The following is a 1,153,433-nucleotide window of genomic DNA, read 5'->3' as shown; positions in this document are numbered from 1 at the left end:
AGGGCCAGGATGTGCTCCACTCTCTCCTCCTCCCCCTTCATCTACTCCCATGTGCTCCTATTAGATATGTTCCTCTCCTTGAGCTGCAGTTTCAGTGCCATTCTCTGAAACAAATTCTCTGGTGGAAGGGGCAGGTGTCCACATAGTTGGGATTGGGGCAGGTCCCTCAGACCTCGACTAAACTTATTTTAAAGAGCTAAGTAAAATATGAACATATTTACTTAGGAAGTCACATCTAATTTTTCCCCTCCAAACGATGAACCTGTTGAAGAGAGGGAGCATATCTTAAGCTTCTTTTTATGTCCCATATAAAATAGTGCTAAGTCAAAACTATTCAATAAATGCTTGTGAATATAAAATAAAAGGAACATAGTTTAGCTGAGCAATCAAGCAAGATTTAATGTGTTGTATATTTTTTGTTTTTTAGGAAGGGTAAATTCAAGGCACTTCCTACTTCCTATAATTTTATCATGTATTCTCTTATATAAAAGAGGTAAGTAGAATAGTAATAATCCAAAGTAAGGGAAACTAGAATGGTGTATTTGCCATTAAAATCACACATAACTATTAAGATAGACTTGACCTTTGATCTATAATCATAAGAATATTTATAAAAGTCATAAAGACTTAAATTTGAGCTGCCCTACCCTACAATAACTAATAAGTTAATATGAACTCTCATTCAAATAACACTTTTTTAAAAAATCAGAATCTGTCAATATCAGAAAATTCAAATTCCAATTACTCAGAAAAACATAGCCTATTTATACATTAAAAAAAGCTCAGAGCCAATGGTGAATTGTGATTCTAGACTACAAGACTGATTCACAAAAGCAGTAAAGGTAACATAAGGTCAATTAAATTATTTTATTTGAGCCTCAGCTCTACCTTGGTTCTTAAATTATTTGTTTTTTAATTTTTTTAAACATTTTATTAGGGACCCATACAACTCTTATCACAATCCATACATACATCAGTTGTGTAAAGCACATCTGTACATTCTTTGCTCTCATGATTTTCAAAGCATTTGCTCTCCACTTAAGCCCTTTGCATCAGATCCTCTTTTTCCCCTCCCTCCCCGTTCCCTCCCCCCCCCCCCCCCGCCAGGTTCTTAACTTATTTGAATGAAAAACCATTACACCAAGAATGCAATCATAATTTTGGGAGGAGTCAAGATGACATACAGGTAGAATCACCCACCTAGTGTTCCTGTTGTTAGATCATAAAATTAAAGGCAAGGAGGCCAATACTGGGAGGCTAGGTGCTAAAAATAGATTCCGTGTACTAGGCTCTAGTTCAGACCTCTCCCTGTGATTTTCATCTATGAAGAAAGTCAACAACTGACTGAAATGATCTAAGGTCACTGCTTCTGCCTGCAGGCTCCACTAACACCTCACCAGGTCCAGCAGGAGGATGTCTGAGACAGCTTCCTGTACCCAAGTCCTGAGTCCTGTAGTGAGCAGTAATTTCTCCAGGAGCCAGTCTAAAAGTGGTCATAATCCCAGGCTCATGGAGTCCCTCCAAGAACTAGCCACAAAATTTACACCAGAGTTCCCCTCTCTGCTATCTTTCTTGCTTCTGCTTTGCAGCTCCCCTCCCCAGCCAGGAAGGAAGTGACTACATTGGCTACCTCCTGTCACCCTCTCTCCAGCTCCTGCCTGCAAAGTGGATAACATTAGATAATTAGACACTAATTTGCAGCAATTGAAGAACCCCTGGAATATTTACATGTGACAGAATGCAATTCCCTAGGGCACAACCTGCAGTGCTGTGCAGTACAGAGCTGAAAGTGACATAAGAGTGCAGCTTGGGGATAAATCAGATCGAGTTGACCCCAAACGCACTCCACTAATCTGGTCCCCATTCCCTTGGTGACAGAGCAGAACAGTCCCAATACCAGGGTACCCCCAAGCCCATTATAGTAAAGGGGGGGGGGTTCAAAATGTTTTCAATTCCAAGATGTGTTCCCTTATCTAACCTTGAATGTAAGCCAACAGAACTCTCTGCTATGTCCATTTCCATAGCATTAACATAACAAGAAAGCCAGAATTCTTATCCCCAGAGCACAACCTAGAATTTTAACATTAAAAAAAAACAAAACAGGAAAAGCCAACAGGTTCTGATAGCCACAACCCAAGCCCCAAACTCCACAGATAGTCTTTAAAAGGCTACAAATTGTGACCTGACAGTCCAGATCAGGCCAGTTTCCTCAGTGCAGGCCTGCCCCAACCCAGCCAAGTGGTATACCTAGAGTCCCCTACCTCAGCGCAGCCTGTAAGACCCCCCCACTGCAGCTGCCAGGAACTCAGTCACTGCCAACATAGCAGTCTGACCCACCACCACATTAGGCCACAGATAGTCCTCGAAAACACTCTTACCAGTCACATTGAGAAAGAGTCCAGGTCCCCTCAGTCTCCCAGGAACACAGTGCCCAGCTCTTCCAAAATGGCACGCAAACAGCAACATACCTCAACACCCTCAACAATAAAATAAGAAAAACATATCCCAACAGTGGAGGAAGTTGTAAACTTAACGACGCTCATAGAAGAAACATACGTTGATCTGAGACGAAAGAAATCTTCAGAATGCTGCTTGGAGTAATACATGATAGGAGGGAAGCAACACAAAATAAGGATGCAATGAGAGAGGAGAGAAAGTTCATGATAGTGAATATGAAGTCCATGCACCAAAGGGAAATACAAGAAAGAATGCATGAAGTAACAGAAGCAAAACACAAGATCACAGACCTCACCAAAATACTAGAAGAGGCAGAAAATCATACCAGCTATCTGGAGGACAATCAGGAAGACTTCAACAAATGGGAAAGACAGTCAAACAAGATAATCAAAGAGGCAGAAGAATACCTAAGAAAATGACAGAACGAAGTTAACAGCTTAATTAGTGAGGGAGTTCCAGAAAGCAAATTTCCCCATCTGAGTAAATGGAAATCAGACATTAATACAGGAAGCAGAGAAGACACCAGTTAGACTAAATCCAAGGAAGAACTCGCCAAGGCACATAATAGTTAAATTATCCAACTTTAAGGAAAAAGAGAAAATTTTAAGGGCAACAAGGCAAAAAAGGTGGTCACATACAATCAATAGTGCTTAGGCAAGAATGTGCTCAGACCTATCAGCAGACAGAATGAAGAAGAGGGGAGAGTGGAGTAACATCTTCCAGGACTAGAAAGAAAAAAATGCCAACCTGAGAATTCTCTACTCTGTCAAATTATCTATTAAGATAGACGGTAAGGAAATAGTCTTCCGGAACAATGAAAAACCCAAAGAATGCACCATAAGACACCAAATCCTGTGGTGGAAAATCCTTGCCAACTCACTGTGGTCAGAAGACCAACATCCACCAAGCAAAAGCAGACCACCATATAGCGCAACTCTGTCCAAAAGTCAATGCATTAAAAACACTAACCAAGATAACATTGCCTCAGAGGGAAAAGAAAGCAAGAATGAAGCCCACCCCCATTTAAACACAGCACACTGATATGAAGGGCGATAGGAAAACACCCAACACAAAACATATGAGATGACAGCAACGAATCCACAGATGGTGGTAATAAATCTGGATGTCAATGGCCTCGATTCATCCTTTAAAAGACAAAGGCTATCAGACTGGCTCAGAAAACATAACCATCAATCTATTGCCTACAAGAGACACATTATAAACTCACAGACAAAAATAGACTAAGAATAAAGACTGGCTAAAATGATACCAGGGAAAGGGCAACTTAAAAAAAATCAAGGGCTGCAAACCTAATCTCCAACAAAATTGACCTCAAGGCACAAACCATAACAAGAGACAAGGATAGGCACTAGATAATTCTCTAAGGGTCTATAGACCTGTAATGAATAAGCATACTAAATAGATATGCCCCTAATGAGAGACCCACAAAATTCATCAAACAAATTATTCAAAAGATGAAAAAAGAAATCAGACTCAAAAATCATAGTAGGTGATTTTAATACACTGCTCTCAGAGAAAGATAGATCCCTGGGAAAGAAGCTCCGCATAGAGTCTACCGAGCAAAACACTACAATTAGGACCTGATAGACATTTATAGAGCTCTGCAGCCAGATGCAAAAAAAAATTACATTCTTTTCAATGCACATGACTCATTTATGAAAATAGAACACATTCTTGGACACAAGTCTAGCCTCAGTAAATTCAAACTCATGGAGACAACTCAGGCATCCCTCTCCTCTCCGACCATCAAGCCATAAAGCTGGAGATCAACAAAAGGATGATCAGAAAAACAAGGGCAAGCAACTAAAGGATAAATAAAGATCTGTGACATGAAGGGGTACTGGCCCTGATCAAGAGGACCAGGACCAGACAAGTATGCCCCCTGTCCCCACTTCTTTTCAAGATTGCACTGGAAGTCATAGCTAATAACATAACACAGCGGAAGGATATTAAATGTATCTGTCTGGCAGAGTTGGTGGTGAAACTATAGTTATTTTCAGAGCACATGATTCTATACTTTGAAAATTCCAAAAGTTCCAAAACAGATGTATTGGCAGTGATAGAAGAATATGGAAGAGTGACAGGATACAAGACCAACAAAGAGAAACCTATTAGTTTGCTATATACATCAGACAAAACCATGGAAGAGGAGATTAAGAAAGCAGTGCCCTTCACAATGGCCAAGAACAAACTGAAATATCTAGATACGTCTCTAACAACAACAAAAACAAAAAAGACTTATATAAGGAAAAGTACAGAGCCCTACTACAGAAAAGCAAAAGTGACCTTGTGCTAGTTATATAATCTGCTGTCAATATGAGAGTATTGGGAGTGAAGGGGTGGAGTTTACCCTGTCAACTAGTTCGCAGCTTGATTACCTCATTAGGACCCGCTAAGAAGGTAAGTAGCTCCCTGGAGGCAGGAGACAGGCTCGCTCCCTGGGAGACATTACAGCTGACAAGACACATGGTGCTACTATAGTGCCCTGAGCTGGAGGAACCACGTGGAGACCCCTGACAGCACTGAGATGCTTACAATGCTACTGAATCCACAAGAATTCCCACCCACTAGCCTGTTATCTTCATGTGTTCAGCATCATTGCATGTGTTTTGTGAGTCTGAAGAGGATTTTACATCTTGGTATCGCACATATGGCTTACGGACTTGATCTGGACTGGGTTGAAATGTTTTCTCAATATTCAACTGCTACTGTACATAAAACTCTTCCTTGACGGGGTCTCAAGATGGCTGCCAGGAGGCTGCTTCCTGAACGACAAGATGTAGAGTGGGTTACTACCACCTGGCCTACACGAAAGTGATGCTGACTCGAATTCTGAAGATGAAGCCACTCCAGAACCGTCCAGACTTCATGTACAGGAAGTGAATGAGGAGCAGATGTCTAGAAATGCCACAGTGTCAGACTTGCCGACAGATGGGCCAAAGACTGAAGCAGAGGCAAACATAAATGCATGTGAAGAGTGTCCTTCCGGCATTTCCTTAAATATGTGGAATAAATTTCAAGAATTACAGAAAACGCATACAGAACAGAAAACCTCAACCTCAAGATTCCGGAGGAAAAGAGGAAGATGCTCCAGAAAAGGCAAACTGAAGACTGAAGAAGCATCTCAAAGTGAACAGTTTTCAAATGAAACGCAGTGGAAGGAGCTCACTCAGTACTTTGGGGTTTGATAGGTTTGATCCCCCTGTAAAAAAGAAACACGTGGACAAGTCGGGCCTGGAGAAGAGCATCGACCAGGCTGTGGAGGACTGCGATATCGAGAAGGCTGAGGACTCAGTGACCAGCTGGCTACTCGGGAGCGTGGTGTTAAAATTGCCAAAGCGATCGCCTGCCACAACTTTGTAAAAGCCAAAAAGGAAGCGGAGAATTCACAGGCAGTTCACAAAAAGTAGAAGCTGGCGTGGGGATTTGAAGCCAAGAAGAGATGGGAAACCAAGGACAACATGGGATATGTGTGACTTGCCAGAGAGCTTCCAGAGCTCCTCGATGCCCCGGAGCGATGTGCTTTTTTGTGCTGAAGAACACTGGGACGCTGGCAGAAGGGGACGGCTAAGCGTGACATTTGGGAGCGTTATTATCCAGCCTCTGAGACCTCTTTCTAAGGCGCTTGATCCCTTCTGCAGCAGAGCCTTCTGGGCCTGGCTCAAGATCACCGAGCGACTCCCTGCGAAGTGAGGGGATGACGTCGGCCCACGGTGTCGCCTCTCCTTCGCTTTCATGTCGGTGTGGGATTTGGCCACATTTCTTCTGGAACTTGACTCTTCAGGGGGGTATTTGTGTACAATGGATTGGTCCTAAGTGCTATGAAAGTGTCACCTGATCCTGCCTTTTGCCCATAACTTTAATCACCTTAGTGCGCATTATAAAGGTAATTATTGCCTCTTTCCTGGTGATGGTAGAGTTATTTCACAGTTACATAGTGAAAGCACTTTTTGTGTACTGTCAGATAAACTATTACAATAAAAAATACTGTAAGACTGCAGTATCTGAAGGACGATTTAAATTCCAAAAATAATAAATAAAGCTCTTCCTTATACACATATGAGTGTCTATGAATTTGTTTCTGTAGTCAACCCAGACTAACACAGACCTCCACAAAAGGAAGATTATCCCATGCGTGTGGATTTCAAGACTCAATATAGTGAAGATGTCAAGCTTACCCCAGGCACTATACAAATTTAATGTTATCACGATTCAAATACCAACAACCTTCTTCAAAGAATTGGGAAAAAACTGACCACCAATTGCACATGGAGAGGGACAAAGCCCAGAATTAGCAGAGGGCTTGCCTTACCTGACTTTAACACCTACAGTACAACCATGGAGGTCAAAACAGCATGGTACTAGAATAAAGACAGATATTCAGACCAATGGGAAAAAACAAACAAGCAGAAAACCCAGAAATAAAGCCATCAGCGTGTAGACACCTGATCTTCGACAAGGGCTCAAAAAGCATCAAGTGGGAGGTATATACCCTCTTTAACAATTGAGTTGGAAACAATGGATAGCCACCTGTAGAAAAATGAAACAAGATCCTTATCTCACCCCATGCACAAGAACAAGCTCAATGTGAATCACACCTGGAAGTAAAAGCCTAAACTATTAGGACCATCAATGAAGGAATCAGGGCAAACTTAAGAACCATGGAACAGGGAATACATAGTCCAACTGAAAAAGGGAAGGATAGACAAACAGGTGAAGCAGAAATTGACAAATGGGATATACTAAGGATAAAACACCTGTTTGCATGGAAAGACTTAACCAAGAGAGTAACAAGAGAACCCACAGACTGGGAGAGGAGTTTTAGAAATGACACAATAAACAAAGAGCTTCTTACTAAAATCTACAATACCCTCCTAGCCTGTAAAAGGAAGAAAATAGTTAGCCTCCTGCCAAAGAAGGAAAAGACCTGAACAGAAGTTTCACTAAGGAGGAGACCTGAATGGCTAATATGCATATGAGAACAGTTTCGGATCATTAGCCATCAGATAAATGCATATTAAAATAACTATGAGACACTACCTAACACCTTTGAGGATAGCCCACATCAGAAAATCAGAGAGCAACAAGTGTTGGAGAGTATGTGGCAAGATAGGAACTCTCTTACACGGATGGTGGTCCTGTAGATACATACAGCCACTGTGGAAAGCCTTCTGGTGATATTTTTTAAATCAAATGGAAAATCGGTTCCCTTACAACCCAGCAATCTCTCTACTGGACATATACCCAGAAGAAGTATGAAATAGTTCAGTCATTGGCGTGTCAATGTTTATTGTGATACAATTCATAATTGCAAAGAATTTGCCACAACCTAAATTTCCATTTATAAAGTGGATAAGAAAACTCTGGCACACACACAAATTGTAGAACTAAGCATCCCTAAAAAGCATTGATGATCACATGAGACACATTGTCTCAGGGGAAGAGTTGGACAAAATTATTCTAAGTGAAATTAGCCAATCACAAAAGGACCAAGTACAACAAGAGTCCCCTGAGGTACATATAATCAGCACGGGTGTTATAGAAGAAAAGACACTATTCTCACACAATACAGGTTGAAGTAGGAGAAATCAGGCAGGGGACAGATCAAACCCAAGGATGAACATGTCATGTGAACATGAAGAAAGGGAAAAGGGGTGGGGGGATACGATGGCAGTGGGATAGAAGGGCACTAATCCACCCAGGGGGCAGGATAGTGTTTATGTTTCTACAGAAATGGGAGTATGAGTGTAGACTCCACCACAGAACACCAAACCTTGAGGGGAAGGTAACCACATGGAGCAACTCAGGAACAGAGAGGTCTACAGGGCCGGGACCAATCACAGCAGTCAAACTGGCCCCCTCCCTAGAAGTATGTGCTCTAGAGGATGACACTAAGCCTACAGATTAGGGAGTAAGGCCGGCCTGCCACACTCACACAGAGGCAAACCAAGAAAGAAAAAATAGAGAGTGAGGGGTAAGACCCCATGTTGGTACCAAGCCCTGAGGATGACGTCCCTGCACAGAGCTGCTAAGGAACAAAGAAGACTGTAAGGCTGCCAAAGCTTGAGACTTGATGTCCCCTCACTGGAGCATACTGCAATAGAGGACAATACTGGGGACACACAGCGGGGAGTGAGTCCAATCTGAACCCATCACAGTGGGGTGAACCAAGAAGGGAACATAACATCAGCAATGGGAGAAAACCAAAGCTACAAAGTCCTTGAGGAGCCCCCAAAATAGACTTCAGGGTAAGAGGGCAGTTCCTGGAACCCTCCAGGACCAATGGGGAGATAGTCATAAAGGTCAGCAGACAGACCTGGAACCATGCAGCCTTTTGAGGGTATTTATTGTTGTTGTTGTTGATAGTTATTTATTTTTATTCCCCCCTTTTAATGCAATCTTTTGCTTTATTTTTGTTTTGTCTCCATTATTATTGGTTTGCCGACCTATATAAGATAGGCATGGGAAGCAAGCCCATGGAGAAAGCAACAGGACTGATGGTTCCAAAGGGACTTGGGGGGAGAAGGAGGCAGGGCAAGGAAGCAGTGAGCAAATAATGCCACAGGCAGGGGAACAGCGAGGGAATTAAAAATCAACTACGAGGAGGACATAGACATCCTGGGGTGTTGGAGCAACAGCATCCTAGCTGAGAGGAATTACTAAGAAGCAGAACAAGGGTGGGCATCATGGTAGGGAAGGAGAAGGTAAATGGAAAAAGGAAAGCTCTAGGAAGCAAAGCTATCGATAGAGATATAAACATAGGTGTGTACATTTGTAAATATATTAATTCAAAAAATAGAGATATTGACCTATGTACATAAGACAATACATTGAGGTAGTGGATGGACTTCAGGCCTCTACTGAAGCCCTCCCTAATCACAGGAACACTACATTCTAACAACCTGGCACTCTGATGCTCACCCTCCTTCCATAATCGCTGAAGACAAATGGGTGCATAAGCAAATATGGTGAAGAAAACTGATGGTGCCCGGCTATCAAACGATACAGTATCTGGGGTCTTAAAGACCTGAAGTTAAACAAGTGGCCATCTAGCAGAGAAGCAACAAGCCCATGTGAAAGAACACAGCAGCCTGTGCAATCATGAGGTGTTGACAGAATCGGGTAACAGGCATCAGAAGACCCCAAACAAACAACTGATGTATAGATTGCTATAAGAACTGTAGGAGTCCCAATAAAATCATCTTTCAATAAAAAAAGAAACTGTGAAACTTGCTCTTGAATGTAAACTAGCTAAAACAAAAAGAAAAAATTATAACTTAACAAAACCAAACAGAATATTGTGAAGAGTGGCTCAAAAAGAGAATGTAAAATATTGTAATAAAATGTGTAAAGACTTGGAGTTAATCAAAAGGGAAGAACACACCTGGCATTTCTCAAGCTGAAAGAACTGAACCTAAAATGTTCAAGTTTCGAGTTGAAATAATGAAGAAATCTGTAGGCAAAATACCAAATGACAAAGGAAGCACCAAAGGAAGGTAGACGTTACCGTTGCTCATCCCCGCCTTTAAGCACTGTTGCTGCAGTGCTTTAGGAGGCTAACGTAGAATGGTTACATAAGTCTCCATAAAACTCTGAGATGAGATCAAATGACTCCTCTTTGGATCCTGTTTGCAGTCACAACTGATAAAGAAGAAGATACAGATAATACTAGTCACCGAGTCAAAATGAATTGGTCAACCTTCAGCAATTTCGAGAAATACCATCTTTCAGGAAGTCCAAGCTGCACCTAAGGTATTGGTAGAAAACAAGGAGGGTACAGGAGTTGAAGGAATACCAATTGAGATATATCAACAAACATGCAATGTGGAAGCAATTACTCATCTATGTCAAGAAACTGGAAAGATGGCTACCAGGTCGAAAAACTAATAGACATTCATATTCATGCCAGTAACCAAAGAAAAGAAATGCAACAAAATGGGGAAATTCTTGAACAATATTCTTTAAAAAAATATTCTTAATATATAAGATGCAAGTAAAATTTTGCTGAAGATAATGCAAAGAGATGGTTACCCTAGCACATGGACTGGTAACTGCTGGGTATTCAAGAGAGATTCAGAAGAGGACATAGAATGAGTGATATCATTGCTGACATCACATGGATTTTGACTCAAAGTCCAGAATATCCAAAAGACGCTTACCTGTTTCTCATTGGAAATTCAAATGCATTCAACTGTATGGATGAGGGGTCCTCAAACTTTTTAAACAGGGGGCCAGTTCACTGTCCCTCAGACGCATTGAAGGGCCGAACTATAGTTTAAAAAAAAACAAAAAAAACTATGAACAAATTCCTACATACATTGCACATATCTTATTATGAAGTAAAAAAAAAAAAACGAGGCAAAAACACTCAGTGGGCTGGATAAATGTCCTCAGGGGGCTGCATGTGGCCCACAGGCCATAGTTTGAGGGCACCTGGTGGATCATAACAGATTATGGATAGCATTGCAAAATACAGGAATTTTAGAACACTTCACTGTGACCATGTAGAACCTGTTTGAATAGAGCAAGTAGATACTGCATGGTTTAAAATCAGCAAAAAGGTGCTTCAGGGTTATATTGTTTCACTATTTTAACCCAATTTGTATGCTGAACAAATCCTAGAAGTTAGGCTATTGTGAAAAGCACAATATCAGGCTTTGAGTAAGATGCATTTAAAACCTGCAATATGAACATGACATGACCTTGTTTGCTGAAAATAAAAAGACTTAAAGTTTTTAGGATGAAGATAAAAGATTACAGCTTTCAGTGTGTACCTTAGTATTACATCTCAGTATAAAAAAACAGAAATACTCACAGCTGGGCCAATAAGCAACATCATAATAAATTGAGAAAAGATCAAAGTTGTAAAAATTATCATTTTAATGGGATCTATGGTGAATGCCTATGGAAGCAGCAGTCAAAATCAAATGTTGCATAGGGCACACCTGCTACAGTAGACCTCTTTCAAATATTATAAAACAAAGATATAACTCAAAAAATTCTCCAGCTAAGACAGCAGTAGAGATGATTTATTGTTCACATTACATTGAGCCACAACTGAGAACAGAATTTGTCCAGAATGTCAGAGATCCCAGGCAAGGGATCACAATCACACTCAGTAGGTAAGAGCAAGGAGTGCCTGTCAGGTGTTTGCTGTGATCGAATAATGATAGAAGTTCTAGATCCATAGAGACAGAAGTTCCAGGCAGTCATGTGCAGTCAACTTGTTGCACCAGCATCCCAATCTCAGGCATCCGATGTTCCTGCTGGATCTCTGCCTCATCTTTCTTCTTTTGCACTTCAATCTGAGCATTCACTTGACCCAGGGGGGGTTATTATAAGAGAACATTAAGAAAGATGTTGCCTTAAGGACTTAGTGCTCATGACCCAATCCATGCTATTTTCAATTGCCTTATATGCATAAAAATTGGACAATGAAGAAGAATCTGTGCCTTTGAATTATAGTGTTGGGGAAGACTATTGAATGTACCATGGACTACCAGAAGAATGAAGAAATCTGTGTTGGACACAATTCAGGCAGAATACTTATTCACCATGTTGATAGCCACACTTCACCTTTCTTACATCGTATATGTTATCAGCAGGCACCAATACCTGGAGAAATACATCATGCTTGATAAAATAGAGGGTCAAGGGTCAATGAAAAAGAGGAAAAACATTAAACAACAATGAGCTGCAACAATGGTCTCGAACATAGCAACAATTGTAAAGATGACTCAGGGCTGAGAAGTCTCTTGTTCTGATGTACATAAGATTGCTCTTAGTTGGAACTGACCAGGTGGCACCTAACAATTGCACATTTATTGAAATGTCCACTTTAAAATGGTTAATTGTATGTTATGTGTTTCACTTCAATAAAAAAAATTGTAACAGGGCTTAATAGCTATCACATCTGCATCCCTCACTAAGAAATATGCCATGAAGAAGCTTGTGGGCTATTCTGAGATATTTATGTTAAGTTTTGGGAATAGAATATAACATGACCTTTTCACAATTGTTTTCTTATGACTATAGTTCCCATCTTCTTTGTAGTTCTTTTGTAACTATGACAACATCACATATCTTATTACACATTTATATATTTTCAATTTCTCTTTACAAAAATCATAATCAAAAAGAAATTTCTATCAAATGCATGCTACTTCAAGATATTCAATCTTCCCAACAATAAAAGCCTTGTTTCTTTAGAGAGCTCAGGCATAGTTGGTATTTGAATATTTAGAGACCAATGTTAGCAGAGTATTATCATTCTTCAGAAAGAACTAGCTTTTGTAGAGTTATGAGTTATCAGAATCTCTGGGCTCTGGTCCAAGTTTTTTGTTCTGTGTATTCAATAATATATTGGCCAGTCTTGAAAAGAAGTTATCATAGTTGGTAAGAAATAAAAAAGATTAGATATGATTCCTAATGAAAGAACGGGTGCCATTACCATTTTAGGCTGCAGATAGTTTATACTATTCAGACCTTCTTAATATGCCTGCTGATTAAGGACATCTTGATAAAATTCTGATCCCTTAAGGTCACTTAGGATTGCACTTTCTGCCCAAAGATGGTTCAATGGTATGATCAAGTAATGAAATTCAAATTTTTTATTTGCAAAATAAAGTGAAAGGTATATAAATTGTTATAGAAGGTCAAAATAATTTGTCTAATGGTTCCCTAAACAGTCACTGTCCTTTCTAATCTAAGGTGACACTGCTGACAATGGTGTTTTCAGTATAAAACTTCTCCACCTCAGCAAGCAACATACAGGACAGGATTGGATGGTATGGCCCGTGCAATTTCTCCTTCCATGTGTTGCTAGACTCATGCAGAGTATTAAGGATGTTAGAACCATGGGTACAAAAGGGTGTAGGTGAAGCTACACATTCTTGTTACTGCAAGAAACTAAAGGCATTAGGATGTAACAAAGGAATGGATATGATAATTTCAGGAAAAGGGAAGGAAGAGATTAGAAACAGTAGAAAGCTACCTTTCAGAAATACACGAAATTTTGAAAGTTTTGAAGTAGTTTGTTTGGATTCTATTATGGGCCTTCTCCAAAAGATTTGTTGAAATCCTAATCCTTGTACCTGTATATAGGAACCCTGAAAACTGCAAGGTTGGCAATTCAAACCTACCAGCTACTCGTGGAAAGAAAGATGAGTCAGAATCAAATTTGTAGCAGTATATTTGGTTTGGGTGTTGGGTGTTTAAATATCAACTTGTTTCTAAATACGGTTTTCTTTTGTTGTGTTAGTGATGTCATACATGTCTAGGTAGCTCCTAAACCCAATCACGACTGAGTTATAAAACGATTAGAATAGACATAGGCACACAAAGAAAGGAGACAGCCACCCTGAGAGGATCATTTACAAGCAAAGGCAATGTCAGAGCTACCAATAAGGAAAGAATCAAACAATGGAGACTGGGATTTCAACTACAACTATGAGGAGTAATAAAAAAAAGTTCTTCAAAGCTACCCACTTGTGGTATTTTTGTTACATTAGTCCTAGGTAAGTAATGGTTCAAATTCCACTATTTACTAGCTGTCTGGCCTTGGACAGTTTATGCCTCTACTTTTGCATGTATAATATTGAGAACAACAGTACCTATAGCTTAGCATTTCTATGAGGAATGAATGTAAAAAGCTCAGAAAAGTAGTCTCAAACTTTTGCATGTATCAGACTAACTTGGAGCCACTTGCTAAAAACAAAGTAATAGTTTCAACCCCCAGAGCCTCTAATTAAGTAGGCCGGGGGTAGATCCCAAGGTTGTGCATGCCACTGATCTGAGGACCATATTTTTTAAACAACTAGGTTAGAATGCAAAAAAGCTGGAGAACATGAAGAAGAATGATACATTGAAATTGGAGGAAGACTGATTAAGAAGTTGAAATATGCTGATGACACAACCTTGCTTGCTGATAGCCAAAAGAACTCGAAAATGAAGATCCAAGACTACAGCCTTTGGTATGGATTACACGTCAATGTAAAGAAAATAAAAATCCTCATAACTGAACCCATTGGCAGTATCACAATAAATGGAGAAAAGACGGGACTTGTCAAGAATTTTATTTAGTTGGATCCAAAATCAACTCTTGCAGAAGCTGTAGTCACGAAGTCAAACTATGTGTTTCGTTGTGAAATCTGCTACAAAAGACTCCTTTCAAGTATTAAAAAGAAAAGATTTCACTTTGAGAACTAAGGTGTACCTGACCCAACCCATGGTATTTTCAGTTGTCTTATATACAATGAATAAGAAAGACTGAAGAAGAATTTGTGCTTTTGACTTATGATGTTGGTGAAGAATATTGAATATCCCATGGATGGCCAGAAAAAGGAAGAAATCTGTTTTGGAACTATAGCCAGCATATTCCTTAAAGAGGAGGAAGGATACACATGTTTCACATACTTTGGTCATGCTATTAGGTGGGACCAGTCCTTGGAGAAGGTCGTTGTATTAGTCTGGGTACTTTAGAGAAACACATCCACAGAAACTCATATATAAGAGTGAGTTTTATATAAAGGTTAAGTGCACATCAAGAAAACATCCCAACCCAGTGCTGCACAAGTCCACAAGTCCAACATTAACTCATATGTCCAATACCAATCCACAAAGTCCTCCCCCATCTCACAAAACACACACTATGATGCCGACTGCAGGGGGAAACACGAATCAGTGGACGTGTAAGCATCTCAGCGCTGACAGGGGTCTCCATACAGCTGCTCCAGCACCCAGGGCTGCATCAGGATAGGTCCATGTGGCTTCTCCCCAGGGATGTCTTGCAGGAAGTAGGTCTTGCCAGCTATAGCAGGGAACTGGCTAAGGCAGCTGCACCCTGGTCTGACCATCATAAAGCAAGAGACCTGAGAACTCCAAAGGCGAGGCTCACCAAGCTATTTATCTTTCCGCCCTTCAAATAACCCCACATGTGTTTATCAGTTAGGTTGGCACAATAAACTAACTCAGTTGTCATACTTAATAAAGTTGAAGTCATGGAAAAACATGCAGACTCTTGAGGACATGCATTGACAGAGTGGTTATCGCTTCTCGGCCTTTTGGCTCAGATAGAGTGTAGCATTGCCACAGTGGATGCAAGAATGGGCTCAAAGAAAGGAAAGACTGTACGGAGAGTACAGGAACAGGCAGTGCTTCATTGTGTTGTACATAGCACCTGTTAGTCTTGGAACCAATTTGAATACACCTAAACATGGTTTAGAATGGTGTCTGGCGTCTTATAAATTAACAGTTATTGTTTGATAAAATCAGTTATAATTTATTAAGCATCTACTATGCGGTAGGTTGGATATGATAGAAATTTAACTAATTATTTCATGTGCCTTACTTTAAGTTTACGGATCACACCAGTACTCAAAGGAGATACTGTAACCAGTATCTATTTTACAGGTGAAGAAATTAGCACCTAAGAGGCTTGGGAAAATTAGCCAAGGTCACATAGCTTGTAAGTGGCAGAGATGCAAATTATTTTCCGTCTATCTGACTCCAGAGACTGCCTGTGACTTGCTCAAATCTGTTCCTGCCTTCAGTCTCAGTGGTGCCTTGACCATGCACTGGGTACCTTTGTGCTTTGTTTGATCTTCTACAGCATCTCCACCCTTATCTTCTCCAGCTAACACTTATCAGAAAGCACTTGTCCAGTATGTCACTGCTTATCACTCCCTATATCTAGAATGCTCCTTCCTCCTATCTAACACAAGAACTTCCTGATTCCTTTTTTTCCCTTAAAGGCCAGCTATGGTGTCATCTTTAGAGACCCTCCTCTAATCACTTCTTTACTCTTTAGCTCTCTCTCCTATACTTATTCCCTCATTATTTCAGGTTTTATTGTTTGTTTTCCTCTCTCTCCCTCTTTCTGCTAGTGTCTTCTGATAATGTGGTTAAGGACAAAGCACCGAATTCTATACTTATTGCAGAACCAACTCCATGGCACCTAACAACAACAGCAATGTCATAATGACACTACGTACAGCCAGGATAAAGCATGGCCCAGGCCTGTGCCAGCCTCACAATAGTTCTTAGGTTAGGTGACAGCCTCTGTGCCCATTCATCTTATTGAAGGCCTTCCTCTTTTTGTTTCCCTTCTACTTTATTAAGCATGATGTTCTTCTCAAGGCACTGCTTTCTCTTGACATGTCCAAAGTACGTGAGATAAAGTCTTGTCATCCTTGACCCCAAGAAGCATTCTAGCTTTATTTTTTCCAAGACATATTTTTTTTCCTTTGGCAGCTCACGGTACTTTCCATATTCTTTGTCAGAACTGCAATTCAAATGTATTGATTCTTTTTCAATCTTCCTTATTCAGTGTCCACTTTTCACATGCCTTGAGGCTATCGAACCTCTGTTGTGTTCTTAGGTTCCATGAAGTTGGCTCCAACCCATAGCGACATTATGCACAATAGGATGAAACACTGTCCAGTCCTGCGCCATCCTCACAATTGTTTTCCTATGCCTGAGCCCATTGATGCAGCCAATGGGTCAATCCATTTCCTTGAGAGTCGTCCTCTTTGTTGCAGCCTCTCCTCTTTACCAAACATAATGTCCTTCTCCAGGGACTAGTCTCTACTGACAAATATCCAAAGTGTGTAAGATGAAGTCTTGCTATCCTTGCCTCTAAGAAGCACTCTCACCTTACTTCCTTCAATACAGATCAGTTTGGCCTTTTAACAGTCCATGGTACTTTACATATTCTTTTCCAGCACCACAATTCAAACGCATAGTTTCTTCTTCCAACTTCTTTCTTCAATGTCCAACTTTAAGATGCATATGATGCAATGGAGACTACCATGACTTGGGTCAGGTATACCTTAGTTCTCGAAGTAACATCCTTGATTTTCAAAACTCTTAAGAGGTCTTGTGCAGCAGATTTACCTAATTCAATACATCTTTTGTTCTCTTGACTGCTGCTTCCATGAGCATTAATTGTGGATACAAGTAAAACAAAATCTTTGACAACTTCAACATTTTCTCCATTTATCATGATGTTACCAATTGAACCTCTTCTACTAACTATATAAGGGAGCTTCAAAAAGTGTGTAGAAAACTTTCATTATTTTTTAAATCCATTATTCCATAAAATGTATGAAGCCTTGTATTATGACTTTGAACAAACTCCTTAAGCTATCTGAGCCTGTCTATATTATAAATTGTTGCTATAAGAAATACTACAAGCAGTTGCCTTTAACAAACAAAATTTTATTCTTTCACTATTTAGAAGGCTAGGATTCCAAATTCAAGCACTACCTCTACGGGAAGACTGTCTCTCTGTTGGTTCTAGGGAAATGTATTTGTCTTCTTTCAACATCTGTAGTCCTGGCACTCCTTGTAGATATACATATGCTTGGCATCCATCTTCCCCTGAGTCTAAGAATTTCTTCATACAGGGATCCTGACTCAACAGGATATGCCATGTTCCTGCCACTTCTTTCTAGGTGATGCTGAGGTCCCCACTCTCTTTGATGGCTTCCTTCTCCTTTGATCTCTTATAAGGTAAAATATGATGCAGGCTACCACATCAGAGAAACTCCCCTTACATTTGATCAGGGCGATGGTCTGAGTAAAGTTGATGATTTAGGAAGGGTGATACCCTCAACCATAACCCTGCCTCATTAACAAACGTAAACTTAATCCTCTATAATGAAATCTAATACTTCCTTATTACCCACAGGAAGAAGTTAAGAATTGCAACATATCACAAAATGGAAGATAACACAATATTGAGGATTGTGGCCTACCCAAATTGACATATATATTTTGGGGGAAGTACAATTCAGTTTATAACAGGGCTGATGATATGAAGGGTCTTCATATCTCAAGTGGAAGCAATAATAGTTCTGTGTCAGTCTGGGTCGACTAGAGAAACAAATTCATACACATACTCATATGTGTATAAGAAAGAGATTTATATACAAGAGCAGTTGGATATTGAGAAAATATTCCCGCCTACTCCAGATCAAGTCCATAAGTCTGATATTAGCCCATATGTCTGATACCAGTGTATACAGTCCTCTTCAGATTCATGAAGCGCATGCAACGACTCCAAATGCAGGAAAACCACAGGCCAGTGGGTGGGAAGTCTCATGGATCCAGTGGCGGTGCAAGCATCTCAGTGCTGGCAGAGGTCTCCACATGGCTTCTCCAGGTCCAGAGCTCTTGCTGCCATAAGCATGGATCCTTGTGTTTTGTCAGTAGAGAGTCTCTCAGGGAGTCAGCAGAGAGTGTCTCCTACCTCCAAGGAGGGAATACAGTAATTTCCAGAATCCTCAGGGGGAGGTCATGCCCACATAGAGACCTTATTGGCTACACAATGATTGACAGGTTAGACTCCATCCCTTAACTCTTAATCCTCTCAAATTGCCAACAGGTTATATAACTACCACAGACCACCCCTTGTCAATTTGACACTTTACACAACTCTTTGGCCATAAATAATTTTCAAACAAATAATAATGAAATCATATCTGTCCCTAACAGGATAAAACTAAAATGCATACAATTGAAAAATATGCCATCCTTATTTAAACATAGCATTCTATAAGTGAACAAAACAAAAATATCCTATGCCTAACTATTGCAGTTAATTAACACCTACACTTAATTCTATAAGCCTTTGCATATATATTACCCCACCTACGAAAGTTTGTAAGCCACTTCATGCCCTTATCCCCCCAATTTTGGGTATCCAATGTCTATATTGCCCACTTATATCAACACAATGCTCTGAGGAGACAATGAATTTTTGACATGAAAAATCTCCATTACGGTTGGAAACTTGTGAAATCCCCATCTATAATCAAAGTCAAACCAGGACAGGCCATCCATAAAGTCTGCAACAATATGCACCAGTTCACATGCTCAAAAATCTCTTTGTCTGGTCAGCTCAATTTGGGCTGCCTTACTTAGCCTCACCAGAGTGTCCGTTGGTTGCTGAGCCTTTAGACTATGGCCCTATCACAAATTCTCAACGCACCTAGCCCCCTTGTGCTGGGTCATGAACTTCAAACCAGTCAACCCGCTCTCGTTTTCTCCTCTAGTTCCTATAAAAGAGTCCATAGGTGTCACTGGCCAGACTCAACCCATCTCTCTATTGGTGCTTTTCTTTCACTTCCACTCAACAAGCATGTCAGGTTATCACAGGCTTCCTTTAACATTCAATCCTAGAGAGGAGTTTTCTTCATGGTTCCAGATTTTTTTTCTGGCTTCTGATAAAAACCATTGGTTCAAACTTCAAATTTCAAGGGGTTCCTTTTTTTTTCCCTTCCATCTGTCAACAGGACCCTAGGCAAAAGCATCCTGAAATGCAAATATCCTGAGTACTCCAAAACACTGGGTGGAGGTAATCTCTTCAGAGCCTTCTTTGCTGGCATGTCCTAAACTCATCTAAAAATCAAATTAATGTCTCCAGGAAAGTGGGCTTACAAGTGCTCTATTTTCATACTTCCCAATAAACATTTGTATCAAAAACAAGCAGAAAAAAATCAGTGTAAATGAAGCATAATCCTATACTAAACTCAATTCTTAAAATAGTCAAGTTCAATCCTTATTTAGTTTATAGTAGTCCTTAACTACACTATTGATTCAAAATATGAGATTAGACCTCTGAGAGCATCAAACAGATCCAGGCTTTCTGTCAGCCATTTTGACATTCTGTCAATCATTTTCTCTAACCAGTATGGTCTCTGAGAAATTCAAGGGTGATTTCTACCCCTCAGTTCCAAATATACATTAACAACATTCATTTTTTGCCATTTCACACAGGAATAACCAAATACTACAACCAAACAAAATAATCATAATTTTAACTTCCCATATTATTATCAGAAAACAACCCAGCAAACTGCATGTATATATCTGACTTCTGGTTAGCCAAAGAAGAAACACTACCATGAGGCAGAAGTCAAATAACCACCCACTCTCCATCTTTATGATTTGCTTTTCCATTACCCCACTCTTGGTACCATAATGTGTCTGTCTGGGTAGACTAAAGAAACAAATTCTTGTACACATTCAAATATGTATAAGAAAGAGCTTTATATACAAGAGCAGTTGAATATTGAGAAAACATCCCCGCCCCATTCAGATCAAGACCATAAGTACAATATCAGCCCATATGTCCGATACCAAGCTATCAAGTCCTCTTCAGACTCACAAAGCACATGCAATGACTCCAAATGCAGGAAAATCACAGGGCAGTGGGTAGGAAGTCTTATGGATCCAGTGGCATTTAAAGCATCTCAGTGCTGGCAGGGGTTTCCACATGACTTCTCCAGGTCCAGGGATCTTGCTGCCATCAGCATGGATCCATGTGTCTTGTCAGTAGAGAGTCAGTAGAGAGAGAGCTTCTCCTGCCTCCAAGGAGAAAAATACAGTAATTTCCGGAATCCTCAGGGGGAAGGCTATACCCACATAGAGGCCTCATTGGCTACACAATGATTGACAGGTTAGAGTATACCCCTTCATTCTTTCAAAAATTATTTATTTATTTATAAACATTTTATTGGGAGCTCATACAAGTCTTATCGCAATCTACACTTGCATCTATTGTGTCAAGCACATTTGCACATCTGTTGCCATCATCATTCTCAAAACGTTTTCTTTCTACTGGAGCCCTTGGTATCAGCTCCTAATTTCCCCCCTCCTTCCCCCAAACTCCATCCCTCATAAACCCTTGGTAATTTATACATTACTATTTTTTCATGTCTTACACTAACCGATGTCTCCCTGTACCCACTTTTCTGTTGTACATACCCCTTGCAGGAGATTATAGTTAGATCATTGTGATCAGTTCCCCCTATTGCCCTTCCCCCCATCCCTACCCTCCCCTTGTCCTCCTGGTATGGCTACTCTCAATATTGGTCCTGAGGGGTTTTTCTGTCCTGTATTCCCTGTACATGCTATGGTCTAGCCAGATTTGTAAGGTAGACTTGGGGTCAGGACAGTGGGGGAGGAGGAAGCATTAAAAAACTAGAGTAAAGTTGTATGTTTCATTGGTCATGTAGGGCACCCTGACTGGTTCATCTACACCCCGTGACCCTTCTTTAATGGGATGTCAAGTTGTCTACAGATACGATTTGGGTCTCATCTTGGCACTCCCCCTCATTCACAACGATATGAGTTTTTTTTTCTATGTCTTCGATGCCTGATACCTGATCCTATCAACACCTCATGATTGCACCAGCTGATGTGCTTCTTTCATGTGGGCTTTGCTGATTCTCAGCTAGATGGCTGCTTGTTTATCTTCAAGCCTTTAAGACCCCAGATGCTATGTCTTTTAATAGCTGGGCATCATCAGCTTTTTTCACCACACTTGCTTATGCACCCACTTTGCCTTCAGTGATCCTATCAGGAAGGTGAGCATCTCAGAGTGCCAGATTACTAAAACAAAGTGTTCTTGTGTTGAGGGAGTACTTGAGTAGAGGCCCAATGTCCATCTGCTTCCTTATAAATATATGTATATAGATCTATTTCCCCACTGTCATATATAAATATATTTAAATATGTGCATGCCTGTATTAGATCTCTATAAATGCACCTTGCCTCCTAGTTCTTTCCTCTATTTCCTTTTACTTTCCTCTTGTCCCACTATCATTTTCAACTTTAATTTTGGTTTCAGTAATTTCTCTATACATTGCCCTTGATCAAGCCATACCAGGCCTCCTACACACTCCTCTCTATTGATTTTAGAACCCATGTTGTTCCCTTGTCCCTGGGTTTAACACCCACTTCCTTTACCCCTCCTCCCCCTCTGCCAGGTCCTCCCCTGGAACTGTCACTCCTGTTGTTTTCTCCTCCAGATTGTTTATCTCATCTATCTTATCTAAATAGACATGCAGTGATAATAATATGCACAAAAACTAGACAAAGCAAAACAAAGCTACAAAAGAAAACAAAACAACAACCAAAAAAAAGAAAAGCCTGTAAATAGTTCAAGGTCTGTTTGTTGACCTTTATAACCCCTGGCCACAAAGTCTATTTTTGGTATTCCCTGGGGACTTCATTGCTCTGCTCCCCTTACTGTTCTGTTGCACATTCTTAGTGTTTCACTTCAGTGTGGAGGGGTCAGATCAGGCACAATTCCCGCAATGTGTCCAGTGTTGTCCCCCATAGAGCTATGGGTCAGTGAGGGGCGTCATGTCTCATAGTGGGGCCAGCCTATGGTCCTCTCTGTGCATTGGCTGCCCTGAGCAAGAATTTCATCCTCAGGGCTTGGTGGGCCAGGATATGCTCCACTCTCTAGTCATTCCCCTTCATTTGCTCCTGTGTTTCCTGATCAGACATGTCCCTCTCCCTGAGCTGCAGCTTAAATGCTGTCCTCTGAAGTGAATTCTTCTGAGGGGAGAAGGGGCTATCCACATAGTCGGGATTGAGGCCTGCCCCTCAGACATCTCTGTTGGTTCCCTGCTTCATGCCTGTATGTTGCATTCACATTTTGGAGCACCCGGTTGATGTCTGGTCCCTCTTTCCCTGTGGAGATATAAACAACACCCTCTCCTTGGGTGGGTTATTGCCCTGTTCCCCCGCAACCTGTGTCTTCGCCGCCCGCCCCCCCTCTCCTTTTTAGTTGGATTCCATATATATACCTAGATTTGGTCTGCCCCAGCCATACTACCTGGACCTCACCCCAGGAATGTATGTATACAGTAACTTTTTCCCTATGCCCCTTTTACTTTTTTAAGCTTCATTCAGTGTAGTCATGTTGTACTTGTCTTTTTGTGATTGGCTTACTTTGCTTCGCATAATTTCCTCCAGTTCTTAACATGTGGCGATGTGCTTCATGCGTTCATCACTTCTTTTTAGTGATGCATTGTACTCCATTATATGTATGTACCACAGTTTTTAATCAATTCATCTGTTGATGGAAATTTGGATTGTTTCTAATTCCTTGCAATTGTGAACTGTGCCGTGATGAACACTGGGACACAGATATCTGGCCATGGTTTCTCTCTTGCCTATTCTGGGTATATGCCCAGTAGAAGGATTGTTGGGTCATAAGGAGCTCAATTTCCATCTGTTTTAAATATTGCCAAATCAATTTCCATAATGACTGTACATACCTACATGTCCACCAGCAGTGGATGAGATTTCCTATCTCCCCAAAGTCCTTCCAACACTTGTTGCTTTCTGATTTTTTGAATTGGGCTCTCTTTGGGGGGTTAGGTGGTACCTCACAGTTGCTTCAACTTGCATTTCTCTTATGGCTAAAGATCAATAACGTTTTCTCATATGTTTATTTGCCATTTGGATTTCTGCCCTTATGACACTTCTGTTCAGGTCCTTTCCCCACCTCCTCAGTGGGCAATTAGTTTGTTTTTTCTTTTTGGAAGCTAGAATAGTATTGTAGATTTTAGTAATAAGGCCTTTATCTGATGTGTCGTGGCTAAAGATGTTTTCCCAAACCCTTCACTCTTAATCCTCTCAAATTGACAACAGATTATATAACTACCATAAGTAGCTACCTCTGGATCATTCCAATGATTGAATGATTTAATGATTGAGTGGTTTATTCAAATAAGATACTTGTTGTAATGCATTGGAGATATACTGGTCTGTGAAGCTAGCTAAAAAATAAATCATTGTTAGTAGTACTCTAGTTTATCCATGTACAGGCATCTTACAAAGAAAATGTGTTTTAAAACAAACAGGCAAACAAAAAGATGTCTCTGTAATCAGTGTATGGCTACAAACAAGTTCTCTCAGTAATACACGTGTCCTAGTCTCCGAAGAGTACCTTCACATCAAAGACTCAATCAAAACAGTGCCTTCTGAGTTATTCTGCTGGGACAGTTAAATTCAAAGCAGAGAAGTTAGCTCCGAAAGTTTTGGACACTGTTTTTATTATTATTCCAAATACTGATGTATTTTCTTAAAGAACACAAGAAAATCATGAGTAATTATGAGACAATTTTTTTTAATCGAAAACTGCATTGGAGAAGAAAAGACCAGGATGTAGCACTGAGAGTTTTTTTTTTTTCATCACAACAATGGAATTGCTCATTCTTTGAGGAGAACAAGGACTGTTCTCTGAGAATTCCATTGAGAAACCTGAACCCATCCACCCTATAGCCCTTGCCTAATAAGACTTCCTGTTGTCCCCCAAATTCAAAGAACATTGCAACCGAAAGCAATTTGTGTCTCTTAAGGAAGCTAAAAACTGCCACTTGAAATGATGTAAATCAAAGACTGCAGGATTCATGCAGCAAATATTAGATGGAAACAAGCCCTTCAGAAATGTACAGACCTAGATAGAGGATGTGTCAAGAAACAATAGCTTCACATTTTGATATTTTTGTTTCATAAAGGTTTGTGTGATTTTATAGCAATTTTTTCCTTGCCCACATACAGGAAAACACTATTATTTTTTTTTTCATTTTCTCGCTATAATATAGAATCTGTACATAATGTCTTCAATATTGCATCTCAAGGTTTGAATATTTTCTTCAGTTCTTTCACCTTCAGATATGCTAAACATGTTTTTTCTTCTGACTTTCTTATTCCAGGTCTTTGCACACTTCATTATAATACTTTACTCTGTCTTCTTGAGCTGCCCTTTGAAATTTTCTGTTCAGATATTGTACTTCAAATATCTTCCATTTGTTTAGCTACTTTACCTTTGAGGGCAAATTTTACAGTTTATTCTGACATCTACTTTGATTTTTTCTTTCTTTTTTAAATGGAAGTAATCACATCAGTTTTAGAGGATTTTCTTTATTTTTAATTTTATTGGGGGTTCTTACAACTCTTGTTATAATCCATACATGAATTGTAGCAGACAGATTTGTACATATATTGCCATCGTTCTTTTCTTTTTGATATTTTAAATGAACTTTTGCTTTTCCTCATATATGATGTTCTTGATGTCATTTCTCAGCTCATCGGGTCTTCTATCAATAATGTTGCATGAGTCAATTCTGTTCTTGAGATGTTCTCAGAATTCAAGTGGGATGTATTCAGGGTTGCATTTTGGTTCTTATGCACTTGCTTTAATTTTCTTCAACTTCAATCTGAACTTACATATGAGCAATTGATGGTCTGCCCCATAGTCAGCCCTTGCCCCTTTTTGGCTGATGATACGAAGGGCCTCCATCATCTCTTCCCATAGATATAATAAATTTGACTCCTGTGTATTTCATTTGGTGAAGCTCACTTATATATTTGGTGTTCAATTTGGTTGAAAAATGAAGAAATAGTTGGTCTTGCAAAATGCTTTATTGCAATCTCCAGCTTTGTTTCTATCCTATAAAACTAAAGTGCCTTGCCAGTGTGTCAATACTGACTCATAGCAACCTTATAGCACAGGGAAGAACTGCCCCTGGGGGGTTATGAGACTTTAAGTTTTTATGAAAGTAGAAACACTTCCTTCTTAGCTAGATGGCCACTTGTTTATCTTCAAGCCTTGAAGACCCCGGATGCTATATCTTTTGATAGCCGAGCACAATCAGCTTTCTTCACCACATTTGCTTCTGCACCCATTGTGTTTTCAGCGATCATGTCGGGAAGGTGAGCAGTACAGAATGCTGGATTGTTAGAACAAAGTGTTCTTGTGTTGAGGGAGTACTTGAGTCAAGGCCCAATGCCCACCTGCAACCTTAATTGTTAACATATAGATATAAGTACATAGTTCTATTCACCTCTCATTTTGTGTGTATTCCCATATTTAGACCTCTATAAATGTCATTTGCCTCCTGGTTCTTTTCTCTAATTCCTTTTACTTTCTTTACTCTTATCCCACCATCATGGGTTTCATTCGGGTTTAGTAATTCCTCGCTGCTACATTGCCCTTGATTAAGCCCCACTAGGCATCTACGACCTTCCTTCCATTGATTTTCATTTACTTGTTATTCCTTTGTCCCTGTCCCTTCCTTTTCCCACCTCCCCTTCTCCGTTATCCCCCTGAAAACATTGGTCCCATTCTTTTCACCTCCGAATTATTTATCCCACTTATATTATCTAGATAGACATGCAGATACATTAAGAAGTGCAAAAACCAGGCAAAGCAAAATAAAACAACAAAGGAAGTCAAAACAACAAAACAATAACAACTACAAAAAGAAATATAACAATAACAAAAAGAAAGCCATTGACAAAAACAGAAAAGCCTATAAATAGTTCAAGGTCTGTTTGTTGGCCTTTATGAGTGTTTTCCAGTCGAGTCTGATGGGGTGCCACACTCTGTCTTCAAAGTCTATTTTTGGTATTTCCCGCGGGATTTCATCAGTCTGCTCCCCTCCTGCTCTGCTGCATTCCCTCAGTGCCTCGCCCCAGCATGATGGGGCCAGACCGTGCACTATGCCTGCACTGTGTCTCCAGTGCTGTCCCCCACAGCACCATGGTTCAGTAAGGGATGCCATGCCCTGTGGTGGGGCTGAATGGAAAAAGCACACCAGCCTGTGTGATCATGAGTTGTTGATGAGATCAGGTATCAGGCATTTAAGACCCAGAATAAAATCATACCCAATGTGAATGGTGGGGGGGGGGGCATGGAGTGGAGACCCAATGCCCATCTGTAGACAATTGGACATTCCTTCACAGAGGGGTCACAGGGAAAATATGAGCCAGTCAGGGTACAGTATAGCACTGGGGAAACACACAACTTTCCTCTAGTTCTTTGGTGCTTCCTCCCTCCCACTATCATGACCTCAATTCTCCCTTACAAATCAAATTAGACCAGAACATGCACACTGCTACAGATAAGAACCTGCAACACAAGGAATCCAGGATAGATATCCCCATCAGGGCCAACAATGAGAGTAGATATACCAGGAGGATTAGGGGAGGGTGCTAGAGAAAGAGGGAATCGATCACAAGGATCAATCTATAACCTCCTCCCAGGGGGACGAATAACAGAAAAGCGGGTGAGGAGTGACAAAGAACAATGTAAGATATGAAAACAATAATCTATAACTTATCAAGAGCTCATAAGGAAGGGAGGGCAGGGAAGGGAGGGGGAAGAAATGGGGAGCTGATATCAGGGGCTCAAGTGGGAAGAGAACGCTTTGAAAATGATGATGGCAGCATATGTGCAAATGTGTGCTCGACACACTGGATGAATATATGGATTGTGATAAAAGATGTTAAGAACCCCCAATAACAGTGTTTTTAAAAAGAAAACAAACTTCTTCCAAGGAACAGCTGGTGGTTTTGATCTGGTGACCTTATGCTAAGCAGTCCAACACATAACTACTACACCACCAAGGCTTCTCATTTCTTTCAGTAAGGCCATATTTTCCAACTACTATTCTTTCCTTGTTTTCTCCTCAACTTTTGTATTTTAATCACAAACAATTATTAGGAAAGGTATGTGTGAGGGTGCTAACTTATCATCAAACTTATTCCATCTGAATGCTGCGAAAATAATCTGATACATTGGACTATATGAAGAACATGGCATCAGAATTGGAGGAATGCTTACTAACAACATACAATATGCATATGAAACAATGTGGCCTGCCTAAAGCTAGGAGGAGTTGATGGACTTGTTAATGAAGATGAAGAGCCGCAGCCTTCAGTATGTATTTCAATGTAATGTCAAGTAAAATAAAATTCTCACAAACGGACCAAGGAACATCATGATAAATGAAGAAAAGTTAGAAGTTGTTAGGGATTTCATCTGACTTGGATCCACAATCAATGCTCATGGAAGCAGCTATCAAGAAATCAAAGAACATATTTCATTTGAAAAATGAAAGTGTTTAAGGGCAAGGATGTTACTTTGAGGGCTAAGGTATGTCTAACCCAAGACATAGTATGTTCAATTACTGCATATGCATGTGGAAGTTGTACCATTGTGTTAAGCAGGGTTAACTAGAGAAACAAATCCAGGAACACACATATGTGTATAAGAAAGAGCATTATATCCAAGAGCAATCATACATTAAGAAAACATCCCATCCTAGTATAGATCAAGTCCATAAGTCTGATACTAGCCCATAGATGAAAGACTAATCCATAAATTCCTCTTTAGACTCACATGGGACATGCAACGATGCCAAATGCAGGGAGATCACAGACTGATGGGTGAAAAGTCTTGTGGATGCAGTGGCAGGGCAAGCATCTCAGCGCTAGCATGACACTCCTCCAAATCTGAGTGTGTCTCAACCGCGAGAAGTAAAGAGAGAGTGTGGCCTTCCTCCAGGGAGAAAGGAAGTTGCCCAAATCCTCATGAGATGGTCATGCCCACCAGGAGGCATCATCAGGCTGTGACCTGACCTGATTGACAGGCAAAACTCCACCCATTCACTCTTAATAACATTATTTGACACAAGATTATGTAACTACCACAACCATGAATAAGGAAAGCCAAAGGACTGATGCATTTGAATTGTGGTTATGGTGAAGAATATTGAAAGTACCATGAACAGAAGAACAAACAAATATGTTTTGGGAGAAGTACAAACAAAATGATCCTTAGAAATAAGGATGGCAAGACTTCACCTCACATACTTTGGACCTGCTATCAGGAGAGACAAGTCCCTGGAAAAGAAGAATTGCAAAGTCAAAACAAAAGAGGAAGACCTTCAAAGAGATGGAGTGACACAGTGGCTACCAAGATAAAAACACTACTGCCATTGAGTCAATGCTGGCTCATAGGCATCACTTAAATGTTTGAGACTGTACCTGTTTACACGACTAGAACGTCCAGTCTTTCTCTTGTGGAGTTTCGAACTGGGTGGGTTCAAACTGCCATCCATGCAGATCACAGCCCCAAACATAACCACTACACCACCAGGGCTCCTGATAGTGGCTACAATAATAGGCTCAAATAACACAACAATTGTGACAATGGCCCAAAGGTGGGCACTGTTTCATACTGGTGTACATAGGGCCTCTGAGTTGGAACTGACTAACCAACACCTAACAACAACATCTAAAGTTCTATGTCCCAATGTATCACCTTATCATCATACTATACTAAAATAATATTTTCCTGATCTATGCCTTTTGCTATATTCTTTCCTCTGTATCCTAGACACTTTAGAATCTACAGCCTAGTTTTAAATTGTGGTCCCTACTTGAACCCCACTACTCATATTATGGCCCTCCGTTCACTGCACACAATGATCCCTTTGCTTTAACCCCAGGCCAGGTACCTACTCCAGATTTCTCAGTACAGTGTGACCCTCTGGATACTCCTTACAGGCTAAATACTCTGTATTTTCCAATGATCTCCATTAGGGATTTTAAGTGTTTGGTCTTTGAGCCAGCAGCATCAACATTACTTGGTAACTTGTTATAAATGAAAATTTTCTGGCCCTGTCCCAAACTTAATGAATCAGAAACTCTGGTTGAGCAGCTCAGCACTCTGTTTTAATAAGCCCTGGACAAAAATTTGAGAACCACTGCTTTATCACATGCCTATGCTTCATAAGTGTCCCATTTCTTAAGGGCCTACTGTCTGTTAGCTTTCCTTTTTTCACAAGGCATATTCTTTTTGAGATTTTTTTGTAGGAAAGGCTGTTCTAGAAACATCATGGTGAAATAAAGGTGATGGATGGACTCAGAGTTCACACTGAGGTTATGAGAAGGACATAGGACTCAGATATTGTATTTACTATTCTTAAATTTAAGGAGTGTTATAGAAGCTGACATTTTCTATGACTGTGCTTGTTAGAAAAATATTTTAACCAATGTTTTGTCACAATTAATAAATCATCAAAATACTAAAGGAAAACAAGCCTCTCTTCATAATAACACACACCTTCATTATCCTAAGCTGGGACAATTCTCCGTTGGTTTCAAGATATCTCTTAATCACATACTTAACTCTAATATTAAATTATATTGCTTATTTATGCATAGACACAATTTCTGACAACTGTAGAGAATTTTAACTTCTTGAGATAGTTCTAGAGGCAAATCTTTAGTGGAAAAAAAGTGGCAACAGTATAAAAATTCTCGAGACTTCTTTCCACACTTAATGTGGTCAGTGTTCTCTGATGTCTTCCGAAACCACTATCTTTGCTGATGATCAAAGGAAGAGTCTAGGCTGGAGAGGCTACACACCTTACCTTTTGGGGATACTCCAAAGAACATCGCAAAGTAAGTCAAGGACCCAAGTCCCTATGTGCACAAATTCTGAGACCCTTGTTGCATTCTGTGTTTTAGCTTTCTCTTTATATCACTCCCACCCTGCGCCACATTCCCCCCTCTATCAAATAAAGTGGTTTGGACAAGGTGACATGTAAAACCCACTTCTCCCCTGCAATTTCTGGAAGACCAGTTCAGAATTGCTGTTGTTGTTGCAAGGTGCCGTGGAGTCGATTGCAACTCCCGGAGACCGTATGGACAACAGAACAAAACACTGCCCAGTTCTGGACCAGTTTTACTGTAGTTCTTTTTTAAGCCCTTTGTCGCAGCCCCTGTGTCAATCCATCTGGAGGAGGGCCGACCTCTCTTCACTTCCCCTTCATGTTACCCAGCCAAATGTTCTTCTCCAGGGACTGGTCTCTCCTGACAACAAGTCCAAAGTACTTGAGATGAATTCTCACCATCTTTGCCTCTAAGGAACATACTTCCTGTGCTTCTTCCCAGACAAGACTGCTCTGTTAGCAGTTCATGGCACCTCCAAAAGTCTTCTCCAGGACCACAATTCAAATGCATCAATTCTTCTTCCATCTTCCTTATTCAATATCAGTACTTAGAGATACAAAATTATAATAAAACCAAGATCAGCTGTGATGGTTACAAATGTATATCAATGTGATTGGTCATGATTTTATTTTATTTTATAGTCATGATGTTAATGGTTTGGCAGGTATTATATAATCATCCTCCATTTTGTGATTAGATGTGCATAGCCAATCATCTTTGGGGTGTAGCCAGCATCCAATGGGTCACAATGTTTTGGCAAAGCTCAACCTCTCTTAATGCTGCATCCAACCTGTACTCCTCTGATTTCTAGTTCTTGGGAAGTCAAATTTGACCTGCCAGATTTTGGTTCATCAGCCCCTGAAACAAGGTGAGTCAAGAGAAGTCTCCAGCCTGATGCATAAGCTAACAATTTGGGAATTTCCAGACACACACACACAACACACACACACACACACACACACACGCAGGTTTCAAAGAGTTCATGGAAAATGGAATTTTGAAACACCCTTGAGATATTTAAATTTTATGGTGCCAACCTAGCTGATAAATACATGTGGGGTTAATTGAAGGGCGGAGAAATAAATGGCTCTGTGAGATTCATCTTTCAAGTTCTTAGGTCTCTTGCTTTGTGATGGTTGGACCAGGGTAGAGCTGCCTTACTTAGCCAGTTCCCTGCTTCAGCCGGCAAGGCTCACTTTCTGCAAGATATCCCCAAGGAGAAGCCACGTGGACCTACTCTGATGTAGCCTTGGGTGCTAGAGCAGCCGTGTGGAGACCCCTGACAGCACTGAGATGTTTACATGTTCACTCATTTTGCTTTCCTCCTGCAGTTTGCATCATAGTGTGTGTTTTGTGAGATGGAGGAGGACTTTGTGGATTGGTGTAAGACATGTGCGTTAATGTGGGACGTGTTGGCTTGGGAAACACTGGGTTGGGATGTTTTCTTGATGTGCACTTAACCTCTATATAAAACTCTCTCTAACATGTGAGTTTTTGTGGATTTGTTTCTCTAAAGTACCCAGACTAACATAACCCTTGTACATGCTTGCTTGGTTTTGCTCCTCTAGAGAACCCAGCCTCAGACATGACTTTCTTGTAAATAGAACTATAGTAATAAGCTTCCACAGAACTTACTGAGGATTCTGTAGGAACCACTGGAGATCAGTGTAGAAAGTATCAGATCAGTGGTAGAAGTATAAACTCTCTGACCCAAGTGCAGGTTAAATAAATCCTAAACCTCTTAGATCCGCCCTCTGTTAAGGACCATCTGAACTCATGCTGTTTAATTTGTAGATTCATTCCAATAGATTCCAATGATCTTTAGCTATCTAACACGCTGGGTCATCTTCTTCAAATCATATACATGAGTAGACAGAGGTTCTGAAAATAACATACTCTGAACCTATGCCTGACTTTCTAAGAAGGTTCTAGATGGGAACATCAACTCTTTCCTCATTGTTCCGGCCATTCTGTTCTAAAATCTACCTTAATCACAGAGACCTACAAGATTGGCCACTTACCACCAAATGCCATTGATGCAGGTGCCATTGAAACAAAGACTAATAATCTCTTTGTGTTCTCTAATTTGGGGATTGCAAAACATTCTTTAGGGCCTGCCAATATGTAAAGCAGATCAAGAAGATATCTATGGCTTTGTAAAATGTTTAAATAACTGTGTATGCAAAAGTGCACTTAAAATTACTAAATTAGTCCATCAGTCTTATTTTAGAATCCATTATTAAAGTATTTTTATTGTGAACCAGGTGACAGTTTACAGAGCAGATCACCATTTTACATTCAATTATACACACACACTTTGTTTCATCTCATTGATTGCAACCCTTTGAATGTATCATCACTTACCCAGCTTCCTTTCTTTGTTTCCTGTTTCCATTCTTCCTTTCTGAACCCTTCTGAACATTGTCCTTGGGTAAATGCTGCCCTTTTGATCTTACATGATTGATTATCTTAAGGTGTGCATACCTCACTAGTGTTATTGTTCTCCTTATAATTCTGCCTATTGATTGGTTTAAATTTGAGTCATGGGGGTGAGTTCAGTTTCAAATCTGAAGGATGACTAAAGATCATTGTCTTGGGGGTTCTACCCACATGGGCCCCAACAACAGTCATGGTTTCGTTTATTATTTTGAGTACTATTCCACACTTTCCCCACTCCATGCAGAACCTTTTAAAGTGCTCCTTTCAGAGCAGTTGGTTAGCGGTAGCAGGGCACTTCCTGGACCTTCTGGTATCATGGTTAAGGAGACTAATATTTACGTGATCCATTTATTCCTTGAACTATTTTTTCCATGTCTCTTTTGGTTTTCATCACCTTAGATGGGGAGAAACCAAGATTCCCCTTGGGCTGATCACTATGCATTGCACAACTTACCTTAGCTGGCCGTTCCAAAGCTTTGAAAACCCCAGTCTCTACACACTCAAGCAGGATGTCTTTGTGAACTACATTATGCCGATTGATCTCAGTGTTCCCTGAGACTGTGGTCCTGATCTCCCATACCTAGGGATTCATTCCATCAAGGTGTTTACTTAGATCTAAAAATATTTTCATAATTTTGCTTCTTTTACTTTTTATCCATTTTAATAAGCTTTTCAAAAACAATGACCAAAGTAAAAGAGCTTCTGATTCATCCCAAGAAAGGAAGTAGAAATATATTAGCATATTATTCATGAAATTCAATATTTTAAAACACAGTATTGATATTGCTGATAAAACTCTGCAAAGACATGCCAAACACTGCAATTTCCTGCCTATGGCAATGTGAATTGTTTCATTCTGTAGTGTTTTCTATTGCTACCTTAACTTCTACATGTTTGTTTTGGTATCCAGTTAAAAGTTTGATGCTTTCTGATTTTGCATGCTTGATTTTGGATCATTACCCTTGTTTTACTGTTGGTTTTCATATTTAAATTCTAAGGCTTTATTTTAAGCTAGTAAATACTAAAAGAGCTTCAAGACGAACATAAGCATCTGAGTGCCCCAGGATCTGGCAGTTAGACAAACAAATACAGTTAAGCAGATGCTTTAACAGCCAGGGGAGGCCTTAGGCAGAACAGAAGACAGAGCCTACAGGAGAGGCTGGCAGAGCCCAGAGACCATCATTTCCTAAATTGTAAGCAGCCTAATCCCCCAATGTTATGCCTCTAGCTTGGGAGTGGGGGAGGGGAGGGAGGAACTATTTCAGGCCCTCAAAGCAAGTTCTGGTAGTTTTGCTTCACTTTTGCCCAGTCCTGTGCCTGAAATGTCCCATCCCCTGGAGACTGATGTCAAGAAAACCAAATGGGGAAGCACAAATAGAACTAAAAGAAATGAAATCCCCCCAAACTAAAAACAGTTCCATGAATTTTAAAATATGGTTAACATTTGTAAAGCACCTCTTATTTTCCAGGCACAGAGCCAAGTGCTTTACACGGATTATTTAATTTAATCCCCACAATAGCCTACGAAATAGACAATATTATTTCTCCCCGTTTTATCAACAAGGAAATTCAGGCTGAGAGAAGCTACATGAGAAGGTCATAGAGTCAATAAGGTGCCCAGCCAGAATTCGTCATCAAGTTATCTGGCCCGAGAGCCCATGATCCTAACCTATACACTACAGTGACTGTACAGTGTGTGTGGACTGGAAGATGTAATTGTGGCCACTTTTGCAGGACTGCTAATGCTGGAAATTGTCCCAGCAATGCTCTGCTCAACTCAGCGACTGCATATCTCACTCCTGCCCAGGACTGTGACCTTACCAGCCACTGCCCAAATGGCGATGCCACTATCTCTTGAGCATAGCTATGCTGGGAGAGGTAATACTGCCAAGCACAACTCAGCAGATAAACACCATTACAGTCAAAAATTGGCCTGACAGGACACCAGGTGGCAAGAAATAAGGAAAGAAAAACAGCAAAGGCCTGGATGATTTGAAGAGAGCCGGAGGGTCGACGGGAAGCAGAGAATGCTTTCTACGTGTCATTTGCCAAATGAACCTAGTGAAAGTCTCATTTAAAACAATCCAGGCAACACACCAATGAGCAGGTGAAAAAGTGGCTGCTAGCAGGTGCATAAAGCCATAAAAAGAAATCCTGCTTTTCCTGCACAGTTCTATCCTAGATGACTGCTCTTGCTGATTCTATCCTACCATGCTAAGATTACTTCAGCACTTGCCCTTTGAAGCACAATTAGACTCTTCAGCAGAGTCCAGAAGCTCTGGGTGAGTGAGAGTCCTGCAGGTCGCCAAGGAAGTAGTACAAACAGAAGAAGCTTCTGGAGCCTTGAATAAAATGTGCCAAGAGTGAACACGAGGTCACATGGGAAATGGATGCTTCAGACCACCCATGGTGATAGTGACTCCCCAAGAAGGTTCATACTTCTTTGTTTTTCACATTCCCAATAATACAACAAATTATATGTTCCATAGAACACATTCCAGGAACAATTAAATTCAGTTTTGTCATGAGTGCTCTCAAAGAGGCTTCAAACAAATAGAATAAAAGTATAATGGAATTTTTCTTAAAACCCTTTTAAGATCCTTCTTTATCTTCTATGGCAGTCAGTGGCATTGTGCAGTTGTGTTTTTAATTTCCCAATTCAAGCGGTTTGGGCCTACTGGAATATTTCCCCCAAATGACTTGTTTCCCACACTCCTCAGTTCTTGGGTTTTGGAGAACATGGGCAGTGTAGCCTAATGCTCTCTCCTGGGAACCCCTAGCTTTCTGCCCTCGCCATGCATCCTGTTTTTGAGTGCCTGTTATCTGCTAGGATATAACCAAACCTGTATAAAGGGAATTAGACAAGGCCCCTCTTCTCCAAGGGAAGAGAGGAAATGTTTACCAAATTTGAATTTTCCCACATCTCAGAAAATCTGTAAAAAAAATGAGGTCACTTAATTGCAATGATCAAGTTGTAAATATTGCGGCTCTGGGTGGCATAAATGGTTACGTGCTAAACCAGAATGCTTGCCATTTAAATCCACCCAGAGGTGGCTTGGACAAACAGGCCTGGAGATCTGCTTTTGAGAGGTCACGGCTTTGAAAACTCTGTAGAATTGTTAACTCTGCTCACGAGGGCTTGCCATGGTCAGCATCGACAAAACCATCACCATCGATAGCAATATACTGGAATTTAAGCAAAAAACAATATACTTGATTTTAAGCAAAAAGGATTTTTCAGCTTGGATTTCTATCCCACACCCTGCTCTTTATGAAGCTTAGAAGTGACTTACAAGAGAATTTAAACTGGGAGCTAAACCCAAGGGGCCCACAGTGGAACTGGGCAGGAACCCAAGTCTGCTGGATGCCAGGACCTGAACCGTAAGTACTATACCCTTACTGTCCCTCCCTCCTCCTAGTTTGAGCTTCACATATTTCTTAACACAACCTTACCAGTGGAAATTATTTTGCCTTTCCATTTACCTGTTGAAAATTCAGTGTGAGGGCAGAACCGGAGTGGAAGATCAAAAGAAAGATTAAAGCTCAGAGTCCCTGGAGAGTCATGTTTCAAATCCCTCTGAGCTGCAGAAAGACAGAATTCGGCTCTTTACAAAGCACTTCCGCAGACTGAGGGTTGAAAATTCCCAGATTTTGCAAGCAGAGACACTAGGATTGAAAAGCCAGGCTGTAAGCTCCGGAGTGCAAAGTATTCTACAGCCTGTTCTCTACTTTTATTTTTAGATTCTGTTCTGTATAATAGTGGTAGCTGAGACTGCCTGCAATTCTTCTTGGAATGCCTTCTGCCCCTGTTTTCTCCCCGAAGACTGTGTTTTCAAATTCATCTAATTACTTCCCTATGCAGCTTTAAATCAAGGTGGCTTCAAAATGGAGATGACCTAGTGAGTTTAATTATTCTCTAATGTGCCTCATGTGGCAAAGGTGTGTTTACTACATAAATAACCATTCTAGAGGAAAGCAAGGGCTTTTGTTTGTTTTCGTTTTATTTTCTTTTATAAAGACAGAGCATAGACTTTATCTGGATTTTAAACTCAAGTTGCCATCATTTTCAAGTGCACTATAGTAAAATTGTTCATGCTAACTCACTCAGAATCATCTTCTCCCTTTCCCTCTTCCCCTTTTATAGAGAGAGGGACTGGGTCATATTTTTAGGGAAATTAAATCAGCTAGTCCCTTATCAACCTAGCTTACTCCAATGATTCTTTTTCCCCCTCCATGAAAATTAATGATGTGTTGATAATCGTTGGTGCTATTTATTGTAGGGTTATCTGGAATATAGCAATGCATGTTTTCAAATGAGAACAAGACACACTTATATGTAGGAAAAGAAAGCATGTCAGACTTTACCGTTTGGCTTTGCCTATTTAAAAAATTATATTTCTATTTGAGTCCTTTGGTTCAATTTTCATTTTACTTTTTTCTGTTAAAGCTGAATGCAGTACGTCATCCAAAAGATGATTCCCCGCCATTTAAATTTTGCTTCCAAATATTTTTGTTCCCCCGCCATATACAGAAATAAATCCACACCTAGGAAACTCCCCCTGTATCTTCTCTTGAGACTTTCTTGAAAGGCTTTGTATACCTGCTTCTCAAGGAAGGAGATGCAGTTGCTATGGCATGCTTTGAGACATGAGATAGCATTTAGGATCCACAAGCCTGTATTAGTCAATCTGTCCAACAAGAAACCCAAAAGAACATGGTTGAGCTACTTTACTGGTTCTTCTTTAGGAAGAGTTTCAGCATCTGCAGGGCAATGAGTACCTCTTATATGTCCTTTCTGGCCATTCTCTTGTAAGTTCCATGGAATGATTGGGAGGGATGTAACTGAGATACTTGTGGCCCACAAAGATATTGGTCAATTTTGCCATCCTGCTGGCCTTAAATCCTATGTGTTGAAGAAGGGCCTCGATACGATCAAGGAAAGGATCCAGGAGAAGAGTATGTCCTTTGGACCAGGGTCCATGTGCTGAGGGGATACTACACCCAGCAGCCACAGAGAACTGTAACACTGGAGATGAATTAAGACAGCTAGAAGTGCCATGGGCAGTGAGAAATAGACTAACCTGAGAAAGCTCTCGTGAGCTTTGAGACCTGTGACATGAGGTGGCAACAGAGCTAAGTGTCTTTAGGCAGGCTGTTCCTGGCAAAGTGAGGTCCCTGTGGTCACTTATCGATGGCGCTAAAGAGATGTAGCCCTTGCCATAACCTGGCATGAGCAAGGCCCAGTAGCAGAAGTCTGCCTGTAGGCATGGCTAAAAAGAAACTTTCCTGATAAAACAACTATACTCCGAATTGATCCCGTTGCTTCAAAGTTGATCTTGACCCTAAATTTTAAGCAGTCACTTCTCGAAAAACCCCGTCATCGTGAATTGGATCTGTGAGTTCTGTGTGGCCACTCCAACAACTCACTGATTCAGGCAAAGAAGTGGTGAATGCCACGTGCAGGTTGGGTGGTGTGGAAATCGGTTAAAATGTTGACCAATAAAGGTATGTCTGAGCTCAGCATAGAAAACATCTACACATAGCCAAGGAGGTCTGATGACATTGCATGATATCATCCCAGAGGAATATCCTCATTTTAATTGTCATTTATCCAATTGTTCATTTGTGAAACCCTCTGTAATCTACACATAGCAAAATAGAAGAAATCAAGGGAATTTTGTGGAACTGAAGATAAATGGGGATCCCCTAGAGACTCGAAGAGAACATCGAGGTTAGGAAAAGGGGAGAGCAGTAGGCCACACTCAGTCACAGTGCACTCTACTTCATGAATTGTTGGTGTCTGAGCTCCCTCTAACATCCCATGGCTCAGTCACTGTCAATCCAAACCCATCTCACTGACACTGAGTCAAGTCCGACTGCTATCTACCCCACAGACTAGAATAAAGTCGTCCCTATAGGGTTTCCAAGGCAGTAAACCTTTCCCGAAGTAGATTGTCACGTCTTTCTCCCACAGAGTGACTGGCAGGTTCAAACTTCTGATCTTTTGGTCCAGAGGCCACTGCTAACTGGACTAGTAGGATTCCTCTCCTTTACTAAGATGCCAGAAATTGATAGCCCTGACAAAGAAGACGAGGATGCCGACGGCATAGGGGTTATGTACTGGTTTGTGATCCGCAAGATCTGTATTTTTCAAACACCAGCTGCTCCATGGGAGAAAACTGGGGTTTTCTCCTCCTGTAAAGAGTTCCAGTCTCAGGAAGCCACAAAGGCAGTTGGACCCTGCCCTACAGGGACTCTATGAGTTGTCATCCATTCGATGGCCGTGACTTTGGTTTGGTTTGGGTTTTGGGAAAAGACAATAAAGGATTCTATGAGATTGAGAGTTCCCAGATAAAGAATCCTTAAAGAGCGTGGCAAAGGGAAAATGTGTTCTGCAAGTTGGAGATCTGAGCTCTAGCCCAAGGTATGTTACTGTCTCACATGGTGATGCCTGAGAGTCAATTTTGTCACCCTGAAGATGAGAAGGATGGATAGAAGACTATCACATCGTGTCCTTCAGCATTTAACTTTCATCCCGAGCACTCTGTGCTCTTGCCTCCTTTTCTCATCTTGTTCTAGCTTGAAGCAATACACTGAGCCCAGGGGAATGTTTGGTTCACTTTCTTTTCCATAAAAGGTCAGTATGCCCTTACACATATGACCTGAGCATATGTATGTCCAAATCCATCTTTATTTTCTGGGCAGTGAACCATTATCTTCGCCAAAATTATATACAAATGTGTCTTTCCTCTGGGGACCAGAATTGTAAACCATGTTAGGCCATTTTTTTCAAATTGTTTTTTTTTAATCTCTCCTTATATTTTTCCTTTAGACATCCTAAGTAATGTTCATAGCTACCCTTTCCATTTTCATGTGCTTTTAATTCAACAAGTATCAGTTGATAACTTGCCATGTTGCCACTCCTGGATTAAAGGTCACTTTGGATTGAAAAGAGGTGCATAATTTTGAAAGATACAAATGGGGAGAGATGAGATTTATATATTAAATCAATGTAGATAAGGTGACATTTGTAAGTGGGCGACATTCGAAACAATTAAATATCATACTAGATGAAGGAGGCTATATGTGGCATGTGCTATCAACAAAAAAGTGAGAGGATTATTATAATTTAAGGAAGACTTGAAAAAGATGATAGGGTTGTAATTGACCCTGGAACTATGACTTGGATCTGAATAGATGGAAAAGTTGGTAGGGTCTTTAGGGTGGGCTTGTAAGCTGATGAAAAGATAGTGTATTCGTTAAGATTTTGTTTGGTTTTATGCAAAGGAATCTTCCAAGGGCCGTGCTGCTTGAAATATGATCCCTAGATCAGTGGCATCAACATCATCTGGGAATGACTTGAAAATGAAGTATCATGGTCCCCAGACCTACTACATATGAATCTGCATTTTAACAACATCTTCAAGTAAGTCATAGGCACATTAAAGTTTGAGTAAGATTTTTTAATCGTTTTATTGGGGGTTCATACAACTCTTATCACAGTCCATACATACATCAATTGTGTAAAGCACATCTGTACATTCATTGCCTTCATCATTCTCAAAACATTTGCTCTCCACTTAAGCCCCTGGCATCAGGTCCTCATTTTTCCCCTCCCTCCTCACTCCCCCCATCCCTCATGAGCCCTTGATAATTTATAAATTATTATTTTGTCATATCTTGCCCTGTCTGATGTCTCCCTTCACCTACTTTTCTGTTGTCCATCCACCATGGAGGAGGTCATGTGTAGATCCTTGTAATCGGTTCCCTCTTTTCCAACCCACTCTCCCTCTACCCTCCTTGTATCACCACTCACACCACTGGTCCTGAAGGGATCATCTGCCCTGGATTCCCTGTGTTTCTAGTTCCTTTCTGTACCAGTGTACATCCTCTAGTCTAGCCAGACTTGCAAGGTAGAATTCAGATCATGATAGGGGGTAGGGGAGGAAGCATTTAGGAACTAGAGGAAAGTTGTATTTTTCATCGTTGCTACATCGCACCCTGACTGGCTCATATCCTTTCCCTAGACCCCTCTGCAAGGGGATCTCCAGTGGCTGACAAATGGTCTTTGGGTCTCAACTCTGCACTCCCCCCCTTCATTCACTATGATCAGATTTTTTTGTTCTGATGATGCCTTATACCTGATCCCTTCGACACCTCATGATCACACAGGTTAGTGTGCTTCTTCCATGTGGGCTTTGTTGCTTCTGACCTAGATGGCCACTTGTTTATATTCAAGCCTTTAAGACCCCACATGCTATGCCTTTTGATAGCCAGGCATCATCAGCTTTCTTCACCACATTTGCTTATGTACCCATTTGTCTTCAGCGATCATATAATGGAGATGGGCACCCCAAGATATGACTTTTTTGTTGTTGTTCTTTGAAGCCTGATAAGTGATCCTTTCGGCACTTCGTGATCACACAGGCTGGTGTGCTTCTTCCATATGGGCTTTGTTGCTTCTTAGATGGCCGCTTTTTTACCTTTAAGCTTTTAAGACCCCAGACACTATAACTTTTGATAGCCAGGAACCATCAGCTTTCTTCACCACATTTGCTTATTCACCCGCTTTGTCTTCAGAGATTGTGTCGGGAAGGTGAGCATCATAGTATGCCAATTTAATAGAAGAAAGTATTCTTGTATTGAGGGAGTACTTGAGTGGAGGCCCAGTGTCCCTCTGCTCCCTCAATACTAAACCTATAAATATATGCACATAGATCTATTCCCCGATCCTCATATATAAATTTATTTGCATATGTTCATGTCTTTATCTAGACCTCTATAAATGCCCTTTGCCTCCCAGCTCTTTCCTCTATTTCCTTTGACTTTCCTCGTGTCCCACTATCCCGCTCAGTCTCCACCAGGGTTTCAGCCATTCCTCTTAGTTACATTACCCTTGATCATGCCCAACCAGGCTTCCCACACCCTCTTCACCATCGATTTGGATCGCTTGTTGTTCCCTTTTCCCTGGGTTTATTAACACCATTACCTTTCCCCACAACTCCCCCTATCTCATGTCCCCCACAACTGTCGGTCCCATTCTTTTCTCCTCCAGATTGTTCATCCAGCCTATCTTATTTAGACAGACCTGCAGAGATAATAACATGCACCAAAACAAGACAGAGCAAAAAAAGTTTGAGTAATATTGAAACACACTGCCAGATCTTGGGCGTGTATTGGTACCAACTGTAGAGATTTTAAAATATACTGCATCTCATGCCCCTTGATCTGAAGGTAGTTTAAATGGTTGGTAGTAGTGGGGTCTGGGGAGGTTGCTTCTTAAAATATCACTAGAATGGTCCTTGGAGTTATTGAGGAATCAATTTAAATGACCAAGAACTAAGGTAGCTATAGCAAGACCTCCAGCATTTGATGAGTCTGTTCTATAGAACTCACTCACTGCCATTGAGTCAATGCTGACTCATAATGACACCTCTGTGGGTTTTTGAGATAATAGCTCCTTACAGTATAGGAAAGGACCTTCTTTCTCCTGCTTAGCAGCTAGTGATTTCAAACCGCCGACCTTGCGGATCGCAGCCGAATGCATCACCACTGCACCACCAAGGCTCCTCTTTCATAGAACAGTGCTTCTAAATGTTACCATCTACCCTCAACCAGTCAGCTATGGGCAGAAAATACAAGGAGCTCTTTGGAGCCAGGTTCATTTACAAAGAGGGCTAAATTCTGAGCAGAGTAGCTGCCCTAAAAAAGTGTCTACTGTAAGCCCCAATGCAAGAATGAGCATGGAGATTGCAGGAGTTACTCAGTGGAGATTACCATGTCAGTCTGACTAGAATAGAGGGCAACAGAGGATGCTATTTGGCATTACAAAAGTTTCTGGGTTAGGTCAACCATGAGCGTGTTCATATATAAGCTTATATTTCCTGCTTTCATTTTTTAAGACTATATTGAATTTTGTTAAAGCTCTAAAAGTACAAAGAATATAGGACGAAAAGTAAGACTCCTGTACTGCCCTAGATTATTCATCCCCCAGTCATCTCAAATTCTCTCCCAGGAGCCCCCATGCTCACTCCTTTACAGAGAACATTGTTTCTAACTCTGAGATTGATACAAGTCAATGTAATTTGGAGAGTTTCCATGCTCGTATAATTATGGAAAGATTTCTAAGGAAATAAATTATATGTATCCCTTTGAAATGGAAACTTAAGTGGATCAAATTAACATAATAATTCCACCTTACCCTCCTACCACAGGACTTTAAATTTTGCTGAGCACTTTCATATGCCTTATCTCATCGGATCTTCCTATTGATTCTGTGAACTTCTACAGAGTAGGTGCTTCCTGCTATCGAATCAATATATGAGGTTCAGAGAGGTGCTGATTTATCCCACAATCATGTTTCTTGCCGAAAAAAAGGCCTTTTTTCACACGTAGTTGAAGATTTCTTTTCAACACTTCTGGAACCCTTCTTTCTCCTCACGGAAAAAATCATACCTGAGTTACTACCAGCATAGTGCCTCCAATTTCTTTCCCCAAGGAAACATCTCCTTTGATTTTCCCAGGCACAGCTACTACAATTATCTAAACAAGCTCAGACAATGACAACAATACCTAATAGATAACTAGAATTTTCTAATTTAACAGACAGCCTCATGTCCAGCCACCTATCAATTCATTCAATAAATATTTCATCCTAATGTATTCCAGGCACTGTTCTAGACACTGAAGACAGTGGAAACATGACAGACAAGCTTCTTTTCCCCTATTCCTCTTGCGAGAGAAAGGCAGACAAGAAAACAAAGTTCACATGAATGCTGTAAAGAAAATCAAATCAAATGTTGGATAAAATGACAGAGATTAACTCAAGTAGATTGAGTAGCCAGTAAAAGTCTCTTTGAAGAGATGACTTTTGAGTTAGAAATGGAATTCTATTGTTGTGTCATTTGCTAACTGTGCAACCTGGGGCAAGTTATGGTAGTTAACATTTTTAAGTGCTAATGTATTCCTTTGTAAAACACACATAGTAACGTCCTCATAGAGCAGCTGTTCTCAACCTGTGGGTCACAACACCCTTGGGGGTCAAACCCCTCTTTCACAGGGGTTTCCTAAGACCAAGGGAAAACACATATTTCCTATGGTCTTAGGAAACAAGACACTGCTCCTCTATCCTCTCCAGGCAAGTCCGTCCACATGCGGATACACCCACAGACTAGTAGTACCCAGCGTGAAGACTGTTACCCATGCTACACCATTTATTTGTCATTAGAAGGAAATATTTCACAATATATAATGAGAAATTGTTTTTGTGATTAATCACTGTTTTAATTATGTTCAATTTGTAACAATGAAAATACATCCTGCATATCAGATATTTACATGATGATTCATAGCTAGCAAAATTACAGTGATGAAGTAACAACGAAAATAATTTTATGTTTGGGGGTCACCACAAGATGAGGAATCTGTATTAAAGGGTCACAGCATTAGGAAGTTTAAGAACCACTGTCCTAGAGTCTTTTTCTGAATTAAATGAGGTAACAGGTGCAAAGAGTTTCTCCCAAAGTTTAATGTATAGTGAGTAAGCAACTAAGAATAATGTGTGACTGTTTATGTTTTTAGTTGGCCCCTGTAAACAAATAATTCGATTGTGCAAAGTGGGCTTTATCTTGCTGTGTTATTCTTGATAGACTAGAGAAACAAATTTATAGACATTCACCAGTGCTGAGAGTGGCGATACTGGGTGGGTGGGGTAGAAAGGGGGAACCGATTACAGGGATCTACATATGGCCTCCACCGTGGGGTATGGGCAACAGGGGAGTGGGTGAAGGGAGACATTGGGCAGTGTAAGATATGACTAAATTATAAATTATCGAGGGTTCATCAGGGAGGGGGAGTGGGAAGGGAAGGGGGAAATGAGGAGCTGATGGCAGGGGCATACATGGAGAGCAAATGTTTTGAGAATGATGAGGGCAACGAATGTACACATGCGCTTCACACAATTGATGTATGTATGGATTGTGATAAGAGTTTTAGGAGCCCCCAATAAAATGATTTTTAAAAAGAAAGAGTTTTATCTACAAGAGCAATTAAATATTGAGAAAACTTCCCAGCCCAGTCCAATCAAGTCCATAGGTACGATATTAGCCCATATGTCTGATATCAATCTATAAAGTCCTCTTCAGACTCACACAATAGGTGCAATGGCACCAAAGACGGGACAATAACAGGCCAGTGGGTGGAAAGTCTTGTGGATCCAGTGGTGGTAGAAGCATTTCAGCACTGGCAGGGGTCTCCACGTGGCTCCTTCAGCTCCAGGGCTCTACATAGCTCCATGTGTCTTCTGAACAGGAATGTCTTGCAGGGACTGTGTGTGTCTCCCACCTCCATCAAGCTATTTATCTCCTTTTTGCCTCCAAATGATATCATCAAGCTGCGACCTGATTGACAGACTAAACTCCGCCCTGTCACTTAAGTCTCAAATTGACAGCAGATTATGTAACTACCACACTTGCCTTAAAAACAAAACAAAGCAAAAAAATAAGGAGCACTGGTGGCCAAGTGGTTACTCATTGGGCTATAAAAAAATGAAACTTTCTACTCCCATAGTTACAGTATCAGAAATCCAGAGGCAGTTCTACTCTGTCCTATAGGGTCACCATAAATTGGAATGGACTTAATAGCAGTGAGTTTTGATTTTTGGTTTATTTTTTTAGTTAAGGAAATAGTGATTTACAGAGGTGACATAATAGTGAATCACTCAGTATGAAACTTGAACTAAGTTATTTATTTGTACTGTAAGAGAAGTGTCTATTACTTATGTAATCCTTGAGATATTTGGGCAGAATAAGGATCAGGAGTACTGAGTCAACAAGTATTGCTACAAATTCATAGAAACCTCTATTAAATCAGAATATAATATGTGAAGCTGTGTTCCTCAACCTATCGTCTAGCCCCGTCTCTAGACTTCTGAAGATACTAACCCTTTCCCAAAGAATTATATGCTCTTAGTTTTACAACAGGACAAAATCTTTGAGGGATTGAAATTATGTTCCTTCTCAATGTTCTTTCAGTTTGGGGAACAAAAAGAAGTCTGAAGGGGCAGTATCAGGAGTTGTGGAGTGATTTGAGTATGATTTGAGGTTTATAACCCTTAAAGAATGAGCAGGTTGATTGTCCTTATTGGGGAAAAGAAATTGTGAGTACAATTTTCCTGGCCTTTTTTCTCTCCAGTGAAGTGTTCCATTTTCTTCTTCATAATAATCTCCAATAATCATCTTGTACCTTTTGAGAAAATCTATCAAGTTGACTTTTTCAGAATCCCCACCCACCCACCTGCACACCCCCATAAAAATCACCATAGCCTTTTGAGCTGACTTCTCTGGTTTGGAATTTAACTGACTGCAGATTCCATCAGAAGCCACTATTTGAATCAGATTGTATTTTATTCTCTAACAAGACCAAACCAAGTATATTATTGAGAGAACTTGTCTGTAGCCACCCACTTATCAGAGAGACATCTTCAAATGATTTTTGTTTGGAAGAAACCTCTGCATGTATAAATTGGAACCCTATGATTAACTTCTTTTCTTTACTTGTCCTTGCATTTGGGAACAAGCAAGCATTTTGTACTCCTCAAACCCGAATGGGAATTGCTATCTCATGCTCAGATTTCCAGAGGGATATGAAGTAATAATATTAAAGGTTTCTAGAAGGAAATAATCATTATGAGGGATCAGTAACACTAAATGCAGTTAGTATAAAGCAACTTCATTAGGTTAGTTCAAAGCATGCACCATAACTTGCTGCTGAATAATAAGCAACCATCCTTCATTAAAATGAATATTCTCGTGTGAGATGCTACTTTTTGCTTAGTGCAGTGCATTTTTAATCTAATAGAGTTAGAAAAAAATAATTCACATGTGCTAAAATCATTACATTTTTATATTCTACAGTGTCTGATATATAGAATCTATAAAACTTATGTTATATCAAAGCGATAGGTTGTGATGGTGCATAATAAAGTTAAACCAATATTCACAGGGATGATTCACAACCTCAAAGCAAAAGAGTAACTTCTTAGTTAAATAATCTGCTCTAGAAGGAAAACTGACATGTTTTCCCATGCCTACCAAAGAGCATGTCACGACAGCCTTGTTATGAAGAAGCTTCAAAAAGCTCCTGGAAAATATTCCGTTATCTCTTAGTTCCATTTCCACACAAACTTTTTTATGTCCCTACCATGTGGCATACTTCAGATCAGTATCTCAGGTGTGTTTTCATCCAGGTATTTTAGCAAGATGAACAGAGATCTGATTCTTAGTCTCAAGTAATGTCAGGAACCAATGGACTATTGACCCTAAATTATGCTATCTACACAAATATATCACCTGTTGTTATTCTACTTTGTCTGAACTAACATTGAATGTTATTCACGTGCCAGCCTTCATTTTAAGCATTTTACATAGATTGACTAATTTAATTCACAAAGCAATCTTTTAAGGCTAAGAACTATTATTATCTTTGCTTTAGAAACCCAAAAAGTAAGGCAACAGGAGACTAGAAGCCGTCAAGTCAGTCCTACCTTACAAAGAGCCTATGCATAGCAGAACAAAGCACTACTTGGTTATGAGTCCACCTCATAGTTCTAGTTATGTTTGCACCACTGGATCAATCCATCTCATCCAGCATCTTCCTCTTTTCTGCTGCCCCTCTACTTTACCAAGCATGATGCTCTTTTTTCAGGGACTGGTCTCTTCTGTCTAAAGTTCGTAAGATGAAATCTTGCATTTTTCACTTCTGAAAAGCATTCTAACTATACTTCTTCGAAGACTAATTTGTACTGTTGGCACCATAGTCCAAGTGCAATTCTTCTTTGGCTTTTTTTACTCAACGCCCAACAGTCACCCACATATGAGGCAATTGAAAGGGGACACAGTAGTAGTCTACTGCAGCCACTGTGTCACAGCTAAGCTAGCAACCCCGGAGCCACAGTGAGCCATGGCAGCGGCTGAACTTTGCCTCTGATGACTCCTTTTGATAGGTGCCTTGCCTTGAGGCTTCTGATTCAACCAGGCTCCCGTGAGCTTCCTCAGAGAGCATGCGGTATCCAGAGGCAACCAATGACAAGTTTGCAAACCCAAAGTCACCAGAGGTTAACAGAGAGTCACACCAATTTTCAAGGGAGTACTTTGATATATGAGCATCAAATACATACAAATATATGTACAACATATGATATGGTCTTCCTACAATGTCCAAAGGGGATACGAGACTATGGCAAAGAACTGACTTGATGGAAGCAGGCTTGTTTTGTTGTTGTTGTTTTTGACTGAGGATCCTAAGCAATACATACCTGTATATATTGTTCTTCAACAGTTTACTCTTATTTTGGAAAAGAAAATAAAAATTCTCTGCAAAACCATTCTTGATAAACAATGAAGAGAGCCAGAGTTGGTAACTATCAGTTAAAATAAACTTGGATAAACAAGTCAGGATCAGAAATTGGATGGATTGGGGTTTCCAGAATTATGACAGAATTGTCAGGGGTTGAATCTACTTTTACCCTCTATTCCAGTAAGACTGATACTTGTGATTTTCCCTTCTTCATTTAGGATAGCACATGATACCAGTGTAGGAGATATGCGGTCACTGGGAAGTCTATTGGAGAACTGACAATGAGGACCTGAGAGGATAGGCTCCTCTGGCTCTGCTCTTCACAGAATTTGTTTCATTCCACGTGGAGGACCTCAAAGCACAAGAAAGATGGGGTAGTCCATCAGAGACATCACCTTCTGGGGAATGTTCATTCAGGACAAACTCCTGTTTGGGTAAACAAATACATTACCACCCTCCCACTTCCGATATTCAAATGGTAATAAAACCTAGTTAGCTTTATATGCCATACGTTTGCTTCCATCTCACATAAAATGAACCATGTCGGGAAAGCCTCCAAACCGAGGGGTACTTGAGGAGAAAGATAGGGGTTGCCACCTTTCTGGCGTAATTTTCTGGCACTATAGTGTAATGGATAAAAGTGTTTTCAAAGCTCGGGAGTCTAATTCCTCCAGTTCAAATTTCAGTTCTTCCACTCAATACCAGGACACTACTAGTGTGTTGCCTTTCCAATGACCTCATGTGCACGGGAAAGTTGGGAATTGAATAAGGAAGGCAAAAAAAGAATCTATGCATTCAAATTATGGTGCTAGTCAAGAATATTGAAAGGACCATGGACTGCCCAAGGAACAAACATATCTTTCTTGGAGAAAATACAACCAGAATGCTCCTTAGAGGCAAGGATGGAAAGAACTTTGGGCATGTATTCAGGAGAGATGAGTCCCTGGAGAAGGACATCATGCCTGATGAAGGAAAGAGACAGTGAAAATAAGGAAGGCTCTCAGCAAGATGGATTGACACCATGGACTCAAACATAAGAACAATTATAAGGATGGCACACGACTGGGAAGTGTCTCGTTCTGTTGTTCATAGGGTCGTTAGTACTGGGAACAGACATGTGAGCACCTAACAACTATATGAGTTTGAATCACTGGCTAGATGACAGTGGCGTTGGTTTTATTGGATTTTTGTTCATTTATTTTTGTCTGGTGGGTAACCTAAAAGTTAGTACCCTCTTTCCCCGAAAATAAGACAGTGTGTTATATTAATTTTTGCTCCCAAAGATGCGCCAGGTCTTAGTTTTCCGTGAAGAAGAATACAGTACACATTTATTGTTTATTGTTTTATTCGAAGAAGCCTCACACTTCCTGTCTGCTCCGGTTGCACTGCGGCCAAAAGTGAGCTGCGTGGCAGTGCCCACCGCTACAGTCCAGAGTCCAGAGCTACGGTAGCTTCGGGGGTCTTATTTTTGGGGGGATGACTTATATTTCAGTGAGAAGCAAAACTATAAGTAGGTCTTATTTTGGGGGGATGTCTTACTTTTGGGGAAACAGGGTAGTATGAACCCATCCCCAGGCCTGGTGAAGAAAGGTGCAAATGCTCTGTTTGTAAAAGGTCACAGCCGTGATAGCCCGAAGAAACACTTCTCCTTTGTACCACCTGGGATCTCTGAGTCAGAATAGACTCAATGACAACTGGTCTGTGTGTGTATGTAAATATAATAAACCTGCTTCACTCATCTCTGACCATATGGTTTTGAAAATTGTTTGACATGAGGCTTCCAAGGACCACGTACTTCCAAGATTATGGAATATATCAATAATCATAAAGTGCTTTGAAGTGATAAAGTACTTTTATATCCTAAATCTCACAGTTGCAAAAGAATTTTTGAAAGATTTTTTTTTTTTTTTAGTTTAATTAGAATTTTTATTTGTTTTATTCTTTTTTTTTTTTTAACAATTTATTGGGGCTGATACAATTCTTTACACAGTTCATACATATACATACATCAATTGTAAATGACCACATTTACTTTTTCTTTTTAAATCATTTGATTAGGGGCTTACACAACTCTTATCACAATGCATACATACATCAATTGTGTAAAGCACATTTGTACATTCATTGCCCTCATCATTCTCAAAACATTTGCTCTCCACTTAAGCTCCTAGCATCAGCTCCTCATTTTCCCCCCTCACTCTCCACTCCCCCCTCCCTCATGAACCCTTGATAATTTATAAATTATTTTGTCATATCTTGCACTGTCCGATGTCTCCCTTCAACCACTTTTCTGTTCTCTGTCCCCCAGGGAGGGGGTCACATGTAGATCCTTGTAATTGGCTCCCCCTTTCCACCCCACTCTCTCTCGACCCTCCCGGTATCGCCACTCTCACCACGGGTCCTAAAGGGATCATCCGCCCTAGATTCCCTGTGGTTCCAGTTCCTATCTCTACCAGTGTACATCCTCTGATGTAGTCAGATTTGTAAGGTAGAATTGGGATCATGATAATGGGGGGGGGGAGCATTTGGGAACTAGAGGAGAGTTGTATATGTCATCGTTGCTACACTGCACCTTGACTGGCTTGTCTCCTCCCCATGACCCTTCTGTAAGGGGATGTCCAATTGTCTACAAATGGTCTTTGGGACTCCACTCAGCACTCCCCCTCATTCACAATGATATGATTTTTTTGTTCTGATGATGCCTGATACCTGATTCCTTTGACACCTCATGATCGCACAGGCTAGTGTGCTTCTACTATGTGGGCTTTGTTGCTTCTGAGCTAGATGGCCGCTTGTTTACCTTCAAGCTTTAAGACCCTAGATGTTATATCTTTTGATAGCTTGGCACCATCAGCTTTCTTTGCCACATTTGCTTATGCACCCATTTGTCTTCAGTGGTCATATCAGGGAGGTGAGCACACAATGATATGATTTTTTGTTTTTTGATGCCTGATAACTGATTTCTTGGCACCTCATGAGCACGCAGGTTGGTGTACTTCATCCATATGAGCTTTATTGATTCTGAGCTAGATGCTGCTTGTTTACCTTGAAGTCTTTCAGACCCCAGATGCTATACCTTTTGATAGCCGGGCACCATCAGCTTTCTTCACCACTTTGTCTTCAGCGATTGTGTCACGAAGGTGAGCATCGTGGAATTCCAGTCTAATAGAACAAAGCATTTTTGCATTGAGGGAGTACTTGAGTGGAGGCCCAATGTTCATTTGCTGCCTAAATACTAAATCTATACATATATGCACATAGATATATTTCCACATCCTCATATAAAAATATATTTACATATGTATATGTCTGTATTTAGATCTCTATAAATGCCCTTTACCTCCTAGCTCTTTCCTCTATTTCCTTTGACTTTCCTCTTGTGGCACCAAAATGCTCAGCCTTCATTTGGATTACAGTAATTCTTCCAGGTTACATTACCCTTTGTCACACCCTACCAGGTTTCCTACACCCTCCTCACCACCTATTTGCATCACTTGTTGTTCCCTTGTCCCTGGGTTTGTTAGCCCCACTTCCTTTACCCCCACTTCTGCCTCTCCCATGTACCCCGGGAACTGTTGGTCCCATTGTTTTCTCCTCCAGATTGCTCATCCAGCCTATCTTATTTAGACAGTCCTGGAGAGATAATAGCATGCACAAAAACAAGATACAGCAAAACCGTGCAACAAGATAAAACAAAACAACACCAACAAGCCAATGACACACACAAAAAACTGAATTAGAAGAAAGAAAAGCTTGCAGTTAGTTCAAGGATTGTTTTTTGGCCTTTAGGAGTGTTTTCCAGTTGACTCTGTTGGGGAGCCAAGTCCTGGCCCCGAAGTCTACTTTTGGTATTCCCTGGGGGCTTTGTTGCTCTGTTCCTCTTGCCCTTACTGTTTTGCCTTGGAGTGGCGGGATCAGATCAGGTGGAATTCACACACTGTCTCTCCAGTGTTGTCTGCTGTAGGACTACGGGTCAGTGAGGGATGTCATGTCTCATAGTGGGGCTGGCCATGTGGACTTCTCTGTGGATTGGCTCTGTGAGTGGGAACATCATTGCCAAGGGTTGGTGGGCCAGGATGTGCTCCACTCTCTCTTCCTCCCCCCTTCGTTTGCTCCCATGTGCTCTGATCAGACATGCCCCTCTCCTGGAGCTGAAGATTTAATGCTGTCCCTTGAAATAATTTCTTCTGGGAGAGGGGCAGGTGTCCATGTCGTTGGGATTGAGGCCGGTCTCTCAGACCTCTCCACTGGTTCCCTACTCCATGCCAGCATGTTGAAATGGCCACATTTTCAACATTGACATTTTAGGAGCAACATCAAGAAAGTATCATTAATAAAATCTAGCCTATTAGGTAACCTTATAACTGATTATTCTGGGTTATGCTTCTCCTTCTGCCATTGATGAGAAACAACCTTGCCAAACTATTCTTGAATTTTCCAGGAAAGGACATGAAAGGTTACATAGCCCAACTCCTTCATTAAGTGTACAGGAACCGTTTAATAATCTCCATGTGGATGAGCTGAGTTGGATTCAACTCAATGGCAATGAATTTGGGTTTGTGGCTGTTCCTTAATGGGGATGAGCATGGTTTTTCTGACTCGCTGCTACCTCTTTAGAGCCAACAAAATATTTTACCTATGTTGGATGTTCAATACCATTTGCTGTGAGTCAATAAAAACTGATAGCAACCCAATGTTTTTAATGAATGATTTCTCAAAAGTAGACCACTAGGCTTCACCTAGGAAAATTATCTGTGGTCACAGTGAATTTTTACGTAAAAGCAGTTATCCTTGTACCTCGTTTTTTGTGATGGCCAATTTAAAAGACCAGCGTACGTCTATGAAATTTTGTTTCCTGCTTGGAAAAAATGCGGCAGAGACTGTTGTGATGTTGAACACAGCTTACAAGAACAGTGTTATGAGTTAAAACTCAAGCATGTGAGTGGTTTTCCCCTTTCAAAAACAGCTGAAATGCTGATTGATGACCAACCTCATTCTGGACGTCTGTCAACTTCCTGAATGGACAAAAATGTTGACTCATAGTACATTTGGATTTGGTTTCACCAGGTCAGACTGTTAATCAAGCTTTCTACTTAGAGGATCTGAAAAGATTGCATAACAGTATGACAACAAAGGCCTGGTTTGTGGCATAGAGGGGACTGGTTTTGCCACCATGATAATGCCCCTACTCAAACAGCCATCTCAGTGAGCCAGTTTTTGGAAAAACACAGCATGCCTTTCTTGCCCCATGCAACTTCCTCACCTGACCTCTGACTTCTTTTTTTTTTCTGGGAATGAATAGGGACATGAAAGCAATTTGACCACATTGAAGAAGTGAAGAAAAAAATGAGGGAGGTTCTCTCAGCCATCCAAGCAGATGAGTTTGAAAATTTTTTCCAAGAAAGTGGGTGTTAACAAACCCAGGGACAAGGTAACAACAAGTGATCTAAAATTAATGGCAAAGAGGGTATAGGATGCCTGGTAGGGCTTGATAGAGGACAATGTAACCAAGTGGAATGACGAAACCTGAATGAGGGCCAAACATGATAGTGGGACAAAGGGAAAGTAAAAGAAAATACTGGAAAGAACTAGGAGGCAAAGGACATTTATAGCGATCTATGTACTGATATGCACATCTGTAAATAAATTTATATATAATGGTAGGGAAATATATCTACATATATATTTATAGGTTAAGTATCAAGATAACCGATGGACATTGGGCCCCAACTCAAATACCTACTCAATGCAAGAACACTTTGTTCTAATAACCTGACATTCTATGATGCTCCTCTTCCTGACACGATCACTGAAGACAAAACGGGTGCATAAGCTAATGTGGTGAAGAAAGCTGATCATGCCCAGCTATCAAAAGATATACCATCTGGGGTCTTAAAGGCTTGAGGATAAACAAGAAACCATCTAGCGGAGAGGCAACAAAGCCCACATTGAAGAAGCACACCAACCTGTGTGATCATGAGGTGTCGATGGGATCAGGTATCAGGCATCAAAGACCCAGAACAAAAAATCAAATCAATGTGAATGAGGGGGAGTGTGAAGTGGAGGCCCAAAGCCCATCTGTAGACAACTGGACATCCCCTTACAAAAGGGTGACAAGGACGAGATGAGCCAGTCTGAGTGCAGTACAGCACCGATGAAACAAAAAAACTTTCCTCTACTTCTTTAATGCTTTCTCCCCCCAACTATCATGACTCCAATTCTACCTTATAAATCTGGCTAGACCAGAGCATGTACATGGGTACAGATAAGAGCTGGAAACACAGGGAATCCAGGGCAGATAAACCCCTCAGGATCAATAATGAGATTAGCAATACAAGGAGAGTAATGGAAAGGTGGGGATAGAAAGGGGAAACTGACCACAATGATCTACATATAACCCCCTCCCAACAGAAAAGTGGGTGCAGGGAGACATCAGTCAGTGTAAGACATGAAAAATTTTTTTAATAAATTATCAAGGGTTTTGGGGGGAGGAAGGGTGGGGAGGGAAGGAAAAAATTAGGAGCTGATACAAAGAGCTCAAGTAGAAAGAAAATGGTTTGAAAATGATGATGGCAGCATATGTACACATGTGCTTGACACAATGGACATAAACATGGATTGTGATAAGAGCTGTATGAGTCCCCAATAATATGATTTTTTTAAATGTTTCCAAGAATAGAATCACAGATTTGAAAAATATATTAGGTGTAATGGGGAGTACTTTGGAGGTGATAAGGTTGTTTTGTTAAAAAAAAAAAAGTTAAATACATTGTTTTGGGAAAAAAATAGGTCCTGTTTTTCTTGGCGGGGGGGGGGGTACTCCCTTGTATAGATATTGTCCTGTGACAGAAAACAGTGCACTTCAAAATAGGCCTTGAAATGCCCTTTTTGATGATAAATGTGACACCATTCCTCTTGAGTTTGTCCTGATGGGCATAGTAAATGGTATGATTTTCCCATTCAAAATGCCGAATATTAGTCCATTTCGTCTCCCTTGTGCCTAGGATGAGGAACCCTCGTGGAACAGCGGGTGTACATTGAGCTGTGACTGCATAGTTGATAGTTGAAAAGCACCAGCAGCACCTCGGGAGAAAGATTGGGCTTTCTTTAAAAATTGCCAATCTTGGAAACCCACACAGGGTCGCTATGAGTCAGCATTGACTCGATGGAAGTGGGTCCCCCACCCCCCTGGGATATCAATCTTTATGCGTTCCATTTCATTTTTTATAAATTCAAATTTTCCTAGATTCATACTTATACATTCTAAGTCCCAATTATTGTTTATAGCTGTTTTTTCTCATTTTCCCCCTCAGCAAATATGTCTTAAAAGCTTTTTTGAATCTATGTCATTATGATTGGCTCTACTTTGAGAAGGTAGTTCTTCCTTAGTCATACATTGATTCCCTTCCAACTGGAAGGGTTCATCTTCAGGCACTGTATCTGACAAGGTTCTGCTGCTATTCATGAGGTTTTCCATGTTTGACAATGTCCTGCTACTTTTCATAAGGTTTTCAGTGACCAATTCTGCGGAAGTGGATAGCCTGTTCATTCTTCATCGTCTGATCTTAGTCTGGAAGCGCTGCAGACAGCTGTTCACATGGCTGACCCTGCTTGGATTTGAAATACCAGTGGTACTGATTCCCAAATCACATTAAGTTCCAGAGTATGACAAACTGACAGACAAGTGGTGGGAAGCCAACCTAAGGAGGGGAAAATATTAAAGAAAAAAGCTAAGACAAAGAAGACACCCAGAAAAAGAGAGGGAGCAGAAAGCTAAGAAAGGAGAAAACCTGCAGGGGGAGGACTCAGAGAAGAGAAAACTTTGGAGGATAGAATACCTAATAGGGGTCAACAACACTCTTTAGCAGCTGAGAAGCTCATAGGGAAGGAGGTAGGGAGGACTTACGGGGTGAGAGGCCAGTCTTAGATTATTTGATAGACTTTTTTCGCCAGTTTAGCCATTATTAATCTGAGGCCAGGGACCAAATCTGGACATTGTTCTCTATGCTTACATGGTGGTTGAGGTCAAAGATGCTTGTTTCTGGAAAGGAACTCTTTCATGTTCATAGAGCATCTAGGAGCAAGGTAGGTGATAATGGAATGAATTCTTGTTCACCCAAGGTGGCTGGGAATAGACTGCTTGTACAGCACTGTGCTTTCTGCTAGGCTGATGAAGCTAGAGCTCACTGGCTCTGACCTCAGGAAAAGCAGGGACTGTGAAGGGGGCAGGTGTAACTAGCTGCTGTGTGTAAAGGTAGGAACAGGCCAGTCCTGTGGTCACCAGGAGGGTGTGAGGAAAAGGAAGGATTCCACCTTTCTGATTGCTCACCCTGGTGTCTTTTTGCGCTGTCAGGCCATTGTGAGGATAGTATGCAGCCTGCAGAAAATTAAGATAGCTGCATCGTGTCAGGCTCTCCAACAATTCATCCATCTATCTCTGCTCTGGTTGCTTTTGTTTTGTTTAGTCAGTATTCAGTTCACTTCTCTATCCTTTTTTCTGAGGCTCTGGATTCCAAGATTGTCATCCATACCTGTTTCATTGGGTCTCTGATGTCTCTGTGGTAGAGAGTCTGCGTAGCATGTCTGCCTAGTCTGCTACCTTTCCTGGAGTCACCTTTTCTCAAGTTTTACAAAATACCATGTTGACTCATCTATAAAATGCACATTTATCCTTTCCTCAAAAGTTATCTATAAAGGAAATTTCATAACCTTTGAAGTAAAATATCCTAACTATTCTATAAGCAACATTTAAAAAAATGGATCTTCACTGATCAGAAATCTCCCTTACATAGATTTGCATTGTGGATCATTTTCACTGCTCTCGAGTTAATTGTGTCTTTGAAGGTCAATATTCATTTGCCCCCTTGTCATCTTTTTCTCTACCCTTAATCATCTTCTTTTTTCCTCCTTTAAAACCCCTAATTTTTCTTGTCTCATTTAAGTAGTAAAATCACCCCCAATATACAGAAGTCAATTATTAAAAGGATTTTTTAAATGTAAATGGAATTTATTTTTTTTAATCTATGTCAAATGAAAATAAACACAAAATACTTGTAAATCTTTTCTCTTTATTATAACATTATTTTTCATTGGGAAGCTGGATTTAGCATGAAGCAGTGAGTAAAGATTAGAGTTATTGCTGTTTTTGTTTTCCTCCCATTTTTCAACAATAATTTTTTTCCCGGTCCCTTACAGTCTATGCCTGACAATTTTCTAAGAGACTGCTATTTCAAATGCATTGTCGTGCCTGTTAGCTGAACTGCAAATTGTTCTCTCTCTCTCTCTCTCTCTCTCTCTCTCTCTCTCTCTCTCTCTCTCTCTCTCTCTCTCTCTCTCGTCTTCTCTCTCATGCTACTGTCTAGTACGAGTAAAAAAAGAAAGAAAATAATTTCTAATTACTGCAGTACTGAGTCTGATCAGAAACACCACAAATCTAATTGTATTTTTTATTTGAGTGGCAGAATCTCAAACCTGCTGATTGTTTTCATGATCTGCAACATAATTGATTTTTAACTAGATTCTAAGGTTTCGCTAAACAGGATTGTATGTTATGAGCAAGTTGGACAAAATGATAATGCAGCTTTCATACCTTAATAACTCATTATGGAGTGTGTTCATTTAAACAGCTTGAATGTTTCAGAAAAATTGAATTTTTAGTGTTTTTTTTAACCTGTAGTTCCTAAACCTCAACTCATTCCTATGGGGAAAAATTGCATAAAGCACAGTGTACTAGTTAACTGATTTGGCACATGCTCTATCAGTACTGAATAGTATATTGGCACATAGGCTCTTTTGAAAACATTATTGCCAATGTTTTTCTACCTCCAAAGAATAACATCACATGAAAACAACAAGAGGCATCATCCTGTGAAGCTGAAATTTTAAAAACACTCTGTCTGTGCCACTCATGCTTTCTATCCTTCTTTCTCTTTCTGCTTGATCAAAACCATGGACACAAAGATTAAAGAATCAAATAATAACAAATAATTCTATATTTATACCACAATATCATATGAGTGCAGATGGGAAAAAAAATAAGTGATCCTTTGACCACATCCATACTCCTTCTCTTGCTCCCTAGAGGTAACAACTTTATCTTTTATAGTCTTTGTTCAATTTTTTGACAGCCTTGGCCAATGCAACTACAATGAGGGTCACATATGCAATTATAAATATTCTAAAAGCAACATGTTAAAAATCAAAAAGGAAACCAAAATATTAATTTTAATAATGCAAGAGGGCTTCAAAAAGTGGACAAATTCCATTATCTTCCAATTTCAATTTTCCATAAATGTTTACAATCACCCTGTATATTCTATTTAACCCTATATGTGCAAAATATGATCATTTGACGATGTAATAAATATAATAAAAGTTTTAATTCTTTTATCATACTCCGTCTTTGAGATCCAATATGTATTTACACTTACAGAACATCTCAATTCAGACTTTTTAAAATGTCTATCCAAAATATTTACTCTAAAATTTATTTTAATCATTTTATTGGGGGCTCATACAACTTTTATCACAATCCATATATTCATCCATTGTCTCAAGCACACTTGGAAATATGTTGCTACTCTAAAATTTTTAAAAGAAAAATCACATACCATCCTTTTCCTAAACACATTTAACTGCTTTCCAATAATGCAACTGATGCTAAAATTTTAAAGTTTAATTGGTCAAAACTACAATTTTTAATTAAGTTTATCAATGATAGCAGCCTAACGTCAGCTACGAAGAAGGACATGTAAATCTGCTAAAGATCATTTGACAATGAAAATCTTATGATTAGCAGTAGAACATTATTTGATATAGTGCCAGAAAATAAGCCCATGAGGTTGGAAGGCACTCAAAATATGACTGGGTAAGAGCTGTCTCATTAAAGTAGATTTTTCCTTAATGACATGGATGAAGTAAAATTTTCAGGACCTTAATTTGCTGCTATTATGTAACTCAAACTGAGAAGAAACAGCTATAAACATTCACTAATAAATGGAACTTAGATCATATGAAATATATTATGAAATACAGTATGAAATATGAATGCAATATCAAATATAATATGAAATATATTATGAAATACAAGACATAAAATCCATGTGTGATGGTTAGGTTTTTTGCCAACTTGCTGGATCAGTATCCTCAGTAGTATGGCACCTAAGGCCTTGTAATTCTTCATGATATAACATAACAGTGTAATCAACATATACTGGAATGTACTATGAGCATCAATTTAGTTATAGGAAGATTAGACAGACTAGAATACAATTCCCATACTCAGGTCACAGTTCTCAGGGGTGTGGCCTACTTCTTATATAGAGATGCTATGGAAAAGCTTGCTTGCTGTTTACTGGATCTGGAGCCTCTATCTCTGGCTAGTGGACCTCAAGTTTTCAGACTTACGCCAATAGCTTGCCATATTGCTTCCTGATCCCAGGAGCCATCAGCTGCCTGCTATCTGATCTGCCATCTAGGCTGCTGACCTCAGATATATCCTTCTTTCCAATAAAAAGCCTGAATTGGTATCACTGGATTCATTCACCTCTGCAGTCAATAGCCTGTGGTGTTCCTACCAATCTTGGCTTCATGAGCCCTGAAGTTACTCTAGTCAGGAGACACTTCCAGATTAACATCTGACCTACATGTACTTGGTACCAGACTGGTCTTGCTTGCCTTTCCAAGTGCATGAGTCATTTTCTGGATAGAAATTATTTATTTATAAGCATAATCGGTTTGATTCTCTAGACAACCCAGTCTAAGACCTTAGGAAAATTGAAAGCTGTCAAAAATGAAATACTATTATAAAAATATTCTTTGCAATTGTAAGCTGAAATTGACTTGTATTTATAATTTTGAATTTCATTATCATACAGTCAATTATGCTGGGATTGACAAAGAGAATGGTGTCACATTCATCACTGACAATAAAATTTCAAGTTCTATCATGAAGCACAATGCCGTCAATGATAGGACATATAAGAAAGATAAGTTAGCATGATTATTATTTAAATTTATGCATCAACTACTAATGCTCAAAATGCATAAATTAAAGATTTTTATCAACTTTTGAACTCTGAAATTGATCGAACAAGCAATTAAAATGCATTGATAATTACTAGTGTTTGGAATGTAAAAGGTGGAAACAAAAGAGAAAGATCGACAGCTAGAAAATGGCCTTCATGGCAGAAACAATAATGGATATCGCATGATAGATTTTTGCCAAACCAATGGCATTAATTGCAAGGACTTTTCCCCAACAATATAAATTGTGACTATACACATAGACTGTGACAAATGGAATACACAGGAATTGGCTACATCTGTGAAAAAAGTAAAATGAAGAAGTTATATGATGAATCAGAACAATGACAGAGGTCAACTGTGGAACAGAATATCAGTTGTTCATATTCCAATTCAAGTTGAAACTAAAGAAAACTAAATTAAGTTCACCAGAGCCAAAGTACAACCTAGAGTATATCGCAGCTTATTTTAGAGACCATCTCCAGGATAGATTTGAGGCACTAAGCACTGATGGCCTAAGAGTAGAGAAGTTGTGGGATGACATCAAGGACATCCTACATGAAGAAGTCAAATGGTCAATAAAAATCAGGCAAAATAAAAACACCAAAATTTATGACCGAGAAAATTCTGAAACTTGTTCTTAAATGAAATATAGCTAAAGCAAATGGAAGAGGTTAAGAAATAAAACATCTAGATAAAAGATTTCAAAGACAACTGTGGTAGTTACATAATCTGTTGTCAATTTGAGACTTATGAGTGAAGGGGTGTAGTTTGGCCTATCAATCGGGTCACAGCTTGATGACCTCATTTGGAGGCACTGGGGAGATGGATGGCTTGCTGGAGGCAGAATACATGCTCATTCCCTAAGAGACATTACTGACAATGAGCCTGATGGAGCTACGCTGATGCAGTCAGAGTCCTGGAGCTAGAGGAGCCACATGGAGATTCACACCAGCACTGAGATACTTACACTGCCACTGGATCCATAAGACTTCTAACCCATTGGTCTGTGATCTTCCTGTATTCAGTGTCATTGCATGTGTTTCATGAGTCTGAAGAGGAATTTATAGATTGGTATCATATATATGGGTTAATATCAGACTTATGGATTTAATCTAGACTGGGCTGAGATGCTTTCTCAATATTCAATTGTTCTGGTATATAAAGCTCTTTCTTTCTTTTTTAAAAATCATTTTATTAGGGGATCTTACAACTCTTATCACAATCCATCCATCCATCCATTGTGTTTCAAGCACATTTGTACATTTGTTGCCATCATTATTCTCAAAATATTTTCTTTCTACTTGAGCCCTTGGTATAGTTTCTCATTGTTTCCCCTCCCTCCCCCTCTCATGAATCATTGATATTTTATAAATTATTATCATTTTTTCATGTCTTATGCTGTCCGATGTCTCCCTTGACGCACTTTTCGTTGTCCACCGCCCAGGGAGGAGGTTATATGTAGATCATTGTGATCAGTTCCCTCTTTTTCCCCTACCTTCCCCTTACCCTCCTGGTATCACTACTCTCATTATTGGTCCTGAGGGGTTTATCTGTCCTAGTTTCCCCGTGTTTCCAGCTCTTATCTGTACCAGTGTACATCCTCTGGTCTAGCCAGATTTGTAAGGTAGAATTGGGGTCATGATAGTGTGGGGAAGGAAGCACTGAAGAACTAGAGGAAAGTTGTATGTTTCATCAGTGCTATACCGCTTCCTGACTGACTTGTCTCCTCCCCGTGATGTCCAGTTGTGTACAGCTGGGTTTTGGGTCTCCACCCCACATTCCCCCTCATTCACATTGATTTGATTTTTTTTTGTTCTGGGTCTTTGATGCTTGATACCTGATCACATCGACACTTTATGATCACATAGGCTGATGTGCTTCTTCCATGTAGGTTTTGTTGCTTCTGAGCAAGATGGCCACTTGTTTATCTTCAAGCCTTTAAGACCCCAGATGGTATACTTTTTTCATAGTAGGGCACCATCAGCTTTCTTCACCACATTTGCTTATGTACCCACTTTGTCTTCAGCGGTTGTGTCGGGAAGGTGAGCATCCTGGAATGCCAGTTTAATAGAACATAACATTCTTGCATTGAGGGAGTACTTGAGTAGAGGCCAATGTCCATGGGCTACCTTAATACTATACCTATAAATATATGCACATAGATCTATTTCCCCATGGTCATATATAAATATGTTTACATATGTACATGCCTGTATTTAGACCTCTATAAATGCCTTTTGCCTCATAGTTCTTTCCTCTATTTCACTGGTTCTCAACCTTCCTAAGGCCGCGACCCTTTAATACAGTTCCTCGTGTTGTGGTGATACCCAACCATAAAATTATTACCGTTGCTACTTCATAACTGTAAGTTGGCTACTGTTATGAATTGGACGACCCGTGTGAAAGGGTCATTAGACCACAAAAGGGGTAGCAACCCACAGGTTAAGAACCATTGGTCTATTTCCTTTTTCTTTCCTCTTTTCTCACTATCATGTTCAGCCTTAATTTGGGTTTCAGTAATTGCTCTCAGTTACATTGCCCTTGATGAAGCTCTACCAGGCCTCCTACACCCTGCTTGCCATCGATTTGGGATCACTTGCTGTTCCCTTTTCCCTGGGTTTGTTAACTCCCACTTCCGTTTCCTCGCCCTCTCCCATGTCCCCCTGGAACCATCGTCCCATTGTTTTCTCCTCCAGATTGTTTATCCCACCTAACTTATCTAGATAGACCTGCAGAGATAATAGTATGCATTAAAAACAAGACAGAGCAAAACAAAACTAGAAAAGAAAACAAACAAAAAAAGAAAAGTCTGTAAATAGTTCAAGGTCTGTTTGTTGACCTTTAGGAGTGTTTTCTGTTTGAGTCTGTTGGGGTGCCACGACTTGGCCCCAAAGTCTATTTTTGGTATTCCCTGGAGACTTCGTTACTCTGTTCCCCTTGTTCTGTTGCACACTGTGCTAATCTGGGTACTTTGGAGAAACAAATCCACAGAAACTCATGTAAAAGAGAGAGTTTTATATAAAGGTTAAGTGCACATCAAGAAAATATCCCAACCCAGTGCTACCCAAGCCCACAAGTACAATATTAACCCATATGTCCGACACCAATCCACAAAGTCCTCCTCCATCTCACAAAACACACACTATGATGCCGACTGCAGGAGGAAAGCCAAATCAGTGAATGTGTAAGTATTTCGGAACTGGCAGGGGTTTCCACATGGCTGCTCCCGCACCCAGGGCTGCATGGGGTAGATCCATGCGGCTTCTCCTTGGGGATGTCTTGCAGGAAGTGAGCTTTGTCAGCTGAAGCAGCTGCACCCTGTTCCGACCATCAGAAAACAAGAAACCTGAGAACTCGAAAGGCGAAGCTCACCAAGCCATTTATCTTTCTGCCCTTCAATTAACCCCACATGTGTTTATCGGCCAGTTTGGCACTATAAACTAAGTACCTCTCACACCCTTAGCATTTTGCCTACTTTTGGTGGCGTGAGATCGGGCACAATTCCTGCACTGTTTCTCTAGTGTTATTCCCCCTAGGGCTATGGGTCAGTGAGGGGTGTTGCGTCTCATAGGGGCCAGACTTATGGTCCTCTCCGTGCTTTGGCTGCTCTGAGCGGAAATATCATCCTCAGGTTTGGGTGGGTCAGGATGTGTTCCACTCTATTCCTCTTCCTTCATTTGCTCCTCTGTGCTCTGATCAGACATGTCCCTTTCCTGAGCTGTAGCTTCATTGGTATCCTCTGAAGTGAATTCTGCTGTGGGGGAGGGGGGGTGTCCACATTGTTGGGATTGGGGCCGCCCCTCAGACCTCGCGGTATAAAGCCTTCTTATGTACATGAGTCTATCTGGATTTGTTTCTCTTAGTCTGCCCAGACTGACACAGCATGCACAACCACAAAATATTACAATGGAATATGCAAAGATTTGAACTTAGAAAGTCAAAGAGAATGATATACTCAGTATTTCTCAAGTTGAAAGAACTAATTTAAAAACTCAAGTCTTGAGTTATAATACTGAGGCATTCTACGGGCAAGATGTTTAACTACCTAGGAAGTATCAACGAAAAACTAGATATTCCTTTGGAATCACTGTACCAAAAAGTATTGGTTGATGGTCATTTCAGGAGGCAGCATATGATCAAGAACCAATAATATTTGAGGAGGTAGTCCAAGCTGCACTGAAAATATTTACAAAAAAATCAAGCTGAAGGAATTAATGAAATACCAGTTAAGATATTTCAACATATATAGAAGTGCATATTCATCATGCCAAGAAATAGAGAAAACGGCTAGTGGTACAATTGATTGAATAGATCCACATTGGTGGTCATTCAAAAGAAATATGATCCTAAATAATTCATATTATTAGTAAATTTCATTTTACTTAGTTCTACAATGCCCAGGGAAGTCACGGTCAAGAAATCAAACAGTGAATTTTCTTAAGCAAATCTGCTGCAAAAACCTCTTTAAATGATCAAAAAGGCCTTTTGTAAAGCTGATTGGAACCATGAAGGGTGTCCCGGAAAAGAATGGTCCTGCTGTTCCTTAGACCCTTAGGAAAAAGTGAAGGAATTTTATGGAACTAAAATCAAGCACCTGAAAAATAAGTTTGTCCAAAAGATGCTTCAAAAGGCAAGGGGGAAACTTGTCTATGAAAAAACTAAATGGTTAGGATGGGAGGGAAAGCGAGCAACTTCTATGAGCCCGGAGAACCCAAGCTGGCATTCGTTATCAAAATCGCAGGTATGATGCGAACCCAAAAGTTCGACAAGTATTGTAGCTTCTTCACCTTCACCAGAGCTTCCATAGCAACTCTGCTAGGCTTGCCAAGGCTTCAGTGAACATGCTGGAGATCATAGAACCATGCATTGCATGAGGGTACCCAAACCGGAAGTCTGAATGAACTGACCTACAAAGTTGATGATGGCAAAATCCGTGAGAAGCATAGTGCCCTGACAGATAGCACTTTGATTGCAAGATCTCTTTGTAAATATGGCATCATCTGCATGGAGGATCTGAATTTATAAGATCTATATTGTTAGGAAATGCTTCAAAGAAAAAAAACCAACCCCTGGTGGTGCTTGAAATGACTTTCTCCACAAAGTGGAATGAAGAAAAAGACCACTCATTTCGTGGAAGGTGGAGATGCTGGCAACAGAGAATACAAGATCAACAAGCTTACTAGAATGGAGAACTAATCTGTCTGCCATAATTATTTTTGCAATCTCCTTAGTTAGTAAAACAGCAAATGTTTTCTAATTGAAAATAAAGATAAAAAAGGAATATTGTCAAGTGTGATGAAGAAAGCTATCAGAATGAATAGTGACTGGAGTTTTAAAGGCTTGTCTCAAAACAAGCAGTCATCTAAGTGAGGTACCAGCTAAGTCCACTGGAAGAAGTACACCAGCCTGTGTGATACAAGCATTGTAAATAATAAAAACCAAACCCAGAGGAGGGAAGAAAAATAGAGCCTGAATTCTGAACACCCTGTTTGCAGAACGGTATGGATAACAGTGAAAAAGTTCAAAACTCATGTGCAGAGTCCCCTATGCAGATTCAGCCTCAGGTGAATCCGGTCCAACTATGATGTCAAAATGTGACACCGTGTCATTTGGCCTCCTTCTTGATCTAATGTATTATTGTTCTAGTTTTTAATATCTTCTACTTCGTTTTTGGTGGAGGCTATTCTGTTACATTGTCATTTGTTGTTGGTCCATCTGTTTGTGTTTGTTTAGATTCTGCATGTTTTTCTGTACATGAAACCTAGGACATGTAAATTTATAGAGATAACAGCCACATTAATAGTTTCAAAGGGACACTACAGGGATGTAAGCAGGAAATGGAGAGATAACAACAACTACAAGGAAGAAGAAATATCTTATCCTGGCATTGATATTGGCAATGGTTGCACAGCTATTATGAGTCTGTTTGAACGACTGGAATGCATATGTGCATTGTATGCCAGGGAAACTGTTAAAAATAAAAACATTAATGTTCTTAAAAAGGAGTGTTATCATTATGAAAACTAAGCTATGCCATGATATTTTCCATTGCCTCATAGGCATGTGGAAATTCGACGATGAATCAAGGAAAACAGAAGAATCGATACCTTTGACTGATAGTGTTGGTGAAGAACATTAAATGTCCCACGGACCTACAGAAGAATGAGCAAATCTGTCTTGGAAGTACAGCCAGAATTTTTCATAGAAGTGAGAATGGTGGAATTTCATCCCACATACTTTAGACGTATTTTCAGGAGAGACCAGTACTTGCAGAAGGGCATCAGGCTGAAGAAAGTAGAGGAGAGGGTTGGCCAAGAAAAGGAAGCCCCTCAGTGAGATGTACTGACATAGTGACTGCAACATTACGCTCAAGCATCTCAATTATGTGGAAATTGTGCAGGAGCGGACAGTGTTATTGTGTTGTGTGCAGGGATTACTATGAGTCAGAACTGGCTCAACAGCATCTAACAACAGTTCAAAGGCTCAATAGAGCCCCGGGACTAGGATTGATTGTGGGGACAAAGGCAGTCTAAATATTATGAATGTATGCTACTTTTTAATTTTCAGATATAATTGATCAACATCCCATGGTTGAAAGTAAGACAATTCTCCTTTATCATCCTCAACCACATATCCTTCCTATTTTTCCATGCTTTTCTTATAATCATATTATTTTGTTTAAGTCAATATTTATAAATAATAGTTGTATTTTAATTTCTCTTCTTATCTTTCTTAGTTAGGTTCTCTATAGGAGCAAAACCAGTGAGGAAAAAAAATCACGCACGCGCACGCGCGCGCGCATGTGTGTGTGTGTGTGTGTGTGTGTGTGTGTGTGTGTGTGTGTGTGTGTGTAGAGTGAGAGAGATTTACCTCAAGGAAATGGCTCACGCCGTTGTGGAGGACTGGCAAGTTCTGAATCTATAGTGTAGGCAGCAAACGGGAGACCTCTATTGGCTCACAGCTATCCCACCCAATCCATTGCCGTCAAGTTGATTAAGACACATGGCAACAAAATAGGCTTTCTGAGGCTGTACATCTTTACAATAACAAATGGTCTCAACGTTCTCCTTCAGAGAAGCTGGTGAATTTAAATTGCCAATTTGGGGGTTAGCTGGCCCAAGCTTACCTGATAGTGCCACCAGAGCTCCTTCACATGTGCTAGCAGGGACTCACAAATTCATAATATGCAGGTCATGTGGAGGGCTGAAGATTCCTGCAGACATAAGCTTTGATATGTGGAGGTCAGGAGGTGAGAATATTCAAGGTCAAGATCATTAGCTCAGTCACCTCATTCATTTCTCTTCTGGAATTAGACTACACCATGCAGGAAATTCCCCTTCCAACGGATTGATCAGATCATAAAGATGATTATATTTTCCTGTACTGTACTGCACTACTTTTCTCCATACTACATTATAGAACAGTGGCAAGTCCAGTATCTGGTCAAATTATTAAAAACCATATGCTAGCCAAGTTAACACATAAAATTAACCATCATGCTTTATGTGGATTTATTCTTCCCTTTGTAAAAATCTCCTCCAAATATATTTGATACATTAAATACTCTTCTAATTTATTCTCCTTTGCCAAAAAGAAATCTTTCTTAGAGCTTTTACACTGGAGTATGCCAAGACACTCCCTTCTGCCATCTTTCTGGAGATTTCCTTTTGCTCTTTTCAAAGTTGAACTTTAAATGCCCTCGCTACTTTTATGGCAAAACTCTGTCTTTCTTGATAGAAGATCTGCACTAGGATTTCCTAAACAGAGGTACATGGGTAGAAAGACATATTTTTAAAGATGTTGGAAGCCTGAAAATATTGTGTTTATTCTCCTCTCCTACTTGATGAATAGCTTGGTTACATTTTGTATTCTAGGCTGAACGTTTTCTTTTAGTGTTTTGAAGGTTTGTTCCAGTGCCTTCTAGCGTCTAGTATTATAGCTAATGATGCTTATGCTCTCCTGAGTCCAGTTCATTCTCTCGGAAAGCTTGTAGGATTTTCTCTTTGTTCCAAATATTCTGAAATTTCATAGTGATGTGCTTTACCGTTTCTTTAATGAACACTTGATTTTAGTATTTTGGGGTCTTTCCTGTTCTAATGAATTTACCAGAGAAAAAATTTCCAATTTCTAGCTTACATAACAGTGTTTTGAAAGAAGAGAGGATAAAAAAAGACTGGGGATCTCAAAATTCAACTAATATCCCTGTTTTCATGATAAGACCCAGTGTAAACTTTCACTTAATAACAAAACTTCATTACTGAAGTTATGGTTCAGGCATTAAGTTTCTCAGGAATTGCCCAATTGATTTCCTTTAGTATTATGGATTAAATTGTGCACCCCAATTATATATTGGGATCCTAATGTCAATATCTGTGGGTGTTATATTATGGGATATATTGTAATCACTTTCTATAATGCAATCTAGAACAATTTAATCAATCAGTGAGGTCATGCCAGTGTAGCGTGGATTTTAGCCCAGATCACTTCTGAGTTATATATAAAACTGTATAGACACAGAGACATGCCCTCAAACACAGAGAGATATCAGATTCTATCAATGACACTCACAGATAAATATACAAGCCCAGAAACACCAAGAATTGTCAGCTACTAGAAGTTGAAAGGAAAGTTTGTAGAGGCCCAGTGGTTAAAACACTCTGCTGCTAAGTGAGAGATCGGCTGTTCCCTGGGAGAAAGGTGTGGCAGTCTACCTTCATAGATATTGCAGCTTTGGAATCCTATGAGGAAGTTACGTTCCATTACATTGAGTAGATGGGAGTTGGAATCCACTCCACAGCAACAGGTAGAATTGAAACAGACAAGAAAGATTTCCTCTAGAGCCACATCCTGCAGTAGGAAAATAAAGTTCTGTTCTTTGAAGCCACCCAATTGTGCTATTTATGTTATAGAAGCATAAGAAACTACGACACCAAGGCACAACCTTTTTCCATCTGTGTTAGTCTAGGTAGACTAGAGAAACAAATTCATAGATGTTCATGTGTGCATAAGAAAGAGCTTTATATAAAGTGTAACTGTACATTAAGAAAACATCCCAGCCCAGTCCAGATCAAGTCCATAATTCCGATATTAGCCCATATGTCTGATAACAATCTATATAGTCCTCCTCAGACTCATAAAACACATGCAATAATGATGAATGCAGGAAGATCACAGGCCAGTGGTTTGGAAGTCTTGTGGATCTGGTGGCATTGCAGGACTCTCCATGTGACTTCTCCCGTTCCAGAGGTCTGGCTCCATCAGTCTCTCTCCATGTGTCTTCCCCACAGGGATGTCTCACAGGGAGTGAGTAGAAAGAGAGATTGTCTCTCACCTCCAAAGAAGAAATGCAGGAGTTCCTAGAATCCTCAGGAGAAAGCCATGCCCACACAGAGGCCTCATTGGCTATATCCTGATTGACAGTTTATACCCCACCTCTACACTCTTAATCCTCATACTGGCACCAGATTATGTAACTACCACAAAGGCCAGGCCCATGCAGAGTCCTCATTGCCTATGACCTGATTGACATGCTAGACTCCATCCCTTTACTCCTAATCCTCTCAAACTGACGAACAATTATATAACCACCACACCCTCTGACTGTTAGAACCCCTAAGACAGAAAACTCCAGTAATGAAACCAGATAGTACCCATAATCCTGCTAAATGACTCTCTCTAAAAGGCATAAATTTACCTTCCTTACCTTTGTCATATCATCTCATACAGAACTACCCTTGACAAGCAGAAAGAATAGAAAGTCTGAGTGAAAAAAGCTATTGCTTTTAAATAAACTGTCTGCAGAAGGTCTATGGAATTCAGACACATACTCAACCAGATGCACATCATATCATCCTTGTTAGACATTTAATTATGCCACGATGAGAAGTAGCCTTTGTAACAAATATCACATCAGAAAATTGTGTGGTTTTACACACATCACCTGTACAAGAGAACCAAAAACTTATTGCCATTGAGACAATTTTGATTCACAATGACCCTGTAGGACAGAGTAGAACGGCCCCTTTGGGTTTCCAAGAGAATAAATCTTTCTGGGAGCAGACTCGTCTCTCTCCCACAAAGCAGTTGGTGTTTTCCAACTGCCGGCTTTGTGGTTAGAAGTCCAACCTTTAACTCACCACCCCACCAGAGCTCATTCTGTACAAAATAGTGCATATAAACGGAAAAGATAAGAGCGCAAAGAAACCAGAAGTCCAGGAATGTTTCATTCCATAAATCTGGAATTCTCTATAGCCTAAGGCACAGCCCTGAATGTGCATAACATTAAAACTGTGACTGGACATATTCACCTTTGAGAAATCTTCGATCAACTTTTCTCTTGAAAGCCGTAGTGAAAATCCACTGCATGTGGTTTAGCAACATGAAGAGGGAGGGCATTGTGAATAAGCAACAGGTCATGTTTGGTCAGTTATGTGATGACAACAGTAGGAAGCACCTAACACAGAGCCTGGTGAGTATTAGCTGCTCAAGATATCAATGAGAATGGAAACAACAGACACAGGAAAGAAATGGTGATAAACGATGTTGCACTGAGGTTATTGCACTAAATGAGATGAAACAAAATGTGTATGAATTGTTCAATGAAAAATGGATGCAAACCTTCACTCAGTGGTTACATTCAATAGTAAAAATGAACTGAGAACATGTTGGCTAGTGATGTATTCATCTCATATAATCTAACTTGGACATACTATCATGCAAGCAATATAAATTATTCTACCAATTTTAATGCAGAATTCTCTGGTTGTATATAAAATATTAGCCGTTTAAAATGCAGTTTAAGAAACATCACTGGCTACTTTCTCAACTAAATAGCTAAAATAATATGCTATGTAAGGAAATATTTTGTGAAAATCAAAAGACTCCTAGTTTTACTCAAAGCAGTATATACACTATATATACACGAGTATAAGCTGATCTGAATATCAGCTGAGGCACCTAATTATAAAACAAACACTGCATTGAAAATGTGCTGAACAACTCGGCTTATACAAAAGTATTTATGGTATAACACATATTAAAACACCAAGCCCAATCCCTTACTGTCAGTAGATTCCCACTCACAGAATAGAATTGTTCCCTAGACTTTCTGAGATTAAATCTTTATGGGAGCAGATAGCCTAATCTTTCTCTCAGGGAGTGGCTGGAAAATTCAAATAGCCAACCTTGCATTTAGCAACCCATGTGCTACCAAGACTCCTTTTTGCATTTAAAGTTGTCTTAAATGAGATGTGTCATACAATGAACTGCTGCATTTCCTCCTCCCCCCACCCTCACCGCCCAATAATAATTGGGGAAAAAAAGGTTAACAAACCTATGGTGTTTTCTTCAATAATTGTCTGAGGACATATGGTGAATAATATGGTAAAGAAGAAAAGCTGTTATTTTAAATAGTATGGTACTTTTCATTCCTTCTTTAGTTAGGCTTAGAGAAAAAAATTAAAAAATCTAAATATTGAAGAGTCAGAAAGACCTTATCTCAGACGAGTCAGGCAAGGTGAATTTGCTGCCTGCAAAAAGACAAAGTGAACAAAGAGTAGCCCTCACTGAGAGATAAATGCCCTCGTCATCTTGACCTCTAGTACAACTGGGTGGCAGAGGCCAACCTGGAGGAAGGCTTTTTTGATGACAAGCTATAATGCAGAATGATATCATAAAATTAAAGATCAGTACAACTGATATCAGATTGTACATAGGCATACATTTTTTATAAAAGAGAAAACTAAAACAGAAGGCAAATGATTAAAATTCATAAATAATCTGCTTATAGACTTAAACAATCTTTTGTTTTCCTTTTTCAAAAAACAGTTCTATTGGCATATACTTAACATATCATATGATTTAATCATTCAATCATGTTAAGAAGACTTATGCAATCAAAGCCACAGTCAATTTCAGAACATTTCCCTCTTGTAGTCATTTTGGTTTTTTTTTTAATTCATCTTGTTAGGGGCTCATACAGCTCTTATCACAGTCCATTCACCCATTTTTTCAAGCACATTTGTACATCTGTTGCCATCCTCCTTTTCAAAATATTTTCTTTCTACATGAGCCCTTGCTATCAGCTCCTCATTCTTCCCACCCATCCCCCATGAACCCTTGATATATTATAAATTATTGTTATTATATCTTGTACCATCTGCTGTCTCTTGTACTCATTGTTGTTAGCTTTCCATTTCCCCCCATTCTCTTCAGCCATGCCCCTAAGTAATTATCAACCCAGTTACCAACTTTATAAATCCACCCATCCTGATTTCAGATACAGAAAATCACACAAAACACAAACAGGATGTAAACTAACAAAACCAACAACGACTAGACAAAACAAAGAAAGATCTCAATCAGAAAGCAGAAAATATTAAAAAGTGAAACAACTTAAAATGGGTAAAGAGATCTAATGATAAGGTATTACATTTCAACCCAAAGACGTCTGCAATAACTGACTTTACAATGCTCTCTTGTCTGCTAGCAAGGCTCTTCATAGTCCTTGACTATGCTCAGAGGGTATTTATGGGCAGCTTAGTCAACCTGAGGGCCCTGTAAATGGAGTTTGGGCTTCTGCTGTCATTCAGAACCTCATGCAACCCAAGTGTTCACAATTTCATCTCTTTGCTACAATCCTGGGATCACACAAGCTAGTGTGCTTCTTCCATGTGGACTTAGTTGTCACCTCACTTAGATAGCTGCTTGTTTTAAGAAAAGCCTTAAGACTTCAGACACTATTCTATTGATTAGCTGCGCACTATCTGCTTTCTTTATCACAATTAATCAAAGTTTTTTGTCATAGTAACTATTTTTTAAAAAGAGAGGATGAGAAAACTGCGCTATGTTTTCACTCTAAAATATAATAAGGCTTCAATAGGTTTGTGGAAGATTGAACTAAAAGATAATGGAATTTTCCACAAATTTTTCGAAGCTCCCTTGAGTACGGTATAGTTTGAACCTGTATTGCTTGGACTGTGTGATGGCGCCGCCACTGTGTTCAGCTGTCATCCGGAAGATCAGACTCTCGAAACTATCAGGCGCTCTGCTTGAGACTGTCGAAGACGGGCATTCTGCTCCCATAAAGAGTTATCGTCTCAGTAACTCACTGGAGCAGTTCTACTCTGTCCTATAAGGTCATTAAGAATTGGCTCATCTCTTCCCTGTGACCCCTCTGTGAGGGGATGTCCAATTGTCTACAGATGGGGATTGAGTCTCCACTCCATGCCACCCCTACCCCCACCCCTCACCCCATTCGCCTTGGGTATGGTTTTATTCTGGGTCTTAGATGCCTGATACCTGATCCCATCAACACCTCATGAACATGAAGGTTGGTGTGCTTCTCCCATGTGGGCTTTGCTGCTTCAGAGCTAGATGGCTGCTTGTTTATCTTCAAGCCTTTAAGACCCCAGATGCTATATCTTTTGATAGCTGGGCACCATCAGCTTTCTTGACCCATTTTGTCCTCAGTGATCGTTGTAGAGAAGTTGAGCATCGCAGAATGCCAGATTGTTAAAACAAAGTGTTTTTGTGTTAAAGGAGTACTTGAGTTGAGGCCCAATGTCCATATACAACCTTAATTCTTCACATATAGATATGAGTACATAGTTCTATTCCCTTCTCATTATATATATATCCATATATATATCCATGCCTGTATTTTGGTCTTTATAAATGCCCTTTGCCTCCTGGTTCTTTCCTCAATTTCCTTTTTACTTCCCTCTTGTCTCACCATGTGCCAGTCAGGGTGCAGTATAGCACTGATGAAACACATAACTTTCCTGTAGTTCTTTGTTGCTTTCTTACCCCCACTTTCATGACCTCAATTCTACCTGACAAATCAGATTAGACCAGAGCATGCACACTGCTACAGATAAGAGCCCTCAACCCAGCAACACAGGGAATCCAGGATAGATAAACTCCTCAGGGCCAACAAGGAGAGCAGAGATAGCAGGAGGATTACAGGAGGGTGGGGGGAGGAAGGGAGACTCCATCACAGGGATCAATCTAGAACCCCCTCCAAGGGAGGCGAATCACGGAAAAGTGGGTGAGGGGTGATGGAGAATTATGTAAGATATGGAAAAAATAATCTATAACTTATCAAGGGTTCGTGAGGGAGGGTGGCTAGAGGAGGGAGGGGAAAGAAATGGGGAGCTGATATCAGGGGCTTAAGGGGGAAGAGAATGCTTTGAAAATGCCGATGGTGTCATATATGCAAATGTGCTTGAATATATGGATTGTGATCAGAGATCTAAGAGCCCCCAATAAAACTTTTTTTTTTAAAGTTGTCATCCACTTGATGGCAGTGAGTTTGGTTTGGTTTACCGCCATCTGGTGGCAGCATACCTAATTAAAGAATTTGCAAAATCCTTTTCCTTTTTTTATCAATGTTTTTATGAATATTCCTTTGAAGGTCAGAACTGAAAAACTAGAAACACAAAAGACTGAAAACATTACATATACTTAGCTAGACACTTAGAGCCCTTTTGTAGTGACTTTTGTCCACCTTCCTATTGAAATAAACTAGTGTGATCCCTTTCTACCATTTCCTCTTTTTATTTATTTTCTTGGTGGCTCATTTGAGTTAATTTGGTCTTGGCACATGTGTTGGATCATATTTTTTTCAAGTATTGTGCAGGTTTCCCAGTGTTTCTGTGATAGAGGGGAGTTTATGGGTTTGTGCTTATGGCTAATGGATGCTGTGATTAACTCGTTAATGAGACAAGTAGAATCTCATTATATACAAGTTTGTCCTGATGAAAAATCTTAAGTATATGATAATTAGGCTGCACAACTAGGGCTGAACAAAATTATAAGATGGTTGAAGCTTCTCTTCTGCCCTCTGTATAGGTACTACATCTCTTCATTAGTAGCCTTTTCTCCAGAGAATTAGTTTGGTTCTCCCCTCTTTATCCAGAATATTCTGTCTTACCCACAGTTCTCCTAGTTACTCAGGACATCTCTTGCCACATTTTCCTAGCTCCTCAATCAAATTAAAACAAATCTGTACTGTATCTTATCTCAAATTCCTTGGGTTGTAAATTCAGAGGGCTTAAACCTCTCCACTGAAAAACACATATTTCATGATGTTTGTAGACATGACACAACTTCCATAACATACCAAACTTTGTATAAATCCTTGTGAAAAGACAAAAACTCTTGTCTACACTAGGAATGGTATCTGAGTGCAAAGAAATAGAAGCGGTATTATAAGGCTATCTTTGAATTAACCCTAATTTTATTTTCACAGTGAAACCTTTAAATTTTAGATTTTTAAAGTATGCTTACAATTTTTCGTCACAACTGACTATGACACATCAGTATGTCAAAACATTACAGTGCACTATTCTAGTCGACCAGTTTTTCTGAGGATGGAACATTTGCTGGTAAATTAATTAGTTAATGGGACATTTCTAGCCAAAGTCTCTAACTGCTACCAAACAACCTTTCCCTCTTTGGGTCTGGTAAGAAGATGCAGAAGATATGAAATGATTCACCTGTGAGTAATTGTGAACAGGATTCCCTAGAGTGGCATCTTGCTGTGTATAAAATGTGCCCTCTGGGAAGCAGGAGGAGGGATCTCATTACCAGCAAGAGCCAGGAGTGGAGCACTTCCTCTGGGCTCAAGTTACCTGTCCAGTGAGCCTCCTGGATACAGATGACAGCTATACCATCAGGAGCCACAGCAGAGCCAGCAACCAGAGAATGGAACACAGTAATGGACTCCCTAATCTGCAGATCGTTAAGATGAGTACTTTTGCGTAGGAGGCTTGACTGTGGAGTGGGGTGCCTCTGGGCGCTTAATAGGGGAAGTTAGACTTGCTGAAGAATGAAAGTGGAGCTGAGTGTTTGGGGCCTGAGGCTTACTGGAGTAGGGTGCCTCTGGCTACTTAATTAAGGCAGTTGAATCTGCTGGTCCATGGAGCTTGAGCTGAATATCCTGAGGCTGAGGCTCACAGCAGAGTGGTATGCCCCTTTGGACATTTATTAGCAGATCTGAAACTTTGTAGCATATCTTCATAAACAACTACTTTGAGCATTTCTCATGGGCATTTTGATTTGTTTCATTCCTTTTTTTTTTTTTTTACAAACCCTTCTGTCGAGGGCTGACTTTCAATAGATCGCAGCGAGGGAGCTGCTCTGCTACGGAAGAAACCCCGACCCAGAAGCAGGTAGTCTACGAATGGTTTAGCACCAGGCTCCCCAGGAACGTGCGGTGCGTGACGGGCGAGGGGGCGGCCGACTTTCCAGCCGCGCCCCATGTTTCATTCCTTAATAAACACTTTACCCATGAATTTTGTCTCAGTTTCTGTGTAGCCACAGAATGTGCAGTGGATATTATAATGCAAAGAAGTAAAATAGTGGATATTAATTAAGATACTGCAGAAGCAACCATGTTTTTGCCCCAAATCTAAAGTGTTTGGCACAACACCATATGGATGAAAGACCCTAATAAAATATTTAATCATGATGTTTCTTTGATTATGAAAATAAAAACCCCCATTGACTAGAAACTTAGAGAAGAATGTGATAGAAGATAGAATAGAGGAAGAGCCTTGGTCAAAGGAAATGTGACAGATTCTATTTTTTTTTTTTACATTTTATTAGGGGCTGATACAACTCTTATCACAATCCATACATATATCTACATCAATTGTATAAAGCACATCCGTACATTCTTTGCCCTAATCATTTTCAAAGCATTTGCTCTCCACTTAAGCCCTTTGCATCAGGTCCTCCTTTTTTCCCCTCGCTCCCCGCTCCCCCCTCCCCCTTCCCTCATGAGCCCTTGATAATTTATAGATTGTTATTTTGTCATATCTTGCCCTATTCGGAGTCTCCCTTTCCGGCCTTCTCTGTTGCCTGTCTCCCAGGGAGGAGGTCACATGTGGATCCTTGTAATCAGTTCCCCCTTTCCAACCCACTCACCCTCCACTCTGCCAGCATCACCCCTCACACCCCTGGTCCTGAAGTTATTGTCCACCCTGGATTCCCTGTGCCTCCAGTTCCCATATGCACCAGTGTACAATCTCTGCTCTATCCAGTCCTGCAAGGTAGAATTCAGATCATGGTAGTTGGGGGGAGGAAGCATCCAGGATCTGGGGGAAAGCGATGTTCTTCATCGGTACTACATCGCACCCTGACTGACCCATGTCCTCTCCTAAACCCCTGTGAGGGGATCTCCAGTGGCCAACAAATGGGCTTTGGTTCTCCACTCTGCACTTCCCCCTTCATTCACTATGGTATATATATATATATACTTTTTTTATGATGCCTTATACCTGGTCCCTTTGGCACCTCGTGATCGTACAGGCTGGTGTGCTTCTTCCATGTGGACTTTATTGCTTCTGAGCTAGATGGCCGCCTGTTCACTTTCAAGCCTTTAAGACCCCAGACACTATCTCTTTTGATAGCCGGACAGATTCTATTTTTTAAAGATAGCCTGATATCTCCTTTTCCACGGCATATGCTAAGAAAATGTTATTTTCACATCGATACGTAGACTCTAATCTCACTTGAATCTGAGTGGGTTTGTGATTTGCTTGCGATCAGTGATGAGGTAAAAATAATGCCATGAGATGGTGGACGCTAAGACCTAAAGTCCAGGCAACTTCTTGTTTGCTGGAGTAATCATTCAGCCACCTTGTAAGCAGTGCAACTGAGGCCGCCAGACTGTGAGAAAGTCCAAACTAGCCTATGTAAAGGTAAGTCAAAAGTACTAAGTTGTTACTAATGTTCCAGTTCATGCATGCACAGGCTTGCTACAGACAAAACCAGTTTGAGCATGCCTCTGTAATTAGTAGATGTCTACAGACAAGTTCTCTCAATAATACACATGTCTTGGTCTCATTAAGGTGCCTTTAAAAACAGAGAATACTTCCTGTACCACGTAAAGAATGATGGGTTTCCAAAACTGTAAAGCTTTATGGGAGTAGAAAACCTCCTCTTTCTGCTGAAGATCGATTGGTGGTTTCAAACTGGTGACCTTGCAGTTAGAAGACCAAGTCATAAACCACTGAGGCACCAGAGTTCCTCTTTTGTTATTTAGAGGTAGAAAATGGAACAAGAATGTTGTGGTTGTTAGGTGCCATTGACTCAGTTCTGGCTCATAGTGATCCTGTGAACAATAGATCTTAGCCCTGCAGGTCGCCATCCTTGCCTTTAAGGAGCACTCTGGACTTCTTCCAAGATAGATTTGTCTGTTCTTTTGCAAGTCCATATCTTCAGTATTCTTTGCCAGCACCATCATTCAAAAGCAGTAGATCTTCTTCATCCTTTCAAATGCAATGTCCATTTTTCACATGTTTATGAAGCAATTGAAAATAGCATGGCTTGAATCAGGCACACCTTAGTCCGCAAAGTAACTTCCTTGACTTTTAACACTTAAAAGGAACAGGAATAGTAACCTCAAAAGTCCTCAGTAGGGGAGTTAGTACGTGAACTGTGAAGCCACCTGGAAGAAGAGCAGCCCTCTACTCTGGTCTGAAAGACCTCGGAAAGTATGGCTTTCCAACAAGATAGCAAGATGGGAAAGCATAACCAATAGATGAGAGTGGTTGACACTCTCAAAAAGCTGAGAATGTAGCCACTAAAGTGGAACGTGGACATATATAAAATTTCGATATATGGATGGCTTTTGAGCGTGCACTTAATCAAAGCCCTAACCTACGACTAAACAGTTAATGCTGTGGCTCTGCTCAACACCTACCCTCTTGAAGAGATCACTATAGAGATGATTGGATAGCAGAGTGTGGTGAAGATAGTGGTTGGTGTTTAGCTATCAGTAAGCAGAGTTCTGGAGTCTTAAAAGGCTTCTCTTAAAACATGCAGCCATTTTCATGAGAGGCCAGTTTTTATTATTTTGTGCTTCTTTAAAAGAATCATTTTATTGGGGGCTTGTACGAATCTTATCACAAGCCATACATACAACAATTGTATTTTGTGCTGTTTTTGACTCAGGTGTTTTGTTTTATTTTGCTATTGTTGGTGGTTCTTTATTTGGTATGATAGTCTTTTTATGAAGTCTAGGATAGGTAAATCTATAGAGATAGTAACTAGGATAATAGTTTCTTAGGGATAAAGCAGGAGTTAGGGGGAAAGGGGGACTAATAACAATCAGTATAAACATGAAGAAATGTTCTAAAATGGAATATGGTGATGATTGTATAGATATTTTTTAGTACGTTCAAACCATTAGTTTGAATTGACTGTTTGGTATGTGAAATATATGTCAACAAACCTGAGTGGTTTGGGGTTGTTTTGTTTTGTTTTGTTTTGTGTTTACAAAAGAATGATTCACAAACAAAGACATTTGAGTGTCAAATCCTCAAACTAAAGATAGTGAGAACATGCATTATGTTCTACTGTACTATTTTTATTTATTTCTTCTTTAAAATATATCTAGCCATTTTATTCAGTGCTTTTTAATCTCCGTGCTCCCATATGTGAATCATGGTGGTAATGAGCCAGATGATGGATTTGGTCGTAAAATTGTTTTGGTTATTCAATGATCGTCAGTCTGTAATGTTGTATAATCACATGAATATACACTTAGAAAATTGAAGGGAAGGGAAGGGAAGAAAAAGAAGATCAATTTAGCTATAATGGCTTATTCTGCTCATTTACTAACTAACTTAATAGTTACTGTAAGTTCTGTTGATACACATATACCACTTACAAAAATGATTGACTTAGATAGCAAATTGACTACAGTTAATTGCTCTCCTTCTTTCTAGAATACCAGGGTATTGTACTCTATACAAGCAGAGGAAGGTAAGGATCTGTTGAAATATTCAGGATGGGATTTGTAGCTGAAAATAATACTTAAAAAATAATTCCAAGGTGACCTCACTTTAGTAAGAAAAGAACTCTTCATGGTTCTTTATAAATTATAATTACTTATTCTAACCAGGGTATTTAGAGAGAATAAGTTCATCTACTTATTTGCAGAACAACAGTGTAGTTTCAACTGATTGATTCGAAATATCTAACATAGTACATGGAAGTTGCATTATGTGTGTTCCCCCCCCCACCCCCAAAAGCCAGGTGAGATGTTTGCCAGCCTGCAAAACTCTGAAGAGGCCTCAAACAGTTCACGGGAATATGCCATCATCATTTACTTCCATTTCTCCATGAACTTTTGGAAGCTTTTTTATATATTAATTTCCAGAACATGATAGCGAAATTTGCCAAGTGGTACCCTCAAGATCTGGCAATTGATGCGGCTTCCCCAAATGTCTAACTGCCCACCCATGGTGGAGCGGAAGGAAGCCTTTGGAAAACTTGACTCACTAACAATGAAAGATTTATGAGGTTCGCAGTATGACTGAGGAATAGAAATAACGTTTGACTGTTTTTGAAGCAGTTTGAGATTTTGTCTTTGTAATGGTCCCTTTTTACAGCTTTCTGAAATACAATTGAATCGGGGCTAGGGGTGGGTGAGAGACCCCTTAAAAGTAGGCATGACTACTGTGATTGAATTCTAAGATGGTTCTGAGCTGCATAGGAATCTGAATGCAATGGTTCTACTTAAAAGTGTTTACTTCCAAAAAAGGATTAGTTTCATTTAAAATGGTACATAATTGAGAAAGTTCAGGTTTGACAACTATTATATATAAGTAATAAATGTACTCATGAACACACCCTGATGTTCTATTGGTGGCTGTTTTATTTTCATTGTTATTTTACTTATTTAGCATACTATGCAGAATAATCTGACTAGAAAAGACATGCTCTGGCTCACATGATGTAGTTACCAAATAGCTGAGCTAACCTGATTTCAACCTCAGCTTCATTTATTTCTTTAGAACATTTTTGGAAACAAGTATCTTATTCTTGAAAAACAGAAATAGGGGGAAACTGTTTACCCTCCCGACCCTCCTCTCATCAGCCAGCAATCTCTGCAGAGTTATGTTTAAATGCACTGAACTCGCTGTTTTTAGACATTCCTAATAATAGACAGTTGGTTAGTAATCTTTCACAGAAGTTTTTGATCTTCTCCAAAAGAAGCATAAGGATTAGACCCATAATCTTGTGTGTGTGTGTGTGTGTGTGTGTGTGTGTGTGTGTGTGTACTAAATCCTATGTGAAAAAGTGACTGTCACACCTATGTCTCAGATACTAATAAACACCTGCAACGGAAGGCAGGTTGAATTCCTTATTTGCCATTTCAGTTCAAATATAAATGCCAAACTCTCCCTTTGCCCTGGATGTAGTTGAATATGTTTGGTGCATGAACTGAATCGTACTTACCTTAGAAGATTAGTGCAAAGCAACAAACTAGAGAAAAAGCATTTTCCCATTCATAAGCAGAATGGCTGGGGGATGTGATAGCTTTCTACAAACATGTTAAAGTCTGTCAAGTGGAAGAGCAATTAGGAATGTGTTATACATCCTAAGGGGTGAAACCAAGATCAATGAGAGAGGCAGATTTTCAATTCTATAGAAGAGTAAAAGAGTCTAACAACCAAGGGCGTCCAAGGTTGAAATAGGTGTCCTCAGTAGGGCATGAGTTTCCCATCCCAGAATGAAAGAAAACCTAGCTCTTGAGTCAGACAGAGGTTCAAATTCCAGCTCTGTCATATACACACTGTGAATTGGGGCAATACTTAACCTCTTTAAGCTTCAATGTGCTCATACATAAAATAGGGTTAATAGTGGCTAAAATAAGAACGTTCTCACCCCACTCTGTTACTTTGCTATTCAGTGGTAGCTTGCATGTTGTCATGAAAATGAAAGCTATGCCACTAACCTTGGTGAAAGAAATGGTGCTGGAGATCACATAATGTGGGAAGCCGCAGCTCTCGCCGCCATTACAAGATGGCGCCGGGCAGTCAGGGCGGTGGCCCAGTTAAGTGGTAAACAACCACTTAGAGCATGCGCACTGCTTAGATGACATAGTCATAACTCCACCCTGGAGTATACTAATAAGGGTTCTGGCGAACGCACCAATCAATGCACAGCACGTCCCCATAGAGCGCATATAAGCAGCAGTAGTTTGGGGCTTCGGGGTCTTTTTCCGCATCTGCAAATCGAACCTGCATTAAACGCCTGTGGAAGAATCCTGTTGTGGCGCGTCCTTCTTGCTGGCGAGACTGAGCGCGCGACAACATAATACAGTTTTCCCAGATGATAGAATTCTGCAAGATTAATGGCTTAGTTATTGAGAATATGTTTTTTTAAACAGCATAATCAACAAGTATACATGTGGACCTTGCTGGATGGTCTCCGTAGGAATCAAATCAACCATGTCTGTGAAAAGAGCCAATGGACAAGTGTAATATTAGAAGATATCCTAACTTAATTATGTATAAGTTCAAATTGAAGCTGAAGGAAATAAAATCACATTCATATGGTTAAAGGATGAGTTTTCGGACATCCCATCGGATTCTAAAGACCTTCTCAAGAATAGATTTGATACGCTGAAAACACACAACAGCAATACAGAGGAGGCTATCCTACATGAAAAAGCAAAAGAGTACTAAAAAGAAAAGGACTAAAATCAATGTCTAAATAGATTCTGTAAGTTTCCCTCATGCATAGAGTCACTAAACCATATGAAAGAAATTGTTAAGTAAAAGAATTGAACGGAAGATTTCAAAGGATGGTAAGAAGATTACGTGAAATGTACAAAGACTTGGAGTTCTAAAACACATGGAAGAGCGTAATTGGTATTTCTCAGGCTGGGAGAATTGAAGTGAAAGTTAAGGTTTCAAGTTGTCATACTAAAGGGTTCTTATGGATAAAACTTGAAACAGAAAGCACCAAAAGGTGGAGGGAACACAGAGTCACTGTGCCAAAAAGAAAGACGCAACATTCACTCAGCTCAGGAGGTAGCATGTGATCAAGATCCAGTGGTATTAAAGGAAGTATTTCAAGCTGCATTGAAGTCATTGGTGAAAAGACTCCAGAGATTGATGAAATACAATTCCGATTCTTCAACATATCAAGTCAATATTGGAAACACTTAAAAGTCTATGTCAAGCAATTTTGAAGACAGCTACCTTGCCAGCAAAGTGGAAGAGATCCCAATTTGTAACCATCCCAAAGAAATACCATCAAGCAGAATACAGAAATAATTGAACAGAATATCACTGGTATCACATCCTAGTAAAAATCTGCCACAAATAATTTTAAAATTACTGTAGCCTCACATCACTGGGGAAATGTCAGAAATTCAGGTTGGACTAAGAATGTGACAGTGTATGATCCCCTAATAAAATGATTTAAAAAAATAGAAAAGAATGTGACATAGTACAAGAAAGATCACTGTTACTGCCAAGTGGATCTTCATCAAAGTTGAGATACTGAGAAAATGCTTATTTATATTTCATAAGTTACCCAGAGGCATTTGACTGCATATATCATATGCAATTGTGGACATGGCAAAGAATAGGAGGTTCAGAGCACTTTGTGGTGCTCGTGTAGGACCTATCTAGTTAACAAGAGCCAGTTCTATGGACGGAACAAGGAAAATGCTAGTCGATTCCAAATTGTGAATAGCATGCTATAGTGTTCTATCCTTTCACTTTACTTTACTTAATCTGTGTAGTAACCAAATAATCGATGAAGCTGTACTACATAAAGGAGAACATGCCATCAGAATCGGAGGAAGATTCATTAACAGCATGAGGTATATCTGATGACACGATTTTGCTTGACAAAAATGAAGGCAACTTACAACACTTACTGATGGTAAAAGACTACATGCAGCCTTCCGTATGATTACACATGAATGTAAACGAGAGGACAATCTTCACCATGTCAACAGTAAACAAATCATGAATAATGGAGAGGGAAATGAAGTTGTCCAGGATTCCATTCGACTTGCATCAATGATGGATGTCCATGGAAGCAGCAGTCACTGAGGAAGTACGCCGTGAGATCTCCGATGCCCTTAGATACGTTCAAAAGTCGAATGATGAAATAAGAAGGCAGAAGAAAAATAGGTGCACTTGAAGTTTGGTGTTAGTGAAAAAGACATCATATTTGTTTTTTTATTTCTAGTAAAGGAATCTAAATAGTCATGACAACAAATGCAACGCCTGAAATGCACTATTGTATTATAGAAGACTGTATTGGAATAGCAAGTGCAACTGAATGGGATCTGAATATGAGATAGTAGTAAGGAGCACCAGGATTCCTCGGAAGGCGGGAGTTACACAAAGGGTTAACTGAAGGTTGGAGATCCAGTCCACCCAGAAGTACCTGAGAAGGAAGGCCTGGTGATACACTTCCCAAAATTCAGCCATTGAAAACCTTATAGATCAAAGTTCTTTTCTGACATACATGAAGTCATTATGAATTATAACCAATTGATGAAAACTGGCTGTTTGTTGCTCTTATTTTGTGTTAAATAAACACACGTTCATTTCCTAATTTCAAAGGCTGTCCAGTAATTGTGTAGGAGAATGTCCTTATGGGTAGCAAAAACACACTAAACTAGTATTATGTGGAGGTGATGGGGCATCACCCACTTACGCTTAACTGGATCAGGAGAAAAAGTCATTTCTTCTCTAAGTACAACTTTTTTGTGAATTTGAGACGATTTCAGAAAATAGATGATGAACAAGAACAAGAAAGCCAAAGCCAGTTGAGTAATGGTGTCTGAGATGGCGCTCTGCAACATCTGACATGCGGGCATCAGGTGACAGTGACTGCTGTTGCTGTGACTTGAAAAGACCAGTGTATTCATTTACCCTGATGAACTGTCTTTTGTTGGGATAACTTTCCTACCTATAGCATAGATCATTATTACCAAGGGATGGAGAGTGAAAGGAGAAGACAGGAAAAATAATATCGCCCAAATAAAAACCATATGGAAGGGATGGCCCAACCCTCCAACTTTTTCTTTGAAGAGAGGTGTGATTAGGATCTTATCAGGGTTACTTAACTGCCTTCTCACCCTTATGTTCCCAGACCCACGTACCATCTCATTCAGTGTCTGGGAAGTTGCTCCACATTTTGAGGACAGCTCTATATACCAACACTTAATGATATTGACTCAACTGGCAGCTTGCTATGTGGCTGGCATGTCCATCTATTTTAAGGACCCCAACCCTGTTCCTACTCAACTGATTCTCTTTGTATTTTAAAAAAAGTGAGATCTTAGCCTAGTAGTTACACATTCAAAATCTTTTATTGGGATATGGGGTAACTATGAAAAGTAAGAAAGCCCCCTTTCTTAGCATAATGACCAGGGAGTATCAAACAGTCCAGGAGCCACAACATGAAAGTAATGTCTATCAAGTGTGCAGTTAAGCATTACCTAAATATAATAAACTGCAGGCAACGGCATCCACCCAGCAACACACGGTAAGATTACTCCCTTATCCTTTTATATTACAGTATGACAAAACCACTTTCAGGGAGAAATTGGGGCTTCTTCACAGCACTTGGGAAGTTATTACAAGCTTAGCCCTAGCCACGTGGGCTGCATTTACAAACACAGATTCTTTAAAATAAAACTACATTTAAAACTCTCCACCTTTCTACTTGACAAACAACCCATGCAGTCCATGATGACACACATCGGTTCCAGTTCCCATCCCTGTTTGGACCCTTATTTTATATCTCATACTATATTAAGAGGCTATTTCTCATACTACATTAAGAGGCTTTGGAAAGAGGTTCCCTGTGAAGGAAGAGAGAAAATACAGCACCTACTAGCTTCTTTCCCAGTTAAGGAGGAAGGAGAAGAGTAACCCACCAATTATTTCTATGAACACGGCCTTTCAAGCTTGGATTATTACACCTCCAGAGCAATATGCAGCAAAATCACTCACTCTCATTGAAACGGCTCAGATAGGAATAGCGTGGTGCTTGAAGCAACTTCCTTGTAATACAGCAAAGCACTGGCATTCCCTGTTTAACACGATTTTCCAGGATAAAACAACGACGCACTGATTGGAAAAAAGAGGGAAAAGACATCTGTAGAAACAAGATGGCATAATTGGTGCAGAGGATCAGAAGGCTGGTTGATGTAAATATGGACATGTGCCCCATTTCTCCACGAGGCCTATGTCCAGAACTGGGATTAGCCAACTACAGCCTTGGGGACAATCTAGCCTACTGCCCATTTGTGTCTTTTGTATTACATAGAAAGGAATACCTTGACCATTGTTCTGCTTGTTGCTTGTAGCTGCTTTTTGCACTCTAAGCACAGAGTCAAGGATTGGATGCACACCCACGAAGCCTAAAATAGTCATTCTCCTTTAAAGAAAAATAATGTTGACTGACCCCTGTACTATAAGCCTCTGGCACATGACATCACTCTTTTAATATTATGCTGGGTCTCTGGATACTGGCCTACTTAGAAATGTCAGCCATATCTTCCTTGCTTGTGCACTTTCTATAGGGAATCTGACCCATTTTTTATGGAAGTAAGGAGTAGTACATACAACGTCACCACTTATTCACCAGGAATGGAAGCCTAGCCTAAGTTGGGCCAGTCATATTTTCTTTCATGGGCAATGGCAATGGAAATGTGTGTAAGCTGGTCGGGGGAGAGGCTCCAAGCCGAAACAATCCTTCCTGATTACTAGGTGCCAAGAGGCCCCCAAACTGACCAGGAGTCACTCTATTAGGCATAGACTTTATTATCCGTGGTGAAAAGCTTACTTCCAGAGGGGCAGTACTGCATGTGACCCTGTGGTGGCCAACAGGGTCAGGTTTTGTTGTGCACTGCTCCCACCCAGAGCAAAACCTAAATCACTGCCATCTGGGTAACTGGCCATACCCAGTTCACGTTCTTCCCTTGTGGCTATATTCCCTGAGGTAGTTAGTTTATTGTGCCAACCTGGCCAATAAACACATGTGGGGTTAATTGAAGGACGGAGAGATAAATGGCTTTGTGAGTCCCACTTTTCTAGTTCTCGGGTCTCTTACTTTGTGATGGTCGGACCAGGGTGCAGCTGCCTTAGCCAGTTCCCTGCTTCAGCTAGCAAGGCTCACTTCCTGCAAGACATCCCTGAGGAGAAGCCACATGGACCTAACGCAATGCAGCCCTGGGTGCTGCAACAGCCGTGTGGAGACCCCTGCCAGCGCTGAGATGCTTACACATTCACTGGTTTGGCTTTCCATCTGCATTCAACATCATTGTGTGTGTTTTGTGAGATTGAGGAGGACTTTGTGGATTTGGTGTTGGACATATGGGTTAATGTTGGACTTGTGGGCTTGGGCAGCACTGGGTTGGGATGTTTTCTTGATGTGCACTTAACCTTTATATAAACTCTCTCTGATACATGAGTTTCTGTGGATTTGTTTCTCTAAAGCACCCAGACTAACACAGTCCCTAAGGCCTGGATTTGCTGCATTGCCAATTTAAGAGCTCAGATTTTCTGCTCTTGTTCAGGGTCCCAATCCCAATGGGTGCCCATTCTAACCAACTGATATAGGGATGCACTAATTGGCTAGGGGCAGTAAGAAATAACACCAATATTTGAGTAATTTCAGGAACATCTGAAATGTGTTAACTTAGAGATAGAGTAGGCTTTGATTTTACCGATGATAGCTGCAGGAATAGACTTAAGTTTTAACTCAAGCAGACAACACCCACGAATTTGGCTGACAAGTCAAGTTCAGCGAGTTTGGTTGCTGTGTTCCGTTTTTGGTTTTTTTTTTTGTGAGCTCAGCTCTGCCACAGCTGCAGCACAGCGTGTGGGGGAGGGGCAAGAGGCGCCCAGGTTAACCTAATATCATTGCCTTTGCCTTCCTGCGTACTCCACAGACAACCGGTTTTGCTTGATATTTACCCCTTGCAGGGTGCGGCAAGTGGACAGGAGCCTGCCTGGCTCCTTCTCAGAGAAAGGGTTTAATTATTTGGACCCCACCCCACGCGAAGCTGAACTTGCTCAGGGTGATCACACACACCATGCCCCCAAGAAGCCCCTCCCCCTTGGACTGTGCTGGCATGACTGCATCCTGAGAGACCCACACCCCACTGCTGGCTTAGGCTTTCTGGCCCATGACCTGGCATTGGCTATTCAGGTATGGGAGTGGGTGTCGTCGACTCCACCCATGTGCAATGCTTCCAGAGCTGCGTGAGCCTGCACTTGGGTAGCGACTTCTCCAGTGCAGAGGGGAATGCTTGGTAGCAGGGCGCACTGTGTGGCTGAGAGGGCAAGCACACAGCCTGTGTACCTTCAGGCTGGCAGTGGGGGCAGGATTGCACTCACCATGTTGCCTTTCGAACCATCCGTGGAATTTCGCGGCCCCTGAACTCCGGTGACGATCTCCATGAATCAACTTTATAGTTATTCCCCACACGCCCTTCACTATCCTCCCACTCTAAGCAGCCACCAGGGCCATCACCACTGGAGAATCTAAGGATGGGTGATAGCTAGGCAGCACCTTCCTGGTGCTGTTTACCATGACCCTGACTTCCCATTGTAAGTTTAATTTCTCTCCCAGTCACTGCACTTTCATTCACTTGGCCACAGATTCTCACCGTCTGCCTATAGCAGAATGCTCAAAAGCCAAAACCAAACTCACTGAGATCAAGCAGTGCCCACACAGAGGGACTCTAGGGGTCAGAGTAGAACTGCCCTTGTGGGTTTCCAAGAATGAAATTTGATGGAAATGTTAGATCTCTCTAGGGAAAGATATACCTTGGTCCTTGGCTCCACGCGAGAAAGAATTCACATTGAAGCCTGGTCTGTACTCCAAGTGAGGTTTATGAGAGTTAAAAGAAATTTCAGGTTTTTCAGTAAATGGAATTCAAGCAAGACAGAGTCCGTAGCACAGTTGCGGGACTGTGGCCTGGACCACCTCGCAGCCTGGCTGTGCTACATCGTGTAACAGCCGCTGGGAAAGAGAAACCCCAGAGCAAAACCTCTGGCTTTTCAGGCCCCTGTTGGGAGGTGTAGTCAACAAAACTGGTTGACCCCATTGGCTGAATCAAATTCACCTGGCTTAGATGGACCAATCCAGGTGTAACGCCCACCTAGGTTTACCATTCCTTCCTGGCCAGAAGCTGAAACCTCTGAGTATACATAACGGATGCCCCAGTCCCTATGCTAGCTAACCAACAGAAGTAGAAAGCTTCATCTTTCTCCTGAGGACTGGCTGGTAATTACTAGTGTTTATTTGGCAGGATGCTAGTTTAACTAATTCTGCAGTGGTGCAGAGCGTCATAGAAGCATGCTGCCTCGGCTTGGACTTGGTTATCACAGCTTCGACCTGCTTTTTGGATAAGTTTCTCCTTTTCACTCTCGTGAGACTGTAAGCCAAAGGCTCTACCATCCAGTCAGAGCTCTGCAGGCAGTCTGCAAAGTCTGTATTACCCATGCTTCCCATCCTAGCTGCACCTCATCCTCCATCGGCCAGAATTGTACTCAAGCTTCCATTGCTTTGACGGCTATAATACAGTCAGCACCTAGACATCTCTTCTAGATTTATTCCCTCCCCCTGCTTCCAGAATTTCTAATAAATCTTGTTGTGTTTTCAGAGCAGCCCCATACTCATACATCAGTCCGCAAACCTCCAGGGGACTGGCTAAGGCTCCAAATTTGGGGGCCTTTGACCACCTCAGGATTTTGCCTCCAGAACCCACCCACCCCCCACCCCAACCCCATGCATCCGGAGGTTTTCCTTTTCTTGCCTGACTCACCAATTGGTAGGAGACTCCACAACCAGAGACAGTACTTCTTGATTTCCAGGTGCTGAGGTTCTCAAACTTTGACCAGAAGTCACTCTGAAAGGTGCAGGCTTTATTATTCATGGGAAAAGTGACATACTCACGCGGAGGCAGTGCTGTGGATGACCCTGTGGTGGTCAGCTCTGGTGCTATGCCTTTAAATGGGTGGAGTAGCCTGGGGCAAGGTCATGGAGGGTTTGTGGGTAGTGTGAGGGGGAGGGCGGGGCGGCAGTTTGCTTATCCTATGCCTGGTACCTATGAGGTCAAAGCTAACAAAACACAGCTGGGAAAGGCAAGGATTTTTTCCTGAGAGAACAGTAAGAGAAAGCCTTGCTCTAGAACTGGCACCCTGAATTTGGATTTCTAGCCTCCTAAACTGTGGGAAAACGAGTCCTGGTGCTGTCAGATAGTCATTATACTGCAAAATGTAAGGTCCGTGTTTCAAAACCTCTGCTGCTCCTCGAGAGAAATAGGAGGCTCTCCACTCCCATAGCACTTTACAAAACCTTGCACACCCGAGATAGTGGGACCAGGAGTCAGAATGGACTCAGTGGCTGTGGGTTTCGTTTTTGCTTGTGATAAACTGAGAGAAAATAAATTTGTGTTTGTTACTGCTTCTGGCATGTTTATTCGAGCAATGCTAAAACAGTGTTTGTTGGGCTAATTATCTTACCTTCCTTTGTCATAGCATGCACACTGTGGAAAGGAAGAAGAGCTGTACCCATCTCAATTAGGTCAGTGCAGTGGTTACCTCATAATATGGGCATGTGTATGTAGAAGATACATCCAGCCCCGAGCACCAAGCCAGTGCTCGGTAAGTGATGAAAGTTATGACGGAGAAGAAAAACTGATAGGGGGAAAGGGGGAGAGATAGGTAGAAAGAACCCTTATCAAGGAAGGAAAATGCAGTTGTTGGTATAACAATAGCAGAAGCCTAAAGTTCTATCGATCTTTGTCTTTTGTAGTTCAGAAAGTAATTGGCATTCATTCCTGTCCAGCAACATTCTACCTTTGACCCTTATGACAAATTCATAAAGTTTTGCTCTTTCTTGCTTTAAACAATAGAAAGACACAGGGAAATGAAGAAGGAACTGGGTGCCAAAAACGTAGCCACTTTCTAAATATAACCATGGCTATTCATTGTGTCAAAAGGACCCAAACAGCCCCTTGGTGATCTCTCCTTTATTTTTTTTTCTCTTATTGATCTCCTCTTGCCAAAAAGATAAGCCTTCTTAGAGCCAAACTCATAACTATCTATAGAATGGAATATCAAACAGATGGCCCAGAACTGGCTCTCAGCAAAGTAAGCTAAGTATTCCAAAACCTAAACACAGCATTTCTTTTGAGAATTTTTTAAGTATTAATATTTTGTAACCTGGACCAAGACAATAAGCTACCACCTAGCCTGAAGTAGCCTGTAGGTCTACTGCATTGGAATCACTTCTAGGGAAGGAGTTGCATTTTAAAAGTAGACTTCTGGGTTCTAGCCATGATCCAAAGGGCACAGTGGTTACAATACTTCATGTCAAACTAAAAGGAAATCGTTTGAACCCACCAAGTACCTGTGAGAGAAAGATGGGGCATTCTGCTTACGTGAAACTGTATGGGGCAGCTCTACTCTGTCGAATAGGGTTGCTCTGATGCCCAATTGACTCAAAGGCACTGGGTTGAACCCTGATCCATTGAATTAGACTCTTTCTGGTGGAATCCAGGCACATGGGAGCTCATCACACTTCCATGATGATTCTTCCACTTGCTCATTGAAAATGTCATCAACAAAGATACTTTGATTTTAGATCGTGGCCTTTTAAAAATGTAACTATTTCTAGAAATGAGAATCCATTAAGATACAAGCTTAATGAGTGTTGCTTAATTTGCATGATAATATAGTAAGATGCAACCCTAATGGGTGTAAGCTAACTTGTCACCAGCTATGCAGTTACTTGGCAGGAACATTGGCTCAGTAGAAGAAGGCTTTCCTTCCATGTGGAACCTGGCTCTAAATCCTGGCCACTGAGTGAGTGCTTGCTAGTAGCTATGATGCTAAACAGGTTTCAACGGAGTTTCCAAACTAAGATGAACTAGAAAGAAAAGTCCAGCAATTTAAATGACCTCCCTATGGATCACAAAAGTCTAATCCATAACATATCATAAGCATGGTACAGGGCCAGGCATCATTTCATTCTGCTGTGTGTTGGGTTGCCAGGAGATACAGAACTGAGGAGAAGGTTATCCATCACAGTCACCGGTGGCACGGCTGAATTAGGATAGGATGATGGTATCAGGAACACACTGGTTCCTGGTAGGAATATTACAAGGCAAAATGCAAAAGAGGACACCGAAAACAGATGCGACTGTACAATTTCCCCACAAAACTCTTCTGCTTCCAAGTACCAAAGAAGCAGATGTTGAAGCTCTTGGGTGGGCAATTTCTTTCTGTCAGAAGGTGGACTTGAGCTTGGGACATAACTATCTTACAAACACGCATGCTTTTGAGGATGATGTGATATTTGCCGCAAGTGTGTGCGTAGAAGCGTGTAGTAGTGACGTTCTGGGCAGGGCTAATCTCGATCACCCTCCGCAGCCATACAGCAGGTAAGCAAGAGAGAGGGAGAGTAGGGAGTCTTATGCTCTCCTGTCAAGGCATTCCCCAGGGGCTGAAGACAGACTCCATGATGCAGAACCCAAAGGTGTCTCTTCCCTGGCTTACATGTTGACCATTAGGGGAAAATCCCTAACCTTATTATTGTTTCTGTCTTCCCCATTGCTGATGAAAGGAAAATCATTAAGTTTGTGGGGAGCAAGCTTCCTTTCTTGTTAAATGCTATAAAACCAAGCCTTGTGGGCAGCTCTGGCTGATTATCAGGATTTTCAAATTGACTCTTGTTCTCTGTAGAAGGAACTTAATTCTGTATCTAATTTTAATCTGCATCCCATGGTCAGGAGTGTTGTGTTAAAGCATTTGTTAACATTTAAAGAGGGGGAGCTGATTATATTGATCCTTCTTGTGTAAATTGGCCAAGGTGATCAATTTTAGGTTGTAAACTTTTGATGTTTAAATGCATTACCTTAATACCATTTAAGCACAGTCAATTGTCAACCCTATTAACCCATAGTGTGCAGTCTGAATTTGTATGTCACTCAATATTTCCAGCATGGTGACATGAGGACGAGGGTTTAGCACTTTGCAAGTAAAGTAGGCCTGCTCTTTCTCTTACAGGCTATTATTACCTGCGTGTGGTGCTGAAGTAGGCAGTTATGAGTATTTGGCATTGTTATGAATTGGGTTGCTGAGAATATGCTCTATCCTCCCCATCCCATCTTGACTGCAATCATTCCAGAACGGACAGATTTGTATTGCTAGCACTCAGGCAGCTAGGACACAGGTAGGAACAGATTTATAGTAGCATCTGTTGTTGCAAATCAGCAAGAAGTACACACAGAGGCAAAATGTTGTCAGTGTGAAGCTACTGACACAGAGATGGAGGCTAAGTGCCAAAATAATTTTATTGTCACTACGTCACAACAATACCACATCCATGAAACATTTCTCGGCTGTTACTTTGATCTCGTGTGATAAAATTACCAACAAACAACCCTTTTCCAAAGGATCTTCTCTGTGGGAGATAAAACTGTGAGAAAAATTCAAAATCACAAAAATAGACCATATTCATTTTCCTGATAGTGACTGAAGGACCCCTGAGACTGTGGCCCTTAAGCAACCTCTGAGGTGAAATGAAATATATAATACTATAGCTCTTCCATGTCTCTGTAACTCCCATCAAATGATTGGATGGGATTTTGAAAATAGGGTATGTGAAACACTAAATGGAGGGGATTGGTTAATTTGAGTTGCAATTCCTCTGTGTATAAGAGAGCCATTTTAGAAGCAGAGAGAATTCCTGGTACCATCGAGGATGAACACGTCAGAACTCCCTTCTTATATTGGAAGGAACACATTTGAAATCCCTTTTTACAGTGGAAGAGGCAGCAGAATCCATGTCATGCCAAGACCAGAAACCAGACAAGGAGACAGTGGCACAGAGCAAAGGAGCATCACCAAAACTATGAGACTGTGAGGCAGGGAAGTAGGCAGCCTTCTTGGCCTATGGAGGCAGAGACCAAGGAACAACGTGGTTGAGAGGCTGAAGACCAAAGAGAGAGCTTTGACTGTTGGCTGGAAGACACTGTGGACCAATGATCGTGTCCTTACTGTTTTCTCTTCCTGGCTTATGATGATTTACTAACTTCCATAATAATCCTCTATAATCACGAGTATTGTCTATGAGTTCGGTTTGATGATTGCAATGTATTATCAAACCCAGCAGAAAAGTCGGGTTCCAGGATGAACCCTTGGTGTCGAAATGGGTAAAGAAAGATTGAAGGTGTAGGTATGTGCAGTCTCTGCCTTGGAGAAGGTGGCCTTGGGCCAGTGTGGCAAAGGAATACCCTTCTCCCTGGTGCAGCGAAGGAGGTCACTGCGGCCTCCTTGCCTTTGTTGCAACTTCCAGTCTGGAACTGAATCTGCCTCCCAGCGGTTACCTTTCAGCTAAACGGCACATAGGTTGGCACAGGAAACAATAATACTAGTGAGAAATGTACTCCTCGGAACAATCGACCAAATGAAACCAACGATCAGAATGTAGGAAAAGGCCGGAAAGACAAACGGAAATGAGGAACCAAGAAGGAGGGGGAAGAATGTCTTACATTAAAGGCATTGCAACCGATGCCAGGAAATAAACTGTGTATAAACTGTTGAGTGGAAAACAAATGTACTCTTTAATTATTCACTCAAACTACAACCAAATGTAAAAGCAACAACAAAAGCAACATGGGAAGGCCTTTTTTATGCTCTTTCCTTTGCTCATTCATTCCCCTCCAAAGGAAAGAGAGGAGTCCTGGGTGAGCAGTGATAAAGCACTTGGCTTAGCAGTTCAAATTCACTTGCTGCTTCTCCGGGGAACGTGTGTGTGTGTGTGTGTGTGTGTGTGTGTGTGTGTGTGTTTATGGGTGTGTGTGTGTGTGTGTGTGTGTTTATGGGTGGGTGTGCAGATGGGGTGGGAATGGGACCCTGGTGGTGGAGTGGTTGTGCTTTGGACTGTGATCTTCATTGTCAGCAGTTAAAAATCACCAGCTGCTCTGAGAGGACTAAGCTTTCTACTTCCGTAAACCCTTACAGTCTCAGAAACCCAAAGGGAGTTGCTATGAGTCAACATTGACTCAATGGAAGTGAGGTTATTTTGTTTGTTTGTTTTAATTTTAATTTTGAGAGAGCGAGGGCTCACATAGAGATAGAAGAAGGCAAATTAAAGTCGAAACAGGTTCCATGTCCAAGGGTCAGATGCTAAGTTGGAGGCTTCTCCTGACTCACATAGCTGCAGGTGTTGATGAACCAAAAATGAGCAGGAACATCACAGGCTGTTGGCTACAGAGATGAATTAATCTAAACCTGCTGATGACGCCCAGGATCCGCAGACGATGCAAAAGGTTTTTGGCTCAAATCCTAGCAACCAGAGGTTGAATGAGTTAGATGAAGGATCCAGAACCAGCAAAATGCAAGTAAGACTTTCTACTACTTCAACTTATATTGGAAGCAGGCCACACCCCTGAAGAAATATCATTAGAACTACGATCTTAGTAAGGATCTTCTTACAACTGATTGACTGTTCACGTTTACTAGTTCTTAATTGCCAAAACACTGAGAAACCAGGCTCAGCCAAGGTGACATAAAGCCTATCTATCACAACATCTTTAGAAATGGAAAATATCTCTATACAATGAATCTTGACCCAGAGATGTACTATGCCTAATGATTTGCCCCATACAGGCATCTCATAGCTCTCTATAATATGCTTCTTGGCTGTCTTTTTGACTGTCTATTTGTCTGCGCTGAAAGAATAAAAATGTCAGTTTCACATGAACCTAAGCAAAATCCATTCAAGAAGCTAATTTTTAACCAAAATAATATATCAGACAAAATCAAAGTCACATTCATTGATGTGGATAATCAAGAGATGACTATACTGTGAAGCTTCATTATTTTGGACCCCTGTAATTCAAAATTTGTGATTAAATTTCTGCCCAGTCTGTGTTCAATTACCATTGCACTTTCTGTGAATGAATGGTTAACGAACAAAGTAATAGGGTAAACAAGATTGCAAAGGGGCATGTTTAACCTAGGAGGGATCGATCTCTTTTTAAGGGCTTTGACGCATTAATTATTTGCATGCAAATGAATTCTGGTCATTACAAATAAATCTAACCTAGTCATTGAGATGCTATAGCAGGGTTTCATCCACAGGCATTTTGTTCCCAGTTGGTGTGCTACTATGCATTATTGCAAACAAAAAACTAGATGTAGTTTTTAAAATATATAATGTAGACCCTTCACAAATTGAAACAGATTTTTCCTCCTGTTTATGGGCTGTAATCAGCAAGGTCCAAAGTTCCAGACCACCAGTCACTGTGGGAGAAAAGCCAGTAAAGAGTAAAGTCTGACAACCTTGCAGACGCAGTCCTACTCTGCAGGGGCAATCCTGTAAGGTTGCTGTAAGTTGACATCGCACTGATAGCATGGAGTTTCCTTTAGGTTGTGGTTGTCCCCTGTTTAGTCTACATCACTGAAGTTTATTTGTTTATGTGAAGATTGACTAAGAAATGCAGAGAGTGAAGCTAACCCCTTTACTGATTAGTTAAATATTCCTGTAAATAGGCCAACCTGTTCTGCTCACATACAGAAGAACATTCAGGATAATTGAAAACTAACTGAACTATTTATAAACTCATAAAGAGATCAATGAGGTACTGGTTTGATATCTAGGCTGTGATTCTAGTACTGTCATATAAACGCACAGTAAAATGAACTTAAATGTATTAAAGTTATATTTAAATTTTAACTTTGTTTTCATAGACCTGATCATTTGTTTTCCTAGACCTGATCAGTCAAATTAAAGATGGAAACAATTGGGTGCCACTGCAAACACACACACACACACACACACACACAATAGCATGTCTAATATAAAGAATAGCAACAAATATCTATAATAGTAACAGTTTTATGTTAAAGTGGATCATGTAATCAAGCTAATTGCTCAATTATTAAAGTGCCAAGAGCCTCCGAATAGACTTACTGGGGAAGCAGTATTTCTCTTTGGTTAAGAACCCATGGCAATACGGTTCAAACCTTTGCTTTCCTACCGCTAACATAAGCATTCCATACCTCCCTCTCTTCATTTGTAAAATGAGGAATATAATCCATAACTCACACAGTCACGGAGGCTTAGGAGAGTGCCTGTAAAGCATCACTATTCAGTTTTCATAATTATTAGTTATAATATGTGCTGCATTTCTGTAGTAATGTAACCAAATTCAACAATTTTAAAGAGGACAGATAGTCCCATTGGGTGTGACTTGCAACAAGCTTGAGCAATAACATTCTCTAATCATTAGCAGTTAGTCACTGCAGAGTGGGCAAACTTTAGTTAACACTACCAGAACCCCATTATGGGCTGTATGATGATGTAACTGAAAAGGTCATTGAGGCATCAATAGCACCTTCGAAATTAAGCACATCTCAAGTCTGTCCTCTGATTTGTGAGTGTGGCAACTATCCAAATTACCCACCACCTTCACTCTCCGTATGCCACAACATATTGTATACAGGTAAGAAATCCCCAGGTTTAATGCATTTCAATGATTTTTAAAGACATGCTCATAGATCACAATTTCCCAAAGGAAAAGCCACAAATAAAATCATGTGAATAGGACAAAATAGAAAAATGGGCAAAGGTCAGTATAGAGGCAGCCAGGAAAGCACATTCTTTGTGGTCTCTTGCTGAATGGCAAATCTTTCTGAAAACAGTGTTTATTCCGCCTCAGGATCTTAATCTAAGGACATTGCATAAACCATTCACCAATCTCTACATCTTCAAAAATGTGTATCACAGCATTACCTAGGAGACCAGTCCCAGGTGTAAGTAATTAAAAGAATGAGGCCAGTTCTTCTTTTCCCTCTAGTCACACAAATTAAGAGGTAAAACTTGTCGCATAAGACAGCGGAACTGGGAACTAACTACCCTTGCTGGTGTGCTTCTATATGAGTTGTTAGGTGGGTCAGAGGTGGTTGGATGATCACAAGGTGATGAAGGGATCAGGTAGCAGAGACCAAAGTTCAAAAACCATTATTGTGGGATCACCTTCCCCATATAAATTCTGAAGACAAATGTGTGCATAAGTAAGTGTGGTGAAAAAGCTGATGGTGCCCGGCTATCGAGAGATATAGCATCTGGGGTCTTAAAGGCTTGAAAGTAAACAAGCGGCCATCTAACCCAAAAGCAACAAAGCCCACATGGAAGAAGCACACCCGCATGTGTGATCACGAAGGGTCGAGGGGGCCAGGTATCAAGCACCAAATGTGGGGGCAATCATATCGTGAATGAGGGATGCGAGTGATGGGGACCCAATGCCCATCTGTAGACACCTGGACATCCCTTGCAGAGGGGTAGTGGGGAGGAGATGAGTCACTCAGGTTACAGTGTAGCATTAATGAAATTCACAAACTTCCTCTAGTTCTTAAATGTTCCCCACCCACCCCCACTATCATGATCCAAATTATACCTTGCAAACCTGGTTAGACCAGAGGATGCACAGTAGTGCAGATGGGAACTGGAAACACAGAGAATTCAGGACAGATGAACCCCTCAGGACCAGTGGTGAGAATGGCGATGCCAGGAGGGAAGGGGGGATAGAAAGGGGGAACCGATTACAAGGATCTACATATAACCTCCTCCCTAAGGAATGGGCAGCAGAAAAGTGGGTGAAGGGAAACGCTGGGCAGTGTAAGATGTGATAAAGTAATAATTTATAAATTATCATGGGTTCATGAGGGAGGGGGGTAGAAAGGGGGGAGAAAAATGAGGAGCTGATTCCAGGATCCCAAGCAGAAAGCGAGAGTTTTGAGAATGATGATGGCAACAAATGTATAAGTATGCTTTACAAAATTGATATATGTGTGGATTGTGATGAGTTGTATGAGTCCCAATAAAATGATTTTTTTTTAAAAAAGAAGTGGTTGGATAAAAGGAACCGTTAATGAAAATGTGCTGATATTTAGGCACGATTTAATATTTTAAAAAGAGACCATGAAAACAATGTTATTTCTCTTCTGATAGCACTTTCATTTACTTGCATCCCAGCAATGTTTTCTCAGGTAATAGATAAAAAGGGAAGAAGTACACGTGGTAGATAAAGTACACATGGAAAACCGGGTACTGCACATAACTGAGCATATTCAAACTACTATATGTCAACACCTTCTATCTTGTATATTATAGCCAGAGAAGGAAAGGTCGTCAAGCACAGCTCCAAAGGAGACACTGTACACCTTGCTGCTCCCAATCTTTGGCTTCTTAGGACCTCCTCATTTCATTCTCCTTAATCCCCACCTATCACCCAGTCGACACCTTTAAGTTGAGTCTGTACCCCAAACCCAAACATATCCACTGCTCTTGAGTTGATCCTCACAGAACAGAGTATACCGCCCCCAAATGATTTCCAATACTGTACATCCTTAAGGAAGCACGCTGCCACATCTTTCTCCCACAGAGAAGCTGCTGGCTTCAAACTGCCAACCTGGCCATTAGCAGCTCTGGGCTTTAAGCCCTGTGCTACAAGGACTCCCTGATATCTGGGTTTGATTCATGGGATTAATTTCTACTATTTTGGGGGCTCCAAAATGAAATATTTACAGTTCTCTGATAATTTATGTTATGCTGAGGTATGGGGAGGAGCCCTAATGGCATATGGCTACAACCCCAAAGGTCAGCAATTCAGAATCCCTAGCTTCTTCAGGGGAGAAATATAGGGCTTTCTATTCACATAAAGATGTACAGGCTCAGAAACCTACAGGAACAATTCCAACCAGTTCTATAGGGTCTCTATGAGCAGGCATCGACTCATTGGCAGTGAGTTTGGTTTCAGAGAGTTTGAGGTTTGATACATTTGTGTAGAAAATATCATAATTTAGTTTTGGTAAATAGTGAAGCCCAAGCACAGAGAATAACATCCCCGTCTGTCACTCAAAATCAACTCACTGTGGGCAACTCACTGTGTATGGAGTAATGGAGAAATTTAAGTTCTCCAATTTTGAGATGAATTAGATAACAGTAACCTCTTCTTTTATTAATGAGTTGTAGGGCTTTCTAAAATGTTAAATAGTAGTATAAACAAAATTTAGTTAAAACCATGAGTAATGGAAACTGTTTCATTGATCATTCTAAGCAACATAAATATATCAGAGAAAGCCAGTATTTTTTTCAACATTCACTACATATTTGCAATTTGGAAATAATTTGGGTTTTTTTTTGTACCTTCTGACTCGAGTTCTCATTGACTGTTGAGCTTTTTTGTATCTTCTGACTCGAGTTCTCACTGACTGCTTATTGGTTGTGTGTCCATAAGAGGAACAAGAACACTCCAGAGGTACTTGCATCTCAGAATAATCAACCATTGGAGATCAAAGGGCAGCATTTGCCCAAAGACAAAGTTCAGAAATGTTAGGAAAGAAGTAGGAATGAGAACAGAAAGCACAGATAGGAAGTGGGTTGTGATGTTGCATTGTGGGAATTGTAATCGAGGACATGAAATGAAATGTGCATGAATAGTTGAAGGGAAAACCTCTCTGTTCTGTATACTTTCACCAAATTCACAATGAAATATTTTTTCATGTCTTGCAAAATGAACTTTATATTTTAATTTTTATCTTTTAATTCTGTTTTCACAAATATTTTGACGTCCCCAGGAATGTGTGTCTTTAAACACATACATCTACATACATCCCAGTACATGTACACACACATACATATATCCAAATTTGAAGTACAGAAGAATATTTTTAAATATTAAAAGTTGTAAAGAACTATGATACAATGAATATAAACTAAAAATTATTACTGCTCACTTCAAAAATTCCAGAGAGCATTTCTCTGACCCTTCTTTCATGTCCCTCAGAGGTAATCACTGTTCTGAATCTCATGTTTTAAATTCCCTTGAAATTTTCATAGTTTTGTCCCATATTTATTTATATCCACATATAATATTTTATTGAGTTTTACACAAGTATGTTTTTCAGTGGGTATGTGTCTTGCACTGCTTTGTTTGTGGGGGGCAGGTTTCATTCAATATTAAGTGAACGATGCATATGGTTGTGTGAGTCTCAAATTATCTAATTTTCACTGCTGTATTGTATTGAAGATATACCATACATACTCAAGTATAAGCCGACCCGAATATCAGCCAAGGCACCTAATTTTGCCATAAAACCGGAATTAAAATGTGCTGAAAAACTCGGCTTATACACGAGTATAGACGATAACACAGTTTGTTGGTCCATTTCACTGTTGTTTGATTTTCAGTTGTTCAAGTTTGGGATAATATGAAGAGTAAATTTATGAAAATTCTTGTTGATATTTCCTGTCTCCTTACCTATTTATTTCCCTTTCATAATGACTGGTTTTGTTTGTTTGTTTGCCTTTTAAATGCTGAAAAGAAAAGATGTTACTTGGAGGAATAAGGCACGTTCGGCTCAAGCTGTGGTATTTTCAATTGTTTCATATGTGAAAGCTGGACACGGCATTAAAAAGAGTGAAGAAGAATCCATGCATTTGAATTATGGTGCTGGCAAAAAAAAAGTCTTAAAAGTACCATGTGTTGAAAGTCCCCCCCGCCAAAAAAATAAATAAAAAGAAAGTGCCAAAATTGGTCCTGGAAGGAGTACAACCAGAATGCTACCTAGCAGCAAGATGGCAAGACTTTGCAGCATGTACTTCGGACCTGGTTTCAGGAGCGACCAATCCCTGGGAAAGGACACCATGCTTGGGAAAGTAGAGAGGCAGCAAAAAATAGGAAGACCCTCAGCACGATGAGCTGACAGAGTAGTTGTAACAATGGGTTCAAACATAAGAACAATTGTGAGAATGGCCCAGGATCATTGTTTCATTCTGTTGCACATAGGGTGACTATGAGTCAGAACCAACTGTGTGTGTGTGTGTGTGTGTGTGTGTGTGTGTGTGTGTAGCCCCCTAGCCTTGAGTCAAAACTGATTTATAGGACAGAGGTGAACTTCCCTTTGGGTTTCTGAGGAAGGAAAATGGTATAGGAGCAAAACCACTTCAGCTTTCTACAGCAGAGCAATAGTTGGATTTGATCCGCTGACTTTGGGGTTAGTGGTCCCACTTGTAACTCGCTATGTCACCAGGGCTCCATATACATATTCATATGCATAGTGTTACTCTAACACAAATATCACAAGTGGATGGGGTTAACAAAGAGACATTTATATTCTCACTGTTCGTGATAGGTTTTCTTCCTAGTTTCCCTCTGGAGGAAAGTGTTTATGTTTTTTCAACATCTGCAGTTCCAACGTTCCTTTAAAATCCCCACCTGTCATGGCATCAATCTTCCCCTGAGCCTAGTAGGTTTTCAGCACTGGAACGACAGTCCAAAGGATTTGTCCCACTCCAGGCTTTCCATTCTTGGTAGAACAGATTTCCTCCCTTTCTGCTAGTTGCTCTCTCCTTTCATCTCTTGAAAGATAAAAGTGATGCAAGCCATAACCTAGGGAAGTTCCCCTTCCATGGGATCAGGGCTGTGACCTGTTACTTCCCACCCCAAAACCCTTATAATTGACTGGTGATCATATCACATCCCTCAAGGGGGATGATGACATCATTACCTGACTGCCAAAATACTAAGAATAATAGTCCTGCCAAGTTGACATATATTTTGAGGGGACACAATTAAAGCAGGATGAATACATCATCACATAACTATAAGCCACTAGGAATCATGGGCCATCCAAGTTGATACAACCTTAGCCATCACAGCCAAGGGCACTCTCGCCTTGCACCTTGGCCTTTGTTACTATCAGGTAAACATGGTTAATGACCAAAATAGCCAGAAATTAGATTTACTATTATTTCCATACGTGACAAATGTCAGAAACCAAGATAGTTGATAATTGAGTAGTCCATGTATTATATTTTTGTTTGGTTAAATTTGTTTTACTCTGGAACATTTTTATGTATTCTAAAAAGAAAAGTGCGCATGCTTTCCAGAATGCTCAAGTTTTCGATTTTAATTTTTAAAATATATTTTATTGTATTTTTGTTAAGGAATTTATACAACAAATCATGTTTACATTTAGCAATTTCTAGAAGTTATGATCAGTCATGTTGGTTATATTTTTTCATTCAGATAATGTGTCAACAGTCTCCTTATTTCCATTCTAGTTGCTTCTCTCCTATTAATCTGGTTCCTGCCCCAACCTCCACCCTCAACTATCTCATCTTAGTTTCAGAGTAAATGTTGACCATTTGGTCTCCTGTAGATATTTTTTCTTCTAAAGTAGCATATTGTTCACGTGTAATATTGTTTATTTTACTAGTCTACCTGTTATTTATCTGGAAGATTATATCCAGAAGTGGTTTCAGTTAAAAATGTATAGAGTATCTCAGAGTAATAATCTCAGGTTCTACTAGATTATACCCATCCCATAAATCAGTCTCCCCCAATTTGATATTTATTCTACAATGTTCCTCCTTTTCTATCTAGGAACATCTATTGTGTCCCTGGTCAAAACCAATGGTGGTAGTAGTTTGCACCATCTAGTTCTTCTGAACTCAGAATAGAAAAGGTCATGATGCAAACACCACACTGTCTGCCACTGAGTCAATTTTTACTCATAGCAACCATGTGAGGCAGAGTAAAACTGCCCTTCTGAGTTTTCAAGGCTGTAGATCTTCACGGGAGCAGAACTCCTCATCTTTCTCCTACAGAATACTTTGGTGGATACGAACTGTTGACCTTATAGTCAGCAGCCCAATGCATAACCCACCATGTTACATGCAAGTGATTAATACTGTAATCTAGGTTCTTCTTTGAATCTTTTGGCTTTCTCTTTTATCTTTTGCTCAAGCTGAGAAGATACCAATAGTTATATCTTACATGGCCACCTGCAAGCTTTTGAGACCCTAGACAATACATTCCAAACTAGGATGTTGATTATAAACTTCAGAGACTATATTTTGCCAACTGAACAAGTTGCCCCATAAGAATATATTCCTAAACCCTCAAATCCAAAAACCAATCAAGTGGGATGGTTGGTTGTGGACCTTTCCCCATGCCTGAGCCTGGGCCTGGATAAAGTAGCAGAACAGTCTTGAGCAAGGTTCGCTTCTCTACTTCATTTGAAATGTGGGGATAAATGAACATTAAATTAGATAATACATGTAAATTGCAAGCTTAGCATGGTACCTGGCACTTAAGGACATTCTCAGTGTTAGTTGCAGTTATTGTTGCTCTTATAATAGTTATCCATAACAATAGTTAATATCAGTAAATGGACCCAGTAAATCAATGAGTGTATACTTGTTATTGTATTACTTGATGTAAAACATTATGATTTTTTTTTTTTACATTTACAATAGCCGTGGTAAATTTCCTGCTTCTTTCCATAAGGTGCACAATAAGTATCTCTATCAAAATAACGTAGTCTACTCTTCGATAAAATAGTGTTTGTGAATAGGGAGAGTTTGAATAAACTTGAATTTTCCTTCATCTGCTACTGTACGCCACTTTATTATTGAACAACAATGGCCACAGCTGTGCAAGGCAAGAGGAATTTAAAAGAGCCCAATACATTTCAGATTTTCATTTTATGCACCTTGATCAAAAAAGCCTCAAGTGGCTTCTTTAGGGTGTTGCTCCACTTACTTATTTCTTACACAATCATAACAACGACCATCAATGGCCTCCAGACTTTGGACATAGCATTTAATTGCATTTTGAATTTGAATTAAACAAAAAGAGAAAGTTATTTAATTGCTAGAAATCTTTCCTCACAATAGACTTCTAAAAAGGCAAAAAAAAAGAGAGAGAGAGAAAGAAACCTGTTGCTGTCGAATTGATTCTGATTCCTGGCTACCCCTTGCACTATAGAATATACCTACTCCACAGGATTTTCTTTCGGTTAAGAGCCAATTGCAAACAACTTGAGCCACTTGGGACCCTTCATAATATACCCCACACCCCCCAACTCTCTGTCATCAAGTCATTCTGACTCATAGCGACCCTATAGAACAGACGAGAATACCTCTGTGGGTTTCTAAGACTGTAACTCTTTACAGGAGTAGAAAGCCTCAGATGAGGAGCCACTGGTGGTTGCTCACTGCTAGCCTCAGAGTTAGCAGCCCAACCCATAACCACTGTGCCTCCAGGGCCCCTTCATACTCCATAAAATAACAACAGTCAGATAAACCAGTGAGTCGACACCAAATCATTACCGCCAAATACAAACAATAAATCCCAAATGGCCTCAGATAGCTTATAAGCCACAGGACTAAAGCTGGCAACTTAAAAAATATTCTTTTTATGAAAAATAAAAGGTATCCTGTTAAGAGTTAAGGCTATGTATGAGCCCCCAATGAAATTATTTATTTTTAAAGAGTTAAGGCTAAGGGACCTCTTTCTCCCATCTCATTTTCTGTATAATAAAGCACCCTGGCAGAGCGCAGAAAAGGTACCTATATACTCAAGGACAAGCCAAAATTTTCAGCACATTTTTAATGCAGTTTTTGTGGTAAAATTAGGGACCTCGGCTGATATTCAGGTCAGCTTATACTCGAGTATATACGGTAGTCCCCCTCTTCCTCTTCTACCTCCTCATTTTGCTACCTGAACATGGACTTACATACATGATTGCTTCACTGTGTTCTTGAAGGTGATTTGTATAAAAGATTTCGGTGAATAGTTCTGTCTTCCTGGATGAAAGAGAAAGGAAAACATGATAGACACTAACCCTTTTTTTCTCTAGTTGGATTCACAGTTCCTCCAGAGCATCTCACAGAAGAACAACATGATCTTGATAGAGAAATCTGGTATATTAGGAAGGCCACGCAATTTCTGGCAGCTTCCTTGTAAACAAAATCCCAGTAATGTATTCATGATGGTATCTATTACAACTGTGGAGAAACAAAATGAAAGAAAATGTGATCTGAACAGTGACTTGGAAATCAGACATCCTTGGACTTTGCTCTCAGCCTTATTGTTAACTGCCTCCATAACCTGGGCGAGTCCCAGAAGAGCACTCCAAGGATTAATTAGCTTCTTAAAGACTTTGAGTGTGAAACTGCACTCGGTAAACATATGACAGATTGAATTCACCAGAGAAGGGAGAGCCCTGACGTTGGAGGATAGGATTGGAGCACGGTTACAGAATAATAAAATACTTCATGTGTGTTCATTCTTACTCTGGAATAATAGGAAGACAATCTTCTTAAGGGATATATAATTTTATGCAAACCCACTGGCAGAGTTCATTCTGACTCATAGTAACCCCTAAATGGGGTTTCTGCGACTGTAAATTTTTATGGGAGCAGACAGTCTCAAACATTCTCCCAGGGAGGGACTGGTGGGTTTGAGTTGCTGGCCTTAAAGTGATAAACTCAATAGCTAACCCGCAGAGTCACCGGGGAGCCTTAGGAGGGGGACGAGAAAGTTAAAAAAAAATCCGAAACTAATATTATATTGTGATCCTTAACCAGTGACTTGAGGTGGGAGGCTGAGTGAGGATGAGGGCAAACCATATGTGGTGCAAAACACGATAGCTAGGAAGGAATAAAAAAAAGCTTTCAAGAAAGGAACTAAGACACTGATCTTGGGATGTAGACAGCATTGAGATACAGCAAGAGACAAGACTAGAGAAATAGATGGAGTTGTCCTTGAGGAACTAAGTGAGGAGGTGAATAATATTAGGGCTGTACGTAGTTGGACACTATACTGTGAAGCCAATGTTACTGAGCCAAAATAAAGGAGCGGAGATGTGGAGTCATCCAAACTGCAAGAGCAATTGAAATGAGATGTAAAAATATAGTTACAGCTGCAAAATAATTAGGTAGGTCTTCATGGAAATGGATTGTGCTCTCAAAATATGTGCTGTAAATCCTTACCTGTATGCCCTGGGCTATAATCCTCTTTGGGAGTGGGTTGTCTTTGTCATGTTAATGAGGCAAGAGCTATGCGGGGTGTGTCCATTTCACTTTCTTTTGTTTTTTTTGAGAGTTAAAAGCAATTGAGAGCAGAGCTGTGGGTGAGAGGCCAAGCCACAAGAAGATTGCCCAACAGCAGAAGCTCAGAAGAGACCAGGACCTTCTTCCAGAGCTGACTGAGAAAGAAAGCCTTAGCCTAGAGCCGGCACACTGAATTTGACCTCCTAACCTGTGCGAAAATTATTTTCTATTTGTTAACTCCACCCGCTTGTGGTATTTCTGCTACGGCACCACTAGATAACTAAGACACTGGTCATACAGTGTTACTGGTCAAGTTGAGAGAGAGAAAAAAACTGACATGAGAGGTGAGCGAATGTAATATGTGGCCTGGAAAGCTGTTTCAGTTAGATATTAGAATATAAATGAGGAAGAAAGAAATGGAGCAATAACACAAAGAAAGAAGTATTGAAAATGAGATATTAAGGGTGAGGACAGAACATGACTTGGGAAGATTTGTAGTAGGATTTAGACATGCAGGCTATCCAGGTCTTCGCTAAGGAGAGTTGAGAAGCAAAACGAGAACTATTCCTACATATAGCTTGCACATTTAGCCTCGGATCACTTCACTTCCTTAGAATTTCATGTCCACATTTTCCATTTGCATCTTCAGAATGAACATGTGCACCTGCTCAGATCACTCTTATCACAGCAGCCTGTCTTCCAAGACAAGAACATTCCCGGATAAAATGTTTGAATGCTGTTATTCCCCATTATTACCTGTCAGGGCAGCAATTCCATCTAGCGAGTTTGCTGGTACTGTCATCAGTTCAGATCTTTGGGAAATCCACTTCATTCAAGTCAGCCAGTTTACTCTGGGCCTTCACATATTTGACTGAATTTTTTAAAGTTACATTCTGGTGTGTGGTGAGCTTGTCTTTGCTTATCTTTATTTTACACAAAGTTGGCCCCTAAAATGCTGGAAGAGCATTTCCTGCAACCCGGATTACAAAATTGTTGGTGAGTTAGCTAGTTACCCTCTTCTGAATTGGCCAGATAAAAGCCAGAAACTTTAATTACATAATAAAGGTTCTTCCAAATATCAAAATCCCTGTGAGAACAATCATTTGCAGTATCCAGCCTGAGATTTTGTGAACAAGATCACCAAGTACCCCACACGGGTTTAAGATCCAGACGATGATTGCTCTAGGCTGCAGTGCCAGCTCAGGTTCATGGACGTGATCATTTGCTTGCCCTGCTTTCAATCACCTTGGTTGACTGATCCACTTCTACGTAGAAGTGCATCGATTTAGAAGGAAGTTGTGTACGTATGTTGACTTCAATGTTCCTTCTTTCCTTTTTAATAATTTTAGTAGCTATTTTTAAATGAGGAGCCTTGAGGGAGTAGTGGCTACCCATTGGGCCACAGTTTGAAAGCCCGGCTGAAAGACGGGCTTTCTACTCCCATAAAAAGTTCCCAACGTGGAAACAGATAGGGCAGTTTTATCCTGCCCTCCAGCGTCGCCCTGAGTCAGAAGAGACTTATGGCAGTGAGTTTGAATGATCTTCAAATGTGTTTCCGTATTTTTGCAATTATAATATTTTCATACACACTTGACTTCAGACAGTTTTAAATGATCGTTACATCGGTGGCCATCCCTATTAATCCATGTTAAAAATTAGGAACTCGATATGTTTTAAGTAGAAGCTCTATGATCTTCAAGTGTCTAATCCTCAGTAAGGGTAGCAGCTCATGAAGGAGCCCTGGCGGCAAAGGTGTTGGGCGCTCCACTGCTAGCCAGAAGGTCAGGGGTTCAGACTAACTGAGGGAGAAAGATGTGGCACTCTGAAATATATAGCCTTGGGAATACTCTGGGCCAATTCTGGTCTGTCCTCACTGGTTGCTTCGCTCCTAGTCTGAATGGACTTGATAGCAATGGGTTACAGAGCCACTCCTCTGACTATTGAAATAACTTGCCTAATACTTTATTATTATTAATTATTATTATTATTGTCATCATTATTATTATTCCCAATAACAAGTGATGGAATTCTGAGAAGATGGTGGCATGATCATGATGCTTCCCCATAAGATCACTAATAGAATCAACTAGAATGTCATTTTCAGTTCTGAAAGAACTCTGAAATGGTAGACAGGTAGCAGCAGCAAGGAACTGCAAACTGAATCAAGTCAAGGACAAAGCATAGGAAAAGCATTTACTCCACAGTCCCTTCCCCTCCCCACTCTGGCACTGCAAGCAGCTTGCTCATGGTAGCCTGACCCTCTGCTGGTTTTGGTGTGACAAACAGATGGCAACCACAACAGCCTTAGATGATCAATGGTTCTCCTGTGCATGGCAAAGGACCCTGATGTCTGCGTCAGAAAAACAAAGAAAAAAAATCTAACTTTTCCAGTGGACTGTTTAAGAAGTATATTTTGACTGGTCTGGAAATGGCCTGAAAGATTTAATTTGCATTCTAGCCAGATGAAGAACAATACATTAAACAAAGACAAAGGGCTATCCTCCCTGCAGCTAGTGTAGCCATTGTGCACCTTCAGGTTGGTTTGGGAGTCACCATAGGAGCCCTCCACGCTGAGGAGCAAACTGTAGCCCAGAGACTGAAGTCTGCACTGTGCTGAAGGCACATTGATTAGTGAGTCCTTTATCTTTTTCAGGAAGCCTCTGAAAAACCGAAGCCTTGCTCTGACCTGAGCTAGAAAAACCATACAAAGAGAGAAAGTGTAGTAATCAACATACGCAGACTGTGTACTTGTAAGAGTTTCTTGCAGAAATTTGTGCTGTGGAAAGTACCATGTATTTGAAGGAATTGAGAAAGCTAACACCTAATATTCCAATGCTAGGTTCAACAAACAAAAGTGTTAGCCCAATCAATGCAGTTCTTAAATAGACCTTAGCAGCTTTCTTTGCAGAACATGGAAAGGCCACCTATAAATTCACATGGAAATGAAAGAGAAAAAATTCAAAATCCAGTTGTCCTCCAATTGATTTCAACTCCTGACAAGCTCTTATGTTTCAAAGCAGAACAGTGCTCCCTAGAGTTTTCCATGGCTATGTTTTCAGAAGCAGACCACAGGTGTCTCTTTCAAGGCATTTCTGAGTGGTCTCGAGTCTTTTGACTAGTAGCCTAGTGTTTAAATAGTTATACCACCCAGGGATTCCATGGAACTGCACGGGACACCAACTAGCCAAAGCTTTCTTGAAAACGAACAAAGTAGGAGGACTTACATTTCCCAATCTCAAAACATACAACAAATAAATCAATCATATATCCTCGATCCCTGCATTTGAGGTTCATGGTGGCAGACTTTTCACGGTGTGACCCAAGAAATAACAATACAGTCGATTACTTCTTTTAAAAAAAGCTAGAATACTCAAAGTAACCAGGTACTGATATAATGATAAATTTAGAGTAGTGGAATAGGATTGAGAGTCCAGAAATAAACTCAAACATCTATGGTCAGCTGGTTATTGGCACAGTTGCTAAGCTCATTCAGTGAGAGAAGAATAATCTCTATAATAAATGGTGATGGGACAACTGGACTTCCACAGCCTAAATTAATTAATTACTGGTAAATCCTAGCCAAATACCTCAAACCATATGTGAAAATCAGCTCAAAATTTACCTCAAACCATATGTGAAAATCAGCTCAAAATGTATCAAGGACCTCCATGTAAAAGTTAAAACCATAAATTTTTTAGAAGAAAATATAGGTTAATGCTTCAGGATTAATAGATTCTTAGCTATGATACCCAAACCATGCAATAAAAGAAAATATCGATTAAATGAGGCTTTGTCAAAATGCAAAGCTTTCATTTATCAAAAGACTTTATCAACAAAGTAAAAGACAATCTATAGATTGGGAGAAAATTCTGGGGCCCACATATCTAACAGGGATTGACCATCTAGAATATGGAAAGAATGCCTACAATTTTAAATAACCTAATTTTTAAATGGGTAAAGAAGAGGCCAACCAGAAAGATTTTCAACAATCTTAATCATTAGAAAATTCATATCAAAAGCACAAGGAGATGCCATTTAACCTCCAGTACACATAGGGCCACTATAAATCAGAATTGACGCAATGGCAGCCAATTTTACAGTGCTACTATGAGTCGGAATAGACAAAAATGGCAATAGGTTAAGAAGATTGTGATTAAAATGTGTTTTTAGTAATCCACAGGAGCTGGTAAGGATGTCAAGAAATTGAAATTTTTACTTTATTGTTGATAACCTTGTAAAATGGTCCAGCCACAAAAAGTTGCGGAAAAAGTGGATTTTGAAAAAATATGCCATGAATCATGCACCATCCTCTGTGTGTGTACCTGGAAGGCCACTTTGGCAGAGGGGATCTCATGTCAGCTGGGATCAGGTTCTCAAAAGAGGGGAGAGGAGGAGGATGGCTTAGTGGCTGCCATGCAAAAGTGTGACTACGACCCCCATTCTGGCAGACATTCCCATCAGAGTGATGAGGGATACCAGTGTTGAAGTGAAGGGCTGGAATGTGGAAAGGCCATTTGGTAAACATGGTATGAGAAGAAGCAGAAGACAGCTGTACCAAGAGTGTTAAGCTGTCAGCAGGCAAACTAAGTTTGACTGACTTACTACTTCAATGTCCTACTTGCTGTACTAAGATTATTTATTATTCTGGCAGACCTGTGTCCGACCTTATCAGTGAATATTATTGTGTTTTGCCTGACAACCAACTCTCGTGGTTTGTGTAAATAGTGCCCAGTCACGTAGGGATTTATTCTTTTCAAAGCAATAATCCACGTATTGAGATTAGTAGTTAGCCTACAATTGTTCAACTTCTCTTTCTCAATAGTGTTTTAAAATTATTACCATGGGCTAAGTCAATGACACTATAAACAGAAGAGCCTTATGCTCCTGCGAGACAATCAATAAGATTCTCTATTATAAAACATCTCTAAGGTGAACTGGAGGCAGATAGAAAGCATAGATTTAGGAATGTTTTGGGGGTTTGCACTTAAGCCTAGCACCAATCTAAGAATAATTAGTTCCTACAACATGAGCCTGCTCAATATTCACCCACATGAAGGAAACACAGAAGAGGTAGGTGCTATGGTAAAGTGTGGTGAAGAAATTAGATGGTTCCTGGTTGGAAAAATGTGTTTCTATGGTAACACTTGTAATGTCTTCCTCATGGTACTTTATTGTGTGACTGTACCATTATTTTTTAACTTCAATATCTTATTGCAGGGTATTTAGGTTTTCAATATTGTATCACTGAAAATAGTATCCCGGTGAACACTTTGTAGCTTTATTTGTGCAATTATTTAATTAATATTAATTATAGTCACAATTAATTAATATTAATTCTTAGATTTGAGGTATTAGGGTTAATGTAATATGAGGTAAATTATGACTATGTCTCAAAATATTAACTGAATCATTTTTAAAGTGTAGGGGGCTGTAAATTTTCTTTTCCTATCTGGTCACCACCAGGTTACACTGCTTTATTTTTCATCTAGCATCATGTAAAACTCATTAGATTAACATCTTTGGTGATCAGACCCAGAGATAAATCTAAAGGCAATGAAATAATAATAGTAAATTCTTAGAGCGATGAATGACACACAAGTGCAGCTCAAATGGAAAAAAAACGTCTTTTGATTCTGCTCTGGTGTCTATCAAATGTAGCCGCTTTTCAGGGCCTGTAGGAAATGCAGTACACATTTGACAGAGGGACCCGTTGTTAAGAAGCTACGTTATGAATGATGCTGTACGAACTACAAAATTTCTCACATATAAATGCTTACTTTTATCCACACCCTTGGTGAAATCATATTAAGGCCTATTGATTGTCCCTCTTCATCCACTTGAAATGCCAATCTATGAATGTTGTACAGATAAGAAGATTATTCAGCTGAAGTATATCATCAAAATGGCACGAATCGATATTCTTTGTATTAAGACTTTACCATAGCTAATTATGTTATGCCTCCCACATCAGAAGAACGACTTGTACTTTTTCAGTAAGGAGGATATAGGTATCCAGTTCCTCTTACTCTTTGCAATTGAAGTTTGACCTGGATCGTGTGTGCCCCATGGAGCCATGGTGAAAAAGACAAATTTCCTTACGCAGAGTACAATACTTGGTATCTTATGTTAATATGATGAATATAGACTAGGCCATTTGGATAGTGTTCCATAATTAGTGACTTGACTGGGTGACTGATATTTAGAGACATCTCATACAAGCATAAAGGGTGTAACTACCATCAATATGTACGTAGCATAGCTTCGACCATTCTTTCCAATGCTCTGTTAATATTCCTTTGAACACTAGAAAAACGTTGACCCAATATGTAGGCCGCTGTATTGGTTTCCTAGGGCTGCTGTAAAAAAAGACCACAAACTGAGTGGCTTATAAGAACAGAAACGTGTTGGTAGACGGTTCTGGAGGCTAGACATCCAACATCCAAATGACGTGTTCATTTTTTCGAAGACTTTCAGTAGAATCTGTTTTATGAAATTCTCCTAGCTTCTGTAGCTCCACTTGTTCCTTTGCTTGCAGCTGCCACATCATATGGTATCCCTTCTCTCTTTCATTGACTCTATGACTCAGCTCCTCCTCTCTCAAGGGAGAGTCATATAGGATGAGGGCCCACTGTACTCCATATGACTTTGTGTTAACCTTAGTGATAACATCAAGCAAGGTCACTTTCATAGGTACCAGAAGATAGACTTTGACATATCTTTTAGGAGACCACGATTCAATTTTTAACAAAACCCAATGTAAGTTAGACCCTATACCTCCAAATTTCCAGGGGCTTTCCCAATACTGACCTCTCTCATCGGAACCACAGAGGGTACTAGACAGACTGGGAGGAAAATATAGAACAAAATTCAAAATCATAAAAAAAGACCAGACATAGTGGTGTGTTCGCGATTGATAAAAAAACAAAACCAAAAAAACAGACTGTGACCCTCAGACATCCTTCAAGTTTGAAATAGAACCCTGTCTCGGGAATCGCCTTTCAGCCAAACAACAGACAGGCCTATAAAGTGAACAATAACACTCAGGAGTGCTGTTCCGTTGAGGGAATTGCAAGTAATGTCACAAAACAAAATTCAAATAAATTATTGAATGGGAAACTAATTTGCTCTGTAAACTTTCACCCAAAGAACACAATATAAGAAGAAGCCTTTCCAGGACTGCTTAGGAAATAGCTATCTCTATAAAGTTAAAGAAATTAGCCAGTAAGCTGCATAGCCCTTCCAAACAAACAGTCCCTTTCTGCTTCCTGGTGTGTACACGGGAGGAGGGAGTGGGAGGGTGTCAGTGTGTGCGGAGTATCGTCAATATCACCACAAGTGAGGAAGCGGTTTCTCGCCACTGCTGCTCCCTGAACTTCATCCCGAAAGCAAGTGGTGAGAAAGAATCGTATGCAATTCTAACACTGGAGCCCAAACAGTGTGAAATTGAGCTTTGAGAACAAATTAAAAAGACATTGTCATTCTATTTTGGTAATTGTAAAAAAAATAATTTTATTTCTTTTGCTATTGGATGAGGCCACTAGGATCAGGAACTGCCTTTCCAATCCCTTGCCCCTGGAGGTGTACACAAAGCTTATGAAAGTAGCTGCTAGGAGGCGTGGGTTGAGTCTTGGAAGAATACGAGCATGTGTCCTCTCTCTCTCACACGCAGATCAGTGCATGCATTGCAGGCAGCACTGATGAGAGAGGACAAGGTTTCAGATGCCCAGCTGGTCTGACCCTGACACATGCTTATGAGCATACAATCCCTTCCTCTTACTGGCAGTAAGTCCAAATAAACATGATTTCTTCACACCTTCTATTTTAGCAACGTAATTTTCAGGAGACTTCTATGGTTTTCACATTTAATGCTCTCGCTCTCGCTCTCGCTCTCGCTCTCGCTCTCGCTCTCGCTCTCGCTCTCGCTCTCGCTCTCGCTCTCGCTCTCGCTCTCGCTCTCGCTCTCGCTCTCGCTCTCGCTCTCGCTCTCGCTCTCGCTCTCGCTCTCGCTCTCGCTCTCGCTCTCGCTCTCGCTCTCGCTCTCGCTCTCGCTCTCGCTCTCGCTCTCGCTCTCGCTCTCGCTCTCGCTCTCGCTCTCGCTCTCGCTCTCGCTCTCGCTCTCGCTCTCGCTCTCGCTCTCGCTCTCGCTCTCGCTCTCGCTCTCGCTCTCGCTCTCGCTCTCGCTCTCGCTCTCGCTCTCGCTCTCGCTCTCGCTCTCGCTCTCGCTCTCGCTCTCGCTCTCGCTCTCGCTCTCGCTCTCGCTCTCGCTCTCGCTCTCGCTCTCGCTCTCGCTCTCGCTCTCGCTCTCGCTCTCGCTCTCGCTCTCGCTCTCGCTCTCGCTCTCGCTCTCGCTCTCGCTCTCGCTCTCGCTCTCGCTCTCGCTCTCGCTCTCGCTCTCGCTCTCGCTCTCGCTCTCGCTCTCGCTCTCGCTCTCGCTCTCGCTCTCGCTCTCGCTCTCGCTCTCGCTCTCGCTCTCGCTCTCGCTCTCGCTCTCGCTCTCGCTCTCGCTCTCGCTCTCGCTCTCGCTCTCGCTCTCGCTCTCGCTCTCGCTCTCGCTCTCGCTCTCGCTCTCGCTCTCGCTCTCGCTCTCGCTCTCGCTCTCGCTCTCGCTCTCGCTCTCGCTCTCGCTCTCGCTCTCGCTCTCGCTCTCGCTCTCGCTCTCGCTCTCGCTCTCGCTCTCGCTCTCGCTCTCGCTCTCGCTCTCGCTCTCGCTCTCGCTCTCGCTCTCGCTCTCGCTCTCGCTCTCGCTCTCGCTCTCGCTCTCGCTCTCGCTCTCGCTCTCGCTCTCGCTCTCGCTCTCGCTCTCGCTCTCGCTCTCGCTCTCGCTCTCGCTCTCGCTCTCGCTCTCGCTCTCGCTCTCGCTCTCGCTCTCGCTCTCGCTCTCGCTCTCGCTCTCGCTCTCGCTCTCGCTCTCGCTCTCGCTCTCGCTCTCGCTCTCGCTCTCGCTCTCGCTCTCGCTCTCGCTCTCGCTCTCGCTCTCGCTCTCGCTCTCGCTCTCGCTCTCGCTCTCGCTCTCGCTCTCGCTCTCGCTCTCGCTCTCGCTCTCGCTCTCGCTCTCGCTCTCGCTCTCGCTCTCGCTCTCGCTCTCGCTCTCGCTCTCGCTCTCGCTCTCGCTCTCGCTCTCGCTCTCGCTCTCGCTCTCGCTCTCGCTCTCGCTCTCGCTCTCGCTCTCGCTCTCGCTCTCGCTCTCGCTCTCGCTCTCGCTCTCGCTCTCGCTCTCGCTCTCGCTCTCGCTCTCGCTCTCGCTCTCGCTCTCGCTCTCGCTCTCGCTCTCGCTCTCGCTCTCGCTCTCGCTCTCGCTCTCGCTCTCGCTCTCGCTCTCGCTCTCGCTCTCGCTCTCGCTCTCGCTCTCGCTCTCGCTCTCGCTCTCGCTCTCGCTCTCGCTCTCGCTCTCGCTCTCGCTCTCGCTCTCGCTCTCGCTCTCGCTCTCGCTCTCGCTCTCGCTCTCGCTCTCGCTCTCGCTCTCGCTCTCGCTCTCGCTCTCGCTCTCGCTCTCGCTCTCGCTCTCGCTCTCGCTCTCGCTCTCGCTCTCGCTCTCGCTCTCGCTCTCGCTCTCGCTCTCGCTCTCGCTCTCGCTCTCGCTCTCGCTCTCGCTCTCGCTCTCGCTCTCGCTCTCGCTCTCGCTCTCGCTCTCGCTCTCGCTCTCGCTCTCGCTCTCGCTCTCGCTCTCGCTCTCGCTCTCGCTCTCGCTCTCGCTCTCGCTCTCGCTCTCGCTCTCGCTCTCGCTCTCGCTCTCGCTCTCGCTCTCGCTCTCGCTCTCGCTCTCGCTCTCGCTCTCGCTCTCGCTCTCGCTCTCGCTCTCGCTCTCGCTCTCGCTCTCGCTCTCGCTCTCGCTCTCGCTCTCGCTCTCGCTCTCGCTCTCGCTCTCGCTCTCGCTCTCGCTCTCGCTCTCGCTCTCGCTCTCGCTCTCGCTCTCGCTCTCGCTCTCGCTCTCGCTCTCGCTCTCGCTCTCGCTCTCGCTCTCGCTCTCGCTCTCGCTCTCGCTCTCGCTCTCGCTCTCGCTCTCGCTCTCGCTCTCGCTCTCGCTCTCGCTCTCGCTCTCGCTCTCGCTCTCGCTCTCGCTCTCGCTCTCGCTCTCGCTCTCGCTCTCGCTCTCGCTCTCGCTCTCGCTCTCGCTCTCGCTCTCGCTCTCGCTCTCGCTCTCGCTCTCGCTCTCGCTCTCGCTCTCGCTCTCGCTCTCGCTCTCGCTCTCGCTCTCGCTCTCGCTCTCGCTCTCGCTCTCGCTCTCGCTCTCGCTCTCGCTCTCGCTCTCGCTCTCGCTCTCGCTCTCGCTCTCGCTCTCGCTCTCGCTCTCGCTCTCGCTCTCGCTCTCGCTCTCGCTCTCGCTCTCGCTCTCGCTCTCGCTCTCGCTCTCGCTCTCGCTCTCGCTCTCGCTCTCGCTCTCGCTCTCGCTCTCGCTCTCGCTCTCGCTCTCGCTCTCGCTCTCGCTCTCGCTCTCGCTCTCGCTCTCGCTCTCGCTCTCGCTCTCGCTCTCGCTCTCGCTCTCGCTCTCGCTCTCGCTCTCGCTCTCGCTCTCGCTCTCGCTCTCGCTCTCGCTCTCGCTCTCGCTCTCGCTCTCGCTCTCGCTCTCGCTCTCGCTCTCGCTCTCGCTCTCGCTCTCGCTCTCGCTCTCGCTCTCGCTCTCGCTCTCGCTCTCGCTCTCGCTCTCGCTCTCGCTCTCGCTCTCGCTCTCGCTCTCGCTCTCGCTCTCGCTCTCGCTCTCGCTCTCGCTCTCGCTCTCGCTCTCGCTCTCGCTCTCGCTCTCGCTCTCGCTCTCGCTCTCGCTCTCGCTCTCGCTCTCGCTCTCGCTCTCGCTCTCGCTCTCGCTCTCGCTCTCGCTCTCGCTCTCGCTCTCGCTCTCGCTCTCGCTCTCGCTCTCGCTCTCGCTCTCGCTCTCGCTCTCGCTCTCGCTCTCGCTCTCGCTCTCGCTCTCGCTCTCGCTCTCGCTCTCGCTCTCGCTCTCGCTCTCGCTCTCGCTCTCGCTCTCGCTCTCGCTCTCGCTCTCGCTCTCGCTCTCGCTCTCGCTCTCGCTCTCGCTCTCGCTCTCGCTCTCGCTCTCGCTCTCGCTCTCGCTCTCGCTCTCGCTCTCGCTCTCGCTCTCGCTCTCGCTCTCGCTCTCGCTCTCGCTCTCGCTCTCGCTCTCGCTCTCGCTCTCGCTCTCGCTCTCGCTCTCGCTCTCGCTCTCGCTCTCGCTCTCGCTCTCGCTCTCGCTCTCGCTCTCGCTCTCGCTCTCGCTCTCGCTCTCGCTCTCGCTCTCGCTCTCGCTCTCGCTCTCGCTCTCGCTCTCGCTCTCGCTCTCGCTCTCGCTCTCGCTCTCGCTCTCGCTCTCGCTCTCGCTCTCGCTCTCGCTCTCGCTCTCGCTCTCGCTCTCGCTCTCGCTCTCGCTCTCGCTCTCGCTCTCGCTCTCGCTCTCGCTCTCGCTCTCGCTCTCGCTCTCGCTCTCGCTCTCGCTCTCGCTCTCGCTCTCGCTCTCGCTCTCGCTCTCGCTCTCGCTCTCGCTCTCGCTCTCGCTCTCGCTCTCGCTCTCGCTCTCGCTCTCGCTCTCGCTCTCGCTCTCGCTCTCGCTCTCGCTCTCGCTCTCGCTCTCGCTCTCGCTCTCGCTCTCGCTCTCGCTCTCGCTCTCGCTCTCGCTCTCGCTCTCGCTCTCGCTCTCGCTCTCGCTCTCGCTCTCGCTCTCGCTCTCGCTCTCGCTCTCGCTCTCGCTCTCGCTCTCGCTCTCGCTCTCGCTCTCGCTCTCGCTCTCGCTCTCGCTCTCGCTCTCGCTCTCGCTCTCGCTCTCGCTCTCGCTCTCGCTCTCGCTCTCGCTCTCGCTCTCGCTCTCGCTCTCGCTCTCGCTCTCGCTCTCGCTCTCGCTCTCGCTCTCGCTCTCGCTCTCGCTCTCGCTCTCGCTCTCGCTCTCGCTCTCGCTCTCGCTCTCGCTCTCGCTCTCGCTCTCGCTCTCGCTCTCGCTCTCGCTCTCGCTCTCGCTCTCGCTCTCGCTCTCGCTCTCGCTCTCGCTCTCGCTCTCGCTCTCGCTCTCGCTCTCGCTCTCGCTCTCGCTCTCGCTCTCGCTCTCGCTCTCGCTCTCGCTCTCGCTCTCGCTCTCGCTCTCGCTCTCGCTCTCGCTCTCGCTCTCGCTCTCGCTCTCGCTCTCGCTCTCGCTCTCGCTCTCGCTCTCGCTCTCGCTCTCGCTCTCGCTCTCGCTCTCGCTCTCGCTCTCGCTCTCGCTCTCGCTCTCGCTCTCGCTCTCGCTCTCGCTCTCGCTCTCGCTCTCGCTCTCGCTCTCGCTCTCGCTCTCGCTCTCGCTCTCGCTCTCGCTCTCGCTCTCGCTCTCGCTCTCGCTCTCGCTCTCGCTCTCGCTCTCGCTCTCGCTCTCGCTCTCGCTCTCGCTCTCGCTCTCGCTCTCGCTCTCGCTCTCGCTCTCGCTCTCGCTCTCGCTCTCGCTCTCGCTCTCGCTCTCGCTCTCGCTCTCGCTCTCGCTCTCGCTCTCGCTCTCGCTCTCGCTCTCGCTCTCGCTCTCGCTCTCGCTCTCGCTCTCGCTCTCGCTCTCGCTCTCGCTCTCGCTCTCGCTCTCGCTCTCGCTCTCGCTCTCGCTCTCGCTCTCGCTCTCGCTCTCGCTCTCGCTCTCGCTCTCGCTCTCGCTCTCGCTCTCGCTCTCGCTCTCGCTCTCGCTCTCGCTCTCGCTCTCGCTCTCGCTCTCGCTCTCGCTCTCGCTCTCGCTCTCGCTCTCGCTCTCGCTCTCGCTCTCGCTCTCGCTCTCGCTCTCGCTCTCGCTCTCGCTCTCGCTCTCGCTCTCGCTCTCGCTCTCGCTCTCGCTCTCGCTCTCGCTCTCGCTCTCGCTCTCGCTCTCGCTCTCGCTCTCGCTCTCGCTCTCGCTCTCGCTCTCGCTCTCGCTCTCGCTCTCGCTCTCGCTCTCGCTCTCGCTCTCGCTCTCGCTCTCGCTCTCGCTCTCGCTCTCGCTCTCGCTCTCGCTCTCGCTCTCGCTCTCGCTCTCGCTCTCGCTCTCGCTCTCGCTCTCGCTCTCGCTCTCGCTCTCGCTCTCGCTCTCGCTCTCGCTCTCGCTCTCGCTCTCGCTCTCGCTCTCGCTCTCGCTCTCGCTCTCGCTCTCGCTCTCGCTCTCGCTCTCGCTCTCGCTCTCGCTCTCGCTCTCGCTCTCGCTCTCGCTCTCGCTCTCGCTCTCGCTCTCGCTCTCGCTCTCGCTCTCGCTCTCGCTCTCGCTCTCGCTCTCGCTCTCGCTCTCGCTCTCGCTCTCGCTCTCGCTCTCGCTCTCGCTCTCGCTCTCGCTCTCGCTCTCGCTCTCGCTCTCGCTCTCGCTCTCGCTCTCGCTCTCGCTCTCGCTCTCGCTCTCGCTCTCGCTCTCGCTCTCGCTCTCGCTCTCGCTCTCGCTCTCGCTCTCGCTCTCGCTCTCGCTCTCGCTCTCGCTCTCGCTCTCGCTCTCGCTCTCGCTCTCGCTCTCGCTCTCGCTCTCGCTCTCGCTCTCGCTCTCGCTCTCGCTCTCGCTCTCGCTCTCGCTCTCGCTCTCGCTCTCGCTCTCGCTCTCGCTCTCGCTCTCGCTCTCGCTCTCGCTCTCGCTCTCGCTCTCGCTCTCGCTCTCGCTCTCGCTCTCGCTCTCGCTCTCGCTCTCGCTCTCGCTCTCGCTCTCGCTCTCGCTCTCGCTCTCGCTCTCGCTCTCGCTCTCGCTCTCGCTCTCGCTCTCGCTCTCGCTCTCGCTCTCGCTCTCGCTCTCGCTCTCGCTCTCGCTCTCGCTCTCGCTCTCGCTCTCGCTCTCGCTCTCGCTCTCGCTCTCGCTCTCGCTCTCGCTCTCGCTCTCGCTCTCGCTCTCGCTCTCGCTCTCGCTCTCGCTCTCGCTCTCGCTCTCGCTCTCGCTCTCGCTCTCGCTCTCGCTCTCGCTCTCGCTCTCGCTCTCGCTCTCGCTCTCGCTCTCGCTCTCGCTCTCGCTCTCGCTCTCGCTCTCGCTCTCGCTCTCGCTCTCGCTCTCGCTCTCGCTCTCGCTCTCGCTCTCGCTCTCGCTCTCGCTCTCGCTCTCGCTCTCGCTCTCGCTCTCGCTCTCGCTCTCGCTCTCGCTCTCGCTCTCGCTCTCGCTCTCGCTCTCGCTCTCGCTCTCGCTCTCGCTCTCGCTCTCGCTCTCGCTCTCGCTCTCGCTCTCGCTCTCGCTCTCGCTCTCGCTCTCGCTCTCGCTCTCGCTCTCGCTCTCGCTCTCGCTCTCGCTCTCGCTCTCGCTCTCGCTCTCGCTCTCGCTCTCGCTCTCGCTCTCGCTCTCGCTCTCGCTCTCGCTCTCGCTCTCGCTCTCGCTCTCGCTCTCGCTCTCGCTCTCGCTCTCGCTCTCGCTCTCGCTCTCGCTCTCGCTCTCGCTCTCGCTCTCGCTCTCGCTCTCGCTCTCGCTCTCGCTCTCGCTCTCGCTCTCGCTCTCGCTCTCGCTCTCGCTCTCGCTCTCGCTCTCGCTCTCGCTCTCGCTCTCGCTCTCGCTCTCGCTCTCGCTCTCGCTCTCGCTCTCGCTCTCGCTCTCGCTCTCGCTCTCGCTCTCGCTCTCGCTCTCGCTCTCGCTCTCGCTCTCGCTCTCGCTCTCGCTCTCGCTCTCGCTCTCGCTCTCGCTCTCGCTCTCGCTCTCGCTCTCGCTCTCGCTCTCGCTCTCGCTCTCGCTCTCGCTCTCGCTCTCGCTCTCGCTCTCGCTCTCGCTCTCGCTCTCGCTCTCGCTCTCGCTCTCGCTCTCGCTCTCGCTCTCGCTCTCGCTCTCGCTCTCGCTCTCGCTCTCGCTCTCGCTCTCGCTCTCGCTCTCGCTCTCGCTCTCGCTCTCGCTCTCGCTCTCGCTCTCGCTCTCGCTCTCGCTCTCGCTCTCGCTCTCGCTCTCGCTCTCGCTCTCGCTCTCGCTCTCGCTCTCGCTCTCGCTCTCGCTCTCGCTCTCGCTCTCGCTCTCGCTCTCGCTCTCGCTCTCGCTCTCGCTCTCGCTCTCGCTCTCGCTCTCGCTCTCGCTCTCGCTCTCGCTCTCGCTCTCGCTCTCGCTCTCGCTCTCGCTCTCGCTCTCGCTGCTTTTGAAAAGAGAAACTGAAACTGAAAACATTGCAAGGTTTCTCTAGTATATTAACCAAAGCTGAAAGTTTACTCTATGTTAAACATAAGATCTGTGATTGAATTCTCCACCCATCCCAAATGTATGGGTTAAGTGTTTCTTTATTTTGTTTCAGCCAGAAACTCTGTTAATTTTGAGTGTTTCATTTGAGATATACCTTGCCTGGGCATTTCTGAGATATCTTATTTGTAGATAAAGAAAACAGAGGGAATTGTAAGCAAGCAAATGTTTCAGGCACATAAATGGAAAATGAAAGCAAGATAGCAGAGTAATTAACACAAATGAAAATAGTTTGCATTCTTCCCTAGAATTCTTGTGGATGATAAATTGCCTTAGCTGGGAAATATATTTTCAAGTTGTAAATCTTCATCTAACTAACAACTTCCCTGCATCTTACAACAAAATTAGAGAAGAGTTATTAATAAATAGTTTTTATTTCCCTTTAGAATGATAACGCCAAATCAGCTACATGAATCTGTACCTGAAATTAAGGCCACACATTATTACTTAGTGACAATTGTCCCCACTAAAGGACATGGGTAAATATAAATAGTTAGACATTCAAGATAAAGCTCCCAACCATGCATGTTGCCAAATGGTTAAAAGATTGTTTTGAAGAGACCAATTTATCCTGAAAATCTTTATTTTATTTTTAAATATTTTAATGTATTCAAAGAGTCAGTGGATGGAAAGGGTAGAAACTAACCATGCTTCAAACTTCTTTGAAGAGTGCATTTGTCATGCCACTCTGGTATGTTTCCTGCAGAACGTTTGTGTAAGTGGACAGCTCTTTGTGTAAGTGGATGTCTCTGGTTGCCTACATGTCACAAGTGCTCCAGTCCACCGTTAAGATGGAGAAAGATAAACCAGAAAAATTGTACTTCTCTGGACAATCCATATGAGGTGCTTCTTAGTCCAAAGAATACCGCCAAACCAAACTCACTGTCATCCAGGCCATGCTGACTAATAGTGAGCCCATGCGGAGTGCTGAGGCTGTGACTATTTGAGGGAGTAGAGAGCCCAGTCCCACTCCTGCCGGAGTGGCTGATGGTTGCCAACTGCTTACTGTGAGGATCATAGCCCAATGCAGAACCACTACACCACCAAAGAACCTAGTCCAAAGGACCACTTGGAAGGAATTTGTTCAAAATCCAGGATAGCCCTCAAACATGGCCATCAGTTCCTGGCTTCTAGTCACCACCACCACCACCTCACCAACTTTTTTTTTCTTTTAAAGAAAATGCATTTCTTCAGAGTTGGACCTGCCTTCATACTCTGAGGGCTAGCTAGAACTAACCCCACAGGAATAGGCAAAGGACTGCTTTGCCCTATAACCCTCAACTCATTGCTTATCGAGTCCATTCTGATGCACAGCAATCCCATAGGACAAAGTAGAACTTCCCCTGTGAGTTTCTAGACTGTACCTCTCTACGGGAGGCGAAAGCCTCCTCTTTCTCCTGGGAAGCAGCTGGGGGTTTCCATAGCAGCCCAATGCCTACCCACAATGACACCATCGCTAAATCTTGCAATTAATTACATCAACTTTCTTTCTGTGGGGCAAGAAGCATTTGGAATCAAAGGACTTGGTACATAGGGGGGCTTCAGAAATTTCCTCAGGGAAAAATTCCATTGTCTCTTATTCTATTTTTCCATTAATATAAGGAAACCTTTGTATATCATAGGAAATATACCAAATTTTAAAATTCTTATAACTAAAGGATATTGGAAAATATAAGGGCTAAAAATTTGGGTAAATTCAGTGGATAGTATCAACTTACAGATTCTAGAAGTTCAATAAACCACAAGTTTAAAAACACAAAAGAAAATAACCAGACACTTCATGATTAATTAATCAAAAGATGAATCAGACAGAGATGCATTGGGTATATCCTCTGAGGCTTAGTCCAGTCTACCATTACATGATTTTGGCAGTCTTCTCCTGGAGATATTGACAGTTTTCTTCCATAGTCCCATGTGCAAATTGGAAGATGCTCCCTTAAATAAAATAACAAGTTCTAAACCAGAATACATAAAAAAAATACCCAGAAGAACAAACTGAGTAGAAATGCTCATTAATTTTCCCATTATCATCCCCTTTGTATCAATTCATATTGTATTTAATAAAAATTTAATCTAGCAAATTTTGGTCATAGAAGAGTGACTAATATCAGAACAAAGGCCCTCAACAAAACGCAATGGCTGCAACGAAGCAATTGTGAGGATTGCCTAGGACTGGGCAGTGTGTCATTCATTTGTACATAAAGTCACTATGAGTTGGAACCAACTCGATGGTGCCTAACAACAGCAACAACAACACATCTGTAGAAAACACTAATAAACTCAAGGCAAAAAATATTTTTATTCCTGCTATTTGAAGGAACTGGATGGGGAGGGGACACTTAGACCTTTAAAGAAGGCAATTACGGTGACTCAGGACCACGTTCATATACTTTTTCCTCCAAGACTATACTGAGTTGGAACATCATGGGGGTAGAGAGGAGTTTATAAGAAAATTGGCAAGGTCTTTCTCTCATTGGCCTTCTTGTTTATAACACTTTGCAAGTTAAATTCCGTCATTCCAGCCACCCCAGGCTCCTTGATCACAGCTTTTTGTTGTTGTTTTTTTTCCTGTAAAGTGCAAGATAATAAATTAGATTTTATGAGCTGCACACAGTATTTGTTACATAGACTTCTTTGTTCTTTTTTTTTCTTTCAAAATTTTAAACATGTAAAAACTATTTTTAGATTGAGGGCTCTACAAAAACAGGTTGGATTTCCCTCGCATGTGCTACTTCACCCACCCCTGCTCTAACACCTCAAGTCAAAAAAGAAAAGCGACTACAGCATCTAACATGTATGTATTTGGATTCCCAGGAGAGAAATGTGAGAATAGAGCTGGGGGGGGAGGGAGGGGAGGGTCAGTATTTGAAGATTTAACAGCTAAAAATTGACCTCATTTGGAGAAAACTTTTGTAAGGCTATGAAGATTTGGACAGCATTACCAACTAGTTCGACTTAATTGATAATTTTAGAACATTATACCCCAAACATGAAGAATAAATATTATTTTCAAGTGCATATATAATATTCTCACCAAGATAAACTGTATGCTTGATCATAAAATAAGATAATAATGTTACAATTTTACACCCTACATGGTATTTTCCTAATCACCATCGAAGGTGCCCTTTTAGAACAGTGGGGTGAGAACTAGCCATAAGGTCAGCAGTTCAAACTCATCAACAGCATCACTGGAGAAAGATGAGACTCTGTTTCCATAAAGATTTATAGCTTCAGAAACTCTACTTATTGGCCCTCTGTATCCAAGGTTCTGCATCCAATGATTCAACCAATTGAGGATCAAAAATTTGGGGGAAGGTGAGCGTGGGGGGTATTAAGTGGACAGAGTAATCCTTCCAAGGCTAAATGGGAGCACAAAATAAATTTAATATAGTATTTGCATTGAATAGCAATCTAGAGATGATTTCAGGTATGAGAGAGAATATGCATTGGTTATATGCAAGAACCATGCCATTATATAGGCAAAGTGGAAAAAACCAACGGGTTAATCAAGCAGCACCTCACTAAACTCTCTTTTGAGCTGCATCAATCCTGGATACAGCTGCTGTCCCTAGCCCTAACCGGACTCCGCGCCGCTCCCCGAAACCCTACGGGACTTAGCCCCTTCAAACTGTTGTACGGGCAGCCATTCTACTTCCTCAATTTCAACCTTTGCGCAGCCTCCCTTAGCCTCCTATCTGCCTTTCCTCTCCCTTCTCTGCAACCTGTTGCAAGAGAACTCCCTAAACCCCAACCGCCTCCCACCAAAAACTTCCCCTCCAACGCCTGCCCCTCCCCCACACTCCCACCTTCGCCTGTCTCCCCTTCCCCCAGCCCTCCTCCTCCCAGTTCTCTCCCTCCTCCCATTCAAACTCCTGTGGGGCCTGCCCCTCATTCCGCAGCAATTGGGCAGGGATTTAAACCCCTCCAGTTCCAACCAGCGCCTTGCTTTGCCCAGGCCCTGCCGCTGAAAGCAGCCCTGCGCGAGATAACGGAGCAAGGTCTCCAATATTGGCCTTTCTCCATCAGCAATCTGTATAACTGGGAGTCTCAGAATGCTAGGTTTTCTGAAAACCCTAATGAGGACCCCACTCCTTCCCAGTGGACAACCTCTCCTATGGGTCCTCTTTCTGTACGCCTCACCCGGAAAACCTGTCCTCACTAACCATCCCATCTTCCCCCAACAGGAAGAACAAAAAGCCGTTTTTCTTCCGTTGGTCACAGGACTATCGCTTGCCTCCTCAGCGGTAACTTTGGGACTTAGCGGAGGGGCCCTGGCACATTCAGTCCTAACCACAGAGAAGCTAGCCATGCAATTCCAACTGGCCATAAATGCCTCCGCCAAATCACTAGCTTCATTACAAAAACAAATAACCTCGCCCAAGTTGCCTTACAGAATCAACGAGCCTTAGACCTCATCACCGCTGAAAAAGGAGGCACTTGCCTTTACCTCCAAGAAGAGTGCTGTTATTACATCAACATGTCAGGATTGGTGGAAACTCGCATACACTCCCTCAACAAGCTAAGCAGTGAACTCCACTGGAACAAGTTTGTAGCAGGGGCCTCTTCCTGGTGGACATCCTCCATGTATTCTTGCCTAGCCCCAATATTAGACCCCAAGATTCTTCTTTTCATGTTACTAATAATTTCCCCTTGCTTTCTCAGATTCCTACAGACCCCTTTCAGGGAAATTACCCGTGTAGCAGTTAATCAGATGATGCTTCAGCAATACCAACCCCTGCCATCTGTGCCAAGCCTGGAGTCCCTGCATTCTGTCTCATAAACTTCCCCACTACGCCCCCATACAGCAGAAAGTAATCACCGACGACCTCGTCGCCCCCTTTCCCTATCAGACAGGGTCAGGGATGTCAGGTAAAAGCATGGACACCTCCCCCCCCCGACTGAGTTTCCCAGAGACGGGCTAGTTCTGTGAGCAGCTGCACCCTCTGAAAGCACAGACCACCCATTTCATTGCTCCTAGAACCAGAAGAGGCTGACCTGTTACAACGAGCAAACAGTCATGTACGCCCCACTGAGCAAAACCGTACCTTACATCAGTGGAAAATGCCTAACTCTCCAGAAGCTTCAACGGGGATGGGGGGGGGTATAAAAACCCCTCAAGTGCTCCCCTGGGCGTGGCTTCCACAGCTTCACTTTACTGTAGGCTGTTGAACCCGTCTGCTGGTCCCCAATAAAGCCTGCTTTTTAATCTCTCCTCAGCAAGTATGGTCCGTCTCTTCTTGTTTCGTGCCTCAGTTTACCTAAGAGGGACCATTTGGTTCCTGTAGGGCAGCTTGATCTCCACACAGCCACAGTTTGCCACCACCTGCCTCGGGGCAGGGACTGGGCCATTGCAGCTCCTCTCTGTGCCCCACACCCCCTCAGTCTTGGAGGGCTGCCCAGGGGCCTTTTCCCAACACAGCCACAGCTTGCCGCTGCCACCTCAGAGCAGGAACTAAACCCTTGCAGCTCCACTGGCTGGGATCTGGACGCAGCTACATTGTTGCTTTGCTTCCATCTCTTTACTTTATCCCCCCCTGCCCCGACCCCCACAGGTTCAGCAGCTTGTTTTTTTACTTTTTCCCCTCCTCTTTGCCTCTTAATTGGTCTCTCATACTCTACTGCTAACCTCCAGACCACTACCCTTAGCCTAGGGAATTTATGCATTCACCACACCCAGCTAGGTGAGCTCCACCTTGGGTAGCTAGATAGGCTGGGAAAGACCTGCGGACCTCCACCAGGGGATACTCTGCTCAACTTCTTACTAGGCAATTCCTGCCTGCCTGGGGGCATAAGGCAGCTCAGCCAAGACTCCTCAATGGTCCAAGCTGCAGCAGGAACCTCTGCCCAACATCCCCAACACCAAAGCAGGCAACCCTTCAGGGTCACTCCCCTGAGAGAGAAGCCGCAGGAGGATAAAGTGGTAGGTTAATTCCATAGTGAAATAAGTTATTGGCAGTTCGAAGAAGCATTCCTACAAGTCTCCCAGAGAGCGCCAGTGCTCTTCCACTCCTTGGAAAATGGCACCTGGCTCCTCTAAAACAACGCAATGCAAACAGCCGTCAGCCACAACAACCACAAATAAACAACGGGAGAAAGAAAAGGCAATGTCAGAAGATGTCCTGAACATAATCACATGCATAGAGGAAGCAGACATTAAGCTGCCACAGAAAGAAAATTTCAGAATGCTACTTGGAGTCATAGAGGATATGAGGGAAACAATACAGAAAAAGGCGGAAATGATAGAAGAGGTAAAAGCCATAAATCAAAGAGAAATACAGGAGCTTAGTGAGAAGATAACAAAAACCAGTAGCACACTCAGGGACCTCGAGAAGCGACTGGAGGAATCAGAGAAACGGATCAGTGACTTGGAAGACAGACAAGAAGACTTTAACAAATGCGAACAAAAATCTAATAAGATCATAAGAGAAACTGAAGGAAACTTAAGAGCTATGTCTGATGCTATGAAGCGGAACAACATTAGAATTATTGGCTTACCGGAGGAAGACATAACAAAGAAGTCATCTGCAACAATAGTGAGAGAATTCTTGGAGAAAAGCTTCCCCAGCTTAGTGAATGAAAACCAGGAAACCATTCAGGAGGCTGAAAGAACCCCAGCAAGACGGGATAATAGTTAAATTATTCAACTTTGAGAAAAAGGAGAAAATCATGGGAGCAGCTAGGGAAAAACAAGCAATCACATATAAAGGTTCCCAAATAAGACTATGCTCAGACCTATCAGTGGAAACTATGAAGAAGAGGTGAGAATGGAGTAACATATTCCAAAAATTGAAGGAAAACCAATACAAACCCAAGAATACTCTACTCAGACAAATTATCGATCAAGATAGATGGAGAAGTAAGAGTCTTCCCAGACAAGGAAAAACTCAAAGAATACGTTAGAAGAAACCCAGCCCTACAAAAGATCCTTGTTGACCCAGTATGGGCAGAAGAACAACACTCACCAAGCATAAATAAGAGACCACCACATAGAACAACCTCACCTAGAGGGCAAAAAATAGAAAACAGATCTAAAGATAGCATTGACTTAAAGATAGAAAGAGTTGAAAGGCTAATGAGGTAAGCTTTAAAAAAAAGGCAAAAGGGGCATAGGGAAAAAGCTATGATATACAAATATTCCTAGGGTGAGAACCAGGTAATATAGCAGGAACTAGATCAAATACATGGATACACATGGCAGACAACTAAAAAGGAGGTGAGGAAAGAAAAAAAATAAATAAGAAAATTGTAGCACCCACCGAAGGAGAGGGTATTGTTTGTGTCTCCAAAGGGAAAGAGGGACCAGACTTCAACCCATTGCTCCAAGATGTGAATGCAACATGCCGGAGTGGAGTCGGGAACCAGTGGAGAGGTCTGGGGGGCCGGCCCCAACCCCAAATACTAAGGGGACATCTGCCCCTCCCCTCTGGAGAATTTATTTCAAAGGATGACACTAAATTTACAGCTCCGGAAGAAGGAGCAGATGAAGGGGGAGGAGGAGAGAGTGGAGCACCTCATGGCCCACCAGGCCAGGAGATCGATGTTCCTAATTAGAGCAGCCAGTCCACAGAGAGAACCACATGGCCGGCTCCACTATTAGACATTACGTCCCTCAGTGACCCATAGCCCTACAGGAAACAATACCAGAGACACAGTGAGGGAATTGCACCCGATCTGATCCCGCCACACCAAGGCAAAACCTTATGGGGGTGCAACCGAACAGCAAGGGAAAGGAATGGCGAGGTCCTCAGGGAATGCTGAAGGTATACTTTGGGGCCAGGGCATGGTGCCCCAACAGAATGGATTGGAAAACACTCCTAAAGGCCAACAAACAATCCTAGAACTAGCTACAAGCTTTTCTTTCATGTGTTTCGGTTTGTTTTTTTTTTGTCATTGGTTTGATGATGTTTTGTATATTGTTGCTTGCTTGTGCTTTGTCTTGTTTCTGTGCATGTTATTATCTCTGCAGGTCTATCTAAATAAGATAGGCTAGATGAACAATTGCAGGAGAAAACAACAGGACTGACAGTTCCATGGGAATATGTGAGACAGGGAGGTGGGGGGAAAGGTAGTGGTGTTAATAAACCTAGGGACAACGGAACAACAAGTGATCCAAATCGGTGGTGAGGAGGGTGTGGGAGGCCTGGTTGGGCAAGATCAAGGGTAATATAACTAAGAGGAATTGTTGAAACCCTGGTGGGGACTGAGCATGCTATTGGGATAGGAGGGAAGTCAAAGGAAACAGAGGAAAGAGCTGGGAGGCAGAGGGCATTTATAGAGGTCTAGATAAAGACATGTACATATGCAAATATACTTATACATGAGGATGGGGAAATAGATCTATGTGCATATATTTATAAGGCTAGTATTAAGGTAGCAGTGGGACATTGGACCTCCACTCAAGAAGTCCCTCAATGCAAGAACACTTTCTTCTATTAAGTGCTCAAGTACAAGGCAAATGTTTTGAGAATGATGATGGCAACAAATGTACATATGCGCTTGACACAATGATGTATGTATGGATAATGATAAGAATTGTACGAGCCCCCAATAAAATGATTTTTTAATGTTGAAAAAAAATTGGCATTCTATGATGCTCACCTTCCCGACAACCACTGGAGACAAAGTGGATGAACAACTAAATGTGGTGAAGAAAGCTGATGGTGCCCAGCTATCAAAAGAGATAGCGTCTGGGGTCTCAAATGTTTGAAGATAAAGAAGCCGCCATCTGGCACAGAAGCAATAAAGCCCACGTGGAAGAAGCACACTAGCCTGTGTGACCATGAAGTGCTAAAGGGATTACTTATCAGGCATCAAAGAACAAAAAAAAACATATCATTTTGTGTTCAACTCCCTGATACGACCCCTGAAAACAAATGGGTGCATAAGCAAATGTGGCGAAGAAAGTTGATGGTGCCCAGCCATCAAAAGGTATAGCGTCTGGGGTCTTAAAGCCTTGAAGGTAAACAAGCGGCCATCTAGCTCAGAAGCAACAAAGCCCACATGGCAGAAGCACACCAGCCTGTGGGATCACGAGGTGTCAAGGGATCCGGTATCAGGCATCATCAGAAAAAAAAAAAAATCTTACCATAGTGAATGAGCAGGGGAGTGCGGAGTGGAGACCCAAAGCCCATTTGTAGGCCACTGGACATCCCCTTACAGAACAGTCTTGGGGAGGATACGAGAGAATCAGGGTGCGATGTAGCAACGATGAAAATAGAACTTTCCTCTTGTTCCTAAATGCTTCCTCACCCACACACACCATTGTCATGATCTGAATTCTACCTTGCAAGTCTGACTAGACCAGAGGATGTACACTGATACAGATGGGAACTGGAAACACAGGGAAGCCAGGGAGGATGAGCCCCTCATGATAAGTGGCAATACTGGGAGGGCATAGGGAGGGCGGGTTGGAAAGGGGGAATCTATTTCAAGGATCTACATGTGACTTCCTCCCTGGGGGACATATAACAGAAAAGTAGGGGAAGGGAGACATGGGACAGAGCAAGATATGACAAAATGATAATTTATAAATTATCAAGGGTTCATGAGGGAGAGGGGGGATGAGGACCTGATGCCAGGGGCTTGGGTAGAGAGCAAAAGTTTTGAGAATGATGAGGGCAATGAATGTACAAATGTGCTTTACACAATTGATGTATATATGGATTTTTATAAGAGTTGTATGAGCTCCTAATACAATGATTTTTTAAAAAAAGAAATGGAAAGTTTGTCAAAATATAGCTTAATTTATTAACGCCATAAAGCAGAGGTGGGGGTGGGGGAGCATATAATCATTTCATTAGGTATAAGGGTAAAAAGTCCAACGATAAAACCAACACACATTCTTGATAGAAATAGAGAAGACTGTGTGGTTTTAATTCACCTTTCTCCTCTTCTGTTTCCAAGCTGAGTGTTGGTCTTGAGATGACAGCCACATTCCCATATTGTGATTGTTTTCACGGATCTGGTGGCATCCAAAGGAACTGTAATGTCACTGTGGGTTATATGGAGTCGTTAACCGCAAGGCTGGTAGATCGCACCTACCTGGTGCTCCATGGGAGAAGGAAGGGGCGGTGAACTTTCGTGAAGATTTACTGTCTTGGAACCTCTATATAGCATCACTATGAGTCAGAAGTGACTTGATGGCAGTGAGTTTGGGGGCATCCTAGAGGACAGAATCGAGGGGCTTGCCTTTACTTTGCCTAACTCGGAATCTTTCCACTCTGAGATAGGTGAGAGTTTAGGGGTAATTATTGAAGAAAACATTAACTAGCAAATGTACTAATCACTGCCACTCAGGGCAATATCACTTTGGTTTCTCCAGGAGGGCCTCTATTAAATGACCTGAGTGGTAGATGCATATTTTGTCTTTTTTTTTTCTCCAGAAAACCCACTTAAAAATATTTTTAATCAAGAGGCTACTAAAAGGCTCGAGTATTGTCGTGCACACTTTCTGTAAATTCCATTCAACAATATCTTTTAATATAAAAAGTCTTTATTTTAACTTTAGAAGTCTCAAGAAATATGCATTATTTCACATATGTGGATAAAGCAAAATGTATTGCTACTATAGTTCCATTTCAGACATGCATGGGGCTATTCCTCAGAAATATATTCAAATATGTCTTGTGATTAGTGGATGCTTACAAACAAATTCTCTCAGAAATACTTGTCCTTTTCCTGTACTTGACCTTTAAAAAAAGTACTTTTTGTATCAGGAAAAATAATGTTTTGAAATAAAGACTAATAACAAAAGTTTAACATCTCCCCCAAACCATTGAAGATTTGAAACAGGTTTATAGGAATGTTGCCCCACACAAAGCGAAAAAAAAATCAAATGGTTCAAGCATTTTTTTGAATGTTAGGAACAACTCAAATATGAGCCAAGGGAAATAGAGGAAAGAGCTGGGAGGCAAAGGGCATTTATACAGGTCTAGACAAAGACATGTCATATGCAAATATATATATATAAACAGATCTATATGCCTATATTCATAGGTTTAGTATTAAGGTGACAGAAGGACATTGGGCCTCTACTCAAGTACTCCCTTAATGCAAGAATACTTTCCTCTATTAAATTGGCATTCTATGATGCTCACCTTCCCGACACAACCGCTGAAGACAAAGCGGGTGAATAAGCAAATGTGGTGAAGAAAACTGATGGTGCCCAGTTATCAAAAGGTATAGCATCTGGGGGTCTTAAAGGCTTGAGGATAAGCAAGCAGCCATCTAGCTCAGGAACAATAAAGCCCACATGGAAGAAGCACACTAGCCTGTATGATCACGTGGTTCTGAAGGGATCGGTTATCAGGCATCAAAGAACAAAAAATCATATCATTGGGTGCACACCTCCATGATACGATCGCTGAGGAAAACGGGTGCATAAGCAAATGTGACGAAGAAAGCTGATGGTGCCTGGCTATCAAAAGAGATAGTGTCTGGGGTCTTAAAGGCTTGAAGGTAAACAAGTGGCTATCTACCTCAGAAGCAACAAAGCCCACATGGAAGCACACCAGCCTGCGCGATCATGAGGTGTCAAAGCGATCAGGTATAAGGCATCATCAGAATAAAAAAATCTTACCATAGTGAATGAAGGGGGAAGTGCAGAGTGGAGACCCACAGTCCATTTGTCGTCCACTGGAGATCCCCTTGCAAAGGGGTCTAGCGGAGGAAATGAGTCAGTCAGGGTGCAATGCAGCACCGATGAAAAATACAACTTTCCTCTAGTTCCTAAATGCTTCCTTCCCCCCTCTCCTCCCCACCCCCCACTCTCATGATCCGAATTCCACTTTGCAAGTCTGGATAGAGCAGAGGATGTACACTGGTGCAGATAGGAGCTGGAGTCACAAGAAATCCAGGGTGGCTGAGGCTTTCAGGACGAGGGGTGTGAGTGGCGATTCTGGGAGCATAGAAGGAGAGTGGGTTGGAAACAGGGAATTGATTACAAGGATCTACATGTGACCTCCTCCCTGAGGGATGGACAACAGAAAAGGGGGTGAAGGGAGATGTCGGACAGGGCAAGATATGACAAAATAATAATTTATAAATTATCAAGGGCTCATGAGGGAGGGGGGTGCAGGGAGGGAGGGGGAAAAAGAGGACCTGATGCAAAGGGCTTAAGTGGAGAGCAAATGCTTTGAAAATGATGGGGGCAATGAATGTATAGATGGGCATTACACAATTGATGTATGTGTGGATTGTGGTATGAGTTGTATGAGCCCCTAATAAAACGTTTTTTAAAAAATGAGCCAAGGGAGAGAAGACCATCAGCTTCAATGAACAAAGGAATTGTGGAGGAATTTCAAAACCTTATAGGAAAACATATTCGAATTAACATTGATGCTATCATTACTGACATAGTCCAGCATTTTCAACATTAAGCAAGCTTCTTGGCTTGAGCAAGTTTTCGACTCTCTGGGCACCAAAAGCATTGTGCAAAGGGCAGTTAGCTCAAAGAGAGGTCAGCTCAGAAAGTTGTGACTACAGTTTTGATGCATTTCAAAGGGTGTCTTCACAGATATTCTCAAAGGATACAGAACAATCACAGGGGGTTATTTTGAAGCAGATTTAAGTAAATTGAAAACTGCACTATTGAGTGAAAAACCAGGAAAGTTGGGCCTCTCACAACAATATGTAACTGTTCATTTTTCAAGAATGACAAGGACTTTTCAGTGGGAATTTCATTGGGAAACTCTCCGCCCTTCACCCTACAGTCCTGATCTGGTCCTTGCAGATTTCTTTTGGTTCTTCAAACTCAAATTCAGTGGGAAAGGAATGAATGCAATTTTACCCCCTCAAGGATGCCAAAATTGCCATTTGCATACGGTGCAAACTGAAGAACACAGATTTGTTGAGCAAGGGTTAGAGAGATGGACACTGCTTTCTGAAGTGTATGGACCCAGATGGAGGTTATATCAAGAAACAAGAGCTTGTGATCTGGATCGTTTTCTTGCATAAAGTTTTCTGTGGTTTTGTAGCAATCCTTTTTTGACTTACCTTCATCTAGGCACAGAGGAGCAATCGTGTGCACAACTTCACATGGGAGAACTGCCATACTGGACCCCGGAACGTTCACCATTCATTGATGTGAGTACGGGATTAAACCATAGGGTGTTGCCATTTGCCTAAGTCAAAAGGACTACATCAATAGCAACTTCATACAGCCTCACTTAATGTAATTTGAATCCTTCTGCTGCTGTCCAGGAAGAAAAGAAAGATCGCTGTTAGATGGGGTTGGAAAGTGATGGGAGGGAGGAGAAGAGACTGATGTTGCTACATGTTGATGACTCATTCTCTGTTTCCTCTGTAGCTATCCCAAACATTCTTTTCTACTTCGTTGCCTGACAATCGAGATTAAATAAATACAGGTATCCACTAATGACTATCCATGTTAAATTCTGAAAAAAATGTGACATAATGTGATGTGAATGGTATGCAAAACCATATTAAAACAGGATGGCAACCTACTTCAAGTCATCATTTGTGCTGCTGCTGCTGCTGCTGCTGGGACTACTGAAGGCGAGTCAGGAATGGGAGTGGCAGTGGTGGCAGAAGCATGAGCAAAGTGAAAGAGAAGGGAGTGACTCTCACGCAGCCCCACACACCGTTGTCTCTGCCAGGGAAGCAGGAGCAGCCTGGGTCCCACAGCCCCTGCAGATCAGGGAAAGTTGAAAGGCACGATGGCATTCAAGGTTGGAAGAGCTTCTGCAAAGGAGTTCGTCAGAAGTAAAGAAGTATAGAATCATAACAATGTCAGGGGGAACCCAGAGGAGGAATGGATTCAAGAGTGGGAGAAGGAGAATTGGTGAGATTGGGCAAATGATAAACTGAGAGGCCATGAGACATGAAGGATTTGAAGCTGAAGCTAAACTTTTAAACCTGGGTGAATATGAGGATCAATTTCCTACTTAAAGATATCTGAAAGTGTCGAATATTTCTTCATAAGAACCATGCTGCTTTTTTTTGACATTTCTGAAGAAATGTAAGTGGATTGACACTTTAACTTTTTGAACTCTTTATAATGGAAAATTTCAAATATATAAAAAGAAGAGATTATAATATACTGAGGGCCCATGTACCCATTACCCAATTCTGACCATTATCAATATCTAAAGTTGGGTTTCTGAGGTAATGATCATACTGGTTGCCAGTGGAGTTGAATCCAACTCCTGACAACCCACGTGTGGCAGAGTAGAACTGGGCTCTGAAGGGGTTTTAATAGCTAATGTTTTCGAACTAGATCACCAGGTCTTTCCTCTGAGGTGCGTGCTCGCTGGCTGGGTTTGTCCTGCCAAACTTTCAGTTAGTACTCAAATAGTTAACCATTTATGTTGCTCAGTGACCTCAGCAACAAGAAAGCCTAAAATTAAATTCCCCAAATAGCCCAATTTTTTTTTAAAAAGGGTTTTTGACTTTGACCCTGGATGCTCCTAGATTGGTTTCCTTCCATAACCCCCTTACATTTGTACGTACAATTATGCATGTCTGTGTGCATTTCTAGGAGCTCCGATGGTGGAGTAGGTTCAGCATTGAGCTGCTAAGCAGAGGGTCAGCAGTTGAAACCCTCCAGTTGCCTCACAGGAGATAAAATGAAGCTGTCTATTCCTGTAAAGATGTAAGGACTTGGAAACCCAAAAGGGTCTATTCTACTCTGTCCTACAGTGTCGCTCAAAAGTGACCCAATGGCAGTGAGTTTTATGGTTTGGTATGCAATTCTATTTTTCTGGAGGGAGGCTAAATAACATCTGTAGGTTCTATGACAGGCCCCAACCACACCCTACCTCCCAAGAGTCTCTGCTCTTATAACAACAGAACTTTATATTTTTAAGACGTAATCTCTGGAAGTTTGGGTATAAATTAAGCATTAATCCTGATGAGTTTAGTCTGATTCTTCAATATGAAAGCACTAAGAAAATGGGACATCAAATAGATACGTTCTCATTTTGTAGCTAGAAAAGCCCGAAACATGGACTTATACCCACAGAGGATATGTCTGAATGAGTGTAAGTACTTGCAGTACAGTGAATCACTTAATATGGCTCTTGAAGCTATCATCCCCCATTTTGTGATGTACGTGAGAGCTTCAAAATGTTGGGTTTTTTAAAGAAAAATATCCTTTATCATTTGCTTCTATTTTTCTACAAACTTTCTGAAGCCCCCTCATATTTTAAATCCTCATCTTTATGTCTGTGGTTTATAGTCTCATTTTGGAGTGAGTTATCTATTATGCTAATGAGCCAGGATTATTAGGTTGGGATCTGCCTTGAGCTGACACCTTACTGTAGCCTGGGTCTCAAGCCACTACCCTCAGTTTCCTTAGGAATATAATCTGCATCCCATATATAGGATATATGATAGTCAATAAGTAATTGCTCAATGGATAAAGGAAGACACTCTATAGTCAATACTTGGTTAGGCGTCCTTCCCCTACTTCAACACATCTTGAAGCATCTCTATAGACCACTCCATAAACAACTGCTTTGAAGAATCAGCGCAAGGCTGATCTCTAAGAGATTGAGCTTAAAGATATCCCAAATATCCAACTCTTCCAAACCATATGAGCCTTGGTAGTATAGTGGATTACACATTGGGCTGTTAACTGCAAGGTCAGCAGTCAAGCCACTGGAGGAAGATGAGGCTGACTGCCACTGTAAAGATATGTAGCCTTGGGCAGTAGGCTTTTTATGTACCATGCCTTATGCTAGGCCCCAGGAACACAGCAAAACTTGCAGTCTAGTAAGGATTATAGATATCATTTAAATGGTCTTAAAAATTATGACATGGTTTCATACTTATTCAAAAATGGGCATTTGAAGATACACGGAACTATAAATATATCTTAAATCATGACTTCAATTGACAAGGACAACCTTCTCAAATGTGGCTGATGCTTCTAACTCATTGTCATCGAGTTGATTTTGTCTCATAGAGCCTATAGCACAAGATAGGACTGTCCCTGTGGGTTTCTGAGACCGTAACTCTTCATTGGAGCAGAAAGCCTTATCTTTCTCCCATGGTGCAGCTGGCGGGTTCAAACTACTGATCTTGCAGTTAACAGCCCAACACATAACCTCTACGCCACCAGGGCTTCTTGCTGATGCTTAGAGAGTGAGGAGCATCACAGGGCATGATGAAATTTGAGATATAAAATGGGCAGAGGTGAGATCCTAAGGGACATTGGAATTTTGCCTTTGATGACTATGGGAAACTTTAAAAATATTTAGTATAGGTTCAGGGAGAAGGGATAGCAAGATAGTGTGATCAAATCTGCAATTGGTAAAACTGACTGTGCTTAGGCTATAGATACCAGATTTAGGAAGGGAGTACAAGGCATGCAGAGCAACCAGTTCAATGGTTATTGTCGATGTTCAGATGAGAGATGACAGCTTATGTCAGGGTGGCTGTGATAAAGATGGAGGGAATTAGTGGATAAGGGGTAGTACCTTAGCCCACTAAACAATTTTGATGAAATTCACTGTAATAGAAAGTTTGAGCTTGGCTACACACAAACCTTCAAGTGTTGCCATTTATATGTTAAGTAAAAAAGATTTTGCTCGCAGTGTAGCTGCTCAAGCTGGAATGAAAGATCTGGGACACGCAGGAAGCCAACGAATAAGTGGTCAAGGCAGGCTCTGAGCACAGACATATGCTCAGACTGTGTATACAGGATAATAACCATTGATTAATTCTCCGAAACAGTTGATCAAGTGGTCCTATGTAGTTTTAGTCAATCAGCACGAGTTATTGGCTGCACTTGCAAAAGAAATGGGAGTACCCCACAAAATAGCCTCTTGTGGCACAAAGAATAAGCACCACCTCAGCGTGTGCAGCCCACTCGGTGAGTATATTCCAAATATTGAATAGCTACTAATGGGCCTACCACCACTTGGCTCTGTAACATAGCCACAGGCAAGTCACAGTGCGGAAATGCTAAAGAATATGTTTGAGAGGGCAATTTCTAACTCTTGGAATGGGGATGTGAGCGAAGTCAACTGCCATAGGAGTAAATAAGAGAAGTTGAATGATTCAACTAAACCAAAAGAAGTAGCAAGTTTGCTGTTTCTTGCATGAGTTCTTCTCTGTACGGTGTGTGTGTGTGTGTGTGTGTGTGTTTTCCCACTCTACAGAAGACCACCGCCATTCGGTGGATGACACAAATAGTTCCATGCTCAGTTATTAGCTGAAAGGTTGGCAGTTCCAACTTACCCAGAAGCACATAGGAAGATGTGCCTGGAGATGTAATTGTGCAAGTTCACAGCCTTGGGAAGCCTCTGGAGCAGTTCAACTCTGCACATCATGAGGATGCCGTGAGTCAAAGCCATGGCAATGAACAACAGTAGCAACAGGCCTTTACAATGGGGCTAGTTAAGACAACTGAAAAAAAAATCTGTTTTATCAGGACCTTTATATTTTGGAGTATGTATGTGCAGACTTTATCTTCCCTTACTGACTCCTATGACAATTTACTGCGCTCACATTCCAACTCCAGTAACTAGAAATTGCCCTATCACACATATTCTTTAGTATATCCATTCTGTGAATTGCTGTGGCCAATCTAATTAGTCTGGTTAATACTCCTTTGCCAACTTTCCAGAATCACTGGTCCTTTGAATGGGCTAGCTAATAATCTTACTTACCATTCCCTTTCTTAAACTTGCCAACCCACCATTCACTCACTATCTGCCATCTTTCTTGCTGTTGGTTGCTACTGAATGAACTCTTATCTCATGTCAGTCTTATGTAGAACAGAATAAAAAGTTGCCTAGCCTTGCTTTATCCTTACAATCAACAGTATCTTAAGGTACATCAGTATGGCTATTGTACCAATCTATCTCACTGAAGGGTTCCCATTCTCTCTTGGCTCCTCTCTACTACACCAAACATGATGTCCTCCTCTGGCAATGAATCCCTTCTGATGGTTTTTACTGGACAGTTTCAATACTTGATCAGTGGGCTTTTGTCCTAGTCTGTCTTAGTCTGGGAGTTCTCCTGAAACTTGTCTACCATGAGTGGTTCTTGAAATTTGAAATACCAAAGGCCTAGCTATTGTTGTTTGGTACAGTCAAGTGAGTTTCAACTCATAGTGACCCTATGTACGTAAGGATGAAATATCACCTAGTCCTGAGCCATCCTCATCATTGTTCTTATGTTTGAGCACCTTGTTGCAGCCACTGTGTCAGTCCATCACATTTAGCAAGCTTGATGTCCTTCTCCAGGAACTGATCTCTCCTGAAAACAAGTCAAAGTACTCTAAGGAGCATTGTAGCTAAACGTCTTCCAAGACATACAGCATCATAGCAACACACAAACTACATGGTACGACAAAATGTCAGTCGGGTAGTTAGCTACTGCCATCTTTATTAATGCTCATTCCCTTAGCATAAACTTTCTTACCATCCATGATCTATGGCTACAACCTGCATCAGTGGGGATCCTTGGAAAGAACACTCTTAAGCAATGGTTCTCAATTCTCATAGCACCTCAAAATCGCATAGTGGAATGTCTCACAAGTGGAGAGTCACTTTTCTACTTTAATTTAGACTCTCTAGGGGTTCTTGTTGGTTTTAGGTGCCATCCATTCATATCCATATCACAGCGTCCCGCTGTACAACAGAAAATATTGTCAAGTTCTGTACCATCTTCACAATTGTTATGTTCGAACCCACTGTTGCAGCCATCATAGCAGTGGTTCTCAATCTTTCTAATGCCGCGACCCTTTCATAACAGTTCCTCATGTTGCGGTGACCCCCAACCATAAAATTATTTTCATTGCTACTTCATAACTATAATTTTGCTACTATTATGAATCAGGCAACCCCTGTGAAAGAGTCGTTCGACACACACACACACCCCCAAAGGGGTAGCGACCCACAGATTGAGAACTGCTGCATTATGTCAATCCGTCTGATTGAGGGTCTTTCCCTTTTTTGTGAAACCTCCACTTTACGAAGCATGCTGTCCTTTTTCAGTGATTGTTCTCTCCTGATAACGGGTCCAAAGACAAAGTCTCACCACCGTCCCTTATAAGGAGCATTCTACCTGCACTCCCCCCAGGACAGGTTTGCTTATTCTTCTGGCAGTCCACGCTACTTCCAATAGTCTTCATCTACACCATAATTCAAATGGATCAATTCTCCTCCCGTCTTCCTCATTCATTGTCCAATTTTTGCATGCTTATGAGATGATCCAAAATACCAAACCTTGGACCAGGTACAATTTAGTCCTCACGGTGACATATTTGCCCTTTAGCACTCTAAAGGGATCTTTTGCAGCAGAAGTGTCAAGTATAATAATATATCATTTTAGTTCTTGTCGGGTGTTTTCCTAAGCATTGATTGTTGATCCAAGGAAAATGACATCCTTGATAATTTTAATCTTTTCTCTTTGTATCATGTTTATTTGTCCAGTTGTGAGAATTTTTAAAAATAGTTTTAATGAGATATAATTAACATATCATAACACGGTGCAATCATCACTACCATTAACTTTGGAACATTTCCTTCCTTCTTGTATCCATTGATGTTGATTCCCCATTTCCTTTCCTTTTGTGCCCCCAAGTAATTATTAATCCAGCTGCTTTCTTCATAGATCCACCATCCTAGATTCCCTATACGTAAAAGAGAGACACAAAACAAAGAGACAAGAAGCAATCAGTAACACAGATGAGACAAAACAGAAAAAGCTTAATAAAAAAGAAAGCAGAAAATATTTAAAAACCAAAATTGATTCAATATGGGTCAAACACACAACTCATCTGGTCTTTGGTCAGTACTTTTCATTGTGTCAAAACTGTTCTTGATAAGGTCAAATTTTTCCTTTTGTGGATTTGCATAAATTTTCCTCAGCTTTAACCTGAACTAGCATAGGACCAATTGGTTCCACCATCAACCCCTGGCCTTGTTTGGGTGCTGATACTGAGCTTCCCTGTCTTCTCTTCCCACAGATGTAATCAATCAATTTGATTCCTATTGACATGAATATGGCTCTTCTAGCTATAATTCATTACATGATGTATTACAAACTCTGGACACTATGCCTGTGGTGTTTCTGGGGACCAATGACTGCACCTCATTTTGAGCCGAGTTCCCTGCTACGCTATTAGACAGAATTAAGGTGAGATAAGGGAACAGACCTTAGTAGAGGGTGTGCAACGAATCGAATCACAGCTTTTGTTCCTTGAGGCTATGATCTACTGAAAGACAAAGACACCTCAAAGCCATTCTTCTAAGAGCCAACGTGGAAGCAGAGATATCCCAGAGCCGTCAGAAGAGTATATTTGAGATCTCTGTCTGAAGTGGTGGAGGTCAAGACCAGTGACACCAGTGACTGTGGCACGGGTATTATCAGACAGAGCCCAGGTTGCAGGCCAAGAGCAGAAGCCCAGCCATGGAAATCACGAGACAGAACAGAGGAGTAGCACAAAGAGTAGGAAACTTTTGAGGTCGAGTGACAAGTAGTACTAGCCACCGTTGATAAAGGTGATGTCACATTTCCAACTCATCATAACAACTCCCATGGGGGCATTGTGGTGGCTGTTAGGTGCTTTTGAGTTGATTCCAACCCATCCCAAACCTATGCACAGCAGAAGGAAAACACTGCACGATCCTATGCCATCCTCACAATTGTTCTTATGCCTGAGCCCAGGGTGCATAGCGGGTTACTTGTTGAGCCACTAGCTTCAAGGACAGCATTTCAAAACCCATATCTGCTCCATGGGCGAAGGATGAGGCTTTCTACAACTATAAAGATTTACAGGTCTAGAGACCTTTAACGGCATTTCCACCCTATCCTGTAGGGTCACTCTGAGTCAGCATCAATTCCATGGCAGTGAATTTGGATTTTTTTTTTAAGTATGTGTGCTTAGTGTTTTCCAGAATTCTTTCACTTAATCCTCTGAGGATTTCCATTGATTTCCATTAATAAACAACTGAGGCAGATCGCAGGTAAGTCACTTGCCCAAGACGAAATAACTGAATTAGAACCTGAACCCAGTTCTGATTGATTGCAAAAGTCATGCTCACTTGGTTATCATCTCTAATACGCAGGTTGTAGACTGAGAGCCAGATAAAGGGTTTCTGGCTTCTTTACTGGGTTCTCTGGTGATTGCTCTAAGGTGCTTCCTAGTGTCGAGCAGACATTCTCCTATGATTAAGGGAGGATTTAGGGCCGATATGAACTGCACTAGCTGCCTATAAAGAAAGACTTGATCTCCCTGGTGAAGCTTATGGAAATGGTTGTGATTAACAAACCCGAGGCAAAATCAAGTGTTTTGCACATCCCTTTGTTGTTGTTCTTTCAGTGCTTTGACTGCAGCTGAAGTTGCAGGCACTTCCTCTGTTTTGCTGTGATGCTGTGAAACTCACAGTAGACCTGAGATTGCCAATACTGCAGGTGAATCTGCTGGCAGCAGCCTGAGGTCCCTTGATGCCATTGTCTTCCTGACCACTGTAGCTCCCACAGTCTCCTCCCCCTCGCTAAGCAGTGCTCTCTGTTCACTAGCACAGCCAGATGCTTTTGTTCAGACCCAGAAGGAGTTGAATAAACACAAAAAGGTACCCTCTACTTCACTGCTGTTAAACTACTATAATCAAGCCAGAGTGCTCGCTAGTCACAAGAAGTTGATGGATCTGTGGCAGAGATCTAAGAAGCGGACAATAAACAAAAAAGGGTTTTGTAACAGATGGGATTCCTGTTGAGTTATTAACATGGGTATCACAGCTTCTATTTCTGCTAAATTCACCTGGAAAACTAACACAGTAGCTCTGATCCTGCTATTCAAAACAAAGCTCTATGGTGATGTAGCATAAAGGCTGCCCGTTTTACAAATCCTATTGGAATGCAGTATATTATAAATTAATCTAAGATTCTCCACAACTGATACGAAATACATGTTAGCATTCTTATTTTTAAATACAAACCCGTACTTTTAAAATAACATTGCAAATAGAATGCTTGAACCCAATACTAAAAGTAAAATTTTATTTTTATTTATTGATTTCCTTTTGGTCATGATACTTATATAGTAAAATATGTGAGAACCAGAACTTGGTAAGAAGACCTTGTTTTTCGAAGCCCGATAGGTCTTTGGTATAGTGCAGTTTTAACACTTTTCTGTGGCTTGTTTTTACTGGAAAATACTTGAGTTTTTCTTCTGTGACAGGTTTCTGCCTTGCCTAGGTGCCAGCTTTCTCAGGTTTTTACTGTAGTGTGCTTTATTTTTAATTGTGTTAACGGATATTACAATACTGATTAGCATATATCAAGAGCATTTACCATGCAATAGAATAAAAGTGACCCTTTTCTAATTGCCTATGGAAATGAGAATATAGAACAGTGCTTCTTGAACAATCACCTTGTTCCAAATGTTATTTATTTATGTCATTGAGAAAATGAGGGGGTTTCTAAAAGTTCATGGGAGAAATTCTATTAGCTTTTCTTTTTTTTTTTTCTTCTTCTACATTTTATTAGGGACTCCAACAACTCTTACCACAATCCATACATATACATACATCAATTGTACAAAGCACACCCATACACTCCCTGTCCCAATCACTCTCAAGGCATTTGCTCTTCACCTAAGCCCCTTGCATCAGGTCCTCCTTTTTTTCCCCCCCTCCCTCCCTTTTCCCCCTCCCTCATATGCCCTTGGTAATTTATACCTCGTTATTTTGTCATATCTTGCCCTATTCGGGGTCTCCCTTCCCCCCTTCTCTGCTGTCCCTCTCCCAGGGAAGAGGTCACATGTGGCTCCTTGTAATCAGTTCCCCCTTTCCAACCCACTCACCCTCCACTCTCCCAGCATCGTCCCTCACGCCCTTGGTCCTGGAGGTATCATCCACCCTGGATTCCCTGTATCTCCAACCCTCATATGTACCAGTGTACAGCCTCTGTCCTATCCAGCCCTGCGAGGTAGAATTCGGATCATGGTAGTTGGGGGGAGGAAGCATCCAGGATCTGGGGGAAAGCTGTGTTCTTCATCGATACTACCTCACACCCTAATTAACCCATCTCCTCTCCTAAGCCCCTCTATGAGGGGATCTCCATTGGCTGACACTTGGGCCTTGGGTCTCCACTCTGCACTTCCCCTTCATTTAATATAATATATATATACACATACATATATACATATACACATAAATACACATACATACACACACTTATATCTTTTTTTTTTTTTTGCATGATGCCTTATATCTGGTCCCTTGGGCACCTCGTGATCGCACTGGCCGGTGTGCTTCTTCCATGTGGGCTTATTTGTTTCTGAGCGAGATGGCCGCTTGCTCACCTTCAAGCCTTTAAGACCCCAGACACTATCTCTTTTGATAGCCGGGCACCATCAGCTTTCTTCACCACATTTGCTTATGCACCCATTTGTCTTCAGCGATCCTATCATGGAGGTGTGCAGTCAATGATATGATATTTTGTTCTTTGATGCCTGGTAACTGATCCCTTTGGGACCACTCGATCACACAGGCTGGTGTGTTCTTCCATGTGGACTTTGTTGCTTCTGAGCTAGATGGCCGCTTGTTTATCTTCAAGCCTTTAAGACCCCAGTCACTATCTCTTTTGATAGCCGGGCACCATCAGCTTTCTTCACCACATTTACTTGTTCACCCATGTTGGCTCCAGCTGTTGTGTCGGGAGAGTGAGCATCATAGAGTTCCAATTTAATAAAAGAAGGTATTCATGCATAGAGGGAGTGTTTGAGTAGAGGCCCAAGGTCCTTCCGCCACCTTAATACTTGACCTATAAATATAGACACAAAGATCTATTTCCCCAACCTCCTATATATATTTGCATGTACATGTCTTTGTCTAGACCTCCACGAATGCCCTTTGACTCCTAGCTCTTTCCTCCATCTCCCTCGACCCTCCTCCTGCCCCACTACCATGCTTCATTGCCACCTGGGCTAGAGTATACCTTTTCTCTAAGCAACCTTACCCTTGATCATTTCCCACCAGGCCTGCCACTCCCCCTTCTCTACCCTTTGGGGTCCCATGTTTTTCCCTTGTCCCTGGGTTTGTTAACACCACTTCCTTACCCCCCCTACCCCCCACCCCAAGTCCCCCCGGAACTGTCGGTCCCGTTGTTTTTCATCCAGATAGTTCATCCAGCCTGTCCTATTCAGACAGACCTGGAAATGAGAATATAGAACAGTGCTTCTTGAACAATCACCTTGTTCCAAATGTTATTTATTTATGTCATTGAGAAAATGAGGGGGTTTCTAAAAGTTCATGGGAGAAATTCTATTAGCTTTTCATTCCACTTTTTTATCACCAATTTTTGGAAGACTCATATACATAGCAAAATATAGCAATTCATCCATTTCTTACCCCTAACAATTGGTGCCATTGATTGTGTTCTTCTCGTTGGTTCAAGATACACAAATAGAGAAGGCATAAAATAGTTTAATATTGATGTCTTAGCTTCTCAGTGCTGGTATAACAGAAGCCAAAACCAAACTCGGTACTGTCAAGTAGATGGCGCCTCTTAGTAACCCTATAGGACAGGGTAGAACTGCCCCTGTGAGTTTCCGGGATGTTAACTCTTTACAGGAATAGAAAGCCCTGTATTTCTCCTGTGGAGCTGCTAGTAGTTTCAAACTGCCGAACGAGAGGATCACAGCTCAAAGGATAACCACTACACCACCAGGGCTCCTGGGAACAGAAACAAATGCATTTTTCCTTACAGTTTTAGTGGTTTAGAATTTGGAAATCATGCTCTTTTTCTGTGTCACTCCTGAGGGACAGTCCATGTCTCAGCTTCTCTAGCCTAGCATTTCTCAGGTCCTTGGTGATCTCCCAAGCATCTATCTTCTCGCCTGTGTGTCCTCGTTGTCTCTATAACTGTGGTAATTTTGTATCATTAAGAATGAATAAACTTAAGACATACCCTACATTGATATAACCTCATTAACGTAACTAAGCAAATCCTGTATCCAAATAGATTAACATCCACAGGTATAAAGGTCAAGATTTCAGCACATAGTTTTGAGAGACACCATTGTTAATGAGCAGGAAAAACCCAAGACTGAAATTAAAACAAAGACGTTTATCACAGGACAAAGGTCTCAACTGAGTGCTCCATTTCTCAGAGGCCAAGCAGGGCTGAGACATGAAAATAGTGGGAACTAACCCGGAAAAGTATTCCAATGAACTAGCTAAATTCTTCTGAGTGACCATTTCTGTAAATCATTACCGGCATGCCCAACCAAAACCAAGCTTGCTGTCATCGAATTTGATGTCAGCTCAGAGGGCTCTTACAGGGCAGGGTAGAACCGCCCCAGTTAGTTTCTGAGATTGTAACTCTTGATAGGAGTAGAAAACCCTGTCTTTTCCCCAAGGAGTGAGTGGTGATTGGCAGCCCTATACATAACCACCACACCAAAAGAACTCCCTAAGGACATGCCCATAAAAGTTATTATACAATAAGGACATGCCCAAGCAAATTCCCTAACACCTTTCTGCATATTAGTTCATCTACATTCAACCACAGTCTTCCTGAGGCTCTTCCCTGGGCTTGCTGGGACTTGTTGCAGCGTTGCTGGTTTGATGGTCAGCAAGCATTGGAGAGGTAAGAGGAAGAATTCAAATGGAGTCTGAATTTATGACAAGACTCCAAATGGAGTTAAGGCTCAGGCTGAAGACAGCAGCCGTCCACAAACCAAGTGCTTTTGGACTTTTGGCTCTTAAATACAAACCAACAATTGGCAAAGAGCCTGGCCACAGTCTGATAAAACATGAGTTTCCTTTGTCCCATCTAGAAATGCAAGCGTGGAAAGAGCAGCATCAAGTTAATCTCTCAGGAAAACCCAGATGCAAAAGCTGATGCCTTCAAAGCGGTTTCTGGTCACCGGGAGGCAGCTGGGAGGGACATGACTGTATATGTATTTGCACCAGCCAGGGAACAGAGTGCTCTAATTGCCCTGAGCATATAAATGAATATTCTTTTGCAAATCAAGTCAAGCTTTTAAAAAAACCTGTAAGTGCATAGCTGCAACTTTGCATATTTTGTCCAAATTCTGATAAGCAATTCTTTTAAGTAAGTTTGCTTCCCTTTGTGTTAAAATACGGATAAAACCCCAAATCTCAGATATAATTTAAAGAGAACATTTATTAAGTATTACATAGGACAGACACAAGACAAGGACAAATACAACTTAATCCAGATGAGGGAGACCAATGGGGCACAAGGTCATAACGGCATCCGTGGGTTTTCAGAGATGCAGGGACTTAGAAAAATCACGCAAGGGCAAAGGAAACTAACAAAGCATGATTGGCGGCAGGAACAGAAGCAAGAGTGTGACCACGATGGGAACTTGTACATTATGTTAGACAGAAGAGCTTACAAGATTGGTTTAGCACCTTCCATCAAGAACACACCCAGGCCCAGTCAAGTCCCCACAGGAGACTGCCCCTCCCTTGGTTGGCCAGGGATGGTGGTGGTAATCTACCCTCTAATACACAACTTGAGGGCAAAACATTTCACATCGCTGGTTAATAAACCCAAGCCAGAGTCACTGTCATCCAGCTGATGCCAACTCATACCGACCCTATAGAGCAGGGTAGAACTGCCCCTATGGGTTTCTGAAACTCGAACTATTTACTGAAATAGAAACTCCTGTCTTTCCCCCATCGAGGGGCAGGGAGAGGGTTCAAACTACTGACCTTGCAGTTAGCAGCCCAATACAAGAAAATTAACTCTTGGAATTTAGGTGGGGGGAACACATCTATTAAACTTGACTGTGAGCTAAATCCAAAATTCTGATAACCTTGTGAAGAAACACTTGGGCTTTTTGTTTGTTTGTTTTTGATTCAAGGTCGTCCTGGAAGCCCAGGATTGCACAAATGACCCCGGATTAATGACCACAGAATTGCTCGAAGGCCACTTTTCAATCCAGGTGAATGCACTGAAATAGGGCGGCTTGTTTGTAAGCACATTTGATTGTATTTAAAAGTGTCCTCCGGACGTGAATCTGTGTTTCCTAGAAGCATTCACCTAATTAGCTCTTTTAGCTTTGTCTCACTGAAGAAGAGAGCACTGAATGCTGGTAGGGGGAAAAAAAACCTAAAAACGTTATGTTTTGTCAACGAGGGTCAGCATAGGTACCTTTAGAGGATTCTATGACAATCAGTGTCTATTGTTGATTGCCCAGCTGTCTGGTCAACCACCGATTCTTCAACCATCTGCTTGGAAATTCTGATAGGAGAAAATGAATCTGGCAAGGCAAATATTTTTAGCATGTCTTTGCGCAGAAGCACACTCCGTCCGTGTGTGATGGTTTTCTCCTCTCGCCTGCTTTGAAAGTGGATTTCAGGAAGTGGCGGGGGAGGGGGGGAAGGAGGGGTTTAGACAGCCCTTATTTAGGGCAGAGCACACATTCAAGAAAATGGAGCTTTAATCAAAACAAAATATTAAACTACCAGTGACAATGAAATTTGCTCACAAAGCTGGGTTCATCTGCGTTTCCACTCCTATCTTTCCCTCCCACCAACCTTATTTTTTCCCTTTCTGCTGGCTTCTTAGAGCCGCAGTAAATCATGTTGTGAAATAAGATGAGTTCGAATAGCAAAAGCATTAAGATTTCACATTCTGCAGCATAACAATGAACTGCCTTATGTTAGAATTCAAGCTTGTTAGTAAGGCTCACAAATATTATCATCTCCTGTGGTGGCAATTTACAATCCATCCAGAAAAAGTGGGTTTTACTACCAGAGTTAACACCAACTATGCCTTTCAAACTACACAGGAGGGTCTTTTCACCACAGTCCTGCGCTCGCCCCAGCAGGACATTCTCTTTCTACTCGCATATGACCCGCAACTGTGTGTCAGCACGTGTGATAGACTGATGGAATGACATCCTGTTTATCATGTGATAGAAATGTAGCTCATAAAAGGAATTTCTTTTGGAGAGACAGGACTATTCCAGGGAAGAGGGCCAGTGCCCAGACATAAGCCTGCTTACTCACTTACTCACTCACTGCCATCCACTCATTTGAAAAACAAAAACTCACTACCATTGTGTGATTCAATGGTGGAGGAGGGAGGGGGAAATGAGAAGTGGATACCAAGGGCTCAAGCAGAGAGACTAACTCTTTCTGGGAGTAGAAAATCCCTTCTCTCTCCTGCAGAGCATCTAGTGGTTTTGAACTGCTGAGCTTGGGGATAGCAGCCCTACACCACCAGGGCTCCCCATTGACTCATTGCTCTTGGTGTTGTTGTTAGGTGTGTGAGTCCTGTACCATCCTCACAGTTGTTCTAATGTTTTAGTCCATAGATGCAGACACTATATAAATCCATCTTGTCAAATGCCGTCCTCTTTTTCGCTGCCCCTCTACCCTCTCTTCTACCACTTTTGGCTGGCCAAGGTATTTTCGATATTCTTCATCACCACCACAATTGCAATGCATTGATTCTTCTTCAGTCTTCTTTATTGATCCATAGGGTGTGTCCAATGTGTTCCGAGGGAAGCAATGCAACTTCTAAGGCAGGGAAGGGGAATGGAAGGCAGGCAAGTAGGAAGGCGGCATTTCCAGCTAATCATGACTGTATTCAGTAGCTAAGTAGTTGCTGCTTATCTCTGTCTTGTACTATAAGCCAGCACTACAAGTCGGAGAAAAATGGAGTTTGAGTGAGCGTGGTAATTTGATAGGAGGAAACACTGGGCAATGGTAGAAATTCTTGTGGATTGTCAAACAAAGAAACTTCCCTTGTTGAGCGCCATCCCTTATCCTGTTGCCTCCTCTCCAGTGAGGGACTCTGAGCCTTCGGAAAATCCAAACAAGCAAGATAATGTCTCCCTGCTTTAATTAGAACAAGGGAGTTTCAAGACGTGTGGGTGAGAATTCTTTAGGGATCAACTGCCGGAGCTTGAAGTAAAATGGAAAACTTTGTTGTTATTTCACATTTTCACTATTAAAGTTCCTATGACAAAACAGGCCAGAAATTTGGGTACATAGAAAAGTTTATCATTAACAAGGTAATTGTTGGGTGCCCACTCCACCCCCACCCCCAGGTGATTATGAGAATTAAATTCTAAACCTCTGAAATTCTCAAGTTGGCACATTTCAAATTCTTGTTCAGGGCTAATTGCCATGCCTACTTAGGGGGATAGATGAAGAAAAACGTCTTAAAATTGACAGATTAGAGGAGAGATAATACGCTGATTAGAAGCACGTTTGCATTTCCCTCATGCAAAAATAGTTTTCTGCTTGGGGTTTTTGATGGGGAAATGTAACCTGAGTGCTTTTAAGTAGACTTTTTTTTTCTTCCTACCTCCTCTCCAGTGAAAGACTCGGAGTCTTTGGAAAAGTCAGAGAAGAAAGAATCTACAGGACTCTGGAATGGAAGTCGATATTTTGATTTCTAACTATTGACTATGACTTGGAATGTGCCTCATATGTTGACTGTGAATTCCTTTTCTTGGAGGAATGAAACTTAAGGTGATGCAGAAATCAAAGCAAAAATGTGTCTTCATTTTTATGAAAATCTGGCAACAGGAGCAGTATTTTAGAAGTAGCTTATCATCCCAAATATTGCTAGGAGTATTTCTAAAAGAATAATTCAGAAAAAGTCCTTTTGGGGGGGTCTCATATATGTACTCACCACAGGATATCTGAGATGATGACTATCACCAGAAACTCCATCAACATGTGCACCCCTTAGTACCATGGTTTTGATAGGTAGCAGGATAGGGACAGGGTTGTCCCTCTCCATGCCTGAAGGCCCCCATAAAGGAAGTTAGAAGAGAATCAGGCAAGCCTTAGCCAGTCATAAAGACTACTGGGCATGCGCCAATTCAAGTCCCAGCCAGGTGGGCGGTACACCTGGGCGGCCCAAACTAGGGCCAGCTGGGATTAATTCAGCCAATGGGATCAACCAATACCTTCAGCCACGCCTCCCAGCCAGAGGCCTCAAATACCTTGACCGGGTTGGCCCTTCTTTGTTTTTCGACCTTCAGTTCCTGTGCTGCACCCCCTGGGCGCTGGCGCGGTCTCTCTGGCCTCAGGCTGCCACGTATGGGTGCGCAGTCCCACGAGGTTGCCGTGTGCAGTGGTGAGCCAGTACGCTTCCCATAAATAGCGTGTACTCTTTTGAGACAGTAAAACCTGAAATTTCGTCTGTCCTTTATTTTAAAAACGGACTTGTGTCACAAACCAGGCTTCAGCGTGGATTCCTACACGTGTGAAGAGAAGAACCGAGGTATTTCCCACCTGAGAAATCTTAACAGTTTGAATGAAGAGAGGCTATCTCTCATTGCCCGACTCCTGGGAACTGTGGGACTAGAACTTTGAACTTTAAAACATGCTCAAGAATCTCTTTTCTTCCTGTATTTCCCTACATTTCTTTCGCCACCCCAAAGAAGAAGTTCATAGGTGACATCAATCCCATGTCATTATCGATGAGTAGAAAGTGAAATACTCCCTTCTATGCCAGAGCCTCTCAGCTGCAACAAATCTCTGCGAATCCCGTGAGTTACTGCTGGATTTTCTCCTTCCTTTTCAGCCAAATGACCGAAAAGGATGACCTAGTGTAGACTGACTCCCACCATTGGCTTGTTTATGTGTCATCCTAACAACTCCCCCCACCACCACAACTCCACTGACGGTCTCTTAAATGCAGCAGGCAGGGTAAAACACAACGGGCCTTTTCATCTTGATCTCTCCTGTTTGACCTTGCATCAGTATTGACCTTTCCTCCTCCAAGTTCTCTTTTTCCTTGGTTTCTGTTACAACAAATTCTATTTACTGTACTTCTGCCTCTCTGAGCACCCCTTCTCAAACTTTCAAGCGTCTTTGTCCAGTCCTTAAAAGCAAATTTTCCTCAAAGCTATAACATAGGTCTTCAGCTTTTTAATTCTCCACAGCCCTCCTGGACTAGCACATATGCTAATATGCCTTCAATTCTATCTACCTTGGAGCTTAAATTCTAAAGCCCTTGGTTTGTTGAAGGCTAGGGGCTAAAATGGAAGCCACAACTCCATTTTGAGTCGTGATGGAAATTCAGACTCCATTTGAGTTCTTCCTGACTGTTAAACCAGCAACGTGACCATGGCAAATGCAGAACAGCGTTGCGAGGCAGTTTTGCCCTCAGCAAGAGGCTGTTTAAACGTAGATTAGAGATGAAGTGGTGGTGTTGGTGATGAGGGGTTTGATCTGTTGCACATAGAGTTGAAGTTCTGACGATGGAAACCCCCCACTAGATTCACAATAAGTAAATCTTTTAAGAGTAGATTTGAATTGTGGGACCTGGATGTGTCCTTAAGGATTTACAAAAAAAGCTGTGTTTTAGGGAAGAGGGGGACCTCAAATTCAAATAGTTTGACCCACTTAGTAAATCTTAAACAGGACAAAGACAAGGCAATGGAAAATCACTGAGGGTGACCTTCAATGTGAGACCATCATGTCCACGGCTTCATAGTCATGTGGCTACTTACAGAGGACATGGAACACAAAAACCTGACAGAAAATCTTGATTGGCAGCAGATCAATTCATCACAGTTACAGATGGGACAACAGAAGCAGGAAAGGTACCATGATTGGGATAGGGACACTGTTACAGCATTAGCAAAGCTTATAAGATTGGCTCAGGGCCCTCTGACTTCCTTTGTTGGGGTATGACTCATGACTATGAGGCCCTAGTACCCCAATTTCCATCAAGGGCACTGCTCAGACAAGGCCCTGGTGGTGAGGCTGCCCCTCCCTGGGCTAGGTAGGGGAATAGTAGCAAACACTTTTCACTTTACTAGTCAGTAATCAAAGAGAGCTCACTGCAGGCAAAATTTATATGGAGACTCAAAATGGAGTTACAACAATGACAGTGAACTGGTGAATAGTAGCCTTCCACAAACCTACTGCTCAAAACTTAAGCTCTAATCCATCTGTATATTAACTAGCTTTAAGTTAAAGTTGGGGGGTCTGGTGACTACCATGTAGCCAGATGATTCAAGCCCCAGAATCAAACTTTTAAACTTCTTTCTTCTTCTGTAATTGTATACATATTCCAGGGATCCTTTCCCTGCTTTTTTCTAACTGTGTCAATATGAGCTACACATGCAACTAGTGAGCTGCTAATTACAAGGTCCAAGGTTGGAACCCACAGCTGCTCCGAGGGAAAGAGGCTGCTAGTTAGTCTCTACTGCAAAATCAGCTTTCCTTCCGTAATGTTTATTACGCTTGTGTAATAACTTGTTTGGGGTTCTGCTAAACTGAAATCTTCATTGTTTGTGTTGTTCATTACTTTATGCCAGGTACCTAGCACAAGCGTGTAATACACCTTTGATGAAGGAACAATTGACCACGTGAAGGAAGTGTGGAAAAGGAGAATATTCACCTTGAGATAGGAGAGAATTAGTTATATTTTCTTTTTCTTAGAAGACTGGTTAATGGTCAATGAGAATGGTAAGATGTACTCAAATACTGTATGGGCCTTTTTAGGGAAAACTTTTTCAATCCTTAGAGAGTGACTAATCTGAATTACCGACCAGAGTAAATCTACTTTGGATCAGAGATACTAACATAACTGCTGTAACGGACAATGTGGACTACCTAAGGACCACTTGATATACAGAATTTCCCTCAGAAGCAAAGGCAGGATGAAGGTGGAAGATGTCCAGTATGAGCAGAGGAATAAGGGCATTGGTGCATTCCATGGTAACAGAGCGAGGACATGTGCTGTGGTGGAATCACAGAAAGCAATAATAAGCCCAGTAATAACTGTCAACAAAAACTGCAGATGCAAATATCAGTTCAGGAGCAATTGTAAGTCTTTGGGAAAGGGTTGGAATTTCTGGAACTGTTTGCACTATTGTGGAAGGGCAGTTTATTTTTGTGATGGAAACAGCAGGAGAATCTTTGTATTTAGGATCCTAGTTAGTGAATTCCTAATTCCGTTTCCCACACACAAATACAGTGACCATCCCTTCCACCCTTCAGTCAAGAGAGGGAAGAAGATGACAAAGCCCTTACTTACTACCTATTTTCTTTTCTCCATTGAGTTGTCATGCAGATGGCAACCCTCACCCACTCCCTTCCCACGCTCGGTTTATGGCTATAGCGAATATAAGCTTTTCAAAGTTGTAATCCACCACCTTACTCCAGATACAGTAATTCCTCTCCTGCTGCTTACTTTTTAAATTCCAAATGGGGTTTTAAAAAAAAAACCCAAACCTTCAGGTGGCAAAATAGATGCTGAAAATTGTAAAGACACAGAAGAGATATCAAAATTGGCACCTACATGTTTCTCACTGAGCAACATACTTTCCCTTTATCTGAAGATATTTGATTTTGGAGCAACAAAGTTCTAGAGAATTCAAAACGGCATATTGAGCATGTGTAATGCCATATTGTCTTCTGTACCTTTACAAAGACATGCTGAGATGTGTTCCTTTGAATGTTCACACATGTGGTTATTTGAATGTATGATTCAAAAGGAAGAGGAAAAGGAAACAGAAGGGGAAAGACCTTGAGGGGCTAGTAAGCACCACGAAGCAAAATTGATCGCCCTCAATCGTGTTCCTTCCAGGAAGCTGGCAAGCTCAACAGCGTTGCCCAGAGCAGCAGCCAAATCACCTACAAGTTAGCGGCTGGGTTCGTCATCTGTGAAGGGCTTTCCAAAAGTTTCCTACGAACTAGAAAATGAATTTAAATAAGAAACAATGCAGTGACAGCAGATCCCAGTCTTGGAGAATTGCAATGGCAGCGTTTTGAGATTCTGCTTTTAGACCCAGCTCGGGAAAAGGCTGCCTTAGTCTCAATACTGTATTATGATCTCACCCTTAATTATTAAATATATGAATGAGGTAGCTGTCTAATTTTAGAATTATAATCCATATTTCTCCTAAAAAGTACAAAATGTCATCAAAATGATCGGAAGTGGCGCTCATTTCCTACACGTTCAGATTCACCGCAGCCATGAGCTTTCAGTCGGGTGTTTGCATTCACCATCCTGCCATGCGTCTACAGCAGCGGAAATCCTACAGTAAGGGCAATCGTGATTCTTTTTACAATTTGGATTTGCATCACCTCCTCTGTGACCCGTCTGACTCTTGGTTCTTTTTCTCATCATCTCTCTTTACCAATGTAGTTCTGTGGGTATGTGCACATGTATCTGTCTCCCTCTTTCTCTCTCTCTCTCTCTCTCTCTCTCTCTCTCTCTCTCTCTCTCTCTCTCTCTCTCTCGATCTGATTTTAGTCATTTTGCCCCTCTCTCCTAGTTTTAGAATATGGGACTGTTTACCTCAGTTTTTCTCCAGCTCCATGAGCCTCCTCTTTGCTACACTCCTTGCAGCTATTTTTGCCTGGCTTTCTCCTTCACGAGTTTCCACTCAGAATTTTAGAACAGAAGGCTACTCGTCTTCTTTGTGATGCTTTCCTTGGCATGCCCTCCCTACTCTTTCCTAACCTCCTACCCACTTGACTTTCCTATCTTGTAGCCCTTTCACACTGGACTTTAATTTGAGATGAGAACAAACAGTTTGGTTGGCATGATCAGCTCTCAGAGTCAGTCACTCAAAATGTCTAATGCACTGGAGAGTGCATAAAGAATCCTCTAGATAAAAGAACTTCTACACAGACACTTCAATGGTCTGATTTTATTGGTGGCACTTAGACATATTGCTTCTAAAATGTTTGAGAGGAAAGCACTCTTGCTTCTCTCCATAGTCTTGAACAAAGGCTCTAAACCACCAGCCCATGTGAGAGCCTGAGTGACTAGTTGGGGGCAGACATAGACTTTTCCCTATCTGCACACTCCCCTACTTCCTGACATTGCACTTACATGTGAGAATGATATTCTTTGAACTTTGTTGTGTGTCAGAATCCCCTAGGGAAGTTTGTTTAAAAACAAATGCCTAGATCCTACCCCAGAATCAAACTTGAGGAGGGGGATGTTGGTATTTGTAGTTCTAACAAGATCCTCGGGGCATTCTGATGCTCAGTTAAGGTTAGAAATCAATCATTAGAGGATAATTTCTTGGGGCTAAGCATTGATCTCTGGACTTCATGTAAAGTAAAAATACTTTGAGAAGAGCAACACAGCAAGAAATGAAGAAACCCTGGTATACAAGGGGCCTTCAAAAAGTTTGTAGGAAAATGTAATTAAAAGGTAATGGAATTTTCCCATAAACTTTTTGAAGCTTTTATACATGAGTACTGGGATGGCCCACAGGAGGATGAAGGAAAGCAATAAACAGGTCTTGAGCACACACTGTGGTTTATGCACTGTGCTCAGTACTATGTGGTTCTTAAGAGAACTCTTCATTCCCAAGCCTCATGCATAGCACTCCACCCACCCATACTTATCTTCTTCCCATGGGGGCAAAGTAGAGAAGTTGCCAGATAAAACACAGGATATCCCATTACAAAGGAATGTAACTCTATCAATGAGCAATTTTTTTTGTAGTATAATATGTTTTAAACGTTTCATGGGGGCATACTTACAAAGACATACCTTGGAGATATTGTGGGTTTGATCCCAGACCACTGCAATGAAGTGAATAGCAAAATAAAGTGGGTCATACAAGCTTTTGTATTTGCCAGTGCTTATAAAAGTGAAGTTTACACTATACTATAGCCTCTTAAGTGTGTAATTACATTATGGACACATTTGAAATATTGTTAGAATTACCAAAATATTACACAGACACAAAGGAAACATATGCTATTGGAAAATGGAGTCTATAAACTAGCTCAATTCAGGGCTGTCATAATCCATCAATTTTTTAAAAAGCAGCATGAAAATATTTACTGGTTATCTGAAATTCTAATATAATTCTTTGTCCTGTATTCTTATTTGCTAAATTAGTCAGTCCTACCTATGGGAGGGAGAGTGAGTCATCCATGTAGATCTACTTTGTCACTTGTTGCTATTGATAGGACTAATATCCTAAGTTACAAGCACTGGAGAATCATCCTTTCTCTATCTATCTATCTATCTATCTATCTATCTATCTATCTATCTATCTATCTATCTATCTCTATATCTCTCTCTCTCTCTCTCTTTTGGGCAACTCAGTCTTTTCTGCAGAACCGAATTCCCCTTTAATTGTAGAGGTAGACAGAGTATAACAAGTGAGACCATTTGGCCACGTACCAAAGTAATATCCCTCAATTAAGAATTATCACTAGTAAGGCTAATATTTTGTAATGCTCATTTTCCCTACATATGTGTTTGATTTCTCCGTTCTCTTTAAAATCAAATGTTGGTTATCCCCTGCCAAAACCACAACCCAATTTACTTAACTTTGCGCATTGTCTTTGTGAAGTAGGTGTTGCAAACCTCACTTCATAGCTGAAAGTACGCGGGCACTGCAGTAGAGAATGGCAAGAGCACCATCGAAACTACTCTGAACTACTCACCGTGCAATTTGGCCTCAAGCATTTGATTGGGGCAGAGATTTTTATCCCATTAAAGTCAAACTGAATCTGTGTTTGATTAGGCTATTTATAATATACTAGCCTTAAATCATGGCAAGAGAAAAACACTTCAATGCTAATGGTGCCTTTATCCAGTTTGACAAAAGGAAAAGTGAATTATTATCCTTTAACTCTCCAACCTTATGTATGAATGCACATTTTTTTTATAAACAAGGACACTGACCAAGATAAAAGCAGCATGCCCGAGGGGGGAAAAATCCCTCTCTTCAAACATCAATTAGAAACATTTATTAGTATGCGATTGACAGTTCACATTTATTTCCAAGAAAATAGAATGAATCCTCTTTAGGCTAGAGTGTTTGAAAAGGCTGCTGGTAGGATGTAGTGCTTCAAAGTAATTGCTAAAGAAAGTGACCTTTGGAATCTAGCATTAGTCAGTTGCAGGAAGAGAAAGAACATACGCAAAGGCCTGTTCAAAACTCATCTTTAGATTTATAAAAGGAACATTTGTTTTAGCTCTAACTCTGTGAGACATAGCTATTGGCTTTCTAAATCAATTAGGGGAAGGTAGAAATAAAAGGCTACTTGAAAAATGATTGGCTGTTGCCTCAAATGTGAATCTGAATACAAGTCTTTATATCTACGTCTGAACCTTTAAGTGAGAATACCACAGTGTATGTTCAGCTAGTTTTATGCATACCTTCTGAGCTTGACCGTGTAGCATGTGATCCTAATCCCTCCTCAAATATCATGCTCCAAATAAAACAGAGACACCAAATGTCAGGCTTACCCAATGTCACTAATGGACGATAGTTGTAGGCTTAAGCCAGCCCACTTATTAAGCTAGTTCTGAACAGTGCAGAAAATATATTAGAAGCTTCAACCACACTGACCTTACTGGAAGCACGCTCAAAGTTTCAAGCCTCTCCACTGCTCCGTTCGTGTCCTGCTCACAAAAAAAGATTTCAGACGAGGGACAAAATTCAGACCAGAGTCAGAGAAAAGGTTTGACCAGAAATATTAAGTTTATTGAAGAGAACATTTTGAAAAATATTGCCAAAGGGCCCTTAGCTAGTCTAAAGGCCTGGCAAAATGCAGAGCCAGATGTTAAATTCTTCTAATGGCTGAACTCTCACCATAGGATGACTTTGGCTATTGCTTGGTCCTCTGTAGTGTACCCCCTCTTTACAGATATGTGCATGCCAGACTCCATAGTGTGCTCTTGTCTCATATCCCAGACTCAAGAGTCTACAGAGTCATTGTGGGGATCGTATGGCCATCTTGTCATCCTCCACCCAGCCTTTATGCCATCGCCAGCCAGTCTCCTTCCATTGATAAAGAATTGAGTCTCATCTGCCCCTCACCTCCCTTTGTTGGAGAGGCATGTGTGCAGAAATGTGAATCCATCTCCCCTTTGTGTTACAATTTCTGCCAGTCTTTCCATCACCACCTCTTTCCCCTTGGCCAGCTTCTGCTTACCTAACACTCATATTGTTGTTCATTGCTGTTGTGTCTGTTCCAACTCATGGTCACAGCCTGTATAACAGAACGAAATATTTCCTGGACCTTTGACAACTTGATGGATTGTTTATTCAAGCCCATTCTAGCAATCTCTGTGAATTTCAAGTGCCTTCCAACCTAAGGGACTCATCTTCCAGCATGACATCAGACAATATTTGTGGTGATCAGTGGAATTTCACTGGCTGATTTTCAAAAGCAGACCTTGAGTCCTTTCTTGCTAATCTGTCTTCGTCTATAAACTTTGCAGAAAACCTGCACGACCTCACTGGTAGTGATATTTGCCATACTGGTAGTATAGCTCCAGCATCTCAGCAACATGCAAGCTTTCATAGTACAAAATATTGGAGACAGATGGTGGAACCTTACTGAACAATACTATGGCCCACAATCCAGGGTAAAGTGTAGGCATTGGCTGTGCCCCCGGGATTGTTCCAGAGCCCCCGGAAGGTGGTGTCATTCACTTTGGAAACATTGGTCCACAGCATTTTCAGTGGCTAATTTTTCAGAAGCACCTTCCTTTTGAGGTGCCTTTGAGAATACACAAACTGCCAAAATTCCCAACACGTTCACCATATCTCACCTAGGAACTGCACCATACTAATAATTAAAAACAAACAAAAGACTCTGCCATTGCAGGTGCGGACTAAAATTAGTGCTATTGTATTAAACCCATTATCTGGCATGATCACTGGTTATCTAAGTGTTTTGTTCCAACCCACTCTTTCACATTGGACCTGTCCCCGATCAATTTCTGCCTGAAACAAGTCCAGAGCCAACATGGCTCCCTGACATTTTTTACACTGAATTTTCAATTCTTGCCTTCAGGTGGAAGTGCTGTACCGTCCTCTTTGATTAGCATTCATTTCTTCATCGTCTCGTGCAGACGTCATTCTTCCTGTGTATTGAATTCCTGTGCTACTTCTCACCAGGTGATCTCTTCCTAGTGGCGGGACTGCTGATGCTCAGGGCAGAAAGTTCGCACTCTCTCGGTTTGCGGTTGTGCGCATGTTAGTCCTCAGGAAAGAGTACAGCTCACTCCTCGTGACTTCTGCTGCTCTAGCGCTTACGCAAAGGCATGCCATTTAAACCGTAGAACACGCACAGATCCTGAGATGGCATCCACCACGGTGGGAAAAGAACTTCTTTGGATTTGCTGTGTTTTAAAGCAAAAATAAGAATATGTCCTTGGCTGAGGAAGATATTTTTCCCCCTCAATTCTTCAAATGGCTTGTGTGGGTTGGGCTTGCCTTCCCGTAGTCGCTTGGAATTCCGTCTGTAGTTTTTCTTTACCACTACATAGAAAGCATCAGCCCTGGGCAGACTGTAAAATATCTCTCGGTGGTGCCATCCACACTTCTTCCAGAGTAAGAATAACCATAGAAATAAATATTGTTTGCAGGCTTTCCCAGATACCAGCCACGGTGTTTAGTTCTGCATAACCTGATTGCATTTAAGCCTCACCTAAAATATTGAATTTTAATATGGAAGGGCATGGGCCCTATGTGGTGGTCCTCTTGCTTGCGATAGTCCATAACACATGGTAAACCTTCAAATTTGACGAATGAATAAATGAAGCAGGTGTTATTCTTAACCTTCTATTATAGACATTACGAAAATGAAGCTGGTGAAGTGACTGATAGCACAACTCTCTCTCTCAAACTCTCACTGTCATTGCCTCCTCTTTCTCCTGATGAAAAGCTGGTGGTTCCAAACTGCTGGTTGATGGGTCAGGTACCGGTCCAACGGCCTTAGGAAGAGTCTGCCTGCACTCATCGGACCAATAATTCCAGGGACCAGTGAGCCATCTGCCTGGCGCCAAACTGAACCATCAAAGCACCAACCTGCCTTGGAATTTTTATGGATGGAGGCAGCTTCCAGCTCCCTGTTTCTATCCACTCCCTGTATTGCTTTCCCTCCCCACTGACCTGCTTAAAACTCACTCTCCGCCACAGATGAGCGCAACTTCCCAGACGCCCCCCCCCCCCCCACCATGGGGGCCATGGAGGCCGCCCTGGAGTTCAGGGCTCCCATCTCCTTCTCTCCCCTTTCCTTCTCTTCTCTCCCTCCCCAGCAGTGCGGATTTTCTGACTCCCTGCTGGAGTCCCTGAATCCCTCAGGGAAGCACAGAATAAACCTCCGCCTTTTCTTCCCTCTGGCCTGGCTTCGGTTAATCTTTGTGGCGAACTTAATACTGATCACGTGGCTAGCAGCTCAACACGAAACCAGCAGGCCACAAGGGGTCCGAATGTCACAACTAGCTGATGGTAAAGCCAGGACTGAGATTTAGATCTATTTCACTCCCAAATTTATATTCCTGGCCACTATACTACAGGATCCCTGGTGGTGTAGTGGTTTCTCATATTGGGCTGCGATCTGTACAATGAGCAGTTTGAAACCACCAGCCTCTCCGCGGGGAAAAGACGGGGCTTTCTACTACTGTAAACAGCCAGTCAGGGTGCAGGGTAGCAACGATGAAACATATAACTTCCCTCTAGTTCTTAAATGCTTCCTCTCCCCACCCCACTCCTGCGCCACTATCATGATTCCAGTTCTCTACAAATCCTGCTAGACCAGAGGATGTAGACTAGTACAGATCAGAACAGGAAACACAGGGAATCCAGGACAGATGATCCATCCAGGACCAGTGGTGAGAGTGGCGATACTGGGAGAGTGGAGGGAAGGTGGGGTAGAGAAGGGGAACCGATCTCAAGGATCTACATATAACCTCCTCTCTGGGAGACAGACAACAGAGAAGTGGGTGAAGGGAGACGTCTGACAGTGTAAGATATGACAAAATAATAATTTATAAATTATCAAAGGTTCATGAGAGAGGAGGAAGCGGGGAGGGAGGGGGGAAATGAAGAGCTGATAGCAAATGTTTTGAGAATGATGAGGGCAACAAATGTAGAAATGTGCTTGATACAATGGATAGATGTATGGATTATGATAAGAGTTGAACAAGTCCCCAATAAAATGATTTTAAAAGAAAACAATGCTAATCCTGGAAACTCACAGGGCAGTTCTACCCTACCTGCAGGGTCATTGTGAGTCATTGTGAGTTCTACCCTACCTGCAGGGTCATTGTGAGTCATTGTGAGTTCTACCCTACCTGCAGGGTCATTGTGAGTCATTGTGAGTTCTACCCTACCTGCAGGGTCATTGTGAGTTTTGTATATCTATACTATCCTAGTGCCCTTGTTTTCCATGGATTCATTCCCATCCATTGTTATTCAGCATCCCCAGGACCTCCAATGGAGGATCGCAATTGGGCTAATGCAGTGGAACTGCATTAGTATGTAATCATCTCTGTAGCTAATTTATGTGAGGTAATTCCTAAATTCACATTCTCATTTGGAATGTAGTCATTTTATCTATCTATCTATCAAGGATCGTTTGTTGGCCTTTAGGAGTGTTTTCCAGTCCAGCCTGTTGGGGCACCACGACCTGGTCCCAAAGTCCACCTTCATCATTCCCTGGGGACCTTGCTGCTCCATTCCCTTGCTGTTCCGCTGCACTCGGTGTGGTGGGATCAGACGGGTGCAATTCCCACACTGTATCTCCGGTGCTGTCCCCCGCAGGGCCATGGGTCAGTGAGGGACATCATGTCTCAAAGTGGGGCTGGCCATGTGGTCCTCTCTGTGGACTGGCTGCTCTAATTGGGGTCATTGTCCTCAAGGCCTGGTGGGCCAGGATGTGCTCCACCCTCTCCTACTCCCCCTTCATCTCCTGTCATGGGAATATAGTCATTTTAAAAGGAGAATTAAAACACAACAACAACTCACTGCCAGAGAATCGATGCCAACTCATAATGACTCTATGGGACAGGGAAGAACTGTCCGTGGGAGTTCCTGAAACTTTAAGTCTTTACTGGAGCATCAAACCTTGTCTTTCTCCCAAGGCTAGTGGTTTTAAACTGCTAACCTTTCAGTTCTCAGTCCCATGAGTATCCACTACACCACCAGGTTCCCTAAAGAGATAACTGTTAGTAGGAATCCCAGGCAGTATGACAACCCCCTAAAGGAAGGTTTTTGTTTTCTTTTGTTTGGGAGTTTTTGGGGGTCCCTAACAAAGGGACTTTTCAAATCACATTAGAGGTTTCTTGTCTTTTCATTATCTTTGCAGTGGATTTTGACTTCTGGTAACCTCATGAATACATAGGAAAGCAGCTCCTTAGGGTTTGCAAGGCTGTGACATTTGAGAAGCAGTTCTTCACACCTATCCTCCAAGGCACCTCTAGCTAGGTTCCAATCAACAACCTGTCAGCTGATACTCCAAACACTTAACCATTAGCATCACCTAAAAGCTTCATCTTTGGTTAGCATGTGAGCATAGAAATGTGGTGAGTGATGTTCTTTACTCACTGCCATCCTGATGATGCTGGCTAATAGAGACCCTATAGGGGCAGGAGAGAACTGGCCCTGTGGGTGAAAAAGAATGGAACTCTTAACCAGAGTAGAAAGGCTCATCATTCGCCCTTGGAAAGGCTAGTGACTTTGAACTGCTGGCCTTAAGGATCGCAGCCCAATGCACTACCACCACACCATCGCAGCTCCTACTTAATGGTCTGGGTAAGGTAGGAAGCAATGCATTTTAGTAAGTATCACATGTGAAAGGATGTCATGCAGGGTTCTGAGCTACAAAGCCAGATCAGGCCAGGTCCCTACCCTTCCCAAGCTTACAATTTAGTTCTTGAGTTAGGGCAATTTAAGTGAAATCAATTCCATAATACATGAGCTGTCACAAGGCTGTCTGTGATTAACTTCCAAATGAATAGTGCAGTCAATGAAGGCTGAGCTCAAAGGCCTGAGACTTCAGTGAGGACTGAAAAGGCTTCATTGCTTCGTTGACATCTCAGAAAGTTGTGTCTTTGCCCCCCGGGATCTGGTCCATTCTTTTCAAAGCACTTTCTACTCAAATAGTATTTTTTTTCCAAATGGACTTCAGAATTGTTTTCTGCTCAAAACATTAGCCTGTCTCTGTGAAAAAGCAATGGAGTCACCAAAAACTAATGATTTCCCTTGTTAAGCGGGTATTTCTCTGTATATCAAAAGGGGAATCAAATGCAGCTTTTCCCAATTTTGCATATCAAAGTCACCAATTTCAAATACAGACTACTGGGCCCCATTTCAGGTCCACAGAATCATAATTCTAGAGATCCCTGTTTGTAAAAATAAAGTTTATATATGCATTTTGAAATATTGAGGGATGAAATTTGCTTCAAAACAATTCACCAGGAGGGCTGGTTGGCTGAGACACATATGACACTAGTTCAACTCTGAGTGCTTCATGTGGACGTCATTGATGAATGTCTCAGAGTTCTTTATGACATACTCTCCTAATAAAAAGATCTAATAAAACTAAACAATTTTTAAAAGCTTCCCAAGTCACTCAGATGGATTGCAAGTCATCATTGGATGGCTTTTAGACAAGATTATCACTCAAAATATTTCCAGATATGATATGCTATTATTCTAGAAAGAAGGTGACATCTGAATTAGGATAAATCAGGAATTATCTAGGGATTTGGTAGTTATTCCAGTGAAAATTTTAGATGAAACTTTCAGAGATAGAAGATTAGGAAAAAAGAAGGTTTTCACGGTGGTGGTAGTGGTAGTGAGAGTTGGGGGGTTGGGGTTGAAAAATAGAAAATGTTTCCAATCAAAGGTTACCAGTAACTAGAAAGCCCCCCCAAAATATTCCTTTTTAGCAATTAGCAACTCGAAACAAAACTCAAATTCATTGCCATCCAGTTGATGGTGACTGCCTATAAGATGGGGTAGAAGCGCGGGTAACATAGGGGTTACACATTGGGTTGCAAACTACCAGGTCAGCAGTTTGAAACCACCAGCCACTCTGTGGGAGAAAGATGAGGCTTTCTGCTCCTATAAAGACAGGGTAGAACTTTCCCTGTGAGTTTCCACGGGTGTAACTCTTTATGGGGGTAGAAAACCCCAAACTTTTCCGCGGAGCGGCTGGTGACCTGATCTTCCCGTTAGCAGCTGAACTCATACCCACTCTGCCACCAGAGCACCTCAACAATTAGTAACAACAGCATGTAGCTGACTCAGAGAGTGTTATTAGGTGACATTCCGACTCAGCCACCCTCTGCACAACAGAAGGAAACACTGCCCGGTCCTGTGCCATCCTCACAATTGCTCTTATGCTTGAGCCCATTGTTGCAGCCACTGTGTCAATCCATCTGGAAGGCCTCTTTTTCACGGCCCCTCTACTTTATGAAGAATGGTGTCCATCTCCAGGGACTGGTCTCTCTCTACTGATGAAATGTCCAAAGCATGTAAGACCAAGTCTCCCTATCTTTGCCTCTAAGGAGCACTCTGGCTGTATCTCTTTTAAGACAGACTTACTTGTCCTTTTGGAAGGCTATCGTACTTTCAATATTCTTTGCCAGCACCACAATTCAAATGCATGGCTTCGATTCTTCTTCGGTCTTCCTTATCCAATGTCCAACTTTCACATGCATATAAGGTGAATGCAGGTATCATTGCTTGTGTGAGATGCACCTTAGTCCTCAAGGTAACATCCTTACTTTTCAACAGCCTTAAGAAGTCTTGTGCAACAGATTTACCCAATTGCGATGCATCTTTTGATGTCTTGACTGATGCTTCCATGAGCATTGATTGTTGGTCGCAATCCATCCTGAAGGATGCAATCCTTGATCTTCCTCAGCAAGTGTCTCAAGATGGTCTCATTCTCAACAAGCAAGGTTGTGTCATCTGAATATTGCAGGTTTTTAATAAGTCTTCCTCCAATCCTGTGCCATATTCTTCATGGAAGCCAGTTTCTTTGATTATTTGCTCAGCATACAGTTTGAATAAGTACGGTGAGAGGATACAACCCTGATACATACTTTCTTTTCCTGAATTTTAACCATGCAGTATTGCCTTGATCTGTTTGCACAAATGCCCCTTGATCCATGAACAAGGTCCATATGAGCACCAATGAAGAGTTTTGTAGTTCCCATTCTTCCTGGGGTGATCCGTAGTTTGTCCCATTTGTCACATATTATTCATAAGGTAAATGAGAAAGGCTGAACTAGATGATCTGGGAGAAGCATTTCCTTGTCTCATAGTGTAGGATTTTAGCATGGGAGGTTTTATTCTCATTTTACAGATGCATCACAGAGATTTAAATAAGTTGAGTCAAGGTTTCTTTTAAGCTGGCTTTGTACTGAAAAGGAGCCCTGGTCGGTGCAAGCAAGTATTCCACAATGTACAAAGCAGAGGCTGATGGTTAAAATGCACTAAGAAACAACTCTGAAGGTACATCTGAATCTGCTTCAGAAAGACCACAGCCATGAAAACAATGTGGAATACAAACCTACCATGCACACATAGGGTTTCTATGAGTCTATGGTAAAAAGTGATTTGGGCAATAGTCGATTAGTTGAATGGATCAGTGTTTGGATAGTCTTAGAAAACATTTCGCCAGTCCAGAGTCTTCAAATTATAGAATATCTTACAAGGAAGCAAGGCAGTATAGAGTTTGGAAATCTGCAGTAGACTTTCAAACTTGATTAAATTTCTTTGGTGAACTTGAATAGAGTTTCTTTGTCTTTGTATGTTGTTGTTCAGTGACATCAAGTCTGTTCCAACACATGGCAACCCTGGTTACACCGAAATGCAACACTGCATAATCCTGCAGTTGTTGTCACGCCTGAGTTCGTGGTTGCAGTCACTCTGCTTGGGGGGGCTTCCTCGTTTTCACTGCTTACCAAGCATGATGTCCTTTTCTAGAGACGAGGCTCTTCTGAGAGCATGCCCAACGTATGTGAGGCTAAGTCTTGCCATCCTCCTTTCTAAGGAACTGCACTGCTTCCAAGACAAGTATTTTGGTCCTGACAGTTTACAGTACTTTCAATATTCTTTGAAAGCACCACAGGTCAAGCACATCAATTCTTCTTTGATCTTCCTTGTTCATTGTCTAACTAACTTTCACATGCACATGAGGCAATTGAAAATATGTCTTGGGTCAGGACTTTGTAAAATTAACTGCCCAAAATATATGCCTTGTGTGCTCTCCCGAGAAGTAAGGGACATGGTGGCATTGTCCCAGGACATTGTACAGGTCTGATAGAGAGGCAGATTCATCCAAAAGAGGTACATTTTAAAAGTATGCAAAGTATATTTACAGTTCTCTTTGGAAACGTTTGAGAAATCTGTTTTCTGCTTGAAAGGTGTAAACTTAAGTGTGGTCTTAGTTACGGAGTTTCCTAAATATGGGCTTTGATTAGCCACATGGTGATTTTCTTCAACTAATTCAAAGAGCAGTCCCAATTTTGTCAACCAATCATTTTATATATCTCAACCTGGAAATGTACCTGTCACATTTCCAGAATATGAATCATCTGCAGAATCATCATCAGCTTTCCACACACAAAATGGCATCGTAGAATTGATAGAACTGCCAGCAGCAAACCGACAGAATTACAGTATGTAGATTCTGAATTTACTTTTCAATTAATCGAAGACTAAGATTGTTCCGTGTGAGAGTAAGGTTGATCTTGCACATATTACTAGACTGAAAGTGCATAGACCCATGTACTCATCTTTGCCAAGCTTCCGTTTGTTCTACATTGACAACTGTACTTCAGAAGACTCTCAAAAGATGATTCACTTGACATGTTAGACACAATCAAGTTACACGCAATAGTGACAAGGTCAACTGTTTTAAAATGTAAATTCGTGGCCATCCAGTCAATTCTGACTCATTGTGATCCTATAAGACAGAGTAGAATGAACTACCCCTGTGTTTTTGAAGACTGTAACTCTTTAAGGGAGTAGAAAGCCTCATCGTTCTCGCATGAGCAACTGTTGATTTTGAACTGCTGGCCTTGTGGGTAGCAGTCCAACTTTTAACCCACTACATCATCAGGGCTCTTATCTCAGTTAATGAAAATTGTCAATAAACTAGTCACATAAACCTTCCAGAGAAATTGGCCATTGTTACAACCCGTACGCTACTCTTCTGCTGTTAGCTTAGATGGACAATTCTACCTCTGCGGCCACTCCCTTCTTTGCTGAACAAAGGACTGGCTTCTTTTGCGTCTCAGATTGAAATGCCACGAGAGCAAGGATCTGATTGCTTAGAGCCCTTATTCCAGACAAGCTGTAGGTCAGGCCACCCCATAAATACTGCCACCGTATCCACTGTATCCACCATCCATCCAATTGTCTATGGCAGATTAGTCATGTCTGCTTTTTGATTTCTCTACTCAGTTCATTGTCAGATCTCATTTGTGACCGCAGTTATGGAAAATCTTCATACATGTTTTTCATTGGGAAGTGGGTGGGAAAAGTAGGTGAAGAGTAATTATATCTAGTGGGCATTTCCAAGTAAATGTTTAGCAGATGGGGAGGTGTTTTATATAACCCTTGGATTGTATATACTGAATATAAGCTTTGAGTCTCATCAAGGAAAGAAATTCCCCAACAGCCTCCCTAATCATAAAGACATGTGCAAGTTAACAGAACATGGGCGAAGATTATCTGAGAAATGCACCAATTTGACAGGCTATTTTATTTTTATATTTTCAGATTAACCCTACTTTTGATTGGCTTTTATGCTATTTGCCAGTAAGAACTAAAAAAGGAAAATTCATAACAATACACACACAAAGGGCACACTCATTTGACACCTCATTATATTAAAATGGCTTTGCAAACCCTGCAGAAAGCTAACCAAATCATTCAGGATGTATGGGTCTTGCCAAAAGCAGCTCCGATGTTGAGGAGTATCACTGAAAACATCATTTGATATAGGACAGTTAGAATAGTCACACAATTACCCCTTCCCCCAAACAATCCAATTAGCAGGATACTTGAGCAGGTAGAGTAATTGTGAGGCCAATCACTTTATGTGCTTTCTGTCGCATACCTTTTTGCATATGGACTAAGGAAACATGATATTAGAATTATGGCCAATTGGGAAATCATTTAAATTGTCCATTTGCTCTGTAGTTTGGGTTGTCATTGACAGAAGTATTAGCATGCAATGTGTCTATCCATCTGTAGTCAGAAGATTTGGCATGACGGTTACCTGTGCTGGGAGCAACAGCAGCCTAATGACTCGATCTGGGTTTTTAAAAATCTAGGACTTCAATTATCCTCCAGCCCAAATAGTTGAAATCTTCTTATATCCATGATTTTACTGTGTGGCTCATAAGCTTCGGGACAAGTAGGTAATATATTTCTACTCCTGGACCCAAATGTGATCTGAGCTGAAGCTTTCTAGTTTGCTCATGCCAAATGCTAAATGGACGGTGCTAAGACACAACTCACATCGCGACACTAGCTCTGCATTCCCCATTATCATCACCCTCACAAGCAATATTTTTGCTACTCCTCCTCCTTAATTTCATTCTAAGAACTATAATAACGTGCATACCGGAAAGAGCAGGATAAATAGCCTCCAATTCACAACCAAGTCTCCTGCCTTTGAGTTAATTCTAACTCATATCAACCTTATACCAACATAAAACTGTGCTATACTCATATGTAATGTAGAGGGCATTTGCATGTGCAGGTATCAGCCAACATTGGTGCACAATGCTAAATAGGAACTTAATGACTTCAACAGGGATACCATCATGTCCACTTAATGCCTGGGCAGCTTCGAAGAACAAGCGAATTATTCAGGGCAAAAGGTCAATGCATAGGGGTATCGTGCTTGTCTTGTTCTCTGACTGACAATGCTTCCTCAGAATTTAAGAATTAAATACATAGTACATAAGTATTTAGTCATATTACCTTGATTGCGTTCTTCCTTCTAAGGTAGCTTGAATTCATGTCATTCACATCCTTTTATATAGAATCAGGATAGTGTTAACTTTAGCAAGAAAGGAGAAGAACAGTTTTATCAGTGTGCTCTGCTTTGGGAAGGAATAGAAGTGATTGTGTTAAGCAGAGTTCTCTAGAGAAACCAAATTTAGGATTATATAGCTTAGATAGGTAGATAGATAGATAGATAGATAGATAGATAGATAGATAGATAGATAGGTTTATACCACGAGAAGGAATCGAATAGCTACTTAGTTCACACAGCAGTATAGAGGGCTCAGTTCAACTCGCTTTCATGGAACAGTTAATATACTGGAAGTCCTCTAACTCATGTGGGCTGCAGGGGGTCCAAGGTCATGGAAGCAAACTGCAGCGTCTTCTCTCAGGCAAAGCAGGCAGAGACTGCCTCCTGGCAACAGACAGCAGCTTGGGTCAGCAACAGTCAGTAGTCCAGAGCTTAAGGAGGCAGGCCCTGCCCTGATGGGATATGGAACTCAAGCACAGCGACTGAATCCAACAGCTCAAGCTCAAGCAATGTATGCACAACAGCTTGGTGAAGTAGATCTTGAAGGATCCACAAGCTCTAGCAACATGATCCCGGGTTGGCTTGGCTCACAGGTAGTGTAGCATATAAGTTGAGACAGAGAACTAGCTAAAACCGTAGCACACTGGTCCAATCACCAGGGAACAAGAGCCTTGCAGAGCCATTTATCTCGTTGCCCTCCATTCAAGCTATGGCCTGATTACATTCTGCCCACATGTTCCTACTGGCCTAGTTGGCATGATAAACCTAACTATCACATTGATCCCATCCAAACAATTAACAATCATTAGATGCTCACTATTTGTGGTAGTTACATAATCTGTTGTCAACTTGAGACTATTAAGAGTGAAGGGGTGGAGTTTAACCTGTCAGTAAGGTTGCAGATTGATGACCTCATGTGGAGTCATGGTGGAGATAAATAGCTCACTGGAGGTGGGACAGATTCTCCCTGTGAGACATTCCTGTTGACAAGTCACATGGAGCTACACTGATGGGACCAGAGCCCTGGAGCTGAAGGAGCCATGTGAAGACCCCTGCCAATACTGAGATGCCTTCACTGTCACTGGATCCACAAGACTTTCCATCTAATGGCCTGTGGTCTTTTTGCATTCAGCATCATTGCATGACTGCGTGAATCTAAAGAGGAATTTATGGACTATTATCTGCGTATGCGGTAATATCGGATTATGGACTTGATCTTAACTGGGCTGGGATGTTTTCTCAATATATAATTGCTCTAATATATAATACTCTTTCTTATACACATATGAGTATCTGAATTTGTTTCTCTAGTCAACCCAAACTATTAAATAGCCCTAATGTCATATTGGTTATGCTTTAAGTTGTGATCCAAAAGGTCCACAGTTCAAAACTGCCAGCATCTTCACTGGAGAAAGATGATGAAACTTTCTACTTCTGTAAAGATGTACGGTATTTCAAACCCACAGGAGCAGTTCTGTCCTGTCCTATAGGGTCACTATGAGTTGGCATTGACTTGACAGCAGTGAGTGAATGAGTGAAATAGTGAACATAGAATGATGGACAAAACTAGAGATGCTTTAGGTTCTCTGGGACTTCATAACCTAGAAAAGACTAACTTTAATCAAATAATTACACTAATGACATTGTTTTTGTTTGGCAATGAGTCAACTCCAACTCCTTATATTGCAGAGTAGAACTGGCCCCTCGCGGTTCTTAGGCTGTAATCTTTATAGGGGCATATCTCCAGGTCTTCCTAATGTGGAGCAGTTGTTGAATTATAGCCATGAACCTTTGGTTAGCAATTGATCACTTAATTCTTGAGCCACCAGGGCCATGTAATTACATTAGTAAGCCCACTGCCATCTAGCCAATTCTGACTTATAGGCTGTAAATCATGACTGGAGTAGATAACATCATCATTTTCCTACAAAGCCGCTGCTTTGAACAACCAACCTTGGGGTTAGAAGTCCAACACTTACTCAGCAAAATAATTATCGGATGAGACAAGCATTCTGAGGAAAATAATAGGATTCGTTGAAAATTTTTAATAAGGGAAATGCTCTCGGGAGCAAAGAGTTAGGGATGCTTCCTTCATGAAGAGACATTATGAGACAACATCCAAAAAGTAGTGAGACTTAACTAGTGTATACATGCATGGGTATAGGGAATGGTGGAAAGCATATTCCAAATGGATAAAAACACATATGCCCAAGCTCAAGAGCAGACACAACTGTGCTCTAGGCATGGAATTGAACGAAACTTCTGTCTAAAAGTGGGAAAGTGAAGTAAGGTGAGATTGGAAAGGTAGGTAGAACCAGACCAGGCTAGGACCTGTAGGCCCTGATAAAGTATCTGACCTTTATCCTAACTAAGATTGATGTAAACCATTAGAAGATTTTATTCAGGCAATCAAGAAAATGAACTCCTGGCCAATGAAAATGAGAATAAGGAGAACTTGTGAGAGGCTAGTGCACTAACTCCAAGTAAGAAATGAGGTCTTGAACGACCAAGTCAAGAACTCTCAATTGATGTATAAATCTGTCAGGATAGACTTGGCACTTATCTAAATATGTACAGCTAGCTCTTCTCATCATTTTGAAAGAAGATTCATCATCAGCCTCCAACTTCTCTTTTTGTCAGTCTTCTGTCCAATTATCAAGGACCCCAATTTAATGGAGCTGAGTTAATACCGTGTTACTTTATTAAAAGTGGTAACACGTAAGTGATGCTAACTAATTGTTTTTAAAGAGCTATGTTGGTTAATCAAATCAAACCAAACTCGCTGCCATTAAGTTGATTCAGACTCATAGTGACCTTGTAAAATAGACAAGAATTGCCCTTGTGGGCTTCTGGCCCTGTAAGTCTTTATGAGAACAGAAAGTCTCCTCTTTTCCGGAGAAGCCAACCAGGATTCCTCTGGTCCAAAAAAGGTCCTAACTCAGAGTCCCATGTGGGTTGGAGAGTGTGGGCAGAGGGTGCGGCAATAACAAATCAAATTCTTGTGCCCTCTATCAAACCTAAATCAGGATTCTTAAATGGAGTTCAGAAAAAGGTATTCTTCACAAGTTCACTGGGTGATATGATAAACATTAATGTTTGAAAACCACTGTTTACAGAGTTAATTTGGGGGCTGATGTAGAAGAAGGCAAAATGCCTGTGATAGAAAAAAAATGAGAATTAGCCAATTCAGTTCAAGGTCAAAGTAGTGAGCTGGCTGACTTGGCTAGGGTGCGGGAACCTTGTTGAGCGCAATGGGAGATACAGTTGAGTAGGAGAAGAGGAAGAGATGGGACAGCATGCGTGAGAGTGGTCCTGGCCAATGTAAGGTCGATTGAATGAAGGAATGGCAATAATCCCAGAACATCCTCATGAGAAGTTTGTAGAGATGACAACTTGTAATTTCTCTCATATAGGAAATGAGAGGAACATTAATTCTGCCACTTAATACCATTTGTTAGTCATGTAGAGTTTGTATTTATTGAGTTTGCACTCTATAGCAAGCACTTGGTAAAGTAATTAATCCTCATAGCATCTCTATAAAATAAACTCTTTGTCTGGGTTCTCTGGAGAAGCAGTGTCAGGGAAGCTTATATACTCAAAAGCAGGCTCACTGCCATTGAGTTAATTCTGGTTCATAGCAACCCTATAGGACATAGTAGATCTAGTCCTGTGGGTTTCCAAGACTGACTCTTTACAGGAATAGAAAGTCCCTTATTTCTCCCATGGAGCAGCTTGTGGTTTCCAACTGCTGACCTTGTGTTAGCAGCCAAACGTGTAAATATCTAAATATATACTTTGAAGAGGCCTGGTGGCGTAGTGTGTTTCAATCCCCGAAACCCACAGGGGCAGTTGTACTGTATCCTATAGGGTAGCTATGAGTTGGAATCGACTTGATGGCAGTGACTTAAATTAATATGTGTGTGTATGCATACATGTGTATATAGAGAAAGGAGGAAGAGAGATTTATATCAAAGAAATGGCTCACACAATCATAGAGCCAAGAAAGTTTAAGCCCATAATTCAGAAGTCAGGCTGGAGGCTTCTCTTGCCTGTCATTCCTAAAGGGGCCCCTGTTCCCCAAATCAGCAGGTCAGATGGCAGGCTTCTGTCTGCAGAGGCAACAGAATCCAAGGTCAGCAGGTCTGTGATGACTTCTAGAATCAGCAAACGATATGTCCAAAGAACATATTGTCCAAAGAACCAGAGGTCAGACAATGAATCAGATGCAGCATCCATACCTACCAAAAACCAAGCAAAAAATTCCACAGCATTCTCTTATATTGTAAGCAGACTGTATCCCATAGAAAAATTCCTTTTAATGGATTTGATCTGAGCTGCATTCTGAGTCAGAGGGTTGCAGCCTACTCTAATCTTCTTGCAACTTATTGGCTGTTCATAGCAGAGCTGAATATGGAGGTGAATATATTGTGTTAGATCACATCCTGAATGATTACTAGGCTTTAACTTCCAACCCACCGAGAACCCTGGCCTAGCCAAGTTTACACAAAACCTTAACTATCACAGAAAGTTACAAAAATTATTCCTGTTTTGTGAGAAAACCAATTAAAGTACCCATATCTTGCTTAGGATTACAGAGCTGGTAAGTGGCTAAATCAGAAACTTAACCAACATCTGCCTATCTCTAGAGAGTTTACTTTTAATTCCAGTGCTGGGTCAAGCTCATCTAATGCATTCCCACATGGGTTGGTAGTTCTTTAAAGCAAGCACATTTGTTCATTTCAACGTAATGATCATTATTCAGGATGGATGCTGGTCCTTGGGTTTCAAGACAATTCAAGCCTCAATACGGCTTGGCTGAAACCTGGGGAAGCTCACAGTCTCATGCAGCCTTAATGTCCAGATTGATGATGGTTCACAATGAGGTCATTGTAACTAATGGAAGCAAACATCTAGCAGCCTTTAGAGCAACTTGATACAGTACTTTTATGCCTGTGACACTGATTTTTTAAAAATATGGCAATTTAATGAAAATTTTAATAAAATTCTGTCCTACTTTTCTAGGAATTTATTTTTATTTCATTATATTTTCTATATAGTCTATATTTCTATTAAATTCTACAAAAGGATGGCTAGATAGAAAGATAAAATTAACTTGATCCTTCACTCCACATGGTTTGGGTATAACAGACATGTAAACAATGAACAATACAAAGGTATACTCAAGTTTAATTTTAGGTGGGGCACTGACCAGTGGGAGCAATCTGAACATTTACTTTGACATGTCAGCCACTCCTATATGACCCTCGTGATGGCAAATTAAAGTGTGAAACCAGCTCTTTTTTTTTAGTAGACTTAGACTCTTGGAGGTCATGCATTCAATTTTGGGCAATTACTGTCAGTTTAAACATTCAAGATAAAAAAGGGAGTGCATAATTAATCAAGCTGAGGCATATGGAACTGAGCAGAAAGATCCGATGGGATGATAGAATGGGGAGAATGTGGTTTTCATTGCCACTGTTCACAGGGTCAGGTGTTAAAGAATTTTAAACATTTCCAATTTGTATTTCAGCTGAAAATGAAGTGCAATATGGGGACTGTGATGTACTAGTACACAACATGGTTTTTCAGTCATTCAACAAATATTTAAAGAGCATTTAGTATACAAAGATTAACCTGATTGAATCCCTGGCCTCTAGTGGGACACATATGGAAACAGTTATAAACATCAAATTTGATAGCCGATGAAGAGCGGCACTTCTCAATGGAGCCATGTTTCAGAATTAACATGGGAGAGGGAGAGGATATAATCTGAATGACTGTATCAACATTGCATCATGTTATCTCTTGTTATTGCTTTAGTTCGGTGCTGCTGAATTGACCCTCTGCACAACAAAACACAGGCACTGCTTAGTCCTTCACCATCCTTGAAATTGTTATCTTTGAGTCTGCCATTGCAGCCATTGTGTCAATCTGTGTCCGTCCAGATTTACAGCCTTGTAGTTCTTCTCTGTGAGTTCCAATTGACAAGCTAATACAGTGGATCAAACTAAAAAGATGTAAGCTTCAGATAATCTAGATAGGGTTTTCATGAGGTGGAATATACTCCATGGTAATGGGTATGTTCAGTTAGAGGATCCCTGGGGATATGGTGCCTGGCTCTCAGAAAGAGTAGCCTCTAGGGTCTTAAAAGCTTGTCTTAAAATAAGCAGCCATCTAAGTGAGGCATCAATGAAGTCCACGTGGAGAAAGCACGCTGTGGTAGTTACACAATTTCATGTCAACGGTGAAAGAATGAAGGGGAAGAGTCTAGCCTGCTAATCAGGTCACAGCCTTATGATCCCTCCTTGTGGGCATGGCCTTGCATGAGGATTCTGGGAACTTACTCTCTCTTGAATCTGCCATCAGAAAAGGCAGGTCTCTCTTTCTCTCACGCTCTCTCTCTCTCTCTCTCTCATACTCTCTCCTTCACATTCCTGTTCACATGCCAGTATGAGCCACGCTCATGGCAGCCAGAGCTATGAGATGCTTCCACTACCACTGGATCCACAATACTTTTCACCCACCAGCCTATGATCTTCCTGCATTTGGCATCATTGCAAGTGCTGTGTGAGTCTGAAGAAGAATTATTGAGCTAATATTGGACTTATGGGCTAATATTGAACTTATGGACTTGATCCTTGATCTGGACTGGGCAAAGATATTTTCTTAATATACAGTTACTCTTGGTTATAAAACTCTAACACACATATGTGTCAATGAAGTTCTTTCTCTAGTCAACCCCAGCTAACACACATGCCAACCCATGCAGTCTGAGGATTGTAAATGACTAAATCCAAATCCAAAGGCGGGCACAGTATCAGAGCTTAAATTGTGAACACCTGATTTATAGAAGACGATGGAAGCCTAAAACCAGTTTGCAGGGTCCTCACATGGATTAGGTCTCCGATTACTCCCGTCTGACCAGAGTCCAGGGATGTGAATGGCTGTGCGATCAGGCAGAGAGCACTGTGCGGTCAATTATGGCAGGTGTAGTAAGGTCAAAAACAAACATACAGAAAAAACCCCGTTCACTTCATCTCCCTGTTGATCCATTCTAAAGTTGTTTCAGTGTTTAATACTTTCTGATTGAGGTCTATTTTTATTGTTTCTCTAGTCATTTCTGTTAGCTTTTTATTTGTTTGCTTGCCTGTGTTTTGGATGATTATCTGTACATGAAATAAAAAATAGTCAAACCTATAGAGACAGTAACTGGATTGATCATTGCCGGGGGTTGGGAGGGGGACTGCTAATAACAATTAGTACAAGAAAACGCTGTGAAATCGATTCTGGTGATAATTGTGCAATTCTTCTTACTATGATTGAACAGTATAATCATATGCTATGTGAACAGTATACCACTAAAACTATTTAAAAATAGAAATATCTAACCATTAACACAACAACAAAAGTATCCCTGGTGGTGCAATGGTCACAGTTCTTGGCTGGTCACCAAAATGTCAGTGGTTGGAACCCACCGCTCACTCTACCTTATAAAGAGTCACCCTGTCTTGAGTTCTGGTGGCAATGTTGGGTAATCATTTGACACGAACCACAATGTTGGTGGTTCAAAACCAGTAAACTTCTTGGTGGGAGAAAGAAGAGGCTATCTATTCTTGAAACATACACCCTTGGAATCCCTGTATGTGTTGGCTATGAGTTGGATTCCTCTGAATGACATTGGCTCTGGTTTGTTTGTTTGTTGAAGCCCGTTGGTGACACTGTGTTGGGCTGCTAACTCAAGGTCTACAGTTTAAACCCGTCAGCAATTCTTTGGGCACAAAAGGAGGCTGTCTGCCCCATAAGGATTTATAGCGTGGGAAACCCTGCTTAGGCTTACTATGAGGGAGCCCTGGTGGAGTAGTAATTGCATGATGGGCTGCTAACCATAAGGGCCGAAGTTTCAAACCACCAGTTCTTTTGAGAGAGAAAAATGGGGCTTTTTACTCCTGTAGACAGTCTCAGACACTCACAAGAGCAGTTCTATCTTGTCCTATAGGGGTCGCTAGGAGTCTGTAGGAACTGGATGGCAGTGGGTTTGGGCTTCATAGTGCCACCATGATTCTGACTTAACTCCACGACCAGTGGGTTTTTGTTGGTGGTGGTTTTATCTTGTACCTTCGATAAGGACTAGAGAGGAAGAAATGAGATAATGAAGCAGGGGAAGAAGGGATTTATGATGCTGAGGTCCCTCTTCCCAGTCCTTAATGAAACACGTAGCTACCCTATTGTCTTTGGGAATTAAAAGGGTAGAGCACAATACTTCCAACAACAACAGCTGGTACGCAGACATTTGGGAAATGGTGCAAAACAAGAATCACTTGGGGCTAGAAGCCTTGGTTTTCTATCACTGTTCTTTCATCAACAGGACGTGAGAACCTTTGTATATCTTATAGATTTTTGTGAGGCTCAAAGAAGACACGAGATATATATATTTTTTCTATCATTTTATTGTGGGCTCTTACAACTCTTATAACAATTCATACAAATCTGTCAAGCACATTTGTACATATGTTGCCATCATCATTTTCAAAACATTGTCTTTCTACTTGAGCCCTTGGTATTAGTTCCTCTTTTTTCCCTCCCTCCTCTACCTCCTATCCTCATGAACCATTGATAAATTATAAATTATTGTTATTTTCATATATTGCACTGTCTGCACATTGTTCATTGCAATCAGTTTCCCCTGCTCCCCCTATCCTCATGGTATCACTACTCCCATTATTGTCCCAGAGGGGGTGACCTGTCTTGGATTCCATGGGTTAAGAGCGCTTATCTGTACCAGTGTACATGGTCCAGTCTAGCAGGATTTGTAAGGTAGAACTGGGTTCATGATAGTGGGAGGGAGGGGAGACAGGAAGCATTATAGAACTAGAGGAATTTTGTGTGTTTTGTTGGTGCTGTACTGCACCTTGACTGGCTGGTACCTTCCCTGTGACTCTTCTGTAAGGCAATGTCTAATTGTCTACAGATGGGCTGTGGGTCTCCACTTTGCCCCCACCCCCCGAGCCCCTTCCCTGTGTTCACATCAATATGGTTTTTTGTTTTGAGTCTTCTGTTACCTTTATCCGGTCAGCACCTCGTGATCACACAGGCTGGTGTACTTCTTTCATGTGGGCTTTGTTGCTTCCCTGCTAGATGGTCACTTGTTTAACTTTAATCCTTTAAGAACCCAGACACTATATCTTCTATTAACTGGGCACCATCAGCTTTCTTCACCACATTTGCTTATGCACTCATTTGTCTTCAGAGATCATGTTGGGAAGGTGAGCATCGCAGAAGGTTATTAGAACAAAGTGTTCTTGCATTGAAAGAGGGCTTACGTAGAGACTTAATGTCTTTCTGTTACCTGGATACCTAACATATAAAATATATGTACATAGACCTATATCCCTATAATTATATATTCATATATTAACATAAATGCATGCCTATATTGATATCTCTATAAATGTCTTTTGCCTCCTAGTTCTTTCCTTTATTTCCTTTTACTTTCCTCCCATTCTACTATCATGTTCGAGTTTCATTTGACTCTCAGTAATTCCTCTCGACTACATTGCACTTGATCATACCCCACTAGGCTTTCTATACCCTCCTCACCTTCAATCTTAGATCTCTTGTTCTCATGTCCCTGGGTTTGTTGGCTCCCCCCGATGAGAACATCATGGAACTGCCTTGCAAGACATGGAACTGCCTTGCAAGATGTGAACACAAGAAACTCCATTTTGAAAGAAAAAGGAAAGTATAATATAAGGCCCAGCCCGAATGTTGAGCCACTGCCTAGAACCAAGAAAATGGTCCAAAGAGCCACCCGAGAAAGTCTGGGGAACCCCGATAAGACTTGGCCAAATGCCGTAAATTTTCCAGAGTGACATCAAACTGCCAGCTGAACTGCCTGTGTAAACACGGGTAGAGACACTGAAATTTCAGAGAGCTGGGAACCAAGGAGAGACCAACTCCTGCTCTCTCCAGCTCTCCCCGGGTGAGCACACCGATGACGGCAATGCCTATTGGGACTACGATGCTGACATAATAATGAATGTAAAATGCTACCCTTATATCTTAATATTAGCCCTTATACCTTTTGACCTAATTAGACTATTAAATAGTTTGACATGTGTTTGCTGTGAATAAACCAAGCATTTGAAAATGTCCAAGTGTGTTAAGTAATCATTGATTGTGCCTCTCAGGACACCCCTTCCCTTCCCCCCACCTTGCCCTCTCCCCTGTCTCACCCCAGCCTACCCCTGTCAGTTCCATTGTTTCTCCTCGGGATTGTTTACCTTGCCTATCTTATAGAGCTAGACATGAAAAAATAAGGAAGAAAAAGAAATAGGGGAGCCTTTAAAAAGTTCCAGGTCTAATACATGAGATTTTAAAGGACTTTGTAGCCTCTTAAAGGGTGTTTACTTGTGTGTTGATTCTATTCTCCACTCCAAGGGAATCAAAAGCCCTTAATGATAAGTGAGATAATCCATGTAGAACGTTTTTAACCCCTTGGAAGAATGTTATTGTATGGAAATAGTAATAATAATGACCCACATCTACCTCTTGCTCATAATGTCTTTCTTTTAAGGATTGATACCAACTGATCACAATGCCCTCTGCTTTGCAAGTTGGGTGCTTTTCATTGTTTTTAGCTGCCAACTACTTTGCCAAAATCTAGAGACAGACACTTACATGAATGTCACATGGATACAATGATCATCACCCCCCTATTGTTTGAGGCCATATTCCAGATATCAGATCATGATGAGCTATTAGTTTCCTCTGGCCAGAGCCCTTTGGGAAACCTCAAGATTGAAATCTTTGTTGGAGCTGAGCTCACCGAGGCAAAGTATTATAGTTTTTCTGAAAGTAAAATAATGGGATGATAACTCTCCACCAGATGTCTTGGAGATGCACAGTTCCTTTTTTTTTCTAAATTTATTAGGGGCTAATACAACTCTTATCACAGTCCATACATATACATGCATCAATTGTATAAAGCACATCTGTACATTCTTTGCCCTAATCATTTTTTTCTCTTCTTTTTTGCATTTTATTAGGGACTCATACAACTCTTATCACAATCCATACATATACATACATCAATTGTATAAAGCACATCCATACATTCCCTGCCCCAATCATTCTCAAAGCATTTGCTCTCCACTTAAGCCCTTTGCATCAGGTCCTCTTTTTTTCCCCCTCCCTCCCCGCTCCCCCCTCCCTCATGTGCCCTTGGTAATTTATGCATCGTTATTTTGTCATCTCTTGCCCTATCCGGAGTCTCCCTTCCCCCCCTTCTCTGCCGTCCCTCTCCCAGGGAGGAGGTCACACGTGGATCCTTGTAATCAGTTCCCCCTTTCCAACCCATTCACCCTCCACTCTCCTAGCATCGCCCCTCACACCCTTGGTCCTGAAGGTATCATCCACCCTGGATTCCCTGTGCCTCCAGCCCTCATATGTACCAGTGTACAACCTCTGCCCTATCCAGTCCTGCAAGGTAGAATTCGGATCATGGTAGTTGGGGGGAGGAAGCATCCGGGATCTGGGGGAAAGCTGTGTCCTTCATCAGTACTACCTCACACCCTAATTAACCCATCTCCTCTCCTAAACCCCTCTATGAGGGGATCTCCATTGGTCGACACTTGGGCTTTGGGTCTCCACTCTGCACTTCCCCCTTCATTCAATATGGTATATATACACACATATATATACACACACATATATATACACATTCCACTTGTGTGGCTTAAAAAGCTGTGAATAGGCTCGGACCTGCGTCTCCCAGAAAACAAAACCTGGTCTGATCCAGTCAGTTTCATTGAGAGAGAAGGCAACCTCAAGGCAGGCAGCGTTGGGCAGAAGCACCAGGAGCAAGAAGAAATATTCACCTCACCTCACATACCACTCTTCTTCTCATTCTAGTGTTTTCGGAAAAGGAATAGGAGGGAAACCAGGACAATTTTTCGACATGACAGGAATCAACTGGACCATAATCAAGGAGTAACCAAAGTAAGCATCTGTATATCCCAGTTACCCTCACCTTCGCCCGGACTGCCCGCGTTTCAACCCATGTCTTCCTCGCTCTCATATTCCTTTGCCCCTTTCCTGAACGCCTTTCCCAGTGAAATGCTAGTTTCATGAATTTATTGGAGCTAAGAAATTAACAGCTGTTAATAGCTCTGCTCTGAACATGGGCTGTCTAGTCTTAAAGCAAAAGAGTGCAGAGAGTGGCAATTAGATATTGGAGATGGAGTGAACTGCCAAATCCTTTCCAGTGTATTAGAGGGATATTGAATGGTAGACAAGCACTTCAGGGTAGAATTTACAGTGATTCATAGGTAGAATATTGATGGTAGTTACATAGTCTTCCTTTACTCACACCAAAAAAACTCAGAGTTAGCCACTACAATTCAATATAGTAAGATTAAAGTAATTATAGTCAATTAGTGTAATCACTCCTCTGTATGCCTTCAGAGTGAAGTTTTATTATTGTTATTTGCCTATTAATCCCATTGGTACTACCAAATAAATGGAGGCTTGTACATAGAGACAAAGTTAATTTTTCAAAGATTATTCATGCTCAAAGGTTCCAATGCTTCTCATTTTAAATATCCCCATTATATGAAAGAAAGTGGCTGAGTTGTGGCAATGTGAGGCACCAGGAGCGCAGAAATGAAATATAGGAATGAAACGATGGCTAACATGTGGCTGTCTTTTCATTTCACCCGTGTATCATTATCATCTTTCTAAGTACAACAAGATCTATTCATAGCATGGCATCTGACTGACCCTGGAATTCCTCAAGGCCGGGGAACAGGGAGAGGTTTAAAAGACTTTCCTTTTCAAGCCATAGATTTTAGACTTCTGTTCGCAGAACATTCCAGCAAAGAATCACTAAGGGGTACTCCAGAAGATGTAAAGCAGCACTTCTCAAGCTTTAATGTGCACACGAATCACCCGAGCCTTCTGTTAAAATGCAGATTCTGATTTGGGAGGTCTGAGGTGGTGCCTGAGATTCTTCATTTCTAACAAGTTTACTGGAGATGCTGCTGTTGCTGGTCCAGGTAGCCTATTTTGAACAGCAAGGAATACATTAGCTAGATAACAGGGCAGGGCCTCTGTGGCTCAGGACATGGAAACTGTCAAGCCACTCAGGCTAAAAGTAGTGCAGTTCTCATGGATCACGTGAAGGCAATGGGGAAAAAAAGGCTAATGACATGCTCCTACACGAGCTACAAATATAATGGGTTTCAGGCTATACACAACAGACAGATTATTGCTTTCTAAGCGAAACCAAATCAAACTCGCTGCCATCAAGTCCATGCTGACTCTTTCTCCCTTGCGGCTGCTTTTGGTTTCGAACTGCTGACCATGTGGATCGAGCTTCAGTTAACGCATCTATAACACAGCCATAGGAGGGCCTGTGTGAGCATGGTGGTGAGGATTTTAGTGACATAAAACATTTAAACCTTAGGACAACACTTGCCACGTAGTGCTCAACTATGTGTAACTATTGTCCTGCTTCCCGTCCTGGAGTTGATGTTGTTTAAACAACACTGCACTTTAAATGTTAGGCAGTCATGGCTGGGCCTGTGCTTGGTATTCAATGTGAGTCTCCAGGCAGCTTTAATTATTTGAGACAGAAGCATTGTGAGTGATTTCTGAATTAATGAAATTGAATCCTAAACAAAAGAGTCAAAAATCATAAGAAAAACTCCCTCACCAAAGCTATGTGGATTTTTGTTCTTTGACCTTTGCCACTACTTCTGCCTACAACTGCTCTTGCTTGAGAATCACTTGAATAGAGGAAGAATGATTTAAAATTGCAAGTAGATTAGAGAAATAAACTGCCTTCGGTTTCTGCCAAAAGGAAATGTAGACTCTGGGTGGTTATCACGGAGCCCTCGTGGGGGAGTGCTTGCACGTTGAGCTGCTGCCCACACGGTCAGCAGTGGAAAAGTGCCAGGAGCTCCCGAGGAGAAAGACCCGGTTTCCTACTCCCGTAAACCGTTACAGTCTCGGAAACCCATAGTGGGTCGCTACGAGTCAGCATTGACTCCATGGCAGGGAGGCCAATTATCCAGTGTGGGGAAGAACAGGCCTGAGGGAAGGGAAAGCAAGGAGGAAGCCCTGACCAAGCATACTTTGAAGTCCATCAAATATGAATTGAGTGTCACCACGGTGTAGGCATTATCCTAAGATAAATACCGGCATTAGACCTAACCCCCATCTCTGGCACTTAGACTCTTGTAGGGAAGACATTAGAAGCACACACATACACAGTTCGGCAACCATACATACCAACCTGTAGCAAAGCTCTAGCAAGGACAGTAATTGGTTAAAGCAACGGGCGTGGCTCTTGGGAATAAAAAAGATTAAACTAGAAAGGAAGGTTGAGCCTGACTTGTAAAGGGCCATGAACGTGAAACGTACACAGTGGGTAATTGGAAGCTAAGGAGGTTTTTATGGGGGGTAGGGGTGCCATATATGTATTAAAAATCCGCATTTTTGGAAGACTAGTCTGGTATCGAGTTTAAGCAATTCAGTTTAACAAACATTTCGTGAGTATTAGGTATAGCGGCAGTGTCTGAGGTGCGCGGCTCTACAAGGATATGGAAAAAAGAAAATCTATGACATTAAAGAATGCAAAGCTTTGTCAGGGAGACAGAAACAAATATAATTATCTTTAACGCATGTTAGACAGGATTCTGGATCACTTATCTACTAATATGGAAGTGTTTCCCAGATAGACTGTGAAGTACAAACATGTAAGCTATAGAAGAGTATGTCCAAAATGCTGCCATTGGTTTAAAAGAGAGAGGAGAAGAATGTGTATTTATACATGAGTATATGCACACCTGTGTGTCTGTGTCTGTACGATTTATAATTATTCATGAAAAACTGATAACATGGATTGTCTGCAAGGAAGGGAAATAAGGTCACTGATGGAGGGAAGAGTTCTATGCATATCCTTTGGTTCCCACCAAGCTTTGAACTAAATAAATGTATTAGGTAGTCAAAAGAGTCAAAACAACATAAAACAAAGTACATGATAGTATGAGAATAGAAAAAGATGAGTATCAATTGAGACATGTGTGATACAAATCTGGATTTTTGAAGGGAAGGGTTCAATCAGTTGTAGTGAGAGATATTTCAAGCAGAGGACAGAGCTTACCTTGAACCAAAGTTTGAGGGATAGATCTGTATTTCCAATTTGACAGCCACTAGCCACATGTGTGTACAGGGACTTGAAATGTGCCAGCTGAGTGAGAATTGAGATATGCTTTAAAATGGATAGCTAATAGATGATTGATAGATAGATGGATAGATAGATAGATGGATGATAGGCAGATAGTTGATAGGTAGGTAGGTTGTTACCATAGAGTTTATTCCTACTCATGGTGGTCTTATGTCTAACAAAACAAAATACTGCCTAGTCCTGCATCACTTATGATTTCAAGTGACTGATCTCTTCTATTGACGTGGCCAAAGCAGGTGATGTCTTCTGTTATGATTCATACGGTTTTCATTAGCTAATATTTAGAAGTAATTCACCAGATCGTTCGTCTTCATCTTTCTCAGTCTGCTGTAACCCGTCTACCATAGTGATGCTGTTGACATTTGAAGTACCAGTGGCATCGCTTTTGGCATCATAGGGACGTGCAAGCCACTGCGGTAATAGGAACAAACTGACAGACAAGTAAACCCCAAACCAAAGTACTCGCCCTCAAGTCGACTCCAACTCACAGCAACCCTTAGGGACAGAGCAGAACTGCCTTTGTGGATTTCCAAGGCTGTCAATCTTCATGGGAGTAGAACGCCTCGTCTGTCTCCGACAGAGTGGTTGGCGTTTGGAATTGCTGGTCCTGAGGTAAGAAAACAGCCCCACACTGTGCCACCAGAGACAGATGGTGGAAATGTAATATACTTAAGGACTTTTGAATATGTAGCATAAATATTTAGTATAAAATAGAGTGTAACATATTTTATTAATAATTTTGTATCAATGACATTATCAAAGGATTAGATTTTGGATATAAAGGTGAATACCATAAGTCAAACCCAGCTAATTGCTGTTGAGTGGATTCTGACTCATGGCAAGCCTACATGGCTCAGAGTAGAACTGTACTTCAGAGTGTTTTTAATTACTGTGAGCTCTTACAATTAGATCGCCAGGCCTTTCTTCTGAAGCATTCTGGGTGGATTCCAACCACTAATCTTTTTTTAAAAATCATTTTATTGGGAGCTATACAATGCTTATCACAATCCGTACATACATCCATTGTATCAAGCTCATTTGCACATTTGTTGCCATCATCATTCTCAAAACATTTGATTTCCACTTGAGTCCCTGGCATCAGCTCCTCATTTTCCCCCCTCCCTCCCTGTTCCCCCATCCTTCATGAACCCTGGATAATTTATAAGTCATTATTATTCTGTCATATCTTACACTGTCCAACGTCTCCCTTCACCCACTTTTCTATTGACCAACCTCGAGAGAGGAGGTTATCCTATTTTAATTAGTTGATGAGTACTTAATTTTTAAGCCACAATGGACTTCACTTGTTGAATATTAAAATTAGCTTCTTGCATTTCTTTACTTTTCCTAAATGTGATTGGTACAGAATTTTTCATTGCATATTTAATTTCCATGAAAACTCTGGACAATGTTGACCCCAATAATAATATCATTTTCAGATACTAGCGAGTTAGTCCAATCTGGTTACAGCATAGAGGTAACAATGGAAGGAAGGTTGGGGAAAAAAGGGATAAAAAGGATGTGGACACATTGGTTATTCAGTTGAAGAGTTTATATGTAAATATTTGATTGAGTGGCAAGTCACTGCAGGGTTTTCAGGAAGCTGTGATCAAATGGCTTCTTTGGATAACAGTAGAATTACAGGCAGGAAGAATGGGGTACGGGGTTCTGGGCCTCGTCTTGGTTCTCAGAGCAGAAAGAGATACATGTAAAGAGCTCTGTGAAGGAAGACTTGATGGAGGTTGGTTACGAAATGAACGAAGCTTGTTCTTAGGGGCCTTGGAGCTGGTTCCAACTACTAGCGACCCAATGTACCTCCCAAGCAATGGAATTCCTGGTTTCCAGTCCTTTTTCTGGATCTGGTGTGAATTTCTGTCAGTTCCCTGTGGATGTGCTACTGAAACCGTTTCCTAATTCTCGTCAGCAAACTTTTGCTTACATGTGATATTAATAATACTGTTTGTGAATCGCTACATTGTGTTGGGTCACCTCCCTTTGCCAAGGGCACAAATATAGATCTCTTCCAGTCAATTGGCAAAGTAGCTATCTTCCAATATTTTTGTCATAGACTGGTGAGTGCTTCCAATGTGCATTATTGCCTGTATTCTTTCCTTCTCGGGCATCTAAAAATTGTGGGCATGTGTTTATCATTGACATGTTCTAGTGAATGCACATTGCATGAGGACAGGGGTGCTGACGATCTTTGCTCAATATTGTGATGCCGAACACAGTACTTGTCACATAGTAGATGCTGAGCAAATATTTGTGGCAGTGAATTCGAAAGTAGGGAGAGGGGAGCAGGAAGTCTGAGGAGGGGTCATCTGGAGAAATAGAGTTCTTAAAGTGACTCCTGTATGCAAGGAGAGGGGTTAACTACTATTTTTTCTTGTTGGTCCCTTCTGTTTCAAGGGAACTTTTCAAAGATGTGGTACTTGTCTGAACCCTTACAAACAGATTCACTTGACAACAGATTTCTGCCGTCTGGCAGATTCTCTGCCTGATGTCAGGGAAGCTTGCTAGAATTTGCAGGTGGAAGGACTCTGAACAAAAAAGGGGTTGCGGCCATAGTCTGCTTAGTTTCACGGTATAAGAAATCCACCTATCCTTCTTCCTTCTGAGTGGTGATGCAACTTAGTGAGAGATGCTTCCTGGGACGGAGAACGGATCTCTGGGAAATGGAAATTATGGGTTGGGATCATGGATTCCTTTCTGGTCCCAAGCCAAGCAATGAGGCCAATTCCTCCTCACGTCCACTTTCCAACAGACCGCTTTCTTAGTTAGATCTGGACAGTATCTCCTCACCCTGGCAAGCAAGAGTTTGACAACAGTGCGGCACTAGCAACCTCTCCGTGACAGGGCCATAGGCATGCACATGCTGAGGTGCTGGGACGGGCCAGGAAGGAAGAATTGGAGCATTTAAAATCCTAGAATGGAGTAAGTAGAGAAGAAACCCACAAGGTGGCACATTTGGAATTGTTAGCAGACATTCCTTTCCTACTCTAAAAAAATTTGAAAAATGTCCTGCCATCAAGTAGCTGCCAACTCCTAGTGATCCTGCAGGACAGGATAGGGGAGAACTTCCCCTGTGTTTCTAAGACTGACACTCTTTTCAGGAGTAGAAAGCCTCACCTTTCTCCGGTGGAGCAGCTGGTGGTTTCAAACTGCTGAACTTTCAGTTAGCAGCCCAACATGTAATCCATCCAGTGACCTTAGAGTTCCTGTCTTCAGTGACTTCAGAACCCACAGTCAGGCTAGGCTCCTTAGTCAGGGTAGAATAAGAGAAGCTTATGGGGATATACTGCACTTTAAAAAAGTAAAATAAATGTAATAAAAAGCAGGCAGGATAATTGTTGTGACTTATACCCCATGACATTTGATAATAACAAGGTTGGTACATTACAAATAAGTTCCACATTTACAACTCTGCCTTGATATTTACACTTATTAAATTGTTTAGGGAGGTAGTTCCTGGATGCTGGAGGCCCATATATAAAACATATTAGCATAATTGGAGTACCGCCAAATCCCTCAAGTGTACATTGCAGACACTTGTTAAAAGCTTGACCTTGGGAGGAAATAATTTCCTACTTGTCGTCAATCAGTCATCAGCTCCTGAAAGTACACTTTTAAAGTCAACTTCCTGGCATCCAGAGTTTGGGGGCTTGCCCTCAAAGCTGACCTTTAGGAGTTACCGGAGCTGGGATCAGCACTGTTCCCCACTGGGTGAGGAAATTAGCTATCATTTTCCATTACCTGCACCAAACATTTCTTTTCATTTGTTCAATTCACGGAGGGTTGACACTGCCCATTAATTCATTGAGCAATTGCTTTGTGTAAAGGGCCAGAGATGAATGAGACAGTCATTGCCATCAAGGAACCTACACTTTAGTCAAGGACACAGACAACTAACTCCAGTAGAAGGAGGAAGGAAATAAGGGCCATAATAGAGGTATGAACAAATTGCTGTGGGAACACAGATAACACAATTTATTTTAATGGAGGAAGAGGAATTAAGAAAGGCTTCACCCAGGAAGCATTGGCCCTTGAAGGATTAATAGGAGAAAAGTATGAAGTGGGGCCATGAGGCCATACCAGTCAGAGTAAGCTCTATGAGCATATAATGGCATGAAGAAATATGTACATTTAGAGATGTAATCGTATGTTTATTTATTTGTCATTGGGATGCTCCAGTAATAAATCCAGCCGAGCATGGCTGGAGGCACGGAGTAGACGAGGCTTGAAAGTTATGTTTAGGTCTGCTACTAGGACCATCGAAGGCCACATGAATTTTCTTAATTAAGGGGAATAATGAAATCTTGTGTTGGTTTTTTTTTTTTGAAGTGGGACAAGAAAGAGATTTTAAGCAACTGTCTCTGGCGGTGTGGAAGATGAATTCTGGAGTTAAGAGACTGAAATGTGAGCGCAACTTTAGTTCTAGGGGAGAGGGAGTAATGCCTGAGACTTCCAGGTTTCTGGGCTTCGCGGGGGGGACAAGGATAGCCCCAGCAATGAAACGGGAAACCGAAGTAGAAGAATACGTTTGTTGGGGAGCAACTTTTATTTGGCTTGGAATAATCGGGCAGTCCCTGGGTTAGGAGAAAAATCCCTTTGCAATTGTATGTTTAAGACAAATTTCTAAGTACATAGAAACGAGTGCATACAGGTCCTCTTTAATCCTACTTCCGTGCAAGAAAGGCGTTCTTGCGGTGCTGTCCAGTAAGCACTGGACCAGTAAGTGCAAGGCTTAAACCCACCAGGCACTGTCAGGGGAAAGATGAGGCTCCCTGGCTCTGGTCCAGATCTGAAAACCCTGCAGAAGGTGGCGACGAGTCAGAATCCACTCCGGGGCTGTCACTTTTGAGGGTGGGTTACGGCATGGAGTGGCGTCGAGGCTTTTCGATGATTTATAAGCTTCACACGCTGCAAGTGATGAGCAGCATGTTACAAGTTGAAACTATCGGCTTCTCCAGAGGAGAAAGATGAGGCTTCCTATTCTTGCAAAGGTCTGCCAGTTCTGCTTTTTGTCGCTGGCTGCTCGAGCGTCCTCCGCCATCAGCAATGGCACAGGAACCATCTGCACCAGCAAGTTCATGACCCACAGACTGCAGTCAGTGAAAACAAATGGTCATTGATGTCTTTCACCCTGGGAAAAAGCCACAGTGCCTAAGAAAACTTCGTGACCATAGCCGAAATGTGCAAGACCACACCAGATGTCATTTTGACATTTGGATTTAGTACCCATCTTAGTGGTGACAAGACTACTGGCTTGGGCATGGTAGATAGCTCCTTGGGTTATGCCAGCGGTTCTCAACCTGCGGGTCGTGACCCATTTAGAGGCCAAAGGACTCTTTCACAGGGTCACCCAATTCATAACAATATCAAAATTAGAGTTATTTAAAAAGCAACGAAAATAATTTTATGAGTGGGGGGGTCACCACAACATGAGGAAATATATTAAAGGGTCACAGCATTAGGAAGGTTGAGAACCACTGGATTATGCAAAAAAAAAAAAAAGCCTAAACACAGACTTGTAAGACATGCTCTGTATGAGAAAACAAACAAACAAACTCAGGAAAACCGTGCAAGGAACCCAAGAACAGAATGAAGAAAATCAGGGGACTTGCCATGGCCGTCATTGGTGTTGGCAAAAAGAAAGAATAAGGATTCTCCAGTGACTTGATCTGTGGTGGTTATGTGGATTTTTTCACCGGAGAATTAATAAACTAGAAAATCTTAGAAAAAATAAAAGAGATTGTCAGGGACAGTTCTACTCTGTCCCATAAGGTCACCATAAGTGAAAATTGACTTGAGGACGGTGGGTTTGAAGTTCTTTTGGACTGAGTTTCCTAAGCCAGAGACCGCCTATCCTGAGTTTTATGTGTGGAAAGGTGAGTATGGGCTTCATGTCTGTGTGATCCTAGAGTCGTCTGCTGGAAATAAATGATTGAATCAGGGAGATGGCTCAGGTCACCCTGTGAATGAGGACAACGCAAAGGAAGAAAACAAAAACGAATGCCTACGTGGAGGGCGGGCCCATATGAAGATAATCAGTAGTAAGGAGCACTGGCGAGTGTTTGGACAGGGAGAAGACAAGGAGCCCTGCTAGCACACTGGGCTGTGAGTGTCGGGAACTCACCACCCGCTCCACCCGCTCCGCAGGAGAAAGAGGAGGCGTTCTAGTCCCATAAAGACTGATAGTCTCGAAACCACGGGCGTTCCCTCTGTCCACAGGGTTGATATTAGTCGGAATCAACTCATGGCAAGTCAGTTTGATTTTGTTTCTTTTTGCAGGAGAATGCAGGGCCAAGTGTAGTTCATGGAAAATATCGGAGACATTCCGCAGGATGACTGAGGGGAGTTCATAGGTGTTTCAAGTTCTTAGTGCTACTTTAGTAGAAGTACTATAAATGGTTGCATTCAGGAATGGATTTTTTTTCCTCACACAGGTTAGGATGCTACAAGTCCCAATTCAGTTCACCAGCTATACCAAAAACCAAATCAACCAACCCAACCAACCAAACAAACAAATAAACTCACTGCCATTGAGTCGATTCTGAATCAGTGACCCTATAGGATAGGGTAGAACAGCCCCTGTGAGTTTCCAAGACTTCAACTTTTGATGGGAGTAGAAAGCACCATCGTTCTCCCCTGGAGCTACTTGTGATTTCAAACATCTGACCTTGGGCATCACAACCCAATGTGTAACCCATAAGCCACCGAAGCTCTTGCGCACAGATATAATCCAGGAAACCAAAGTCACTGGCATCACATCCATTCTGACTCCTTGCTGCCCTCTAGGACAAGGTAACACTGCCCCATGAGTTTCTGACACTGTAACTCTGTACAGGAGTAGAAAGCACCATCTGTCTCCCATGGGGCAGCTGGTGGTTTCCAATTGCTAAGGCCTAACGCGTAACTAAGGGGTTACTATTTATAATACTCGTAGGAGAAAGCCAGGGCCTTTTCTTCCCTAAAGAGTTCCAGTCCTAGAAACCCACAGGGCCAGTTCTACCCTGTCCTATGAGTCACCATGAGTCAGCATCGACTCTATGGCAGTGAACTTGGTTTTGGTTTGGTAGGAGCCCTGGTAACATAGTGGTCACATGCTGGGCTGCTTTCTTTAGCTAGGTTAGCAGTTCAAATGCAAAATATAATTGATCAGAAATTCATGAGGGTGACAGGGTAGGGGAGGGAGGGGGGAAAAAGAGGGGCAAATACCAAGGGTTCAAGTAGAAAATGTTTTGGAAATGATGGCAACATATGTAGAAATATGCTTCATCCAATTGATGTATGGAATGTTGTAAGAGCCCCCAATAAAACGATTATAAAACAAACCAACCACCAGTCGCTCTTCGGCAGAAAGGGCTTTCTACTCCCATAAAGATGTACAATTTGGAAACTCACAAGGGCAGTTCAACTCTGTCCTACAGGGTTTTTATAAATTGGCATCCACTTGATAGCAGTGAGTTTATTTTCAATACATAGTTTTAGGGGCATAATCCAAATCAATATTAAGGGTTTGCAATTAACTGGTGGTCCTGATGGAGAGAAATTCCAGGGAAGGTTGATTTGTTTGTAGATTGAGGGGAGATGAGATGATGGAATAATGGTTATGAAAATTGAGCGTTGTTGCAAAATTACAAAGCACTATTGTGTTAGTCTGGGATGACTAGGGAAACAAATCCAGAGAAATTCATAATGTGGATAAGAGAGAGCTTTATGTATAAGAGCAAATTGAATATTGAGAAAGCATCCCAGCCCAGTCCAGATCAAGTCCATAAGTTCGATATTAGCCCACATGTCTGATACCAGTCTATAAGTTCCTCTTCAGACTCACGCAGCACATGCAATGACGCTGAATGCAGGAAGATCACAGGCCGGTGGGTGGGAAGTCTTGGGGATCTAGTGGCAGTGTAAGCATCTAGGCACTGGTGGGGGTCTCCACGTAGCCTCATTAGCTCCAAGGCTTGGGCTCCATCAGTGTGTCTTCATGTGGCTCTTTGTCAGTAATGTCGCACAGGGAGTGAGCATGTGTCCCACCTCCAAGCAGTTCATCTCCTTTACACCTCCAAATGAGGTCATCAAGCTACAACCTGATTGATAGGCTAAACTCCACCCCTTCACTCTTAAGTCTCAAAATGACAATAGATTATGTAACTACCACAGCTACACAATAGGGGGGAAAAGGATAAAAAAAAAACTCCACTAAACTCAGTGCCATAGAGTTGATTGAACTCATAGTCACCCTGTATAATAGAGTAGAACTGCTCCTGTAGGGTTCTGAGATTAAATCTTTACGGGAGTAGAAAACCCAGTCTTTCTACTTTCCAGGGACACAGTCTTTTAAAGAGGCACAATTCGAATTGAGGAGTGTCAACATGCGCTTGAATAGCGACTGGTGGTTTTAACTACTCACCTTGCTAAAATTAGGAGCCCAACGTGTAACCACTATGTCAATAGGGGTCCTAATAATAAAAAATGTGAGCCTCTTCATTTTCGTGCTGAAGGGTTGGTGGTTTTGAACAGCTGGCCTTGTGGTTAGTAGCTCAATGGGTAGCCCACTGGGTCATCAGGGATTCTCCAATATAACCAAAACCCCAAACCAAATTCAATACCATTGAGTCAATACCAACTCATAGCAACCCTATAGGGCAGGGTAGAACTACTCCTGTGGGTTTCTGCAACTTTAACTATTTACGGGAGTAGAAAGCCTCCTCTGTCTCCTAAGGAGCTGCTAGTGGTTTCAAACTGCTGACTTTGCAGTTAGCAGCACAAAGTGTTATCCCTGTGCCTCGAATACTCCTTATACAATATAAAGTCCCTGCAATTTCAGGCCTTTCCCTGCGTCCCCGTCCCACTTCCCTGCAATGCTCTGGACTTAATATGCTATGTATCAGAAAAAAAGAGCTTTGATTTTTATCATATTAAATTCTGCTAAAAGATCTTAATGCAAAGCCTGCTACTTCTGCTTCTTTAAAAATTTTTTAATTAAATACTTTTATTGGGAGCTCTAACATCTCTTATCACAATCCATACATTCGTCCGGTGTGTCAAGCACATTTGCCTATCTGCTGCCATCATTTTCAAAGGATTCTCTTCCCACTTGAACTCCTGATATCAGCTCCCCATTTCTTTCCCCTCACTCTACCACTCGCCCTCCCACAAAAACCCTTGATAAGTTATAGATTACTATTTTCATATTTACGTTGTCCTCCATCACCCCTTGGTAGGGAGTTATAAGTTGATTCTTGTGATCAATTTCTCCTTTCTCCCTACCTCCTGCCCTAACCCTCCTGATATCTCTACTCTCCTTGTTGGCCAAGGGGTTTATCTCTCCTTGATTCCCTGTGTTGCATCAGGCTCTTATCTGTAGCAGTGTGCATGTTCTGGTCTAATCTGATTTGTAAGGTAGAATTGAGGTCATGACAGTGGGGGGAAAGAAGCACCAAAGAACTAGAGGAAAGTTGTGTGGTTCTTCGGTGCTATACTGCACCCTGACTAGCTCATCTCTTCCTTGTGACCCCTCTTTTAGGGGATGTCCAATTGTCTACCGATGGGCATTGAGTCTCTACTCAATACCCCCCCCCCCCATTTCACATTTAGTATGATATTGTTCTGGGTCTTCGATGCCTGATACCTGATCCCTTTGACACCTCATGATCACATAGGCTGGTGTGCTTTTTCCATGTGGGCTTTGTTGCTTCTCAGCTAGATGGCCAGTTGTTTATCTTCAAGCCTTTAAGACCCCAGATGCTATATCTTTTGATAGCCGGGCACTATCAGCTTTCTTCACGTTTCATTATGTACCCATTTTGTCTTAGCAATTCTGTCAGGAAGGTGAGCATTACAGAATGTTGGATTATTAGAACAAAGTGTTTTTGTGTTGAGGAAGTACTTGATTGGAGGCCCAATATCCATCTGCAACCTTGGAGGGTATTGTGTATATCTTCTTAGGAGAGGGAGAGAGACCAGGCTTCAGCCTGATGCACCAAGACCCTAACACAACATACCAGCATGTACGAGGGAACCAGTAGAGAGGTCTGCGGGGCTGGCCCCAATCCCAATTATGTGGACACCCCCGCCCTATGAAGAATGCACTTCAGAGGACAACACTGGGGCTACAGCTGGGGAGAGGGGTGTTTCTGATTAAAGCACATGGAAGAAACAAAAAGGGATGGTGAGGGAGGGCAGGACATCTTGGCCCATCAAGCCCCGAGGACGATATTCCTGCTCAGAGCAGACAATGCACAGATAGGACCATAGGGTCTGCCCTACCATGAGACTTGACGTCTGTCGCTAAACCATAGTGCTGTGGGGACAACACTGTAGACATAGTGCAGGAATTGTGCCCAATCTGACCCCATCACACTGGGGCAAAACACTAAGGGCATTCAACAGAGCAGAAGGGGGAGCATAATGATGAAATCCCCAGGGAATACCAAAAATAGACTTTGGAGACACACTAGGGCACCCCATCAGACTCGACTGGAAAACACTCGTAAAGGCCAACAAACAGATCTTGAACTATTTATAGGCTTTTCCATTTGTGTCAGTGGCTTTCTTCTTGTTGTTATTGTCTTGTTGGTCTTGACTTCCTTGGTTGTTTTGTTTGGCTTTGCCTGGGTTTTGCACTTACACATTAATATCTGCATGTTTATCGGGGGGGATAGGGAGATGTGGGCGTGGGAGAAAGGAAAGGGGTTGGGGAACCAACCCAGGGACAAGGGAACAACACGTGAACTAAAATCAATGGAAACAAGGGCGTAGGATGCCTTGTGGGGCTTAATCAAGGGCAATGTAGCAGCAGCGAATTATTAAACCCAAATGAAGGCCGAACATGATGGTGGGAAAAGAGGAAAGTCAAAGGAAAAAAGGGGAAAGAACAAAGAGGCAAAGGATAGTTATAAAGGTCTAAATACAGGCATGTGCATATGTAAATATATATATATAAAACGTGAGGGGAATCGGACTATGTACTTATAGCTATATGTTAAGAAATAAGGTTACTTCCTCTTCTTTACTCCCTCCATTCCAAGCACTACGGTATGTGCTTTCTAGTGCAGAACCAGAGGTAGCACCTTTTTGCTTAATTTTTGCCCAAAGTTAGGGACCTAACTTTGTACAAAGCTAAATAAAAGACTATTGCTACTAGGATTCCTGTTCACATACACATGGCTTTATTCCTAACAAAATGTGTTTAAACAGTCTCCGTGATCCATGGATGACTACAGAAAATACAGTAATATACTTGGCCCGTTCTCATTACAGTGCCTTAGAAGGGGGCAATGAAAACAGTGGCTTCCAAGGGGATTTACTGGGAAGCTCAGATTATGGTGACTTTTGGGGTGGGGGTGGGGAATTTCTGAGGGGTCATCTTGATAGAATTTCATGAAGGCTAATTATGAGGGTTGGTTGTGATGCTGTTTTAAGGAAATTGGAAACTTCATAGATGCTAAGAAACCCGGGAAGGTTGCACCAAGTAAGCTTCTTTCCCATCTCGCCTATGCACCTGCTTGTTCTTCTAGGGCTTCCAGGGCTCTCCGAGGAGAATTGTGCTGGAAACTGACTCCATCCATTCGACACTCATTCTTTGGTCCCTTCATACTTCTTTTCTCCCAAACTCAGAGAAGATAAAAAAGGGGAACACTCATTGAGTCCCTCAAGATTACCCAGCCTGTTGTTTTGATAAGGTGTAAATGGAAGAACCCTGCTGGGTAAGTGTTGGATGATGGACCATAGGCGAGGCTGTTCAAGCCCATCAGCCACTCACATGGAGAAAGATGAGGCTGTCTGCTCCCATCGATTTATAGGGTCCTATGAGTTGGAATCAAACTGATGGCACTGGATAAATAAAAGAGCATGGAGGTTGTCAGGTAAAGGTTAGAGAGATGCAAACAGTGCCTTCAGAAGTGAGTACACCTAGATGATGGATATGTGGAGAGACAAAAACTTCACATTTTGATATTTGTATTTAACAAAGATCTCTGTGTAGCAATATTTCTTGACTTACTCTTGTTTATCACAGGTCTCTAAAACCTCTTCAAAGAGAAAATTTATAGATTTAGGTAATTTGAATTTCATTCTCATTGTGATATTCTGTTTTGTAGGAAAATGGATGGGCAATAACACAGAGTGTTGGGTCAGGATAGAGCAGATTCAAAAAGCACGTCTTTGTCCAAAAAAAACCCAGCTATGCTAAGAGATCTATCAGTTTCCCATGTACTCAGCAATTGAACGCATGTTAGAGGAAGTCATATGGTTCTCTTCATACGTATAAAGGTATTTTTCATAAAGGAAACAGATTTGAACTCAGTTAGGAAGTCTAATCTACTCCCGGGAAAGTACTAAAAGTGGAGAATTTGCTATTCTTTTTGAGCATAATAAATGTTCTAATACCTAAATCAAGAACATCTTAAATGTATGTCTTAAAATATTAATCAGACATTTGAAAAAGTTCACTATTGACTAAAGCTTTCACATAAATTATACTTTATCTAAATACCTTTCTTTCCTGCCAGCATGAAACTGAAATCAGTATATTTTAATGTTCCTTCAGTCTTTGTCAGGTTTTTGAAAAGTCATTCAGTGTTTTTGACTTTGGGCATTATTAAAAGGGAAGGAAAGAAGAGAGGAGAGAGGGGAGGAGTGGACAGGAGAGGGGAAGTAGAAGCGGATGGATGGGAAGGAGAGGATAGGGAGAGAATACAAGAGAAGCAACCTGGGGAAACTTACCCTTGCCTGTATATCACACTCACTATCATATCATAAAACAACTTCTTGTGCAAGACTTACGGTTTCCTGTCTGTTGTAGGTTTTCGTGATTTGATGGTACTTGCTAATAACACTGTGTGCACCATTCAACAGTATGGAAAATAGGAAAAAACCAAGAGTCAGAACTGCAACTGTGTAATCCACGAGACTACTGAAAAGATCAGTTCTTCAATTATTCTGTTGGTAGCCCATCGACCACCCTGGTCCACAAACTTGCTTCTCCCACTTTCTGTGGCCTTCAATGCCCTATTGATTGACAGTTCTTTGGATGCCACCTCAATATGTCAATCCCTCTGACGTTTTCTCAGTTTAGGTCATCATTATTTCTCAAAACTAGTATGTATGGCAATAGCCTCCAATGAATTTTGCCATCCATGGACATGCGCCTTTCTGTCCTACACAGGGCTGCCAGCACAGTCTTCATTAAGTACTCTGTCATTTCTTTACGCAACTCCATCCGCGTTTCCCTGCCATTTATAAAACCATTCCAAGCCTGCACAACTATTACTGCCTTTTATGGACTCTAACCTGTCACCCAATTGAATTTGTCAATAGTTTTGCATCTGTACCAAGAGGTCTCACGGTGGCACCTCTGCTAATGCTTTCTTTTCCTCTTGAGAAAGATGGCAGCACCATGAGACCCGTGACCGCATGTGTCTGGCTCACTAGTACCTTCTCAGAACTTCACGTTGTATCTGGCACAAAGTAAGTGCTCATTACGTGATGACGGAATGCATAAAACCCCCACGTTTCAAAAGTACTTACTTTTTCCTTCACACGCTGCTCCCTCCGAAATACAACATTCAAGTCTGCTTCCCACCTCTCTCTTACCCAGACTGAAAGTTATTCGTATTTTTCAGAATGTCTGTCCAATTACTGGATATCAGTGTAGAATAGAGTGTGTCAGGGTAGCACTGTTTTCCATGGGTTTCCAATGGCTAATTTTTAAAGAGTCTGTCACTAGCTTTTCCTTTGGAGACCTCTCTAGGTGACTGCAAACTTCCAATCTTTCCTTAGCAGGCGAATGTTTGCCCACTTGTACCACCCAGGTACTCCAAACCGCCACGAACCTCTATACCATTCTTATGCCATTGACCACGATTTCCCACCTTTAATTACAAGTCTATGTGTACATGTCTCATCTCCCACAAGCCTGTGGAATCCCTGAGAATGGGAACTATGCGTAATTCATAATTGTGTCTGGAAGAACAGCGTCCACTGATTGGCTACCGCATGACCAGACTAGCCTGCGGTGGGGAATATTTTAGTAAAATAGAAAAGCTGAGGGTTTTACATTATTGTTGTTGTTACTGCTCCTGCTATTTGATGCCCAACAAGATAAACATTTCTTCGAGGGGGGTCAGAACAGTCCCCCCAAACCTGTCTGTAGACAGTGCGACATCCCCTCACAGAAGGGTCACAAGGAAGAGATGAGTCAAGCAGGGTGAAGCATACCACCGATGAAACACACAGTATTCTTCTGGTTCCTTGAGGTTCCCTCACGCCCCACTATCATGACCCCAACCCTACCCTTTCACTGCGGGCTAGGCTGGAGCATGTGCACAGGTACAGAGAAGAGCTCACGGCACCTGGAGTCCAGGTGAGATAGAGCCCTCAGGAAAAGGAGTGTGAGTAGTGATACCAGGAGGGTAGGGGGATGGTGGGGAGGGGAAGGGACAAAAAACATGGGGGACGGGAGACAGCGGTCAGTGTAAGATAGGAAAATAATAATGTTATAATTTATCAAGAGGGTGGGAAGGGGTAGGGTGGGTAAAAAGAGGAGCTGATACCATGGACTCAAATAAAATGTAAATGTTTAGAAAATAACGATGGCAACATATGTACTGATATGCTTGATACAATGGATGTATGGATTGTTACAAGAGCTGTAAAAGCCCCCAGTAGAACGATCTATTTTTTTTTCAAAGATAAAAACAGTTCTTGTGTTTCTGTAATAATAGTCAGATGGTGAAAATATTGGCTGGACTTCCATTAGCCAAGATCAAAGGTCATCACGGCTAGAGACAATTCTGGCTACTCTCCAAGCACTAGGAACTAGGTCATGATTCACATAATTCATGAATTTAAATTTTTCCCCCTACAATGGACACTAATTGTAATAATAGTTTATTTGTGCCTACTAAGACTTTAGACATCAAAATAAAACTAGCCTGTTAATGGGATATTTGGCCATAGTTTTCTTTTTATTATAAATCAAAACTATACAACATATTACATGAATTGAATATTTATCAACTTCCAGATTTCCACTTTTCTTTGAGCTCTTGGCATTAAGTTCAAATTCGCTTAGAGGTGAATACTTAGGTTTGGGGATTCTTTTTATCCTTAGGGGAAGGAAAAAGTCAACACACTCAATTCCTGGAGTCAACAATTCTAAGAAAGACAATGGTCTTATCATGTACTTTGAGTCATATCATTTATAGAACTTAGCTATTAGCTTGTCTACCCTTTCAAGCCAGCCCACCCATGATGATTCTTTTGAGAGGCCTCCAGAAAATAACCGTCTATATTATTATTCATTCCAGTTTTTTTCTCCCTTTGGGCATTTGAAGCCCATTTGTTTTAGTTATATACTCAAGGCATAAAAGCTTTTCTATAAAAACTGTTTTGCCGAAGACAGTAAACCATTCTTCTGACTTTTGTGTGTGGACTTTTTACCTTTGTGAATAGCCTTACATTACTCTGGGGAACAGTTCCTGAGTACTTGAAGTCAGTGCCATAATTCCCACCAGTAAGCATGTGTGGTTTTCAGTACATCCCATATATTTTGAGAAGGCCCTTAGGACTACCCTCTTGCCAAGCAGGATCTCCGACGGGCAGAATCCATTGCAATCATGGATTGTTCTCTGGGGTCAGACCTTGGCTCCGTGATACCTCATGGTTATGTGTTTCAACATGGGGCACAAGGTTACCAAGAATGTGAACTAACCACGAGGCACAGCTGCCACCATGGGGGTCTCATCAAACACACCCCCTTTGTGCAGGACCTGTGTCTTTGCACCCCGCAGTGGGCACACCATGGAGCTAGTCAAGGTTTCCAAGGACAGGCAGGTCCGTAATGTCATTAAAAAGTGAGCACAAATGTTTTGAGAATGATGAGGGCAACCTATGTTCAAATGTGCCTTCCACAATTGCTGTGTATATGGATTGTGATGAGAGTTGTGTGAGCCCGTAAAAAAAAATGATAAAAAAGTGAGAACACAAAAGTGCATCAAGAAGCTAGAAGAGCTGAGCAGCCAGATTCTGGAGCCACGAAGAAGGCAACTGTCAAGAAGGACTGAACCCCACATCCCCGTGTATAATAACCCTCCGCCCCCACCCCTTTCTCATCAGTTCCGTTGAAGCTGCTGCTTCTGGAATGATCTTACAATCCTGTTTTTGACATTTCCACTTTTTATCTTCTCAAGCTTCCTTAATATTATCACAGGCAGCACACAATTTAATGTACATCTTAACTTTATTAAGTAAGTATGCATTACACATAAATTGAAAGTCACTTTTGGTCCTGCTTAGAGACAGGTGTTTATTTTGAGGCAAAATGATAGCAGCTGTCCATGGTTGTGCTGCTACTAAACTACTTCTCCTGGGTGGCTTGATGTGGGCACAACCTCCTGCAAAACCCCTTCAGTGAGCAGGCTGTGCTGTGACTTCCCTCTCTGGCAGAGGGTCACAATGTAGACAATAAGTTCGTAAAGAGCTCCTCTGTGGCAGAGGTAGTTTTGGGCCTGCATTAGGAATCACAGAAGACATCTGGTCAAATACATAAAAAAGAGGCCAAAGAGTCACCCAGAGCTCAGAGTTAGAATCCGTTGTGTTATCAAGATAATTGTTCAGAGTGACAAAATATCAACCGAATAGTAGTATCGCCCAGTTAGCTACTTAACATCAAAGCATGCAACAACAGCTTCTGCAGGCATTAAATTTCAGAGACAGCCTCGTCTTTGGCTTGAGCACCAAGGATGCATTTCAGAAAGTAAAAAGAACATTTAAACACAATGACTAATGTAGTGGACTGAATGGCGCCCCCCCCTTTCAAAAGAATTATGTCCACATCTCAGTCCCTAGAACTTGGAATGTGACTGTGATTTGGTAAAAGGGTCTTGGTAATGTAATTAAGGATTTCAAGGTGAGGTAATCATGGACACTATAGGTGGGTTCTAATCGCCATCCCAAGAGTCCATTTAAGAAAGAAGAGGGAGATTTGACACATGAAGGAGAAAGTTATGTAAAGATATGGGAGAGACAGACAGCTTATACAAGCCAAGGAAAGCAAGCAGTCATAAAGAGATGTAAGCGGCAAAGAACAGACTCTCTCCCACAGCCTTGGAAACTCCTTGATTTGGGGCCCCTAGAAAAGTGGAGGTACACATTTCTCGTCTTTCAATCCATGCTGTTTGTGGTAAGTTGCAGCAATAGTTACAGGGATGGAACACAGATTTTGGTTGGGAAGTGTAATGCTGTTATAAACCAATACCTAGAAATGTGCACATGGTTTCAGAAGTGGATAATGGGTAAAAACTAGAATGATTTTGAGGCACATCATAGAAAAAACCCCAAACCTTTGATTACCTTAAACAGACTGCTGGTTAAGGAGGCAATTCTGGTGAGAGCGCAGGAAGAGATGATGAGCATGGTAGCTTCTATGGTCGTAGAGCCCGAAGATGGTCAGGAACAGAATGTTGGTCAAAAAAGGAACATTAGAGACACTTCTGTTGAGGACTCAGAAGTGAGTGAGCATTCTGGAAAAGCCAGAAACTGGAGGAAGGTTATCTTTGCGATGTAGTTGCAAAAAGCTTAGCTGAATTGTCTCTTACAGTTGTGAGGAAAAAAGAAATTTGTTAAGTGATAAATTTAAATATTTAACTGAGGAGACTTTTGAGCCAACTGTTGAAGTTAGGATGTGGTTTCTCTTGCTACTTAACAGTAAAAGAGGAAAGAGCTATCTGGAGAAGGGAATTGTTAAGCAAAAAGGACCTGGTAAATTGGGAAATTCTGAGCCCACCCAGATGGCAAAATAAGCTACAATTAGATTTGCTATTAGGAAAATATCCTTCAGAGGGAAGGCAAAGGGTATAGCTTGATGACCTTTGGAATACAGCAGGGTCTACACAAGAACATCTGTGAAGATTTTATGTGAATTAACGTAACACACATAAGTGGTTCAGAGGCCCCACCTATCCCAAGTTATTTTAAAAATAATGTTACACCAATAAAAATGCTTTCAGATTGAATCAGAAGTGGCAGAGACAGGACAAAATCCAAGAACTATGTAAGACTCCAAAAATGCTAGTATAAATTCTAGGCTGAGATTTTTGGAGTATAAATTCTAGGCTGAGATTTTTGGGGGTGAATATGTTTGGGTATGGCATTTTGATGACCAGAGGGAAGATTGTAATGATAAATGGTGCTCTCCCCAAAGTTATGTCCTGATCCTAAGCCAGGAATTTATGAATTTTACCTTATAAGGCAAAATATGTATGTTAAGTATCTTAAAAGGAGCAGCTCACCATGGATTGTCCAGGTAAACCCGAAATACAATCATTGTATCTTTATAAAAGAGAAGGAGGAGGCGTTTAGAGACATGCACACAGAGGGGATGAATACACAGAGAAGGAGGTGAAGTCAAAATGATTAAGAAGGCAGAGAGTGAAAATGATATGGTCACAAGTCAACGAATGCTGACATCTTCCAAGAGTTTGGAAGAGGAAAGGAGAGTAGTTGCCCCTGGATCTTCCAGAGGGAACACAACCTGGGTGACAAGTCTATGCCAAATTTTGGGTCCCCAGGATTGTGAGAGAATAAATACCCATTGTGTTAAAGCATTAAGTATGTGGTCTTTTGTTATAGCAGCCACAGGAAAGGAATGAAACTGAGTAAACATTTTAAGGGTTTTGTAGTCTCTTAAATAACATTCTGGGGGGTAAATCTGCATAAATAGTGTTTCCCACACATGGTAGTAATAAACCCAACATAAGACTTAAGTAGTATGGGGTTCTGTACTAAAAATGTCACTGTGTGCTTTTTTACTTCGTGATATTTTCCTGTAAACAAACAAACAAACCCCCAAATGACAAACTGCAACTGCTGGAGCAGGACCATTAAAAACAGGGAAACAAACCCTTACCAGAAGGAACTTCATAAAAACCTGGAAAGGTTTTCAATCTTTGTGAAAAGCATATGGGGTTAGTTTAAATATAAATATATAATTTATCAATCATAGGTCTTCATTCTTTTTCATAAAGTAGAAAACAAATCAAATTTATATCTGGAAAAGGTAAAACATGTCAGTAATTTTTACCTTTTCTGGCTTGATAGCAATGGCATGGTAAAATCCCTCAATTTTACTCAGGGTTAACATTTAAAAAAATACCATTTTCATACAGGGTGAAAGGCTACCGAAAGACTCAAGCTAGCTTGTGAAGTCAAAAATACACACATTAGGCATATATATAAGTTAAAAGAATCTAAACTTTTATTGTTTTTAAAAAAGTGTGAAATTGCTATCTCCCTTCAGTTTTTGTGCATTTTTTTCAAGATAGGATAAAACTATAACATCTCAGATATTGTTACTTTTATTGGTGTTTCTATTGTAGCAGCTTCAGAGCTTTGGGACATAAAATCTGATTAAGAAGATATTGGAGGGAAAGATAGTAGTTGAAATCATGATACATGGATGTAAAGGTACATAAGCTGGCGGTCACTTGTTTACGCTATTTTTTCAGATGGTGAATTGCCAAATGAGTCGTTTGTTCTTTCTGAATGTCTACAATGTGCCATGGGGGAGTAGAAATAGTATTTTCTATATAAGAAATATACGTATATGAAATCTTTTATAATAATTAAAATCCTTGGCATTATTCTTAAAATTGCACTCCAGAGAAGTTATCCCACATTTTATTCAAGGAATATCTTAAAATAATAGACAAGTTAAGCATAACTTCCACTGTGTCATCTATTTAAGACAAATGCAGAGTTTGGTTGCACACTGCTCCCCCACCCCCACGCCCCACTCCAATGAGGTTTGGGTGGTATCATTCTAATTTGTTAATAAAATGTGGTAAGCCTGATGGTGATTGAGGAGTTCTCTTTGCTACTAGGATCTGAAGTCATTGTAGCAAGAGATATAAATATATACACATATATACACGTACATACATCGAATTTCTAGTTTTCTTCTTCAGACCACCAAAGCGGAATTGCAAAGGGGAGTAGGGAGTTAGATAAAACAATTGACCTTTCAGACAGTTTTCTGCTGCCTCCTGCAGAGAGAATTTCTCTCTCTCTCAGTCTTCTAGAACTCGATTCCCTGCCTTCGAGGGGGTCTAGGAAGGACGAAGCAGTGAAATAGGTAATAAAACCAGAGAGGACAGGAATCACTATTTGTGTTTTAAAATTTAAATAAAGGTCATAGAATTTTCAGATTCTTCCCTAGCATAAACATTAAAATGGGATTTACGTTCACAAAAATAGCCATTATAAAGTGTTTGTATAAAGTAGATGCATATGCATAATTAGAAAATACCTCTTTAAATAAAGTTGAAATCACTTTCTGTAACTGATTCTGCTAAACTTTGGTTTATTTTTAGCAACGATAAGTGCCTGCAATATCAGGCTGTAACTCTAGATTAATGATAAATTTAATTTCAGCCAAAGCAGATGAATCCATCAGCTCTCACTTGAGATAAGATTCTAAATAACTTGACTGAGGGCAATAGAGCTGATTTCTTTCTTTTTTTAGTTCCCAAAATGGCTGTTCTGATAGTGCACACACCGTTAGTGCCTGTCCAAAATCATAGATGTGCACATTTCTATTGGTCTTTTCCGCTTGCCCACAGCCAAGGTCAGAAGCGGATATTGACTGATTCTTGCTTACTTGCCTTTTCCTTCTCTTTCCTTCTTTTGAAAGGTGGTGACCTGAAATTTGGGGCCAGTTTGTAAAATTTTGACCAACTGCAATGTTTTGGAACATTCTTTGTTCTCTTCAATGGCTTTTATTTTCATCTTGGTGACATCAGATTACATAAAACTATGAATAACAGACATCAGTACACTCAAAAGGAACACACTTTTGTTCTAATCCTGCCAGTGGTGTTCATAGTAGTATCACTGTGGGAGGAGTCTGGTAGTAGTTTGACAAACGCACAGATTTCCTCTCCGTCTCTTGAGTGTATGTTTTGTTCTTCTCAGAATGTAGAATCTTTGTGTACTTCAACATTTTTCAAACTCTTTGGCATCAAGAATCACTTAGATGCGATAGCTCCATTGTGGCGAGAGCGTGACCTTTCCAAAGGTACCCGTCTGTTATCTGTAAGACAAAGAGCACAAAAGGAAAAAAAAACAAAAATGAGTTTTAGAGCTCGCCGATTACGCAGTGTCAGGTCAAGAGATCTCCACACAGTCCTGCACAAGCACTTCAAATGAATATGTACATAAGCAACCAGGAGCCTGGATCTCAGGGGTTTACCCCATAGCAGCCAGGCTGAGTTCAACAGTTCTGCCATCGGCAACAAATGGCCTTCCGGGTAAGTGACGTCAGAGCAACAAAGGGAATGGAAGAATTCTCTCTAGCACAGTCCCCTTGGAAATAGCATGGAACAACACAAATTCTCTGGGAAAGATGTTAAATGGAAAGGCTCTAGGTAATAGTGCCTTTTGTTGGAAAGCACTTCTCTTCCCCAAGAGTGCTCAGTCTGCATGGCGGCAACCTCTAGAGGGCACCAGCATGGGCGGGTTTTTTTCCCCTGTCTTTCATTTTTTATAATGATTGCAATATTTGGCAATCAAACCATCTCCCAGTCCTTGCTTGACTGTATGATGTAAACAAATTCAATATATTATATAGTCATTATGGGAATGAAGAATGAATAGGTCCTAATCTCCCCACCACGCGCAGGAAGAATAATCCCTGGAGTGATTCTAACTGTTGGCATGAAGCTTGGAAAGCAAAGTTTCAAAGCATTGGAAGTTGCTGAAAATAGTTTTAGCTTTAATAAGAAGAAGGTTTACAGCTCTGCACTGCAATGATCACTACTATGTTATTATCACCTCTGCTTTATGCTCGGCTTAAATGCAATTGATGTGGGTGAAAATCTCTCAGGGAAAAAAAAAGCATAATACACTTATATTCTCTATTTAGAATGAGCCTAGGTCCCTAGAAATAATGACAACCACCGGCACTTACATAAATGCTAACACTTTACACTCGTTAATTGGCTAATTCACACAACATCCCCGGGAGGTAAGCCCATTTCATTCTATCCTATTATCTCTGCTTTAGTGATGAAGGTTACATAGCAAATCAATGGCATGACAAGGGATCATAATGCAAAGTTAATGCCTGAATGTCAGGCCTGCTTTGTTCAGGAGGTAGATGTTGGGGCCTCCCAAGCTACTACTCATTTCCTCCCTTCCAAAGACGTCCTGCCTGTCACACGGGAAGGATGGAGAGCACCGAGACGTGCTTAGGTTTGGCCATCGTGCCTTTCTGTAGAAGCGTCTCTTGATTGATTCCTAGTAGTGTGTGGTCAGTCCACAGAGCGATGCTCACTGACCCCCACAACCTTGGCCTCATTAACACCAAGGCATGAGCCAACCAGCCCCACTTTCCAGCCCACAGAATGCTCCAGAACGCAATGAGCTCACTGAGATGTGCGAAAGAAAGAGGCATTTCTTTTTCTACTCAGATATCTCTGAATGATGGATGATTTTGGTATCCTTTGAAAGCTACCATTAAAAAATTCATTATTTAGTTTGTGATAGCAATCACAATTTAGCTACAAATGTGAAGATAAGACTTTGCGATAAAGAGCTTATGACTTAGATCTCAACTGGTTTGCATATAAATGGGCTTAGGTTTTTAGAGACAATATTTAAAAATGAGATTATAATATACTGGCTATCACTGCATTGCTAGTATGTAAGCATGCTGGGTTAAAGCTGCCAGAAACTAGAATGTTGGGAGCATTCTGAAGGGATTGTTTTAGTGCAAATGAAGGCTGGCATCTTGGGGATCTATACACTAGAGTCACCAGCCACGGCAATTTACCTCAGGAATACCACTGTTGCCCCAGGGTCCCATTTACTGCTTACTGGATTCCTGAGAAGAACCACATCCTCCCCAGCCAGGCAGCATTAAACGATGTGATGTGAGGAATCACAGTAACCAGCAACTTTCTGGTGGCATTTCGTGTGAGAAAAGAAGCAGAGTTTTTTCCGGTGAAAATGGACTAAAGAAAGGACCGGGGAGCTTCCAGAATGCAGGATAAACACTGCTTCAGGGCCCACATCCAGCTTTTGGCACACACATGAGTATTCCACATTTGCTTCTTTCTCCCAAATTTCTTTCTCTTCCTTCCTTTTCTTTACTCTGTCCTTAATTTAATGAGAAATAATTCTGAGAAGAAGCAATTTTGTAAAGGTCACCACTGACTTTTTTTCTGTACTTACATTTCTGAAATGTCAACCTACAATCTTATTTATGAAAACATGCCATTAGAAACAATGGCCACAATAGCAGATCTGGACCTTTTGATTTATTTCTAATTCTTTGTATTTATATTAATCTTAATTAAGTTGTGACATGTATATTTATATTCGAGACTAGAAGAGATCAAGTCAGAAGTTAAACAGAAGATGGCATTTAGCATGTATACAATATATGAGTATATTACATATATAATCTTCATCTCTCAACGGTTAGAAAGCTAATGACAACTTTTCACCTTTGGATTCAGGCCTTTTTGGAGCAGCGACTGAGACCCATTGAACTCTTCAAAAGACAACTTGTATATTTCTCGTATCATGTGGTAATGCACACATATCTCCATGGCCTGGGCCTTGTACGATCATCGTATTTAAGCAACTATTCGATGTCTTTGCCATCAGTGGGGAATTTGGATGACTGTGAAGGCTTCCCATCTGGGGATACTGGCTGAGGAAGTGGGTGTCATCTGACATGATCCGAGAGCTCCACAAAACCTAACCTCATCCAAATTCTAACGAGGCTCATGCTGTCAACGCTAGTCAGACTTGTCCACTTCAGACAATGAAAATGGGAACATGACCTTCCAAAAGTGAATGCGTTACATTAAAATGTGAGTGGCTTCAGATATGATGGGGTCTTGTTCACAAGTTAGGAGACCTGGTGGGGCAGTCGGTTAAGCATTGAACTGCTGGATGAAAGGTGAACAGCAGACGCCCACCAACCATTTCCCTGGGAACGATAAGGCACTCTGCTTCAGGGAAGATGCAGAGATTTGGAAACCCTATGGTTGTGACAGTGTTGCTAGGAGTGGGACTCCACTCAGACAGTTGGTTTGGCTGTGGCATCTCGATCTAATTTTTCTGCTGTCTTTTTGGAGTCAAAGTGTGAGCGATTGGTGGACTGCTGTCTAGATTTATTTGTTGAGGACAATGAACAATGAGATATAGGAAAACATTTCTCATTGGAGGGCGAAGGATTGATTTTTAAAAATATTTTTCATTTGCGTTTTTGTGCCAATGAATGGGGTAGCATAATGTGTATCGGCACGGTGTTCCACAGGGTTACCGATGGCTACATTTTCAGAAGCAGATAACCAGGCTTGTCATTCAAGAAACATTCCAAGGTGGACTCAAACTTCCAACTTTGGGGCTAGTAGTCCTAGCCTGTTAGCTGCTGGCACCATCCAGGAACTACAAGCAGGTCATAGTTTATGCCATCTATTTGAGTCTGACTCCCGGGGGCTTTTTAGGATGAAATATTTACAACTGTACATCACCTGGTATTTTCTCTGTCAAAGTAGATGATGGGTTTAATCATTTAACCATATAACCATTACACCCTCAGGACTTCTTTTGAATCATTTTATTGGGCCTCTTACAGTTCTTATCACAATCCATATATCCATTGTGTCAAGCACATTTGTATATATGTTGCCATCATCATTATCAAGGTATTTTCTTTCTACTTGAGCCCTTGGTATAAGCTCATTTCCCCCCTCCCTTCTCCACCATCCCTCATGAAACCTTGATAATTTATGAATCATTTTTATTTTCGTATCTTACACTGACCACTGTCTCCTTTCACCCGTGTTTCTGTTGTTCATCCCCCTTGGTGGTAGGTAGTTATACATCGATCATTGTGATCTATTTCCCCTTTCTCTCCCCACCTTCCCCTACCCTCATGGTATTGCTACTCTCATTATTATTCCCGAGGAGTTCATCTGTCTTGAATTCTGTGTGTTGAGATCTCTTATGTGTACCAGGGTACATGCTCTGCTTTAGCCGGATTTGTAAGGTAGAACTGGGGTTATGATAGGTTGAGGGGAGGAAGCATTAAAGAACTAGAGGAATGTTGTATGTTTCATCACTGCTATACTGCACCCTGGCTAACTCGTCCCTTCCTTGTGACCTTTCTGTGAGGGGATGTCAAATTGTCTACAGATGGGCTTTGGCTATCCACTCTGTACCACCCAATCCTCCCCTCATTCACATCAATATGATTGCTTCCTACAAGAATGTCTACAGAGTCTCAAATATGTCTTCATGGATTAAGATGTCCCCCGAATAGATGTTATTTGCAAACACAAGGATTAAACACAGCACTAAAAATGCCAGTCCCTATGTGTATTTTCCAAATGTACTCTTGTTGGGTAAACATACACATTATCTAACGCATTCTCTTTGGTCATCAAAGGCCTGTCTTTGAAACACGCCCCATGTGAAGATGAACAAACTTTGATTCTACAGAAGCAACCCTGTTCAAGGCATAGAGTTGAAAAGTAGGACAGAATTAAGTGAAAATGTGCATCTTGTGAAAGACAAGTGGGCCAAACTGAAACAAAATTCCAATCTGTCACCAGAGGGGAATTAAAACATGTAATTTACCTTTAACATGGTTCTGCCCATTCTGAATCCCAGCTTAACCATGAAACCTGGTTCAAAAGGCAACCTGGTGTCCCTGTGGTTAAAATGCTCAGTTACTAACCACAAGATAGATGGCTGGAACGTGCTACCTGCAGTGCTGGGAAAAGACATGGTAGTCCACTTCTGTAAAGTGCCACAGTCGCGGAAACTCAATGGGGGCAGTTCAACTTTTTCCTAGGGTTGCCAGGTGTCCGAATGGACTTGACAGCAGAGGGTTCGGTTATAAGAACAAGAAACTTTATGCTTAATGTAAGCACTACTTGATTTGATTTCATTTCCACGTCTTCCTGAGTCTCGTAGTGAATGGAGAAAACCTATTATCGAATTGCTCCAGAATTCATCCATGCTATGGACAGAGCACATCATCCATGAAATCTATGACTGTCACAGCATTTCAGATCCATAACTCAATCTGCTGCATTAATTTCCTTGTGACCCAAAACTGTCTCAAATGAGATAGCAGCAGATGAATCATCACACCATCCAAAAGGTGATGGAAGGAAGAGATGAAAGAGTTAGAGCCCTTGGGAGGTAATCAGAGCATGCTTCTCCACCTTCCTCCTGCCACGCCCCTTCAATGCGGTGCCTCATGCTGTGCTGACCCCCAACCATAACATTATTTTCGTTGCTACCTCATCACTGCAATTTTGCTACTGTTGTGAATCACGCGACCCCTGTGAAAGGGTCGTGCAACCCCCAAAGGGGTCGTGACCCACAGGTTGAGAACCGCTGCTCTAGCAGCAGGCGTGTGGCACTAATGGTTTGAGACTACCTTGTACACTGTAAGATCCGGTCAAGGTGAAACAGTGAAAATTGTGATAAAAGACCATGTCCATTATCCGTCTGTCCCAGGTTAGGTTTTTATCTGCTGTCTCAAAAATGGCTGTTTTCTCCTTGGCACTTCATAGCCATGAAGAGGTAGGTATCAATGCTGATCTGACATGAAACTGGGGCCACAAGAAGGAATTGGGCCTGTACTAGTCTCTCATAGCAGGATAACAAATCTATGACCACTGGGTTACAAAACATCCCACTTTATGCTGCTACAAAGTATCCCATTTTCATGGAAATCAGTTGGCTAGCACACCAAGTAAAAAAGTCCTCTTCAATTTAGTCAGCTTTCAAAGGGAAAAAAAGCTTTGAAAAAAGGATCTTGTGGTAGATTTAGCATCTAAGGGCAGGCGTTAGAGGTCTGGATTTATAAGGAAGCCAGATAACTTTAGGCTACCAATTGAGTATTATTTGCGTTCCAAAAACTGATGGAAGAAAGATAATTTATACTAGAATATTGTACTAAACTGTCTTATATGAACATACACTCCCCCCCCGTCCTTTTATTCTCTAATTTCAAAGCTATCTTTTTCTTTGTGATTTTAGGACACAGTTTATCACTAGAAATGACCGAAAGCTGGCAGACTTGTGACTAGTCTCTTCATTGTCAGCCAATTCCTCTATTAGCTAGTTAACCGGGTTCATTCTCACCATTACGGATATATATGAACACACACATAAACACACACACACAGAGAGAGAGAGAGAGAGAGAGAGAGAGAGAGAGAGAGAGAGAGAGAGAGAGAGAGAGAGAGGAGCTCATGATAGTGAACAAGGGTACATGAGCACTGAAACAATATATGCAATTCTCCATTCGACTTTTCCATTTGAAATTATACTATAGAAGCATGATATTGAAAACATGATTTTTAATCATCACATACTATTCTAGTATACAAATATACTAGACTTTAGTTTATATTTGTCCACTGCAGGACACTGAATTTGTTCCTAATATTTTGCTCTTATAAACAGCATAGCATTGAACATTCTCATTGTTACCTAGGCCAGTCCAGAAGTAGTGTTGTTATATACAAGGGTATTCAATGGAATTCCCAGAATTACATTAATTTATATCCCAAGGGAGTGTGGTGTCTACCTTTTTTTATTCTTAGGAAATGCTTTTTAAAAAATGCACTATTATGAAAAGTAAAACAAGGCATCGGATTCTTTCTTATTTTGAAATGCTTCAAATTCTAGTGAGGTACAACTATTCATATGCTTATTATCCATTTATATTTTTCCTTGTAATGATGAATAGGTCCTTGATTATTTATATATTAGGGTCTTCTATTTTGAAGTCTACATATGATCATTATATACCAATTAAAATATTCAGTAGAAATATTTTCCTTAGTTTGGCAATTGCATATTATACACTTTATGTTGTGGGTTCACAGAAACACATGACTTTAGTTTTACGACTTTTATGTAGTTAAATCTAACACTCTTTGGCATAGTGATTTGTTTTACTGTTTTTAACCTTAGAAAGTGCTTCTCTAGCTAGGAAGATTAGAGAAACATTTAACTGTATCTTCTTGATCTGTAAGCCTTTATTATTTTTAACATTTAGCTAGTTAAATGATTTGAAATTAATTTTGTTGCAAAATTATCTGTTAAGTTTCTCCATTGTTTTCTCTCTTTTCTTTCCTCCTTTACAAAGAGGAAATAACTCCACACCACTGCCATATATTACATTATCTATCCTAGAGTCTATTTCTATTCCTCCATTAATCTAAATATTATCCTACTGCTTTGGTGCCAATCCATCCTGGTTTCTGATTTCAGCCTTACAACATACTTTAATAAGTGGGGGAACTGTTGTTTTTGTTAGGTGCCATCAAGTTCTGACGCAGAGCGACCCTATGAACAACACAGCCTGGTCCTGCGCCAGCCTCGCGATTGCTCTTATGTTTGAGCCCATTACTGCAGCCACTGTGTCCATCCATTTCATTGAAGGCCGTTCTCTTTTTTGCTGCCTCTCTACTTCACCAAGCATGAAGTCATTCTCCTGGCACAGTCCCCCCAAATCCTTGCCTTTATGGAACATTCTGGCTCTACTTCTTCCCAGATAGATTCATTTGTTCTTTTGGCAGTCCATTGTATTTTCAATATTCTTTGCCAGCACCGTAATTCAAACCCATTGATTCTTTTTTTTTGGTCTTCTTTATTAAATGTCCAACTTTCAAATGTAAGTGAGGCGAATGAAAACACCCTGGGTTTGGTGAGGATCCAATTCGTTGCTTTTCAGTACTTTAAGGAGGGCGTGTACAGCAGATCGACGCAATGAAATGTTTCCTTCGATCTCTTGACTGCTGCTTCTATGAACATTGATTATGGCTTCAAGGAGGATGAAATCCTTGACAACTTCAATATCCTGATATTATCTATTGGTCCAGTTGTGAGGAGTTTTTTTTTTTCTTTACAGGGAATTATAATCCATTATGAAGAAGCTAGTCACCGATCATTCATATTTTCATTTCTAATATGCATTTTTCGAGCCCATTTTGGAATTCTACATCATGCCCTCATCACAAAACAACCCCAAAACAACACTGTCACTAATGGGCACTGGCTGATCCTAGTAAAGATAAACTGATGTCTTCTTGTTGAGCATCACTAATGAGTAAGTACTGTCAAAGTCTCTAAGAATTCTCTTCACGTTCCTCGTTTCTTTTCCTTTGGGTGTGTGCATATTTTAAAACACCTTGATATCATGATTTGAGTGAGAGTTTATAGTGCAAAACGGTTTTTGACTCAACAGCCCATCCATATTTTGCTTTGTGACATCGATTGGAGCCCCCACAATGTAAAACCACTCTTTCTAACGGTGTTTAAAGTTTCCAATCAAGCATCCTTCTTTCCTATCTGTGTCACCATTTGCTGAGCTTTATCCCGGTGCAAATGATGTCCTCTGGACATTATCTGATTGATTGTTCTTAATGGTGCACACCTCCTTGGCGTTACCGTTCACACTATAGACCTGTCCCACATTTCCATAAATACTTAACAAGGCTTCTTTCCACTTATTCTGAGCGAACCACTTTTCTTCTAGAAACAAACATGCCCAGCACTTAAAAACAAGAGTATTACCAATTATACCGAGAGATTTAATAATCATGCTCAGAGGGCCTTATGAATCTATCTAACTCATCACAATTTGAATAATTGGAATTACATTTATAGCTTTTTTGGCTGTGGATAATGCCTACTGTTTTTTATGTTGTAAATGTTAATTCCTAATTTTTAAATTAAATACTTTCATTGGGGGCTCTTACATTCTTATCACAATCCATACATTCATCAATTGTCTCAAGCACATTTGCACATATGCTGCCTGCCATCATCATTTTCAAAGCATTTTCTTTCTACTTGAGTCTACAGATGGGCTTTGGGGCTCCACTCCGCACTCCCCCTCATTCACAATGATATGATTTTTTTTTTTGTTCTTTGATGCCTGATACCTGATCCCATCGACACCTCGTGATCACACAGGCTGGTGTGCTTCTTCCATGTGGGCTTTGTTGCTTCTCAGCTAAATGGCACCTTGCTTATCCTCAAGCCTTTAAGACCCCAGATGCTATATATTTTGATAGCCAGGTACCATCAGCTTTCTGTACCACATTTGCTTATGTACCTGCTTTTTCTTCAGTGATCATGTTGGGAAGGTGAGCATCATAGAAAGCCAGTTTAATAGAGCAAAGTGTTTTTGCATTGAGGGAGTACTTGAGTTGAGGCCCAATTTCCATCTGCTACCTTAATATTAAACCTATAAGTATATGCACAAATATCTATTTCCCCATTGTCATACATAAATATATTTACATGTGTACATGCCTGTATTTAGAACTTTATAAATTACCTTTGCCTCCTAGTTCTTTCCTCTCTTTCCTTTCACTTTCCTCTTTTCCCACTATCATGCTCAGCTTTCATTTGGGTTTCTTTAATTCCTCTCAGTTACATTGCCCTTGTTCAAGCCCTACCAGGCCTCTTACACCCGCCTCACCATCGATTTTGGACAATGTCATTGAGATGAGAATAGGGCTAGAGCTCCTTCATTGGTAAGTGGAGGTAACTGATTGGTTTCCAGACATACATTTTTGCACAGCACTCTGTGTCTCCAATTCTGTTGGAATAAAACCTTCTGATACAGTTTAGATCCTGTGGTACCTAGTAGGAACCATGTTTATAAAGCATGTTGTAAACATATGAGGAATTAAAGGGGGGGGCCAACCCAGGGACAAGTGAAAAACAAGTGAACTAAAATCTATGGAAAGAAGGGGATAGGATGTCTAGTGGCGCGTAATCAATAGAAACGTAGCAGCGAGAAATTACTACACCCGAATGCAGGCTGAACGTGATAGTGGGACAAGAGGAAAGTGAATGGAAATAGAAGAAAGAACCAGGAGGTAAAGGACATTTATAGAAGTCTAAATACAGGTATGTGCATATGTAAATATATTTATATAACGAGAGGGGAATAGATCTATGTACTTATAGCTATTTGTTAAGAATTAAGGTTGCAGATAGACATTGGGTCTCAGCTCAAGTACTCCCTCAATAAAAGTACACTTTGTTTTAATAATCTGGCATTCTGTGATGCTCACCTTCCTGACATGATTGCTGAAGACAAAATGGGTGCATAAGCAAATGTGATAAAGAAAGCTGATGGTTCCTGGCTATCAAAAGATATAACATCTGGGGTCTTAAAGGCTTGAAGATAAGCAAGCGGCCATCGAGCTGAGAAGCAACAATGTCTACAGGGAAGAAGCGCACCAGCCTGTGTGATCATGAGTTGTCGATAGGATCAGGTATCAGGCATTTAAGACCCAGAACAAAATCATACCCAATGTGAATGGGGGGAGGGGTATGGAGTGGAGACCCAAAGTCCATCTGTAGACAATTGGACATCCCCTTACAGAAGGGTCATAAAGAAGAGATGAGGCAGTCGGGGTGCAGTATAGCACAGATGAAACACACAGCTTTCCTCAAGTTCTGTAATGCTTCCTCCCCCTTACCATCATGATCTCAATTCTACCTTAAAAATCAGGCTAGACCAGAGAATGTACACTGGTACAGATAAGAGCTGGAAAAACAGGAATCCAGGACAGATAAAACCCTCAGGACCAATAAGGAGGGTAGCAATACCAGGAGGGGGAAGGGGAAGGTGGGGGTAGCAAGGGGGAACTGATTACAAGGATCATCATATAACCCCGTCCCAGGGGGACAAACCAGAAAAGTGGGTGAAGGACAAAAGAGGACAATGTAAGATATGAAAAAAATTATAAATTATTAAGGGTTCGTGCGGGAGGGAGTAAGGGAGAGGGATGTAAAAAATGAGGAGCTGATACCAAGGACTCAAATAGAAAGAATCATTTTGAGAATGATGATGGCAACAAATGTACAAACATGCTTGACACAATGGAAGGATGTATGGATTGTGATAAGAGTTGTATGCGGCCCCAATAAAATGATTTTTAAAAGAAAGAAAAAGGCCATTTTGTGTAACCTATAACCTTCCATTGCATGCAAATAAATTCATGCAAAGAAAATAGAAACCTACATTACTGTAGTAGTTCAGGTTGGCAGAAGAGATGAAAGTTATTTTAATGAGAATGATCATGGAAAGCAATAATGTTAAAGTAGTTCAGAGGCTACTGTGACTATAGACACACAACTCTCATTAACTGTAATTGGAGCTAAGCACGTGTAATGATAACAAAATAGACCCCTAAATGTCTTTCCAATTGGAAATAAGCAAATGTGTTCCAGGAAACAGCATGGTTTTGTGCAGAAGATACAGTATATTAATTGAGATGTGCAAATTATTTTCACATTGATATTGCTCAGGGTATGATATTGGGCTTTTTCTTATGCTTAAGAATATAGATCTGCTAGAGGTCATGTCTGTACAAAGAAAGCCTTTCCTTTCTCTTCTTAATGCTCAGCATTCATTATGTTATTAAAGGAAAAGTCTCAATAGTTGCAATGGATTTATTAATTCAGTAGCTTGTTATCAGCATGAAACTCTGCTGTGCTAGAGGAAAAACAAATTATATTTTTATAAAACTGCAGCAGTGAGATTAAATCACTTTTCTCTATTTCACTTTCTTCTTATCCTCCCTGCCAGGTAGTAACTCTACTCTTTATCTCTATTATGAACCACATATTTTGCAAACTATCAAATCTTGTAGTAATATAACAGTACATTATCAAACAAACTCAATTATAGTAACTTTAGGAAGATTGAAATACGTGATAAAACTAAAACCAAACAGTGCAATAATATTGCTTCAAGGCATTAAAATCTTAATCCATAATAAGCTACAAATGTAGAAAATATATAATACTTATACTTATCTATCATAAACATCATATTTTCCTAACATGCAAAGCTAACCTCTTAGGATTTTCAAACACTAGTATGTGTATAATTGATAACTTGAATATTTCATAGGGTTTCAGACAAGCATGAGTCAGAAAAAAATAAAATCAGTATATTGTTCAGTATTTCAACTGCCACAAGCCATGCTATTGATTATCTTTGGATTCAATGTCAAAGCTAGTGAATAGCATTTATTTTAATGTCCTTGAATTTGCCCATTAGCCATGTATTATGCTTGCTTCTCCACCAGAGAAGGCAATTGGGCTCTCAGGCAAATGCTCTCTATGAGGTTCAAAGTCTTATGAAAATGTCTGCATATCTGGACATATGTGGAAAGGTAGTAAATTAAAATATGAATGAACGTTAGAAAATAGATGAAGAAACTCCAAGGAAATTATCCTTAAAACTTATGTCAAAGATTAAACCAACAGAGACCAAACTTAAGTTGTAACAGAGCCTGCTCAAGGTATCTCTCCTAGTGACTTATGCATAAACAGTCTCTCCCAAACTGTCTGTTGATTAAGCAATCATGCAATCATTAGCAGTGAATCAGGAACTCATCCTTGAATTGACCTTCAGTTACACTGCTTACATGCAGGGAATGTCATCTGTCCTTAATACAACGAAAGGAATGGAAAGCCAGTCTGTCTGCCTGTCTTCTCTTTGCTTGCCTGCTTTCATCTCTCCTTGTCTTCCTTTTTACCTCAAAAATTTACTTGTGAGCTATCCACAGGGTACCACAATATAACTTATAAGTTATTAGAGGGGTAAGAATAGATGTACGAACAACTACAACATGAAACTATATGTCTCTTGTGGCGTATATTACACTCAAAGTACAATGTCATCCCAATTAGGCTTGAAAGGTCAAATTCAAAGAGACAGCTATTAATTTTTGATTAGTTAAATAAAGAGTTCTACTCCTTAATTGGTAATCATTTGATTACTGAGTTTTGCCTATCTTGATGGGTATGTGAAGCAATGACGTATATAGAGGGAGAATCAGAATTCTTAGAAATATTTAAACTTTTTTTTTCTAGGGAAAGGAAAACACATTGGGCAGATTCATAGTTATAAGAAGTGAGATACTGTTTCATAAACATGATGTTGTTGTGAACTTTAACTACCTGGGAGCATTTAGGTTGACTAGAGTAGTTCTATTTCAATCAAATTAGCAGAAATGGGCCCCCGGTGAAATTGTCCGGTGAGGTTCTTTTGTTGAAGGCAAGATGATCGGAATAGCTGATCAAGGCATAGATGGCAATGACCTAGGGCAAGAGGACTTGGCAGGAGGAAAAGAACGTGGCAGACTGTTTGGGTTGGTGCAGAATAAACTGGCTGTGAAATGGCCTTGTGGATACAGGGTCAGTTCATTACTATCAGCTGTCATCTCTGTGTTTTTCTACTCCATGTGCGGCATAGATCTCTAAGACTACAGATACTAGGCATCAGCCATTTCCCTACCTTTGATCATATGATGGACAATCCTCTGTCATTTTCTGTGGCAGTTATTTCGTGATCTGCCTGAGCTTTGTTGCTGATATGCTGACCTGGAATATCCTTACCTGTCATTTGCTTTGGTTTCTGAATCGCTCTCAGACTATACATCTACTCTTTCTGTTTCCAATATGTCCAACCTATCTCTTAAATTTAGGCTACCTCTTTCTTGCTGATGATGGAAGTTTGCGAGCAGTCAGCCCCACTAAACAGCCTAAGTAGCCCCCGGTACTGTGGGGATATGTAAGCTTGCTGTTTTCAGAGGTAAGGCAGAAATGACAGGCTTTCTCCCTATAAGATGACTCCATTTCCCAAAGGACCAGATCACGGAAATATACCACTAGCTGTGATTTTGAGGAGAGATGATAGTTAATCCAGTGTCCAGTTATGGGAGCTTATACCCAGGTGCTTCCCATTAGTGGTGTTTCCCAACCTAGTCTGTGTTTAATTAATTAGCCAGTTGTAAGACAAAGGTAATGTATATATTTAATATGAGACACTTTACCAGCTGTCAGTACCATTGTTTTAAAATATCAACTGTCCCTTGAGGTAGATGCCAGCTAGCATTGAGGACAGAGTCAAAACATGGCTTCTCAATCTCATATTAATAACTCACAAAAGTCCCTTAGGGATGTTGACACCTACTGCCCTCCATGCATGCTCTTAATGGTGGGTTGAAACTAAAGGGGAATAAAAATGACCACTAACTAGCAACTTCTTATTAAAAAAAATCTCAAATAACCTTTCCTGACTTTTCAGTCTATTGGAACAAAGCCAGTCAGAATACATTATGAGACAGATATATTACTAGAGAAAAATTTTAAGTAGCTGAGAGGTCTGGTGGAAAACCATACACAGTCTATAGGTCCATCGTGAGATCGGATTAATAAAGGATGGAAACAGCATATAGTAGGGTATTAGACAGCCATTATACATTATTCTGTAGCTCTATATGTACTCAATAGGAAGCTGACCACACGAAAGAGTGAAAAGTTATATTACATAATATCCTTAGTTTTGAAAAAAAATTAATAATTTGTAAAAGTTTGCAAGGATACATTACCAAAACCACAGTGGTTATCTCTGAATGGTTGGGCAAGGATTTTTGTCCCTTCTTTATAGTTTTTCCATTTATCTACATTATTGGCATTGAACATGATGAACTTGACAAATTAGTGGGGGAACTAGATAAGAGGTTAAATGATCAGTCTCCAGCTAATATGCTGTTCTCAACTCACAGAAAGTGCAGTCTGGTATTCAGTGCTCTCTGAATTGCTGATTATACCATCATGTAGTTTAGCAGAGAGACAATGATGGATCAGGGGTAAAATTCTCACCTTCCATGAGGGAGGTCAGCATTCAGTTCCTGGCCAAATGTGACTACCACACATCTGTCAGTGGAAACTCATGGAATAATATGATGCTGCCCAGGTTTCAGTGGAATTTCCAAACTAAAATGGGCTACGAGGAAAGGCCTGGTGACCTTTTTTTTTTTTAAGTCAATTAAAATCCTGTGAACCGCAATGGTCTCATCATGGGGATGGTGCCAAAGCGTGAAGTATTTCACTGTAGTGAGAAAAATATGACTTAATAATGGTTAACAAAAATAACAAGTATACTATAATAGGACAAAAATCAAGCAAGCAAAGCATGTGCTACTTTTTGTCCTGCTGAACTAAAGGAGAAAATGGCACATATGTATTGCTGGTCTTCAAATTCAACTCAAGACACTCCCATCGAGTAGATTCCAACTCGTGACAACGCAATAGGGCAGAGTAGAACTGCCCCTGTGTGTTTCCAAGGTGGCTAAGCTTTAAGGAAACAGAAAGCCTCATCTTTCCCCCTCATTGTGGCTGGTGGGTTCGAACGTCTGATCTTGCAGTTAGCAGCCCCATGAGTAATCTACTACTCTATCAAGGTTCCTCTGCTGGCACAGAGCATAAATAAACTTGTCAACACACACCATTATCATTTCTTATAAAGGTATTTCACATATCTAAAACTCTAAGTTTTCAAAGTTCTAGTTGTAAGATGAAAAGCTAACATCAAAGCTCTCTGAAAGGATAAGCAAAACTCAGAATGGCCAGGAGGCATGTCATTGCATCATCTGGAGAGCGTTTTACTTCCATGGTAAAATTGAGACCTCACAAAATTGCTATGTAGTATGTCACTTGGCAAATTACAAATTAAAATAGAAAACAAAAAGCATGTCCTTTGATGGTAATAGTACTGATTGATTTTCCTCAACATATGCACTCTGGGCTATTGTTCCATCATAATGTAGGTGATCCTGTGTGGAAGTAGAAAGAGGAGCTTGGGCACTCATTCTCATCACCATTTGAACCACTGAAACATGGCAATGGAGTCTGTACTCTTTGAACCTACTAATATAGACTACTAGATACATTCGGACTAACCAAGTAGGCCACACTCAAATTACAAAGATTTTATCATCAAGATCTTAATATACTTTTAAAGGGTCAGACAGCCCCATTTTGGTGACTATAACATTTCTTAGCCAGTTTTATTTACTTTTTCTTAGTGTCATCCAGTGGGTATAGAAATGTTTCCAGACTTCTTTCTATTACTCCTCTCCTTTGGAATTCCAGTTGTCTGAAAAGATTGTTCTCTAAGGTAGAAAGAGATATGTCAAGAGTCTCCAGGCTGCCCTGTATGGTATAGCTTGTAAAACTAGTCATTCATCCCCCAAACCTTAAAATGGTAGATTTACCAGGTAACTCGGTGATCTTTCATTTCACTTTCTGAATAGGTCTATTTACTAGAAAGAATAAGTCTTTGCTTCATAACCAAAGCCTGCGCTCATGTCAGACAGTTTGCTCTGTCCCCAAACTGGCCTGCAATTCCTCTTACCAGACCGTTCTTGAATACTGACTCTGTGCCTGTCACAGTGCTAGGGCACGTAGGGATGAATGAGTCGATGTCCTCTGTCTCATCATGCACTATACAGCCACAGGAATTTAAAACAAAAACAAAATTGGTACTAGTTCAATGATCTATACAGACTAATGGAACAGAATTGAGAACGCAAGTAAGTTCATCCAATTATGGAAAGCTGCTCTATTTAAGGGAGAAGCGACAGCCTTTAACAAATGGAACTGGAAAAAAGTGGATATCCATTTGCAGAAAAGTGAAACAGGGCCCACAACTTATGTTACATGAAAAATAACTCAAAATGTATCAAAGACCTAAAGGCTAAAACTATGAAGTTTGTGGAAGATATACAACATACAGACAAAGCCAAGGGTCCTAATTTTTGATAAAAATATAGGATCGACCACTACTAAAAATGCACAAACAAAAGAAGATAAGATAGATATGTGGGACCTCCTAAAAAACCAATACACATGCTCATCAGACTTTACAAAGAAAACCTACAGACTGAGGAAATTGTTCATGATATAATCTGACAAGGGTTTAACCTTTAAAATACATAGAAAATTTCCACAAAACAATAAAAAGGGAACCCAATCAAAAATGGGCAAAGATTATGAATAGACACTTGACCAACGAGGTCATTCAAGTGGTTAACAAACATGAAGAAGACATGCTTGTGATAATTGGCCCTTGTTGTTAGGCGCCCTCCAGTGGTTGTACGTGTTAGAGACCCTATGTGCAACAGAACACTGACCAGTCCTACACCATCCTCACAGTGGTTACGTTTGAACTCATTTTTGTAGGCACTCTGTCAGTCGTGCCTTTTGATGGTCTTCTTCTATTTCACTGACCTTTTATTTTACCAAGCATGGAGTTCTCAAAGTGCATATGAAGGTGACATATCTGTCCCCTTCCTTGCTTCAAAGGAACTCACTTTTCTTCCAATACAGATGTGTTCATTCTTCTGGCAATTCATGGTGTATTCACAACTTTCCTCACAAACGCCACGCTTCAAAAACACCATTTTTCCTTTTGCATTTTCCTGTTTTCACATGCATGTAAGGTGATTGAAAATACTTTGGCTTAGGTGAGGCATGGCTTAGTCCTCAAAGTAATAATATCTTGGCAGACTTTTTAAATGTCTTTTGAAATGATCTCAACACAATGTCTTTTCATTTCTCGACTACTGCTCCCATGGGTGTTGATTGTGGTTCCAAGGAAAATGAAATTCTTGACAACTTCAATCTTTTCTCCATTTATCATGATGCTTCACATTAATTCAGTTCAAAAGCATTTTCTTTGAGACACACTACAAATTGAAGGACGCAAACGTTGATGTTCATTCGTGAGTGCTTCTTCTCTTTCTGCATATCACAGGTTGTAAATGAGTCTTCCTCCAAACCCGATACAATGTTCCTTTCTCTAGAGCACACATTCTGGGATGATTTGTTCATCATACAGATTGAATAAATATGACAGAGAGATTCAACATTCACCCTCGTGATTTTAAAACATTCACTGCTCCCTTATTCTGTTAGAATGACTGTCTCTTGGTCTGTGTAAAACTTCTGCATGAGCACAATTAATGTTCTGGAATTAGTGTTCTTGATATTATTACTCATCACTTATTATGATCCTCCCACATCAATCCATTTGTAGAGTCAAAAGGAAAAATTAAAAATACAGGTAAATGTCCTCGAATATTATCTGTCCTTAGGTAAAGGTCATTTTACATCAGTAATGATAACCTTTGTCTCGTATACTTTTGAATCCAGCTTGACTTTCTGGTAGTTGCCTGACAATGTACAGGAAGCCCCAGGTTTATTCCTAAATGCCTCCTTTAATTGAATTTGTCAGTAAGTTGGAACAATTGCATAAGAGTTTTAGCTTTACTTTAGAGCAAAACCCCTGGTGGTGCTGTTGGTTAAGCATTAAATTGATAACCACAAGTGTGGAGCTTCAAACATACCCATGGTTCATAGGGGGAATGATGACGCTATCTGTTCCTGTAACAATTTACAAACTTCCACACCCTAGGAGTTGGAAATGAGATCATGGAAGTGGGTTTTTAGTGCAAGAAAAATCTAGAAGCCTTTTCTTTCTTCTTTTTTTATTAAATACTTTTATTGGGGGCTCTTGCATCTCTTTTTTTTTTTGCACAGACCCACCCACCCAACACTTTTCGGCTCTTGCATCTCTTATCACAATCTATACATTCATCCACTGTGTCGAGCATATTTGCACATGTGCCTCCATCATCATTTTCTTTCTTTTTTTAAAATCCTTTTATTAGGGCTCATACAACTCTGATCACAATCCATACATACGTCAATTTTGTAGAGCACATTTGTACATTCGTTGCCCTCATCATTCTCAAAACATTTGCTTTCCACTTGAGCTCTTGGAATTAGTTCATTTTTCCTTTTTTTCCTTCCTCCCTACTCTCCCCTCCCTCATGAATCCCTGACAATTTATAAATTATTATTATTTTATCATATCTTACAATGCCCGACATCTCCCTTGACCCACTTTTCTGTTTCCATTCCCCAGGGAGGAGGTTATATGTAGATCCTTGTAATCGGTTCCCCCTTTCTACCCCATCTTCCCTCCTCCCTCCTGGTATCACCACCCTCATCACTGGCTCTGAGGAGTTCATCTGTCCTTGATTACCTGTGTTTCCTGTTCCTATCTGCATCGCTGTACATCCTTTGGTCTAACCAGGTTTGTAAGGTAGAATTGGGATCATGATAGTGCGTGGGGGGAGAGGAAGCATTTAAGAACTAGAGAAAAGTTCTGTGTTTCATTGATGCTACACTGCACAGTGAGAGACACATCTCTTCCCCCCTACCCCTCTGCAAGGGATGTTCAGATGCCTACAGACGGGGCATTGGGTCCTCACCCCACTATCATCATTTTCAATGCATTTTCTTTCTACTTGAGCCCTTGATATCAGCTCCTTAGCTTTCCCCCTACCTCCCCCGCCTGCCCTCCCTCACGAACCCTTGATAAGTTATAGATTATTATTTTCATATCTTACATCGTCCTCTGTTGCCCTTCACCCACTTTTCTGTTGTTCATTTCCCTGGAAGGGGGTTATATGCTGATTCTTGGGATCGATTCCCCTTTTCTCCCCCCACCTTAACCTTATCCTCTTGGTATCTGTATTCTCATTGTATGGCCCTGAGGGGTTTATCTATCCTGGATTCCCTGTGTTGCAGGCTCTTATCCGTAACAGTGTGCATGTTATGATCTAATCCAATTTGTAAGGTAGAACTGAGGTCATGATGTTGGGGGTCGGGGGGGGGGGAGGAAGCACCAAAGAGCTAGAGGAAAGTTGTGTTTTTCATCGGTGCCATATTGCACCCTGATTGGCTGATCCCTTCCCTATGACCCTTCTGTGAGGGGATGTCCAATTGTCTATAGATGGGAATTGGGTCTCTACTCCATGCCCCCCTCCTCCATTCACAATGGGTATAATTTTGTTCTGGGTCTTAGATGCCTGATGCCTGATCCCATCAACCCCTCATGATCATACAGGCTGGTGTGCTTTGTCCATGTGGGCTTTGTTGCTTCTCAGTTAGATGGCCGCTTGTTGGTCTTCAAACCTTTAAGACCCCAGATGCTATGTCTTTGGATAGCTGGGCACCATCAGCTTTCTTCACCTCATTTGCTAATGCACCTGCTTTGTCTTCAGTGACCATGTCAGGAAGGTGAACATCACAGAATGTCAGATTATTAAAACAAAGTATTCTTGTGTTGAGAGAGTACTTGAGTTGAGGCCCAATGTCCATCTGCAACCTTAATTCTTAACATATAGATATGAGTACATAGTTCTATTCCCCTCTCGTTGTATACATAAGTATATATACACACACAAGGCATATATTTATATTTAAATACAGGTATATGTTTATATATAAATCCAGGCATGTTCATACATTTGTTCATATATATATATATATATATATGTATGAACATGCCTGTATTTAGGCTAGAAGCCTTCTCTATAATTTAAAGGATATACATGGATCAAGTGAAGGTGATTGTGAGGAAAAAAAGTTGTTGGGAAAAGGGGTTGGTTCAAGAATAGGGGTTCATTCAATTGTTTCAAAGTAAGGGCAAATGTACAAAACAATCGTATATAACATGAAGCTCAAAGAAGAGTAGTCAGCAAATTGGAGTGTTGCAAACGAGCAACTTGTTATATTGCTGTAACCATTCAATCATATGTAGCATAATTTTATCTGCATGTGACATCAATGATAGTGTTTGATATTCCTACATCTTGTTGGATCTCTTTTCTTTGGAATGGGCACAAAAATGGATCTCTTCCAGTCATTTGGCCAAGGAGCTGTCTTCTAAATTCATGAGTATGCACCGACAGCATTGTGTGTCTTTTTTGGGAAACATTTTAATCCATCCTGTCAGTGTTTGCAGCTTTGTTTTTAACGCCGGCTTTAGTGCAGCTTGGACTGTTTCCTATCAACACCATTGGTCTCTGACCATATTGCTACCTCTCCAAAACGGGGGAACATTGGACAGTTCTTTGTGTTATGGTCCCTCTGTGTATTTCTTTTTTCTTCTTTTGGTGTTTCCTGCATTGTTCATGCTTTTCTCCATAGAATCGTTCAATATTTCTACTCAAAGCTTGATTTCTTTCTTAAGTTCTTTCAGCTTGAAATACCCCATATGTGTTCTTTAGGTCTTTGCACAATTAATTATAATACTTTATTTTGTCTTCTTCAGTCACCCTTTGATATTTGCTCAATAACTTTTGTTCATCAAGAGCAGATTCCAGACTTCTCTGTCATTGCTTGTTTTCTTCTTTTCTGTAATTTTAGTGACCATTGGCTCTGTCCTTGATTACATCTGGTCTTTGGTCATTTTCCCATGAACTGTGTGGGCAGCCTGGACATCAAAGCACCTGTGAAAAAGCCGTCAGTAGAATCTTCGAGGTGGGAGAAATGCACTATGAAGATACAATCACTGTGGACCAACTTGCAACTGTTCATTAGCTGAAAATGGAACGGAATGTATGTGCAGAAGAGTTTTTCTGGTTTGGATTCTAGCAATAAGAAGATTAGATACCCATGTTATGTAGATTTGAATCCTAACCTTATCTTAATGGGAGCAAGACGACTTTACAAAATGATCACATTAGCACCCCATTAAAAGTACATTTGAGACTTGCTCACTACACGAGTCTTCATTCAATACGAAGTCTGATTACCCTGAGTTAGATGACACAGCCTTGGAATTATTAATACCATTTTATAGCCTCTGTAAACAACAGGTATTCTCTGCATTAGCATCAATGAGGTTAAAATGCACAACTGAATCTGAAGTAAAATCTTTGCACTATTAAATCAAGTACCATTAGACACATTAAATGAATATTAATTTTGTGTCTTATAAAAATGGTTAAGGCATAAAGAATTTATGCCTATTTTTTATTTATACATACTTTAAATAACAATCTATTACAAATATTTTTCATTCAATTACTGGGGATCCCAAAGAGTTAGTTTTCATTAAAGAGATCTGTGTGCTATTAAAAATTGAGAAGCAATGCATTGTTAGACTAATCACTATGCCTCCACTTTCCCCCTCCAAAGCATCCTTCAAGAGGCCTCTCAGAATGGTCTTTCCTAAGAAGCCTTACTCCCTAGCTCAAAAGGCTGCAGTGGAAGTAAACAAGACAAACTTGGCTCACCCATGGTTTGAGGTGGTGCAAAAAGACAAAACAACACTAAAAATAGGAGCATGCTAACTTGCACTGGATAAGTCTGCTGCTCAAGATCTCTTTAAAGCACTAAAGAGCAAGGATGGCACTTTGAAGGACTAAGGTGTGTCTAACCCAAGCCATGATACTTTCAATCGCCATATATATGTGAAAGTTGGACACTGAACAAGGAAGACTGGAGAAGACTTGGTGCCTTAAATTATGGTGCTGGTGAAGAGTATTGAAGTACCATGGACTGGAAGAAGAACAAAGAACTCTGACTTGGAGGAAGTACAGCCAGAATGCTCCTCAGAAGCAAGGAAGACTTCATCTCACATTCTTTGGACATGTGATCAGGAGAGACCAGTCCTTTGGAAAAGAAAATCACGTTTGGTAAAGTGGAAGGGCAGTGCAAAAGAGGAGAACACTCAACCAGCTGAATTACAACAGATGCTGTAAAAATGAGTTTAAGCCCTCATATGTACCAGTGTACAGTCTCTGCCCTATCCAGCCCTGCAAGGTAGAATTCGGATCATGGTAGTTGGGGGGAGGAAGCATCCAGGATCTGGGGGAAAGCTGTGTTCTTCATCGGTACTACCTCGCACCCTGATTGATCCATCTCCTCTCCTAAACCCCTCTATGAGGGGATCTGTACACTGGTACATATGAGGGCTGGAGGTACAGGGAATCCAGGGTGGATGATACCTTCAGGACCAAGGGTGTGAGGGGTGGTGCTGGGAGAGTGGAGGGTGAGTGGATTGGAAAGGGGGAACTGATTACAAGGATCCACATGTGACCTCTTCCCTGGGAGAGGGACAGCAGAGAAGGGGGGGAGGGGAGACTCCGGATAGGGCAAGATATGACAAAATAACAATGTATAAATTACCAAGGGCACATGAGGGAGGGGGGAGAGGGAAGGGAGGGGAAAAAAAGAGGACCTGATGCAAAGGGCTTAAGTGGAGAGCAAATGCTTTGAGAATGATTGGGGCAGGGAATGTGCAGATGTGCTTTATACAATTGATGTATGTATATGTATGGATTATGATAAGAGTTGTATGAGTCCCTAATAAAATGTAAAAAAAGAAAAGAGGAGAAAAAAATGATTAGGGCAAAGAATGTACAGATGTGCTTTATACAATTGATGTATGTATATGTATGGATTGTGATAATAGTTGTATGAGCCCCTAATAAATTGTTAAAAAAATGAGTTTAAGCATAACAACTGTGAAGGTGGTGCAGGACTGGGCAGTGTGTCCTTATGCTGCACTTGGGGCCAGTATGAGTCAGAACTGACTCGACTGTACATAGCACCATCAACTACTACTTTCCAGAGGACTTCTGAAGGCCCATAAATGAAAATTCACTGTGAGATAAGGCATATAAAGATAAAAGCAACAGGCTCACTTTTAAGGAAGCAGTGCAGGAAGATTCGAATACATGAGTAATGAGCATGGGTCTATACTTTATGGCACTAGGAAAGTAAAGAGGAATTTATGGATTACACACTAGCTCCCTTTTCATCCCCACAAGAGCCTCAATCTCTGTAGCCATATTACTTCCTATTTCCTACTACGAACTGCTCAGTTTAGATAGGTTTGTTTCATGCTGACTCAATGAACACACACACATATTCCAGATTATGTTGCCACCTCTGTCTTCCATCTCCCCTCTATTAAAGATGACCCAGTCCTTCAACACTCACTCACAGCTTATCTTCCTGACCACTCTAGCTTTCATTCATCTTTTTCCCCTCTGGGGTCTAAATGCACAAACACATACAGCTTGTAGCATGCGATTCAGCGTTTCATCATATCAATTTCACACTGTTCGCCATCATTTCATGTATTACCCTTCTCAGATGATACTTCCTCAATAGCAGAGAATGGGCCCCTTTTACCTCTTTATTATCCCCCTCAATACTAAGCAGTCACTCAAAACACATATTGATTCTTCCTCTGAATAAAACATTTATGAAGATGTGTAGACATGTAAATATGCCCTGCGTTCTCATATGTGCACATTAATATGGGACAATAGAAACTTTACATAATTTACCTTTTTCTGATACTTTCTTTTATTAAAGGCCTAAAATTGTGCATCTGTGAATCTGTTCTGGGGGAATAGCCTGTGTTTGTAGGGAAGAGAGGAAAGAAGAGAATCTGCTCTCTTACATGAAATGGCAGCAGCATTGCCAACTCTTGTGTTGACCTTGTATGTACAGAAGAATCTTGCGCTCACTCCCTTGGAGACTCTACCAACAAGGCTGATTCCCTGCGAAACATCCCTAAGGGGAAGCCACGTGGACCTACCCTAATGCATCCCTGAGTGCTGGAGAAGCCACTTGGAGACGTAGCGCTGAGATGTTACAACGCCACTAGATCCACAAGATTTCCCACCCACTGCCTAGTGATCCTCCTGCATTTGTCATCATTGCATGAATCGCATGAGTCTGAATAGGAGGACTTTATAGATTGGAATCAGACACATGGGCTAATATCGGACTTATGGACTTGATCTGGACTGGGCTGAGGTATTTTCTCAATATTCAATTGCTCTTGTAAATAAACCTCTTACTTATACACATATGTGTGTCTACAAATTTGTCTCTCTAGTTTACCCAAACTAACACAATCATAAATGAAATCATTGTTTTCATTCTCAAGCAATACAATGACAGTCAAATTCTAATGAAAATACCAGGTATGGTCCATGGAGCTTCTATTTATGAATGGGCCTAATCTTAATCAATGCCCCATTTTTGCTTTCAGAATTTGGTTTTCTTTCAGACCTTATTTTCTTTGACCTCTCTGTAGTTCATGTCATGGTTGACAATTTATTTCTTCCACGAAACTGTGTCCTCTTTTGGTTTGCCTATTGTTATCTGTGGTAGTTAAACTTATATGTCAGGTTGGATGGGTTGTTTGGTCAAACACATGTGTCTTTGTTCTTATATAGTAGTTAAAACTACTTGCTGTCAAGGCCATTCCAGCTCACAGCAAGCCTGCAGGACACAGAACTCCCTCCTAGGGTTCCCAAGGCTGTAAATCTTTTACAAGCGAGTCTTGCTCTTTCTCCTGTGGGATTGGCTGATGAGTCTGAATGAGTGATCTTTCCCTTAGCAGATGAACACTAACTGGCTGTCCTCAAGTAAAGTAGGTACCTTTCATAATAGAGGCGGCCTCAATCAAAAGTTGAAGACCTAAAGAGCCAAAGAGAGCATTCCCATGGTAAAGTCAGAGATTTTCCGATTGACCAATCCCTCTCCAAAATCTCCTGAGCTAATTCCTTGTGGTAAATCTCTTTAATATACTGATCTATATATCACTATAACTGGTTTTGTTTCTCTCGAGAAACTCGGGAAGGTACAACTCTGACTTCTTTTGCAAACTACCTCTTTGCCAGATCCTTCCCCGTGTCGTTGACGAGGTGGTACCCTCGCAGGGTTTCAGTCTGTGGTACGGACGTAGGACTGCTCTCAGTCGGAACGGACTTGATGGCACCTAACAACCACATCCATTTCCTTGTACCTTATATATTAGTCGTGTTCAGAGTTGGATTAGTGTCATTGTCCTGTATTACGCTCCACATGTGGGGGCTTCATAGAGAGTTTGCCAGGCCGTAAATCGTTACTGAAGGAGATAAAGGCCTTATTTTTTCTCCAACAGATGCTATCTTTTAGTCAGCAACCAAGCGCTCTGACCATGGTGTCACCACGGAGCACTTGAACCACTACGCAATCAGGACGCCTTTGGAGGATCAGCCAGACAATCAATGATTTTTGAATGTGCAAACCAGAGAGCACGTACTTCTGATTATTTACAAAGAAAGCAAACATATCAGCGTGCACTACTCATGGGGTGAATATGTGTGGATTTTAAATGGCAGTCTTTAGGGTCCCCTTTAATTGTCGTTTGGTAAGCCAGGATGGCCCTATCTGTCTTTCGTACGGTTTCAGGCTATACTGCAAATCTTTTCATTTTCCTGTGTGCTTTCAAATCTCTGGTGACAACATTTTACCGAGGGCTGTTAGTTCAGTGGTCGTTACATGGTAGTAGAATTAAATTACTCTTTACTCTTGGATCTTTTTTTTTTTTTTTAGGTCGGTCAACTTTCTTTAGATACGCTGTAGAAAAACAAACACGGTCAATTTACTACTGTAGTCCTATAGTCACACAAGAGAAAGGAAACACTGCATTACTACAGAATGCCTAAATGCTACTTTCATCTTCAATCATTAAAACCCTGTTCAATACCTTTTTATTTTACGAAGGCAAAGGGTTAAGTGACCCTCATTTCCAGTAGGGTACATCGGTCATTTAACAAGCCCACTCCCTCCTTCCATCACACACAAACACACAGCCCAGTGACTTGAGTCATCTCCTATGACTGCTTTCAGATGGTAAATGTTTGTGAGCACCTTTATTATCTTTAAGTGGTAAAACAAAACAAATTAAAAAAAACCCTCCTTGGAATACATAGCTCCCCTTTCTCCCTCCCTAGGTAGGACTGGGGCACCAACATGAACACACAGAGCTTAGTTAACACAACACAAAAAACATATTGCCAAAAAATATCCACTGCTTTCTGTGAAAACAGCAGCAACTCCCTTTGGACCAAAGCACCGAAACGGTTCCACTGAACCTTTAATGTGAATTTGCTCAATGGGACTGTGCATACAGGTGTAGAACAATGATTAGATTTGATTTCTGAATGGGCTCAGGTTCCCATTAGACCCTGACTGCTTCAATGACCCCATTATTTTGCTGCCACTGCTCCCAGAACTGATCAACTTAATAATTCTGACTAACGAAACATTTAGGACATGAATTTCTGATTGGTTTTAAACCCTATGGGACATCTAAAAGTGCTTCACGCAAAAAAAAAAAATTCACAATCCCGAAGCAATGACTATGAGCATAGCTAAGAACCTCGGAATTAGGGCAGGGTCAAGATCCATGCAGATATGCAGGACTCTCCTGAAAAGGCTTTTCTGCTTAGATTGTTCCTTGGTACCAGCTACACATTAGTAATGTCCTTCTTCCGGTAACACTTTAAACAGAAAACACTGATTTGGCGTGAGGGGGAAAGCGGAAGTGAAAATGTTTGTTCCTTGCCTTCATATATTCAGATCCTTATAATAACAAATGTCCGGAAGAGAAAGTCAATTACAGAAGACTTTTTAGATAAAGAAAAAGGGAATTCTGAAAATGGGACAACTTTAGAGGCAATGTGTAAGGAATATGGTTTTGGGGGTTATTAAGTTAGGGTCAAATTATATCTCTTAATAAATGGCTTATCACTTTGGAGTTATTGGATTTCAGCATTCACTTTGGCAGCAGTAGTAATGCTGTATAGCAAGTTGGGAAAAAGACACACTGTTTTGAAACACAAATAAAGTGATTCTGGTCAGTCACAGTTTGTAAATAACTGAGGGACTCCAGAGCAATGGCAAGAGGACCCATTATTTCCGTTTCTATTACTGACGATTACAGACTTGTATGTTTTCCTGAAAGCAAAGAAGGAGGCAGAAAAGTATTACTGGTCTCTAAAGTTTTACAGATTCTGGTTTATTTCTCATCAGTGAATACGAAAGACATTACAAAGACTTTAACCTTAAAAAAAAAAAAAGAAACGACACCAAATGCTCTACCCCCACCCCCCACCGCCGTCTCTTGCCTCCTTCTATTAATGATATGTATCGGCTGCTGAACCTGCAACAGACTTGTTTATGTCCAGTTGTATCCATCATTTTACAATCCAATCTGATTCCCCCAAAGAAAGTGAAAACCCCAACAGCTAAAGGAGGAGGAAGTCACAGGAGACTAACACAAGCTCCTGCTTTAAGGCACTCCCTGACATTGGCCTTCACTTCGTCCTTTGGCTCCAAGAACCTGATTTGACAAAGTCCCCCAAAGTCAGGCGATCCGTGTCTTTCACCTCTGCTCCCAAACTGCCTGACAGGAGTCAATCGTGGCTCTCTCACACAGCTACAAGCTTAACTATCTGAGATAAAAGTCTGAGGGGAATCTTTGGAGCGATCCCTTCCAATTGGTTGTTGAAGGGGGATGTGTAACCGTGCATTTGCCGGTCTCCTCCTCCGGTTCAATTCAGTACACGTCAGCACTTGGCAGTTGCACAGAAGTTTCAGGCCGCCACGCTCAGATGCTTGTTCCCCCTTTGTGCCACATGAAAGCGATGCATTCAGAGAGAGAAGCGAAGGCGGAAGGAGAAAAAAATTGCCTCTTTTTTTCTAGAAGAATTTCTTTAATAACAGCAGTTGGGTAAAATTCCTCTGAGCCGTGTCCTTCTCCTGCTGTTTTATATAAAGAGGCTACCATACTTGTCTTCCTAGGCTTCATCTACTGACAGACTGTCAAAAGCAAACAACTTTCCCTCTTATACTGTAATAATCATCTACTGTATTATTAATGTACCCCAAACAAATTCCTTTATTATAAAACAAAAGTGACACTCTTTGTATTTCCAATGCAAAATAATGTATTTTAAATATGGTAATCATAAAAGCAGCCTATCCATGATTACTATTTTTAGCTTAAATAAAATATCAACATTTTTTATTCATGTTTAGGTTAACATTTGCAATTCAGCTATTTGCAATATTTAAATGGAATTGGATATCTTATGAGAAAACTAAGAGAAAAAATTGAGCCAACTTTAAAATTGGTGTTGTTTTAACTGGGTAGTTAGCCTTACTGCCCACCCATTACTGTGATCACAAAATATTAAATTAAAAACTCAGACTCGATATTTGCAGGATGATTCCATATATTAGCTGTTAGCTCTTTCTCCATGGCCCCCGCCCCCAGCCACCAACTGGAGCTTACTCAATTTTAAATGTGTACTTCGTGATTATTTTGAAAGAAAAGATGCTTTTATAAAATGTGCTGTGGTTAAAGAGTTTAATGAGCTGTAACATAATTTACAAGATTCTTACACACTTAGATTATGAATTCAGTTGTGGGAAGGAAGAGGGGAGGATTTAGTTCTGTCTTTGCATCTTGATATATATATAAACCAACTACATGTAAACATGTTCACTCAGGTAGAAATGTGGATGCATGTATCTTTTATGGTCAATGATAACAAGTTAAAGGCTAGGCCTGAGGGAGTTTCTCTTCTGAGAAATAGTTTGGAAAAAAAAATCAATCAATCACTAAAGTGATCTATTGAGTCATGGGAAACAACCCTCCAATGTTCTTCCATACGCATATGTTTAGAATTTCTGGGTCTAAAAATTATATATATATAATTTATATATTTGATACATATATCCTATCTTTCCATAATCCATCCCTTCCCTGTGCTTCCATAACAATTTTTGATGAGCCATCACATCATCAACCATGATATCGGGTGGGAGGGATTTCCTCTCTCTTGGTCTGTCCTTTATCAAGAAAATGATCACACATAATCCAGAAGCCTGTTTATCCCTGGACCTTCCTTTCCTAAGACTAAATCTTTCCAAACCGTGCCACATCTCTCATCATCAATGCAATTAGAACGGACTTTTGACAGCAGATTTGTTTTCAACTAATGCAGGTCAATAAAGTAAGGTATTATAAAGTTATAAAACAAAACCGAAATATTTTTATGAAGGGCTTCCAAACATAAACAGCAATTTAGAGATATCAGTGGAACATAGAATTTTAGAGCTAGAAAGGAATGTAGGGATTATTTAAGCCCACAAACTTCATTTTACAGATGATGCCACTGAGTTTCAGAGACTAGAACTGACCACAAATAGTCTATACAACAAAACTATGAAACTGAGAGGCATAAACGAATGAATGGGATATAAAGAAACGAACTATATAATCATAATTATTCTATCCATTTTGGGATGATTATGAGGAAGCTTTTAGAAAGTATGTATTCATAAAGGAAAATTGCAGTAACGTGCTAGACCATGATAACATGATGAACCCACATAATAAGTGCACGAGAAAAGTAATTAGGGAGTAAAATGCATTTAAAACTCCTATAATTTTATAATAAGTGTCTGGTAGAGTTAGAAAAAGTTCACTGGAACCTATAATCTGCATTTTAATGGGTTTGTAAACTGGTGAGTGCACTGTTCACCAAGTCCTTAAATACAAATTTATATACGGAATTAACAAAATATATCCTAACAGGTTTCTGGGCAACATGCATTTTGGGATAGATGGATTGATCACATACATGCATATGTACTATATATACACATATTTTCAGATCTTGTGCTTATTAAGAGCATTAGAATTTTACAAAATTCTGATTGCGAAGTTAAAAAGTGCTTCTATTCCTAAATGCAAGTTAGGAAAACCAACTCCACTGCCCTCTGGTAATTTCATTTTGTCACACATTGCAGCTGGAAGGAGCTCTAAGATACATGTATCAATCAATGTGTACCATTGTTGTTTTGTCAATCTTTACCCTAATATTAATATGTGTATATATATAAAGTTTTATACACACACACATGCACACAAACATATATAGTATGTGCTTCATTATTTGAGACACTGTCGGTAGGAATTTGCTGCGAGCTGGATGTTGTGTTTTAGGTTGACTGGTAATAAACCATAATTCAAAGCCCACTGTCAGGTGAACAAGTTAAATGAGAGCCCTGTTTCATAAACTCTCTGTTTCTAATTATTCTCTAGAATCTGAATGAGCTGTGCATAGTCATTAGAGGTGTTTGGAAACTGACTAGAAAGCAATGCCCTTCTTGGTGTGCATTCTTTCTGCCACTTACTTTTGGCTATCTGTTTTAAAATGTTATAAAATGCTGTTCCTGTCACTGACTTCAACTTGGTAATTCTTATTTTTTCTGAACAATTCACTTCCTCATTCACTTTTCTTATGACTGTGAGCCCCCACCAGAGTGTTGAGCAAAAGGAGATGGATGTGTGTGCATGTGTGCTTTATGTAGAAGAATCTCATTACATTATAGCCAACATTCTTATTTATAAATCATTCTCCTTTCCTCCCAGACTTCCCCAGTTCTTCGCTTAAACAGGATATTTTCCAATTAATATTTCTAGAAGATTTATACCACCAGTCTCTCCTGCCTCTACCTTAAAATATTGGCTCTCTTCAAGGGGGCAGGGAATTTATGGTAATGGGGGAGGAACAACCCCGAAAAGGAGCGTCCTAATGATAGTGCCACTCAATGTAATCAGTGTCGTTCAATGATATGGGTACAGTTGAATTGGTATGTTTTGCTGTGCATATTTTCAACAGCAATAACAAAACATATATATTGTTATCATATGGGACACATTTTTACGTTCATAATATACTGTATATACTCGAGTATAAGCCACGTTTTTTAGCACAGTTTTAATGTAGTTTTGTGGTAAAATTAGGTGCCTCGGTGGCTATTCGGGTCGGCTTATACTCGACTATATACGGTACCATCAGTTACAAAGAAGCTAGTACAGAAATCATGTTATGTGTCAAAAAAACATTCAGTTACATTTCAGCCCGCACATGGTGTGATGAAGTCTCTTTGGGGCTTGCTGTTGGTAGGTGCCATCAAGTCGGTTTCAACTCATACAAAACTGTGCACCATCCTCACAATTGTTCTGCTTGAGTCCATTGTTGTAGCCACTGTGTCAAGATATCTTGTTGATGGCCCTCTACCAAGCCTGATGTCCTTCTCTAGGGGCTGGTCTCTCCTGACATGTCCACAATACACGAGACAAAGGCTAGGTAACCTTGCCTCTAAGGAACACGCTGGCCTTTCCTTTCTAAGACAGAGTTGTTGGTTCTTTTGGCAGTCCATGGTACTTTCAATATTCATCACCAGCACCATAGTTCAAATGCATCAACTCTTCCAGAGGCGTCCTTATTTAATGTCCAACTTTCTCATGCATATGGACAATTGCCTTGTGAGTATGGCCTACTTAGAAGAGTTGCTGAAAAGAACTGGTCTTTTTCTTGCCTCCGCTAGCTGGAATTCTGTTTTTGGCTCTGGGGCTGGCAGTTCATGGGACCTGCCATCTCTAGGAGCTGTTGAGACACCCTGCCATGTTCCTGCTGACCTTGGATCCACTCACCTCGGTACCCACTGGCCTGTGACCTTGCCACTTTGCCTTCATGTTTTTTTCAAGAGACAGCTGCTTGCTTCAATAGGAGGTTCCTGCTACCTTCTGACCCATGGTCTTGAGTTGAACTGGGCTGGGGTGCTTCCTTGATATAAATTTGTTTCTTGATATAAAGTTCTTTTGATACATATGTATGTGTCCTGGTCTTGTTTCTCTAGAAAACTCAGCCTAATGCAGATAGTCATTATTGAGATTAAGGGGTAACCAATGTGTAGCGTGCCAGATAACTTGTGACACATTAGTAGTCAGTCAGTTTATTCAGTGTGTTACATGCATATATATTTGAACCTTAGCTGTATATACCCATCACAGTATATCAACCTTGGGGAAAAAGCAACATAAACTGATAGGCAAAGGTCAAGAAAGAGTGGCTGTGTATGAAGAAGAAAGGAAGGGGACCTAAGTTAACACAAAGCCTACATGTTCTATATTTATTTAGTGGGAGGACGGAATTCAGATTGTAGAAGGATTTAAAATGAAGATTACTGAGATTTATGAGAAAAAGATTTCCTCTTTTCTCATTACAATAATAAACAATGATCAAAAGATGTCTCATCAGATTTATGGTAGATAAAGAAGGAAGCTACATCTACAATTAAGTTCTTGATTTATATATACTGGTGCAACATCACAAGTGATGAACATCAGATTCTACCACAATATATTTGCAAAGATGCATCTGTGTGTGTGTATGCGTGTGTTTTAGAGGTGTGATAGAGAATCATTTTTCATTCCATTCCTTTCAAATTAGTATGCACTTAAATAACTGTTGCAGGAAGGAAATGCAAATGAACATTAAACTACTTATATTCCTTCAAATTCTCTTCCAATATATGTTAATGTACACACATTATTATAGAAAGAATCAGTGTTTATATACTCACTTGCAATCTAATTCTTTCATTTAACATTGTTTGTGTATACATTTTCAAAAATCGTCGTGCAATGACATCCCCATCAAATAGTAACTGTTTCTCTACAGCTCCTCCAACACCTCCCTTTGTGATCAGGCATTATAAAAGATATATGTTGCTCCCTTACTGTTACATTCCTTTCCCTTTTTTTATTTGGGAAATGTGTATTCTTTCAAATGATGATTTATTACACACACACTCCATGTACATTTTCTATTTCACTCCTTTTATCCCTACATGAACTACCTTGTAAAGGAATGATCAGTGCAGTTCCCTCAAACATATTATGTTCAATAGCAACATAACCACATCTGCTGGTTATTCCACCAAATTTATTCCTAAGTGGTACAATGAAAGTTCTAAGCCTCCTTAATCCTCTTTTGCTGTCACATGGAGTTAGATGTTTCAATTCGGAAACTAAATAGTCTCTCAATTTTTTTATCTCTCTCTAACTTTTTTTTTTTTACTTAGCAATTTCACTAAGTGGCTACTTCAGTGTCGCCATAGCAATTTTAAAAATCAATCTATAAATATAATCAAAATGTAAATCTGACCCTTTAAATCTGTCACCATTTAATAAACCCTTCTCAGTAGTATGTTAATTACAAGATGATCTTCCTTTTACATAGCCTATAAGTTCTTTCCTATGGATCACAATGGGGTGGTGCAGGAATGGCCAGTGCTTATCCTCAACTCTTCCTGGAGTTACTATTAATTGGGGCTGACTAGAAAGATTATAACAACAACAACATGTATTATGCAATGTAGTCCAATTTCTCATTTGTAACCTAGTCGCATTTCCTCATTGTTCCCATCAATTTGACATTACATATTAACTGGACGACTCATTGCTTCTGAATACCTTTCCCGCTTTTCTTATCCAGTACCCTTGCTCATGTGTGTTCACTCTCCTAGGAGATTCGGGTCCCCTTTCTCTCTGTTCTACTTCAAATATCCAGGAACATTGTACAAACCATTTAAGTTCAAGTGTGATAGAATTCTTGAAGCCTTTCTGGATATCTCTCAACTGGATATGGCTTCTGTCTGCAAACCCCAAAGCAATTAAAAACTCTCTTTGACATCACATGGCATTTTCCAGGTCGGAATAAATATTTGTATATTTTATACCCTTGGAATAGCTTGTAAGCTGTTGCAGACAGGATCTGCAACTCACATCTTTCTTCTGCAAATGCCATGCACATAGTAGGTGTTCAAAACGTTTTCTCTTGAATAGAATTGTCTTCAAAGAATTTAAAAAAATTGTAAACAATGAGGAATGATCACTCATACATAGTTGGATCATTCCAGCAATTAGCATACTCATACATATGGAATTAATTTTCACTTGAATGACTTTAAAGTAATATAATTGGATGAATATTTAAAGAAAATCTGTACTCCTTTTTATGTTCAAAGTAGCCTCCCCTCCCAACTATTCCTTAGTGGCAGGAAAAGCTGTTATATTCAAGCTCATACAAATTCTTTAAAATTAAGGAGTTTTCTAAATAACTTTAATTTCAATGTTAAATTATCCTTCAGAGAACACAAATAGTCTAGGACAATTTCGATTATGCACGTTTTAGATGCTTATGAACATTCATTAACAGCATTGGGAGGGTGATGATGACAATGTAATTTAACACTGGCTTAAAAAATTATATACATGGTATGACAGCACAGTGTTGGCTATCATTGTAAATAAGTCTTTGAAAGGATCATTTAAAATTGTAACACCTAGAAAAGTAAATACCTGAAGAAGATCACAAATCTGCACATATACAAAAATAATGTTTAAACTAACTGAAGTAGTGCTTTGCAAATAGAAATTTGTAGCTTGGGATAAAAATGACAGAGATGGCATTATACGCAAATTAGATGTTGCCTAATTGTGCAGAAAGTGTGCCTGGTCATGCACATTGGGGTGAAATGCCAAGGGAGTGCAACAGGGCAGCAAGGGGAGAAAAGTAATGAAGTTCCTGAGGAATCCTGAAAATAGACTTCTGACTTCGGGGAGAGGGTGTGGTGCCTCATCAGACCTGATTGGAAAACATTCATAAGGGTCAACAGACAGACCTGGAACTACTTATCTTTTTTTTCCTTTTTCTATATGTCTCTCTATATTAGATAGGCAGGACAAACAATACCAAGGTGGTTCCAGGGGGACATGGGAGAGAAGGGGGCCAGCAAAATCAGGGATAAGGGAACAAGAGATCTAAAACTGATGGTGAGGAGGGCATACAATGTCTGGTGGATCAAATGCAGTGTATCTGAAAGGAATTACTGAGAGCTGAATGGAGAGTGAGCATGATAGTGGGACAGGAGGAAGGTGAAAGGAAATAGAGAAAAGAATTAGGATGCAAAAGCTATTTATAGAGGTATAGGCATGTATATATGTAAATAGATTAATTTATAATGATAGGGATAGAGGTCAATGTACATATATTTATATATTAAGTATTAAGATAGCAGATGGACGTTGGGCCTCTACTCAAGGCCTCCCTGAACACAAGAACACATTGTTCTAATAACCTGGCATGCTTTGATGCTCACTTTCCCAACACAATCTCCGAAGACAAAATGGGTGCCTAAGTAAATGTGGTGAAGAGAGTGGATGGTGCCTGGCTAGCAAAAAATGTAGTGCCTGGGGTCGTAAAGGCCTGAAGTTGAACAAACAGCCATCTAGCAGGGAAGCAACTAAACCCACAAGGAAGAAGCACACCAGCCTGTGTGACCACAAGATGTTGACTGGATCTGAGATCAGGTATCCAAAGATCCCAAACAAACAATGATATTGAAGTAAACGAGAGGGGTTGGAGTAGAGACCCAAAGTCCATCTGTAGAAAATTGGACATCCCCCCAAAGAAGGGTTACAAGGAAGGGACCATTCAACCAGGGTGGAGTAAAGCACCTATGAAACACACATCATTTCTCTAGTTCCTGAACTTCTCTCCCTATAACTACCATGACCCAATTCTTACCAAGAATCTGGCTAGACCAGAATACACATTGGTACATATAAGAGCTTTCAACACATGGAATCCAGAACAGATGAACCCCTCAGGAACAAAAATGGAAGTAGTGATATCATGAGGGTAGGGGTGTCATTCTGGGAGGGGATTAAATATATAGCCCCTCCCCTCAGGGGGACTAATAACAGAAAGGTGGGTGAACGGAGACAATGGCTGGTATAAGATACGTGATAACAACAACAATAATAATAATGTATAATTATTCAAGTATTCACAAGGTTGGAAGGTGAGGGAGGGAAAGGAAAAAAGAGGAGCTGATACTGAGGGCTCAAGTAGAAAGAAAACGTTTTGGAAATGTTGATGGCAACACATGTACAAGTGTGCTTAATACAATTGACTGACAGATTGTTACAAGATTTATAAGAGCACCGCCCAATAAAATGATTAATTAAAAATGTTGTTTAACTACTTATATGGACAAAAATATGTTAGAATATGCTTCAGCAAAGTGTTAGATGTCGCAGAAAATTGGTACTAGTGCTTTGCAGAGAGACACTAATGACAGTAATGCATGTAAAGAGCTAGAAGAGAATTATTTTACAAAATTTGGCAATCAGAAGAAAAACTAGTATTTCTCCATGAAGACCTAATTCTCTGTCATTTGAATTGTAAAAGTCTCCCTATATTGACGATGGTTCAAAAGGTTTCAAAAAGACCCTTTGGAAAGAAAAGGCAGTGCACCCTGTATCAAACATATTTGGCACATCCTTTGAATCCAGGGTTGTACGCATGGTTCAGTGTGCCCATAATAATAGTAAGCACTGCCATTTAAATAGTACTTAATGGTGCCATGTGCTGTCCTAAGTGACTTGAATATATTATATCAATGCTTGTGCAAACAACCCTATAGGAGAGGTATTGTGCAACCATTTCACAAAATAGGAGAGCGAGCCTCTGAGAAAGTACATAGTGTGTTCAAGACCATGCAGCCAGTAAGTGGTGGACATCCGTGTAGCTTCAAAGTCTAGAATATGAACCACCAAACCAGATGGTCTTCATATATTGAGACTGAATTTCTAGTCCCTTGCCTTGGACAGGATGGCATTTTGTACATAAACAGAGGTAAAGTCAAGAAGGAGGACCATAATAAGAAATTTTCGCATCCACAAATGTGTTACTAACTTCAACGCTAACCTTTTCAATACATTCTATTTAAATACATTAAAAAATAAAACTGTGAAGAATCCCACACTTAGCATCAACACAGGTTCAGGATTTTAGATGTTTGCTTCCTTTACATTTCTTGTGAAGCAAATATATTGTAGAAAGCGCGCCCCTGGTCATGAACGCTGAGGACTAGAAGGGTGTGAGTGCTGTAGGTTGGGTTAGTGGTTCCCCGAATAAAAAGGGGAATGGACTGATGGATTATATCAGGGCCTGCTCGCTATTTATCAGAAGGATACTCATCTAGTTGGGGCCAGGACAGTAGGTAGACTTGGGACTATTAGAATGGGCAGGACAGTCAATTCCAAGGAGATGGCAATAGGACCGAAGGCTGGGGGTGGGGAAGGGAGGGAAGGAATGGGAAAGGAACAACACATGAACTGACCTGACTAATTGTGTGTTCGTTACAACTTCTAGGTGAAGTGAGTACATACGTCATACACACACAAACATATATATGCATACACTACTTCCTCTTACGATACCTCTGCAACATGTCAAGAATACCTCTTTGTTCTGATATTCTTGGGTTTGGTAAACAGATTGACACAGACCTTATTCAAATCTGTTGTGAGTTCATGGGCTGATTGAGCATAGCCTCACTCAAGCTTTATATTTCCCAATAGAACGACCTGAATTATGTTAGCCTTTGCTGAGAGGGAATCACCTCCACTTTCTGGCCCATCACAAATGGCCTTGTCTAGCTTGATGCAGGGACATTGGTGATTCCGCAGCAGAACTCTTATTTATTTATTTTACAAATAATTTTATTGGGGGGTTCTAACAGCTCTTATAACATTCCATGCATCAATTGTTTCAAGCTTATTTACACATATATTGCCATCATCACTTTCTAAACATTCACTTTCTATTTGAGTCCTTGGTATCAGTTCCTCTCTTTTCCCTCCCTCCCACCCTCATGACTCCTTGATAAATTATAAATTATTATTATTTTCATGTCTTACACCAATCATTGTCTCTCTCTTCACCCACATTTCTGTTTTTCTCCCCCTGGGGTGGGGGATTAGGCATCCATCATTGCGATTGGTTTCCCCCTTCCTCCCCTCCTCCCTCTACCTTCTTGGTATCAATTTTGCTCTGGAGGGCTTATTCTGACCTGGAATCTGTGTGTCCTGAGCTCTTATCTGTACCAATGTACATGCTCTGGTCTAGCCAGAGCTGAAAGGTAGCACTGGGGTAATGATAGTGGGGGGCGGGGCGCCAAGGAAGCCTTAAAGAACCAGAAATATTTTGTCTTTCAGAGGTGCTTTACTGTGCCCTGGTCAACCCATTCCCTCCTTGTGACCTTCCTTTCTGTGAACGGATGCCCCACTGTCTACAGATGGGGTTTTGGTCTCTGTTCCAGCTTCCATCATTTTCAACAATGTGTTTGTTTTTTTTGTTTTGGATCATCTGATGCCTGTTACCCGATCCTGTCCACACCTCATGACCACACAGGCTGGTGTGCTTTTTCCATGTGGACTTGTTGCTTCTCTACTAGATGGCCACTTGCGTACCTTCAAGTTTTTAAGACCCCTGATGGTATATCCTTTGATAGGCACCATCAGCTTTCTTCACTACATTTTCTTTTTTTGTCTACCCGTTTTTCAGCAATTGTGTCAGAAGGGTGAGCATCACAGAATGCCAGGTTGTTAGAACAAAGCGTTCTTGCATCGAGGGAGGGTTTGATCAGAGGCTCAAATTCCGTCCACTACCTCGCTGTATTGCCACATAAATATATGTACATACGCCAGTACCTCTACTTTTAAGAATTAATATATTTACATATGCACACACCTATGTTTATACCTCTCTCCTTAGCTTTTCTTCCTAGATCTTTCTTCTGTCTCCTTTTACTTTCTTCCTGCCCCAGTGGCAGAACTCTTACATTCCTTGCAGGAGACCCAGGTTAGTTCATGGCCAATACCTCTCTCTCAAGCCCAGCTATTACCTGTCTGTCAGTGGAAGCTTGCATGTTGCTATGATGTTAAACAGGTTTCAGTGGAATGTACAGACTATGTCAAACCAGGAATCGAGGTCTGGTGATTTACTTCTAAAAAGTAAGCTAATGCAACTCTCTGGATCACCATAATCTGACCTTTTTATGTACCAGGGTCACTCTGAGTTGGGGGGCTAACCAAAACAACTACAGGAGGGAATAATAGCATCTTTTTTTTTTGAAAGCAGCATCAATCAGAATTACAGTATTTCATCACTTCTGGAGGACTCTGTTCTTATAAGAAGGAAGGCTGTAGGATGTTTTCGGTTTGAATGCCAATCTCTTTCCTGAGACCGATCAGCAGCATTTGACCTTTGCAGCGACAGCACGTTGGTGAGCAAACTGTTTCACAGCACTGCCACTGTGTAAATGCTGCCTGACTTATTTTACCTTTGCCCCCCCCCCCCAACCCCGGAATGTATTACCTTCTCTACACTGAAGCTCAGCTGCCATTTTGCGGCCCACTTCTGAGCCTCGAGAGAGCTTCCAGCAGTTTATCCCCAGCAGCTTGGCATTTCACTTTCCGTGACCTCCGAACAGCGAGTGTCGACTGCAAATGCATGCACTTCAGGTGCCTTAATGTTTTGATAGGATAAACTACTTCCTCAAAGTAACTAAAGTGAGAATGTTGAACACTCAAGGAGAAATACTAAGTGTAATAGTATCCTTCATGCCGCATTCGCCATGCAGTGATAACACGTATGTGCATGTGCATGTGTGGGCACGGGTTCAGTTTTACCCTTCCTCATGAAAAGTAGATTGTAATAAAAGCCTGGATTTAGACATGCTATTGGCAGTTCATATCTGTGAAATAATAATACTGAAGAATTAATCTGCCAAATGCCTTAAAATGTATCTACTTTCATTGCCATGAATCCTTCCACTTGGTCCCCTCTCCTCCAGCAGCTTTATAATTCTATATGCCTCTTACATATTTAAAGAGTCCAATGTTTATCATTAGTTCATTTTAATACTTTTATTTCCTCCTCTAGGAACCCTTATTAATTTTTATTAATACTTTTTCAGAATATAAGATAAAATAGCGTTCTCTAGTCATTGCAGAGATGCCTCACTTGTATGAGAGTTTATAAAAGCTAAAAATATCAATGAGCAGCATTCTAATGTTCAGATAGATATTTCAATAGAAAACAATAAAGAAAAAAATTAACTCTGTTAAGTGGCAGTTATTTTATCGCATAGAACCCATCGTCACTGACTTAATGCCTACTCATTGTGATCCCATAGGGCAGAGTAGAAATGCCTTATAGGGTTTCCCAGGAACCGTGCACCTTTATGAAAGCAGCCTGCCAGCTCCATGTCCCATCGAGTGACTTAGAACTGCTGATCCTATGGTCAGAGCGCTTAACCACTGCTTCACAAAGGTTCTTTTTATTGAAGAAATAAAAAGATCAAACCCACTGTCATTGTGTCAAATCCAACGCATGTGACCCTGTTTAGGGTCTCTGAGACTGTAAATCATTACAAGAGCAGACAAACTCATCTCGTTCCCGCAGAGCAGCTGGTGCATGAGAACCACCAAACTTTCTTGTAGCAGCGGGGTGCATAACCACCCTCATCTGCAGCCGAGACCAGCACAGACTGAACATTGACAGAATTAGATACTTTTCTTAATATCCATTTTTGTTTTTAACCTCTGTCCTGAACACAGGTTGTGATGTTATACATGAGAGCAACATGATATAATGGAAAGTGGACAGAATTTGGACTTGGGATCCTTACACTTAAATTTTGACGTTGATGGTTCGAGCCCAGAGATGGAGAGCAAGTCATTTAATTAATCCTCAGAAAAATGAGGCGAACAATCCTATTTTATAATGTTTATTTGTTTCTCAGAGGTTTCAAATAAGATATAGTTAAAGTAAAGTGGTTTATAAATGACAGCTTCCTAACTTAACCCACTGCCATAGAATGGATTCTGACTCATCGGTTCCTGAGAGTGTAAATCTTTATGGGAAGAGTCAGCCTTATCTTTCTCCCATTGAGTGGCTGATGAGTTTAAACTGTGGGCCTTCTGGTTAGCAGCCCAATGCATAACCCCCTTGCCACCAGAGCTCCTTAATATAGGGAATATATTAATGGAAGTTAACTATATATAGTTGTATTCCGTTGGTTTTATTAAATGCAAGGCTTCTATAAAGATAGACTCTTTCAAATGAGCTACCTTTTATCTTTCCTACTGTTGTTTTTCATTTTACATTGTTTTCTTGAAAGATTATTCAGGGTTGTATGATTTTATTCAAAGAAGAAAAAAAATCTCTAAGTATGTTTTCATGCCATTTAAAAACTATACAGAGAAAACAGCTATCTTGTTTTTATTTCACCATTTTCTTTTTAGTTCAGGTTCTTCAGGACAAGCCGCTCTGATGATGTTTAAAACCAAGCTATCAAATGACACTGTCATGATCTGGAAATGTCTGCACAGTCCAATGGGAAGCCTTAGCAAATGTCAGAGTACCTCTAAGGCAAAGCAGATCTTCAAGATGGATAATGATTCAAGAGTTTAGTACTGAGGATACAGCAGGGTGCTGGGGAAGGGCTTGCTTGAAGCTCAAAGGTCAAGCAGCACACGTTTAATGCCTAGTAAAGGGAAAGGTCACTCTGCATTGTGATCAGTGATGCTAAACAGGTACCCAGTGATAGTCAACTAATTTCAACTTCCATTTCAAGAGGTGTCATAATGGATATTTTCTTCCATTCTCCCTCCTTTCTGACAAATAATTACTGTGAAAAGCAAACAATGAAAACGTATCCTAGGCAGTGGCCAACTGTTCAGCAGTCAGAAGCCTAGCTGTTGCTGAGCTGCACTTAAAAGGCACTGGAAAGAGTTGCCCTGGAATCAACTCTGACTCAGGCACATACAGCTGGCTAGAACTGTACTCAGTGGGGTTTGTAAAGGCTGATAATTCGGGGAAGTAGAATACCAGGCCTTTCTCCTGAAGTGCCTCTGGATGGACTAGAATCTGTAACCTTTCGGTTAGTAGCTGACATCATTAACCAATTGCACCACCTTGGGACTCCAAAAGACAACCAGAAGGAAAGATCATTTGTAGAATTCTCTGCATATCTATTCAGAGCGCTCCTACTTATCAGATTTATCACTCACAAGTTATATGAGTGATAATGGATGATTTCCCCTTTAAAGAAAAAACAAGTACAAGAGTCAAATAAATAGATGTGTAGACCTCTGTAACAGGAATTTATCCAAATAAGCGAAGCTAAATCAAATGATACCCTATCAATCAACTATGGTGGTTGCATACTGATCGGCACTAATAAGAGGAAGGAATGAGCATGTTAACCACGACAACCATAGGAAAACACCCCAAGAAGAGAAAATTAAAGACTCCTCTCCCCATAGGCTTACATCAACACTAAGAATGTTCAGTGCATAGCAACATATAAAATACTACCCCAATGCATTCATAATATGAATGACTTGGTAGAGTAATTAACAATAAATTCTGGTGAGCATAGCAGTCCTTTCTAAGGTATAAGGAATAGTTAGAGTTGTACCTATGGGCATCAATATGGTCCCCAAAGAAACTGAAATTGAAAATGGCACATTAAGAAGAGGTCATACACTTTTTAATGTCACAGTTAAATTTGGACAATGCATTGTGCAAGTTTCACTGCCGACTGGCTACTCATGGCTAATCACACCCTTCTGGGGGCTTTAAAGGAGAGACTGTAAGCTAGTTGAGGACATCGTTCCTGCATGGGGACAGCTACAAAGTTTGTAGCCAATAAAAGTGAACTTTTTAAAATATATTCTTAAAATCATTTTATTGGGGGCCCGTACAGCTCTTATCACAATCCATACATCCATCCATTGTGTCAAGCACATTTGTACATATGTTGCCATCATCATTCTCAAAACATTTGCTTTCTACTGGAGCCCTTGGTATCAGCTCCTCATTTTCCCCCTCACTACCCGCTCCTCCCTCCCCCATGAACCCTTGATCATTTATAAATTATTATTTTGTCATCCGATGTCTCCTTTCACCCACTTCTCCACTGTCTGCCCCCCAGGGAGGAGGTTATATGTAGATCCTTGTAATCTGTTCCCCCTTTTTCCCTCACCTTCCCTCCACCATCCCGGTATCGCCACTTTCACCACTGGTCCTGAGGGGTTCATCTGTCCTGGATTCCCTCTATTTCCAGTTCCTATCCATGCCAGTGTACATCCTCCAGTGCATCCAGATTTGTAAGGTAGAATTGGGATCATGATAGTGGGGGGAAGGAGCATTCAAGAACCAGAGGAAAACTGTATATTTCATCATTGCTACACTGCACCCTGACTGGCTCTTCTCCTCCCTGCATCCCTTCTGCAAGGGGATGTCCAATTTCCCACAGAGGTGGCCATCTAGCTAAGAAGCAGCAAAGCCCACATGGAAGCACACCAGCCTACCCAGACAGAATTGCTGAAGACAACGCGGGTGCATAAGCAAATGTGGTGAAGAAAGCTGATGGTGCCCGGCTGTCAAAAGATATAGAATCTGGGATCCTATAGGCTGGAAGGAAAACAAGGGGCCATCTAACTGAGAAACAACAAAGCCCACATGGAAGAAGCACACCAGCCTGTGTGACCACGAGGTGTAGATGGGATCAGGTATAAGGCATCAAAGACAAAAAAAAAAATCATAGCATTGTGAATGAGGGGGAGTGTGGAGTGGGGACCCAGGGCCCATCTGTGAACTGACTTTAATCTACAGAATCTTTGCTATCATGAGCCTTAGAATTTAATATACAGATGGAAATATATGAGTCAGTATTAAATGAGTGACAAGAGAGGCGAAGAATTTAGAAGAGAGATGACAAGTGCCCTGTCTTTTACATGTACTACATACATGTAGTGCATCTAGTGCTATTCCTGGCATATGAGTGGCTCCAAGGAAATGTTGAGATTTCAGTATGTCACATAAAGGTGGAATTTGAACTAAGTCTTAAAAGGCAGGTGGAATTTGAATAGGATTGCTCCAATTCCTTCCTCAGCAGCATTTTCCAATTGAACCAGAGTGAAACATCTTATCACCCCGTACTAATTTATATGAGTCCACTCTTACTTAAAGCATAACCTCTTTTCCCTTAAGGTAGTATCTCTCTCTATTCTCCAGTAGGTTAAGATTAGAAACCAAGGTTGGATACCCTTTTTTCTCTCAGCATTTTGATCCACAGGTGGTGCCAACTATTAATACACTCAGTTGCTGAGATAGTTAAGGTTTTTTGTGTCAACCTGGCTGATAAACACTTGTGGAATTAATTGAAGGGTAGAAAGATAAATGGCTCGGTGAACCTTGCCTTTCTGGTTCTCGCGTCTCTTGCTTTCTGATGGTCGGACCAGGGTGTAACTGCCTTAGCCAGTTCCCTGCTTCAGCTGGTAAGGCTCACTTCCTGCAAGACATCCCTGAGGAGGAGCCACGTGGACCTGCTCCGATGCAACCCTAGTGTGGAACAGCCATGTGCAGACCCCTGCCAGCGCTGAGATGTTTACACTCTCACTGATTCGGCTTTCCTCCTGCAGTCGGCATCATTGTGTGTCCTTTGTGAGATTGAGTAGGACTTTGTAGATTGGTGTCGGGCATATGGGCTAAAGTTGGATTCATGGGCTTGGACAGCACTGGGTTGGGATGGTTATTTTCATTTTTTAGGGATGCTTTCTTAATGTTTATATGAAACACTCTCTTATGCATATGAGTTTCTGTGGATTTTTTTCCCTCTAAATGTATCCAGACTAACACAGTTGCTAACTGAAAGTTTGTAGTTTCAAGTGCACCTAGAGGCAGTTTGGACGAAGAGATTGATGATCTACATCTACAAAACCAGTCACTGAGAATCCTACGAAGCAGATTTCTACCCTGGTGCACATGGGCCTCAATGAGTCAGATCTACAGTACTGGGTGTCCAATGACTAGGATACATACTACAGCGTTCAGGCTCCTTATCTACTAGGAAAAGTTGAATTTATCCTTTAAAACTCAGCCTAATTATAAAGCTTTCCTGGGCAGCCTTCTTTCCATACCCTGTGGAGAGTTGGCTCTGTTTTCCCCTGTGTCCCCCAGCAACCCTACCATACCACCATTATCCAAACTCAACAGTGCTTACTCATCCCCACTTTAGTGACCTCCAACTAGATTTAGCTATGGAAGGACAGGATGTGCTCAATTATATCTCCCCTTGCTTGCTACTTAGCACAGAATGTGATTCACAGATGTTAAGTAATACAAACTTGTGATAAATTAAAAAGTGACTAATCATGATTTCATCAAAGTTTCCCAGGGACTAGGATTGATGTTTACCTTCTTTTAACAATGCCCTTCCCCTTAGATAATATAAGATTAATACATAAATAAGATTATGATGAGAATATTTAAAATGCTTAAGAGAACAAACTTTCCAAATCCCCTCAAGCACTTTAAAGCATCAATTTACAAACAAACAATTGATATGCTAATTACAACTTAGCCATATTTGTTCATTAAAACTTGGTCCTTAAGGACCTCTACTAAGCAATGGTTTGAATGAACGAATCTTATTAAGTCAGTTTGAGCTCCTATACATACTAAAGATAAATAAAAGCATGGTTTCTCAAAATTTATTCTGTAATTCAAATAATGTTCTCTATATCAAAATGACCTTTCCAACTTGCACGATATTCTATTAGCTACAGCTTCTCTTCCTTTTATAAAGCAAAATCTACTTGTTCTTACTGTAAAGATTTTAAAAACCCACAAGGGTATAGAAGAGGCTTTCCATGACATCTTGTTGTTTCAGGCTGGGGGGTTGACTCCACCTCACAGCCACCCCATGTGCACGGGAACCACACAGCGCCATCCTAACAATTGCAATGTCCAAGTCCATTGTGGTAGCCACTGGGTCAATCCATATCGCCGAGGGTCTTCCTCTTTTTTCATCTAACCTCCACTTCACCAAGCATGAGGTCCTTCTCTAGAAATTGGTCCCTCCTGATAACATATCCAACGTATATGACTAAGTCTTGCCAATCACATTTCTAAGGGGTATCCGGGCTAAACTTCCTCCAAGACAGATATGTTTATTCTTCCAAAATCTTTGGCAAGCAATAAAAGGCTCCCCATCATCTATTGCCAGCTTGTTTTCTCTGTCTGTGGATTCTGCCATTTCCTACAGCGAACCTTCCCAGCAGATTACAGCATCCTCCTCATCTCCCTTGGGGGATGCTATGTTTGCTCCCGCCATAAATTGCAGACATAAGTTAGGGACAAAGAAATAGATTTGGCCTTTTGTCTTTGGTTTCTGAAAATAACCTGGTAGTTATTTTCACCCTGGCGGTGTAGTGGATTATGCGTAGGGCTTCTAACTGCAAGGTGGCAGCTTGAAACCTCCAGTTATTCCATGGGAGGAAAATGAGGCTTGCTATTTCTGTAAAGATTTACAGTCTTAGAAAACCACCAGGGAAGTTCAACTCAGTTCTATAAAGTTACTATGAGTCAAAATCAACTCGATCGATGGCAATATTTTGGTTTGGTTTTGGTTTTTTAATAAGTGTTAGACTGCTAACTGGAAGGTCAGTAGTTCAAACTCACCAGCAGCTCCAGGGCAAACTTGTAGCTGTTTGCTCCCTAAAAGATGTAGTCTTGGAGACTCTTTATAGGGTCAGTAAGATTTCGAACTGACTCAATGATCATAGGTGGGTGGGTTGTTTTCTAAAACAGTCAAAATCACTGCCTTCTAGGGTATTGACTCATAGCAACCCTATAGCACGGAGCCGAACTGCTTTTGAGGGTTTTCCAAGATTGTAAACCTAAAGGGGAGCAGACAGCCTCAGCCAGTTGAGGCGCTGAAAGATTTGAACCACCAACCTTACAGTTAGCAACCCAATACTTATCCAACCAGAGCTCCTTGTAATAGCCAGCGACACTTCAACATGGGGAAAAGAATTGGGAGTTTCCAATTTACCACCTTGGCAACAGACCCCAGCAAGGGAGGGCAGAGGCATCATGAGGCTTTGGAATAAACCAAACCCACCCAAGCCCCTTCCCCCCCACACATACCTTGACTCACTGAAAGCCAATGTCCATGGAGTATGTCACATGGGCTTTAGAATATGTCAATGGTAGGGCAGAGGACCTCAGGATCTCTCAGGTGGGGTGTTAGTGGGATGTAGCTAAACAGAAGTAGTCATCCCATCTAATGGAACCTAGCTGACCTGTGGGGATCAGTTTTATAGACCACTTTTCTAGTATTTAATCCAAGATGCCAGGAAGAGGCAGGCATGGAAAAGTTCTCTATATCTACTGTGAAAACTTCCAGAAATCAAGGGAGAACGATATGTCTTGTCACTTAGATTTCCTTGTCCTTAGTTCATAGCAGAGTAAGCATAGTTTTCTATCTTTGCCTGGGCAGTTTCAAGTCGAGGGGACTTCTTGTTTGTTTTGTGTTGTCTATTCTATTTGTATGTAGTAAAAGTGACTTTCTGTGTGATAAACACATGCTCAGGCTCTGATCAAAAGTAATGGTATTCATGGAAGAATCACATATAGTGACTGGTCGCCTTTATCCAAAGGTGTCCTGGCTACTTAAGAAACTAGGAAGACCTGGTAATGTTTCACCCTAGGACTCAAACCTGGTAATCAGCTTTGGACCACTATTCTATCCTGCCTTTTATTGATTTCCTGAAGCTTCTAGACTAATGTGAGAACCAGTGCAAGGATGATCCGTAGCTTTCTCAGGTTCTTGAAATATGGGTTAGTTTCAGGATCCCACCAGAACTCATGATTTATTCAGTGTCTACGGTGTGAGAAATTCTGCAGCAGTTGCTGTTGAAAACTGTACGGAGTGAGAGCTTAAAAATGAGTTAAACATGAAGACCTTATGTAGAAAAAGAAACACTTGATGGACATTTACAAAGCTGTATATGATATCAAGAGATTAATACAATATTTAGAGAAGATGAAGAAGAGGATTTGGATTCTTTGTAACAATTCCCAGGCAGGTTAGAAGTAGGTACTATCTGTGAGGCAATCACTAGACATGGGGCTACAGATGTAATAGGCTTGTTTATAGAAAGATGTACCATTTGAGGCAAATTTCACCTCTTTTATATACTATGAAAGCAGTGAGAGATGTTAGCTGAAATACACACATTGTAGTAGTACACCAGAGGAAGGATAAAGAATATGAAAATGAAAAGGTATAGGTATGCATATATATGAATATATATGGACACATATATATGAATACACATGCACATGTGGTACAAATACATTAATATATCAAGAAATTCTTTACTGTAACTACTGCTTTATAAAACTTACTTTAATCTTCACATCAAGGCTATAATGAATGTGCTATTGGTAAGCCTACTTTACAGGTGAGAAAAATGAGGGGCAAAGAAGCATATTAGAATTCAGATGCAAATCTCCATCCTCTTGCCCTGTGGCCATATGATTTATTAGTCTTACATAAATTCGAACTGGCCCTTATGCCTTTTTATTCTTTCTTAAAACAATTTTACATTTCCAAGTTTTTGGAGGTAGGGGGGTCATGGGTACTGCTAATGACATAAAGTATTTTAAGTCAGCTAGAGAATAGAACTTTTTTAAATGGTGAAATGTATACAACTGTTGTGGAAAGCAATATATCACCACTTAAACAAATGGGAATAAAAATTTCATATGATCCAGCAATATTTCTGCTGGGTATAAAACCCAGAGATGTCAGAGACACAACACGAACAGACATATGCTGCCCCGTGTTCATGTCTACAGAGTCCACAATAGCAAGAAGCTGGAAAAAGCCTAAATGCCCATTGGTAGAAAATGTAACTCTGATATAGACAAACAATGGAATAGTAAGCATCTCCCCCCCCCAAAAAAAACCAGTGATGAAACCATGATGTACAGCATAAAGTATATGATGGACCAGAAAACCATTATGCTGAGTGAAGTTAGTCAATCACAAAAAGACAAATATTATATGAGACCACTACTATAAGGATAAACATCAAGACAAAGACGGGCACCTATTCTCAGGTCATGTGATCTTCTAATCTGGTCTCCCAAGCACGGAGGTGGTATGCCTGCCTAATGCTCATGATCCATACATTTGCACGTTTTAATAACCACCTTCACATACAAAGTCTAACCTCAACTGGGGTTGGTTTCTCATGTTGAGGGGTGAGGTTGGGGGGACAGGAAGAAGACCAATACATTCCTTCCATATAATTCCAAATCAACAGACACTCTTACAAGAGTGCTCAATGAACCTTAATGGAAATTCCATTTTGGAGGTAGAGGGGAGACATGTCAGGCTCAGAGAAGGTAGTTTCACTTCTGATGGTAGGCTGACCAGGAAGGGCATCTTGCCCATGGGAAAAAGGCTTAACAACATTTCTTATATAGACCCCCCAATGGGAGATTATGCCAGTGTTATAAATCTATTCTAGCATTTTTCACCTAGTGTGTATGTATGTACCGTATATACTCGAGCATAAGCCAACTCAAATATCAGCCAATGCACCTAATTTTACCACAAAAACTGCATTAAAAATGTGCTGGAGAAACTCGGCATACACACACACACATACACACACACAGCCCTTGATGATGACACTGGCCAAATGCTGCCGACAACTGGGATTTAAACCATCCTTTTGATTTTCACAACATCCTTCATGGGCTACACCCAAAGGATCTGATTTGGAAACTCCACTAAGCAAAACATGCTTTACCGTAAACATACTCATAGCAGATTAAAGGAACCGAAATACTCCCCTGGATTTAGAGCTGAAACACTGCAGTGTGAGAAGACAGAAACAGCTGCTATCCCAAGGTTGTGGATTTGGAAGACATTGGACTTTGGTCCAGATCTCTTGCTTTGGGTGTGTCCAATAATTGGCAACTTAACACAATATATATATACATACACATATATATGTAGTGTGCGTGTGTGTTTTTCTACTCTCTTTGCTTTTTATATGACAGGTCTTGGTCCAGCAGGCATATTTCTGCCTTGGTGAATGACTGTTACTGAAAGTTTTGCTCTATCTGTCAGTCTCATTGTTTGTGTCCAGCCACTTAAGCTTTTAATCTGTACAAGTCAATGCTTTCCTATGCATGTTGACTGTCCTTTTCTGAAGTGTTTCAAATTATATACCATTAGCTAAATTAATGATACTACTAATAGAATTACCATGTGCCCCATGGAGATTATAATATTCCACAATAAAATGATAATGGTATCTCTAAAGTGAACTAGGGACATTAATATGTGAGTCATAGATATAATCCATAGATAGGAGAATAGAATATGAATTCTCAGCTAATTATAAACCCTAATCTAAGAACAATTAGTTCTTTTGACATGGCCCTTCTAGATACATGTCTTCATAAAGAAATCACTGGAGATAAGGGTGGTGGGTGGTAGAACTAATTGAGGTGAAAAAAAAATCAGATGGCACCAAGCCATCAGAAAGAATAGCATCCGGGGCCTTAAAGGTGTGTGTTCAAACAAGCAGCCGTCTAAGGGAAGCACCAGCTAAGTCTATACGGAAGAAGCCCACCAGCCTGTGTGATGCAAGGACTGTCCACAGTAAAATCCAAGGCAACAGAAGAGAACAGTATTCAGGCTTGAATTCTGAGCACCTGTTTTGCAGAAGCCTATGAGTGACAGTGAAAGCCCCAAGTCCATTTGCAGAGTCCCCATGTGGATGTAGCCTCTGGAAAATCCCTCTGACGACAGGCCAGGGGTGTGAATGGTCTTGCTATCAGAAAGAATGCCTTGCAGAGTGGATTCATACAGAGGTAGGTAGGTGAAAATGTGACACCTTACCATTTGTTCTTTTTCTCTGCTCCTCCCCCACCCATTTTATTGGGAGCCCTCCAGATATTATAACAACCCATAGTTCAATTAGATTAAGCATGATCGTACAATTGTTGCCACCATAATTTTCAAAACATTTTTTTCCTCTTTGCACACTTCGGTATCAGCTCCCCTTCCTTTCCCCCTCCCCCACTCCCTTGTTAGCATGTTAAATATTATTATTGTTGTGGTTGTTGCTATTCCCCCCCCCCCCGTGCCCAGTATCTCACATCATCCAGTGTATCTGTTCACCTGCCATTCTGTTATTCATTCCCACAAAGTGGGGTCATATAGGTCATCATTGCTATCAGTTCCCCCTTCCCCCCTTCTCTTTCTGTACACACAGGGAATCATTGCTCCCATTACAATCCCTGAAGGGGTTTTCTATCTTGGATTTAATGCATTGAATGATCTTAATTATACACATGAACTTATGAAGGTCTAATAGGATTAACTAGGTAAAACTAAGACCAGAATAATAGGAGGACAAAATAGTATAATATGTTTTCTTTTAATCAATTTTGAATTTATTCTAGTTTTGTTATTTTCTGATTTCTTTTGGCTTGAGGGTTTCCTGTGGTTTTCAGTGTTGTTGTGGTGGGTGGTGGGGTTTTTTTTTTGGGGGGGTATGATTTTCTTTATATGAAATCCAGAAACTATAGACAGTAACTAGATTAATGGTTTCTTAGGGATGTGGCAGGGAGGTTAGGGCTGGGGCTGGGGAATAGGGAGCTAATAATAATGAGTACAAGAATGAAAAAAATGTTCTAAGTTGACTGTCATGATGATTTCATCTCTTTTTAATATGTTTAAACCACCAAATTGTAAGGCGCATGTATTACATGTCATTAAAACGTTTTTAAAAATTAAAGGTAAAATGTTAAAAGCTGTAATTTTGTTTCAGTACTGGGATACACTTCTTCTGAGGATTTCTGTTTCAGGTTTAAAAAAATGTTGCATATATAATATCCCCAGTAAAATGTCCATTGTACTTATATCTAAGGGCACCTTAAACATGGAAAGGAGCCCTAGTGGTATAGTGGTTACATGTTGGGCTGCTAACCACAAGGTTAGCAGTTCAAAACCACCAGGAGAAAAATGAGGCTTTCCAGATCTGTAAAGAGGTACAGTCTCCAAAACCCATAAGGTACAGTTCTACCTTGTCCTGTAAGACCAATATAAGTCAAAATGGACTCTATGATAATTGAGTCTGGTTTGGAGTAGACAGTAAAAGCAATAAAATTATTGTATATACTCGTGTATAAGCCGAGTTTTTCAGTACAAAAAGTGTATTGAAAAACTGGGGTTCGGCTTATACATGGGTCAGTGGTACCCAAGCGAGGTGTAACATCTCGCAGCCCACCCCCCCTAACCCCCCAGGTAACGAGATTAGCGCCAGTTACTTCTCAGGTGATTGCCTTTTCTCCACTGTTCATTCAAAGCCCCGCTGACACTGCAGGGCTTTGAATGTCTCTTTCCTCACATCTAACCAATCAGAACCGTCCTATGACATGTATCTTTAAATAAGCCTTTTAAACACCGTGTGCGAAGGATGTGGCATGAATGGATGTCATCTGGTCAAGCCCGACTAACAAAAGGAGGAAACCTCATGAAGCCTGACATAGAGTTAATAGCAAAGTGGGTTCGAGATGCATGGGAAGACATTCCAGAAGACATGGTGCGACATGCCTTCCAGAAATGCAGTATTAGTAATGCTATGGATGGCAGTGAAGACTGCGCTTTGTATGAAAATGACAGCAGTGATGGTGATGACGACGATCTCAGTGAGGACAGCGTCTATGATGACCTCACACCAGCTGAAGCTCTGCATTGGAATACGGATGATGATGAGGAATCCAGTTGTGAAGGATTTTAACTCTTTACATTTTAGCTTGGTTGCTGATTGAGCTCAGGGAATAGTACACGTAAGGTATCATTATTGATACCTTATTTTGTTTGTTGAACCTATTTTCCACTTACTGTGCTGGTTTACTAATGTTAAATGTCTTGTCCTTTTATTTATGTTTTTTATTTAAAATAAATATTTAAATACATTACCCCACTGATCTCAATTTTTAGTAATTTTATTTTCATTTGTTTTGATTATTGAAACTCACCAACAGCTTCTGCATTTTCCACCCTAGGCTTATACTCAAGTCAATCAGTTTTTGTGTTTTCCCAGGTAATAATTAGATACCTCGGCTTATACTCGGGTCGGCTTATATTCGAGTATATGTGGTAATCTTAATATGCACAAAAAAATCAAACATAGCATAGTAAAAATGTCTGGTTTATTGGCTGATTATGTGAATGATGCCCAGTTCTCTGTGATATTTAACAAGGAAAAAGTTCAGTACTGTGAAAATGATGTGCATATTTAATTGTCCTAATTAGGAGATGTTTTGAAGCAAGGTAGCTCATATTCTTGGCACACAGTAATAAGCTGGTCGTGTGTAAGGCAATTATACAATCAAAGTTAAAACACATTTCAGTGTAAGAACAGTAGTAGAGTAATAGAAACCCACATCCCTTATATAGAAATAAACATTGTAATGATTAAGAAGACAACACCTTTTTCCAGACCTAAAAAAAAAAAAGATCACTTAGAAGTTACCTTTCTTTCGTGTTGTTCAGATAGAAACAGCACATTGATTCTACATATGGAATTATGTTATCATAGAAACAAACAATTGTACTCATCGTGAGTTTTCTCTTTTGGCTAATCTTACAGGAAACAATTTAATTTTCTTGTCCATTAGAGGACCTTACCAACAAAGGTAAGAGACAAGCTACAGCACAGTAGAAAGAATTTGGGAAGAATATAGTTAATAGTGGTTTACTCTTTTTGAAGTTCTTTTTAAATTTCCTTTTATGTTTATGCTTTTGATGTTATGTCTAAGAATCCATTAAAAAACAAAGTCTATGAGTGGATACATATGGAGAGATGCATCATAAATACAGTAGGAGAATAGGGCTATACTCGTGAGAATACAAAGTTTATTTTTTTTAAATTCCTCTATCTTTAATTACTTTTTCCACCAAATTTTGAAGTCCCTTTATAGAGAGGTTTTCCAGAGTATATTTTTATATATGTGTTTCTGTGTGCTGTGTGTGTGTGTGTGTGTGTGTTTATAGTAGGACAAACAAGTGGCAAATTTATGAAAATTTCTGAGCCCTAACCTCAAGGGAATGATCATTGGGCTTAGGGGCTGAGGGTCACGACCTTGGGGAACAGCTAAGCCAATTGGCATAACATGGTTCACAAAAGCAATGTTCTGCATCCAACTGTGGTGAGTAGCGAATGAGAGCCTCTCCTCATCTAGAGCGAATAAGAGTGTGGGGGAAAACTCAGAGACATCTAAACAATTAATTCAATAAACAAATACAGTATGTGACCCTTAGGCTGTAGTTTCCTGAAACCAGAAGAACTAGGTGGTGCCTAGCTACTACTACTTATCAGTTTGAAAGGGGTTATATTAGATCATGAATAGAGCAAAAGACAGATGTAAAACAAATGCTAAAATCACACACACACACATCCAAGACTTGTCTAACAAAGACTGGTGCAACCCATGAGACAGTGATTCTCACATATTTTTTCAAACCTGGAACTGAACTCATCCCCCAAACAAACACCACCTTGCAGCCCAATAACAGAGAGGTCTATAAAGTTAACAGTAACACTTGTGAAGCCCATACTCCTTAGAACAGTTAAGCGTATGTGACCACAAAGCAGCCTATGTCCCAAAACAAAACTCAGAAGGCAGGAAAGAAAGGGGGGTGGATGTGGGGAAACCCCAAAGCGCTGCTACAGTGAAGGAATTGCAACTAATGTTTTAAAATAAAATGGTTATACGTTGTTGAATGGAAAACTAATTTTCTCTGTAAATCTATATCTAAAACATTAAAGAAACATAAAAATAAAGTTACAATCTTTTAAAAATGTGTTTATGCACATTAACTTGTTTCCACATTGACTCATGCCCTTAAAAGCTTGAAAGTCAAGTTTCAATTTGTAACTAATTGATAAGACTATTTTACAGTAAATTAAATTAAAATACTGAGCAAAACTACTTTAGCAAAGGCAGCCTATCTATAAATTGGATCATAGTAGGGTGAATAAAACCAAACACAAATCAAATCATAAAATATAATAAACTCTAGGTATTCCAAATTAGTTTCTTTACTTTGTCTATTTAAATTTAGATCAGTACTTGGGGTAATCTTTACATATCATTTGGAAAAATTATAGGTTTCTAGACCCAGTTTTAGTATACATGTAACTTTGCAAAATTCTGAATGAAGTTTCTCTTTCAAAAAACAAACATAAAAAACAAAACAGATTCAATTTATTTCAGTTGCAGGTAATTGTGTAAATGCTTGATATGTGTTAAATTCTTATAATGACAAAAATATTCCAAGAAGCAAAATAAACATTTGGGGTAATGTTGATTAATTAATCAAATCATATTCTAAAAGTCTAAGCTATATTAGTCTTTTCATGGGTAATTTTTCAAACATTCTCTTTCATAGAGATACACAGAAAATTACATATGGTAAACATATATAATTTATAATATAAATATATATATAACCATTCCAAAGAAATTAATAAAAGATTATATTTTGCTTCATCAATAAGCATTGTGAATTTTGGATTGAAGTGGATTGCATTTTATCCCTAAATCCCACATCAATGTGCATTCAATTAAATTAGATTAAAAACTGGGCCATGTCAGTTGTGGTGACATTTCTTGATAAGAAAAGAAACATGGCTCGCAGAGCACTCCTGAGATGTCATTCTTTCCAGCCAAAGGCCATTTCTGCTCGGTAAAATACATGCAAAAAAGGAGGAAGAACAAAGGACCTCAGGAGACTTAAAGAGAGTGAGTCATACTCTTGTGGTTATGCTTCATGACCATGTAATCAGGAAAGAAGAAAGGAACAAATTCTCCAGATTGAAAAAAATGATTTTTAAATTATGTATTCTCCAAAGATAATTCTGTGTATGTGTGTGTCGGACTGAGTCAGTGAGAGAAATTGGGAGAGAATACGAATACCAGAACAAAGGAATCACTAGAAAGTTGTGTTTGGGGTTCACAGAAACCCACCTACTGCCATTCAGTTGATTTTGATTCATGGAGACCCTTAGAGAGCAGGGTAGAACTGCTCATTCGATTTTCCACTTGGCTTTCCAAGACTGGAAATCTTTATGGAAGCAGAAAGTCTCATTCTCCCTTCTAGTGGCTGGTGGGTTTGGACCACTGACCCTGGCATTACCACCCCAATGTAAGCCACAACGCCATCAGGGATTCTTATCTTACACCGAGCCTTCTTACCGTTTCAGTTTTATACATGTTCCTGCTGGGGAGTGGCTTCTGCTGTCAGATGTTGAAGCATCTGTCACCACTTGAACACTTACATCAGCCTTATTTAGCCTTGATCAGTTCACCAATTTCATTGCGATGGATTTCCTCTGACCCTAGGTATTTGGGAAGTACAAATCTAAACAAAGACTTCTAAATGGGGAGACAAGTTGGAGCAAAATAAAGACCAAAGGATTTGGAACCGTCAGATCTGGGTTCATCTTCTAACTTGAACCTTTGCTATCTGTGTAATAAATTGCCTTATGTCCTCTGAAAGATGCGTTGGAATCCTAACCTGTGCGAGTAATCTCATTTGGATTAAGGTTTTCTTTGTTAGGTCTTTGAAGCTATTTCAGTGTATTTTTGACTTTATCGCTTTTTACAAAACATTTTTATTTTGTTCTAGAAGGTGTATAAATCAAACTCGTTTCATACTCAGTAATTCATATGTGGACAGTTCCAAGATCAGGGTTGCAATCTCTTCAAGATGTCAACCTTCTCCCCATTCCAATTACGGCTTCTCCATTTCCATGTGGCCGCTTCCCCTGCCCCTCCCTGACATTTTTCATTTGTTTGGCAACAAATGCTGCTGCTTTTGGTCTCAGAGACCTAAGCATGCCCGAGAGAAAAGGAGCAGAGCAGACAGAGACAGAGAAGAGCACGTGGGTCGATACAGATGACATGTGTAAATCACCAAGGAAGCAAAACTGAAAGAAACAAGGATTTCCCTTCAAATTTCACTGGAGAGCCTTTCCATAAAGCCTGCACCCTCACTTTGGAGTTTTAACCTTTTAAACTATGCGAAAATAAATCGGTTTGTTCAAGCTACTCACTAATGGTATTTCTGTTTGAGTAGCATTAGGAAACTAATATACCATATATACTTGAGTATCAGCCGACCCAAATATAAGCCGAGGCAGCTGATTTTACCACAAAAAACCTGGGAACACTTATTGACTCTACTATAAGCCTAGGGTGGGAAATGCAGCAGCTTCTGGCAAAGTTCAAAATAAAAATAGATACCAATAAAACTACATTAATTGAGGCATCAGCAGGTTGGATGTCTTTGATTATTTATTTCAAAGAAAAACAGTAAACTAGCCCTGTAAATGGAAAAGAGGGCCAATAAAACAATAAGGTATCAACAATAACTATATGTGCTGTTAGTGCGTGCGCTGCATTACTGCATATGCTGCCTCACCGCACGCACACAATGCAGCTTATATAGTTTAAGGCCTAACGCAGGGTGCTTATATTGCAGAATGTGATGACAAGACTGTTTGCATAGAGCAGCCTGTGTTCGGGCTCAGAATATACACATTGCACTGTGTACGCACTGGGTTACTGCCTGCACTGAGCTACTGCTAACCCAACACATGCAGTAACCCAGTGCACATGCAATGCAGCATGTATATTATGAGCCCGAACACAGGCTACTCTGTGGAAGCATCGTCAACGCTGTCTAGATAGGGGTTAATAAGAAAATAAAAAATCAAATATAGCAGACTAAGTACTGTCAATAAATGTATACCCAAGATCAGAGATCTACTGGTACTTGTATTTGGCAATGCTTGGACCAAGCAAGGGGGCGTGAGCAAGCACTGGTAAGACTGTAACGGCTATGTCATTGGTCACAGATCTGGAGACAATCAGGACAAGAAGAGCGGCTGTATCTGACATTCATCTGACAAGGATGCGTAGCGCCCAGGTACCAGCGCACAGAATCAGGCAGGTTGTTGCCCAGTACAGCACACGTGCAGGAGAAAAGAAGAGCGGTGATGTCAGCAGTCATCACACCATCCACAGAGGCTGCAGGTGCCCGCAAATGTGCGGGAGAGACCAGAGAACACCTGCACTGCACCAGAGAACAGGTATAAGCTGACGGGGGCTTTTTCAGTATAAAAAATGTGCCGAAAGACTAGGTTTATAAGTGAGTTTATATGGTAAGATTTATGACCCCGTGCAATTTACTCAACTTCTCTTGGCTTCAATGTCTTCTATCAAATGGGACTCATACTATGTAGCTTTTAAGATTCTTTGAAGATTAGATTAGTTGAGAGTGTGCGTTCCATTGAAAAATGCTCGTTGTGTAGAAGCAAAGGTTGGTGTTAAAGTAAATGTAAACACCATATGGGAAATCTAAAAGGAGCCCATGTGGCGCTGGGCTGTTAACCAACAAATCATCCGTTCAAAAACCACCAGCCACTTTGAGGGCTTTCTATTCTTGTAAAGCATTGCGGTCTTGGAAACCCACAGGAGCAGTTCTAGTCTGTCTGATTGGGTTGTTATGATAAAAATTAAAATATGTGAAATATAAACCTGACAGGGTTGTTGGAGTGCTTTGGTAATCTAAGGAGCAAACCGAGATGGAGCCAGACTTACTTCTAAGAAACTAAGGTTCTCAGAAGGCATGAATGGAAACCCCAAGAGCAGTCATGCAATGTAAGAGGAATGCCAGTCATGTTTTAATTTTAGTCCAAGCAAAAGCTTAGGGACTGAACTGGTCACCCTTAATTATCCACACGCAAAGATCTAGACTAGAGTTTGGGTTTTACCCTTTGACTTCTTTCTACTTTTTGATTATACTCATTACTTGTTTGGCTTGTCGATGTTGATATGCTCTTTTTTCTCTAATCCACCAAACGTGAGAAGAGAAAGTCTATTCCATTTAGTCAGATAAAACCGCCCATTTCCAAAGTAGCGTTTGAGTTATGAGCGTAACGTCACCTTTAGAGGATTTTCCCCCATGAGTATGAGAGGTAGCACCACCGATTCCTAGCTCAAGTGGGAGAGGTAAGGAGAAAGGATGAAGCATCTGTGGGTCTGCTGTTCTTTTTGCTTGTGGTTCTCAGAATTTAACATTCTTTTTCTATGAAGTATAATGAATGCCGTGAATGTGAGACACGTCGATATTCAAATGTTCACATAGACCCCCGCTGTGAAAAGAAATCATCGGCAGTTGTGTGAGCTATTGCTTCCTCTTCACTCACATTAACAGCAGAAATAGTTCGCTTCAAAGGAACTGCGATCCACTGTTTCAAAAGGGGAGCACTGAGTGACACGGGAGGTTATACAGTCAAACACAGCTAGAAAGACTCTCCATCTTATTGCCTCACTGAAGAACGGGATTGTAATCCAGGACTGCCTAGTGGACAGACATCTTTTATCAGCAGCCTTATGGCAGCTGACAGCACTGCTGGTTGATACCTGAAGTGACTTTAGTGAAGAAAGGGATTCGGGGAGGGGGGAACCACAGGCTTTTCTATGCGTGCTTTTCTGTCTCCCAACCTTTTAAAATTTCAATGTAAAGATGAAGATACACATACATGTAGTAAAATTGATTGGCATGTTGACAGACAAGTGTACAACTCACTTGTTGAACTGCATGACATGGGGATTGTATGGATTACTATTATTTTTAATTTAAATCATTTTATTGGGGGCTCTTACTGCTCTTATAACAATCCATACATCAATTGTATCAAGCACATTTGTACATATGCTGCCATCATCATTTCCAAAACATTTTCTTTCTGCTTGAGCCCTTGATATCAGCTCCTCTTTTTCCCCTCCCACTCTTGTTAACCCTTGATAATTCATAAATTATATTTATTTTCATATTTTACACTGTTCCCTGTCTCCCTCCACCCACATTTATATGTAAACTGATAAAATAAAAACAACAAATATATAGATATGTGTACCTGAAAAAAATTAAGAGCTATATTTGATGTTTTCTTTATGTTCATATCTTTAATGACAATGGACCAGTTTGTGTTTAGAGACTGAGTTGCTGCATTAATATGGATTTGTAACCAGTATCTGACAGAAGACTTTATTTGAGGCAGGGAGGAGAGGGATGCTTTTAGAAAACACAGTACTGAAACCTCATGAAAATCAATTTGTTTATTGTACTGAATTTTCCTTTGATTTCCAAAGGATCACTTTATAGACTTAACCAAATGGATTGTTCATACATTAAGTCTCATTCGAATCTGAGAAACCTCTCTGAGTGAATGAAAACAAATTTCCCCACCACCACAGAGAAAGAACTCTATCTTTCCGTTCTAACTCGGTTAAAAAAGGGAGGAAATATTAAGAAGGCAAAAGCAGTTTCTGAGTTCAATTTATTCTCTTTTCCCCATTAAGGCTAAGTTGCAAATTAGAGCTCCAATTTACCAGTGAAATATTCAAATATTTCTGCTCAATCCCTCATTGCTTCTAAATTCACTCAAAGGCAAGATTATTAATTCCTTCTGACAGAAAATAAAGATTTAATGAGCAGCTGACAACCCTTAGGAATTAAGAGGGGAAAATTAAAACAATAGTTTTGGATAAATAATATGCTTTTACACATATAAAATACATTATGCAGACTAGCAAACATAGAGTAAATGTTAGTTTAATTGTTAAATTTTAGACAAGTAGTGAATTTTATGGGAATATATATGTATATAAATAAATTTACAGAAACAAATGCCACTTCTTTATCAATTTTACTACCTATACAATATGTTTTGATAAACAACACGTTTTTTTGCATTTTAATTCAATTAAACAGTTATTTATTATACCTCTAAATACGATTAAGAGATAAAAGCAAAACAGCATTTCTACTTTCAGAGATTTCTACTTTCTAGTAGATGCTGGAGACAAGGTACAAAGACAACTGTGACACAATTGTTCTCTTATTGAGTATAATACAAGAAGACTCAAGAGAATAGCATTTTTTTTTTTGTTTTTGTCTGAGAGGGTGTTAGTGGTGTGGGGGTTCAGTAGAAAAGTCTTCAAGAAGAAGTCATATTTGGAATGAGCCTTGAGGAGTTGATAAGATTAATAAGATGAATAATACCAGAGAGATAAGAAAGGAAAGGTATAGTGAGAGAAATGGAAATCATTCATTTGGGTTGAGATTAGGGAGCTGAAAGATGGAGACAGAAATGGTCTGCTCATGGCCATTCCCCTAGGGTCTTGAATGGCTGGTGAGTCTACAGAAAAAGTGATTTTGAATTTTCTGACCAACTTAATTCTGTATACATCAGGTGAGGGGCTACTTAAATCTATCTTTCTTATTTCCATAGCAGCCATTATGCTTGAGTATATATTAGGTGTGCCAATAAACACTCAGGGGACTGAATGGATTTTAAAATTATCTTTCAGTTGATTTAATTTTTTTTTTACCATTTCTTGAGACTTCTTCTTAAACTTCCTTTACAAATAAATTGACTTTAAATTGACTTTCTAAACTGGAAACATGAAGAGAATGAGACCCCTATGATTTTGGACCACCACCAGGGTCCAGCCACTGCTGATGCTCAGATAGTCTTTACAGCCTGGTGATCCTTGAACTCAAGTGGTTAAAGTAATATCTTGTGGTATATTTTATAGAAAAACTAACTTTCAGTCAGTAAAAATGACATGGCCTAAGTGATTCTTTTTTTCTTCTTTTTTTACATTTTATTAGGGGCTCATACAACTCTTATCACAATCCATACATATACATACATCAATTGTATAAAGCACATCCATACATTCCCTGCCCCAATCATTCTCAAAGAATTTGCTCTCCACTTAAGCCCTTTGCATCAGGTCCTCTTTTTTTATCCCCTCCCTCCCCGCTCCCCCTCCCTCATGTGCCCTTGGTAATTTATACATTGTTATTTTGTCATATCTTGCCCTATCCGGAGTCTCCCTTCCCCCCTCATTCTCTGCCGTCCATCTCCCAGGGAGGAGGTCACATGTGGGTCCTTGTAATCGGTTCCCCCTTTCCAACCCACTCACCCTCCACTCTCCCAGCCTCGCCCCTCACACCCCTAGTGCTGAAGGTATCGTCCACCCTGGATTCCCTGTGCCACCAGCTCCCATATGCACCAGGGTACAACCTCTGCCCTATCCAGCCCTGCAAGGTAGAATTAGGATCATGGTAGTTGGGGGGAGGAAGCATCCAGGATCTGGGGGAAAGTTGTGTTCATCGGTACTACCTCGCACCCAGACTGACCCCGGTTTTTAGCTTTCAGATAGCCTCCATAGGGAAATAACATAAAAATAAAAGTTGGTGTGGAGAAGGGAGATGCAGAAACCCTGAGCCTTATGCATTGATTTCATTCCTGGCTACATCTTTCTTAGAGGAACTCTACAACAAACTAAAAAGAAGCTAGTGACAAATCACTTACAAATCTTATTTTGTACATGGTCATGACAATTGAATCACTTTGATTTTAGACACAATAGAATGGGTAACATACCACATCACATAATATGCATTTTAAGTATGCACACTACTGACTTACTATCAGCTTTTTGTTTCTTAATAAGACAATATGCCTTAAGTCTCAGCAATGTAATTTAAACAGGCCTAGCCAGTTTTCCCCCATCCTGTCCAGTCACAATTTCATGTGTCATTTACTATTTGTACCTCGGGGCACCAGAGGAATGACCATTAAAGGAGTTCAAAGGAGAAGGACAATTTTTGTGTACTGTGTCTGTTTAATGATGTGATAAATTTTATTTTTGGAAAAAAATCACTTTTTATTTCTAGGAAATGAAACCCTTTCAATTCTTATGTATCTTTTACCAAATGCTAATTGTTCTAATAGATGCATATATACAATTTCAGGCTGTTTATACCATGGTTACTATTATACATAAATAGTAGAGGGAAATATGAAATGTAGAAGGAAAAATATGGAACACTGAAAATTCACATTTCATCTTTTGCAGGGGCTATGCGGTATCTCTGTATCTTCCCAATCTTAACATACAAGGGGGCTTCAGAAAGTTTTTTGGGGAGAAAAAGAATGAAAAAATAATGGATATTTTCCATGAACTTTTTTTTTTTTGACAGGAGAAAAAAATTTATTGAGTCCTCAAACCTAGTTCTCCTTCTCCTGCACAGTCTTGGTTCCCCGGAACCGCCCAGTCCGTCAAGCAGCAATGAGACCCACTTTGCGACCAGCGGGGGCATCTCTGCGGATGGTTGAGGGCTTTCCAATGTGCTGGTGGTTACCACCTCCGAAGGGATGCTCCACAAGGTTCATGGCCACACCCCGCACTCGAGGCCAGCAGTTCCTCTTGGCCTTATACTTGTGATAGGCACGACCAGCCTTCAGGATGGGCTTGTCTATGCGGCCCCCACCGGCCACCACACCAACCACTGCTCTGTTGGCAGAGGAGATGACCTTCTTGGAGCCCGAGGGCAGCTTCACTCGGGTTTTCTTGGTCTCGGGTCAATGAACTTTTTGATGTGATGGTCTGTGATCTACAGGTTCAGCAGTTTGAGAAAGACAAGGTTTCTACTCCAGTAAAAAGTTATATTCTTGAAAATCCACAGGGGAAGCTCTATCTTGTCCTATAGGGTTGCTAAGTCAGTATCGACTTGATGGCAGTGAGATTTTTTTGTTTCTTTTGTTTTGTATATGTTGCAGAAATAAGCACACTTCTTGCGTTTTTGGTGAATAAGACTCATGTAAGGGATTTTTTTTATGTCATTAGCATGCAAATGAGTTTTAAGGGACTCTAACTCAGGGATTGGCCAGCTTTGCCATTCTGCTGGGTATAAAAGTGAGCCATCTCAGAAGCAGGAAAAGAGAAATCCTATTACAGAAAATCCTTCTTCAAGAAAGACAAGCCACCGGCACAGCACATGTGATATCTCTGCCTGAAGTGGTGGAGGCAGCAGAGGTAACAGAGGCCACATCACTCATACCAAAAGAGCGCAGAGGAGCTATTCTGAGACCCTGAGAGAGACAGGTAAGCTGGGCAGGGAAGGCGTAATGCTGAGTACATTTGGGTATGAGGGTAACTTGCAGAGTAGGGTGCCTTTTGGACATTTATCAGTGCTAAAGCTTAAGCATGGTAGAGGCCAAGGTACCCACATGGCTTAGAGCAGCGGTTCTCACCCTGTAGGTCGTGACCTCTTTGGGAGTCGAAGGACCCTTTCACAGGGGTTGCCCAATTCATAACAGTAGCAAAAATACAGTTATGAAGTAGCAACGAAAATAATTTTATGGCTGGGGGGTGTCACCATAACATGAGGAACTGTGTTAAGGGTCGTGGCCTTAGGAAGGTTGAGAACCACTGACTTAGAGGAAGAAGTACCTGACTGTAAGCATGGATGAGAAGAGATGCTGCTGCAAACAACAGGGCATACCCAGAATGTATTTTTATCCTGATTTGTGGAAATCTGGTAACTTTCCTAAAGAAGCCCCTCACCATGGTGAGTACTTGTCAGTTCGGTGTGGTCATGGCCATGTCCCCTAAATTCAGTGTCCCCTAATAATAGTTGGTGTCTACATAGTTTCCTATTTTCTTTAAGTGGGGTCATATATTACATATCCATTTGTGAATAACTTCTTTCACTTCACATACATTCACGCATTTATTCTTTCTTTGCTTTTTTGCTCATCTACTATAGCAATAGCCACTAGGATGGGGTCTCAAAATAGAAAAAGTTGTTACAAAATAAAGAAAGTTACATGTTTTATGCCTGCAGTTATGCATTTTAATTCATACAGATTACATATATCAAGTCAAAGACATCTAAATTCTATAATAATTTAATTCCCCCAAATGAATCAAATAAGCAAGAACTATAACCTGTCAAAAGATATGATCATATCATCTTTCCTTTTTTGAAATAACTTCAGCAAAGTTTTACTTGTGTGTGACATGAATGATATTGATCAATTATTCCCATATTATGTTGAGGCACCTTTCTTTAGAATGGGTATAAATATGAATCTCTTCCAGGTGGATGGAAAGGTAGCTGACTCCCAAAGTTTTGGGCACAGGTGAGTGAATGCTTCTCTGCTGAAGCAGTGTGTTGACAGCTTCCAACTGGTGTTTTGTCAATTCCTACTGAGTGCCCCAGTGCGTTTTTGCAATTTTAACTCTATGAGAGCAGAAAGCTCCACCTTTTTCCCTGGAGCCTGATTCTTCACTAATATCTCCAATGCAGTTTGGACTTCTTTCCATACCACTTATTCATAATCATATGCTACACCTTGAAATGGTTGAACAGCAAACAAATTTTTGGTACAGTGACTCTCTGTGTTCATTCCATCTTTTAACTCTTCCTGTATCTTTTAAGATGTTGCCCATGTAATTCTTCATAATTTCAATTTGAGGCTTGAATTTAAACATTGTTTTCACGTGAGGTACTATGAGAATGTTTTTCAAACTCCACGTCTTTGCATATTCCATCAGAATACTCTTTGTCTAGCTGCCCTTTGAGAATTTCTGCTCAGCTCTTGGACTTCATTATGTTTCCATTTGCCTCAGCTACTCTATACCTAAGAGCAAGTTTCAGAGTCTCTTCTGACATCCACTTTGATCTTTACTTTCTTTCCTGTCTTTTAATAACTGTTTGCTTTCTTCATGAATGACATTCTTGATTTTCTTCATGAATGATATCGCAGCTCATCAGGTCCTCTGTCATTACTGTTTAATGCAGCAAATCTGTTCTTGAGATGATCTCTGAATTCATGTGTGATATACTCAAATTTGCATTTTGGCTCTTATGAACTTGTGATCGTGAACCGATTACAAGGATCTCTATATAACTTCTCCCCCAGGGACAGACAACAGAAAAGTGGGTGAAGGGAGACGTTGGTCAGTGAAAGATATGACAAAAAAATAATTTATAAATTATCAAGGGTTCATGGGGAAGGGGAAGTGAGGTGGGAGGGGGAAAATGAGGAGCTGATGCCAGGGGCTTAGGTGGAGAGCAAATGTTTTGAGAATGATGATGGTAATGATTATAAAAATGTGCTTTATACAATTGATGTATGTATGGATTGTGATACGAGTTGTATCAGCCCCCTCCCAATAAAATTATTTTTTTAAAAAAAGAACTCATCAGTTTCTTCATCGCTAACTTTAATGGTTGGTTTAGAAATTTGAAGGAAAAAGTTTGTATTTAACTTGATTTCCTTGCAGACATATAGATATTATTCTATCACAGACACCACTGTACTTCAAGATAGGACTCACAATGTGCTTTTTGATGCGGAACAGTGCCATTTATCTTGATTTTGTAATTCTTGGCATAGTAAGCCATCTGATTGTATGACTCAATATGGCCATTACTAGTTTATGTCAGCTCACTAATGCCTTGGTTATTAATCTTTATGTATTCCATTTTCACTTTTGATGACTTGCATTTTTCCTATGACTTTTAATTTTTCAAAATGCGTACTTCATTTTTGACTAGTAATGGTTGCTCCTATCCCCCTACTCCCACAGTGAGTTAAGCCCAGTCATCAAATAAAGGTCTTAACAGTTTTATTCCATCTACATCATAAGGTTGCCTCTACTTTGAGGTGGCAGCCTTCTTCGGTTGTATTTTGAGTGTCTTTAACCAACCCGAGGGTCTTATTTTCTGGTACTGTATCTGCTAATATTCTGCTGCTATTCATAAGCGTTCCAGCCCTGGGAGTGTCATGGGTTACATATTGGATTTCTGAAAACAACGTCAACAGTTCAAAAACACCAGCTATGCTTGGGAAGAAAGATGAAGCCTCCTGTCCTGTAAAGGTTGACAGACTGGGAAACCCAGAGGGGCAGTTCTGCTCTGTCCTATACAGTTGCTCTGAGTTGGAATCACCTTGGTGGCAATGAGAGTTGGGGATCTCTCAGAAGTAGAGAGCCTGTTCTTTCTTCACAGTCATTTCTTAGTCTTGAAGCTCCACCAAAACCTGCTCACCTAAGGTGACTTGACTGGTAGTTGAAATACCAGTGGTATAGCTTCCAGTATCATAGCAACACACAAACCACCATAGTATGAAACACTGACAGAGGTGGACCAGAAAGGAGAGGAAGGGCAATATTTTTTTAAAGTAAGAATTTAGTTGGTCTTTTTACTCTTTGAGAATCTTGGAACTTCTGAAGAGATGACTTTAGGAAATCTTTTTTTAATCAGAATTTTAAAATCTGACTACATTTTACCAGCTATATTGCTTTGCTGTCATTATTTTACTTAGGGCAACATGTTATGTCCACTGATAGATTCATTGTTTTTGATGTTATGGTAAGCAATATATATAAATTTTTAAAATCCACTTGAATGGCTTAAAAAAACAGTGGCTTTAATTCAGTTAGCAAGGTGGGTTTATGATTTTGGTTTCCTCTTATATAAGTATATACAAATGTTTTAAAAATCAAAGTGATTTGTGTGCTATAGACACAAAAGCAAAACAAGAAATAACTGAAAACAAACATATTAAATATATTTCAAGTTAATCTGAAAAGTAGCCCCATAAAACTGTAAGCGTAGAATCTCAGTAGAAGCTTAAAACTAAGCAGAGGGGTAACTTTCGATACTGAGTTTTTTAGAGATGGATCTACTTAGATAGAAATCAACCACAAAGGAAAAGTCAATTTAGTTTATCTTCACTTTTGACTTTATTTGAGAGGGAGTTTCTAGCTAACACAGCTTCCTTTTCAATTTGTTTCAGTATAATGTGCAGCAGATACACTTGATTAATGAACTGATTAGTCACTTCTTTAATTATTTTCCAGAAGTTTGTTTTTTCCTTTATCCAACCTACAGTGAATCCTCAAAGTTGTTGCATTCTAAGTGTAGTACTCCAAAAACTTTTAAAATAAAGTTGTTTTCCTCAAGAGAGTCAACAGAAAACATTAGAACTATCTAGTTTCAAAATGGGTTCCCAAAAGTTCTCTTAAATTCGTCTTTCTCTAAAAGCTGTAAATGTTAAGCTATCACAAAGGTATTCGTTAATGAGTATTTTATACGCAGTCCAAACAGAATTACTACCACTGAACACACAGATGCACAGAAACCTAGATGGCTTTTAAAACAGAATAGTCAACACTATAGAAAACAATATTCAAGGAATTCTGTATTATATTAGTAATCCTGTGTTAATTAAGCCATATTATGTGTAGCGATGAGATCAATTAAGTGTTGAACAATTCCACCAAAGTGAAGGCTAATCTAAATATTGGATTCTACCCAATTGATTTATTTTCTATCACTGTCTAACAAATTGTCCCAACAATAGTAGCTTAAAAAAACATGTATTATCTATTTTAGTGTATATCGCGAATTTGAACATGGCTTAGGCATTATCCCAGATTCAAGACCTCTAATAAGGTTGGGGTGAAGCTGTTGGTCAGGGCTTCTGTCTCATCTGAAGGTTCCGCTGATATGATGGAGTTTGGGGGTAGGGTGAGGCATTTGAGACATAACCTGCTTCCCTTGGCTACTGGACTTGTGAGCCAAAACACAGGTAGTTTAACTATCGTCATCACATGAGCACTGGCGATCCATAAGAAGAAAAAGGAGGGACAGAAAAGGAAGGAGGAAGAGAAAGAGAAATAGAAATACAGAGCATACATAAGGTACATGTCACTGCCTGTTTCTAGCATCGTATCAAAAATGATTATCCATGAGTTTTTCTATATTCTCTTCTTAGCAGCAAACCACAGCCTGAAGTCACACTCAAAGGGTAGGGCACACATACCAGGAGGCTGGAATCATCAGAGACTATCTTGGAAGCTGTTTGTCACATCTATTGCACTATTAAAATTAAGCCAATACATATACTTAAATTAACAACCCTTATTATGTGATCACCAAAGTGGTCTCTGTCTCTTCTAATTCAATCTTTGTATAGTTGCCCAATCATTCAAATATCAAGTCCAATTTCAAAATTCTGGTTAAAAGAAACAAACAAACAAAAAGCTTTGATATCGCTACATGCATAATGATGTTCAAACGCCCTAGTCATTTGTTTCGATTTCCATAATCTTGTTTCTCACTCTAGCCATACCGGACTACTTGTAAACACTGCACATTTTCTATCTCCATGCTCCCTCTACCATCACACTCACTTTCCTCTTCCACCTATGCATTTCTAAATGTTATGGTTTAAATCCACTCATTAGGACCTAGTTCCAACACTTCGGCCTATACCCTACGAAAGTCCAATCCATCTCGACATCATATTTCCACTTAATTTTGTTTACTCTATTATATAACTATGAATTTATGTATATATGCATTGACATATGTGCCTATTTAAATGTATGTTTGTCTTCTCCAATGTTGTGAGATGCCATTGACTCAGTTCCAACTCTTAGAGACCCTATACAACAAAACAAAACGCCATCCAGTCCTGTGTCATTCTCACAATTATGGCTATCCTTGAGCCTACTGTTACAGTTTATGATATATAGGAGTAAATAAATGCATTTTAGACTTAATTCACTTTTGTGGACTTTTAAAACATATAGTACTATTGGCTCCCACATCATCTGATGACAGTCCTTGTTAATAGTGTTTTATAAGATTTCAGCATACATGATTCTTAATCAATTATTTAACCAGACACTTAAAAAGAGTGTAAGTACCCGGTTGGGCTTCTGTGGATAGTGGATAAAGGAAAACTGCTAGAGAAAAAGGAAACAAATGAGCCGATGCAGACATTCTATAAACAGTACTTCTAATGTGGAATATCAAAAAGATATTGGTAATTTAGCATACTCTGAATAAATAGCTATTTGTCATTTCATACATTGGTTATCTTCTATAGTACTATATTTATTTATGTACAGGTTATCAAAATCTCAGGATAATATTCATGCAGTTATAATGTGTCAAGCCTAATAGAATTTCTTTTATAATTAAAAGTCTGAGTCATATAGTATTTTTGTTCTAAGGAATCAGAAGTGCGAATGTGGTCAAAACTACATTCTTTGATAACTGGGGTTCTCACATATAAAAATATCAAATTGATATTCAAGGTGAAGAATGGTATATTATATCATCAGTCAACATTTGGAGAATTGTTTTTATCTTTGTTCATCAAGTGCCACATGCTGTCCTAGCTAGGAGCCCTGGTGGTGACATGGTTATGCACTGGGCTGTGATCTGCATGGTCGGCAGTTTGAAACCAAAAGTAGCTCTGCAGGAGAAATACTAGGCTTTCTGTTCCCGTACACAGTTAAAGTCTACAAAACCTACAGGGGGTCAAAATGAGTCAACATTGACTTGATGGCATTGAGCTTGGTTTGGCTTGGTCTTAGCTAAGTCTTAGTATCCATTGGTGCATTTCAAAACATACTCTATGATTCATTTTGCTCTATTTCCCTGCAATTTATCTTTTAGTAAACTCCTTGAACTTCTTAGACTTTCTGGTTATTATGAGTATTTTATGCGTATGGTGTCGGTTGTTTGCATAAATTTTCTTCACCTATATAACCACATAAGGAGTCTGGTATCATTATCAGTAATGGGCATTAGGCAGCTAACTACAAGCTTAGCTGTTCAAACCTACCCGACGTTCTTTGTGAAAAAGTTGTAGCTGTTCCCACAAAGATGTACAGCCTTATAAACAACGGGGAACCAAGTGAAGGAATCAACTCAATGGCAGTGGATTTGGCATTTTTTGGTTTTATGTACCATATACTGGGACTTCAATAGTCTTTTAATCACTTTATATTATTTCCATTTAAAAAGAATATTTATTACTTAAAATTCTGCCTAATAGCATATCAGCAAGTATCAAAATATATTAACATACTTTGTTATTTCTAAAATGTAAATCTAGATGCTAATGAATGAACATTATATAAGTGCTAAAAACATTTTTATGGTATGCAATATTTTCAAGAACTTTCTGTTGACTTTAATGATTTCTACTTCACATCTCAAATCAAATCTATTAATTTTCCCAATGCATTGAATTTTTAATAAATGAAGTTTTATCTTGAGATAGTTTTAGATTTACAATAAAATTAGCAAAGATAGAACGGAGAGTTCCCATATACCTCATGCCCAGTTTCCTTTCGTCTTACTGTCTTACATTTCTATGGTACATTTGTCACAACTAATGAGGCAAGATTATTAACTGAAGTCCATACTGCATTCAGATGTCCTTAGCTTTTACTTAATGTTCTTTTTTTAGTTGGGGGTGTGTGTGTGTCCCAGAATCCCATCCAGGATGGTTGTAAGCTGATTAATTGCTGATGGCATGATGTTAACCCGTAGTGACCCTATGTGTATGGAGGAGAAGTGCCCCCCATAGGGTTGTTAAGGCTGTGACTTTTGGAAGCAGATTGTCACCCCTGTCTTCCAAGGCACTTAAGAAATACATACATGATTTATGTAGCATTTCAGGCAGGTTAATATAACCCAAATATAATTTACAAAATCCAAATTGAGGAATGTTTTATAACTGACCTGTATTCTTCCCAACTAACAGTGCCATGCAATGTTATGGAGAACTGTTTCATCTTGAAGGAGACTAAAAAGAGGTGGGTGAACTTAAATAAGATCTTATTCTTGAGGGAAAAATATTGCACAAATAGATTTTAATGCAACAACTGACATCATTGGAAAATGGACTACTGATGAAACTCATTGCCCGATTTTGAACACTTTACTCTGTTACCTGACAATAGTCCTAGAAGGGCACAAATGTGCTTGAAAGAGTTAAAAAGCAAATCAAAACAGAAGAGGTGAATCTGCGTAAAAGGTATAAAAGTGTTTTCAGTATTATCCTTGGAACTTTTCTGTAAATTTGAAATTATTGCCAAAGAAGATATGTGAGTTTGGGGAACCAAACTAGACATATTCTTTACTGAGATAAAAATCAATCGAGTGATCACTCTGCATATGATAAGCAAAAGCAAACTTCCTAAGGCACATCTCAAGTCTAAGTAATTCACCCTGACTGAAGTCAACTGCTATGCCCTGAGGATACTCATGCGATCTACAGAAAGGCTTATCCTTCACCTCCTTTTAAAAGAATTACGTAATTTCTTAAAGTTCTGTTTTTCTATTGATGTCTAATGAGAAGAGGAAATAATGTACCAAGTTTCAGGTTGCTTCTTTGGTAAGTTAGGAATTTTTACTTCAGTTTTAATACATTATACATTCCTTAAAACCAGATCACAAGAGAAAAACAATATATAAGTATACTTGGTTGTTACTTTTCGATTTTGGATGTTTGGAGTGTACAACTAATTTCTTTCTAACTCTTGTCCATTCTTAATATATTCCTGTTGGCAGAGCCACTTCCTTTGTTCGAAATAACTCATTCTTGGGAGAGAAACCTCTTTCTAAGGATGACCACAATTCAAGGTGGTATCCAATTTAGTGACATTTTAAGATTTGGCCTAGACTAGAATTCAAAATGAAATGTAGGCGTTTTATAGTTCAACAAAGTGCCTCTACATTCATCCAGAAAAAAAGGGTTCTAAAATGTTCAAGTTAGCTTTACAGAAATATTACAGTTGTAAAATCTGAGACACCTGTAATAGTTGTGCCAGGCATAGGTTTTATTTGAGTAAGTTGTTTACCTATGCCAATATTTAAGTGTACTTCTGTGCAAAAAGATGTGGATAATAGTTGTCTTTATAGAAAAATCAATGTAACCAAATAGTCATAAAATGCAACAGTATGTACATATACATGCATTATGCAAGTAAAAATAGATCTACATTGTGCTAGATGTGAGCTAATCATCCTAAAAGTTCTGTTTAGGTAAACGATGATATTAAAAAATGCTGAATGGCCTTTTTTCCCCCAGACCAAAGCTATACATTTCACATTACTACTTGCAAATTATATTTGACATGCAATTTTAAAAATGAAGTTACACTAATCTAAAGCAATAGTGCAACAACAGGGATAAGCAATGAAGCCTTTCATAAGACAAAGTGGATTTTAAAATTCTAGAGTGTTTTAGCTACAAGTAATTAGAAATGCAATTTAGAACACTTAGAACATATTTCTTTCAATAGTTAATTACATTAGAACAGCGATTTTTCTAAATGGCGATGGACTAATAAATTGTAATAATCACTTCTCTAAAAACTGGATTGCAATGTTTTAATAAGCCATCTATATGAGCAGAGAAGACTATTTTATTTTAGCCCAGGGGAATTTAGTTCAGTATAATACTGTGTGGGTATACACGTTATTATTGCTGTCAGGTGCCACTGAGTTGGTTCCTACCCATAGCGACCCTATGCACAAGAGAAAGAAACACTGCACTGTCCTCTTCTGCCTGAGTCCATTGCTGTCGCCACTGTGTCAATCCATCCCCTCAAGCCTTCCTCGTTTTTGTTGCCCCTCTACTTTACCAATCATGATGTCCCTTGAAAGGGACTGGTCTCTCCTGGCAACATATCCAAGAATATCAAAGTGTTACCATCCTTCCTTCTAAGGGACACTCTAGAGCACTCTGGTCTTACTACTTCAAAGACAGGGTTGTCCTTTTAGCAGCCAATTCAACAAAGACCTTTCAACATTTTTCTCGAGAACCACAATTCAAATGTATCGATTCTTCTTCCATCTCCCTTCTTCAATGTCTAACTTTTACATGAATATGAGGCAAAGGAAAATACAAGGCTTAGGTCAGGTGCACATTAGTCCTCAAAGTAACATCCTACCTTTTCAACACTCTAAAGAGCTCTTGTGCAGCAGATTTACCTAGTGCAACGTATCTTTTGATTCCTTGACTGCTGCTTCCATGAGCATTTACTGTGGATCCAAGCAAGGTAGAATCGTTGACAACTTCAACCTTTTCTCTATTTGTCATGATGTTATCTATTGGTCCAGTTGTGATGACTTTGGTCTTCTTTATATTGAATTGTAATGCACACAGAAGGCTGCAATCTTTGCTCTTCATCAGCAAGTGCTTCAAGTGGCCACTTTCAACAAGGTTGTGCCACCTCCATATTGCAAGTTGTTTAGAAGCCTTCCTTGCGTCTTGATGCCCTCACCTTCTTCATTTAAGCCAGTTTTTCTGAGAATGTGTTCAACATACAGACTGAACAAGAATGGCGAGCGGATACAACATTAATGCACATCTTTTCTGATTTTAAACCATGAAGTATTCCCTTGTTCTGCTCGTACTACTGGCTCTGAACCCATGTATACGTTGCCCATGAGCATAATGAAGTGTTCCTGGATTCCCAGTCTTCTCAAGGCGATCCATAGTCTATTATGGTCCACACAGTCTAATGTCTTTGCGTAATCAATGAAACCAAAGTAAAGATTATTCTGGTATCTCTGCTTTGAGCTACGGATCCATCTGACATCAGCAATGATATTGCTTTGATCTACGTCCTCTTTTGGATATAACCTGAACCTCTGGCAGCTCCCTCTCAGTGTATTGCTGCAACCCTTTCTGGATGATCATCAGCAATATCTTATTTGCATGTGACATCAATGATATTGTTTGAGCATTCTGTTGGGTCACCAATCTTTGGAAAGGGTGCAAAATCTGGATCTCTTCCATTCAGTTGGCCAAGTAGCTGCCTTATAGATTTCCTGTTACAGACAAGTGCGTGCTGTCAGTGTTTCATCAGCGTGTTGAACTATTTCAATTGGCATTCTATCAATTCCTGGAACCTGGTTTTTGGGCGAATGCTTCAAGTGCAGCTTGAACTTCTTTCTTTAGCCCCATTGGTCCTTGCTCATATGCTTCCTCCTGAAATGGTGGACTGTCAGCTAGTTCTTTTTGGTGCAGTGACTCCGTGTATTCTTTCCATCTTCTCCTAATGCTTCCTGCATCATTTAATATTTTGTCCATAGAACCTTTCAAGATTCCAACTTTAGGCTTGAATTTTTCTCAGAGTTCTTTCAGTGTAACATATTCTGACCATGTTCTTCCCTTTCTGTTTCCTAATTCTAGGTCTTTGCACATTTCATATTTGATTTTGTTTTCTTGAGTTGCCCTTTGCAAATTTCTATGCAGTTCTTTGAGTATTTCGAAAATGTCTCAAAAAACAGGTCTTCTGTCATTAATGGTAAAGGCATCAAATCTGTTTTTGAGCTATCCTCAAAATTCATGTGGATTCATATGTACATGCATGTAACAAAATATGCAAATATATACATAATCATATTCAAAAAATTTAATGAACAGAAGGGGACACTGGAAGGCATTTTAATGGTAATGTAAAATTCAGGTAGTAGGGTTACACCTGAAGATTTCACTGGAATGCACATTACTTTAAAAAAATGGGTATGATTTGTAATGGCATGATTTGGCGCCAAGTAGTTCTCTTCATACACAAGCTCTTTCCTCTCAATATACTCGTTTTATATCAAATTCCACTACTTGAGACAAAGAAGGGAAAAGAAGAGAAGGAAAGAAAGAAGAGGGGATGTAAAATGGAAGCACAATTGGACAAGAATCTTAAAAATAAAACAAAGAAAGGGATAAGAATAAAGGCACGGTAGGTTCTGGGCCTTTATCTGTCCTCCAACACTGACAATCATCCTTCTCCTTCTGTTTACTACAAAGGTTCTGCAAGAGGCTATCGAGCTGCGTTGTTACTGATTCCCAATGGTCTCGTCTCACAATTAGCACTTGATTTGGCTTTGCCCCAGGATACTTGAAAGGTAGTTTTTAAGAAATTGTACCTCTTTCCATATAGTCAGCGTACTGGTATAAGAGGGTTTTCACAACCTTCAAGGATATGGGAACTCTAATTAGGACTAAGTGCTGTTTCCAATATTGTTATTTTCATTCATTCAACTGTATATTGATAACTTACTATGTGCTACGAGTTGGACAACTGACTGAGGGTCACCTGTTCAAACCCATCAGCTGTTCTAAGGGAGAAAGTTGAAGATATCTGCTCCTATAAAGATTTACAGCCTTGGAAACCTTATATAAGGTCACTATGTATTGGAATGGACTTCCTGGCAGGGGTTGGGTTGGGTTACTATGTGTTAGTCACTATTCTTGGTATTAGGGATATAGCGTGTTTCTGTTTTATATCATTTTCTGGATCATAAACATTTTAAGCTACTATTGTTTCTTCTTTTTCAACTCTGCATTCATAACACATTAGTTCCAATGTCTTGCAAAGTGCTTCATTAAAAAAAATCATTTTGGGGGCACTTACAGCACTTATAACATTCCATACATCAATTGTATCAAGCATATTTATACATATATTGCCACCATCATTTCCAAAACATTTTCTACTTGAGTCCTTGGTATAAGCTCCTTGTTTTTCCCCACCCTCGTGAATTTTTGATCAATTGTATATTGTTATTATTATTTCATATCTTACATTGTCCATTGTCTCCCTTCACCCACATTTCTGCTACTCATCCCCTTTGGGGGGAGGCTATATATCCAACCTTGTGATGAGTTCCCCTTTTCTCACCCTTCCCCCTCCCCACCCATCCCCGTACCCTCATGATATCACCACTCCCACTACTGTTCCCAAGGGGTTTATCTATCCAGAATTCCATATGTCGAGAGCACCCATCTACACCAATGTGTGTTCTCTGGTCTAGTCAGACTTGTAAGGTAGAACTGGTCATGGAAGTGCGGGGGAGGAAACATTCAGGAACTAGAACAGTGGTTCTCACTTGAATAATTTTCATAAACCATTCCATATTCAATCAAACATTATTATGCATCTAAAGAAATAGGACTGGAAGAGAAAAACACAAAGAAAGGATAAATAGTCCAGCAAACGATTCATATAAAATTGCTACGTTCAAGAAAATAGTGGACAAGCTAGAGAATTCCAGAGGGAATAGCAATCCAAGGATGGAAGGAAGAAAGAGGAGGGATGGAGGGAGGAAATGAAGACTAGCCAAGAATGATTTAGGAAGGAGGGAGAAATTGATAAAGACTGATGCTCCACAGAGTTCAAGAAAAGACTAAGAGTCTTCAAATGTAGTAATAAAAGGAAGGTAAGTACTGAGAAGTTATTTGGATTTTATAATAAGGAAGTTGTTGATGACTTCGGATGCAAACCGATTCAATGGACTAGTGGGTAGAGAAACAATGATAGTAATAAGGTCACTAATGTGCTGTGAGATGTGAAGGAAAGATGACTTTTAAAATGAGGTTTGGTGATGGTCTTAGTTAAAATTATGGTCCCTGAATTTATAAGTGGCATGAAACTATATACAGCTCTGGGTGTTTCTTTAGTATCACCCATTGAATTGGGTAGAAATATTGAGATCAGTTAGACTATTAGAGTATTGACAGACGTACAATGGAGCAGAGGAATTGAAATAGTAGAAAGAGAAGCATTGAGAATGGTGTGGTTACAAGGAACAGATAACCTTGTTATAGGAGAATAATAAAGATGAATAAATCTTAACCTCTACTTGACAGATAACCCAATTTAGAAGGACTTAAGGTGGTCACCTTTCGAGCAAGCAGATTGCCATCTCCTTCTGCCATGGAGTTGCTGGTGCATTTTCTGTCAGCAGTCACGACCTGGCCACTGGTGAACTGGATTTAGGAAGGAGGGAGTAAATTTGTTTCTTCATGTGAGAAACAAATGATCCTTCCCTACTCCACTTCCTACAAATGGTAGGCTGGTGATGCAGTGGCCAGGTGACCGACCACCTTGACACAATTCTACTCTACCATACTGAGTTAGAATTGACTTGATGGCAGCGAGTTTGGTTTGGGTTAGATGTAGATTATCTTAATTGGATCCAAGTGAAATGACCACAGGTTGGGTCACAATCTTTTTTTTTTTAAGTCACAACGTTTTAAGGGTTCAGTCTACCTATGGTTTGCTCCCATCCCTAGGATGTATTTCTTCAGGGGTTCCAAATGAAATCCTGGGTTTAATTACTGTCTCTTAACTACAAGGAGACTGGACGCAACTCCACTCTGCTTTGTGGCCATTTTCTACTAGACTAGTTAGGCTTTTTCATCTTTGCATAGTTTAAAAATTAGCCAATGTGTTAAAAGAAAAACAAAAACTACTGAGTACAAAGTTCACTCCTCTACTCATCCCTTCTCATCAGAATTTTGGGCCTTTAAGAATTGGCTGAATTAACAGCCCTAAATTAAAATCGTCCTATTCTCTCCAGTCCTGCGAGACATCTGAGACCTCTACTCGCTGTTCTGTGTCTTAGTGCTTGGCTTTCTTACAGGATTTCAGCCTCTCATTATACAATAAGCAAATACTCCCAAGACAATATATGATTCACTTCTCTGTAGTTTTTATTCTCAGACCTGGGCTGTCTTGGGAATGTCCAAATCCCTTTGAATAGGATGATTCTCTTTAATCTGGCTGATGTAGATGTTTTTAGTAGAACAGTGTTCTATCTTGTTACTATATCATTGCCTGAAGTAGCAATTCCTCTATGGCTAATTTCTTTGTCCAGTTCCTCATTTTTTTTAGGTTCCTTGCCAAATGACTGAGTTTAAGTATTATTGTTGTTGTTGTTATTTTTCTTTGTTAGGATCTTGGTGGTGCTGCTCAGGTTGGTGTTCAACTACTGCTAACTACCAGCCCCTCCTTAGGATAAAGAAAAGGGTGACTGCTTCCATATACATTTACAGCCTATGAAAGCCGTAGCTGTTGTAATCAACTTGATGGCAGTGGGTTTGGGTTTCAGGGACATTTGCCTGTCACTTCGTTCTCTTTCTCTATTTGCTCCATGTCATCTTTCACCTATCAGCATAGAAGTTGGTGTGAAGCCTTTCCTAATTCCAAAAAACAAACAAACAACAACAACAACAAAACGAGTTAGTTGATTTTCCTATACAGGCCTTTAGTACTCGATAGTACCTCCACATTACTACTCATCCCAACTCATTATACTTTCCTGCTTACAGACTGGAAGTTATGTGAGGGAAGAGACAGTATTTTCTTTATACTGCAAATCTTCCATATATTCCAAGCACTTTGCATGATGTGTGTCACATGGGAGATACTCAATAAATGCCTGTTGGATACGTTTGTGGACATCAACTAGTAAGCAGCAAAGAGAACTCTCTAGGTTATTGTCTTGTTCATCTCTCTTTTCCTTCTCCATAGTAACCATGCCAAATGGAGTTCTTTCTTTCCTTTCATCACTCACAGCTCAGTTAATGCTTCTGCCGAGTGTCTATCACACCTTGATAACTTGAATAAAGCCAAGCTACCCATAGTTCCTGGCACAGAGCTGCAAAACAGCAATACTCAAGCCTTGAGCAAAAACATATGACTGAGGAATAATATAAATACTGATGTCTCTCCAACTCTTCAACAAAACCTATCCCATGTAGAAAATGCAACAAGACTGAAAATTCTATTTTTGCCATCACATTTACTCAGCCTTTTACACTCAAGGCATATGATTGTTGGATTTATTGTGCCAACTAGGCCAATAGGAATATGTGGGTGGAGTCACATTTTGATTGGAGGATGACCATATTAAATAAAGATAGCTGGCATCCCATCTCCCTCTTGCTTCCTGATGATCGGACCAGAGTGCTGCTGCTTTAGCTAGTTCTCTGCCTCAACCTGTGTGCTACACTACCTGTGGGCCAAGCCAACTGTGTTGCTAGAGCTTGAGGCTTTTTGAGACCTGCTTTGCCATGCTGCCGGTCAGTACATTGTTTGAGCTGGAGGCTGGTGGATCCAGTCAGGGCCTGCTTTTCTAAGCTTCTGAGGTACTGACTGTTGTTGACCTACCCTGCACTCTGCTGCCTGAGGGCAGACTCTGCCTGCCTTGCCTGAGGGAACACTCCACTGTCTGCTTTCGTGACCTTGGACTTGCCAACCCACATGAATCGAAGGACTTCCAGTATATTCACTGTTCCATGAAAGTACGATGAACTTGGCTGAAGGGACTAATTAGCTGTTATATTTCTTCTAACTATATAAAACTATTCATATAGATATATATAATCATAAGTTTCCTGGTTTTGTTTCTCTAGAGAACTCTGCCTAACACAAGGCAGCACACTCCTACTATTTCTTCCCTCATTGGAAAATCTGTCACACACAACAGAATAAAGGTGGCAAATAAGTCAGTCCTCTCTGCTCAAGGTTTGCAGTCTACAAGCTCTTTGCCTTATCCTATCTTTATAGTATTCATCAACGTAGCCATTCTAACCTTTTTCCATTTTCCCCTTCACCTATTTGTATAAAAAGACCAGACCGAGACCTTCCCAAGCAGGTAAGAACCCTTCTCCTGTGGATGGTGGTACTTGTGAATTCCTAAATATTGTTAACTATTTTACATGTTATACTTGTAAATCAGTTGTCTCCTCCCAAAATATTCTTCCGGTACCACATCAAAGTATTGCCATTTTCCATCCTTGTTTTATTTTGAATAATAATGAAAAGCTCAAACATAGTATAATATTTCTACAAAAATAATCCTCTAACTAAAAAAAGCAGGTAAAGGTTTACAAATTTTAAAATTCAATTAAACTTTATAAAGAACACACGTCATGTACAGTCTTTAGATATGCACCTCGGTCCTGAGATTTTACACATTCTTCACTTACTTCAACATGTCCCAAAGATGGTGATACCACCACTGGTGGGTGTTAAGAATAATTGGGGAAGGGAGTGCAAAAGTAGATACCTATACTGGATTATGGCCTATAGTACAAAAGTTTTTTAATTGCCAGGGGGGTGTTGAGTAATTTTTTTTCCTGAAAAAGCGGTAGGCCAAATGAGTTTGGAAACTTATGATGTACTTTTTCATCCTCTTATAATTAAACTTGTGTTCTCAAGTAGCACCATTCACGCACAAAATATAAAATTCCTTTATTCGAAGTTATTGCCTTTATTTAATTACTAGTTTCACCAAGTGCTATTGTTTCACTGCAAATGTATAGTATTTCATTAACGTTATTGGCTATCCTGAGGGAGTCCAACCCACATTTATATCATTGCTTCTGTAGGAAAATGCTTTCAGGATTCCAAACCACTGACATCCAAACAAAGTTTTCCCATTTGAGTAATCAGGATTCAAACAAGAATATGTTCTACATCTGCCTACAAGCTATTTGTAAAATGGGAACTGTCTGCATTTGAAAAATACATGCTGGTATGTTGCTCTTAATCATGGGGCGGGTGGAGGGGGGAGTTACGCTGATGAGGGGTCTAGCCTAAAGTTCTCTTCCTAGATTTCAGTTATATCCCTCCATTCTACCAGATTAGAATTTTATGGAAATCCTAAAGAAAAAAATCATGCCAGTTCAATAGATGCTTCATTTGTGAGCTTTTAAAATAATTTTTAACATGTAACAAACCAGTTAAGAATTCAGGTTAGGAAAACCTCTCAATTATTACAGTAATTACCATTTTTTCAGAAGTGAGGTAGATGTTTTGTTTTTAACATTTTATCTAATGAATTTGAAAGTTTGTTACGTGTACACTTAACAAGATGCAATCGTCGTCCTATTTTTGTTACACTTACTAGATGCAATCATCGTACTATTTTTATATCTCACAGCCTCATAGTATTAATTGGTTTGGTAGCAAAAGAGGATAAAATGGACTCTGGCTATTTCCAACGTTAGTGATTGCAAAGCCAGACGCAACGGAAGAACTGGCAGGCAGTGACTGAGAAGTAGTGCGGAGGAGAATGCTGGAGTGGCTGGCAGCAGCATGAAAGTTGGGTGGGTGGGGTCAGCAATAAAGGCAGGAACAGGAATGAGAATGCAACAGAAGCTTGTAGCCCTGCCGCATGGATACAGAAGCGTATAATGGGTGTGGGGCCAAGCAAAGGTGGAAGGAGAAGTAACAGTGTTCAAATATGAGCATTTTAGAGAACCTAGAAGTACAACACTTTCAAGTGATAAAATCTAAATTGACGATTAGCTGGTTTTAAGGTGTCAGTGAGAAGCTTGAGTTAAATTGACTCAAAGGGTATAAAAGATGGGGGCTGAGTTAGGCATGGAAATAGAAGCAATAACCTACTTCAGAGTGAAGACATATTCAGCCTTTACTAGGTTTATTAGGTGACTTTGAGTCTGTTTTGACTCACAGGGACCCAATGCATATCATAGACTCCCTGTGTGGTGTTGTCCCATCCTCACAATGGTTAATTATTTGTGAGTCCATTGTTAGAGCCAGTGTGCCAACCTATCTCCCGATGGTCTTTTTCACGGAGGCCCATTAATTAAGCCTGATGTCCTTCTCTAAGGTTCTGTCTCCTGACAACATGCTCAAAGGATGGGAGAGAACATTGCATCATCCTCCCTTCGAAGAAGCCTTCTGGCTGTACTTCGTTCAAGGCAAATCTGGTCGTTCTTCTAGCAGTCCATGGTACTTTCAATATTCTTGCCAATATCATAATTAAAATGCGTCGATTCTTCTCTGGTCTACCTTATTCATTGTCCTGCTTTCCCATGCATGTGAGGCCACTCAAAAGACCAGGGCTTGGTAGGATAAATACCAAATATTAGCTCAGCTGTATTGCTTGTTGTTGGCATTCAAATTAACAAGTGACAAATGGATGTGATGATGTGGGTTTTTTTTTTCTTGGCCATTCTTCTTAAATAGCTTTATCCCAAAACTTTTTGGTTTCTCAGATTTGGCAAGAAGAGGTTCTACCTAATGACCTCAGAAACAGTAGCAGTTTATCTTTCCACTTGGACAACTTTCAGATAACCATTCAAATCAGCCTCATGGTCAGTGTCACAGGCGTCTGTATAAAGTAACCTCTGCCTGAAATGCTCCCAAGACATTTGTGAAGGCTACAGATTGCTCGGGGGAAGAAAAGTGTTCTTAGAGAACAGTACATGCTGCTGCTGGAGGTCATTTTTGTTGAAAAACAGGGTTGACAAGTCTCCGCTGATACTAACTCAACCTGCCATTCTGGGGTATAGTTGTCAAAAGATGAGGGTGAACTTCTCTGGACAGCTAAAACCGTGAAGTCATAGCCAGAGGCCTGGTTTGCTGACATTGACCAAGGGCAGATGTGTGTGTCTGAAGAAGGAACAAAGAAGTGGTTCTCATTTATAGCAGGCCTGCAAATTAGTTCTGCAGTCAAGATCCAAGTCATGGCAAAGAAGAGTTTCTTTCAAAATAGGGTTTGGAGGACTGGCTGTCTATCTAGGCCTAGATACTCTCTCCTGAGCAGATGAAGCGCTTGGTTGTTGTTGGTGGGAATCTGCCCAGTAGCTCCACAATAGGACAATGTGGTGATCTGCTCCGATTAAAATCACACCTAGAAAACCCTCCAGGAAAGTCCGACTCTAGCACATGGGATTGGTAGGCGTCCAACTCAACCTGATGGCCCCCAACAATAACAAACAGACCAACTTGTAACAGGGGAATAGGAGTAGGCAGTAGATCCGAGTCTTTTCATGTTTTCCCACTTCATAAATATCTAAGGTAAATAAATTAGAGTTGAAAGAATATGTTATATCCTTTCATATATTATCGCATCTCAGAACCACCCATTGTTCCTCTTCTGTTCATTCATGGGGGGGGGGGGGGTAGCGGTGGCGGCGCCTAGGATGTCACATGTGCCATGCTTGATACTGAATACACAAAGATCATGAAGACGTGGTGCCCGTCACATGCTCACGCTCTCACAGGCGACAGAAAGGCCGACGAACATAAAGCAGTGAGGGGATCCATCAACAGCACAATGATGAGGGTATTATCGGAGAGCCGATGAAGTGAATTCAGGATGAAAGCCCTCCTGGTGGTGGAGGCAAATGGCGATCTTGGTTTTTAAACTTTATTCTGGTACAATCCACGAAACAGAAACAATTTCCATTTTAATTAACGGGCTTCAAAATGTCCGTGGGAAATGGAATAAAAAGATAACGAAAATTTTCCTTTCTTTTTCTTTAAGTTGCAAAGTCAGCAGTTTGAACCCACCAAGCATTCCTCCGGAGAAAGATGGCTCTGTCGGCCTTGCTAAAGCTCTCTAGTCCCAGAATCCCAGAGGGGTAGTGCTCTGTCCTATAGGGTTGGTGTGACGGCATCAACTGGCTGGCACTGGATGGGTAGTCTAGACACTGGGGCTACTGTGGTTAAGTAGAACGGTCTAAGCTCTTGAAGGTTACACGTCAGAGGGGAGACCCACTGGGCTTACACTGCAGGGGCAGACCACAAAGGAGCAAAGAAACATGCTGAATGATAAAGTCACACTAAGAAAATGAAGCCGGGTGAAAGGAGGCCTGGTGCAGCAGTAGTTACACATTGGGCTGTGATCTGCAAGGTCTAGAGTTTGAAACCACCAGCCACTAGTAGGAGAAAGACAGGGTTTGCAGTTCCAAAGACACTCTTGCAAACTCACAGAGGCAGCTTTACCTTGTCCTATACAGTCACTATGTGTTAGCAGAGTCTCGATGGCAGTGAGTTACATTTAAAAAAATTTTTTTAAGGGGCCAAAGTGTATAGGGAATAGGGACACTGCTTTTTTATTTAAATCAAGATGATTAGTATTTCTAATATAAAAATGGATAGGCATTTTATAAAGCACAATACAAAAATTAATTTAGGAACCAAATAATTTGGAGAAAGTATAATAGTCATGACTTAAGACTTCTTCTAGTAAAATAGAAAATAGAAATTAAATGGGTCATAAAGAATTATGAAACAGAAGCAACAGCAGTTTTCTATTTCAAGTAATATTTTTAATGAGCAAACCTGGTTTTGAAATTGCCCTGAATTTATTTCCCCAGCTTCCTCCAACCCCCCCCCACACTCTTCCAAAAAAAAAAAAAAGATTACTCAAAGATATGAAGTGGGTACAATAATTATGTCATGACACAGCTTCCATAAAGCGAACCCTGATAGTTTTAGAAAGGGAACTAATAATTTCCCCTGGCAATCTGTATTGTTATCAGTACTGGCATCTTTTGGCTAATTGGAATTTCAAAAGACAAAGATAACCACTTAAATAAAATAGGATTATGAATTAGAATTGATATGAGTGAGAGGTTCAATCCATTTAATCTTGGTCATAATCTCAGGCTTGTATCTGAGGTTAGCTTCCTTTCAAATGTCAAATATATTTCTGTACATATTAGGAAGCAATATTCTCAATCAGTGTCCTAAACAAAAAGGAACCCCCTACCCCCACTCCCGCTGTAATTTTACTTGCTTCTGCCTTGTGTACTAAGGAAGTGGGTGGGGGAAGTAAGGAGGTACAAAAGGACAATGAGAAACAAAACATTGATATTTTCTACTAATTTGATTTCAAAATTGATGAGGCTATAAGACTAGAAGTCTCCTAAGAATGGGTCTCCTCTTTGCTCTGGGCTGGGGATGAATGGCCATTGTGAAAACACTGCAAGACAGAAGTCGTTCTCAAATAGAAAGGAGATATTCAGGCAGCTCCAAAAGCTTAAAGGGGACGCCAGTACTTCACATAATAAAATTGAGGCAGTGCACTGCTAACCATAAGGTCATCAGTTCAAATCTACTAGCACTGGGAGAATGATGACATTTGTTCCTATAAAGATTAACATTCATGAAAACCCTGTAGAGATATATGTACACAGGGTTGCCAGGAGTCTGAATCTACTGGATGGCCGTGGGTTTCACATAGTAAAGTAGATAAACCCAGCCTGAGTTTGTTATGTAAAGAGTAAAACAACAACAAAAAACAACCTTGCATTCACTTTCTTGCTTCCTCAGTTCAAGGCAGCTGCTATTGCCCAGGCAGACCACTAGGCAGGCTGTTCAGTGGTAAACAAACAACATCTTCATTTATTGCCTCTGTGGGGAAGGTGTTATTCAAGGTAAGGAGATGTTATTACAAGGGGGCTTCACAAAGCTCAATGCAAAATGAAATGAAAAGATAAGGAAATCTTTCTACGAACTTTTTGAAGCCCCTTCATACATCTACTATTGTGGTAGTATGGTCATGTGTTCAGGGAGAGGAAGTAAACATTAATTGTCTGAGGTAATACGGTGATGCGGCTCCTCTTCCAGGGAAAGCAAGAATAGACACAACACCAATCATTTCTCTAAGAAGAAACGGGGTTCAATTTAATTAAATGGCTTATAGCCTTTTTCATTGTTAGTTAATTGTCACGTAGATGATTCTATGGAGTCTAACTGCTCCATTAGTATTTTCAAAGTTATGGCCTTGGAAAAAAAGTGGCCAGGCCTGACTTTGGAGGCTCTTTGAATGGATTCACACCGCCAGCCTTTTGATTAGTAGTCGAGTGTGTAACCGTTAGGTTTCTTGGGTGGGAAATGCCTTGGTCCTTGACTTCGCACCAGAAAGAATTCATGAAGAAGCCTAATTAAGTAGAAATAAAATCAGCTTTGAGTAATTATTTTTATAGAAGCACAATTCTTGTGAGGGAAAAGTTCTACCTGCTAACTACATGTGGAACACAGAGACCAATACAGAATATAAAAGTCACTGCCTTCAGCCATCACTGGGACTACATAGAGTAGCAGGAAATGTAAAGAAAAACAAGTTAAAACCTTTTGAAACTGTAACATTTGGAAACACTTTGAAGTAGTACATTTTTCACCGTTTCCTTAAAAAAAAGACAGAAAGAAAGAAAACAGTCTCTACATGCATCAAACATCCTTTTTATTTTGATTGGAAAAGTCTAAGAAGAAAAGAAAGTCTAAGGATAGTTAAGATTAAAGAAAAACCAAATAACATTCTTGTTATCAAGATTTGTTGGGTAAAATTCTCGATATACTTTTAGAATGGAATATTGGGTGAAGGAAGTGGAAGGATGTGCGGAAAGGAGAAAAGCTGTTTTAAAGGCTGCAGAAAAAAATGAATAATAAAAAAGGGTATTCAATGGAGTTTGACAGATGGGTATCTGGGTCACTGTTTAAACAGTAACCTCTGTTGAAAATTATAGGCATCTGTATCAATCACAGTCACAGTACACTTCAGCTTCTAAGGTGTTAGGTACTGACTACTGCAGTTCTTTTAAGCATTTAAAAACCTTTTTGAAAGGATCCTAGCATTTTAAAAGAAATGGCAGAACGTCTAGTTGGTGAGTGATAGGTGGCAATAATTAACCATCTTCTACTCTACTCTTGCCTAACCAGGTGACAGTCAATCTATCTGCTACAGGAAAACTACCCATGCATTGGAATTGGGGTCGGGGGGACGGACAGAGATGTCTTAAATGAAGTAAGGAGATGGCTAATTAAAGTAAAGCCCTATATTGTATTTGTTTTTGAAGTAGGGAGGAGTGATTTAGACTCTCCATGCTGATGCTCATCAGACCCCAGAACAGGTGTCAGTTACAGAGTAAGCAAGACATATGCTAGTCTGGGTAGACCAGAGAAACAAATCCAGGGAGACTCATATGTGAATAAGAAAGAACTTTATATACAAGAGCAATCGAATACTGAAAAAACATCCCAGCCCAGTCCAGATCAAGTCCATAGTCCGATATTAGCTCGTATAGCTGACACCAATCTATAAAGTCCTCTTCAGATGCATGAAACACATGCAATGACATTGAATACAGGAAGATCACAGGCCAGTGGGTGCAAAGTCTTGTGGATACAGTGACGGAAGAAGCATCTCAGCACTGGCAGGGGTCGTCTCTACGTGGTTCCTCCAGTTCCCAGGGCACGGGGTTCTATTAGTGGAGTATCCTGTGTCTTATCGGTAGAGCGTCTCTCAGAGAGTGAGCAGAGAGAGAAAGTGTCTCCTGCCTCCAAGGAGGAAATGTAGGAGTTCCCAGAATCCTCAGGAGAAGGCCATGCCCACACAGAGGCCTCATTGGCTAGGACCCAATTAACAGACTAGACTCCACCCCTTCACTCAATCTTCTCACGTCCCAAATTGACACCAGATGATGTAACTCCCACAGAAGTGGAACACTGTGGAGATATCACAACTCACCTGCAAAATCAGGTAGCTCTGACCATGAATGGCACTGTAACTGGGGACCATTCCCTTCTGACCCTGGAGCTGACAATGTGACAAGCTCTTCTCCAACTGTCAAAGGAGCAGGAGTCCTGGGCACTGTCATGGAACATGGCATGCATTCTAATTGCCCAGGAGACCATTTGATGCCCTTTTATTTTATTTTTAAAGAGAATGTTTGATTGCATTTTACACAGCAGTTTAGGGTCTAATACAGCAATTTCAACTTTGTAAAATAATATTTCCATGCACTGTGTGTGTATAAGTAGGGTTCCATGTAATACCATTGTAATAAAAAATAACCCCGCCTGGCCTGGCTTTGGCACCAAATTGCAGCTATCAAAATGTACTGTTGAGAATGTTCGATTCTTTTTTATAGTTATCAGATAATATATAGCCAACTCTCAATTATCTAGGCTAATGGAGAGGAACAGTGGCATGGCTAATTAAAATGGCAAATTCAGAAATTATTTATGCAGATTCCGAAAACCATTTTAAATCCCAAATTACCTTTGAGGTATGAGTCACTCTTTAGAAAGATTACAAACGGGGCTGGCATCAGGAATTCTGAGGGCTGAAGACACTTGCTTTGTGAGTTCACGAGCCTTTATCATGCCTGTTGCTAGAACCGGGGAAACTAGAAAGTGTACAATTATAATCATCAGCTTGAGGAGACTTAGGTCTACAGCCATGTAACCCTGAATACACACCATGCTGCCTCACCTTGGAGGCGAAACCAGGTAAAGCCTGGTTAGTGCCTGGGTGAGAGAATGGCAGCAGACATGTTGATTGAAAAATCCCATATTTTCTAATTGGAGCGTATCCCAGCTCATTGAAGAACAAATACAATTCTCAAATTCCTCAAACAAACACCAAAAAAAAAGGCCCCCAAACCAGACACACACACACACACACACACACACACACACACACACACACTTGCTAGACAAATTGTGACTGGAGGGCTCACTGAGATCATTTTAAGCCTTGAGCTGAAACCAACTGAGATCACTTTCTAGCCACCAAGAACAACATCCAAGAGAGTTAACGCTGTATATTATCAACCTAAAGCAGCCGTGGTGGTATAATGGCTTATGTGTTGGGCTGCTAAATGCTAGGTCAGCAGTTCAAAAGCAGCTGGACCGAGGGAGAAAGATGGGGTTTTCTACTCCCATCAAGAATGACAGTCTTGGAAACTCACAGGCGCGTAGTTCTACTCTGACCTATCAGGTTGTTATGAGGGGGCCTCGACTCGATGGCCGTGAGTTTTGTTTGGAAAGGTCACCAATGGCTCTGGAGTGATTGAAAAAGAAAGATGAGAAATCAAGCAGGAGAAAAAGAAGATGAGAAGGCAAGCAGGCAGGGAAACTAGAGTAACAGAATGGAAGCAAGCAGACTAGAAATGAGCATGTTCAATGTTTAGTGCAAAGACCTCGGGTGACACAGTGACTTACGAGCGGGGCTGCTAACTGCAAGGGTGGCAGTTTGAATCCACTCGTGGTTCTGTGGGAGACCCATGATGAGGCTTTCTACTCCCGTAAATGGTTAATAGTTTCAGAAGTCCACAGGGACAGGTCTACCCTGTCCTACAGGGTTGTTATAAGCTGGAATTAACTCAAAGGCATTGAGTAAGTGAGTTTTAGTGCATAACAAGGAATGTAACCAATGCCAGTGGATTAGTGTAAAAATTGTTGAACTTGAACCTCAACTGCATACATATCTTCACTGAAAACACAATCAACTGTTATCTTGAAAAGAATAGAACAAAATGGTCTCCTGGGTCCTTAGAATATATGCCTGACTCCATGACATGGGGCAGGAATTCTCATCCATTCAAAGTTAGAGAAGAGCTTGAAAGCATTTTGGCCCCAAGACTTCTGCTCATTTGTTTTGCCACAGAAAATCTCATGGCCCGTGCCAGGGTCAGCAGGAACTGGCCCTCCATCGCAGTACCATTCATTGTCAGAGCTACCCAGTTTTGCAGGTGAGCAGTTTGTGTCTCTGCAGAGTTCCAGTCCTGTGGCTAATGCCTTGCCTACCCTGTAACAGATAGCGATTCTGGGAGTCTTACTGCAGATTTTGGTTCGATATAACATTATTTTGCTAGTTCTGACATCAGCCACATGTCCAACTTTGGCAAAATTACATTTTTGCTTGTAGGGTTTCCTTTAATAAAAACAGGGCTGGAGGTATGTAGAGATAATGTTTGTGAATATAGTTTAGAAAATCATAAAAGCTATTTGTTTCTGAGAAGTTTTAAGAACATATCTGACTAAGACTTTAGTCGCTCAATGTTTTAACGTGCCCAGATGAAAAAGCTTAATGGGCTTAAGTTTTTACTAGCAATTCATTTTAGTAACAATAGAGAAATGATATTTTTGTTTTCAAGAATATATAACTCGTACATTCAAGGGGATTTCAGAAAGTTTATGGTACAATTTTATTATGTATGTATGTTTAGATACACCTGAGGGGGCTTCAAAAGGTTCTTGGAAAATGGAATTAAAATATAATAAAATTGTTCCATACACAAAATTGCTCCTGTATAACAGAACCCTGGTACCAGAGTGGTTAAATAATGGGCTGTAATCTGCAAAGTCAGCAGCAGTTCGACTCCACCAGTCACTCTGAGAGAGAAAGGCAGGGCTTTCTACAGCCCTAAAGAATTAGTATCAGGGCAACAAATGTACAAATGTGATTGACACAATGGATGGATGTATGGATTGTGACGAACTGTATGAGCCTCAACAAAATGATTTTAAAAAAAGGAATTAGTATCAGAGACTCCCAGGTTCTACCCTGGCATGTCGGGCTGCTAGGAGTTGGCATCATCTCAATGACAGTGACTCCGGTTGGGTTTATCTATCTGAACCTGAGAAAAACAATCACCATTTTTTCTCCCACCCACCCTCCTTTTGGGCCCTATCAATTGTCCCAGCCTTACAAGTGAAAGTAAATTATACATCACTGCTGTGCTTTGTGAAAGTTGTGTGAGAGAGGGTTTGAATTGCTCATTTTTATTATTTCATTGATAAGACGGTGAAAAAAAATACGAATCAAGATAAGTTGTTGAGGTCTTGAAGGAATGTTTTATTCAAAACATGGAACAAATGTTCATAAAGTGAAAACAAATGTTTATAAAATGACAACTTGCTGTCAGAGCACAATGAATGGGTGAACTTACTAAGTTCAAATGCTCTGCAGTCAACTATGTCATGTGAACTATTACAATACAATATGCTTGAAAGGGGATTCTGATAGAAGGATGTTGAAACAGCACCAAATAAAATCAATCCCAAATTTGTGGAATTGCTTCCAATTCTGGGTTATTTTAAGTGGGTAAAAACAAACCCAAACAAACAAGCAAACCCACGGCCGCTGAGTCAATTCTGACACATAGTGATCTGATACATGAATTCTGCGACTGTAAATTCTTATGGGATCAGATAACCCCATGTTTCTCCCACAGAGCATCAGCTGGGTTTAGACCCTCAATCCAGCAGCGCCACCCAGACTCTCAAGTGGGTGAAGAGAAAGCAAATTAATGGAGAATTCCTCCATATTTGACTCTTCAAACTATCTGTACAGAGACACTCTCATATTGGGAGGACAAACTGCCCTGTCTACTTTGTGGATCCTTCTGAGGGCAGTAGAAACTACTCAATTGTTAACTTAAGTGTTAGTGCTTAGAATTCATTCAGAGGCTCCACCAGAGCACAACTTAGCACTGTCCTTCCATAAAGACTAGCCTTCCACCATCGACTTGATTCCAACTCATGGGCAAGAAAATCCGATAGGGCAGCCCTTCTCAGTCATATGGGGTTGCTATGAAGACAACCCAGGGTTCTCCCGCTTCTCTGTTTCTATTACCATGGAGACTACCGTAGATACTCGTGTAGAAGCTGAGTTTTTCAGCACATTTTTAATGCAGTTTTTTTTAATATAAAATCATTTTATTGGGGGTTTTACAGCTCTTGTAACATTCCACATTATTGTTTCATGTACATGTGTACATATGTTGCCACCATCATTTTCTTTTCTTTTTTTACATTTTATTAGGGGCTCATACAACTCTTATCACAATCCACACATATACATACATCAATTTTATAAAGCACATCCGTACATTCTTTGCCCTAATCACTCTCAAAGCATTTGCTCTCCACTTAAGCCCTCTGCATCAGGTCTTCTTTTTTGTTCCCCTCCCTCCCTGCTCCCCCCTCCCTCATGAGCCCTTGATAATCCACAGATTGTTATTTTGTCCTATTTTGCCCTATCCGGAGTCTCCCTTCCCCCCCTTCTCTGCCGTCCATCTCCCAGGGAGGAGTCACATGTGGATCCTTGTAATCAGTTCCCCCTTTCCAACCCACTCACCCTCCACTCTCCCAGCATCACCCCTCAAAGTTTTGTGGTAAAATTAGGTGCCTTGGCTGATAGTTGGATTGGCTTCTATTCAAGTATATATGGTAGTTTGTTGTTTTTTCCTTCAGAAATGATGAGTCATCTGATAAGGAATTCAGATTATTTTTCTACGCAGTCAAGCACTTAACCATTGTACCAGCATAGCTTTTGACCAAGGACCATAGGCCCTTCACATGAAAGTTGATACTCTAAGTTATAAACTGCTGGGGATGAGCTGTCTACATTCAGATAGCAAAACAATAGCTTCCTATGCATACCTCTTTATAATATAATGATTTCATGTGTATAACCCATCTATATTACAGGATGACAGTGCAAGTAGAAAGAAAAATAGAGACAGTACATGGAGGTTTGCTAGCTTAACTTTCCACTTTACAGAATTCTTATTAATATAAATCAGGCAGGTCTATTATAATTGTTGTATATTCTCTATAGTAGATATGTTATCTCATTAGTCTTGACAAAGGTCAAGAAACTGGAAGTAAAGCAGTACGTACAGTATTAAGTTTCAATTTCCTTCATTTAAAATTAAGATTCTCCATCGCTATATTTCAAGCTCTCCTCTTGCCAACTCTAAGTCATTGCAAAGAATGAGGAATGTGCAGTTGCTTAATAAAGCAAAGTATTTAAATTACCAGTAATGCGGTAACTAAGAAATGTATAAGCTACTGGGAAGATAGGCAGTTCCCCATCAATGGCCAGTGGAACCAAATTTAAATAAAACATCACACGTTTGTTTCTTTCGAGGTGGGTAGCTCATGTACTTGTAATGTTGACTATTTCCAAGCCAGCAGAGATTAGGGAGTTACTTGGTGATAGAGATGGTCAGCAGTGTGAATGAACATGCTTCTTTGCCGGGAAAGATGGCTGTTCTTCTTTGTCCTATAGGGTCACGCTGAGTCAAAGTCGACTTGATGGCAATGGGTTTTACATTTTTGGATCGTTTCCATTCTTGGGTGCTATAAACAGCTGACTTGAACTACTACTCGCCTAGCGGTCTTGTGGTTCAAACACACCCAGTGGCATCGTAGAAGGGCTGGGGATTTTTCGCCATAAGTATTACAGAAAAAACCACCAAAATCAAATGGGATAATTTTACTTTGCACACCTGAGGTCGCCGTGAATTAGAATTCACTTGACAGCAATGCATTTAGTTGGGTTTTTCGTTAATGTTGGAGCGAATATAGGGGTGAGTGTCACCAGCGATAACTGATTTAGGTCAATTGGAGGTGGTTGGAGAAAAGACGGAATGTTGCACTTTGGCACTCAGGCATTAAGAGTTGTTTTCATAAATCCTACTCTGTCCACTTCAGAGGCTCCTTTCACTCTATGCCTTATCTGCCACTCTACTTGAAGCCCCCGCGTGGTTCACATGGTCAGCTTTCTTGGCTGTTAATCTTTGGAGTGGCAGTTTGAGTCCCCCCAGATATGCCCTGTACGAAAGGACTAATGATCTGTGGAGTCAGAACCAACACAAATAATCCCTCCCAGTCCGCTGTCAGTGTTCCCCACATTTTCCACAGCATTCTATCATCAGCTTCAAAGACATGACGTTTGTTAGCGAAGTTATAACATCTATAGCCTGACTTCATGAAAATTTGCCATAATAGTAGATAATTTTGAATCTAAAGCAAAATATTGTCTTTTCTAGTGTGGGGTAAAATCGTTTCACCAACTTGGAGAGCTCGGGGATGGAAATTCAGTGAAAATTAACCCAGTGTTCTAACCATTACATCAACAAACTGAGCGTACATGACACAACCATTCTTTAAAAAGCTTTCAGATTGCAATAGAATGATGACTACCTTTCACAGGAAGGTTATGCATGATTGGGGCCTTATCATAAAAAAGTTTACTGTAAGATGGGGAACCGTAGTTATGCACCAGCACACAAAGTCTTTGATAAACTTTTATCTTCTAAAATGATTTACACAGATTCTTACTACAAAGGTAAAATCACAGTATTCTATAGAAGTATCCGATCATATTGTGTGATCTATTCACAGACTGAGATCTACAGGGCAAAGGAGATGGATGCCCACTCTGTATGAACAAATATATACATAACTTTTAGGCATGTAGTTACCTGAAGCTGGGGGTTTTGTCTGTCTCCCTCCCCCCTCCCCCTCCCCCATCGGTATATCTAGCAACTTTTTTTTTTTTGTCAAGGCCATAGTGTCAGGGTAGCACATAGGGTCAACTGGGAGTCACAATCACCTCAATGGCAGCAGGCCAATCTGTTTTCACAGCCTTTTAAAGAGGCAAAAAGACATTCTTAGCTCTAGGGTGTGGGCTGACTTTGTCCCACTGGCCACAGTTTACCTATCCTTGATCTTTATCAAGCACTACTTAAGGGCATGTTAAATATTTGTTGGTTTTTAAATGGCTGCATTCAATTGCACAGTATCTAAGCCATACTGCCATAATAAAGATAGCATAGTCCCTCTAACAAAAGATGGCACCAAAGGCAAAGAAGGAATTCCCTGCCCCTCCCCAAACAGAAGCCAAAGGAAAGGCATTAAAGGTCAAGAAGGTCTTGTTGAATGAAAGGAGTCTGCAGCCGCAAAAACAAAAAGAAAAAAGGGGGGGGAAAAACCCTTCAAGGCTAAGAAGGCAGCCAGATACCCTCAGAAGTGCACCCCTAGGAGAAACCAGCTGGACCACTCTGTCATCATCAAGATCCCCCTGACCACAGAGTCTGCCAAGGAGAAGATTGAAGAGAACAACACATTAGTGTTCATTGACATCAAGGCCAACCAGCAGCAGATCCAACAGGGGCAATCCAATCCACAGCAGCTCTGTGACATTGACTTAGCCAACGTGAGCACCCTGACCACAGGACTGTCGGCAAGAAGGAATCTGTTCCATTGGCTCCTGACTATGAGTTAGAGTCATCCAGGAAGATGGCATGTGCCTTTACTCATGGGCAGGGATTTAAAATGACAAAGAGCTGACATGAATCCTAGGTAGAAACCAGTTCGAATAGCTTCCTTAAAAAGGCAATTTTGGAACCCATGGATAAACATGTAGTCATCGTTCTATTGCACATCCGGTCTTTAAGCATCAGAACCAATTCGATGGCACTGAGCAACAACCCATTTCTATACTTCCAAGTCTCACAAACTATAGCCTAAAAGTGGGCGATGGCACAACCCGAGGCTCTAGTTCACTATCAGCAAGAGTGCCAATGGGCATGTAGACATATCATACTGAAAATCAAGCAAGCTATCTGTCTTTCAATAAACAGGCTGAATTCAGTGGTCTGCTTTTGGTAACATACAAATGCTATGAGGTGAACAAAGCTCAGCAGCCAGGACAAATCTTGCCACGCTGGGTGTTACCGATAAAGCAGTACATTATCTGAAATGAGAAAGAATTGGCAGATACACAGAACCACATCAACTCAACAATCCATCCGGTATCTGATAAATAGAAAGGACATTGACAAACCAGGAACCCTGTCAGTGAAACTCCATGTCAGCATTTTAAAACAAATTCTTTGCCATTTTCAATACGTCAGTGCAGGAGTGGAGTTAGCTTTAAACTCTTGTTCATTTAGGTTTTAACAGATGCAGATTTTTTTAAATCCCACAACTTGCTGAAAACATAAATTTAAATATTCTAGAATTGATGCATTAAAAAAAGCTCTACCTCATTTGCTGCATTATGCTTCAGTGATCACTATGGCAAAATTGACCCTTCTTTATTAAGTACCGCATAGGTTCATTCTTTACATGACGTCAAAATGAATTCACAATGCCGTAAAGCTATTGGCTCCATTACTGCAAACTCTGGGATGCATATTTGCACAAAATAGTTGGTGCTCCCCTCCCCCCGCTTCCAATTCTTGTTTTCTGTCAGTCAAAGGCAAATCTGTACAAGCTAGGATGTTTGTATTCCTATTCAAATGCTTGCCTTTTATCCACTTGCCTTGGCTACTGTGGTTTCTGAGTCTTGGGATTTGACACTCTCTTACCCACCTTTACATTACATGATGATGGATGCTCCTTCCCTGCTTGTTGCTCCCTGTTGGGGGTCACCATTGTCAGAAGCATGGCCTAACATGATTGGTGTCATGGCCCATGATGTGATTCAAAAGCAGGCATGCCACAAAAAAGAAAGGGCAGCATCAGTCACAGAGGAAGTGGCCTGGCTCTGCAATGTATAATTATAAAATGTAACTGCAGGACTTTAAAAGTTAACATTGCGTATGGATGTTTCAACTTCAGGGGAAAATAATTTTAGACCTGACTCTCGAGAACTTTGATTATGAAAGATAGTCTATGAAGAGTTGCCTGGCAGGTGACTCATTTAAAACACAATCCTGGCTTCTGTTTTTTATAGCCACGTGGCCTTTACTGGCATGTCTGTAACAACCATGTGACATGATTTTTAGTGCTGGTCGTCTGTTAGCCATGCTCCCTTCGGGTTAAAGGTTGGGAGGAAGAATGTGGTGGTCTCAAACTGTCCTTTGGGAACACCAATCCCCCGAACACTCACATTATTCTAGTCTTTTATATTGCTAAGTCCTTCCAAGTTTAAAAAAGACATGTTTTGTATGATAGTTTGCTTCTCTACTACACCTGACATCATTTCTGACACAGAAACCGACCAAGTATTCTCAATTAGTTTGAGTCCTGTAATTGCGCATGTGAAAAAAAAAAAACACACCAAAGTACAGGATCTGCTTCATAAAGGCAGCTCCAGTGAGCAAGGGCTTATTTATCCTAGAAACTCACATTCAGGCTGTAGAATAGATCCGGGTTACTTTCCTAGCAGCAGACTTACATGTAAAGGACATATGAAAACACTATGATTTCCCTGGACTATCATGTGAACAAAGATGTTGAAGGCAGCAGAAGGAAAAATGTTTACATAATACGTGTTTTTAACAGTGTTGTTGGGTTGCGGTAGTCAACAGTTGGGCAGGGCAGCCTGGAATTGTGACAGGGTACCTGGAATAGATTCCACATCGCATCTGAAAAGGAATATGAAAATTAAGAAAGCCCAAAAGTCTCCAAAAGGAAACATCTGGGGAGTCAGGACACCAGCACAGGGTGTTCGTCAGTACCTTCTCCCTGTGATGTGGCTACGAAATTAAGTGCTGTGGTGAACGTCCACTTATTCATAGATAACTACTGGAGATATGATTAGATATATTTCCCAAAATTTGAATATAAAATATAGTCAACAGTGAAGGGAGGTGGTATAATAAAAATATTGTTTGATGGTTCAAAAGGTACTTTGGAGCATAACTCTGCTCATTATACATATCAGTCATTGTTAGACGGTAGCTATACCAAAGTGCTGGATATTACAGCTCTTCAGTTGAATATGAGACTAACTTTACCTGGTGGTATAGTAGTTAGCAGTTGGGATGCCATCCACATGGACGGCAGTTCAAAACCACCAGCAGCTCTAGGGGAGAAAGACTGGGCTTTCTACTCCCTTAAACAGTTACTGTCTGGTAAGCTCACAGGGACAGTTCTACTCTGTCTTAAAGGATCATTGTGAATGGGCATAGGCTCGATGGCAGTGAGTGAGAACTTGACAATATAGAGTCCAGTTAATGGAGTGATTACATTTTGAGCTGCGAATCCCAAGGTTAGCAGTTGGAAACCACTCATTGCGCTGAGAGAGAAAGAAAAGGCTTCCTACGCCCTTAAACAATTACAGTCTTGGAAACCCACAGGGCAAGGTCCACTGTGCCCTATTGGGCTGCCTCGAGGCAGAGTTGACTCAATGGCAGTAAGTTCTTCGTTTGAGTTCACATAGTTGACTCAATTATTAAAAAGAGAAATGTGTGTGTATATATAGAAGTAGACTGAGTACATAAAATTGGGCCTATGGCATTTTAGCCTGTTTTCCAATAAAACCATTGGTACTCAATATGTTTTCAGTCATCTCGATGATTCTCTCATTCTTGCTGTGGGCTTCTCTTTATTTGTTTGCTATTTCCCTTTACTTTTTCTTAACTTCATCCTTCCAATTCTTTAGTAGACGTACGAGCATCCTACCTTTGGCTATTTTTATTCATGTAAGGTATTTAATTTAAGGTATTTAACAAAATGCTTTTGTGCAATCATTTTCACCTCTAAAGGGGAGACTATGGAGAGAATTTAAGGGCGATGGTTTGGTTTCTTCTTCTTGAAAAAGGCTAGACTGAGAATCAAGACACCTGAGGGGTTTTTTGGTGTTGGTGTTGCTTTTTGTCTTAAACTTGACATGAATTCACTGCGTGACTTGGTATAAATTACTTTGCCTCCTCAGTGCCTATGTTTCCTCTTCTGGAACATGAGGGAAAGTCTAACCGTTCCTCTAGTTCTGCCATTCCTCGTGTGTAATTGTGATAGCAAATAGACAATAGCTATAGAAGGCAGTCCAAATATATTCATACTTTGCCTGTAGATCTTAGTCTGTGAATAGGTCTGTTTAATTAATAATATCACCGCAGATTGGGAATTCTCTCACGGCTGTTCCTTGGGACAACTCAGGACAAACATTGCTTCTATTCAATGGATACTTTCCTGGGATAAAGGGTACTTTCTTAGTGGTTTCGGAATCCCTAGCACGAGGCATGTAGCAACAGTTCATGAATGTTCCTTCCATTTTGTGTTTCTTCATCTCCCAGAAGTTTCTCCTCGTAAGTGTGTGTGGGCACAAGTTCACTACCTTTATAACACAAAAGATTCAATGTCTATGGTATCTACTCATTAGCCTAAAAGAAGTTATTTGGGAAATAATATTGTAATGCGAAACGGCAAGGCTAATGCTTTCAGAAAGAGACTGGACTGACTCATAAAGAATTCAATCTTCACTTCCCAAATAATTGACTAAATTACTGCGAGGACTCTGTACCGGTGCACAGGTTGTATTTATAGAATTTCACTTCCTGCTTGAAACTGTGACATTTAGAGTCAAAAGCTTAAAAACATACTTGAAAAGGCTGCTTCAGAAATAATAGTTTTAAGCACGTATTTTCATTGCTTAAATTCTGGAAGTGAGTTCAATGTGAAATAAAACACAAGTCATGTTTGCCATCAAGAATAGAAATTGAGTGATGGAACTCTGTTAAATGAAGTTCCCAAATTTTTACATTGATCTTGCAAAAAAGAAAAAGGAAACTTGTAGATCAGGGATAAATCTCAAATTGGAATACAGACATTTTTGGGGGGCAAATCTGTTCTATTACTATGCTTTCTTTGCATCTTAAATTTTATATTTCTAACATTTAACGATGATAAATTGTAAAGGACACATGTAAGACTATAATGCAGCTAAATGATGCATTTGTAATTCATGAGAAACAACATAATTAGTTCTCTAAGGGTTCATCAATATATTATTCTACTAAACAGAATACTTGAGAGTCCCACTTGAGTTTTAAATGCAATATGAAGCCTTTATTTTAAGCATGGCTTCCTCTGTGTAATATTCTCATAATTATTTTCCAACAACAAGAAATATTAGGTTGATTATTTTTATTCAGCTGTTAGCCCCTCATGCTGTGAAGAAAGCAATTTCACGAAATCATTTATTTCAATACAAAACTGACAGATTTCAGGAGTTCTGTTTAAAATAAGGGAAAAGAATCTGCGTCTAAAATTTTTATATTTTAAGAGGTGAAAAGTTGATTTAAAAGAATTATTTTTAAAAGCCCATATTTATTAAAAGACAGCAAAGTTCTTATCTTTCCCTCGAAAAAACAAAACCCCTCCACCACTACATATGAATAAATAAAGTTGGGTTTCCTTAATACGGAGTTGGTTTCATAGAAATAAATTACCATCCTTCAAAATATAGCAATATTTTTGTATTTACAACCAAAATCTGAGGTTGTATTTTTTACTTTGAAACATATTAATATATAGAAGACAAACTGATTTACACATGTTTATTTTATGAAACCAGTGTGAGTATTCTCAACAACAACTTGGATATCACTTAAAACATAAACAAAAATGTCAATGTGTATTTCCTAAACTTTGAGGTATGTGTTAATGCAAGTCATACAGGTTATGCATCACATAATAGTTTGCTTTAAAAAAAACATTCATGCCTGCTAATTGTCTCTAGAAATCTTAAAGCTTGCAAATTATATCGTATTTTATAAAGGCTGGTTAAGGCCATTCAATGCCGCTTCCTTCTAAACATCGAGGAAAATTTGCTTTTCAGCTACTATTCTCAGTTTATTTCGAAAATCCATGAACCCAAATATCTTGATACTGTAGCATGTCAATGTAACTGGTTCTTTAAAAGAAGAACCCAAAGTAGCAAGCATAAAGCCATAGGGCATGCCCATTTAAATGTTACCAAAAAGACCAATGAGATTTTTATTCCTGATGCTAGTCAAGAGTAGGGAACACAGTGAGGGACTGTTTGTTACATTAATTTTAGACAGTTACAGCCTATAATTTCTCCTAGATATTAATTGTTTATAAAGGGGGATATATAAATAAAAGTCTGGAGTGAAGAATAAAGCACAAAAGGAGTCGAATAGTGGATTTAAGAATACAAGGTGGATGTGGTAGTTAGGTTTTCTGTGCCAACACAGCTCCAGTAGGAACATGTGGGAGGAGTCTAGCTTGTCAATCAGGTCACAGCTTGATTGGGGTGCGACCGATATAAATGGTTTTCTGTGGCCAGCCTCTTTCTCTCTTTCTCCCTGGAGGCAGCCCATACTCACCCTCTCTGCTTCCCTTTCCTGTTGCCACTTCAATCCATGCTGATGACAGCCAGAGCTGGAGATGTGGCCACCGCCAATGGATCTACAAGACTTTGCGCCCAACAGCCTTTGATCTCCCTGCATTCTGCATCATGGGATGTGGCTGCCTGAGGTCGAAGAGGGATTTATGGACTAGTATTGGATTTATGGAGTAGTATCGTACTTATGGATTTGTTCTGTACTGGGCTGGGGTGTTTGCTTGATATATAATTACTTATTGATATAAAACCCTGCCCTACACATATATGAGTGTCCCTGGACTTGTTTCTCTATGCAATCTGGCCTAACGCAGTGGACATTTCAAAATTAGCTGGCAGGTTTTCAGAAGTGGAAGAACATATGACCTATTATCCCCATGATGAACCTTCAAAGGTTAAGGTTTAAATACATCACCAAAAGAACAGCATTGGCCATTTAAATCATATTGAAAAAATGTTTAATATTCCATCACAACTCTAATACACACATGTACACAATTAAATGCCTGCTGTGAAATTAGACTGTACTTTTAGATACTGTTACCTCAGTGTAAAATAGGTATAAGTGGCACTATAATTTAAACAAATCCAACTGATCTAATGGATAGAAAAGTACTGTAGAAAAGGGAGAGCTTTTGATGATCAAAACTCAACGCATCCGTGGGATCTGCAAAGTTCAGAATAAATGGTGTTTCCTTCCAGTTGTGCTATAAGAACAATGTTTGAGACTTAAATTCTTTCTCTCAGAACATAAGGTGAAAACTCTGATTTTAGCCTCAGAAACCACACTCATCCCCTTATGAAGCTACTCTTATGCTTTAACACTAGGTACTTTGCTATGATCCTGAGTCAGACTTGCTTGTGGAGGAATGAGTCATTGGGGCCTGGAAGCTCAGGACCACGGTCTTGGTCAATTATCACAAAAAAAAATGTTCTACCTCCTATTTTGTTGAGTAGTAGCTGGGCTCTTCCAAGCTTATGAGTGGCCACCTAAGGTACAACTATTGGTGCTTTCCTGCCTGAGTCAAGAAAAAGTGAAGAAAACCATCAGTCCTCAGCCTCCATGTCCCTGACCAGAAGGACTAGATAGTGTTAAGAAAGAGACTAAATCAGCAAGGCTTGAAAAGAGTGGGAGGAAAATGGAGGACCAAACTAAACATCATTTAAGGTCAGGCTTGGTCCTTGGATAGAGACTACGGGAAGCCATTAGTGACCTTTCATCTCTGAAAATGACTCATCTCCTGGCTTGATTTTCAGGCAAACAACAGACAACTCTATAAAGGAAACAATATCACCAGTGAGGTATGCACATCTTAGAAAAATCCACAATTTGAGATCAAAGGAGCAACGTTTATCCAAGGACAAAATTCAGAAGGGTTATGAAAGAGGAAGGAATGGAAAGGGGAAAGACAGGAAGAAGTAGAAGAGGTGATGCCACTTCAATGACATGAAACGAAGTATGTCTGGACAATAAAGACACGTGGCAACAGAAGTCACAAAGAACCAAAAGAACGAATCCACTCATGACAAGGACATATAAAGAAACATTACACTCAACGAAAGCACTAGAGACATTTAAAACCCCAAAATCAAACGTACCACCAATTATCACAGCAACTCCATATAGGGGTTTTGAAGCTGTAAATCCTGACAAAAGCAGATGGACTCACCTTTCTCCTGCAGAGTGGCTAGTGGGTTGAAGCCGCTGACTTTGACAGGTCTGCCAGGCCTCAAGAATATAGAGTCGTAAGACCCAATTGTATTCATGCATTAACAGAAATCTGTTCCTAAATGACATCTTTTTTAAAAAAAATCATTTTACTAGGGGCACATACAACTCTTATCACAATCCATACATACATCACTTGTGTAAAGCACATTTGTACATTCATTGCCCTCATCATTCTCAAAACATTTGCTCTCCACTTAAGCCCCTGGCATCAGCCCCTCATTTTCCCCCTTCTCTCCCCACTCCCTCCTCCCTCATGAACCCTTGATAATTTATAAATTATGATTTTGTCATATCTTGCCCTGTCTGACATCTCCCTTCACCCACTTTTCTGTTGTCTGTTCCCCAGGGAGGAGGTCACATATAGATCCTTGGAATCGGTTTCCCCTTTCCAACCCACCCTCCCTCCACCCTCCCAGTATCGCCACTCTCAACCCTGGTCCTGAAGGGATCATCCGCCCTGGATTCCCTGTGTTTCCAGTTCCTCTCTGTACCAGTGTACATCCTCTGGTCTACCTAGATTTGTAAGGTAGAATTGGGATCATGATAGTGGGGGAGGAGAAAGCATTTAGGAACTAGAGGAAAGTTGTATGTTTCAAAATGATGAAACCAGACCTATCAGATTTTCAGAGTCACGTTTGTAAGTGGGACCTTCTCCTTTTGGTGAGGCAAGGCTGGGCAACCACTGTGCTATCGCTCTCCCCGTCCCCCCCCCCCCCCCGCCCCCAAGTTCGTCTAACTCTATCGCCTAAGGCTATCTCGGTATGCCTCGGTATCAAGGTTCCTTGCACCTTGAAAAAGGTTTTTATACAACATTAACGGACGGCCAGAGAATAAAAGGGTAAGAAGAAAACACAGCTAGAGTTATGAAGCCCACGAGTCACAGAGAGAAGAAGGGGCTTTTTCGTGTGGATAAACTCAAAAACCAGAGAAGCGGGGGGGGGGGGGGGGTGAGAGGGAAGGAGAGACCCCAGGAAGGGAAGGAAAGAGGAAGAGCCAGTAGCAGAGTGCCAGCTTCCTTCTAACTCTAATTTGTATCTTCCGAGAGGCAGGGGAGGGCGGGGGCCCAGAACCATGGCCATATTTCAGTTTGTCCTCAGTGCTAGTGTCTTATTGGGACCTGGCCATCATGTAACTCCACTGCCGAACATTGCACGTCCAGTCATGCACGGAGGAGAGGACATGTGAGATTCGCCTCCTTTCCGGAAACCGCTCACTTGTGGCCAAGCCAAACTCGGCCTTCCTCCCGATTCTTCAAATGCTTTCACTTCAGTCAACACTTTCTGGAGCAGTTTCCCCATCCAATAATCCACACGTGGGTCTATGCGCGTCAGCTTGACCAATGAAAACATTGTGTGTTTTCTTTCCTTCGGAGTTTTTAATTTTTAGAGCAGTCAGTTTAAAGGCGTATCCATGGACTATAAAACTAATATCTGTTGTTGTTGTTCCGTGGGAAACCTATCCTTCAAAAACTGCTTGGGTTTCAGAGTTCCAAGGGAACCACCTGCCCATGGAATGCACCAATGCGCATGAGCGAGAGGATCACCACTTTCGCTCACGCATTGTGCAGGGAGACGCGAACACTCCATGGGACTGCCGTGGTTTCCAGATCTCGACAAGGTTCTGCCGGTCTTAGCACGTTTTCTAAGGCTCCTTTCAGTGGAACGTATTTGAGGTTTCCTTCTCTGCTGTCTGATAGGTTTCTAAACTTACAGAGCTTGCAGCTTTCACAAGCTTTATTGTCAGTGCCTCCTATGGGATGAGAAATTAAGACGTGGGGTGGGTGTGTGTGTGTGTGTGTGTGTGTGTGTGTGTGTGTGTGTAACATTGGAAAGAATTTAAGACTCTAAATGGTAGAAATTCAATCCAAGTTTTCTTTCTGAATCTTTGCAAAGGTGTGATTTTATTACTCTATTTAGTATCTGAATTCTAGCAGTAACTTTCTGGGGTGGTTTCTGCTCCTCAAATGCAGTGCTTTATTTGTACTTCTTTGACTTGGGACAGAGCAGGGCTTGGTTCATTTAGGCATCTTTGTTGGTATTTCGATGCTTCAACGATATGGAGTGATCTTTATTCACATACATTTCAGCTATTTAATAGGCAATGATTTCTTAGCATCTCAGAATTCCTCTCTATGATGGGTCATCGCTGTGGAGGGAAGGGCTAATGTACAACAAAACAGTAATCTGACCTCAGACAGCCATTTGTCAATAGGACAAGAAAGAGTTCAAACTGTGTCTTTTTTATATGACAGTATTCTTTTGAAAGAATGCTGGCAATGATTTTATCACCTCCCTCTTTATCGCCCTCTCGTTACCTTGAATATATTTTCCAATTTTAAGATCTTATTTTCCCTCACATTCATTAATAATGCTTGTCTTATGAATTCCTGGCTGTCATTCTTTTGACAAGTGGTCTTGAAAGGTGTATTTGTTTTTACATTAGGTCTCCAACTGTTTGCAGGGACCCTGCCTTTTACCTGGTGCCACGTAAATACTTTTGGGCGTGAACAGTGGTGGGCAGACAGGGAATTCCAGATGGCCTTTTGTAATTTAGTCATTCAAGGGAAAAGGCGGAGTTCAACCTGCATTAAATTATACTGCTCACCTAAATAAAAGAAACTGCCCATTTAAAAACAGCTTGGTGTTGCTGAGAGACTTCCTACAACCGGTCCTGGTGGTAGTAGGGGGGGGTGTATTCTTAAAATTTATGGAGAATCATCTGCACCTCTGGTTTATTCTCTCTTCCACTGTCTACCTTCCAGGGAACCTTGTGAACAGCTCACTAATCCCAGTCTCTCTAACCTCCCCTTCCTCTCTCTGCCCCTGCTCTGGCTCCCATTCTCCTGGCAGGAGGTCCTTGGTCCACGTCAATGTGTGCAGAGAGGCCCAACACATGCCAAGCTCAGTGAATGTGCCAGCCAACTCAACAGCCAACGCTGGGCTCACTCTCCTTCCTCTCAAACTACAAAGCGCGGAAATGATGTAGTGGGGTAGGGTTGGCGGAGATAGCAGTGAAGAGGAGGTAAAGAAATAACAAGTCCCCTAATTAAAAAAAATTCCTGGAAAGATTCTAAATTCCATTTTGCCAAGAACTTTTGGAAGCATTCTCATATATGTACACACATACATGAACACATAAACCTCCCTGAATTAAACCTCCCAGAGGCACTACACACCAGTAAGCCTCAATCAGAAGGCACTCAGCTCCAGGTCTGTGGGTCAGCAAACCCAGTTCCCTGAATGAAGTGCCCCACTCCACCAGCCCGCCTCCTGCACTCTGCTTTACCAGCACCGCAGGGTGGGAAGTCCTCTGCTCGCTCCCTTGACGTGGCTCCTAGTTCTGCCACTTCTCTGCTCTCTGCACAGTGATCCCACAGGCAGAGGACACGCTCCACTCCCGGCTCCTTCTGCTTCATTTTCTAGCCAGCAGGATGCTAACCACAGTGAAGCCTGTCACAGCTGAATCCCATTAGTGTCTTTCCCCATCTTTTTCTTACCCAGACATGAGGAAACTGTCGTTTGGTGGAATTTACAGAGACTATGTCTAGAAAAGCCAGATTAAATAATTTACTGCCCTGATATATACATTTATATATATATTCACAAAAGTGTAAAATCAGGCTATGTAGACCTTTCCAGGCAATGTTTACATTAGAATGGCTACAAGTAGTGGCCATGACTAGAAAGCGTTCCTCCATTCTAGATGATTTTATAGTACGGTTCTAATATACTCTGCTTAACAAGCAGATAAAGACCCAGGCTGAGTGCACCTTTCGTTTCTTATATTTGAGGCTATTTTTCTTAAAGCTACAAAATCATAGAAACCTCTTTATTAAATAAAAATATGAAACTGTGAAGCGATTGTTTCTTGACATAGCCTCTATCCAGGTCTATACATTTTTGAAAGGTAGTGCTTCCATCTCTACAAAACCCTTTCCTGAAGAATTCTGCACTCTTTGATTTACACCAAATCACGGGGACGGGGGAGGTACTCAAAGCATGAAAATTGCTTTCCTTTTAAGTGTTCTTTCGGTTTGGGAACTCAAAGAAGTATGAAGGGTAAGATCAGGGCTGGGAAGGACAATGTTTTTAAACAAAATTCTTCCAGGACAGACAATTTTAAAGAAGTAGTTTGTATTGTTGTAATGGGGGGACAAATTTATTGGCACAATTTTCCTGACTTTTTCATATATATATATATATATATATATATATATATATATATATATTACCATGCTGGTTTCAATTTTCTTAGAACAACTTTATAATAAATCCTCACGATCATCTGGTGTTCTAGAAAATCTCTCCAGTATTCCCTGGGCATCCAAAAACACATTTGCCATAACTGAATTTAACTGACCCAACAGATTCCCTGATAAGCCATTGTTTCGACTTGCCTTTTATTTTATGGCACCCTACTGAGACTACAACTGTCTTTCTAAGAGAACTTGTAGGTGGCCATCTCATTGCAGAGACATATTTACCTACCATATATACCGGCGGATAAGCCGAGTTTTTCAGCACATTTTTAAATGCAGTTTTTGTGGTAAAATTAGGTGCCTCTGCTGATATTCGGGTTGGCTTATACTCAAGCATATATGGTATTGTGTTTGGATTAAACTTGTGCACCTATGAACTGCAAAATTAATAGCGATGATTTATTTAACCTCATAGTTATTACTACCTCTAGAATTTACCAAAAGATCCAAAGAATATTAGAGCCAAGATCAGCATACTGAAACCTAAGTCTCAGTTGATCTAGGGCAGTGTTTCCCAAAGTGGGGTCCACCACACGCTTGAGAAGATGGAACAATCCAGGGGCACAGTACAAGCATATAACTATACTTTTTTCCTTGACCGTGGTCTATAGTAGAAAAGTTTTTAATTGCCAGAGGGGTTCTGTATATTATGTTTTCTGGAAAGGGGCCAGTAGGCCAAAGAATTTTCGGAACCTATGATGTAGACTCTAGATTCTAAAACAGGCGGGGGAATTTATTTTTTACTGTCAAGGGCCATGTGGAGATTTATAACATCATTTTCAGGCCATACAGGTCAAACATTTAATTATATCATTCATAATGTGAGGACTGGAGCTGATTCTCTTTGGTGAGGCATGTGATGGTAGCTAGTGTGGATGATCTTGTTGGCCTGATACAGCCTGTGGACTGAATGGGTGTCCCCCACCCCTGTTCTAGAGTAACCTCAGATGCTGTAGTGTTAGAAAATTAAAACTGAAGCTGAGCCATAATTCCCATAATTGACTCTCAGAACTATTTTTCAATCAGAATATATCCTTAACACCATGGGACTAATAGTCCACAAGAAATACAGCCGTTTCTAACCTGATCCCAGAAGAACTAGATGGTACATAGCTACCACTACCTGTTGTTCTGACCAGGGACACAGTAGGTCTTGAATAAGATGGGAGAAAAATGTAAAACAAAACTCCAATTCCTAAAATAGGTGAGACCTACTAGACCCACAGAATAAGAACTTTGGGAACGGATGCCATAAGATAACCTAGAACTTGGAATTTAAACTATTTCTGAAGCTCACTTTTCAATCAAATAATAGAATTTTTTATAATATAAACAGTAGCACCTGTTAGTACTGCATTCTCTTACACAATGAATTATATGAAACCAAATAGTCAACATTTACCCTAATCAGGGAACAAGCAGAGAGGGAAAGGGAAGCCAGACCAGTGGAAGCAGAAGAAACAGAATAGAGATGCTGAAAATACTACACATAATGTAAAAAGTGTAACCCATGACACAATGTGTATTGAAAAAAACAACAACAACTAATGGGGAACCTAATCTGCTCTGTAAGCTTTCACCCAAATCGATCTCTTTCTCTCTCTCTCTCTCACACACACATACACACACCATATACAATATTTGAAGTCACATGGCAATTCTGAAAGCTATCACCATTTCAATGGATACTTTTGTTTCAAATTATTCAGGGTCTCTTTTTGTGTATTTCCTTGTATTTTAAGAAACAAATTAGATGCAGTTTATTTTTCTTGAAAAGACATGCTGACCTCTCTTCAGAGCCTGTGAATAGCCTTATTTGCCTGGTCTTTCCTTATGCTGCAGAGCAAGGGAAGGGAGGGGTGTGGAGGCAGGGGAGTGCTACAAAGACCTTTTTGTAGAAGCGGTTTTTTGCACCTTCAATTATCTCATGGCAGGTGCAATGGCCACTTTGTGCTCTCTTGAGGACAAAAGTGGCAATTTGTACTTACAAATACATAACTGTATCACTAGAAATGAGGTCATACTGAAAATCTTCCCTGGGATGCTTAAAGGACATTGTGCTTGGACTCAAATTTACACATAAGTCAATGCTAAATGACAAATTTCAAGCTTCACAAGTTCAGACATTGATCAGGGGATTGGAGCTTCAATGCCACCATGCTGAAAGTTTTGGGACCAACGAATATCCAACAAAAGCTGTGTAAAATGCATCAATGCAATTTGGTCACCTCGAGCAGAAATGAGGAAGGCAAAACAAGGGTTTGATGAATGAGGGATTCTAATTTCATCTTGTCTTCAGACTTCCCTAGTAAACGAGGATGTAGTCATGGACAAAAGTGGATAAGGACGTTTTCAAAATAGATTTTTTCAGTCCTCTTTCTGAAGAGGTGTGACATCACACCATGCATGTTAATAGCACACGGCCGTTGATGAAGGGCTTCTACATAAACAAGTATTAGATTTCCTTCTCACACCGAAGCCTGGGAGGTGGGTCCAATATGATTATCCTCATTTTCTAGACATAGCCATTGAGGGTAAGAGACTCATCTGAGGCAAAAGAGCCAGGAAGCATTCGAATTGGATTTTTAAAAAGATCTAATTTTTGTCTCTATCAGACTGCAAAGACAAGTAATTTCCCTCATTTACACATGATACTGGTTGATTAATTATCTCTGAGTGTAAGACAGGTGCCTTTGCTCATCACATGGTAAATAACCTTTGGTTTTGAGAGTATCACATAGGCATTCTAGGCGTGTACCCCCCTCCTCATGAGTCCAGCACTCTGAAGCTCTTTAGTTACACATTCACATATAAATAATGTATATAGCTACTTGCCTACATATGATTAATATGAATAAGGATATTTTACTCTATGCTAGCAAATGCATGACATATTTTAGTCTATGGCAGTTGTTTCTTTACTGGGTAAGATAAGGTTATAGGTGCAATTTCTAAACTTAAAAACACTTGGAGGCATGTTAAAGTACTGCATAGGTTAATATAATATTAATGCTTAATATAATGCAGGTGGGGAGCCCTAGTGGCATAATGGGTTATGAGTTAGGCTGCTAAGCACAAGGTCAGCAGTTCCAATCCACCTTGGGAGACAGTGAATCCTTCCATTCTCATAAAGTGATAGAGCCTCAGAAACCCACAGGGGCAGTTCTACTCGGTCCTATTAGAATTAACTCAATGGCTGTGTTTGGTCTTTGATTTGGAGTATAATGCTGATGTACATGCTGATTGAGGTAGTCAATGTTTATTGTGCTAACCTAGCGGATAAACACATGTTGGGTTAATTGATGGGCGGAGAGGTAAATGGCTCGGTGAGCTACGCCTTTCGAGTTCTCCAGTCTCTTGCTTTGTGATGGTTGGACCAGGGTACAGCTGCCTTAGCCAGTTCCCTCTTCAGCTGGCAAGGCTCACTTCCTGCAAACCATCCCCGAGGAGAAGCCACACGGACCTACACCAATTCAGCCCTGAGTGTTGGAGCAACCGTGTGGAGACCCCTGTCAGTGCTGAGACGCTTACACACTCACTGACTCGGCTTTCCTCCTGCAACCAGCATCATTGCGTGTGTTTTGTGAGATGGAGGAGGACGTTGTCAATTGGTGTCCGACATATGGGCTAATGTTGGACTTGGAGGCCTGGGCAGCACTAGGTTGGGATGTTTTCTTGGTGTGCACTTACCTTTATGTAAAACTCTCTCTTATACATATGAGTTTCTGTCGATTTGTTTCTCTTTTGTACCCAGACTAACACAATGATGTATAAACCCACAGAAAAGACTCTATTCCTAAGTAAAACAGGAGAGAAAAGATAAACAATATTGCCTATGCATCGCTTTTCTACTATCAATTAGCTACTATTATTAGTGTTTTCTATTTGATGTGTTCTCGAGTGTTCTGAACAATGCTATCTGGTAAGCATTGTCACAGCCACTTTATGGATGAAGAAAGGGATTTCCAAAGAGGCTAAGCACAACTTAATACAGCTGGTCAACAAGTGACTGTTGGATCTGCATCCAGTTAATTTACTCAAGCACTGTTCTTTAACAATTAGGTGCTGGTGTTTAAATTTCAGTACTGTGCAGAACAATTTGGAGTACTTATTAAATGTAGATTCCTGGAAAACATATCTTGTGATTCAGCAGATATGAGAAGGGCCCTAGAATCTACCTTTTAATAAGCTCCCTCGGTAATTCTGAGGCTGCTGACAGACTGAGGATACTGCCATACCTTATATCGCCAGAGTTAACATTGTTTTCTCAGTATTAATTTTATGAGTTTTTTAAAAGTCATCTACGTGAGAATTTTTATTTCTTCAATCTCCAAGTGCTCATTGCCTCACTGCAGTTGAGGAATTTATCAAAAGAGCAAAAAATGTGATGGGATTGGAGAGGTATTGCCATTTGCATAATGGTTCCACATCTGTGAGTCCGTGAGGCCAGTCAGAGACCTGGCAGCAAGTGAAGCCAGGTAAACAAGAGAAATGGGAAATGGCAGTAGAAGGGAGAGAAGACTAGAGAGAAAGAGGGTGACATTAAAGGACCGAGTCACTTTTGATCCGTGATACATTTCTCTCAAAAGACAAACAAGTTCTGATTAAAGTCTCTGTTTGATAGCTTGTGTCTTTTATCCAGTTTTGCTCTGGTCTTTACACTGATTACAAGGCACACAGTCCAATTGGTAGTTGTGCTTAAAAGGTCAGGCACTGGATTCACTATGTAAAAAAAAAAATCTCCCTCACCAAGCAGGCCCCCCTCTAAGCCCTTTAGTGTCCCAGCTTCTTCACATCAGCAGGGAGCAGTGGCCCCACACCACACGCCACTCACCAGTCTAAGAACAAGCTGATTACCTTTGGCTTCAAGGAAATAAATTCAATGACGTTTAGATAATCCAGGCACACATACAGCTTTTCAGTCTCAATTATTGTTTTCTTTTTCTTTCTGAACCACTAATCTAGTATGAAAAGCTTAGAAATTAAAAGGCTTTTTGGAAAAGAGATGACTTTTGTCCCTATACAAAGGCGCAGCAAAAAAAAGGTACTCCCAAGGACAGAGTCCGTTAAAAATCAGATTATTTCCACCACACTCCCCTATTATTCACCTGTCAGCAAAATATGTCCTTTCATTGTCTCCATTTGAATGCCTATTTTTATCTGACTGGAGCTATATGGTCATTTTTGTATGTATTACCATGTTCTTTAGGTTTCCTGCCCATTCTTCTCTCCCCCTACAGCCCCCACCTCAGAGCATGTTTTTCTGTTCTTCAAAACTGGGCCACATGCCTCTGAGGAGAAAGTAGTGCATTATTTCATTCCCACCTTTTCTTCTTTTTTGGCATCTCTGAGGCCTGCTATGCCCAGAAGTGCTTCTACTCAAGCTGGACCATCAAATCAATGATCATAGCAGTCTGCTTTCTACAGATGAATGGCAATGAATGACAACGGGCAAGGGAAACGTTCAGCTTTGATTTGTCATTGGAAATGTAAATCTTGTTTCCTATCCCTTGCTCTGCGCTCGCTCGCGCTCGCTCTCTCTCTCTCTCTCTCTCTCTCTCTCTCTCTCTCTCTCTCTCTCTCTCTCTCTCTCTCTCTCTCTCTCTCTCTCCTAGATGTCTGTGAGGGTGTAGCTATTTGACCACATTTCTCCTCCTGCTGTCTGTGGCTGCAGTATAGCAAATCTTCAAATAAAAGCTTCACCTTTGTGAGTCAAAGCCACTAGAGAAAAATGGTACCAGGAGCCATTATTGCTATAAAAACTCTTCTGGCTAACCTCCGAGCCTGATTATTACTCCATCCGAAGCAGCACAACAGCACGGCATTCTTATTCTTTTGGACTGCTTAAAATTCTTGCCTGTGCCAGTATTTGAAGCTTCAATTGTTTTGTGCTTAATGTTGCTCATTTTATATCAAGTTCTTGGTTATGTGAAATACTTTAATTTTTAAAATGTTATTATATCCTAGCTGTTTAGAAAGATTGAGAAGGCCATAAAAAGAGAGAACCGGCTTAAGCTAACTATAACTAGCTTTCATAATGCCACATGCAATCATTACTCTGTCACGTGTTTGTCAGGAAGGCGGCACTTCCTAGAGCCGGCAGTGCTTTACTTCCTGTCCCCTCAAATTGGCAACAATTATTTTCTTTGGCCAATGATGCTATACTTTTATCAATTATAATTATAAATATTGCATTTGAAAATGTGTTCAAAGCAATATCATAACTTGAAAATAACAGACAAGAGAATAAATTATGCCCAACAGTGTTAGCCAGACATTCCGTGGCAGTCTTGGGATATGGATGATCTTGATTTCGTCAGCTAATGAGGAGTTATAGAAGGCCATAGCTCGCACCAGCTTAATTGGTACATTAAATAGGTAGTTCTGTCGGAATTTGTTTATCATGATTGAAAAACACTCATCACAACCTAGTTATGGCAGGTATGTAGTGTGCTATGTGTGTGGAGGCGGTGTTGTAGACTTAGAGATACAAAAGGTTGTGAATTTTAATCGCTATTCTCTAGCATTGAGGAGATACATCTCACACATGCAAAACACAATACCAAAGAGCGGTATTTCCTGAGTGGCAACAGAGTTACATAAACCCTAAATCAAACCCACTGCCATCAAGTTGATTTTGATGCATAACAACCATATATAAGATTTTAGAGGTTTTGTAACAATTTATGGGAGGATATACTCTTAGCACTCTCTGTTGGAGAAGTTGGTGAGTTTGAACTGTCCACCTTGCATTTAGCAGACAGTGACACCAAGGTTTCTTTAACAGAGCTACATAAAAAAGGAGCACTCACTGCCATTGAGTCGATTCCGATTCATAGTTAAGCACAAAGGAGAAGGCAGAAATGCCCCCTCAGGGTTTCTGAGACTCTAACTCTTCATGGGAGTTGAAAGCCTTATCTTTCTCCCTAGGAGTAGGTGATGTTTTCAAACTGCTGACCTTGAGGTTAGCAGCCCCAATACATAACCATTTCACCCACAGGTCTCCTGAACTTCCGGACACAGATGATTTCAAAATGGGGTGGCCAGTGATGCCAGCAACATGGGTGAGTCTTTAATCGGCAGGAAACTGATTCTCAATAAAGAGCCAAACCACTTACGCTGCCTCTGTCATTGTTCATTCCTTGAAAATGATTTTTGTCTCCAAACTAGTATCCAGCTTCACAAATGATTAGTTAGGAAGGAATAAAATTAGCCTGTACAGAACAGAAGAAATGGACATTCTCCACAATGACATAGCAAATGACTCTAAGGACAATAACTCTAGAAAACAGTCTTTCTGCAGCTTATCCTTAGGCTTGTGGGTTTAAGGTGCTGGGTCAGAGGTAGTTCTCGAGGGGCCCATAATAGGTAAAACCAATGTGATTCCATCTCAGGTTGATTAGCGATTTTACAGGCTAGTTCTTCACTTCTTAAGGAATTCTGAGTTGCTATAAATGAGAGCATAATAGTCAAATTCCATCCAGATTAACTTAAACTGTTCTGGGTTGCGAGTAGATATCCTACAGGGGTTGTAATCTACAACTGTTCCAGTCCAGAGCTGTATTCCTTAGGGCCTCTTCCTAGGTCTGTTACAGCATCATTGCCCTAGATGGGATTGTGTAACCCCAACCCAGGATTCATTTCCACCATCTTTTCTCCTGAAGTAAGCAAGTCTCTCTCTCTCTCTCTCTCTCTCTCTCTCTCTCTCTCTATATATATATATATATATATATATATATATATATATATATATATATATATATATATATATATATATATATATATATAAAGTAACCTATTTTTCAACTAGAATGGAATATGCAATTTCAAATCTGGTTGAGTACATATTAGAGCTGTCTTCAAAATCTATTCTCTACTTCACATTCACATAGCTGGAGCAAGGTAGTACACTCAAAGTTCCATGAGGCCCTGTGGGCAGATTAAAAAAAAAGATAAAAAGGCCTCTTATTCTAATATCGTTTACAGCCTTGAGGTTTCACAGTATAGAATGTTCTGCAATGGAAGGGATCATAAAGATCATCTATTCTAAACCACTCATTTTATGCAAGAGGCCTTTGAGGCTCAGAGAGGTTAACTAACTTGCCCAGGGCTCGCAAAGTTAATTGGGGAGCTAGAACCTGCCAGGGAAACAAATGAAGGGCACAATTTTAAAGACACAGCACAGAGGCCAGCATTTTGCCTTGACTCATAAAGTCCACACTAATATTGATGATATGTCACAAAGAGATTGGATCGAGGGCTAGTAGTCACGAGCAAATCTGGAGCAGAGGCCAAGGTTCTCTCTCTTCTCCTTTGTACTGCTCCCTGAAGTGTCGCCCGAGGTACAGTGACTCTCCAACCTTTCTTTTCCTGGGGAAGCAGAACCTTTTTGTAGAAACATAAGCCATGTTTCTCCAGGCTGCACTGTTCCTCCTGCTTCATTCTCAGACCACAACCTACTAAGAGGTAGCTTGTCAAAGGGGTGGGGACAAGGAAAAAGAATTTAGGAAGTTTCCATGTGCTATAGATGATTGTGATATTTAGTTCGCTCTTTCCTGTTACAAAAAGGAAACGTGTACTAGTTTTAACTTGAAAAAATTACTAGGGTGTGGGTATGACTTACTTTAAAACACAAGCAATCATTGGAAGAGCTTGCAAGTCAGTTTGTAAATCACAGCCAGGCCTTCCCTTTCCCCTTTGACAGAATAGTTTGGAATCATGAAAGAGACTACTAAAAATAGAATTACAACCAACCAGAAGGGAGTTAGAGAACCGTGCCTTGCTATGCCACACTATCATAATCTCACCAAAGATGTCACAAAGCCAAACTAGACAGCAACAACACAAATCTCAAAACAATCCTAGTGAATTACAAGGAGGAGGTAAGAATCCATTTCCTTGTTTCATTTCTCACTGGGTGAAGTCATCGTCAGGACATACCGCTGTTTCCCCGTGCCCTAAAAGTTGATTCCATATCAGAGGCCCCATATACAGCAGAATGAAATGCTTCCTGGCCCTGCACTGTCCTCACAATTGTGGTCTTGTTTGAGCCCACTGTTGCGGCCACTGTATCAATTCATCTCCTCAAAATCCGTTTTTTTTGGGGGGGGGGGCTGACCTACTTTCTCAAATATTATATCCTTTTCCAGAGACTGGTCTTTCCTGGGGACATGCCCAACCTATGTGAGGACAAGTCTTGCCACCTTCGCTTGGAAGGAGTCTTCCTGCTATACTCCCTTAAAGGCAGAGAGGCTTGTTCTTCTGGCAGTCCAATCACTGCTCGTGGAAGCAGCAGTCAAAAGATCAAACAACGTATAAGATGGGGCAGATCCACTGCAAAGTTCTCACTTTCAGGACTGTGGTAGTTACATCATCTGGTGTCAATTTGGAACTTGAGAGGATTAAGAGTGAAGGGGTGGAGTCTAGTCTGTCAATTGGGTCATAGCCAATGAGACCTCTGTGTGGGCATGGCCTTCTCCTGAGGATTCTGGGAACTCCTGTATTTTCTCCTTGGAGGCAGGAGACACTTTCTTTCTCTGCTCACTCTCTGAGAGACGCTCTACCGATAAGACACATGGCACTACACTGACAGAACCCCGTGCCCTGGAACTGGAGGAGCCGCGTGGAGACTCCTGCCAGCGGGGAGATGCCTGTGTTTTATGAGTCTGAAGAAGACTTTATAGATTGGTATTGGACTGGACTGGTTTGTGATGCTTTATAAATGTACAATTACCCTTCTTATAAAACTCTCTTATACACATATGAGTTTCTATGGTTTTGTTGCTCTAGTCTACCTGGACTAACACATGGAGTAAGGTGGGCCTGACCCAAGCCTTGGCATTTCCAATTGCCTCATAGTCATGTGAGACCTGAAAAAATGAACAAGGAAGATTGCCAAAGAATTGAAGGATTTGAATTATGATGGTGAAGAATATATGAAGTAACATGGATGGAAAGAGAGGCTGTGCTCTCTGAATGAATGGAACTAGCATTTAAATTGATTTGCCTAATATATGAGAATATGCTTACTTATCACCCGTAAAATGTACAAGGTTAAAAATTAAGGTTAAAAAGCACCACCACTTTCCAAGTCTACTATTTTGAGATGCATTGGAAAATTAAATATGTTTCTACTAATTTATTCAATATTTCATTCAAAATATTCTTTATATAATTACATCTCTTAGAGCTAACGCTAAGAACTGCAATTTCAAATTAGGGGATTTCAAGAACACCTATATGCCTAGATGTGAATTAACACAAATTTTAGCATCATCAGCTAAACAGAGCTGCAGAAAACCAAGTAACGTGTTACAGATGAACATAAACAAATTTACATAATCAGAGACTCAGAGACATGGTATAATGTCACATTTTATTTCAGGTTTTGAAAAAGAATAAAATTTGACAAATAATGCTTTGCACTGATTATCTCCATGCGTATGTAACTGCCGAATAGGATTTTTGGACTTACTAGCACGAAGCATCACATACCGAATGCTTTAACTGTATGCATGTCATGCTTCTGTGGGAATCATTATGGAGTTGGGACAATACTGAAAGATTAATGCTTATAAAATTATTCTCCTGATGAGAAAGCTGCAAGGCAAGCTAACTGTGGAAAACTCCACAAATGAGTAGCTAACCAAAAGAAACCCTCTTTTATATTTGGCACTGACTTATGTCTAGAGGGAGCTCGGATGGGATGGTAGTGAAAGTGCTTAGCTGTTAACCACCAGGTGGGTGGTTCAAGCTCCACAGTCACTCTGCTGGAGGACACTGGAGCAGGCGGCTTCTCTGAGGATTACAGCCTTGGAAACATAGTTCTCTGCTGTCTTCCAGGGTTGCCAGGAGTGGAAGTGACTTGACAGCAGTGAGTTGCTGTCATGAGCCATTTTTTGTCATTGATGAGATAATTGAGAAGAGCCCTTTAGTGTTTTGTTGGGTTTTTAAAAAATTAGAATATTCATGAATATCTGTAATTAGGAAAGTACTCATTACTTAGACATTAAATCTAAATTCTCTTACAGTCTCTACAGTTTACTTCATGGATGAATCTCTCTGTCTTTCACACACATACACACATCCAGAAATCAATGCAAGCTTTCAACAAGAAATTTATAGGAAAATATGATTTTATATGATACTTGAATAATAAAGATACTTCAATTTAGTCAATTCATGTTTTGAAAATTGCAGAGATGCTTCAATCCCGCGGTTTTTTTCTATCAAAACATATTACACAGACTGAAAAGGTTATAGTACGACCAATTCAATTAAACAAATAAGAGTTATGCCGTCCATGTTTATGAAGTCAGACATCCCATTATAAATTTTGGACAAAAGCATTTTTTAAGCTCTCAGATATTGAGTGAATTTTAGTCTTCAGACCCAGGGAACACGCAGCTTAATTAAGATTAGGCAAGATGCACACATGGATCGCACGCAGCGGGGATACAAAGGAACGTCAGCTTTCAGTACTTATCCCTTTGCTATTTCATTTCTAGCACAAGCCAATGCTGAGCTCTGCCCGATTATTATGCAAGTCTAGGCTGGGGGAGTGGTTTCAGTGCAAATGTATGCTTTTACATCACTATGGGTAAAGCTTCTCTCCCTGTTAGCGCTCTGTGAAGAGCACAGCTGCATTTTATATCCGAATCAAAACACCACAGTAAATTACAGGTCCATGTTTCATGACTGTAACCAAAATTTGAATGTGACTTTTGCAGTCTTTACGGTAATGTGATAGGGCCTATCCTTAAACAACTACTTAAATTAATGAGAAAATATGGGCATTTCACTTAGAATGGAAGAATTTGGTGACAGGGAATTTGTCTTAAATATTAATATTAATACGTTCAGTTCTAACACCACCAAGAAATGCTTCAATTGGGCTACATTTTAGACGTACTCTGATGCATTTAGGTGAATTTCTAAAGTCTTCCTGATGATTTATGATCTGGGCTTTTTTTTAAGGGTCATGTTTACTTTAAGTTTACAATACTCAAGCTATTTTGTGATCAATTTGAGGGAGCCCTGTAACCTTTGCCTGAAATGACCTACAGATGCAGCTTCACAACTATATTTACTCAGCTAGCGGGATAATTAGAATCTAAAACTTGCATTTCAAGATGGCATATCACCTATATAGCACTCACAACAGGCCACTGTATGGCAAATACCTGATTACTGGCTCACTTTTAACATGCTCGGAGAAACACCTTAATAAGATAACCCATGGCTGTTTTCCCTCCGTAATACCTCCAGATGATCTCTATTTCAGATGACTGTAAGCAGCTAAACAGGAATAAAAAAGAACACCTCTCTGGCTCATTAAGGCAATTGCTCAAGCTGTCATTAGCATAACCTCTCTGAAAATGCAGGACCGGATGCAGCAGGCCTTGTCTGCTGCAGAAAGGAATGGCACAGAGCTACCTTTGACAGCAGAACGGAATTTACATACTTTACATATTCAGCGAGCAAAGGAATGCTTCACATGAGTCAAATAAGCTATGTTTGGGGGACACCCCCCATCTGCAATAGACCTATGTGTGTTATAGGTATTGGCACGGACAAGCTAAATGCACTAATTGAGCAAAAGTGAAGGAGTACCGTTTCCACTTATTTAGGCCCACCCATTTTCTATGGGGCAATTGTAACTCATGCCCAGAAGATAAATAGCAAGCCAAACCAGAACAGATGAGATGTTGCAGTGCTCATCGTTGAACCTGTCAGATACCTCTGAAGCCAGGATTATGCCTCGAAACGCCAGCAGACCACAGATTCCTATCGCTAATGCAAAGCGGCGGGGCTTCAACTCTGTGAACCTTAATTATCTCGTGTTTAATTAAAAGAACCATATTAAACGCAAAATGGAATTGAGGCTTGTCCTGGTGAAGGAGATTCAGGGAGTTGTTGGGGAGGAGGAAGCTTCATTTTCACAAAACACACCCACTCGTTTCTAATAAAGCCAGATTTCGCATCTAAGAACCCAAGGAATCGTTCAGTGGGCTGCACAATGCAGAGGCTGCCTAGTAGCTCCCAGAATGAGAATCACCCACCCGGCTCTTAAAACATCTCCACAGGCAGGGATTCCTCATATGCTGAAAAGGCTTCAAACTGCTCGGGGGCATTACGAGTCAGTTTATAAGAGAAAGAGAAAATGAACATTCACCAGCTAAAAGGCAAGAGCAACCCATGGTCCAGGAGTTGTTTTTATTTTTATATTTCTTTAAAACAACACAACATAATCCCCAGTCTTTTCAGAGTAACTTGTTTCATAATGAAACAGTCATAAGACAATTATTAAACCAGAAAGTATTCAGTGATTGCCCATTATTAGTGGTGGCAAATTTTACTCTGTAAAGGGCCAGATAGTAATCTTTTAAGCTTTCTGTCTCTAGTGCAGCTACTCAAATAGAGTATGACTGTGTTCTAAAACATAGATACAGACACTGAGCGTTGAAAGTATTGCCATTTTCACATGTAACAAAATAATATTCTTGTGTGTTTGAGCCACTTACAAAATGCAAGATCCATTCTTAGATCACGGATCTTCTAAACCAGGTAGCAGGCTGGATTTGGCTGGTGGGGCCATAATTTCTTGTCCCCTCATCCAGTCTGTACTTAAGTCATTATAAAGGGAGTAGAAGAATGTGTAAAACGTAGTCACTTTTTATGATGGTTGAAGAAACAAGAAGAAAAGCTTTAAGTGTTTGACAATAGAAACCAGAAATTATTAAAGGGGCAAGCTGTGTGGGCAATAAGAGTGGGGGGTGTATGGCCCCTATGATACCTCAAATAGTTGGAACAAGACACATGAAGTGACCAATTGTACAAAGAACTAGATGGACTCAAGGAAAACATGAACTTGCTGGTGACATTTGTAAGAATTAAGGTCCTGGCCATGAATATTACAAGCACCATGGACTGCTAGAAGAACTGTCCTTTCTTTTGGGAAAATGTACAGCCAGAAGACTCCTTAGAAGTAAGCATGGGGAGACTTTGTCTCACATACTTTGGACATGTTTTCAGGAGGCCTGTTTCTGGAAAAGGACAGCATGCTAAGTAAAGTCAAAGGTCATTGAAAAAGAGGAAGACCCTCAGTGAGCTGGTTCCACAGTTGCTGCAACAATGGGTTCAAACTTAACGACCCTGAGGGATGGCGCAGCACGCAGCAGTGTTTTGTTCCTCGCGCACAGTTACGAAGAACCAGAATGGACTCAAAAGCACCCAGGAACTACATTTGTGGCAAAGGAGGGGAAAGCCCTGTCGTAGCCATGTCAATTGGAAGAATTGATTCCTTCAACAGAAGTGTGTTGATTACTTCTGAGTGCCATGCATTACGCTAAACTCTGGATCTGAGTAAGATATCATTCCTCTCCTCCAATAGCTCACAATCTTGTTGAAAGCACAAATAAAGCAACACTTACAATACAAAGGCTAGGCTATTTATAATCCAGATGAGAGCTTTACTGCAGGGTCAAACTAGCTGCAAACCATTGTGCTACTTTAAGAAAGAACGAGAATTTCTGAGCATTCAGCTCATTTACATTTAAGTTACATATCTATGATGTAGGCCAAGAAGGGAATCCAGATTTAAACTAAAAACCACTCGCTGACCCACTCTAAAATTGATCATTTACAGGTTCAGGCCTAGTTGCCTCTCCTACATAAATAGGGATATCACATACATTTTCTATCATGAAATTACAGGGGCCCTTTGCAGATTGTATTTTTAAAAGAATTATGATTCTGTTGGCTTAGTTCACTGGACCTGGGCATTAGGTCATTAGCCCCCAAATTGTGCATATACCTAACTGTAAACCTTGTCAACAGGGAGGTAAATTGCCGTGGAAGCGCCTGGAGTGGTTTTCTCCACAGATCTTTAAGAAAAGGATTTATATCTACTTGAATGAGATGGTTCGGGATCAATAGTGCCTGGAGCACAGCATGAATTTTCAACCCCATGGTTTGAAAATCCTTAAAAGTATTCGAATAAATGTTTCCACAAATTCATCACTCATTAAAAAGAATTCAGTGGTGTTGCTGCTTTTCTTTTGAGACAAGAACTAAATATTGAGTCACAAGGATTCTTGGGAGTGTAACTAAAGAAAATATGAGACATTTCAGAAATCATGTGCATTAGCTCTTACATGAAAGGCAACCTTGCCATGACATAGCATGTGTTTTGTTACTAGACAAACCATTGTCCAGATCCTGATTCAGCCATTCACTACTTATGGCCTTGACCAAATGATTTGATTTCTCTAATCCTTCATTTCCTTCTCTGTGAATGTGTGAATATAAAATGTAATGCTCAAGGTCGTTCTGAAGATGCAGAGAAATGGGGTATAAACATTTACCATAGTGCCTAGCAATCAGTAGGTATTCAACAAGTGTTCGCTTCACCCGTTCTTTATTGAGCACACTGATTCAACTGTTTTAGGGCAATGACACTGAGAACGAGGCAAAAAGATGCATCTACAAGCCCACCTTTCCTCTCTCAGTGTAATCTTATTTCAGCTCTGGCTCAATCCTCATAAGGTACAAAATCCTAGGTGGTGGGTGGCGGGCCGGGGGCGTGGGGGCGGGGGGGAGACAAAAGAAATGATGAGAAACTTCAGAGGAAAATATTACTTACATACCAATCCCTCCAGTTTCTACTATAATTAAGCAATTGTCTTTGCTTTTTCTCAGTTTCCAGTCTCATTCCCACCCCCTTGAAGCGCTCGCATATGAACACTGCTGCTTGTCAAGAGGATGTCACTTCTGCACCTCTATGCTACATGAAATTATGCTCCCTCAGTGAATAGTGTATATATTTAGAAGCCTCACTGAGCCAGACCATGCACACACACCCCTTTTGTGAATATCAGCGCCCATGGCCAATGCCTACTCCCTGTATTTCCTGCAGTTCTATTCTTAACGGGAATGCTTTGCATACCCTAGAACGGAGTCCGCTACCTGCCATATATATATGCCATGAGTCTGCTACATGCCATATATGTATAATAGCCTTGACATCTTCGTTCCATTGCATTAGCTCCAAATATTCAGCCCTTAATTGCTATTTAACTATGCATGCAACAGTGCTACTACCTAATACATGATTTTGGAATGGATAGAGGCTAAAAATCAAGCTTTTTATTTTGAGGCACACAATTGACAGGATGCCCCAAATATCCCAATGGTAGAATGGCAATAGGCACAGAAATCAAAATGCTACTGATCCTATCTGAAGGGTTGAGATCCTGCATAGGAAACCTTAATGATCAGGGGTTTTAGGTACAAAACATAAATTCATGTACATAAGCTTGAATGCATAAGCATCACACATGCAAAGAGGGGACAATTTATGTACTGTACTAACTATGCTCAATCACTGGGCAAAGATACCCAGGCAATTCAGGCAATTTCTAGTGGTTCAAGGTAATGACGTTTTTGAAAATGTGGATTCATTAAAATTTAAAGAGATTAAAAGAAAATGGACTTGATCCATTAAAAAGTTGACGCTTTCTCATATCCTGTGGCTTCTTGTCATCCGGAGCAAAGAAAACCAAACAACCAAGGAAGGAATTAGGCTAAAGGACTAACGGACCACATAGAACACTGCCTCCTGAGACCAGAAGAACTAGATAGTGCCCATCTACTACTACCAACTGCTCTGATCAGGTTTAAAAGAAACAGTCCTGGCCAGAGATGGAGAAAAAAAGATAGAAGAAAATTCAAAACAAAACAAAACAAAAAATTAGACTAACTTACCTGACTGAGACTGGTTGAAGCTCTGAGACTGAGGGCCTTAGACAACCTTCAAGCCTGGAACTGAACCTACCCCCTAGAGCTCAACTTTAAGCCTAACAAGAGACTGTTAAGTGAATAAAAACACCAGAGAGGAACGTCCTCCTCAGTATAATCAACCACTCAAGACCAAAAGGGTAGCATTTACCCCCAAAGCTCAGAAAGCAGGATGGGACAAACCCAAGGAGGAGAAATAGAAATAGGAAATGGGAAAATGCTGCTCACTGAGAATATTGCGACCGATGCATGAAACTAAATGTGTGTGAATTGTTGAATAGAAAATTAATTTCCTCTGTATGTTTTCACCCAGACTAAAATGAAAAGTTAGCAAAATAATAACATACGGTAGTAACGACTGTAATAAGTTATAATAGCATTTGTTCAAGGGGTTAATGGTTATAGAAAGGGGACCTTGAGCTTAAAACAAATATATCAAAATTGGAACAGAATGCCAAGCAGTGAGATCAAAGGGCAGAAAGGACAGTGATCATTTTGGATTGTTTTAAAGACCTTCCAGGGAGAATCTCCTTGGGGCAGGTAACCCTGAAGAAGACGCCCCCTTCCATTTTGCAGGCGGGTGCTTGTGCCCTTCTGGGATAGTCCCAGGTCCATTGTTTATTGCCCAGTCTCTGCCCAACGTGTCTCTTCCTACGTATTCCTGCGTCACCTTTAAACCGGGTGAAATCCCTGACACCAATGATGCTGAATAAATAAATAGTGTTGCTGAAAATGAAATATACTGAAATGATATATTACATATGATAACTCAGTTGTCAAAATCAATTCATTCCAAATTTGTATTTGAACACCAAAAAGTTTGAGACCTGAACATATTTTTCCCATAAGAAAAAATGGAGAACCACCTAATTGGTTTTGAGGCCCCCAAATGACACTTCTAAATTCAATTTTGCAGGACTTTTAATCTCTATGGAGGGTGGCTATTAACCTTCTTGCTTATCACTCTCTAGGTCTAGGATATGCTATCGCCATTGACTTGTTTCTAATTTATCCAAATTAACGGTAAATTTTCAACCTCTTCCATAGTCTGGGCTTCTTTTTTTCCCCTGGTTAATGATTTACACCATTCACTATATTACCTTTTTGAATCATATTTTTTGTTGTTTCAAAGATACATATAATTTTGACTTAGACAAATCTAACAATTGATGATGTGATCCAAATTTCACAATATTTCTCTTAAAAAAAACTATTGTGGTTCTCACAGTTTTCCTCTTAGCTTTATTGCTGGTATCTTTGGAACCAGGGTTACAATATGTTATGCAAATGAAATACAATGATGAATGCTTGAATGCACAAACACAAGCACTCTATGAGGTCTGAGCAAAAGCAGTGCTAGACTGTAGCATCATCTCTTTGTGTCACAGTAACTCACTCTTGGTCCATACAGGTTTTTTTCAAGTTGGATTTTCTATTTAACTATGGAGCAAACAAATAAACACAGAACAGATTTTTAGCGAACTTTGCTCTTCCGGTAGCGGAAAGTTTGAGTTTGGAGTTGTTGGACAACTAAGGTATCATTGATTCATGTGTGCTTGAGTTGGAAACCTGTGAGAGTTGGAATTCAATGGGCCTGCTTTCCTTTTTCTGGGTCTTAAAAGTCTTCCACTTCAGCCAGGGCACAGTTTACCACTTTCTATGGCTCCCTCTTGTGGAAAACACATGAGTTATCCTTCTGTAACATGGTGTTACCTTACATAAGTCCTGCTTTTTCTCTGGCTTTACTATGTAGCATGGGTGGGTGAGAAATTGAAAAAGAAAAGAATAAAACCTTTGGCAATAACCCTGAAAAAAAGGCCATTTCTGCTCCAGTTTAGTGTACAAAAATGAAAGAATAAACTTAGAGAGAATGATATCAATTCTATCACTCACATTTGTGCATATCTTTTCATCATAATTTTCAAAGCATTTTCTTTCTACTTGAGCCCTGTTATCAGCTCCTCTTTTTCCCCCTCTCTCCCCCACCCTCCCACCCTCGATAAATTATAAATTATTGTTATTTTCATGTCTGACAATTACTGTTCCTGAGGGGTTTATCTTTATCAGTGTACAGGCTCCAGTCTAGCCGGATTTGTAAGGTAGAACTGAGGTAATGATAGTGGGGGTGGGGGTTGGAGCATTAAAGAACTGGAGGGATGTTGTGTGTTTTGCTGGTGTTATACTGCATTCTGCCTGACTCGTTCCTTCCTTGTGACCCTTCTGTGAAGGGATGTCCAATTGTCTACAGAGGGGCCCTGGGTCTCTACTCCAACCCTCCTCCTTCACCTCGATATGATTGTTTCTTTTTGTCTTTTTGGTTGCCTGACACCTAATCCCAATGACACCTCATCATCACACAGGCTGGTGTCCTACTTCCTTGTGGGCTTTGTTTCTGTCCTGCAAGATGGCTGCTTGTTCAACTTCATGCCTTTAAGACCCCAGACACTACATCTTCTAATAGCTGAGCACCATCAGCTTTCTTCACCAAATTTGCTTATGCACCCTTTTTGCCTTCAGCGATCATTTTGGGAAGGTGAGCATCACAGAATGCCAGGTTATTAGAACAAAGAGTTCCTGTGTGTAAGGGAGGTTTGGTAGGGGCTCAATGTCCATCTGCTACCTTGCTACTTAACATATAAATATACGTGCATAGACTAATAATCTTCATATATACATGCCTATATTTATACCTCTATAAATGTCTTTTACTTCCTAATTCTTTCCTCTATTTCCTTTAACTTTCCTCCTGTCCCACAATCATGTTTGACCACGAATTGGCTCTCCGTAATTCTTCTCAACTGTATTGCACTTAATCCAACCATTTTTCCATCACTCTTTATTAGTAGAAGTTATTTATTTTTTTAAATGCTGAAATGTTCTTACACATGCTATGTATAAGATTTTCTGGGTTTTTTTTTATATTTCATTAGGGGCTCATACAACTCTTATCACAATCCATACATACAGCAATTGAACAAAGCACCCTTATACATTCGTTGCACTCGTCATTCTCAAAATTCACCTTCCACTTGGGTTCCTGGGATATGAGAGAGTGGGAGGTAGGGGAAGGGAGGAGGTGTCGCCCAACACAGGGACAAGGGAACAGCGAGTGGTTCAAAACCAGAGGAGGGAGGGGAGGGGAGGACTGGTAGGGAATGCCAAGGGCCAGGTAACTGAGAGGAATTACTGAAACCAGAATGAAGGCTGAACATGGCAGTGGGACGGGAGGAAAGCAAAAGGAAATAGAGGAAAGGAGTAGGAGGCAAAGGACATACAGAGAAGCCTAAATACAGACAAGTACATATGTAAATATATTTATGATTATGGTGGCAATAGACCTATGTGCATATATTTATAGGTTCAGTAGTAGGGTAGCAGATGGACATTGGGCCTCCTCATGCATACTCCCCCAATACAATAGCACCTCGCCCTGCTAAACGGTCATTGCATGATACCCACCTTCCTGACATGATCACTGAAGACAGACGTGTGTGTAAGCAAACGTGGTGAAGAAAACTGATGGTGCCCGGCTATCAAAAAGATATAGCATCTGGGGTCTTAAAGGCTTGAAGGCAAACAAGCGGCCATCTAGCTCAGAAGCAACAAAGCCCGCAGAGAAGAAGCACACGGCCTAAGCGAATACAAGGTGTTGAATGGACCATGTAGCAGATACCAAGGAACAAAAACAATCATTGTGTCATCACCTTTCTCACATAATCGATGAAGACGAAAGTGTGCATAGACAAGTGTGGTGAAGAAGGCTGATGGTGCCCGGCTACTGAGAGATATAGCGTCTGGGGACTTAAAGGCTTGAAAGCAAACAAGCGGCCATCTAGCCCAGAAGCAACAAAGCCCACATGGAAGCAGCACACCAACATAGGTGATTGTGAAGGGCAGAGGAGACCAGGTCTCAAACAACAAAGGCGGGGTGGGGGGTGGTGAGAATCACATCACCGTGAATGAGGGGGAGTGCATGATGGGGACCCAATGCCAATGGGGACCCAATCTGTAGACAGCTGGACATCCCTTCCAGAGGGGTAGTGGGGAGGAGATGAGTCACTCAGGGTTCAGTGTAGCGACAATGAAACTCAAAACCTTCCTCTAGTTCCTGAACGCTTCCTCCCCTCCCAATTATCATGACCCCAATTCTACCTTGCAGACCTGGTTAGACCAGAGGATGTACAGCGGTGCAGTAGGGATCTGGAAACACAGGGAATCTAGGACAGATGAACCCCTCAACACCCACGGTAGGAGTGGCGACACCAGGAGGGAAGGGGGTGTAGAAAGTGAGAACCGATCTTGGAGATCTATGTGTAACCTCCTCTCTGGGAGATGGGCAATGGGGAGGTGGGTGAGGGGAGATGCCGGGCAGTGTAAGATAAGATATAATAATTATTTATAAACTATTAAGGGACCATGGGGAAGTGGGGAGCGGGGAGGGAGGGGGAGGGGACAAAAAGAAGTTATTAGACTTGTCTTTCTCTGACAGATTTTTGCCTTACACAGGTTCTGGCTTTTGCAGGATTTCCTCCATATCTGTTTTCTTTCCAAGTCTACTTTGTCTGTCATTGAATCAGTATTAAGGGGCATGAAGTTTGTATTTCATCAACAAAAAACTTAAGTAGACATAAAAGGGATTGAGGGGTGTCATATCTTGTTTCCAGGGAAAATGTTTGTGACTTGATTACCTTAAAAATCATGCAATCACTCAATGCTGATTAGAACAGCACTCAGGTCATTTATATAAAAAAACACAGGTAGGTTAGCCCTTATTAGACTGAGATGATTTGCTACAGCAGAAAATAAATGGAGAAACATTTTGAAATGTATAAATAAATAAGCATATTACACTGTGCCCAGAACACTGAAAAGAGAAAATAAAACAGTTAATTTATGTTATTTCCATAAGGTTTTGCTGCTATAAGTTAAAATAAGAATTTCAAGATATTAGACTACATCTAAGACACACACATCATACTTTTGTTTCATTGGTTATCATGCAGGACATCATGGAGGTTTCACACAACAGAGCAGTGGTTCTCAACCTTCCTAATGTCACGCCCCTTTAATACAGTTCCTCATGTTGTGATAATCCCCCAACCATAAAATCATTTTTGTTGTTACTTCATAACTGTAATTTTGCTACTGTTATGAATCAGGTGACCCCTGTGAAAGGGTCGTTCGACCCCCAAAGGGGTCGCGGCCCACAGGGTGAGAACCGCTGCACTAGAGGATTAGACTGGCTATTGCCACCATCCCATCTCAAGCTGCATTTTTCCTTCTTTCTCTGCAAAGTAATCAGTTAATGAACAGATGCTACGTTCTATGATATGGATGTCCTTCACTTACAATCTATGGAATCCAGCAAGGACTACATATTCATGAATGTACATTTTTCTCAAAACAGCGATTAAGACAGTCTACTCCATTAAACATAAGTTTATTTTTCTTCTTGGTGTTAGCCAAGAAATCAACATTGTGGTCAGTGGCCTTTTCATGGTGTTTGCCCTAATGGATGTCACCTGAAAATAAAATCAACTTATGTTTAATGGAACAGATTTTCTAAATTTCCATTTTGGGAAAGGAATTGTTTTAAGAAGTAGGTAGTACTATGTATTAGAAATGAATGTAGGCTCCAAATTCACCTTAGTTTAACTGGGTGCCAGTTTTAAAAAGAGCTAAACAACTGTATAATTTTATTTATATATTTGCCCTATGATATAGAGGATACTAATAATGATGGTCTGCACACCATAAGTAACTTGACTGTTCTTCATTGAACGGTTGATTTCAACCACTTTATGGGACTTCCAGCAGCATTGGATAAGTGAAGCCATATATGCAGTCAGCACATTTCAACTCACACCGGGTATAAATACCAGACTGCCAGTGTTTGTGTCTACTGATTTGTCACACAGATAAATCTCAGTATCATGATCAGAATGGTTACTAGATATTAATTAACATGGCCACGTTCAATAACTGTTTTCATAAAACCTGATACACTGTACACATTCAAACTGCCTTAGTGTCCTTGTCAAGTAATAATCATTTAAAAACCAAAACTAGAGGGATATGAGATATTCAATTCATACTCAACCAGATCAAGATGAACTGAAAAAAATAAAACAGTCTACCCAGTGCCTTCAGTTGGTTCTGACCCATAGTGATTCTATCTAGGGATTCTGAAACACTAAATCTTTATGGGAACAGGCACTCTTATGTTTCTCCCTTGGAGCGGCTGGTGGGTTTGAACCATCGACCTTGTGAAGCAGCCCAGCCCCTAACCTGCAGCGCCAACAAGATTCCTTTAAGTAACACAGGCATGCTACATATAAAATAATACACAGCAATATGGAGAAATATAAGAAATCATTTAGCCAGGCTGAGTCAGCGGGGGAAGATGGCCGTGAGCATTCCATAGTGACTATGGACTATGGAGTAGCTGCCTAAGAAGGGCATGTTCAAGTTTCTGTAGGATCACACTTCACACTTGTTTCCTGAAGAACATGAACGATTAGGAATTATTTAAAACGTATCTAAGACAGCTAACCGGGACCATTTGATTACAGCCTGTAACGACCTTTTTGAAACTAAGCACTTCAGAGGTACTAAAAGCATAAATAGTCTGAGCAGGTGAACAATGTGAAGGTTACTGATGAGAAACCAAAGAATACAAGTCAGAAGAGACTCCAGAAGAGGGTCCATCAATATATAAAAAAAACTGTTTCTTAAAAAGGGAGAAAAAACAGCTTTCCCCACAAAGGTTAAGCTTGTTCATTGTCTAGAGCAGCGGTTCTCAACCTGTGAGTCACGACCCCGTTGGGGGTCGAACGCCCCTTTCACAGGGGTCGCCTAAGACCAGCAGAAAACACATATTTCTGATAGTCTTAGGAACCGAGACCCCGCTCCTCTATCTGTCTCCAAGAGGGTCTGCCCACATGCAGATGCGCCCACAGATGAGTATCCGGCATGAAGACTGCTACCCATGCTACACCGTGCTTCAAGACGAAATTTCGTGTATTTGTCATTAGAAATAAATATTTCACAATATAGAATTACATATTGTTTTGTGATGAATCACTATGCTTTAATTATGTTCAATTTGTAACAATGAAAATACATCCTGCATATCAGACATTTACATGATGAGTCATAACAGTAGAAAAATGACAGTGATCGCAACGACAATAGCTGTATGGTTGGGGGGTCACCACAACCCGAGGAACTGTATGAAAGGGTCGCGGCAGTAGGAAGGTGGGGCACCACTGCTCCAGAGGAACACTACATGATGGGACAGGTTTTGATACTAACATTCAAACACACACCAGGAAGAAAAATGCCAAACCGTTAGGTTTCACAGTTGGCGTTGGCAATGTTATCTGAGGAGAAGATGAAGCACTCTTGACTGCGAGTAAGGGAGCAAAGGCGCAATTAGAGAATGGCCCAGAAGAGGCTTATGGAAGGAAAGGACATCCTGCTGCCAAATTCCACCAAAGGAAAACCTTACTTTGGAAGTAGAATTAGGGGAGACTGATCGAAATGGCAGCAGGTCAAGTCTACAGAAAAGGGCAACAAGAAGAAACTTAATGGAACTGAGAGCTGGTTACTATTATGTTTAAGGGGGACTCAGCTGGTAAGAAGTTAAACCCTGTTTACTAAGTCCTTGACTTTAGATAAATGTAATCCCTTGTCCTCAAAATCGAAAGTATTTTACTGTAACTGTGAAATATTAGTTAAAGGGAGCCAATTTTCCCTTTACCCTGAGTTGTAAAAAAAGGCTCAAAATGAATTTATCTGCTTAAAAAATAAAGAAAAGAAATAATTTATTCATATTTTATTTGATTGTGAGGGATGGGGAATATGTGGTGAAAGCTAATAGCCGAATGAAGACTCACACAGTTGTTTCTGGTGACCAGTTATGATCATCAAACAGTTGGGTGCCTTCTATGTTGCTTCAGTGTGGGTGCTTTAGAGAAACAAATCCACAGAAACTCACGTAGAAGAGAGAGTTTTATATACAGGTTAAGTGTGCATCAAGAAAACATCTCAACCCAGTGCTGCCCAAGCCCACAAGTCCAACATTAACCCATATGTCCAATACCAGTCCACAAAGTCCTCCTCCATCTCACAAAACACACACAATGATGCCAACTGCAGGAGGAAAGCCGAATCAGTGAATGTGTAAGCATCTCAGCGCTGGCAGGGGTCTCCACACGGGTGCTCCAGCACCCAGGACTGCATTGGGGTAGGTCCATGCGGCTTCTCCCTGGGGATGTCTTGCAGAAAGTGAGCCTTGCCAGCTGAAGCAGGGAACTGGCTAGCTGCACCCTGTCCAACCATCACAAAACAGGAGACTCGAGAACTAGAAAGGCAGGGCTCACTGAGCCATTTATCCCTCCGCCCTTCCATTAACCCCACGTGTGTTTATCCGCCAGGTTGGCACAACAAATTAACTAACTCATATGTTTACATCACTGTAGTCACACACAAAGTCTTATGAAAAGGACATGTGTCTAATCCCTCCTATTTTCTTATGTATTTGGAAAAACTATTCGGCCCTCTGGGTGACCACCATGATTAAGAAGTAGACAGCAGTAGCCATGTGGTGGCAAGAGGCTAATATGCAGGACATGGTGATGGCTTTGTATTTTATTTTCTGGCACAATTACCCTGGATTAACTACTGCTGAAGTGGACAATAGGAGGATAATAGTTATATAAAGTGGACAAATAGTGTCTCTCTCTCTCTCTCTCTCTCTCTCTCTCTCTCTCTCTCTCTCTCTCTCTATATATATATATATATATATATATATATATATATATAAAATCTCCCCTGCCAGCTTGGTCTGATTGACAGCTTGTACAGACTGGCCTAATGAACTTTCAGCCCGAGAGCCTTCACACATTTTCCGATAAGCGGTGAACTCAAGTTTCAGTCTAGGCATCATCTCCTAAGTCCCAGCTCTCTGACTTAAGTGGCATGGCCTCTGAATACCACTGCAAACATTTGCTGAAGGCCAATCCCAGTAGGATTGTTGTCAAACTGATTTTTCAGCTTTCATAGTCCCTCTGCAAATCAGCTAAAATCATACTGTTCCAGGTTGAGATTCAAGCATCTAGCTGTGGGTCCCCCTAGAAAATACATCGCCTCTGCTCAGATTGCCTAAAGAGGGGGAAACTATAGTATATGAAACCCCCACAGAGACACAAGTGATTACCCCTATTACCTCTTCATTCCTCTATAGAATAGGGAATGTATTTTTAAATTATTTAAAATTTTCCAAAATTCTCCTGTTCATCTTTTGGTTATTTTATTGTTCTGTGTTTTCCTTAAAAGGAACCCAGTGGCACAGTAGGTTACACACTTGGGATTTACCACAGGGAGCAATTAATTCTCTTTGGTTCTATAGAGTTGTTATAAATTGGAGTCAACTCAATGGCAGTTTCTGTGTCTTCTTTTTTTAAAATAAAATGTACAACCAAGAAAAATGAGACATTAGGCTGGGGTATGAATGAGTCAGTATTGGGAGTATAATAAAAATATGCATTGTATAAAAGACTCTCTAGGTCAAAGTGAGAAGGATTTCTTGTTCACACTGTCTATCTTGGGTATTCTAATATAGCCCTAAAGGAAAAGAAGAGAAATTAGTGTACTTGTCTCTTAGAAAGAGGAAAGACTCTGAGCATGTATTTCAAATATTTATGCAACAAGAACACACCCCGAAATCAGTCTAACTGTAAGTAATTTTCTTGAAATTCTAAACAACCTATTTTGTAGTTAAATGGAGCTCATGAGCATAGCTTTATTTAGCACATAGCTTTATTGATGAATACTTCAAATTTCTGAAACCATTTGTACGAGGGACTTTTCCTGTCAGTTATTCTCAAAATAAGGGAAATATTGCTTCAAGTTAAAGATCAAGGGTGTGTTTATTAAAATATACTGCTTATAAAAATTCTACATTCAGGTTCACATTAATTTCCCATTCCTCTTAGAAATTTGAATGAATTTTCTAGCTAGACTACTACTACTACTACTACTACTACTACTACTACTACTACTACTACTACTACTACTACTACTATTACTAAGGTAACCACAGAAAGGAAGACAGTTCATCCACAGGAAAAGAGAGAGAAACACATATCGACATGTTCACAGAGGATAGGGGAAATGAGGAGTCCACATAAATGGGGAAAAGTAGGAAGAAAAGATTCCAAACTTGACTGTGGTGATGACTGCATAATCCTTCGTGATGTGACTGAACTACTGAATTGTATGATGCGTCAAGTAAAGCCGAGTTAAAAAAGGATTTTTCGCAAATCAAATAATGCATATTGAATCCCATGCTTCTGTACTTGTCAGCAGAAATGCCTGCCTACCTACCAGCACACACAATCAGTAATATCGGTGCTGTCTCAAGTTAATCAGACTGTGTCATACCTATTTTTGGTTTAAAACAAGGTGTCCCTACAAGTAGATATGGAATTTCATTTCTACCTCAAATTCAAGGTTATTTGAAGAACACTTATTTGGATAAATACATTATGCTTGGCTTGGTAGTAAAAGCAACAGAATGTACTCAGTAAAATATTTAAAAATGCATAAATGTTAATGTATGCATGCACATGTTAGTTGTACATATTCTCAATCAGAGAGATCTACAGCTGGATAATATCATCTATTTCATGGATAAGGAAATGGAGGTCCAGGACCTCACATAGTGCCAATGTGGTATCTGGTATACACTATTTAGAGTTAAATATTACCTAGAGAGACTTAAAGATGGTCTAGGGGGAAACATACAACGTATTTTAAAATAGTTTTAGAGTACCTGGATTACAACTGCAGTCAATATGCCAATTCGTTTTCTTACTCTTGCTATGGAGCTCTCTCGGAGACTCTTCTGGTACATGGAGTCCACAGAGAAGCTTGAAGGCCCTCTATACCGTGTGATCTTACTCCTGCCCAGGCTAATGGGAAACAGACTGACCATTTGACACAAGGGAAGCATATTCACAGGCGAGGCTGGGGCAGCCCGATTTTCTCGTCATAATTTGCACGAGAGTGAACAATGTCACATAAAAGTAGGCACTAGAAGTAAGTGTAGTTTTTGTCACAGCTGTGGCCACCATGCCAAAGTAGAGGAGAGGAAATCAAAAGGGAGACCATACCCCGCCCCCCTGGCAGGACAGGGAAGCAACGGGTATTGGTAGCTTTTCAGTTTGGATTCTCTGTCCTTGGGTGTCCAAAGGATTGTCTATCTTATCCTTTAAAAAACCATCCTTCTTGCAAACCAACTTTAAAATAAACAAAACGGTTCATTGCCATTGAGCCATTCTGGCTCATGGTGACCCTGTGGATTTGTGAGGCGGTAACTCGTTAGGGAAGTAAAAAGCCTCACCTCTCTCCGGAGGAGTGGCTGGTGGTTTTGAACTGTTGACCTTCCTGTTAGCAGCCTGAGCTTTCTATTCCATGAAACCAAGACAATGTATTGATGGGCTTCCTTTTCTTGTGCTTCTCAAGGACACACAAAAAAATAGACAGCCTTTAAACTGTTCACTGAATTGGCTGAATGTCCCTGGAGAAGAAATGATTCGCTCCAAGCCACTGACAGGTCAAGGACCAGAACCCAGATTCCCTAGCTCAGCAGACAGCACTTAGCTGAGAAATGTGCTAATTTTCACAGGCACAGACCTTGGAGTCACACTGCCGAATTATGCAGTCTTGAAAACGTTACTTCACCCTCCTTGCCTCAGCTGTCCTTTGCATAAAGGTGGGTAAAATAATAACATCAGACTTAACTTCATAGGATTTTTGTGAGCAGTAAATTAGTTGCCATGTGACACAAAGAGTATTAAAATGATTGAACCAGAAGTCTGGTCAGAGATTAGGATTTGGTATCCCAAGTCCCCAAATAACACAAAGCCAAATAAAAATATGATAGATAATTCTCTCCCAGAAACTGAGGAATTGGGGCCCAACATCCTTTGGGATGGTGGAGGGGCGGGCAGAAAGGGGAGACAGATCAGGGGACGCACATGCTCCCTCCTTTCACTAGGTTAAAGACCCATAAACTCCTACTATTGTGAGCCCTGATATGCAGGACAAAGATTCCCATTTCCAGGTTTAGTTGTACAATCTTTCCTGCCCTGAATCCCCTTGAGTCTTTCTGTCTCTCTTTAATAAACACTTGGTTTAAATAGCTTTTTGTTCCTTGCAATCAAATGAGGCTTAATTAAGTAAGATGGTTATTAATATTACTTTAACTTTTAGTATGAAAATCAAAAGTAATTACATACGCAGAGATGAGAAGGCAGGGGATATCCCATATGTTTCCCATCTCAAACCTATTTTTCTAGTGTTTCCACACTGGTTTCCAGCAGCTCCAACGCCCTCTCATTTCTCTCTCTTCTGGGTAAATGTGCTTTATCACTATCTTATCACCAGGAACTAAATGATACAGGTCTTAAGAATGAGTAATTAATCATTCTATATCCATCTAGTATCATTGGATTCATTTTGTTTAACATGATAGGTAATAGCTTAGGCCTAAATTCTCCCAATTAAAATGGGAAAATGTGCTGTACTGAGGTCTTTCATCCCTGCAAAGCTAACCAAATTCTAGAGCAGATTCTATAATTAGCACCATGAAAATATTTCTTAAAGTAGGAAAACAGCAACCTGAGCACAAACCGGAAGAAAATAAGACTACTGCAAACTGTAAACAACTTCGGATGGTTTATAGGAAAAGAATTCTACAAAGCTTCCTTAATGTCAGGTTATAAACAGTTTGGAGTGCTATTTAGTGTAATGATAATTATAGAACTCATTGAATTGAATGAGAATTAGGACGGTCAGACAAATGATTGTAAGGGGTTAATTAATTCATATGAACCGAACAGCTCAGCTGAAAATGGACTCGTTATTCTAAGGCACCAACTTCATCTGCTTCTTAGTATTGTTCTCCTCTCTCCATCAGGTTCACCCTGCTGCCACCCCACCCCTAGTGGCAAATGTCAGGAGATGGAAACATTTAAAAGGAACTTTGAGCTAAAGGCATTTTCTTGGGTGCATTAGGGGTACGAAGATGTCTGCTAGAACACCGAAATGGAAAGATCATTCATTAGTACACCATGGTTCATCACACCCCAACAGGTTCTATATTTTCATTATGCACACAAACACACCCACTCCTGTTTTTCAAATGCTTCATTACAGCTAAGCCTGGAGCTTTTTTCTTAAAAACCTTTCCTTTGAAATTATTAATAATTTGAAGTTCCCTACAGGCCAAGGGTATTATTATAGTCAAAACGCATCAATATGTATATATACATAAATACTCTCTTTTATGCTATTTTAAATAACAAAGTATTTAGTGGGAACAGTAAAGAATTTATAAGCTATATACGGAAAAGCCTAGAGGAAGATGACAATATCCCAAACTCTAAGAAAACAGCTCTTGAAGCTTATTAGGTGGGTGTAGGAGGCTGTAATAGGATTATGAGTTTCGGTTTAGCCTGTCCATCACTTCAAAATCCCCATAACTAAAGGGAATATCTGCATAGGGGTCTGAGTTTAATATTGAAGCTGCTTTAGTTAGTTCTTCCTGTTGCATAATGCTGAGTGCTAATTAGTTCCGTCCACTTTCTTCAGGCTTGTCAATAAGGCATCTTGGAAGCCAAGAACCTGCTGAATTATGGATTAACCAGTTCCATAACAGCATGTTCAAGCAACTTAGTTAGCTACTCCAAATTGTAATGTTATTATGGGCACAGGGAGGCATAAAATACTCTTTTGTTATCTTTTGCTTAAAAGCAGAAAAATACCTCCCTACATGTGTTTATTTTTGATGTGTTAATGAATGTTTTAAACCCATCGAGCTAAAATAAATAACTCGTACACACTTTTTGAGTCTTAACAAATTTCATTTTGGCATACACACACATACACACACAAATAGAAAAGGCTAAAAAGACTGAGCCAGGCTAGCGTGAATACACGCATCTCCCTGGAGTTTTATGGAACCTGCTTTCCAACAACTTTTGGCTTTCTCATTCCTTTCCTCCGCTCGGCTTTTCTTCTGCAGTTAGATTCTAGGACCATCCCCTTAAGGTCATAAATTCCAGACGCAGAAGGGCTGCACTGATGTAGCTCTCTCACTTCACAATTAAATGAACTGAGATCCAGCAGCTAAACTATCTGTTCAAGGCCATACAAAGGAGCTTCAGAAAGTCTGTAAGAAACTACAAAGATAATGGACTCTTTTCACAAACGTTTTGAAGCCCCCTCATATAAGCCAGTTAATAGTCGAGTTGGAAAATTACTCTAAATCTCCTCATCCCTTGTTGAATGCTCCTTTCATTCTACTTAGCTTCAACATAATCCTACTCAGTTATGCCCAAATTAGTTGGCCTCCCTAGCCTGGTGAGCTAACTAAACCTTTTGATAACCTAGGATCTCTTTTCCTTAGGCATTAATATTATTTTCCATGTGAAATTAAGATGTGAACAAAGCATTGCAAACAGTGAACCTACTGTGCCTTTGGTGTGCTCCTTGACTTAGTCTTCAGAGTGTATTCAAATTTCTCTGGCCCCCACAGGCTTCCAATCCTACTTTTCTCACCTTAATCTTAAAGGAGGATCTTGATTTCAACATTACTATAAGAATCAGTCTGTCTGAAAACGGAAGGACAAAAGCAATACATGTTCTTGAGGGTATGGAAAAGTTGGAACCCTCATCTATTGTCGATGACATTGTTAGCATAGTATAACTGCGATGGAAGACAGTGTAAGAGGTCCTCAAAATTGAAGCACAGAATTACTATATGACACACCAATTCCATTCCAATGGATGCACCCCAAACACTTGAGCAAGGATGGCGCTGGAGCACTAGTCACAATGGCCAAAAGGGAGAAACCACCCAAATATCATCAACAGATGAATAAATGAGCAAATAAGGCAGTATATCCATACAGTAGAATATTATTCAGCCATTAAATGACACGAATGAGTCTGGAAAACATTATAAAGTCAGTCATAAAAAGACACATTATATAACCTCCACGTATATAAAAGATGCAGAATAGGCAAATGTCTAGACTAAAGTTTATTAGTGCTTCCTAGGGCCAAGTGGAAGGACCCCTGATGGGATAGTGTTTACTTCTTGAGCTGCAATCTGTATAGTCAGCAACTCAACACCACCAGCATCCCCTTGGGAGAAAGACCCAGCTGGCTACTTCTGTGCAGAGCTACAGTGTCGGAAACCCACGGGGGCGGGGGGGGGGGGTGTCAATATGAGTCAGCATTGACTCGAGGGCAGTGCGTTTGGTCTTGGAGTTTTGGAGGGGCAAGTGGAAAGGAATTTGGGAGTGGTTATAATTTATGAGGTATTGACATTCTGTTAAGGGGATGAAAAATGTAAAACTGAATAGTGGTGATAGTTGTACAACATGGTGAACATGAGTAATGCAAATGAATCTTATGTTTAACAATAGTTAAATTAGCAAGCATTTTAATACATCTATATTAACGAAATCTTTTAATGAAAAAAACAGCTTCATCATCTGTCTCTGATAGTTCAACTGTGTGGGAGAGTTAAACCAAAACTCTATTTACACTGTACTATAGTCTATTCAGTGCGCAATTAGCATCATGAAAAAAATTGAACTGTGAGAATCACCAAAGGTGACACAGAAACAGGAAGTAAGCACACGCTCTAGCAAACATGGTACTTATAGACTTGCTTGTTGCTGGGATGCCACACACCTTGGCTTTGTAAAAAATAAAAGGAAACAAATGAAAACAAAGTGTCAGTGACGTGAAATAAAGCAAAGTGCTTTATTGAGGCATTCTTGTATTGGAAAACGGAAGTAGAGAAGTCATTAACCACCTCGATGTCAGAAAGCTAGAAATAGGCCACAGCAAGATTGGAAGTCAGGCACTCTAGCTCCAGAATCTGTGCTTGAGAGGGCAACCTCAGATACCCATGTCAAGAAAGACTCCGATGCAAGCATGTGTCCACCAAACTCCACTGCTTTCCAGTTGATTCCTTCTCATAGAGGGAATTACACAGCAGCATGGGTCTACAATACGTTTTCAAATGTGTAATATTATGCAGTGTTGCCAAACACGCTGGCTCAAGAGCATTACCCCAGGGAATCAAACACATGCAAACCAGCGTAAAACAAAACAAACATAATCCTGGGCCCCCATCCTATCTCTACTAAATCGGAATGACTTAGGCTGCGGTTTCTAAATCCTTCATGCCCCAGACTCATCTCGGGAGAGTCTATGGTAGTTCCCAGACCCCAGGTGTTACCTTCAGAGGATGATATGGAACGAACCAATTATTTTGAAAACCAGTAAATGAAGGGAAAGAATAAAGCATTGATCTTGCTCACCTTACATGAAAGATACTTCATAGTGACCAAAGAGTTCATCAGGGGACATTTCTCTCTTTAGAAGTCTTTCAACTAATAAAGGAGTGATATAATTAGAATATCACTCTTTTAAATTAATGGATCTAGGTAATAATCAGCAGCAACTGAGGCAACAAAGCATGTGCTACTTCATAGCATGATAAAACAACTCCTTGCCAAAAAGTGTGAAATCCGAGGGAAGGGAGTAAAGGACTCTGTCAAACATAGGACCTTGTGGTTTCAACGACATAAACTTACAAGGGGGAAAGTGGTGTAGGAACTAAACTCCAAGATATTCCTAGAAAATCATCCCAACCAGTTGGTGTTCATGTAGTGATATAGTCCACTGCCACATGGTCTCTGGATTGGTTTGTAGGATCAATCAAATCGCAGACAAGATCAGGTGTGATCAGGGTGGTATGGCCATAGCCCGATCAATAGAATAAGACGGATGTACAGGATTGTTGCTTTCAAGGCTAGGATATAATATGTACCATGGCTTTCTCTTCACTCTTAGGTAAGCAAGCAGCCACGGTTTAAAGATACTCATGAAGCTCCATGGAGAGGCCAAGAGGATGACAAAATCAACGTCTTGTGACCAGTCACAGAAGGACTTAGACTTTCTGCCCGTAAGCACTTCAGTTACTAAGGTCCTCGAGCCTCAGCAAAACCTACAAGTAACTCTAGTTTAGCTTTGTCTGACATCTTGGCAGCAAATTCGTGAGAGATGCTCTGAGGGAGAATCACCCAGCTAAGTGGCTCCCAAATTCTGTCCCACAGGGAACACTGAAATAATAAGTATTTGCCACTCTAAGACACTATGGGTTGGGCTAATTTGTTATGTATCAATCAATAATGGATGCAAGGTGTATGTGTGTTTGTGTGTGGGGGATCCCATACATTAAAAGAAAATTCACAGTTACATTAACTAATGATAATATATAGACATTTTCTGATTCAAACACAAAAATATATAGTAGACAATTGGGAAAATGTGAACAGTGACTAGATATTTGTTATTAAGAAAAAACAAATATATAAGATATGATGATAGTATTTGGTTATGCAAAAATTAGTCCCTATTTCTTATAGAGATATACTGTGAAGTATTTTCAGATAAAGGAGTGTAATGTCTTAGATTGGTTTTAAAACTCAGAGGATAGGACTTTATAAATAAAACAAGATAGATCATGAATTGGTAGTTGTTAAAACTGGGTGATGGATTAACGGCGGTCGTTCCATTTTTCTGGTGTATATTTAAAAAGCACGACCAACCATAGTGGCCTTACTTCAGCTGAGACGATTCTAACTGCTCCATCCAATGAGAAGGAGTACGTTTCCCATACCCAGGTAAGGCTCCCTTATGGGTGCCAAAACAAAACAGAAAAAACCCAATGCCGTCAAGTTGAGGCTGACTCATAGCAACCCTAAGGGCAGGGCAAAACTGCTCCTGTGAGTTTCCAAGACTATAGCTCCTTAAGGGAATAGAAAGGCCTATCTCTCCTTCAAAGCACCTGGTGGTTTTGAACTGCTGAACTTGTAGTCGGCAGTCCAAAGCGTTACCACTATGCCATTTGATCAATTACTTCTTTGTTGTATCTATGTGTCTTTCTCCCCAGCTACACACAACATAATGCTTGATTTTTTTGGTATCCTTATTATGTGGTTTATTTATCAATGATACTTTGCTTGTTTTATTTTTTGTTTCTCTATTGGGAAGACAGGAGCATTTCTGTAGAGGGAAAAAGGTCCCTTCTAAAAAAATGCATGATAAACAAGCGACCATCATCTAGCTGAGAAGCAGCAAAGCCCACATGGAAGAAGCACACCAGCCTGTGTGATCATGAGGTGTCGATGGGATCAGGTATCAGGCATATAAGACCCAGAACAAAATTATACCAATGTGAAGGGGGGGGTGGGGCTGGGCAGCATGGAGTAGAGATCCAAAGCCCATCTGTAAACAATTGGACATCCTCTCACAGAAGGGTCACAAGGAAGAGATGAGCCAGTTAGGGTGCAGTAAAGCACTGATGAAACAAACAACTTCTCTCTAGTTCTTTAATGCTTTCTCCACCCCACTATAATGATCCCAATTCTACCTAACAAATAAGATTAGACCAGAACATGCACACTGCTACGATAAAAGCCCGCCACACAGGGAATCCAGGAGAGGGAAACCTTTCAGTGCCAACAATAACAGAGATACCAAGAGGATATGGGGAAGGTGGGGGAGAAAGGGGAGTCAATCACAAGGATCAGCATATAACATCCCCTCCCAGGGGGATGAACAGCATAAAAGTGGATGAAGGGCTACAGTGAACGATGCAAGATATGAAAATAATAAGCTATAACTTATCAAGGGTTCATGAGGGAGTGTGGATGGGGGAGGGAGGGGGGAAATGAGGAGCTGATATCAAGGGCTCAAGTAAAAAGAAAATGCTTAAAAAATGACGATGGCAGCACGTGTGAAAATGTGCTTGATACCCTGGATGAATGTATGGGTTGGGATAAGAGATGGAACAGCCCCCGATAAAAGTATTTAATTTTAAAATGCATGATGAAGAAAACAAGCGAGAGCCTGAAGGAGTGAGATTCCGAACACAGAGCTTGCCTCACAAAGGGAAACCGAAGGACACTGGGTGATCTTGGACGCTAAGACCATCTGTTGAGATTCACAGGTGTGAATTTGGGTTTGAGAGTGTAAGACCATAAGAGACTATCTGGAACAACAATCAAATTATGTGACTCGGTGAACAACAAGCAAAAACATGCAGGAATGAAGGCCCGACGAATGCTACCAACATGCGCCATAGTATAAACAGGAACATGGTAATATATGAGATTCTTAATCTTGACTTAGGATTTATTTTGTTCTGTCATTTTATTGCTTGATTTTTTTTCCTTTTCTTATTTTAAGACACAAAAAGTGAGTAGCAATTGTGTTTCCATTGTAGCAGTATTGCAGGGAGGTCGGCGCCTTAACATTATATTCCTGTGTTGTATAAATTTTCTCAGAAAATTTCCCAAATACCTTGAATAATTTATGATTTGATTTTAATAATGTGTGATAGTTCAAAAAAAAAGCAAGGGGCACTAACAAAAGCAACATCAAATAATACAAGACTTACATTTGGGAAAAGAAGCTGCATTTTAGCATATAACTGGGCCATTTACAAAAAAGTAAAGACAATCACTTAAACAGTTGTTTCCCTGGCTATCCGAGAATAATGCCTCGATAAATAGCTAAGGACACTTATGAGAGGAAGCTTAGACATAATAATATTGCATAATTTAATAGGACAAATAGCTGCACAGTAATTTGATTTGAAAATAGAAAAATCTAAAATAAGATCTCAGCTGTCCAGAAACCTCAGAAAATGAGTTGATCTGGATAGCTGAGGGTATACACATTTTAAATAGGAATAAATTAAAAAAATCTTTTTGTATAGAAATGCTGTGAAGATATGCACTTTTCTCCCTTCATAAAGAGAAAGTATCGAGTATATTATTTTTGCAGACTTTCATAATTATCATGAAAATCAAACACTGCATTGTATTTACTCAAAATGCAAAATGGTTCTTTTGACATACTTGGGGTATATCTATTTGATTCTCTTCAAAAGAGACTTTACTTTTGAAAGTACTTTTTCACTTTCAAAATGCATTTTTTAAAATTAGTATTTCTAATGTTGTAAGCAGCGAATGGTCGCTGAAATATAGTCTGAAAAGAATGAGGATAAAAGAAATATCCATACCCATATTAGAGCCACAAAGACTTACTATTTGGGTATATTTCACTCCATTTTTTTTGGTGTGTTTGTTTGATTTCTTACCACGTTTATTGGCATATAGAATTCACATACCATATCATTCAGTGCTTAGACACTACTGAAAAGGTTGTACGATCATCACCACAGCTAATTGAAGAACATTTTCTTTATTCTTGGACCCATTATTATTAGCTCCCTATTACTCCCTAACCTTGCTTTCCATAACCCTAAGAAATTATTGATCTAAATTACTGTTCTATGGATTGCCTACCCTGGATTTCATATTACAAAAAATCATGCAAAAACCCCCCCACCACCAACAATGAAATGAAAGTCAAGAAAATATCTATCTAAAAGAATGTAGAAGAGAATACACACTAGAACAGCGGTTCTCAACCTGTGGGTCGCGACTCCCTTGGGGGCGTTGAACAACCCTTGCACAGAGGTCTCCTGTTTCATAACAGTAGCAAAATTCTAACTCCAGTTTTTTAATAGTCTCTCCCTATATATTTCACATTTTAAAGGTTAATCATAAATAATTTTTTCCTCCTGCATTTTTGAGATTAAAATTAATTAGCTAATTAACTAACTTATCACCTTCATTATTTTCTGGATATTACTGATAACTTCTTATTGTTGTCCAACCTTAGACCCATGGGCAGCACGTTGACTAAGACTCAGTGCAAATATAGATATATATAACATTGGAACAATATATTGAAAATGACATGGGGGGTTATATTTCACATCATCAGCTTGCAATCGACAATTTAAATAACGAATCAAACCCACCAGTATTTTACTCTTCACCTGCTCCCTGACTTTGATCTTGGTAGCGTCATAAAGAAGGCAATTGTGCTGAAGGTAAAAGAGAATTTCAAAATAAAGTCAATGAAATGACTGCACTATTAATCTCATTGATCACATTTTTAAGAATTAGAAAGGGTCTCCAATTTTAAAAGATGTGTGAATGAAAAGTCAGGGAATAAATTTTAATGGAAGTTGAGGGATTAAGCTAGAATTATGAATTAAACTGCTTAAATTAAAAAGGTGAAAAAAGGAACCAAGACCCATACAAATCTAAGCATGTTCACTAATATTGCTTTAGGTCACTATTATTTACTTAAAAAAATTACGACAATTAGTTTTGCTTTATTTTGTTTCCCAGGAAAATCTTTTGAGTTTACTTGTTTAAGCATTTAGGTTAGGCAGTGGTTCTTAACTTGTGGGTCGTGACCCCTTTGGGGGTCGAACGGCCTCTTTACAGGGGTCACATAAGACCATCGGAAAACACATACATCCGGTGGTCTTAGGACCCAAGACACCGCTCCTCTATCGGTCTCCGCCCACATGCAGATACGCCCACATAGGAGTAGGGGTGAAGACTGTTACCCATGCTACACCATGCTTCAAGGCAAAATTTTATATATCTGTAATTAGAAATAAATATTTCACAATACGTACTGACATATTGTTTTGTGATTAATCACTATGCCTTAATTATGTTTAATTGTAACAATGAAAATACATCTTGCATATCAGATATTTACATGATGATTCATAACAGCAAAATTATAGTTATGAAGTAGCAACGAAAATAATTTTATGGCTGGGGAGGTCACCACAGCATGAGGAACTGTATTAAAGGGTGGCGGCATTAGGAAGGGTGAGAACCACTGATTTAAGGGAAATTCAGTATGCACTAATGAAATTCATGCATCTGTCAAATATCCCCACTGACTTTACAGATTTCAGAGGAATAACCTCCCAAATGAGAGTTGGGTTTATGGGTCTCTTATTCCTGCCTGGCTATAACTAGATCCAATTTAAACGCATCATAGCTAATTCTCCATGCATGTGACTGAATGATCTACATCATTCCTTTTTATTGCTAAAGAAAATTGTATTTAATTTAGCTTTTTCATCGGTCTTTTCTTTTAAATGTATTTCACTTGTAGCCATGTGAATACACAAGTATTTAAGAAAGTAGTGCCAAAGTAAAAGAAAATTGTATTTAATAATAAACATAGTACACAAATTGTTTGTAATCATAAAGATAACATTATCCCGTTACTATCTTACGAAACATTTGAAAATGTCGTTATTGACATATGATTCGTGTGCCATCCAATAGTGTGACTATATTAAAAGAGTTGAGCAACTATCACCACAATCAACTGTAGAATATGTTCTTCATTTCTGTACTTGGTATTAGCTCTCCTTCCCACCCCCACCCTTGCACCTCCCCTGCCATAACCTTAAGAAACTAGTAATCTAGTCAACTCAGGGGAAAACCATCTTTTCACTTCTGACTCACAGTGACTCTGGTATAGTAGTGACTTGGGCTACTACTGGAGAGGTCAGCAGTTGGAAACCACCAGCCACGTGCAGGGAGAAAGATGAGGCTTTCTCCTCCTGAAAAGAATCTGAGAAGCCCTCAGAGGCAGCTCTAGACCCTGTCCTCTAGGGTTGCTATGAGTCAGAGTAATCTAGTTATGAAATTACCTATCCTGGATTTCATATAAAGGAAATCATACCCACCCAAATCCCAATAAACCATTAACAATAACAAAATAATAAACAGAACGCCTTAATCTACAAGAGAGTAGAAAGTAATTTAAAAAGCAGAATCATTTTTAAAGGGTCCAAAGGAAAAGCAAATGCTGAGATGTTAACTTGTAACCTAACTATATCTGCATGAATTCACTTGCTGGATGCACTTTATCGGAGGGAAAGGCTTTTCACATCCCTTGTTAATGTTTTGAGGGATTTCAATGGAGGCTTAATCCCCATAGCCACGACTGTCAATTTTTTATGGGAGCAGATAGACTCATCTTTACCTTATGAAGTGTCTGGTGGATTTGAAACACTAACCTTGCGGTCAGCAGCTGTGTTAGACTGGGTTGACTAGAGAAAACATATCCAGCGATACTCATATATGTGTAAGAAAGATATACAAATATCCCATCCCAGTCCAGCTCAAGGTTATGAGTCTGATCATAGTCCATAAGTTTCTCTTCAGACTCACCCAGTCACATGCAATGATGCAGAATGCAGGAAGATCACAGGCTGGTGAGTGCAAAGTCGTATGGATCCAAGGTCGGTGAAACATGACCAGGTTCAGGGCAGCCAGCAAAAAGGAAGGTGAAGGCAGAGAGCAGGCCCTCCTTAGGAGAAGGTTACGCCCACCAGGAGGCACCTGATTGACAGGCTGGACACCACCCTACAGTTTTATATCTTCAAGATGATGTGAAATTATGTAAGTACCACAGCAGCTTAACACATATCCCACAGAACTATCAGAACTCTTGTTTTTGTTTTATTTTAAAATTTTTAAAAATTTTCATAATAGTTTTATTTGGAACATAGAAATATTTCTGTTGCTTTTAGCATTTTATGTTTTCATTTGTACATGGAAAAAGTAACAGTTTTCATATTTACAAATATTTATCACTTTAATCTTAACATTTAAATATAGATTGCTAATATTGCTGGTATGTAAATTCAAATTTCAATTATATCTATATAGGGGGGCTTCAAAAGTTCATGGGGGAAAAATGGAATGAAAAGATAATGGAATTTTCCATGAACATTTTGAAGCTCCTTCACATTAAACTGAGGGCTAAATGTCAGTAACTGATATTTTATTATTGTAAATATATGTATATCACAATATTTTCCAATTAACATTTTCATATGCACGATTTAGGAACAGTACTGATATGTGCAGGTATCACTCGTACTCGTTTTGTGTCCCAGTTTCCATCACCATAAACAGACACTCCATGCTTCCTACCCAGTGAAGCCTTTGTCTTTCTTCATTTAATGTTTTTAACTATCAGGACTCTTTAATGTTGCCAGTGGACTGTAAAATAAATACCCTCTCACCCCACTACTAATATGCATACGATTCGCCGTTTTCTGGGGGATGAAAAAAAAAACCCCAAATTATTTATAGAACTATGTCTAACATAAGAGGCAGCTGGGAGGCACTCTTCAGATGAAAGCCAGACCACATGCTGTCTGTTACTGAGGGAACTGATCAAATGCCTTTTGCTTATTCAGAGCTATTTTATTGGTTTTGCTTACTTCTGGGTTTATGGCCATATTTTTAAAAAGCTGAATGGCACTTCCAGGTAGGTCCGATTAGCTGCTGGGTAGTTAGTTACATGCTCACCTTGCTAACCCAAAGGGTAGAGATTCAAGTTCACCCAGGGTTGCAGCAAAAGAGAGGCCTGTAAGCAGCTTCTGGAAAATCAGCAATTGAAACCCCTCTGGAGCACAGTTCTACTCTGACATACATAGGACAGCGTGAGATACCGTGGAGTTGACGAATTCAAGACAGGTGAAATGTTGCTGTGCTGTCAGACTAGTAGATTTCATAAATCTGACACATGACTCTGATCTAGCATCCTTCTAGCACATACCTATAGGAAAAAGAAGACCTCATCTGAAAAGACTGTATCCAAGATACAAGTGATACCGGCACACCAGAGGATCAGAGGAAGAGGGGAACCCAAGAATGAAAGAAGCAAATGGACTCCAGAAATTATAGCTTCCACGAACCATTCCTTCCTCTAATTTGATGATTGAAAGAACTAGCTGGTTCCCAGCTACATGACCCACATGTTCAATCAGGCACACTCTACATAGTTCCTGATAGAACGTGAAAAAAAATGTGGCACAGAACTTCATTTTTCCAAAGAATCCAGAGCAACTGGATCCATTGAGACTGGAGAAGTGCTTGAGACTATTTTCCAGGAACACCTTTCAACCCTTGAATTGAAACGATCTGTTAAAATCATCTTTAAACAGATGAAACAAAAAGTTTAGTTCAAAATGTAAAGCATGTTATTCTTATGTATCGAGAGATATATCTGTATATATGTGACACACATATAAATTTCCTATATGCTAAGTGTTGGTCTGCTAACTGCAATGACAGCAGTTCAGACATGTCCTTGAGAGAAAGATCAGTCTATGTGCTTCCATAAAGTTTGAGATTCTCAGATACCAATGTTGTTCTACTGGGGTGCTATGAGTCAGAATCCATTTCATTCCAGTGGGTTTGCTTTCTATGAGACCAGAAGGACAACAGTCATTCTAAAGCAAAGCTAAGCAGCATAGGAGGAGGCAGTGAATCCATATTAATGGGGGTGAGATACCTACAGATATACACATATACAGTATGTGTAGAAATGGCTAAACGGAAGCATAGTTTGAAGGGTACTCCTAGACATTGAGGGTTGGTGTTAGATAGGTTTCATGAAAGGAGATCGAAAGTTAAAATATTAATATCCTGTTTCTGCTATGGCCCATCTGATCACGAGACTTAAAAATACTATTTGTCACCAGTCATGGACAATTAAGTCAGAATAACAACATGAAAATCCTTATGGAGATACCATTAGAGAAATGAACAAGCTGTACTTCTTAATACTTGACTATGTAGGCTTTTTAAAGAAGAATTTAAGAATTTCCTTTTCAGGCCATTTATAACTAAAATGTGTAAAGCATCACACTATCTCAGCTAAATATTGCCTTATGTATTTCAAGAATCTGCTCAGACATTTATTTTTATTTATTTGTGTGTGTGTGTGTATGTGTGTGATTGTTTGAAGTGACCTGGTTTGCCACAAGACTCCAAGTCCATTTCAGTTTCCTCCTTTTTTCTTGAAGCCGCTCAGACCACTGTTTAGATTTGAGGGCTAAGGAATCTGGAGGGACAGACTTTTATTAAAGGAGAACAAAAGGCCAATTAAACTCTGGGAGTTGCTTCTCAATTCCAATTAGTTATTTCTTTAAAAATAATTTACTATAATAACAAAGCTTTGGCAGAAAAAAAGCATCTTCCATTTACACACATCACCACACAAACACATGCAATGTCAAAGTTGAACTCTGAAGGCAAGGGCGCAGGAACTACCCCACTGATTCACAAACTCAAAATTACCCAAGTAGTAGGTTTCATTACAGTCCTCTAAAGCCTTGAGCATGGGGCAGAGTCCTCTCGAGTGCCATTGGTTCCAACTGTTCCGTTTAGAAAATATGAGCATTACTCTACACGGGAAAGTTCTGACAGGCCATGCAACTAGAATTTCAACATACTAAAGTTACTGCTATTAATTAAACAACCCATAAAGTTAAACTTACATTTTAATTGTTCAGTACTTTAATCCATTGCAGGTATAAATGAAACAAATAACATTTTACTTATTTTCATAATAATGGCAAAACCATCATAATAAAATTTATCTGGCATTACTTACTTCTCAGCCATGAAACTATTATGCTAATGACATTTTTCATGGACGAATACTGGAAGTTAATTCCCACTCAAAACAACCCTTCCCTTTTAGTATCGCACAGTCTGTGGCTGTGGGCCGCATTTCCTTATAACCTCGGACTAGCCAAAGATGAGGCTGGAAACATAGACACAGGGTGGATCACACCAGGGCTTTGTGGAGCTACTGTAAAAACAAAACAAAAAACCCCAAACACCTTGTTCCTATGAGTAACGGGACGTACGTGCACTGATATCCTACAGTGATGATAATCGTTTTATCACACTTTAAAACCTTCACATTTTCTAGGCAAGATGTTTCAAAACATTTTCACATCTCGCTTCATAGCTACTGTAGGAAACAAGCATTTGTAATAAACCAGGTATGGGATATGTCCTCGCAATATGAAAATTCTCTCAGTTTCAATGCCCATACTCCTCCTTCCTCCTTTTCAGTGGGCTGAGTAGATTAGTATCTGGTAGAAATCTGAGGGTTTTCTTTTGTGGTTGTTGGTCTGGTTTTAATTAAACATGTCCCCTTCTTCCTTGAGAAATGTCGAACATTGTGTAAGGGTTCATTCTGTGACTTAAAGCTGTTCCTCAAAAGGGGCAGTATACCCTAATGAATGGTGCTCCGCTAAAGACTATTCTGTGAGACCACAATAAAGCTTTGCATGCAGGTATGTTAATAATAGAGACTTTCTATAATTGCAGCACTTCAATAAATGGTGGGCCATTCCGAGCTCACGGATTCTCCTGGGAAATGTAAAGTGAAAGGAAGGAGACAATGCAGTTGAAAGAATCAGGGCAGAAGTTGGAGGGGGCTGGGCGCTGCCGGACGGAGAAAGTCTCACAAAACAGCTAAAGGGAAGAATAGAAATTACGAGAATGGCACCTAATATACAGCTTGGTGTTACCACCTCTGAGGAATTCTCAAAGAAGCTGTCATAATTAAAACACATGTCCTCTCCCCATTCTTTAAAAGAGACTAATCAGGCTTACGTTCCTAGTGACATTTGTTGGTGGTAATGGTATGGGGATTAGGAGGACTTGAAGCTTTCTCAAGGGTGCTGTAGGTTATAAATTGTATCCGTATGAATTCCACATATGCCCCTTAGGTTTGAACTATTGGAAAAGTTGAGCTATAGAACATTTTTAATATATTCAAGAATTCCTATCTCTTAGAAAGTAATAATAATTTAAAAAATATTCAGGGTTCATGAGGCAGGGAGGAAAACAATGAGGAGCTGATAGCACGGGCTCAGGTAGAAAGAAAATGTTTTGAAAAGGAAGAGGGCAGCAGATGTACAAATGTGCTCGACACAATGGATGGATGGATTGTGATAGGAGCTGTATGAGCCCCCAATTAAATGCTTAAAAAAATTAAAAAGGAACTCCTACCACTTGATACCCATGTAGATAACTTCCGTTGACGTTAATGTGCAGATCTATATGTGCTCACCAACCCGGGTATATATATATCTATATTTTATTGACATCGAAGGGTCCTATAGCGACTATTTCCAGGCAGCTTGGAATTTGAAGACTAGCATACAAGTATGGGTTTGCGTTGTCTTCCTCTCCTTCTCAAAGCTCAATGTTTATTGACGACGCTTCATTTAGATGCCACAGCACCGAAGGCTCCTGAACTGACACTTGCATGATGCGTAACCATCACAATCACTTGATCCACTACAAGGAAAAACAAAAGGGCAGCTGCTTCATGGGTTTAACCATGTCGCTCCACAGTGCCGAGGGCAGTGCATGAGAGATACCATCATCGCACAGCAACGGCCCAAAGATGAAGACATATAGCATCATGCAGTGTCCAGTATTCTCATGCGCAATGGTGAGAGGTGCCAGCCCAAGGCAAAAAGGGTCCCTCAAGAGGGCCCCATGGGCAGATCCTTTCGACATGTCCTCTTCCCCAGCCTATCGCTCCTGCTTTGTGCCTTTGGTTGGAGCTCTCATTCCTTGCTTGTCATTTGAGTGGGGATTTAGTCAGATGAAATTCCCTAGGATTATAATTGGAACTGCTTTGATAAAAGCCTGCTAACCAATTGAAAATACTATCTGCCCCCCAACCCCTAATCATCTTCCCCCTTTGAATGACCATCAATTCTTTCACAAAGTAAAATGCATCTACACTGTGTGAAGCTGTTTTTCTCCTTGCCGTGGGGCAGATTCTGAAGTTTAGGACAGAGTAGAACTGCCCCCCCCAGCATTTGCAAGGCTCTAAATCTGTGCAAGCAGAGGGCCACGGCTTTCTCCCATGAAGCAGCTGGTGGGTGCGAACCGCTGACCTTTTGGTTAGCGGATGAGTGTGCTAACCACTGGACTGCCAGGGCTCCTCAAAGATGTTTACTTGCTAGTTAGCAAGGAAATATTATTTAGTTTTATTACTTTAATTACAAAAATCATAAAATAAAATTCATATGCAATAAAACAGATTATGCAACAAATACCTGTTTTCAAATTGCCTTGGGACAGTTTATGGAGCTGTTTGGCCTAAAGCAATTACGAAACAAGATTTAAATGTTATTATAAATAGGCATAGGCTTTCCTTACATAACCCATGTTTATATTTATCAATAAAAGCTGAGACTTAAAGCTTGCAGTAATAACTTTGTAGAGAAAGCAGGGCAAATTTATTATCTTTGATCCCTTCTTTATCTCTCCCTATTACATCTGGGACAACTCTGTCGTACTTAGGTGATAGGACTAAATCTTATTAGTAGATGGCTTTTCTATTTTAAGCACAAATCTAGCATTTAAAAATCCCAAAGTAAAAAATTAACATAGCAAATGTCAGGATATTAAACAAATTAAAAGATACTGTCAATAGCATACAGTATTGTCAAAGGACTAATGTCCCCAGTTAAATAGCATTGGAAATGGGCAATAGACTTTTTTCTAAGTAGCTACCAAGGCAAGAGAGACATTTACTGTCAAAGCATGAAAGATCTTTCTGAAGCACAATAGCTATTATATTAAGTTATCAGTGCTTTGATTATTATTTTATCATTTATAACATTGGCACAGATGGGTACAAATAGCCATAAAATCAGAGAGATTTTCAAATGAACAGCTTTTTACCAGTTATTAACCATGATATTTATATATCCAAAACCAAGCTTATTTAGGAAAAGAAACTACAAAAAATATAAACAATATAAGGCCACTTCAGAGCAGGCTTATTTAATTCTATTTTTAAAATGCTTCCATAAATGCTTAAGGAGCAGGTTGTCAGTAATATAAATTACTGATGCGAATTGTTTCTATTAGCCTGAGAAGCGTCATATATATATAATTTTTAACTTCATGTTAGTTTGGAAAGAAAAACACCCATACCACCACAAAGTATTACTTCCTTGACTCCTCTGATGGAGAATCTTGACATTATTGAACGAGTAAGGAGAGGAGAGCACTTTGCAATACATTATTGAATTTCCTACTTTACTAATGAAGATGTGAGTCTGTGTAATCAAAAATTAATTTAGAGCTAGTGGAAAAGAAGTAATATTCCATTGTGTTTTGTTCTCTTCCCATTCACATTTAACAAATGGTTGCAGCTTTCAAGACAGCAAGCACAAAAGATTGAAATTAGAAGTCATAGTTGAGTACATCAAGTTGGCCTTCTTCCATTATTTGATTGAAACCAAAATGTGAATGAGACTTGACTAATTTTTTCCACTTGCTTATTTTCTAGCATTACTTTCTTCTTAATAAAACGTATAGCTCTCGGGAATAACTTGAAAAGCAGTTGCCATTTCTTCAGAAAGTAGAAACAAAGAAAATGACAAGTGGGCTGGGGAAGGGAAGTCGAAGAATTATATTTGAGAAACATTTTGGAGGTGGAGGGATAAACAAGTTAAGCCACAGGAAAGACAAGTCTCTCTCGGTCTTGAAAGCTAGGCAAATCAAAGCTCTCCATTCGGCACCAGTGCAGGCCTAAAGCTACCATGAAAAATGGAAGAGTGGCTTGCTTTCATGTTAGCAGCATTTCTGACATTTTATGATGCGCAGGGATTTTTCCCGTATTACATCCATAGCTAACATTCTGTGCGTTATCTCCAGCGATGAGCCTTTGGCTTTGCGTTGTTTTCCTAATAGGAGGAATTGATGTGTAATTATTCATAGACTTGGTTACCCAGTCCTCCGTATGCTCTGAGTTGGCTGCCAACGGCAGTGAAATAAGTTGACAAAGAAGCAGTGTGGTTCTTTAAAGACTGGAGCAGTCACATCAGTTAAGAAAGGGGGAATCTTTGAAACGTTGCTCAGCAATACAAGAACTTGTATCTACCTTAAAGCTGGAACTTCCCCGCAGAGAGCAACGGGAAGAAATGATGGCGTGCAATACCACTGCAGCGGCAATATTTCTGAAGTAGGACACTCAGAAAGGGCACAGGCTATTAATGTTTCTAGAAACAGTACGTTTAATTTCTTTGCGGAAGATTTAGCAGCTTAGTGGAAAGCCGCAGCAGAGGGGGAAAAACATGAAGGAAGAGTTACCTCTGCAAGGAAATTTGCTTAAACTAATATTAGAAAGAAAATAATTCAGAAATGGTTGCGTCTAATAATCTCATACCCAAGGCTAAAAGAAAAGGTCATAGCTAATTGGCTCCAAACAAAGAAAGGTTGGACACGCTGTGAAGAAGTCATACTCTGTGATGAATTCTACTCGACCGACATCTTTTTTGTCTTCAGTTAGGTCAGGACATGTACCACATGCCAGAGCCCAGGAACAAAGCCCTACTTCAAAATCGAGCAGCTTCCTGTGTGTGTGTGTGTGTGGGGGGGCACGTTTACATTTTAGGACCCAATCAACTAGGAAGGAGGCAAAAATCTGTTTGGTGGACAAGAAGGCAAGTTAAGTAGTAGCTTTAAATTATGCTAATAAAATATTTACCATGATTTGATTTTTTAAATAACCATATATAAAAGGTGCTATTTTCCAGGGTCCATATTTTGGTGTGGACGAACAGGCAAGTATATCTGCTACAGAGTCCCACTTTTGCAAGCACTAGCCTCCAGCTTAAAAAAATTAACATAAAAAGTAAATAACATAAGCTTGCAGGAAGGGGCTGCAAAAAGTTTGTGGACAAATGGAATTTAAAAGACAAATCATTTTTTCCATGACCATTTTGAAGCTCCTTTCTATTTTTAAAATATTAGCGAGGGGAACAAAGTGGCTCATTGGCTTAATTTTGATCTTTGTTTTATACACCTTTAAAAACGAAGAACGATCTTTAGAACAAAACTAAGGTATGACCTGCTCAAGTAAAAACGACTCTTTATTTGAGTGAATTCAGAGAGACGACACCCAAGCCAGCAAATGAAACTTATCAAATTGCTCTGCTTAATGATTTTATTTTCTTTTTCATTGAGTATATTTCAGATTTTACCCGCTTTTCACTGAATACACTCATATCTGTCAAATAGTAACTAAATATGAACTGTAGTTTGAAAAACGATAAAACCCAGATATTTTCCCCTTTAAGACCTTTTTAGAGTGTATAATTGTGAGAGAAAATAATGATGCAGACTTTACACTACTTAAGTAGACTTTTCACTATTGTCTCTACTAATTGATTAGATACTTCACATGGTATTATAAAAGGGTTTCCTTGGTTTATTATTATTATTATTATTATAAAGGGAGCCCTGGCCAGGGGTTTAAATGGAGAGCAAATGCTTTGAGAATTCTCAGGGCAATGGATGTGCTTGACACAATGGATGGATGTATGGACTGTGATAAGAGTTGTATGAGCCCCTAATAAAATGATTAAAAAGAATAAAGAAAAGGAGCCCTGGTGGTATAGTGATTACTCATTGGGCTGCTATCCATATGGTCAGCAGTTCGAAACCAGCAGACCCTTTGCAGGAGAAAGACAGGCCTTGATATTACCATAAACAGTTATAATCTTGGAAATGCACAGGGGAGGGGGGTCGCTCTAACTCAGTATCGACTTGATGGCAGAGGAGGAAAAAAAAGTTTATTATCATCTACTTGATCCCTTACTTAATACATGTACTTTTCAATTCCAGTGGAGATGGGTCATAATTCCCAAAAGGTTGTGAACCAATAGTCCGTCCAAAGACTTTCTTCTGATCCCTTTAAAATATCCTTCATTGTCTCTCTTCCCTGCCACTAAGACCTGCACAATTCTGCATGAAAGACGAGAGGATGCAGTAGAACCAGGCAGCGTTTAGTGCACACGGGGTCATTATGAGCTGGTGCCATCCGGAGGGCGCCTAACAACAGCAAAAGAGGGTTTATTTCTATCACCAGTCTTGCTTTTTCAAAATGAGATCGGATTCGGAGACTTTGGAGAAATAAACCATCCTAAAAACACTGCTGAAAATGTGTCCATTGTCCTCAGACATTATTATCAATAATTTCCATGTTTGGGACAACATAGCTTAACCAAGAGCGGGAGGAAATTGAGGATCATGCTGGTTATCAGGCCCCAGGACCATTGTTCAAAGAATAATGACAACCAAAAGCATAAAGTGCTCTGTGATGCTCAGCATCCTCTGTGTGGACAGTATCCAACTTGACCAGAGTACTTGCCTTGCTGTGCATCTTCCTGGAAGTTTTAGGTCTAAATAAACTATGCAAATGGATCGATATTATTTAAGGCAAGTAAAGGAAAACAAAATACAAGCCTAACAACACAGAAACTAAGCTCAAGTTGTTGGACATGATGTTTTTCTTCCCATTGGCCTTTCCCCATGTGCATCTGATTTAAATGCAACTTTAAAGGCATCCTGGAGTGATTTCTTAGAAACCTGGAGGTTCAAAAACTTCATTTCTGAATTTACTTTGTATCCCGGCCCACTACTCGTTCAATTGCTATGCACGGCTCTGGAGGGTGTACGTCCTGGCCTGCATTGTGCGACATCTGGGTTTGTTCTCCGCCAGTGGCAGCTCATGGGTAGCTACCACTCATCTGCCAACTGAGGCTTGGTGTGTTGCTCTGACTTTGGCCAGAGTTCAGCAGAGCTTCCTAAGGTGGACTAGGTAGAAAGACCTGGAGATCTCCTTCTGAAAAGCAATCTGCGAAAACCTTACGGATTGCAACAGGCGAATCTGCAACTCAGCATGCACACATTTGATTTCAATGGACTGTTGCTAGTGCTCACTCTCATTGCATCAAGTCGATGTTGACTACTCACAGGGACCCTAAAAACAGGTTAGAACTGCCCCTGTGAGTTTCCGAGATTAGAACTCTTTAGGGGAGTCAAGAGCTCAATGAGGTTCACAAAGCGCAATGATCCCTCATGATCTCGGCCATGTAAGTTAGATAGAGACGAGAGAGCTGTCAAAAACATAGCTCAAATGAACACTAGGTAATCTACACAGAATCATAGATCTTTATATAAACCCTCCTTACATAAAGATCCCTTCGTGTGTTAGCCCCAAATCTTGAAGATACTCTATCAGGCTATTGGACTATGAGATATGCATTTACTTAAAAATTAGATATAAGACTGTTAAAGATTTAACAGGTATGAATACTTACACTAAAAAGAAATCCAACCACAATAATATTAACTTTCCAAGCTGCATATGAAAATATCTTTGTTTTTGTGTTTCTTTGGGTCCAGGATATACATTGACTTTCTGCAACCACTGCAGAGTTGTGAATAATGTATGAAATATATTTTTTAAGTCCTTGTTCATTTCCCAGAGAGTAATGTACTGCTTGCTGTATACTATATCCATGCTAGACAAACACTAAAAAAGACTGATAAACCCAGAAATCTCAAGCTAAAAACTTCCCAGTGAAAGGGAAAAATATCATCTTGGATTTCAGGAGTCCCTCAAGCAAACAGTTCAAATCCTAAGAACATTCCTATGTAATGGATAAAACTAAAAACTATTTAAACTCCAGAAAGAACTATTCTCCTGAGTAAATCTGGGAGAAACATGGAAACAATCATTAATAACTTCATGTTGTTCTAAAGAGATCCACTAACTTCTGTCTATTTCCCTGTTTTATAAGGCATATTTACTAAGACCAATGGGAATACTTGTAAATTATAAACAGTAGCCTACCGCTGTCACATTACTTTCTTTATGTGCTCTTGTTAGTATTTCAGAATTTTCCTCTCTAAATAGTTACATGGGAGTGAAATAAAATTCAATGTGAGGATGACAAAGAGGCCACAATAAAATGCAAGCACAAGACATACGAAGGAGAGTAATGACATATCGTTATATTATTTTTTAATATAAACTCTGCAAAGTTCTTTCCTTGTCAAGACTAAACATCACTGAATAAAAAGGTCATGTGAAGGTAACAACATACATAGGGCATTTCAGTGTGCCCATAAAATAAACTCAACTCTAATGAAATTCCATTTACGGAGCTGCAGAATGAGATTTCTATTTCCTTCATCCTTTTCAGAGATAGCTTTAGGTACAAGATATGGAAAAGGCTTTCCTATAGATTCACTTATGTTCTGCTATGAGGGTGGGCGTCGATAATTGTGAAGTGTTCAATAAGCAGTTATCAAGAGCATATATTATACTGAGTTCTGTGCTGGATGCAAACAATAATTAACATTCCTTTAATAGAGAAAAAGAACCACCATAGTCTTTTGATACCGTGTCTCATCTGTATCTTTAGAAGAAGGCTTCCAGGAGTAGGTGAAATATGATTTTAGGTTCAAGGGATCTGGGAGGATCGTGTTTTTTTTTTTTTTGGCAACACAAACGATAAACTCACTGCTGAGTTGACTTAGACTTACAGTGGCCCTATATGACTGAGTATAACTGCCCCTGTGGGTTTCCACAACTGTAACTCTTTTAAGATAGGCGGCCTCAAACTACGGCCACATGAGGACCGCCAAGGACATTTATCCAGCCTGCTGGGTGTTTGGGCCCTGTTTGCCTTTTTACTTCAAAATAAGATAGGTGCAGTGTGCATAGGAACTTGCTCATAGTTTTCTTTTAAACTATAGTCCGGCCCTCCAACTGGTCTGAGGGACAGTGAACTGGCCCCCTCTTTAAAAAGTTTGAGGACCCCTGCTTTAAGAGAGCAGAAAGCCTCATCTTTCTCCCAGGGAGCAGCTGGTGGGTATGAACCACCAACCTCACAGTTAGCGGCCCAATATGTAACCCAACAAGCCAGCAATGAATAATGGAACTTGAGTCTCAAAAAGGGTACCTTGTCGATTATTTGCTTTTCTGGTCTCTTCCTTCTTGCGTTCTTCTGATTTTTACTCTTCTTATTTGAATGGACACAAGGAAAGGAACGACATATCTTTAGGAAAGTTGACTAAGGTTCCAACTTTAAGGGGAGGTGTGCTCCAAGTTTAATAAAAAATGTGTGTGTGTGTGCATGTGTGTGTGTGTGTGTGTGTGTGTGTGTGAAGAGTTCCTTCACTTCTAGGCGAAGCTGGTCACTTGTTTCCCTTGGAGCAGTATATAGAATTCTTCGAGTAAGGGATGCAGAGAGAAATTTCTTAGCCCTGTAGAGGAAAATCCTTAATAACATACCACTGAGCCCATAAGACAAACATGAGCTCATAATCACGGCCATCACTTAAAATAAACAATTGTTTCTTTTTAGTCACAAAAGCATTTCATTCTCTAGAAAATGTAAGACACGTAGGACAATCTGTGAGTACCCTGTCGAGTTTTGCTCTTGCAACTTGTACCGCACATTTGACATCAAAGTTTCTCACCATTTATCCCTAAATTCAAGGTTTGTAAATACGCAGCTAGGTGTGTGAACTTAGCTATCAACACTAACATGTCTGTGAAATGTGGGGTGTGGAAGTAAAACTACCAAGAGAAATTTACTGTGGCAACATCATTGCTCGTCCTAATTCACCCCATCTTCCAATATATTGAGAGAAACATTGCTACCTTAATATTCTCATAAAAATCCATTGAAAAAACCATATAACCTATTGCTCTGCAGAAGTCACCAATGAAGAAATGTGCAGCAGAGCATCAGCATTTTATAGAAGAGACAAGAAAAAGTGATTGCAATCATTAGAGAAAGTATCATAAGGTCTTGCTTTGAACAAGTTTGCATATAACTAGGGTACAAATGGTCTGCGAATGTCCTCACGTGTAGACTGCAGAGCAAGCTTCTGCTTCTAGATGCCTTAACGCAGGCCTAGATCTTATTAATCAATACATGTATCTCTCTGCTCCAAAAGTCAAAGTGAATTTCCATTAAGAAATAAAATAAAACTTAAACCAAACCAACTATGGAACGAAAATCAGTACATTTTTCCACTTTAAGATTCATGTGAAGTGATAAAGGACACTCAATTCTGCAGTCGTAAAAATTAGTAGCATTACTACAACTCAATGGAATCTGGTGTCACTATACACGCCTCCTTATGACTGTTCTTGCTACAGTCCACAATGAAGTCCTACCAGTTAAATCCACTGGATCCTCTCCAATGCTTATGTTATTGATACTCGCCACTCTACTTGATGTCCATGAGCACGCTCTACTTTGGAAAGACATAGGATTAGGTCCTAGGCTTTTGTGATACCATACATTCTTTTTTTTCTGCCCACAGTTCCATAACCAGCTCCTCCAGGCTCTCATGGGCTCCAGTTTTCATGCCCGCCCCATAAATTGGTGCTTCTCAATTTCTGTGGTGCACTAAAATCTCCTGAATAACTTCTAAAACATACTGCTGTCCAGGCTCTAACCCCATAGATTCCGATTTAACTGGTGCCGAGAGGAAGCATACATGAATGTATTTCAGAAGTTCCTCAAGTGATTCCAAAGTGTAGCCTCAGCTGAGATACAGTGCTATCAATGTTGTTTTCTGCAAGACTCTTTAGCTCTGGTCTACTCTTTTTCCCTCAGATAATCTTACGTACTGTCCTATTTATAGCTACTAATTGAATGTGGATTCCCTTCTCCAAGATTTTTGGTATTCACCCTCTGGTAATTTCCAAGAGCTAACTAAACTAACTTAAGTTGCTGAGACCACTGTGTTGCTGACCTAAAGAGTAATTGATTTGTCTCTGTCTTACCACCCAATTTCCTCTCAAAAATTTTATATATATGTACAACAACTCACCTAGTCCTGACTTCACCACTTAAACATCAATCAGTCCTAAAACGTATACAGATTCTCAGAAGGCGGTCCCCTACTTTTATATACTTCTACTCAGTTCTCACAGGAAGTGTTCCCCACCCACTATCTGCTCCTTTCCTGTATGGGTCACAAATACCATTCTTTATTTTAACATATGAAAAGAAAACTTCTCATTAGATGGTTATGAATTTCATGTTACACAACGAATGATACGGTGCTTTGCTAACTGTAACACACTAGGCATGCTAAGATATTTTAACCACTTTACATAGTATAAACTCACTATTGCCCCCAAATCCTTTCCAACACATAATGATAAAGTACAGTATCTCCCCATAGGCCGCAAATCTTTCTGAGGCAGACTGCCACCTCCCACAGAGCAGCCTGTGACCTTTACACTAGCAGCCGAGTGCTTAACCATTGTGCCACCAGGCTCAATAACTGTGACTTAATGAAAGGGGAACTCATGTTTGGAAGCAAAATTAGGTACTAACATGAATAAACACCTACTTTCTTTAAGATCTTTAAAAGTGTCTACAGCGTAAGTCGAAAAGATTATTCTGCCTCCTGCTCCATTGTCAGGGAAAAATACTCAGTGTGCCACTGGTAATTGAAACATCTTGTGCTATACCTCACAATCCAGGATAAAGTATGGGCATTTGTTTTTGCACCTCCTTTGGATCCTCCCAGCGCCTCCCCAGGGGGCAGGGTCATCTACTTTGGGACATATTCGTTTGGAGTCACAATCTTTAGACGGGCCCTATTTTATTATGTCACTGTCGTCATTCTTTGCTTAAAATCTCAGCATCCAAAGCAGAAATACAAAAGACATTCTTTAACCTATTAGAACTTAGTTCCTGGTTCTCACTGTTGTCCTAAAATTGTTCTGGTAAAGGGCCACCGGAAACACCCATTAGTCTACTTTGAATCATCATTCTACTTTCTATAGGAAGCGGCACTACTAATTATTGCCTCACTTAGGAAACTCTATCCTCAGTCTGTCAGATGGTTCTTTTTTCCTGGCTCTCTTCCTCCCTTTATGACCCTTTCATCACACAGGACTCTTACCAATTCTTCTATCTGCCCCTTAAAAACTGCAATGCCCAACTGGGCCATCATTGGCCTTCCTCTCTTGCTCATTTGACACTGCCTTCCTGGTGACGCCCAGGCTTCCATTCCAGACACATGCTGTTGCTGTTAGGCGCCACTGAGGCTGTGCCAACCCATCGCGACCCTGTGCACACAGAAGGCAACACTACCCACTCCTGTGCTTCAATCCACCATGGCAGCCCCTGTGCTAATCCATCTTGTATATATATGCAGCTGGTCCCCCAATTTATCATCTCTAATCTCAGTCCTTGTTTGTGTGCATATGCATACACATGTGAGCCTCCATTTATCTGGCATTTTCACTATTATGTCCGTGCCATTATCCCAATCTGAAATACCTCAGAAGAGTTCTCCTCTTCACCTCCAAACTACTATTCGCCCTTCAAGACCCAGCTCAAAAGGCACTCACTGAGAAACCATTCTTGAGTTCTCCAGGCAGTGAGTTACTCTTTCAGTACTTTGTGCACAACATCGTGACATTTATGTTGTGCACATATCTGTCTTTCCCATGCGAGTCAGAGTTCTTGAGGGCAAGAACAAGGCTTTATCCATTTTGGCCCTTGCAGGCCCTAGCACCTAGTCTGTTAGCAATAAGTAATATGCGGATGAATGTCAAGCCTTTATGGATTTGTTGTTGTTAAATTGTTCATATTCCTTTGCCCTTAACTATGTTTTCTTTGAAAATTACAATGGATATACTGTAAACTAAATGAGGTTTAATTGGCGAGTTTGAGATGATAACACAAAATAATTTAATGCCCTCTAACAAAAAATCTCTTCCAGAGGTTTTAAAACAAAGCCATTTGTAAGTTGTGAGTTTCTTTTATAAAACTGCTCACTCTCAAACATTTGCTCTACTGGAGGTTGCTAAACTGCTTGCAAAATAAGGTCATCACTCTGCACCTGCCAGACCCCATCATTGTAACCAATATGCAAAAAAAAATAAAAATAAAAAAGCAGCAGAAGCAGAAACCAATAGCAGAGAAAGGTCCTCACTGATTTGATTATACAAGAAGAAACCATTTTACATGTACAGGCATGGGTTTTTAGTATCCGGTCCTCCTTTTACTCTGGCCTGCCAGTTTTCTAGAATTAAAAATACAAACAAAAAACCCACTTCACTCCAGTCGATTCTGACTCATGGTGACCCTGTAGGACAGGGTACAACTGCCCCACAGGGTTTCTAGGGCTGTAATCTTGACAAAAGCAGACTGTCACATCTGTCTCCTGCTGAGCAGGTGGTGGATTCAAACCACCAGCTGTTTGGATAGCAGCCAGGTGCTGTAAACTACTGTGCCACAGGGGCTTCTCTTTCGAATATTACATCTATTGAACCACAGGGGATCAAAACTGCAGATGGAAATAAACCAGATAGCAGGAAGACTCCACTGTAGCACAATAAAAGCAAAGCAACCATCACTACAGGGACAATATGATGTATTTAGCAACAAAAGGTAGCCATTCATCTATAAGTAATCAAAATCCCTAGATTAATGCAACTATATTTTAATGATTTTAAGTATATCACCCCCCCACCACACCAAAATCAAACCCTCTTACAAAGGGGATCTGCTTTGAGGATGACAAGGAAATGGGAGCTGTTGAATCACTAAAAAACAAACAAAAAAACCCAAAGAAATGAAAACCAACCAAGTAACTTCCTAAATGACCAGTATGAGTGATTCGGGGGAAAATGAGTGTGAGACAAAGAACTGGATTTGACCACTGTCTTTGTTTTTGAACGATAGTGGTGGTGCAGTGAATTACTTAATATGACATTTGTAGTGATTGTAACGCCCACCAAATAACTGGGTAGGGGCAACTATGAGGTGTTTATGGCCTACCAAGGGGATTGGACAGCTTGATAATAATGTAAGAAGGTTCACGTCACACTTGTAGGGGTGGAGCTCTGTGGATAAGATGTATGAAATCCTAAAGTGGGAATTGGTCAGTTTGGGTCATGCCACTAGGCTTACTATGAGCCATCCCAGAGACAGAAAGGGAGATCTCGTCATCCAACCACCACCAAGAAATGAAAGTGCGGCGTGCAATGTGTCTTTTATAGCTGGGGTTCTTGTGCTGAGTATCTCCTTGAGCCAGGAGACGTAACTGTCACACCAGAGATGTTGAGAGCAGTAGTAGAGAAGCCACCCAAACTGAGGTCTCCTGACCAAGAGATCACCAGGCTTGCTGGCAGAAGCGGGTGTCTGTAGGTACTAGGTGGAGCTAGAGGTGACTGCTTTCTTGCTGAGGTTTCCTAGTGTAATGGGGTGCTGCAGGCATTTACAGGCAGAGCTACCGGAGCTTTATGACACTTGCCTAAACAAAGGAGAGGCCTCAAGGCGACTGGGCCAAGAGGCTGAAGGCCAGAGGGAAGCAGGCCTGAGGGTACTGCTGAGAAGAGGCTGTCCTGCAACCTGAGGCTTTTCTGGTCCTGATTTGTAATCTGTTCCACTCCTTATAAACTCCATAATCATGAACGCTAGCTGTAAGTTCTGTGTAGCTATTGAACAGATTATTGAACCTAGACGCGAAGTAGATGCTGGTGTTACGGCCAGAGAGTCAATTCTCATTCACGGAGACCTATACCAGTGGTTCTCAACCTTCCTAATGCCTTTCATACAGTGCCTCATGTGGTGGTGACCCCCAACCATACAATTATTTTCGTTGCTCCTTCATAACTGTAATTTTGCTACTGCTATGAATCTTCATGTAAATATCTGATGGGCAGGATGTATTTTCATTGTTACAAATTGAACATAATGAAAGCACAGGGATTAATCACAAAACAGTATGTCATTATATATTGTGAAGTATTTATTTGTAACGATAAATAAATGAAAGTTTGTCTTGAAGCATGGTGTACAATGGGTAACAGTCTTCACACCGGGTACTCCTATGTGGGCGGACCGCCTGGAGACCAACAGAGGAGTGGTATCTCGGTTCCTAAGACCATCAGAAATATGTGTTTTCTGATGGTCTTGGGTGACCCCTGTGAAAGGGTGTTCGACCCCCAATAGGGTCGCAACCTACATGTTGAGAACCGTTGGTCTAGGGCAGAGCAGAAATACCCCAAGGGGTTTCCAAGACCCTACGTCATCTTTTCCCTATGAAGCAGCTGGTGCGGTCTTTGAAGTTTTACCAGCACCCCCAGAACAACGCACTATGCGACCGCCCAGATCCTTCCCAGATCTCGCCCGGTGTGACTGTCCGTTCATATACATTTCCGCTTATAGCAAGCGGGTCGCTGTAAGTATAGATATTCTCTATGAACTCCGAGTCATTCTAAGGAATTAAGGAGTCGTAACCAGCCGGGTCTGGCTTCTGCCTATTTGATAGTCTGATGGACAATGTTCTTTTGATTGTGTGTGCTTTGACTTATCTCAAAATGACTAGGTCAGAACAATGCTACAGGAACACATAGAATCTGTGACCCAGCTGTGAGAGAAAGTGCCTATTGGGCAGCTGTGATGAGAATGGAGAAACAGGAAGGTGATGACTGAATCCATTTCCAGGTGGGAATTGGATTCATACTGATCCTTACCAGGAAGTACGCAGTGAGGGTTATGATTCACACGGATCCTGAGAGTCAGCAAGGACAGTACCCCTTGCTTAGTGCAACATGCGTTTGAAGATGGTACCTAACACACAAACATCCTCAAGTTTGAACTTTTTTTTTCTTCTGGCTTTGGCTCTTGCATGAGCAAAATATATAAATTTGGCTTTATAATTATATTGTATAGAGAAATATCACTTCAATTGTCTCCATGACATTTAGTTTTTAACATGCCATTTCAAACTATTATCATGCTTACTTTCAATGTCTAACATTTATAGTTATTCTAGGGGTCAAAGCGTAACATGTATTGTGCTTCAGACAGGGCATGTCTGAGGTGAACTAGAATAAAAGTCTGTCCATCTAAGGGATTAGAGAACCTCAAGGGGAACCCCCCCCCCTCCTAGGGGAAGAAAAGAAATTAACAGCTTACAATGAATGACCAGTTTGCCCTAGGAATAATAAAATAGACATAAAACCACAACAGATCTTGGTTATCAAACAGGGAAAATGATACTGATTACTAAGCACTATCAGTCACAGCCTTGAGGCCAAACTCCAGAGATTTCAAAAAACAAAAAAATACCCTTCACTGGCAGCTGCTTGATGCCTATTCACAGGAAGGGCAGGGTAGAATTACTCCGGTGAGTTTATGGTACATGGTATGGCACCAACTGATCTCCCTCCCACTTCTCCTACATCTTGATAAAGTGGTCACAGCAGAGGTGAGGCGTGTGTTTTCAGCTGTACATCTAGAGGGGGTGATACATGGCTCCTGGACACTAAGTGGGCTCTCTACCTTGTTGATTAGAGACCAGACTAGGCAGTCATATGGCCTAGAAGCAGAAGCCTGCCTAAATCTTGGTGCTTATCTTTAATAGTAGTGAACTCATACAATATTTTTTGTTTTGTGATTGACTGACTTCACTCAGCATAAGGGTTCCCAGGTGCCTTCATCTCATGAGGTGTCTCATTGCTGTTTTCTAGGGATGCACAGTATCCCAGGGGGTATATGGACCAGAGTTTCTTCATCCAGTCTACTGACGGGCCATTTGAGTTTTACCAGCTTCTTGCTATTGTAAACTGAGTTACAGTGAACATAAAACAGAATGTGTCTTTTCATGTTGTCTCTTATTTCTTTGGGGTATACACCCTGCAAAGATATAACTAGGTTGTACAGTATTTCTATTTGTCGATGTTTTAGATATCGCCAGATCACTTTCACAATGGTTGTCCATATTAAGCCCGCCAGCAGTGTAGGAGAGTTCTCTCTCCAGCATTTGTTGTTGTCTATTTTGTTTGTTTAAAACCGGGGTTTTCATTATGGGTGTAAGGGGATAGCTAATCATTGTTCTGATTTGTATCTCTGGATGGCCAGTGATTGTAAGCCTTATGAATGATCTATTCATGTCCTTTGTCCACCTTCTCATTGGATTATTTTTTCCTTATTTAAGTGTTGCAGAATTCTGTAGATTTTAGGAATTCGTCTTGTGACCCTTGTGTCATTGTTAGAGATTTTCCCCCTAATCTTTTGATGAGCATACATTTTAGATTGTAAAAACGTCCTAGTCATTCATTTTGTCCTCAACTGGTTTCCTTTTTTATATTTGGTTGTCCATGTATGCCCTGAAATAGGTCCCTTTAATTTGGTTCCAATTTTTCAGGACTGTCACTCTTTTTTGGGGGGGGGTGGTGGTGGTGGTGGTACTGTCACTCTTAACGGGAATAGAAAGCCTCATCTTTTCCCCAAGGAGCCTCGGGTGATTTCGAATTGCTGACCTTGTGATCAGCAGCCCCATGATGCCACCGGGGCTCTCATAGATATCAGGAGGACTATAATTGAAAACTGAAAGCTGTTTCTCTAAAGGATGCCTAAGGATGCCTGCTTGGTACTTCAGTAGAGTGGCACACTCAAGGATGAGAGGCTTTCTGCCCTCCTGTGCCATTGATGGCTGTCAAGCTCTGGCATTGTGAAGTCCTGCTGGAGGAGACAGAAGGAACAGAAACAGACACTACCACAAGCAGAGGTAGCAGGAAAGGCTTATTTTGGTGTTTTTTGCTTGCAAAATGCCCCCTACCAACTTTCAGAATCCCTAACAGGCCAACGAGGTTCTTCGGGTTTTGCCATAGGTGGGGTGGAGAGGCCTGGGGAAATGCAGGTTGTAGTTTGCTGTCAAGATAGTTTCCCTCACATATAGTCCCCTCCCCTCCTTTAGTGTGTATCAACAGTTTATGTCCCTTGCTGGTTCTCAAAGAGTAAATTATACCTTCTCATTTATACTGCTATCTTATTGATATATAAAACGAGGCGTATGGGTCTCCCGAGTATCTCTGTGTTTTCAAATTTAGTTCTCCTGATTGCCGTGTTTGGTTCTTACAACCGAATACATTCATTCTCTTTGCTGGTTTGATTTCTCCAGAATGCTTCTCTTGTGCATTGTTTTTAATGTCGAGAACTATACTGGGAGCCAAAGGAGCCAAGTCAGACATCTATCTATTTCTTGGAAGTTCGATGACATTTACGTACAGTGAGCAAAGCCTACCACGTCAGATTGGCTGAAAGAGGAGAAGCAAGTTACACGTAATGAAGCAGACGTGGAGGGGCATGTTTACAGTGTGCTTTCGCTCCTGTGACGCTTGGCCCGGTTTCCTTTTCTTCCCAAGCTTATCCTTTGTTGGTGGCCCTTTCTGTTCCTTTTTATTTTATTGTATAATTTTTGAACTTTTTTTATTGGCATGTAATTCACATATCATACAACTCACTAGTTCAATCACATCAAGAAGAGTTGTACAGCATGACAAAATAATGATAATTTATAAATTATATCAAGGGTTCATGAGGGAGGGGGAAAATGAGGAGCTGATACCAAAGGCTTAAGCGGAGAGCAAATATTTTGAGAATGATGAGGACAACGAATGTAAAAATGTGCTCGACACAACTGGTGTACATATGGATTGTGAAAAGAGTTGTATGAGACCCCCAGTAAGATGATTTTTTTAAAAAAGAAGAAGAGTTGTAGAATAATCATTGCAATCAGTAATGGCAAAGTCAGTAAAACTGATGGGCAATTTTTTACAAAGTGGATTGTAAATATATGGACCTTATTACCTTCATTGTAAAAAAAGTCTGCAAATATATATAAGGAGAAGTAAGAAGTTACTACTTCAAAAGCATAGTAACTTTTATTAAACAAAAGATCATAATGTGAAGCTATTATTTCTCGATGCATCCTCTTATCCAGGACGATATACTTCTGAAGGCACTGTTTCTACTTCTCAAACCCTTTCTTTCTTTGAAGAATTTTGCACTCTTCAATTTACACCACAGCAAATTGGCAGTTTTTGCATCCTCAAGGAACTCAAGTAACACGCCTTTTCTGTGTTCTTTGAATCTGGAGCACAAAAAGCAGTCTGCAGCAGCAAGATCAGGGCTGTCAGGTGGCTGAGGCAAGGTTTCCCAATGAAATGCTTGTTGGACAGCCCTTGCTACCCTTGAAGGAGTATGTATATTGTCAGAATGCATAATAATCATCCTTAGTACTTTACTGGCCTTTTTCTCATCGATGCAGGTTTTTTTTTTTAAAAAAATCATTGTATTGGGGATTCGTATAGCTCTTGCACCATTCTCCACATGAATTGTATCAAACATATTTTACATGCATTGCCATCATCATTTTCTGAACATTTACTTTCTATTTGAGTTCTTGGTATCAGCTCTTCTTTTTTTCCCTCCCCACCCACCCTCATGATCCCTTGATAAATGATAAATTATTGCTTTCATATCTTACGCCGACCACAGTGTCCCTTCACCCACTCTTCTGTTGTTCATCCCCTTGGGGTGGGGTGGGGGTGAGAGATTAGGCATTGATCATTGCGATCGGTTACCTCTTTCTCCCCTCCTCCCCATCAATGCAGTTTCCGACTTTCTTAAAGCTCCCTTATAATAAGCCCTCATGAGCCTATCCTGTGTCCTTAGATAAGCATCTATCAAGAGTATTCCATGGAAACCCTCCAAAATAGTTGTCGTGTAACTTTCTGAGCTGACCTCTCTGTGCCTTGAACTTAACTGCCCTACAGGTTCCCCTGAAACAATGGTTTGGCCTAGAACAGTCCTTTGAAAGGATCCCTAATGAGACTGAGACAGGTGTCCGGCTTCGAGGATTTGCACAAATCGCAGAGGTGTGTTTACACACATTTTACTGGGAGTGAACGCAGGCATGTAGAAATGGAAAGTTGTTTTTTTTTTTACGCTCTGCAAAATTCATAGATGATAGACTTATAATAGCCTCTTAGAATGAAGATGGTCCCTTGAACCACCACACTTGAGGAAACACTACAGGCATACCTCGGAGACATGGCAGGCTCGGTCCAAGACCATCACAGTACAGTGAATGTTGCAATAAAATGAACCACACAGGTCTTTTGGTTCCCTAGTGCATTTAAGAGCAAGGTCGTAGTCTTGCCATTCCCATCGCGTCCCAGTCTCAGAAACCCAGAGGGGCAGTTCCACGCTGTCGAGGAGGGTTGCTATGAGTTGGTGGCATCAACTCACTAGCAATCGAGTTGTGGTCGTTGTTGTTTTTGCTTTGTAGTCTATGAGTGTGCTTTATGAAGAAGTTTGAAATACTGGGAGATCTACCAAAAGGTGGCACAGGGACATGAAGTGAACGTATGCTGCTGGAAACGTGCTGTGCAATTAGTGTGGGCAGAGACCTCGCATTTGTTAAAAACAAACCCAACACAAACACAAACACACATACACACACACACATACACACACACATACACACACACAAACACACATACACATACTATCTGCAAAGGGCAACTAAGCAAGGTATGCCTGTCGTCCATTTTCCGGTGACACAGAGGAGAGAGGTTAAGACTGTTACTCTCATTCTTGAGCTATAGAACCACAACATTCCTATCACAATTAAAGCATAGATGAGGGGGTCTTTAAAAAGTCTGTGGGACAATGGAATTAAAAAACAATGGAATTTTTCCAGGAATATGTTGAAACACTCCCCCCCATAAGGCACTGTGATGTTTTCACATCGTTTCCATGTGGGTTTTCTCAAAATGTGTGAGCTTCTTAAGGCAAGTGTTCTCAACACCTGGCCCCATACATGCCACGCCACCTCCATTGCTGAGCACGTACTATCAATCCCCACAGCCTCACCACGGTCTCGCTGCTCCACTGGGGCTGTTTAAATATGAGTAGGGAGTCCCCAGCAGACAAGTTATTAGTCCTCCTCTTTTTCTTTCTATTCCACTGTAGCATATGCCAACTTTGACAATGCCCACTTTCCTGAGTTCTTAATCCTTCTCTCTGCCTTTGCTGCTAGGACAACCATGTCCTACTACCGGTCCCGGAGGGCATTTTCTTTGACACCTATACTTTTGGCCCCTCCGTGGAGGTATTTCCAAACTTCTGATTTTGGATCTTCTTTCTTTGTAATGCCTCTAATAATTTCCACACAATATCCAAAATTTTCTCCAACACAACCATTTTGCCAACAAAATTTATATACATATTTCCAAGCATCTTGTGGACATCTTGATCTCGATGCTCTGCTCCCACCTTCAGGTTAACTTGCCCCTAAAATAATTCAACTTCTTCTATGAATACTGTACCTTTTCTTAATTCGAATACATTTATTTCATAAACCAACTGTCCTCTCAGCCAATCAAACGTAAAACTCTATGGTTATCTTCAACTCTGGCCTGCACCTCTGTTCCACTATTACTTTAATTACGTCCCTCAACTATTTAAAAACCCCAAGATATCCCCGTTGCCTAAAGATCATATGCTAAATGCTTACGTTTTTATGTAAGCACTACATGATATGGCAGCAGGTTATCTTTTCCATAATATCTATATACTTAATGTACTTAATGCTTGTTTCACTTGTCTAAAGTGCCCACTAGGCCTGCCTCCAGACCCCTTCCTTGCATAAGGCTTCACTCATTTTTCAGTGACTTTACTTCATGATTTTCCCAATATGTCCATGATGTCGATCTTCCTCATCTATACTCACATGGTATGTTAGTAATTTCTCTTGTGTGATGCCTACTTCTTCCGCCGTATTCTGCGATTCTTTCTATGCCGTGTAAATGATCTTTCATAGAACATACGGAGGCCTTGTAAATGTTAACACATTTTATTTTAATCAGCTCTGCAATTTAAATGATGTCTAACATACAACCTATCAAAGAAGAGATACATGATGGGTCTTCACACCTTTGTGGGAAGACTCCATTACACAAGTGTGTGTGTATCTTTGTATTTTTTCCCAAAACTATTTCATTGGGAGTTAAGACAGGTATCACGTTATTTCATATTTCAATCCCATCCAGCAGTATTGTATAATTGCTACCACAATAATTTTCAAAACATTCTCTTCCTTCTTGAACTCTCCTTGGCATCAGCTGCCCGTTATACCTCCCCACCGCCACCACTGCTGTTCTCCCTCGGACACCCTTATTCTACTTCCTGTCCCTATAAGTTCGTCAATCCTGAGTTTAATATACTGAAAAACAGATAAATATACAACAAAAAATTCAAGAGGGTGGCCCCAGTGATATAACACATCAATGAGAACCCAAAAACCCCCCGACATAAAATGTTGAAAATCAGATCCAGCCTACCATCCATTATATTTTAATCACATTTTCCCACAAAATTTTTGAAGATATTCTACAATATTTTTTAATAAAAGATCATTTTATTGGGGGCTCTTACAGCTCTTATAACAATCCACACATCAATTGTATAAGGCATATGTGAACATATGTCACCATCACTATTTTCTAAATATTCACTTTCTATTGAGCCTGTGGTATCAGTACAATAAATTAATGAATGTTTCAGGAGCCTTTGCGGGCACTGTCAGGTAAGTGTTAGAGTGCTACTTGCAAAGCCATTGGTTCATCTATATCAGCTGCTCCTTGGGCAACAGATGAGGCTGTTTCCGTAAAAATGTATAAAGCCTAAGAAACCTGATGTAGGGTCATGGAGGAGACAAGGTGGGACAGTACAGAGGCAAGGCTGACAAAGCAATGACATAAGGTGCCAACGAAAGGGGAAACAAAAAGGGGCCACAGCAAGATCTCGTTAGGCACATCAGAGATAATGAGGGAATTTGAACAAGCCCTCAATTTCTGCTGCTTCTGTAAAGAAGGAGGGATGTGGCAGGCCGACTGCTAAATTTGTGGCCCCCCTCTTGTCCTTGCTCCCAGCTCCTCTACTGATGTCCAGCATGCTTTTGCCAACTATGGTCACTGTTTGTTTCCTTTTACCTCGGGCACACTGGCTTTGGCTTTCGCCACCTGGAATGACTGCCAGACCCAGAGGCTGACAAAGAAATACATTATATTATTTATTATATAATCATAATAGATGGATATATAATACAATATAATATATATTTCAAGAGAGAATTTCTATATATATTTACCCCCAAACTATTTGACGGGAAGCTCTTATGGCTATCATTCCATTCCATATTGCGATCCCATCAGCGGTATTATCTAATCGCCACCACTATCAGTTTGAAAACATTTTCTTCTTTCTTGAGCTCCCTGGTATCAGCTCTCCTTTACCTGCCCACCTTCCCCAGAACCTGCGTTTTTTGACCCTACATGTTCACAGAAGCATTCCAGCTAAAGCAGCCCTCAATTTAGCTTATTTGACATCAGTACAGGAGAATTATGTTACTTGTAGATATATCCTTGGCGTTTCACAGTTGAAGACAGTTGAGCACCAAGCTCATAGAAACCACATGGCACGGCCTTTCTCTCAGAACAGCCTTTGTTGAGTCAGTCTGTCTGAGACTAATCAGACAGAGGCTAGCATATATATATAATATATATATAATATACAGCCTAGGAAGATTATAGCAGTTCTTTAAAGGCACAGAATTACATACTTTTACTTATCAGCGGCTTTATGGAGAACTGGATTGACAGAAAAATTATTTCAGTCTGCTGCTCACTATTATTGCTCTGACAGTTCAAGAAAGAGCAACAAAGGTTTTATTCCCTTTTTACAGATAAAGACGCATGGCTTCTGATTTAGCAGTACTCCTGATGCTCTGCCAAGCAGCATTGACTTAAAAATGAATAGGAACACAAAAAATATATATTTTAATTTTCTTTTCTTTTCTATAACCAGTCATTCTTATTCTAGGCCATCTTCAGTGGCTTTGTGTACAGAAAGCAGTCTTAGATGCCAATCAAAACACTTCTCGAGTTTCAACAACAACAACAAAATCTTACTTTCAAGCTAATGTCCCAGGGTCTGTCCATGCATAATAGAGATGAAATGCTCATACCTGCCAATCAGGTACCGCCAACATATGTAACCTATGAATATAACATATATGGTTTCCTCTCATGAAATTTACCATTGCTGAGAGCTCGCATGACTCCAGACTGAGCTCCATTTCTTTCACAGGTTTGTTGGAATACAAGGGCTTTGACATTGATGTCAGAATTTGATGGATTTGAAAGCTACCAATTTCCATTCTAATACAGTACGTGTTTTAAGGTGCAGCCCATTCAAGGAAGATCCTATTAATCTCAACAATATAGAGTGTGCCTATTGACTACTTATTTTCCCAATTTATTTCTTTACAGAGATTTGCAGACCATGAAGATGCTTGGTAAACTCAACATGCCTATGTTTCCTCAATTTAAAACAACATATAAACTAAACATATAAAAATGTTACTTAGAGGAGCTAGAAAGCTCCGCTTACTTGAATTATCCTGGGAGGAGTTATTATTTACCAACACCATAGTGTGTAAACAGAGTACGGATGGAGACTATTGCTGGTTCCCTCTTGATTGAAGGAGGCTGTTGGTTACTTTACTGGCTTTTTCTTTCCTCCCCTAAGACCAATCTTCAGAAAGTGACTTTATCTGCTACTTACCCAATATACACACAAAACTTTGTTCCGATGCTTTGGGACCTTTTGGGGACCTAGGCTCATCTGCACCCCTGCTTCTATTCTTAATAAAATCAATGGGGATGAAACCAAACGGACCTCTGGAGGTGCATCGCTGCCTTACTTTCCTTATGTGACAGCTTATGTGACATCCTTAGGGCCAAGTACTTTTAGTGATTTCATTACATTTATGGTTTTAAACCACCATCTACCTAAACCACATGCTCGTAAACTAACGATTACAATATTTAATATCAAATAGAGTGGCAGTCTTTGTTGCTGAGTTGATGGGGTGGTGCTACATTAAAAAACAACAAGTCCACACTTATCTGAAGATACATTTGCCAAGTTGAAACTTGTAATCACGTGGCTATAGAAGCCTGCTGAGATGTCACATGTGAACTGAGATCAGCTGTTAAAAAAAATCTTCACGAGGAGGTTTCCCTTTTTAAAAAAAAAAAAAGGTTTCATTCTTGGCTTTGAGCACTCACACAGTCTCACACTAAGTGAACTAAAAGATCTTACCTGGATTCCTTGGAATCCGCTTTCTGCGGTCTCGGAAGGCTGCACCTGATTGTAGGGCTTCTAGAAGATTATCCATCACGCCAGTCTCATCACCCTCTGGAGGAAGGGAAAAAGTGGAATTAATCTTGGAGCAATTAAAGTTAAACTACAGGAAAATAAAGGGAAGCACTGTCAGATTTACATAATACCCTTAAATTAAAGATATATATCTGTTTTATCATAATGGATCCTGTCAGTTTCTGGCACCACAGACTACTTTGCTTATTACGCACCATTAAGCAAAATTCATGCCAATCCCACTGTTCTTTCAACTTAAAGACCTTGTCTTTTGTATTATTGATGACACGCTCAGTATGCAAATAAACAGTGGCTGCTCAGCTTCGGTTGCTTTCCTGTTAAGATTCTTATAAGATATTCCTAAGCAAGAAACCACTGACCCGGCTTAATGCAATCAATGCGCAAGGCGTGATTTGATGAAGCTGAGTTACACAAGGTTAAATACTGATGGTATTAATACCTTCAGCATTCAACCATCAGCTGTGATTATCTCAAAAGACACTCTTTGCAAAATACATTTGCATTCGATTCCTACTTAATCCATATTCGTTCTCCATTTCAAAATGCTGACACTGTAGAAGGAAAAGGTGACCACATCATCAGAAAGGCCACATTTTATCTTGGGGAGACATTTAGCTCCAGCTTGCTGAGTCTCAAAACTCCTTTCAGAATACTGCTGTGTTTCTAAATTTTGCCTGTGGGTAAGAACCGTTGAGAATTCATGAACAGAGTACTCAAAAGATGATCCTAACAAATATTTAAAACATTTCACTTTCCTGTTATCTTTGTCAACTCTGGCCATCAGAAAACATCTCCAAGATTTGTGAGAATATTTGTGTTGCCGTAACGTTCTACTAAACTGTGCACAACTCACCGTGAGCCCCTTCCTCTCTAAGGGCCTAGCTGATGTGCAGGTCCATAGCTGGGGGGCTACATTGAGTGATGGTGAAACATGGGGTTTGGGGTAAAGAATATTTGTAGGCAGGAGAGTTCGGAGGAAGAGAAAACGAAGAAGGTTAGGAAGAAGTCATTGTTTCAGATGATATTCCAAGGTTATATTTAAATTCTACTTTGTTTAAAGAACTCACTACAGGATATCAGATCACAGAATAAAATGATATTCTCTTATGTACAGGGTCAGAACAAGATAAAATCTTTTTGATTATGCTCTTCGTTTGACTGGAAACTTCTTCAATGTTACAATAATGTATTCCTTTAAAGTGAACTCCTTAGGACAGGATATTAAATTAAACAATAAAGGGAAATACAGAGAATTTCAGGTCTAATATATGGTGAAAGTGGGAGAAGCAAAAGCAAAGTGGAATCCTAGTGACTAAAGACAGAAGATTGCACATTTTTCGGCATGTTAAGGTCACAGACACATCTTAATCATCAGCAGCTCTTTTCAATGGAAAGAAAAGAGGAAGTGAAAGTCATCTGGCATGGCTAGAATGTGTCTAGGAGAATTCAATTGTATGCATTAAACACTTTGAGATAGGTATTATTATCTTAATCTTTCAGCTGGGAATGCCGACATTTAAGGAGATTCATTTGACTCTGTAACTAGTCCTCTTCATAAAAACAAACACAAACGAAACCACCAAAACAGGGCTCTTTGCGTGGTAGCTGGCAAAGGTTCCAATGAAGTACGTCAGTGATTCTCAACCTGGGGGTCGAACGACCCTTTCCCAGGTGTTGCCCAATTTATAACTGTAGCAAAATGACAGTTAGGAAGTAGCAACAAAAAGAATTTTATGATTGGCGGATTCACCACAACATGAGGAACTATTAAAGAGTTGCAGCATTAGGAAGGCTGAGAACCACTGAACTAGCCAGATGGGGATCAGATGATACCAAACTAAACCAAACCAGACCTGCTGCAGTTGAGTCCATTCTAATGCAAGGCCACCACGTGCGTCACAGAGCAGAACTTCTCCACAGGGTTTTCTTAGCTGTAATCTTTGCAGAAATCAATCACCCAGCTTTTCTTCTGCAGGGTACTGGGTGGGTGCAAACCACCGTCTTTTATGATAGTAGTCAATTGCAAACCACTCGCACTACCAAGGAACATTCATTCAGTCATCCAATAAACGATCATCGTTCCATGACAAGGGGTTTGAGCACTATCCTCTAAAGCGGTAATATAGTGCAGGCCACAAATGGAACCCACATAAATGATGTGAAGCTTTCAAGTAATCACATTATAAAGTGTGGAAATGAATTTTAATGTAGTAAATGTTTTATCTAACTCAGTGCATACAAATATTAATTATTTTACACTCTTCATTTTTCCAGATGAAGTCTTCTGAATCTTGCGTGTTTTTTTACATTTCAACAAATGGGTATTTGGATTAGCAACATGTCAATTGCTTATTAGTCACATGGTTCACGGTTACCATTTAGGTCGGATTTATGCTTTGCAATGATTAGCTACCGAAGATTGTGGAGACAGCGCAGGGGATGGCAGGAAGCAAGGCAGAGAGATTTTCAGGAATGTAATCTTATGTAATTTTTCAAGAAGGAAAGTTAAGGGCTGGAACTAAGGTGGTAGTAAAGTAAATGGAGAAAACAAGTAAACAAGCAATAGATAAAGGCAATCTACAAGAAAGTGCATGGCTAGACATGCAGACAAAGTGTGATAGGGGAGTGGGAGTATATATATATATATATGCTGAGTTTTTCAGCACAAGCAAAAAATGGGGTTCGGCTTATACATGGGTCAGTGGTACCCCAACGAGGTGTAACATCTCGCGGGTGATTGCTGTTCCTCTGCTGTTCATTCAAAGCCCCGCCGACACTTCAGGGCTTTGAATGTTTGTTTACTCACATCTAACCAATCAGAGCCGTCCTATGACGTGGACGGCTCCAATTCGCAGAAGCACCCGTAGTGATTCACTTACACCGGCAGCTGAACTGATAAGGATGTGTCTGTGGCTGCGCTCCATCTCTCTCCTCTGGTCTCTGTGTTAATTCACATCCTGCATTTCCCACCCTAGGCTTATACTCGAGTCAATCAGTTTTTTCTGGTTTCCCAGGTAATAATTAGGTACCTCGCCTTACACTCGGGTCGGCTTATATTTGAGTATATACGGGTGTGTATATATATATATTTTGACAAAGGGTATATATATGTATATGTATTTACCTTGGCTGCAAATATATTCATGAATGTGATGGGGAACACAAAGGACAAATTTATGAAAACTTCTTAGGTACTACCAAATACCTTGAAGGAATGAGTCACTTGGCCTGGGTGACCAAAACCAGGACGAAAGCCTTGCGTGACACTCAGGTCTATTGGCATATCATGCAAAGACAATGTTCTGCTCCTGCTTTTGTGGGTAGTGAGTGGGTCTTACAAACTTGTGAATGAACATCCAAAGTGTAACTACTGACCTCTCCCTGTCTGAAGGAAAGAAGAGTGAGAAAACAGAAAGACTTTTGGAAACAATTAGTCCACAAACATCAGTCTCCACTACTCTGAGACCAGAAAAACTAGATGGCACCCAACTACCATTATTAGCATCTCTGAAATCGATCCTGATAGAAAGCCCTGGATAGAATGGCAGAAAATGTCAAACACAATTGTAAACATCACAAAAGAGACCAGGTTTACCGGTGAGATAGAAACTGATGAAATGCCTGAGACCAAGGCCCTAAGTTATATTTAATGCCTGAAGCTAAACTGACCCCATTCATTTCGCAGTTTTCAGGCAAACCTTAGTCAACCATATGAGACCAAAGAGGCAGCATTTACCCATGGTCAAAATCCTTAAAGGGGTTAAGAAAGAAAGAAATTATATCCAAAACCACCAGGAAGTGAGATAACTGAAGTTACATTGAGGGGATTTGCATGAAACAGATGAAACAAAACATGGGTGGATTGCTGAGTGTAAAATGGATACTCAACTTTGTAATCTTTTACCTAAATCAAAAGAGACAGAGAGAGAAGGAAACCATATAATCAGGGATATATAAAAACGGTTTCAGAAGATGTGACAATCTACATGAGATGCCTAAGGAATGACTAATTACAGATATTACAGATACCCAGTAAAAAGCTGGAAATATGCAGGGGCTTCTGAGAAATTCATGGAAATATGGAATTAAAAGGTAATGAAGTTTTATTCGTGAACTTTGCATATATCATCATATACGTTTGGAATCCAGACTAAAGTCTGGTCGCAGCTAAAGACTTAAGTGTCATGAGCAAATGGACGCGGCTGCTCTTGGACATTTTGTGGAAAGAGGAGGGAAGGTATAATGCAGTTCTGGAAAACCTCCACTTTTAAAAGGTAGTCAGGAGAAACAGAAGTCCAAAGAAATTAGGGAATTGATTTTCAGGTATATACGTAGAATCAGGAAAAAATATTAGCACAACTGAATTTCATGTATTCTTATGAAAATAATAATTATAAAGAATTAAACTATGTATTCAAGTGCATAGACCAGAATAATACATAACAGAATTTACATAATTATATTCAAACACGAAGAATTATATAACAATGGCATTATGGTTATTGCTTCATAAAAATTCTTTAATACTATTATATCGTAGGTAGACTAAAAATATGTAGCGGGGGTTGTTGCCACGTAAGTAAGGTATCAGCTAAGATCGTGGGAAGAAGCACACCAGTCTGTGTGATCTAAAGTTTGTAAATAATTAAATTAAATGTCACGTTGAGGACTAAGATGCAATTGACCCAGGCCATGGTATTTTCTATTCCCTCACAGGCCTGTGAAATTTGGACAGTGAATAAGAAAGACTACAGAAGAAATGATGCATTTGAATTATGGTCTTAGCGAGGAATATGGAAAGTGCTCAGGACCACCAGAAGAACAAACACATGTGTTGGACGAATTACAGCTAGAATGCTTGTTAGAAGCTAGGATGGTGAGACTTTGTCTCATATGTTACCAGGAGAGACCAGGCTATAGGAAACAACATCATACTCAGTGAAGTGGAGGCCAACAAAAAATACCAGGAAGACCCGAACACATGGATTGACACAGTGGCTGCAAAACTAGGCTCAAACAACAATTATGAGGACGGTACTGGACAGGGTAGTGTTTTGTTTTCTTGTATTCGGTCGACAAGGAGTCAGAACTCACTTGACAACACCTAAAAGCCACCAAATCAGGGCTTTCTTAAATGCAGTATAGAAGCAATTTATACAGCATTCAGTTTTCCTAAAATAAAATACCAACAAAAACATGTGATAGAAGTTATCCTGCATTTTAAGTGAATTTCAGTGATTGAAATACATGTAAGTGACAGTTCACTTAGAATTTTAAAATTTAATAGAATCTTTAATTCCCACTTATATGTGATTAGCAAGTTTCTTGTCTCTTTTTTTCTATGAAGTTAAACTTATGAAACTTATCTTTTAAGCATTTCTAAAATTTTTCAATTGAAAGAGAAAATAACTTCAGTGGCTTAAAAGGAAATATATTTTTCTTACAACTTATAATACTTATTTAACTGAGTAAAAGAGTATCTAGGAGAAATTTGTTCATGGTTTTTAGCCACTAAAATAAAAATATATGGTTAGAGAAGTAATGATTCAGGGGCAACTTTTTAATCATTTAACCCTGAAATTACAACATAAAACAAAACACTCCAAATTCATTGACATGCAATCAATTCTGACTCATAGCAAGCCTATAGAAAAGAGTAGAACTACCTTGTATTTCCCCTTTACTTTTCTTAAAAGCTGATACAACTTTTTCAAAATTTTAAAATTATTTTATTGGGGATCTTATAGATCTTACAACAATCCATACATACATCCATCATATCAAGCACATATGTTGCAACCATCCTTTTGAAAACATTTGCTTTCTACTTGAGCCCTTGGTACCAGCTCTTCATTTTTTCCCTTCCTCCACCCTCCCAGCCTCATGAATACTTGATAAATTATTAATTATTGTTATTTTCATATTTTCACAACTTCTGCTGTCTTCCTTCACCCAAGTTTCTGTTGCTTGTCACCCTGGGTGGTGGTAGTACTGGGAGGGGAGATTATGGGTCGATCCTTGTGATTGGTTCCCCCTTTCTCATCCCATCCTCCCCCTACATTCATGGTATTGCTATTCTCATTATTATTCCTGAGGGATTTATCTGTCCTTGATTGTGTGTGTCAAGAATCTGGTCTAGCCATATTTGTAAGGCAGAGCTGGATTCATGACAGTGGTTGGAAGGAAGCACTAAAAAAACAGAGGAATACTGTATGTTTCATTAGTGCTATACTGCACCCTGGCTGGCTTGTCTTTTCCTTGTGACCCTTCTCTCAGGGGATGTCCAATTGTCTAGAGATGGGCTTTGGGTCTCCACTCTGTCCCCCCACTCTACTCGCTCACATACATGTGATTGTTTGGGGTCTTTGATGCCTGATATCTGATCCTGTTGATACCTCATGATCACACAACTGGTATGCTTCTTCCATCTTCTTTCCAGCTAGATGGCTGCTTATTTATCTTCAAGCCTTAAGATGCCAGACACTATGTCTTTAATAGCCAGGAACCATCAGCTTTCTTCACATTTGCTTATGCACCCATTTTGTCTTCAGCGATCATGTCAGGAAGGTGAGCATCACAGAATGCCAGGTTATTATAACAAAATATTCTTGCTTTGAGGGAGTATTTGAGTAGAGGCCCAATGTCCATCTGCTACCTTAAGACTTAACATATAAATATATGTACATAGATCTATGTCCCTATCGTTATATAAAAATATATTTATATAAGTGTGTGCCTATATTTATACCTCTATAAAAGTCCTTTGCATCCTAGTTCTTTCCTCTATTTCCTTTTACTTTCCTCTTGTCCCACTGTCATGTTTGACCTTCATTCATTTTTCAGTAATTCCTCTCGGCTACATTGTACTTGATTAAACCCAGCAGGCCTTCTACACCCTCCTTGCCATTGATTTTAGATCACTTGTTGTTCGCTTGTCCCTGGATTTGTTGGCTCCCCAGAACTATCAGTCCTATTGTTTTCTCTATCTTATATAGACAGACATGAAAACAACTTTTAAATGGTCAAAATGACACTAACATGTTACATTTGAACCTAACTACATCTACTATAATTGTCTCTACAATACTCTCCGTGTGATAACAGGGTTATTAGCATCACACGAGTACAGTCGTAGAGGATTTACCAGATACTTATTCTGTGTGCGGACCCTGCAAAGGAACTTGGGGTTTCCATGGTCATCCATAGTCTTTTGCAAACCAGGTGTTCAAAATTTGAGCTTGATAGAATTCCTTCCTTCAAATTTGGATCATATTATTTACACTCCTTGGATCACATAGGCTGATATGCTTCTTTCATGGGAATTTAGTGGACATTTCACTTAGATGGTTGCTTGTTTTAAAACAAGCCTTTAAGACTCCGGATGCTATTCTTATTGATAGCTGGGCATCATTTAGTTTCTTCACCAAACTTTGCTATAATATCAATATCTTCAGCAATCCCCTCAAAGGCCAAGTATTATTTATGCAGGGCCATGACATAAAAATATTTTTTCTTCGAATGAGGCTAAAATTAAGTGTGAGTTCAAAATACATATAGGTCTCTTGTTCATCATTGTCATTTTGTAGTAGAGAACATTATCAATCATCTCCCTGTGGCATAAGGATTCTGCTATTAGTGTCATTAATTTAACCAATGGTATATAATTTAAAACACAGTAGTGAAGAGAGGTTATACAAATATTGGCTGACTAGGAACCGCAATAGATGAAGTTTTTGATTTGTACTGATTAAACTCTGACATGACTGGACACTAATTACACAGAACAGTAGGCGTTGATGGTAAGGCAAAACTTTCAACAGCATTCACTGACAGTGGCCGAACCAGGCCTACCAGATTAATACACATCTCAATAAAGCAAGGAAGACATTAAACTAGGAAGCCTATGGTAGTCCTAGTCCACCATTCATTGGGCATACTCAAGGCAAGAAATCAGGGCAAAGTCCAACAATAGCCAGTTGGGTACCCTTGGTATAGAAACCATCTATTTCTTCTCACACTGTGAAGTTTCAGCCTTAAATCCAAGGGCTTCAGCTTGAGCTTGACGTAAAGCCCAGTTCACTCAGCGGAGTTTCCACATCCCGTCCTTCTAGCGTGACCTATGAAAGATGTTGTGTGCTGCAAAAAACCAGAGTCTAAAGTCCCAGTAGTCTATAGCACATGGCCTGGGTCAATGAGAGCTAGATAGAACCTAGGTCAAAAGTATCTCATTAGGAATATACTGCCAGGCATATTCTTCCCTTGGGTTCTATATGAGACAGTAACTCTTTCCAGGGGTAGAAAAACCTTTCTCCCAAGAAGTGGTTGGTGGTATTGAACAGTTGACGTGGTAGTTAGTAACCCAATGCTTAACCTCTACCCCACCAGGGTTTCTTGTCCAATGTCTAGCACATGTGTATTTAAATACAATCTTCCATGGGTCTTTCACATTTTTAAACATCTTATGAGGTACTGACCCTCTTGGGACTATCTTTTCAAGGAAGTTTGTACAGTTAACCATTTTGGAAGACGGTGCCAAGGTCATTCTCTAGAGCTGAGGGTATATTTTTTGCTTCAAAGATAGATTATAGTTCCTACAGGAAAAAAAATCAAGCTAGTCTGCTCTCAGTGCATTGTAAAATTTTTAAGTTTCCTAAGTCTGGGGTTCCCCCAAATGATGCAAACCTACTGTATACTAAGCATACATTTGCCCCACTTTTGCATCTTCCCAGGGATGTTGTGAGACATAAAAAAGTCAATGTTTCCATGAAGGTCATACTGTATGTTGTACCATGAGTAAAATACTTTCTTCTCTGACTCAGTAGTCCCATGTCTTCTGTCAGCATCCATTAAACAATGACAGGCTAACTTGTTGGCATGTGAGTAGGGTAAAATATCAGACCTACTATAGTTCGTGAAAACTATGAGTTCCTTTTGCTTTTCATTAAAAAATATTAAGTAGAATAAGTTATTCCTAAGCACATAGTATACTGGATGCTCTCATTACCTATGAGCACTCCATTGTGTCTCAAAAATCCTAAACACAGGCCAGTACTATAAAATAACTTCCTAAAATTTGAACAGCCTGGGCACAAAGGCTTTAATTCACTACTTCTTAAATTCTCGGTTGCATAATGGTGGCTTTCTGATGAAATTGAGCTGCTCCGAGTTGAAGAAAGTTGCTATCAGCCAGTGTTAACTGATGTAAAAGTGTAAGGGCAGGTGCCTTCCACATGAGAGAACACTTATGCATATGAAATAATTAAAAATAAAACTATGCTTTTATGGACTCGAGAAGTTAGGAAAGGCTTACTGGAAGAAGCAGGAATTAAATTAAGCCCCTGGAAAGATGAAATTTTCAGGGCACCTCAGGCGTCATTATTTGATTTAAATGGCACAGAAAAAGACTTTTTAACAGGATAAATAAGAACTGGATCCAAGATACTAAAATCTAGATTACTTCTGGCGCTCTCTGTGTGTGCTCAAATTATAAATAAAACGCACAGTTTCAGTGTGCAGTTTGGTATATTCTGACACATATATATCTGTGGAAAGACATCACAATCCAGGTACTCAACATTTCCATCACTGCAGAATGTTCTCTCGTGCCCCCATCACTCAGAGGCCATCGCTGTTGCGATTTCTATCGTAATAAATTAGTTTTGCTTATTCATATCACATAACGGCAAGTGGAGAAAAAAGAACATGATCGTTTTGAATCAGTGTAGCTGCCTGAAATAAAATAAGCATGGTGTGAATGATAAAGCACAAAAACAACAGAAATGAAAGACACGGGGATTACAGTCATGTAGGTAAGGCGAGAACAAACTTCTAAAGGGCTTTTGATGTCAATGTACAAAGTTTATACTTCCATCAATGAGTTCTAAAAAGGCCATTGGTGAAATGTCAGCAAGACAGCAATATAATGAAGCTGGAATTTAAAAGATTGGCTTCATGGCAGTACGTAAAATGGACCTACGTGTGTGAGAGAGAGGTTACACAAAGAATATAACTTAATTTCCAGTGACAAATATTACTATTCATATCACCCTGGGCAAAGTAGAAAGTTCAATTTTGGCACTCTTGGCAAAAGACTAACTTGAGAAGGAAAACTGGTTTTGTGAGCCAGGCCATCAGCAGTAGCAAATGGAAGCTGACAGCAGAAGCAGACGGTGACAAGCAGAGTGCGAAACAATCAAAGTTTTAGATCCTCGCTCACCCAATCTCTCTCTCGTGGTCCAGATTAGGAACATGCTGTACGATGTGGATTTGAAAATGACACGCAATTTGAAGACTGTTCACTTATCAAAAAAGAACAAAATCCCTCCCCTAATCTCAACTAATGAAGACACAGGGCGGGGATGCTCCTAACATCTTGTATGGAGCAATGAGAGGCAATGAAGGCTAAGTAAAAGGCTACCACAACCTGGTGGAAATCACACATTGTGCTGCAGCTTCTAGAGCTCTATTGGTAAGAGTAATGGCAATACCATTAAATGAGGCCCGGAGAAATCCGACCAGTTGGCAAAGCGCTGTGACAATAAACATTAAACGGGGGGTGGGGGGCGCTGAGTAACTTGTGTTACAGTCAGCCCCAAAGCCTCTACCTGATGGGAAAGTGTTGCTGCTTTGGGGTTTAATTGGAAGTGGATGAACAATGGCAATAAGGGTGACTTGGAAAACAACCAACAGATGGTAACAAAGATAATATAGTCGACAAAGTTATTTATGGCCATGAAGGAAGTTGAAGAAAATCAAGATATTATTCCAAAGAGATTAACAGAGAGCTTACATAGAATATATAAAAATCTAAGTGAAATAATGAAGGCAGATGCTCATTATCAAAAGACGAAAACTTTCAAGAGGGAAAAAAGGACAGGCACTTAGAAGAAATTACCAGACACCACAGTATGAGCCAGGGGCAGCGTAGTAATTACATTCTGCCACAGCTGAAATTTTGTACAACGAAACAGCAAAGCATTCTGTTCCCAGATTGAGGCCTTGCACAGTGGTATGCACCAAAGGCAAATTAATCTCTGAACAATTAAAGCTAAAAGTCTAGGGGGGAAAGTTGGTTGAAGATTCCATACATTCTGCCATCTCATCTCTTTGCCACAACAAGAAACTAACAGTTTCCTTTAGTGAGTCAATAATCCGTTCCCAAATAAATGTCAGAGTGAATGGGATTCTTCCTTAAGATTATGTTTTAATTTCAGGTTAATTTTCGGGCACATTTGATCATGTAGTAAATTCCGTACTAGGCAGAGTTACAAGTAAATGGCTATTCCACCCCAAAGCGAATGATGAAACACTAGGTGATTTCTCTGTGCTTTGTCTATGTGGTGGGTGCTTCCTAAAGTTTTTGAGAGGAACTAAATTCATGAGCTAATATTCCCCGATGTATGTGCATCTTTAAAGGGGAGGTTGTTTCATACAAATGAATGGATATCTAACGGTCTGATTTCGGAAAAGAAACTTTTTGCCCAGAGGTAGCCTTTTTGGCAGCTTGCCTGAGGTAAGGTTGTTTGATAGTAAACTGTGGTTTAAAAATAATGCTTATGCTTATTCAATTTTTCCAGTTACATATATGCAAGAAGGCTGGGAAAAGAAAATTACGCATTCCACAAATATACAAACACCCAATAAACCTGAATGTTAACGCTTACCAGAAAAAAACACTGTTGATGCCTCTGGTAAAATCTCTCACATTCAATATTTTAAATAATTAATATTTCAAAGAGACCTTTGAAACACTCCGTGTGTCTTATTAGAATCAATCATTTACTAAGGGCATGGAACACTTGTGAAGGGAAAACTAAGCAAAAACAACCTTGGAAGAACAAATCTAACAACTCAAAACCACCTAAACAAAGTAAAGCTAAGCTTACATGCTGAAGCGCTAAGGATGTTTTTGAAAGTAGGTACAGTAATGATAGGTAACATTTATTGAAAACTTAGTATATGTCAGGGTGGACCCTGGTAGTGTAGTGGTTACATAGGCTGTGCTCCGCATGGTTGGCTGTTCAAAACTACCAGCAGCTCTGAGGGAAGGAAGACTGGGCTTTCTACTCCTGTAAACAGTTACAGTCTCAGAAACTCACAGGGGTTCGTTGTGAGTCAGCGCTCTCTCAATAGCAGTGAGACTATATGTCCCACACTGTTCGAGGGATTCACACATACAACTCATATCAACATATTTTATACAGGTAAAGAAACTGGGGCAGGTTTAGATAAAGTAATTTGTTTAAGGACATATTGTTGGGACACGGGCGACCAGCACTAAGCCAAGAACAAGTCTCAAGGAAATGAGTTGGCACAAGCGGTGAAGTGAAATGGCTTAAATAGGACTCTTCTATCCATTTGCCTATAATTCCCACCAATGATTGGGTGGGACCATGCAAATAACGTGTATAGATTCTAACTTTGGGGGTTTTCAGCATTGTCATTCTTTTGTATATAAGAAAGCCATATCAGAAGCAGAGAAAAAAATCCCAAGCCCTTCAAGAAAGAACGCCCACTAGTGGAATGCATCTAAGGTCCCAGGCCTCAGTGCAGAAACCAGAAAGTAGGAGACCGTGAGTTGGACACGCAGACAGGCTTTCCAGCACCAGCCCAGGGACCATGTGGCTAAAAGTCTGGCAACCCAAGAGGCTTACCTACTGGCTTATAAGAGGCACTGCTGTGGACCAAAGATGGTATTCTTAATGCTTTCTAATCTGGGCTCGTGGTAACTTGTTAGCTTCCCTAATAAACACCAAGAATTGTATCTGTGAGCTCTGTGTGGCCATTGCCGAGGATTGTGGAAGCCAACAGAGAAGTAGAGTGCTATGGATAAAATGGTCGGCATCAGAATAGGGTAGAGAAGGCTACAGGGTGGAAGCTTGTTTGACTTCTTCCTTGTGGCAATAGGTCTTGGGTTAATGAGGAGTGGATTCTGCTTCTCCATTGTGTAGTCAAAGGAGAACACATATGACTCCCATACCATTTCCTCAGTGAACTAGGTTCAAATCCAGCTTGCTGCTTATTATTATATGCCCTGAGAATTTTCCTTTTTTTTTAATTTAAAAGAAATCAAAAGAAGGAGTTAGTTTCGGGACACGTGGAAATTGCCTCAGATTCCAATTATATCAGTTCCCAAATCCACAGATTTTGGGGAATACAGGCGCATCTCTTCATTGCATATTGTCTATGGGTACATTTATGCTACAAAGAGCAGCTGAATAGTTATGACAGACACCATATGAGCTACAAAGGCTAAAATATGTTCTAGCTGTCTCTTTTTTTGTTTTGTTTTGTTTTCTTTTTTTTTTCTAGCTGTCTCTTGAGAGAAAAAGGAAACAAGTCGGGCTCCCTCTGTTCGAAAGGAGCCTGGAGGGTCAATGCTCATATGCTAAATGATAAGTATGTGGCCCAGGCCTAGGGAACCCTAAGGGGCCATTCTACTCTGCCAGAAGGGGTCATTATGGATAGAAACTTGACTCTTGCCGGAATTGGTGTCAATGCTGGGCAGGTAGCAGTCATTTGCTGAACTCACCGTCTACCTCTAAGATGCTGCAAGATCTTGTCAACAGTCTCTTCAATAGAAAAGATAATAAGGAAACCATTGCACACGCATTTCTACGCAGATTTACACCAAAAGAAAAGAGAGGTTGGGGGGACACTTGCTTCTAAGTTTTAACTTTCTGTCTGGAACCTCTCTCTCACTAACACGGACTGAGTATATTCCACCCTTTTACTGAAGACCTTGCCCCTTCCGGAACAGGATTGGCATTTCAGAGGACAAAATGATACACTAAATCCACTATACATCTTCATAAGGAACAGGCAATCTGAGGAAGGACAAGGCAATGAATAGTACAAACCACCAGAGCACCATTGCGGGGCCAAGGCATCTTCCTCGGTGCGAACTAGCAAAGACTCAAATATGGGATGGAAGTGGGCTGGGTCTTTAAGAACCGTGTTCAGAAGAATGTCGCAAACCTCGGCAGTAATGACAGCCCAACATAAAATGATGTCAATGAGGAAACCAGTCTTCTTAATTGTTGATGGTGGAGTGCCAGAAACAAGTGAGCCATTCAATGAACTTGAATGACGGTGCCCTTCTTCATTTGCTTAACAGATTCTATAACGATTCTATAACGAAGCAAATCTCTGACTGACTTCCTTCACAATTACCAAAGGGCAATCACATTTTCACCCTCTCGATTTTTTTTTTTTGCACAGGAACTTAACTGTTGATTATCTATTTTTAAGGTGCAAGGAGCCCCTGTTGTGTGTGTGTTTGTCTGATCACCTCTCTTTGGAATGTTTAAAGGATACACACTGCTACTAAATTTGGTGGCTGGATTATTTCATTTTAAGGAAAACTAGTCTTTCAAAAAGGCATGGGTCACAAACCAGCACATTGAGCAGTCTCAACTAAGCGAGGGTATAAACGTCACCTTGTTTTAAGTTTGCCTCATTACTGTTCTGTCTTTCTGTGTCAAATCCCTTTCACGTCCCTTATGGATATTTGTGGAAGATTCCATTGTTATCTGGCTGTAGTTTAACTATTAATTTTAAGTCCTCTTCAAAGTTTTCCCCTCTCTGATTTTCAGTTCATCTTTTAGATTCAGGTACTAGAAAAAGTACGTGGGAGGCATAATCTGCTCTAGCACTCACTTGGTCAGTCTTTACCTACAAGCATTGGTTCCTCCAGTGGGTTGGGCACAGAGGAAGAAGAAAAAGAAGTATGTCTGTTATTTACCTGGCTATAATTAGAACGCTCTTCCAAGAAATAAAGCTGAGAGGTTTAGAGTAAGGATGTCCACAGAAATAAAGACGAATGAGAAGCAGGTTTCAATAGCTATAGCTTATCAGAGCTCACAAAGAACCGAAACAAGATAGAAAGAAAACATACAGCCACAGGTCTAGTGACCAATGAATGTGTACCTACTCTTTGTTTTTATTTTGTTTTTACATGTGCCACTTAATTTTCTCTCTTAGTGTCTTTGAATCAAATTCTCCAAGAAAAGAAAAAAACTGGATTCAGTCAATATAAAACAAGTTTTCCAGCTTTTCTGAGATGTGTTCATAACTAGCATTCTCTTATGCAACAGACCAATCTATAAATGGTTGTCGTTGGGTCAAGAATCAATCTTCTGCCAATGTGAAAGAGCACAGGATCCCATGACATAAACTATGGCAAGCCATCCATAAGAGGCTCTCTATTGCAACTTGCTTGCTAAAGAAATTGCAAGTATGTCCTTCTGATCTGTAATTTCATAACTCAATATTGTAATTTATGTTGATGTTTTAAGGTGGTAGAAAAAGAATTTTCCTTTAAGCCTATGTTTAAATCCCCCAATAATTTTTAAAGAGGAGTTCAATAAATATGCACCAGAAAACAGCCAGTGTGACTGAGCATGGATGGATTCTTTCACAACTGGCAAGAATATGTTTTCTCTCCAAGTAATCCGGTTGCTGCCTCCTGATGGAGTTAAAGCAAATTGCTGAGAGATAAATAAGGCCAACCTGTAGCCTTTATTTCCTTTCACTCCGCGAAGTTATCTTAGTTTGAAGAAAATTATTGCCTTTCTATGATGGGCTGCCTTTAATTCACATCCCCATTATTATTTCCCACTTTCATTTGTGACCCCTGGATTAAATCATTTGCAAGATACCTAATCTTTTTAGACTCAACTTGTGATTTCCATGCCCTATCACACTCTCAAGTGAGTTTTATCCTAATGTTCGCATACCTGATTAACTTCTAGGTTTGGAACCCCTGACGGGATTTGATTGTCTTTTTCCATCTCCAAATTCAAATAGTGATTAAATATAAAACTTAGTCATAGGCTATATCTGTGAGAGTCAGAGTTTCTTCCCCAAGTCCACCATTTCGCTCCAGGGTTACTGTTATCTGAGTCAGCATGGTGGATTTTCTGCTTCTAATCTTTCACATTACAAAACGCACTTTACTTGCACAATCCCCTTTTCAAACGTGTAGAGCTCTTCACATCCAATACGATGTCCCTGAGTGTCATCAATCACTTCCAATTTTTCTTCAGATCCTTCAACTAAAAGAGCCAAGCTACTTTTCTTCATCATTTTGCAAATATGTTAACTGGCCACACCTATACATCCTTCCTCATGTGCTTTATTGATAGGACATTAATTAAATTTTGAAGCTAAAAATGCAAGAATGAGACCTAAGACAATTCACATTTATAGGCTTATATTAAAACAGCATCTAGAAGGATTGATATATGGATAGACTCCTACAAAGATTGTTATGTGGAAATATCACTACAGGGATAGTACCATTTGTACTAATATATACAAATCTATTCAAAGGATGGCATTTCTATAGTGAGAACTTTGGAAATCTAAGTGATCCCAAATTCAAGTTATCTGGATTATTTATACACATGCATATTGACAATACTTGTATCTATTAAATAATTAAAACTTAAACAGCTTTAATTATATACTTTATTAAATAAAAAAGAAATTGGTATCCAATGGAAAAATTTAATCTCAAAATAAATAAACAAATTCCTACGGCAGATACTGTAGTAAATTCAACATACTGCTACCACCGCTTAATTGAATTCAACCTTTAAATTTAAAAAGCTGGTATATTAAATGTAATATGACAATGGTATATTAGATGGTATTGCCTTTTGGTTGTTTCAAACAATCATGGAAACACTGATTCACCTCTCCATTACTTTATAATGTTCAATTCAGAACAAACCCCAGCTCTTCCGACTTCCGGTTTTCTAAAATTGAAATCCATAGAGCTTCTAAGAGCATAGGGTACTTCATTAGAGAAAGTATATAAGTAGATTACTGAGTAATAGTAAGGATGTCATTGAATTACATGGGAGTTGATCATTTAGGAGAAAATGGTATAGGATTAAAAAATAAGGCACCTCAGAAAAATAATGATGTCAGATTCCGAATATTATGTATTAAAAAAATAAAGTCAGAGATAATAATTATGCTTACATAACCAGCTAAAAGCTGGTGAAACCAGAGCAAATACTGACATTTAATGATTTGTCTTTCCTTGGAGTTTAACTTCATAAGTGCTTTATTTTAAGTTGTGATGTCAACTTGATCCTTATGTTTCTTTGATTAAAAAATTCCGTGTCAAAGGGGTGAAAAGTGACCAGGTGACTAAATGCTCCTTGGCAGAGTCAGGCTGAGACAATATATATTTTTTCTCCATTTTCACCTGTCGTTTATTGGTCCCCTTTGTAAAGAGTTTTGTTTTCTTTAGGTGTAACATTTTCTACAGGTTGTAATCCATACTGAAGGCCGTGGACTTGATCTTCGTCAGTAAGTTCTTCAAGTCCTCTTCCCTTTCAAGAATACCATCCTGACACACACCTTTCTGATCTCAAATCCGGCATTACGGCCTTGTGCGATATGGTCAATGCACAACCTTCCAAAAGCGATCGGTCATTGGTTAAGGTACATACCGTTGAATGTCTTTATGTAGTGACCAAAACAGAGGTAAAACCTTTCTGGTATTCTCGGATTCAGTCAAGATCTACCTGACAGGAGCTATGCTACCACTTGTTCCATGCCCTCTTCTGAATCTCACTTGAATTTCTGGTAGTTCTTTGATAATATATGACTGCAGACGTTGAAAAATATATTCAGCAAAATTCTGTTTGCATGTGATGTTGATACTGTTCAATAATTTCCATGTTATATTAGATCATATTTCTTTGGAATGGGCATGAACATGGATCACTACCAGTTGGTTGGCCAGGTAGCTGTGATCTAAGATAACACTTCTCCCTCTTTCTTTTTTTTTTACATAGAGAACTAAATAAGACATGGATATGTATATATACACATATCTTATATGTTTTGTATATATATTAATGATTTGCTCACATAATTTCATCAATGACAATTTTACAGACTATCAGAATTCCTTCAAGGTTGTTTATTTCCTATTTATGTAGCCTGTATCAACAGGAGGAAACCCACTACACATGATATTGAGAAGGACAATGTTTCACTCAGCAATTCTATGGCTGCTTGTGATTTTCAATAGAGCAGAAATTTAATCCCACCCTTTAGGAGGAATAGGCTACTTAGGCTTTTACAATGTATGTAATGCTGAGTTTTCAAGAGGACTAGGTTTCAGGGAAAAGTAAAATGACTAATATTTCAGGAACAGGTAGAAAAAGTTTATCATGGATTATTTGAAGCAATTATCTTCATTGTAAGGCTTTAAAATGTCATTGTATTTGTTGCAGTAACTAAGCACTAGCATTAACTCTGTCACTGGAAAAGAAGGAAATGAATGTTTAGAGAATCTATTTGTTCCCGAGCTCTTTTATAGTCAGCCCCCCAAAAAACTATTTTAAGGTGCATTCTGAATCGCAGAATACAGTGAGAAAGCGTTCACCCACACATCAGTGTAAAACTTGGACAAATCAAACTATACTTGACTAATCATCCACATTTGAGAGACAATTTGGAAATAGTTTTCTGAAGAAATCCTTGTCTGCATCCACCTCTATCCAAGAGGGAAAAAAAATTGTTTCCTTATCTAAATAAAATGAGGATGGAATAGTCATTTGGAACAGAACTAAATAAAATGATAAATTAAGAAACTATACTGTTTTTCTCTCTCAAGAAATACTACAATAATAGCAGAACCAGGATTCACAGGAGACCAGCCTACTAATAGGTGACTCTATAAAGGCCTATTTCCCAGTGTGGCTCTGCATAAATAAGAGCTGGGTTTTCTACTTGAAATAATCTCTTTTAAATGCCAAGAACCTGCAGCAAAACTCCCTTAAATGTCAGCCTTAGCCAGTAAATAATCAGCTAAGATGAGAGTTGGTGTTTCATCCACAACAAAAAATGGTTAAAATTTTGTTATTGCTTGTTTGGGAATAGTGTGGTTTTTGTTTGTTTGCTGTTGTTTGGTTGAATCATAAAAGACTACTACTATTTTTGTCGGTCAAAATAGTCAAGTGCCCACAAATCTATGTAATTCAAAAGGATATTCAGAGAATACAATGAAGCCGCATTTGAACTACCAACTACCAACATTCTGTGAACGTGTTCTCCAATGAAAGTGGCACAGACCACGGAAAGTTGCAGAGTGCACATGGCAGAAGGATATAACAATGAAAAAATACTTAAGAATATTTTTCTAAAGTCCTCACTTTTAAAGCACGCCTTTCTTAACAAAGCTTATGTAACAAAATTCCAACCTCCAGTTCTAACGCTGCATGAGTTGTCAATACAGCCATGCGAGCAAGAGCAAGACAAGCTGGTGCCTGGCTCACAGTAGTCTTGTTCTTTAGCCTATTATCTTCATGACAGAGATGCTGTTGATTTTTCAGGTCAATAATTTGCACTTCTTTTCCTACAGCTGAGGAAGGTTTTTGCAAAATCTCCCAGAACTCTGTCCCCTGCCTCCACTCTAGAATAGGAACGCAAGGCAGCTTATCTTGTCATTTTAATGAAACATCTTTGAGGTCTGAGTTCACTGGGGAAAGATTTAGGAATCAAAGCTGAAGAAGGGCTTGTGAAAGTAAGTTATGCAGTACTGAGCACAACACAATCTGCAGAACTTATTTTCTCCATCAGCAAGCATTAATGAATGACAAGCCTTTATAGATTAGTTAATATACTTAGAGATAGAGAAGACATGTTTATTTTTACCAAATCATGATACAGCCAGTACCTCACTGATAATTGAACAAATAAATTTATTGTTATAGTTTTATTTTCAGAGTAAAATTCAGCAAAATTTACAAAAATGTCAAATTACTTGTGTACTTATTAAGAGTGCATGAAATAATAGCAATTGCTTTGATAGTATCTAGAATATCAATATAGCAGTCATAGTTCTACTTTCTTATTAATTATAATTTTATGTTCGTGTATTAGAATTTATCAGATAGGAAAACAAACCAGTCAATTCAGTTCAAGCAAACATCTAATTACATTTTTCATATTCTTTGTCATTTTAGTGAGTTTCTTGTATGAGAACCTCAGCATGACTTTTATTAATGTCAGAGTGCAATTTTTTTCCTTTTGATAAAAGAAGAAAGGACCTTTCACATTCAAAATTCTATTTTTTCTCCTAACATTTCAGATATGACACAAACATACTGTAAATAAAATTATTCTAAGAACTCTTAGGGCCGGCAGGCCAGTAAGGCAAACTTTGAGCATGCTGTGCGTATTCTGAGTACTAAAGAGCATCTTAATATAAAAAAATCACTGGACTTTTAAGAAAATCTGAATAATTCAGCAGCTTTCATTAAAAAAGAAAAGGAATATATAGAACAATGATGATTAACCGAAGTCTGTCTACATTAGATTGCCAAATGAAAGAAGCAAAACGAGCTGTGGCTAGCTTGTTAACCTAAAGGTTGGCTGTTTGAACTCACCAGCCACCCCGTGGATGCACCTTCTGTAATGGATTACAGCCTTGGAAAACCTGTGGGAAATTCTACTTTGTACTACAGGTTTATTGTGATGATTAGCATGAAAACCCAAACAGAACGTTGGTCTACATATCAGAGGGGGCTGGCAAATTAAAATGTGAAGACCTGAATAAAGCTGGCATTCAAGAAGGAGGGAGGTTGCGAGGAATGCAAAGGCAGCTTGTCTCTTCCTGAACATACTTCCCTCTGTATGGATGCTCTATGCTACCACGCTGTTCCTCTCTCGGGACACTGATGAACATGTTGTCTACTCATGTGTCTTGGAGCATTATATGCCGGCAGACCTGGAGGCAGGGCACTGGGCTGAATCATCTATAGAGCACCCTACAGTTTTCTGAAAACCAGACCACAGAAAACTACTTCAAAGGATTCATATGATTCAAAAGGAATTCAACATAAATGCAAACAGACTTTACTATATGCTGTGAAATGAAGCACTGCAGGAAGCATTCTATTCCTTACAGAGCATGTAGTTTAAACTATCTACAGATATGATACCTTCAACCACTCGGGATTAAAAAAAAGAGCAATGGGAATCTCTTAAAAAATATATGAGAAATTTGAAGCTGTTTGCTCGGAGTATGTAAAGTATTCAACAGAGGAAAAGTGTACAGACCCACTTAAGAGAAATGAGAACAATTTCTTAATATATCAGAAGAGGGCTGAAGAAGATTGTTTCTTGACAGAAGTTCTCATGGGAAAAGTTCCCTTTTTTATTTGCTACAGAGATCATGCAGAAATTGATAGGAAAAGGTAGACATTTTGAAATAAATAAAAGAGGACACTTCTAGAGAGAGGATTTTTTCCCCCCACCTCGGCCGCCCTCCGTCCGCCGGCCAAGAGAGGATTTTTTTTAAAGAAGTGGGTTCTTTTGACACAATTTCACTTTTATTCAAGTTAAAAACATTCTGCATGTTCAATGAACAAAGTGGTGAGAATTTTGCTTGTTCAATTAATTGCATCACACAGGGCACCCTGGTCAGAAGGGCCCACACTCTGCTTACAGTTCGACTGTTGCAGTCTGAAAAATTTTAAAAAGAAACACCATATTTTCATTTTACTGTGAGTCCTACAAATTATGTAGGCAGTTCTGGTCAAATAAAAGCCATTTTTAACTGAATAAGCTATATTTCTTATTAACTTTTGAAAATTATTGAGGCATACAAGATAATGTAATACTTTCCCTAAAAGTAAATTATCAAGAAATAACTTCCCCGTGAGTAAGTGTCTTCCTTTAGAGACAACACTGTTTTATTCAGCTAGAATATAATTTAGTAAGAAAATACTCTTGAGGTTCCAATTGCTTATTTCTGAAAAAAGTGTATGGCTGTTAAAATTGCAAGCAATAGACTGAACTTTCGATTGGTCCCCTAAGTTCAGATTCATGGGGGTGTTTGGGCCAAAGATGTCCAGGTACAACAAATGAAACCCACATATGTTTATTTCTTACCAGAAAAATATGTGTGAGCATGCATCAGGAGCGAACAATAGACCTTAATGTATACGTGAATAAGGATAAATGCAGAACAAATGTATTAATACTATAGTTCTATTTTACAAAAGGCAAATTTATTCTCCAATGGATACATTCCTAAACCATTATAAAATTTATTTTCTATGCTCTCCCAAGTATCAATAAATTATATTTTAAATACTAGGACACTGATAATGAGAAGTTTTCTGAGTATAAGTCATTTACAAGCCAAACACAGACCCCTTAGACACAGATACATCTCTATGAAACAAGAATGGTGGTCTCTTGGTAAATTCATTATTGGAGTTCATTTTGACGTGTAGTCTTGAAAAATAGGATAATGTCCATCAAACTTAGAGTAGGCAGTGCACAAAGATTCTGCTGCATAAAGTGCCCAAGGCAGAGGGGATCATCAGACCTTGTCAGTAAATATTATTTGATTCTGGTGGATCCTACCACTTTCAGTAATTTGATAAGAATAAAACAATTCAAGGTGTATACCTCTCTCATGTTAAAGGGCAAATATGGTGCTACTTACTTTGAATATTTAACTAAAATTATGTTGACTACAATCTATGTGGGATAATATGGAAGAGAGCACTGGCCTGGAGCAGGTTGTGCTCCCAGCTCTATTACTTGGCAGTACTAGCTACGGGATCATGAGCAAGTGGTCTTCATATTGCAGCTGCCGTTACTGAGTCACTGGGTTCTAGGCTTAAACTTTAGCTGGATCTTATAAAACAGCTTCCTTCACTAGACTTCAAAAGCACCTTTGCTAATGAGCTCAACTAGTAGAATCATACTTTAATTTTGAACATGTTAAAATAAAGTCGTAACCAGCTCCCATATGTTCATACTTACTATTATGGGTTTAAATCTTCCACCCCCAAATATATCATTCTAACCCCTCTACCTGAATATTAAATCCCATTTTAAAAGAGTCATATGCTAACGAAGCCCTATCAGGGTCAGGAATAGCTTAAACCTAGTAACTTTTGAGTTATAATAAGGGTACATTAAACTCAGAGACAAAGACAGCAAACGCAATGCCACTGAGTGGATTCCAATTCATAGCAACCCTACCGGAGAATTGCTTCTTTGGATTTCGGAGACATTCAACCTCTGCAGGAGCAGACAGCCTCATCTTTCTCCCATGGGGGCCTGTGGGGTTTGAACCACAGATCTTGTGGAGAGCAGCTCAACTGATAACCCACTATGCAAGCACAAATAGGGAAAAGAGCGATGACACATGGAGATCGCCAAGGAAACCAGGTGTGTTGGGACTAGCGAAGCTGAGATAAGGATTTTCCCCAGCACTGACATTGAGAGCATCTTTCTTTAGCAACAGTTCCTTGAATTTAAACTTCTAGCCTCTTAAACTGTGAGAAATGTAATTTCTACTTTTAAAAACCACCCACTTGCGGTAGTTTCATTACGGAAGCACTAGTAACTCAGACACCTCCCAAAGCACACAAACCATCAATGAATACGCAATGTCTACATGATCAACAATTAAGTTCAAGGAGTGATGCATTCTTATTGTCATTCTTTTTCATTTTTTAATCTTAACAGTTTTATTGATATGTGCATACTTCCCGGGCCATAGAATCAAGGGTTTAAACATTAAAATGAGTTGTGCAATCATCACTACAAGTTTAGAACATTTTCTTTTTTCTTGTATTATTGCTAGCTCCCCATTTCCTCATACGCTCCCCCGCCAAAACACGAATGAACTATTGATCTACTTGTTGTTTCGCTGTATTTTCCTATCTTGGACTTCATATAGGAGCCCTGGTAGCATAGTGGACTACTAGTTGGGCTGCTTACAGCAAGGTCAGGAGTTTGCACCCACCAGCCACTCCATGGGAGGATGAGACTTCTGCTCCCATAAACACTTACAGCCTCGGAAACGCACAGGGGCAGTTCTCCTCTGCCCTATCGAACCGCTGCTTGTCATTCAGAATGGACGCAATGGCAATGAAAAAGCCCCACAAGCCCCAACAACACTAATGAAATAAAAGGAAAAAACCTCAAGCCAGAGGGAAGCAGAAAATAATAAGCATTAGAACAAATGATAAGGTATGAAATTTTAACCTAATTGCATTCCTTTATGTCAATGAAAATAACAACAACAACACACCAATCTCCTAAAAGCAGCCACATGACTAGGATGCTTCCAGGAAAGTAGTCACAAGCTAATGCTGAAATTCAGAACCTTTTGGACAAAAATACAGACAGTGTAAGAGGTATAACATATGGGAAATTATACTTCTATGAGAATTTTGAACTAACAAAAAGTTTCCCGTTAGAAATAGAGCAAGAGAGAAAGAACAATCCCCTCAAAATATCTAATAAAATTGTGCAAACACAAAGGCGTGGAACACTTAAGAGAGCACAAAACGGCATCTTCGCTCCTTTCCAATAGAAACAGAACTGTGGAGGCGGTTGTCCCCATCTTATTTATATATCAGATTGCACATAAATCCTGATGTCACCCACTCGGAAGCAATGTGTCAGGAAGAGTGCAAGAGCGCAACAATTCTCAAGAAGGGGAAGGAAGCGCGGCGGAATGCCAACTAGGAGTGTTCAACTCGGGGAAGATTGGTTTTATGGATAAATATCACATAAAAGCACTACACGGTACTCTGAAGCCACTTTCAGAAATTGTCTACAAACAAATATAGATGCTGATAAGAAAGGATTTAAACTTTGTCAACTGAACCTTGGCATTTCTTAAATATCAGAGCTTTTTAAGAGACGGGAAACCTCTACAGAAAGGTGCCCTTTCCAGGACATATTTGTGAGACATGCAATATCCGCGCTTGCCCCCCCGGCAAACAAAACTAGCAAAATGCCCCTTTACCCTGATTATACTGAGTCAAAGGTGGAGTCACTTGTGTTAACCCCCATATTGGCAAACAGAAACCTAGCTACTTTCTATTTCCTATAAATCCCAGACCTTCCCAGGAGCCGTAATCAACCAATCCAGGATTGCTGCTTCAGCAATAACTTATGATCTGCTTCCTAATTCCCAAAATATTATTTAAAGAAACCTAACCTAACCTACTGCCACCTAGTTGATTCCAGCTCACAGCGGTCCAATAGCACAGAGTAGAACTGCTCCTTGAGCTTCCAATAGAGTACATCTTTACTGGAGTAGCAGCTTCAGCCTCCAGAGAAAGTAATGAGTTCTAATTGTTGGCCTTTCAGTTCACAGTTCGATGCTTAACACAACATGACATCAGGGTTCCTCATATAAGCAAAGTAAATTGAATGAAAAAATAATCTTTGCTAAAAACAATTTGCTAACAAAAATAGTTTTGCTTAGTTTTACTCTTTATAGTTATACAAGTTTTTCCCTATAATTTGGGTCTCATTCCCACTTCTCTCTTGAAGCTCATCTAGCTTCTAGGCTTCTCTCTCCCCAATTCAATAATTAAAGTGAAAGTTTCTGAGTTGAGATACAAATTTTGGGGGGGAAATTTTGTTTTAACAGCCTCCTTTTCATTTAAATAATGTTTTTTCTCCCTTTCAGATATAGTACTATCTCAATAAATTTCCAAGTTAGATCCTTAAAAAAAAAAAACCCAGACTTATTTGAAGGGTCTGGGGGATCAGGACTGTATCTTCCGGGGACAACAAGGTCAACTGGCATAATCTAGAAAACTGAGTCTACATTCTACTTTGATGAATAGCCACTGGGGTCTAAAAAGCTTGTGAGTGGAAATCTAAGATGCAAATATTGGTCTGTCCCCGCCCACTAGAAAGAAGAGTGATAAAAATGGAAGACATCATTCTCCAGGAACTTTGGACCGGGAAGAATTAAATGGTGCCTGGCTGTTACTACCAACACCCTGGAAGGAATCTCATTAGAAGTTGCTTGATGGGATGAAGGAAAGATGCGGATTTAAACTCAGTATAATGAAGGAGACCAGGCTTGCTGGTCAGATAAGGACGGGGGGGGGGGGGCGGGGGGGGGGGCTGGATTCTGGAGTCCATGCTCCTCACTCATCCTTCTGGACTGAAAACGAACTCACCCCTTTAGTTCAAACAAAACCGGAACTATCAGGGGAATAAGAACACGGTTGGTGTGTGCTCACATTAGAATAATCGACCATTTCTGGTTCTCCCCGGACAGAGTTCAGATGATTCGAAAAGAAGGGAGAATGGAGAGAGAAAACACAGGGAGGACGTGGGATGGGTGGTGTTCCATCGGGGGAATAGCAATGATCGAGACAACACAGAATGGTTGCAGGTAAAACTGATGATCAATTTGCACACTCATACACCATGATTATTTTGTTAAATACATACTTCCAATTTTAAATAGGTATGTCAGACCAAAGCATCCTTAGTTACTTTGTCTCTATTCCTATATCCTTTAGAAGACGTGATAAATACTGAAGCCCAGTGTATACTTCTTTGTTATCCTAGAGTCACACTGTGCCATGACCTTAAAAATTGATGAATGCATATATTTCCTTATAAAAGGTTTACTTTGCCCGTCTGGTATCTTAAAAGAGAGACAGCATAAGACAGAATCGTATGGAAATGACACCACTGCTGATTCCTTGTGTCATGAACTCAGAAAGCTTTACCAACGAAGGGAGAGGTACCTTTGGGGGGTTTCCTTTACTGTCATGGTTACTCAAGTGAAGCTGGACATTGTCAACATATTTTAGCCACAGGAGCTTATAGGCTTACGTCACACAGGCTGCATATATTGTAGGTGATGAAGCATGCTTACAGCTAAAGCTTAATAGAACCATGCTATTGTTGATATTGTTCAATGTCTTCAAGGTAGTTCTGAAGCACAGCTACCCGATGTACAACAGAATAAAACACTGCACAGTCTTTCAGCGTCCTTACCTTCACTGCTGTGCTTAAGCTTATTATTCCAGTCACTGTGTCAATCCATCCTATTGTGGGTCGTTCTCATTTTCAACGATACTCTACTGTACCAAGCACAATGTCCTTCTCTGTGGCCTACTCTCTCCTGATAGTATGTCCCAAATACGTGAGACAGTCTCACTATCTGTGCTTCCAGAGGAGCGTTCTGATTGTACTTCTATGACACAATTGTTCCTTCTTCTAGAAATTTATTGTATATTCCATATTGTTAACTAAAAACATAGCCCATATGAATGAATTCTTCTTTTGTCTTCCTTATTGTCTAGCTTTTGCATGCATATGAGGCAATTAAAAATACCATGAATTGAGTCAAGTGCACTTAAGTCTTCAAAGTGACATCTCTTCTCCTTCTCCTTCTCCTCCTCCTTAACGTGATTTCCATCCAGAGACACAAGTAATCCTTTTACAAATGAAACTGATTACTAGAAGAAACAAAGACAAAAGTAACCTGGCATCTGACATGAACCCATAGGAGTTTGACCTTCAAATCTAGTCAAGAAGTTGGTGATAATCTCTTTCAGCTTAGCATCCAACTGTTTGGAGAGCTTTCCATCAGCCCTCATGTTGCCCAGCAGGGCCAGGTGTTGGCTGATGACCCGAGACAAGCAAGCATTCTCAAACTAGTTGATCATGATAGCCCCTCATGCTGGCACAGAGGACGACTGCCTGCTCTTCAATGGCCGTTCCTCCTTCAGCAACTCCGTGTGATGCACACTCTCGCTCAAGAGCTGCTGCATGGCAGCCTCAACGTCAGAACAGAACTGGGCAAAAGAACCGACCTGCCACCTGGTTTGGGTGGATGAACCGACATGGGACACCGACAAGCCAATGTTAATGGCAGAGCATTAACCTTTGTAGAACAGTTCTGTTTCCAAGAAGATCTGTCCATCCGTAATGGAAATGACATTGGTTAGAATATAAGTGGACACGTCACCAGCCTGTGTTCTGATGACTGGCAGGGTAATCAAGGAGCCACCACGAAGAGAATCGTTCATGTTAGCCACTCACTCTAGCAGATAGGAGTGCAGGTAGACTACTTCCCCAGAGCAGACCTTGTGCTGCGGGGTGGGTGGGAGGGAACTGGTGCAGCAGCAGGGACATCTGACGGCAATCTGCCACCGCTTTGGATTAAGCAGTCATAGATGATCAAAGCATGCTTGCCATGGTCCCTAAACTACTCTCCCATTGAACAGCCAGAGAGAATCGAGCCAGGTACTCAAGTAGAGCGGCATCTGAAATGGTAGCCGAAACCACCATGAGGTACTTCATGACACCTGCATCTGTAAATCTCTCCACGAGCTGGGCAACAACGGATCTCATCTGACAGATATCAACATAGACATAGCGCAGGTTTTTCTTCTCATCGGTTGCACCATCAAAGTGTTTCTGGTTAAGGATTGTTTGAAGCGCAACTGGTGTTTTGCCAATCGGTCAGTCTTCGATAATTAGCTCACAATGACCACGACCAATGGGCACCAAACTACCCACTGACTTAATGCTGGTCTGCATTGGTTCACGCACAGAAATTTGAGGAATGCATGCAACGGGGACATCTCTCACGGCTCCTATCTTCTTTTCAATGTCGCTTTCCTTAAAGAGCTTATCGTTTCCGAACAGGACAACACCATCATGGTCAAGCTCCAAGTTCAGAAACACACCCTTCAAGCCAGAAGGAAACTCCCACCATTTATTTGACTTGTGCATTCCTCAGTCCTTGTGCTTGAGCAAGACCATCAACAATGCTCAGGACCCACCCGATCTCTTCAAGGTCAATGGAGGTATCAGCTCCAAGAATTCACCCTTCCAGAATCAAAGACACTTAGAAAGCATAAGTGTTAGATGCATGGAGGTTCTGTGCAACAATGAAGGAGGCCCCAAGAGCATTTTTAGAGACTAGCCCCGCTTTCCTAAGAAGGGCTCAGCATCTTTACAATGCCTCCTCCGGAGGGAGACTCAGCAGCTGCATCCTCCAGAATGACTGCAACAAAATGACAGCCCGGTACCCTGACATCTCTTCTAACACTAAGTTTAAAGGCTTCTTATGCATGAGAGTAACCCAACACAGTCAGTAAGTCCTTTGATTTCTTCACTGTTGTCTCTAAGAGTGTTGATTGTGGATTCCAGTTGAAAGATACCACAAGTAACTACAATCTTGTCATCACATCATAATGTGATGTATCAGTCCCATTGTAAAGATTTTTGTTTTCTTTATGCTGAGGGTAATCCCATGCTGAAAGCTGTAGATTTTTTCATCTTGGCCAATAAGTGCTATAAATCCTCTTTACTTTTAGCAAGGCTGGTTGTTTCTTATGCGTACCACAAGGTGTTTATCAGTTTTCCTCCAATCCTGATGTCACGTTTTTCTTAGAATCTAGATGTCTCTTGATTTTAACCCATGCAGAATTCCTTGTTCTGTTGCCTTTTTCATCTCTGTGCAAGTTCCTCATGAGCGCAACTCATTTTTTTAGGAGCCAAATCATCAAATGCCTTTGCCTAGTCAGTAAAACACAAGTAAACACCTTTCTTCTGGTGTTCTCCGCTTTCAGCCAAGATCCAGCTGAGGTTAGCCATGACGGCCCTCAGTCCACACACTCTCCTAATTTAATTTCCAGTACTTCTCTGTGAATGCAGGACTGCAATGATTTTGGAATTATCTTCAGGCAAAATTTTACTTATATTTAATGTTAATTATGTTGTTTGATGATTTCTACATTCTGTTGGGTCACATTTCTTTGGAATGGGCAGATATATGGCTCTCTTCCATCATTGGGCCAGGTAAATGTCTTCAAAATTTCTTCCAATCTTGCACTAGCTTGTTGAAGCATTTCCATTGACATAGCATCACGTCCTGGAGTTTTGTTTTATGCTAGTGCCTCCAGAGCAGCTTGTTAATGACCTGCTATATGCAGGTGGCCCAACCTTGCTAGCTAAATGTGAGGAGTACTTGAAATACTTGCTAATAAAAAAAAAATCAAAGATTGCAGCCTTCAGTATGAATTGTCACTTAAGGTAAAGAATAACAAAATTCTCACAACAGAACCAATAGGCCACATTATAATAAAGGGAAAACAGATTGAAGATGTCAGGGATTTCATTTTAGTTGGATAGATAATCAACACTTATGGAAGCAGTGGTCAAGCAATCAAATGACACTTTTGCAAATATACTGAAGAGCAAGGATATCACTTTGAGGACTAACTTATGCCTGGCTCAAGCCACGGTATTTTCTTTCACCTCATATGCACATAAAGTTGGACAATGAACAATAAAAAAACACAGAGGAATTGATATATTTGAATTATGGTGCTGGACGAGAATATGAAAAATGCCATGGACTGCCAGAAGAACAAATAACTATGTCTTGGAAGCAATTCAACTAGAATGCCTCTTAGCAAACAGGACAATTCTTAGATGCCACAATACTCTAAATAAGTCATCAGAAGAGACCAGTCTCTGGAAAGGACATTGTCCATTAAAGTGGAGGGCAGCAACAATGAGGAAGACCCACAAGAAGAGAGACTGACAGAGGACCCAAGCACAGCAATTGTGAGGATGGAGCAGACCAGGACAGTGTTTCCTTCTGTTTGTATACAGGGCCACTGTGGATTGCAACGGACTCTATGGCAACTAGGAACAACAACAACAACAACACACAGCACACCAGTATTCAAAGGCACAATTTCTTATTTTTTTCCTTCCTTGTTGTCCAGCATTCGCAGGCATATGAGGCCATTGAAAATGTCATGAATTCGGTCAGGTGTTTCATAGTCCTCAAAGTGGAATTGTTATTCTTTTATACTTTAAAAAGGCCTTTGCAGCAGATTTGTCCGATTCAATATGTTGTAAGATAGCTTGCCTGCTGCTTCCATCGGCACTCTTGTGAATTTAAGTAAAACGAAATCCTCCACAACGTCAATATTTCCCCCATTTATCTTGATGCTGCTTATAGGTCCAGTTGTAAAGATTTTTCTTTTCTTTACATTTTCTTTTCATCAGCAAGCGCCTAAAACCCTCTTCGCTTTCAGTAAGCAAGGTTGTACCATTTAAATATTGCAGGTTGTTAATGAGCCTGCCTCTAGCCCTGATATTGTTTTCTTCTTCTTCCCATAGTCCAATTTCTCAGATTTTTTTCAGCATATAGATTAAGAATGGTGAAAGGATACAACCCTGACATAAACCTTAGAAGAATTATGTATTCCTCTGATTTTCTGGTAATTCTCAGTATTTAATGACCATTGGATTTCTTCAAGTATGATGCCCTTTATGGCATTTCTGAATTCATCTAGTCTTGCTCATTATTGTTCAATGTATCATGTCTATTCTTAAAACATTCTCCAAACCCAGTTGGAAGGTCCACTTGAATTTGCATTAATTTTCTTTAGCTTTACCATGAATTTGCATATGAGCGAGTGATACTGAATCTCTTCGTTGTCTCTTTCCACAGATATTGTGGATTTGATTTCTGGGTATTATATGTGTCAAGGTCCATCTGCACAGTCATCATTTATGTTGTTGGGGGAAGTGGGGAGGGAGGGGGGAAATTAGCAGCATATATTAATGGTTCAAGTAGAAGGCAAATGTTTTGAGGATGATGGTGGTAACAAATGTACATATGTTCTTGACACAATGGATGTATGTATGGATTGTGATAAGAATTGTACGAGCCCCAAATAAAATGATTAAAACAATGGTATTTTCTGTGAATAAGACATTGGTCTTGAAAATTTTGATCATGTGCTATTTGATGTCGGTTCTATCACCGAGGCTCTATTATCAAATTACTGATCCTTGTTTTTAATTTTCACATTCTACTTGCAATTGTAAATACATCTATTTCATGTTTTCCCTCCCAACAGAAATTGCTGGATAGGGGGTGCAGGAGGTCTGGCAGGGCTGGATCAAGGACAATGTAACCAAGAGGAATTCCTGAAAGCCAAATGAAGGTTGAACATCATAGTGGGATGGAAGGAAGGTAAAAAGAAATAGCGGAAAGAACTAAGAGGCAAAGGGCATTTATAGAGCTCTAAATACAGGCATATACATATGTAAATATATTAATATATGATGGGGGGAAATTGATCTATGTACATATATTTATAGGTTTAGTATTAAGGAGGCAGTGGACATTGGGTCCCTACTCAAGTGCTCCCTCAACACAAAAACACTTTGTTCTAATAATCCAGCACACTGAGATGCTCACCTTCCTGAAACCATTGCTAAAGACAAAGCGGGTGCATAAGCAAATGTGTTGAAGAAAGCTGATGGCTCCCAGCTATCAAAAGATATAGTGTCTGGGGTCTTAAAGGCTTGAAGATAAACAAGTGGCCATCTAGCTGAGAAACAACAAAGCCCACATGGAAGAAACACACTAGCCTGTGTGATCACGAGGTGTCGAAGGGATCAGGTAGCAGGCATCAAAGAACAAAATATCATATCATTGTGAACGAGGGGGAGTGTAGAGTGGGAACCCAAAGCCCATCTGTAGGCAACTGCACATTCCCTTAAGGATTGCGGGGAGGAGACGAGCCAGTTGGGGTGCAGTGTAGCAACAATGAAACATACAACTTTGCTTTAGTTCTTAAATGCTTCCTCTCCCCCCGCCCCACTATCATGATCCCAATTCTACCATACAAATTCAGCTAGACCAGAGGATGTATACTGATACAGATGGGAACTGAAAACACTGGGAATCCAGGAGAGATGAACCCCTCAGGACCAGTGGTGAAATAGCAATCCTGGGAGAGTAGAGGGAAGGTGGGGGAGAAAGGGGGAACAGATTACAGGGGTCTACATATGACCTCCTCCCTGGGGGATGGACAGCAGAGAAGTGGAAGAGGGGAGACGTTGGACAGTGTGAGACATGACAAAATAATACTAATAATATGAATTTATAAATCATCGAGGGTTCACGGGGGCAGGGGAGGAGGGAGGGAGGAGAAAGATGAGGAGCAGAGACCAGCGGCTCAAGTAAAAGGCAAATGTTTTGAGAACAATGAGGGAAACAAACCAGTTCCCCCTCCTGCAGTTAAGTCGCCTCTAAGTTAAGTTATGCAATTACAATCCATTCTAATGCTCCCTCCTCACTCCCATCTTCACCATTTACTCCTGTGATCCCCTACCCTCCCCATCCTCCACTCCCAGTCCCTGGACTCCCCATAAGCCCATGGATCCATTATTCTCTTTTGCATCCACTCATCAAGTGCTTCACAGCTGGGCAACCCAACAGAAATCAATAACAAACAAAAGCGCTCTAAGTGGTAAGGATAAAAACATAAGAGTATTATCAACAAAGATACAAATAATGTGTAACAAGTGACAGACCCCCAACACCATTCACAAAGCCAGGGAAGAAATTTCTGTCATAGAACTAGTGAGAGAGACTTGCACCCAGAACGGCCTCAGGTTGGGTCACTAGGGTGGTGAACTGGCCAAGCATAGAGTTCGATCCAGCACAATCAAGATGACACCTGCCTCTGCCTGAATGTAAGGCTGTTGGAGACTCTTGCCTGTGGCTAGACAGAATCTGCTGGTGGCTCAGTCAGACTAGATCCTCTGCAAATGGGTGATGGGCTCCCACCATCCCCCATAGCCCTCCACAAATTGGGTGTGCATAATCTGTGCTCTGATGCTTTTCTCTTCATCATATTTCAGTTTCATAATTGTCGTCTCTGGATCATACAGCTTGATGTGCTTTTTCCATGTGGACTTAGTTTAGAGTGCATGTTTGATCATTTTCATACTGCAGAGACAAGCAAAAATCTTCCAATTTTTAAGTCTTTTGCGTTGGGGTTTTATAAGCAAATTTGAATAAATGTTATACGGACTGGCCTTCCTTATTGGAGTTATGGGTATTTTCTGATCAATGGTGGCTTTGCATTTCAGGATAGATCTGGAAACATTCTTTGTGATGATGACTGCGACAGCATTCCTCTTCAACAGCAGACCGTATGACTGACTGATTTAAAATAGCCTATACCAGTTCAGTTTAGCTTACTAATGCTTAGGATATGGATCTCTATGTGTTCCATTTCATTCTTGGTTATTTTAAATTTTCTTTGATTCATACTTCATACATTTTTATATTCCAATTAGAAATGGAGTTTTATAAATGTTTCTTATTCTAAGGCATGTCAAACTCACAAACGAAGGTCCTGAAACCTTTATTTCATCCCATTGATGAAACGGAATTTACTGTGAGTCTGATATGTTATAGTGATAGACCATCTTTATAGAGCTGGACCTAGATTTTTCTTTAAAATATAATCTTGGTAGCCCTTACAACAAAGCTGTATTCATTCTGAGAGAAGAAAAAGAGATGCAAATCACAGTATAACAAGATGGATTTTTGGTTCATCTAGCTAGAGCTCTGAATCAGAACCAGATGCCTCAAACAAGTAAAGCATCTCTTTAAAACACCAGAGAAGACACTAGGGAGGTCGTTTCATACACCATAGCGAAGTTCAGTAGAAAGAGGTCAGTTAAGCACTCTGTCCTGAGACATACACCTTTCATTTTCAATTATTTTCAAATATAAAAAGAAAAATCCCCTTTTCAAGTTTGATTGTTTAAATGCACCTACAGCTACTCCTGTCTAGGAAAGGCTAGGAAAGCTCTCCCTCCTGATGCATTTCAAAAAAGGTTCAATTGGCAAAAGAAAGCAAGTGCAAAGGGTTTTTGACAAAAGAGGACTAGAGGGAACACATTTTTCCTTTTACAGAAAAATTGTTCTAGAAAATCAGACAAGTTAGCAACTCAAACAGGATTGAATAGGCATTGGTGTGATAAGCCTGGCAAGTGGAACATTTCAATGTAAGAAAAACAACAAATAAACCCCCAAACAACTGCAAAAAATTAGCTTAAATATGGGAATGAGTGCTATATTATGGAAAATATGAGCTAAAACTCGAAAGCAAAAATAACAATTATTTTCAGATTACAGCCCAACCTATGCCAACATGCTCTGAGAATGCAGTTATTTTATTCGCAGAGCCATTCAGCTCTGAAAGGAACCTCTCGGGACGCTATCCAAACCCTCAGCAGTGCTGTGCCTGAACTTTCCTAAACCTGTAAGTATCTATTATGCTTAATGCTGCCCCAGACAATCAAATAATTAACTTTAGGACAATCATGCAATCATCGCAAACAGAAAAGGTTACATCAAACTCAGGTGTCCTGAAATATCCACTCTGAAAAAAATATATTTTTTAAAAGGCAATGTATATTTTAAATAGATGGAAACATAATTCAATTCTAATACTACTTTAATACAATTTTACAAGATAATTTTTGATCCCCAAATGAATTATGTAATCATCTGCGTGAGCTATTATTGATAGCATATAAACTCCATTGTTGAGTTATATGACAATCAGATATTCTACATTTAGGTTGCAATATATTTTCCGAATACCATTGTAAACAACTACACAATTGCTTCCTTAAACAAAGACATGTCTTCTTTTACATTTTCACCACTAATCAAACTCTCACATACTTTATCAATGTATTCATCCGTGAAAAGAATGAGATAGGATGAGGATTGGCTACACATGTTGTTGCTTTCAGATTCTGTCGGGCCCGTTCAGGCTCATAGTGAACTTATAAACAAAATATTAAAAAAATTGGCCAGTCCTGTGCCATCTTCACAATTGTTGCTCTATTTGAGCCCGCTGCTTCAGTCAGTAAATCAATCCATCTTACTGGGTGGTCTTCCTCTTTTTCACTGATTCTCTGCTTACCCAAACATAAATGCTTTCTCCAAGGCTTGTTCCCCCTTGACAGAATGTCCAAAGTATATAAGATGAAGTTGTCTTCCAATTCTGATGCTGTATTTATCTTAATATAGTCCAGCTTCTCTGGTGATCAGGTCAGCATATAGATTGAATGAGTATGATAAAAAGCTGTAACTCTGGCAAACACCTTGCATGATATCAACCTGTGCAGCAAGTATCTCCTTGTTTGGTCCCAAGAGCTGCCTCTTGGTCTGTGGACAGGTTCCTCGCGAGCACGGCTATGGCTATGTGCGCTAGGGTCCTCGCTCCTGGCAATGCTATCCACAATCCTCTATGGCCCACACAGCTGGATGTCTTGGCATAGTCAACTGCTTAATCGTCTCTGCTTTCAGCCAACATCCAGCTGAAGTTAACCATGCTATATCCCTCATCGCAAGTATTAGGATTCTGCCTAACATTTCCAGAAATTAGCTGCTGATGTATTTCTGCAAGTGTTTTTGAATTAGCTTCAAAGGGTTACTGCATGTGGTTTTAATAAGGTCGTTTTTCCATAGAACGAATACTTAAAATGATCTCTTCAAGTCACTTGTCCAGGTAGATAACTTCCAGAACTGTTGACATAGACAAAAAAATTTCAGGTATCACCATTTGGTGAAACATTTCAGTTGGTATTCCATCAATTCCTGAAAACATGGTTTTTCACTAATTGCCTTCAGGGCAGCTCAGATTTCCTTCTTCCGAACCATAGTTCTGGAGCATATGTTAACTCATAAACCATGTGATCATCAACCAATTCTTATCTGGTATAGAGACTCGGTATTTTTCCACGTTCTTTTTTTTTTTTTTAGCGGTTTATTGGCATATAATTTAGCCTGTCTGAGCCTGTTTCTTCTATCATATAGAAATACTAACATGAATCCTGCAGGGTCATCCTGAAAATATGATGAGTGAATATGTGATACTAGCATTACGTTACAGTACCCGATAGAGAAAATAACATTCCATAAATGTTATCTCACAACAACAAAAAATAAATTCAATATAGCGCATGTAGTGCCAGCATTCATCCTTTAGCTTATCTGTATCTAATACCTGGCAGCTTATGTTCCTTTATCTTTTTCCTCCACGTCTGGGATGGAGAGAGCTGCCACATTATTTCTGCATTCTTTTTTTTATAAACGATCTTTCTCCTGTGGAGCTGCTGGTGGTTTTGAACTGCTCATCTTGCAGCTCACAGCCCAATGTGTAACCACTCAGCCACCAAGGTGGCTCTTTTCTATGCTCTTGTGATGCTTCCAGTATAGTTCAAAATTTTGTCCAGCGAATCCTTCCATATTGCAATGTCAGGCTTGAGTTTTTCTTCAGCTCTGCCAGCTTAGGAAATGCTGGGTGTGATCTTCCCTTATGGCTTGTTGTTGTCGTATATTTCATTATCATACTTTATCTGCTCAAACTGTCCTTTGAAATCTTCTGTTCTGCTCCTTTACTTCATCTTTACTTTCACTTTAGCTAGCATATGTTCAAAGTCAAGTTTCTGAGTCTCTTGTGACATCCATTTTGGTCTTTTCTTTTTTTTAAATGACTGTGTTCTTTATCAGAATATCTTTGACTTCATTCTAAAGCTTATCTGACTTTAGTTCACTGGTGTTCAATGCCTCCAACATATTTTTTCAGATGGTCTCGACTGGATGTATAATATACTCAAGGTTGTATTTTGACTTTGGTGAACTTGTTTTAAACTTCTGTAGCTTCAACTTGAACTTTTATAAGAAGGTCTGTTTAGCAGTCAGCCTCTGGCTTTGTTTTCAATGATGATATTCAGCTGCTTCTTCTCATCTTTCTACATGTAGGTGATTTAATTCCTGCGTATTCTGTCATGACTGCCACATGCTTAGTTACCATTTATGTTGTTGGCAATAAACATTTCCAATGAATGGGTTATGATTCTTACTGAATTCTATGTTGTCTCCTGTGTCATTTCCATCACTTTGACCATATTTTTTCAACTATCGATTGCTCTTTGTTTTGAAATTTCTTATTACAATCTCAAGCAATTATCAATGGTTCATGACAGATCAACTTCAGATTGTAGAAGCTGGGAAAGATTGTTGTTATCAGTAATTGGTGAAAAATAAATGTGTTAATTGTCTTTGTAGGGATTTGCATATTATATCCAGTGGCCACATTTTACTTCAGGACAGATATTGAAATGTTATTTTATATAAGTAGGATATCTGTTTCTCTTTCATTTGTCTTTCTCCACATAGTAGTCCATATGATTGTCAATTCAAAATGGCTAAAACTAGTCCATTTCAGCTTGCCAAAGCCTATAATATCAATGATTTCTTACAACTTTCCATTTTACTTGATTCATGTTTCAAGACTTCCATATTCTGATTGCTAATAGAACTGTTAATAGTTTCTTCTCATCTTGATCCATGTCAAATCCATGTCAAATCAGCAAATGAGGTCCCAAATGCTTTAATACAACCCTCTCATTAAGATTGCCTCTTTTGAGCGGGTAACTCTTCCCTAGTGATGTGCGGAGTACTTTCCAACCCGAGTGTCTGTCGCATCTTCTGATGAGATAAAAGGATGTGGTACATGACTTTAAAAAGAACTAACTGGTGAAAATCTTATGACCATACATAAGAAGGAAAAAATGTCTCCATGCACAGGAAATACAAAAAACGTATGAAACATGCAGGCTATATATTACCAAAAAATCCTGTGTCAGTTTGTATGCATACTCATATATACACCTGTGAAACATATGGAGAAAGAGCCATTTGCACAGAAGAGGCACACAGAGGGAAATAAACTAATGGTTAATCACACCTTAAGTAGGTTAATATTACTCACAAGAACACTATGGCTTGGGAGTGTCATCTCTGCTCTGCATACAGTGGGCACTCAATAAATACTTGTAGAATCAAATGTAAAATTACTGGAATGTTTTCATCCATATTAATCTTTCTGCACCTTTAGTGTAACAATAGGTTTGTCCTGATTTGGAAGCAGCCCGGCGGCGCAGATATTCAATATAGGTGGAACAAATACAATTTTTTAAAAAGTCATTAGAGACTTCGTTGGGTTCAACGCCGTTTGTTGGTACTATGCAACTGGTAGGTGTAACTATTGACCTGAATCTAAATGCATTTGACTGATAACTTAGCCAAATTAATTACAATGTTGGTATATAATAGCTGTTATAAATTTGACACTTTTCCGATGTAACAATTGGAGTATCAAAGCATGAAACCAAAGGATGTGTCTAATAACTGAATAGGAAGCTATAGTGTGTTTTGGCCATTTCTCAGACAGTCAATTTTACTGTTTTTCACCCATGTGCTCCAATGTTTTCGTGAATTTATGTCTAGAAAAGTTTCATAAGGCATACAGGGCAACAAGTGTATATGGCACAGAAAAGCCAAATTTGTAAGTGCCACCGTCACTCATCTTCTACATAAGAAATGATGAAATCTTCTATAAATAAAAAGAAATGCTGAAATCTTATTAAACGCTTAACATACCGAAGACAGCCCTTACGGTTTCTGCAAACTTGATTGTCTGCATTTAGAATGTGAAAACTCTTAACGACATCTGAAATATATTACCTATCTTGTTCCACGTATTTATTTTAGTCTCCTATTTAAAAGATTATTCTTAGTAGATATATAAATATATTTTACTGCTAAGAATGACAGAATAAAAGTTTAGCACATATTCCCAGCGAATTGATGCTAGAAATGTAACTAATTTAGTACAAGGTAAAAAAAAATTTTCGAGTGATAAGCGGTTCAAGTAAGCTGCAGGAAAAAAAATCTATTGCCTTCAATTAATGTAGAGTGGGTTCTGCAATTGGTTCAAACTACACCCATATTCTAACTACATGGTACAATGATTGCTGATGCTCTGAGTAATGGCCCCAAACAATTTTTTAAAAGCTAATGATGTATGAGTCAATATAAATTGCATGATAACTATAGTTCTAAATTACATTTAAGCACTTTTTGCTATAAAGAAGAATACTGGACAGGGGGTGTAGTGTAGTGGTGGTGATGGTAAAGGCGGTTGAGAAGGGTAGAGGAGGGATGAAGACTAATAGTGCTTAGAGAAATAATAAACACTGAGGCACAAATGGCTTTCTATATAATCATAATATAATATTAATCAAAACAATTCTTTCCCTAGGCATCCTCATCAACTTAGATTTTATTGTCATACTTACTGACACTAACAGTTTACCCTGATGCTTTCAGTGAAATAACTGCCGTTAATGGAATGACAATATGTAACACTTAAGAAACCAGTAAGTGTTAAGAGATAAATGCCATGATCTGGGGTAATTGAAGATTAGAGAGCTTACATGAATTGGCCAAGGTCAATCTGTTTAGGTAGCACAGTGAGAATTTGAAGTCAGGTTGCTCTGAGAAGAAGGTGGAACTCATTTGAATGGCAGGTAAACAATGATGACATGTCACGGGAAGTCAGCAGATAGACCCAGGAGGGTGCAATTTATTATGTGCTTATTGCTATAATGAGGGCTTCCCTATGCATCTCAATGACTTAATCAGTACTTGAGACTAAGAAATTCAAGATGCCTTTATTGAATGAATGGCATGAGCACAGTGTTCTGTTTCTTTAGAAGGTACTTAAAGATGCTTCATTAAAATTGTGAAGCTCTAGATTTCTGGGAGACATGGGGCACAGTCCCTTAACAAAAAAGACATGAGAGATTAGATGAAGCAGATATGGATGATAATCCTGGAACCCTGAGTACAGAGGGAAAGAAAGAGGAGCAGACTGAATATTGATTAGTAGAATTAGCTGAAGAAAGCTGGCCAGAAAGGAAAGATGTATGTAAGCTGTTGAATGGCCAGACACGGTGTAGCCATAATCAGCTTTTAGCTCAAGACTAGCACATAAATGGCCACTCATGAGAAATCAACTGTGCTCAAATGGTTCAGCCACACTTCTACCTATTGCAGCTACACCCACTGAACAAGAGTCACTATCTCCTCCTGTACCACCCGGCCATGAATAGATGGCCGAAAACACCAGGCAGATCTGCTCTCTTCAGTACTATACAAGCAGTAAACAACAGACTGCACACCCATTCACATGCTCGCTGCACTAAGCACAAGACAGTCTGACCGCCATAAATACAATATACTACCCAAATATCAGAGACAAGAGGCAATTTCAGTTTACATGAAGAAACAAGATAGTGTGGCACAAATGAGTGACCGATAAACAGAACCAGAAGATCTTCCCGAGGAATACAAGGCACTGGAATGGCTTATACTGAATTCACACAGGTGGTATTGAGATCCCTTCAACAAACTGACAGAAAGATTGAAAAAGCTACTGATAAAAATTTAAAAGACACAGAATAAGGCTTGAGAAGAATTCATGCAAATACTCCAAAAACAAAGTTACAAAATAAATGAAACATTAGAAACCATAGAAAAATAGAAAATAAAAGTCCAGGAGCTTAATGCTAAGATTCCAGAAATAGATAATACTTTGAAAGAGAACCAGAACAGAGCTAAATCAAGGAAAGGCTGAATTAGAGGGCCTGAAGACAAATCTCTCAATACCAATCTACTAAAGTAATAATTAGAAAAAACAAAACACCCACAGAAATTCAAAGAAAGCTTAAGAATTATATGGCACACCATCAAGAGGAAAATTCATATGCCATCAGAATTCCAGAACAGGGAGAAACAACGAAAAAGGCAGAAAATTATTAAAGAGCTGTTGGAAGAATGCTTACCTTACTTTTTGAAAATGAGAAAACATGCATTCAGAGTAAATAACCTCTCAACAAGATATACCTCCAAATAAAATCACTATGACAAATCATAATCAAACTTTTCCAAACCAAAAACAAGCACAGAATCCTGAGAACAGATCAAGAAACATGAAATGTTTCCTACCAAGAGAAACAAATAAGACAGTGCTCTGATTTTCAGCAGACACCAAGCAAACAAGAAGGTAATAAGATTACATCGATCAAATGCTAAAAGGAAAAGAAAACTGCCAACAACGAATCATACACCCAACAGAGTTATGACACTTCTTTGACATAACCTAACACCTTGAGGGAATGAATCACTGGCCCATAGTTTCTGGTGAAACCACTATCAATTGATCCAACATAGTTCACAAACATGCGGACCATCCTACTTTAGTGACTGAGGTCTTAAAGCTCATGAACAGCCATCTAAGGTGCAACTATTGATCTTTGCTCATCTGAAGGAAAACAGAGAAATGAAAATAGGAAAATATATGGAAATAATTAGTCCAATGGACATATAAACACCAGCATACACAATCCCGAAACCCAAAGTTCGTAGTGGCCACCACTACAAACAGTTGTGAAAAGGATTGTATTACAAGGTACTGAATAGAGTAGGCAAAAAATGTGGAACAATTTATTTTCACACTGTTATTTTGATTGAATATCTCAAAACTACCTTGTTTCCTAATGTCACAGATCAGATATTAAATGGTAAAACTAAAATAATTATAAATCCTATTTTCATCAAAATTTATTTGCTGATAAGAATTCATTGTTTTTAAAAAAAGGAGACTGATAGAAAAATTGCTATCAAGTTTTAGCAATATATTTGAAAAGTTTAGGTTTATTGATCAAGATTAGCTAATTCTCACTCAAAAGACTGATTTGCCTTCAAATCTGTCATAGTCACTAAGGTAACTCATTCTTTATTATCATACTAGAAGTAAATAGGCATTTTTAATTCCCATTTAATCTTCTATAAAGAAGACCTAAAGTGTTCCCAATTAAATAATAATCTCATCACACTCTGACCGGGATCTGCAATTTCTAAATACTAGCTTTGTTTTTACAAATACATTTCTTTTCTATTGTTTCTTCCACATTTTTGCAGTTAATACTGTTAACATCTACAAATATTTGTTTTTTTTTCTACCTATGTAATTCATTGATTTTTTTTAGGAGTTTCTAAGTTAATTATTATCTATACCAATATAATCAAAATGTGGTAAACATGTTAAGTATTCACACTATTGCTAACATAGAGTGTATTTATTTAGCATATGCTTCTGTTGCATTTGCATTACCTTTCTCCATTTTACATTAAAATAAACAGTACATTGCTCTGCGTGTCCTAAGTTTGATTATTTGTTAAATGGTGCAATTAATGTTGACTGGAGGAATGGAAAGCTCAAAAGCCCCAAACAGAAAATATAGCTATCTATTGATGAAAAATACTGTTCTTAAAAAAGCTGTCGATTGCCAGTCTGAATCGGTTGCTTACAACTTCCCTTCCTTTAAATAAAAAATTCTCCTATGAAGAGAGAATGAGGCTAGAGCTAACTTTTCTCTTCACCTTTCACTATTCTTTTCCAGGTACATCCACTTTGCATTCACCTCTCCTTTCTTGTTCTTCTGATTCACTACCTTGAGTAATCCTCAAACAAATTCCTTTAAGAAACTTGGCTCTCCTATCTCATCCTAACATAACTTCCCTACGTGGTTTAAGGGATCCTGATAGTCTGGCTCTAGCTCCCTTTGCCCACAATTTTCCAGTTCAAACTCTCCTTGAGGACTAACCCCGACAGAAATATTTACTGAGCATTTTACTATTCACCAGAGACTGCTAATAGGCCATCAGTCCTAGTGGTATAGTGGGGTACATATTGGGCTGCTAATCACATGGTTGGTAGTTTGAGATCACTAGTTACTCTGTACCCATAAAGAGATATAGCCTCAGAAATACACACAGATAGTTCTTTTATATCCTATCAGGTTACCAAGACTGGGAATTGACTCAATAGCAGCGCGTTTGCTTTTTGGTTTGGTAATAGGACCTAATACGTTAAGAATCAGTTCATAAATAGGGGGGAGTAATGGTTGGCAATCTGTGGCTCACTAGCCGTACACAATCCTCTGGGTCCATTCATATGGCTCTTAAGGAAAACTGAAAAATTGTAAAAGATCTGATTCAGTGTCTGGGCTCATGGCTCAGAGGAGGCAGACGTGTAGTCTAGCTCTGATACTGGGGAGGCACAAATGATTGGAGGGGTTCCCCAAATACAGAAAGTCTCTTGGCATCCAGATTTTCTGGAGCCATGGAGGCTGGAGAAACCTTGAAACAGTTGCTGTGAGATCCATGTAGTTTAGAAGGCCCATCGCTGTGGTGTGATTCTGCATCTCAGCGACCCTAAAGGACAAAGTCGAACTGCCTCGGGGGGTTTCCTGGGCTGTGGTCTGCGGAAGCCAGCCCCATCTTTCTCCCATAGTGACTGGTGGCTTCAAACCACAGACCTTTCTACTGCTGCGTGCTCTCACCCTGCGCCACCTAGCTCCTCCTTGCTTTGCTTGGGACCTCTTCTGTCTCACCAGCTCACTCAATGGTAACTTTGCTTTTCACTCTGAAGCACACACAGGGACTAACAAGTGAAGACGTGTTTGAAGGAACCGCTTGTTGAATCCTATCTGTTGGGCATTTTTACGGGGACTTTGTTTGAGGTTTCCATTGGAAAACAAAATCTGTATTCACGTTTGTTTTATAAATAAAGATGGGTCACAATCCATACATATACATACATCAATAGTAAAAGCACATCTGTACATTCTTTGCCCTAATCATTTTCAAAGCATATGTATATGTAAGGATTGTGATAAGAGTTGTATGAGTCCGTAATAAAATGTTAAACAAGTAAATACATTGGGGTAAATAAATAAAGGTGGGTCACTGTGACCTCTGAAAAAAAAAAAAAAAGATCTGATTCAGATAATGGTGATTTCATTTGCTTCTGAAAATACATATTTATGGCTTTTGCAAACTTTTAAAATTGTGAGGGACAGGATTAGCGCTTCTGTCTCAATATTTTGCTGAGTCCTGGACTAGAGGATAAATGACACTAGAACCTGTTATTTTACATGAATTAAATCCTTCAGCTTTCACAGATATGAATATTTTCCCCCTTTGTAAGAAAATCGAGGCCCAAAGAGATGAAAGAACTTGTCTGAGAAGGAATGCCTAGCACGTTGTGAAGCAGTGCGGCATTTGTGTTTCTGAGACAGAATTTTCACCTTCTCTATGGGAAAGCGGGGGTTAATACCAGGCCTGCTCTGCATGGCCATCAACCACCATTGGTTAGAGGAGGCTTGCATTTTGCTATGATGATGAGTAAGTTTCAGCAGAGCTTCTTGACAAAGATAAACTAGGAAGAAAAATTGGGGATCTGCTTTGGGAAATTCAGCAAATGAAGACTCTATGGATCACAATGATCCAATGCACAACGAATCACGGTAAAATGTAGCAGTTAGTTCTATTATGAATGGTATCCATGTGAATCAAGAGCCAAATCAATGGCAACCAACAAGAACAAAAAGTCCTTGAGCCGGGACTTGAAATTAGGACCTCTACCCTTAATCACCTTGATGTATTTTCCACAAAATATAACCTATATAAGCTCCGATTTCTTATGTGCTAATACGCACCATTGCTGATGTCATTCCTTTTGACTTAACTAGTTTCTGCTCTGCTTAACCAGTTCTCAGGGTCTAACTTAACTGATAGGTCTAAAGACTATAGTAATGAAGTCTTAGCTCCTTGATTTATATTTATATTTATAGTTCTACAGAGAAAATAGTCTGTAATACCAATCCTGAGTTGACTACAAGCTTACTGTTTGCTGGTTTGACTTCTGTTTCATTTCGAAGGCAAACTGAGAAGGTCTTCATAAAGATCACTAAGTTTTGCACTTTCCCCCCAGATTCTTCTGTAAGCAAAAGCAATTCTTTCATTAGCAACAGTGGCAAATATATTCTGGGCCCACTGTTATATACTGCACTTAATTATCTCATTTAATCTTCACTAACACTGTAGGATGTAAATGTCATTATCCTATATTACAGATGAGGTAATGGAGGCATAATGAGATACAGAAAAAGAAAAAGGTTATAAAGCTAGTAAGTGGCCAAGCTAAGACTTGCCTTTACTTTTTACAGTTTCGGGCTTTAATAACTTTTTGGTCATTAAAAACTTACAGTTTACAAAATGGCTGTTTCTTTAACATATAATTATGTCTTTCCTCCTTTAAATTAAGGAAATACAATTTCTTATCATGGCCTTAGCCTTCTGATCTCTAATTCCCTCAAAATGGAGCTTTGGAGCATAGAATTTTTGTGGTTTAACTTGAAAGATATAATTCTCTAGCTGCTTCGTCTTCATGATATCTTTACTTAATTCTGAGCTCAACTGATCACATTGAGATTAGAAGAAATAATCTTTTTTGTTTGCTCTATCCTATTATTCCTCTGAATAATTAAATTCTAAGACATTTCCCCTTGATGAATGTATATAATTTTGCATGCTAGATAAATATATCTTACTATTGTTACTTATTAGGTATATGGGATGGGATCCTGGCAGGATGTTTTTTTAATTGGTAAAATAGAATCTTTACAGATAGAGTACATGTGTTCTTAAAGTTGTTGGCAATTTTCAGAGTGACTAGATTTACCTTGAGGCTCTGCTTCAAAACCTTTATTAGAGACAAAATTCCTAGTTTGAATGGTATGTACCTCCATTGTAGTTCATGAACTCCATCAACACGCTTTATACAATGCATATTTCACAATGACAATCGACAACAGTTTAACTGGACATATTTAAAGTTATTTAAATCACATTCTAACTGCACCTCATTCTCACGTTTCTATAGACTTCTATGTCTCATTGAGTCCCATCTATATGGCTTTACCTGGCTTCCTTTCATGCTCTCAGAATGCCTGCCACTGAGTTCTACTTTTTTAACAGCAACATGTGTTTTAGCACACTCTTTGAGAAACTCATCGGCACTGAACTGCATCTCGACATCCAACTCAATTGTTATTCAGCCTTTTCTGCATTTTCTCATCTTTTAAATTAAGACTATAATTTGTAAGTATCAACACACATGCACTTCAAGTGTAAAAAATACTACAATATAATGTATTTACAACACGAGGACCATAAATTTATGGCCAACTTGTACAGCTTACTATTTGGTCTATATATGGAGAAAATGTCAAAAGACACAATAGAAAAAAATGCTTATTTTAAAGTGAGTTTTAATTCACGTTCAGATCACTAAGCTGAGCATTGACACAAAAACTGATTCATTTGGTTATCCAATGGCTTCACACATGTTTAAAAAGCAAATTAACCGACTCCTGTCAAATGAAAACTTAGATTACAATATGGAACGTGGCCTTGCCAAAAAGCAACAAATTCACATTGTAAGAAATATAACTAGACAACAGAAAAGTAGGTGAAGGGAGATAAGCAGACAGTGTAAGAAGAGACGAAAGAATAATTTATAAATGATCAAGGGTTCATGAGGGAGCTGAGAGGGAGAGGTTAGAAACGAGGAGCTGATATCAAGGGCTCAAGTAGAAAGCTAATGTTTTTAGAATGATGATGGCAACAAATGTACTTGACACAATGGATATATATATATATATATATATAATGATAAGCATTGTATGATCCCCCAATAAAATGGTTTTTTTAAGCCATAAAAAAGAAATACAACGAGAATGCTTCTTGGAAGTGAGGAAGGTGAGGCATCATTTCACAAATTTTGAACATGTTGTCAGGAGAGAACAGTCCCTGGAAAAGGACATCATGCTTGGTAAAGTAGAGAGTCATGAAAAAGAGGAAGGCCCTCACAGAGATGGAAGGACACAGTGGCTGAAATGATGGGCTCAAACACAGTACTGATCATGAGGATGGCACCGGACCAGGCAGTGTGTTGTTCTGCTGTCCACAAACACAATGATTCAGAACCAATCTGGAAGTATCTAACGACAACTTAGAATCTATTTTCTGTTAGAAGCATACTTTTAGGGAAAAAATGTAAGTTTGAAAAATTTTAAGGGTGTCCACATGATATGAGAAAGAAATAATTTTCTGGCAAAAAATTCATAGCCTCTGTCTTGACTGTTAATCCCAGGGATACTCAATATGTGTCCTGAAGCATTCCGGAGTATCTTTGAGACCCTTTCAGAGGCTCTGCTAGGTCAAAACTATTTTCATAATAACACAGATACCGTGTTTCATCTTTTTCCGCTCTTTGTTTTTTGAATGTGAATGGGAGTTTCCAGAAACTGCATGATAACTAATATTGCGTTCTGTTGAATGCAGAAGCAGGTAGGAAAATTAAGGTCTTTCATTAATCCAGACTTTTAAGAGAGTTATAACAGGTTCACTTCTTTTTTTTAAAAAAATAGTGACTTTTATTTTAAAATGGCATTCATGTTAACAGGCATATTATTGAAAATTTAATGAGGAAGTAAATAATTTATATTACCTTGGTTTTAATTTCTGATGATGGCAAACGTCAATAGATAGATGCAATATAAACAAAAGATCTTTATGGCTCTCAATAATTTTAATAGTATAAATTATCCTGAGACAAAAGAGCTTTACACTTCATGCCAATGACCTCATTTAAACCCTCAACTTGAAGCATGAAAAAAAAATCGATGATTTCAAAGTCAGTGTATCTAGTCCGGATCTCTTTCCTGACTTTCATAGCTATCGACAGACACCATTTCCAGTCCTCAAAAAGCAGCTGAAATGAAATATATGTAAAGTGATACAAATAATTATAACCTCAGCCACCAATTCTATCTACTCCTGAATTTTTCCTTCTCTGTGACAGGTAACCTTTGTCTCAATGTTTTCTTCCCTCCCTTCTCGCATCCAATCAATCGTCAGGATCTATCAGCGCCTTCTTTTTCATATCCCTAAACCCAGAGCCACTCCCTAAGAGGAGGCAGGGCACCGTCATCTCCTGTCTTAAGAACAACATCATCCTCATAGCTTCTGTTGCCCCAGGCCTTTCTATTTCCAATCCATTCTCTGTGTTTCTGTACAATGATATTTGAACTAATTCTAACTGAGCACTTTACTCTTCAGTTTATAAACATTTATAGGCTTCCCATGGCTTTCAGGGGAGCCCCTCCGCAAAGCACAGAGGTAGGTGAACAACCTGTTCCCTGATAACTCTAGCGTCTCTTTTTACATTCCTCTTCTTTCCATACAAGGTGGTTCACTTTCCTAATTCTATTGCCTCCATCACCTTTTCAATGATAACTTCCACCACACACACATTGCCAGGCTGCGCTCTAGCGCCTACTTAGTAACGGAGTGAATTTCAGTCAGGACAGGTACTCTGGATCCTAATTAGAAGGTTTGTTTCATAAATTGTGTTCATACTATATTTTACCATGGCTATTCATATAAGGTTGCTTCTTAACTTTTCCCTGAAAATTGTCATACTTAATTATTTGGTAGAAAACCAATTCTAATCAAGGCCTGACAGTTTTACATATTTTAAAGATATGAAGAAGAAAGTTTACGGCATAGAAATTTCTTAGATGTGCTCTTAAGTAGGGATTACTGCAGAGCGATTGATTCTGATTAATAACTTGAGACCATGAGCTGCTCCACTGGAGAAAGAAGAGGCTTTCTATCCGGTAAGCAGCTACAGCTTCGGAAATTCACAGGGGTCGTTACAGCACGTCCTATAGGGTCGCTGTGAGTTGACATTGACTTGATGTCAATGAGTTGTGAGTGTACAAACTTTTGAATAAAGTACACCTAAAATGTACTCCAGCTGTTTAATGACAATGTTCCAATCCTGGTTCTACCTATTACTGTCTTTGCAACTTTGGTCAAGCTATTTAATTTCTCTGAGACTCTGTCTCCATCTTAAATGGAGATAATAGTGCTTTTTAACAGGGCTTTTCTCATTAAAAGAAGCCATAATGTTGATGTTGGGTGAGCATTGGATGGCTAACTCCAAGGTCAGCAGTTCAAGCCCACCAGTCACTACAAGGGAGAAAGCTGATTCTATTTGCTTCGGTCACGATATACAGCCTCAAAAAGCCCTAGATAGGATCGTTATGGGTTGAATCTCACTCAGTGGCACTGGGTGTTGTGCTCTCAGTGTACCTATCATGAGGCATGCCCTGACAGAGGCATGGGGATGCGTGAAATTCTATAGGCCGACTACATGGATTTGAATGCAGGTGCTCTTCTGAGGCACTGTGGAATCAATTTCCCACTCAGAGAGACTGCCATGCAAGAGAGTTGATCTCTTTAAGGAGAAACATATCAGGTTCTTCTCCTATGGAGTTCATAGGTGAGTTTAAACTGCCAACTTACGCAAACAGCTAAGTGCTTAACGCTGCACCACCAGACCTTAACACTGCACCATCAGGCCTTAACACTGAACCACCAGGCCTTAACACTGCACCACCAGGCCTTAACACTGCACCACCAGGCCTTAACACTGCACCACCAGGCCTTAACACTGCACCACCAGGCCTTAACACTGCACCACCAGACCTTAACACTGCACCACCAGGCCTTAACACTGCACCACCAGATCTTAACACTGCAACACTAGGCCTTAAAACTGCACCACCAGGCCTTAACACTGCACCACCAGACCTTAACACTGCACCACCAGACCTTAACACTGCACCACCAGGCCTTAACACTGCACCACCAGGCCTTACTTAACACTGCACCACCAGGCCTTGGACAATTTGGTACTAGCACTTCGTATTTCTGTGATCATAGGGGCATTTTTAACTTATAAGAATCCCAGTGTCTGCTTCTGTAAGCCGATAGTACCATAGTACCAACTACACAGAGAAGCACAAGTGTTAATTGATTTAAAACATTTCAAAGTCTTATACTAGAGCTTGGCACATGGTTGATATGATAAAAATGCTTGCAATTTTTTACTACTGTCCTTTTTATAATAAAACAAAACCATTGTATTGTCATTGAGTTGCTTCATTGGGACCATAAGGACGAAGTGGAACTGCCTCACAAGGTTTCCACGGCTGTAAATCTTAAATGAAACAGATTAGCACATCTTTATCCCACAGAGGAGCTGACGGAATCAATCCACCAACCCTATGGTTAGCAGTCAAGTGCTTAACCACTGTGGTAGTCACCTAATCTGGTGTCAATTTATGGAATAAGGGTGTAGGTGTGGAGTCTAAACTGTCAATCTGCAGATAGCCAATGAGACTTCTGTGTAGGCATGGCTTTCTCCTGAGAATTCTGGGAAATCTGGTACTTCCTCCTGAGAAATGGAAGACACCTTGCTCTCTCTGCTACTCCCTGGGAGACACTGCAGATGACAAGCCACATGGATGCAACCAGACCTCTGAAGCCGGAGAGGCCAGAGAGACCCCTGCCAGCGCTGAGGTGCTTACAACACCACTGGTCCCAAAGACTTTCTACCCACTGGCTTGTGATCGTTCTGCATCTGGCTTCATTGCATGTGTTTCGAGTCTAAAGAAGATTTTATAGATTGATATCGGACATATGGGCTAATTCAGAGTTATGGACCTGATCTGGACTGGGCTGGGATGTTTGCTTAATGTTCAATTGCTCTTGTATATAAATCTCTTTCTTAAAGACATATGTGTGTCCATGGATTTGTTTCTCTAGTCTTCCCAGACTAACATAACCACCTTGCCACCAGGACTCCTGTTTTGACAGTGGGTTTCCAAATCAATCGTGTTATCGTGCCTAGGTTTTGTTTCAAAATTCTGTCCCTAAAGTTCAAAGGCTATGTTTTTTCATTCATAAATTTTCACACCAGAAATTGGTGTCAATCACTTTCTTCTCCCCATACCTTTTTTAAAGCAAAGCTAAACAACAACAAACCCACCTTTAGTACACAGTCATTCCTGCTAAACAAGATAAAAGCTTACCATATAATATAAGGACACACTAATACTTTGCACCTAGTCTTACAACTGAAAAAAAAAAAGATGTTCCTCCCAATGTTTTCAACTTGTAACATCTAATATATCTCAGGCACACTACCAGAGAGTTGATCTAACTCATTGTGCCCCCTATAGAGAGAGTAGAAATGCTTGATAATGTTTCCAAGCCTGTAAATCTTTACAGAAACAGACTGTCTAAACTTTTTCCAGTGGAGTGGCGTGTAGATTTGAACTATCAACTTTTTGGCTGTCAACCCAGTGCTACTATTGCTCCGTCAATATTCGTTATGCCTTGAAATTGCAGAGGAACTCTGGTGGTGCTGTGAGCTCTTAAATAAAAAGACTTTTGTTGCTACAGCCTTAATAGACTAGTTCATAGACATGAACTAACATAATGAACTTTAGAACATATCACTCATCTCCCCTTACGTTTTCATCTCACTTTCTCCTACCCTCACCACACCCTAATATATGATGACATATAATTTGGTAAAAGAAAGAAGAGGAAAGACTACTTCAACATTATACTTACTACCTGGCCTTGGCTACCAAAAATTCTGAGTCCTTACTATCAGGTGATAAGAAATGGCGATAGGATCAGTCAAAAACCAACACAAATAACTAATTTTAGTGTGGATGTTTGACCAGTAATATGGCAATTACTCATTTTACAAGCAATTCAAAATTCGGGGAAGGGGTTCTGCAGCGTGTCTGGTGCAATGAGGAACTTATCATGTTGTCAGATGGTAGAAATCCTTGCATACCTTTGTTCATATCGATGAGCTGCTTCTTCTTCTTCTGGCGCTCCAACTTTTCCTGCTCCGCCTTTTCTTTGGCAAGTTTAGCCCTCTTGGTCTTTTCTTCCATTTCCCTTCTTTTATTGTTTTCTTTCGCTGCCTCCTGCATAGACAACAAAAAGTGAATAAAAATCTGTTCATTACTTAAATGATCAGTTTCATAATTTAACAATGAATATATAGAGATGGGAAGGCCTCAAGGCAGGCATGTATAATTTTGAGGGAAACAGATAATTTATCTTAAAATATTTTTCTGTAAAACGTAAATTAGAAATGACTTAACACTCAACTGCTATTATCTGGGGTCTCAAAAAATTAGGGGCACCAATGTTACAGATTTCACCTAAATGCATTTTTCTTCACTTTTGAAATATGAAATACTTTAACATTTTATTAGGGGCTCATACAACTCTTATCACAATCCATACATATACATACATCAATTGTATAAAGCACATCTGTACATTTTTTGCCCTAACCATTTTTTTTCTTTTCTTTTTTTACATTTTATTAGGGGCTCATACAACTCTTATCACAATCCACACATATACATACATCAATTGTATAAAGCACATCCGTACATTCTTTGCCCTAATCACTCTCAAAGCATTTGCTATCCCCTTAAGCCCTCTGCATCCGGTCCTGAAATACTTTTTATACACAAGATTTAATGTGAACATGCCTCATCAAATAGTCTGTACTTTTATTATACATCTGTAAAATGGGGGTCCAGAAAACATCTTGTAGGGATGTTGTGGGGGCCAATGAGAAACATGGAGGAAGTACATAGGACAGAGTTTTAGCTCTAGTCTATGAAGATGATGGTGCTGGTGCTGGAGGTAATGACTACACTGAAATGGTCTGGGGGATGACACACCGGAAATATATCACAAAGAAATACCTACAATTTAATATTGTATTACGTGCCACAAACTTTATAAATCCAGGAGCACATTTCAAGCTCTCGTTTTATTTTCAAAAGACTGTTTGTGGACATCCAGAAAATTAGTACATTCCTGTACCAAATGAGAGAAAGGTGGTGTAAAATGATTAACTGGAATAATAATATTGACTTTCTCTGAGTTCAGACAAGTCACTAATGCAGAGACGTATCAACTGCAAGTTCTTTCCATCAAGTTGCGCTTTTATTTCTTTTCATTATGATTGATTAGCTATACTTCACAGCATGTACAAACTGTTTCATAATAAGCTATTTTGTTCCAACAACTCTTCAGAAAATGATTCAATAACAAGACTATCACAACAAGGCTTTGTCTGGGGGAATTTATATAGAAATAATTATACACGAGGGAGTGTCAAAAAGTTCCTGGACAAATGGAATTAAAAGGTAATGACATTTTTCCACAAAAGTTTTGAAGCTCCATATATGTATTTTATATTTTTTCCCTTAATTTTAGAAGACATAATAGCTTAAAATAGCCTTGGAAACACTTCCCCATAGCTCCATACTTGCAAGAACGGATTTCATCCTCCAAAATCTCCATGCCTCCGCCTTTCCTGGCACCTTTGTTTTCTATGGTCCCTGTTCGGCCACCATCCCTAGAATTATGCCAAAGCCACAAAACTATCTGCTTTCTACAAACTCAAACAGTGCTACTTGAGATGATTAAAGTCTGAAGCGTAGAGCAGGGATTCTCAGCTTTGGTACGATTGCCATCCAGGTTGGACTAGGCTTAGTTGCAGAAGGTCGCCCTGTACGTTGTGTGATGTTGCACACCATCCCTCAGCTCTATCCACTGCATGCCCTCTCCAGTTTGCCAAACCAAAATGCCTCCAGAGAGTTTCAGATGTCGCCAACGGAGCAAAACTGTCCCATAACTGAGAAGCAGGGGGATTTCGTGCACAGCACTTGTTCACCGTGCATTGTAAAGGACTATTTCCATAAAAACAAACCATACGGAGATACCACTTGCGATAACTGTAAACTAAATGACAACTAATAGCAAGGGCTGGCAACAACGTGGAGAAACTGGAGTCCTTCAATATTGCCAGTGGGACTATAAGATGGTGCAGTCACCGGGAAAAGCAGCTCAGCAGCCTCTGAATTTTAAACATGGCATTACTGCATGACACGGTAATTCTACTTTGAAGTATATACTCGAGAGAACTTCAAATGCATGTCCACACAATAACTGGTACAAAAATATCCAAAGCAGCCTTACGTGCAGTAGCCAAAAACGTGGAAACAAACCAAAATGTCCATCAATTGCTAAATAAGTAAACCAAGTGTGGTGTTATCACAGCAGTGACTTAGTTATCCGGTGCTGCCATAATGGAAGGACTGTGTATTATCTCACAGTGGAGGGGACTATTTTAGGGGAAAGTGCCAGTTTTAGAGGAAGGCTCTCTCTCTACCATCTCTTGGAGAAAGTGCTTGTCTCCTTTCAACATCTGTAGGCCTTGTGTCTCCTAGAGATCTCAATATAGCGTGGCATCAATCTTCCAATAACGGTCCCTAATTCTGCCTCTTTAACATCACACAGGTGAATATTTACAAGACACAAGATATATCAGAACACATAATAGAGGATACTTTCAGAATACTGAGAGATATAGTCCATCCAAGTTAAAATAAATTTGGGGAGGATATAATTCAATCTACAACACAGTTGAATACCTTTGAGTAATACAATGTATGACATTACACTAAGGAAAGTAAACCAGGAACAAAAAAGCTCCATATTGTCTGATCCTACTTATATGAAATAGAATATGCTAATCTGTAGAGACCATGAAAAAAAGATGGGGAAAAGGAGACTGGGAAAAACTGATAATGCATATAAGTTCCTTTTTGAGGTGCTAAAATGTTCTGGAATCATGGTAATATTTGCACAACCTTGTAACTATGTCAATTGTATCACAGTAAAATAATGTTAGGTTCAAAGCATTACTCACTCATACACTGCTCTTGAGTTGATTATGACCCATTGGGACCCTATGGGGCAGGGTAGACTGCCTCTGTGGGTTCCCAAGACTGGAACTATGAATAGAAAACTGCATCTTTCTTCTGCAGAATGGTTGGTGGTTTTGAACTGCTGGCCTTGGGGTTAGCATTCCAAGGAGAAACTACTAAGCCACCAATTCCACTTTCAGGAATATACTCAAGAGTCCTGAAAGCAGCAATGTAAACAGACCTACTCATATATGCCAATTTACAGTAGTCAAAGGTAGAAACCATCCAAGGAACCAACAGTGGCTGAAAGGATAAGCAAAATGTGGTATATACATACAATGGAAGGTTAATTAGTCACAAAGAGCAATGAAGTCTTGACACCTGCCGCAAGATGAATGAGCCTTGAACACATCATGCAGGGTTAAATAAATGAATCACATAAGAAGCAATACTGGATAGACTCACTTATGTGATTAGGGGCAGGAGGGAGAAGCAAAGACAGAACGGTTGTATAGGAAGAAGTGCATTTCTGTTTTTGATGACTTGAAATTTGTCATTAATTTTGCGTGATGGCTGGACAATGATGATTAATGTACATGAGATCACGAAAATGCACATATCAAATAAGGTATATAGACTATTCCTATTATCTATATTTTTACAAGACTAAAACATAGTAAGTTTAAAAATAGATTTTGAGGAAAATAGGATTGAAATAAAACTCATTAAGAAAGGAAAAAAACCCAATATAGGTAAGCAACATATATTTAGGCTTTGATACTAAAACAATCTGTAGGATCATTGAAAAATAACATGAAAAAGGAGGCAAGTAGCAAAGGAGAGAAAGGAAGTTAAGGCTTATGTGTACTTTATTACTGGTCAAACCAATGATCTGGTAAACTGTCACCAACATCTGAGTGCATTTTGAATCTAAAGGCTTGCTCTGCTCTGCTACACATTTGTTATGTAACAGGTCTTCAAATCCTTATTTTAAAAACAATAATAACAACAAACCCCCCTGCAAATTATGTATTGTTTGCTCTCACTTTACAGATGATGAAACATAGGTTGAGGTAGGTTAAGGGACTGGCCCAAGCTGACATAGCTCCATAAATACTAGAATCATCTGGGACTGTTTGGCATATAGACCGATAGGTAAAATATTGGATAAAAAATGAATACTCTTGAGCCATTGTGTATCCCACATACCATTTGCTAAAAAGTGCAACATTTGTAATAAAAATCATTCATTGTATATCTGGAATTTAAATTTAACTGATTACTTTATACTTTTATTGAATACATTTGGCAAACTTACTACCGAGGCTGAGCTGATTTTTTACATGAAACTTTGTGAGAATAAGATCATCAGATGAAGACAGTAGAAATTATTTTTTGAAGTCCAAAATGTGGTTTGTGAACTGGAATCTCATACTATATCTGTAGCATCTGTCATATACCGTATATACTCAAATATAAGCATATCAATATAAGCATATCTGAGTATAAGCCGAGGTACCTAATTACTACCTGGGAAACCAGAAAAACTGATTGACTCGAGTATAAGCCTAGGGTGGAGAATGCAGACGCTATTGGTGAGTTTCAATAATCAAAACAAATGAAAGTAAAATTACTAAAAATTGAGACATCAGTCGGGTAAGGTATTTAAATATTTATTTTAAATAAATCATAAATAAAAGGACAAGTCATTTAACATTAGTAAACCAGCACACTAAGTGGAAAATAGGTTCAACAAAAACAATAAGGTATCAATAATGATATCTTAAGAGTACTATTCTCTGAGCTCAATCAGCAACCAAGCTAATATGTAAAGGGTTAAAAGTCCTTCAAAACTGGATTCCTCATCATCTGTATCCCAATGCAGAGATTCAGCTGGTGTGAGGTCATCACAGACGCTGTCCTCACTGAGATCGCTGTCCTCACTGAGATCGCCGTCATCACCAGCACTGCTGTCATTTTCATACAAAGCGCAGTCTTCACTGCCATCCATAGCATTACTACATTTCTGGAAGGCACGTCACACCATGTCTTCCCATGCATCTCGAACCCACTTTGCTATTAACTCTATGTCAGGCTTCATGAGATTTCCTCCTTTTGTTAGTCGGGCTTGACCAGATGACATCCATTCATGCCACATCCTTCACACACGGTCTTTAAAAGGCTTATTCAAAGATACACGTCATAGGATGGCTCTGATTGGTTAGATGTGAGTAAACAAACATTCAAAGGCCTGCAGTGTCAGCGGGGCTTTGAATGAACAGCGGAGAAACGGCAATCACCCGCGAGATAACGGGCGCTCGTCCAGTGAGATGTTACACCTCACTGGGGTACCACTGTCCCATGTATAAGTCGAACCCCAGTTTTTCAGCACATTTTTTGTGCTGAAAAACTCGGCTTATACACGAGTATATATGGTAATTCATTCATTATGATCTCTTGAAAGTAGAGTAAAAATTTAAATGTATTGTAAATAAAATCTAAATTTCTCAAAATGTGGGATGAGATAAGTTTAGGCAATGATTGCTATAAAAGAATCACTAATGGACAGGTGAATATGTTTGAATTGCTTGCATTTCCACATAAGAAGGAGGCTTCCTATTGCTGGCAGAGCATGAACGTGGGTTTAGTAAAGAACAAAACAGATCAAGTAAGAGGCTCATTAGTTCAGAATTTAGGTGTTTCTGGCATAGATTTAACTACAAATAATCACACATCTTGAAATGGCATGTGGAACCCTAAAGAGACCACAGATGAAGGGGCAATAATTTCTCTCGTTTGGCATTCATGAAAATAAATGAATCTGCAACGGCGTGTATTTGTCAAGCAACCCAGACTGAGATGTAAGATATTTGTCCTGCTATCACTAAATCTGTCTTCATGAAAAGGTCTCATGCTGGAAAAACAAACAAATAGGTAAACAAACAATATTCTTTTGTTGATTTTAATCATAGGCTCTAGATTTAGGAAATTAGGGATGGGAAATGACTGCTTATTTAATTCTCTTGCCTTAGGGAAAAAGGGGAGAAAGGAAAATCCTAACTATGATTTCATATCAACAATCTTCAGTTTTATCTGAGTGAAAGGTAAGTCATTTTAAAACTCCTAAAAGTGTAAAGGGGGAAAAGGTTTTTTTCAAATGGTAGGTTTTATTTGTTTCCTTATTCCTTTAAAGCAACACCCAGATTAAAGGAATATGAACAACAAGGGTATATTTAAGGTGAAGACAGGAAAAACAACAACAACAACCAACAAAACCACAACAATTGACTGTGATTAACAACACTTTACACTTGTCAAGCCTCAGGAAACATTTTAAAACAAGAACTCTTTCGAAAGTAAGCACCAATCATCATTTCTTAAGGTTGCGAATGCCAAGTGGTTTATATTCTGTTATTGTTCAAGGCTGAGTTCAGATAAAAGGATGTTAATTGAGAAAGTGTTTGGGTGGCCACCTCCTAAGAGGTAAGAAATAAGTTTGTTGGGGAAAAAAGTCAGTTTTACTGGTATACCTGTTTTTCAAGAGTAAGTAAAATGTACAAAAACAGCACACTATTAAAGAAAATACCTTGAAGATTTACTGCAAAACATATTCAACAACCTAATGTGAAACCTCTGTTGCCTGTCTGACACATATAAATAAGGTAAAATCGGATTGCAGTGTTGTGCATAATTAACAATTGAGACTTGTGTACTAAGAATGTCATATGGGGGAAAACAAAACTAAAAGCATCCCCCTGGGGGCAAAAACAAGGCAAAACAACAACATAAACTCATATAGATGCTAAGCCCTCTCATTGATTCCAATCAGGCTTTAAGAAATGGATGCATCCGGTTACAAATATTTCAGGGGGATCAGTTGTCCTCTTGATTCAGGTCAGGCTTACAGAAGCAGGCATCTCCCTACCTTGTGTCATTGGCAAGCAAACATCCAGCAACTGAAATGGACAAAACAGCCCTTATTTTCATTTCCTTTCATGCTTTACTAGTCCGGCGCTGACTACTGAAGCACTTGACAAGACTGATGGATCTCACTAAAAGCTGCAAATGCATTTGAGTAAGAGACCAGGGGCGCAATTAGGAGTGTGGAGCTTAGAATCGGACAAAGCTCTTTTCAAATCCAATTTCGACCCCTTAATACTAAAAACTGAGGGACCTTGAACATTTTAATTACTTCATCTCTTTGGGCCTTAGTGTCCACATCTGCAGATCAGAGATAATACATCTCTAACTCACGTTGTAGTAGTTAGGTGCCATCCAGTCAGTTCTAACTCACAAGTGTTGTTAAATTGATTACATGAAATTATGCTTATAAAAGTCAGTTAGAGCAATCACTGGTATAGAAGAAATGCTCAGCCCATGGTAGTTGGTATGTGCAGTGGAAATATCTGAACGTTTGTACAGTAGTAATTGGGTCATTAAGGCACAAATGACCATACTGCCTTTTGTGGTCATTGCAGCCCGATGGCTCCTTGATGGTAGAAGAGGGTGAGACTCTGGGAACTGCTCTCGCTCTCTCTGACCCTTTGCCTTCCTGCTTGCCACTGACCCTGAGTGTTGCAGGTGCTCTGCCACCTTTCTAATGACCTTGGATCCACACGACTCTATACCCACCAGCCTGCAATCTTCCTGCAGTCGCCTTATTGTATGTGGCTACGTGAGTGTGGGGAGGGATTTAGGGCCTAGGAGCAGACTTGTGGACTCGAGTTGGCCTGGGCTTGCGTGCTTTCTTCCTATGTAATTACTTATTGATATAAAGCACTTTCTTATACTTAGATGAGTGTCACTGGATTGGTTTCTTCAGTCAACCTGACCTAACATAGTTTTCAATGATTTATTCTACAAGCCCACATCCTTTTTCCCCCTGGAAATCACAAGGAAATGACTTCTGATTAGAAACATAGCATCTGCCCTCATCAGCACATAGAAAGTAACTTTTAACTGTTCTATATTATTGGCATGGAAAATGCATGTGACAGTCCGCCATATTGAAACCTTTCAAAAGCTCAAATGGGGGACAGTGAAGAAGCAATTATCATTACTATATATGAGGAAAATATTTCAGCAGTGTCAACTGGCAAAATATTCTAGGAAATCCTAACAAATAACAATAACATAGCTTTCGCTGGGCAGCTACAACAAACAGCTTGACGCAGCGGTGTCAAGTGCAGTTAGTTGCCAGGAAAGGAGCTTGGGGATTCTCCCCACTAGGGTTTCAGGCTCCACTACAACCTTCCTCTGCAAAAGAAACATGCAGTGCAAATTTCACTTTTCACCATTGTTTTGAAAAAGTGAACATCATCTTCAGATTTCTCCCTCTTAACCCACTGCTGACAAGTCAATTCTCACTCATAGTGACCCAATAAGACAAGAATAGAATATGTAGGTCTTTTGTAAAAGCAAAGTGACATATAATAATTGTTCAGAAAATAGGGGAGACCTGTATCAGTTGGCATCCCAAAACCAACACAAAACATCAACCCTAGAAATCTATTTTTCTCTCTTTCTCTGGTGTAAGATCATTGTATTCACCATGAGAATATATTTGACAAAATTTTCAATTCATTACAGTATTGGAAGCTGTATGATAGTAGTCACATAACCTAAAAAGAATGTTAATTGGAAATGTCCTGGTGTAAAAATTGGTAACACTGGTGCCAGCGGCATATTTTGATTACACTGCTGGCTACTCATCAAGGATCTTAGAAGAAATTGCAAATGATATTAAGTCAAGAAATTTGGCAAAAACATGAAGAAACTTCATAGTATTATATTGAAAATTCTCCTTTTGTGCTAAATATGAGGCACCAACATATTATTTTTCATGAAAACCAAGTGAAATAGGTGGAGCTCTCTCTCTCTCCCTTGAACTCTCTATACCTCTCTTTCAGCTTTAATTCAAATGGTACATCTAGATATTTTTTAACCTTTTTTATCCTTTTATGGTAGCCATTTAAGAATTTATATTTGTTTAATAAGCACTTTTTAAAAATAACATAGAACACTTAAGATTTAAATGAAAGAACCCTGGACCTGGAAACGATCACTTTCTAGATTTCATAAAGAAGGACAACGATTCCAAGACATTTTTATTCTTTTTAAAAAAATCCCTTTATTGGGGGCTCATATGACTCTTATCACAATCCATAAATCCATCCATTGTGTCAAGCACATTTGTACATTTTCCCCCTCCTCATTCTCAAAACATTTGCTTTCTACTAGAGCCCTTGGTATAGGTTCCTCATTTTTCCCTCCTCCGCACCCCCCATGGACCCTTGATAATTTATAAATTATTATTATTTGGTCATGCCAAAACATTTGTAAGGCATCTTCTCAATAATAGATTTTTAATGAACCAAAACCCCCTCCAAAAAAATCCTGACCTGTAATTTTGTGCCTAGGTTGTAAGCAATGGAGACAAGCCTATTTATGTTGTTCATTTGAAGTCAGGACCTATAATCCAAATGTTTTAAGTCAAACAGCATACTCTAGTGAACTGAGGTTACTCTTTTTGGCGCTGAGGGGACTTTCATATACTAGCGTCTTCTATCAAGTATCCTGCTTTATCTGCGTGGACCATTAACGATGCTAAGCCTCAATTCCTGGTTTGTGGAATACCTGTAACTCATAGTGTTGGTTTGTGATTTAAATGGAAAATTGCCTAAAATATCTGTTAAACACAGTGCCTGGCACACAAAACAAGTTCAACAAACAGTGGTGGTTGGTGATTAATGTTTATTTTTCCACATTTGGGCGATACTAAAGGTCTCACGCCCTGGTGGCACAGCGGTTACATCTGGACTGCTAACCACAAGTTCCACAATTTTGAACCCATTGGCTCCTCCTGGAGAGAAATGAGAGGCTCTCTGTGCCAGTGAAACTGGACAGCTTCAGAAACTGACGGGAGGAGTTCTACTCTGTCCTACGTGGTCCCTATGAGTTGGAATCCACTAGATTGCAGTGGGTGGTGTTTGAGATTTAAAGTCTCATGCAATACAGGATCTGTATTTCATATTCCATATCCCAGGAATGTGCCCTCCTGCGCACATGTGCGCCGAGGAGAAGAAAGAATCCTTTTTATATGGAAATCTCCTTCGGGGTATGATTTAGCATACAATTACAATAGCAGACGGAAGCTGAGGGAAATTACGGCACATACATTCTCATAGCCTCACACTCAACGGACACTAGCATTCGTTTTCCTGAGCCAAGAATAAAAATGCAGAGGTAGAAGAAACAGTAGGTAGGTTTTGTTTGCTTTATTCTGTTTCTTTTTAGGGTTACGGGCTGGTATTTAATAGATCATGATTAACAAACCAAGACACACAAAGGTCATACAATCATTCGCTATTTTTAGTAGTAACAGAACTCCTATGTCATACGACTGTAGCCTAATACCTTAACGACTGGGCTGGAGCATCGCCTGTGTGGTGAAGTTCCCTGGGAATAGGCATCGGCGTGCATGTATGTGAATTATATTTTACTTTTTAACATCTGGCCTTCGTTCCATTGTTTCTCTGAGCAAATGAAGAGCATAGGCCCAGGCAAAAACCATTTGACTTGGAAATTAGGAGTTGGTTTCTTATTTCTTTCCTGAGTATTTTCTCAGAACAGGCGATTCATTTGTTGGCCTAAAGATTTAGGGAAAGGACAGGAGAATAAGCCTACACTCAGTTTTCAGACCTCGCTAAGCTCGCCTGCTACATTTCCTTTGTACCCACAGGAAGCTGTTAGCGCTACAGGAAAATCCTCTACTGCGGTATTTCAAACAGGAGATAAGATGAGTGATAGATCCCTTTGTGCATGCTTGAGATGTGCTCGTTCAATTCCAGTCATAACAGGAGATGGAATAGGTGGAGGGGAAATTTTTATCCAGACCTGGAAACTAGGATTATATAGGTGCAATGTCTTTGGGCCTGCCCTGCAGACAAAGTTCTGAGCATGACAAAAACAAGGAAAGACAACTTTGAAAAATTATCATATTTAAATTTGTTTTATATTTCATATAGTGATTTATATAATACCTTCTCAATATTTCACACACAAATTAATGCCCCTTTATTTTTCTCCATTCTGCTTCACAGAGCTACCTAGCACATTATTTGCTCATGTTGTTTGAGCTTCTTGCGATACTTCACAATCTACTGTACTTGTCTAGAATCAAGTGGCTAGAAAACACAGATCTCAGAGCAGGTTACCAGTAACTGATGTGAAATTTGGGCTGAGGCTGTTATTTGCTAGGGCGCAGGGGGTGAGAGAGACAAAGAAAGAAGGAAAGAAAGAAAAGGTGGTGAATATCTAAAGAATAATTACGTTATTAGTAACAGGATTAATATGCTCTTCCAAATCTGATCATTCCCATTTTAGAGTGATTGTATTAGTTTAAAAAAAGGAAGAGGTAATGCGAATGAAGTTTCAACATTTGAACAATCAGATGATTAGAGAGAAAAAATAACCCACAAAAACCTTACATAAGATAGTGGTAATGATTCACCGTTATTTTCAAAAGCAACTGGTGGCAGATTAAGACCATCCATTTAAAAAAGAAACTCTACTCTTCAATTAACATTAAACAACATTCAAAATTCCTTATTTCTAGTTTCAATGTGTTTAAATGCATGTTAGATTGAAGGGGTCATGAAAAAATGCTCATAACATAGAATATCCGTCACAGCTACTAAACTCCGAGTCATCTGGTACATCTAAAGATCTCATCAGCACTATAATGCTGCTAAATGTTTCTTTCCCAGAGATATCTACTTGTTCTGGTACAAGTGACCTAAAAAGTTCTTATAAAAGAGCTCATGAATACTTCATCAACCAATCAACTACAATTGCAACCGAGAGGTATAACTTGCTTTTTCATTGGGGTAATTGAAATCTTGATTAGCTTGTTCAAGTACACAGATGCCTAAAGAACAGTCACTCCACAAGTGTTGATACTGAAGCTAGATGGGGAATGCAGTATGGGTATTAATCGAGGTTAATGTGGGGTGAGTTATAGATGTAAAATGAGCCACAGGTGACCCGTTCATCCAATTCAATCAAAATAGAAATCTTCTCCCCTTGTAGATTCCTGTTTTGGGGTTCTTTTTTAAAGGAAGTCTTTTTCTCTCACCATATGCTTTCTAAACCAAAAATTTCTTCCCCAACTCTTTCACTTCTGCCATTCCCTAAAGTTCTGTCGTCATCTACTTTTCCTCGTTATTCTTTCATTTCTTCTCTATCTTCCCTTTTTACTCTCAAGCTCTCTTCTCGTCTTTCTGTCTTTCACAGAATCCCATCAATTTTCACTCAGCGTGGAAGCAAACATTCCGTCAAATGGCACACCAGGCCATACACGGTCTGCTTTTCCACCACTCCTCAGAGCTCATCTCCTTTGGGGTTAGTTTATCCCAGCCACAATGGTCTTTTTCCTGGTCCTAAAACAAGCAAGCAAGGAAACAAACAAAAACACACTTTGAACTCCCCCCTCAGTGCCTTTATGTATGTTTGCCCCTCTGTTCTCAGACACCTTCATTACTTATTCCTCATCTCCATCAAGTCTGCACTTCAATGTCTCCCTATCAGTGTGGCCTCTCCTGACCATCAGATAGAAAACAGCTCCTTGAAAACCTTCCTGCCTCCCTTCCCCTATTTCATTCTCACTCGTATCATAAATGGCCAAAACATAGTAAAAGTTTTTAAAAGCTGCATGTTGTCTAAGAATTAATCCTAGTAAGAGAAGTTGCTGAACATAGCTGATTTATATAATAATAGTTGTCAGCCTGGGAGTGCTCAAAACATTAAATTCACAGGAGTTTCTCTATACGCAAACAAATCCTTACTGACATCCAGTCAATTCCAAATCACATCGACCCTCTATAACAGGGCTTCTCAAACTTTTTAAACAGGGGGCCAGCTCACTGTTCCTCAGACCAGTTGGAGGGCCGGACTACAGTTTAAAAAAAACCCAACTATGAACCAATTCCTATGCACACTGCATATATCTTATTTTGAAGTAAAAATACAAACGGGGCAAAAACACCCAGCTGGACGGATAAATGTGTACAGCAGGCCGCATGTGGCCCGCGGGCCGTGGCTTGAGGATGCCTGTGCTATAGGATGGGGAAGAACTGCTCCTGTAGGTTCTGAGACTATAAATCTTTAAGGGAGTCGAAAGCCTCAGCGTTTTCCCTAGCAGCAGCTAGCAGTTTCTTACTGCGGACCTTGCCAAACTATAACCTTCTGCACTACCAGGACTCCTCTCTACACAGAGTTCCATACAGACTTCTAAATGTTTTGTTTGTGGAGATAGAGACCCACCTTAGTGGCCTTCTAGCCCTGGTGATGCTTTGGTTAAGCACTTAGGGGCTAATCAAAACATTCACTGCTTCAAACCCAACCTACCACACTGGTTGCTCAGTGGGAGAAAGACATAGCAGTTGGCTCTCATAAAGATTATAACCTAGGAAACCTTGTATTATTGTAGTTACACTCCGTCATATAGGGTGGCTATGAGTATGAATCAGTACACTTCACGGCAACCCGTTTTAGCGGTTCTGGGAAACATACTTGGAAACAAATGAAAGAACTAAACGCTGCAACCCCCCAAGGGTTATAGTTCACTGCTTAGTGTTTCTGAGGTCTGAGAGCCATGACTTTTGTCATGTTGTCACAGCGTAACATTTTGCTGAGAAAATTCATGTGTGTAGATATCAGTGTTTGCACAGAGAAGTTCTATCCTAATCTTAAAACCAAGATCTCTCTTTTCAGTGAGATATCTTCAGAATCCATAAATATTAGTACCACCTAGCACTTCCAGTCATTTTTTGGTTTAAGATAAAACTTTCTTAGGTTCACATAGAAGGCTTATGTACAAAGTTCCTTAAGAGTATTTCTATAAATGACTCCCTTTTGGTAGCGGGACAGCCCATAAATAGAAATAAAAACAAATCTGCTATAGGCAAGGGGATCAGTTGAAGTGAATTCAAGTACATGTTCACTGAAGAGGCTTCCTGAACTCAGCATAACCAGCTTTCTGGTCGGCCTCCCGAGGTAACAACTAAAATATTAATGTCTCTCTCACATGCTCTACATATCTGGACATTTGACAGACAAACCGATCTTTGCACCTTTCCCAACCTGGTTGGGAAAAGAATCTCAAAGGGAAATTATTAAAAACGAGAAGAAGGGGGAAAAAGACTGTTATGTGCAAATCTCCTTGGATATTAAACTTGCAGTTGGTTACAAAGCAGGTATGTCCGAGAATGAAGGCTGGCTGTGATCCCCAAGGCCTTCTTTGCAGAAACATGTGATCTGGAGTGGGAGGAAAGCTGTCTCGGCTGTCACAGTCCATTAGCATGCTGAACTCGGATTAGCTAGAAGGTAATCTGCAATCTGTAGCACAGAAAAGGGCTTCAAAGGTTGCAGGTTTCTGCAGACACTTTTTTTTCTTAGTAGGTGCCTGAGTATCCCTGTTTGCATGTGGGAAAGGAAAACAATTGAGTCCCACATGCCTCTACGGACCTTGACTGGATTAAAATCTAAGAAGTACTTTGAGTGCCTATTGGAAGCAAATCTACACATTTGCTTTTTATTCTTCAAATTTTTATTTGGAACTGAAGGAACAAAATGACATTTGAAAGTGACTGACCCAACAGTGTAATGGGAAGACATTGTCAGAAGGTATGGGTAAAGAGAAAGGCCAAAACCAGTGGTATGTTTCGGAGTTTACTGCTTTAATATTGTTAGCATCTTTGAAGATGGAAGACGCAGTCCAATCAATAAAGTTTTTGATGAGAACATTTAGGGTGGGGTGAAAAGCAATTTTGAGACTAGGATAGGAATATCAAATCACCTTGACAAGTAGAATTACAGACTCACAGATAGGACAGAGTTGCAAGAAATGCTTGTTTTAAGTCTGCTGCCTGTGGACCTAACTCCATGACTTTTGACAGGAATCTGCTCTAAAACTTAATCACGTCTACAAAGAAATAAATGCTTCCTTATGTCTGAACAAAAGCTGTCAGGTTTGAGATTGTTTTCATTTGTTTGTAGTTTTGCTTTTTGGGGGTGGAGGGGGTACACCTGTCTTGCTGATTGGCCTCTGTAGAAATTGACAGGTGGTCAAAGATATTTTAAACCCATATTCATTGAGATGTAACTTGTCCCCAGGGCCTGAGTCCCACTAAAGTGGGACAAACCTTCATGTTTAATGCCGGGTATTTCTTTTCGGTTTTGTGAATAAAGGTTATGGGAGGAAAGGGGGTTAGAGAGATCCTTATAAAATTTGGTTAGGCTTCTAAATTGTTACTGAATACTATTTTCTGGACTTGTTAACTCTGAGACAGAGCCTTCTGTCCATAAATTTAAGAATGGTCTGGCGTTCTTCAGGTTCTTTTCTACTTACAGGAAATTATTTTTAATGTCTGTTATTGTGGTTAAAATATGCATAAAAACATTTCCTAGAAATACCACAAAGAGGTGATATTAAAGAACAGAAATTGATTTGCTAACTGTTTGGGGCACCAGTGATAGGGGGAAGCTATCTCCTTCTGTCTATTTTTTGGGGGAAGAGCCTGATCTCTTTCAACTTTGGTTATCTGGTTTCTGGTGGAGATATTGCTATGATATTTATCTTCCCCGGGTTGTGCTTCTTGTTTCTGTGCCTCGGCTGCTCCACATCATTCAGAAGAGGTTTGGTTAGGACACACTCTATACTTAGCCGATCTCCTTAAGACTGTATCTAAACAGGAATCTATCCAAAGTTATAAAGTTTAAGATTCCAACACATGTTTTAGAAGAATGTAATTCAATTCCTGGCACGGATTCAACAGTTTTTACTTGGGTACTTCATTGGCATTGATATGCCTATCATATTGTATACTTATGAGAGGGTCCTTTTCCAGGTTTATACCAGTAACAGAAACCCTGCCCCCTAAGCAATGACTCCCCCGTTAGGCACTCTGTCTCAGCTTCTCTCTCCTCACATGACTCCCCAGCAAACGAGAACTACGCCACCTTGGGAAGTCATAAGCTAGAAATACTCTTCTAAGTGGTGGGCTAGCCCAGGAGTTGCTAAAGGACGGCTCAAGAGCCATATGCGACTCTGTCAGTTCATATACATGGCTCTGAGGTAGAATTGTAAATAAAACCATCATCGTTTCACTTATCATCCTCTAGTTGAAACTCCACTCGCAGCACTGACTTTTGCATCAAATGAAAGCAGTCTCATTTTAGAGTCACAATAACTTCTACCAGATTGTTCATTGCTCAGTTTGGCCACACCTTTTATTCATAAAACCTGGCTCAATATAACGTTTTGCTATTTCTTGAAAACAAACCCACCTTCAAATTGCAATGACTTAATACCCCTTGGAAAAAATCTAAACCATAGGTTGCATAATTCTTAAGAGGAAATCCAATTTAGAATTTTCTAAATTCTTTAATTTTCTAAATTCATTGTCTTTCAATTAAGAAAACTCAAGGGACAATATTCCCCTGACAATATAAAATCTGATTTTTTAATGTCTTGTTTAAAAAATAATTTATCCTTACAAACGGCCGATTCATGGTAAGTTTTGTTCTATTAAGAGTCAAGAATTTTGATTGCTGATCTGTGCTGTAAATCTTTATGTAATTCACAAATTGTTAAAGCAAACAAACAAAATGAATGAAGAATATTTTTCTAGTGAATTCTTATATATTCTTGTTTGATACCCTTATTTTGTATTTTGCTCGTTCCTAACCAAACTTGATCCTATTTCTGAGGAAGCATGCACATCCTATAATTTTCTCTCTATTCAAAAAAACTGTTAGAAAAATCTTTGGACATATTGACATTAATAATTCACCTGCCTGTTGGGGTGATAAGAGGGACAGAGAAAGAAAAAAGAGGCCAAGGGGCCAGAAAAGCTAAGAAAAAGAAAAGTAGTCTGAATAGTATGTAGTGACGTATCCCTTCAGTGAGAAAGGGGAAAACAATTATTATCTGGGGTGTCTAGAGAAATAAATCCAGTGATACTCATCTATATGTAAGAAAAAGCTTTATATAAAGAAGTAATTATATATCAAGAAGACATCCCAGCCCAGTCCAACTCAAGTTCATAAGTCCAATGATAGTCCATAAGTCCCTTTTCAGATCCATGTACCCACATGCTAGTGATGCATAGAATGGTGAAATGGAAAGAAAATCATATGCCAGTGGGAGGAGGGTTACGTGGATCCAAAGGTCAGTAGCAGCATGGCAGGGTGCCTACAGCTCTCACAATTGAATGGCTCACATGTGGGGCCAAACTTCAGGGCAGACACCGAGTCCCAGTGAAATCCCAGTGTGGCAGACCGAGAGATTATCTCTGTTCACTTTGCTTTTATACAAAAGGTTTTTGACATCAAGGATATGTCATAGGGCTGCAACTTGATTGACAAGTTTAACTCCCCCCGCCCCTAGCCAGAACTGTCTAGTTGACATAAGCCTTGGATTGCTGACTATAAGGTGGAGGGTTCAAGTGTAACAGCAGCTCCATGGGAAAAAGAGGCGGCTGTTTACTCCATAAAGGGTCACTACCACAGAACTCTACGGAGGGTCACTGGAAGTTGGAATCAACTTGATGGCAGTGGGTTTTTATATTGTCCTGGATCCTGTGGCATCAGCCATGATTATTAGATAAGGCCCATTCCCTCCTGGCACTTAAGGGTGGGTGATCCAATGGAGCATGAGAGAATTGGTTCCTGTCCAACAATACTATCCTATTCTGATTTGGAATAATAGTGTAGATTTTGGCATCTATTTTCCTTACCTCAGTCATCATTGGACAATAACTGTTACGTGTGAGGGAATCAAAATCTTAGCTAAAAAAGAGGGGTGGGGGGATATTTCTTCCTCTTGGACTACAGGGCATTGATTCTGGCATAGAAGTAAATTAAAATGGTTTTGTTCAATTTGCTTTTTCACAAAGCCATCTTGATGATCAGTCAGAACGCTATGCTCTTATAAGTAGCAAAGGAATTATTTAAGGATTTGTTGTCCTCTAAGAGACTGACGACAACTTGTCTTTTTGATAATTGTGGGGTAGCACCTTTCCCTTTATTCATGTTACCTGGACAATCAGGGTTATTTTCCTAAGTTGGCAATATATATTAAAAACATTAAAAATAAAGGAGATTTGAAGCAACACAAATAGAATCGGGAGCACTGGCAAGGTGCGGAACAGAGAGTCATGGTGAATCTTAAAGCAAATTAACAGGGCCATGGTGTATTGCTGGTAAGGGGAATGCCATTGTCATTAATGAAAATAGATAAAGTATACCTTTAAGCTATTCCTCTCTCAGATGAAATTAGGGGCATTAAGGACTGCATCAGCACCATAAGATACACTCATCCTTTATGTATACACACATACGTGTGTGTGTGTGTGTGTGTTTGTGTGTGTGTAATGGCTAGGGTTAGACAAGGTAAAAACACCAGGTATATGTTTGAAGAATAGTCCATCTTTAATGGTTTTTATCACACAAAAATCCTAGAGAAATAAACAAGGGAGTAGCTCATTGTGAATAATGAAGATTTAGGGGGTGATAATCAGTCATAAGTGAACAGTAAATCACAAAATGATGCTGACAAATGAGAGGTTTGCTGTAGAATGCACAAATAAAATAGAAAAAGGAAGAACAAAGAAGAACTGATATATTTGAGATATATATACATATGTTTGTAATTAATACATGTTACCCAATTACATGCATTCACATAGTTATATATTTCCTTTATGTATGTTTGGCTCAGTCTTGGCTGAGCATAAGAAACTCTGAAAGTGCTATGTTGTTTGAGTTTGCTTCAGATGTGACAGGACGTCAAAATGAGCACCAGCCTGCATATACTAATGCAGTATCCTATACAAAAGAGGCATGCAATAACTATTTCTTAATGAAGACAGAAATGAATTACTTTTGTGTAAACAGTAGCGCAGCATATGTTATAATAACATTCTGACTCGGGCTTATCCATTTTGACAGTTAGCCTTTTATAAAGAATCTGTGCTTAATTTACGAGGGGAACAACCTGAAAGGCAAGGGCAGATTTATCGTGAAGCTAATGAAGCAAAAGTCTCAGGACTCTTCTCTTGCATAGGAGGGTCCCCGGCAATGTGTTTTCCTGGTCATGTGTTTTGTGAAAATTTTGCAAAAGAAAGAGATGTATTCAAATACATATGTAGGTATTTAAATGGGTCTACCTGAACTGTATAAACATTGTTCCCGCCCAGACCTGGATCATCCCTTGTTTAAGGGATATATAAAAACCTGACAAGAAAACTCAGGAAGATTTAGAGCAGTGCTGAAAATGTTGGAAATGCTGAACCACGTTCAAAAAGATGGGTAGGTAATTCAACTCAGGGATGACTGGATTAAGAGATAAAGCCATATCTATGGACACAAAGTGGATATTTATTTAAAGGACAAGGCTTAGCAAATAACATTCAAATTTCCATGTTAGAATAATCAGTCCTCCATGTATGTTCTAAGAAGAGAATCTGAAAATTACAGAGAACGTTACAGTCAGGGTGGCATAGGAAAGGAAGCGAGTCAAATTATGAAATTGCGTCCTCTAAAAACAATTTGAACGATTAGCTAGTAAGCTGCTGAAGGGTTCAGGAAAACACGCCAGACGCCTGAGTTATGAGATAAACCCGTAGAGAATTCTCTAGTTTCTATTCTGGGATGTGTTAACTCTATAGTACATATATGTCTTCCTTATTAGTTTAATAAACAGGAAAAAGAAAACGAATACACAATTTCATGTCTCTCATTGATGTCTTGAGTCCTGGATGTGAGAGAGCATCGTGAGCTGATAGAAGGCAAACATCTGAAAATAATATCCTGTGGATCATTTCAAGTTTTGGTTTGGATGAGATGGAGGTAGAAATCAGAAAGACAGTTTTCAGATTCTTATTTCCAAACTAGGAAAATAAGGACAAGGCTACACAGTAGTGATTGCATTCTGGGAAGTAAGCCATTCCATATAAATATGTGCACTTCAGCTACATTCCGCAATGTACAATGTATTTGACTTTTCATTATATCTTTGATCATGACCTAGATTTGGCCAACTATAACTGCTGACTTACTGATGGGAATTTCCTTTTCTTGGTATGCTAATGATCTACTGCCCTTGGCTTTGCCTCCTTTCTCCCTGAGTACTGTGCCATTATTTATAGAGGAGTTTGCTGGCTTCATCATGAATCTTCTACTTAAGTTGCCTTATTTATTGGTATAGAGGGATTTTGCCATTAGGCTTGACATGTTGGACAAATAACTTACAAGGGGATTTAGGGAGTTTTCAGACACATTGGATTTCATTTCAAATATAAAACTTTACAAATAATAAAGGTTATGCTTTAGATTAGTTTTCTTTTCATGTGAACTGATGTATAATATGTTTTTGTCTCATGGGACCCTAGTACAATTAAATCTCAATGTTACCTTCTGTATGTTTATAAATTAAGCATTTATAAATGCAAGTAAAGGCACAACATTTTATGAATAATTAATATATGTGATGAGATTTTATTTAATACTGTAAAACATAACTGTGAGTTCTTTTAAAGTGCAACAACTCAAAATAGACTAGTTGACATTTTTATTGTCTTCAAAGGGTTTTTGAAAATTGCATGGCTTAGAGAAGGTAAAAAGATCAGGTATATGTTTGAAGAACAGTTTATCTTTAATGATTGGTACCATAAAAATTTTGAAAATTCCTAGAGAAATAAACAAGGGGATTATCTGGTTATATATAATGAAGACTTAGGAGGGATAATCAATCATAAGTGAACAGTAACTCACAAAGTGATGTTGACAAAGAGAGGTTCGCTGTAGAATGCACAGATACAATTGAAAAGAAGAGCTGACATATTTGAATACTGGTGTTGGTCCGGCATACTGAATCTACAATGGACTGCTGAAAGAATGAACAAATCTGTCTTACAAGAAGTACAGCCATATGCTACAAGAATTGACATTTTTTTGTCTTGCTTACTGTAGACATTCTATTAGGCAACCAATCCACTGAAGAAGACCATCGTGCTTTGTAAAGTTGATGGTCTATGAAAAGGAGGAAAGCTATCAACAATATGAGTTGACACAGTCTCTTCAATAATGGGCTCAAATACACCTACTATTGTAAGGATGACACGGAACGGAGCAATATTCCATTCTGCTATATATTAGGTCATTACTATTTAAGAACTGACTCAATGGCACTAACAACAACAACAACAGACAAGTGTACTAATTCTAAGTTCACTTTGGGTTTTTTGACAACTTAGAGTGATGGGGTATACATACATAGACAAGGAAAAATAACCATTAAATCAATGAAGTGTCAAAGGAGTCATTAAACTAATGAAGATTAGAAGTATTACTTCAAGAGCCATATACAGAGAGGAGACAGAAACATAAACAGAGAGAGAGAGAGAGAGAGAGAGAGCGCATATGCTATGGGACTAAAAAATTGAATCAACTATCATTTATTACTAGTTTTCTAGTACAAGAAGAGCATGATTAACAGTTTGGAGATGGTTAAAAAAAGGACAAATCAAATTCAATGCCATCAGGTTAATTCTGACTCATAGCAGCCCTAAATAGGATTTCTGAAGACATAAATCTTTACTGAACTAGACAGCCTCATCATTCTATAGAGCAGTGGTTCTCAACCTTCCAAGTGCCGCAACCCTTTCAAACAGTTCCTCATATTGTGGTGACCCTCAACCATAAAATTATTTTCTTGCTACCTCCTAACTGTAATTTTGCTACTGTTATGAATTGGGCCACCCCTGTGAAAGGGTTGTTCAATTCCTAAAGGGGTTGCGACCCACAGGTTAATAACTGGTGCTTATAGAGTGTTTGGTGGGTTCGAACCACTAGCCTAGCAATTAGGAGTCCAATGCTTACCCAACGGTGCCACCAGGGCTCCCTTGAATATGGTTCTCCCCTTCAAACTCACTCTTGTAGGGTCAATTCTGACTCACAGTGACCCTATAGAGCAGGGTAGAAGTATCCCTATGGGCGTTCTGAGACTGTAACTCTTTACAGGAGTAGAAAGTCCTATCTTTTTCCCATAACCTGGCCACTGGTTTTGATTTGCTGTCCTTTCAGATAGCAGCCCAAAGCATAACCACTATACCACTAGGGCTCCCCGTATAAAATAGATGGTAGTTTAAAATGGCTAACCTACAATTCATAGCTACTACACAACCAGGGTTAAAAATAAAACTAAACAAAACCATCAAACTCACTGCCATTGAGTCACTTCTGACATGATCATAGTGACCCTATGCAGCAGGGTGGAACCGGCCCTGTGGGTTTCAGAGACTGGGCAATGGGACTAGAAAGCCTCTTATTTCTTCTATAGAAAGCTGGTTGTGGTGATTTTGAACTGCTGACTTTGAGGTTCGCAGCTCAACCTGTAACCACTTCACCACTAGTGCTGCTCACCATGGTTACCAACTAATAATCTGCTGGATATCTGTCAACAAAAAAACACAGAGATAAGTAAGATGCACTTATTCCAGGGGGACTCACAACAAAAAGAAGAAAGTAGGTCTGCATGTCACATCTAATAATGAGTCAGGTGTTATAACAACCACATTAGCAATGTGATATAAGCATGCAGAGAAGACTGCAATTACTGCTCCCTGGAGTTAGGCAAGGGGTATTAAGATAGATACTAGCAGAGAAAACAGTCATTAAGTATAATCTTGACAGATGAAAATTATTTCACCAAATGAATCGAAAATGCAAGTATGACTGCAATCCAAACAGAAAAAAAGAATATGTTAAAACATGTAATTCTTATGAAAATAGTGGTGGAGGGTGGACTGTGATTGCCAAAGAGTTCCAAATTAGCTTAGACTCAACTGTTACTTATCAGAGGCCACTGTAGAGCTCTGAAATGTGAGTATTTCAATGAGACCTCTATGTTTTCAAAAGAAATTTCTGAAAATGATTGAAGATAGTCTGCATGGTGTCAAGACTGAAGATATAATAACTGACAGGATTATCACAGTAGTCTAGAGAGAGATGACAAATGCTAAAACTAGAGCATTCTAAGTGGCGATGTAGTTAGGATGGAACTGAGAAATATTTTTCAGGCAGAAGCAACAGAAATTAGAGATTGGACAGATGTGAGTGTTGAGAGAGAAGATATACATTTGTAGTACTACCCAACACAGAGACTATGGGAGATGTAATGTAGTAGGTCCCCTTTTGAAAGTGCTGAGTTTGAGTTAGTTGTAGAAAATCAAATTAGAGTCATCCAACAGAAAACAGATTTTAGTCAGGAGCTGAATAATAAGATCACAACCCGGGATCGAGTAGAAATCGTGAAAATAGGTATGCCTGCCCATGAAAAATTATGCAGGACCAAGAGTAGACCCTCAGTAATGCTTATTTTTCAGATTAAAGTGCAGACGGGTAAAGAAATAGACTGAAAAGGTATTTTAATGACAATCAAAAGAAGACAAAAACCTGCTCCCATTATAACAAAAGACTGTTCTAGTCATTAGGCTATAGGTGTATCAGGTAGAATACACTGGTTATACGATACTAATTGTGTACCTATTATACAGTTATGTACTAAGTAACCTTTCTCCCTATAGATACGTAAGGGAGATCAGGACTATAGGCTGAGCATGTTTTGGGAGCACACACATTAAACCTGGAGTCCCTGTGTCGTTGAAATGGCTGCTAACTGATACGACTAGCTGTCTTAGTCCACCCAGAGGAACCTCAGAAGAGCGGCCTAGTGGTCTAGATTGCAAAACCCTGTGGAGAAAAATACTACTCCGCCACACAAGGGGTCACTATGAGTTGAGACTGATTTAAGAGAGACTGCTTACAAATTTTGGTTGCTCTAAGCATGGAATCACCCCCTATTGTCATACTGTTCAGTTCAAGAGGGGCGCATTATGTGTCTGTAAGGGATAATCTGTCAGAAACTACATGCAACTAACTGGTAGGTAGCAGAACTGGAATTAGGGGCTGGATTTGGAGAGCAAGAGACTATATCTGCTTTCTACGACTTCCATATCCCGATTGTACCTCAGCACCTTTGTTTGCATGGTTTATGTGAAAGTAACCCCTCCCCCCTGAAGTTTGTAAAGTGAATACGTCAGGCTTTGTGGGCTACATAGACCCAACTTCAGCTCTTCAGTTCTGCCACTGTCGTGTAAAAGCAGCCATGGACAATACAATAAATGCAAAACCAGGAGTTAACCTGGCCAGTGCGTCACACATGGCCAACCTCTGATCTTTTTCCGGGGGAGCACATGTCCACAAGGATGTCAACTGAATATCACAAATTATAAAACTGGATTATGAGATCGCAACAGGTACATTAAAAAGCCAACAAAAAGCCCATTGCCATCAAGTCAATTCTGACACAGCTGTGTGGCATTCTTGCAAGGAAAGAAGTATCGTAGACCCAGGAAAATAAGGCAATCACTTATATATGGGCGTGTTTTGTTGTATTATTCCCTGAGAAAACGGAACAGAAGCCATATGTGACCTCTAGTGACACAGAGGTGTAGGAAGTATCCAGCTGATCAAGGTGTTTACTAATGGGTGACTATCTAGTCCCCTGTGCCTCTGTGTCTCTGCAGACAAAAGCATTGCAAAATGACTGTTATTTGTGACTTTGCTGCTAAAAACATTGAGAGCTAACTCAGTTATTTATGATCTCTTTGAGGCTCTTTTAAATCTTGCATATCCCTGTGACTGTCTTTGAACCAAGTGCTTTTATTATTCTAAAGTTAAGAAACTGTGACTAGTTAAGTAACATTTGCATAGATAAGAGTTTAGGAATGTTTAAGTTCTTTGATGTTTGTTTTGCAACCAATTCCCTTGGGTAAGAAGAGTATATATACCAAGCTTCAAATATACTCCAGACTCCAGTCCATCAGATTGGAGTCCTCCTGATCGCATGCTTTGTACATAGCTCTTTCGTTTCCGTTCATCCGCACGCCTCAGTTCGAACCCAGCTTGATGCGGGATAGCTGGTCTAAAGCACCGGCACAGAGGAGAATCCATCTCCACACCAGCCCCAAGGTCAATTGTCTCAGCTGCAGAAATAAGACAAGACTTCGTCCTCCATCCTTTTGTTACCGTATTTTGACACCAATAGTTCCTCCCATGACACACTTCTTTAAGGCTGAGTTTGATAATCCATTGCAATGGCTACACAGAATCCACCACCAATATGCACATTGAAGGATGTTTATTAGAGAAGCTAACAGGTTATTACAAGCCAGGTTCCGAAATATTGATAACAGTCCTGGGTCTACAGCTACACGTCTTGGCCAACAGTCAAATCTGCTAGTTCTTCTTTCTCCTGCCCCTTGGGACACCTCACAGGGTCCCGTAGTCTCTGCCTCTGTGGGCCAAGAAGCTTGCCTACTGCTCTACCGCACAGCCTCAGCCTTGGTGTGACTCTTCTTCTCTATTCCTCCGGCCTCACCATGGCATAGCCACTGTTACTTCAGGCAGGGATTTCAAACATGCTCCATCCTTGATGATACGGGGGACTCTCTTTGTTCCTACTTGGTAGAAGGCTCTCTTTGAGCCAGGGGCACGGCAACTAAAACTGATCAATCCCATAAGGTAGGGTTTCATACCCAATTTGCATAGATCCACCCAATCATTTGGGGGTGCGGCACTACAGACACAGAAGAATCATAGTAAAAAATTTCACTTCACCACTTCCTGAGTGTTACAAAAAGGCTACCTTTCTCCAAAATATTTCTTCTGTCTGCTAGCCACGCTGCACAAAATTCTTGACAATAGACTGGCTCCGCTGCATTAAGGCATTGCCCTGAATGTAAAGGGCACATATGTAGTACAGAATGAGAGACATATTAGTACTGCATTAGTTGATCAGATCAACTTGCTGACAGCTGTCAGCGAACAAGGACCAGGGGGAAATGGAGTCCAAGATGCCTTTGCAAGTTCCTTAAAATTTTCATACTTTGGCACTAATAATATGCCTTTCTCCTGCTACATGCTCTGTTTTACATTGCCTATGTCAGAGTTTCCTGCCTAAAACTCTGTTTGGGAGAGTGGATATGCCCACCTTCCTCACTGAGGCGACCTTGCTACCTTGGGGAAGGAGTCATTGAAGTTAAATTAGCATTGGTCAGAAGTACATTTGTTTTGTTTTCTTTTGAAAAAAACAAACAAACAAGGAGCCAACTTCCTTAGTTAAGGACAAGAGCCAGAGATTTTGAAATGATAGTAGAAAAAGACAGGCATATTTCAAGTACTGAATTTGCCCTATGTCTTCAAAAGTAGGAAATGTCACAACATTCTTCTAAGTAAAGTTCTTTAGTTATATATTCTTTCTACGCCCAATTATAACAACGTAATTTAACTGGAATAATAAAGTCCTTGGTAAGATTCTCTCTCAAATGGGGTAGAATTTATTTTATTGGTCTTATATCACAAAAGGTTGCGCAAGCTATAAAATAGGGTTTGTGCAAAAAATCACCTTCATAACCAGCAAAATACTCTAACTGGAAAATCCTTATTCCTCGAAACTCCGAAGCTGTTATTTAAGGGGAAAAAATGTATAATGCCAAAATGTAAATTTGAATTTTAAAAATTGATGCTACAGTGGGACTTTATAACTAATGTAAACTCTTTCAGTCACTCACATGGCCATTCCATTTGGCACTATATTTTTGTCCTTTACCGTGATTTTTATGCTCTACCACATGTCTTACTTTCTCTAAAGCTTTAAAATCTATGGAGACATGAAGTCTGTCTATTTCAGCATATTGACTTAAATCCAGCAGTGTCTAGAGTGGTATCAGAAGCCCAAACTCAAACCACATACAAAGAAAAAAACAAAAATCTCCTCAGTGTCTTCAAGTCAATGCTGACTCCTAGTTACCCCTAGGGATTTCTTTGTGAGGCTGTAACTGTTTATGGGAGTAGAAAGCACAGTCTTTCTCCCATGGAGCTGCTGATTGTTTCCAGCTGTCAACCATGAGGAGGGAAGCTCAATGAAAACCCACTACACCACCAGGGTTCCCATGGTGGTGAAAATATGTGTCTATTAACTGAGGGCTGACGGTTCAAATCCACTTGCCACTCCATGGAGAAACACGTGCCTGCCTGTTTCTGTAAACCATATCGGGCAATTCTTCTCTGTCCTTTAAGTTCGCTATTAGAACCCTTATGGATGGCTGTAAGAAATGTACAATGAACAATAATGTGGTGATTCATCAAAAAAACTAAAAACAGACGGAATAATTCCTTTCCTAAGTAAATGTCAAAAAGACTTAGAAACTGACACTTAAAGAGAGACCTGTACAACAGTGGGCACTGCAGCACGATTCAGAATGCCAAAATATGGAAACCACCTATGTCCACCACCAGATGAATGGATATACAAGATGTCGTACATATATACAATGGAATAGTACTCTGCATATAGGATCGGCATGTTGATACTCGCCACAGTACACATGGAGCTTGAAGACAATGTGCTGAGGTAAAAGAAGTCAGGCATGAAAGAATAAATATTGCATGACCTCACTTCCACAACATGACAAGAAAAAGCAAATGCATAGGGACCAAAGTTTATTAGTGGTTGCCAGCGGTTACCAGGTGGCCCACAGCAGGGACCAGGGATGTCAGAGGCGATGGGAACATTGCATCAAGTAAAGGTAGGGTGGCACAGAAGATTATTGTAATTGTTGCCAAGACATTGTACAGTTGCAAAGTGTTGAATGGGCAAACGTTGTGAGCGATACATAAGAGGTGGCTTCAAAAGCTCTGTGGAAAAATGGTGTCTAAAAGACAATACAAATTTCCCACAACCTTAAAGAGCTTGTGTATGGTATATGTACAACAATGGCATTCAAAGTAAGAGAAGATGCTGAGGTTGCTTGGGACAATTTAACATCTCATGGAAATTGCTTCCTTGGTTTGGTGGTTGAGGATCATGGTTGGAGGGGACATCTCAGTTAACTGGCCTAATAACATGTTTGGTGCTTGTATGCTACCTCCGAATTCCTTTAATAGTGCTCAGAGTTTGAACTGCTTGCAAGCAGTGAAGCAAGGTAGAACAATTGCTCTCTATTTGCCTGGAGCAAAGGAGGAGGAAGCTGTGTCAAGAGGAGGAGGAGGAGGAGGAGGAGGATGATAATGGAATTCATGGTCCATTGTCTCCATAAACAACTGCTTCCTCTGCAGTGAGACCAGATTGGAGGGTGCCCAGCGTGCCCATCCACCATTACTGAATATTTGATCAAAGATTTCATAGAACATTGGTTCTCAACCTGTGTGTCGTGACCCGTTTGGGGGTCGAACGACCCTCTCACAGGGGTCGCCTGATTCATAACAGTAACAAAATGACAGTTATGAAGTAGCAACAAAAATAATTTTATGGTTGGGGGGTCACCACATGAGGAGCTATATTAAAGGGTCACGGCATTGGGAAGGTTGAGGACCACTGTCAGAGAAGAATCTTGATCAAGTGGGGGAAAATACAGAATACAGATTATCAAATTCCCAATGAGGCTAGACCTTCTGGGGTCATGGAGGATAAATGAATCCCAGAAGTTATCATCCTGATATTTATCTCCTTAAATCAAAGATATACCTGGAATTATCTTAAAAGAAAACAATAGCTGAACTAGTGAAAAAGGTCGGCCTTAGCATAATACCATGTTAAGAACTGCCTAAGAGGATATGGGATCAACTGAGTTTCAACTTCAAAGAGTGCATTGGATCCTTAGGAGGCAGGGGCTTGATGTTAAATGGGAGTAAAGCCTCAGATTAGGTGTAAAAGTATGCAAGCGATGCCTCTAAATTGTAGAAACTTTATTGGTTGCTTATTCTCTATAAATACAAATTTAGGAAAAGAAATGTTTGTTGTCGGATGAAGACAAATGCCTGCACCAGTCTCACAATTGTTGTTGTACTTGAGCCCATTTTGGGATTGACTTGTGTCATTCTAGCTGACGGCGGGTCTTCCTCTTTTTTCATCACCTTTTCCTTTACGAAAGCATGATGTCCTTTAATAAGGAATGATCGCTCTTGACAACACGGCCAAAGTATGAGAAACAAAGTCTCCCCATACTCACTTCAACGGAACATTATGGCTGAATGTCCTTGAAGACAGATTATTCTTCTGAAAATGAATTGTACTTTCAACATTCTTTGTCAACAACATAATTCAAATACATTAATTATTTTCTGCGTTCTTTACTTACTACCCAACTTTCACATGCATATGTCCCTATGAGGTGATTGAAAATATCATGACTTGTGTACGATGCAACTTAGTCCTCAAAGTGACCTCTTTGCTCTTTATCTCTTTTAAAAAAGCCTTGAGGCAGAGTTGTCTAATGCGACATGCCATTTGATTTAACTGTTGATGCCATGAACAATGAATGTAGAGCCATGCAAAAGGAAATCCATGAGAACATCAGTATTTTCTCGGTTTGTCATGTCATCCATTTATCATATGTCCAGATGTGACAATTTTGGTTTTCTGTCCATGCAGGTGCAATTTATATTAAAGGTTCCAGTCAACTGATTTTCATGAAAAAGCGCTTAAAGTTCTCCTTACTGTCAGCCAGAAAGTTTGTGCCATTGGCATATCATAAGTGGTTAATAAATTGTTTTCTAATCTTGATGCCAAGTTCTTCTTCACACCATGTAACTCTAGGATTATTTGTTCAGCATACAGGTTTAGTAAATATGGTGAAACGATGCAACACCTAACACATACCTTTCCTGATTTAAACCATGCAATATTCCCTATTCGGTTTAAATGACTTTCTCTTGGTCTGTGTACAGGTTTCACAAGAGTACAACGAAGTGTTCTGGAACTGCCAATCCTAGAAATGTTATATTTTGTTATGACCCACCCAGTCGAGTGCCTTTGTGTCATCAATAAAATAAAAATAAATAGCTTTTTGGTATTTTCTGCTTTCAGATAGGATCAATGTGGGTATAGCAGTGATATATTTTGTGTCACAGTCTTGTCTGAACTCAGCTGGAATTTTTTGTAGCTCCCTGTCAGTGTACTGCTGCAGCAGTTGTTGAATAGTCTTCAGCATGCTTGTGATATTAAGCAAAGTTTTAAATCATTTCTTCATTCTGTTCGGTAAGATTTCTTTAGAATGGACACAGATAATGGATCTCTCTCGGTGCCTGAACCTCTGGCAACTCCCTCTTACGGTATGGCTACAACCACTATTGGATGCTCTTCGGCAACATTTTACATGAATGGGAGATCAACGTTATCGTTCTATATATAGTTTAAGTATTCTGTTGGGTCACTTCCCTTTGGAGTGGGCACAAATATGGATCTCTTCCGGTGAGTTGGCCCAGTAGCAGTTTTCTACATTTCTTGGCATAGACTAGTGAGTGCTTCCAGCACTGCACCAGCGTGTCGAAACATTTCTATTGGGATTTTATTACTTCCTGGAATTCTGTTTTTGTTTTTTTGCTAATGCCTTCAGTGCAGCTTCTACTTTTTCCATCAGTACCATCAGGTTTTATTTAACAATTTTTAAGTACCATCAGTTTTTGATCATAGCTACTAAACCAATTCCTCTTGGTATAGTGATTTTGTGTATCGATTTCATCTTTTAAAAATTAAAAAAAATTTTTTGTTCAACATTTGGTTCATGGAATCATTTAATCCTGCACCTCGAGGTTCAGATTTCTTTCTTCACATCTTTAAGCTTGAAATACCCTGAAAAGGTTCTTCCTTTTTAATTTTCAAATAAATCAGTTCATCTCAGGTCTTCCTTGTACATTGTCGAGGTTTCACATATAAATGAGTTAATTGAAAAGACCATGGTTTGGGTCAGGCAAGTCTTAGTCCTTAAGGTGACACTGTTTCTGTTTTCTTGGCCATTGCTGCCATGAGCAATGATTATGAATCCAAGTCAAATAAAATCCATGACACTTTCAGTCTTCTTCTATTATGTTGTTGCTTATTGGTTATGTTGTAAGCATTTTTGTTTACTACATGTTGTGGTATAATCCATAATGAAAACTGTAGTGCTTCAGATTCATCAGTAAATGTTTCAAGTCCTCTTCACTTTCAGCAACTAAGGTTGTAACATTTTCTTTGCACATGTTGGTAATGAATATTCCTCTATGAGGCCATATTATGCTTCATATGTTCCAGATTCGAGGACTACTTGCTTATCTACAGATTGAACAGGAATGCTAAAGGTGGCACACATATTGAGTTTTGACTGTGCAGCATCTTCTTGTTCTAAGAACTGCTTCGTGGCCCATGTACAGGTTCCACAAGAACACAGTTAAGGGTTCTGGAATTATCATTATTTGTTATTCCCAACTTATTGTCCCTACTGTAAAATACACTTGCATAATCGATAAACACAGGTAAACATAGTTCTTGTATTTGTTGCCTTCAGCCAATATTCATTTGACATCAGTGAGGATATTCCTTATTTCATGTACCCATTTTAATCCAACTTGAATTTGTGGTCGTTACTTGCTGAAACACGAGCACATATCATTTGTAACCTATCTTTAGTTTTGTACCAAAAATATTTACAATATTTACTGCACAATTCCTGAAAGTATTGAAGAGCAAGGATGTCATTTTGAAAAATAAGATGTCCCGACCCAAGCCATAGCATTTTCAAAGACTTCAGAAATATGGGATAGGAGGACAATGAATAAGGAAGATTGGGGGACGAATTGATGGATTTGAGTTACAATGTTGGAAAAGAATCTTGAAGGTACCACAGACTACCCGAGGGACAAACAAATATCTCTTAAAAGAAGTACAGCAAGAACGATCCTTAGAAAAAAAATTGTTGAGACTGTGTCATAGATACTTTGGACATGTTCTCAGGAGGGACCATTCTCCAGGAAAGGACAGCATGCTTGTTAAACGAGGAAAGAAAGAGAGGAAAAAGAGAAAATCCATCAAGGAGATTGATCAACACAGTGGCTACAACAGTGGCCACAAACATAACAAATATTGTGAGATTGGCATGAGGCTGGGCAGTGTTTTATTCTGTTGGGCAAAGAGTGACTCTGAATTGGAATCAATTTGATGGCACCTAGCAACAACAAAAACAAGAATAATTTCATTTACAATACATGCAAGCTTGGAAATCTAGCATACTACTTACGGTGTTCTCAAAAATAAGAACAGATACATTTTCTTTAAGCAAACCATCATCTTGAATAAGCCACTCATTTGAATGCAAAATATATAAGATCCTTGAAAAATAATGGACTTTGGGCATCTCCATTTCAAAGTGCCCAAATTTGGATGGATTACTGATTTTTTAAGGAATATCACAAATTCTCTGATATGCCAATGAGCCATATCATAAATGCCAGAAAATTCTGAACATCAAGAGATAAAATATTTGCAGAAAATTAAATTCTAAAGGAAGAGATGAGTAAGAAGTTATCATTAAGAATAAACCAGGTTTGCGGTCTGAAAAATATAGTGGTTTAAGAGAATATATTTTATGACATTGAAAATTTGTTCCAGAAGAGAATGAAAGAAAACAAAAGGAAAATGTCTGTGTGTGTGTATGTGTGTGTGTGTGTGTGTGTGTGTGTGTGTTCAGAAAGACATTTGCTTTGATTACATAGTCAGAAGGACAGTTATTGTAAATCATAATATGGCCTTTTGTTATTAAAGTACAAAACTTTTTATCATTGACAAACTGCATTTGTAAATTGAAAGACATCCAGGTTGAACTAAATAATATTTCTTAAATCAAACTGCACAGCAGAGCCAGGGAGAAAAATGTTTTGGAAAACTAGTCTGCGTGGGCCCAACTGGCGATTCCCCAATTACCAATTTAAGGCCTTTTACCAAAGGGGAGTTTGATGAGGTTATTATACAGAAAACAAAAAGGGACGGCAAATTCTCCGGAAACATTGCAGGTGCTTTACAATCACCATGATTGCTAGCATGACAGAAAACATGATACGGCTTTAAAAAAACCCAAAGTACATCGAGTGAGCTGATTAACATTTTAAATCACAATTGAAGATATAACCAATGGAATTATCCCCTGAATGGTGCTAATATTAACCACACAGTTATAACACCTTTGCAATTTAATAAGAGAATATATGTGTTTTAGAACTTAAACTTTCACAAGATGTTTTATTATTAAAACCTTAAAATAAACATACAGATAGAATCTAAATATACATGTGGAAGCATGGGTACATGCCTAAATGGATCTGCATTAAAACAGTAACATTAATTGTCACTGTGTAGTGAAATTTGTTGATTTTTGTAAGGAGGTTCAGAATTTTCAAATTTTTCTACAATTCACATGCATGATTCATAATAAAATTTGCCAGCCATATGAATCAGGGTCATTTTTAATGATATAGACAATAATTTTAAATAATGCCATTAAGTGGGCTCTGATTCATAGTGACTCTATGTACTCGGAACAAAGCAGATGGGAGCCCATTGTCGCAACCACTGTGTAGATCGACCTAATTGAGCGTCTTTCTCTCTTTTGATGATCGCATCATACCCTTTTCCACAAACTGGTAGCCTTGATTTAAGAGTCTGAAGTGTGTGAGAAAAGTATTGCCATTCTAGCTTCTCAGGAGCACTTGGGCTGCCCTTCCATCAGGACAAATGTTGGTTCTTCTAGTAGTACTGGTTCCTTTCGATATTCTTCGCCAACATAATGCAAACATATCAGTGATTCTCCAGTCTTCCTTATTCAGTATCCAGCTTCCAGATGCATGTAAGGTTATCGGATAAACCATGGATTATGTCATTGCATCTCAGTCCTCCAAGTGACATCTGTGCTCTTTTAGAAGATCCTGAGCAGCAAATCTACGCAATGCAATACCAGATTTGGTTTCTTAACTGCTACTTCCAAGAGTATTGGTTGTGAATTCTAGTACAATTAAATAACTGACACCTGCAATATTCTCTACATTTATCATGAAGTTACCTATGGTCCAGTTGTCAGGATTTTAGTTTTCTAAATCCATATTAAAGGCCGCATTCCTTGATCTTCATCAGCAAGTGCTTCAAATCTTCCTCACCTCTTAAGCAAGTGTGGTTGTTACATAATCTGTTGTCAATTTGCGCCATATGAATGAAGGTGTGGAGTTTAGCCCATCAGTCAGGTCACAGCTTGATGACCTCATTTGGAGGCACTAAGGAGATAATTAGCTCACTGGAGGGGGCGGGGGGCACAGGCTGACTCCCTGGGAGACATTGCAGCTGACAAGACACATGGATCTATGCTAGTGCCCTGAGCTGGAGGAGCCACGTGGAGACCCTGCCAGTACTGAGACACTTCCAACACCAGTGGATTCACAAGACTTCCCACCCACTGGCCTGTGATCTTCCTGCATTCGGCGTCATTGCATGTGTTTTGTGAGTCTGAAGAGGACTTTATATATATATTGGTGTCGGACATATGGGCGAATATTGGACTGCTGGACTTGATCTGGACTGAGCTGGGATGTTTTCTTAATATTCATTTGCTCTTGTATATAAAATTCTTTCTTATACACATATGAGTCTCCCTGGATTTTTTTTCTCTAGTCTACCCAGACTAACACAATAAGTTTATGTCATCTTCATATCACAGGTTGCTAATTAGCTTTCCTTAATTACTAATGCTGCATTCTTCTTGATACAGTCTAACTTCTTGGATTATTTGCTGAACATACAGATTGATAAGTATGGCAAAATGATACAACCCCGATGCACAACTTTCCAAATTATAAACCATGTGTTATACCCTTGTTCTATTCAAACAACAGCCACTTTGGTCTATTTCTAGAATCTGGATGTTCACAGGGAAGTGCTTTGCAATTTCCATTCATTGCAATGCTACACATAGTTTGTTATGAGCCATTCAGTGAAATGCCTTTTTATAGTCCATGAAGAACAGGTAAACATTTTTTTAGCATTCATTTATTTCAGCAAGATCCATCTGACATAATCACTGATATTTTGCATTTCATTTCCTCTTCTAAAGCCAGTTAGAATTTCTGGCAGATTTTCTTTCAACATATTGCTGTAACCCTCTTTCAATTATCTTCAGCAAAATTCTACTTGCATATAATTGCAATATATCTTGAAAATCTCCTCATTCTTTTTGGGTAACCTCTCTTTGAAGTATTGAAGGGGGATATAAGCCTAAATTGGCATGTTAAAGAAGGCTGCCCAGATGAAGTGATTGAACACGTTCATACAGCAAAGTGGTGTGTGTGTGTGTGTGTGTGAGAGAGAGAGAGAGAGAGAGAGAGAGAGAGAGAGAGAGAGAGAGAGAGAGAGAGAGAGAGAGAGAGAGAGAGAGAGAGAGAGAGAGAGAGAGAGAGAGAGCGCGCACCAAGGGTATGGCCTGGTAGCACACTAGTTACCTGTTGAACTGCTAATCTCTGGGACAACAACTCGAAACCACCAGCTGCTCCTTTGGAGAAAGATGGGAATTTCTACACCTGAAAGAGCTATACTCTTGGAAACCCAGTGTGGCAATTCTATCCTGCCCTATAGGGTCACCATGGGTCAGAACTGATGTCAATGGCAGTGATTTTTTTTAAGATGCAAGACACAGGGGACTCCATGGCATAATTCCAGGGAAAGTCCTGCCTCTTCCTACCTTACACAATGGATAGTGCATCACGTTTGGATAAATGCTTGATTCACAAAAGGGCAAACAAAGTAGAAGCAGAATGAAGAAAAGCATCAATCTCTACAATCCTGAAACAATACAAATTCGATTGTGTCTAGCTTCCACTACCATGTGGTCTAGATAGGACCGCATTAGAAGGTCATATATAGAGTGGGAGAAAAAAGTGGAACAAACTGAAAAATCATAAAAGAGACCAGGCTTAATTAATTAGATAGACAGTTGGCACCCCTGAGACTTCATCCACCAATCATCCTTCAGGTCTGGAACTGTACCCGCCCATGTGGTAGAATAATCCACCATTTATTTACCCAACAGTCATGTACAGAGGATTAGGAATTGAGAATCAATGGAAAGAGGAAGCACAAAGAAGAGGCAGGTTAAGTGATGGTATGCTGAGGAGATGGCAATGGACAAAGCGCAACATGGAACGTTTGAATTTTTCAGTGTAAGACTGGTGATTTACTCTGGAGACTTGCATTTTTTGGTTTTTGGTTTTAAACCGAGCAAGCGGAGAAGAGAGTAGCACCAGCACTGTTACCTGTAGGGCCCTTTGTTCCCGTGCCATAGGTGTATGCTTTCCTAACAATCTGTACCTCTGGCCAGTGGCAAGGCTAGTGGAAAAGGACGGGTTTTACCCCATATTGCTTATCTTATAGCTTTCCTACTTCCGGGTGTGCTGATAAACTCAATAATAACTGATAGAGAGGAATGTTTCCCTGGCAAAGATATTGCATTTTATTTCCTGATTCTTAGTAGACTTTGAAACCAAAAGGACACTTTGAATTGATTTTGCTATGATTTTCATTACTAAGAATTCCTCTACCTTATAATTTTAAAGGGGACTATCCAGCTTACCAAGTAGTTTTAGAAACATTGTTGATACTTTTAAGTTTTATAATATTCTAAAATCAATACATATTTTAAAACCATTCATATGGGTAGACCTTTTTATCAAACAGGGTTGGGAAATTTGAGTTTTCTTTAAACTATGTAGGCCATTATTACATATTCCTTTAGTTCCTTATAATATAATATTTGGCTTTTTTTGTACAAGGAAGAATGACATCAGAAAACTAGGACATCCACTTCTGGCCCAAGGTAAACAGTCAAGCGGAATACAACATTTGATAGGCAACATTTTTTTTTCCTAAAGAAGAATTCAACGATGCCTGTATAACACGGTAAAGGCTGATCTGTGGCACAGCTGGGAAATGAGGTATTCTGGTCAAATATTCTGCTTAATAGAGTTACCATATATTTTACATGGACCACCTATTTTCAAAGGGTTGGAATAGATCAAAATAAGCCTAAGGCTATGGAGCCAGGGTGGTCCCAGGTGAGCTCAATGGGAGTGATCTGGATGAGTGTGATTAAGTAGAGGGAGGTGATGGCCCTTGGGAGTCTATGAGCAAGAAAGGATTGATGGTTACACGTTATTTACTCTGGGCTTCTAGAATAAACAAGATGCAGGCCTGATAAAAGAACGGCTAGTAGGCAACTGAGCATTTTATGGTGGTGCAGTGGTTATGCCTTTGGGCTGCGACCCACAAGGCCAGCAGTTTGAAACCACTAGCTGATTCACAGGAGAAAGACAGCTTTCTACTCCCGCACACAGTGACTGCCCACAGGGGCATTTCTAGGGTCTCTACGTGTTGGCATACAGTACGTGGCAGTGAGTTTGAGTTTTCTGGTCTGGGGGACTTTTTAAATGTTTACAAGCCTCCAAGGTAAACTGGATCAGAGGAAGTAATAAACTATTTTTATGAAGGGTTTTGTGAAACATGGTCCTTCTGCAATGAGCATAACAACACTATGGTGCTTCAAGAATCAGTGGGAACATTGAAGCACTAGGAAACCACTTCCTTAGTCTGGATATAGGCACCTTTATTGAGGGCAATGCCATGCAGTTTCGTGAGCAAAAACTATTAGCAGAGGGGTATTGGCATTTCAGCAGGAGAGGAAGCACAGAGGCTTAGTTTTGTTCAAAGCGGTGGTGCTTGCATGGTATATCCATTAACATGCTTGGCTCCAAACAAAGATCCCTTGAAAATCTAAAAGACACAGTTCTCCTCTGCTGCACACGGGGTGTCCTGAGTGAGAGGTTCACTGGAAGGTCACTATTTGTTGCTGTTGTCTTCCCATCAGCTTTGAATAATGGGCACTTATCAAATGTTCTTATGTGCTGCCAAGTTCACTTCAACTCGGTGACCCCAGTTGACAGAGTACAGCTGTCCCCTAAACATAAGTCAAAATTCACGGCCATCGAGTCGGTGCTGACTCGGAGCAAGCCTACGGGACCAGGCAGAATTGGCTCTGGGGATTTCTGAGATTGTCTGTACCTCTTTCTGGGAGGAGAAAGTACCATCTTTCTCCCCACAAGAGGCTGGGGGCTTCAAACTGCTGATCTGGAAGTCAGTTGCCCAGTGTGTACCCACTGTGCCACCAGGGTGCCTGCTGTCCCGTAGGATTTCTTAAACGGTAATCTCTGGAAGACCAGATCACTAGGAGCCACTGGTGGGTTTGCACAGCCAACGCTCCCATTAGTAACTGAGCACACCTGAATCATTGCACCACCGGTGATCATTAAGAAGGGTGGCAAATGTTACATGGTCACTATTGACTGCCTGTTTTGAAGCACGTATGAAAGGACTCCCATATACACTTGTGGAGATTTTGCTGGGAGCTCGAGTCCTCTCTCCGCCAGTGGGAGTTAAAAAGAAATAACTTGGTATTTTGGGGTTGTTACTAAATTGACCTCCATCTTGACCCCCAACTGAATTCCCAGGGGATGAAACCTGGAGACCTGTTACTTACAAATAAATCTGTACTATTCAAAACGTACATGGAGGTCTTTTAGCGGCTACAAGTCGTTTTCATAGAGTAATTACCATTCTATTGGGAAAGCAGAGAGGCATAAATTTATAAGACCTCTAATGGCTATTTTGATCTTGTAATTCTAGATAAAAGTCTTTATAGTACTAATTATGACATTACTGTATCAAACAACATATTTGGTTTCTTACATAAGTCCAATATTTTTATACTTCCACTAGCATTTCTTTGAAATGTCAAGTACTTGTGAACTGAAGATTTGAAAATGTGTCAAAATAATGTAAGTCTCCTTGGATTAAGGTTTATATAGACATAATCTTTTCCTGCACAAAATTTATCCTTGTGTCTTTAAAGGCAATATTGTCTTTAATGAATGAATTAAATTTTCTGTGTATTTTCCATTTAATCTTTTGAATCTAACCAAATGCTGGGAAATGCTCACTTTGCCTTTCCAATGATGTTAGATTTAGATGTGAGTGCGGCCTTGTTACTGATTTAAGAGAGGAGAGCTCCGCAGATTGCAGCACCTTCATAAGCTGGCAGCACCTTCATAACCTGGCAGCACCTTCATAAGCTGACACGGCTACACGGGGAAGTCTCAAAGAAACTGAAATTCTAAAGGGCCACACCACTGAAAGAAGATCACTAATTGGGTATAAGCATAAAAGGATGGCTTAATTCCTCACGTCATACCCAAACTCACTGCCATCAAGTCCTTATGGCTCATAGTGACCCTACATAGGTTTTCAGAGACTGTAAATCTTTATGGGATCAGATAGCCTGATCTTAGTTCTGAGGAGCTGCTGGTGGGTTTGAAGTGACAACTTTGCAGTTAGCAGTGCAATGCTTACCCACCAGCACTCACCAACTAAGGGAGAATTACGGCTTAATAACAGTCACGCATTTGCCTGGGAGCTTTAACTGACTACTGGTACTGTGCTGCCAAACTTTTCTAAGAGACACAAGTCTTTGTTCTGCAGTTTCTATTGTCCACATTTGACTTTTGATTAAGGCTCTTTAAGTGGCCATAACTCAGCGTGTAAACAATATTGAACGGTTTAGATCTTATCAAGTAGTTAAAGGGAAGCTATTTGAGAATCTTAAACCAGCACAGAAAAGCTATCTTTACTTGTGTTTAATTTAAATCTGACTCCAATGTAGTAAATGGATTAGAAGTTAGAAATTACATAAGAGAAGTAGATGTGGGTACCAGTCAGGAGATTAATGTCGCATTATAGCGAACTTAGAGAGGGTGGAGGCCAGGAAATGAAACAGTAAGAGTTAGTCTGGAGAGAAATGGATGGATTCAATAGATTACTAACCAGGTAGAACCAATACAACTGAATAGATATCACATAGCATCCTAACACGTGGACATTTCAATGCTTACCTAAGAGCTGTTCAAAACTGTTGTTTTAAAATAATTAAAGGCTAAAATTCATTTGTCAATAGAACAATAAACTCTCCAATAGACTTCAACTCACAGTGACCCTATAGGACAAGGTAGAACTGTCCCTGTGGGTTTCCAAGACTGTACCTCTTTGTAGGATTAGAAAACCTCATCTTTCTCTCATGGAGTAGATGGTAGTTTCAAACTGCTGACCTTGTAGTTCGCAGACAAACACACAACCCACTACACCAACCAGATAAATAATTATTTATTGAGAGAAAATCTTCTAGCATGACAAATAATAATGGGAACATTTTATTTTTAATCCTGCCAATTAATCTAGTAATTCCACCAAGCCTTATTCTTGTATTTATAGTATATGAAATATAGAATGTGGACACAAACAAATCAAATACTTATTGAGCGCCTGGCTAACATATTGTCTTTTGAAAAGTAAAACAAAACAGAACAAAAACACACAGAAGCAGCAGGAAACTGACAGATTGAAAAGAGAAGGAAAGAAGCATTTTCTGTAATTTGTTTGGAGCTATGAAAGTTATTGAAGTATAATACTTGCCTCAAACACTTTCCCAAGAGCTGAAATTAATTTTTATGCCTATGCTAGATACCGCCTGGTGGTGAAACACATAAGGTTCACTGATTCTGAATATTCCATATCAAAGAAAGAGACTATTTGTGCAGTCAATTATTTGGACTAGAAGCATGATTGAAGCATCAAGGGGAATGAGCAAACACGATGTTTACACATATAAATATGGATTTGTATTATCACTCACAAACTATTCCATTTAACATTCAAAATCCTTAATTAATCATGCCGATTTCATATGGAGCTTTTGGAACTCAGATGAAGTTGAAGAGAAACTAAAACTAGAAAGACAGTACTAATTTAGCATTTAGAAATATCTCCAATCATATATATCTTCTTTCCAAAACATGTATGCTTATTCTAAATATCTTTGTCCTATTGAGTAATATTAATATATTAATAATTAATATAGCAGCATCACAGAGTGAATACCCAAGTTTTCTTTTATTAATTGGGGGGATAAGCTTTCTTAAAGGTCTTCATCCACAATGTCAACGCCACTTGCTCATTTTCATCTTTGATATATTTTGGGGGTGATGTCTCTCTGCAGAAGATTTTCTTGGTATGTGCATTTTGTTTATGCGAGACATGCCAAATAGATAGCCCAACATAAAACTCTGAGCTCATTTGGAAGTAATTTTTGGTAGCACATGAATCAGAAGTCTTATTTTCTTCTCAGCACTACTGATATTTTATTGTTTCCATCTATAGTGCAATATGCTTTTAGCGCTAAGAACCCTGAGGCCAAACACACAGAGTACGAAGAAAATGGGACCTTCTGGAGATTACCATTGTTGTCTCGCTTTCAGGGTTCTTCCCTCTCTCGGGAGAGTGAAATCACTTTAAGCTCACTAGGAAACAGGAACATGGTAAGCACAAATGATTGACTTAAGTTGGTGATGTTGATTTAGGAGTCTGCGGCTTATAGATCAGGTGTAAGACCCTTAGACCTGCTTGTCAGAGTCGCTTGCCAAATTTCTATGGATTTTTCCAGGCGTGGCTCAAATGTCACTTTCTCTGGGCTTCTCCTTTGTGTTATTATCCCACTGCATCTACCTGTGTCAACACTTATCAAACAGTGACGGCATTTAATAAGTTCTATCATCTTTGTCTGTCTGTCTTTCTCTACTGGTGACTAGAGAGGGACTATTCCTTTTATCTCTGGCCTAGAATATTACTGAAATCAAGTGAACTCTCTAATGGTGATGATGATGATGATGATGGATTAATAGAGAATAGCTACTAATGAGGAATTTTCATCTCATTATTACAATGGCTTGATGTGAACGGTATGGCAAGAATTATCACCTGCATTTTGGAGAAAACTGGCGCTCAGGCAAGTTGCATGTCCAAACCAAGTTTAATACAGCTGATAAGTGGCTGGCAAGTAGGCAACCCTTTTCAGAGAGACGTGTTAGTAGTGGGGGCACTCTGTAAGTTCATGGAGGTCCATTGCTGCATCATTTCAGTACTTCACATTGGTTGACTTATTTCAGGATGTGGTGACCTATTATGAAAGTCTGGAAACTTAATCTTAAAAAGGTCTCAAAGTGTTAACTTACATGAACATCAGAATGGCAAATTATTTATGACAGAAAATGTCTATGACAAATTTTTCCCAGTATTCCAGCTAAATGGGCAGGGATGTCAGTGGATCTGTATCTATATCTACCTCTACCTCTATCTATCTCTCTAAACACACATATATAGAGAGAGACAGAGAGAGTCCCTTACCTGGTTGCAAGACACCAGATTCGGCCATCACTGAAATTCTGATCATGATTCACACTTATTTTAAAAAAGAAAACATGGATACTGTGGTAGTTATATAATTTCATGTCAACTTGAAGATATATAATAGTGTAGCTATTCAACCTGTCAATCAGGTCACAGCCTGATGGTGCCTCCTTGTGGGCGTGACTTTCTCATAGGAACTGACCTCTTGCTCTGCCTTCACCATCCTCTTGGCAAGCCACTCTGAGACATGCCAGAGCCCTGGAAATGCTTACACTGCCATTGGATCCACACGACTTTGCCTGTACTGGCCTATGATAGCCCTGAATTCTACATTATTACTTGTGACTGAAGAGGGATTTATGGACTAATATCAGACTTATGGACTTGAGTTGGGCTGGGCTGGTAAGTTTTCTCGATATATAATTATTTCTTGATATAAACCTATTTTTTATGCATTGTGTTAGTCTGGTTGACTAGAGAAACAAATTCATAGACACTCATCTGTGTATAAGAAAGAGCTTTATGTAAAAGAGTAATTGTATATTAAGAAAACATCCTAACCCCGTCCAGATCAAGTCCATAAGTTCAATATTACCCCATATGTTAGTCCAAAAATTCCCCTCCAGAATCACGCAGCCATGCAATAATGCCGAATACAGGAAGATCACAGCCCAGTGGGTGGAAAGTCTTGATCCCGTGGCAGTGGAAGCATCTCTGCCCTGGAATGGGTCTCCACGTGGCCCCTCCAGCTCCAGGGCTCTGGGTCCATCAGCTAAGCTTCCTGTGTCTTGTCAGCAGGAATGTGTAGCACAGAATGTGTCTGTCCTCCAGTGAGATATTCATCTCCTCCACGCCTCCAAACGAGGTTATCAAGCTGCAACCTGATTGACAATCTAGACTCTACCCTTTGCGAATTAACAGGAGATTAAATAACTGCTACAGACCACCCCTTGTCAATTTGACAAGTTCACAGGCTCAAACATCCTCTCTTCCTCTGGTTGGGTTCTGGTCAACTCAATGTGGGCTGCCTCACTTAGTCTCACCAGCGAGCCCATTGGCTGCCTTGCCTTCTGACCATGAGCCCTGTTATACATTCTCAACAAACCTAGTCCCCTTGTGCTACGTCATGAACTTTAGACCAGTCAACCCACTCTCATCTTCTTTAGTCCCTGTGAACCAAGTCTATGGGTGTCAGTGGCCAGACTCAACTGGTCTCTGTATTGCTGCTTTTCTCCCACTTCCACTCAAAAAGTGGATCCGGGTAGTCGCCTAGCAAGCATTTCAGGCTGTCCACAGGCTCCATTTAACGTACAGTGCTAGAGAGGAGAGTTTCTTCATGGGTCCAATTTTTTCCTGCATCTGACAAAAACCACTAGTTCAAAATTCAAATATCCTAAGGGTTCCTTCCCACCTCCCTAGAATCTGTCAATAGCCCCCTAGGCAAGTGGCTTCAATTCAAAAGTCCTGAGAACTCAAGACACTGTGTGGGGCTTATCCTTTCAAAGCCTTCTTTTCAGGTGTTTCCTAATCCATTTAACTTCCAATTTAATGGCTCGAGGCAAGTGAGTTTACAAACTCTCTTTTTGATTTCCCAATAATCATTTCTATCAATCATTATATCAATAACTATAGGCAGAAGAGACAGTATAAACCTAGTAGGGTCAGATCCTAAACTCAATTTTAAAACAATCAAATTCAATACTAATCTAAATTTATCCCATATGGCCTTAAGCCTCTGGCTGCATTGCCTCAAGCCAGGGCAGGATCTTTTGTAGGCCATTTTGACCTCAGGCAGCCAATTTCACTAAGCAGCATGGTCTCCGAGATGTTCAAGGGGCAATTTTGCCACCCGAGCTCAAGATTCACATTTATCACAATCATTTTCACCATTTCAGAGAGGATTAACCACAGACAATTTCTAGGAATCCAAACTTGAAATGACCACATTCTTTCCAGAAAACAGCCTAGTAAACTGCAAGGCCGTATCTGGCTAGCCAAAGAAGAAGAACTACCACGAGGCAGAGGCCAAACAAGCATGCACTGGCCATCTCTATGATGTGTTTCTCCAGCGCCCTACTCCCAAGGTTTCGCTAGTCAGCTGGCTTAACACAGATACCCAGATAGAAAGGATAAAACGACTCACTTAAAATCACATACATCTGCTTAATGAGAGCACCAGGGTAGGGCATTTAGTTTTCTTAACAGTGAAGGTGTTTTTGCAGTTTTACACAGGATATGGCTCAGATGCTCTCAGGTATTAAATGTGTCCCTCAAAACTATGTGTTGGACTTGTCGCACCTATACATGTAGGGGTAATTCCATTTGGTAATTTGGTATGTAATGAGGCCCACTGGCTTAGGGTATGCTTTAAAACCAACGCTTCTGAGATATAAAAGGAGCAAGGCCAAACTGAGAAGCCATGCTACATAAAGATTGCTTAGGAACACTGGGGTAACAGAGTAGAAGAAGAGAGAGCTTTCTCCCACAGCAGGTCTCCAGAATGCAGACTTCTCCCCTAATGCACTGTGAGAAAATAAATTTCTGCTCCTGAACACCATGCATCTGTGGTATTTCTGTTACAGCAGCACGAATACTCCAAGAGTTCATATGACTACAGTCCTTCAACAAGTCCTCTATGCACCTACTACGCACGCACAGAGAACATCATACTGGAGTTATTGAAGAAATGCTGTAGCTTGGAAGAACTACATCCTGTATTACTCTGGGGTGTCACACAACAGGTAGGATCTTAGCACTCAAACCCTTGTTAGAACCAGGGGCTTTTTAACAACGATGGAGAATATTGAATTATTTTAACAGGTCTACCCACAAATACACACCGGTGGTAATAATAATTAATAATTAATAATAATAAATTTGTTGATCTTACACGGTTAATGTGTCACCATAAAAAACAAACTGAATCCAAGTGTTCAAATCATATTTCTACCCTTTAAATGTTGAAGATGGCTTGACTATTTTTGCTTAGCCTTCTTCCCAATTCTAGTCAAATATATTCCACTACTTATTGCACAGCTCAAAGTTTAAAAAATTAAAGGATAAAGACCAGAGACCCAAACTAGCTAATATCACAGCTGAAAAGGGGATGGGGTGACTTTTTTGGTGTCCCTTCGATGACTAATGCTGTTTCTTTAACTACAGCATTGTGCTGTGGGGTCTATGGCCTACGTAATTAGGCAAAGGCAATCTGCTTTCCACAAACATAACTGCATTTCCAAAACTATGAAATTCATACCAAAATCAAAATTATTTCATGGGGCAACACTATTGAAGGAGTCTTATTTAACAAATAACTACTTTGGGAATAGAAATAGACCTCGAATTGTAACTAATTGGTTTGTTAATTGATCTTCCCTGCTGAGGATAATTGCTAGAGTTCCTTCTTTGAAATCTATGGACCTTTACCTGTTTCCCAGTGCCTGTTTGCACACGTCTCTGTTGCTACTATAATCAGAGCCTGTGCTCTTCCTCCTATTTCCACTGTGGATGCAGAGAGGTATTTCCACAGTATTTTACAGAAAATCCTTTGATTCTCTCTAGGATCATAACTTACTCCCTGATACCCTCACCTCTAATTAATGCTGATATTTACTGTTATTCCCAAGAGTAGTAGTTGAAAACAAGAGCCCACATATTAAAAGAAACTTCAGGCTTTCAAGGTCATTTACATAGCCCAATTCAATGACATTTTCTCATTTCGGCTGTAAAAGAAACTTGTTCATAAATCAACCACAGCATTTTAATGTATTAAACAAGGGATGATTTTGAATCTTTTTTAAGGTAGGAGGAACTCAGATATTATGCTGGGTAAAAAAAAGGTCGTTTAAGTACCAAATCATTCATTTTCTATAAAATTTCAGTAGGATATTTCCCATGTGTACATAAAGCTGAAGATAATGAATTTAGGTCCCCATTATATGCTAAGCTCTCCAATGATTTTTTTATCCATGTCATAGGTATATAATATCTGTCATTTCCTGTTATGAGCCTATAACATGAAATCAATATTGGCAATAGGTACACAAAATGCCAATAGAAGGAGTTATTTGAAAATAAAAACAAAAGGCTCTGTAAGCTTTGAGATGTATTACTCACCAAAAACAAAGTTCGGAAGTTGCTGAGATCACCAAAAAACTCTTCTATGTCCACTGTCTTAGAGTCAAAAATGAAATATTCTCCAAGATGCTCATAGAGCTTCAGCATGTTTTTGTACATGGTGAAGAGTTTGTCATATTGGTCTCTGGCGCTCTTGGTAAAGCTGTAGCTTCGTGTTAAGGAAGATAATCCAATAACATTGCAAAGACGATCACTAGATATTAAGATGTGAATTATAATATATTTTAAGCAATTATATCTTACAGTAAGATTGGTTACTAAGATTGAACATATACTCAGCACATATATTTAACGTAGGATTATACAGATAGGCATACCTAGAATGTTTGCTAAATAAAAGCATATATATACCACCCCCAATCAAATCATATCTTAATGACAAAGTAATGAAGAAAATAATACAAAACCCAGTATACATCAATAAATATATTTTTCTTTCTGTGTACTCAGTATAAATATTCTATATACATAGACCACGTCAGTTGCCATTGAGTCAATTCTGACTCACAGGGGCCCTGTATGTGTCAGAGTAACACTGATTTCCATGGTGTTTTCAAGAGTTGATCTTGAAAACCATGCATTTCTCCTGAGGTCTCTCTAAGTAGACTTGAACTGTTAATCTTCGGGCTAGAGCACCAGTGTTTAACCTTGCGTCACTCAAGGACTCCGGATAGGTGGCTATGAATAGTCCCAACTCTGCTGTTCGAGGGATCTCATTTGAAATAGTATTGACTTAGAAAATTATGTAGAAGCCATTATCTCTATGAATTCATCAAGTAGTTGTAGAATTTTTAACAAAATTTTGCTGAAGATCATCCAAAAACTGTTGCAGCAATACACTGACCTGGTGCTGTCAGAAATGAAGGCTAGCTTCAGAAGAGGAGGTGGAGTGAGGGTATCATTAGAGATGCCCAGGGAATCTGGGATCAAGCACAGAATATTAGCTAGATTGTTACTTGCGTTTCATTGATTATTCAAAGGCATTCAGCTGTGTGGACCATACTAAACTATGGATGAGAAGAATGGGAATTCCAGAACACTTCATTGTGCTCATTCAGAACCTGTACAGTGATCAAGAGGCAGTTGCTCATATATAACAAGGGCATACTGAATGGGTTAAAATCAGGAAAGGTGTGCATCAATGTTGTATCCTCTCACCACACATGTTCAATTTGTATACTGAACAAATCATTCGAGAAGATCATCAGCATCAGGATTAAGGGAACACTTATTAAGAATCTGCAACCTGGCTTGCTGAAAGTGAAGAAGAATTGAAGCACTTGCTGATGAAGATCAAGGATTGCAGCCTTCAGTATGGACTGCAACTCCATGTAAGGAAGAGCTAAATTCTCACAACTGGACTAATCGGGAACATCATGATAAATGGAGAAAAGGTTGAAATTTTCAAGTATTTTGCCATATTTGGATCCACAATAAATGCTTATGGGAGTGGCAGTCAAGAGATCAAAAGATGCATTGCCCTAGGTAAATCTGCTACACATAAGCTCTTGAGAGTACTGAAGAGCCATACTTTACTTTGAGGACTAGAGTTTTCCTTACCCACGCCATGATATTCTCCACTGTCTCATATGTATGTAAAAGTTGGACATAGAATAAGGAAGGGAGAAAAAGAATGCATGCATTTGAATTGTGGTGCTTCAGAAGGAAGTACTATGGACTGCTAACAGGACAAACTGAGCTGTATTGGAGGAACAAGGCCACACCGCCCCTCAGAGGCAAGGATGTCAAGACTTCGTCTTACGTACTTTAGACATATTATCAGCAGAGACCAGTCCCTGAAGAAGGACATCATATTTGGTACAATGGACTGGTGGCAAAAAAGATGAAGGGCCTCAACAAGATGGACGGACACAGTGGCTGCGACAAGGGGTGCAGATATAGGTACAATTGTGAGGAAGACCCAGGACTATGCATTGTTTTACTCTGTTGTGTATAGCATCACTCACTATGGGTTGGAGTCTACTCAATGAGATATAACTATTATTTGCCTGAGAGGGAACTTCTATGAATGCCTTCAGTTTCAGGGTAGAAAGGTGTCTAAATGCAATAGTCTCGAGGGTTCCTCCTGTCTCTTTCAGAGCAGGAAGTCTGACCTTTTCTTAAAACATTTTGTTCCACATTTTTACTCTTTCTAATTGTGGCTTTCTATTGTGGTCCTGGTCAGTGGTAACCGGGCACCATCTAGTTCTTCTGGTTTCAGGTTATAGGTGGCTGTAGTGCAGGTTGGCCAGTATTCCTTTGGACTAATTGCTTACGTGAGTTTTCAGCTTCATCATTCTTCTTTGCTTCGGGTGGGAAGGGATCAGTAGTTGCTTTCTAGGTGGCTGTTGTAAACCTTTAAGACCACAGATGCTACTCACTAATCTTGGAGGTAAAATATCTATGATGGACTGTACTTGCCAATAAACTTGGATATTGCTTTCAAGTGCACTGGTTCTGCTCCAGTGTCTATGCATTTTCTATAACGATTCCTAAGTGCTCTATTATATGAATATACTAGTAGTATGTGCATCACAGTTGACCCAATGACAATGCTTTGGTTTTTTTGGTAACATATACACATTTTTATGTAAAAATATTCACTCCAAAATAAAACTCCAAACGCACTGCCATAGCAACCTTACAGAACAAGGGTAGAAGTGCACAAGTGTGTTCCCAAGATGGTAACTCTTTACGGGATCGGAAAGCTTTATCTGTCTCCCTTTGGGCTGGCTGGTGGGTTCGAATTACTTACTTTGTGATTAGCAGTCCAACCTGAAACTACTATGCCACCAGGACTCTTAAATAGATCCACAATTATAACCAAATCTGAAAATAATCAGTTTGTATTTTTCAAGACCTTTTAAACCCCATCCATGCCATAGTGCGCAGTCTGGATCTTTTAAAGGCAAATAATTACATGTGGTAAACACATCTACAAATATCCACACAGTAACGCCTGCATACATGTATGATTAAATAAAGAAGTGGAACGCTCGCCTAGTGAAGTTGGCATATAAAAGAAACCATCACATCCAACTACTAAAACATAAAATAACCCTAATATATACGTGTGTTTTATTAATGACATCTCACTATATGTATATCTATACTTACTAAGCAAACTCATCCTTTTTTCTGGATAGTAGAAGATATATAATGATCTTTAGAAGCAGTTTAAACATATAGAAACAAATCAATTGACTATTCCAACAACTCATACCTAAGTATTATAAGCATTCTCTTTCTGGTCTCTTTCTAACATGACTAACAACATTTGAATATCAACTGACGAGACTGCTTCAGAAAATATTAAACTGGTTAACTATGAATAGCTAATGAAAGGAACCAAGTTAAGATTTTAAATATAAAATCAATTCCATTAAAATTTCAGTAACGATCACAGAAGTCAAATTTCTTTAGTTGGAAACACAGTAGACTTGGAATTTTCAAAGAATAATAACACTGTTTGGGGCAAACTATTTTAAGATCCAATATAGTATTACTATTTTGTGGTGATGTAACGTTACCAGGCACTGATAATTGTGACTTGAAATACTTGATTGTATAAGGGTTTCTGAAGTCTTCGGTGTATGTTAACGTAACCTAGGGTTTGAGTTTGGTTTCCACGGGCACACAACTCTAGTTTTACAATGGAAGTCAATGGGGGGAAATCAGACCATTTCTGGAAAATTACTTTACAGCTGACACTTATGCAATATATCCTGATTTCAAAAATGAGATGCCCCTGACCAATGCTCCAGTCATGCTGTTTAAGTATTAGCATTCACTTCATCAACGCAACGACCTCTTCCCTGCGAATAAGTGGTACGAACTCTTTCAACCCTGGCAGCCATTTTGGTGTCCAAAGATATGAAATAATTCATATTTTTGGATGTTTGCTTGTTTTTTAACAAACAATACTGTTTTAGGTGCCCTGGTAGCACTACTGGCAAACATTAGGGTACTAAGCAGAAGGTCTAGAGCTTAAACACGCTGGCTGTTCTGCAGGGAAAAAGATGACGCAGTCTGCTCCTAAAAATTTTTACAAAGACTCAGAAACCCTCTCTTGGGTCCCTATGAGTAGGAATCAACTCAATGGTGGTGGGCTAGGTTGTCTATTGTCTCTATAGGAAAAGAAAAATAATGGTCACCTAGTAATTCATGCTTTATGTACATTTTCATTTTACATTCAGCTTATCATTATATATTTTTCTCCTTTAAAAGAAATGTTAAACATTCTATTTCTGCACTGCAGAAATAAGACAATACTCCGTATTTCTGAACACAGAATGAAAGGCAGAAACGTTTTCTGGCTATTTTTTCCTAAATGAAACAGACTCATGCTAGAGACTTGCTAGGCAGAAACACTTTGCAAAGGTCACTTACTTGTAATCCATTTGCATTGCAAAGTACTAAACTGCTTGTGTATTTCAGAAAAGCTCAACATCTGCACAGCACAGAGAGAAAGCCAAAAGTAACGAAAAAGGCAAAAACTGTGTTGTCCATTTATTATAACACAACTATTCACGGGCTCAAAAATGTCCTTTAAGCAATACACAATTTCATAAATTTGTTCTCATAAAACAAAAGCTAATTTCAGAAATTCTGTCTGCATAACAAAGTGAGAAAATTTGAAAAAAATTCTGGGAACAGTTTATCTTAGAAATAACAAATAGAAAGCAACCCAGTCTCTAAGTCCTTCACCTATCAAAGGCGTCAAATGGATACAGGGCCTGCGTCGCCACCACTGTAATCTTTCCCAAGTGCATGCATGACACCAAATCCTACTTGAGACTTCGGAGGGAAAGCAACTAAGTAGCACTGTTTCTTTTCAAGTCCGCTGCTTCATGTAGGAATTTTGGTTTTGTATTAGTCAATTAATTTTTGTGTGCGCAACCAAAATGCTGCAACCAATATTACATGATCGGTGAGCACTGTGATTGAGATAATAATCATTGAAACTCAACCCTCACCTTCCCAATATTATGAGCTAGTATTATCAACCATTCTGCCATAATTAACTTGAATTTGTATAGGACTTGACAATTTACGATATGCTTTTCCCCCTATTAAAGGAGCCCTGATTAATTCTGAATATTAGCAGTTTCCTAAATCTTTTTTCATATCGTGAAACCTGTGGCAGTTGAAATTGGATGGGCTTGCCTTCTCCGTCTGGGTCTCGCAAGTTTTGATATGTTGCAGTTAGACACTACTTTTCTGGCATTCTCTGTTTAGTGGGAAATATTTGCATTTTCCTTCCCGGACACGGTTCTACCTTACACAGGTTTTACTAATATTTACTTTTTTATTGCCTACCTTCCCTCAATAAACAAATAAACAAACAGGATCCAGAAGAATAGACCTTACCTGTCTTACTGAACTCTGACACATCAGAGTTCAATGATGAGATACACATTGTAGATACAGCAATGTCAGTGAGTAGAACTGTTTCCAAGATTGTTCTTCACTATAATCTTTAGGGAAGGAGACCATTGGGCCTTCTTCTGTGGCAATGCTGGGTAGGGGCGAAGTGTCAATCTATAGGTAAACAGTCATGGGCACACCATCCGAGGCCCTTATCGAACTACCACTGGGTCAATTCTGACTCAGTGATCTTATATAAGATTTTCAAAGATATGAATCTTTATAAGAACAGATAGCCTCATTCTTCTCCCACGGAGTGCATGCTGTTTGAACCATTGACCTTGCGATTGGCATTTGAACACTTACCCAACAGTACTATCACGGATACTTTCAGAGACCTAAACAACAACAAAACAGTAAACTCGTTGCCACTGAAATATTGGACTCATAGCAACCCTGTATGACAGAGTAGAGCTGCCCCTGTGGGTTTCCCTGACTAAATCTTCATAGGAGTAAACAGTCTTACCTTTCTACCGAAGAGTGGCTGGTCGTCTGGAAATGCTGCCCTTGTAGTGTGCAACCCAACATGTAACCTCCTTTATAACCAGGCTCAAATTACAAGGATCCCCTTTTGCAGTAAGCAGGGCTTCAACCAGTGTGGGAAGACCCCCATTATATTTCAAGTCCAAGGCCTTAGTCCTAGCTGCCACTCCAGTGACTTCAGTGAAACCGAAATTGACAATGAAAGCTGTAATAACATCTAATTATTTTTTTAAAGTTCTGTGCCATGCACTATGGAATGCTTCTCATGGATAAACTCATTTAATCCTCTTAATAGCTTCGTCAGATGAGAAGTTGATAAAGTCACACAGCTGATACGCCACAACAATAACAATAACCCTTCTGTAGTTCCAGAGCCCGTACCTTTAACCACTTGGCAACAACCAAAACCGATGACCAAAACCAGGAGCCCTGGTGGTAAAGTGATTATGTGTTGGGCTGTGATCTGCAAGGCCAGCAGTTCAGAACTAGCAGCGGTTTTTGTGGGAAAATGATGGAATTTTCTGCTTCAGTAGTTACAGTCTAGGAAACCCACTAGGGCAGGTCTACCCTGTCCTTTAGGGTTGTCATGAGTTGGAATCTCCTTGGTTGCACAGTTTGGTTTTTGGTTTATTGTCATTGACTTGATCCTGACTGATAGTAATTGGTAGGTTTGAACCACCACCAACTTTGCTGTGAGCAGTTCAAGGTTTACCTGACAGTGCCACCAAGGATCCTATATAGATTCATGCTAAGTATGTGCTAAAAGAGGGAAGCCTCATTATAATACTGCATTAGGGATACACTGGGTACAAAGAAACTAAAATCCCTTTTTTGGATAAGTGTTCATTGCAAGGAATCCAAATTAAAATAAGTATATCATTTTAAAAGACTAGCAGGCAAACTGCTAACTTAAAAAATGATTAATAATATTAATTTGAAAATCACCACTATTAATTTTAAACACCATACATTTAGAAATGTAATTTACAAAACATAAGTTCCACAAAGCATTTCTGTCTTAATTCATATGAAAATCTGGACTATAGAAACATTCTTTAAATTGAGTTGGATATCTATCTACTAGAGAGATTGTAATTTTTATCACCCATGTTTTTGTGTGACTACACATATATAGGAGTCTGTACAGTACTACTGAATAGGCATTATACTGCTCAAAATAACGCAGACATTGAAATCCACCAGCCACTCCAAGAGATAAAGTGAAGCTATAAGCTGTCCTAAAGATGTACGATCTTGGAAACCCTATAGAAGATGGGATAGGAATTGCCTCCATGTCAGTGAATTCAGATGAGTGTAGGATACATATATACATTTATTAATTATATTCCTTAGAAGATAGCAACAGAACGGTATGGACTCACATTTCAATAGCTCTAATTCACCCATAGGTATGTAGCCAAGTAGCAGTTTCCAAATGTGTTTTCACAACATATTTTATAACAGTTAATGTACATTTTATGTTATTTTTACTGTCTTACAAAGGTATAGTTACTTATTTCTAAACCAGTTGAAGATAGGTGCATAATCCTTTGCCTCTAAATGATAAATTGGAATTGTTTCACTAAACACCCCAGCTCTAAACTCACTGCAGTCGAGTCACCGTTGACAGATAGTGAACTTCTGTGGGTTTCCCTGGACTGTACACGATGGAAGTAGAAAGGCCAGTCTTTCTCCCACAGAGCTGCTGTGGTTCGTTTCAAACTGCCAACCTAGAGGATAACAGTCCAAGTGGACCAGGGGTCCTCACACTCTTTAAACAGGGGGCCAGTTCACTGTCCCTCACACACATTGGAAGGTCAGACTATAGTTTAAAAAATCCCCAAACTGTGAACAAATTCCTATGCACACTGCACATATTTTATTTTGAAGTAAAAAAACCAAACGGGGCAAAAACACCCGGCGGGCTGGATAAAGGTCCTCAGCGGGCCGCATTTGGCCCACGGGGCGTAGTTTGAGGACGCCTGGAAGCACTACGCCACCAGGGCTCTTTAGCCTAATTACAAAAAATGGTTTATCATTTTCCTTAATTTTGATGTGAAGAATAACTGCTAACACAGAAATCTTGTTCCACTAAAACTGGCAAAAAGGATCAGCAAAGCACTGGAGATGAAGGAGTTTATGTATCCCACAGCTAAATGAATCAAATCTGTTCTTATAATTGCTCATTTTCATAGGCAATGCATTAGTTACAAATACGTTTGATTAAAAACTTAAAACATAAAAAATCATGATGGCTGGATTGTTGAAGAACATGGAAAAAAATCAACTGGAGATCCACTTAACCTTCACAAAAGTTTTAGTTAGCAACATGTTCATTTATCTATTTAAATAAAAACTTACAAATATACAATCTATTGGGGAATATAGATATAATTTTTCTTCCAATATCATTTCAGAAAATATCCTCTGAATATTAAATAGAAAATAATATTTTCCATATTATTTTAATAACTAGGTTTAGCCAGTAATTTTTAATATTTCAAGGAAATATCATTTGCAAATAATGTTCAGGAATAATTACAGTGGCTGAAATTTACTTATTAGTTACTTTTGATGTGATGCCTATGATTTGACAAATGCTTTGGACTTTGAAACACTAACCAGGACAACTTGGAATGGTAATATGTTTCATTTAATTTCAACATACACAGTTTATACAAGTTAAAGGTTTTAAAAAAATTCTTTTAGAAATCAGATTACAAATGGAGGCATAGGATGTTTATAAATATGATGAAGGTAACAGTCAGTACGTAATATTTTGAATTGCAGTCCCTAATTTTAAATAGATAAAAGGAAAGTATGCTATAGGAGAGATGACAATCTACTGTAATGACCTGACTTTCCCTCAGATAGCCTGAGTCAACTAGGTATAAAGAAAATGCTTTCAAATCAGATTGAAATTAAGGGCAACATTTGAAAAGGTTATTATCAAGGTCAATATACAATCAATGCTTACTTTGCCTCGTCTCTCTGTATGTTCTGCAGATATATTCTTTTGTCCCTCTTTGAAAATAGAATTATCCTGACAATCTTGGCCACCAAGGATGGGTAAAAGAAATTCTTTGTTCAAACATGGAAGCCTACTCTGTGATGAGGATCAGGCCGTGAATAGTTATTCCATCAAAGTGCTGTGGATGTAATGATGAATACTGACAGGGCTTCAGACCACTGCTTGTGTGAGAATGACAGTTTAATGATGGCAAACAAATGATTATAGTTTAGTGAGGGAAAATTAACAAAGACAATGAAAGATTTCTAAACCTACAGATTAAAAAATGACACTGCCAAGTAAAAGGGTTCATAAGATATATGGCCTCAGAATGCCACAGGGACAGTTCTACATTCTCTCTTATAGGGTCGCTGTGAGTTGGAATCGACTGGATAGCAGGGTGATTTCTAGTGTAATTTGGAGGCTTAATTTAGATTTGTGCGAGGTGAAAGGGCAGGGGTTTGAGGCTGAAAATGTTGTTTATTATTAAAAATGTCATTCTCTTATTTCTTTTTTCTGTTTTTCAGTAAATGAAACCCAGGATTGATAAGTCTATAGGGACAGCAACTAGAACAAGGGTATAGGCAATGGGAGATGTATACGCAGAGTGGGGAAGGTAAAAGGGAGATGATATCAATGTGATCAGTAAGGAAAAGTATGTTGGGAAGCTGATTCTGGAAGCAATCGTATAATGCTGTTTGATGAGAATGAACTATGGAATGATATGACATATGCATTAGCAACCAAGTAATAACAAATTAAAGGGGAAAACCCCCCAAACATCGATCCAGGAATGGGTTTGTGGCTCACACTGAACCCTAGCTCCAACTAAGGAACAATTAATTCTTACATCATGGCCCTGATACTCACCTCCAGGAAGAACACCCAGAAGACATAGTTGCAATAGCAAAATGTGGCAAAGAATGCAGATGGTGCCTGGCTAGCAGATAAAATAGCATCAGGGATCTTAAAGGCATGTTTCCAAACAAACAGCCATCCAAATGAGATGTCAACTAAGTCCACATGGAAGAGGCACACCATCAGTCACTGACGGATGGTAAGCCATATAATCCGAAGCCAAAAAAGGGGTTAGTATCAGAGGCGGAATTGTGAGGACGCGGTGCACACAGGGCTACGGTTGACAGTGGAGGCCAAGATTCAATTGTGGAGCAACATAGGAATTAAATCCCTGGAGAACTCCCTTGTTCTGTAATTGAAGCGTTGGAGGAAAGTGGGTACTAAACAGAGAGATAAGCAGTAAGATCCTTAGAAGATCAAAGGAGTAAATTTGACTTGAACAGTTAAAACTTTCTCTGTAGATCTCTCCATGCCCCCATGTGATGCATGCTAGTCCTGATCTGCTTTCTTACATCGTCTGTATCTTTGGTTTGTACGGTTCTATTTGGTTTTTGTCCATATTATGATGTATCTCAGAGGTGTCATGTCATTGGAGGGCACCCTATTGAAATTATGCTATATGTTTTTCTGTTTTTTCAATATATGAAACCCATGATTGATGAATCTATAGATAAACCAAGTAGAATAAGGATTTTGAGGGGAGAGTGGTTCAGTGGTGGAGGGGGTATGAAGGTAAGACAATGTCAAGGGGACTATGTAGAACAAGAATGTTTAGAAACGGATTGTGTTAGCAAATGTACAATTCTGCCTGACATGATTGATATATATTAATATATATTGATGACACATATATTTACTCTAAAAGAGAATGATAATTTAAAATAATTACTTAATTGTATGCAAAGAACAATGATAAATAATTTGGATGCTATGAGTTAAATGAAACCTGCTCAATAAAAATTCTACTTATTTTGCAAAAAAATAAAACAAAAATGCTGGATAAGCTGGAAACTAAAAAGTAAAAGGTAGGGTCATTGAGTGGAAGTAAAGGCTTTTGAGAGGTATCCTGTGAACACAAGGAGAGTGGCAAAGGTCTGTTAGGGTAGCCCCTGAGGAGTCACAGGCAGAGAGAGGGAGATGGTCAGCTTAAAAGTCTATTAATAACTTTGACATTTTTCCTAAGGAAAAATGTAGGTCATTGAAGAATTTAAAGCATGGAAGTGATTGGACAGCATTTCCTTTGCTTAAGGACTCAAAGCCAAACAAACAACTTTTAAATTAAAACACACACACACGTACATTCAAGACCACCATACCCACCAACAGATAACATACCCAGGACTAAAGGAAAATAGAAAACATTCCAAATGATATGATGTCTTTTTGCTACTGTTTGCTGATTAAAGAGTACACACTATTGAGATCGTTACCACACAATTGCTTCGATTATCTTCTTAGAAAGCTACATAGAGTCAAAAGCAGTTTAAAAAATAAAAGGTGTGAGGCAATACATAACTAACAAGATCAGCATATAGAGAGTTGCTTGTTAGAATCACATGAGAGTTGTGATTGTAGAGCTTTGAGATTGAGGTGGGTATTTTGAAATTTCTGCATTAGTACTTGCATGCATATGAAGATGCTGATTATATCCAGTTCTACCTCCAGCTTGTGTCATATTGCGCTTTCAGCATCATTTATAATGGGGCGAAAATAAATAAGGTGCTGGATCGAAGATTAAGTACAGGCAGAGAAAGTGAAAGTGATGACAGGGTTCCTAACCCCCTGAGACTTTATAAACTAGTGTGGGGTGAAAGATAAACAACAGTAGAGCAGCTATACTAAAAAGGTGGCGATAAAAGAAACTTTATGACATACTTGTTTAAGAGCACGGTTTGTATTGCAGGGAAAGGAGGAGGGAACCCTGGTTCAAATCCTGAATCCACCAATTACTACCTAGATTGGACTGAGAGTCAGTTGACTTCCTGTAGCTAATTTCATCATCTTTTCAATGGGAATAAGAATAGCATTTATTCATCAGAGGGTCATTGGGATTGTCAACCTAGGGTATTTTTCTAAAACATAGAGTTCCGTACACAGTTCCCGGTAAGATGTCAATAAATATTAGTTGTTGGTATAGCTGCAACAATGGGTTTAAAGATAGCAGCAACTGTGAGGAGTGCGCAGGTCCTGGCAGTGCTTCATTCTGTTGGATGGCACTTTAAGACCAACAATCTATTACCTCGCTTACAGCAGCCAAACATGCAGAAGGTTTCCCTGCATTCATTAAATATAGATCAATTCTGCCCTACAAGTGAAATTTATTTTTGCCGAAAAAGAATTTCTTCAGACAAATACATATTTGCATGGCGTTTCTTATATTCTACTTTTTAGCACTTTTTAATTTTATAAGATTCTTTGTTAGATATGTAGGTGTGTATGCATGTATATGAGTATGTTCACACATACATATATATGAAATATTTTATTATTTTTATGGTGTCACTAATGAATTCTCTCTTTTTATCAATTTGCTATATGTCGTAAGAAAATTGCATTCTTAATTCATGTGTTATGAGGCAGAAGCTATTCAAATACAATGAATTAAATTACTTCCACAGAATGCATTTCTTTTTTTTCCCCCTTTCCTTTGTTGGAGAAATAAAAAAAATGTTCCCTGTGAATTTTTCTGCTTGAGGAAAACAAACAACAACAAAATAGCTTCAGAAGTGTTCAGTTTGTGACATGGATATAAAGCAGGACTGCAAATCTATCTTTAATGTGTTTGCTGTCTCTAGGTGTTTCTGACATCTCAAAAAATTACGTGATCTTAGGAACCGTATATGTTTCAATGTCAATGTGTTATTCAAAGCCAGCATTTGAACAGAAAGAAAAGAAAGGGGAAAGCCAAGCTTTTTCCACCCAGGTCTTCTTTTATTTAGTGTATATACAAAGTTTTACTTGTATATCTGGAGTAGTCTTACGGTTCTTTGAAAGATCAAGATACAGGGGTCAGTGACCTTCTCCTTCTCCCCTGGATAATGTCAGTATACATGGACTTGGCTCTGGAGCACCGAGGGAGGGCACAAAAGGAGGAGTGAGAGAAAAAGGGAGAGGGAGAGACCAGGAGGAAGAGGGAGAGAAAAGGTGTCAGTAAGTATGTCTAGATAGATCCTTGAGATAGCCATTTTAGCACTACCAACTTCATAGAAATGCACAAGAAGTATTATGCACAGTTATCCGGAGAGCAGTGATGGTGTCAGAACAACAGAGAAGTGTTAGAAATCAATTGAATTTACGGAGATAAACCAGCTAGCTCCCTCCCATGCATTCTCTCTTTGTAATGGTTTTTTGTCTAGTCGGGTATGTCCTGAGACGTAAGTATTTACTCCTGGATGGTCTAAGGAGATTCACTATAAACAAAACTGTATATTTTATCCACAAATGCCCATACATGGTCAAGGTGTAAAATCAAAGTGTACTGAAGTTTACACTTAATTCTAGCCTCAATCTAAGAGCAATTACCGTATACACTTGAATATGAGCTGACCGAGTATAAGCCGAGGTACCTAATTACTACCTGGGAAACCCGAAAAACTGATTGACTTGAGTATAAGCCTAGGGTGGAAAATGCAGAAGCTATTGGTGAGTTTCAATAATCAAAACAAGTGAAAGTAAAATTACTAAAATTGAGACATCAGTGGGGTAATGTACGTAAATATTTATTTTAAATAAAAAACATAAATAAAAGGACAACAAGTCATTTAACATTGGTAAACCAGCACAGTAAGTGGAAAATAGGTTCAAGAAAAACAATAAGGTATCAACAATGATACCTTAAGAGTACTATTCCCTGAGCTCAATCAGCAACCAAGCTAAAATGCAAAGAGTTAAAATCCTTCAAAACTGGATTCCTCATCATCATCTGTATCCCAATGCAGAGCTTCAGCTGGTGTGAGGTCATCATAGCCGCTGTCCTCACTGAGATCGCTGTCATCACCATCAATGCTGTCATTTACATACAAAGCGCAGTCCTCACTGCCATCCATAGCATTACTAATACTACATTTCTGGAAGGGACGTCACGCCACGTCTTCTGGAATGTCTTCCCATGCATCTCGAACCCACTTTGCTATTAACTCTGTGTCAGGCTTCATGAGATTTCCTCCTTTTGTTAGTCGGGCTTGACCAGATGACATCCATTCATGCCCCATCCTTCTCACATGGTCTTTAAAAGGTTTATTCAATGACACACGTCATAGGACGGCTCTGATTGGTTAGATGCGAGTAAAGAAATATTCAAAGCCCTGCAGTGTCTGCGGGGCTTTGAATGAACAGCGGAGAAATGGCAATCACCCACGAGATAACGGACGAATTCCTGTTATCTCGGGGTGGGTGGGGACAGCGAGACGGCACACCTCGCTGGGGTACCACTGACCCGTGTATAAACCAAACCCCAGGTTTTCAGCCCATTTTTTGTGCTGAAAAACTCGGCTTATACACAAGTATATACGGTAGTTCTTGTGACATGGCCCTGCTTGGTGCTCGACTGCAGTAAGAGATCACTGCAGATAAGGGTGCTATAGCAAACTATGGTGAAAAAACTAGATGGTTCCTGCCTATCACAAATTGTGTCTGGGATTTTAAAGGCTTTTTAAAACAAAAACAACATCCACCTTGAGGTCTCGGCTAAGTCCACATGGAAGGCGCACACTAGCCTGTGTGCTCCAAGGATCGGAATAATATCGCATAATCCAAATCTATAGGAGGGAATAGCATCAGAGCTTACACTGTGAACATCTGGTTTGCAGAAGTCTAAGGATGACAGAGGAAACCCAGGTGCAGAGTACATACGAGGATTAAGCCTCTGGTGAATCCCCTACGGTCACTGTTTAGAGATGTGGATAGCCCTACTATCAGAAAGAGAAGCATTGTACCGTCGATTATGAAAAATGCAGTTAGGTCAAAATGTAATATTTTATTATTTGATCTCCCTTTGGACCCATTTTAAAGCTGTTTCCGTTTTTTTTTTAAGTGATGAGGAAATGCACGTGTATGAAGCCCCTGGTGAATCTCCTCTGACTGTGGACCAGGGATGTGAATAGTCTTCCTCACATGCAGAATGCATTGGAAAGTTGATTGTTGAAAATTTCTCTTATGATCTATTTAAATTTATAGTAGTTTTTAATATTGTCTGCTTTCTTTTCATTTGAATTTTTAAAAATGTTATTTGGCTGCTCTTGTTAGATTTTGCTTGTGCTTTCATGTGTTTCTGCACATGAAATTCAGGATAGGTCAATCGAGAGAGACAGTACTTGCATTGATGGTTCCAGGGAGGTCCGGACAGGGAGGTTGGGGGAATGGGGAACTGAGAATGATGAGTAAAAGGATGAAAAAAATATTCTAAATGGACTGTGGTGATGATTGTAAAACCATTGTTTATGTGACTGAACTATTAAATTGTATGATATGTAAATTATATACCAATAAAACTACTTTATAAAAACTCTTTTTAAATGTTAGGTTCTCAGTTATTTTTACATAAATCTCTCATGGAAACATATTAACTGAACGGCAGATGGCAGAGGAAAAAATTCAGTTAGATTGCAATGTGAGTAAAATATACCCAAAAAGTTATCTAAAGATGGAAACTAAGGCAAAAGAGATACTGTATTGAATAAACAAATGGAATGCCTAATCTCATCCTTTCATTTCTCCTCTTTTGCTTTATCCTATCTCTATAAATACATTATCAGTTTTGTGATGACATCATAAAGTGATTATTTTGATGGCAAAAAGGGGAATGAATGGAAGTAATACGTTTATACTATAATAAATACATTTTAGGAAATACCTAATCTAGGAATAAAGACATTAGTGAATTAAAATTAATTTAGAGAACAATATAAATCAACCAACTTGAAAAAATCATGATGCACATGGATGTGCATCATGAATTAAATGAACAGAGTACTTATAAAATGTGTTAACATCATTCAATGTATACATTATTGTTATTCCTAATCAAAGCAGAATCAAACTAGCAAAAACTAGAGATACATACTTACAAGTAGGGCTGGAAAAACATTAATATATTTACTTATGAGTATTTTACTAGTTTTATCAACATATAATTCACATATCATAGACTTCAATAATTCAGTCTCATTGAAAAGTTCCACAACCATCACTGCAATCAGTTCTAGAACATTTTCTTCCTTTTCGTCCTTTGTTGCTATTAGCTCCCCATTTCCCTCTAACTTCCTCTCCTATACCCCCAATAAGCCCTTATTCCAGCTACTGTCTTGAGAGATTTGCCTATCTCAAATTTCATATACTGAAAAACATACAAAATAATAAAACACAGAAAAACCCCTGCTCATTTACTATTTATTTAAGACTTTCAGTTAATCAAAATAACAAAATCGGACTGAAATGGAACTGTATAAACTAAGCATGAGCAATGACAGATGATAAATCCAAGAAAATTGTAAGATAACTTAATATTAAAGGTGCTAACTATATATTTATTTTGTTAAGTGGTGATATGCTTGAAAGAGACCCCACAATAGCATATACCTACATGTTCGGATATTATGACCAAACATAAAAGCCCGTGTCACAGGCCGGCGCCACTAGGGGAGCACGGTGATTGCTGCTGGAGGGGCATCTGTGCTTTTGGATTATTGATGTGACGAGAGAGGAAATTAATTAAGTGGATTGTATGGAAGCATATGAAAAATGCTATTTAAAAAGGCAACATGAGTCCTAGGGAAATGCTAACACTGGAAAAAAAGAGTTAAACGTGTAATAAAGGTATCTCCTAAGCTCACAGCTATTCACCTATAAAAATGAAACCCGTTGAGCCTTCTTATATTTTAGAATGCAGAGACAGAAACTACTCATAAGTATTCAGTTTGTAAGCTGTAGGGAGCTTTTTCTTAGAGTTTCAAAGTGTCTAATAAAGAAGCCTCCTTCTCCTGGTTTAATCTGCTATTTTTCTCTCCTGAAAATGACTGATTGAAAATACCACCGAGATCCCCCCTTTATGAAAGCATAAAAGCACTATATACACTGCTCCTCAGGACAGGCATACATCAAATACAGTGGCAGGCCATGAGTGGATCAGAGCTATTGTGATGCTGAACTTCATGTATGCACATTTGCAAAGCAAGAGGACATTAATCAACCACAGAAAGTCATTAAGTGCAGCGCTGCATGATCGCTGCACAATGGGAGAGGCCATCGTGCTTTCTTTTGATGCCACTTGGCTTAACCCTCAACACAGGCAGCAGTGTTGTCCTTCTGAGAGTAGGTTTTGTGCAGCTCTGGACAAGCTGAAAATGGTATTGTCACAGCCCATTATAATTTTCATTGCAGTCTTAGGAATCAAATCTGTTTTGTATGCAAAAAAGAAGGTCCCAAGACCCGGGCAGGTTGGTAGGTGGTTATTTCTGGCTATCGTTTTTGCTAAGTTTCTAAATCAGTCCTGCTTTAATTAGGAGCTTTACTTCTGAGTTATTTTGATGTTAATAATATATGGCTGTCTCACTCCTTGTACATGTTCCCAAACAGTGATACAAACATTATTAAATCTAATCAGTGTTTATGTAGTATTCCATATGCTACCCACTGGGAATCTTTGGAAATGTCATTTTATTGGATAATACATAAAGAAAAGGTTGGTGTATACAATAATATATATTTGCTCTTTCAGGCCATGCTTTTTAAAGGTAATCCACAGATAGTAACTGCTTTCCATTTGCATTTGACCATCTTTGAAAAAGAATGTTTGATATAATTAGATGCAACATATATTTAAATTCCACAAAGCCTTTCTCATCCAAAGAGTACAATAATTCACTTTCTCTTGACAGAATTAGAGAACAGACACAGCGCTGCAAAATGACTTAGATCAAATGAAGTGGACCATGGTAAAAGGGTGCCTCATAGAGACACTGAGCGTGCATAGAAAAGCAGTCCACAGGCCAAAAATGCTGGACATAACACCAACAAGGAAACCCAAGCGATGTCAAACTAACTCTTGCTTCAGATAATTCAGGGACTTCCCAGAATAGAATCCTGTGTTACTCTGATGTCCATCCTGCCCTTTGTCTACTCATTGTGGTGCAGCCGATGAACTTGGCACGACCTTTCTCTCCCTAGACTTTGTAAAGCCCACCAAAAGATTGGTCGGACCCTGGAACTAATGCACATTGATTCTACAGTGGTGACTGGTCAAATCTGCCAATCTGTTGGATATATAAAAATACAAAGAATGACGAAATCTCACAACCATCAAGAAAGAAGAGCCATGACGGACCCACTAATTTTGGACTCTAAGATCCCTCGGTGGAGAGGGAGGCACACCAGCAGGGATGTCCACACCGGCAACTGTACCAAAAGTGGCCCTGAGACCACGAGCCACAACAGTGGGTTTCGAGGCCCAACGAGTACCGCTGAGTGCCTTCAGGTAAGAAACAGGCTTGTCCAATTGGGTGCTCCTTGGGCATTTTAATATTCTATTAGGAGCTCTGGCGACTTAGTAGTTATGCACTGGGCTAGCTGTTAGGCAGAAAAGTTAGCAATCTGAAACTATCAGTTTTTCAGCAGGATAAACACTCTGTTTGTTACTCCTGTGAAGAGATAACCGTTTCGGAAACCCACACGGGCCAGCCTACCCTGTCCCAGAGCGTTTCTGAGTCAGCGTTAACATGATGGCAGCGAGAGTTTATTTTGTTTCTGCGTGTGTTTTTTTTAGTTCATTTTATTGTCGGCTCATACAGTTCTCAACACAATCTATATACACGTCCATGTGTCAAGCACATTTGTACATATGTTGTCATCACCATTTCAAAAGCATTCTCTTTCTACTTGAGCCCTTGGTATCAGCTCATTTCCCCCCTCTCTCACCCACCTTCCCTGCCTAATGAACTCTTGAAAATTTATCATTTTTTTCCATGTCATACACTGACTGATGTCTTCCCCCTGGAAAGGGGATATGCGTCGATCATTGTGATCGGTTCCCCTTTTCTCTCCCCACCTTCCCGATATCACCACTCTCACCCCTGGTCCTGAGGGGTTCATCTGTCCTGGGTTCCCTGTGTTTCCAGCTCTTTGTACCAGTGTACATGCTCTTGCATAGCCGGATGTGTAAGGTAGAATTGGGGTTGTATGTTTCATTGGTGCTCTACTGCACCCTGACTGGCTCGTCTCTTCCTTGTGACCCTTCTGTGAGGGGATGTCTAACTGTCCACAGATGGGCTTTGAGTCTCTACTCTGCACTCATCCCACCCCCATTCACGTTTCTTTGTGTTTTTAAGGGAGCTTGGTAACACTTGCCTTCAGCAAAGCACAAGCTGAGAGGCGAGGACCAGAGGAAGATATTTCTGGCTATGGGAGAAGAGGCTCTGTGGACAGAAGGACATAGTTCTTAATGTTTCTGGATGATCATGAGCACTGCGTTTTCTGTGACTTCTGTGTGGCCATTACAAGGGCCACAGCAGAGAAGTGCTGTTGGAGGAAAGACACATGTCAGAATAGGGCAAAGAGGCTTGGAGGGTGGCAGAACGTCTACCTCGCCAAATTTGGCCTCTCACTCAAAGTCATTACTATCCACTCGATGCTGACTCATAGCGACCTCTTGTTAGTCTCTGAGACTGCAACTGTATATGGGAGTGGAAAGCTCAGTCTTTCTCCCATGGAGCTGCTGGTGGTTTCAAACTGCCGCCTATGACTGCAGCCCAGGGCATAACCACTACACCACCAGGCCTCCTCAAGGGAGGTCCAATGTGGCCACCATGCCATTTTGGCAGAGATCAACTACTGTCATTCAATATAGGTCCTAGAAAGCATTCGACGTGGGTTGGCCTCCTCTTGAAATCACCACAATATACTCGCAAAGACGTGCTTCTGATTTCCACTCCTGGAGCAAAACTATTAAGTGCTTTGTGGTTCCAAGAGGACCAGTCACAGTTAACAAGCTCATACTATGCAAGTACAAATTCACGCACAGAAAAGCATGTTCACATGCATAAAGTGGGCAATGTGAGTTGTCCATTTATCACTTCATCATATGACAATGAGTCTGCCCAGAGCCAGTCTTCCCATGCTGAGAAGACTGACATATCTTTCAGAAAAACAATGTTCTTCTTCAATTCACCAGGAGTTTCATGTAGATGGCTTAGATTATGAGTGTCTGCGTAGAAGTGTTTTCCTCTGGGCATTTGTACCTTCCCATCTAAAGCAGCCGGGCCTTTTATATTTCACTAGGTAGAGGTTGCTCCAGATCTCCCAAACGCTTGTGCTGGAGTACAAAGTAACGCAATCTGTCTGTCAGATTAGACAGAAAAACAACAAGGCCAAAAAATGATATGCCATCATTAAAAGATGCACGGGATGAAAAGCAAAATTTTCTTTTGGTAAAAGATTTTTTTTAAATCTGTTTGCATTGTATATCTATTGTGGCTGTGAGGTTGGCTGGTTTGTCAATTTACTGATCTTACAGTGCTTTCTGAACACGATGGCATTCTTTCCGAATAAGTAAGATGTTATTTTATGCTAGTAAACTAAAAAGGGTTTTCTTCTCTCTCCACCCCCCACCCCTACAAATCTATCCTAAAAAGCTATGAGCATGTGTGATTTTTCTACTGTTTACTTTTATAGTTAAAAGAAGGACATTGAAAGCCTGGCAGGCAGGCACTGCTTTTTATATTTACTGAAAGGAATTATATATGAAAATGACAAGGCAGTCATCGCCTGAAAATATTAAGTCGCATCTGACTTTTACCTATACACGGCAGTTGTTTGCTCCTTTTCCTATATAGCTTTCTGTACAGAAATACTCATAAACAATGCAACCCTCCCCTATAGCCCATCATCACCCTCGGCCGAAGACCTGCCAAAAGCATTAGCGACAATGGGAATACTCCACTTGAAGGCTTTAAATGACCAGGTAAACAGTAATTTGTTTCAAAAATACGTTACTCAAGGTGGGCCATATTTGGGCAGCAAAGTGTGACTGCATTTTAAGGGTGCTTATGACAAGAATCAGTGTATAAATCCTATTTGTATAATAAGGTATAAATTTGTATAGACATTATTTGTATAAATAGTGCATAAATACTATGCAAGGAATAAATTCAGTTCAACATGTCACTTGATTTGACCAGTGAAGATACTTTCCTTTCCCAATCTTTATAAGCACTGGAAATTTTTTAACAATTATATGTCTGAAACATTACTATTTTTAAGGATCGATCACAGTCTAAAGCAGACAGTAGAGACTCAAAGGATTGGCTGTTGCAACACTCTTCCTGTTAGTTGGGAAGAAAATCTCGAAACACTATCACTAAGTTAAAATTTGAGTGGTGGGTTTGCATTTGAAAGGTATTTTTATTGATTTACTTTATGTATGTCTTGAAAAATGGAGTCAGAATCTATAAATTCAGCTGAACTCCCAAAAGCTACATAGTAAACCAATGGCCAAAATTCAGCAATTGTTTGTTTGTGTGTGTGTGTGTTTTCCCATTTGCCTTCAGGCACATACACGTACTTTTGTGCTTCAAGGGGTTAGTTACTCATAAAACAAAAATAAACCCTCATGAAACATACTCCAGTGCCCTTTGGAAGTAATTGAAAAAATGGCCATTCCCAGTACTCATTCCCTTTCCTTTGCCTTTGCCCCATTCAATATCACATATTTAGTTTCTTGCTAACCCACAAAATACATTTTGTTAATACTCTACTAAACTTAAAGAAATGTGCCATGAGTGATATTATTAGTCTTTGGAGTACCTTTTTTTAAACAGTTCAAAAAAGAAAAGGGATAAATGTAGAAGAACACTGGCTCCAATTCACAATATATGCATACAAATTTGGTTCTTGAAAGTATGCTTTGCCTGCAGGGGAAAATACTGGAGACACAGTGAGGGAATTCTGATCCCAATCTGATCCCACCACACCGAGACAAAACACTAAGGGCATGGAGCAGAACAGCAAGGTAGATAGAGCAATGAAGTCCCAGGGAACACCAAAAATAGACGTTGGGGCCAAGGCTTGGCACCCCAACAGACTTGACTAGAAAACACTCCTAAAGGCCAACAAATAGTCCTTGAACTAACGACAAGCTTTTCTTTCTTGTTGTTGTGTTTTATTTTGTTTTGTTGTCATTGGCTTGGTGCTGTTGTTTTCTTTTGTTGCTTGGTTTTGCTCTGTCTTGCTTTTGTGCATGTTATTATCTCCGCCGGTCTTTCTAAATAAGATAGGCTGGATGAACAATATGGAGGACAAAACCATGGGACCGACAGTTCTAGGGGGGATATGGAGAGTGGAGGTGGGGGTAAAGTTAGTGGTATAACAAACCCAGGGACAAGGGAATAACAAGTGATCTAAACCGGGAGGGTGTAGGAGGCCTGGTAAGGCGTGACCAAGGGTAATGTAACTGAGATGAATTACTGAAAGCCTAATGAAGGCTGAATATGATAGTTGAACAAGAGGAAAGTCAAAGGAAACAGAGGAAAGAGTTAGGAGGTAAAGGGCATTTATAGACGTTTAAATCAAGGCACATACATATGTAAATATATTTATATATGAGGATATGGAAATAGTTCTATGTGCTAATATGTATACACTTAGTATTAAGGTAGCAGATGGACATTGGGCCTCCATTCAAGTACTCCCTCGATGTAAGAGTACTTTGTTCTATTAAATTGACATTCCATGACGCTCACCTTCCCTGTTCACCTTCCCCATACAATCACTGAAGACACAGCGGGTGCATAAGCAGATGTGGTGAAGAAAGCTGATGGTGCCCAACCATCAGAAGATATAGAGTCTGGGGTCTTAAAGGCTTAAAGGTAAACAAGCAGCCATCTATCTCAGAAGCAACAAAGCCCACATGGAAGAAGCATGCCAGCCTGTCCGATCACAAGGTGTTGAAGGGATCAGGTATGGGGTATCATCAGAACAAAAAAATCATATCATTGTGAATGAGGAGTGTGGAGTGGAGAACCAAAACCCATCTGTAGGCAATTGGGCATCCCCTCATGGAAGGATCTCAGGGAGGAGACGAGCCAGGCAGGGTGCAGGGTAGCAACGATGAAACATACACCTTTCCTCGAGTTCCGAAATGCTTCCTCTCCCACCCCACCATCATGATCCCAATCCTACCTTACAAGTCTGGCTAGACCAGAGGATGTACACTGGTACAGGTAAAAACTGGAAACACAGGGAATCCAGGGCGGATGATCCCTTCAGGACCAGTGGTGAGAGTGGCGATACTGGGAGGGTGGGGTGGAAAGGGGTAAGAGATCACAAGGATCTACATGTGACCTCCTCACTGGGGAACAGACAACAGAAAAATGGGTGAAGGGAGGCGTTGGACATCGCAAGATATGACAAAAAATAATTTATAAATTATCTAGGGTTCATGAGGAAGGGGGGATAGGGAGGGAGGGGAAAATGAGGAGCTGATGCCAGGGTCTTAAGTGCAGAGCAAATTCTTTGAGAATGATGAGGGCAATGAGTGTGCAAATGTGTTTTACACAATTGACGTATGTATCGATTTTGATAAGAGTTATATGAGCCCCTAATAAAATGATACAAAAAGGAAAGTATACTTTTATTGCCTTCATAGTGGTCTCCAAAGTGAGAAGTAGGAACAATCTATTTTCATTAAATACAATGGGACATGTATTTAATGAATACATTAAAATTCATTTACAATTAAATGTTCAAAGCTATTTTTTATTTTTGACATTTCCTGCATTTGACACTAACAGTTGTTAATATACTTTTATAAAATTGTAACATGTCCAAATTATGTCACATGCACATATATTTTAAAGGTATACATTTGTGTGCCATTTGCTTCAATATGCCTAAAACGTAATGGACTTCTAATATGATTTTAAACCAACATTGCAGAGCCACTTTAAAGCTCTGGCAAATGGGCACTTGAAATATGAGGGGACTTCAAAAAGCTTGTGGAGAATGGAATTAAGACAGAATGACAAGCTTCAAAAAATTTGTAAAGCCCTCCCCACACATATACACATATGTGAATATATATTCATGAACAATATATATATGAATTTAAATTAAATCACATTAAGTATATTTATATTATTATTACTTCTAATGATTATAGTCTAAAAGCAAAGAAAACTAGGTGGAAAACATTATGCTAATGATATTTAAAGTCTTTTTGTATGTGCTGTGGGCTGTGATAATGCCTACATAATTTGCTACTTTCATTTCTGAAAATTCACACGTCATACTTTGTTCACTGATGTATACAAAATGAGCCTGTTATAAAGCTCTATTCCCTACTATAATTTAATATTTTACCCCCCAAACCTTGGAAATATAATCCTAGCTCTCTAATCCATAATTCTTCAACTACCACTCTTACTTCTACATTCAGCTATTAAAGGATAGCATAATGCTATTCTAAATGAATGGATCACAGCTTCAAAAATGTTCTCCTGTTCAGGCATCATAAAAATGATGTCATAAAGGAAAAGTGGTAGCATAGTGAATTCATAAATATTAAATGAATTCGTAATAAAATCTCTAATCATATCTTTTGAAATTAAAGATATCATTAATGATTATATTTTATACATTTAGTTTTTTTACTTCTATATTCAATATAATGCCGAACATTTCAAATAGAAAGAAAATCACTTTGAGTAGGTCAAGTTTAAAGGTTAAAATTTATCTAAAACTTACGATTTAGCCACATTCACTCCACCTTCAACTTGAGCGATAAGCTCCAGTGCAAGTCCTGTGTACCAGGAAACAATGGAGTCCCTAGCAAATCCTTCAAGGTTGGTTGCCCTAGGAGTAATACTCAAGCTTATTCTCCTGAGGCTATTGGACCAATTACACTCTGAACATTTAATATAAACAAATAACTGGGTTTTTTTTTCAGGATGGGGTTAGAAAACAATATTATGACTCAAACAAAAACTCAAACTCCTTTCCATGGAGCTGATTCTGACTCACAGAGACCCTATAGGAAAGGGTAGACCTGCCCCTGTTGGCTTCTAGGTCTGTGGACTGTTGAAGGGATGGAAAGCACAGGCTTCTACTAAGGTGCTGGTGCTTTTGAACTGCAGATCATGCTTATCTCAGCCCAAAGCTTAACCACGACACCACCAGGGCTCCTAATGCATGGGAGGAGAAAGCATTCTTTTTTTCCTGAGATATTATGACTATAAAGACAATTTAAAATATATATTTAATTCCTATTTACTTATTTATTATGTGCAGCATCTATTCTTTTCACTCCAAGCAGTAATTGAGCCCTTCTTAGTAAAAGATGCTATAGTAGGCGTCACCACTAATTGCTGTTCTGATATAATACCATAAGAGGAGCCCGATCCAAGCTGTGGTACTTTTCATATGTCTTGGAAGCATGTAAAAGTTAGACAAGAATAAGAAAAACCCAAGAAGAATCATTACTTTGGAATTATGGAGTTGTCAAATACTATTAAGTATATATCATTGACAGCCAGAACAATGAACAAATCTGTCTTGGAAGAAGTACAGCCAGAATGATCCTTAGAAAGGAGGACAGCAAGACTTTCGCTCACTTATTTAACAAGTTATCAGAAGGGATTAATCCCTGAAGAGGAATGTCATGCTTGATAAATTAGAGGGTCGGCGAAACAGATTAAGTCTCCCAAGGTGATCGATTGGCACAGTGGTTACAAAAATGGTCTGAAACATAAGCAACTTTTCTGGGTATGGTACATGACGTGGCAATGTTCCTTTCCGTTATAAATAGTTACTGTCGTGGATCAAATTGTGTCCCCTTCCAAAGCATATGCCAATTTCTCTATGCCAGGATTCCCAGTATTACATGGTTGCGCCCTGTTTTGTGAGGTGTTTTAAATCCAAACCTCTGTCTGTGGTTAATGAGGCAAGATTTTGCTGGGAGGCATCACCCTGGCTCAAGCCTCCCCCTTTGCCATGATCAAGTTAAACGCATTTTCCCTGAAGTGTGGCTCATATCGCTTTTTATCTTATGAGAGACCGGAGGAGAGAGGAAGGGGCACAGAAAGAGGTAAACTGACTGCCACCAAAAAAGCAGAGGCAGGAGTAAAAACTTTCCAGGTGCCCTGTACTGAGACACTTTTACAGCTGTTGGAAGATTGATGCCAAGACACAGAGAAGTAAATCTCCAAGGAATGCGGGAGTCATAGAGGTTGAATGAACAGAGGGCCCTTCCCTCCGAGCCATCCAGGAGAGAAAGCCTTCTCTGAGAGCTGGCAACAGGAATTCAGCCTTCAAGTCTCCTAAACTGTGAGAGAGAACATTTGTTTCTCCAAGTCATTCTGTTGTAGATTTAGAGATAACTAGAAACCACTAATAAATTCCTATCAAATTCTACACATTGGTTTTCTTATCGTATTACCTCATTATCACCAATGTTAGGGCGAGATAACTAAGGGACAGTAAATAATGAGTAGATCACAGTTAGAAAACACCCTGGACTGCCAACACGCGAACAAAACCAGCCAGAATACTCCATCTAAGCAAGGACGGTGGGACCTCATCTCTCCTACTTTGGACATGTTGTCAGGAGAGACCAATTCCCAGAGACAGAGAAAGATATCATGTTTTGTAGAGTAGAGGGGCAGCGGAATAAGAGGAAGACCCTTGACAGGATGGATGGATACAGTGGGTACAACCACAGGCTCCAACACAGAAACAATTGTGAGGTAGGCTAGGACTGGACAGTTTCCTTCTGTTGTATGTAGTGTCTGTCTCTATGGATTGGGACCAACTAGAGAGCACCGAACAACAAGTTGGAAACGACAACACCACTAAAAACACTTGAGAGTTTTGAGGGATTATGTTATTATGTGTGCCCTTTCGTCGATTCTGACTCATAGTAGTCCTGGAGGCCAGAGTAGAACTGTCACATCTGGGTTCCGAGGGATCAGATCACGCAAAGAGGTCAGTGTGTTCAATCAGCTGGCCTTGTGCTTAGTAGCCAAACATTGAATTATTCCACCACTGTGAGTTGTTAAATGGCTTATCAAAAACCAAACTCACTGCCATCGAGTCCATTCCATCTTTTATCAATCCTCCCGGACAAGGCTGAACTATCCCTCCGGATTTCTGAGCCTGTCATTCTTTATGGAGCAGAAATCCTCCTTTTTCTCTGAGCAATGTCCTACAGAAAAAGGCCTTGATGACATAGTGGGCTAAGCACTGAGCTGATAACCACAGGGTCTGCTGTTCAAACCCATCAGCTGCTGTGTGGGAAAAATATGAGTCATCAGCTAGAGTAATGATTAAGTCTCAGGAATTCAAAGGAGAAGGTCTACCCTGTCCTATAGTTTCCCTGCGTCTGAAACCACCCAATGACTGTTTTTTTTTGTTTTCTTTGTCAATGTCCTATGGAAAGATGAAATTCCTTTCATGAGAAAATAGATGATTGAAATTCATTTTTTATTAGCACAGCAATATTAAAAGCATCAGGGATAGAGAGAAATGTAAGTAAATTCCTTATTAGCATCTATCCATGGCTTGTCTTATTGTGTTACCTCATTATTCATTATTTTAGGGATAGTGAATGAAATGTTTATGTTCAAAGAGCTAAGAGAAAACAGTATCTGGAGGGACTTATCAAAATACAATATTCTTGATCTTCTTCCTCAAAAGGGGAAATAATATAGGTACAGATGTTTCTTAGAGATTCTTTTTGTGTTTGAGGCTTTTTTGTGAGAGAATTTCGTATTCAGATATACAGAATATTAATAATAAAATTGAAATGTTTTATCTAAGTTTAATATTTCTACAGTTTTATCACTATCTATATCTTAGACATCAGCAGCTAAATGCAAGGTTAGTGGTTCAAATCCACCAGCCACTCCATGGGAGAAAGATGAGGCTGTTTGCTCTCATGAAGATTTACAGTCTCAGAGACACTATGTTGGGTCATTATGAACTTGAATGTATGCAATGGCGATATGTTTTCTATTTATTGCCCCCTTCTATCTGATGGTCAAGACACTGGTGATGATCTGATATCTGAAAACAGTAATAAAGGTACAATGAGAAGACTACAATCAGTGGCAAGGTCATAATAATGCAGATAATTAACACTCCTTCAGTGATAGTCATGTATATGAACAGTAAGTGGTACCATCTTCACATTATTTTGTGAACACAAAGGATAATATTTCAATTTATTTTTCCTCTAGTATTATGAGTCAGAAACATTTCTTCCCAAAAGGTCATATCTTTAAGATCAAGTTCAGCACAGGTTGGTATTGATCTTGAAAAGTCTTCCATAAAAAAAGTATGGTTTTAATATGTGTCTGATTTAACCTGAACTATTTTCAGGTCATGATAGGTACATGAACAATACTTGTTTATAAACAACTCAAATACATCAATCATCACTCGAAAGAAAGGTAATCGACATTTCATTTCTGAATTTTGCTTTGCATTCCCTAGGCAGGTGAGGTAAAGGTATTTTTAAAAACCCTTGAATCCCTAAAACAATGCTTATTTCAAAGCATTCTTTCAAAGTTATTTGTGTTTTCAAAAGAAAACCTGAACTGCTGACAAAGTGATGGAGAGAACTGAAGAAATTACTTTGCAATCAGAAAAGTGATGGCTGGTTGGCAAAGCAAACGATGGTATTTTACCATTTTCACCACTCACCTGCTGTAGCTCATTGCTTACCAATTGCACCTTCCACGGACACAGTAATCCTGGGTCCAAACTCAACATAAATCCATCCCCGTGTTTCAGAAAATAATAGGAGCATTACAATAATCATCATGCAATTCATATTCCAAACAATTTGCTTTCTCATCTTGCCTAGACACCCTGCACTGGTTTCTATTACGTTTCTCTTTCGATGCATGCTGTTCCTATTATGGAAGCTGGTGCACATCTAACTTTTTCATTTGGCACGGACCCCAATACATAAACACATTTGCCCCATCTACACAAGACAGTTGCAGAATTTGCTCGAGGCAAATGGAAACCCAGAGGGAAACTAGTCAACTTGTCAAAACATATTTTTTTCCTTAATGTATAAATAAAGTTTATCTCAATATGTTTTGAGGTATAGAAAACAAGAACTGGATCATCGCCCTTCACCAAACTGCTCCTGTTCCCCAGTCCTAGTCTATTTATCTCTTTGGCTTTACCAATCTGGGGTTAAGAAACAATGGGAAGAGGAAGAACAGAAGGGAAAGGAGAAAAGGAAAAGGGAGGGGAAGCCGGATCATGTTTGCTTCTTTGAATCAGTGTTTCCGTGGTAGATACAGGGAATGATATTTTTATGGTACATTCAGGCAAATGGACAAGGTTCCTCATCTGCTAAGGCAACCAGCGAGAAGGGCCCTGACTATCCCAAGAGCAAGGTGATTGATCACACACTAAGGTTTAAATTTTGTGGCTCGAGGCACTTTATCTCTAAACTTGACATAATTGACAAAGACAACACCACAGTATCATATATAATTAGAATACTTATCTGTCTGAAGGAACCAGAAACAAGAAGTTAGTTTAATGGGTGCCAGACCTGTTCATTTAGCCAAAATCACATGAAGCTCAGAAGAGATGTTAGAAAACAATAATCATTTGCTTAATAAAAATGTGAAGCCTAATAAAACGATTAAAAATGAGAGAGAAAAGAAAGGAAAAAAATGTGAAGCCAGTTTTCCTAATGTTTTAAAATGATGCAGAAAATACACGATTAGAATCCACATAATTCTGATTCAGTGGGACTCATTGGTCAGGCACTACAATAGGCTTCTAAGTGTTCATATCTTTCATCTGATCCTCATACCTGAAAGATAGATGTAGAAGGCTTATGGTCACAGATGATGTAATTATACAGTCCTAAGGGTAAACTAAGGGTAAACTAAAATTTGAACCCAGATTTCACCTACTCCATCGATCATACTCTCTCTACTAAAGCTGTGTGTGGGTGCGTCTGTCTGTCTGTCTATCTATCTATCTATCTATCTATCTATCTATCTATCTATCTATCTATCTATCTATCTATCTATCTATCTATCTATCTATCTATCTATCTCCGGAGAACGCCTTCTTTCCACAAAGCCTTACACAGACAACAGGAGCTTCACTGGTTGCATTGTGGATGTGGAGGACTAAAGTCTGATGCATCTTCATGGAATTCCTTTAAGTACCTTGAGAGTGATCCTGTTCAATCATGAAACCTTAAAATTCACATTCACTTAACTGCTAGCCTCTAGTAAAAATGATATTTACAATACAAGCCCATTTGTCTCTGTTGTACTACATCTTCTTACAGAACAGGTTTTACTTGTGTATTGTTTTCTGTCTTTCACAGGGTCTGTAAGGCAGTGAGAAGAAAGGAAGACCCTAACAAACGAAGGAGAATAATAAAGAAACTAAGTAGACGGTCAACCGCCATATATTAAAGTCCTATTTCCATAGAAATAGTAGAATATTCTTTCTCATCATCTTTTCCTGTTTCCTCACATGTATGACTAGGGCAGGCAAATGTTAAGAATATGACCTGATTATGCTTTTAATGAAATCTTAATTGAAATATTTCTCTGCAATTAACACAAGCCTGCCTCTTCCAGCAACTCAGAGGGACTACTTATGCTCATAAACGACATGTTAGCTCGAAAATAATAGCCTGAAGAAGCAGCCTCTATGGTTTCTACATTCGAACTGAATGATTCATTTAAGTATTCCTTTAAATTCTCTAACAACTTTGTAATCCAATTTTATTTTTCCCCTTTATACATCCAAATGCAGAAGAAACCATCAGCCCCCACAGAAGACAAGATATGGATCACAGAGCATGCTAGTTAACAAAATAAAACAAAAAGATAAAGGCACCACAAACTGATAGACCCTTATCTATAATTCATCCTGAGCAAATACTATGACTCCTCTAAAAAGTATTACAAAAATGGCAAAGAGGCCAGGTCTGACCTCTGCTGGCTTCAGTAAGGAGAGGGAGAATCCATCTTCACACCAGCCCAAGGCCTTCTGTCACAAGGCTAAGGTCAGACAAGCCTCTACCCGCCTCCATTCTTCTTTATCCAATTCTGACACCGCTGGTACTCTAACTCTCTGCTAGGTTTAATGATCCATTGCAATGGCCACACAGAACTCAAGACAACACTCGCAGTAATGGGGGTTGATTAAGCAAGCTAACAAGTTACCACAAGCCTAAATTAGAAAGCATTGTCTAGAGCATTTTGTCCACAGCAGTGTTTCCCCTCAGCCAACAGCCAACTGTCAGTCTAGTTCTCAGACTGTCAGCCACTTATTAGTCACTTGGTCTCTGCTTGTGGGTCAAGAGGGCCACCTGCTGGTCCGCCTCACAGGTGCAGTCTCCATGCTGTTACTCTGCTCATCCTCATTGTTTCTTTGCCTCCGTCCTTGGTCTCTCTGTGGCCTGATCTCTACTACCTAAGGCCATTTCAGGCAACGAGGGCTTTCCCAGATGCTCTACTAGTAATGCTTCTTCAGGTTCCAGGAAACCTTTTCCTGCTTTTAAGATAGCATTCTCATAGCTATCAACAATGCCAACAAAAATTAAACAATTCCTTTTATTATTGTTTTAATTCGCACACAAGCATTTGTTGGGAGATACAGAGCCATCCATAGAAAGAGATTTCCTTTGGCCACAAGTTGGCTAATTTCTGATTGAAAAGCAAGTCAACAAAACAAATTTATCATAATATTATAATTTCCTTTAAAAAAAACATTTTATTAGGGGCCCATACAACTCATCACATTCCATTTACACATCAATTGTGTAAAGCACATCTGTATATTCATTGCCTTCATCATTTTCTAAGCATTTGCTCTCCCTTTAAACCCTTGGAATCAGGTCCTCTTTTTTTCCCTTCCTTCCTTTTTCCCGCTTCCCTCATGAGCCCTTGATAATTTATAAATTATTATTTTGTCACATCCTGCCCTGTCCGACATCTACCTTCACCCCCTTTTCTGTTGTCCATCCCCCAGGGAGAGGTCACATACAGATCCTTGTAATCAGTTCCCCATTTCCAACCCACTCTCCCTCTACCCTCCCAGTATGACCCCTCACACCTCTGATCCTGAAGGTCTCATCCGCCCTGGATTCCCTGTGCCTCCAGCTCCCATATGCACCAATGTACATCCTCTGGTCTAGCCAGACTTACAAGGTAGAATTCAGGTCATGATAGTGGGGAAGGGGGGAGGAAGCATTTAGGAACTAGAGGAAAGCTGTATTCTTCATTAGTGCTACATTGCACCCTGACAGACTGATCTGTTCCTGTAGACTCCTCTGCAAGGGGATCTCCAGTGCCGACAAATAGGCTTTAGGTCTCCACTCTGCACTTCCCCCTTCATTCACTATGGTAAGATTGTTTTGTTCTGATGATGCCTTACACCTGATTCCTTCGACATCTCGTGATCACACGGGCTGGTATTCATCTTCCATGTGGGCTCTGTTGCTTCTGAGCTAGATGGCCACTTGTTTACCTTCAAGCCTTTAAGACCCCAGACCCTCTACCTTTTGATAGACAGACACCATCAGCTTCCTTCACCACATTTGCTTATGCACCCATTTGTCCTCAGCGATCATCATGGAGGTGTGCACCCAATGGTATGATTTTTTGTTCTTTGATGCCTGGTAACTGATCCCTTCGGCACCTCATGATCACAGAGGCTGGTGTTTTCTTCCATGTAGGCTTTGTTTCTTCTGAGCTAGATGGCTGCTTGTTTATCCTCAAGCCTTTAAGACCCCAGATGCTATATCTTTTGGTAGCCAGGCAATATCAGCTTTCTTCACCACATTTGCTTATTCACCAGCTTTGTCTTCAGCGGTTGTGTCAGGAGGGTGAGCATCATAGAACGCCAATTTAATAGAAGAAAGTATTCTTGCATTTAGGGAGTACTTGAGTGGAGGCCTAATGTCCTTCCGCCATCTTAATACTAAACCTATAAATATAGGCACATAGACCTATTTTCCCATCCTCATATATATATATTTGTATATGTACATGTCTTTGTTTAAGTCTCTATAAATGCCCTTTGCATGCCAGCTCTTTCCTCTATTTCCCTAGACTTTCCTCCTGTCCCACTATCATGTTCAGTCCCCACCTGGGTTTCAGGAATACTTCTTCGTTACATTACCCTTGATCATGCCCCACTAGGACTCCCACACTCACCTCACCACCAATTTGGATCACTTGTTGTTCTCTTGTCCCTGGGTTTGTTAACACCACTTCCTTACCCTCCACTTCCCCCCATCCCATTTACCCCCAGAACTGTCGGTTACATTGTTTTTCCTACAGATTGTTTGTCCAGCCTATCTTATTTAGACAGACCTGCGGAGATAATAACATGCCCCAAAACAAGACAGAGCAAAACCAAGCAATAATATACAACAAAACAACAACAACAAACCACTGACAAAGAACAAAATAAAATACAACAAGAAAGATAATTTCTTATGATGAACTTAGGTGGCCTGGTGGCATTGTGATTATGAAGTGGGCTGGGATCCCCAAGATGAACAATTCAAAACCACTAGCCTACTTGGGAGAAAGAATGGGCCTTCTACTTCCTAAAAGAGTTACCACTTCCTTAAAGAAACTCAGAATCTCAGAGAAGCAATTGTACCCTGTCCTATAGGGTAGCTATGAGTTGGCATCAACTCGATGGCGGTGAGAGTATGAGGAACTAGCCTAATATCAGAGTTGACCTAAGGAAATTTATTATGCAATTAAGGGGCTTCAATAATTTCACTAAAAAGTAGAATTGAAATATAATGGGTGATTTTCCATGAACGTTTGAAGCCCTTTTGTATTTTATTTTCATGTTTTATAGATATACTATTACTAGCCAAGACAGTCATATAAGTGAGGTATAATGTTTATTAAATGTGATCTTTCATATATCCCCCTATATTCCTACCTGAATACAGTTTTACCGAATGGGGCATCCGAATGACTATCTCAATTCCATGGTCCTGTTTTCCACATCTGCTCATAGACCAGTGGTTCTCGACCTTTCTAATGGTGCAAAACTTTCATACAGTTCCTCAAGTTGTAGTGACCCCCAACCATAAAATTACATTTGTTGCTACTTCATCACTGTCATTTTGCTACTGTTATGAATCAGGTGACCCCTGTGAAAGGGTCGTTCGACCCCCCAAAGTGGTCACGACCCACAGTTTGTGAACTGCTGTCATTGACCATAAAGGCAATCTTTTCGAATCTGTATATACCAACATATAGTTAATCTAGCTGAATCTTAACAGATTTAGAGTGACAGAAAGTAATGAAAGAAGATAATGCAAACAAAGGAGATGAGCTTAGACAATAAAAGTTGAAAGGAACGGCATGATGAAATAAAAATATTGAGATCCTATGTTTCACTCCATATTATATAAGACATACAAGTAAAACTCTTGCTTTCTTACTTGAAAATGACTACATTGATCCAATGTCAATCAGTAGAAGAGGAAAGTGAGATTAGTTTTTCCCTCAATCAGGAAACATTTACAACGAATCATGAGCGGTTATTATCTTGTCCACTATAACCACAATGGATGGCCAAAATTAAAGTTCACTGGTTGAGAAGACAGGAAAGCTAACAAAATAGCTCACACAGGTGTCACTAATTGCCTCGGGCCCAACATTATCTCACCTGATGACAACTCTATTTTTACTAGTTGCTTAAGCCAAAAACCTTCAGGGCTATTTTTTTCTTCTTGACCTGCTTTCTGCCTTACACATCTAGTCTATACCATTTACATTCAACAGATTAGAAAGAACCATAAGAAATTAGGGTTTGTAATTAGAGCGCATTTGTTAAGATTTAAGTCAGAGCAAAGGAGTCCTGGTGATATAGTGAGTCATGTGTTGCTCTGGTAACCACAAGGTCACCAGTTCAAAACCACCAGCCCCTTTCTTAGTATAAAGATGGACATCCTACCCGCATAAAGATTTAAAGTCACAGAAACTTATAGGGGCAGTTCTACTCTGTCTTGCACCCTGGCTATGAGTTAGAATCAACCCAATGGCAGGGAGATTGGAGTTGGTATGTCAGACCATGTCTCTTTTCTGCTCAAAGATCTTCAATGGTTTCTTGTTTATATATATATATATATATATATATATATATATATATATATATATATATATATATATATATATATATATATATATATGCAGGTCTTTAGGTATACAGCCCCCTCACTTCCTGTGACTTTTCTGACTTTATTTTCTATTATTCTTCCCCTCCTTCCTTCAACTCTAGCCACCCTGAACTCATTACTTGTTCTAAAACATATCAAGCATGCTCTTTCCTCAGGCCCTTGACATTTGCTCTTTCTTTACCTATCTGGATGGCTTATTCTTTGGATCTGTATTCACAAAACATCGTGTTAATTAGACTCTCTGGGTACTCTAAAATGCCAGCACATATCTAAATCCTTTTTTCTCTCCTATTTCCATAGGATGTATCATTTTCTAATATACTTCTTAATTTCTTTATTCCATTTTTCTGATTTTCCTTACCAGTAAATAAGCTACAGGGAGGCAGATCTTGGTTTCATCTGTTCCGAGTCTAGATCACTGTCTAGCATATTAGTAGGCCCTCAATTAAATTGTGCTAAATGAATGCAGAATGAGCTGTAAAAATTAAGCTGGTATGTAAGTTAATTCACATTTTATACTACCATATTCTTCAAATTCTTTCATCCTGATGCTTTGGAGGCAATCTTGCCCTTTAGTATCTAGGTGGACTGCTGATACAGAACGGGGAGACTTAATTTGCCTCATGAGTCATTAAATGTCAACCCAGGAGGGTACTGATTTCTCTAAATATATTTATGGCATTTTTAAAGAAGAAAACACCAACCTAACATTTTATTTTCCTTTTTTCTGCCCACACCTCAGTTCCTGAGTGGTCGTGATAGCTTGTCCACCAACTTCATTGTTAACTCAAGATTAGAAATGGGTTTGTGAATTCATGATACACCGAGCCTTAAACTGTTTCCTATGATTCTTCATCCAAATGGCTTTGTTTCTCAAGGACTAAAACACATTCTATAGCAAGAGGAAGTGAAATCTTAGACTCTTTTTATATTTTATAATTGATACGTAATGTCGGCATGGATGAAAATGGTGGACAACTGACCAGTACCAAAACATAGCACTTTCTTGGCAGATATACGAAAAGTTGAAAACTTAAAATATTATGTATAAAGCATTTTCTTTAACAACACTAGCAAAGTAACCTATTTGATAAAAGCTGTTACAGTTCCTGTAGGTCTTTCTGTGGCAAAGTTACTTTATTGCTAAAGTCTATACAACATGGGGAATATTACATATAGCAGGCATTTCATTATTATTAATCTGTGAGCACGCATCAATGAAAAACCAAGCCCGAAAAGGTGAAATTGAGTAATCCACTGGTCAAAGAAAACGTTGAACAGAAATTTGCTAGCAGAATCTTTTTATCACATAAGATCTGTAGGTGGTTCAGAAGTGACAGGAAAAAAATAGAAGCACAGCAAGCAAACCAAAGTGGTGAGATTTGAAAATCAGAGCGCCCTTGTCACTTCAAATACTGAGGACCTTCATATCCACACTGTGGGAAGGTGGGGAGACTTCTGACCTAGCACTGAGTATAGGTTTGTCATGGAATACTGTTTCATTTCCTCAGAAATGTCTATGACTTTTCCTGAGTTCCTTCCATTTCTTGTCAACTTTGCCTCAAACTATAATTTAACATTTTTTAGATCTAAGATAACAGCGACCAAACCCAAACCAAATCTGTGTTTTTCCGTTGAATCTCACTCATAGGGATGCTGTCTGATAGGTAACAGTGCCCCTCTAGGGACTGGTATTTCCCAAAGGGATTAATACTGCCCACTGGAGGACTCTACAGTGAGCAAGGGGAGATGCAAAAGCACATTAACAACCTATATTAAAAAATTTTAAAAATACTTTTATTGAGGGCTCTTAAATCTCTTATCACAATCCACACATCCCTCCAGTGTGTTAAGCACATTTGTACAAATGCCACCACCATCAATTTCAAAGCATTCTCTTTTCACTCGAGCCACTGATATCTGCTTCCCATTTCTTCCCCCTCCCTCATGAACCCTTAATAAGTTATAGATAATTTTTTCCCTATCTTACATGGTCCTTAGTTCCCCCCAGCCCACGCTACTCATCCTCCTGGCAGGGGGTTCTAGGATGATCCTTGTGATTGGTTCCCCTCTCTCCATCCACCATCCCCTAATCCTACTGGTATCTCTACTCTCCTTGTTGGCCCTGAGGGGTTTATCTATCCTGGATTCCCTGTGTTGTGGGCTCTTATCTGTAGCAGTGTGCATGCTCTAATTTAATCTGAGTTATAAGGTAGAATTGAGGTCATGACAGTGGGGGGAAGGATACACCAAAGAGCTACAGGAAAATTGTGTGTTTCATTGGTGCTACACTGCACCCTGACTGGCTCATCTCTTCCCTAGGAGCCCTCTCTGAAGGGATGTCCAATTTTCTACAATGGGCACTGGGTCTTCACTCCATGTGCTGCCCACCACATTCACCTTGGGTATGGTTTTATTCTGGGTCTTGGATGCCTGATATCTGATCCCATCGACACCTCATGATCATGTAGGCTGGTGTGCTTCTTCCATGGAGGCTTTATTGCTTCTGAGCTAGATGGCCGCTTGTGTATCTTCAAGCCTTTAAGATACCAGATGCTATACATTTTGATTTCCGGGCACCATCAGGTTTCTTCACCACATTTGCTTATACACCCATTTTGCCTTCAGCGATTGTATTGGGAAGGTGAGCATCACAGAATGCCTGATTAACAACCTATATTTTATGGACTATGGAACAAGGAATTTTAGCTGATAGAAAGTCGCAATGTACATATACACTTCTATATATACTTACATGTTTTCTCTGAAAATGGAGCATTTCATCCAATAAATTTGGGAATGTAATGTTGTACACAATAATTATACTCTTTGAAAATGATTCATTTTATAAAAGGAATATATATATAAGTCTATTGCAAAGTTCACTACAAAGTGAACCCGGAGGCTCATTGGCAATGCTTGGAGAATTTATATTTCAAACCTCCCTTGGTACAAATACCACACTGGTACCACATCTCCGAATTGCAGACATAAAATACTATGTAGGAAAAAACAAACAAACAAACAAAAACCCGCTCTAAATATGGCTGAGGTGAGCATGGGCACCCAACCTGTGATAATGTTATCCTACAGCAAAGCATCAGTTTTACGTTAATAACATTTGCACAACACATGCTTGTTCTAGCTTTTGTTCAGACTGAATCTGAAAGAGATTTCAAAAGAAAACCTTTATATGGCTCCAAAATCTCTTCCAACTAGTGCTAGTGAATCTCATTGAAGTATAGATTTTCTCTAATACATTCAGCAGTCATTCTCACACAAAAAATATTAGTTTGAGGAGAAGGTTTCCCTTCTTGATGAAATGCAAAACAATTTCAGAGAGAGAGAGAAAAACAAACTGGTTTACCAAATGAAGCAGCAGAATCACCTGTAAAGCAGGGGAATACTTCTAGCTTTTGCACAAATACCCCCTTTCTTTCTTTTTCCGCATCTTACAGAAATAAATTTTAAACTTCACCTAGCAAGAGCAATGGTGAGAGAATCTTGATAACTCAGAGTGACTGTTTTTCATGCCTTCCCCTCCCAATGCCGCCCTACTAGAAAACCTGATTTACTCATATCACAAGGACTTCTTCCTTACACACTCGGGGCCCTGAGGGGTCTGATTTCCATCTACCATTCCAATCCTATCCCTGGCTATCCCATTCACAATTCATTATCTACCCAATAGTCCAATTAAATATAAAATTTCTCTAGGACTCGAATTTCATATTTCCTACCTTTCAGCTTTTGTTCGCTGTCCCTTTGGCATGAACCATCTCTCTCTACAAGCTCTGTTCCCACATCAGACAAAAGCCGAAAGCCTGTTCCTCTGCGGTAGAGGATTAAGTTCCAAGGCAAGTGTCCATCACAATCGCTTCAATGAAGCTATGTTGGATAAGCAGAAAAATACCTATGGGGAAGTAGATCTGTACGCATGATCTGCCCCAAAACAAAGCAGAATCATGACCATGGAAAATCATGCACTAGATGAGAGCAGACTGCAGAGAAATACAGAAGATACATTTTCCCAGAATACCTGGCAATATCTCTGCTCTTTCCCTCCAGATTGAACATACGTTTTTGCTATTCCTGAAATGGGTTTAGGAAAGAATGTATAGATAATGTTAGTTCTTCCTGAATGGTCATGGTCATGAGTAGATATGTGTGAGCAGCAACACAATAGTTTAACTTTCTAGATCTGATGCCTGTGATGCTCTCCTTACCCGCCAATACATCCACATCTACCCATCTTGGGCAACTCTGGGGAACACACACAAAAAGCTATACATAATTATGCTGCTTAAAATTGAGCCTTGATTTCTAAAAACATGGTGTATCCCTGGCTATTTTAATTGGGAACTTTTTATACTCTGAGATAGAAAGAGGGAGGGAAGATTAAAAATAAAGAAAACTGGGGTCGAGTGTACTGTCAATCTGGACCAGATAAGAAATGCCTGCAATAACACCACTTAGCTAGACTATTGCAAATTAATTATGCCAGGTTTTTTAGAGCTTTTTGGAGTGTGTGTGTGTGTGTGTGTGCGCGCGCGCGTGCTTTCATATAGTCTATTCAACCTTGTTCAATTTATTTTAAATGAAACCTCTCTAAGGCCAGACAGCACCTCTAAAATGCCACTGGGCATGAGGTTGTTAAAAGCAGCTCTAGGTGAGAAAAACACTATCTAGCTGAGCTGGCTGAAATGCCATATTTGACAGCACCCTGCCTTCTTGCCTCCCATCCTTCGGTAATTTTCTCAGCCCAGGATCTCTTAGCTCACACTCTTGGCTTCAGACACTGTTTCAATTCAGTTTTAGACAGACGATGCATACTGACTCTGGATGCTGTCTTCATAACTCTGAGATGACAGTTAATTCAATGCCAGGCCACCTTGTATATACTACACATCATTGATTTACAAACGTATTGGGCCTCCGGTATCTTTTTCTTAGAAAGAAATTTATATAACTAAGTTCCTCCTTGGCAACTAAAATATCTATCCCATAATCCAAGATAAAGTGTAGGTATCTGCTTTTCAGCCTCATTGGATCATTCCAGTGCCCACTTAGACGTAGCATACCCTACTTTGAGAAACACTGCCAGGTCTTTAGCTGTTCTTCCTCAATGTGGCTATTTCAGCTACCTTCCACTGCCTACTTTGTTATTTTTCCTCGAAAGAACACCACCTAAAACAAATGCAAATAAAAGTAACTATAGATTCTCTCTTATATGAAAACAAGAAAACACACTAACGGATACATTAAACAATATAATACTGCTCTGTTGGTCGCAAAATAACCACTTTACAGTGCTGCAATGACTATCACCATGTACAGCGCGCAATTTCTGAAAAGACAGCTTCATGTCAGTGTTTATATGCAACAGCTTTCTTTATTAAAAAGGAAATGGCTATAATAAACACAAATCACAATGACAGCAGAGATTGTGCTAGCTACAAACCCATCAAAATGGAAGCAAACATCATGAGATGAACACTATCACATGAGCGATATGTACAAGTGATTTTCCCATATGGGATTCTCTGCTACTTCATTTTAAACCACAGAAGTAGGGCAACTGTTTCCAGGAATATAGCTATCTGGGCCCTTTTCAGGGTTATTTGCCCTTCAGTAATAGTTCATGGAGCTCTTCATATGCTGTAATGTGAATCTCTCTCGCGCTCACAACCTCCTTGTGGTCCCACATGCTTAACGTTGCTCTTGCAATTATTCAAGTTCAGCTGCCATGATTTATTTTCAGGTCAGCTTATGTTGCTCAACACTTTCTGAATGCTTTCAGCAACTCAGACAAGGTAATCATATGTATAGAAATTGAAACCCCTCCGGCCATGTTTAGGGTACGTGGATTTAACTGGATCACAAACTCAGGAAGCAATATGATTCATACTAATTAAAAATGATTGTGCTGGCATTCATACACGGCTTGATGATTTTCTGCTGTCCCGAGCAGAGTCATATCATTTATGTAGACAGCAGCTATGCACATCCTATTCTTTCCTATAGCAACACAGAGGGTACTTTATAGCGAGACAGTAAACCGACTTGTTTTGTTTTTTTCCTCCCCCTGAACAATTTTTAAAAATCATTTTATTGGTGGTTCCATTGTGCATCCATTGTGTCAAGCACATTTATACATATGTTGTGATCATCCTTTTCGCCCTGAATAATTTAATGGGAATTTCTTATAATCAGAGAGCTTTGCTAATAAGTTCTGTAGACACCTTAATGTATCCCAGCTATGTGGACACACCAAGAAGAATGCACTACAGAGGACGGCGCTGAAGCTAGAGCTCAGGGAGAGGAACACGCCCGAAAAGAGCACACAGGAGAAAACGAAGAGGGAAGGAGAGAGAGTGGAACACATCCAGGCCCACCAAGCCGCCAGGATGAAACTCCTGCACAGAGCGGCCAATGCACAGAGAGGATCACAGGGCCGGCTACTCCACGAGACACGGCATCCTCCACTGACCCATAGCACTACAGGGGACAACACTGGAGACACAGTGTGGGAATTGTGCTAGATCTGACCCGACCACACCAGGGCAAAACATTAAAGGCATGGAACAGAGAAGCAAAGGGAGAAAAACCATGAAGTCCACGAGATACACCAAAAATAGACTTTGGGGCCAGGGCTTGGCACCCTATCAGACTCAACCAGAAAACACTCATAAAGGTCAACAAACAGACCTGGAACTATTTATAGGCTTTTCTATTTTGCTGTTGGTTTTTGTTGCTTTGTTTTCTTTTGTAGCTTGTTTTGTTTTTGTCCTTATTATTTTTCTGAATGTCTATCTAGGTAAGATAGACTGAATAAACAATCCGGAGGAGAAAACAACAGGACCCATGGTTCCAGGGGGACATGGGAGAGGGCAAGGCAAGGGAAAGGAAGGAGGGTGCCAACAAACCCAAGGACAAGGCAAAATAAGTGATCTAAAATTGATGGTGTGGAGGGTGTATGATGCCTGGTGGGGCTTGATCAAGTGCACTGTATCCAAGAGGAATTACTGAAACCCGAATTAAGGTCGAACATGATAGTGGGACAAGATGAAATTAAACGTAAATAGAGGAAAGAGCTAGGAGGCAAAGGGTATTTACAGAGGTCTACATACAGGCATGTATATATGTAAATATATTTATAGATAATGATAGGTAAATATACTTATATTTATATACTAAGTATTAAAGTAGCAGACAGACATTGGGCCTCCACTCAAGTACTTCCTCAAAGCAAGAAAACTGTTCTAATAACCTGGTATTCTGTGATGCTCACCTTCTCAACAAAATTGCAAAAGACAAAATGGGTGCATAAGCAAATGTGGTGAAGAAAGCTGATGGTACCTGCCTATCAAAAGATATAACATCTGGGATCTTAAAGGCCTCAAGTCAAACAAGTAGCTATCTAGCTGAGAAGCAACAAAGCCCACATGGAAGAAGCACACCAGCCTGTGCGATCATGAGGTATCGATGGGATCAGGTACCACACATCAAAGACCCAGAACAAAAAAATCATATCAGTGGAGACCCAAAGTCCATCTGTAGACAATTGGGCCACTAGGAAGAGATGAGTCAGTCAGGGTGCAGTACAGCATCTATGAAACATACAATGTTCCTCTAGTTCTTTAATGCTTCCTCCTCTCCAATACCATGACCCCAATTGTACCTTACAAATCCAGCTAGACCAGAGCATGTAAAGTGGTACAGATAACAGCTAGCAACACAGGGAATCCTAGACAGATAACCCTCTCAGAGCCAATAATGAGAACAGCAATGATACCAGGAGGGTAAAAGGGTAAGCAATCACAGTGATCGACATATAACCCCTGCTCAGGGGGACGAACAACAGAAAAGTAGGCGTAAGTGTAAGACAATAAAAAAATATAAATTATCGAGGGTTGCTGAGGGAGGGAGCGTGGAGGGCGGGGGAGGGAAATGAGCTGATACCAAGGGCTCAAGTTGAAAGAAAATGTTTTGAAAATGATGATGGCAACATTTGTACTAAAGTGCCTGACACAATGAATGGATGTATGATTGTGATAGGAGCTGTAAGAGACCCAATAAAATGTTTTTTTTTAATGTTGACCTTTTTCCTGTGTTCATTTCACCTATGGATATGAAAATAAATAAAAGACTACATTTTCTACTCTGCTTGGAAATATTTTCCATTAATATTTTAACTTCTTAAAGGTAAACAAACACTCAATCAGCCACCCATTTTAGATTTACTAGAATCTTGTCTGGTCCAAGCAAATTGGAAAGCTGTAAAATGGAGGCGTTTCTCTACTAATTCTTGGAAAGTATAAAACCCTGACCCACATCATTAACAGACCAGGAATTGCAGAACATAGTTATAAGTTTCTGATCCTTAGTAAATTTTCTTGGCATTCTGGCAATCTTTTTTTTCATCTTGTAGTTTGGTTTCTTTATATAACAGAGACATTTGCCAACTCGAAATACATATGTACTTTTTATTGAGATTTGGTGAAAAGTTTAAGAGCAAATTGGTTCCCCATCTAATAATTCATTTGGTTTTGTGACATTAAGTGCAGCCCCCCATGATGTAACGGTATTCTGCCAATTCCCTACGTGTATATATACATTTTCTATTCCTACTGTTTTCCCATTGCTTCCTGCCTCTGAGCTTTATCTCTAGGCAAATGTTATTATTTTGATCACATATGTTTCATGGCCCTAAGGGGTGTCAACCTCCCTGGTGTTATTGTTCACCAAACCACTCACTGCCATAGAGTGGATTCTGACTTATAGCAACCATATAAAACAGGCTAGAACTGTCCATGTGGATTTCTGGAAGTCTAACTCTCTATAGGAGTGAGAAGCCTAGTCTTTCTATCTGCTACCCCCACATGTTCACTATATAGGTCAGCATTGCGGCATAATGGTAAAGTGTTGGGTTGCTTACCCAAAGGTCAGCAGCTTGAAGCCACCAGCTGCTACACAGGAGAAATATGAGACTTTCTATTCTCATAAAGAGTAACAGTCTCGGAAACCCACTGGGGCAGTTCTATCTGTCCTACAGGGTCATTATGAGTCTAAATCAACTCTATGGCTGTAAGTTTGATATTTTGGTTATTGCTGGCCAAAAGTCAATTCCCAGTATTGAGTGCATTCCAAGATCTGAAGGGTGACTATGGGCCAGAGTCTTAGAGGATCGGATCGTTAAGGTTTGTCTTTTTGATGACTGTGCATTTTGTTGCATATGGTTCTATGCTAGCTGGGAATTTCTATGGTGAACCCTATCAAAACAGTTGGTGGTTGTACCTTCACCAAGTTCCCCTGGCTACCGGGTAGTGGAGGCCAAGGCATGTACATAGAACACCCAAGACTGAGACTCTAATAAGTATCAAATACAACCTCTCCACCTCACATATACAAACACCCACTACAATGGCTACTGAAATATATGCTCTAGAGGTATTATATACTAGAGCCCTTGTTTACAATCATAGTAGCGATATGAAATGACATGGAATACTATTCAGTAAACAGATCTGTGTATTTTTATTTAACCCAGCATTTCTAAATCTTATTTGCCATAAAACAATCCCTTTCATACCCTCACATTTTCTCCTTTACATATATTTTTTAATTTTAGCATCCTATGGAATAATATTCCGCAGAACAGTTTTGGATTCCTGAACTCAATAAATAAATAATTTCTCCCATGTATAATTTAATATAATTTCAATCTCAAGAAAACAACATATAATAACCTTCTATTGTGGGACTGCTCATATATTGACAATGATATGAAATATTTTCTGTATAGAATGACACTAAGAAATAACAGATATTAAGATTTTGCAACCTTTTCTGTATGTCATTCAATATGTGTATGCTGAAGCCCTGGTGGCAGAGTGGTTACACATTGGGATGCAAATCGCAAAGTTAACAGTTCAAAGCCAGCATCCCTTCTTTGGGGGAAAAAGGAGGCTTTCTACTTCCGTGAAGAGTTAAGAGTCTCAGAAACCTATAGGGGCAGTTCTATGCTGTTCTATAGGGTTATTATGAATCAGAATCAACTCCATGGTAGTGAGTTTGGTTTCAGTTTGTCTGTCATTAGGTATCATTAGGCAAAAGGATCTTGTTTTGCAATGTGGAGATGGAAGTGAACGGCAAAATCAATTGGAACACAGACTCAAAACAAGAGTGGATGGTAAACAAAATTTTATCTTATTATCCACCAAAGACACAACGTTACTACAATTCAAATGACCAGAGCACAAAACTTTAAGCAACATAAAAGAGAGAGAGTGCCAGGTCAAGTAATAAGAACGCCAAGCATATCAAAACAAAAATGACTTGAAATCTTAATTAAGAGAGTGCTTCTGTTATCATTTGGTTATGCAAAGTGTAGACATTAGCTACTTAGCTAATTAGCTGCTTAGACTATTTTTAATATTGCTGGCCTTATAGCAAGGGTATGTATCATTAATCAGAGCTGCACCTAAGGGATAGATGAGAGAGAAAAGAGATATGAAAGAATATATTCTGTATATACTTTTTCACATCCAGTTTCACTGACTCCACACAGGATGTGTCAAATGAATGTCCTATACTTTCAATGCTTTAATAAGCTATCTACCATACTGACTGGGGCACAGGGCTCTCCTATTTGTTGCTAAGTTCTATGAGTATAGCTCGCAAAAATTCACAGCAGCTAATACAGTGGGGCTCAGAAGGTTAGGTCCTATTTAAATCAGTGACTACACGGGGACAGGTAACAAATAGTTCAAGTCTGGCGCTTGTCAAGTCAACTCTAGGTAATGTACTTTTTTTCCCCCAGTAAATGAAGCAGAATCTTTCTCTTTCATCTTTTTGTTTCTATACATTTCTGGGCTTGAAATTTGGTTTGAGAAAAAACATCCCAGATAAAAAAACCCTCCTAAAAAGTAAACAGCATTAATTTTGCAAGTATACCTTGTACTTATTTCCTGATCGTTAACCATTTAATATTGAGTCAGAGGTGGAAAGTAACTGATTTACAAAAAAAATCTAGGAGCCCATAATAGGTCTCAGCACCTTGCTAAATGAAATTTTGAATTCTTTTGCTACTTCCATTGCTATAAACATACATTTTTCTTATGATAGCACTTAAAATATAATGTATTTAGGGATAATATATAGCAAGCAATTAACTTACATTTTTACGTTCTTCATAGAGTACATGAATCATATATTATATATCGTAGAACAGTGAACATCATAAAGAAGTCAAACACACTACAATGATACAAAACTCAACTAAATCGTCGCAAATGCTATCTTATTAGCAATGCTATTCTTTTAAAATAATTTTGTCACTGCTAGTTTTTTAACCAATTATCATTGTTTTCAATACCACCCAAATCAACCTCACTGAAATCTCCTGGATTCAGACTTAGGGTGATAGAACAGAATTCTGCTTGTGGGTTTTGGGACTTTAACTCTTTACAGGCTCAACCTGTCTCTTGCTAAAGTTGTTCTTATTGCTTCTTCTAAAAATATCCTAATTTATAAACAGTTAGCAACTTCAGACTTAATAGGATATGGGTGTGAGGCCCTGGTGAAGTTGGAAAGCCTCGTTAAATTGTTCTTCCTGTCTATGTAACTATCTAATTATCATAGGTATGTATTTTACTATTGATAGTCTGCATTCTGTATCAAATTAAAAAAAACGTAACTTAAACCAAATTTTGCAGTGATAACCAAAACTGTGAAGGGCCAGGCTTAGCATACATAATTGATTCTCAGGATAGGTTCAGGGACAGTCTCATGTCCTAAGACTTGTAGGAGAAGGTATCTTTGTCATGCCTCTAAGTATCAATCTCCATTACTCACATGACAGCTCCCCCCCCTCCCGGAGAAATATAAATGTCAAGAGGTCTAACATAAATCTTCTAGTATATTTTGGACTGTGAGAATTATCTCACCAAGAAACAAATCAAGATGCTAATTGAAGTCATTTAGCTATTATCAATTATAACGTGTGACCAAATCCCTACGTATGTTTGCTTCTCTAATGAATAGATATATTATTCCCTATCTTGTGGGCCGTTAGCCAGTCTAATAAGCACTAAATAGAGAGTTAACATATCCTAGGAAGAAAAATGTACAATTTATTCTGTGGATTACTATAGGAAGATTCTGATTTATTAAGACTTTAGCATATTAGAAAATGTCAACAAAAAAAGAAAGAAAAACACTCATGGAAGTGCCTGGCAATTACAAAAATTACCTTTTCGACATTAATCCATTTTTTTAACCTTACAACTCACAAATGGGGGAAAATTCTGTTTCATTACTTATAGCTATAATCTTATTTTCCATTGGTATTAGCAAACATGGTGTTCAGGGTTTGAATGCTTAAAAGAAAGAGGCACAAGGAACAAAGATCAATTAGTATTTGAAAGTTGTCATGATTTCCACAGTGGGAAAAACATTTAGGCCTAATGTTTGGTTTTGAATGCATTTCAAAAGCATGACATATGGAATAAATTAAGAAAAATGGCATTTGCTATACATCTTTCAGAGCTTTAATTACAAATTGGAAAGTTGGTTTACTTTGGACATTATAGTTACATCATCTTTAATGTATTTGCATAACTCTTCATGGAGTTAGAGTGCTCCTTGCCTCTCCCTTTGGGACAGTCACCCTGGCCACGCTAAAATGAAAAGCACACGAACTACTTTCATGTCAGGTAGCTAAGGTCTAAGACCTTTCTTTGCCACTGTCAAATGAGATGCGAAAGTTGGGCAAATGACCCCGATTTCTCAGCATTTCAAAAGTGAGTTGGGGATTATGCTATAGGTCAAAGGGAAGCAGTTGCCATCAAGTAAGTAACAACCACAATAACACAGGTGGCAAGAGAATTGCCACATGGTGTCTCTAAGGCTGTAAATCTTCACAGGTGTGGCTGCCACATATTTTCTCCTACAGAGCAGCTGATGGGTTTGAATTGCTGACCTTTTGGGTAGGAGCCAAGTGCTTAACTTGCACACTACTACCAAGGCACTGAGGTTATCCTAATCTGTGGTTCTCATCCTTCCTAATGCCACGACCCTGTAATACAGTTCCTCATGTTGCGGTAACCACGCCCCCAACCAGAAAATTATTTTCATTGCTACTAAATAACTGTAATTTTCCTACTGTTATGAATTGGGCGACCCCTGTGAAAGGGATGTTCACTCCCCCCCAAGGGGTCGCGACCCACAAGTTGAGAACCACTGTCCTAATTGAAATCTGCTGTTTTCGCAACTCAAATGTATGATTAAGTGCTTCCCAAAATAGTTTTATATCTGCATCATTATAAAAGAGTTGAAGCTATATAGCCTAACGCATAGGATGCTCAGATTTCATCCTTTTAGTATATTTTATCATCACACTTATTTTTTTATGAGTCTTTCAGGAGGGAAAAATGAAGAGCTGATACCAAGGGCTCAAGTAGAAAGAAAATGTTTTGAAAATCATGATGACAACAAATGTACAAATGTACTTGATACAATGGATATATGTATGGATTGTGATAAGAGCTGTATGAGCCCCCAATAAAATGATTTCATAAAAGAAAAAAAAGAGTATTTGATAAAGTAGGGTTGGTCTTTACCTTTACAGAGCATTCCGTCATATTTAAGCCTACATTGTGGTTTATGTTTTCATGGGTATACTTGTCATCCTAAATTAAAATTAGTGGACTACATACTTTAATATGGATTATATTTCAACATAAAGAAAACAAAAATCTTCACAACTGGAATAATAAGCAACGTCGTGATAAATGGAGAAAAGACGTAAGTTGTAAAAAATTTCATTTTACTTAGAGCTATAATTCACGCTTGTGAAAGCAACAGGCGTGCACTCCAAGTACATATTGCATTGGGAAATTTGTTGTGAAAGAACACTTACAAGTGTTGAAGAGCAAGGCTCTCACTCTGAGAGCAAAGGTGCCCCTGGCCCAAACCTTGTTCTTTCAATGGCCTCATATGCCTGACCATATGAGGAATACATTCATTTAATTAAGGGAGCAAGCACAGTCAAGAAATAGGGCATTAAATTGATTTATACTGGAAGCAGCATGCCTTGAGCCCTCAAAATCCTAAGAAGTGTACAGGGGATTTAGCTTTCTTGTTCTCTCTGGCTACTACGGTGGTGCAAATGACTTCTCTTTTTGCTTGGTCAGACAACTGGATTCTAATCTCTGTGAACTTCTCAGGGGTAAATATGATGGAAAAACTAAATGACTGCGCCAAAGTTACATAAATCATAATCTGAGATTTGGGAATAAGTTTTAATTTGAGCAATAAAATCTTATTAAATTCCACCATGCATTTTGTAAGACAGAAATAAAATAAACATAATATTAAGGCTTATCTGGGTGAGGAGGGGATCAGAAGAATCTTTGGCATGTGTTTATTTCTTCAAACTACTCAAGCGACAGGAATTTTCTCCTAGGCTCTGCCTCAGTCCAACAACTCTAGGAAAAGCACCAAACAAAAACAAAACAGAAACCGTTGCACTGCAAATCAACAATGCAATCAACTTGGCTGAGGAGTTTGGGGAATTGTTGCAGGATACTTTCACTCACTAGCTCATGTTTGCCACTGGTGCTATTTTCATGAATAAACATCTACAGGAAATCTGACAAAAACACATTACTGACAGGTGGCGAGTCCCCGTTTCTATATAAATCTACATTATACAAGAAGGAAAATAGCATGTCAGAACAACTTCCTGCTTTCAATCTCGACGGTTGTTGCTATGTGGCATTTCACTCTTAAAACAAAATAACTCTGTGGGATCACGGATTTGATAGAAGCTAAAACGCAGGGCTCAGTTTGAGTATGCTCTTTAAGCAAATTTTTTCCCAACAGGCAATCTTATGGTTCTGATTTCTGTTAGGATGATGTTGCTTGTGTGTTTTCAGTCGGTCAGTATGATGCTGATAAGGCCAAGGTCATGAGTTTGACCTTTCTAAAACCAGTTAGCTTTGTTAAAAGCAAAGAAAAGGGGAGCGGAGGTTCTTCCATTAGGACCAACACTAGTTGCCCGTACACATATTTATGTCCTTGGGAAAAAAGAACCAGAGAAGATACAGAGGGTCCTGGAATGTCACCCTCAACCATATGTCCTAACAAAGTGAGCAAAGAGTTTCTTTTTCACATTTAAATAGAAATTATGTTTTGAACCACAACCATGACAATTACATGTTTTAAATGTATTCGGCTCTCTGGGAACACAATTAATATAAAAATAGGATAGCTATGATAGTGTCCTGAGATATATGCATATAGAATAATATATAACATGGATATTGAGAAAATATTGTTCTCAAACAACGTAAGTTGGCACCTTCGGGTATGTATAAATCAATATATAAAGATCACAGCATTGCAGCAAGAAATTAGGATGGCTTAGAGTACAGGATACATGATGTATAAACAGGGATAAATGTTACTGGGCCTCATGAGTTTGGGGCCATTCCATTGTCCTTTGAACTTCAAAAAACTAGACTGACTGCCATTGAGTCTGACTCATAGCGACATTATAAGACAGGGAAGAACTGCCTTGGCGGGTTTCTCAAATGGCAGCTCTTTATGGGTGTAGAAAGCGTCATCTTACTCCGGAGGAGAGGCTGGAGCTTTCAAGCCACTTACCGGGTGGTTAGCAGCCCACCACATTCCTACTGTGCCACCTTGGCTCCTATGTGGTGCTAGACATGGTTATTTGTAACAATCCATGCTTAGGGAAGATTTCTCTCTTGGTAGAATATATAATGCACTGAAGAGAAGAGAGACTGGGGATACGGACTCGTCTTGGCAAGCGATAATGAAGGCTTGTAAATACTATACTATAAAGCAAATAGTTAGATACTATTCCTAATGGCACTATGCGACAAGTGCTGGGCTGCTAGATCTGGCTGTCTGCTCCCCTAAGCTTTATAGTCTCAGAAACCATGTATGGAGTCACTAGACACTCTGATAGTACTATGATGAAAGCATGGGGCAGTAACCTCAAGAGCAGTCATTCAAATCTACCAGCTGACCCATGAGAGGAAGATGAGGCTGCCTGCTTCTCTGAAGATTTACATTCCCAGAACCCCAACAGAGATAGTGTCACTATTTGGAAGTTGACTCAATAACAGTAGGTGGGTTATAATCTACTGCAGATATGGAATTTATTGTAACTATTAATTTAATGAGACTTTTCATGTAGTGAAGAAGATGTTAGATTATAGGTCTTAATTCCAGATCATCCATTTACTAGTCTTCCAATTTAAGGAATCTATTTAATTTCTATGAACCTCAGCTGTCCCATCTAGAAAGCAGAGAATATAACAGTCCTTGATAGGACTGTTCCAAGTGTGAAATGTTACCGGCCTGGCATAGGGCCTGATGTGTGGTGAACGCTAAATAAATGGAAAAACTTAATATCACTCCTGAATAGCTGTGAGAAGTAAGGGAGGGAGAAAAGTGAATGCCATTAGGAATGATTTCATCTAAGTAACCTAGGATGGTGATGGTAACACTAGAAGAAATATGTTTCAGAAGGAAGTGAATAACAGGAGAGAGTGTAAAAATTCCAATATACGCCCAATAATGTCTTTAAGAAGTGGTTCTGCTGCCAAAGGAAATGAAGAAGGGAAGGGAGGGAAATTATAAAAATAGATGAAACATTTTATATCAAAGGAAGATCCACTGTATGCAGTAGGATAGGGCTACTGACATTTTCATTTGTAGATGTATACTTAAGCCTGTACCAGCAGGGTTCTTTAGAACGGAGTAAATAACATATAAATACACTTCATAAACATAAACTTAACTGTGCTGAATTTAAAAAACTGATTTCAGTTTTCTAATTCAATTATAGCCCATTGTGATCAAGTCAACTATGGCTCATTGTGACTCTTATCAGGGAGGGTAGGAGGACCCTACAATGTTTCCAAGGCTTTAATCCTTATGGAAGTAGACTGTTACATCTTTCTCCTACAAAGTTGCTGGTAGTTTTGAACTACCAATCTTTCAGTTCGCAGACCAGCACGTAAACAGGTGTCACTAGGGTTCAACAAGTACATAACTGACAATCTCCTAAAAATAAATTTTAATCTTTTATATAGCAAATAGTTTCAAGGGTCACTGTCCTATGATATATCTAAATCAATGTTGAGTACTATAGATTTTTTGTGGCTCTGCTGCATTTCTACAGTCATCAACATAATAGCCTGTAACTTCTACAATTAGCTAAAAATATTGCCTCTCGTAAATAAGATTCATGAATACAACCATAATAACTCAAAACATAATAAAATTCATTTCATAAGTTAAAAAGTCCTACATGTATGGCTTGAGGAATATTCTAAATGTGACTTCCTCTTTCTGGGTCTCAGCTTTCTCATCATGAATTAAGACCAATACACCAGAATGTTCTTAATCAATTACTATTCCTAACAAATAAGGACATAACATGCATAATTATCTTGTATGGATACTCAAGCATTAAAAGTGAAAGAAAACTGGGGGCAGACAATGGATAAAAGTTGGGGGCTGATTTCAGAGTTCAAATCCAGAATAGACCACAAGGGCTGGTTTATGGCAAGATAAACTGTAAACATACTGTGCTACGGGGTCCCTTGAGTCAAAAGCAAATTGACTGCACTGAGGATAACATCAACATCAAATCACACAAACAAACTCACTGACATCAAGTTGATGCGAACTCACAGAGACCATATAGGACATGGTAGAACTGCCCCTGTAGGTTTCCGAGACTGTAACTGTTTCTGGATGTAGAAAGCCCAGCCTTTCTCCTGTAAAGTGGCTGGTGGTTTCTAACTTTCAAGCTTTTGGATTATAGCACAATGGGTAATGACTGCACCATGAACACAATAACATCAAGAGTGACTAATTGGAAATTGGGTGCAACCAATAAATTCTGTTAAACATTGCCCTCCAAGCTGTTTTTTATAGGATCTCCTGTCTAACCGAAACTTTTATTCCACTTAAGTCCCAGATGGCAAAATTTACTCTCAGAAATTTTTGACAAACTATTCTCTGAGTGGAGCAAACAGTTGTACTCTGACACACATGAGGTTACCAGAATCACATAGAAGGCAACTGGTTATTATTATAATAATTAGATGTTATACATATCATGGAAAAATTTCATTATCTTTTAATTCCATTTTCCCACAACCTTGTCGAAGTCCCACAGTAAAAGGAACAAGGTAGCTTTTGAAATTCAAGCTTAATCTTTTGTAATAGCCACAGAAAACTGTATTTCCTACTCATGTACAATTTAGAGACAAATGGAAAAAATAAGAGAACCAAGCAAATGTGAAACCAGGGTTATTAAGAGAGTGTTGCTTTTCCCTGGAGTATAATTAAGTCCAATTGCTTAATTTACAACAAAAGAAATAATCACCGAAAACAAGCCAAACATAATGATTCGACAAAAATAATCAAATATCAATAAAACATACATTTCCTAAACGCAGTAATTTTATTGCTTCTATGGAAGACTAGCTCTTCAAATCTCTAAATCTTTGGTCAGCATCTAGATGAAATAATAAAAATAAAGAAATGTCACCAAAAGCAAGGGTTAAAAAGAAAGAGAATAATACTGGAGCATGAACATCTATAATAAAATGAAAAGTGCTGGCAAGGACACAGAGGTAGTAGAATTTATACTGACATCATATAATTCCAAAGGGCCTCTCTTTTGGCCTATGCCTTTTGTAGGATCACGTATTCTTTTAAACTCTCTTGTACATCATTTAATATTCTCTTTGATTTAATTGTAGAAATGCTTACCTAATGTCAGTTGTAGAAGTTATGAGTTGAACTGCTAACTACAAAGTCAACAGCTGGAAACCACTCTGACGGAGAAAGATGAAGCTTTCTGTATATCTAAAGGTTTACAGTATCAGAATCAAACAAAGCAGTTCTACTCTGTCTATAGGGCCACTCTGAATCAGAATCAACAATGACAGTGAGTTTGGATTTTGGTTTATGGAACTTAGCAGCTACTTCCTGCTGTCATTTGTTTGAATTACGGTTCTTGAGCCCCTACAATGCTCATTTGTGTTGGTCTATTGCATATATTTCCAAATGGTTAGTATTCAAAATATTAAGTGAAATATATATGGTGCTTGGTAAAAGAAAATGTCAACAATTGTGAAAATGGCAGAGGACCAAGTAGTGATTTGTTCTGTTGTACACAGGGTCTCTGAGTATTGGAGCCAACTTGATGGCATTTAACAATAACAACATATACATTAACATAAGGAAATGAAATAGAATATGAAAACAGCATTACTCAGGATATAAACAGTAGACACTATGGCTTGGGGGTGATAACATATATAATTGTACATTGGGGTTAAATATAAATTCGCTGGCAAATAGGCTAGAGTGATCCAAGCAACATTATTTTTTATTTCTGACTCAAAGAAAACAGATATGGTTCTGCACAAAAACCTTCCTGACATTAAACAAAAAATTGTATCACATAGATTTAAATTGAAGGCCTTTAAAATAGAGAATACCTTTAACTACTCTATAGCAAAATTTACTGAATTACTACATAAATAGATGCTTGGAAATTTCCTCCTATAAATAGATACTGCAAAGTTAGCAGTACTACATGTGTAAAAATAACAGTAGTGTAAATGTCAAAAGAACTAATATCAGCACTGTGTAGTTATGTAATTTTGGCAAGTCACTATATTAGCCATGTAGAACAATATATTCCTTATCTGAAAAGAGATGGTTAAAGAATCAAATGAAGATTTTGTTTGTGAGAGCATTTCTGTGCTGTATTACTAGAAGCTATTGTCTTAACCACCAATACTATCACCATCACAATAGCTTAAAACTCATAGAAAATTTATAGATGGATATACGAAGTTTCATTAAAGCCATACACACTTGCCCTTATGGATATTTGCTCACTGAAGATATGGGTTCTAGAGTTGAGTGCGATGAAGAAATCTAAGGGCACCTGGCTATTAGAAAGAACAGTGTATGGAGTCTTGAAGGCTTGTCTTTAAAAAAAAAACCCAACCATTTAAGTGAGGTGTCAACCAAGTCCATATGAAAAGAACCTATCACCCATGTGATCTAAGGAGTATAAGTAATAAATCCAAGATCAGCGGAAGGAATGGTGTTAAAGTTTAAATTTTGAGCCTCTGGTTTGCAGAAGGCTATGAATGAAAGTAAAAGCCCCCAAATCATCACAGAGTCCCCTTGTGGATTAAGCCTCTATTGGACTGCCTTGGACCACTGACTAGGGATGTGAATAGTCTTCCCTTCAGACAATGTGAATTGAAAAGTAGATTACTACAGACATAGTGCAGTTAAAATTGAACATACTAAATTTTTATTGTTTTTGACCCAGTTTTCATATGCTCTGCTTTACATTGATACTTTTCTGTGGTTTTATTGTCATTGTTGTATTTTTGGGTGGTTTTATTTATACGAAATCCAGGATAGTTTAACTACAGAGACAATAACTACATTATTACTTTCTTAGGTATATTGAATGGAAAATTGGCATTAATCAGAAGCTAATAATGAAAGAAATAAGAAAATGCTTTAAAATTGTGATGACGATTATATAACTCTTATTAATATATTCAAACCATTGGATTATATCGCATATGCCAATAAAAGTGCTAAAATTAAGAGTCTGGTTCAATTAAGACAAAAACTTTGGTAACACCTTGTCTCCTAACCCATTTTTACCCAGTGGTCAAAACAATCTTTGGTGAATTTTGTCATTTCCCATAAAAGGTTTCTAAGTCTCTCATCACCTTCAAAACATAATCAAGTCAAGAGCCAGTCTCGTTTGTCAAACCAGTACAGTCACATTTCCTTTGATTAGAAGGGCCTTGCATGTGATTTAATACTCTGCTGTTACTATATTATACACGTGATTTAATACTCTGTTGTTACTATATTAAAAGTCTTAATGATATCTGAGGTAAGAAACAAAGCACAAACAAGAAAATCCCAACTCACCACCATTGAATGGATTCCAACTCATAGTGTCCCTACGCAGGATTCCCAAGGCTGTGGATCTATAGAAGAGCGGACTGCCTCATCTTTCTTCTGAAGGGCTGCTGAAAAGTTTGAACCGCTGCCTTTGCAGTCAGAAGGCCAATCATCACCCAACAGTGGCACCAGAGCAGAGAATTTCATTTGGAAATGACTCACAAATTAGATAGCTAGCCCTCATCATGTCATTTATAATGAGTGTCAAAGTCCTTCAAATTGTGGCTGTGCTTGTCTTTCCAGCTTCCCTGCCCGAATTCCACCAGACTCTATTCTCAAACTTAGTCATACCCAACTTTTAGATCGCCAAACTTTGTCTTTGAACATTATAATGCCTGAATCCCTTTAAAGAACAGTAAAATCAGTTCAGAACAAATGTATTTCTTTTAAAATCTTTAAATAACTTCTTACCTCCAGAATCCCATTGTATTTTGCAATGGCACTTGAGGCTGGTTGGGAAAAATAAGACCTGATAACCCTCTCATATGATGGCATGTAATGTTACTTTTACAAAAATGATTGCAAAAGCAAAGGGAAACGAAAATAAAAGAGTTGAAGTAAAGAAAGGTTCTACTGTTGATTTTATTCCGCAATCTTACACTGAGCATAATTTTCTGAGTGGCACTTATCAAAGAATAGATGCTATCACCATGGTTTTCAGAGCTACAAGTATCAAAGGTTGATTTAATTGGTTTGCAAAGGTACCCAGGCAAAAGTATTTTTTTAAAAGTTCCCCAGATATTTTTAATGGGTATCCAGGGCTGAGAACCACTGAGTTACAAGAACTTTAAAGAGCAATAAGTTAAATGAGATGTAGCAACTCAAGGTGTTGAGATATAAATAAGTCAACTAATTACCAGAGCAGGACTGTTTGGGAAGCCTATTAAGTGGACAACGTGAATGAAGACCTAAACAGATTACTGTTTAAAGCAAATAAAAGAAAAATCTTAGCGCTATTAGACTATGTCAATAAAGAATGCATCTGTGATACAAAAATTTTCCATTTTAGTATGAATTAAACAATAGCTTTATATACTGAAAGGTAAGCCTTCTGAAACTACCATTTCAACACCTTTGAAAGTTATAGACAAATGTCACATAACGATAGACATATGTTTGAACATTAATTTTGAAAGTAAGATTTCTATCCGAATACACTGCAGATGAGACTGTAAAACAGGACAAGCATTGTGGCAGGCTGTACTGTAACACCCTCAAGCAGTTGGGAAAATAAATACCATATGACTTGGTTTATACCCTACAGAAATAAGGGAGGAAAAGCATGGACATTGCAGGACTATTCACAGTAACAAGAAGTTGGACACAACCTAAATATCCAACAGTGGGAGAATGGATAAAGAAATTGTATGCACGCACTGTAATACTGTGCAATGTCTAAGAAAAATGATCAAATATTGACAAACTTCATGACATGGATGGATTTGGAAGACAATATGCTGAGTGACAGTGGCCAAGCATAAAGACACATATCTTGGTGGATGACGACTCTTATTGAACACACACACACAGAAATGTTTTCACACTAAAAAAATGACTTTGATGGTTACCAGAGATGGAAGAGAAAGAAAGGGTAAGGGGAATAATAATAGGGGAGAGCATTGGTCTCCAAACTCATTTGGCTTATTGGCCTTTTCCAGAACAACAAGTACACAGCCATCTGGGGTAGGTACATAATCTGGTCTCAATTTGAGGATTCAGAGTGAAGGAAAGGGAGTGTAGCCTGTCAATAAGGTAGTAGCATGATGACCTCAGTTGGAGGTGCTAAAGAGATAACTAGCTCACTGGAGGCGGGACATATGCTCACTCCCTGCAAGACATCATCCCTGTGAAGAAAACACATGGAGAGAGGCTGGTGGAGCTTGACCTCTGAAGCTGGAGAAGCCATTTGGAGACCCCTGCCGGCTCTGAGATGCTGACAATGCCACTGGACCCACAAGACCTCCATCCACTGGCTTGTGATCATCCTGCACTTAGCTTCACTGCATGTGTTTCGTGAGTCTGAAGAGGACTTTCAAGATTGGTATCGGACAAATGGGCTAATATTGGACTTATGGACTTGATCTGGACTGGGCTGGGATATTTTCTCAATATTCAATTGCTCTCGTATATAATGCTCTTTCTTATACACACGCGTGTCTATGGATTTGTTTATCTAGTCAACCCACGCTAACACACCATCCCCCTTCCAAAGTGTAGGTCTACTTCTGCTGGTCCTTGGGTCATTCCAGAGCTCTCGGGGAGAAGTATCACAAGACGTTGAGAAACTTTAAACTAGAGGGTACATAGGCTTCACCTTGGGTGAAAGAAAATACATTATTAAACAAGAAGGAGATTGGGGGTGGCGGAGGAAGCATGGTGAAGGATTAAGGCAAGCCAGAAGAAGATTTGCAGTTATTTTAATCTGTTGAGTACAAACTCCCTTCCTATACACACATTTAATTCACAATGAAAAGTTAGAAAAAGTGAAACAAGAAGAGTTCGATATACATGATGACAACTTCTTTCTCAACAATCCTATGTTTGGCAGACAGGATTCATAATTCATTTGAGCCAAAAGTAACATGTACATCTGGCAGGAGAACTATGGGAGCAATAGAATCCTGAAGAACAACGAAATGGTAAAGTCTGAAAATATATGGGAAGAATTCCTCAACATGAACACATTGATTAACAAAACAGATTAAGGAATTCTCACACGAAATTTAACAATGGAAGATCTAGAACAAATGGTATGTTAAGCACATTGGAGTGCTAATTAATCAAGAAGGATGGATAATAAGATTAACCAGTTATAACTGGCTGGCTTTCTTATGCTATAGAAAAGTACTCTCTGGAATTAAAAAAAGAAAAACTACCAGGGATTTCTTCTGAGACACCCCATGTGTGGGTTCGAACCACCAGACTTTCGGCTAAATTGGAGTGCTTAACGATTTGTACTACCCACAGATTCAGGCCACCATTTGTCTGTCAGTTTGTCATACTTTAGTGGCTAGTCATGCACGGATGACAAGGATGGCAAGACTCTGTCTTACATATTTTGGACATGTTGTCAGGAGAGAGCAGTCCCTGAAGAAGGACATCATATTTGGTAAAGCAGAGGGGCTGCAACAAATTGTGAGGATGGCTCAAGACCACACAGTGCTTAGGTCTGTTGTGCACAAGGTTGTTATAGGTAGAAGTTGACAAGATGACACCTAAGGAAAAAAATACAGATCCTAGGGTTCATTGTGATATTTACTTTTGTATATGATTTCTACTTTCCAGGAAAAAAAAAAGTTAAAATATGTATGCTGACGGGGAAATAAATCAAAATAAATCTAAAGAACTGAATCATTGCTGACACTAAATAAATTAATTGGTCTCTTCTTCCTAAAGTAGCTTTAATTGTCTTATCTTTCCAGGGACATTATTATTTCTTTTGGCAAGTTATTCAGGTGTAACACCACCTCACTTTCATTCCATTGATGCAATCTGCAGAAAACTCAACCATGTGCCATTATTGAACTTTGTCACCGAGTTCATGTAGCATCCTCCACAGCTTATCTAAACCCATTTGGCAAGGGTTCAATAGACACACATTGATACTTTATCACCTGGAAATGCTCAATCCACCACTGGAATCTTAAAACTCATCCCAAACCCATCTGCAGAGTATTAAGTCAGATTAATCCACTGGCTTAATCTCAAACAGCTTTACAATCAGATACAGAACATTGTAATCGTGATTGCACTGGATCAAACTTGATACTTGGTCAGTTGACCTCTCTCTTGACCCAACCTGAAATTCTGTTAGGTGCAAGTATTTCTTGCTAATTCCATCACAAAAAATATCTTTTCTGGTCAATTAAACATTTGTGGTGGTGTTCTCTTTCTTCGCTTATTTGTAATTTTATCTTTGTATTATTATTATTTTATTTACGTTTTTTATGGTTTCTGCTGAGTTTTCCATTTTGTGGAGCACAGGCGTAGAGGCATATAGATAGGAACTAATGCAAGGGTTTATAGGGGAGGTAGGAATGGGGGATTGGGAGAGATAGGGAGTGGCGGAGGAGTAAACAATGTATGGGGGGGCACTAGAACTGATGGTGATTACACAACTCATTTTAAAAGTGATTCAATCATGGGTACAAAATGAAAGTGTTCTAAAATTGATTGTGGTAATAGGTGATACACACCTCTTCATGATATAACTGAACTATCGAATTGTGAGATATGTGGATTAAGTGCTGATAAAACTTTTTTTTATCTTAAAACTCAAAATTCCACTCTATGTCTGTCTCAAGAAAGGCTTTCCACTCTTGCATACTTTAATTCTCTACCATATCTTTTTTTCAGTGTCACAGAGTTTTCTAGTTTCTTATCAACTTCATATATGCAACTTGACTAAAACTCTTGTGCGCCTAGAATCTCCATGGACAATATCCTGATTTTTTTATCACAATCATATATACTTTCAGCACTTTTGCTCCCAGTACACCTGACTCTTCACCTGTTAACATACACAAAGTCTATTACTTGAACTCTGGCTTTCTTTCTTTCTCTCACCACCCAGCCGGGTCGTGCAGCACATCACTTAAACTATGTAATCACCAGCACTGCCCATTTAACTTCCTTCTTTCTTTCTGCTTCTTCACTTGATCATTGAAGCTCCAATTCTGGAAAAATATTTCAAGTGCCACCTCTGCTGTTATACTAGGATGAACACTAAAGAAAATCACGTCATTTCCAAGTAATGCTACACATTCATAATTTTCAACTTCAACCGAGCCCTTGGCATCATAGGGAAGTTCTTTTCTATGTGCGTGGCTCTAGTTTTTTTAATTGGATCTCTGGGATAGCGTGGTTATGCATAGGGCTGCTAACCACAGCCATAATTTTAAAAGATGGGGCTTTCTACTCCCATAGAGAGTTACTGTCTTAGCGGAAGCCCAAAATACATTGGCAGGATATACACACATAAGAAGCCCCCGTTATTGCCTGTGACCACAATCAAGGCAAGGGTAGAGACTGGTTTTCAGAGAGCTGTAGAGTCGATTATAGTAGAAACATCAGACTTGTAAGATTACAAACTCATCATTTGCTTTTGACATTTTTTGAGTTTTCTCTAGTTTTGAATATTTTGTTTTCTTTCAAACTGGGTTTATCACTGTGTGTTTTGTTATTGGTGGTAGCCTTCTTGAGTCTCTGTTATGCATTTTTCTATGGTTTTTTTTTTGTATATGAAACCCAGGATAGTCTATTGAGACATTCCTGGGAGGCATGGCAAGGTAAGTTGGGGGGTTAATGGGAACCAATAACAAGGAATACAAGAAGCAAGAAAATGTTCAAAAACTGATTGTACAACACTTCTTGAACTATAGAGTTGTATGATGTCTGGATTATGTGCTAACAAAATGGTTTTTAAATAACAGAGTTACAGCCTTGGAAACGTACACAACCACTTTTGCCTTGTCCTATAGAGTCACTGTAAGGCAGCATCAACTCAATGGCGGTGGGTTTAGTTCTTTGTCGCTTTTCCTAGTCTCTACAACTTAAATTCCCAAACCATTCCTTTTCTAGAGTCCCTGCAGACCCCGACAGTAAAACAGGAATTCTAGGTCTGATTCCAAGTCTTCCCGACCACAGACAAGATGTTTGTCTTTCTGAGAGGAATATTGAATATAAAAGCAATTGTTACGAGGTGAACACATCAACTTCAAAGAGAAGAGTTTGTTGGAGTCTATACTCTGAAGGTGTGTCAACTACACTGCGGTGCTTTGCGTATTTGCAGTGTCAAAAGTAAGCACCAAAGGCCCATGCCTGAAAGAACTAAAGCAGACCGCACTGATGTTGACACTCTCATCGAGCCTACACGCGTACGGGAGCATTCCAGGTGTCAAAAGCAGCAGCAAAATATAATTAGCTTGCAAACAGATCTTAAAACAGGATTTTTTTTTCTCATGACTGACCTATATGCCAATATTAGATAGCTATCAGACAGAAAAAACATCAATAAAACAGACAGCCACAGAAATCTCAAGAACTGTCTCAAGAATTGATTCTCCTGTTCCATCGGTTGAAAGTCTCCCCTTGCCACTTGACAAACACAAAAGGGGTCAAGAGAATGGAGGAAAAGAGTATTTGCAAAGATAGTCTTTGGAGAAAGCTGCTGTCATTGTGAGAGCCACCTTCCCAGTCCCACTTCAGTGCCATTGCCAAGCGCGTTTATGTGTCTGGAGATGTTGCATTCTTCCATTCAAGCGAGAGGGCTTCCATTAGGACTGTTCAGAATATGAGTGTGCTCCTTGCGGCTGGAGGATGCACGAGAGGTATTCAGTCCCTTCTGAAGAAACTAAAGTGGCTGTGCCGGCAGCAAAGAGACAGATGAATTTTGACTCCTGCAAGTTTAAAGAGCCAAGCTTTTCATAAAGTTTTTCGATTCGTTAGAAGGGAATCAGGTTGGGGAGAGAGATGCTTCAGAGCCAGTGTTTAAATGGGATTCAAGAGGAACCTTCGGGCCTGTGGAGGCATTCTGATAGAGGGTGCTGGTTAGGATGTGTGTGGTGTAGAGTTCTGAGCAACATGGGGGCAATGGGGAAGTGGCAAGCTGAAGAAGTACAGGACGCCAATGGAGGGAATTGCAGAGGAGGTGCCTAACATCAGGAAGGATCCGATTTCTTCTCCCATTCCAATAATAGAGCACTGGAAGCAAGAGGATTCCATTTTAAACGTGCATTGGGCGTTTGGAATGGTAGCACTTTAATTGCTCCATTGACATTGTTTATGCAACTTAGAGTAACTACCGAAATTGAAGTGCAGCGCAACACAAAACCTACTGAATAAAGGTTAAAGGTGCAGCAATAACCAAACAACTGCACCATGAACATGCTCTATGGGTTACTCTTGCTCAACATAGGGGCTAAATACAAGTCATAAGATTGTACCAAGAACCAAGGTTGTAATGTATATCCTGGTTTACAGATGCAGTGTTACAAAATAGTGCATTACAGCCTTAGAAGCAATCATACAGACTGCCAGTCAGACCATGACCGAACCTTACCATCATTTTAGGAGATTGGATAGGAAAGGTTCAATTCTTGATTTGGAAAATACAAGAAAGGTGAAAGGCAGCGATTAATTCAAAGCAACATAAAACATTTACTTCCATATTGATCTCACTATAAACTACTGTTATAAACATTTGTAGTGTGCTTCATGCTTTGTGCAATGAAGATGGTAGAATGTTTCCTTGTTTCACAGATAATAGGGCTGTTTGGTGGCTAAGTTATTGATTTTTAAAAGATGAGAGTTCATTTTTTTCAAAAAACATATGCCTTTTAATAACTTTTATGAGTGTGGTATACTGCCTATATTTACTCAAAAACTGCTAAGCAACTGCTGTGTACCAAATACTGTGCTATACAGTAGAGTCAAAGGTGACTAGGACCTAGTCCTTGACCTCTAGGTATTCCTACTGTAATCAAGAGAAAGACCCACAAGATACAGCACACTGAACAGATACATTTATTCATATTACCTCTTTCTTTGTCCGGCTATAACTCAAAATATTCATAGTTTGAAATTCTTCTGTAAGTTAGTGAGAGGAGACAAGTGGCTAAGATATATAGTAAGCCTTATCATAAAGGCTCAAAAAACATGTTAACTCACCATAATTCAAAGGTATCCATTCTTCTTGGATCTTACAAATTCAATGGCCATCTTTCACATGCACACGAGGCAACTGAAAATAGCAGGGCTTGTGGTAGGCACACCTTAGTGCTCAAAATAACATCCCTGCTTTTCAATGTTTTAAAGTCATCAATTGCAGATTTACCTAATGTAATGCATCCTTTTGAATTTAAGACTGCTGCTTCCAGGAATACTGATTGTGGATCGAAGCAAGATGAAAATCTTGAGAACCTCCTGAACTTTTTCTCCATTAAACACAAGGTAACCTATTGGTCCAGTTGTGAGGATTTTGGGTGTTCTTTATATTGAATTGCAATCCACACTGAAGGCTGCGATCCTTGATCTTCATCCGTAAAAGCTTCGAGCCCCCCATGGTTTCATCAAGCAAGCCTAGGCCATCTACAAAGCACAGGTTGATAATAAGAACTCCTCCAGATCCTGATGCCACATATAATCCAGCTTCTCTGATGATCTGCTCAGCATAACGACTGAAAAAGTATGGTGAGATGATACAACCCTGATGCACACCCTTCCTGATTTTGGCCCATGCACTGCACTACGCCCTAATTCTGCTCATGCAACTGCTCCTTGATCTATGTACAAGCTCAGCAAGAGAACAGATTTGTTCTGGGATTCTCATTCTTTACAAGGCTATCTTGAGTTTGGTATGGTTCACAAAGTCCAATGCCTTAGCATGGTGAATAAAACACAGGCAAACATCTTTCTGGAATTCTCTACTTTTGAACCAAGACCATATGATTGCCCAATCTCATCTGGTCAATACTAGTACATGAGTTCATGAACACATAGGATATCTATCTATCTATCTATATTTTACTTTTGGCAACTTCCAATTTTCCTAGATTCATACTTCATACACTCATTGCTCTGTTTACTGGTAGATGCTTTGCAGCCTTTCTTCTCACTTGGAGTCACCCCACATCAGCAATTGAAGGACATGAAAGAATTTCTCCATCCACATCTTTAAGGTCAATTCTAATCCACAGTGGTAATTTGAGTGTTTTCAACCTAAGGGGCTCATTCTCTGGCACTATATTAGACAATGCTTTGTTTGCTGTTATTGATAGGGTGTTCACTGCTAAATACTTTAAGAAGTAGGTCCGTGAGTCCTTTCTAGTATGGCTTAATCTGGAAACTCTATTTAAACCTATCCACCTTGCTGGTCTTTGAAATACTGGTGGCATAGGTTCCAGCATCACAACCACAGGGAAACCACCACAGTGAGATAAATTTACATCTGAGTGGTGGATATACCCAAGGAATTTCTATAATCCCAAAATCTCAGTGAAAAAATAGTGCCCAAAATGTGATGGGACATGATAGTACATCAAAGGACTATGTCAATCATCACACAAGCCATGATCTTTAGATTCACTAACAATGAAAAGAGAGCCTTTTCCTGGTAAGGTACGAAAGAGAGAGAGAGAGAGACAGCGAGAGAGAGAGAGAGAGAGAGAGAGAGAGAGAGAGAGAGAGAGAGAGAGAGAGAGAAAAGAAACCACAAAAACAAATTGCTTCAGAGCTACTACCCCGAGGTTAGAATTGTTTGCCACCTCCCCACCTTGTTTTCGTTAAACTATGTTGGTGGTTGAAATGGTCAAAAAGCGAAACTCCAAAGTACATCTATCAGGAGGACAATCAATGGAAAGGGTTAGGATGGATTCAGTAAAAGAATGTGCTTCCCTTAATTTAATTGGCCTGTTATTTGGACACATTCTTCTTAAAATGCACTAAAAGTGGCTACTGGGAATTGCAATTTAGTACTTTTGGGCGTGATTCAGTTGTTATTGTGAACACAGAAGCACACAAAGGAAAAAAAAGTACATATGCCTTCACCTATAATATAAACCTGAGGGACTTCATCTAGTTTATTATTGAAGTGTGAGGGTGCAGTTGAATTAATTAATTTGCCACACTCCCTACACTTCACAACTGAGTTCTTAAACAGTAAATACTCCTTTCACTTCCAAACAAGGAATTTTGCTTGCTTGTTTATATTTTAAGCAACATACAAGTGGGGTGTTACATTGAGACATCCTTTTCTTAGTCTTTTCAGTAAATAAACACCCAGTCCTGATATTGCTTTATATATTTAATATTAATGCAATATGTACACCTTGTGTACTTATATATTAAGTTAAATTAAAAGTTAAGGCCTGTTTCCCATAGTCGTTTTCTGGATGTTGTTGTAAAGGCATGCACAATGAACAGCTATGTTTTTTAAAACTATATTCAGAATTCCACAATATTCCAACATTTCTAGGTTGTATATTAAAGGACCCGAACCCCAAACAATAAAACGAAAACAGAAAGATAACTGCCATCGAGTCAATTCCCAAGCACAGACGTCATATATAATGTTTTTGAGACTGGAAAGATCCACTAAATAGATAGGCTACTCTTTCACTTGGAGAGTAGCTGGTGGATTTGCACCACCAACCACAAGGCCACAAGGCTTCTTTTATTCAAGGACCAGAAGGATTCAATGATCTCTCCATGAATCTACACAAGTTTGAAGAAACCCTGGAAAAGGAACTGTATTCAATTGTGAAAATAGTAAGTAGTCAGGGTGTTAATCTATTTAAATCAAATTCTGAAGAAGAACTTGTTCCAGATGGATTATGCTATTTCAATGATGTGTTTACACATAAATATATATCACTTTGCAAAGAAAGACTCTATCTGCATGTTACATCCATTTGAGTATCAACAGCACCATTAAATATAAAACAATCCTAAGGGGGCATAAAGAGTTTTACTCATAGAATTGAGTTGAAAGAAAATGTATCATGCCACCGAAAGTTGAATTCTTTCCATTTAAGAGGAACTTAGTACAAAGTCAAAACACATTTTTACATTTCACTTTGTTCACTTTTAAACTACTGAAGGCACGCCTGTAAAATAGTCATGACTCAGTTTAAATTAGTGATGGCTGAAAGCTACACAAAAGGATCCGGTGGCTTTAATATTATTCATCACATTTCTACCCCTGGGCCCTGGGGAAATGAAGAGAAGTGCACTGCATATTTATAAGGCCTCTGGGAACATAACGGGCTTCCAAATGCCTTGTTTGCTGCGATCTGCTTGTCAAACCATTAGAGAAGTAAAAGCCTCACTCTATCACCTGTTGTGCATGCAGACTTTCTCTGTTAATTAAATGTAAACTGTACAGTTGCAAGGTTTAGAAATTGTGAACATCGATAGTTTCATCACCATTTTTAAAATGCAATCTGAAGATACAGCACTTTGAGTAACCAGCCTTTCATTTAAGCAAAATTTCCATTGACTTAACATATTAAACAAATATGTTAACTCATTGATTACTAGAAATGTTCACTTAAACTGTGGAATTGGCAAAAGTAACAAATCCAGCTATGCCAATCTTTTAATATAGCTTCTGAAATGGAATTCTAAAGCAATGCACATGTATTTACCTCTCAGATCTAAGGGGCTAATCAATCACTAAAAACAACTGTGAGGTTGCTTAAAGACATTTAAAGAAAAACAAACCACCCCCCCCCCCGCCCCAGGATTGTATACATGGTAAGCATCAAAAAGTCAAAGCAAGCATAATGCCCTTACGTCATTTCTGATTCATAACAACCCTATAAGACAGAGAACTCCTTCATAGGGAAACTGAGATTGTCATTCTTTATGAGAACAGACTCAGAGGGCTTCTGCAGGTGGCAGGTTCAAACCATTGACCCTATCGTTAGCAGCCTGATGCTTAACTCACCATGTCATGAAGGCTCATTTGGTAAACACAGGAGGAAGAAAAAAATCTTTTAAGATTAGAAACGAACCCATTTTAATTTCAGCCAAGTCAACAGAAAGACTTACTTGTTCACTCTTCCAACTAGTGAGGACTTGTAGTCAGAAGTAGAACAGTGAAGACATACCTAAATTAGCATTTGGAAGGGTGGTGCTTCATTAAAGTTCATTGAAAAAATTCCATTGCCTTTTAATTCAATTTTTTCCACAATTTTTCTGAAACTGCTCTCCTATTATACTAGTTTTTCCCCCATGATATTTTGCATGTACTATTTGAAATACAAATTCATATTCATTGTCCTTTTAAACCTGGCACGTTAAGGAAAAACAATACCATCAGTGTGGATCACCCTCATAAAAGCATCCCACTCCCAGAACACTGTATAGTCAATCACATGTTTTAGAAAACAGCAGAGGGGATGGCTATTTCTCACCCAGTCAAATTCACTTTTTGTAATCAATATTTCTTATGATAAGATTGTTTAAGTTCTTACATTAAAGACAAGTTCTTACACGAAAAACCCAGAGACTTAAGAGTATAATAATTGGAGTAGGGGAGTGGCTTGATGATTTCTTTGGAGGCACTAAGGAAATAAATACCTTGCGGAGGCAGGACACAGGCTCACTTCCTGTGAGACATTTCTGATGAGAAGCCACATGAAGCTACTCTGAAGCAGCCAGAGCCCTGGGAGCTGCATGAGCCACCCTGCCAGCCCTGAGATGCTTCCACTGCCACTGGATCCACAAGACTTCCCACCCACAGGCCTGTGATCTTCCTGCATGCAGCATCATTGCACGTGTTTCGTGTGTCTGAAGAGGACTGTATATATTGGTATCGGACATATGGGCTAATATCAGAGTTAGGGACTTGATCTGAACTGGGCTGGGATATTTTCTTATTGTGTAATTACTCTTTATATAAAGCTCTTTCTAATACACATACGAGTATCTGTGAATTTGTTTCTCTAGTCTACCCAGACTAACACAGGGAGCTAGATAAAATCTAGGAACAGAATCTAGTCTGGGCAATGGCAATTATTATGCTATATTATATCATCTGAATCAGTTAATTTCTCCATGCTTTCTTTTTTTTATTTTTTACCTTTCAAGCCAGAGGACTTTAAGAGATACTCAATTATCAGACCAGAGAGAAGAACTTTAGAAGTCATCTCGAGCCTCCAACTATTGTATAGGTGAAGAAACCAAAGCTTGGAGATGTGAATTGCTTTGTGTATGGTGCTACGTAAGTTGCGGAGCACACGAGTGGACTTAATGCTACCCGAAAGCCTGTTTTCCATTCTTCTCTTACTTATGCCCTTTTGACCAGGAACCCAGTGCTGCAGATCCCGTCTTCATCTGCACTGCTGTGATTCAACGCTTACAACAGTAATGCACGGCAACTTCTGCCAAGGGAAAAGCCAAATAAGAACGTGCCTTGGAACCATCTTTTTTTGGGGGGAGGTTATTTTTAGGTATTTTAGATAAACTCATTTTAAAAAGTTCTTCATTTTACGGGGTTAGAACAGAGAAGCATGACTCTAAAATGATCTTTTGGGAACAGAAATTGTCAGCCGGCTACAATCTCATTTTGACAAACAGATCTCAATTGGGGTAAGCAATACCAAGTGCAGGAGAATGAAAAGATCCTTGATCATTAACATTCGTGATAAAATGTATTATGAAAAGACCTAACTAGATTTATCTGTGATCTAGTGATCTTTCTCTTCTTCTGACAGTCCTCCAGCATTTGACCTAATATTTGAAAGAAACCACAGTCTTGGAAAACCATAAGGCAGTTTTACCCTGTATTACAGGGGTCTCTATGAGTCGAATCAGCTTGAAGGCAGTGAGCTTGTTGTTTTGGGGTTTGTAAAGACACCCAGTGGGTTTTGCAATACCATCCTTTTGTGTAAAGGATCTACTTGCCTATGGCCTATAGGATGAACACAGATCGTACTCAATAGGTCTTTGTTGGCTAAAGGACTCTTTTTACTATGCTGAACATATAAACGTTTTGTTGGTGGTGGTTAATAAACGAATTTTGTATTCAATAGAAAATACCAATAAATTTCATTACATATTTTACTAATTTCTTCTAACCTTTTTATTTTTAACGGTTTTAGATTTCTCTGATGGTATTCTTTTACGCAATATTCATAGGAATTTCGAAGTCGAAAGAAATAATCTTCAGGTCTCCAATGGAACTGTGGAGTCTGAAGGTGCATTTAGAACTAGACAGAACTGGTTGAAGTTCATATTTACAGATGAGGTAAGTGCGAACAAGAAAAGAAACCGATTTTCGAAGAAAATCTTCTTAATTTTGGCAGGGTCAGGATTTTACTCTTCTTAATTTTGGCAGGGTCAGGATTTGAAGCTAGAATTTTGAGTTTAGCACTCAGACATCTTATACTGCTTCTTTAGTGGTAGCACTGTTTCCTGCGATTTAAAAATTGCGGACCTTATGAAATATCTAACATCGATTTGAGGATATAGCTCTAAATTATCAGAGGCTGAGTGGTTTCGAAATATCTTACACTTTCCTGTCAATTTGTTAGTCTCACTTTAACCCTTGGAACATCTAGCCACATAAATCACTCCTCCGAGCAGTGGGCACAGCACAATTGATATATTTCAGACACAATTGTTAAATGCATATGATTTAACAGCTTATCTCAAAATAGATGTTTATGTTCAAACTACTTACTGTCACATCGAGTCCTCCTTGAGTTCTGCCCACAGACATTTTATGCACGAGGAGACACGTGCACGGTGAGCTAGTGCAGCGAGAACATGCATGTTTCAGCTTGCATGGCAACTCAAACTGAAAGCTAAACACTTCCTGGAATGTTGCCCTGGGAAGGTTTCTGAGCACAAAGAACACTGACTGAAAAGTCTAGATTTCTAGAATCCTAGACATTCCTAGAATTTTCCTTGGGACTTACTCAGAGAAAGGAATCTTATAGGTTAATCCATCTCTAAAAAATAAAGAACTAGGCTAAGCTCGCCCCGTGGTCCCGTGGAAATGTGTCTTCCTTCAACAGTGTTTGAACGGAACAGATCCGGGAACTCCCTGCCTCCAACCTTCCGCCACACAACAGGTTTCTTTCCGGAAGTAACTTGGGGACCATCTTCTCGGCCAGCCCCTCCTCTTGGGACCAGAAAAGGAACACTTTCATTTAGCGTGTGGTGACCTCCCAACTGACGCATCACGAGTGCTCAGATCCGTCAGAATTATTCTGCCGACGGGGAGGCCGGCGTCAACTGTCTGGTCAACCTGCACCTGTGGGCCTCTGACACCTGCCTCTCGGGGCTGCTTTTTCAACGTTGTGGCCTTGGAAGGCGGGGGGCACTTCTGCTGCGAGCTGGCGAAGGAGCAGCGCGAGGGGGCCGAGCTTCTCTAGAAGCTGCAGAACCAGCGCGAGGCCGCGCCCTCTTCCAGGATGCGCAGAGCTGTCCCAAGATGAGCGGGATAGAACCCTGGACGCCGTGGAGGCTGCCCTGGCCCTAGAGAAGACTTCAGCCAGGCTCCTCTGGACCTGCATGCCGTGGGGTCCACTCACGCTGACCCCCATCTCTGTGACTTTTCGGAGAGCCACTTCCTGGACAAGGAGGTGAAAATCCTCAAGAAGATGGGCGACCACCTGACCAACCTCCGCAGGGTGGCCAGCCCCCAGGCCGGCCTGGGCGAGGATCTCTCAGAAAGACCCTCTCTCAATGATGACTAGGAACCTGCGGCGCTGAGCCACCTGCCAGGGGCCCTCTGCCTCCCTGCTGCCAGCCTGTGCCCATCTGCCTGAACTGCCCTGGAGCCCCTTCCCTCAGCTGGGGACCAAATGGAAACAATAAAGCTTCCTTTTGCAGCAAAAATAAAATGAAATAAAGAAGAACTAGACAGAATTCGAATTTTATGACTAATCTATAGGCTTATTTTTAAAAGGAAGAGAAGATTAGCAGAGCAAATTCTAAAGTTGATTCCTATATTCGACCACATACAATTTTAGTACTTAAACAGAAGGAAAATAGACAAACTTTTTTTTTAAAGTCGGGCTGAAGAGAAGATTGGCGAGGAAAAAAAATTGCCCTCAACAAACAGTTATGTGGATGTACTGGCCAATTAAACAAAAATTTTATGACTTTACTTACGTTTCTAGTAGTCAAACAGTTCGTCATAATTAGATACACTTTTCCTGGTTCGTAAGCATGTAAGAGCGAACAAGCCCTGGTAGGGAAGTGTTAATGAACTCAAAGATGTGCTTTCAGTATCTGTTTAGTACATGCAGTGTAGGCATAGAGAAAAACAATTGTTACCAAGCTTTATAGATTTAAAACACTTGTATGCACAGACAAACTGATGACCAGTTTTATTTGCTGTGAATATTTGAAGGTTCCCTTGGGAACCTTTGAGGTAAAGGCCAAAAGTAAATATGGGAAATTATTGGCATGGTGGATAAAGTTTCCTAAGGATCACATATTTATTAATATGACTAGTGTCAAATTACATGTGAAATTCAGTGGAAACCTAAAATAAGTATTAGTCTAGCCCCCAGGTGGCCCAATTAGTCAAACAGAGTTCTAGAGCTATTTAAATGTAAAATTCCTCCTCCCCTTCCTAACCAAAACTTAATCTTAGTAGAAAATACGTGAGATCTTAGGTTCTGACCTTGATTGATTGTTGAAATCATCTAGGGATATGGTAAAACCACAGATCCCTGGGCTCTTCTCAATAGAGGGTTTGATTCATTAGGTGATAAATGGAGCCCATATCCCCAAGTGATTCCAATAATCAGTCAAGTTTGGGAACCCAAACTGAAGATAATTTTCCAAACTTATTTGATGCAAACACATAAAAACACGCCATCATAAAACACACAGTCCTAGAAAAATGATCATTGACATCGGCGTCATGTTGAAGACCCAACAGGTATGGGTTTAAACTGATTTCTGCCACTAGCTGAGGAGGGGATCATGAGAACTCTTATAATAGCTATGGAGACTATAAAACAAACAAAAAAAACATCCAACCAAACAATCCATTTACAGCGTACTCCCAGAAGGAAGGGAGGGCGGGTCGAAAGTGGAAACCGATCACAAGGATCCACATATAACCTCCTCTCTGGGTGATGGGCAACAGAAAAGTAGGTGAAGAGGGAGATGCCGGGCAGTGCAAGATAAGATAAAATAATGAGGGAGGCGGGAGGGGGAGGGGAAAAAGAAGATGAGGAGCTGATTCCAGGAACCCTAGCAGAAAGCGAATTTTGAGAAGGATGAGGGCAACGGATGTATAAGAGTGCTTTACACAATTGATGCATGTATGGATTGTGATAAGAGTTGTATGAGCCCCAATAAAATTATTCTAAATAAATAAATAATTTCCCCCCTCCCTTCCTCTCCCCCTCCCTCAAGAACCCTTGATAATTTATCAATTAATATTCTGTCATATCTTGCTATGTTTGTCGTCTCCCTTCACCCACTCTTGTGTTGTCCCTCCCCCAGGGAGGAGGTCAAATGTAGATACTTGTAATCAGTTCCCCATTTCCAACCCACCCTCACTCCACCCTTCCGGTATTGCCACTCACACCACTGGTCCTGAAGGGGATCACGCACTGGATTCCCTTTCTCCAGTTCCTATCTGTATCAGTGTACATCCTCCGGTGTGGTCAGATTTGTAAGTTATTATTGGGATCACGATAGTGGGGGAAGAGGAAGTATTTAGGAACTAGTGGAAAGTTGTATGTTTCATCGTCGCTACATCGCACCCTGACTGGCTCGTCTCCTCCGAGACCCTTCTGTAAGGGGATGTCCAGTGGCCTACAAATGGGCTTTGGGTCTCCACTCCGCACTCCCCCTCTCATTCACTATGATATGACGTTTTGTTCTGATGATACCGAATACCTGATCTCTTCAACACCTCGTGATCGTACAGGCTGATGTGCTTCTTCCATGTGGGCTTTGTTGCTTCTGAGCTAGATGGCCATTTGTTTACCTTCAAGACTTTAAGACCCCAGACACTATATCTTTTGATAGCCGGGCACCATCAGTTTTCTTTGCCACATTTTCTTATGCACCCATTTGTCTTCAGCAATCTTATCAGGCAGGTGAGCACACAATGATATGATTTTTTTGTACTTTGTTGCCTGATAACTGATCCCTTCGGCACCCCGTGATCACACAGGCTTGTGCGCTTCTTCCATTTGGGCTTTGTCTCTTCTGAGCTAGAGGGCCACTTGCTTACCTCTTTCTTTTTTTAGCAGTTGTTTTCCAAACTCTGCGTTTCAAATGATCTAGTTATTTAATTATTTTTTGATTCCAGGATGCATATATCTTAAACATCTACATGTGGAAATATGTACAGAGCCCGATTCGAATAAAAATGTTGGTCCTTGTAGTCACTGTATTATTGATCACAATATTTATGTATTCTGTGTACTAATCTTCTATACCCTGTAAGCACAGTAAATACTGCTTTTTCTCTGCTGGGATAGATTACAGATGGCCAATTCCTGTTACATTTCCTACGTTTTATAAATTCACTAAGTCCATTTGAATTATTTTCCTGTCTTCATTGGTATTTTCCACACCTATTAATTTATTATCCATGGGCTTAATTAAAGGGTTGTTTACTGGTACTCCTTACAGATCATTAATGAAAATGTTAATTAATTGCAGGCATAGCACAATCAACGTCTCTAACATAATGAAAGAACCTCTCCCATCCCATTATGCTTTCATTCTCATCATAGAATCATTTCATAGATTTTGTCCAGTCACAAACAAACCAAATCTTAAAGTTATTTTTTTCAAAAAGGATGCTGCATTACACCTTTCTTCCATAGCTAATTATTGGCAAGTTTCCACAAAAGAATGATCCTAAATTTATACAAATGAAACAGTAGAAAGGGTGATAATTTGTTCAAAAAGAAGGTCTCAAAAGTTTGTTACTATGGAACCATGCTGCTCTCTCACATTCAGCAGAGTACAGAATGCAAATATATAAATGCACACCAAACCCACTGTGAAAAGTAAATTCTGACTCACAGCTACTCTATGCAGGGTTGTGGACACTGTAATTCTTTACTGGTGCAGAGAGCTTTATCCTTCCCCTATGGAGGGGCTGGTGGGTTTGAAATGATAACCTTACAATTAGCAGGTGTGTGTAATTATTTTCATCTATACTTATGAGGTGGATGGAGAATGTTTGTGGAAAATATCCATTATCTTTTCATTTTGTCTTCTCCACAAGCATAGTCAAGGGTAAAGTAGTGTGGTTAAAACCTATCTGATCTCAATTGTGTTATGCTCTCTACCGATGCTCAGAAAGCTGCATCTCTCCACCCACAGGCAGCTCTGTAGGCATGTACATGTGGTTCTGAGGAAAATTGAAAAAAAAAATTCAAGAGTATTATTCAGTTAAGGGCGGTTTCATTTGTTTGTAAATCATATCTATGGCTCTCAAATAATTTTCTAATTGTTGTGAAGGACGGCGTTGGCTCTTCAATCTCGAAAGTTTGCCAACTCCGACTCCACGCAATAGCCAGTTGAATGGCCATGAGATGAGTTGAATGTTTTTATTACCGTCTCCACTAAGGTGCTAGAGATGCTTCTGGTGACCTGAAACCAAACTCACTGCCATAGAGTTGCTTTGCTCCCCATGATGCTAACACAGAAAACAGCTCTTCTGGATTACTATATATACTCATGTATCAGCCGAGTTTTCCAACACATCTTTTTTTTTAGATCACTTTATTGGGGACTCATGCAACTCATCACAATCCAGACACACATCGATTGTCTCAAGCACACTTGTGCATTTGCTGCCATTATCATTGTCAAAACATTTATTTTCTACTTGAGCTCTTGGTATCAGCTCCTTTTGCCACCCCCCTTCCCCTCGCTCCCTCACAACCCCTTGATAATTTATAATTATTATTATGTCATGTCTTACACTGTCCAATGTCTCCCTTCACCCACGTTTCTGTTGTCCATCCCCCAGGGAGGGGGTTATATATAGATCATTGTGATTGGTTCCCCTTTTCTCCCCCACCTTCGCTTTCCCTTCCTGTTGTCGCTACTCACATTGTTGGTCCTGAGGGGTTTATCTATCATGAATACCCTTTGTTTCCAGCTCTTATCTATACCCGTGTACATGCTCTGATCTAGCCTGATTTGTAAGGTAGAATTGGGTTCATGATAATGGGGGCGGGGAGGAAGCTATAAGAAATAGCGGAAAGTTGTATGTTTCATCATTACTTTACTGCACCCTGACTGGCTCATGTCCTCCCCATGATCCTTCTGTAAGGGGGTGTCTAGTTGCCTACAGAAGGGCTTTGGATCTCCACTCTACACGCACTCCCCCTCATTCACAATGATATATTTTGTTCTTTGATGCCTGATACCTGATGCTATTGACACCTGGTGGTCACACAGGCTGGTGTGCTTCTTCCATGTGGGCTTGGTTGCTTCTGAGCTAGATGGCCGCTTGTTTATCTTCTAGCCTTTAAGACCCCAGATGCTTTATCTTTTGATAGCCCAGAACCATCAGCTTTCTTTGCCACATTTGCTTATGTACCCGCTTGGTCTTTAGTGATCATGTCGGGAAAGTGAGCACCATAGAATGCCAGTTTAATAAAATAAAATGTTCTTGCAGGGAGTGTTCTTGGAGGGAGTACTTGAGTAGAGGCTCAATGTCCACCCTCAGCACATTATAAATGCAGTTTTTATAGTAAAATTATGTGTGAGACTTTTCCAGAAGACAATAGTCTAGGAATCTTCAAAATTGAGACTTGATTAATTCTACAAAGTCCTGAACTCCTTACTCTGGAATCATTTTGCTGTCTTTCATGTATTTTACTTGATCCCTTATTAAAGGTTTTTGCTACTATAATGTCATTATTTAAAAAAATAATAAATAGAAAAGTAAACCCATCTTATTTTATGACTACATGTGCATATCATAAGAGCAATTATTTAAAGATTACATTAATGAATATAGTTTCCATTCATCTACTTTCTCATTGATTCATTCAGAAATATTTATTGCTAATCATTCTGCACAAGGCCTGATGCTAAGTACTATGGGAAATACAAACCTGAATTATCAGGGATTTTGAATGCTGTGGAGTAAATAAGGCATATATGCATGTACACCTAATAAGCCTCCATCGACAAGTAAAAATATTAGTTAAATGAGTGCAAGTAATAGTTATACTCATTATTTTGTGTCTTAAGTGATAATTGCAATACCAATAGATGACTTGTAATGGAATATCTCAGGGGCCAGATGCATATTTAACATATATGCCTCTAGTTTTATTGATTCTCCTTCTAATTAGGTAGTAAGTATGTAGCACACAGTAGGCATGCCATAAATAAGTGCCTAGTGAAACCACAGTGTATACTAGTTACTCTCAAATACTACCTCATTAAAAAATAATTTGGTGTCAAACAAAAGAAAAATACAGGGCAACGCACAGCAGGCTGTATAGATGTTTTCACAAACCATAACGGTTGTCTTGTGACAGAAGGCTTAAAAGTTTTAAAATCCTACATTTGAAAGTGAGTACTTGAGAAAACAAATGACATTGGACTTTTCCAAGATAACACAAGAGGAACATAACTAATCTAAATTAAAATATCTATTTATTTCTAATGGGTGATATATTACAGCACATGCATGGTGTTTTATTAGTAATGTTTTAGGTGGCAAAATACTATACAACAATCAAGCTAGGAATACAGCACAGTAAATGTAAAATTATGTATTATCACATAGGTCCTTTTCAGGATAGAAGGTGAAAAATAAACCTCGGCTGATTTGCATTGGAAGGACAAAATAAGCCAAGACACATTGTTGTGTAAGAAAGTAGAGTGTAAATAATAAATCAGTGTAATGAAGTTCTTTGTAAATGAAATGAAATTACTCAAGCAGGTGTAATAGCACAATTCAAGGGTCAGTAGTTTGTTTCATTTTACAAATTAATAACAGGGGAAGGGGGGGGGTAAGAGTTGGCTGCTCAAAACATAGTGAGCTGCCAGGAGCAACACCACAAAAACACAAAGCGGCATCAAATTAGAACATCCTATTTTTTGTGCTGTAATTCCTTGATTTTGGTAAATCACCACACCGGGAAATGCTAAACTTCTTGTAGCCTCAGGGGTTCAATGAGGAAATGGCTTTACATGACACCCAAGTGCCTATCATTCAATGGCCTGAGGAGAGTGAGCCAGTGGGGAGCCAAGAGCTCCCTTTCTCATTGGCGGGAGGAGATGACTTTGAACCTGATCCTCCAATGTCAGTAAAACATGCCTGCTATTAAATTCTGGTTGTATATTAATTATTGTACGTCAAATGGGTATAAGTCTGTATACTGAGGTCACAAAGAAATCAGTGGGTTATAGGTACCCTAAAACATGTATGTACACAAATTGCCTAATTGCTACCTAAAGCAAGATAATTATTCATGAACCATGAATTGACACACTGTGACATGAATTTCCCGCTCCATAGTGCAAGGAAATTCTGAGTCCATTCAATCACTGTTCCTCAGGACAAGAAGTCGTTTCAGAAAAATTGACTTATGGCCATATTTTTTCCTTCTGTGGAAGAAGTTCAAAAGTTAATGCGACTTATTGCTTCTTAGTAAAGCAATAAGAGCCTAGCATATTCCAGCTCTCGATATTGCTATTGTTCAACTTAATGAGGACACAAGAGGATAAAACTGTGAAAAAGTTAGGACACTAGAAAGGTCAATGGTCAGGGACTAGTTCTTAAAAGATTTTTCACTGTAACCTAAATAGGTTAATTTTCAAAAGGAAACAAAAAAAGGATTTTAATGGATTGTAATATTATGCAAAAAGAGGCATATGTGACAGATGGCAAAGATGAGCAACATTTACTGCAATATCTAACTCAGATCTGGCTGACATGCCCCATTAGATTTCATATAAGGCATTCTCATTACTGATAAGTCAGAAACTTTCCCAGATTCTTAATAAGGACAAAGTCAGATGGAACAATCAATAATTGGCAAGTTAATTTATATTACAAATCAACTCTAACAAATAGTCCAAGTCGAGGCATTCTGTGTAGCAATATCAATTCCATGTTCATGTTTCTGTTAAGCTGCATTGTTTCTTGGTTTAATAGCAGATATAAGAAAGCTTATTCTTGTGGATTAACTATACTTTGCAATCTCAAAATACAGTCTTTTTTATGCAATAGGAGTCTTAACTATTGTCAAGGATATGTTCAAAAACAAATTCCACTACACTTAAAAAAAATCAACCCAAAAACACATCTCATGAACACTGTTTTGGGTCAAAGAATTAGCCTGTCAGTTGTGACAAATGTAGCAAAATAAAGCAATCTTTCTTTAAAGGTAAAGCAAAAATATGTTTGACAATTAAGCATGTGTTGGTAAGAAAAATTCCTACCCCAGAATAAAACAACTAAAACTATATTTACACTGCTATTTTTTGTTTTCCATTTGCCTGAAACAACACAAATTGAAATAGGAAATGCTTTACAAGGTTAAAATATTTCTGTGCTGTTGTCTCTCTAAATTCTCTGTTTTTTCCCACTCTACATTACAGCCATAAATTACATAAGTATAGAAGTTAAAGTTCCCCAAACCATTAAAAATATGTTTATGAGAGGATGACATTGCTTCTTCGGATTCGACATCGTCCCGGATGTCCTGGCATTTGTCTAATACAGAAAATGCACTGATTCTCAGTAATGACACGGAATTGTGACACAGTTGGAAAGGAGGGTTAGCAAAACTCACACTTGGAAAGTCCACCATGACTAGAACATATCCCGGAGACAAAGTAATTTGCGTACAACAAAGGAGAAATAATACAATATTTGTTCATTTAAGATGTGGGTAAAAGTTCTTAGTTTGTAGTTTAAAAAATAGATACCATTGTGTCAGTAAATTCCTTCACGGCAAAATACTACGTATGAGTTTTTTCCACCATTAGATTGGTAGCACTGCTCACTAATACACTCGCTAGCACATTGCTTGAGTACAGAACGGTGCCAATAAAAATAAATTTGACTAATTTTCTAACATAGCATTCTTACAGAACTCAAATATCCTGTACTGTGTGGTACTGGTAAAAGAAACATTCTCTCAAGAATCTCAAATGGGATTAATTTATAATAAATTAATATTAATTGTATATGTGTAGTTATGCTGTGAGTGTGGCAGATTCAAAGTCAGTCCTAAATGCTGGCTCACTAGAATAGAGAACTGGCTAGTTAAAATTCAACGTAATAGGAATGAAACTTAACTGATACTTAGATTGCTGCAGTTATATCCAACATCCAATCTCCTTTTCCTGGCCACCAGGACTCTATACAATCTATTTGCTACTAATTTCTTATTTTCACCTTATATTAGTTTTCCTTTTGTTAGTCACATATCAGCCACATGAAACCTCTTTCTGCATCTCAAACATACCAAGCTTGTTGTTTCAGGATTTTTAACAAGGTATTCTCTCAACCTGAGATTATTTTTCCCCTTATATCTTTTCATGGCTGGAACTTTTATAAGGCTAAAGAACCATCCGAAATGTCACTTTGACAAAAAGATCTTTTCTGACTTCCCAAACTAAAGTAGCAACCAGAGCACCATCATATCACATGAGATGTACACTCAGCACGACATAGCTTCTGGTTTCCCCAACTACAATTTCAGTTGCAAAAGAATAAGGACCTCATTGATCTCATTACCTTCTCGACTACAGATTATTGCCAGGAATACAAATATTGGACTCTCTTAATTGATATTCTTGCTTCCAGTTTCCCTCAACCTATTCATTTGCATGTTCTTTGCAGATTGATAATCTTAACGTGTCACTCTTTGGTCATGGTGGTGAAGTAGTACCTGGTGGGTTGCTATTGACTAGGTCCATTGTTGAAAGCCACCATCTGCTTCAGGGGAAGCAAACTCCCTAAACAATCACAGACTTGGAAACACATAGGGACAGGTCTAGGGTGTCTTATAGGGTGCTTATGAGTCAGACTTGACTCTATGGGAGTGAGTTTGGTTTTGGTTTTTGGTTGTGCAGTGACCCATCTTCCTACCAAGAAACAATAATAGGTTTGGAGTGTGTCTATCATTTCCACTACTGTCACATTCCTCAAATTTCTTACACTTAGTCTGTGCTGTTTTGGAGAAATAAGGAACTAGAACAAAAATAATTTTAGACTGGCACTAGAAGGAATTTAGAGCAATAGCAGGGTTAACATAAATTGGAGCTAGAGAGAAGAGTCATTTCTACAAAGACGTAAAATCAACCATGCCCCTGTTCGTGGAGGTTGGGAGGTGCTAAGGGCCAACAGGAACACGGCCATTGGAGCTACGGCATTTCTCTAAAATGAGCATGGGAACAGGGCCATTCACAATGCATCCAGGTACTCTTGATGGTATGAGAGGCGTGGATGGCATGTCTGTGGAAATGAATGGCGAACGTTCCTTCAGTATATAGGCAGTTCCCAGTGGGGGAAAAAGAGTGTATTCCCCACCCCAACCCCAAGTCTGTCTTTAAGTTGAATTTATATTTACATTGGAAAAGTTAAATAAATCTCATATTGAATTCTAGTTTGTCAAATATTTGTCTTAGCATACAGTATATACTATATTTTTCTATAAATTTTTTATTAAAAACTTCTAGGTACACTAAAATGTACTTAACATTATAATACACTAATATTATTTTGTAGTGACCATTTGTTATAAAAAACCATTGTGTTTAACTGAAAATTTTAATATAAAAGGATTTATAGGGCTTTGTTCATAAGATAGAAATTCAAGCCAGGGACTACTTGTACTGCCCTTAAGGGCACAGCATATTATGGGCAGATAGTATGCGAGTGAAACAGGAGACAGGGAACCGTGTGTGCTTAAGGAGGGAGTGTGTGTGTGCACATGCGTGTGTACAGGATTCTGTACATGAGTATTTCCAAGAGATACCCATGAATTCAGAGAAACTAAAAAAATTATCAAGTATGGGAAAGCAGAAGGCTTGAATGTGTGTATGCCTTCACACTAAGGGCGTAAACAATTATATCTGCCTCAAGAGCAGAAATGTAACATTGTTGGAAACAAACAACAAAATGAAGTTTTGAAGCTAAGGTGGGAGGAATAATAAAAGCATTCTTAATGTTCAGAGGGGGATGATAATCCAAAGTCATCAGGATATGGTGACGATATGGTTAGAACATTCTGATTAAGAAGGCAGTAAAGAGTATAGTTACAGTGCCTAATAAAATGTGCTGTGTATATTAGATTCAGAACAGAACTCGCCTGTAAAAAATGAAATGTTCTTTAAAAAACTGGTTCCAGTACTCAAATGGTTAATTGTGAAACAGGCATTTTTGATTATTTATGAAGGAGTATGCCACTGCAATTCCATATTATTGGGATTTCACTGAAAATGTGTTCAAAACATTTCATAGCCTTTAATGCACAATTCTAAAAGCATGAAATGAATGGCTCATGGCAATTATTTGTGATTTAACTGACAACTTAATGGGGGCATTTTGATTGATCTGGAAATAGAGAATCAGCTATGATGAAAAGAAAAAAACCCAACATAACTCCCAGTGTGCCATCTGAACAAATAGCGGAATAAAGGAAGAGATGCGTGATATGAGTCTACATGTTGTCAATAACCTGCTAAGAGAGTTCTGCAGTCACTAGTTAGATCACTTTGCTGCCTGTGTTGGAAGCTTCATATGCAATACTGTTTAATCGGTGCTCAGAGTGAACACATAAGGATCCTTATTCCTTGAAACTCTTTCCATTGCCGTCTGTATTTCCTCCCTAAGTAATCTCACCAAGTCTAATGGCCTTCAATATGGTCAGCATGCTATTGACTCTGAAATTTATATCTCTCGTCTGGACTATGCCTCTACATTCTAAGTTTACATAACCAATGCACATGCAATAGATATATATATAAAATCTTCATTTGCATGGTTCCCAGATCTCTCAAGGCCACAAATTCCTGAAACAAAATTCTTGATTCAATCTTCATAAAAATTCCATGCGTCCTCCAAACTAAATCCACACTCCCTGCCGTCAGGTTGATTCCAACGCATAGTAAGCCTACGGGGAAAAGTCGAACTGTTCCTATGGGTCTCTGCGAACGGTAATCGTTGATGGGAGTAGCAAGCCCAATTTTGTTCCTAAGGAGCTGATCATGGGAAACTGCCGACCATGCAGTTAGAAGCGGACAGTGTAATACTCTAGGCCACCTATTCTCTTTCCACCCTCTGATTTTCAATCGACACATGGCTATCCATCATATAAATAGGCCTTACATAATTTAATCCAATACTAAGGTAACCAGATTTTAACATTGGTAAAGCGGGACACCATTGACGGTGTGTGTGTGTGTGTGTGTGTGTGTGTGTGTGTGTGGTGGGGGGGGGGAGTCTCAATTAAAAATTTGGTCTATATGAAGCAACACAAATTTTCATAGAATGCAAAAATAGTATTGTAATATGTATTTTTGAAATTTCAACATAAGTACAATTTCCAAGTATAATACATTAACAAATTATGTATATTATTATTTTAGTTTTTGGCATATTTCTCATTTGAGTGAATTTTTTTAGTAGATTGCTGTCGTTGTTTAAAGGGTCATGAAAATTTTCACAAGAATTTGTTAAATTATATTTCACACATAAAAAGGCTTTCAAAGTCTCAACACTTAATTGTGATTTTTCTGATGTCCACACTATTTACCGTAGAAAAAATGCGTTCAATCACAGCATCAGTTTCTGGTAAGGACAGCGTGGATTCCACAATTCTTAGTGCATTATTGTATTGAACATGGTTTGTTTCAAAATGATGAGATATTTCTAACCATTTGTTCTCTATTATGATTTTTGCTGATGTCCAAGATTTAACCTTTTCCTTATCAGTACATTTTAAAATAATGATACCTCATTAAAAAGATCATTTTCAGAAATATTACTATATGGGAAAATTTGAGTAATATGATCGAATGATTTTTGCACATCATTCCAATTAAGTTCTTGTTAAATATAACCCAATGAAAATGTTCATTATCATTGTAATGTAACATCCACTCTTCTAAATAATCTATACAGTTACTATAGAACTTTTTAACTGATTCATGATATCTGCACGATTTATTGCACCTTTTTCTTCTAGCTGGCTTATACTATTATGGATATTTAATCGAAGAAAATTATTTTCTAACCACTCTTGACCCTGAAATTTTAAATTATTAACTTCATTTACTACTTCGATTTCCGAAATTTTGTCACCTTCAATAAGTTTTATAGCATTTTGAAAAAGAGCTGCTTGATTGTGTACAAACTCTAGGCAAATTTTTGAAGATTCTTTTTAAAAAAACTCGTCTAAAATTCTAGGACCATTTATCCTGTGGTAGTAAGTAGGATTTCAAAGGATCGTATATTTTCAAAATTCTTTCGACAGCTGGCAACAGAGCAAACCAGTGCATTTTACCGTATCCAAGTATTTTCTGATATCCGACTTCTGCAGTTTCACAAAATCCTTTAAGCATTTCAACGCGCACGGTACATATATAGAAATAAGAACATATTTTAATAACTCTATTTTCCACATCTACGGGCAACAGATCAGCAGCTGTTTGAATGGCGTTATGTATTCTGTATATTCCCTTCCCGTTTTCCCGCCGTTCTCTAGCTTGTCGTGCATTCTTTCCAAAAATCGGCACTTTTTAAAAACGCTGCGGGACACAGAACAAATTGTTAAGATTCGGGACTGTGCCACCAAAAGCGGGGCGTCTGGTCGCCTTTTCCGTGACAGACCACCTCTTGCTCTATTCGCTACTTCATTCAAAACCACACTTGACTTCTTGTTACACCTTACATACTTCAAACACCCCCCTCACGCTAGATCCGTCCCTTCTGATCATCTACTGATCAGCTATTCGGTTATTTCAATATTTGGATATTGTGAATGATTGAACTGTGAACATCCTAATACAAGTATTTGTTGGAGCCTCTGTTTGAAGCGTCAAGTTTTGGGAAAAGAATGGAATTATGGGAGCACATGGTACTTCTGTAATTATTTTTGACCCAAACACATTGTTTTCAACAAAAGTTGTGCTATCTTAAATTCCCACCAGCAGTGAATGAGATATTCAACGTCATCACTGTTTCATCAATATTTTCTATGTTTTTTATCATAGCCCTATTACTGTGGGTAAAATGATACACAGTTTTTAAAGACTCTTAATACGACATTTTAATTAATTTTTTTCTTATGGAAAAAAGATCAGTATAATTCATTTATAAGGATGATGGTGATATGTCTTCTGGAGGAAGCAAGAAAACAAACAAAAGTACCAATACCCTAAATGCGAAGGGAAAGGATAAATAAATCTAGTTCAGTGCATTCTAGAACATTTTAAAAACGATATTTAAAAAATTCATAAATGGACAAAATATGGAATAGAGCCAACACAAGCTATCGGCAAAGGGTCAATATTGGGATTTTAAAGAAAAATAGCCAGATCTGGAAAATGGAGGCTTGTATTTCAGGTATAAGGAGTATTATGTGGACAGAAAAAATGGCAAAGAACTCTTGAGCTGATCTGAAAATGTTAATTAGTCCAATGCAACTAGAGTACAAAAGCATAAAACATCATCAACAAGTAGAAAGGACCATGAGTTTTTTAAATGTCTATTTATCATGAGAAACCACTAGAAAAAATGTTGCCATGACTAACTAGCTTTATATTTTTAATTTGATAATTAGTTTATTTTGAACAATTTCACTGCCAAACAATTCACATGTCATACATTTTAATACTTCAATCACATTCATCAGACTTGTGCAACCATTACTACAGTCAATTCCAGTATATTTGTTCTTTGTTTTAAAGAGTTCCACTGCTGTGACTGAACTGTTGAATTGTGTGATATGTGAATTATGTCTTATAGTTTTGATTTATATCTCTCTGATGATTCATGATGCAGAACATCATGTCTTTGGGGACCCGTTGAACATCTTCTTTGGTGAAATTTCTATTCAAATATTTTTAGCCATTCTTTTAAGATTGAATCATTTTCCTTCCTCTAGTTACAATGTTGAAAATATATTTATATATTAGATTCTTGTTAGATATATGGATTCAAAAGATATTTTCCCTGTTCATATATTAATTATCATTTTTAAAGTCTTCTGATGACCAACATTTTTCATTTTATTAAGGTATCATTTATTTATTTTATCTTATACTTCTGTGCTTCTATTATATTACATAATCCATTTTCACAACAAAATAGGAGTGTTGCTTTGTATTTACCTCTAAGATTTGTACGCCTCCAGTTTTTACATTATGTCTTTAATTCCTTTTGGATTTGTCTGTATAAAATATGAGGCATATAATTTGTTCCACTTTATTGCATATGGAAAATTATTTTTCTCATCTCTCCTTTTCAGTGAACTCAGTACCTTCCTCACGAACGAGTTCAGCTCACCATTATATATACATCTTATAAATCCCTATGGTAGTGGAGACCTCACCTCAAGTAGGGTCAATTTTACAAGATGGGTTCGGGGTGGCGCGGGGTGGGGTATGGTGAGAAGGAGAAAACAATTTATTTGCTGTCACATAACATTGTGCTAAAGTGGCTTTGGAATTCTAGGGCTGGGAAAGAATATTGAAAGTACCATGCACTACAAAAAGAACAAACCAGTTTGTCTTGGGAGAAGTATGGCCAGAGTGCTCTTTAGAGGCCAGGATGGTAAGACTTCATCTTGCACACTTTGGACATCTTTCAGTAGAGAGCAGTCCCTGGAGTAGGACAACACGCGAGGTAAGGTAGAGGGGCAGCAAAACAGAGGAGGTCCTCCAGGAGATGGACTGATAGACTCAAATATAGGAACAACTGTGAGGGTGGCTCAGGACCAGGAAGTGTTTCATTCTCTTGTCCATTAGGTAGCTATGGGCCAGAACTGAAGGTACCTAACAACAACAATATTAAATATGTTTTGATGGTTAATGTTATGAGTTAGGTGGGCAAGGCTATAATTTTCAAGTAACTGGCAAATTATGGAGGTGGTCAGCCAATTCATTGAAAAAGTTTCCTCAGTGGGTTTGATCTGCCTTCAGTATATGGAAAGTGCTTCTGCAAGGTTCTCTTCTGTTTCTCTCTCAACTGTGAGCTCCTCCTATCACCTGCTTCTTATTTCTTGGTACAATGTCCTGCAACCGTGTCAGGCTGCAATTTCACTTACAGATTCTGATTTACCAGTTCTCACGAACCCCTAATTAAGCAGAAGCTTCCCGCCTGATCAGTGAATTTAGAATTTGAAATCCCCTACAACTGTGTGGGCCATGTCATTGGAGTAAACATCAATCACTAGACTTATACACACTCCATCGATTTGGCTCATCTATAGAGTAAGATACTGATAAACTTTTAAGACTGTTGAGTCAATCTGGTAGTACCTTGCAAGCAAGGCCGGATGATCTATACTCCGAAAGTCAGTTATTAAAAACACTACAGTGGACAGTTCTATATGGATACACATTGAGTTGCCATGAGTTGAAATTAACTGAAATTGCAATTAAAACCATTCTTTTTTAACCCTCATTCCTGTTCTTATCATTTAACATTGTCTGAAATTATGCTACATTTGTAGTTTTGAGATGGTGTACACCTTAAGAATATATGCCACAGGAGTAACATGGTATTTTAGCTTCATATCCAGTGATTCCTAGTGAAAGGATTGGGTGCCTTGTAGTATGTGTTTGATAAATATTTGCTGAATAGATAGATTTGCTAATATTGGGAAAACTTTATAGTGTTATATAAATACTGGCAAATTGAATCAGGCAGGATACTAACTCAAGTTTTAAGCATTTAATACATGTCTGAAACAGAAATGTATACATCATATAAGATTAAGGAAAACAAGAATTCTGTAGAAATGCTAGGGCCTTTCAAAATCCTCTGTATTTAAGCACATTTGTTTGCATAACTTTGAATTATTATTTGAGTCCATCCCCACCCAACCGTTCTTCAGTGTTTTGGTGAATTGATTGAAATTGATACTGTTATTTCCTCTAAATTAACTAAGTATTAAAATAGTTTGGTTTTGATCATGTAAAGCTTAAATGCAACACAAACATGTATAAAAGAAACAAATACAATAATCATAAGCGCAAAGAGTTTAGTTTAATACTAATATTTATCTATGGATTTCTGAAGGAGCCCTGGTGGCACAATGGTTCAGTGCTCAGCTGGGAATTAAAATGGGGGCAGTTCCAAAAGGGGGGCAGTGGCTCTTAAAGAGAAAAAGACCTGGTGATTCGCTTCCATAAATATTCTACATCACCAAGAAAAGCCATAGCAACAATTCTACTTGGTGCCATGAGTAGGAATCAACTAGAAGGCACCAAACCACAGCAGCGGCAAGCAACACATCATGTGTATTTTACGTTATGAAAACAAGTAGCAAAATCTAAAATAGAAGAAACATGAAATGTCAGCACAATAACAAACAAAAGGTACTACGTCCCATTTACAGTGACTGAGTTAATAAATGACAACCACCTTCCCTTAATTAACATACCAATAATATTAATGTCCTTACACTTGGCATGTCACACAGGGCACAAATCAAAAGAGTTGTCGGGTTTTCATAAACTTGTAATTCAAAGATATGACCTTGCAATCAAAACCCAGATCTTTTGGCATTAACACCTCCATCATTTTAACACCTAAACTGCCTGCAGGCAGCAGGGCTTCTTCTCAAAGTTGAACCCATGGCAGCTGTATTTCATTTTTATTTGAAAAGACTGATCCAGTGTTTTTATAGCTCTTGATTAAGCTGTTTAAATAAAAAAAGTAAATGTTGAAAGAGGAAACCACTGTAGTTAAGCCCTCTGTAAACGAGTAATGGGCAAATCTCTGGTGGTTTGAAAGTTCGGTGTGGATAAATATCTAAATCTATCTGAAACTCTTTCGCTGAAAAATTTCAGCTCCGACAAGGTTAGGCGAGCTTTAGGTTTTTCCACAGAATCTGACACAGCTTTTCAAACATAGCCACATTCAGGCCCTAGCCTTTAATAAAGGCAATCTAGGGCAAAGGAGGTAGTAAAGAAAAATTTTGAAATATCAAATGTCCTCGGTATTTGGCTCAATTTGGGAGAATTATACTCTTGGAGTATACATTCAGTAAGAGCACAGAGAAGAAACTATATATACATTAGAAATGCAACCAAATAATCAGGGTTGAGGTAATTTGCTATTAAACATTTGTAGCGACAGAGGCAGAAATAAACATTTCTCTTCACCTCTTCCCTGCGTTAACTTTTCTCCTCGCTACATGTGAAGCTCAAGCATTACTTTCTGAGGTGAGCTGTCCTCCAGGCTGTGGCGTGGCAGATCATCACAAATGGTGGCATCGGAGGTTAAGGTTGAGCTGCAAACCACAAGTAGTTTGAAACCACCTGTCTGTGGGAGGAAGCTGCGGCTTTCAAGTCCAATCAAGAGTTACTGTCTGGGAAACCCATAAGGGCGGCTCTAGTTTATCCTATAGGCTCACTACGATGAGACAGAATCTACTCAATGGCAGTGAGTTTGGTTTGTTGACCATTGTCATTGATTTGCTGCCTATCTCTTCCACTAGAAAATGTCATTGAAGGTAAGAACTAGGTTTTTCAAGCTCACAATTGTACTCCACATTCCTAATAAGGAGTCTGGGACAATGCTTTATGTAAATATATCAATATAGGTATATATCATTGAAGATAAAATGGGTGCATAACAAATGTGAAGAAAGCGATGGCCAGCTATTAAAATATATAGTGTCTGGGGTCTTAAAGGCTTGAAGTTAAACATGCAACTATCTGGCAGGGCAGCACCAAAGCGCACATGGACGAAGTACACCAGCCTGTGTGTCAAGGAGAATAGTATCAGAAGTTCAAAACCAAGCAATCAAATGTGTGTGAAGGAGCGTGGACAAAGAGGAGACCTAAAATCCACCCGTAAGATAATTAGACAATCCCTCAGAGAAGGGCCTCACAGAAGGGATGACATATCCAGGGTGTGGTAGAGCACTGAAGAAACACATCCTCTAGTTCTTTAATATTTCCTCCCCTTACTATCATGGTCATTGTTTTACCTCATTACACCAGGAAGACCTTCATATGTTCATATGCATAATTCCGTTCATTTGATGCATGGAAGTCAAGATACACACACTCTGCCTAGCAATGTAGCATCAGAGTTGCAGGGGACACCTTTGTTGAGTAACAACTGCATAATCCCACTTGAGGGTAAGAATAACAGAATTGCATGTGAATGGACATATTGGATGGTACAAGACGTGGAAAATAATAATAAATAATATAATAGTAAGGGTTCCTGGGGGCAGGGTGGGAGAGCGAGGGGATAAAGAGAAGCTGCAATCAAAGAGTTTAAGGAGAAAGAAAATCTTTTGAAACTGAGGCTGGCAGCAATTGTACAATGATGCTTGATCTAACTCAATTATGGATTGTTAAAGTATCTGTAAGAGCCCTCAATAATATGATCAATTAAAAAAGGGTCTGGAACATAGACATTTCTCAATGTATAAAAATTTGTCCCATATATAAATCATTGTAAACATCAACTAGACATACATATAATATGGTGGGTTTCACTAAAGAACTTTACAACGTAGGATTGAGAAGATGGTTTTATAAACATTAACATTATAAACATTAAAACTCTACACAGATATACATCCTTCATATTGTATTATAAGCACAAATGATAGAAGAGATAAATATTTTATTAAAGGTTAAAAATATCTATCCATCCCTTTGGATGTAGGCAAACCCATGTGATTATAATACAGGACACAATTCAGACTTTGAATTAGTATTTGATAGGCGAAAAATATCACAGAAGCGAAACATGAGTTCCTTAATTTGGGGTTCTTTATAACCCACTGAGTATTGTTGAAATTCACTAGATCTGTATTCTTCATTTTTTGGAATTTGAGAGTCACCCTCTCCCCTAGTGACAATTCCCATGACTCACAACTAGAGAGGACTACTAAATGGGTCGCTCAAAACTTTTGTTCATCCTTACTCATTCTGGATCTTTCTTTGTGTTTGAACTGCTCTACTCCAGAAAACATTCCCCGAGGTTAGTCTCCTGACAGAAGGGATCTTTCACTGTTCTAAATTAAGACCAAGCGTATGAACAAAATGAAAATTACTATGGCGGTATTATTCTATTGCCATTGAATCCATTTGTACTCAAAGTGGCCCACATAGGATTTCCAAGACTAAACAGCCTTTAAGGGAGTAGAGCCTCATCTTTCTGCGGTGGAGTGGCTGGTGGATTAAAGCCACCAACGATGGAGTTCATAGCTGAGCACCCAACCCACGGTGTCATCAGTACACCTAAGAAAATATTTGGCTTTATTATTCTAATGAATTAGTTTCCCCATGTATATGATATTTTTCTTATTCATGCAGTTTTATAATCACCCAGTTATACTGTTGATTCCTTTTTCTAAGCTTCTGAAAGTGATTTTCCGTGTCTTATTCATTTGTGCTTTGTACATAAAGCATACTCATGCATGATAAGGATGAATAATATCCTCAATCCTCATTATTCATGGTAGTCACATTCAGAAAATCAGAAATTGGTGACTACCGAATCAGGGGAAATATAGGGTGAGGTTCTAGAGAGACTCGGGTCACAACATTTTTTAAAACTGATCAATATATATCTTTGTTTTATGTTAGTTTCTATTTACTACACACTGTTGATTTGCTAACACTGCAGTCACAGACAAAAGCATTCTAAGTCATGCAAAAATGAAGCCTCTGAAACAAATGTATTTTCTCTGTAACTTACAAAACAACCTTTTCATGCTTAGGGACACTGGAAAACACCTTAGTACTATGCTTTGGGTCTATTTTAAGTAGCAAAACCATCAGCAAAAAGGATAAAACTGTAGAATTAAACATACTGAGAAAAGGGTCTTGTTTACTGCATGAGAACTAAAGCGAAAAGCAAAGGAGCGCCTGGCCGACTCCAGCTGAAAACAAGCATATTGGCAACTCGAACCTGGTGTCAGTCTGCACACGTCAGTGAATATAACCAGGAACGCATTGGCAAAGCTGATGTTGGCATTCCGCATATACTTTGAGGAGAAGGAGGATTTGAAAAGACAGGAAACATAAATAATAAGGATCAACGATATATATACACATATATAGTCAGACACACACACACATCTCAATTACTATAATCAACAAATTATTTTTACGTGTTCTGTAATTTTCCACTATTTGATTTCACAATAACAGAAATCACTGAACAATATTGTTTAGCCAAAAAAACGTAAGGAAGCTGATAGAAATGTGTTCACATAGAGCTCTCATTACACACATGTCTTTAAGCCCTTCGCTGGTTGTTCACCTTATAAATGAAACCCTAATTTCTTCTTCAAGCCAAAATGTTTTTAGAGTATCTTCATGAAGTCCAGTGGGTTCATGAACTTTAAAACAATATTTTAATATTCATCAAATATAGACAGAATTCATGAGGGAAAATTTGTTTAAGCAAAAACACTGAATGACTTTTAAAGTCAAAATGATCACTTTTTGAAGAGGACAAAGAGAAATAGTTTAAATTACTGTCACTATATCATAGTCTACACTTGGGAAAGCAAAAATGTCAGCAGATAGCAAACCATGCATTTATTCATTCATTCACCAAAAAATGTATTTCACCCTAGTATGTGTAAAGCATTTGAAGAACAAAAAGAACAGAATCAACACAGTTAAATTCTTGCACAAAGAGAATTGCATCTCCTCAATGAGGCTTCCCTTAAATGCTCTAAACCACAATCTCAGTTCACTTAGAGTCAAAGCCACACTGTTACACTTTATTAACTCCATCCTTTTAATGACTTATTTCACAGAGGTGAGTTAAGTGCCAAGTCCTTTAGTGTGGAGAGACGACTTTATAATTCATTTTATGCTTCAGTCTGATGGAACCAGGTATACGCTAAGGACCACATAGTTGCTTAATAAATATAAGCAGGTAGGTTAATATAAATATTGGAAGAAATTTGTATTTGAACTTTGAAAATTGTCGAATAGACAGTTCTTAATTACGTGTGCTAACAAAATAGCTAATTCAAATCAAAGGATTATCCACAACTCATTTCCATTTCTCTTTGGGAGGTATTTCAATACTGAACGTGGTAATTGAATGTCTTGGTAGGTTTGAGCAGGCGTTTCTAACAAAATAATTGCAATGCTAGTTCCCTACAGTGGCGAAAGCAAGGACACTACCTCACCCTTCAAAGAGATGGGATGGAGTATCAATAACGTCTGTTGATTTTTTCCCTTAGCACTGCCCCTACTGATAATCAATTGAATTATCGGGCAATATTTATTGTTATATCCTTATCCTCTTAACTCCTTGAGTGTATTCCTCTTTGGAAGCATAAGATACACCTTAAATTTATTTATAGTTGTCCTAAGATTTAGAATCATTATCTTTACTGTAGTATTCAATTATCTCTGGACTCTGATTGTTGTACATTTCTCTCTTCTATAGAAGCGTAAACCTCCACAGTGAAGTATACATATTTTGTTACCTCCACAGTAATTCACTATTTTTAAATGACACACCCTTTTTCTGTCAGTCTGAAACAAAGCAAACTTAAAAAGAAACAGATGAAATGGTGATGCACAAAAGTGGATGATGACCATTTAGTTTAAAAGTAAAAGTTCTTTAGGGGATAATTAAGTTGTGAGGTTTCACGCAGAATGATGAATAATGGCAGCATTTCTAAGCTAAAAAGCAGGTTATAAGTCATTATTATGCTTAATCTTAATAACACATTCGTGTGTGTTAGACAAGTATTGAATGTCTTAGTTTTACAAATGGGAAAACTGAGTGACTTCACGAGGACACAAAGACTAAGGCCACCACAAATCTGTTCATTAAAGTGGAGTAATAATAATGTTCTGTATTTGTGGAGGTCACTAAAAACACTTTACAATGCAAGGAGCAAATAAAGGGAAAAAGAGCATTTCTCCTTAGTGTGCAAAATAAAGTGGGGATTTTTGAGGTTCTGAGACGGACCCACCATGAGAAAGAAATGTGCAAAAAAGTGATGATAAAAAATGGCTATGAACACATTTTATAAAGCCACAGGACAAGTGGGAGGGAGGGGTAGGTATTCATGTTTGACGAAGTGATGAGGGAATGATACCCTGATCCTTGAAACCATTATCGACCCAATAACTCTGCACAGAATGCAACTGGTGATTTCGCACTGACAGATTTTGGAAAGCTTTTCTGTTGTTCTTTTTAAACATTTTCGCTCTGATGTTTGATTCTCACCATTATGATTCCCACCATTAATGAATCCCTTAACCACATGTAAGTAGCCAATATGTGATCTCAGTTGGTAATACTCCTAGATATAACTTCATGTGATATATATGTGAAAGATACTCATTGCTATGTTATTCAATTTTGCTCTTGTAAGTAACACAATTGACTTAATATCTATTTGCATGTAATCAGGAAAGGTATTTGACGGGGTTGTATCCTTTCCCAATACTTATTCAATGTGTATTCTGAGTAAATAATCTGTAAAAGTGTACCATATGTAGGCGGACAATGCTTCAGGATGGGAGGACAGCCCATTAACAACCTAAAACACACAACAGGCTTAACCTTCCTTGCTGAAATCTAAGCAGACTTGAAGGACTTACTGAAGAAATTCAGATAATCCAGCCTTCAATATGATTACCACTCAATATGAAGCCAAACAAAATCCTCACACACGGATAAATAACCAACATCATGGTAAACGGAGAGGAGTGAAGCCGCTCAAGTTTCATTTTACTGGCATGTGCTTCTATTACTCTCCTAGAAGCAGAAGACCAGAAAGCAAATCTGCTGCACAAGATTCCTCTCAGGCTTTCAAGAGCAAAGATGGCATTTTGAGGACCAAGGTCCACCTGACTTAAGTCAGCCTTTTCACTAAGCTGAAAAGGAAGGCTCTCAACAAGACGGATGGAAACACTGGCAGCGACAATGGACGCAAACATCACAACAGTGAAGATGGTGCAGGAGCAGGCAGTGGTCCATTCTGCTGCATAAATAGCCACTCCCTAAGTTGGAACCGAAAAGACAGCATCTAGCAACAACACTACAAGAATACTTAAAATAATGCAGCCATATTAAAGAATTTATCTCCTCAAGTTCTTTTTCTTGTTTTATGTCATTCATGATGAATAAATCCATGGAGTCATTTAAAAATATATTTTAGTGTTTAACTTCTGGTGAAGATGATGAGAATTAATGAAATTGAGGAGGGGGAACATTAACTCTTTCAGACAAATTTACGCTCTGGAAAACATAATTTCCCAGATGAGTCTTTTGTGGTCTGAAAGGCTTTATGGACTCTTTACCGTCTCTTCTCACGATTAGCAACAGCCACCAAATGCCCATTAATGCCCTGAAGGAAGTATGGAAAGCAGAGATCATGTAGTTTCAGGCTGAATTTGAAACAAACAGTAGTTTCCAAAGAGCAAAATAAAAAAAAATTGTGATTTTAATATTATCATTATACAATGAATGCTAACCTAATTAAAGAAATATATATTATGCATTTGTTTTCTATAAGATATTGTACTAGGCTTGTTGAACAGTACTCAAATATGAATAATCTGCATCTCAAAAGAGTTTCTAACACAGTGTTCAAAACCGACATGTATATAAACAGTGTATAGTCAAGCCAGCAAGTGCAATAATCAAAGTATTAAAATGTGACGAGAACACAGGGGACATGGAAATTAATTCTGATTGCGAAGGATTTCTGCAGGAGATGGTCTAAAAGCTAATTTTATAATTGGCTTACAATCCTTTCCTAAGGAAACATTTTACTTTTGAGGGATACTGGAAAAGAAACAATAAAATACTTTTATGGTGACCAAATGCAGAAGTCATCTCAGCTCAATGAAACTTTCCAATGTGGAAACATGAACTCCAGGCCTTAACTTTTCCTACATATATGACTTTGAAGACATAGTTGAACCTCCGCATTTCCTAATATTTAAAGCGGGGTTAATAATAGCACTACCTTAAAGGAATGCTTTGAAGATAACTTGAAAAATCTTGAGCAAATACAGACCCACAGACATGCACACTTTATACTGAGTCAATTCTGACCCGTGGCAAATCTATAAATCAGAATAGAAGTGTTTGTGCTACGCGCATTTCCTCTCTGTCTTTCTGTCTCATATCCTGTTATAAGGAGTATTTTTATGCACGCCACAATAGCATGAAACAAAGAAGTAATTACTGATAACCGATACGTCAAATAGTTAAGCATTGCCTGACCCATAAGATGACCAACCAAATTAGGACATACAAAATCTAAAACAGCATTAACATATAGTGTTCACAGGCACAATTCAAAGCTGGTAAGTAACTTAATTCTGAAATACTGGATGTAATTCCAAGGTGACGAGTTTGGCAATACCATACTCATCTATCCTTATTGGGATCCCCACTGGCACTAAATGCTCCGTCCCAAACCAAAGGAGAATGTTTGTCTCTAGCATGATGGCTTGGGTATTTCTGTGACGCTGAAAGCTATGCAAACGATATTCCAAATATCAGCAGGGTCACCCACTTTGGACAGGTTTCAGTAGACCCTTTAGACAAAGATTAGAAAGAAAACCGTGGCCATCTACTATGAAAAAAGGAATTACTGGGTAGGGAAAATCTTATGGCTAGAAGAGGCACTGTCTTCAAGTGTTGGAAGATGAGCTCCTCAGGCGGAAAGACACTCAAAATACAGCAGGAGACGAGCTGGTGAAGTGACTTTAGGATCTCCCTGTGTTGATGAGGCAGCGCTCAAAATGACAATAAAAGGGGGAGGGATGGAAGCAGTTTAAAATAATTGGTCTGTGAAGCGTACTGCGTATGAATCCTGGAACGGTCAATGCTGCTAAAGGTGAAATGGAACACACGAAGATCCATGTCCTAGGTATTAGTGAGCTGAAATGGACCATCGCTGACCATTTTGAATTAGACATTCATATGGTCTATTCTACCAGGTCGGAATGACAAATTGAAGTAGAATGACATCACATTAATTGTCAAAAAAACACTACAACCCCCTCACCTATCACCTAATTCAAAAGAATTATTTTTGGATTTTTGTGTTTTTTATAAGGAGCGTTTGAAAATTTCTCTGAAAGTATAAAATTGACAGTAACAGAATAATATTCATAAGCCTACAAGGAAAGTCAGCTAATGGTCTATTATTCAAATTGATGCTTAACATGAATAAACTGAGGATTGTTTACTAGCATGTGTAGTCTGAAATTGATCAAGTATACAATCAAGATAAATCCATAATTACTGGTGATTGGTGCTCAAAAGTTAGAAATAAAAGATTGGTAACTGGAAAAATATTGTCTTGGTGATAGGAACAACAATAGCGATCATATAGTATTTTGCAAGACCAACAACTTATTCTATGCCAATACCTTGTTATAACAATATAAACTGCAACTATAAAAAAGGCCCTCCCTGTAAGGAATACAAGAATCAAATTGACCACATCTGTGAAAAGAGACCATAGAGAAACTCACCATTACCAGCCAGAAAATAGCCTGGGACAGAATTTGGCGGAGACGTATTCATGTCTATATACTCATACCTAAATATTGAACGAGAAATAAAGGATGACCTTGAACATTATTTCCTATGAATTTAAATGCCATTTCAAGAATGCATTTGACTCACAGAACTCTAAGGACTGAAGACCTGAATTATGAGATGATATCAAACACATGATGCGCACATTTCATTTAAAAGACAGGCAAGAGAAAAGAGAAAAATGGAGGTGAGATGAGACTTCACAACTTGTTCTTTAACTAGGCGCAACTAATGTTAATGGCAAAAATTATGAAGCAAAAGAGTTAAGCAGATTTAAATGGCCAGTTCAAGAAGATAAAATAATATATAACAATAAAATGTCCAACTATGTGGAGTTAGGCATCCAAAAGGGAAGGTACATGTTCTGTATGTCTCAAGCTGAACTAATTAAATAAAAATGTCAAGCCTCCAATTGCAATGTTGAAGGTACCTTTGGCAAAATATTGGAAAATACAAGGAGCGATAAAATAAGATGAAAGGACCATACAGAATCCTTGTTACAAAGAGAGTTGGTTGACATTCAATCATTTCAAACCTGATGATATTGATGGGATAAAACAAATCTGTACTGAAGGTACTAGGAGAAGAAAAGCTCCAGGAATCCAAGGATACCAATTGAGAAGCTTCAATAAATAAATGTAGCGATGTACGGGCCCATGGGTCTAAGGAAAACATACATTACAAGGACCGTTTACAAGAAAGGTGACCCAAGAGAATGCAGACATGATCAAACAATAATAGCATTACTGATCACATTCAAGTAAAAGTTTGCTGAACATACTTCAATCATTCAACGTAAAACTTCAGGAAATCCATGCCATATTTAGAAGAGGACAAAGAATGAGGGATATCCTTCCTGATGTAAAACCAATCTCGGCTAAAAGCAGATGATACTAGAAATATGGTAACCGCGTCATTATTTTGGACTATGCAAGGACATTCAACTGTGCGTATCATAACAAATTATGGATGATATTGCAAAGAATGGGGATTTTATAACAATTATGTTCACATGGAATCCAAACATAAAACAAGAGGCTGATTCAGCAGGGTTGAAAATCAGGAGAGTCGTGAGTCAGGGTGAAATCCTTTCACTGCATCTGTTATCAATGTATGCTGAGCAAATAATCTAAGTCCGCTGTGTGGAGAACATGGCTCCAGGACTTGAGGAAGTCCTCTGATACGTAGAGGACACAAATAACTGAATAATTTATTTATAACTATCAAAGACTATAGTATTCACTATCGATTAAACTTGAACACCAGAGCAAATGAATTTATCTCCGAAGAAGTACAGTTAGGGTTCTCCTTAGGAGTGAGGCTGGGGAGACTTCGTCAGGTGTGTTTTAGACATGTCAGGTACATACCTACATTCACTGGAAAGGAACAGCATGCTGGGAAAAGTGGGGTCAATGCATAGACCGTCCATGAAATGGATCCACACAATGGCCGAAGTAATGCCCTCCAATGCAGTAGCAATTGCAAGGATGGCTCAAGAGCTAGTAGTGTTCTGTTGAGCAAGGGGTCACAATGAACTGGAAATCACTGAAAGGCACTTAAAACACAGAAGCAACGTTACTGATAGGAAAACAACAACAACATTCTACTCTTGAGGTGCTTTTCTGTGTGTGGTTTTAAAATTTTCATTTTGGGCCACTTTTAGAAGGGTAGAATGCGCCCTGGTATTGTAGAGATTACACGCTGTGCTGAGACCCATATTGTTGGCAGTTGGAAACCACCAGCAGTTCCATGGGAGAGAGACTGGACTTTCTTCTCAGTAAACAGTTACAAGGGGGCCATGGGAGAGAGACTGGACTTTCTTCTCAGTAAACAGTTACAAGGGGGGGGGGCACGGGAAACCCACTGGGGTCGCTATGAGGCAGCATTTACTTGATGGTAGTGACAGAGAAGTGTGGAACATCATCCTTCCCTTTATAAAGGTGATTTTCTTGGTACTTGTAGCTGAATAAATGTTTCTCCATCTAGTTTAAAATATTCTCTTAATAAAGGTAATGGAATAAAAATTTAACATAATTTCAGTACAGTGGAGACCCCAAATTCTGTTTTGAATTGCCTGGAAAGGAAAATGTGCTTTGTCAGTAACTTGATTTCTAACCATTTCCAATGACTTTCCCTGTAAATATGAGGAAACCCCAGGTGCTGACAGTTGACAGGTTGTTAATATCATTAACATTCTGTCAGCACTCTTGACACCGTGTTAATGGGGCCCCTGCTGCTCAGTCATTCCCTGTCCTCCACTTGGTGAAATGATTTAGCCAGCAGTCAATCAAAGAGCTAAGCTGGTTTCCAGCAACAGACAGCCTTGCCATTGACAAAATCTATGTGAGTAAATTTGGCAAGAAATTTGTCAACAGGATGGAAGCAGTAAGGTCAACATTGTAGTTATGTGATTTTTCGACAGTTTAAGATGTGAAGAATGGGCTACAATGCATATTTAAAAATCTGAGGAGCCTTCTTTTCGGAATACATTACTTTTGGGAATAGTAAAGAGCCTTAAAGTAAAGTGACATTTTGATTTAAAACAAACAAACAACTCTGATGCTGCCACAAAACTGGACGTGATGAAGAAAACCAGAATCAGGTATCCTCAAGCCAAAGAGAATATGCTTCAAGGTTGGCAACAGCAGTTCATTTGCTGTGTTCCCAATTAGTTCTCTCATACAGGCGATCGTCAGGAAAACTTGTACCTGCCTGGATTCTGAGCGAACTTCCAAAACAAAGTGAGCTGAATTCCAACTATAGAAGCAGACTGTATAACTCCTAGTCATCTTAAAAGATAGAAATGCATGGCTCTAAATCTGCCTGGATTCACATTGTGTCTATGGCTAGTGATTTTATAAATTGAGTAGTAATCCTGACAGGGTTTTAGCTCAATACAATGTCACAGGTAGAGTGGGGCCCATTTTATCATCGGATATGGAAAATAATCCTCATTCAATGATTGGAAGACCTTTGAATAAGCTGAAGTATACAAAATCAAGTAGCCCTTGCTTGACACAGTAAACATTCAATGAATGGGAGAGGGGAGTGAAATTGTTTTATTAATTACTATAAACGAGCTCTGATTCATGGTATGAAACTTCTAATATCACTGGTACGATGAACATATTAGCATGAAGAATACTAAAAATTTTCCTTTTGGAAAAAAATAGAGCTAAGCAAGGATTTTCCCACATGATTAGATATTTGAATAAAGCGCTTGGCAAAATAATAACCATCAAAACAAAGCCACACCCCTTGAACATTGAATCGATTCCAATTCATGGCAACCTTAAAGAGCAGGGGAAGGACTGCCCCTATGGGTTTCTGAGACTGTAACTCTTTCCAGAGCAGCTGGTGGTTTTGAACTGCTGACCTTACAGTTCACAGACCAAGCCTATTATGTTTCTAATATACATCGTCTTGGATCCTAGAACCTCTCTTCTTTGATTTGTAAAATAATTTCCCGCATTTCTCCCTTTCTGAGTCTTTTAAAATTAGTTTTTTCTTGGTATGAAATTATCAGAAAAATATAAAAACCTAGTCAATAGGAACAAGAACTCAAGTACAATATCTACATATAATGATTATGCATTTTGTCTGTCTATTCCCAGAAGACTGAACTTTTCAATAACTGCCCAAGGTGTCTTCCAAAGCGAGAGTAACTTGGGAACAGTTTCATCATTATACTTCATTAAATTGTAGTTTTTACCCACTGAACTCAATTCTAACTTTGTCAATGAAATAATTGCTGTATATTTTATTTATTTAAATTATGATATGCAAAGTCAGAGCCCCATACATTTTAATATAGTTTTCAATCCCCTTGTGGACAAATAGTCACACGTTAGTGCCACTTAAATGAAGAATAACCATTCGTCCGTAACACACAGATACAGAAGGCTGTGGATTTTTATTTTAAATTTCCTTAATTACCTGCATATAGAGAGAAATGAAATAAGGAGTCCATGCCAAGTTCACGAGGGTTTGAAATTACTTTTCTTTTTCTAAATGAACAACAAAGCCTCTTCAATGTTGTAAGCTTTTGTGTGGCTAAATGGCAGCTTGAGATGAAAATGTTTAAAAGAACAAGAGGCTCCAGAATGAAATTCAAATGTACTAAGAAAGAACCAAAATCAAAAGGTGGAAAAAACAACAGTCAACAAGGAAATGAAAGCTTCACATTGAGCATCCCAATGTGGGCAGTTATTCCAGCCAAGGCTATTTGTTTGCGATTTCCGGCCTCCAATAACCCTCCGATTTGAGTTTCCAATAATTGCTGCTCATGCAAGTATTCAACAGCACCAAGTAAACACATGAAACACGGCGCTATTTCATGAACCAAAACTCCGAGGGGGGAGGAAATTCAATTTTAAATAAATCTCAATTGCTCTCCTCAATTAATTTCAGTTCCAAATTTGACTAGGAAAGAAAACATATCAAGGAGAGAGAACGCAACAGGTTTAACCTTGAAACCAGATGACAGCTATAGAGTTGAAGGAATTTACTTATTATCTGATAAAGAATTTACAGTATGTATTCCCACTAGAGATATAAAATAGCGAATCAATCTGCAGTTCAAGATATTTAGTTAAACCCAGAGGACGGCGGGATGACTTTAACTTTTGAAAAGCAAAATAGAAAAGAAGTCATCTATGATGTAGTTTATCTTTAGAAAACAGATCCAACATTAAAAAAAATTAGCTAAATGACATTTCTCAGGTTTTGTTTACCTTCATTCTGTAAATTTTATGAACATACTATATATAAGAGAGGTTTTGATGGCAATTATTTAACAAGAAATGTTTTTAATGTTAAACAGATTTTCACTTCAATTTAGTTAAATATAGCCTATGCTGGTCAATTCATTTATCCATCCAGTCATGCATTCATTTACCCTTCACGATCCTTCCAGCCTCTTGCCATTAGTCATTTCTCAATTACCCTTGAGCGTGCATGTGTGCCCTCACAAAATGCAGGCAGACACAAAAAGGAACCAAATTCTGATTAAAAAAAAAAAAGATAAAACAAATCCAACCATCTTCAGTTGATCATTTCCTTTTAGCATTTTGTTATTTAAGATTCTTCACTGTTTTTTAGGTATGATCAAAGTCATAAGACTTACCTTGCATGTCTTGTTGGCCTGCAAATAAAATTCAATTTTGAGAAAAAGAGTTTTATCCTAATTAATGCTCCTTTTCCTACTTTACCTAGTTCAAGGGCATCATGAAATAAAGTTGATGCTCCTAGTATAAAATGGCACATGCACACAGGTTCATGCACCTGGTATCAATAGACTATTAAATCTCAAACCTAAACACACAGTTAGTAAAGTAGTAAAGTAACAAATACAAACCAACAAATATGCAAATTGCCAAACCAAGTAAAGGATATTGTCATCTTTTCCACAAACTGATCATGTAGATTTTCTGACTTGGGGAATTTCTTGATGTCACGTTCCAGATGAATGATTTGTTGCTCCATTGAGTAGAGGTTGCTCTTGAGAATCTGAGCTGAAACTAAAGAACAATGCACAACGCATTAAGAAAATTTCATCATACCTTCCATAAACAACTAAATGAAAACAATATTATGTAGTTTTTTAAAATTTTTTCTTCTTAATCTGGAGAAGAGTTCCATGAAGTCAACTCACATTTTTCTATATTACTGCTCATAAAAATTCCACTTTCTCTCAAATAAGTGGAAATGTGTAATATAATATACCAAATCATCATGTTTAATAAGAAAATGTCACCATTTTAGTTTGCCATTAGTTCAAATGAATCCATTTCTATTTAAATTTATTGATGGAAATTCTAATATTTCATTCTTTAAAATCTAATTCGAAGATTAAAGAGAAACCAAGATTCAAAGGGATCTTATCTTATTAATGCATGTTCTTGGCTATTATAAATGATTTAAAGTTAAATTATAGAAAAAGATCAAATATTTTTCTTTCATAGAAATAGCCTGATTTTTTTATCAAGTGCTATCTACTGTAAAAATTGCATTCTTTAATGCTTTTCATACACATAATGATGTGAAAAATAGCTGCCGATACATAAGAAGAATTGAGAGCACACTCCAGGGAACCCCTATGCACCTCTACACCCACAAAGCTTCAGAACGCATTGAAGTACTGGCACTACTTGCTTCAATCTCCCCTGTCTGTGTGCATTTCATTTTGTCTTCTCATTGGCAACGAATAATTTTAAGTATTGTATTCCATATTCTACTTAATAGATGTAAACTTTCCCTTTCTCTCATGATGCCTTATTTACAGAGGTACTATTTTTCACCTGTAACTATTATATGGATATTTTATTATTGCGTGCCTGACAATTAGGTGTAAAAGCAGTTATACACAATTCACAGATTTTAGGGGACAAGATTTTCTTGGGGAAGAAAGTCAATGTAGGTGAAAGCAAGTGTTGCAATTCAACAGGTGGCCTATGACATTGTTATTTTTTTATTTTTAATGCAGGTATCTCAATATCTATGAAAAAATAAATAGATCGATTTTTCTCTCTCTTTTCCTTAAGTAAATTTTCTCTCTTTCAATGAAATATCAGTACTACAATGAAAAATCTAAGACACGGACAGAATCAACCCTCTGGCAAACATTCAGCCAAACTATTCTGATACAAATTCATCACACTGACATGCATACCTTAATAACTCAGTGACGAGAAATTGCCTAAAACACACATGGAAGTTCAAGAGACGGAAAATCAAATACTAATAGGAAAGACATATTTCCCCCTCATGAATCTGTCAGTTCAAATACCTTTGTCTAATTTAGTCCCATTTATTTAGATCTGACAAGCTTGGAAATCATTCTTTATGAGTCTAAGACAGTTTGTCTTGCCAAAATTTTCCTAGTGGCTTGGCAATTATTACTTGCTTTATTTAAAGAATGCGTTTGCTTTGGAAGGAAGCAGTCTCATTGACTTGAAGCTGAATTCTTTAACTTGGGTTTTACCTTCATATTTTTGCCAATATTTCTAAAGGTTTCTCCTTTCTCATTTCCTTGATTGAAAAAAAATGTAACAAAACAAAATTGGCTAGCTGTGTATGTCATTCAGGCCACGCTCCGCACGCAGGCAGGGAAGTGATCAAAGCAAAGTGATGACATCTCAGGAAATTATAAATATACAGTAGTATCCCTTGTACTTGGAAGGCCATCCTCTGGAGTTTGGGATTTTAATCAGTCATTGGCACATAAACCAAATTCCCTGGTGTCAAGTCAATGCTGAATCATTGCAACCCCAAGAGAAAGGTTAGAATCACCCCTGTGGATTTCCATGGGACTAGAAAGACTCATCCTTTTCCAAAGGAGCAGATGGTGGTTTCAAACTACTGACCTTGTGATTAGCATAATGCATTATGCTATAGCGTTCTTCTTCTTAATCCCAAAAACCCCATTTTGAATTTACCAGCCTGTCTTCAAAAGAAACACCCTGGCAATCTCCTTCCTATAAACATTTTCAGAAGAGCTCTGGTTGTGTGGTGGTGACAGCTTGAGTTGCAATCCTTATGATCAGCAGTTTGAACCCACCAGCCATTCCGTGAGACAAAGACTTGGCTCTTTATTCCAATAAACAGTTCAAGTCTTGGAAACCCGCAGGAGGTCGCTATGTGTTGGCACTGACTTGAGAGAAGTGAGTGTGGTTTGGGTAGCATTGTTGTGGTAAGTATACCGAATAAATGACCCTGTAGGGTTTCCAAGGCTGGAAATCATCAAAGGAACAGACTGCCACATCATTATCTAACCTAGTGCATGGTGGATTTGAACCACCAACATTTCAGTCAGCAGCCTGCCACTTAAGCCCTGCACTACCAGGGCTCTTTCCCTTGTATACATTCCAAGCCTCAAGCTCCAAACTCACTGCCAGTGAGTCAATTCCTGCTCCTAGCAAACCTATACAGCCTAGGAAACCTCGAGGGTACGTGCTGCTCAGCCGCCAGGGTCGCTAATCTTTGGCATGGAATGTGCAACATGGCAGAATGTGCTGTTGGCTGCGGCGGGGGAAGAGTTCGAATGAATGGAGGCAGCAGGACAACTGCTAACATGTCTATCCCCACCCTTGCAATGACACAACAGGGCAGCATCAAACCGTCCCATAAGTTCTGGAGCGTGTAAACGCGTAGAGTGGCAGGCAATCTCATCTTTTTCCCACAGAGAAGTCGGTGGGTTCCCACCGCTGCCCTTACAGCTAGCAAACAAAGTCGAACCCCGCCACACCATCTGCTCTCTAAACGTAGCTATTCATATAATTTATTATGAACTAGTGATTTTTCCTTTTGGTGCCATGATTTCCTCTTTTGCAAAATGAAGATGATACTTTCATGAAGAGGTTATCCGTTCCAATTAAATGGCTCAACAAATAGAAGGTATCTTCATTGTACCTGGTATATTACAGATAATCTATAAACACTAGCTTCAAATTTCATTATCCTTTCTCTACCCCCTGCCTTCTAACACATAAATCCCTACTATGTATGTGCTACTGGTAATTAAGTAATGCATTAGATCTAATCTGAGCAATATAAGTTCAGACATTCCTTTATCCGAGAGCTTCGCTAAGGTCTGATTTAATTTAATCTTCATCTTCTTTCTAATCAAGGAACTACATTTTTCTCTTTGTTTTACAAGTTACACAGACTTTAGGTGTGGGTATAATGAACAATTATATTAATGGTGAACAGGCTATTTATAAATTATTTTAGCAAATCCCAACTTTAAAGAATACTTCTGAAAATTAAAACATAAGATATATATTTTTAGAGACAATTAAAAGTTTGGCTCTCTACACTTGTTTAAAATACAAAAAAAAATTTTGGATGTGGCTCTCTGCCTGCTTTTTGGACTTTGGTACTTTTACTTCAGCCTTAACTTGGAAATCAATATTGTGAATATAACTAATTAGGGTCTAGTACGCCTTATTTCTAATTGAGGGGTGTGTGTGAGAGAGAGAGAGAGAAAGAAAGAGAGAGAGAGAGAGAGAGAGAGAGAGAGAGAGAGAGAGAGAGAGAGAGAGAGAGAGAGAGAATTGAGAGCTTGATTTTTACACAAGGGTTTGTGGGGAAACAGTTACCTGGAGTTATAAAAACATTTTTAATAAATGAGTGGGTTAAAAATGCTTATCTCCTACATAGCCTCAGCTTCAGGGTATATTTTTGAGTGTGTCATAGATGTTTGGTAATATAAATTAGGGAGTCTTTAATGGCAGTGCAAACATTTTCTATCTGAGTAAATTCCCACCACAGGCATTTTCAATGACTGATTAGTCAGTCTAGTGGCACTTTAATTTTTTCTCTCTTTTCGCTTTTTTACTTGTGCTTCTAAATTAATAAATCTGAATTATAATCTTAAAAAATTAAATTATACCGATTGGGTTCTTATAGCTTTCTTCCTTGCACTTCATAAATAATCTGTTTAGCTCAGTATACTCTCATGAGTTATATGTGAGAGAAACTTTTCCCAACAAATCTTATTTATCTACTTTGTTATGTTGAAAATTACACATACTTTTCCCCTGACTTCAAGCAACATCACAAAAGTGGTCTGATCTATATTCACACATTTTAATAGGCAGACTGGCTCAAACTCACAATGAAAGCAAATCAACTCATCGGAGACATGTTTGAGTTATTATTTTGAATGTAAATACTGTTCACTGACAAAGTATATAAGAGAACTAATACTTTTAAAGGGGGGCATTACTCAGGTGACATTCTCTAGGACTCTTTCAAGATATGTAATTTTATTAAAATATAAAAGCTTTTTCCAGGAACCTAATGATTTTTCTCTGAATGAAATTTTCTATTAATTTTCACCTCTGATGAAGTAACAAAGCACTTCTTACAACTTTGAACTATGAAAGATGAAAAAAATTATGGTTGTAAGTCTATATGTGGACAAGCCCAAACATAATTATAAGCAAACTGCAATTTTCCTTAAGTGAATCTATTCAGTCAAAGAGTATCAGCTGAGTGGCACAGACAGAAAAGAGAAAAGGGAAATTACAAGAAGCCTACACAAAAGGGGCAGTTGTACTCTTTCTCACGTGCACTTAGAAGTTAACAGTTGCATTTTATATGAGTGCTGTATGTGGAAACAAAGCAAATATGTTTACACAAGAGCAAAAGCTCATCAATGCAGGCTGCTTGGGCCTTTAATGGAAACGAATAGTAAAAGGCATCCAAGTAAGAAATTCCTACAATGAAAAAAAAAAAAAGCTCAATCTCTCAGGAGAAAGCCTTGCTATGAATTCACATGAACCCAAAGCACAATTTAACTCTCATTGTTATTAAATATAGGGGCCATTACAATGGATTCAAACAGGAAAACTATTGTGAGGATGCCACTGGACCAGGCAATGTTTCATTCAGCCGTACTTAGATCGGGTCACTATGAGTTGGAAACGACTAGACATTATCTAACAACCACCACCTCCCCCAAGAGTTTGAAAGCAATATCACGTGCTCTTGTACCACGTGTACCGCATGCACTCAATGGGGCCTTAACTGATGCTGATATCACATATATATTATGCATGTTTCTGCAAAAACGTCACTTACAAACAAAGGGTGTCACTAAGTATTTTTCAATGTCTGTGTTCATACGTTGTCACAATTTCTCAAACTGAAAAGCTCGTTTTCAAACATTCCTTTGAGATATGAAGATTCTTAAAAAAATAAGTTAACTTGCTACTAACATTTGGCAGGTATGACTAAGGGATAGCTAGGGTAGAGAAAGAACAAGGGACAGTTGGAAGCCCTCCAGAGAATGATTGGCAGTAACGAAATCATCTGTAGCTCGACTAGGGAACCAACCTCAGTGGACAGTCCAGCTTCCCTAAGAAGGGCAATTCTTTCTCCAGTAACTGTTACTCTGCCTGCAGCTAAATGATGAGTCAATTTTTAAATCAAATGCATATCCCAACCCCCTCCACCCCCAAACCACAACCCTACAATTTCTTAGTCTTGTTCACACTCTTAGCTCAAAGTCAGGATTGGGAAGTACATATGCGAGTTGAAGTTTCTATAGAGCAATGCTGGATATAGCGGTGTTGGAATACTGGATTCTTAACACAATACTTTGTTCCTATCATTTTTTAAAGTTCATTTGTTTTCTTGGTAATAAAAGAGCCACTGCACCTCCACACCTCAAACTTGAATAAATTTAACGGGTCAACTCAAGTCTTTACTTAGTTGAGATAATGACAAACTGAATTGGCATCCCCTGGAGATTTTTTTGCAAATGGCTGGAATGGCATTCTTCTCAATGAAAAAAGCATGTCAGACAGTCAGGCCTCTGGATGCTGACAGATCTTTTGTGACAATGCTATACTAATGCTTTCACTTGTCAAATCGATATAAATGCATTCTTTTTTCACCCTGGAATTAGAATGATAGTGGTTAAAAAGAAACCCTGTTCAAGGAGGCTACTTAATGTTACAATAAAGGTGTTTAAAAAAAAGACTATGAAAAAGGAAGAGCTAAAAAGATACCTTTGTTGACTAAGGCTACAAACAGCAATAGTTCTCGTTTAAGAAATCTGAAAATACAAGCTGATAAAATGTACAATTTTGAGCATATGGTTATATAAGCATGTGCCGTGATTTTGAGTAATAATAATAGAATACATACCATATTTTTAGACAAATAATTTACTTTGTTATATGTTTTTTTGTAAACCATGCAAGTCCTTGCAAACTGGTTTCCTGGGCCCTCTATATGCATTTATAATGTGTGTGCACGTAATCTATGTGAGGGAGTTCCATATAAAAATCTATGGTACTATTGAGAGAAAAAAAATCAAATAAACAATGAAATCTGTGACCATTAAGTCATACAAGACTCATAGTGACCCTACAGAGGTCAGAGTAGAATCGTCCTGTGGGAGGCATTCAGGCAAATCTCTTCTCCAGGAACAGTTGGTGGATTAGGACCAACAAACTTATGGTAAGCAGTGAATGCTTAATTGCTGCGCCACCAGGGAGTCTTGAAGAACACTACTTAGACTATTTATATACTACACTGGGGCTTGGCAAACTGGCTCGTGAGGCATTTGCTGCCCTTTTGGACATATATGTGGCTCTGAAGTAAAACTGGAAAATTGTAAAGGATATTATTCAGATAATGGTGATTTCATTTGTTTGTGCTAAAAATGTATTTTTCGGCTCTCAAATATGTTTTCAGTTGTTGTGAGGGACAGTTTTGGCTCTTCCATCTGAGCAGTTTGCTGATCCCTGTTTTTATACCACCAAAGTTCTGCTAAACTGAATGTAATAAATGGGGACTCTACTTTGGGCACCAAGGAACGACCCTTTTTTTAACCAACACTCACTAATGCTTTTCTCTAGGCTAACACTTTTTACTTTAACAACATTCCTTTACTTCCATTATATTATAATCTTACTAATCTGTCAAAGTCCTATGATGTGCTAAGCATTTGAAAAGACGCCATGCACATGTGCCATTAGATAAAGAGTAAATGCATGTAGAAAGCCTCTTCCGAACGCTATGTTGCTAAACTGAAAGAACATTAGTCTTTCAGAGTGTAATTTCTGTGGTTGTGAACAGTTTTCAATGAATTATATTCTTAAACTCAAGGAAAATTAATTAAGCTATATAATTTGGCATGGTCATTCCTACATGATAGTGTTGCCAAAAAATAACACATGAAGTCTACAGATATGTACATACACAAAGCGATATATTTTCACAAAAAGAGAATGCAGGTTGCCAAGGAGTCAGTGTTAGGATTAGGATTATGATGATGGAGTTAGTATAGTTCACCATTCCACATTAGAGCTGCCCAGAAAATCTTTCCGTTCCACAAGAGGGTTATGGGTATAATAAAAGACGTGTACATTAAAGGTATATTAAACTTATGACTTCATTTTTCTAATTTATTAAGGAAATGGGGCTAGTAATAGAATTACTACATGCTCACAATAAAGGGATTGGGAATGCAAGCTAATACGATTATTTGAATGACTTTCCAAGTTCCTCCCCACGGAAATCAATCTATCAATTAAGCAGGGTTTGATTCGTTATCTGGGTATTACCTTTGCATAAATATTTGACTCCTAAAGTAGAATTCTTTGGGCTCATAATAAACTATGAACAACATTTAGAACAGTGGTTCTCAACCTATGGGTCGCGACCTCTTTGGGGGCCGAAGGACCCTTTCACGGGGTCGCCCAATTCATAGCAGTAGAAAAATTACAGTTATGAAGTAGCAACAAAAATAATTTTATAGTTGGGGGTCACCACAATATGAGGAAGGGTCACCGCATTAGGAAGTTTGAGAACCACTGCTTTAGAAGAATAGGAACTTCAAAACACTGAACTGTGGCCAGGAAGAACCTGTCCATGGATCAAGAAAGTCATCCAACCTGAAAAGGGCAATACTAAGTAGTTTAAAATCAGTATGTGGGCAGCAAAGTTGTATCTGTTCACCATACTTATTCATCTATACGCAGAGCACATGATCCATGAAGCTGGACGAAGAGTGTGCCATCAGGATCGGAGGAAGGCTTATTAACCACCTTCCACGTACAGATGGCACAGCCCTGCTTGCCTAAAGCGAGGAGGATCTGATGCACTTGCTAAAAAAAAAAAATCAAGGTTTGTCTTCATACGAAATCCAACTCACTCAATGCAAACAACAACAACAACAACAACAACAAATCTTCACAACTGGATTAAGAGACAACATCCTGATATATGAAGAAAAGACTGAAGCGCTCAAAGATTTCATTTTGCTTAGCTCTACAATCAATGTTCTTGCACGAAGTAGCCATAAATCAAAGGATGAAACACAATGGGTCAACCTGCTGCACAAGGTCCCCTGTGAAGGGTTGTGGAGCAAGAATGGCACATGGCAGGCTACGGTGCACCTGACTCCACCACAATGTTTTCAATCGCCTGGTATGAATGCAGAATTCGCAAAAGAAATAAAATGACTGGCAAAACGCTGGTGCATTCGCATTGTGGTATTAGGGACGAATATTGAAATAGATGAGCAAACAAATCTCTTAGAAGATAAACCAGAAGGCTCTTTAGAAGAAAAGATGCCGAAAGTTTGTCTCACATATTTGGACAAGTTACCAACAGAGAACCATCCCTGGAAAAGGGTATCACGCGTGATAAAGTAAAGGGGCAGTGCATGAGAAGAAAACCCTCAAGGAAAGGGTATAACAGTATGCCTGCGGCAACGGGCTCAAACGTAACAATGACTGGGAGGCTGACACGGGGCTAGAGAACGTTTGGCTCTCTAGTGCACAGCGACTCTATGAGTGAAAATCAATTGATGGCACCTAAGAAAACCATACCACACAGTAATTTTACTTACTAGCCAAATAAAATAGTGAGGCAAAGACTAGATTTCAAAGGTAAGCAGAATCTTTGACACCATGATAAAGACGCGAGGTTTCACTCTTCATGCAGTAAAGTGATTTAAACAGGCAAAGTTATTAATATTGCACATAAAAACAAAAGATCATAGTGACTAGCACACTGGATTTAATGGAGGGCATCAAGAAAGGAAATGGGGAGACTAGTTTGGAAGACATTATTGTAGTTGAAACAGGAGATGATTTTGGTTTGGATTACAATGATTAAAGAGATGGAGCAAAGCAGATGGTTTCAGGATCTATGTTAGACGTAGCTCTAACTGGGCTTGAAGTGGAAGAAGGGTGAAAGTTTAGAAGCAAAACAAAGTCCTTAAAGAGCCCCCCCCCCCCAAATAGACTTCAGGCTAGGAGGGGCAGCTTGCAGAATTCCCCCAGGACCAGTGGGCCGGGTGATGGTCATAAAGGTCAGCAGACAGACCTGGGATTATGTATGGTGGTTTTCTTTTTTTTTCTTCTTTTTTTTCAATCTTTTGGGTGTTTTTTTTGGGGGGGGTCTATGTTATTGTTGGTTTGCCTACTTATATAAGATTATCATGAGAAGCAAACTTGAGGAGAAAGCAACAGGGACGGCAAACCCAAAGGGACTTTGGTGGGAGAAGAAGGTGAGGGAAAGGGAGAAGTGTACAAACAATGCCACAGACAGGGAATAACCAGGGAATTAAAATAAAAAACAAGGAGGATTTAGAGATCCTGGGGTTGTTGGAGAAATCTAGCTGAGAGGAATTACTAAGAGGTGGAGTAGAACGAGCGTGATGGTGGGGCAGAAGGAAGGTAAAAGGAAACAGAGGACGATCTAGGAAGCAAAGCTATGGATAGAGGTATAAGCAGAGGCATGTACATATGTTAATACATTAATTCATAAAAACAGAGGCAATACATATGGCAATAAAGTGAGGTAGTGCATGGACTTTGGGCCTCTGCTCATACCCTCTCTCAATGCAAGAACACTGTTCTAAAAAACTGGCATTCTGTGATACTCACCCCCTGGCCCCCGGCACAATCACTGAAGACAAAATGGGTGCATAAGCAAATGTGGTGAAAAAAGCAGATGGTACCTGGCTATCTAAAGGTATAGCATCTGGAGTCTTAAAGGCTTGATGTTAAACAAGTGGTCAACTAGCCAAGAAGCAACAAGCCCACATGGTAGAAGCACATCAGCCTGTGCAATCATCAGGGCGGAGTAACAGGCATCAGAAGACCCATAACAAGCAAAATATTGTTGAGAATGAGGGGGGCCAGAGTAGAGATCTAAAGTCCATCTGTAGACAATGGGACATTCTCTCACAGAGGTATCACAGGGAAGGGATGACTCAACCTGAGCACAGTAAAGCACTGGTGAAGCACACAATATTCCTCTAGTTCCTTAAGACTTCCTCACCCCCAACTTTCATGACCTCCGTGCTGCCTTTCACTGTGGGCTAGACCAGAGCATGTACACAGGTATAGATAAGAGCTCAAGACACACGGACTCCAAGAACAGGAATGGGAATAGTGATAAGAGAAGGGTAGGGGAAGGCAGGGAGAGGAAGGGGAAACCGGTTGCAATGATCAACACATAACCACCACCCCCACCTCTATGGGGATGAACAACAGAAATCATGGGGAAACGGAGACAGCGGTAGATTTAAGATTTGAAAATAATAATTTATTATTTATTAAGGGGTCACAAGGGTGGTAGGGAAAGGAGAGAAAAAAGAGGAGCCGATACCAAGGGCTCAATAGAAGGTAAATGTCTAGAAAAGAATGATGGCAACATATGTACAAATATGCTTGATACAATTCATGCATGGATTGTTATGAGTTGTAAGGGCACCCAGTAAAAAGATCTTTTAATGAAAAAAAAAATGCATCCTGGCTGACCGACAAGAACAACAGAAATGGAGAAGCTTGGAAAAGAGAATTGTGTGGAAAGATTCAGGGTCAGCTTTGCAACTACCAAGGTAATAATATATGTACAAGTGGTGATTTCAAGTTGGCAGTTAGAAGTATGGATGCAATGTTACGACGAGAAGATGAGGCTAAAAGCACAAAGTAGAAAAGACATACAGTTCTTACTTCAGAACAGTAACGTTCCTTCAGTAAACTCTTATGAACTAGTTTCACCTTCAGTTAGGTTTCTGGCTGCATGAATCTAGGTAGCATTTCTGGCAACTGAAATTCATTCCAAGTGGACACATTTCTAGAGGTTGGTTAAGGCAATTTCCTCAGGGACTTTCTTTTAATTCATTCCTGCGGATCCTCTATACCAGGGATCCTCAAACTATGGCCAGTGGGCCACATGCGACGGGCCGAGGACATTTATCTGGCCCGCTGGGTGTTTTGTACTTCAAAATAAGATATGTGCAGCGTGCATAGGAATTTGTTCATAGTCTTTTTTTAAACTATAGTCCAGCCTTCCAATGGGACTGAGGGACAGCGAATTGGCCCCCTGTTTTAAAAGTTTGAGGACCCCTGCTAGCCTATACTCTTGTTTTTTTGTGAATTACTCTAACCTTGCACAGATACCATGGATATTGCTACTACACGCCCCTCCTCCAAAGATCTGCAGTGGTACGTCTCTTGAAACAAATGGTGCCAATAACAACCATATAACCAATTGCATTTAGAAGTCTGAAGAGTACAGTAAATAAAAATCTGCAGACATAGTTAAGCATGTAGCCATGAATGCATCTGCCAAAAAGTCCCCGAAAGAAGGTGAAATTTTAAAGATCCTATTGTTTTTCATTCACAGTGCACATAATAAGCACATTAACTCTAGTACAAAGGGGAAACAGTTAAAGCTGACTTAGGCAATTAAAGACAATGTACATTTTCCCATTCTTTGGCTCCTCTATCCTACTGGCTCCACTAAAAGAGTTGGACAATAAGTAGGTACTCCTCCTTCCTAGAGCTCCACAATTGTTCTACATACATTGCTAGCTTACAGTATTAGCTGACTTTCTTTGAACAGTCATTGCAATTAGATGCTAAATTCCGTGTCAGTCAACTGTTCTTCTAAGACAAACAGTACATGCTGGCACCTGTATTTTAATCAAAGAAGAACAATATAATTAACCACTACAGAATGTACTGAGTTCACAGGTATAGAGCATACATCTTGCTTTTGTTCTCAAGTCAGTAATTCTGTCGATATCCTGGATATGATAAAATCATTCCAGATACTCTCCTCTTTACTTTTTGAAGAATCTAACTTCCAATGAAATATAAAATATATTCAATAAAACTGTTGAGAAAAAAAAGATCCATAGTCATCCTGCTTATCAGTCAAAAAGTTCTATTCTATTTGTAATCTCTAAACTTTTGTCTTCTAAAACAAAGGTCTAACACTTAAAGTGCTTTTATTCAAGTTGTTCTCCTGACTCTTGATGGTTTTAGATTGCTTTTCTGGGGCTAATAATGCATAGGAGAAATAAAACACGAAACCCATCTAGTAGAAGTTAATATCAAACTGGGATAATTAGAAATTAACTTTCACTATGTAAGTTTACCAATATCTCGCCAAAATTTGTACCCTTTACTGTATCAAGATCCAATACTGTTGGCTGCTTATAGGTTTATTACTAAGATTTTAAAAGATATGACCCACAGAAATTCCATCAATTGGCGCTCGACTAAATGTAAGGCTGCTAATACTGTGGGGGTGAGTGGGGTGGAATTTATTACTGGATATCATATATACTCTTCCATGAGAGTTTATTGAAGTTATAGGGGTCCTCAAACTTTTTAAACAGGGGGGCAGTTTACTGTCCCTCACACACATTGGAGAACCAGACTATAGTTAAAAAAAAACTATGAAAAAATTCCTATTCATGCTGCACATATCTTATTTTGAAGTAAAAAACAAAATGGGACAAAAGCATCCTGCGGGCCGGATAAATGTCCTTGGCGGGCTGCATGTGGCCCGCGGGCCGTAGTTTGAGGCCACCTGTAAGTAGCTTAAACTTGCCAAACAATATAAAATGTGTTCTGACATTAAAAAAATAAATATATATTCATGTAAAGCTAATGTTAATTTACATAATGCAGAGTAAGACAACCAGTGTAGATATTGCTGACTAAATTCCGCTTAAGTATCAATCTGAATAAACCAATAAATAGTCCTTTTGTGACTTTAAAATTAGTGAGAAATGGGATCACAAAATCTGTTTCAATCTGTCAGAGTAATCATTTAATAAAAACACAACCAGAAAACACTGATTTTTGCCAAGTTTTACAATCTTTCTTTAATTCCAATAGTTTTCTATAATGTAGAAGAACGTGCATGCTGTTTGGAGGCACACATAATGTATTTTGAAATATTTGTTCCCCACTTACTGCGTTGAATCTGGCTAAGTTTTTACTTCAGTGAATCTCTGTTTCCTGTGTGTGAAATAGGGAACACAACTCTTACGTTCATAGGGTTGTTATGATGAAATGAGGTCATGCATCAATCACATGCATCATATAAAGAAGGACACTACAGAAAAGAGGCAAATTTGCTCTCTTTGTACTCTCCTCATCTGCCACATCACACCCTCGAATGTCCTTGAAGACTTTCATCTGCATAGTATTGCCATCCCATGTCATTCTTCTAAATATATTCAATGATCCTGCATTAAATACTGAACAGATGTACTCAATGATGTCTTCATACTTTGGTGCACATTTCTATGTCTGAAATGGCTTTCTGGTTCTGTTACCCAGTGGATTTTCTATGAAGCTCCATTCACAATGCACTTAGAGTACTTTCACTCTTCTCAGGGCTTGTTCACTGCATTCTAAGACTTTCTAAGATTATTTCTCTGAAGCATTTATTAGTGTCTTAGTTCTCACAAGCCAAGTGAGACGTAAAAAACAAACAAACAAAAATTTCACTGGAATTTCATATAAACCAAACCAAAACAAAACAGAGTTATCAAGGCAATTTTGATTCATAAAGATCCTTAAGGACGGATCAAAATTATTCCTTAGAATTTTCGAGGTTGCAGACTTTTAAAGAAGAGGTATAGCTATAACCCAGGTGGGGACGGAGCATGATAAATGGGCAGGAGGAAAGTCAAGGGAAATAGAGCAAAGAGCTAGGAGGCAAACGGCATTTATAAAGGTCTAGACAAAGACATGTACATGCAAATATTTATATGAGGATGGAGAAATAGATCTATGTGTCTATATTTATAGGTTTAGTATGGATGAAGCACACCAGCCTGTGTGATCATGTGGTTCTGAAAGAATCAATTAACAGGCATCAAAGAAAAAAATCATAACATTGGCTGCACACCTCCATGATATGATCGCTGAGGCCAAACGGGTGCATAAGCAAATGTGGGGAAGAAATCTGATGGTGCCTGGCTATCAAAAGAGATAGTGTCTGGGGTCTAAAAGTCTTGAAGGTGAACAAGCGGCAAGGTGTCAAGGGATCAGGTATCAGGCATCACCAAAACAAAAAATCTTACCATAGCGAATGAGTGGGGGAGTACACAGTGGAGACACAAACCCCTCTGCAAGGGATGTCCAGTTGTCAACAGATGGGCCTTGGTTCTCCAACCCGCACTCCCCCTCATTCATGATGATATGATTTTCTTTTCTTTGGTGCTTGATACCTGGTCCTTAAGAACCCTCGTGATCACACAGGCTGGTGTGCTTCTTCTATGTGGGCTTTGTTGCTTCTGGGCTAGATGGCCACTTGTTTACCTTCAAGCCTTCAAGACACCGGACGCTAAATCTCTCAATAGCCAGGCACCATCAGCCTTCTTCACCACACTTATTTATTTCTTTAAAAGAGTACACTGCCAAATATTTCTCCCAAGGAACTGCTGTTGGGGTTCAACCACTAATCTTTCAGTAAGCAGCTAAGCACTTTAACAACTATGCCATCATAACTCCTTTGCCATAAAATCCTTAGTAACTATAATTTAAAGTGCAATGTTATTTGTTATTTCTCTAAATGAGAAATGCCTTTCAAAAAAATAACAGACTACATGCATCTTTGAGGGTACAGTTATGGAACGTTTCATACAATGATAACATGAAAAATGGCACACTTTTCTGGGGCAATAAACAAGAGGCTTAAAGGTAATTTTAAACATTTACACAGGAACATTAGATATGGTAAATAGTTTTGAAGTGAAAAATCTGAATAAGAAACCAAGAATTTTGGCTAAAGGAATAGATACAGTTGGTTTTTTTAAAAACAGTTTAAAAAAAACAAAGTTACATGACCTAGATGACAAACACTAATGGATGATAAACTAAAATTTATTATAATTATATGAATGACCAGTATATAGCTACTAATGTACAACTTTGGTATTCCTGATTGGATAATTACTTGAGTATAAGCCATATATACTTGAGTATAAGCAGACCTGAATATCAGTCAAGGCACCTAATTTTTCTCCAAGAACTGGGCGGATTTTTTGTTTTCTTGGGGGGATCTTTACACTATACTTCACTAAAGAATGTGACTTAAGACACCATCTTTCCTTTTCATTTGGGGTATGCACAGCTGAAATACAAAACCAACCAACCAAACAACCACACTTCCATTAAAGCCAATCCCCTGTGTAGAAGAGAGAGAAAGGCCGTGTTCCAGATCCCCTTGTGAAGTGGTTCAGGCTGAAGCCAGAGGATCCAGTGCCTGTGGCATGGAGACTATGGGTCACAACACGAAGAGCGGTGCCGTGACTGTGGGACTGTGAAGCAGAGGTCAAGGGACTCTGAGGCTGAGAGACAGAACCAAAGAGACACTTGGTTGCTGGCTGAGGAGAGCTGAAGTTGTTTACCAATGGCTGTATCCTTACTGATCCTGACTTGTGGTAACCTCTTAATTCCCTTTAAAAAGCCTCTTAATCGAAGGTATTATCTTTGAGTTCCATGTGGTCATTGCAATGGATTATTGTGGCCAGCACATGAGTGGCATGAGAGGAATGGTGTCAGAGGATGTAAAGAAAGATGGAGCATGCCGTACTGATGCCTCTTGGCAATAGGGAAGTCAGTTGAGGACAGATCTGGCCCCACAACTTTTACTGCAGCCACAAAAATTCTATAGAGCAGCATCTATGGATTCTACTCACACACGTTGCAGCAGCGGTGGCACAGAGACTTACTTGTTAGGTTTCTAACTATCAGCTTAGCAGTTTGAAACCACCAGCTGAATCCCAAGAGAAAGATGAGGCTGTGTACTGAAGTAAAGATTTACAACCTCAGAAACCCACAAGGCCACTTCTACCCTGTCCAATGGGCTTACCCTAAGTCAGAATGGACTTGACCGTGAGACAGCGAGAACTAATAAACTAACTACAGATGGCAGAACACTGAAAAGCAAAGGGCAGACGAAGACAGGAAAACAGTTTCAGCTCTTATAAACCCAAACCTAACCCACTGGTCTCAAGTAGATACCATCTCACAGTAAACCCTATTTAGGGTTTTTGAGGCTGTCAATCTTTTCTAGAGCAGACCGCCTCATCCATCCTCATCTTTGTGCCGTGGAACTGCACGTGAATTTGAGCCTCAGAATTTACAGTGAACATCCAGAGATTTATCCCACAGTGCCACCAGGACACTACTTTTCTGACTTTATAGAGATTGCAATTCTGGAGGGAGGTTAAGATAGGTACATACAAAGAAGCTCTAGCAATGTATAGAGCAAGAAAATAGACTACAAGGCACCAAAGACTGAGCAGAATGTAAGAAAATCATTGTCATCGGGAACGAAGGGGACAGAGTGCACATTGAACCATGTGTCCAAGAATGACAGGGGTAGCGTTCATCTTCTCAGTCAAGTATGAGAACAGATGATCTGGGAAGACAGAGGATGGATTTGCAGAATTGAGAATCAAAAACACATTGCTTGGAATTGTTGCTGGGGGATAGATGATATATATTGGAAGGAGTTCATGGACGGCTCCCTCTCTTCCAATACAGACCTATGTGTAGAAATCATAAATAGTGGATAGCATATGTATATGGTTTGTATATGATCAAATATATAGCTTTGGTCTTTTGGAATGAGACTGGAGAAAGAATAAAAGGGTGACCATTGAAGAAGGCTGTGGGGGGCTTGAAGAAAAGTGTGAGGAATTGTACAGTACAAGATTTTCTTCGCTTGCAATATGGGTCTTCAGTGACAAACACAGCTGGAGGGGAACGAAGAGTGTGAGGCAATAGGAGAGGATGAGGAATCGTAAAGACAAGTTCCCAAGAAGGCAATGCACGGGTCCAAGGGTCAAGGACAGTGTGAAGATGGTGGCAGGCAGGAAAGCGCACTTCAAAGTCTGTGGTTTTGGTGACAGTCATATTCTACTTGATGAGAAAGTTGATCTTTTACTCGTGGTGAAGGGGGGAAATACAAAACGAGAGCGAGGTTGAAGGCTCGGGGGTTAGTGATGCTGCGGCCACTTTGTAGGACGTTCTTTGCAAAGAAGTAAGTGGCGATCTTCTGCCATTTCCAATGGTCACTTGCATTATACTTGATTACAGTCAAAATCCGTGGGATTGCTTTTGGGATTGGTAGCTGTTTTCTTGGGGAATCGTTTTTGCTTTGTTTTTTTTCCCGTTTTGATGGAGGGTGATAATTAGAAGGGAGTAGGGGAAGAATCCGTTGGTAGAAGAAAGTATGATTAACAGAAGGTGAAAATCAGATTTCGGCAGAGCAATATTTCATTGTCTCTCTGGAGGAATGCATATTGACAAAAAAAAGTACTTTGCTTTTTGGAATGGCATACACACAAACACCTTGAGCAATTCTGTTTTCCATATTTCCAAGTAGATGATATAAAAATGATTGGTAATAATTTAAAAATGGGAATCGTGCTTTGCTCTAAAATATATATTTTTATGTATATAAATTACAGTCAATTCATTGGCTACATAGAAGACAGGGAATATTTTTAACATGCAGGCCTTTTCTTCTTACATTTGTATCTAGCTTCAGAGCTATTGGGACTTATTCTTAATTATAGTCATACTGTTTACTTTCTATATTTATTTTGAAATGGCCATCGTTTTCAGACATGAATACATTACAGCAAAAAAAAAAAAAGAAAAACCCAAAGCATACATCCAGATGCTAGCAGAAGAATCAGCTATTCCCTCAGTACAATCCACATATGTTTTTTAAGCCAATTAACTCTTTTCCATCTCTGGAGGTTACGAATAAGGACCTTTTCAAGAGTAATTTCCACAAAAGGCCTGAAGGAATTAATATTCCTTAAATACATGCAATAGATTCCATTTAAACCTGTGACCTGGTGTATAAGAGTTAGCCTAAAACAATCTTTATAACTTGACAAAATAAAGCAAATTCAACAAGTGCTTTTGGGATTTGCTTTGATGAACTTCTATAGTTTCTTTAACAGGGCTCTTTAGGAAAACTATAACAAATGTGAGGCAGCAAGGAAAAAGAACTAATGCAACATTGGAATCTGAACCCTGAGTCCCACTCACATTTCATAAGACTTCAGGACAAACACCTATATACTTCTAGCCTCTATTTTCTTACCTGTGTAACAAGATTAATGACACCCACTTGCCACCCTTCTCGATGGAATGAAGATATCATGTGTGTGGCATTTGAAAAAGTAACAGACAAAATACAGGGATACACATAGTAGACAACTAAAAAGGAGGTGGGGAAAGAAAATTAATAACAATAATAATAATAAAAGAAAAGGGTAGCAGGGGCATAGGGCACTAACCCACCCAAGGGGAGGGTATTTTTTGTGTGTCCACAGGGAAAGAGGGACCATACTTCAATCCAATGTTCCAAGATGTGAATACAACATGCTGACGTGGAGTAGGGAACCAGCGGAGAGGTCTGGGGGGGGGGGGGCAACACCAACTACTCAGTGGACACCTGCCCCTCCCCTCAGAAGAATTTATTTCCAAGGACGGCACTGAATCTACAGCTCTGCAAGAGGGACATATCTGATCGGAGCACATGTGAGCAGATGAAGGGGGAGGAGGAGAGAGTAGAGCACATCATGGCCCACCAGGCCAGGAGGTCCATGTTCCCAATTAGAGCAGCCAGTCCAGAGAGGACCACATGGCCGGCGCCACTATGAGACCTGACGTTCCTCACTGACCCATAGCCCTATAGGGGACAACACTAGAGAAACAGTGTGGGAATTGCACCCAATTGGGTGCAACAGAACAGCAAGAGAATGGAGCGGCAAGGTCCCCAGGAGGTCTCCAGGGCATGCTGAAGGTGGACTTTGGGGCCAAGGCATGGTGCCCCAACAGACTGGACTGGAAAACACTCCTAAAGGCCAACAAATAATCCATGAACTAACTACAAGCTTTTCTTCCTTGTTGTGTGGTGTTTTGTTTTTGTCATTGTTTGTTGTTGTTGATTTGTTGTATATTGTTGCTTGGTTGTGCTCTATCTTGTTTTTGTACATTTTATTATCTCCACAGGTCTGTCTAAATAAGATAGGCTGGATGAACAATTGGAGGTGAAAACAACGGGACCGATACTTCCTAGTTCCGTGGGGACATGTGTGACAGGGAGGTAGGGGAAAGGTAGTAGTGTTAATAAACCCAGGGACAAGGGAACAACAAGCGATGCAAATTGGTGGTGAGGAGGATGTGGGAGGCTTGTTTGGGCTTAATCAAGGGTAATGTAATGAAGAGGTATTGCTGAAACCCTAGTGGGGACTGGGCATGATAGTGGGACAGGAGGGAAGTCAAAGGAAATAGAGGAAAGAGCTGGGAGGCAGAGGGCATTTACAGAGGTCTAGATAAACACATGTACATATGCAAATATATTTATACATGAGGATGGGGAAATAGATCTATGTGCATATATTTACAGGGTTAGTATTAAGGTAGGAGAGCGATATTGGACCTCCACTCAAGTACTCCCTCAATGCAAGAATACTTTCTTCTACTAAATTGGCATTCTAAGATGCTCACCTTCCCTACACAACTGCTGAAGACAAAGTGGATGAGCAACTAAATGTGGTGAAGAAAGCTGATGGTGCCCAGCTATCAAAAGAGATAGCGTCTGGGGTCTTAAAGGCTTGAAGGTAAACAAGCGGTCCTCTGGCTCAAAAGTAATAAAGCCCACATGGAAGAAGCATACCAGCCTGTGTGGCCACGAGGTGCTGAAGGGATCAGTTATCAGGCATCAAGGAACAAAAAAAACAGATCATTGTGTGCTCACCTCCCTGATATGACCGCTGAAGACACATGGGTGCATAAGCAAATGTGGCGAAGAAAGCTGATGATGCCCGGCTATCAAAAGATATAGCATCTGGGGTCTTAAAGGCTTGAAGGTGAACAAGTGGTCATCTAGCTCAGAAGCAACAAAGCCCACATGGAAGAAGCACACCAGCCTGTGTGATCACAAGGTGTCAAGGGACCAGGTATCAGGCATCATCAAAACAAAAAAATCTTACCATAGGGAATGAGTGGGGGAATGCACAGTGGAGACACAAAGCCCATTTGTAGACCACTGGACATCCACTTATAGAAGGGTCTTGGGGAGGAGACAAGACAGTCAGGGTGCGATGCAGCAATGATGAAAAATACAACTTTCCTCTAGTTCCTAAATGCTACCTCCCCTCCCCCTCCCACTGTCATGATCTGAATCCTACCTTGCAAGTTGGACTAGACCAGAGGACGTACACTGGTACAGATAGGAACTGGAAACACAGGGAATCCAGGGCAGGGCGGATGATCCCCTCAGGACCAGTGGTGTGAATGGCGATATTGGGAGGGCATAGGGAGGGTGGATTGGAAAGGGGGAACCGATTTCAATGATCTACATGTGACCTCCTCCCTGGGGGACATACAACAGAAAATTGGGTGAAGGGAGACGTGGGACAGAGCAAGATATGACAAAATAATAATTTATAAATTATCAAGGGCTCATGAGAGAGGAGGGAGAGGAGAAAATGAGGACCTGATGCCAGGGGCTTGAGTGGAGAGCAAATGTTTTGAGAATTATGAGGCCAACGAATGTACAAATGTGCTTTACACAATTGATGTGTGTATGTATGGATTGTGATAGGAGTTGCATGAGCCCCGAATAAAATTATTTAAAATAAAAGTAATAGTATTATAAATGTTGCTGTGATGAATTTTTGGTGGGCATCAAGATGGAGCCAAATTTTGTGATGCTCATCCTCCTTTCAGGATTGCGAAAGACAAAATTTGTAAACAAGCATATAGGGTGAAGAAAGCTCATGGTGCCCAGTTATGAAAAGATATAGTGTCTGTGATCTTAAAATCTTGAAGTTATCATATAGAGTCATGTATAAACCGAGTTTTCCAGCACATTATTAATCCAGTTTTTGGGGTAAAAATAGCTGCCTCGGCTGATATTCGTGTCAGCTTATCCTCGAGTATATTTGGTAAGCAATCGGTCAAGTAGCAGAGAAGCAACTAGCCCACATGGAAGAAGCATACCAGTCTACATGATCTTGAGGTGTCAACAGGAACAGGTAATAGGCATCAGAAGACCACAAACAATCAAACAAGCAAAATAATGTTGAGAATGAGGGGGGCCAGAGCAGATCCCCAAAACCCACCTGTAGAAAATGGGACCCTTCCCTTCACCTAAGGGTCACACGAAAGGGCTGAATTAACCAGGGCACTATTTAGCACCAATGAAACATACACTATTTCTCTGGTTCTTTGAGGTTTCCTCACCTTCTACTATCATGAACCCAGTCCTGTCTTTCACCTTGGGCTACGCATATACACTGTCTAGTGAACACCGGTAGTACATGTGTACACTGGTACAGAGAAGAGCTTGCAACACATGGAAGAATCCAGGTCAGATAAAATCCTCAGGAGCAGAAATGGGAGTAGTGATACAGGAGGGTAGAGGTAAGGTGGGGAGACATAGGAAGAAAAGTGGAATCAATCACAATGATCGATGCATAACCTACCCTCTAAGGGAGAGGAACAACAGAAACTATGGGGGAAGGGAGATAGCAGTTGGTATAAGATATGAAAATAATAATAGTTTATCATTTATCAAGGGATCATGAGAGTAGGAGTAGGGGGAGGGGGAAAAGAGGAACTGGTGTTAAGGGGTCAAATAGAAATAAATGTTTAGAAAATGATGATGGCAACACATGTATAAATATGCTTGATACAATTGATGTGTGGATTTTTGTAAGAGCCCCCAATAAAATGATCCTTGTAAAATAAAAGAGAGATGGGGCCAAGACAGCTGTTTTCTTTGTTTCTCATTATTAGAGTTAATATTTAGAAAGTAAATCAGAGATAAATGGAATATAGGTTTCCTCTACTGCCAATAGGAAAGTTTTCAGGAATACGTCTACAGAAAGGGATTCATGAGCCTTTTACAAGTTTTAGAAATTTGTCAACCCATAAAAATTATTATTAATAATAATATACAAGTCTAGTGTGAATAATTCTGTGTACCTTTGTTGTGTATCTGTGAGAATTTTCTGTATTTTATTGGAAGAGAAATAACTACCTGACAATTGATAAAAAATCATGTGACGCCACTATAATTCTACTTCAACTCTAAATTCAAATTTCTTTCTATCTGAAAATAGAGGAATATGACAGTTCTTTATCTGTTCCGTTTGCTGCCTTCCCTGTGTGTTTCGTTTCATCATCTAGATGAGAACAGTACATAAGATAAGTTGCTCTTTTTCCATAAACTTTTTATCTTAATGCCTTTATAGCAAGGATTTTATTTTTATATATAAGCTGAGGGTTCCCGAATATCTTTACCTAAGTCGTGGCCTCTTATTTGTGAAACAGTGCTGTATGCACTAATAACAGTCAATTACGTTCCCATGGGTGTCCCATTACCTCATCAACAAACGGTCACACAAGACCACCTTATTTCAGAAATAGAAATGTTTTCTGATTATCCTACTTTCTCCAAACGTCCTACTACTTATTAGTTATCATTACTGAATACCACAGGCTTCATTTTTATTCTTGAAATATTAAAATAATGTATATCCAGTGAGCCACCAAGTTTCATTGATTATGTAATTTAAGATGCTTTTAGCATCTATCATTGCCTTTCAGTTTCAACTGCTATTTTCAAAGTTCTCGTCATGAAACGCTTATAGGAAAACAACCGTTCTTTATGTTTTCAATTTACCCTATGGAATGCCTCAAGAAAACCCCCTGTTATCAAGTAGATTCCAACTTCTAGTGCCCCAAAAAGGACAAAGTCGAAGAGTTCCTTGGGTGTTTGTTGGAGTTGTAGCTCTTTATGGCAATAGACAGTATTATCTCCTTTCCACACAGCTTTTGGTGGGGTTGAACCATCAAATTTGCAGACTGCAGGTGAACACTTAACCCACAGCCCCACAGGCATGCAGTGCCTCACACATGAGGGAAACAAACGACATTGAAAACCAATGTCTCTGTATCAATCCTTCATACTGTGAGTTACAATGGAAATCTTGCATTTATATTTGAAGTCCCAAATGCTAACATAGTTTACTACATGCAATTAGAAACTAAATGTGACTTAAACCCTGGACAAAAAGTGGTTTTCAGGATAAAAACCAGTTGGGTAATTAAATTATTTGAGGAACAGCAGGAATACCTAGCTTACTAAAAGTAGCCTTAGTTTCCACAGTGGACCTAGAAGCAAATCCTTTTGCAAACTATTTACAGTAGCATTACTGTCTCCGGGGACTGAAAAGGAAAATGCACCTGGGAATCCGGGGTAAACACTTGCTTTTGGGTATACATCAAGGGACAAGGGTGTTTCAGCATTATTCTACATCTTTCTCTCTGTTGTGTGGGTTTCTAAGCTGCAATTTAAATCAATTCTTTAGGTATGCAAATCACATTTCATGCATAGATTGCTCATTGATCTTGCAAAGACCAGCTCTCAGCTACATTTTTAGCATGACATGTATAGAGAAATCTCAATTTTGCAAAGATAATCTTGTTTTATTGCATTTCTACAGCTTTTGCTTAGCAAATTGTTACTTGTGTCACCCTTTAATGGTTAGTGAGGTACAAGGATTCTAATTTCATTTGAGGTTTTATTCATTTAGGGGGAAAAGTTCTCTCTATGACTTTTCAGAAATAGAAAAACTATGTCTTATTTACATAATTGTAAACTGCTCATTTTCTTTTCTCCATTAGCAGAATATTGCTGCCTAATAAAGGGTATGATCTTAGGAAGAAAAAAATGAGCACACACTAATGAGCAGTGCCAGAGCAAGAAGCAAAGTTAGCAAACACTCCCCCACTTGTCTTGTTCACATACATCAACAGACTTCATTTTCTACATGACTTCTCTCCTCACCAACACAGGGTTTGCAAATTTTCCACCATACACACAGAATCCAACACATGATGCCAATCATTTCTGGACCTATATCCTCATATCCTTGATCATCAACATTTAAGAATGAAGCAGGAAGCCTGTCATTTTTCCCTATGTGTGATATAAGCATCCAATGAATTTACAAATATCAACTCAGAGGCAGACTTAAATAACATAAATAGTTTTAAAGCCGTAAACATTTGCTTACTTAGGAATAATGTGGATTTTGAAAGAAATAGTTCTCAATTTTGTAGTCAGTATTTTGTATTTAAGCCTTAGATCTGGATGTAACAAATAAATTAATTAATTGAATCATCTTGATTTTATGAAATAGCTTTTTAAAATTCCATTAACCAACACTGCCACTTTGACTTTGAATAACTTGAAAAAAACTTGAAGTGAGCCTTCAAAAATTTTGTGTTAGAAACAATGCAGTTAAATGCTTAGTAATCATTCCACCAGGGTAATCATAACCCTATCACCTCCTCGAGGAAGAACGCTAAACAAAGCACTCAGGTGGCTTAGCGGTTACACTTAGGGCTCCTGGCACCAAGGTCCACAGTTTGAAACCACAAGTCTCTCTATGGGAGAAAGACAGGACTTTCATAAAAAGTTACAGTCTCAGGAACTCACCGGGACAGTTCTACACTGTCCTGCGGGGTCACTTTGAGTCGGTATACACTCAATGGCAGTCAGTTTGAATTTTCTTTCTTCCATTTTTTTAAAGTATTATCACTTCCAGAAAGAGGTAAAGGCTAACTTTTATACTTCTCACTGAGTGTAAGACAGTGAATCATACATTGTAAAGATAGGTATGCTTTGTGTGAAATCAACAACGCTAACTATCCAACACTCCCATTGACAGCCAGCTATGAAAACACTATAATGGAGGCCCAAATTATAAAATCAACAGAATAGGGAAACATTCTCAAATTATTCACATATTACATTGACCCACGTGTTTCTTTAATTATGAAGAAAGCCATGGACTCGACTCAGAACCCTTCAAAGCCACTAAAGGTAAGATATGATGGGGATTCAAAAATTGCAAGGAAAAATAATGAAAAGAAAATATTTTTACCCACGAATTTGAGAAGCACCCTCCTGTGACATGCCAGTTACACCCAATGAATGAATAAATGTGCTATAAAAGTTAGTATAACATGTTTTCTATAATCTTATGGTACACTTGTAAACACTGACCATGAACATCAGAATACGCACACATTTCCACGGACAAAACACTTGAAGAGTTCTGTGTATAACAGTAAATGCAGACTGAACTGTTATAAAGTTGCCATTATTGTAGGTCGAGGTAAAGATGCTAGAATTGGCTGCAATTCTACCACACTGAGCATAATTCCGATAGCATCAACCATGTAACTATGTATATTAAGCCCAAACCAAACTCACAAGCACTGAATAGATGCCAACAACGAGAGACCCTCTAGGATAGAGAGCTACTGCTTTGGGTTTCTGAGACTGGATATTTCTATTGGAGGAAGCCGCGTCATAGTTCTTGCTCCAATGGCTGGTGGGTTTGAATAGCTGGCCTTGGGGTTAGCAACCCAACAGATAACCCGCTATGCCACCAGGGTCTAATATTCATGTTGCAAGCATTAAAGCGTGCATTCATACATCACTCTTCATCAACAAGTCCTAGCATGATTTAATTTAGTCATATAATTCGCCCAATGTAGTTTTTATATTCTTACATGGCATCAGTTATCCATCAATAGTGAAACAAACCTTTCACTTCGAGTACTAACCCCCAAGTCTCCCAGAACCCTTCGTTCATTCACTTTGCAGACACAGTGACCAGACGAGTTTTGTTACCCTAACTACACTGTTCCGCTTCCTTCTCTCTGTTTCTAGAAAATGTAAGCTTCCCGGCCACATGTAAGCATTTGCCTCTATTATATTGCGCTCTAAGTGTTTCTGATCTGGAAATCCTCTCGCTTCAATCGGAATGCAAGTTGCACACCAGCAGGCAGAATCACATTGTTCTCATAGGACCTATTATGCTTAGGCACAACGGGAAGCCCTTTCCATCTCCTACCTTCAAGTTGAGATTGTCAACAAAATTATGCTCAGGTCACCATTAGATTCTCCTTTGCAGACAGTCCATATGCTTCAAGTAACATAATATTCAAAAGTGAGAGAAACAGTACAGATGCTTTCAGTGGTTTAATACCTGAACTTGGTTAAATTTCTATATAGCCTATGCGAGTTGAGTTCATTTTGGGCAGCAGGCAATAAAGAAAGGATCCTCACGATATACTCAATTGTCTAATTTAATGTTGAAGAGAATAACAAAAATGATGGAAACAGAATATAATGTTCACATTTCTAATGAGGATGAATGTGCAGGAAAACAGTATATAATATACTAGAAGTGTTTCTAAGTTGTGACTAAAATTCCAAACATCTCCCACAAAAGCATTGTCATTGAATCAATTGTGATTCATGATGACGCCACATATAAAAGAGAAGTGTGTTCAGTACGGATTTCTTGGCTGTAACTTTTTATAGAAGCTAAAAACCAGGACTTTCTTCCAGGATACTTGATTGGTTGGAACAGCCTATAGATTAGTAGATGAGAATAAACTGTACCACATAACCCATCATTGTCAATGAGTCGATTCCAATTCAAAGCAAGCCAATATGATAGAGTAAAACCGACCTTTAAGGTATTAAAAGGCTATAGTTTTTTGTTTTTGTTTTTTAATCATTTTATTAGGGGCTCATACAACTCTTATCAGAATTCATACATGCATCAGTTGTGTAAAGCACATTTATATATTCATTGCCCTCATCATTCTCAAAACATTTGCTCTCCACCTAAGCCCCTGGCATCAGCTCCTCATTTTCCCCCTCCCTCCCTGCTCCTCCCTCCCTCATGAGCCCTTGAGAATTTATAAATTATGATTTTGTCATATCTTGCCCTGTCCAACATCTCCTTCACTCACTTTTCTGTTGCTTGTCCCCCAGGAAGGAAGAAGGTCACCTGTAGATTCTTGTAATTGGCTCCCCATTTCCAAACCACCCTCCCAGTGTCGCCATTCAAACCACTGGTCCTGAAGTGATCATTGGCCCTGGATTTCCTGTGTTTCCAGTTCCTATCTCTACCAGGCTGTAGTTGAGAGTCTGATTGAAACATTTTTGGCCCTGGAATTACCTGAAAATTCACACTTTTACCACTGTGACACCAGTCCTCCTGTGCAACCGAGACAGAAAACCAGTTACAGCCAAGTAATCAAAGATATAAGTTAACGTGTTGCTTTTAATGTTCTGTGCCATGGAGTTGATTCCCACTCATGTGACCTTATGTACAAGAGAACCCCAAACTGCCCAGGCCTGTGTCTTCCTCACAACCACTGTTATATTGGAGTCCATGGTTGCAGACACTTTATCGTTCCACTGCATTCAGGGGTTTGCTCCTTGTAACGGACACTTGAAGTTATGATCTCCTTTTTCACAGACTGGTCTCTCCTGGTAACATGTCCCAAGTACTTGAGACTAAGTTCCACCAGCCTTTCTTCTAAGAAGCACTTGGGCTGTGCTTCTTCTAAGGCAGGTTTGTTCTTCTGGAAATCCACTGAAAATGTGATGAATAGCTTTTGTAACTGAGTCACATGCAAATCATAGTGAACTTAAAAGTAAAAGGAGAACTTTTAGGGAGCTTACATGTACGAGGAGTCCTTTGTTTCCTCTACTCTTTCACTCTATCTCACCAATGGCCTTCCCTGCCATCACCAATCCCACTCTTCACCAAGCACGAGCTCCTTTGATAGATATTAGTCTTTCTTGATGATATGACCCATGCCAGCAAGCTCAAGTTGCACCAGGAATATTCTGATTTTGTTTCTTCTAAGATTCATCTGTTGTCACACCAGCTTCAGGATTCTTCACCAGCACTGAAAAGCTAAGGAATCAATTCTTCTGCATTGCATTTTTTCTTCTTGTTTTTTCTTCATCTTAAAAAAAAATCAGTTTGCATGTCTGTCTTCCTTTTTTGCAGTGTACATTGGACATTCACATCTTCCGATAGAGAATGCCATGGCTTGGGTCAGATGAACATTAGTTCTCAAAGGGATGCTTTTGCTTGTAGAACATTTGGAAATGGTCTCTTGTGGAAAATTTGCTCGGGACAATTTGTTATTTAATTCCTTCACTGCTGCTTTCATCTACATTTCATATACACTCTATCCAAGTAGAGTGGAAGTATTTACTTTAATTTCTTCTTTGTTTATTGGTCCTACTGTGAGGATTTTCATTCTCATGTGATAGATTGTAGCTGTAAAGCCATACTGCAATAATGGGGTCAAACGCATTAATGGTGTGAGGATGACAGGATGGTGGAGGAACTGGCGGTATTTCATTCTATTGCACACGTGGCTAGTATGAGTCTCAACTATCTAAATACCACTGAACAACAGTACAGCATTATTAGATTACTGAGCATTTTATTTTTATTCAATTTATACCTTTAACTTAATAATAAAACCTGTTCCAATGAAGAAGGAAAAATACTCATTAGTAAATTAATTAATGTGCAACATAATCAATTCTCTGACTCTGACTTGTGAAGGAGCCAGTCAAATCGAACTCACTGCAGAAATCTCTATAGCACCTTTAACACGCATTCATTTGATTGCTGCTGAAATATTCCCTTCACTACTCTTTTTCCAACCCATATCTTTATTCTATTTTTTTCTCTTTTCCACTTCTTTCCTTCATCTATACTGCTTATCTTAGATCAGAACTGGGTAATATTAGGTGCATATCTAATAATTATATTTAAAATCATCTGATTTGATTTACTATTCCAATGCATGGGGGAAATTCAGAATTCTCCTGTCCAAACAGCTGCAATCTAGTCAGTTCCAGTTCCTAGAGGCCAAGTACAAATGAACACAAGAGTTCCTGGTCCAGCACCATCCTACCAATTGTGTTTGGGCCCATTGTAGCAGCCACAGTGTCAATGCAACTAAACAAATGCCTTATTTATTTATCTATCTATCTATCTATCTGTCTATCTATCTATCTATCTATCTATCTATCTATCTATCTATCTATCTATCTATCCATCTATCTATCGCTGCCCTTCTACATTCCTAAGGATAATGTCCCTTTCCAGAGGCTGCCTTCCTTTAATGTCATGCGAAAGTGTTGCATGTCCTCCACAGTTTCAGCAACCGAGGCCGTATCATCTGCTAATGACAGGTTGTTCACAAAGCTTCAAGCAGTCCTGTTGTCATGTTCTTCTTTAGGGAGTCCAAATTCCTGGATTCCTTGCCCCAGTGGTGTAGTGATTATAGGTTGGACTGCAATCTACATAGTCGGCAGGTTCAAACCACCGGCAGCTCTCCAGATAAAAAACTGGACTTTCTTCTCCCATGAAAAAGAAATCCATCTCTAGAACCCAAAGGGGTTTGCTATGGGTCAGCACTGAATAAATGGCAGTGAGTTTGGTTTTATACAGATTGAATAAACAAAGAGAAAGAAAACAATTCTGACAAACAACTTTCTTGATTAAACCACGCAGTATTTCCTTATTTATTCAAATGGCTCTATCTTGATCCATTTATTGGTTCTGCGTGAGCACAAGAAAGTATTCTGGAAATTCCATTCTTTTCAAGGCTACCCATAGTTTGCTATGATCCAGATACTTGAATGCCTTTGCATAGTCCATAAAACACACAACAGTTTTAATATGTTCTCTTCTTTTAGCCAAGATTCATCTGACTCCCACAGTGTTATTCCTGGTTCCAGGTCTGCTTCTGAATTGGCTTGAATTTCTGACAACACCCTACGTATTGTTGCAACCATTGTTGAATTGTTCTCAGCAAACTTTTACCTGCAGGTGATATCAATCCTATTGTTGTTCAATAATGTCCACATCCTGTTGGTCATCTTTCCTATAAATGGGTACAAACATAGATCTCGTCCAGTTGATTTAGTAGCTGTTTTCCAAATTTCTTGGCATTGACAAGTTAGTATTTCCAGTGCCTTTTCAGTTTATAGAAGTATTTGAATTGGAATTTTTTTGAATGCCCAGAACCTTGCCTTTCACTAAGCCCTGAAATGCAGGTCAGACTTCTTCATGCACTACCATTGGCTCTTGATTATATGCCACCTGTTGACATGATTGAATGTTGACTATTTCATATTGGTTTATTTACTCTGTATAATTCACATCTTCTTTTGACTTTTTCACATTTTCAATCATTTAATATTGCAACTCCATAAGTTAGACTTTTTCCCTTCATTTCTTTCAGCTGTAGAAATGGTGAGTATGAATTTAGGGCTAACTTCATCATCCATCTCAGAAAGAGAAAATTATAACAGTTTAAAGTTATTTTCACTTATATATTTAATATAGTTGTACAAAAGATTACTCAGGAATAAAAACTGAATGCAGTGCTGATACATGCTGCAACATGGATGGACTTTGCATGATCCTATGTACATTCAATTCACAAAACTGATCAATCTAGGGAGAAATAAAGTAGCTTAATGATTTCCTAGTGCTCTGAGCCCGGGAAGAATTAAGAATAATTACTATGATTTACAGGGGTTTGTTTTGGAGTGATGAAAATTTTATAAAATTAAATTGTTGGTGATTCAAATTTTGAATATATTAAAAATCACTGAACTCTTCACTTTAAATGGATGAACTTTATATTATATACATAACAATAATTTTAAATAAAATAAAACATATTAATTCACCTCCAAATAATTACTTGTATTTTTTAAAAACATTTTATTAGGGGCTCATACAACTCTTATCACAATCCACACATATAATACATCAATTGTATAAAGCACATCCGTACATTCTTTGCCCTAATCACTCTCAAAGCATTTGCTCTCCACTTAAGCCCTCTGCATCAGGTCCTCTTTTTTCCCCCCTCCCTCCCCACTCTCCCTCCCTCCTGAGCCCTCGGTAATCCACAGATTGTTATTTTGTCATATCTTGCCCTATCCGGAGTCTCCCTTCCCCCACTTCTCTGCCGTTCAGAAACACCCACTAACTTTAAACAGCAAGGGGAAGAAATACTGCAAGATGTTTTCCTTTTAAAAGTTTCATTTCAAGAATAAAAGAAGAAAATGAACTTCTTGTTTTATTTGTACACAGACAGACGTAGGATCATTAGGAGCAGAAAGTGGTTTATTAATGAGCCTCATTGTTCTCAGTCCATAAATGCAACAGTTTTGCTCCTAATGGCCATAATCCCCGATTAATCTTGACAATACTAAATTACAGTTGGATAGCTAATAATCTCAATCTCTCACTTAGCTTATCAAAGCATAAAAAGAATACGTAGATACTAAGTGAACTGACAACAATTTTTTTAAAACAGACTATAACTTAAGTTTATGCTCAACTCAGTGTTAATTAGCAAGACTGGTATTTGTCACTATAGTCTAACCAAAAACTTTGGAATGTGAGAACTGAAATCTTGAGAACTTGGCAGCTATTCTGGTAAAAACATCCAAAACATATGTTGAGTCAGGAAATATTTGTTATTCAAGACCACATGCAATTCCACCTGACATTCAAATTTAATCTAGCCTGTTGAATTTTCTCTAATTTAAACAAAAACAATAAAAATTTATAGTTAAGAATAACAGAACAAGATCCATGATTTATTTTTGAATAAAAAACAAACAATAACCTCAGAAATATCTATGTGTTTTGTAGAATTCCTAATACCAAAAGCTTACATTCATATATGTTTGGCCATAAGTTTTAAATCATAACCACCTGTTAAATTCAGTAGAAATATAAGTATACTATATAACAACACTGTTATTAGTTATCAACAAAAAGTACTGAATCCTTGTGGTATTACATATAACATCATGTAACATGCAACCATCCTGAACCAGCTCATTAATCACATTTTCAGATCCTATACTGCTTATTATGTTTTCACTGGCTAATTTTCAGAAGTAGACTAACACACTTTTGAAGTAGTTGTGAAATTGCTTCCAGCATCACAGGGACTGATTATAAAATATCAATTGCCCTACATGTTGAGTAATTTAAAAACATCTGGTTAAAGAAGTGACAGTCATTATGGAAGATAACCAATGTGATATAATGCAATAAATATTCAATAATAATTGTAGCAATGGAAAAATCAAATAATTGAGAAATTAACAGGCTTTAAAATAATTAAGATAACCATACTAAGGCGACTATTGTGATATGGAATGGTCTAATATCTCCTACCAATGAAGGCCTATGTGGGTGCCGGCCAACATCCCTGAAGCAAATATGAGCTCATACAAATAATCTGAATGACATCCACTTGAGAAAAGAAAACATGTTATTCATGAACTAAATGTATTGAGGGGGGGTTGGAAATTAATCTATGGCTAGTAAGACAATATATAACTACATAGACATTAGAGTAAATATTTCAACTATTTATGACCTATGATCTTCAACTTCAAAATTAAACCATATTATCATAAATGCTAAAATAGATTTAGGAAAATTTCAAATGATGATTCATATTGAATGTTTTTATCATTCAAAATATATTTTAATTTGTATATATGGGTTAATATATTTTGGCCAGAAACATGTTCTGATTTTGAACACATGCCTCTCTTTCTGTTTTGTAATCTAAGCTAATTTTCCCTGTTATTCTTCATACACTTAGATGAGAAAAAACCTGGATGATTCACAAGCATGATGTTTGCTTCAGTGTAACATGAAGAGGCTTGCTGTGGAAATGTCATGAACACTTCCATACTGTTGAAATAACTTCATTTAAGTATAAATCTTTGCTACAAAAGCCAATGCCATTTCCATATGTAGTTTAAAACCAAGCACTTTTAAAAGAGGAGGCATTTAATACCAATTGTTGGTGTGCTTTTATGGACTCAGTTAATTCCAATCTAAAAACAGTCTCAGAAAGAACCAAAAGTGGGGGGGGGGTCACTTTATTAAAGTGTGGACATATTTAATACTACTTCTTTGGACAAAGTTTTGAGTAAGGAACCCTAGAAATGGGTAAAAAATTTAATCTCTTATTTTGAGTGAAAAAATATAGTCTTTGGCTGCTTTTCTGTTGCATCATATATTTGTGTGTGTTGTGTGTGTGTGTGTGTGTGTGGCACAGAGTATCCACTGAATATCTGTTATTAGCAAATCAGTTTAGGTTAATAAATCACTTAATCATTTCTGTCAGGGTACATGTACAAAGACAAATCTCAATACATTAACAATCAATTAAAAATACTTTTATTGGAGGCTCTTACATCTCTTATCACAATCTATACATTCCTCTAATGTGTCAAGTACATTTTCAGCCATCATCATTTTCAAAGCACTCTCTTCCCACTTGAGCCCCTGATATCAGCTCCCCATTTCTTCCTCTTCCCTCTCCTGCCCGGCCTCCCTCATGAACCCGTGATAAGTTAGGGATTATTTTTCCATATCTTACATCGTCCTCTGTAGCCCCTCACCCACTTTCCCTGAGAGGGGGCTCTAGGTTGATCCTTGTGATTGATTCCCCCTTTCTCTCCCCACCCTCCCCTAATCCTCCTGGTAGCTCTATTCTTGTTGGCTCTGAGGGGTTTATCTATCCTGGATTCCCTGTGTTCCGGGCTCTTGTCTGTAGCAGTGTGCATGCTCTAGTCTAATCCGATTTATAAGGTAAAACTGAGCTCATGATAGTGGGGTGTAGGAAGCACCAAAGAACTAGAAGAAAGTTGTGTGTTTCATCGGTGCTATACTGCACCCTGACTGACTCATCTCTTCCCTGTGACCCCTCTGTGAGGGGATGTCCAATTGTCTACAGATGGGCATTGAGTCTCCACTCCATATGTTCACACCCCTCCCGCTGCCCATTCACCTTGAGTATGGCTTTGTTCTGAGTCTTAGATGCCTGATACCTAATGCCATCGACACACAGGATGGTGTTTCTTCCATGTAGGCTTTGTTGCTTCTGAGCTAGATGGCTGCTTATTTATTGACAAACAATACTTTTAACTGAGCTAGGTTCTCTGAACATTCACAGACTTTCATTTTAGCTTTATTTAGCTGTAAGATCAAACAAACATGTACTCACATTATTTATTATTACCCACAGCGAACATAAGCTATCAAAATTATATATCACATACATCCATATGACATTGCTATTATATAGTTCAAAATGTTCAAATACAATAATAAAAATATGTTCAAATACCAGCAATTACATATGGTTTGACCTAATGTAATATATTTTTGCTTAAACCATATCAAGGGCTTGAAAACCTGAAATCAACTCTAGGGGCTAGAAATGGAAGTAACGCTGGTAATGAGTCAGAGACTCATTGCAACTTAAATCAGGTCACTTCATTACTATATTTGACATGGGAACTAGAATTTCTAGCAAAGATAAGACAAGCAAATGCCTACAGGAGCCTTACTCACCATCTTAAAAAAAATGCACGCAGCTGCTTTTAAACAGTATTTGCTCCCATCACATAAATAGATTTTTCAGGTATGGGAAAGCTATTTATAAAGTTATTGTTAGTTGCTGTCAAGTCAGTTCTGACTCATATCGACCCAATGTACAATACAATGAAACACTGGTACTTTACCACCCTGACAATAATTGCTTATCATTTATAACGATTACTACCTATATATTATTATGTGTTAGTAAACCTATTAATTATTCACCTGGAGAGCAAGGACAATAAATACTACCCCCTACAATCAATACATAAATGACAAAACACACACACAATCATATTTTAAACAGCATTTTCAACACTGCACGGCTTAGAAGACTTTTATAGATGCTGTTTGCAACAGGGATTGCTACATGGTGACAGCAAATGAGTAAGGTTTGAGGCCACAAGCCACTAAGTGGAGTTTTGAAACATTCAGAAATTGGCACAGCTTGTTAGCACATCTACCTCTCTGTAACCATGCCAACAGTGCCATGGAGTGCCTCTCTTCCAGCTACCATCTGCTCCCACACCACCTTGCCTGAGCTCACCTGATCCCCATTGCAGCGTGTGCACTCCTGTCCCTCCCTGTTATTTCATTCCACTGCAATCGTCCTGTCCATGTGGTGGGGGAGCAGATGGCAGAACAGAAGTGTTTACAGGTAAACCCCCATCTTCGAGTTCTTGCTTTATTTGCTCTCTTCAAGACCCAAGTTAAAGAATGACAAGAAAGGTCATCTTAGACTTCTGAATCTTTTTGTCTTTTAAATTGTGTCAGTACTGATCAGGCTATACTATAAAAAGAGGAACTTGCGTGCATTCAGGGTTTATAAGAAAGTAAACCCTGCACTTCCCTGGACGGGGTGCCTAAACGTGGTTGACTCTGAGGAGTAAGCCTAAGCTGAACCACCTTCAAGAAAAGATAGAAAAGGAAATGATGTTTTGACGAAAAATGCATTCTATAATAAATGCGGTCTGACAATAAATTCAGGTGTAATTTTCAACTCATAGTGTTTATTCTGCAAACAATCTAAAATATAAACTGTCCCTCCTTCCTACCATGAAAGGAAAATATCCCTGAGAATTTATGGAATCACTGCTATGATTTCACACGCCTGTAGAGAGACCTATTTTCACTTTTAACTTGTCCTTGCCAATCTTCTAAGTGGTCTATAATTCTCAACGATGAGCATTTTGCAGACAGTAAATCTAATCATTCTGACATCTATAAAAGATATTCAGTTGGGGAGTGAGATGAAAAAGGATGGTGCAGAAATATGAAAAGTCTATGATGGGACAACAATAAGGCTACAAATCTAGGTAGGCATATCCTACCAGCAGGCTTTTCTTTCCTTTACAGTTCTACCTCCATGCATGGAGTTGGGAATTTACTAAGGGAGGGAAGGGAGCCCTGTGGTGCAGCGCTTCAAGAGCTGAGCTGCTAGCTGAAAGATCAGGGGGTTTGAACTTACCAGTTATTCTGCGGTAGAAGGTTGGGGCAGCCTGCTTCTGTAAAGGGTTACAACTTTGAAAACCCTGCTCCACCGTCTCTTGTCATATGAGTCTCTCTTCATCAAAATCAACTTCATGGCAGTTGGCTTAATGGAGTAGGGGGTTTTGAGATGTACACCTATTTGTATCTTTTCAATGATTTGCACAATTTCTTAGGCTGGGTGTTCCTAAGAATGGAAAACGTGGCTCTGAGCTGTGACCACGGCACAATCAGCACGTGTTGGACTAAAAACCAGAGGCTCAAACCAATCAGCTGTTTCTCTGCAGAAAGATGAAGCTGTCTGCACCAATCAATATTTATAGCCTTGGAACCCTATAGATGGTCTCTGTGAATCCGAATTGACTCAATGTTAGTGGGCCTGGGTTTTGGGGGTTTGTTTATTTTATTTTTCAGAATGTGATAAGAAAACTGATGGTGCCCGGCTATCAAAAGGTAGAGCGTCTCGGGTCTTAAAGGTTTGAAGATAAACAAGTGGAAATCTAGCTGAGAAGCAACAAAGCCCACATGGAGGAAGCACACCAGCCTGTGTGATCATGAGGTGTCGATGGGATCAGGCACCAGGCATCAAAGATCCAGAACAAAATCATACTCAAGGTGAATGGCAGGAGGTGAGCAATGCCCATCAGTAGACAATTGGACATGACCTTACAAAGGGGTCACAGGGAAGAGATGAGCCAGTCAGAGTACAGTATAGCACCCATGAAACCCACAACTTTCCTCTAGTTCTTTGGTGCTTCCTTCCCCCCACTTTCATGACTTCAATTCTACCTCACAAATCATTCTAGAGTAGAACACGCACACTACTACACACAAGAGCCCACAACACAAGCAATCCAGGATAGATACCTCCCCGCCCCGCCTGGGGGCCAACAATGAGAGTAGAGATATGAGGAGGACTAGGAGAGGGTGGGGAGGGGGAAAGGGGAATCGATCACGAGGATCAACCTAGAACCCCCTCTCAGGGGGATGAACAATGGAAAAGTGGGTGAGGGGCAACGGAGGATAATATAAGAAATGGAAATAATAATCTAAAAACTATCAAGGCTTCGTAAGGGAGGGTGGCCAGGTGAGGGAGGGGAAGAAATGGGGACTGGATATCAAGGGCTCAAGTAGGAAGAGAATTCTTTGAAAATGATGATGGCAGCATATGTGTAACTGTGCTTGAAACACCAGATGAATGTATGGATTTAGATGAGAGATGTAAGAGCCCCGGATAAAAGTATTAAAAAAAAAAAAAAAGATCAATGATGATAACCAAAGTGTTTAGAAACACTTTCATGGCATGCATACACAATCTCTTTTTAATATTTGTTTTTCAAGTTGTATAAAGTACCCTTGAAAAAAATCTGTTTCCCTTCTTTTTTCTTAATTAATAGCCCCACAAAAGTATAACAGAAAAATCCTTATATTCACTTTAGGGAGACAACAAGCTTTTTAAATTAATTTCTAGTCTAATGATAGAAATAGAGTGATATATCTATGTAGCTCTGTCCATGTTTTGTGTCTTAACTGAAATTGCTAAGACATTACAATATGGCATAGTAATTTACTGGGTGAAATAATTATATTCTTTTCCCCATGGCTTACTTTCACAAGAACCTACTAAAGATTTAAAAAACAAAAACAACATTGGTATATGTATAGTTTGGTATACATGAGTGTGCTAATTTCATGTATGCAATTTATATTCACTATAAACTCCATAAATGATAAGCAACTTTAATAATCCTTCTAAAATCTCTCCACCAGAAGTTTGTATTTGGAAGGGGCCTATGATACTCTCATAGTATCCTCTGACTTTAACAAATACCATTAGTTTACTTATAAGTGCAAGCATAGTATATAAGTAAATTTACTGCTAGGTTTTTAAATTTTTATTCTGTGTGTGTGTGTGTGTGTGTGTGTGTGTGTGTGTGTGTTTGAGAGAGAGAGAGAAAGAGAGAGAGAGAGAGAATGAGAATGTTGGGAGACAATATTTGAATACTTCTCATTGGACAATATGCAAGAATTGATAAAACCGAATGAAATGCACACATACATATGGTACTCTAATAATTAAGAAGTAGAATTTATTATAAGTGAATTTAAATATTTAATATACATATACCATATATATATATTGCTACATTCAAAAATCAGCTTCAATATCATATACTATGATAAGCTTGTCTATCTCTAATCAGAAATTATGAGTTCTGTCTTCAGAAGAGCTACAGACTAACTCAGTCTTAATTTTGGAGACATCAGCAATTCCTTTTCTCAAAAAAGTATCCAGCCTTAGTGGTGCTGTCAGTTAATTTTTGGACTGCTAAACACTAGGTCAGCAGTTCAAACTCACCAGCTGCTGTGTTTGAAGAAAGATAGGGCTGTCTGCGGCTCTAAAGATTTACAAGTCCTGTGAATTCACACCATGGCAGTGGATTTTCATTGTTGCATTAAAGAAAGTATGATTTAACAGGTACAAGAAATTGTAACTCAATAGTCGAGTAGTAATGGAAAGAATAAAATGATGGAAGGTATTTGTAAGCACTTAAGGTACAAATAATTTCAGGTTGTCTGAAAAAATAATCTTGCAAAGGAAAAAAAAAGTCTGTCCATTCACAGTGTGAATAGAATAGTGGAACTCAGAAAAACGGTGCCAGTCTCAAAGGAGTCAGGAATTAGAGTTACCGAATGCAGATGAGAACAAAGCAACCACCAAGCAAAACAGGTTGCAGTATTTTCATGAAGGGTGACAGGGTAAATTTTAATAAGGAATCAGACACCTGAGGCATCATATTTCTGTATATATATATATATATATATATATATATATATATATATATATATATATATATATATATATATATATATATCTCACAACAGCAGGTGAGTTTCCAATCACGTAACCAAAGGAATTAAGTAGGAGTTAGAGCCTGTCTGAGAGGGACTTAAATCATTTATCCCTTAGGAAGGTTGGCTCTGAGGAAACAAGATGAATTTGATGTGAGATGAAAAAGTACCATCGTTTTCATGTGTAAGTCTTGACCCTCTGTACTGGTAAACATATCACCAGCACAGGGGACGTGATGGCTATAGCAGTTTCTTTTTTACTGCACCTCAGAAGACCTGAATCCAATATATTTCTCCTGCTATTTGATTTCCGTCTTTCCTCACTTTGTAGATTTTAACCAATATTCTAGTATAATTTCTTTGGTTGTTCATAAATACATAAATATCACAAAATGGGATTCAATGCATACTTTTGGTTATAGGAAAGAATTTTTGCTTTAGGTTTGGCAGAGGTCTCGGTGGCCACCATGCCCTGCCCAACCCACCAGCTTAGAAAAAACGCAGACATCAAGTAAACTCATGTATAATGCAAACATGAAAAATCTTTAGTGTCATAAAATAATGATCAGAATAGTGCTGAAATGTTAAAAGGTAATTCCCTGTAGAATTATTACCATTCCAGAAAATTCATTCGAGAGAGTTTCAAATAGTGAATCGATTCGATCTATAACATGTAATTCCTGTCAGAATCACACTGGCCTTAAGGACTGACTCTGCTTTCCAGTTCATCCCCCTTTTCTCCTACCAAAAATGTATTGCTTTTAAAGAACAGGTTTAACATATTGAATATCATTCTATATAGGCAATTCAAGAAGATTAGATTGGAACATTTAGGGGCATTGATTTCATGGTACCAGTAAGACAAATGGTTATAAACGGGATTGACATGGCTGAGTAAAAACAAAATGTGTACAAATTGTTGAATGTAAAACTGATGATCTGCTCTGTAGAACTTGACCTTATACACAACAAAAAGTTAAACAAACAAAAAATGCATTGAAGCCAACTGCGTATGAACTCTTATTTGCGAAGCATTCCCTCATACCCAGGCAGTTCAACACAGCTTGGCGCCACTCATTTCCTACTCATCTGTACAGATATGCAACTTTGGGTGTGTCTCCTAACCCTCTGCTGTTTAGTTTGTCGGTTTTTTTAAAAAGTGGAAATAAATGGAATCATATTGATTTAAAAAGGGGGAGAAGGTTGAGATGTTTACGGATGCAAAGAATGGGATCAATGACCCTGAATTCCACTTGTAGAAACGGATGAATGGGTGCATGCTTTCCTGAGTATAGTAGTTACAACCCCAAATTGTTTTAATCGGGAAAATAAAAATAAAAGAAGTTCCTAGAGAAGCTCCACGGATTGAAACTTATCACAGCAGCTGTACTTGCATAATGGAAGTCATCACTACTAAATTGTATACATAGCATCTGAGAAGCAAATTTACCTATCCACAGATCGATAAAATCGTTAAAATGAAAAATCTTTAAAAAGTGAACACATCTCTGGCACTATCAGACAAGGGCTAATACTTACACAAATAAGTGAAAGTAGTTTAATGTTAGGCTCAAGATTTGATGGTTGACCCTACAGAATCAATTTTATATTTCTACCTTTACAAAAATGAGCCCTGGAGACACAGTGATTAAATGCTCAATTGCAAAACCAAAAGTCAACAGTGTGAATCTACCAGCAGCCCCATCAAAGAAAAGAACTAGCAATTTTTTCCTGTAAAATATTCAGTTTAGGATATCTTAAAGGGCAGTTCACTGTCTTACAGGGTCATTACAATCCATAATTGACTCAATGGACAGAAATAAACAATGTTAAGAAAGAAAACGTTTTAAAAGGTCTATGAACCACAGATGAATATAAGCTAAACATTTTCCTCAACATCAAAAATGTTCTATCATATGTACATACGTGGGTTGCTATTGTTTCCTTACTTCAGGAATGCAATTTAAAGAATCAAGCTAGCCACGATTTGAAAGCATAAAACAAGCAGCCAAAGACTGCTTCCCTCCCTAACAAATTTTAATGACTCACTCCCATATCATATATGGAGGTTCTTTTCCTAACTGGGAGAAAGATGGGTCTTTCGGCTCCCATAACGAGTTCCCGTCTCGGAAGCCCCAGGGGCAGTTCCACCCTGTCCTTTCGGCCCCTCTGAGTCAGAACACGGAACTGTTACGAACTATATCACTGCATGGATGAGAAGGCACAATGAAGGCCTATTGGAGAAACGGCAGTACATTTCGTGGAGCAGTTCTCCCTTTGGCCTTCAACGTCACTTAAGACACGGGTGATGGTGAGTAAGGAACTTAATTCCTATCTCTTTTCTACAGACACAGGTGTGATGCAATTCACAGATCTACCCATGGTTAGAACTTGAAATGAACAGTTTGGGGAACAACTGAAACCCATACTCCTTTTAGTGTACATGAATGATTCATATCACGATTAATCACAGTTCAATTCTTGCATGACTAGGGAATAAAAATCTCCTCAATACGAAATGTGGAGCTAGGTCGGTGAAAGGTTTCTAAAGTAATAAACTGTGGAGCTTCAATGAAACAAAAACACTTAAGATCCAAGAAAACTATATTATAATGATCCTAAAAGGAAGACTAAGAGGCCACTATGTTTCTGCAAGAGACAGGTTTGTGGAGATCATTATATTTTCTTCGGGCAGGTTGTATTAAAAGTGAGACAAAAAAACTAAACTAATTCATCTAGATTGCATGCTACATATAAAATGAGTATCGAGGGATTTGCTCTTAAGCAGGATTATAGAAGAGTAACCTAACTCCATCATTTTCATTACAGGGATTTCTAAATTTTGACCAAGTAGTTCTTATTGATATTGTACTTACTTTTAAAAAGAAATCTGAAGACCTCAATAAAAACATAAATTTTATACCCAACTGATAATAAGCATTTTGAAAATTAGGATTATTTTTGAATGAAAGCTAATGTTAGAAAAATATTAACGATAAATACAGATTATGATTTCCTGCCAGGCCTGATTACCTCAATATCTCCAAGTCAGATAGCAAGATTATGGAGGCAGAGGGCAACGAACCAAAGTAAACATGTAAAATGTTAGGTTTCTGATAACTTCAAGGATTAGAAGAAAATATTGTAGGCACCTGGATCTAATGCAAAGAATTGGAGGTGAGATTATAAATCACATGCAGATTTCAGATACAGCAAAAAGTTAGTTAACTTTTCCTGAGTGTTCACATAAATTGGAAGCAGGCCAAACTTCTGAGGAAAATCTTCGTCAATTTATTAACTGCTCATAACAGTCCTAACTTTGGAAGTGACAGTGTTATATTCAATTTCCTCTTCAGGGATAGCTACATTTTAATTGCTAAGCCAGGGAAATCCTGGCACAGTCAAGTTGACAAAAAACCTTAACTAATACAACACTTGGTAAAGTAGAAACTTGCCAGAGGAGTCTGATTGAGAAAATGATATCAAACTTGAATCAACTGATAGAATAGTGCAAGCCAGGGCAATGATTTATTCTTATGAACAGAGCGTGGTAATAACTACAATCCAACCTGACAGTACCTAACCATGACACTGAAAGGAAGATATACTTGCAATAGTCAATAGACTTAGACAGTATCCTAAAAGATTTGTGTCTGCTATAGGTACCTCAGAAGAAAGCCTGGTGTGTTAGGCAGGGTTCTCTAGAGAAACAAAACTAGGACAATTTTGAATATATATATTCAAGAAGGAATAGAATGGCTAATTAGTCCACACCGCAGTCTAGATGGCTCAGTTCAACTCATTTTCGTGGAACAGTTAAAATTCTGAGGCCCTTCAACTAGCAGGCTGACAGTACAAGGTCAAAGAAGTAGACGATGTAGTCTGCCCTTTGGCAAAGCACGCAGAGTAGGCCTGCGGGCAGCAGACAGCAGTGTGGGCAGCAAATCAGTAGGGCAAGAGTGTGACGAAGCAAGCCCTATAGATGTGTGCCTGGGTTGGCTCTGGTGATGTGTGCCTGGGTTGTCTCGGCCCACACATAGTGCAGCACACTATTGCAGCAAGAGACAAGCTCAAGCAGAATCGTGCTGGTCCAATCACCAGGGAGGAGGCCAGCCTCAGAAAGCATTTATCTCAGTCGCACTCCAATCAAGCTGCGACCTGATTAAATTCTCCCCACATGTTCCTAAGGAAGCCTAGTGGCACAATAAACCTATAACACATGGAAATCCACTTCCAACAAAACAGCCATTGCAAACCCCATGAAGCACAGATCTTGCCTGCCATGCATAAAGTTGGACACGATTCATCAAATATTCTTTCTTATTCTATGAGTGTTAGATCATATAATTACTTAATTTTTACACATATGTAATTCTATGCCCTATTCCTTCATGTCATTAAAAATATTGTTATTTTATAAAGTTCACAGGTCAGCTGCTCATTAAAGCTTTTCTGGTGTTCAGCAGGTAGCTGATTTTTAATTTCCATTGTACTCTCTTATCACTTAATTTTTTTCAATGGATATATTTTGAGCTAACATACTGTACTTTTATTTCTTTAGATATGTTTCCTGGACGAGACTGTCCTGAATGGCAGATAATGGACTATATTTATCATTGTATCATTGTCCGAAATTTAGTTATTGGTTAATAAATGTTTATTGAATATATTGAAAATGAAAATACAATTAATTTTTAAAATGATTCAAGCATCTATAAACATATTCAGGAAATCAATTCTTTGCTGCTGCTAGGTGCCATCCAGTTGGTTGGTATGCATACTGAGCCTAGGCAGAACACAATAAAACACCACCCTATCCCGCCTCATCCTCACAATTGTTCCTGGGCTTGAGCTCACTGCGCCAGACAATGTATCCATTCATCTCCTGAGGGCTGTCCTCTTTTCGGTTGGCCCTACACTTTACCAATCAGGATGTGCATCTCCAGGCACTGGTCTCTCCTGACATGGCCAAAGAATGCAGTGCCAAGTCTTGCCATCTTTGCATCTAAGGGCACTCTGGCTGTACTTCTGGACATATCTGTTTGTTCTTTTAGCAGTCCATGGTATTTTGAATGTTCTCTGCCAGTACCAAAATTCAGATGCATCAGTTCTGCTTCAGTTTTCCGTCTTCAATATCCAATTTTTACATGCATATGAGGCAACTGAATATACCATGGCTTGGGCCAGGTAAACCTTAGTCCTCAAAGCAATATCCTTATTTGCCATACTGTAAAGAGGTCTAGTGCGGCAGATTTACTTAATAAAACTTGTCTTTGGAACTCTTGACTCCTGCTTCCATGAGTATTCATTATTGATCCAGTAAATGTAAAATACTTCACAATTTCAAACCTTTTCCCACACATGATCAATGTGACCTAGGGGACCTCAAACTTTTAAAACAGGGGCCAGTTCACTGTCCCTCAGACCTGTTGGAGGGCTGGACTATAGTTTTTAAAAAAAAACTATGAACAAATTCCTATGCACAATGCACACATCTTATTTTGAAGTAAACAAAAAACAAACAAATGGAACAAAAACACCCAGGGATAAATGTCCTCGGAGGCTGTAGTTGGAGGACGCCTGTATGTATTGGTCCAGTTTTGAGGATTTTGGTCATCTTTATATTCAACTGTGTCCATACTGAAGGTTGTAATCCTTGATCTTCATCGGCAAGTACTTCATGTCCTCTTCACTTTCAGGAAGCAAGGCTGTGTCATCTGCATACGGCAGGTTGTTAATAAGCCATCCTCCAATTCTGCTATTGTATTCTTCTTCATATGTGCCAGTTGCTTTGATGATTTTCTCAGGATACAGATTCAATAAGTGTGGGGAGAGAACTCAACCCTGATGCACACCTCTCCTGCTGTTAATCAAGGCAGTATTCTCTTGTTCCATTCACACAACTGCTTCTCTGACCATGTACAGGTTCTGAATGAGCACAATGAAGTGTTCTGGAATTCCCATTCTTCTCAATGGTGTCCATAGTTTTTATGACCCCCAAATTTGAGTTCCCTGGCATTGTGAATGAAATACAAGTAAATATAGTTCTGTTATTCTCTGCTTGCAGCCAAGATTCATCTGCCATCAACAATGATATTCATTGTTCCGTGTCCTCTTTTGAGTCTGCTCTGAACCTCTGGTAGCTACCTCTCAATGTACTGTAATGTGAGTTAATTACTGCCCAGGATATTAATCTCGATGTGTTTCATTTCATTTTTGGCCACTTTGAATTTCCCTAGATTCATACTTTGCACATTCCACAGTCCAATCATTGGCAGATTTTGGCAGCTGTTTTCCTTTACCTTGAAAGGTGCCCAATCAGCTAATGAATATCCTTAAGTCTACATTCCCACAGACTTCCAAATCACGTCACCATGATTCACTCCTCTCTGAGAAAGTAGCTCCTCCTCAGTCACATTTCCAGTGCCCTCCAACTCAAGAGGCACTACCTCTAACAAAAGTCTGCTTCCATTCATAGGCCTTCAGCACTGAAAAATGTTTTGAAGCTAAGCATAACGCATTTAGAGTCATATTCCTCCAAAGTAAGGCCCCAAGGCCTTCTTAGTTGTCTGTTCTTAGTCTGCTGCATTGTTTTCACTTTGGGGGACCCTGCTGGCATCTGAACATCATACAACACACAAGTCACCACAGGACAACAAGGTGATATTCAAGTGGTGGGTAAGTTATTTAGTTATATTTAAAACAATTAATATATCTTCAAAAGATTCTTTTAAAATGTAAACCAATACTTACTGCATCTTCGCAAGCAGAGCAAACGTGAGATATAACAGTATCGAGATGGCTTTGGTAATTTCATAGGAAATGTGGGAACTGGCTTAGTGGGTTTTCTTGTTGGTATTAACACCATAGTGCTACACAGTATGGATAATTTAACTTTTCCATAAAAATTTATTTCTTAATCATACAGTTAAGTGAGAACAGAAGCATTCTTAAGTGACTACAAAGAAGGAAATAAAAAAGGGGAAATAGAAGAAAAAAATTACAATCGCACTCCTTGGTTTGGTGAATTCAAATTGTGATACGTGTTTTCAAAAGAAGCAAGAGTCTGAAATATGTCTACTATGTTTTCACATTATCATTTCCTCTATTAGTAATTAGTCTCAGGTTGCCATGTTAAAGTTTGTATGCTCCAACAAGAAAAAACATCATGCCACTGTCTTCTCTATAGTGCAGATCATTTCCACAGAGAGTAAAACATTGACCTATTATCAAAACTTCATGTGAATTTCATGTTTTTTCCTTTGTTTTAATATTGTAAATATCACGATGTAATCACATTTGCAGTACATTTCAACCATTCTCATAAAGCATACATTTAAGTATTGTGTGAGTGAGTAATGTTTGTATAATCCTTTTTTATATATTAATTATGATACATAATGCATTAAGAACTAAAGAAACATATACTTCTGGTTGGTGTACCCAATGCAAGAGATGCCTGGGGTAGAGGGATATTTTATAAAGACATTTCATCATCGCTTCTCGGCCTTTTGGCTAAGATCAAGTGAAGACATTTCATTTCTTTCTTAAAAGGATTCTATATCTTTTCAATTTTGGTAAATCATATCACTAATATTTCCGAATTCCTAATATAATGAAATTTTCTGCATACAAAAGAAGCAAGAGGCATATTATATATGTACTAAGTACCCCAAATCTATGCTATATTATAATTTCACTCAACCATCACAACTCAGTAAAAATCTATTGTATTCCTCGTTTTTCAGATGCGGAAACTAACCTGAGTGAGAACAAGTAAATTATTTCAGTATACACAACTAGAATGTGATAGGGTTTAAACATATTGCCTTCTTGCTGCACAGACCTCTACCCAAGAAGGCTGCACCCAGTAAGCAAAACCAAACCTACATGGAGAAATCTATTGGAGGGCAGCAAAAGCAATACATAATCAAATGATTAGTTTCTATGATCCACAGTGCAATTCTACAAATAAGTGTAATTTTCTATAAAGATCAAGGCATTTAGCAACGCTCATGCAGACTGAAAGTGTTTTAATGGTAAAAACTCCCAAATACATTTCAATTATTTATCCGATGTCTTCTATTTTAATAGAACACTTATATAAGTTACACCATGTATCGAAGCACAGATGTGCTTGGGTATGCAGGAAACAAAAAGAATTTTTACATACACTATCTTGTTAAATTTTAACAATATCATCAATGAATCAGATATGACCATTACATTTCTTCCACAGACAAGGTAACAGACTGTGAAAAGTTACAGACTTTAATCTAATACCACATCACTAGTTACAGTCTCTGGAACCCACAGTGGCCATTCTACCCTGTCTTATAGGGTCATAATGAGTCAGAATAGACTCACTTGCAAAGCAAGTCAGGTTAATATTTCTGAAGAAAAATTCAAATGCTACAAAAATAATTAGTTAATAACACATAACTTATGTTTATTTTTCTGTAAGAAATACTGAGAACATTAGAAGAAGGATCTTGGTTAAGACTGTCTTAAACATAAATTTTTTAAAACTATAAGTTTTATTTAATATTAATTAAAACAAACAACATAAACCATTTAAATAAGGTAAAACCAAAACCAAGGCTTCCTAGAAATGTTGCTGATGATTTGAGCAAAAACCCAAACAGGTTTTCTGAATTATCTTTTCCATGAGTAACCACACACAAAAAAAGACAATTAAAGTTATTTATTTTTCATGCCCTAGCGCAGAAACTTAAAACATATAGTTAGGATTATGTCAAATACTACCTTTTTTGTTTACTTGGGTAAAAGATGATTTGGAAAAAAATTTCTTTTATTTTTCTTATCATTTGGATAAAACTCATCTTTTTCCTGAGTAACCCAAAAAAAGGATAATCAAAGTCATTATTTATTTTTACATATGCTCACATAAAGGCTGGTAATGTACACTAAAAACATTCATTTGTTATTTATTCATTTTAGAATTTTATTATACTATTTTATTATTATATATTTATGTTAAGTCATTTTATTATTATACAATCCTAATTATATTCACCATTGCTTGTCTGTCACTTGGCACCCAACAACGACAACAATATCTGACAGTGTCATTGCACAGAGTACACGTGGGTTTCTAAAAGCTAGTGGGAAAATTCCATTATCTTTTGTTTCCATTTTTCCACAAACTCTCTGAAGCTCTCATAATTTAAGTCCTGAATATGGGTGTTTTCTCTTCAGTGGCAGACATAATAATAAAGAAGGGTGTAACATATTGGTGGTGCTGAAGGAAAGGTATTATACTGTGAACTACAAGGTAGGCAGTTCAAAACAACACACGAGTAAGATAGGTTTTGTGCTATTATAAATATTTATAGTCTCAAAAATCCATATAAAAGGATGATATCAATCACAAACATTTTATTGTACTGTTCTGGGTGTGTGCATGTGTTTTATATCATATTTATTTCACATTATAGTAAGAACATTTAAGGATTGTAAGCTAGCATTCTTTAAACAAACAAACATTTTATTGGGGGTTCTTACAGTTCTTGTAACCATCTCTTCATCAATTGTTTCAAGCACAATTGTACATATGCTGCCATCATTGTTTTCCAGACACTTACTTTCTATTAAGCCCTTGGTGACAGGTCCTCTTTTTCCCTCTCCCTCCCACTTCCAGTGACCCCTTAATACATGATTAATGATTATTATTTTCATATCATACACTGACTGCTGTCTCCCTTCCCCCACATTTTCTGTTGTTTGTCCTCCTGGGCAGTGACGGTACAGTTATATGTCAATCATCATGATTGGTTCCCCCTTAGAATTAACATTCTTCGTTTCATGGAAAGATAGAATCCTAAGAAACTACTAAATTAGGTATTAAAATGAGACCAGATTATCTTTTGTTCCCATTGTATAAGACATGGAGGTTAATGGATAATTTTTCAAGCAAAGCTGTTCTATAGATTTATGGGGCTTGGTTTTGTTATCTTTTATATTAAATGCTATTTTCATATAAAAGACAGAAAAGACGGTAGGATCCCAATACACAACGATCAATTTCAAACTATCAAGTTTGATTAGGTAGAGAACTGTTACATGTGTTGTGTATGTTGTTAGGTATGTTGTGCCCCAATTGAAATATGTATTTTAAGTCCTCACCTCTACACTTGTGGTTATAATACCATTTGAGAAGTGGTAGCCATTGTACGTTAATAAAATGGACTAGTATAGGGTGTGTTTTGAGATTGAATTTCAAGTGAGGAGGAAGAGATGGGGTTGAGTGGCTCATTGGGACAAAATAACTGGCAGTGAAATTCCATAAATATTGTAGTCTAGGAAATTGCATAGACTATAGATCAATTATCATCTGGTCTAGAGGATCACTTTGAGTCAGAGTCAGCTCAACAGCACAGAACAGTTGTTACAAGGTTTTCTTTTTCTGTTGGTTAATTTTTGAATATCTGGCTGAAATTGACAGCATATTACATATATCCTCAAATCATCTTGTATAGTTTACAAAATAAAAAGGACACTTAAATAGGGATAGAGGTGGACTCACACATACCACCAACCTTGGAGGTGGCACGCCATTGAACAATGCTTCATTTTTGTACATGAGTTTTCCAAGAGTCAGAGCTTACTGAATGACAACTCACAATAAGAAAGGGGGAGGGCAGGGTCTAGCATAATTAAGTTGATACAGTCTGTTTGTTCAAATAAGGCAAAAATGGGATTGCAAAGAAAGCAAACAAATGTATCGATTGATTCTTTTTGCTGATCTAGTTTATGTGTGATTCTAATCTCTCTACCCCATGAACCTAAATTAGGAAAATCATATTTCAGTTTGTCAGAGATAAAGTGCCCTGTGCATTGATTTCACTGCTGTCTTGTCTGTCTTTTGCCAACAGGGACAGAGCAGAATTCTAAGATAAGAGTGCTTCATAACAAGTCCAGCCCAAAGTAGCTCCTGGCCTCATCAGAGTTTAATGAGACATTCAATCTAAGAAATAAATTAAATGACATTTTGGGATCACGCTTAATGAAGCGAGTGCCTACAGAAGCTCTCGATTGCAATAGTGTTCTTATAATCTGTGGAGAATAGGGCAGGAGAATGTCATCAATCATTTGGGACAAAATGGCACTCTGTGGAATAGAAACTGTTGAACCTCAGTAGCTCCTGGTCTAAATCATGTCCCAGAACTGGTTTCTTGTTATTTCGGTAGCATAAAAGAGTTTCCATGTGTCTATGTTAATTCCATAAGTCACTGTCTCATCATTGTCATAACCACATAAAAACAGACAAGTGTATGTGACTTCAGATGGAATCAAGGCAGGCAAACTGCAATACTGAAAAACAGTAGGAAAGAGTGCCCTTTTCCTATCAGTTTAAAACTGAGTTAAGTGCAGGAGGTTGAAAAAAACTACTGAGGACTACAGCAGTTACGAAAGAGCTCTGTTGGAATTATATGGAAAGGAGGGTAATAAATGAGCCTCACAATAAAACGCAGTTAGTCTATAATTTGGCTGGTAAGGCCTGCGGCATAGAGACACTGGGAGGAGGCAACAGCTCTGTTAAACTTATAAACTCAATTAACATCGGTAATTCCACATCAACAAGCTATTTCACTTAAAAATTAAGTGAGAATAAGTTGAGAATGTGTTACGATCATGGCAAAAATGATGCTATCATGAAAATTTTAAACTTGACTTGTAAAATTTATGTTTATAATTTAAAACAAACCAACAGCTGAAGAGTGGTAAAAGAGGACAGCAAAGACTTATCATATGTGAAGAAATCCTATGAAATGAAGACTGAATCTCAATAAATAAAGGCACAAAAAGGTCAATTTGCAAAACCATGGATAAATCCCATTTGTTTTACGAATGGGAAAACATTCTAATTTGAACAAGGGTGGTTTCCTACATGCTATTAGCGCAACCAGATATTGCATATCTACAATTTTGCGTTCCTATTGATTCAACCTGTTAGCACTTCCTGCAGCTAATTGAAATGATGGCAGTTTGAGTCTACAAGATGTGCTTTGGGAAATTGGCCAGGTCGTCTGGAAACCCCAGGGACCCGAATTATACTCGGATACAAGTGTGAATTCTATGAGCCAGAACTCATCCAACAGCAAATGCCTTCACTGGCCCTCACGCCAGGCATCCCCATCTTTCTCTGGAAGTAGCAGGAACGTCAAATATACAAACTGAAGGATAGTACGAATACAACCTTTACAGAAAACTCTTTTCATAGAAAATTCAAGAGCAGCACAGGTTTATAGATCTTGGCAGAACTACAGGAAATGATTAAGCAAGGTGAGGGACACACAGTTAAAGTTGTTCATAGAAATTCATTTGAACAGTGAAAAGTTAGAGAACGTTGTGCCCTACAGTAAGTGACTGATTTGATAAGCGCTGGCACGTCAACCTGAGTCAAAAATATAAAATAATTATGAAGAAAATGTACAGACAGAACGAACATCCTATTCAAAACATTTCTGAAATACTTTGTTACAATATTTTTTATTTGGAAAAACCCAGAAAGCCTACACATTCTTCTTTAAATATATATTACCACCAAAAAAAGAGACTGTCTGCACATTAAATTTATAGACAAATTTTTCAATCTCTTTTAGTGACAGTGTGGAATAGAGGAAAGCTTTACTTATTTAGCGGTAACTATTGCATTCGTTAGATCTAAAGTACTCTGAAAACAGAGTGAAGTCAATCAAATTGTATTTTGAAATAAAATTTATTGTTATTTTCTGAATTATTGAACTGGGTGAATCCTTGAGAATCAATCTGCCTAAGGCACGTGGATATATATTCACCAAGGATAAATGGGTATCTTGGTTACACAGTGAGTTCTGGGTGGATGTTGAAAATATTTCACGATAAATACCACCACTTTGTTCTGATGGCAACAGAGTTCTTCCTTTCACAAATTGAAACAAGGAATTCATAGGAAACTCACTTATCTGTTGGACGTTAGGTATGGGTAATAATTTATAGCTATATTCAATTTAAGTGTTATCTTTGGCAAGCTGTTTAGAGCTCATTAATCAAATATTAGGAAGAAGGTAGGCCAAATCTTTTTATGACAATTTGATGTATCAAGAATTACGTGTCAACTGTTAGCTGCGATGCTTCCAAATGACAGTGGGCATGTTACTTTGACTCCTTGGGACCTCTTTCTTTTCATATGAGAGAAGGAGGTCATGACAGAAGGTGTTAACGTTTCTTGTACAGTAGGGTTGCTAGAGGAATTAAAGAAATTGATTCGTAGACAGTAAACGGAACCAAGCATACCATCCATTAAGAGCTCAATAACGGTCAGCGGCCATCGTCTTCACTGTTGTCATTATTATTGGAAAAACTATCCTATTGATAATCTTTAAAAATACACATTAACCCTCACTGAATGAATTCTAATCTAAATCGGGCTATTTCATGTTTCTAATGTTTACATTTTTAATTGGATTCTGTAGACATGATTATATGGTAAACTGATAACAGGTGTTTTTCACTGAATTGATAAGGGGTTTTTTAGTAAATGATTAAGTTGAACATGCCAACTATGAGTTCAACTTTTTATTTGGTTTAAATCACCAACAAAGATACTATTAACATGATAAAAAATTGTTTAGGAAGTCTCAAAATCCAGGAAGAGGACTGCAGGTTCCACTGACAGTGCAAGAACCCAGATGGGAATGGGGAGATAACAGGAGGTTACCACAAAATGAAGAGATTAGAGTGAGGGCAGATGCCGAGGCAAAATCCAGTCTATTTTGAAAACATACTCAAAGTAAATAGTAGCACAGACACGGAAATAGACAGAAATGTGGTAGTTACATAATCTGGTGTCAATTTGAGGATTAAGAATGTAGAGGTGGAATATAGCCTGTCAATCGGGAGATAGCCAAGGGGACCTTTGTTTGGGCATAGCCTTCGTCTGAGCTTTCTGGGAACTCCTGTTTTCCCCCACTGACCTGTGCGACTCCTGCATTCTGTATCACTGCGTGTGTTTCATGAGTCTGAAGAGGACTTTGTAGATTGGTATTGGACATAAGGCCTAATATTGGACTTATGGACTCGATGTGGACTGGGCTGGGATGTTTTCTCAATATTCAATTGCTCTTGTATATAAACCTCTTTTTTATTCACATATGAGTCTCCCTACATTTGTTTCTCTAGTCTACCCAGAGCAAAACAAATGTCATTAGAATAACAGTCAAAGGGCATAATTCTTCCCAAGTCTGTTTTTAATGTATCACAATGTTCATGCCTGAAGTACCTCAAATTAACATAACAGACTGACTACTCACTTGGCAGGTACAATCATCTTGATATTTTTGGTCACAAATCTTTTACTAATTAAAAGTCATTAAATTTGTTTTGATTGGAATTTGCATGATCTTAGCATAGCTTAAAATGGGTCACATGCTAAGTTAGTATGCCTAATTATTGTTCAGCATCATTGTAAAAATGACTACGATTTATGAGTATTATACAATATCATTTAAATATATTCATTATGTATGTCTCTACATATTTTTTCTACAAGATCCACATCCTTTTAGTAGAATTGTTTAGAAGAGATTTTATGTTATTCCTATTATATGCCATTGTTGAGAATAAAGCAGCATTTCAGGACTCCATGATGATTATAGTTAAATAGGTTAGACTTTTAAGAATGTATCATTTTCCACAAGTAGCCTGAAAAAGGCAGAGTTGAAGAATGCTGATTAAAAAGAGTGTATAGTTTTATTATACTCAGTCTAGCTCTTTTAAAAGTAGGTAACCTTTAAAAAGTACTTAAGTCAAGAAAGGAGATATAAGAGACCATATATTCAGATTTCTCTTCATGGTTGAAAAGTTTCAGATAATTCAAGGATAAGAAGATGAACTTATAATACATGGAATTCAGCGTAAAACCCTAAGTGTTAAGCTGCTATTAATAACTAAATGGCTTGAGGAAGCTCTGGTTTCCCACTCTTTAACCAGGACCTGGTTGCAAATTAGAACTGAAAACAGCAGGAATTATTTGGAAGGGTCTCAATTTTAGGGCTCAGACTGTCTTTCTCAAGAACTACACTAGAATGTTTGGTGAAATTAAGAATAAAAGTGGGCATTGGTTTAAGAACCAAGTGAGGAGTATAACGTAAGAGGAAGACATGGGTCTAGAGTAAGCTTTCTGTAGATATTTGCTTGGGAGACTGGAACTTAAAATTATGCCACTGGTAAATATTAATAAATGCACATATATGTATAAGGCACACATCCATATGGATGTATGGGCAGACATTCATAAATAAATATATTCCACACGTGTATGAAAAATAGCAATTCAAATTATATATCAGGAGAGAGCAACACCTATTTTTATGGGTCATGTATTATCAGTTCTTTTGCTGTTACACACACACAAACACACACGTAATTATAATCCTCAAACAACAACCCTATAAAGTAGAGGCTGCTATCCAGTGAGTATTTTTATCTGGTGGCAAGCTTTGCGATATTCACCACACATGCACCTGCATCACTCATTACTATTGTCTTTTCAGAGAAACAAATAAGTCCCAGCTGACTCGAGTGACAGTCTGCATGAGTCCGGTAAAACTGTCCACATGAGCTTCAGAATACTGAGTAGGCTTTCTTTTCCTGTATGTGTTTATTAAATTAGAAATACATATGCCTTAGAAAATGGGTTAAGAATCAAAACCAACCAACAGAAATCCAGTTCTGTTGAATCAATTCCATTTCGCAGCAATCCTATAGAACACAGTCGAACTTCCCCAGAGGGATTCTAAGATGGAAACTCTCTACAAATGTTGCATCTTTTCCCAGTGGAGTGCCTGGTGGGTTCGAATCACCAACCTTTCTTGAAGTGAAGAACGTAATCACTGCAGCACCCAGGCCCTGCACTGAATCAACAGGTTTAAAAACAAACCTGGCCAAGAAGTCCTAGCAAATAACCTAGCCCCTGACAGTCAAATTGGCTACGGTTAAGGAAGTCATATAATGAACTACAAGATTCCACGTTAATTTAGGGTAACAAACAGAAGAGTAGCCTTCATTAAGCTGAAGCTACTCGTTCTATATGTTGTATATAAACACTTTATATTGCTCTGGTTGGTAAACAAAAGGAATTCAAAACAGCCCATCAATAGTAAGTCACCTTAAGTCTATGTCACAATGCGGCTATAATGCATTCCCTACTACGGAGCATTCTTCCAAGAACGTCAGCAGCTTACTTATAAAAAATGGCATGTACTGAATTGATGGCTATATACCGGAGGGAAGTTTCTTAAGAATAATTTACACTGGGTCTTTAAATGAAATTATCCCCCACACGTTCTAAATTCTAAGAAAGGGATAATATTATGTCTTTCTTCTGGAAATCCTTGGTGTTCTTCACTTGTAGATGCATTGTCATTTGGCATCTTCCTACCGAGTCGCTGTCTACACATCTCTTCTTTTATGAGGTAGGCGCCCTGGTGGCTTAGTGGGCTATGTTTTGAGCTCCTAGCCACAAGGTCTGAAGTTTGAGCCTACCACTCACTGCTCAGCAGAAATTTGAGGCTGCCTTCTCACATACAGTTTTAGAATCTTGGAAATTGAAAGTGGCAGTTCTACTCTATCCTACAGGGCCTCTATGATTGGAATTTACTTGATGGCAATGAGTTTGGTTTTGGACTTTATTTAGATGGGATCAGGACCCATCATACCACTGTGTGACTGTAGAATAACTTAATTTATAATATCTCCGACACCCTATTTCCACATAAAATACAATTCACCAGTTAGCCATTAAAATGTCAAGATCTTTGGGAGGGACACAATTCATTCCTTACTAGTAACAACTGGGCACAATGAGACAAAAGATGCACCAGCTTCAAGCATATGTTTTCCACTAAGAAATGTCCATGCAAACAGCTATACAGTAATTTTTTACCCATTTCCATACATAATTTTGAAAGCAGTTGGTGGAAAAGGTTATGTCCTAGGGAGCATTTTCCCTTTTTCTCTTACAATGTTCCAGTACTAACTCATAGTGGAAGAATTTCTTGTTATTTCTTTTTGCCATCTCTATCACTTCTCTGTTTATTAACATTTGATGGCAAATCCAGCATTATTAGTTTTGTGAATGTGACACCACTAGACCCATACTTTCTATCAACCAATTTCTGTTAGGATCTGATGATACCCGAATGCCTACAATATTCTTTGATATCCTGCTTAGCTTCAAAACAGGTAAGACGGCACTAACATGGGACAGAATGAAAGCTGATAAAATACCGAAATGTCCCTCTTTTATTGTTTTCTTCATGCACTTCAACATAACAAGAGGACACATACATAGATGCAGGTTTTTCTGTGTATGATTTTTAACTCCAATTGTAAGTTTTCGTTCAAGCAAAAGAAAACAAACTCGCATTTTTGTTAGATTTTTCACATGTATTCCTCCACATTTTAAAACTGAACGTGTTTAAGATTTTACTCACTTATTATAATCCAGATCCAGCAGGATGGTTTTATTTTGACAACAATTGGTAGATGGAATAATTAACTTTCTTTACACATGCTTGAAAATCTCCTTATAACTTAACTATTCACTGCGGCGCTAAGTCACTATCCAGCTGTCACTTCACTATACTGCAGCGCACGGTGTGCTGCAATGAACTGGAAGCTATGCCGTGGGGTTCGTCCCTGGTGGACATGTTTCAGTGGAGCTTCCAGATAAGATAGACTCTTACTAGGCAATCTGACTCGGAAAACAATCCAACTAACACCCCTCTGGGGCGGAACAAAGTGTGTGTCTAATAACAATGCTGGAAGGTTGACAAAGTATGCAGTGGCTGCAATATGGGACTCAATCCTACCAAACATGGTCGCCACAGTGGCTTCAGGCATGGGAACAGTGGTAAGGAGAGTATAGACACAATTTTCAGGAAGGTTTAGGCCTTCCTTCTTCTGCGTGTAGGTTCGCTATGGGTAGGAAACGACATGATATCATCAAACGACGACGGCATCATAGAGTTTGAGTCGACTGAGCAACACTTCATTCTCTTGTACATATGGTCACCATGAGACAGAGACAACTGTATAGCAGTTAACAACAAGAATGGCCAGTTGTGCTATGCATCCAATCATCTTTGCCACAGCTTCATTTAAGTTAAACAAGTATGTTTGTGTTTATGATACAGCACATTTGTCTCAGTATTTCATGGAGATGTAGAACATAGTCACTAGGTAAATGTTTCAGTTCAAAGAATTTGCCTCAATGAGGTAGGCTTCTGTGAGATACATAAGGTAATTGTTCACTTAACATATGCCAGCAGTCTGTCTACTTGTAATTACTTCCAATTCTACCAACAGTTCAAGACAACTGATAACAGATAGCAAAATGGGAATTCTGACTTACTGCTCAATGGGCTATCCCTCATTATGTTATGCTTTAGTATTTAAATAGAAAGGTATTATGATACCCATCATTTTTAAAGTTAAATATTTGAAGGTAAAACATTTTTAAACCATTCCCAGGAGTTTATCACTGTCACTTAATTTTGCTTATTTTTTAAAAATCACACGATTTGCTAATGTATACCAGGGAAAATTACATGTTTCCAGAAAATCATAGATACCGTTACTTAACAACAACAAAAAGACAAAATGTGAGCCTGCCTTATTTGGAATATAGCCTCCTTCTAAGTCAATATATTCCAAAGGCAATGTCTTCAACTCTTTAAATCTTCTTCATACGATTCTGTGCTCCTCCATTTAAGCCATGTCAAAAGGCAGTTCTGGCGTCCTCCAGGGACTCAACTCACATTCTTTTTCCACGTTATTTGAGTTGGAGGAATAAATAGAAGGCTGAAAGGCAAGGTCTGGGCGACAGGGTGGATCGGGGAACGGCTTTACAGTGAAATGCCTTTAGGAAAGTCTTTGTTATACTAAAAGATTTTGCAGGTCTACTTTTATCTATAAAAATGTTGTGATGAAAGATTTTGCAGGTGCACTTTTATTTATATTACAAAAAGTAGTAGTAGTAAATTACCTGGGCTCAAATTTCATGGGCTTTCCCTCACCAATTTCATTTTCTATTTTTTTAAAGTCTCATACTGAGACCCAAAGATTATCTTGTGTCATTAAAGAAAACCTATCAAGCTTATCCCATTGGAATTTCACCAAACACCAGTACCCCACAAAAAAGTGGGGTATGGGGTGCACAAAACTTTCCAGGCTGACCTCTCCACCTTGAATTTCATAGGCCCAGCAAACTCTCTTGGAAAGATTAATTTTGATTGGTCCTCTTTTTTTTAATGTTTCAAGACAAGTGTACAAAAGCTTATATATGTTGTGTTTTGTTTCCAGTTTTTTTCCTCCAAAAACTGAGCACGAGAACTGGAAAGCCACTACTAGTAGAGTTGTGCTCACCAGTGTGCTTGTTCCCATTACTTTTCCTCGGTGTGTATGTATGTTCTTTTCCTTAATCTTTCATATTTAGCAAGAATGTTTTTATTTCAATATCAAACAGGAGTCACTTCTGTATTATTTTTGTTTCTTTCGTTGTTTCATTTTATTAACTTTAAATAAAATCTACAGGGGATTTACTTCCCGATATGGGGTGAAGTTGGGACCTTTGTCTCTACAAAACCAGGAAAATGGTGAACAGACTATGACAGAGCTATTGATTAAGGAAAATGACCTTGGGTACAGAGATTATAGGTAGAGTTTGAGGAATAATTTTGACGTACTGAAATAAAAATAGAATGTTTCGTACCTTAATGTGGACTGTCTTGCTTGCTGACACAATATGCTCCTGTGAGGTGTTAAAAAATGTGCACGAATCACATTTTATTGAATTTATGACTGTATATGTACTTCAGATGCTTTGAAATATATAGATATTATATAAAGTATTACAGAAATTAAAGTATTATGATCCTAACAATTTATTTATAGCCCAGAAAGTAGAAACCAGCATTCAAGGATTTAAAATTTCCATTTGACTTGAGATTTAAACTCCAGCAGAGAAAGCACACTGACTAAGCACTTCCTTGGGATAGATAATAATCTGTGAGGATGCTAAAATCCGGCTTGACAAACAGCAAATTCAAAAAAAAGTAAAATAAATGTAACATATAATTAAAATGCATTATACCAGTACACATTCTACTCAACTCGTCAGCATAATTTCACCAGAAAATGAAATAGCTTTTCCGGCACCAAGAGGCAGCAAAGTAGAATGCAATCAATGGCATTATTAAATTATAGCAATGGAAAAGCACCGCAGTCTTAGTACAAGGACAATAAAAAGCCCTACATTTTTGACAAGATAAATGAACTTTTAATTTATTATAACAAAAAAGGATAAAGCAATAATTAAAAGGTGCCTGACAAATCAATTTTACTTTCATAATGAAGGTAGCCAAATATAGCCCTACAATATTAAAATATATAGAATATGAAGATAATAAATTAAAAAATAATAAGTAGACAAAAACAATAAAATACAAATGCGTCGTTGAGAAGAAAGAGTGGGTATCTGTTGCTTTAATATAACAGCTATGGATTAGGAATATAGGTGCTTATGTTCTAGTTTTAAATCTATTAGTTTTTAGAAATGCATCTTCCTTAATTTTTTTGGTTTTTCTAGGTCTTATATTTTTCTCAAATGAGAAATATGGAGATTAAACTACACCAGGTTTTCTGGAGGGTTAAGTTTCCAGAATCCAGTGAAAGTTAAGGGGAAACTCATTCCACTTGCTATCTTCATGATCTCATAATAACAGAACAGTTGTATATGTTGAAACATTTAGCATTTAATTTTCTCTGTGTGCTTACTCATTAAACAACAGATTGGTGACAACTTCGTCACAAATTGCTAGTAGTTTCTGGATCACATTTTTTAAACAAATAGAGGTTAAGGGTACCCCTGAGCTGTTTTACAGTTCGACTTTCTTTTATATGCTATCATAATAGAACCGGCACGTGCATGTATAAAACATATTGCACTGATGTTGAATATTGGGATTGGGGATGTAGAGGAGGTCAACCTTCTACAAAATAATTCATTTCCTGTGGTATCAAAGAGCCTTATCTGTGTCAAATGGGCGTGTGTGCCTCTTTTAATACATTCAACGAGGTTAGTTTTCCATTGTCTTCATGAGATGACAACAGTAGACTCATATTTATCCCTTCAGCTATTATTTGGAAGTAAACTTTATGCTACTATCCAGTCACTTTCTTTTTCCCTTGACAACGTTCCAAATCATTCCTGACTGATGAGTGCTGAGTCATTGAAACTCACAGTGACTCAATATGATGTAGAAGAACTGCCCACACGGCTCTTTCTAGGCTTCAACCCACATGAGAGCAGAACATCAGGTCTTTTCTAGTTCTAATGAGACGTACGTCCCCTTAGCAGTGAGAAGGGAGTACCACACAGAGTATTAAAGTTATGTGTGCGGATGGGACTTTATAGGATTGGGAGCAAGAACTTTAACTCCTAACTTCAGTCAATTAAATAGGATGAGTATTGGAAATGATTAATCTTCTACAACCCAAGACTATGACTTTCAAGCTCTTGCCACAGAAAAAGCTTTGCCCAAGCTGGGGGAGCACAGCATCTTAGAATCACAATTTCTCCATCTACCAGGTGACAACACGTGCTACTGTAACTAAAAACTTGTTTTATGCAAGAAAAGCTCTGGAGGTTTTAAAATCATTATTACTTTTTATTATTTCTTTTGGTACTTTTGACCATTGGATTTTGATAATTTTAATAATAGCAACAATTGTATTTACACGAGAATGGCAACAGGTAATTTTAAATACAATTTATAGCTTTATCACTGAGATAAACTTGGGGATATACACTAGTTTTATAGTGTCTACGCATTATTTAGCATGGAAAGAAGGCAGGCAGGCAGGCGAGGCAAGAAGGTGACAAAACTGCTACATGGCTTTGGAGACTGATTTCGGTGGAGGCTTGTTTCTCAGTCCCTTCTCTCTGCTTATTATGAGCTGCGAGGCCATCTGTTTCTCCTATTGTTCTAAATACTGCTGCTACAAGATCTCTCGTCAACCCCAGTTATTGATTACACTGAACACACATATGGCTTTCTGTTGGTCAACCTTTCTCCTGATTTCCTTTCCTCAACAGTCAGTATAATATCTTCATTCATCTCTTAGACTTGCTTATATGAATATACCAGAATTATTTATCCAATTTTTTCTTTGTAGCGCTTCCTACTTTAAAATCCCCGGGAAACCCTTTCTCATTTTCAGCTGAAATAGGGGCTTCAGTATAGGGAAGGGAAGGTAATCTTGCTGATTCCAGGGCCCGTTATTTACCTTCTTTTCATTTCACAGCTTTCCCCTGGTACCTTGTCCAGCACATGTTCACATATCCCCATGGGAATTCAAAATTGGATTCCTGACCCACTGCCATCGCGAATGTAAATGATGGTGGCAGACTTAAAGCAAAGAACCCCAGGACGCAGAGCTACATTTTGTACCACTCTACAGAGAAAATGCTTTCTATGTTGCATGATGGAGCATAGACGCTCTTCAATTAACATAATAAAACATTTGGAAAAAAATTAAGTACGCACATATGAATGTAATTAAAATGCTCTGCCGCACTGTAAATACAAAGTAATTTACAGACGAACCTTTGTTGCTTTTACTGGAAAACTAACATCTGTCTGTTATTAAAGTTATGCAGCGCCAAGAACTCAATTAATGTCATTCTTGTGGTGGTTAAACTATGCATTTTTTATTGAACAGCTTGAAGTTAAAATCAATTAAAATAACATAACAAAGTTTCCAATGAGTAAGTTTATCTAACTCACCCTTTCCCTGAGCCACAAACCTATTGGTGACACATAACAAAGCAACATGCTGACCGCCATCAAGTAAGCGCTGACTCACAGCGACCCCTATGGGTTTCTGAAACTGTAACTGTTTACTGAAAGTAGCAAGCAACACATAACAACTATACCACACGGGCTCTGTGCCCAATGCAACCATCGAGCTATTTTCTTACCTTCATAGGTATGTGTAATGGACAGAATAACCTACTGCTTCCTATTCCGTTACTCTAAGATATAAATCCTTCAATTCGGCATTTAATAGTCTCAAAACTCTTTTGTTGAAAGTTTATGACAAAGATGTCATCACCAAACTGGAAGGCCTTATAACAGCTGTATATTTTAAACTCGTTCAATTAATTAAAAGTGTCATTTTCCTCCCCTCTTGGAATGTTGTTTTGTCCTGGTCCCACAGACAAACACAGCGCCAGGTTTGTTTATTCTCTCCTAGCATTCTCCTTGTAAGTTCTTTCAATATCCATCCTTAACATAGCCATTATTCTCTATGATTTAATCTGCAAAAAGTTCCTCTTCTGCCCTAAAAAGCACCTGTTTAGATTCACCCATCACCATTTGGATCAAGACGGCCACACCTCTCTCTAGACAGAAGCATCTAAATGTACACTTACAATCTTGACTCGGACAACGCTACCACTATTCGAACCCATCGTGACTCGCGCCCTGCCCTCCTCCACCAAAAAGATAGCATTTCCAAATTCTTTGATTCCAAAACGATTGCCAACTCTCATCATTTGTGTCAATTACCTTCTTTATATTGGATTTTGTTTACTCCCTGTCGCTCAGGTTAAGTCAATTGCTCATTCTGTTACAGGATCATCTCCAGGACTTAGCCACTCTACTTCACTGACCTCAATTGATATTCAATTCCTATCTCACCGCAGCCTCTGACACATATCCAGGATGCAACAGTTTATGATGTTACTCCTTTTTTTTCAGCGGTAACTCATACAACATGAATACGATTCTATTGACGTTGTATGGAAAAAGGCCAAAGTCAAGGAACTAGAGTAGAATCTCTTTCTCTCTCTCTCTCTCTCTCTCTCTCTCTCTCTCTCTCTCTCTCACACACACACACACACACACGAGATAATTACTGGGTACAATAATGAAATCTTTTTGAAGAAAAGGCCAGTTTTCAAGAAACAGGGAAAAAGATAGAGGGCCCTAGTAGATATGGACTTTGGTCCTCTTGGTCTAAATTCATGACTCATAAAATCAGGAAGGATTATGCTGTACAGAGAATATAAAATGTTAGGGCAAAGTCACTATGTTTTTATAGGTCTCCATGTGGAATGAGTCAGGACCAACAAGGCACAATAGCTAGAGAAAAATAAAAAATCCTGTGTTTTATAATTCAATATCTGAAATTTTTTACCTTTCGTGTTTATTCCTTAGTGCAGTGGTTCTGAACCTTCCTAAGGCCGCGACCCTTTAATACAGTTCCTCATGGTGTGGTGACCCCTCAACCATAAAAGCAATTTCATTGGTTTTTCATAACTATAATTTTGCTACTGTTATGAACTGGGTGGCCCCTGTGAAACGGTCTCTCACCCACCAAAGTGGTTGCTACCCACATGTTGAGAACCGTTGCCTTAGGGAAATGTGTACCTGCACTGCTAAAGGATATGAAGTGTTCTCACCAAGTACCCACCCCACCACCACCATCTTAGAAAAAAAGGTTTTCATGTACTTATCATACTTAAAACAAAGTGGTAACTTGGATGATGTACAATAACCATGTCAAATTAGACAACTCTTTATTGAATTCAACTGTAAGAAATATATATAGAATATCTGTTCATTTCATTGTAACATTGGGAACATTCAGTACTGATATCGTACTGCGAAACAAAATGGCATATGTTTTGGCTAACAATTCACCTGAGTAGATTTAATTTGGTTGAAAGATTTAATTCAAAGCTATTATTATCAGGTCAGTGTCAGGCCAAAAGGAGGTTTCTGGTAGGTAGTCACAGGCATTTCTCCTCATTCCGGTCTAACACAACATATCAAAGATGTTTGAAGGCACACTTGGTAAACTCACAAATGACACAATATCCAAAGGGATTGTGAATATAATAGGTGACAGAATTAGGATCAGAAATGATTAACAGGTAGCACAGCTGAACTGAGGCCAAACAAAATTAAATTGAACAGTGATAAATACAAATCTTTCCCTTGCTTAAAAACAATCCATAGGTTGGGTTATGGGATAATTTAACTTTACTGTAATTGTGTTATTTTAAAAAGTCAGGATTTTCACTGACCACTGAGTCAACATGTAATCTGCAATTACATAAAAGCTAAACATTTTAGTCTGCCATCAATAATCTCAGACGGAAACTTATTATTGGAAGGGTGATGTGTAAACCTGAAATGTATAAGGCTTTGCTCAGTTGCATTCTGTAAAGTTCAGAGTATATTTGGAGTACCCAGTTAAATAACATATGACATATTTTAGGAGGGTCAATGGCAAATTACTATGAATGAGAAAGGGGGCAACCAATATTCTGTAGTGGTAAATATAGACGTTATAGCTGATTAGACTATACATGTGTCCTATGGATAAGTACTTTGGGAAAGCTAAAAGGAAAAAGCTTTCAATATTTGAATAACTATGATGAGAAAGAAGAGTCAGGTTCTGAAATTGCTCCTTAGGGTAGAACAGAGAAAGAGCTCACAGAAAGACAGATCTCATTCCAGTACGAAGTGTATATTTTCAGTGGAACAAAAGCTCATGGAAATTAAGAAATTCCATGTTATTAGATATTTCTCTACAAGAGGTGCTGGTTGACTGCTACACTGGGAAAATTGATAATATTGGATGACTTTCTAAGGTCCCTTTCAACAAATGGGATTTCATTATTCTATGAAACAGCAATTAACCAAAATCAAATATAAGTCACAAATGCACGATTACCTACAACTTTAAGGCAACTATGCAGAGAGTATTAGATTTTGGATGTTGTAAACAAGATTCCTGACTTCTTTCCCAAACATGATGATTTGTCTCACAAACTTTTACCTAAACTTTCAAGGACCAGAGACATACCTGTCAAATCTATATCTGCCTGTAGAATACCATCTTATGATTGTGGAACTGAAATGCTCTCATAGGAAGGTAAATAGGAGAAAGAACCTGCCTTATTAGACCAGGAATGCAAATTCCTGTTTCACAACCTTTCCCGTACTACATTTAAGGTATGTGTGTTTGTGTGTATGTGTGTGCTTGTGCATGTTTGGGGTATGTGTGTGTGTGGGGGGGTATGTGTGCACAAACGATGCGCATGTATATGGGTGTGTGAGAGACATTGAATTGTAAGAATGCTGAGGGAAAGATAATAAAGTGTTGATACAACACATTGTTTGCAACACAGAGAAGCTACTAGCAGGTTCCAAAATTGAGGAATTCGATTAGAACCCAGCTATCTCTGATGGGGGGAAAGGCAAGAAGAGCCAAAGAGGAAGGAAGGGAATCAATTATCATGAAAAAATGTTAAGTTGGAAGAAATCATACACTGTGGAGCTGTGCTTGGAGTTTCTCATTATTTGACCACAATTAGAAATATTAGTCAAATAAATCTTGAAAGGGGGACATTTTACCTGGTATGGGTTATGACACTACAAATCAACAGAAGCCAGTCAGAAGTTAATTGTGCATTGGCAAATTACATTTTGCTACTCATTAGTATTTGCAGATTAGTGCATTCAGTTCCATATCACAGAGCCTACAAAATACAAATAATGTCTATTTTCTTTTGCATTTTTTGTTGTTCATGCAGCACATATTTATCTTAATGAGTACATGGCTTTTTAAATGATAGTTGTAAAACAAAATAGCACTATTTGCATTTCAGAATAATCAGTAATGCCCAGCTTGAATTTTGTCCAGAACAAAAATGGTGCTAAAGAGAATCTGTCTCATGCTGTTCCGTTCAAAATTTGAAACTAGTACTTTTAAAAATCTGCTACAAAATGATAAAAAATGCTTCGTGCATTTGATATTACAATTTAAACTAAACCCAGTGTAACAAAATGAAAACAAAAATATGCAATGTTCACCGACTGAAAAGACTGCAACACACACCGATTTTATTACACTTCCTTATTACATAGACACTACAATCTTATAGCTGTCCTTTGCATTCAACTAAAATGGTTCTACATGCCCCGGTGGCATAGTGCATTATGTTGCTAAACCCAAGGTCAGCCGTTGAAAACGGCCAGCTGCTCCTTGGGAGAAAGATGAGGCTTTCTCCTCCTGTAAAGAGTGATAGTCTGGGAAATTCACAGGGGCAGCTCTACCCTGTTGTATAGAGTCACTGTGAGGTGGAATTGACTTAATGGTCGTGAGTTTCTGGTTTTGGTTTTGGACAGGAAATCGTTCTACCATCAGCCATCTTACTAAGGCCAATACAACCAATGGTGTTCTTTTTAATTTTTGGTACTCTTGTTCTCTTTTTAGTATTTTCCATTGTCCATGAATCCATTATTCCTGGACTTTTTGCTTCAATAGGCTTTCGAAGTAGCTGTGGAGGCCCAATGATTAAGTGCTAAGCTGTTAACAGATAGGCTTGGTGATTGGAACCCGCTAGCTCTTGCTAGAGAAAAGACTATGTGCTTGGCTACGAAGAGGATCTCAGTTTTCACTTAATCATCCACTCACTCATGCATGTGGGCGTGCACACACACACACACACACACACACACACACACACACTTCTGATGAAAATTTCAATCCTATAGGACAAGGGTAGAACTGTCCCTGCGGGTTTCTTTCTCTCAAAGAAAAGCTGAGCAAAGAACTTTGTGGGTAGAAGCTCGGTGTGTAGCCACCAGGGGCTCCAGCCCAAGAGGAGAGTTAGTTTACAGAACAGCAGATTAACTTGCACAAACTTGCAAGGCCTCCGTTTAGTGACATCTTGGGAACATAGCCCAGAAGGATAAGGCCATTGATTGTTCTATACAGTTGACAAATTATTCACGCAAAAAAGACATCAAAGAGGATATGTTGTCAGTGAATTTACATAGTCCTCATATATGTGAAAAGTCAGTTTTTGCACATCTTTCGTCTGTGAAAATATTTTTTGTTCAGTTGACACTAATCTTTGCAGTCTTGTCAAATGTTTACAATGAACTTACCAGAGCAAGTAGCAGCTGGCTAAACTAATCATAGGCAGTTGTCAGCTACTTTATTGCAAATTGTCAGTAGAAATGACCAAATGGGGGTGGCTAAAAAAAAGGGGGGGGAACAATTCTAACACAACCGGCACTTTCACAAAAATATAGTAATTAATCTGCATGCAGGCTGACATCAATATTACAGAAAATGTCATTTGCCATTCATTTCCCAGAACACTGACTGCTAGTCTGACTGCCATCAGATTCAAACACAGCCAACGCATTTTACTAACAGAGAACGGAGGGATGCAGTCATTTGAAGAGTTTAATTGTTCATGAATTTCCTAGACCTAGGGTTGAGAGTCTTTTAATGTCTTCTCCCATTTGATTCAACAGCTCAAATAACACTTTATATTTTACTATACTATCAGGCAACATGGAGGTTGGTTCTACCTACTGTGACATTCCCTAAATGCTGACACCAAATGTCAAGCTATTACATATAGGGTAGAGGACATATACGTCAATGTATTCAACAGTTCCTTGAGAGACCATAATGATATAGGTCCATGTTGCCCGTGCGTGCACATTAGTTGCTGCTGGAAGGTCAGCGTACAGCAAGGCTCTCACTTAAGCAACCAAATGCTATGACGAAGGTAACTAAGACTTTGGTTAGACATCTCTGGGGTATTCAAATTAATTATTTCCGTCTTTCCTCCCTATCTTCCTTTCGTTCTTGTTCTCTCCTGTTCTGGTCTTCCAGAAACGGCCGCCCATCAGAGGATAAGCTAAAAGCATTGCTGCTAGGGTCCCAGCTCAGGCACGCACAGGCTTCTTCCGAACCAAATGTGTGCCAAGGGGTCGTTATAATCCGAGGGAGACTACCGACAAGTTCTCTTAGCAGTATTTGATCCTGCCTCATTCATAGAGTCTCTCGGAGAGTCAATGCAGACTTGTAGGGACTCCATAAAATACCCAGATTAAAACTGCCCCCCGGGCTTTCTGGGACTGTCACACGTCATCTTCCCCCGATGCAGTGGCTGGTGCATTAGCAGCCCAACACATAAGCCACACTACCCCACTAGAGTTCTGTTAGTCTTACTAGTGTGCCTTAAAAATTTTCAATCAAAACCGTGCTTTCCCAAAGATATGCTGGGTAAGAAAGTTACCTTTGAAGGTTAGAACAATGTTTTTGTTTTGTTTTGCTTTTGAATTCCAAATGGATAGATATTCTTAAAGGACATAATAAAATCAGATGGGCTTTTTACAGATGTTTTATGAAAACTACCTTGTCAACAAAGAGGTGAGGAAAGTGTATCAAAGGATTCCTATCCTCCACCCCCACCCCTCATCAATACAACTTCCCTTGCTCACTTTTCAAGGGTAGCAAGGACTGTCCTAAAAGCACTTCATTAGCAAACATTGCCTCATCTACCCTCCAGTCATGATCTTGCCCTTCAGCCTTCTCTTTTGTTCCCCAAAATTCAAAGAACATTCAAAGGGAACACAAATTGAGTCTTTCAAGGATAAGGAAATGGCTGTTTTAATAATGGTATAAAGTGCACAAAATTCTTTAGGCAAGGGTTAGAGAGATGGAAACAACACAAGTATATACACCCACAAGGACGTTATGTTGAGGGACAATAGAGTTAAATGTTGATATTTTATTTTACTAAAACTTTCTACTCTTTTTATCAATACTTTTGGACTCAGTTTTATGAAATGTGTAGCCTATCATAGCTGGTAGTAGTCTTTGCTAAGGCACTATACTTCACTGTATATTTGTTTGGGAATTATTCCAATGAAGTCCTGCAATGGTATTTTCAAATATCAGGTCCAACTGGTCCAGGTACCTTTCCTTAATGAATTTTAAGAGATGATTCTAATCTGGAACTTAGAAATCAAGAACAGTAAAAGAATGATTAAAACAACATTATGAATGAAGCCGGTGCGGTTTTCCTAATAGTTCTTTTAAACAGACACCCTCGTTTTGAAATCCAATGCCAAAAATCGGCAGATTCTCCCAGTGGGATAGTCCATTATTCCTAATTTCAATGCTTGAAGGGAAGAAAACAGTATCCAATGACGAAATGAAAATGCTTTTAATTATTCTATTTTCACTAGGATTTAGGATTAACTAACCTTCTTACACAGGTAGAGTTCTTCCGTTAATAAAGTCCTAAATTACACACATCATGATTTCTTAGGCAGACCATAGCATCCTCTCCCCAACACACATAAAAATGCAATCCTCAAACCCAGGTAAGCCTTCTCTCATCTTCTTTCTAGCGTCCTAAAGCTTCTATTCAAAATCTTATATGCTAGCACTGCTATCTATTTGAATTCTCGCTTTCAGAATAGTAAAGTGGTTAAGATGCCTGCAGGCCTGTGACTCACTGTGGGACCTTCGGCAAGTTACTTAATATCCCATGGTTCCAGTTTCTTGATGTGTAAAATGAGGAGCACAATAGTACTACACTACTGGGATTTCTGTGCAGAATATATGAAAATAATAGAGACTATGTGCAGCACAGAAAACTCTGCGCATATGCATCAAGAAACAAAGAAAACATTAGCATTGTTTATATTAGCAAAAGACTGGGGTGAAAGAAACCATGTGAACACCAACAGGAGAAGGAGCGAGTCCATGGCGCCATAGTCACCCAATAGAATGCTATGTGGAAAGGGAAAGGGAATTCAAATACATCCAGTAACGGTGATACGTCTCGCAAACATAATGGTGACTGGAAAAATGCTGGCTGTCCACAAATTCATATTTTAAGATTACATTTAAATGCAGGTTCAAATCTGCACTAAAGTAGAAAATGTATTGCCTAGAGCAGGAGTTCACAAACTTTTGAGAATGAAGAAACCATCTTGTCTCTCACAACAATCTAAAAATATTTTGAGAGCTAAAAATCTGTTTCTACAAATAAGGGACATTTAAAGTCATATTATAAATGAAATGAGGATAGGTCTAGTTTCATTTTCAATTTTATTTCACTCCATGTAATATACTAAATGACCCACATATGGAGAGCAGGCACCAGTTTGCTGATCCCTGGTCAAAGAGCACACGTTGTTGCTGTTGTTATTTGTCATGACGTCAATTTCAACAAATTGTGGCCCCAATTGACAGAGGAGAACTACCCCATGGAGTTCCCCAGGCTGACACGGCCATGGGAGAGATCACCCGGGGGGGACCAGGTGTCCCACTTTGGGTTAGCAGCTAAGCACTGAAGCATGCATAAGCAGGGCGCAAGAGGGACCTCGAGGAGAGGGAAGGCGCACCCGTCAGTAAAGCAGGATCCCTTAGAGTGCGAAAAGGTGCATGCCCAGTAGAGGGATGGCTGGGTCTTAAGGTAGATCAATTTCCATTTTCTTTAAGTATCACCAGACTGCTTTCTACAGTGGCTGTACAAATCTACACGGCCGCCAGCAGTGGAGGAGGGTTCCTACTTCACCACAGCCCCTCCAACCCTTGTTGCTCTCTGATTTGCTGATCTGGGCTAGCCTCAGGGCTGTTAGGTGGCATCTCATGGTGGATTTGATTTGCATTTCTCTTATGGCTACTGACCTGGAACACTTTCTCGGATGCTTATTGGCCATATGCCTCTCCTCCTTAGTGAACGTTCTTTTCAGTTATTTTTCCCACTTCCTTAGGGGGGTAACTGTTTTCCTCTTTTTGCAGGTCATGACAGTGTTGTAGATTTTAGTAATGAGCCCTTTGTCCGATGTGTCATTACTAAAAGTCCTCTCCCAGTCTGTGGGTTGTCTTGTCACTCTCTTGGTGAAGTCTTTCCAGGTATACAGGTGCTTTATTCTTATTAAATCCCATTTGTCTATTTCCAGTTCACCTGTGTGTGTACCCTCCCCTATTGCAGGGAACCTATGAGTTCCCTGGGCCAGTGCTCTGAGGTGTGTCCCAATTCCCTCCTTGATGGTCCTGATGGTTTGGGGTTTAACTTCTAAGTCTGTGATCCACCTTGAGTTTATTCTTGTGCATGGGGTGAGATAAATGTCTTCTTTCATCTTTCGCCCACCAGCCTCATCCGGAAAACACTCCTAAAGGTCAAAAAACAGACCTTGAACTATTAACAGGCTTCTTTTTCTGTTTTCTTGTGTTTTTTTTTTCTTTTTATCTCTTCTTTTAAAGTTTGTTAGGTCAGTGGCTTTTGTGTTTGTTAACTGGTCAGTGTTACGGCTATCATCGCCATGTTCTTATGTGCCACTTTGGTGCTATCAAAGGCATCCCCAATTTTATGCACATATTACTATATCTGCAGGTTCACCAAGATAAGATAGGCTGGACAATGTGACAAGAAAATAACAGGACCAATGGTCCCGGAGGGACATGACAGTGTGGGAGGTAGGGGAAGGGAGTTGATGTTGTCCAACCTAGGGACTTGGGAATGAGTGGTTCAAAAACAGTGGCAGGGAGGAGATGGGAGGACTGGTAGGGAGTGACCAAGGGCAAGGTAACTGGGAGGAATTACTGAAACCAGAATGAAGGTTGAACATGGTAGTGGGACAGGAGGAAAGTATAAGGCAATAGAGGAAAGGAGTAGGAGGCAAAGGGCATACAGAGAAGCCTAAATACAGACATGTACATATGTAAATGTATTTATGATTATGGGGGAAATAGACCAATGTACATATATTTATAGGTTTAGTAGTAGGGTAGCAGGTGGACATTGGGCCTCCTCGCTCGCATTCCCTTATTACAAGAGCACCTTGCTCAGCTAAATGGCCATTTCATGATACTCACCTTCCCAACATGATCGCTGAAGACAGATGTGCGCATAAGCAAATGTGGTAAAGAAAGGTGATGGTGCCCGGCTATCAAAAGATATAACATCTGGGGTCGTAAAGGCTTGAAGGTAAACAAGCAGTCGTCTCGCTCCAAAGCAACAAAGCCCACAGAGAAGAAGCACACAAGCTTGTGTGAACACAAAGTGTTGAAGGGATCAGGTAGCAGACACCAAAGAACAAAAACCGTCATTGTGTGATCACCTTCCCCACATAAACACTGAATACGAATGTGTGCATAAATAAGTGTGGTGAAGAAGGCTGAAGGTGCCCGGCTATCGAGAGATATAGCATTTGGGGTCTTAAAGGCTTGGAAGTAAACAAGCGGGCATCTAGCCCAGAGACAACAAAGCCCACATGAAAGCAACACAGCAACATGTGTGATCATGAAAAGGGTCGAGGAGACCAGGTTTCCAGCACCAAAGGCAGGGGGTAATATCATATCGTCGTAAATGAGGGGTACGTATGATGGGGACCCAATGCCCATCTGTAGACAACTCGACATCTCTTGCAGAGGGGTAGTGAGGAGGAGATGAGCCACTCAGGGTTCAGTGTAGCAGTAATGAAACTCATAACCATACTCTAGTTCTTAAACGCTTCCTCCCCTCAACTATCGTGATCCCAATTCTACCTTGCAAACCTGATTAGACCAGAGGATGCACAGTGGTACAGATGGGAACTGGAAACACAGGGAATCCAGGGCAGATGAACCCCTCAGGACCAGCGGTGAGAGTGGCGGTACCAGGAGAGAAGAGGGGGGCAGAAAAGGGGAACACATCAGAAGGATCTGCATATAATCTCCTCCCTGGGGGATGGGCAACAGAAAAGTGGGTGAAGGGAGACACTGGGCAGTATAAGGTAAGATAAAATAATAATTTATAAATTATTAAGAGTTCATGAGGGAGGGGGAAGTGGGGAGTGTGGGCGAGGGTATATAGGAAAATGAGGAGCTGATTCCAGGAACTCAAGCAGAAATCGAATTTTGATAATGATGAGGGCAACGAATGTATAAGTGGGCTTTACACAATTGATGTGTGTATGGCTTGTGAAAGTTGCATGAGCCCCAATAAACTGATTTTTTTAAAAAGGGTGAAAAAAGGAGGGTGGAATTGAAGAGAGGCACACGGGAGGCTCTGCAATGGCACTGCGATCTTTGATTTTTCATTTATGTGGTGAGTTTATGGGATTTCGCATTATGATTATTTTCTCTATATCTGCTCTACTGTGTGTATTCCCGTATGAACATGAAATATTTTATAATGATGCTTTTAAAATGTCTTCACCCTATGCAATATTTACAAAGTAGAAAAGGCAATTGTTTGCCTAGAATCTTTATATCTAATCTTTCTAGAGGGGACACTGCTGGGTTAGATTGCAGCCAGTGATCCTTCAGACCTATGTAAAGGTAGTCAAAATGTATTTCTACAACATCAGAGAAATCCTTTACTAAATGAAAATATCAAAATGTGGAGGTAACATTTCTTCACATATCCTCCAACAATATACTTCTGAAGGCAGTGCGATTCCATTCACCTAACTCTATCTGAAAGAATTCTGGGCTCATTAGTTTATACCATATGAAAACGGTGGTTTTGGCATCCTCAGGGCACATAAATTGTGTTCCTTTGAAGTGTCCTTTGAGCATTGGGACCCCCCCCCCCAAAAGACTAAAAAGGCAAGATTTGAATTGTAAGAATGATGGGATAAGGCTTCCCAATGAGACTCTCGTGGGATAGCCCTTGCTACACCACTGAGAAATAAACAGGTACATTTTTGTGATGATCCCATATCATGCAGTTCAATACTTTTATCATATCAAGAGGAGGTATATAATCATTACCAGAATCATTATTAGAAAAAAAAATTTAGCTTAATCCGCTCAGGGAAACATTACTGGTTTTCTCGTGAAAACAACTTTCAATATTCTTAAAGATTCCTGTAATCGCTACCTACATATGTGTAGTCTCAAAACACATTGCATGAAGGAATGTAAAATAATATATTCAAATGAAAAGCAAATGAAGAATACTCCACCAGTTACAATTTAAAGTGTGGCGATGTAGTTAGTAGCTATTAAGTACATTCCAATTCATGGCAAAATCCTATGTAGAGATTAGAACATGCTCCATTCAGGTTTTAATGACAGGTATTTTTTGGAAGTGCATCGTCAGGAAGTTCATCTGAGATGCTGCTGGGTTGGTCCAAACTGGCAGCCTCTGGGCTTCTATTTGAGTGCTTAACCACTGGGGCACTCAGGTTCTGTTCTTTGTGTAATATTTCTTTTGAAATTATTTTATATGTTTCTAATAAAAATTTGGGGCCTACAGAAATAACCGCAAACTCTGTCTCAGTCTTTCTGTCTCCATTTTACTTGCACTTTGTCAGAGGAGCTTTCAGTATATGATCAGAAACAACCCTTCAGTTGCGTCCATTCCACAGTATTACTAGTTATTAATACACTAACTTAGTTTATTGTGCCAACCTGGCCGATAAACACATGTGGGGTTAATTGAAGGGGGGAGAGAGAAATGGCTCAGTGAGCCTCCCCTTTCTAGTTCTCAGGTCTCCTATTTTGTGATGGTCAGACCAGGGTGCAGCTGCCTTAGCAGTTCCCTGCTTCAGCTGGCAAGGCTCACTTCCTGCAAGACATCCCCAAGGAAAAGCCACATGGACCTACTCTGATGCAGCCCTGGGTGCTGGAGCACCCATGGTGGAGACTCCTGCCAGCACTGAGATGCTTACACATTCACTGACTCGGCTTTCATCCTGCAGTCGGCATCACTGTGTTTGCTTTGTGAGATGGAGGACGACTTTGTGGACTGGTGTTAGACATATGGGCTAATGGATGAATGTTGGACTTGTGGGCTTGGGCAGCACTGGATTGGGATGTTTTCTTGACGCACAGTTAACCTTTATCTAAAACTCTCTCTTTTACGTGAGTTTCTGTGGATCTGTTTCTCTAAAGTACCCAGACTAATACAAACACACAACATATTTTGTTTCTGTTACCATTCGTTACCATCTGGTCCATTCCAATTTATAGCAACGCCAAATTTGCAGGGTACAACTTGGCTCCATTTTCGTGGGTTTCACAAGATTGCGACCTTTTGGAAGCTGATCACCCAACATGGCTTCTGAGGTGCCTCTGCGTGGATTTAAATTGCCGACTCTTAGCTGGCAGTGGAGGGCTTAAATATCTGGACCAGGGAAGGCCTCCTGTTTCTTTCCTGCTATATAATATACAGCTGAAAACACAGACTTGCTGTCATTGACTCACTGCTGACTTAGAGCGACCCTCTGTGGGTTTCCGACAGTGTAGCCACTATTTAAGCAAAAATGGAAGCCCAGACAGTCTCTTTCAGAAGCTACCTGTGGAGCTACAGGTAGTTTTTAATTGCTGGCCATGTGGATTGCAGCCCACGGTGTAACCTGTACACCACCAGGGCTCCTTATAAAGTATATATAGTAAGAGATATATTGTAAATTTTTCATTGGAGACATATATAACAATTACAAAAGACATATTACCAAGTAAGAATTACCCGCAAATATTAAGATATGCATGCTCTGTTCCGTGAGACTGTGGTCCTAAATCAGGCTTTGGAATGCCAAATGTCGTAACGTTGTAAATTGTCTCCTATACCCTCCCTCACTGTCGCCGAGTCAACTGACTCATAGCAATCCAATAGGCGAGGACACGGATGCCCTAGTGAGTTTCTAAGACTGCAACTCTTTACCGGAGTATTTCTACTCCTGTCATTCTGCCAAGGAGTGGCTGGCGGTATTGAACTGCTGACCTTGGGGATCATAGCCCAATGCGTAACCATTATACTACCATGGTTCCTGTTCTTTCATAACGGAAATAATAAATCCAACATAATAGTATTAAAAGAAAAATGTGAACAATAACAAAAATATGTATCATTTATTTTTATAGCAAATAAAATAGCTGTATATTAAGTATCCTTTCATGATAACAATAGGAATAAGTCATAATGCTTGAGAGATAAGTACTTATAAAAGGTCAACAAAAATGTTACTTTAGGATTAATTGCTGCCAGTAATAAAAACATTCATATTGACACAAACAGGACACGTACCCAAATTACGTACATTTACACTACATGCACACGAACTTCCCATCAGTGCTGCATGTAGTGTCTTGCTCATTGTCTTTGGTTAATCTACCTAAAGACACACAACAAAACAAATTCGGGAGTCTGCAACTCATTATTCAACTAATGTCGGTACAATTTTGTTCTAATCTTTTCTCATTTTTGCCCCTTGTCTCCCTTTCTCTCTATATAAAAAGAAAATCTGAGGCACAAATTCTGTTGGCTACTTTAATCAACATTTTACTGACATGAGTCTGTACAAGATTTATGTATCAGTTCCATGGAGAGTCAGTAACCTTTCTGGTAGAAAGATTTTGTTTGAAAGATTCAGTCTCGAGGGAGGGGGGAAAAATAGAGGACCTGATGCAAAGGGCTTAAGTGGAGAGCAAATGCTTTGAGAATGATTGGGGCGGGGAATGTATGGATGTGCTTTATACAATTGATGTATGTAGATGTATGGATTGTGATAAGAGTTGTATGAGTCCCTAATAAAATGTAAAAAAAAGAAAAGGGAAAAGAAATAAAGAAAAGAAAATGATTAGGGCAAAGAATGTACAGATGTGCTTTATACAATTGATGTATGTATGTGTATGGATTGTGATAAGAGTTGTATGAGCCCCTAATAAAACATTTTTAAAAAAAGAAAGATTCAGTCTTGAGAAAGCTTTACCTGCGTGTCTTGTTGTGTTTTTGGCTTCTCACTGATTTACAGTGTTCCTATCACAAACTTAAATCAAATGCTACATAAGAATCAGAAAAAGGGTCAAAAAAGGAAAATCCACAGAAAAGAAAATGCTGATATTGGGTTGGTTAGAGGGAAAGATGGAAGAATAATGGAGGAAAGAAGTAAAGTGTCACAGAGAGATGGAATCCTTATACTTTGGGGGACTTATGGGGTGGCAAGGAGGGGAAACATAAGGACAGGCACTAACTAGAGAAAAGAAGGAGACAGTTCTACACAGAAGTCAGAACTAAACATGACGGGTATCTTTTAGGATCATCCAAACAAGACAAGAAACATTTCCACGCCCTAAGATATATGCATGGAGCAACAGAGGTCTTGGCAAAAATGGCATTATTTCCCAAAGCCCAAAAGATGAAATTTGTGTAATTGTGTGTATTGTGTATCTGTCGGGCTCTTTGCTAGGCACTCAGAACCATTATGCCCTAGCCCTAGTTTACCACTCCAGTCTCATCTTTTGCCACACTCCCATCCGGTTGCTACTTTCTAGCCACACTTGCTTTTCAGGTCTAGAACATAGGATCAAGTGGCCCAATTCGCACATTCCATGAAGGAGGCTGCGGTTGGATGCCCAGGAAAATCCCTGCATGAGCAGACATCCGTGGAGACTTAGGCATTGTCACAGTCCTGGACAGGTTTCCAAAAGCTCCCAAACTAAGATGAACAAGGGAGAAAAGCTTAAGAATCTATGAGACGAGCCAATGAAAACACTAAGGATCTCAGCTACCTGTGCATGAGCCCCGAGCCTCCTCCTGGAGCCAGGGGTTAAAAAACAACTAATAGAAGAGTGTTCAAGTTGCTCTGCCTTTATCCTGGCCATTCTTCCTACAGGGATATCCTAAATGTCACATTCGCAGACAGCATTCCTTGAGACACTTAGCTTTAAAAATGGGCTACACTGATCATTTCTTTTCATACCACTTCTCACAATTTAAAAGGGTTGTCCTCAGTGTACCACATCAAACTGTGAGCAACATAAGGGCGGAACCATTAAGGAAGAAGATCCACAGTCTTTCCTTCTGTGCCGGCTCTAGGTAAGTTCAAACCAACAAGATTTAGGTTATTAATTCAGTGCATAATTTTTAATATAATAATCCATGTAAATTTGAAATAACATTTGGAGATAAGCATTAACAATATTTTAAAGGAAAATGAATTATATACACTGTTTCCTAAAAACAACTGCAGTTAAGAAACAGTTTATTTCAAACCCATTTTTCTGTTCAATGAATGCTTTATATGAAATTATATACAATCTATGGGGAAGCACCCCTCAAATACAGGAAGAAATGATATTTGTAATCATGTGTTTACATTGCCTGGGGACAATGGAATAATCCAGAGGGGTTACGAATGCAGACACTTCCCCTTGATCCTGGATTTGGGGTTACAGTAAAAAAAATGTAATTGCCAATTACTCACTGTCCAATTTCTTCTCTGAAAATAGGGAGGGGGGGTTGGGAACCTTTTATTTTTTTTGAAAACAGTTTAATGCCATGCTTGTACTCTCTTACTCCCCGTCAAGGTCAGATAGTAACTTAGTTTATGGTCCCAAATTTTCAATATGTGAATCTCTGAGCATTCAGCATATGAATATTAGAAAATACATATTATAATGATAGTTATCCTTAATTTGCAGGACAAAGGATGCCAACTCATAGTGAGACATAGGAAAGAGCAGTATACCCCCCTAGAGTTTCTGAGACTTCATGTGAGCAGAGAACCTTTATTTTACTGCTATGGCGTGGTCGGTGAGTTTGAACTTCTGACTTTGGGGTCAGTAGTCCAACATTTAACCTACAATAACTCCAGGACCCTTGGTTGAAGGAATGCAAAATTACCAGGCTGCAAAGTGGTTGGGCTAACTGCAAGTTCTGCAGTTCAAAGCTACCTGCCCATCTTCAGGTGTAAGATAGGATTTTCTACTTCTGTAAAGTGTTATAGTCTTGGAAAATCACAAGAGCAGTTCTAAACTGTCCTATCGCGTTGCTAAGAGTCATAATCAGCTTGATAGCAACGAGTTTGGTTATGGATTTTACTTTTCATTATTTTGATTTTGTCATACAATATTTGTATTTTCTATCTATTTTTAAAATTTACTGTTTCTAATCAGAAAAAAAGTCATTCAATGTATGTCCACAAAAACAATTGGATCAATTATAAAGAAAATAGGTTTCCATCATTAAAAATACTTTAGATATATAAATAGTATAGAGAAAGCAATAAAAAACATCTGTATAACCATATACATCCCCATGGCATTCGCTAATCTTTGGAAAGCCGCCACCAGCTGTTTTGCTCTAATGGTGATACAGCACAAACTGCTTTTTAGAAACCATTACTCAATTGGTAGCAGGACTGTTTTGATTTGTGGCTTCAAGACAAGCTCAGAGTTCCTAGGTTACAAGGATCAATTGTGTTAAAAATGTTTTCTTTAACACTGATAATCAGTTACACTGAAAGGGAACCAGACTCTATAAATCAATTAAAATACTTCATAGCATAAAATGTATATGTTCGGTAAAATATTTACCACATCTTTAATCACATTCATACCCATGACTATTGCCACAAGTTGAGACTGTGCACGCCAATCTTTTGCCCAGGGTGAAGTTTCTCGTGGAGTTATGAGCCCCAAGTGAAACGAGGTGGTTGCAATGGAAATGCTGACAACCTAAACCATAACAGCAGGAGCAACACCGATGATAATAAAATCCTTTTTTGGACATAACTGATATAAAAAGTAAAAGCCAAAGGCTGTGAACAGCTCAGTACATTTAAGCCATTTTTCAACGTATTCAAAATACATATAATTTTGTATTCCTTTCAGAGCAATACTTGATGCCTTTTCAGACTTCTGTGTTTTGTTTTTAAAATCTGTATATATTAATAACTCATATGGCTCCCTGTGAAACATTTTCCCCTTTATCTTCAGCTAGTGGAAGTGCTAATGAAACTTTCATGAAATAAATGTTATTTCTGTCTGGCCTTGCTTTGCATTTCCAATATCCCTGGGAATGGACCTGCTCAGTACATTAGGAGATATGATAAGAGACCCAGCAAAATCTGATTTTCAAAGCTGGTTAAAGTGATTCTGCATTCGAATTGACAGTGCAAAATGAAAGAGGATAATAATCTTTTCCAACAGTTTAATTAGCACTTCATTTTTTTACCCTGAATGTCAAAGGAACGATTTTTCTTTTCCTTTATGCAAATAATATAAAGACGACGAAATCAAGCACTTGAGTCAAAAAGCTCTAGCGACACTGACCGTTGCTATTTATTTTTTTAATTAAGGTGTCACAGTGTTCAAGGCCTCACAGGCACACATACTAGCTGACAATGCACACAATGCTGAAAGTGACAGAGGTGCTGCTCGCATCCTGAGATCCTCACCTTGCGTCTGGTTTGCAGACAGCACAGGATTTGAAGAAAGGGATAGAACTGAGTCATCTTGTATTTTAATTGTTTTGATATGAATTTAGAAATGACTTACAGTAGATAGAGCTCTTTCTATTAGCGCTAATCTCTGATATCTGGTTATAATGGAAACTTCTAAACATGACTATTATCTGGAATGCCTTATTCAAGATAGCTTCATTTACCTTTTTTCTTTTTTGAAAGATCAGGGTGGGCCAGAATAAAGCAAAACAAGTTTGAAGATGATTATCTTATTAGGAATCTGAGGAAAACAAACAGTTGTTTACAGATACATATTTCTTTGAATAATTAATGAATTCGGGATGTGCTTTAACTTTCTGCAAGACTTTGCTTAGACAAAGTTGACTATGCCTTTCTAAATATTTTCACCAACAATTAAATTACGTATATATTTGTTTCTTTCTTTTTTAGAATTTATTTTATTGGGGGTTCTTACAGCTCTTATCACAATCCATACATATATCCATTGTGTCAAACACATCTGTACATATGTTGTCATCACCTTTTCCAAAGCATTTTCTTTCTACTGGAGCCCCTGGCATCAGCTCATCTTTTTCATTTTGAAAATTGTTTGAATTTTCCAAGCCTGTAACACCCTCAAAAGAATATGAATTTGTATGATAATGACTTTAAATGATGTTGACTTTTAAAGAAAAAAATTTAAGAAGAAAAATATAAATAGAAAACAAAACATTAATATGATAATTTTAGACTCGTGATTTATTTTTACTTTGGTTTAGCTGGAATAAGTCATTGCTTTAATATTTTTGCACTTCTTCCAAAGATCAATTCCTCGTAGTAAACATGAAATAAAAGCAAATATTAAAACTCTTATTTCTAGTGGTAGCAATGTGGTATTGTTATCACTGGAAGAGATTGCTTTAGGAAATTGTGTATGACTGGAAAAAAGAGGCTTAATTTGAAATTATTACATTAGGGTTCAGGATCAATATGTGTATACATGCTTCTTCTTGTTTGGTAGTGTGTCTCCACCATTGGTGGCTTCTTCATCGACCAATTATATTAGGTCTAAATTCTAACACAGCTTTATTCTTTCTGGTCCCTCCGCTATAGCTCCTCAGCTGAGAAGGACAATTTCGGTTCAAGCAAACTTTTATAGTAGTATAAAATGAATTTGGACTGTCATTGGAATAATTCAAATTGTGTTGGTCAATTATAAAACCAACCAAAAATCTCTAAAACTTAAAAACCATCAGAGGGCTTAAAAAAGTTTGAGGGAAAATTCAATTACATATGGAGCTAATTCTATTTCTAATATTTATTTATTACATGTCTGATAATTTGGATAATCCTATAACCTATATTGTTGCTTTTCTTGATTATCTATATGCAGATGGAGTTTTTTGGGTGCATATTTGACTATCACATTTCTAGGCTTTATTTTGGCAAGTAGCATATCTCAAGTAAAGCAATTAGCAGAGCTGGCGTTTGGCTCACTTATTTCAGGAAGAACAGCTGTCTGACTTCATTGTTAGCAATATAAACACCTCGGTGATGTGCTGCTCATTGCCACACAGTGATGGTGTCAAGTACTGCAAGATATTAGAGCAATGATTACCACACAAACCTCTTGTTTACTATCTACTTGATCTGTGCTCACATTTAAACTGTGTCCATTTCCTGAAATTACCTGCTCCTTTTATTTCTCATCAGAATGATTTCATTTTGGTGCATGCAAATATAATCAAATTCAGATAGACAAATCAGTCTTCATATCTTATAAATAAAAACCTGCTGGTTGAAGAAGTTATTTTGATTGTGCATTGAAGAGACTTTTACTGTTAAATAGATGGTGAAGAACACATGGTGGTAGAGGCTTAAAGCTGCGATAATAGTCTCTTTTACACAGTGAATTTTTCTGAAAATGTTCCATAGGCTCACACTTAGGAGTATAAGGTATTGGCAAAAAATGTTGTTTTTAATTGCAATATAGAAACAATAATGTATGACAGAAGAAAAAACGCCATAGAAATTTTTATGTACAGTTGCAGATTCTCTAAATTCCAAACAATATCTGTGATTTCTGATGTGGTAATCCTCAAAATAATTATATCTTTGAGTTTTACCGTAATCAAAAGACTTTATGAATATAAAGAGGAGTAGGTAATTTTCAGGAATATTAAATGTGTTAGCTTCTTCAGGAGTATGTGCATGAGTGCATTAAAAACAACCACCAGCAAAAACAATGAAGCCTCTTTCACAGGTAAAACAAATAATATGCATGATAAAATAATGTCTAGTGCACTGGTTTAATCTAACACACCTCAAAGATTGGGTACTACTTTGGGGTGCTAATCTGGTCAGCAGGTTGAGTCCACCTGCCATTTGCTCAGGGAGTTTTTCTTCTCCTGAAAAGAGGTACATTTTAGGAAACCCAGAGGGGCTGTTCTCTGTACAATAGGTTCACAATGATAAGGAACTGATTCCATAGTAGTGAGCTTGTTTGTTTGTTTTGGGCTTTGGGGGGGGGGTTCTAAAATATTTATATTTTGTGATTTGTTTGATTATGTCCTAATTCTTAGTTATATAGTAATTTTGCAAAACTGTACTTACATATAATGTTATAAAGAATATTTGTGCATAAAACTTGATGCCTATATTTTTTCAGCTTAGAAAAAATGAATCGTTGGATTTGACATAAGGTTCTATATAAGGTTTTATTCAAGCTTGATGCTGCCTTGGACTTGAGCTAATAATGCTAGCAAAGGAGCACACACGCGCACACACACACACACACACACACACACACACTAAACCAAACTGATTGACATGCAGTTGACTGTAACTCATGGCAACCCTAAATGACAGGGAAAGATCTTCCTCTGTGGATTTCTGAGACTGTAAAGCTTTATGGGAATGGAAAGCTTCATCTTAATCCCACAGAGCTACTGGTGGTTTCAAACTGTTGAACTTGAAGATAACAGCCCAGTGTAATACTTACGAGGCCACCAAGTCTCTTATATCTCCTGTGCAAATAGTGAGTATGTGAGATACTTTGCTTGTTTTTAACTTTTGTAAATTCAATAGTTTAATATCTGTATTTTTTATCTTATGTGTGTTTCCCTTCATGATAGATCTAAACATTTTTTGAGATTTTTTCACTCCTAATGAATTTGTAAGTAAGCTGAGAGAACAACTAAATATAATTAACAGAAATACCTGAGATGACTCATTTTTCTCTGAAGAATGAGTAACGGTATTAAATGGTAAAAGTTCATGAATAATTGTACACATTTATTGAATTATACATAAAAGTATATAGAATAGATAACTCAAGAATACTAGTGCACAATGGGTATAAATGTGCAATGAGGGGCTCCATTCATTACATTACTCAGGTAAATTAACGTGTGTTCAATGGAAGATTACGACACTCAAGATGGGGTGCAAGAAAGTCCTCACTTATTGACACTTATTCCTAATTGACACAATTCTTTGCCTTGCTCAACATTTCCCCTTTATGACAATAGTAGACAATCTACAATCTGACTATTTTGCAAATTAAGAGCATGTGTCTGACAGGAATGAATGGAAACACGTAAGTTTAAAGCAATACTACTGTGGCAACTCAGGTTATTAAGAAAGTTGGCAGATCATGGTTCTCAGTGTTGTAGCAGTTATGCACTGATATAATTTGGTAGCTGTGTAATGGTGTAATTTGGCCATTGAGCAATGATGTGGTCATCTAGCATTTTCATATATGGCTGACTCTTAAATAGTGCCCTGCATTTTGGAAACTACTTTCTTATTATTATTAAGTGATGAGTAGGTTTATTTATTCTTTATTTAAGTGAATTTTTCCTCTGTAAACGCATGGAGAAAGAAAAGAAATGATTAAACCCAAAATTCAAAACACAATACACACACATATTTAACATTTCAATATAGGTTGAGTGTATAGTATTTTATTTCTATGAACCCATTAGAAGTTTCTAATAATAATAATGTTTTCCTTAAAATAAAGAATTTATTAGCCTTTCATTTGCTTTATTATTTTTGGAGATTTATTAACAAAATTGTGATAATTTTGGCAGTGTCTTTAATATTATTCTTGTTATAGTGGAAATAGCAAGAGCCTAGAATTAGATAAAACCTTAGGTCTTTTATTACATAACCTTGAGCAATGAACTTTTCTTTTAATCCTAGACTGCCTTATTCATGAAACCAGCCTTAATGCAGCGCCTAAATCTTAGTAATATCTTTATAAATGGTAGAAATTATTATTACCATTATTAGCTATCAGAAACTGTCAAAGTAAGTATAGAAGAGGTAGTTAGCATAAAGATCAGCTTTGGGTTTTCTTCCATAAAAGGAAACAAAATGTATGTTTCTAAAATTCAAAAAAGAAAACACTTATAATTTTATTATTATAATATTTTAATTCATGCAGTTTTATTTTCCCTTAAACATTTACCATTAGTTGCTCTAGAATAGTATATTACATACAACATGCTATTTCTTTTCTTCTACTGCTATAGATACTAAAATAAAAGAACATCCTAATATAATAGGGCACTGGAACTCTTGGTTCTCTCTTGAATATGGGGCATTAATTCACTATGAAAGTACAGAAAAGTTATTCTAATTAAGAAGAATCATTGTGATAACTTACTCTTATTTTTAAATAATGCAGCTTTTTACATATCTGAGAACATGTGAGGAAAAGAGTATCACATTATTATAAAAAGCATTTTAATTAGATAGATGGATTCACTCCACTTACAAAATAGAAATTAGCAAACTGCTATAAAAACATGATTAAAATTAACTGGAATTAATATCCTCCTGCAAGCATGAATGATAAACCCATAGTTATATTTAACACCTTTCTCCTGAGGCACCATCATACTGAGTATTTGATTTTATTATCATCACCTTGAGTGGTGAGTAGGCTAAATGTCACCATCTCTATTTCTCAAATTGAAAAAAAAATCACAAATGACCAATAAACACACTGGGAATTGCTTAGGTGAATTATAATCAGATAATTCTAATGTATGTGATTCCCCTCTCCCGCCATATTATTTCCAGGACATGTTTCTTTCAGATGTGACCACACTAGGACGCTCTGCCAGTTATGATCTTCCAATGAAAATCAGGGTTTTCTTTGTAGTACTGTAACTGATCTTCAAATAAAAATGACTGCTTCCTTCCAACTATTTTTATACATAGAATTAGTAAATGAGTCTTTGATATATAAAACTGAAACAAATGAATATTGTAATTGCTATTTACTAAATTTGCCTACAAGTCTGGTGATCATGAAATTGAAGAATTTTACCAATGTCAGTCTTAAATTGATCACACACACCATTCATTTTACTTGAATCCACAATCAATTCTCCTGGAAGTAGCAATAAAGAAATCAAAGGACATATTGCATTAGGTAAATCTATTGTAAAAGACGTATTTTTAAGTGCCAAAGAGCAAGATATATCGCTTTGAAGGACTGAGGTTTGCCTGACTCAAACCAGGGGATTTTCTACTGCCTCATGTACAAGCATGTGAAAGTTGAATAATGAACAAAGAAGACCAGAGAACAATTGATACATTTGACTTAAGGCAATGGCAAGGAATATGTACAGTACAATGGGCTGTCAGCAGAAAAACAAATCTGTCTGGGAAGAAGTAGACCCAGAGTGCTGCTGAGAAGCAAGAATGCCAAGAAAAGGTCTGACATACGATGGATGTGTCCTCGTGAGAGGTCAGGCCGTAGAAAAGGACATCATGCTAGGTAGAGGTTCAAAAAAACAGGAAGACCCGGACCAGATGGATTGATTCAGTGGGTGCAAGGAGCTCAAACACAACAAATGCAGGGAGGTGCAATTGTTTCATCCTTTTGGACCGGACTCAAAGATACCTAACCACAACAAATGAATTTGCCTCACTTCTCTGCAGAATCTATATCCTGACCCTAGCTCAATTAGAGGGAGTCACACAGTACAGGCCCGTACAACTCGGCTGTGGTTTATAATTACATTTCAAACGTATAAAAACTATTGAATGTAGGCAAATGGTTTAGGCAGTTATAATGCTGCGCTGCTCCAGTGCTCACCAGAATAGCCCTATCCTACCCCTGTGCACCGAATCCAAGCTCACTCTTACTGAATATCAAATACCAGAGCTGGTAGATGTGAACACTGCAGCAAGAGTCATGGAATTCATTGGTTAACTGAACCCATTTTGTTATAGTGGCAGTTGATGGGGAAATCTCAGATAGGTAAGTTCCCCTTAGTCTTATTCTGTAGGAGCAAAGATCTGGCTCCTTCTTAATTTCTCTCAATTTCCTACTCCTGCATACTTTAACGACATGACTACTCCTCCTTGAACCCCTTGTATTTAAAATGTTCCCTCATTTCAGGTCAGTAATTGAACAGTATCATTTCATGGAATTTCACTGAATCAATAATGAGACATAGCAGAACACTATTCCCAAAATGTTTTTTGTGTCTCTTTATTTTTTTAACTTTGAAGCAATAGCATAATGATAATGATGAAAATGGCAAGTTCTTCGTGAAATTTTGAATTCTGTATGAGCTGAGGACATTCAAACTCTGCAAGACAGTATACTATTGACGACAGTGTTAAAACACTCTGAAGGTTTATATTGTACAGAATGTAGTTGTTGTTCTTTTTTTTAAGTTGTTCTTTCAATGCATGACTACATCCACCTACTACTAGACTATCAAACACTTTGATAAATCCTTAAATGACAAAAACGTACTGGAAAACAATAATAATTTATAATAACGTAATGTCAATTCTGACAGAAATTGCTTATTTATATTTATAAGTACATGTGATCATTTTAATTCAGCAAGGATAAAAACTTGAGTACATTTTAAATTAAACTGCATTCCCATCCTCACTTATTATAAGTCCGTGCACATTTTACAAATTTCGAAGACTGACTTATTAAACATGTTTGTTAAAACCTAACAGACATTCAGAAGATTGCATAGAAGTGATTAGCTGGATTATCTTCTACAAACTCAATGTACTCTTCTAACCTGGAACTCACAAGAATTAGAATATGACCAGACTTTAAAGTCCCTCACATGCTCCTTTTGTGTCATTAACCCAGGCTAGGAGTAAGCCTAGTCACGATTTCTAAAACCACAGAACACATAATTGTTCTGTAAACCATCACTTTAAAGAAGACTTTTTAAAAAGACATTGTTTTCTAAGACTTAACTAAATGAGAAGTTGAAATGAAATATCTGCTTCCATATTTTAGGTCATTCAAGTACTCAGAATATTTTATTCTGGAGTTAAAGACAGCAGGTAATATAAGAGGACCATTTAACAAATACTCTCTGATCCAAATTTATTATGATAATACGATGTTACATTTGGACCTATAGCAGGAGACTCTCATATTTGGTAGCAATCACAAACACTGCAACTGGTAGAATATGATCTAAGGGAGTATAGCATCAAGTAACAAAAAGAAGAGGATAAGGTAAATATTGTGGTCGACTGAGAAATTTTCAGAAGCAAAGAAAGCTAGTTGAGAAAATGTTCATGCATGTGAAAGACATTGGCTGGGCCTCCAGAGACACATAAAGAGAAGGAGGTGTTAGTTCAGCTTGAAACAAGCTCACAAACCTTTGAATACCTATGAACAAGGAATTCCATTGTTCAAGAAAAAAATTGTAGGATACAAAAGATTAGGAACCCTGACAACTGCCTATACAATTTTTAAAATAATTGTGAAAATATGTTGAAATATGTATCTCAAATTGAAACAGCTTAAATCCAAATGAATCTCATTGCCAATGAATCAATTGGGAAACAGAGACCCTATAAAGCAGAGTAGAACTGTCACTTTGGGTTTCCTACGTTGAAACCTCTTATTTCTATTATGGTGTAGTTGGTAGATTTGAACTAATTATCTCTCAATTAGCAGCCTAACCCCTGTCTGTCACTATACTACCAGACCTCCTGAAATGACTCTAAATGGTATAAAATCAAGATAAGTACCTGTCGGGACAGTATCCTCTCACTGTAATTGCTGATACTGTATACTGAACAAAGAACCTGAGAAGCTGGACTATATGCAAAAACAAGACTACATCATCAGAATTGGAGGGGGCACATTAACAACCAGTAATACGCAGATGCTACAACACTGCTTACTGAGAGAGCAATAAGGAGAGCCCTTAAAGAGCTAATGGGAGTTGACTGTATAATATATGTGATAATATACGAGTGGGCCTCAAATATTTCGTGGAAATTGTCAATCAATTCTATTGTTTCCTAACCTTCTAGGGTTTCTTTGTATGTAATATATACTAATAATACGCTATATATCTAACTGTTAAAATTTGAGCCCTTTTGAGTGGTGCATATGATCAAGAACCAATGCTTTTGTAAGAAAAAGTCTGTGGCACTAAATGCATTAGCAATAAACCAGGCTCCTGGCATTGGCAGAATACCAATGGAAATAGTTTCTGAAAAGCTGACACGGAGTTGACAGCGCTCACTTTTTTTCAAATGATTTCGGAGACAGTTATCAGATCAACCCATTGGAAGAGAGCCCTACTTGTGCCACATAAATAACATCATATCACATGCAAATTATCAATCAATCCCACACACCATTAAAATTCCACTGACTATCTTTCACAAACAGGCACCACAGTACATCTAAAGGGAGTTGCTCGATATCCAAGGCTCGAAAATGCTGCCTTTTGGGGATACAACAGTTCTGTGGATCAGCATTCCTTCCTTTGATGTTTCCTGCATTTGTCAGTATTTGGCCCATAGAGTCCTTCAATATTAAAATTTGAGACTTGAATTTTTTTGGTAATTCTTTCAGCTTGAGAAATGCTGAAAGTGACTGTAATGTTTGGTTTCCCCACTCCAAGTCTTTTTATGTATCACTTTAACACTGCATTATCCACTGGTGTCAAAGTGGTTACATGTTGGGTTGCTAACTGCAAGGTCAGCAGTTCAAAACCAAGAGCCACTCAACAAGAAGATATAAGATATTTAGTACTGTTTTTATACAGTTAAAATCTCAGAAACCTACAATGGCAGTTCTACCCTGTCCTAATAGGTCACTATGGGTTGAAACAACTTGATAGCAGTGTTTGAAATGATTTTAGTCTGGAGCTGTCCTTTGATACTTTCTGCTCAGATTATTTACTTCATCATTTATCTCAGTTATTTTGCCTTCTCTCTATTCAAAAGCAAGTTTCAGATTCTCTTCTGACATCCATTATGATCTTTTCTTTCTGTATTATAAATTGCAAGTTGTTTTTGTCAATTGCCTATAATGTTTTATTTTGAAATATGCTGGCAATCCTAAACATATATGTAAATAATCAATTGAGAAATCATTTGTTCAAAATTTAATTCTATTTGAGATACTGTACCAAGAGTGAGTTTTAGGGCAAATATAATAAAGTTCTTGTCATCATTGAATTCTGACTAAGGCAGTATTTTCCAAAGTGAGAAAAATCACCTTCCTGAAGACACTGAAACAATAAGTAGGGCCACAAAAGCATATATTAACACAGATACGGAAAACAAACAAACAAAAAAATCCCTTCATCGGCATCAAGTCAATACTGACTCATGGGACCCTGGAAAACTTACTGACGACTGGAAAACTTTATAAGAACAGAAAGCCTCATCTTTCGCTCACAGAGTGGCTGGTGAATTTGAACAGCTGAACTTGTGCATATAAGCTGAAACAGTAACTCACTATGCCTCCAATGTTCCATGCAATAGCAGATACCTAAACTTTATCTTGGACCACAGGCCAGAATACAAAAGGTCTTAATTGGCAGGAGGGAACTTTTTCTTTATTTAAAATTATTCATTACTTATTTATTTGGGGTTTTTTTTCCCTAGAAGGAGGACAGTAGGTCCTCCTTATTGTCTAAGAGATACAGATAGAAGGAAACAAGCCAAAAATAAATAAATAAATTTGAACGCAACATTGCATACAAGGGAGGTACCTCCCCAAACAGGAATTGTCTATTTTCAAAGCTATGTATTTTAATATATTTAAAACCAAACAACCTTATCACCTTCAAAGTACTCTCCTTTACACTTAATACATTTGTCAAATCTGTGATTCCATTCTTGGAAACATTTTTTCAAATTCATCTGTTTGGATAGCTGACGGTACCTCCCCGCCTCCCAACTTTTGTTTTAAACTTCACCTCTTCGATGTTATCAAATCCCCATCCTTGCAGGCTCTACTTCAATCACGGAAACAAAGAGAAGTGCATGGAGCGGGTCAGGTGAGTAAGGTGCATGGGGCAAGAGAGGCTATGCTGCTTTTTTGCCAAAGACTGGCACACTCAGATGGCTACCTGAGCAGCAGTGTTGTCTTGGTGGCAAAACAAGTCCACCTCCTGTCACAAATCAGGCCTTTGTTGTCACACAGCTACGCAATCTTTACAGAACTTCTAAATAGACACCTTGATTAACAGTCTGACCTGGTGGAAGGAACTCCAAATGCACTCCAAATCGCCATTTTTCTCCATTTGGGAAGTTGACATTCAGAATGAGGTTTGTCATCTACTGACATTTCCAGTTTTAAAAATGAGGTAACCATTCTGACACTTGAGTTTTCCCCCTAGAGCTGTGCTTGTAAGAGGCGTTCAACATCACCGCAATTTCTGTAGCATTTTCCTGGGCAGGAACCAAAATTTCACAGCCGCATGCTGTTCTCTTAAATCAGCCTTCACAAAAAGCACAGTTCGAGGGAAACTGCATTTATGAAAACATTCACTGTGACCACAGAGAACTTTCCCAGGCGACACCACTGGGTGTACTAACTCAGCAAGTTGCTCAATGCTTGCCCAGCAGGAACATTTCATGTGATTAAAGATTTGCCCAGTGGAACCTTTTTTTCTGATTGTGGGAGGTTACCCCCTTTTATGGTTAATTACTAATAAGGTTACAGTGCTACTTGAGCATGGTAAAAGGAGAAGTAGGAGTCTGTCCAAATAGGACTGGAGAGATTTTGGACTACTCGTAAAGGAAGTAGAAAATCTTTTATTTATTCAGCATTTATTTTTCTATACAGTTTTCATTATGTGAGCATGAATATCCATTGTATGTTTTTGACCACAAAAGAAGTGAAATTGTGTTTAATTACATGTAATAAGATGACTGTAGACAGCATCTGCAAACCTAGCATGCTTTTCCCAACACACAATGGTGTGATCTCAGGCCATTCCTTCGTCCTTCTGGGCCTGTTTCTCCAACTGTAAAATGATGAGTTTGGACTAAACGTCACCTTGGGTCTCTTTTAACAGGGACTAGATGATCTTTAATGCAACACTGAACTTTCTGAAAATACTCTTTTGCTTTACTTTCCTTCTTAAACTTTTAAATTCTGTGTTTTTATTTTCCTTTAATTATTTAATGGATTCCCTCCACCCCCATAGTACTGTCTCTAATTTGAGCTTTCATCTTATTTAATCTTGTTAGAAAGTTAGGGTGGATAAATAAATAGCTAATTAGTTATTACTGTGACTTGGAAATGGTCGCTCTTGCAAGGTGTAGTTCGTCATTAAAATTTCTAATCATTTATTTAATTAATTAGAAACTAACACTGTTTTTTAGGAAATTTAACCAGCCTTTATCTTGTAGGAATGCACTAATTTACCCACAGTGAAAATCATTTTGGATTTATGAAAAATCTTAGGATTAATAATGCCTTCAAATACATTAATATGATTTTCCCCCTTATTCGATGAAATGCTTTTAATTAAACTTTACTAACCCTTTTCACTTAATTCCTGCAACCAGCCTATTAAAACACTGGAGGTTTTAAATCAAACTGTGAAAATACTCAAATCTGTGTTCAAGTACTAGCCACTAAGGAGAGTGGGGTAAGCATTTTTCAAGCCTATCCAGAAAGCTAGCTATATTTTATAGGGTATGTATGAGTATGTGTGTCTCAATCAATAAAGATAAATTAATTGGGGTATATCAAGAGTATTTTCAATGTTTTAAATCTATTCAGTCTTTACAGAAACCATTGTTCTCTCTAGAGACTCATTGGCATGTCAGACATGAATGAAAAGGTGCAGAGATTTACAATATCACAAAGAATACAATGAACAGGGTAATAGTATTCTATTAATTTTACTGGCAATAAAATTACACTGTACTTTTTAATTCCGAACTTCATAAAGAATATGAGAAGATCTGTTCAGAAGGAAGTAATACACTCTCTTCCCTCACGCCTCATGCTGTCCTTCCCTTCTCCCTGCATAACCTACCTACCTTGTGCCTATCTACCTAACTAAATGCCCAAGCCAACCTCCCAAAATGAAAATAAATAAAACGCTCTATCACCCTTCAGGCAATGCTTCACAAACTTTTCCCACCCAAGTATCCTTAATGAAAGAGATGACTTAACACATACCTCGAGGAATTTGCTTCAAGTATGAAAGTTTTCATAAGACATCCATTTTATTTTAAGAATTCATGGGAATTTTACATGCAACCCAATAATATATATATATGTTTTAATGTAAAAATGATCTATTTTCCCCAGTATCTTTGAATTGCAAAGCTCTAGGAATACTTGATAAATTTGTGCCGCCGCTTTGCATTTGTCAAGACACATATAATTTCAGGAGTTTAGCCTTACAATGAATAAAATAAATGATAAATTATGCTTTTCAAGCAATTACATGTATTTCCTTCCTCAGATTTCCTTTCATGCTAAGTTTAATTTTTATTATTGTTACTGTTTATGTTCCTCGATAATTTTAATGCTTTGTAACCTCTAGGAGTGAACTAGAGTACACACATTTGCTATATCAGACAGAAATCATCCTTACTCTGTCAAAAAATTATATGGGTTCTAACAATGAAAAAAAAAACAGAAAAAAATTTGTCAAGCGATTGCTCTTTAAATGTTGTTACATGATTGAATTATAAACTGAAATAATGTAATCGTATCTGAAATCCTCCATTTTAATAAATAAATAAAAGAAGAGAAAGGGATCATATCACAAGAATAAAGGACATCATAATATATATGAATTATACAGTATTGATCTATTTTTATTTTCACCCTTTGACTGTGAATATATGAGGGACCTTCAAATTCCATTATCTTTCAATTCTGTTGCTCCATAAACTCTGTTAAGCTTCCACATGTATGGTGTAGGCAGTAATGAAAGTGACAGAATGTAATTCAAACAGGACCAAAATATATATTCAGCAAACAAGACATGATAGAATCAAATACAAAGAGAAAGTATTTAACTACAAATAAGACATAATTGGCTTAAGCTTTCACTATTTTGTTTCTTCCTTCAAATTGATTCAAAGGTATTTCTGCTAGGCTTTAATAACACAGAAAAAAAAAACAACCCAAAATCAAAAGAAAAGAAACCCACAGGATTCTGAACAGTGATTTGACAAATGACAGGCAGTTGTGTGAAAGGACAGGGCAGGTGAGACTTCAGGCCCACGATGCGGCATGAAATCGTACACACAGACAGGATTATTATAAAGGAATAAAAAGGGCTCAAGAGAAAATATGTCTGGGTAAAGTTCAATGAAAACTAGGAGGAAATGAAAGAGGGAAGCAAGCAGGTGGGATGTTTTCAAGAACATTTTGAGATGAGAAATCTAAGTCTGAATTTCATAAGGAAAGGAAATAACTAGCTAAAATAAATTGAGAACAGGGATTGCTATATCTCTACCAGTGATATAGTAAGGGGATTTTTAGCAACAGTTTTTTCCAACACACTGGCACAAAGAATGTGCAAAAGCAGAGATAATCAAATTACAACTAAAAAATGTAGCTTTTGAGACACGTAGGGAGAGCTAAGTGGGGGGCTTTTTAAATGAAAATATGGAAGGATTTAATGAAAGTGACCGTACAGATGTAGGAAATAAACAAATAGAATGGAAGATAACGCATACACTGGTAAGAATGGGAGAACTATAAAGTATCCTTATGATAATTTCCTTCTGGTAATAGTAAATGCTGCATCACCTGTAGCATAGCACTACAATTTACAGTGAACATGGTCATACGGTAGGCCAGAGTTCCCTAGTGCTCCACAGGGATTTCAATGGCCCAGTGGAGGGATGTTCGGAGATTGCCAAGCCTGTCTCCCAAGGTGCCTCTGGGTAGACGTCAATTGACAACCCTTCAGTTACCAGCTGAGCACATTAACCATCTGCAGCACCACACGGGAATCGCCTAGGCAGCAAACGCTGCTGGCAGTGGTGATGGTATTAGTTATGCTAACTCATTTAGTTGCCTTTTGTTGTTGGTCTTTGTTTGTTTGGGGTACGCTCATTTCCACTTCACTGGACAGGGAAAACAAAAACGGAGACATTTATAGTACTGTCTCAAAGTTGGGTACCTTGTAAATGTTCTCAAAAGCTCAAAGTCATTACCATCGAGTGATACCCATTTGAGAAACAGCCCAACAGCATTTCACATGTCTAAATTATAGCACACATTTTCTAAATATTGGTATTTGGGACATGTCAGTTTACCTGTCTCTAGTCACAAAGATGTATTCAAAAATGAAAAAAGCCAAGATACAAGTCTCAAGAAATGCAATATTCATAGAGTTGCTATTACATTTACAGTAAGTACAGTGATCCTATGATATCATAAAACTTTCTTTAAAATTGAAAAAAAAAAAAAGAAAAGGAAAGAGAGACCATCTCATCCTGATCCTGGAACCATGAAACAAGACAGAATTGAAAAATTGAGGGAGATATTTTGGGAGCTTGGTAGCAAATATCATACCACCTGGAAGAATATTGCACCACAAACAGGGTTTTATAGACACCCCCCACTCCCCTGTTTCAAATGATTCAACAAAGGTTTATATGGCTTATAATAAACTTGGGGAACTGGAATTACTGCAGTACAATTTAGAATATAAGATTTAGGGCAAGCTTTTATTATGCAAAGGGGAAAATGTGATTTCACGTTCAGAAATGTTTCCTTGATACTTTCATTTCCGAAACTCTTAGAGGAGTAGGCAATACTCTAGCTTTAATTCCTGACAAAGCTAATGACACACCTCCCAAGTTCAAACCTCAGAGCTCTCTCTTTTGCGCTATCTCATGACTTTCAGGGAGCCAAGTCCTGCTTGTACTCTCCAATAATACCTGAAAGATTACTAAATCAAGACCAAAATCCTGTGCATGACACATTACTGCTCCAGTCTCAGGGTCAACAATTCTCTTCCCCAGCCCCAAAACATTCTGCCTCTGTGCTGTGAATATGCTATTCTCCCTCAGAAAAGCAGGACTGTCCCATTACCCCCAATTATAAACATCATTATTCTCAAACTTCCCCTTTTTTGCTTCTTCCAGGAAGCCTTTACCTATCTGTCCCGCAAAAAGTAGATTCTCTCCCTTCAGAACATTAAAATTAATTCCAGCACACCTTGCAGTCATCCTTGGGATGGAAACTGTGAGTATGTATGTTTTTCTTGCTTTCTAGATATTAAACGCATTCAAGGGAGAACTGACTCAACATCATGTTGCTCTCACGGAAAGCTCCTCTCCGAGAGTTCTCTGGCAAACAATAATCACTTCAATCCCTCACAAACAGAATGAGTCAACACTACCTGATCAGAGATATAAAACTTTAAATAAACTACTGGTGTCAGAAAATAAGAATGAAACATAATTATCAAGCAGATCAACAAAAATTCAATGTATGATGAAGTAGAAGTTATTATAAACCACGTTTTTTTCCTTTAAAAAACAGAAAGAGTACTTTCACAATTAATAATGCTCACAGGTTCCATAATTAAACCATTAAAACACAGAACACTTAGGAAAGAGTCGCAAATCAATTACCTTTGCTTGCACTTTCAACATGCTCTAGTTCTTCAGGAAATTTCAGGATATCTCGGTATTTTTCCTCACAAATTTCGGCAAGAAAATGCAAAAGGGTTGTTTTCTGATCTGCTGATTTAGTATCTCTAATCTAAAAGGAAAGGAAAATACCAAAATTTTTGAGGAAGCAAAAATCAAGAAATTTTCTTCCAACAGGAAAAAATATGAATAAATTAAATATGCTATAACTATGGTTCAATAGTAATATTCTGAATTTTAAAATGAGCATATAATCAACAATAAATGTGATAAATTAAATTTACAGAAAATTTAAACATTATGACAAAATTAACTGTTCTTATAAAAGACCACTTATGTATTAATAGAGTAATCCAAGTTAACATGCCATTATGCAATCAATTTCTATATTCTTTGCTTTAATCACACATATAAATACATTCTTAAACTGTAGATTCAGTTGTGAAGCTATATTCACTTCTAGATAACTGTGATGTAAATTATTGTAAAAGAGTGATGACATTTTCCCCTGGTTTATACTATCATGACCATTAGAAACTCAAGATTTTTCTCATCCGGCGATATATAAGTGGAATCTAATCACACAGTAATGATGAAAATAAACTTTTTGTTGTCTCCATATCTTTAAGAAATGCCCCCTCCTCCCTCTCTCCATTTCTCTGCCACCCCGAGTGTGGTGGTGCTCCGACTTCACCATGTCGTCTCATAAGACTTTCAGGATCAAGAGATTCCTGGCCAAGAAACAGAAGCAGAATCGGCCCATTCCCCCAATGGATTCGAATGAAAACCGGTAATAAAATCAGGTACAACTCCAAGAGAAGACATTGGAGAAGAACCAAGCTGGGGCTGTAAGGAGCCCCCTGAAGGGTGGCACGCATGGCTGCATTTTCCCAGGCTCAAATTTTGTCCCCATCTGATGACTTGAACTTCTATTGGCAAATAATCTGGTTTATTCCTTGGGTTTTTTTTGCTTCCTAATCAAGTTTAACAATAAATGATGTAAGGCTGTTGGTGTGAAAAAAAAAAGAAATGTCAAAGTTAGACTGATTTTTTTAAAATAGAGGAAAAAATGTGTGCTCAGAATTTATAACTCTCATATGACACTAGAGTTACGTAGAAACAAAGCATGAGCATGATCAAACATAATGAGTTTTCTCATTCTATTTGGCTGTTTAAAATCTCTACTCTTTAGATGATGGGTTTGTCCACTGATATTAAAACGGATTTGGAGTATTTTAGCTCTGGTTATCATGGTTAAAATAAATGAGTATTGTTCACAATTAGGCTTATAAAAGGCTACAGATGATATTTACTGTAATTACACAGTTTTTTAATGTTTATTGTTTAAGTAAGAAAAATAAATAATATTTAAACTATGTACCATACTAAAACTGTATTGCACTACAGTTTTAAATACTTTGTATTTATATTACAATGGTAAAAACGACTTAAAATATATTTTTGTTTTAAAACTCAAAAGGAACAACCACTGAAGATACAATGATGAGAATTCAAGTGATCATGATTATTTCTTATAGAAATTTTAGATTTTCTTATCTTTTATAGGTAAACTACTTAAAATCTTGCATCATCAGGCTGATCCCACAAGCACTTTGAAATACCACATATTTGAAATGACACCTGGCAAGGACAAATTATAAGAACAAAAGCAATAGGACCTGAAAGGTAGTTTGTCTTAAGCAAGGCTTAGAGCCATAGATGATACAAGGGTTGGTTGATGTATGGGGCCGTTCCCTAAAAAGAATCCTTTTCCAGGGATTACTGGACTATAAGTTGGTAAAGTGTATTTTTTTTTTGCAGAGTATGATAGACATTCCAACTAATATTGCTATAGGAAAGAAAATTATTGATAACATATGAGTTCTATAGCTATAAAAAGAAAACTAAAAATAATATGTAACACAACAGAAAACCACAGGTAATATCTATGTAGGTATTCAGGACCAAAAAAGTATACAAGTATATAATGAATTATTAAAATAAAAAAATGTGTAGCTATTATCAGCACAGAAAAAAATGAGAAAAATAGCATTATAATATCATTTTCTTTTACTGTTCTTTAATGAATATATATATAGCTTTAATAAAAAATAACCATTCTGCTTTTGGCCTGCACACCTATGCATGTTTAATTTTTTAAAACAGCTTTATTTAGTAAAACATTTATTAATAATGAAACCAATGGACACTTTCATTTCTGTTAATAAATTTAGTAAAATTAATAGCTCCAAATCAAAGGAACAAGAAAAGATAGCATTTCAGAAGAATAAGTATCTACATATGTTTGTTGAGATCAGGATTGTAGGCAGAATGTGCATGAGCTTCCTGGACTATTAATATTTACCATAATCTTGGAAAAACACAGTTATGTGCTTGTTTTAACACCTTGGAGACACACCTTCCTTGGTGTAGAAGTCAAACTGCTAAATCTGTATTGCAACAATTATTTTTTTGAAAAACATCACACAGAGAAGGAACAAATCTGTTTGTGAAGAATTACAGACATACTTCTTGGGAAAAAGGAGGGCAAGACTTTATAAACTTCAGACATGTTATTAGGAGAGACTAATACCCATAAACAGTCAACATGCTTGGTGAAGAAGGCGACCAGGGGAAAACCAGGATAAAGGAAGATGCTCAAGGAGATGGATTGACATTGGGACTACAACAATGGGCTCAATATGAGAATAATTAATTGATTGAGAACAGGCCTTTTTTCCTACTGTTGAACATAAGTCTGATGAGTAAACCAACTCGATATAGCATATAACAACAGGAAATCATGAGGAAACACGTCATTGCCTTTATGCTTCTGTATGTGTACAGTACTTAGAGTATCTATAGGTGACTAAGGCTCAGTCTCAGTGGGAGTTATACCACAGACATTTCAAGATCTCTTCAACCCAGGAGTCAATTGCCTTCTTTACATTTCTGCCTAGACTATGCTTTCTCCACCAATCAAAAGCAATAGGCCAAGGCAAGAAAGAGAAATATTATTTATTTTCGAGAAGATATAAAAGAATGTACAAAATGGCTACCTTGTAGTCCTCGGCCATTCATAGACATTCAAATAAAATAGCAGTGAAAAAAACTGGATACAATTGGAAAAGCAAAATACATAAATAAATAAATAAATGAGTTATCAATGAATGCTAACAGTGAGATAGAGTAATTGGCTGCATTAAACAGCCAGGATTAAATCAACCACATAGGAAATTTCATTATTACCTGGCCAATAAATAGAACAGAAAAAGATTAACAACTGAATCTACACTAATTATATCTACTTCCTAGTGGAGACTCCAAACCCTAAGGTCAACAGCTTGAAATCCCCAGTTGTGCCACGGCAGTAAGGTTGGGGTTGATACTCCCTGAAAGGCTGACAGTCTCAGAGACCCACAGGGGGACTTTCAGCCTGTCCTACAGGGTTAGTATGAAGCAGACGGGCCTCAATGGCAGATCTTTACCTCTTGGTAGCATTCTCAAATTATACAGGAATATGAAATGCTTTTCCTAGAAAGGCCATTTATTTAAGTAGCCAATTCTGATGATTTCCCTTTTATTATAACAGATATTTTAAAGTAAATATATTTCGTATTTGTCATTTAAAATATCTTTCAACTACGGTAGTTAGGTACATAGCAATGGCGTTGAGTACCTAACAGATCTCGGAGGTTTTCAAATCCAAACACAAGCCTAGCCATCTGCTGCTTCCACCATGTCCTTGACACTGGGCCGTTGGAGTGCACAGAAGTTGCACGTAGCCAGAGAGCAGGAACAAGATTTTAAACATCTACATCAGCCACACTCCATTTTTCTGTGAAGGACCCCTTCTGTAGGTAATTTTCCCTTCTGCTGCGATTTGAGCCACTTTCTTCTTGTTCTGTCCTCAGTGGGAACTGAAAATAAATGGTCACTATCCTGTGTACAAGCTACACGCAGAGAAAGTTCCTTTCTCGTCTGTTCTGTTCTGTAACCTAAACAACTTCAATTAATTTCAACTCTACACATACAGTGATATTTTAGAGTTTAATTTTCTTCATGACCCTGTCGCTTTCACTGCCTTGGAAAGCATAGCATACAAACTCTTGGTTGGGGTTATAAGTCCCTTTTTTGAGCTGGCTCTTGCTGTCCTCCTGCTGTTTTCTGAAGCATAACAATTGTGCCAGTCTGAGTAAAACTGGGCATACTATGCAAGATCATACCACTTTGCTTTGGCTCGTGATTTTCTCTTCATCGATGCACTACCTTTTTCTCCCTTTATTTTTTTCTCTCAGCTACCTGAATACCTATTGGCATTGCAAGACTATTTAATTGCCACCGCATTTCTAAAGATTTTTATGGTATCATTAGATTACTCCTCCATCAAATTCCCTTCACCATAAACATTTCAGTGTGTATCTAGATATCGATCGATGTATCTCTACATCCATCTAGCTATAGCAATATCTACATCCCTGGCAGCACCACCATTACCAACTTCAGCTGCTCACCGAAACATTGGTGGTTCGAACCCAAAGGCTGTTTCAGGGAAGAAAGCTTTGGCAGTGTGCTCCTGTAAATATGTACAGCCTCGGGAATTGTACACATTAGTTCTACTCTATTCTGTGGAGTTGTAATGAGTGGAATCAACTGGCAGATAATGGCTTAGTGTTTTTGTTATACGAACACACACACACACACACACACACACATAGGGGACTATAAAGAGTTCATAAAAATGTAATGAAAAGATAATGGAATTTCTCCACAAACTTTTAAAAGTCCCTCGGACACACGTGCATGGGCACACACATACACATGCAAAAGTTTCAAAAAGTTTGTGGCGAAAGCCCGCTATGGTTCAATTACATTTTTCCATCAACTTCCTTAAGCTTCCTTGTATGCATACACAACACAGCCACATACACATTCATATACACAAGGGGGGGTTCACAAAAGTACAGAAGGGAGTAAAGGCACCATTTATTCCTGCAATTCTAGCAGCTGTTTGGCTAACTTGTGTGCAGTTGAAGCGATAGACCCTTGGCTGCCTTGGTACTCTGTCACTTGGAATTCCTCTCAGTGTTACACAGCCATATGTTGAGTCCTTGCAACAGGGAAGCTGCTGACAGCTGAATGAGTTGAAGTGGACCAGTTCAGAGAAGCGGGTCTGCGACCTCCCTTAGTCTAAGATTGTGATAAAAACAACCCACAATTCCACCCACTGACATTGAGTCGATTCCATCTCAGGGTGAACGCGTAGGCCAGAATAATATTGCCCCATTGTGTCCTCAAGGCTGTAAACCATTAGGGGCGCAGAAAGCCTTATCTTTCTCCCAAAGAGCACTGTTGGGTTTAAACTGGTAAACTTGGATTAGTAGTTCAACATGTAACCCAGTATACCTGAAGGGCTCAATATGACTTTAAAAAAAAAGCGAGTAGAGGCATTTTCATGTTCAGGATGATCCTTCATGAGCATGTGTTAGCTCCGACACCATGAAATTTATCTATGTTTTCAACTCTAATGCTTATTAAGGAGCCGTGTTACCCCATTGGTTAAACACTCAGCTGCTAAGGCAAATGCTAGTAGGCCAAACCCACCAGCTGTTCTGACGGAGAAAGATGAGGCAGTCTGCTTTCATGAAGATGTTTATCCCTGGAAACTGTATGGAGCAGTTCTGTTCAATTCAATTATATATCAGCGTCCGTCTGATCCTTGGAGGTTGGCCCCCTGTGAAGGGCACTTTCCGGGGGTAAAGTAGCTTGGTAATTATCTACAGCTTTTGTGGACCTTCTCATAAATTCTGTACACACAAAAGGTAGACATACCAATGTTTTTTCGAGGATTAGTATCAAGTTTAAACTAGAGAGGAAGAGGATTTATCTAGCATTTTGTGTCATCTGAAGGTCAGACATGCTGTGAACACTCTCAATTGATTTCTTAGGAAAATGAAGAGATTTGCATCATAATTTAAGACCTACTTATCCCAAAGGAGAGAGGGAAACAGCAGCCTCCATGCTGTGTAGAATCCTGATACTATGTCCATAATTCTTCTAAGGGATCCCTCATGGTTCACCTACAACTGTATTGAAAGTATACTTCAGTAGTGCAACAGTGTGTCTTGTCTCCTAAGTATGATCCGAGGGATGGACTAGGCAAACTCGTGGATCAAGCATGCCTTCCAGAGCTAATTTAAGGTGAAAATGCACTTCTTATCTGTAAACCTGATGAGTTTAAACGATACTGACTGAGAAATTTTCAAACGCGGTTCAAAATCTTCCGTTGTGGCGACTGGGTCTCAGTACTGTCAATAAAAGATTTGTGCTTCTAATGCATTTACCCTGTCCTCATTTTCAAGCTAAATCATATTAGCTCTGAGGAGACCAATGCCTTGAACCATCTCCTAAACAAACAGTTTACAGGTAAATACCTGCAGAAATCAGAACACAGTATAAAGAAAAAGCAAAGAAAGGACAGGTTAACCCTGGCTACGACACAGCCAATATTGTGTTTCCTGTATCATAGTGCATTTCCTGTATCAGGCATTTTGTGTTGTCCTGTATCCAGATGGGGTGAAAGGCCAAAACTGAGAATGTGGCTAGGTTCATGCACAGCCATGCATATTACGGGGGTGGAGGGGGGAGCAGATAAACCTCCCGGCTCTGCCTAAAGCCATGTCACTTGCAGAGTGGAACAGGAGCTGATCAGAACGAGTAAAGGAGCTGCAGAAAGAAGCAAAACACGAGGAGGAGCACCAGGTTTTCCTGCACCGCTTGCCCCAGATTGTACTCTATTAGCACATTAGAGTGGGCTGTAGTATATTTGTCAGAAGCAAAAACAGATGTTATGGTCTTTGTACAAATGCCTCAGCCAGCTTGTCAATAAGTCCAGTACTTGGAATAACGCAGAAATACCGAATTCATCTGTTTCAAAGAAACAGATCTAACACAGAGCAACACTACATAATACACATATTCAATGGCTTGTCCTTGAAAAAACGTGAGATATTAAAATGCAGCAAAGGGATCGAGTGGAGTCCTTGGAATAAAACCATCTAAAGTACTAATACAAATAGATAAATCTACTTTTCTTTTTTTGGTAAAAATTTTCCCGAATCATGACATTTTTTTACTATTATATTTGTATATTCATGGAACAGTTAATATTTAAGCAATCATGAATGCTCCAGTGAGTATATCAAAACAGCTACTACTGCTTGTCAGTCTTGATACAGCACATGAATTCTAATGTGAGTCTCCTTTATTTAAACAAAATTAAGTTCTGTACTCTCTGCCAAGGGTTGTTTACAAATTATTGTTTTCTTCAACACTACCTCACACTGCAATAACATTGAGGAAGATAATGTATTTTTAAGGATTGCAATTACCATAAAGACATTAGCTCTCTAGCTACGACCCAGACAGGTTTTATACGTGCTCTCCTGGCTTTATTTCTAAATCTGTCACCAAAAAAAATACTTTTCTGGACACTACATGGCTAGGGCTGACAATAATTCAGCCCAATGTATTTTAAAGTGGGAAAATATCTTAATTCTTTATTTAGGATTAATTGTGCCATTTCCACACTCTTGATTTGGGTATTATAAGGGTATTTCCAACCAAAAAGTGAATAGATAACATCAATTGTATAAAAGTCAAGCAATTTGAGAGTTTTACACTTGGTAGTTTAATTTATGGTAGCAATCTGTGGCAGAAGAGCTTAAACTAGAAACCCTGACAACAATAAATGGAATAAGTATTCATCTCAATTGCCACCTTCAGACCCAGCAGGGAATTAGTGATGATGGTTTTCTGGCAGAAGACAAATTCTGCTTTTCTTCCCTCTCTGACCCAACCTCTCAGCATTTTTGCATCCAGATATACTCTTACAAACAGAATACCTTTGATATACATAAACATGAAGGAACCAGAATCAGGAGTAGTAAATCAACAACCATTTGTACTTATTTTTGGAAAGGTCAGAAGAGAGGGATGAAATATATTTTCATTTGAGAGGAAAGTTGATCTGATTCCAAATGGTTTTAGTTAATCAATATGTCTACAATGAGCTTACCCAATAGAAATTCTTCTGAGAAGACTATTAACAAAGATCAAATTATTGTAATTTGGCATATACTAGCATGCATCTCTGCAAGCTGTTAAATGGTCTCTTCTCAGAAATGGCTTAAGCACTTCAGGAAAACCTTCAACTTTTGTTTCTGTCATGAACTATTTATATAGCACAATTATATTTTATATGAATATTGAGAAGAGAGCAGTCTAGGACTTTTAATGTACTTAGATTTAAATATCATCACCTTTCACCCAAGGGGTACACAGAACTAATCTTATTGTGTATGTACATTGTAAAAGAAAATGGTATTTGATTATTACTGTTAGTGAGCTTAGGTACTTAATTTCTTTTTTATGTTCAAGACAAATAAGTAGCTAATATAAAGTTAGAATCAAGCATTGAGAAGCAGCTCCTTAGGCATGATATAACTATGCTGATGCCTGTAGGTACACACACTCATGTTCAGATGTATACTATTCCACCACAAAACCAGAATTTCCATTATCGATACTATTCAGCAATAAAATGATTTTGTGATACATTTATAACTTTTGAATGGAAGATTTGTGCCAGCCCTGCATCACGATTTCTATTTCCCCAAAAACATGTGTTCAATTTGTGTCTCTGTATCACATTTTGGTAATTCTTACAATATGTCACACATTTTCATAATGTTTACACACCATTAATAAGCTACAATGCAGTGTAAATTCATATCCATTGGGAAGTCAAAATACTTATATAACTTGCTTTATTACAATATTCCCTTTATTGTCCTGGTCTCAAAATATATTGAAAACTCAATATAATCACATTAATATTACCAGTTAATATCAAATTCCTATTCACCATAAATGTATTTTACTTCCAAAATAATATCAACAAACTGACAAAAATTCTGTAGTGAAGATTTAAGTAGACAACGAGATGAGAGCCCTGACCTTTTTCCTATATGGCATGAAAAAGAAACACTGGAAGATTAAAAAATATCTGAAAGGTCAAGCTGTGTTTAAGAAAAATTCTTGGAATCCTGTTTGCAAAAGTCTTCAAATAGACTCTATTATACCTTTTTACTTCCAACATTACACATTTCAGATATAATGGAAAGACCAAGATACTTGCTTAAAAGTTAAGACTGAGCCCCTTACCCTACCATCAGTGACGCACCAGATAGCTTATCATTTCTTCTATTAGGCTTTTTGAGTCCTAAAGGGATTACTCATACTCAATATTAAACGGTGACTTTCTTTCATTTTTTCAATGTGAAATATCTCATGGCATCTTCCAGTAAAGATAAAATATTATCTTTATTTTTCCCAATTAATTATTCAAGAAGGGTCATGCAGTGGTCAAGTTATATTAAAATTATATTATATTTCAAAACACATACTAAATAAATTTATCAAAATTTAACATATAATAAAGTTAGAATATGTGTGTGTGTAGGTAGTCTGTGAAATGCAATTTTAAAAAATATCTTGGTTGTAATTGTGTGTCATCAACCTGATTCCAATTCCTAGTGTCCCTAGTAATACAGTAGAAATTCCCCATAAAATTGTTTTGGCTGCAATCTTCAATGAAGCAGACTGTTTGATATTTTGTCTTGTTTTTCCCACAGAATAATTCTGTGGATTTTATCTGACAACCTGGGATACTTAAAGTTACCCTACAGTCCGCAAAGGAAAGATCGTATTTCCAGTGTCCATATTACAGAAATGGAAGGGTGGGGGAGGCGAGCTAGAGGAAGGGAACAAGGGAGGAAAGAAAGAAAGACAAGAAAAAAGAACGGAAGGGCTTTCAGTATATTCAAGAGATGTAAATCTAAGAGTTGGTTTGAAGGAGAAAATCAAGCTATATTGTAAATGGAATGGGTCTTTTCCTTGCCAAAGAAATGGTTAGAATAGGTTACCATCTACTACAGTATTTTAAAATTTTTCACTTAGTTAAGAAGCATTTATGAGCAATATAACTCATTGTCTGTATATGTCATTATCTACATGTTGTTCTTCTCCTTCATCCCTCTTTCCGTCTTCCCATTTCCTTCTGTATCTCGCAAACAGTTCATAAGCTCCTCAAGTACAAAAGATGTATTTTTATTTGCTCCATCTGTATGAAGTCTCCAGTACAGGTTTCCACAGGAAATAAAGGTTCAGTAATTGTGTCCAACTTGATGGAAAGTATACGTATATGTATATAGACCTGGTACCAAGATCCTAATTGTGATTTTTTTTACATACTTTCTATCCAGACTTTGGGGAGCCAAGAGGTGTGCTATAGACTACTGGGACTTCATGCTCGGTCCATTTGAGGTGCCCCAAATCCTTCACAGGCCACAACAGAAGGACTCATTGTGGAAGGCCCACTACGCAAAGTGGGCTAAACGTAAACTGACCTGCATCGGAGTTAAGGAACTGACATTCTCCCTTAGACTTAAGGTTGAAATGATCTAATGGGGGAAGGAGCAGATGACTGCTATCCTAATGTTATGGAAATGGTGGTCTTCGGACGTTGACTAGCATGATTTGTTTTGAGGGTGCCCAGTTCACAGTTGCCTGCGATGACCAAGTATATACTATTTAATGTCCTCTTCGCTTACCTAAGGAACCCTGGAGGCATAATGCTTATGCATTGGGCTGCACTCCGCATGTCAGCAGTTGGAAACCACCAGCTGTTCCAAGGGAGAAAGGACTAGGCTTCAACTGCCTTAAACAGTGACATTCTCAGAAACACAAAGGAGGGCCCTGGAAGTCCATGCATTGACTAGAGAGCAGCAAGTTTGGTTTTTGGTTGATTTCTTAGGACAACTATTATCATGGCTTTTGACATGGAGTGTTATTGAAAGTTTGGCCCTTACACTAACACTCATTTTTGCAAAGACTGTGTTCACTCATTTAAGAGTTTAATCTGCGTAAGCCCAACAATTCATGTTTTGAAGTCTGAAAAACTATATTTCCTTTTCCCAACAGTATTTTAAAGTCTATACCATATTAGCTAAATTATTAACGCTTTCAACAGAATTACCTTATGCCCCACGGGGATGATTGATAATCGTCACTAAAATACAATAATCATAATATCTCTAAAGTGAACCTAAGACACACATAAGCCATACATATATAAATGGAATTGGGCCTTCTACTGAAGCTTAACCCCAATTTGATAAAAAATAGTTCTTATGACTAGGGCCTACTTAATACACACCCTCATGAAGAGATCATTGACAATATGGGCGCTATTATTAAAGAGTGAAGAAACCAGACGTTGCCTAGCAATCATAGAGAACAGTGTCTAGGATCTTAAAGGCTTGTCTTAAAACAAGCAGCCAGCCATCTGAGTGAGATGAAAACTAAGTCCACAGGGTAAACGCACGCCAGCCTCTGTGTTCCAAGGACTGTAAATGATAAAATCCAAATCTGAAGAAGAAAGCAGTATTAGAACTGAGATGATGAATACTCAGTTTGCAGATGACAGTGAATGACAGTGGTATTAGCCTGAAATGCATTAGCAAGAACCACACAGGGATGAAGTTGGGGTGCATTCCCTCTGACTATAGTCTAGGGATGTGACTAGCCTTCCGATCAGATGGAGTGCAGGGTAAAGCTGACTATGGACAATATAGTTACATTAAAAGGTAACACAAGAGCATCTTATCTCCCTTTTTATACATTTTAGTTGTCTCCATTTTTAATATTTTCTATTTTCTTCCCGATCAAGGTTTTTCTTTGTTTGGTCATGTTTTGTTGCTGTTTGCTGAATGAATTTGTTTTAAAGCATTTTTGTATATGAAATCCACGATATATAGATCTATAGAGGAAGTAATTGGATTAATATTTGCCTAGGGATACAGCAGGAGAGTTGGGGGAAAATGGGAGCTAACAATGATTATGAAAAGAAAATATTCTGAAATAGATTGTGGTGATGATTATACAGCACTTTTACTATGACTGAATGATTAAATTGTATAACATATGGAGTACATGCCAACAAAGCTATCTTCAAAAGTACGTGCATATAAATAGTGTATATTAAGATAACTACAAAAACCATTGCTATTAGTGCCCTAGTGTCTACATGCACAGGATTATCCCAAACAAAATGTGTTCAAACATGTCTCTGGTCAGTAGATGGTTACAGCCAAGTATCCCTCTAATGCGCTTGTCTTAGTCTCACTACATACAAAGTCCAATCGAACTAATGCTTTCCTAAGGGATTTCCTGGGATAATAAAATTTAAGGCTGAGATTGTTGATTCACTGCCACTGAGTCAACTGCAACGCTCAGTGACCAACTAGAACCGGGTTGAACTGGCCTAGACGCTAACTGTTAACAGGAGTACGAAGTGTCATGTTTTTTCCAGAAAAGTAGCCAGTGGTTTCCAACTGTGGACCTTGTGGTTCGCAGCTTCCCTCGTAGCCACTACACACCTGACTTCTCAGAAGCCACAATTTTCAGTTTTCAGAACGGGCCATCTTGATAGACTTTTTTGAAGGACATAGGACTCATTTTGAAGAAAATTGTAAGCTCCATCGATGAGCAAAAGCCAGATTTAGAAGTCTTAAGTTGAAAAGTTAAAGAGAAGGAAACACCATTTCAAAAGTGTACATACCTAGATAGGAGATATGTTTTCATTTAATATGTTGTATAATTTAAGAGCGGTACATTATGACTTGCCATTGAGTGTGTGTACATATATATACACACATATATTTGTCTAATGAGTACTGATATATATCTTACATATATTTATAACATATATAAATATATATGTATTTAAACAGTTTTTACATTCGCTTTCTAAAGCCATTGTGAATGTAATCGGGTATTCAAAAATTTTTTAAACAATAATTTCACTTTTTAAATTCTATTTTATGGTAGTCAGACCTACTCACCAAAGTTTTTGCAATGCCTTCCTTGGGATTTTTTGTTAGGAAAATTAGGATATAGGATGATAGAACCAATTTAATCTAGAAACCATTTTTTTTCACAATGTTCTCCTACAGGTCGAAATCATCTCAGAAAAAAGGTCTTTTATTTTTATTTTTTTTCTTTCTTTTGTGAACTTTATTTCGCATTTTTTTTTGCTACTTTCAATCTTTTCATTTTTTTTAACAATTTATTGGGGCTGATACAATTCTTTTCACAGTTCATACATATACATACATCAATTGTATAAATCACACCCATACATTCCCTGTCCCAATCATTCTCAAGGCATTTGCTCTCCACTTAAGCCCCTTGCATCAGGTCCTCTTTTTTCCCCCCCCTCCCTCCCTTTTCCCCCCTCCCTCATATGCCCTTGGTAATTTATACCTCGTTATTTTGTCATATCTTGCCCTATTCGGGGTCTCCCTTCCCCCCTTCTCTGCTGTCCCTCTCCCAGGGAAGAGGTCACATGTGGCTCCTTGTAATCAGTTCCCCCTTTCCAACCCACTCACCCTCCACTCTCCCAGCATCGTCCCTCACGCCCTTGGTCCTGGAGGTATCATCCACCCTGGATTCCCTGTATCTCCAACCCTCATATGTACCAGTGTACAGCCTCTGTCCTATCCAGCCCTGCAAGGTAGAATTCGGATCATGGTAGTTGGGGGGAGGAAGCATCCAGGATCTGGGGGAAAGCTGTGTTCTTCATCGATACTACCTCACACCCTAATTAACCCATCTCCTCTCCTAAGCCCCTCTATGAGGGGATCTCCATTGGCCGACACTTGGGCCTTGGGTCTCCACTCTGCACTTCCCCCTTCATTTAATATAATATATATAAACACATACATATATACATATACACATAAATACACATACATACACACACTTATATCTTTTTTTTTTTGCATGATGCCTTATATCTGGTCCCTTGGGCACCTCGTGATCGCACTGGCCGGTGTGCTTCTTCCATGTGGGCTTATTTGTTTCTGAGCGAGATGGCCGCTTGTTCACCTTCAAGCCTTTAAGACCCCAGACACTATCTCTTTTGATAGCCGGGCACCATCAGCTTTCTTCACCACATTTGCTTGTGCACCCATTTGTCTTCAGCGATCCTATCATGGAGGTGTGCAGTCAATGATATGATTTTTTGTTCTTTGATGCCTGGTAACTGATCCCTTTGGGACCACTCGATCACCCAGGCTGGTGTGTTCTTCCATGTGGACTTTGTTGCTTCTGAGCTAGATGGCCGCTTGTTTATCTTCAAGCCTTTAAGACCCCAGTCACTATCTCTTTTGATAGCCGGGCACCATCAGCTTTCTTCACCACATTTACTTGTTCACCCACTTTGGCTCCAGCCGTTGTGTCGGGAGAGTGAGCATCATAGAGTCCCAATTTAATAAAAGAAGGTATTCATGCAGAGAGGGAGTGTTTGAGTAGAGGCCCAAGGTCCTTCCGCCACCTTAATACTTGACCTATAAATATCGACACAAAGATCTATTTCCCCAACCTCCTATATATATTTGCATGTACATGTCTTTGTCTAGACCTCCATGAATGCCCTTTGACTCCTAGCTCTTTCCTCCATCTCCCTTGACCTTCCTCCTGCCCTACTACCATGCTTCATCGCCACCTGGGCTAGAGTATACCTCTTCTCTAAGCAACCTTACCCTTGATCATTTCCCACCAAAAAAAGGTCTTTTATAGAATAAAAAGGCATTTGTTTACAAATGTATTCATTACATTCACAAAATGCTGTGCATGTTGTCAACTTTCCCCTACTGCGAGAATGACAAAATCAGTCATAAAATTAATCCCAGGAAATAACTTCAGCAATTCACAGTACACTAAGCCCGCTGGGTTCATTTAAATCCTCTATGGAAAACAGTCTTGGTGGTGAATCAAGTAAGATCTACAGATAGTCACATAAATCTTCATCATCATCTTCCCCTTCTCCTTCTTCTTCTCTTAGTCTTCTTCTTCTTTTTTGTCTGCTCAGAGCAAACCAACACAGACAAATCACTCCTATACCATAGCTTTACTTGTCTGATTTGTTGATACTAAATGGTAATGGATGAAGTTCACTACTTTGGTGTTTACTATGGCTGGAGGAGTTTAATAGTAGTTTATAAAAAATATTTTTGATTTCCTGATGAAGCCCCATACATCTGTGATAGAGGTCTAGATAAAGACATGTATATATGCAAATATATTTATATATGAGGATGGGGAAATAGATCTATGTATATATATTTATAGGTTTAGTATAAAGGTAGCAGACGGGCATTGGATCTCCACACAAGTACTCCCTCAGTGCAAGAAGATTTTCTTCTATTAAATTGGCATTCTATGATGCTCACCTTCCTGACACAACTGCTGAAGACAAAGTGGGTGCATAAGCAAATGTGGCAAAGAAAGCTGATAATGCCCGGTCTATCGAAAGATATATCGTCAGGGTCCTTAAAGGCTTGAAGGTAAACAAGTGGCCATCTAGCTCAGAAGCAACAAAGCCCACATGGAAGAAGCACACCAGCTTGTGCGATCATGAAGTGTTGAAGGGATCAGGTATTAGGCATCACCAGAACAAAAAATCTTACCACAGTGAATGAGCGGGGGGGCTGGGGGGGTGGAGTGGAGACCTACACCCCATTTATAGGCCACTGGTGATCCCTTGCAGAGGGGACTCAGGGAGGAGACAAGCCAGACAGGGTGTGATGTAGCAATGATGAAAAATACAACTTTCCTCTATTTTCTAAGTGCCCCCCCCCATCATGACCCCAATTCTACCTGGCAAGTCTGACTAGACTAGAGGATGGACACTGGAACAGATAGGAACCAGAAACACAGGGAATCCAGGGCGGATGATCCCTTCAGGAACATTGGTGTTAGTGACGATACTGGGAATGTAGTGGGAGGGTGGGTTGGAAAGGGGGAACTGATTGCAAGTATCTACATGTGACCTCCTCCTATGGGATGGACATCAGAAAAATGGGTGAAGAGAGACGTCGGACAGGGAAAAATATGACAAAATAATAACTTCTAAATTATCAAGGGTTCAAGAGGGAGGGGCAGAAGAGAGGGAGGGGGGAAATGAGGACCTGATGCCAGGGGCTTAAGTGGAAAGCAAATGCTTTGAGAATGATGAGGGCAATGAATGTACAAATGTGCTTTACACAGTTGATGTATGTATGGATTGTGATAAGAGTTGTATGAGCCCCTAATTTAAAAAAAAGAAAAGAACAGGAAAAGAAAATACAGATATGAGGGGTAACCCCCAAAACAGAATTTCCCCCAAAGCTCTGTATTTAAAAACAATTTGTAATAATCAACCATATAACCTGCAAAGTACTCTTCATTACACTTAATACATTGACCAAATTTGCAATTTTATTCTGGGCAACATTTGTCATTCATCTGTTTGGATGGCAGATAGCACCTCATGTTTTTTCTTTCATCCCTTCTACATCATCAAATCCCTGTTCTTTCATAACCCCCTTCCTTCGCGAAACAAAAAGAAGTAGCAGGGAGCGAGATCAGGTGAGTAAGGTGTATGGGACATGCTGGTTTTTGTCCAAAACTGGCACATTGGGATAGCTCCATTAGCAGGCGCACTGAGGTGGTGGCAAAAGCAGTCTGCTTTCTGCCAGAAATCAGGTTTTTTGGGCCAGACACTATTATGCAATCTTTTCAGAATCTCTAAATAGAAAGCTGGATTAACATACTGATCTGGTGGAACAAACTCCAAATGTACAATCCCCCTCATATAAAAGAATAATACAAAGGGCTTACGTGGAGAGCAAATGCTTTGAAAATTATTAGGGCAAAGAATGTACAGATGTGCTTTATACAATTGATGTATGGATTGTGATAAGAGTTGTATGAGCCCCTAATAAAATGCAAAAAAAATGTTAAAGTGGGGTATGGAATAAAATATCTGTTTGGTTAAATATTTTAAATAAATTATTCCATTGGGAATAAACTTAAAGATTGTAAAAAAAAACCAACTTAAGCAAATATGTAGGGTCCTTGATTAAAACCTATTAAGCACAATACAATAAAATACAAAGGACTTAAATAAAACTCACCCATCAAATAAGTTAAACAAATAAAACTATTTCAAATTGAGAAGGAAACACTGTACTAATGTCATCCGACGATGCTGTGCATAGTTATTGCAGTGTTCGGAAATGACAAACGCTTGTGCTTCAGTATAATACCATGAGGTAGAGACAGACCCTTCACTGGAACAGTGTGTGTCCATTGGTCATTAATCATCAAGAATGGATACAGCATGTCACTACTGTTGTATGATGTCACTTAAAAAGGAACGGTAACAAATGAACTCTGTATTTTGCTGTAGCACTAGATTTTATGTCACTATTTACGAACCAGTGATTTGCACAGATCAGCAGCTGAAAAGTGTCTTTTGAAAATAGCTTCAAAGGAAGCAAAGTTTAAAGGGTCTATAGAGAGAAAAAGGGAGAGTTAGGGAAAAGAGCCCACCATATATACTCGAATATAAGCCGACCCAAATATCAGCTGAGGCATCTAATTTTACCACAAAAACGGTGTAAAAAGTGTGCTGAACGATAAAAAATACAACTTTCCTCTAGTTCCTAAATGCTTCCTTCCCCCCCTCCCACTGTCATGATCCGAATCCTACCTTGCCAGTCTGACTAGAACAGAGGATGTACACTGGTACAGATGGGAACTGGAAACACAGGGAAGCCGGGCGGATGAGCCCCTCAGGACCAGTGGTGTGAGTGGCGATACTGGAAGGGTATAGGGAGGCTGGGTTGGAAAGGGGGAACCGATTTCAAGGATCTGCATGTGACCTCCTCCCTTGGGGACAGACAAAAGAAAAGTGGGGGAAGGGAGATGTGGGACAGAACAAGATATGACAAAATAATATTTTATAAATGATCAGGGGTTCATGAGGGAGGGAGGGGAAAAATGAGGACCTGATGTCAAGGGTTTGGGTGGAGAGCAAATGTTTTGAGAATGATGAGGGCAACGAATGTGTAAATGTGCTTTACACAACTGATGTATGTATGGATTGTGATGGGAGGTGTATGAGTCCCTAATAAAATTAAAAAAAACGAAATGCTTACAATGTAACTTTTATGTTATTTATATTTTATTATATTAATAAAACAAAATCAACTTTTAAACATGTGCTGAAAAACAAATGTACATAATATACGTGGCTTATACTCAAGCATATATGGCAATATCTCATTCAGCCATGTGAGTCTATCCTTCCCTGTTAGGCAAAATTTTCCCAAGACCCACAATTTTTTTTTCCTTCCCGGTGATTATCAATCACCACAGCTCAAACAAATCACCCACTTCCAATTCCAACTGATAGCGATCCATGAGGACAGGGTAAAATTAGCCCTTAGGGTTTCTGTCCTCCGTGTCTGCATCTCCTTGAAGGTCATGCCTTCTTTCCTTGATATGCCAACGTCTTCCAGCTATCCTTCAAGGATTTGCTGCCCCAGCTTACACATGCAAGTCTCCTACCTCACAGGAAAATCTCTTCCCTCGGGTGAATGCCTGCTCATTTCGCTAGCCTTTATGTTCCGCAGTCACTGCCAATCAACTGTGTGATGTTATATTTAAATTGTGTATGCACAAGGGTAAGTCAAAAGGAAATGCTACTGGATTTTCCCTCACAAATGCATGGGTTCATTAAAAAAATTCTTAATGTCTCTGGGATCACTGGGTGGCTGCATACAAGCTCTCTGAATAATACACTTAGTCCTGTTAAGATGTCTTCAAAAATGGTCTAGTGAAAACAATGGTTTCCAACAAGATCTGTGGGGACAGTTAAAGCCAAGCAGGAAACTCATCTCAGAAATTTAAGGCAAATGAGGTGTGGGTTTCCAAAGGGATAAACTTGGTAGATTTTCTCAAGAACATAGAATGGTCACAGGGATTATTGGTAAGAAGTTTTAATCAATTGGAAAATTGCATGGATGAGAATCAGGTCGGGACAAATTTGTACAGAAGAATTTTCCCCCATCACAACAATCGCTGCGGCTGTGTTGTTTATGACGATTTCAGGCGCCATTGAGTCTATTCCGAAGCACGGCGATAATGCACCTGCTCACTCTTCAAAGCTTACCTTTGAGAATTTCAGTAGGAAAACTTACGCCATACAGCCCAGATCATAGCCCTTTCGATTTCCTTTTGTTCCCCAAACAAAACTAAACGCTGAAAACGAACACTACCCGACTACGTTGAGGATGCAACAAATGCCATTTTACCTTTGTTTGAACCAGAATGTGAAGAACCTTCTAGAAAGGTTACCAAGATGGAAACCCTATCTGCACATGTGTTGGATGATGTGCCAAGAGACATCGATTTATATGGGTCTAGTTTAGTTTTTAAAAATTTTTCTAGCTTTTGCTGCAATTGTTTTTGACCCTTGTCTATTTTCTGGTAACCTGATTCTCCTTGGGGTATATTTTTTTATGTATCTCCATGGCATATTAACCATATTATCTCAATCTTGGGCAGCTAAATAATTTGAGGCAAAACGAGACCTCACCAGACTATCTATGTAATTATGGTGGTCGGGTGACCTCGAGTTGGTTCTGGCCCGAAGTGCAAAAGAGGGAAACTCTGCCCAATCCCCCACCACCCGGATTATCATTCTTATATTTGAGCCTATTGTTGCAGCCACTGCATCAACCATGTGGGAAAGAGCCTTCCAAATTCTCACTGCCCTTCGACTTTACAAAGCAGATGTCCTTCTTCAAGGACTGGTCTTTTCTAATAATACATTCACGGTATGTGATTTTAAGCCTTGCCACCCTTGCCTCTAAGCAGCATTTCGTCTCTACTAAAAACATATCCAAAGTATGTGAGTTAATGCCTTGCCACCCTTGTCTCTAAGCTGTACTGACTGTACTTCTTCCAAGACGAATCGGTGGTTTTTTTGCAGTCCATGTTACCTGCAATATTCGTCACCAACACCATAGCTCAAATGCATCAACTCTCTAATATTCCTTACTTAAGGGACATCTTCCACATGCATGTGAGGCCAGTGAAAATATTAAGACGCAATATTAAGGTGAATGTTAGTCCTCGGGAAAAAAATTCTTACTTTTCAATACTTTAAAAGGGTCTCGCCCAGCAGATTTCTCCAATGCACCCGGTCATTTGACCACTTGGCTGCTGGTTGCACAGACACTGATTGTTAATCTAAGCAAGAAAAATGTTTGACAACTTCACCTCTTCCTCCATTTATTAGGACGTTTCCTATTGGTCCAGTTTTGTGGGTTTTGGTCTTCTTTATATTTAGGTATAATCCATATTGAAGGATACCATTCGTGATCTTTATCAGCAAGTGCCTGAAGTCCCCTTCACTTTCAGAAAGCAAGGGTGTGTCATCTGTATATTGAAGGTTGTCAATAAGCTTTCTTACCTTTCAGATGCCACTTTCTTCTTCATATAATCCAACTTCTCTATTTACTGCCTCAGCAAACAGATCGAATACGTATGGTGAGCGGATACAACCCCGTAACAGACCTTTCCAGATTTTAATCTGTGCAGTATTCCCTTGTTCTGTTCACACAACTGCCTATTAATCTATTTACAGGTTCTGCACGAACACAACGATGTGTTGTGAGAAATGCCCATTCCTCACAAGGCTATCCATAGTTTTGTACGAACAGTGGAATACTTCTCCATAGTCAATTAAAAACAAGTAAACAGGTGTGGTATCTTTTTCTTTCAGCCAAGGTCCATCTGGGGTCACCAATGACATCTTTTCTTCCAATTGTTCTCCGGAATCTGGCCTAAACTTCTGACTGCCCCCTGTCAATGTACTGCTGCAACTGTTGTTGGGTGATTTTTAGCAAAAATTTACTTATATGTGCTGTCAATGACATTGTTCTGTAATTGTGCATTCTGTTGGATCACCTTTCTTGGTAGAACTGTCAATTAAGGATTTTTGCTGTATGATGAACAAGGGATGCCAGGGCTGCTAATCTCAGAGTCAACAGTTCAAAACCATCAGCTGTTCCACAGGTGAAGGAAAAGGCAGTTGATTTCTGTAAAGAATTATATTCTCCTACAGACCAATATCCTTAATGAACATTGATGCAAAAATCCTTAACAAAATACTGGCCAATAGAATGCAAATGCACATGAAAAAAAAAACTTCACCATGACAAAATGGGATTCATGCCGGGGATGCAGGGATGGTTCAACATAGGGAAGACCATTAGTATTATTTGCAACATTGACAAGAAGAATTATGAGAGCCACACGATAATATCAACAGATGCGGAAAAGCATTTGGCAAAATCCAACATCCATTACTGTTTAAGACACTCAAGAAGATAGGAATAGACTAAACATTCCTCAATATTATACAAGCTATATATGAAAAACCAACAGCCAATGTGGTAATGAATGGAAAAAAGACAAGAACAATTCCACTGACAAAGAGGGCCAGACAAGGATACCCCTTGTTCCCGCTCCAATTTAACATCATACTGGAGGTCCTAGCTAACAACATAAGACAAAGAAAAGACATCAAAGGTATTCATCTGGTGAAGGAAGATGTAAAACTATCATTATTTGCAGACGATATGGTTTTATACATCAAAAATCCCCCAAAATCCACAAATGGGGTGTTGGAATAGAGAGAGGGATATGGCAGAGTGGCAAGATACAAGATCAACAAACAGAACTATCGGACTGCTACACACATCAGACAAGATCACAGAAGAGGCAATTAAAAAGGTAGCACCCATTACAATAACCAAAGCACAAATTGAAATATCTAGGGATATAGCTGATTAAAGACATTAAAGATTTGTACGAGGAAAACTACAGAACACTATTAAAAGAAACCAAGAGTGACCTCAACAAATGGAAGAATACCCCATGCTCATGGATTGGAAGACTCAATGTCATAAAGATGTCAGTTCTATCCAAGGCACTATATCAGTTTAACGCTATTCTGATACGAATACCATCATCCTTCTTCAAAGAATTGGAAGAACTGATTACTGACTTCATATGGAGTGCGAAGAAACCCAGAATTAGCAGAGAACTCCTCAAGATGAAGGACAAAGTAAGAGGACTTGCTCAACCTGACTTTAGCACATATTATAACATACTATATGGTCACATTGATCAAAACAGTGTGGTAATGGTAATAAAGACAGATATCCAGACCAATGGGAAAGAGCTGAAAACCCAGAAATAAAAATATCAGCATATAGACAATTAATTTTTGATAAGGGTCAAAAGATATATCAAATGGGAAGCGGATGCCCTTTTCAATAAGTGATGCTGGAAAAAAATGGGTTATCTACCTGGGGAAAAATTAAACAAGACCCTTACCTCACTCCATGCATAAAAATAAACTCAAGTTGGGTCACAGACCTCAAAGCAAAACCCCCCAAATTTAGAGCCATTAATGAGGGATTCGGGACAAACCTGAGAACCTTGGCACAGGGAATATATAGGCTATCAGACTTAGGGAAGGAGACAAATACAGAGGAGTTACAAATGGACAAATGAGATATACTGAAGATAAAACACCTGTGTACATCTAAAGAATTCACCAAGATTAATAAGAGAGCCCACGGACTGGGAAAACACCTTTAGCAATGACACATCAGACAAAGGCCTTACTACTAAATTCTACAATACTTGGCAAGTTTACAAAAAGAAAAACAACTAACTGCCCACTGAGGAGCTGGGCAAACGACCTGAACAGAAGTTTCACAGGGGAAGAAATCCTAATGGCCATAAACATATGAGAAAATGTTCCTGATCATTAGCTATAAGAGAAATGCAAATTGAAACAACTAGCGGTACCACCTGACATCCTCAAAGATAGCCCAATTCAAAAAGTCAAAAAATAACAAGTGTTGGAGTGGCTATGGTGAGATAGGAGATTATGGAAATCGATTTGGCGATATCTAAAACAGATGGCGATTGAGCTACCTTATGATCCAGCAATCCCCCTACTGGGCATATACCCAGAAGAGGTGAGAAATAAACCACGGCCAGATGTCCATGCTCCAATGTTTATCGCAGGACAGTTCACAATTGAAGGGGGTTGGAAACCTCCCAAATCTCCATCAACAGACGAATGAATCAGAAACCTATGGTACATGCATACAATGGAGTACTACGCATTCGTAAAATGCAGTGATGAACGCATGAAGCACTTTACTGCATGGGAAGAACTGGAGGAAATCATGCTAAGTGAAGTAAGTCAGGCACAAAAGAACAAGTACAACATGAGCCCGCTGAGTTAAGCATTAAAAAAAATGCAAAAAGGGCATAGGGAAAAAGCTAATGTATATAAGTCAAGCACAAATGGACAAGTACCACATGAGTCCACTGAGGTAAGCTTAAAACAAAACAAAATAAATGGGACATAAGGGGAAAGCTACTTTATACATACACACATCCCTGGGGTAAGGCCCAGCAATTATGGCAGGGGCCAAACCCAATCCAGGGATACATACAGCAGCCAACTAAAAAAAGAGGGGAAAGAAAGAAGAGACATGGGTAGGGGAGGGGGGAGCAAGGCACTAATCCACCCAAGGGGAGAGCATTGCTTATATCTCCACAGGATGAGAGAGAGAGACCAAGCTTCAACCAGATGAGCCAAGATGTGAATACAACATACCAGCATGGAACAGGGAACCAATAGAGAGGTCTGCAGGGCCGGCCCCAATCCCAACTATGTGGATACCATCTCCCCTCAGAAGAATGCACTTCAGAGGACAGCAATAGGGCTACAAATTGGGGAGAGGGGCACGTCAGATTAGAGCACATGGGAGAAATGCAAAGGGACAGAGAGGGAGGAGAGGCCATCCTGGCCCACCAAGCCCCAAGGAGGATGTTCTTGCCTGGAGCAGACAACCCACGGGGAGGACTGTGGGCCTGGCACCACCACGGGAAATGGCATCCCTCACTGAACCATAGTGCTGTGAGGGACAGCACTGGAAATACAGTGAGGCAATACTGCACTGTCCGGGCCCATGATGCTGGGACGAGGTACTGAGGGCATGCAACAGAGCAGCGGGGAAGCAGACTGATGAAACCCCTGGGGAAGACCAAAAATAGACTTGTGAGACAGAGTGTGGTACCCCATCAGACTTGATTAGAAAACACTCTGAAAAGCCAACAAACGCACCTTGAAATATTTATAGGCTTTTTCATGTTTGTCAGTGACTTTCTTTGTTATTGTTATTTTGTTCTTGTTTTCTGCTGTTGTCATTATTGTTTTGTTGGTTTTGACTTCCTTTGTTGTTTTATTTGGGTTTGAGTTGTTTTTGGACTTCTTAATGTATCTGCATGTCTATCTAGATAGGATAGGCGACAAAAATAATTTGGAGATGAAAAGAACAGGACCAATGGTTCTGGGGGATACAGGAGAAGGGGAGGTGGGAGAAAGGAAGTATGGGTGGACCAACACAGGGACAAGGGAACAACAAGTGAACTAAAATCAATGGAAGGAAGGTCGTAAGATGCCTCGTGGGGCTTAATCAAGGGCAATGTACCCATGAGGAATTACTAAACCCAAATGAAGGCTGGACATGATGGTGGGAAAAGAGGGAATTAAAAAGGAAATAGAGGAATGTCGCAGGAGGCAAAGCACATTTATAGAGGTCTAAATACAGGCATGTACATATGTAAATATACATATAATGAGAGGGGAATAGAACTATGTACTCATAATTATGTTAAGAATTAAGGTTGCAGATGGACATTGGGCCTCAACTCAAGTACTCTGTTAACACAAGATTGTTCTAACAATCTGGCATTCTGTGATGCTCACCTTCCCAGCATGATCTCTGAAGACAAAATGGGTGCATAAGCAAATATGGTGAAGAAAGCTGATGGTGCACGGCTATCAGAAGATATCCTGTCTGGGGTCTTAAAGACTTGAAGATAAGCGAGCAACCATCTAGCTCAGAAGCTACAAAGCCCACATGGAAGAAGCACACTAGCTTGTGTGATCATTAGGTGCTGATGGGATCGGGTATCAGGCATCTAAGACCCAGAATAAAACCACACCCAAGGTGAATGGGGTATGAGGGAGGGTATGGAGTGTAGACTCAATGCCTATCTGTAGACAATTGGATATCCCCTCATAGAGGGTAAACAGGGAAGAGGTGAGCCAGTCAGGATGCAGTAAACACTGGTAAAACGACTTTCCTCTAGCTCTCTGGTGCTTCTTTCCCCCCACTATCATGACCTCAATACTACCTCACAAATCGGATTAGAGCAGAGCATGCACACTACTATACTACAGATAGAAGCTCGAAACATGAGGAATATAAGATAGATAAACACTTTGGGGCCAACAAGGAGAGTAGTAGAGCTAACAGGAGAATAAGGACAGGATGAGGGGAGAAAGGGGGAATTGATCACAACGATCAAGGTAGAACCCCCTTGCAGGGGTATGGATAATGGAAAAGTGGGTGAGGGGGCATGGAGGACAATGCAAGATATGGAAAAAATAATCTACAACTTATCAAGGGTTCATGAGGGAGGGTGGGGAAGGGAGGGGGAAGAAATGGGGAGCTGATATCAGGGGCTCAAATGGGAAGAGAATGCTTTGAAAATGATGTTGGCCGCATATGTGCAAGTGTGCTTGACACATTGGAGGAATGGATAGATTGTGATCAGAGATGTAAGAGCCCCCAATAAAAGTACTAGAAAAAATAGAAAGTAAATGTTTAGCAAATAATGATGGGATATATGTACGAATATGCTTGATACAATTGTAATATGGATCACTGTAATATGAATGAAGTCATCTTAAAAACAAACAAACAAAAATGTGTTATATTCTCAAATATCCATTGGGAAATTTCTACTATCCCATAAGATCAGTATAGATCAACATAGATGTGACAACAGTGAACTGGGTTGTGTTAGGTTGGGTTCACTTGTGTTGCATTGGATTGGGTTGAGCTGATTTAAGTGAAGAGAGGTGAAAGGAGGGGGGTGAGGGGGAATGGGAGGCAAGGGGAGTTAACAAGGAATTTTCTAAAGGGACAGGAGTCCAATCAATTTCTATTTTTACTTAGAATTTGAATCACACATAGATAAAGGAGGAAGAAAGTGGTTGGAGCTGATTTATCCTAAAAACAACATCCTAAAAAAACTGTCTATTAGTTCCTGTTACCTGAATTTTCAGAACGGCCATATTTTCTGTCCTTTTAAAGGCCAAGTTCTTTAGCTTGTCCTCATTATCTGGCTCAGCCACATAAAATCCTTACAAGATAGTACCTTGTTTCCTTACGTAAGTCAGATTTCGTGGCTTGGAAACAACCACAAAGAATATTTTCTGAAATACCCTCAAAGTTCATTGCTCAAGACGTGTTCCATATTTTCAGGCATTTTGCTTTTACGTAGATTCTATATGCTATTATGTAGTGGGAAAAATGACAAATGACCCCCAAGAGTAGTGATACTATTGGTTGGAGTTTCAATTTCCTACAGGCAAGCACAGACTAAGCAAACTTTTGGAACTCATCTTCATTGATAGGATTTTCATTACAATTCAGCACACTGCTTTGGTGACTCACCAAGGGATAATTCACTGCTACAAATTAACCAAGCATCTGGGGGCGAGAGTAGTACTTACAGTAATCATACCTTTGAAGGTTACTTGACATTTTGGTTAGCTCACCTGTTTTCCTTTTCTTCCCAAATATCATAGCAGCACCAATTGTGACCATCTGAAAGATTTCTTTATATCACCTAATTGTAAGCTACTTCTGACAACTTTAACTGCTATACAATGTCCCCCTTTAATTAAGTGCATATTTTAACATACTCTATATCTTTGTGTGAGAAGCTTTGAATTGCCGTTTAAATTCACTGAGAAAGGAAATTATCATTAGAATAATTTAGATGGGTAAAAGGTTTCATCTTTAAAGCATAATCAGTACTTTGTAAGGGAAATTCCCTCTACATTTTTTTTAAGAAATCAGAAAGAAGAAACAACCAAGGAATCTTTGATAATATAATTGGATTTGACAGCTATTCTAGGTAATCATACATCAGTAGTTAGTTAATTCAATTTTGAATAGATTAAAGACCCAAGTTAACTATTTCTATGTGCTTCAGTGAATTTCTGTCATTTTCGACATTTACATCTACTCAGGATCCTTTATGTTCCAGAAACATTGTTTTAATTGTACGCATTATGTAACTATCATGTGTGTCTATGATACTCTCTCTCCAAATGATAAGTAGTTCCCTAGAAATATGTCCTAGAAGATAAAAATCCTACTGAAGAGAGGGTGAGGTGGGAAGAAGAGAGATTTAAAAACCTTCACTTCTTTCTTTTTGAGAACACCTATTACTGCATGATAGTATTTCCCACAAGATTATTTTTTATTTTATTTGAAGTAGGCAGAAGTCTTTGTACTGAATCCTCTGAGCATACCTCTAGTGATAGATGTCAGATCAGCGTTGTGTGCAAGAACTTTTATTTGACAGGTAGATGACAGGGAGAAGCCTTTCTCCAAAATACAAGCTGTTACTGCACAATGCTTCTGTGAGATTAATACATTCTTTTGTTCCATGTATAAATGAGCTATTCATTTTTTAATCAAAGAAGTAAGCTCATGTCACCAATTTCGATAGTATGAAATTATAGAGTAGAAATTCCTATTGGTCCAAATTAATACAGTGTGCAGAAAATACCCTTTTACTTAAACGGGAATCAAATATGCACTAAATATACAATACAAATTTCTAACTGGATGAATTTTTAGTAAAGATTTAATATTCTTCATTCACTGAGCACAAGACGACTATATCTATATTGGGTATGTGGTATGTGATACAATGATTTTGTTTTGTTGTATTAGCTGTTGCTGATGTATTTTTTGTCTTCTCTTTTGTTATGTTTTACTCTGCTTGGTTTTTACATGTACTATTGTCTTTGCATGTCTAACTGGACAAGATGGTCGGATGGACAATCTGGAGGAATAACAACTGGGCCGATGGTTCCTGGGGGGCACAGAAGAGGGAGAGATGGGGAAAAGGAGGGTGGTGCCAAACCAAGGGACAATGGAAGAATAATAAGAGATCTAAAATTGATGGTGAGGAGGGCATAAGATGCTTGGGGAGGCTCAATCATGAGCAATGTAGCCGAGAGGAATTACCAAAACCCGAATGAAGGCCTAACATGACAGTGGACACGGAGGAAAGTAAAAGGAAATAGAGGAAAGAACTGGGAGGCATGGGACATTTATGGAAGTCTAAATACAGGCATGTATGTATGTACATGCATTTACATAAAATGACAGGGGAATAGAGCTGTGTATATATAAAGTACTATGGTAGCAGACGGACATTGGGCCTCCACTCAAGTACTCCCTCAATGCAAGAACAATTTGTTCTATAATCAGGGTACTTTTAGATGTTCACCTTCCCTGACATGCTTGCTGAAGACAAAATGAGTACAAATAAGCAAATGTGGTGAAGAAAGCTGATTGTGCCCGGTTATCAAAAGATATAGCGTCTGGGGTCCTAAAGGCTTGAAGATAAACAAGTGACCATCTAGCTAAGAAACAACAAAGCCCACATGGAAGAAACACAGCGGCCTGTGTGATCATGAGATGTCGATGGAATCAGGTATCAGGCATCAAAGACCCAACACAAAACAAACAAACAAAAGCATATCAATGGGAATGAGGGGTGGCCAGAGTAGAGACTCAAAGCCCATCAGTAGTCAATTGGACACTCCCTGTGAGAATGGCCACAAGGAAGAGAAAAGGCAGTCAGGATGCAGAACAGCACTGATGAAACACACAACCTTCCTCTAGTTCTTTAATGCTGCCTCCTCCCACCACCACCCCAACTGCCATGGCCCCAATTCTATCTTACAAATCTGGCTACACCAGAACATGGACACTGGTACAGAGAAGAGCTCCCAACACGGGGAATCCAGACCAGATCAAATGTTTTGAAAAAAATGATGAAAACGTATGTACCGATGTGTTTGACAAAATGGATGTAAGTATGGATTGTGATAAGAGCTGTACGAGCCCCCAGTAAAATAAAATAAAAAAATTTAGAAAGTCCCATACGACTTGTCTGACCTTACAAATCTGGCTACGGTTACAATACATTGCAAGCTTTACCTAATTAATCCAGGCCTTAGGAAATAATTTCACGTGTGTATTGAAATAATTTAAAGTGGAAGTAAAACTGTTTTCTGGACTGAACTAACATTCCAGATCATCTCCCGTAGTCTTGATCTCTCCAAGAATAAATCAGAAGCAAACATCTATTCACAATTCCATTATATGATCTATTATCTAAAGAGGGTATTCTCAATGCTTATCTGAGTTAGAATTACCAGGAGCAAATCATTTCTTGATACATATGAAAATGCTAGTTCATGTATATGCAATGAACAGTTATTCAATGCATGAATAGAAAAGAAATTCAAATCCATCCCAAGATTTGGGATTCTTGTTATAATATACTTCAAGGATTAACACAAGTTTGACAATGTTTTCAGATGTGAGAGAGAGAAAAAGAAAATGAAAGAGTGGTGAGATATCAGAGACAGACTGCTTGTTTTCACATTTATTTTCCTATCTTGCTTATCTTACATCCCCTGACCTTAGAGTCTATTCAGGTTTCTCTCTGTAGCAGACATTTTCCCTGAATTAGGTGGCTTCCTGCAGCTATGAAAAAGACACATATGATCACCTTGGGGCTCCTCTATTTTGTTGCTTTTCATAAGAATCTAAGCCTCAGAAATAATAATAAGAAATGGTCCAATCAAAACAATAAAAATATTGGCACCTGGTATAAGTTGTTTGTGTTTAACTCTTTATAAAATGCACTAGACACCTAGTCTGAGCTTCTGAGAGAAAAATAATACTCAACAAGGGAAGGGATCTCATCTTAAAGTAGAATAAGCAAATCATGTCCAAAACAGAAATTCTTCTTCATTTATTCCAGTTCCTTGTGCTTTTGATAGAGATTTAAAATAAATATTTAAAAAAAGCGAACCATAAAATCACTTCTGATTTGAGAGTCATAAATGTATTTTTCACAAAAAATGAATGATCATGATCCGAAGCATAGCCTGTAAATGTCTTTCCATTTTCCTGCAGAGTCACACCCACTTACTAAAAGAGCCCCATACGGCTAGCAAGCCGTGGTTTGCAGACCCCAAGGCAGAGAGGGCAGCTCAAAGGCTTCATGCTGTCATTTCTGCTTTGCATACATCAGTCAACTGGATCCCAAGTAAATCAGTACTCTGATAGGACTGATCCTGCCAGGTGCTCCAAGGGGACCGAAGCACGTGCCTCAGTGAGAGAACTTGCTTCGGGCGCTCACTGATCTTATACACTCTTTCATCGTACAAACATGTTTAAAGGCATTTTTCTTTGTAAATAAATCTGGGCCTTTATAAACTGGAAGCCTAGTAGGAATACTTTGACTTACCCGGAATAACTGTAAAAGGATAGTACTTTTCGAAGGTGAATTTTACCCGAGCCCTCAGATCCTGGATGTCACCTTTCCTTTTTGTGTTCTGGGAAATGGCTGATCAAGCTGATCTTAACATTCTACTCAGTCTGATTGAACTTTACACAGGCTTTGTCTTTACTCTGTGCCCTTGATTCTGTGTCTTTCCCTGATTCTTACTGAATTGTAATAGGAATATGTCCTATTTACCCTTAACTGATCTGAAGAGATAATGCCACAAGTCCATATGCTGAACTTCCCTCATGTTTCATACTTGAAACCCTTCCCAACTTCTGCTGCAGTCTCTTGTGTGTACTCCTTCCCCTTCCTGTTGCAATGTGTTTTCCAGCTCCAATACCCTTTTTGATAAAAAGTCAGTTTTGCTAGCTTTAACAACACCTGATACAGTCTTCCCTTTGCTAGAACCAAATAACATGAACAAATTTGAGTAGTCTATTGGATCTTAACCATAGAACATTTTTTCCCAAACTTAGTTGTTGGAATTAACTGCTACAACCAACATAGCACAAAATCCACTCTCTGCAGCATAGGGTTTGGTGGTTTAAGAATATTTTGATTCTGAATAACTTCTCCTGTAGACACAAAGGAGATTAGTGTCATGAATTAGCGTCACAAAATGTCATCTTACCTTACTGAGGAAGCTGATCTTAAAGCCCAATGACTGTGCATTTCTTGAACCAGAGTTCATGTAGTTTCCAACCAAAAGAACTAACTCTAAAAGTTTGTTAAAGCTTTCGCTTTTCTTCAGTTCCTCACAGGCGAGAGTGACCGCTATGATGCTGGGTTTGATGTTGTTTACGTGCTCTTCAAAGGTGAGCCTGAAAAGAATACTGTGGAGACGAGGCTGTAACATTTTGACTGAACTCATCTGCAAAAAACAAACAAAGAATGCTCTATGAGAAAACGCATTTAAAACCTGCCGTGTTATCACTTCACTGGAGATAACATCACAGACAACAGCATACAGATTCTCGCATAAAATGAATTGTCCGGAATTTTTAAACTTATGTTTATTTTATATATTCAAGTGGTGTAGCATAATTAAAAAAATAGCTGTGCAGATTTAGATGCATAAATTCTTACAGCATTAATAAGACGTCACTCAATTGTTATACATTAATCAACTGGAAAATCGTGATCCAGTAATGCATTCACACTGTCAAGATTTTCCCTTCAAGTTAACTAGGAAAGTCTACTCATCTGAAAATTAGTAGCTGTGAGGATTAAAGATACAAGATGGACATGATGATAGAAAACATAAGGCTAATCATATTTCTTAAGGAATTACCTATTACTACGCTGTCTACAGTCAGTGAACTCATTTTGACTGAGCATTTAATAATTTTAAACTCCAGAACTCCATTTCAGGAAATATCTTAATTGCTTAGATCAAGATCTAAGGAATGGCGCCCACCTGAAGCATACTGAGGTAAAAGAATTAGACTACGGTACAGCCACGATGACATGATTCATGAACTGTCTTTTAGCTTGGTTTTAAAAAATGCTTAACCTGGCTTTAATTACTTGTTTCCTATATCTCTAAATTATGTGGTCCCAGTTTCATTATATAAATCTATCCATTGTTGCTTCCGAAATCACACTGCAAGCATCAGACACACCGCCTACTCCCCCAAAGCACACAACCTTACGCTTGAAATATGAGTTTGGAGCGGTACTGGCGCCATGGGCCAGGGTTCAGCATCCAGGCATGAATCCTCACATCCTTCCCAGTGAGGTCCCTGTGCTCACGCTCAGGGAGGATGAAGGTGCCTTTACTAAAATGGATACTTCCCTGATCTGGCCTCTTGTGTCTAAGGGTTTTGTTTAGTTTTCACACTTCTCCGGTATTCCTGAACTTTAAGCTGAAAAGTTCACAACCATCACCAATCACTATTTTTCAAACCAGAACCTTGAGGGGCTTGTCATTGGAACTTTGGTCAGCTGGGGCTCTGAGAAATAGAAATAGTGTACCCACATTTTCTTAGAGCCTACACAGAAGCTGTTTGCCAATAGTCTTTTTGTCAGTATCACCGATTTGTTTTTTACTTTCGTACATCCATTGCTATGATGGAAATATTACTACATATATTACAAGGATTGACCATTTAAAAAATAAAGCGCATTTGTATTAAAAATTATTATTCCATTAATGCTATATCTTCAAGTACACAATCTCACTGCCACCAAATAGCCTTCATCTTATTTTTAACATACCTAGTTATTGACATATATATGAATATACAAACACACACACAGAAAGAGAGAGAGAGTCAGAACCACAGAAAAAAGCAACAAATGCTTTAAAAAAAGGATGAGGAGCAAGAGACTAGTGCCAGAAAACGTTTATCGGATCACGTGCCTGGCATACAGAGAAAAATATTTAAACCTGCGAAAAAAATCCCATTAGCTTTTAATTCTATTTTCCCATGAACTTTTAGAAGTTTCCTCGGATTCTTAAGTACAAAATTTGGACCAGGTTCCCTGCATATTCCAGGAAAAAGAAATAATATTAAAAGGTAATCACAAGAAAGTGTTACAAAAGTGATGAATGAAGAGATTTTATATATATATATATATATATAACATATATATAACATATATATGTGAAACTTAATTTCTCTCTATATTTTGGGGGATTCATATCTGCCTTTGATACATTTCCTTACCCAATGTTTTTACTCCCTTTCCCTCGCAACACGGCATCATTACCATGGAACCATGTTCCCTATCACTTTAGACGTTTAGGGAGCACTTTGACAGTCTCCCTGGTGAGTGAAAACTACACAGCGTCACTGTGAGCAACTGTTCCACACGACATACCTACACTTTAAGCCAAGCTTTGAAATGGCAAGAAAGGGTACCGTTTACCAAAGGATCCTTGGTCCTGGATTGACAAGTAATTTAAAATTTAAGGTTAAATGGGATTTCAGTCCTCTTTTCTAAGACCATCTTACTTTTTCTTTTCCTTACTGGGCGCTCTTCTTTTCAATCCTTGGCCTGCAAGTCTAAAGAGCGTGGAGTTTTGCTTTGCTTTGCTTTTCTGTTTATCTCAGCTTCAACAGAACTACTGTGGCCTAAAGGACACTGTCATTCAAGTAAGGATATTTATAATGGCTATAAGCTCTTATGAACTACACTGTGCCAGGCATTTTTTTTTTTAAAAAAAGCTATATATCCATTGACTTATTTGATAGTCAAAATGATCCTGAGAGAAATCTCATTTTTAATCTCATTCCAAATATAAGGACAGGGAGGTGCAACATTGCAAAGCAACTTGCACAGAGTCACCTTGTGCCTTGAAGGACTGGGAATTTGAACTGGGCATTGGGCTACAGACCTCGGTCAGTCCAGCAAGAAACTTGACCAGCCTTGTTGGAAGTGGAACAGATGACCACTTGAGAAAGGAGAGATATGTGGGAAGGAGGCCATCAGTAAGTTATCAAAAATGTAATGAGCAAGGATGCTGACAGTAGGAAGAGAGGAAATAGATACGAGAGACTGTATTAAGGAAGAAACAATACATGTCTTGCTCTGCATGCAAAGCAACAAATGTCAGCCTCTCTATACAGAGCAGGAGATTACTTAAAACGACCAGCCATGTTGAGGGAGAAAGATGAGGCTTTCTGCTCCAGAAAGTCATTACAGTCTCTGAAACCCACAAGGACATTTCTACTGTCCTATCAGTCAGAGGGCCCTCCCTCGTGCGGTGTGGTCGGTGGCAATATGCACACCTGTGGAACTAGACTCTGGAGTTGGCCCTGGTTCAAAGTCTAACACTACGAATGTCATGCTGTGGCAAACTAATGCTTCCAAGCTGCCATTTTACATCTGGAAAAATGGACAAATGAGCGCAGCCACGTATTGGGGATTTTGTGAGGAGTAAAGTGTATTGTCAGTCAGTAAGTGATGGAAACGAAAGGACACAGCAACCAATCAGTTATGAAGAGAGAAAAGGGCAAAAAGGGCTCCAAGGTTTTAAGCCTGCTTTGAGGTAGAATAGTGCTAACATTCATAAAGGCAAAGTGAACTGCTAATGATTCATGCTTCCTTATTTCTTTTATTACAGCAAACAAGGGTGGATTAATTTGTTCTTCCTCCACAGCTGCGGCCTAAAGTCCAATAAGCCTATCAGGCATTCATAAGGTAGAGTACAGCTTCGTAACAGATTAGATCAAATACAACTAAAATCTAGAATTATTTACTTAAAGAATTCTCTGAGAGACTAGTTTATCTAATATCTCTGGTCTCCAATGTAGCCATCTATAAAATTTGGGAAAATCCACGTTTCATTTTGAGGTTTGTATAGGATCAAAATATGTGATCCACAATATGCCAGACCCAGTTGCTATTGAGTATATTTTTGCTTTACCTGATCTTTCTCCTGAAGCATTTCTGGGTAGACTAGAATCTGTAACCTTTTGTGCAGCAATCTAGTGGCTTAATGGTGAGTACCAGGGAAGAACTGCCAACACATAGACTATTTCCTTCTTTTTTAGTAGCTCCCTTTAGAGTTGTAGACAAATAAGGCACAGGATGCAAGATCCACAAATAGCTATTACTTGGCAATTGCTGAAAAACATCTGATAAGCATCTAGGTGAACCTGGTTCACCATCCACTGAGACACCAAATAAAGCATATTGCTTCCGACAAAGATACTGTGTTCCTCCCATTATTAAAGCTGCAAATCTTGAAGAGACATTTAGGTCTTGGGAACTGAAATGTCCACCATGCATCAGTCAGTGTGCCATACTGTGGCAGCTTGTGTGTGCCTGCGATGCCGGAAAGGATGGCCCCTATATTTGAAATTATAGCGAGGTCATGTATTTCAGTGGAGATTGCAGACTAAGAACAGACTAAGGAGCAGGAGCAGACACCCGACTTCTGGGGGAGAGTCCCCTCAGCTTAGAAAGCGCTCGAAATGTGACCGGGCTAGAGATGACTGTAACAGCTGGCAAACTGAAGAGTTGTCTGCAGAGGTAGCTGGAGCAGCAAGCACAGGGTGTTCGGACATGAAGCAGTCGAAAGCATTCCTTGCCCGATTAACCATTTCCAAGATCAGCTCCAAGGCAAGCCACAGCCAAATTGTCTATTAACAAGATTTACAGATTAGAGCAACATATTATTCTCCTCCCAAATATGTCTTCTGTTAAGATGCCATAGCAGACACATTAGTGAATTCCTTTTGCTCAACTGTTACTTTAAGGCAACCCAATGAAGGAAAGAAGTTCTGTGCTACAAGGCGGTCGAGAGGGACGCTTTGTTCTGACAAAGTGTCTCCATCAATTTAGCACCTGGAACAGGGTCTGGCAAAAGGCCAGTGTAAAGTATGATTGGCAATAAACCCCTATGTAACTGCAGTAAAACAGTTAAATTAGGAAGAAAATGCACCGCTTAGAGAAGGATGAACAAGAGGTTGATGTTAGGGAAGAAGAGGCCAGGTCATCGGCTGTCATGGAGTGGGGGTCCCAGAAAACCTGTTGTGGCAGAAGAAATCCAGCCCACGAGTTGCAAGCACATCGTTTTGAATAACTGTTCAGTCATGTGCTAGTAGTATGATCTAGCACATGTTATATAATGTTTGTAAGATGACTGCATTAACTTTCTCAGCAGTAAAATATATTTCTTATATCACCCATGCACAGTGCAGTAAAATTTTAATAAGATACTCTGCATAACTCTCCTGTCTGTACCTGACACATAGTGAGAACTCTTACTATTCCTCGCTTTGATTGCTCTCTTTACTCATCCTCAGAAATTCTGCAGAAGGAGGAACGATGGTCTCTAATTGTTCTCCCAGACCTGGGGGAAATTTGCTCCCAGCCACAGTTAGGGAGAGGAGCCCTAGTGGTATATTGGCAACATATTTGGTTGCGATCCCAAATGATTGCAGTTTGAAACCACCAACCCAACTCCAGGAGAAAGAGGAAGCTGTCTATTCCTCTGGTTCTTGGGTTCGTGAAGAAGAGAGCGCACGAACCGGAGAGAAAACAGTACTGTACCCGTTTAGGCAGTTTTATGGCATACAAGGCAGGTACCAAAAAAAAAAAAAAGAAGAAGAAAGCTCCACCAAGGATCAAACAACTCCCTCTGAGTTAGTGTACCCAGTAGTGTCACCTGGGAAGGTTCTTCCTGGTCACAGTGAATTTTTTCATCAAAGTAGCGTCACTGGAACGTCATTTTGTTGTTGTTGTCGTTGTTGTTTGTGATGGACAATTTAAGAGGACAGTGGGTGGCTGTGAATTTTTTGTTTCCTACTGGGAAAAATGCTGCATAAAGTATTGTGATGTTGAACACAACTTACAAGGACAGTGTTACAGGAAAAACTCAAATGTACAAGTGGTTTCTAGATTGTGACAAACCTCTTTCTGGATGTCCATCTACTTCCCGAACGGACGAAAATGTTGACAACATCCATGCACTTGCGCTCAAAGACTGTGATCTGGAATATCTTGGAGTTCGGTTCAGTGAATTTTAACAGAAGTTAGGGACCAAGAAGGGTTGCTATGAAATTTGTGCCTTGACTTCTGACTGACCAAGAAAGAAGACTGTTGAAAGAAAACCTGCCGTGCTTTGAAAGAACAACTCTGAAGTGACCCAGACTTTTCCCCCCACGGTGTGGCGACATGGTGCTATTCTTACGAGCCCAACACAAACGTCAAACAACCCAGACGAAGACTCCACTGCCACCTTGCCCCCCAAAAGCTCATCAAGTGAAATCAAAGGACATACTCATTTGTTTTTATGATAAGGAGAGAGTGCATTTGGTGTTTGTTCCACCCATTTAGACTATTAATCAAGCTTTCTATTTAGAAATTCTGAAAATATTGTGTCACACTGTGCAACACAAAAAGGCTGATTTGTGGCAGACGGGGGACTGCTTTTGCCACCATGAAAACACACCTGCCCCCACGCCGTCTCATTGCACCAGTTTTTGGCAAAAAACAGCTTGCCTCTCTTGTCCCAAACAGCTGACTCACCTGACATGTCTCCATGTGACTTCTTTTTGTTTCTCTGAATGCAGAGGGCATGAAAGGACAGCGATTTGACAATGTGGAAGAGGTGACAAAAAGTAAGGAGGTGCTGTCATCCAGCAAACAGATGAGTTTGTAGAATGTTTCCAAGAAAGGAATCACAGGTTTGACAAATGTATTGAGTGTAATGGTTGGCACTTTGAAGGTGATAAGGCTGTTTTGTAACAACAACAAACCCCCCAAAACATAAAACATTAAATACATAGCTTTGGGGAAAAATATTTCTGGTTTTTTGAGGGGTACCCCCTGGTAAATAGGAAAAATTGTTATCAGCCAAAATGGATCACCGTAAAATCAAGAGACTATGGAGGAAGGGAACAATATAAACACAACTCTTAATAGAAGTCAAATCAATATGAATTGATCATACCAAAGAATTTGCATAATACACAGGAATTTTTAATGATCAGATCAGGTATGCTGAGTGACACCAACTCCACTCTCATGAGAGACTTCGGCTATGCCAGGGGAAATCTTGAACAACGAAGTGTAGAAATATTAGGAAGGACTGAGCAGCAACCCCAACCTCAGCTACGATTATTATACGCCTCCTTTGTCGTGAAGGCGCTTGAGTACACCAAAGGGGCATAAGTAATCAACAGAAACAAACAAACAAAAAAAGCTGTGCTGAAATGTGTGCTTGTTTCATGTTGTGATCCCTCACAGCATTTTAGTTGACTGGCAACCTTTATTTTATAATGTATTCCTTGAAGTGCTGTGAGATGCTGACCACGGTGTGATATTAGGTAGGGGGCTTATTTGTGTTATGAGTTACTTGTCTATCAAAATCACATCAAATAGCTCTCATTTCTTTAGTTGATCTGTATCATATTTTTTTTTAAAAAGTACATTGACAGCTTCGGTGGGTTATTTCCCATAAGAGTTAGACGCAGTTTTGTTGATATAATTTTAATTTTATATACTTCACTATCAAGGTAGCTGGTGAATACTAATCCAGTATCACACCACCCTATGAATACACAGAGAAAGTGTAAAAAAGGTAAACATAAAAAAAATCATGTGTGAAGGCAGGGGAGATGGCCAAATACCACTCACATGTCATCTTTAAGTCTATTATATCATATTTACTTTAATACTCCTCAGAAATATGCCTTGGCTACCATGATAATGTCACTTGATTTAGCCAGTAGGCATATCAAGTAGAAGATTGAATTAATAGGAATTTGCATATACGTATATATTTAAATATAAATGTACACACATATATATAACAAACATACATTGCCAAAAAGATTTCTCCCTATTTGTTGAATATTTTTATCGCCAACATCATTAAATATGCAAGATGATTTAAAATCAGAGACCAAGATCAAGGGAATGCTAAGAAAATCACAATTTAAAATAATGGGTTAAAATTAGACGTTTATAAGAACTGCCTAAGTAATTGGAGATTTGGAGAGAATGACTCAATAGAATCATTCTTGGAAGGAAATAAAGGAAAGGAATTTTAAATTCTATGTTAAAATAATTCTATCTTCCTTAACCTTAAAGGCACTAACGTTCTGGAGGGCAAGATCTCTCCTGATCAGGCCTAAACTTTATGTTGAATCACAGGCTGCACCTATCCTGGGCAAGATGCTCAATTAAAGTGACAATGTTAAATGAGATCAATAGTAAATATTTGTGTATTAGATGCCAAGAAAAATAAAAAGACATGGTATATCTGTGAAATGAGGCTTTGGAAAAACAGAATGTTGAAAACTGATTAGGCAAAAAAAAAAAAAAACCTAGAAAAATAATGATACACTGATAGAGATTATTTCCTAAAAGAAAAAAGTGGAAATCAACATGACTTTATTCTGGAACAGAATATGAAAATAATCAGTCCACCACCAAAGAGGGTGTGAAATCACAAGATTTTGAGCAAAATTTCAGAGCAGCTTTCTGAAAACAAATGCTTGAGGCCAAGAATGGCCAAAGTTAAAGTATGCACTGAGAATCGTATTATAGTGGTATGTGGCTATGTTCCTCTATGCCTATTAGAGATTACATATATGTGTAAAATGAAAAAGGGTTCAGTTTTAATTTTTGAAATTTAATAGAAAAGCAATCAATAGCAAAAGTGACTGATGTCCCTAGACGGAATCTGAATGTTCATTCAGGTGGTTCTTTTTTACCTTATTCAAATGCAAAGAGTGATGAAAATAAGCCATCCTCTCACAAAGTAGGTTATTATGTGAAGTTAATGAAATGAACAAGAATATGAATGCATGGATTTGACAATGAGCCGCGAGAGTTTTCTTTCAGCTGTTCTACAAATTATTTGACCAGCTTTTTATAAGATAAAGTAAATGCACATCTAGGAAGTAGAAGCCAGCATTCACATTTACAGGAAGAATAAAAATAGAAACAATCAAGGCATTACATATCCAAACACTGAATGTAAATCTCTGAATGCAAGCCGATACAATAAAGAAAAATGTGATTTCCTAAATGAATATGTAAACCTGAAAATGATTTAATATTAATAGAAAAGAAGAGCACAATTTCCTATTCAAACTAAGTGTCTTTAATGATGGTGTGTGTGTGTGTGTGTGTGAGAGAGAGAGAGAGAGAGAGAGAGAGAGAGCGAGAGAGAGAGAGAGAGAGAGAGCAAGAGAGAGAGAGAAAGAAGCTTTTAAGAATTTCCTTTTTACCTGGTTAAGCTATCTCGAGTAGATCTCTTAAGCTTTTATCAACCTTTAAAAAAATTAAAAGCATACCGACTTTTCACTTATATTTCCAACTATAGCCATAAATCCACTCCTCCTGTCTTCATGTGTTTATATGTTAAAAAGAGAAAAAAAGGAATGTGCTATCAAGCAACATCACATAATCTGTGCTTTTCATTATAAAGATTTTTATGCATGAGGCTCTCAATGTCCTTTTTGTTATTAGAATGTTTTTAATGGAAAAATATTGGTAATTTTGAAGTCAGAAAAACAAAGTACTGATTACTAAGAGAACTAACTATTGCCCTCTTTTTCACCGAAGATGTGCTAGTTTCATAGATACACACAGTATGGGTCTCCATGCTCAGTGCAAGACACGTGGGAATATCCACAGCTCTGAGGTTTTAGAACAGCTGAGCTGCAAACACACTCCAAAGAGTCTAAACGCTCCTGCTGGGGGTTCCAACTGCCAGAGCTTTCAAAGATCTGTATTTTTTTTTCCCCACTAAAGGTATAGCACATAATTACAACGATGTAGTGAATTCAATTCTGTGGGAGGCAGGTTGGAGGACAAGTCAGTGGGAAGCTGTGCAGCCAATCTACCCCTCTAAGAAAGGATTATTGATCATACAAGGTGTGGGAACTAGCACATCCCTCTTACCAGGAGGTCTGCCTGTGGAAGAGGAAATGTCCCTGGGTCTGTTTGTTTATTTGTGTCTTCTTTCTTTTTAACTAATCGCATGAGAATAGTGACAGAAGCAAATTCAGAATGTGGCTGCTAACTAAAAACAGCTAAAAAAAAAAAAAAAAGGTTAGAAACGGCTTATTAGTCCCAGTCACTGTCCTGGATAAGATTATTTTTCCCACACTACCAGAATTTTCCCAGCTGCTTCTCTTTTTCTTCTTCCTTTTTTTTGGGGGGGGGGGCGTAGTGTGTGCATGTGTGTGCATACGCATGTGGTTGTTTTCAAACACTTTTTTAAAAAGTGAAATGTGAGGGACTAATCTCACTTCTGGCATATAAGGAAGTTTCACAAAGTTCACAAAACAAGTGAGAAAAGATAATGGAATGCATTTCATGAATGCTTTGAAGCTCTATTGAATGTCCATTTCCCAGTGATGAGATTTTGTTCTTTTATATCACAAAGTTATAAAATAATGCAAACTCTGTATGGTTTATCTCAAGTTTGTAAAACATAAAATTAGGAGAGTATTTCTTGGAGAGAACCCAGAGCCTGCACTCAATCCCTTGGAGCAACAAGTAGATGTGAACTGTGAACACTGCAGTTAGTATCCCAAGAGTTAACTCACTAAGCCAGTAGGGCTCCATTGAGGGCTATGCAAATGTGAGGTATACAAAGCTCTCAATGGGAGTTAAAGAGCTAATTACTATTAGCAAATCTAAATAAGCATGGGATTGTGAAAATGAGGTATGTGAGACCTGAATGTGGAAACTCTTCAGTTTTATCAACTTGTTGGTTTGACATGAACCCTGTCTCAAAAGGGAGCATGAGCACCTCACTGTTGTCAAAGAAAAACCAGGAATGGGGTTTATCCTTTGGACTCAAGATTCAGGGACTAAACCACATCCACTCAGGAGACAGATGCTAAAACACCAGAGATGGACAGAGATGTAGAGGCAACAGAAGAGAATGAAATGGAGCAGTGGACTCTGGCACAAAAAGCAAGAAAGCTAACTACCTTCAGGCAGGAGGCATGCTAGTAAGGTCGGATTGCCTCTAGGCACTTCATTGAGGGAAAGTGGTTTTCCAATAGATCTAGACCCCAGCATCTTTTGGTTAAGATTTACTTGCAGACTGGGCATTGATCAGCAGTTACACTTGTTCAAATAGGCCATGAAGCTAAGGGCCTAGGACCACGATCTTGGCTGACAGGAAGCTGTCCAGACTGAAGACCTGTATCAGCAGAATCTCTTAATAACCACTTACCTAATTCACTAATAAAGCCATAATTGTGAGTATGGTCTGTGATTTCGGTGTGGCCCCTGTGATCAATTCTAGAACTCAGTGGAGAACTAAAGAGGGTCTTGAGGAGGATGGATGGCATAGGAGTTGGTCAAGAAGGTTCAAGGGTAGAGGTATTCTGACATCTGCTTCACAGGAATCAGCTTTGGCTGGATGCTGTTTCTCCCGTGCTTCTCACTTCTGAACTTAGAGGAATTCAAAGGCCCCCTTCATACACTTCTAATACAGCCATTCATTCACATTTAGGGAGGGAGTCGTTTAAGAGTTTATTCTGCAGAACTCAGTATAGAGATGCTGAGTAGACAGACTGAAGATGGCATAGACATATTGCAGATGTAATTGAAAAATTTTAAAAAATCCAAAAGTATGACAGAGATAATGGTCTATAAAACAGGGGTCAATAAAGGGACCAATTATAGGGCTTTAAACACGCCTAGCAGTGGTTCCTCAGAAGCAAGATGAGATATTCAGCTCTCATGAAGAGTGATATTCTCAGAAACCCACATGTTCAGTTCGACACTATTCTACAGGGGCCCTATGAGAAAGATCTCACTCTACGGCAATGAGTGTGAGGGACACACATATAAAAACACATAGATACATACAAACACGTCCGTACTTAAAGAGGTGCCAGGTTATTACAGGGTTGAAAACACAATCTATGAAGCAAGAATGTCTATGTTTGACACACACATTTCTCACTTACAATGTGATTTTGGGCAATTACCCAGGCTCTTTTGGCCTCAAGTTCTCACCCCCAATATGGAACTATTAATGGTGCTAGGACTCCGAGAGGTAGGTGCTGGACTGGCCACTGAAAAGTTGGTGCTTCAGAAATGCCCCAGAAGTAAGGCCTGGGGATTTGATTATAAAAGACTACAGCTTTGAAAATTCTATGTAACACGTTTACTCTATGCACAGGGGGGCGGGGGCACGATGAGTTGGATTTCAATAAATGGCAATTACCAGCAAAAGTAACGATAAGAGAGCCAAACTAGTAGGTTTATTTTGAGGAATATATGCCAACGTGCATAGCATAGTATCTGACACAGTCTGCAATGCATTTGTGCTAAAATTAATAATAACAATAATATTACTAACAGTGTTGAAACATACCTTTTTTGGAGGCTTGACAGAGAGTGGAATAATAATAGAGCCGGAGTTAAACATGTACGTTCATAAGATAGAGAGGTTCTGAACGAGAGTGCTTTCCAAGGATAGGTTGTTTGGAGTCATTGAAAAAGATATGGGAAGAAGAAGATGGATAGACGATTTGAAGGCAGCGGACAAGATACAGAACAGCCACTATGGGAAAATGAAAGAATCCAGACTTGGAGCAAGCAAACTGATGGCTGAAATGGCAATGAGAACCCCACTGAGTACAGCAGTTCACACAGCTCACAAAAAGGCAGGGGGAAGGCCACAGCCAAAGAGCGAGAGACAGAAGGAGAATGCTATGAAGCTGGAGTTTTATTTGGTAAACTCTCGGGGCAACTGAGAGATTTTTAAATAGAAATCACATGATGAATATAGCTTTTTAGAGGAATATACTAATAGTAACTTTATGCTAACAGGTTTGATGGAAAAAAGAAAGCAGGGTAAAAAACCACTTGGAGCCTCTTTCATTAATACACATGCTTCTAAGTCCAGAGCTGTCAAAACTGCGGACTGTAGGGATATAGTTGAGGGTTAAAAAGCATTTGAATGAATCCACACATAGTGAATGTATATTGCCTAAAGACTTTAATAAAAATGGTTTAGCATATTTTATTTTGCCATAGGTTGAAAATATGATATTCAAAAATCTCAAGCTCATACAGTTTTCCTAACTGTCCTATGATTACATTCAATAATTATGTATCTATTAATACTACTTATACTATATTGCTCTAAGCTAAAAGATTAAAGCACAATCATGTAAAACTCTTTGTGACTTATGAAGTCTTGATGAATTAATATCCCAGAGGTTATTTACATAGGATAAACCACGTCGAAATGCCCTTAATGTCCTCTCCTCACCTTACCCTCCCACCTAAAAAATATGTAGCTAAGGATGGTGAAAGGAGATAAAACGGCCAGGAGGCTATTCATGTACCCAGATCCCCAGATTATTTATGGCTATGTGCATAAACAAGAAATCACTTCCATTTTCTATTTTGCTTTAAGTTCAGAAGGTATATTGCTTTTTATGTCCCCAAACTTCATTTCCTCAGTGTGGTACCAAGGATATTCCTCCTGAAGGACTTGCTTGGCAAACTAATACATCTTCTAAGATAAACTGCATTCAGAAAAAAACGGGTTCAGAGAACTAGTGTAGTGTTACCTACTGTAAAACTCATAACCATCATGACACAGCCGGATTCTCAGATGGCATATAGCCTTGATTCAATTACAATACAAATCCAAGCAGCTTGGGCTTCAAGTGTGGACTTTGTTCTTGAAAATTGGACTATTTAATATCATTGTAAAGGGTTGCAACTAAGTAAATAACGTCTCACCAATTTTAGTTAATTAATTGAAAAAGCAGAGAAATATCTTTAAATGTGTTGATAGCAAAGATTTGACAGAAATCTACATTAGTATAAGCTAGCCTATGTTGCTAAACTATACGAATTGATAAACTGTAAGAACATGAAATTACTGCACATGCTCATAAGGATCAGGTTCTGTCAAATATATCACATGTTCATTTTAATCAGGATTTTTAGATGGCAAAAAACCTAAACAGCTAAGTTTGAACAAATCACTATTTAAAGGGACATCATTTTTTGGATGAAGCAGATACACAACTTCAATATCAGGTTCAATTGTAAATTTGAAAGATTTAGTGTGTAGATTGAAAATGGCTAGGCAGTCAGAGTAAAGCTAGCCCTATAATGGAACTATTCATTCACAGAAGGAACTAACTTGTATTGAACACGCAAACCCAAAGTGGCTTTGTAACCAAGAAGATAAATGAATCTTCCACTCTACCCTGCGCACTCTCTCTAATGAATTATTTGAATAGATGAGAGCTCTGATTAAGCATAGAGCTATAAATTAATGATTAATAGATTTTCTAACATGAAGGGGAAATAAAAATCATAATTCACTCCAATAATGATCTAATCAATATAGCAGGATGCATGTTTTAGATTTAATACCTCGCAGAAATATTATATGTAACCCTTTCAATCAATTAATAACATTGTATAAGGGAATTGAAAATTCTTATACCTTTTATGAAATAATATATACCAGTTAAAAGATTCTCTAATATTTTCATATTTCTCTGGCTAGTATCACGTGACATTAAGCTATTAGGGGCCACATTCTAATATCAAAATCAAAATAGAAGAAATAGCCAATATAAAAATGTATACTAGATTATACACACTAATAAATTTAATAGCAGCACTACTCTAGAGAGACATTTCATGAATTATTTTAAGATATTTTGCTGTATGCAACTCTTAAATTCTCGATTTTCCACTAAGCTAAGGGGCTTGCCGCTGTGGCAGTTACATATTTGGCTGTCAGTTTGAGACTTCAGAATGACAGCGTGTAGTGAAGGCATTACTCAGGTCACAGCTTGATAACCTCATTTGGAGATGCCAAGGAGGAGATAAATCGCTTGCTAGGGGTGGGACACGTGCTCAATTTCTGCTAGACATTCCCGTGGACAAGACACATGGAATGAGCCCAGGAGTTGAAGGAGTCACATGGAGACTGCCAGCGCTGAGATGCTTACACCGCTGGATCCACAAGACTTTCCACCCACTAGTCCGTGATCTTCCTGTATTCAGCATCATTGCATGTGTTTCGCTGAGTCTGAAGAGGACTTTATAAATTGGTATCAGACATATGGGCTAATATCGAACTTATGGACTTGATCTGCACTGGGCTGGGATGTTTCCTTAGCATTCAATTGCTCTGATATACAAAGCTCTTCCTTACACACTTGAGTGTCTCCCTGGATTTGTTTCTCTCGTCTACTCAGACTAACACAGCAGCCTTAGAAACCTTAGAAACCCTGAGAGCAGTGAATTTTGGTTTGAATTTGGATAATGGTAAATTAAAATAGATCCATATGGCTTCCACATCCCTGATAATTACACATTAAATTATATGGTCAGGCAATTTTGAAATAAATCAACACTTGCAATGTCCTCGTTCGCATTGTTTGAGGCAAAAATTACTTCCTATATGAGTCTGTGTACCCAGATACATACCACAACTCCAAATTGTTCAGGCTCACAGAGGTCATCGTATTCATTTTTCAGCTGTGCTAATTCATTGAGTACCTTCTGCTCAGGGAGGTATTTTACAAGGTTCTACAAAGAAATGTAAATATAAGCATTTAGCATTTTATTATTAAAAGATAACATCTTACCTATGCATCAACAGCTCTCAAGTGGTGAACTGGAAGAGTTGATAGATATCTACTTATGGTTCTGGCACAGTAAATAGAACCTACTACCCATGGTGAAAGGGGCCTCAAATTAAGTACAGGGGAACAAGGAGAAAAACAGTAGAGAATTGTTTCATCTGTATACATACATCTGTACAACACCTCAAACAGAAGATCACTTGGGAGTACGTTCCATAATTGACTAACCTTCTGGTCTTAAACATGCAGCATCTTTTCTATGTTATGCCTTATCATGAACTTAATCCATTTAAATTACAAACAGAATAAAATATTATGTAGCACCAACTAAAACAGAAAAAACATTATGTATATGTTAAATCAACTAATATAGTTAGTCCCTGTTATTCAAAACTTAGGACCACACCTGGCCTGTACATAAGTTTATCACCATTTTCAATGTCTGTATTTAGGTAGGAAGAAAAGGGAGACTTTACTCCCTGAAAGTGTTACACTCGCAGAAACCCACAGGGTTAGTGTTATAGAGCAAACCTAAGCTGGCATCGATTCCAAGGCAGCGAGTGGAGTATTGAAGTATGCAATGCTTTCCTACTCCCCACCGCCCCCCCACCGTGGCATTTGGAAACTCTTCCAGATAGTCTACCATTGGATAGTTCAACCATATCAAGCAGTATTGTACAATTGCTACCACACATTTTCTTCCTTCTTGTACTCCGAGATTAGCTCCCCTCTACCTTCCCCCTCCCAACCATACCCCATCCTCATCCAGGAAACCTTACTCTACTTGTTATCTCCGTAGGTTCATCAATTCTGGGTTTCACATACCAAAAATAAAAACAACAAAAAAACATAATTCAAAAGGGTTAAACACAATGAGAAAATAAATCAGAGATAAAACCCAATATTAACTAGGATCACAAGCGATACGTTTGTCTCTCTTTTGTTTATCCTAGGTTTGGTAACAATCTTGCTTAGCATGACATTAGACTAACACCAACATTTTGAGGACCCCTGGTCAAGTATTTGGAGGACAGCTCCTGGATTTCAGCAGAGCTCCAGAGGCACTGTTAATCACAGTATGTGGATAAAACCCAATAGCTATTGCGAAGGAGAATGGTAAAGCTACTTTCTCCGTTAAAAACAGCCTTGGAAATCCTATATCGGGTCACTGTGAGTCAGGATAAGCTCAGTGGTAGTGAGTATAGGATTTCTTTAAACATGTAAAATGTACATAAACTAGGACCCACTGCTACCCTGAGTCAATTCCACCCTCTAGGAACCCTACAGAGAGTTTCTGAGGCTATAGGTCTTCATGGGAGGATACAGCCTCATGGTTATTCCAAGTAGAGGATGGTGAGTTTGAATCATCCACCTTGAAGCTAACAGCACCATGCTTTCCTGACAGCATCACCAAGGCTCTTTCCATCTAAGGAGTAAACAACTGTGTCAGAATCCAGAGTAGTGACTTAGAGAAAACTTCAGAGGGCGGAGAAGTAAAGGTGCTCTTTTGCTCAGGTGATGTTTTTCCCTTTTCACTTAATTTCACCTTTTCAACTCAGCTTTAAATCTTCAAAGTCAATCATAACTGAAATATCTTACTATATGTATATATATGGTTAGAACGAATACTTTAATTTTTCTAATTACTAAGTATCATTTCCTCTTGCTGAATGAAAAGCAAAGTAAAAGCTGAAGTAGTATTTCCATCTTTGTAGAACAGTTTTGATACGTGGAAATCATTTTAATACCTGTATGTTTTTAATTTCCTTTTTCTGTGAGAAATTTCATGAGTTATACTGAGAAAAAACTCAGTCAGATATTTGAATGCATTCTGCTACAGTAAAGCTTACTTAGAACTATTAGGCATAATATTACTAAAATAATTTTAAAAATCAATTCTGCATGTCAAACTCTTGACCTCCATTCTACAATTTAACTCTGAAAAAATAAGTATGGAATTAAGCTCAAGTCTAAGGTTAAATTTTAACTTAGTATGTGAAACTTTTCTTAGTGTTGCTTTGTTTTTCTTCCAGCGGTAGGTGACCTGTTAACTCATCTTCTGAAGGAGGTCTCCACAGTGGCAGGTGACATCTCTCTTCCTCCTCAGTCCAGCTACATGACATATTTAACACAGTCAATGCACTTGGATGGCTACTGATTCTGAGTACCATTTTCAAGTGAGTGATGAGTTTATATAACAATGCATCTTAGGTTCTATATACAAATTAGATTTTTTTGGGGGGAGGGAGACCAACTCATTTTAATATGTAGCAAATGCAGAAAAATAGAGCACATCCCGCTTTAATAAGCCAATTACCGCTTGAGTCCCATGTTGCACGAAGTTGTGGTAGTCAATGCCTAAAGATATGTGCTTAACTTTGTAGTCAAAGATGTAGTATAAAACTGGACATTTATATGCATTTCCAATGAGAAAAGAAAGGATAAAAAGATACAGAGGGGTGAGAAGAGTATCCTGATTTTGCTCAAACCTTTCTTTCCCTACTCACTAAAAATATATCAAGAGAAAGTAGAAAAGTAAAGGGGTCCAAGACATAGCGTGAAATTCATGTGCACAGTCCAAGGAACTAACCTGCAGGCTGCTGGAATTAAGTCACTTTCTGAGAGAGAATTCTCCCATCGAAAAGAAGATACGTGTCAAGAAAATAGGCTTGGTCCAATAAGAAAACCTAAAGTTTTGAACTAGAATGATTCTAAGTACAGTATATGTTTTCCTCATATGTGACTCCAGGTCCAGTGGACCCACTCCCAAGTTGTACAAATGTCTAAGTCCTAGGTGAAGGGTGGCTGTTTGAAAATTACTGACTCTGTGCCCTTCTGCTCAAGTACACTGAGATTCCTGAAGTTTATGTATTTGACTATTCACTACCAACTCAGTAGTACGAAACCACTAACCAGTGGTGGGGTAGTTAGTTTATTGTGCCAACCTGGCCGATAAACACATGTGGGGTTAATTGAAGGACAGAAGGATAAATGGCTCGGTGAGCCTCACCTTTCTAGTCCTCTGGTCCTTTGCTTTGTGGTGATCACACCAGGGTGCAGCTGCCTTAGCAGTTCCCTGCTTCAGCTGGCAAGGCTGACTTCCTGCAAGACATCCCCAAGGAGAAGCCACATGGACCTACTCTGATGCAGCCCTGGGTGCTGGAGCAGCCGTGTGCAGACCCTGGCAGCGCTGAGATGCTTACACATTCACTGACTCAGCTTTCCTCCTGTAGTCAGCATCACTGTGTCTGTTTTGTGAGATGGAGGAGGACTTTGTGGACTGGTGTCAGACATGGATTAATGTTGGACTTGTGGGCTTGGGCAGCATTGGGTTGGGGTGTTTTCTTGATGTGCATGTAACCTTTATATAAAATTCTCTCTTATATATGAGTTTCTGTGTCTTTGTTTCTCTAAAGTACCCAGACGGACACAAGTGGTGAGGGAGAACTAGTTCAGAATAGCCTTACATGGCATTAAGTTTTTGTCGTGATTTTGGATTTTTCTGTGGGGGGCGGGGAAATCAGTCATATGAATGATCCCTGGTGGCATTATGGGTTAAGTCAGTCGTTCTCAACCTTCCTAATGCCGAAACCCTTTAATACAGTACCTCTAGTTGTGGTGACCCTCAACAATAACATTATTCTTGTTGCTACTTCATAACTGCAATGTTGCTACTGTTATTAGTTGGGTGACCCCTTTGCAAGGGTCGCTCACCCCCCAAAGGGGTCACAACACCCAGGTTGAGAACCACTGGCTTAAGTGGTAGGGAGTTAGTCACAAGTTCAGCAATTCCAACCCCAGTTATTCTTGAAAAAACGAGGAGACTATCTATTCCTATAAAGATGTACAATCCCCAAAATTTTTTATAGGGTTTCTTTGAGTTGACAGCCACATGATGCTTATGGGTTTTGAGACAATCAAGTATTTTACAAAACAGGAAAAAGCTGAAGAAAGACATTTATTTCTATACCGACAGAGAACACTTTACATTCTGGAGAACTTCAATAAAACACCAGCAATGTTCCATAGGAAACTACCACCAAATTCCTTGTCCCATAATTGGCATTGTCTAGTAAAAGGATTTAAAATAGGATAGTAACAAAAAACCCTTAGGTATTATATAGGAGTTGATAAAATTAGTTCATAGGATGCTTAAAATGTTTCAGACTCCAGAAACTTTTGGGGTAGTGGGTTATACAATGGATTGCTAGCAACAAGGTGCACAGTACAAAATCAATAGTTGTTCATGGTGGAAAAGTTAAGCCTTTATACTCCCATAAAGAATTAACAGTCTCAGAAATCAACAGGGATATATCTACCCTGTCCTACAGGGTCACTATGAGTCAGAAGTAACTTGATGGTAGTGGGTTTAAAAAAAACACCATTTAATTCACACATTTTGTAAGATGTTTAAATTGCTGGCAGCAGTAGCTAAAATGAAGAGCAAGAAATAACGCAAGTGAACTAAAGATCATGTCCAAGTTTTAGTGAATATTTCTTGCCAAAATACTCTGTCCTTGGAAAAATTTAAAGAGCATTCGAATTTAGGTGCCTCACTGATACTAGAAATGCTTATGCTCCCTAAATATATTGCAAAGATATGTCGATTGTTCGGACAGCCTCTGAGCTATATATGAAAGGCTTTTTATAATAGAAGAGACTACACATTATAAATTTTAAAGTATAATTTAGATTCTGAACAGCAATAAATTGTTAGGCAAATACCCCATAAAGTTTCAAGGCACAAGGCCTTCCATTTCTCCACACCCCTGCTGTTGCGTACAGCTGAGTCGCTTCTTTCAAATATTTAAGGACTAGAATTTAAAAGATCAATTCTGGATCGGTATGAAAGTTTCAACCTAGAAAATGTCAATGAGCTGAAGTTCAGGAAGAAAACAACAAAGAAAAAAGCCTTAACTGTCACCAAATGAGCAGAGCCATTCCTTTTATCTCACACGCATCACAAATTCACTTTTTGATGACTGTCAGTGTTATCTGAAGGAATTTCTCTGAACAGATCACAAGCGTTTAACTACTTTAAGATTCCTGCAATTACTCTATAATACTTCCCAAACTGTAGTTTCTTTAAATGTTAATTGCACACATAAAGGTTAGTTAAGTGAAGGTATTGAACCATAATGCCCTTTCCTTCTTGCCAAAACATAACCTTTCTCTTTTGTCCTATTCTCAGTAAGTCCTTTTAGTATTGGGAGAGCTGAGGTAGGTCCTTTGTGATTGTCTATCCTTCCACACATGTATGGATGTGAACTAATATTTCTTTTTGAAAATGTGTACACTGTTGTTTTCTTTTGCTTTAGCACATACTTTATTTTTTAATGCAGACATGCAACATTTTCTACCAAACTCTTGGCTAAATGTCTATGAACTGAACACCAACTCCATTGCCTGGTTGAGAAATCTTGACTGCTGAAAAAAACAAAAAACTGCTGTTGGATCAATTTTGAGTTAGCAGAACTGTATATGGTTTCTAAAACTACATGGAGTTATTAATTTCACATACCATTATTTGATAAAATGACATTCTGAGCCTAATGAGAACATTTCTGACCTTGGAAGCTTAGCAAATATGTGTTTCCAATAGGCAATCAATGAAAGGTTTACTACCTATTTAATCTTCAATTTGGCTCAAGTAGGAAGTTTTTAGTCATCTCCCCGACCCCCAAGGAAATTTATATTCTAAGTCCTGCGTCTTAACATCCAGATTATACTCAGAAACCTAGAAAGCTATTTGATGTCTCTAGGATCAATTGATATTACCTCAGTGCTCTGTATGCTATATGGACATCTCTGTCAATGAACCCACCCAAGTTCAAGTTCCCAGTTTACAACTGGCATTCTCATGCAAGTGTATCATTGTGAAATCACATGGAGAAAACAAATCTTAAGAATAACTCATCCTTACTCTGATCTCTCTTTTCTACCCCTAATTTGCTTTTCTTGGTGATCTCATTATGCCAGAAGGATTGGCATCCTCTCGATCTTCTAACCTTTCACGCTGACAATCAACTTTCAGTGACAAGTGCAGATAACTCACCTGCAACATTTGTAGGGGGAGGAGGGAATGAAAACTTTCCTTTACATTCCATAGTCAAAAATCTGGGTGAAGGCTTTTAGAATATGTTTCAATTTGAAATAAATTGAACTCCAAAACATGTTCTCATTTTTGAAAAGATTAAGAGGACTGATAGATTTATAACCTCTATCATTATAAAAAGAACGTGACTACTTTGTACTTAAAAAAATCAGCTCCTACAAATGTCATGATCCTATATGCAGATGAAATTTATTCCTTTCTAGAATAATGTACACGATTTATAGGTAATTGAAAATACAAGTGTTTACCTTTGTGCTAATAAGCTTTTATTTTGTCTATGTGTCACTTGGCACTCTAAAATAAAATTGTAAACCATGCATGATGTGTCCTATAGGCCAACTTGGCTAAGCTATTGTGATGGCTAATTTTACGTATCAACTTGAATAGGAAATGGTGGTCAGTTGTGTAGCAAAATGCTAATCTATTTAATGTTATAAAAATAATCACAAGCAGTGAAATCACTTGACCTACAGTAAAACAGAATACTTGTTAGGCGCGCCTCAAAAAATCAATGGAATGCCTTCAGAGCAAACAGGGAGTTGCCATGGACAGCAATCTACTTCCAGATTATAAATAGACATTTTGGTAGAACGTCCTCTCTCCCCCTTTCCACACCTACACTGCTACCAGAAGCCTCCAGAGAAACTGTTTGAATTTTGGAGTGTCAACGGCTAACAATCATCTGAGCCAATTTCTTGAAGCACAACAATCGCTCACTTCTATAATAGTCAGTCTAACCGCCTTTATTTCATTACCTTCCCTCTCACACCTTGCTATTATTTCAATACTGATCAAATTTGCCCTTTTATAGGATTTCTGGGGCTGTAAATATTTACTGGAAACGTTTGTCTCAACTTTCTTCTGTGGAGTGGCTCGTGGGTTTGAAGCATCAATCTTGTAGTTAACAGTGCAAATCTTATAATAATATATCAAATCAGTCTGCTCCCATAAAGGTAGTTCAGATTGATATTAGACCTATAGAACTCTCATTCCAACTCAAAGTAACCCTGTCGGGCAAGATAGAACTGCTGCTGTTTGTTTCTGAGCCTATCACTCTTTAAGGGAGTACAAAGCTGGATCTTTACCCTGCACTGAGCCCATCTAGACATCCAGCCATTTCAAGAGGTAGCATCAGAGCAAGAACCAATGATACTGAAGGAAGTAGTTCAAGCTGTACTGAAGGCATTAGCCAGACATTAAGGCCCCAGGAATTGATGGAATACCAAATGACATGTTGGAAGAAGTCAAGGAAGCACTAAAAACCCTCACTTGCCTATTCCAGGAAATTTGGAAAATAGTTACATGGCCAACCAACTGGAGGAGATTCTTATTTGTGCCCATTCCAAACAGAGGGGACCAAACAGAATGTACAATTTTTAGAGAAATATCACTGATATCACATGCAAGGAAAAGTTGCTGAAGATCATCCGACAATGACTGCAACAGTACATTAACAATGAGTTGCTAGAGGTACAGGATGGACTTGGAAGAGAACATGAAATAAGAGATATCATTGGTGACATCAGATGATCTTGGTTGAAAGTAGAGAATACCTGAAAAATGTATACTTGCATTTTATTCACAATACCAAAGCACTTGACTGTGTAGAACATATACTATGGATAACCTTGAAAAGAATGAGAATTCCAAAACGTATCGTTGTGTCCAAGTGGAATCTTCACATGGACCAAGAGACAGTCTGAATAGAGTGAGGGGGTATTACATGATTGAAAATTAGGAAAAGTGTCCATCAGGGTTGCATATCTTCTCACCATATAAACTATATTATATGAAATATAATGTGGTATCTGAATGGGAGAAAAGCTTATTAACAACATCCATATGCAGGAAACAATCTTGCTTGCTGAAAGGGAGGAGGAGGTAAACATTTGCTGACGAAGTTCAAGGATTATAGCCTACAGTATGTATTACAATTCAAGGTAAAGAAATTCTCACATCTGGATGACATTATGATGAACGGAGAAAAGACTGAAGCCATTTAAGGATTTCATCTTATTAGATCCACAGTCACTGCTCATGGGAACAGTAGTCAAACATTTCACAAGACACAGTGCACTGGGTAAATCAGTTGCCCAAGACCGCTTTAAACTATTGAAAAGCAGGATGCTACTTTGAAGACTAAGATGCGACTGAACTGAGCCATGGTATTTCAATCACCAAATATGTTGTAAAAATTGAACTTTAAATAATGACAATGAATGAAATATCTACTTGTATTTGAATTTTGGAGCTTGCAAAACATACTGAAGTTATTGCGAACTGTACAAAGAACATGCGAATCTGTCCTGTAAGAAATACAGCCAGAATGTTCTGTATATATTCTCATATACTTTGACTAGTTATCAGGAGAGACCAGTCCCTGGAGAAAGACATAATGTACTGCAGAACACAGGGGAAGCAAAATATATGAAGGCCCTCAGCACAATAACTGCAAAAATAATTGAGGATGATGAAGGACCAGGTGCTGCTTCATACTGTTGTACAGAGGGTCATTATGAATTGCAACTGACTCAATGGCACCTAACAAAGCCAAATTGGGATATCCTTCAATGGTGACAATTATCCAGCCATATATCAAATTTTCAATGTCAAGACACACTCTATTGCATTATAGGCTAAACACTCTTCTAAAGCATAGGTTAAATAATAAATCACCAAGGGTAAACTAATGTATTTCATTTAAAAAATAAAATTGTCAGCTTCTTAACATATTTTCCAGGGTTTTTGTTTAGTTTTAATAAGTTTACAATTTTTGTGTGTATATATTTTTAAATTTCTATCCAACACGAAATTTCAAACCTATGTACTTGCAAGGAGAGAATAGCAGAAACATAACAAAGGAAAAAAGCTCATGAAGCAAGGTTATTAAAATTCATTACATTGCATCTTATGAGCTGAGTGATCATCCTATGCAGAATTTATGAGTCACATGGCCGGCCCCACTATGAGACATAAAGCCCCTCACTGACCCATAGCCCTACAGGGGACAACACCGGAGACACACTGTGGAAATTACACCCATCTGATGCCGCCACAACTAGGCAAAACACTGCAGGGGTGTAATAGAACAGCAAGGGAAGAGAGCAGTGAGGTCCCCAGGGAATGCCGAAGGTGGACTTTGGGAACAGGGCATGGTGCCCCAACAGACTGGACTGGAAGACACTCCTAAAGGCCCACAAACAGTCCTTGAACTAACTACAAGCTTTTCTTTCTTGTTGTGTTTTGTTTTTTTGTCATTGGTTTGTTGTTGTTGTTCTGTTGAATATTGTTGCTTGGTTTTGCTCTGTCTCGTTTTTGTACTTGTTATTATCTCCACAGGTCTGTTTAAATAAGATAGGCTGAATGAACAATCTTGAGGAGAAAACAACGGGACTGACAGTTCCAGGGAGACAGGGGAGAGGGGGAAGTGGGAGGAAAGGTAGTGGTGTTAACAAACCAAGGAACAAGGGAACAACAAGTGATCCAAGGCCTGGTAGGGTGTGATCAAGGGTAATGTAACGAAGAGGAATTACTGAAACCCAAATGAAGACTGAGCGTGATAGTGGGACGAGGAAAATCAAAGGAAATAGAGGCAAGAGCTAGGAAGCAAAGGGCATTTATAGAGGTCTAAAAAAAGGCATGTACACATACAAATATGTTTACATATGAGGATGGGGTAATAGATCTAGGTGCCTATATTTATAGGTTTAATACTAAGGTAGCAGAAGGACATTGGGCCTCCACTCAAGTAATCCTTCAATTTCTTCTATTAAAGTGGCATTCTATGATGCTCACCTTCCCAAAACAACCGCTGAAGACAAAGCGGGTGCATAAGCAAATGTGGTGAAGAAAGCTGATTGTGCCCGGCTATCAAAAGATATAGCATCTGGGGGCTTAATGGCTTGAAGGCAAACAAGCGGTCATCTAGCTCAGAAACAACAAAGTCCACATGGAAGAAGCATACCAGCATGTGTGATCAAGAGGTGTTGAAGGGATCAGGTATGAGGCATCATCAGAACAAAAAGTCCTATCTTCGTGAACGAGGGGGGAGTGTGGAGTGGAGACCAGGAGCCCATTTGTAGGCCACTGGACATCCCCTCACAGAAGGGTCTTGGGGAGGAGACAAGCCAGTCAGGGTGCGATGTAGCAATGATGAAACCTACAACTTTCCTCTAGTTCCTACATGCTTCCTCCTTCCCCACTATCATGATCCCAATTCTACCTTACAAATCTGGCTAGACCAAAGGATGTACACTGGTACAGATAGGAACTGGAAGCACAGGAATCCAGGGCGGATGATCCCTTCCGGACCAGTGGTGAGAGTGGTGATACTGGGAAGGTGGAAGGAGGGTTGGAAAGGGGGAACCGATTACAAGTATCTACGTGTGACCTCCTCCCTGGGAGGCAGACAACAGAAAAGTGGGTGAGGGGAGACGTAGGACAGGGCAAGATATGACAAAATAATCATTTGTAAACTATCAAGTGTTCATGAGGGAGAGGGGAGTGAGGAGAGAGAGGAAAAATTAGGAGCTGATGCCAGGGGCTTAAGTGGAGAGCTAATATTTTGAGAATGATGAGGGCAATGAATGTACAAATGTACTTTAGACAATTGATGTATGTATGGATTGTGATAAGAGTTGGATGAGTCCTTAATAAAACGATAAAAAAAGGAAATAGGGTAAACGAGTAAGATAATTCATAAAGTTTACTTAAGACACTTTTTTGGATTAGCATAGGACTGTTGACCACAGCGCTTCAGTTCAACCCTACGAGGTGTTCTCAGGGAAAAAGATGAGGCCCTCTGTCTTCATGAATGACGACTCAGAAATCCCACACAGGGTCACTATGAATTAGAACTGATACAGTCACAGCGGGCAAGTCGATGACAGAGCTACAAAGGCAAGATTAAATTGGGGTAAAGAGTGCACAAAGGTCACACCTTAGGTAAATACCTCATAGAAGATAAGTTAAGTAATTCAGCAGGTTGAACAAACAAGAACTTCTAAGCATTTAACCAGGTAGAAGTTTTCTTCGCACAACAGTTCTTTTCAACGTGTCTTCTAAAAACACACTTAAGTGTCCATATAGTAAGTATTTGGATGAGACAATCCTACTTGCACTATTTCTTGTAAAACTATACTTCACCAGGTTATAGTCATTTACAAAGTACTCGCTCCTTTCCTTCAAATCATGTAGCATCACACTTTTGGCTCATTAAAAAAACCCAGGGAGGAACATTTTAGGACTGTCATTCAAGCTTGGCTGGCCACTAAACATTTCTTTTTTTAATGAGACCATATTTCTAAAGATGATATTGAAGTATTAGTAAATCTTTGAGATGCATTGTAATATTGCTGAATAATGCTAGAGTATAACAAAATCCTTTATCCTAAAATCTTCATTGAATAGGTCTTCTTTCCCTTTCAGGTACTATAATTTCTACAAGGATCCCCAAAGACATGTTACATGACGTGTTAGCCAGGAATTTTTGGGTTCAAAGTAAATTTGTACATCATGGGAAATGAATAGAGAAAAAGTAGAGAAAAGTTTAAAAGAAAGAAAAAGTGGGATTTTTAACCTATCTCAGTCTTTCTTCGTTTCATCAAGACTGGTGCCAGGACTCTCTGTCTTTCATATCCCTTGGCTGAGATGGTACATATTTTTGTTTAGACTTATAGACACCTGCCTCACTGCTACAAGTTAGTGTACGGGTAATGCATCTCATTTCATAGTTCCGACTTTAGGGCATTCATGCAAGGAAAATCAGAGCACATTCCAAGTCATACAAATGCAAGACATTTCCTGGTTTACTTCAAGCACCAGTGCAATGCAATGACTGCAATGATTCTAATGGATCCATAATACGAAGAAAACTCCAAATCATTATCACACATTTTTGCTGGAATGAAATCAACTAAGCAGCAGAAAATATGATCAGTGAGGATACATAATAGTCAAATATGAATAGGACTTATGGCTTCGTGAAGGAACCTGGAAACACAAGAGGTAAGTATTCAACTGCTAACTGAAAGTTTAATGTTTGGTAACTGTCCCGAATCTCTGCTAATTTATTTCTGACAAGAATAAACCCAAACCCACTGCTATTGTGTTTAAACCAACTAATTAACCCTATATAGTGTTTCTGAGATTGCAGATCTTTGCTGGGGCAAACAGCCTCAACTGTCTGTTATTAAGTAGCTGACCTTGCAGTTAGCAGCTAAATGCTGACATGGTCACACCACCACAGCTGCCCAGAAAACTCTATGGGGCATTACTACCCAGTCACAGGGGGCACTGTGAATCAAAAATCTATTTGATATTATCTAACAAGAACAACATGCTTGGTTCTGAATGTAATAGGCTCAATAGTAAATCTAATTAATTCAATAAAAACCACTGAATTAACTAAAGCTATCTTTTCTTTCTGAAACAATCTGGTAGCATTTGTAGATAACAACACAATTGAAGGACATGGGGGGACACAGTAAATATATTCATAAATAATGTACATGAAGGTGAGGATGATCCACAGCCCTCATCTGTGGATAGGGGTTCAAATGATTTCAACAACAGATAGCAGCAAACCGGAACAAAGAAAACTTCTATTATGAAAGGCAATAGGAAAACAAAAAAAGAAGGCATTCAAGCTGTTCAAAATGAAAAAGAACAGTAGTTCATAGATAAAATTATTTGTAGACATAATTATTTGTAGTTTTTTTTAAGGGAGAGCGCAAACGCAGTCCCCCACTACCACAAATTATGCAGTCGAGTTCCCCACAGTTGGGGAAATCGCAGGGGTCAGCACACCCGGAGTGCAATGGATAAGCCTCGCCCTGTGAAAACCACCTTCATGATCATGGCATCTCCCCTGCCAGGTACGTATTAATTATTTGTAGATCTGTAGATTATAATAGTATTGCATAAAACAATTATTTATTTTACCATGATGAGGACCTGGAAAGAAGTGCTTCATTATTTTTACTGCCATTGTGAATGTTTCATTTTCACTAAAGGATTATGAGTGATTATATGATTATAGTTAATGCAAGTTATTTTTTAAAAAGAAAAAATGGTTTCCGATCCTGCAGTGTTGATTGCACTATAGCCTTAATTGATATCCTGGTAGTCTCCTAAAGTCTTCAACCCTTGTAAAGTGCATGCACATATGCAGACTCACAAGTCCGCATAAACTACAGATGGTCAATAGCCAAGTACAGAGATCAATGATTACAAAGATGGATTGAGGAAACAAAAATGAGCTTGACTATTACACATGCATGAACTTCCTGAAAATAAGAATAATTATACTCTAGAAATAGTTAATTGAGGGATGTTGAAGAATCTTTTATATTTAAAAAAATCAATATATACCCATCTATCTTTGATGACTTAGGTGCAGCATTGCCTGGAATCAAGGGAACCAATTGGGTGACCTTTGTTTCCTTCTGTTTATTTTGCCAGGATCCAATAAAAAACTATAGTGATCACATGTTTAGAAATGTAAGCTCATATTTTGAAAAACATAGGGAATAGCAAACCTGTCAAGTCTACACATCAAGTACATTGCTGGACATGAGATAGATTTCAGAAAGCAAAGGCAAGATTGGGTAAGTGTAAAATCTTCAGTGGGGAAAATAGCACACTGGAATATACTCATATATAGACTGGAGAGAGACATGTATGGAGATATCTCTGTAGTTTTCAGGTATAAAGTCTGTATCCAGTATTTGTCATTTTATCTAAGGTATTATACAGATGCTGCTGCCTTCAATCCTGGAAATGATTCATTTAAAATGGAAGGAGGGGAGAGAACAAGTAAGTGCAGGTAGGGAGCACTGAGATACCAGACAGCTGCATGCCCAGTAAAAATATACATGCCTCTAAGGGAGACACATTCGAGACTGTTAACAAACATAGCATTTGTTTAATAAATATAGTTGTCTAGTGTTTGGTATGGCTTTATTTCAGTAAGGAATAAGAAAATAACAGCTACTTAAACTAAATAATTGGAATAATTCAGACTATCAAAAGAAGTATTGCTCTCTTTGATATCAGTTTCAAATTCATCACCCCTTAAAATTTTCCCTTTCATGGATCTTTGTGCCTGCCCTTCTGATCCTCTCCCTCCCATGTCGATCCCTTTTGTTATAACAGTCATTGGTTTATTAGCCATTGCCCAATCTATGGGATCTTCAGAAACAGCCTTTAGCCTTTCAACTGTCACTGTTTTTTCATGATCAACTTTTAAAATGTCATAGGATGTCACAGTTCCAACAATCACGTCATTGTAAACAGTTCCGGAAGTACACATGCTCGGTCTGGAAATCTCAGTTGACTGCTAACACAGACAGTGCTCCAATGTACCTGTACAAGTGTGTTTGCTACCAGTATGTTTTCTTCCACGTGATTTGCCCCTTTCTGTCAGTGGCACACCATTCTCCCAATCCAAGGTTTTTCAATGGATCCCTTTTGCCTTTTTAATACATCAACATTTCCTTTTTCCTCTACAGCCACTCTTCTGTAGGTTTCTTTATAGCTTAAACACAAAATTATAATTTTCTCCCCATCGCTCGTCTCTTTCTGCAAAGCTATTTGCTACACTGTAGATAACCCCTTTAAGCACATACCTCTATCTGTCCGGACTAAGATGCTTGCCAATAACCATGACGACCAAGGATTAAGAACACTGGTACCAAAAGGACAAGCAAGATTGTTTGGGCCGAGGTACTGCTATAGTGTTCTTCAGAGGCATGGATGGTGAGACTTTGCATCTTACAGACTTTAGACACGTTAATAGGATAGAACAGTCTCTGGAGGACAGAATGCTTGGTAAAGTAAAAGGTCAACAAAAAAGAAGATGGATTGACATAGTGGCTCCAGTCATGGGCTCAAATATACCAATTATTATAATGGTTCAGGCCCAGGAAGCATTGCATTGTGTTGTGCCTCGGGTCACGCAGCTCGGAGCGGAATCCATGGCACTTAACAACAAGAACAGCAATATTTTGTGTGAACAGAAAAGTCTCAGCTTTCTCCAGGGGAGACTTCTGTGGTTTGAGCTGCTGTCCTTGTGGTTAAACAGCTTAACCCATAACCATCACTCTATACTAGGAAGAGTAATACTTCCCATAGGGTTTTTATGAGGCTGTATATCTTTATAGAAGGCTCAGTTTTCTCTCCCAAAATGTTCAATTATTTGTTTGTCATTTATCTCTTCTCACCTTCAGAGCCAACAATCAGTGTTACAACTTGAACTTTTATAAACACTAAATTCATCACAAAGTATCGACCACGTTCATTGAGGGGCATAAAGAAGTTACAGTATCAGCATCAGGCCTTCACATGAGCTCATGCTTGTTTGATTCAAATGTTCTAGATTCCCAGATGATTCTTACCTATACAAATGATCATTTGTGGATCTTGTTCAACTCTCGGGGCTGATTCAGTGTATCTGGGTAGTAGTGCAAATTCTTACCAGGGGGTAAAACCTAAAGAACCTCTTCTGAGGTCTTGGTTCGGATGCGAACAAAAATATGAAATGATAGATTGAAAAAGAAAAAATGGATGCAGGGAGATCAATTAGGAATTTTCTGCTGCAATCCAGCTATTGTTTAATAGTTGAAACACTGGGGTAGTAAAGTTGATGAGAGAAACATAGGTTTATAATTAAGTTCAGGGGAAAAGCGTCTTAAGGTAATGATTGACAAATTCAATACCAACTCTGGAAAATGGGAAGAAAAAATATTTACCCAGACTGTTCTATATGAAAAGCTAGAATATTACAGAATAACCAAACGGGAATAAGAAAAATAATTTTCAATTATAATAATAAACCATAATTTTCACACCAAGTTTATTTTATTCTATACTTAGCCACTTGCAGGATTAGACAACCAAGCAATTGAAAGCATAAAGATCAACTAACTCAAATCCATGAACACTTTGATTGAACAAACAGCATAGATTCAGGGTTCCGTTGAAGAGAAAAGGAGCCCTGGTCCAATAATGGTTAAGCATTTAGCTGTGATCATAAAGGTCAGCAGTTCAAAACCACCAGTTATTCCAAGGGCAAAGGGTGGAGCTTTCTCCACAAATAAATATGCAGAGCCTCAGAAACTCAGAGGGGAAAGAGCAGCCTTTCCTACAGTGTCTCTAAGCGTCAGCATCATCAACTAGACGGCAGGGAGTTTGGGTTCATTTTGGTTGACAGAAAGACAAAGCTGTCTACCCCTTTAAAGAGTGACAGTCTCAGAAGACACCAGGGGCAGTTCTACGCTGTTCTGTAAGGTCACTTTGGGTGGGCATAGACTTGATGTCAATGAGGTTGTCTTGTTTGGTTTTTAATTGATTAAATAAGTGCAGGTAGTGCATTGGGTTCAGCATTCGGTTGCATTTTAATGTCTCAAGCCGTTCATGAGGTAGAAAGATAATACTGTTTACTCCAATTAGGTTTTCACAATCTTGGGAACCTTCTGGGGGCATTTCTACTTTGTACTAGAGGATCTCTACAACTTGATAGTGGTGGGTTCACTTTTCTTTTGTCTTTTTTGGTTTGTTTCTTTGTTTAAAAATATCTATTAAAAATAAATATAGTCCCTAATAAAATGTAAAAAAAGAAAAGGAAAAAAAAGAAAAAGAAAAGAAAATGATTAGGGCAAAGAATGTACAGATGTGCTTTATACAATTGATGTATGTATATGTATGGAAAGTGATAAGAGTTGTATGAGCTCCTAATAAAACGTTTAAAAAAATAAATATAAACAATAAAAATTATTTTTCTTTAATCCAAATTCTTGTTAAAATCATCTTTATTTGTTGTACACAAATATGTAAATAAATGGGTAATAATTTAGCATTTTCCAATATTTTTCCCCATAAAAATCAAACTCTAAAAAGGACCAATTTAAAATTGAAAATGTATTTCATTGTGTAAGTTCTTCATTCTATGTGTAAAAATATTTTTCTTCAGTGGAAGCATTTTACTTTACATTGAAGTCTTTTTTGTTTAAAGTGCTGATTCCCATATGGTCTAGTAATAAATCAGCTGATAACCTATAAAGAGAAGTGACGTGATCTGTAGAAAACCAAAAACTGTATGATATTAAAATTTAACTTTTTAGGCTACAATAGGCCATAAAAACCACATCTTACACAGCTGTCTCACTATCTTGCCTCCATCTTTCTTCTTAGTCTCTAGCTTGCTATCTGTGCCCAACCATCCTTTCAATTTGCTTTCTTATTGCTGCCTTCTACCAGCGTTGAAGTATATCACGATAATAAGAACAATGTTGTTTAGATGTCTAAAGCACTCTTATAACTGCTTCTCCCTGAAATATGTTAGTTCTTCAAAGTTACATGCAACAGACACGTTTTGTGGAAGACCATGTTAATCGCAGCTTAGCCAAACAACAACTACGCTTCAATGAACCCCAGAACCAGGAAGGTTTTAGCCTTTATTGATTGTATTATACAGCTCTTTAATACAAGGTTATGGACCACGTCTTCAAAAATAAATTATTAAATAACGATTATAAAAGAAACAAATGATGTTGAAATAATTATTAAATTTTACCAAAAGTAATTGTGATAATAAATGTGATTCTAAATTATGAATTAAAAAAGAAAAGCAAGATAGTGTCACATGTCAGATAAATACTAAAATTTAGAAATGGTAATGAGTATAAATATTTCAATATATAATATATATTGTGATATGTAATGTGATAGAAAAATATATTTTTGGGTGACAAAACTAAAAGGTACCAATAATACCACTTTGGTCTGCTGTATACATTCTTGAAGAAAAGAAAGTCGTTATCTTAGTTAGAAGCCAATAAAAATAAATAGCCACTGTTTTCACATCCACGTTCAAGGTCACTGGAACCCTATAAACGGATTCCCATAAGGCGCTTTATCCCCCGAGTCATTAGCCCCAGTAAAATGCAAGTCTTTGCATATCATTTGCAAACTCTGTGAGGGATGCGTATAAGTTTTTTGCATATGCCTTATATGAGCCTAAATTCTCTACAAAAATAAATATTTTCAGTATTTTAATAATCATGTGTATACACTAAAGATATAAAATAGAACACACATTATTTTCCCCTCTACACTTACTTCAATTTTTTAACTATTTGTTTTTTTTCTTCATCACAGTTCTATAAGTAAATATATATACAAGTATTCCTTATTTACAGCTGATATTAAAAAATTTACCACTTGTTTTAGAGTTTGTTTTCTCCTTTGAATAAATCAAATGGATTTAAATGGGAACAGATTTTCAAAGTAAAATTTAATGAATCTACACTTCATTATTTGGCAAACATTATTTGGAACTAACTCATAATTGCATATATTAAAAACTTCTCAACAATCTCCAGATATGGTGCGTTTTAAAATATTTCTATGTGAACCTGTAAATATTTTAAGACATTTTAATTTCTTCAACATAGCAAACTCAATTTCTAGTTCAGGTTTAGATATTTTGAAATACAAGAAACATTAAATAATAATATTCTTAATAACTTAAACACTAGGCCTGATCTAACTTGTAACTGTAAACATTTATCATAATATTATTATTTGTAGCTAATATCCTGATAAATAAATAGAATCTACGTTTCTTTCCAGGGAAGAACATATTAATCTAGAGGAGGAGAAATCCTCAGTGTGTTAACGCAAGTCTCTGGAAAATAATTTTGCAGGACAATGTGATAGGACAAATATTAAATCAAGGAATTCATAATATACTTTATCATCAATTCATTTCTCAAAATGAGATCAGGTTTAGTCATTTTACAGAGACAAATATATGCTATGATATAAAATTAAACAGCAAAAGAAAATAACAAAAATCCTCAAGCAATATATAACTATATGGGAAGATCAGAAGCATACTGCATAATCAAAAGTGAGATTCTCATATGTTTCTGTCTTATAATTCTTAAATAGTAGAAAGAATGACTACAAAATTTTTTAAATGTTTTTAATACTCTAAACCAGCGGTTTTCAACCTATGGGTCGAGACCCCTCGGAAAACACATAAATATTTTACAATATATAATTGCATATTGTTTTGTGATTAATCATTATGTTTTAATTAGGTTGAATTATGTTCAATTTGTAACAATGAAAATATACCCTGCATATCATATATTTACATTATGACTCATAATGGTATCAAAATTAAAGTTATGAAGTAGCAATGAAAACAATTTTATGGTTGGGGTCACCACGACATGAGGAACTGTATTAAAGGGTGGCAGCATCAGGGAGGTTGAGAGCCACAGCTCTAAAGTTACACAAAGAAGATTCTGACTTATAAGGACACTATGAGGCAAAGTGGAATTGGCCTTGTCTGCTTCCTGGGGTTGGAAATCCCCCGAGCAAGGAGAAAGTCTCATTTTCCCCCACTGGAGCAGCTAGTGGGTTTCAACTACTGACTTTGTGTTTAGCATCTCAACTCGAAATCGACTGCTCCTCCTCCTGCAGAGCTCCAATTTTAAGGTTACTGACAAAATTCTATAGTAACACTCTACTCATGTGCATCGTTTTAAATTTACAAATCATATAATGGAAAAGCAATACTATTTAATAGTTAAGATACTGGCTACATTGATTAACTTTGAAACATAGTCTATCTTACTATAATTTGATTATAAATAAAATATTAGAAACCATCAATAATTAAATAGGAGCCAGGAGTTTATTTGCCTTCTTGTATTTTAGTATTAAGCCCTTCAATTGGAAAAGCAAACAAACTGGGTGATCTAATTCATGTTTAGGCTTCATTCCCAGGTCAACCTGACTAGTGTGCAAACAATTGTGGGACTAATGCGCTCAGCTCCCATTTCATGTCAGAGAACTGCCGACCTGTTCGACGCAGAGATGGTTTTTTCCTCCTAAAAATTTTTCTTAAAGGGAACTGATATCAAAGTCTATCTCTTTTTTGATGTCAATATTGGTGTACACTGATACTAAAAACCCAATATAAAAGCATTAAAGCTTAGGATTAATGGAAATACATGCATATTTAATATACATAATTAATGTATAGCATGGTAATATACAGAGTTAAATATAAGTTATAAGCCTGATCTAAAATAATTAATATATACATGAGGTAAATGAACAGTACACATACACTAAATAATAAAGGAACTACCAATATAGATGTGGTCTGAGGGAGCTATGGCAAATTCATAAAATGATAGCAAACTGCTTGATTACTTATTAAAATAAATGTAACTGGCTCAAAAACACACAAAAAACCCCAACCAAAGCTCAGAACCAGACCAATAATTCAAATATGATAGAGCCGCATATTTGAATTTTGGGAATCCTATTCCATTCAATCCTCATTCCATAATTTCTCATGACACTGCAGAAGCTTGCCATGAGCGTAAGCATCAGAGGCAGGCTGTGTCATCATTGACATTGGAGTGAGGCAGACTTTGGTTTGCACCCCAGCTCTACTACTCTCCTCCTCACTTGGTCGCATTGGGCCACTTGTCAGAGTCTCGGGTTAGGTATCTCCAGAAGACAAATAAAATTCTTTTTATTTTCATTTTATTTTTTTTCTCTCCCCCCAATAAAATTATTTTTATAGGATTGCTTTAGGATAAGCTGAGACCAAATCTACAAATTGCTTGGTATTATGCCCAGAATATGGTATCTAAAAAGACTATCTCTACCATTTACACTTAACCTTCAGAAAACTATTCAATCCACTGACCTCTTCAGTTTTATCTATCAAATGTTGCAACAATATTTAATTTCTATATTTAATTATATTGGAATGTATAACAATCCATCATATAAATGTACACATATGCTAAATTTAAAGCAGCACACAACTAATAAATGGTAAACATTTAAGCAGGAGCTCAAACTTCTCCTTTGGTTCCTCTTAATTTTAACACAGGTACCCCTGAGAAGAATGGAACATTTGTTCATGCAGAATGTGTAAGTATACAAACAAAGGAATGCTTCATGGTTTGAACATCAAGACAGGTATATGTCAGGGTTGCATCCTCTGAATTACGCTTATTAAGTCTGTATGATGAGCAAAGAATCAGAGGAACTGTATTATAGGAAGAGGAATACAGCAGCTAGATTGGAGGAAAGCTTATTAATAACTTTCCATATTTTAAATTTTTTCTTTGTTCATATTGGGTTTCATCTTGAATGTATTTTGTCCTTGGGGTGACCCTCTAGAATTTTTGTTATGCGTTTTTCTGTTTTCAGTATATGAAGCCCAAGAATGATGAGCCTTTAAGGGATAGCAAACATAATGAGGATTTCGGGGAGTCCAGTGGTTGGGGGCGGGGGGCGCTGGGAAGGAAAATGGTAACCGACGTCAAGAAGTTCAAGGAGAAAAAGAATGTTTTGAAACTGACCGTGGTAGCAATTATACAACATGGCTTGATGGGACTGAAACATGGAATGATGTGATAACTGAATTAACGCATAATAAAATGACTTTGAAAATAAATACATACAATTTAATTCAAATCAAATTAATTATATTTAGTTAATTACAAAGGTTGCAGTTGTCAGGATGTCATCTTGCTTGCATCTGTAAGCAGGCGGCAAGGGATCAAAGAAGGCAGTGTAGTGTGCAAATCTGCTGCACAGAACCCCTCTACGTTATTGAAAAGTTGAGATGGTTACTATGAGGACTAATGTGTTCCTTACTGTGATAGTTACATAATCTGGCTTCAATTTGGGATTTGGGAGCACTAAGAGCGTAGGGGTGGAGTCTACCTCTCAATCAGGATATGGCCAATGAGGCCTCTGTGCGGGCATGGTCTTCTCCTGGGAATTCTGGGAATTCCTCGATATCCTCCTTGGAGGCTGAAGAATGTCTGTCTATCTCTCTCACACCTCACTCCCTTAGAGATACTCTACTGACAAGACACAAGGTGTTATGCCCTGGGAGCTGAAGAAGCCACATGGACCTACTGTGATGCAGCCCTTGGAACTGGAAGAGCCACATGGAGACCCCTGCCAGAGCTGAGATGTTTCTACCTCCACTGACTTGGCACCCACTGGCCTGTGATCTTCCTGTATTCGGTGTCATTGCATGTGTTTCGTGAGTCCGAAGAGGACTTCACAGATTGTTATCAGATATATGGGCTAATATAGAACTTATGGACTTCATCTGGACTGGGCTATATTGAAAGTACCATGGCATACCAAATGAACAAAGACATCTGTCTTGCATGTAGTACAGAATGTTCTTTATAAGCTGGTATAGTCAGGAAAGACAAGTCCCTAGAAAAGGACATCATTCTCGGTAAAGTAGCAGGGCACTTGACAAGATGGATTCACACAGTGGCTGCAACAATGGGCTCAAGTGTAAGAATTGTGATGATGAAATAGGAATAAGTGAGGTTTCACTCGACTTTACACAAGGTTGCTATTCCTCAGAACTGACTGCAGTTTTGTAGACTATCAATATGTACATGATCAGATAGTCTCAACTTGATTCAGCTGGTATTATTGAGTTTCCGACCTGGAAGTTAACTTACTATTCCATCAGGCTTTTTATTAATACAGATAAAGGGGCCCAAGCCCTAAAGATGGGGAGGAAAAATCTTATCATTGTGAATAAGGGAAGCACGTGATGGGGACCCAATGCCCATCTGTAGACAACTGGACATCCCTTGCAGAGGGGCAGTGGGGAGGAGATGAGTCACTCAGGGTTCAGTGTAGCAACAATGAAACTCACAACCTTCCTCTAGTTCTTAAACGCTTCCTCCCCACAACTATCATGATCCCAATTGTACCTTGCAAACCTGGTTAGACCAGAGGATGCACAGCAGTATGGATGGGAACTGGAAACGCAGGGAACCCCTTAGGACCAGCAGTGAGAGTGGCGATACTGGGAGGGAAGAGGGGTTAGAAAGGGGGGAACTGATCACAAGGATCTACATATGACCTCCTCTCTGGGGGATGGACAACAGAAAGTGGGTGAAGGGAGACGGAGGGCAGTGAAAGATAAGATAAAATAATAATTTATAAATTATTAAGGGTTCATGAGGGAGGGGAAAGCGGGAGGGAGGGGGAGGGGGGAAAGGAAAATGAGGAGTTGATTCCAGGAACCCAAGCGGAAAGCAAATTTTACGAATGATGAGGGCAACGAATGTATAAGTGTGCTTTACACAATTGATGTATGTGTAGATTGTGGTAAGAGATGTATGAGCCCCAATAAAAAGATTTAGAAAACTAGAAGAAAAATAATTTCCTCACATCTCCACTGAGAAAGACAGGAATCTAAAAACATCTGTTAAATAAGCATTTTAAAAATGGATATATCTAAATTACCTGAATTAAGGCCTCACTCAGCATGTCTTCATTAACCTCCAGAATAATGTTTCTTATATCTTCATAGGGCATGCGGTATGATCCAAGGAAAATAGCTACAATAAAAAAGTAGAAGTGCATCAAAAGTTTAAAGTCTTTATACCAAAATCTCCTTTTTAACTCATGAAATATGAAATTTCTGTCACTAATATTTACTTTCAAAGTTATGAACAAACAAAAGTAATTGCAATTTGATGACTACTCTACTTATCTATGAAAAATTTCACATTATCACAGGCTTTATTGTTTACAAATCATTAATATTAATACACAAAGTAAAAGCCTACTCCTAATACTCTTGAATATATATATATATGTATACATACACACTCATGCATTTTAGATTGAACTGATAAAAAAGAGCCAACGAAAACTCAAAAATTATATTTCAAGTTGGCATTTTACCTCACTTTCAAATTTATTAAGGAGATTATTAAAATACAATACCTTCCAGGAACAAAAATATACTAATTAAATAAAAATATTATAAAAATCTACTCTGCTATTTTCCCACATAAGACAATGGTTGTCTACATAGTCAATGCTCTAGCTCTCTGAAGTGGTATAGAATTAGTGCTCTATATGTTTAAATACAATTTCTCCTGTTGAGTTTTTCTTAATAGAATGTGCATTAATTATATGTTGGAGTAATTAACATAATTAAAACTAGAAAAGCATATTCAGAAAGCATTTTCCAAGAATCTATCTCACTTTAATTTCTGTTCAACATATCCTTGAAAGAACATACAAGCTCCCATTAGCACCCCTGCTAATCAAGAAAACATTACTTACACAAATTCTGTGCCGTTTTCGGATCTATAATTCTCAATTCCTTCTTCTTTTTTGGAGGCCCAGGCTTCTTTTCTTCAGGCGCTTCTACATTCTTGGGAGCTGCAAGAAAAATGTTGATTCATAAACTATACTGGTACTAAGCCAAGTACATGGAATAACATTAGTAAGGCATATTAACTACATTATAAAGCTCATTCTGAAATCAATAAATGTATTTATTTCATTAGTTCAAGGAAGAAGGAAACATAAAAATATAGACCTGTTTAAAGGTTTGTCTGCAAATTAAATGTCAGCACTTAAGCAGTACAGATAATCCAAATAGGACCAAAAATCAATTGCTGCTTTTTACCTAATGTGTACCATTAATTACTTCTTTACCAGATACCCATACTGGAACTAAAAGAAAACATCTAGCAAAATATCCCTAATTTGGATTACTTCAGGGAAAAGGAGACATTTGTTTATCTAAAAATGTGTTAAAATTCAGGCATTTATTTCACATCCATAAACTCACTCGAGTGGCAAACAGTTGCTGCATTAAAGCTGCTGTGGAGATGGTTTGAACATCAGGTATGAATTATCTGCAAATTCCATAGAAGTGGCACCAATGTGGATTCACATAATTAATAACCTTAACACGTCCTCCACCAGCACACATAATACTATTGTGTCCATTCTGACTCGTGGTGATTCTACAGGGCAAAGTAGGTCTACTCCATAGTGTTTCCAAGACTACAAATCTGTATAGGAATAGACATCCCCACCTTTCTACGTTGTAGTAGCAAGTAGGATTGAACCACTAAAAATGGAAACTTCAAGTCAAATCCTTACGTATATAGAACTTCTAAAGCTCCCAATGCAGTCAAATATTGGTAGTTTACTCCTAGGCATAGCAAATTATACACTGAGCAGCGTGCTAACCAAAAGATCAAGAGTCGAACCCATCACTGTCTGAGAGAAAAGTAAGCTTTCTACCCCTTTAAAGATTTCCACACTAGGAAACTCACAGGGGCAGTTTGACTCTGCCCCATATGGGTTACTCTGAGTTATAGTTGATTAGATTTCAGTGAGTGAGTGACAGAAATATAAGGTTTTACGTAGTCTCCATCTCGCCCTCCCATCCAGTCAATGCTGACTCAGAGAAACCCCCACTGGATGTCGGAGATTGTAATTGTTTATTGGAGGAGAAAGTCTTGTCTTTTTCCCCCTCTGAGATGCTGGTAATCGCAAACTCAGACCATTTGCTAGAGGCCGAATGGAGAAGCACGAAGCCATCAGAGCTCCTTGAATATAATAGGAACATCAATGAATACGAGAAAAGTAACCAAACACAAGCCATGGGCACAAGTCAATTACAGCTTTGAGGAACCACATAGGACAGGGCAGATGTTCTCCATTGGGTTTCTGTAAAGAGGCAACCAGCCAAATGTTTCTCCCTCAGACCTGCAGGTACATTCAAATTCTTTACCTTGAGGCTGGCACCCCATTACAACACCAGGGTTCCTGGAGAAAAGTCAAACCAGAATGTTTTTCAACCAAGGAGTCTACTATAATCTTGCCTCCAAAGGTAAGTTGCCAAATCTCATCACTGGACCTTATCATGGCATGTCTTTCTGACTGTGAAAAATGCCTCTTCACTTGGAGACACTTATGTTTACTATTTTCATTAATCACATTTTTGTCAAAGCAATCACAAATGAGGTATTTTTAATTAAACCCTATCTACTCTGCTGCTACTAAGTTCACAAATTTAACATTAAAGATAAGAGGACCGACGCATCTAAAATGTACTGCTTGGATTTGCAACAATACTATGCCTTCTGTTATTTGACTTGATTTAAATGCTGATTCCAGAAGTGAAGCTCAGAAATCTTTGAGTGCACACGGTGATTACAAGGATCACTGTAGCAGAGCAAACACCATAGCAAGTTCAAAGTAGCCCTTTAATTAGTTGGTCTTTCAAAAACAATCATGTTTCAGCTATGATAAGTAGATATTGACCACTGGCTGAAATTGATTCAGACCTTCTTTTTAAAAGCATCCCCCTGAGATCACAGTTGCAAGAATAAATAGAATTTAAAGAGACGCAAGAGACATCTAACTTCTACCTATAATATTGAGGTTTCATATGTTAAAAACCACCAGATTTTACTCGGGCTACAAAATGCTAATTGTGCTGGGATATTTTTGTAGTATATATTCCAAATGCTTACAAAATTACGGTACACAGCTTATAGTAATTTTCAATTTATTCTATCCGACATGGATAGAACTACAGACTTTTGTTTTATTTCTAATATTTCAAATGGAATTATCTGAACCTTTTCCTTTTTCTTTTTAATTTAAATCAATCCCTGTAGGATTCTCAGGTTCACAAGGAGATATCCAATCACATACAATGCATTCACGAAAAATCATATAGCAATTGAACTCTATCCAATGAAACGAACTAATTGGAGTACTTGAAATCGGCACTTCTATAAGAATAGTAAACAGTATAAAATTTTGTCTTTAAAAAGTAACACTGCTTAACGAATGTACAAATGTACTTTATACAATTGATGCATGTTTGGATTGCAAAAGATTTGTGGGAGACCCCAATAAAATGATTACAAAACAAAGAAATAATAATGCTAATAATGAAGTCATTTTATTAGCTATGTGACTCTTAAGGCAAGACTTATCTAAGAAAAAATACTAGCTGCATACTCTTATATTTCCATTAATACACAAATATTTTTACATGCAATTGTACTATAAATTTAGTCCTTGACAATGAGGGTTGTTCACCAGAATAACATGTAACAATATGTTTGCAATTGTGGAAAATATTAACAGATTTTAAACAGATAGTGTTCAAAGATTTACATAGTCATAAAGCATAAAGCACAGTAAAAATTTTTATATCTTACTTATTTTAAATTTCCAGTCAAAAAGATACCGAGTCCTAAAGCTAGCATCAATACTAATCGATCTTTCATGCGGCAAATATTGGTTGAAACTCCATGTGTTAGTCTAAGATAAAATCACAACACGTGACTTAAATGTGCCCTGCGTACCTTTTTCCACTGCACTTCATTTTTTTGCATTTCAGATACAGTGGTTTGCACATACTGAATATTTGTGGCAATCAAGAATTGGGCAAGTCTGGCACCATTATTATAACAGAATGTGCTCACTTCATAACTCTGTTACATTTTGACAATTTCACCATATTTTAAAGGTTTTTTATAATACTACTGTACACTTAGCAGACTACAGATACTATAAAAAGCATAAACATAGCTTTTATAGTCACTGGGAAACAAAACACTGTTAGAATATCTCTTACATATGACTCTAAATGTGTATTTAAAATAAGTGGTTATATGTAAATTTAAAAATCTGAAATTACATTTAAATCTATATAATATTTCAAATTTTCCTTATAATTATTTCATTTGGATGAATACTTTTTTCATACAGTGAATTATCTTTTTGTTACAAGAAGCTATAGTTTGCTATTAGAAAATCTTTGAAATAACGGAATGAATTGTAAATCATCATATTGGATAACATATCTGAAGAAGTATATTTCTTACTGACTACACATTGTACTATGTCTGGATGAAAAATGTTAATTTTAATATGCTAAAACCCCATTTTAATTGTATGTAGCTTCGTAAATTCATATATTTAGATGCAACAAGTAAATTCCTAGCTATTTTTTCAAATCAAACAGAGAAGAATTTATTATCTCTATGTACGTAATTCAATAGTCTAACCATGTATATACAATTTTAAAGATATTACCATGTATATAGAATTTATTAGAAAGAATAATGTTAAGATAAGTGTAGTTAGTTAAATCTATTATTTCAGTGTAATTTTGGCAATTGTTTTCCACTTAATTGTTGACTTCTACCACTTTTTAAAAAACTGCATCCTTACATTTCTAGAAAAACTATGAAGTCTAATTTAAACCATCAACAAAGAATATGAGTGCAATATTTATGCAACATGCACAAAAGGAAAATGCCATAGTAAGCAAGGTTAGTGATCCTAATCACAACTAGAAATAGCACAACCACCAAATAGATTAGGACCAGGAAAGCTCAGTGGTTGGTATCCATTGTGCTAATACTCCTCACACGTTCAGCAATTTGAAGCCAACAGCTGCTTCTAGGAAAAAGAGGCGGCAAGCCCCTCTCCTGAAGAGTTCTGGCGCAGTGAAGCCCCAGGGTGTTTCTGCTCTTGCCGGGAAGGTCGATATGAATCAGAATTCACGACATGGCAGTGAGTTTGAGTTCTCTTCTCTGCGTATCACACTAGCTAACCTTTATATCATCTTTCATGATAGATAGGACAATTACATCATGATAAATGAGCCAAATAAGGAACAAAAACACTCAGCATTTGCTCAAAAGTATACTGTTTAAAATGGAATTATTACTAACCATAAAGCCAACCGTTGCTCTGTGGAAGAAAAGATGAAGTTTTCCACGCCTGTAAAGATTTAAAAGTCTCAGAAAACCAGAGGGTTATTTCTAATCTGTCCTAGAGGATCACTGTGAGTCAATATTTTCTGGATGATAGTGAATTCTTTAATGAAAAATTGTTCTATTTTACCAGCAATGAAAGAAATGAAACAATCACTAAAGTTCCACTGTACAGTCATCATATTGGAAATTACACGAAAACAAAACAAGCTAAAACACAATACAAAGTATTGAAAAGCATTGTGAGAAACGAAGCATTAATTATGACAAAGGGGATGGTGCAAATTACAAGGAGTTTTTAAAACGCATATTAGCATATAATAAATTTGAAGTTGTACCTCCCTTGTGTGTTTTGAGAGTCTTGAGACAAACAGGAAAAATGGAACACAAGGGTGAGGGAGTGAGGGAGGGAGGGAGGGAGGGAGGGAGGGAGGGAAAAATGAGAAGTTGATATCAAGGGCTCAAGTAGAAAGAAAATGTTTTGAGAATGATGTTGGCAACAAATGTACAAATGTGCATGACAAAAATGGATGGATGGATGGTTTGTGATGAGCCCCAATGAAATGATTTTTTGAAAGTTAAAAAAAAAAGAAAAATGGAACACAACTTTCCTACAGGGAAGGCATGCTGGTTCCCCACTATAACCAATAGCCGAAACACTCATCAACAGACACAAGGTCAAAAAGAAGAATAAGATGTATACATACATTGCTCCACGATCCTCAGGAGAAATGTTCTGCACATGTCTGAATTTTCAAAGATGCCGAGCACAATAAATCAGTAACAGAAAGACAACTGTTCTAAGATCCTTTTTATATAAAATAAACATAATAGCCAAATACACAGCACTCAAAGTTTAATAGATAACAGGGAAGTGTGGAAAGGGGAAAAGGGCATGTTTGTTTAGGAAGCACTGATCTTCTGTTAAAGTTGATACGAAATTTTGCCACTGATATGGGGATGCTTGCATAATAAGGTCAATGTAATCAACAGCACTGAATTAATTGTACATTGGGGGTTGTAGATAACTGTACCACCAACAAACGAATGAAACATATATTGGGTATTGCTGTAACTGCGCATCTCTGCCTGGGAGCAAAGTGGTCAGAATGACTTGCAAGCTTGCTATAGCAGAGTGATGTTGCTGTTTTTCTTCTTGTTAGGTGCCATTAGTCCTGTTCAGACTCATAGTGACCCCGTGTGCAACAGAAGGTAACACTGCCCATGCTCAAAGTTGTTCCTTCACTGGAGAACACCGCTGCAGCCGCTGTGTCAACCCATCTCCTGGAGGACTTTCCTCTGTTTCTCTGCTCCTCTAATTTCCAAACATGATGTCCGTCTCCAGAAACCAGTCTCCCCTGACAACCAGTCCAAAGTATGGAAGACAGAGTTACGTTTGTCCCGGTGCCTCTAAGGAGCAAGCACTCTGGCCATGCTTCTTTCCAGACAGACTTGTTTGACCATTTGGCAATTCCTGCTCTTTTCAGTGTGCTGCTCAAGCACCGCGATTCAAATGCATCCAATCTTGTTTCAATCGTGAGGATTTTAGTCTTCGTGGAGTACACGCAATCCATACTGAAGGCTGAAAGCCTTTAATTTTGTACTATTTACAGAAATTTGTTTTTTTATAAAAGAAAACAAGTCACATGCTAAGGATCTAAAATATACGATCGCATGACGGACTAGCCCATGCAGCTATATTAACTGTCAAACAAACCCACCCACTACCATTTAGTCAATTTGGAACTGTAGCAATGCTACAACACAGGGTGGAACTGCCTCTGTAGGTTTCTGACTTTGTCATTCTTTACAGGAGTAGAAAGCCTTGAACTATTGGAACAAGGTTAAATCACAAGTACTACATTAAATTGAAATAAAAAGCAGCTGAAAATGCTACAATTTGTCGTTTACCTAGTTTAGAAATAAAAGATTAACATAAATTTAAGTACAAGTATATAATTTATATATATATATAAATATATATATTTATGGAACAGATACATAGGGAACTAAAGATATAGGTTGCCATGGGGTAAACTGTGATACAGGGAAGAGAAAACCTTTAAAAAGTCAAGTTTACCCATAGTATTTTATTTCCTTTAAAGCAAAAACTTTGTAGCACATACAATTAAACAAAAACATTTATTCATTTTGAGTAACAAGACTTTTGTTATACTAGCCTTGGGAATTTTACAAGCTATTTCACCATTTTAAAAAATCCTATAACCACCCCATATAAACATATGCTTTATACACTGTTAGCCTTGGATTGCACAAGGACGATGTGCAGACTTGCATCTCAGACAATACCGAAGAGAAATTAAAGGCAAGGATGAGACAGTTTGGTAAGCAACCATGACTTTGTGGTCCACTGCTCTTTAGTCTATTTATAAAGAATAACACGTTTGTTTACTAGCTCTGGAGAGAGCGAGTTGATGCAATAGACTGCAAGAGATTGCATTTTTGTCTCCTCACACGCATCAGGTGATAGCTGCGCGGTGCCCCCTTTTCCCCATTTCCATGTTGCCTGCAGCTGTACACTAATGCATTCCAAACAAAGGTAGATTTAATTCCGACACCTGCACAGTACCTTAAATGACAGGAATGGCATTACCAGGAGTGCTCCTAAAGTTTAGGGCATATTAAACAAGAGTAATGGTATTAAGGGTGGCAACGGCACACACATAGTCTGTAATGATTTCCTAATTGAGGGGAAAATCTTACTGGTTGTAGTTTACACAAGAACCTCCCAAATCAGGAAGCACATGTTACTTCAAATTAACATCTGCATAACTAATATACTTGTACACCTGTTCATTAAGCCAATTACTGTGCATTGCTAAATGTCACCAGAACACTATGTTTAACAATGTGCATCGCTAATGTTGTGCATATATTTTCAAATGGGACTCAGTTGCTCAGCAGGTAATGTATATTTTAGAAAAGACAAATAACTTTATTTTAAAGGTTTCAGGGAAGAATTGGCCTTATTTGAGATGATAATTTAAGTATCAAAATGGTAGTATGCGCCCTACTTCAACACAATATTTAGTATTGGAGGTTGTGGAGGCTTTCCAATTAATTGTTAACCTGCATGGTTCAAACCATGGTTAACCCTTTTACCCATAAATTGTCTCTGGTTTAGTAAGTATGGGAAAACTGATTTTTTTTCTGGCCCATTCCATAATTAAATATGTTACCTTAAACTCCATGATTCTTGCCACCAACCAGTGTTCAGTAGTACATTGTCTTCTACCTTCCTCTCCCTACACACAAAGATACTTGAAAATGCATAGTTGTAAGACTGATAGTGTTGAAAAGTAGTATAATTAGGCTGGGTGGTAAAAACTAGGCTAACCAGTATAGCATTTCTTAGCGACACTCAACATTGTCTTTCATTATATCCAGACTTTTCTATTCTAATATGGTTATTTCTCATATACTTTCACTTTCCTACACAATTTTGGGTAACTCAGAATGTAGTTAACCTGACTAGTCAAGACCGGCCAAAATAAGGCTTCAAGGCATTTGCAGCCACAGTCTCCACTTGGCACCTCAGACTATTTCTGTCTAGGATGAAGAACTTCGTGAGCATGTCCAGAAAATCACTTTTGAATCCGTCTTAAATGTATTCAGATAAAGGATGGCTGAGAAATGAAATATCTTAAAATAAACTATTTTGCCACCAATTTCTCACTGTCTCTGGTTTAGGGTATTCCCAAACAAATGTCTGATTTTAATCCCTATTCCCCTTCCCCTTGTATAGTTTTCTTGATCTCAAGAAATGTTAAATAGTCTTCAAATTAGTCAAGCAACAAAACTATAAATATGGACTTATCCTTGGCCTTTGTGACTCATAGGTAATTATTTACTAAATCAAATATGATTATTTGCATTACCCCCTTCTACTAAATTATTCAAATAACGATTTCTAGCATGAATCATTGTAATTGTCTCATAAACAATTTTCCTACCATGTTTACCGCGCCTTCGGATTCCAAGATGAAACTGCTATTCCTATTCGTTAAACATGTTGTCAGAAGCAACCAGCTCTTGGAAAGGGACTATCATGCTCGGGAAAAGAGCAAGAGCCTGACAAGAAGGATTGACTCCTAAGAGCTATTGTGAAGATGGAGCCGGGCTGGGCAGTGTTTTGTTCTCTTGCTTGTACATCAAGTCTGTGTGACTCTAAACCAACTGAAGAGAGCACCTCACTAGAATAAGATGTTAAAAACTCCCCAACGTCTTCCGATATTGCTCAAAGTACGACCTCATTATCTTTACAATGGCACAGGAAACTAACACTATTATAGGGTCCTTCCTTAGCTACCTTGACCGCGAGTCCTATCACTTCCCTCTGCCTCACTCTGCTTGAGCCACACAAGCTCTTTCTGTTGGGCTTCACATGCAGCAGATCGAATCCTTCAGCGGAACCTTTGCATTTACAGGTGGGTTTACTCCAGACCTTCCCTCGCTTCATTTTTTCAGTTTTATTGGTGCATGATCCACATCATACAAATCAATCATGTCGAGAAGAATTGTACAATCATTTCAGACCATTCCCCCGACATGTTGAAATTACCTTGAAAATGAGTTGCGTAATCACATTCAGTTTTACTGCTAGCTCCCGCTTGCGCCCTCTTTGTCCACTCCCCAAACACCCTCGGCCTTCCTGATTTATCCCCTAAGTAATCCCACATCCCCTCAAAACCCTTGAATCAGTTATTCTCTCTAGGCATTCACTCCTTCTGTGCTTCAAGACTGGTAAACGCAACAAAAACAATAAAAAACCATAAATCAAATGAGGTGGTGGTCATGATAAAAACTATTTTTTTTCAATTTTAGAACATTTTATTCTTCCTTGTACTCAATATTATTCATGTAATTATTTTTAATTCTGGCAAAAATATACACAACAAAACATTCTCCATTCAACCACTTCTATATGTATAATTCAGTGCCATTGATTATACTCATGTTGCAACCATGATTGATATTCTTTTCCAAATTATTCCACCACCACTAACATAAAATCAATGCCCATTAAGCCAAAACTCTTCCTCTTCTCCTGTGGTAACCATCGGTCAAGTTTGGTTCTTTTCTATCTATCTATCTATCTATCTATCTATCTATCTATCTATCTATTTATTTATTTTTCTTTGATAAATCTTTATTTCTAATTCACTGATTACAAATTCAGACTTATTTATAAACACACAAAAGGCTCTGTCTGCTTTTAGCTTACATGGAGCACTGAAATGTTTGTTTGTTTTTGTCACTTCCTATTTCTTTTTTTCTTCTTTTTTTTCATTTTATTAGGGACTCACACAACTCCTATCACAATCCAAACATATACATACATCAGTTGTATAAATGACATCCATACATTCCCCGCCTCAATCATTCTCAAAGCATTCGCTCTCCACTTAAGCCCTTTGCATCAGGTCCTCTTTTTTTCCCCCTCCCTCCCCACTGCCCCCTCCCAATGTGCCCTTGGTAATTTATACATCGTTATTTTGTCATATCTTGCCCTATCCGGAGTCTCCCTAACCCCCTTCTCTGCCGTCCCTCTCCCAGTGAGGAGGTCACACGTGGACCCCTGTAATCAGTTACCCCTTTCCAACACACTCGCCCTCCGCTCTCCCAGCATCGCCCCTTACACCCCTGGTCCTGAAGGTATCATCCACCCTGGATTCCCTGTGCCTCCAACCCCCATATGCACCAGTGTACAACCTCTGCCCTATCCAGCCCTGCAAGGTAGAATTCGGATCATGGTAGTTGGGGGGAGGAAGCATCCAGGACCCGGGGGAAAGCTGTGTTCTTCATTGGTACTACCTCGCACCCTCATTGACCCATCTCCTCTCCTGAACCCCTCTGTGAGGGGTTCTCCATTGGCCGACACTTGGGCCTTGGGTCTCCACTCTGCACTTCCCCCTTCATTCAATATGGTATATATGTGTATGTATATATATATACACATATATATACATACACATATACATATATAGACACACACATATATATACATATACACACATATATCTTTTTTTTTTTGCATGATGCCTTTATACCTGGTCCCTTTGGCACCTTGTGATCGCACTAAAAACTGTAACTATTTACAGTAGAAAACTGTCATTTTTCTACAGACTGGCTGGTGGTATCAATTGTTGCTGTTGTGCATCACAACCCAACCCATAACTGCTTTGCAACCTGGGCTCCCAATAAATATTGGGGTTCTTCAAAGCGTCATGGAAATAATGAATTAACTTTTAGTTACACTTCTTTATTACCTTTTTGAAGACCTCTCCTCCTATAAAGTGTTTTTTGAAGCATACAAGACTATACAGTCTGGTTATTTTTATATATTTCCATGAAATATTGGTAGCCAGAGATATAAGAAGTCACCAGATGAAACAGTGATACAAAGTGGATCAATATACTCACAAAAGACATAGGTGTGATGGGGAAGTCTAACCTAAGTAACATTTGCAACCAAATTTCTAATCACTTCCACTCCTGTGGATTTCCAGAATAAGCCAGCAGAACCTTTGAGAGCTAAATAAGAGAAATGCTGAGAGAAGGCTATAGATGACATCAAAACCCAAACCATATTTGCAGGCTCCACACATGGAAGAAGCCTCCTTGCGTCCCCTCTGACCACAATCAAGGGGTGTGGATAGTCTTCGTATCAGATAGAAAACACTGACAGTGTATTATGGCACACGTAGTTAGAGGAAACATTCAATATCTTATCTTTTGATCTCCTTTTGACTCATTTGAAAGTATTTCAGTTTTTTTTAAAAAATGAATGGATCTTCATTTGGATTAAGCCCCTGATGATGTTCCTCTGACCAGAGATCAGTGCTTTGAATAGCCTTACAATCAGGCAGAGTAGATTGGAAAATATATTATTGTACATAGAGTTGTTTAACATGCAACGTCTTATCATTTGAACTCCTTTTTGACCCACTTAAAATTTGTTCCAGTGTTTACTATTTTCTATCGAAGGTTTCTCTGTTTTTATTTGTTGGTTTATTTCTTGCCTTTCCCCCCTATTTTTCCCATCTATGAAACCCAGGATAAGTACATCTATGGAAACATAACGTTTAGTTGGCTGGGGTCGCTTGGGGAAAATGGGGAGTGCATCACAGGGAGTACAAGAAAGAAGAGCATGTTCTGAAGTGGATTGTGGTGATGATTGTACAGCTCTTCTTAATAAGACTGAACTAATGACTTGTATGGTTATGTGAAGTATAAGTCAATAAAACTGTTGTAAAATAAAAATATTATGAATCATGTTAAGTGGGGGTTGGGACCATTGATCTAGTAAATGGCACAGCATTTTTACACTGTGAAGTATAGGAAATGTAGATCACTTATAATGACACCTGTTTCATAGTATTACTTTGAGAAATAAACACAGCACACGGGCATATTTTCAGGAATTTGGAGCAGAAGTGGCCAAATATTTGCTGCAAAGGACCAAATAATGAATCTTTTAGGGTTTGTGGGCCACACAGTCTCTATTGAAACTATTCCACTTAGCCATTGTAATGAGAGAGGAGCCCTATGTAATAAGTAAATAAATAGGTGGAGCTGTGTCACCATACTTACAAAAATAGACGGCCTGCCTTAGTTTCCAACCTCTCACAAAATAATTGCTGAGTGTCTATTCCTGTACCCTTTCCAGACCCGTACTGAGAAGTAAATTTATTCTTACTTTAACCTTTAAAAATGTGAGCAAGTATTCGAAATTCATCTAGCAAAAGAACATCTACATGTGTGTTGCTATCAATGTTAATGGATTATCCTTTTTTCGTTCAAATTATATTTGCATGATGAAACAAATTTCTCTGTCAGTTCTTAAAATGTACTCACACATCTGTCCTCCCAATTTTTAACTGTCCCTCATTTTGTCCTACAGGTCTTCTTATAAGACCTTATCATATTTCAACATGCAAAATGATCATAAAAGTAAATCTGCCAAGATAACAAAATCACGTTACACCATCCAATCAATATCTGGGTTCAATGAAAGCTCATTGCTAGATAATTGTTTACTTGGGATACTCTAGTTTCTGATAAAATGAAAAACTAAGCTTTAGAAAAATACACATATAAATCAGACCTTTGAATTCCATATAATACAGTTGTCTTACTGTATGTACATGAAAATGCTACTGCGTGTCTCAATTTGGTTTGTTGCTGGCTGAGCTCAATAGGAAACAACCAGAGTTGCATTGTCTCTGTTTTCCTCATTTGGATTCCAACTGGTTTCAATTCTGTCTTTCAGTGGCAATTTTCTATAGTTCAATAACCACATCACTGTGTTCCGTTGAAGGCAATTGAAGTATTAGAAATACCTTGACCAGGTAGGAGAGAGTGTACTTGAACTTCTTGTTTCTTTCTGTCTTTTTACTTTTAATGACAATTTTAGTCTGTTGGTGGCATTCTATTTTAAAGTAGAAAATCAATATTTTGGAAATGTGCAAGGACTCAAGGACATAGTTCAAACATATCCAATGATTTCCTGTTCTTCCCTCTTCTCTTATCTTAAGCTGCCATCCTCTCAGGTTGCACTTCCTAGCCTCTGGAAAGAATATTTGTCAGGGACTAGCTCCTTTTCTCTCTTCTCTCATCTACTTGTAATTTGGCTAACAAGACACCCATCGTCACTAAATCATATGACCAAACCTTTCATATTCAGAGCTTAGATCATGTATACCTTAAAAGCTACCTTAGTAATTCCTGTATAGTAGCAAGTTTTAGAGTACCTCTTCTAAATTTTCTATAAAAGATCAATAAATATTCCTTTAAAAGAAAATCTTAAAATTATCAGCAACTGTAACCCATCAAAGGCTACTATTTGTGGTTGTGAGCCCCCCATCCCCCCAATTTTAGACTCAAACCTTGAAAGTCATGAATCTTTGGTGTGATCATGGTAACAAATCTTTTATGAGAAACTGGAGAACCTTCAAGCACTCTAAGGTTATTTTCCAATCAATTATCAACTAGACACCTACCGAGGGAAAGAATCTTGACATACATCCCTATAATCTATCACTCTTCTAAGACAAGTAGGTTTGGGAATAAATAATACTGTATTTTAAATGTTAAATAATATGTGTATGAAAGAATGTTTTAAACATTCTGGAAATTAAAATATACTGAAATTTTATGATGGACTTTTTGAAATCTCTTATACTGAATACATGCATACTAAATGCTAAAGCAAATATTAAATGCCATCTTGTTTGCCTTTCTTTAGGTACAATTATCACAAGGCTAGAAGAGAAGGATACAACTAATCAATCATTTGTTATCTGAAAGGCGAGAAATGCTGTTGAAGAACAGCATTAGCATTTCAAGAGTTAAACGTGCTCTTGTGTTGCCAGATCACAGAGGAGGAAAAATACACATAGAGGGAACGAGGGTTTTCAGAGCATAAAATAGGAAAATTCGTTTTTATACCAATGGGAACCTTTAAAAAAAGTCAAAAGAAAACCCAGCATAACAAAAATCTGATTTGAGAGAGAGAAAAAGAAATGAATCACAAGATAACTTCATTTCAGTGCTTCCGCGAGACCATCTAAAGGTTGTGTGCCTTACAGGAGTAGATGTAGAAAACTAAATACTCAATTTTTGGTCACGGTCACCCCGTTATATTCCTCGACAGTTATATCTCCAGATAGCAGCATTCTAGTACCACTAGTAAACCAAGATAATAATGAAAATCTGAGTTCAACATGGAAGCAAATTACCAACGCGGATGCAGTCAAATTCGGTGATATCTGCTCAGGAAGTGCACTCAGTTTCATATTGAGTCATTGCTAACTCCAATTGGACTGTGACTGTATGCGTGTCTTTTGTGTGTGTGTGTGTGTGTGTGTGTGTGTTTAAATCATTTTATTAGGAGCTCATACAACTCTTATCATAATCCATACATACATCAATGTGTAAAGCACATCTGTACAATCTTTGCCCTCATCATTCTCAAAACATTTGCTCTCCACTTAAGCCCCTGGCATCAGGTCCTCATTTTCCCTTCCCTCCCCGGTCCCCCCTTTCTCATGAATCCTTGATAATTTATAAATTTTTATTTTGTCATATCTTGCCCTCTCCGTCATCTCCCTTCACCCACTTTTCTGTTGTCCGTCCCGTAGAAGGAGGTCACATGTAGATACTTGCAATCGATTCCCCCTTTCCAACCCACCCTCCCTCTACACTGCCAGTATCACCACTCACACCATTGGTACTGAAGGGATCATCTGCCCTGGATTCCCTATGTGTCTGGTTCCTATCTGTCTAGCCAGACTTGCCAGGTATAATTGGGATCATGATAGTGGAGGTGGAGGTGGGGAGGAAGCATTTAGGAACTAGAGGAAAGTTGTATTTTTCTTCACTGCTACGTCACACCTTGTCTGGCTAGTCTCCTCACTGAGACCCCTCTGCAAGGGCATCTCCAGTGGCCTACCAATAGGTTCTGGGTCTCCACTCCGCACTCCCTTCCTCATTCACTATGGTAAAATATTTTGTTTTGATGATGCTTGATACCTCATACCTTCAATACCTCGCGATCACACAGGTTGGTTGGTGTGCTTCTTCCATGTGGGCTTTCTTTGCATCTGAGCTAGATGGCCGCTTGTTTACCTTCAAGCCATTAAGACCCGAAACATTATATCTTTTGATAGCCGGGCATCATCAGCTTTCTTTGCCACATTTGCTTATCACACCTTTGTCTTCAGCAATCATATCGTGGAGATGAGCACACAATGGTATGAGTTTTTGTTCTTTGATACCTAATAACGGATCCCTTCAGCACCTCGTGATCGCACAGGCTGGTGTGCTTCTTCGATATGGGCTTTGTTTCTTCTGAGCTAGATGGTTGCTTGTTTACCTTCAAGCCTTTAAGGCCCCAGATGCTATATATTTTGATAGCCGGGCACCATTAGCTTTCTTCACCACATTTGCTTATGCACCCGTTTTGTCTTCAGCGGTTGTGTCGGGAAGGTGAACATCATAGAATGCCAATTTAATGGAAGAAAGTATTATTGCACTGTGGGAGTACTTGTGTGGAGGCCCAATGTCCTTCTGCTACCTTAATACTAAACCTATAAATATATATACATAGATTTACTACCCCTTCCTCATATATAAATATATTTGCATATATACATGTCTTTATCTAGACCTCTATAAATACCCTTTGCCTCCCACCTCTTTCCTCTATTTCCCTTGACTTTCCTTCTGTCCCACTATCATGCTCAGTCCCTATCAGGGTTTCAGCAATTCCTCTTTGTTACATTACCCTTGACCATACCCTACCAGGCCTCCCACGCCCTCCTCACCACCAATTTGGATCACGTGTTTTTCCCTTGTCCCTGTGTTGGTTAACACCACTTCCTTTCCCCCCACCTCCCCCACTCTCAAGTCCCCCCGGATCTATTAGTCCCATTGTGTTCTCCTCCAGATCATTCATCTAGCCTATCTTATTTAGACAGACCTGTGGAGATACTAACATGCACAAAAACAAGACAGAGCAAAACCAAGCAACATTATACAACAAAACAACAGCAAACAAGTGACAAAAAAACAAAACGAAACACAACAAGAAAGAAACGCTTGTAGTTAGTTCAAGGATCATTTGTTGGCCTTTAGTAGTGTTTTCCAGTCCAGTCTGTTGGGCACAGTTCACAATTGCAAGCAGTTGGAAGCCACCCGAATTTCCATCAACTGATGATTGGATTAAAAAACTGTGTTATATACATATAATGGAGTACTACACATTGCTAAAAAGCAGTGATGAGCCCAATTAGAGCAGCCAGTCCACAGAGAGGACCACATGGCCAGCCCCACTGTGAGACATGACGCCTCTCACTGACCCATACCCTCCAGAGGACAGCACCGGAGGCACAGTGAGGGAATTTCACCCGATCTGATCCTGCCACACCGAAGGAAAAAAATTAAGGGGGTGCAACAGAACAGCAAGGGAATGGAGCCGCGAGGTCCCCAAGGAATGCTGATGGTGGACTTTGGGGCCAGGGTGTGGTTCCTCAAGAGATTGCATGCATGTTTTTATATGTGTATACAAGCATGTGTGTGTGTCTGTGTGTGTGTATTATTAAATATATCAGAGTCATGCAAAATTAGCCCAACACTTAACTTCCAAGAGCTATTTTACTGAATGTCATAAACCATTTTGGTACTTTTTAAAAATGCAAATGACAGCACAGCTTTCAGAAATTTTGTCTCCCATGCGACCTATGTTTTAACCGAACTCTATTTGGTGCTATAGAGAATTTTCAACATAGCTGCAAAAACTATAATACAAAAAGCATTCGATCACTCGTTTCTTGTACATAGCGCAACATACATGCACTATGTAATTTTTCATTAACTTTTCTGCCCAAGAAATAGATGGCATTGGGACCCATTATTAGTTCTAAAATAGCACATAGAACTAAAACATTGCTTACTATTTGCAGGGTAGTGAGTTATTTAATGTGCCCATTCTAGCCAAACTCGAAATAACATCAAATGACCTTTCCCTGCATGTGTTTGGCAAGAAAGTGGGGGAAGAATCTCATAGGATTATCCTGGAGTGATCCTGGGCTAGATTCCCTTGTGCGCCATCCTACTGTGCGTAAAATAAGCCCTCTGAGGAGTAGGAGGAGTGATCGCTGTAGCAGCCAGAAGAGGAGCACACCTGTGGGAACAAAGATCCTTGTGCAGTGAACTTCCTGCGTCCCCAAACCACCATGTCATCAGGGGAGCAGCAGCAGGACCAATAGCAGGGAGCAGCGTAGTGGGCTTCCGAACACACAGAGCCAGTTTAAGATGAATGCTGCGGTGCCGGAGAGTGGCTGGCTTGTGGGGTCCCTCTGGGCACTACTACCAGGAGCTGGCTTTGCTAACCTGTGCAGCTTGAGCTGCACAATTATATGTTGAGGCTTCCACAGCAGGGGGTATGCAATTATTAGGAGACTTGAAACTTTGTAGCCTATCATCATAGATGTGAGTATTTCTCACTGGAATTAAAACTTGTTTCAAATACCTTTTCATCTGGATTTTGTCTGTGAGCTCTGCACAGTCACTGCACTGAATATTAGAAACCACAAAGGTACATTACAGAACTTTAAACGCTTCACTATTGACCACCAAATCAGAGAGCACAGGAAAACAGCATATTCACTGAGCTGCCAAGGCACTGTGCCCAAATTCCTACAACTTTCCTGAAATAGGTCAAAGGTAGAAAGAACCATGACCCCCGAAAGTTTTTAAAAATCCACAAAGATTAATGACACTTTTGGTGCATTTTCACCAAGTAAAAATGAATTTTAAAAATCCCTAGAATGGAGGGTATAACAGGGAACTTACTAAAGATGAAAGAGGAAGTAATAGCGCAACTAAGAAGCAACAACTGCTCCCGTAGCAGAGAGAAAATAAATTTGACTGGATCAAGATAGCAACCTGCTGACTCCTTTTCCAAGCAAACTCTTTTCAACCTGCTGTGTTCAACATCACGCTGGCCTTTACTTCACACAGGTCACTTCAGTCCCAACACTGAGGGGGCTGATTGCTGTATCCCTCATGGCTGGCACCAACAGTATGCCAGCCTCTCTTTTTTAATAGAAAGCACTGCATCTCAAGGTAAGTACTGGTTATAATTACACAGAGGGAGCAGGAAGTCAATGTGTACAATTTTGGTCACAAATACCTAATAGAAATATAATCAAAATGGCTATTAACAAACAGATTCATATTTCATACAGGAAAGTTACCATTAAATGTGGATTAAGAAGTATAGCTTAACCAAGGTAAGTCACATCATAAAGAAGTACCCTGGAGAAAAGTGTATTTTTGGGTCAATAATTTAACACATTTAATTTTGTTAGGACGGAAATAACAATGAGAAAATGTGCATGTTATTCCACAAATATGTAGATAGACATGTGTGCATGAATATAAATATGTGTGTATCTGTTTCATATGTCCATACAGATCTATGTGTGGACACTGTATGTATAATATATATATATTAAAACAGATAGGGGACACGGTTACAAATACTTCTTACCCTTAAACAAATACCCCATAAAATTTGTTTCTCTGGGTATGAAGGCTGAAGATCATATTCCCAAGGGAAACATTGCTAATTGTCATAATAAAGCTCGAAAAATATGTGGTCCACATTACAAAGTAATGAGTAGTGTCTGGGATCTTAAAACTTGCCAGTAGCCAATTAATGTATAACTACTGGTCGCTACTTGTCTGGAACAAAAGACAAAGAACTGAATCCAAGTCTTAAAGAAAAGAGTAGTCTATAGAACTATTTACACGAACGACAACCTTATCTACTCTGAGACCAGAAGAACCAGATGGTTCCCCGAGAACAATAGTGATGGTTGTAATCAAGGACACAATTTTCAGATCTTGAAATAATGAGAGAAAATATATATAAAGAGCAAAACTCAAATTACTTAAAATCCCAGATTTATGGTAGCAATTGAGACATTACCTAAGAGGATTATCCCCTGACATACTTTGGAAGTATTAAAGCAGAATGGTTACTTGAGCTCACCCTTATGCTAAATGGCAAATGGGCTCATAAAATAAAGAACATCACTTGTGAGTTAAAAGCCCCTTTAAAAAGTCACTTATAAAAGACAAAATCGTCAAAAGGACTCTAAATCACAGAGGAAGACTTAAAGGAAATGCGAAAGTGAAGTACTTGCAATGCTACCAAAATCCCATCATGTATGAGGACGACACACTATGAAACAAGTAAGCAATATACCTGAATAACTAGTGGAGAAACTGTTAAATAGCAACAGAGTTTGTCATGCAAACTTTTACCTTAAATACAATCTAATAATAACATTTATTTAAATCATAAGATTGATTAAATTGTCAATCATAAGACTGATTTAATTGTCAAAGAATAGTTTGAAAACAAAAGATTAGAGTCTGAAGAATTTCCAAAGTCTTAAGATCAGTGAAAGAATTTTATCAACAGTGTCAACATTGACAGGAATCGAGCACATTTCTGAAAAACAAAAACAAGAGAATAGGCCATTTCAGATCTGGGAAAGAAATTTCAAGAGAACAAACATGACAAAGTCTGTGGTACAGGAATCGAGTAAGAAATTATTGGAACCAGTAAGACCACTCACGTGCCAAGTTTAGTAGGCAAATAACACATTTGTAGAGCAAAGAAGATATTAATGGTGTGTCTGAATCCTACCTTTGTATAGGTTTGTCTATTACAAGAAGACAACTGATTGTCAAATTCAAAAAAGGCTTTTATGACCCAAATTATTTCAGCCCAAATGCAGCATACAATGATTTACTGGGAAAAAAAACAATAGAAACTGTGAAAAGGAGATTATATTGGGCCAATCCATGTTGCTTCGAGATCTATGATGCGATGAGACAAAGTGATAAGATGGCCCAAAATTTCCAAGGATTGCCCTTTAACAAAGTCAACTAGAAAAATAAAAGCCACGTTGACAAGAAACAAACACCATAACGTCTATTTACTAATGAGAAAGGAGCATTTTTCAACATCACAGCAAGGAAAACCTAGCAAGTAGCAGTACCAATAGCACTAGACAGGAATTTATTGTATGAGAGCCAAGCATTTATATCACAAGCACAGGCCACGAGTCCCTGTGAACATCCTTGGCAAAGAACCGTAATAACTCCATCAGTAAGTCAACAATACCAAACAACCACATAGCAACCATCCAGGCATTTATATTGGAAAAAAACGTTAATGGATAGCAAAACTATGGAAGAAGATTATAACACAATTTGATTCTATAAACCAGGACTGAACTAAAAGATGAAGCATTTAACTACAACATTAGCTGAAGGAAATAAACTGGCTGTCACCCAACTACCTATGGTGTCACGAATGTGTGAAAGCTGACAATATGCAATGCTAATGGCAGTTGATAAAGCATCTCTTGCTCCCAGTACAGGTGGAACACTTGGGTCGTCTGCCAACAAGACAACAGGTGGCTTTTTCAACTTGCTTACTTCCTGGATGGCCTTACTAAGATGTAATGTTCTCATGAAAGTATCCAATTTGCTGGGTCAACTCAGTACCAAAAGCATGTTGGCTCAAACAACGGCAATGCAATAAAATGAAATAAATCATTCCTAGAAGTGGATGATTTTTTCTTTCCTAGAAATTGAGGGTTCGAAGACATAGTCATTGACTTTAAGAAAGCTAACTTTTCAACTACATTTGCTCTATTCTAAAAGACCCATATATTATTTAGTAACAGAATTCAAAGTACAGCAAATATTCAATTACCTTTTTAATATATACTTATTAGGACTATTATATCATATCACTTATCCGTGTCTTAAATTACTTATTTGAAATCTCAACTATCATAATAATGGCTTGAGGTTATGTCCCGATTTTCTTTTTTTTATTAAAAGATCATTTTATTGGGGGCTCTTACATCTCTTATCACAATCCATACATTCCTCCAGTGTATCAAGCACATTTACTTACACACATGCTGCCATCATCATTTTAAAAACATTCTCTTCCCACTTGAGCCCCTGATATCAGCTCCCCATTTCTTCCCTCTCCATCCCCAGCCGCCCTCCCTCATAAACTCTTGGTAAGTTATAGACTATTTTCCATATCTTACTTCGTCCTATATCACCCCTCACCCACTTTTCTGTTATTCGTCCCCCTTATAGGTGGTTCTAGATTTATCCTTGTATTCAATTTCACCTTTTACCCCTACCCTCCTGGTATCTCTACTCTACTTGTTGGCCCTGACGGGTTTATCTATCCTGAATTCCCTGTGTTGTGGGCTCTTATCTGTAGCAGTGTGCATGCTCTGGTCTAGTCCAAACTGTAAGGTAGAATTGAGGTATAACCCCATTTTCACTTTACAAAACCTTTGACCAAATAAAGGGCATCAAATCAGAATTTAAATCTAGATCAATACTACGTTCAAATTCATATTCAACCCACCTCAACACAGTAAATCTCTAAGGATGTGTAAACAATCATCTATTTAACGAACATGCATGAAACACTTTTGAATTATAGTTTTAAACATTTTCTAATTACAAGTTTTTAAATTGTAAAACAGAAAGTACTTATAAAATACTTTTGTAAGTGATCATTTCTATTCAGTATTTAGTAACCTGCCACAATAGTCATTTCCCAAATACTGCACCATGTGAAATCTAACAGGGATATCTATAAAAGGAAATGAGGTGCTGTACATGCACAGTTAAACATACCAGACATATCTCTTTTCATTACGAAAGACAACACAAGAAAATATCTAATTTAACAAAGAGACCAGAACTCAATCTGTAGGTTATCAACTGATATGTTTGATGGTAATTCAAGCATGATGTAATGATTTCCATTTCCCAAAAGAAAGAATAATTTTTCATTGGTAGTTCTGTGGGCTAGCCTTTTAATGTATGTGGTCATTATCAGTTCCAAAGTAAAGAATATCCGTATGAATTTTGCTGATGTAATATCAGTAATTTAAAATCCACAGTAAAAAGGCATACTCAAAAGATAAAGCCTTGTCTTCTATACAAAGAGGAACGAAATTTCCCTGACATCAAGATCCTGTGGGACTGCGATACCTCTTGGCAAAGTAAAGAGTATCAAAACAATAACAAAAAAGCTGTCAAACACAATCAAAGAGAAGACGCTGCATTTTCAGCACTCATTAAATGGTAGCGTTTACCATCACGGAGAGGCTCTTACAGCTGTAGCCTCTGAATACTTGGCCACATTATAACATTTTACAGCATTTAATCAATGAATCTCAAATTTATAAACATTGAGAATGGAAAACGCATCTACACATATTCTTCAAGTTGGTCACTTGAAAATGAGAGCACAGCTTTATTAGAAGATAAATAAATCAAAAGGAGTTTGCTCTTTGTTCTCATCATATCTTCCCAGAAAATGTTCTATTGGTTTGAGGTATGGAATTATTGAACCACGGAGAGGGGTGAATTTTAGTGTCATTCAGATGTAAGTAAATCATATTTCAAATGTATAGCTACATATAAATACATATCCATATCTGAAATGATCAAGTTCAAAAAATCATTAACACATTTTGCTTTTTAAATTTTTTCCTCAATGACTTCAAGCATTGGACACACCCTTGTAGGAAGTCCTGTTTCCTACAAGTCTTTAAATTCTGAAAATTGCATTATCATCTTCTGCTTACTCTGAAACTTATTAAACCGCAGCAGATCTGCTATCATAGAGTCAATTCCAACTCACAGCAAGCCTAAAAGACAGGGCAGAACTGCTCCATTGGGTTTCTGAGGATGTAAATCTTTATGGAAACGAAGTCCTTTCTTTCAAGAGAGAAATGGCGCCTGGGCTCAAACCAACACACCTTGCCTTACAGTTCACGAGCTTTACCTACTGTCCTCATTTAACATCCTAAAGGTCTTAGCTGAAAAATATAAACTTTTTTGTTTGATGGTAATTCAAGCATGAGGTAATGATTTCCCTAATTCTATGATGTAATTATTCTTCCCAAAGGCGAGAATAATTATTCACTGCGATCTCTGTGGGCTAGCCTTTTAATGTATGTGGTCATTACCAGACAGACACATAGAAGCACACGTCAAATCATGATTAAGGGCCTGTTTATAGGATAATGACCTGTCTAAACTGTATTGATTTTTTTTCTTGGTCTTTTCCTTTAATAATATATTTTATGAATGGCAGGGGAACATTTTTGGGGAGAGAAAAGCAATGGAAATGACAAGTATTGGCAAAAGACTCTTCTTGTCCATAAAATCACCTAAGTGACTGATTCTTCAGCATACAAGGAAAACCCGCTACCATCGAGTCAATTCAGACTCATATTATCAAGTTAGGACCGAACAGAAGAGGCCCTTTAAAGTTTCTGAGACTTGAAATCTTCATGAGAACTGACAAGCTCATCTTTCGTTCCTCAGAGCAACTGGCTTTTGGAACTATTCAACTTTTGGTCAATAGATAAATGTGTAACCCCTACACCAGCAGGGTTTGTTTCCTAAATAAGTGTGCTCGGGGATGCTTTTCCCACCTTGCGTGAGTGAGAAATCATAAGTTGCAAAATTGAAGTCAAATGAATTGGGAGACCATATTTCCATATTCAAGTACCAATATATGACATTTTAAAAACTATCTTACAAATAAAATTTATTTGAGAAGGTTACGTGTCTACATAAAAAATGGATCATCTGAATTCTGTTTCTGAAAGTATGGAATGATATGTACTCTGCTATATCCTCGTATGATCTGTCAAGAAAGTAAACTCCTAGAGGCCAAAAAGTAGGTGAAAGAGGAACTCAAATAAGTCAATATCAATAAAGCCAGGTTTGAACTTAAAGTGAATTTTCTAAATATGATTGATCTCAAGTCTGAGTTTGGATAGACACAAGTGTGAAGTGATAGAAACCCAGGTCAGGGCTTGTTCAAGGTGGAAAGCCTAAAAGGAATTTTCCCTAAAATATACACTGAGGCTACCCCTCAGTTTAAGAATATTTTGTAAAACCCTGTTCATAACACAAAGGGCCTTTGAAGAAAGTAGTTCATATTAAACATCGATGCACATGGAGAAGGTTAAAGTTTTTCCTGAGAATTCCAGGTCAAAAGTTCTCATATACCCAACTCAAGGCTACCTTAGTATTTTTTTTAACATTCTTCTATGAAGTAAATTAACCATCATTATACGTTTGTTGTTACGTACCAGGGAGTTGGATCAGACAAATGGCGACCCCTATGCATAACAGAATGAAAAACTGTAAAGTAATGCACTATTCTTAAAAAAATGTCATGTTTGCAGGCAATACATCAATAGGTTTTATTATTTTTTTGCTGCTCCACCACTTTACTAAACATGATATCTTTCCCTAAGAAATTAGTCTCTTCTGATAACCTGTGCACAGTACATGATATGAAGTCTAGCCATCCTCATGTCATCTAAGGAGCATTCTGGTTGTACTTCTTTCAAGATAGATTTATTAGTTCTTCTGGCAGCCCGTGGTATTTTCAATATTCTTCACAAATCCCATAAATCAAATGTGGCACTTTAAGGCCATCACAATAGGTCTTCAAATATCCCAACAAACAATAAGATTAATTAACATATTTAAGAGGCATTAATATTTGGATAAAAGATACTATTAAAATGAATAAAGAGAGCTTTAAAAAGGCAAACAAAACTTATAATGATTTTTAAAAACAATATAGGATGGCTTTAGCAATCCACTAGTTAAGAATTTAAAAGCGACATATGAATAAGTAGATGAAACTGGAGGAATTTTCAAAAAATGTTCTAATATGAGATAAATGGGTAGAAAATATCAAACAGAAATTAAGACAAAGAGAGTATAGAGGGAGAAGTTGTAATTTTCATATAGACTGATTTTGGAAAGACCCGAAAAGAAAGAATGAGGAAAAAGAAGTATGTGAAGAGAGAACTATTTGAAGGCACTTATACTGTTCTAGTATTGAAGAAAAGGCATCTAAAAAGAATCCAGAAATTGAAAGATGCCAAGTAGTTAAAATAAAAAGAAATCCATACCTAAAAACACTACAGCAAAACTGTTTTATACCAAAGATAAAGATATGACCACGTCCGCTGATACACAGGAGACCAAAAAAAAACTTTAAAAGCATACAATATAGACTAATAGAGCTTACATCATGGAATGAGTTCTAACTTTATAGTACCTTTGAATGCCAGAAAATTGACAATCTCAGTCTGTTCAGAGAATGTAATAGCAAACTCAGAGGGTGAAAAAAATATATCAAATTAGAGGAATCTTCTTTTAAAAGATAGTTAAAATAAAATTATACATAAACAGATTTTCTCTAAAGCAAATGAAAGGCTGTAATTCAATGAAAGACAATGGTACCAGAAGGAAAGTCTAATATATGAAGGTAAAATTAGAGAGAAAACATAAATACTTGAACAATTCTAATAAATACTGACTTCAGGAAATAATTCCAACAATACTACTAGTTTTGTTGATGATGCAGCACTTTCCCTCAAAGGCATGTATTTCAAAAGGATGATAGTCATAAGGAGCCAGATCTCATGAATTCTAAAACCACCAATCACCTTCAATAGATCTTGGTTGTTCTTCCCCTCAAAAAACTCAAACACACTGAAATCTAGTTGATTCTGATTCATAAACACCCAAAAGGACAGGCCAGAACTGCTGCTGTTGGTTTTAAAAACTGTACAGTAACATTTCACAGAAGTAGAAAGCCTCCTCTTTCTCCCTAGGAGGAGCTGCTGGTATTTTTGAACAGGTGACCTTGCAGTTAGCAGCAAAACAAGTAAACCACACAATTTTCCTATGACATGATCTTGATATTCCATGTTATGTTCTTCCTACATACATATCTTATTCTTGAACATTAACCTCCTGTATATAAAATCCCGCCTATTTTAATTATCACTCACAATACAGGCATACATTAGAGATATTACAAATTCAATTCTAAAAAAAATAAAAGTTAAATTCTAGACCACTCAAATAGAGTGAGTAGTGCAATAACATGAGTTGTGAGTTTTTTGTTCTTTTCCAGAATATAAAAATGTTAATGTTTCCACCACTATAGTACAGTCTATTAAGAAGAGAAAATCATTACGAAAATGTTTACAATATATTAAGGACTTTCAAAGTTTGACATGGAGACACTGTCCTAGTTATCTAATGCTTTTTAGTATAACAAAAGTACCTCATGGGGAGATTTCGACAAACAAAACTTACTCACAGTTTAGAGGGTGAGAATACAAATTCAAGGCATGAGGTCTCAGGGAAGGCTTCCTTCCTTTTGCCTAGGTGGGAAGGCTATCCGCTCATTTCGACATCTGTGGGTTTGGCATCTTTTGTCCATCTCCATGCATCTTACTATCAATCTTCACTGACATCTAGGAGATTCCCAGTACAGGGAACCGGAGACCAAAGGATGTGCTCCAATCCAGGCTACTCTTTTTGGAGTAAGACAGCTCCTCTCATTTCTCCCCACTTGCCTCAACTTCTATTTCTTGTAAGATAGAAAGTAGAACAGGCCACATCCCAGAGAAAATCACCTTCTATCAGGGCTATGACCTGAGTAATCATCTTGCATCCTAGCCTAATCCCCTGACGAAACACATTTTGTAACAGCATAAATGGATGATTACATAACTGCCAAGTTATAACATTATATACTGCCAAATCGCCTAAAATCATGACCCAGCCAAGTTAACATATGTTTTGGGGAGTCACAATCCAATACTTTACAGATATATGTTCAGCACATGCTCTTAGAAAAAAAAATGATGCTGATAGAATTGATTGATGCAATCTTACCATAAACTGTAAATTATTTTTTGAAAAGAAAAAAAACCATCAGCAGCAGCAGCAAGGAAGTACACTACAATATCAGATACCTCACCCATCCTTAGCAAAGTAGCTTTCATGTGATAAGGGTTAAAGAAATATGCCTTAAATTAAGCCATAAGTTGACATTAAGATGAACTCATATTTAGTAACCATTTTATGAAAGGCAATATAAGCAAAATCACAAGATCACATATCACTCTCATTTGTAGGTTTTATTTTTTAATTACCTACTATAAGTGATAATAACAAATCAGTCTCACCCAAGTTCTTCATGAGCTACCTTATCTCTGATCAAATATGAAAACGGGTGCTGATTTTGCCCATATATGTGATTACACTAGTAAAACGAGCCAGGAAAATTAGGCTGAGTAAGGCTTTCATTTTCCTTCTCGTAGGTAGATAAACTCTCTAGCTAACTACAGAAATCTCAAATAATTCCTAAAAATATATTGAGCTAGTGAGGTGAAATCTTCAACTAATTCAAAGGTTATGTTTGTGTTCTTTGAGCTATAAAAATGTCTTTTGAAGGAAAAACCGTCAAATATGCTCCTCCCCCTTTAAAAAAGAAAGAAAAGAAATCAAGATATCTCTTAACCACCATGATACAAAAAAATAAACATCACCTGAAATAATAAAACAAAAATTGTTATCTTGAGAATAATTCAAACTCCAGACTCGACAAACATCTGCTAACCATAACAGCCCCCAACCCCACCAAGCCAGCAGCTGTGTAATCTACTCACATTTTCCCCTTAGCACCTGGTAAAAATTGCAAATAGTACAAACCTATCCTTGAAAGAAAATAAATGTCTCTACTGAATTTCATAACATTTAGGAGCTCTGGCAAGGGATATTGAACAATTAATAATTAAAATTTTAATAACTAAAATATTTAATCTGTTTTAAAAAACACCTTAATTAGACGATAGATAGCCAGAAAGGGAAATATGTGATTTGCTGTAGAAATTAAAAGTTCCCTTAAATAAATAATAAAAAAAAAACAAAGAAAACACAGTATGTTTAGTAAAGGACCCAGGGGTGGTACTCTCAGTCAAGCAACCGACTATTAATTGCAAGGTTGGGAGTTCGAACCGACGCCAGGCAATTACTCCCAGGAAAACAAGGATGTTGGCTGGTCCTGTGAAAATGTACATGCTAAGACACTCTATATTCACTTAGATGAATAGAAATTGAGTTGATGTCAGTTGGTTTGACTTGGTTAAAGGTGGTTTCAACAAAGAGAAATTTATTCAAACTTTAGATGAAACCACCTTCTAATATGGAGTTATCTTGAACTGGGACTCCCTGGCAACACCTGAAGATTTATGCTAGCCACTGGAATGTGACTTTCTAATAGGCTTTCTAATAATTAAAAAAATTAGTCTAAAAAAAGTTAGTCTCTGGGGTTATTGAGAGTAGGATTGGACTCCATGGTACTGAGTTTGGTTTGATCTTGCGAAAGTTATGAAAAAGTTTGGTATACTCCCTGAGTTCCTGGAGCCGTCTGTGCAAACTATCAAACTCCAAGTAATATAAGTAACCAATAGGTCAGAAAGAGAGGGTGTTTCATATGGGTTCCCCAAACTTGTAACCGGCATTGAGTTCTAGGTGGCTAGGTTCAGAGAAAGAGAGTGTTACACAGGCAGAGAATAATGATGGAAAAGTAGAAGTAAAAAGATATTTTGTGAGGAAAAAAGGATCATGCCGTTTCCGTACTGATCATTTTGTTACATTCTGTAAACCTACAAACCATGCTGTGTCTACTGCATAGGACTATAAATTCAAAATATCATATTCTACACAATTGCTTATAAATTTAGTAAGCAAAGTTAGTGTAACTAATTAATATTGAAACTCATTAAGATAGTATAAAAATAAAATAGAAATAAATGCAACATTTTTAAGATAAAACAAATGAAAGAAAAAGAAGCGATGAAAATCTAAATTAAATGGACATATCAAATTGGCTCCCTGGGAAATGATCTAGTTTAATGTAACACTCAAAGAGCATAACAAAGTTCTTCTGCTCCCTTAAGCTAAATGAGCATCTTTGTATGGTTCCACAGAACTGACACATTTTAATGAAGCCCAAAGTTGACTTCAGATTCAGTGTTAATAAGAGCCTTTCCCTTGGGGTGGGGGACATGGTTCAATTTGTGTTCATTGTTGCATCTCCTATATTTAGGGAAAATTTAAAAGAAATTCTTTGAAAATTGTCACTGCTACTTAATGAACCAGGTGAAAATACAAGACTATTCATAAAGAGACAATAAAAAGAAAAGATTAAAAGGAATTGTAATTTCACAAAAAATACATAAATAAGTAAAATGAAATAAAAAACATGTGGACATGTAAAAATTGTCTCACAAAGCAAGCACTTGTTTATCAATGTAATACAAAGAATGTTTGGAAACTGATTATGGTAGTAAATATTCAATTCTGCTGGACATGATTGAGCTATAGAATGATTATATACTCTATATAAATTGTAAATCCAAAATAATAAAAATGCATAAAAAGTATATAATCGATTTTAATATCCGTAAAAATATTTGAGAACTAAGAATATGAGATTTTAATATTCATATATATTTGAAAAAGATAGGCAAGAAGTTTTTCTATTTTCATTACTAGAAGTCCTGGTGGCACAGTGGGTTAGGTGTTGGGTTCTAAACACAATATCAGCAGTTTAAATCTACGGGTGGCTCCCTGGGGGGAAAATGAAGTTGTCTGCTATGATAAAGATTTAAAATCTTGGAAGTATTTGATGGCAGTTGGTTTGGGTTTCTTTTCATTAACAAGTGTTGCATAGAAGCCTCACAATTCAACCTTATGCCTTAGCAAGCTAATGAATAATCTAGTTGCCAAACTGGTCTACAACAGGTCCTTGGGAAGGAAAGGGGCTCTATTACCTTCATTAAAATGGAGCCCTGATGGCACTGTGGGATAAACACTGGGTTCCTACCTGCAAGATCAGCAGTTCAAATCCACAAGCTGCTCCCCCAGTGGAAGATGAGGCTGTCCTTGCCAGAAAGAACCACACCCTTAGAATTCAACTCTTAGAGATAGCAATCCTCCGAATTTATTGGTGTCAGTAGGTTTAAAACATCAGTAATTCCAAGAACTTTTAAATAACTAAGTCGTAAAGCACAGTGTCGTGTGTACAGTGAGTGATTAGTGTCTTCAAGTGTAATCAAAAGTACGTAAATATGAGAGCTAGGCTTCTGTTGCAGTTGCTCTGTGTGTGTTTCTTTCTGTTTAGGTACATTATCACGCAATGCAAGTGCTCATTGCTTAGAATGAGGAGAGGTATGAAACATGAATGATAACATGAAAAATTATTTCCGGTAAAGAAAAACATCAAATATTTATGCAATTATTGCATCACATCTATCTCAAAGAAAATTGAAGATGCTACCATTTTTTTGTCAATGAACTATGTATGCAAAGGGTAAAATCTAGGAAACCCTAATTTTGAAATACAAATTGAAAGTAAAAATAAATTGAAGAGCAATTGTGTTTCTCTACTGTTTGCCACGGGTGTCTTAGTAGTACAGCAATTAATCACTTGACTGCTATGAACAAAAGATTGATAGTTCAAACCCAGCAGCCATTCTGCAGGTAAAAGACACTATGGTCTTGTTTCTGTCGAGACGTGCACCGGAATCCCAATGGGACCGTTCTCCTCAGTCCTCTAGAGTCACTGTGGCAATCGGCATGATGGCAAGGGGTTCAAATGACGCAATGGATAAATGCTAGGTTTCTACCTGAAAAGGTCAGCAGGGCTAACCAACCAGCCGCACCATAAAAGACAGATGTGGCGGTCTGCTTCTATAGAACTTTATAGCCTAGGAAGCCCTAGGAGCAATTTTACTGCCTGTCAAATAGCATGAGTGTGAATGAGAATTCACTTTATGGCATGAAACAACAAGACAGCGATCCTTAGTAGATTACTAAGCCTTCCATTCTTGAAGCGTGAACAGATTCTATTTTCACTAAAATTCGGAACCTGATTCTCGGTACGACAGGTAACTGAAGCTTAATGTCAACTGTATTTTCTGTGAAATGGGATGTTAGATTTAGATGTTGTGGGAAGACCCCATCACATACTTAGCAAAGAGACATGTCTAAATTACAAGCAATTTACTGATTTTTATCCCTTTGTACAGTTGAAAAATGTTTGATTTCACTTCCAAATCGATATTTCTCCTTTACCTCTTGCTACTGATTATCAATAGCACCCACTTAGCTGTGCTGGGAACCAGGATTCAAATCATAGTAACATTCTAAAAAGAAAATTAAACAGAGAGATAATGATACAGCACTCAAAAGTCATGTGCTACATGAGATTGAATTCCACTCTCTAGAAATGGAAGTATATATTGCTCTATGTTAAACATTTATTTGTAGGGAAAGTTCAAGTTAAAATAAGCATAGAAAGTACAATACAGTAAATAAATAAACCAGTAACATACGTGTTTACTATTACATTCAACACATATGTATTTGAGGTTGAATATTCCATGTTTCAAAATAAAGCTGACAATTACATTACTTTGTATACAAGAGACATTAAGGTGCACATGCCCCATTGGGAAGTTGTTGCCATGTGCCTTTCTTTCGCTTGGGATTTCTGAACACTTTCGGTTGGATTTCTTAAAACCTTGGAAGGTCCTGCTGGGGCAGTAGTTAAGCAATCACCTGCTACCTTCTCAAAGGTTGTTGGTTCAAACGCACCAGCTGCTCCCATGGAAAAACCTGTAACAGCTTCCATAAAGATTTGTGGCTTTGGAAGCCCAGTAGGGCAGTACTACTTTTTCCTACAGGGTCACTATGATTTAGAATAGACTAGATAGTGGTGAGCTGTATTTTTGTATGTTTTCAGGGTTTTTAAAAATTATAACCTGTGGGACCACAGGTGTAAATATATAATGAGAGTTGCCCAAACAAACATTATTTGGCACATGATTCTAGTATATTATCTGGGTTATATTATCTGGGGAACTAATAAAATTAAACTACAGTATGAATATAAGGCCATTAGGTAAAAATAGTTGAGTACCTGGCAAGTGCAAATGGTTAACAGGCTCAGCTGGTAACCAAAAAGCTAGCAGTTCAAGTTCATACAAAAGTCTCTTGAAAGATCAGTCATCAATAACCCTATAGATGCCCATTCTACTTTGACATGCATGGTAGCCTCGGGAATTTGAATTATTTTTGTTTGCTTTTGTTTAAGGTAAGATGACAACATTTGTTTATTCTAGGGAAGTACAAGTGGCCCTTAAACAAGATGCATTTGAATTCTGTGCACTCACTAATAAGCAAACAGCCCTAGCCACACACCAATGCAATTGTGCTGAGCTACATTGCTTAAAATACCTGCTTTTGACATTGTGTTACTTGAATTATCTGTGTCTGAGGAGTTCACCTGGAGCAAATTCTTCAGTTTAGGGGGCCACTAGCATTAATCCCAGTGGGGTTCCAAAGTGCACTGAGTATTTGCTACTATTTTAACTTACAGACTATGTTTTAAAGGAAAATACAACATATTAAAGGTAGGCAACACAAAATGGCTTTCAAATAATTGAATCACATAAATAGGGCAGGTCAGAATGTAAAATTCCACAATTTTCCTTTTAAAATCAAATAACCTGTTGAATGCTTTCTATTAATGAATTCTATTAATTTAAGAATAACTTTTTAAAAATAACTTGTCTTTTCTTGTAATCTAGTAGCAAAGAGGACAGGACAAGCACCTAGGTATTGGTCTATCATGGCGTTCTTCACTCCAGAAAACAAGTGGTCCAGAAAGAGTCCTGGTCTCAAGGTGGTGAAAGGGTAGACAAAGGATGCAAGCAGACCATCCTTTCCCATCAGAACGGGAGTGCTTAAATGAAAGAGGGAAGGGTTGGCAGGAGTACACAGGTGAGCAAATCTGGGAAAAATACGGAGTTCTTGGTGAGCAAATCTGGGAAAAATGTGAGAACCAAAATCACTTAGAACAATAACAGTTTATGGGCTGGATATTTACAGAAAGTCTTCCTGCATGCCCCTCAAAATACTTAATGAATATTAAAAGTATGTCTATAATCCCCCCTAGTAAATCTCTGCCATGTACAATTAAAATTCTCCTCCAGAAGGGGGAACTGATTACAAGGATCCACATGTGACCTCTTCCCTGGGAGAGGGACAGCAGAGAAGGGGGGAAGGGAGACTCCGGATAGGGCAAGATATGACAAAACAACGATGTATAAATTACCAAGGGCATATGAGGGAGGGGGGAATGGGGAGGGAGGAGGGGAAAAAAAAAGAGGACCTGTTGCAAGGGGCTTAAGTGGAGAGCAAATGCCTTGAGAATGATTGGGGCAGGGAATGTATGGATGTGCTTTATACAATTGATGTATGTATATGTATGGATTGTGGTAAGAGTTGTATGAGTCCCTAATAAAATGTAAAAGAAGAAAAGAGAAAAAAAAAGAGGAGGATCAAGAGTTAAAAAAAAAATTCTCCTCCAGAAAACAAAAAATGTTTCCATTTTTATTTAAAGAACTCAACTTAGAGGTTGGGTTAATTGACTTCCTGAACATACAAAACTGAAGACTACCAAAATCTACCCTGCTCTTTTTCCTGGTGGTATCATGGGTCACACATTGGGCTGCTCAGCACCAAATCAGCAGTTTGAAACCACTAGCTTCTTTGGGGGAGAAAGCTTTGGAATTCTGCAAAAACAATTCTACTCGTTCTAATAAGATAGTCAGAATTTACAAGATAGCAGTGTACATGAGCTCAACACCCCTCCACAGTATGTAAGTAGAAAATAAATCATGAACTATAAAACATTCCAAGAGATAAAGTTTCTTCTGTGTTGGCATCCCAACTCTGCTTGACTTTTATCAGAGGCCAACTAAAATGCTATCCCTAAAAAGCAAAAGGGAGATTCCAAATATTTGTCAAAGATAACAATATAGTAAAGCAAAGGCAGCGAGTGTTTTGTGCAAGAAAGTCTTGTACATACTGACAAATATTGTTATTGTTAGGTGCCATCTAGTTGATTCAGACTCTCGTGACTTAGTGTCCAATAGCTGGAAATACTGCCTGAGCCTAAATCATCCTCACAATCAATAGGGTTGATCTCACTTTTACAACTCCTATATCAAACCATCACATGGAAGGTCTGCCTCATTTTTGCTGACTGTTCATGTTATCAATCAAAATGTCTTTCTCAAAAAACAGGTCCTTCTGAGTTACATGAACAACAACATGGGATGACTTTTCACCATTCTTGCTTCTAATGAACATTCTGGTTGTATTTCTTTCAAGAACAAATTATGTGTGTTTCTAATAAATCCAGACATGTTCCATATTCTTTGCCAACACTATAATGCATAGGTATGAATTATTTTTTCTTCAGTACTCATTGCCTGGGTTTCACATACATATGCAGGAACTGCAAATACTGTGTCTTAATTCAGGTGTACCTTACTCCACAAAGGACAGTGTGTGTGTGTGTGTGTGTGTGTGTGTATATACACACATTTATTTTTTATTTCTTGACTGCTGCTTCCATAGGCATGAATTATGAATCTCAGTAACAAGAAATCATTGACAAATTGAAATACTAAAACTGGTGTAATTTGCTCATATTCATAAAAAGGTCCTTAATTTAAAAAAGCACAAATTAAGGAAAATATTTCTTATCCCATTAATAGCTGTCACCATGTATGAAGTAACTTATTTGTCTCTTTTACTGTTACAAAATCACATAAACTGGTAAACTTTATTATCACACAACAAACAATGTTCACTTTGTTTTACTCTGGGTAAAATAAATGATAATCATCTTCATGTTTTCAAATAAGTAAATTCCAACTATCACAGTTAATAGCCATGTATTTCAGCTATAAATATGACCCCTCAAGAATGCATTAAAAACCTCAAACTGTAAGGCTGTCTAAAAAGTAAAAGAACATTTGTTTTACCTACTTAGAAATGGCTGCTTAGAAGACAGATTTTTTTTTTAATTATGGTGAGTTCTAAATTTTCAACAGTGCTTGCCAACATAAGCATAGCTATGGTTTGCCTCCTTAAATATCAATTTTAAAAGCAAACACAACAAAAAAGATAACAAGCCACGAATTTCCAGTTTAGTAATAACAAGTTCTTCCTTTTTTATATTCTTAAGACACTATCAAGTTTAAATTTACTTCATAAAACAGGCATGTACAGCAATAGTTATTTCAGCTCTTTATGTTCAAAGATTTACACACGCACATAAAAGTTAATATTAATGTAATAAAACTTAAAGAACAAATATTTCCTATTTTAAAATAAAATAGAGTTAATTTCATTTTCAGTGAGTGACTCATCTATTTTTTGGATTTTATTTTGTCCTGACATTAAGAATGGACTGCAATTCACCCAATGCAAATGTATAAATCATAATGTATTAACTAAAAGAAATGAAAAAATATAATATTAGCTTCCAAATTCACAAAGGTTGTCCTGTAACTCAATATTTAATATGAAATTTCTCAAAACAATAGCCATTAGACATGAAAAGAAATGTCTTTCAGAATCAATGGATACATCACATAAACATTAGAAAGGACTCTGACTTGGTCTATTGTAATAAAATAATCTTAATTATCAGAATAGATTCTAAATGGCAAAGTTTTTATATGTCAATATCAAACCAAAGGCTTCTGACTCTAAGTTACCATATAAAACAGACTAGAACTTCACCAGAGGCTTTCGAAGGAAACAGATTAACACATCTTTCTCCTGAGTCTCTGCTGGTATGTTCACCAAACATCTGGTTACCAGCCTAGTGTTTAATCACTGTGGAAGCTGGGTTCATTTTTCACATGCATTCTTCTACTTAATCAAAAGAACATGAGTTAAGTGTTGATGCCATGACTTCCAGTAGAAAATTCATTTCCCAGAGGTGAAGACACTTGTTCCTGTTTGCATAGCAGCACAGGGTTATACTCAGCTATAACATCAAATCATATTTGGAAAATTAAACCCTTCCTAGAAAAATAATTACTAAACTCTGCAAGAAAAATAACAGATTACATAAGCCTAGAAAGAAATTGTGCAACTGTGTAGCCTGGAGGCATCACTGTGAGGACCAAAACCCTTTCAAGTAAAAAGAGAAATAATAATATAATACATATAAGAAAAAAGAGATAAATGAGCCATATCAAGTTTATATTTATTTCTCGTTTCTGTGGCTATTTATTTTTAATGCTTTCTTCCAGTCACAAGCAAGCAAACAAACAAAATTTCCTATTTAATGGTGACAAATCTAGGAAATGCAAATCTTAAAAATGTTTTCACTAAGCAACTTAATTGCAGAAGTTTGTGCAGAAATATTTATTGAGTGAAATGAAAAGTTCTCATTGGCATACAATATCATAGCATTGACCATTACTTAGGCCCAAGGAGAAAGTCAGTTTCTCTAATAGGCTGCGAATTTAAAATAGTAAAAATATGAAGAAGTACCTTTTACAAACAGAAGTCACCAGTTAAAGCAGTCCCCACATCGCACAGTTCTGCAAATAACTGCCTGAAATCTGACTGGAACACGCTCTCCCTGTTTGCATAAAGGCAAACACGACACGAGCAGACATCCCGACCGAGTAATCAGTTAGCGATTGTACCGTCCTGACAGCAAAGGATTTCCTTTGAAAAGCCTTTGCACAAACATTACTCCTTTTCATCCCTGAAGGTTTATAGATTGATGCCATCCACACAGAGAGAGCATTCAAGAAACTTGTACTGAAGAAATACAGGAATCCAAGGAAATGAGTAAATAAATAAATAATTTAGTAAAATGGCTAGAGTATCACCTGAGACTCCATCTAAAATTTGGATCATTTTACAATAGTCAATTAGTTGGCTCTGAGAAGTACATGGCTCTTACTTGTTTGATAATTCCTATTACTCTTCCGGAACAAAATGGGTGGCATAGCGGTTCACTGCTCAGCTGCTAACTGAATGGTCAATGCTTTCAACTGACCACCACTCTGGGAGAAGAATGTGCTCCTACAAGAGCTTCAGAGCCTTGGCAAGCCTCGAAGGCAGTTCACTCTGTCCTTTAGAGTCTCGAGACATCAGGACGTATTCTTCCCCACAGGTTTGGTATTTCTTTTTATTGTCAAGGTCTAACATGAAATGATTACTTCTTTATCTTAAATTTTATTTCACACGACTGTTATTTCTCCTTGTTTTGAGTAAATCGCCTTGGTAATTAGACTATATCACTGGTTATAGAAATGATTAGCCACTTTAAGAACTGTCAGAACTGTAAGGTGATTCAAGCCAGGTACATTGAAATGACTCAAATGCATGGGAAAGCTGGGAAATTCAAAAGGAAGAATGAAAAAAAAACTGATGTTGTCAAATTATGCACTTGAACAATATTGAATAAACCATACATTTCAAAAAGGAGGAACATTATATGTTTTAGAAGAAGGAAAGCTAGAATGTTCCTGGGAAAGGATTGTGAGATTTGCCTTATATAATTTGAACAAATTCTCAAAAGCAACCCGTCCCTGGTGATGGAACTCACCCTTGTTAAAGTACAGGGTCAGTAAAAATGAGGAAAACTTTCCACAAAATAGATCAACACAGTGCCTACAATGAGTTGGAACGTAGCAATGATTATGAGGATGACATATGGCCAATCAATGTTTTGAACTGTATTACATAGGGCAACTATGATTTAGAACCAACTTAATGAAAACATGATTGTTATTATTACTGTTATTATTATAAAAAAGCATGCCCAAAATTAGAAGTGCTATTCATTACCTTAAGCATTTGAATTGTGGCACTGCAGAATACTGCAAGAACCCTGAATTGCTAAAAGAACAAACCCATAGGTCTTGGAAGTACCATCAGAGTGCTCTTTAGAAGCAAGTATGGCAAAAATTCATTTTACATAATTTGAACAGGTTGTTGGAAAGACCAGTCCCTGGAGAAGGACACCATGCGTGATAAATTAGAGGGGCGTTGAAAAAGAGGAAGGCCCTTGTGATAGGTTTATTGTGCCAACATGGGCAATGAACACATTGAAGGGCAGAGAGATACATGGCTTGGAGAGCCTCGCCTTTCTGATCTCTTGCTCTTTGATCTTCGGACCAGTGTGCGGCTGCCTTAGCTTGTTCTCTGCCTCAATTTGCAAGCTACACTATCCGTGTGACACCTAACCGGTGGACTGGGTCGCTGTACTTTGATGTTCTTTCAAGACTTGCTTTGCCACACTATTGGTGTATAAATCGCTTCATCTGGGGACTGTGGGACCCTGTCATCTGGCTGACTGTTGGTGACCTGCCTTGCTGTTTGCTGCCTGTGGCCGGATAGCCTGAATTGCTCTCCAGAGGACTACCTGGAAGCCCTCAAGACTTGAAGGACTGCCAGTGAGTTGCACTGAGCCCTTCGTATTGCTCTATAGATTGTTTGATTTCTATTTACATAAATAAATAATCATTAGTGTCCTGGTTTCGTCTCTCTAGAGAACCCTGTCTGACATATCCCTCAACAAGATGGACTGACACAGTGGCTACAACAGTGGTATCAAGCAGAGGAACACTCTCAGGATGGGCCAGTACTGGGCACTGAGAGTTGCCTCTAGGGTGGCTCTGGGTTGGAAATGACGAGCTGGCACCTATCAACAACATCCTAAAATTGTTTATATGCCTTCAATGCAAATGCGTATTTTAAAGGGTGAAGTTCATACCTAGTTAATTTGTAAACATAAATTACCACACATTCCAGGAATAACAAAATATTCTACCAATGAACACCATCGCCATGAAGTGTAATCAGATTCAAAACAATGCAATGAAACACAGTAAAGCTGTCCCATAGAGTTTCAAAGAAGACTGCACAATCTTCTCCCCTCAGGAGGCTTGTGGGTTCGAACAATAAATCTTCAAATTAATAACTTAATGAGTGTTTAATGCCTACACCCACTTGGATTCCATTATAAACATATATTCCTTTCTTTTCACAATCTAAACTGTCAAAATGAAACTCACAGTGCAACGAATTCCTGAAATATGGTGGTGTACTTCTTTTTTGTTAAAGCCGATTATTGTTGAGTACTTTCAAAATAAAATCAATTTTTATAGGGATTTCAACCCAGGGGAAAGAGCATCTCCCCTAAGGATTTTCTAAACTCTACTCTAAATGGAAGCAGATCTCTAAGTCTTATGCTTATCAAGGAACTGGGTGAGTTTGAACTGCTAACTTTTTGGTTACCAAGAGACTGTTTACCCAAGTGTATGACCAAGTATTTTTTGTTGAAACATGTAAACCATCATTTATACAGGCTCTTTTTACCTAAAAGTCCTAGATGTTCTGCTCTGGACCATTTCTTCGTTTTTGTTTTTTTTTTTTCTCCTACAAATAGTCCACACAAATTATTCAGTATATTATCTGTACCCGCGGTTCTCAACCTGTGGGTCACGACCCCTTTGGGGGGGTGGTCACCTAATAACATCCAAAAACACATATTTCCGATGTTCTTAGGAACCAAGACATTGCTCCTCTATCGGTCTCCAGGTGGGTCCACCCACATGCAGATGCGCCCACATACAAGTACCCAGCGTGAAGACTGCTCCCCGGGCTACACCGTGCTTTCAGACAAAATTTCACTTGTCATTAGAAATAAATATTCTATGATATATAATGACATATAGATTTTTTGTGTGAATCACCATGCTTTAATTACGTTTAATTTGTAATGATGAAAATACATCCTGCATATAATATTTACATTACGATTCACAACAGCAGTAAAATTAGAGTTGTAAAGTAGCAAAGAAAATAATTTTATGGTTGGGGGTCGCCACAACATGAGGAACTGTATTAAATGGTCGCAGCATTAGGAAGGTTGAGAACCACTGTCCTAAAGGAACACTATAAGCTGGAATTGACTATGCACATTTTAAGACAACACTGTTGTTGTTGTTGTTGTTAAGGTGTCACCCAGTCTGTTCACACTCACAGAGACCTTCTACAAAACAGAATAAAACACCATAATGCCTGGTCCTACCCCATCCTCACAATTGTGTATTGCCATCTATGACATTGTGGTCTTAGAGGATTCATTTCCTATGTAAAAATAACAAAGGGCTGAAAGCTGCTGAATTTTTTAATTTTAGAAAAGAATCATTACTATTTTGGTAGAGAAGATTTTATAAAGAGATTGCAAATATAAAATCCTAAGTATACACATAAGTGACTCATTAAAAACATGAGACTTATTTAGCAAGATGTAATGAACAGATTAGAATTAAAGCATCACATAAAAAAGTTTCCACATGAACTTATTATATCATAGATTATTCCTAATTAACAAATATAACATTGTATAAGCTTCCTAAATATGTAAAACAAATAATTCTGTTTCATGATAAATGTGCAGACCTGTTTTACTTCAGTGATTTAATTTAAAATATACATTTCTCCTTTATGAACCTATTATTCCACGGATGTTCATGGGATACACACACACAAGGGTAAGTTTTAAAGTATTGCTACAAAAATCATAGATTTATTTAACAAATAAAAAAATCTAAATCTGAAGAAGCTATTGCTTCTTATCATTTCTTCCCACCTAGGTTGACACATCTTTTTAATAGTTTTACTACAATATAATTTACTTATCATATAATTTAATAGTTCAGTCATACTAAAAAGTGTTGTACAGTCATCACCACAATCAATTTCAAACTTTTCTTCTTTCTTGTACTCATTGTTAGCTCACCATTTCAGCCCGAGCTCCCCGACATGTCCCTTCATAATTAATAATCTACTTTGTGTTTCTATAGACGTCACTGATCCTGGATTTCATATACAGAATATTATACAAAAGAAAACACTGAAACAAAAATAAAGCAGAGGAAACTCTCAAGTGAAAAGAAAACATAGAATTTGAATACTGAAACAACTTTAAAATGAGTCAAAAGGAAGATCAAATTAATTTTAACCTAACTCCATCTGCCAAAATTGTAGGTTGACACACTTTTAAAAGTTGGTTTCTCTCTCATTTTTGTCAAAGAATTCGGTGCTCTTAGACCAGTCCCATATCAAAATGGCAGCGGTGGCACTCTGGGCTGGCTAAAACTATGGTCCTTTGACATTTTCTTTGAGTTTGGGGAGCAAAACGAAGTGGGAAGAAGCAAGATCTGGGAAATAATGTGGATGGTGTGCGGTTTCCTAATGATATTCTCATAGAACATCCCTTACAACCCCAAACGACTACATATACTGTTGGGATGACATACTTATTTTTTCAATTCTCTGGTTTTTTGTATTGCAAATGCAGTTTTCAATTTTCTTAAATCTTCAGAGTAAGTCCTCATGATCATCCTCTGTGCTTCAAAAGCATCTTTCAAGTTGACATAACCCTCCGAGCTAATCTCTCTGCCATGAATCGAACTAGCTTGCAGGACGCCTGGTGACGTAATCATCAGTCGGGCTACTAACTAAAAGGCCAGAAGTTGGAAATCACGTGTTGTTCTGAAAGAAAAAGCTGGGGTATTCTACTCCTATAAAGAGGTACAGAGCAAAGGGGTCACAAGGAAAGGATGAGACAAACAGGGTGCAGGAAAGCACAGGGGGAAAATGTAGTACTCCTCTGGTTTCTACACACACACACACACACACACACACACACACACACCAACTACCATGACCTGTGAAACAGAGCATGTCCACAGGTACAGGTAAGACATTAAGGGCTCACAGCACACAGAATTCAGGAACGGGTTTGGGAGTAGAGATACCAGGAGGGTAAGAGGAAGGTGGGACGGGGAGGGGAGGAAGGGGTAACCAATCATGAGGATTGACACATAACCGCACCCCCACCCACCCCCAGGGGGACGAATGACAGAAACCATGGGGGAAGTTGAGAGAGCAGTCAATGTAAGATATGAAAATAATAATTTATCAAGTGGTCACGAGTGTGTGGCGGGGGGGGTACAAGGGGTACAGGTGAGGAGCTGATACCAAAGGCTCAGTAGAAAGCAAATGTCTGACACGATTGCTGAAGACAAAATGGTGCACAACAAATGTGGTGAAGAAAGCTGATGGTGCCCAGCTATCAAAGCTTGAAGATAAACAAGCAGCCATCTACCTGAGAAGCAACAATGTCCACATGGAAGAAGCACACCAGCCTGTGTGATCATGAGGTGTTGATGGGATCAGGTATCAGGCATCAATGCCCCAGAACAAAAAAAATCATATCAATTTGAATGAGGGGGAGCATGATGTGGAGATCCAAAGCCCATCTGTAGACAATTGGACATCCCCTTACAGAAGGGTCACAAGGAAGAGACAAACCAGCCAGGGTGCAGTATAGCACCAATGAAACATACAACTTTCCTGTAGCTCTTTAATGCGGCCTCCCCACCACTATCATGATCCCAATTCTACCTTACAAATTCGGCTAGACCAAATCATGTACCCAGGTACAGAGAAGAGCTGGAAACACAGGGAATCCAGGACAGCTAAACCTCTTAGGACCAACAATGAGAGTAGGGATACCAGGAGGGGAAGAGGAAGGTGGGGGGAAGGGTTGAATCTGATCAGAAGGATCTACATGAAACCCCCTCCCTGGGGGATGGGCAACAGAAAAGTAGGTGAAGGGAGACATCAGTCAGAGTAAGACATGAAAAACTAATAATTTATAAGTTATCAAGGGTTCATGTGGGAGTGAGAGGAAAAAAAGAGGAGCTGATACCAAGGGTTCAAGGAGAAAGGAAACGTTTTGAAAATGATGATGGCAACAAAGGTACAAATATGCTTGATCCAGTGGATGCATATATACATATATATTGTGATAAGAGCTGTGCGATCCCCCAATAAAATTATTTACAAGAATACAAAGACATGCATGTACGAACCAGAACCCTGAGAGTAATATCTTTTACTTTCACTCCGGGTTTAAGGCAGACAGCTAATTGACTATCAGAATATATTCTCCAGTTTTCCCTCACTAAAACAATCTCAATATCTTAGGTGCTGACAATTTGCCTCAGCAAATTATTCAATTTTCCAGACTTCTTGATACTTAAATGTATCTGCATGTCTACTTTCAGGACAAAGAGAAGAAAGTCGAAGAGATCAGAAAAGACTTTCAGAAAATGTCCTTAAAAGAAGAACTTAGAAAAAAAAAAGTCTTGTTCTTCCTGTTTCCTTCCTTCTGTCTGGAATACAAAAACAAGAAGAACTCTAGTGATGATCCCTGGACAATGAAATGACCTTGAAGATGAAAGGCATGTACCAAGGACGAAGAGAAACTATACAAAGATTACGGCATGTGACTTTGTAGAACCACCAAATCAAATCTGAATCATCTATACTACAATGTATAACATTGTATAATAACATGAAATTTCTCTTGTGGAAAAAAACAGCACACACGGTCATCTTTGAAGACTTAGTATATGCAACTGAAACTAGTATGACTTGTCACTGGGTTCTGGAAATAAATACTGTCATGGCTTCCCTCTCGCCCCCCAACCCCTACGTATGTTTTAAACATAAAGTCAGTTTAACACCCTTGAATCTTGCCAGAGCAACTTTGACCATTCTCTGTAATATTTCTTATAGTTTCATAAAATATCTTTCACCTAAATTTCTCCACTGACTGAATAGATTATGTTTAGGACTTCTGTAACTTATACATATTAAATAAAATTCATTTGGAGCATTGCAAAATATTGGGCCCAATACTAAAATAGAATTAAAATTATATTTTTTATTCATAGGATTATAGGACTTAATCAATTATCTTATTTCTGTCCCTGGTTTATATTTGCATGAGAATACTAAAATAAAGGACAATGTGCAAATGCTGAGTAAAAGGATATGTACTTTCTAACCATCCTGAATGCACTCAACAAAATATTGAGCTGCATCCATTATAAAAAGTAATAGGGAATTATTATAGATGGCTGTAGTTTTTCAGAGTATTTATATAAGCTGTTTTAAAATAAGGCTTTTTAAATATAAGCATTCCATTAAACTTCCTTTAAAGGTACACTGAAACCATAGGGTTCATTCTGATTCTTGCTGATAATTTGTATTTCTACCCCAGATACACTTAATGAGAATCTATATTCTGACAAGATTCTGGTTTGGAAGTCAACAGTCAAACATCAAAAATCTTCCCTGTTGCCCATCAAAACACACACACACACACACACACACACACACACACTTTAAGCTTCTGTAGCATGCAAAAATTATATATTGTATTATAAAATGCAGAATGAAATCCAAATGAACAATCAGTATTATTCATGTTTCTGTGGAAAGGTTTGTATACAAACACTAAATAGGCACACAGGCACTAACTACGCACACATGCACTACCATAGATGTTTCCATTATTTTTGTTCTGTGAAAATAAAGAATATCTTTAACATATTTCATGTGGTGTTGCCTCCTATGTCAATATAAGCATGGACTGAAATGAACAGCATATTGTCAAGTTCAGACTGCACAGCTGGGTTTTTAGTAGTAGTAGTAGTATTTCTAAAATTTCTAAAACACCAAAAAGAAGGGGGGAAGTGAAAGACGAAATGTTACAAACACTGACAGGTTTTATCAATCAAAAATTAAAAAAAACAACGAACACCGTATGTATTATGTATTGATTTTGAAATTGTATTGCAAAAGAGCCTGGAGATTCATGTATAAAGATGTGTCAATCTATACCATTAAAAAAATCCTTTAAAACAACACAAGATATAAACTAAAAATGCTGAGATACATGAGGTTCAAGAAAATGTCCATTATCTTTTAATTACATTTTCCACCAACACTTTGAATCCTTCTGATATGAAATTCTAATTTCATTCAACACAAGAATAAGTGTCAAATCACTAGAAGAGAGAAACCACCCGGAACCAGGATTCCTCACAGCCCTAACATCTGATCATTTGAGCTACAGTTCTGTCAGTTCAGGAGAGAATAATACATTTCACCCGAGGGTCCAACGCAACTCTAGCTAACAGCACTCCAAGCTGGTGGATGATGTCTAGTCAAAACTGTTGTGAGACCTACAAATTAAGAAGCATTCGGTTTGACTGAGATGCTTTTCGTTTGTTCGTTAGTTTTTAAGTTATGTAAATGTGGAAAGCCATTTCCCTCATCTCACTATGTTAACAAGCATGTAAATGTATTTAACGAATACTTTATTGTAATAATGTCATACATAGAATTGCACTGAAGACACCACATTCTGAAAAAATAGACAAAGCGGAAGATGATTTGCCATGGCATTTATATGATGTGGACATCCTCTGTTTTCAGATCTATTACAGATATCCCTCCATTTGGGGGTGGGGCCTAATACTGGTTTTCCCATACTGGCCTCATATTTGGAACCTTTGTTAGAGTAAAATAGCTTACTATGACTCTGCTATCCAAGTCCCTGTTTCTGTTTCCCTCTCCTGCCATGGACATAATAGGGCAGGGGAGAGCTGGCCCGGTGAGTTCCCCAGAGTGTAACTTTTTACAGGAATAGAAGACCTTGTTTTTCTCCCTCAGGGGGCCTGGTGGTGTTGAACTGCTGACTTTGTGGGTTGGAGCCCAATGTCTAACCACTAGGACACCCGAGCTCCTTAGGGAATCCTATAACTTCCTTAAGTGCCTGTTACAACCAACAACAACAATCGTTGCTCACTGGGTTTTTATTCTGTTTCCGGCATTCCTATATTGTTCTTAGGTACCACCAAATAATCTTTGACACACAGTAGTGATCCCACAAGATAGAAGAAAATTGCCAAAATTGATTCAAAACAAAACAAACAACGCCTATACTTTATAAGGACTCTGCTGACAATAAATGAAAACCTGAGGTAAACCCATCTAGCAATAAGCACATCATATATGCACACCAGTCAGCAAGTGTTGTCTCAGCGATGAGCATGCTTCTACTGTAACTCCCCGAAAGCACACATCCTTCAAAATTCCCATACAATAAAGGGCAGTAACACCAATAATTAGTCTGACCCGGTCCCCACATTTCTTCATTCAAGCCACTCTCTCCTCCAAAGGTAACTTATTAAAGTACCCGAGTCTCCTGAACCACAAAGCAAGAGCTGAGTGTCTTCCAGCTGAAGCTGATAGCGGAATGGAATGTCCTTTGGGCACTTACTTAATAGAAGCCTTGATAGAACTCCGTAACATTACATGAGTAGGGCAAGATGCCTGGTCAAGAAGCTGAAAGCCAGACAGGTCTGCCTGTGGACACTGCACAGAAGACACTGCCCTAACTAAACCTGTATCCTGATCATTTTCCTTCCAAAAATATTAATTTATGTGGCAGTTTCTGAGAAGCCCCGGAGGCTGTCAGGTAAGGTTTTAGCACCTAACCACAGGGAGTGAGGAAGAAAGCTAAGGCTCTCTCTCTGTGTTAAATCAGTGGTAGAGGACTGTCTGGCCCATGTGCCTTATGAAGCCCATGAAAACATCAGTAGCAGCTATCATCGCATACCTCACCAAAGAAGCAATTACAAACATCACGATGTCACTGTTAGGTCCAAGGAAACATCGCCTGGCCCTGTGCCATCCTAACAAATTATCTCCCATTTTGGCTCATGTGTTCTCAGGTTAGGTACGAAAAGATAAAATGTTTGACCATCATGGCTTTTGAATGATGTTATAAATACCCACTGACCTTTGAGAGAGAAAAACAGATTCATTCCCCACCCCTACAGAGATTTAACAGAGCCTGGCAAAGACTACATTGATTTGCGATGAGTGTGAAGAGATGCCAGAGGGTGTGGTTTCTGGTTTTGAAGCTGTTTCTAAGGTGTTTGCAAAGAGAAACATACAAAAATTGTTGAACAAAGACACAAAGAAAACATTAACAATTTTAGATTCTTTATGCAATCTAGCCACACAATCTAGTTCAGAATGTTTCTAAGGAGAATGGAAATGGTGAAATAAAACTAAACCTTGAAATGTAAATGTTAAAATTTATCAAAATAACTTTAAATTCCTAGGATTGACAAGTTAAATTTGAAACTTTACATTAAGATTGTAACATGGCGTAATTGAATAAATGTCAAATATTCAAATCAATATGCCAATCTTAGTGTTTAGTTTTTTTTTTTCATTCAGAGTCCAATCTCTTGAATACTGTTCCTCCTACACATGCGCCTTGAATACACAGGCAGTTAATTCCATTCTCTCCAAGTTATTTCTCAAGATTGAATGGTTTAGTGAAAACTTCTTAGCACCCCAACAGAACTACAAACCAGGCTTTCTAACTCTAACTAGAAGAACATATTCGGGAATATAATGTGCCCACATCATCATCTGTAAATCAACAACGTGATACTCAATACCGAATGCATTTCTAAATCAGGAGACTGAAAGCAAACTGATTTTTAATTATGCTAATTGGGCATATGAATGATAGCTACTATTTTTCACCTTGTGCATTTGCAACTGTGTAGAAAATAGGTCCATGTTCATTTGATCATACCATTTTATAGTATGCAATTTCTTCTTCTTTTTGGCTCCAGAAATTGAGACTTTGCAGAATAAAAAGTTAAAATACTATTTTAAAATTCTTTATACAGACTAACTCCTGAATTTCTCTTCATTAACTTCATGCAAAAATCATTTCCAATAATGAAGGAGTCCCATAGATCAAGACTACTTACATGAATGTATTCATATTTCATGCTAATTAGTCCCTGTACACGTAATCTCTTTCCCTAGTGTGTCCAGTACATGTGTCTCTGTCCTAGATTGCTCATTAAATCTGCTATAGTTCATTTGACACTGCATCACGGTGACTGAATTAGACATTTCAGAATCCAAAGCCTATGATTCCTTCCTCTGGTGTATTTCTTACAAAATCTTTACAAGCAAAGCTCTACAAGTTTTGTAGAAATGATGCATACAGAAGTCGATATGTTCTCTAAGTGTATAAACAAGGTTATCACAAAGGTAGACCAGTATCCTCAATGCCTCCATTGTGCATGCAGGGAATATGTTCAGTATTTGACAAGTCTGAGGAGTAGCGATCCTTATTCTTTTTAATGGGGACCTCTGAGACCAACATTGTCTAGAAAATGACCATGCTCACTTTTACACAGAGAAATTTCCTAGATTACTTTATAGCCAAGGCCCTCTATCTTCCTTGCTTGCTTACAAGCACGCACACATGCACACACCCTCCCACACACACACTTAAAAAAATTAAGTAGCAGCCAGAGTTCAGTAGTTAGAATGGTAATGCATTTCAGCCTGTAATCCAATGTTCTGAATCTAGTTCTTTATAAGTGATAGAAGGAGGCTAAGTTAAAATAATGCAGCCATGGAGGGGGTCTCAATATAGATTAATTTTCAAATTGTTAAATGGCAGTAGTTTGATTTCGATATTTTATCTGCTCCCACATAATGAAAGAACATTACTAGAGGATGAAGTTTTTAATTTTCCTTTCAGAACCAGTTCTACACAATCCTAAGTTAAGATAGATATTCTGCAAACTTGAAAATTTCACATTGGTTTTCATAGGGGGAAAAACCTGCCCTGCATATAAAATATAGACTATTCTACAGAAAAATTGATATATGTTTCTACAAAAATATGCTTGAAATTTTTGTGTGATTTTTTTCAGGGTGTTTAGTATATGACATTCAGAAAATGTAAATCAGGAAGGACAGTAACTGCATCAATGGATTATTAGGGGTATGGGAAGGGAGGTTGGAAGGAATTGGTGAGCTAATAATGAGTATAAGAAGGAAAAAATGTTCTAAAACTGATGCTATGAAAAAACCATATCATTGTAAATGTGGGTTAGTGCAGAGTGGAGATTCAAAGCTCTTTGATAACCAACCGGACACCCCCTTACTGAAGCGTGTGGGGAGGAGATGAGCCAGTCAGGATGCAGGGTAGCAACAATGAAACATATAACTTTCCTCTAGTTCATAAATGCTTCCTCCCCACCCCCACACTATCATGATCCCAATTCTACCTTACAATTCTGGCTAAAACAGAGGATGTACATAGGTACAGATAGCAACTGGAAACACAGGGAATCCAGGACAGATGACTCCTTCAGGACCAGTGGTGAGAGTGGTGATGCCTGGTGGGTGGACAGAATGTGGGGTAGAAATGGGGAACTGATTACAAGAATCTACGTATAGCCTCCTCCCTGGGGGAGGGGACAGCAGAGAAGAAGGGGGGGAGATGTCAGACAGTGTAACATATGACAAAATAATAATCTATGAATGATGAAGGGTTCATGAGGTAGGGGGGAGGGGGGAGGGAGGGGGAGAATGAGCAGCAAATACTAAGGGCTCAAGTAGAAGGCAAATGTTTTGAGAATGATGATGGCAACTAATGTACACATGTTCTTGACACAATGGATGTATGGATGGATTGTGACAAGACTTGTACAAGCAACCCAATAAAATGACTAAAAAAGGGGGGAAAACTGATGCTGTAATGATTATATAACTCTTTAACATGACTGAATTATGGAAGTGTTTGATATGATACATGAGTTATATGTCAATAAAGGTATTAAAATACATATATTGATATGATACAAAAAGTAAAAGTATCCTCAAAAGCTTATTGCAATAATTATAATTTTCATGGAATTGTTTAGTTAGAAATTCTATCTTCAAAAATTTTGGAACAACTGTTCTTTGCCACACAAGTAAACTTAATTTTTTCATTTCTATAATAGGAATATTTCTACAAGCCTGAGTTAAGTAATCACAATAACACACTTGCTTTAGTCTCTTTAGGGTGCTTTTATTGCACAAAATCAGATCACTCAAAGAGTTGATCTCTCCAATCTTTTTAGTGAGAGTAAAGCCAAAGCAGATGATTTTATAGAAAGAATCATAACTGGGGATGATTTGGATTTACCAACACAAGCCAGAAGGCAAGGTCCAAGAAAAACAGTGCTTTCCAAGATTATCTGGTGAATGTATTAAGCTGAAAGCAGAACCGCAGAACTATCGGCTCAGAAGTTAAAGATACACACATACACACACACACACACACACATATACATATATATATTCCAAAGGGATAATCTTCATAGAGGTTTTGAAAGAACATGGGGCAATTTGTTTTTCACAAAGACTGCTTCTACTCCCCACCATGATGGTGGACCTGCTGATTCAAGGTAGAAAGGACGGGACTATTAAATTTTTGTTAGAAAATATTTTCTCATCCACCTTACATCCTTGATCTTGGCCCTTCAGACTTCTTTTTGTTGTTCAAACTCAAATAATATTGAGAACAACCACAGCTAGAGCCCCTTGAGGGGGACAAAAATAACTGTTTTTATATAGTGTGAATCAAAGAGCACCGAATTCTCCAAGGAAAGATGAGAACGATGGAAACACCACCTTCGCAGGTGGACAGCCCTCAGTGGGGGATATGTCCAAAAATAACAGCTTCGCAACAAAAAAGCTTTCCGTTGAACAAATTTCTATGATTTTGCAGTAATACCATATGACTGGCCTGTATGCATATAAGGAATTAACATCAATAGAGTAAATTGAATATACTTTGTCCCTTTCGATATGTGTTTTGGGTTTTTATTTTTAAGTTAGGCATAACTTTATGATCAACAGGGCACAGATTTATACCACAATTATAGCTTATTAGCCTTTTAGTTTGAAAGTTCTTTTTTACCCATCAATTCTCAAAAATTAATAAAATAGAACTTATATATAAGTTAAAGTAAATGACGTTAAATCAGTAATCTGTGTCTCCATGGCTAAATTTTATCTTTTTTTACGTACACATCTTTGGGAAAAGTTTAAGTGTACTTTCGCTGTTCTCTTCCTTAACGATGGGGACTTCAAAACATCCAGAAACTTCGATATTCAGTTGACAGTAATTTACAGTATAACAGTAATCACTTTCAAAGAAGAAAAGAGGGAGGATTGAAATGAACAAAGACAGCCAACAGCAACAGTAATGGATGACTTTCCAAAAGTCATTTTCTAGCATCCTAGTGCAACTGACTCTGTTTATGAAAGAATCCAAGTGAAACAGGGGTTAAGCATTTGGATGCTAACTCACAGACCAGTGTTTCGAACCCGCCAGTTGTTCCATAAAAAAGCGTCACAGCCGCCTGCATCCATAAAGATTACATCCTTGAAAATCCTATAGAACAATGCTAGTCTGTATTTGATTCTGGCAGCTTTCTGGTCTGCAATACTATTATGTATCTGACTTTGCAAATTGAACACATTTGATAAGTAAACATTTAAATTATTTAATGTGGCTCATGAATATTAATTGTTTTCTAATCTAGTTTGTGAAAATCTCCCCTTTTGATGTCTTGACATAGAATCCATGGCATCGAGTGAGTCACTCACTAGAGATTCTAGACCAGTAAACTGCCACTTTGGGGAAAAAAGGGTTCACTGAATTATGCTGAAATAGTACTTACAAAAGATATTTAAAACCCCAAAGAAGTTAGTCAAGTAAGTCAAAATCTCATACATAAAAGAGCTCCAACCTATAGGCAAAATGTTATGAGTAAAATTATTTTCAGAATTTACTTTAAAAAATGTTTTCAGAGTCATGCATGTCCTTTTACCTATGGGATGATGTGTTGTAAATTACAGTTTGTGCATTTTAAAAATGGAACATGCAAGTAATCAGAGAAATAAAAAGAAACAAGAGAGCTTTGTTACACCATACTTGAAAAATTTAGAGATCAAGGAAATAAGGCTAATAAAAACCTACACATAATGATTCTTATTAATTAGAGAGTAGCTATAAGTAGACCTTGGTTCAAATTAAGTTATGTTGTTACAATGCTCAAAATTCCAATCATCCTTACAGGAATGACCTCAGGAACGAGACTTACAGTAGGTTGAATACGACAATAGCCTTTACCAAATTCTAGGGACTAAATATAATATTTTCCATCAAAATGGTAATGTTCCTTCTCTTCTCCTAACTTTGTTAATTTGAGCCTAGGGACTGTTGTTCCTAGATTTTCTCTGCAATAAACTCCAGATGGGTCTCGCTCTCTCAAGTCTAAGCATGCCAATTCACACCTCGAACTAGTTAGCAACCACCTCTCATATAATATTCAGAGACATCTTTCTAATATTTTTATCTCTCAATGTTACTTCTCAGTTTTAAATTAATAGTCTATGTTGGATGCAATGCCACTCAAAAGTTAGTCCCTTGTGCCTACAAACTTCCTGTCTACCTCAATCAAAGTTGATTCCTCAATCTTAAACACATGACTCATCACATACTGCTACTCTACTTCGAATATCTTGTACCTGTTGTTGTTCAGTGCCATCTCTTGACTATGGAGTCATAGGGACCCCCTGTAACAGAATAGAACATACTTCTCCCCTGAAGTTTTATAGACTGTAATCTTTAGGGGAACAGAAGTCAGGCATTTCTTTTAAAGAGTGGCTGCTGGGTTCAAAGCACCAATTTTTCATTTAGTACTCATAGGATTAATCATTGTGCCCCAGAGTTACTGTAACTGTTTTGTTTTTTTCACTTGGCTAAGCCCTAAAAAGACTTTGAAATTCAACCACAAAGAACACCTACGAAATGTTCTTATCCTGAATTCAGTGATTAGGTCTCCCTCCTAATTCCCTCCTTCTTTCTCCTGTGCAACCCCTACTCTTACCACGTTTCTGGCATTTACAACAACTTGTGATAACAATTTATTTATCTTCCCCAATTATACTTGAACTCCCTGAAAGTGTAGAACCTTAGTTCAGCATAGTGCCTTCCACGTAGTAAACACTCAGTAAGTATGTATTGATTTAGAAATCAGAAAAAACACAACTAATATTGCTAGTTAAGATTCTACTGATATGATTGGATAGACCAATAGGGACCCTTGTGCAAAATGATGCTTGAAAAGGCCTTCTTGCTAGGCAATCATTTCCAAATATATCGACAAAGAGATGAAGATGAATCATCCTAAATTTTCAGTACCTTTATGGTCTGGAGGAAAGTTTAACAAAATTAAGGGTTCTTTAAAATTATTTCCGTACATTTTCAATATTGTTTTCAGAGATCCAACCTGGTTAGAAGCTAATGGAAATAAAACAATAGGTTATTTCTAAAAAAAGTGTAATTTCACATTCTTATAAAACCAAGCTACAGAGACCTCTCTGGGGATCTAGAAGCTAATGATCTAAGGATACTGACTATAGTAAATAACAAATTTCCCCTTAGGTTGTATGTCTCCACAGAATCTTAGTGACACAGTGAGTTTTGGACTGCTAACCACAAGGTCAGTGGTTCAAAGCTACCACCAACTCCATGAGGGAAAGATGAGGTTATATATTTCTCTAAATATTTTCAGTTTTAGAAGCCCTACACATGGTCTTATTAGTTCAGAATATACTCAAAAACGATGGGTTTAGTGTACCTCAAACTCCCACTCTAGAATTTAAAGTACTCCAACTAATGGTTACTCAGTGAACCTAGGAAAATGAGGACAAGTCTACATGGATGTTTAAATAGTAAAAGAACTATTGACCTGGACAGATATTTTAATGTCCTGAAAAGTGGGCTTAGGTAAGTTAAAGGGAAAACCAATGCTCTAAATCATAAAAGAACAAACTCAAACTCATGAAAGAGACTATGCCTACTAGTGGGCATAGACTATTGGGAACCCCCAAGACTGTGGACTTTCCCATTCATTGCTATAACTGAAGGAAACTCGCAGAATAAGAGGCCACTTAAGGTTAAAGGGGCAGCATGTAAGCAAGGGCAAGGTTCAAAATGACAAATGACAAGCGAAAACACAGGGAGGAAGCAGGTATAATCTCTGTTATACAGAAAGGACTGCAATGAATACCGTATATATTTGTGTACAAGCCGAGTTTTTCTGGACATTTTTATTCAGTTTTTATGGAAAACTTAGATGCCTAGGCTGGTATTCACGTCGGCTTATACTTGAGCATATACGGTATGTTGCATCAGAATGGGGATATATTGCTGAATGTAAAACCATGATCTGCGCTGCAAATTTTGACCTAATGTACAATAAAAAGGGTTCTTTTGAGCTTCTTGTTAAAGTATGGATTAAACATATCTCCCAGGATAACTATGAGGACACATTGTTTCACTTATAGCATGTCAGTCATGAGTTCATTCAGAATCATTAGTTAGACCCTCATGGTTCAACAATGCCACTGTATTTTCATACTACCAGGAAATTAATCTCACTAAATTCCAAAGGGGTTAATGCAATGTTTTAACATGAAAATTAACTTTATAACAAATTACACAATGCTACATTATATCTCAGAAAATCTGCAAATACCTCTGGCAAACCTAAGAGGATAGAATAAAGGCATTCTGAAAATGAAACTGAATGTAAAAGTGTGAGATAGTTAATCTTGTGATTTACATATTTCTTTTCTAACAGATACAATGCTATCACATGGTTTGCATGGTACATTGAGGCATAATTTTGCCACCTTAAATTTTGAGGGTTACGAACCTTACAGAATGTTTGTATAATGTCCTAACAAGTTTAGCAGAATTTCTATTTTGCCTACTGTTGTTAAACAACACTAACCGATTGGAAACAAGTTGGATATAGGACCAGGCAATGTTTTGTTCTTTTATGCATAGGGTTTCAATAAGTTGGGACAGACATGATTCCAAATAACAAAATAACTTGATTTATGCCAACATTAATACGTAACGAACATCTACTTTCCCTCATACTTATCTCTCAGGTAGTCAACTGTTTTTCAGTAATGCTCTGGATAATTCTACCTTTTAAGGATTACATAACCATTTCTCTTTCCCCACTAACATAGACTTCTCATCTCACTTTTCACTTCATAATGCAAATCCTAACTACTGGGGAATTCAGGAATGGTAAAAGAGTATGCTGAGATATTTGTCTTTCTCCTCTTTCTGCTACTTCTCAGTTCACAGAACATAGTTAATTAAGCAGGATTTAAAAATCTGTGTGTTTGCTCGTCTCATAAGAAAAGAAAATGAGATTATATTGAACTTCAAAAAAAAGTAATAATGGCAGGTGTTTGGTGGAAATGAGGAAACAGTGAGGAATATTGAAGTGGAGTCTGGGAAATTAATAGTTCACAAGTAGGAGGAAAAAGAAGCAGAAAGCTAATTACGAGAGGATGCATCAAAAAAGGGGGAAAAGGATTCATATTTGATTAATATACTACTCTAAAGTTATAATAAACAAATCAAGATTGTGAGGTACAGGGTACAAAGACAATTACATGGAGAAAAATCGGCTTCTCAGCCAACAATGAGGCAAACACTTAATATTTGCAGGTAGAAAAATGTAATTGGAGTCCTCCCTTACAATTTGTAAAATTAACTCAAAATAAAACAAACCAATAGATGAAAGAGCTAAACCTGTGGAACTCTTAGAGGAAAATAGAAGCAACTCCTCTTGACACTGAAACCGGCAATGGTTTCTTCAGCATAACATCTAAAGGGCAAGATTTTTGTTAAAAAGTAATGAATCAGACTTAATGAAAATATTTCGCCCATCAATAGACATTATCAGGAAAGTGATAACGATAACCCAGATAATGGAATCCATGTTTACAGCAAATCAACAATAAAAGGACAAATAATCCAATTAAAATACAGAGAATATAAACCATATTTATCCAAAGGAGATACACATATGGTCAGTGACATCAATATTCACTAGAAATATGAACTGGACATCACAATGAGATACTACTTCATACACACAGGGATAGCTATTATAAACAGAAAATAGCAAAGGTTGTCCAGGATGCTAATAGAAATTTAAAATGGTACAGCTGCTATGGAAAATAGTTGGCAGTTGCCCATCAATTACTCATATAATTATCCTATAACCCAGCAATTATACTCTTAAATATATATACCCTATGTAAAAGAGATATTCGAATTGTATGTGGATGGTTATGGCACTCCTATTCACAATACTCCAAAAGTGGAACCAACTCACATGCCCATCAACGGCTCTGTAAATACACATATGATGGCGCATGCATTTGGGGAAATAGTACTAGGCCATGAAAAGTAACGAAAAGTTGGTGCCTGTCACAACATGGCTGAACTGTGAAAATAGTATGGTACATGACAGAGACAGACAGAAAAGCTCACCTATTGCATGACTACATTTATATGAACTGCACAAAATAAGCAAATCCATAAAGAAGAAAGTACATTAGGGTTTGCTAGGAAGTGTGGAGAGAGAGGGTCACTTTAAAACAGGGATGTCCTTTTAGGTGATGAAACTGTATAGAGTGTGAAATGTAAAAACAAAGCAAAACCATATAAAGAGATTATGTTCAGAAGGTTTTGTTAAACATACAATGAAGATAAAGAATGATAAGAAATAACAGGAACCACCATGAGGTAGTAACTGGGGACCCCTGACATAGTAGTTTTAACCGAGTAACAACCATGAGCATCACTGTGCCAGGAATCAATGAAAGAGCCAAGAAGAAGTAGAGGCAATGGAACAAGACAATGTATTCATGTAGAATAGTGATAATGGAAATATAAAATCAAAATTATTTAGATGCTAGGGCAATAGAAACATGGAATACAATTCCATGAATATTTTAAAACGATACTTTATGGAATATATTGACCTCATTACTTCTGTAATGCCATTATTTTTCTTAAGCCCTGAGATTACTGTTTATGCAAATGACCTAGCTTTTACAGGGTGTTGCCAACTAATTTACAGAATGCATGTTTTTAATTAAAAATTACCATTGAAAACATGTCATCTTATTGTTCAGACTCAATTATTTTCTCCTGAAAATGAAAATCTAGTCTAAAGGATCATAAGCAGACTGGCTGTTGCCAAGCCCCTCTGGCCACTGGAAGCTCTGGGCTCTTGTGGTGTCATTGGAATGTTGCCCTTTCTGTAGGTCCATTGTGCGGTGATGAATGAAATGGCTGCGGGTGCTCTCTGAAGAACAGACGCACTCTCCCTCAACAGCAGCAGGTGCTAGCAAACAGCTCCTATTTGCACAGTGACTTTGCAGACAAAAACTTTACACAAAAGAACATACAAATAATTCCTGGGAGGCCTCCCTCTGTGAGTCGCCTGGACAATAGCTCAGCTGCAGTAATGCCACAGGTGTCGTTCTTAAGGTCATTTTGGTATTGAGGCCATTTTTTTAATAGCACCACTACAAGTGTATGTATAAGGCACGTATCACATAGAATTCAACAGTTGGGGTCATATTCTGCTACTGGGAAAATGTCATAATATAAGAACTTTATTGTACACACTGTTTGGGCTGTTAGTGTTTAAAACTCTAATATAACTATTGGCAAGAAAGCTTTCTGGCACTTTTTCTACCACCCATCACATTTTAGACTAATCTATCATTAAAAAAAACAATAGGGCATATAGTTTACATAGTTTCCAATATGAAGAATTAAATGTTTAGCTTATAAGCATATAAAGTGATATTGTTATTGATGATGCAGCCTTAATCTGCATAAAAGGCAATGTAGCTCTAATTTATTTCAGAATGTAATTTTCTTTCTATCTGTACGCTTTCACAGGGTGAGGTAGTTTCTTTAAAATACTCAGTTGAATGAATAAAGATACAGATGGAATTGAGCATTATACCTAAAATTGCATTGCTAATTCTTCATCTTACATAATTTCAGTACTTCTAAAATTCCTATACCAACAAGTATACCCCCAAATAAATTATGGTATTAAAATAGCAATGTGACTCTGATGGATAGGGAAAGACAAATTAATTGAATCATATTTCTAAACTAAAGCTAGAATATTGGTGTGCACTATTAGAAACATCAACACTGTAGCTAATATTAAAAAAGAAAAATTTTCATATAATATATCCAGAGGATAAGCAGAGGTATTTTACAGGAAGGTTCAACAATGTTTTTGAAAAATAAATAAAACAAAATAAGAAAACTATCTTCCAAATGTCGAAAATCAAGCTATGTTGCTTACAAACAAATATTATAATTATACAATGTTTCAGAAGGAGATCTGATAATCTGGGAAAAGTATTTTCCCAAGCATGTAGAGAATGAGCAGAAGAAAGCACAATAATTCTTCATCTATACCTAGAAGTAAAAGATCAAGAGAGCCACCTGCAGTTTGAAATCTAGAAATATGAGAATTCCCCTGACCTCGTATTTAAAAGTATAGCTTCCAGGAATGATTCTCCTAGAAGTACTGTGTTAGTTAGATGTCTTTATGAAACCACATGATAACATACATAAAACTCAGATATACTATAAAAGTGGTTTTCAATCTGCGTTCAATGGTTTTTGATTATATTTAATAGTTTTGAATATATAATACACTCACAATCTATCAAAACAAATTAACTGAACACTTACTCTACTGCTGTTTGTTTTTAACTATCCAATTGCTGGGTTTGAACTATAAATTATATTTTCATTTCAGACATCTGTGTAAATGATAAAGTAGATAGATTAGGGATAAAGGGGGTTGTCTCCACCAAATGCCTACGCTAAACGAAAATTAGCTGGCCATGGCATAATAAAGGAGTTGCAAAGAAATCAGGCACCCATTAGACATTCATGGGAAAATCCAGGGCTGAGCATGCTCAGACCCTGGTCACGTAGGCCCAGGTGGAGATCAACCTGTGCACACCCACATTTGGCACCAGTCCCATTACCTCACACAGGTACACCTGAACTCAGTCACTAAGATTGGACAACACCCTCAACCAAGTGAGCTCCTACCCACTCCCCTGCCAGTAGGGATAGTGGAGATAGTGAGGCCAGGCCACTCCCCTTCTTTCAGGTGCTCTCTTGCAGGTTGGAGTGTGGTAGGAATGGGGAATCTGCTGTGTGCTCGCCCAGTGCGTATGGGCCCTCTAAGCGCCCGCCTCTATGGTTCAGGCACACTTTTGGCTCTGTGGACTCCACTTTCGGGTCATATTCCACACCGGTTTCCATGCTCCCCTGCAGCGGCCATTTCCAGTTGTGCACTCCCAAGGCCCTCGCCATGAGGCCTTGCACACTTTCCAGGGACAGGATGTGCTACCTGAGACTGGACAATCGGAAACTTCCCTTTTCCTCATAAAAGTTACTTGGGTGACAAAAGAGCTTTTTCGGTGTGAATACATTCAGTATTGAGAAACAAGAACCGAGGTCAACCACCCCAGAAACCTAACATAATCAAATGAGAGGAATCCTTAGCTGTTTGAGCCAATAATGAAATACACAGTTTCGCCATACTTTGTGAAGGTTCTGTTTTGAAGACAGTAGTTCTCACACATTTCTCATCTGCAGCTTGTACAGAGGGGACGAATCACTTTCACCTGAGCATTAGGATAAAGTTAACTGAAAGGGCTTAAAAATCTATTTCACTACACATATCAGAACATTCACCGACTTGAAAATCTACACATTTGCGCATCCGCAACTCGCCTCTGCGTAGGTAACGCAGAAACCTGGAGCTGAGTCTAGCTGTAGTTGGAAAGACCTCACAGGGTAGAACACCAAAGCTGTTCCTGTCTCCAGGAAACACTGTGTGAGCAGCTTTTCTAAGGGGAAGTTTGCTCAATCCAAGATATTTGAAAAATAGAATATAGGGATGCTGGTTAGTCAACATGAGTCATTGGTTGTTTTTTTTTCCCTTGGTTAAGAACGAGAGGTCAGAGTTTAAGAGCTCAAAGATCTCACATATCAGACCGTTCCCAACTTGAGAAAGAAAGCAACTATTTCAGGATGAAACATCTAGAGAAGTCAGATTTTCTTTAGAAACTGATCATCGACTTTTCACAACAAACCTTGCTTCATTACTTTATCTCTTCTCATAAGATTATATTCAGAAGAAGCAAATACAAATGTTAGGAAATCTATTCATACAATAGCTGTGGGGTTTTTACTATGGAGAATAAGGTCCACAAACACTAACAGGGTGAAGGCAGCAAAATCAAGCCTTCCTTTGAGTTGCTGAGAGATGAATGAGGAAGAGCTTACAGATGCTAAGTGGGTCTTTCTCTGTCATGGGAATGGCCTGAACCTGCAGCTCTTTCAGAATTAGTGATTCTGGAGCATGCCTAGGTGTGAAAACAATGCTTGCGTATCCATGTAAAAGGTTTCATGGACACTTAGATCTCACAAATCTCTCAATTTCAAACCATTTGACAGCCTTACCTGATGAGCTTATACCGAACATCCAGATGTATTTTAAATCTATGCCCAAAGTAGAAGGATTTTGTCCAATAGAAACCGTGTGAGTGTCGAGATTTCCATGACTCTTTGATCATCCACATGATCTAGAGAAACGATGTCAACATTTTCTAACCTTGAGTTGAAAAGTAATAAAATGTCTGAAAGCTCATGGCATTCCAGATGGTACACATTTCCTCCTAACAATGCATGGTTGCTATGAATCAGAATCAAACAAATGCATTTTGTTTTGTTTAAGGGGGGATAATAATTATCTATATGTATTTTAGATAAACCTATAACTTATATATTTTCAAATGACTGCCTGTTGGTTGGCATTTGTTCCAAAAGAAAGCAACCTGCTTTTAGGTATACTGCAGTAGCGTTATCAGCATAACTTAATAAAAGATTTGAATGCTTAATTCACATAGAAAAAAAGTAATTACAAATAAAGTATGGAAGCCCAAAAATATTTTGTTAGGACACCAATAACTTTAACTAACTTTTTGATTTAATAGTTTAGTTCCTAATTCTATAGGTGTGAAATGAAAATGTTACTAATTATGTTATTTTAAAATAAATGTAATGTTATTGATATGGAAAACATATGCATATTTTTGTCGCCTAATAATTCAAAAACACTGCTGTATGGTCATTTCTGTATGGTCATAGCAATTCTGCAGGACTGAGTCGAACTGCCCCATAGGGTTTTCTACTTTATAAATCTTAAAGAAAGCAGTCTACCCCACCTCTTGCCAGGAACTGGCTGGTAGCTGCCAACCTAGTCAAACACTGAGCACCATATCTCCTGCATTGAAAATTCACTTGATCAAATGTTATGTAATTCAAGAGGAGAAGTAAAACAAAGAGGCTTAGAATCATAGGTAATAGAGCATGACTGCTGGGTTGAAACTCCAGTTCGGCCATGTATTAGTTGTATACCCTAAATATTTATATTCAAATTATTTATGTTATACTTTTCTTACTTAAGTGAGAATAATATCAGTTGTCATTAGATTATTGTGAGAATTTAATGGGTCAATATGTGTAAAACAAGATCTGGCACAAAGTAACTATTAGATATGTACTGGTTATTATCATAGCCGTTATTTTTATAACCTTTAGAATAACCTAACAAATATCAAAGAAAGATCCTAAATTGATATAATTTACAATGAGGGTAAAGGAAGAGAAGTCATTAAAAACAATAAAGATTTTGTAAAGAAAATGCAATAACGAACATAAAGATATTAAAATCTAAAAATAAGATCTGCACCATCCCAAATAGCATTGGTGAAATCCATGTTAATAGATCTCATCAGTAATTTTAAACTACTAATAAGTGTGAATCAGAAGCTAACCACATCACATTTTAAAAATCAGAATGTATATTGGATGTGAATGAAGTCTCTGATTGCCAAACCTCAATGCATCCCCGCATATGCATCTAGCATATTAAGAAATGTACTAATTCTTTTACACACTTGTAGTATATCTGTATGAAAAGTTAGAGCTTGAGAATATAATTTAGAAGGTAAAGATTATTGTTTCCAATGATAAGATTCTAATTGATATTATTTGTTAATTCATGCAATATGTTTTTCAAATGTGATAATTTTTCTGGATTTTACATACCGAGTATTGATTTTATAATTAAAAATATGTTATTTAAATACATTTCTTCATTGGTTTTGGATATTTTAAATTATTTTTATTGTACTAAGTATACAGGGAAGAAAACACAAGCAATTTCTAAAATCTTCACTTGTATAGCTCAATGGCATTAATTATACACAACATGTTTTTCAGCAATCACCAGTAATCAATCATTCCACAATTTTGCCGTCACCCTTATTTTTCTCTGTCTCTTAACTGGTAACCACTAAATGTATTCATCTCTATGCACTTATCTCTTGCACATATTTTCAATAATTGGTATCATACAATATGTATCTTTTTGTGATTGATTTATCCCTCTAAGCTGATTGTTTTCAAGGTTCATTCATATTGTAGCATATATGAGGACTCCATTTCTCTTCATGTATAAGTAATATTCTATTTCATGTACATAACTCATTTTATTTCTCACTCAGCCAATGATAGACTTTTAGATCATTATTGTGAACATGTCTGCAATGGACATCTGCGGACTAGAATCTGTTTTATTCTTGCCTTCAATTTTTTTTTAGTAGATACTTAGAATTGGAATTGTTTGACCAGATGGTAATTTTGTTTAACTCTTTGTGGAAGTACACAATTGTTTTCCATAACCATTGTACTGTTTTACATTGTTACGAGCAATGAGTGGATGTTCAAAATTTTTGAAGGCTTAGGCAGTATCTGATACTTTCGAGTTTTAAAATATAGCTATATTCAACTGGATGTCATATAGTTTATATTTGGCTGACATCTGCAAGGTGAGCATTTTAAAATCTACAGCTGCTCCTTGGGAGGAAGATGAAGGTTTTTACTCCTATAAAGAGTTAGTCTTGGAAACCCACTGAGGTAGTTCTACCCTGACTTCATGTCATTCAATTGAATGACTAATGAGGGTGACGGTATGTCTGTGCTGTTGCCATTGGTTTTCTTCATGATTCAAGTGCCTATCTCATTTTGATTGGATTATCTTTTTGTCTTTGCTATTAGGAGTTCTTTCTGTATCCTACATATTATACCTAGCTGAGAAAAAAAAATTTTAGTGAACATAATTTTGCACTGTATTAAAAATTCCCTACTTCTGTAGGGATATCTACTCAGAGAACATCTACAGGTCTTCTGCCACAGCTCATGCTACCAGTCCTTGAACTTTCACTAGTCCATCTGAGAGAAGGAAATGAATATTTCACAATATTTCAATAAGGTTTTTAGGTACACAACAGATGTTAATCAGTATAAACAATATATTAGAGAATTTCAGAAACTTGGAAGAAAAATTCTATTATTTTTCAATATACACTCATTCTTTGCTTACAAGCTTGGTTAGGTTGCAAGAACAGGTCATTATGTGAAAATCACCATTATAGTAAAATGGAGGAAAATCACATTTGCCAAGAACAATTAATACCAATTACATCATTCTATAACTTCTGTTACATAACTACTAAGTCACTAAGAATCACATTCCAGCCAAGGCATTACATCACCTTATACATGACAGCTTTACAAATGGCACATAACTCAGAATTCATTATTGCCATATACATACATTGGTTTGGACCGCAGTGCGATGGGAGATTTTTCAGTACTTTGTAAATGTGAAATGCTAACAAGAACAGCTATAAAAGAGGAATATGTATAATTCTTTTCCAGACCCAAATGGGTCATTTATGTAATCTCTGGTTTTATATAATCTCTAGAAACCACTAGAAGAATGTAGGGCTCAAAATTAAGGATTCTGGTATACAGCATTTTCAAATTCGATATTTTCATATTTTCTCACTAACCATAAAATTAACCCAAATCTAGGCAGATCCAATATTATTATCCTCACTTCACATTGCAGGGAACAGGCTGTAAGAAATAAAAGTATTTCCTTGATGTTATGATTTGAAAATTATGTATCTGGAATCAGAACCAAGGTCTTGTTCTCAGTGAGTAACTGCCACTCCTCTGACACATCCCACTACTCCGCTATCTTCTGAAATGCAATGACGGTTGCTTCGATCAAGTCACACAAATTTACATTCTCATTACCTATTTTCCCACTAGTCGTAATCTTAGTGCTGGGCTCCACTATAACAATTTCTTTATCGGAATTATTTCTTCACCAAAGTCTCCAAGTTACATTATAATTTCCCTGATGACATAATCATATAATTGTATCTTTGGACCTCAGAACATGGGAAGATATTCTCCCTAAAAGAAGATCATAGGCAACTTTTTTGGAATAAAATAAACAGTAGTATAAATGCATACAGTATATTCTACTCATCTAACCTCAGTTTGCTTCTTTTTAATCACATATTGACATATTAACAATCATTGAACTATTCATGATTTTACCAAATCAATTCAGATTTAGTAAGTACATCCCACATCCCAGTATTACTGAGCATTAATTTCATTTCTTACCCTATCATTTTTGATGTTATATTCTTTGATCTTTGCGTGATTCCTTTACAAAATTTACTACATATACATTATTGAAGATTCTCAATATGCATGCAAACAACAATGCTCAATGTTTCTCTACAGAAGTCTCTAAGGACACAAAAGAAACAGAAAATGGTTTATACCCATCACATGATCTCCTTCTACTGGGAATAAAAAAACTACCTGTCTCTCAAAGAGTTACAGATATCATAAAATAAGGAAGAATTGTACTCATCTTGACTGTAATTTTTTTATGATGGTGCAAATAGTCTGGCTTATACATAATTACATTTTCCAGAGAGTAATGGCAGGCATCACTAGAAAATCACCCTGCTACTACAAACAGCAGTCAAAATGTTAACTATTGATAATTAGAAGAAAGACCAATAATATATATAGATACACACAGTTATTCAGAGAAGACTGAGTAAATTAGAAATGGTTCCTGAGTCACATCAAGGGTTTATTTATAGTGTGTTTCCAGTTCATTCTCACTAGAAAATATTTCATATACTATCTTGTGTGGAAATGTACTGATGTAGAAGCTGGTGTTTAATTAGATTGCTTTAACAGACAGTGACTAGGTTCACCACAGCACCACACAGCCAAGGGCTTAAAATTTCCTTGTTCTTCAGGATTTCTTTTAATACAGTTGACATTTGAGTTGAATTGGCATTGTTTCCATTAGCTTTAGGGTACAGGTAGATTTAAAATATAGGAGGCTTGGCATTAACAATTTGATATATTCCCCCAAGGATCTGTTTCACATAATGATGTGACAATCCTAGTCTTTCTTGATTTTTATAACTTCACTAACAGCCACTTTTTTAGCAGAAGAAAATTTCTCTTTATTTTCCAAACAGAACACATATCATTAATATTTGGAACAACTTCAAAATGGATAAAATCAGTATTAGGCAGGTCAAGTAAAAACAGTTACACTGTTCAAAATTATCTAGATGAATATTCCTGAGCAGCATATCCTTAATAATTAACTTTTGAAAAATAATACCTATTATTCTATTGAACCTAGATTTAAAATACCACTGGTCTTAAGTTGGGGGAGTTCAAGAGGTAGATTAGTAAAGGGTTGCACCATTGGTTAAGCTATAAGTTACTGTCATGGCCCTAGAATTTATTTTTAGTGTGAAGTTAGAAGTATTAACACCTTTATCAAGAATAACCAGTTAAATTACTAAGTGGATAATAAATTACTAATGGCTCAGTTGTGGACCAATGAAAAGAGGAAGTTCTGATCTAAAGAGTTAGGATTAGTTTATAACCCAAAAATGGTCCAACCAAAAAAAGGAGATAGTATCAGCCATTTATCAATGCTGAGCTAACAGCCTTGCTTTAAATAATTAATCTCTTTATATTAAAGTCAATGTATAAACATGACGAAAAACAAAAGTATAATAAGTGCAATGTGTTGGTATATTGGGACTGGTTACAGTCATGCCAAAGCAATTGAAAGCCTTCTCATAAACAGACAAATTAAGAACCAAGAATAATTAAATTTTGTTTTACTGCTTTACTTTTCAATGGATGGAGGGTACTTTCATAAAGTCAGTTTGCAAACAATCTTTAAAACTCAGTATCTGAGATGCTAGCCTTTCCTGCTTTACATACGAGCAGGCAAACACAATTAGAGGCTTGTTACTATGACAAGACAGCTGCAATTTATTTTAAATGATTAGTCAATCAACTGAAAACAGATGAGAATATTAAGTTGGTCTTAAGGGAAACTAGGGGGCATTTCACTTTATCTAAATCTAATCTCTTGTTGAAAATATGGGAACATTTTAAATGTGTAAGTCAGATTTGAAAATGCTAAAATATCTTCTGCTAATTAATATCTTCGAAGTAGCTTGGCATGCATCACCTAGGCAACTAAGATTCGTGTTGGACCTGGCTCCTCACCCTACCACCTTGGCACAGTTTACTAAGTGCAATTAATTTATGGCAGGTCAGATCCACTTACATGTATTTTCCCACTTTTATTAAATTTACTTAGAGTTTCATGATGATTGTGCCAGTAATTTACGGAAGAGGCAACCAGATCATTTTTTTTGTTTCTTGCACCACAATAACTTCCCATTTCTTTCATCTCACCATTGTTGGTACATTTGTAAACACAGCAAAGGAAAGGAGGTAAATGAGCTCATTACAATTAACCCGTGCATCTCCAAGAAGCATGGGTAGCACACAGTTAAGGGTTGGGCTGGTAACCAAAATACCAGCAGTTCAAACCTACCTAATGCTCCTTTAAGTAAAGGATTCAGTAATCTACTCCAGAAAAGATTATAGCCTACAAAATCGAATGGGGGCAGTTCTACCCTGTTTTATAGGAATGCGATGAGTCAGAATCAACCCAAAGGTACACAATAGCAGCTTGAACTTCCAACTACCATCGAAATGTACCAAAATTCACTGCTATACAGTCGACTGTGACTGATCACGACCTGTTAGGACAGGGCAGAGCTGCCCATTGGGATTTCAAAGACGGAAAATCTTTGCATAAATACTAAGCCTCATCTTTCTCCTGTTGAACAGCTGATAGTTTTGAACCGCTGACCTTACAGTTATCCATCCAATGAATAACCTTGATGTCATCAGGGCTTCTGTATTAGTAACCACTAGGCCACCAGGGTACCTAGGCTAGTAGCTGATTATAAACTATTTGTTTCACCCAAGGACCTTATGATAAGCCTTTAAGGGAAAAAAAAATCCTTTGCTGTATAGCTGCCCCTGACTAACCACAACCCTTTTGGATAAAGTAGAACTGACTCTTTGGGTTTCCAAGACTACAGATCTTAGAGGGAGCAGAAAGAAACAGTTTTCTCCCACAGAGCCACTTGTAGAGGCAAATTGCTTACTCGGTGGTTAGCAACCCAACGAGTAACCCATTATTGCCATCAGAACTCCTTCCATAAAGAGACAAGCAGGGTTAAAAAGTATACCACTGCATAAAAAGTATTCCACTGAAAAAAACGGAAGGTCAGCTTTTCATGGGTGGAATGGTGGGGAGTGAGGGGGACAAAAAGATTGGCTGATCACCTCCCTATTGCGATCACTGAAGACAAATGGGTGCATAAGCAAATGTGGTAAAGAAAGCTGATGGTGCCTGGCTATCAAAAGATAGAGCGTCTGGGGTCTTAAAGGCTTGAAGGTAAACAATCGACCATCTAGCTGAGAAGCAACAAAGCCTACATGGAAGAAGCACACCAACCTGTGTGATCACGAGGTGTCAAAGGGATCAGGTATCAGGCATCATCAGAACAAAAAATCCTATCATTGTGAATGGAGGGGGGGGTGCAGAGTGGAGACCCAAAGCCTATTTATAGGCCACTGGAAATCCCCTAACAGACCAGTCTCGGGAGGAGATGAGCCAGTCAGGGTGCAATGTAGCAACGAGGAAACATACAACTTTCCTCTAGTTCATAAAAACTTACTCTCCCCACCCCCTATCATGATCCCAATTCGACCACACAAATATGGCTAGACCAGAGGATGTACACTGGTACAGATAGGAGCTGGAAACACAGGGAATCCAGGGCAGATGATCCCCTTAGAAAGAGTGATGTGAGTGGCGATACTGGGAGGCTGGAGGGAGGGTGGGTTAGAAAGGGGAAAACTGTTACAAGGATCTACATATAACCTCCCTGGGGGACAGACAACAGAAAAGTGGGTAAAGATAGACATCGGATAGTGTAAGATATGACAAAATAATTATTTATAAATTATTAAGGGTTCATGAGGGAGAGCGGAGCAGGGAGGGAGGGGAAAAAAATGACCTGATGCCAGGGGCTTGTGGAGAGCAAATGTTTTAAGAATGATGAGGGCAATGAATGTTCAAATGTGCTTTACACAATTGATGTATGTATGGATTTTGATAAGAGTTGTATGAGCCCCTAATAAAGCTATATATAGGTACATATGTATATATATATGTATGTTTCTGTATATATGTATATAAAGGAGCTGATACCAAGGGCTTAAGTAGAAAGAAAATGTTTTGGAAATGTTGATGACAACATATGTACAAGTGTGCTTAATACAACTGAATAATGTATTTTCATAAGATTTATAAGAGGTCCACCAACAAAATGATTAATAATATATATATTATATATCTTTCGACCCATCTGTACTGTCACAAAAAGGGATTAAAACAAAGATGGTGAACTTGACACTATATATAAGTGACTTTAAAAGAAATTAAGGTCAAAATAATACTGGGTTCATCATTTCTAATCCTTGTCTCGTTATTATAAAATGTAATGATTATCAACTTTGTATTGAGAGACATAGCACGATATAAAATTATCTAGAAAATTTAAAAATAAACATATCTTTTCAAATAGCATAGGCCAATAAATACACCTAAAAAGTTAGTGAAATCTACATTCAGGCATTTTCAGAAAGGTCTTAAAAAACAAAAGTGGTAGATGAATTCATACCCAGACTCACAATGGAACTCTGTGACAGATGCCATATATTCCCAGAAATCACATATAACATTACCCAGCAACACAGGATTCAAAACTTTCTTTTCCTCAGGAGCTCTGGTGGAATAGTTGGTTAAATGTACAAAATGAGGAATGGGCCACACAAACATCAGTTGCTCTGAAACAGTGACCAGAAAAATTAGATGCTTATTGGCTTTCACTACCAAATTCTCTTAAAGGATTCAAATTAAAAGATTCTGGCTAGTCACATGAAAGAAGCAAACCAGCCTATGTGATCACTAGGAGTCGAAGGGATCAGGTATCAGGCATCAAAGAACAAAAAATCAAATTATTGTGAATGTGGGTGTGTGTGAATGATTTGGGACCCAAGATCCATCTGTAGGCAACTGAAAACCCCCTTACAAAAGGGCTGCAGGGTGCAGTGTAACATGATGACACATACAATTTTCCTCTAGGTCTTAAATGCTTCCTCCCCCCACTATCATAACCCCAAATATATCTTACAAATCCGGCTAGAGCAGAAGGTGTACACTGGTACAGATAGGAGCTGGAAACACAGGGAAACGAGGACAGGTGATCCCTTCAGGACCAGTGCTGAGAGTGGCAATACCAGGAGGGTGGAGGGAGGGTGGGGTGGAAAGGGGGAACTGAATCCAAAATCTACATATATTCTTCTCCCTGGGGGATGGGCAATAGAAAAGTGGGTGATAGAAGATGTAGGACAGAGTAAGATATGAGAAAATAATAATAATTGATAAGTTATCAAGGATTCATGAGGGAGGGGGGAATGAGGAGGGAGGGGAAAATGAGGAGTTGATACCAAAGAGAAAGCAAATGTTTTGAGAATGATGATGGCAAACAAGGTACAAATGTGCTTGACACAATGGATGTATGAATAGATTGTGATAAGAGTTGTACAAGCCCCTAATAAAATAATTTTTTTAAAAAGATCCTGGCTAGAAGGGGAAACAATATCAAACAAAACTCAAAATTGTAATAAAACCCAGGCAGACAGGTCTGATAGATACTGGAAGAACCCCTGAGACTATGGCATTCCGAACTGTCAGATCTAACGTGGCACTTCCCCCCTGTGGCTCAACTTTCAGCAAAGCAGTAGAGAGGCCTAAAAAATGAATGTGGAGCTTTGGTGGTACAGTGGATAAAAGTGTTGGCCTGCTTAGCTCTAGAAAGGTAAGTGGTTTAAACACACCAGTTGATGTGCAGGCAACAGATGAGGCTTTCTGATCCTGTAAATTGTCTTGTAAAATGCAAAGAGCAGTTCTACTCTGCATGACAGTGGGTTTATTTTCTATACTAGACACCACAAACCTTGAAAAGCACTATCGGAAGGTCATACCATTACAAATAAAGTAAATGTAGAAAATTATTTTAATACATGCTTAAAATGATGGACAGCTTGAAAACAATAGAAGTGGCAACAAGAGTTAAATACGCAGGAATGAAGAATCCAGAGGCTCTTTGAGGAAAAACAGCACCAACTTAATAAAGGTATCACTAATATCTCGCCCTGTAAACAGTCGCTAGAATCTCAAGGTAACCAGAAAAACAAACGACTTGCATATGTTCCTGTTAAAGAATAAATGTGCATGGGGGAGCAGGAACTCTACCAACAGGAAGTAATCCTTAAATACAAAAGATGTATATTCTAAAATAGATGGTTCACCTATGGTTGTCAAGCAATCGGACACCCCCCCCATATATTTTTTTTCAAAGAAGCCTTTCTAGTGGTACACAATTACCACTTATAAGGAAAATACAACTCAGTATTGTAAAGTACAACATCAGGAATGAGTTCACTTTAATACTACCAAATATGTTGCACTTTCTGCCGCATTATATAAACCCAGGGGCTACGTGAGATGTTCTCCAAGACAAATGAGAACACCTTAGCCTTGAGAAAGGCCCAACATCCATTTTTCACGTATTAGCCACTGGTGGGTTTGCATTTCATGAGAAGAAAGCTTAAATATCTATTTCACACATGGTGAACTGCCCCACCTACCGATCCGAATGAAAACAGACCAAATTCATTACCAACATACTGGCAGTTTGTGATTTGTTCCAAGACATACCGTTTTACAAGTATTCTAGTTTGAGGATAAGATGTTTACTGTATGAAAATAACAGTAGGTCCTGACATTATTGTTGTACTTCTCATAAAGAGACTGAGCAGCTTTCAAGACATTCCTAGCCAAAAAAATGTTTTGGAAATAATTTACAGCGAACTAAAGAAAGCATGCAGCATTGACCACTATGTAGTTTCATTACATAAATCTGAAGCTAGAAAACTCCAGGCACATCTATTAATTTTTCTCTTACACAATTCATCTGCTATGAACTACTGCATGATGAAGACGTTGCTTTTTTTAAAAGATTGATTTTAACTGTTTAACTGGAGATGTGTCACAAAACAATCTCATATAAGAAAAAAATGCCCATTAACATGCAGACTCGGATCTGCATGCAGTATATTAGCATAAATAATACAATTGTTATAAAATAGAAATGAAAAGGTTTATATTAGGTCAATATACTATGTGATACGTGTTAGTATCTGGAGCTTAGAGGAATTGTCAGAAAGCTGGTAACAAGAAGACCAGAGTGAATGCAGACAGGAACCATGGAATAAAATTATTGAATTCAGTCATTTTTATTATACATTATTATGCATTCATGGAAATAAAAAAGAGATCTTCCCAAATACAAAATACTAGAGGATTTATTAAGTATAGCATTCATATAATAAGAAATTTCATATTGGAGTCTCAGTTAAGAAAACCTATTTTAAAGGATTAAGTTTATTAAAATATTTATTGGATCTACCAGACTTAGGATTAGAGCACATTTTAAACTGAATATGGTACATTTTGATGGCTCAATAACAGTAAGCCATCTTTTGTGTACAACTTACATATGACATGAAAATAGTTTGAATCAGTAAAAGTTCTAGTATGCCTTCTATCTAAAACAAATTTTAATGTGATCACTGTCTTGCTTAAATAATCTGAAAAAAATCCATTGGAAAAATAAAATAAATTGTTTTGGGATCACATTTGTCCAACATATAAAACAAATAAAGTCTTACTATACAGTATAATCCAAACTCATGCCCATAATTCAACTTTAAATCACAATAAGTTGAAATAACAGAAACAGCCCATATTACATAACAATTATTATGGGCCAATCACATCCTAACCATTTTAATCCTCATACAGTTAACATGAGGTAAGACTACCACTCTTCCAATGTTGCACAAAAGGAAATTAAGACAAGTGTTTAAGTAACTTGCCCAGCATCACTTATTGGCAAATACCAGTGGCAGGTTCCAAGCTAAGCAAGCTACCTGTAGAATTCATTCATGATAAGTCTTATACTTGAGTTGCAGAAACACCAGTTCATTGAGGAAAGCTCATGGTATTGCACAGTACTTCTAAACTGGCAAATGTAAAGGACTGGGGCTGAAATAGGCCTATGAAGGGCCTAAGCACTGAGGCATACGTAATCATGCATAAAACTGAGTATGTGTGCAAATGGGAATCGGTAGCTACCAATATAAAATATTTTTTCAAATGCAGCAATAATATTAGCAATTGAAAGCAAAACAGGCCTATCTATGTCTTTTTAGAAGAATCAATGAAAATGTACGGTATTATACAATGTTTAGTGGATGTGGACACTACAAATTTTATTATATACCCCATTTTCTGTGAGAAAAAGATATCCCACATATTGTAAAATGAAGAACATTAGGAAATGAACGTAGTTGTTTCAGTAATCAGTGTAAACATTCTATTGACAGCCCAAAGTTTAAACTAATTTGCTCCGAACTTGTTTTAAATGAATCATAATTCCATTTGATACTGGTCTCTTAATAAATTATATAATTGGGGGTAAGGAAGTGGTGTTAACAAACACAGGGAAAAGGGAACAACATGGGACCAAAAATGGTAGTGAGGGGGGAGTGGCAGGCCTGGTGGGGAATGATCAAGGGTAAGGTTGCGTAGAGGAGGTATACTCTAGCCCAGGTGGGGACAGAGCATGGTAGTGGGGCAGGAGGAAAGTCAACGGAGATGGATGAAGGAGCTGGGAGTCAAGGGGCATTTATGGAGGTCTAGACAAAGACATGTACATGCATATATATATATATGTATATATATATATATATATATGGATGGGGAAATAGATCTATGTGTCTATATTTATAGGTTTTGTATTAAGGTGGCAGAAGGACCTTGGGCCTCTACTCAAGAACTCCCTCAATGCATGAATACTTTCTTTTATTAAATTTGCACTCTATGATGCTCACTCTCCCGACACAACTGCTGAAGCCAAAGCGGGTGAACAAGTAAATATAAATATGGTGAAGAAAGCTGATGGTGCCCGGCTATCAAAAGAGATAGTGACTGGGGTCTTAAAGGCTTGAAAATATACAAGGGGCCATCTAGCTCAGAAGCAACAAAGCCCACATGGAAGAACACACCAACCTGTGTGATCGCGTGGTCCCAAAGGGATCAGTTATCAGGCATCAAAGAACAAAAAATCATATCATTGGCTGCACACCTCTATGATGTGATCGCCGAAGACAAACGGGTGCATAAGCAAATGTGGCGAAGAAAGCTGATGGTGCCCGGCTGTCGAAAGAGATAGTGTCTGGGGTCTTAAAGGCTTGAAAGTGAACAAGCAGCCATCTAGCTCAGAAGCAATAAAGCCCACATGGAAGAAGCACACCAATCAGTGCGATCACGAGGTGCCAAAGGGACCCGGTATAAGGCATCATGCCAAAAAAAAAAAGAGTGTGTGTGTGTGTCTGTGTGTGTGTGTATGTGTGTGTGTGTGTGTGTATACCATAGTGAATGAAGGGGGAAATGCAGAGTGGAGACCCGAGACCCAAGTGTCGACCACTGGGGTTTAGGAGAGGTGACAGGTCAGTCAGGGTGCGATGTAGTACTAATGAAGAACACAGCTTTTCCCCAGATCCTGGATGCGTCCTTCCCCCAACTACCATGATCCGAATTCTACCTTGCAGGACTGGATAGGGCAGAGATTGTACACTGCTGCATATGGGAGCTGGAGGCACAGGGAATCCAGGGTGGACAATACCTTTAGGACCAGGAGTGTGAGTGGCGAGGCTGGGAGAGTGGAGGGTGAGTGGGTTGGAAAGGGGGAACTGATTAAAAGGATCCACATGTGACCTCCTCCCTGGGAGATGGACGGCAGAGAAGGGGGGGAGGGGAGACTCCGGATAGGGAAAGATATGACAAAATAACAATCTGTGGATAATCAAGGGCTCATGAGGGAAGGGGGAGCGGAGAGGGAGGGGGAAAAAAGAGGACCTGATGCAGAGGGCTTAAGTGGAGAGCAAATGCTTTGAGAGTGATTAGGGCAAAGAATGTACGGATGTGCTTTATACAATTGATGTATGTATATGTGTGGATTGTGATAAGAGTTGGATGAGCCCCTAATAAAATGTAAAAAAAGAAAATGATTAGGGCAAAGAATGTACAGATGTGCTTTATACAATTGATGTATGTATATGCATGGATTGTGATAAGAGTTGTATGAACACGTAATAAAATGTTTTAAAAAATAAAAATAAATGATATAATTGTAACTGAAAAGTTGAAAAGATGTCATAAAAGAAAGTTTCGTTTTCTTGCTCTGAAAAATTCTTCAATACCTTTGTGATGAGTAAGAACCTTAACAATATCTACTTACAAACCTAATAAGGACAATGAATTCAATTTTTCTTGAATTATTGTTTTACGGTGAGAAAATTTTAGTCACTTTTGAAATCAAATTCAGTGTTTTGTTGTGCAGTTTGTGATCACTAAATGTAGGAATATGCATAGAGCAATTTCATCATTTGGAAATAAGCATTATATTTTATGTCTTCTATTATGGAGGCATACCTGCTTACATGAGTATAACCCAGTTTTCATGAATACGTAAACAATCTAATGTAAAAACAAAAAGGTCACACTTCTCTATAAATGTTTGATTTCATATTTACAGGTTTAGGCTGTATGTATACGTTACCATACTTATACCAACGGCTCAAGTACAAAGCAAATGTTTTGAGAATGATGAGGACAACAAATATACATATGTGCTTGACACAATGGATGGAGGGATGGATTGTGATAAGAGTTGTACGAGCCCCCAATAAAATGATTAAAAACAACAAAATAAATAAATAACTCTATATGCTGAGCAAAGAATCCAGAAATTGGACTGTATGAAGAATGAGATGTCAGGATTGAAGGCAAGTTTTATTAATCTGTAATATGCTGATAAAATAATCGTGCTTGCTGTGATGTAGGAGCACCTAATGATGAAAAACAAATACTGAAGGATTCCGTATGGATCAGAACTCAATATAAAAACAAACAAGAAAACACTGACCACTGGAATATAAGAACACATTATGATAAAGGAAGAAAAGATTAACATTGTCAAGGATTTCACTTAACTTGGATGCATACTCAATGCTCATGGATGCAGTATCCACAAATGCATGCGTCAATCGTATTAAATGTGCATTTCTTAAGTAAGACAATTTGACAAAATTGTACACCACCAGCTCAAAGGCGGCCCATGCCACATGCTGTCATTGTGCCTTTAGAAATGAACCACCTAAAGCAGTGATATCCTGGGATGTTCTAAATCAATGACTGCGTACATATCTTTGCTGTGGCATTGCTGGCGTCACAACAATGGACATTTATTTTGACAACTACCCTGAAGAGGAATGATGCTGAATGACTCCTCATCACAAAACTGCAAAATTCACCAAATTTACACGGAAGGAGAAATGGTGTTAAAGCGTCTGTCCAAGGTCACGGACGAGAACACAAAACCAAAGCTTATGTTGCACCACCTTCCCCTATTTTCTTTAATCCTTTGCTTATTCCATTTCTCAAGAAAATTGGAAGGCACTGCCCCTGTGAATTCTGGCTGCTGTTCTGCGACTCGTTCCTTATTGATGCTGGAAACTTCTGACATGCAAGCTAATTCTATAGCAACAAAGGTGTTGCAGACTTTGTTATGATTATTTTTTTTAAATACTAGCACTTGGGCCCCCATGACTCATGCACAGCAGACACACTGACAACTGTAGGAAATGACAGCTGAAATCAAGGGACAAGACAAAATACCTATAAAAAGCCGACACAAAAACTATTAAATGACAGCAGACTGGGACCATGAGCCTCTCCTGGTATTCTCGCTGTGCAGTCTCTCCAACTGAAAACTGACAAGCAAGTACAGAGCAGCTGTCCACCCCCTTCTCTCCATGACTATTTTCTGCTCAATGAGCACATGAAGGAAGCAGAGGGGAGGGGGGTTTCTCCAGTCCCTTCAGCTTTTTTTATCCTCTTATTCCATGATTCTGTTTTCCTCTAAGGATAACCAGATAACAGAATCAGACAAGGTCTCAGCAACTTTGCTAAGGAATGACATTGGTAGCCCGAGGAAGAGTCTGAAGGTAGTCTCCAGGTTTTGTAAAGTTGGTTTCTGTGGGAAGCGTACTTATTCTCCATAGCCCGTGTACATTTTGATCTTTCACTCCACACGAACACGTGTACCAGGCAGGGGGGGGGAGCAAGCTCGTGCACAAGTTCCAGAACCTTTTCATTCCATTTCCTCATCAACTTTCTGAAGCCTCGTTTATATATGAAAATCCACAAGCGCCTCAGGAAGCTACTTGTATTACATGTTTTTCATAGCAAAGAGAATAAAACCTGGTTTCCAAAATCGCAGCGATAACTTTTGCCTAATTAAAAAGGTCATTTTTCCCAATAATACTATTTTTCTCAAGAACTTCAAGCTGTGATCATATGAAGACATTTGGATTTAATAGCCAGGTAATGTTTTCTATACACTGTGCAGTTTATCTCATTGGCTATTCACAATTACGTTGCAAGGCAGGTATACATTAAAAGTAGAAAACTGAGTATCAAGGAAGCCGCTAGATAACCTGCTAAATGCCACAAAATAAATGAGTGGTTTCCTTACACCTCAGAACTAGCACCAAAGACTTTAAACTGACTCCATGCATCCTCTTGTGTCTCGGAGTACAACTGGACTCCTTAAGTACTGCAGAGCGGAACCGTTTTAAAAGAACAATGTTTTCAAAAGCAGATTGACAGCCCTTTCTGCAATGGCACCTGTGGGTGCATTCGTATTACAAATCTATGAGTAGCAGCTGAGTGCTTCACCAGTGGCCTCCTGCAGCGATGTCTAGTCCTAGCATAGCGCACACAATTATGAACTGTAGCTTACAGTTAGGTATGAGAGTCATTTTGCATACGCTCTATACTGGAAAGGAAGTTCTGACATATGACTATGTATATAAAAAAGTACTGTATTTATTTATACACCTGCTACTGCAAGTGGGTACAGTGGCTTAATGTATGGAGTTAGCATGTAGAAAGAAACCTTTTCAGAACTGAATGCAGGATCTACAGTCATACATACCAACTGGGTTCAAAGCCCAGTTTTTTCTCATCCATGAGAGAATGGGGACTTTATGTAAATGCCTGAAACGTCACCGTTACGAACGAAAAACCTTAATGACACTATATAATTTATAGAACTACGAGGATGACACGAGGTGTTGCGTGCGGAATCGTCTCTTAATGAATGTCATTGGCTATTACTTTTCTGACCTTTCCGGTCACTAACCCCATGGACTATGGTATTTCTTTAACCGTGCCAAGCTTTTCAAGGAAAATGTTAGGAATGTTTTTCATGCTGCTTCTCTTTTGGACCCCTGGTGGTGTGGCGGGTTACTCATTGGGCTCTGAACCACAAGGTAAGGAGTTTGAACCCAGCAGCTGCTCCTCTAAGGAAAGATAAAGCTTTTTACTGCTGTTAAGGCTTTATATTCCCATAAATTCTACATCCGGTGGCTGTGAGATGAAATGGACTCCATGAAAGTGGGTGTGGTGTTTTCGTTTGTTTACTATCTAGCTAGTGGGTGTGGTGTTTTCATTTGTTCAGGGTGCAGTTTGTGATTTCCTCTTTCTTCCCTTCGCTTCCAGAGTCATGGTGAGTGATGAGTCGGACTGCTAATTGGCAGTCTGCGGCAATAAAGGCTCATCGCCTCAGAAACCTACAGGAGGTGTTCTACCCCGTCCAATAGCATCACTGGAAAAATAGCTTGTTTTCTGCTTTAGTTCCCTCCCCTATGTGGTCAACACTGAAGAACATCACTTTCTTCATATAAACCTTTTTGTCTGTAGAATAAGATATTAGTCCTTAGGTAATCAATTGATTTAATCCAGATTAATGTCCCACAAGAGGAGCTCTGATGGGGGAGCGGTTACAAGTTAGACGGCTACCACACTGCCCATAGGTCTGAATACGAGAAAGACTGACGTTTCTGTTCCTGTAAAGAGTTACAGTTTGGAAACTCATAGAAGCATCTCTACCCTGTCTTATAGGCTTGCCATGAGTACACATCCAATGGATACAATGGGAATGTCCTACAAGTTCAAGCATATTATAAGGTTTTGGCTTTTTCGTGATTCTTTAAATTAGTCTAGTATTCCAATGTGTGTATGCACAATAATTTGTTTATCGATTTGATTATTAATAGGTACTGAGGTTAATTCTATCTTTTTGCTATTGTCAATAATACACTGGTAAACATGGGTATGCATATCTGTTTTCTGGGACATATATCTAGTTGGGATTACTAAACCATATGGTATTTCTATTTGCAGCATTTAAAGGTAGCACCATTCTATTTTCCAAAGTGGTTGACAATTCCAATAACCATGTCTTCAGCCGCATTTGTTATTTTCTGTCTTCCTGAAGTTTGCAAGTAAACTTGTTTGAATTAAATCTCATTGTTTGAAGTACTATCTCTTGAAAGGCTAATGTTACTGAGCATCTCTTTACGTGTTTGTTGGCCTCTTCAATGTCTTCTTTGGTGAGGTGTTTGTTCATGCTTTCATATCATTTTTAAATCAGATTTTATGTCCCTAATTATTCTTCAGAAACGATATTTCCCCTTCTACTGGAGGCCTTCTCAACTCTCTCAAAGTGAAAATTTCCAGAACAGTTGGTTAATCGCAACTATAGCACTCATAACACTTCAGGATACTTTATCAATCCATCTGCATGCCTTTGTCTCTAGCTGGATTGTGCATTTTAAATGCTAGAAATCCTGTTTAATCTCTAGACAAAGCAGAATATAATATATACCAAATGCTTGCTTGCACGAATGGCTAATGAATAACTTAAGAAAGCAAGGGCTTAACAATGTGCAATGGATTTCTTCAGAGGACTGATGAGTTCACTGTAATTCAGGTCACACTTTATTAATTTCTATAGTAGCTGGGTGCCTCAAAGAAGGCTGTGACTGAGAGCAATCCTTTGTACAACAGAACAAAGCACAGGCCATCTTCCAACCTCCTCATAATTATTCAAATTGAGCCCTTTGCTGCAACCAATGTCTCGTTGAGGGTCTTCCTGTGTTCACTGATGCACTACTTTACCAAGCATGATGTCCCTTTCCAGGGACTGGTCTCCCCTGAACTCATATCCAGAGCTCATGGGAAGAAGTCTCCCAATCTCCTAAACGACAAATATGTTTGTTGTTATGCAAGTCCTTGGTATATGCAATATTCTTATGTGATACAAATAATCAAATGTATAAATTCTTCCAATTCTCCTCTGGTCTCTCAAATTCAATGTCCAGCTTTCACATACAATTGAACTAGCACAGCTGAGGTCAGGTGAACTTAGTCCTCAAAGTGACATCTCTATTCTTCAACACATTCCAAAGGACTTTTGCAGCATGTTTCCCAGTTCAAAATAGTTATGACTACTGTAATTATTGATGAGAGATATTTTGAAAAGCCACATCTTCATGGGCTATAAAAATTTGGAGAGCAAGAACATATGTATGAGGTAAATAATTAAATATTCAGAATTAGGGAAATAAAATTTTCCTTCCTGAGTTTTTAAATCCAAAACATTTCAAAATTCCAAATGTAATGTCTTAACATTCCTCTAACTTTTGACCCATTATGAAGCTGTTTCAGTTGTTTTTTTAATGTGAAGGGGAAAATATAAGGATTAAGTCCCAGGTGAAAACCCTCTGACCATGAACCAGGCAGGTGAACAGCCTTGTTGAAATGCAGTTAGGTTAAAACTTAGGACTTTACCGATTTGATCTTCCTCATGATCCAACTGAATTTGTTCTAGTTTTTAATATTTTCTGCTTTCTTTTCAATAGAGGTTTTTAATCTCTTTTACTGTGTAGGTTTTCTTGGCAAAGGGGGGGGGGCATTGATTTTGTGCTTTTCTGTATATAAACTCCAAAATAGGAAAATCTATAAATGTAGTAACTGAACTAATCGTTCCTTGGGGTATGACATGGGAAGTTGGGCGGGGGGGACTAATAACACTGAGTACAAGAATATAGAAAATGTTCTAAAACTGACTGTACAATTCATGATTGTATAATTTTTATTGATTTGATTGAATTATACATCAATAAAACTATTGGAAAAATTAGAAATTTTCCACCTAATTAAAATAATATTATATAGAGGCAAATTACCAAAAAATAAAGATAAGAAAAAGATTACAATTGATTTCTGAATATAGAGTGTAGTTTTTCTGGGCGCTGGTGGTGTTCAGGGTAACGAGTTGGACTGTGAACCACAAGATCAGCACCTCAAAGCCACCAGCTACTCCTATGGAAAAAGATGAGGCTTTCAATGCCCATAAAGATCTATGGTCTCGAAAACCAACAAAGGACATTCTACTTTGTTCTTCAGGGTCTCTGTAAGTCAGAATTGACTGAATGGAAGGAAGAAATAGTTATTTGCATAAAAACTTAAAGGTAGGATAGCAAAAATGGGGAAAAGGTTAAAACTGAGAATCTGAGAGAAAGGAAAATACGGAGACAAAGGTAGAGATGAGAAAGGAATGCGAATCTAGAATGAGATGATTAATTTGCTATCTTAAATTGTACTTTAGTGGTACCTGACAGATCTAAATACTAATTTCAAAATGTACTAAATTTGCCTCATAACAATGAAAACAATTCTGCAAATCTCCATGCAACATTTATTTGAGAGAATCATTTAATTCTGTTTCCCTCTTACACTTTTTAGTGATTAGAGAAAATTAAATAAATGAGAAGAACCAGAATTGGTAAAACAAAAAAATGAGAACATAATTTATTTTTCTCCCCTCTGATAATCATATATTGGGAAGTGATCACACTAATAGTTTTTAAAAATTAAAGATAAAAGGGAGTGCATGATCCCAATTGTACCTTGCAAAACAGGCTAGGCCAGAGGTTGTACATTGGTACAGATAGGAAGCTGAAACACAGGGAATCCAACACAGATGATCACTTCAGGACCAGTGGTGAAAGTGGTGATGCTCGAGGGTGGAGGGATGGTAGAATAGAAAAGGGGAACCTTTAACAAGATCTACATATAACCTCCTCCCTGGGGGGATGGACAACAGAGAAGTGGGTAACGGGAGACATCAGACAGTGTAAGATATGACATAATTATAATAAACTTACAAAATATGACAAAATAATTTATGAATTATCAAGGGTTCATAAGGGAATGTAGAGAAGGGAAGGAGGGGAAAATGAGGAGCTGGTACCAAGGGCTCAAGTAGAAAGCAAATGATTTGAAAATGATGATGGCAACAAATGTACAAATGTGCTCGACATACAATGGATATATGTATGGATTGTGATAAGAGTTGTATGAGCCCCCAATAAAATGATTTTAAAAAAGAAGTACATTGAAATCTTGAATTAATAATAAACAATCAAAATCTTCCTTTAAGTCAATAAGGGAGCTCTGGTAGGGCTTCTAGATAAGCATTGGACTGGGAACTACAGTAGAACCCCGGTACTCGACCGCATCAGTACTGGACGTAATCAGATTCTGACGCAAAACGTCGAGAAAAGTTTGCATCGGAGCTCAAACCAAACACTGCAATCCGACATGGCCCAAGTGATTTTTATAAACAAAAGCAGTTTGTATTTTGGTAACTTGGCATTAGTTGGTGCTAGTACAAATTGTTTAACCCTTTTGTGGCTGTGTTCCAAGTGTTGTGCTGTAATTTTCTGGGCTTTTGTGGCATTTTGTACTGTTGTTGGACAAAAAACATGGGTCCTGAGAAAGAGTGGTTTTGAAAAGAGTCATCGTGATAAGGAACTGGTTAACCGTGCCAGCGATATTGTTGATGATTTAGTAAATTAAACCCTTTTAGAAAACAGTTAAGGAAACGCCAAGAGCAGATCACATTAGACATATATATATTTTGGTGAAAGCCAGACAGGTCTTAATGAAGAAAGTCAAAAAGGGAAAAAAAACACCTAGAAAGCAGCTACCAGTTGATTTTTATTGAAGGGGATTCCCCTTCCAAACAATGCCTCTCTCTCTCTCTCCATCCCTCTTCTCCATGTCCATGTTCACAGACCCAGAGCTTCATCAGTCTCAAAGTATGGGCCATACTATAGTTGTTAATTTTTTTTAATGTTGCGTTCCTTATTTAAATTATATTAATCTCACTCTGAATTTATTTACTTTGAAGTTTCTGTGTAATGGTTTATATAAAATGGCAAGGTTAGGGTGCAATTTGGTCGAGAACGGAGTAATCCATTGTCAGTTATTTCTTATGGGAAAAATTAATTCGGAACTCGACTGCATCGCATCTCGATGCTTCTTCTAGAATAGATTCGTATTGCGGTCTGGGGTTCCACTGTAGAAACTTAACAGTTGAAACCCACCACCCCACCCCACCCATCCCATGGGCCAAAGAGGAGGCTATCTGTGACTGTACAGATTTACAAAGTCTCTGGAGCCGGATACGGGGTCAACACCAATCTGAATCAACTGGATACAAGTGGGTATTGGGTGTGAAGTCAAGATAGTATTGCTTGGAGATAATGTTGATTTTATATGTTGGCTAAATTAACATGAGGTGTTTCAATAAACATAAGTGAAACTGAGACTTTGTATTCAAATATATTGATCGAATTGTTTACAGTCTGGAATGAGGTGGGGATCATGCCACTGATAAAAAAGTATAGGTATTCATGACAAGTTGTCACTTTAAACTTGGTAAGTAAAGATAGTGGATAAAACTTGTAATATTGCACCCAAGCTTAGATAAATGAAAACATGTAATGCTTAAATACACAGAGTTAAGCCAATGTGCAAATGAGTAGTTAAGATAATAGATACATGGATTAGGTTTGGCCTACTGAGTAACAACAAACTCTCCGTCAGTGAGGCTACTACACATTCATGGATTAGAGACTTGATTATTAAGGCACAGTATTTGTTCCTTTGCATCCCCCCCCCAAATAAGATAATTATATGTCTATGAAATATGTCTCTCTCTGGTCTTAGAAGGCTTGTTTTGGTTCTAAGAAAAAAATTTCAACTAGAAGGAAATATAAAAGTAAACACAATTTTTGAAAATCAGTATTCATCCACAGATAGACCTCAAAAGTGCATCACTAAATACAGGTACCTTTACTCGGCAAAAGTTCAAGGCTGCAGGTATAAGTTCATTTCCTAAAGCTTTACAATCTGCTTCTAATATTGAGTTTAAAGTAAGAAAAAGACACAGGGAGACTTCAACATTAATAAACACAACATTAATAAACACTACAAGCTACTAATAAATGCTACTAATAAATGGCTTGGGATTAATAAAGCGACCATAAATCTACCCAACTACTACATTTACCTCATTTTGCATTATGCAAGTTCACTTAAAAAATTAGCATACCCAGAGTATTTGCCCACTTAGGATATTAGTCAGGAAATAGCACGCCCACGGCTGTTGAAATAGATGGCTTTCTGCCTGCCCTCAAGAAGCTAGAAACAGGTTGAGGAGACCAAAGAGAACATTTAAAAGAAACTCAGAAGGCATTTAGAAAGCAAACTGTACTCATTAATAGGGTACATATTAAGAAGATGGAAGGCTCCTCTCAAGCACAGTTAGCTCTCTTCAGTATTCTCAAAGCTGGCATCAGGGATAATTAGGAGCGAACCCAACATCGTGGAAAAGGTTAAGTGCTGTGATCAGTGCCTGCACAGGCACAGGCTCAAGACCATGTGATGCATGTACAGGCGAAGGCAACTACATTTGCTAGGCTGCAACAACTGCACAGTTCGAAAATTATATGGTTCAAACTTACTGAACCCTGAGTTCACAATTCATGCAGCTAGATGGTGGATGAACAGGTATGTAAAACGGTAGCCATGGAAACCTGAGAGGAGTTATTGTTACAATCCATAATGTGACAGGCATTTTTCATTTAAGGCAAACATAATTCCGTAGAATTCATAAATTTTGCATAAGTGTTAAATACTTTACAGGATTTCCACACTGATGAAAGCCAGAATCTCAAGATTAAGAATTGAGAGAGAAAATAAAAATTCTATTTAGCTGAAAATTGTTGGAAAAATATATCATGAGTTTTTACCACCATACTCTGCAGAGTTTTTAGTTCTTACCTTCAGAAGGGGCTAAATTGGAAATGCCACCTTCCTACAAAAAACTTTAAGCCTATATATTCTGCTCACCATGGCAAAAGGCAGTCCTTGAGTCTTCGGTCTTGGTTACCCTGAATTAACGTTATCACCTGCAGTCTTAAGGTGACTTTTACCGCTCCACTTGGGCGCTTATGTCTACTTTCAAAATGGTCATCAACGAAAAGATCATTCCAAAACTGGTATTTCAGAGCACGTATTTCTTTTTGAGATGAGAAAGGAAAAAAAAAACATGCTTGCCCTAACATTTTAAACATTTACTATGTGGACTTTTCACTGAAGGAATGCATTATTCAAAAACTAAAGGAGGACACAAAGATAAACGTGAGCCAGGAAACCCACACAGCACACAACCAGCAGCCAAGAGAGCAAAAAGAACCTCTTACCTCAAGCAAATGCATTTATAACCTGTAGTGAGTTTTTATACTTTTGTTTGCTTGTTTTTCCATCTCTGTTGGCCTCTACAGGAAATTTGGATATGGAATAACATTATCAATGGTGTTTACTATATTTATTGGTAAGAGATGACAAATAATTGAATTCAGCCCTGAGCTATAAACTAAAGAATGCCGGTTGCTGTAATATGTGATCGTTATCAGTGGTGATCCAAATGATCACAAAAGCTCTGTGTGCCATATCCGAATACAATTTAAAACACTGTAGGTTTACTAATTCAATTGTTACACTATGAGATAGGTACTAGTGTATCCAGTTTACAAATGTGGAAGCGGTGCTATTGCATTTCCTCAAGACAAAGGATCCCTAGTCACTGCTAAAAAGTTGGTTCTTTGAACCCATTTGGGAACCCTACCTGTATACTGGTTAAGTCTTGGGATACTCATGGCAATGTCAACAATTCAAAACCACAAGCGGCTCAGCGGGGTGGGGGAGGTTTTTTCCTCCCACAAAGAGTTAGACTTGGAAACTCAATGGGCAATTACAGTCTGTTCTCTAGGATCCATAAGGGTTGGGAGCAAATCAATGGCAGCAAGCATCCTTTGTTTTGTTTCATTTGACAGTCTTAAGCTGCTGCATGGAAAAACACTCACAGTGACCCAGAATCACCTCAATGCCAGCGGATCTGGGTTTTATTTTGGTCCCCAAGGCCATGCCAGTTCAGAAGTGATGAAAGTAAAATTTTAACCCATGTAATCTGACTCAAGAGTCCGAGTTTCTATTTTTCTTTCTGTAACTAAACCAAGCCCATGTTTCTGGGCAAAAATACAGTTCATAATTTTCAATAAATGGAATCCTACAGATGAGATCGCCCAGTCTTTCTTTCCAGCAGCTGTCCTTGGGGAATTCAAACTAACAACATTTTGGTTAGTAGCTAATCACAAACTGTTGGTTACATTAAAAAACTTTTTAAAATAACACAACTTTTCTAATTAATCCAATAATAACTGCTAGTAAAGGTCTCTGGCTGATACAAATGTTTTGTATTTTACGAGTAACCTGAAGTTTAGGGGCTCAAACCCAACCAGCAGAGTCAGGGAAGAAACTTACAGCAATCTGTTTCTGAAAACAAAAACAAAATCAGCAGTCAAGCAGACTTATCTATGCAACAGTTCTATACTGGACTCTGTGAGGTCACCATGAGTAGAAACTAGCATGGACTGCTAAGAGAACGTCCAGAGTGCGCCTTAGAGACAGAGAAGGCAAAAGTTCGTCTTACAAACTTTGGGATATATTATCAGGAGAGATCAGTGACTGGAAAAAGGACATCTTGCCTGGTAAAGTGGAGGGACAGCTGAAATGAGGAAGTTTCTCAAAGAGATACCGATGCCTAGGCCCCACAGCTGCAACAGTGGCCTCAGGGCTAAGAATGATTGTGAGGATGGCATAGGACCATGTGGTGTATCTTGTACACAGGGTTTCAATGGGTGGGAATTGACTCGATGGCGCCACCTAGCAACATGAGCTGGCATTGACTCCACAAAAATGGCCTTGTTTAGTCGATTTATTTGCTAGTATATCTTTGTTTCACTTTAGCACTGCTAAAAGGCTTAAGGGATACATAGAGTTAAGTGAAGTTCACTATTTTTTATTCTATCATAAAGAGCTACTTCAGAGAAAATACACATTAAACAATTTTTTATATATACTATCAAAGGCAATCTGAAAATTAATGCATGAGTTTGGGCCTCACTCAACAGCAAAATGGCAACAAGAATCTATTATGTAACTTTGAAGGAACCTAATTTCACACATAAAATAATTAATATGTCCTCCATAAACAGATGATTCTCACTTTTTCCTGTACTTATAGGGAAAATCATAAAAATGAGTTAATCTCTCTAATGCAACTATCATCTTTTTTCCCTTAAGTCAAAAGTATACTCAGCAAACCATGCAGAAAACATGTGGTAATACAGATTTGGGTTTTCTTCCCTCCTTCCTTCCTTCCTTGCTTCCTTCCTTCCTTCCTTTTCTTTCTTTTGTGCTAAGTGACATTGAACAGAGCATATCCACACATTCTACACAGAAATATCACAGAAGTTAAAGGTTAATTATTTTCATTATTGAAGTCAAGTACAAAAAATTCTGTATTGTCCAATCATCTTACTTTATTATCAAAGCATTCCGCTGCAATCATAGAAATTAGACGCTAAGGTTGTCCATCAAGGAAAAGAGGATCTGCTTTTCCTATTTAAAAAGTTGTCATTTAACTATGAATGTAATCTAATGAAAACTGAAGCAAGCGTTCCTGGGCACTGACATTTGTAAAAATAAAAGCAGGCATTACACAGAAATAGGTGGATGCCAACTGTAATCATTTTAGCACTAAATTTACAATCTTTCCTTCAATGTTTACGTTCCCCGTTGAAATACTTCAAAGCAGAAAGATAAAGTCTAACACTTGGTATCATCAAAATGATAACAATCTTCAGTTAAAATAGGAAAATCCAACAAAGTTCACAAGACACTGACGACAATGAACACAATGGTGACTTCTGAAGTATGGGCAGGACTGCAGTCCTACCTAGAGAAAAATCATTGATAGCTCAATATCTTGCCTACACCTATGAAATTATGAGGTAGCAAAAAGGCTCATTGACACTGGGGAAATGAAGGACCATTGTATTCACAGATCTTTGAGACTTTGCAGCATATCTGTGACACTGAGTGACCAAAATAGGCTCACGATTCCCTTTAAGCTATGCCAAGTTTATAGGGTTGAATACTTTAATGAAGGCCTTTTTGAAAATCCTAGTACTTGGGGCGTCATACCTTAAGCTTCAGGTTGTTCAATGTGAATTAAAACCTCATTTATACTAAAGGAATTAGGGTGAATATACATCCGGGCTTCTCTGATATTAAGGCAACTTATCTAACTCCTAGATACCATGAACATGTTATCTCCAAAGAAATATAAGTTTGAAATAATTCTCCATATCCTACAATATGACATTGGTGTGGATAAAAAATGTTATGAGGGCCACATCTGACTCCCTCTGGCTTCAGAAGGGAAAAAATCTATCTCCACACCAGCCCAAGGCCAATTAAGGCAGAGGTCTGATATGTTATGACTTCACTCTCTATGCTTCTTTCTCCCTATTCGGATACCAAGAGTTCCACCCATGGCACTTCACTTCTCTTCTAAATCACAAACTATCTTCAGGATTATAAGGAACGTACCAAGTTACCACAAGCCAGGGTCAAAAAATATTGTGGACAGTCTTTGGACGACAGCAACAACTCTCCACTCTCTCACTGTCCATCAGCATCTCAGCCAAAGGGTCCTTGGCTTCTGCCTTCAAGAAACCTTCCCTCTGCTCTGCCTCACAATCACATAGTCTTGGCATTGCTCTTCTGCTCTGCCTCTTGATCACTTTGGCCCAGTCTCTTGTCAAAGTATGGCAATAGACTCTGTTGCTTTTGATACTGCAGACAAGGATTTCAAATGTGCTCCGCGAGTTGCTATTCTTCCCTAATGACCTTTGGAATTCTTCTTTTCAGCTTCTGAGATGTTTCATTCTTATGGCTAAGGGAATGGTAATATTGACCAATCCCTGAATTAGAATCCTCTATGCCTTATCTGCATGATCCCACCCATTCATTAGGTGGGGTTATAGAGAAACGGATAGAATGATTATATTGAAGCAATTTCAATTCAGCATGTTGTGTACGCATTCACCTTTGGTAGATAAACATCAGTAGAAGCAGAGAAAGCACCTTGGATATATGGGTGACCAATGAATTGTCTAACCGTTATTATTGTTATCAGCTAACATGGTAATCCACAGATACATTGATATATTATTCATTATATTTATGTTTCAATATTAGGTATACAAAACACTATGTTTATTATACTCATGTGCTAAAAGTGGGCCCAGGAGAAAAACAATCACCATATAACAACACCAATCATGGTTTAGTTGAGAAGTACAAATCTGATTAGCAATGAAGTATATTGCACTGAACAGTGGATAGGAAAATGCGACGCTTTATTGTCATCATTTTGTGGCTTTACACATTCAGAATATTACTTTGCAGATCCAATTATTAGTGTCTAAAATCAGGACCAAAAATACATTAAGGCGAACATAACTATAAATGCTTTTGAAATATCCACATACTTCCATCGCATACAATGATGTGATAGGCAAGTTTTGTTGTGCCAACATGGCGCCTGGAAGGAGACATTGGTAGAGTTTAGCCTGTTAACTAGGTTGTAGCTTGATGACCTCTTTAGGGGGTACAACTGAGATAAAATGGCTCTCTCTCTCCCTGCTGGGGGGACCTGAGCACTGCATGACATGCGCTGTGCTATCTGTGGGCCTAGACTGAGGTGGACAAGGTGGCAGTGTGGTGCTGCTCCATGCTGAGGCCCTACTCCCCCTTGCTGGTCTGCTGCCTATAGGTCAACTCCCCTCTTGATACCACATCTCCAGCCAGCCACTTCACATCTCTACTCTATGGAGCTCCACCACAACCTGGTAGCAACTCTGCTCTACTGGCCTCTGGTACACCTCACCGCTCCACTGTTCTTCTGTGTGCTTCCCAGGCCTTAGGCGAGTAGCCTCTTGAGTTAGAAAGACTTTCTGTATGTTAACTGTCCACAACAATGAGTTGGACTGAGCTTTCTGTACAGCTGTGTGGATTAATTTGCTGTCATATTCCTTTTCATTACATAAATTTGTATATATATTTATATATTCCCAGTGTTGCTTCTCCAGAGAACCCTGGCTAACAGACTATACATCCAACCACTGGGGATGATATAACTACAGCAATTACAATTCTATTAAGCAAGAATTGTCACTGTTACCACTAAGTTTTGACTCTAAACACACTCTAATTAAGGCAATATTTAATGAATTAGTGGTTGTTACTAAGCAAAATAATGAGCAAAATCTGGCCTTATCCATAGACAATTTCTTTTAAAATGTGACAGTATTGTTAGTGAGAATTCAACCACCTAGTTAATTTCTGTCAACATTTTACTGACAGAAACACCCTAATAGAATCCTTGACCTTCAATAAAGAGTTTAAATGCATCAAGTGCAAATCATTAAGCATTTTTCAGACGCTTACAATAGCAATTATGACATTTTACAAGGTCATTTTTAAAAATCATCAATGAATAAAGGTTTCATTTTGTAAATTCACTAACATAACTTATTAAATTACATAACATTTAAATTAATAAGACCAATCATATTCAATGTTGTATTAACTATTATCCAAAGATGTGAAAAAAATTATTTATTTTAAAAATGGTCATTTATAACCACTTTACTCTATGTGACTTTATGCTGTCCTAGGACAGAGTTGTTACTGGAGAATGAAGTTCCAAACTTCAGATTCTCAGCCAGTAGTCTGATGGCATTTTAAATCTGGGTGAACACTGTTAATGTCGTTAGATGCCATCAAGTCAATTCCTACTTTGTAACATATCACATTCCAAGGGTTTTCTTGGCAGAAGCTATGAAGACATTCACCAGGAGATTGAATGGACCCAAAACTACTGAATGGGTTCCAGTTTCCAACCTGTGGATTAGGATATAAGACCAGGGATTCTTCTAGATGAATAAAAATAAATAAAAGACAAAGCCACTGGAATAGAGTCTATTCTAACTCATCAGTCCTATATAGAAATTTAGAGATTAAATCTCTATAGGTTGAGTTAGTTACTTTATTGTGCCAAACTGGCCAATAAACATAGTGGGATTAATTGAGGGCCAAGTTAAAGTCTCGCCTTTGTAGGTCTCAGGTCTCTTGCTTTGTGATGGTCACACCAGGGTGCAGCTGCCTTAGCAGTTCCCTGCTTCAGCTTGAAAGGCTGACTTCCTGTAAGACATCCCCAAGGAGAAGCCACATGGACATACCCAATGCAGCCCTGGGTGCTGGAGCAGCCATGTGGAGACCCCTGCCAGCACTGAGATGCTTACACATTCACTGATTCGGCTTTCCTCCTGCAGTAGGCATCATTGCATCTGTTTTGTGAGATGGAGGAGGACTTTGTGGATTGGTGTTGGACTAATGGGTTAATGTTGGACTTGTAGGCTTGGGCAGCACTGGGTGGGGATGTTTTCTTGATGCACACGTCACCTTTACATCAAACTCTCTCTTATCCATGAGTTTCTGTGGGTTTGTTTCTCTAAAGCACCCAGACTGACACATAGGTGCAGACAGGCTCATCTTTTTCCAGAAGCGGCTGGCAGGCTTCATTAAACTCCTGACTTTGTGGTTACTGGCCGATCTCAAGGTGCCACCAGGGCGCCTCTAGGTGAATATTATAGAAAATGTGTACATAACCCAATGTGGTACTTCATTGTAATCTAGGATGTAAGGCAACTGAAACAATTATTTGTGTTTTTAGGCCATTTCTTATTTTTCAAGCCTATTTAACTAAATGGTACTGTTTGCTTTGATTATGTTTGAATTCTATTTAATTAACATTGATCCTAAATTCAGAAAATATATTTTTCAGGTGCTGTCTGCCTTAACCAGCTCAGTTTATTCAAAAAAATTCAATTCACCTCTACAGATGGTTAAGTTAACCTATGAAAAGTCCCCAATAAAACAGTGTTTGAGTTTTTGGCTGAGACTCACAGAGTTGGCAGTTTAAACCCACCAGTGATTCTGTGGGAGAATGACCTGGCAATCTACTTCCTTAAAAATGTAAAACCCTGGCAATCCTATGGGTCAGTTTTGCTCCATCTTACCAGTTTAATGGGACTGGAATGTACTGTAGTTGTAGTTTTAGGCTCATATATTTTGTTACTTTGACAACTGTCTCTTTTGTAAACTGTGATATTAGAGTTTTTCTGTATTATATAGTATCAAAACTTGCCAATCTCTTATGTATAGTATACAGGATGCAAACTGTTTTTCAAAATGTTGCTGAGAATGTGCAATGAAACTTTCAACTGCTGAATAACCTTCCAAAGCCCTATCGCCAGGCTAGTGAGGCCTGTGTTTTCCAACTTGCTGATAATTTCCAGCTGAGTATAACACACATCTGGACTTCAGTGCTCCCTTTTTTTTCTTTATCAGACCAAAGCTTACCTTCTGCTTCTGTATCATTCCAGCAACTGGCACCACCAGATAGGTGCTATGGCCCTAACTACAAGGAAGTGCAATCAATTTTCTATGCATAACAGTCTTTAAAGGTACTTAAGTTATAGTCACCAACAGTCACTTTACTGACATATTTAAACCTAAAATGACATCTCCTCCTCCTCACTTGTCCTCATCTGAAACAACTTTGTAGCAATGCTCAATGGGACTGAAACATCTTCTTCCTACTTCCTGAAATACTTTTCTTCCCTGGCTTCTGGAATACTATATTTCCTGATTTTCTTTCTTTCAGCATTACTCTTGCTGGCTGAGTTTTGTCTCACTATAATACATCGTTTGGAAATTCTGTAGATGAACTCTCGCTCCCTCTCTCCATGCGCTCCCCCACTTTCCTCCCTCCACACCACCCCAGGGTGCTCTCTTTGACATACAGCTACTCTTCTGAGTTCTAGGTTTCTACATCCAGCCTCTTGTATCATAAACTTAGAATACCCGAACCATGTTTTGTTTTTCCCATTTTCAATAGTTCAGTAAAGAGCACTATCATTTTCCTGACTGTATAAACCAGATACATGGTAATAATGGTAAACTTCTCTTTCTTCCTATCTCACACCTCCACAAGTTTCATACGCCACCAAAAAAAACTTGGCACAAGGATGGAAAGTGTTTCTGTTGTACACCCGGCTGCTTTGAGTCCAGACTGACACAACAGGCCTGAACAATAATAGCAATTTCCTTTCTAAATATTTAACACAAAACTTCATGTCTGCACTGCTGCTACCTAGTCTCACTTTATGAAAACCCTTTCAAGCTATTACAAACCCCCCTTTAAGTGCTTCCCCATCAATCCCTCACTTTTCTACGAAACGCAGAATTTTAAATTGCAATATGATTACACCACAGTAAACCTCTAATTAAAAATCCATTAAAGGCTACCTAAGAGCCACAGTTAAAAAAAACATTTACCAAGTGACTTCATCCTGCCCTTTAAGTGATCTTCCCCATGACCTTTATACCACCCAATGTTCCAACAAAATATTTCCTGCATTACTTGCAAATAAGTTACATGTGATCACGCCTACCCTTGTTCATATATTATTTTATCTTTCTTGAATGTCCTTCTCTCCTTTTTGGAGTTGAGGGGGGCTGGAGAACAAGCTACATTCACCTTAAATTCCAAATCAAATATTAATGTTTGTCTGTAAACTTCTGTATTTATCTTTATTCCTTAATGATAAGAAGAGTATCATTTTCTCTTTGTCACTGACTACATTGCATTACAGCTATAGGTTTATGTCGATCACGTGACATTTTCATTGGTGGTTGTAGTTGGTGTTAAGAGCTCTCAATCGGAATATATTCAACAGAATGAAACTGCCCAGACCTGCACCTTCCTTCCACTTTTTGTTATGATGAGCCCAGTGTTGCAGTCACTGTGTCAATCCATCTGAGCTGCTCAAGTCCAAGGCTACTGTATATGTTTGTTCCCTGAACAAGGGTGTCTACATAATGTGAAATTTGCTCAGAGCTATACTTATAGAGATATGCTCCCACAGGCTTATATACACACATAGAAGAACTGCCCACTTCTAATTCCCACAGTACTGCTCGATATTTTTGAGACGGCAGGTCGAAAGGATGGGAAGGCCCTGAACATGATTTCAGTGGCATTCATTCTCTACACTCCTCTCAAAGTATATTGTGCTTGGCGTTGCTCTACTCTTTCCCATTTTTTATTTTTCCTTTAGCAGCAGGAAGCTAATTTCCACGAAAGGTGCTTAGTTATTTGTCTGTGTTGAGAATAAGGCAACTGTTTCCCTGAAGAGTTATATTTGCTATAATTACTATGTCAATAACACCGGAGTCTCGAAAATATCTCAGCATTTTCTCTTTTCTCAGCTGCTTCTTCCTTCACAAGGCAGTATCTTTAATTAAAATTTGCTCACCTCTTGACCTTGGAGTAAATGACTATAGTCCTGTTCATTTTTTAATGCCAATTTAAATAAATAAGCATGGCTGGTGAAGGTTATGAAAGAAACTAATAGTTCACACTTCCGATGCATTTTTTGTGCCAAGCAATGTTATTAATTGTCTTACATGCTTTAACTTATTATATCTTCTCAGTAAGCCCTTGGAGTTATCATTATTAGTCCCATTTAATAGATGAGGAAAATGAGGAACTGAAAAAACATTCATAACCAGGCTATGATGAACACAGAGAATAAATTGTGCAATACAATTGGAAATGGGACATTGTTTCATGACCTCTTTTTATTGTGCCATAATTTATGAATTTGCTAATTGGCTCAATATCATTATCTCTTTAACTTCTCATCAAGCTTTGCAATAAATCATCATTTGTTTTTCCCTGCGATTCACAAGGGATAAAATAACATCACATTACTAGTTATAAATGCTTTTCCATTTAATCAATATAATACTTCTTGAAAGTATAACATTATAAAAGCTGTCTTTCCACAAGACGTGATGAAATGAATGTGTGTGTGATTGTGTATCCATAAATAACACAGCAGGGTAAACAAAAGGTATTGTTAATATAACCTGTTCGTACATGCATGGGTTTATTCTAAAACATGTGTATAAGTATGTCTCTGGTCTATGAGAAGATTATCACATAGAGAAGTTACTTTATATCCTTGATGAGATTCTCTAACACTCTCACAAATGAAGTTCACAAGAGTGAAGCAAGCAAGAGTCTGAACTCAAAGATACTGCTGGGGTTTTTTCCCTCCAGTCCTCTCAAATTAGCCACCTTAGAAGAGCACAGTCTTGCCACGTTTTTATTCTATTACTTTTCTCCTAAGTTCTAATGTACGATGATGGTAAAATACCTATCTACGAAATTGAAATAAAGTAGAACGCCACAACTGAAGATACATCAACATCCTAGCAAAATTAGGGCCAAACCACCTTAAATCCCACCTGTTCGGTTTTCAGAGTGATTTAGTGCTTAAGTGCTTGGAAGGTCAGTGGTTGGAACCCACCAACTGTTCTGCAGGAGAAAGGTATGGTATTCTGTTTTCTTTTTTTAATCAGTTTATTGGGGGCTCATACAATGCTTATCACAATCCATCCATCTATCCATCCATTGTGTCAAGCACATTTGTTCATTTGTTTCCCTCATCATCCTCAAAACATTTGCTTTCTACTTGAGCCCTTTGTATCTGCTCCTCATTTTTCCCCTACCACCCCGCCCAGCCTCATGAATCCTTGATAATTTATAAATTATTATTATTATTAGGTCATGTCTTACACTGTCCGACATCTCCCTTCACCCACTTTTCTGTTGCCCATCCCCCGGGGAAAGGGTTATATGTAGATCCTTGTGATCAGTTTTCCCCTTTCTACCCCACCTTCCCTCCACCTTCCCAGTATCGGTACTCTCACCACTGGTCCTGAAGGGATCATCTGTCCTGGATTCCCTGTGTTTCCAGCTCCTATCTGTACCAGTGTACATCCTCTGCTCTAGCCAGATTTGTAAGGCAGAATTGAGATCATGATCATGGGGGTAGGAAGCATTTTAAGACCTAAAGAAAGTTGTATGTTTCAATGTTGCTACCCTGCACCCTGACTGGCTTGTCTCCTCCCTACGACCCTTCTGTAAGGGGATGTCTAGTTGTCTACAGAAGGGTTTTGGGTCCCCACTCTGCACTGCCCCTCATTCTCAATGATATGATTTTTTGTTCTGTGATGCCTGATACCTGATCATGGTCACACAGGCTGGTGTACTTTTTTTCATGTGGGCTTTGTTGCTTATGAGCTAGATGGTCACTTGTTTACCTTCAAGTCTTTAAGACCCCAGATGTTATATTTTTTGATAGCCAGGCACCATCAGCTTTCTTCACCACATTTGCTTATGCACCCGCTTGTCTTCAGCAATCTTGTAGGAAAGGGGAGCATCATGGAATGCCAGTTTAATAGAACAAAGTGTTCTTACATTGAGGGAGTACTTGAATGGAGGCCCAATGTCCATCTGCTACCTTAATACTACACCTATAAATAAATACACATAGATCTATTTCCCCACCATCATATGTAAATATATTTACATATGTACATACTTGTGTTTAGACCTCTACAAATGTCCTTTGCCTTCTAGTTCTTTCCTCTATTTCCTTTTACTTTCCTCTTGTCCCATTATCATTCTCAGCTTTCACTTGAGTTTTAGTAATTCCCCTCAGTTACATTGCCCTTGATCAAGGCCTCTTACACCCTCCTCACCACCAATTTTGGATCACTTGTTGTTCCCTTGTCCCTGGGTTTGTAAACACCACTTCCTTCCCACCGCCTCCCCCTCTCCCATGTCCCCCCGGAGCCATTGGTCCCGTTATTATCTTAAGGATTCCAAAACCATGCCCACTGTCATTGATTTGATTCCAATCTATAATGACCTTATAGGACAGAGCAAACTGTTCCCTGGTGTTTCTGAGGCTGTAAATGTGCACAGAGGAAGACTAGGGTATGCTTCTCCTGTGATGTGTGATGCTTTCAGTAAACAGCACAATGCTTACCCACTAGGGCCCTGCAACAAGCCGTACAGTTTTGGAAACCCCACGAGAGAGTGGGTTCTGGTCTATCCTACAGGATCCTGTAAGTCAGAATGGACATGACAGCAACAGATTACGCTTGAATTTTGGAATCAAAAATCACATTTGCTTTAACTAATTCTACTCACTCTATAGGACTAAATCATAAGACAAATGGCTGCTTAAACACAAAATAGCTAGTAAGAATGTATTCTTATCTACAATAAATAATAAGCACAGCTAAACTATTTCAATATTTATATGCAAAATAGTTTGGCCAAACGCACCCACACATACCATTTGGCCATTTACCTAATAATTAATTAATATTGTTTTCCCTCAAACCCTCCACGAAGGAAAAGGAATAACATTATAAAACATTCTCTAGAAAGAGTATTATTTCAATCTAGAAAGAGAATTTTGGTATAAGGTGCTTCAAGCCATTTGGTAGAAGGTCCAAAAGGAATGACCTACATTTCATTATGAATTCCAAGGGGTTTTTATCAGTACAGTTTCAGTGCCCCTCAGTAACACAAACAATGTAAAGAACTTGCTTAGATCAGAGATTTCGTTGGCATTGGGTTCAAATTATTTTCTCCAGGAAAAACTGTTCACTTTGTAATTAATTCCCACCTAGGACACAGTATGACCTCACTTCGAGCAAATCCAAAGACAGACTTAGAGATGCACTGTTCTTTGGAACACAGACGAGCACATCAAAAGAAGCACAATCCCCTAGAGTTGAGGCAAAGCTTAATGTTAAAGCAATATATTCTACTTCTGTGTATAAATGCAGAATTCAAGCTGCAATGTACCTTTGAAGTATTACTATATTACAACCAAAGACACAATCAATGTTCTTGGAAGCAGCAGTCAAGAAATCAAATGGCGCTTGGCATTCAGCAAATACGCTACAAAAGGCTTCTTTAAAAAGTTAAAGGGTAAAGATCACTTGGAAGACTGAAGCACACCTGACCCAGCCATGGTGTTTGTGAGAATAATTCCTTTTGTAAGACTTAATACTAAACTAGTCGAAGGAGGTGGAGAGTGAAAAACTCCCCAAAGTCCAACTCTTCCACGATGCTATCCAACTGCATTTCCCATCCAAACATCTCTTGAATATATTCCCTTACTTTCCTCGTTCTGTGAATTGCTGCAGTATCCTACAAAGCTCAGTTAAGTTCAAGGAAATATCTGACAAGGTGGTGGTTGTGTTCAGTGTAAAACCTGAAGACCAGGAGAGGCTAAGTCAGATGCTGGGGCTGGGGCTACACGATGTGATCCACTACTTGGCTTTTCTCAGGGGGCTTATTTTAGATGCAGCATGAAGGGATTGGAGGGAATCCTGTACACAATTATTCACAGACAAATCCCATTAGTATGTTTCCCTACTTTACCACCAACCCCCTACAGGGAGAGTTCGTTTTGGTGGGAGTTAAATAGTGAAATTAAAGTTCACCAAAATGTAATAACTTATTATTCACAATGAAAACTGTGTCTTGTTATATATAAATAACATGGAGCTTTTGGGAAGACGTTCACATCCTACTAATCTTAATCAACCAGGCTTTGCACTAGGCCACCAAAGAAAGCTTGCTTTCTCCTCTCATCTGTAGCATACAATCCCTTACATCGACTTAAAGTAGCCGTTTACACAGACTGTCGTCCAAGTCATACCACTGACGAAGGTCAGATCTCAATCTTATCCCATTCCTGTATATTAGCAGGTAAATCCCTCCAAAATGGGACAATAGTCACAGATACATGAAATCCAGAATTCTTACAAATCACATAAGTGATTATGGTTGAAAGAAGCATACTAATTGAGTTTAACTCACTTTTTTCAATCTTTTCACAAACATGTGGAAACTGGACAACTAATACAGAAGATCTAAGGACAATCAATGTATTTGAATTATGGACCTACTTAAAGTACCAAAGAATAATCAGAGCAGTCTCGGAGAATGACTCAAAAACTAGTAAGCAAGGATGGTAAGTACTTCTCTCTCATACTTTGAACATGGTCGCAAGAGAGACCAGATGCAGCAAAAGAGCATCCTGCTCTCCAAAGCAGAGGGTCAACAAAATGGCGGAAGACCCTGCCTGACGAGTTAGACAAGCACAATGGTTGTAACCATGGGCTCAAATATAGCAAATACCACACAACTGGCACCGATTCAGCACCACTTAACAACCACAACAGCATCCAAAGAGTTTTATTTCCATTTTCAACTTGTTTTCATCCTCTGACCATTTTTTCCATCAGTAGACATTTTCTGATCCAGCAGCATCAATACTATGTTCATAAGACAGTATTTTTGGGAGGGGGTGTCTAATCCTAAACTTAGGAGGCATTCTTGATTCACTGCTTTTTCTTGTACAGTGATATTCTTATCAATTAAATTAAGCCTCTCAAAAACATGGATTGCCACATTGGCTGCAACAACGGGCTCATACATAACAGTTGTGAGAACGGTGCAGGAACTGTTTGGTTCTGCTGTGCACAGGGACACTCTGAGTTGGAAACAACTCAATGGCACCTAGCAACAATCACATACCACAATTTCTATGAAAAGCAAAAAAAAACCATTAGGAAAAACATATGAATTTTCTTAAAGAAAAATTCAATGACCAATTCTGTGAGTCAAATGCCTAAATAGGTGTCTAGTGTATTATACTACTATTAACAATATTTACTCTAACCTTAGATTTCCTTTTATGGAATAGACTATCTTCACTACTTTAAAACTCCAAATGGAGAAACAATCCAAAGACCACTTTACTATGTACACTTATTCAACAGATTGTTTTTCTGGAGACAGCCAGCAGACGCATTCAAAAACAGCCCGGGAATAAGAGAATAAATAAGTAGAAGTTCTCCAGAATATACTGCCTAGTTAAGCCACATGGAATATGCATGTGGAAACAGCAAACAAGAACATATTAACAATTTGGGTTGCAAAAGATGTGTAAAGATAATAGGAATAATTACAAGGGGGGCTTAAAATGACAATGAAAATATAGATACTTGCATAACAACGCAAGATATACAAAATCTATTTTTACCACTGAGAAGTCAGAGCGACTCTTTTTGTGGGTCACAGGTGTAGTGGAGCAATAAGCATTCTGTGAAAACTAGCAGCATATGACACATGATAGAAATTCAATACATATTTGTGGAATGAGCAAATAAAACCAGGAAGACAGCCTCCGTGGCAGCTTAGGAGAACTGCTAGAATAATGGGGCTATCTCATTTCTACAGAGGATTACTGTTTATTACTGCTTATTAACACCTGAACACAAAACGCAGCTCCCAATGCTGGACCATCATTTGATCCACGACGCGTGAATCAAAGAAATGTGTGACTGTGCTGCTCATGCAAGAGTCTTGCATCCAGTAAGGAGGAAGGAAATGGACAGAAAGAAAGTTATTATAAAGTTTGATTGCATTGAGTTTGGGCTTAAAATATCGACAAAATTTAGAAAGTGTTGTCTCTTGTCAAAATTCAGTCTAAATGAAATTAGTCACTGCTTAGCAATGGAGACTTTTGTTGAGTGTCTCTCCAAAAGTGTCCTGTCCACAATCAGCAAATTCTACAGGGTGGTTAGTTAACATACTGACATATTGAATTTGGTAAATGGTTTCTTTAACTTATATCTGGTGCCTTAATGTACGGTGGTCCATTTCTACTGGTAACCAGCGGTCTAATACTACACGTTCAATTCTTCCCCACATCCATATGGTAAGGGAAAGGTTGCTTTAATTCTGTAAAGTTTAGGATACAGATCTGTATGAATGAGTGAACCATGCTGATTCAGTCAGGCAAGTGTTGGACTGCTAACAGCAAGGTCAATGGTTTAAAACCATCAGCCGTTCTGTGGATAAAGGTAATCCTATTTGTTCCCCAAAAGATTTACAGCCTCAGAAACCCTTATAGGGGAGCTGTGAGTCGCAGCCTACTCAATGGCAATGGGTTGGGATACACTCGAGTGAATTTATGAAAATAGTCATTCCTTAAGTATTTTATTTAGGCTATGCAAATATAAATAATTCACTTCCATTTCCTTTACAAAGGGTATAATGATTGATTTCAATATAAGTAATAAACTGCTGTTCAATAAGCAACCACTCTGCTGACTCCTGTGTCTTAGGAACTACTGTATATACTTGTGTATAAGCCAAGTTTTTCAGCATAAAAAATGTGCTGAAAACTGGGGTTTGGCTTATATACGGGTCACTGGTACCCTAGCAAGGTGTAACATCTCGTGGGTGATTACCGTTTCTTCGCTGTTCATTCAAAGCCCAGCTGACACTGCAGGTCTTTGAATGTTTGTTTACTCACATCTAACCAATCAGAGCCGTCCTATGACATGTATCTTTGAATAAACCTTTTAAAGACCGTGTGGGAAGGATGTGGCATGAATGGATGTCATCTGGTCATGCCCGACTAACAAAAGGAGGAAATCTCATGAAGCCTGACATAGTTAATAGCAAAGTGGGTTCGAGATGCATGGGAAGACATTCCAGAAGACATGATGCGATGTGCCTTCCAGAAATGTAGTATTAGTAATGCTATGGATGGCAGTGAAGACTGCGCTTTGTATGAAAATGACAGCAGTGATGGTGATGACGGCGATCTCAGTGAGGACAGCGTCTATGATGACCGCACACCAGCTGAGGCTCTGCATTGGGATACAGATGATGATGAGGAATCCAGTTTTGAAGGACTTTAACTCTTTACATTTTAGCTTGGTTGCTGACTGAGCTCAGGGAATAGTACTCTTAAGGTATCATTGTTGATACCTTATTGTTTTTGTTGAACCTGTTTTCCACTTACTGTGCTGGTTTACTAATGTTAAATGATGTGTCCTTTTATTTATGTTTTTTCTTTAAAATAAATATTTAAATACATTACCCGACTAATATCTCAATTTTTAGTAATTATATTTTCATTTGTTTTTATTATTGAAACTCACCAATAGCGTCTGCATTTTCCACCCTAGGCTTATACTCGAGTCAATCAGTTTTTCTGATTTCCCAGGTAATAATTAGGTACCTTGGCTTATACTCAGGTCGGCTTATATTCGAGTACATACGGCATGTTACTTCTTACATGTAAAGATGAATTTCATTAATGGTAGTAACAAGATTGAAATATGCTCAAAAGTCTCAATCTAATTCCAGATAATTATTGGTATGTCTTATTATTAATAAGGGGTTATTTTTACTATAGATGAAAATACACATGCTCTTAGCGTCACCTGTTATTAAAGCTGATTTATATAACCATGTTGCTTTCGGATGATTTCACTTTCAACCATGTTACTATCACTCTTTTAATACTTTTCTAATTTAAAATGGAAAAGTAGATAACATAAGAAGGGATGCCTTAGGACAGCAAGCATTTTAGTTGGACAGAATTGATGGACAAGATGCAGAACTGTATTTATAAATGATCATGCACTTTACACAAACAAAAATAACACAGCACACTTTCTATTTAAATAAAAAATCTGCAAAATATGTTACAGAATTAAGCTTCCTAAATCCAATGACATGATATACACCTTTTCAATTATTTTTCCCCCAAAATGTAATCCATTCAAAACCTTATAGAAACCCACTTTGATAAATTGACATATTGATGCCTTTCACCCAGTCAAAAAGTCATGCTGTCATGCCTACAACTTCTCCACACGCAGCCATTTGGAAATGCCCTTGGAACATAAAATTCTACATTTCAAAAGACTATAGGAAATCTATTAGTATTTACATTAGAGAAAAGGTCATGTACTTTAGGGACTTAGATTAGCATTAGTAGGAGTCACAAGAACTGGAGCCTTACATGGAACATAAGCTCACTACTGAGGCAATCTGATGTTTAATCCCGATTCAGACCCTCTTTGGTGCCAAGTTCATTTTTGCTTCAGCCACCAAAAACCTCATAAAATGAATATAGCACAGTATGCCCTTATCATTGGTTAAAGTTTGTCCACCTCAAAAGATCTGATTATTATCAATCGTTTGGTAGTTATGTAATGGTACGGTTTGGCAGTTTAATGATACCATTACACCCTGTGATAATGCCTGATGTAATACTGTGATCTGCTGTAACTCTTAAACTTTAAGATGTTAATGAGCCATGATAAGAAGCAGTTCACTTAGAGGAAGAGATTATAAACTACAAGATCAGTTTGTATTTTGAGTCAGTATTTTTTTTATAAAGAGAGATTAAATAAACCAATAGAAATCAGAGAGCCCTACGACCCACGAAAGGAAAAACTGTGAGTGCAGAATGTCCTTCGGACTCAGGATCTCTGAGCTGACAACCTCCTGGACCCAGGAGTAGACTCTTGCCAAGTCGCCTGCAAATCTTCAAGGAAAGCTGGGATCACAGATGCTGAAATGCAACAGGGTCTACCACCTAAAGGAAACAGGGCGGGAGCCCTCGCCGAGAGCTAAAACCCTTCTCCTAACCTGTGATACAGGACATTTATCTGTGTTAGCGCCATCACTTGCACTATTACTGCTCGAGAAACACTAGATAACTAAAGCAGAACCCCTTATTTTAGTACAGATTATGGTGAGGAAATAATTACATACATATCAAGACATTGATAATGAGACTTCAAACCCTCATTTTTATCTCAACGGTGAAATAAGATTGTAAAACACAGAAATTATTTTTGATGGAATTCTGGAATATATCTGTCCATTTCCTATAGAATAGCTTTCATAAGAAGAACTATTTGATAATAACTAATACCCAATCAGAGAAACGACAACAGCAACTTATATTACAGATTTCCATTCCTTTCCCAAATTGCAAATAGTGTCTCTGCAAGCTTTACTTCTAGATTAGTTGGTGCAATGAATGAATTAAAACTGTTCGCAGTCAGGTAAGCCTCAGAAATGCATAAAGTACAGAAATTTTCCCTGATGCAGACCCTCTTCTCCACTGTCACACTCATCTTTGCTTCAGCCAGCAAAAACTCATAAAACGAATCTAGCACAGTTCATAAACTCATTCTACATGTTTTTATTACAACTCGATTAACTATATCAATTCTGAGCCATGGAACCCAAAGAACTGTATCATTATTGCTATGAAAAGAAATACTTGAGATTAAATAATTGAGTTAATCTCTAAATAGAGATGTTTCCAAATTAAATAGAATCTAAAATATAAATGTTCGATATATCTCATATCAATATATAGAACCATATAGTAATGGTCTGATTTATATAACCAAAGAAAACCATAGGATCCAAAAGAAGACCTGCATAAATGACATGTGTCCCAAAGACCAAGAATTTTTTTTTTCCTTTCTGGTAACAAAAGTTTGAGATAACTTTTGAAATTTCTTTAAACAATCCGAGTGGAAAATATGACAAGATCATTTTTTTCTTCTTATTCCTGGTCTCAGATGAAACACATATTCCTCGGTTAAAGAAAGTAGCACATTATGAACCCCTCAAGACCAGTGCTGAGAGTGGCAATACCGGGAGGGTGGGGTAGAGAGGGGGAACTGATTACAAAGATCTACATATAACCTCCTCCCTGGAGGATGGACAACAGAAAAGTGGATGAAGGGAGACGTCAGACAGTGTAAGACATGACAAAATAATAATAATTTATAAATTATCAAGTGTTCATGAGGGAGGGGGGAGCACAGAGGGAGGGGGACAATGAGGAGCCGATACCAAGAGCTCAAGTAGAAAGCAAATATTTTGAGAATGATAAGAGCAACAAATGTCCCAAACTGCTTGACACAATGGATGCATGATTGTATGTATGGATTGTGATCAGAGTTGAACGAGCCCCCAATAAAATGATAGTTTTCAAAATACTATGAAAATACTTCATTGCTTTTCTCTATGAAAACAATAGAATATGTATACATGTACACACACAATGACATGGCTGACCAGATGTGTTCTCTGGAGATGGCAAAAAATCTTACACTGACAGGTTTTTCTGTGTTTTACTTTGTTATACTTGTTTTTTGTTGTTGTCTGGTGTGTTCATTATATTTTTCTGTCTATGAATTCTAGGAGAGATACATTTATAGAGACAGTGTGCTGGATTAATGGTTCTTTAGGGATTTGGCAGGGCAGGTTGGGAGGAAATAAGGACCTAATACTCATAAGTAAAAGAAGAAAAAAATTATAAAATTCATTGTGATTATGATTGTATAACAACATTTAATATGATCAAACTATTGAATTATATAATATATGAAATATATACCAGTGAAACTATTACAATGAAACCCACAGGACAATTCCATTCTATACATTTTACCCTATTGGGCCACTATGAGTTAGGACAGAAAAAAAAATTCTTGCATTGCACTGGATCACGTGCATGGCCTTTTCTCACCAAGGACTTTTAATTCCCATACAACTACTGGCTAGGGCTATGTAAATGAGGCATGTATGTCCCTTAGAGGAAACTGGATGACTTGCTAACAATGGAAATAAGATACATATTACCCTTGTAAGGGGACTCCTAATGAAGGTACTAGTCAGTTTGCAGCCAATAGGCGTAAACTGTGAATCTCAGAAGTGGACAAATGGGAAGAACACTACTACTAAGAAGAAGAGGTGAGAGTGGAGTGATTCCTTTGGACCAAGGATCTCTGCACAAAGACCTTCCTAGACCCAGGAAAGAGAGAACAGACGTCTGTCACATGGGGGACAGTGCAGGATGGGGAGAAAGGTGGTAAGAGTACCAGGAACCTCACGGTGATTTTCCTGGCCAAGAATTAGGAAGTTAGAGGGAATATGCTAACTTAGGGAGCAACCGCACTGACTGCATTCAGGGAGGAATCTTCCCGGTGGTATGTGGTGCCTCTAGAACTGGTGTAAACTAAAGATCTTTCACAGAAGGACATCAGAGGGCAAGCTGAAAGACCAAGGTGCACCGGGTCAGCTAGTGCTCTACCTACAAGCATGACTTAGCAAGGGCTGTCTAAGTAGAAAAACTGTATTCTTAGTCATTTCTCAAACTGAATTTTAACTTGTTACTTCCATAATAAATGACAACCCGTGGCATGCTCTATGAGTTGTGTGTGCAATACATAATCTAACTCAGCATGGAAGTAGTTAGTACTCTGGTAAAGTTTTTTTCAAGCAGAGGTATGCGTGGCTTCTTCACATAGGAATCAGCCTTGCATTAATGATGCTGATAATGATTCTCTGCACTCTTTTTGATAAGGAAGTCCTAAGCCTCCCAGGATGCTATTTTTATAGTTTGAAAGGAATTTTTTAAGCTAAATTATGCTTTAGGGTCTCTCTCTGTCTCCATTAAGATAGTCATCTTACTCTTGGGGTGTGCTGGTATGTGAAGACTCTCCATGCTTCAGATTTACCATCAGCATGAGCCAAGAAATGTTAACCAGGCATCAGGCTGGGGTTCTAATTGGGGGCAAGAATAGAGCTCGCAGAAAGAAGGCTGTGCATGGAACAGCTACAGCTGGCAACAGAAAACTTGAGAGGTCTCCTTGAAAATTGACTGTGAATAATAAATCTGGTATGGAAGAGGTAAACATGATTCAAGATGATGGGACAGTTCTCCATTTCAACAATCCCAAGGTCCAAGCTTCCTTCTCTGCTAACATATTTGCTATTAGTGAACATGCAGAAACCAAACCAACCACAGCAGTGCTCCCTGGGATGTTAAGTCAGCTTAGTGGTGACAGCTTAACAAGTCTTAGGAAATGAGCTCAACAGTTCCCAAGTGTGGGAGGGCATAACACCAAAGCCAGAAGCCACTGATGAGGAAAATGATGATGTTCAAGATCTCATGGAAATGATTGATGAGGCCGCAAAGAACGAAGCTAATGAAAGGCGTTTGTGGGTTTTAGAAGCTGGCATGGACTAGAATTAACAGATCTGCCATGTGGTTCCAAAGTTTTACAGACACGGAGAACACTAACAGTAATTAGTTCAGGAATATAAATATTTTGTATATTAATAATGTGGTTTGTTCACAAGTTTTGGTCATTTGCTTTTCATTTGGCACTTCCAGGATCTAATATTTTGGTCAAAATGTACAATATCGGTGCAGTTTGACGGCATTTGGGGCCTTTGAGTTTTGATTTTTTTTAATTCAGTTTTTTTGGTTGGGGTGTTTTTAGTGTGTGTGTGTGTGTGTGTGTGTGTGTGTGTGTGTGTGTGTGTGTGTGTACAGGGAAGAGCAACCTGGAAACAGTTCTTTCTATCCTTCCCCTTTCCTTAGTAGAAATAAAACAAATCTTTACCCCCTCCCACTCCAAATCATGCTCTTGTTGGAAATATTTTTTAAAGGGGCTCGATGTCCTCAAATACTATCAATCTAAGAAATTAATTCCCAGGATTTTATCTTTGCATAACATGTTTAGGCCCCAAAATGGATTTAAAAAGGCATACAGTGGCAAGTCAAATTATTATAAATATAATGCATGTGTTTAAATAATGAAACAGGATCTTGGAACAGTACTTTGACCTATTGCTAAGATAGGTTAACATTTTATAATACAATCAATTATTAAAATACATGAAGTGTCAGCATTGAGAAACAAAGCATGGGAGAACTGAATCAAAATGCCCATAATTAACAAGGATGTGATCAGGTCCTCTGAGAACCAAGGGAAGCACTGATAGCATCCTTGTTATTTCCATTCAAAGAACAAACCGTATCTCATCACACCACTTCCTCCATTCAAAGGAAATCACAAATAGCCTAATAGCATCACATGTCACAGAGTAGTTACTTTTGTTGACTGTCTGTTAAAAGCAATCACACATGAGGAAACAACACATTTCTCACACATTGCCAAGAGCATGTTATCGGTCTATTCTTATCACATTAAGCCAGACGTTCTCCACTTTTGGTAAGCCATTCTGGTATAGGGGATATTCATAAGTCACAATACTTATCGTTGGCATTGGAATGCATCACATATTTTGCTTTGGCTCCTATTAAATTAATTAAATTAAAAATTACAAGCCTCAAAGTAGTATCAACTGATGACAGGGAGGAGGATGAAATAATGCTAGGAAGCAAGGAGAAATCAGATTAGCATTTGTATTTGGCCACGGTGCAGCCAAAAGCAGTCCTTGGGAAACAGGGAAAACTTAACAAAGAGTAACTTTAATATATTTTGGACCCTTTCCAGATTAGTTTTCTAGTGAGAATTATGTTTTAAAGACTGCGAAAATTATTTTTTTCTGTGGGAAAATGGATTCATTCACTGTTTCTTTATGAATATATTTTATTGTATCTGTTTAACAGAAACACATTGAATATAGTCATTGAATTTGCTTAAATGACCAGTATTATCATTAATCAATGATATATAGAGAGTTGGAAAGATAGGATCGGTATCTTCATGTTTTTAAAAAAACAGTGATGTTATCGTATTTTTTAATCATTATTCTATTTTACAGCTGGCTAAATAGACTATAAGAAATTAAATGATTTCCTTAAGACCAAACTAATGAGAAAAATATTTATTTTAGCATGCTAAATTTATCTTAGAATACTAAAATATTGTTTAAGCTAACTAAAACTCATCTTTAAAAAGCAAATAAATAAATTATAGGCTACTTTTTAAAGAAACTAGCTTTCACATTTAAAAGTCTTAAAGAAAATGTGTGATAGAATAAAACAACATATTAAAGGAATTACAAAAACAAAACCTGAAAAAGCAAACCCAAACGAAGTGAATTACTAAACCAAATGAAATTAAATGTGCAAATTAACATTAGCAGACTGCCACAGCCAGATTCAATTATGTAGGTTTCTGGTGTTAATCAGTAATAAGATGTATTTTCAAGAGACAAGTCTATTTAGATATGGCACAGAGAGAATGGCTAAATAAACATGCACTGGCTTCCTTGTAGGTGCCTGAAGTTTGGGCTAGTTATTTCCAAAAAACATGTTTATTTGATTTGTCTTGGTACTCTGTAGCTAAGCATACATTACTGTAGTTCACCGCAGTCACCAGCACTTTCCAGAGTCTGTGGAAGACGCTAGGAATGGAGTTATACCTAACACGGAAATGCATCTTCTTGACTGCAGGAAGCCGGGCATCTGATGGGGGACACAGGAGTAAAGACAATTACACTACATGCTCTCACACGCGTCAATAAACAATCACGCTATGTAATATGAAGCATGGCATTATGTGCTTGGAGATTTTCAAACAATAGGAAAATAGATTAGACTAAAACCTTATGGGGGCATGCTTTCAGCTGTTCCAGTCTCTGCAGCTAGAAACCCTGGCGAAGTAGTGGGTTGCCAAAACTGTTAAACACAAGATCTTCAGTTGAAACCCATGAGGTGCTCTGCAGATTAAAAACGAGGCCCTCTGCTACTGTCAGCATTTAATGTCTGGCAACCCCAAAGGGATAGTTCTGTTCTGTCCTATAGGGTAGCCATGCATGGGAATTGGTTTAATGGCAGTGGGTGTGGCTTGGTTTGATTTGAGTCTACACTGCTGCAGCTGTGGGATTGCCAGAGTCGCTCTAAGGAAGTCTGAGCAACAGGGAACAGCAAAGGTTAAGAGCCTTGGCCAGAGGGGAACTACAGGAAGGGAATGGGGAAGGAGCAAGCCTACTTGCTCTTTTGCCCACCTGAGCACAAAGTGGCAGCTTAGGCCCCGTGCCACCACCACCTGCCGGCCAAAGAGGCCAAGTCCAAAAGGCCACAACTGGAGCCATACCTTACTATGCTTTACCTGCCTATCAGCATCCAGGCTCCGTGGCAAAAATCCACAGGATGGAGCAGTCTGTAAAAACCACTGAAGGAAATGATGAACAAAAGAAGAGGGGCTTTCCTTAAAAAAATGGATAATTTGATCGGGATTTTTTCTGACAAAAGTATCTCATGCATCTATATTATGAATCCTGCATTCTAGGAAGTAACCCTTCCAGAATTGAAACAAAGCCCAGTACAATTTAGGATAAGAAAGGAAATAAGTGTCGCAACGTGGGGCCAGTCATATAGTCTTCTCTGTGGATGGGCTGCTCTGAGCGGGAATATCGTCCTCAAGGCTTGGTGGACCATGATGTGCTCCACTCTCTTCGCCCACCCACCCCTTCATTTGCTCCCATGTGCTCTGATCAGACATGCCCCTCTCCCTGAGCCACAGCTTCAGTGCTGTCCTCTGACATAAACCAGCACGACATCCCTCAATGATCCATAGCCCTACAGGGGACAGCACTGGAGACAAAGTGTGGCCATTGCGCCCAATCTGGTCCCACCACACCTAGGCAAAACACTAAGGGTGTACAAAAGAATAGTAAGGGAAACAGAGCAACAACAACCCCCAGAGAATACCAAAAATTGATTTGGGGGCCAGGGCTTCGCACCCCATCAGACTCAACTGGAAAACAATCCTAAAAGCCAACAAACAGTCCTGGAACTAATGACAGGTTTTTCTTTTTTGTTGTTGGTTTGTTTTGTTTTTTCCCAGCCATTGGCATTTTGCAGTTGGTGTTGTTTTGTCGCTTGGTTTTGCTCTGTCTTGTTTTTGTGCATGTTATTTTCTTGGCAGGTCTGTCAAAATAAGATAGGCTAGTGAAAAATCTGGAGGAGAAAACAATAGGACCAATGGTTCTGGGGGAACATGGGAGAGAGGAGGTGGGGAGAAAGGAAGTGGGGTTTCCTGAAACGCAAATGAAGGCTGAGCATGATAGTGGGAACAAGAGGGAAGTAAAGGAAATAGAGGAAAGATCTAGGAGGCAAAGGGCATTTATAGAGGTCTAAATAAAGGCATGTACATATGTAAACATATTTTTATATGACAATGGGGAAATAGATCTATGTGCATATATTTATAGGTTTAGTATTAAGGTAGCAGACATTGGACCTCCACTCAAGTGCTCCCTCAATGCAAGCATACATGGAGCATGCATTCCATGATGCTCACCTTCCCGACACAATCGCTGAAACTAAGTGGGTGCATAAGTAAATGTGGTGAAGCAAGCTGATGGAGTCCAGCTCTCAAAAGACATAGTATCTAGCATCTTAAAAACTAGAAAGTAAATAAGTGGCCATCTAGCTCAGAAGCAACAAAGACCACATGGAAGGAGTACACCAGTCTGGTGGGCAGGTCACGGGAAGGAGATGAGCCAGTCAGGGTGCAGTGTAGCAACAATGAAACACAAAATTTTCCTCTAGTTCCTAAATGCTTCCTCCCCACCCACTATCATGATCCCAATTCTACCTTAGGAATCTGGCTAGACCAGAGGGTGTACACTGTTACAGAGAGGAACTGGAAACACAGGGAATCTGGGCAGGTGATTCCCTCAGGACCAGTGGTGTGAGTGACCATACTGGGAGAGTGGCGGGAGAGTGCAGTGGAAAGGGGAAACTGATTACCAGGATTTACATACAACCTCTTCCATGGGGGACAGACAACAGAAAAGTGGGTGAATGGAGTCATCAGACAGTGTAAGATATGACAAAATAACAATTTATAAATTATCAAGGGTTCATGAGGGAGGGGGAGCATGAAAGGAGGGGGAAACAAGGAGCTGATGCTAGGGGCTTAAGTGGAGAGCAAATGTTTTGAGGATGATGAGGGTAACGAATGTACAAATGTGCATTTTACAAGTGATGTAGGTATGGATTGTGATGAGTTATATGAACCCCCAATAAAATGATTTTTTTAAAAAGAAAGAAAGGAAGGAAGTGCTTCCTCAGCAGCCTTTAGGTATCACCCTGAAGATAATGTGACGTCAGAGAAATGTTCCCAGTATGGAACTGTCATGATAGTTCCAGTGTAAAAAGGTAATTCTACGCAGGCTGCCATCAACATATTAGAGGAAAATAGGCCCAAGGCCAAAAGACTAAGATGCTGTGGAAATCACCAACAGAGACACAGAGAAATCATAGCATCCATAACTTCTGAGGAATTAAATCCTAATTTCTGAAATGATCTTCAAACATTTGTGCGTCTCTTATTATGCATACTCATTAGCAAATACTTTCCCAAGTGTGTGAGTGGCTGGCTTTATGTGTTTTCTTGTGATGAACTAAATTCAGCCACAGTGAGGCCACATTCAAGATATGGCTATGAGAGGCTGCGACTTTCTTACTATTCCCACGACTTGTTGAAGCAAGCAAGTCTCCAGGATATGAAGTGCCCTGTGGGCAAACTAATGTGGAAAGGTCCTGAGGGTAGCTTGTGGATAACAACCAGCAATTTATATGGACTCTCTAGCCAAGGGAGTAAATCTAATCAACAATCAGCAGAGTGAACATATAAACAAATCACTTCCCAGTGAAGCCTTCAGGAAACACCACAATGTCAGCTAATACTTGTAAACATCCTTGTGACAAATGTTGAAAGGAAGGATGAAATGTGCCCAGGTTGCTAAAACTGACAGATTAGGGTAGTATTTCAAACTGATGAGCGAATACCTACTTTGCTATCCACTAATTGATAGCGACCCTGTACGACAGAGTAGAACAGCCCATGTGAGTTTCAGAGGCTGTAAATCTCTTTGGAAATAAAAACCGAAACTGGAACTCATTATCATCGAGTTGATTCAAACCTATAGTGACCCTATAGGACAGGTCAGAAACTGCACTTGGGTTTCTGAGACAGTAGCTCTTCAAGAGGGTACACATTCTCATCTTCTGCAGAGGAGCCATTGGAGGATGAAATAGAAGATGCAGCAAGAGAGGGCCATGAAGGAAGTGTGGGACCTGCTCCTGCTGATAGAGGTGTTACCTGATCTGGTAGATCTGGAGAGAGGTGGTGCCTTATAGAAGCCCAAGCGCAGGGTGATGGGTATGTAGCCAGTCCTCTTCTGCTGAGCACAGCAAGGTAAATACCTCCCTGCAGTTTGAGATCCTTAAGCTGAAAAAAAAGCCAGTTTCCAGGCCAACTCCTGGCCAGTCTGCTCTATCAACTCAACCTCCTGTAAATCACCAGGCACAAACTGGCCACCGGACACGGCTGGAAGAAAACGGTGGCAGTCCTTCTCAGCTCAGCTCAGAAATCCTAGAGCCCCTTAGATCCAGTGTTCCTAGGAGCCTCATGAAGGCTGGGCACCCAGTTGACTCCATCAGTCAGTATCCTGCAACTGGGAAACCCCTTCCTGCCCTTTTTTTCTCCACTAGGAAAAAAGGAAATACATGAATGGATACCAGCTATGAGGATAAAGAACTTCTTCACAAGGTTTATATAGCTGATTTTTAAGTCCCCATTGGATTTCAAGGTAAACAATTTGTATATTCTAATTTAAAACCAGAAGCCCTGGTGATGAAGTGATTTGGAATTATGTTGCTAACCCCAAGACCAGCAAGTCAAAAGCACTATCTGCGACACAACAGGAGGAAAAGGCTATCTACTTCAGTAGAGAATACGTCTAGGAAATCCAGAGGCAAACATATCCAGGCTTACAGGGTCACTGTGAGGTGGAATTGATAACAGTGGGCTTTTGAGACTATAAAAGTAATGTAGAAAGGAAACTCAAAATACAATTGAGAAGATTTGTAAATTCTAGCAACAAAACTCACTACATGATCTAATCTATACAATATTTAACAAAAATATAAATGAAATTAGGATAGTAAAACTCGGTCACTCATAGCTAATACCCAAAACTCACTGCCACAGAGTTGATTCTTACACATGCTGACCCTATAGGACAGGGTGGAACTGCCCCTGTACGTTTCCAAGACTGTAACTCTTCAGGGGAGAAAAACACCTCATCTCTATCCCACTATGCCCCAAGTGTCATTGTAACGCAACACAAGGTCTGTATAATATTACGAAGTTAACTTCAAAGAAGATTAAGGGAAAAATGATCCAATTAATCTATGCATCCTGTTTACATACCACAAACAAATGACTAATAATATGAAAAACACATTCCTTCACTCATTATAAATTATAGATCCTAAGATAAAGCAATACCTTACTATTGACTATTCAGAAAATGCCTAAACATCTTATTCATAGAAACAGTAACCTTACATTCCTCAATGGCTAATATACAATTTCTTAACTTTGGTTTGAGTTTTGAAGAAATTATTTAGTACCATGCTAACTAGATTATGCATTTTCCAGGTAAGATAATATCTGTAAAACTATTTAATAGCTATGTGAAAAATGATTAAATATGTAGAAGAATATAAAAATTACTAGAGCCATAAAAATAATGAAAAATCCTTGTAACATTATAGGGACATTATTAGGAACAAACCTGGATTCAAATAAATTCTACCTTTGTCACTTTCCAAGTGACAAAGATAAGTAACCAAGACATGTTTAATCTCTTGGTTACCAGTCCCTCACCTACAAAATAATCCTAATATTAACCAGTGTTGTACTTAAACAAAAAAGGCAGGGAATCAAAATGCTTATCACAGTTCGTGAGTCATATAAAGCGTTTGAGGAATGTGTCATTATTGCTATTTTTAGGATTGCTGTCATTAGTGGTATTAGTAGTGATGGTTGTTGTAAGAGTAGAAACCACTTAGTTTAACTGATATAAGAATAGAGCCAATCCCAAGGTTACTCTGTCCCTTGAAAAGTTGAAGATACTCTGTTCTCAAGTTCTCTCTACAATACACCAGGTCTATAATTAAAACAATAAAAACGATGGGCTCAAATATGAAACAGTAAGGATAGCACAGGACTGGGAAGTGTTTCTTTCTGTAATACACAAGGAGCTTATGAGTTGAAACCAACACAACAGTACCCAGCTGACAACTTACAATACGGAAAACAATGACACAGATCTGCGGCTCAGAAGTTACTCGCTATTGGCATTATATAAAGGTATTCTGGTGACAATGTTGGGTAATCTTTGGACTGTTAACCAAATTGTTGGTAGTTCAAAACCAACAGCAACTCCAAAGAAAATAGATCAGACTATCTGATCTGGTACAGATATGGAGCCATTGGAAACTGAATAGAAAGCTTCATCTTTTTGCCCAAAGAGTAGCTGGTTGTTTTAAACTGCCAAGTTTGTGGTTAGCAACCCTACACTTTGAAATTGATTCAATGGCAAAGGGTTGTAGTATATATAGGAAATTAAAATTGGGTGTTAGAAAATATGTTTGACATTGCTAGCTGCCTTTATGATGAAAATATTTTACTTCATAATGAAAGGGTGATAGGAGTAAAGATACTAAGTTTATACGTAGATACAGATATCCAAAGAACTTCAGATGTGACATACATGATCAAAAGTAAGTACAGGTAAATTCAGTACATTTATTTATCGTTCATTGCAAGGAAAAATTAAGCAGCCTTCATTTGTTCCCTGCTGTATAAAAGCTTATACTAAAGAAGCATGCACATTGTACCACTATAATAATAAGTTATTTGTTAATACACCATCTCCCCAGAAACTTTTCCATTATTTTATAGGAAGTGTGCACTCAGATTGACATATCTTTAGTTTCACCCCAATTATAAGAATTTCCATAATAAAAAGAGAGTGATCTATTAGATTTCTTCACTCTTTTGTATATTCATTACTTCACTAAATAGAAAAGACTGTATTAAATAAACAAGCAAATGTGAGTATTTTCAAAGGAAAACAGTTTAAACTGAAACTGAATAACAAAACTTAAAATACAATGCTGGAGGAAAATCACTTTTACATAAATACTTCTTCCTCCTCCATAATTTTCAAGCAATGCCCAATATTTCAAGCATTGCAGAATGACTTTCATATGCACTGGAAATATGTATAACACCTCAATTTTCTTTTAGTATTAAAACTAAATTGCACTGCAGAAATATTTATTGAAGAAGCTAAATTTTATTAACCTCTTATGTTTATATCTTATATTTCCTCCAAGCAACAATAAAACCAAAGAAAATGCTTACAAGTATCATACACACTATCTTTGTTCTCCATGAAGCCTCTAGAGAACCCTAGAAATTCTAATTAGAATTAGCAGTTATAACCTACATATTTTATCTTTATTTCAACTTCAGTTAATAGTAACTATCAGTACTTAATTCTTATATAATATTACTAGTACACACAATTTACTGTAGATTTCGTAAAGGAAAATGACATTGCCATCATAACGTTGATAGTCATACTTCTCTAAATATCATCAAACTGAATTTAAAACTACAAAAAACTGCAAGACAAAAATCACAACTGCATACACACACATATACTAAATGCATACAAATATTCATAATCCACAGAGAATTTAGTGATATAGTATCCTTATGGGCACTAAGGGAGACCTAAATATGATAAGCATGGGACATAAACTTCTTGAACCAGAAGAAATCTTAGAGATTAAAACTTTGTACCATTCAGGAAATTATCATACCTTGCTTAGTCTACTGATAATTTATTAAGTGTCAATGTTGCAGTCTTGTGCATTTCTATCAACTGTGCTCTGAAGGAATGCTAAATCATCATGAAATGATTTTACCCCCAATGTCAGCAGAATAAACTCCATGTGAAGGTCCCATATAACCATCGTCTCCCCGTGCCCCCGTTTCATCACGCTGCAGGCCTGATCTGGCTCAGGTGGCACACAGGAAGCACATAGAACGTATTGCTTAAGCAACATTGCGCTTCAGTTAAGGGCTCTTGAAACCAGTAATGATGGTAGTTGAATGTCGTGATGAATATAATTAATATAACTGAAGTGTGTTTTTAAATAAGGTTAACATTCCCAATGTTATGTTTTATCTGAAGAGGGTTCCAAAAGTTTATGGAAAGGTTGAAAGATAATGACATTTGCCCAGACTTTTTGAAGTCTTCTTGTATATTTTTACCAAAAAACAAACACACATAAAATTACCTCTAAAGCCTTTAAGAGTACAGAATCCTATAGAATGCAGAGTGTTGTGGTACGGTTACATGTTAAATGATTTACATATTTATACATTGGAGGTACCCAAACTCGAATATATTAAAAGACTCTTTCCATGTAGTACTCCTAAGCCAATTTAGACTCTCGATTAATGTTTCCTAGAAAGTAAAGCCTAGCAAAACTCTGCCAAAAATTTATGGAGACGACAGACCTGAGTTTCCCAGCCCCTTGCACTAGGGGGAGGTACTCTGAGCATTTAGAACACAGGGTCTTAGAATTGGTGCTTACGTTTGCTCGTTTTAGAATGAAACGGTGGGAACGTCGATGGATGGCAAAGAAAGTAGTAGTAGCCTTGGGTGAAAAAGTTAGGGCAGTGTGGTTTAGGCTCAAGGAGATTTTATTTTGCCTTATTTCATAATTTTTAATTGCTGCTGTGTATCATTATAAGTTTTATCACTTTGCTGTAAGTGTCTGAGAATTGCCATAATGCTTAATTTGAAAAGATTCCTCTGTCCTGATTTGGAAGCAAGGTAAAATTAGTATAACACAGAGAATTATGAGTTAAAGAAAACCCAACAATCGCTGCAGTGAGTACACGAAACCTTAATGTGATTTTTGTTTGGTTTTACTTTGGTTGGATTCGTGCCGGCAGCAGAAGTAAGAGCTATTTCTATTGTAAATGATTAGCTTTACCAGATGCTGCACAAACAAGCAGGAAATTCTCTTGCTAAATTATCCGTTATATTAAGTGTCAATAGCTAAAACAAAACAAAACAAAATAGCAGCAACAACAACAACAACAGTTCAAAGGAGGGAAAAATATACACTGGCACACTAGTATGGGTTGATTCCTAGTTCCCAAAAAGATGTACCCAAGACATCCTCTAGGATCAATGGGTGTGACTAGATGAACATGACATCTTTATAGATATAATCAATTACGTTCACAAGAGGATACTGCAGTTGTGTGGGCTTTAGTACATTAGAAATTGTGTTTTTAATCAAAAGAGGAGAAGAAATACATGTACAGACATATAGAAAGAATATCCTGTGATTATGGAGGTAGAGATTGGAGTGATGGTGCTCTAAGTCAAAGAACCCAGGGGACAACCTGAAGCCGCAAGAGACAAAGACGAATTTCCACTACAATCTAAAAGTTTGTGTACCCCGAATTAGAGCTGCTAGTCTCCAGAACTGTAAAATATTACATTTCTGTTGGTTTAAGCCATTCAGTTAGCTATTACTAGAGTTACATATTATTATATCATCCTAGAAAATCATTACACAAACACTGCATCATGGGGATTCTAAGAAATTGGGGTGTTAAATGACCAAAATGTGACCCTCTCCCGCAATATGATGAGAAAAGAAAGGAAGCTACACTTGGCATTGCAGGACTCTGAATTAAGGTTCATAAAAGGGGGCAGGGACTCACAGGGAGGCAGTTTTCTGATGGCCCCAAAACCACTCACAACATCATTATACCACGTCGAGTCAGGCAGGCTGCTAGCTGCAGTGACGTGACAAGCTTTTCCAGACAAAGTCCCTATTTCCATAACCACCACACAGCCATCCTGTACTCTAAAATCAACAGCACAGACATTCGCAAGGGTCTCCTTTGAGAATGCCAGCATCTCCCCTAGCAACACATTTTACAGTACAATTCTACTCTGCACCACAAAGATCCTCTGCAGTGAAATCTACTTGCAAACTCAAAAATCTACCTACCTCTCAAAAACACCCCATATGTCAGGCCATTGAAGCCAATAGGACCAGATTCTAGGAAGCCAATTTGGCTCTACAGGGCACCCAGTTGTGGTAAGCACTGAGGGTTATGGGCTGAGGTAGCTGCTAGAGTACTAAGAACATACAGCTGGAGTAGAGATTCCAACCATAGCCAACATACTACAATGAGGTCTCTGAAAACAATGGAACATCTCTGAGAGTTCCCTTCAAGCCTGACACCCCTTTCTCCATGCAGTAACGGTCTCCGGGAATGATACAAATTGTTACGGGAATTGTACAAATTGTTACGGGAATGATACAAATTGTTACGGGAATGGTACAAATTGTTATGGGAGGACTGATGCAAGGCAGCCACTAGACATCATATTGAACAAAAAAATTATAAAATGAATAATATTGCAGGATTTTATGAATATAAAAAGACAAGTAAAATCCTTAGAAGAAAAAAAATTATTAGGGGATACCAGGGGACAAATGGACGGCAAAAAGAGTGATAGAAAAATCACATTGGTCATGAATAACGTTTCACAGCCAATCACGATAATGTATGCCAATATCCCAAAAAGCATGATGCCAGTGAGTTAAAAAAAAAAGTTACTCGTGATCAACATACTCTTTAAGAACTAGCTACACGGGATCAACCTGGTAACACCAACTCAAAAAATTACAGAAACCTTCATATGCAGTGGATTTATGACAGAGGAACAACTTAGAAAAAAACCGTGAGAATGGTTTCACTTCTCTAAGTGACTAATCAATGTCACTAAATAGTACAGGCAGACACTGCTGAATGTGTGTATTTATTTGCAGTGCCTATTTTCAACAACAAAAAATAAAATTTATAAAACTCTAATGATATTTATACTTACACGAACAAATCAATCAAGGTACATGAAAGAAAAAAGGATTAACATTTAGTAAGTCACTGTTGTATCTCACCACTGTGCTACTTGCTGTAAAAATATAAACACATTTAAATATGAAAATACCTCTAGGTAAACATTATTCTACTCATTTTAAGGGTGAGAAAATTCCATTTCAGAGATTATAAATCTCACTGATGGAATCCAAATGTGAAGGATTCCTATTCCTCTGACTCCTCACTCTATTTCATAATTTCTCTTAAAATTTTCCAATGGATTTGATACTTCCCAGTGTGTTTCAAACTTAAGTTTCTTCATTTGTGAAATGAAGAGGATGTGGTGCAGTCAACTTCTGAAAGATTATGGTTCTGTGATTCTCTGAGTCGATACTGATATATCAATAAGTACAAGAGCTCAACCAGAAATGGGCAGAGAACAGGAGGATCACGTCCACCAGATGAAAAGAAGTTCAGATTGTTTATGAAGAGATGAAACACCTTATCCTGAAACATAATTTTACAAGCACACTTTAAAGTAACAATGATTTATGATCTTCACCTCTTTTTTTAAAAAAATAATTTTATTGGGGGCTCGTACAATTCTTATCACAATCCACACATACATCCATTGTGTCAAGCGCATATGTACATTTGTTGCCATCATCTTTCTCAAAACATTTGCCTTCCACTTGAGCCCTTAATATCAGCTGCTCATTTTCCCACTCCCTCCCCACTCCGCTTACCTCATGAACCCTTCATAATTCATACATTATTATTATTATGTTACACTGTCTGACATCTCCCCCTGCCCTCTTCTCTGCTGTCCATCTCCCAGGGAGAAGGCTATACGTAGATTCTTGTAATCAGCTCCCTCTTTCTACCACCCACTAGGCACTGTTTCCTCCACCCTCTAGGCATCATCACTCTCACCACTGGTCCTGGAGGAGTCATCTGTGCTGGATTCCCTGTGTTTCCAGTTGCTATCTGTGCCAATGTACATCCTCTGGTCTAGCAAGATTCATAAGGTAGAATTGGGATCATGATAGTGGGGAGGGGAGGAAGTATTTAAGAACTAGAGGAAAGTTATATGCTTCATTGTTGCTACCCTGCACCCTGACTGGCTCATCTCCTCCCCACAGTCCTTCAGTAAGGGGGTGTCCGGTTGACTGCCTATGGGCTTTGAGTCTCCACTCTGCACTCACCCATTACCGATGGGCTTTCAGTCTCCACCCTGAACTCACACATTTCCAATGATATGATTTTTTGTTGCTTGATGCTTGATACCTGGTCCCTTCGACAGCTCGTGGTCACACAGGCTGGTGTGTTTCTTCCATGTGGGGTTTGTTGCTTCTTAAATAGATTGCCACTTGTTTATCTTCCAGTCTCCAAAACCCCAGACTCTATATCTTTTGATAGCTAAGAACCATCAGCTTTCTTCACATTTGCTTATGTACACATTTTGTCTTCATTGATTCTATCAGGAAGCTGGGCACCCACTGATATGATTTTTAGTTCTTTGATGTCTGATAACTAGTCCCTTCTACACCTCGTGGTCAGACAGGCTGGTGTGCTTCTTCCATGTGGGCTTTTACTCTCAGCTAGATGGTTGCTTATTTATCTTCAAGCCCTTAAAACCCCAGGTGCGATATCTTTTGATAGCCGTGCACCATCAACTTTCTTCATGTTTGCTTATGCACACATTTTTCTTCAGCACTCGTGTCGGGAAGGTGTGCATCCTGGAATGCCAGTTTAATAGAACAACGTGTTCTTGCATTGAGTAAGTGCTTGAGTGGAGGCCCAATGCTCATATGCTGCCTTAATACTAAACCTATAAATATATGCACATAGTTCTGTTTCCCCACACTCTTAGATAAATATATTTACATATGTACATTCCAGTCTTTAGACCCCTGTAGATACTCTTTGTCACCTAGTTCTTTCCTCTATTTCTTTACACTTTCCTCTTGTTCCACTATCATACTCAGCCTTCATTTGGGTTTCAGTAATTTCTCTTGATTACCTTGCCCTTGCTGAATCCCTACCAGGCCTCTCACACCCTCCTTGTCACTGATTTTGGATCACTGGCTGCTCCCCTGTTCCTGGGTTGGTCACCAACACCTACTTCCCCCCTCCTCCCCCTCTCCCATGTCCCCCGGGAACCATTGGTCCCGTTGTTTTCTCCTGCAGACTATTCATCCAGTCTATCTTATCGAGATAGATCTGTAGAGATAATAATATGCACCAAAAATCAAGCCATAGCAAGATAGGTGATGGGCGCGAACACATCATTGATAACAAAAAAGGAAACCAATTACCCATAGAAGAATAAATTAATTAAAAGAAAAAATTAAAAAGAAAGAAAAACCTGCAAATAGATCAAGGTCTGATTTTTGATCTCTAGGTGTGTCCTTCAGTCAGGTCCCATGGGGTACTATGCTTTGGCCCCAGAGTTTGTCCTTTGTGCTCCCTCGGGGGCTCCCTGCTCTGCTCCCACGGTTGCTCTGCTACACACTTTTAGTGGTTTTCCTCGGTGTCACAGGGTCAGTCTGGGCCAGTCTGACACTGAGTCTCCAGTGTTGTCCCCTTTAGGGCCATAGGCCATCAAGGGACGGTGTTTCTCGTTGTTGGATCAGCCATATAGTCCAGTCTGTCCATTTGTTTGTTCAGAGCGGGGATATCGTCCTCCAGGCCTGATGGGCTAGGATGTGCTCCACTCTCTCTTCCTTCCCCTTAATTTGTCCCCATGCAAATCAAAACAACTATGAGATACTACCTAACACCCTCAAAGATAGCTCAATTCAAAAAATCAGAAAGCAAGAAGTGTTGGAGGGGCTGTGGTGAGATAGTAATTCTCATCCACTGCTGGTGGACCTGTAGGTATGTACAGCCACTATGAAACAGACTTGGCGATTTCTCAAACAGATGGAAATTGAGTTACCATACGGCCCAGGAATCCCCCTACTGGGCATATATCAAGAAGAGGCAAGAAACAAACCACGGCCAGACATCTGTGCTCCAATGTTCATCACGGCACAGTTCACAATCCAAGTAGTTGGAAAAAATCCAAATTCCCATCATCAGACGAATGGATTAAAAAACTGTGGTACATACATACAATGGAGTACTATGCATCGCTAAAAATCAGTGATGAACACATGAAGCATATCACTGCATGGGAAGAACGGGAGGAAATCATGCTACGTGAAGTGAGCCAAGCACAGAAGGACAAGCACAACATGAGTCTGCTGAGGTAAGTTCTGTTCTTCACCTCTTATGTGAGCAAAGGTTATGGAAGAAAATGTACTCATATACATTATTACGTTGGGACATCAAACTCAGTCAAAGTGTTTGGGAATCAATTTAGCAATATGTCTACAATCTTTAGTGCATAGCATTATCAAGCAATTTCACTTCAAGAATCATAAAAACTCACAAAATCATATAAAGAAATAAATACACAATGATGAATGTGAAGTAGAAACAAAAGTAATCTAAACGCCCATCTATAGGGGGACTGTTCCAAACAAATCAAGATGTGTGCAGAAAATGGAATTATGAGCAGCAAATAAAAATAACACTGTGGCTGTTGTATGATGCTAAGGAATAATACATACAATAGAAGAAGAGAAAACATCTGGAACTTTAAACAAAATAATAAGTATGCACTTGCTGTCAGAAGCACAGACTATTTGTAGGAGATGACTCCACAAATTAGCAGTAGTTGTCTCCGAATCTTCCAAAAATTCACATTCCCGGCCACATTGTATGACGAGTCAGACAAAATGAGTGGTACTGATACTAATTTCAAGTGCCTGAGAGTGTGAAACATAGTAACTTCTCTGTATCAAATCAGATTACCTGGACCAACATTTTTGTATTAGGCGAAGTATAGTTTAAAATAAAGTCCCAAAATTCAAAATCTATATTTATTAATTATGAGATTGAATATTACTTGTATCTTACTGCCATCTAGTTCATACGAACTCATGAAGACCTTACAGGACAGGGTAGAACTGCCCTTGTGGGTTTCTGAGACTGTAGCTTTGCAGAAAGCCCTGTCTTTATCCCTGAGTGGCTAGTGGTTTCAAACTGCTGACCCTGTGGATCGTAGCCCTGCTCACTGCAGCATGAGGACTCCTATTACCTACGCTAGAAGAACCGGTGCAAATATAACGGGTAAGATTATTTAAGCACCATGACACCGACTATATTCTAATTTCACTCAAAGTTCTGCCCCATAAATATTCTATTATTATCTTTCTAGGTCTAATCAACAACTTGAACACCTTTGCGTCAATGTAAAAATGGAAACTTCTTTATAAAGACACACAGTACAAACATTAAGCAATAAAACAGAAACTCACAATTTGAGACGGACAGTAACACTGACAGAACATGAAATTCATGGGAAAAAGCGCTTCTCCAACAGTTACAATATGAACTATTGTTGTTAGGTGCCATGGAATCAGATCCAGCTCACAGCAACCCAAGTTTGTGCAACAGAGCAAAACAGTGCCATCCTCTTAAAGGATAGGCTTCACATTAGGTAAAACAGAGATAATATTCAGGCATTAATATATTTATATCTAACTCTGCCCAGTGCAGAGCGGAGTACACCCATACACACAACTAGAAACTTTTAGCAAAATGATGAATCCAAATATAGCATAATCAGAAATTCATAAATAAGTAAAATGTACCTTTCTTCTGTGTAGCAAAATTCAGTGCCAATTTTGCAAAAAGATCTGGATTTTCGAACTGGTCTTCCTTAACTTTCAACCAAAAACAGTTCTCAGACAATTCCCTGGGCTCAATCTAGAAAATAAAAAATAAATAATAGATATGTTTCTTGATTATTATTTCAGATTTAATTTTCCAAAATAATCATTTTCAGCAAGGTTGAATGACAGTTTTAATTTGATCCAAGAGATCAAATTTACAATATGTCCAATTTACACTTGTATATATTCATCTTAGGAATACCTTAGAATCTAAATGGTGTAGATAAAGGTAACGAACAATGACGCATGATATAGCAAATTACATATAAATTTTTCTATAAATAATTGACTAAAGCCTCCTCTAACTCTTTGGTCTAGGATTTTCATTTAATGAGAATGCTGACACCGAACTTAAGAGTTTATAGGTCAGCTTGAAATTAGTCACCATGATGATAGCTGATACCTACACATTTGTAACATGTGCCAGGTACTATTCTAAATAATTTACGTATATAAATTTGTCTAGTCTTAAAAAACAATCCTTTCCAAAAGGTCCTTTTTATTCTATCCATAGGAAAGATTTTGAAACTGAAACTCAGAATGTTTCAGCGTCTGCTGAATATCACACAACTTACATATTTCAGAGCTGGGACATAAACTCAGGTCACCTAGATACTACAATAGAACAGAGTAGACAACACTAAATGTAAACCCTAGACACAGAAAATTATGCTCATACCTACTACTGAAACCATATATTAGAACTATCCTCATCACGGTGTATCACAATGCTCTGTAATACATAAATGCCATGTTAAATCATATTTATTACCATATTTACACAGATAACTTGACCAACAGCTTCTACAGCCTATATTTTGGTAGACCTTTATTTGATTCCTACACAAGGACTCCATTACAATTCAATTCCTCATTTACCCTAATGAGCCAAGTTGAGATATTTTACACTGATGTTGAACCTATACAATAGCCACAATAGTCAAAAGAGATTAGTGCTGCCAGAATGACAGATACCTTGTCAAAGGTAACAAAATAGATAACCCAGAAATAAGTCTATGCACCTACAGAAAACTGATCTTTGAAAAAGGGCAAAAACACATTAAACGGACAAAGGAATACAAACAGACGAATGAAACATTAACCATATCTCACTCCATACACAAAAATAGACTCAACATGATTAAGGTTTTTAGATTAAACATAAGCATGAACTTTAAAACAATAAGTGCCATCAAGGAAAATACAGGGACAAACTTAATGGCCATCATACAGGATATGAACACACTATCAAACATAATGCAAATCACTCACAGAACACAAGTGTGCATGCAGCAAAAGACCATCTAAGAGTGAAACAAGAACTCACAGAATGGAAAAATACTGTTGGAAATGACATCACATAAGGGATGAATACGAGGGGCACCATCCAAAAAAGGGGAAAAGGCTCCACTGGGCAGAGCTTTCTTAGTATGCATTTTTCCCGCTAGGTGAGCATCCAGAAACTTGCTCTGTTAGTGCACCCAGTGGTGTCTCCTCGCTAAGTACTCTCTGGTCACAGGGAACTTTTTTGTAAAACCAGTTTCACTCAAACCTTCTTTTTTGTGATGGCCAATTTAAGAGAACAGCGTGTGGCTGTGAACTGTTTTTTTCCTGCTTTGGAAAAATGCAGCAGAAACGTTTGTGATGTTGAACAAAGTTTACAAGCACCGCGATATGGGAAAAACTAAAGTGTACGAGTGGGTTTCTCATTTCAAAAGAGGTGAAATGTAGGTTGATGACGAACTAGATTCTGGTCGTCTATCAACTTCCCGGATGGACAAAAATGTCAACAAAATCCATGCACTAGTGTGGAAAGACCAACAATGGACCGCTGAAGAGATAGGTAAGTTATCCGGACTGCTGTGGAGCTCGCGGCAGGGAATTTTAATGGAATATTTGGGAATGAGAAGGCTCACTGTGAAATCTGTGCCTCAGGTTCTGACAGACCAGGAAAAAGAGCCACGTGGAAACATGCCATGCTTCAAAAGAACAGATCCAAAGTAACCCAGGCTTTTCCCCATGGCCATTCTTAGTGATGAGAGATGGTGCCATTCTTACAACTCCGAACACAAACATAGTCAAGCCAGTGGAAGACACCCAAAGTAGCTCAAGTGAAATCAAAGATCAAGATGATGCTCCTTTGGTTTCTGGTGTGAGGATGATCATGCATTTGGAGTTTGGTGCCACCAGGTCAGACTGTTCATCACTCTTTCTATTTAGAAATTCTGGAATGATTGCAAAACAGTGTTTGACAAAAAAATATGCCTGATTTCTGGCAGATGGGGGACTGCTTTTGCCATCATCACAATGCACTACTCACAAAGCCATTTCAGTGTGCCGATTTTTGGCCAAGCCCTCCCCCCCCCAAAAAAAAAACCAAAAACAAAACCAGGATTTCTTGCCCTATGCACCTGACTCATCTGACCTCACTTTGCGCAACTTCTTTTAGTTTTCGCAGATGATGCGGGACATGAAAGGACAGTGATTTGATGATGTAGAAGAGGTGAAGGAAAAACCCAGGAGATGCCATCAGCCATCCAAACAGATGAGTTTGAAAAATGTTTCCAAGAATGGAATTGGAGATTTGACAGATGTATTACGTGTAATGGAGAGTACTTTTAAGGTGATAATGTTCTTTTGTGTGTGTGTGTGTGTGTATATATATATATATATATATATATATATATATATATATATCTTTGGGAAGGGAGTTATGCTTTTTTGGGGGGTTTGGCCACTCTTATTCAAAATCTGTTAAAAATACAACACCTTGACAAGAAAGAGACAAAATAATCCAATAAAAATTGACAGAGTACATTAATATACAGTTCACCAAAGATGATGTTCAGGCAAGTCACAAATATATAAATACAATCACTAGCTGTTCCAGAGATGCAAATCATGACAATAATGTGATACCACCTCAAATAGACACTGGTAACCAAGTTAAAATATGGAAAAAGAAAAATACCGAATGGTGGACAGCTGTCGGGGGGACTGTGAATATGTACAACAGTTGTGGAAACTGGCTTGACACTTCCTCAATCAAATGGGAAAAAATATACTGTAGCATTCAGTGATCTCTCTACTTATTGTATACTCAAATTAAATAAGAGGCAAAATATGAATATATATATATATACACTCCCATGTCCATGACAGCATTATTCACAATAGCAAGAGGATGGAGACAACCTAAATGCCTGTCAGTAAAGGAACAGATGAATAAACCATGGCATACACAAGCACTATGGAATACCATACCCAGCTAATGAATACTGATGTAATAGTCAAGTACCTAATGAGATTGATGGACTTGAGGTTATTTAATTACATAAAGACAAAATGTGTAAGAGACCACTAATATGAGAGAATAAAATGCAGCAAAACGTTTTCAGACATAAAAGAAACAAGCTTTGACTTTCATGGGGGATGAAGTGGAAAGGAGGAACGAGGAAGCAAATAAACGAATAAACTAAAAAGAAAACAGATTACAAAACACTAAAAGAACACAAAGTTCAAGGAAATAAAATTAAAATGTAAGTTGATTTGGCATCATTCGGATGCTAAATATTTACCCAAAAAGCACCAAGAGATATCACTGCAGCTCTGACCTTAGATGAGTTATTTCCTCCAAATAGTGGTGTGGGTAATTATATTTTCTTTAAAAGATTAGTGGGCTTATTTGCTTCTGAGCTAGATGGCCGCTTGTTCACCTTCAAGCCTTTGGTAAACAAGCGGCCATCTAGCTCAGAAGCAAATAAGCCCACATGGAAGAAGCACACCGACCAGTGCGATCACGAGGTGCCCAAGGGACCAGATATAAGGCATCATGCAAAAAAAAAAAGATATAAGTGTGTGTATGTATGTGTATATATGTGTATATGTATATATGTATGTGTATATATGTATATATATATATCATATTAAATAAAGGGGGAAGTGCAGAGTGGAGACCCAAGGCCCAAGTGTCGGCCAATGGAGATCCCCTCATAGAGGGGTTTAGGAGAGGAGATGGGTTAATTAGGGTGTGAGGTATTATCGATGAAGAACACAGCTTTCCCCCAGATCCTGGATGCTTCCTCCCCCCAACTACCATGATCCGAATTCTACCTTGCAGGGCTGGATAGGACAGAGGCTGTACACTGGTACATATGAAGGTTGGAGGTACAGGGAATCCAGGGTGGATGATACCTTCAGGACCAAGGGTGTGAGGAACGATGCTGGGAGAGTGGAGGGTGAGTGGTTTGGAAAGGGGGAACTGATTACAAGGATCCACATGTGACCTCTTCCCTGGGAGAGGGACAGCAGAGAAGGGAGGAAGGGAGACTCCGGATAGGGCAAGATATGACAAAATAACGAGGTATAAATTACCAAGGGCATATGAGGGAGGGGGGAATGGGGAGGGGGGGGGGGAAAAAAAGAGGACCTGATGCAAGGGGCTTAAGTGGAGAGCAAATGCCTTGAGAATGATTGGGGCAGGGAATGTATGGATGTGCTTTATACAATTGATATATGTATATGTATGGATTGTGGTAAGAGTTGTTTGAGTCCCTAATAAAATGTAAAAGAAGAAAAGAGAAAAAAATGATTAGGGCAAAGACTGTACAGATGTGCTTTATACAATTGATGTATGTATATGTATGAACTGTGAAAAGAATTGTATCAGCCCCAATAAATTGTTAAAATAAAAAAAAAAGATTAGTGGTTCCTGGTTAATAGGGAATGTATCAACTTTTATAATGTGCTTTTTAAATGATCTATTTCAAAACCTATTTTTGTGGCAGACGAAAACACTTCTCATCATATTAGGAGAATAATAAGGCTTTGTCACTCTATGTGTTCAACGATCTCACACCATCTCCATGTTTAAAACTAAATCGAAAGAAAACTGCAATCTCTAAAAGCAACAATAAATGAGATTCAGTAATTTTAAAGAGATTACATATGAAAAGGTTGTGCTACATAAAGTTAACAATGGTCAAATTTGCAAATGGGTTGTCATTTGAATATATTATTCTGAATGTCATCCTTTAAGTCATTGTATTGATTTATATTGATTCTACATTAATTTAAACTGCTCTGTGAAATTTTGAACTCTCTAAATACTATGGAAAGTAAAGCAAGTGTAAGCAGTCATATTCTCAAACATTATTACAAGATTTCTATCTAAAAATAGGCTTTGTACCATATTAATGCTCCCCAATGTCTAGAAAATCAAAGAAAAGCACAGCAAAACCCTCTACTTATAGCATTACCTTTGACCAATTGATTCTTTTCATGGACACCTCAGGCTTATATATCTTTTTCTCTTTCATTCCGTAAGGTAGAGCAATTGGTCCTCCTGGGGGAAGCGGAACTCCTCCTAGGGGTGGCGGTGGAGGAGGTCCCATGAACAGAGGTGGTGGTGGCGGAGGTACACCGCTCCCTGCAGCGGAAGGAAGTGGAGGAGGAGGAGGAGGCGGAGGAGGTCCTGCTCCAGGCAGAGGGGGTGGAGGTGGTGGTGGTGGTACACAAGGTAATGAAGGTGCTGGAGGAGGAAGTCCTGATGCACCCTGAAATATATATAACAATGTTTAAGTGTTAGTGATAAAATATAACCCAAAAATACAACTCAGGAAACCTATGGAGTTTAATTATTTTAAGATCACATGTTATTTAATTCAGCAACATCTAAATGCTGAAAAATACGTAAACCTCAGATAAGTGTTAAAACCTCTGGACAATGCCTAATTTTCTAACACACCAATGTTAGCAAAGATGAAATTTTTGGAATATTTTTCAAAAGCCATGAAAAAGTATGCTTTGTTCTAAGCATATACAATAAACAGGTACTCTGTATGGATCAGGCAGGATAGTCTAGTTGGGTTGTTGAATAGTATAATTAATGTGAGATCATGGATTTGATCCTTTTGACAGCCGATTAGCTTTCACGATGTCTGCCTCACAGCATCAGTAATTTAGCCATGTCCTAATACCAATAGTTAATACTAAAGAACACCCAATGACATTGTAGTATATGAGCAGGTTCATCAACATTTCTAAATCTATAATTTCTTTTGATTCATATTACGACCCTGTAACAAAGGCAGATAGGTCCTTGGGTGGCAAAAATGGGTAAATGATCCACTGTCCTGCAAACATTTGGCAGTCTGAAATTCACCCAGCAGTGCCTCACATGGAACATCAAGTGCTCTAATTACAAATCACCAGTCACTGAAAACACTAGGAAGCTATGTAATTCCATTATAACACAAATGGAACAGAACTGACTACACAGTACCTAGTTTTTGTGAGATTAAAAAAAATGTAGTTCTGCTGCTCCTACTAATAGATGAAGACATGAAATCTGGAAGGAAAAGTGGAGACTAACCAAATTCGCAAGACTGAAATGTAAGAAGGGCTTGAATTCAGGCCTCCTTCTCTTGTAGCAGACTGATTGCTCTTATTTTCCTCACTTGCCTTTGCGTCTATTTTGACTCTATGTTCTGTTCTCCATAGTGTTTTCAAAGGCCAACCTTTTAACTCATAGTCTACCAACCGCTTAACTATTTCTGCTACCCAGGAGCTTCTTCTCACGAATACACATCATTTGCCACGAGGATTGAACTCTAGGGCAGGTAAAGCATATATTTACTATGAGAAAGCAGTTTTAAATCCATTCTCTAATGATAATGGATGGCAAATGAGAGAGCATGTCTTCTCTGGTGATGACTAATTTGCACTAGTTTATTTTATCCTACTACCGACAAGAATAACTCACTTTCCAAAATAAATGAAATTTTCCTTAAAAACTCCTACCATTGAACAATCATTCTTGGCCTTGCATTAGAAATAGTTAAAACTAATGAAATTTCATGATAATTGTATGAGAGAAAGTGATGTTATTTTTATTAATATAAATTTCCCACTTTCATTATTTAATTATTCTAATAAATACAAAATAATAAATCAAGCCCTCTTTCATTGTAGCATAATTTTAGCACAATCAGTTAAAAGAATCAAAATATTTACTAGAACATTAAATAGTTAAAAAGCATTAAATAGGTAGGCATGATCCAGGAAAAACTTTTCAGAATAGTCATGGACCACTGATCAAATATTTTATTCATATATGAATAAAATTTTTGTAAATAGGTACATATACAAGTAATGAAGTATATTTATGTATGTAACTAATGACAAAATTCTCCTAAGGTTAGGCAGAAATTAAATGCAAAGCTCTTTCAAGGTATTTCTAATATAGTAAAATTATATTTAAAAAACTGATTGACACAAAAGTAATCCTGAGGAAAATTGCCATATTTTTTCCTGAGGTTTTTAAAGAAATTAGGAATTCACCCAGCAAATTTTGAGACAAATGAATTTTTCAAAAGAAATCAAAGGGCAAAATATTTATCCGATTTTTTTCGAGAGACAACAAAATTTAAAGGAATATGCTGTGTGAACATCAGTCAGACTTAAAACCTATTAGATTTTTTAATGTCATTAAACTGAATACTATAAAAATTTTACTATTTAACACAAATTCTACTTAAGCCAACTATATATTACACGGATTAAAGAAGTAATGTTTATTTTAAATGTTAAAGCCCTTCCAAATAAAATCATAGCATTTTTACTTTCTGCCCTTGAAGATATAAGAATTCAGTGATTCAACCAGGCTACAGCTTTCTATTGTATGTGACATGCAAAATGAGTGTTTCATTTGATGTATTTACAGCAATAAAATGTGTTGTATGATTTTTCACTTTTACAGTTAATTTAATATTAAATAAGCATCGACTCACTAAAGAGCAAAACTTGTATTAGTGAACTATGAGCTTGAATGAAAACTAGAGTACATATCTTGGCTTTCATACAACTAGGCATCTTAATTATACAAATGAACATAGGCAGGCCTAACAAGATTAATGAGGCAAAACAAAGACCATAGTAGTAAGGGAAGGAAATAGTAAAGTACTAGAGGATAGTTTTGGATTTCATCAGTCCTAGCCAAGATAGAAAACCCTTCAGAAACCATAACAGGAGCAGTGATTCCCAGAGGAAACAGGAACATGGCCGGGATGAGGTGGTGTGGTGGAGGGAGCTGATAGCAATGATGTCTGTATAACCATATTCGAGGAGAATGAATAACATAATTGTAGGTAAACAAATACATTAGATGACATAAGATATGACTATATATATATTTTTAATAACATAATAATGAGGGTTCCCAGAGGGGGGGTGATAAAGAGGAAATGATATCAAAGAGCTAAAGAAGAAAGAAATTGTGTTGAAACTGATGGTAGCAGCAATTGTACAATTATGCTTTATGTAATTGAATTATATTATTATAATATATGAGCTACCAATAAAATTATTTTTAAAAAACAAGAGTATGTTCACATACTCTTCACCTGCGGCTTAATCAATGTATTTCCCTTACACTTTTTAAAATTAAACTGAGAACTTTCAAATGAGTTGAAAGGGCAATAAAATGAGATATTGCATTTTAATCTGGCTATATCTACTATAATTGTCTCTACAATACTGTCTGATAACAAGGCTATGCACCTCCCTCACTTCTGGTCAACCGGAAATCACCAGATGCTCATCTATGTGTGGATTCCCCAAATGGATCCAGAGCTACCAGTGTCATCCATAACCTTGTGCAAATCATATGCTCACAATTTAAACTCGGGTACCATTGTCTCCATTGAATTTGGATTATATTATGCACGATCCTTGAATTACACAGTCTGGTGGTCATGCCTCACTTAGCTGGCTACTTGTTTGGAGTTAAGGTTTTTATTTATTTACTTATTTATTTTTAAATTAAATACTCTTATTGGGGGCTCTTACATTTCTTATCACAATCCATACATCATCTGTTGTGTCAAGTACATTTGCACATCTGCTGCCATCATCATTTTCAAAGCATTTCCTCTCGACTTGAGCCCTTGCTATCAGCTCCTCATTTTGCCCCACCCACCCCTACATGCACCCCCTCCCAAACTCTTGATAAGTTAAAGACCATTATTTTCATATCTTGCATTGTCCTATGTCGCTGCCCTTCAACCACCTTTCTGCTGATCGTGAACCTGGGTGGGAGTTATATGATGATCCTAGTGATTGATTCCCCTTTTCTCCATGACCCTTATCTCCCTGGTTTCTCTATTCTGATTGTTGGTCCTGAGGGGTTTATCTATCTTGGGTTCCCTGTGTTTTGGGCTCTTATCATTACCCCAATTCTACTTTACAAATCAGATTAGACCAGAAGATAAGGTTTTAATTTAAGACCCCAGAAGCTATTCTTTCTGATAACCGGGCACCATTTAGTTTCTTCACCACATTTTGCTGTAGCATCCATATCTTTAGTGATCTCTTCATGGACCGAGGATGTGAAAATCCTTGTTATCATACAGAGTGCTTTAGAAAGTGGATTATGGCAGACAAAGTTAGGTCAAAATCTAACAAGGTTACATTTCAGATCCCTTTTTAAAACTGCTCTAGAACTTAATACACATTTTCCCTCTGACCTGGGGTTTTCTCAGCTTTATTTTGTTATTGTTGTTAACTTTTGGACACTTCTCTTTTGGATTCTGTATGCATTTCAGTATATGCAGTCCAGATGTGTGAATCTACAGAGATGGTGACTGAATGAATGGTTCATTAGGGGTGCAGCAGGGAGGTATGGTAAATAGAACTAATGCTAATGAGTTCAAGAAAGAAGAAAATGTGGTAATGACTGTACACTCTTCTTGATATAATTGAACTGTTAAAAGATATGATATTTGGATTATGTCCCAATAAAATTGCTTTAAAAAGCACAAGATTAAGAGTACAAATAGAAATACTAAATAGAAATAAATATACTGCCCTCTAAACTGCTTAAAGAGAAAGAAATACAGCGGGCTATGTAACAAATTCAAGATAAGAGATCTAAAAGAGTACATAGTTATTCAGAGAAATTCCCTTAAAAAGACACGAAGATTTCCAAAGGCGATCTAATGGAGCCTGTCCTTGCAGAAGTGGGTAAGGAAAGACACTTTGAAAAGAGAATAAGACAAACCAATATTTCTCAAGCTAAGTTCCATGAAATGATTTCCAGACATGTAAGCTAACAGGTGTTCTGATAAAGGTTCTGTTCTGTGGACAAATGCATTTAAGAAGGTTAAAAGAAGAAAGAGTTGGACGTGTGTGTTCAATGTAGGGTGTGGAAGATTCTTGAATATGCTAATGATTATGGAGAATTTCCACGATGACAATACAGTGCTTATAAAATTACTTTTATTATGAAAACACTTTCCTTATGGAAGCTCTATTGGCATCTCTGTAACTAATGTCTACGAATAGCAGGCAGAAGAAAAAGTGTGTGGACACTAATTTCTAACTGCAGAGACAGGAATGGCTCTGACACACGCTGCAGTTAAGAAAGCAGTCAGCGACTAGGCTGGAAAGGGGAGATAAGAGAGGCTATGATTGAAAGCCTTAAAAGTAAGGAGATTTTTATTTAATCTTGAATGCAATAGGCAAACACTGACCATATTAAAGTCTGCAGTGACAATAATCAGGGCAGTGTTTTAGGAAGATTAATTTGAGGAAACATAAAGGATGGATTTTAAGAGAAAGATTATAGGTGGGAGGAGGAAGGGAGGGGGGTTAGTAAACAATTTTAATGATTATAGACCTGAGTATGTGGTAGTGGGTTTTAATTCAAGAGAAAAGAAAAGGTCCCAGCCTAAGAGTGATTAGCTTGATTTGTTAGATGATGGAACAGAAAAGACAAAGAAAATTTCCGTTTCAATCACATAAGAAAAATTGTAGGGAATTTTAAAATTAAGGACACTGGAGAACAGGCTGATTTGAAGAAAAATAGGAGATCACTAACAATACATTTAACTTCAACATGTTATTAGCTCTTCACATCAGATATCGAAATAAAGAGGTGAATATATTAGATAAACTCAGAAAACTGGAATATTTCTAAAAGGTGGAATTAGAATTTGTGATATTTCATAGGGTATCAGAAACTTAGTGAAGAGTAACATGCTGAGAATGCCATCAGTTATGGGCTAAAATACAATAGGCAAAATACAGAAACTGACTAAAGGAGTTTGTTAAAAAACAAAAAAAGATTAAACTAAAAAGAAAGACATACACACAGTGCTAAATAGCAAAAAGAAATTATCAAATTTAAGGCAAATAAATAAAAAGTAGGAAAAAGTGTACTGGTTAATTTAGGATTTTCAAGTGACTTCTGAAATCATTTTTCCACAGACTGATGAAAACAGACTAATTCAGTCAACAAGCACCTATTGAGCATACACTAATGTTAAAAGGCAATCTTTAATGTCTTAGTATTCATGCAAGCCCCAAAACTGTGGTGAAGAGTACTTAACCAGCTCTGTAGCTAGACACCCTATTCGAACTTTTAAATATATTTAGGAACAATTCCCCATAGGGAATGTAGATAAAAATGCAACGCGTATACGTTGTGAAATTATGGTATTCGATTTAAAAGATGTTTCAAAATGTTTTTGAACATTTCAAATTAATGAGCAACTCAAGGTGTGTTTTGAATACTATTTATTTTATTTTGCAAATCATCCATGAAGATATCATTTCAAAAATATTTTTGCTTGTGTGGTAATAAGACCAGTTAGCCAATATCCCAGATAATTTTAATAACTAATGGCTTATTTATCTCTAGCATTAAAATAATTATTGTCCTGGAAAATAAACTCTATAAAGGCATTTAAACGACAATGTTAAACTGAAAAAAAGTCTGCTTCTGGTTGCATTTGTACTGTCTGTCTTGCAAGATAGTTTTCTACCACATACGTCACTGTGACATGACAAAGAGTCTATATCTTGTTCCATTACCTGGGTTCGAAGTTGTTGGATTTCTGTTTCAAGCTCTTTGATTTTTTCTTCTTTTTTTTGAAGCTCAGCTTGAGCTTGCTGTCGAGCTGTGAATTCTTCATCGAACTGCAATGATAAACACCATAAATGTACCCTTAATTAAATAGTTTGAAGAAAGCTGTATTTTTATGAAATGAAGTACTTTTTTTCTTTTTGATTGCCTACACTACATAACAAATTAAGGGTTCGTGATTATTTTCTTGGCAATTATTGACCCTCGTTTCGAGGGGTGAATCCTGGTGAAAGTACTGTTAGTTATGAACATATGTGCCCCTGACCCAAGGAGAAAAAATTCACATTCACTTCTGAAATGGAAAAATGAAATAAAAAATGCATAGACCGAGAGGTTTCACTTCATACATACTGCAAGCTTGTTGCTTTGTTGTTGAAAACTAGGTTTTAAAAAATTGATTTTAATGTTTCACCCCATACTTTTAAATGTAATACATTAGAAAATTCAAATAACAAAAACTCCTGTCAATAAGATCAACTTCTAAACTACATTTAACTTTGACAGAAAACTACATTTGTAGGCATGCACATGAACATTAAAACAAGTCAGAGTATCTCTACCACATACTTAATTGTTAGCCTCACCACAGAAGCGCTTCACGATCGCGTACAATTGAATGAACTATTTATGCCATAGAGGCATTTGCCTTCAGATAGGAAACCACAATATGTTTATGAAATATTATGAGAAGTGAGATATTAAATTAAGGTGCACTAAAAATCAAAGACACCATCCAAATAGTCTCTGATACTCTGTACTACAGTCAGACCTCAATTGCCACAGCCAAATATATCAATTTGTTTTGGTTTTTGTCAATACCACTGCACCTATGCTACTTCTAGTTTTAAAAATAATCTTCCCGTCTAGAATTGCCATTATAATTTGTTGAAGTATACACACACACACACAAATCTCAGACATAAGAATGGATTTGAGCTTGCACTTAACTGTAATCTCCAACAGAAGAATAATCAGTTCTTACAATGTGCTCTCCTACTCAATAAGTTACCCTAATTAAGGGAACACTGGACGGAAGAAATCAGATGGTGCCAGGCAATCATAAAGAGTAGCTATTGGGGCCGTAAATGCTTTTCTTCAAACTTGAAGAATTCCAAATGAGGTGTCAGCTAAGTCCACAAGGTAGGAAAGCAATAGCCAGTGTTATCCAAAGATTTAAAGTAATAGAATCCAAGATAAGAGGAGGGAATTATATTTGACCTTGAATTCTAGGCACTTGGGTTGCAGAAAGATCAGGGCGACAGTGAAAGTCCCAAATTCATTGCACAATCCCCACATGGAGTAGGCATCTGGTGCATGCCCTCTGACCATTGACAAGTGAGGTGGCTAGGCTTGCCTTTGGACAGAGTGCACTGGAACCTGGATTGATAAAGTGAGATTAAAATTTAACAAATTTTTGTTTGTTTTCCCTTTTGACCTAATTTTTAATTTGTCAAGTTTTTTAAAATTATTTTCTGCTTTCCGTGGAATTAAGGCATTTCTGTATGTTATGTGTGCGTGTGTGTGTGTGTGTGTGGTTTTTGTTAGTACGGTTTTCTTTATATGAAACCCAGGATAAGTAATCGGATGAATTGGTTCTTAGGGTTATGGCATAGGAGGTTAGGGGTGAATATCGAGCTAATAAAAATGAATACAAGAATAAAGACTATTTTAAACTTGATTGTGGTCTTGATCGCAAAACTCAGTATCTTTAAACCAATGGTTTGTATGTATGTAAATTACCTGTCTACTGTTAATAAATATTCATTCTCAGACTGGCTTTGGACTTTGAGAATTCTGAAATAACTTTCTTCAGATCGATAGTGTTTTAATCAAACTTGAAATACAATCTATCAATTTATTCCTACCTGAGCCTTATCCCACTTCACGACTCTCCATGTTAAGATGTATGTAACTATGGATGTGAAGACAAGTTGCCTGTGACATCTGTCGCGCCTTGAGCACCAGGGCTGATCTGGCTGGCTAGACAGGTATCCCCCTCCTCCTTCACTGTACCATGTACATCCTTCACGAAGCTATATGCCCATTTAAGATGGTAATGTTCCCCAATAAAAGGCTGTTTGTCCTATGGTCAGCAAGATAGAGAACCTCTAAACAAATTCTCAACGTCTACCTAAATCTGCTACCATCCCTCTTCAAAAAATTAACTTTTCCCAATGTGTTTGACAAGCATATGGCACACTGTTCCAAATTCACCTCTCTGAATGGATTACTGATCCACTTGAATAGAGACACCTAGCCGTTCTCCTTGGAATTGTAAGTTACATTAATGAGACATAACCACACAAAGGCAGTATCACAGTAGCCTGAAATCCATACCTCAGCTGAAAAGGGTATTCTTAACAGTCTACTCATCTGATCCTGTCTTTTAATGATAAATACACTAAGATCCAAGGAGATTAAATGACTCATTTAAAGTCACAACTAATAGTGGAAAAGCCACTTGTATGCAGCAATCTCCTACCATTGCACACTTTTTACAAAGCTTAGACTTAACTGCCTTTCAATGTAACTCAAAACAGCAGGGAGTGCGGGAAGCAGATAAACACTAGATCATACATCTTTCCATTTTCAATGTTGCTGATGAGAATGAAGCTCCAAACACAGATGATTGTGTTTTTACAACAATCTTTAGTATTTCATTGCCCAAATTTATGCTGTAAAAAAGGCATATTATATAGATAATCACTATTTACTCCAGTTTTGTGGTATATAATCACGATGCCATGCCAAAATTAAGAAGATTCAAAGACTTTCAAAGGCAGTTTAAATAAGGTAGTTAAAATAAGAACATTAGAAATATAAAGGTCTATTAATCAAAAAGCATGCATTTTCTTGCGCCAATAAAAATGACAGCTTCACACAAACATTTTATACTCAAGCTCTTAAAATCTACTCTAGTAACTGAAAGAGCAAAGACATTTCTTCAGATGCCCTGAAGTAATATCAGTAATACTCTATAATTTCTAGAGTGATAGCAAAAGTGATTCTCTAATCTCAAGGTAAGTCATAACTTTGAAGAGACAGCAATAAGTATGCATTTTATCTTGCTGTCCAAAGGCGAAAACTAAGAGCTTTTAGATTTGTGTGCTTCAAGCGTTATCCCTGCTACCAACAGGAGACAAGCGCTGCACTAAAGCATCTTAGGATTCATACATGAATGAAACGTTTGGAAGAAGCTAATATGATTGCACCGCACCATTCTGTTCCTGACAATAGGACTCAATTAAAAGCCTAAGCAGGTAGGACTAACTAAATTTCCCCCAGTTCTCCAAGGAACTACCTATTATGGGTGAGCATTACAGGAAAGCAATGGAGAAATTTATTTTGGTTGATTATACCTAGTTCCTTCCAGTGACCTAATTTCAGTTCGCTTATCATTTTAATATCATATGTAGTGCTTTTCATAAATTTTAAATCAAATATGGTGATGAGAGACCAGAAGTAACCTTATTTTATTAGGAAGAAATCATCTTTGATGCCAATGGTTTGGATCCAGGCTAATAAAATATTATATAAGTGAAACCATATTTATAAAGTCTCAGATACAGAAAAAAAGATTGACTATGTATTGTGATAAAATTAAATTACCCATTTATTGATAGTATTTCACAAATCTTACCTTCTTTGAAAACTCCACTGCTTTTTGTTCACTTTCTTCCACTTTTGCTTTATTCACACAAGAATCTATAAAGATTGATCAAAAGGTAATTTGACATCATCATATTGTCTCTGTGGTCAAAAGACAGTTGCCAACCTATAATTCAATTATAGCTATTCTGAGTTTTGTATCAGTTGCTATAAAAGGAAAACTGACCTAGTCTGTGCAAAAAATGTGAACGGTGCCATTTTGTTTCTTTAGTGTAATCAACGAACTCAATACTAAGCTTGTTGAGGCATCCCTGTGTCTATCTGGCCAAAGCACCCTTGTTCTAACAGAACTGGAAGACTCTTCAACTCTACAATTAGAGAATTACTATTTAAAATGATTTTCTTATTTAATTATGGGTGGAGAAGTGCCCAAGATTCCATGTTTAAAACTTGCATCATCACAAAATGATACTTTAAAATACAAGGAGATAAAAACCATTCATTAATTCAGGTTTCATCCAAGTGAATATACTGCATTTAAGTTCTTTCTTTTAAACCTGGGTAATACTGTATCATATACATAAACACAAATTTAAAATGTCCACATATAGTCAAAAGCTCGAAAATACAGTAGGTATGTATAATTTGCTAATAAAAAACCATTTCGAATGTTATAAAACCACTAAATAACCTATTTTGAGATATACTGTATTTCTAATTGTTACATATAAAGTCATTTTACATCTTTCAATTGTACCTTTGTTTACCATAAAACCCAAACACTCAACCCATGACTGCCTTATCAATTATGACTTAGGAACCCTATAATAAAATAAGGTACGATGCCCCCATAGGGTTCTCAAAAGATATAAATCTTTAAAGTACATATTTCTACCTCAAAGCAGCTATTGGGTTCAAACTATTGATATTTTGTATAGCAGCCAAGCATTGAACCACTTGCGTTTCTTTACCACCAAGAAATGGAGAAAAAAAGGATATACTATGAATGTTTACAACAGCTTTTTAACAATAAATAAATGCAAGAAATAACCAAAATATCAATCAGCAATGAATAGAGGAACTAGAGTATATCCATTTAATAGAATAAAATGGAATGGATTATCGGTAAATGTAACATTTAGAAACTTGCCTAAATTTGAAAACATTTGAAGTGATGCCCCTCAGTGACTAAGGGCTATACAGGGGACAGCACCGGAGACACAGTGTGGGAATTGCACCTGACCTGATCCCACCACACCGAGGAAAATCACTGGGGGGAGTGCAGCAGAACAGCAAGGGAATCGAGTGGCAAGGTCCCCAGGGAATGCTGAAAGTGGACTTTGGGGCCAGGGCGTGATGCCCCAACAGACTGGGCTGGAAAACGCTGCTAAGGGCCAGCAAACGATCCCTGAACTAACTACAAGCATTTCTTTTGTGAAGTGTTTTGTTTTGTTCTTTGTCAGTGGTTTGTTTTTGTTGTTTTGTTGTCTGGTTGTATACTGTTGCTTTGTTTTCCTCTGTCTTATTTTCCTGCATGTTAGTGTCTCCACAGGTCCAAGTGAATAGGACAGGCTGGACGAACTATCTGGAGGAAAAACAACGGGACCAACAGTTCCGGGGGGACTTGGGGTGGGGGGTGGGGGGGTAATGAAGTGGTGTTAACAAACACAGGGACAAGGGAACAACATGGGAACCAAAATGGTAGAGAGGGGGAAGTGGCAGGCCTGGTGGGGAATGATCATGGGTAAGGTTGCTTAGAGAAGAGGTATACTCTAGCCCAAGTGGCGACGAAGCATGGTAGTAGGGCAGGAGGAAAGTCAAGGGAGATGGAGGAAAGAGCTAGGAGTCAAAGGGCATTTATGGAGGTCTAGACAAAGACATGTACATGCAAATATATATAGGAGGATGGGGAAATAGATCTATGTGTCTATATTTATAGGTTTCGTATTAAGGTGGCGGAAGGACCTTGGGCCTCTACTCAAATACTCCCTCAATGCATGAATACTTTCTTTTATTAAATTTACACTCTATGATGCTCACTCTCCCGACACAACTGCTAAAACCAATGTGTTGAAGAAAACTGATGGTGCCTGGCTATCAAAAGAGATAGTGACTGTGGTCTTAAAGGCTTGAAGATAAACAAGCGGCCATCTAGCTCAGAAGCAACAAAGTCCACATGGAAGAACACACCAGCCTGTGTGAGCGAGTGGTCCCAAAGGGATCAGTTATCAGGCATCAAAGAACAAAAATCATATCATTGACTGCACACCTCCATGATAGTATTACTGAAGACAAATGGGTGCATAAGCAAATGTGGTGAAGAAAGCTGATGGTGCCTGGCTATCAAAAGAGATAGTGTCTGGGGTCTTAAAGGCTTGAAGGTGAACAAGTGGCCATCTAGCTCAGAAGCAAAAAGGCCCACATGGAAGAAGCACACCAGCCAGTGCAATCACGAAGTGCCAAAGGGACCAGGTACAAGGCACCATGCAAAAAAAAAAAAGATATATGTGTGTATAGGTATGTGTATATATGTGTGTATACATACATACATACATACATACCATATTGAATGAATGGGGAAATGCAGAGTGGAGACCCAAGGCCCAAGTGTCGGCCAATGGAGATCCCCTCATAGAGGGGTTTAGGAGAGGAGATGGGTCAATCAGGGTGCGAAGTAGTACCAATGAAGAACACAGTTTCCCCCAGATCCTGGATGCTTCCTCCCCACAACTCCCATGATCCAAATTCTACCTTGCAGGGCTGGATAGGGCAGAGGCTGTACACTGGTGCATATGGGAGCTGGAGGCACAGGGAATCCAGGGTGGACGATACCTTCAGGCCCAGGAGTGTGAGTGGCGATGCTTGGAGAGTGGAGGGTGAATGGGTTGGAAAGGGGGAACTGATTACAAGGATCCACATGTGACCTCCTCCCTGGGAGATGGACGGCAGAGAAGGAGGGGAAGGGAGACTCGGGATAGGGCAAGATATGACAAAATAACGAGGTATAAATTACCAAGGGCACATGAGGGAGGGGGGAGCGGGGAGGGAGGGGAAATAAAGAAGACCTGATGCAAAGGGCTTAAGTGGAGAGCAAATGCTTTGAGAATGATAGGGGCGGGGAATGTATGGATGTGCTTGATACAACTGATGTATGTATATGTATGGACTGTGATAAGAGTTGTATGAGCCCCTAATAAAATGTTTAAAAAAATTTTTTTTAATCGAAAACAATTCATGAAAAAAACCACACCAAAAGGGGCAAATGGTTTTTGTTTTTATTTAAAGGGTAGTTTTAGTGAATGAAAACATATCTGTACTAAGAGAGAAGAAATCATAGTTGTCTGGGAATGAGGAAGCATTATAGAAAAAGACCAAAAAGAAAATGCAGTCCCTTTAGAAGGTAATAGGTATGCTCATTATCTTGTTAGCATGGCATCATGGTACATAAAAATATAAAAATAAAAAATTATTATAAACATTGATAATTTCCTTGAAAGCAAGCCTATCTCAATCAAGCTGTCTGCTTTCATTTTTTTAAAAAAGACCTGCACATCTAAAGCAAGGCACCTAAGAAAGAAAGTGGTAAAGATGAGGTTCAACTCACCAGATCATTCACTGTTAAGTTAGGATGTGATTTTCATTTTTATTTAAATTACCCTGGGAAGGAGCGTGTTTTGACCAATATGATGTGATTTATCTAAGAAATTGTGATCACAGTGGCATAAACTCAGAACTCCTTGACTCCAGGTGCTAGTCAAATAGACATCCCCAGCTTTCCTACACGTTTCTAAAGCACCTGTCATTTTTGCACGTGGATAGCTTTAGTGGAAGCTTTATAGCATTAACCAGATTTTCCAAAAGGCTGTTTGTCATGATATAATGAGCAGCATTCATAAATGAGCTTCCCACAATTTCAAAGAAGAGGAACTAGAAACCTAGAGAAATCAAAGGATTTGTACACCATCAGAAAGATGACAACTCATGAATTCATAATAGGTTTGTGATGTTGACTATCCTTTCTGACCTGATCCTTTCATCTTTCCTTAGCCCAATACTTTTGGTTCACAGTAAATAATCATAATTATCTGGCACACAATGCAAAAGCAAATGTCTACTGAAGGCTGAATAAGGTAGCTCAAATCAGCAATGAAGTATATACGTCAACTACGATCCTGAATAGATGATAGGACAATAAAATGTTTGGAAATAGACTCCTGTAGCTCCTTCAACAAAACTTGAGTTTATCAAGCACAACTGAAAATATGTACTAAGACTACCTTTCACATGCATTCATGGGGCAAGGTAACTTGGTAAAAACCTTCTGGAAAATCATTGAGCTGTTGAGAGTTCATATACTCATTTTAATCCTAAAGACTGAAAATAAGAATATCCCAAATATTCACACATGAGGATGTACAGTGTAGATTTATAATGAGACATAACTGAATATAATTTTGATGTAAATCAAGAAAGGATGAGTTAAGCTAGTTACAATGTTCATATTTTCATAGCAAAATTCTCTCATAGCTTATTGAAAAATCAACATATAGATAGATAGAGATGGATGTACTAAGCAATAAAAGTACATAAATTTTAGATAATTGGCTAGGTAATTTGTCTCTTATATAAGTTCCTAAATTGCCTACAGTAACTGTATAATACACTTGTGAAATCAGAAAGGAATGCATGATAAATAATAAAAAAGTTATTAATCTTTAACTATTGTTGTGAGCCTTCCCCAGACTATGGAATAAATGACTAATATAGAACTGGTACTGAACTGACATTATTTTCTTATTGTAAAGCCAAGACAAATGAATTCATGTTTGAACCCTAATAGCAGTGTTTTCCATTTGAAGTAAGTAAAAACTGCTTAACTATGAGGCTATATTTCACATCATCTTTTAGAAATGGTTCTAGAAAGTACAGCCAACTGCTGGTTTAGTATGACATGGCACTTCTTCAGCAATACTGGGAGATTAGCCATATCACTTCAAGTTCTTTCCTAGCATGAGGACCATGAAAATAAAAAACGGATATACAATGGATGGTCTCAAAGTTCTCAAGTTTCTTAGTCTGTTCTTCTTTAGAAAAAGATAATCAGAAAAAAATTTAGATACAAAATTAATTAGAGCCCATTAAACATATTATTTCTATAACTTCACCAAGGTATCAGCATAAACTGAATTAAAATATTTCAGAAAATCATCGTTCGCATTCAGTTATAATAATATACTAACCTTTATGGAGTTTTGTTTAAACTGAAATCAAGGATACTGAAACTTATCAAGTGGGCTTCTTGTTCCAATCAAACCCACAAAAAATTTAGGAGCATAATGAAAATGTTAGGCCTGAATGCCAATGAATACAACGACTTAACTGATACTAAAAGAGCTACGAGATTCAGTGGAAGAACTAGCTCTAAATGGTTTCTAATACACACAAAATGGAGAACACACAACTCAAGAACCAGTGTGGATAATATCACATACCTATCAGATGTGTGAGATCAATGTCTAATCTCTGCCTATACTTAAAGTCTGGGTCCATACCACTGCAGTGCAGCACAATCTGTGAAACACACTCCTCAATTATTTTGTAATACTGAGGCCTGGAAAAGAAAAGAAAGTATGCTTGAATTCCATTTCTGTATATACAAATCAAGTTTCTTACGCACAGATTAAGTACAAACAAGAATGAAGTGTTTTTCTCACTCTTCCTTGAAAAATCAACCAAACAACCTAGCTCTAAAGTTGGTCTGAATGTCACCGTGCAGAGCTCATTGTAATGTCATCAACACTCAGTGACTTCCCACTCCAATTTGCTGAGGTTCTTACCTGATTTCAAAGATATTGAAATCATCCACTTACGTAAGATATTGCTTCTAAAGTTACATGGAGGTCAAATGACCTGATAGCACTACATCTATGGAAACAGAAATAGGACTAGTCTTCCACAAGTTTTCAGTTTCAATAAGTACGTTGGCATTATGTGCCAAATGACATCTTGAATTTAGAACAGCGCTTTTACTTGCTATAGCTCTAACAGAGTACAACTCCGAGTCTCCTGTGTTAAGGAAAGTTCTTTAGATCCACGTTATGTCTGTGTTTTAAAAGCCCCACTTTACTAGAAGCACACACAATTAGTAAATGCGAACCTATAACCTCTATTTGTTTCAAATGTTAAACAATTTCAAACATATCCTACTTTTGTAATATTTCAAGGGAAATCTGCACTTAAACATGATCACTGCCACACTTCAAGAACACGTTATGTAAATAACTAGCAAGTATTTTTCACATTACAATTTGAGAAACTTTTAGAATTTTCTCACTGGCTAACTAATTCAACCATAAAAACAACAGGGAGCACTATTGTGCACACATTATGACGTAAAAATCTAGAAGTGCACTGTGCTGAGAACTAGCCAACCTACAAACAATTTCAAACTAAAGCCAAAAGGATTTGTACTGCTCTTTTCTATCTTTAGTCATGAGGTTGATGAGAAAACAATAAATAGTAATATGTATGACATATTTGGGACTGTTTCGAGTCATCAATAAAGAACTGGAATAATATTGGGTTATAATCTCAGTATGGTCAACACTTTGCATAAATAAAGAAAACAGAAAAGTTCTCTTTAGAGGCCAGCTTACTCATCAAGTAAATAAAATAATTATAAAACTTCTACCATACACAGATGTGCTCAGGAAGAAAACCATGTACTAGAGTAACATTTCATCTAGTCGAAGTTACTGAGAAATACATGCACACAGAGTATTTCTTCAGGTTATTATGTACCCATGGGCATAACCCTATTGTTCTCAGGTGGATTTCAGGCTTCAAAGACCTTGTAGGAATGCATGTACCTTCCTCCTAAGGCTTCCTAGGCTGTAATATTTAAAGAATCGAATTAGCGCAGCTGGTGCTTTCAAACGATAGGCAACACAGAATTTACCCATTGCACCAAGAGGGCTTCTTTGTTTGCATTTGATTGTTAGTACTCATATGAGACAGCAGAGAAATTTTAAAGTGTTACACTCTTTCTTAAATAAAATGTATGTAATTGAATGCTGTTAACAATGATTTGGGGTTGGGCTGCTAACCAAAAGGTAGATGGTTCAAACATACCAGCTGCTCTGAGAAAGAAAGATGAGGCTACCCCTGGAAAGATTCACAGTTCCTAAAATCCTACAGAGGGTTGTTATGAGTCAGGATCAATTCAATGACAATGGATAGTGGTCTGTAATATTGGCACGCACATCCTTCATTTATTATAATGTTTTATCTTCCTTTAGTTTCCCTTTGTATTTTGATTATACATTACCTCACATTACCCTTTATTTTCCTTTTTATCGAACATAATTGAAAAAAATCAGGGAAGCCATATGACAGAATTTTATTCAAATTGAAGTATCAATGAGTATGAAGACAAACAAATAAGAGTACCTTCAATAGTTAAATATTACATGGTTATTGCTCACTTATGGGTTATTTTAGTTACTCAGAGACATTTTTTCTAATGTGCAGGTTTTAAGATATAGTCCTACTTAATAGACTTGAATATTTTTCATTTTATGAGTCATTATCATACCCATTGTGAAAAATCACATTAGTGGACATAAAATTGAAATTACTAAAATTATTCTTTTCTTAGAAGCTAAGACCATTTCTATTTCTAGAAAAATACATAAAAGGAAACTAAAAGCAAAGCTTTACTAATTGAAGTATAAAAGATAAATACTTAAATGTACTGGCAAGAACAGTCACTACATCATCATGGAGAGAACAAATCTAGTGAATTCACTGCTTTCAAATGTTGTCTTGTTGAGGTACCCCAATTATGTTAGCAGGTTTTATATGCTGACCCCATTAAAACAAATGAATAACTTGAAGTAAGACATTCTCTAATCGAATCCAACTCTTACTCTCCCTATATATTTTATATGTATATTATGTAGGCCATATAGTACATTGCTCATCAGCCTTTAATATTCTACTGAAATTACAAATGTAAGACTTCTGAAACTGTCTCTTACCTTATATAATAGTCATTTCGGATGAGCAAAAAATGCTGCAGAATAGATAATAAGTAATTTTCCGCAGGAGTGCCATTCAGCATATTAGACAGAAGATGGTACACTTCATTCATATCAGTAGAAAGTAAGTCAAGAAAATCAATGATAATTTTGGGGAAAAAATTACTTTTATATATGCATTTATTGTTTGTTTCTATTACAATTTCTAAACCTTTAACCTCAAGGTCCAGTATTTAACCAAATTTAATCTAGGAAATCATGTAAATCATTGTTTCCAAAAGTAGACACCACCACCTCCTGGGGAATGCTGAAACAATCAAGGGAAGCAGCAAATACAATACCTACCCCTTATCCTGGGGTGCGGATAATAATACAACAATTGTGAAATGCTAGAGGGCCACCAAGTAGTTGTTTGTTTGTTTTCTGAAATGGGGGCAGTAGACCAAATAAGTTTGGGAACCTATGCTTCAAACCTTTTAAGTAGAAGATAGAGACCTAAAAATATCCCCAAGATCATTTACCATAATCTTACAATTTAAAACAAGATGCTAGGTAGTACTATTGGAACATCAATATATTCAATGAAAATGAGTTTTTATTGATCTCTCAAAGGTTTTAATGTTTTTGGTGTTTGTCAAGTCAGTTCTGACTCATAGTGACCCTAGACCCTTGTTGTTAAAGCATAGAAAATATTTAGGTTGGAAAAAGGCATTTATTTGAATTAAATTTAATCACAAAGACATCGGGGTACATTGAATGAACTGGAAACACACACACACACACACACATATTCACCTATTTCAAAAGTACTAGATACTTCTTGGAAGAAAAAAGCGGCTTTCTACTCCAGCAAAGAGTTACAGTCTTGGAAACCCATAGGCAGTTCTACCCTGTTCTATGGGGTCTCTATGAGTTGGTATTGACTTGATGGCAGTGAGTTTGGTTTATTGATTATAGACATGCATGAACTTAGAGAATTTCTCTCCCACAAGCCTTATACAGGAGATAGTATCAGGCTCGCCTCTACTCAAGATCAATGAGCAAAGTAAATCTATTATCAATCACGCCCTGGTACAAGATTTCAGTGTTGTCTGTGTAAATCATCAGCGCAGTCTGATAATTTCTCAGTGTTAATCTTAAGAACACCATTGTAATTAGATTCTAATCAAATACATTTATATGAATTTGGCTGGTGACACAAAACCCCAATAAAGGTCCACAAATCCTTCTTTTGCACAATACATAAAACATGTATTTTGTGGTACATCAAAAGGATATTCCATTTCTGCTCGAATGTCGTTGAGACGGTGTGATAATTCAGTTAGGTCGTCCTCTTTGTTCTCCTCAAATACTCTCAACTGAATGTCAAGCTCATCATTCTCTTTTTCTTTTAGATCCTAGTAAATAAGCATAAAACGTAACAAGTAACAGTGACAACAGCATGCTTTGATAATAAAGACCAGAACACTATTGTTCATTTCCACACAAGAAAACAATTCAAATATTGACCTAACCACTTGTTTGCCTAAAAGAAAATAAATGTAACTAACTTTTTTATTTCAACTTAAAAGGATCTCAATGCATTTAACTGCAATTTTTCCCATGACCTGGATTTTGATTATTCACAATAAAAAACTAACCATCACTATTAAAATGGATATCAACAACTAACTGCAGACAACACAAATTAAATGTTGTCATTTTGACATAACACAATAATCAAACATCTCAAAAGAAGTCATGCAGTTAGAACATTCACTTATGCCTCTGGTGAAAAATGCAAATATAGATCAACTCTATTAACAACGAACAGAAAATGCAAGGATATATTCAAGCACAACAGTCCCAAGTATGGCGTGAAACGTTGTATAAATAAATTTATTTTAAACGTTATTTTGTGATTTTTAAAGCAGAAAGGCTGTAGGACTTATTAGCTCCTCCGCACCTTTCACTTTTGCTTAGCCTAATCACAAAATACTGACTTGGGCATCAAAAGGATGTTTTTGTAATACATTATAAGCACATGCATTACAAACCTCTGATACATTTCCATATAATAATATAAAGGGGGGAAACCTTTGGAAGCATGCCACACTAGAGATTGTTGGGCTTAATATATATCACCTGGAAGATCTTTTAATATGTGTCCATTAAGTTGCAGCTTTCAAAACCCAAATCGATAATCACAACTGTGGAAGATCAAGGGTGATACCGAAAGTGGGATTAGGATGTTCAGAGCTGAGCTTGAACTCTAAAAGGAAATGCAAGCATGGTGTACTTCAAAATTAGGTGGATCATACAAAATGGGGTGAATTTCTTGTTTCTATCTTTATTCAATACAACACTTATAAATAGTTATTACTAGAGCTAGGCACACATTTATGTAATTTCTAGATTTTTTTCCACCAAATATTCACATGCATAATAATGTACAAAAAGTTTGCTCTGGGCCATATGAAAAAATTAATGAATATTATGTGTCAACATAATTTCATATAAACACAACAAATAATAGCTTATTTATGCTTTTTCTCTGTTTAGTAATAAAATGCTTTGGGAATACTTAATCTGAAGCAAAATAAAGAAACTTATTGGACTACAGAATCATCTACCATTGGTCAATAAAATTATTAGGTGATATCTTAACTCCGAAAGAACAACCAGACACACTCAATCAATACCTTGACCACTTAAGAAACAGCCTTTCATACATTTTAGGATATGGATTTTTCTTATTTTTATGTTGTACCACAAAATCTCTTAGATACATCATAGAGCTTCAATATATTTCAATGATTGAAAAATATAAAACATTTAAGTTAAATATTTTTATGTCATTATCATCAGAATTTTGCCCCATGAGGGAAATGCCCCATGACATCAAGCCTAGGAAGGAAAAGTATGTCTGGAGACTGATTATGAAAAAACTGTACAATTATTTTTGACATGATTGTATTATGGAATGATATGGCATATGTATTCATTTCCAAGTCAAATCAAATGAAAAAAAAATGTAGAAATGAGTTCCGGGTTCCCACTAAATCTTTGTGGCAACTTAAGAACATTTAGTTCTAACGTCACTTCCCTGCTTGATAATCAACTTCAGGAATTTATAAATGAAAATAAGGGTGATATAGCAAAGTATAGTGAAGTAAGAAGATGGTGCCTGGCTATAAATCGAAATCATCTCTGGGGTCTTAAAGGCTTCTATTCAAACAAGTAGCCATCTACGCGAGGAGCCAACTACGTGAAGTCCACACAGAAGAAGCATACAAGCTTGTGTGATCCAAAGATGACCATTACAACATTTAATATGGTGAAGGAAAAAGTATCAGAGCTAAAATTATGAACACCCAATTTGTGGAAGGCTCCGGAGGACAGTGGGAACCTAAAACCCATCCGCAGAATATCTAGTCAGACTGAGCTACTGGCAGATCCTTGCTCGCCAAAGTCAAGAATCCCAAACAGCCTTACTATACATCAGTCAGGGACCCTTGTAATTCTAACTATGATGGATCAAACTTGGTACTATGCCAGTTGTCCCCCTGTCGACAGAACCTAAATTACAACTAGGTTCAAGTATCTCTAAGTTGTTCCACGACAGAATTTTTTTTCCAGGTTTTTTGTTCATTGATGGGAATCTTCTCCCTCTCATGCATCATTTGTACTTTTGCCTTTATACTAAAATGACCTTATCATTACCACCTTCAGTGCAATTTGTCTTGCACTGTTCAGTTGTATGATATGTGAATTATGTGACAATAAAACTGTTGGAAGAAAAAATGGGTATAAAATTGCTATCTTCTTTTTAAATAAAATCTTTAATATTACTACTAAATTACCTTATTTCTGTAAATTTAACTGGTTATCCATTTATTTTCACTTTCTACTAAGACCGATATTATTTATACAATATGTATAATATGTGAACATTTATATATATATAAATGTAGAATTATAGGTATGTCTAAATATAATATAGGAATTATTACTTAATGCCACAGCCTAAAAACATTATGCTTAAATAACTTCCTTTTTGTCAAATGTCAAACCTAGGATGATGTAGCTATAGATTCTTGATAAAAAGAAATATTTTAATACATCAGTAATAGCTTTATACAGTAAAATTAATATGACAGCCTGCAAAAGTGATTGAAATGTATGACAGGAATTTAATATTGCAAAAGGTAGAATATAAAATTACCAAACTATACTATTATATGACATGTTGTATTATCTGATATTCTTGAGATATAGCTGATATGGAGGCAGTGAATTGTTCATGTCGATTCCCTATAAATATAATTACACTTCTATAATATAATGTACTTCCAGGAAATCAAAGCTGCTTTCCAGATCGCCACCAGGTTTTCAGTCTCCTAGATGAGTGTGGAAAATAATGGTCACTGGTTAAAGGCAGAGTCTCTTACTAGCATGTTCCTTCGCATAGCTCCCATCTTTAAGCGAATGTAAGCCATTGCAAGTGAAATGGTGAAAGCCTTATGAGAAGTCTTAAGAGCACAGCAAAGACTTGTTTTATAAATGACTATATACAATATAATCAGTCGCTTTAATTTACTAGAGCAAATTTATCAAAATGTGATTTTCCAGATAAGTACAGCGCAAACTCCATTTAAACACAAAATTGTAAACATGGGAAAGGGTGAAAGATCTGAGAAAGAATTATTTTCTAGAATACAAACAAAATAATTGGCCCACTCTACACCAGCCAAACGAAACAGTACGCTGGAGTCAGTTCCAAGTCCTTGGAACGCCACAGGCCATAGTAAAACTACCCCTTTGGGTTAACAAGGATGTAAATCTTTATGGAAAGATTTAACCAGTCTCGTCTTTCTCCTCCAGAAATACTGGGGGATTTTAACTGCTGGCCTTGAAGTTAGCAGTCAAATGCACAACCCACCAGGCCACGGGGTTTCTTGTCACTAGGCAATTATCCGGGGGGAAAACGTGTTACTCTATTATCAGGATTATCGCGGGGCCTAGTGAAATACAAAGCAGGCCATCCTAATATCAATAGTTTCAGAAAGGTTTAATTTTTAAATCCATGTAACAACTACTAATATTAGCTGTTTTATTCTGTGCCACTGACTTGACTCCAACTCATGGCTATCCTGTAGAACTGTAACGTAGGTTTTTCATTTGGGCTTGTGGCTGGCAGGTTGCAACTGCTGACTTTTAGTTACCTACAGAGTGTCTATCCATTGAAAAACCTAAGCTATTTACTCTTATTGATATGAGCCTAATACTTCTAACTTACCTGCTTGAATGTGCGATAGTACAGAAAATTAGAGAGTGTGTCTTTACTAGAATGGCATGTAATATAAAGTAAATTTTAAAATATTTTAAAGGGTAATTTAGAATTATATCATTCCTCTTTAGGGCAGATATGGGACATTGATGGCTCCATGTTTAAGTGCTAGGCTCCTCTAAACAAAAAGCTAGTTGTTCTACTTCATGAGTCATTTGGTAGGACAAAAAATTTATAGTCTTGGAATCTATGTGACAATTCTCCTCTACCCTGTAGGTTGGTTATATATAGCGAGTCCGTATCAACTTGATTGCAATGGGCTTGGGTTTTTTGTTTGCTTGTTTGTCTGGGGGGTTGGTTTTTAGTAAATGAATAAAAAATGACTTAATGTTGCAATAAGTTATATGTTTGAGTTTTAATATTTAGTCAATTCGATAGTTAATTCACTCTGAATGACATTACTTGCAAGTAGTATATATTGAATCATAACCTTTCTTTCCATGGTTCCAAATCATGAAAGGAAGACTACAATAACAAAAACATGAGTGGGATAAATGGTAATACAGGACATTCTCGGGGTTATCTGTTTGAACTCTGAACCTCATCTTCCTCTCAAATTTAGCTAGAGAAAGTATTTTTACTTTTTTTGGTCCCCAAATCAAACGTGTCTCCCCAATCTTGTATTAGATTTTGACAGCCTCTCTTTAGGGAGACATATCCGATACTCTTATAAATTGGGATTTCTTTGCAGATTATTATTGATACAAGTGGATTCCTAGTTCCACGGTCTCAGAGGAAAATATTTTCTTATTTTGTATAGAATATTTTTTCTATTAAAAAAGTTTAAGTGCTGAAGCATAACACATACTACTTTGCTGCGGCATAATATTTTAAAAGTAGGGTATATTAAATAAAACATGGTTGTAAGCTTATAATCATAATATAAATTAAGATGTATGTGGTACTCCAGACATTTCATATAGGGCCAGATGGACTGTGGAAAATTTTATTTTGTCAATATAGATCCAAATATTAACTATGGCATGAGTGTATATATGCACACTCCTGTTCCTCCCAGCATGCTCACAACAGCAAAAAGATTGGAATAGCCTAACTGCTCATTAGTAGAAGAATGTATAAAGAAACTTTGGTATAATGCACAAGGGAATATTATGCATTTCTGAAAAATGAGGAAAGTAGGAAATACTTCGGGCATGGATAATATTGTGTTGAGTGAAATTAGTCAATCACCAAAGGACAAATATTGTATGAGTCCACAGTTCCAAGGAATGAACCAAGAGAAATATTTTCAAGTCAAAGAGAACAGGCTCCAGAGATCAGCTAGAGGCAGGAGAAAGTGGGGATCCAAGACATTGGAAAAGACGTGAAAGGATTGCCAGGCACTAACTGGGACGAAGAGGAAGATAGTAACCTGCAGAGGAAAGAGAAATCTAGGGCTAACCAGTAGGAGAGTTTGCTAAGACGTTTAAAATATTGAATACAAAATTGAGCTGAAATGTAAAACCTGTACCTAATGCATGTTTTTAAAAATGTTATAAATATATATTTGGATAGTCAAACAAGTAACATGAGAACACTAGTCTCATTGCACACAGATCAAACTATAAAAGGTAAGAATAATAACTCCCACTCTACATATTTTTTCTGAAACAGAATAATGGAATTAAAACAAGGAAAATATTTTAGTCATATACGACAGAGAGTGTTCAACTTTTAGTTGAGGGAAATAGAAGGTTGTAAATGATTAGAGAATGGTAAGGATCCCAGGCAGTCAGCATGCCCGAAAGACATTTGTCCTCCCCCAAAAAAGCACCTTTGCCGCAAAGACAAACATGGAAACAAGAAAACTACTCAAAAGCAAACTGTAATCAAAACTGCAATATCCCTCTTTGGGTCTGTAAAGCCATAGACTTTACTGATATCTTTGTGGGGGGAAATTATCAACCAGAATCATTAAATGCTATTAAATATATACCTCCAGCCTGCTTCACAGGAGAAAAAATTGAGACTTTCTAATCTATTGAAAGACGCCACAAGGACAGTTCTATTCTATGCTTCAGGTTCGAGATGTCAGAAGCTCAGAGAGGGATGTGATTTTGGGGTTGTTTTTAACTTTTATACATCTTTTTGGAGTTGTGTTTAACTTTTGTGCTTCTTTCTCAAGTGTAAACCTAGCAGTTTAAATGAGGTCATGTTTTCAAACAATATTACTCTTCAGTTCACACATGCTCAATAAGAGCCCACAACACAGGGAATCCAGGGTAGATAAACCCCCCAGGGCCAACAAGGAGAGTAGAGATGCCAGGAGAATTAGGGTCGGGTGGGGGGAGAAAGGGGGAATGGATCACAAGGATCAAACTAGAACCCCCTCCCAGGGGGACGAATAATGGAAAGGTGGGTGAGGGGCGGCAGAGGATGATGTAAGATATGGAAAACATAATCTATAACATCAAGGTTTCATGAGGGAGTGCGGGTGGGAGAGGGAGGGGGGAGAAATGGGGAACTGATATCAGGGGCTCAAGTGGGAAGAGAATGCTTTGACAGTGATGATGGCAGCATGTGTGCAAATGTGTTTAACACATTGAAGAAATGTATGGATTGCAATAAGAGATATAAGAGTCCCCAATAAAAAGTATTTAAAAAAAGAAAAGAGGACAAGAAAAAAAAAGGAGACAGCTTATGATTTGGATCTTCCTTTTGAGACATTTTAAGTGTGTTGTAGTTTTTAATATTTTCTGCTTTCTTTTCTACTGAGGTTTTTTCCCTCTTACTTTGTTATTATTGTTGGGCTCTCTGTTTGTATGTTTCTAGTATGTTTTTCTGTATGTGAAATCCAGGACAGGTAAATCTATAGTAACCGTACCTGGATTGGTGGTTTCTTGGGGCTATGGCAGGGGAGGTTGGGGGGCGGGGGGGGTATGGGGAGCTAATAAATAATAATGAGTACTAGAACTCAAAAAATATTTTCTAAAATTTCAAAAAAATTACAAAGACAAAATGTGTTACTATTTTTATAAACATGCTAGATTATCTCAGGACATGCCTATATAATTATTCTAAATAATTTTCAACAATGAGGATGAAACAAATATTCACATATGAGAAATATAATTCTATTTCTTTAGAAATGTTCGGACAATATAATACCTACTCCTCACTTTTCAACTATGTCATTATCCGATATTTCTCATTTATGATAATAAGAAAAAATCGGCCTCTTTTATGAATAAATAATGCACATCTAGCTGTAAGAAATGATGAGGTGCAAGTCAAGAGTAATGTTGATTGTGATAGGCAAAGTCCTGTATAAAATAAATTGGGATATGATTCTCAGTGATTTGGAATTTATGTAATGACGTAGCTATACTTGCATGTCTGATGTGATGTGTGGTCATCTTCTATTTTTACAGTAACATCGGTTCTTATATGATATCATAGTCTTTGAAAGCTAACAATGCCAATTAATTTAGGGGTGGTGTATCCTAAGAATACTAATCTTAAGCAATGAATATAGAATGCATTAGGCAAACTTCTATGTATAGTTCTGCTAGCCCTAAACAAAATAAAGCTAATGCAAAAAGGAAATATAACAAAAACACAGGTAACATCTAGAAAGGTTATTACTTTGCTCAGAACCATTAGTTAAATGCTGTGACAGATATTACTACAAAGTTAAAAAATTATGAAATATCTAAGGCTGATCAGATATCTAAGACTATGAAATACCTCAGAGAAAATAGCAAGGTACATTTATCTACTCGGTTTCAAGAATAATATCTCATGAGAAAAAGTCCTGAAGTCCATCAATATAATAAATGAATATATTTCTACTTACTGGTAATATTACTTTCAACCCAGAACGGAGAAATTCATTCCTTAAATGTATTCGAAAGTCAAGATCGTAAGGAAAAGTTACAAGGGCATTTATAAATTGCATGCAGGCCACCTGCAAAGAGAAAGCAAATTGATTTTTTTAAAGACCTTTTAAAAATATAGGAAACATTTACTCAATGCATTCATATAATTATTCATTTTGAACTTTTAAGGCATAATACTCTAAATGTAATAAGAAATGCAAATACTTGGACAAAACACTATGGTGATGATGACTTGGAAGCAGAAACAGCAAAGTTTTTAATGTCTAATTTAATGTCTAAATTAATTCCAAGGAAGAGTTGATAAATGGTCCAGCACTTCTATGCTTTGCTAAACAATAGAAAAGGAAACGAAAAGCCCTCGGAGAAACCTAAAGTTCCAAAAGCGTGCATTTTGTAAAGTATCTTGAAATGTATCTTTCATACTCAGATGTCCTCAGAGTACACTTGACCTCAATTCTACATGGTGATAATCATTTTTTTCTAAATTAAATCAAATATAGTTATAAAAGTTCCCTAATATGAAATATAGAATAGTTGTAACTTTTAGCAATTACTAAATAGATTTATAAGCTTGCTATCTTCAGATGGATAGATATAAAATATGTAGGCATAAAAATACACAATTACGTAAAACTATCTTACTATATCTGAAAAAAGTCAAGCATGCAAAACAAAGATCAACTAAGAAGGCACTCTGACACTATTACTAATGTACATTTCACAATAAAATAAATATATGGGCTTATTTTCTTGTAAAAACATTTCATTGATTGTATTAGTACTGCAAATGAGTTTGGCTTCCATTAATTTCTTATTGCAAAATCCCCTACTACGAAAGGAAACTTATTTGTGGTCATTGCGAACTAGACGGGACTCAAGAAAGTGCTACATGCCCTATGTTCCACACGTTATTCCAGATTACCACTTTTGGAAAATGCTGTTCAAGTTTAAGGCAGCTGTCTAAAAGTTTAAGCACAGAGGTGCACATTAAAATTGATTAATTTTCAAATAGACAACTAAGAGGACTACTGGAAATTGACAGATTTAGTGAAGATTCAGGGGAAAAAAATAAACATTATATACTAGGAGAAAAATGCATCACCAACAAAATTTTTCAACGATATTTTGACTAGGCTTACTCAGATCTATTAATAGGATAATTATTCTTTCAAGGTATAAAAACAATATAAAACGAGACCCAATGAACCCAAACTCAGTGGAAATGCCTTTTTTCCAAGGTCTTCCAAGTATTCTGCCTTCTCCAGCAAATTCTGTCTTACTCAGGTTCTAGTTTTCACAGGCGTTACTGCATTTTATTTTTTGGTTTTATATCCCTATCATATGCATTCAATAGCAGCTTCTTATGTACGGAACCCATCATCTCAAATGCAGGATCAAAAATCAATAGCTACATGCTTCAATGGAGATGATTCCGGTTGTTTCTAATACCAGATAGCCAATAAATGCTTTTAAATTGCTGACCACTAATATACAAATATTCAACTATTGAGAGAAAACAGACTAAATATTTCCCATATATCCAGCATTGCCTTTACACAACAAACCAAATAAGTTACTATGAAACTGATGCCCTAATGGATAATTTAACCTTTCTATGTATAATGAGAAACTGTATAAATTTTTATAACATTGCAATAAGCTAGGACGTAGTTTACATACTGTACATATTTATAAGTTTATTATCATTTTACTTGCTTGAATGAGCCTTGTTACAACTATGCAATGACTGAACAAGCCAAAGTCCATTCCCAATTCAAAATTATCACAGAGAAAAGTTGCCATCTGCTAAGGTTGTTTTTGCCAGAAAAAAATTCTAGCTTAATGGTTTGTATTAATACCCTACAAGTAAAGAGAACATTTCAGTTAAGAATAAAGTTAATGAGTCTTGCAACTATACCTTGAAATACAAATGAAAGTATTTCGATGGTAAGATAATAAAAAAGTTAAATTCACTAAAATGAATACTTATATCAACATGAAAATAAATTTACATTTAATCAGATCAATGTTACTACTCTATTAAATATTCTTTCCCACATACATATATCGCAGGTCGGTTTCCAGACCACTGTAATAAAGAAACGTACACATTTTTAATGCTTCAAAGGTATATTTAAGTTATATTTACAACATAATAGAAATATTAAGCCCTGGTAGGCCTGTAGGGTAAGCATTAGAATGTGAACCACAATGTTGGTGGTTCAAAACCACCAGCTACTCTGTTATCTGTTTCAGTACAGCTTTACAGACCCAGAAACCCTCAGGAACAGTTCTACTCTGTTCTACAGGATCGTGATGACTGGGTACTGACGATGCCAGTGAGTTCTGCATTAAGACCATGTAAGTAGTATTATTAATTAATTTGAAATATGTTGAGAAAATACTAACATGTTATCCAAACAGAAAGTAAGCACATTCTCCTGGAAAAATAAATGGCACATAGAGAATTGCTTCTGGTTATGTAAAATTCATTCTTTTCAGTGCACTAAAATACAATAAAAGTGGCATGTCGATAATACATGGATATATAGCTAATGTCAATGTAATGGAGTTACATCTTTTGAGTAATAATTAGAAAATACTTCACTCTCACTAACTTAAAGATATGAAGATACCAGTTTATCAAATACTAGTTATTGCTTACCAAATACTAAGAATACGTAAGACATCTTGGGTGGCACTGTGGGCTAAGTGCCTGGCTCGTTAAAACCTACCAGCTGCTCTCCAAGACAGAGATGACACCGTTGCTGCCATAAATATTTATTGTCTCAGGAGCTCTAGGGGACATTTCTGCTCTGACCTCTCAGGAGCTCTAAGGGACATTTCTGCTCTGACCTCTCAGGAGCTCTAAGGGACATTTCTGCTCTGACCTATAGGCTAGCAATGAGTGAACACCAACCCTATGGCAATGGGAACAGATATTTAATTGATGATAAACCATATAAGATGAATAGTCCTAGCACAAGGTCATGTCTACTATGATTTTCTAAGAACTGCCTTGTTATAGAAACATATATTACATGAATATTGGGCATTCAAAATCAATTTAATTATGTTATTTTGTTATGTCACTACACTATTGCTGCCCTTTACAGACAACAGGAACAAAATTAAGCAAAATTTAAGTAATTGTTACTATTTACAACTGTAAATTAAATTTTAAGATAATTAACATAAAAAGCATAAAACATTATTACTTAATTATGAAAATGAAATACCCACTGAGTAGGTTCTGAATTCACAGGAAAAAAATTCAAACCTGCTATCATAATTAGTTTTCTTAATTACTATTCATTTCCAGAAAATGTATTTAGTGCTTTGCATAATTCATTATCTAATCTCATCCCTATGAAAAAACCATAAAAGGCAAATGCTATTATCCTAAATCTACAGATGATGACACGGAGGCTGAACACAACTAAATAAGTTTAAGAGGCCACCCAACATGGAGGAAACCCAGGATTCTATCTTACTTCTTTAAACATTTCATATTTGAGATTTCTCCTAAATTCCAGTAATAAATTCACAAAACAAGTTTAAGAGGGTTAGGAAATACAATTTAGTTTGTGTATCAGGATTAGTACATGCAGAATATCAAGCTTTGACAGTTTCAATAGAAAAGCATAAAATAATTTAAATAACAATCTCTATGAAAGAGCTATAATAGTATATAAAAGAATGCAAAACAGAAAATGAAAAAGAAAAAAACAGAAGAAAGGTAAAAGGAAAAAAATGACTCGTGAAGTGGATTACATTCCACTTGAAACACGTCCTCAACAGTAAAGTAGAGGCAGCATCCACCATCTAATAAGAATGACATCTTTCCTCCCTCTCCTCCCTGCCATCCACTCCTGATTCAGCATGTGTGATGTGTGTTCATATACACAGACACACATACTACAGCAGTAAGATTATTAAACCCAAGTTAAACAAATTCCAATTAAATAAAAAATGAAAGGAAGTTCCTCAGATCCCTAACGACTCCGATTAGCAGTCCCAAGGCTCACAACCAAGTGTGCAGCAGTCTCGTGTTTGACTAGTGGCTACCATATTGGACAACAGAGAGTAGACTAAATTTCCATCATCGCAAAAATTTCAGTGGGACAGAATTTCAATGGAGACCCATTTTTTAACACCCTTTTGCCTAATTTCTACACCTCAGTCTCCAAAGTACTATACAATTTATTTCTGAATAATACATTTTCAAAATTGATATGCTGAACTTTCAAGTACATACATTTTTAAGAGTATGATTAGTTCGATCATTGTCCTCTTCCAATGAAAATCAATCTGATTTCCAGATAATAATAATAATCAAACTCTGGATTAGAAAATCCAGATTCATATGAGTTGAAACCTAGATAGACCATAAAAATACTCTGATGCACAAGAGTCATTTAAAAGTAAAGAAATGGAAAACCTGGAAAGACTATGAAATTGACCCTAGGTCATGTAGCTGAAACCTTGGAGTTAAGACAAGAACTCGGCCTTCACAAATTTTAGTCCTAAATTCTACCACATTTCAAAAGTCTTTTTCCACAGTATTTCTCCTTCTATTGTAGTTGTTTACAATTGCAAATTAGTCTCATGTCTACTTCAGTTTTGAATACTGATGTCATGAGAATTAAAAGTTTTAAATCGCTGGAAACCAATACTTTTTTCAACTATGTATAACTATATTAGGCTAAGACCACAATTCTTACTGTTAACTAGTAAATATAATCATTACTTACTTGTACTTGCATTTCTAATTTAATGATATCTGTATACCATGAGATTGCTATGCTATATTTAAATTATTAAGCAAATGCATATAGAGATAAAAATTCACTGATTTTTAAACATGAGAATGCATCAATATCTGTGTCCTATATTAGACTGAATTACTATTGATTTTTCCACTATGTTATGAGTCTTCCCTTACTAAAATAATATATTCTGTTTCTCAATACTCATCTTCAATCTTTATTGATATAATGTTCTTGTCTCAGCTTTTATGGGTGGTAATATAACAATAAAATTCACTGCCATGAAGACAATGCTGACTCAGAAAGCTATACAACAGAACAGAACACCCTTGGTGGGTTTCCAAGACTATAGTTACAGTATCAGAAAGCCTCAGCTTTCTCCAAAGACGGCTTTGAACTACTAACCTGCAGGTTAGTAGCCCAACTTGTAAACCATTACATCACCAGGAAGGGTAGTATCTAATATAAAAGCAATTAGATTTCAAACTTTCTAAGAGACAGGCATATCTATTATTTCTTTATGGTTTTATTTGTAAACTTTAATACCTCTCCCCACCATAAAAATGGCTAAATACAGTCAGTGAATAGCATTTAAATATGTACGTTTTATTGGTAAGATGTATTTCATTACTCTCCCCCCAATGTGCTCCATCTCTTGCCTTAGGGGTAAAAAAGGTGAAATATTTGAACATTATATATTTTCACAAAATGAATGGAAAAAATGCCAGAAACTTTTATTTATTTTAACATAACAGCTACGGTAAACTAAACCATTATCTATCTGTCGGATCTCAATTCACAGAGGTAAAGAGTACAATAATTGCTAACTCTAGGGCATTCCCAGATTGACCATAATGTTATTAACCATGACAAATTGTACTTCAAAATTTTTATTGACACTGCCACATACTTGACCTTATTAAGTAGTTTGTTGGCATTAATAAGGTCTTTATTTATCCTAGCCCAGAAGGAATTAGGGGAAGGGGGAGGGGGGAGCTGGTTTAAGTCAAAATAAGTAGCAACTAAAAGAGACATGTGTATAGAATAAATGAAGTCAAAATATGTACAACGAATTCTAGTAAAAACAAGAACTGTGGGAAAATATGGCGGTAGAGGAATTAAATAGCCTAATATGTTCAGGGGGAAATGCAGTATATTACTAAAATATATAAAGACACAGGAGTTTCTGGTAAAAAAAAAATCTTCCATGGTCTTTTAATTCCATTTCCAAGGACTTTTTGAAGCCCCCTTGTAGAAGTGGAAAATGAGCAAGAGATAAAAAGTTTGAGCTAAAATTATACTTTTCTCATAAATGGGAAAATATTGTATAATAATACGTAGTGATTTCCAAGAATAATCTCCCATAAAGATAACTAAAGTAAGATCATTTAAAGGGGGTTGGAATGAAGGGTAGGAAAATATGTGGCACTCTTTTCATAAAGATGCACAACCATAAAAATCCCTATGGTGAAGGTCTACACTGCCCATACGGTTGCTGTTATTCCAAATTTATTCAAGAGTAGCAGGTATGGGTACAATGAAAAGCAGAAGCTATTTAACAGTCCAGTGAAATGATAAGAGAGAGACAATATCTTGCTCTGGAATAAAGTGGTGGCTGTGGTAGATAGAAAGGAATACTTCACCAATTAAAGAAAATACTACCTTATAAGGAATATTACAGCAGCAAAAGGAAGAATAACAAAAGGCAGTATATTATTCGTTGACTAATGAAATGACAGATGGAATAAGTGTATATTTAAAATTTATTATTGGCTTTCTAATGTGCCTGATGGCACTGTTAGGTAATTGTGGGACGGCTAATAGCAAAGTTGAGTGTTCTAACCCACCTGTCACTCTTCAGGGGAAAGATTATTTATCTAATCTCAGAAAGATTTACAGCCTTGATCAGTATGAGGTGGCATTGAATGGCTGGCAGTGGGTTTGTTTGGGAGTTGGTGTGATTAGCTTTCCAAGGAGCATTCAGGGCATTGCTGGCTCTGAGTTGGGCTGCTAATCTCAAAGTAGATGGTTCAAACCTACTAGCTGCTCTATAGGAGAAAGACGGGACGTTCGAACCCTATAAAGATTTATAGTCTCAGAAACTTTATATAAGGTTTCTTATGAAAGGCCGCATCAATGGGCTACAGCATAGGAACAATTGAGAGGAAGGTGCAGGACCATGGAGTGTTTCCTTCGGTTGTGCATAAGGTTTCAATGGGTCGGGGTCGACTCGACTCGACTCGACTCGATGGCATCTAACAACATGAGTTGCAGTAGAATATATGGAAGTCACTTTTTAAAAAAGATTTATAATTTATGCTATTCAGAAAAAATATCCGAAAGTTAACAAAGATTGGAGATAAAATAGGAATGCAGGTGAAGGGTAGAAAAGAGATTCAAGTGTGAAGGAAGAAGAAAAGGGCGGAGGTGAGTAAGAACAATCAAGGAGAGTACTGAGTTTAGAATCTACTCTGTATAGAGTTCAACATCCTAAATCTGTGAGTTAAGAGAAATGTGGAAAAGAAGAGCCAGAGGCAGGAGGATATTTGAAACTACACCAGGACAATGTTCATAGTGAAAAGTATCACACTGTGTAAGAATCAGAGAAGAAATAGCTCAGTATTAAAAAAAGAGGGGCATTAGAGAAGATAAAGAGGCAAGGGGGGGGAAAGAAAACAAGAGAGCTAAGTATCATATAAATGGGGAACTGGGGAAAGAAAGTTGTGATAAAGGAGTGATCAACTGCCAAAGGCTCTTGAAGATACTGCACCCAACATTTCGCTTCACAAATGCCCACTGTTTCTATTACGGAAGTCAATGGTAGCTCTCTCTTTTGAAATTTTGTTTTTTGGACTGACAATCATTTAACTGTGAAAAATAAACGCCGTCCTTCACAATATAGCTTTTTTTTAAACTACTGGAAAAGTATGTTAAATAAAAGATTGCTGTAGATCCATTTCAAATCACTGAGAACCTACGGACAGAAAACACAAACTTCCTTCTAAGGTTGTCAAGGCGGTAAACATGGGGCCAAGCAGCCACATCATCCTTCAATATTTGCCTTGTGGGTTCAAATCGATGACTTTTCAGTTGACAGTGGAGTGCCTTAGGCACTGCACAAAATGATGTCAGTGTATGAATATTCGATACAGCCCTTCATTGTAAAATTTCTACTAGAAAAATTCTTCTAAGGTAGAAACTACCATTAAATTGAACAGATTTCCTGAGAATTGCCAAATAAGAAACATGTAAAAATAATAATGTCTTTCCACTTTATTTGTAACCATCGATGTCTAATTTTATTTTTTAAAGCTACCTTCATAAATAAATGATAAGTGATTGGTCCCAAGGAACTATCTCATTTGTGATGGCAAGCGTCTACTAATACCTAACTTAGAAGTATATTGGGAGCAAAGTCCCAACTGCCTGTGAACCACCGTGGAGAGAAAGAAGCTACCCAGAAAAATGGTTCATACACTAGAGATTGGTTTCAGCAAAGAATGCTTTTGGAAATGAATTACTGAATTCCCACCTCTGAAATCACACTTAGGGAGAAAGACATGGTTTGCTACTCCTGTAAAGAGTTCGTCTCTGAAAACCCACAGGAGCAGGTCTACTTTGCCCTATAATGAGTCACAATTCACTCAATGGCAGCGAGCTTGGTTTTATTTTTTCTTTCAAAAATATCAACCAAACAAAATCCACTGTCAAAGCCAACTCATAATGAACCTCTAGGGCAGAGTAGTACTTTGCAATAGAGTTTCCCAAGCTATAAAATAGCAGACTCACATTTTTCTCCCATGGAATTACTTGGGGGTTCCAAACCACCAACCATTTCATTAGTTGTTGAGCTCTTTAACAACTGAACCACATGAGAGTCCCATGCTTTTTTTTTTTTTTTTTGCTAACTCAGGGGCATTATTAAACATGTTAGTGAGTCATGCTGAATACAGATTCACTCTCAGGAGCTACTGAAGTATGTAGGACTATTTGTCCTGAAACTGAATGAAATAAAATATTTCCACTTTTGAACTCTTGTTTCAGATTTTCATTATTTTCTGTCTCCGCCTTTACATGCACTGTGTCTGTATGCATGCATCTCTTGATGATTTCAGTGTAGCAGTCTGGAATAAAACTTATCCCAATATTCCAACCTGTTCTTTCTAGTCTTCTGTGGATGAAAAGAGGATAAGCAGGCTCACTGAACAGCTCAGAAGAAAGAAAATAAGAGTAAAAATACTACGATTAAAGATCAGGCCTTTCTTGATATGAGACTTCTTTGATAGAGTTTGTGACTCTTGGAAGGCCCTTTAATTTCTCTTAGTCCCAGTTTACTAATCTATAAAATAGGTATAACACTAGTCTTTCCCTTGCAGATTTAAACTAAGATAAAATGCAAAGCATTTGAACCATTGCTGTTCAATGGCTTATAAATGATTTTTCCCTAGATATCTATAAGACAGTCAGTTAGGCATTTAGAGATTTACATAAGAATAGAGAGAGGTCTATAAGCATGAATTATAAATCTGGGAAATTAGCAGAACATAATTGTCAGTTAAAGCTAGAGAAGCTCTATAAGGTAATATATGCATTCATATACACATACAGATGATTAGATGGATGTGTACATATACATGAGTGTTTACATGCCTGTAAGGAAAATGCTAATAAAGAGAATAAAGGATAGACTACAAGGAAAAAAGTATCCAAGAAATAAGAATTGAAAAAGATAAAAATTAATAGGAGGTAATCAGAGAGCATGGAGCAATAGTGGCTCCATTTTTTCAAGAAGGAGAAATATGATAACTAGGTCCATTTGATAAGGACTGTGTTAAAGAAGAAGGGTTTCGAAATCAAAGAATCATTGTTGCCCTTTTTGAGAACTGTGAAAAAATTAAGTTATCAAAGATAATTAAGAGGCAGAGAAAGTTACATATATACTCGACTATAAACTGACCCAAATATCAGCCGAGGCACCTAATCTTACCACAAAAACTGTGCTGAAAAACTCGGCTAATACATGAGTATATATGGTAAGTATAGTGGATTATTTTAGATATTTGAACTATTAGATAAAAGGCAGTAAGTGGAATAAGTAGGATCAGAAGGAAGTATTGCACTATAGATGAGACTTGAGAAAGCTACTAAGCTGAAGCACAGTCAATAGAGATCACAAGATACATGAATTACATTTTACGCATTCTGAACGACTAAAGATAATGAAAATCTCATAATGGTAACACAGTTTCATTTTAAAGATAAACTAGAAAAAATCTAGAAGATGATAATGATCTGTTTTAAACTCAAAAAATGAAAAAATATATAGTTTTTATTTAAAAATATAATTAGTGCTGTATTTTAGCAGCATTACTTCTTGAGATTGTAATAACATTTTGAGAATTCTCAAGATAGTATGGATATATAAAAAGTAATTCTGTAAAAATATAGCATACCAGTAATTTAATTTTTAAACAAATTAAACTTTTTAAAATATCTGAAATCTGCATGCTTTTGAACTTTTAGATAATAATTTTTCATCCATATTAGGTAGTCAAAAAAAGCCCAACCAAAATTCTTGTATATTCTTCTGTAAATAGTAAATTACTACTTTTATAACTTTGTAAAAAAAAAAAAAGGACATTTCATATTGTGGTTTGCATGTTTCCATCTAGAATCTGTAATTAACAATTTCTGAGCACCTAATGGCTATGAGTCCTCCATATGTTACTCATTAACAACTTGCTGGTATATCATTTGATTCCGTTCATCTTCATGAAAACTAGCACACTGTCAATCCCATCAATTTCTGTAGGGAGACTTGCTCTTTGGGGATGGTTTCACGTTTGAAATTTGGCATTGCCGTATACCTATGATGGCATTACAAAGACCAGCGTTCAAATCACAGTTCTATTTAAGAGCTGTGTGCTTTTGGCGAAGCTACTTAGCCTCTCGCCTTATCATATCCCTCATCTGTAAACTGTAACTAATAATATCTAACAGAGCTGCAATTAATTATCAAGTCATATGAATATAGTTAAATATGTAAAAATGCATGACCCAAGTATGGCAAATCATATACAAAATTTAAAGGGTATCCTTCTCACAATAGACAATTCCAAATTTCAATAGAAGCATAAACTGGTGTACAGGTCTGAAAGTCAATGATTCCAAGGAATAATACAATCTTTCCAAGAAGCTATCCAAATCACAGTTCCCAAACATTTCAGCACAAATATCACATTTCATTGAGATAAATGATAAAATGAGAGCACAGGAAGGACACAAGCCAATTTTAAAAACTGGGTGCAGAGAGAACATTATAAAAGTTTGGGTTTTTAATTTTTAATTCCCATAATACTTGGAATAGTAGAAGAAATGATTAACAAGCATATTTAAATATTTCCAAAAAATTACATAGTTACAATACTGAAAGTTCTCTTTAGACAAGCCCACTTTTCTCTGAGATATAGTTAGAAACTCTAATGGAGGTGGAAATCAAGGGGAGTCAGCGGGGACAACCAAAATCCATTATTATGCTAAAATATAAATAATACACATTATTAATATATCATATTAAAATTAATATCTAAACAGTCACTTCTTAATAATTTGATAAAATTAAATGAAGATCCTTCTATGTTGAATACTACAAAATATTTTAAGGATTAGATATAAATAATTAATGTAAAATATACATTGCACACACATCATGACATAAATGGTTTTACAATATTTCAGAGAGGGCAAACATAGTCTAAAGGAAAGTAATGATCAGACAAGACCAAAAATACCTATGATCAACTTCTGACTTAAATTGTATCAATTGAAGACAAAAATGTCTAAGTGCTTGAATACGAATTAACAGGTCCAGGTTTAGAACCCAGAGGTGCCTTGGAAAACAGACCAATAAATCTGTTTTTAAACGGTCACTACATTGGAAGTCAGGGAGTAACTCTACTCTGCACATATTTGGTTCAAACAAGTCAGAAGGGACTCAATTTCAAGAGTCAATAACATCAAGCTTTCTTACCTCAGAAACAAAATGGAATGAACATTGCTACATAGCTTAGGTAGTTGAGAGGATGAAATCAGAAAATATATACAAAATAAAATATTTAGCTCCAAAGTTCCTTTTATAAAGTTGGTCTTTTAAAGACATGTAAGCTGGGTTTTTACAAGTTTATCACATGCATCCTGACCTAACAGTTACAAGTCAGTCCACTCCATTTTGGTGAAATGGACCTTTGAACATGTGAATGAAACAAATGTATTTAAGCTACCTTGAATTTCTACAAGTCAACATACTTTATTAATGTCTGTTAAGATGACAGCATTGAAGGAGATGTTAACGTCTTCTAAACATTACTAAGACTTCAAAATTTCCAGTTTATTACATTCATTACTAAATTTAGATACAAATATTAACGATATATATAGTAGCCCCATTTTTTTCCACAGAAGTAGTGTCTCTTAACTTAAACAAATTTTTGTTACTCTCACAGAGCTCTTGCTTTTATAAATACTCAAACAACAATTTTCTATTCCATTCTAAATTTCAAATAAAATGCTATTGGCACTATACGAAATAAGTAAACGAAATACAACTCTGGAGACATGTTAAACAAAATTAACTCACCTGTAATTGTAAGGCTTCATGATTTTCTAATCCCTCAACAATGGTTGAAAAACGTTCCCGATTATTCCTTTCTGCTGCTGTAGTGATCGCTCCTAACAGCTTATCTAGGCTGTAGAGAAGCAGACAGACACACATAAGAAACATATCTTACAAACACAATACACACACGAATCAGGTTTTCTAGTCTTCCCTGATCACGTTTGGTGTTTGAGGTTATATGTGACAGTAGAAGAACCTCATAGGATTTATTAGGATGTAATATTTTTTAAACCATTACAATTGTATTTCTACCCACCTAGTTCTGTGAGACAACCACTGATTGATGGAAATTATTTTAGAACGATAATATAACAATTTAATTAAAAATATTTGAAGATGTTTTCTGGTTGATGTATCTTAAAATATGCAATAATAAACACTGAAATACTTTTTACGTTTAGTATAAGTATTTAAATATACATTAATTCTGTTTGGACATAATTATAGAAATTCAAAGAAAATTAAGATCCAAAATTACCTACAATAAGAAACTAATTTACCTGAAAAAAATATTATAGGCTATCATGATAATGTCTGAATCAAATAAATCTGATGTACTATAAACCTCTTCTAAAAAGATACCTAAAATTGTTATTAATTAATAATAACACAAAAAGCACAAACATAGCCATCAAGTTTATAGAATTCCCACAAAGGGTTTCCAAGACTGAAATCTTTATGGAAGTGGATTATCATATCTTTCCCCTATGGATCAGTTGGTAGGGTAGGATCTAAATCTTTGGCCCACAGGTTAGGTGCTAACTGTAGCAGGAGAGTGTGTATACACAGACTCACGAGGGTTCCTTAATAATTAAACCAGGTAGGTCACATTTTATGAATTTAGTATTGAAAATCCAATTGCCTCAACAATATTTCTTACTCACGTACAAATTGATTTTTTCTATTATAAAACCTCTTTATATTTGCATGTTATTTCAGCCTCCATTTTTATTGAGATAAGGCTTACTAACATTTTTGCTTATCATTTCTTGTTTGCCTTCTAAGGACACAAGTAAGCATTAACATTTTATTTGTTCTAATATGTATAAGACTCTTCTTGGTACACAAAATGATCAAAAAGATTTCAGTGTAATTTGTTAGCTGATATTTCATTTTTTTAAATCAACCACTACTAGTTGAATCTGGCACATACATACTTTCTAAATAATTACAAGAAACTTTTGGGGGAGGGGTATTAGTTTATTTCGCTGTATGAGTAATTTATGTATTTATTTACTTACCCACAACAGATAAAGTAAAATGTTATTCTAAAGTAAAACAACAAATACAATAAAATAATGTAGCTAAGCATTTACATCAAGAAGTCAATTTGCGTGTGTACAAGCTGTGCATGTACGTCTATGCACATGTGGCCAAACTAACTTTCTAAATGTTTTCCACTTTTCAGGTGATTACTTTATCCACAGAAACAAGGTTCCCAATTTGATCCCTATGAAATCAATTTCAACGAATCCCCCAGGTTTTCATGGAAGTTAACAAAGGAAAACCAAGACAAGTTGGATTTACTTAATTCCCATGTTTTCATTCCCCCACCGCCCTGGGTCACATCAAAATACTTACATGCTGTCTTCACCAACAATGCAGATAGCAGAAAGAATCTTCACTATTTCAGTCATCATGTTTGCTTGCTTGGGGTCAATGGCTCTTGCCAAGAGTAACAGACTTCTTTCCTCTCCAAGAATTCTCTGCAATCCAAACTAGAAGAAAACAAAGAAAGAACACTTCACTAAAACTGTCTATGGGGAAGGGTCAAGTAGAAAGCAAATGTTGTGAGAATGATGAGGGCAACAAATGTACAAATGTGCTTGACACATGGATGTATGGATGGATTGCGATAAGAATTGAACGAGCCCCCAATAAAATGATTTAAAAAACAAACAAAATGTCTATGGAACCCATTTTAATTAAACAAGCCAAAAAGATTTTCTAAAAATTCACAAGTTTACAAGGTGCTACCTAATGGTGTCCATGATTTTCATTCTTTCTTTCTTAAAATGAGTGAAGTGAATATAATTTTTAAGTAATACCTTTTAATTCCATAAAAATTTGGAATATCATTATTCTACCGTCCAGTTCCAAATAACCCTTGATCACTTTTATTCCTTAGTATTATCAATTAGCCAAACCTTTACAAAAATGCCATAAAAATTTAGAACGTTTATGAGAACAACCAGTATTTTTTTCAACAAAGAACATGCAATGAACAAACTGAGATGATTTTCTAACGTAATTCTATATTGTTGGGTCTACCTGGAGATGTCTGGGATTCATGGTTAAATTCTGAAATACGTTTGTGCGTGAAATTGACTGAATTAAAAAGTAAAACCCTGAAAAGCTCCCTTGTATTGGAGAAGCCTTGGAGGCACAGAGGTTGTGCATTAGACCGCACTCCCCAAGGCAGCTGTTCCAAACCGCCAGCTGCTCCTCGGGAGACAGAGGGGACTTCCTATTGCAATTCACAGTGGCTGGCTAGCCGACTCTCACGGGCAGTTACAGTCTGTCCTACTGGGTTGCTCAGAGTTGGCACGCCCTAGGTGGCAATGAGTTGTTCTGTTTGTGTGTTTGTTTTTCTGCTCCTTAGGCAGTAAGCCTCTGTCAAATGTTTCAGCCCGTTCTCTTTCGGTCAGTACTTGTGTACTACAAAATCTAAGGGTGCGAAGAAATGGCGACATCTATGATCAACTAAGGAAGGAGATTATCATTTTACTTTCACTTTCCCCATTAATATATGTGCATGCACGGATTTGAATTTGTATATACACTACAAAAACGAACAGGTTTGATGTCTGCATTATGCCCTAATAAAAAGCTTTTAAAACGCTGGTTAAAAACATGCTAATAAGATGTACAAATTTGGGTTTTCACAACACTAGGGATATAATATCTTCTATGAGATCTGTCCCACAAAATATGTCTATATTTATTGTGAAATTTTTGCTCTTGTTTACAGGTTAATGATGAAGTCATAGAAGATTTCCTAGGGACGTAATGAGCATTTCAGGCCACACCTTTGATAAGAACCAAATATATGAACATTTCCTTATTTCTGATTGAGACCTCAAAACTTTTTCAAAATGTGTAAAACTTTTAAACATAACTATCAGAGATAATATTAAATAAAGAAATAATGTGGGTAAAGGAAAAATAGAAGACACAAGAGTGAAAGGAACAAACGAAATCACTACGTGAAAATTACATAGAGGCTTCAAAATACAGGGAAATGAAATAAAAAGGTAATCAATGTTTTCCACAAATTTTAGACATTCCCCTAAAAGACTGTGGTGGCATTATGGGATATACTCTAGGGCGATAAATATGATGCTGATCTGCTCCAGTAAAGATTCACAGATTTTACAGGAAGCTAAAAATCATAAAATCATAAATGACTGGATGGCAATGAGTTTGTCTGTTTTTCAGGAGGGATATACTAAAGGTAAAATGGAAGGTAGAAGAAATGCAACAAAAACGTCAATCCAAACATCAGAGCAATTAGTGTAGCATTGGACATTTCGCAAAAGTGGGTTGATTTTTTTATCCTCATTTTACATATACCGGAAAAGGAAAAACAATTCTTGAGGACATTTATCCAGCCAGCAGGGTGTTTTTGCCCCGTTTGTTTTTTTACTTCAAAATAAGATAGGCTTACTGTGCATAGGAATTTGTTCATAGTTTTTTTTTTAAACTATAGTCCGGCCCTTCAACAGGTTTGAGGGACAGTGAACTGGCCCCTGTTTAAAAACTCTGAGGAGCCCTGTAGGTGCACAAATTAATGTTTATGTCATTTCAGATAAAAGTTTTATTATTTGTTCTGGACAGTTTATTTTTGGGTAAATGTATGACTTTAAGTTTGAAAGTGTGCTTTATACCCATTTTTTCATATGTCTATATTTTAAAAGATTCAATTATTACAAGATGAATCATAATCCTTCCTCAAAAACTGCCAAACTTTCAATGTAGGTGGTAAAATATTAGTTTACATCCAATCAGAAAAGACCACTCATAAGAAATATCATTAACATGAGTAACAATTATGATTACAACCACTAAGTTTCATGGAAAGCTATGGCAGTTAAAAACAAAAATCATGGAAAATTTAAAACTTGGGTTTGCGTTGCTAATTTCATTGCTAATTTTATAATCAGAGGTGTCAAGGGACTTTCCAAAGGTAATTCAGATCATTCGTGGCAAAGCATGAACTTGAACTCACATCTCCCAATTTATAATATTGTGTTTTCTTTCTCCTACGTAAGCTGAAGTTAAAGAATTAGCTTTGGAGAAATAGCAATTGAAGAAATAGCGCAATCCTCAGTTGAAGAAATAGAGCCATCATGATCTTGGGAGAAGCTATGTATATTGAGTACTTTACTGCTGGGTATCAGATTCTCCATAAATTTGTATCCACAGACTAGATTACAGGAATAGAAAATTTATAGTACTGATTTGAATCTTTCTGGAAGAAATAGGATATTTCATGATACAGTGTCATGTTAAATGGTAAGCACACATTCTACTTCCCTATAATGGTCTCATGTATAAGATATATATAATTGCTTATACTTAAAAAAGTCTACTTATAGCTACAATATTTTATCCAAAAAATGTTTTTGTAAACCTTACAGATTCCTATATGTTTTGTAAGCATTATGTCTATAAATACTTTATCAATAGGTACATTATATGTGAAAAAAACATGTTTATAAACTTAATATTTTACATTGATTATTAATAGCCATATAACACTATTAGCAAGCTTATGGTTAATTATATATTTCTACGAAGAATTTTAAATCACGATTTGAAGGGAATTTAGTGAATTAAATGAATTAGTCATTGGTATTTGTGATGTATAGGACAAATCATTTTGAAGATAGTAACAAAATTAGTTTGCAGGGAAATTTTTCTATGAATTCATAGAATATAGATGACTTTTAGAAGAAAACACATTCATTTAAGTTTCATAGAGCCCCTCAAGTAAAGCTGTTGATAAACATCTATTGTATAAAAGGGGTAAAATGAACAAAACAACCCCCCACCACACACAAAAATAAAACCAATACCTTCTAGAGATATCCAGTGTCATTACCTGGACACAGAGACATCTTAACCTTACAATGTTCTTAAAGGAGAAGTCAAAACATAAGTTAGGATTATCCTTTGCAATAAAATAACAATTCTATAGAAGGAAATAGTACTCAACATATGAACTTCCATTTCCTTATGACCAGAGAAAAAAGGTGTAAACTAATTGGGAAACAAAAATAATATGATTGCTTGATTATAATTGTTATCAATAGGCATTCTGTGAAGTAAAAATACATATAAAGGAAGATTTAAATGAAATGTATAACGATTTTCATCATTAAGCTAGAGATGCTTTTGTAAACCAAATAAGCATGAACTCATGCTGTCAAGCAAATGTCACTTTTTATAACAGAGACAGAAATAGATACTACCTACCTTAGTATTCATAAATGCTTTGAGGCACTGGATAAGTTTATACTGATTCTTCTTGTCAATGTGATCTTGCCTAAATAGAAGGTAAAAAATAAGGATTATTTTACATGCAAAATTTATCCTTTGGAGTGTGTGTATATGTGTGTTTAATCTTACTGTTTCTTGTCCAGAAGCTTTTCCAGTCCATCCAATAAGAGTCCAAGACCTTCATGGCCAAAATTGTTAACCCAACTAAAAATAAAAAGATCATACATGTATAAATAAATTTTCATACTTAAACCTTAAATATTTACAATGAAAATATAAATTATAAATGTCATAATAATTTTTTTCTACTCCCATTGCTTCAAAAATTGACTCCATGAGGAAGGCCTTAAGGTCTTTATATCAATCACAAATTTCGCTTCATATTTCTGAGTGCACCAACAGCATATACAGCCAGGAGTCATAAAGTGAATTTTCCTAACCGGTCTCCATCCCCAAAATGAATTCCTCCAGTGATGTAAAAAACATCACCACGCACTCTGAATTGGTTTAACTTAAAATATTGGCATACTTTTATCCTGCTCTATCACCTTTGCCTATTTATAGAGTGCCTCGTGAGTAGCAGGCATGTTTCAAGCGTTAGGGAGAACAAAAGCAACACAGTGAAGTGCTTCTTTTTCTTTCCTTTTTTTAAATGAAGTCCTTCTCTGCCTTCATATCTGATCTTCTAAAAGGAGTGAAATATATGACATTTCAAAGAAAAAACCCAAAACCTAACATTTAAGAAAGTCAGCACAACCGAGTGCTAGTTTAAAAACAAACCTTGGAAGATTGAATTGGTAGTGCCAGGAGGCTAAGGTTTTATTGTTTTATTAGAAAATGATGCTTGAGCAGGTATTCCAATATAGCCCACAAGGTAATGAGGAAATTCCCAGTAATTGATGTCAGAGAAAAATGAACGAATGCCAGTCAGTTGTGCACCTCTTCTTTAATTTGCCAAACTCCTCTCCAATAAGATCTCTGTGGCGATTGTATTTTCTTTTACTTTTCTAAATGCTCCATTAAGTTATACTTAACCAAACACAGTCAGCTGTCCAAAAGTTTGTAGTGGGCAACCTAAGAGATTTCCAATCCTTTCCCCAGACATTCTCAACTATCTTCGCTGAACCTTTACAGCCTCAGGCCTTCTCACCACATGTTCCAATAAAACCAGACCAATTATCTTTCTCGAAACCCTCCCTGCAAGTCCCTGCTTAGGCTCATTTATTTTGCCTTCATAGAAGGTAACCCCAAGTCCACCTTTCCAAAGCCTTCCAGGTATAAATAGACTTTCAACCCTTCCATGAGTATCCCCCACATAAGTCCTACAACCAAATATGAGATCTTTTATCTTTTGAACTCCTGGGTATCTTTCTTATTTTCTAACACTTGACATTATTATTATCACATCTTAACCACCTTTCCGGGTTATAACTTCTCTACCGACAGGAATAATATCTTTTTCATTTCCTTTTTATCTCTCTCAGTGCTTAGCAGAGTAGTTGAATATATGAATATAGTCAACAATAAATGCATATTTGTTAAATTAAATTTAATTACATTTGTTTGATTTTGCAGTCATGAAAATTAGCCACAATACTAATAATGTAATTATGGTAATAATAATGTTCATTTACTCAGTGAGTCTCAGATTGCTCCCAAACTTCAAAAATATAAATTAATGTTATCGCGTACTCCTGTGAAGGAGTACTGAAAATCAGTATACAGCCGCATTTCTCTTCCACAGTTTGATACCACTGACTTCATTCTGCCAAAGATGAAACTTACCAACAAAGCAACAACTACTTTCTAAGAGCGTATCAATAGAAGACATTAGATCAAGGCACGTGGGAGAGAGAGGGTGGAATAGCTCCAATGTTCACAACCAATCACACTCACAAGGTAATGCAGAAACACATTTCAAACAAATTCAGCTTCAATTTCCACGTGGAGGCGAGAAAATATCAATATGGCATTGTAATGATAATTGGCAGAAAAACGACTATTCAATTAAGGCATGTAATCATCTGGGGCAATGAGCTGTTTTCTCTAAAGCATCTCAGTAATCAGTAGGGTGGTTTTAAAAGGATAAAAGGACATCACTTATTAAGAATCATATACTGTATTTAATCTACCACAGAAAAAATTAACCAGATATAATTACAGCGTGATCTACTTTGCAGTACATTAAAATGATAGGAATTTGGAACAAATTTTTACGTATGGGCCTCGGCATTTTCTATGACACTTGGAAAGAAAATATTCTATGATTTCCTTGAATTCATAGCACTGAAAACATTAGTTTTAATATAGTAGTTGATATATACTTTGTAGTCTAGTCTGACTCATAATGGCCCTGATGTACAACATAAGGAAACACTGTGTGGTGTTGCAACATCTGCACAATTGTTCTTATTTTTTAGTCCATTTTTGTAAACATTGTGTCAATCCACCTTGCTGAAGGACTTCTTCCTTTTTCGGGGTCTCCTCTATGCCAAGCATGTCATCCTTCTACAGGGACAGGTCTCTCTTGACATGTCCAAAGTACATAAGATGAAGTTTTCCTAACCTTGCCTTGAAGGAGTCTTCTGGCCATACTTCTATGAAATACGTATTTGTTCTTTTGGTAGGGCATGGCATTTTCAATTGCCATAGACACACGTGAAAGTTTGACATTGAATAAAGAATCCCGATCTTGAATAAAGATCAAGATTGAATAAAGAATCCCAATGATCTACATATAATCCCCTGCCTGGGGGACAGACAACAGAAAAGTGGGTGAAGTGAGACATCGGACAGCGTAAGACATGAAAAAATAGTATTTTATAAATTATCAAGGGTTCAGGAGGGAGGGAGGGTGGAGGAGGGAAGGGAAAATATGAGGAGCTGATACCAAGGGCTCAAGTAGATAGAAAGTGTTTTGAGAACGATGATGGCAACAAATGTACAAATGTGCCTGACATAGTGGATGTATGTATGGATTGTCAGAAGAGTTGTACAAGCCCTCAATAAAATGATTTTTTTAAAAGAATCCTGAAGAATACTTGGAGCATTTGAATTGTGACACCGCAGAAGAATATTGAAAGCATAATGGACTGGTAAAGGAACAGACAAATTTTGGAGAGTGAAGATTTTAATACAGCGGTTCCCAACCTGCCTAATGCTGCGACCATTTAATACAGTTCCTCATGCTGTGGTGCCTTCAACCATAACATTATTTTTGTTGCTACTTCATAACTGTAGTTTTGCTACTGTTATGAATTATAATGTAAATATCTGATATGCAGGATATATTTTCATTGCTATACGTTGAACATAATGAAAGCCTAGTGATTAACCACAAAAACAATGTCATTATATATTGTGAAATGTTTCTAATGACAAATAATTGAAATTTTGTCTTGAAGCATGGTGTATCATGGGTAACAGTCTTCACACCAGGTACCTGTATGTAAGCGTACCTGCATGTGGGTGGACCTGCCTGGAGATGGATAGAGGAGCGATGTCTCTGTCTCTAAGACCATTGGAACTATGTGTTTCCCGATGGTCTTAGGCAACCTGCAACCCACAGGTTGAGAACCACTGCTTTAATAGAGGAGTGAGATTTATCACAAGAGTACACATTGTATGCATGTCCATTTTTGTTAAATTGATCAATCATATTGTCCAAACGTTATTATTAGTAATTGGGAATTAATACATATGTTACATCATTCAATAGTTCAATCACATCCAGAATTGTGTATTTGCTACCACTGTCCATTTCTAAACGGACTCCTTGACATCATCTCCCCTTCACCCCGCCAACACCACTGTACCCCCAAATCCGTTATTCTACTTGCTATCTCTATAGGTTCATCAATCCTGGTTTTCATTTACCCCCCCCCAAAAAAAAGATAATCATATAACGCAACTTAAAGAGGTTTACCCTCAATGACCTAACACCTCTGAAATATACCCTGATATGAACAAACAAACCCTAAACAAAACAATACAAACTAAAAATACAGAAAATTTTCGGAAAACAGATTAGGTACAGCATGCATCATAGGGAGGAACTGTTGACAAAATTTTAACGGTTCAAGCCAAATGTATGCCTTTGATCTCCTACACTCAACTCTCTAATGCGCTCCATTTAGTGCGCACTTTCCTCCCGTCCCTCACTTGTGGAGAAAGGGAATTCACCGGAAGCCTATTTTGGATGTCGTTCCACAAATGGGTCTCAGGCTTCCACTGCCATCCATAGACTTTTGCAAACCAGATTCTCACACTTTCGACTCTCAAACAAATCCCTCCCATGACATCAGAATATATCAAAAGTTGTAAAGCTAAAATCAAAAAGTTCTCTACTGAGTTCTGAAAAGGGGGAAAGGCAACTGGTCTCGTGTGAAGGAAACTAATATTTGTCATCTCAATTTTTCATGGCTGTTTGTGTACTACCTACCATAGGCTCGTAGAAAGGGTTATATCTTGTTCACAATGGATTTTATTTCTACATAATGGTGTTCTACTCCCATGTGTAGTCTTACACTACAAACCAAATCACTGGACCATCAAAAAAAATGGAGGATAGCTCAGAGTTCCTTCGGTGAATTCAGAAAGTTGGTAAAATTATAAGACATGAGAGGCTTAATTTCAATGGGTAGAAAAACTATTATTAATTACCATCAATGGTGGTGCTTTTCTAAAACAGGAAAATATTTATTTTTAATACCAATATAGTATCATTATACCGAATCCTCAGTTGTATGAAAAGAAAATGAGACACGGGTGATTAAAACCATATGGAACTCAATTCAGATAGGTATAATGCACTGGACTTTTGAGTCTAAGAAAACTTAGTATGTTATGATCTTTAAAGGATAACTTATTCAGCATTATTAACTGAATACAAATTTTGATGGATATATATGCATCCAATAAAAAATACATTAAAACAAAAAACGCTGTGAGGATGTATAGATGTCAAAACTGAATATTCATTTTTACTCAGCTTTGTCAACATGATACTAAACACTAACTTTAAACATTTCAATATCCCTAGAAACGTTTCACCATGGTAGACTAATAAATCAGCTACCTCTGACCAATTATAAAGATTCTATAACATGTACAATTTCTACCCATGTGTATATATAATGTAAAGCATGGTGTTCACTAATACTTTTGTTTGATTCATAAAAAAGTTGACTATGTCAATTTTCCAACTATGGCTTTCATGGTTTTGACTTCAGGTTGAGATAGCTTATACTCTCTTAAAATACTCGCCCCCCCCAAAAGACCTTCCATCTTTCTATTTGTACTTCACTACTCACTTGAGAGGGTTTTATCCAACTGATTTTATTCTCTCCATCAGGTCTCATGGGAAAGATTCTGCTCAGTTTTGTGTTCCTAACACATTTTTAAAGAGTTCCTTGCAAAGGAGAAAACTGTGTGTTTTTTCTAGTGGCTTTTACTATAAACAAGGAACTTCCTTTTACATATTTCCAACAAACTATAAGTGCCTCAGATACATACTAAAAGCCCTTGAGGGCAGTACTTAAAGGAAAACATGCCCTCTGAGAGGATAAAAGTTTCTTTAGCATTAAAATCAATTTTTTAAACAAGCTAAATTACTTGGAATACCTCAAAGAAATGGCTTAAGACCAAATCTGATAAAATGCCCAGTAAGCCACACAGTAAAGAATGCCCCCCACCTTTTTCCCTTTTTATTAACATCCATTATCCATTTCAATAGATCCCTTCCATACAGTTCTGATGTTCAGTCCCTTCGGGTGCGGCTACACACTCATCAATGCTGTCAACTCATCTTTGAAAAGCATTGTTAGAAGAGTCAAAGAAATTGTCTTTCCCCCATAATAATAATAATAATAATGTAGGAAAGATACACAAAAACATAAATAAAAGTGAAAATAAAGCCTTCCATCTATATTTGGATGTTTACTAAATTTGTGTTCATATCAATAAAACCCAGTCGTACTTATAATTACATGTTAACTACAAAATAATAATGTATTGGTTTATTTTCCTACACTAAGTAATATAGGTTAAATTCTATCACACACTCCACAGGGTATCTATTTACTTCTAGTTTGGTGGAATTTTGTTAAAATGAACTTACTCTATGAAATCACATTCCTAATTTATAAGACCAAGCAATTAAACAGAGTTGACACCAGTTTATCTTTTGTGAAGAAGGGAAGCAAAAAGCTTTTTGAATGCAAGGAAGAAAACAAAGGCATCAGCATGCAACACCGGCCCATTCACCAGTTCCCTCTTTTTAAAAACACTTTACATGTTATAGTGTGTGATTCCAGTGGGCAGCAGAGATTGTAAGTGACTTTTCATTCATTGTGACAGGGACAAGGAGCATTCAAGGCTAATTGCTATTTGATGACAAAACAACAGAAATGCAACAGTCCCTCTCGCTTACCAGGTGCAGTTTAAAAACACATAATTAAAGACTCATTATAGAGCATGATAGGTACATGGACAGAGATCAAAGAAATTAAATGTACAGGAATTTTTTTAGCACAGGACAAGTGTAGTCAAATCTAAAAAGAACTACTTCTACGGTTCCTCATTTTCGAAGACAAAAACATGTTCATAAAAATCTCAATGTTTTCTCTTTATTACATGAAATCTAGAGAGGCAATTTTAAGTATTTTTGGTTGTTTGCTTGTTTTTAATAATTTTACTGGGGGCTCATACAACTCTTATCACAATCCACACATACATCCATTGTATAAAACACATTTGTACATTCGTTACTCTCATCATTCTCAAAACTGTTGCTATCCAAGTAAGCCCCTGGCATCAGCTCTTCATTTTTCCCCTCCCTCCCTGTACCCCCCTCCCTGATGAACCCTTGATAATTTATAAATTATTACTTTGTCATATCTCACACTGTCTGACATCTCCCTTCACCCACTTTTCTGTTGTCCGTCCCCCAGGGAGGAGGTTATATGTAGATCCTTGTAATCCATGCCCCCTTAACACCACACCCTCCCTCCACTCTCCCAATATCACCAATCTCACCACTGTTCCAGAAGGGATCATCCGTCCTGGACTCCCTATGTTCACAGTTCCTCTCTGTACCAGTGTACATCCTCTGGTCTGGCCGGATTCGTAAGATAGACTTGGGATCATGATAGTGGGTGGGGAGCAAGCATTTAGGAACTAGAGGAAAGTTGTGTGTTTCATCGTTACTACACTGCACCCTGATTGGCTCATCTACTCCGCACAACCCTTCTGTAAGGGGATGTCTGGTTGTCGATAGATGCTTTTTAAGTTCGTTGGGGTTTCTTGTCATTTTACAACATCTTTCACCAAAAACAGGGAAAGGAAGCATAGTTACCATATATGCATCTACGTGTACCTATATACACTTTTGAGGAAAAAAAACCCAATGACTTGGAGTGAATCCTAATTCATGAAAACTCCATATTTTACAGAGCACAGCTAAGCTCCATAGGGATTTCTTGACAGTAATCTACAGTAGAGGAGAATGCCAGGACTTTCTTCTGTGGTGCTGATGGACTGGTCGGAAAGGACAATCTTTTCATGCTTCGTAAAGTTTAAAATATTTGTACCACCTAGAGAAATTTGAATGGTAAACTGCCATAATGTCGCAAATTTTAGTAAGCTTTTTTCAAAATGTGATTAATGAATAATAAAAATTTGAAATCTCTAAGAATTCATCATTAGCCAACATCCAAATTATTATAGCTTATCTAAGACAAAGCAAACCAAAAGTATTTATGATTTTTCTCCCTCAAAGTGGTATATACCATCTAAAACAATGATAAAATCCCTGAGCTGCACAAATGGTTAAAGTGCTAGGTTGCTAGGAAAATAAATAAATAGATAGATAGATAGATAGATAGATAGATAGATAGATAGATAGATAGATAGATAAATAAATAAAAGATGGGGGTGGTGGATGGTGTTGGTTTATATCTCCCCAGAGAAAAGACTGTAGATCTGCGTTTGAAAAATCAGCCATTAAAAAGCTACGGAGCATATTTTTACTCTGAATAACATGTGTTGGCCATGAGAATTCACTTTAGCTGAGCTCACTGTCACTCAGTTGATGGCAACTCATAGCAATCCTATAAGACAGGGTAGTACTGCTCCTGCGAGTTTCCCAGATTTTCACTCTTTAAGGAAATAAAGTCCACACCTTTCTCAAAAAGAGCAACTCAGTGGTTTCAAACTGCTGACTTTAAGCCTAATGTGTAACCCCTTTCCCTAGAATTCCTGGACATGAGAAAGAACAATAAAAACAAACGTCTACATGACATACAGACAAAATCCTATATAGAACTGAGGTATAAAATACTCGAGAAAGAAATGTTAGCCCAGTATTTTTTGTGCTGGTTTGAATTGTTTTAAGAAAAAAATCTAGATACACAGCTACATTCAAAAGACATGGGTTTATGGTACATAAATATTTCAGAACATATAAATAATACTTTTAAAGAAAGTAGAATATTTTAATAGCTGAAATGACTTTCTTCGAAGTGACAAGGACTTTGTTTTTTAATCAATTGGAATTGAAAACAGTTAAAAGCCAAATGAACACAGTATAAATCAACAACATGGTTTTATCTTCATTTATGCATAAACCATCATAAAAGAATATAAACTGGTAAGACTATCCACGCTGGTGTGAATTCAAAATAAACTATATCCTACTGTATCTTCAATACATATATGAATATTTTTTTAATTTAGTGGCTTTTGATAATATGTCTTATTGATAGCAATGACATGATAAGAATCCCAGACAAAACAAAACTGTAACTATTAATTGGAGTAGACTGTCCTGTCTTTCTCCTGCTGGGCAGCTGGATGTTAACTTGTGGCTGGCACCTCAAAGTGTAACTTCCACACCACCAGGGATCCTAATGACCGGAAGTCAGCTCTACTCAATGTTTAAAGGCCTTTCATTTAACTATATGATCAATACCTAATGTACAAATCATGAATCAACAGTTTTCAATATTTTAGTTTTCAATGCATGCTGAAACATTGGATAAGAGCTAAGATTTATGAAAGTGTCATCAAAGGGTATACTCAGAAATAAAACCCATACCAGTCATGAGTTTTTGTTTCATTTTTTAATTACTTATCCTGGGTGGCATCATCACGACAAGGAAAATTTTACTGAGACACATTTAAATAGTAACATTAACAGTGCCCCAAAGAACACTCTCGACAAAAATAATATTGATAAACTATTTACTTGTTCAATGTACCTAGCAGAACCTTATCACACTGTAATCTATTGTATGAGATCTAACATGGAAAAACATATGTTAACGTCTACTTCAAGATATTTGAGATGACACACACACTAACATTAGGAATCACTTGGATTAACTGGAGCCACTATCCACTAATTTGAGAATATGTTTCCTTCATTAGCCTTACTTACATCATTACAAGCAGAAATTGCACCATCAGACATTTTAAGGTTTCTTCCTTCAAACTTATTTGATTTCTCTATGCGCCTGTCCTTTGCTTTATTTGCTTAGGCTCTAATGTATTTTTCTTAAGCCTGGTGACCTCTTTTAACTGGACAAACATAAGAAACTTCTCTCAATTCCAATCTCCAGATGGAGCAAGGCCTGAATTAGGTTACTGGCAATAAAGGAGCAAAGAGGATACAAAAGATACAACTTAAGGCAATTGGAAATAGGATGAACAATAAATATCACTAACAACTAACAACTACATATACAGGGATCAGTGCCCAAACCTTGACGGCATGGATGACTTCCTGTGTTCTATTACCAAGAAAAAGGATTGATGGCCAAATTAACTGACAAGAGTATTTATAAGGCATAAAGTACGGCATGAGGTCAGAGAACAACCCAGAGCGATGTCCCATATCACGTTCATTTAGAGCAGTGGTTCTCAACCTGTGGGGCACGACCCCTTTGGGGGTCAAACCACCCTTTCACAGGGGTCGGCCACTTCATAACAGTAGCAAAATTAACATTATGAAATAGCAATGCAAATAATTTTATGTTTGGGGGGGTCACCACAACATGAGGGACTGTATTAAAGGGTCGCAGGATTAGGACAGTTGAGAACCGCTGATTTAGCATAGTAGGGCATTTTATTTCATGCTCAGAGTTTTGACCTTACAGGCACCATAAAATTCTTAAGACTTTATATCAAAAAAACTTCATTAATGGTTCATATAGTTTTAATGTTGGATCCATTTCAGGGTATACGTATCCTTTGACAACTGCTAAACCATATATGGACACTTAGAATTGAGCTTTTGTAAAAATTATGCTTAACTATAACACCTCAATCTACATATGTTTTGATTAATGAATGCTCAAACTGCTGAACACAATATGATCGCCCAGAAACTCCTGGATTCCGGTAGGGCACCGCAGTGTTACCAAATTATAAAAAGGAGAACATGGCTCAATAGTCAGGTACTTTCCTCCAAATTCATCAGAACGAAACTCATTCTGCATAGTTTCAGCTACACGGAATAGCACCAAATAAGCCAATGGAGGGAGCTGACTTGGAGTTAAAAGGCTTGAGAGGCACATCCAGACGGCAGGCTCGTAAGCCCTATCACTTAGAGTTCGTTTACTTCTAAACTGCATATTATAATGCTAGTTTGTCTTCTCTACATTGCTTTCATGGTTTCAATTTCAAAAAAAGGTTTTCCGGTTTAAACCGCCTGATGTGAGAGGATATATACCTATAGAGCTTTGTTGACCATGTAGCTTTGTTGATGGTGTAGAGCTTTGTTGATCGTGTAGAGCTTTGTTGATGGTGTAGAGCTTTGTGGATGGTGTAGAGCTTTGTTGATCATGTAGAGCTTTGTTGATGGTGTAGAGCTTTGTTGATCAAGTAGAGCTTTCTTGATGGTGTAGAGCTTTGTTGATCAAGTAGAGCTTTGTTGATCAGCTGGGGAAGCTCCCTAAATTAGTTGTCCATTCTGTGACACCAATGCAGCAGCTGGGGTCACAAAGCAAACACAGTTCTCCAGTGCACACGGTTCTTCTTTCAATCCACCACACAAGACTACCTGCCCTCCAGGCACTTCTCGGCATCTTACTTGTGAATTGTCAGCTAGCTTTCTCCTATCAAATCGAGTCCAGCCAAGATGATAGATATTCCCAGGGGTAGAGCCTAAAGGACATTTCTCAGGTCTACTTACTAGCAGGATAGATTATTAGAGAACTACATTCCAGTATTACAATTCTTGGTCTTGATACACACACATGAGCTTGATGAGCTTTGTTTTTAAATAAAAGTCCCATATTGGAAATGGACATTCAGAGAAAACATCTGCACTTTTCTATACTTTATGAAAAAGATCAAGAACTCATTCTATTATGTTGTTCAACTTAGAAAAAATATTCAACAATTTACAGCTATTTCTTCCGTGGTGTTCTTAGGTGCTGACTGCCTCAAGCCTATGTAAAACAGAAAGACATGATGACTGGTCAAGTGCCATCCTCTTCCACCCATTGTAGCAACCACTGTGCGAGTACATTTTGGCAGGGGGCTACCTCTTTTTCACTGACCCTTGACTCTCCCAAGGATGACTTCCTTTTCAATGGACTATTTCCTCCTGATGATATGTCCAAAATATGTGGGTCAAAGTTTGACCAAGCTTGTATCTAAAGAGCAGTCTGACTGTATTTCTTCCAAGACAGATTAGTTTGTTCTTTTGGGAGTCAACCATACATTGAATTTTCTTCACCAGCACCCTAATGGTAGTAACATATCTATATTTCTTAGTGCAAAGTAGTAGCAGAGGCACATTAAGCAAGTGTGTGGTATTGAGAGACCCAAGATAATGAGAGAAATACAGAATGTCTATTTGTCCAAGGCCTTTATATACATTAATTCAGAAAATGAAAATATTTCAAATGATATTAATCTATAAGCATTTTATTCTAGATTCACATATTGATTAATTCAAGAAAATATATATATAATATCCTTAAAAGAAGAGCAGCATTTACTCCATTAAGAAATAAATTTAAATAATATGCCTCGATCCTGTTGCTAAATTATATAGACCATATGTACTCGTGCATAAGCCAAGTTTTTCAGTACAATTTTTAATGCAGTTTTGTGGTAAGATTAGGTGCCTTGGCTGATATTCGGGTTACCTTATACTCGAGTATATATGGTACCTTTATAACCATTTGGCAAATAAGGCAGTTCTCATTATTTTGGATGACTACATAAACTGATTTTCTAATTTTAAGCACATCATTTAACTGAGAATATTTATTGCCTATCTAGAGTTTGTAAATGCCACGCAATAATTAAAGAAACGCCAACACAGAAGCTATGCTACCATTTGCTCTAAATGTCTAACATTTTCTCCAACTAAAGCAATACTTTAGAAACTTGGATCAGTATGTTTCCTATCTTTTGAAAATGTATGTAACACACATAGGTAAAGCTTGATTGCACTTTTAGGAACAAATGGGATCTGCCATACAACAAAATTGTGTTTTGTAATATGTACCATAAAAAATTTGAAGTGACTGAATAGTCACAGTGCCAACTTAGTCAAATGAGGTTGGATATCGTGGATGTTAATATAAATTGTTGCCCAAGATTCATTTTAAAAAGCATATAAATTTACATACTTGAAATAAATTGAATGGTTTTCTATTCTACAGAAAAATGTACTAGTGTTCTTCTAAAATGATTTATGCATTAGAAAGCTGAAGCAAATACATTTAAAATACCAAATATTAGACAACTCAGTCTTAGTAATACTGGTGATAATTCTGTTATGAGATGTGCTCACAATGTTAAGTCCTGTTCACATTTCTGCATCATAAAAGTATTCCCATTATTCAAATTTTCCCAGATAGTCCCCTGTAAAAAGTCCTAAGATTACTTATCTACGGTTGTCTTTAGATTAACTCCCTAAATATTGAAAATAGTAGTGATTCTCAAGCTCCATAGTTATTAACAGTCATAATTCAGAAATTACTTTCTATTCCTAATTAGTATTGCTGTCAAGAGTCAGCTATTTCCATTGTAATGATCATGTTTAAATGCATATTTGTTAGTGCTTTAGATGAATTATGTTTAAACTTAATGGAAAGGAAGACAGCAAGTAAAAGCATGTATTCCAAAAGCAACGTAAATATAGGCATATTTACAAACTCTAAAAGATATGTTTTCGCCTGCTTGGAAACACAGGAAAGAACTACAACATCCACCATGTGCTTGGCAGATATCTAGATTCCACGCAGAAGAGAAAAAGAAACCTGTTTCCTAGCGGGCTGAAATACACCCCAAGTTATAAGGCAGTTTCAGCAACAACTCTGAAAGGAATCCACACAGTCACGACTCTGTGATACTATCCTTCAAATCACCATTTGCTATACTGTTTGTTGTGTGTTGAGAAAACTTAGTGACAATGATTTATTGGTTCATATTTCTTCGGATCTTCATAAAATGTATTGCAAACTACTACGTATCCTATAATGGGTAGTCTGGGAATAAAACTGTCCAAAATCTTTGGCCATTTCTCAGTAGGCATTGCTTCCTTTTATTAAGGAGCATGAGAAAAAAACCTTGAAAGTAACATATTTCGCATTCTTAATCACACACAGGCCATAGTATGTACGCAAAAAAGCAAATGCAATTTATGACAGCAGATAGGGATTTATTTTACAATCAAAACACATGGAAGTTTAGGGTGTTCAAATAGAGCTATACCCATTCGATTCGTTAATTCCCCATGCAATAGGAAAAGGACCAATCTGTAAGCCATGTTATGTTGTCTGTAGCTCATACACTTTAAATCAAACCAATAGAGTTCAGTCCTGTGAAGAGGAAGTTAGTTTGCTTCATTCTGGTTCTTTGATTAGATCTCAAAATGCAAGGCCACATGATAGTGCCAGATTAATGCAAATTCATTCTCATTATTCTAGACATTGGGTGCATAAGCTGTTATTGATGCTGGGTCAATAGCAGCATCAAATCACACATAACTGCATATAAATTACACTGTACCGGCTATAATGCAACAAACAAGAGGGGAGAGTGGTCCGTCCCTGAAACAGGAGCCTAAAATATAAATGAGAAAAGGATATGTATGCATGAAGTTATTATAGAGCACAGGTGAGTATACATAGAAAAAATAATTGCTGAAGGATTGTACAGGAAGAGAGTGATTTGGGACATGCAAGTTAACAATGGCTTCTAGAAGAGATTTTAAAAACATATGCCTTTAGCCAGAAATGATATAAATGAATAATTTTTATAGAGCCTTTCTCATCTAATTAAATACCATATGAATTTGAAGCTCAGGGCTTCCTATAATAATCTGAAAGGACTCGGCTTGAGAATGGTGAATAGAAATTGTGGATTACCAACTTTCCATGAGTTTCTTTACTGTAGGCCTTAAGAAGTTGTCTTAATTTTTTAAATAAATAATAATAATAAAAATAATGCTAAGACTTCACTGTAAGACCTCCAGAAGAAAAAGAGTTGCATTGAACTTCCAGCCGGACTAACACTATGACGCAACACAGATTTCCACCACTACCATCTCTTTCTCGGTCTTTATTTTTGATTTAATTTCTTGAGGGGTCTACTACAAATATGACCCCGTTGCCAGAGAGAAAGAGGAAGGCAGTTATACAGAGAATTTATGAAATAGTAAAAAAAAAATCCAAGGAGAGATCGATATTTAAAGGTAGCTTGCTAGATTAACCCAAGAATCCTCAGAACACTCAAGAGCAGCGGGTTCAACCTTCTTAATGCCGCGACCCTTTAATACAGTTCTTCATGTTTTGGTTACCCCCCAACCATAACATTATTTTCGTTGCTACTTCAGAACTGTTATGAATCCAGTGATCCCTGTGAAAGGGCCATTCGGCCACCAAAGGGGTCGCGACCCACAGGTTAAGCACCGCTGCTCAAGAGGGTAGAGCAGGTCACTGGTGTCACTTGTGTTGTTTGGTTTTTTTCTCCTCTTTCCAAAATTACGCATGCGCGAGCACACACACCCACCACTCAAGGAACTTCATGGCAGCAATGGGACAAGCTTTCCTCATTTATTTAAACTTTAATGGCACAAGAAAAACTGCCAAATCTGAATATATTGGATAAAAAAAAGATGTATTTCTTGACTTCGATGTATAGTCTATGCAAGAACTTTCTCTCTTGTTTTATTGAAGTTACTGTATTGGCTGGTGTGGGACAAGTTCATAACCCACAGCCAGCTTCTGAGGGAACAGGCCTAACTAGACAAAGCCTGGACCAAAACATCCTGCGGCACTCTCCTTTCTGAAAGGTAAAACCACTACATTATGGGCCTGCATGGTGTAGCCAGACGGCTGGGGAACATGGCATGACAAATTTTGCCAAATAAGGACTCCCCCATTTTATCTGGGTAACAAAGAGCAGTTTCAAAAGGTAACAGCAGGAAAAGAAAAGGACTCACTGAAGACATACTTTTGGAGTTGAACATGAGAATGATGAGTCGTGGATTTCTCCTGATACACTGAGGATGGAGACTCATAACAAAACAGGCTGATCCTAGGACAAGCAGGAGTATGGCTGTCTGGCCCCTTCTAGTCCTCCCGTGGATTGCTAGCTCTCTTATTACAATGTGCTACATGACCTCGTCTGTGCCTCGAGCGCCCCTTTTAAAATGAAAGTCGGGCCAAGCCATGTCTTTTCTCAAACTCACCTAACAATTTCCCATCTCGCTCATAGTAAAAGCCAAAATCCTTACAATGACCCCCAAGTCTACACATTACTGACACGCTTTTCTTAACATTCCTGGAACATTGGCTTAAATGCCCCTCAAGGCGGACAGGCCTCCTCTGTCCATAGAGCAGCATCCATATCCACCATACCATACCTCATAACATGTATCATCACCTGTCATTATAGACATACATATTAAAATATTGGTCTGGCTATCCGTATTGAATATTAGTTCTATATTGACAAAGACCCACTGCAACTGAGTAAATGGCAACTCATAGCAGCCCTACAAGACATACTAAACTGCCATATCCAGTTGCCAAGACTCCAAGTCTTTCCCAAAGCAGTGTCTCACCTACCATGGGCCAGCTGATGGATTCTAACAACCAACCTTTCGGTTAACACTGAATGCTTAATCCACCCTATCACCAGGGGTCTTTCCATATGGACAGTGAGGTGTATTTTAGGTATGCTTTCTTCATAATATACCTAGCTGATGTGGAAAACGAAACCACATAACAAAACAACAAAGTAGTCAAGAAAAAAAACTGGGCAGATCATCTGAATAATCATTGGACCAAAGGAGATATTTAAAAGGCCATTAAGTACATGAAAAGGTGTTCAACACCATTAGCCACTGTTGCTGTTACTGTCTTATTGATTTTCAACTCATTGTGACTCACTGTGATGCAGAAAACCGCCACATATGGTTTCCTAGGCTGTGAACTTTACTGGATTGCCAGATATTTCCTCATAGAAGTAGCTGCCAACTTCTCGGATCTAACTGCCAACTTCTGAGTTAGCAGCCAAGTGCATGGCCATGGAACCACTAGGGCCTTGTTTATTAGCCATTACCAAAACATCTCACTGCCATCACATGAACTAAGATCAGCCCCTAATATGGGGTTTCTGAACGTATAAATATTTACTGAAGCAGATAGCTTAGTCTTTCTTATACGAAGAAATCCAAAACTTAGAGGACATCACACCATGGCTCATTTTCACTCCCCATTTTCTCTCAAACTACATTCACTGCCAACAGGCCGAGTTGGACTCATGGTCACCCTATGGTACAGAGTAGAATAAAACAGCCCCCTTGAAGCAGCTAGAAAAAGCAGGTGGAGTTTTCAAACCACTGGTGGTTTCAAACTGCCAACTCTTGGGGTAGCAGCCTGATGCGTATCCCACTATGCCCCCAAATCCAAATCACAATGAGATGCACTCTCAAACCCCATTAGAATCAGAAAGATTAAAAGTAATAGAAAAAATACATTTCAGAAAACAATAATAAATATGAAACAAATATGTTTCATAAATTTACAAATAAAAATTAAAAATAGGTGAGGTTGTGGAGGTACAGGAAGGCTCAGCCTCTGCAGGTAGAAACATGAAGGGTAAAAGCCACTGGAGAAAACCACTTAGCAGGTCTTCAAAAAGTCAAACATCAAATTACCACATAACCCAGGAACTCTTTGGTTCCTAAACCTAAAGTTAAAATATCTGTGATAACAAGACACACAACCACCAATATTAATTGCAGTAATTTTTTTAATTAAAAAGTAGAAACCAATAGAATATGCACCAAAAGATAAATAAATAAACACACAGAAAATACTACTGAAATGTAAAGAGAAAGAAAGTCCTTATACATGACAGAACACAAATGAAACTTGAAAACGATACTGAACCAAATAGTCACAAAAAGACAAATACCACATAATCTCATGTATACTAAACAAATACATAGACATGTTTTTAGAAAATAACCTAAGTAGGAAAGAGGGTTGTGGTTTTTGTTTGTTTGTTTTTAATGGTGCAATAGATAAACATCAATGGTGATAAAATCATCTGGGAAGAGATAGGGAGAAAAATGACAAATTTTAAGAATATCATCAGTGTCACAGTATTATACATTTAGAAATTTAATTGATGTGTTTTGTTGTATATAGTTTCATTTTAATTTTTAAAGCATGTAATGATAAGTACACTTATTGAGCTCCTTCAATTTAATATTAAACCAAGGAAATTGATTCATAACAGTGAAAAATATATTATAATGATGTGATACAAAATTGGAATAAATAGTATATATTTGACATTTGAATTATTAAGAGCCATCAACACCAATAGACAGGTCAAAGAAGACCAACTATACCTAAAAGTACTACTTTATCTGAAAAATGGTTTTTGACATAAAGATTTATATTCTTAAAATGGTAAGACTTCAAAAATCAAATCGATGGCTTTAGGGTTAAAAAGAATTTCTGAAACTATTTTTTTCCTAACCCAGCCCTAATTCTGAAACTACTTTAAGCAGTGAAATTGTAGGTCCAAGGATGTTATAGTGTCCAGATTTTTTATAGGGCTAAGCTTTCATAATTATAACAACATATTTCTCTTAGCCTGAGATTTATTTACAATATTTTCATTATATATACTTTATGTTCTCATATTTCAATTTTTGTTTTATTTCTAAGTCAGATACATTTTAATGAAAGAATTTCAAATAATTAGCTTCTGAGAATCATTAAAGTTTAAAGAAAACCACCACCACCATCAGCAAAATACATTTGCCTATTGTAAGGCAGTAACATGTAATGGTTAAGGGGTCAGGCTCACGAAAAACACAGCCTAAGCAAGAGTTGTAGCTTTATCCTTTACTAGTTCTGCATAACCTTAATTTAAGAAAATTACTTACTCTCTCCGGGACTTAGGTTCTACATCTATAAAACAGTAATAATAATAAGAATGATAGCTAGCAGTGTGTGTAGGATGTTCTTTTTATGTGGGCGATATTAAAAATCAAATGCCTTTCAGCTTATTATTATATGTTTTTAAAGATGCTTGGAAACATTTGGAGATGAAGTCTGAATTTCAAGAGCGAGAAGTGAGCTAAAGATATTAAACAATTCATGACAAGAAAACAAATAAAAACCCACAAACACTCAAAAGCATTTCTGACAAACCATAAGTACTATGTATAAAAATGGTCAACTATCATTTCTTTAAACGGTTAACTCGCATTTTTTATAAGCATCTCAAAATCAACTGAATTTAAACTATTTGCAAGGGATGCAGGTAATTATCATTTGAATCCAAGCAATAAACATTCATGAATAGTTCAATGAGTGAAAATAAATTCTAGGGATTACAGAAATCAAAAAAAGAAATGTAAAATCCCTACTTCTCACATTGTACCCAAATAAACCCCAAATTTAGTAGGAAAAAAGTACTCAAAAAACTACTAATAATTGTGTATTTCTTAGCTTTAGCTTGGAAATATTGTCGTGTTTGTGTAGCATCAACTTTAACAAAAAGGCATCTGTTTCCGTGGATTATTAACCTCCATTACGATTTTCAGGTTCCTCAGCCTTTGGTGTCCCTGTGCTACACAGTGGGCGTTATTGCTCCAGGCTTGCCATTTGACCCTCGGAGTTTTAACTTAAAGATGAGGCAGGATAGGAACGAAAGGGGAGTATTCTGATGTCCTTCTCAGACTAAACAAAATTTGAACTCCTGGAAAGTGTTTTAATATGAATTTTAAAAATCAACAATTAATAACCAATCGAAAACATGAAATATAAGGCTACCCATAAACTGTTTTCTTAAACATTTGTTGACTTCCACTCACCATAAAACTAACTATACCTGCCGGCAGTTACTATTTTGTCACTTCAGCCCCATATTGGGGAGACCTCCCTGAAGCACAAGATTCTATATAATAAAATGAGCTTGGAGGCAGGTAGACATAATTATAGTGGTGTTTTTCCTCCTTTTTTTAAGTTTAAAGCCATGCAGGGAATATAGAGGATATGACCATTTCGCCTCAGAGGATGGGACTTAGTTTGGTCTTCAGTCATAAATTTGAATGTACAAATCTCAATGTCAGTTCCCTGGCACAAAGGCAGTTTAGTGTCCCAAACAAACTCCATCTCCAGCCTCCAGTTCTGGAAGCATACTCATGCAGAGCACAGAGCTGAGGGTGGGGTGGGGTGGGGGAAGTGGAGACTCATCCAACTGCTTATTGGACTAAATCAAGTAATTACAAGACTGATAGAGAGTCAAATTCAAACACAATTGCTTTAATTTAAGGGTTACTACATTTTTTCTAAGTGCTATTATATGCATTCTAGACTATTTCTGTCCACAACTCAATTCTCTGGAAGAAATAAGTTCAACATCTCTTCTCTTGCGAGATGATTTTCCCTAGGAAAGCAAATTGTTCAATGGTAGTTCAAAATTCATGTTTATTAACACGAGAATTTTCAAAGATGCTTGATAACTCAGGCAATAGGTTTATTGTAAACTTTCAAGCTGTATTTTCACAAAATCAGTTTTGTTTTTTCTTTTGAAAGGAAGAAAAGTTAAGTCTATGTTTGCCAGGTTTTAAACAAGATTTGGTTGTTTTTTGTAAAGAATGACAAAGAGGCTATACTGAGTTTAATTTGACAATGATGTATTTGAGTAATTTTCTGTTTTGGCATATCTCTTTCGGATGCAATTAAGACAATGAGGTTTTTTATTGCTTAACTATCTGCGTGTGTATATATATCACCTATATGACACACCTATACTGTATTCTTTCCTCTAACGTAAGAAACCTCGAGCCTTGAAAAGCACCATCTTTTAGTGACTAAGTAAAGATGAGAGCTTACTATAATGGTCATTTTAAAATCCCATATAGGTAATATACTCTAATTTAATTGTCATTATAGCATATATAGAAAATTTTATTCTGAGCAACAATAACTATTAATTCTCAAGGACATTACAAAACATTTTACAACTTTTTTTAGAAAAAAAAATCACACAAAATAGTTAAGATTTATAAAAATATTTTAAGGCAACATATGGATATACTTTGATTAAACTTGGATTAATATTCGTAAAATGACTGTTTGCTTTTGCTTGCCTAATAATTAATTTGTAGTGCAAAACACCCCAAAGTATTTAGCACTGCAGACTACACAAAAACAAAACTTCATAAAACCTAGCATCTACGTACCATACAGCAACAATAAGTTCATCCAAGTGTGACGGAATTGTACTTGAAATAATCAGTGAATGTAATCTCACTTCAGTGAAAACATATTTTGAAGATGTCTCTACAAAATATGTAGTACTTATTTAAGCAGTGAGGTAATCTTACATAAAGAACCATGGGGAATGGGCTTCCATGTTGAGCTGCTACCCCCAGACCTGCACTTTGAAGCAATCTTGTGCTGGGGTCTTAAAGGCTTGAAGGTGAACAAGCGGCCATCTAGCTCAGAAGCAAAAAAGCCCACATGGAAGAAGCACACCAGCCAGTGCGATCACGAGGTGCCAAGGGACCAGGTATAAGGCATCATGCAAAAAAAAAAAGATATGTGTGTGTGTGTATGCATGTGTATATGTGTATAAACATATACCATATTAAACAAAGGAGGAAGTGCAGAGTGGAGACCCAAGGCCCAAGTGTCGGCCAATGGAGATACCCTCATAGAGGGGTTAAGGAGAGGAGATGGGTTAATTAGGGTGCGAGGTAGTACCGATGAAGAACACAGCTTTCCCCCAGATCCTGGATGCTTCCTCCCCACAACTACCATGATCCGAATTCTACCTTGCAGGGCTGGATAGGGCAGAGGCGGTACACTGGTACATATGAGGGCTGGAGACACAGGGAATCCAGGGTGGATGATACCTTCAGGACCAAGGGTGTGAGGGGCGATGCTGGGAGAGTGGAGGGTGAGTGGGTTGGAAAGGGGGAACTGATTACAAGGATCCACATGTGACCTCTTCCCTGGGAGAGGGACAGCAGAGAAGGGGGGGAGGGGAGACTCCGGTTAGGGCAAGATATGACAAAATAACGATGTATAAATTACCAAGGGCACATGAGGGAGGGGGGAGAGCGGAGGGAGGGGAAAAAAAGAGGACCTGATGCAAAGGGCTTAAGTGGAGAGCAAATGCTTTGAGAATGATTGGGGCAGGGAATGTATGGATGTGCTTTATACAATTGATGTATGTATATGTATGGATTGTGATAAGAGTTGTATGAGCCCCTAATAAAATGTAAAAAAAGAAAAAAGATGCGGCCTTCGGCAGCCATATAAACTCACAGCCCCGGAAATTCACAAGGGTACTTCTAATCGGTCCTACAGGTTTTCTTTGAACCAACATCAACTTTATTACAGTGCATTTCCACTTTGTTTTTATAATTTCACATTAAAGAAAAAAGCACTATGGTAATAAAAAAACTAAACACTTGCATGTTTAAATTAATTTACTATTGCCTTTAATACATTTGAAGCAAACCCTATCTTTAAAATATTTGATCAAGAAGTGCATTAGCAAGAAATAACAATGATAATAATGGACTAAATCCAAATGTATAAAATAACTCTTACATAAAACCATGACAACTCCAGGCCAGGTCAATTTTTTTTGTTTGTTTCCTTGCTGTCTCCCTGACTGCATTCATTTTCCATATTACAAAAACAGAAGTGTCCACATTTGTGAAAGTTAACTTTCAACTCTTCCAATATTTTTTCAATACCAAATTTATCTACTCTGGAATATTTTTACCTGCTTGGTGGTAATGCCTCCAAAAGTTCAGTCCATCTTTCCATCATCATCACCTTCTGAGTTTCAAATAGAGTCAGAACATATGCTTATAGTCCTCACATCAGATATATGAGATAATATGCATTTTTTAAAATCATTACCAATAAGTCCATTTCTTTTTTTAAAATTTTGAGGTTTACAAGCTGCTGATTTTATTTCCAAGTAATTAATTACATATGATATCATTGTACTAATCACAACAAAAAGCGAGTAAGTACTTACCTGACAGGATTGCTGGTTAAAGAAACCCTCAAGGATTCCAGACAATTCAGAAGTTTCTCATCTGCAATACCAGACCTTAATTCATGAACATATTCTTGGGAAGACAGGGTACACTCGTGCTTGCTGTTTTTCAGTCCTCCCTATAAAAGAATAATACTATTAAATAAAACAGGTTTTTAAAGAGCTTTAAAAATAAAATAATATATCTGATATATTTACTATATCAGAAAATATACACAATGCACTTATAATTATTGACTAACAAACGGAATATCTAAAATTTTGCATACTGGAACACTCCTCACCCTCAATAAAAATAAAAAATATACTGCGGATGCTTACTACCTGAAATGCATACACTATAGACTGGGACTACATAAAATATCGATAACGGAGGGTGGGGGTGGGGGAGGGGGGCTTAAACATTCTTGACATCAGGATCATCATCAACTGATCCTCCATACCTCACAGGAGGATGTTTAAAGGACCATCTGATTAATGTTCCTCATTAAGATATTTGTATTCTACAAAAGACAACATAACTCAAAGCTGCTGAAATTTCTCAGAGTACCAGCCAATTCAAGAAAAAATAAGTTAAAAGATTTGCTAAAATACAACACAAAGTGTCCAATTAGCATACCAGTTAATCAAATCAGTCCAACGCATCCCCTAGTTCCTAACTATATTACTCCATTGCTATGGATTCACTAAAAAGTCATTAAATGCAGCTATCTGCTAATGCATCTAGTGCCGACAAGTCTGCTCCAACTCATAGGGATGCTAGAGGACACGGCCACACTGTCTCACATGTTTTACAAGCCAACTCCTACATCTTTCTTCCTTGGAACAGCTGGTCGGTTCAAACTGCAGAACTTAGGGGTAGCTGTCTCGCATTGCACCACTGCACCACCAGATTTCTGTTGTTGTGGGATGCTGACTCAATTCCAACTCACAGCAACCCTATAGGATAGAATAGAACTGCCTATAGGGCTTCTGATCTTTTAATCTATCTGAGAATAACTTGTTTTTAGTTTGATGTCTAATATTATCTCACTGCCATCGAGTCAATGCAGACTAAGGGCAAACCCCCCTCGGGGGATTTGTAGCCCCACAACCAGTGCTCCTAATTTCCAGTACACCTGTAGTTATTTCTAGAATTCATTGTCTCATCCTAGTTCCATACTCTCATCTCCTTGATAAAACTATATAAATAATTTGTGGGAAATGCTAAGAATAAAGCATCAACAAATTCACTATATAAATAGCTCATACTATTGTTCTAGAAAACAGTACCATAACTGCCCCTTAACTTGGGTATAAATATATCTCCCTGACTCTAACATGAGTCTCGTTTTCTAAATTTTTGCAAATTACACTCACTTTCTCTTAAGTAAGATATTATAAAGCTCATTTGCATTTACTTTTTAAAAGCTTTTCTCACATGTTTACATGTCGTTAAATCACAAAAACGAACAAACAAAAAATCATTGTGCTGATAATGTGAAATGGATTCTCTGGGGGGTTCATATTATTTGGCTTTTTTTGGGAAGAGTTTTCAAAATAGAAATTGGCAGTCATTATTAATCCTCAAGGTTAAAAAAACATTAAATGGCAAATAACTAAAGCTGGATAATTTCTTAGAACAGGTAGGAATCTCTATTTCCCTACGGAGCTGTAGCAATGTTCACTAATGTAGCACTTAAAATACTATGGCAGAAAATCTCTTCTAGATGTGAATTTCATGTATGCTTAGTGCCTGACACAATGTCTGAAATACTGAGTCTTCATTAAAATAGTGTGTGCTTGTGGATTTTGTGTAAAGCAATTACAGAATAAGGAATACAAGTTCATACTTTTATGGCCTGGAATGTGTGTTTTCTTACTCGGGTAGGATAAATAGCAAATGTTCAGGAATCACCACCTAGATGTCACAATAAGGAAAACATCACCAGAGAATCGTTTTCATATTGATCCAGCTTATTTAAGGAGGCCTGGTGGTCCAATGGTTAAGGACTCGGCTTCTACCCAAAAGCAGTTTCACTGGGGAAAAGACCTCACAGTCAGTTCCGAAATAGACTGCAGCCTTTAGGCAGGCCAGTTCCACTCTGTCCTACAGTGCTGTTCTGAGTTCAAGCCGACTCAATAGCATACAAACACAGCAAACAAATGCATAAACATAAGATCCGTCTCAAGATTATGGATCCTCAAGAAACAATAGAAAGGAAGTCTTTGTAGCATACATATGAAAATTTTAATTATACTTTGATTTTTGCTAAATCAGGTCCGTTTGTATATTAATATCAAGTGTGTCAGTCGAGAATGGATCTATTTTCCACAAGAAAGGAATATCCTAAAAACTCACCACTCCAATTTCCTTCTCTCTAAGGTGGCTTACATTTAAAAACAAGCAATAAAGGATGCCAGGATACAGCGAGGGATATTGGAAGATTTGCCCATTGCTGGTAGGAATCCAAAATGATACAGCTAGTGTGGAAATCAGTGTGCTGCTTACTCAAAAAGTAATAATAGAATTAAGATACAATACAGAAATTCTGACTTAGAAGCAGGGAATGACTCTGAAATGCACACGTGGCTTTATTCACAATAGGCAAAAGGAAGCAGCAGCCTAAATGCCTAACAGTACACAATGGAGAAATAAAATGTTTTTATATGCGGGAGCTTTAAAAAGTTTGGGGGGGAATTCCATTCTCTATCAATACCAGTTTCCCACAAACTTTTTTAAGGTCCTTTATATAAATGAATAACAATGGTTATCAGCCAGTATAAAAGATGAAATTATCATACATACTACAATATAGATAGAGCTGGGAGGTGTTATGGTTTGTGAACTAAGTCCATCACAAAAGGATAAATAGTGTATGACCTCACCTATAGAACAAAGACAAAACATAAATGTTTAGAAAACAAAGGTTATTAGTTTATTAGCTATCGGGGGCAGGAGGGAATGGGAAAGGGGGAAGTTAGAATTAACTGTGACACGGAAATCACATAGGTTAAGGGTAGGGTTGTATTATAAATTGTGATTACTATCAATTAGTTGTACTCGGTAAAAAGTTGAACTTACAAAAGTTGTGGGTTTTTTATTTATTTACTACAGCCAAAATCCTCAAGGGATTTCCTTTTTTGATTTATAAGTTTAGCGTCATAGTTTAAAGGGGTATCCAGTTAAACTGCCTAATAACATTTTAATGCCTCTATTCTACCCACTAGTTCGCTGTGTGGTGCCTGGGTTTTAAAAGCTTGTAAGTAAACATTCAAGGCACAACAATTAGTCTCTATTAGCCTAGAATAACAAAGGAAGGAGGAGAGTCAGAAATAGGAGAGGGTTATAGATTGTGTGGCATGTACAAGAGACGAGAGATACAAGATAGTGCCTCGTTACTGTTTAACATTTTGATTAAAGATTTCTTAGAAGAATGCTGAGCATAAGAAGGAATACAGCAAAGAGAATGCCAAATTCTAAAGTACTAATGGCATTCAACTGTGAGGACTTGACAAATCCCTGAAATTACCCGCAGATAATCTTTAAAATTTAAATGAAAAAATATCCACTGAAGTCTTATTTAAACCAAATAATATTTTAGCTTGACTAGTAAATACGGTCGGCCTTGAGCATTATGCTTTTAAAAAAAACCAGCCATATACTATCAAATGGGCAACAGCAACAGGGAAGCTTAGATAGGAACCTTAGGGAACTTTGGTTGTATGTTAGTAGGGAAGGAGCATCTCAGACATGAGGGTGAGGAAAGCTACACACTTCAAATAGTACTCAGTGTCATGAAAATACCATGAAGAAATGATTGAAGTGGTCCATACTGTGCTATGTACATTTTCAAGAAAATAAATACATATATTAATAAGTCTATAAATAGATTGCATTACTGTAGCATGACCTTTGTATTTGCCCTTTTCCCTGATTTCTCTCCATTGCTGGATTCCCACCATTTCAGTCTCAGCTCATTTCAATTTTTATGTATAATGTTAGCTGTACCTAAATTGATCTTATCTAATAATGTACTTTTTTAATGTGTCTTCTTCACTGAAATATAAGACAGGAATCATGCCTGATTTTTTCATTCTCATACCCCCAGAACTTAATACAATGTCTGTCACACAGTATTTTATATATATATATATATATATATATATATATATATATATATATATATATATATCTTTAATGAAGGAAGAAATAAATATTGGACTGACCAGAGAGTTTTAATATATTGAAACTTCAAAAAGTTCAGTTTACTTTTACTTCAGAATAATATACTTTTGAGACTACCGATTACAATATGCTCTGAGAGGCTGAGGACAGGAGGAAAACAGCGACCGTGTGTGGAATATTGGGGACAACTCACACTGATGCCATCCACTGGGGTTGGAGTTGCTTCCAACTTATCAACCTTGTAATAGAGAATAGGACTGTTCTCTAGAATTTTCAAAGCAGTCAATCTTTTAGGTAGCAGATGGCATTATCTTCCTTTCTGGGGAGTCACTAAGGCGTTAATCTGGTGACATTTCAGTTAGCAGCCTCGGGGTTTGATCCGATGCAACTGCAGGTCAACTTTCAGTAATCTAAGATATCGCTGGCTGGACTCAAACCATCGCCCCGTGACTTACCTATGGTGGGGAATCTGTGACAGCCTATCTAATGAACTTCTATCTATTATATAGGAGGGAGAAACTCCTACCCTTCATTTTTTTGTGATGATTAAAAAGACATTGCAGACTAAGTGTCTAAAACAGGCTTTTTATATATATTTTCTCAGAGAAACAGCAAATTGAGTTGCCTTCTTCAAATCCCTGCCACTGCCCCCACCTCCCTGTGACTAGTCTAATCACGACCTATGAAACCATTTTCCCACTCTATTGCCCCCCCACCTGTTTAGAAACAAGTTTATACTATGTAATTCAGGATTATCTTTTGACAATGGGGGAAATGGGGAACAGAAGCAAACAATCTAATGGAACAATGCAAAACATATGATTGTGTGGAACAAAACTTTTTACCAAGATTAAAATGACTTTGCAGGTTTAACAATTTCATGCTTGAACATTATAAAAATATAATAGGTTAAGGTTTGACTAGAATTTGATGATCAGCCTATTTAATATTCTCATTACAGAAATTGAAGATCGAGTTGATTGCCCTAGTTCACGTAATTAGTGAGGTTGCTAGACTAAACCAAAAATAGTCTGATCCTCTTGTCACTCCTTTTCTCCACCATGCTTCACTTTTTCCCTAATGTTGAACACAAAAATATTCAAATATTTATTCTGAAATCCTTATTAGAAAACGTCAAAGTATTTCTGGCAGCATAATCAAATGGAGCAATATAATATTAAAGAAATCACCTAAAAACAAAACAGCCCAATAGATTAAACTAATTCTCACTATATTTAATAGGGCTGTAATACAAGAATGGTTTATTAATAACATCCTGTTCTGATACTGAACAAAGGAAACAACTAGATAATGGATGGATAATAATGGAAATTTTAATTAGCTGCTCTGTATGAGATTAATGAAAATTACCACTGTGCCCATTTGATCTTTAAAAAATAATACAAAGTTAGCAATTAGCGTACATCATGCTATTGCAAAAGTAGGTGAACAAAAAGCCTTCCTAAGTTGAAGCCATCCCTTAATTTGAAAATGATTAGGATGGAAACACTTGTCGGTGTGACTGTGCTTGTATCATTCCAAAACGGTACACAAAGAACTGAAAGGTACTTTGGGTCAGCTTAATAATCACACATTCTCTTGCCTCTGATACAGTGGTTAATATCAAAACCAGCTAAGTAATATCCTAAATAGACCCTTTTAAATTACCAGGGGAGATATCAATTCTGATTGCAGATTGACATAATGAGCATCCATTGTCATTCTTTACTGTAAATATATATTAACTTATAATCAGAGTAAAATTTCATAGTTGTAAACTGCAAAAGTATCTTTCAGAAGACACTGAGAGAATTATTGGTTCTACACAGGTATTTCCTTTGCTGCCATCTTCAAATAGGAAAAACAATGTAATTGTCATGAAACCAGTAATATCATCACTATTACTAACAGGGTTATCAACCCTAGTACAGTCAATCGGGTGTTTTTGGCTAACTTAACAAAGTGCATTTCTGCCCTATCATTACAGTTCTCTGAAAAATATAATGAGATTAACAAATCTGTAATTCTATCAACAGCAGCTTAGAGGACTGGTCTTTAAAAAACTCATATAACTTTAAAAGCATTCAGTATTGAAAAGTCACTTTCTTTATCAGCAGTTGGAGTTAAATTGGGAAGAGGACACATAAAATAAATGGTCAATCTTTGTTAATTTACCTCCTTATTCATATAGTGTTATATTTGGTGGGGTATGCTATTTGGAAAATGTTTACATCAGAAAAAGGTATCTATTGAGAAATTATTAGATTTACATAAGTAAATTAAGAGAAGAGCATTACACCAACAAATCCCACACAGAAACCAACAAACTCACTGCTATCGTGTCAATTTTGACTCGTTGCAACCCTATAGGGCACAGGGTAGGTCTGGCCCTGTGGGACTGCAGGTTTTAAAAATGAGATTATTAAATCAAAACAAAATTTCCTAAAATTTTAAAGCTGTTTACAGTGAAAATAGTCACATGAAAAATAATTTAGTGATTCCATATGGTAATGGTTAGCACTCTGGACTCTGAAAAATAATGTAGTGTAAAAGACAATATATATGACCTGTTCAAGGCCTCTAAAAGAAGACATGCATAAAATTATCGTTATACAATAATTTCATAACCTGCTATTTACCTTTGGACACACAGTACTTTAAATAAGGCATCTTCAGAAGCTGAAAGGAATATGCAAAAATAAGATAACATATTCCAAATTCTTGATTTGGGGCTGGGGGAGAATTTTATACAATAGTATACTAACCATCATAATTCTTCTGTTTATATGTGCCATATGTTTTTGCTCTAAAAAACTTTGAACAGGACTTAAGTATGATTAGCTGAAATGTACAAGTAAAGAAAAACAAAAGGCTTTTTTGCAGAAATTGCTTATTTTTTACCTATTGAAGCTTCGACTACATTATACATCAGATTATAGACAATTAGAATTTCACAAACGAATGTTTAATTTGCTTAGCATATTTACTATTAGTAATGCCAAGCACAGAAAGAAACTCTAAACATACATTTAATGTCTAAAGTTGCTCTTACTTCTGTTGTGAAACATGTATATACTATATAGGTTTTGAGAGAAGATACTGCAAATAATTATTTATATGCACAGCAATTTCTTATGTTACTGAAACAAAAAGTTGATATTTTAAAATAGAAGGTTTATTCCCAAACAGAGATTCTGAAAGCCACCATTAAAATATTTTTAGTTAAAAAATTAAAGCATTTGAGGGGGGGGTGCAAAGGGAAAAAGAGGAGCTGATCCCAAGGGCTCAATGGAAAGTAAATGTTTAGAAAAGAATGATGGCAACATATGTACTAATATGTTGGATACAACTGATATATGGATTGTAACAAGAGTTGTAAGAGCTCCCCCAAAAATCTAAATTTAAACAGATAAATGAATAAGCAGGGCTTTAGCCCTAATCAACCTAAAAAAAGAGTAAAGCTTTCCATGATATTTAAAATTTGAAAATCAAATAGATTTTGCTGATCTACATTAAATACAGTCAATGTAAAAGGTTTCTCTATCATATAAAAAGACAATATACGTGGTATACTCTATACTTAGAATTTACTCAAACTTGCCTTTAAAAAAAAAACAATGTTAAGCAACTATGGTGAATAATGGGTGAATGACAAGTAAATCAATTAAATTGCAAAACGTCTAGTCCCACCGCCCACCCACAATGCTTGATAAAGGAAATCACTATTATGTTTATATTACATTGGACTTGTCTTTACATATACCTAATAATGAAAGATAAATTTTGATGTAGCTAGAAACCCAAAGGTTCTTAATATCAAATACCAATTCAGATGGTTTTGACCTGGGAAGAAGAAAAGAATCATAGTCATTTTCAGTAACCTGCATGTAAAACTGAAGATTTTGCTTGATTATGAATGGAGGCAATACACCAGAGTAGTAAGAGCTGCACTTGCGACTTGTTCTGCAATAGCTATCACAGTCATTTCCATATCTCACCACACCTACCACATTTATAGCACATCTCAGATGGTTTATGCACACTCCTTAAAATTATCAGATGTATAACCCCTCCCCACTTCATCCTATTATTTAACAACTATTTTTCAAATAAGAACTAATAGAAAACCAAATAATTGGTTCAGAAGCCCTAAATTTACATTTATACATTCATTTCTTCAGAATTTACGGTCACTACGGGGGCTTTTAGCCTTCTCGTACATCTTTATCTTGGATATGCTCTCGTCATGGAATTATTTCTGATTTATCCAAATTAACAGGAACTTTTCAAGTGCTTCGCTCACCTAGGCTGTATGTTTTGTGGTTAACAATTTCCCACCTTTTGCTACATTAGTCACTTTAGCCAAATTTTCCATTCGAAACTATTGCTTATGACTCCGTAGCCATGTGGTGCTCAGCAGCCATATCAGAGAAGAGGCTTTCTGAGTCTAATTTTGCCATGATTTATTTTTTAACTCTATTGTGGCTCAGTTTTTCCTCATAGTTCTACTGCTGGTATCACTAACTTTCTTTATAAAAAAGATTACAATATTTTACACAAATCAAAGCACAATTCCCAATGTTTTAGCATAGCAACACAAGTACTATTTGTTATCTGAGCAAGAACAGCGCTTAGACTGCACTGTCAGACTAGTGTCTGAGGGGACACATGACACTTGACTCACTTTTTACTCAATCGGGTGTTTTCAAGACAAGTCGGATTTGCAGTTCAAAGATCTAGTAAAGTTACAAGCACCGAGCAGATTTTTTTTTGAGAACTTTACTGTTCCAGTAGTGGAACTGCCCCTCTGGTTTCTGTCGCTGTAAAACTGTAAGGGAACAGATAACTTAATCTGTCTCCCAAGGATCAATGGTGGGGTTGACTTTCTGATCTCGTGATTAACAGACCAACTTTTAACAAATAATTGGGCAAGATATTACTAAAACTTAGATTTCATGCTTTGTTTGTCTGTTTTGCTATTTTGGACAAAAAAGCTATCATATGATGAGACTACCTTACTAGCAAACAACTGGCAGAAGGCTAGAAAAACCCAAGCTCTAAAGGGCCTTCCACTTTGTTGAGCAATCTGCAAAGTACGGCACCTTCTTCAAAGGCAGGAAAATTAGATCCCAGTGGATGAATCCAACAAAAAGGGAAATTGGACAGAAGTTTCAAGAATATTCTTTACCCTTTATATTTGGATAAAAGAATTTAGTCAATACTTGACTTTCTGGGCCCCAGATCCCCTATATCCAAAATGGGAATAAAACAGTATCTACCATCAAGATGGTTATATGAAAGAATAATCCAGATATAATACTTTGTATTATATCTACTATAGGTATAATCCCTGTCATATAATAGGCACTCAATAATTTTTACTTGCAATATATTTTAATATTAAATAATATGTACTTTCTATAAAAAGTACCTAAAGAATCAAGAATATTACTAAATGATTAGTTTCTCATTACCTAAATTGCTCATACAGAGGTGAATGTTCTACTGTCAGACTTTCAGAAAGAATTCCTCCTTTAAGTAGGAAATGAGGCCACTATTGTCCAATTGTGTTCTGAGGGGCTATGCCGTTTAGGGAGAAATTTTAGGAATTGCCTCGAGAACTGGGGAGTAGATCTTAGAGGGAGAAGCTTCACAACTTCTGTTTCCCTGAAGCGAGGGTATTTACATGCTTATCTATTTATGTATTCATTTTCCTATGACGTATCATTTCCTTTGTATAAAATGTTCAAATAAAATGAACTTTTAAACCCATGAAACAATATGATCGCAAAAGTCCTACCCTTTTAAATCTATGATTTGGAGTACAATAATAGGTGCACACTAATGCAGAAGTTTTTCTTCTTTTAAGTATAAAATTTTAATTGTATTCTCTAAACAATGATTATCCAGGTTTTAACTTCCTTCTTTAAAAAGTGGAACACACAACCAAAAAAACTATAAATTATCAAGGTATTTCGGGTAACCTTTTTAATTAGATTATTTGCATTTCATATTTACAAAGTCCCTATGATATTGGCTGGAGATCGGAATCTGGAGTTAAACTAATACATAACCCCCACCATGAAACAGTTTGTATTTTTAGGGGTAGGAATGAGAGCAAACTAAGCAGCCTAGTACTAAACAACATGAGAAAGGGTATGATAGAAGTTGATATTGGGAACTGTGAGAGTTTGAATGATACACAACCTAAGTATTTGGAGGAGGAGAAGGACAGGCAAGATATAAAACATGAGTACATGTACTCCCAAGGCAAGCAGTGATATTTTAACTAGAAGGTATAGTACACAGTACGGTATAACAGAGCATGCCATGTCTAGTATTTGCTAGTATATCACTAAAGCTTACGGCTCAGGATGGATGTAAATATGTGTGCATGCACAGGAAATTAGATCTTATCTTATGGACCAGTCTTCCACACTGGGATCCTTGACCCCAGACACTATCTCTTTTGATAGCCGGGCACCATCAGCTTTCTTCACCACATTTGCTTATGCACCCATTTGTCTTCAGCGATCCTATCATGGAGGTGTGCAGTCAATGATATGATTTTTTGTTCTTTGATGCCTGGTAACTGATCCCTTTGGGACCACTCGCTCACTCAGGCTGGTGTGTTCTTCCATGTGGACTTTGTTGCTTCTGAGCTAGATGGCCGCTTGTTTATCTTCAAGCCTTTAAGACCCCAGTCACTATCTCTTTTGATAGCCGGGCACCATCAGCTTTCTTCACCACATTTACTTGTTCACACACTTTGGCTCCAGCCGTTGTGTCGGGAGAGTCAGCATCATATAGTTCCAATTTAATAAAAGAAGGTATTCATGCATTGAGGGAGTGTTTGAGTAGAAGCCTCAGCTTTCTACTGCTAAGCGGCTGCTGGTTTCAAACCACCGACCTTTCAATTTGGAGCCCAATGTGTAATCACTATACCACTTGAGGTCCTCCGCAATTAGAGGAACTATAATGATTTCCAGGTATAAGCAGTTCCACTTAGGTAAGTGAGAAATAACATTCTAGGTTTTCTTCATTTGGGCCATTGGCACAGTGGCAGAATTTTTGCCTTGCACGTGGGGAACCTGGTGCTGTAGTGGTTAAACATTGAACTGCGATCTGCAAGATCAACAGTTCCAAACCAGCAGCCAAACTATGGAAGAAAGACTGGGCTAACTGTGCTAACATTTTGCTTACTTGTGCAGAGGGTCCCTAACGCAACTAAAAGCAGTCATATTCATATACACCAACAAACTGAAGTTTCCAAAACTTGAGAAAGGTCACATTGTTAGTAAACGGTAGAACTTGGATTTGATCACTGGTCTGTAACCTTGCCGCAATATACAATACTTGCTCAAAGTGACTGCTAACAAATAAACATTCAAGATTCCCAAGGAGAATATAAAGAGTGATAATAGAAAGCCAGGTAAGCAACTCTATGCCCTTCTTACATTTACAAGCAAGCAAGAAGATGTACAGGATAGAATGACTTATAGACAAGAATGATGAGATAAAGAGGGACAGGGTATTTCAATTTGAATATAAGAAACTGAAAATTCTATTTTTACTTTATGTGAATAAGCCTCTAAAAATGTTTCAACATTTCCAGTGACCACTTATAATAATATCAGCTAGTCTATAAATTTTAAGTTGCATTCAATAAACTGACATATTTGGAATAAAGTAGCAATTTAGTGGCATATTCTTCTGATTGCTGTTTAAAAAAGGAATGATTTATTTAGGTACATATATATAAGCTCTAAGAACACATGCAGGTTGATTTTTTTTGTTTCACTTCAAAAAACTGATTTTGCCTAACAAACTCAAACATTTGTTTTATTTTCTCCACAAGTGATAGATTTATAGTTATTCAAGGGACTTTTTCCTTGAGAAACATCGGTGCTCCATGAGAACTCATTTAATTCTCAACGAGTATACAATGAATATCACAAAATACTGCATACCCAAAGCACTAGTCGAACTTGAAAGAAAACCTGCCAAGAATATTAAGCTAGTACTTGAATACGTAGCTAACAGAGGGTTAGTTAGAAGAATACAAACAGTGTTTGGTACTGTGTATCATGTTATCGTTAGGGGTCATACCAATAGAAACAGCAGTGTAATATTACCCAATATGATGCCATTATTTTTATACATTACTAACCATCTCTTTCTGTGGTAGCAGTCTTACCTCTAAAGACCTATACTGTGAATTTTGAACATAAGAGAACTCATATTTCTGTTTCTGCAAAATAATTTTAGATAAGATATTTCCTTATGGTTCACCTTCTTTAAGTTATTATAGAACCGCAAGTTCATCAGTTCGAAACAGCAACTCTTTGGGACTCTGTGGGAGAAAGACTAGGCTTTCCACTCCAGCAAAAGTTACAGTCTCAGAAACTCATAGGGGCACTTCTACTCTGTCTTATAGAGTCTCTATGAGTCAGAATTCCCTCTTGGGCAATTGAGGTGTTTGTATTTGTTTATTTGTTTTTGTTTTTGGAAAATCTGAAATACGTCATCATTCTCAAAACATTTCCTTTCTACTGGAGCCCTTGGTATCAGATGCTCATTTTTCCTCTCCCTCCCTCCCTCATGAACCCTTGATAATTTATAATGTATTATTTTGTCATGTTTTACACTGTCCGACGTTTCCCTTAACCCACTTTTCTGTTATCCGTCCCCCAGGGAGGGGATTATATGTAGATCCTTGTAATCACTTCCCCCTTTCTACCCCACCTTCCCTCCACCCTCCAGTATCGCCACTCACACCCCTGGTCCTGAGGGGTTCATCTGCCCTGGATTCCCTGGGTTTCCAGCTCCTCTCTACCAGTGGACATCCTCTGGTCCAGCCGGATTTGTAAGGTAGAATTGGGATTACAATGGCATAGGGGAGGCCGAAGCATTAAAGACCTAGAGGAAAGTTGTATGCTTCATCGTTGCTACATTGCACCCTGACAGGATCATCTCTTCCCTGAGGCCCTTCTGTAAGGGGATGTCCAGTTGCCTACAGATGGGCTTTGGGTCTCCACTTCCCACTTTCCCTCATTCATAATGATATGATATTTTGTTCTTTGATGCTTGATACATGATCCCATCCACACCTAATAATCACACAGGCTGGAGTGTGGGGGGAAGGTTCTTAAAGCAATAAAATGTCCTATCGAATATACTCTTAAAGCGGCTAAGTTTCAGAAAGCAAAAATAACTCCACAATTAAAGGGCCAAACTTGTACCAGAAAATAATTAATGTTTACAGTAAACAGCTCTTGAGGGTCAAAATAAAATCAATCTAACATATCTGCACACAGTATAACCTCTACATAAGAGAAATGTGAAAGTAGAGGATATGACGATTAGGAATATGCTTTGAGTTCTTACAAAAGTATAATGTAAATGCAAACTACTATTATTTTTACTTAAGGAAGTGATTATTTCAAAGAAACGCATAACTCCTACAGTGTATCTTGAAAACACATGACCTTCATGTGTTGCTTTTATATTGTTATCTGAACCAACAGCCAATTCGTTCAGTAAATAGGTTTTAGAAACTGGGTATACAAAACTATGTAAGACAACAGCCTCCTCAAAGCAACCCTAAAGTCAAGTTGAAGTTGATGAGAAGTTTCTGACCCAGAAATTTTATATGCGCGTATGCATACGTGTATTTATATAAGTATGTGTGCGTGCATGCACAGATGCAGTGCATATATGTGTGTGTGTGTGCATTTAGCCATTTTAAAATGCACAATTCAAGGGTTATTTTTTCATGACAGTTTCTAAATGAAGTTTGGAAACTCTTTAAATTTGTTAACTAATGCCCCTATTCACCCAAACATGGCTATTCAAAATATGATCACTTTCTAGATACGAAAAAGTAGATTAATCTGTAGAATGATGGTATCAAATCCAGAAAACAATTGTTTCAAGCAGTAAGGCTATATTGTTTTGTATTTCTTATTAAAATGCTCATTTCTTAAAAAATAAATTAAGAAAGCAAAACAGCAATACTATATTTAGGCTCACTGTGGTGTGTTTTTAACAAGAACCATTTTCCCTTTGTATATTTTTGTGTAACATGATAAATACATGTATATTTCATATAAGCTATGTGACAAAAAAAAATCCAGTATCAAGATTTCATGCAATTGGTGAAATCTTGTAGTGAATTTTACCAATAAAGGCTTCAAGTAGTAAACAAACCTGGGAATATAAAAATTTAAAAGTAGAAATATTACTTTCTACAATTCAAATAGGCTTCCTTCGGGACACAGCGTTATAGGCATATATTTAAAAGTATAACATATTGATTAGTGCAGGAGGTAGAGAAAGAATGTAGATTAAGCATCACCTGGAGTTCTATTGTCAAAAAACAAAGGAAGAAAAAGAATCTTTGTCATAAAGGGCTTCTCACATATATTTCCTTCCCTCCCCACCGGTCAAGTCCTAATACTTACCACCCCTCTCACTGATCACTCAGTGAATGAGTAGGGCCAGCTCTAGACTTTAGCCTTCAGAGTTTATAGAGCAGCTCAAGATTCTTTTCAAGATCAACACAGAAACAACCACAGTAAAACAAGTCAACAACTTTTAAATCAGAAAAGAACTTTTGGAGGAGGGAGGGCATGTAGGGGAAGGAGGGAGGCGAAAGAGGAGCTGCTGCCAGGGGCTCAAGTAGAAAGAAAATATTTTGAAAAAGATGATGATAATGTATGTAAAGATGTGTTTGACAAAATAGATATATGTATGGATAGTGATAAGAGATGTAAGAGCCCCTAATAAAATTAAAAATGAAAGAGCTTTAATTACAAGAGCAATTGAATATTAAGAAAACATCCCAGCCCAGTCAAGATCAAGTCCCTAAGCCCATATGGCCAATACCAATCTATAAATTCCTCTTCAAACTCACGAAAGCCATGCTATGACACTGAATGCAAGAAGACCACAGGCCAGTGGGTGGAATGCCTTGCAGATCCAGTGGCGGAAGAAGCACCTGAGTGCTGGTGTGGGTCTCCACGTGGCTCCTCCAGCACCAGGGATCTGGCTGTACCAGTGTTGCTCCATGTGGCTTGTCATCAAGAATGTCTTGCAGGGAGTGAGCATGTATCTGGCCTCCAGTGAGTTATTTATCTCCATGGTGCCTCCAAATGAGGTCACCACGCTCTGAGCTGGTTGAAAGGCTAACCTACAGTCCTCTACAAGTTGAAAACATATTATGTAACTAACACACACACACACACACACAAATCAACTAACATGATGTACAAGTTGTACAAAATGTTTTTTCTTAATTATTTAAAAAATATGAGTCACATTGTATAGTTTGGAAGAGCCAAACAAAAGTGCAGAGAGCCAGAGTTCTAGAGCATCGGTTTTGAACCTGTGGGTCGTGAACCCTTTGCAGGTCAAATGACCCTTTCACAGGGGTCGCCGGATTCATAGCAGTAGCAAAATGGCAGTAATAGAGAACATTGACCCCATGCTATGAGATACACAGCCCAAGGCCAACCATAAGTGGGCTTCAAAAATACCATGGAAAAGGTATCTTAAAGATAATTAAATTTTTATGAACTTTTCAAGCTTGCTCAAATTAACTATCCTTTCCATCCTTCCCTGAAAAGTACGGTCTCCATTCATACCCTACTTTGCTCCAATAGCAAGAAGCTATACAGAAAAAACTATCTCTTCAAATACTATTATGATGAAAACAAGGCAATGAAAAACTCACAAAAGCCAATAAAACTGCTATAAAATGGACACGGATGAATTCAAATAAGTTTAGTCACTTAGAAATTTCAAGGTTAATGTTTTTGCAAAACAAAGTTCTAGACTTAGTATAGAGCTACAGTGAAGATGGAAGGAATACAGTCACTGAACCAAATCAGTGGTAGTTATGTAATTTCATGTCACCTTGAAGCTATATAAAACTATAGGGGTGAAGTTTAGCCTGTCAATCTAAAGGCAGCCTGATGACTTTGCTTGGAGCTTCAACCTAGATATGTAGCTCTCTAAAGACCTGGCTCACTCTCTCTGTTTACACCTTCCTGCTTACTGACCTGAAGAGCTGCTGGAGTCCTGCTAGGTTTTTCACTAATCCAGGATCCACAAAATTTTGCACACACAGGCCTGTGAGATTCCTGCAGTCTACATCATTGATTGCACATGGCTACATGAGTCTAAAGAGGGACTTAAGGGCTTGAGTTGGACCGGGCTGAGATGTTTTCTTGATATATAATTACGTCTTCATATAAAGCTCTTTCTTACACTTATATGTGAATTCAATTGGATGTATTTCTCTAGACAACCAGGCCTAATATATCAGCATTCTACCATTTCAGGAGGTATCTGATGAGCAAGAACCAAAGATGCTGAAGGAAGAAGAAATTCAAGCTTCACTGACTGTATAATCAAAAAATAAGACCCCAGGAATTTGTGATGTACCCTTTGAAAGGTTTCAACAAGCAGATGAAGCACTGTCCTTTTGTATGCATTTACCTGTTTTTAGTCAGGGGGTGGGGGTTGTGAATGACGGACAAGGGAAAGTGAAGCGTTCAAGGGGTGAAAAATTGGAAGTATGAAACCACATTAGAATATCAAACAGTTGAGAGAATGAACTTCAGCCAAATTTCCTGAGTTTGAATAAAATTAGATAGCTTTATTATTTTAGGGACGTTACGTGCATCTATAAAATGGAACTGAAAACATCACTTTATTAGAATTTTTTTCAAATTGGGTAAGGCATGGAAGATACCTGAAACAATGTTTCTCACATAATTAAATGCCCAAAAAAATAACTTTTATTGTTAATCAGGTAACCAATCTTGAAATTACATTTATACTTTTTAGATATTATATCTACTGTATATAAATATTTTTAAATATGGAAGTCAATAAATCTTGTTAAGATCTGATCCAATGGGTATCTATTAGTTACTCTAACAAGGAAATGTATTGACACACTGATTACATAGGAAAAATTGTTTGGATGATGGAGGACCTGACAGTGTTTCATTTTGTTTTGAGTAGAGTCCTTATGAGTATTAACCCATTTAATGGCACCTAAAAACAGCAACAAAACAAGAGGACAATGTTTAAATAACTAGAGCAGGAAATTGTCACTAAGAGTATTTTTTTCTAGATCTGTGTTGAAAAATTAAACTTTTTAAAAAGGGGGACATAACTTTTGGTGCTACATTAAAAATACAACAGAGGCTGTTTGGATGCTGCTGACATTTCCTAATGGACACATTCTATATTTACGGAGGAAATAATGACCATTGACCTGTTAAGCAATATAAAGTTTACTACATTATTTGAATACCTTTGTGATTCAAGAAAATACAAACATTGATCCATTATTGTTATTCATAGATAATTTTTCCAATATTTTATCATGGAATTGCGTATAATTCCAAAAGAATCCCAAACTTCTCACATCTTCAACATTCAGGAGAGATTTTAATTTTACTAGGTATCTTTTGCTAATAACAAATGGCAAGGGAATACAGGGAATTTATAAACAACAACCCACTGCCATTGAGAAGATTCTAAATCAGCTACCCTATATTACATAATATAACTGTCATTTTTAAAGGGAGGTGCTTCATAAATTGTAAATATTTATGGGAGTAGAAAGCCTTGTTTTAATTTTTTTCTGAGAGCGCAGCTGATAGGTTCAAACGGCTGACCTCTCAGCAGCTGATTGCATAATGTTCTACACTACCAGGGTTCCTTATAGGGACATTTACAAAAATATATTTGATAGCAATCATGAAAAAGTTCTAAGTTAGTCTTGCCCGTATGCAAAAAGAATAGCGCCCAGGTGGCCTACTTGTTATGCACTGGACAGCTATCTGCAAGGTTGGCGGTTCTCAACCACCAGCAGCTCCATGGGAGAAAGACAGGGCTTTCTATTCCTGTAAAGAGTCACAGTTTAGGCTAGTCGGCATCTACTCAAATGCAGTGAGTTTTGTCTTGATTAGACACAAACAATGGGAACTCTTGGAAGAAAGAAAGAAGGGTCTCAAGGTGCACACACTTCGAAAATAATGCTCATGCTTCACATACTAACTTCAGAAAATAAAAATTGTAAAAAAAAATAAGGTCTGAGATTTACATTATATAATATCAGAAACCTATCATATCAAAGTCATGGTGATGTTAAAGATAATACTTCTGATGATCAAGAGATTCGCTTTCTCTAAGGTTCCATTAAAAAAGAAGAAAGGCAAATGACTTTTCTTATAATCCATCCCAAATTTTCTATTTTTCTCCCAAGAAAGTCTATCAGTAATAGAGACATGAAAATTATTTTAATAGCTTAATGTTAACTGTCTAAGGATGTTTTACTTTCCTGAAAACTAAAAATAAGAAAGTGGAGACAAGATTAGATTTATATCTTAAATAATTCAATAAACACCCCAAAAGTTATTTTTCTTTCTTACATACCAGCTGTGTATCCACAGTTCACTTGCAAAGCATTTTTAAATTAAAAGGAATGGCACAAAGATGTTAATGCTCTAGAATTTATTAAGCATGCATTGTTTTCACTAGATCAGGATATTAAATGATAGAACCAAATTCCTAGTGGACTTTGCCACAATAATAATGTGTATTATGATTTATTCTATCAGTGGACATTCTCAATACCACTGAGAGCCGATTTTCTAGTAATGTTTTCCCCCAAACACTGACCTTGCCATCAAGAGCCCAGGTGTATAATGCTTACGCATTGGGTTTTGTGTGTTACGCTGGGTTGGCTAGAGAAACAAATCCAATGACAATCATGTATGTATAAGAAAGAGCTTTATATCAAGAAATAATTACATACCAAGGAAGTGTCCCAAGCCAGTCCGCTACTGCTCGATAAAACCCTCTTCAGACTTATGTAGGCGCATGAAATGATGCAGAATGCAGGAAGATCACAAGCCCGTGGGTGCAGTCATGTGAATCCAAGATCAGTGGAAATATAGCAGGGCCGCTGCATCAATCATGGTCAGTGGCGGAAGGCAAAGTGGCAGAGAGACTAGTTCCTAGGGTCCTCCTTACCAGAAGGCCACACCCCCAAGGAGACAACATCAGGCTGTGACCTGACTGGCAGGTTGGATTACACCACTACACTTTTATACATCTTCAAGTTAACATATAATCGTCTAACTACTACAAGTTGCTAACCCTTAAGGTCAGCAGTTCAAAATCACCAGCCTGCAAAGAAGAAGGAAAGAGCAGGCTTTGTATTTCTGTAGATTTACAGTCTCAGAAAGTCAAAAGGTGAGTACTATTCTCTCCTACCGGTTAGCTATGAGTCAGCAGCAAATCTGTAGCTGAAGGTTTAATTTGGATACTTTCAGCAATAAGGGACCTCTTCCAATATTCCAATCAAAGAGGCAGTAGCAAAGGATAAAGACCATGGGGATGAGCAGGGGGGTCAAAAGAAGTGGTAGAGACTAGAAGGATGTAAAGGACAAAAAAGGCAGTTTATACATAAGGAATGTGCTAAGTTGAGTAGTAGACTGCACATGGAGCTGCTAAAGGTAAGATCAGGTGGTTGAATCCACCAGCTGCTCCAGAGAAGCAGGCGGAGGCTGTCTGCCTCTGTAATGATTTATGGCCTTAGAAGGCCCCAAGGCCAGTTCTACTCTGTCCTAAAATGTCACTCTAAGTTGGAATTGACTGACTGGCAATGTGTGTGTTTTTGTTGGTTCCCGAGACAGAAAAATCCTCTCTTATCAACAGTGGCATCTTCCTAGGAATGGTTATTAATCCCACTGGACATGAATGTTTCAGCATTCACAGGAATGAACAATATTAATAAAACAGCTACTATACAGATCTCATATTGGGCACACCAAAAGCAAATGTAATCTCAGACACAATACTTACTACACTTTGAAACTTAGTAAGACTAAAATGTCTGAAAATCTTTTAGAAATTGTATTTAATGTAACACTTTAAATCTTACAAAATAATATGGAAGAACACTATATATAATTAGAACACATGCTTGCACTAATAGTTGATTTAAGCAAAAGATTCTGCAGTTTCAAATGCAAATACCAATACTCAAGCTATACATATTTTATCATTTCTTGCTCTTTAAATTTGTGAAACAAAAAATTACAATAAGTGCATATTCATATAATTAAATAAATTCACATATTTACTTTAGTTCAAAAATTCATTCTGGTTGACATTTAGTTTCTTAACTGAGACTCCGCCAATAAGAATATGTGAAGCACAGTGTGTTGTTGTGAAAGATCAAAAGAAATGCACCTTCAATGCCCACTGCTAGAAAGTTGGTTCTGACTCACAGTGACCCTCAAAGACAGAGTAGAGCTACTCTGTAGTGTTTACAAACTGTAAACTTTTGCCATAACAGACACTCTCACCTTACTTCCACAGAACAGCTGGTGAGTTTGAACTGCTGCTATTGCAGTGAGCAAACCAACTTTAACCTACTCTTCCTTAAGAGATGCACCATTTGAAGTAAATCCCCCCTTTCTTCCTAGCACTGCCAGGACCTTTCCCAAATAATAATTGAAAATGCAGTTTCACTGCTGGTATCTGCATTGCTGGTTGCTACCTGAAATATCAGTAGTTCAAATCTCCCAGCTGCTCCTTTGGAGTAAGATGAGGCGGTCTGTTTCTGCAAACATGTACAGCCATGAAACCCTAGAGCAGCGGTTCTCAACCTGTGGGTCACAACCACTTTGGGGTTGAACAACCCTTTCGCAGGGGTTGGCCAATTCAGTTATGAAGTAGCAACGAAATTAATTTTATGGTTGGAGAGTGTCATCACAACATGAACTGTATTAAAGGATCAAGGCATTGGGAAGGTTGACAACCACTGCCCTCGAGAGTAGTTTCAAAACAAAAACAAAATCACGACCATCAACTCATTACGATGGCCCTGTAGAACAAAGTAGAACTGGCCCTGAGAATTTCCGAGAGACTGTAAGTCTTTAATGGAGTAGAAAATCCCGTCTTGCTCCCATGGAGCAACTCTTTTTCTGGAACTACTGACCTGCAGTTAGCAGCCCAATCACCCCACCATGGCTCCACAGAGTAGTTCTGCTATGTTTTATAGGGTCCCTGTGCGGCTGAATCCACTCTATGGCAGAGGACAATAGGGGCGCATTTCTGTGGATATCTGGAACAGCACCATACTGCACAGGTTAGAGGACTCTTGATGACTATTTGTAAATCATACTTACGGAGTCAGAAAGAGGGAAACTGTTAATAGTCTCATTATATAAGAAGGTAATGTCTTGGTCCTATGAATGTTAAAACATGGCATCAATGGATATTCTATAGACTTGAGCTGAAGTTCTTGAATTTGTTGATAGTTTGGTTTCTCACTAGAAGCAGTTAGCCTTGGTTTTGGCTAGTAAGACTGATGCTAGTTTAATCGGGTACTCAATCTTATGTCTACGTGAAAAGTGATGGGGGTATATTTGCACAGGGTTGAGTGCTTAAATATCTTTGATAAGACAAGTTATCAACTAGTAAATAATATTTTGCTTATGGACAGCTATCACGTAAAGTTGGCAGAAAAAATGGAATGCTACCTTAAGAAATTTACTGCACGTTCTAATTTTAAAATCCTGGAAGAAAAATGAGAAGTTTATGACAGGAAGACAAAAATCTTTTCATAAGGAATGGTTTTTACCACTAAAATGTTTAATGATTAACTGCCTCCAGGATAAGTGGTATCAGCCCATATGTAAAACCAGATTAATGATAGGTTAGGAAGAAATGTGTTTTCCTTAGCAAAGTGTTTTTAAATAAATCTTAAGAAACTATTTTTCATATTTCATAACCATAAACTGAATTATAAGGAGAATGCTATGCTTGCTAGCTTTTAAGAGTTCTAACTTTGTGTAATAGATGGTGTATTCAGTTTCTATGAATCAGGGATTCAGAAAGGGTGAGTATATTGATGTGAAATAGCAGTTTCTGTACAATATGCTAAATAGCCCTTTAAAAAAGCCTGTATGTCAACATAAATTTTCTAGACTCATTCAAGTTTACTGTTATCCACAAAACCATATGACACAAAGCAATTAATATCTAAAACAGTAGATTAGAAAATCGGACAACAATTTTTAAAAAATTTTTTTCTTATTATTATTTCTTCTTTTTTCTTTTTTACAAACCCTTGTGTCAAGGGCTGACTTTCAATAGATCGCAGCGAGGGAGCTGCTCTGCTACGTATGAAACCCCGGCCCAGAAGCAGGTTGTCTACGAATGGTTTAGCACCAGGCTCCCCACGAACGTGCGGTGCGTGACGGGCGAGGGGGCGGCCGCCTTTCCGGCTGCGCCCCGTTTCCCGGGACGAGGGGCACTCCTCACCGGACCCCGGTACCGACGCGCGGCGGGGCACGCCAGCCAGACAACAAAGTAAAAAGTATTTAGATCCCCAGAGTTTATATATTAATCAATGGAGTTTAACTATTCACATTATATAGATATGATGTGATTTAGTTTTTTAATTTTCTTTCGGCTCCAAATGCATAAAAAAGGGGGCTTCACGAAGACCAAAGGAAAAAATGAAACCCCTAACAGATTAATATCATTTACAAAGTGTGACAGACTAGCTATTATCTTTAAATCGTGCATGTAAGTAAATTTGCTTAGTGAAAAATAAGCCACTTCAACTAAGTAAATCTTAGCATAAGTTTAAAAAAAAGAATGATGGGGGATTTTATTGATAGAAGTGTCAATTGTTACAATATGTTTTCATTTAGCACGTATAGTCGAGAATTATGAATATGGATTTTGGGTGACTACTGAAAGAGTACTTTTGAAATTCATCTTTGTACTACTTATGAAATATATCTGCTAACATAATTAATGGAGGAACAAATATTAGAGAGAGAATATTGCAATTACCTGTCTGCAGATTTGAAAGGGACTGTGTATAGGGGCACTGAGAGAAATGGTTATTTGAATCCCATTCCACCAATTACTTACTTTGTAATTAAGCAAATCATTTATCCACTAGATGACTCATTTTACAAATCTATGGAAACTGACTTAGAGGCTACAGTAAAGAACGCATAAATGACGCTGCTCAATTAGTGCTCGTTTTCTACCCCTTTCCAAATATTCTGAAGTACTTGCAAAACTTCTCCCTATTGACAAATAATCAATATACTAATTAATGTAAGCTAATAAGACTGTTTCCTAGGCAATTTTTTGGACTCCAGTTGATGTAGTGGGTTACAAATTGCACTGCTAACTACAGGGTCAGCAGTTCAAACTCACCAGCAGTTCCAAAGGAGAAAGATGAGGATTTCTGTTCCTATAAATATTTACAACTCAGAAACACACAGGGGCAGCTGTCCTCTGTCTTAGTAAGAGTCACCAGGAATCAGAATCGACTTGATGTCCGTGAGTGACCCAATTCTGTTACCTTCTCCTAACTGTTATGTTTCGCCTAAGGAAAAAAATCCTGTAATTAACATTTCACTAAATTTAATTCCATACAAATATACTACCAATTATAAGTTCACACAAATATACGAGCCAATATAATTTCATACAAATCTACTACCAATGATACATTTTCCAATGTTTAGTAAACACCAGAACAGGAAAATGAAACTACATGAAGCTGAGTTGGGGTGGAAGGTAGTAAGGGTTCTGAGGTCAAAATGCTGGCATGGTAATACTCAAGGGCAAGCTCCACTTCGCTGATTTTTGTCAAACGGTTTCCTTTTACCTCCATCAAAAGATGTTTTCTTTTATTTTTAACCTAAGCCACTACTTTTAAAGCTAAGAAGCCATTCTTCAATCAGAAACTAAATTCCGATTTCAACTCCACCATTTGGGTGTTTGACTAGAGAGGTTGACTTCACTTGGTTTCAATTTCCTCATTAGTAAAATGAGGTTACTAAACCTACTGCATAAGCTCATTGCCAATACTAAATAAAATACTGTATGCAAAACACCTAGTACAGCCTTTCGGGTAGCTTGAGGGCAGAAGGCATCCCAGGAAGGAGAATTACCACAGAGAGGAAAGGGGAGAGATTCTTGAAAACAGAGTTCGGCTATAGCAGGAGTTGCCAAACTGTGGCTCTCCAGCCACCTGCAGCAACTTCGGTACGTACATGAAGTAACATTTTAAATGTGTAAAGTATATTAACCAGATGATGGTGATTTATTTTGCTTGTAAATATATAATTATGGTTCTCAAATAAATTTTAAAATGTTGTGAAGGGCAGAATGGGCTCTTCTGCCTCAAAAATTTGCTGTCTGCTGGACTAGAGTATCAGATATTTCGATTTTTCCAGGGAATTGGGGGACAGAAGGGAAGGCAAGGACAGGTAAAGCTATTGGAAAGGTAGATTTGGATCTAGGTTGCTAAGAAACCTACACATAAAGCTGTGTTGGACTACTGCTACACATGAAACAGCAAGATTAGAGTCATTTTTAACATTTCAATTCTGGAGATGCTCTTAAAGAGTGGGACTGCAATATAGAAGGCTCTTCTAAAACCCCTGGCAGCGAATATGGAAGTGGGAAGGGAATGCAGAGAGGAGGCAATTATTTCAAGACACATTTCAATGCTAAGAGTTTGAAATATAGATGACTTGAACATCAAAGAGCTGGATTCATTCCGCTCCGAAGCACTTCATCTGCTTATACCCTTTTAAAAATTCTAAATTTCTCAATGCTTAATAAACACACACACAGGGGGGCTTTACATGCTCTCCCTGACATCTAATCAATTCTGACTCCCAGTGAATCCTTAGGCCACAGGAGAACTGTATCTGTGGGTTTCAAAGACTGTAACTCTTTACTGGAGCAGAAAGCCTCATCTTTCTCCCATGGAGCAGCTGGAGATTTTAAACAGCTGACCTTGTGATTAACAGCTCGAGTGAGAGCCTCACATTACCTCATCTAATAATACATTCCAAGCCTAAAAGAGGACTCTATACATGTTTTTAAAAAGCCAAATTAGCAGGCACATGGCTTTCATCTAGGAGAAAAGCATGGAGACTATTAGGTAGCACGTTCAAGAAAAATCCTCATACTCACATAGGACACAAAAATGATGAGCAGAGTGGGGGGGAATGGTCAAGAACAAAGGGTGGCTCAAGCCTGCCCCTAGATTTGAAGGTTTATTTCTCTCTTCACTAGCATTGTGACCTTCAGCATCATTCAAACTCTCTAAACTTCAGCCAGTGCACAGTCAAAGCCCAGCGACGGACTACTATCTGGTGGCGCTGGTGTAGTAGAAATACACATTCAGAGGGAACAAAAACATACTACTCAGTAATAACCCAAACCAAACTCGTTGCTTTTGAGTCAATGCCAAACATGGCAATACCTTTCGGAACAGAACCCTGAGGCTATGACATTTGCAAGAGTTAATTGGTTTTCTTCCAGGGACTGGGTTGGTTCAAACTACCAATGTCTAGGTTAGCAATGAAGTGCTTAACTGTTTGCACTACCTATGAACTACATACCAATTAATAAGCTTTTATTAAGATGCTTCTCAATCCAGAGACCGCATTACAGCCATCAAGTAATTGCCAACTCATAGTGACCCTATAGGACACGGTAGAACTGTCCATGTGAGTTTCCAAGACTGTTTAAGAAAGTAGAAAGAAAGGCCCATCTTTCTCCGGCAGAAACAATACATGCAATTCATTTCACAATGCAAAGCAATTGGTACGAATGGGGTTCAGAGAGACTAGAGGCACTGAATATTGAAATTAGATGTAGCATCAAAGTGGACGAAGGTGGGTTGTCAACTTGAGTACTAAATTAGAGTTTTAGCAACTCTAAGGAGCAATTCTATTCTGTCCTATCAGTTTCCTATGAGTCTGAATTGCCTAGATGGCATCATTAATGATCTGCACTGTCTCCATTCCAGTAGAGATTCATGTTGTTGTTATTGTGCTGGGTCTGTTATTGTGCGGAGGCCTTTCCTACTCATAGTGTCTCTATAGGAAAGCCGAGGATTGTCCAAAGGGCTTCCATGGCTTTAATCTTCACGGATGCAAGCTGGCGGGTGGTCAACTTCACAGTTGTGGAGCTGCTGGTAGATTCAAAGTGCTGACATTGTAGGTAACAGAAGATTGTTCAACAACAGTGTCACCAGGGTACCTCGTAGACAGCAATACTGAAGCAAAATTAGCCTGATGCATATACTAAACAGTGAACAGAAGAAAAAGTGACAGGAAAAAATACAGCTAGCTATGGAAAACCAAAAGGCTCCTGCACAATAAAGGCGCTGCACCAATTCATCTTCCATCTTCCTTATTCACTGTCCAACTTCCGCATGCATGTGAGACGACCACAGACGTGTAGGCTTAGGTCACGTGTGCCTTGGTCTTCAGAGTCACATCTGTATTTCTTACCAATTTAAAGAGGTATTAATGCAGGTTTACCCAATAAAAAGGGGACTTTGGTTGCTTTACTTCTACTTCCATGAGCACTGATTGTGGATCCAAGCAAAACAAAATTCTGTGCTATTAATCTTGTAAATGAATTATGTTAATCAGAAATTTTGGTAGTTACGTGATTAAATGATGGGTTATGAATTAATTAAACAAAATTTATCAGCAAAATTCCATTTGATGTTTACATTTTAAAGTGGCAAATTACATATGTGGTTGCAAATGTATACTTCTTCTGTCTAATGCTACTCTAGATGAACTCTTTATATTCCCTTCCATGGTATGGTCAATAATTTTAGTCTCTCAGAACTTTACCTTTTAAAAGGCAAAAGCAATAGATTGGTACTGGTCTCTTTCAATTCTACAATCATATGCTATACTATACAAGAAGGAAAAATTTAAGAATAGCATCTGATTTATTGAAAAGAGTCCACAAGGAAAATCAGTTAAAACAAGCATTCTTCAATTCATGCACAAATCACTAATGCCAAATATATTAAACTTGACAATTTACCAATTTGTGCAGCCTTAAAATGATCCAAAATGAAGGGCGCATTTATCATTACCACTGATTAGAATCTCAGAATGGAAACAAATTAAAAGAATCAGAAGTATAAAAATTTTATCTAGGCCAGATATCTGATGAATTTGGCAAGTCCAACAACCTGTTCATCTGAGATACCATTACTCAAGAACATAAAGTGTAACTGACTATACTTGCTAAATAGGATACACAAGAATCAAACCAACTACATCTACGAAAAGAATGGATGGGAAAGCTCAGGATCAGCAAATGAGGACATCAAGCATACATCTGGAAGTTCAAGTTGAAACTCTAGGAAAGTGAAATGAGTGCACTTGGTTCAGGTAAGAGAAGTATCCCACCTGAACTTAAAAGAGCATCTCAAGGATAGCTTTGGTACATGGAGCACTATGTGAGAAGATTAGAAGTGACATGGGATAACACTGAGGACCATAGATATGAACTCAAAACATCATTTAAAAGGCAAGAAAGAGAGAAAATAACAAAATGAATTATGAACTGCTTAGAGCAAACAGAAAAAAAATGCTGATGCGAGATTAACAGAAAAATTGAAAGAGGAGCTATAAAAGACAAGATGAAGTACCATGATGAAATTGGCAGTGGTCTAGCATTAGCAAAGAAAAAGGGGAAAACATGCTCAACATTTCTCAAGCAGAAAGAACCAAAGGAAAGTTTCAAGCCCCGAGTAGAAATGCTGAAGGATTCTAGAGGCAAAAAATATAAATTGAATGATAAAGGGAGTATCAAAAGAAGATAGAAGGAATAGAGAGAGACATTGTACCAAATAATTAGTTAATGATGAATAGTCTCAGGAAGTCACGTATAATTCAGAAAGGATGGTAGTTAAGGATGGAAAGGTCAAGCTACCCTGAAGCCATTGGTAAAAATCAAGGTTCCAGGTGTTGACAGATGTCCAATGAGATGTTTGCATGAAAACATGTAATACTGCAAGCACTCGTTGCTTATGCAAGAAATTGGGAGGGCCAATTAACTGGAAGAGATCGACATTTATGGGCCCACCTGGAAAGAAGTGATCCAACAGAATGCAGAGAGTACCAAACATTATAATTAATATCAAGTGGAAATTATATTTTACTGAGCATATTTTTTAAATGATTCCCGTACTACATGCCCAACGAAATGCCAGAAATGCAAACTGGGTGCAGAAGAGGGCGGGCCTGTTGTTCTGACGTGAAACGTTAGCCTGTCATGCATCATCCTGACATTGTTGAGCTCACTGTTATAGCCACTGTATGAATCCATCTCATTGAAAGCCTTCTTGCTCTTTGACTTTCTTATTTAACCAATATGATGTCACTTTCCAGGAACTGATGTTTACCTGTGTTTACTGATTATGCAATAGCATTCAACTGTGTGATTCAAAAGAAATCATGGGTAACATCGCAAAGAATGGGGATTTCAGGACACTTGCTTCTGCTATATAGTAGCTGGACATGGACCACGAGGCAGTCACGGGGATATTGCCTGGTTTAAAATCAGGAAAGATGTGCCTCTGGGTTATATCCTTTTACCATGCTTCCTCAAACTGTATGCTGAACAAATAACTAAAGCTGCTGCACTCAGGTAGAAGAATGCAGGATCAGAACAGGAGGAGAACTCATTAAAAACGTGAAAAGGGCAGATGGCATGAGGACTTGAAGCATTTGTTGACGAAGATCACATGATGCACCCTTCAGGATGGAATACAGATTCAACACAAAGAAAGCAAAAATATTTGCAACTGGACCAATAAGCAACATCACAATAAAGATAGAAAAGATTGAGGTAGTCAAAGATTTCATTCTTGACTTCAACACCCCAAAGACATGCTTAATTTCAACACCCCAAAGACATGCTTAATTTCAACACCCCAAAGACTTCTGCAAACTATTATAAAGCAAAATGTCACCTGAAGGGCTTTCAGGCACTTGACCCATTTCAAGGTCTTTGCAATCACCTCACTTGAATGCAAATGCTGAACAAGGAATTAGTAAGATCAACTAAGAATTGAGGCCTTTGAATTACAGTGTTAGTGAAAAGTATTGAAACTACCATGGAGGGCACATGGAACAAATAAATCTATCTTGAAAAAAATATAGCCAGATGCTCCTAAAAATGAGGATGGCAAGACTCCCTATCCTGCATTCTTAACAAGTTATCAGGACAGCCCAGTACCAGGGGAAGGACCTCAGGTTTGGTAGACAGCCAGTGAAAAAAAGGAAGACCGTCAATGAGAAAAATGGAATTAAGGGCTGCAATAAAAGGTTTAAATGTAGCAAGGATTGTGAGGATAGCGAGGGAGAAGGCGGTGGTTCACTCTGTTATACCAAGAGTCACACTGCGAGTAAGAACAGAATGGACTGCATGTAACATTAACAATCATTAAAAGAATTCACCCTCTGACAGTGCAAAAGAAAAATTCATTCTCCAAGGTGAAACCTTCTTTTGTTTTGGTTACTCTAAATTCATATTTACCAAAATTGGTCCAAATTAGAATATTTGTTGCAGAAACATATTTTGGTATGAAAAAGTAAATCTTTTAAAATTAAAATGACAATGTACTTTTCTCTATGGAGTAATTAAAATGGTAGTTGGTGAAAAAAATATTTAGAAGCTTATAAAACATGCTTTCGAGAATGCACAGGATATTTTAGTAGTGAGAGAAATTAGCATTAAATTTTACCAAATGTTGGCTGAAGGATGATTTAGAAGACAGAATATAAAGACATTTAAGGGCAAGGGTAGGAGAGGGAAAGTGTTGTGAACATTTCAGGAAATACTACGTTTTCAATTATCCCATCAACAAAATCTTCCATATTGGAGCCAAATTTGATTTATATCTAATCTTTCTCACTCCAAATCACATATTCTCAAGGATGTTCATGTATTTTCATATATAATTATGTGTTTTAAAATAACCACACACACACACACATAATCTTAACCCTTTCACCAAATTTCTTGAAATCAGTAACTTATAACTCCTTCCTTATCAAGTTTTCCTGAGCATATATTTGCCATGATGTATTTTGCTCTGCTTATATTTTCTCTTTTCTTTATTTATGGAACACTTCACGAATTTGCATGTCATCCTTGTGCAATCTTCTCTGTGTTGTTCCAATTTTCGTCTATGTGATGCCAAAGCGAGCATGCTGACATTTTCTTTATAAAGTCTATCCTTATGACTGATCGGAAATAATTCTCCTATATTGGTCTATCTTCCAAAATCTGATACAAGATGTATAAAAGTAGATGTGCTAGGAATTTACCACCACCCCCCCACCACCCCAATTAACAAAGGGGAAGATTCAACTACGAAGATCCAAATATGTAGCTAAAAATGTGGCGACAAATATTAGGATCCACATTTTCTGCCCCCCAAAACTATCTTCGATAGCACATTTCAATACTGACTTCAGGAAATTCATTACAATTCCGCATAGGCTTAGTTCCAATATTAGAAACATGCCTCTAGGCTCATTTGTAGGAGAATTTCTTATTCAGCATCTCAGCTGCACAGGCTTCCACACAGAAATGAGCAGGTAAAAATGGTTCGAGCTTCATAATGAGTCAACATTAGCATAATTACTTTCCATTTCATCTATTACGGTACACTGTTTGACTCTCTCCTTTCTTTTCATTTCAATCATTCTTTTAGAACACCCACAAGGCCCTGTTAAAGAAATGAGACTTTACAGGCAGCGCTCTAGAAACTGAGGTGAGCTAAATAGTTTTGTAATTTTCCCTGGGAAATAATCAAATGTTCTACACTAACATAATGGTGTAATTTTGTACTCTAATACAATATTTTGTACATCTCTTAAAACAATGTACACAATTAGATAATGACATCAAAGTGATTTACCTTGGCATCACAAAGTGTGTCTAAAAGATAACTATCTTTTTCTTGTTATTTTTAACAAACAGAACTTATGCTTCCAAATGTGCATTGTCTATCACAGTTATCTCAGGGGCTATATCCTTATGATCATTATGCTGCCACTGCTGAAAGCATTCTGAACATCCTTTTCTCAAACTGCCTTCCGAGACAGTTTGCTACCTAAATGATAAAACATGTCCTACTGCTTTACATTTTAGGGCCAGGATTTGATCAATTTAGGCAGACAATGTTGGCTAATTCAAAGAATCATTTCTTTTCTCAGAGGATAAAGATTTACTACCATTAAGGATACTCAATAGAAGCCCCACTTGAGTTCAAATATAAGTCCTAGATTTGAATAAAGTAAGTAACTGAGCAATTTAAATTCTGGTTCAAGCCCGTCAGCCACTGTGAGAGGAAGAAGAGGCTGTTTGCTCCCTTAAAGATTTAAAGTCTAAGAAATTCAAAGGGGCAGTTCTACCCTGCCCTATAAGGGGCACTATGTGAGACAATGTCTCACGACCCTCATTTCTGAAAAACGGTCTAGCTGTACTTCTTCCAAGAGAGATGTGTTTGTTCTTCTGGAAGCCCATGCCACTTCCAGCATCATTCACTACCATCATAATTCAAAAGAATCAATTCTTCGACACTTCTTAATAAATTGTCTGACTTGCATGTGTATATATGTGATTAAAAACCATGGCTTGGGTCAGGCCAACCTTCATCTTCAAAGTGGCATCCTTGCTCTTCAGCACTTTAAAAATGTCTCGAGCAGCAAATTTACCCAATGTAATACTTTTGATCTCTTGAATGTTCTTTCCAAGAATATTTATTGTGGATCCAAGCAAAATTAAATCATTTACAACTTCAATCTTTTCTCCATTGACCATGAGGTTGCCTGTAGGTCCAGTTATGAAGAATTTTGTTTTCTTTACGTTAAGTGGTAATCCATACTAAAGGCTGCCTTTGATTCTTACTACTACATGTATTCATCCCTCTTTGCTTTCAGCAAGCAGTTATGTCATCTGGATATTGCATGTTCCAAGTGGACATGAATTTGAGAAGGGGCATTTTTCAACACACTGGGAAACAAATCTAAGTCTTACTCAATTTTAACTACAGTATTATCTCTTTTAATACAATTCATATGTTCCAGAGAAGTTACATAATTATTGTCTTTATAAACTAAACCTAAAACCTTTTTTATTTATAATCATACATTAACCATTTTTAGTACTTATTGTATCCAGGAAGGTGCCCTGGTGGCATAATGGTTAGCTATGATGCTCAAGGTCAGCTCAAAACCAACAGTCAATTTACAGGAGGAAGATGGGCTTCTCTAATCCTGTAAAGAGTTACAGTCTTAGAAACCCACAGAGGCAGCTCTACCCTGTCCTATCGGGAGGCTATGATTAAGCATCAACTTAATGGCAGTGAATTTTGTATCCAGGCAGTATACTGGGAGACGGAAGAGAAATATAATCCAATAGTTGCAGTGTTTTGAGTTGATTAACCAGGACGTATAACAACCTCATCATGATGCACCTTGGCTGCTTCTTAAGGTACACACACACACACACACACACACAGAGAGAGTCTCCTATACACATATATAAGTCATTAAGAAGATGTAGACACATGCATCCATGAAGTTATTTGTAAAGCATCTTTGGAACCAATATTTCCTAATATGGCTTAGATTTAAGATCTTTCATACCCATATGTAATTAAATAAACCACCTTTATTTACTAATTAAATGATAAAATAATTAGTTTCTAAAAGGCCTGTACCTGTCTTCCTGGTGATATCATTTTATCTTAAAATTCTTCAGGATTTTTCAATGTAAAGGATATTTTACTTTTAAATCTCAGTTATTCTTTTGGCTAGAATATTACTATTACTTGGACTAAATATACCTGTACTGTTTTAAAATGAAATTAATCAAGTGCCTCAAATTATAGGTTAAGAAAAATAGAACCATCATGCAAAATAATATTTTGCACTTTTTTTCTAGTCTGTAATGAGTATAAATAATTTGTCTAGGTCAGCCTGCTTGCTTAGCCTATCAGAAGAAAAAGAATGGGTAGTCATTAATTATATTCATTAAATTATGCAAAATCCAAGACTGCTTTGCTAATAAACTAGAGTATAACTAGCTATATAATTATATGGAAATCAATATGCCTTTGAGAACAGTAATTTATCAAGAGAAAATTCATTCCCAAACCAAATGGCATTTTATGAGTACCTTACACTCTAGATAACAAAACTTCTCTGTGTATCATTAAATAATTCTAGAAAGCAAGGACTTTGGGCACAAACTTCTATTTAGATGTCAACGTTCTGTATACAACTGTTGCTAAGATTCTATGCTAAACAGCAGTGGTGTAACTGCAAAAGGTAAGCTGGTGTCAAGTTTAAGAACTGGACAACCGCACAACCATTCTCACCCCATCTCCATTTTTAGGTGAAGAACTTAGTTTAGCATAGGATTAACACACACAATTTCAAGCCAAAAAAATTGGAGGTGGTTCAAATCTACCAAAAGACATCTTTTTTGTGTGTTTTTTTGTTTTTTTTAACCAAAAGACATCTTGAAAGACAGGCCTAGTGATCTGTTTCTGGAAGTTCATCTTCTCGAAGAACCTTATGGAGCAGTTCCACTGTGCTGACATAAAGCTTACTAGGAGTCATGAGTGACTCCATGGGAACCAAAACCATCTGTGCTGTTTCTTTCATCAAGTCAGTTCTCACAAGAGAACAAGGCATTACCCACTTCTTTGCCACCCTCACAATTGTTGCATCTTAGACCATTGCAGCTACTGTCTCCATCCATCTCGCTGAGACTCTTACTCTTTTTCATTACGCTTTTACTTTACCAAACATGATGTCCATGTGCAAGGACTGATCTCTCTCATCATGCCCCAAGTCCATGAGACAAAGCATTGCTGCCCTTGCTTCTAAGAAGCATGCGGGCTGTACTTCCTCCCAGATTTATTTGTTCCTAAAGCCCAGAGTACTTTTCAATATTCATCGCCAGCACCATAATTCCAGTGCATCTATTCTCCACCCATCTTCCTTAGTCATTGTCTAACTTGCACATGCATATGAGGTGATTGAAAACATCACAGTTTAGGTCAGGTGAATCTTAGTCTTCAAAGTAACATCCGTGCTCTTCAGTAATTTCAAGAGGTCTTGTGCAGCATGTTTGCCCAGAGCAATACATCATTTGATTTATTATCTGCTCCTAGAGTACTTTTTGTAGATACAAGCAAAGTGGCAACTTCAATCTTTTCTCCATTTGCCATGATGCTCTGTATTGGTCCAATTGTGAGGATTTGGGGCTTCCTTTACATTGAGATGCAATCCATTCAAAAGGCTGCAAACCTCATCGGCAGCAAATGTGTCAAGTTCCCTTTCACGGCCAGCGAGCAAAATTGTGTCAAGTGAATATCACAAGTTGTAAATAAACCTTCTTCATATAGTCTAGCTTCTCAGATTATTATCTCAGTGTATAGATTGAGAAAATAAGGTAATGTGATCCATCCCTGACACACACCTTTCTGGATTATAAACCATGTAGTAATTCCTTGTTCTGTGCATACAACGGACGCTCGGCTCATGTACAGGTTCCATATAAGCACTGAATCTAGGATAAATGTGAACCAAATTCACCTATTCTTATTGATATACAAGAGTGAAAGACAAAGTTAGGAACAGGTATTGTTCAAAACCTGTGAACTGCCTTGTACTTCAAGAACATCAGCCATCGAAAATCTTGTTGAGAACTTTCCTGCTCTGACACAAATGGAGTCACCATGAATTGGGATCAACTCCAAAGCAATTTCCATTCACTGTCAGTTTTAAAGAGAAAGCAATACACAAGGAGATAAAGTTAAAATTGGCCCCAAGTGCCCACAGATAGTAAAATAACCCCTGCTGTTGTTCCAGAGCTAACACTTTTAACTACTAAGTTAAAATGACTTTCAAAATTGAGACAATAAGATCAATAAAATATCAAATAATAATTACCTTGATGAAAATCAAACAGCATTCTGGGGAGTGGGAACTACTTTAGTTAGGAAAGGGTCTTGAGTAGGTCATATTTTGTTTTATAAAGCATTTTATTGGGACTCATACAACTCTTGTCACAATCCATACATACATCAATTGTGCAAAGCACACTTATACATTCGTTGCCCTCATCATTTGCAAAATTTGCCTTCTGCTTAGGTTCCTGGAATCAGCTCATTTTCCTTTTTTCCCTCCCCGCCACCCCCTCCCAAGTAGGCAATACTTAAACCAATATGTGATTGACATGAAAAAGCCCATCATGTAAAACATCTTGCAAGAACAACTCGAAATTTAGAGCCTAAATTGGGAATGACCTGGTATATTCAAGAAACAGAAAGCACTCTAATGTGGCTAGAACAAACTGAGCCCGGGTTAGAGTGGAGTGAAGTTCCTTAGGATGTCTCTTCAACCCTAGTGTCGGCAACTCCAACCAAATGATTCTCTGGGACTACATAAATAGGGTGAGAGTAACCCTCATGGAAAGAATTGGTCAGTTTTTGTTAACATAACATCCCCACCCCCACCCCACTTTGAAACAGATGAGAGAGGGAGGGAGGGTCAAGGGGAGGGGGGGTTAGAGGAGAGGAGATCATCCCCTTGAAAACTTAATAGAGCTCAAGTTCTAGCTTGTAACAAACGGAATCACCATGAAAAAGCTTTTGGGAAAAAAATAATTGCCGCTGAGTAAGACTCCTAGCAAGACCAAGTGTGTACAGCAGAACAGTGCTCCATAGGCGTTTAAAGGCTATGGTCCTTTGGAGGTAAATCATCAGGCCTTTTCATTAAAGGGTCTTCTGAGTGAGTTGAAGTCACCAACCTTTCAATTAGTAATTAAATAGCCCAGGAGAGAACTTATTGCCCAGAGCCTTAAGTACACAAGATACATACCCAGTCGCCTGAAATACACCAAAATTGGGGATGTCCAATCAACCTGCACTTCTAACTACTCTTACTACTGCCGATTTCAAATATCTCAAACAATTTCTAAAATTAGACCAACTCTTTTGCCATAACCCTTTCACTGCTTCTGGACTATTTCATTGTCACAAAAAACAACAACAAAAAATCAGATGTTAGTACTAACCATCTTTCTGGTGGACTTTAAAAATTGCGGTGCATGCTGGAAGAACTCCATTGATGTATACAAGCTCCCTTTAATTTCATGGACAATCTCACTTGCAAACCAGCAGATAATAGGAAGGTACAGAAAGGAAAAACCCTGTACTCAAAAGAGCAAATCTAATATCCTTTCATTCTAATTTATGTTCTTATATAATGATTATTTCTATTGTTACTGAGATATATGAGCAATGCAAGGAAGTAGATTTTAAGATGATTTGACAGTTTCTTATATTCAGAAAGTCCATAATAGGATTTGTATGTAATCTAAGAATGAGTAATACAAAAACTTCCCCCAAAAAGTCAAGACAGAAAAATCAGAGCCTAGCAGGTATTTCTTTAAGGATTTAAAAGTGCCCAAAATGATGTGTCCTACAGGTAAATCTAAATAAGATACAGAAATAGTTGCCTGTTGTGAGCCTTGTATATGGGAGATATGTGATACTGCCTTATGTATATAAATCGATTAAAGACTTTTAAAGGAAAAAAGTTCAATGAAACTATAAAATATTTCCAAAGTGAGAATAACTTAAAAGCTAGAAATCAGAATCAATAGCAATGATTGTGACAGCAAGCCTTCAGTTATGTTAGCTCTCTCACTTTCAAAGGTAATGCAAACAAATACACACTCCAGACATAAAATTGTGGGAGGTTCCTGGATGCTAGATTTAGGAGAAATAATCCTAATAAACTTTAAACCAACCAAACTCGCTGCCATCGAGTCAATGCCCAATCGTAGTGATGCCATAGGGCACAGCAGTGCTGCCTCGGTGAGTTTCCAAGACTGTGACTGTTTACAGGAGTAGAAAACCCATCTTTCGTCCTCGGAGCGGCTGGTGGTTTTGAACTGGGAGCCTTGTGGATTTCAACCCAATGAATAACCACTCCAGCACCAGGGCTCCTTTTAGACAAAAGGAAACTTCAAAGAACAAAAGTCGTCATTACACCTGTGCACCACACAATGTCGACTTGGGCAACATTTGACAGCATGTACACCTGTGGTCCCATAAGGTACTAAGAGAATCCCAATTGGAGAGTGGCACATAGGTAACTCACAAGCTGCTAGAGAAGTCAAAAAAGTGTGTATTTCATTTATCTGGTGTACAAAACAATTGTACTGATAGTCATATGATAAATTATATGCACAATTTACAAAACATATGAGTATGCCTTCATCGTCACCATAAACACCTATGTTACTGGCTTATACACAAAGTATACTGTACAAAAGGGTTTCAAAAGTTTGTGGGGAAATGGAATTTAAAGTTAATGGAATTGAGGAACCGATTACAAGGATCTACATGTGACCTCCTCCCTGGGAGACAGACAGCAGAGAAGGGGGTGAATGGAGACTCCGGATAGGGCAAGATATGACAAAATAACAATCTATAAATTATCAAGGGCTCAAGAGGGAGGGGTGAGTGAGGAGGGAGGGGGAAAAAAAGAGGACCTGATGCAAAGGGTTTAAGTGGAGAGCAAATGCTTTGAAAATGATTAGGGCAAAGGATGTAAGCAAGTTCTTGATATTAGCTCATTTTCCCGCTCCTTCACTCACAAACCCTTGCTAATTTTTATTTTTTCCTGCAGGGGACTGGCTCTGAACTACCTTATGAGTAACTGGAACAGACTCAGGGCGGCTTCGAAAATGTTTTAAGGACAGCAGTTTTAGTTCAGTGAATATGCATACACTGATCTACATGACCAGGCCACTCTTACTTTCTAATCTAGTCTCCTCTCACTTTTCCGTTGACATCACCAAGCATCCCCAAAATGATTTAATTTCTTTTGAAAAGTAAGACTTCTGTGTTGGCGATTCCCTCTGGCTACAAAAGCTGTCTTCATTTTTTGCAGGGTTCAACTTTTAAAGCCTTCTCAGACTACCAATGTAAAGGAGTCACCTAGTCACTACGGCAGCATCTCTGTTTCAATTCTCTCCAAAGTACATACTTCTACCTTGCTTTCTGAGAATATTACGTGTTCTCTTATTTGGTTTTGTTAATTGCTTTATTCCCAATGAACAGAAAGTGGCCCTATACTGTATATTTAAGACATGCAATTTTTCAAATGAATATATGTAATGGTTTGCATTTTGGTTTCATTCTTAAAGGCAATCACATATCAATGGTCCTAATTACTGCTTAGATCAATTAAATCTCAATAACTTCTGGGCTATGGGTACTTAGTACATACCATAAGGTACCTAAGATAAAAAGCTTATATATTTTACAATTTATTACTAATACTAGAAATGTTCATGGTAAATTGTCACAGGCTTCAAATTTCCTATTAAAATAGACAGCCAAAGACATGAATAGTATATACATTTTAAAAATAGAAATCAAGAAAATATAAATCAGAATAGGTCAAGATAAAGAAAAAAATATTAGAACAGAGATTTAACTGTGCTTTCCCTTGACCACATAAAAAAGATATAAGAATACAATCAATTCAATATCTCACATTGTCCATAAGAATAAAATGTACTTTTAAAAGGAACAAAGGTTTCTCCTAGCTTTTATAACTTAAAAGAATAAAGCTCATGTGAGGTTGTAGTCAAGGGACAAAGTGATATGGAGGACAATGTCCTTTACAACACTGCTATATTAAAAGTAGTAACAGATTTTTTAAGGCTACTTCTTCTAAGCTTCCTCCGATTAACCTAAAAGCACAATAAGAAACAACAAATCAGTAAAAAGGTTTTTTTTATCCTTCTAGAACATGGAGGATAGGTAAGAAAATGAATATTAATATAAGACAACATCTAAAGGTTCATGGAAAAATTGGAACTAACCCTGTAGGATCTCAAGACTGTTAATCTTCAAGGGAGTAAAAAAGCCTCATCTTCCTTCTGAGGAGTTGGGGTAGGCGTTTTGAAGTGCTGACCTGACTGTTAGCAGTTCATTGCAACACTCACTTTGCTTCCAGTTCTGAAGTACATATAGGAACTAGCTAATTGGTTTCATCTTGCATACCAAATCAGATTTATTTATACGGAATTCCATGGTAAATTGCCTATAGTGAAGTGTTAAAAAGGATAGCAACAGAAAAATTGGAGAGGGGATTGTAGTCAAAACACCCTTCGTTAAAACTACTCAATTGTCATTTTGTGAGAAAGCAGCCATAGAAAATACATAAACAAATGGAGAAGGCTATGCGGGGGTGTCCCCCCTAAATTTCATAGTACAATTCTTTCCTCCCCACTAAGTGAGCATTGACTCACTCTGAGTCAGTGCACCCAGTGGTGTTACCTGGGAAGGTTCTTTTTGGTCACAGTGAATTTCTTCATAAGAGCAGTTTTGCTTGAACCTCATTTTTTGTGACAGCCAATTTAAGAGGACAGCATGTAGCTTTGAAATTTTGTTTCCTGCTCAGGAAAAATGCCGAAGAAACTGTTGTGATGTTGAACAGCGCTTACAGCGACAGTGCTATGGCAAAAAACTCGTGTATGAGTGATTTTTTTGGTTTCAAAATCTGCGAAATGTAGATTGATGACAAACCTCGTTCTGGACATCTGTTAACTTCCTGAAGACAAAAATTGCAAATAGCAGTGCATTTAGAGTTCATTCCACCAGGTCACACAATTTAGCAAGCTTTCTATTTAGAGGTTCTGAAAAGATTGGGTAACTGTATAGGACAAAAAATGGCCTGATTTGTGGGAGATGGGGAGCTGGTTTTGCAACTTCGATAATTCACCTACTCGGGCTACCATCTCTGTCCACCAGCTTTTGGCAAAAAGAAAGCTAGCAGGCACATACCTTACTCACCTGACCTAGCTCCACACAACTTCTTTTTGTTTTTTGAATGCAGAAGGAGATGAAAGGACAGCTATTTGAAGATGCAGATGAGGTAAAGAAAAAAATCGAGGCAGGTGCTGTCAGCCATCCAACAGATGAGCTTGAAAAATGTTTCCAAGAATGGAACCACAGATTTGACAAATGTATTAAGTGTAATGGAGAATACTTTGAAGGTGATAAAGTTCTCTTGTGAAAAAATTTATATACATAGCTTTTGGGAGAAAAATTCCATATTTTTGAGGGGGCACCTCCTCATATTTCAAAACAGTTTTATTTACAAGAATATATGGCAGGTCAGATTTGACCAGTAGGCTGTGTACTGTGCTGTTTCATGATCTAGAATGATGGATCGACGACTATTCAAATAGTCCCTCATAAATATAATTTCCCCTGATAAGGCTTTTAATTAAATTTAGATACCATGCTGATTAAGATATTAAATTCGTATTCTTTATCAAGGGTCTGTAGTTCATATTTTCTAGGCTGCTGATTAAGAACAAATCCATGTTTTAAAGGATAAATAAAGCAAATACTCAGACTGACACCCTTTTAAAATACTAGTAAATACTGAGCTTGAATAAAATTTGATTGATAGCAGTACTTTCCAAAATAATCTTTGTGGTCATAACATACTGTGCTGGCCAATTATAAGGAGCTCTGGCAATTTAGTTTGTTAAACTCTTTGCTACCAAACAAGGTCAGATGTTGAAACCTATTAGCCACTATGTGGGGAAAAGATGTGGTAATGCGCTTGGATATACCTTCCCAGTCTTGAAAGTCTGTGAGGTCATTCTACTCTAACAGTCATGTTGATTCAACTGGAAGGCAACGAGAGATTGCTTTTGTTCTTGTTGTTTGGTTGGTTGGTCCAATAACAGTTTATCGTAGCCATGCTTGCCTATGAAGGATTTGAAATATAGCTAACACAACTGAGGAACTGATGATTTCATGTTAAATAATTTAACTAGCCACTCTTGCCTCATGGCTATTTTGTCCTGAACATAAAATATTGTGCATTTACCAAAGTATACGCAGTACAATAACTAATGTCTCACAATGTAAGGAGTTCTGTGGTTTATTAAGCCAAGAATGTCTTACGTTTTGAAAATAGGTTAGCATACTTCCTTAATTTCCAAAGAGGATAGCGCATTATGTAACATCCCTTTATTTTGTTACAAAAATAGCTGCAATATATAAAAAGTTAATGCATCTTTGCTTGCATTTAAATATGGTGTATATTTCTGATGATTTAAAATTTTCCAACAATGAACCCTAATATACCCCCTTTTCTCCTTCCATTAATTTTCTCACACCTGGAGGAAAAAGATAGCCGTACAAAACATAGTTGTGCTCTGCAAATATAATGATGTCTTCCTCCCTCAGAATCAGAAGTCACAGTGATACTCACGATGGCTATCTTTATCTTACAGCAACAACAAGGCAAACTACCCCTGGACTGGCCAGAAAATAGAGATCATATTGAAGTCTTCAAAAAGATGATGGGATGAAGAGACAGAATGCTCTCTGCAAACTTACATCTTCTAATCCACTTCATTAGGCAATGGGCGACTGAGCCTGCCTAGTGCTCATGAACCGTATACCACCCCCTTATATTTACATCGTAGACAGGGGAGACCTCATCTCGACAGAGTCCATTTCCCTTGATAAAAAGAGAGGGATAATACTGTCATATTTTTTTCCAAATCATTTTATTGGTAGCTAATACAGCTATCATATCATTCTATAGTACCATCATGTCACGCAGTATTGCACCATTGCTACCCCACAATCACTTTCAAAACAGTCTCTTCCTTCTTGAACTCTTTAATATCCACTTCCCTTTAACCCCCCTCCCCTCCTTTTGACCTTCCCCACCCCACCTCCTGGACCCTTATTTTACTTACTGTCTCTATAGGTTCATCAATCCTGGATTTCATATATCAAAAAAAAAAGAGGGAAGACATATGAAAACTTTAAGAAGTTTAACCCTAAAGACGAAATGCATCAGAGGTCACTCTGATTAGCAGACACTCACTCGTACAAGAGTGTTCAGGGAACCTTACTGGAAACCAAAGTCAAGAGGTGGCAAGGTAGAGGGCAAGTCCCTCCGGGAGTTGACTACACTTTGGTTGAGGGGTAAACCGGGGAGGGCAGCATGCCATTGCAAAAACGCTCAACATTAAGTACAAAGACTACCAAAGGCAGAGTAAGTGCATTATCATGTCCCTAATTGGGCACGTGTGACCTAGTTTTGATTTAGCCAGTAGCAACCCAGATCCGGAATCACAGATGATCAGGACTCTGTCATTTCAAGGTACACAACATTCTTCATAGACCACACTAGAAAGATCTGATTTGGAACTCATACTAACAACCTAGATGTTACCGTAAACACACATGTAGCAGATTAAGGGAACCAAACTAACTATGGGCCTAAGGTTGAAACTCTTCAGTGTGAAAAGAGATGACTGCTATCCCAAGTTTATGGATGAAAAGTCATTGGGCTTGGTTCAAATTTCTTCCCTTGAGGATGGCCAATACATGGAAGCTGAAGCCTACTATATATGTGCTATTTCCATACTCGGCTTTTTTACAACCTATTTACTCCACTTTTACATTTATGAGTGAGCATTATTGAATGTTTTGCCATATATCCAACCTTGTTTGTGTAGTGTCCATCACACACACATAAGCTGTTAATCTGTACAAATCAACAATTTATTGTATATACTCATGTATAAAATGAGTTTTTCAGCACAAAAAATGTGCTAAAAAACTGGGGTTCCGCTTATACATGGGTCAGTGGTACCCCAGCAAGGTGTAACATCTTACTGGGGCCCTCCCAAGGTAATGGGATGAGCACCCGTTATCTCGCAGGTGATTGGCATTTCTCCTCTGCTGTTCATTCAAAGCTCCGCTGATACTGCAGGGCTTTGAATGTTTGCTTACTCACATCTAACCAATCAGAGCCATCCTATGACGTGGATGGTTCCAATTCGCAGAAGCACCCGTAGTGATTCACTTATGCCGGCAGTGAACTGGTAAGGATGTGTCTGTGGCTACGCTCCGTCTCTCCCCTCTGATCTCTGTGTTAATTTACATCCTGCATCCCCTGCCCTCACAGACTCCCCCCTCCTCCTGACTAACACTTCAGGGGGGGGGTGCTTAACATGAAAGTTCTCATCAGTCTTTTTGTTTTAATCCTATTAGAAATGGATACTCTTGAACCAAAACAAAACCGCTGGTCATATGAGGCTGGTTTCAAAATAAAGGTTGTGTTAAGAGCAGAAGAGAGCAATAACAGTATTGCAAGTAGGGAATTCTGTGTTCATGAAAAGCAAGTGAGGGAGTGGTGGAAAATGAAGGCTGACTTGGAACAGATTCCAAAAGCTAAAAAAGCTCGTTATGGCTTATCGTCTTTTTATGGGGCTCTAGAGTGAACTGCATAAATGAGTTATGGAGTGTCATCAAAATGGTTGTTGCGTAACACGCATGGGAATCCACATACGTGCTCGACAAATGGCTACGGATGACAAATATAAAGCACCAGGCATTGAAAAATTTGCTGCGTCAGCAGGATGGGGTACCTGTGTCCTGTCATTTTTCAAGAAAGACCTTGCCTAAAAAGATAAATTTCCCACCAAGAATTAGTGTGCGTGCACATGTTAAAGGGTGGATAGATGAAGACGGAACAAAAAATGGCTGGAAGAAATTTGGAACCGATGACCAGGAGTAGCCTTAAAGAAAAAGCCATCGTTACTTGTTTGGGATATGTTCAGGCCCACCTATTGGATGACATAAAAAATTGGTAAAATCTAGTAAAGTTACTTTAGCTTTTATTCCAGGTGGGCTTACATCTGTACTGCAGCCTCTGGATGTATCTTTGAATAACCCTTTTAAAGACCATGTGTGAAGGATGTGGCATGAATAGATGTCATCTGGTCAAGCCTGACTAACAAAAGGAGGAAATCTCATGAAGCCTGACATAGAGTTAATAGCAAAGTGGGTTCGATATGCATGGGAAGACATTCCAGAAGACATGGTGAGACTTGTCTTCCAGAAATGCAATATTAGTAATGCTACGATGGCAGTGAAGACCGCGCTTTATATGAAAATGACAGCTGTGATGGTGATGACGGCGATCTCAGTGAGGACAGCGTCTATTATAACCTCACACCAGCTGAAGCTCTGCATTGGGATATGGATGATGATGAGGAATCCAGTTTTGAAGGATTTTAACTCTTTACATTTTAGCTTGGTTGCTGATTGAGCTCAGGGACTATTACTCTTGAGGTAACATTGTTGAGACCTTATTGGTTTTGTTGAACTTATTTTCCACTTACTGTGCTGGTTTACTAATGTTAAATAACTTGTCCTTTTATTTATGTTTTTTATTTAAATTAAATATTTAAATACATTACGCCACTGATGTCTCGATTTATAGTATTTTTATTTTCATTTTTTTGATTACTGAGACTCACCAATAGCTTCTGCATTTTTTACCCTAGGCTTATACTAGAGTCAATCCATATTTCTGGTTTCCCAGGAAATACTTAGGTATCTCAGCTTATACTCTGTCGGTTTATATTCGAGTACATATGGTAAGGTTTTTGGCTTAAAAAAATCCAATACATGTCTACTTTCTTCTTCTTGACAATGTTTTAAATTCCATGACATTAGCTAAATTAATTGAAATATCAATAGAACTACTATATGCCCATGGGGATATTTTATACCGTCCTTCAGGGAAATACACAAACCATATGGCTGGATTTTGGACATGTACTTAATGTAGCCCTAACCCAAAAAAAAATGAGTTCTCATGACATGATCCTGCTTTATGCCTGCCCACCTAAAGAGATCACTGATGATATAGGTGCTATATCAAAGTGTGGTAAAGAAAGCAGATGGTGCCTAAGTATCAGAAGGAATAACACCTGGAGTCTTAAAGGACTGTCTTAAAACAAGCAGCCATCTACTGCATATACTCATGTAAAGCAGAGTTTATCAGCACATTTTTTAATGCAGTTTTTGTGGTAAAATTAGGTGCCTCGGTAGATCTTCGGGTCGACTTATACTCAAGTATATACAGTAAATTAGGCATCAGCTAAATCCACACAGAAGCAGCACTCCATCCTACATAATCAAGAATCATAAATAATAAAATCCAACCCAGACAAGAGAACCTTATCAGAACCTAAATTCTGAATATCCAGTTAGCCGAAGGCTATGGATGACCTTTAAAAAGCCCAACCCCCTTTCTAAAGATCCCTTAAGCAAAACAAGCCTCAGATGAATGCCCTGGCTATTGATCTGGGAAGGGAAAGACCTTGGTATCAGACAGAGTACATTGGAGGGTAGATAACTGCAGCTGTCTTTAGGTCGAAATGTGACATCTTGGCATTGAATCTTCTTATTGATCCAATGTGTAATTGCTTTGATTTTTAATATTTTCTACTTTGTTTTCAATTAAAGTTTTCTCTGTCTCATTCTGACATTGTTGTTGGGCCATTTGTTTGTGTTTTATTTTAATTTTGTATTATTTCTCTGTATAAAAAATCTAGGAAAGGTGAACCTATAGAAACAGGTGGGAATACAGTAGAGGGAAGAAGAAATATCTGGGAATTGATAGTGGCGACGGTTGTTGCACAAATTCTTATGAATGTGACTGAAGTATATAGTCAGTACATATTGAAATGTATGGTATGCATGATATATGCTGTCAAACTGTTAAAAAAATTTTAAATAAAGACAATGGAGAGAGACTTATCCTGTATCTCATTTGTATCAAATACTTAAGAAGAAATAGTAAATATCGGGAAACAAAATTTTTGACTGAGCATCCAAAGATTTAACTATTTTTTGAAATGTTTATATTCTACTATTAAATACACACAAAACAATAGCATTGTCTTAGTTATCTAGTGCTGCTATAACAGGTATACCATAATTGAACGGGCTTTTCTTATGGGCTCAGGGGGTAGAACTCTGAATTCAGGGAGCAGGCTCTGGAAGGCTTTCTCTATTAGCTTTGGAAGAAGGTCTGGGTCTCTCCTGACCTTCTGGCCCTCAGTCACCAGTCTTTATGTGACTTGGTATCTCCTAGCTCCCACTTGTGCTTCCTTTCCTTACTTGTTTGTACTACTTTATATCTCCAGAGCGGGTGTCCGCAAACTATGGCCCGCGAGCCACATGAGCCTGCTGAGGACAGTTATCGGGCCCACTGGGTGTTTTTGCCCCATGTGTTTTTTACTTCAAAATAAGATATGTGCAGTGTGCATAGGAATTTGTTCATAGTTTTTTTTTTTAAACTATAGTCTGGCCCTCCAATGGGTCTGAGGGCAGTGAAATGGCCCCTGTTTAAAAAGGTTGAGGACCACTGCTCAGAGACGCTCAAGACAAGCTTAGCCTGATCTTATCTCAGTAACACAACAAAAGCAGCCCAGGCAGAGAAGTCAGATTCACAACACATTTTTTGTTTGTTTGTTTGTGGGGGGAGGTGGGGTGCAGTCCACTCCAAAACAAACACCATTATCCTAGAGTTTTTATGCCCTTTTAAAATATATAGAACCAGTTTAAAAAAAAAAAACCTGACGGCCAACAATTCTAACTCATAGGGTCCCTAAGAGGACAGGGTAGAATTGCTACTGTGCGTTTCTGAGACTGCAATGCTTTTAATGGAGTGAAAGACTTGTCTTTGTCTCTGGGAGTGGCTGGTTTTGAACTGCCATGCTGTAGCTAGCAGCCCAACCCGTAACCACCAAGGCTCCTAGCAAAGGGCCAATTATGATTTGAGGGGCCCCATAAGGAAGGACAGGGTAGAACCACCCGCATTGGGGCAGGTGATTCCAATCTGGTGACCTTTGGGTTAGCAACCCTAAGATACGACCACTATGACACCAAAGCTCCTTACAGTAGCCTAAGACGACATTATTTAGTGGAAGAGAAGGATAAAATTAAACCCTCACATGTATATAATATCTAGGAGAGGCAACTAGATAGAAACTAAGTTTATCAGTAACCACTAATTCCTAACGTGGGGTGGGCAGTCGAGGAAAGAGGAAGCCACTGCTTTGAGAACACTTGTATGCTACAGTGGGAACATTTTGAACTGGAGAGTGTTAAGGGTCCACAACAGGAAGTACTTAATGCCACTGGACTATACACATAAAACATGCTGAAGTGGCAACCGATATAGATAGATATCATAATAAAATATACAAATACAAACAATAACCAATATAGGAAAGTTTGAGGAGAACTGATAAATCTATAGATGATATCCTTCAAAAGTTATAAAACCACACTCTAGCTCTTACAGTCCAATGGCAACGATCACATTTTATGTTAGCTTGATTTCTACGGAAGATTTTTTCCCTTCAGTGTGATATCTTAAAATGAATTTTTAACCTATGTTCCTGACAAAGGAGTAGTTGAAAAACATCTACATTATTGCTTGTTTTGCAGGCCTTCCTTTGTTGAATAAATGGCTTAATAAAAATATTTAGAGGAGAAAACCTTTCAGGTTGAAAATGTGAAATGTCTGCTTCAAAGGACAATTAAGCATTACCACACCTATGTGTATTGCACATTTTTAATGTAAATTTTTAAGCAAAACTTAAATCAGCTTTGCAGATCTATTCAAAATAGGTGGTGGAATGGGGATAGAATCCAAAAAAGTTTTAGGTCCATTTAGCAGAAAAACTTTTGTCATTATAAGTTCAAAATAATGATTAGTCCCTAGAGTTATGCAGGTTCTGGTGATATTAAGGGCATTTTATTAAATTTTACCAGCGTAATTTTAGTCAACATCTTATTTATTCCACAATGTAGGAATCATCTATACCCATTTAAGATGGTGCCAAGTGATTAAAAAAAAACATTTATATCCACTGTTTTTAGAGATACTTTCTCTTTCATTTATTAAAAATATTACCTTGGACAGGGCTCAAATACCGTTGGGATTCATAAAGACATTTACTTATAGTATTTCTAAAATTCAACATAGTATTTGTAGTGGACAGTACATAATGTTGGAACATCGTTCTGATACTGAGCCTTCATTTCCTCAGATACCCTCAATATGATCCTCAGCAGAAAAGTCCTTAATTTATAGGAACTTTGGTTCTTCATCAAGTTTTGTGAATTCCATATACATATACATCCATTTGACTTGGCCGAACATCTCTGACTTCTGCTTAGAACATTCTTGTTAGTCCAGAACCTCTTCCTGGGTCCCAGACTCTTTCAAATTCTTCAAACTCTCTTATCTATTCTTCAACAGCGGAACCTGTGTATCTGGGCCTACCGCCTTCAACTCTATGCTACGCCTGACTTACAGCTGTCTACTGGCACAGTTCCTCCTTCACTCATGGGTCTAGGGTGTTTACACTTAACTTTGCTGGTTGTAAGAGTAAAATTAATATATACAACTAGCTAACAAAAAGAACATGACTTTTTCACATAAAGTGGTATATCCAGTTTGAACAATTTCACAGAACCCAAGTCAGAACATTAGGTAAAATTTTGCTAGATCCTCTAGAGCTAGAACTTATACATGACAATGCCTACTCGTTTTCTTTTTTCCAATTATACACCCTGAATGTTTCCACTTCAATGTAAGTTGGCAAATTGCCATATTGGCAAAAGGAAGATTTGTTTATAAAATAAAAAAAAAGTTGGCAGATTCGAAATTTCGAATATCAAGGTAGAAAACACTGATAGAAGTCTTAGCTTCCTGTTTATAATCACTAAACATCCTGTAATATCACTCTTGTATTTATTCCAATGGTCCTTAGCGGCAACATAAAAAACTCTGAACTCTCTATTCATATTCCGCTGAGAGCTGTGCAGATCCCCCTGACACTGTTATGGTAAATAATGAGGAAAGGCAGCAGCAGGAGTAGATTGCATAAATGGAATATGTAACTGATGGTATAGTTTGATTTAAAAGGTACCCTAACTTATAATTTAAGAGGCTGGTGGCAAAGTAGTTAAACACTGAGGTGCTCACTGCAGAGACCGCAGTTGGAAACTAGCAAGCCCTCCAAGGGAAAATGAGTGAGCTTTCTACCCTCGTACAGAGCCACCGCTGTGGAAACACACAGGGGCTGTTCTACCTGATCCTGTAGGGTCACTATGAGTCAGCATCATCGGGGCAGTGGCTTTGACTTTCGAAAGTATTATTTGCTCTCCTCTTGACTTGGCCCAGAAACACACACCACTATTCTATGCAATGCACAATGATATCAAGGGATTTCCAAAGTGCCCTTATTACAACGAACCCTCCTCACATTTTCTCTCCTTGGATATTTAGCGCTGGGGAAACCCCCCACAAATTTCAGGTTTGAAGTAACAGGATATGCAAATATTCCAGTAAACTGAGTGACTAGAGGCAGCACACTAACAGCCATCAAGTGAATTCTGGCTCTTATGCTATCTAGTTGATTCTGACTCATAGAGATCCTAAGAGGAACTGCGGAACCCCCAGATAGGATTCCACAAAAACCCAACTCACTGCCATCAAGTTTATGACGACCGAGCGTGACCCTATAAGAAGGAGAACTGCTCCTTTGAGTTTGCAAGGCTCCAGCTGTTCATGGGAGTATAAAGCCCTGCATTTCTCTGGTGGTTTCACACTACTGACCTTATGGATTATGCCCAATGCATAACCAGGACTCCTCACATAACTAAGATTGTAAATTGACTGCCACATAGTAAAACAAAAGTTGAGGAAAACAGTCTCTCAAAATGAACTGTTTACCCTAGCAATGATTCCATCCTATTATCAAAAATGAAAAATTTCTTACATATGACCTAAATACTTTTAAAATTCATTATTTCAATTACCAAATCCTTTCAGGAATGACACGAGAAAAAATACCTTACTAAATTTAAAGCAGCTAACAATAATAAGTATATGTATGAGATACTTTTTAAAAAAGGTTCATAGAAAAATTCCATTAACTTGTAATATGAGTTGCTAAGAAACTTTTTGACACCCCCTTGTTTATGTTTTTTGTCTGGCCCAACTAGAATGCACTTCCTACATTGATTTAACAATGTTTGGAACATAGTAGACATTCAATTATTTATTTGTTGAATATATATTTCATTGTTGTTGAACATATTTGTTTGAATTTTAATAAACCCTAATCAGCTACTAAGGTTATCATTCTGGGGAATTAACTTTTACTTGCTGTCTCTATAGGTTCATCAATCCCGGATTTCATTTATCAAAAAAAAAAGAAAGAAAGAAAGAAAACATGAAAACTTCAAGAAGTTTAACCCTAAAGACAAAATGCATCAGAGGTCACTCTGATTAGCAGACACTCACTTGTACAAGCGTGTTCAGGGAACCTTACTGGAAACCGAAGTCAAGAGGTGCTATCCCACTTTTTGATATGTCAGGTAATATTAAAATTTTTCAGCTAATTTCTTCATTCACTGTAAGATTGACAGCTTCCACATTTGGAAATGACACTCGGATAAATTATGAGCTTTGCTCAAAAGTTTTCATGTAATATATATATATACCAGATTGAATGAAGGGGGAAGTGCAGAGTGGAGACCCAGGGCCCAAGTGTCGGCCACTGGAGATCCCCTCATAGAGGGGTTTAGGAGAGGAGATGGGTCAGTCAGGGTGTGATGTAGTACCAATGAAGAACACAGCTTTCCCCCAGATCCTGGATGCTTCGTCCCCCCAACTACCATGATCCGAATTCTACCTTGCAGGACTGGATAGGACAGAGGTTGTACACTGGTGCATCTAGGGGCTGGAGGCACAGGGAATCCAGGGTAGATGATACCTTCAGGACCAAGGGTGTGAGGGGCGATGCTGGGAGAGTGGAGGGTGAGTGGGTTGGAAAGGGGGAACTGATTACAAGGATCCACATATGACCTCCTCCCTGGGAGATGGACGGCAGAGAGCCGGGGGGGGGGGGGGAGAGACTCCCGATAGGGCAAGATATGACAAAATAACAATGTATAAATTACCAAGGGCACATGAGGGAGGGGGGAGCAGGGAGGGAGGGGAAAAAAAAGAGGACCTGATGCAAAGGGATTAAGTGGAGAGCAAATGCTTTGAGAATGATTGGGGCAGGGAAGGAGTGGATGTGCTTTATACAGTTGATGTAAGTATATGTATGGATTGTGATAAGAGTTGTATGAGCCCCTAATAAAATGTTTAAAAAAAGAATAAAGGAGAATAAATGCAGAGAAATTATATTATTAAGTTCAGGAAATGTGTTTAACTAATGACAACATCCACTCATAATTAAGATGAAAAAAGAAAGAAAAATTGGAGATGATGACCAATTTAATAAAGGATACCTGCAAACAATTAAAAAAAAAGTTTTCATCTAACTCCACTTAGATTCAAATGTTAGTGACTGATTAGAAAAACATGCTTTTCCTTATTACCCAGAAACAATTCCTTTTAAAAATGATCGTTATAATTCATTTATGTTGAATAAATTACTTCTACAATTTTAGTATATCTTTATAACTGTTTATTTTTTGGAGCTCTAAAAATTATTAAACTATGATCATTCATTGCCCACTTAGAATGATCTAGCATTAGTTTTGCATTATTTTCCAAATGTAACTTGCCTTAATATCCTCAACATATAGTTGTTGAATGATTTACACGTGGTAAACAAATGACAAAATTCATACTTACACTCTTCGAAATACAGCTAACACTTCTGTGCTAGCATGAGTTTTCAAGGGTCCTACGGCACAGTGAGTTATGCATTGGGCTGCAAACCTCAAAGCCAGCACTTCAAAACTATCAGTCACTCCGAGGAAGAAAGGCGAGATTTTCAACTCATAACAAAGGCAGTTTTATTTTGCTCTATAGGGTTACTATGAGTCAGAATTGACTCAACAGCAGTGAGTTTTTGTTTTTGTTGTTTAAATATAAATTTTATAAAATGTGTCATTCCTTCCTAAACTTTTCTTTCATTTAACCAAAATGTGAAACTACTTAATATCTATTTTATTTAGCAAACTTAATAAAACATTTATATCTACTATTTGTACTTATGAAACAGACCGGGGGGAGTGGAGACATTTGGGGGACGGCGGAAAGCAAGAGAGTGAGAGAGAGCAAAAAAATGATGTGTTTTAATTTAAGCCCTTGCCTTTGAATTGAGTCCAACCCATAGGGGACCCTACAAGATGGACTAGAACTGCCTCTGTAAGATTTTGTCAGCTGTAAACTTTATGAGAGCAGATCAACTGGTTTTTCTAAGGGATTCCTTGATGTAGTTTGTCTTACTTTAGATATTTGAATTTCAGAGATGAGAGAAAAAGTTTATAACATCTAGGTATATGACCAGAAAGCACTTGAGAAATCTGGATTAAACATGTAAATAATTTGGGAGCATCCATGTATGGAGCATCCATAGTATGGAGTCATCACAGAATGCAAATTACATCAGGAGAAGAACTAAGAGTCTTGAATAACAACAAAATAAGAATAAAGCACTATTACTGGAAGGCGGGAAGCCAAGAATCAGAGCAAGGTACAGACAGGTAGTTAACACAGGGGTTTCAAGATCGATGGGATAGTAAAAGTATGAAAGAAAAGATGACATTTGCTGGTAGGACTGTCAATTAATACATCATTGAAAAAAACCTACTTGGTATCACTACTGAAGATGAACCTACAATTTATTTCCTGTTTCAGCAATTTCATTCCTAGTATCTATCAAACAGAAATGTATGCTTCTGTATGTAAAGCCACAATGACGTGAATATTTCTAACAATAATCCAAATGTTTGTCAATACTTTAGAAGGTATTTCAATATTTTCTATATTCATATACCTAAATACTACAGAGCAGGGATTGGCAAACTACAGTCCATGGCCCAAATTTAACTCATAGCACATTTTTATAAATGAAGTTTTACTAGAGTACAACCATATTCATTTATTCACATATTGTCTATGGCTACCTTGGCACTACAACAACCATGCTGTGAAGTTATGGCAAAGTTCATAGGACTCCCTATATTAAAATATTTGCTGTCTTGGGAAAAACGGGAGTGTTGTTGACATGGGCACATTTCTTTTGTGATGACTTACTGGGCTGCATGTTTCTGACATGTGTTCTTGCTAGCCCCTTCCATAGATGGAACTGATCCATACTGAGGATTATATATCAGATTATTAATGATGACTACCCCTAGATAGTAGGACAGGAAAAATGAAGAAAGATTTTCTTTTTAATATACCAGAGAAGGCTTCAAAACGTTTATGAAAAAATATTGTATTATTAACTTTTACATTTTCCATGAACTTTTGAAGCCCCAGCACATACTTTTCAGTTTTCTAAACAAGCCTATATTTAGTACAAAAACAAAGCTATGAAATATTAGTAACTATAGCCATCCTCATGCAAAAAATAATTCTATATTTCAATCAACAGACTTAATACACTGTGGGTACTCAAGTGATAACAAGAGGTCAGAAGGTAACCACTTAAATCACTCAACATGTCTACATTTTGGGAAACCACAGTAGACATATTTTAGACCTATTTGTTTCCCCTAGAAGTTTCATAATCTTATAAAACCTCACACATTTTTAAAACAGGATATTAATCATCTTTGTCAGCTTTGAGCTGTTATACACCCCCTATCTTTAGTAATGTTGTACATTAACATGATAGTCTTAACAGTCCCCTTAAGCTAATTCTCCTCCTTCGTAGATAAAAGATTTTAGGAATTAAAAGTGACATTTTAAAAAGCCATGGTGCTGGCAACTACCAATTGTTGCTTAAAGTAAAGATTTAAGAAAGAAATATTTCTGCTGTAGCAAAGTTCTTTTGTCTGGTTTCTAATACAACTCCTGAGAGTGTCTTGTTCAATATGCCACAAAACAATGATATAGAGGCTTTGACAAAGAGCACATCTCCCTATTGAGGTGGCATTACAGGATAATAGCTGCCTAAGCTATATAATTGAATGAGATATATTTTAGTATTAAAATATCTGTTAATCAGTTTTTAAAGCTGTGATGTTCAAAACTCAGAACAATATGTAAAACATTCCTTTACCAAAGGGAATGACTAATCTTCTGTACAGCTTTGATAAGTTACAAGAAATAGGTTTATCTCAGAAGGCTGGTTATGATTAATATGCAGTTCGTAAAGCTCCTTAGCTCTGTATGGTCTCTCTCTAGCTGAAACTAATAAAGATAGGTCACGCATTTTTCATATTCCTTTTTCACCCATGACAGATCTCTAATAGGATTTATATGCATTTGATATTAATTGTATCGGGGACTACACCAACTGCAATAATCCTTCATTTTTTTGCCTTTTTAAAGCTATACATAAATTACAAAGTTTCCATTTTTTGACTGCAGCTCTCACTGAATATCAACCATGCTAAAGACAGAGAGGTAGAAAAATAGTAAGAGGCGCCTCACCCAGTTCACTGAAACAGCAAACAAAACCCAGTCTTGAGAGCTGTTTTAGCCCTCTGGTCCCTGGAGTCAGAAGAGCCCAAGTACATAACATCAGGGAAAACCTTGCACTCTGGATTGGAGAGGAAAGGACATGCTTTTAATAACCATCTCACAGAGGGGCGCTGACAGTAACCCATCATTCTGATGAAATACTGCTTTTCTAACCATCTACAGAGACAACACAGGAAATGTAAAATGAGCTAGTGCTGCCCAGAATGAAAAACTGTGTGTCCTGGGAACTCAATCTAAAATGCTCCGTCATTTTCTCTCTGAACTCAAAAGAGGACTCCCTTAAGTGTGAGGAAAAATAAATCCATCTTGCAAGACTACTTAAGTTATAATTACAGGTAAGAGAAGTGGACAATTTTATTTCAATAGTCTATATTCTATACTGCAACATAAGAGTGAAATTTTTCATTCAGCGAAGAGCATAGGAAGGGATTTAAAGAAATTAGTAGATGGTTGCTTTACACTCTATCAAACCACATGGTTTTAGTGAATAAAATCCAATGAAAATGAGCAGGTCCTAAATGATTTTCTCTTAGTTGAAGCACACTGCATACAAATTCCTTATGTGGATGTCTCAGACACATAGGGAGAAAGAAAAAACAGGAAGCCTGTATGACTGATTAATCTCTGTGGATTAGTTCATGGTTATATACCTGACTTTGACCTAGCATTAATAAAGGTTACTTTTAAAAGCGACACCCAAGAAAAGAATGAACACATCTCAAGAATCTATTAACTAAGGAAAAGCAACCAAACATACCTCACCCATCTATAAAAGCTACATTAGGAACTTCTCCTTCTGGCTACGAAGGAATAAATAGTACCTGGCTAGACCGCCATCTGTAAACAAGTAGAAACAAAGACAAAATATATGAAACATTTTTTTTCAGACATTGAACAGGCCCTGTAGGATCCCTGAGAGAATGGAAGCAAATGAAGTGAGATTTGTGGTCAAAACCACTTGCTGTGGGGAGGGACTTTATATATCATGGTGTAGGGAAGAGAAAACAAGCACTGTAGTCTTACAGAGACGAGGAGGGAGAAACTGAGATAACGGGAGGATGGATCCATTTGAATTCGTGGTGGGCACTAGCAGAGAAGATGGGAGTCACACAGAAAATTGTTCCGGACATCCACAGAGGCATCTCCTTGATAATCGATCTGCACATGTGTCTGAAAGCCTTCCTGAGGATGGACAAAGAATGACTCCTGGGTGAAACTGAATGGATGAACTACTAGAAATGTTGCACTGTTGAGAGATGTTTAAATTCTCACCTCGAGAGAAGAGACACACTTTCGGAATGGGATTAATTAGACCTAAAGCTATGACAACCATAGATTCCTCTAAATCACGGAAGAGCAACTTACGAGATAATCAAGTGAGCTACACCTAAAAGAAAGCTTCAAAACTTTGTGGAAAATACCTACACGGCTTTTAATTCCATTTTCATGAACTTTTTGCAAGCCTCGTATACATTCACTACTCGGCAGAACACTCACTAAGACAAGCAAATCCAACATTCCACAGGGTCACAATCATAATATTGCATATCCAGAAACTATTTTACTACATAATAGAGAAAGAAAATATACCTCATAGCCGGGGAAAAAATATCAGTCAGTGAAGAACTGACAGAGATGAATGAAACAGGAGGCAGTTATTTTTATAAAGCTATTAATAGTATAGTCAAGGTTCCAAGTAAAATGTGAACACAAGAGAACCAAATGGAATTTCTAGAGCTGAAAATTCTGTATCTGAAATGAAAAAAAAAATCACTGTATCAGTTTACATGCAGAATAGACATAGCTATAGAAGAGATTAATGAACTTGAAATAAAGCAAGAGAAACTACCAATCAAAAGCATATATATATATATATATATATATATATATATATATATATATATATAGAGAGAGAGAGAGAGAGAGAGAGAGAGAGAGAGAGAGAAGTTTCCAAAATTATCAGAGCATCAGTGATGAAAAAGTCTCCACAAATTGATCTTAGAAGAACAAATTTTTCAAAAAGGGAGGTATGAGTCAAAAGAATTAACTGCAAGAAAATAATGATCCACAATTTTCCAGATTTGCTGAAAAATAACCCTCACATATTAGAATCTCAGTGAAAGCCAAACAGGGTATGCATAAAGATAACTGCTATAAGGAATATCATAACCATGTTGCTGCAAAATAATCTGATTCGTACGCCTCCGAAAAAACCAAACTCACGCTACCAAGTGGATTCTAATTCACAGTGACCCCATCGACAGAATAGAGTAGAAGTACCCCTTTTGTGTTTTCAAGCAGAATGACTGGTGGTTCAAACTGCTAACCTGGCGGTCTGCAGCACAAAGCATACAAAAATGTTAAATTAAAAAATAGCCAAGTTTACCATACTGGCCAACTTCTCATCATAAACAATGCAAGTCAAAAGAAAAATAGCACTTCTAGACTGCAGGAAAATGCTATCATAAAGGAATGAAGCACGCCAGAAGTAGCAAATATATGTAAACATATATAAGGCATTTTAAAGTGTACTTTAAAACATAATTGATAATCAAAATAAAAAGATGTAATATATTACCAGACTCATAACATATATAGAAGCAAAATATATGGAAATCATATCAGTGAAGATGGAAAAGATGATTTTAAGTAAACTATCATAAGGTTCTTATTTTATACAGGGAGTAAAATAATATTTTGAAAGGAGACTGTCATAAATTAAGGAGCCAATATTCAATCCTTGTGGCAGTTACATAATCTCTTGTCAACTTACAGAGGGGTGCAGTCTAGCCTGTCAGTCAGGTCGCAGCTTGATGACTTCATTTGGAGGCGCCACAGAGACAAATAGCTCACAGAGATAAATAGGACAGTCAGACACACACTGCTTCATCTTCCTGCTGAGAAGACACATGGAGCTAAGCCAGAGCCCTAGAGCTAGAGGAGACAAGCGGAGACTCCTGCCAGCACTGAGATGCTTTCGCCACCACTGCAGCCACAAGACTGTCTACCGACTGGCCTGTGATCTTCCTGCACTCGAAATAATTGCATGGCTCCGTGAATCTGAAGAGGAATTTATAAATGGGTATAGGACATATGGGCTAATATCTGAGTTATAAGCTGGATCTGGACTGGGCTGGGCTGTTTTCTCAATATACAATTGCTCTGTTATATAGAACTCTTTCATATACACATGAATGTTTATGAATTTGTTTCTCTAGTCCACCCAGACTAACACAATCCTATAGCAACCACTGAAAATGAAAATAAAGCGGAATGTTTAATAAGCAAATAGTCAAGATAAACATAGCAAAAAGAATATAAAGAAAAGGAACAAAGGACAGATGGAATAGATAAGATAACAAATCAGCGGTTAGACACAAAAACACCCATTTAATAATTACATTAAATATAAATGGATCCAAAAATATATATAAATGGATCAAACAAAAATTATAATGCAGTGATTACTAGGTAGAAATTTAAAAATCAAGATCCGAATATATATTGTCTAGTGGAAATTAACTTTAAGTATCAAAGTAATATAGCTACACGTAAAGAAGCCTGGTGGTATAGTGATTACATGTTGAACTGATAAGTGTAATGGACACAGTTAGAATTCACTAGCCACTCCATGGGAGAAAGATAAAGCTTTGTACCCTTATAAAGATTTATCGTCTTGGAAACCAAAAGGGGCAGTTATACCGTCATCTCATATTGGGTTGCTATGTGTTAGAATTGACCCAATCACGATGAAATTTGTATTTCTGTAATGGTTAAAAATGAAAAGCTAGAAAAATGCCTGTCATTCAATTAATACTCCTTAAGGGATGTCATGCAATTACTACCTAAGTAAGTATCACACAAAATAGACTTTAAGAAAAGCATGGGATATAAAGAGGGAGATATCATAATGAAGAAAAGGTACATTAATACGTAAGACATTATCATAGACGGATATAACTGACAAAAATGTTTCAAGCTACATTAAACAAAAACAACCAAAGCAATAATACATAAATCCATAATTTTAGTGCTTTAAACATGCATCTGTCAATAATACATAGGAGAGGTAGACCAAAACTTGAACAACAGCATTGATCAATTTGAACTAATAAAATAGATCTAATTGATCTGATATAGCAGGTACAAAAAATATCATCTACCCCTACTTCTCACTTATCCATTATCTCATGATCTGACATTTCTCATTTACAACCAGAGTTTAAAATCTACTATCTGCTTATTTTGTGCATTAAAATGTATGTCTGCCATGAAAAATATACTTTATTGTTATTCGGTACATGAAACAAAGGATTGGTGGACGTATGGGAACAGCAAGTAGACTGTGGATTTGGGCGGGCAAGGGTACTGTGGTGGGGAGAGGGGTAAAATGAAGACTATTTCAAGGAGTCCAGAAAGAAAAAGACTGTTTGGAAACTGTGGTAGCAATTGGACAATCCTACTTGATGTGACTGTACTATGGAATGATGTATGTATTAACTCCCAAATAACAATAAATAAACAATTTTTAAATGAAGTGTTTGTTGAGAGTAATGTTGGTTGTATGGATGGTTAAGGCTAAGTGTCAACTTGGCTAGACTATGATTCTTAGAAATTTGGTAGTTATATGATGGTTCAATTGGGTATTTACATAATGATATGATTTGATAGTCATTTAATAATGTAATAGTCCTCCCATTTTGTGATCTGATGTGGTCGTCCTATATTTTCCAATAACAATTTTCACACTTTGACTTGGACTTTAGAGCCTCACCATGACAATAAGTGTACAGCTGCCATTTTTTTTCTAGGTGCACAAAAAACATTTAAGAAAGTGGGTGATATATTGGGGATCCCTGGTGGTTTAGTGGTTATGAAATGGGATGAGATAGGAAAGGTCAGCAGTTCAAAACCATCAGCCACTCTTTAACAGAAAGTCAGAGCTTTCTACTCCCATAAACATTTAGTCTTAGAAATTCACAGGGGGGATGTTCAATGTCAGTGAGGTGTTGGGTTTTTGTGGGTGGGTGGTGGGGGGTAGGGGATGGGAGGTTAAACAGTATTTCAAAATATTAATCTCAATAAAATTTAAGTAAAATAAAGCCATAAGCTATCTTCATACAGTTTTTCAATATTGAGGTGGTGATGAAATGTCTTGCCACCAACCAAAAACGTTTAAGCTGCCTGAGCAAACAGCATAGAAGACAAGGTCAGTTTTAGCATTAGAACGGTTGCAATAAACAGTTTTTGAACATTGCAGTGGGTTGAATACTGGTTCCCCAAAAGGAATGTATGCATCTTAACTCCCAGAACCTGCGATTGTGATGATATTTAGGGATAAAAAATTGGGGGATATAATTAAGGATCTCAAGAGGAGGTCATCCTGGAATCTCCATGCAAAGTGTAAATTCAATGGCAAGAGTCCTTATAATAGAGAAGCAGACTACTATCACACATAGAAAGAAGAGAAAATGGCCATGTGGCAGAGACAGGGATTGACGTTATCATGCCACAAGCCAAGGAATGTCTGGAGCTACCAGAAGTTAAAACAGACAAGAAATAATTCTTCTGTAGAGCTTTCAGAGGAAGGGAATATGGTTCTGACCAACATCTCGATTTTGGACTTTGGGCCTTCAAAATTGCGAAAGCATATATTGTAGGTGTTTTAACCAACTAAGTTTATAGACATTTGCTACTGCAGCTATAGGAAATTAATATTAACAAGTAGGCAGGAATTTCTCTATATTAAAAGATGTGTAGTATCATAAGATAAACATATATTCAGCTTGAATTTTTGCTGATAACTTGCTTTTCAATGTTATTGTGCTCGTGTCCTTTCTTATGAACAGAAAATGAAAATTTGCAATGCCTAATATTGTCAGACTTCTGTTTGTTTCTTTCTTTCATAGCCAATTACATGCATGTGAAATATTATATTACTTGAATGTTCTAAAGTGTGTTGAACTGTTCATGGAAATTATTTTCTTATCTATAAAATAATGAGCTGAACTACCTGACTACAAAACCCCCCCCCCACACCAACCAACCAAGCAATCTCACTCACTGAGTCATTTCTGACTCACAACCAGCCTACAGGACAGACTAGAACTACACCTGTGGGGGTCAGTGGGTTTCCAAGGGTATAAATCTTGACAGGAGCAGACAGCCTCGTCCTTCTCTCTCAGATAGGCTAGTAGTTTTGAACTAGGGACACTGGTGTTAGCAACACAGTACTTACCCCACAAAGCCACCAGGAATCCTCCAACTTCAAAAATCTCTTCTAACTCAAGCAGTATATTATTTTTAAGACTTGTTAGTCATTTATCCAACACACTTTTACTGGGGACTGACCTTGTGTCAAGTTCTATAATCAACATTAAGGATACAACAAAATAGCTCTGAAAAGTTTGTGAATGAAAATCCGTTATCTATTAATTCCATTATTCCATTATTGACACTATCTTGTATTCAAACCACATACTGTTCCTTTGTCTTTCTAATATAATTTGCAGTTTACCAATGTTCCTATACTACAGATCGCCATGATATTTAAGTATGTGCAGTATCCATACTCTTTTTTGATGTACTTTTTTACATTATTTAAGTACTCAAACATGTTGGGGCTCCAAACAGTTCATGGAAAATAAAATTAAAAGGTAAGACAATTTTTCCATGACATTTTTTGCTTCATATTTATCTATTTAATAAAGGTTTCTAAAATTTTATAGCAATAGTTTATTTGTGCACATTTTAAGAAGTGTTGAGACATCATCTACATCATACAATTCAATAGTTCAATCATATAAAGAAAAGTTGTACAACCATCACCAAAAGCAACTGTAGAACATTTTCTTCTTGCTTATATTCCTTAGTATGACCTCCCCATTTCCCCCAAACCTCCCTTGCCATACCCGCAAGAAACCATTAACCCAGTTACTTTCTATACTGAAAAGTATATTTTTTAAAAAATAACCAGAAAAAAACACTATAGAAAAATCTCAGCCAAAAATATTAAAAACTAGAACAACTTTAAGATGGGTCAAAGAGGAGATCAAAGAATAAGGTGTTGAATTTTAACCTACTTTCCTAATTTTTAATCCACTTTCCAATGCAGTCGGTATGATAGCATGGCCATTCCCATCCCTGTTGCATATGAACTTGAAATAAATGGTCTAAATGGCATACACTTCACATGTCATACCCACTTGTCAATTATCAGGAGAAAGATGAGGCTGCTGTAAAGATGACAGTCTTGGAAACCCTATTTAGGGTTTCCATAAGTAGGAATCAACCTAATGGAAGTGGGTTCGGGTTATACCTCTAAGGTTAATTCCACTAGGATCTTGCTCTACTCCAAATGTACCGTATATTCTCGAGTATAAACCGATGCAAATATCAGGAAGGGCACCGAATTTTACCACCAAAACCGCATTTAAAAAATTGCTTAAAAACTTGGTTTATACATGAGTATATGGTAGTTTGTTGTAATTCAACCTCTGTATTTGTCACTGGCTTGAGAAACCAGAAAACCACATTATATTCTCCAATTCAACTTTACCAGTAACAAAAATAGTACTTGGCAAAATAACAGACACATAGACAAATAGAATAGAATTGAGAATCTAGAAAAATACACATATATGATCGATCAACTTTTGAAAAGGGTGCTAAGACCATTCCATGGGAAGCAAATCTCCTCAATAAATGGTGCAGAGAAAATTGAATTTCTACAAGCACAAAGAATGTATCGAGATTCATGGTTCATAACAATTCATAATTTTGTGATTATGACACAAAATCTGAAACGTAAAACAATAAAATGCTTAGAAGAAAACATCGGGGTGTGTGGCTATCGGGCCTGGGTTTTACCAATGAACTATCTGATATAATCACAAAAGAACAAAAAAGACAAACTAGATAAATGGGCCTGGTAGAAATTAAGTAATTATTTTCATCAAACAACTTTACCATGTATTAGGAATCATATATTAGAAAGAGGTATAATAATACAAATAAATAAACATTCTACAACTTAAAAAGAGGAAAATAATACAATCTAAAAATAGTGAAAAGGCTCAAACAGATATGTCATCAAAGAGAATATTCAAGTGGCGCACAACCTCGTGCCAATATATTGCATACATTTAACAAAAAGAGAGCTATGCACTGACTGAATCCAGAATCAGCTACCACTTCACTCCCACTAAGGTAGCTACGATTGTTCAAAATTAAAAGAAATGCTGAACATGGGAGATATTGGAACCCTTATCCACAGCTGGTAGGAAGATAAATAAAATGACAGTGTTATGACAAAAAAGCACAGTAGTTCCTAAGAAAATTAAAAATACAACTATCATGTAATTCTAGCAATTCCACTGGTAGGAATATATCCCAAAGATCTGAAAGCACAGACTTGCACGTAAGTATTCATGGTAGCACCATTCACAAGAGCCAAAACACCAGATCAGATGCAGGGTGTCGGACTATCATTACAGAACATTTTGATTAAAGATCTTGTAAAAGATTCTTGATCAAAACAGGAAAACTTATTATCTTCATTGCTGGATTTTCCTCATTGCTCCTTGCTGAAGATGTGGAGAGGCAAATAGCTGCATCTTAGATGGTTGGTCACAAGTTTTTAATACCATTTGGCTACTCATAACAGTAGGATGTAAACCATTGTCTTTGTAGACTATGTTATGGTAATTTACCTTGATGTCCCCCAAGACTAGCTTCCTGAGTTTCCAGGTGGGCTGTAACCTTTATGCAAACAGACACCCCAATCTTCCTTCTACAAAGTGGTTGCTGGGTTCAAAGAGCCAACCTTTTGATTCCCACCCATGAACTAGCCTATTGTGCTGCCAGGGTTCCTTTCTAGTAGGGTGGAATTTTACAAGACCCCAACAAGCAGATTTCAATATCCAAGGTAAAGGTCTAGTCCTCCTAAATGTGTCACTCTATTTAATGAAATCATGACAGAGCAAAATTAGTCCTCCTAACAGGTAGCAAACCCTGTAACCGAAGCATTATAAAGAGATTCTACTGCTATTCCCTTTTCATTCATTGCTCTGTGTTCATTGAAGAGTACATGCTTATCAAAGTATCTAAACTCACTACTAAAATGTTATCGAGCCCCTCTTTTGAGCCCCTTTTAAAGTAACTTTCCTTTCAAAATGTAATGGTATCAAGATAAAAATCATTACAAGACCAATACAAAGAAACCATTTACAATATTTAAAAGTTAAATAAATTAATTAACATTGAAAGGAACACATCAATTCAGAAACTCCAGTTATGTTAAATTTACATACTATTGAAGTTATGCTTTTATAGCAACTGAAGTGCAACTAAACTTTTATAGCAACTACACTAAGTGCAGCATAAACAAGTCCACATATATCATAGGAGTCACATTAATAACCCATCTAACCTGATGAGAAAAGATCCCTAAATCTATATATGTCCCAAAATATCAGTGGATTTTATTCTGAAATCTGTTTATAAATCACTTGGCAAACAAACTCTGTGCCATATTTAACAAGTTTAAATAAAATAATTAAATGTTAATGCTGTCTTGCAAAAGCACGCTTAATCCATAAAATATTATACCATGACTATAACACAAATTCTAAACCCTGAAGAGCCTGAACATTGGTGACAGGGAGAAATCATGAGGAAGACCCAAACCAAGTTGCCTGCTGGGGAAGGAGGCAGCAGAGCCTTAGCTTTGTGGAAGATCAAAAGGAATTTAGGAAGAACTTCAGCATTATGGCCATCCCAGGGATAATGTTAAGGAGAACAAATGAATTGACTAAATAATGAGCAATCAAGAACTATTTATAATAAAAGATCAAAGCAATGTGTGAAAAGTAAATGTATACAATACCACTAGCTGACTGACAAAATGACACAAAGATTAGTAACTATCATGAAGCAAAGCACTGCTTCACATTTATAAATTTAAAATTAAGAAGTGATCGCTCTACATTTCAGACACTACCGGTACATTACACTATAGAAAATACCAGAAGATTAAGCAGCCTTTTATGTTTGTTTCATATTTTTAGATATACAATTATTCCTATTGTCCAAGAATAACTGGGGAAAATCTTCTGGAAATTGTATAAGGAACCAAGGTTTACATTTGAGTGAGTAGCAGCGCAACCTTAAATCAATATAAGAAATCAAGAATTAACATCAGACACAACAAGTCAATTTCTACAATCACAGCCTGCTCTTCTGGAAAAAAATGATAGGTATAATGGCCACTTCTTAGGGCTAAAGTGAGTATTAAGCCACTCATTTCAAAACAAAAACAATATCAGATTACCGGGACTGCGTAGTGAGCAGTAAGTAACATTGTTACTGGATAGTTAGTTACCTAGGAAAGATGCTGAAACAAGAGTGTACCTGTATATATCACCGCCACCCCCCTGCCAAAAAGAAAGAAAAAGGAGCTGAGTTTTTCTCCCACTTGACAAGTAAAAAACCTGGCTCGTCAAAGAGCTGCGTTCCTGACATCTGAAAGAAAAAAAACATCCCTGGTTTGGTTTTCGCTTCCCATGGCATGGCGCCCGTGTTCAAGAACCGCGTATCTATGCTTAATGGCTCTCTCTTGGGGCACAGAGTCTTAAGATATGTTTTGCCTCATATAGAATAGGAGACATTATAAATCCACTAAATAACTTTTTAGGACATTTATCTGAAATAGTAACGTGGAAGGAGGAGTCTCTGGGTCACGTAAATTCAGCACTCAAGTTCTAACCAAAAGGTTAGAGGTGTGAACCCACGCAGACTCCGCAGTGGACAGTCTGGGCGTGCGCTTGCAGAGGCACGGTGTTGACAATTCTACGGAGCAGTTCTCCTGGGCACACAAATGGTTGTCCTGAGTAGGAATAGATGAGAAATTGACAATAAAAATAATTTGGAGATGGTCTCTAAAACCACTTATGAATGTGTTTTGCTTTCTGTGAAAAAAGCAAAGACTAATAGATTTTTATACTTCCTCATGTGGCTGGTAGCTGTCTCATCTGACTGTCAATTGCAACTTCATTGTTTTGGTTTGTTTTTCTCAAAACACAAGATTAACTGGGTGAGAGCTGGCTGAGTCAACGCCCAAGAGTCTCTAAGACAAGCAGGAGTCTTTTCCCCCCCTTCATTTGCAAAGAAACTTAGGCATTACTGCAAACAGTTGAGATCAGTTAGAATACTGAGTTGCTAATAAGAGGGGTCTTGCAGAATACAAAATCGGTATCATTTTATTCCAAAAAGCAACAATGTAAAGCCTAATCTACAAAAAACTTTAAAATCAGCAAAGGTTTTATCACAGAAAATGACATAAAGCAGTAATCAAAGGTAATTTTCTATCAGCCACCAAGGAGATACCATCTATCAGGGATTCATCTAAATAGCTCCAAAATTGAACTCTGAACACTTCTGGACGCAACAATATGCCCAGATCTTCCGTAATCTTCTTTTTTTTCTTTGCCTTGCTTTCTTGGCTACTGTGCTATGAGTAGCCTAGCCCATTAAGCAAAGAAAAAAAGAAAGATCAAGGAAACCCACTGTGAATAAAAGACAATAAAATATTATGTGGGTCTATAACTATCTATAAACGTGGTTCTCAACCTGTGGGTGGTGACCCCTTTGGTGGTCAAACAACCCTTTCACAGGGGTCTCCCGATTCATAACAGTAGCAAAATGGCAGTTATAAAGTAGGAACGAAAATAATTTTATGGTTGGGGGGTCACCACAACATGAGGAACTGTATTAAAGTGTTGCAGCATTAGGAAGGTTGAGAACCACTGATCCATAATCATGAATTAGCACAGAGTATGGCCAGTTTCCTGAACACAGAATACATAAAACTGTGTTTTTAGCAAGCTATCACAGTTGTCTTGGTAAGGAATTAATTCTCTTACCAAAATAGTATTTATAAGAAGCCACATTAGGCCCAAAAAAATTCAACATAGTAGGCCCAATACTCCTCTCCCTTGAAAAGCCTGCTTCCAAGGGTGGCCCTTTGCTAGGTATATGGGAACTCAGATTGTGAATGTTTTCAAAGCTTGCTAACTGACAAAGATGGTTTAGGGTGTCTAGATTGTATGAAAACCGTAGTTTATATAGAATACCTCTCTATCTTCGGGGAATCTGAAATGTTGTAGCAGGCTAGTCGGAGGACATCCACATGACCAGATTACAATAAAATTCTTGGGCACTGAGTCCCTAATGGGCTTTTGTGGGCCAAGACGCCCCATAAACGCTGCCACATTTTCATTGTTTAGGTAAGAGAGTGGTCTATGTGACCCCTCATGGGAGGGAAAGAGCAGTAAAGAATCTTGTCCAAGAATTCACTAGAACTTCACCTGTGTCTTTTTACCTTGTGACCCATCTGTGTGTCCTCACATTTGTGCTGTAATAAATATTAGCTGTGAGTAAAACTATATGGAGCCTCAGGAGTCCCCTGACTAATCTCTGAATATGGGGTGGTCATGGAAACCACTGACATATGTGCCTGCTGTCTACCAAGCACTGCACTGCTTGTGGAAGAGAGAGCAATGTGATAACAGACTCATACTTAGGTCCTGCCCTCAAATTAAGGGCTGCTGGTGGCACAATAGGAAGGCTGGTGGCATAGTGGTTATCCATTGGACTGCTAACCACAAGGCCAGCAGTTCAAAAGCACCAGCCACTTTTTATCCCCATAAAGATGAGGCTCTTGAAACCCACAGGGACAGTTCCAGTTCTACAGGGTCACTATGAGTCAAACAGTGGATTCAATGGCAGTGCATTTGTTTACTTTAATGTTTAAGTTGGGGAATGATTTCTTTGTTTGTTTGGGGGGAGGTTGGTGGTGCAATGATTAAGTGCTCAGTTGGTAACCTAAAGTTTAGTATTAAAACCTACACACTTGCTCCAAGAAAGAGACACTGGCAATTTCCTTCAGTAAAAATTACAGCCTCAGAAACCCTGTGGGGTAATTCTACTTTATCACTTAGGGATGCCATGAGACCAAAACCGACTGGAAAGCATAGAACAACAACTCTCAAACTGCTTATCTAATGGGAGCATTGGGAAAGTGTGCTGGCAACAAACCAGTGCGCAACTCATCAGTCATTCAAAATGTTAATGAATATATATTGCATCCCTGGCAATATTAGGTAATAATCGTAATGGGAATATGAAAAGTAAATGAGGCCATTGTATAAAAGAGATCACAGCACTAAGGAAATTCGTACACTAACAACTATTCTTCTTAGAAATGGTACTGCTTGAAATGTTAGAAACCAAAATATTTGAACGAGTCCATCATGGACATTCCAATTTTTCTGATTTATATTTTGCATTAGAAAGTTTACATGCTCCCTGGGATAATAAGAGGAATGCTAATCTTTCTGAAAATATTTCAAAAGGGGCTGGGGGTTAGGAGTGCAAGGTCCTAGATCTTGACAGACCTTTTGGTTGTTTGTTGAAGGAGCTTACCAAGAATTATCAGTTTACCAATTAAGTAAGGATCACTGTGAAAGATTTCCTTCGAATAGAAACATAAACCATGCCCCATGCTAACTAAGATCTCACAGTCTACAAAACCAGAGAAGTAAATAAATCCTTCTCATTTCAGATTACAGGTGTGAAAAGTTTGCAGGCAATGCAGATGAGGAGAAAGTAACTGATGAGCTCCCCCATTAGAAGCCACTATTGTTCGAAAACAAATGTGTGAGAAGTTGCCTAACAATTATAACACCCGGGTGACAGAGTCTTCAAATTAACTGTACGATTATCACCTCTGCCTATACTTTGAAATAGTTATACATTTTTCTTTAAGTTCTACAATTGGAAAAATATCTCCTCTAGAGATGATTTTTTTATTAAAAAGTTTGTTAAAAATATCCTTGAATTGAAAGCATATTTTTTTAGAATGATAAGGGCAACAAATGTACAAATGTGCTTGACGCAATGAATGGATGGATGGATTGTGATAAGAGTTGTACAAGCCCCCAATAAAATGATTTTTCTAAATATCCTTGAATTTTGCATTCCTCCCTTTAGAAAAAAAATCTCCAACAGAAGAAAATGTCTAGGTCTATTTGGCAATATGTTGAAAAGGAGTCTGATTTTTAAACCAATTTCCTTTAAACTAACAAAAACATTGTTAAGGGGGAAATAGATCTTAAAGTTGCTTTCAATCACTTCATTAAATTTAAACCTATTTACCTTTAAAAATGACCAACCCCCCTTTTTCACTTTGCACAGAATATCATAGTCTCCTATGTTAAAGACTTCAAGAACATATTAGTTCAAAATCCACTTGTCTGCTCCTACTGAGATGTAAATGACCTGAAACATATAGCCTCACTGCACGAGTTCTATTCCATGGCTTGTAAGTTGAATTCACCAGCATGACATCTATGTTTGATATATGTCAATTCCACAGGTTTACTGTAAATTCAGGACATCGCCAACACTGCTTGCCTAAAAGATTGGTAGTGCTACTGAAACAAATACACAAAAAAAGGAGGAAGTCATAATTTTTGGTGCTTGCTTATTTGATGGCAGTAATCATGGGAAAAATGGAGATAGTCGATAGCAAAAAAAACAACGATAACAGCTGAAAGCAGAGCAAACAGAAGAAAAAGAAATATTTGCATATAAATCAAAGGAAGCAATATGGTTTACATCATGGTACATAATATAAAATTATTTTATTACAGACACTACAGCTTCACTTCTTATATTTTCTAAAATGTGGCCCAGACTACATTAAACCTAAATTCACTATCAATAACACAAACAGTACTGACCAGAGTTCTCCTTTACTTTTTTGTTTCTTAATACTATGAGGAGGCTAGTCCTCAAACCAAAACATTCTATTTTTCCTGAAGTAAAGGGGGAAATAGTGCTGTGATTCTTATGAGAAACGCACAATGAGAGCTTTCAATTTGGGACTGTTTCCCTATCTTCTTTAAGTATTTACCAGTATGTCCTCTGGTAAATATCCATGCAAACACCATACTACAAAACCCAACTCACTGCTAGCCAATAGATGCCGACCAGAGCAAACCAATAGAACAGGGTAGAAATGCTGCTGAATTTCCAAGACTCATTCTTTACAAGAGAAGAATGCCCTTTCTTTCTGCAGAGCTGAAACTTTGAACTGCTGACCTGGGGATCTCAGGCCAACACAGAGCCACTTCGCAGCAGGGCTCCAATTTTAGGGCTCATCAATTTGGAATCAATCATTGAAAAGAGGTTTTTTTGTTGTTGTCTGCGTGTTTGTTTTGTCTTACACAAAGAGAAGCTAAACTAAACACACCTGTTATCTTTTCAGGAGTAAAGATGACATTTAAAACAGAAATTTTTTTGGTTACCGGTTTTAATAAATCTCACAAAGTCTGCTTACGATCACAGCTATTCACAACAGACATGACTAATTGCAAGTTCTAATTACCTGAAGGCCCCTTCGCCACAGTATTTTAATTACTCCCTGATAACCAGGTGAACACTTACAGCAGGATACTAACGTCCTTAGAGGTTATTAAGGGGCCGTTGAGTTCACTTCAGCTGCCAAATTCTTGATTACTGCAGCACTGCAGTAAAGAACGTTAAAACTGTCTAATGGGGTAAACTTCCACTGATAGCAACAGGGGACTTTGAGTTCCTTTCTGTGGAAAAGGGCCTGCAGGTACAAGAATATTTTGAACGAAATCCCTTCATTTCTCCAACTGGATCTTCAAACATAAACCCGGTTCCCTCAACCCTGTGAAAGAAAGCCTTCACTTGACTCTGTTCACCTAGCCGCCCCCTCACTCCCCCAAGAACCTGTTCCTCCACTCGGGTCTTTGCTCCATTAGCTCTGGTTCATCCTGCTCTCTAAATATGAGCGCGCCTCTCCAGGTAATCTGGCCCTCTTCACTTCACTGTCTGCAGACTCTCCCTCAGGCATCCTACATTTTCTTACGGTGTAGATTCTGCTTCCTATGTGAGCACTCCCCAAATAATTTCGTGCTCTTCCCGTTTGTGTACTTCCCATTAAGCTTTTCCATCCGCTTAGCAGATATTGCCACTGATCGCTGACTTCTTCCACAAATTAAATTCCGTTTTGTCCCCTTGAACCAAATCTACCCGCAACGGCAGCACAGCTGTCACTGGGAGACCAAGAGCCCTCACAACATTCCTCTGAAGCAGCTACTGCTTCTGTCGCCTCATTCTACTGATAAGATAACCCAAGATGATGCAACTTGCCAGGATTCAAACTCAATGAGTATCTTTCCAGAGGTTGTCCTCTGTGCCGCTGCTACGCACCATATTTGGGATTATGTGACTCACATGGTGTTGCTGTTAAGTGCCATCGAGTTGATTACCATCGAGGTCACAGAGATCCTACATACAACTGAACAAAACACTGCCTGGTCCAGGGCCTGCCTCGCAATTGTTCTTACATTTGAGATCAGTGCCGCAGTCATTGAGTGTCAATCCGTCTTGTCAAGGGCATTCCTTTTTCGCTGTTCCACAACTTTACCACCCACGATGTCCTTTTCCAGGGATTGGTTGCTCCTGCCACAATGGACAAAGCATATGATGCGAAGTCTTGGCATCCTTGCTTCTAAGGAGCATTCTGGAAAGGTTTGTCCTTTTGGCAGCGCATGGTATTTTCAATAGTCTTCGCCAGCACTACAATTCAAACACAGGCAATCTTCTTCTGTCTCCCTTACTCAGTGGCCAACGTTCACAGGCAAATGATGCTATGAAAACTCATGGTTTGGGACGTTAGTCCTCAAACTAACGTCCTTGCTTTTCAACACTTTAAAGAAGTCTTGAGTAGCAGTTTTACCCCAAGCATAGATTGTGGATCTAAGATGTAGCCAGACGTAATTAAAAGGCTATTCGCCCACCACAATCATATGCACTTCACATGCATGTGAAAGCTGAACATTGCTTAAGGAAGACCACATCATTGTGGCATGTGAATTATGGTGTTGGTGAGGAGTACAGAGAGTACCATAGACTGCTGAAATGGCTAATCTATCTTGGCAAAAAGACAGCCAGAATGCTCCCTAGACCCAAGGACGGTGAGACTGCATCTCATACTTCGGACCTGTATCAGGGACATCAGATCCTGAAAAGCAGAGGAGCCACTAAAAAGAGGAAAACCCACAGAAAACTGGATTGGCAGAGTGGCTGCAACGATGGCCTTGACTATCCCAGCGGGACCAGGCGGTGCTGTTGCTGCCATTGCTGTGTACGGGGTTACTATGACCTGGAACTATCTCAATGGCACCGAAAAACAACTTCCATTGAAGTCAAGGTCTAACCAGCAACTCCAAGGCCTCCATTAGGTACAAGGGATTTCTTCCACAATAACCCAACAGCTAGATCGTTTAGAAACCCCAAGGATGTCCAGCTTTAGGACTGGGAAATGATGTCCTTCTCAAAAGTCACAAAATAGTCCATCACAACTCCTATTTCTACTTGATGGTAGTAGGGTTCTTTTTTGTTTGTTTGTTTGTTTGTTTGTTTGTTTTTAATATCTGAGGAGGCTTCTAAAAGTTTATGGAAAACATGGAATTTGAAATTTGTGAAATTTTCCCACAAACACTTTGAAGCTGTCTATACCATGGCACCTGGGTGGTGCAAACAACTACGAACTGAAAGTTCGGTACATCAAGTGGCCACTGAAAAGAAATGGCCAGCATTTGGCTTACATAAATAGTACAGGCAAAAGACCCTTAGGGAGCAGTTCTACTCTGTAACATAGGCGGTCCCCATGCGTTATAATCAACAAAATGGCAGTGGGTTTGGTTTGTTGTGCAGCGCTGGAGAGGTCAGGGGCAGGAGGGGGGGGGTTACAAATGGTTAAAGTACTTGACTGCTCCCCCCAAAGCTGGACATTTAGAAGCTTAGGTAGTAGGGCCTCCGAAGAAAGGCTAGGCAATCACTTCCACAAGTTGGGCATCAAAAACCCTATGGAGCACGATACTGTCTGTATGAGATCTCCGTGAGTCCAAATCTACTTGATGACAACTGGTGACCTAGCTGTTATATATGGTACAGGGGAATCAGGAGAGAGATGTGTTGCTTTTTGTTGCTGTTGTTTTGGTCTTTTGTCTTAAAATTGTATTGCATTCATTGATTATTTATAGAATATCGAAATCTTTGAAATATGGGGTCGTTCTAATGAAAAGATTATCATTTAGTTCTGTATTATTTAAAAATCATTTTATCGGGGACTCTTACAGCTCCTGTCACATTCCATACATCAATGGTATCAAACATATTTGTACATAGGTGGCCATCATTTTCTAAACATTTACTTTCTATTTGAGCCCTTAGCTTCAGCTCCTCTCCCCCTATGACCCCTGGATAAATTATAAATTATTATTTTCATATGTGACACTGACTGCTGTCTCCCTTCAACCACGTTTCGGTTCTTTATCCCCCCTGGGGGTGGGGAGGTTATGCATCACTCATTTCACTCAGTTCCCCCTTCCGCCCATCCTTCCCCCACCTCCCAACCCTCCTGGTATCGCTACTCCCAATTCTGTTCCTAAGGGTTTTATCTGACCTGGATTCCATGTGTCATGAGCTCTTATCTATACAAGTGTACATGCTCTGGTCTAGACAGAACTGAAAGGCAGAACTGGGGTCATGATGGGGGGGGGGGGGTGAGGAAGCCTCAAAGAACCAGAGGAATAGTGTGTGTTTCATCGGGGCTATGCTGTACTTTGTGTCCTGGTTGACCCATCCCTTCCTTGCGACCCTTCTGTGAGAACACGTCCTATTACCTATAGATGGGTATTGAGTCTCTGAAGAGACATATTTTTATAAGCTATTTAGATACTTAAATAGTTCCACACTAATTTTTTATATTGTACATATTTCTTAATGATAACAGCCCAAAATAGAGTATCACATCATTTAACTGTGGCTTATATTTATCAATGCTCCTGGAAATAGCCTTTGCACATATGCTGAAAAAGACTTTTGTGAAGTGTTAAAAAAAAAAAGTACTGAAGATGTCACTTTGAAGATTAAAGTGCACCTGACTCCAGGCAGAATATTTCCAATTGGCTCATATACCCAGGAGAGCTGCATAATGAGTAAGGAATAGCACAAAGAAGAACAAACAAATATGTCTTTGAAGACATACAGCCAGAGTGTTGCCTAGAAGTATGGCCAGACCTGGCCTCATGTACTTTGAACTTGTTATCAGGAGAGAACAGTCCGTGAAGGACATCATGATTGGTTGAGAGTCTGCAAAAAACGAAGACGGCCCTCAAAGAGAGGCGACACCGTAGCTGAAAGAGCGGACGCAACACAATGACTGTAAGCAGCGTTTCATTCTGTCCATAGGGTCCCAGCAAGTTTGGATGAACTGGACCGTGCCAAATCATACTTGACGCATGTCTGATGATATGGACAAATCTTCTTTGAAAGTGCCAAAGTTGCAATGGACTGAACTCTCTCTTACTACACAGTGCTTGTCAATTCTATGCCTCTGCAAATGAGCTTGAAAATGCTTGTGGGGAAAAAATCCCATGCTCTTTGTCTTCCAATTTTTAAGGAACTTTTTGAAGCTGTCTTGTAACAACTAGAAAACAAACTTGTTTCTTGAGATAAACCAGTGAAGTCTTAATAAATTTAGGTGAGGTTTCATATGGATATTAACAATATATTAAAACCAATGAATTATTTTTTAAATAATACACACTTCCTGTATTATTGCTTTTAGCAACACATAAGAATTTTAGACCTATACTTATATAATTTGGCTGTGCCAATTTTACTTTTGTGGAACATTAAAATCCCAGTCTGACAACAGATCAATAAACCAAAATATTTTCTTTCCTAGAATCTCAAGGGGATATGATATTCTATGGGAGCAAGTTTCAAGGAAATGTAAGTTTCCATTCCAAACTAGTTTATATTACTTTGAAATATATCGCTGTCTGTCCTCAATGAACGATTAAAATCCCCAGCGATCTGAATATATTACAATATACCAAAGACTCAAGAGATAGATATTCAGATGCAGATGGATGGTCAAATGACTGAACTGTGTGTAATACAGCTTCTGTATTCAAACAATATCCTTAGAATGTCTTAAGGTACCAGAATATATTTTATCTTTTTATTTGGTATAAGATATACAAAACAAAATTGGGGGGGGGGGGAGATTCTCACAAGGGGGTGAGGGGAAGCAGTGGTTCTAGTTACAAATATCTCAAAGAAAAAAGTTCACTGTGATTGAGTCAATTCTGACTTTTAGTAACCATGTAGGACAAGGTAGAATTGCCCGTGGGTTTCTGAGACTGTAATTCTTTACAGTAGTAAAATGGCTCATCTTTCTCCCATAGGGAGTTTCAAACAGCTGATGTTGCAGTTAGCAGCCTAATGCATAACACACTACACTACTAGGGTTTCTTACAAATATCTGCCACAGAATAAAATCAAAGATGGCAAGTGAAGGTAGGCTTCCTTCATCTGAAATTGACTTTGACTCCATGCTTCAAATCAGATTTATCCAGTTCAACCACTTGCAAAAACTGTACATTTCTACCCTGGATGCACAGAATCAGAGTCTATATTTTAACAAAATTCTCATGAATGCTAGGGAAAAGATGGGTTAGTCTGATCCAAGGATGACTGACGGTGTTGGGAGCCCAGGTCATAGATTCCCAAACTGATTTGGCCTACAGCTTCCTATTGAGACAACCAAAATTATTACTCAGCACCACACTGGGAGTTAAAAATGTTTGTAACCTAGCCCATAAGTCAAGAATAGAGTGTAGGTATCTGCTTTTACAGTACCACTCCCCATTGTTCCAGTGTCCCCCAGGGGGCAGTATTGCCCACTATGAGAATGCCTTAGAGAGCAGCCTACTCAAGCCTACAAGGGTGCCTAGGAGTTGGAATTGACTCAATGGCTGTGGGTTTGTGTTCGTTTTCTTGGCTTCACATCTTGTTACAATGCATATTCTTTTAATTTAGGAGATCTTGTTCACATGTATACTGTGATTCAGTACATTTGGGGTGTAAATGCAAATTCTCAGTAAGAGGTTTAACCAGAATAAAGTGGTTAGATAATCGCTGCTTTGCCTATAAGCCTCTGTGCCCCTTGATCTGATAGTGATGTACAAAACTCTTCCATCTGTATCTTACAAAACAAATGCATTTACCAAGGGTCTGCTATTGAGAAAAATAAAGTTTGCGCATGCAGAACCCACGCAAGGATCAAGAAGCAGTTCTGCAAACGGAACAAGGGCATGCTGCGTGGCTTAAACTCAGGAACAATGTGCTTCAGCTTTTATCTTCTCCCCATACTTATTCCGTGTGTATGCTGAGCAAATCACAGGCAAAACTGGATTATGTGATGAAGAATGTGGTATCAGGATTTGAAGGCATGCTTATTTGTGATGCGGAGATGACACAACCTTGCCTCTTCAAGGTGAGGAGCAATGAAGCACTTGCCGATAAAGATCAACTACTGCAGCCTTTAGAATGGATTACGACTCGATGTACTGAGGACCCAACTCCTCACAAGTGGACCAATAAGTGATATCCTAACAAATGAAGAAAAGGTTGAAGCTGTTGTGGAGTTTGTCTTGCTTGGACCCACAATCAGTGCTTATGGAAGCAGCAGTCAAGAGATCAAAGACACAATGCAATTAGCAAATCTGCTGTATAAGGTCTCTTTAAAAGTGGCGGGGGTGGGGGGGCAGATGTTACTTTGAGGACTAAGGTAGTTTGACCCAAGGCATAGTATTTTTAATCATCTCATTTGCATGGGAAAGTTGGATAATGAATAAGGAAGACCAAAGAAAACCTGATGCATTTGAACTGCAGTGTTGGCAAGGAACACTGAAAGTGCCTTGGACTCCAAAAAGAACAAATAGACCTGTCACAGAAGAAGTACATCTTGAATGTTCCTCGGAGCAAAGTACGGCCAGAATGTTCCTACTTCATTATATGTATTTTGGACATGTTTTTAGGAGCGACCAATCCCTGGCGAGGGAGATTAGCCTTGGTAAAGTGGAATGGCAGCAAAAAAGAGAAAGGAATGCCCTTGACAAGCCAGATGGCATGATGGCTTTAGCAATGGGCTCACACAGAAGAACCATCGTGAGGCTGTAGGAAGACAGCAGTCTTTGGTTCTGTTGTACATAAGGAAGGTCTCTATGAGTCAGAAAGGACTGGGCATGGTACCCCACCACAACTCTGACATTGTCACGTGCAGATTATACAGCTCTGGAGGACTGCTCTCCCTGTTCCCTTTTGTTAACCTAGATCCTAGGACTGGACCTAAAACATGCAGTCAGTATCCAACATTATTTTAAATATATTAACACAAGAAATACTAAGGAACAAGAGAAGCTTGTGGAGCATTAAATGGCAATATAAAATCCATAATATAAATATCACACCTTTAAATCTAAGAGAATTTGTGTTTATTTAAAACTACTCAATGACCTCTTAACTACATTTTAGTATTAGTTTTATGTTGTCTAATTTAAGTCTATAAATAGAAGAGTCCTAACACATTTTAGTGTTAATTCACTTTCATTGTTTGCACAGAGAAATTACTAGGATATACTGTTTTACCTGGGTGAATCTCTTTGCATAAGAGAGCTATAAACTAGATCTTAATGAATTAATTTACTAATAGTTGTTACTTACCTAGAAATTTATCTTACATTCTACTGCAATTATAAATTGTTTATCTACTTTATGAAGCCTTTATGAGCAATGTAATGGATTATTAAATATGGCTCATCTGGCCAAAGTCTTTGTAATGCCCACTGGCTGGTAGGGTAGGAAGTGTGCAAATTAGATATATGAGATCCCAACTCAGGATTGGTCAGTTTTGACATTCCAGTGGGTATAGAGTGAGTCATTTCCAGAAAAGTAGAGCTGGAAGCTCTGATCTCTGTGTTGCACCATTTTGATACAGGAGACACCAGAGATTTGGCAGAAAGTGCTGATGGCAATAACCACCGAACCTGAAGCAGTAGCAGAACCAAGAAGAGAGCTGAGCTTCTGGCCTCCCCAGCTCAGCTCAGGAAGCAAGTTAAGTAGGAGGCAGGCTGGAGCAGGGTACCCTGGAACAGGGTATCTTTGCAGCATTTTTCAGTGCAAAAGAAACTGCGTAACACTCGTCTGAGCAGGACAGAAGCCACGGAGCCTCAAGACTGTGAAGCTGAGGACCAGAGAAAGATGTCCCTGTGGCGTGACTGAGGGTCTTCTGAATGGAAAGAGCTGCCATTTCTGATTCTGAATTATAACCTGTTAAAACTGAGTAAACTCCATAATTGTGAGTGTTGTGAGTCCTTTGCCATGGGTTACTGAACCCAGTAAAAAAGTAGAGTTCCAAGAGAGTGACGGTTGTTTCCACAACAGGAGAAAGAAGACTAGGGGGTAGGTGGAGGCAAGTCTGACTTGTACCTCATAGGAATCATCCGTAGGCAGATGGAAAACTGAACTTTCCTTCCTACTAGTACATCAAGAAAAAGAGAGGCATGGTCCCTGTATCATTCTTGATATGATACAATAGTCAAAAAGAAAACCTTTTTTGGGTAAAGAGCCACAAAGTATTTATAGTAATTAGAAAGGGTACAAAAAGTTCATGAAAAAATAGAATTAAAAGATGGAAGTTTCCCACAAATTTTGAAGTCCTCATTACTCAAAATAGATTAGGAGAATAGAAATATATATAATTGAAATTGAATGTGACAGAAGTGACAAGGAAATTGAATCTTCTATCAGAGCACAGGGCTCACTATTGAAAGGCAACTTCAATATGAAAGAAATACATCACAGTGGTTGCAAAATGTTTGGTTAAGTTCACCTTGACCTTACAGTGTAGGCTCTGGAACGTGGTACCGCTCTGGTATTATTGCTGCTTCCCTGATACCAACTAGGACTCTTTGGCAAAGTGTATCTCCTACTTCTCATGGCTCCACAGTCATCCTTGCATGTACCTAATAGCAGCGAGGATCCCGATGTTCATCATTTACCTTATTTTAGTAACATTAAGGAAAACTCATTTTGCGTTTCTGACTCACAATCTGTGTTAGGCTTAATTCTCTTGGGAAACAACCCAGAGATATGAATGAATGAATGAATGAATGAATGAATGAATGAATGAATGAATGTGTGTATATAAACACAGAGAGAGAAGGTGGAGAAGTCGGTAAATCCAATGCAGTTTTAATTCAATGGGCGAATGAAACCAAGATGAGCAAGACTAGAACAGGCCACAGAGGTGTATGGATCCAATACCAGCAAGTCAGGCTTCAGGCTGGATAGGCCAGCGAGTTCACTGTCAGCAGGGCTGCTCACGGATTCCAGGTAATATGACACTCCATTGGCTCGCATTCAAAGAACCAGTGACCCATGAGTCAGATGCACGGTCCACACCCAGTAAAAAGCCAGCAAGCTTCTGTTATGTTCTGGAGAGAACATCCTTTCAGTTGCATCACGACTGTGGTCAGAGGAAAGGGTGCCACTCCACTCGAGTCCTGTCACAACTGCTTGGCTGCTCACAGCATATTCCAGAATGGAGAGGATGTTAGGCCACATCATAGGAAATTACTAGGCCTCAACAACCACAACACTGATTAACCGGGCCCTGTCCCACTGACACAAAACCGAACTATCCCACAAGCCTACGAAATGAAAAACAAACGCATTTAAAACTGCTGCACACACACGTGTGCACAATTAAAATTATAGGTTTGTTGTAGTCACGCTGAAATGAACATTGTTCTAAGATCCGTGTTTGAAAAACATTTTTTATAGATTAATCGTTTCAAAAGTCCTTGAAAGTAGTATTCCATTAGTAGGAATGGATTTCGCATGTCAATCAGGAAAAACTAGACAATATCAATAAACATAGTTCAGGTATTTCATACAACAGCTATAGTCCTATTAAACAACACATACAGACCCTATATGTCTTATACATAACATGGAGAAAATCCATATTTTCTCAAAAATAACAACAAATGTTAAGTTTCAAATTTTTATCTCTTTCAATCTTAAGATATTTATCAGTAAATACCAGGAAAAATAACATTCTAAGGCAGGGGTCCTCAAACTGCGGCCCGCGGGCCACATGCGGCCTGCCGAGGACATTTATCCAGCCTGCCGGGTGTTTTTGCCCCATTTTTTTAACTTCAAAGTAAGATACGTGCATGTGCATAGGAATTTGTTCATAGTTTTTTTTAAAAACTATAGTCCAGCCCTCCAATGTGTCTGAGGGACAGATAACTGGCCCCGTTTAAAAAGTTTGAGGACCCCTATCTAAGGTCTACAGTAAATATGGAGATCTTTGAACATAGGTATTGGTTTCTAGCTTTCCATAAAAGCAAAACCCTAAATTTTAAATAGAATTGAAACCCCCCTCCAAACAAAAATTCATCTAGCACTTCTATAAAACCCTACAGTGAAGAATTTACAAGATAAATAGTTTGAAGAGCATTGTCCCAAAGTACTAAGTATGGTGGCAACCTTCATTGGTGCTGCTGCTACTTTTGTTGTCGGGTGCCATTGAGTAGGATGCAACTCAAAAATGAGACGGCCAAACCCTGCCAGGTCCGACGGCATCCTCAAAACTCTTGGCTTGAGCTCATTGTGGCAGCCACTGTGTCAATCCATATTCTTGAGGGCCTTTCTCTGTTTTACTGCCCTCTAAATCCCCATGGGAGCCCGGGGGGTGCAGTGGGTATCACTGGGCTGCAATCGGCACGATCTCCACTTTGAAGTCACCAGCGGCTCCACTGGAGAAAGACTGGACTTTCTACTCCCGTCAACAGTCTCAGAAGCCCACAAGGGGTCGCTATGAGTCAGCATCGCCTCAATGGCAGTGAGCCTAATTACCAGGCATGAACTCCTTCTCCAGGGACTGGTTTTCTCCTGACAAGTCCAAAGTATGTTAAGAAAAAAAAAGGGTCACTATCTTTGTTTCTAAGGAGCATTCTGGCAATACTTTTTCTAAGACAGATTTGCTTGTTCTCCTGACAGTGCAAGGCACTTTCAATCCAGTAGGACACGCATACCAAAACTCAGATCTATCAATTCTCTTGCAGTCTTCCTCATACCTATATGAAACTCTCACACCCATAAGAAAATGTCTTAAGTGATCACTGTAAAATACATGTGGTTATCCATGTTTCATAACAGGTAAACTCATGACTTTTTTGAAGCATGGCAAAGCCCTCAGAATGAAGGTGGCCAAAGCCATTCTACTTCAAATGCAAATCATACATAAGATTTCTTATGCTTGATAAAACATAAAGATTATTTTATTGTTTTGAATACAGTCATCCCTCAATATGTATTGGTGATTTGTTCCAGGGCCAACCAAGGTAGCAAAATCTGTAGAAACTCAAGTCTCTCATATAAAATGGTATTATAATTTCTGTGACCAAACTCTCGTTGCCATAAAGTTGATTCCAACTCATAGCGATCCTGTAGGACAGAGTAGAATGCTATGGGTTTCAGTAGCTGAAATAAACCTGATCTTTATTCTCACTTACGTAGGCAATCCGTAGGTTATAAAAACATCCAAGTCTTATCTATGTCTTAAAGAAGATGTAGGTACATTAAAGCAAATACACACAGTTTTTATTTAGCATTACATTACAGCAGCAAGGCAAGGCAATTGTGATAAAATTTTTGTTGTGAGTAGGGATTGTGAGTTAGCGGTGACTAGATGGCAGTGAGTTTGGTTTGGGTTTGGAGGGGGTTCGATAGTTTCAAAGTGAGCGCAGATGTATATAACATTAAGGGGCAAGTACAAGTTGCCCGAGTCGAACATTTGTGACTCGGTGTGTGTATGTGCCTATACTTTAAAAATCATTTTAAGATTACTTAGAATACCGAATACAATGTAAATGCTAAAAAATTGGAGGTATACTCCCTCCCTCCTAGCCTTTGAGGGACTGCTTTGATCACTTGTTTTTTTTACTCCCCCCCTCCTTTGATTGAACTTATGGATGCAGAACTGTGAATACAGAAGAACTCTATAGACCCAGGACTACGCAGCAACGGATCTAAGTAAGCCCCAAATATAGTATCTGCAGTAAATGTATGCATAATGGCAGATATTTAATTATTTCAAATGCCACCACACCTGTTTAATTTTTTCTTCTGAAGGGTAGGAGTATAGAACTGCTTCTGGATGACAGCTAAGGAATTAGTGCGGATGTAATTACCTCATAAAGTACACACAAAACATATGTGAATTGTTTAATATATTTACTGTATTTTCGCTCATTCAGAAAGTAATTGAAACGCTTTTATAGTTTCTATCTATAAGATATGGCACTGAATTGAATAGAAATGAAGAATTCATGAATCCCTGCCCAAGCTGAATTCAAATAAAAAGGGAAAGAAGAGGGGCCGGGGACTTGGCTTTAGAGATGATAAACATCGAAGGCGTGTTGAAGTGAGAAACATCACAATTTTGCAACAGCCCGTCATAACTATTCAGGTGAAAGGCATCAATTGGCATTAAAACGATGTGCTTGCTGCTGGGAAAGAGGTGATTTACATGCTCTCACAGTATCATTCCACGGATCATCACTGCTTACAAACAGAAAGATGGAGGGCATCTCCTGGAGAGAATGATCACATGTACCATCACTGGGAGTGGGACAGTCTAACTCGGAATGCCCTGTGCAGTGATGTCCTGAGGACCTGCAGAGCCTATGGAAAATACTTGACAAAAATGTTTATACTGAATCTAATCATGACAAAACAATCTTAAAAACCCAAACTGATGGAAAATCTGCAAAACAATGAGCTTGATCTCTTCAAAGTGTGACAGGCAAGAAAGGGGTGGGGGTGGGAGGGGTAGCACTCCAAGGACTGCTTTAGATTTTTGTCTCAAGTGAGAGACTAAGAAAATAATAAATTTAACACATGACTCTTTACTTGGTCCAAGAAAAAGAAGCTATAAAGGCCAATATTGGGTTCTTAGGGAAAATTTGCATATGGCTATATTTTAGATTAGCATATCATTAGTGATTGATTGCCTGAATTTAATCCTTACACTGTGTCATGTAGCAGAAGGAAGCCTGTGCTGTGGATTAGGTATGGTGCTACCTAAAGCAAAGTTGATGCTTTCAAACCCACCAGACATGACGAGAGGAAGTATAAAGTGGTCGGCGGCAATAAAGAGTTACAGTCCCAGAAGCCCTAAGGAGTAGTTCTTTCTGAGCTGTCGGTCACTTTGAGATGGAATTCACTGGATGGCAGTGGATTATGTAGAAGAATCCTTAACTGGTGCTGAAAAACACGTTACTACAAATCATTCAACAAGAGACATTCCAGAAGAAAGATCCTTGGACTCACTTCCTAAAAGAGCCCAGCCATAGAAAACCCAATGCAGGACAGTTTTAGTTTGAAACACGTGGGCCCACCCTAAGTCAGAATCCACTCAATAACTGGTGTTTGGTGTTTTATGCAGGAGAAGATTATTGTACATAGTTTATGCACATTGAAGATTACGGGGATAAAGTATATAACAAACCTACGATGAAGACTCTGAAAAATTAAAGGGAAAAGAAAGCAATAGAGCAGATATGACAAAATATTAACAATTACAGATTCTTGCTGAGAATTGTGTAGGTGTGCACTGTAATATTTTGTAATTATTTGAAATTTCTCAAAGTAAGACATTATGGGAAATAAAAAATGTGGCAGTGGGCAGTGGATTTATACATTCAAAACATAAAGGACAAAATGCGTAACTGTAAACTAATTGATCAATTCCTTTAATAAAGTTCTTAACTGCAAAAATTCCAATCTTGTTTTAAATCGGTTCAAAAGCTTAGAAAATATTTCAGGCAATTTTAATCAACTTCTTAAAATGTGATAACTCAGAAATAAAATTAAAATTATGCACTCATAGACTCGCGCACAATCTGATGTGACATTTTATAATTGGACTGCATTAAAAACAAAAGCATGAAATTGTTTTAGCAGCTATTTAAGCCTAGTCATCTGTTTAATACAAGTAATTTTTCCAAATGAAGATCTAGTTTCATTTGCAAGACTAATTCACCAGCACCCTCCAAAAATAATGAAAATAGAGATTTGCAAAATTTCATGAGCCTTATTGATGCTTTTTCTGCTATTATTTATCCATTCAGCAATCCTAGCTTTTTTCCTCTAAATCAATGCTATCTTATAAATAAGAACAATGTTTCATAATACATGGTTTCCAATATGAAATAATTGAGCTAAAGTAGTTTTCCTCTTGGTAGCAATTTGCATATTATTTTATAATAGATTGTGGCTGAGTTTTAAAGCTATGTAATAAAACAGACAAAAAATAGCCTGCAACTGTTCATATATTCAGATAATACTACAATCATGCCACAATACTGCAAGGCATCAAATGCTTCCAAGTATTCAGGTTATAGTAACAAACAAAATGAGAGTGCCAATATTTATTAAAACAGTAGCTTACCACCATGAACTATAATCTACCCAAAATTATCAGTATCAATTCATTACATCATAAAACAGGGATATATTTCTGAAGAGGAATTCGAGTGACAAAAGTAATAGAAACCATGTTTAAAAAAGACCTGTGCAGTATAAAAAAGATTGTAAAAAATATACCAAAAAGTAATATATGATTGTTATATTGTAGGAATTTTGTTTTGTTTTGATTTTAATTTACTCTGTCGGATGAGTGAGAATTGATTTGATGGCAGTGAATTTAGATTTTGTTTTGCTTTTCTCACTGAACTATGCTCTACCAACTTTCTGAAATGCATTGTTATTTTTAATAAAATAATAAACTTGAAAAGGGCTTTTATCTTTTAAAAGCAAATGGTTTAAATCATATACAAATATTGAAAGCAAATATTCCATTTAACATGTATATTCTATTTAAGCATGCAGTATTACCAAAACGACAACCACCACAGCAAAGCCAACAATTGTTTCCTGACTATCATAAAATCACACATCCTAAAATTCTATCATGGGAATTTCTATTTCTGACTAGATTCATCCAACCTCTACCTAGAAATAGTTACTGAGCCAAAAATTTGTCATATGCATACGGTATTCTATTGGAGACATGAAGTCTAAAAAAATGAGGGACGATTACCATGGCTGTACAACTTAAAATGACAATAATGGGGAAAACAAACCAGGGTGGGATTGAGGGGCTCTTATTAATTTTTAGTGGAATCTCTGAATGAAACTCATAATTGTCATCGTCGGAAGAGTCACTATTAAACTGAGAAAACACACATACACCGAGAACATATAGCTAGGTTGTATTACTACCAAGCAGCACTTAAAGTTCTGAGGCCCCGAATTACAAAGTCCAAATGCAATAAATAAAAAGGTGGTACAATATGGAAAGATAAAGGAAGTGGGAAAGAGGAATCAAAGGGGCCACTTGTTCTTCTAAGCACCCTAAGGTTGCATGAGTAATGCTGAACAACTGTCCTCAGTTGGAGCAGAAGACTTGCCAAAAGGAAAGGAATCTAAATTAAAATAGAGCAGATTTTGTTTAATGTTTGGCAAATAAATAAATAAAGATGCTGGGCTGCATTTCCAATGGACAAAGAGTGCTACTTTTGAGAATCATAATAAAATAGCCAGCAGCTATTTCCTTTCATGTTATATACTGTTCAGTGTCCGAAGATTTGAGAGACTGACCGAAGAAAGGATGCTTTATTATTTGAGCACTGTTATACTCCGTGGTACTTAAAATGTCTAAGGTGCGTGAAGACATGGTCCTCGTCCTCTGAGAGTTTATAAGCAATTTAATTACACAATATTAATTAAACAAAACTAATGTTTAATTGAAATCAATTATAAAAGGCAAGAGTGCATAAGAAAGGTGAACACTGATGATATATGCATAGAAGAGACACAGTGTTTAATCTAGTTTAGACGCAGGGGGGAAATGGCTTTAAGAAAGTAAAGCCCATTACTAAAACTAGGATTATTTCTAGTATTCATTTTTGAGCTATAAAGGAACAATAGCTCTTTCCTCAAATTCAAATTGCTTAGCATATTCTCTGTCTGCATTAATATTTTTTCCAATATGACCAAATCCAATTTTTGAACGCCATTTCATTTTCGATGGGTTTTAAAACTTAAGTTTTCTGAAATAGCATGTCAATGGAGGCACTGAAATTCATCACCTTCCTCTTCAAATCCTCAGCAATTCCTTCAACCCAAATCCAGAGCTTCAGAAAACCAAGAGTATTCGATCAGGCTGCTCCCCTGTGTCCTGGTCTTTCTTTCAAAAGGGAAAGGTCAAAATATCTCAAGCAGGGAACAAACCACAATTGACCTTCAAGTTCAGGTCTGCCGAGGATGGACAAGGAAAAATTCCACGGAATCCAGAGTAGAGGACATGGTTGAGATTAATTACTTCTTTACAATTTTATGAAAAGGGAAAATGGCAAGATTTACAACTTAGAATTCATTTGCTAAATGAGAAACCCTTGGTAAATGTAGGCTCCAGTTGTTGAAAATGGAAGGACTTGATCAGACATCCTGGGCAGAATTTGCCAAATTGGAATAAAAATGACCTAAAGACTTAAGCAAACTCACTTCCATCAAGTAGATTCTGACTTATGGCAACCCTACAGCACAGAGCAGAACTGCCCCTGTGGGTTTCCAGGACTCTTTCAGGGAGTAGAAAGTACCATTTCTTTCCCATTGAACAGCTTGGTTGCTTTGACCTGCTATCTTGTGGTTTGCACCCAGCCCACTTCATCTACTAAGGCTCGCTCCTCTTGTCCAAGCATGGTAGAAGAGATCAGCTGGAATAAAGAGGCTTCATGATGATGGATTTGGTCTCCCAATTTTATTATTCAATTGATTTTTTTCTATGTAGTTTTCAATGGCAGGGAAGCCAAGCATCCCAATACTGGTGCTAATTTGGAACAGCTTGTTATTGGAAATGAATTGATTTTGCGAATATCTACTAAGAAAGCAAAGAGACCAAACTGCAATATTCATTTGTACCAATAATCATTCGCATGCTGTTGTTAGGTGCCTACCTAACAAAAGTCAGCTCCTCTCACGTGCCCGTCTTATTGTGGAGGCGTGTGCGTTGCTGTGATTCTGACAGCTATGTCACTAGTATGTCAAATACCAGGAGGGTCACCAAAATGAATAGTTTTCATTGGAGCCCCCAGACTAAGAACAGACTACAGAGAAGGAATAAGCTATCCATTTGTGATGAATTAGCTACTGGAAACCTTTTGTATAGCAAAGAAACATTCCGATACAGAAATCCTCAAGAATTATTTGCATAGATATAGCGAATTCTCTGTGATATAGGCATCCCCCTCCCCCCTCCAAGGGCAGTGCTCCCTGTGTGTGGTGGGTGTGACCCGGCAGAGGGTAAGAATGACCAATTCACATAATGAGTATTAAACAAGATTTAGAAAGGGTACGCACCTGTGTCAATTTAATTACTGTACTTTATTTTACCTCTCCAAGGGAGCCCTGGTTGTGTAGCACTTACATATTGGACTACTACCTTCAAGGTTAGCAGTTTGAAACCAACAGCAGCTCCATGAGAAAAAGATGAGGCTTTCTACTCCTGTAAATAGTCTCAGAAACCCACAGGGCCAGTTCTATCATGTCATATGGGGTGTCCAGGAAGCAGAACTGACTCCATGGCAAGTTTGTAGTTTTATTTTACTCGTCTAGTATCTAATAACCGTTGCAACAGTTACACAGAACTTGGACAAAATTAATAGTTAAAGGGTTTATTAAGAAAGTTAACAAGTTGTAATGCCAGATGGAAATGCTCAGGGTAGTTGTTTATTAGGACCTGTTGCAAAGTTCTTTGAGGTTGGTTAATTATTGCCCAATGGGCACACCCCTGCACTGTATGCCTCAACCTGAAGGCATTCAGCTCAAGCTCTGTGGGTCCACAAGCCCAACCTCCCGAGTTGAGTGCCCAAACACACTGCACTCCAGTCAGCCTCAGCCCAAAGACACTCAGCTCCACTTTCATGGGTCAACAAGCCCAACTTTCTCTATGAAGTGCCCAGGGGCACACTCCAACACAAGCCTGCCTCCAGAACAAATGCACCTCTGTGAACTGCCAGTACATCACTCTGCCATGCTCTGGCTGCTGGTTCTGCTGCTCCTCCTCCTCCTCCTCTGTTACAGCTATCTTCTGGATCCACTAAGTTCATTGTACAGAGAACTCAGGTCCAGGGGCTGTACTCCTGACTCTTGCTGGAGATCAGATCTCTCCTCCTGTTTCTCAGACGGCCCATTTTATATGCAGCAGAATGGTAGGGAATCACAGGGGATCCTACTCACAATGACTCACAGGTGAATCCTATCAGTATCTTTCCCCACCTTCCTACGAGACCCACAGAGGAAATGGGTAGGAGCTAGAGACTTTGATTGGAAGAGCCACATTAAACTCGTCACTGCACCTGCAGCACCCATGATGCTGATCATTGGCCACAACTGCCTAGGTCCACCAAACTCGTCCACGTTCTGTAATCATTCTGACTAGTTTCAGTTCTGACTTCCAATTGCTTACTGGATAACCTTAAACAATGTCACTGACCCTCAAAGCCTCACTTTCTTTTATAACATTAGGATGATAATTTATTAGATTATTTTTTACATGAATATGCTTAGCACAGTTCCTGGTAATTACTGATCTATGAGCCAGTTGCCTTCCAGTCAATGGTTACCTCGTTGCATTAGAGCAAAAACTGTGTCACAAGGGGGTTTTAAAATGATTTTTTAAGAATATCTCCAGGCTTTTCTTCAAAGGGGCCTTTGGTTGTACTTGAATCACCAACCTTTTAGTTAACAGCTGAGTACATTTATTATTTACACCGCCCAGGGACTCTCAAGTGTTCTATAAAGTTTAGCTATTAAGTGCTAGATACAAAAAGGCAGAATGAGTTTTATATATCTTCTAGCATTAAAAAAACAACAACAAACATTCCACACAAGTGAAACAATCTGAAATAAAACTTAGGTAAAATTCCAGTTCTCTTGTTAGTTGTCTTTCAGATAGAGGTCAAACCCGGATAAGCTGCTTTCGCTTTGAAGGGGTAATAAATGGAGTGCTATGGCGTCCGCTCCAAGAAGGAAAAGCTCCCCCGTGTGGCGGAGACAGCGACTCTTCAGAGGGGCAAACAGGCGCCATCTCCCTCCCATGCACTTGGTGTGTGTTCAAACTGCTGGCCTGGGGGTTCGCAGCCGGACTTATACTCCACACGACGTCACCAGGGCTCCATTCCATAAGACAGATGAAGAAACAGACACAGACAGACACGCAAACAGCCCCTCACGTCACACCCACACCCACGAACCGGTATAATGTCTCCAATAACTATCTGCAGAAACACCGAACAAATGCAAGACTATGTTACAGAAAAAAATCACCAATACAAATTATTTACTTCATGTGTGTACGGTAGTTGCTATTCTCAAAAAGCAGGGACTGCGGTACACAAGCGTTCATTGTCTTCTTTCATCTCTAGCTTTCTGAAGAAAGGAACCACGGTAGGTTAGTAAAAATTTTTAAATGGATCACCATAACAACTGAGTGCGGAGAATTTTTTATCTTTGATGCTCTTAAAATTCATTTTTATTTTTATATTGTTCAGCGAGGTAATTAAGGCTGCAAATATAAAAAGCACATGTGATTACTGCGACAATCATTGTTTCTAAATTAGTGTAGCCATAGTAAGAACAATTTAACTTAAATATCCATAGTCTTACAGCCATTATTGAAAAATTTAGGGCCCAAAAGCATTATATGTAAGCATATAAATTGGGCACTATTTCCAGTTATTACCGATAGGAAATAACTTTAACCATTCTCTACTACCGAAAAGAGTTTATCCATGGTTGCCTGCTTTAAAAAATTAACATTGAGAGAAAAGAAATACTTTGTGTCTTGGCCATACTCTAGCCTCCAGGAATTGGGGGATGAGAGCATGTTTAATGCCTGAGGAACTGATGCACAATCCTACAGAAATACATGTAATATGTGGCCCAAATGAGAAAGGGGCTTATTAGTATGCTAACACACTTTACAAATCTAAGGTGGCATTGTTAGGACAACCCTATTTTGCCCGCGAACCCTGGTGGTGCAATGATTAAGCGTTCAGTGTTCAAACTCACCAGTCACTTCAGGGAGAACAATAGTGTCAGCCGGCTTCTATACTAGCTGTAGCCTAGGAAACCCTAAGAGACAGTTCTTTGCTGTCTTATAAAATTGCTCAAATCAGATAAGACGATGGCATAGAGCAACGTTTTTCCCTTATCTGACTCCAATATTGATTCAACCAAGCAGTCCATGCCCAACTGATAAAAAGAACAAAAAGGATTAGTAAAAAAGGGCTCAAGTATGTGGAAAATGGGCCAAAGTATGAGGGAAGGTAACTTTTTCATATTAATCATAATGTGAACGTCTTCCCTTTTTCCTTTGTTGACAAGGCTACTTGAACCAAGAAAATATTGTGTTTTGAAATAAATCTGTCCTATACAACTTTGATAATGGCAACAGTAAATTTACAGAGATTTTACTGTGATAAAGGACATATTTGATAACAAAAAAATTATATAGCATGCAACAGAGCATAACTATCTCATCTTTAAGGTCAATGACAATGTTTGGCATACTAAATAAATAAATAACACAGCATGAAATATTAGTTATACAAGTTTTAAGCATCTTATATCAAGCATAAAGTTTTATATATACTCAAAGCAATAATGTCCTCAAAAGAAATTGTGAACACAATCTTAATGGAAACAAACTGCTACTGAACTTGTAAATAATATACCATATGTCCTCGAGTATAAGCTGACCCGACTATCACCTAATTTCATCACAAAAACTGCAATAAAAATGTGCTGAAAACTCAGCTTATAATCTAGTATATACGGTACTCAAAAAGAACATCTTCGTTTGAGATATCCCTTTTAAGATTTTACTCCTAAGTATTTACAGAATATAAGTCTAACCAAAATTAATAACATTTTCAAATGTTTAAGATAAGGAGGTTTAATATTTTGTAGTCTATATATTATTATTGATTAAACAACCCTTTTAGTCTAGCAGTGCAATTTATGACAGTGAAGGGACTGACAAGAAATCATTCAAAAAACATATAGAGATTTACCTACTAAAGCCTCAGGTATCCCTATCCAAAAGTATAATATGCAAGCTGGCTTGCAGTCTTATAACATTAGAAAATGAAAAGTAGCTACTCATTGCACAGAAGAAATGTGAAAGTGAGAGTACCAAAATAGTGTGTGTGCTCCTTTTTAAAAGATCGCATATAAAATACCATCATTAAACAGTCTTGGGTCTTATTTTCATCTGATTACCAAGTGAGTTTTTCTACTTTATATTTAGTAGTCAAAAATAATGGCAGTGATTATTTTCTTCTGATTAATTTTAGATTTTTAGTAAGATTATTACCACCAGAAACTAAATATTTTACAGTAGCACCTATTCTACAATTTCTAAACCCATAAGGAAAAAAATAAAATAAAGTTGAAGTGCAAGAAAGCAATGTTTTATCACCATGAACCAGCTACTTCATACTTCAATAATCAATGTTTTGTCTCCCCCTTCTGGCTACACAATTATTAAAATAGAAATAGGACAAAACAAGATGTAATCTTCTTTTCATAGGATCTACTCAACTAACTGGCCAGACACAATGTGACTTTACCTGAAATGAGCCTTAAGATAATGCTTCTGTCTGGTTAACTAATAAAACTTCAGCTTAATAATGCAATAGTAGATTAACAGCCTATCAACACATACGATCATGTTTCGTAGTGCTTTCTAAAGATTGCTGTTGGAAGTGGCTTATAGAAAGAAACAAGGCACTCAGGAAACATAATGCGTATGCAGTCATCTGGCCATTGAAACACTGGCAGTTTGCGCCCACCAGCCGCTCCGCAGTAGAAAAATGTGGTGAGTCGGTGCATGTAAAGAGTTGCGGCTTTGGAAACCAACAAGGGCAAGCTATTCTGTCCTACAATGTCACTATCAGCCAGAATAGACTTAATGACAATGAGCTTGGGTTTAAAATCAGGAATGCATCACAAACATTTTGAATTTATTTCTGCGGAACCTTGTCAATAAGTTTACACTTTCAACAGGGAGTTATTCTCCTTGTGACTTTCTTTGGCAACCTGGGGGAATGAATTCATTTGAGAAAACCCTCCTGCAATGCGCAATCAATGGTCATGATTCCTGTGTTCCAATCTGGGCAAAGAAACATAGCTTAGCACCAGGGCTTCCTACTAGTTCATTCCCATTTGACACCCTGCTGAGAATTTCCATTTCCAGCCCAGATTGACTGAATCAAAATCTCCGTTTAAACGAAATTCTTATGTACACATAAAAATTACCTGGACATACATTAACATCATTTGGGGAATCTTATTAAAATGTAGATTATGATTCAGTGTATCTAGGATGAAACTGCAAATTTGCAGCAAGGTGCCAGACCAGAACGAACTGATCTATAACCCTGTGTCCCTAACCTTCACCTATGAAGGTGATGTCCTTTTGCCTGAGAACATTTAAGAACGCTATGAATACTGCTCTTTGGATACATGTGACATCTTAATCATAAAAGATGCTATATGACCAGTACACAATACTGCCGGCAAGCAAATAATTAAGGCTCTTCTCTATCCTGGTCTCCTGAGCCCCCCTAAGAAGTACACCTTACCTTCACTACCTAGTAAAGACATGTAGGTGTCACTTGATACACAGGTGAAAAGTTATTAGAATAATAATCACCATTATCTCAGCAGCAATTTACAAAGAGTACATGCATTAAAAATAGCACGAACAAGAGCTTGAAAGAGAACTAAGATGATGAAAAATACTGCTAATACTATAGGAAAATGAAAAATGTTCTCAAGTAGTGTGAATTTTACTCCTTTTTGTGATTTCAGTCATTTCTCCTTGATTAACATGTCTAACTGAGCACATCATCTTTTGCGACAAACTTGGTCTTGCTCTTGATTTCTCTAAAGAATGCTCAAGTCACCAGATTCACACATATCCTGCTAATTAATGCATCTATATTCAACTTCCAGAATCTCTTCTCTCTCTCTCATGTATATGTGTGTATACATATGTATATAAACACATATGTATATATATACATATGTATATATACATACACACACACATATATATATCCTTTATTTACTTCTCACTAACCAAACTGTAGTTCAGTGTTTTAATATTTAAACTATTACAACAGCCCCAGGTAAATCAATCTCCCTGCCCTGACCTTTAACATCTCCAATTTCTAGTGACACATTCATTTTTCCTAGATACAAATATGATTTTGTCACTACATTGCTCAAAACCTTCTATTCATCAAAAGCAGGACCAGACAAGGATGCTCGCCATGCTTATGCAACACCATCCTAGAAGTCTTACCAAGACACTAAGAAAAAAAAAGGCAACGGCAGTGGAATACAATCGAGCAACAACAACAACAAAAGTGAAACTCTCACTATTTTCAGATGACACCATTCTATATAAAGAGAGCCCAAAAGACTCTGTGGAAAGGTTGTTGGAAAGAATTCAATAAGGTATCAGGATACAAGATCAACAAGCAAAAAACAAATAGATGTCTATATACTAGCAAAGGGAGCTCTGAAAAGATATTAAGAAAACAATACCATTTACAATGGCCATAGAAAACATTAAATAATTAGGAATAAACCTAAGCAAAGAAACAAATGACTCGTACAAAGAACACTACAGAACACTATTACGAGAAACCAAATAAACCTACATAAATGGAAGTGTATCCTATGTTCTTGGATAGGTAGACAATATTGCAAAACTACTTAAAACAATTTATAAATAAAATGCAGTCCTTACCCAAATCTCTCTGTTCTTTAAAGAAATGGACAAACTAATTACCAATTTCATTTTGAGATGGGATAGATCTAGGTTGAGCAAAGAATTCCTTTAAAAGAAGAACCAGGTAGGAGACCTCACACTACCTAACCTCAAAACCTACTACACAGCCACGGTAGTCAAAACAGCCTATTACTGGTACAGCGAGAGAGATATAGACCAATGTAAAGGAATAGAAAACCAGAAGTGATTACATCCACCGTTAGACAACTAATTTTCTACTAGGAATCAAAAACTAGCAGATTTTATAGGAGAAACCTCTTCATCAACTAGTGTTGGAAAAAATGGATGTATATATGCAAAAGAATGAAACAGGACCTATACCTATCCGCAGGCAAAAACCAAAACAAAAAAACCTCAAGATGGATTAAAACCTAAATGTAAATACCAGAGCTATAAGGATCATTAATGAGAAAATTAGGATAAACTTCATTGCCATATTGCAGGAACTAACAGACTACAAGTATAATAAAGGAAACATACAGAGTGGAAGGCAAAAGAGATGACTCATACCTACTAAAAATAAAACACTTATGCAAATAAAAAGGCACCATATCAAAAGAATAAAATGAGAGCCACAGATTGGGGGAAACGTTTTTTTTTAGCAATGACACAACAAAAAAGGGTGTAATTACCAAAATTTATAAGATTCTACAACACTTCACTAAGAAAACAACAAATTAACCAATTATAAATTTAGTAAAAGATATGAACAAATAGTTCACCAAAATAACACTCAAGAGGCTAACAAACACGAGAAAATGCTCAACATCACTAGCCATCTTGGCAATACAAAGCAAAATTAGAGGATGTATCACTTTATCCACACAGTGACAGCACCGAGGGTGGGGGTGGGCGCGAGAGGAAACAACTAATGCAGGAGAGGGTGTGGAAAGATTGGAACTCACATAACCTGATGGTGGGATTGCCAACATGTAAAACCACAATGGAAAGCAGTATGGTGCTATTAAAACAATTGGGGATAGAAATCCCTATGACTCCACAATACACTACTGTGGCCACACCCCAACGAAAATGAAATACATGAACAAATATATGCTCTCCGTTCATTGCAGCCCAATTCACTACAGCGGGAAACTGGAAACTGCCCAAATACCCTTCAGTAGAAGAAGGGATGGAAGAACTCTGGGACATGCACACAACAGAATAGTATGCATCTCCAAACAACAGTGATGAAACCATGAAACACTTCATGAAGTGGACAGATCTGAAGTCAATTATGCTCCGTGGCATTAGCCAATCGCAAAAGGGTAAATACTGTTTGAGGCCACTATTATGAAAATAAACACCAAGACAAAAGCAGGCCTTTGTTCTCAAGTCATCTACACTTCCCATTCCCCTTTCCCAAGGAATGAGGTAGTTTGCCTAGAGCTCAAGAGCCATAGAGTACCTCCTTATTTTTATGTCTTACAAATAAACTCACCGCAATTAGGTCAGTTATACAACATGGAGAAAGAAAGAAAAGACCAATCACCTTCTGCCATTAACATTATTCTACAACCCCAGAGCAGTAAGCAGGCCTATAAGAATCGTTAGTGAACCCTAGTGGAAACCCAAGTCAAGAGCTGATGGGGTGAAAGGCATGTCTTTCCCAAAGACGGTGGGTATGCTTCAGTCTGTGGATAAACCTAGGGGGGCAGCATGTCATTGGGGAAAAGGCTTAACTTTAAGTGTATAAACCACCAATGGGAAAATAAGCTCGGTATCAAGTCACTAATTGGGTACTGTTGACACAACTTGCATTCAGTCCTTATGGCCCAGGCTGTACACTAAAGAAAATCAAGACTTAGAGTTTGTCCTTCAGAGCTGCACAACATTTTGGATAGACCGCACCAGAAGTATCCAATTTGGAACTCCTGCTAACTATACTGGACTGTACCTTAAACAAGCAAGTAGCAGATTAAAGGAACTGAAATTCTCCCATGGGCCTAAGGCTGGAACGACTCAGTGAGAAGAAGTAGATGACTTCTTCCAAGGATACGGCTATGGAAGTCATTGGACTTTGGTCCAGATAGTCTTGAGGGTGGCCATTAAGTGGCAACTCAACACTACCGTATATGTGCTACTTTCATACTCTGCCTTTTTAGATGGATAGACCAGTTCTGCCTTTGTGAATAAGCATTATTTAAAGTTTCACCTTATCTCCAACCATCATTAATGTAAATAGTGCCCAGTCATCTAAGCGGATAATCTGCACAAAGAAACAATCCATGAATCTTGGTCTTAAAGGTGTCCTCTACTTGTACACTTTCTTTTTCTGGATAGTTTTAAATTCTATACCATTGGCTAGTTCAATGTCAATATCAATAGAATCATCATATAACCCATAGGGATCATTTCTAATGTCCTTTTACAATATGCGTTATAACATCTTTAAAAGTGAACCGGGGACATACGCAAACCATAGATACAGCATATGAATGGATTCTGAGTTCGCACATTACCATAGCCCTACTCTAATTCTTACGACGTGGCTCTACTTACCACCTGCCCTTCAAAATGTGGCAAAGAAAGCAGAGATGGTGCTCCGCCCTCAGGAAGAATAGCACCTGTGGTCTTAGAAACTTGTCCTAAAACAAGCACCCAGCTAAGTGAGATGTCAGCTAAGTCCACAGAAAGGAAACACGTCAGGCCTGTGTGAAAGAAGAATTCTAAATACTCTCCGAATCCAGAGGAGGGAATAGTATGAGAGCTTAAATTCTGAACACCCAGTTTGAAGAAGACGAGGGATGGCTGTGAAAGGCCCGAATCCATTTGCCATGGGTGTGCAAGGGGGATGGGGCCTTTGGGGAAAGGTTTTGGTATCCGGAAGAAGGCACATGCCTGCAGTTGCTGGGACACCATGTCATTGATCTCCCTATTGATCCCGTGTACAAATGCTCCAATGGTTACTGCTTGCCGCTTTGTTTTAAATTCAGATTTGTCTCCGTTTCATTCTGTCACTGTTGGTGGGTCGTGTCTTTATATTTTGTCTTGATTTGGTATATTTTTCTGGGATAGCTAAACTATAGGTGCCACCCCCTCTCCCCACAAAAAAAATCTTTCAGGGTTCTCACTATTAAAATAATAATTCTTCTGTCTGCCCCTCCTAAAATTACCTTAAGCCATATTTAAAAGTTCTGACCCACTACAGGAGTCCTGGTAACACATGGTTCAGTGCTCAGCTGCCTGCTGGAAGGTCAGGGGTTCAAACCTGTGAGTCATTCTGCAGAAAAAAAAGACCTGAAAATCAGCTCCCATAAAGATATTTTCTAGGAACTCCTGATGCTCTTTGAGGAAATAGGATTTGAACAGAAACCTGACGGAAATTAGGGAGAATCTCTTAGAGTGAATCCATATATACTCTCTCCCATTGCCAATTCAAAGCCAGCAAATCACAAGTGTAAAAATCTTGAGGAAAAGGTTTACTGGAATATTTGAAACATAGTAAGGAACCATTATGTTTGGAATTGGATGAAAAAGGGTAAGTATGTGGGGGTATTTCATAACGAACCTCCAGAGCTAATAAAAGAATTTAAAAGTATATGTAAAACATAGTTCCTTTGTGCCACTGAAACGGATTCTAACTCAGAGACACCACAGGACATAGTAGAATTGTGCCTTTGGGTTTCCAACGCTTTAAATGTTTCTGTGAACAGAAATCCTCATCTTTCTCCTAAAGAGTAGGTAGTGGCTTCGAACAGCTGACATGCTCTTCATAGTGCAACACATAACCTACAATGCCACCAGGGCTCCGATGCACATAATCAATGTCAATTAACTATTCTATGTTCTGAGGAAATTAATGTAACTAAGTCACAGGGAATGCCTAAGATGAAAATCAGGGATTCAAACACAAGTCTATCTGATGCCAATACACTTACTGAAAAATTTGTTAGGCACTTAATTATGGATACTATTATATAATCTTACTTTTAACCCTTTAGTGTCTGGCTCTCTTCATTCTATTATCCAACATTCACACTCAATCACGTCAATTCTGTTTTCCTACATAAAAATGTTTGTTTCTACCTGCAGATCAATTATTCCTGGCTTGCCATGAAATCAATCATTTTAGCTGTTCTCAAACTTAGTTTTATGCAGAGAAACTAATAAAAACAAATTTTAGTTTGAGAAGTTGTATAACTAAAATTAGAGCAAGAAATCATTTAAAAGTGGCCATCTCTACCTTCACTTAACATTCTCTATGTTATTTTAAATAACGGTTGGGGGGAGGTGGTAATTGGAATGATCCAAGGGGACTACAGAAGCAGATACCTATATTTTAACCCGGAACAGAAAATACAAAGTTGATCCTTGCCAGGGGGAAGGGGTGGGAGTGGGTTGAGAGCACTGGGTAATTTATTTTTTCTGAAAGGGGGGGCAGTAGGCCATATAAGTTTGGCACCCTATGAGCATAAACAGGGAGGCTGAGCGATTGAAGACAAGGCTCCTGCTTCCGAAGTAACAATCACTAGCTTGTTAAATAATGAGAGTCTAACCCGACGTAGTAAGTGTGGTAATTAGAAGAGAGGGCTGAGAATTTTATAGGATAAATGATCAGCAGAACTTGATTATTGATTGGATGTGGAAGAATCAGTAATATCTCACTGGCTTTGAGCATAGGGCATTGAATTTTTTTTTGGCTTATGGTGCCATGACAGGAAATAAAAGGCTGGCTCCACCCCACAGAGAAATAAACTCCAGATTCCTTATCTCCCAACAGCATGATTTCATCTCACCCTTCCCCTACACCTGATCTTCAGTTTAATACAGGCTGTCACCTACTCACACCAAAGCCTCCGCGACAACCTCCCACCCAAGCTGATTCATAATTTACTGTTTCTCAAAGGGTGCTCCTCAAACTAGTTTCTTCAGAATCACCTGTGGACTGTGAAAGAACAGCAGATTTCTTGTCCTCACCCAGACCTCAGGGATCACCTTTCTGGTAGAGGAGCATAAAATGTGCATTTCAATGGACTTTCAATTTTGAAAAGCATTTGCCTAATCTAGCTTCACTAGTACTAGCTAATGTATTTTTTTAACCCTGTCTCCGTGATGCTATTTCTTGCTCAAATTGGTTTCTAATTTTCAGCCTAAACTGTAAGGTCCTCTTTGACCTTTTTTTTCAAAAACGAATCTTTCTTTCCAATATACATGGAGTGCTTGGGTTGCGAACGGGATCCATCTCTAAGCCTTTGAATGACATTAGTTGGTGAGTCAGAACAAGTGAATACAGTTATTGTTCAGCCTATTTAGTGACGGGAAAAGCTCAAAGGCTTTTCAATGATTTAAAAGCTGCACATGGAGCCAAGGGAAGGTGATTATAATGAAGAATTTGTTGCCAGTAAGAGCAGGTTTGTGCAATCATTTCAAAGTGAGGGCAAATTTATATAACATTAAAGGCATGTACAAGTCGTCTGTAAATGGCGCATTGGTGACCCGGGGGCAGCCTGTACATTTTCACTTCTGACCCCAGTTTACCCTTCCATGCTTATACATACACATGGCTTAGTTGTCTTTCCAAGCCTTTGTGTTTAGTATTACTGACAGAACCTGGGCACCCTTCCATCGCTTCTTTAACCTAGTTGAATTTCAGCCAGAATATTCTTGAAAGCCCAGCTAAAATACAGAAATTCATCAGAAGTGTCCCCTAATTACTTCTACTCTACTTCTCTCCTCAACAGACATTACACTGATTCAGATGGTTCCCAAAGTATGGACAACTTGTACATAATGTCCCTTTAGTCTTCCTATCTGCCGTATCTCGGGCCAATGCTGCTCTCTTGATCTAGTACTCGCCAATGCTCTGATGCGCGTGCAAGCCCCACTACAGCTGCGTTGATTCTGACCCGCAGAGCTTCAGCAGCACCAAGTAGAACTGAGCCCAGGAGGTTTCCAGCAGTGCAGCTGGCATTTGCAAAGCAAAGACCGTCTAGTTAATAGACAAGCCCTCAGCCACTGCACTTCCAGGGCTGAGTGTCAAATTAATAACCAACAGTACAAGGAAGGATGTTTTCGCCCCATTCCCTTCAGAAACACCATGCACCAAATAACTGCCTATGTTCTCCAGCTGGTAGAGCAGTTTTAAAAAAAAAGGTGGTGCCATAAAGCTACGGCCCTCAAGTGAATTCTGACTCAGAGTTACTCCACAATAATAGATCAAAACTGCCCTATAGGGTTTCCAAAACGATACGTTTTTTTTTTGGGGGGGGGGGAGCAGGCTGTATCACCTTTGTCAGATAGATTGCTGTCAAGTTTCAAGTGCCAACACAAGCAGCTGAGCATTTTAACCACGGTGCCACCCGGATCCTTGAAACAACCCAACTCACGATAAGGTGTCCATCACGGCCACTTTAACTCGGTTCTATATGCAGCTTTCGAATCGCCACAGAGGCTCGGAGGCTTTTCTTGCATGAAAGTAAGTCTAAGTAAGAACTGTATGCACCTAGTCTCAATTAACGTACAAATTCCTAAAGACTAAGGTAAGAACAGGTCACTCATCCAACCCCCAGGGACTGCCAATTGTGTGTGTCAACACACACATTTTGAAATTTAGAATCATTTTAACATGTGTATATTGTGGAAACAAAAAGGTTTCGTTCTGTGCTTAGTTTCTGGTCATCAGCATGCCTACCATAGTTCTTGCAATATAATAAACACACACAAATCGTTGCTGATTTTTGAACTTATTGTGAACAGGTAAGTAGTTCCTCACCCCCTTTATTTCACATTAATTAAAAGAAAATACATGATAAATCAAGTCTCAGAAGCAAAACACATGTTATTCTGAATCCAGCCAGTGCTGTATTTGGTGATATCAATGATAATGTTTGTGCCCTGTTCTCTAAATACAGAATGGATGGTCATAAAAGCAAGGTAATTACAAATAGCTTTCAGTCACAGAACAGGCCACTTTTGGTGCCAAGTAATAATGTAACATGTAATTATAGCACTGAAACGCTCTGCCTTTGTGTATAAAACCTTTAAATGCCAGCCACAAACAGAACCTTAAAAGATCATTTAAGCCTATCGCCTCAATTTACCCATTGAGTAGTTGAAGCCCAGAAAAAAAACATAACTTGCCCAAAGTTACAGAGCAAATTAATAGCACTCAAAAAAGGTAAGAACCTAGGCCTCTGCACTGCATGTCAAGGATTGTTCTCTTACACTACGCAATCAATGAGACTAACACTAAAATGAGATATTTTAATAATTCATGTTAGCCTAAGCCATCGGGGTCATCCGGAGAAACAGAGTAAAATAATATTATAAAGAAAACATTTTCACCAGAGTCACTATCTAACATAAAAGGAAAGCATAATTTTTTAAAAGGTAAACAGTTCTAAGACAAAATATATAAGCATACTTATTCTACTTCAAAACATACTTTCCAAAACCACAAGGAAAATTAGTTAGCATAGCTCAATTCTAATCACCTGGACGGACTTAAAACTTAAGTCACAGTTTTGATAAAAATATACATCCAAAGAAAAATCAAACATTATACAAAATGTTATAGAAATCAAAAAATATATACAACCACCCCCCCCAAAAAAAAAGTACTGTAGCCAAAAATCATTCAATTTCCCAAAGGAACAAATTTACTGCTAATACACATCTTTCGTACTCACCATAACTTTACTTCCAACTATCTATAAGTAGTTGTCAACGAATAGCGTTTGTGGTGTTAAAAAACAACAACACCAATATTAGCAACCAGAAGCTTTTAACAGAAGTTTATTGGTTAGTAAACAGCTAATCCTATTTATATTTTTGATACTTCAGATCTAGAGGCTAAAACAAGTATATCAGTACTAATTTCTAGCATATCTTTAAAATGTACAAGGTCTGTGAAATAAGGATTCACAAGTAAAAGATAACTAGTATTTGAAGATTTTTTTAAAATATACTATAATGGGCTCCTCATACAATGTAAATATAAAAAATAAGCAAGATTAGGTGCTGTCAGGTAGCAGATATTTTACCAGCTTTTGGCCCCCTAAATATCTTTAAGTATAGATAGGAATTTTTTCCCTCTTTCCTTGTTATGGCAGATCTATTGTTAAGGTGGCAACAAGGTATCTCAGAATGTGAACATTACATATAAAGCCATACATTAAGTAAGGGAGTAAACTTTAGACTAAAAACTACAATCAGTTATAGTTATATAAATTTTAGACCTATAATGGTTTTTAATATTTGGAAACTGAAAATTACAGAGAAGATAGATGGCTTATTATTCTAGTTTTTGGGTCATCATAGCATTTCTTTCATAAAAGTCTGCTATATACTATGAAGACAAAGAAGCATATCATATCTGAACATACACATAATTCATGAGGAGGAAAACAGTTCAAAACTAGCAATTTCAATTGAGCTTTCCTAGTAGAAAGGAGACCAGAGACCTCTGAAGGGACAGAAGAGTGTCTAAGAACACATGAAGTAAAAACCACAGACCCACACATAAGTTTATGCCAAAATTCAAATATAAATCAGATCATTGCTACTAGATTAAATATTGAGAAAAGTCCAAAAAGAGCTAATCCGCGAACTAAACCAGTACTCAGCTAGCCAGCATAACTGAATATGCAGTTTACTTTCCAGTTAGTGCTTTGGGGAAGAAGAAAAAAAGAAACCCTAAATGAAACCCCAGTAAAATCATGATTTGCATAGGGAACCCCTAAGGAATCCACAGGTTTCCACCGAGAGAAGCAGCTTTCTTAAATACTCATTCAAAGACTATTTGCTAGCAGTGATTACTGAACTGAGGTGACTACATGCCAGTTTGGTCCCCATTAAGAAACTTCTGTATTAAAAAATATGCCATTGGCCTAATGTATTTCATCTTACCAAAATGACAAGAGGTTTTACATGTCCTTTGTTTATTTGATGCAGACCTGAGACTATTAAAGAAGAAGAAAGTGGTGAACTTGTTATGTAACAATGAAGGCAGGCCTATATGACTCAGTATGGCCCACTTAATAATTCATTTAGGTTGTTTATTTCCTGCATTTAAAAGCATATGAATCTACCAAGGGAGTCTAAGAGAAACTCGTTTAGTCCCATTTCAGTACAATTGTTTCATCACATCCAGACCATGCCCCAAAAGAAGATCTGATTAAAAAATTATCTGAATATAGCAAAAGCAAAGTCATAACACATGAACATACAACAGCAACTTTTAAAATATGAGTTATTCAAAACAACATACCATGTCTGCAGATATGTGTGATAGTATTATTTTAAAATACTGCCTATTAGTTTTTAAATGATATCTCTCAATGGTGCAATTGTTCTAAAGTATTAATTTCACATATTTTTAATCTCAAGTGCCGAGATTGTGATTTAAGCGAAAAATAAAATTAATGTTCTAATAAGGAGACACAGCGTTTTCTAAATTACTGTTCGGATTTTAGTAAATTAACTTTTTCTCATAAATATCTACACATATATACACATATACTGGTAAATTCAGTTCCTTAAATCACTGCCATGTTGTGCCTGCTTTAGTATTATGGATAAGTATGATGATTTGTGCATTATTAACAAAGCTCAATTTCCCATTTCTGAGAACATATACTGCTGTTTTGAAATAAAAATACTCTTCTCGATAATTTCTAGTCAAATCTATACCAACTACCTCTACCAACTCCCCTATATGACCTATACCAACTCCCCTATATGACCTATACCAACTCCCCTATATGACCTATACCAACTCCCCTATATGATCTATACCAACTCCCCTATATCAGGTACGTAACCACACTTCCTACAATGAGTTCAACTCATGGGAAATACAATGCAGAGATGATGACTTTCTTATTGAAATTCATTCATCACCGTTTACACCCCTCTAAACATTCAGATAACTTAAGGGTCTCTACCATGTGACTTTAAATTAAGGGGTAAAAGGACCTAAGTATTATTTCATCGCTATCTCTATAACTTCATATTGATTCTCTTAACCCACACTAAATTCAGCCAAATTAACTATACAACAAAAGCCTTGCATGTTTTAGAACCTGGATTTGACCATGCATTTATACTTTGAGGCTCTTATTCAGGAATCCAGGAGGATGATGGGCATTTTTTACTGAGTTTATGGTTTGTTGTATTTTTCAGATCCCATTCAAAATAAGTAATGCAGGTGTTAAAGACAGAAACGTACTATTTATGGTTATATTTAACTGCATTTTTCACTATGTTTCACATGTGAGTATAAAACATTTTTCCATAGACTCTGTACTTCTTGACTTTTGTTTCCTTCAAGGTGGAAGTTTTAACACCTATAAAGCATTTTCATGAAGAATTACTTTCAATCGTATTTACTTTAAACTAGGAAATATTTTAATCAGTGTATCAATAAGATAAAATGCTAGATCTACCTAAAGCTTATGCAAGACAGACAGCAGGACAGAAACCTTGGTTACACAGAGGTAAACATGATCAGGGTTATGATCAGCAAGCAGTGAAGCGATCAAAAAAGATGAGAGGAATGCTTGCCACTTAGTAGAACCTCTCTCAAGAAGGAAATCAAAAAATCAATTTATTTTATTCTGCATGACAGAAAACACAGCTCTAATTAATGTCTATGCAAAGTGACAAAGCTTTAAAACATATTTTCAATAGGCTTCCCTTATTTAAGTCTGTGAAAAATATTATCACAGAGAATGTATAATCCTTGAACTCTAATAAAAGTGTTGTATGCATATCAGGTATTCAGATACATACTGAATGAACAAATAAGTTTCATAATGGTTACAGTGCAGATTATGAAGCTAAAGTCTTAAAAATGTGGAATGTTCATGTCTTTTGAGAAATATTCCGTGTGCATTTTCTGAATAAAGTAATTCAAGAGATTTCATGAAATATTTACCAAAATCTTAGTATTTACTCTGATAAATTATATAATCTAAAATGTACATTCCTTTGGTCAGTTGAAGAGTACACATAGGAATAAATGAACATTAGATCTAGGTAGAGAAGAGAGTGAAGAATCAAAAGGACTATCTTCTTTATATTAATTTCTACTTACAAATGAGCCAGTGACACTAACAAAATCTTATTAAAAATACCACATGGGGGGGGGAGGAAGAAAAAAAAATACCACATGATTATTCATACGTTGTTATCTGTACGTTGCATTCAGATTTAGTTATATAGATTTTCTCGTGTATTTGCCTTTAGGTACTTGAAAAAAATAACACTGAAAAACGCCCTGCATTTCCTGAAGCGTTTTACCATAAACAATAACTTGAGTGCAAAAATGAGAAGAAATTCATCAGAATTTCAAAGTAAAACCCTATGCATCACCTAATTCTATTGAAAACGACGCTCGTGGCAAATTTCACTTATCACTTGAAACATATTTCTGCCCTTGGATACCAGAAGCAAATGAAAAGCATGCTGTTGCTCTGCTCTGACAGAGCTGCAATGCGTTACATTGAAATAGTTCAGCATTCAGATTTCGCTTGCTTACAGTGCAATATACAATCAGGACAGTGGCAAAGTTCTGGGCAAAATGAATTAGTAATTGTCACTGGCATAACTGTACTGAAATAGGATTAATAAGCTACCGCTTAAATTGTATAACATATTTTGTCAAAGAAGAACTATCTTTTTACTGATCAACCTCTTAAATTTAAAATGTCTGATATGGATTAGATATGGATGTGTGTATAAAGAAATGTTATAGCCGCTAAATATGAAAAGCTTCCTTTACAGATGGAAAAACTGATACCATTTCAAATCCATATTTTCACACAAAACAATTTCTATCATGAAAGAGATTTTTGGAATCACATGAAGGAAAATATTCTATTATTACACTAATGTTTTTCCTGTTAACAAATCCTTTCAATAGACACTACTTTCAAAATCACAAGAAGAGATTTGATTGAGTTGTACAATTAAAATTATGAGGCAGTTTATGTAATTTCAACCACACAAAATAATTGTTAACTTAACAAATTGTCTATTTTACAATATTACCAAACTGGCAACATACAACAGACATATTGCTTTACTATAAATTTAGTTAAAGCTTTGAACTAGACTAGAGTTTTTTCTATCAAAAGGCAAATTATCATCTCACTAACTATATATTATAGTGGAAAACTTACAAACTGCTATCAAGTTTTAGTAAGTTTACTCCTCCAAAAGTCACTGAATTACCTCAAAGCCTTCTAAGTCTTATTTATAATAATATATGTATCTCATTGGCAATTATGAACAGTTTTGAAATATGTAGTAAAAGTATGCAAATATATATACCTATATAAATGATTTTCCTATATATACATATATGTTATTTTCTAGTCTACATGAGTACTTATGGAGGCAAGAATGTGATATTTTGAAGATCCTGGTTTTTTGTTTGTTTTGTTATTGGAAGTTAGTCAATACTAAGCTCATTTTATTGATATCAATTAATTGTCACTACTTACAGATTTGGTAGTAGCAGAAATATACTGGCCAACCATCTCACGCTTGGTGGTAAAGTCTTTATTTCGCAAGGGAGCTTTCCGTTCTTCATTCAGGTTCATATCCTCCTGTTAGAAAGAACACATGCCGTGAGCACTTATAAATGTCTGTGTTAGAGTTTCTAAAGTGTCTAACATTAATATTCTCTGTATCTTAAAATTAAGCCTCTGAGTGGCACAAACAGTGAATGCGCTTGGCTATTATTAATGAAAAGGTTGGAAGTTTAAGTTCATCTAGGCACTGCAGAAGAAAATGCTGGTGATCTAATTCTGAAAAATCAGCCATTGAGAACCTTATAGAACGCAGTTCTCTGATTCACATGGGGATGCCATAAATCAGAGCCAACTCAAAGTAACTGATGATGGTGAGAAAAAAAACAAACAAAACTCAGAGACGAGCCAGTCAGGGTGCAGTGTAGCCTTGATGAAAAACAAAACTTTCCTCTAGTTCGTAAATGATTCTCCCCACCCCCGCCTCACTGTTGTGATCCCAATGCTACCTTATAAATCAGGCTAGACCAGAGGATGTACACTGGTACAGATAGGAACTGGAAACACAGGGAATCCAAAACAGATGATCCCTTCAGGACCAGTGGTGAGAGGGCAGTATCAGGAGGGTGGAGGGAAGGTGGGTTAGAAAGGGGGAATCGATTACAAGGATCTACAGATACCATCTTCCCTGAGGGATGGACAACAGAAAAGTGGGTGAAGAGAGATGTTGGGCACTGTAGGACATGATAATTTGTAAATGATCAAGGGTTCACGAGGGAGTGGGGGACGGGAGGGAGAGAAAAATGAGGAGCTGATACCAAGGACTCAAGTGGATAAAAAATATTTTGAGAATGATGAGGGCAAAAAATGTACAAAAGTGCTTGACACAATGGATATATATATGGATTGTGATAAGAGTTGTAAAAGCCCCCAATAAAATTATTTTTTAAAAAACCTCTTAGCTGTCTAAGCAGAATTCTACTCACGGGAATCCTGTAGTAGAAATGTACCATAAAGTTGCTGAGGCAAAAAAAAAAAAAGTTACTGAGGCTGTAAATATTTTTTATTCTATGATTAAAGGGTTTGTTTTATAGTATTTTTTAAATCATTTGTTAGGGGTTCATACAACTCTTATCACAATACATACATACATCAATTGTGTAAAGCACCTTTGTACATTCATTATCCTCATCATTCTGAAAACATTTGCTCTCCAATTAAGCAGCTGGCATCAGCTCCTCATTTTTCTCCCTCCCTCCCCGCTCCCCCTTCCCTCATGAACCCTTGATAATTTATAAATTATTATTTTGTCATATCTTACACTGTCCTACGTCTTCCTTCACCCACTTTTCTGTTGTCCGTCCCACGGGGAGGAGGTTATATGTAGATCCTTGTAATTGGTTCCCTCTATCCACCCCACCCTGCCTTCACCCTCCCTGTATCACCACTCTCACCACTAGTCCTGAAGGGATCATCCTTCCTGAATTCCCTGTTTCCAGTTCCTATCTGTACCAGTGTACAGCCTCTGGTCTAGCCAGATTTGTAAGGTAGAATTGGAGTCCCGGTAGTGGGAAGGGGGGTGTAGGAAGCATTTAGGAACTAGAAGAAAATTGTATGTTTTATTGTTGCTACACTGCACACTAACTGGCTCGTCTCCTCCCTGCAATCCTTCCTTAAGGGGTTGCCCAATTGCCAACAGAGGGACATTGGGTCTCCACTCCACACTCCGCCTGGTTCACAATGATATGATCTTTTTGTTCTGATCATGCCTGATACCTGATCGCTTCCACACCTTGTGATCACACAGGCTGGTGTGCTTCTTTCATGTGGACTTTGTTGCTTCTGAGCTAGATGGCCGTTTGTTTACCTTCAAGCCTTTAAGACCCCAGATGCTATACCTTTTGATAGCCCCGCACCATCAACTTTCTTCACCACATTTGCTTATGGACCCATTTGTCTTCAGCGATCATATTTGGGAGGTGAGCACACAATGATATGATTTCCTGTTCTTTGATGCCTAATAACTGATCCCTTCAGCACCTCGTGATCACCCAGGCTGGTTTGCTTCTTCCACATGGGCTTTGTTGCTTCTGAGCTAGATTGCCACTTGTTTACCTTCAAGCCTTTAAGACCCCAGAAGCTTTACCTTTTGATAGCCCCGCATCATCAACTTTCTTCACCACATTTGCTTATGGACCCTCTTTGCCTTCAGCAATTATGTCGGGAAGGTGAGCATCATGGAATGCCAGTTAAATAGAACAAAGTGTTCTTGCATTGAGGGAGTACTTGAGTGGAGGCCCAATGTACATCTGCCACCTTAATACGAAACCTATAAATATATGCACACAGATCTATTTCCACATCCTCTTATATACATATATTTACATATGAACATGCCTTTATTTAGACCTCTATAGATGCCCTTTGCCTCCTCGCTCTTTCCTCTATTTCCTTTTACTTTTCTCTTGTCCCACTATCATGTTCAGCCTTCATTTGGGTTTTAGTAATTCCTCTCAGTTACATTACCCTTGGTCATGCCCTACCAGGCCTCCCATACCCTCTTCACCACCGATTTGGATCACTTGTTGTTCCCTTATCCCTGGGTTTGTTAACACCACTTCCTTTCCCCCAACACCACCCACTCCCCCATGTCCCCACAGAACTGTCAGTCCCGTTGTTTTCGCCTCCAGAGTGGCTATAAATCTTATGAAAGCAGAATTCCCAATTTATCTGCCATAAACAGAGAAGCTGGAGGTTAGAGCTGCCATTCCTTTCGTTTCCAATCTCTTAAACCATCAGGGGTCCCTCTTTATAACGTAATTTTATATAAATGCAACCATAAAAACATGGTCTATACATCTATCTATTCAACTAGGTATTCAGCAGAAAAATAGTAGTTTCACTACTCCACAGGATGAATTGACAGTTAATAATATAAATATGCATTCTATACTCTTAGCTAAATTATTTATTTATCTGGAAATGAAATAAAACCTTTACTCTTTTATTACTTGGTATATGCTCCCTAAAAACTATGATTATTCAGAAAAAGTAAATATGGTTCACAATTTAACAGGGAAATTTATAACTACAAAGTGTCACTGAAGAGTTGTTGGATTTAAAAAGGAAAAAGAAAATCAGAAAATATAGTAAGTAATATTAGTAACAAAAATTATTCATGTGAGAGAAAAATAGTTACAAGGGCACATTTTTGAGCTACAGTCAGTTCAAATTTTAAGGGGTTAATTTTCCCTTACTTTGTAATATAAACACATACACATCTGATTTTTTCCTTAAGAAAAAACATTCTACATGTAGAATCTCATGCTAACTCTTGGAATATATGAAAATAACCTTAATGAGTCATAAAACCAAGTTAGAAATAATTTTGGTTCAAAGTGCAAAATTCAAGTAAAAAGGCATTTTGTAGAACAGGTGAAAACGTTTATAAATCATGTCTGGTAAGGAATGTGTAAGCAGGAATATGAAGAAGCTACAAAAAGTTCAAGGGGGAAATTCCATTATATTTTCAATATATTTTTCATTTTATTTTTTAAACCTCTTTATACATAAAAATTCTTCCAATTCAACAATAAAGACAACCGAATTTTTTAAATAGACGTAAAACTTAAATAATTTCTCCCCAAAATATATACATATGACCAACAGGCACATTATAAGATGTTTAATCATTAGAAACTGAAACCAAACCCTTCATTCCTAATAGTCAATTCTGACTCACAGTGACTTAATAAAAGAAAGTAGATCTGCCCCCATATGGTTTTCCCATCTGTATTATGTGTGGAAGCAGAGACCTATGTGTTTACTCTTGTGGAGTGTCGGGTTAAGTTTGAACAATTTCAGTTAGAAGCCAAGTACTTAACTATTGTACCACCAGGGCCCAATGAGGTACAATTAACAGAATACCCTAAATGGCTAAATTGAATTCACAAATGTTGTCATGGATGTGGAAAAACTGGAACCTTTGTCCATTGCTAGTGACAATCTGTTGGAAAACAGTCTGGGAGTTCCTCCGAACTTAAACACAAGTTACAGTATGGGGCAGCAACCCCACTCCTAGAAAGATACCTATAGAAATTGAAAGGGAGAAGCCAAGTACACTAAAGTTCACTTCAGCACCATTCACCCGTGCAACACTCAACTGCGATAGAGTCAATGCCTACTCATGGTGACTATGTAGGAGAGGGTAGATGGAACTATCCCTTTGAGATTCCGGGTCTGTAAAAGTTTAATAGGTGTGAAAAGTCCTTTTTTCTTCCTTGGAGCTCCGGTGGTTTCAGACTGCTGACCTTGCTGTTAACACCCGAAACCTTAACTGATACCCATTAGCCAAAAGTGCAACTGACCTAAATGTCCCTAGACAGTTGAATAAACCAAATGTGGTATATCTATACCATCATTCCCAAACATTACTTGGCCTCCTGTCCCCTTTCAGAAAAAAAATACTTGTCAATAAAAAAAAACAAAAAAACTTTTGTACTACAGTCCATAATCGAGGCTAAAGTGTAGATAACTGCTTTTGCAGCCCCCCGGGAGCACCCCACTGCCCCTTAGGGGGTGGGTATCACCTACTTTGGGAAACACTGATCTACACAATGGGATATTTTTTAGACAGAAAAGGAACATAGAACATGCTACAAAGTGGATGAATCTCAAACATTGTGCTAAATGAAAACAAGCCAGTCGCAGACTGTATATTGTCTGATTCCATTTATATATTCAGAATATGTAAATCTACAGGATCAGAAAATAGATTATCTTGCTCATGTGCTATTATTGCGAAATACAGGGAGAGTCTGCTAACGGATATGGAGTTTCTTTTGGGGATACTGTAAATATTCCAGAATTAAAAAGAGGTGTTGGTTATAAAACTTTGTGAATGTACTAGAAACCACTGAACTGCATGCTTTAAAAAGGTTAATTATATGGTATAAGATTTATATCTTAAAAATAAAAGCAAGCAATTCCAATACTCTTATCTTTTTACTTCTGCAATAATTCTACACCTTGATATTTTTTATAGGACATACCCCTGTGGGTTTCCGAGTCTGTTATGCTTTACAAGAATAACAGGAAATAAAATTGAAATTAATTGAGAAAGTCTCATGTGAGATTACAGGGAAATCCACAAGAAATCGACAACCTGTGTCTAATCAACAGCAACTACACTGAAAGCAAGAATCGGATGATCTATATTCGTACCCATTACAGATAGTTCATGGTTGATGACAGGGTTCAATTTTGAAGACTCTCAAGTTGGTCCTGACATAATTAGAATACATCTTTAAAAATATTTACATTTTTATTATTGTTGATGTTATTAGGTGTCATTGAGTGTGTTCCAATTCAGAGAGCCTGATCGTCCGCCATCCCTAAACTCTTTGCTTTGTCTAAGCCCACTGTGGCTGCCACTGTGTCAATGCATCTTCATGTTTTCTGACCCTTAATTTTACCAAATAAAATGTCCTTCTCCAGGGATTGCTTCCACATGATAACATGCCCAAAGTAAAAAAGACCAAATATTCTAAGGAACATCTGTCTACACTTAGAAGACAGATTCGTGTTTTTTTCTTCAAGCAGTACATGGTATATTCAATAGTATTCACCAACATGATCCCAAAGCCTAAATTCTTAAGTTTTCCATATTCCAGCATGTACATGCATACAAGGCCCAGGAAAATATCATGGTTATGTCAGGTACATCTTAGTCCTCAAAGGGACATTTTTGCTTCTGAAGACCTTAAAGAGATCATTTACAATAGATTTGCCCAATACTATCTGCCCTTTGATCACTTGACTGCTGCTTCCATGGATGTTGACTGAGGATCCATATAAAAAGAATTCCTTGACAACTTCAATCTTTATCACAAAGTTGATTATTGGTCTACTTTGTGAGGGATTTGGTTGTCTTCATGTTGAAGGGTAATCACTAATGAAGGCTATTGTCTTTGATCTTCATCAGTAAGTGCTTCAAGTCCCCTTCACAGTCAGCAAGCAAGGCTATGACATCTTCCTGTCACAAGTTGCTAGCATCCCTCCATTCCTGATGCCGTAATCTGATATCGTCCATCTTCTCAAGGTAGCTGCTCAGCATACAAATTGCACTCGCATTGTAAGCCACACAGTGCCCTTGTTTTGTTCAAAGACTTCCTCTTCTTCTCCTGTACAGGTTCTGCATGAACAGTTACCTGTTACGGAACTCCTTTTCTCCACAATAGGATCCATACTGTGTCATGATCCACATTGTACAATGTCTTTGCATGATCATAAAGCGCAAGTCAACAGTTTTCTGATCTTCTCGGCCTCAGTCAGCCCCATCTGATATCAGCAAGGATATTCCTCTTTCCAGGTCCTTTTCTGAATCCAGTTCTAATTTCTGATTTTCCCAGCCAATGTACTGCTGCAACAGTTTCTAATTGGCTGTTAGAAAAATTTTACTTCTAAATGCTATTAATGATATTCTTAAATAATATCTTTATTTTGTTAGACCAAGGTTCTTTAGAATGAGCATGAATACAGTTATCTTATGATCAGTTGGCCATCTCCTCTGTGTTACACTGGGTAGACTAGAGAAACCAATCCATAGCAACTCATGTGTATAAGAAAGAGGTTTATATACAACAGAACTTGAATATTGAGAAAACATCCCAGCCCAGTCCAGATCAAGTTGATAGGTCTGCTATTAACCCATCTGTCTGATACCAATCTAAAAGGTCCTCTTCAGACTCACAAAGCACATGCAACACTGTCAATGCAGGAAGATCACAGGCCAGTGGGTTGGAAGTTTTCTGGATCCAGGGTCCTTGTAAGCATCTCGGCGCTGGCAGGGGTCTCTACATTGTTTCTTCGGCTCCAAAGATCTGGTAGCATCAGGGCAGGTCCATGTGGCTTCTCCAGCTCCCCGGGCATAGCACAATGGGTCTTGTCAGTAGATTCTCCAAGGGAGTGAGCAGAAAGAGAGTCTCCAAGGGACTGAACTTTGTCAGTAGTAAGTATGTTTCCTGCTTCCACGAGGAAATCCAGGAATTCCTAGAATTCTCAGGAGAAGGCCATGCTCACACAGAGGCTTCACGGGTTACATCTTGATTGCCAGGCCAGACTCCAGTCCTTCACTCGCAATCCTCTCAAACTGACACAGGATGATGCAACTCCCACATCTTCTAATCGATCTTCCAAATCTTGGCATGGATAAGTGGAAACTTCCACACTTGTATCCATTTTCTTCCATAAAACTTCTAAATTCTTCTCACAGCCATGTGAGTCCACTTCTCTACATCTCAGATATTTTGGTGAAATTTCAGCTTCCTGCTAAAGTAGTTAGCATGAATCTTCATCTCTCAAGTAGAAACAACTCTGAAATACCCCAAGCTTACGTTTCTGTATTTGCATAATTCACAGGCAGCCTCAGAGGGGGATTTTTGCAATTTATTGGTGGGGAATCAAACAATCAGAGTAGAATTACTTTATAGGAAGGTAGGAATTCACCTTGGGCAACTAATAGTGATGATGGTGATTTCCCTTCCCCCTTGTGTGGCTGGAGGAGGTCAGATACCTCCCCCACTTCATTTCATTTTTTAACAGGGTCTGAAAATACTAGATAATGGTAGCATAAATCTGCTTCCAATTAGAAATAAATTTAAAAGCCAAGCATGCCAATTATGAAGAAGGCTTCTCCAATGGCCTCGATAATATTTAAAACTAGGTGATGCTCAATCTAGTAGTGGTAGTGAAATTTTCTAAACTTAATGAACAGCCTGTGCCCCTGTCTTCAATGACAAGTGACAAAATTTCTCATAGCATTGTGCAAGCACTTGGTGAATGCCCTGAAATAGGAAGACCCTTCCATAAGTTTGTGGGAAAATGGTATTGAAAGATAATGAAATTTCTACAAACGTTTCGAATCTCTCAAATGATATATGTAAAACATGGCAGTACATTAAAACACATTTCTTTGTCAGCAAATACTGTCAGAAGACACATAGAAATCACTGCTGAAAATTTGCTGAACTAGTATTAGAAAAAAAAATTGCAGTGTGGGAGGTTTACTATATAGCTAGATGAAAATACAATTTTTAAAAAACATCACAGATGTGCAAGATTGTTTCAACAGCAAAATATATAAACGACTTTCATTTGACTCACTATAGGAAATATACGACAGTAAAGCAAAATCCAAAAAATAAATGATGTTTTATTATATATGTTATGAATAGACTGGAAGGGATAGGGATTCCTGAATAAGGTAACCCCGCATGTTAAATTTGGTGATGCAAAAACAGTTTAAATTGAACTTCGCAAAGTAAGAAACACAGCTGGCTTTAATAAAAGAAACATTTTTAAAATACAGTAAATAGTTTAATATAAAAATGATGGTGACCGTGAAAACATAGAGCTATTTCTGGTTCTCTCAAGACAAATAATTTTAAAACTTCAAATACAATACGACTTCGGTGGATTTCAATTTTTTAAAAAGACACATAAACTCTTGACATTATAACAATTAGTAGGAAAGTCATCGCTTTTTAAATAAATGTAAGTGAATAAGATAAACACTGGCCAGCAAATACTCCACCCCTGCTTTACCATCTCTTCCTCTTCTTTCCTGCTATTGCTTGACAATGTCTGGAGTATATGTGACGAAATAAATAAGAGTAATAGGTAGCTAGAATAGGGATAAAGGGGAGTTGTCTCCTCCACATACCAGTGTTAGTAGGAATCACCTGGCAGGGCCACAAAAAAGGGGTTGCAGAGAAGTCAGGCACCCATCAGACACCTATGGGAAAACACCTAGGCACCAGCGAGGTGACATTAGGAAGGTGAAACTGAGCTCAGCCAATAAGATCAGCCAATACCCCAACCATGCCTCCCCAGCCAGTGGGGACAGGAGGGTATAAAAGCAGGCTGAGGGCAGGCCACTCTCTTCTCTTGTTCAGTGTGCTTCCCAAACAGAGGGTGGGCAAACACCTGAGAGCGTGTAAGCACCTGAGGGCCCTCTAGGGGGCTGCATTATCTCGGCTCTCTTGATATTCCCTGTTCTTGTTTCCTGCTCTGGGGTCCACATTCTGGTTCCTTGCTCCTGATCCAGTATTACTTCCACGTGGTTTTCTGTGCTCCCCTGAAATGGCTATTTTCAGTGGCAAATTTCCCACTTCCCCCACCCCCCTTAAGGCTTCACACGCTTTCCAGAGATAGGGTGTATTGTCTGAGACTGCAATACCTGAAACTCCTCTTTCCAGTCATAAAAGTCACTTTGATTTACAAAAGTGCTTCTGTCGCACAAATTCTTTCAGGAGGGCGAAGCAAGAACCAAAGTAAACCACCCCAAAAACCTAACAAGAAAATGAGAGTCCACATATTAAGGATGTGGAATGTAGTGACAAATAATCACAGGCATTTCTTCAAATGTTTGTTAGTGAGCATTTCTTCGTGTTTACAAACTTCTCTTAGATATTGGTATAACAAAAAGAAAAACATGTTGTATAAGAATTATATTGCATTATCTCATTCTACTGATATAGAGGTAGAATACTGGAAATGGAAATACAACCAATGGAAATTATAATACCAAGAAAATTTCTAGGAGCCTGGTTGTCTTATTATTATGCAATGATTAAATGCTCAGTGGCTAATTGATTTGACTAAGAGGTGAAATTGACAATAACAACCAATATCTGAAAATTAAATCACTTCTGAAAACTACTTCATGTTTTTTCTAGATTTTTAAGACCTAGTCTACTGATGATTTAGTCTATAGCAACTTAAGCATTATTAAAACTATTAATGATTAGAGCCCAAAATAGGTCTCATCTAAGCTAACCAATTTCTGATGGACCGAGGTTGGGTGAGGGAGCCCTATTGGCATAAGGGTTATGCACTGGACGACTAACTACAAGGTCACCACTATAAAACCACTTTGCCGAACAACCTCCATAGACACAGTCTTGGAAATCAGAGGAGCAGGTCTACTCTGCCCTTAGGGCTGCTATGAGTCCTCACAAACCCTATGGCAGGGAGTTGGGAGATTTGTCGGAGAATGAGATGAGCTGTAAACCTAGCATTGCTGTCTAGAAATAACAGGTATGCTTGGCTTAGCCTGCAACACCTGGCTTTCGAAGTTTAAGCTTTTCCCAAATTGATGAATGGCAAAAGTAAGAGAATCGAAAATTAAAAGCTTTGAGATTAGTTATAAGAGCTTTAGTAGCAGGGAGATGGATATATCATTTGGTATGAAACCTAAAATAAACCAAACCTACTGGCCTAGAGTCAGTACTGAAAGATAAGGCAAAACTAATCAACAGGTGTTCCAAGACTGCAATGTTTATGGAGACTGACTGCTTCTATATAACTATAACCACTGCCATCAAGTGTATGCTGACTCATAGCGACCCTATAGTACAAGGTAAAATTTCATCTGTGAGTTTCTGAGACTGTTCACAGGAGTAGAAATCCCCATTTTCTCCCTGCAACCAGCTGGTGGTTTGGAACTGCTGACCTTGAGGACGGCAGCACTACTAGTAACCACTACACCACCAGGGGTCCCTACTATATAACTATTCTATGATTAAATTTTTTCCAAAATGTGAACTATTCCTATAAATTGCTGAATATAAAAAAGTACAAAATATCACATTTGCATGTATAATCACATATTCAAAGTTGCTTTTAATAAATGACATTGAAATGAAGTGTGCCAAAAAATTAATTATGAATCACTGGCCTCATTTGTTTGCATAAGACAAGCTTTTTAATGACCTATATTAGAACATGATCCTTATTGACATAGCTATATGTATCCAATGTCACAAGTCAGTAAGCTCGACCACAATTAAATAGCTACTCATGCTAGATAATATAAAAAATCCAGCTTGAATTTCTAAGAAGTTTCTGTATTCGAAATAACAAGTCCCTGATACACGTTAAGAAGAAAACAGGGAGGGTGAGAGAGAGAACATGAGCAAGTAATAATGTCCAAAGGAAAATGCAAGAATTCATACATTAGAAAATCAGTTTTGTTATTCTCAATCAGCAGACAGAGGTGATGATAATTTACAATGCTGAATTCCATTCCAAATTCATTCAATTAAAACATTATTGATTTCCTTATGTCTAGCTACTTCAGTGGTTCTCAACCTTCCTAATGCCACAACCCTTAAATACAGTTCCTCACGTTGTGGTGACCCTCAACCATAAAATAATATTCTTTGCTACTTCCTAACTGTCATTTTGCGACTGTTAGGAATTGGGCGAGCCCTATGAAAGGGTCATTTGACCCCCAAAGGGGCCGAGACCCACAAGTTGAGAATCTCTGGTGGAATCAAAACGAGCCCTAGTAGGGCTGTTGGGAAAGTCCTGGACTGTTAATGACAAGATCCTGAGTTCAAAATAGCCATCAGCTCCATGGGTGACAGACAGAGTTGCCCTCTCCACAAAGATTTATAAGCTCAGAACACCTGCTCTAAGTCCACGGTCACTCATTGGCAATGAGTAAAGTTGGAATGATGAGACATTCCATTCAATGCTAAAGAGAGAGAACACAAAATGTCTCTGATTCATACATATGGTTAGAGAAAGGTTACGAATATGAACCTTTATATTTTGGCTTGGGGTTAAAATATGATGACTAATTTCACTATAGTTCAGTCATCTTGAAAAGTTGCCATATGGAAGCAGTATTGTTGTGGTGTTCCTGCTACCTTTCCCTACTTGTGCAAGAATTAAAAACATGGCTTTGGGCAGGGGAGAGAAGCAGGAAATTTGAACTACAATTTCTCCCGATAAAGTTAATTATAACAATCATTTTTAAATAAGTTATGTTTAAATCGTAAAAGTTTCAAAAAGTAATCGCTTTCGAATTTTTAATCGCTAGTTGGTGAGTACAGAAAGCTTGGTTTTCCAAATGATGGAAGATACACTGTAAATAAAGAGCTGTGTTCTAACGAAATAATCTTCTAAATTTTCAAATTTGGAACTTTAAATCTAGCAGTAATAACAACTGACACCATTATTCAAAAGTTCTCTCTATAATAATTTCATCGAAATCAATATAAAAAGTACCAAGACACAGAGCTGACTGAGGTCAGAGTCAATGGAATATTAGCCCAAATGCCATCAGGTTGGTTCTAGCTCACAGTCTTTATGATAGAAACAGCCTCTCCTATGGTGTGGCTGCTGGGTTTGCACCACTAACCTTACAGTTAGCAGCCCAATGCCTAACCATGGTGAAAGTAAACTGCTATAATATTCTACTAATAATTCAAATCTAATCACTAAGATATTTCAATTAAATGCACTTGTTTAAAGATGTTACTTACCTATAAAAAGGTGCGTTTTTTTAATTATTAGCAATTAAATAAAAGAGCCAACACTAAAAAACGCATTAATTTTAGATTTGGTCTAATATCCACTACTATCTTTATCTACAAACCTACAAAATAACTATTATTGATAGATGCGATCCTCAGTATAACAAGGAACTTCAGTTACCACGAAAATGATTACATTAAAGATTATCTTTCATTCTTGTTTTTCACCAAAGCTTTCACCAATATCTATCAATACTCAGAAATTTAAAAAATAAATTTTATTATCAATTTCAATGTAATTTTTTTTCGTATCAAGCTCCTTACATACAATTACTCTGTATAACGTACTATTTTATGTAATTAATTTAAAAATTCTATTATTCAGAATATCATCCTAAAATATATATACAGATCACATGCTCTACACATTTACTAGCTATATAAAATCTAAAATAATCAACAAAAGGACTATCAGAATAAAGAGTAAGAAACAGCAAGAGGAACAAGATTGTCCTAACAATATTAACTAGGACAAGGACACCTTTTGTGCTATTTGCATAAGAAGGATAGGCACAGGAGTGAACACAAAGGGAAATTACTTATCTAGAAATGTACTTCTGTGTTTGAGAAATAGAGTGACTTAAGTGCCTTCTCCCAATAAACTGCAATAATGACATTTTAACAATTTTCCATTACTAAATTGTTAGCATCTTTCTTTCCAGTTTTTGCTCCTTTATAAAAAGCTATTATGGACAACTTTCCCTCACGGATAGGACATAATCAACCCCAAGCTAACTTTTATCTTGTGCTCCAAACACAGCTAAGTTGCCTTCCACTTCTAGTCAGTATGTGTGCAAAAAATATTTATTAGTTTTATATTTACCTTAAACATTATTAGGTATAGATGTTACCCACACCATTTTTCTAGAATTTCACGTCACTTAAACTAAGGTATTTAACCTCCCTCTAAACCTGGGTTTCCTTAATCTGCAAAATGAGATGTAAAAATATGAGCTACTTTTTGGTATTGTCAAAGGAATAAACTAAAATAATACACGTACACTGCTTTCCCAGGAGTCAGAATGGACTGAATGGTAGTGATTTTTGTTTGTTTGTTTGTTTGTTCGTTCATTTGTTTATTTTAAAGGTCATGGGTATAAATAAAGACCCAATTAAGAAGGTAGTGTTGTATAACATAAGATTTCAACCAGTTTGCCTCCAATATAGGTAGTCAGAAATTGTTAGATGTTTAAGTACTTTATTCTGAAGGTAGGGCTAGTGGGATCTCCTACTGGATCAAATGTGAGAAAAAAGAAAAAGAAAGTAGCCAAGCACAATTTCAAGGTGTTTGGCCTGAGTGACTGATAAGATGAAGATGTCATCGATTTTGAAGGTGAAATCTTTAGAGCAGAAGAACAATACAGTTTTATGTGTTACTTTTGAGTGTTCTATTAGACATTTATGTGTCCCTGGGTGATGCAAAAGGCTAGTGGGTCTAATCCCCCAGACAGTACAACAGAAGGAATACGGAGCTCAATACGACTCTGTACCATACAGGATTATCATGAGTCAGAATCAACTCGGTAACAATGGGTTTGGGTTTTTTCATTAGAAATTCAAAGAAAGATTTTAATTATAGTGACAGATGTACGACTTGAGTTCAAGCCTGTAGATGCGAGCATACACATGTATTTTGAAGCCATCGCCAAAGATAGTAATATAGACACACAAGAGAAGATTTCCATGAATACAAGGAAACAGCAAAGAAACTCTAAGAAGGGCAAAGAACTAGAAGGAAAACCAGACAATGTGGGGGTAGTTTTAGGGGGTACTACAAATTGGAAAGAAATGTGAATTGCATAAAATGTTGCTGATGAATTGTTCCATCAATGAAGATGAGAAATGAGAATGTGATTTGTCAGCATGAAGGTATTTGGGGAAATGAATGAAAGCGGTTCTGATGAAATGGCATGTAAGCCTGGTTGAAGTGGGTTTAAGAGTGAAAGTAAAAAGAGATGGATGAATGAGAAGCAGTAAATATACCAAAATCATTTCAAGATCGTATCCTTCAAAGGAAAAAACAGGGAATAGAATGCAAGCGCAAGGGAAATATACTGGGAATGACTTTTTCATTGGAAGCCACATCGTGCCAGTATGCTATTTGGAATGGGAAGTGAGAGAGGCATATTGGAACAATGTTCTTTGGGAGGTGAAAGGGAAAATATCTATTAAAAAATCATATACAGGGAGCAAGACAAAGATTTGAGTATAAATACTAAAAGGTTGGTAGAAGTGGTAATGGAAGTAATGGGCAGTTATCTTCTAATTTCTCAATGTACTCAGGAAATTAAGCAATAAGTTCACAGCTAAGAATAAAGAAGGGTAAGTACTTTTAGGTTTGAACAGCAGAGGGAAGGCATGATAGTTAAGAGACACACAAAATGATTGAAAACACAAGGGCACACTTGGAACTTTACGCCTGAAGAATTATTAATAGGATGACACTGGATTAGAAGAGATGAGACGAGGAAGAAGGGAGGAAGACAAGTTTGGAGACTGTTATTCTATAAGAAATAACTAGGGGAAAAAAAAGAAAGAACTAGAGATAATATTCTCTAAATTTAATATTGTATAAATTAAGACAAGAGCAATTGAAGGATAATTGATGACACAAATTCAGAAGTCATTGCCAAAGCGGAACAAATCAGATTTGGTAAGCAATTAGATGTGGACGTAAGGGGGAAAATGAATTGTGAGTGACATGTAGTTATATTTGTCACAATGTGTGGACATTCTCTATAATTATGTCCAAGGTTTTTTCCTTTTCCAGCACTCTAGTTTTCCTTCCCCCTATTGTCACATCATTGTTTTGAGTAATTATTGGTCTTTTGGATGCATAGTGATGGTCTTTAAGTAGAGAGATAATTATATGGGTAACATCCTCTGTCTTCTCTACTATTCCACTATTTCATTAAGTGTGATCGAAGGGGAAAGGCTCAATTTTATGTTTAGAGTGTCTCTCAAGGAGTCCTCTGTTCTCTACTGTTTCAGTTTGTCTGGTTTGTATGTTTATGTCTTTCAATAATAATTTGAGTTCTACTCCATATTTTTCTATCCAGCACTGCAGTGGAGCCCTAGTCAGAAGAGTCTGCAGTGGTAGCCAAGCACCCTATTATGCTACTGGTCTGAAGGAAAATGACGTTGTGGCTCCTGTAGACTTATTCCTTCTCTGCACTTTTAGTTACCTTCTTACTTTTTTGCTCCTGAGAAAGTAGACACCTGTAAAATGTTATAAGCTTTAAGACCCAAGACACTATTTACTTCACTAGGATGCAGATTGTAAATGACATTATGCCAATTGACTGAGTTGTCCCATGAAACTATACTACTAATTAAGTAAGCCTTCAAACTCAGAAAATCTATACCAAAAAGTGTCTGGTTATTTCTCAGAAGTATGCATCTCTGTGTCTTCAATAAAAGTGTTGTTGTCGTTTGTGGCCATCCAGTTGGTTCCGACTCTCAGCAACCTTATGTTGTTAAATCATGGGTAGGAATGGTTGAACGGAAAAAAAATATTTCCTTTGTAAATTTTCACTCTAGTCACTATAAACAATTTTTTAATGTTAGGATTAAGTATCAGTGTTCGGGTTAATCTTGATTAAGTATCAAGATTCTTTGTGTTTTACTTTATTAAACTTCCAATTTTATTATATTAACTTTCCAACCCATGGAGCTCAGGTTATCTTTCCATTTTTGTGGGTCTCTTCTAGTCTCTTGTAGTATTTTACAATTCTCATGGTATAAGTTTTTATGTCCCTAAAACCCCAACCCAACAAACACATTGCCATCAAGTTGATTAAGTCCTAGATATTTCATAGATTTGGTTGCTGTTTTCAGTGGTAATTTTCTTGACTTATTTTTTAGAGTTGTCTTTTTTAGTGTAGAAGAACCCAACTACTCTTGCATGTTGATTTTATATCCTTTTGTTATGTTGCCAATGCTGCCATCAATATTCTTGTAGACTATTTAGGGTCTTCTATGTATTGGATGAGAAGCCTGGTGGCGCTGTCACAAAAGTGTTGAACTGCTTACCACAAGTTGGTGGTTTAAAACCACTAGCTGCTCTGAGGAAGAAACAAGAGGCTATCTTGCTCTTATAAAGATTTATAATAAAAAAGAAAGATTTATAATCTGAGAAACCCTGTGAGGATCATTATGAGTTGGAATCTACTCAGCGGCACTAGAATATAGAGCGCATCATGTCATCTGCACATAAAGATAGTTTTATTTCTTCATTTCCAAATAGGAAACCTTTAACTTTCTCTTTCTAGTCTTATTACTCTATGACTCCTACGAAAATGCTGAATAAGAGTGTTGATAATGATTCTCCTTGTCTCATTCCCCTTCAAAAGGAAGTCTCTCAGCTATCTCCACTAGGGATAAGGTTAGCTTTGGGCACATATGCCTTTAAGTTTATTGCTAAGTTTTTGTGAGGAATTAATATGATCTTATAGGTTTTCCTCCTTTATTTTATGTGTGGTGAATTACAAATTGATTTTATATTGTTAAACCAACCTTGTACTCCTGGGACGAATCCCATTTAATCATGATGTATGATATTTCTGGTTTGTTGGCTAGATTTTTTTCCCCCTACTGGTAGCTGACATTTATTGAACACTGACTTGAATCTCCAACCAGCACTGTGTTTTACATGCACTGGCTTATTAATTACTCATAAAAAATGCAAGAGGATTTGGTACTAATATATCCTTGTATTTTACAAATTAGTTTGCTTATTTTTAACAGTTTCATTGAAATTGTGTTGAAGTTTTTGCATCGGTGTTCATAAAGGACTTTTCTATTTTTATAACATCTGATTCCTTTATGCATCAGGGTTAGACTGACTGTACAGAAACATATCAATAGTGTACCTTCTATACTTTTGAAAAGATTGACTAGGATTGGTTTCAACTCTCCTTTAAATTTCATTATTTCTTAACATTTATTTTGGTGTGACTGGAGGAATTATTGAAGCTCCTGAACTCCAGACAAATCAAAACAACCACAAGAAAACCCATCCACACATATATGTTGCCATTATTAAGTGAGATACAATTTTAAATGAATGATTCATGCATCAGATTATCCAGTTCTTATTTAGTTCAGCATACCAAGGTAAATGGCCAAATGTCCTATGTCAACCCTCTCCTAACAAACTACAGAATACACAAAATGTTATATTTATTGCTTAATTTAAGAAATAACCCAGACCCCAAGCTATGAAATATAGGAAACGTAGACAATGTAACTGGCATACTGTTGTCAATTGGGAAAACTTAGACAAATTCATTACTCTGGCCACTCCACAATTTCTTACATGTGCCCTTTTCAACTCTTTCACACACTCAACAGGATACCTGGCTCTGCTTTCAAGTAGAAGTAGGTCTGTTTTGCTACACAGAAACAGACATACACATTAATTAATTGGAAGAACTTGATCTAATATGCTGGGGACTAATAAAAGCTAGAGAGCAATGACAAGACAACCCCTGCTCCTGGGAGCACACAATAGAAGAAAGAGGCAAGTAAAGACGGCTTAGCTCTAAAAATAGATCCTTCTGAAACGAGTTCTACTATGCCAACAAGGTTCTGATCTATACTTTAAATAATACACACACGGTCCATACAAATACACCTCCTTAAAATCTATAGGTATTCAGAGCATACACGCTTTTAAATTAGAACAAAGTTCGGGATCTAACTTACCATCATTTTTTCAAAGAGATCCAGTACTTCTTTTTCAGACAATTTCAAAGATCGTTCATCAGATAATGGCTGAGCTACTGGAAAGTCACTCATCGCAACTGGAGAATCAATAGGATGCTGAATAAGAAGTTTTTCTTTTTTGACAGTAGATTTTCTAAAACTTGTGATTCGGTCACGCTGCAAATACAGATAAAAATAAAAAGTGCTAAGAAAGAGATCAAAAACCATGACCATTACAGATTAAAACATAAAAATGACACGGTATAAAATATATCATTTTGTCTTTGGACAAAATGTTTTTTTAAGCAGCAAGCTCCAGTCAGAGATTGTATTATTTTGAAATCTTGAAGTACTCTTCAGCCTCAGAAATGAAAGTATTCCTCAGAAGTAAAACTGAGTCAGTCTTTGTACAAAAAGTGAAAAGAAAAAGAAAACAAGCACGGATCAAAGTCCTGAGGCCAGTTAAGGTACAATGTGCCTAGAAAGGCAGCAACTTTAGAACTATGAGAAACAGAGAAAAGAAAAAAAGTCTCTTATGTTAAGATATAAGGTGGGAAATGTTGCTAATGTCTCTCTGCTTCGATGTGACAAAAAGTCTGACAAATATCTAGGGAAAATGTATCCAGTTTAAAGTAGTTAAGAGAATGAACGCTGAAGCCAGACCACTTGGATTTATATTTTTTGGTTTGCCATTTGTAAGGATCCCTGGTGTCACAGTGGTTAAGCCTTGGCTACTAACCAAAGGTTGGCAGTTCAAACCCATCAACCAGTCTGTGGGAGAAAGTTGAGGCTGTCTGCTTCAATACAGATGAACACCTTTGGAAGTTTTATGGGGTTCTCTCACCTGATCCGACAGGGCCACTGCATGTTAAGACTCCACAGCAACATTTTGGCTTTTTGTTTTTCTTGCCATTTACTAGCAGAATAGTCCTCTGCAAGTTATTTAGTTTCTCTACACCAGTATTCTTAAAAGTAATATGTTTGTGAGTTTAGCTGCTACGTTACTACTATTGTTTGTTACTAACAGCAATACTATTGCTACAGCGATTATTTTTCTTTTACTCCACGTTTTTCTCCCCTAAAAAGGGGAGACCAACAAGGAGGAAAATGAAAATAAAGATATTATTTTCCATTAACGGGAAATAGAAATATCTTATTCCAATAAATACTAGTATGAAGAACTAGCTATCTTAGGCACATTGACTTGGAGTCATTGATTCCACATACAATCTCTAGTGATTAGCACGGTATTTTGCATCAAGTTAATGACTGCATATAAACAAAACATTCTGTTTCAAAGCATATAATACACAAGCAATTAGTAATGTTCATAAAACTGAATGCAACTCAGTTTTATTTTGGTTTCTGTTAAGAAGCACATGCAAGCCTTGCAGCTCATGTTAAATAAGCATATATGTTAGATGTGAAGACAGTGCATCTTCACTGCCATGGTACCAGAAGTCTGATAAATTACTCAATAGAACAAAGAGTATCATGGAAATTATTAGCCCAGCTTGTGTAAACTTACATTGGCCCACATTAAAAGAATATACCTTGTCCCTTATTGATTCAAAGCATACTTTTTTTTAATTAAAAGGTGTACTTTGAAAGAAATATGAGCAGTTTTAAGCAGCTTATTCAGGATTACAAAAATGATTTGAGTACATGGTTGCTTACAAAGAGAATACACAATATTTGAGACCTGGAAAGAAACTTGAGAAAACATAGGCCAATTCTCTCAATTCGAAGAAAACGTGACACCTAAAGTCATAAGACTCCAGGTTTTAGTCTGGTTCTCACAGTAAGATTCAGTACTTCAAATCATCTTGGACTAATTGTTTCAAACGTCCAACTAACTTCTTGAGGAAAATGAAGGTAGTTTTGATATGCAGAGTATCTTCATACAACTCAAGATGAAAATGAAGTAATCCCAAATAAAACTGAGTACCTATCCAACAGTCAAATTTCACTAACAGATATGGTGGACATTAAAGCATTTAAATGTGCAATGGACCATAAAATAAGCATTTTCCTTTTCCCTCATATCACTTAATGTTTACTTTCTCAATACTAGCTTTCCTGAGTTGGATCATTTACATATACATTTTATCTTCCACTGTGTTCTTCAAGTCTATCTGGAAAATTGGCTTTTGACTTCAACTATGTCTTGATTTCAAATATTAAATTAAGTCACATACCTTTACCTCCTTAAAGCACTAACAGTACTTAATATTATTTATGGATACGTAAATTCACAAAGGAAAAACCGACAGTGTTTAAAACACCATTTTAATTTTTCTAGTAACACAATGGTGTATTTAAATTTTGAGCCCATAACTTCTAATAAGTTTTACTGTGATACTCAGCTTAAAAATATTCAAGATTTATAAATTTAATAGCATACATCAGATCAGAAGGAAACTTAATCCCCTTTCGATTTGCAATTATTTCCCTCTAATACTATGTTAAACATATTCACAGTCAATTTGTTTGACTATCCATAAAGGGCACAACTAAATTTCGAGAGTTTGTTTTGCATAGAGATTTTTTAAGAATTGTTTAACCTATATATGAGAATATCAAAATTTTGTTGAGACTGCATATAACTATTTATGTTAACATTGAAAAACAGAATTCACTCTAAAGAATATTTCCCATTTTATTGTAACTGTAAAGTATTCAGACATTTTGTATCTCACAGATATCAATGCTTTAATGTCCACCTACTTTAATAAAAAGGTAACATGCATAGGTAATATAATAACATGCTGCTTAAGACCACCTTACCACATCATCTGCCAAAGTTTTTATTTGAATGTTCTAATAAAACCAAAAAGAAAAAAGAAATAACTGTCAGACAAGAAAAATTATTCATAGCTCAAATAATAAGTAATTGAATTATTCCCATTTTTATTGACTATAGTCAAGAAAATTAGCAAGTTTAGATATATACTTAATATATTCTTTACAGAAGAGAGAAGAAAATGTTTAAAGGTCAAAAACAAAGAAAAAAATCATAGCAAGGTCTTAAGCCATTTCAAGTTTTTTTCAATCCCTGGAATAAATAACTGGCATCTAAATTTAACAATAAAACAGACATGAGTCATAAGAAAAAAGTACATTAAATAGCATTGAGATATAAAGCATCCTCTAAATCTTAGATATTATTATTACAGCACAGATATTTAAATGACATTTCTTTAGAAATCTAAATAAAGTAAACTTATTGATTCTGCAATCAGGGTCCATTCCTTAAAAAATTCCCAACATTGTGTGTGTGTGTGTGTGTGTGTGTGTGTGTGTGTGTGTGTTCCTACTCCTAATACCAAGAAACACTAGGGATTGGATTATGGTGTTGGTGGGGACTACTGAAATACCATGGACTGCCAGAGAACAAACAAATCTGCCTTGGAAGAAGTACAGCCACAATGCTCTTTAGGAGTAAGGATGGGGAGACTTTGCCCCATATACTGTGAACATGCTATCAGGGGAGACCACTCTCTATAAAAAGGACCTGATGGTTGGAAAAGTAGAAGATCAGTGCAAAAGAAGAAGGCCACCAAAACTACGGATTGACACAAAAACTGGAACAACGGACTCAAATATAGCAATGATTGTAAGACTCAAAAAGGACCAGAACGTGTTTTATTTTGTTATACATACGAGGATTTACCTAAAACAAACAAACAAATTATGCCCTTTTGGGGGGGAGGTGAGGGAGATAGTGCATTTGGAGTTCATTCTACCAGATCAGGCTGATAATCAAGCTTTCTATTTACCGGTTCTGAAAAGATAGTGTAACTGTGTGTAACCAAAAAAGCCTGATTTGTGGCAGACGGGGGAGTGGTTTTGCCACCATGACAATGCACCTGTTCACACAACCATCTCAGTGCGCCAGTTTTGGGCACAAAAAAACAGCATGGTTCTCTTTCCCCATTCACCTTACTCACCTGACCTCGCTCTGTGCAGTTGCCATGAATGCAGAGGGACATGAAAAGGCAGCAATTTGACAAATTAGAAGAGGTGGAGGAAAAAACAAGGGAGGTGCTATCAGCCATCCAAACAAATGAATTTGAAAAATGTTTCCAAGAATGGAATCAAAGATTTGACAAATGTATTAAGGATAATGGAGAGTACTTTGAAGGTGATATGGTTGTTTTGTGAAAAAAAATTAAATACATAGCTTTAGGGGAAAAAATTCCACTTATTTTTGGTACCCTCGTAGGTTTACTATGAGTTAGAACTGACTCGATGGTACCTAACAACAACATTTAACAAAAACTGGTTCATAAAAACCAATACATACTATAGATAGTCATCAGTATTTAATGAATTAGAGTACAACTAAGCAATGCCTAATAATATAGTCTTCCATGATTCAGAAGATACTTAAAAGCTGTAATTAGGAAAAAAAACCCAAGATTTTAAAATATTGGCTACTGGGAATTTACGTTAACCCTTCATCCTCACTCTACATTTAATACTTTTAACAAACAATGAGTAATACTTTGCATTTACAGGCATGCTAAAAATAATAAAAAATATGGTCATCTCATTGGTGGGGAAACCTCCACTGTGAATTTTAAGGAAATGAGAATGATGTCATCTCAGAATCTCAGGAATTTGTTTTTAAATACCACCAACCAAACGCTGCTGAAGATCTTTGCTGCCCAGACCCACTGGAGAAATCAAACTGATAACTTCTACGCAAAAATAATTCCAAATTATTGCTACAAAACCATGGAAACCTTTATAAAACAAAAATATCTCAACGTGAAACTATTGCTTCTAGGCATACCCTCCGATCTAGGGCTATGTATACACACACGAATGAAGGCACTGTTTCCATCTCTCAGACCATCCCCTCCCCCACCAAAGAATTCTGCCCTCTTCTATTGGCAGCGTTAGCATCTCCTAGGAACTCAGGGCTGTAGAATGGGTGCTGAAAGGAAAGGTGTTCCAGGAACATCTTCATAGGACAGCCCTTGACACACCCTCCAAAACTGAGCAGACACGTTGTCGTCATGAGGAAAACGGCCAGAGAGCGGGGATCCTTGGTGCAACTCCTGGTTCCTTTTGCTCATTAGTGCAGTTTTCCAGTTTCTTCAAAAAATTTCTTCCTAAAAATGCCCTGTGATCGTCCTGTGTCTTTTGAGAAACTTTATGAAAAGTACCCCTTTGGAATTAAACAAACAAATAAATAAATCAGCACCATCATCTGAACTTGAGTTCTGTCTTGCATTTAACTGGCCCAACCGATCCACTAAAAAGCCGGTGGTCTGATTGGACTTTTGTTTCTTTCCGTTTGTAAGCAACATCCTAAAGACTACGGAGCACTCATGGCGTACTAGTTTTCTGTTGGGCTGCTAACTTCAAGGTCAGCAGTTCAAAACCACCAGGTTCTCCTCTGGAGAAAGTAGAGGATCGAAAACTCACAGGGCCTGTTCTATTCTGTCTTAATAGGGTCGTTATGAGTCAGCATTGATTCATAACAATGAGGTTTTTCGGTTTGCTTGTTTGGTTTTTAAATAAGACAAACATGAGTATATTATTGAGAGCACTGATCTGCAGCTATCCATTGGACACCAAGACATTTTTAAACATGTTTTGTTTGGAATAAACCCACACATGCATGAACTGTAACCCTAGTAGTGATACTTTTGACATACTTCTATGAAATATTTTTGTCCTTTTAATCCATAGAATCCTTCAGTGATCCTAACTTCTGAAATTTTATACTGTCTTCATCACATCCTGCTAACATAACTCAAATCAACCTTTACTGCCCCCCACCCAAGAAAAAGGAAAAAAAAGGAGAGATTATTTATTTCAGTAGTACTCTCATTTTTCAAAGAAATCAATTCACCCTAAGACCTCTTTCTACCAGGTATTCGCCCTTTTATTTTTCCAGTGGATTACAAAAGACCGTAGCAGGAACAATGATATGCTTCCAGATTCTTATCATGTAAAATCAGAATAAGCAGTGGCAAAATATCCCAACTAACCTTGCTATCCAGAAAGATAATGATCACACTTGTGTTATGATTTGACAAAGATTATAAATTTACAACAAACTCAAAAGGTCCCTTTCTTCCCATCCTTTGGGGTTAAAAATTCAAGATTGGAAGCACAATTCTATCTCTAAAACAAGAATATATATTAGGAGAAAATATTTATTTGCTTAAATTCTCTAACTTAAGATTTACCTCATATATTTGGAATCCTTTAAGTTGGCATTGCAATTACATATATGCAATTAAATAATAGTGCAAACATAAGGGACAACCACAGGGGGGAAAAAGTATTTGGTTCAAATTAAATCAAAGCCTATAAAATTATGCAAAATTAGAGTAGGATTGAATTTGGAATTATCTAGTCAAAATATCTCATTTTATCAATATTGAAACTGGAGCTTAAAGTAGCTCAATGACTTTCAAAGAGAATATAGACCTTGTCATCAATAGACTAACTCATCAATATCAAACATAGTGCTTTTCTATGGCTACTTCTCAAACCTTAGGGCACTAAAATCGACTTATTGAATCTCAAAATCATAGAAACCCCCCTCTCCCATAAGTTGCATTTCCCATTGGATAAGTAGTTTTTGCCCCCATTGCCCAGGAGTTCTAGCGTCATCCTAAAGAACATTTCTCTGGCACGCACCAAAAGCAAAATCCAAACTCACTGCCATCAAGTTGATGGCAACTCATTGAGACTCTATACAACAGGATTGAGTAGAACTGCTCCTGTGGGTTTCGCAGAGGAAATCTTTACAGGAGTAGAAAGCCCAATCTTTCTCCCTGGAGCCGGGGGTGGTTTCAAACTGCTGGCCTTGCAGGTAGGAGCCCTGTGCATAACCAGTTTGCCATAAGGGCTCTTCCTGGCACTCACAACCCTTCCCGAATGCATCGCACACTTGTAACTCACTGTTGTTGTTTTGAGTGGCTACATAGAGGGACGGTGAGAGAAAAAGATCCTCAAGAGAGATGAAGTGGCACAGGTAGCGGCAGCAATGGGTTCAAGCAAAGCAACAATGGTGAGGATGGACTGGACTTGACAGTGTGTCATTCTATTATTGGACATAGCGTCACCATGTGTAGGCATCGATAAAATGATGCCTAACAATAATAATTATTTAGGTATTCTCTAGAAACTATGTATAAATTTAGATTCCTCAATCTTTCACAATTCTTAAATTTTACCTTCGTAATCCTAATCCTGTCTTGAGAAGCCGTGGTGGCAGAGTGGGTACATGTTGGGCAGGGGCACTTCTACCCTGCCCTATAGAGCAACTGTGAGTCAGAATTGAGTTGATTGCAGTAGCAAGCTTGGTTCTGGGTTAATGCTGTCTTCATGCCACAACTCTGAGTCAGAGCCCTTTCTCTCAGCTCTCTGTATGGGTGGTAGCAGGGAAAATGGGCATATAATTCATAACCTAATGGAAACAATACATGAGCCAGTGATAAATTGTCGGTGCAGATCATTAGTATGGGTTTACCAAAAGTGAGTAACATTTGCCTTTCTGACATTTCCTTAGGAATCAGCAAGCACCTCCCCTTTCCTCCTCCCCTATTAATACCATTTAAGGTGTGTGTTCAGCTATAGAACATTAACTAAAAAGTTTGGCCAGAATTTTTTAAAAGGGGGTTAGCAGGTATGTTAACGGTACCAGTCACATTCCACTGGTCTCAGCTTAAAGCTTCCATGTGATTTTAGCCTTCTCCCTTTCACTGACAAGCAGTAGTTAAGTTCCACAAGCCCCCTCTTCATTCCTTCACAAGCCAATGAAGTTTACGTCAGCCTTCTAGAGAATTCCACGGCTTCCATTCTTTCCCAGTTGCCAAAGTCATCTTCTGAAAGCACAGCTCGGGTTCTAGTCACCATTACCCCCAAACCGAGGTCCCTGCTCCCATCTTTTCCCTCTAGCAGAGCTATTTTAGCATAGAAAGTCAGGTTTTTGTCACCTTGCCACACAAAACTTTCCTAATGCAATTCAGAAACCGGTATAATAGCCTACAAAGCCTCATTAACTTGTTCCCACGCCATAATCCTTCAACTTATCTCCTACGACACTTCAACCTTCAACTCAGGTTGTTCCAATCACAGTGATCACCTCACTGCCCCTCAAGAAGGCAAAGTCACATGCTTGGTCTCCTGGGTCTGGGGTGCTCTTCAACGATATTCTTAGGATTCACTCCCTCAACCACTCCTCTTTCAACTTAGTTTTAAGCATGATTTTCAGGTCCTAAAACCAGATCTAGATCAGTTATTACTGTGTTAGGATTGAAAACTTGAAAAAGCAAGGCTATAGACCTTTTTTCAAAATTTTGGCAAAAGATTTGGAAGGAACAACAAGGTGAAGGAAACCTACCCTGTCCATCATATTTAAAAGTGAAACATCAAATTCTTCCACACATTCCTGGCACTCTAACTTTATTGTGCTCTATTTTTCTTTCTTTTTTATGTAATAGAAGGTATAATTTTCTCATAGTCTGTCATTTATTATAATTTTTTTTCCGGTACAGTTGTGACTCCAGACAGGATCCAAAGAGGAGTTCTACCGACCTCGTCTCTGGGTTTGATGGAGAATTGCTTTACCCTTCTGTGTTAGCCTCTTAAAGTACCGCAGCAACCTTAAAAGGGCACAAGGAAGGGAGTGTGTTATAATTTTTAAATCTACTTCTTTTACTAAAAATAACATTCCAAACGGAGAAAGATTTTTGTTTGCTTGCTTCTAAGATGGACCTTAATACCTAAAGAATAGCGTGGCTCACAATAGATGCTTAATAACATCATGAATAAACGACACACTCTGGCTGATAGCCAGTCTTCCCTGACGACCTATCAGGACGGGTATCCTTCACATGGCACTCAAGATCAACCATGATTTCGTGACTCACTTTCTAATTCTCTTCTTATGGCTCATGTGCTTTTTATAGCAGACTATCACATTTGTTCCTGCTGCTTATAATGTCCATATAATTAGATGAATTTGTGTCTATAGCTTCCCTTGAGTTTAAAATTTGCTTGGTAAAAAACCAAATATGGACTCTGAGTCAAAAAATGATAGTGGAAAAAATTGTGCTTTTTTGGTTTTCCTAAAGATAATTTTTCTAACAAATATCTTCTAGAATGATAAGAGTATCACAGGGCACACTAGAAATATGCTCATGTAAAATTATTATCCCAATTACTTTTGATGAAGAATTATAAAGAAAAACATTCTGATATATTTATTTATGTTTCATTCAATGACAGAATGTATATCCTGTGTAAACGTGCACCTTTGATTCAATGCAAGAATTTTCTCAGAGTACCCCATGATATCATTTTAAAAATCTACTTTTATAAATATCTTCTAAACATCATTTACAATTTTTCTTTAGAACTGTTCAAAAACTGAATCTACTGAAAAAAACTGAAAAGATACACAAAGGTTGAGTTTGCTAAGAGATGATTTTTGGCCACTATACATTAAAATGCATTGATTTTATTGTATACATTGCAATTAAGAGATTTCTTATAGAAAATAACTAGGTTCTACCAAATAATTGCCTTTATGTATTATCCAAAAATAAAAGACATGGGAAAAATTGAGAATAATAACAAAAACTAAACTTAAACCAAAAAGTAAAAAGAACTTCAAAAAACTTGTTTTTGTTTTGTCAGTTAATAAGGGCAAATTACATACACTAAGTCACTGTAATGTCATTCTATGAAGACAAGCGCTCTGATTTTACCAAAATGTTTATATAGGTGTGTTTATCTCCTGTCCCATTGGACATGCTGGCATTATGGGTTTTGCTCCTGTGTACCAAATTATGAAGCTACTATGGAGTTTTAAAAAATAACAATAAAAACTTTTATTAAAATCACAGTCCTAAATTAAAAGTGCTGATTAAAGTCATTTTGGCAAGTTTTTATTATGCAAATCTAATGATAATGGTCATTATAATGAGTGCATATTGCACTGATATGTATAGTGACCATATTTTCATTAAAATCAACTCTGGAAAAGCAACATGATTATGTATTAGTCGAGCAATCCGTTTATTAAACTTCATTTATGATCAGTAATATTAAATATAACTTAGTACAGTATTATATGAACAAAAGTTATCACTCTGAAGTCTCAACCCCTTCAGAATAAGAGAAATGGACAATTTACTTATAAGCTCTGATGATCAAGTTCTGATTACAATGCAAGAGTTATCATTGCAAGAAAATTAAATCAAGCAGAAATGAACAAAAAGAGCACGATGTAAAGATTCAACTCTGCTATGGCGAATGTTACATGGTTTTACTATGTTTTGTAAACAGCCATTGCAAATACTCTAGTACCACAGAAATTGGACAACTAAATTATATACAATTTAAAAGTCTCACCACCAACTCAAAATCTGTCTAGTTTGACTAGTTTTGACTAGTTTTGTTCTTAATAACAAAATAAGCTGACCAGAACCATTAAGACAAAAGAGCTGTTATTCAACCAGCTTAAAGCTTCTTGCTTTCCAAGAAGGGCAAGGACAATGTAAGAAAGAACTCCTAGATCAATTCATCTGAACGAATACTGGAGCACCTGCCTACAATACACCCATTCGATGCTGGCGATCAGGACTACAATGGTAAGCAAAGCGAGCTTACTCTTTTCCTTTATAGAAATTATAATCTCATTAAAATCAGACAAAATAAAGGAAAACGCACAAAAGAGAAATGCTCAAACTCTGACAGCTTTGTTAAAACTTCCAGACTCTACAGGCTGGAAGGGGACTTGATAAGGCCATCTGTCAACTTCCAATCCAGGGTTTGAATTCTTGGAAGTACATCCCTGCCCAACACCTATTCGATCAGGAACACTCACAGACAGATGTAGTTCCTATTAAAAGGCCCATCTTCCACCATTTCAGATCCCTGACCTTTAAAAACCAAAAGATCAATCTAGACAATTGAAGACCACTTACTTATCTGGTAACCAAGCTGCACATTCTGCTCCGACAAATACTTCATTATAAAGATAATTGTTTTTTATAGTTGAGTGCCTCTCAGTTGTGGTTATGTCACCCAGAAAGCTATATATAATGCTGATTTTTAGAACATATAAATATAGAGGTGTGTTTCTAAGACCAGGAGAAATCAGATTTTGCCTTTCAGAGTCAACTTGTTTATTGTCTGTTATTTTAAAATACTCTGAAATGTTCTTTCACTTCTTTTCTAACAGTATAGATCATTTTTAGATCCCAAATGTCAAATTCTTTGGGTTTATAGTCATCTATCATGATAAATAATCATAAATAGATGATAGATCAATTTGAAGTGTGCTGGGAACTAGAGAATTAAGGAGACATGGCCCTGTCCTGGAAAAGTATATCATTTGAATTCAAGAGAATTTAGAGATATTAAGCTCTATCTTAATTTACTATTGTGGACATCTGTAATGACTGATTTCATCATTTTATTAGAGATATTTTTCATATTTTTGTAACAATGTGTTTTTGTACTGATAAAAACACCATCTCAGAACTAATCAAAACTCTCAAACTTTAACTCATCAGTTTTTCACTGTGACAAAATTTTTCCCCAGAATTCTTTGTTAGGTTTTCTCTTCAAAATGGTCTTTCAATTGATAAAAATAAAAAACTTTATTTAGAAGGACAAGTTCTAGTGAAATTCAAATATGCCACCATTTTATGGGGCTTTGGTTTTCTTCATGAAGCCAAGCTATGTTTACCCATTTGATGAATTCTATATATCTAGCAGAACAGGATATGCTCAATCCTAAATTGGCTATCTTGCCAAAATTTTTTAATATTTCATGACCTAACAGAGAGAATCCTCTAGTGCTGCCTTACAACAACTACGATCCGTTTCAAGACTCCAAACTCAGTAATTCTGACTCAACGGGCAGAGTAGGTTTCCTGTGGGAGTGAACTGCTCACTTTTTGTTTAACAACCCAACATGCAAACCACCAGGGCTTCGTTTAGACAATGTTTGTTTGCTGCTTGAGTCTTTTAAAACGTTCACCCTATTGAATTGGAGGAAGTAATTGAGATACCTGAATTAATCAGTAACAAGTACTGGAATAAACTGGCTTTGTAAATATTAGCTGCTTCTGCAGATACAGAAAGAATGTTTATTTGCTCTGTAGTAGACTATTTTAAAATGAAAAATATGTTTGGACTTGAAAGTTCCACAAACTTGGCATAAACACAAAGCTTTCAAAACCTAGCCCAGTACTTTGTACATAATAGACACACTTGGGTCAATGACTTAGCTCAATATTAACAAATACATTTTTGTTTCTTCTGTTTTTTAAAAAAGATAAATGTCACAATCAAACAATAATCAAGGACCCCATTGAATGTTGAATACTTATAGCACACAAAAGTTTAAGGTATTATTCTGCCCCTTAAGGCATTTGCAAATCTAGCCAAGGAGAAAAACAACACATAAAACAAATAGACAAATGTTAACTATAAGATTTAAGGCACCCCCAGCCAGTCCTGGGGCCTTGGGGCTCAACTCAAAGGGAGTCCCTCTGGGACATGGGGGTACAGTGAATGGTGTGGCCCTTTGTCTGGGCATGCCTAGAAAGTAGGGGATGCTGGGCCCCTCTAGGGTTTCCCATATGGGCTCCAATAAATTCCTTCCCTTTTGCTTAAAAAACAAAGATTTTATTTATGTAACCCATCTTCCTCCTTTAATGCTATCACATCACCGTATCCTCTAAATGTTACAGCTTTAACCACTGCCAGAAATTACCTTGTTCACTCATTTATTCATTCACTTGCACTCTGGCTTATAGAATATGAATTCCTTAGAGCAGGGATTTTGGATGTCTAAAACTCAGAACAGTAGCTGGCCTATAATAAATGCTGAAATATTTGTGAGATATATGAATTTAAGTACATTGGTATTTCAGAGAAGCAATTGATAGAGCTTCATTAAGAAACTATTGATAAGTCTTCAAATGGTTGGTTATGATTTGGATAGGCAGAAAGAGGGAAAGAGAGAGAAGTAAGAAGGAGCAGGGCTAATATTTCACCTTAGAGAAGGTAAGAAGAGCAGCCTTATAAAACAAAGGGTTTATAGAAAAGGGTATTAAATTCTGAGTGTATAGGGTGCATCTGATTAGAAAGAGTTGTGAAAACGAAGAGGTGTAGCCTAGATTAGGTTTTACAGTCATTGAAATTCCATACTGTTTCCTCTTGCAGAGGGACACATGAAAAATGTGAAATTTTATAGGAAGATGACTTTATTGGATAAACGTCTTTATAATCTCTTATCTGAAACCCTTGAAAGAATTGTTCACATTTTACAAAGTTATATGTATATGAAACATATTGATAATGAAATTGATAAATGAAGCTTCATAAACAAACTATAAAGAATTTTGATCTACTGGTGGGATATGGCTTGACCAGCAAGAAAGAGGGGAAGAGAGAAATCAGAATATGATATATGTAACATATTTTAAAATATCCCCCATAGGATCTGGGGGATCCATTACATCCTGTGCTCAAATGCATCCATGTTTATCAGTACAACGTAATGATTGTACAAGATAAAGACTATGTACAGCCTCAAGTCAGGTCAGGTTTGACATCCAAATGATAAAAATCTTTTTTTCTGGGCTGTTAGATTTTAGAATTTCAAAAAAGGATTGTAGACCTGTAACATTCGAGTGAGATTGAGAGATTATATAAGAGATCCAAGGCATGAAGAACAATTAAAAAAAAAAAAGTTGCCGGAATCGGCAAGTTCGGTCAATTCTACCTGAAGAGTAGCAGTAGTAATTGTAGTTGCAGTAGTCAGAGTATTAACAGTAGTAAAACCACTGCCATCGAGTTGATTGTGTCTCACAGTGATCTTCTTAGGGTTTCTAAGGCTTTGTAAATCTTTACAGGAGCAACTAACCTCAGCTTCCCCCACAGAGTGGTTGGTGGGATCGAACTACTCACTTTGCAGTCAGCAATCCAACACTGTCTCAACAGCACCACCTAGGCATCTAAATAATAGCTACTGTTTATTGAGCACTTATGTGACAGACACTATGCTATACGCTCTACATGCACTGCCTCCCTTGAATACGCACAGAAATCTTCTAAGAGAAATCATTTACTATCTTATCTTGTTAAAGATTACGAAAGATAGAAGAAGAACCAATGCATCAGAATCATGGTGCTGGTGATGACTACTGTAAGTCCCATGGACGGCCAGAAGAACAAACAAATCTGTCTTGGAGAAGTACAGCCAGAGTGGCCATTCGAAAAGTAGATGGCCAGGCTTCATCTCCTTTATTCCGTATATGTTATCCACAGAGACCAGTCCCTTAAATAAGACAAGCTTGGTAGAGTATCAAATTTAAGGGCAGGGAAAAAGGAAGGAAGCCCACGGTGGCTGCAACAATGGGCTCAAACATAAGAACAAACCCCAGGTGGTGTTTGTTGCATTCTGTTGCTATGAGTCAAAAGAGACCCATCGGCATCTAACAACATTTTGTATGTTAGGAAATCAAGGTTTATAGCCATTCTATCTTTTAAACTCACAAAGATATTGAGTAGCAATGTTGGGATTGGCACCTCTATTTCCAAACCAAACTCAAACCCCTGAAAACATCTATCTGTATGATGAAATTTGTTTTGTTTTGTTTTGTTTTTTTTAAATCACTTCACTGGGGGCTTGTACAACTCTTAGCACAATCCATATATACATCCATTGTTCATGCACATGTGTACAGTTGTTGCCATCATCATTCTCAAAACATTTGCTTTCTACTTGAGCACTTGGTATCACCTCCTCCTTTTGTCCCCTCCCTCCTCGCTCTCCCCCCACCCTCATGAACCCTTGATCATTTATAAATTATTATTTTGTCATGTCTTACACTGTCTGACATCTCCCTTCACCTACTTTTCTGTTGTCTGTCCCCCTGGAAGGGGGGTATATGTAGATCCTTGTAATCGGTTCCCCTTTCTACCCCACCTTCCCTCCACCCTCCCAGTATCACCACTCTCCCCACTGGTTCTGAAGGGATCATCTGTCCTGGATTCTCTGTGTTTCCAGTTCCTATCTGTACCAGTGTACATCCTCTGGTCTAGCCGGATTTGTAAGGTAGACTTGGGATCATAATAGTTGGGTTCGGGGGGGTGGGGGTGAGGGGGGAAGAAGCATTTAAGAACTAGAGGAAGATGAAATGTGTTTTTAGGATTCTCCATCAGTATGTGAATCAGTTCTGGATAAAAGCACATACACCAAGTCTATGTCAATCTTGGCCTTCCCACAATCTCTTTGATTACTTAAAGCGCTCTCTCCTCTAGATCATCTAGTACTCTTTCCCCCATCCATTCTGTATTCAATTCAGGCTAGGTCCTTGTTGCCTGCAGAATTTCCCCTTGTGTAACACATTTCACTTACCAAACTACAATTACCTATCCTTGCTGCAAAACCAACCCATACTGCCATCAAACTGATACTGGCTCGTAGCAACCCTATGACAGGCTAGAATTGCCCCTGTGAGTTTCCAAGATTGTAACTCTTTATGGGAATAGAAAGCCCCATCTTCCTTGTGAGAAGCAGCTGGTGGTTTTAAACTGCTGGCCTTTTCTTTAGCAGCCTAATGTGTAACCACTAGGCCACCAGGGCTCAGATGGTCTTCCCTACCAGGCTGTAAATGCTATGTAGTAAGGACTGAGCCTCTCGTGATGCGGCTGTGTCCTCAGGGTTTTGCGCTGCTTCACATATAAAAAAGGTGCCTACGTCTGGCAACAAAATGCAGAAAAAGGAAGAGATCCAGTTGTGAAGTGATAAAATCTTGGATGAGGATGATAGCAATAAAGACAGCAGTTACTATATATAATTCTGTTTAAAATATGCTTGTTCTTGAAGCAATGTACCCAGACATATGATTTTTGTTTGTATTAAATAGAGTAATTTAAATATGTGTTGTTTTGATTACTATCTTTATGACACACAAATAACTTCTAAATGGCTATCATTATCATTCTGGCAATACTTCACCTCACAGTGATTTGCCATGTATCTACTTCAAGTAGCTTTTAAAAATAACCACATCATTTAGTTTTCTCATAGAGCTGTAAAATTAATCTGACAAAACAAAATGATTAACTCCTTAAAAAAGTCAAGGGTATAAATCTCCTAAAAATGAAAATTAAACCTGAGCTATGAATAAGGTATTATTGGAGTACGCTTTTTTTGTAAGGAGAAAGGTACATAAAAGTCAACTAATAATTTAACTTCTATTTTAAATTTGCAAACAATCCCCAACTCAGAAATCAGATATTACCTAAAGGTTCATTTGTATAGCAACTGTTTAGCTCTTAGAATATATGCGTCCAAAGGTGCAACTAGTAAAAATGGTTCCCAAAGTACAATAACTCACACACAAGGAAAACAAAAACAGCTTACTGGAGTTTGAAATAGAAAAGTTTTAAAGTCGCTACATATGATTCTTTTTAAAAATGACCACTAAAAACTTAAGCAAAACAAGGGTAACGAAAACAGTTTTATAAATTCTACAACCGCCCATGGCTTCATATCATTCTCTGCTGAGTAGGGATTACTTTCTGAGAAGCTTTTGTTTCATCTCACCCACTGCAAAATAATTGATTCCAATTCCTAGAGACCCTGCAGGACCGGTTAAAATCGCTCCATTGTAAATCTTTATGGAAGCAGGACGCCTCATAGATACGCTTGCAGTGGTTACAGTGGATTTGAACCGCAGGCTTTTGCACTAACAGTCCAACAATTAACCCAAGTTTCCACCACAGATCCTTATTTGTCACATTGTGCTTTAAACAGGAGACCTGGTGGCCTAATGGAGTCTGCAATGCGAACCCACCAGGGGCTCCATAAGAGAAAGATGAGGCTGGCTTTGCCCCTAAAGACTTCGAGCCTCAAGAACCCTAAGGAGCAGTTCTACTCTTTTCCACTTGATCCCTGTAAGGCAGAATGTACTTCAATGCAACGGGTGTCGTTTTGTCTTTTTGTTGATGGTGTTCCTTGAATGGATTTTTAACTTAATTTTTTTTGGATAAAGAGCGTCCTCTAAGATACTGACAGAAATTAAGTCAAAATAAAATAAACAAATTTGTGTCACGGTGTTTTACAAATACTATCATAACCAATTCACACATAGCTTTAAATTTTTAACTTTTAAATTATTTTGTGCAAAACAGCAATTATATCAGTGTTAATTCTGACAAGCCTCAAATTTATTTTACGCCATTTGGAATTCACACTGGAATGTTCATGTAATAGAATTATCTAAATTGGATTAAGAAGAGCAAATAAATCAGCAACTCTCCTTAGACCTTGAAGTTCTGCATGTAGTATGTAAACACCTTATCAGTTACAACATGAAAAATTATGTCCCTTTGCCTAAAAATGTACAGGCAACCCAAGAACAGGCATAACAGCCCTTACAGGTACGCAAAGGTTAAGGACGATGGCGCAAATTTTATTATAGTAACACAGAAATTTTTCAATCTAATGATTTTTTGATCCCGAAAATGGACCATTTATTTTCCTTTTTACCTTAAGAAAACAGAGCAGTGTCCCTTAAGCGTGAATATCACAACCCATTGCCATCAGGCAATTCCCACTCACAGCGACCCTATTAGAGTTTCAGAGCATAGGAACCTCTAAAGGAACGATAGTCTCCTCAGCTCTCTCCCAAGAAGCAGCTCTAGCAACAACAAAGGGGCTCCTGAAGACATGTGTGAGACACGAAACACTCCAGACCTGTTTAACTTGCTCATAACCTTCAGAGTATGCAGGATTAAACCAAGCAAGTCTGTTACGCAGGCTAAATATGAGGCACTCTGGCCATAATTTAATAATGTATGTTCTTGTTTCATGGTTCCTCATTTCTGGGTAATTTGGTCTCGTAACATCTGAGCCAATTGGGTATGGGAAAGTTGGATTTCAACGGTTACGAAGATGATGTGATACAAACAGTTTACACACTTCATTATTAACGTACAGGTTGGTGGTGGTAGCGACCTAGCAGCACCACTCAAGAAAGGCCAGGTGATCTGCTTTGGTAAGATCACAGCAAAGGAAACCCTCTGGAGAAGTTCTAATCTCCAACACAGGAAGTCACCTGCAGACAAACTGGCTCCATGGCAACGGATAAACATTTGTAGAAATTTGGTGTTTTCGCAGTCTAGCTTCAAATTTGTGTGTGTGTGTGTGTGTGTGTGTGTGTGTGTGTGTGCCAGAATTATCGCCAGATTTTCTAAATGAAAATCCTAAACCGAGTACTTTTCATGAATCCTTTCATTTGCTAGTCATGCTGTATTTATCATAAACAAAATCACTTATTTACTGGCCAAAATCAATGCCATTGAAGTTTTCCATTCACACAAGCCCTTTATAGCCCTGACACCTGACACCTCCCACAGACTTGGTTCTGCCTCTATTATTTGCCAGCAGAAACAAAGTTCTCATTGATGGCAGCGTTTCAAAGCAGTTTACAAAATCATACTTTAATGTATAATATACCTTCAGATTTATGCTAGTAGTAGTATTTCAGTTCCAATCTCTGTCGCAATGCTTGCTGTAGAAAAGAAATATTCTAACCCAAGATGTCAAAAGCCTGATTCTCCTTTCTGCAGATAGAGCTGGCGACAGTTGCAATGATGAAAAAGGAGACAGAAGAGACAAGTGGCTACTTATTTCAGTAGAAGAGTGCCGAGAGAACATCAGAAGACAACACTCTAGAGACCAGGAGTGGAGAACCTTTCTTCTCTCGGGGGCCATTTGGATATGTACAACATCACTCCTGGGCCATACTGGTCAGGCATTTAGTTAACTCACCCGTAATGGGATGACTGGAGCTGCTGCTCTTTGGTGAGGCAACTGAGATGCGAGCTGGTATTGATGACTTTAAGGGCCTTAATGTGACCTACAGGCCAGACATTCCCAAGCCCGGCTCTGCATGGAGAACCAGAGGTGGCCACTATGAAATGGAGGGCAATTTTCTCTTTCCATACAAGAAGTGTTCTGGGGTCTAAATCCCTTCTTAAAGGCTGCTTCTAGAGTATTTACAATGAATGTATTCATGAGCTTACATACAAATTTTAGCCGGCACTTTGAGAGATTGCTTCATTTTCAGATATCCTTTGAATTCTGGGTATCTTATCGTTACAAAGTATACATATGCATTCTTCCAGTTGAGTTTCAAAACTGTGGCCCAGTAAGTAAATCAATAAAAAATGTGGCCATTTCTGGTTCCGTTATGGAATTCCTGCCTTCCAGAATGCACATAAGAGACAGGTTCGACTCCCTGAACAGGACACCTCGTGCCCAACGCCCGCCTGTCAGTCAGTGGGAGCCTGCACTCTGTTAGGATGCTGAACTAGTTTCAGTGGCATTTCCAGGCTATGACGGACTAGGGTGAAAGGTGTGGTGAGCTACATCGAAAAAGCAGGCAATGAAACCCCTTTGGCTCACAATGGCCCAATCTCAAACCAATCATGGAAATAGCACAGGATCGTTCAGTGTTCCATTCTTTGGTACATGGGATGGTCATGAGTAGGGGTCTGAAGCAATGGCAGTGAATCAAATCGGGGCTTATTTTAGAAAGTACAAGTATGGCTTACTTCCTTTAATGCCATAATAGAAGAAGTAACGTGATGAGATGCCTTTTCTTCCACATGAAATACAGAAATAAGACTATAAAGACAGCAAGATTTGTAGATGGTTGACAAACGGTAACCATGTAACAGTTTTACAAACTGTTAAGCATGTAACCTCACAACCAAAACCATCCAAACCCAGTGTCACAAAGTCAATTCCAATTCATAGATCTCTTATGGGGTTTCTAAAACTTTTCCGTGGTTCTCAACCTTCCTACTGCTGCAACCCTTTATTTCATACAGGTCCTCATGTTGTGGTGACCCCCCAACCATAAAATGATTTTCATTGCTACTTCGTAACAGTCATTTTGCTACTGTTATGAATCGGACGACCCCCGTGAAAGGGTCATTCGACCCCCAAAGGGACCGTGACCCACAGGTTGTGAACTGCTGCTTTCGATCTTTATGAGAGCAGACCACCTCACTTGTCTCCCCCAGAGTGACTTGTGGTGCACAGTCCAACGCCTAGTCCCCAGCATCATCAGGATGCCTTACATAGCCCATGATGGCGGCAAACACTGGAAAGCTCAAAAAAGTTATAAAGTATCATTCTATTGACCAGTGGCTATAATATGCAGTGTTTCTAATATGGACTTCCAGAGCATGTTTTGATGAATCTGGAAACACCAGAAATAGGGTGGGGATTTTTTGTTGTTATTGTTTTTCCTTGTTCCAGTTTTTGTTTTATTCCTAGAGAGTACCTTCATGGCGGTCTTAGTTCAAATCGTGTTTTTGAGCACTTATCAAATAATTTCCCACTAGAGAATGTGAACTATCCAAGGCAGGGCTTGGGCCTCGGGTTATTTTTAGAATTCTGGCATATGGACCCTGAGGAACCACACATATGTTGCCTCTGTGCTGACTCTTAGGTTCTTTTTAGGAGGGGCTCCAGAAGTCGGAGGGTTTTAAGACAATCAGAGAGAGCCTCTACGTTAGTTCAGAGATTTCTGAGTATAGTTCTACTCTAGAGACATGAGTACGACACACACACCCCCCAAGTCAAAATCGATGCCACAGTAACTGGCTTCATTTTTGTTTTCCAAGCATTATTGTTTATGTTGTTCTTGGCGGTGGTGGTGGTGGTGGGGACGTTAGGTGCCCCTGAGTTGGTTCCAACTCATAGTGACCCTTTGTGCAATGGAAAGAAACAGCAGCCGGTCCTGAGCCATGCTCACGCTGGTTTTTACGTCTGAGCCCATGGTTGCAGGCACTGTGTCGAGTCATCTTGGTGAGGGTCTTTCTCTGTTTGGCTGCTTTTTGGTTGGCTGCTTGTTGCTGTCCCTTCCAAATCATGATGATCTCATATACATACAGGGCCGTATGGTTCTGAAGGCGGTGAACTTTCAGAAGCAAATCGCCAGGCCTGTTCTAAAAGGTGTTTAAACAGCTAATCTTTCAGTTAATAGTCAAGTGCTTAAAAATTTTCGCAACACAGAGACACCATGCCAGGTACCAGACTAGTTTTTTCACACATATTACTAGATTTAACTTGCATACTAACTCTATAGTGCATAATCCACAAATTACAACCATTTTGTCCATGTGCGCCCTGAGGTTCGTAGAGAAACTCTTACTGAAGAAACAGTAAACCATGGAGCCAACATTAAAACCAGGGTTTGTTAGTCAATGTTCTTAAACAGCTTTCCATATTTTTTTAAAGTAACTATGAACTCAGTGGGGTTGCCGCTAAGTGCCATCAAGTAGATTCTGACTCAGCCAGCCTATGTTCAACAGAACCAAGCAGCCCTGCCATCCGATTTGTCCTATGTTCGAGCCCATGGTTACAGCTACTACGTCAGTCCATCTTATTGAAGGCCGCCTTTTTTTGCTTCCTGTCCTTTTACTAAGGCCTGGTGGCAATAATGGGTTACCCAGTGTGCTGCTAATTACAAGGTCAACAGTTTGAACCTATCAGATGCCCTCCTGGATGAGGACGCGACTTTCAGCTCCCATAAAGATATACAGCCTCAGAAATCTAACAGGGTAGTTCTACTCTGTCCTAAAGTGTCCCTGTGAGTCTAACATTAGTCACTGGAAGTTAGCTCAGAGCTCCATTACTAAACATGCTATTCCTCTGTAAAGACTGGACCCTCCTAATTGAATCAGAGAGTTCAGGAAACAGGTAGTCAAAGAAACAAGGAGAATGGCCTTAGACAGAAAACATTAACCTGGACATTTATAGAGACCAAAACCAATTCATGTGGAGGGCAAGGAGACAGGAGTAGAATATTAGCAAAGAAAACAATAAAGAAAGTGAAAACCAAGCAAATAACTCTAGAGAAGAATTTAGCAAACAATTAGCAGGACCCTAAGAAGGGAGTATAGCTGCTCATCTTCAAAACAACCAATTTCAGACATATTTGTAATCTATGGTCCCCACTAGTCATGCAGATTCTTTAGATATAGATATTTCCATTCCTATTGAGCCCACAAAAATTGGGAGAAGGGAGACTTTTTCAGAAAATAAAAACTATACATATACAACTTTGGAGCCTAAAAATGTAGACGTCATGGTGGATTACATAGAAAGTAACTCCCGCTTCAATATGACTGCTGGCTTGTTAAGCAGGGGAAAAATAAGGAAAAATTAGAAAATTTATTTTTATTATTAATTTTGAATACATCTAAAGTTGAAACTTTCATCTTAACGTTAAAAATAATAAAACAAATCGGTTACCACAAAAAGGGCTATCTGGGTCTCTTTTCTACGTCTGGGATATATAAATTGAAATTCTCTTTGCTAATGATATTCAAGGGTTCATAGAGCAATGTTTACTGCTCGGGCAAGAGAGCGACTCAGAAGTTCGAGTGAAGAGGGAGACGAGAGAAACAAGCATGAGCAAGAGTAATTCTTTTTAATTGTCAAATTGTAGTGGTGAATACCAGAAACAAAATGGTTGCAACTCATAATTTGTAATCTTCTCCTATTTTATATATTTATACTAAAAAGACAAAAAACAACAAAAGTAAAAGCTATAAAGTTTATTTCTTCCATATTTCCCTGTTATGATTTCAAACAATGGGAGAGAATAATATCACTACCAGTAATATTACTTGGATTCACAGTGTGCCTATAATATGCCAAGCTTTGTTCTAAGTGCTTTTGCTGGATTATGTCAATCCCCCGGCAAACCTGTCATGTATGTACTACTATTAACTTCATTTTACTCATTAGGAAACTGAGGCACACAAAAAGCTTAACAACGTCATTCAGAAAGGATCTCTGGCTTAGACGCAGGATCACTGGATCAGTCAAAATATACTTTCACAAAGCAAAGAGTAAGCAGAATCCTATATGATACAGTGTGACTCATCTAAACACACCTGAAGTACATGAGCTCAATTCAATGTTCGCTTGGTTGAAAACCGGAAAGTTTTTGACTAGCCGGCTGGATCATTTACATCATTTACTTTCAGAAGGAGTGAGTGCTATAGAACACAGAGGTCACAGGCCTCTGAGCTCGCATGAAGTTAGCTGGTATAAATAACTTGCTTGCTATAGAAAAGCTATTGAGAGTATTTTCTGACATCAACAATACACAGGCCTTTTCAGGCATTCATTAGCCAACCTCTGACTAACCAACTGTAAAATACCAAAGTGAGAAACCGACAAATGGACCCTCCTGAGGATATACTTGAGATTCTCTCATGGTGCCAGCATTAAAAACATAGAAGAAAAATGTCCTAGAACAACTGTAAGATTAATTCTCACTTTGGATTTGTATTCAAAGTGGCTATTCTATTTTTTCAATTGGATGACACAATGTAGGTGTTTTATATAATAAATTTTATATAATTTTAATGCTATATAATAAATATACCTTTATAATAAAGCCTAAATAAATAAATTTATCTTCCCAGTCTCTGTCTTTACACACCTAAGTCTAGTTCTGGTAACAAACAAACCTGGGTATATTAATTCCCTCAAAGACTTTACTCTCGGAACACACATGAGTTTTAGAAAAAGGTAACAATAAAGTGTTTTTTCTCTTTGATATAAGGTCACATATATAATAATAGTAATAAATCCAAACTCACTGCCATTGAGTAGATGCCGACTCATGAGGACAAGGTAGAACTGCACTTCACAGGAATAGAAAGCCCCATCTTTCTTCAACAGAAGAGCTAGTGATTTCGAACTGCTGGCTTTACAAAGTTAGCAGCCCAATGAGTAACACTATGCCACTACGGCTCTTACATTTATAATATGCTATTTAAACGTTTCCTGGCTCAAGTGGAAAGCAGATAGTTTAAGAATGATGATGACAACAAATGTGCTTGATACAATGGATGGATGTATGGATGTGATAAGTGTTGTACGAGCCCCCAATAAAATCATTTTTAATTAAAAAAAGGTTTCCTACTCTCTATATTCATGTTGTTTTAATGGCAGCATTTTCAGTTATACTTTCAGCACAAACAAGCAAAAAATGGAACCGAAGGTCAAAGAATAAGAATTACTTAAGAAATATCCATTTATAACTGAGTGGGCTTTTTCGAAGTCTTCTACAGGTACAATTACTGTGAGTAAAATCTGCCAAAATCATGTAAGTTATCTGCTAAAATCAATGCCAACATGACCATACACTAGAAATGTAACACTTTTTTAACCTAACAATGACTTGAATTATCTTCTCCCTTCTCTTCCTGCCAGCATGACCAATAAGAATGCATCAACAAAAAGAATAAAAAGTTATACTAATAAAAAAGCTACGACATATAATATGTGCCTAAAGCATTCTGATTATATTTTGTCTGAATTTGTATAACCAAAGATGAAAGTATCTTACACATAAATTGTGTTAGGTTAAACCTAGATACTTATTGAAGAAGGATTGAAAAGGAAGCTCTTCATTTCTTCATGTATAAAAGATAATTTTTGACCACCACAATTCTGTTTCTGTGTCATATTTCTAACAAACATACAATATGTGCTCAAGCTGGAGACTGATAAGTGAACCCCCAAATATGGACTCTACTAAACAACCAGCAGGAATAAATACGGCAAATGACCAGAGAGAAGAATAGTGAGAAGGAAAATTGGTTGGAAATGGAATTGCTACATGTACAGAACTTTTATGAATTAAACTAGCTAAAGAGAGAAAATAATTGCCAAGGAACGATTGAGGAAAGCAAAAGGAGACTGCCAGATTGAAGTTAATTATTGATGATGTAAAACCAAGAGACTATATTTAGAGACTACGCTAGAAAGTTGGAAGGGGTTGGCTAACATTCAGCCAACATTGGCCAGTTGCTTTAGGGTAGTGAGAGAGAATCACAAAAATCCCAAGCAATTTAATTGGCTGTCTCAAGCTTTGCTTGGTTTTATTTTAAATGTACTTAAGACTTCTAACTTCTCACTGAATTTACCACCTTTTCTGCAACAATAAAGGATATTTCAAGGGACATGTTATAGTCACTGCATTCCAAACAATAAAGATCCTGAGAAAGAGATTGTTCTAGTTTACTCTCTTGAGGCGGTTTCCAGGCCATGGTTTAGGAAAACAGGAAGAGCCTGGGGAAATCTCTGAGTGGAGGAGCTGAACATTCAAGTAGACAAAGGTGCTGCAGTTTACAGACAGAGCGTCAGAAAGGAAAGAGCTACACTGAAAAGACTCAAGAGATTTGAGAAGAGTAGCCATTGAGAATTGAAAGCTAGAGTACTGACTGGCACATGTCTGTAAGGAAAATAATAAATGATGAGGAAAGACTCATTCAAGAGGATTAGTGAGAGAACACTACCTGGCACTCACACACAAAAAGTACCTGTTCCTACCAGCCAGACTGGAAAAATCCCACAATTAATTAGGTATTGTGTAGAACACTGAGAAGGCCACTGTATTGCCTAAGTAGTATAGAGTAATTAATCCTATACTGAATGTTGTGCTGCCCTTGCCAAGCATAGCTTAAAAGCATGGCCCAATAGTATCAATCCAAGTAACTTATGTACATTCCAGGACAGAGTTATACAGTAACTATGTTGTTGTTAGGTGTTGTTGAGTCAGTCTATCATGACTTATAGCAACCTCATGTGACTCAGTAGGAATGCGCCATAAAGTTTTCTTAGGTGTAATATTTCCAGAAACTGTAATATTTCCATAGAACTGTTGGAGCAATTGAACCACCAAATTTCAGTTAGTAGCCATTTACTTAATCTTTGTGCCTCCAAGGATTCTAGTAGCCAATAATTTAAAAATTTACAAAATAAGGCATTCAATCAAGGTTTAAATGTGAACCCCCGCCCAATTTGTGATTTTTAAAAATTATCCAAAAAATTACCAGGCATGCTAACAGCAGGAATATATGCCCCATAATTAAGACAGAAACCTAATCAAAACATACCCAACAATGACACACATGTTAAAATTAGCAGGCAGGAACATTAAAACAGTGGTTTTTAACTCAACTTTATATGCTTAAAAAGTTAAGTGGCCGACAGAGATCAAAGACCTGCTTGGATGAGAAGCCAAGGACCAGAGACATGTCTACTGGCATGGTTAAGAAGAGGCAATCCCCACAGTGGGGATCTTCCATTAAGTCACTGATTTTAAGACTAAAAACATCCATGAAAACTTGTAAGACAGACACTTAATACCTTTACCTCCTCATGTTTTAGATATCCAATTTCTAAATTGCCCATCTCTATCAACCCAGCACTTTTCAGTTAGGCCTTTGTGTATCTTCATTCATAAGCATAGTCCAACAGAAGGATGTATATTGCTAAAAGTCAACACAATTGTTGCAATGTACACCAGTTCAGTGTCAAACATCTTTCTCTTTCCTTCAGATGGGTAATGGTTAACTCAGCCCTAGCCATCAAAGTTAGGTAAAATGGGTACCAGTAGCAAGCTTGGTATTTCACACACACAACCCTGCACTTCATACTATTTGCCCCCTTCATGAAAATTCATCAGCTCTAGTTCTCATGGTCTAGGTCATGACCTTAGACTCAGGGCCAGCACAACTCTTTGAACTCCAGACCATTTGGCTTCTCTCTCATGTCCAGCATCTATGGACCAGTTCAAGGATGCCGGCGGAACATGTCCAAATTCGGCCTGAATCCCCTTCAATGTTACTCAGCAAGTGCACCCAGGTGATCACCACAATGAGCCTGCCACCTGTTCGCCAGCTCTCTGTAACACTTGGGCCTAGAAAAGGGTTTTCTGTAATGGGCTTGGTCAGTTTCAGCCTACATACAGCCAAAGACAAACTGGTTGTTGCTCAGAATTTTAAAAGTTAAACAGTTGTTTTTGGCTTTTTCCCTCACAAAACTTTTCGTCAAACTTAAATCATCTGTTCCCTCAGCAGTTCGGGATTGGTCTGCATAATTTTTCAATTACAAATATTCTCATGCTGAAGGTTCCGGGTGGAGCTCAGATTTTCTACCTCAGGCCCCTTAGTCTACTTAGACTTATTATAAAAAAAAAAAAGCCTGTTTCTTCAGGGAAATTTCTAAATCTTCTTTCAGTAAATCTAATTATGGACTGACTGGTGGTGGGTTTACAAACTCTCTAATTATAATCCTCAATATTAACTTCTATCACATTTATGTCTGTGTTAAGCCAATTTATAGTAGAGTCAGCTAAACACATAACTTTATACACATAATCCTTTTTAAAACACTCAAGTCCATCCTCTCTGCTCTACTCAAGAAGATTCCATTTTTATGCATATGACCTTGGGCATCCGGCAGGGCTTACCCAATAGCCCCTACCATCTATCACCCTTCTTAGAGAACCAGGCCACTCACTAAAGCTTTTCTCCCCTCCGCTGCAGCTGAACATCTCCCTCATGTCTTCCAGTCATTACAGATGAGAACCTCCAAAGTAACTACCTAAGAATCAAGTTTCACTTCCCATGCGCCTTCCCTCTTTCCCTTACAGAGTCCTGTATGTCTAGTACCATTGCCGTGATAGCATCCCTGACAATAACTGAGGAACCAGGATGGGGGCCACATCTGACCTCCTCTGGCTACACAAGGGAGGAGTATCTAATTCGACACCAGCCCATAGCTGATTCGTATGAGGCAGAGGTTGGATACGCCTCCACCCTTCAACCTTCTTTACCCTATTCTGACACCAACCAGCTCAATAATCTGTTGCAATGGGCATAAAGATAGTATCCCTGACTATGGGGGTGTATTAGGGAAGTTAACACATTATCAGAAGCAAAGATGAAAAAGCATTAAGGATATAGTCATTTTGATCCACAGCAGTGTCTCTTTTCAGCCACGCTGGCATGTGTATCTCTCTAGTCCTCTAGCTCTCCACTCATCGGCCTCCGGTTTGCTTGGTTAAGTGACGCAAAGCTCCTCCAATGCTCAGCTTTACTCTTCCCATGTTTCATGCTCTCAGTGCTGCGGACTCTGGCGCCGGTGAGGCTGCCACTTCAAGCAGGGATCTACCCTTGCTGTACACTTGCTCTTCTGGTGCCTCTTCTTTATTGATGGTTGTGCGCTTCTCCCCTCCTATTTCTGGGATGACTCACTTTAGAACCAGAGGGATGGTGAAACTGCCCAAGCCCCAACCTAAGAGTTCTCTACACCTTATTTGGACAGTAGAGCAATGCCAAGTAATTTCCCTTTACAGCACTCTGAGACAATAAATTTCCGTTAGTTAATGCCACCCACTTGTGGTATTTCTGTCAGCGCAGCACTGAGAAAATCCATTGGGCTGCAGCCACTCCCTCAAACTCCAATACTTTCTCAGCAATCATTAAATGTGAAGATTCTTATTCTAAAATGCATGTAAAATTTCTTGCAAAATATTCTAGTCTAAGCCATCCAAGCTTACAATAGAAATGAACTTGAAGGGAAGCATGACATTACGTCTTGTTTGTGCCCCACTTCCTCTTAGCTATACGACTGTTTAACTCCAATGATGACAGAAAAGAAATCTTCACTACTTAATCAATATGTCTATGTAAAAGCATATATTATCCAATCATAACACATGAATTATTGCAGCAAGTGTCCTTACAGTGTGACTTTCAATAAGATTGGCTCCATTAATAACTTGCATCATAAGTCAATAATTGTTGCCCTGAGTTAAAAATTTTTGTTCTGAAATTCACCTTCATCTGTAACGCAAAAACGAATTGCAAAAAAATGAATGCCTTCCTGCTGAGACTTGTTTCCCTCTTCAGATTGAACACTAAGCAAATGATCATTAACGACACTTAAGTCTTTCATTAGGTTTCAGTTATATATTTATTTGTATTGCTCATTGTGTATTTAACCTGAAAGAATGAAAGCACAGTTTTAGTTGGGTGGGCCTGGGAAGGAAAATAGAGAGACACAACCTTCCACTTCACTGCTTAACAGTTCTCGAGACATAAGAAAAGGTAGGTATAGCTCATTTAATAGACCATATTTCTCAACAGGAGTTACCCACTATTTTTCTTGATAGGCCAGGGCTCATTATAAGTGAAACAATTCACTTGAAACCACACTATTTTTCAGATTAAATATAAATATGCAGAAGTACATGTACCTATCAACAGGTGCACACCCAGCATTTTAGTTTGGAGAATTTTTGTCTCTAGTCTCTTCCAATCTGAAGTTTCAAATGGTTCTGTCAACAGCGTTTCCTTGATCTTTTTGGTAGAATATCTTTTTTTTAAATTATTTTTTTTAACTAAATCATTTGGGGGGGCTCTTACAGCTTTTATCCATACATCAATTATATCAAGCATATTTGTATTTGTGTTGCCATCATCATTTTCAAAACATTTTCTTTCTACTTGAGCCCTTGGTAACAGCTCCTCTTTTTTTTCCTCCTTCTCCAAGCCTCCAACCCTCATGAGCCCTTGATAAATTATAAACTATTTTTATTTTCATATGTGACAGCAACTGCTGTCTCCCTTCACTCATATTTCTGCTTTTCGTTCCTGGGGGTGGGGGCTGTTACACATCAATCATTGCAATTGGTTCTCCCTTTCTCCCCCTTCTTTCCCCACTTTCCCCCTCACCCGATGGTATCACTACTATAGGTAAAAGATCTTAAATCAAAAGAAACTTGCCATATAAAAACATAAGTCTCAATCACCAAGGAAAAAGAAAACATTGATATCTTTCATTTAATATACATTTTATAACTATTTGCTAAAATGCCAGGCGATGAGTTAGGAGTTACAGCATTAAGCTAAAATGAAAGAAAGAGTTGCTGCTTTTATTGTTACGAACTAGTGAGGAACATAGGAATTAAAAGACCATATACCCAAACATGATCATTACAATATGACAAATGCTCGGAGGCAGCAGTGTATGTCCTGGAAAGCATGTAATGGGAGGACACGAATGAGTCAATGCGAACTGAAACATGACTGAACTGATGGGTCTAAAGAAGCAATACAAGCTAATTAGAATGAGGAAGAAAACAAGTTGGGCCCCAAGATTAGCCTATATAGAATCCTTGAATCAGGAGCAAGCTTGACATTGCTATGAAGCACCAAGCCAAACCAAACCCACTGCCATCAAGTCAGTGCCAACTCACAGCAACCCAATAGGACGGAGTAGAACTGCCCCTCTGAGTTTCTGAGACTGTAACGCTTTACAAAAGTAGAAAACCCTATATTTCTCACATGAAGCCACTGGTGATTTCAACCTTGCAGTTAGCAGTCCAATTTGTAACTACTATGCCACCAGTGTACCTGCTACTATCAAGTACAGTGACTGCAAACAGCAGAGGAAGGTGTACCCTGAGGAAAAGGGAATAAAATCAGCATTGAAGAGTCAAGTCAACAGGTCCAAGTTCATACTATGCATTCATGGCAGCTCCCCTCTTTCAACGCCTCTCACATACATGAGCTTGTCTATATATACTGGAATGCGTCCAAAGCAGGTAGCCAGGGCAATTTCAAGAGAAATGTTCAGAAAGGGACCAACAGAGAACCTATGTATTAAGATTGAAAAACAAATCTGGACAAACTTTCGATGTTATTCTTCACATTGCTGTTGCATTCATTTTAACTCAAAGTGATCCCCTGTGACAGATAATTGCCCCATAGGTACCCTAGGTTAATCTTTATGGGAATAGAATGCCATTTCTTTCTCTCAGATGCTCCTCATTGGTTCAAACTTGCAAATGAATTAGATATGTTTATGCAAAAAGTGATTTTAAAAAGGTATCCTCTTAAACAAGGTAAACTAAAACTAGTGATAATTATATTGTTATGGTAAGAATGGGCTAAAAAGGGAGGGAATAAACGTAATTTTTTCTATTACAGTAGGAAGTCAATAGATGCTGTTTAAAACAAATATGGTCAAATATAACAGCACAAGCATACTAATTAGAGATAAGAAGAAACTAATAGACAAAATAATTTAAAATTTCCTTGTAACTAGTGAGTGAGATTAGGGATAGGAAGAAGTGGAGGGCGTAAAATTGGTGCTTTTTCATTATAAGTCTTATACCACATATTTTAGTTTTGTGCACACATGAGGGTTAATCACCATGAGTTAAGAGTCATCCCAAAGGTACTTTGATAACAACAATCACCTTTGAAAAAAATAAACAAATGAAGTATAAACAAAGCTGGTAGAGATGTGGAAAGGATGAAAATATAAATAAAATCAGCAAAAGCAGCAGCAATAAAAAAGAGAAATAAACATCTGAAAAACAGAGTTTCCGATATGGTACACAGTTAAATGAAGCAAAACTGAGAAGGAAAACAGTAAAAGATTATGGAGATGACAGATCAGGAAAACAAAGGAAAGTCAAAGTAGCGACACATGGCTGAAGTCATAGAAGACATGATTAGAAACCAGTTCTGCCACTGTACAACATTTGATGATGCGCTTGCTTTATTCAATAGAGTTACTAGAATATGAAACTCAACTACATAAGTAAGCTTATTATAAAGTTGTTGTAAAATGACAGAATTGGTTTCTAATCTTGACTTCAGCCACTTGTATATAGCCTGATAATAATAATAAGGAGCCCTGGTACCATAGTGTTGGGCTGTTAACCACGAGGTCAGCAATTTGAAACCACCAACTGAGTCCTCTGTAGGAGAACGATGAGGCTTTCATATTTCCTTAAAAGAGTTCCAGTCTCAGAAACCCCACAGATGCTGTTCTGTTAGGTAGCTTAGCCTAGGGAATTGGGAAGTCCATTTACGCATGCCCAGGAGCAGCCCACCTGGGCCAGGTGATTGCAATTCAGCCTATGGAATTGACCTGGGGTCGTTCACCACACCTCCCCCGGGAACCCTTAAAAGGCAGGGACCGGAAGGGAGAGGGTCTCTTGGTCTTCTGTCTTGTCTTGCTTGGGCGGTCTGGTGGTCTTCGTGGGAGGAGAGAGATCCTTGCGTGTCCCGGAGCAGTCTCTGCCAGGCCGCATGGTCAAAGGAATCCTATGGGTGCCGCGTAAAACCTGATGCTTCTTTGAACTTTAATTAAATTCACTTGGATCACGAGCCCGGCTTCGGCGTGAAATCTTTCTCGCGTGGAGCTAAGGACCGAGGCTGAGATTTAGGCCGGAGAGAGAAACCTAACAGTTCTACCCTGTCTTAATGGCAGTCCATTTGGTTTTCAGCCTGATAATCACTTTACTTCATTAGGATATATCTTATTTTGAAGTTTAGGGTTAATGATCTGGTGTGGTTTGTTTTTCCTGTAGACTTGTTTTTTTATATACACTATCCCTGAGAACACAACAGACCTACAACTCAAAGAACAAGACACTTCTGAAAGTAAAAAAAAGAGGATTTTTAAATCATGAGGCACATTTTCCTCTACTTCATATATTTTCTGATTCTTCACCCAGTTGATGAAATATCTAACATATAAGAATACAATCAAGACAAAATAACGATGTATAAATTACCAAGGGCACATTAGGGAGGGGGGAAAGGGGAGGGAGGGGGAAAAAAAGAGGACCTGATGCAAGGGGCTTAGGTGGAGAGCAAATGCCTTGAGAATGATTGGGGCAGGGAATGTATGGATGTGCTTTGTACAATTGATGTATGTATATGTATGGATGGTGATAAGAGTTGTATGAGTCCCTAATAAAATGTAAAAAAAGAGGAGAAAAAAATGATTAGGGCAAAGACTGTACAGATGTGCTAGTATGTATTAGTATGAACTGTGATAAGAATTGTATGAGCCCCAATAAATTGTTAAAAAAAGAATACAATCATGTATGTACCAAAATAGTTTCCATATACACAAATTTTAAACCTAATGCCTATTTTAACCTTTTCTAATTCCTCCCAAGGCACACGCCCCCATCCTGAATAAGGGACTGAAACCCATGTATGATTAAAAGAAAAACCAGCTTAATTAGCTCTTCAAATCCAGAACGAAACTCTTTGAGAAAAAAGAGAACAACAAATGATTTTATTGTCCATGAAAAACAACCAGCTCAAAGAGAGAATGGCTACACAACCCTAACAGCATCAATGTCACTGGAACTTACATGTAGAAATTACTGAGTTGATTGATGTCTATTGTGTTGTGTATATTCTCAACAACAAAATAAAATAAAAATGTTTAAAGCAACAACAAAAAAAAGAACGAAAGGAAAAGCAACCAGCTCAAACTGAAAATCACCAGACCTGGTGAGTGAAGCAGCAATTAAGCATGGAAATTCTGATAGGTCTACTCCTCTACTTGTAAATTCTCACCATTTGACTACTATATGTGTGGTCATTGACAAGACAAAGGGACAGTGGCTATGCATGCCCTCCCCCCATAAAGCAGAGACAAAATCTGAATCTAGCAAACTCGTGGGATAATAGGCTCTATTCATCCTACCTTGAAGGCTGAGCCAGAAAAAGAAAGCCAGGTTGAAGGACAGTTCATCTACATTAGAAAGGACTGTTGAGATTTGTTTGAATGGTTTCAAATACTTCTATCTGAGGTCACTAGTAGAAAAGACTTCCTGGAAATGACTTGATGGCAGTGGGTTTGGTTTTACTGTCCTGATAGATAAGATTCCTGGAGTGTAAATTCTCACCATTTGACTACTCTATGTGTGGTCATTGACAAGACAAAGGGACTGTGGCTATGCATGCCCTCCCCCCACAAAGCAGAGACAAAATCTGAATCTAGCAAACTCCTGGGAAAATAGGTTCTATTCATCCTACCTTGAAGGCTGAGCCAGAAAAAGAAAGCCAGGTTGAAGGACAGTTCATCTACATTAGAAAGGACTGTTGAGATTTGTTTGAATGGTTTCAAATACTTCTATCTGAGGTCACTAGTAGAAAAGACTTCCTGGAAATGACTTGATGGCAGTGGGTTTGGTTTTACTGTCCTGATAGATAAGATTCCTGGAGTGTAAATTCTCACCATTTGACTACTCTATGTGTGGTCATTGACAAGACAAAGGGACTGTGGCTATGCATGCCCTCCCCCCACAAAGCAGAGACAAAATCTGAATCTAGCAAACTCCTGGGAAAATAGGCTCTATTCATCCTACCTTGAAGGCTGAGCCAGAAAAAGAAAGCCAGGTTGAAGGACAGTTCATCTACATTAGAAAGGACTGTTGAGATTTGTTTGAATGGTTTCAAATACTTCTATCTGAGGTCACTAGTAGAAAAGACTTCCTGGAAATGACTTGATGGCAGTGGGTTTGGTTTTACTGTCCTGATAGATAATATTCCTCACCAAAACTTTGATGGTCACACAGTTTTCAATTTTCTTAAAACTTCTTCAGAAAAAGTCCTCTGACTTGTCATGTTTTCTTTGAGAAAAATCATCAAGATTACCCCATTAAGAATTCCAGTAAAAGGTCACTGAAATCTTCTAAGCCAGTGGTTGTCAACCTTCCCAATGCCAGGATCCTTTAATACAGTTCCTCATGTTGTGGTGCCCCCACCCCCAACCATAAACTTATTTTGTTGCTACTTCATAACTGTCATTTTGCAACTGTTATGAATCAGGCGACCCCATGTGAAAGGGTCCTTTGACCTCCAAAGGAGTCGCGACCCACCGGATGAGAACCGCTGTTCTAAGCTAACCTCTCTACCTTGAATTTAACTGCCCCAGCAGACACCCCTGGAAGCCACTTATTTGACTGAAAACTACCTACTCCAAAACTACGGCCACCAGTGTGTCATCCTGACTCCTAGAGACCTTACATAAGATTTATAAGACTATGAGTCTTTATGCTGGCAGATACCCTCGTGTTTTTCACATGGAGTGGCTGGTGGGCTTAAGCCACACACACACACACACACACACACACACACACACACACACTTTGCATCAGCAGCCCAATACTAAACATGCCATGCTCCGAGAGCCTCATAATGTCATAATGACACTAAGATAAGCGTATTACTGAGAAAACTTATCTACAGCCATCCACTGATTGCAGACATGCTTAGACATGTTTTATTTGGCATAAACCTGTGGGCCTCTAATAGCAATACTTTTTCATTTACCCTTGGAAATAAATACACCCGACTCCTCATTGGTAAGGACACAGCTCGCTGTAAGGGGCAGAGAGAGGGTCTTTAATGATCAGATGCCCTGGAAGTGCAGAGGGTTAAGGACAAGGAGTTCAAGACCACCAGCTGCTCCACCAGAGAAAGCTGAGTTTGGAAAGATGCAGAGGCAGCTCCACTCTCTCCTATATGGTCACCATGAGTCAGAGTTGACTTGATGGCAAGGAGGTGTTTGTTTGTTTGTTTGTTTGGAGTGAAGCGGGTGCTTTAATAATATTTTTCATTTGCATTAGTAATATGCTCTAAGCTAACAAGAATGAGCACAAGACAGTAGAAAATGCTTTCAAGTTGTGGTTATGGTTACACAAGTCTTAATATGATGGAACTAATGAATTACATTATATATGAATTATATGTCAATAAAACAAAATTCTTTTCACCACTTGTTGTAAGATATATGAAATGATTTCCTTTGCTAATTACTGATTAAAATAAGCCACTGTGGAGGACACCTTCATTCAAGAGTTCATGCAGACAATCCCAGACTTAAAAGAACAACTTTTCTTGTTTGTTTTGCCTACCCTGACTCAAAAAAAAAAAACAAAAATGGCTCAGCTGCTCACATGAAAGCAATCATAACAAAGGAGCAGTTAAGTGAAAAGGGGCAAGGTTTCAAAAGCAGAAACAATAGAGACAGCTACCTGTCAAAAGAGATCCTTAAGCAGAGCTGGTCTGATGAATGCTCTTCCTGGGAACATTCTCCAGCACCGCCTGCATTTATTCATTTTGCTATGTGATCCTGCTGAACATTTTGTCAAGTGATTCATTTGTTAACAATCATCTGAAATAATAATAATAGCACCTCCAGAAATTATTTTAACTGTACTTAGTTCACTCTGGTATTTAAAGAGAGATAAACTGCATGACAGAAACAAAGAGGTGAGAGAAAAAAGGAGGTAGGTAATTTTGGCACAGTGAGGAACAAGGAAAATCTGAGAGGATTGATAGAGCAATGGGGTCATCTGAAGGGGAGGGCTGCTTCATATAGAAAGAGGGCTAGAAGTGAATTTACGGTGCAATAGAGCTTAATTGCTGATGACTAAGTTTACAGAGAGAGCCTTAAATCCATTTTTGGGTTTCCATATGAATTTAGTTTCCATTGAATTATTTCTGACCATTAACTAGCAATGTGAAAACCTTTGCCGGCAGGCCAGGTGTGTTTGAAAGTGGAGGTATACCCTAGCCCTTAGGGACTTGCCAAGTGTGTCCTTGATGGAATTTAGGGCATAAGGTCGCATAGTTATAAGTCAAACCCTAACTGCCTTGGTTTCTGAGATGTGAACCAATTTTGTAAGCTTTTTTTTTTTTAATCTGCAATAGTGTACCTGTCCTGATCATGATTCCTTTCCCACCTCTGCAGTCCTTCCTGCTAGTAACTGTGATAAATTGATCTGCTGCCAGTTATGTTTTATAATGCTTGCTTGCTTCCTCCTTCCTTCCTTCCTTCCTTTTATTTTCCTGTAATGGTTTCATTGGTTCTCCAGATCCCATGTCAGTTTCTTTGAATCCTGGAACACCATTTGGCGTCGTGCTGTTGGTTCCCCTTATGTGAATGATTTGTCTTTGTCGTATCTTCATCCTCCTCAAGTCTTAGTAAATGTCTTTATAAATTATATTTCAACTTGAGGTTCCTTTCGAAGACCTGGTGGCATAGAGCTTATGTACTGTGATGCAATCCAGAAGGTCAGCAGTTGGAAACCACCAACTGTTTAGCAGGAGAAAGCTGGGTCTTCTACTTCCATAAGTGGGTGAGAGGGGACAGAGGATGATGTAAGATATGGAAAAAATAATCTATAACTTATTAAGGGTTCATGAGCGAGGGTGGGTGGGGCAGGGAGGGGTAAGAGATGGTGAGCTGATATCAGGGACTGAAGTGGGAAGAGGATGCTTTGAAAATGATGATGGCGGCAAATGTGCTTGACACACTGGATGAATATAAGGATTGTGATAGGAGATTTAAGAGCCCCTGATAAAAGAAAGGAAAAAATGTGCTGGAAAACTCGGCTTATACATAAGTATATACAGTAACTTGTTTTGGTCTCCTAGCTTCCAATCTCATCTGTTTCCAACAGTGTCCCCTCACTAGTTTTAACCTCTGAATAAGTCAAACCTCAAATGCATACGGACTCCAGGCAGAAACATAACACATATAGGATGATAAATACTAACTAACACTTGACCGGGGTGAAATACAATAGGGAAAGACTAAAGCAGAGCAAAGAACGTAAGGCCCAATCAAGTTGAGGCAGAGAACTTCTTCAGGTGGAGCAGATTTCTGACAGCCATGTGGGAACAACATCCAGTACCGCAATATTACGGGGATGCTTGAAGAGAAAGATGTGTAAACCCTTATGTATAAACCCCCAACTTTTAGGAACTGACAACCAAGTCAAAATTGTAAGCCATACTGTCAACACTGCAAGATAAATAAGACACACCTGTGGGCTGGATATGATTTGCAGTGCTGCCAATTTGCAAACTATCCAAATGCCGAGTATAGAGATATCTAGGTAGTTTATTAAAGATGCAGTTGTCAGAGCCCGCAACCTGAAGGATTCTAATCCAGTAAGTCTATGATGGAGCTGTGGAATGCATGTTTTTAGGAAGCTTTATTCATGGTTTTGATGCAAAATAAAACAAAAACAAACACATCAAACATAAACAGTTGCCTTTGAGTAGATTCCACTTCATGGCTGTGTCATGTCTTTCAGAGTAGAAATGCACTCTCTGGGGTTTTTTAGTTTTCAATGCCCTTCAAAAATAAGACTGCAAGGCCTGTCTTCTGCGGTACCTCCGGATTCGCTCTGATCATCAACATCCCAGTTAATAGTTGAGGGCTTAACCATCCACACACCCAGGGACTCGGGTTTGTATGCCAACAGGCTATGCACTGAGCTACTAACCACAAGGTCAGCAGTTCTAGTCCACCAGCAGCTTCGTGTGATTAAAAAGGAGGCTGTCTTTTCCTGCAAAGTTTAAAGTTTTGGCTACCCAAAGAGACAGTTCTATGCTGTCCTATAGGATCACTAGGAATCACGATCTACTAATGGCAGTGGGTTTGGTTTTAAATTTTTGGTTCTAAATCTACTTTTTAATAACACTGCACAATCACATGTGAAAGAGAAATCCAATGGATACTAAGGAATGAGGAGAGTAAAAAAGCCGAAAGTATATTTCTTGTGTCCCTTAAATTACTGTAGATGTTGTTATTTCAGTGTTCTCCCAGGAAAGTAAAACCTAAATTTCATATGTGTATCAACTTTTAACAATAGCATTCACTCATGAGCATGTTTCCATAAACATAAGTTTATCATATATTAAATGAGTCTTATCAAAAATACTTTTTCTTCAATGTCAATGTATTGTATATTTCATATCAACAGTGTACCAATTGCTAAATAAGTATTCAAAATGTACACCAATCAAGAAAATTCTGCTTACTAAAACATAGTTCTTAGACAATGACTATTTGTATTTCGCAAATTATCTTTTGAAAAGGAATTGGCTACAATAAACCTGTTTTGACTTTTTTGTAAAAGCAATACTTGACCTCGTTTGTCTCCTTTGTAAATCCACCTCTCCTGTTGGGATAGCTTCTTAAAACAACGTAGACTTGCCATGCCTTCAACTTTTCTAATATTTTATTGATCCAATCGATGCAAAAATCCTGAATCTGTACTGAAATCTGTTAGTTCATATTTAACTCTTTTGTTTAATTTTTTTAACGCATTTTACCTCTGGGCTGAGTGTAGGAAGGAAGATAACTAATTACTTGATTCCTAATTTCTTATAATCTAGATCATAAATCTCTTCTGTCTTTTAATGCCAAGGAGCCCAGGTGTCACAGTGGTTATGCATTGAGCTGCAGTCTCAAAAGTCAGCAGTTTGAAACCAGTTGCTGCTCAGAAGACAGGGCTTTCTACTCCTGTACGAAGAATTATGGTCTCAGAAACTCATCGGGCAGCACTACCCTGTCATGTATATAAAGGTTGCTACAAGTCTGCCTCGACTTGATGGCACTGAATTTCGTTTCTTTGGTTGAGTCTCTAACTCTAATCATTCATATGACACTCCTTAAAAAAGTGTATATATTTTAAAAAGATATATTCTATCCGCCCTGTATTATAAATTTCTTGTTCCAAAAATTAATTAAAACATCATGTATTGAATAAAGGAAATTTGTGTTCCATACTACTGCATAAATGGAGGGTGGGGTGCATAGGAAGATGGAGGAGCAGAAGAAAGCTCCTGGCCATCATCAGTCCTAACATGTTAGCAGTAAAGTCAGATGGTGGGGAAGGTGAGAGATTCTTGTTCAGTAGATTGCTTCCAATATCACCACACTATGGGAAGGCATTGATAAAGAAACAAAGCGGGAGACTTCCATGTGATTAGTCACAGGATGTACTGGACAATATCAGTGGGAACAAAACAAAAAAACCCCACCAAATGCATTGTCATCGAATCACTTTCAACTCAATAGCAACCCTACAGTGGGACAGGAAATGAAAAGGCCAGGTCACAATTACACAGGATAGTCCCTGCATGTGGGCCTTTCATATGCGCATGCGCTTGTAACTGGAGACGTTTCTATCCCCTACCTTTCTGATAACAATCTTTGTTAGAGGGGCTACAAAGAGCTTTTACAAGATCTAAAACTATTTTCATGAGAAAGTTTCCAGCAAGGGATGATTCGTGTCTTAAGATTTGTCTTTTTGGAATCATTTGTAACCCAACAAGGATCTTGAAAACTTTTCCCAATTTATACCTTACAAAATTATATTCCAATTTTATCTATACAAAATCATTGCCCCCCTCAAAGTAATCATTTATTTGTACTAAAAGACATGATAGGTGACATCGCTACCCTTAAGGAGCAAGACAAAACGTACCACAGTACGGTCTTCTTTTCCCTCAGCTAAACTAATAACGTTGGAAAACAATCGTGTACCATTACGGAGAGTCTACTTTTAAGAGAACTAAATCTTAAAACCATACATATATATTTAAAGTTTATGTTCCAATAAGTACAATCATTAATACTTTAATAGATGGTATTTCATCCATATTCAGAGATTAGCTTTACTATAAGAAATAGATATGAACAGATATAACCTCGATGTCCAGGGTATGTAAAATCCTCTAGATATGTATTGTACTTATTTTCGTTTCTCTTACACCTGTCTTGATTCATTTGAACTCCTGTTCCTAACTACTCCATCTAAAAAGCCATGCTACTGAAACTGAGTGGACAGTGTCTCTTAATACAAATATCATCTGAATTCGAATCATAGCCGCCCTAAGACTACCTTGAGAACAAAGTTATCACTTCCTTTTAAAGAAAGTAGTCATATAGGAAAAGGGAAATAAACAACACACAATAGCAAATAATGATGGCACTGTAGTGGGAAAAACACTACCTAGTTTTATATGTCATAAATCTTACACAATGACAGTTGGAATATTCCAAGTATCATAATTAAGACACAACCTATTCAGTTTGGTGGTGACAACCGTCTATGGTAAACTAACTGACCTTTTGAACAGCATCTATTTATACAAAAAAACCTTTACACTCAGAGGCATATACTTATGAAGTAGCTACAAAATGGTAAATTAGCAAAGTACACACTATTTACAGTAGATGTTTAATTTGACAGGTAGGTTCAAAGCAGTCAAATTAAAGCATGCCAAAAGGTATCAAAATTAATAGATGCCTTGATGTTTACACTACAAAGATGCCAATTACTGTGAAGTTTTGTCAAAAGAGTTTAGATTTTATGACAGTCCCCAATTATAAAAAGCTCAAAGTTCTGGCAGTAAGGTCTGATCACATCACTCCTGGGCTCCAACACTATGTGCAGATGGCAGAAGGAAGTCTAAACCTTTTATACTAAGCATTCAATGCCCACTATGATCACATTCTCGCCACATTTACCTCCTATCACCTTCATGCACACATTCTACGTTACTTGGCAATTCATATACCCTCCAATTTACCCGAATGTCCTCTCCTCTTGATAGCTATGCACACTGCCATCACTGTGGAGCACGTCCTTTCTCTATTTCCTATCCCTATCGGTTAGGAAAGAAAGACACAAGAAACTGTCCTGCCCTTTAAGCCTCTATTCGATTGGTGATTTCTACATGAAGTCATCCTAATACACCCAGTCAGGATTAATGTAGTAGATACCCTCATCTACTGTAGTTGACCCCTACAGTAAACTTACCACATTTATCATATCCACCCTTATACCCCTATAAATCTACATCATGCTTAGTAGAGGATCAATGAAAAGAGGAGAACCCTCAACGGGATGGCTTGACATAGTGGATGCAGCGATGGACTCAAATATAAGCACGATTGTGGAAATGGTGAAGGGCTGGGCGGTGTTTGGTTCTATTGTACATGGGGTTTAAGTTGAAACTGACTCAACAGCATCTAACTACAACAGCCCTGTCTTGTATACACTAGATTCTCCAAGACTACAGGGATGGCTTATTTGCACAGCATGATAGTGCTGTGATGAGTTTCTAAATAATGCTTAGTAATTCAATGAAGTAGTAAATAGGATATTCAAAGACAGGACTTTTCCAGTTGAATATTTTGGGAAACTGAGATCCTCTGTAGTAAAATTAACCATATATTCCTTCAAATTAGATGCTGGTAAGGAGTCCCTGATTGGTATAAACCAAAAAGTTAGAAGGCTGAGTCCACCCAGCGGTGTCTGAAAAGAAATAGCTGACTGGTCTACTTCTGACAGGTTAACCACTGAAACCCCTATCGGGTGCATTCCCCCTCTCCTACTTTAAATGAGAGAAAAAATGTTTCATGGGGTCCTGTGTATTCAGTTACCAAGTAAGTTTAATCACAGCCTGCCTTCTAAGATCATAACATTTTAAATGAATGATGAAAATTTAAACAAAACTCTGCCTTTATTCAATTCTAAATATGAGTACAAGCTCCTTCTGTTGTGGATGTCTGTCCTTTTAGCAATATGAAACTATTTTTCATTCTATAAAACCCAGATCAAATGTTACCTTTGTGAATTTACTCCATTTCCCGATTAAGCACGGTATGTGACATTCCCAAGGGCACTCAGTTGCATAGATTTATTATAGAACTTAGTGCTTTATACCTAATCTGCGCCTCTCTTCTCAGTAGACCATGTGTTGCTTAGGTGTATAATCTAGGTATAATTGTGTTTATACCCCTAGGAAGATTCCTCATGCATAATAGGGATTTAATGGAAAGACTATACTCTATAGCATCTTTTTATAAGACAACTGTTAATACATGGCCATGCATGTTGCTGAATGAGCTGACTTACAGGAAATTGGGGGTTGAAGGAAAATTGATGGATCATGCCACTGCCACTTTCAATCAAGCAATATAGATTTCAAGAGTTCTCTGAGGCAATGGAAGGAAAGTACTTGGAATTCATTATGAGAGAAAGAGAAAAAAAATATTTCAGTCAGGAAAATGTAGCAAATAAAGAAAAGCAAACACATTGGCATCTAGTTGATTCCAACTCACAGCAACCCCAGAGGGCAGGGTAGAAGTGGGAGTAAAAAGCCTCATCTTTCTCCTGCAGCAACTGGTGATTTTCACCTGTTGATCTTGTAGTAAGCTGCCCAAAGGCACCACTATACCACCAGGGATCCTCAGTATAGCAAATCAGTTCATTTAAATCACTTAGAAGGAAAATATAAAGAGAGCTATAAGAAGGTAGAATCACATAGTTTAATAAGAACCCTAAATATAAACAATTAATTTGGTGCCGATGAATGAGATAATTAGTTGTCACTGACTTTCAGTGGTCAAACAGAGAAGTTAACCTTGATTCAACTGGACCTGAAATCCAAGGTCAGTGGTCACTATTATAGTAATAAGAGTCTGGTGATAAGTGAGGCAAAAGTCAACCCTAGCTTGAACAAGGAAACAGGATAAGTATAACGTGTGCACGTAGGGCGTCTGTGTGTGCTTGTGAGGACAGCAGATTGATTTTCATTTGCCTGGAAAGAGGGTACATATTAAAACCACCACCACCACACAGGATTCCAGGTTTCAGAAGATGGATTTTAGAGAAAGAAATCAACAACATTCTGCTGTTTTTAGTGCAAGGGCACCTTCACTGGGAGGTGCCTTTCAGCAAGCAATGATAAGATTCAAACTGTTTAATTAGAATAGACAGAAATGTTTCTCATCCTCTGTATTCAAATAGTATGTGAGAAGGCAGATGGCTGCCCACAGTTGGATGTGCAAAAGAAGAGGGTGACAAGGAGAAGTGACGCAAGGAACAGTAGAGAGGCTAATAAAGCTGGTAGTTTGGCAGCCAACAGATAAAGCAGAAACTGCCAGGAAAAATTATACCACAAAATTGGAAATCACTAGTGAACAGCACCAAAAATTGTCGAGCTATCAAGGAATCAACCATTTGAAAAATAGCCGGTTAAACTTATTGGATGACAACGCTTATTTCCCTTAAAGGTCAGTGACGAATTATAGTTTGAAACTATAAAGCTGTAAACTATTCAGTCAAGCAGATTTTCACTGATAGAAGGAAAATAAACATATGATTGGTGTGGGTCAACAAAGTAAACATTGCTTCCTTGAAGAAAAAGATGGTTTCGCCCTGTCTCAATACAGAGGAAAAGACAGAATGGAGAGTGAACAGTGGTTCAGTAAGCACAAGAATTTTCCATACTAAGTAAGTCAAAAGTCACAAGCTTTACATCAGAATTTCTTAATGTTGACACTGAATATTTAACTCTTTGAGGGAAGAATGACTATCTTATGCACTGTTGAATGCTTCACAGTCTTCCAGCAGACCTCAATAGTGCCTGGCTACCACTACCAACTGCTCTCAATAGGATCGCATAAGAAGCTGCTGTATAGAGAGAGAGAGAGAAAAAAAATGTGAAACAGAACTCCAAACCACAAAAAAGACAAGGCTTATTGCTCAGAGTCAGGTGAGACCCCAAGACAGTGACCCTTAAACTCACCCCAGTGTAGAATAATCAACCACTTAGGATAAAAAGGGCAACATTTACCCAAGGACAAAGTATGGAGGGTTAGGAAAGAAGGCCGTATGGAAACAGGAAGTACAAAGAGGAAGTAGAGTACTGGTACATTGAGGGAATTGCAATGGATAAATTGGTACAAACCATGTATGAATTACTGAAGACAAAAACCGATGACTCTGTAAACTTCTACCTAAGAGATGTTTTCTAAATGACACACATTGTATGGGTTCATGTACTGTAAATGGAAAACACAGGATACGCAAATCCACATCTACATAAAATAGAAAAGTGGTTTCCAGCGGCTAACAGGGGCAGAGATGGGGAGTAATTGTTTAAGGGGCACACAGTTTATTTTTGTGGTGATGAAATGTCGTGGAACTAGATAAAGGTGGTCATTCTGAACACTGTGTGTATACCTAAATGCCATGAAACTGTACAGTTTTCAATCGTTAATGACTCATTGTATGTGAGTTTTACTTCAATAAAACCAGGTAGCCTTTACCTCTTAGTTCTAGGACTGCAGCCAACATAGAAATTTGAACTCATTATAAAAGGGTGATCATAACTTTGAAATCCTCTGATTGCCAACATATACTGATGTATGTGAGGGAGTCATCAACTTCGTGGGAAAATCCCACGATCTTTTAATTCCATTTTGCCATGAACGTTTTGGATGTATCATCCTACTTTCACAAATTTAAAGCTCCCTGCTCCTTTTGAGAGACATGATGTTTAAGTCTGAGAGGACTACACTTCAATATGCTTTAAACACTTTCATATTATTTGGCACTTAATCTCATCGTTTAGGGATCTATTACTCGTCACACAAAAATAGTTTGTCACAACACATCTGCAGACTAATTAAAAGATAGCACTTGGATGAGTGTGCCATACTTATTTAGCAGCCAATCTTTGGGCAAAGCAAACACAGGAAGCAGCAGGAGAAGGTAGGTGGTTCTTGGCACTCCCCTAAACAAGAAACAATGCATATCATGTTCTCATATCATGGGAGATAGCATTTGTTTTTCCAAAGCAGTTTTACTTCACACAAAAGTTCACAAATAAACAGAAGGGGAATGTGGAGGGGGTGAAGAGAGAAAGAAACTAAAAGAGGAAGCAAATACACTTGTAAATATAACCTATTCAAAAAGTACGCTCTGCATGGAAGACAAAAAAAAATCACATGGGTCATGCAACAGCAAAGCACAGCAGGTTTGTGCTGACCATAAAATTATTTAATACAAAAAAATAAATTAATTAAAAAAATAATTTAATACAGCCCACATGGCCAGAATGGGATTTTTAAGAACTTTGTTCATGTAGCCTTAAAATTCCCAGCCATCTCTCTTTCACCCTCATGCCTCTTCTCTAGCAAGTAGTTAGATATCTGACTCATTATTTCATGGCAGGGATTCAAAGAATTTAAACTTATGATTATCAGTGTCACTAAAATGAATAGCCCCTGAACTCTAGCTTCTCAATTATACATAAGTATAGTGCAAATCTAGGCCAAGTCCAACTATCACCAGTCTGGAGGGCAACTAAGTTCTTAGGCAGTATAGAAAATCATGGTTAGAAACAGAGAAGTTATAGTCAGACTGATCTTGAATTCCAAAACGACCACTGCAGATCCTCGTTGAGCTCTGTACACAGTCCATAGCTACTGCAAAAACGCTGATATGACGTGCCCTGCACTGAACTCAGTTACCACAGACTTCAGAAATAGGAAAACAAAGTCACCTGGGACATTTATCCTTTAGCATGCAGCGTGACGCAGTCGTTCTTCATGACTGCTAACTCTTCATCTAATGAAACCTCAGATGTCATGTATTTATGTTAGGGAAGAATCATTACAACCCTCAACAACTTTTGAGTCCCAATACATCAGGGCTGGCTAGCAATGTCATCTTGTAGGCCATCTATTTTGACATTTTTTAACAGAATAAGCCAACATGTACAGAAAAGATAATTAAATGGGGTGCTCAGAATTACATTTTTAAATAGGGTCTGTTGGAGTGTAAAATGGTGCAGCCACTATGGAAATCAGGCAGCTCATCAAACAGAACTTCCATGTGGCCCAAGAATTCCTCCAGGTCATATATACCCAGAAGACTTGAGAGCAGGGTTGCATACAAATACTTCTACGTCAGTGTTCATTGTAGCACTAGTCACAACAGCCAAAAGGTAGAAAGGCACAACAAAATATGGTACAGACATGTGAGCTCTAAAGAGGAATATTTACCCAGGGACAGGGGGCTAGGAAGGAAGGAGGATGGAAACAGGAAACACTGGGAGGAAGTGGAATGGGGGATGTTACATTGAGGGATTGAAATGGATGAGCTGAAACACATGTATATAAGTTGTTGAATGTAAAACTGATGGCCTACTCTGTAAACTGTCATCAACAATAACAAATTTATAACAATTTAAAACATTGTGTGTATATATAGTCATGCAGAGTAATGAACCTTGAAAATAATCTGTTGAGTTAAATAAGTCAGTTACAAAAGGACATATATTGTACTATCCCACTTAAAGTGAAATATCTCGAGTAAGTAAATGCATAGAGTCCGAAGATAAGAGGGTCATTATAATAGCATAAGTATAATAGGGAATTACTGCTTAAAGGATGCTTAGCTCCTACTGGGTATGATTGGAAATGGATATGCTGATGGTTGCACAACATGGTAAACATAATTAATGCAACTGCACATTAAAAATGACTAAATTGTCCATTTTTATTACATTCATCTATTTTATTACAATAAAAACATTCCAATTATTTTGTATATAGCCTCTTTAAATTGCAAGAAACAAATTCTTCAAAAATAAAAAAGGATTTGATAGGATTAATTCATATGCATGCAAAATACATTTAGATTCTCTACAGAAAAAATGCATACAAAATATTTTTAGATTTTAAATGTGAAATTTTTAAAACCATGAAGTACTGCTAGTAAGACTAAATGCAGTTTCCACTAGTTTCTGCAAGTTCATGGCAACCTGGTTGGTGATTAAGGTCCATGGGAAATTCTTTGAAATACGTAAATCTTTATCGCATTCAGTAATTGATGTAACAACCTGTGGTCCTCCTTCTGCAAGTTATTTCCAAGTTCGGACAACAGGAGTCCCCATTAATAATATTCACAGAAACCAGTAAAAATAACAAGAATATGATGACCTTCAGCGTTAGAAACATTCGATGATCACGGACGATTAAAAGGGGAACGGGGAGCTTGAGAAACGGGCTTTTGTAACAATAACATATCCTGATCCGCAGTTAGCTACAAAAGAACTAGTTGTAGGAATGTGCAAGGCGTGGCCAAGGCCTTGCACAATCCTTATTTTAAAATATAACCATGGCCTCCAATTCACTTATACAGAGAAAGAGCCTCTTAAAGTTTACTATTTGGAATTAGGTTTAGACAAAAAACGGAGTATTTTCATCTCTGAGAAATTTATGAGATAGATCATATCACAGCTTGATGAAGCAAGTACAGGCTATACCGAAGAAGCCTAAGCCCCTAAAGATTAGAGAATATGATAGACTCTGCTTCATTAAGACAAACGCTCCAAATCCAAGCCACTAACATGGATAATACCTAGGGTATTTTTATTATTGATATGCATCCCTAGTGAGTCGGGGGAATATAAGCTAGTACACTGCCAAGGTAAAACAAGCTATGAAATCTGCCTAAGAAAAAATTATTTACACTCATAAATGTTTTATGTACACATGACTCTTCTCGAACACATTCATTTTAGAATGTGAGGTCTAGTTTGTAAAATATGCTACCAGAGCAAATGCTTTGGCCAAATTTATTTTAATCAATTTTAAATTTCTGTAGGTCATGGGCAGTGTGTGAACAAAGATAAAATGAAATGATGACATCAACTTCAAAAAATGCAGTCTGATTTGTACACCTGTAAGCATGTTAAACACCATGGAACTCTATATGTTAAGAAAATTACTGGGGAGGGGTGCAGAAAAGGAGGCACCTTAAATTAGAGATTATAGTCAACACATTGATCTACAGCCATAGCTAAACTCTCAATGATAAAGCCATCTACAAAAAGGAGTTCATTAACTCAAAGGCAAGTGTAAAACGTTAACAGAGCAAAAAAAAGTAAATGTAGTCAGGTTTAGGACAATATATTACATAGACGTACACCTTATAGTCTTCTTCCAAAATCAATAACAAATGAAAACTTTTATCCTAAATGAGGCGTTAAAGCATGTGCAGTGCCTTGTTGAATTTCCTATAAGGAATGCTCATAAAACTCCAGTGGTCTTAAATGTAGCAGCTATCCTATAAGGCATCTGTGTGGGCATTAGACAAAGTGGCCCTCTGAAGACACAGCCTGTGTCTGGACACATGATTTGGTGAGTAGTGGAGCCGCTGTGGTTTCATACCTTTAACCACACACGGTGGCCCTCGAGGGGTCTATTACAATTCTCCAAACCCACTGCCATCATGTCGATGCCAAGTTCTAATGACAGAATAGAACTAGAATTGTCCCTCACAGTTCCTGACACTGTGCATCTTTACGGGAGCATGAAGCCTCATCTTTTTCCAAGGGGGTGGTTTTGAACTGACGACATTGTAGTTAGCAGTCCAAAGTGTAATCCACTATGCTATAAGAAGTTCAACATGTAATTGTTTACTCTACACTAGGTTTTAGTAAATGCTTATAGGTATTTCCTTAACAGCCCCAACAAGCATAATAAGCTATTAAGTATTTTATCAGAAGTTGATTTCAAAGCACATGATTTCAAAGCACTTTTTTAGGCAAAATGAAGAAGAAATTTTCACCTCTCCAGCCATAGCAATCATCTGCATCTTTTGAGAAAAACTACCCACTGATTGGGGAGGAAAAAGGCCAGCCTGGAAACTGTAGAGTGGAGATGGATTGTGAGTCTACAGCTACATAAATTCACAAAATTAGAGAAATTATATGCTTAGTGCCTCCCGGCGCAATAACAGCACTAAATTGCAGTCTGGAAAGTAGTGGTTACACAATTTCTTTAGTAAATCTCTGTGGAGTCTAGGCCTTTTGCCCGAGTCATTTCTCATACTTGCCCACTCCACCCTACCCCAAGTCCATCACATCATTAGCAAAGCCTGGTTCACAATTTTAACCCCATAAACATCCAAATAAGGAAAGTGAATAATTCTGAGTTCTCTGTAGATGTTCACTCGACTACGATCTAGAGTCAGCAACGTAGGGTGCATTAAACTGGTTAAAAAACACAAATGGATGCTTCAACTACAAAATTGACATTTGCTTTGGTAAACTCAAACCAGTAATACAATCCTCGGGTGGTGGCGGCAGTGGTGGTGGTGGTGGCGGTGGTAGTGGCGGTGGTGGTGGCGGTGGCGGTGGCGGTGGTGGTGGTGGTGGTGGTGGCGGTGGTGGCGGTGGTGGCGGTGGTGGTGGTGGTGGCGGTGGTGGCGGTGGTGGTGGCAGCGGCGGCGGTGGTGTGTGTGTGTGTGTTGCGTATAGATCAGAGTTTCATGATGTTTTTATCTAGAGAATGGAGAGCACTTTCTTTTTGCCAAACTATGGATAGCACTGCCCTAAGAGAATGTTCTTACACATAAAAGCCACCGCACTTAACAAATTGCAAAACAAAGAATGGGGGATTAGCCAGCATGTGAATGTAGCCCAAAATATTGATTTGGTCTATTTTCTCTTAATAAGTTCATAATAACTCTTCCAAAGAGTTTACTTATCCTTGTATACTGAACCTTCCCTGATACTTCCACAAAACTAAAGAGAAATGAACTTACCGTATGTATATACTCATGTATAAGCCGAGTTTTTCAGCACAAAAAAATTTGCTGAAAAACTGGGGTTTGGCTTATACACGGGTCAGTGGTGCCCCAGCGAGGTGTAACATCTCGCTGGTCTCTCCCCACCTCACCCCCGCCCCCAGAGGTAACAGGAAGAGCACCTTTTATCTCACGGGTGATTGCTGTTTCTCTGCTGTTTTTTCAAAGCCCCACTGACACTGCAGGGCTTTGAATGTTTATTTACACACATCTAACCAATCACAGCTGTCCTGTGACATGTGTCTTTGAATAAGCCTTTTAAAGACCCTGTGAGAAGGATGTGGCATGAATGGATGTCATCTGGTCAAGCTAACAAAAGGAGGAAATCTCATGAAGCCTGACATAGAGTTAATAGCAAAGTGGGTTCGAGATGCATGGGAAGACATTCCAGAAGACATGGTGCGACGTGCCTTCCAGAAGTGTAGTATTAGTAATGCTACTGACGGCGATCTCAGTAAGGACAGCGTCTATGATGACCTCACACCAGCTGAAGCTCTGCATTGGGATACGGATGATGATGAGGAATCCAGTTTTGAAGGATTTTAACTATATTTTAGCTTGGTTGCTGATTGAGCTCAGGGAATAGTACTCTTACGGTATCATTGTTGATAATGTTAAATGACTTGTCTTTGTATTTATGTTTTTTATTTAAAATAAATATGTACATACATAACCCCACTGATGTCTCAATTTTTAGTAATTTTATTTTCATTTGTTTTGATTATTGAAACTCACCAATAGCTTCTGCATTTTCCACCCTAGGCTTATACTCAAGGCAATCAGTTTTTTCTGGTTTCCGAGGTAATACTTAGGTACCTCGGCTTATACTCGGGTCAGCTTATATTTGAGTATATACGGTAATTTGGGTCAATGCCTTAGGATAATGCTGTATGTAAAGTAACTGAACATTTTCACATAAATTTAAAGCTACATGTATTTAAGGAGCTCAGTGACATGTATAGATGAATTAAGCACTCATTAGATTAAAATCTAATTTTTAGAGGCAATTGGAGAAATGTAATGACACACTGAATAGATAATACCAAGGCATAATGCAATTTTTTGGACAATGGCATAATGTGGGTGTTTAATTTTAAAAGCGGGTTTTGAAGACATACACAGAACTATGAAGGAGTAAAATGATACACTATCTGTGATTTGTTTCCAAATATTTCAGCAAGCAAAAACAGGATGATAGAAAAAAAACACGTGTAGTGAAATCTAGGCAACTTCTGTTTCTGAGTAATAGATATATGGCAGTTCTTTGCATTATTCTACTTTTTAGTATGTTTCAAAGTTTTCATTAAGTTCCATGAGAGCATGCTAACTAGCTCGTATTATAAAGTAAAATTGAGACCAGCAAACTAAGGGTTGAAAAAAAATCATCACAGTTTTGACTGGACATTTATTAACACATGTGGTTGGTTATCTATCACAAAACAACAATTAAACTTTTTAAGTGTTTCTTTTTTAAACATATTTTTTTTTCTCCCTGCAGGAGCACCTCTCTGTTTTAGTTGGCCCTGGTTGATTGATGGCCCTGGTTGATTGCTGCTAATCCCGTTCAACGTGGCAAAATGCTGCCCAGTTCGCTACCATTCGAGATCGGTTGTGCATCATGCCATTTTGATCCACAAGATTTTTCTTTAGCTGACTTTTCAGAAGTAAGTGACCAGGTCTTTCTTTCGAATCCTTCTTAATTTGGATGTTCCACTGAAAGCTGCTTATCATCATAAAAATCCACTGTCATCAAGTCTAACTCTGACTCCTAGCAACTATGAATAGGGTTTCGGCGGTTTCACATTTTCACAGAAGCAGAAGACCCATCTTTCTCCTGAGGAGCGGCTGGTGGTTTTGAACTGCCCGATTTGCTTGTTAGCAGCCCAATGCTTACTTGGGAATGCCACATCAGATATCCACACAGAAACCACTGCTGGTAGAAGAATGGTGACAGTGCACAGGGTACACTGGCCAGAATCAAACCCAAGTCTCCTCCATAGAAAGTGAGCATTCCATCCCTGAACCATCAAGGTAATGTATCTCATTCTCCTCAAAGCAGTAAACCGTCATCAAACCAACCCTCAGATCAATGGCAATTTGTAAGAATTTTCTCTTCCCCATTCTTTCATGAGGAGGCACTGCGATCCTTTTCCCTGAGTCCTTTCCACACAGAGCAAGTATCAGAGTTTAGTGGAATGTTTATATGTCATTTGGACGGAAACAGATTCAGCCTGGTTAGTTAAGTAAGTTTTAAATTGACTATGGGTAAATTTTTTCTATTGTGACCTGAATCCTCCCATACATACAATACTTGTAAGCTACCTCAATCATCCATACTTGCATTATTGAAATTGGTTAATACTTGATATCCTAGAGAAGCCCATTTGGATATCAAATTTTGACCAATTTCAAGTTATCTAGCCATTTATAGAGACCCAGTGGCACAGCGAGTTGAGCACTAGACTGCTAAAAGGAAAGCTGCTGGTTTGAACCCACCAGCTACTCCAAAGGAAAAAATTGAGGCAGTCTGTTTCTGTGAAGATTTACAGCCCCAGAAACCCTATACTCTGTCCTATTAAGGACACTACGTCAGAATCAGCTTAATGACAATGGCTTGTATTGGGAGCCATCATCTTCTTTCTTCAGCCTTGAAAATAAAATACTTATCATATACCCCAAATCTGATAGAAGGAATTAAGTCTTTTTACACGGTCAATTGAATATAGGCACAAGGGAAAGAATGTTGGATTTCAGTAATAATCCCAGTGGTTTTTATGATACCCTGATGTGCTGTTTTATATCAATATGACACTGTGTATGAACTGTGCCCTGAGCATGAGACTAGGTTAGTAAAGAATATGATTTAATTTCAATGCCATTTCACTACTTCCAAAACTCTTGATTCTTAAAAATTAAATTAGAGTGAGTTACAATTAGAATTGTTCCTAAAGGGAATAAAAAAGAGATTGAATATATTTTTCACTTTCAGAGTCCTTGAAGCATAATGACTCAGTGTTATAGGCAACTTTTACAAGTGAGGTGGTAGCTTTTTAAATGATTTCTACGTCAGTGCCATTCAATGACTCAGTGTCCTTATTTGAATACCAGCAATTGGGTGCCTGACAAGGAAGAATGCCAGAGATATCTAATAAAAGTTTCATAACAATGACTTATTTTATGGAAATGGATGGTCAAGTCTTTCTGCTGGGGCATCTCTAGGTATACTCAACCGGCCAGAGCTGTCAATTAGCAAACATTTAACAATTTTACCACTCAAGCACTCAAAGGACTACTTTTCACATATCTGTGATTTCATTATCCTACTTTTTAATTACCTGCTATCCCATTGTGGGACAACAGGGGGGGAACTATTTTGCACATTAAGCATGCATAAATGCCAAGGGGCAAGTAAAGATTAATGCTAACTGGGATGGTTAAGGTTATGTGTTAAATTGAGTGGATCATAGTTCTAAATGGTTTAGTAGTTATCTAATACGGTAATCTGGCAGTTGTATAATGATGTAGTCATCTTCTATGTGGTGATTGGATGTAGTCACCCTCCAACTTGATATAAGGACCTGGCCTTTTTAAGTTAAATATGCCAATAGATGATAAGTGGTTATATTAACGTGATCCTATATTAACCGGAGAGTATCCAAGATTTTAGTCTAGGTAGTTTTTGACTGCTAACCAAAATCTCAAGTAGCCCTGGTGTCACAGTAATCCCATGTGTTGAGCCACTAATTGCTAGGTCAGCAGTTCAGACCCACCAATTGCTCCCTGGGAGAATGATGAGGCTTTCTGCTCCCATAAAGATTTAGTCTCAGTAACCCTATATAGAATTAACTCAATGGCAGTGGAAACTAACAGGTCAGTGGTTCAAACTCACCAGTGGCTCTGTGGGAGAACGATGTAGCAATCTATTTCCATACAGATTTCCTTCATTGCTATTGAGTCGATTCAGACTAGTAACAACCCTATAGCAGAGTAGAATTGTCCCCAAGAGTTTCAAAGGTTGCATTTTTTTATAGAAGGCCCTGGTGGCAATGGAGTTATTTGCTCAGCTGCTAATGGAAAGGTCGGCAATTTAAACTCATCCACTGACAACCCGTGTCTGCAAAGATTTACAGCCTTGGAAACACCACATGGCAGTCCTACTTTGTCCTATGGGGTCACAATGATTCCGAATCAGCAAGGGCGCACTACAAATAAGCCAAAAAAGAGTCTCACTAGCAATACTGTGAGTATTCCAGATAAACTCTTTCTTAGAAGGCCTCAGAAGAACGTGATACTAATTTGGTGATAATACAAAAGACTGGGCCTGAAACAACCAAAAAACAGAAATAAGACCGTTATAAAAAACTAACCAACTCTTTCTGTTTAGTCAACTTGCTTGCCTTACAATGTCCTCCTGGCTTGTTTTTATGAACTCAGGCCCATCGGCATGTGAAATCATGTAAAGCTCAAAACTTCCGCTTGAGCAAAAAATAAAGCTCAAAGTGACATTAGCAAACTCTGGGAGTCTTTGTTCTACTCTATCAAGCCATGTTTAACACTGAACACTGAAGCTAATAGTTAGGAACTGAAAGTGATACCATCTCATGAGTGTCTAGTTACTTTGTCCAAGCAAGTAAAACATAAAAGATAAAACAGGACAAATGGCCAAATGGAAAGGAAGAACGCAATCAAGGTGTGATTACTAACAGGCATAGAGAAGTGCTTTCCCTTGAGAGCATGCTTGGTAATTTGGCTGGATGTACCCAAAACTATCTGTGGAAACCAAGAGTTGACATTTTTTAAATTAAACTTGTAGTTGTTGATTAAACCACAGTTTTGTACTGGGTCCAAAAAAAGTGGGGGATGGTGGAGATGAGATGCTCATTCTTTTATGGAAAACAGACAAGATTGCAAATTCACAACATTTGAATTTTTAAGTACATTAAGCTTTGGCTGGACTCTAATACACGTTTCTAAGTTTCATGATTGTAGGATGGAGGGTCTACAAGAGCGAAGGTTTGACTCTCTGAAGCATACAGCAGCCAAAACAAAACCCGTGACTTGATTTCTTCACTTATACATACTAGGGTCGTGGGCCACGTTGCTATGTAAGCACGTTGGAAATCTGGCTCTCGTCAGGATGGAATTAATCGTACTTAATTTTTTTCTTGTCATTTCCAACTGCTCCACGGCGTCCCTTCCCACAAAACGGAATGCTACATTATTTCCTGTAAGGATAACACTTTGACCACTGCTTTCCAAACCAGAGGCAAGTGAAAGAAGTATAACAGACACACACCAAGTGGGCCAATGCCATAAGACACAGTAGTTTTAGTTGAAGGCCACCATCCCCTTCTCTTATAAAGGAGTCGCCCGCTAAAAGTGCAAACCCGAAGTGCAACATGTGGCTTATGCTTCGGATCTAGACTTCAACTTGAAGTCCCATCTTTGGCTGTAAGGAGTATCTGCTGACTTCTTGCAGGAAAACCCTTTCCTCTCAGAGCAGGTCGAATTCAAGTTTACAGAAAGAGGAACCTTTCTACAGAAGAGTTGAGAAAACTCCAGTATTTCCCAATCTACTACCAGGCCCCATAGATTTTCATTCCTCTTCACTTGAGTCCGGATGCAGGAAATGGACTGGTTCGAACTCTGAGGACGTTGATTCCCGCACAGCCTGTCTACTGCTTGGGAGAGTTCTTAATCAACTAAGTGGCCCCACAGAATGACTACGCCTGTTACACACATGACAGTGGGTGGGACCGCCCCAAGCTTCCAAATCCCACGCTCCCCTCACCCTTGCGAAGAAATGTTTCCTGAGTGAGCACATGGAGGGGGCAGGGGGAGGGGGCGCGCATGTAGGCGCCTCTTCCTGGGATTTCTGGCGAAGTAGAAAGATTGCGGGCCTACACTATGTGGCTCTCGATTCGTATAGGTGTGAGTGGGCGCCCCGGGATTTGAACTGAAAAGACGAGAGGCTTCCCGGCTCTAGACCCTAAGGCTCAGGAGGCAAAGCAGCAAGTGACCGGCGGTGGAATGGGAATGGAAATCGCGCAGAGGAGGCTCGTGCCCACAAGTTAAAACAAACAACGGAGTGTACTCTTGGGGCATCCTGAAGTTGGGGTGGGGCCTTTCCCTTCCCAGACTGCCTCCCGGACTGAGCAGAGTGAGAAACGGGTAAGTGGAGGAGAGGGTGCTCTTCCGCCCCCGCGCCGGCTGCGGCTCCGGCTCCGCGCCTCCGCTTGGCCGCTCCTTCAGCGGCTCCCGGAGTTGCTCGCTGAGCTCGCAGGCACCCTTGCAAAGCGGCCCGCGGGTCTCCCCGGGCTCAGCGCCCGGGGGATCCCGGGGCTCCCCGAGTCCCCACGGCCGGCGGGGGCTGCCGGGGTACTCACCAGTTTGGGTTTGTTTTTCGTTTCGTCTTCGTTGGCGGCCCGGTTCCCTGCGTTCCGCTTGTTGCTCCGACCCCCACCTGGTTCCTCGCCGGCGCCTCCGGCTCCGGCCGCCGCCGCCCCGAACTGCTCCATCGTCCCCCGGCCCTGGCACCTGTGCTCTGTCAACCTATGGACTCCTGAACCGAGGCAGCTCTGTGGGAGAGTTACGGATCTACAGGCCCCTGGGACTTCCCGGCTCCGAGACGGCCCAGACGGAACACGCCGTGGCCACTACTCAGCGCTGGGGCAAGCCCTGCCCTCAGCAGCTGCAATTACCATGGTCGCCTCCGCCCTTCGGGGCGGTGTTTCGGGGAGAGAGAAAGTAGGTGCCTATCTCTTTAAGAGGGCCTCGACACACGTGATTCATCAAAGTGCCCGCAGTCAGGCGCCTGGGCGCTGAAAGCTGCTTCCTACTCCTGGTGCCATTGGCCCCAGCTACTGAGCATGCCCAGCACCGCCTGGAGCTTAGCAGGAGGACTTTGCCGCTCTTACGCACTGAGTTCACTTTCCAGTGACCTAGCGTCAAATGGGAGGGAACTGGTCAAGAGAGAGGAGGTCAAGCCCATTTCCCGGATGGGGAAACTGAGTCCCGGGACTCTGCGCATGTGGCACTGCCATTGTATTAGCTGCCTTGGGCCGAGGGCCAAGGCACCTTCCTCCCACTGGCCTTGCTGCGGGTGTGGTCTTGTTAGGCTTCTTGGGAGTTTGATTGGCTAGGTAACTGACCACCTATAGGAAACCCAGGGGAAGCGCTGGTTCATTGCCTAGAGGAAACCTGTCCAGGCCAAAGTGGAAATAGGGGTCTAGTGCATTATGTGTTGAGCTGCTAACTGGAAGGTCAGTAGCTCGAACCCAAGGGCCACTCAGTTGAGAGCGATGAGACTTCTGCAGAGATTTACAGCCTAGGGAATTTAGGGAGCAACTCTAAATTATGAGGGAGAATTGGTTGGATGGCAGTGGGTTTGTTTGCTTGTTTAGGTTTCCTCTTGCTTGCGTTGAGTCTAAAGAAATACAAACTATGCTCAATTGATGTATGTACAGATTGTGATAAGAGCCTTATGAGCCCCAATAAAAAGATTAAAAAAAAAGAAATACAAACTAAGGGAATGTGCAGATGTGCTTTATACAATTGATGTATGTATATGTATGGATTGTGATAAGAGTTGTATGAGCCCCTAATAAAATATTTTTTAAAAAAGAAATACAAACTAAATCCACCGCCATCAGTAGATTCTTACTCATCTCCCCATCTCCATCCCACCCCGTCATCCAATCAATCCCACTCTTAGCGACCCTCTAGAGCTGACAGCCTCCTCTTTCTCCTGCAGTACAGCTGATAAGTTCCAACTGACAGTTAATTTACATAGTCCTTTAGTCCTATGCTGCTGCATGGTAGAAGAAGGAGGCACCCATTAGGCCCATTAGCCAAAACCCCTCTATAGAGTTAACAATAAACTGAATGCTATTTGCAGCTTTCTGAACTCATTTAGGTTTAGTTTTGTGAGGAGTGGTTCAGATAATGTGTGTGGAATTTTTCTTTAAAAATGTAAATCCCAAAAAATAAATAAATAAATAGAAATGTAAAGCCCTCAAAAAATGACAGATGTTTTTGTTTTTCCTGCAACTTTGGCAGGGCACTGGATATATTATTGTTCGTCAATAGTCCTTAAATGGTACTTCACAGGCAATTTATCCCTTCGTCACTAACCAAAAAGAGCCCTGGTGATGTAGTAGTCACTCATTGGTCTGTGATCACCATGGTTGGCAATTCCAAACCACCAGCAGTGCCACCCGAGAAAGACTGGGCTTTCTGCTCCAGTAAACAGTCTCAGAAACCCATAGGGGGTCGCATTGCCTCAATGGCAGTGAGTTTGGTTTTTCTCCAAACCAAACCCGCTGGCATAGAATGGATTTCTGACTCATAAACGAAAACCAAACTCACTGTAATTGAGTAGGTGTTGACTCGTGGTGACCCTATAGGACAGAGCAAAACTGCCCCTGTAGGTTTCCAAGACTGTAAATCTTTAGGGGGGTAGAAATTCCCACCTTTGTCCCGCAAAGGAGCTAGGGGTTTCAAACTACTGTCCCTGCAGTTAGCAGCCCATCAGTGAAAGCAGGGCTCCTCCTTAGGACTCAGAGCCCCGCTAGATAGGGTTTCTGTGACAACCAGCAGATAGCCTCACCATTTTCCCAGAGAGTAACCGGTGGGTTTAAACTTTGGAGCTCTTGGTTACCAGCCCCCAGGGCTCTGAGTTACATCTTCAGAACATTAGAGGGGCAGAGTCGGATTTGAGTTCACCACCACCTAAGAATAAGAGTACATTTTGCTAGAGAAGATAGCTGGAATATAAACATTGGAAGATGTAAAATCTACCAACATATTTATATGCCTATGTATGTTAGTCCAGGTAGACTAGAGAAACAAATCCATAGACACTCATATGTGTATAAGAAAGAGCTTTATATAAAAGAGCAATTGCATGTTGAGAAAACATCCCAACCCCGTCCAAATCAAGTCCGTAAGTCTGATATTAGGCCATATGTCCAATACCAATCTATAAAATCCTCTTCAGGCTCACAAAACAAATGCAATGACGCTGAATGCAGGAAGATCACCGGCCAGTGGGTGGAATGTCTTGTGGATCCAGTGGCGGTAGAAGTATCTTAGCACTGGCATGGGTCTCCATGTGACTTCTTTAGCTCCAGGGCTCTGGCTGCATCAGCATAGCTCCATCAGGTTTGTCTTCAGTAATGTCTTACAGGGAGTGAGTGTGTGCCCTGTGTCCAGTGAGCCTTAGTGCTTCCAAGTGCCTCCTTAGTGCCTCCAAAGTGGAGTCATCAAGCTGCCACCTGATTTACAGGCTAAACACCACTTCACTCATAATCGTCTCAAATTGACAACAGATTATGTAACTACCACAGCCCACCCCTTGTCAATTTGACACTTTCACGCAACTATTTGGCAATATGTAATTGTCAAATAAACAATAATAAGGTCATATCTGTACCTAACAAGATAAAACTAAAATGCATACAATTCAATATGTGCCACCCTCATTTAAACATAAAATTCTGTAAGTGAACAAAACAAAAATATATGTGAACACCTCCACCATAATCCTATAAACACATTCCTATGAATATATTCTCCCACATATTAAAATTTATAAACCAGCCACTTCATGCCTTTATGCACCCCATTTTGGGTATTCAATTTCTATACTGCCCACTTACAGCAACCCAGTGCTCTGAGGAGATAATCATATCCTTGATGCGAAGAATCTTCATCCCACCTGGAACCTTGTGAAATCCGCATCCATAAGCAAAGTCAAATCAGGACAGGCCATCCATAAGTCAGAAGCAATATGTGCAAGTTCACAGCCTCAAATATATTCTCCATATGGCCGGGTTGTGGTCAACTCAATGTGGGCTGCCTCATTGAGTCTCACCAGGGTGCCTTGCCTCACCATTGGCTGCCTTGCCTTTAGACCATGGGCCCCATCACAAATTCTCAACGATTCTAGCCCCCTTAGGCTAGGTCATGAACTTCAGACCAGTTAACCTGTTCTTGTCTTCTTGTCTAGTCCCTGTGAACCAGGTCCACGGGTGTCAGTTGCCAGACTCAACCAGTCTCTGCATTGCTGCATTTCTCCCACTTCCACTCAACAAGTGGATACAGATGGTCACCTAGTGACCATTTCAGCCTGTCCATAGGCTTCCTTTAATATTCAGTCCTAGAGAGGAATTTTTCTTCATGGTTCCAGATTTTTTCCAGCTTCTGACAAAAACCACTAGTTCAAAATTTAAAAATCCAAAGAGTTCCTTTTTTTTCACTCTGTCAACAGCCTCATAGACAAATCTGTTCACCTTTGAATGTCCTGAGCACTCAAGACTCTGGGTTTGGCTTATCTTTTCAAAACCTTCTTTGCAGTCATGACCTAAACCCATTTAATGATCCAATTTTAATGGCTGAAGACAAGTGGGCTTACAAGCTCTCTATTTTCATATTTCCTAATAATCATTTATACCAACAATAATAAGCAGAAGAAATCAGTATAAACAAAGTAGAATCAGATTCTTTATTTATTTTTTTTTCATTTTTATTATTTTTTTTAGAATCAGATTCTTTAAACAGTCAAGTTCAATCCTTATTTAACTCATCTAAATCATTATCTAAACTATTCCATTGATACAAAATATTGCCTTATGCCTGTACTGAATCAAACCAAGGTTAGGCCTTCTGTCAGCCATTTTGACCTGTCAGCCATTTTCATGAAGCAGTTCTGAGGAATTCAAGGGAGCGATTATGCCACCCACTCTCAAGATCCGCATTCATCATAATCATTTTCACCATTTCAGACAGAACCAAAGATAATTTCTAGGAATCAAAACTTTAAATTCCTGTATTCTTTCCAGAAAACAACCAGGTGAACTGCATGGCCATATCTGATGTCTGACTAGCCAAAGAAGAAAAATTACCGTGAGGCAGAGAAAAAATAAGCATCCACGCTCCATCCTTATCATTTGTTTCTCTAATACCCTACTCCCAAGGTACCGTAATACCTTGGGAGTTTCTCTATTCCAGGTAGACTAGAGGAACAAAATCATAGACACTCATATGTGTCTACAAAAATTTTATACAAGAGCAGTTGTATATTGAGAAAACATTCCAGCCCAGTCCAAATCAAGTCCATAATTCTATTAGCCCATATGTCCAATACCAATCTATAAATTCCTCTTCAGACTCACAAAACATGTCATATGCCGAATGCAGGAAGATCACAGGCCAGTGGGTGGAAAGTCTTGTGGATCCTGTGGCAGTAGAAGCATCTCAGCACTGGTGTGGGTCTGCACGTGTCTTCTCCAGCTCCAAGGCTCTGGCCGCATCAGTGGAGCTCCATCAGGCTTGGTGTCAGTAATGTCTTGCAAGGAGTGAGTGTATATCCTTCCTCCAGCAAGCTACTCATCTCCTTAGCACCTCCAAGCGAGATCATCAAGCTGTGACCTGATTGACAGGCTAAACTCCACCCCTTTGCTCTTGATAAACTCTAATTGACAACAGATTAATTAACTACCACAGCCAAGTTACTCAGATATCTTCAGGCTATGACTCTTTTTGACCTCCTCCCCTTCAACCTAAGTATCCTCAGCTGAATTTTAAAAAAGGGCCATACTGAATCTAATTTCTATCTGAACATATTTATTGAGAGTGCATTGGAATGAATGTAACCATGATATAGATACGGTTGAGCAATTAAATTGAACAATAGGATGAAAAGTAAATATATGAAATCAATTTTAATCCCAGCTTTGTCACTGTCACTAAATTTCTTTTAATTATGCAGCTCTGATGACTTTACGCTGATAGTGGTAAAGTACTACTCGGGGACAGCACAGGAGAGGGTATAAATTCTGCCAGACAGAATGCACAAAGAACTTCAAGGTAAACCTTGCTTTGTTGAAGTTCCCATTTGATTTTAAATGTCGTGACTATATTGAATTCAACCCAATCTAAAAATAACACACACACCACAATGTAAATTAGTTCCCGAGAAATCACTTAAATGTCCCCCTTACTAGAAAATGGGTACGTTGATGCTGATGCTACAGAAAGACTTAACCCACTTACTGGGTGCTTTCATGTATTTCTGGTTTAAGTGATGTGGCCGCAGGCCATAGCTGAGCATCCTCCAAGCTCAAACATTGCTCAGCAGACTCCTCCGAAAACATTTATTGAACTAGAGCGTAGTAGATGCTATACTCAGCATTGACGGGTAGAAGGACGGTGATTGCACAATTTCTGTTCTTGAAAACCGAGGTGGGAACGTTTTTTTCTGCCAAAGGCCATTTGTATATTCATAACATCATTTTCAGGCCATAGTGGTCAAGCATTTAATTAACGACCCCCTAATGTGATGGCTGGAACTGCTTCTCTTTGGTGAGGTGTGTGATGTTAACTGGTACTGATGATTCCTTGGGCCTCATATGGCCTGCAGGCCAGACTTATTCACCCCTGTTTTAGAACCTCAAACTCTATTGGGACAGACATAACTAAAGAACAGCACAGTTGTATGAAAAAGAGAGAACACATGAAAGAAGTAACTAATGAAATGTCAGAGGCTCACAGAAATATTCCCCAAACATTTAAATGGTCTTAGAGCTAAGACTTGAAGGTCTAATTAAAGTTAGTAAACATTTGTTGAGAACCTACTAAGTATTAGTTATTGTGAGTGTAATGGTGAACAAGACAGTCAGAATCCACTCTTAAGGAATTTTCAAGCTCTTAGGAAAGATATTGAACAAAATTATACTGAGCAATTATAAGAGGGAAAAATTGCTACCTGCCTTCCAGGCAGAGGAAATGAAAACAGCATATGCAAAGATCCAATGGTTAAGAAATTGGTGATAGGAGAGGAACCATCAGCAAGGGAAGAAGCAGAACAGATAAGCAGGTTCCATATCAGGAAAGCCCCTACTTAAAGATTGCATTGGTGTTGTTTTAAAGGAGGAGGGGAATATTGTGATATGACATATTTCAAATACACATATTCATGCACACACTTAACTGAAAACTTAGTGACACAATGAGTTAAGCAGTTTGAACCCACCAGGAGAAGCATAGTGAGGCAATCTGCTTCTGTGAAGATTTTCAGTCTCAGAAACCCTCTGGAGAAGTATTATGTCCTATAGGGTCACTACGAATTGTAATCAACTTGATGGTAGTGATTTTAAAATAATAATTATATATATATATATATATATCACTGCCATTGAGTCAGCAGCGACCATTTAGACAGAATAGAGCTGCCCCTGTGGCTTTCTAAGCTGTAAATTATTAAAAGAGTAGAAAAACAATTTATTTCTCCTGAACATCCCAATGTACAACCATTTTTACGTGTGTTTTTTTTTAAGTGAGCCATGGCTCAGGCTTAACTACATTTGAAATTAGAGGTATATGGTAAAAAGTCATAGTCTATAGTGCAAAAAAAGTGAAAAATCTGTCCCTGATAAAGCTTATATTGACTTTATTGTCATTATCTCAGCCTCTGTCTTAATTAGTGATATTTCTTTTTCAGTGTTTTGTTCCAGTTGATGTGGACATTAAAAAAAAAAAAAGCAAACAAAACTTTCCTTCGCCTATCAGGGTCGCCGGCCTCTCTTGGAAGTGAACACACCAAAGGAGCCACAAGGACACTGTCCACTGGTTATAAACCAGGCATCTTGCCAACCGCAACCCTCAGCTAATCTCATTGCACTTGCGTTCCTCTATTGTTTACCTTCCCAGGACACACAAACGGCTTGGCAGTAGATTGGCAAGTGGAGGCACGGCTTTTACCTGACTTAGAAGAAAGAAGGGAGCTACCACCATCAATTGGCATATCAAAAATAGATGTTACAATTACTGGCCTTGCGGTCCCTCCCTCTAGGCTCTCCTGAGTTTAGCATCCAATCAGCACTGGAGAAAAGAAAGATAAAAGTTGCTAGGCTCTATCTTGCTTCAAGCACATCTTAGAAACTCCGAAATGTCTGATGATTCTTATAGTGTCCATTGACACTCCCCCTGGGTTTCTGTGTCTCTCATTTGTTGTGCGTTCAAATCTAAAGCATCTGGACCGTTAGCGAAGAAATTACAGGAAATGTGGATTAGACATAAATGAGAAATACCCAGCGTCAAGGTCCCAAAAATATTTATGAAGGAGAGGATGCCACGGAAGGATCCATAGTAACCAGTGGCTCCTTAGAATGAATGTGGTGAGACCTGGTGATCCCCGCGCACAGCAACCTTTGGGGTCCGAGTAGAACTACTCCTATGAGCTTCCGAGGCTGTAAGTATCTTTACGGGAGTAGAAAGCCCCCAAGCCTTCTCATGCAGAGCAGCTTGGGGGCTTGAACTGCTGACTTTATGGTTGGCAGCACAACATGTAATGTACTACACCACCAGTGCCCCTCTGTGTGTATACATGTTGTAAAACTGGTGCGGCAAGGGCGTTTGACTTTCTCATCTAACTTCAGTAGGGGCAAGCTGCCTGACTAGCATCATTCACAGCTGATAGCCGATTCCTTTAGAGAGATTTCAGACATACTTCTTCTCTCAAAACTTTTTATCAATTTGGACAGAATCATCCATCCCACGGCACTCTGTACTTCTCGGCTGGGTTCTGAAAAGTACTGCAATGGCCACACAGAATTCACAAACAATACTAATGAGGTCTATTAGGAAAGTGACAGGTTACAACTCAGGGTTAGAAACAAACCAAAGACATCTACTTCCCCTCTACTCATGAGCCCTACTTGTCACTTTCTCAAGATCCACTGATAGGTTCCCAGAGGCACTCCACTCAATAAGTAAACCATTGTCCAAAGGCACCAGCTCTCTCACTCCATGGGTTGGAAAATTCACCCCATCATCTTCTGATTGTTTCCTAATTCTGCCAACATTTCTCTCCTGTTGCTTCTCATCGGCTCCGGCCTTCTCTGGTGTTACAGCTCTCTCTGTCTCCTGGATCTAAGAGATTCTCAGCACAAAGATTCTGGGTAAAAAGGACATGTTCCACTCCCATCTCTTCTTGGTGGTAGGTCCCCCTTTCTGCCTCTGGAATGGCTTATTTTAACAGGATGGCAAAATTGGCCAGTACTCTTTTGGGGGTTACATACACTTTATTTGCATGGTTCTACCCCAACAAGCATATCATGTACCTTATTTACATTATTAACAAGCTATTTAGTCTCCTTTGTAAGCCACAAACACCTACGTATTTATATAGTCTCATCCACTTATTTATTTTTTATTGAAAAATCATTTTATTGGGGACTCTTACAACTCTTGTTGCAACCCATACATTGATTGCATCAGGCATGTTTGTACGTATGTTGCCTTCATTCATGTCTAGGCATTTACTTTCTGATGAACCTTTGGTATCAGCTTCTCATTTTTCCTCCCTCTCCACCCACCCTCATACCTCCTTGATAGATTATAAATTTTTATTATGTTCATATCTCACACTGACCACTGTCTCCCTTCCCCCATGTTTTCTGATGTTCCTCGCCCTGGAGAAGGGTGCACGGTTATGTGTAAATCATTATGAAGGTTTCCCCTTTCTCCCTTCCTCTCCCCCCACTTATCCCTACCCTTCTGGTATCTCTATTCCCACTCCTGTTCCTGGATTCCGTGTGTTATGGACATAATCACTGAAGACAAAATGAGTGCAAAAGCCAATGGGGTGAAGGAGGTGGATGGTGCCTGGCTATTAAAACATACAGCGTGTGGGGTCGTAAAGGCTTGAAGTTACACAAGCCACCATTCAGCAGAGAAGCAACAAGCCCACATGGAAGAAGCACACCAAAGGTACGATAATGAGGAGTCATCGGCTTCGGTTAATAGGCATCAGAATACCCATAACAAACAAACAAAAACATATGGTTGAGAACAAGGGCGGGGGGTGGGGTGCGGAGAAGAGACCCAAAGCCTATCTGTAGACAATGGAACAATCCCCCCACAGCGGGGTCACAGGGAAGGGATGAGTCAACCAGGGTGCAGTAAAGCATCAATGAAACACACAATAGTCCTCGGTTCCCTTGAAGCTTCCTCACACCCCACAGTCATGACCTCTGTACTGCTTCTTAATCTGGACTAGACTGGAGAAAGTATACAGGTATAATCTCACCCAGTTATTGATGGTAATGCAAAGACTATAGCTAGAAGGGCCATGTTAAATAAGCCACTGCACTACACAGGTGTACACACATATTGTGGTAATTACATAATCTGTTGTCCACTTGCTACTTCAGAGTAAAGGGATGGAGTTTAGCCTGTCAATCAGGTCGCAGCTTGATGGCCTTATTTGGAGGTGCTAAGGAGATAAATAGCTCATTGGAGGTGGGATGCAGACACATTGCCCGTGAGACAGCCCTGTTGAGAAGACACTTGGAGCTACGCTAGATTCCAGGAGCTGAAGGAGCTGCGTGGGGACCGCTGCCAGCACTGAGATGCTTCCACTGCCACAGGAGCCACCACAATTCCCACCCACTGGCCTGTGAGCTCCTGCATTCGGTGTCATTGCGTGTGTTTCGTGAGTCTGAGGAGGAATTTATACATTGGTATTGGACATACGGCTAATATCGGACTGATGGACTTGATCTGGACTGGGCTGGGATGTTTTCTTAGTATTTAATTGCTCTTGTATATAAAACTTGTTCTTATACACATATAATGAATTTGTTTCCCTATTCAACCCAGACTAACACACATATATACCAATGTGTGTATACATGTGCATATGTACACATAAGTAACCACAAGCAGCCTGACTGGTGACAGTGAACCATACGCTCTCTAGGTATGTATCTTGAAGGTCCCAGCCAGAGGGAACCTCACGTCATTTGGAATTAAATAGTTAAGGGAGGAGAAGGGGATGGTGTTTACTGAATGGCTGTCACGGAGTATACAATGAGCAATGAGATTCCCCAGGACAGATAGGCAAGCCCTAGCATAATGACGAGGGATACTGATGTGAACATCGATTCAGGAAAGGGGAAAGGGAGGACATATATCTGTGTGTGTGGGGGGGAGATAACTTAAAATGCTTTTTAGGATACTAGGAGACCCGTGTTCCTGGTAGAATGCACAGATTGGGTCACATTGGCCCAGGCTTCTGGGCACACCCTGGGGACCCAGACTGGGTAACATGTAACACTGGAGCAGTAAATCCAGAGGCTGCATCAGTGAGATCCCATGTGGACAATCCAATGGGTGAACAGGACTGCACCTCAGACACACTTGTAACATGAGGACTTAAGACTTAAAATTCATGTTGTCTGAGGAAGCAGAAGGCAGCTGTAGCAAGATTGTTGAACTGTTGGTAGTTGGACAACCATGGTCTTGCTACATCAATACCCTAGATGCTGTATTAACATATATTTCATTTCAGAAAATCTGTAACTGACAGTCACAGTGAATATTATTGTAAATTTTCCCTGACAACCCCCATTGTTTATATAGTGTCTAGCCAGAAAAGATTTATTCTGTACAAGTGAATAATTCAGGTGCTGTGATATGGAATTATCTCACATTGACCCAATGTCCATCCCTCAACAGGGCTCTAAAACATTAGTACCAGGGGCTAATCGAAGGCAATATAAACGTGAGATACTTATGCCCCAAGGGCATGACTGATAAAACTCTCAACCATAAATTAAGCAAGGGGGCTTTGAAAGGAAGCAAAAGGCAGATAAATAAACAGAGATGCAGGAATGAGTTTGGGGCTTACATGAAATCCTAGCTCCAATTTAAGAACAATTCGTTCTTACATCAGGAAATAGAAGAAAGGAGTAGGAGGCAAGGGCATACATAGAAGCCTAAATACAGACATACATATGTAAATATTTATGATTATGGGGGAAATAGACCTATGTGCATATATTTATAGGTTTAGTAGTAGAGTAGCAGGTGGACATTGGGCCTCCTTGAGCACATTCCCTCAATACAAGAGCACCTTGCTCAGATAAACGGTCATTTCATGATACCCACCTCCCCGACATGATCGCTGAAGACAGATGTGTGCATAAGCAAACGTGGTGAAGAAGGCTTATGGTGCCTGGCTATCAAAAGATATAGCATCTGGGGTCTTAAAGACTTGAAGGCAAACAAGTGGCCATCTAGCTCGGAAGCAACAAAGCCCAGAGAGAGAAGCACACAAGCCTGTGTGAACACCAGGTGTTGAAGGGATCAGGTAGCCGACATCAAAGAGCAAAAACCATCATTGTGTGATCACCTTCCCCACATAAATGCTGAAGACGAATGTGTTCATAAGTAAGTGTGATGAAGAAGGCTAATGGTGCCCGGCTATTGAGAGATACAGCATCTGGGGACTTAAAGGCGTGAAAGTAAACAAGCATCCATCTAGCCCAGAAGCAACAAAGCCCACATGGAAGCAGCACACCAACATGTGTGATCATGAAGGGCTGAAGGGACCAGGTTTCAAGCAAAAAAGGCGGGGAAAAAATCATGTCACCATGAATGAGGGGGACCCAATGCCCATCTGTAGACAACTGGACATCCTTTGCAGAGTAGTAGTGGGGAGGAGATGAATCACTCAGGGTTCAGTGTAGCAATAATGAAACTCATAACCTTCCTCTAATTCTTAAACGCTTCCTTCCCCCAACTATCACTATCCCAATTCTACCTTGCAAAACTGGTTAGACCAGAGGATGCACAGCGGTAGAGATGGGAACTGGAAACACAGGGAATCTAGGACAGATGAACCCCTCAGGACCAACCATGAGAATGGTGATATCGGGAGGGAAGCAAGGGTAGAAAAGGTGAACAGATCACAAGGATCTACATATAACCTCTGGGGGATGGGCAACAGGAATGTGGGTGAAGGGAGATGCCGGGCAGTGTAAGATAAAATAATAATTTAAAAATTATTAAGGATTCATGAGGGAGGAGGAAGTGGAGAAGGAGGGGGAAGGGAAAAAGGAAAATGAGGAGCTGATTCCAGGAACCCAAATGGAAAGCGAATTTTGAGAATGATGAGGGCAACGGATGTATAAGTGTGCTTTACCCAATTGATGTATGTATGGATTGTGATAAGAGTTGTATGAGCCCCAATAAAATGATTTTTAAAAATTAGTTCTTACATCATGGCCCTGTTAGATACTCACCCCCCAGGCATGGAACACAGAAAATAAGGTGCTATATAGCAAAGTTTGCTGAAGAAAGTAGATGGTGCCAGGCTGTCAGATAAAATATTGCCTGTGGTCCTCTGTGTCTTGCAGCTCCATGCAGGAACATCATCCTCTCGGCTTGGTGTGCCTATCTGGACTTGGTGTGCCTATATGGAGCCTAGGCCAACTGTCCCTTTCCCTTTTTCCTGTGGGACTGCCAGCAACTCAAGACATGTTGTCCCCTACCTGTAACATATGGTGATACAGGCTAATAATGGGGACACGCGGAGGGGAGACAGTGTGGACTGAATCCCTCGCAGTGGGACAAACCAGGAATGGAGCATAACAGATCAGCGATTGGAGTAAAGCTGATCCATGAAGTCCCTGAGTAACCCCAAGAATGGACTTTGATCCAGGACGGGCAGCCCCCTGATCTCCCTGAGGACCATGGGGGAGGGACTTATGGGGGCTAGCAAACTGACCCGGATCTATGTAGGGTTTTTTGTTTTCTCTCCTTTTCATTTTTCAACCACGTTTCCTTACTGTTCAGACTTGGACATTACTGGTTTGCCTACTTATATGGGATCGACATGGGAGGGAAGCTCAGGGAGAAAGAAAACCGGCCAATGGCCCCAGAAGGTTCTCAACCTTTGGGGTCCCTCCTTTCACAGAAGTCACTGGATTCATAACAGTAGCAAAATTGCAGTTATAAAGTAGCAACAAAAATAATTTTATGCTTGGGGGTCACCACAACATGAGGAACTGTATTAAAGGGTCACAGCATGAGGAAGGTTGAGAACCACTGGTCTAGGAGGAAGAAGGAGGCAAGGAGAAGGGTGTGGTGATTGGATGGCATCATAGACAGAGGGACAACTAGGAAATCGAAACCAACATCTAGGAGAGGGTAGAGATCCTGTGAGTATTAGAACAACACCAAGCTAGTGGAGAGGGAGTACTAAGATGGGGAAGAAGGGGGGAAGTGATGGTGAGGCAGGAGGAGGCAAAAGGAAACAGAGGTAAGCTCTAGGAAGCAAAGGTATAGATAGGGATTTTAACAGAGGTGTGTACTTATATAAATACATTAATCCATAAAAATAGATATTGGCCTATGTACATATATTTATAAGGCAATACACTGAGGCTGCAGACGGGCTTTGGGCCTTGGCTGATACCTTCTTCAATACAAGAACACTTTTTTCTAACAAATTGGCGTTCTGTGATGTACACACACACACACACACACACACACGAGCTTGCTGAAGACAAAATAGGTACATAAGCAGATGTGGTGAAGACAGAGGATGGTGCCCAGCTATCAAAAGACATAACATCTGGGGTCTTACAGGCTTGAAGTGAAACAAGCAGCCATCTAACAGTGAAGCAACAAGGCCACATGGAAGAAGCACACCAACCAGTGTGATCGTGAGGCATCATTGGGAACAGGCAGGCATCAGGCATCAGAAGATTCACAACAAACAAACAAAGATGAGTTGATGAGGAAGGGGGGAGGGGTTGGAGCGGAGACCCAAAGCTCATCTGTGGACAATGGAACATCCCCCACAGGGGTTTCAGGGAGGGGATGAGTTAATCAGGGTGCAATAGAGCACAGATGGATCATGAAATATAGCTCTGATCCCTTGAGGCCTCCTCAACCCCCACTATCTTGACCCCAGTGTCGCTTTCCACTCTGGACTAGACAGGAGCATGTACATAGGTATAGGCAAGAGATAAAACTCACGACACATGGAACCCAGGAACAGGAATGGGAATGGCGATAACAAAAGGGTAGAGGGAGGGAGGGGGAGAGGTGAGGAGGGAGGGGGTATCAATCACACACCTAACCACACACCTGAATCCAGGGGAAGAACAACAGAAACCAGAGGTGAAAGGAAACAGCGGTCGGTATGAGATTTGAAAAATAATAACAATCTATAATCATCTATCAAGGGGCCATGAGGGTTGGAGGGGGGGGAGCAGGGAGGGGGAAAAAGAGGAGCTGATCCCAAGGGCTCAATGGAAAGAAAATGTCTAGAAAAGAATAATGAAATATATGTACTTATATGTCGGATACAATTGATGTATGGATTATAACGAGTTGTAAGAGCCCCCAATAAAATGATCTAAAAATTTTTAAAGGGTATGTCAAAACATTAGTGGAAATGGAATTAAAAGATGATTAGGCGCTTTCACAAACTAAACAAAAAAGTGCCTGGGTTCTTAAAAGCTTGTTTGCAAACAAGCAGCCATCTAAGTGAGATTTCAAATAAATTAACATGGAGGAAGCACACCAACTTCAGTCACGGAATGATTTTAAGTCAAATAATCCAAAACTGACGCAAGGAATAATATCAGAGCATAAATTGGGAGCATTTGGTTTGCAGAAGGCTATGGATGACAGTGGGCACCCAAGAGACATTTGCAGGATCTACATAGGCATAAGCCTCTGGTGATTTCCCTCCATCCATAAGAGAGGGATGGGAAAACCCTGGTTATCAGAGTGCATTAGGGAGACGACTATAGAAGATCCAAATGATAAACCTGACTTGAAGAGTTAAAAATTTATCAGATGATTCTGTCCCTCACCGCACCCCCCAAACCAACACCACTCCTTCTGATGCAAGTTAGGCCTAATCTGGTTTTCAAGATCTTCTGTATTGTTTTGTTTTTTTGTTTGTTCATATTTGGGGTTTATCTCAGGTGTGTTATGTCATTGGGGATTACCCTCTTGAATTTTTGTTATATGTTTGTCGGTTTTTGTATGAAACACAGGATTGATGGGTCTATAGGGGCAGCAAAGAGAATAAGGGTTTCTGTGGGGTACAGTCGTGGTCTTAGGGGGGGTAAAGGGAACTAATGTCAAGGAGTTCCAGAAGTAAAAGAGAAATTGTGGGACCAATTGTACAATACTGCTTGATGCGATTGAACTGTGGAATGATATGATATCTGTATTAACTCCCAATAAAATGGTTTTAAAAAACAAATGCCCTTTTCTCTTGTGTATTTTTTATTCCTATCGTTTACTTTAACCAAGCTGTATGCATTTCATCCACATTTGCTGCTACTTCTAACATCACCAAAAGTAATAAACGTGTACTAGGTGGAGAGTGATCACCGCCCCTCCCCTTCATTCCCTCTCCCTGGTAACCAATAATGAATGTTGATCTCTGCATATGTATTATTTTATTTTATAGTAGAACAAACATACAATATTTTCCATTTCTTAATTGGCTTGCTTTACTCAGCATCAGGTCCTCCAGATTCACATTTGTGATATTTTGTGAACTCATCATTATTCTTTATGGCCCTGTTTTATTTCATTTTATACATGTACGTTTTTTAACCTATTCATCAGTTGGTGGGCACTTAGGTTTTTCCATACTTTGACTATTTTGAATGGTGTGGTAGTGAACTTAAGTGTACATTTATTTGTTCATGTCCTTTTTATTAACCCCGTGGGGTATTTACGTAGCCATGGATTAGCTCGATAATAAATATTACTGGAAGTGCCATAACATTTTCCTTCATTGTTGTACAACTGTTCAGTCCAACTCCATAGTCTTGTTTGTTTAAATCAGTGTCCTTTTAGCAAAGGTGAAGTTGTATCACATTTTAGTTTTTAATTATCATCTCTGTAATGGCTAATGATCATGAGCATTTTTCATGTGTTTGGGGGCTATGTCGATTCATGTCCTTTCCCCACTTTTAATTGAGTTGTTTGTCTTTTTGTTGTTGAATTAAAATGTGCTGTATATTTTAGAGATTGGACCCTATCAGATGCAGTAAAGTGAAATTACCTGGCATTTCTATCCATAGTCTTTGTAACTGTCACCAAATTGTTGGATGGGGCCATGCAAACAAAGGATTTGAAACTCTAAAAGAGGGGGCTGATCCATTTTGTCATTCTACTGGGTATAATCTGAGCAAGTTCAAAAGCAAGAAAAGAGAATCCCAAGACCAGAAAGAAGAAAGAACCCAAACAAAATATGTCTAAGATCTTTCGACACAGGAGGAACACAGAACGCACGGAGCGCAGAATAGCACTGAGACTTGGAGGCAGAACAGTGGCCTTCCTGGCCCTCTGAATAAGTAGAACTGAGTGTCCTTGGGTAGGAGGCTGGCTTGCGTAGTAGGGTGCCCTTTGTACATTTATCAGCACTAACAAACTTTGTAACACTTGCCCAAGCAAGGCAGAGACCACGGGAACACATGATCAGAGAGAGATGAGCTTGTTAGCATGGTACACAAGAGGCACTGTGGACAAAAGAATTACATCCTTTAAAATGTGTAACTGTTAGGTAGCCAGATAACGAGTTGTCGCTCTCTAGGCCAAGGCGTCCCCACAGGCAGTTGCTGCAGAGAATCAAGCAAGCCCAGCCAGCCATAAAGGCTAGAGGGTATGCTTACATTCAGGCCTTTGAGACAGGAAGCTGATCAAGACTAGAGGGCATGCATAAACTCAGGCCTTTGAGACAGGAAGCTGATCAAGGCTAGAGGGTATGCATAAACTCAGGCCTTTGAGACAGGAAGCTGATCAAGACTAGAGGGCATGCATAAACTCAGGCCTTTGAGACAGGAAGCTGATCAAGGCTAGAGGGTATGCATAAACTCAGGTCTTTGAGACAATAAGCCAGTACACTTGGGAGGACCCCAATCTGGGCCTGGGGGGCTTAATTCAGCCAATGGGGTCGACCTTGCCTCCCAGTGGAGGGACCTGAAAAGCCAGAAACATCAAGACCACCACCCTCTTGTCCAGCTGCTCCTTGGGGAGTTTTGCTGGCCTCAGGTTTCCACCTGTGGGTGTGAAGTACCCTGAGATTGCCTGTGTAAAGCCTGAAATTCCTTCCGCCCTTTATTAAAAACCACTTGGAGCACAAACCAGGCAGGCTTCAGTGTGAATCTTTCTCCTACGATGCCAAGGACAAAGGTATTTCTAACCTGCGAAACCTAACATAACCAATTAATGTCCCTAATATAGCCCCATGGTCCTGAGTGCTGTCTGTGAGTTCTGTGTAGCCATTGCAATAGATTATAAAGTCCAGTAGAAAAGTAGAGTGCTGTAGGAGGGACCGTCAGTATTTGGAAATTGGGAGGCTGGAGGCATATCTGACATCTGCCTTGTGAGAATCTGCCTTGGGTTGGCGTGGCACTTGATTTCACTTCTCCCTTGTGTAGCCAGAGGAGGCAAGAGGTGGCACGTCATCAGATATGCCATTACAAAATATTTTTTCCCCCAATATGTACCTTCTATTTTTACTCTTTTCATAAGTCTTAGGATGAGCATAAATATTTAATTTTGAGGTGGTCCCAGTTATTTAACTTGTCTTCTTTTGTTTGTGCATTTGTAAATGTGTTTGAAAATCTATTTTTGGAAGAAAGAATATCTCATAGTTGTATCTCTGCGAGATCTTTACATTTTTAGGTTTAACATTCAGATTTTCTGATGTATTTAGAGTATGTTTTTTTAATATGTTGTGAAGTATAGATCCTGTTTCACTTTTCTATAAGGATATCTAGTTTTGCTAGAGCCATTTTAAAGGGATTTTTTTCTTCCCCATTAAATGCATTTTGATCCTTTGTCAAAAAGCAGCTGTCCATAATTGGATGGACTTGTATCTGGGTTCTCATTTCTATTGCAATGGTGTACATAGCAATCATTAAACCAGACCTGGGCATTGCTTGCATTTCAAGGTCAGGGAATGAGAGGCCTTTACCTTGACTATTCAAGGCATCTTTACATAAGGATCCCTGATGTCACTGTGAGTAGGCATTGTTCTGCCAACTGCAAGTTAATCAGTTCAAAGCCACCAGCCCCCCTGTAGGAGAAGAGTAAATCTGCCTGCTCCAGTAACAATTTACAGTCTCATTAACCCCTAAGTAGCCATTCTACTCTATCCAAAAAGAGTTGCTATAAGTCGGAATCAACTCAAATTGTCGTCAGATGTTGGATTTCCTTTCCATATCAAGACACACACTAGTTTTTCCTTTTCAGTAAAAAGGATTGATTGACATTGTGGAAAGATCAATACTTTAAAACAAAGCAACAAAAGAAAGCAAAACAACAAAAGCCAATGACAAAAAACCACAACACAACAACAACAAAAGAAAAGCTTGTTGTTAGTTCAAGGAGTGTTTGTTGGCCTTTAGGAGTGTTTTCCAATTGAGTCAGATGGGATGCCAAGCCCTGGCCCCAAAGTCTATTTTTGCTATTCCCTGGGGACTTCATTGCTCTGTTCCCCTTGTTGTTCTGTTTCACACCCTTAGTGTTTTGCCTCAATGTGGTGGGATCAGATCCGGCGCAATTCCCACACTGTGTCTCCAGTGTTGTCTCCTGTAGGGCTATGGGTCAGTGAGGGATGCCGTGGCTTGTAGTGGCTGCTCTGAGTGGGAATATTGTCATCAAGGCTTGCTGGACCAGGATGTGCTCCACTCTCTCTTCCTCCCCCTTCATTTGCTCCCGTGTGCTCAGATCAGATTTGCCAGTCTCCCTGAATTGCAGCTTCCGTGCTGTCCTCTGAAATAAATTCTTCTGGGGGAAGGGGCAGGTGTCCACGTAGTTGGGATCGGGGCCATCCCCTCAGACCTCTCCACTGGTTCCCTACTCCATGCTGCTGCTGGCATGCTGCATTCACATCTTGGAGCACCAGGTTCAAGTCTGGTGCCTCTCTCCCTGTGGAGATATAAACAATACCCTCCCCTTGGGTGGGTTAGTGCCCTGTTCCACCACTGCCCATTTCTTTTTTTTCTCTATCCCCCTTCCCCCCCGCCCCCCCACCCCGCTCCTTTTTAGTTGGCTACCCGATATATCCCTGGATTTGGTCTGGCCCTTGCCATACTACCTGGTCCTCAGCCCAGGAATGTATGTATACAGTAGCTTTTCCCCTATGCCCCATTTGCATTTTTAAACTTACCTCAGTGGACTCATACCTTACTTGTCCTTTTGTGCTTGGCTTACTTCACTTAGCATAATTTCCTCCAGTTCTCCCAATGCAGCCACGTGCTTCATGCATTCTTCACTGTTTTATAGCGATGCGTAATGCTCCATTGTATGAATGTACCACAGTATAAACTTCTTTCTGATACATATATGAGTATTATGGGTTTTGTTTCTCTAGACAACCCAGCCTAACACAGGGCTTATGGTAAAATATGTTTAGGAAAAGACATTCCAGTCTAATAAACTTTGTAATCAGAGCACGGACTGAAATGACGAGTCACTATTGGCATTGGCATGCAGAAACAGTATCATCAATTCTTTGTAGCCTTTGGACTTCCCCTGCCCAATTTGAGTTCTCAAGGGAATTCATTTTTAGTACATGACATTTTTATCATAATTAAAAATCATCCAGGGAGTAGTCTTCTTTATCAACTTTTTAAAAGCACACAGTTAAATGTTTACACAAATTCATTTATCGCACAGCTTTACCAGACAGTTGATTGAAAACTTGGATATTGAAGGCCCTAAAGCAGCCCTTACTTCATTATAGGCAGTCTGGTGCAGAAATCTCCACTTTTACTTGAAGTCCTCATACATTGCTAAGGCTTCTTTTCAATTGTGGGAAAGCATGCTTCAGCTCATGTTACAATTTAAAATATGCTAACAAAAATCACATGCGAGTTAACTGGATTTCTATATTATTCTGATATCATTCTCCTATTTACCAATTGTTAATCAGCTATCTGTGATAAACACTTGTGATTCAACATACTATGAAAGGTAAAATACTTGCCATCAAGAGAATAAATTATACTTTTGTAAAAAACTGACATGTGAGACGTACTCACTGTCATGGCGTTGACTCCGCCTCATGGCAACCCTGTAGGATGGAGTAGAATTGCTCCTAAGACTTTCCGAGACTGTAAATCTTTATGGAAGCAGAGAGCCTCGTCTCTCTCCCACTGAGTGACTAGTGGGGTTGAACTTCCAATCTTGCTGTTAGCAGCCAGATGTCTAACCTACAGTGCCATCAGGACTCCGTGACACGTGAAACATGAAGAGCTTGATTCTACATTCATCGCAGTATAGTGGAGGGGTAAAATCACTTTGGCCTAGATTCAATAACACTTTTAAGAAAGAGATAGGACTTTAACCAATGGGGCTATGACACAGATCTAATATAAATAAGAAAAGCACTCAAGGAAAGGAGCATGAGATATGGCATAATTTGAAATAAGAGTGTTGAAGGACTGATGAGTCCTGGCTAAAATGAGAACATAGATGTTAAATAATAGTAGAAATATGGTTGTCTCCATACTATTTTCCCAGTGTAGATTGGATTTGAATGTAGTGGTAACTGATAAGTATCCATAGTAAGAAATTATAATGAAAGAAGGATTTTAAGAAATTAGTAATCTATATGATAATGATGAGAAGCATTGCTTTTCAAATTTCACTTTTCCTTTTAGTGCAGGAATTTCTCCCCAAACAAAATCCTTCACAGAACCTCAATCTATAAACCAGATCTAAATCTGGTTGACTTGTTTGAAACTGATGTAGACAAGGAGACTGCAGCTCTACTTTAAGTCCACTTGGCTGACCTCTTATACCCTGAGGTAACCCACTGAGGCACCTCTGCTGAACTTGCTGCTGTAGAATCAAAACCCAAAACCCATCATGTGAACTAAAGTAGACCCAGAGGAAATGAAGAGAAAATGATGAATACAAGGGATCAAACTAGTTCTTGGTATTCAAGGGATGATGCAAGGGAACAAAATGGTCCCTTCCAGTAGATTATACACAGGGAACTTGAGAAAAGAAAATGTAAAAGAGAATTACCAAAGGATATAAAAGTTAAATGGTGAGCTGGTAAGTAATATGTCAACAGAGACCTGTGTAGGATGAGTCACATCAAGGTCCTCTCACACATAGTGACCCTATAGTACTGGGTAGAACTTCCCCTGTGGGTTTCGTAGACTGTAACTCTTTACCGGAGTAGAAAGCCTCATCTTTCTCCTGCAGAGTGGTTGGTGGTTTTGAACTGCATGTAGCAACCCAAATGTAACAAGCAACTATGCCACCAGGGCTCCTAAGGGCCCTAGTAACTAGAAACAAATGAAAGAGACTAATTGGGGCAGCAAAGGGAAATAAAGAAGAGTGTGGTCAGAGTAAACCATAGAAGAGTATAATAGCAAGCAACATGCAAGCAGCCAGATTCTGGAAGTTCAGCAATAGATGTCCTGGCAAGCAGAGATTGAAGCCAGTAGTGTTTAGCAGAAATTCAGCCATGTGGATTAGAATCAAGAAATACATCATCAATCCCATAAAAAGTCCTGGCAAAAAAGTGCTGAACAAGGCCAGGCACTAGGCACCAGGCCTAAAAGTACCAGGACATGAGATGAAGTCTATGATAGAGAGACATAGGCAGGAAAATAAAAATTATTCAACACCCAGCTACTTCAGCTGAGCTGATCAATGAGATCAGAATAGAACCAGCAGCAGTATGTCTTCTCGATGACAAGCCACCTAGCTACTGCAACAAACCAAATTTCTTGCTGTTGAGTTGATTCTGACTAAAGAACAGAGTAACCCCCCCCCCCCCCGCCCAGTGCTTCCAAGGGTATCATCTTTATGGAAACCAACTGCCACATCGTCTCCCTTACAATAGATGAGGAGTTTGAATCACCAACCTTTTGGTTAGCTCTTAATGCTTAACCACTGTCCTACCAGGCCTCCTCTCACCCAAAACAGACAAACAAGCATACTACCAGTTGAGTTGGTTCTGACTCCCATTGACCCTGCAGGACAAAATAGAACTGCCCTATGGGGTTTCTAAAGTTGAAAATGTTTATGGAAGCCGACTGTCCCATTTTTCTCACAGGCATTCAAACCACCGATCTTTCGATTAGCAACAGAGTACTTTTAACCACTGTGCCACCAGGACATTTCTAGATATTGAAATACTTCAATTATCTCTGATTAAGACCTGGCTTCATCCCAGATGCAGAAAAGAGTGCAGCATTAAGAAAATGCTAGGAAACAATAATGACCAATAATGTTTCAGTGCTGGGTAGGAAAGTAAAGGTTAATGGCCTAAGGTGTGATGATTACAGGGTTTGTGGGCCGAGGGCCAGGCAGCTTAAACACAGGCTCACAAAATTAATTTAAATAACACTGCCTATTTTTTCCTCTTGGGGAAAGTGTTAAAACTGATAGACTTGAAGATACTATCAAATCACACCTCCTATCGTTTTATATCCACAAGCCAAACCCACTGGCACTAAGTTCAGTCCAGATCATAGTGACCCTACATAGGGTTTCTGAGGCTGTAAATGTTTATGGAGAAATGTGATAGGTAGGTTTACTGTGCCAACCCGACCAATAGGAACAAGTAGGCAAGCCCTGCCCCTCTCACTCTTGCTCTCTGGTGATTGGACCAGTGTGCTGCTACTTTAGCTAGTTCTCTGCCTCAACTTGTGAGCTACACGACCTGTAGGACAGCACACCCATGAATCATGTCTCTAGAGCTTGAGGTTCCTTCGAGACCTGCTTTGCTGCACTGCTGGTGTGTGGATCTTGCATTGCTCGAGTTCAGTATCCCATCCGGGCCTGCTTTGCTAAGCTCCCGCTGTTTGCTGCCTGTGGGCAGACGGACTGCAGTCTGCTTCCTTGACCTTGGACCCAGCAACCCTCTTGAGTTGAAGGACTTCCAGTATATTAACTATTCCACAGAAGTGAGTTGAACTGAGCCCCTTTGTACTTCTATGTGAACTAATTAACTGTTACATTCCTTCATGCTGTGTAAATCTATCATCTATCTATGTATCTATGATCTCTATAATTATAAATGTCCTGGTTTTGTTTCTCAAGAGAAGCCTGCTTAACAAAAGCAAGATACCCTCATCTTTTTTCCAAGAATGGCTGGTGAGTTTGCGCTGCAGGCCTTAAGGTTTGCAGGCCAATGCTGGCTTAACCACACCACCAGGACTTCTACCCTATAATACGAGGTAGAATTGCTCTTTTGGGTTGCTAGGACTGCAAATGCTTAAAGGAGCAGAAAGCCCCATCTTTTTCCCTCAGAGCAGCTGTTGGGATTAATCTGTTAACCAAAATCCAACACATAACCCACTTCACTACTAAGGCTCCTTAGTACACACTGAAAGCTAACTCTTTGCATTTTATCTGGAAAATAAGTTTCCAACAACGAAGAGATAACCGTGTCCTACATTAACCTAATCTCCAATTATCCAATCTAATTTATTAAGACTTCAGTGTTATAAAAAGTGAATAAAAAATTTCAGCTTGCACACTACATTGTGTGCATCAGATCAGGGAAACAATAGCATTCATAGGAATGCTAACTATTTTATGAAATTCAGGTTTTAAAAGATCAGTATAAATAAATCATTTCTTGAAGATGAATACAGTTCTAAGGCAGGACTAAAACATAAAAACTGAATTTTTAAATTTATTTTATTTTATGGTTTGTTAATTTTCTGATCTTTAAAATTATAATTAATGATTTAAAAATTAAGAAACAGATGCTTGACATCCGTATATAATAAAAACATTTTTTCACACCAGGGCATCAAGAATTTGGCAAACCCTGAAATAAGATTTTGTTAACTTTAAATATTCTTCTTTTTAAAATTTAATAGTTTATTTTTAACATTTTCACTGATAATACAATTTACATATCCATTTCAATACTTCAATCACATTCATGAGTTGTGCAACATTGACTGTTTTTCTACATCAACTTTTAATAGCTTTATTGAAATATATTTCAAATACCATGTAACTTGCCCTTTAAAAGTGTCCAACACAATGTTTGTTTTTTTTACTTTTGCTCTCTCCAGAGAATTGTGCAGCCGCCACTAGTAATTCCAGAACAGAAACCCTGTGCCTTAAACAATCATTCATAATTCTCACTTCCATCACAAAGCCAAACCATTGCCATCAAGTTGATTCCAAATCATAGGGACCTATAGGACAGAGTAGAACTAACTTCCCTATAGGTTTTCCAAGACCATTATCTTTACAAAAGCAGATTACCACATCTTTCCTTTTTTGCTTCTAAATAAACCCTTTTATTATGGATTGGGTGAAGATTTGCATTACAAATCAGTTTTCTGAACTTTTTAATCTCAAATGGTTGATTATTTGGATTGTGTAACTCCCTAGTGTTTATGTTCACCATGTAGACCATAACAGCCTCTCTATTGTCTAGATGAAACTTGAGTCAAAGGAGATCTTTTCCAAATGCAAAGAGTGACTAAGGGCTATGGTTTTGGAGATCCCACCAGTTTCTAATCTACCAATAAGCCTAGTTGTCTTTATGAGTCATTCTACATCTTTCTTCCACTCTTTCCAGGCTGCTCTATAGCGATCCCTTTCACAGCAGTCAGCAGTGGCGGCCAAGACTCTTCTAATTCTTTTGGTCTCAGATTGATAGAGCTTGAGGTTCAAGAAGTCAATTGGTGTTTTGGCCTAATTATTTCCATCAGTCTGTAATTTTCTTCACTATTGCTCCAGACTGAAAGAGACCAACACTTGTACCTTACATGACCATTGGCAAACTTTAAGACCCCAGTCACTACACACTAATGTAAATATGAATCAGAAACAACTCGATAGCAGTGATTTTTTTTCAAAAAGATTTTTCCTGCCTTACCCTCCAAATTCTGATAATTATCAATGTTTTTCCTGTGTAACCATATCCTTGA

At 38.8% G+C, this 1,153,433-nt stretch overlaps 1 protein-coding gene, 3 non-coding genes and 4 pseudogenes across 5 annotated transcripts; 3 read left to right on the top strand and 5 right to left on the bottom strand.

The window, feature by feature from the left end:
• Positions 1-5,255: 5,255 nt before the first annotated feature.
• Positions 5,256-5,954, top strand: LOC142434958 (protein FAM204A pseudogene; annotated as a pseudogene).
• A 4,043-nt stretch (positions 5,955-9,997) lies between these two features.
• On the top strand, positions 9,998-10,121 carry LOC142435490 (small nucleolar RNA SNORA26). The gene has a single exon (XR_012781537.1). It is a non-coding gene; the product is annotated as a small nucleolar RNA SNORA26 (small nucleolar RNA).
• A 192,284-nt stretch (positions 10,122-202,405) lies between these two features.
• Positions 202,406-1,128,386, bottom strand: DIAPH2 (diaphanous related formin 2). Of its 2 annotated transcripts, XM_075539525.1 has the most exons (27): positions 1,128,069-1,128,385; positions 1,074,503-1,074,535; positions 1,071,716-1,071,892; positions 1,053,600-1,053,704; positions 947,697-947,836; positions 925,272-925,346; positions 925,119-925,188; positions 921,222-921,358; positions 919,602-919,710; positions 907,154-907,264; positions 899,307-899,425; positions 898,029-898,145; positions 895,482-895,600; positions 890,021-890,085; positions 886,329-886,433; positions 879,716-880,012; positions 874,377-874,491; positions 750,960-751,058; positions 750,129-750,223; positions 726,528-726,629; positions 711,256-711,495; positions 680,100-680,229; positions 584,025-584,149; positions 481,359-481,523; positions 435,034-435,169; positions 382,802-382,897; positions 202,407-207,248 (listed from the first exon to the last, which is right to left on the bottom strand). In XM_075539525.1, exons 1-27 carry the CDS (start codon positions 1,128,198-1,128,200, stop codon positions 207,184-207,186), a joined length of 3,279 nt encoding a protein of 1,092 aa, XP_075395640.1. In that variant the 5' UTR covers positions 1,128,201-1,128,385; the 3' UTR covers positions 202,407-207,183. The 2 variants fall into 2 exon arrangements, with proteins under 2 accessions (XP_075395641.1, XP_075395640.1); XM_075539526.1 differs by lacking the exon at positions 1,074,503-1,074,535 and having other exon boundaries at positions 202,406-207,248; positions 1,128,069-1,128,386.
• Positions 301,477-338,726, top strand: LOC142434722 (peptidyl-prolyl cis-trans isomerase FKBP3-like; annotated as a pseudogene).
• LOC142434721 (ATP synthase F(1) complex subunit alpha, mitochondrial pseudogene) lies at positions 410,158-412,306 on the bottom strand (annotated as a pseudogene).
• LOC142435461 (U1 spliceosomal RNA) lies at positions 739,520-739,683 on the bottom strand. The gene has a single exon (XR_012781511.1). It is a non-coding gene; the product is annotated as a U1 spliceosomal RNA (small nuclear RNA).
• On the bottom strand, positions 977,901-977,995 carry LOC142435253 (U6 spliceosomal RNA; annotated as a pseudogene).
• LOC142435489 (small nucleolar RNA SNORA26) lies at positions 1,080,239-1,080,361 on the bottom strand. The gene has a single exon (XR_012781536.1). It is a non-coding gene; the product is annotated as a small nucleolar RNA SNORA26 (small nucleolar RNA).
• Positions 1,128,387-1,153,433: the final 25,047 nt, after the last annotated feature.

The sequence above is a fragment of the Tenrec ecaudatus genome, chromosome X (assembly GCF_050624435.1).
Source record: "Tenrec ecaudatus isolate mTenEca1 chromosome X, mTenEca1.hap1, whole genome shotgun sequence".
NCBI lineage: Eukaryota > Metazoa > Chordata > Mammalia > Afrosoricida > Tenrecidae > Tenrec > Tenrec ecaudatus.
Note: the sequence above shows the minus strand (reverse complement) of the source record. Positions and strands in the feature narration are given on the sequence as shown.

Excerpts from the sequence above, each read along its gene's own strand:
- DIAPH2 (XM_075539525.1), bottom strand. The coding sequence starts at position 1,128,200 with ATGGAGCAGTTCGGGGCGGCGGCGGCCGGAGCCGGAGGCGCCGGCGAG. Across the intron at positions 1,071,893-1,074,502 it reads AAACTTTGGCAGATGATGTG|CGTGACCGAATCACAAGTTT; the intron begins GTAAGGTGGTCT and ends CTGTATTTGCAG. Across the intron at positions 382,898-435,033 it reads GCTCATCGATATGAACAAAG|AGGGTGATGAGACTGGCGTG; the intron begins GTATGCAAGGAT and ends CCCTTCCTCCAG.